General features: G+C 40.1%; 2 protein-coding genes across 4 annotated transcripts; both read right to left on the reverse strand.

Moving 5' to 3' along the window:
* Positions 1 to 72110: 72110 nt before the first annotated feature.
* Positions 72111 to 76445, reverse strand: LOC126298643 (uncharacterized). The gene is made up of 2 exons (XM_049990055.1): positions 72561 to 76445; positions 72111 to 72162 (listed from the first exon to the last, which is right to left on the reverse strand). Exons 1-2 carry the CDS (start codon positions 73620 to 73622, stop codon positions 72151 to 72153), a joined length of 1074 nt encoding a protein of 357 aa, XP_049846012.1. The 5' UTR covers positions 73623 to 76445; the 3' UTR covers positions 72111 to 72150.
* A 45660-nt stretch (positions 76446 to 122105) lies between these two features.
* Positions 122106 to 881406, reverse strand: LOC126297832 (intermembrane lipid transfer protein VPS13A-like). Of its 3 annotated transcripts, XM_049989079.1 has the most exons (66): positions 881381 to 881406; positions 823790 to 824026; positions 778448 to 778555; positions 729251 to 729377; positions 728335 to 728506; positions 728024 to 728235; positions 727625 to 727799; positions 686149 to 686277; positions 685926 to 686070; positions 685617 to 685833; positions 681471 to 681692; positions 681215 to 681327; positions 680930 to 681138; positions 680679 to 680845; positions 680103 to 680220; positions 665952 to 666281; positions 654766 to 654898; positions 652844 to 653074; positions 652532 to 652674; positions 651497 to 651683; positions 651262 to 651375; positions 650983 to 651162; positions 628103 to 628295; positions 607923 to 608110; positions 602708 to 602942; positions 581440 to 581624; positions 558703 to 558872; positions 549950 to 550211; positions 541942 to 542050; positions 518126 to 518331; positions 506845 to 506973; positions 477672 to 477807; positions 464652 to 464837; positions 441058 to 441173; positions 424851 to 425082; positions 424671 to 424770; positions 424443 to 424591; positions 373599 to 373852; positions 372852 to 372985; positions 344400 to 344542; positions 344147 to 344298; positions 343799 to 344001; positions 343591 to 343711; positions 343265 to 343480; positions 341328 to 341543; positions 314667 to 315017; positions 312516 to 312641; positions 312274 to 312420; positions 304242 to 304364; positions 294580 to 294765; positions 288420 to 288599; positions 278867 to 279046; positions 263224 to 263358; positions 253933 to 254084; positions 231249 to 231414; positions 230968 to 231158; positions 230531 to 230726; positions 227826 to 227987; positions 210907 to 211027; positions 195321 to 195335; positions 177201 to 177324; positions 164608 to 164674; positions 160775 to 160920; positions 149243 to 149369; positions 126349 to 126517; positions 122106 to 124364 (listed from the first exon to the last, which is right to left on the reverse strand). In XM_049989079.1, the coding sequence occupies exons 2-65, from the start codon at positions 823928 to 823930 to the stop codon at positions 126377 to 126379; spliced, it is 10644 nt and encodes a 3547-aa protein (XP_049845036.1). In that variant the 5' UTR covers positions 823931 to 824026; positions 881381 to 881406; the 3' UTR covers positions 122106 to 124364; positions 126349 to 126376. The 3 variants fall into 3 exon arrangements, with proteins under 3 accessions (XP_049845036.1, XP_049845038.1, XP_049845037.1); XM_049989081.1 differs by lacking the exon at positions 195321 to 195335 and having other exon boundaries at positions 343591 to 343708; XM_049989080.1 differs by lacking the exon at positions 195321 to 195335.
* Positions 881407 to 955517: the final 74111 nt, after the last annotated feature.

Below are 955517 nucleotides of genomic sequence, written 5' to 3' on the forward strand. Positions count from 1 at the left end.
ACAATTTTCGCTGTCGTGTACATGTTGAGCCCATTACGGATCGTTCAACACCACTCGACGAACTCTGAAAGTGATCCGAAGCAGCTAAGGGCGCTTATGATTTTCCAGTGCTCTTATTTTGTATCTTCCTATGGTGTGATCGTGGGAGATGCGACATTGACACATGTGTGAACAAAAGGGCAAAGGGTCGTTCTAAGACCTCTCCCAGTTCGGTGAAACCCTCGATGACACGAGCCCACATTTATTGAGAATTTTAAAAATGCACCTATACACAGTGTCGGCAGTGTGAACGGTTGTCAAGAACGTCTTCCCGCTCGTCCCACTGCGAACTGTCGTTTCTGACCGCGAAAAGTTTCGGAATCAGTTCCCTAGGAAAGGGGTGGTTTCATTGAGGTCCTTTTACCATACCATGAGGTATTATCGTGACGATTCTGAATGGAAGTGTGTCAGGAATGTCTTCCTTGGTCAATCATAGGAAACCCGCGTGATTTCAACGCTGTACCTCGTGGCTATAACCTTCGTCGCAGAGGCGTCAAAGTAAAGGCTGAAATGTCGGTAAAAGGTGGTGTGCGATCTTCCGATCGTGTGACACGTCCACAGTGGCGCTGGAAATAATTTTGGTGAAATTTGGTGACAGTTGGACATCATTAAGCCTCATCACACTGCACGTGAAATTCTGATCTGTGGCCTTTTTCTCACATGTGTCGACATATTACTGTCAAACCCGAGGGCGACGTCGCAGGGCGCCACACTTTTGCACCATTATAGAGGAAGTCTCTACGCAATTTTGAGTCAATTTTCAAATTTAAGCGTCGCAGTGGGTGGGAATTACGGGCTTTCGAAAAAGCGGTCCTTAAAACTGTTGCGCAGTGTGTAATCTCCGAACGACTTGAATTGCGTTCCGCCTGAGTTGCATGCAGCTCGCACAACGTTATTTCCTTTCATATCCTCTAATCTGTTTTCCGTACGGTCGATTGGCTGGCAATCAGTCGAGATGAAAACTGATGCCAAAATATTTCAAGTATCTGGAGACACACGATTGGACATGTATAGCCCTTAAATACTGTAAACTCAAATTTATTACAGTATGTGGTATTTCAAAATCGTTTGAGTTCCATTAGCATCTGAGACAACTTATATTCGTAGCTCTACCACATACAACACTGAGTAATCCTTTGCCAAGATTAATTTTTTTTGTAGATAAAGTATTATGCAAGAATATCTGGCCTTCATAAGTTCAATGATACCTGAAATGTTCACACTCTGTTAAAGGTTTTCGAACAACCTAATACTCGTCGTTCGCTTTTCGAGTAGCTTTGCGTAAACTGGGTAAAGAGTTTACCAGTTAGGAAAACCGGGATTAACATCGTCGAGGGCTCTATAGAAACCTCAACATCAACAGCGTGGCGTTAGGAATTTCACTGTGCTCATGATGGCACCTGGACCTTTGTGCAGTTCAAAAGTTCCCTATCGAATTTATTATCTAGGACAAAGTTGCATTAAACATCTGAGGCCTCCCATGAGTAGCTAGTTGCGCACATTTTAAAACTTTAAATGACGTGAAGAACGATTTTTTCGCCTCTGTAATGGCACAACCTAAGCCAACACGACTCCAGTCTGTAGCGAAATGACTCGAGGTTGAAATAATTTTAAGGTCGTACAAATGTAACATTTTCGTGGTTTCTGTAAACCGTTTAGAGCGAATGCTTGGATAATTCTTTGAATCAGCTACGACCGGTTTCCTTACCCATTATTGTCCAACCGTCTTTAATGACCGCAACGGGAAAAAAATGGAAATGGGACGAAACTACAGAGGTCATTGGTCCCTAAGTTTACAAACTACTTAATATAACTTAGGCAACTTAGCCTAAGGACAACACACACACACATGCCCGAGGGAGGACTCAACCTCCGACGGAGGGAGCCGCGCGGATAATGACCGCAACGTCGAAGTATATTAACCACTGATGTTCAGTTCAAATCATAGATGTTGGTATCAGGCAGATAAATTCTTTTGTTCTTATGTTGAAACATTCATCTAGGCAGTAGGCGTGGTAGTTAGTCAATGAAACGAAGATCCGAGTATGAGGCGCTGTAAGGACTATGAGTTTTATTGCTTCATTGTCGGATGTTTGAACTGTTACGTTTAAATTCTGTTTTCTCCTTTCTCTAGGAACAATAGGCAGCCTTTTCTCCGTTCTTGATGTCTAAGGAGCGCCAGATTATAACGATGGGGTGAAGATTCTGTTCCTTGATCGGTGGTTTTGTCTCATTGCACACATTTTGCCTGACAACTGCGTGACAATACGGCACGAACATACCGGGGATAATTGGAATTTATGGACACCCTGAAATGGATAATTGCAGTTAGTGGGAAAGGAAGATACATCACTAAATCGAGAAGAGGTTCTCCGGAAACTTCCCACTAACTGTTAGTAGACAAATAGCTTAGCATATCCCTACGTAATTAAAGTCTGGCCGTCCACTGGGGCACAGGAAACGTCTGTAACTGGAGAACGACTTCGGCAGTGTGGAACAACTACACCGAAGACTTGAATCGATAGGGACCTGTCGTCGTAGGAGGAACTTTCCTGTGTCAGTAGCATGTGGTAGCGAAAAGCTGAAATTTCTATTGCAGCCTGTTACTGAGGAAATTTGTTTGGCGAATAAGTTAAGTGGCATCAAGAACAGTGTAAGTAACGAGTTTGCAGCACCACACCTCATTGACAGGAGAACGTGCAATGGAAGAACCAACAAAAGTAAAGCACCTAAAAAGATCAAGGGCGGAAGAACACTAAGCGCCACAGTTCTGTTGTATTGTAGCATCGACGGAGCAAAACTGGCTTGCTTGCCGCTTCTTTCTCGAGATGATAACGTAGGTTATGTCTGCCACTGTCGCCTAGTCAACACACTGCTGCTAACAGCATTGCGTGTCTTCCTGTCAGGAGATCCGATAGGCTACGACGTAGTCAGACATGGTGGCCGCTGTTGAGATTCTAGCCGACGGTCAACCCTCTGACGCCGGTCCGCCATTACCGTCCTCTGCCAGCCTGACGCTTGTCCTACTGTAGCTCAGATTTTGTAATTCAATACTAAATGAGCCTCTACTGTTTGGTGTTGTTCTGGAAAAACGTCTTGAAAAATCTTCCTCTATCAGCAGCGACTAAATACTTACCACTGCGCAGTCACATTAATCTGCTGACATGTCACCAGGCTGAATAACAACCTTTTCGTGACGTGTTGGAAGAGTGTTAATGAGATTCTGGAAGGTACCAGCAGGGATGTGTAGCCATGCCAACTCAAGTGCAGCGGCCAGCTGCACTACGTTTCTCGGTTGACAATCCATGGCGCGAACAGCCCGATCGAGGTGGTCCCAAAGGTTATCGATTGGGGTTAAATGCGGGGAGTCTGTTGTTCAGGTGGGTACGGTAAACTCATCCTGCTGCTGTTCAAACCTCGCACGTACACTGCGAGCTGTGTGACATCTTGCATTATGCTGGTGCCGGATGCTGTGGTGCCGAGAAAAAAAAAAAAAAAACCTGTACGTAGAAGTGCACGTCATCGCTAAGGATAGATGCATACTTGTGTTGAACCATTGTGCCTTCCAGAATGAAGAGATAGTCCACGGATTAACACGAAAACATTCCCCAGAACATAACACTCCGTCTTCCGGCCTGGACACTTCCGACAATTGTTGCAGCGTGTTTGCTTTCAAATGTTTCACGCAGTAGAAACCAATAGCGATCTGTCCGATGGAGCGCAAAACGTAGTGCATCTGAGAAGACCACCTGTCGCCTCTCAACTGATGTCCACTTGCGGTACTGCTGTGTAACTTCCAGCCTTCTTTGACGATGAACACCAGTCAGCATGGGAGCAAGAACCAGGCGCCTGCTGTGGAGGCCTATACGCAGCAACATTCGCTGAACGGTCGTTGAGAAGACACTTTTGTTGGCCCCTTGGTTCATTTGGGCGGTCAGTTGCTCAACAATTGGGTGTCTGTTCACCCGCTCACGGATCCACAGCCGTTGTTCACCCCTGTCACCCTCGGCCTGTGTTGCACCACAGTGATGGTTTCGGATGGCGCAATATTGCTACGAGACTATCACATATATCATATATCAATGTCCAATAATCAGTCAGAGGTGGCAGTTGGTAAAACTGGCAGTGGTGACGGGAAGACGCGGAAAACAGTGCACTCGTTCCCGTAATGAGGAAACAGTGCGACTTATCTGGCGTCCAAAATGACATGATCGTTCTCTTTCAGGCTAAGGAAGGTGTAAGTAGGCTGTTTAGGTTTTCTTATTGGTAACGCCACATACTGCTCGGTATGAAAAAATCACTGGCTGTGCCGTGTGCAGTCTGTGTTTAGTCTGCATTGTTGTCTGCCATTGTAGTGTTGGGCAGCGGCAGCTGGATGCTAATAGCGCGTAGCGTTGGGCAGTTGGAGGTGAGCCGCCAGCAGTGGTGGACGTGGGGAGAGAGATGGCGGAGTTTTGAAATTTGTAAGAATTGGTGTCATGAACTGCTATATATATTATGACTAGTGAGGTAAATACATTGTTTGTTCTCTATTAAAATCTTTCATTTGCTAACTTTGCCTATCAGTAGTTAGTGACTTCCGTAGTTTGAATCTTTTAGTTAGCTGGCAGTAGTGGCGCTCGCTGTATTGCAGTAGTTCGAGTAACGAAGATTTTTGTGAGGTAAGTGATTTGTGAAACATATAGATTAATGTTAGTCAGGGCCATTCTTTCGTAGGGATTTTTGGAAGTCAGATTGCGTTGCGCTAAAGATATTGTGTGTCAGTTTAAGCATATTCGTGTATAATTGTTCAAAGAGGACGTTTCACATAGACCAGTCTTGTATACTTATTCTAAGGGGACGTTTCAAAGGAAACATTTCCGAAACAACTAAGTCTGTTACCCGTCCACATGCCACCGTGGATAAGGTACACTATCCAGTATAGATGGCACTATCCAAAACCAGTGCCAAGGGAACGGTTGTGCACCACGGGCCATAGACGTCAGTTGTGAACGGTGGCTGTGGAGACGCGTACGGGCGAACACACGTTGAACAATTGACCGTCCAGATGAACCAAGTGTCTACCAACAGTCTCTCCTCAGCGACTGTACAGCGAACGATGCTGCGTGTTGGCCGCCGCTGCAGGCACCTAGCTCACGCTGCTGTTCGTGGACGACGAAGGATGGAATTTGCACGCAAGTGCCGTAACCGGATGTCCACTGAGTGACAATAGGTGGCACATTCAGAAGACTGATGGTCGTTGGCGTGTGCAACGGGAAACGTCTGGAAGCAAACACGCTGCAACAATAGTCGGAAGGGTGCAGGCCGGAGGAGGGTGCGTTATACTCTGAGGAGTGTTTCTCGTGGCATTTTCTGGGCGATCTCGTCATTCTGGAAGGCACACTAGATCAATACAAGTATGCATCTATCCTTGGGGACCGTGTCCACCCCTAAATGCAGTTTATTTTTTCTCAGCACGATGCTATCCACCAGCAGGACACTGCAACGTGTCACACAGCTCGTAGTGTACTGTGTGGTTGGTAGAGCACCAGGATTAGTTCACGCTACTCTCCTGGCAATCGGACTTGCCGGATCTAAACCCTATCAAGACTATGCAGGACCAGCTCGAACGGGCTGTTCCCGTCATTGATTCCCAACCGAGAAGCCTACATCTACTTTTACATCTACATGGATACTCTGCAAATCACATTTAAGTGCCTGGCAGAGGGTTCATCCAACCACCTTCACAATTCTCTATTATTCCAATCTCGTATAGCGCGTGGAAAGAATGAACACCTATATCTTTCCGTACGAGCTCTGATTTCCCTTATTTTATCTTGGTGATCGTTCCTCCCTATGTAGGTTGGTCTCAACAACATATTTTCGCATTCGGAGGAGAGAGTTGGTGATTGGAATTTCGTGAGCAGATTCCGTCGCAACGAAAAACGCCTTTCTTGTAATGATGTCCAGCCCAAATCCTGTATCATTTCTGTGAACTCTCTCCCATATTTCGCGATAATACAAAACGTGCTACATTTCTTTGAAATTTTTCGATGTACTCCGTCAGTCCTACCTGGTAAGGATCCAACACCGCGCAGCAGTATTCTAAGAGAGGACGGACAAGCGTAGTGTAGGCAGTCTCCTTAGTAGGTCTGTTACATTTTCTACGTGTCCTGAAAATAAAACGTAGTCTTTGGTTAGCCTTCCCCACAACATTTTCTATGTGTTCCTTCCAATTTAAGTTATTCGTTATTGTAATAGCTAGATATTTAGTTGAATTTACGGCTTTTAGATTAGACTAATTTATTGTTTAACCGAAGTTTAACGCGTTCCTTTTAGCACTCATGTGGATGACCTCACACTTTTCGTTATTTGTCAACTGCCACTATTCGCACCATTCCGATCTTTCTTCTAAATCGTTCTGCAGTTTGTTTTGGTCTTCTGATGACTTTATTAGTCGAAAAATGACAGCGTCGTCTGCAAACAACCAAAGACGGCTGCTCAGATTGGCTCCAAAATCGTTTATATAGATAAGGGACATCAAAGGGCCTATAAGACTACCTTGGGGAACGCCAGAAATCACTTCTGTTTTACTCGATGACTTTCCGTCAATTACAACGAACTGTGACCTCTCTGACAGGAAATCACAGATCCAGTCACATAACTGAGACGATATTCCATAAGCACGCAATTTCACTATGAGCCGCTTGTGTGGTACAGTGTCAAAAGCCTTCCGGAAATCCAGAAATACAGAATCAATCTGAAATCCCTTGTCAATAGCACTCAACACTTGATGAGAAGAAATAGCTAGCTGTGTTTCACAGGAAATATGTTTTCTAAACCCATGTTGACTGTGTGTCAATAGACCGTTTTCTTCGAGGTAATTCATAATGCTCGAACACAATATATGTTCTAAAACCCTGCTGCATATCGACGTTAACAATATGGGCCTGTAATTTAGTGGATTACCCCTACTACCTTTCTCGAATATTGGTGTGACCTGTGCAACTTTCCAGTCTTTGGGTACGGATCTTTCGTTGAGCGATCGGTTGTATGTGATTGTTAAGTATGGAGCTAATGCATGCGCATACTCCGAAAGGAACCTGATTGGTTGCTTCACTACTCCGAGGATATTTACTTCTACGTTACTCATGTTGGCAGCTGTTCCCGATTCGAATTCTGGAATATTTACTTCATCTTCTTTTGTGAAGGTATTTCGGAAGACTGTGTTTAGTAACTCTGCTTTGGCAGCTCTGTCTTCTATAGTATTTCCAGTGCTATCGTGCAGAGAAGGCATTGATTGTTTCTTACCGCTAACATACTTCACATACGATCAGAATCTCCTTGGATTTTCTGCCAGGTTTCGAGACAAAGTTTCTTTGTGGAAACTATTATAGGCATCTCGCATTGAATGTCCGCGCATTGAAGCCTAACGCAACTTGCCGCGGCACTGGTGTTGGCATGGCTCCACATCCCTGTCGGTACCTTCCACAATCTCACTGACTCCTGTCCTCACGTGTCGCAGCCGTCCGTGCAGCAAAAGATGGTTGTTGACGCTTGTGATAAGTGGACACATTAATGTCAATGGAGAGTGTATTATCTTTCAGGTACGCGTTTTGGAGGATTAAGCCTCATTCGTGAAATGGGTTTATGTCGATTAATATGGCATATGTGTATTGTACTAGCGACCTTCAGACAACCTTTGGAACTGTCTTGCAGCGTAAGACACTTTCAGTCGGTTTAAGCTTTCCAATCATCCATTAATGCACCTCAAAACCGGAGAACCTGTCAGTGTTTCGATTAGTCGGGAAGTATGTGACAATCACTCGGAGTACTACAAAGAATTTCGCCCGCATCTCGTGGTCGTGCGGTAGCGTTCTCGCGTCCCACGCCCGCGTTCCCGGGTTCGATTCCCGGCGGGGTCAGGGATTTTCTCTGCCTCGTGATGGCTGGGTGTTGTGTGATGTCCTTAGGTTAGTTAGGTTTAAGTAGTTCTAAGTTCTAGGGGACTGATGACCATAGCTGTTAAGTCCCTTAGTGCTCAGAGCCATTTGAACCATTGCAAAGAATTTCCGTGAAATATCAAACAGTAACAACAAATGCAATCGACGATGATCAGCATTGGGATCCAAAGCAATAGCTGCGATGCGGGAACACCCGGGTGGCGGCCAGGTTTCACACCTGGTAGGGACGTCTCAGAAAATGTTAGGACCTTGAGTTTTCGGAAATCGACAACCAGCGAAGAGGTTTGCAGTGAAAATAATTTTGAATGGAGTTTCTGTCGCCAATGTAGAGGAAATTGAAATAAATTATAATTGTACTTTAATTAGGCATATAATTTTAGATCACAGACAAAATGCAATTTAACAAATAATGTGGATGTAGTGGCCTCGGACACAGAACATACGTGTTTTGCTGCATCTTAATTATCACCAGTCCATTGGAATATAAAGAAACCGGCTTCTCTAACGATAGAGAAATTCGTTTATTCTTAAACGAATCGACTCAGAATTTCTAATTTGTTAGTCAGAGAGAGTTATGGTGGATGTGTGAAAAAACTGACCTTTGACGCAGGATGAGCTTTGTACACAGTCCCATCCTAACTGACAATGAATTGGCAGAATGTGAATGTCCTACAACGTCCCTTTATTGCTAGATCAGATAAGAAAAGAAAGGTGATTGGAGTTCAAAAAATGTTCAAATGTGTGCGAAATCTTATGGGACTTAACTACTGAGGTCATCAGTCCCTAAGCTTACACACTACTTAACCTAAATTATCCGAAGGACAAACACACACCCCCATGCCCGAGGGAGGATTCAAACGACCGCCGGGATCAGCCGCACAGTCCATGACTGCAGCGCCTTAGACGATTGGAGTTCAAATACCGTCGACGATATAACCGTGACTTCTTCTAAGGCTCCAACCTGTCATTATCGTTAATCGATTTATCGAAACCACGAAGTAGTTAAGCAGAATGGCTGGACCAGGGTCTGAACCCCTCTGTCTCCGAACACGAGTCCAGCATTTAGTCACCGTGCCACCCCGTTCGGATGTCATTCTCCTCCGGCCGAGTATTAAATCGCAAGAAACCATGTACTGTGCTATGTTTAGTGCACAAAACGTATTACTAACGAATATACATTTCGCTGTTTCAGTTGCATGTCGTGTTATGAACAGATACGATATATTAAACCGACAATAAAGCCGTTTAGTTAAAGTGGATTCGGACCAAACACTACAATATGTGGCCTCTTTCAAGCCTATTAATAAGTTAACACAGATACCTAAAAATAAGCCAGCATCTCGTGGTCGTGCGGTAGCGTTCTCGCTTCCCACGCCCGGGTTCCCGGGTTCGATTCCCGGCGGGGTCAGGGATTTTCTCTGCCTCGTGATGGCTAGGTATTGTGTGATGTCCTTAGGTTAGTTACGTTTAAGTAGGTCTAAGTTCTACGGGACTGATGACCTAAGATGTTAAGTCCCATAGTGCCCAGGGCCATTTGAACCTAAAAATAACGCTGATTTCATCAGTGTAGAGATATTTTGCTACCCTCATTCCGTTTTTAACTCTTCCGCGTTACATCAGGTACCACTTCCACATCTGCATTGCCAGGAATCGGGTGGCACAGGCTTTCTTCGTTGCTTTTAAAGATTGTGTTCTTATGCTTAACTCAAAAAGGTACACTGATAAGCCAAAACATTATCACCACAGCCCACAGCCCACATCGACGTTGGATGCCGCCTGGTGAGATGCGGCAACAAAAGTATGTAAGCGAAGCATACACGGACGGGGGATCACCCTAGTGATGATATGGGCTGCAAATGAGGAAATCCATTGAGATAAGCGACTTTGACAAGGGACAGATTATTATTATGCAGAACCTATGAACGGGTATCTCGAAAACGGTGAAGCTGGTCCGAATGTTCACGTGCTACTCCCGCGTGCATCAACGGGAAGCGGTAGGAGGGCAGTGAAACTACCACTAAGCCCTAAATCGTTGGACGTCCACGACTCTTCACAGTGTGTGTTGTTCGGAGGCTTGTCTGCTCTGCGAAGTAGGACAGATGGCCATCTGCGGCATCTCTGCCGAAAGACCACAATTCTGGTGCACGTACAAGTGTTTCGGAGAACACCGTTCATCGTACATTGTTGAACATGGAGCTCCGCAGCAGACCTCCCCTACGTGTTCACATATTGATCCAACGACATCGTCAATGACGATTGCAGTGGGTATGGGACTATTGGGATTCGACCGCCGATCGATAGACACGTGTGGGCTCCTCGTGTGAATAACATTTCTGCTACACTACGTCGATGGTCGTCTCCTCAAAAGCCGTCGTCGAGATGAACGGCCGCTTGAAACGTGCAGCGCGCTACGCACGCAAGCTGGTGGGTGCAATATTATGCTGGAGACATTCTCTTGCGTTTGTATGGGATCTATTGTGGTAACTGACGACACGTTGACAGCTGCGAACCACCTATATCCCAGTATGCCTGATGTCTTCCCCGACGGCGATGTCATCTTTCAACAGTTTCGGACAATTATTTTTCGTGTTTCGGAGCCAGAACAGTGCCACAGTGGTTTGAGGAGGATTATAGTGAACTCACGTTGATGTCTAGGCGACCATATTCGCCTTATGTAAATCCTGTGGAATCAACCTAAGCCGCTATCGGGCGCCATCACCGCGTACGCAAATCAGCGGCCTTTTATTTAAGCGAATTATATGACCTGTGCGTATAGACATATAATGAGACATATCACTACAAACCTACCAACAAACTGTCGGATCTCTGATACTCGGAATCAGTGATGTATAGTTCCGGAGACGGACAAACAAGCTATTAAGCGGGTGGTCATAATGTTTTGGCTCAAAAGTGTATAGCTTATCCAGACTCACTCACTGTAACAAGTGTTCTGGTCTGATTTTGTTTCTCATCTCTTTTTGTGCCCACTATTTTTTAACCTGATATTCTTTCATCTTGAAGCGAGATACTAACATCACATGTTCTATTGGATCCTGCTCTTAATGTCTTGTGCAACAGTATAAAACAGCGAAGTTACAAACCGGACAGACGTTTTAATCGTGGATGCCATAGCAAATCCTACCAGAGTGTGGTCTGTAGTGCTGTTTCTTTTCTCTCGTTACTGCGGCAGTCGTGAAACATCCGCCTTTTACCCTGGATCTATCCTTAGTTTTTTTTCGTGGATGGATGTCATTTCAATCATCACAGCGCTGCGTTTGCATAATATGCGAGCGGAAGTAGTAAACACCATCTGGCTGTGAAACTTGTTACTTTAGTTTTATTCGTTTTAAATGTTAGTATATTTAATTTTACGGTCAGAGATTATGACTCAGCATGGTATATATCACAGGAGCGTGGGAATCTGCCTAATAACAACGATTAGCCATCCTTCTACAGAAGATGAACATTCATTAATATAGAATTACAATGAAATCCAAACCATTTTAACTGCTTACAGACGTTGATGAATATCAACGGGGATAGTTGAAGACAGGATCTGCAGCTTACATGGCAGACGCTCTATCCGACTGAACCTTTTTTTTTTTGCGCCAGACTCAGACTCGAACTTGGGACCTTTGCCTTTCGCTTGCAAGTGCTCTACCATTTTTTTTTAAATAACACCCCGAACAGAGAAAATCTCCAACCCGGCCGTGAATTAGCGATCGAGGACGCAGAGGATAATGCGACTGCAGGGACTTACCTCTGGCACGCTCCCCGTGAGACCCACATCTCCAACTAACTGCCCACACGTTGCATTTGTAGTGACCCTGCCCACTACATTCATTACTCGCAGCAGGAGCCCTACAAATGTGGTGTGTGGACAATAAGTTGGAAATGTGGGTCTCACGGGGAGCGTCCCTGCAGTCGCACTGTCATCTGCGTCCTCGAGAGCCCATTTGGATAGAGCGTCTGCCATATAAGCTGGAGAGCCTGGGTTCGAGTCTTGGTCGGAGCACAAGTTTTCAACTGTCCCCGTCGATATTTATCAACGCCTGTAAGCAGCTAAAATGGTTTGGATTTCATTGTAACTTTATTCTTCGACAGCTGCAAGATCACATGTCCGAAACAACAAATACAATGTTCGTATTCATTAATGTGGTGTGCAGCTTGGGCCAAGGTTTAAAAACCCTTACATGTCTCACCTTTGCGCTACACTATGCGAATAACAACAAGCTAGTACTAATAATATTTTTGTGTAAGGAAAATACGAACGCTAACATAATTAATTATAGACACAGCAAATAAAGTTAATTTCCTTGAAAAATTATTGCTAAAGTACAAATTTACTACAGGTTGTTTTCTCTATGTGCAGTTTCCCTTATGCTTCAAAGTTATGTCAACTTCATCCGCTTCAAACAGTGTGACAGAGAGAACGCCTTCGGCAGTGAGGAGTAGGAAGAGTACTATATTAGTGATAAACAATGATCACGCAACGATGAGAAATTCACAGACATATCCTCGCTAACAAACCAATGGAAACTAAAGTTAATGCATAATTTATTCACTCCCGGCCTCAGTTCCACCAATCAATTATGTATGGGTAACCTTTCGCAGCGATATCGGAAGAAACGAACACACAAAATATATTGCAGAAGACTGGTCGAGTCACAGGTGTAATGGCAGAATTCTGGAACCTGTAGCATATCAGAAGAGAACCACATAGAAAACTGTTATACTTCCTTCTACTTTTGTGTTTCAGATACGTCCTAGGTTGGGAAAATTGAAGAGATCAAAAAATAGTGAAATGTGTGATGACAAGTTTATCTGTATATCTGTATGTTTCAGAATATACTAGTGTGACAGGGAGACGGTCAGGGAGATTGCGGGGGAATAATTGCAAGAAATTGGGAATTTCTATTGTGCAAATCTAAGAATAATAGTATTGGAAACGTATACTTCTCGCACTCCTTTATTTTTTCACCGTCATGAGGACTAGATAAAAATGATAACGCTGCCATTAGGATACACAGAGATAGCAGTCTGAATATTACCGCAACTGGGAGAGGTATGTTTCACCCACCAATGAGGATACTGTGACAAGATACATCTAAATGTGGATAATAATCAGGAAAACTGGACTTTTCCAGAGAGCTCTTGAAACAGAGACTCTGAGACAAGTTACTTCGTATGTTTTATGCGTCATTTTTAGATTAGTGTTGTGGGCGAAAGTTAAGCGTGGCAACAGGTAAGAAATGTTGTGTCTTTGATTAAAAAAAAGCCTGAACATAGAAAAAAATTATTCACCTACGAAATCCATTTCGAAAATCACCATTATGTTTATACACACGAGGTTCACAGTTTAAAGGTATCTGTAGTACTCAAAAATCAAGATTTTTTATTTTACTTAATTATAATTATGTATTCAGATTTGCTTTCATGCTAATGTCTATAGAAGTAAGTTTAAAATAAGTCACCTTCACCTTGCTGTAAAGCTCTAAACTTATATATTTCAGTTTGTTACACAGGTTGAAAAGATATACACGCTGTTACACAGCGTGAGCCAGCTAAGACAAGCCACAAAAATTATATGCAAGGCTGGTAAATACATCTAGATTTTCGCAAAGTTATAGCGGACAATATGAAAAAAATTCTGTTGTGCGGAACTAATTTTTAATACTTATGGGTATCGAATTATGATATCAACTATATATTTTCATAAATGGAGCTGTATAATTTTTCGTGGGGCATTGGAAAGGGCGATGGAAGAGAACTTCAAAGACATAATATGTGTGGAAGTTGATTAAATAGTGACAACTTAATAGCGTTACAAACCACTGTGTTGCCGCCAGGAGAGGAGGTCCCACAGAAGAATATTCTCGAGTACCACATATAAAGAAACATATAACTTTGCAATACGGCCTGTGTCTTTACCTGTGTGTCTGATGCCCATCAGTCTGTGTTCTGCTGTTGTAGGACTCAGACTACTTACTCTTATAGTACAGGATAGTCGAAAAAATAAATATGGTTTTCTTCACAACGTGCAGCACTAGTGCCTTGAAAATCCAAACTGGTTAAGAGAAGTATGTAAGCGAAACCTTCGTCTATCAACCTGCAGTGCCGGCTTTTCAAAAATCGCATCACTGGTCATTTTTCTATTGTTGGTAGTCTAAATAGCCACAAGTATATACATTTCCTTTCAGATATACAGTTTATCGGAAAACATTTCACTGGAAATAAGGCAACCCATGTGCTAGCAATGTGACGGATGTCCCACCCAAAAGCTCAGATAACACGCAGCTCCTCAACAGAATTTTTGGAGATCATTGGACTGATCCGGGAAACAGACAATGTCCTGTAAGCTCAGAAAACTTAACACTTCTGAAATTTTGCCTGTGCGGAAAATTAAAATAAAACGTCACCAAGAAAACACCGACCATTCCCGAAGACATGAAATTCAATACAAAATGGACCTAAGCACTGTGCAAGCCACCATCCCCTTCAAGTGTTACCGGGAATAGCTTACTCATAATTTAAAAATTATTTCTCGTTTTAGTTTTGCAGTCCGAAACCGGCACACTTTCCAATGCCCTACGTCCCAAAGTCAGCTTTTCTTTCAAGCCAGAAGCTCTTACTTCCATTAGGGCTGCTGAAAGGCCACGCTTTTAGGAGCGGCGTCCGTAGGCAACCAATTGGATGCGTGGGAAGAGAAGCAGATGCTGTCGACAGAGACACGGTCAGAACTGTCCAGGACGTCTTCGTCCTGGAATCTCATTGATTGGTGTAGAATTGTCTTCAGTGATGAGTCGCACTTCGAACTGAGGCCCGATGATCAGAGAAGACGTGTCTGGAGACGCCCAGGACAGTGATGGGATATCAACTTGACTGCCGCCCGCCGTACGGCCCAACAGCCAGGAGCGATGGGATCGGATGCCATTCCATTTTATATCAGGACCACTTTTGTTGCAACCAGCGGCATCTTACAACACAGCGGTACGTCAACGATGTTCTACGCCCTGTTTTGTTACCCTTCATGATAAGCCATCCTGGGCTTACATTTCAGAGCGAAATGACCGCCCCCAAACGGCGAGATTTTCTACTGCTTGTCTTCGAGCTTGCCAAACCCTACCTTAGCCAGTAAGGGTTTATCCCCATCAGAGAACATTTTAAGTATTGTGGGCAAGGCCCTCCAACCAGCTCGGGATTTTGACAATCTAACGTGCCAGCTGGACAGAACTTGGCACGATATCCTTCAGCAGGACGTCCAATGACTTTCTCAATCAATGCCAAGCCGCAAAACCAGTTGCACGAGAGTCAGAAGTGGATCACCGCGTACTGAATTACTCAACTTGTGAAGTTCTTTCTCTTGAATAAATCATCCAGTTTTTATGAAATTGTTCTCATTTGTTGGTGTGTACATGTTCATCACATCAACCGAGTTCCGTCCCATTCGGATAATTGGTTTGTGGCACATTCCTTTTTTGTCCTAGAGTGTATATTGAGCATACTGATCCCTCTCCTCTGTATTTTCCAATCATCTTTAAAGGACAGATTGGTAGACTGCCTCTTTTGTGTAAAGAGGCACTGGACCTGTGAGCGTCCTTCATACCATGAACAAATAGAAAAGGGTAAACACAACTGACACCATGATTCTGCGGAACAGAAGAGAGTTATGCCGACCGAAAAATGCCATAGATATAGTTGTGAATCTACTGTAGACTACCATAGACTATCACAACTAAGCGTAGACTAAGGTAGTTTTCCTAGCAGCTTCGCCCAGCTACGATGGTAAATCCATTACTTGTATGGTAGGTGTGTCGCATATCTATCGGGCGCTACATACACACGTTAAAAAAGTTTTGCATCACCTCAGTTCCCAGAACTCCTGAAGATAGACGTTGACTGTGAACATTGTATCACAGACACAGCCCATTTGACTGTTCAGAGATGTCACTAAACCCGCCCAAAGATCTAAACAACCATGCATGAGCAGCGCCTATTAGACGGAGGAGGTCCGACAGCCGATCAGCCGGCCGCTGTGACCGAGCGGTTCTAGGCGCTTCAGTCCTGAACCGCCCCGCTGCTGCGGTCGCAGGTTAGAATCCTGCCTGGGGCATGGATGTGTGTAATGTCCTTAGGTTAGTTAAGTTTCAGTAGTTCTAAGTCTAGGGGACTGATGACCTCAGATGTTAACTCCTGTAGTGCTTAGAGCCATTTGAACCATTTTGAAATGCCGATCAGTTCCAGTCATTCCACCAGGAAGGAGGTACATGTCTCGTGTTTTCTGTAGTTCAACCATGCCTAGACGGTCAATACAGCAGTTCGATCGCGTCCGCATTGTTACTTGGTGCCAGGAAGGGCTCTCTACAAGGGAAGTGTCCAGGCGTCTCGGAGTGAAGCAAAGAGATGTTGTTCGGACATGGAGGAGATACAGAGAGACAGGAACTGTCGATGACATGCCTCACTCAGGTCGCCCAAGGCCTACTACTGCAGTGGATGACCGCTACCTACGGATTATGACTCGGAGAAACCCTGACAGCAACGCCACCATGTTGAATAATGCTTTTCGTGCAGCCACAGGATGTCGTGTTACGACTCGAACTGTGTGCAATAGGCTGCATGATGCGTAACTTCACTCCCAACGTCCATGGAGAGGTCCATCTTTGCAACCACGACACCATGCATTGCGGTACAGATGGGCCCAACAATTTGTCGAATGGACCGCTCAGGATTGGCATTACGTTCTCTTCACTGATGAGTATCACATATGCCTTCAACCACACAATCGTCGGAGACGTGTTTGGAGGCAACCCGGGCGGGTTGAACGCCTTAGACACACTGTCCAGCGAGTGTAGCAAGGTGAAGGTTCCCTTCTGGTTTGGGGTGGCATTATGTGGGGCTTCATGTGGTCATGGAAGGCACCGTAACGGCTGTACGATACTTGAATGCCATTCTCCGCGAGATAGTGCAACAATATCGGCAGCACATTGGCGATGCATTCGTTTTCATGGACGACAATTTGCGGACCCATGGTGCACATCTTGTGAATGGCTTCCTTCAGTATAAAAACATCATGTTCTCCAGACATGAACCCTATCGAACATGCCTGAGATAGGTTAAAATGGGCTTTTTATGGACGAAGTGACCCACCAACCACTCTGAGGGATCTGCGCCGAATTTCTCCTGAGGAGTGGGACAATCTGGACCAACAGTGCCTCGATGAACTTGTGGATAGTATGCCACAATGAATACAGACAGCATCAGTGTAAGAGGGCGTGCTACTGGGTATTAGAGGTACCGGTGTGTACAGCAATCTGGATCACCACCTCTGTAGGTCTCTCTGTATGGTGGTAAAACATGCAATGTGTGGTTTCCATGAGCAATGAAAAGGGCGGAAATGATGTTTATGTTGATCTCTATTCCAATTTTGTGTACAGGTTCCGGAACTCTCGGAACCGAGGTGATGCAAAACTTTTTTTGATGTGTGTATAAGAAATACGTGCTGAAGAGGTACTAATCGGCTTTGTCAAAAATTTAAATCAGTGCCACCGAAAATGGTACGAAACAACCTGGACGTTTTCAAATTGCTGGAGAATATTGTCAAACTATAACAGAATGTGTCCACGTAAATATCTGTGGCTAGAAAAACTATTACATGGAAACTAAGCTATCATTCACTAAAATATTTTTACTGGAAATTGCAGTCTCATAGTAGTTTCTTTCAAACTTCTGTGTTAACCGCAAAAGATAACGCACACAATGAGAAACACTCTGCTGACCTGATGGATTTTGTAACTGACAGGAGTACAATGGATTGCTCTACTTGTTGTTAATAACGGTTATCTTGAGATATTTCTCGTAACCAATTTTCCTGCCTATGTAATCCGGACTGCAATTTACAACAAAACTTTATTGTGTATAGAACAATTAAATATTCGGTTTTAGGCATTTAAATTGAATTCTAATAATGATCTTACAATAATAGATAGAACTCTGAAAAAAGGGTTATCAACTAGAATGGGGTAGCAATTACAGCTTGCATGCGGGGAAGGCATTACTGCTCTCTGTATGAGCGATTTTTTTTTTTAGAGATGTTGAGTAAGTTTCCCATCGTCCGTCAACGGATGAGTTTGGTGGGCATAATAGAAAACCCACTTGAGAATAAGCGCACCAACGTCAAGAAACGTAGGAAAACATTTTCACTTAGCAAGAGGGACAGGTTATACATTGAACGGTAGGTGAGTAGTCAAAACACTCATCTCTGAAGACGGAGACGTGGGGAACAAATAGATAAAATTCAAAGCCATTGAGCAGTTCACCTTGACAAGCATCTCCTGGACAAGGATGTGGGGGGATGAAAATAATGCACCGTCTTCCAATAGTAGAGTGAAAGAAATGTTCATCACTGATCTGAAGGAAGTCAGAGCCTAGATTGCAAACAAAAACTAAAGTAAATGGAAAGCAATGCAAGAAGAATACAATGAATTCGAAACTAAAATTTTGTCGGCCGATCTGACAAAACATCTTAAGATCTGGTTCAAAATAGTTCAAATGGCTCTGAGCACTATGGGACTTAACATCTGAGGTCATCAGTCCCGTAGAACTTAGATCTACTTAAACCTAACTAAGCTAAGGACATCACACACATCCATGCCCGAGGCAGGATTCGAACCTGCGACAGTAGCGGTCGCGCGGTTCCAGACTGAAGCGCCTAGAACCGCTCGGTCAACCGGCCGGCTAAGATCTGGTCTTACGTGATGTCATTAAGAGGATAAAAATCATCTATTCAGAGTCCGTACTGGCATTGAAACGGAGGAGCTAAAATACTTAATTCGGTTTTCAGAAATTCTTTCGCCGGGGAAGATCATACGTGGTTTTGTCACATTAATGTGACCAGTGCCTATGTTAGACGACAATGTGCAATAACCGCTCACAGACGGCAGGGGTCAGCACTAGCAGTGAAGTGTATATTAGGCGTGGGGGGGGGGGGGGGAGGGATGCGAAAAAAGTGCAGGTGTAGTCGAAAAAGAAGGAAGGAATATTGGGTTTAACGTCCCGTCGGTATCGAGATCATTAGAGACGGAGCACAAGCTCGGATTGTGTCGAGGGTGGGGAAGGAAATAGACTGTGTCTTTTCAAAAGAACCATTCCGGCATTTGCCTGGAGCGATTTAGGGAAATCACAGAAAAACTAAATCTGGATGGCCGGACGAGGGTTCAAACCGTCGTCCTCCCGAATGCGACGACCACTGCATCACCTCGCTCGGTACTCGTAGTCGTAATGCGGAAACGAAGCGACTTATCTGACTTCCAAAAGGGCACCATCACTGGCTGTCAGGTCAACAGTGGAAGCATTTCTGAAACGCGTAAGCTTATAAGCTGTTCGCGTGCCGCCATGGTTAAACTATACCATGCATGGCAAAATGGCGCTATCCAAATCCGGCGCTGAGGAAACTACAACGGGCCATGAGGCCATAGATGACACGGGTGAATGAATGAGTACAGGCGAATAGTCGTGCAACTGTTGAGCAGGTGACCGCCCAGATGAACCGAGGGGCTATCAACAGTGTCTCCCCAATAACCATTCAGCGAATTTTGCTGTGTATGGGCCTCCGCATCAGGCAGCTGGTTCCTGCACCCATGCTGACTGCTGTTCATCGGCGACGACGGCTGGAATTTGACGTCCACTGAGTGGCGGACAGGTGACCCTCTCAGATGAATCATGCATTATGATCCATCGGACAGATGGCCGTTGGCGTGTACAAAGTGAAGTATCTGAAAGCAAACACAGGGTAACAGTAGTAGGAAAGGTCCAAGGCCGAGGGTATTTCGTGGGTGACCTCGTCATTATAGAAGGTACAGTTTTCAATACAAGAACGCTTCTATCTTTGGGGTACATATCCACTCCAACATGCGTTTTGTTTTTCGTTGACACCAACAGGGCACTGCAACATGTCACACAGCTCGCAGTGTACGTGCATTCTTCGAAGAGCACCGGGGTGGGTTTACCGTACTCTCCTGGTCATCAGACTCCCGGATTTAAACCCAGCGAGAATCTGTGGGACCACCTTTATGGGTCCCCAATTGAGGAACCTAGCGCAGCTGGCGACGGCACTGAAGTCGATAGGGCTCCACATCCGTGTCGGAACTTTCCAGAACCTCACTGACTCTCTTCCTGCACATCTCCCAGTGGTCCGTGCTGCCAAAGGTGGTTATTCAGGTTTGTGGCAGGTAGTCACATTAATGTGATTTTACAGCGTATATGGCATCTACTTTCTATCATTGCACAGACGCCGAAATAAGTGTTACCTAAAACTGCCCGATGCATTGGAAAGGCGACTATAATGCCGTAATAGTGGAAAGGTGTCTGGACCGGATGAGATGCTTGATATCTTACATAGACAATGTGAAAGACGTTGCTCCTCTGTCAGGAGTAGTTTATAGTAGGCCGCTGCGTCAACAAAGGGCATCTCACCCGATTTGAAAAAAAGCGAGAGTCATTCCCACTTTCGAGAAAGTTCGTCGGACAAATACACATAATTATAAGGCTATATCGCTGACATAAATCTCTTGAAAAATTTTATGCTTTATGCTCACACACTATGACTTTTTGGAGAACGAAAATATACTTTATGGGAAACAACATGAATACCGCAATCAGAGATCTTGTGAAATTCAGCTCGCTCTGTTCGTCCATGACATCCAGATCGCTGTAGACATGTCTGCTCCGGTTGACGCCATCCTTGACTTCAGGAAGACAACCAATATAGCTCCGCACTGACGTTAAGTGAATAAAAGATTAGCTTATCGAGAATCGCGACAGATTTGAGAATCTATTCAGGACTTCCTTGGGGACAGGACTCAACACACTGCACTTATCGCAACAAAATATACCGACGTTAAGATAATTTCGGGGAATGCCCGAAGGTCAGTTACTGTTTACAATTGAGGCCATCCAGTTACGTTAATGTGACCAACTGTCAAAAGCTTGAATAGTCACCCTTTGTAGCGTGGCCGCGCAGGAAGAGAGTCAATAAGATTCTGGAAGGTACCGATAGGGATGTGGGACCAAGTTGTGTCCAGTGCCGCCGCCAGGGGTGCATGGTTTCTCGGTCGAGGATCCATGTAGCGGATAGCCCGATCGAGGTACTCCCAGCCCGATTGTGGTGGTCTCATAGATTCTGCACTGAGTTTAAATCTGGGGATTTGGTGGTCAGGGGAATCCTGTAAACTCATCCAGGTGCTCTTCGAACCACGCATGTACATTGCGAGCCGTGTGACACGTTGCACTGATCTGCTATTGTATGCCATCGTGCCGAGGAAGAAACAGTATTGCGTGTGGGGGAGGACACGGTCTGAAAGGATAGATGTATGCTTTTATCGATCAATTGTTCCTTCCAGAATGACGATATCACCCAGGGAATGCCATGAAAACATTCCCCAGACCATAATCTTCCTAATCCGGCGTGGACACTTTAGACGATTGTTACAGGACCGTATACGTCAACGTCCATCCGTCCGATGGAGCACAAAACGTGATTCATCCGAAAAGGCCACCTGTCGCCACTCAGTGGACGTCCGGTTGCGGCACTGGCGTGCACATTGCAGCCATCGTCGCCGATGAACAGCTGTCAGCATGGATACATGTACCAGGCGACAGCAACGGCCTACACACAGCAACGTTCTCTGAACGGTCGTTGAGGAGACACTGTTGGCAGCTCCTTTGTTCGTCTGGGCGGTCAGTTGTTCAAGAGTTCCACATCTATCCGCCCGAACATATCTCTACAGTTGTCGTGCACCACAGTTGCCTCGGCTCCGAGTTTGGATAACCCCATTTTGCCATTCACGGTGTACTTTAACTAAGGCAGCACGCGAACAGCTTACGAGCTTAGCCGTTTCGGAAATGTTTCTACCCATGGCCCGACATTCAATGATGGTGCCCTTTTGGACGTCACATGAACCGATCCGCTTCCACGTTACGACAAAGGTTGCACTGTTTTCCGCGTCCCCTGAACCACCTTTATATATCCTCCACTACTAGTCCTGAACCGTGCCGTCCATGAGTTGTTATTGCACGTAGACGTGGAATGTAGGCGGTGGTCACATTAATGTGATTGGTCCGTGTATATTGATAATCTAATGGACAACTTTGGAGGCTCCGTGAGGCTGTTCGTGGGCGATACTATTGTTCATAGGATAGCTGAAAGCTTAGATCACTACGAAACATCGAGGTTTACTCAGGGAATTCGTAGTTGCCTCTCGATATAAATAAACTTTAAATATTGTGCATAAATAGGTAAGGAGATATACTACTGTTCGAATACGCTATTGGCGACAAATCGCTGGAAACAGTAAATACAGTAAAATACTTTGGAGTGTCCATCCGAAGCGATCAGCATAAACCAAACAGTAGGTAAAACAGATGCTAGGCTGCGATTCATCGGGGGAATCTTAAGAAAATGTAATTTATCCGCGAAGGAAGTGGCTTACAAAACACTTGCAAGTCTAATTCTTGAGTGGTGATCATCAGACTGGGACTCTTGCTAAGATGAATTAATATAAGAGATAAAGAAAGTCATTGAGCAGCGTCGCGCTTCGACACGGGTTCGTTTAGTCAACACGCGAGCGTGACGGAGCTGTTCAACAAATTCCAGTGGCAGAGGCTACATGATAAGCATTGTGCGTCACGCAGAGGTTTACTCTTGAAATTCCGAAAGCGTTCGCTCCGAGAGGAGTCGGGCAACGTACAGCTACCACTCACATATGATTGAATAAATGACCACGCCGAGAAAGAGAGAGAAATTAGACCTCATAAGGAGGTTTACCAGCATTCATTTTTGCCGCATACTGTTCACGTCTGTAACATGGAAGACAGGAAAAGACAGTGGTACCAGACGTGTCCTCTATCACACGTCGTCAGGTGGCAGGAGGAGTATACATGTACATGTAGTCACCCTAGAACGGTAAACGTGTAATGGAGAATGTGACGATAACTATCAAAAAGTTGCACACAAGGGTCTTTAAAATATATTTAAATGGCTACACGCTGACAACTTACTGTCTTATAATGGATCTATGCTCTAGGGTACAGATGAGTTTTTTAGGAAATTTGCAAACTGAATTAGAAAATACTTTTTCCTGTCTGATATTTTATTCCATGAGTAGACAAACTGTTTTGTAGCTGTGTATTTCTCTCATTTCCGCGTCACATTGATAGGACAGAGTTTTGTACCTTGCTTCAGACTTTCTCCTCCAACTAGCTCTGTATAGGTGTTTATTCTGTTTCCTTATTCCATTTTGAGAGAGTAGCATCCACTTTATCTATGCTGCAGACTTTTTTTGAAAATAAAAGATTTACTCGGAGAAATTAAGGCTTTTCGAAATGTGAGAAACTGTTCCAAAAGGAACACTCGAGAAAATTTTGTCAACATAGTGTTTAACAGTCGACGCTATCCATTATTACCCTACTACACACCAATAATAAATAAGTGAAATCAAATTAGGGAGAAGAATTATCAAACAGCAGTTACAACTTAAAAGCATTTTGAAATAGAAGCTGTTGGAAACTAAGACAAGTGACGATTTTCAATACAGGTGAAACTGTTATGCATTAAAGGAATTCTGTTCATTTGTAAATTTCACGTGTTCCGTGGTAGATGACTTTCTACCGTTCCAAGGTATAAGTTGGTGCACGACCGATTAAGTATGGCTTAAGCGTCCAAATGTTAGGTAAGTAGTTTTAAAAATGTACAGTGTGTTAAGTACCATAAAAACCTGTAAATGAATAATTAACAATCTCCTTTATATACCTTTAATATATTATACAGCACTTAAAGATCTAGAACTCGTAATATTTATAAACGCTGTACAAAATACAGACTCATGTCTCAAAACAACAAAAATATTAGAAAATGTCGGAAACTGCTTTTGGTGGTTTTTAGTGCGCATTCCCTCGTGCAATTTCAAAATCAGTCACTAGATTGAAGGCAGACCCGGAAACATTTTGTATTCCTAGTTACACTATCCTCCAGGTATAACACACTTCCCCACTCACTGAATGGGAGTACAGATCATATACATTTTTAGTATTTTATTTATCAGTGTCTCTATTACTCTGAAACCCATATTGATAACAAATTTTATCTGTGAATGAATTAAGTCTTAGATTGTGGTCAATTATTCAAACTGCTTAAATAAATGCACATGCATGTACCCCTCGGGTAATTATGTTTATTTCTTTTACTCAATGACTACATTTTGTGTAAATGGAGGGTTACCCCAAGAATTTACCCTCATGCGTATATTATCATCTGAAATGGGTCCAGATCGCTATAGCAAAAAACAAACGTTTGTGTAACGATAAAATCGACTGTTTCCTAGGGATTTTTCACAGCACTCCTAAACAACGTCAATACGTGGTGGAACGTCCGTATGCTCGTATGCAGACTTGAATTTGTCCTGGCATACCACTGATGAAATCATTAAACCACTCCAGGTCCAAATTGCTCCACTCTTCAATGGTGATTATGAGGAACCCATGCAGGGTACGTGGTCGTCGTCAATGTCCAACAACAGCTTGTTTCTATCGATTCCACACGTGTTCGATTGGGTTCATCTCCGGGGAACAAGCACAACACTCAATTCTGATGATCCTACACTACTGGCCATTAAAATGGCTACACCAAGAAGAAATGCAGATGATAAACGGGTATTCATTGGACAAATATATTATACTAGAACTGGCATGTGATCACATTTTCACGCAATTTGGGTGCTTAGATCCTGAGAAATCAGTACCCAGAACAACATCCTCTGGCCGTAATAACGGCCTTGATACGCCTGGGCATTGAGTCAAACAGAGCTTGGATGGCATGTACAGGTACAGCTGCCCATGCGGCTTCAACACGATACCACAGTTCATCAAGAGTAGTGACTGGCGTATTGAGGCGAGCCTGTTGCTCGTCCACCATTGACCAGACGTTTTCAATTGGTGAGAGATCTGGAGAATGTGCTGGTCAGGGTAGCAGTCGAACATTTTCTGTATACAGAAAGGCCCGTTCAGGACCTGTAACATGCGGTCGTGCATTATCCTGCTGAAATGTGGGGTTTCGCACGGATCGAATTAGGAGTAGAACTACCGGTCGTAACACATCTGAAATGTAACGTCCACTGTTCAAAGTGCCGTCAGTGCGAACAAGAGGTGACCGAGACGTGTAACCAATGACACCCCATACCATCACGCCGGATGATACGCCAGTATGTCGATGACGAATACACGCTTCCAATGCGCGTTCACCGCGATGTCACCAACCACGGATGCGACCATCGTGATGCTGTATACAGAACATGGATGCATCCGAAAAAATGACGTTTTGCCATTCGTGCACCCAGGTTCGTCGCTGAGGCGCTCCTGTCTGTGATGCAGCGTCAAGGGTAACCACAGCCATGATCTCTGAGCTTATCGTCCATGCTGCTGCATACGTCGTCAGTCTGTTCGTGCAGTTGGTTGTTGTCTTGCAAACATCTTCATCTGTTGATTCAGGGATCGAGACGTGGCTGCACGATCCGTTACAGCCATGTGGATAAGATGACAGTCATATCGACTTCTAGTGATACGAGGCTGTTGGGATCCAGCACGGCGTTCCGTATTAACCTCCTGAACCCACCGATTCCATATTCTGCTAACAGTCATTGGATCTCGACCAACGCGAGCAGCAATGTCGCGATACGATAAACCGCAATCGCGATAGGCTACAATTCAAGCTTTATCAAAGTCGGAAACGTGATGGTACGCATTTCTCCTTCTTACACGAAGCATCGCAACAACGTTTCACCTGGCAACGCCGGTCAACTGGTGTTTGTGTATGAGAAATTGGCTGGTAACTATCCTCATGTCAGCATTTTGTAGGTGTCGCCACCGGCGCCAGCTTGTGTGAATGCTCTGAAAAGCTAATCATTTACATATCACAGCATCTTCTTCCTGTCAGTTAAATGTCGCGTCTGCAGCACCTCATCTTCGTGTTGTAGCAATTTTAATGGCCAGTAACGTAGAATACTGAAGGAACGTGTTTAAGAGAACAGTACGATGAACACGCGAGGTATCATCCTACAAGATGAAATTGCAACCATGATTCCAATACTGGTTGCAGAATCTCTACCCTGTATCGTAGAGCAGTGAGACTGCATTAAATAACCACGAGATGTGTATGGTGGCCTTATGTAATGCCACCCCAGGACTTCACATCACCACCACCTTGTTGCACGTGTGGGAAACACTGTTGAATGCCTTAGACATTACTGGGTTGTCTTCAAACACGTTGTCTGCGTTTATCGTGGTACATACAGATACGAGTTTTTCCCGTAAGTAACACCCGACACCAATACTGGGGAGTCTAATCTGCATGATTTCTTGCCCATCTGTGGCGGAGTCCATGGTTTGTAGTGTACTACGTGGTTCTCTCCATGGTCATCGGCAATGGATATTCGCATCATGAATTCGTTTCCTAACAGTTTGTTGAGATACCTGACGTCCTGCAGACTCTTCGAATGTCGAATTTAATTCACGGTTACTTTGACAGAAATGTCTCAGTTTTCCATAAATTCCCCTGTCGAACGTGGACGGCCTATGTGGTGTACGTCCTAACCGTCAATTGGAACCTATCGCTTGTCTGCACCACATCACTTTGACTCCGGTGCATACTCGAGCAACTTCGCCGGTTGGCAAACGTTGTTTGCGGAACGTGATGATGAGGACACGATGATTGGTCGCGATTGTTCTCCATGGCATGATGGATGTTCACTCTATCGTTTCACAGACATCTCTAATGCGTCCCTACAGGTTCTTTGCTTACAGCTGAAATGCTGCAATGTATTCAAGAGCGGCGTTCTACTCGTAGGCAGCGCTCATGGTAACTTTGTGTTCCTTTAAAATGAACTTCAAGTATGACCTTCCGATCAGTACAGGAATAGTCACAAATACAACACAGCTGCACTAGATATCAGTGTGATGCTAAACTTTTGTTGCTGTTTGTATAACAGACGCCCCCGTATGAAAAGTGTCGCTTTCTTAAACGAGACAAATGGCTCAGATGGTTCAAATGGCTCTGAGCACTATGGGACTTAGCATCTGAGGTCACCAGTCCTCTAGAACTTAGAACTACTTAAACCTAGCTAACCTAAGGACATCACACACATCCATGCCAGAGGCAGGATTCGAACCTGCGACCGTAGCAGTCGTGCTGTTCCGGATTGAAGCGCCTAGAACAGCTCTGCCACCGCGGCCGGCTTAAACGAGACACAGCAGAGTCTGTCCTGTGCCTCTTCCACATCAGTAACCCACTGAAAGAATTGTAAGCTTAACTTCATGTTCGTGTCAGCCACGCCCTCGGATCTTATGTCCATTTGTCCCTCTGGAGAACCACTATAACGTTTCAACAGCTCTGAGCTATCGAAACACTATTGTCCCTGCTCCGTCACCAGTCGTCCCAGTCATCGACAATCTCATCCGTGGAGACCTTTGTTCTCTGCAGTCGACATTATATTGTGACTCCAGAAAATTGTTAAGCATCTTTGTCTTTCAGACAATCAGTGCTATAGCCATGGCTTGACTGGCTTTTGCCTCAGTCTCAAACATTCTCATTAGAGCTTTTCCATCTTTTACTAATTACCGCCTAAGTCGGTTACTGCCATCTGGAATCTTCTCTCGAACTATTATTATCCGTCCCAAAGGTCAATAAAGTTCCCCTAACGCAATGAGAAGGACTACTACTTCACAGGCCATACCAGTAAAATCCTGAAAGTCATTCTCATCACTGTAAATGTACTTGAAACAGGTAAGGCTAAATCGGGGAACTCCCAAGCACATCTGCTAACTATTGAAAAGAAAAGGAGCGTGCCAGGTAAGCGCTGTCAGGTAATGTCTTTTAGGAACCGAGCACATACCCTCGCTAGTCTCAGAATATGGACATTCTACCCAAATGGTCGCAGTCTTTTGTTTCTTCCTTTGTGTTCGCTCCTGAATATAATGTTTCAGTATGAATCTAGAAGAATATGAAGAGGAATGAGGACACAAAAACCTAGTAGAAGCAAATGACAGACCTAGTAGAAGCAGATGACAGACAGACAGAGATTCGTTGGAAGGTTCGAAAGGTAGCTCCCAAAATATTCAGTTGTCCGATTCTTGAGTACCTGTATTCAGTCTAGAACCATTTCCTGGCAGAAGTAATGGAGCAGCTAGAGGAGAACTAAGCTAGAGGGTTCCTTGAATAAACGCTAGAAAGTCAAGGACATGCTAATCAAAATCCAGCGGCAGACACTACACAAGTGATGCATCAGACGGAGACTTGTCAATGATGGTTCTTCTCACACTCTATTTACGCAAGAAACTGGAAGAAAGGGGAGGGGGGATGTTACATGAAGAGACCTGCTCTACATGTGGTAAAAAGGATTGTAGAGTTTAAATGCAGATTTAGAATGTAACCTAAGAAAATTATCTCTCGAGAGCTCCCTAAGCAAATTATTTTTCTTTATACGGTAATAGACCCCACGCACCTTTTATGCTTTTTGCTAACAGATTTGCTAATCACAACGTCTGTTAACTTTAGTTTTAAACATCCCAGCGAAAAGAAACCATGTGTTGAGTTAAATAATGTATGAGATTTCCTTTGATTTGGGGAACCGGATTCAGGACAGAATGCTAACCGATGACTCTCTTCATAACGAGCGGTAACGCAGTCAATGTTGAAACTGTATTTATGAAAACCCGAATTGCACTCCACATATGGTATTTCCCATTCGAATTTTAATTGTTTTCTAAATATCATTTCAACCGGATAAAGCTAACAACCGTTCCTTTTGTACTGTTTTACTGCACCAGTTGTAACGTCTGCATACACCGGTGTAGCTTATCTCCGACTGCATACATTCTAATCAATCTCCGACTGCTTACATTCTAATCAATCTCCGACTGCTTACATTCTAATCAATCTCCGACTGCTTACATTCTAATCAACAACGTATCTTCTTAGGCCTGAATGTGAGTACCAATATACCTACTTATCAAAGAAAATTCCTTTATTTAGCCAGTAATTTATTATCAGCTGACAGGGCTTTATATCATATCTTAGTGGTTTTCGATAAATAAACGTCCGGTTTATTACTGTTAATCGGATACTTTTTCTGTGCAATTATTATCGAAAATACTTGATTAAAATGGCAGATTTTATTCCGCTGCAAACGACAGCTGTTATTTCTTCTATAGATCCCAACATCACTTTTTACTTCTTTGTACAACATATATACATTAGTGCAATAAATTAGCAAATTACATCTGGATCACTATTTTTCATTAATAATTGTCAATTTCGACACGATCAACAGGTCATCTTTAAATATCGCGACGCAAGATATAGTTTGTGAACGGTGGTATGAATAACATGCAATTCGTGCCAATGGTGACAAACTGCACCTTGCGACGCCAGGTCTGAAAATAATCTACTGGGCAGATCGAAGCCTGTAGTTATTAATAAAAGAAGCAGCGATCCAGACGCTGTTTGCTCATTCATTGAAACAACTGAGATCACGATTCCTGCAATATTGCTTCAATTATGGAATACTTCAGTATTCTTTTTCTTGTTGCCACCAATAAACCACAAATATTGATCACTTTCCTGTTATCCTTCTTATCTTTCTTCAAACTCTGCGCGCTTTTACACTGAAGCTCCAAAGAACCTAGTATGGGAATGCGCATACAAATAAAGAGATACGTAAACAGATAGAATTCGGCGCTGTGGTCGGCAATGCCTATAAAGGCAACAAGAGTCTGGAGCACTTGTTAGATCGGTTACTGCTGCTACAATGGGGTGTTGCAGTCTGCGCACGCGCAATGGGACACAGCATCTGGGAGGTAGCGATAAAGTCGGGCTTTTCCCTTACAGCCATTTCACGAGTGTACCGTGAATATTAGGAATCCGCTAAAACATAAAATCTCCGACAGCGCTGCGGCTAGAAAAAGATCTTGCAAGAATGGTACTAACGACTACTGAAGAGAATCGTTCAACGAAACAGACGAGACCCTTCCGCAACCTGCTGCAGATTTCAATGCTGGGCCATCAACAGGTGTCAGCGTGCGAACCATTCAACGAAACATCATAGATATGGGCTTTCGAAGCCAAAGGCCCACTCGTGTACCCTTCATGACTGCACGACGCAAAGCTTTATGCCTAGCCTGGGCACGTCGACACCGACATAGTACTGTTGATGACTGGAAACATGTTGCCTACTCGGACGAGCCTCGTATCAAATTGAACGGGTGTGGAGACAACTTCATGAATCTATGGACCCTGCATGTCAGCAAGGGTACTGTTCAGGCTGGAGGTCCTGTAATGGTGTGGGGCGTGTGCAATTGGAGTGATATGGGACCATTAATACGTTTAGATACGACTGTGGCAAGTGACACGTACGTAAGCATCCTGTCTGATCACCTGCATGCATTCATGTCCACTGTGCATTCTGACGGACTTGGGAAATTCCAGCAGGACAAAGTGATACCCCACACGTCCAGAACACTCTTCTGAGTTAAACACTTCCGCTGGCCACCAAACTCCCCAGACTTGAACGTTGTTGAGCGTATCTGGAATGCCTTGCAACGTGCTGTTCAGAAGAGATGTCCTCCCCCTCGTACTCTTGCAGATTTATGGACAGCCCTGCAGGATTCATGGATTCATGGTGTCAGTTCTCTCCAGCACTTCTTCAGACATTAGTCCAGTCCATGCCACGTCGTGTTGTGGCACTTCTGTGTGCTCACGGGGGCCCTGCACGATATTAAGCAGTTGTACCAGTTTGTTTGGCACTTCAGTGTGTATTACCTACACGCTACATATTTCTCTTTCTCAAAAAACTCCAATGTACCTTGAAACTGACTGTGCCTTGTTCATCTTTACAGTCTGCCCCACGTTGTTGGTTTGCTTTTTTTTTTTAGTATACGCAGTATGGCAGGCCCTTTCTGTTTTCTCTGCCACTCTTTAAATAACGGCACAAAGTTCACTTCCTCCTCCTTCACCGGTTCTTCGTTGTTCATATTCTGATTAACTATTACCTTCATCTCCCTCATCTTTGAACACACCGTTTCTGTCCGTTATATGAAACACAAATTTTAATATTAGTTCTTTCATATCATATGCAAACCTCATCAGCTCTGTTATTTTTTAGAAAAAGCTTTCTTATCTTTCAACAAATAAATCGGATTTAATTAAATGTCCATTAGCGGCATCTCCTTCACCAGTCGTCTTGTGTTTGCAAACTTTAATGTTGTATTTGTTTACCTGACAGCAGGCTCCTCGCTCATAATTCAAGCTACAAACAGATGGTTCAAAATGGCTCTGAGTACTATGGGAGTCAACATCTAAGGTCATCAGTCCCCTAGACTTAGAACTACTTAAATCTAACTACCCTAAAGACATCACACACATCCATGCCCGAGGCAGGATTCGAACCTGCGACCTTAGCAGAAGCGAGGTTCCGGACTGAAGCGCCTAGAACCGCTCGGCCACAGCGGTCGGCTGCAAATAGATCTCCCGCACCCACACTTCGCCACCTGACATGCAGCAAGACCATAAATTGTTGTGAAAGCTTTCCAAAGAAACGGACCATTTTCATAAGACAGCTTATCTCGTTGGCTTTTCCTTCTTAAAAAATATTATTTTATTGGCTACCTGAACGTGCCTATACTGCCATCTCAACAGTAGAAAAGAAGTTCGACAGAGTATTCATTAGGGTAAAACCGTACCGTGGTACAAAGTTACATAGGTTTATTCATGTCATGTGGCGCCATGCAGACTATTCTCGTGTCAGTTACGAGGGTACGAAGATAACGACAAGTCACTCTCCAAGCGGGGAAAAAAAAAACATGCGACTCAGCGAAGAACCGAAGCGGGGCCTGCTCGGTTTGCAATCTGCCTCGCTGGCAACGCACCTACCGAGGTAGACGTATAACTCGTTCTTTGCTGCCGTCCTTGCCGTTTGTTACACTGGGTACTGCGGGTATTTACTCTATACACTTTCCACTGGGCCGGCCAAAGTCGCGTCTCCATCGCGTAGACGTCAGTAGGCTGTATCGCCGACCTCTCCACGGCAGTTGTCCTCCTCTCGATGCGGCCCATATCTTCTTTCGTTGCTATTTTCGCAACAACTACGTAGCATTACTGCACTGCCAGTTCCATTAGTCATCGTCAGTCTCCACTGAGGAACCAAAACATTAAGGACCCCTCCTTAATAGCATATTGGTTCACCTTTGGAAGGCAATACACCAGCGCTTCTGCGTGACATGGATTCGAAAAACGCTTGCCTGGTACGTTTCAGGGGTACGTGGCATCAGATGTCTACACACGTGCCTAAATTACGGACCGGTGGTTTCTGAGCCCGAATCTGGCGCGCAGTAGCGTCCGAGATGTATTCAATGGGATTCAGATCAGCCAAATTTGAACCACTTTAGTGCGAGACGGTTAACCTGCTGAAAAATGCGTTGCCCTCGGGGTAGATACCAAGCACGAAGGGGTGCAGGTGGGTTACAACAATGTGCGCGTTGTCCACAGCTGCACCCACCTTCCTTCGTCCGTGGCACTGTGCAACTTTCGAATACTGCATATTCAGATACGACCATCGACCTGGTGTAACAAGAGACGTTGTTCATCCGACCAGGCGACACGTTTCCACCGATACACAGTCCAGTGTCAGTGATCCCTTGTCCACTGCAATCGTAATTGACGATGTCGTAGGTTCAGCACAGGAATTCATAGTGGTCCTCTGCTGCAGAGCCCCGTGTTCAACAACGTGCGCTGAACATTGAGCTCCAAAACACTTTTACCTGCACCAGAATTGTACGTTGTTGTCAGATCTGCCACAGATCTGCTTTGTAAAACGGGCAAGCCTCGACCCCCACGTTCTGTGATGAGGCCTGGACGTCCAACATCATGTCGCTCACACCTGGTTTCGTTGTCCTTAATCTGCTCAGACGTAATAATCTACCAATTGTTAAAAGCGCTTATGTCAGTATATTTTTTCCACCTATGGCCCTTCCTCGCTAGAGTCATTCCTCGTTCGCTTCTGCTCTGTTTATACGTGGTCAGTCACATTAGTGTGACCGTAGCCTATGTCCGACGTCAACGTGCAATAAGCACTCACAGACGACAGGTGGCAGCCTAGCAGCGGACGGTATATAAGACTTGTCGAGGGGACATGGAGAAACAGTGCAGTCGTTGTTGTAATGCGGAAATGGATTGATTTATCTGACTTCCAAAAGGGTATGATCATTGGCTTTTTGGCCACGAGTGGAAGCATTTCCGAAACAGTTAAGTCTGGAAACTGTTCGCGTGCCGCCTTGGTTAAAGTATTCCGTGCAGGCCAAAGTCGCGCTATCCCAACCCGGCGACGAGGCACCCTTGGTGCACCATGGCATTAGAAGGCAGGGATGAACGACGGCTGCAACTGGTTCAAATGGCTCTGGGGCTTAACTTCTGAAGTCATTAGTCCCCTAGAGCTTAGAACTACTTAAACCTAACTAACCTAAGGACATCACACACATCCATGCTCGAGGCAGGATTCGAACCTGCGACGGTAGCGGTCGCGCGGTTCCAGACTGTAGCGCCTAGAACCGCTCGGCCTCCCTGGCTCAGACGAACCAAGGGGTACCAACAGTGTTTTTTGAATGGCCATTCAGCGGACGTTGCTACGTATGGATCTCCCCAGCAGGCGCCTGGTTCAGGCACCCATGCTGACTGTTGTTCATCGGAGACGAAGGCTGGAATTTGCACGCCAGGACCTCAACTGGACGTCCACTGAATGGCGATACGCGGTCTTTTCGGATGAATCACGTATTATGCTCCATTGGCCAGATGACCGTTTACATATACAGTGTAGAGCATCTGAAAGCGGACACACTGCAACAATCGTCGGAAAGGTCCAGACCGGAGAAAATGGCATTGTTGATCTAGTCATTCCGGAAGGCACAATGGATCAACGCAAATATGCATCTGTCTTTGGGGACCGTGGCCATCCTTATGTGCAGCTTGTTTCCCCTCGGCATGATGGCATCTACCAGCAGGACAATGCAACGCGTCACGCAGGCAGCAGTGTACATGCGTAGTCCGAAGATCGCCAGGATGAGTTTACCGTATCCTCCTGGCCATTAAGACTCCCAGGATTCAAACCCAATCGAGAATAAGTCGCCTCGATCGGACTGTTCGTCTCATGGATCAAAAATTGGTTCAGATGGCTCTGAGCACTATGGGACTTAACATTTATGGGCATCAGTCCCCTAGAACTTAGAACTACTTAAACCTAACTAACCTAAGGACATCACACAACGCCCAGTCATCACGAGGCAGAGAAAATCCCTGACCCCGCCAGGAATCGAACCCGGGAACCCGGGGGCGGGAAGCGAGAACGCTACCGCACGACCACGAGCTGCGGACTCGCATGGATCCTCAACTTAGAAACCTAGCACAGCTGGCCACGGCATAGGATTTGGCATTGCTGCTGATTCCTTTCGGTACCTTTCAGAACCTCGTTGACTCTCTTATTACACTTCACTGAACGGTGTATATATATATGGGGGAAACATGATTTACGTATGCATCCGAATCACACATTGTCTCATGCCAGCTTCCTTCCTAGTCTCACAATGATTCACCTAGTCCTGTTGAGGATAGCATATCAACAGAATATCCTCATTATGGTATCGCTGTGTAAAGTGGATGTAGTTAGCACCCTGTTTTACAACACATATAAGGCGATGTTGTCTTTAATCACATTTATTATGCGTTCAGTGCTACTAAAACACATGCTACACTTCCCTAATTATATGAACAACGATTTATAACAAATTATTCTGGGTTATCCATAAATATATAAATGTTTTCATAAGATGACTGCGCGGAATCCATGAGACATACAGGAAATAGACACCTATCACTCCATAGAGTACTTCTGATTCAAAATGGCTCTGAGCACTATGGGACTTAACATCTGAGGTCATCAGTCAGAGTACTTCTCCAAATTCTTAACTCACATTGCAAGTGGTCAGTATCGGCAGCATTTGAGAGGCGGTAAACGTCAGTACGTGAGTGCAATCCACCGAACTCGCTGTTGCAACGGCCGGGAAGTCGCTCTAGCAGCAGCCTGCTTTAGAGATCTGTTGATTGGGTCGGCTATTCACAGGCGCGAACTAGTTCTGTGCAACATTATGGAGCGGATGACTTGTCTACGTGTTCTAATACACCTTCCCCCCAGTGCGACTACGCCACGGAACATAACACGACTAGATGCTATATCCACTGATAGGTGTCTATATTCAGTACGTATCGTTGTTTTCCTATTGTCGTCTTCTGATGATGATGATGATGATGATGATGATGATGATGATGTGTGGTTTGTGGGGCGCTCAACAGCGCGGTTATCAGCGTCCGTACAAATTCCCAACCTTTGCACAGTCCAAACTCGCCACGTCCATGAATGATGATGAAATGATGAGGACAACACGAACACCCAGTCATCTCGAGGAGTCGTCTTCTGAAACCCTTGAGGTACTTATGATGACCCTGTACATAATCTATTCGTCGCAACCTCAAATGTGAGTTAAGAATCTGAAAATTCATGCATCAACAGCCGCGATCTGCCTTCTTCATAATGTTCGTAAATACTTTGAAAAATATACCTTACAAAAGTAAACCGAAAGAGAGGGTTTCCAGTTGTCCATGTTCACGGTTAGAAGTGAAACGAAGTGAGTTGAGTGCACAATCTTCGTACATTCCCTCTGTGCACTGCAGTCGCCGGTGCTGGGTAGACAAACGCTCTCACGTTGACGCAGCCCCTCTCTTCAGCGCACGCTGAAGCATCCTACAACCTCCCACTCATCTTCTCTGACTGATCCATCTTCCGGTGCGCTAAAACTGAATCCAGAATATATTTAATTTCCCCGCTAAATGAACCAATAAACTACAAATAACCGTTGTGATATGGGACCTAACGTAGTATGTCGACTTTCATAACAAGTAAGTTGAAGACTGAGATTTTTCGACTTCTTAAAACTGTACGCCGGACCGAGACTCGAACCCGGGCCCTTTACGGAATAGAAGTTGTGAAGGTGGGTCGGGAATCGGGCGTCGATAGCCCAAGACCACTGCCCCCGAAAGGTATGTTCGCAGCTCGTGGTCGTGCGGTAGCGTTTTTGCTTCCCACGCCCAGGTTCCCGGGTTCGATTCCCGGCGGGGTCAGGGATTTTGTCTGCCTCGTGATGACTGGGTGTTGTGTGATGTCCTTAGGTTAGTTAGGTTTAAGTAGTTCTAAGTTCTAGGGGACTGATGACCATAGCTGTTAAGTCCCATAGTGCTCAGAGCCATTTGATTTGAACCGCGAAAGGTACCCTTACAGTTTCGAGAATTTGTCCGTAATACATTTTTATCTGTTAGAAGTTTTCAAAGCAACGAATACTCCACTGCTGAGTGAAAGTTCAATCTGGCATTTGATAAAAGTTCAATCTTTTCTAATGAAAAGAAAACAAGGCAAGTGCGATTGGGGGTTCCTGTCTGAGGGTTACGTACAACCTTAATTATGTATATGTATAGTTCATACACAGTTTTTTATGAGTGAGTTTGCGAGCATCAAAATATGTGACATAAATTGCAATATATTTTTATTGGATTGTCTTCTAAGCTTAATGTTTTTCCATCACCGAGTTAATATTGACCTTAGTAATTGACATAAATTTCACCTTGATACCTCTACCGATTCCTGAGAAAAAGTGCTATGAACAGACGGACAAGAAACGGCAAGTTTGCATGAATCACAATAAGTGACGTAAATGGCTGTACCTTTTGATTACATTGACTTAGAAGCTTAAATTTCATGCACCGCCAAGGAACCATAGACTTTAGTATTTCATATGAATTTCAACTTGACACTTTTACCCGTTTTTGAAAAAAAAAAAGGGTTTTAACATACGGACAGACAGATCCTATAAAGTTTCCGTTACACCGATGGCAGAACGGAGCCATAAAATGTAGATCGTAACGTAAGTTGGAAAGGAATACCCATGTAGCAGAAAATCGGTGACTGAGGCATCAGAAGGATAAATGAGCACTGTAGCTTTGGGGTTTCGACTTATTCATTGAAGGAAAGGAACGCGTTAGAAATGTAGCGGTTAAACCTTGATGGCACTCTTTCTGATAATTGTACTATGGGAAACCTGGGAAGCGAAGACACGTGTTAAGAGAGAAAGTATGTACTGTGTGGAAGAGCAAACCCAGTTCCACGTTCTGTAATACATGCCCGTATCGAGGCTGCCAACTCCTACTTGTCTTCGTGATTTGACAGATACAACAGATACATAGTTGTTGACCACTCAAATACCACTTTCTGATGTATTAAAACTGAGCTCCGTACTAGAATATAAACCTGGGCCCTTGCCTTTCGTGAGCAAGTACCTTTGAGCAGAACAACTTCTGCATGCCACTGGTGCCGGCTTTGAGCTTCAGTCTCCCAGTACCTCTCTCCTACATTTCCTCAATGCGAGAAGGTTTTATCGCATAACTTGCTGGTATAAAATCCAAAGGAAAATAGATCTGGCTTATCCGCATCTTGGGAGTTCGTTACAGACTTAAATATTTACTTTGCAGTGGGAAGGAATCCATCGAACAGAAGGAAATTGTGTACCATGCCCGGTTTCGCTCAATAACCTTTGCACATCGCGGAAGATAAAGAAATAAAGAGAGAGCTGCTGGCAGTTTGGACAGAGTAGGTGGTCCTCACAACGCTCAGTTTGCTCTCTTGTTTGACACACAGATTTACTCTGCCAAGCAGGGTTAATACGTTATCAGTTCTATAGGAAACAGAAAAACGCTTCTTAATCAGCGAGAAAAATTATGGAAAGAATTTACCATTACGATTGATTCTGTCTATTTGCGGAGCCTGTGGAACTCATAAAGATGATGGCAAAAACTGGTCACAAAAATCATCGGTGAAAAGGAAAGAAATGTGGGAGGAGCCAGAGTGGTTAATATACTGGACACTTATTTGAGAGTAACGTGGAAATCCTCTACCGACCAATCAGATTTAAGTTTTCCATGGTTTCTCTAAATTGTTTCATGTAAATACCAGGACTGTTGCTTTAAAAAGTACACGACTGGTTTCCCTTAATTGCCTTTGTCCAATCTTATTTAATTATTAACTACACCGTGTGTTCAAGAATGTAATACAAACCTCTAGTAATTACGTCGTGCGCTCCGTCGTTATTTTTAAAAATACAAAGCGTGTTTCGCTCTTGCCAGAGTAATGGGAAATATTATCAAAATATACAGGTTAATTCCTACGGCAAAGTAGAAACAGCAACCAGGCGCTCTTAATGAAACTCTTCATTAAGAAAAAATTAGCGCCATTACCAGTTTCGAACCGACAGGTTGATCATCAGCCAGCTGTTTACTTTTAGAGTTACATTTAGGTTTTAGTGGGCATATGATGTATACCTGCGGCGTTTTACACACACTCGCTCACGCACACACACACACACACCCACACACACACTCACACACACACACACACACACACACACACACACACACACACACAGGCGCGCGCGCACCATCACATGAATATTTATAGAAACAAACGCTATCTTTTCTTAACAAATTAATAAACAGCATTATTAACAGTGGCTGGTTGATATTTTTACTTTGTTATAGAAATCGGCTTGTTGCCTTTTTTTTCATTGCTTCTGTCTCAACACGTAAATTTTCAACAAAATAGCAATCAGAACATAGTTTAACAAATGCTGAATGAATTTAGAATATATTCAAGCTTTTGCAAATACATCACGAGCAACTGAACTGAGTTAGTGAGTTGAGCAGTACATTTCGTGACTAAAGTGTCATTAGATCTTGTACTGACCATCAGCTTAACAGTAGGATGAAGGATAGGGAAAACGCGCGACGTCACCGCATTTGTTCGCGCAATGTTGTTGAATGAATAGGATACCCCCTCCCTTTCCACTGGTTACCTAATTTGAATGCTGTTAAGCAGATCTGGGATGCATCACAGAGAGAGAGAGAGAGAGAGAGGTGAGCGCGCCTTGGACCCAACTACTACCAGCCTCCGTGACAGAACGGCGTCAGTTGAAGGCTCATGCAATGGCTTGTTCAGAACGAGTTCGGCGTTTCGTGGAATCCTGTCCACGACACGTTAGTGTTTCATCATTTCGAAAAAGTGTTCTGCGTGCAGCTAAGCAGGTGTCTCTTACTCAAATGCTTATGATTGTGCGAACATAATTAAAAGGAAGATTTTAACGTAAGATGATCGGAAGAATAGAGCCTTTGCGTTCCCAATGGAATGAGTATTAAGCCAGGGTGTTTGAGTCTTCATGTGAACGAGAGATTCAGTGAATACTGTATTCAAAATTTTACTAATCAGAAACAGTTAATAATTCGCTGGCAACCGTTTACGTTACATACTTTAAGTCTGTCAGCACACCGTTTCGACAAACAGTTCAAATGGCTCTGAGCACTATGGGACTTAACTTCTGCGGTCATCAGTCCCCTAGAACTTAAAACTGCTTAAACCTAACTAACCTATGGACATCACACACATCCATGCCCAAGGCAGGATTCGAACCTGCGACCGTAGCGGTCGTGCGGTTCCAGACTCTAGCGCCTAGAACCGCTCGGCCACCTCGGCCGGCGACAGATAGTGCCAGGACGGTCTACATGTCGTTTGGCACAGACGTAATGGTTCAACACTATTGCTTTCGTAACCCAAAGACACAAACTGATAGGGAGTAGTGCAGTATTCAGTTATCAGGCATAATTTTCAGCTACTCCAGAGGAATTACGTTGCGGCTATGGCGCAGATTTTAGTGGCAGCAGGAGTCGTCGAAGTGAAGTACGATTCGCCTTTCATGGTCATACTGTTGCAGAGAATCCATTTAGGGGAAGAGCGGATGCATGAAGTTGCTTACAATATCCACGTTTACACTTCGAAAGCTACCTTACAGCGCGAAGTGGAGGGTAACTCGAGGAACGAGATCATTTCTTACTTTTTCTGTGAATGACTTCTTGTTAGCCTATGTATGGCATCGAATATCTATGAGTTTAGTGTGATGATCATTCAGCAAGATATACGAGAGCCATTCCATAAGTCATGGCAGCTATGGTTCATACAGCGAATTGAGAATTCCACGATGTGCATTGAACCGGTACGGCAGTGTGTATCTGAAATCCAACACAAAATAGGGTTCCAGTACAAGTGGTCACGTTAAAGGTTGACATGAAACACACGCATTGAAACTCTGTGTCCATTTGTATTCGTGCACAAATGGAGCAAAACTGATGCCACACGTTCGCACGATATACAGCAGTTGGCATGACTTATTAAAAAAATGGTTCAAATGGCTCTGAGCACTATGGGACTTAACTTCTGAGGTCATCAGTCCCCTAGAACTTAGAACTACTTAAACCTAACTAACCTAAGGACAGCACACACATCCATGCCCGAGGCAGGATTCGAACCTGCGACCGTAGCAGTCGCGCGGTTCCGGACTGAGCGCCTAGAACCGCGAGACCACCGCGGCCGGCCCCTGACTTATTAAACGACGCTCGTGTGCGAAAGGGAAATTAATATATTGCCGGCCTCTTCTTGGAAAGTATGGTCTCGAAATGTTAGCGTTAAACTTCTCCGTGAGACGCAGTGTCTTTCTTGTAGCGTCTGACATTGGAACTGAATGAAAATCTCCATAACGCTCTAGCGGTTACTAAGCGTAATACGAAGAAACGTAGCACTTTTCTTCAGGGAGTCTAATGATTCAACAACATGATGCATATGTGCACGGTTCTGCTACAACAACAAAAAACCGGTTTGAAGATAAAAATATGAGTGACTTGCCCTGGCCTGCAAGTAGCCTGGATCCCAATCCTGTGGAACACCTTTGGGGAGGCGGCCGCTGTGGGAGCGGTTATAGGCGCTTCAGTTCCAAAACGCGCTGCTGCTACGGTCGCAGGTTCGAATCCTGCCTCGGGCATGGATGTGTGTGATGTCCTTAGCTTAGTTAGGTTTAAGTAGTTCTAAGTCTAGGGGACTGATGACCTCAGATGTTAAGTCCCATAATGCTTAGAGCCATTTTGAACCTTTGGGGAATACTTGCAAGGTGTGTTTATCACAATGGAAGGCAGCGTCAGGCCGTAAGTGAGCTGAAAAGAGCGATATGAGAAGAGTTGTCGACAATTTCATTGCAAGATCTACATATCCTAACAAAATCTACGCTGAAGAGAGTTTTTGAGGTTATTAGGAAGAACGGAGGTTGGACAAAGTACTAATAAGCAATAAAACAACAGGACAGTGAGTACCTTTATAGCAATTTCTAGCCAGGAAATGCAAAGACCTGATTTTGCCATTCGTGTTACGAAAGAATCTATGTTATTACGTCATGACTGTTAATGGCCTATAAATATCTACTAATTTCATAATAAGTTAGATACACGTATATTTTAGACATAGTATATTACTTCCGTAGGAGCCCTGCCATTACACTCATTTCCACTACAGTAGTATGCAACAGCGCTCACTGACGGCTCTCACAAAATAATAGCTTAATCTGAAGCAGCACGGTCTCGGCTGTGGTGCGGTGGGCTGTAGGCGCGGACTCACCAGATGGCGGGGAAGATGAGGAGGCGCTCCCTGGCGCACATGGCTGCTGCCGTCCGCTGGCCGCGACTGCCGCCCACCCTCGAGGCGACGCTGGTATCGACCCGAGGACTGCTTATCAGGCGGCCGGCGCACACGCCACGGCCCCGGGCCTTGGCCCCCTTGCCTCATAACTCCGTCTAAATTTTCATTGCCTACTTTACTTCGCTGCACAGATTACTTTCACGCGCTCTCTAGGAACGCTCGCGTCACCGCACGAGACCCTTCACGCAACGCCGTTGGCAATTTTTCTCGAAATATGTTATGCAAATGTGTGGCTGCGGGGAACTACACAGAACGAGACGAAGTGGTGAGTCGCTGTTGGTAGTAGTATTGTCCCCCTTTTGTACGTACAAAGAGTCCACTTATCTACAAAAGAACTGCAGGTGTGTGGAACGAGTCGAGTAGACAAATGTAAAACGAATTCGATTGTGTGGAAATCTATGTAAGACGTGAGCCACTGCGGCACTCTTGTACTGGTTCTTAAACACGTCACTGTCCTGCTTTCCAGATGAATTAATTTAAATGGCGTGATACGAATAGACGTAACGTGGATGAAATCCGTGAAGATGCAATGACAGGGAATAGAAGTAAAGTAACTCTCAAAAATACAGACCTTCAATGTAATGAATACGTCATGACTAATGAAAATTTCCGCCACACGGCGAATCGAATACGGATTTCTTACTTTTCACCAGCTATGGCCTTAACCACTATGGTTTTGTAAGCACACTTCCACGTGTGACGCAGACTTGGTTTTACTGCCGATACTTACGGGAAGATATAGATAGTACTCCATTCCGGAATAGGTCTGCCACAGGAATAGATATAGTGGAGGTCTGTGGCTTACCCAGTCTCAAGAAGTGTTGTGGTAGGATGAGCCGAGGTCCTCCATAATATGTGGAGTGGAAATCAAAAATGGGCTAGGGGCCAAAAGACTGATTCCGAGTTATTCAGTTTTTTTATTTTCACAAAAATATTTTAATGAAAAAACCTCAACAGTATTTTTCATATATTGTCTACAGAAAGAGTCAAGCAACTATAGCAAATTTTTTTAAAGTGACCTTCCTTTTATCAACGAAAATAAATATTTTATTCTGAAAAGCGCCGTACGTGCTAAATGTCATATAGGTCGACGGCAAAAATCTCAACCATTTATCAGTTGTTAATAATAAACATTTTACAGTTAGATTTCGCAAATACACTATCCTCCGATTAAATTATTTTTAATTCTTCTTTTAATTTTATAGAGCACAAAGCTGTTGGAAAAATATTGTTTTAGCTACTTTCAAATACTGCAGCGTCCGTTGCAGGTCCTTTTTTTCAGCTGAATATTGTTTTTACATTGCTGTGACGGTAAAACAAAGTCCTTCATTATGTCAATGGTAATCCCTTTCTTGTTTCACATCGGCCAGGCTGCATTCGAACAGTGTCAACGGCAGCATGAATACGCTGCTCCAATGTCTCCACATCTGGAATGGGGTCTGCATACACCATACTTTTGAGATGGCCCCATAACCAGAAATCGCACGGTTTGAGATCCAGTGAACGAGAAGTTCCTGCAACTGGACTCTCCTTCCCCCCCTTCCGATCCATCAAGCAGGAAAGATACGATTGAGATGGGGCCGGATGTTAACGGCGATGTGGGCTGGAGCATCATCATAACACATAACCCTTCGAATCATCAATGACACTTCTTTCAACAAGAGAGACAAAAAAATCACCCGCAAGAAATGCAGATGGTTCCGATCTGTTAGGCGAGGTGGAAGGGAGACTGATCCCAAAATATCGTCGCCAATTATCCCGGCCTACACATTCCAGCTGCACCGATGCTGATGATTCGCTGTCACCATACTATGGGGGCTCTGCATACTGTCCCACAGATGAATGTCATGAAAGTTGAAGATACTACTCCGCGTAAAGGCGGTCTCATCTGTGAATAGGATGCATGACTGAAATTCCGGAATCGTGGTTGCCTGGTGAGGAAGCCAGTGACAAAACAGCTCACTGTGCGGAAAATCTATCGCTAGTAAGCCCTGCACACTCTGTACGTGATAAGGGTGGTAACAATTGTCATGGGTAATGTTCCATGTGGTCGTCTGGCTTACGCTGTACTGGCGGGCCAACTGCCTGTTACTGACACGGCGGTCACCTTCCGCAGTTTTCCTGTAAGTCTGGCGTCCGGACATTTCGGGTACATTCTTCATGATCTCCGGCTTCCTGAATCGACCCAGTCTCAGGCAAATTGCGAAACACTGTTGCAAACATTGAATGCTGTGGGTGTTAAGGGCGGGGATAGGACTCCTGATACAACTTTGTTGCCTGCCGCCCGTTGCCATTTGCTTTCCGTAAGTAAACACCGGAATGTTTTCGATTAGAATACGGAACAATTGTGCACAATGCTGTACCGCATCCATTACAAGGTGAATCAGCAAAAGAAGTGAATCGAACACACCATTACCAATTACTAAGGTAGGAGAGGGCGCTAGGGCATGACGCATGAGGAACAGTAGCACCCTATAGAAGGAAACCATGCATACTGTAAGTGTGGCTGCATGGTACAGCGCGTACAAGACCGCAGGCTCTGTAACGAAGTATGATTGAATAAATGGCCTCTAGTATGGAAACCACACATTTCCGGACATAAGTTCCGTATCTTCTCATCGACCAATCCTTTGAGTTTGTACACGATGAAAAAAATCACCCTGTATGCACTGCTGGAAATGATCGTAGCGCTTAGCCCGCTTTTCAGGTTGTTCACAACAACATTTATCGTGGTTTTTCGGCTCTAACTATATATTTAAAAAAAGATTTTCACTCTAGATAGCCGTAACGTCATAGTCACAAAGTATTCCTTACGTTCTGATTTTCGCCTGTTACTGTTTACATGTAATCTGTGATCGTACATGGGCGAGAAATAACTCTTATGCCATACAGTACACATTTGAGACGGCTTCAGAATCTAGCTTTACAAAAACTACTAACATTGTCTGCAGTGAATTAATGGAGTCATGAACATCTATACATATGGCTATAAGGCTGTTTAAAAATGTGTCACGCATTGCTACAGGAGGTAGTATTTGTCAAAAGTAAAAGAAATCTTGGTATAATTATGTGTCTGGAAACCAATACCTGTTGATATATGGACCGTTTTACTTGTGATGAAGAATGTGTGGTAAAAGAAAGGATTCACAAGAGATAAATTTCCGCCAGACGCACGTCTGGTTAGATGCAAATCCTCCAGAAATCTTGGAGGTGAAGCGTAAGGATACCTTCAGCATCAATGTATAGATAGGAATTATGGGTGACAGACTCATAGGACCATTCAGTTTACCACACAGATTAAGAGGTCTTGTGTATCATCGAATTCCGTGCAATGAAATACCAGTGCTATGATGAACTTGACCATTTCAGAAAGACAACAACGAGGACAACCCCATTTTCCGTGTATCGTGCGGTATTACCTCATCGCAACGTGATGGATTAATCGATGAGGTCCGGTAGCATGTCCCCCTGTTCACCGGACCTACTTCAAAAATGGTTCAAATGGCTCTGAGCACCATGAAACTTAACGTCTGAGGCCGTCAGTCCCCTAGAACTTAGAACTACTTAAACCTAACTAGCCTGACATCACACACATCCATGCCCGAGGCAGGATTCGTAGCGTTCGCGCGGTGCCAGACTGAAGCGCCGAGAACCGCTCGGCCAAGCAGGCCTGCCAGACCTATTTCATTTTAGTTTCTGGCTATGAGGATTCACTGCGAAGGTGAGCTGAAGAATGAGTCAGGATGTGTGGTAACCACATTCAGCGCTGCCTATAATGTCTACTTTTACGTGAAAGACTAATGGGAATGAGAGAACAGATTGCGACCAATCTCAACAGATACTGATTGGTTTCCGATCGTTTTATGATAGGAACTTCTCTCCTAGTTTTGAACAATACTATCTCCTGTAGAAATATGTGACACTGTTTTAAACACTCTGTATAAATACAACGTTACCCGGCGGGATGAATCGGCTCAAAATCAATTAGACTGTAGGGAGATCAGGTGAACGGATGTTACAAGTCTGCCAAATGAACGTATGTCACAATTCTGGGAAGTTAGAGGACAGGTCCAAAGGAGATAGTGTACAAGGTTCTTGCGTGACGAGCCCAAGACGGGCCAGACCAGATGTTAAGGCCACACTGCTGTACGCGACGCATTGGACACTTTGTGTCAAGAAAGCACAAGCACTGGGCTTGTTGCCAAGTGACCCAGTGTGAACGGTTTTCTGTGTAGCAGCAGATAGACGGTCCACATTGTAGCGGATCTCACGCCGGTCCAATGCTTAACAAGCCGCAAGCAACCGTACTACCCGTAACTACATCCCGCCGTGGGATAGGGAAAGCGTCCCACCTCCCCCCCCCCCCCCCCCCCCCCCCTGTGTACCACAGCTCACTGTTCGTTACAGGTGCGCAGATTAGCATGGGAACGGATACTAGAAATTTAGCAAAACGTCGCTTGGATCGACGAGCAGCAGTACACGCTGACGACAGTGTACTAGTACGTCAAAAATCACTAAAGACGATCCTCTGCGCCACCTGTTCACCATTCTGGATAACCATTACGTGAGATGAAATGTGGCCGCCTGCACGTTGGCTGTCACCTCCTACAGGATCCATCTGTCAGGCAGTGTTTGTTGTCATAGTAACATACCACATCATCGCTCCAGAAATGTATCTTGTTGTTCGAGGAACACATCTTCAGCACGAAAGTTGTTGTGCTCCTTCCTCCTGCCTCCTGCCTTTATATCCGTTACTGATAGAATGGGATTGTCAGGATCAGTAAATAATTCCCTTGAATATCTGAAACTAGCCTTTACAAATAGCTTCAGGTACATGAATATGTCACTCACTTCACCCAAAGAAATAACTTCCATAATAAAATCTTTGAAAACAAAGCATTCTAGTGGTTACGATGAAATATCAACAAAGTTAATTAAGGCTTGTTCCGGTGAGTTTAGTACAATTCTAAGTTACTTGTGTAACCAGTCAATTATAACTGGGACATTTCCTGACTGGCTGAAATATGCAGATGTTAAGCCTCTATTCAAGAAAGCGTATAAAGAGATGCCATCAAACTACAGACCGGTTTCACTTTTGCCAGCATTCTCAAAAATTTTAGAAAAAGTAATGTACAGGCAGCTTCTCAACCATCTTACCACAAATAACATATTATCAAGAACACAGTTTGTATTTCTGAAGGGTTCTGATATCAAAAAGGCTATTTACACCTACAGTGAAAATGTATGTAATTCATTAAATAACAAGTTACAAGCAGCAGGTATTTTCTGTGATTCGTCAAAGGCATTCGATTGTGTAAACCACAACATCCTTTTAAATAAATTAGAATTCTATGGTGTCACAGGCAGTGCTGCAAAATGGTTCAAGTCATACCTCGCTAACAGGAAACAAAGGGTGTCAGTGCAAGGGACTAGTGAATTAAGTCATCAGTCATCATCAGAATGGGAAGAAATTAGATGTGGTGTCCCACAAGGATCCATCTTAGGGCCATTGCTTTTTCTTGTGTACATTAATGATCTCTCATCAGTTACACTGCCTGAAACAGAGTTCGTTTTGTTTGCAGATGACACAAGTATTGCAATAAATAGTATGTCGAGTGTAGTTTTAGAAAGATCTGCTAATGATATTTTAATGGATATTAATAAATGGTTTAAAGCCAACTCATTTACATTAAACTTTGAAAAGTCTCACTACATGCAATTCAAAACCTGTAAGAGGTTTCCACCCAGCATATGCATAAAGTATGAAGAAGAGCAGATAGAAGAGGTTGACAGTCTTAAATTCCTGGGATTACAACTTGATAATAAATTCAGTTGGGTGGAGCACACCACAGAACTGCAGAAACGCCTTAACAAATCTGTATTTGCAATTCGAGTGTTAGCAGACATAGGCGACATAAAAGTGAAAAAGCTTGAATACTTTGCCTACTTTCATTCCATAATGTCATATGGTATAATATTTTGGGGTAACTCTTAAAGTCAAACAAAGGTTTTCAGAGTCCAAAAACCTTGTAATACGTATTACTTGTGGAGTAAACTCACGGACGTCTTGTAGAAACCTCTTCAAAGAACTGGGTATACTAACTACTGCCTCTCAGTATATTTGTTCCTTAATGAAATTTGTCCTAAATAATATATCTCTTTTTCCAACAAACAGCTCAGTTCATACATACAATACCAGGGACAAAAATGATCTGCACAAGGACTTAAAAACACTTACTTTAGTTCAAAAAGGGGTCCACTACTCAGCGAACATAAAAAATTTAGTTACAAATAAAGATCAGTTTAAAAGGAGAATGAAAGACTTACTAGTGGCCAACTCCTTCTACTCCATTGACGAATTTTTTAATAGAAACAAATGATGTGTTATATATATTTATACTATTAGTATTGTTATTCCAGCTCTTAAAAAAAAGTGACATGTTCCACATCCACGAGGATCTCCTCAACACGGATCTATGGAACGAAAAGCTAATCTAATCTGTCCATAATCCATATGACGCGAGTCGTATTGAGCACATCACGAACGCCATCGAGCGAGCTGGGCGCATCTTGACGCAGATCTGATTAATCTCTGTGATTTGCGTGCCGTCTTGGATCGGGATGCCTTCTTACCGTTGTCGGCGTGTGGTGTAGTCCATGGCACGACGCGCAGCCGTCATCGTCCCCGAAGTCGCCGTGGTGAAAGGGTGTGACACAGGCGTGTCTCCGGTTCAACGCCGTAGCGGTGTGCTGAAGCTTTTAGAGTGAAGATGGTGGCAACCGTGGACGCGGTTACCAGCTCAACTACAGTCTAGCTGTGTGACATCAATTAAGTATAGGTACTCAAATGCTCCACACAGACGTGCCTGCCTTGTTAACCTGTTTTAGATCATTTTCTGATACTCTTATTTCAGTTTTGTGCTAGTACCGAGAAAATTATTTGTCTTAATGTACATCTTGTGTCGGGGTATGCGGCGAGTAGACCGTCCTCATTTTTGTTTCTTCCTAGGATCACCACGGGTGAACCGACAGTGTCACATACTTCAAGTGCCTTGACTAGGCCTTATTAGCACCAAGGAATACTGGCTTCAAATGGTTCAAATGGCTCTGAGCACTATGGGACTTAACATCTGAGGTCATCAGTCCCCTAGAACTTGGAACTACTTAAACCTAACTAACCTAAGGACACCACACACATCCATGCCCGAGGCAGGATGCGAACCTGCGACTGTAGCGGTCGCGCGGTTCCAGACTGAAGCGCCTAGAACCGCTCCGCCACACCGGCCGGCCAAGGAATACTCTGGCATCTTCTTTCTGTAGAATACAGACATAATAATATGCTGTAGAATTTCTTGAGGAAAGTATTTCCGTAGGGAACAATTATACCTGACGGTAGCTACCGGTGTAAATAGTTCTGCGGCGAAATACATGTAATTAATCACCTTAGAAGTAAGCTCAAAGTTCATATAAAATGGTTGCCGATTCGGTATACAATTTATTTTGTGTGTTTTCAGAAACGTTCTCTCCTTTAAGCTCCATTTGGTAGACTTCTAAGGTGTAAATCACTTTTTGAAAATGCATAAGAAATTTTCCACAAACGTAAGATCAACGCATACTGTTAGCCAGTTACTAAGTGATAATCATATACTGTGTTGTCGTTACTGTTGTAATGGGTACACGCACAGCAAAATGTCAGACGTACAAAGAAGGTGATGTAGCTAAGCTGTTCACCTCAGATATTTCATGAAGCGTTTAAGATATTCCGATATTGTTTTCACCTAAATTAATTGTGTGAATTCCACACTAAACGACGTATAATCTCTTTTCATAGTTACGTTAATTACAAATTTTTCGGTATCAACGTCACTTTTTAAAACGGGACCATAGTAATTTCTGATGCTAGCAGCGTATTTCTAAAAAGAAGGCAAATAAAAATGTAGTTCTCTCTTGAAATACAATTTGTAGCTTCGAATAATTTGTAGTATTTAGAACTTACGATTTAGCTATTTCGAACATGAAACCAATTGCTGTCTGAAGCTGACGTTAGTGCTGTTACTCAGACCCGCCACGACAGGGTGAGGGGCGCTCCAGCTTGACGCAGGTAAGATAGTCTACTTACAAAAGCGCAGTAATGGAGAAATGTTTAATTTACAACTGATACTAATCACAATTGTCTACATGTGATCTGATCACACCAATAGAAAGGAGAAGAATGTGGCACCTACATCTACATGACTACTCTGCAATTCACACTTACGAGTAAGTACCAGACATAAGGTCCACCGACCAACCTTCAGACTATTTCCTACCTTCCCACTCTCGAACAGTGCGCAGGAAATACCAACTCTTACGTCTCTCCGCGCGAGAGTTGATTTACCTTATTTTATTATGACTGTCATTTCTTTTTATGCACGCTAGTGTCAACAAAATATTTTCGCATTTGGAGGAGTTAGTTGGTGCCGATATTTCGTGAAAATATATCGCCTCAGCGAAAAACTCCTATGTTCCAATGATTGACTCCCCAACTCTCGTTTTATATCCGTGACACTTTCTCCCCTGTTTCGCGATAATACAAAATGAGCTGCCTTCTTTGAACTTTTTCGATATCCTCCATCAATCCCATCTGGTACGGATCTCTTACCTCACAGCATCACTCCACAAGAGGACGGATAAGCATAGTGTAGGCAGTCTCTTTAGTAGACCAGTTGCATCTTCTAAGTATTTCGCTACTAAAATGCTGTCTTTAGTCTGCCTTTCCCACAACATTACTTCTGTCATCGTTCCAACTTAAGTTGGTCGTAACTGTAATTGCTAGGCATTTAGTTGAATTAACACTCTTTAAGTTTGCATGATTTATTGTATAATATAATTCAACGAATTTATTTTCGTACTGCTACGGTCGCAGGTACGAATCCTGCCTCGGTCATGGATGTGTGTGATGTCCTTAGGTTAGTTAGGTTTAAGTGGTTCTAAGTCCAGGGGAATTACATTATGAAATGAGACACTTAAAGTAGTAAAGAAGCTTTGCTATTTGGGGAGCAAAATAACTGATGATGGTCGAAGTAGAGACGATATGAAATGTAGACTGACAATGGCAAGGAAAGCGTTTCTGAAGAAGAGAAATTTGTTAACATCGAGTATAGATTTAAGTGTCAGGAAGTCGTTTCTGAAAGTATTTGTATGGAGTGTAGCCATGTATGGAAGTGAAACATGGAGGATAAATAGTTTAGACAAGAAGAGAACAGAAGCTTTCGAAATGAGGTGCCACAGAAGAATGCTGAAGGTTAGATGAGTAGATCACATAACTAATGAGGAGGTATTTAACAGAATTGGAGAGAAGAGAAATTTGTGGCACAACTTGACTAGAAGAAGGGATCGGTTGGTAGGACATGTTCTGAGGCATCAGGGAATCACCAATTTAGTATTGGAGGGCAGCGTGGAGGGTAAAAATCGTAGAGGGAGACCAAGAGATGAATACACTAAACAGATTCAGAAGGATGTAGGTTGCAGTAGATACTGGCAGATGAAGAAGATAGCACAGGATAGAGTAGCATGGAGAGCTGCATCAAACCAGTCTCTCGACTGAAGACCACAACAACAACAACAACAACAAAGTCTAGGGGACTGATGACCTCAGATGTTAAGTCCCATAGTGCTTAGAGCCATTTGAACCATTTATTTTCGTACTTAGATCGATGGTCTCCACTTTTCCTTATTCATATACCACTGTCACCTCCCACACCATACATATATCGTGTCCAAGTCACTTTGCAATTGGTTTTGATCTGACTTTACTAGGCGCTAAATGACGGCATCATTTGTAAACAATCTAAGATGGATGCTCATATGGCATCTTAAATTTTTTATACAGGTTAGAAATAGCAGAGAGTCTAAAACACTTCCTTGGGAAACGCCGGGCATCAATTCTGTTTTCCTCGATGATTTTCCTTCGATCACTAAGCACTGTGGCCTTCCTGCCAGGAAATCTTTAACCTAGACGCACAACTAATTCACAGGAGCGCAGTTGGTTTAGTAGGCTCTTGTGAGGAACAGTGTCTAAAGCCTTCTGGATATCTAGAAATATGGAATGAATCTGAGATCCCCAGTCGATACCACTCATTACTTCTTACAAATAAAGAGCTATTTGTGTTTCACAAAAACTATATTTTCTGAATGCTTGTCGGCTACGTGTCAGTAGACCGTTTTCTTCAAGATAATTCATAAGGTACGACCACGATTTCCGTTCCGAAATGCTACTGGAAATCGACGTCAGTCATATGGGTCTGTAATTCAACAGATTACTCTTGTTTCATTTCTTGAGTGTTGGTGTGAGCTGAGCAACTTTCCAGTCTTTAGGTAAGGATGTGTCATCGAGCGAACGGTTGTTTATGATTGCTGAGTATGGAGCTATTTTACCAGCATACCCTGAAAGGAAACTGACTGGCATACAATGTGGACTTAAGTTTTGAAGCTGCTTCGCTACACCGTGAACATCTACTTCTAAGTTACTCATGTTGTTTACTGTTTCTGATTCGAATTCTCGAATATTTACTTCATCTCCTTTGGTGGGAATTTCGGAAAACCGTGTTTAGTAACTCGTGTTAGTGGCACTGACATCAGTAACGTTACCACTGCTATTAGACAATAAAGGCTTGATTTGTCTTGCAGCTGGTGTACTTTACATAAGACCAGAATCTGTTTTGATTTCCTGCCAGACATCGAAACAGACTTTCGTTGCTCAACTATTAAAACCTTTCCCCATTTAAGTCCGTTCCAAATTTCGAGCTTTTGTAAGACATCGCCAGTCTTGGAGATTTTTCGTTCTTTTAAATTTGGTTTGCTTTTTTTATCCTTCTTCAACAGTATTTAGACCTCCAGAATATAATTTCCACTGGAGCCGAGAGTGCTCTGATATGAAACTTCCTGTCAGATTAAAATTGAGTGCCGGACCGACACTCGAACTCGGGATCTTTGCCTTTCGCCTTTCGCGGGCAAGTGTTCTACCGACAGAGCTACCCAAACACGGAACAGAGCTTCTCCCCACAGCTTTAATTCTCCCAGTCCCTCGTTTCCTATCTGGCAAGCTTCACAGAAGCTCTCCTGCGAAACTTACGGAACTAGTACTCCTAGAAGAAAGGATATTGCACATACATTGCTTAGCCATAGCCTGGGGGATGTTTCCAGAATGAAGTTTTCAGTCTGCAGCGGAGTGTTTGCTGATATTAAACTTCCAACAAGTGGCTCTGAGCACTATGTAACTTAACATCTGAGGTCATCAGTCCTCTAGAACTTAGAACTACTTAAACCTAACTAACGTAAGGACATCACACACATCCATGCCCGAGGCAGGATTGGAACCTGTGACTTTTCCAGGCAGTGTTCTGTATTGTTTACCTTGGGGAATCAGTTCCGTCTCTTATTAATTTATTTGGTGTAAATCCCTAAATTGGCTTCGATGCTATTTCTCTCATTTTAAGCCACGTCTGGTCTACTCTTACATAGTTAGTGTGGAAGGGGAGGAGACTGCTTCTTAGGTGCGCATCAAGCAAATTTGTATCTGCTGCTCTAAACAGATATATTTTGAGACTTCCTGGCAGATTAAAACTGTGTGCCGGACGGAGACTCGAACTCGGAACCTTTGCCTTTCGCGGGCAAGTGCTCTACCAACTGAGCTACCCAAGCACGACTCACGACTCGTCCCACAGCTTCAATTCTGTCAGTACCTCTTCTCCTACCTTCCAAACTTCACAGAAACTCTTCTGCAAACAGGTGGGGACGGGTCGTGAGTATTGCTTGGGTAGCTCAGTTGGTAGAGCACTTGCCCGCGAAAGGCTCGGTCCGGCACACAGTTTCAATCTGCCAGGAAGTTTCATATCAGCGCACACTCCGCTGCAGAGTGAAAATCTCATTCTGGATACATCCACCAGGCTGTGGCTAAGCCAAGTCTCCGCAATATCTGTGGTAGAAGTTATGCCATTGTTTCTGCCATTGGCTCGAAAGAAAGGTGCCCGTCATAACTGATATAATTTGTAAAATAGGGAACATATGTATGAAGATTGTTAATAACGGCTTAGGGTCTTGAGTTTAATGTCAGTATACGGATTTGTACTGCAAAATTACATCAGCAGCAACAACAGAAAGGAAATCACAAAAGAAATAAGTCATAAAAACGTCCTTAAAATTCCATTTATGACATCAAATATTCGAAATGCCTTCCGTCTAATGCACTAAGCACATTTACAGTTATCAGTGCACGGACTTCATCTTTGAGTCCACCCAAGAAATATCAGTCCAGTAGCGTCCAATCAGACAAACGTGCAGGGCAACTGCTACCGCCTTCACGACGCGCCCAGTGCTTTCCTATCCCCAGGCGAGTAGAGCGCTGAGTGTCCATTGTCCATGTACCACATACATCTCTGCATTTCAAGTGGTACTTCGTCTAGGAGAACAGGTAGCGCTTCGTTCAGAAAATGCGCTTATCTTTTACCCATTAAGGTTTTTTTGCGTTGAAGTGAGGACCGGTACTATGTAGTCTCCCATAATCCAAAACCAAACGTTCACACTCTAGTGCCTGCGACGTTCCACCTGCCTGTCAGTGAGAATTCTCAGCGACCAAATAGTGCATGTTTCTTACATTCAGCTTTCCGTGATTTGTAGAGGTAGTTTCACATGTAAAGATAATATTCTGAAGAAAAGTATCTTTTTGTCCTGATTTCGTATTTGAACAGTGTGACGGAATTGCATGTGTCTTCTGCTTCCGCTGTTTAATCTGCTGGTAAAGTTACAGATGATACGAAGGGAAGCTGTTTGTGCGCAAAATGCAAACAACGCTTAGCTAACTTATTCTAGAGGAACTGTCAGTTTCGTTGAAGTGGCATGCGGATTTAGTGCATCAGCTACCAGAACACCTGTTTCATTTGGCCTCCTCGTTACTGGGTTGCTGCTTACCCTCTATAGCCCTTGCACATAACAATTTTTTGCACATTCGCTGATTTGTCATTCTAGTGTGACACTGTCTATCGGAATACCTTTTTCGGTACTGTTCAACTGTTCACATGACGTTCCTTCTGCATTCTTCGAAAAGAAGCAGCGTATCTAATATATTTTGCTTTATGAAACGCATCTGTTTTTTCAAACTAACCAGCACGTGAACGACACAGCTATATTTCCTCTGTGTCCCTTTGGTGTCGCGGAGGTGCAACGTTTTCCTTCCTCCGACTTGACGTGTTATCTTATTTGAGTATGAAATCACGAACTTCCGCGTAAGACCGTGATCGGTTTCGTGTTAGAAACCGATAAGTTATAATATTGTAATTGTTCGAAAACTAGCATTCGGGTTTAGAAGAGTGAAACGCCGTTGAATCAGTATTAGAAATATGACACTAAAAGCAGAAATTACTACAGTTCTAGTTGAGAAAGCGAAGTTGTATCGATATCACTGCTCTTAAAATAAACCTTATGTCGTTTAGTGAGGACTTCCTGAGTGAAAACAGGATTACGACATCTTATATGGTTACGAAAATATTTGATGTCAACAGCTTAGCTGATTCACTCTGCAGCCTGGAAAGAACGAGGTTCTATATGAAGACGGTATCTGTTATTTCAGGTATCTCTGAAAGAACAGATACCATCTTCAAATAGATAAGGCTTACCGGCCAAAGATCTTCTTCAGCGTGGATGCACTCACATTGCTCAACAATTACGGGAATCGGTAGATTGACTGCCGCTATTAATGAGCATACTGGGCAGGGGTACTAAAAATGTAGTGTGTGGACAGTAAGTTGCAAATGTGGGTCTCACGGAGAGCGTGACAGAGGTAAGTCCCTGCAGTCGCACTATACTCTGTGTCCTCGATGGCTCAGTCGGATAGAGTGCCTGCCATGTAAGCAGAAGACTCCGGGTTTAAGTCCACGTCGGAGCACACATTTTCAGGTGTCTCCGTTGATGTTTATCGACGCCTGCAAGCAGCTAATGGTTTGGATTTCATTGTAATTTTTATGGAACGAGGTTCAGTGATTAACGTCACGACGATGACTAGGTCATTAGAGACAAAGCATAGCTCGGATTAGGCAAGGCTGCGAAAATGACCGTGGCGTGCGTGTCAAACCGCGTCAACACCATACGCACCGCACCGCGCGGAACGGCTCTGAGCGACGCAGAATGGGATAGAGTGTTCGATGTATACCTACTTCCTATGTTCGTTTTGCACCGTTTTAGGCTGAAGCTTTTCTGTACTTTCTCGAGACCATCTAACCTAAGAAACCCGCTAACCCGTTTTGTTCACTTCATGCCAGTTGACATTTGTTGCTCGCCGCCTTGATGGTTTTGTAGTTTTGATGCCCAGTATTGTATGTACTTGTTCTGGGTTTATTGTAACTTTTATGGGGAACAGTGTATAATAATTGACATGAATGTGTGACGGTGAAATCGTATAGTACGTTTAAGAGTTCGGTGGTGCCTACCAACTATTTTCTTAAATCTATTGGAGCTTTGATCGGTATTTGGAACTATAAGAATTCATATTTATTTAAATACTGTCGGCTTCTTGCTATATTATGATCATATATTGTCATCGTCATCCGTCGGACAGGATTAATGATTACCTGTACGTCTTTTACAACTTGTTATTGTGTCTGAATTTTGTATACAAGTCCTAAAAATAGCTTCATGTATCATGCTGTACATCTCCTATGCTTACTGAGCACTAAGTTTAAGAAAGTGTTGATGCCCGTCTCCAACAGTGGGCCTAATCTTGTCAAAGCTACTCATCGAAATTAATACTGAATAAAACAATTCTGCTACGTGACTCAGCCCCCATCGCTGTTGCAAAGCCAGTAGGGATTGTCGTAGTACTAATAATAGTAGCAATAATCGTCGTCACCATCATTGGCTGTCACCGCCGGTAAGGTCATCGTCATTCGAGTTTATCCCGCCAATGCCAACTGCTTCGTGGCGGTTCGTGTTCACTCCCAATGCTATCACAATTATCGATACCCATAGAGTAACGCTCTACCAAAGCTGAGGTTAGTTGTTTTCGTGCAGCACATAAGTAACGTAATAATGGTAGGATTACCGGTATTATTGATAGCATTTGTAGGGAAAGAAACATAAATGAATGTGTGACAGAGAAACTGGGAGCCGACGACTTCTCTTTGCTTTTTCTTTTTTTCTTTTGTACATAATTACACAGTTCAGTGTTAGTCCATTGTGAGTTTTATAACATTACAAAATATAAATTGCATTTTGAAAGTAATAAAAATTAGTCGTTCGCGTAATTTTGTGCTCTTATGTAGCTTAATTACTTACTTTTGATGCAAGCACAGTTTACACGCACAAACATAAAAAATCTGTATAATGATTGTTGTTATTTTGTACTTAGTAGCACTTCGTCATGATCAAAGGCAAAAGTTTCCTGTTATTATTGATAAATACGATAATTGTCTACGAATAACGGAAACATATTTTATATAAGCTCTGCCAAGTATCGAAGCGATGTCTGATACGTTTCTGGTTCGCACTTTTTTTAAATTTTACCTTTTTGTCGTTAAAATTGCGTTTTCATGTGCTACATGATAAAGCTGTATTATTTTTTTATTTTTAATGCAACATACTTCTGTTTCACGTTCCAAATCAACGATTTTCGAATAAAACTTGAATTCAACAGTGACAGTTTCAATTTTGCTATAAAAACTGTTTACTTTTAAGTAATAGATAGAGGGATAATTACGTAGAGTAGAAATGTTCTGTAGGATATGTGGCCCTTTATATATCCACACTCAGTTTCTAGACGGTTTACCGTTTCCGGTTTCTAGCAGAATCTAGTAAGAGACTGATAGCATATGCAAACAAAGGGATCGAAATGAGGTAACACCCGATATGTATGCAACACACCTAACATACAGATAACTCGGTTACGATCTTAACTGACAAAAGCAGGTAACTTAACGGCAGTTTTACAACTTGGATAATTGCACCGAATAACTAGTCCGCCAGCCCACGTGTAGAAGAAATATTTCACATATCGTGACTACAAACAGACCGGATCATTTCGAGAGTTTCACCAACGAGACAGGGTTTAGCAATTGTGACGATATTACAAGGTCAATGTCCTCCAAGGGGAAAAAAAAGACATCGAGGATGTTAGGAAAATATTTGTCTTTCATTGAAGTGACAGTCAGTAACAACCTACTTATATGACAAATTGAGAATACAGGACAACCGTGATGAAATCTGAAAGCTGCAGTGAAGATATACCAAGTAAATTAAAAGACAGCAAAGATCTGCCTTGGTTTAATGTTATATTCCGAGACAGTTGCGAAAACAAAGAGTATAACACTCTCACTTCAAAATAGACTGCCAGTAAACTGTTAGAGAAAACGTAGTAGCAACTCGTCCATTCTTAAGAAGAGCTATGCGTTAAACCGGCAATATTTTTCGTAGTCGGATCCTGACGAGAGATTTATCAGAAAATCCTTATAAATTCGGTCACTCATAAAATAAATTTATGGATTTAAATCTTCCATACATCCTCTCGTGGATCCGCCTAGTGCTTAAACTGAAGACATCAGAGGGAAAGTAGAAACATGAAATTCCTCATTTGAAAATGTGTTTATGAATGAGAGTACTACCATACCAGTGTCTGGCCGGCACAAAGCCTAAAGAATGAAAGATTCTGATGTAAGCACCTCTAGTATTGAAGAACAATAACATTGCTCAAAGCAAACAAGGTACCAGATCTAACTGAATTCCATTTACATTTTTCAACGAATACGCTGTGGAACGAGTCCCTCTCCTAGCTCATATTTATCGAGAATTTGTAACGTAGTGAACGGTCGCATGTGGCTGGAAAAGAGGGTATGCAACTCCTGTTACGGTAAAGGAACGTATGCACAGACCAATATCGCTGCCCTTCGACTTACACTGTTATTGCAAGACACATTTGTAGTTTTGTTTTCACCGAGGTATGTTTCAGCAATTTCTGTGCTGTCTTCTGGGGGTTTATTTGTTTATTTGACTTCTGCAGAACTGGTATATGTTAACCTCTAGATAAAGTTTTGGTATAAAATATTTAAATTTGTAGAATGAGTGATTATTGCAGAATATTTTAACTTGGTTTTGCACATAGTACAGAGTTCAGACATGTATCGCTGAGTTGAGGCATTCTATGTTGTTTATTTACGCTAGGTATAAAGGTTGTAGGTTTGTAGTAGTTTTGGAAATGAAGTAGATGTATGTATTTGTTTACATACCTTACATGAAATTGTTGGATGTTTTTGCTAATAGCTTTAGGTCTACTACGCAATCCACAGCTTGTCATTTGCAAACAGCAAAACGTTGTTTTATCTTTGTGTTTATTATGCGTTTCCGACCGAGAATCACTATGTATCGTGTTATTTAGCGCGTAACTTACAGTTTTTGAAGTTGTGGTGTGTTTACTTAGAAGAAATAAACGCGTTACCCCGACACAAACACAGGTCAGAAAATCCGTAATATGGATTATTTGAAGTAACCTCCGCCATGCAGTGGCTTATGGAGTGTACATATCTATATGTAGAGGCTTTAGTTTGTAACAGTCTTACCGGGTGGACACCTACAGATAGAAACGGAAGTTTCTACATCTGCAACCAACGATCGCCATTGCTTACACAGTGGATAAAGCTCCCACCATCACACTCACATAGTTGTCTTATACCGGACCTTCTTAACATTTCTTTCATTCTCCTAGTCTACAAATTTTTGTTACTTTGTAGTTGTCAACTTAATTTAAAATACGGTTTTCAGCTCTAAATCAACTATAGTGGTCAGAATCGTTGCGAACACTATAACCAGAACCAGCACCAGCGCTAACCACATCACCAGCACTGTCGTCAGCTACAGCACCACCAACACCACCATCATACCAAGGCACCACTAAGAGCTCTGTCACTAGCTCCACCTGCAGCTGTGTTCTCAGCACCATCCCTACCAGTAGTACCTACTCCACTGCCACAAATACCACTCTCGCCAGGTCACTGTCACTATTGTAGGCACATGGTAGTACAATGCTGTGCAGAACTTGAGGACGAAAGTAACTTTCGCATGATGTGTTACTGTCAAGTAACAAAACTTGATGAAACTTGGACCATACACAGAAAGAGCTGCTGCAGTACAGTACAGAAGGTAATTGTTAAGTTAAACGCAATGAGACAAACAGAAATGATAATTTTATTCGAAGACAATAATTATACTCAAGTCACCACGATTCATGATGGCTCCTGGATGTTACAAAAGGTGGGACATGGCTTTTAATCTGCTGTCTCATCACTACAGACGGCAGTGTATGGTCTGCAACGTGTTTCCACGCTGGCCACAAGGCTGGGAAGGATTTCCTGTGGTGGGAAATTCCATTCTTCTACCAGTTTGCCAACTGTTGGTAGGCCGTTGGTACATGTGGACTTGCTACAATACGTCCTCCCAAAATATCCCATACATGTTAGGTCAGATTTAAGTCGGAGGAACGGGCAGGCCAGTCCATTCGCCGAATAGCCTCTAATTCTACAAGCCTTTTCACCTGCGGTGTTCGGTGCGGTTGTGCATTGCAATTTACAAAAATGAAGTTAGGGCCGAATACACCCCTGAAAACATGCACATGGGGTAGGAGTACAGTGTCACATTAACGTTGACGTGTGCGTGTACAGTGTTCACAGGTATGGAGGTAAGTATTCTTATGCAACATTATGCTTCCCCACACCATATATGCCGGCCGCGGTGGTCTAGCGGTTCTAGGCGCTCAGTCCGGAACCGCGGGACCGCTTCGGTGGCAGGTTCGAATCCTGCCTCGGGCATGGATGTGTGTAATGTCTTTAGGTTAGTTAGGTTTAAGTAGTTCTAAGTTCTAGGGGACTGATGACCACAGATGTTAAGTCCCATAGTGCTCTGAGCCATTTGAACCATTTGAACCACACCATATGACCTAGACTAAAGTATCATATTCGACAATGGTCCTGGGTGCATTACGTTTTCGAAGTCTCGTCATGTAAAGGTATGTTCAGAATCACTAACCAGACTTCATCTGCCGTCATCTGAGAAGTACATGCGACCCCACTCTTCGTTGGTCAAGTCCTTGTGCTTTTGGCATCATCATAAACGCTGCCATCAATGTCTGGGTGTTAACAGAATCCAACACACTGGTCATTGGGCAAAGAGAGCAACCCCAAATGTATTGTGTAAATTGGTTTTGGAATGGGGACAAAGGAAAGGAAAGCAAAGGAAGTTATAAGATATAAGTTGCATAAAGACTTTATGTCTAATCAGAGCAATGAGTGAAAATGTGTGCCGGACCAGGACTCGAACACAGGATATGCTGTTGACTAAGCAACTGCGTTAACCACTGCACCACTTGGACACAGTCTTAATCGCAAATGCGTGGAATATCACGGCATGCTACTCGGCCGACCCACATTCCCACAAAGCGCAACCACTTTTCTGCAGGCCCCATCGCTGTCCTCCGTGCTCGCCTACTTTTGATTTCCGGTGGAGGAACAACGTAAATGTGCATCTGCACTCATGGTTGTGGTTTCATAGCCCATCGGGCCATATCAGTCATATGTGTGAGCATGGTGGGCATAGACGGGCACCGCGGGTAAGTGATGTCATTAGGTGGAATTGTGGGTCAGCTGAGGATCGTGGCGATACAGTCTGCGCATTTACGATTAACGCTGTGTCTGGGTGGCCCAGCTTTCGCAGTCGTACAGTGCGGACGTGCTGTTGTTTCCGCATGCGGAACGCGCACGCTCGCTGTTGTTTACTTTCAGCGACCATCACTTACGTGTTGCTTACGTTTACAAGAACCATGGCCAACCGTTTTCGAAAATCAACTCTACGATTCCCCTTCTGCAATGACTATACCCGACCAAAGACCTTGGAGGTAGAACGCTTCTTACGCGACGTAGCTAAGATCGCAGCTTCCCATATTTTGGGCATCCATTTGTACGGTGTACGTCAAAGTCGTCAATGACGCGGCGTCCGAAAGAATGCTTCGACACGTCAAACATCGACTACACTTTTGCCACGCCGACGGAAACGTCGGAGTGGTCACTGCCCACCACGCAGGCTTGGGAATGCGCTCTATACGAGTTTTCGAACTAACATTCGAGCTCCCGGTGGAAGACGTTATCGCGGCTCTCCGCCCCTATGGCACTGTACGTGGCCACACTGCCGAACGCTGGGCGTAATTCCTAACGTATCTCGATCTTAACGGTGTACGACAGATCACCATAGATCTCCATCGCCAAGAGCCATTTTACCTGCAAATCAGCGGGTACCGCACGTTCGTCATATACGACGGCCACCCCAAGACCTGTTCCGGGTGCGGCAGAGAAGACCACCTCAGGTCTGAGTGTCTTCAGCGACGAATGACCCAACGGCCAGCCGCTACGGCGGCGCCTCCGACTCCGACTACGGTTTTACCAACCACCTACGCATCGGCGCTCTCTTCTCTGCCGTCCGTCGGACCCTGTACCGGTGACCCTTCGAGCTGCTACGGACACCGCCGGAGTTGACGCGTCACGCCCACACGTTACTCCGGCGCCAGCGACGACTTCCGATCCCTTCCGGCCGAGGATATGGACGTCCCTTCACTTATCGTCTCCTCGACGGTCTTCCTCCCAGACCACCGCGACTCCCTCCCGTCTTCCGACACATACAACACGCAAACAACGTTCACCTAAAAAGGGCAAGAGGCGGCGCCGCACTGTCCAGTAACGAGATAGCTCACCTCCCCCTGATGCTCCAGAGGCCGTCCAGCCCGACGAGGCCTCGGAGTCCTGCACGCCGATAAGAATGACGACAACGCGACGCCGGCTCTGGCTGTGCCGGAGCCTACTCTGCCGGTCCGCCCAGGTGCACCTGAACCGATGGACTTGGCCGTAGCGACTGCCGCCGAGACGCTCTTCGCTCCTACGGACAAGGTGGAACGTAAGAACGCCACAAGGACAGCGCCCTCGATCGCTTGGAGTGACGACTTCGACGACGGCACAAACCACACGCTGGGAACGGAGTTACCGCTGACGGAGACCTCGTTACGCCGCCGTCAGTTGGTGCACGGCACGGCTCGCCACTGCTCGTCCTAAGCTGATGGAGTTCTCCTCCACAGCGAGGCACGACTCCAAAATTACAGAATAGCAACGATCAACACTAACAACATTAGCTCCCGCGTGAAAATTCAACTGGTGCGAGACGTGATATGGGTATCGGATGTCGACGACGTACTACTAATGGAAGTACACTTACCCACACTTTCGGACGTCGCGGGTGTAACACTTATCCTTCTCCTGGTGACCACCTGGGGCGTGGCGTAGCCATCTACGCCAGAGAAGGCATTCCGGTGGCATCTTTCGTCCGCCAAAGGCATGGAAGTCACCGTCATGGGGACGCGTATTGTCAACATTCACGCTCCGCCATGCTCCACCCGCAGACGCGACATAGCACACTTCTATTCAGAAGAAATCGCCCCTTTGTTTCTTGGGTGCTGTGACCATTACTTGCTTGGGATGATTTTAATTGTGTCCTGCACCCTAAGGATCAAATGCCCCACTACAACACCGGTCAAGAACTGTTCTACATCTACATCTACACTCCACAAGCCACCCAACGGTGTGTGGCGGAGGGCACTTTACGTGCCAGTGTCATTACCTCCCTTTCCTGTTCCAGTCGCGTATGGTTCGCGGGAAGAACGACTGTCTGAAAGCCTCCGTGCGCGCTCGAATCTCTCTAATTTTACATTCGTGATCTCCACGGGAGGTATAAGTAGGGGGAAGCAATATATTCGATACCTCATCCAGAAACGCACCCTCCCGAAACCTGGCGATCAAGCTACACCGCGATGCACAGCGTCTCTCTTGCAGGGTCTGCCACTTGAGTTTGTTAAACATCTCCGTAACGCTATCACGGTTACCAAATAACACTGTGACGAAACGCGCCGCTCTTCTTTGGATCTTCTCTATCTCCTCCGTCAACCCGATCTGGTACGGATCCCACACTGATGAGCAATACTCAAGTATAGGTCGAACGAGTGTTTTGTAAGCCACCTCCTTTGTTGATGGACTACATTTTCTAAGGACTCTCCCAATGAATCTCAACCTGGTACCCGCCTTACCAACAATTAATTTTATATGATCATTCCACTTCAAATCGTTCCGCACGCATAGTCCCAGATACTTTACAGAAGTAACTGCAACCAGTGTTTGTTCCGCTATCATATAATCATACAATAAAGGATCCTTCTTACTATGTATTCGCAATACATTACATTTGTCTATGTTAAGGGTCAGTTTCCACCCCCTGCACCAAGTGCCTATCCGCTGCAGATCTTCCTGCATTTCGCTGCAATTTTCTAATGCTGCAACGTCTCTGTATACTACAGCATCGTCTACGAAAAGCCGCATGGAACTTTCGACATTATCTACTAGGTCATTTATGTATATTGTGAAAAGCAATGGACCCATAACACTCCCCTGTGGCACGCCAGAAGTTACTTTAACGTCTGTAGACGTCTCTCCATTGATAACAACATGCTGTGTTCTGTTTGCTAAAAACTCTTCAATCCAGCCACACAGCTGGTCTGATATTCCGTAGGCTCTTACTTTGTTTATCAGGCGACAGTGCGGAACTGTATCGAACGCCTTCCGGAAGTCAAGAAAAATAGCATCTACCTGGGAGCCTGTATCTAATATTTTCTGGGTCTCATGAACAAATAAAGCTAGTTGGGTCTCACACGATCGCCTATTCCGGAATCCATGTTGATTCCTACAGAGTAGATTCTGGGTTTCCAAAAACGACATGATACTCGAGCAAAAAGTATGTTCTAAAATTCTACAACAGATCGACATCAGAGATGTAGGTCTATAGTTTAGCGCATCTGCTCGACGACCCTGTCGTCCGTTCTCTGTTCCTCCGCAACACTTCGGCCACCTGTACACGTCACTTACTAAGTACTGCCCAACCTTGGCTTGGCGGCTGGAATTGGCTAAACCTGCCATTCGACGTACCTTGATTCAGTATGGCAAAGAAGAAGCTGCGTGGCGCCGGCATACTACCGACTATTTCTACGCAGTTCTCCTCGACCTGGACGCACAGACGCCCACCCCAGAATCCCAGAGAGAACTCAGCATATTTAAGGCACAAATCGTATCGCTGACACGCCGTAGACATCAGGGGGCGATGGTGCGGACCCGACGTCAAGATTCGGCGCAACAGGAACACTCCACCATGCATCGTCTCACCTCCGATAGGAAACACCGACGAGAACGACTCGTCACCGAGATCTCCACCTATCGCGCCCATCACGTCACGTGTCAGGCCGAAATTATCAATGCCTCTGTAGATGACTTTCACACAACGTACCAGGAGGAGACTACCAACAATCGCGCTGACTAGTTTGTGTTACCACACAGAACTCGCACCCTCGCCAGCGACGAGGCGGATGAGCTGGGGGAGCCGGCTACTGCGACGGAGTCCGCGATGCAATCAAAAAAGGTGCTCTGTATAAGTCACTTGGCGTCGACGGATTGCCAATAGAATGTTATCCCGCTTTCCTTGCGCTAATGGCGTCTCGGTGGAACTGTTGACAATGGGGAACGCCGTACCGCCGTCCTTTGTCATGGAAGTTATTATACCCATCTATAAACTGACACCGGGAGTGACGACACCACATTACCGTCCCCTAACTCTGCTTAACGCAGACTATAAAATTTTGTAAGACTCCTGGGGACGCGTTGCCGCAAGATACGGCCCGGCATTCTATCCCCAGAACAGACAACTCCGGGTGGCTCAGGTAATATACAAACGGCCAGGGCAAAGGAGAATGTAGCTGCGTGCAGACTCAGCGCCGGGGCGGTTGTCATTGATTTTGACAGCGCATTCGACAGGGTGCGGCATCGTTTCCTGTTCTCAGTAATGAGACAAATGGGTTTTTCACCCGCATTTATCGATATCATCCGGTGCCCGTACGGCAGCGCCGAATCGCTGATTCAGAGCAATAGCGGTGTGGCGGTACCAGTGACCGTCCGGCGCTCCATAAGCCAGGGTTTGCCACTTTCGACACTACTCTGTGCCATAGCCCTGGAGTCACTCATCGCGAGTCTGACGACCCACCATCCTGGTCTCACTTTGCGACGGCCCACTTCTCGGTATCGTGCATATGCGGAGGACCACCTCCTCCTTGCCCGCTCCCGGGATGAAACAAAAATGGTTCTCGATTTTATATCATCGTACGGAACTACAGCGGGCAGTAGCACGAATGTGGCTAAATCCTCGGCGATGGCCACAGGATGTGGCCTCTCACACGACTACTTAGCACCTCTCCCGTGCGTACAGAAAATCCGATACCTTTGTGTCATCTTCACCTCCACGGTGCGCCGCTCCGCTGGCATCAATTTTCGGCGTACTCTCCAAATTACCGGCACGGCGGTGCGGCAAAATCTTCTCTGCCGACTCGATTCTTGCCATAAACTATTGGATACAGCCTCCAGACAGCACTCGGATACTTCCTTACGGCCGGTAAGCTCTTTAAGGTCCGTTATGAAATGCGCACCCTCCCCCCGAGAGCGTGCGGCCACGGCCATGTCAATGTGCGACTCCGAGCTGCGTCATTGTACATGTCCACCATGCACAAGCAGTGGAACGGGGACGTTTCCCTTACGCGCAGATTGTAAGATGTGTATATTTCTAATGTTTAATGTCAAATCACAATTAATGAAAGATGTTCATATTTTATTAATAGGATTAAGTAGGAATAATTAATATTTGTCATGTTGGAAATAATTGTGGTAGCAGGGAATGTCTGCACCAAAGTATTGTTGACAAGAGAGACCGCAAATTGATATAATTTTTAAAAGAGCGGGAAAGACCGCGCATTGATACATTTTGTAATAGTAGCAGGGATTGTTTGCACCAGAAAGCATTGTTGGCAGGAGAAACGGCACTTTAGCGTTCGTAGGAAGTCAGTAGTAAGCGAGAAGTGAAGCGAGTCGGTAGCATGTCTGAAGCGAGAGGTTGAGAGGAGCGGTGTGCCGGCCAGCCACTAGCTATGATTTACAAGAGATTATAAACGGATGTACAGAGACATCAGCTAACTAACTAACTAACTAATATTATTGAATTAATTTTTTTGAGAAATTCAACACTACTGAAGGTATGTTTGCGCATTGCTAGTTGTAAGATTATTGTAAAAAGTAAGTCCCATTTGAAAGTTTGTAAAATCATTTCATTCAGAATATAATTAACTTTTTCCAGCAATATTGCATTTCTAATTATAATCCATCCCAAAAACCATCAACGTAAAACTTTGCAAAATTTTATTGTTGCCAAGAAAAAGTTTAACTATGAATTACTTAATTTCAGTCAAATTAATTAAAGAATAACGTCAGCTTTGCTATTAAAGAATAACGTCAGCTTTGGTAATAAATACAGCCACTTGTTATGAAAGCCCACCAGCAGCTAATAGAGTATAGTAAAACACAGTAAGTATATTCATGTCGCAGTTTCATGTAGCAGTCAGATGGCAATCCAGTAACAGTAAAAAAGGTAAGGAACAGTTTTGGGTTATTGCAGATAACGACTGAGGGCCACGACGACGACACATTCTATGTTTCGTCGAAATAATCAGAAAATCACTTTTAATAAGCAGCAATTAAATTTGTATGCAAAGATAGAGAAAGAGAATAAATTTCAAAGGGAAGATTTCATTTGTTATTATTAAGCAAGAGATAGAAATCTTAAGGGAAGGTTTCATAGTTTATTGTAAAAGGGAATTTTATGAATAACATAAGTGGTACAGAGGAGACGGGAAGGTTTCAAGATTGGTGGAAACTCTTACGCCCGCGACCATATCGCCGCCGGTACCAGCTGCCACATCACGCACCATCTGATTTCATCGTCGACCTCAGTTATGCTCACACTCACTTACCGAGCAGGCGTCTTCCTCGAACCAAAGACTTCTACATCCCACTGCTTCGTTACGTATCCAGCAACAATGTCGAACTCAAACATCCACCGACTCGGTGGCCCACGGTTTGGCGTCACGTCCACCAGCGTTTCCTTCCCTCCAACGTCCGGGCCACATGGTACCATGTGGCATGTGGAAAATTCGACACAACTCAACGTCTTCACGCCATCTGACTAACGGACATTCCGCTTTGTTCAATTTTCCACTTCGTAGATGACGATGCCCACCACTCGACCTGTGCTGCCGCCAATGCCGTCTGGAAACCGGGTCGATAGTTCTTTGCCTGCTATCTCCGCGTTCCGCCGGATTCGATTCACCCATGGACTTCTATCCATCCTGAGGATACTTATTTCTGCGCCACCAATAATCACGCTATTGTATAGTTTAAGGGGTGAAAGATCATTTACCTGTATGATGATGGCGATACTTCACGCCTTGACTTCTGGCAGTACTTAGAAGCCGCCCACAATGAAGTCGAGTTGCGACCGCGCTACCGCGCCCTCTCCGCCAATTACCTTCGCGCGATCTTTATGTCACCCCCGCTCAGCTGGATGGTGCCACACGCGGACGATACTCTGCCCCCCCCCCCCCCCCCCCTCGCACCTTCCCAGCCCCCCACCCCGCCGCAGTCATCTGAGATTCTCCGCACTACATTTCTATATCGTAGCCCACAGTAGAGCAGACGCATGGACACGCGCCACTTGCTTTGATACACTATACCAGAGCACGCTGGTCATTCCCCCAACTGTACCGGCCCTCCTCCTCGGCTTCTGCCCTCCTTTCGGGCGCTTCTTCCCGGTAGTGGTGCCGGGGCACCGTGGTCAGGCCTCGCATGTTGACCCCCTCCCCACTCTGCCTCCACGCCCCATCTGCCGAGCAGGGGGATGCCTGCGAGTCTTATCATTCCGCCGCACCTTCTTCCCTCTTTGTCTACGGCCTTGTGGGGCGGCGAAGAAGTTGTCGAATGAGTTGTTTGAATGTTCATTTCACGTAACAGACTATTGCCGATGCAACATATGTGGGACGGCAAAGAAGTCGTTGTTTAATGTTGAATGAAAGTTGAACATTGCCACCTTAAATCACGCGAGCCTGGCAACTAATTTGGTGGCCAGTCAGAAAGCGAAGGGAAACTTACTGACCTTAGTTCCCAGTCTGCACGGCCACATTCCTGTAGAGCCCAGCTAAACGAAAAATATCCATAGTTCTTCACGGGATTAGGGCTGCTTCAATAAAATTTAAAGTTCCAAACAAGATTTTATTATCTTAAAGGCTCACACAAATTACTCGAAACTTCTGAAAATGCTAAAGACATTAAATATTGTTAATTCAGCCAATCGTTTAATAGTTCAGAGGCGACTTCTACAGCAAGTTCCTCCCGAATAGTTCATTACTCTAACTAACGGTGCTCTATTAATAGTTCGCAATAATGTTAAAAAAAAAGATTAATGCTCGCCTTAAAAGTGGAGTTAGTCACCACTTGCCACGCGGAATTATACTTCACACGGACGGCACAATAAAAGTTTGTTACCGAAGTCTAAACGATCCAGGACGGTGTACAGTCCTCGCGATTTTCAATGTCCGTTTACATTGCTAAGTACGCGCATGTCACAGCCCGCTATGACGTCACCCGAGGCGAGGCGCGATCGGACGTTAAGCTCGCGTAGACTAGGCGTTGGTCTAATGCGGAGTGAGCTTACTACTGCCTCTGCCGCTCTTTTTATATAGCTCCGGCGCGTACCGCCAAGAGAGCATCTGTTCTTTCGGTTCCTATGCAGATGCCTGCAGCGTCCAAATGATCGCTATCTCAGGCACATAATCTTAAATATCACATTTAATAATAGCTTTACAAACTTCTCAATTTTTGTATACATACATCTGAGCAGTACAGAAGCACGTAGAAAATCTCAGCCCGCTAAAATTAAAACTTTACTCTCTAGAATTTTTACAATGGAACTAACGGTAGATGGTTACCTCTGAACCATAGCTTTATCAAGACTTGTATCAGCTGTTAATTATGCTACAAGACTAAAACTTGGTGTAGCTTTGTTAATTGTCCTATCTGATCATTGGTCTTAAAGAATTTGTTTTATCATTAAAATTTAAAGTACTTAATCTATAATGCTTATGTACATTTTACTCACAAAAGTAGTTTTTACTAAATTACTAAAAAACTAGAAGAGGTAACTGATTGTGGTATTTCCATTATTATTATTAGGGTGAACTGAAGCATCCTACCAATTTTCAATATTGTAGCTCTATTATTTCGCGCCTCTGATTTTTCCGAAAAACGCGGATTCTGGAGTCAATTTTGGTTTTATGGTTTTGGAAACCAGCACCACTCATTAATGACTTCTTACTGCACCTTCTCACCAAATTTTGGCTTCCTAGCGTCATTATTTAGCGCCTCCTATTTTTCTTTCAAAACGTGAATTTTACGTAAACTACTAATTTTATAACATTAAGATTTGTTACCTGAAACATTATTACATAGAACTATACTTTAACAAAGTTTTACACACAAATCTTAATTTTTACTTTTATGTTAAATGTGGTGCAATACTATATGCAGGCGCGTTACGATGACGTGACGCTACTAGCAGTGAACTAGGGTAAGTCCCGTGCACTCGCTCGCCTCTGTATCTTATACATGATACAGCGCTTGCTTTGCTTCATCACCCCCTTTTTAATTTTCGTGAAAATCTATTTTTGAACAAAATTAAATTTCTAAAAGAACAAACAAGCGATGGATTACTTTAGTATACCTCTTTCAACTTAAGTTGCTTCTTCTTGGGAAATTCCTTATTACTACATACACAAAATAACCATACTCATATACACATAGAAAACCTAGTACAGAAGACATTCACAAATTATTTACATACATTTACATGGAAATATAAATTTTTCAATGGTTACAAAATAGTTTTTTTTTCTTTAAAATCAGTCTCTTCCTGAAAAAGAAAATACACACGACTTTTATCACAGCAACGCACTCACATTTTTCTTTTACTATAATACTCGGCACTGTGGTGGGTGTCCTATTGTAACACTCATTTAATTTCACTGATTGACAAAATTGTGGGAGGAAATTGTATTCACTGTGGTTTGCGTCTCTACTTCCAATCTCCCTACCGCTTGTTGTCAGTCATTCATGCAGCCTGCATGTCCCTGAGAAACAGACAATACAGTCTAAGTTTCTGTTTTCAACTTATATCTAAGGCAGGACAAAGTACATTTTATAGTTTATATTCTGGCACTATTTTACTAATTGTGAAGTTGTCAGAAAGACATTTAGCACTAAGTCGTATCTGATACAATAGCTCCTACTTTCTTCTTTCATAAATAATCTTTTAGGTTCCTAAATAGTGAAAATTCTTTTAGCAAATTAATATATTAAGATCTTGCTTCAACTTAGAAAATTGAGTAACCTTTTAGTTTTAATGTACTCTGGCTTAATTATCGTATGGATTAGTTCATCAAAGAAGTCATTTGCTGACCAGCACTTTGCTTTATTGTATGAATTACTAAAGAAATTAGTTATTTTCAGTATACCGATTCCAAATTTCTGCATTTTCCAATATTTGTGTGTTTCTGTTGTCTGTTTAACTATTTATTTGCCTCAAGCAAGATTTAGCGTTTTTCACCATTTCACGAGACGTGAGGGAATTATTCTTTAATCCTACATCATTTACTTCAATTTACTTACTTCACTTCTTCACCTTATTCATTTTCTCCCTTTTCTTCCAGATTCAAAATACTTCATTTCTCCACTTCTTTCTCCCTTTTCCTTTTGTCAGCCTATTGACGTCCTGTTTCTATATATTTGGTGCGATCCTCACACCACTTCCACACATCTCCATTTATTTAATTCTAAAACGCCATTGCTTGCCTCTATGAGCATTACCTTCTTACGCTGTTTTCCTTCAGACAACCTTATTTCTAGCAACATACTACCTTCTGCATAATCTCATGGATTATTCATATTCATACCGTACTTCGTATACTGCAAAGTGTCTCTCTTAGTTGTAGTTTCTAACCCTTTACAATTACATGAAATATTTTAATTTATTTATTTTAGCCATGTTTGCCTCTTATTGGTGCTCAGACTTTTGTTTTGCCATTCACTAGGTAGATCCTTACTAAGAATACTTAAAACCTAATAGCATATATACAACATGAAGACATATGTGATTCTTACCTGTTATGATAGACCAGAAGAAGGGAATGAAACTTGAAAAGGAAATAAAGTTTCACCCAGCTGGGACTGCACGGTACGCCAAACCGTGTATCCGCCAAAGAGTGGCAGACTCCCTACAGTAATTAATTACTGTTAATTTTAAATTCCTTTAGATCCACAATATTTCTTAAACCTAGTTCTCTCTTACTCTTTGGATATTCCAAACGATAGGCATTTGCATGAGGTTTACTTACTATTCTAAATGGTCCATGATATACATGCATAAACTTTTTAGTTTCTGCAGAAATTTTCTTTGATTTTTCTTTTGTTTTGACCAGCACTAGCTCACCAATTTTAAAACTAGTGGGGGAAGCCCTTGCATCATGTATTGGATAAGGCTTCTTAAAAAATACCTTCCCAGGCTTGATATTCAAATGGCATTCATAACCTTTAACTTCACCAGGTGCGTTTGAGAATACATTACTATGCTTAGTTAACACACTCTTTAACTCTGATCTTTGTTCGTCAGCAATTTGCTTTGTTGATTGTACCTTTTCCTCTATTTCCTTTAGGATGTGTCTCTCTTCAACCTTAGCACTTTCCTCATTCTCACTGAAAACCAAATTTTCCTGCAAGTATCCTTTATTCTTTATTACTCTAATAGGCAGTTCCCAAGTTTCATTACTACCGCCTATATGACTTCCTATAAAAGACTCTCTTATCACTTTAGAGTCAGGTAAAGTTAAAATTAAGTTGTTCTGATCAAAATTGATCTTTCCCTGGTACTTTGATAAGAAATCAGTACCAATCAACATATCAACACTTAAGCCTAGCACAATCAAACAAGGATGATCTATTACTACGTCATTTATACCAATGGGTATCAAAGCTTCGTGTTGAACTGGTCTAGAGACTTTTCCAGTAGCACCTATAATCTTTAAGCCACTTACTTTCATAACTGTTAACTTCTCTTTATTGGGTATGGTGTCAAAAAATGTTTGTGATAAAGCACTTGCTTCACTGCCACTGTCAAGCAGACAACGCACAGTGACTCCTGATATGTTTACTTTGATAACAGGGTGAGTTATTTTACATTGAACAGGTTGCTCACACACCTCGTCTAATAAATCTCGTTCTATGTTCTTCCAGCTAAAGTAATTCTGATCAGTTGCACTTACATTTACATTTACATCCTGGGGCTCATCATGCTCTATAATCTTAGCTGCTTTCTCTAATCTGTCCACTAACTTTAAATCGAAGCATCTGACGACTTTTTCTACTTTTGTTTGCTGCACATCAGCCAAACTATCCTCTACCTCTGAGCAACTGCGTCCCTGCGCAATATTGCTGTTCATAAGAATGTCGTCACCTTCAACCATTTGTGGCACGTTTACACAGCTACTAGATTCTTTCACCTCGTTACTATTTCTACCCCCTTCATTCATCATTTCCTCCTCTCTAAAGTTTTGCAGTACTGATTCTACTTCTGCTACTTCTACTTCAGCTTTTAGATTGCCATTTTCATCGAAGATGTAAGCTTTTACTTCATCATTATTCCCATCAGACTCAAACCCATTATCTATTTCTTCCCCATTATCTACCTTGAGTTCCTGTTCTTCCTTGACCCATTTTTCTAGTGTATCCAAAATACTATCCACTATTTTGTGAGAGTGGCTTAACACATCACTGGTATTATCTGTATTTATTTCGTCATCCATGTTGTCTGTCTGTGTATGTTGGCTGATTGTCTGTGTTTCCGTTACTGGCTGTGTTACTGTTACCGCCTGGTGAGCGCCAGTTTCCTCATAGACGGGATTTAGTTTCCCACACGCGGCCTGTTGTGTTCATCTGTGACACCACTAGATATAGTAGCATCATGACTCCCTTCTTGTCTTAATGGCATAGTATTTACTTCTCCACTTTCGTCATAGTAGTTGTTACGAAAGCGTGGTGAGTATCTACCCCCTCTTCCTCTGCCACGGCTTTGGTTTCGATAGTTTGTTTTGGTGTACCTAACTTCCATATTTCTAACGTTCACGTTTCCATTATTTTGTACGTGATTGTTAGAAGATTTGTTATTCTGCTGCACCTGCTCCTCAGCAGCAGCTACTCTTTCCACTCTTTCCAGATATTCAATAAATTTGTCTATATTATCTCTAGGGGCGGAAATGATCCTCTTCTGCCAGTACCACGGCAGCTTACCTTCTAAACCCATAATGATCATATCTGGCTTCATCTTTTCTGTCAAATGTGACAGTCTTGAAACCCACTTCCTAGCGAAATCCTTTACTGATTCACGCCCTGGGAAAAACTTCTTACCACTCCAGAATTCCCTTAACACATCATTTTGTTTGTTATGTGACCAGTATTCGTTGAGAAATGCAGACTTAAATTCAGATAAAGTTTTACATTTGATCATTACATCCGCTGACCATCGCAAAGCATCACCTGACAAATGACTTCTTATAAATGAAATTTTTTCTCTTTCTGACCAAGTGTTGGGGAGAACATCCTCAAAGTCATTCCAAAATTCAAGAGGGTGAATGTACTTATCAGGATCAAAGCGCAAAAACTGTCGACACCCTATAAAAGCGGCGTCAACTGAAGTCACATGCTGTACAGTAGAATGACTAGAATTAACAGAGGTTACTCTATTTTCTAGGTTAGCAATGTTAGTATTTAATTCCGCTACTTGTGACTCTACTGCTTCTATCCTGGCAGAACATCTTTGTTCCACTGCACCACGAATTTCGGTACAGGTTTCTTTTACTTTCTCAATGTTTTTCTGACAAGTATCTACTTTAATTTGTACCTCTTTAACTTTGTCAGAGCAAAGTTTGGACTCGTTGCTCAATCTTTCGGACAACCTCACTTCCAAAAGTTCATCTGCCTCTTGATAATTTTTTTGAATTTGATCTATTTCACATTTGAAAGTACTATGCATTTTAGTTAACTGTTGCCCTACTTTTACTTGAATGTCATGATGAATAGCATCTATCTTATAATTCAAACTATTCCATTTTGATTGCAGTTCTTCTTTTAGTTCTTTATTACTAGCCTCAATTTTATTTTCCAACCCTTTATTACTAACCTCAATTTTATTCTCCAACTCTTTATTACTATTTTCAATTTTAGCCTCAATTTTATTTTGGTTTGATTCGAGTTTGGCAAACAGTATTTGCATCCAATCCGGAGCTTCTACCTTGATACTTTGTATCTCTTGACTTGACTGAGCTGGAGATATATTGAGCTCAGTTTCACTACCTGACAAAGTTAGCAACTCTACTGGCTCCCTTTTGACTTCTATTTCACTTATTGATTGCATCCCTGCACTCTCATTTAAATTAAAGTCATAATTTACTGGTGACAAATTACGTTCTAGTTCAATATTTGAGGGATTAATGGAACCATCCTCATTAAACTCAATTCCTGATCCTGAGGATTCTTGGTCAGAGACCGGTTCCCTTCTGAAATGTACACTACTTTCCATATCTTTTAGTTTGTTAGCAGCAGTTAATAAATATTTTAAAAGTCTTTGACTTAACTTAAATGCTTGATTTCGACGAATGATGTCGTCGCGGTGTACCAGCAATCGTGATGCGACGCGTCGCGACGTATTGAAGGCAGCAGCAGCAGCTGTAGCGTCGAGTACCGCCACAGGAATCGCCTACTGCAATAGCTCCAGGGGGGGGGGGGGGGGGGGGCAGCAAGGCACCGTTGACCGCTCGGCGCAGCCGGCAGCTGTCTCGCAGATCAGCGCAGCTCCGCGATGACGCACCGTCATCCTTTAGTCTCAGCGCCGTCGGCAGCCGCGATCCAGCATCGTCGCCTTCCTCACCATCGTCACTAACCAACGTACAGCGGTAGACACTTATTGTTTATACACTACACCCGCCTTTACTGGTAACACTGTTCCCACACTAGTTCAATTCAGTGTCCTGTTATTGCCTACCGAGTTCGTTAATTTATACCAATCGCTTTCACACATCGAGCACTTTTATTTGCTTTTAATTCAGTTTTCCCGGCCGATAAGCACCATATGTGGGGCGGCGAAGAAGTTGTCGAATGAGTTGTTTGAATGTTCATTTCACGTAACAGACTATTGCCGATGCAACATATGTGGGACGGCAAAGAAGTCGTTGTTTAATGTTGAATGAAAGTTGAACATTGCCACCTTAAATCACGCGAGCCTGGCAACTAATTTGGTGGCCAGTCAGAAAGCGAAGGGAAACTTACTGACCTTAGTTCCCAGTCTGCACGGCCACATTCCTGTAGAGCCCAGCTAAACGAAAAATATCCATAGTTCTTCACGGGATTAGGGCTGCTTCAATAAAATTTAAAGTTCCAAACAAGATTTTATTATCTTAAAGGCTCACACAAATTACTCGAAACTTCTGAAAATGCTAAAGACATTAAATATTGTTAATTCAGCCAATCGTTTAATAGTTCAGAGGCGACTTCTACAGCAAGTTCCTCCCGAATAGTTCATTACTCTAACTAACGGTGCTCTATTAATAGTTCGCAATAATGTTAAAAAAAAAGATTAATGCTCGCCTTAAAAGTGGAGTTAGTCACCACTTGCCACGCGGAATTATACTTCACACGGACGGCACAATAAAAGTTTGTTACCGAAGTCTAAACGATCCAGGACGGTGTACAGTCCTCGCGATTTTCAATGTCCGTTTACATTGCTAAGTACGCGCATGTCACAGCCCGCTATGACGTCACCCGAGGCGAGGCGCGATCGGACGTTAAGCTCGCGTAGACTAGGCGTTGGTCTAATGCGGAGTGAGCTTACTACTGCCTCTGCCGCTCTTTTTATATAGCTCCGGCGCGTACCGCCAAGAGAGCATCTGTTCTTTCGGTTCCTATGCAGATGCCTGCAGCGTCCAAATGATCGCTATCTCAGGCACATAATCTTAAATATCACATTTAATAATAGCTTTACAAACTTCTCAATTTTTGTATACATACATCTGAGCAGTACAGAAGCACGTAGAAAATCTCAGCCCGCTAAAATTAAAACTTTACTCTCTAGAATTTTTACAATGGAACTAACGGTAGATGGTTACCTCTGAACCATAGCTTTATCAAGACTTGTATCAGCTGTTAATTATGCTACAAGACTAAAACTTGGTGTAGCTTTGTTAATTGTCCTATCTGATCATTGGTCTTAAAGAATTTGTTTTATCATTAAAATTTAAAGTACTTAATCTATAATGCTTATGTACATTTTACTCACAAAAGTAGTTTTTACTAAATTACTAAAAAACTAGAAGAGGTAACTGATTGTGGTATTTCCATTATTATTATTAGGGTGAACTGAAGCATCCTACCAATTTTCAATATTGTAGCTCTATTATTTCGCGCCTCTGATTTTTCCGAAAAACGCGGATTCTGGAGTCAATTTTGGTTTTATGGTTTTGGAAACCAGCACCACTCATTAATGACTTCTTACTGCACCTTCTCACCAAATTTTGGCTTCCTAGCGTCATTATTTAGCGCCTCCTATTTTTCTTTCAAAACGTGAATTTTATGTAAACTACTAATTTTATAACATTAAGATTTGTTACCTGAAACATTATTACATAGAACTATACTTTAACAAAGTTTTACACACAAATCTTAATTTTTACTTTTATGTTAAATGTGGTGCAATACTATATGCAGGCGCGTTACGATGACGTGACGCTACTAGCAGTGAACTAGGGTAAGTCCCGTGCACTCGCTCGCCTCTGTATCTTATACATGATACAGCGCTTGCTTTGCTTCAGCCTCACTCCTCTTAGCTTACTTCAGTATCGTTGGTATTATTTTTTCCACACCTTGTTAATAAAGACATTTGCTGGCCTTGTTCGAGTGTAATGTCCCATGTTGATTCCGCCGGAGGGATGGCCTTTCTTTTGTATTTATGCTTGTACAAATAAAGATATTTTGTTTATTTCAACCGTTTCCGGTAAAACAAAATCTAGAGGGGAGCGGTTCAGAGATGAGAAGAGGGAGGCATCATGACCAGGCCTCGGTTTTCGACCGCTTTCCACCCTGTCTCCAGCGGCTAAAAACTGACAACTCTAATCTTCACCTTCAGAAAAAGAAAGTGGTTAAGGCAGCTGCCCTACTAAGCAGGAGTCCCAGGCCCCAGTCTCAGTATGGCGCACATTTAAACTCGTTGCTGCTGATTCCTCATAATGATATCATGAATTCCTTCAATTTGCCTTTGTTTTCCGCCTTCCACCATCAGTTAATATATTATGTGTCACAGCTGCAGATTACAAGTGGTGTCTGTTCTTTACGACATGCCCGAAAGAAGAGAATCCATGCATTCATATAACTGAAAATTCCTGAATGAGCTATGAATCCACAATCATCAGTGCAGATGCAGTTACTTCCGACCTCCAGCGGAAATCTGAAATTAGTGAGCGTAGAGGATACGTACAGGGAACGCGGATAAATGGTGGCGCTATGTGGGAATCTGGGTTGGCCAAGGAGCATGTCGAAATAGTCCTCACGTTTGCTATTAACTCTGTGGTTCAGTGGTTAACACAACTGCTTAGCAAGCAGGATATCCGTGTTTGAGCCCTGGTCTGGCACACATTTTCACTCATCGCTGATGGTTCCACATTAAGTCGCACTGCAGCTGATATGTGCAGTTCCTTTTTCTTTCCTTTCTCCACCTTGCATCTTCAGTTTACATAATACAGCATGTGATCAAAAGTATCCGGACACCCCAAAAACATAGGTTTTTCATATTAGGTGCATTGTGCTGCCACCTATGCCAGGTACTCCATATCAGCGACCTCAGTAGTCATTAGACATTGTGAGAGAGTAGAATGGGGCGCTCCGCGAAACTCACGGACTTCAGAAGTGGTCAGGTGATTGGGTGTCATACGTCTGTACGCGAGATTTACACACTCAAAAACATCTCTAGGTCCACTGTTTCCGATGTGATAGTGAAGTGGAACGTGAAGAGACACGTAGAGCACAAAAGCGTACTGGCCGACCTCGTCTGTTGACTGACAGAGACCGCCGACAGCTGAAGACGGTCGTAATAGGCAGATATCTATCCAGACCATCACACATGAATCCCAAACTGCGTCAGGATCCACTGAAAGTACTATGACAGTTAGGAGGGAGGTGAGAAAACTTATTCATGACCGAACGGCTCCTCATAATCCACACATCTCGCCAGTATGTGCCAAACGATGCCTCGCTTGGTGTAAGGAGCGTAAACATTGGACGACTGAACAGTGGAAAAACGTTGTGTGGAGTGACGAATCACGGTACACAATGTGGCGATCCGATGGCAGGGTGTGGGTATGGCGAATGCCCGGTGGACGTTATCCTACCAGCGTGTGTACTGCCAACAGTAAAATGCGGAGTCGGTGGTGTTATGGTGTGCTCGTGTTTTTCATGGAGGGGGATTGCACCCTTTGTTGTTTTGCGTGGCACTATCACAGCACAGGCCTACACTGATGTTTTAAGCACCTTCTTGCTTCCCACTGTTGAAGAGCAATTCGGGGATGGTGATTGCATCTTTCAACACGATCGAGTACCTGTTCATAATGCACTGCCCGTGGAGGAGTGCTTACACGACTATAACATTCCTGTAATGGACTGGTCTTCACAGAGTGATGACCTGAATCCTATAGAACACCTTTGGGATGGTTCGGAAGGCCGACTTCGTTCCAGGCCTCACCGACCGACATAGATACCTCTCCTCAGTGCAGCACTCCGTGAAGAATGGGCTGCCATGTCCCATTAAACCTTCCAGCACCTGACTGAAAGTATGCCTGCGAGAGTGGAAGCTGTCAGCAAGGCTAAGGGTGAATCAACACCATATTGAATTCCAGCATTACCGATAGAGGGCGCCACGAACATGTACGAGGAGCGTTTGAAAAGTCCGTGCAAAAATAAAAACTACTTACATAGTCTCCATTTAGTCTTACACACTTCGTCCAACGCTGTTCTAGTTTGTTGATCCCTTCCGAATAATAGGAATTGTCCAAGTCTGCAAAATAGCTATTACTTGCTGCAAGCACCTCCTACTCTGAATAAAATCTTTGTCCCGCGAGCAATTTCGTCAAATTCGGGAACAAATAGTAGTCCGAGGGAGCCAAGTCTGGAGAATAGGGGGGATGTGAAACGAGTTTGAATGCTATTTTCATTAATTTTGCGACCACAACTGTTGAGGTGTGTGCTGGTGCATTGTCGTGATAGGGAAGGATCCAATTGCCGGCGTTTTTCTTGCAGTTTGATTTTCAAACGGTCCAGTAACGATGAATAATATGCAACTGTAATATTTTTACCCTTTTCCAGATAGTCGATGAGGATTATCCCTTGCGAATCTCAAAAGACAGCCGCCATAACTTTTCCGTCCGAAGGAATGGTCTTTGCCTTTTTTGGTACAGATTTTCCCTTGGTAACCCATTGTTTACATTGTTGTTTGGTCTCAGGAGTACAGTAATGGATCCACGTTTCACCCACAGTGACGAAACGACACTTACAGTATTGTGGATCTGCAAACCATCCTCACAACACTTCATACGCTTCCGTTTTTGGTCAAGCGTGAGCAATTGCGGAACCCATCTTGCGGATAGCTTTCTCATGTCCAAATGTTTATGCAAAATATTATGTACTCGTTCACTCGAGATGCCCACAGCACTAGAAATCTCACGCACCTTAACTCTTCTGTCATCCATCACCATATCATGGGTTTTATAAGTGATTTCTGGAGTCGTAGCCTCCACAGGGCGTCCAGAACGTTCAGCATCACTTGTGCGCATATGGCCACTCCGAAAATTTTGAAACCATTAATAAACTATTCTAATCGAAGGTGCAGAGTCACCGTAATGTTTATCAAGCTTCTCTTTAGTCTCCTGGGGCGTTTTGCCTTTCATAAAGTAATGATTAATCACCACACGAAATTCTTTTTCGTCCGTTTTTTGACAATCACACGATTTCATTGATTCACACGAATGCCAAACACAGTGAAATATACCAATATGGCTTAAACTTGGTTTGCGTTCTTTACAAAGATGCTACTGACCAAACATGACCTCGATATGTGCCGGTGATGCCACGTCTCGGACTTTGCATGGCCTTTTCAACCACCCCTCGTAAGTCATTTTTCAGTCCGGTCACATTGTGTATGTATCAGATTACTGATACCGCGTGGCGTCTATTCTTTCGGATATGTCCGAAAGAACAGATACCATGCATTCATGTAACTAATATGCCTCGATGGGCTGTGAATCCACAACCAGCAGTCCAGGTGCACGTGTACAGTCGTGGACAAAACGAGCGAGACGCCTCGCCTTTTCGTTATGCTGATCCGCACAGCTTTAAAGTCTGCTCCACAGCATAACAGGCGAGGCGACGAAGTGCTACCAACCTACTATGCACAGGCGTGAAATTGAAAAACCATCCGAACTTTGTCAGACTATTTTCAATCATGTTTAAGACTACATTAACGCTGATTAGTGTGTTAAACACAACACGTAAATATAAGATATAAATGAAAGAAGAAACGCTAATTAGTATGAACTGTATTAATAAAAATGAATTTCAGCTTATCGAGATAACTGTTTTAGTAAGACAAATTACTCCAGATCGTTACGAATTAGCAAAATATTACGCGCATTCGGCCGCGAAACGGCGAAACGTTCAGACCAGTCATACTGGATTACCGTTGCTGACCTACCATGAAAGTGTGGAAATTTAGCAATGCGTGAAGGTTCATAACGAAATTCAGGAAAAAAATCTTTCAGTGCCACACTTAAGTCAATTCAGTTATTGACAGAAGCGGAAAAAGTAGGCAGTAACAAGTATGAAAGTCTAAAAGAGTTTCATATTGACATCCACAGGGTACCGGCACAGAATAAAGATAGCAATAAAACGTATTGGGGACGCTAGAATGGGACTGATGACCATAGATGTTAAGTCCCATAGTGCTCAGAGCCATTTGAACAAGGTACGGAAGAGGACTCTAGAATTTCATAACATTGCTTTACTATCTACCTCCATCAAGATTAGAACCGAAAACAAACCAGACCTCTCTTGCACTATGCTAGCAGACAACCCAGACAGACAGCCCTCTATTATTACCCCAGACACGAATAAGCCGGCAATGGAAATTGCAAAACGATCTGCAGTTTCTGTTACATAGAGCTTTCTGGACTCAAAAACATGAATTTTCTACCTTTATGTCACCTTTATGTGACAATCATTAGGAATGTTTATCGAAATAACAAAATACTGTTGCTGTTGGTGTGGTCTTCAGTCCTGAGACTGGCTTTATGCAGCTCTCCATGCAAATCTATCCTGTGCAAGCTTCTTCATCTCTCAGTAACTACTGCAACCTACATCCTTCTCAATCTGCTCAGTGTATTCATGTCTTGGTCTTCCTCTACGATTTTTACCCTCCACGCTGCCCTCCAATACTAAATTGGTGATCCCCTGATGCCTCAGAACATGTCCTACCAACCGATCCCTTCTTCTAGTCATGTTGTGCCACAAATTTCTCTTCTCCCCAATCCTATTCAGTACCTCCCCATTAGTTATGTGATCTACCCATCTAATCTTCATCATTCTTCTGTAGCACCACATTTCAAAAGCTTCTACTCTCTTCTTGTCCAAACTATTTATCGTCCATGTTTCACTTCCATACCTGGCTACACTTCATACAAATACTTTCAAAAACGACTTCCTGACACTTAAATCTATACTAGACGTTAACAAATTTTTCTTCTTCAGAAACGCTTTCCTCGCCATTGCCAGTCTACATTTTATATCCTCTCTACTTCGAGCATCATTAGTTATTTTGCTCTCCAAATAGCAAAACTCCTTTACTACTTTAAGTGTCTCATTTCCTAATTTAATGCCCTTAGCATCACCCGACTTAATTCGACTACTGTTATTAGCGAGTAAATTTAGTAGGATAATTCTGCACCACCGCAGGAAATACACGGCGACAATAGCTGCCAAACGTATTCTACAATGTTTCGAATTCTCCATTAGACGTGCCACAGCCATAAAACGTTCAAAAATAGCCGAAGTGTTTCTCAAGCTCGCTACCAATGGGAATGCTCGCATTTCTAAAACGCGGTGGCATTAATACTGGGATCTGAATTACCACTTGTATAGGCAAATGGATTTTATTTGCATTCCTGTAAAAATGATTTGGATCGAAAGCGTAGCAACGATTAAAATGCTGATGTATCGACTGCAACTAGAACACTTCGAACAATGAGTAGGGGGAATTATTTAGGACTGGTACGGTCGCAGGTTCGAATCCTGCCTCGGGCATTGATGTGTGTGATGTCCTTAGGTTAGTTAGGTTTAAGTAGTTCTAAGTTCTAGGGGACTAATGACCACAGCAGTTGACTCCGGTAGTGCTCAGAGCCATTTGAACCAATTATTTATGCAGCCCTCATCTTCAGTTACTGTCGGAGCTATTTTCGTTGTTAGGATTTCGTCACCTAAATCGGTAGAAATGGAACCCTACTAGTCTCATTTTCTTGGCCGTCTATCTGTCTACCCAACCCTTAAAATCCTTTTACCTCGAGTACAGGTAGAAATAATTAGCGGAAATGTATCGCATTTCCTGCGGTTTACAGTCCCTTGGTGGTGTAGAAAAGTTAGCTTTTATGTCAACGCAATCTAAGGATACGGCCGTATATATAAACAAAATCTACGCGAAATGTCAAAAAATGGGTGGGGCAGAATTATCGTACTAAATTTACTCGCTAATAACAGTGTTTTCTTGTTTCGATATACATGCCGAATGATAGTCACATAAGCGGTGACATAAGCGTAGAAAATTCATGTTTTTCATTCCAGAAAGCTCTATGCAACTGAAATTGCAGAGCATTTTGTCATTTACATTGTGAAATTGCCAGCTTATTCATGTCTGGGGCAATAATACAAGTCTGTTTGCCTGGGATGTCTACTAGCGTAGTGACAGGTGTTTTGCTGCTGCAAGGGATGTCTCGTTTGTTTTCGGTTCTAATCTGGATGGATGTAGATAGATTATCAGTGAAGCAATTTTAAGAAATTTTCGCGTCCCCAGTACGTTTTATTGCTACCTTTATTCTGTATCGGCGCCCTGTGCATGTCAATATCAAATACTTGTAGAATTTCATACTTGTTACTACTTACTTTTTCCGATTCTGTCAATAATTGAATTGACTTAAGTGTGGCACTGAATGATTTTTCACTGAATTTCGTTATGAATCTTCAAGCATTGCTCAGTTGGCACACTGTCATGGTAGGTCAGCAACGGTAACCCAGTATGACTGATCTGAACGTTGATTCAGACCGTTTCGCGGCCGAATGCGCATAATATTTTGCTAAAACATTTAAGTTATCTCGATAAGCTGAAATTGATTTTTATTAGTACAGTTAATACTAATTCGCGTTTCTTCTTTCGTTTACATCTTATATTTATGTGTTGTGCTTAACACACTAATCAGCATTAATGTAGTGTTACACATAACTGAAAACTGTCTAACAAAGTTCGGACAGTTTTTCAATTTCACGCCTGTGCATAATATGTTGGTAGCACTTCGTCGCCTTGCCTGTTATGCTGTGGAGCAGACTTTAAAGCTGTGCGGATCAGCATAACGAAAAGGCGAGGGGTCTCGCTCGTTTTGTCCACGACTGTACTTTCGACCATCAGCTAGAATATAAAATTAGCGAGCACAGAGAACATGGATGACGACTGTGGATATTTGGTGGTGCTAGACGGGTATGTGGGTCGGCCGAGGAGCATGCCGAAATATTCTGCACATTTGTGATTAACACTGTGTCCGGCTGGCGCAGTGATTAATGTAACTGCCTAGTAAGTAAGAGAGACCGGATTCGAGTCCCAGTTCGGCATACATTTTCTCGCGGCGCCGCTGATTCCACATTATGTCCAGATGCATCTGTTATTATCAGTTCCTTCCCTTTCCTTTCCTTTCTCTCCCCTCCAGCTTCAATTTACGTAACTTGTATCACAGCTGCGGATTCCACGTGGTGTTTGTTCTTTCGGACATGTCCGAAGATTGCGTGCTTTGCAGTCTTGTTAAATGTTGTTGCAATTGCACTCCTTGTTTCTCGTGGATCCCTTTTTGCTTGTTGCACCATGTAGCGATCGTCTGCTGCTGTAGTTGACCGTGGTAGATCACCACCTCTCGTTTGGGGACAGTGCCTGTGGTATGGAACGCTCCCCATGCACGTGAAACAATGGTCTGATGAGCACAAAGCTCCTGGGCTACACTCGTGTCACACTTCGTCCTTCTTCCTATTCCCCGATGGTTCTCTCGCATCTGAAGTTATCCATATGCTGCCTTTGTGCAATTTTGTAATGCAGAACCCATCACAGTGCACAATAGCTGCCCTCCGCTTGACACATTGTCTTTCCCCATATCTTCAAATGCCTCGTGTTGCGTGGCCAGCCCCATTTGTCGCTACAGTCACTCTTACCTTACGACATGTGACGTCCAGCTCTCTGTGAACGACTGGGAACCCTCTGGAAACATGCTCCCGCACTCTTATTCATTTCATAGAATTGAAAATTCATTATGTTACTTTATTTATCTCGTCCATAAGTTTTGCACAGGAGTTTATATGCCCCTACGTCCAACAACTGCCATCCTTCATTCTCACGATCCTCAACCAAGCTGGTCAAGATACTTCCCAAAAGATTTTCCGCTGATAAAGTCCTTATTCGCCGGTCGGAGTGGCCGAGCGGTTGTAGGCGCTACAGTCTGGAACCCCGCGACCGCTACGGTCGCAGGTTCGAATCCTGCCTCGGGCATGAATGTGTGTGATGTCCTTAGGTCAGTTAGGTTTAAGTAGTTCTAAGTTCTAGGGGACTGATGAGCTCAGAAGTTAAGTCCCATAGTGCTCAGAAACATTTGCCAAAGTCCTTATTCAAGAACCCCAAATCGAAATTACAACACACCAATTAGAAATTTTGTCTAAGTCATTTTGTATAAACCCACAGTCACTCAGCGACGACACTTTCACTTATACTACAACATCATCTGCCAACAGCAGCAGATTGCTGCTTATCCTGACCGCCAGATCATTTATGTATACGGAAAATAACAACGGTCCTACCACACTACCATGGGGCACTTTCTTTTTTTTTTCTCACCCTGATGAAGACTCACCGTCAAGGACAATGTACTGGTTTCTGCGACTTACAAAGTCTTAGAGCCACTTACATACCTGGGAACATTTTAACAGGGTAATTTTCGAATACAATAAACTATATTTAAATATAGAGCAACGTATTGTGAAAATGATGGTAGATGATTAACCATAGAGCACGTTTGCTTCGATACAAACATCCTTAAGTGGTAAAGCGCTGATTTTTTAAAATTAAAAATACCGTTTTCCTTTCAGTAACACAACTATTATTGCAGTACAAGTTTTTTTCACTGATTGGTTCTTGATCAGAGACATGGTTTGCAATACCTTTAATTACAAAACAATTAAAAGAAAAAATCTTCCTTTTTTTAAATCTAAATTTTAAAATCTCAGTGAAAGTTAATCTTAGAGATGAACAAGAATGTTCATAATTTTACCTGCCCAAATCGTTACGCATCTAACGAACTTCCGCCCACAGAAGCAATTAACATCAACACGGGCTATAGCCCTCACAAGGTTTAATGAACTAATGCTAAATTTATTAATCTAGGTTACAGTAGTAGGCGGTAACATCTATACACAGAGGTCGTCTGTGAGAGCCAACGGACAAATTGTGGCTACCCATTAAATAATTCAAGGTAAAGACTTTTATAAAATGACCGTAATCAGAACAGCTTAACAGAATCTCATCTAATAAATATCTTACGAAAAATCAAAGTATCAATAAAACAGCTGCATAAAATTACATTTACTATCAGATATACAAACGGAGTGTGCATGACACCATTCCTTGTTCCGGCGCTGGCTGAACTGCACAGCGTTAGAGCCGATATTTTATTTCTGTCTGTCGTCGGCGCCACAATTCTTAGCTCTGCGAAAAACATCACTGCTAGGCAGAACGTGAAAGATGCTCACTGTTCACTCCACTGCAGACGGAGAGGTCAGGTCGCGGTCTCGGTATTAAAATGATACGCACACCTCGTGCCACATGTATCAGGTGGTTATAATTAAACTTTCCTTATTTAAAACATTATAACGCAGAAACTAATTACCGTACGAGTACCAAACTTGACAGCATTAATGTCCAGAACATGGGGTAAATGATTTCCATGCGTCACAGCGCCACCGTCCAGTTCCAACTATGGCCAACAGATGCCGTGATCAATCATCGTGATTCATAGTCTCACAAACCTGACCAGTCGCAGTGCACTTGTTGATGTGTCAACCTGAGCTTGAACAAAAGGAGTAGGGAATTATTGGTGAAGCTCTATTATCAAACCAACAGTAATGCCGCAGCTGCACTTCGAGAATATCGCCAGCACAAAGGATTACGGAAGGGTCATCTTTCTCAACCTACTGTACGTAGTGTGATGAAGTTCGAACCAACTGGAAAACTGACGCGCTCCGGGAAGAGGGCGACGACCGGTTGTGCCACAGGTGGTTAATGAAATCGGTGTTGCTATGGGAGACAGCCGGCCGGCGTGACCGAGCGGCTCTAGGCGCTTCAGTCTGGAACCGTGCGACCGCTACGGTCGCAGGTTCGAATCCTGCTTCGAGCATGTATGTGTGTTATGTCCTTAGGTTTGTTAGGTTTAAGTAGTTCTAAGCTCTAGGTGTTGACAGATGTGAAAATTATCGAACTATCAGTTTAATAAGTCACAGCTGCAAAATACTAACGCTTATTCTTTACAGCCGAATGAAAAAACTGGTAGAAGCCGACCTCGGGAAAGATCAGTTTGGATTCCGTAGAAATGTTGGAACATGTGAGGCAATACTGACCTTACAACTTATCTTAGAAGAAAGATTAAGGAAAGGCAAACCTACGTTTCTAGGATTTGTAGACTTAGAGAAAGCTTTTGACAATGTTGACTGGAATACTCTCTTTCAAATTCTGAAGGTGGCAGGGGTAAAAAAACAGGGAGCTAAAGGCTATTTACAATCTGTACAGAAACCAGATGGCCGTTATAAGAGTCGAGGGGCATGAAAGGGAAGCAGTGGTTGGAAAGGGAGTGACACGGGGTTGTAGCCTCTCCCAAATGTTATTCAATCTGTATATTGAGCAAGCAGTAAAGGAAACAAAAGAAAAATTCGGTGTAGGTATTAAAATCCATGGAGAAGAAATAAAAACTTTGAGGTTCGCCGATGACATTGTAATTCTGCCAGAGACAGCAAAGGACTTGGAAGAGCAGTTGAACGGAATGGACAGTGTCTTCAAAAGAGGATATGAGATGAACATCAACAAAAGCAAAACGAAGATAATGGAATGCAGTCGAATTAAGTCGGGTGATGCTGAGGGAATTAGATTAGGAAATGAGACACTTAAAGTAGTAAAGGAGTTTTGCTATTTGGAGATCAAAATAACTGATGATGGTCGAAGTAGAGAGCATATAAAATGTAGACTGGCAATGGCAAGGAAAGCGTTTCTGAAGAAGAGAAATTTGTTAACATGGAGTATCGATTTAAGTGTCAGTAAGTCGTTTCTAAAAGTATTTGTATGGAGTGTAGCCATGTATGGAAGTGAAACATGGACGATAAATAGTTTGGACAAAAAGAGAATAGAAGCTTTTGAAATGTGGTGCTACAGAAGAATGCTGAACATTAGATGGGTAGATCACATAACTAATGAGGAGGTATTGAATAGAATTGGGGAGAAAATGAGTTTGTGGCACAACTTGACAAGAAGAAGGGACCGGTTGGTAGGACATGTTCTGAGGCATCAAGGGATCACAAATTTAGCATTGGAGGGCAGCGTGGAGATAAAAATCGTAGAGGGAGACCAAGGGATGAATACACTAAGCAGATTCAGAAGGATGTAGGTTGCAATATGTACTGAGAGATGAAGAAGCTTGCACAGGATAGAGTAGCATGGAGAGCTGCATCAGACTAGTCTCAGGACTGAAGACCACAACAACAACAACAACAAGCTCTAGGGGACTGATGACCTCAGATGTTAAGTCCCATAGTGCTCAGAACCATTTGAACCATTTTTTGATATGGCAGACAACGCTGCTCGCAATTCCCGGTCGTCTAGCAGTCCATGTGCTGTGTCACGACAGTTGAACATCCGGTGGTCCACTGTATGGTAGGTGCTTCGAACCATTCTCAAATGGTGTCCGTACAAGGTCTATATCGTACAGCAGCTTGCACCACAGGACGCACAACAACGTGTTGACTTGGCTCTCCACTTTCTCACAAGGGTTGAAGTTGACGAGGGCTGGCCCTGGACCAGCCTATGGACAGACGAAGCTCATTTTTCTCTGACGGGTGAGGTGAACACACAGAATTGCCGAGTGTGGGGATTTTCACCTACACTCATTGTGCATGAAGTTCCTCTGTATACTGAACGTGTCACAGTATAGTGTTGCTTCATGGCTAAGTTCGTCATCGGTCCATTCTTTTTCGAAGATGTTGGCGCTCAAGCACCAAAGGCGTGCAGTGTGACTGGCCAGCGTTACTGTGATATGCTTCGCCAGCCGATGAGATATTTATCTGTAACAACACTTCAGACATTGAATACATGCAAAGATGTATAAAAACTACGCGAGTATCACATTCGGAAATTTTGAGAAATCATATAAAAATGGTCAGACGGGGATCTGAACCGTTGTCCTCTCGAATACGAGTCCCGTGGGGTACCATTGGACCACCACTCTCCAGAGCTTCTTACAGTGTTTAAAATTTGGTGTTTTTAATGTAAACTATAATCTAGGTGTGTATATACTATTAACTTGTCAGGATCCCTTCTCAGCTGATTCCCCTTTTTGAAACAGTGGTCATTAAAAATATAGAAATAGCACTGTGAAGATATTCATATTGATCATTAAGGGAGTTCATACCATTGCCTCCAGGTCAGTGATTACTTTTTGTACGTAATGCATTTTTAAATGACACTCAATACAGGTCATAATACGACCAGTGGCGACGATGTGTTCGCAATCTACTGTGTCATTAATATGTTAGTACGGATGTTCCTTGTTTCGTGCAATAAAGTTTCTGCCCGTTTGGACGACGTGCAGGGTGGTCTATGGATGTGGAACCATCTCTTTAAAACAAAAATGGATAAATACTAATTTAATAATGTCAAGGAGTATGAGATGAGGGGGAGTGGGGCCTGTAAGGTTATTTTGCCAACAACGTGGCCATTTTCGAAGTTATTTCTCGATGAAATTCTTAATTTTTAAATGGAAAGTGGATATGTGACACAGTCAATATATAGAGAACTTCGCGAGAAAAATAATGCTGCATTCATTTTGGCATAGCTTTATTGATTCTCGAGTTATTTTGCGTTATGTGTGAACAAAACTGCATTCGTGATTTAAGGCAGATCCCAGTTTCTCGAGAGATTCAGCAAGTGGTGCACTCTGGACTCTTACTCAACAATTCTAGAATAGCGTATAATGTTAGTTCGCCCGTAGCTATTTTCAACTGTCCGTTTTCTGCTTTGTATTTGATACAGCCAGTTTCGTGAGAAGTTTCACCTCCACAATGTAAGTAATACGTTGGTCGTCTGGATCACTGGTTGAATTCTTCTGCAATAACGGACGTGTTCCTCTGTCCCGATCTCAGGACGATCTCAGTGCATTCGGACTGTGTTTGCGCCATTAGTTTCACGTCCCTTCTGAGGGAAAAACGCCATTCATAACTTGAAAATGAATAAATCTATGCTTAAAGAAAAGATGCCATTGTTTTCCCTTGCAGTTCTCTACATTTTTTATATTTGACATGACCACCCTTTCCATTTCACAATGTGAGAAGCTAGTGCCATTCGCGGCTTACCGTGAAGTGATACCAAACTGCGTGTCACTCGATGTGACCACGAAACTCCCTAGCGGTAAAAAAAAAAGAAGAAATTTGGAGACACCATATTTGATTTTGTCGTATCTAATTGTTTGTGTATTATAACTTGCGTCTTATGACAGCATGCTATTTGAAGAAAATATCGCGTTAACTGTTTATCACAAACGCGTCACTCTTGGTACTACTTGTCATAATTAAATGTCAGCGATAAAAGCCTACAGGAGATCCTAAGATGAATGAAGTGTCCATAGTGGTGTAGTGGGTAGAGACATCGAATGGCGGAGGCGAGAAAGTTGGTTTCATGTCATGATCAATTTTAATATTTTTTATACATCTTCGCATTTGTAAAAATACTAGGACTTTCTTATTAATGCAACAGAAGGATATTTTACAATATTCTATGTTATTCACATATAAGAGAATTCTCTCTCAGAAGTGTTTTGTTTTTCGATTTTGTGTGTTCCGTCCGATTAAAAAACCCGAAGATTAAATAGCTGCGAATGATACCAACAGGAACGACATTTATCTTCTTGCTTGTTACAAATATTTTATTTATTTATTTATTTACAGGTCAAGTTCCGTAGGACCAAATTGAGGAGCAAATCTCCAAGGTCATAGAACGTGTCAGTACATGATATTACAGCATAAAAGTAACTGTTTTTTTCTGGCTACACTGCGGTTTCTGAGGATCCACTCACACGGGTGCATTTTCGAAGGAGAGTGCGTAGTGCACCGTTAAACACAGACACTGCAAAATAGTATTACAGGCCTATACAGGCCGCGACAGTAATGGATAAGTCCCTCCCTGTGGGGGAATCACAAACAGTGGGAGTGTAGGACGCGGGCACACATTTTCATATCTCACAAACAAACTGTGCAGCTGGAATTTAGTCATATTCGTAATTGCGAATACATTTCTTGTACTTCATACAGCTGTAGAGAGTGTTCCTTCAAACATGTACGCATCTCTGAAGTACATTGCATAGTACACCTTAAAACACAGACACTCTTAAATAATATGGTTTACTGGTGACATTTTCATCGCTTGGCTCGTGTTGTCACTTGTTTATTGTTTTCGGAGACACGGGACGAAACTGTTTGTGGACTTGATTTCTGTTCTCCACTTCCACTCCCTTTTCAGTTTCCATATCTATGAACCAACTTGTACGCTGTAAATTCACTTCGAAGACAGTGAAGCGCCTGCCGCGTTTTATCTGGAATCTCTCTAATTTTATATTCATGGTCTTTTCGCGGGGTTTACATAGGAGGAAGCAATATATTTGTTGACTCTTCTAGAAACGTACGCTCTCGCAACTTCAACAATAAGCCACACCGCGATGCAGAACGCCTTTGTTGCAGCGTCTGCCATTGGAGTTGTGGTTGATCATCTCAGTGTCGCATTCGTGCTTACTAAATAATTCTGTAATGGAATGCGCTGCTAACGAATTCCTAAAGATTTGTCATTTTTTTGTAAAACTGTCGCAGGTCCACTCAATTAAGGTGATATACAAGGAATTCCATCCCGGAAATGCTGGAAGTACAGTCGTCTGCAGCTTGTGTTGTTGACACCGTATCAAAGCCTGCCGGCTGCATACTGCCGCGCTCCACAAAAAACGTGTCGTAAGGATTCTCTTGAACGCCAGTGTACTTGTGCCGCCTTATTATATTGAGGAAGACGACTTTCAGAAACATATTTTTCTCAAGGAAGGTGCAACGTCACCGCCTCTTTACTTGTGACACCTACAAAGCAGATACTCTCTAAAGATAGTAGGTATTTCCTTCCCTTTCACTGCAGCCCAACAGAGCGGTCTGGACGCTGGGCAGAAACGTGGCGGTATCGATCCCTCGAGGGCAGTGACACGTCCTGATTATCGTTTCACCATCGATTGTCCCGCGTGATCCATCACGACTCGCAGCTCCGTGACAAAGGCGCTAACAACCGCGCGCACGTGCGAGGGAACCAGCTCCTCGCAGAACTTTGCCGCGCCTTCCACAACTTAACAGCTAAACACCCGGCGTAGTAAGCTAAGCTGCACTACATGGCCACGTGGTCGAGCAGTGTAACAAGCGTTCGATAGATAACTCGCTCACGCAACGCTAGAACTCTCCAACTGCAAGATACAGTTTTAAAGAATTTCTTGGATGGTTATAGAATTAGGTATAAATCATACTGCAAGAGAAAAAAAATTAATGTAGAATGACAAAAACAAATCAAGTAATTTTGGTCAATCAGCGTTGCCATTACATTAGGCCACGATATTGACACGCGGCACGCGGCTCCCCCCCCCCCCCCCCCCCCCCCTCCCTCTGTTGGAGGTTCGAATCCTCCCTCGGGCATGGGTGTGTGTGTTGTCCTTAGTGTAAGTTAGTTTAAGTTAGATTAAGTGCAGCGTAAGCTTAGGAGCCGATGACCTCAGCAAGACCTTACCACATATTTCCAAAGTTACGCTCTACCAAAACTACCCTTCGGTAGTTATCGTGCACTACGTAAATGGCGTAGTAAATTATATCATTACCGGTAGTATTGGTCGGATCGGTAGGGAAAGAAACGTAAATGAATGTCTAAAAGAGACTCTGGCAGCCGACGACTTTTCTTTGTTTGGTTGTTTGTTATTCACATAATTAGAACCGCACATCTGTTAGTCCACTGTATATTTTATGTCTTTACTGAATACAAATTGCATTTTATAAGTAATAAAAATTAGTTGACCACGTAAATTTTCTGCTCTTACGTAACCAAAGCAATTACTTTTGATGCATATACACTCGACAGCAAAGAAAGTGTGCCACTGCTAAATGCCACGAGCATAACGTAGCTGTGTCGCAGATCCTCTAAACGTCGAACCCTGTGGGGTACAGTCCTACCACAAATGACAACACATCGTGTGGCGAGAGCCTCCCGTCGGGTAGATCGGTCGCCTGGTGCAAGTCTTTTTAATTGACGCCACTTGGGCGACTTGCGTGTCGATGGGGATCATATGATATGAAGACAATACAACACCCAGTCCCTGAGCGGAGAACATCTCAGACCCAGCTGGGAATCGAAACCGGACCCCTTTGCATGGCATTCTGCCGCGATGACAACTTCTTTTTTTGGGGCATTTTGTTCGTTCTTGTTCGGTGTATTTGGTCGTAGCGTACGTCAAATGGCATCCGTTGAAGTTAGTTGTTGATCCCTTCACTCAGTTTTTTTTATTACAGAGACCAGCCAACTCTCTGACCGAACACGCTGAGCTACCGTGCCGGCTTGGCCACTCAGCTATCGAGGTGGACATTGCGATAAGTGACACTGCAGAAGTCTTATCACACTCATTAAGTGACATGAAGACTTGTTTTCCGTGATCCGAATTTGAACACACTGTTAACCAAACAAAGTTTGGAATTATTACTATTTTAACTGTAAGAAGTCACAATATTGTATTCACAGAACTGATTGGAACTTACAATTAAAATGATAGTGTGTCAGGAACTGGAACCTGAATAATATTGTAATAAATAAATAAAATTCATTATTGTAGTAGCCACATATGCATAAATAATTGTATTGAAGAATAATATTTTAATTCTATTTTTTTACCATTAAGACGCAGAAGAAAAGGGGCCGAGGGATGCAAATGTGCTTGAAGGTTACTACCCTCCCAGCCACCACGTTGTCGCTATAGCCATCGCTTTTGACATCCCAAATAGCGGGACGACTTTCTAATTCACTTATAAAGTTTTCCGTGTTAATGAAATCGAAACTCATGGCTACAATGTGTACGTTATAATATATAATGGATGTTTCGCGGCACTGTCTCAGCAGCTCTGTGTCTGTGATTTGTGTCCCAGTGCGAAAGTTGCAATTCAAACTAACGCATGTCCGACAGTGACTGCTGTGAGTACAGTCACCGTGTCCGTCACATGTGGCTGCGTCTCAGTGGCCCGGTGAGGTGGTGCAGTGTCCCGGTGTGAATGCTCCAGTTCAAACGAATGTACCTCTATCGGTGACCGTCCCAGTGTGAGACGGGCCTTAGAGGACCTGGGACACAGCTGTGATATGTCGCATCATTCAAGTGTAGCCTACACATTGGAATTCAGGTGTGGCAGACTTTTTGTGCTGTCGAGTGTATAGTTTACATGCACAAACAAAGCATTATATGCATAATTATTGTTGTAATTTTGTAATTTTTTACTCGGTACTATGTTCTTCATCGTAATCAAAGGCAAAACTTTCCTGTCATTAGTGTGATGAAGTACTGAAGCGATGCCCAATATTTTTTTGTTTTGCGTTTTTTTTTTTTTTTTGTTTACCTATTTGCTGATGATATTGCGTTGTCCAGCACTGTATGATAAATCAACATTTTTTCTTTATCTTCGCTACAACTTCGCTCCTTTTCACCTGTTTGCTTTTAAATAAAAGACGGGAAGATAACTATGTAGAACAAAAATGTTTCGTAGGTTACTAGGTCCTTTATATATCTTCACTCAGTTTCTGGAGTGTTCATCTACATCTACATGACTACTCTGCAATTCACATTAAAGTGCTTGGCAGAGGGTTCATCGAACCACAATCATACTATCTCTCTACTATTCCACTCCCGAACAGCGAGCGGGAAAAACGAACACCTAAACCTTTCTGTTCGAGCTCTGATTTCTCTTATTTTATTTTGATGATCATTCCTACCTATGTAGGTTGGGCTCAACAAAATATTTTCGCATTCGGAAGAGAAAGTTGGTGACTGAAATTTCGTAAAAAGCTCTCGCCGCGACGAAAAACGTCTATGCTGTAATGACTTCCATCCCAACTCGTGTATCATATCTGCCACACTCTCTCCCCTATAACGCGATAATACAAAACGAGATGCCCTTCTTTGCACCCTCTCGATGTCCTCCGTCAATCCCACCTGGTAAGGATCCCACACCGCGCAGCAATATTCTAACAGAGGACGAACGAGTGTAGTGTAAGCTGTCTCTTTAGTGGACTTGTTGCATCTTCTAAGTGTCCTGCCAATGAAACGCAACCTTTGGCTCGCCTTCCCGACAATATTATCTATGTGGTCCTTCCAACTGAAGTTGTTCGTAATTTTAACACCCAGGTACTTAGTTGAATTGACAGCCTTGAGAATTGTACTATTTATCGAGTAATCGAATTCCAACGGATTTCTTTTGGAACTCATGTGGATCATCTCACACTTTTCGTTATTTAGCGTCAACTGCCACCTGACACACCATACAGCAATCTTTTCTAAATCGCTTTGCAGCTGATACTGGTCTTCGGATGACCTTACTAGACGGTAAATTACAGCATCATCTGCGAACAACCTAAGAGAACTGCTCAGATTGTCACCCAGGTCATTTATATAGATCAGGAACAGTAGAGGTCCCAGGACGCTTCCCTGGGGAACACCTGCCGGTTCTCAGGGGAATGTGGTAAGACACTGATCACATACGTAAAGAAAGCGATCTTTATGAGCCAACGCCCGATAGTTATGCAACGTACGTAACATGCTGCTCGAAAAACTACCTTAGTCTACGCTTACTTATGATAGTCTACAGCAGCCTGCAGTTGTTTTATATCTCTAGTAGGCGCTGATGAGACACAGTTGGCAGGCGAAGAATATTGACGGAATTAAACTGCTGAATTTTTTAGGTAAGCAAAGTTCCTTACAATCAAGAACGCTACTAAAAAAACTGAGATCCTCGCGCAGTCCTTGAAGAAATAAGAGACGTCGACTGGCCGCCGCGTCGTCCTCTAACTTGTGGCGTCATGCAGATGCAGTATGGAGAGGCATGGCTTAGCACACCTCTCCCCGCGCCGTTTTGCCAGTTCTCCAGACTGTGGAGCCGCTATCACTGTCAAGTAGCTCCTCAGTTCGCATCACGAGGCTGAGTGCACCCAATATCATTTCTCGCAGAACGGAAGTATCCTGGCTAACTGAAAATCGAGCTCGGAACCTCCACATGCCAGCATCTTCGCTGGCCACTTAGCTCCTTATTTATCTTTTTTTTTCAGTGAATCTGTTTCTTCGTCATTCTCTGTCACCAGTTCTGTGCGAATGTCGCGTCACACCTTTCAAACTCCACCACTGAAAACTTCCCTTTTTTTCCCCAAGCTGAGCTACAGTGGAGCTATGAAGCCATGGAGGGACATACAGCACTACTGCATTTACGCAATAGCTATTAATACTGCTCGTGTAATGAGATCGCAGGTGACAGAAATTGCTGACTGTCAGAAAATGCAACTTCGTGCGATAATACCTATAATGTACGGGCAGATGAGGCACATTCAGTTAACGAACAATACTGACGAAGCTGAGTTGCTTAATTCGAGAGGGATATGAATCTATATTTATCATACATGATTATTATAGCAACGCAATAGCTTTTAATACCATCGCTAAAATAGTATTGCTGGCAGTGAAAATACAACAGACAGTAAGAAAGCAACTTCGTGCGATGTATGATTTGTAGAATTCAAGACTATACGTAAAGACAGTGCCAACATAGACCAACATGCCATAATATACAGAGCTATCTTACTGACCACTGTCCACGACTTCCGTAATACTGGGAGGTTACGATTACACTTTCCGTATTTAACACATTATTACATGGAAACTAATTATGGTACAAGGACCGAACTTGGTAGCATTAATGTCATGGACATTGAGAAGAGAAATAATGCGGAACCATTCAACTGAAGCTTTTTAATGTGCTGCTACGGTGCATCATACCAATACAAACCGGTACCGTTACTGCTACAAAAGGGGCTCAATATGGCGCCTATCAGTGTCCAGAAGGATCGGAAAGCGCAAGGCTGCATTCTGCACAGCAGAACGAAGCATGTCCGTAGGTATGCTCGCTACCTCTCTTGATATGCTGTACCTCATGTCAGCACACGTGGGCATATTCCTGTGGTAAACCCTGTCACAGGGAGTAAGATCAGGTGATCGCTCCGGGCAAGCATTTGGAAACGATCCGCTGATAATTCGATCGTGTCCAAGTGTGCTTCGGAGAAGCAGGTGAGATTCACGAGCGATGTGGGGTGGGGCTTCATCTTGCTGTTGAGATGAATGCGTCTCTCTCCAGGTGTATGAGACAGTATAAATCATCGCAATGACTGATCAGAGCACCTGGTGGCCATAGCTGGAACAGGACGGTAGCGCTGTAACGCATGGAAATCATGCACCCCATACTCTGGACATTAATGCTACCAAGTTTGGTACTCGTACGGTAATTAGTTTCCGTGTTATAACGTTTTAAATAGGGAAAGTTTAATTATAACCACGTGGCATATCTGATTCTTTCGTATTTAATTTACTTGTTCGCAAGTACCTGCGTGCATATGATTACATGGATATCACACTATGAAATAAAGCAGTGGTGTGGTATGCAGGACCTAAGGTTGTCAGTCCCCTTCCGGCTACACATTATTAGTTCCTCTTGCGATCCCGAAATGCTTCAGAAAACTTCCTGGAGGGTTCCTTCAATTAGACTACGGCCGATTACTATTCCCATTACTGTTCACCTTAGCTTATACTCCAGATCTAATAACCTTGATGACGCCGAAACACTACAAAATTGACTATTACTGCTTGTATTTGCATTCTGTATACTTTTCTGCCATCATAACTTGTTCCAAATACACTTCCTCAATGACATTCGGCACAAATTTGTGTCTTTTCTTTGCATTTCCGCCGTTTTCGTACCAGTCTTTCATATTTGCAAGTTGCTGTTCCCAGCTGTGGGTTTCGACTGCGTCTGACGGATGTTGAGTGTGACTAATAACTGATGTTGCATCGACTGATATTGAGCCCATTACGCTGGTGTGCAAACCTTCAGTATGAAAATAACTTTGGCATAATGTGTTATTGTCAAGTACGAACATAATGAAACTTGGATCATACATAGAAGGAATTGCTGCAGTATAGTGCAGAATGTAACTGAAAGAAATACACAATCAGACGAACAGAAACAACACTTTTTATTCAAAAGCAACAGTTTCGTTAAAGTCACCGTGATTCATGATGTCTCCCAGAAATTACAAAGGGCTTGACATGGTTCTCAGTGCATGTGTGATCACTACGGAGCAACGTACTCCCACGGTGGCCACAAGGCTAGTAAGGGCTTCTTGTGATAGGGCGTTTCATTTCTCCACCAGCGTAGTTTACAGTTGCTGGATGTTAGTTGGTGCACGTGTATGTCCTGCAATACGGCTCCTCAACACATCCCAAGCGTGCTAGATGGGGTTTAAATCTGGAGAATGGGCAGGTCAGCCCATTGGCCAAATATCCTCTTTTTCCGAGAACTCCTACACGTACGCTGTTCGATGAGGTGGCGCATTTTCATCCATAAAAATGAAGCCAGGGCCGAATGCACTCGTTAAATGTGCATCGGGGTATGGAGTATGACTATAATGTTGGCCGGTGTGTGGAGCGTGTTCAAAGATTTGTAGGTCCCATTCAACACTATGCTTTCTCACACCATAATACCTGGACAACCATTACGATAATGCTCTACACTAGTGGACGTGCCATCTTATAGCAAGAGATAGGAACACGTAATGCACCAGCATTTCCGGTTGTTTTAAAATCATGAGTTCTCCATTCACTTTGTGCAAATACGCACAGGGAGAGTTGTAATGTTGTCCAATACGTCTCAAGCCATAGTGTTGGGGATCATATTACGAGGTTGTGGTGACTAGATCGCCCGCTTAAGCCTGACAGCTCATTTGGAGACAGCGTCACCCGTTCTCATTGGCTGAGCATAGCGTGACCTTAGGGTAGTGTGGTTTTTCTGGCCACTGATTGGTCAAAACGTTCGAGGCAGAAACTCTTACAGCGAGTTGGGTGGGCCGTCGCCGACTGCGTGTGCAATGTTGCGTTAACAACGGTTGGTAGCATCAGGTGCAGTTCAGAATGGTTCAAAAGGCTCTGAGCACTATGGGACTTAATATCTGAGGTCATCAGTCCCCTAGACGTAGAACTACTTAAACCTAACTAACCTAAGGACATCACACACATCCAAGCCCGAGGCTGGATTCGAACCTGCGACCATAGCAGCAGCGCGGTTCCGGACTGAAGTGCCTAGAACCGCTCGGCCACAACGGCCGGCTCTGCTGTGGTGAGCTGAAGTGTGTTCACTGATCGAAATATGCTAAAGTGATATTAAGAAGTAATTGTATTAATAAATTACAGCCGGCCGCTGTGGTCGAGCGGTTCTAGGCGCTTCAGTCCGGAACCACGGGGCTGCTACGGTCGCAGATTTGAAGCCGACCTCGCGCATGGATGTGTGTGATGTCCTTAGGTTGGTTAGGTTTAAGTAGTTCTAAGTTCTAGGGCACTAATGACCTCAGATGTTAAGTCCCATAGTGCTTAGAGCCATTTGAACCAATTATAATAAATTACAGGGTGGTGGTGGTCGATGAGAGAGGTGGTGTGTGCGAGGTCACATGTCGCGATTATTATTAATTTTGACATAAATGTCATATTTTCCAAGAACAGTTGTTACTGATCGTTAATATTGATTTAGTGATCTTAAATTGTCATCGATATTGTAACTGAACTGTTGAGATCGTGGCTTATGCAGCAGTTCGTCACAAGGAAAGTTGTGTAATATTTAGTGTGTATTTCAAACAGGGTTGTGGAAGAACTGCACCGATAAATGTATTAATAACGTCCCTTAAAACGAAATTATGTGATATCTACCGACAAGTAGAGCAGCATTTTCCCAGGTCAATTGTGGCCACCAGTGCATAATCGGAACCACGACTTGCGTAATCTTCTGCCAAAGGGACACGTTAGAAGATGCAAGGTGAGCTATTAGAACCCCGTGATGTGCACTTGATGCTGAATACATCCAACCATAGCCCTCATGTGTACGGCCAGGCTACTACCACCAGACACCGGGGCACGACTTTTACAGCACAGGTTTCGAAAGTTGAAGGTCATTTAGCTATAAGGGTTGTTTCAAATTACGCATCTTATCTTTCAGTCTCTAATAAGTATCCATTTATGGCGTACCTGCCTTATTTCTTAGTGGATAGAACCAGAAGAGACGCTCGACAGAAGAGGAGCGTCTGGCGACCGCATGGAATTGTCAGTGGAAAGCCGCACTATTGGTTGTCTCGGCACATGTTATGCCACTTTTCAAAGCATTTCACTTGTCTGTTTATGTCGCGGCAAACATACAAGATACAATGAAGCACCATACATCATTTCAAATGGTTCAAAAGGCTCTTAGTATACTGGTACTTAACATCTGAGGTCAGCAGTCCCCTAAACTTAGAACTACTTAAACCTAACTAACCTAAGGACATCACACACATCCATGCCCGAGACTGGATTCGAACCTGCGACCATAGCAGCAACGCGGTTCTGGACTAAAGCACCTAGAACTGCCTGACCACAGCGGCCGGCTACATCATTTCAAAGAACGCTATCCGCTAAACAATTTTATACCATTATTATTAGAATAGATGCACCAAAACAGCTGCTTATAATAACTAATCTTTATTCACGACAGAATGTTTTAGCCTTTTTTTGTCGTTGTCAAGTATGTCTAAGTAGTGGGCCAAATTTCATGTCACCCCAAAGTACCGATATCCAATTTGGTGGTGATGACGTCATCGAAGATGGGGGCCTGTAGACTTGCAACAGCACATGACGTCATCCAAGATGGCGGGCCGTGACGTCAGATGGTGATGGCGACTTTAGGCGGGAAGTTTGAATTTTGGCGGGTAGGTAGGTCAATTGGGCTACCTCCACTAACCTAACCCCCTCCCTTACCCTCCCCAGAAAATGACAGGACGTTCAAATTCCATAAGGGCAATGCCACACACCACAGCTACCTCCACTAACCTAAGAAAATGGCGGGAAAATAGGTCACCTGTGCTACCTCCACTAACCTAACTCATCCGACCGCCACTGCTTCATAGGAACTGGTGGGAAAAGGACTCGGCCTGTGCTTGACATAAGTGTTTATTTTGCATGCAATCTTTATTTAAACAATTAGAGGCAGTACCTCCATCAAGCATGTTCAACACGAGGTCCAGAGTCCAACTGACCAAGTAGTACACAGTACCACCACCAGAGAACACTGTCATCCCTTCCGTGACGTAATCCAAGATGGCGGTCTGGAGGGGGCGACAAATGGCTGGAACTGATAGGAACCCTTACGTCAGTCACGTGTTAGACTTCAGCCAGTAGGATAGCGGTGTCTGGTAACGTCATTGGAGGGGATATAGGGCTCGCTCAGCAGCTCCGGTACCTCAGTCTTCCTCCGTCTGTCAGCAATAGCAGCAGAAGAAGAAGAACCATGAAGCATCAACAGCAGTTTCAATCCAACACTACTCTGCGGAACAGCTGGAAACAGAAAAGTAAGTATCCCATATCACATCTTTCTCTGTGGTTAGCGTTATTATTATTATTATTAGTATTATTGTTTCCCCATCTTGGTCCATGTGTAATGTTTCTTCATATTTGTTTAGCAGTAGCCCTCAATGTGTCCAAGCCCAGAGCGCCGAGTGCCAAATGTTGGTATAGAAGGACATCATGTCTGGGGCTTTCATGCGAGAATAGAAATTGAAAATGCATCGAAGGGTGTTAAAGTGCCAATTTTCGAGTTCGACTGGGACGAAATATGTCGTGCAGAGCGCAACATCAACCAGCAGATGACTAGAGAGAATTATTCAACTCGTTCTCCCCCAGACATTCGCCTTACTGGTGTGACACTACGTATTACAACAGTGTATGATGACTGTGCACTATGTGTTAAGTTGGGTGGCAATTGTGTATATGTAAGGCATGCCTCGGTTATGAAGTTATACAATCAGGATACTGTGCTATGTCTTGCTTTGTTGCTTTGGAGAGAGTGAACCTCTGGCTGCAAAGCATAGACTCTCCATACAATGATGTTGTAAACTTCCTACGTGAGCATAGTGTACATGTTGATGATTTGAAGCAGTACCTTCGTTTTCACGTGAATGCTGAACCGAAAGACAAGCAGATTAAATGTGTGTGTGAAAAACCTGCGTACTATGAGGCATCCATTGGCTTGAGGGAGGTATGCGCGGAATTTATTTCATGTCAAATAGCTTTGCTTTGGAATATACTGTACAGGTGCTAAGAAGAAGATACAGAAAGAGTCTGATGATTTTCTTGAAATACTACATCCTATGTATGATATTTAAATAAATGAATAATTTATGTATATATGATCCCAAACTGCGTTTGTGTTTTATTTCATACCTCATTATACACTCCTGGAAATGGAAAAAAGAACACATTGACACCGGTGTGTCAGATCCACCATACTTGCTCCGGACACTGCGAGAGGGCTGTACAAGCAATGATCACACGCACGGCACAGCGGACACACCAGGAACCGCGCTGTTGGCAGTCCAATGGCGCTAGCTGCGCAGCATTTGTGCACCGCCGCCGTCAGTGTCAGCCAGTTTGCCGTGGCATACGGAGCTCCATCGCAGTCTTTAACACTGGTAGCATGCCGCGACAGTGTGGACGTGAACCGTATGTGCAGTTGACGGACTTTGAGCGAGGGCGTATAGTGGGCATGCGGGAGGCCGGGTGCACGTACCGCCGAATTGCTCAACACGTGGGGCGTGAGGTCTCCACAGTACATCGATGTTGTCGCCAGTGGTCGGCGGAAGGTGCACGTGCCCGTCGACCTGGGACCGGACAACAGCGACGCACGGATGCACGCCAAGACCGTAGGATCCTACGCAGTGCCGTAGGGGACCGCACCGCCACTTCCCAGCAAATTAGGGACACTGTTGCTCCTGGGGTATCGGCGAGGACCATTCGCAACCGTCTCCATGAAGCTGGGCTACGGTCCCGCACACCGTTAGGCCGTCTTCCGCTCACGCCCCAACATCGTGCAGCCCGCCTCCAGTGGTGTCGCGACAGGCGTGAATGGAGGGTCGAATGGAGACGTGTCGTCTTCAGCGATGAGAGTTGCTTCTGCCTTGGTGCCAATGATGGTCGTATGCGTGTTTGGCGCCGTGCAGGTGAGCGCCACAATCAGGACTGCATACGACCGAGGCACACAGGGCCAACACCCGGCATCATGGTGTGGGGAGCGATCTCCTACACTGGCCGTACACCTCTGGTGATCGTCGAGGGGACACTGAATAGTGCACGGTACATCCAAACCGTCATCGAACCCATCGTTCTACCATTCCTAGACCGGCAAGGGAACTTGCTGTTCCAACAGGACAATGCACGTCCGCATGTATCCCGTGCCACCCAACGTGCTCTAGAAGGTGTAAGTCAACTACCCTGGCCAGCAAGATCTCCAGATCTGTCCCCCATTGAGCATGTTTGGGACTGGATGAAGTGTCGTCTCACGCGGTCTGCACGTCCAGCACGAACGCTGGTCCAACTGAGGCGCCAGGTGGAAATGGCATGGCAAGCCGTTCCACAGGACTACATCCAGCATCTTTACGATCGTCTCCATGGGAGAATAGCAGCCTGCATTGCTGCGAAAGGTGGATACACACTGCACTAGTGCCGACATTGTGCATGCTCTGTTGCCTGTGTCTATGTGCCTGTGGTTCTGTCAGTGTGATCATGTGATGTATCTGACCCCAGGAATATGTCAATAAAGTTTCCCCTTCCTGGGACAATGAATTCACGGTGTTCTTATTTCAATTTCCAGGAGTATAGTCAAAGCATTACGCTTATTAATATTTTTTCAATGCTACACCAGTTACTCACATTAGTGAACCATAAAGTTACTCTTAATGGGTAATATATATATTCTCTGTGTAGCGAATATAGCTCAGTCAGTTAAGTGTTGAAGCTATAGTGGCTACACGTACTATTACTATCCGTTCAAGTGTATCTTTCTATATATGCGAACTACATGTCAGTACCTGGTGTAGTTAGTATCATGGCAGGGTGGGTGAAACATCCTCATGACAAGGACTTTGTTGTCGGTGACTGATCCTGTGAAAATTCAAAAGAAGACCTGAAGAGAAGAGGAACGGAATTCTCCTTCCTGATAATATACAAGCAATTATTGTAGGTCCATCAAATCGTGGGAAGACTAATGTCCTCATGACGCTGCTTAACACATTGTAGATGAAGCCCAATTTGAACATGTTTGTGTATTCTCAAAAACACTGTTTCAGCTGAAGTATCAGCTATTACAGGAGATATTGCGCGGTGTAGATGGTGTTACATACACGACATTCATTGAAAGTGGTGATATCCCTCCACCTGAAACAGCAAAGCCAAACAGTGTCTTAATATTTGACGGTGTTGTTGTAGAAAACCAAGACCAAATTCGAAAATCTTTCTGTTTCGGTCGTCACATAAGTGCTGATGTATTTTATCTAAGCCAATCATATTCCAGAATCCCAAAAGAGTTGGTTAGGGATAATGCAAACCTCATTGTAGCCTTCAAATAAGACAGTCTCAATTTAAAACACATTTACCAGGTACATGTCGGAACTGACATGTCGTTCAATGATTTTGTAAAGATATGTGCTGATTGCTGGAATCATTCACAGTATGGAATTCTCGTTATTGATAAAACAGGAAAACTGAGTTATCGTAGGTACAGGCGAAACTTGCAAGAGTTTCTGCATATGTAGCTCGGTAATAGAGGATAGTACATCAGTATAACTTGCATCATGGACAAATTCGCGCGCATGTCTAGCTTTCAACCCGAGAGAATGGGTGTACACAGACAGAACATTCGCCTGTACATGGATGCGAAAATTCAGGCTATTGTGCATAAAGTTGGAGGTATGCACAGGGAACTAGAGACGTATTACCAGACTCTTCTGAGAGTGGTGAATGCGTTAAACAAGTTAGTTAATGAAGTCGGTAAGAAAGTAACCGACTTCACTGAAAAGGTCGAGGCTATTGAGGGGAAAATAGATGTAGAGTTCCTTGTTGTTGAGAAGGGGGACAGGTACATAGAAAGAGGAAGAAGATGAGCGGATATATAAAGCCTAACGCTGCAGAGATGTCAGATTAGTATACACCGAGATGTCAATGAAGCAGAAAATGATTCAAGCGCGGAAAGCAGTTCGTGAGAAATTATGGTGCTGAGGTTAGGGGATATGGATCGACAGCATACACTAAAAGAGACCTTTAAGCCGGTTACTGAATCTCTCCGACAGCTCTCAGCAAAAACTAAAACACACGATAACGATGGTGTTGCCACTGACGAAATCATTATCCGTCACGCCCCTGGTCAGATAGATAGAACTTTCGGTGTTAGCAGGGGAAGACCGTACATGTTGGGTAGGCATCCTATAACTGTAACTGATGACACAGTACAGATTAGCGATAGACGGTTTGAGAGAACACCTGCCTTATTGAATCTTATTTTCCTAAGACCTTCCAAAAAACCTATAAATTATTCAGTTAATGATAACGAAACCTACTGTGAAATACTGCACATGACTAACGTATACAAGATCGCGAAAAGCCTGAGCAACAAGTAATATAACACCATTATAAAACCAGTACTTGATGGCGAAAACAGCAAGAACAAAAACAGCAGCAGCAGCAGCGGTGATGGTATTGACATTGAACATAAAGCAGTGAACAATCGAATCACGCAGTGTATATGACGACCCCAACGAGCTAATAGACTACGGCTGCTCATTGCATCAGCTGCTGCAGGTAACACAACTCATTCGAATGAGGCTGTTTCAGTAATCTCTGAACTTGGAGAGAGAGGTATCATCGAATAAGTGTGGAGACAGTAGATCGAGAACTGCGCAAACCAGTACGCAAAACATACCCTCGTAGCCATGTTATGATTGAAGATTTGGATAATTTATGGCAAGCTGACCTTGTAGATATGACGGAATATTCACATGAGAATAATGGATTCAAATATATTTTAATGGTTATTGATAAATACTCCGAATTTGCTTGGGCATTACCTGTTAAAACAAAAACAGGTAGAAATGTCGTGGATGTTTTTGAGTGTTTGCTACAGACAGGGACAAATCGATGCCCAGACAACATCCAAACCGTTCATGGATGAGAGTTTTACAATAGGTATTTCAAGACCTTGGTACAACGGTGTGGAATGCATCACTATTGAACATTCACTCACCTGAAGGCAAGTATCGTGGAGCATCTGAGCAGAACAATAAAAGGTCGAATGTGGATGCGGCTCATACAAATGGACAGATATCCTCCCAGAAATAATTGCTCAATATACTCGAACCAAACATCAATAAAACTGAGACCAATCGATGTTCGTGATAATGGACTCATGGATACGGTGTACTATCACATTAAAATGCTGGATCCACGCAGACAGAAATTTAATGTAGGTGACTAGGTGCATATCTCAAAACAAAACACAGCATTTGAGAAATCATACCTACCTAACTGGGCAACAGAGATATTTACGGTTTCAAAGGTCCAAAGAACGAATTCTAACCTGAAGGATAGTAAAGGTGAAGAAACTGTAGGCTGATTCTACACTGAGGAGTTCCAGAAAAGCTCAGAACCGGATGTTTTTCTCGTGAAAAGAGTCATAAGATGTCGTGGAAATATAGCACTAATCAAATGGCTTGGTTTTCTTACTACGCAAAACAGTTGGATTGATGCCAACGATTTGCTATATATTGGATGCGCACAGTCCACAACCACCGCAGTAGCATAACACGCGTTCTAGGAGACGCATTAGAGGAGGTGGTGGCATTCTACACAAAAGGCCAGTGGAATTACACCTCCCTGGGTATAACTACTGTGGACCTGGGACAAAGTTTCAGAAACGCTTGGCACGAGGTGATAAGGGGGTTAATCTGCTCGACGAAGCGTGTGTGGAACATGACATAGCATACACTGCAAATAAAGATCTGTCAAGTCGTCACATTGCAGATAGGATTTTAGCTAAGGCGATATGGAGAAGAACGGATATTGGTATAGGTCAATGTATTACAGTATTTGCAGTTGATAAAACCATGCGCGGAAAACTTAATTTGGATTTAGGAGTGATGAATTTCAAGCGAGTTATGATTGTTTGGCCTCATGGTAAGAAATCAATCAGCAAAATGACCAGATAATTCTTACGGGAATTTCACTGGGATGCGTTTGATCAAAGGTGTATGGTGAATAATATTTTTTCTTGGTTTATTCAGTTCACACAAATACGATATAGTTCTTGAGGAACAATATAATTCTTGAGGTACAATGTACTTTTTGAGGTACAGTATAGTACTTTTGAGGTACAAACTGACTCTGCTATTCCAATGCAGAAATACTTTTAACATACACACTACAACAGTAATACTGATAGGATCTTTTTTTTTAATAAATCTACTTTTTTTACTACTGCAACTAAATTCCACAGTCCCAGTAACATTTGCAATAATTCTGTTGAATGGTGCACGCTTAGAATCTAATTTCAAGAGTCTACAATAGCAAATGTTTTTACAATAACAATTCTACATACACTTAAAACTATTCTGATTTGGATGAATTTGGATGGCTAGTGGCAGGGTGTTACAAAAAGGTACGGCCAAACTTATAGGAAACATTCCTGACACACGAAGAAAGAAAATATGTTATGTGGACATGTGCCCCGGAATGCTTACTTTCCATGTTAGAGCTCATTTTATTACTTCTTTACAAATCACATTAATCATGGAATGGAAACACCCAGCAACAGAATGTACCAGCGTGACTTCATTCACTTTCTTACAGGAAATGTTCAAAATGTCCTCCATTCGTGAGGATACATGCATCCACCCTCCGTCGCATGGAATCCCTGATGCGCTGATGCAGCCCTGGAGAATGGCGTATTGTATCACAGCCGTCCATAATACGAGCACGAAGAGTCTCTACATTTGGTACCGGGGTTGTGTAGAGAAGAGATTTCAAATGCCCCCATAAATGAAAGTCAAGGGGGTTGAGCTCAGGAGAGCGTGGAGGCCATGAAATTGGTCCGCCTCTACCAATCCATCGGTCACCGAATCTGTTGTTGAGAAGCGTACGAACACTTCGACTGAAATGTGCAGGAGCTCCATCGTGCATGTACCACATGTTGTGTCGTACTTGTAAAGGCACATGTTTTAGCAGCACAGGTAGAGTATCCCATATGAATTAATGATAACGTGCTCCATTGAGCGTAGGTGGACGAAACTAAAATGAGCACTAACATGGAAATAACATCTTTTCTGTATTTGTGTATGAGGAATGTTTCCTGAAAGTTTGGCCGTACCTTTTTGTAACACCCTGTCACTAGCCATCCAAATTCATCCAAATCAAAATAGTTTTAAGTGTATGTAGAATATTTTTCCCATGTGGAAGTTTCTTTCTATTTTATTTACATCATCATTAATTTGAACCCAACAACCCACATCCTTTCATTTTTCCCTCTCCTTCCCTCTTTCCTGACGAAGCAACTGCCAGTTGCGAAAGCTCGTAATTCTGTGTGTGTGTTTGTGTGTTTTGTTCATGTGCCTGTCTGCCGGCGCTTTCCCGCTTGGTATGTCTTGGAATCTTTGTTTTTAATATATTTTTCCCATGTGGAAGTTTCTTTCTATTTTATTTACATCATCATTAATTTGAACCCAACAACCCACATCCTTTCATTTTTCCCTCTCCTTCCCTCTTTCCTGACGAAGCAACTGCCAGTTGCGAAAGCTCGTAATTCTGTGTGTGTGTTTGTGTGTTTTGTTCATGTGCCTGTATGCCGGCGCTTTCCCGCTTGGTAAGTCTTGGAATCTTTGTTTTTAATATATTTTTCCCATGTGGAAGTTTCTTTTATATATATATATATATATATATATATATATATATAATAAAAACAAAGATTCCAAGACTTACCAAGCGGGAAAACGCCGGCAGACAGGCACAAGAACAAAGCACACAAACGCACACACAGAATTACTAGCTTTCGCAACCGATGGTTGCTTCTTCAGGAAGGAGAGGGAAAGACGAAAGGATGTGGGTTTTAAAGGAGAGGGTAAGGAATCATTCCAATCCCGGGAGCGGAAAGACTTCCCTTAGGGGGAAAAAAGGACAGGTGTACACTCGCGCACACACATACACGCACACATATCCATCCGCACATACACATATATGTATATATATTGTGTATGAACAAGTAAGGCAATATATAATTTTTTCTATTTTTTGCTTTTTCAAAATTTTTTTTGCACTTTTTTCTTTCTTTCACACACATGGTGTGCATATATGAACATAAATGTTGTCCTTTTTTTCTTCTTTTTATCCTTTCCTACCCACACATTCTCTCTCTCTCTCTCTCTCTCTCTCTCTCTCTCTCTCTCTCTCTCTCTCTCTGGTTCAAATGGCTCTTAGCATCTGAGGTCATCAGTCACCTGGACATAGAAATACTTAAACCTAACTAACCTAAGGACATCACACACATCCATGCCCGAAGCACCTAGAACCACTCAGCCACAGCCACCGGCAATGTCAGTATCCACAGGTTTCATGGGCGCAGGCTAGACGCGTCTCGCATGTCCCATTAGGATCGCGAGGGAGAGAAAGTGGTCAAACAGATTTGTATAGCGTGATCTGTGACATCAGCACCCATAGTTTTCATGCACTTGGCCCAGAGGATGACTTGGCACTTATTGAGATAGACATGTGATGTCAGTATAACACTCGAAGAACTTTAACTGTAGACGTGACTTTCATATCCCATCAGCAGCAGAGTGATCCACCATTTTCTCCCACCCGGACCACCATCTTGGATTACATCAAGGGAGGGATGACAGCATGCTCTGGTGGCAGTACTGTGTACTAGGTCAGTTGGACTGCAGACCTCATGGCGAACACACTTGATGGTGGTACTGCCTCTAATTGTTTGAATGAAGACATACATCCAGTACAGGCTGAGCCCTTTTTACTGCTATTTCTCCCCACCCCAGACTGCCATCTCAGATTACGTCACGAGAGGGATGACAGTGCCCTCTGGTGATGGTACAGTGTACTAGGTCAGTCGGACTCTGGACCTCGTGGTTAACACATTTGATGGTTGTTTTCTTTCCATTTAGAAAGAGGCTGTTTTCACTTAAATATTCATATATTCATACATTCTTTCTATGTCCATGGTAGTTCTTGTTTCTAAATCATTGATTGAGCTAGTGTTCACAAGGAGAGATTTGTCATCTAAATATATATGATTACATTTTCTTGTACTGATTCTGCCATATTATTGACATATAATGCAAACATTAATAGATCAAATATTGAGCCTTGTGCTATTCCATACTTTACCACTTGAAAATCAGAGTGAAAAGTTTCCACCTCATTGTTTACCTTATATTTTCATTCTACACTTCATTCTCCATTTTCTACAAATGATTTTATTAAGCAGGCTGCACTTCCCCTGATACCACATCTATGCAGTGCACCTAACAGCGTAGTATGATATACACAGTCAAAGGCTTTTGAGAGATCAATAAATATGTTACAAACTTTCTTTTGTTCTTCCAGAGCTCTGGTTATGTCTATCATCAAACTTGCCACTACTGTTTTTGCAGACTTCCCTTTCCTAAATCCATGCTGTACTTCATCCAGGTTATTTCATTTTCCTTCATATTTTATAATGTTACTTTTAATAGCTGTTCCTATAATCTTTGATAAGGTGGTCTGACACCCTTCTCTCTTTTAACCCATAATACGTATGAAATTTTGAATGAAATGTTTTCAGTTATTATACTCCATGTTTTTATGTGATTACTGCATGTCTATTGGAGGATAAAAGTCTTCAGTTATTTTAGACATGAAGTACAGAAAGAGAGCATCAGTAGTAAGATTTTTGCACTTAGCTTACTTCTTACTTGTGTTGGCTCAGTCAATGTAGGTTAACAATTCCTTAATGCTAAAGCACCAAAAAGGTGTCTGGATTCTATTTATCAGTACCAGTACATCAAATACTAAGTAATACCATGTAGCAGGAATGTATGTTCTCTTCAAAATTGTTTTATTACATATTTGGCAGTTTGTACTCACCTGGGCCTACTGCATCATCTATGTCATGTAAGGACATTATATATTATGCTATGAGACCAAGTTTATGCTTTTTTTTATTACAACAGGCCTATTTTGGCATGATTGCCATCTTAGGGATATCAGGTGGTCTCAATATCCATACGACATCACTGTCCCAGTTGCTGTCACTACTTTACAAGTTTGCTCCTTTGATGTTGGTGGAGCTATAGTAAATGTTAAACTTTAGCTGGAGCAGTTATTTGTGAAGTTGTGGAATCATGAAACTTTATTTCATAATAACGTTACTTGATAGCTGTACTGGCAGTTCAGTCAGTTTTACTTAATATTCAGTACCACACAAAATACTTGTACACTTACATCGCAGCACTTTTGCACAGAAATACTATTGAATATGTTATTTTTCTAAGCACATGTTACAGAATGACTGATACTATGCACCATCTTTCCTGTCTACATTTTGAAGAATTCAGTTTCATGAACTTTACTGTATCAAGAAATATGGTGCAATACAATTTCACTACATTGTATTACGAATTCTTCGAGAAAATGCACATGGTCTAAAGGCAATGGAGACAAGGGGGAAAGCCATACCACCACTATGAAGTTATAAAACCTTTGCTATGTAAGATGGCAAAGCTGTGGCAATGTTATAAAACAGTTATCATTCATTCTTTTGGCTTGATTCTTGTTGCCTCAGATTATTCTGTATCAGATGGTGTCAAAGAAAGTGCACCTGTCACTTCATCCCCAGGTGGTCCTCGCATTACCCGTCTGACAGATGTTTAGTAATTTCATTTACTAGAATCTTTTTCGGTGTTTCTTGATTACTTACTTAAAATTTTAGTTGGATAGGGACTGTTATCAATCAACCGCAAAAACTATCTACTTGACACTTATATACGTTGTTTTGAATTGTTTTTACACTGCTACACCTATCCCACCCCTACCCTGTTTCTAGTGGTTAACTGACATGGAGATGCTAAGTCAGCCTAAGAACCCAAAGCCTAAAAATATAGATTAAACACAAACACTTACAGTTTTCTATTATTTTTACATGTGACTTATTCTGTCTCACCTCCAATCCTAGGATTCTAGACTTAAACATTAAGCTCCACTGTATTTTGTTCCATATTGTAAGTCATATCAGTACCAAGTGATGCAAGATTGGGCACATTACCTCATCTCACATCATCAAGTTCATATGTAAAGTATGTGTAATCACATCTTTTCCAGAAGCACAGGACTACCTTCTTAACAGCTAGTTCTTCCACAACATGAGACACATTATTTAGTGAAGACATCATACTCCCAACACCAATGGCCCTACAATGCTCCCACTGTTACAGTTTCTTACCCAAAACTGAGCCATTTAGGGATAATATCAAGTGCAGAAAATGCACTGCACAGCACGCCACCACTAAATATATTACGATACTGGCCAAATGCATTGTGATTACACCTGAGAACAACACCTCTCTGTCCTCTTAGTCTGCCCAAACAGACATACAAAACCAGCAGTACCATCAACAAAAACAAAATTTTAAATGTGTCAGTCCACCTGCCTAAATCTGATCTCAATACAAAAGTTAAGATGCAAGACGTTTTACACACCTGCATGACTGCACTCCACAATATCTTTCCATGCAGAAGAAACATCACGTATAAAGATAAAAGTGCAGCTACCAAACAACTTTTTGGACTAACGCTCCTCCCCCCACTGAAAAACAAACATAAGACTCCATCCCTACACTCCACATACTGTTCATCAAAGGTGAGTAACCTCCCAACTAGTAAAACTATCTTTGCCTTTTTACAGGTTAATGGACTCACACATAAAAGCACTTGTACAACCTATTGTCACAAATGAGGAACTAGACATACTACCCATTGCAGTAGTTATATCCAGTCCTCAGCTGCCATGCTTCGTGAATTGATTAGCCAACTCTCCACCCAAAATGATCTTACAGTGAGCACAGTCACTATTCAACAGAGGTGAGTTTTTAGGACTACAACAACACTCCTTGAACCTATACATCACGACTGTGAGTCTTGAAATGCCCAGAACTCAATTTGTCAGCATCTCCCTGTCTATGTTCCACCAGCAAGCACCATTCCTAAAGATCGCATCAATTTCATATGTGCACAAAGAGAGAATCATCATGGATGACTGACTCTGGTCACTACACCATTAACACTGGGCATGCCAAGTGTAAGGACACCCTCATGTAATGTAATGGATCAAATATGTTGGAAACAGAAAGCAATATATGACTAAAATGTATGTATGTGGTGTTCAACATCTGTATAAACATCACTGAAGTCATGAGAAGATACAAAACATGTTGTATGCTGATGATATGACATTAGCAGATGTAGAAAAAAAATCTAGAAACATTGGAATGAAGCATGTTTATTTTAACAAATAGCATAGAATGACTTAATTATAAATCTAAACAGGACTCCATTCCTGATGTTCACAGAGGGTGAAAATGAAATTCACAATAAGATATTCATATATGAATCAAGACTGGAAGCCGTTACCACTACAGATTTTTGGGCAATTGCATCTGACAACAAGTTCCAAAGGAGACAACATATAGACAATATTCACTGTAAATTAAGCACCATAATACTTATTATGGAATAACGTGTGCGTTATGCCAACAGAGAGCTTCTGTGTACAATGTACCATGATGTTTTTGAATCATACTTACAATATGGAATTAATGTTTGGAGAAATTACAGTAGCAATAATACAAAAATAATTTTTGTTTTGCAAAAACAGACCATTAATGACATCCTGTTTCATATAGAACTGCTTTCTATAATCTGAAAATACTTACATTTCCATCCATGTACATATACAGAGCAATAATTTCATTGAATGAAGGCAACACATTCTCATAGGGAATGTGAATGTTCATTCATACAACACAAAAAATAAAAGCCAGCTGTGAAGTAAACCACACAGACTGTGAGCTGTTGAAAAAGGTCCTCAGTACTCATGTGTGTGACTGGTAAAGTGTCTTCCTACAAGTCTACAGGGCAGTATCAGTGGAAAGACGTTCCAGAAACGACTTGCAGATTATTTAAAGGAAAAATAATTTTATAATGTGGGTGAGTTTAGGTGTAAATAATGAGAAAAGTTTTTATTACATCTATCCATGTTCTGTAACAACCTGAGTTAAAGTGTGTGTAAATAACTTTAACACCTTAACACAAATCAAGAGAAAAAAGTATCTAACATTATTATCATATGTGCCAGTTTCATGTTTCATATTGTAATATGTAGGCTAAATATTTTAAGACATTAGATTAAGTTGACTTGCCCTACACAGTAATTTAATAGGTGCCCCAAAGCAGATTTTTAATAGCCTAATTTTATTCTGCTGGGTATTAATCATTTGGAATTTTAGCAAACAATTGAGGATGTTTAAGTTTCATTGTGAAATGGAATTTGTGAATTAATCCATCCAACCAGGGCAATCCTTAATCTGTAAGGGCATCATTAGCAATGAGAATGACTGAAAGCTAAAATAGAAACAGTTGAGTTTAACAGTTTTATGTTGACAAGCCTCCTTTTTTATGCTGCAATATTTTACTTTAGTGGGATTTGAATTTCCAGACTACATTGGCCCACGTCTCTCTTAATTTGTACAGGGATGTGTAATAGGTGTACAACATCCCCACTTAGATGTTTATGATGAGGCATTGCTTACAAACACAGGACTGTACACTTCTCTCCACACCCTACAAAAGTTCACAAACTGGGGCTAACAAACTCATAAATAAAGTTTAATTCTGGGGTAAGCTTGTCAGCACACTGTGTCTCACTGTCTGAAGTGCACTAAATGTGCCACTGACAAGAACTGTAAGCTGGTGTGATACTCTCTGGGGCTGTGTACTGTATGCTTGTCATATGGGGACTCAGAATTGAGTCTACATTGCTAATTTGATTGTATCAGTGCCAGATCACTTGACCACATGTATCTATTGGTGGTGTGGTGGCGTCTGTACAAGCAAAGTGGAGATCAGCAGCAACTTCTCAGTTGTACACAGTCTTACAACACTTAGTTTAGTGGTATTCTAACTTACTTCTGAGCAACTGTGAACAGTAGCTGAATATTTAGCTACTTTTAGCAATGCTATATATTTTTGTTGCAAGAATTTGCATTTCGATCTTTTATCTTGAGGGAGATTACTTTCTAGTGTAGTTTTCCACCATGGAAGTTGTTAGAGCCGCTTTATTTAATCGATTCCACGACCTTTGTGTATAGTAAATATTCAGTATACCTCCAGCTTCAGTTTGTTAGAGTTTGATCTTGCATGTTGTAAGTATATATTCAATTAGTCAGTATTGCAGTAGTTACTCAGATGTTTGTTTTTGAGACTAGAGACCATTGTAATCAATAACTAGTGACCATAGTTGGCATCTGAGTTCAGTGATAGCTATCACCTGTGGCACATCTACAGGGCATCAAGTTATGAATTTAGCTTTTCCTGTGTTTCCTTGATAGTATATATTTGTTTAATTGGATGCATGTTTTGGTATTTAGGAAGTTTAGTCTCGGTTTCCCTCTCTCCCTCTCTCTCTCTCTCTCTCTCTCTCTCTCTCTCTCTCTTTTTTTTTTTTTTTTTTCTCCAGCTGTAAGTGTATATTCAGGCAGTCTGTAGCTCAGTTATCATTTCTTCTGAGCAGTCAGTTACATTGTTCATTGAAGTATCAGAATACCTTGGGTTATGTGTCAGCAGGGTAAAAAGCTGCTTATCTGTGTTTCTACCAGCTTTTACTGTTTGCTCTTCAGTTAGTCTTGCTAAGACAGATAGGATGTGTGTCTGCTGTGTGTGGATGCAGTTTGCAAACAGTTGAATGTGACTTTCACTGTGATCACTCATCTTGAGGCTACCACCTCAGGGTGTAGTGGAGGTGGAGATTCGGGAGCACTGCATGGGACACAGAGAGGGGAACTTGTTTCACTGAAGGGCTCTACAGCTGAGGCGCCTTGTGGTGCACCCAACATGGTGAACCTGCATGGTGAGTTCCTTCAGCAGGAACATGTAGGCAGGGGTTTGCTTGTTATTAGAAGCTCCAATGTTAGGTGCTTTATGGAGCCCCATAGGAAAATGGTGCTGAGGGCTGGAAAGAAAGCCAATGTGCAGTTGGCATGACTGCCAGGAGGCTAATCCAAGATGTGGAGTCGGCCTTGCTTGCAGCTATCAAGTGTACAGGGTGAAGTCGTCTGCAAGTTGTGGCTCATGTCGGCACCTACGATGCCTATCACATGGGTTCTGAAGCCATCTTTGGTTCATACAGGCAGCTGGCAGAAGTGTTGAAGACTGCTGGCCTCTCACATGGGGTGCAAGCACAACTCGCAACTTGCAGCATTGTTCCCAGAGTTGATCAGAGTCCTTTGGTTTGTTGTCAAATGGAGGTTTTCTGCCACAGGCTTCATCATCTGTGTGATGGTTTTGGCTGCAGATTTTTGGATCAGCATTTTAGGAAGGGGGTTTGTAGGACTCCCCTTGATAGGTCAGGGGTGCACTACACATAGGAAGCAGCAACTTGGGTAGCAGAGTACTTGTGGAGTACACATGTGCTTTTTAGGCTAGACAGTAGTTTGCAGCACTCTCATGAATACTCACCAGTCAATACACATACAGTGAAATCAGACCACATTCAGACTACAACAGTTTGATGGTAAAAATTTTATTAGTAAAGTATTGAAGTATTCATAATGGAGTTCCTGAGTGTATTGCCTTCCAGGAAAGTTCTCAGCCTCAAATTATTCTTGGGACTGAAAACTGGCTAAAACCCAAAGAAAATAGCTCTGAGATATTTAGTGAGTCACAGAATGTGTATCGGAAAGTCAGATTAGATGTCATAGGAGGGGGAGTGTTCATTGCAGCCAACAAAAGTATTGTCTCTATTGAGGTTGAAATTGAGTGTGATAACGAAGTTATCTGGTCACATGTAACAGGTCCAGGTGAATACAAGTTAATTGTTGAATGTTTTTACCAACCACTTGACTCCAATGTGGCAGTTGTAGAATCCTTCAGAGAAAGTGTATGGTCAGTTGTGCATAAATACCCAGGTTATGCAATACTAGTTGGTGGTGAGTTTAACCTACTGAGTATAGACTGTGATGTGTAGAGATTCATTGCAGGGGGTACAGACACACAATCTGGTGCAGTACTTTTGAACACATTTTCCGGAAACTGTATTGATCAGCTAGTTTGGCAGCCCACACACAATGGAAGTATCTTGGACCTTGTAGCCACAAACAGGCCAGACCGTATAGATGGTGTCAATGTAGAGATGGGGATCAGTGATCATGATGTCATCACAGCAGCTGTGATTAGTAAATCAATCAAGAGGGCTAGAGGAGTGTTTCCGCTAGAAAGAACGGATAATCAGTTGTTAGCATCTCACATAGACAATGAACTGCAGTCATTTAGTTCCAGAACGATGGCCACAAAAGTATTTTGGACAAAATTTAAACAGATTGTAAATCATGCTCTGGACAGGTATGTGCTTAGTAAGTGGATTAAGGATGGAAAATACCCACCTTGGTTTAATAATGAAATTTGGAAAATGTTGAGGAAGCAAGGGCTGTTGCACTCTCTGTACAAAAGAGGACGTGAAAATGTTGACAGACAAAGATTAGTAGAGGTTCATGCATCTGTAAAAATATATGTTTGCAAAGCATGCAGTGTCTATCACCATCATACCTAGGCTAAAGATCTGGAGGAGAACCCAAAAAAATTTTGGTCCTATGTAAAATTGTTAAGGTGGTCTAATGCTTCCATCCAGTCACTCGTTCAACCGTCTGATTTGGTAGTAGAAGATAGCAAAAGGAAGGCCAAAGTTTGAAATTCCACATTTCAGAAATCATTCACACAGTAGTATTGGAGGGCAGCATGGAGGGTAAAAATTGTAGAGGGAGAACAAGAGATGAATACACTTAGCAGATTCAGAAATATGTAGGTTGCAGTAGGTACTGGGAGATGAAGAAGCTTTCACAGGATAGAGTAGCATGGAGAGCTGCATCAAACCAGTCTCTGGACTGAAGATGCTTGCTTATGTGCAACCCAGCTTGCTCTTTTCTCACATGATATACAGCAAACTATGGATGAAGGGCAACAGGCAGATTCCACATTTCTAGATTTCCATAAAGCATTCAACACAGACCTGTTAACGAAAACATGTGCATATGAAACAGGCTCCCAGATATGTGACTGGCTCGAAGACTTCTTAAGTAATAGAACCCAATATGTTGTCCTTGACAGTGAGTGTTCATCAGTGAAAGGGAGAGCATTAGGAGTGCCCCAGAAAAGTGTGATAGGCCTGTTGCTATTTTCTATATGCATAAATGATTGGCGGACTGGATGGGAAGCAATCTATGGTTGTTTGCTGATGATGGTGTGGTGTACAGGAAGGTGTTGAAAATAACTGACTGTAAGTTGATACAAGATGACTTAGGCAAAATTTATAGTTGGTGTGATGAATTGCAGCCGGCTCTTAATGTAGAAAAATTTAAGTTAATGTGGCTGAGTGGGAAAAACAAACTCATAATATTCACTTTCAGGCTTAGTATTGTATATCTGGGTGTAATGTTGCAAAACTATATGAAATGGAAAAGGCATGTGAGTACTGTGGTAGGGAAGGCAAATAGTTGGGTTTGGTTTACTCGGAGAATTTTAGGGAAGTGCAGTTCATCTGTAAGTGAGACAGCATATAGGATGCTTAAGTACTACTCCAGTGTCTGTATCCGCACTAGGTTGAGGTGAAAGAAGACACTGAAGCAATTCAGAGGCCAGCTGCTAGATTTGTTAACATAAGGTCTGATCATCAGTTATGGATAGGCTTTGGAGCTCAAGTGGGAATTCCTGGAGGGGCGAAGGCATTCATTTCAAAGAACACTGCTGATAAACTTTATAGAACTGGCATTTGAAGCTGACTGCCACCAACATACATTCTGCACAGGGACCACGAAGATAAAATACGAGAAATTAGGGCTTGTAGGGAGGTATAAGGACAGTCATTTTCCCATGCTCTATCTCCAGTAGAACAGGAAAGGAAATGAATAGTCATGGTACAGGGTACCCTCCACCACACACCATATGGTGGCTTACGGAGTATGTATGCAGATGTAGGTGTACTGGCTCTCTAGTCCAAACCACCCATTTTAAGGAGTTATAATGCTAGCTGAAGCAGAAAGTGCTGGACTAAAATCAGTTGTATCATGGTATTTTTAAGGATTATGTAAAGCTCGTCGATATTATGCAAGAAAAAACATTTTTCCACAATTGAAATGCCAGCTCTTACATTTACAATGTTAATGTCCTAGCGCCACTGTGTTATATGGTATATGTGGACAAGTTGGTGAAGTTGAGGATGCTCTCCACCTCAAATAATAATATATTACTTTTTCAATGTGCGACCAGTATACGTCATATACTTATCCAAATGATCAACAGGGCAGCTCAGAGATGTACGGAAACCACCAGTTTGTAGAGTACTGTAACAATACATTCATTTATGCAAATTTCTTGTGGGACTGTACTCATTGCTAGGCACCTGAAGATTCTACATCTACATCTACATCTACATTTATACTCCGCAAGCCACCCAACGGTGTGTGGTGGATGGCACTTTACATGCCACTGTCATTACCTCCCTTTTCTGTTCCAGTCGGGTATGGTTCACGGGAAGAACGACTGTCTGAAAGCCTTCGTGCGTGCTCGAATCTCTCTAATTTTACATTCGTGATCTCCTTGTGAGGTATAAGTAGGGGGAAGCAATATATTCTATACCTCATCCAGAAACGCACCCTCTTGAAACCTGGACAGCAAGCTACACTGCGATGCAGAGCGCCTCTCTTGCAGAGTCTGCCACTTGAGTTTGCCAAACATCTCCGTAACGCTATCATGGTTACCAAATAACCCTGTGACAAAACATGCCACTCTTCTTTGGATCTTCTCTATCTCCTCTGTCAACCCGATCTGGTACGGATCCCACACTGATGAGCAATACTCAAGTATAGGTCGGATGAGTGTTTTGTAAGCCACCTCCTTTGTTGATGACTACATTTTCTAAGGGCTCTCCCAATGAATCTCAACCTCATACCTGCCTTACCAACAATTAATTTTATATGATCATTCCACTTCAAATCGTTCCGCATGCATACTCCCAGATATTTTACAGAAGTAACTGCAACCAGTGTTTGTTCCGCTATCATATAATCATACAATAAAGGATACTTCTTTCTATTTATTCACAATACATTACATTTGTCTATGTTAAGGGTCAGTTGCCACTCCCTGCACCAAGTGCCTATCCGTTGCAGATCTTCCTGCATTTCGCTACAATTTTCTAATGCTGCAACTTCTCTGTACACTACAACATCATCTGTGAAAAGCCGCAAGATTAATGAGATTGACTTACACAAAGCTTATGTTTCAGATTTTACCCTCTTAGCTCTATGAATTTATCTCATTGATAATAGTCTAGGACACTGGATACTACAAAGTGGAATGACTGAGTTTTCTCTGTGCCCTTTGGACTTCTACTGCATGGTCAGACCACAGGATATTGTGTCCTGTAAAACAAACTGTATGGTCAGAGCTTTGAGAAAAAATTGAAGCAGCACCTCCATGAACCTCAGTGATCCCTTGACATGTGTTACCTAGGCTGCAAACTGTTATTGCTCCTCATATGAGTCATGTCTGTAATAATGTCTAGAAGCAAATATGACTAACATTTATTTTCATATTTTGATGTAAACTTAAGAGTTTTCAAGATAACTCACTATTTTTGCCACAACATGTAAAACCTCTGTAATAATTTTAAGTTTCCCATAGTATATTTTTGATGGTTTACACTATTCTGCTGATGATAATGTTAGACATTTATCATCTACTCAGGTGAGCTGTAACCACATTTCCCGATGTCAACCATGCCAAAAGTAGTTTCGTACAACATAACTATTGTAGTTTCCGGTTACAGAACTTTCCTGTAAATTTGAGCAATCTTTTAAGGCTAAATCCCAATTATTTTTATAGTTCTAGTGATACAATGGTATGTACATGTGAGGCTTCAATTTTCAAACAATTAATATTAGAATTGAATGACTAAACATTCATGAAGAGTGATTCTTGCTCTTCCGGATGAGTGTGTTCTCTCTCTCTCTCTCTCTCTCTCTCTCTCTCTCTCTCTCTCTCTCTCTCTCTCTCTTTGTGCCTATAGTCTATATTAATTGATAATTCTGGGGTGAGGTCATGGAGAAAAAGAGAAGTCAAACATAATAGTTACTTGCAATTTGTTCATATGTTTTTATTTCAGTACATTCTGAGCACTTAGAGCAAAAGTGCTTAAAAATATTGCGAATTGACCAGTTGTTGTTAAATGTTTATGTAACTGCAGGTAGTTTACATTTGCAAAGTTACATGAGTAGTCCACACATTTAATGTCACAGGTAATTATTAATATATGAGATCAACTATTGCACGGACAGTCTGGCGTGCAAGGCATTAAAACTGACAAGGAGCAGAGTGGAAGTAAAAACAAATAGCCACAGAGGCCAATCAGAATTGCCCCTTGATTAATAAAATACTTTCACCTCATGATAATAACCTTCTTTCTAAAAACAGGAGACATTATTAGTTATGCTTTTTATGCTATACTCTGATCACAGACAATCACTTCTTCACATTGACAGACTTTAACATTGTTAGTAGTTGAGGCCTCAGTTGACAAGTGAAAAAGGAACTAACCTTGCTGTAGATCTAACTATTGTTCACTTTCTGCTGAAAGGATTTTTAAGATTCAGATTCTCAACCAAGTCAGTTATATGATAAGCATTTGGTAGTCCCAGTAGTTTGGTAATGCACTATATCCACTCTAAGCTTTTATCATTGCAGTGACACAACTCAAACACTAAGGCTGAAATTTCATTTTGAATATAATTATCAGTTTACAAAAGTGAGAAGAATAGCACAATAAGAAATGTATATGTTTTATCTTGACCTTTAATTCTCATCTGATATATGTATCAGACACCAAATGGTTTTCACTATTTTTGGATTTCGAAAATGATTGTATTATTTTTCAGAAAATGTATCTCAAATATATATTTATCAGTAAATGAACTAAAAACACAGCAATAGGATTTTTATCAGTACAGAAGGTGAAATAGAGTAATTTCCTCAGTCAAGCATAGTGTCAAATAACATAGAAACTGTAATCACAAGTCTTTTCCCTGAGTTTTATATGGAAACTCTTTCAAGTAATGCCAGCAACAGATAGTGGTTTCCTCCAAATACATTATACTGGTACTTCCTTTCTTCACAAGGTCGAACACTCAGAATCAATATTTGTATGAAAATGTTTGTTATTAGGATTTTAATGTCTTGATTAAGATGAAAATACAAAAATAATGTTATTTCATTCTTCTTCATTTTAAAATTCCTATTAATGCCCACAAAAATTCCACTTTCACCTTTTTGAACTCTGTGTAGCAGAGTTTTAAAATGCTTGAGCACCAATATTAATGTTGTATGTTGTTACTGAACTTCACTTTTCTTGCTTCCTATTTCTATATCAAACAGAATTATTAGGCTGCATGAGTTTTATATTCAAATCAGTTTCCTGTGAAGTATTTGAACTTGGTTCATATATTTTAGTATATATCTATCTGTATACAAAAATACATTATTGAAGAGTATCACATCATGACATTAGTAGTTCTTAATGTTGTAATTACTGTAACATTATTTTCATGTAAATTTCAACAACACTTACAACATTTGCACAGCAAGAGCCACTAATTAAACACATATTTCTATTTCACCATACGTGTACTGTGTAATATATTACTGAAAGTCAATTAAATGATGGTATTTATTCTCTAAGGATCTGTATCAATCATAATATTTAAACTTCTGATTGCGTTAGTGAAGTTACAGAACTGACGTTACAGAATAGAAAAGTTGAGAGGAGAAATGAAATATGGTATATTTTAACCACAGAATCAACAAGAACTTCTCCTTCATTGATTTTATTCTGATGAAAATTCCATGTTTCTGTATGAAGGGAGTAATAAATTATGTTTTTTAATGCAAAATGAGTAGAAATATTTCAATAGTTTGGCTATCAGTAGTGATATATCAGAATACACCAGCACAGTATAGCAACAGGAGAGTTATTTCACAAAGCTTAAAGGTACATCCAAGCACATATCATATTTTTCCTTTTAACTTATGAATGATATAGATTCCTTCCCATGTTAATGTCACAGCAGAGCTAAACTCAAGTTTGAGTTTTTAATACACATTCTTCCAGACCCGTTACATTCCATATTAAATAAATTCTTGATACTGCATTGTTATGTACCTATAAGTGAATAAGTCAGGTAACATAAAGTAGATTATCAAAGTGTGTAACTTCTGGCAGGTATTATGCCATGAATATACTTCTAACAAACTCTACATCATTGAGATTCCCTAATTATTATCTGGGAGATTATATCTCAGCAACAGGTTATGCCACCAACACTTGCATATGGAAGCCTGAAACAAAAATTACCAAGATTGCAGGTATGAGGAAAGACATACTGTTCAAACAAATGTTGGAATGTAAAGTTATGATTACAAAAAATATAAAATGTAGATCATAAGATGCTAAAGTGTCTCACAGTTCATAAATTATAAACTAGCTGACCATCAGAATATCCTAGTGAGTTTTTCTTTTTAGTTCAAATTTTTCATCTCTTTCTGAATTTTAAAGCTATTATTTGCTTATTTTAAATTATTTTTATTGGGACTGTGTAGTGCAGTTCAGTTTGGAAGGAGAGAGTTTCAAATTTCTACTAATGTTGACAAATTAGTGAACAGTGTGGTACTATCTTCTTACCATATGGAATAATGTTTTAGAAAAATATGAAAACGAAACAGTATTTTACACTAGGTATAATATACATGATGTTATGCTGTATTAAAAACAAATTACTGACATATATGCCTTATGGTTTAGTAGATGGTGTGAGGCTACCCTCGGAGATGTGATATGGACATTATATTTGACACACAGTAGATATCATTCCAGAAAGGGGTTAGGAGCATTACAGTTTTGGAAAAAAAAGTTTGGCAGTTGGTGTTAGTACTGTGTTAGGAAAGGAATATCCATCTAGTATTAGAATGTTTTGCAGTAAAATTTCTCCAGCCATATATGCAAAAAGTTTTGAAAATAGATGTACAAATGTACTTCAGACTACCTTCATCCATTATAAAGACTTAAAGACTCATGATGTTAGCAGGTATTGAGCTAGGATGACACCTCTTATGATGGAGAAACAACTGATTTTTTAGCGTGTGCAATTTTAATACACAGATATGATATATGGTTAGTTTAAACAGAGATTGATGCACAAGAATGATCATTAAGCATTAGATTTTGAATGAAGTGTTCAACTGTAAGAAATATATTCACTGGTCCTTGGTAACACTTATATGTGGTGATGGTGGAGGAATTATCAGTATTCACAAAGTGAGCAGCAAATAGTTGCTTACTGCAATGAGCAGGTAACTAACCAAAATTTTCAACACATATGTTGTATCTTGATAATTCAGCTACTTTATCCATTTGGATGACTGAGCACATTAAATCACCCACTTTTTGGACATGGGGAGCCACATGGGCCCTGGATCTGATCTGCCTCACATATTAACCACAGGAGTGGTGTGCTGACCATCCTGGATGTTACTTTTAGGTGGTTTTCCACATCCATCTCAGTAAATACCATGATGGGTCTCATATCCAGCCTCAGTCACCTGATCCACAAAACATTTGCTACATTTGGTCATGCAGAATTCACTATACACAGATAGGTACATTGATTCCTTTTATGGGGAGCGAAGAGGGAGGGAGGATCAAGGTAAGGGGGAAGGAGCTGGCAGTGGTTTTAAAATACCTTTGGGAGTGCTGACCCAGTGGTAATAAAAGCACATATACAGCTTTGTTGACTCTTCATGAAACTGGAAAGCCCCCATACCAGCCCTGACCTGGCACTGGATGAATGTACCAGAAAGGAAGGAAGGAATTCCATTATTTTGTATCTTGGAGTTCTTTCAGCTCTCACTGCATAGTATTGGTTCAATTTGAACATTTACTTAATGAATTGAATTAACAACTTGTATTAAATTCCTGCACAGAAATGGATACAGGCCCTCATTGTGTACACTTTGGGTGTTCAGCAATAGTACCAAAATAATCTCATCTTCCATATTCAGTTTGCAATTTCCTTTCATTTTATTGTTAGTATACATCTAAAGGTGCACTGTCTTTACTGTGAACTATGAAGATGTATTATACAACACTGAGCTTTAGTTGGGCTATCTTGTTCATTACTGTACCATATTGTCAAATTCTAAAATATATGATTTTTTTGTTATTGTAGTTTTCAAACAAAATTACAGAACCTTAGTGAAGGGGTGAGGAAATTTAAATTCATGTTGCCTTAGTTCTTACATGAATAAAAGGAATACTACATATTACCTTCAAAACACTGCTATTGGTCATCAAGTCACACTTCTGCTGGGCATGGTTTGTCTTCCATGCTCAGAATCATAACAGCTTCAGTTTTCTTCTGAAGCCACTCCAGAACAGCAAGATCCTCACATACCACATGCCTCTCATCTCCAGAAAAGAAATTGCAACTTTCATCCTTCAACAAAAAATATGTTTTGTTAGTGTTATTAATACTGAAAGGAAAAAAAAATATTGTTATTGTTTACAGTTGTTGAAATCTTGAAAAATCACACACATATGGCTGTAAACAATGAAATTTATTTTTATATCTCTTTTTTGTCTTCTTCAAAAGCTGATATTACATTGCTCAGCTGAACTGAATGTCACAGAAACAGAAACATATATTGACACATACATAAATAACCAGACTTTGTACATATAATTTAAAATTATAAACTTAACTTAAGAGAAGGGCAAATGGCATAAGACAAATGAGAGAAATGAAATTAACTTAAGAAAAGGAGAATTAACTTTAAGAGAAAAAGGAGAATTAGTGTAACGTAAGAAGCCTAGGGTGGACCAAATACAGAATCAAAAAGTTGTAACAATCTCGATGTGCTTGATGAAGTTTCTGGCTTCACTGGTCATTGTATACTTTCAAGCACAATATTTCAACTGGGCACTTTGCATTCAGTTTATCATAAACCCATGATATTTATTTGTATTTACAGTCAGTCTACAAGTTGTTATGACCCATCACAGACTATGGCTGCACTTGAACCACTTGTGGATAAAGCATATAGTGCTTCTGATTCAGCTATTTTACCTGAGGAGTTTACTTACTTAAAAACAGTATCCTGAGAAAATAAATATTCCATTCGCTATCAGTCAAAGCTAAAAGCCACCTGTTGGATATGAAGGACAGTTTGCCAACAAACTCCAAAAACTTTCATTACATACCTTGTCAAAGATTTTATTAAGAGAGCCAGAGTTCACCAGAAATTCAAAGTGATTTTGTGCCTACCGTCTAAGGATTCATATATTCTAGAATTGTCAATGGAGGATTTACTGTTGTCAAAGGTGGGAGTTTATAAAATACCACTGTAGTTTGATATGCTTACATAGGTCAGGCAACATGCACTATGGAAGAACTGTGTGCTGTGAACACTAATACTGAACTTGCCTGTTGAAAGGTATCAGGAATGCTGTTGCTGAGCACTGTATTTGCACTGGACTTGCAATGGAATATGAGAAAAAAGAATTATGTTTACTGCAACATAATTATGGGACCTAATTATTATAGTTTCTACACAGATGTGCATAGCAGAAAACCTTGTTATCCACCACAGTAGCTGTGGAATCAATGACACATGGAATCCTGTCATTTACAGTAACTGCTTTCAGTGCTGATGACAGAATAAGCTGAAAGCCATAGTGAGGTGAAGTTTTCAAATTCATCAGTGACACTGTCTGTGTCCTCAGGCAGTGTGAATAGTATTATTCTTATTATCATCACTGTCTTTTGCTGCCTCGCCTACAATGACTGGCAGGTACCTAGTTGAAGTATCACACTTGGAAGTAAAGGAGAACTGGCTGCAGTCGTGAAACATTAGATACTGAGTATGCTCAGGAAACTTCAAGAAAAAATAGATAAGCCACATCCAATGAGTGGGAACAGCAAGCTGTCCAAACTAGTTTTAAACTATATGCCAGCAGGGAAAAGAAGTATCAGATTAACAACTCAGAGGTGAGTGCAGCAATAGGTATTTGTGTGTAATTCTTGAGAGAAGACAAACGACAACTTTAAAGAAATAATTCTGTAGGAATGGGAGAGACTGCTAAGGCAGTGGCACAAACACTTCAGGAAGTAAATATTTCAGTAACATGCAGTAGATCAGAATTTATTTTAGAACAACTTTTCACAAGCCTTTAGAGCTGTACAGTGTGATTCAGCTAAGCTGTTCACATCAGATATTTCCTGGACTGCTTAACATACTGTAATTCTGCTTTCAACCAAATAAATGATGAAAGAGTCCTCAATGAATGAATGAATGACATATAGTCTCTTTTCATATAATTATGGAGCTATCAGTACCACCGTTGCTTTTGCGAAAGGACCTATAGTATTTTCTGCTAATAGTATCATAGTTCTAGATGAGATGAATTCAACATTGCTTAACAGTTCAAAATCCAATTAAATTGTTAGAGAAACTACAGTGTTTAGATCTCCAGATTTTCTACTTTGAACAGAACTGCAGTATATGGCTGATGGTGCACTACAGCTTGATGCAACTAAGAGAGTTTTTTACAAAAATGGAATAGTGGTGAAAAGTTTAATTTAAAGCTGATAATAATCATGCTTGGCCACATGCTGTTAGACTGACACACCAACTGGAAGGCTAGGGGTGTGGTATCTACGGATGATACACCACTTAACTACAGTAACAGTTCTGCTCTCATTTCTGGTAGAGCTTTGTAAGAAAGGTGCATGTCAGAAATTGAATAACAGGGAACTGAGGTACAAAATTGTTAAATCGTACCTTCACATCACCAATTTAGTGTCAAGATACACGCTTACAATATACAATTACATCATCAACAAGAAGAAAATCACACTTCCTTAAAATTCCATTTATGTTGTCAAGTGTTTGGAATGACCACTGTCTACTGCAAGATACATTTGTAGTCACTATTGCAAGGACTTTTGGACAGACTGAAGAGATTCCTTTGATACCACTGCATATGCTAGAACAGTTTGATGTTTTAAATCCTTTTGGGTCATGAGAACTTGTGCATAGACTTCATCTTTGAGTTTACAACAGAGAAAATAGTTGAGTGTCATTAAATTGGGTGAATGTACAGGCCCACTGATAATACCTTCACATCCCATCAAGTGACCAGGAAGAAGGTGGGTGAGAACTTCACTAGCCACAAGTGATTAGTGACATTTATACTCATCATGTTGGTAGCACACACTTCTACATACACTCCTGGAAATGGAAAAAAGAACACATTGACACCGGTGTGTCAGATCCACCATACTTGCTCCGGACACTGCGAGAGGGCTGTACAAGCAATGATCACACGCATGGCACAGCGGACACACCAGGAACCGCGGTGATGGCCGTCGAATGGCGCTAGCTACGCAGCATTTGTGCACTACCGCTGTCAGTGTCAGCCAGTTTGCCGCTGCATACGGAGCTCCATCGCAGTCTTTAACACTGGTAGCATGCCGCGACAGCGTGGACGTGAACCGTATGTGCAGTTGACGGACTTTGAGTGAGGGCCTATAGTGGGCATGCGGGAGGTCAGGTGGACGTACCGCCGAATTGCTCAACACGTGGGGCGTGAGATCTCCACAGTACATCGATGTTGTCGCCAGTGGTCGGCGGAAGGTGCACGTGCCCGTCGACCTGGGACCGGACCGCAGTGACGCACGGATGCACGCCAAGACCGTAGGATCCTACGCAGTGCCATAGGGGACCGCACCGCCACTTCCCAGCAAATTAGGGACACTGTTGCTCCTGGGGTATCGGCGAGGACCATTCGCAACCATCTCCATGAAGCTGGGCTACGGTCCCACACACCATTAGGCCGTCTTCTGCTCACGCCCCAACATCGTGCAGCCCGCCTCTAGTGGTGTTGCGACAGGTGTGAATGGAGGGACGAATGGAGACGTGTCGTCTTCAGCGATGAGAGTCGCTTCTGCCTTGGTGCCAATGATGGTCGTATGCGTGTTTGGCGCCGTGCAGGTGAGCGCCACAATCAGGACTGCATACGACCGAGGCACACAGGGCCAACACCCGGCATCATGGTGTGGGGAGCGATCTCCTACACTGGCCGTACACCTCTGGTGATCGTCGAGGGGACACTGAATAGTGCACGGTACATCCAAACCGTCATCGAACCCATCGTTCTACCATTACTAGACCGGCAAGGGAACTTGCTGTTCCAACAGGACAATGCACGTCCGCATGTATCGCGTGCCAACCAACGTGCTCTAGAAGGTGTAAGTCAACTACCCTGGCCAGCAAGATCTCCGGATCTGTCCCCCATTGAGCATGTTTGGGACTGGATGAAGCGTCGTCTCACGCGGTCTGCACGTCCAGCACGAACGCTGGTCCAACTGAGGCGCCAGGTGGAAATGGCATGGCAAGCCATTCCACAGGACTACATCCAGCATCTCTACGATCGTCTCCATGGGAGAATAGCAGCCTGCATTGCTGCGAAAGGTGGATATACACTGTACTAGTGCCGACATTGTGCATGCTCTGTTGCCTGTGTCTATGTGCCTGTGGTTCTGTCAGTGTGATCATGTGATGTATCTGACCCCAGGAATGTGTCAATAAAATTTCCCCTTCCTGGGACAATGAATTCATGGTGTTCTTATTTCAATTCCCAGGAGTGTATCTCAAATGTTACTTCCTCCAGGAGAGTCATCAGCACTTATCCAATAATCCCATAATAAGTGTTCACATTCCACTGCCTATGATCTGCCTCAGCCAATATGCATTCTCAGCTGCCCAATAAATCATGTTTCTTACATTTAGCTTTCTGTGATCAGTAAAGAGAATTCTCTGAAGAAGGGACCTATTGTCCTGATGCTCTATCAGAACCAAGTGACAGACTTCCATTATCTTCTGGAGCCCCACTGGTTAATCATCGATGGAGTGACACATAATACAGATGGAAGGCCTTTGTATGCAAAATGTGAACAATGCTGGGATAACTTATTCCAGAGTTAAGTACAATTTCTCTGGAGCTAACATGTGGATTATGAGCAGCAGCTGCTAGAAAATCTATTTCATTCATTCTGTTCATTCCTTACCCTTTATGTAGCATTCTGGTACCCTACCAATACCAATGTTTTGTACATTTTCTGAAATGTCATTCTTGTTTGGCTTGTCAGGATAATTTTGTGTATGAAACTCAACTGTCTTCTTTCCATTCCTTCATCATTCTCCATTAAAAAAATTACATGTTTACTTTTTCTTTTTATGAAAGACATTTATTGTTTCAAGCTAACCTGCACTCATTACATGTGAATGTCACAGACAGAATGAAAGCTACATTTCCTTTGTGATTCATTGAACCAGATATCACAGAGGTGCAACACTCTGTTTCCTCCTTATCCAGTATGAAATATTTCATTATTTGAGCATGAAATCATGACCTTCATCATAATACAGTAATAAGCTTCAGTTCAAAATATCTGTAGACAGATCCTACAAAAAATTTATAATTTCTCAAAAACTAGTAGTTGGCTTTTTCAAGAGTGAAATACTATAGAATTCATTATTTTTAGAACTACGATACAGGCAGTAGAAATTACCAAAGTTCAATTTGAGTTGATGCCAATATATCTGTAATTAATATAGGTACAAAAAGAGACTACATTTCATTTAGTGGAGACTTTTCCACAATTCACAGAGACGAAAACGGAATTTTGGTATCTTAAACAGTGCCAGAAATATTTGATGTAAACAGATTAGCTGAATCACCCCGTATATTGTCATCATGACATAGCGCAAGAAGAGCAAAGACTGGAAACTACCTGCCATATAATTAATGAAAATAATTCAGTTTCATAAATGAATGAAAGGCATCTTTGGATTTTCCCTTTTTGACACTTATCAATTTAGTTCCCTCTTAAGAGGCAAGGAAAATATCAACTAAAACAGGCACCTTTCCTGTTTTATTGTTTAACTTACTATCAGCAGTAGTGTCATCCTCTATAATATAATGTAAATTATTTTAGCAAGATAGAATGACAATATGGTATTATCTACAAACAGTAAAGTCTTGCAAAGATGTACAATAATATTTGTACAAGCCTAGTAACAATGAGGAATGAGTTAAATAAAATAGAAAGAAACTTCCACATGGGAAAATATATTAAAAACAATGATTCCAAGACTTATCAAGCGGAAAAGCACCGGTAGACAGGCACAATAAAAAAACACACAGACACACACACAAAATTTTGAGCTTTCGCAACCGGCAGTTGACGAAGCAACCGCCGGTTGCAAAAGCTCGAAATTTTGTGTGTGTGTTTGTGTGTTTTTTTATTGTGCCTGTCTACCAGCGTTTTCCCACTTGGTAAGTCTTGGAATCATTGACTAATGGGTTAGCTAGACTTCTACATTAAGCTTGGGAATCACATAAGACAAGACAATATGAAGCAACTCACCATGGTTAAAAAAAATTGTCAGAAACATTTCACTGCTTTTAGAGGAAGCAGTCATCTATTACCATTTTTGACCTCATTTACTGAGTGAATTAACCTGAGAAATATTTCCAGAATGAAATTTTCAGTCTGCAGTGGAGTGTGTGCTGATTTAAAATTTCCGGGCAGATTAAAACAATGTGCTGGACTGAGTCTCAAACTCAGGGCCTTTTCTGATAAATATTGTTCCAAAGTAATGGAAACTTCCATATTGTGTTTGCACATCTAGAACTATACCTTTTATTCAGTGACATTTGGAATTTATTGTTAAGAGCAGGAACAATGAAGTATCATTAATGTAACATTCTATGTACTTTATTGATACTATTAACAATGTTATTCATGCTGGGAATGGACAGTTCATTTCCACTACTTGGGGTCCACAGGTATATTTGCCTTTTATGTAAGAGCAATCTGCAGTTTATAAATTGTGGTGCTGACCATCGTTTAGTGCAAAGGCGAAATATAAGTGCCCAAAGATAATCTAGACAAAAATCATAAAAAATGAAGATATGTTGTAACCCTGAACAGAGTTTTGAAATATTACAAGAACTTTGAAGAACAATGGCATACAACTTGATTAAATGTATGCATATAGTTAAATAAGAAAGTGAAAGTGTCAGTATTCATAAATGGAAGCTCTATGTTATTGTATCATAAACAGTACCATGAAATAAACAGTATTAGTAAACCAAATGATAATGTGCCCTATTATTATTCCAGATAGGTTCATTAAACAATGTTCAGACAAATAAAGGTTGTAGTGGAAAAATGTATCACCATAGAAATATTTGTATCTGAGAAAATTTTACAGTGCACAATTAAACTAAAATGTTCTCCTGCCTCTGAGACAGATAATTATTTATTAATATGTATGAACTTCATCACTGATGTCTACAGTCATCTTTGAAACTGACAGTCAGCTCTTACTTTGCAGTGACCTTGACAGACAGAGTCAACACAGGTTGAATGGAAGCATTAAAATAATAATTCATCTGTAAAGGTCAAGATATCCTCAGAATTGTCTTTTTATGTCGTGTTCTTTCGTACTGGTGTGTGGTTCATGTTTTTTTGTGAGGTCAAAGTATTTTACTTTCTGAGAAGTTATTTAATACAAATAAAGTGTTAATTGCTTGTAAACTGTGCATGTATTTGAAATGGAATCAACTGTTTCCACAGTGGTGATTCCATTTTGAGTGGTTTTCAAACTTATTTTCTGTATGTGCACACAGAACAATGGATTCCATCACTAACACAGCAGTGACAGAGGAGCTCCAGAGTTTGATTTCAGTGAGCAACATTGTGCCACCACCAGCTACACTGCATGACAACAACACAGGTAGTGGCAACAGGAAAAATATCATTTGGCTCACAAAAGCTGAGTTGTGGCTAACCCAGGTGGAAACCATCTTAAAATACACTAGTGTTGGTTGCAGAACAATTTACACCGATTATAGCACAGCTGGATTTGATTATTATCAAACAACTGGACCATGTTTTCCATCAACAGTAATATTCTGGTCTTAAAGAGGCAGTGCTCTAACATTTTGTATTACCACCTGATTCGTGGTTACATATTATTGGAAGTGATGCTTTGCTACAGTGGTTCTGCATTCACTGCACACTCTGGCAGGAAATTAGCTCCTGTCTGAGCAACCTTAGGAGATCTTTAGGCTATGAAGATTGCCACAAAATATTAGAGCTGTTCTGCCCTGTTTATGACATGCAAGGACGGTGCTATCACTGCTGTGTTATACACAATAACATGTGTGGCGGGAGGCTCTGAACCATGCACTAACACACTTGCAGCAATGGGAAGCCTACACTTGCATATTGCTTCACCAAATACAAGCACCACAGACAGAACCATCTATGAGTCAACTGCTGAATGAGTTAGCAAGGCTGAATGCCAGGCTACAATGACAGGAGAATTATCAAGCCCATAATAGTAGAAAACAAGATTTAAAATAGTGTTGGGACCACAGATGCTTCTATGAGACAGCAAGACAGGGCACGAACCCATTCCTCTACCTGGACACATTCCAGGAATGCCAGTAAGAGAATGCACTCATCCAGGACACTCAAAGCACCTCAAGTGCACCAGAAATGCAACATTGTCAGCAGCTGCAGGCCTAACTATATTATTTACAAAGGACAGGAAATCCAATGATATATTCTTAATCAATATTAGACCCAAGGTAAGTCTATAGCCAAATAGACTGAACAAGTGCTGCTCATCTACAATAGTTCTACTTCTCACTGATTCTAACAATTTTGCAACTGAGACTTCAGTGCTATCTGACATATTCCACTCTACTTGAACATTTGTTATTGCAGATATGAGAATCCTGATTTTGGAGACCAATTTTCTCTGTTATTTTTCTGTGATGCTGGAACTGCTAAACCATTGCCCTCTCTCCTCTCCTCTCTAACACATTGAGTCACATTTTGGGTGATGCCACTGATGTGTATTGAGTGAAGATTTCTGGGCTCTCCACTTCTTCCATACTGAAAGCAGAATACTTAATGTGACAACTGTCTGAACGCAGAATGCACAAGTGTGGATTACATGAGAAGACCTCACATTCTACATCGCATGAACTCATGGAAGCTCCAGAGTTCAGGGAGACATTCAAGGTACTTAAAGCAAAGATATGTGAAGTCAATGTATTATGTGCTAAAGAATAGTTCACTATAAAGGTGTTACAAGACAGCAATGTTGGACTAAAGAGTACTGTGCCCACTACACAAAATGAGCTGAACAAAACACTTGAGTTATTGTGATGCTTATGAGACTTTTATCATGTGGTTTCTCCTACTACTACCATCATGGCCGAGACAAAGGTGGATGATGACCAGCAGCTGCTGTGAGAATTCCCAGTGTTAATAGATCCTGTACTGGTGAAGAGCAAAATAAGTCATTCCACTCAGCACCATATCCAGATAACAATAGGGCAACTTGTTGCTGCCACATCTCAGCAGTTACCTACTGATAAGTTACATGCTGCACAATTGAAGTTCAAGAAGATAATCTCACAGTGTGTGGGCATCACCTCTGCAAATGTTAAAGAAGAAGGATGGTTCATGGAGAATGTGCAGCAATTAAATGGGCTTAAACACTCACACCATTCTGGAAAGATACCCAGTTCTCAACATTGCCAGCTTTAACAACAGTGTGGCGGATGCTTGATTTTTCAGTGTAATAGATTGTGCAAAAGCTTTCTCACAGATCCCCATTTCTAGAAATGATAAGTATAAAACTGTGATGGCTACTCTCTTTGGGCTCTTCTAACATAATACATTGTCTTTCTGACTATGAAATGCTGCCCAGACTTGGGATTGTTTCATGCATGAAGTGATACAGGGGTTTTCATGGATGATATGTTGCTACTTTCTAAAACCAAAGATGAACACTTCAGGCACTTACATCCACTGTTCAAAAGGCTGGAGTGCCATGGGATCATGGTCAATTGGGCAAAATGTGTATTTGCCAAGGGGGAGGTACAGTTTCTAGGCCTTTGAATATTTCTCAGAATGTTACATTATTATAGGTGACACTTGCCACATTTCAAGACCAAAATTCATTTCAGACACACTGTTTCTGGCACCACCATTGCTTTGCTAGTTGATACAACCCAAATCACTGTGGGCACTCCATTGCAACAGTACATCTCCACAATCTGGCAGCCTCTGGGTTTATTTTTGAATAGCCTGTCTATTCAGCAACAGCAGTGAAGTACATTTGATGGGGAGACTCTTGCAATATACATGGCTGTATATTGTATTTCTGGCCATAGCTATAGGGCTGAATCTTGCTACACATTGCTGAAAATCAACTTTACTAAATATTTTAGAAGAAATAGAAACTTTCACAATGATGTAAAAAAACACCCTGACATTATTTTAAACGAACAGGCTGCTCTAAAAAACACAAAAAAATCTTTGAAAATTTCACTAGTATACTTTCATGAAAACATGTTTCTTTTTTCTGCTAACAAAGATAAGCAAAATACTAGTGGCATCATATACATTCTGCGATGTATAAGAAAGGAAATCTTTGCATGTACAGCAATTGCTAATGACAACTGCAATTCTTTCAAAAAAAATTCCTTATGCTGATTAAATTTTGTACATAAATCATGTAATCATATTGTTCCGTGAATATTACAAAATATTGTCATTGGGATATACTAGAGAATATTACACATAAGGCAAGTTGAATTACAATGAACTGAAAAATCACAGCTATGTAAAACTCTACAATATACACTATAAGCAACTTATTGTAAGAAATATGTAACTTTTATGCAATACAGATGCCACTGATGATGAGCAATGCCCAAAACAAATCCAGTGAAATAAAATACTAACACAAAGCAGCTTTTGGCCAACAATTAATTAATGACATGATATATTTACAGTTCCTACAAGCTGCAGAGCATCAAATGAACAAGAAATCAACCTTTGTTTATACACAGTAACACCTCATAATTTACTCACATCTACTTTCAGATTAAATTCTTTCCTTACAAACCTGTTAACCATAGAAGTGCATTTGCAAAATTAAACTACTGCAAAGACAGGGTCCCAACAACTTTCTCAATTGTTGCTGCTTCACATAACACCCCTTCATTACCTAATGTTACCTTTACTGGTCAAGTCCTCCACCACAAAGATTTCAAAAAATATCTACAAGTAACTCTTCATATGACCTTGTCCTACAACAAACACAGAGGAAAAATTGCAACAAAGCAGAAATCTCACCAGGACATCATACTGAAGCTGATTGGTACCTCATGGGGTGGAAGAACTACACTCATGGAAATGGAAAAAAGAACACATTGACACCGGTGTATCAGACCCACCATACTTGCTCCGGACACTGCGAGAGGGCTGTACAAGCAATGATCACACACACGGCACAGCGGACACAACAGAAACCGCGCTGTTGGCCGTCCAATGGCGCTATCTGCGCAGCATTTGTGCACCGCCGCCGTCAGTGTCAGCCAGTTTGCCGTGGCATACGGAGCTCCATCGCAGTCTTTAACACTGGTAGCATGCCGCGACAGTGTGGACGTGAACCGTATGTGCAGTTGACGGACTTTGAGCGAGGGCGTATAGTGGGCATGCGGGAGGCCGGGTGGACGTACCACCGAATTGCTCAACACGTGGGGCGTGAGGTCTCCACAGTACATCGATGTTGTCACCAGTGGTCGGCGGAAGGTGCACGTGCCCGTCGACCTGGGACCGGACCGCAGCGACGCACGGATGCACGCCAAGACCGTAGGATACTACGCAGTGCCATAGGGGACCGCACCGCCACTTCCCAGCAAATTAGGGACACTGTTGCTCCTGGGGTATCGGCGAGGACCATTCGCAACCGTCTCCATGAAGCTGGGCTACGGTCCCGCACACCGTTAGGCCGTCTTCCGCTCATGCCCCAACATCGTGCAGCCCGCCTCCAGTGGTGTCGCGACAGGCGTGAATGGAGGGACGAATGGAGAAGTGTCGTCTTCAGTGATGAGAGTCGCTTCTGCCTTGGTGCCAATGATGGTCGTATGCGTGTTTGGCACCGTGCAGGTGAGCGCCACAATCAGGACTGCATACGACCGAGGCACACAGGGCCAACACCCGGCATCATGGTGTGGGGAGCGATCTCCTACACTGGCCCTACACCTCTGGTAATCGTCGAGGGGACACTGAATAGTGCATGGTACATCCAAACCGTCATCGGACCCATCGTTCTACCATTCCTAGACCGGCAAGGAAACTTGCTGTTCCAACAGGACAATGCACGTCCGCATGTATCCCGTGCCACCCAACGTGCTCTAGAAGGTGTAAGTCAACTACCCTGGTCAGCAAGATCTCCGGATCTGTCCCCCATTGAGCATGTTTGGGACTGGATGAAGCGTCGTCTCACGCGGTCTGCACGTCCAGCACGAACGCTGGTCCAACTGAGGCGCCAGGTGGAAATGGCATGGCAAGCTGTTCCACAGGACTACATCCAGCATCTCTACGATCGTCTCCATGGGAGAATAGCAGCCTGCATTGCTGCGAAAGGTGGATATACACTGTACTAGTGCCGACATTGTGCATGCTCTGTTGCCTGTGTCTATGTGCCAGTGGTTCTGTCAGTGTGATCATGTGATGTATCTGACCCCAGGAATGTGTCAATAAAATTTCCCCTTCCTGGGACAATGAATTCACGGTGTTCTTATTTCAATTTCCAGGAGTGTACAATGCTATGATGTTTTCCTTAGAACTGTTTCACTCTGCTGTCAAATACGGTGCTACAGTGTGGCTTAATAGCTCACATGTGAGAAAAAATTGATGTTCACCTAAATAGTGCAATGATAGCATTAACAGGCTGGACCACATCTACTGCTCTTCACTGGTTACTGCCTTTAATCCACATTGTGCCATCAGTTCTTTGATGACAGAAAGCCCTTCTCAAGGAACATGAAGAATTAATTAAAATTCCTCAGCTCACAATCCTCTCTGATGTGTGTGCACTTTGGATGAGCTGATTAAGCAATCACCTATCATACTGGTACCATTGCTGCAAGCAGTGTATTTTAACATGAGCAGGAACTGGTCAGAAATGTGTAATAATGTTGCCCATCATGAATATCACACTCTCATAAGACCTAGTACATGACCAGCTGGCACAGAATTACCATGACATGCTTGGAAAACAATTAATAGGATTTGTACAGGCCATGGCATCTGACCAGAAAGCTTCCACCAGGGATGGACAGCTTCATCTTCTCAATGTGATTGTGGCAATGAACATCATACCATCAAATACATAGTAAAAATCAGAGACTGCTCTTGAATGGATTGAAAATGTAGATATTACTTTCTGGATTTATATGATCCAGTCACATTAATGTGGCCATCAGCTCTGTTCTATGTCAATGTGCAATAATCTCTCTAAGATGGCAGGCAACAGCACACCCAGTGGAGGATATATAAAGTGTACTGAGGGATGTGGAAAACAACGCAGTTGTTGTTGCAATGGGAAGAAGAGCAATTTATCTGGTATCAAAAAGGGCACAATCATTCGCTTTTGAGCCAGGAGTGGAATCATTTATGAAATGGCTAAGTTTGTAACTTGTTTGTGTGTCACTGTGATTGAAGTATACCGTGCATGGCAAAATGACACTAAACAAAACCGGTGGTGAGGCAACTGTGGTGCACCACAGACCACTGATGACAGGGGTGAAAAATGGTTGTGGAAATGTGTATGAGCAAACAGATGTGCTACTACTGAGCAACTGACCACCCACACACAACGAAGAGCTATCAACATTGTCTTCCCAATGGCCGTTCAGCAAACATTGCTGCATACGGACCATGGCAGTAGGCACTCGGTTCATACACCCATGTAGACTGCTTGTCATTGGTGATGAAGACTGGAATTTGTATGCCAGTACTGCAACAGGATGTCTACTAAATGGAAACATATGACCTTTTCAGATGAATCATGTTTTATGCTCAAACTGGACAGATGGCCAACACCCTGCAATAATTGTTGGTAGGTCCATGCAGGAGAAGGGAGTCTTACAATCTGGGAAATATTTTTGTGGCATTCCCTCGGTGATCTCATCATTCTGGAAGGCACAATGGATCAACACATGTATGCATCAATCCTAGGAGCCACGTTCACTACTACATGTAGTGTGATTTTCCTTGGTTCACTGGTATTACCAGTAGCACAATGCATGTCACACAGCTCAGCACATGTGCATGGTTCAAAGAGCACTGCTATGTGTTTACCATACTCCCCTGACCACCAAACTCCCCATGTTTAAACCTAATCGAGAGTCTGTGGGACCACTTCGATTGGCTGTTCGCACCACTGATCCTCAACCAAGGAAATAGTACAGCTGGCCATGGCACTGGAGCTGGTATGGCTCCACATCCCTCTCAGTACCTTCCAGAAACCCATTGTCTCTCTGTGTGCATGTATTGCAGTGGTATGTGCTGCTCAAACTTTTGACAGGTGGTCACATAAATTTGACTGGACAGTGTAGTCATTTACTTCTATTTATTTTATAAAATAATGCTCTTCATGTTTGTTGGTTGCAGATCAGTTTGTATTGTCATATGACAAATAAATAAATAAATGAATACCTCATTATTACTTAATTTACTTATTATTTCCTTATTTCATCACTCCCTTTGATATCATCACATTCTGTCTATTCATTACTCCATTGTCACTTCATTACCACATAACTCAATTCATTGTCTCACACTTCTTCACTACATTACAACACATTATCCACACAAATTTTATCAACATTACTAAACGAAAACATAGATGAGGCATTCATCACAAAATTTAGCTGACATCCTCTGATATTCTTTTAGTATCCATAACACACAAAAATTTAGTCATTGAAATAACAAATTTTGGACTACCGATGCACTGAATATAATAGAAGAAGATTACTTATTTGTTACAATCCATGAATAGAATTGTAGGTGAAGAGAGTGGTTCAGTAAAGGAGGAATGAGATCACCCAATTATGGGGGCACCAACTTGCCACATAATGTGTTCCCTAAAGTTCACTGAACCCCCTATCTATTAATTAATTCACAATTAAATTGAGCCCCTGTTCTTTCATCTAGTTTTGTAGTATCATGTGAAATCTTACTCTCTTTTTTTGAATTCAATTGCAAACACAGTATTCCACACACCAAAAATCTCTTGACATGCTCCATCATATAACTACTATTCCCTTGAACATAACATATATAGTGAAAATTGCTGTCTGCACATTTATACTGAAAATTACTTATTGCAGATAGTTCACTTTGAGAATTTTAATGTAATTACCACTGGCAATTTAACAACAGGTTTCTTTACCTCAGTAACTTTCACCTTATTTATCTTTCCATCTGAATATTTTTCATCACAACATTGCTCACATTAGCATTTACTAATTTTGTTCATACTTTTAATTACACATCTTTACAGTCTCCTTCAACAAACTCATCAACTTTGGCAAAAGTTTTATTCACTACTTGCTGAGATATGCCTACAGCTCCAGTATCATTGACTGTATCAAATTTTCAGCCATATCTTCTTCCACTAGCCTCAGATTCTCTCTGTCAGTATTATTTACTTGCTTTACATCAGAAATTAATACATTAATATCAGCAGTGCAAATCTGATCTACTCCTGTGACCTCAGTGTGACAAGAACTAACAACATAAACTTCCATCTCCTTTATACATTTACTTTTTCAACTACATGCTCACTTAATAATTCACCAGGACTAAAAGCATTTAGTTTGAATTCAAATTATTTGTCATTTAATATGACTTACTTTCTAAGCACACTTTCACTGAATTTATCTTTTTGTCTAAATTATTTTATATCTTTACCCAAATCTAAGCCCTTAAACTATCAATGTTACTGTTCTGTTTGTCCAGGCTTCCTTTTAAACTGTCCATGAAATGCCCTGACGTTGGCCCAATGTCACTGGCCAAAATCTTTCTTGCAAACCTTGCATTTAATCACAAAATCCATGTTTAACATTATCCTGTTCTACTGATTTGGATCTATTCTCTTCCTTCTTCATATCACAGTAATCAGTGGGCAAAGCCCTTGACATTTTGCTTATTATCTGACTGATATTCACTTCATCATCAAGTTCACTTTTAATTATTACATTCTGTCCATCTCCAAATTCTAGTTCTTTATCCCTGTCCTCAGACATCCTGTCTTCAAACAGTTCAGTTTTAATTTTTTTCCACTTATCTCCAAACATTAAAACACTGTTTCTTCCCCCATTGTCCTCATCTTAATAAAATGCTGGGCATCACTTAGCAGTGGGAACACTTCACCTTAATTTTCTCTGATGCCAGTAGATACTGGCATCTAATTTACTGTCATCTGCTCACTACTCATTCATATTTCCACTTTGGGCTGATCTTTCTACTGCTTGTCTCTACATTGACTGGGTGCTGTCCAACTGAAGATGACATTGGTCATCTTCACCCCCTCACTGGTTGGAGAAAGGTGATTCCATTATGGTGTCACCCACCTACTATTTGTTGGTGCAGCATCATGTCTCATGCTATTAAGGAACTGTACACAGTTTTATCTACCATCCACACACACATGTAGTCACTCAAAATTTGTTCATTCACTGTTTATTTCCACTGCGACCCTGAAGTGCTACTTTCACAGTCACTGAAATCTCAGTTTCACACTCCACAAGTTTGTAATTTCTGCCACATATTACTGTTCTTGCACATAAGAGTTCATTTTACCATACCAAAACAGGAAGATGTCTACTTAGTGGCACCATATCCAATGCTGCCTACCTGCACTGTCCATTAAGTCTTTAGAGTCTTGTGATTCAAAATCTTCTAGAACAGCTGTAAACTGATTTCCAGGAATTACTTTAATGATTTACACTACACAAATTTTTAAGTAATGTGGCTTTTCACTAATTTATTATCAGCACAAGCATTATGATGATCAGATCCAGTTTTGCATCAAGCATTCATTATATGCAAGTATGCACCATGTATTTACTCTACACGAACTTGGCATTAACAACTTAACAACATTATCACACTATGAAGTCAGAGTCCTTTTTGAACACAATATTAATAGAACTCAGAGGCTGTGTAGTACTGGAATAGTGCACATGCTCAAAAGAAGATTGTGCAAAATCATACACTTCATCAATGTTCATGTGTTAAGTCACATGTATCACTTGAGTGGACATTACTGGTCGCAGATTTTCTTACAATGCCATGGACTCAGACTCTTGCAAATATGTTATATCTGATGTGAGATTTTCAGGGGAGGATGGTGGGGATTTTTCCCTGTCAGAATCAATCTACCCCTCCCCCTCTAATTTTAAATTACCCTTCCCAACCAAGGATGCTTATTTCCTGCTCACTGGACATGTAAAACTTAACATTTAATTGAAATTTGTGGAGCCATACTCAGGAAGCACTAATACACTATTATTATTAACAGGTTTGTCTATTAATTTTGGCAAAAGCTTCATGTATTTAAGCACTTCAAACCATCTGAATTGCCATTCTCATGCTGTCATTTTTGCTTTCATTGAAGGTCTGCCACCCATTGCTTACATGCTTGCAAGACAAGTAATGTGGCAGCTGTACCCCAGCCATACCACATAGGTGCACGAGCAGATGGGCCCCAAAAAAGGGCAAGCAGCCTGGTACTTACATGCACATTTACCATTAGGCCACATTTTGGCAATTGTGTCATGTATACAAACACATATGGAACAAAATAACAAAGCAGTGCTAACTGAGCAACAGTACCTAGCAGAACAAATTCAACAGTCTGACTTTGCTTGCCGAAGACCACATGGGTTTAGCTTAATGCAGGTCCCTCAGTATTGTGTATGCAAAATTAACTGGTGCCATTCAGTTGTTCTCTCATGTCCATTAAACATATGGCAGTCTCCATGTGTTCCCACTTCAGTAGCATTGTTTGTGAGTTGAGTGTTTGCAGGTCAGTAATAACTACAGAATTTCAGCATGGCTTTCAAACAAAGCAAAAGTTGATCATTCCTTAAGGAAAGTGCTTTATCAGATATGTGTACAACATTTGACAGTGAGAATACAGTAGTGCTAAGAGTCTTAAAATAGGTGGTGAATCCAAAAAACAAAATGGTAATGATGGTGTTAACAGAAAGAAAGATAGTGACTTTGGGGACTGGAAGCTGTGAGAAGTCTCAAAGTAGTAATGAGAGTAACAGTATACTTGAAATTATAATTGGAAATTGTGTTGCATTATCACTTTTCCAGAACTGGCAAGAGACAAAGCTGTGGCTGTTTGTCAATGACCAAAAGTTGGAAAAATGCACAGTGTGTTCAGAAGTTCATGAACTTACAGTGGAAAGCATGGAACCTGTTCATACCAATAATGCATTTTTAGCTGGTGTTTCTGCTAATAATGCAAAGAAACTAAATGATAAAATCGGTGATCATGCAAAGTGCAAAGTACTCATGAAATACATAGGAATTGTATGTAACAAGAAAAGCAATGTTTAGAAAAATCTGTTAGTGAAAGTAAAAAGTTATGGGGAAGACAAAGAGATCACAATTGATTCATTGTTCAGATCTGCATATATAATAGCTAAACAGAAACTACCAGTCAATTAAGATCTTACAGTAACCGAACTACAAAAGTGTAATGGTTTATCAGTCAATAATATGCTTCATTCTAACCATGCACATTGAACTATCATTATGATTATAGGTGTAGAAAGGGAAAAAAACACTTGCTCACTGCCTTGTAGGTTCAGGCACAAACTTTAGTGTCAAGATTGGGGAAAAAAACTCTGTGTAATAAGATATGTATATTCGTCCTTTGAGGAAGTTGCTTGCAGTTATTTTTTTAATGTTGTTGGATTATAGAAAATGGGACAAGAGAGTGCATTTTCACTGCACTATTAGCAGCTCCTGAAAGCATGGCATTAAATATGATGTACTAAAGAACCATCTTCTAGTTATCACAACAGATGGTGCATTAACAATGCTTGCACCTTAGAAAGGCACAGCCACTCTGTTGAGTAATCAATCAGGTGAGGATTTAACTGTTGCACTGTATGAACCACAAAATGGAACTAGCTGTCAAAAACATTATGAATGATGTAGCAGATGTATACCATACGTAGGGTTTTTGGATTCCTCGTATACTGTGTTTTCTCAAAGTCTCAAAAATCAGAGATAACTACAGGGTGTTTCTCAAGAATTATTCTTGCAGATTTTGAAACTGGGCCATACTTATCATGTACGTTGGGTTGTTTCCTCATTTAATGCTGTTTCTGCTCTTCTGGAAAGTCACAGTTCTCTTGTTAATCTTCTTGAAAAACTGAGTCATGATGGTTCCAAATCAACTCACAAGAGATTTAAATCTGAAGGTTTGCTAAAACATTTCACAAAGTGGTTGCTTATAAAGGAACTAGATCTGCTTTATAAGATCCTAGAAGTTTTGCAAGTACTATCATTCTTTATGCAAAACAAAAATTCTTCAGTCCTTAAAGCTAAGCGGCTGCGATGGCCATAAAAACTCTTGGGATGTTAAAAAAAACCTCACAATGAATGAGGATTATAGAACAAGAGTTGGGGGAAAAGTATTAATTAATGAACCGTCTTATGATGAATGTAACAAATTTCAGACATTTTGGAACAAATTTTTTTAGTTTTTGGTAGACAAAGTAAAAACACATTTTAAAGACTTTGATTTCTTTTTGGTTGCAGCTGTATTAAATACAGAAACATGTCCTTAATATGATTATGATCTTATGTTTCATGGTGACTTGTCAGTTGCTTGTTTATGTAAGAAGATGGATTTTAAATTAAATTTAAAAAAATTAAAATTTGATTAAGTGGAAGCACATATGCATGACTAGTTAAAGATTTTTGAATTTATAAATAAAATCGTCAACACATGTCCACTTCTGTCAAATAATTTGTGAAAGCAATCAAAATTATATGTATATCTACAGCTGAATGTGATCACAGATTTAGTACCGTGAATCTAACACCAAATGATCACAGACGTCATTTACGGATTCTGACACTTTCAAATTTACTTTTCATTTCAACAAATACACCTTCAATTCATTGCTCTGATGCAGAAAAATTTGCAGCCAGATGAATCAAGTCTCAGCACAATATCACCCTTGACAAACGAACTGGCAAACCTTTGAATCTTCAGGAGAAGTCTCAGTCATCTCGTCTGTTCAACTAAACTCTGCAAGTTTGTGTGTTAATTGTACAGATAATATCTTGATAAAATAAAATAAAAATTAATCAAAGTTTATTAACCTTCACACGATCACCACCCCTGCTTTGCAATTTCAGGGATAATCATGGAACTGCTTTATTTTGAGACACGAAACAAATAGCTCAAACTGGTATATGAATCACCAGTTGCAGGTAATGGAGTGTTATTGCCAGTCACATCTCTACAGAAACTACATTTCATGTAACAGTATCTTGTCTAGAGATATGCGTTTCAGTTTCATAACCAAAAAATCAAAATCTTGCTATGTTGTGCTTGTGAAATTTTCAAATAAAACATTGCTGTCATTTTGGGTATCTCACAGTAAAGTATCTCTGTTATTTACATAGGTTTTTACTCAGTCATCTTTATGATTTCTTTTGCTGTTGCCTTTTTTATTCAATAAACACAGCATAAACAGCTGAGAGTAGAAACAGATCCATAGAAGGTGGCTGCAACAATGCAGTAACATGTGGACATGAGAGTCCACATCCATATTGTATTTTTTTCACTACATTTTTGTGCATTTGATTTTGTTTCTGTGCATCTGCGATTGCGCATGAGCAAAGAGGTATTGTCTGGACATACCTTTACTCCTTCTCACTGAAATGGCTGAATGGATTTGGATTAAAGTTTGAATGGAGATTGGTTGTACCCTGAATTAACAGAGAGGATATATATATATATATATATATATATATATATATATATATATATATATATATATATATATATATATATATATATATATATATATATATATATGAAGTGGAACCTTTGATACCATGTATCTTGAAAAGTTACCAACTGATTTAATTCAAATGTTCACATGATACTGTAATGATCATTCAGATGCTCATAGCCTATATATTTTTGTAATATGTATGAGGAGGAGATTACAGGGATGGGGGGAGGGGGGGGGGGAAGGAAGTGATGTACAGAAAGAGGAGGAGGAGTTGGATATAGAGAAAGACATAAGATATGTATTTTTACAATGAATATGATACAGAGCTCCATGAGGTAACTTCTGAAATGGCCAATATGAATGGATAGTGAGTTTCAAGATTAACATTTATTCATATATAACTGTCTACTCATCGGTAATATCATGGGGCAAAACCAGTAATCAACTATACTAACCCAATAGGACATCCAGCCCTCTGGTAAAAGCAATAGCTTTGTCTCATGCTAGTAAGGAATTGTGCATAGTTTTATCTATCATCCACACATACATGTAGACACTCAAAATGTTGTTCATTCACCACTTATTGCCACTATGACCCTGAATTCCTACTTTCACAGTCACTTTAAATCTATGTTTCACAGCCCACAAGTTTGTAATTTCTGCCACTATCACTATTTCTGTGCACACATGTGTGCATTTCACCGTACTAAAATGAGAAGATATCTCTAAATGGTGGCACGTATGCAATGCTATCTACTTGCGCTGCCCATTAAGTCATTGGAATCGTGATGATCAGAATCTTTAAGAATGGCTGTAAACTGATTTCCAGGAATTACACTAATAACATACACTACGCATATTTTCAAAACTGCTGTGGCTTTTTCCACATTTATTATCACCGTAAGTATTATGATGACCAGATCCAGTTTCACATCTAGCATTATAGGCAAGTAGGTACTATCACATTACTCTACACAAACTTGGCATTAACAGTGTGATCAGCTAATGAAGTCAGAGTCCTTTCTGAACACAATATTAATAGAAAACAGAGGCTTTGTAGTACTGGAACAGTGTACATGTTCAAAAGACATTCATACAAAGTCATACACTTTATCGATGTTCACATGTTAAGTCACAGTTATATCTTGTGTGAACATTACTCATTGTAGATTTTTATACAATGCCATGCACTCAGACTCTTGCAAACATGTCACATGGGTTTTATTTGACGGACATTTCATTTTGTAAACTATGTTTTGGTTTGAAAGATGAATAGATTATATTTTGCTACTTTAGATGAACTATATCGTATGATGATAATCTTCTTTATAAAGTATGTGGTGGTTTAGGAAAATACAAAATGCCATGGAACCATGCTATACATCCACATTGGGAAAAAAACCATTTACAAGTACATTTAAAATCATTTATGCCAATTTTAGCTCATTCTTATTAATTAGCTGCATTACTTATTGAAGGATGTCATTCACTACAGGAAAATTGGAGCAACAAAAGCATTGTGGTAAAAGTTGGAATCTAAGAAGGACAGTGGATAAATCTGCAGTGGAAAATCTAAGTATGTTTGGGCTTTAATGTTTAACTATTAATTAATTTTAGTTAACTCAAAGTACATCACTACAAAGTCAATATTTCAAGTGAGTACTGTCATTATTATCGAGTCTTCTATTAGTTCAAAAATTTTTCCCCATTACATACCATTGTAGAATTTTCAATTAGGTATAACTTTTAATAAACATAATTTAAACTGGACAGAATCTGATCTAAATAATAATAGGATAGATTCATGGGTACACAACATAAGGATGGTATAGAAAATTGGAATCAAATTGCAGTGAAGGAAAAAAATTAATTATAAGCAGAGGTGTAATAAGAGCTTATGGGAGACTCAAGCTTGCTGTGTTTCACCAGCCAAGTACAATAAAGTGGGATGTTGTATTAGAGAGTACACGCTAAGGACTGCTTGTTTCAGCAGCATATTTTTGTCGAACTACATACTGTCCATAAATTGCCATTTGATATAATTGTTTATCAGACATGTTACTGTTGCAGTGGAAGAAAGTTTGTCAAATAAACCAAAATACTAACAATGAAAATATGTACTAATAACACTGACAGATACAGACTATTGTACTGATACAGCTAAGTTTATTCCTTATTGAATAAGAGGAAAAGAATAATGAGTTTCAGACCTTACCTGTCTCACTTTGAATATCAGCATATTGTCAGATACATGGGGAACTTTCATAATATCATCAATCCTGATCACCCACTCAATGTCCCAGATGCCCCACAGTCGACACTTTTCTAGTAGAAAGACATGCCTGAAACACATACATGAAACACTTTGAGATAAGCTGACTTTTATACTAATTTTCAACAAAAATTGTGACTGATGAATTTAGCACTTGTTAGCATCTCTATTTAAAACATTTTAAACCAAATAAATTCTACTATAGACATATCACATTGGAGAAAATAGGTTCCTGGTACACAGTAACAGGATACTTTTGAAGACACAGAAGAAATATAATGCATTCCATGTAAATAAGTGGACTTGGCTGCCAGATTTACACTTATTTTTGTTTGGTTCTTGATCCAACATATCTGAGATGCTGTATCTAACAGATATAAAGTCATCTTTATTATTAAAAACAGTGAGAAATGGCATCACAAGGATGGTAAAAGTGGTATTTCCAACAACAGAGAATAACTCGGAGTGTTATTTGAACTAGTGATCATGTGAAAAATGCAGAAAGCAGCAATGCTCAGCATCCATTGATTCTACATAGAGTTTTCTGCTGAATTAACGCCACATCTGGTTTGACAGGAAACAATTTTTTTGGACAAGGTGCAGGACATAGTCCTGGATGTACAGTCATCAAAAGCCGTTGCCTGATAGAGCAATTTATGAGCTATCTTAACTTTAATGGAACAAGTAGCAGGAAGAGAAATGCAAATAACAATGAAAATTTAGTGTACGTGACATGTTGTAGAGAGAATTAGCTGCAGAAAATCTAATCTGAAGTGGACATTACCTAAAAATTACAAGAACTATGGAAGCACATAAAGAACTAAGTGAAAAGTGCCAAGAACAAAATGGTATCCTGCCAGGTATCAACATGAGTGCAGATGAGGAAACACTACACAGTGTTGGGAGGATGCCATCTGGGAATAATGAAGAGCTCCCCTACTGTCGTCACCATCAGCATGTCACCTGGGCTGACCTACTATCACTAGTCGAAGATAAAGAACCACTGGAAACATCACGACTTTGTTGGTGTGTTTATGACTACATCTTTGATACTGCCTACTCATTTACATAATTATTATGTTGATTTTGAACGCTTTTAGTGATATGCTAGCTTTGTGGGTGTTTTTGCGTTTGTTAAGAAATTTTGGAAAAGAGAGAGAGAGAGAGAGAGAGAGAGAGAGAGAGAGAAGGAAGGTGGCTGGACCACAATCAATATGGATTGTGATGTGGCTCTTGAAAAATTTGTTATTCATGGGTTTTCCCACTGTACTTACCTAAAATGTCAGTTGCTTAGTACAGTAAAGTCATTCGAAAATGTTCTCAAATATTCAGATTACTTTTCGTGAAAATACAGCAACAGGTGCTATAGAACCAATATCATTGCTGTAAAGATAATGTACAGACAGCAAACTAATCGAAAAAAAAAAAAAAACAAAAAAACAATGACTGACAATTCTTATGTATAAATCTACTGTGAGTCTTTTACAGAATAAGGCTAACAGGCAAACCTATCAAATTAGAAATGAGCTAAGTTTAAATAATATCACACAGTAATTCCCTGTCTCAATTACCAAGCCTATGTAATTTTGTTGTTAATATTGTAATGGAAAACCCGGGACCAACTCAAGTAACAGCACTAGCAGAATGTAGCTCTGTGTGTGTGTGTGTGTGTGTGTGTGTGTGTGTGTGTGTGTTTATGTAAAATATTTGTCTTCAGTGTTTGAGGCTCTCCTGTGCTCATTTCATTGTTAATGCTCATATTTTTATAATTTCACAATAAATGCTTTACTGATCTTGGATGATTTTTCCTGGAAGACAATCTGTAAGTCAGAGAGAAGCAATAATATGTAAAAGAAGCCAGCATTTTGTCTAGAGGCCAAATAATGAAAAGTAATTTTAGTAATAAAAGAGGTACAATAGAATTCATTGAAGTTCTCTAATGCACAGTTATTCTCAAACTGACACATGATAATGTACAAAGTCATATACACACATCAAAAAAGTTTTGCATCACCCCAGTTCCCAGAACTCCTGAAGACAGATGTTGACTGTGGATATTGTATCATGGATACAGTCCCTTAGACTGTTCAGAGATGTCACTAAACCCTGCCCAAAGATGTAAACAACCATGCATGAGCAGGGCCTATTAGACGGAGGGAGTCCAACAGCTGATCAGTTCCAGTCATTCCACCAGGAATGAGGTATATGGCTCATGTTGTCTGAAGTTCAACCATGTCTAGACGCTCAATACCGCAGTTTGATTGTGTCCACATTGTTACTTTGTGCCAGGAAGGGCTCTCAACAAAGGAAGCATCCAGGTGTCTCAGAGTGGACCAAAGCGATGTTGTTCATACATGAAGGAGATGCAGAGAGACAGGAACAGTCGATGACGTGACTCGCTCAGGCCGCTCAAGGGCTACTACTGCAGTGGATGACCAATACTTATGGATTATGGCTCAGAGGAAGCCTTACAGCAATGCCACCGTGTTGAAGAATGCTTTTTGTGCAGCCACAGGACATCACATTATGACTCAAACTGTGTGCAGTAGGCTGCATGATGTGCAACTCCACTCCAAACGTCCATACCAGGTCCATCTTTGCAACCATGAGACCAACAACATGCCAAATGCACCGCTCAGATTGGCATCACATTCTCTTCACTGATGAGTGTTGCGTATGCCTTCAACTAGACAATTGTTGGAGACGTGTTTGGAGATAATCCAGCCAGGCTGAACACCTTAGACAAACTGTCCAATGAGTGCAGAGAGGTTGAGGTTCCCTGATGTTTTGGAATGTCATTATGGGGGACCAACATACACCACTGGTGGTCATCGAAGGCTCCATAATGGCTGTATGATACGTGAATGCCATCCTCCAACCGATAGTGCAAGCATATAGGCAGCATAAAGGCGAGGCATTGGTTTTTGTAGATGACAATTCATGCTCCCATCGTGCACATCTTTTGAATGACTACCTTCAGGATAATGACATCACTTGACTAGAATGGCCAGCATGTTCTCTAGACATGAACACTATTGAACATACTTCAGATAGACTGACAAGGGCTGTTTATGGATGACGTGACCCACAAACCACTCTCAGGGATCTATGCTGAACTGCCATTGAGGAGTGGGGCAATCTGGATCAACAGTGCCTTGATGAACTTGTGGATAGTATGCCATGATGGATACAGGCATGCATCAATGCAAGAGGATGTGCTACTGGGTATTAGAGGTACTGGTGTGTACAGCAGTCTGGACCACCATCTCTGAAGGTCTCACTGTATGCTGGTACAACATGCAACGTGTGGTTTTCATGAGTAATAAAAACGGCAGAAATGATCTTTATGTTGATCTCTATTCCAGTTTTCTGTACAGGTTCTGGAACTCTCGGAACCAAGGTGATGCAAAACTTTTTTTTTTTTATGTGTGTACAGATATATAGTATTACATGTTAATTGATGGTATCACTCCTGTCAACTTGACATTTGCACTCTTAGAAATCTAGATGCCTTCATCACATCAATCTGCTTTCTTATTGTTGGACATTCATTTGGTCGAGCAATGACATTATGGACCTATGCACAAAGTTTAAGGCCTCCCTTATGAGGAAACCTTCAGTCCAAAATTGTGTACAATATATACTGCTGATATTTAAACTTCTCTACCACCAACTGCTAAGACTGTTAAAATACGCAGACAATATATGCCTCTATAAAATGACCATCTTTTTCAAAGCTACCTGGCATAAACTAGATCTTGCTGCCACATTACTTTATGACTGGCTCTTAATAAATTGCTAACAGTATTACCTCACATATCCTATGTAGGTGATACTACCCACAAATAACACAGAATAATTTATTACATACTAATTAGTTTCACTTTGTTGTTGGAATCTATTTCAGAGCAATATGTAGGGAGCTGAAGTATATTCCTGCATTAATTAGTATTGGTTCTTATAATTTCCCAAGGGCCCGTGGTTGCCACATATATGGTATCTGTGCCTCCTAGGTTCTATCAAATCACAAGCACCTTATGAAGCTCAACTTTCATTCACTTGAAATGGGTACTTGGGTGCTACTTGTCTTCTATATCTATAAGCCATTGGCATGCTTCAGTGGCCACTGTGAGGTGTGACAGTGAAATTTGGCGTCTCACAAGTAATGGGGATCTTGGCTTACCCACATGGGCCATGAACATGAAACAAACATTTTAAAATTTAAACTTTCACAGCTGAAAATGTCATAATTAATAAAATTATCTGGGCTGTTATGCCATGGTTAAATGCATATAACATTTAAATTTAAATGTTAAATCCATTTAAATATTAAATCCATTTTACTGCAGCATAGTAGCTGGAATGTTTTATTAAAACAAAAAAGAACAGAAAAGAAAAAAAGACAACTGAATTTATGCTGTTCACTGATGTGGTGTCTGGCTGTTTAGATGGTACACTTGTTATTAGGCAACTTCTGGGGAACTTGCTGTACCCCAGTTACACAAGGTTTATCCAGCAAGCAATGCTCTGTCTGAATGGAGTCCTGTTTTCCAACCTGGTAATGGATGCCAATGAAACCTACACCCCTTTCTAACATTACCAACAATGGTCCATTGGGCAGTGTTAACATACAGACTCAAAGGAGATCTCTTGTGGCTAGAGCATCCGAAATGTCTATTACCACCATTACAGGGGACATTCTATGGTGAAATGTGTTTTCATCATTTTTAAATGTGTGGAAGGTACATTTGAAAAACTGTCACCTTTGTACATACACAAAGCATTAGAGGGACTTGTAGGCAACTGCTGAGTGGCTGTGTGATGGTACCCTCATGATTGAGACAATCAAAAATACACCAGCAAACAAATCACTTGAAGAGAATGCCATGAATAGTAAGCTAATACTGTTAAATTACTGTATTGTAGTTGTAACTTGTTTATTTCTTTTATTTATTTATTTTCATGTTCCATAAATGCTTGATGCGAGTGTATCGCTACAATGTAGAACACGTCAGATTATTACAGTAATAACCATATCTAATTGGTCATGAGGCTTAAAAACTAAATTGTATACAAACAGATACATGAGATTGAAAAGTTTGAACAACAACACACATTGTTGTTGTTGTTGTCTTCAGTCCTGAGACTGGTTTGATGCAGCTCTCCATGCTACTCTATCCTGTGCAAGCTGCTTCATCTCCCAGTACCTACTGCAACCTACATCCTTCTGAATCTGCTTAGTGTACTCATCTCTCGGTCTCCCTCTATTATTATAGTAATAATGATTACACAAACAAATTATAAGTCTTAAATTCTAATACATACAAAAAGAATTAATATGCCAGTGATACTTAGTCAGTTCTTATAGGAATGCTTAAAATTAAACACATTGTAATAACTGTTGCACAAAAAAAATTCTGTAAAGAATAGAAAAAACTATTCAAAATATAAAGTTTTGGCTGTTTTTTTTATTTAGTCATATCCCCAATAACAGATTTAACATGAAATGGAAGTTTATTGTATACTTTTATGCTTGAATAATGTACTACTTTTTGTACCATGCTGAGACTTTTTATGTTTTTGTGAAGACCATGTTTACTTCTTTATCATGATCATAATATTCACTGCTTGTTTTGTAAATTGTATGATTATTATTCACAAATCACATTAGTGAAAAAATGTACTGTGATGGCATTGTGAGGATCCAAAGCTGTTTGAATAAGTTTCTGCAAGAGTATGTAGGGTGCACTCTAGCCATAATTCTGATGACTCTTTTCTGTACAATAAAGACTCTGCTCATAACTTGTTACCTCAAATTATGATGCCATATGTCATAAGTGAATGGAAATATCCCATATATGTAGCTTTAATTGTTTCCAAGACAAAAAAGATGAAATTGAGCGAATGGCAAATGCTGCTGAATTCAGGCTTTTACATAGCTTGTTGATATGAACTGATCAGTTTGGTTTGTTGTTTATGTATAGTTGCAGGAATCTGAAACTATACAGATCTATCATCTAGACATGCCTTGAGCCACATCCTTACTTTACCATTTCATCCATAGTGCTCAGCCTTTGTAAGTAGAATATAGTGTAGTATAATGATGTCATGGATGTAGATGACAAAGAACTCTAATAAAAACAGAAAAGTTAAGACATCATCAAAGTAAAGAATTTCTTCAAAAGAGTACGTGGTGAGCTCAAGAAAACACCATCTTCTATTCTGATTTCCCACTTGCCGAATCTACTGGGATACATTGCAGAAGGCTTTATCTGCCTTAAGGTTAGACCCTAAGTTCATAACCCTATACAGCGCTTTAAAACTCAACACTTTAGTCACACCACATTTACTTGCAAATGCCACACAGCCACCTAGTTTCATAAAGTCATTGGTTTCATCACTAAAGCAGCCCGTACCAAAGACTGATGTTGGCACTTAGATGCTGACAGCTGAAGAGAGCACAACAAAATGCAGCTGTAAATGTTGGTGTAAACCTGCACTATTGGTTATACTCACAAGTTTGCCAACAAATGAAACAATGGTGGAAGCAGAACATACTGTTAGAAAAAACAATAGACCATCACAGCAGACAGAAGAAAAGAAACAGAAAAAATATTGCTGTTGAAAGAACCCTACCAGCATCTCATTACACAGGCTGTGGATAGTATAGAACAGACCAAAATTATTAGGTCCAAGACCATTATGACGTTTGTGCTGTCTTATGAATCAGATGAAAGTATGGAGGTCTTTGTCTTCCTGAGGGAATCAGAAAGTCTCTCAGGTAACTGCAAAATTCCCACTATGGCGGAAAAACAGGGAAAAGAAGGAGACACCTCATTGCTGGCTTCCTTACTACAGTGGAACATAAATGGATTCAGCATATATCCAAAGGAACTACAAGTATAATATCAATGAAAACCAATGTGTATCCTGTTTTTGCATGGATATAGGCTGTACCTTAACGTTTTGCACAAGACTATAGTAAATACTAAAACTCAAATAATGGCAATGCTACTAAATTTATGGCCAATTACAAAAGTACTGCTACTATATACATGATGGTCAATTACAAAAGTACTGCTACTATATACATGATGCAGACGTCAAATTATGTTGGGAACCCTATTTAACAATTAAGGAACTTCAAGTTACCAGCTATGGATTATGCAGAGGAACATGGAAAGTGGGAAGCAAGGACTTCATGTAGGAAAAAAAATTCATTAGTGGTGTGTAAGTGAAGAGAAATTCCTCAATATGAAATGTAGGTGTTCATTTCAAAAGCCTAAATATCCAAATGTGAAAAAACACTTGCTTGATTTTATAGCTGAAAACAGGAAATGTGGATATGCTGCTACAACTGAAATCATCAAACTGAAGGGCTCAAATTAGCATGTAAAAGAAACAATTTTTCAATGGAACTTAAATTTCATATTGGTGGGATTGGCAATTTATGCAACAAAATATTTTATATGTCCATAGTAGAGATACAACTGTGCAAAAATTGCATGAAGCTTATGAAAATAGTTTGTCTTGCATTCATAAATAGGGAATGCAGACAAAAGGCAGTCTATTTTGATATTCCAAACATCATTACAGTAAATGATGTAGAGGAACATAGTGTGGAAATACGTACATGTGATTCTGAAAAACAATGGTGCTGTGGTTCCTTTTTTCAAGAAAACCTTTTGTATTTGCAAGCAAGGTATAAGTCTTCCTGTTGTTTTCTTTGTAAGTCTTTGATGGTTTACAAAAATTACCGCAGAATGTCTGAATGACAACTACTTCTATTCAATAAATGAAGTTTTAGGTATGAAGTAGTAACTGTAAAAAAAATATTAACTAATTATTTTGCATAAAGAATACTTATGTTAAAGTGTCACATTTCACAACATCACAAAATGTGAAATGATGTATTTATGATCTATGGAACAAGGATTAATTAATGAATAAATGAGTATGAAACTTCCTGGCAGATTAAAACTGTGTGCCGGACCGAGACTCAAACTCGGGACCTTTGCCTTTTGCGGGCAAGTGCTCTACCAACTGAGCAACCCAAGCTTGATTCATGCCCTGTCCTCACAGCTTTACTTCTGCCAGTACCTCGTCTCCTACCTTCCAAACTTAACAGAAGCTCTCCTGCAAACCTTGCAGGAGTAGCACTCCTGAAAGAAAGGATATTGTGGAGACATGGCTTAGCCACAGCCTGGGGGATGTTTCCAGAATGACATTTTCACTCTGCAGCAGAGTGTGCACTGATATGAAACTTCCTGTCCATTAGAGAGACCATTAGGAGAATTTCTGGGAGAGGTGGGAAGAGCCCAGTGGCTGCCACAATATGGAATGGAAGTTTCCAGATGAACCCACAATACATTTCCCAGAGAGTGGCAGAGAATTTCGCCAGAGTTACCACCACTGGCAGTCATGATCCAGATTTTTCATGCTTCAGAGAACCTGCTAAGAGGAGCAGTTGGAACTTCAGTTCCACTAATGATAAAGAAATTAAGAAACTCTTTTTGATGTGGGAGCTGATTCTGTATTAACTGTGGCTCATTATAGGTCACCTGTGCAATATAATGTCCCTTATAGTATGTAATGGCATCTCATAAAGCAAAACAAATAAGTCTTCTTGCCTTTTTTAACTTCATTTGGGTATCAGAAAATTTTCCTAATTTGTTGAGAGAAACCATTTCATTCCAGTCTTAAAGCTCATGGAAGGTTGGAGGAATGGGCAGAGAGGAGAGATTTTAATTTCCCAACTGAGAAGTGTGTGTGTGTGTGTGTCTTTTTAACTGTTCATATCTTTCCCTAGTTGAGTGTCACGGTCACAGCTCTTAATGGTAAAGAAATAGTGACATTCCTGAACCTCACAATTGATTTTAAACTTACCTGGTTGTCACATCTTATTGACTTGAAAGCGCTGTACACAGACCAAACCTGTCAGCTGCAGTTTTGAAGGGCCTTCATGCAATTTTGGCTTGACTAAGGGAGTGTAGTGAATGGGGCTACAAAATCATCCTATTTAAAAACATTGGTAATGGTGCGCCATGAAAGAATTAGGCTGGCCATTGGGGCCATTGACATGAGACCCATACCACACACCTGCACTGAAGCTCATGAGCTGGCATTTGACATCAGTTGGCAACTATTCAAGGTCTCTTAGGCCTATAAGAACATCCACACCACAGATACCTGCATATTACACCATACCAGGGAAAAGAATGTAACACAATCTGCCATTCACCTGCAGTCTGTCATTTCACTGTTGAGTCAAAGAGGCATATAAAATCAGCAGGAGGAATGGCCATGAGGCATAATAAGCTATGGCTGGTAAAGTTGATTATCCAGCTGTGGTATAACTCATATCAGTGACTCTGACATAATGAAGTAACCCTGACCTGCCCAATGGGATGCACAAGAGTTTCATAAGCTGCCTATTGTGTAAACTGACTGCATTATTCCCAGCATCCTGCCAATTAACTTAAGACTGTCACCCACTGTACCTACAACTGAGTCTTTGTGATCATTCCATTTGACATCTCTGCAAATTGTTACACTTTTGTATTTTCTTGGCTTGAATGATTTCATTTGCGACTTACTGGTATTAGAGTTATAGGACACTATTTATCTGCATTTTATGTAGTGAACAATTTTACATTTTTGAGCAATTAATATAAGTTGCACCACTTTGAAATACACTATTAATATTGTTTGATTGGCTGTTAAAATATACTTAATATCCAACATGAACAGCTACGCACACCTGAAGGTGTCAATGTCAATGTCTCACTCACCATCCAAGGTAAAAAGCTACCTGCATAGAAACTGTCAACTGAGTCACACATTTTGTCTGAGCTCCATAATCATATTTTTGATAATTACCTAAAAGAATTGTATCTGTTGCTTGTTACCATGATGTGTTGTTATGATTTATGATCCCGTATCAGTTGCTATGTCCTCTCAGTATTCTCACACAAATTTGTCTTAATCATCAGGTGTACAATTTATGTAATATGGTGTACAATGTATGTAAATTAGTGCTAAAATATATGTACTCCACACATTAATAATTAAGTAAGAAAACTAATTCAAATGCATGTCTCAACGGGGGTACTCTACATGGATCCTACTCCTATGTACATTTCTAATGTTTTAAAAGAAAAGAGGCATCTAACTAACAAAGTTACCAAAACAAAAATAACTGGAGAAGGACTAATGGAACAGACAACAGAAAAACATGATCAAATACGTGAGGGTCAAACTTTAAAAAAAGTCTTTGGAAAGAAAGGAAAAATATAATTAGGATGTAAAACCTCCTTAAATTTCCCAGGTAAGTTCCAGTTGTACCAGTTTCCTTTCAAATCCATACTTCCTAAGACAATGTTATTTATATTGAATTTGTGTGATCATACTACTAAATTATTGCTGTTGGGCACAAATCTTCCATGCATGTGGTTTAATGGAGTTCAGATAGATTAACAACATCAATTTTCTTCTTATTCATGAGTTCTTGAAAATAAAATAATAATTGAACATAGAATTCTGAAACAGGGAAAGCAGCATTAGAGAGCCCATTATCTATATTTAAGTGTTTCATAGTGATAAGAGAGAGGAAAAAATACGAGCCTATTCTGTGACTCCTTCCTCTAAATGAAAAATAATGAAATTAATATGCAAGGTGTGTTGAAACCATAGACAGTAATGCCAATAGGATATTAAGAGAAATAAGAAACATATGATCAATTGTAACAACATTGTCAGAGGATAGTGTAGGACTGAACTACTAGTTATGCAACTGAATATTGTGATAAGTATCATGGATGTTCTATATACAACTATCTATATTTCTTTTTCTTTTTGCTGAAATATATTTATGTACAGATGAGTGGTCTCTGTGAAGGGAAATAGGTGATTAACAGCTTCATTTGGAGGAAATGAGACAGCTTTATGTTTGTCCCTATATATTTGATGTTACAGATCATATAGGTACGTATATTAATTATACAGCAATATAAAGAAAAAGATCAATTGATACTCACCTTGTAGATGACACAATGAGCTGCAGACAGTCATAAGAACAAAATGTTACACATTTAGACTAGAATGACATTCAGACCAGAATACCATTCTGGTCCAATCTGATGTAGAAGATGGTCATGTGTGCTAGAGGTGTACTTACTTATGTGAATAAATGTGTGTTTGTTTTTGTTGCTGAAGAAGGCTTTAGCCAAAAGCTTCATGTGTAACAGTCTTTTTATTGTGCCTTTCTGCAACTCAACATGTCATATTTATGGTGAGAAGCAATCTATGTTTCTCCTTATATTATTGATATTCCAACCTGAAGTTTCCATATATTAACTATTCAGCATATATGTTTCACTATATGAAAAAAAATCATTAAACATGACTCCTTTCTAGGAAATACTAAGATAAGAGCAATTGTACTGACAAATAGTTTTAAGAAGATAACAGACTCACTGAAGGGTGATGAGAACAGCTCTTTTAGCATCATTTGTAAGACATGCATGTGCCCAATATGTGTCAGTATCACAATAGTGCCCTTTGCTTAATGTGTTCAGCAGATGCATGCCAATAGCTTCATACCTTGAGTAAGGTTTTATACCCTAGAATTAAACATATTAAACAATAATGTATAAAATTGCTGTATCTATTAATTTCAGTAAAATCTATTAAAATGAAATATAATGGAAAGAAATATTATAAAAATTAATTTATGTGTTGAGAAGAATCATTTTAGTAACAAACAGCAATGATAAAAATGTGAATTTTAAATTAATACAAAATGGAAAACAGATTTCCTATTAATTCATACATGTAATTAGTTCCAAATTTCTAATACTTTTTATCAAAAATTCTCTTAACATGCAATCTTCCATCATATACTGACAACAACACACGATAACATGTTACATTATATGATGTACACATCTCATGCCGTATGCAACTGATCTACTTGAATACACAATGTACTAAGTGAGCATACATTCACTGAACGGGAAAACCAGTAAGTAAATTTTGTGAAAAATATAAAAGACTGGAAATAATGTGCAAAATAGCATGTTTACAACCTATATAAGGTTAACACCAAATATCAATAGTCACAATATCTATAACTATATTGCATATATCTGTTAGAATGTATCTGTTACAAGCAACTGGGGACCCTTCAAAAACAAGACCAGAGTGATGTACCTGGTTAAATTCAGTCACAAAATTGAATCTAAAATGTATAGACAATCCCAATTAAATCCATTTACTGAGAAAGCAGTATCAGAAATATAAAAGATGTTAATAAATAAACATATTTAAAAATCTAAAAATTATCATTTCATAAAATAAATGAAATTTTGGAATGATGAACTAGGCCTTGAATTGAATTACTGTGAAAACAAGAATCCATTTTGTAATTCAAGTGCTTAAAAAAATGTTGTAAATGATTACACGCTAAGATAAAAAAATTAAATTTACAATCCACCAACATTTCTTTTGGTACAGGCTCATTTATTTTGCTTCTTTTAAACAATTTTCAGTTTTTGCAATGCATCTCTTTATTCTTTGAATCCACTGATATTGTTGTTTCCTCCAGATTTTCTTTATTTTGCCGGAAATCTAGAGCCTTTATCCAAGAAATTGCCAATGGCCTTACTGTAGTGGTAACACTGGTTCCCAGCAGATCATCGAAGTTAAGCGCTGTCGGGCTGCGCTAGCACTTGGATGGGTGATCATCCAGTCTGTCGAGCACTGTTGGCAAGTGGGGTACACTCAGCTCTTGTGAGGCAAACTGAGCTACTTGAATGAAAAGTAGCGCCTACAGTCTCGCAAACTGACATACAGCCGGTGGCCAGGAGAGCAGTGTGCTGACCTCTTTCATCCACCGACACCTGTGGGCTGTGGATGACACAGTGGCTGGTCGGTACCCTTGGGCCTTTATGGCCTGTTCAGTCAGAGTTTACTTTTTTAAGCAAGAAATTACTTGTGAAGGCATAGTCCACAATGAACACTATCAAAAAAACACCAACACGATTCAGTATTTGTGCTAGACAGCAACAAAAGTGTAGCATGTACATATGGCGAAATTATTTTCTACGCTCGTTACATTTTCCTGTATGTAAAGTAGTATTCTGAGATAATGAGTAATTTACTGTGCATTTAGAAAACCTTCTGTCAAAATTATTCTGCATTGTTGTGTAGTTTAAGAAGTCAAAAATCATGCTTGCTTCAAACAATAGCCTTTGAAGATGACATTTTGAAGCACTCTGAAGGGCAACTATCCATTAACACCCTCCAAGTGGCATAAGCATTGGACACTTCTCATGGTACTCAGTGGAGAATTGTCTATGGAGAAGAGCTATATCCATACCATCTGAAGAAAGTCATGGCAACAACAATGGAGTATGAGTTCAGTCTGCACAGTAGTATTTGCAATGCTGCATACTACAGCCACAATTCTCAGCCATTTACTGCTGAAGGCATGGTCACTCAAGATGTTTCTCCTTCACTATTGTCTGAGGTGTAGCTACGGATTAATCAGATAGGGTCAGTGTGATACAGCTGAGCTCCAGCTCACCTTTGATTAAAATGTGTGGCACCACAATGATCCTTCTTTCAGCAAAAGACTGGTGGAGGTGGGTCCTTCTCATGACCACTATGATCACCATATCTAATACATCTTGACTATTTTCTTTTAGATACTATGAATACTTATTGTGTAAGCTACTACTGTAACATCAGATGAGGAACGTTGTCAAAGAAATCCACCCTACAACCGAAATACTGAACTTTCAGCACCACATCTATCAACATGCATCAGTTTCTAGACTGCTAATGTATGCTCTACAACCATTTAGGAGGTCAAAATTTCAAAACCCCTATTGTAAAGAATTATGCTATTTTGGGCTTTCTACATGAAATGTGAAACACCTGACCATCACTACATCCAAACTCTTCTCTAAATCTGATGCCACACAGTGTCAAAACTATGCATTTCTGGACAGAAGCTCTCCATGTAAAGTGACCAGTTTGCTCTCCCACTCAACGTACTATAACTAAGCAATGCTGGTGTTTTTGTTTGTAAATATATTTGTATACTGAGGTTGATCAAGATTTCAAGCCTACTGCTATTAAATAGTAAGTACAAATGTTTAAACTGTTCCTGGAATGAGCAATGCATAAACGAGCTGACAGTTCTTGGCACTGCCCGATAGTTTGAGAACATTTACAACTTGATTCAAGCACTGTACTGTATATCAGACACTACATGTTGTGTTTGCCGATAAAACTAAGAGGAACACAAAATTTTTATTTTTTCAACATGACTATCTGCTTTTGTGAACTGACTGGGACTTAGGTTTTGTCACTGTAAAATTCCAATTCACATAGAGACATGAGGCATTCCAAATTGTTGTGAAATTCTTTGCAGCATAACACATGATGTACTTGTCTCTACTCCTCTGTTGAGCAATGTGGTATCCACGAAGTTTGAAACTGCTTTGTTCCAGTGAGATTTTGCACATCAATGTAAATAGCAGAATAAGAGGAACTCCAAACCTCCTCTGTGATGGATTGATACCCATTGATATTTCTGCACCAATTTTCATACTACAGCAACATGCTCCACAGTTACCAACACAGGAGGACAATGTAAATGAGAAGCATCATTGAGGCTAAAGTTAATCCCTTGGAGTATTTTGATCATCAAAACATAGTACAGATATGTGGAAATGCTTTCCCAAAGTCAAATTACAATGAGAGTGAATTCACTCTCATAGTTCAATGCAAATTATAAAAGACTCTTGCTCACCAGCCTTCCACTGTGACATGTTTTACTTTCTGCCACTTTACAGGGATTTATAGGATATAGTAGTAATGTAGGCAGAGCCATAAATCTAGAGAGTTCATATGACTGTATTGATGAAATTAATGAAACTGCTTCAAATTTGGGGAGCAGGATGGCTCTCCAAATATAAAAAAAAGTATTTTAACATAAATGAAATTAATGAATCCAATTCAAGACAGAGATGAGTGGGCAGGAAGGTCTCTCCAAACATGCTTCTAACTGCTTAGGTGCTTACTAACAGTCCACTATCTACATAAAGTTCTCTTTAAAAGAAAAGACAATGATCATATGTAGTTCTTTCTACATGTCTTCACAATAGAGATCACATTTTATAACATGTTACATATCACTATTGAAAGAGTCCACAATCTTACACATATAGGTGTGTGTGTGTGTGTGTGTGTGTGTGTGTGTGTGTGTGTGTGTGTGTGTGTGTGTATTTATTTATAAATACCTGGTATGGATTCATGTAGCGAGGAAGACGCTTTCTCATTACTATATCTTCTCCCATTTCAACAGCTCTGTAAAAATTAAAACAAGGTCAAAATTTGGAAAAACAATATAGTAACTGAAGCATTTATTATGCATCACACCATAAATAAAATATTGACCCTTGAGAAGTGTATAACTGTTGCTAAGTTTTGACTTCAAGACGGAATAAAATATGAAGCATTGACTGCAACAATGTACTTAAAAATAAGCTGATTTTTAGCTTAAGAAGACCACCTAGGAAGTAACATTTGTCTGAAGATTTTCTGACAACTTAAATCTAATGCAGTGGAATATATAATGTTTACTCTTTTCACTCTTAAATGTTATTTTAATGACAACATTTGTAGTGTTTTGGGTTGCTGTAAGCCTTTGTAGTGCATAATCCTTTACCTCAAATGAGATGTAACATCATATTAAGCACACAGACAGAAGCTTTTGTATGGGTTATTGCCTCTATGTTGTGGCTCAATCATTTCTCAATTTTTTATATTGACAAAACAGTACAATTTCCAGCCACCAATAAGAATCATATATAGGAATAATCATTGTTGCTAATAAGCTGACATATGACAGATAATTACAGTTCCACTTCCACTGCCACCTGCTGATTTCTGTGGTTTTCATTTAATGTACTTTTGTATATTTTACTGAAATGCAACAGTTACAAGATGATCACTCATCATTGTGGATTCCCCAGACACAGCGACTGCCTTGGAGACAACAGAACCATTTTCTTCACTTTCTAGCACCAGGAAAAAATTATGTCTATCAACATCTGCTGCCTTTGCTTTTCTAAAATATTTCAGAAGAAAAATATATTAGAAGTGTTTCTTTCCATCCAACATTCACTCTTCTTCGGCACTCAAATGCTGCAAATCTTCTTCATGTTTAAAATATTTACAAGCACCACACTTCAAACACTGAGTGAAAGATGTGATAATCAGTGAACAATATCCTAGCAAGCCATTGTTGTAGAGATGAAAAAAAATACTAACACTGTGGTAACGTAAAATATGTTACATTAAGAATATACAATTTATACAAAATATAGAAGCAATAGAGTGTTCTACCATAATTATCCCAGTTGATGTATGATGACTACCGTAAAGAGTTACACCACCTAACATAAAAAGTGAAGAATCCAGATGAAACAGTCAGACATCAAAGTAAGTTCATGCACATACTCTCCATTGTCAGGTTTATAAATTCTGCAATTCTCTGTAACAGGTGGAATGGCCACCCGGGTGCAGTAATGTTGTCTGTGTTTAATGTTGTTACCAGGCCTGATACATATGGAATATAAGGAGCATGAACAGCTTGAGATAGATGAGTAACCACTATGAAAGACACAGATATGCCACATATTCATGTTATACAGCATTATCTGCACCTTATAGAGGTTGAAAGGGGCTTTATTGTGAGTCTCGATTTTGCTGGCTGATTGAATCGTGCAATATCCAGATTTTTTTGGGCATTCAGAAGTGACAGTGGCCTGATGTTGGAATACATGGTAATGTATATGATGTCAATGTTCTGGTAGAGTGTCTCAGACCACCACAGAGGAGGATCACTTTATTATACACCAGATACATCATTGCCCTTTCATATCTGTGCCTGCCAACTGAGAATATGTCGTGGCCTCCATGCAACATTCTGTGTCATTCTATATCATTGGTTGGAGACTAGCAGAAGATGGGCTACAGAACAGCCATAATATGTACAGTCTGCCATTAACCTCACATTACTCCCAGCTGTGGTTGGAGTGATTCCATGATTGGGAAGCTCGTACTGCTGATGAACAGTGTCACATTGTGTTCAGCAACAAAGTGCAATTCTATGCAAGTGCACATTTGGTGCCAACCTTGGGAAAGGTGCCATTCTTCCAATGTTTTGGAGAGGCACAGCAGTGTTACTCCTTGGTGTCATTATGTGGGTCTTATCAGGTATGACGTAAGGTCACCACTGATAGTGACTGAGGGAACTCTGATGGCACAGCAGTATGTCACAGACATTCTGCATCCTCATATTTTCTCTCTCATGTGACAGTATCACAGTGTCATCTTTCAACAGACCAATTCTCATTCACATCTGATACATATCTTCATGAACTATCTGCATGATGTTAAGGTACTTCAGTGACCAGCAATGTCCCAGATCTGTCACTAATAGAACATGTGTGAGACCAGCTTGAATGTCAAATCCATCCCATTGTCATTTTCGAGTTACAACAGTTGTTGGTCAGCTTGCATTAGGAGAGGATACTATGGCTTTGTGGCACCCTTCGTAACTGAAGCAGTGCATTCATCCAGATTAGAGGGGATGCAACACTATACTGCTAAGTGGGCTCTTATTACCAAGTTATTTGTAAATTTGACTCAGTTTTGCAGCCAATGAAATAATATCACATATACTCTCAGTCTGTGAAATTTTGATTTGTTTCCTGTAACCCTTCTGTGTGATTCGCTTTTATTGTCAGTGAGAGTATATTCAAATATAAAGAGCTGATATCCCCTTCCATAGCCAAGAATATTAATATACACTAGCACAGTTGTCACAAATCCTGCTATTGTAATAATTTTATGTCCTCTTATTCAGGTAATAGGGGTTGAATACAATTATTGACAACAAGACTGTGTGTAGGTATTCTGTGTAAAATTTAAAAACTCTGGAAGTTTCATTAAGTAAACACATTGATAAATATGACACATCTGTTATATGGAAACCTGAAGCTGTTTCAGCTGAGTGTGGTATTTTCTAATTAATACCCTGTCTCTTCCTGTGTGTTTCATAATCACAAATACCAATGCAGGATTTGATGGGGTGTTTGAGCACTAAACTTAAAAGTTTTTCCAATATAACACTACATACACAATGTTATGCTTCACAAGCACACATCACATTCATCACACATGTCACAATCATTGCCCCATAAATGTGAGACAAATGCACACCGCATACATTACACTAAGGAAAGAAGAGTGATACTGTGTCAATATTCAGTACACCTCACAAAAACATGGAAGTTGTTCACAGCAGTTGAACTAATGACAAAGTTTAAAATGCCCTTACTCACAGGACTAGGAGCATGTTTCCATCAAATATGTACCAAAATTATCACTAAAGATGAATTTATGTGCTTGATGATTATAACCCTTTGGAATGAAAACATACAATTTTTTGGAAGAACTACTTAGCTTAGATGCATGTGCTATACATAAAAACATGATAAACTAGAAATGATGATAATATTACAATAATAAAAATGTAAAACGAAAACTGGGGCTAACAGGGCCCCAAGTCAGAGTATAATATATTCTGCTTATGGTCCTGCTCAGCTGTTAATCCATATTCAACAATACTGATAATAATCTGAATATACACTCCTGGAAATGGAAAAAAGAACACATTGACACCGGTGTGTCAGACCCACCATACTTGCTTCGGACACTGCGAGAGGGCTGTACAAGCAATGATCACACGCACGGCACAGCGGACACACCAGGAACTGCGGTGTTGGCCGTCGAATGGCGCTAGCTGCGCAGCATTTGTTCACCGCCACCGTCAGTGTCAGCCAGTTTGCTGTGGCATATGGAGCTCCATCGCGGTCTTTAACACTGGTAGCATGCCGCGACAGCGTGGACGTGAACCGTATGTGCAGTTGACGGACTTTGAGCGAGGGCGTATAGTGGGCATGCGGGAGGCCAGGTGGATGTACCGCCGAATTGCTCAACACATGGGGCGTGAGGTCTCCACAGTACATCAATGTTGTCGCCAGTGGTCGGCGGAAGGTGCACGTGCCCGTCGACCTGGGACCGAACCGCAGCGACGCACGGATGCACGCCAAGACCGTAGGATCCTACACAGTGCCGTAGGGGACCGCGCCGCCACTTCCCAGCAAATTAGGGACACTTTTGCGCCTGGGGTATCGGCGAGGACCATTCGCAACCGTCTCCATGAAGCTGGGCTACGGTCCCGCACACTGTTAGGCCGTCTTCCGCTCACGCCCCAACATTGTGCAGACCGCCTCCAGTGGTGTCGCGACAGGCGTGAATGAAGGGACGAATGGAGACGTGTCGTCTTCAGCGATGAGAGTCGCTTCTGCCTTGTTGCCAATGATGGTCGTATGCATGTTTGGCGCCGTGTAGGTGAGGGCCACAATCAGGACTGCATATGACCAAGGCACACAGGGCTAACACCTGGCATCATGGTGTGGGGAGCGATCTCCTACACTGGCCGTACACCTCTGGTGATCATCGAGGGGACACTGAATAGTGCACGGTACATCCAAACCGTCATCGAACCCATCGTTCTACCATTCCTAGACCGGCAAGGGAACTTGCTGTTCCAACAGGACAATGCACGTCCACATGTATCCCGTGCCACCCAACGTGCTCTAGAAGGTGTAAGTCAACTACCCTAGCCAGCAAGATCTCCGGATCTCTCCCACATTGAGCATGTTTGGGACTGGATGAAGCGTCGTCTCACGCAGTCTGCATGTCCAGCACGAATGCTGGTCCAACTGAGGCGCCAGGTGGAAATGGCATGGCAAGCCATTCCACAGGACTACATCCAGCATCTCTACGATCGTCTCCATGGAAGAATAGCAGCCTGCATTGCTGCGAAAGGTGGATATACACTGTACTAGTGCCGACATTGTGCATGCTCTGTTGCCTGTGTCTATGTGCCTGTGGTTCTGTCAGTGTGATCATGTGATGTATCTGACCCCAGGAATGTGTCAATAAAGTTTCCCCTTCCTGGGACAATAAATTCACGGTGTTCTTATTTCAATTTCCAGGAGCAACAAAATTTTAGATGATGCTACTCAAAGCACTTTCAGAAGAAAAGACACTGACCCTGAATGAGTGGAACAAATTTTTAAAATGCCGTATGTATACAATGGGGCCTGGAAAAGTCTGAGACAGTCAGGCACAAATTTTGACATAGGTAACTAGGACATGATATGAGCCCATGGCTAAGTATGCCATCATGAAAATATTTGAGTCTTCTTCACGGGGGATGGCAGATCCATAAATAGATGAAGCAACCTATCATAAATGCAGTCATATACATAATGTTTTGCAGTTTATCCACTGAGAATACTAACTAAACAATTTACTGGCAGATTTGAATTACAAAACACTAATGTGACAGAAACTACCTCCATCCTGATAGGCATTGCTGCACCAAATACAAAAAATCTGGTAACCAATTCCAAATAAAGAGAGCCTATAAATAAAGGTATCATCAAAGAAATAAAAATAAGAGGATTGCAAAAAATATGAATACTCTGACAACAGTATCAATACTAGATCCCAGTATAATCTGAAGACTGTTATAACAGAAGCTGAAACTGGATGTTATGTTCTACTGGAAACCACAGAAGGTGGCCGTATTATTTTACTGGTGGAGTCTTGGAGAAAAGAAGATGTAAAAATGATTTTAACTAAAATGAATCAATGAAAAGAAATCCAAAATTAGTATTTTTATCTGAGTCTAACCTCATATCACTCTAATTACATTTCTGACCTGTTTACAAATACATTATGTCAGTTCTACAATAAAACTCAAAAATCTCAGGCACCAATGACACTATGTCACAGTCAGCTTGAACTGTTATCTTTGTGGTCCCCTTAGCCCCTTCTACATCACATGTGTATTAGAAAAATGAGGCATTCAATTTCTGAAAAAATTTAGTGAAGAAATGATTTATGGCTTTCATAATAAGTAAGATGACAACGTTTGTCCTTAGCAGACACTGTCTGTTTACTTTGTTTGCTCTGTTCTTGACATTCTTATGCACATTTATTTTTATGAGACATTCTCTGAAAAATCTTTCTTTGGTGAATGTATGTTTTAACGTGCTCTTGTAGTGGTGTACCTTTTACAGAGGCAGTTTACATCCATTTACGATATAACCATTGAACATAATCCACTAACTCATTTGGATAAATGAAGGAAATTTCTCATGGCCTTGTAGAAGGTACTACACTGGGGTGACAAGAGTCATGGGACAGTGATATGTACACATACAGATGTGGTAGAAATGCATACACAATGTATGAAAGGGCAGTGCACAGACAGAGCAGCCATTTCTAATTGGATGATTCATGTGAAAAAGTTTCTCATATGAATACGGCTGCAAAACAGGAATTAACAGATTTTAATTGTGGAATGGTAGTTGGAGCTAGTCATTCCATTTCAAAAATCGTCAGGCAATTCAATATTCTAAGATCCACAGTGTCAAGAGTGTGTTGAGAATATCAAATTTCAGGCACTACCTCTCATCACAGACAACACAGTAGCTGATAATGTACACTTAATGACTAAGGTCAGCAGGGCTTGTGAAGAGTTGTCAATGGTAACAGACAAACAACACTATGCAAATAACTGCAGAAATCAGTGTGGGTTGTTTGACAAACAAATCTGTTAGGACAGTGCTGTGTAATATAGCGTCAATGGATTATTGCAGTAGACAACCAATGCGAGTGTCTTTGCTAACACCATGAGATCACCTTCAGCGCCTCTTGCAGGCTTGTGACCGTATTGGTTGGACCCGAGATGACTGGAAAACTGTGGTCTGGTCAGATGAGTCCTAATTTCAGTTGATAAGAGCTGATGGTTGGGTTTGAGTGTGACACAGACTCTACAAAGCCATGGACTCAAGTTGTCAACAAGACACCATGAAAGATGGTGGTGCCTTCATAATGGTGAGTGGTGCATTCACATGGAATCAACTGTGTTCTCTGATCCAACTGAACTGATCATCGGCTGGATATGGCTAAGTTTGGCTACTTGGAGACCATTTGCAGCCATTCATGGACTTCATGTTCCCAGACAGGTCACCAGGCCACAATTGTTCAAGATTGGTTTGGAGAATATTCTGGACAATTTGAGTGAATGACTTGCCCAACGTGACTTCCATCGAACATTTATGGTACATAACTGAGAGGTCAGTATCTGCACAAAATCCTCTACCGGCAACACTTTCATAATTATGGATGGCTACAGAGGCAGTGTGGCTCAATATTTCTGCAGAGGACTTCCAGTGGCTTGTTGAGGCCATGTCATGTTGAGTTGCTGCCAAGCAAAAGTAGGTCCGACATAATATTAGGGGGTATCCCATGACTTTTGTCACCTCATTGTATCTTGCCATCAAGTGACAACACAACAACACAACAGAAAATGTAAATAAAGATGGCTAGTCACATTTTTGAATGTCAACCTTGTTAGATAGGAGTCTAGTGTCTTAAAAATGTGCAGTTTCACTTCACCTGTGGCAGTGGACACTGCTGAGATAATGTAATAAGCCAACAAGAGATTGGGGTGAGTTTTATATTAAAAAATAGAGGAAGGGAGAAATGGGGAAGCTTTTCTGTCATGTTGGAAAATATTAATGACCAAACCTCACATCATCAGAATATGATGTATATCAATCAGTGCTTTTGTGAACTATACAATAAGCATTACAGTTTTAAGCGAGAACATCAGAATGTTTTAAACCTATTCTGGATAATATATAAAGTTCTTAACATGTAAGGGTAACTTCAACACTTCAGCCACGTGTTTTAAATTTGTTGTACTTCTGAAATACTCATTCCAGGAAGCAAAAGTTGATTCAGCATGTAACTCACCAAACAAATAAGCATCTTGAGAAAAACTGGTTATGTGTTCATACTTATAGTCTTGTAAAATTAGAATCGAACTGAACAAATGTATGTGCAGGTGTCATCAGGGCTGATTTTCTCCACAACTTTCTATTGTCTGCTGATCTCTACAATGGGAAGCAGCTATCATCAACTGAAGTAGAAACACATGTCATATTGTACAGAATTTTTCCAGAGATCACGTGTGCAGAGGAATGCAAGAGTGATACAATGCATTATATCTGAACATCATCTGGACCACCACTTGGTGCTAAGCCTCACTAACTCCAGAGAAATGTTTGGTACCACAGGTGGACATAAACAGGCAGATTCAAGCAGGTATAAAGGCACCCTCCAATATTCAGTGGGGCTTGCCGCATCATATCGTTTTGAAGAAAAACAATCCATGGCATCTGTATGGTACCTGCAGAGCTCTAAATGCAAGAACAGTGCCTGATAGATATCCCACTCTGCATGTGATGGACTCCAATAATGCAGTTGCAAAAACACAGTTATTTAGCTTCATTAATTATGAGAAAGCTTACACACACATACCAGTAGCTCAAGAACATGTCAGAAACACAGCTGTCAGTATCCTGTTCGGTGTGTGGTGCCTCACAGTTTGAATAACCTGACGCAAACCTGGCAATAAATCATCCATCAAGTCCTCTGTGGCTTGGATTTTGTGTTCTGTTGTATACACGATATTTTGGTGTTCTCTTCTTCACCAGAACAACACAAGACCCATCTCAGGCAGCTTTTCTAATGCCTACAACAATACAGTATAGTCATCAACAAGGACAAATCCATTTTAGGTAGAGACAACATGAACTTTCTTGGCTTTAAGATATCTGCAGCAGGCATAGCTCCTATGCCACAGAAAATGTCAAACATATGAAACATGCCAGTGCCACAAACCTAAAAAGATCTTAGGTGTTTTTTAGAACTGCTTAATAACTATAGATAGCTTTTCCCCTAGCCATAGCACTACAAGGACCACTATCTGACATTTTAAAAAGGCAAGCATATGGCAGGTAGACAGAGAACGAAGTGGATGCCCGAGCACTTTGTAGCCTTCCATAACATCAAGTAATATGCAGCTCACACTGTTCTTCTCATCCATTCTGAGCCTGATGCACCACTAGCTTTAATGGTGGAGGTCAGTCAGATATCCATACGACTAGCATTGCACTAATTAGTAAATGGAGCCTTTTTTTCCTTTTTCAGATACACTTCCACAACAAAAGTGGAGCATTATAGGTAGAGAATTGTATGCAATCTGTGCTGCAATACAACACATGAGAGGCTCTGTGGAAGGCAAGCACTCCACTGTCTACACAGACCATGCTCCTTTAACCACTTTCTTTTCAAAGATCACAGCACACAGCTTGGCTAGAAAATGCCGACAGGCACATTACATCTCTCAGTTCCATGAGATATATCAGCAGCAACAAAAACATTGTGGCTGACTTCTTCATGCACTGCTGTGCAAGCATGAGCGTTATTCCTTAGAAACACACAGCCGAGCAACAATACAATGACAGCAACTTGCACCTGCTGCTTGCACAGTAAATGAGCAGCCTCAACCTCTCACAGGTTTATGTGCCAGTACTACAAACTTTATTGTGGTGTGATACATCCTGCATCATGCATCATGTGTACATATTCAGACATTTGTGGTGCCAGGTCTCCACAACTTTCCATAATGTAGCACATGCGGGGGAGTGAGAGCCACCTTCAGATTGCTCACAAAGAAGGCAATTTGGCATCAAAAAATATTGCTGAATATGGGCTCCATCATGTGAGACATGTCACCATGCAAGATTGACAGGCATATATCAGCACCATCAGGCGCCATCAACACACCCATGGTGCATTTTGTGATTGTCAATTTGGATTTGGTGGGACCTTGCTGAAGTCCAGACAGTATAATCACTTATTGAGAGTGACAGACAGATGTACCCTCTGATTGGAAAATATTTCTACCACAGACATGCCAGGAGAAACAATGGTCAGAGCTTTTATCAACTACTGGATCACAAGATTTGGTGTGCCTCAGACAATAACAATTGATTGTGGGAGGCAATTCGAGTTACTGTTGTTCCAAAAGCTTCTACAGCTATGTGGGTGCTCATTTATCAGAACCACTAGCTACAATCAAGCAAGCAACAGGATGGTAGGAAGGTTCCACAGAACTTTGAAGGCATGTATAATGTGAATGGGAGATCAGCGTGTAGATTCATTTTTGTTGGTGCTGTTAGGGCTGGGAACAGCCGTTAAAGGGGATTTGGAGCTCTGCAGCACAACTGCTATACAGAGAAAATCTAAAACTCCTGGCTCAGCTCATTAATATATATATATATATATATATATATATATATATATATATTTCAAATGAAGAAGCCGCAATGGACTTCAGCCAGTTGGCCAACAGGACTGAAAATACATGGAGATAAATAACTCTTTATCCACAAGGACCTGCTGACAACAACACATGCCTGGCTGAGCACATTTACAACCTCTGTACATAGGAACATACAGAGTTCTCCAATGATGCATCAATATATTCAAAATAGAGTGGAATGGTAAATTACAAGACTGTTTCTACTGAACACCTGAAACCAACCTATGCCGAAGAGGACATGACGGCCCAGCAGCCACCAGTCATGGCATCTAGATCCGCAGCAATAGAAAACAAAATTTCCTAACCACACAGGAATGTGGCCACAGAAAATCTTGTTATTTGTTGTTTTTCAGGGCACTCAGTGTCAAGGTTATTAGCACCCAGAGGATGTGGAGAATGCTTACGCCACTAGTCAGACATACCAATGGATACAGACACAATCCCTGATGTGATAAGTGGTGGTCTCAAGGACTGGAAGAACTGTGAAACACTAGTTCCCTGACATCCCCGGTGCTTCAGGATTAAAAACGGAGGAGTCTGTGTAGCAACCTCAGTGATCAACCAATCAGTTGTGGACAATAAAACATAAATAGTGTGCGATATCTTTAAGAGCACTTTTATTTTGTTATAGCTGCTTGACACACACTTCTATATTGTGACATGTTTTTGTACAGTCTAAATTATTGCGAAATAAATGTGGCATATTCAAGACAGTGGTTGATTCAGTTAGAAAGCCTGTCGACTTACCTTACAAGCTAAAATCCTACAATGCTAACATGGATCGTAGTATAAGAAAAGCTACAATTTTGTTACTAGATGGCATTTGCCTTGACCACTACATGTCATTCCACTTCAGAATGTACCACAAAAAATTTAACACAGTTATACAATCTGTCTTTAATGTACAGGTATGATCTACTGTGTCACACTATTTGGATCAAGATATAATATTTAATATTGCTGGCATTATGAGAATGTATAATTTTATACAGAGTAACATAAAAACTTATTTTTCTTAGACAATTTCAGTTGAAAAAATGTAGAATTTGTTGTGGGACATTGTGGAATTTTCCTGCTTCAGCCCCTATAGTTTCATGAAGCTCCAATAGCTGGTGGTGCTATATGTAGCATTCAAAATGGCATCTGTAATAGAGCTGCATTTAGAGCAGAGAGCTGTTATTGGCTTTCTTTTGACAGAAAACCAGAGCATTGTCAATTTGCATACACACTTGCAGAACGTCTATGGAGACTTTGTAGTGCACAAAAGCATGGTGAGTCACTGGACAAGGCATCTGTGATCCCATAACAAAGTCGTGCACATCTGTCTGATGTCTGCAAATCAGCCGGCAGCACCCTGCTGCAACTCCTGTAATGTGGAAGCATGTGCACACATTCATTCAAAGTGACTGATGCACCACAATCAAACACCTTGCTGCATAACTGTATGTCTGGTTTGGTGGTACTTACACACTTGTCCACCAGTTGGGGTTCTCAAAGGTGTGGGTCCATTGTGTTCCTTGACACCTAACAGAAGACCATAAACAGCAATGAAGCATCACCTGTGTGCAATTCCTCACATTTTATGAGGCTAATCATGACAATTTTCTGTCAAACACCATCACAGGTGATGAAACAAGGAGTCATCATTCCAAACTGGAAACAAAATGGTAATCTGTGGAGTGGCACAACACCACCCATCCTCCAAAGAAAAAGTTTAAAGTCACACCCTCAGCCAGTAAACTTATGGTGATGGTCTTCTGGTACTCTGATTGGATTGTTCTGTTTGATTCCTTACTTGGGGTGCAACATCAACTTAGGAGGGTATTGTGCTACCTTCAGGAAACTGAAAAAATGACTTCAGCATGTTCATTGCCACAAAACTGCAAGCGAACTTCTCTTCTCCATGATAATGGGAGGCCTCACACATGTCTGCACACTTAAGCAGAGCTCACAAAACTTCACTGGGCTGTTCCTCCTCACCCATCCTACAGACCAAATCTTGCACCTTCCAACTTCCATCTGTTTGGCCCAATGAAGAATGCACTTGCACGAAGCACTACATCAATGATGGGGAGGTTATTGATACAGCAAGATGTTGGCCCCAATGTCAACCAGTAGGGCAGTACCATGTGGGCACACAGGCCCCCTCAGTACAGTGGCATAAGGCTGTCTTATTGAATGGAAATTATGTTGCAAAATAGAGTTTTGTACTCACAAGGGTGGAGAATTATATGGTATATTGGAATCTTGAATAAAACCTTCCTGCATTCATATTTAAAAAAAATGTGTTGCATTACTTATTGAATGCCTCTCAAAGTATTTATGGACTGACAACATTATTGTCATCACCAGATGATTTACTTGATTATAGCTTCAATTTAAATAACTTTCTAAACCATTTAAGATACATCTTCCTTTAAGATATTATAATACAACGACATTCATATATAGATACATATATAATAGATTAGTAAAAGAATTTTATGGGTGTCATATCTCTGTGTATACCTTTTTACTCCATCAGATGCCATTCCCACAATATCAAGAACACCTCCACTAGGTTTAGTAATGAGGCTCATTAAACCTTTTCCAGTACCTCTGAAAAATCCTTCAACTCCATCTTGTTGTGCACCTAGAATGAAATGTCCAGTTTTATAGTAAATAATGCCACAAGGAGCACTCATTTATGATGTAACCACATACACAGCACTATAAAAATAAGCAATACATGCGACATTTACATCTCATGCTTTGCTGTCATGCACACATCACATTGTTTGGATTTGATGCCAGATGTGAAACATTTGACAAACATACCTAAATTTCTGCTCAAAAATAGTTAGACTGAATTTACCATATTTTTAAATAAGTTATGTTAGGGCCACATTGTATTTCTGTTTGTGTCAGTAAAGGTACAAACGACATTAAGTCAACCCCAAGATGTTTCATATAATTATTGTAAACTTTAAGCATTTATATATTGTATGAAAGTGCTAAATAATAAAAATAATGTGAATAAATGTACTATGTCCTGCACATAAATGAAAATTTGCAATTTTTTGTGTGTTTGTAAATTCAGCCTCATTAATATGCTGCCACAGCAATGTATCAAAACTGGGGTATGATTCATTACTTCTGCACTGAGATGCTACATGTGTCATAAGATCTATTGTACCTGGTAATTAACACTAGAATGGTGCAAGGTGTCAAAATGACACCTGTTGTACTTTGTTCTTCAATGTGATATCCATTTAGTTTGATTTGTTCATGAAATCATATGACTTTTTCCAACTTTTTCTCCTGTACAGTGGTGAATTAAGATTCACACAATATTTATATTTCCTTGTACCAAGAATGGTGGACAAGGTCAATTTGACATTACTGTAATTTCTCTTCTGAATATGTAAATAATCAGCAGTCACTCAGAGTTGTTTGTGCTCATTTCTACATCTTGGCATATACATATCACAGTCTGCCATAGTTTATTTTGTGTCATTCACGTAATATTCTTCGTCAATGAAAGACATTTCCAAACATGTCTTGGCAATGTGAACATTCAGATGAAGAAATGTTATGTCTCTTAGAGAGTTCTGATGTTGAATCAGAAATAGGCTTCACAGGTGAACATGAGGATTTTGTTAAAAAAAAAAAAAAAAAAAAAAAAGGGGGTAGATGACTGGAGTGGAATTAGTAGATAATTCAGGTATTGATCTACATTAATCATCACCTCACCTCTCTTTCAGGCCCAAAAAATCTTTACAAAGATCATGGCTATGGATGGAAATGAGTGGGAGATTACCAGTTTTCACCTTCTGGAAGAAGGTCAGTGGTGAACATTCTGAACGAGAGATGTGGTCCTACTACTTACACTTGCCAATGAATATATGACTCTCTCATCAGTGCTTTTTGTCTTATTATGATGAAGTGATGCTACATCTCATGAAGAAGCACCCAGAATCAAATATTTTCAAAGTACCAAAACATAATTATTGGACCATGTCAATTGAGGAACTGTAAAAATGGTAACTGTCATATATACAGGCATTATCATTTGTACAAATGGTATGTCTGTGGATCATCTTCAGTCATATTTTTTGGGGTCTACTTTCATCAGAGACATTAGGTCAAGGGACTGATTTCTGGAGCTTCTCGTACTTCTCAGTTTTGGTAAAAATCTACCTAAGCTGAATGCCTGCCAGCCAACAAAGTCACTCTAGTATTTGTCATTTGGGGAAGTTAATGGAAAACAGTAGTTTCTTACTGCTGTGGAGAAAATGTAACCACAGAAGTGGTACTATTACTGATCAAAACAAAATGCATGTGCACTCACTTCATGCCCATCAAACCTGAGAAATATAGTCTCACATTCAGGACTGCTGATGGTGTATCAACAAAATACACATGTAATGCTTTCCCATACAATGAAAAAGAGAACATGTATAGAGAGAAGCAACCACTCAGACAGTACTTCATTCTGTGTCTCATGGAGATATTTCTAAATCAAAGATGGAAAGTGACAGCAGATAAGTTAACAATTTCCCTTCAGTTTGCTCCGAAGCTTAAATAGAAGAAAATTTCATTAGTTGGTACAATGAAAAAGATCCATTATGAAATGCTTGTTGAGGTAAAGAAGCCAAATGCTGACATACACTCCACTACCATCTGCACCAGACTGGCAACACAGATTGCACTGTGTCTAAATACAAAGATAAGAAGAATAAAAACGTAATTCTTCTGAGTACACTGCATGCTGGAGTAGCAATAAGCAACACAGGAAGGTAGGAACAATGAAACCATAATATTCTACAATGCAACAATGTATGATGTGGATGTGATTGATCAAATGACCTATAAACATACTGAAAAGGTTGTGGGTAGGTGATGGCTGATGCATGTATTCTACGACATCTTGGACATGGGAGCAATAAATACATGGGCCACCTACAAAGTATGAATGGACAAGAAACTAGAAAGGAAGAAGTTCATACTTCAGCTGTCAAATGAACTCAAGGGAACAAAAGAGCTGGAAAAAGAACAGACAAAAGAAGAGTATACATGATCAAAATCATCTAAAAGGTGGAACAAGTGCCAAATAATCCTCTGCAAAGGCAACAAGACCAGTAACAACTGTGTAAAGTATGACAAAGCCATTTGTGGAAAATGTGTGCATAAAATACAGGTCACTTGTACTAAGTGTGTCTAGCAGATTCCAATGAGTTGAATAAAAAGTACAACAAAGCCATGTGTAGAACACATGTGAGTACAGTATGGACAATATAAACTAATTTCCCCTAGAAGGTTCTACAAACCGTTAATATATGGGAGTCTACAGTTTAGGCAACTTGTTAACATGAGCAACTATCAGTCGGTATGACTTTTTTTGCTGGAATAGGTGATGTATTAATTATTGTGTTAAATAATTATTATTATGGTAACTTATAAAAACGTAGGGATTAACATCCACTAAAATAAAGTGTTTACTGAAGCCAAATATGAAATGATTTTATATAGAGTCAAAATGACCCCTTTCTTCAATGTTAGAAACCCCACGGTTCTAGTGTTAAACAGCAAACAGCATTTGATAGTGACAGTACAGTTCATCTGATGACATCAGAAATCCAGTGCACTCATTCTTCAGAAGACAAACATGTGCCCATCATTTTCACACAAATCCTATTTGCTCTCATTGCATAAGACACACGAAAGGCAGAAATAAAAACAAGACTGCAGGAGATAGATTTCATGTAAACATAAATCTATTGGTATTTCATTGTTCTGAGATACCAGATGATTTCATTGTTCTGAGATACCAGATGCTTATGCCTGCAGAATATACCTTAGTAGAATTTTTAAACCAGTGCATGCATATTACCTAGTTAATTTGTACTTAATGCATTATGGACTTTTTAAATTCACTTGAGACAACAGAATGCTGTATAGGTGGGAAGCCACCACTCTCAAACAAGGAAAGGTGGATAAATGGAAACTTTAAGTCAAGTATTATTAGACAGGAGAAGGGAAAAATGTCAAGCTATGTTACAAACATTTCAATAACTTTGAAACATCCACCTTGCACACCACACACAATTTTCAGATTGAAAGGTCATATGACATATCAAACAGACAGAGAACTGCACAAGAAAAACAATGGTGTCTTCCATTTGGGCATAACTTTATTTAGTGTCAGCTTATGTCACATTTTATACTGAAATAGACCAATGCTGGTGATAAAACATAAAAGACTACAGGATGTACTTGACATGCCATCCAGCATGTTGTATGGTTACTGTTATCCACTTCACCCATTCCTTACATACTAGAATGTCAGCACCAGCATCAACAATCTGTTTCTTGTCGTGTGCACAAGGCTTCACATACACAATTAGCTTCACACATTTTCCCAGATAGTAATCTAGTTATTGCACCAACACCTTTCCTAACAAACTACACCAGCCATCCTACTGTTAGAGCTGGAATAATGCTGAGGCAGTATAGTGTACTACACTGGCCTTGCACATTGGGACCAGAGTTACCTCATGCTGCCCCACTCACATTGTGCCACCTCCAGCTCCACCTGAGCAGAGTCATAACACGTAAATTTGTCTTCAGCTGCTGTCTATGCTGAGAACTAGTGTATACCAGCTATCAACCAATTGTGGGTCACCCAGCCTCATCTGAAACTAAATGACACCTCCACTTGGAGCCTGTCTGTGGTCTGCTCATAGGCCTGATGTTCCCAGTGTCTGACCAGGTACCATCCTACTGGGCTCTCCTCCAGGCTGACATCAGTGGGCCTTTGGGTGTCTCCAAGGAGAACTGGATTCTCCATCTGTGCATAGGCATGAGTCACATCTGACCTAATGCCACTAGTTGTTGGTGTCCAGTGCTTATGTATCTCATTTTTGTTAGGAATGCCTAATACAACCATGCCCCACAGGCCACTAGTGCTGTGACTGTCAGCAATGCTGTGGGTCAGCATACAGTTTCATCATCACAGTATGGTGAGTGAGGATAAATTTTTTTCTTCCTTTTCATCTCTGAGAGTTGTAATCAAACACATAGCCTGGAAAAATGCTTTTAAAATGCGGATCATGAAAGTTGACTCAGGTATGTAGTTGAGTGAATTTAGAGGAAACACCAAAGATATGTATCCAGGCATGCACCCAGATAGGTGTACACAATGTAATTTGCTGGGGCATAGTGTCCCCTGTAATCTCTTATCACTTGTAATTTGTTTTAAATATAAAATGCCTGGGCATTATGTCAGGGAATGCAATGAGTGAGTAAGTGTGTGTGTGTGTGTGTGTGTGTGTGTGTGTGTGTGTGTGTGTGTGTGTGTGGTTGGTGATTAGATGTAAAGATTAAGTCATGTTGGAAAAGTTTCAGAGTAGTGTTAATATAAATGTTTCCCTATGTTTGTCCTGTTATACACTGAGGTGACAAAAAGCCATGAGATACTGATATGCACATATACAGCTGGTGGTGGTATCATGTACACAACGTATGAAAGGGCAGTTGTAATTTGTACTCAGGTGGTTCACATGAAAACATGTCCAATGTGATTATGGCTGCATGGCGGGAATTAACAGACTCCAAATGCAAAATGGTAGTCGGAGCTAGACACATGGGGCATTTCATTTTGGAAACCATTAAGGACTTCAGTATTCCAGGATTCAGAGCATCAAGAGTGTGCCGAGAATACTAAATTTCAGGCATTACTGCCCAACCCAGAGAATGCAGTGGTTGAAGACCTTCAGTTAATGACAAACAACAATGCAGTTTGTATATAGTTGTCAGTGCTAACAGACAAGCAGAACTGTATGAAATAAACACAGAAATCAATGTGGGAGGCATGATTAATGCATTTGTTATGACAGGGTGATGAAATTTGGGGTTAGTAGGTTTTGGCAGCAGATGACCAATCCAAGTGGTATTGCTAACAGCACGACATCACCTGTAGTGCCCTCCCTTGGCTCCTGACCATGTTGGTAGGACCCTAGGTGGCTTGGTCAGATGAGTCCCATTTCAGTTGGTAACAGCTGATGTTAGGGTTTGAGTGTGGTACAGACCCCAGAAATTCATGGATCCAAGTTATCAACAAGGCACTCTGCAAGCTGGTGAAGGCTGTATAATGGTGGGCTGTGTTCACATGGAATTGACTGGGTCCTCTATTACAACTACACTGATCAATGACTGGAAATTTTTATTTTCGCCTACATGAAAACCATTTGAAGCCATTCATGGACTTTCCTAACAATGATGGAATTTTTATGGATGACAGTGCACCATGTCATCAGGCCACAGTTGTGAACAATCGGTTTGAAGAATATCCAAGACAATTTGAGTGAATGATTTGGCCACCCAGATTGCCCATAATGGGTCATAATCAAGATGTCAGTTTATGCACAAAATCTTGCACTGGCAACACTTTCGATATTATGGATGGCTATAGAGACATCATGGCTCACCATTTCTGAAGGGTACTTGCAGTGACTTGTGGAGTCCACACTACATCGAGTTGCTGCACTATACCTGGCAAAAGGAGATCTGACATGATATTAGGAGATATTCCATGATTTTTATCACCTCAGTGTATTATATCCTAGTCATAAGCTTTACAGTGAATATATTAGGGGAATAGGTAATTATCATTCCAGAACAGGTTCAGTCATCGCTGGATCAAGTGAATCAAATGAGCCCATATAATATTTGGACTTCCATGGTCAATTAGACACTTTGAAAGAGAACAGATCATTGTTCAGTTTGTCAGTACCAATCCTATATGGAAATACTTTCCTTGTTTTGGGTAAGGCAGAAGAGGATCTATTGGAGTTTGTGGAAATTTGATGACAGTTGTGAAGTTGTGTTGTTGGGCAGAAGGACAACTGTTACATATGGCAGAACTATGTTTGGTAGCAGATACAAAAACATACAAAATGTGCCATGAAGACTTAACAAATGCCAAATCATTTGAAGTGCTGAGAAAATGATGTTAAATGGTGTGGTGCAAAGACAGGGCAAATCCATCAAAAGTTTTGTGAACAGAATTAGGAAACTCAATATTAATACCTATTAGTTAATCAACAAAGATGAGATAAACAGGGTCCTCCTGCACAAAGCAGAGCAAAAGGTGCTAGACACATTGTTGTGGGGATTACCACCTGATGTATTAAGAAAAGTATCTGCAAAATTTCTGAAGAATTTAGCTGGAGCCATAGGGATGGCAACAGTTTTAGAAGAGATAGACATGGTAACCCAAGTTAGGGACAGAAGTACTTTTACCCCTGACATACAATATTCCTGTTGTGGACCTTTGGGCCATAGACACCAAGATTGACAACAGCCATAGTGTAGAAAATGCGGCAAAACATGGAATCAGGAATGAGATTGTAGGCAGGATAAGAAGGAACAGAGTGGAAGCACCCAAACTTCAAACAGTTATGGTGGCCCCAGGCCTGCTTAGAGGCATTCCCAGTGAATTTTAGCACAATTGAAAAATATTGAGAGGCATAATTTTTCTTAATTAGCTAAGCAGATGGAGTTGGAATAGAGGTTTTCATTGGACACAGGTGTGCACATATCTGTGGCTAGTTTGGACCTCACAGGAAAGAGGCAGTTAAATCCACCATGGTATAAGTTACGTGGAGTGGGGTGTAATGCCGTGCATTCACTTGGTTCAGCGATATTAAGTTTCCATCTGGGAGCAAAAAATTTCTGCGAATGTGCGGAAATTTTGTGTTGTGAGGCTGAAGATTACTGCCTGACCTTAAGGTTGGATTTCAAATATAAGTATCATGCTAAAATCGATCTTGGACAATGTGTATTGGAACTTGCTGGAACATTGTTTCATCTGGGGAAAACTGTTGTTACTGTGATTCTACCACAAGGCTCATTGCTCATGAAAGGTGAACCAATTGTGTTCAAGACTGCTAATGATAAGAAGGCTCTCATAAATCAGGAAGTTATCAGTGTGCTGAATGGGACTGTGAGTTGATGTTGACAACCTCATACTCCCAAAAGAGGAAAATGAAGTCATTCATCACCCTGCATCAAGCATTTGAAATGACCTCAATAGTAAATGTTGAGCTTCTGATGCAGACAATGATCATATGTCTGTCCTTTTTGGTGTGCACCACTTTCGCTACCAAAAGTCGTACCAGTTCCTAAAACTATGCACACATTGTTTTATGTGTTAAGGCCACAGAATTGATAGTCTATTGAGATTTTTTGGGTTTATTAAATTTATTTTGGGTGTATTTCATGTCAAGTACCATGCTAATGAGAATATGTTAAGTAGATGTTGTACAAATGATGATTTATTTATATTATTCATATTTTGGTAGGGAATATCAAATCTCTTGGAGTATAAGGGTGGTAATGCCACTGTATGGTTACAGATGGACAGTCAAGTGCTGTCTAATAGGTACATTGTTAATTTAGAGGTTATAATGTGTAGGCAAAGTCTTTATGTTGTAGGTTTATGAAGTACTGTAACTGCTTTTTTTGACATGGGACATTGGGATTGGAAGTAATGCACAGTTGACATGTAGTGCATCATTGTAGAGATTGGTACAGCTGAACTGTTTTTGTGTGGTGATCCATTCAGGATGGTGCAGACTGAAACATAAACATGTGAACAGAGTTGTTTCTCATAGCAGAAGGGTGCCCACAGGACGTCCTTGCACCACAACTTAATTTACGGGGGGCAGGTCCACACTGGGTATACTCAGCATATAATCCAGTGGTTTCATCATTAATTGCCATGAGAAAAGGCAATTTAATGGTACAGAGCACTTAGATCTATGACCGAGCTAGGTGGCGCAGTGGTTAGACACTGGACTCGCATTCGGGAGGACGACGGTTCAATCCCACGTCCGGCTATCCTGGTTTAGGTTTTCCATGATTTCCCTAAATTGCTCCAGGTAAATGCCGGGATGGTTCCTTTCAAAGGGCACGGCCGACTTCCTTCCCCGTCCTTCCCTAAACCTATAAGACCGATGACCTCGCTGTCTGGTCTCCTTCCCCAAACAACCCCCAACTTAGAGCTATGAGGCAACAGGCTCCTACTAGATGGTAGGAAGTTGGACATTTTGGAGCCAACTTTTGGCACATGTAGCCAGCACCACAGTTCTGAACCTAACACATTTGCTATCTTAGTTGCCTGATAAACTTTGACATATTACTAACTAAGAATTTGACCTACTTAACTGATATCTTGAATACCACTCTACACAGTTCTCTGGACAATCTTATAGCATCATAGAAAGGATGCATTAGCACTGAACAAGTGTTTCAACATATTTAACAGTACCGCAGTAGATACCACCACAAAATCATGGCGATCGGGATCTCATCTTTGAGTACCATCTCTGTTCTGGTTCTTACTTGTGCAGCTTGCATCAATCTACAGCAGAAAACCACCCACTCGCCCTGACTCCCACACCAGTGCATACCAACTAAGTGGGTCACCCCTACACTTAAACTAGTCTTAAATACAGGTTGATTATAATTAAAGTTAAAGTTGTAAAACGCTGTAGAAATAACATCACTGATCAGAATGGTGTCAAATTACAACACAATAGCATTGGAGAATGGGGGAAACGTATGGCAGAAGAAAAAAAAAGTAGTGTGAAAATTGATCAATAGATGGTGCTGTATGTGTCAGAATATGTAAGTGAAAACAACTGTCATGTGCACGACCCATTGAACATGGTATAGACATGCCGGGTACACGGGTTTTCCTCCTTTTGCATCTGCGTTGTTTGCCAGTCTCAATGCAGGATCACGCTCTGCTTGTAAAGCTGTATCACAACAATGATGACTGTGCAGATGTCACTCTGCAGAAGTTTCAGACACTGAAGGGTTTGAAAAAAGGCATTGGTCTGATGATTGCTGTGGATCTGGAGAAAATGATTTGGAAATTCGAAAAGATGGGTTCTTTTGGTGTGCAACCTGGTAAAGGGAGAAAAGGAATTGATTCAATGTCAGTGAAAGCAGTCACCACAGCAATGCAGGAGGAGATGAGTGGTGGTGTGCAAATTTGTATTGCATGGAGAATTGCCCAAACATTGGACATACCAGTGAGCACAGTGAGTAAAATATTATGAAACATCCTTCTTTGCTATCCATTCAAAATTACCCATGTCCACAAGTTGTTTCCTGTTGACTTGCCAGCAAGAGAGACCTATGCCTTAGAATTTCTTACTCACATGGAACTGGACAATGATTGGCTGTGGAAGATTTTGTGGGCAGATGAAGCCCACTTCCATCTGACAGGAAATGTCAATGGGCAACAGAAAATCCGTACACAAATCAACCAGTACCACTTCATCCTGAAAAGGTCATTGTGTGGTGTAGGTTTATGGCATCATTTATCATAGAGCTATATTTTTTTGAAGAGACAGGTGCTTCTGGTCCTGTTACCTGTACCATAAGTGGTAAGCACTCAGAGTGTCTCTTGCATAACCACATCATTCCATCTCTTCAACATCATGGATGTGTGGATGGAATAATTTTTATGCAAGATGGCGTACTGCTGCACATTGTGAATCCAGTTAAGCAGCTGCTGAAGTCCCATTTCGAAAATGCTAGAATTGTCAGTCGCCATTACAGTTTGGCCGTCCCGATCACTTGGTCCGTGTGACTTCTGGCTGTGCAGCTATCTGAATGATGTTGTGTTCAGTATTCCAAATGCAAACTTAGCTGCATTGAAGGCACACATTGTGTAACACACTCTGAACATGACCCTGGAAACACTTTCCTCAGTTGTGGAACATACTATTTCTCAATTTCAACTTGTTGCAGAAAATGGTGGACAGCATATTGAACATGTTTTGCAACAGTCGCATGGATATTAATAATCCGATTTCATTTTGATTGATGCTTTTTATGTGAATTTTGGCCTCAGGACAATTAAAAACCAATGTGATTGACACTTTCTGTGCAGGTTTTGGCCTCAGGACAATTAAAAACTAATGTGAGTGATGCTTTTTTGAGGTTTTTGATCTCAGGACAATTGAAAACCGATTTTTCAGATCCAATGTGATATGACCTGCACATAAATGCACACTAAGTAGTACAGTTTGTTTAACATCATACGTATGCCTTAGGCACTGTTGTATGATTCATTTGTCATCTATACTCAACCACTATTAAAATATGATGCTTACAGCGGCATCTGTTGTTACATTTTGTAACTATTTAGTTTTCTTCTCCTGCCATACATGTCCCCCCCCCCCCCCCCCCCATCGATAATATTCAATTGCAATTTGACATCATTCTGACCAATGGTGTTATTTCTACAGTGGTTTGAAAGTTTATCTTTAATTATAATCACCCTATACAATAAATACACCAACCACTGTACATTGTGAGCTGGACTGGACTAGTGGAATGACATTAAGTGTGAAAAATGTAAATTGTAGTAGGAAGAAAAATGTAAAGATATACAATGTAACATCTAAGTAATTCACAGATTTGGCAAAAACCTAAGATTCAGTGCAATGAATCTTCTAAAGAGGGGACGAGTGCTTCACAGGCAGCCAGCTGGTTCCCCTGGCCTTGCGTTGTGAGGCTAGGAAGGCCAGCTGGCTGCGTGTGAGATTCCACTGTTGGGGCCAGAATAACACTGAGGTAGCATGGTGTAAGATACCATTTTAGTAACATAATCTCACAGGTTTGGCTCCTCTTCTATCTCATACTATTGTCTTTAAATTTCTGTTTATCAATCTGTTTTTGTTTTAACAGAGTGGTTACACATCTATAGAGACCCTGTACATTCAGTTAATTACAGTAATAATTTCTAATAGGGCATATCAGAAAATTTCTTAGAAACATTATTATTACCAGCTCAGTTACCAAAGAGAACCATGGAGTCGTTTATACTTGCAGGAATGCTTTAAAAGCATATCATGAAAATTGCTTAAGGATGAGTTATGAGCCACAATAAAGATTCTGCAGGAAAACGTTGGTTGGCACCTTTAGCTATTTAAAATATTTGAAGTGAACATTTTCGTATTTCATTATTCAGTTACACACTGTCAAAATTGTCATGTAGTCATTACCAGGTTCTTCAAAAAGCAGAGCTCTTCTTCAACTGACAGCTATTGGAATAGTGCTAAAACTGAAATGAATGTTCAATGAAGTTATATGGTGTCAGAGACTTTTTCAAGTCTCAAACATAATAAATTTGTTGCTTCAGTCTGCATATATACATTGCAGATGTTTAAGACTTGAAAAGATCATTGAGTCATATTCTTTCATTTGACTAAAACACTTATGTCTATGTTTTGGATATGATCCCCCATTTTTTTCAATGCTGAGATGCTATTCCAGAACATGGAGAGCCTCATTAATTCTGTTTGTGTGTAAGAGGGAATTTACAGTAGACTGAGGTGGCAGTGAGAATTTGGATTGAGGAGGGAGGCATGACAGGGTAATCTGTGTTGTTGTGTGAACCGCTGTGCCAAGGTGGCTTAGTGGTTAATGCACATGCCCAGTAACCAGGGGACCCAGGTTTGATTCCTGGCCTTGTTACAAATCTTCATTCACTGACTCAGTCTATATACATAAAACTATATCTTTATGGGACCAGTAAAGCATGTGAAGTTATTTCATTTCATTTGTATAAGTACCTGTACCTCAGTTTCACACTGGATCCCCCATGTACATTCAATTCTGAGATACTATCCCAGAACATGGAGACCCTCAGCAGTTCTGTTCATGTGTAAGGGGGAATTTACAGTAGACTGGGCAGGAGTGAGAATTTGGATAGAGGAAAGAGGTAATCTGTACATGTGTGTGAACTGCTGGGCTGAGATGTCTCAGTGGTTAACACCACTGCCTAGTAAGCACGAGACCTGGGCATCGGTCCCCAGCCTTGGTACAAACTTTCACTCATCACTTCAGTCTATTCACATACGTATCTGAATGAGACCAGTGAAATCTATGAAGTTGTGTTATTTAATTTATTATTGTTTTGACAGCATAAAATGAGATGAATGTTGCTATTTTTATTTACTGCATTATTATGGTGCCAAAGCTGTGTTGCAGAGAATATTCAATTTATTTCAATCAAATTGTGTACCTAGGGAGTATCACTTCAGTTGTGTGACTGGATCTATGATTTCCTCCCAGAAAGATTATAGCACATAGTAATCAACAAAAAATCATTGAGCAAAATGGAAGTTACACCCAGCACTCCCCAAGGAGGTGTTATGGGCCCTCTGCTGTTCCACACTGACATAAATGATTTAGGAGATAATCTGAGCAGTTCTCTCAGATTTTTTGCAGATGATTCTGCATTTGCCATTGAGTAAAGTCATTAGAAGATCAAAACCAATTGCAAAATGACTTACACATGATATCAGAATGGTGCAAAAAGTGATAATTGTCTCTCAGTAAGGAAAAGTGTGAGGTCATCCACATGAGCACAAAAAGAAATCCATTATATTTTGAGTCCATGATAAATCACATGAATCTAAAAGCTGTAAATTTGACAAAATACCTAGGAATTACAATCAATAACAAATTAAGCTGGAATGATCACACAGATAATGTTGTGGGGAATGCAAACCAAAGATTATATTTTATTGGCAGAACACTTAGAAGATACTACAAGTCTACTACAGAGACTGCCTACACTACGATTGTTCATTTTATGCTAGAGTATTGCTCTGCTGTATGGGATTCTTGCCAGATAAGATTGATGGAAGACACTGACATGGACAGTAATATTTTAAGTACCCATGCACCACAAATTTATCATCATATCATATATAATTCCCACCATCTCTATCATGGTCAACTGACCTGTCCTAGAATGGCCTTTCACCATACAAGGAAAAATGAGATGCATTTTAAACAATATGTTGCTTGCCTACCAGCATAAGATTATACCAGTGTTTGTCATTTGTCTGAGATTTCATCATATTTATTGTGACACGAGAAATGACAATGCTTTATTTGATACAGAATGCCCATCAAATGTGGAACAGTCATTACATATAATTGATGCGAGAGCATCTTGTTTTACGTTACAGGTAAGTAATGTCAAACAATTACTATTTTTCTCACTTTCTTTTATAAAAGGTAGTTACATTATATTGTGTTGGTGCACAAGTTCATGGCATTTTTGTTGTGCATATTGGTATTCTGGTTGTTGTGGGTTTATTTATTGAGTCTCATTTTTTTTGTGGTTCACTGTTGCTATTTGAGTTTACATATTGTCATCTCGATATAGTGAGTGGAGTTGTGAATGCTAGAAAATCGAGGGCCAAGTGGAGAACTCAGAACATTTTTGACATATCCTTCTGTTTGAGCTCAAAAGGGGGATGGCAGCAGTGGAGACAGCCAGAAACTTTTTCATCATGTATGGGGATAATGCCATTGGACAGAACATGACAAGAAAACGGTTTTCTCATTTCGAGGAGTATCGTATCAACATTAGTGACTATCCATATTCAGAAAGACCTTTGGGATTTGATGAAGACCATTAAAACTCATTAGTCCACAATGATCCACATCACTGTGTACAGGAACTGGCAAATGCGATAAACTCCACCAACATGTGGCATTTTCATGCAATGCAAAGATTCAAAAATTTGGTTTGTGGGTAGTGCATGCTCTAAGCCAAAATCACAAAAACAAGTGGGTGTTCATACGTGCATCAATTGGATTGTAAACAAGACTGACCATTCCTATCCTGTATCATTACTGGTGATGAGAATTGGTTATGCTAAAATAAGGAAAAGAACACTTCCCATAAAAAGACCCATGTTTACCCACAAAAGAATTTTGAGCATCTGGTGGAACAGCTGTTGTGTGATGTACTGTGAATTGCTTCCCCATCATGTAACCATCACTGCTGGGTTGGGAAGTCATACTGCGCCCATCTTATTTACCTAATCTTGTGCCCTCAGATTTCCATGTTTTCCACTCTCTTTGGAACAAGCATCAAGGAATTTCCTTTCCAAATGGAAACATGCTCCAAACATGGCTCAATGTGTTCTTCACCCCAAATCATGTGATTTCTAGTGATGGAATGAAAAGATTGCCCTAGAGTTGGCAGGTTGTTGTAAATAGTGAATGAGAATATATTATTGATGACTCAAGTCTCTATTGTATTTATCTGTAGTGTTTATTAAACTTATGGAAAAAGACTGTGGACTTCTGCATGAACTCAGTAGATGCACAGCAGAGTATATAGGATTCACTCATTGCTTTGGGCCACAGTGGTGGTGTAGATGTATTTCTTTCAGTGTTGTGTTGATTTAATACTCCTAATGATCTTCACTAAAAATTATGTTTTGAAATGGTGTGGTTTGTTTGTAACAATGCAGCACATAAAAAGACAACATTTCTGAACTACACATACTCCTGCAAGAAAATTACATCTTACATTTTATACAAGGGGTGTTCAATAAGTAACACAACACTTTTTTTTCTTAAAGCAGGTGGTTTTTATTCAGGATTTCAATACACCATAATATCCCCACTGGTGGCTAGAAAACCCTATTTTTCAACATAATCTCCACTCAACACAATGGCCTTATGCCACCTTATGGGAGGGCCTGTATGCCCACATGGTACCACTCTACTGGTCAGCATCAGAGCTAACATCTTGCTGGATCAGTAACCTCACAATCATCCACATACTGCTTTCTGCAGAGTGCATCCTTCATTGGGCTGAACTGATGGGAGTTGAGAGTTGCGAGATTGGGGCTGTAGGTTGGATGATGATGAACACTCAACTGGAATTTTGTTAGCAGGACCAACAGAGATGTCCTGTGGAACAGTGACGTGTTAGAGTGTGATCTGTCAGTCACCTCAAATGATAGTGTTCACATGTTCCAACAAAGCAGGAGCTACAGCTGTATGTAGCCAGCTGGCATACGGAAGATCTGACAGCTTTGTGACACGCTATTGTGATGATGACAGATAACTCACCCAACATCTCACCATGCTGTAGTTTCCTGACAGGTCTCCACAAACATTCTGCAACCGACTATAAATATCTGCAATACTCAGTTTTCTCACAAAAAGAAACTCAATGACAGCTCTCTGTTTTGAATGCACCATCATAATAGACAGCATTTTGAAAGCTATGTACAGCATCGCCACCTTTTGGGACTTCATGAAACTATAGGGGCTGAAGCAGAAATATTCCACACTGTCCCACAGCAAATTCTGCATTTTTTGAACCAAATTGGCTGAGAAAAATGTGTTGTATTACTAATTTAACTCCCCTCATAGATCAAATCCCGTAATATGTGGGGTGATTTAAGAGAAAAATCGCTACAGGATGAAGAACAAATAAGGCCTAATGATGATATGCCCACAAACACACAGTCACCATGTTAGAGGTCACTTTATTCATACCATGCTCAATTGAAGGTCTTGTGCAATGTGACCTAGAGGAGGTATTCAAAGTGACTCACACATCAAGATATCTACACACTTACTTAAATATACATCAGCCTGTATCTTAATTGTGTTACAGACTTTGTGTGAGCATGGTTTCATTGTCATCGCATTTCAAATGGACCCCAGATCCACAACATCTTTAACATAAAGATCTATCAAGTTAGATATCAATAGTATTCCACCCAGAGTCCATTGGAAACATGGTGATGTGCAAATCTACTATGAGTAGCAACAATTTCAGCTCATTTCTAAATGTAATTGCCAGCCACACCATACATTATTTGTTGTAAGTTGCCAACACTGCAAAACTTATAGGGGAATTTCCTAATGTTTTTTGAAGTAGTTGTAATAGCTTGATTAATTATAATATGTTTATATTGATTATCAATTAGAAAGTAATTAATGGATACCTTATTTATTTTGTAAGTCTGCACTTACAGTCATTCATTTCTTTTACAGTGTATTTACTTTTCTTATACTACTTTTGATATGAGCCATCTAGCATGAAGGTTGCTTTCTTCTTGGTGGACTATTGTTGTTTAATGTGGTGTAATTTCATGGTTCAGAATCAGAACCATAATTTTATTGTCTCATAATGTACAAGTTAAATTATTGATTTTATGTACAGGAGACTCGTTAGTTCTTTAGTGTCATGGTTTTGTTTGGTAGTTGCTGTGGACCAATAGGCTACAATACTACTGTTTAACAACAATAGAAGATGTTAAGAAAGTGAGATACAGTTTTACTAGTGATTGCAAAATTGGCCGACAGGAAAACAACACTCACTGAAGAATAAGGCAAGCTTATTTGTTTTCTTTTATATATGCTACCAAATAAAAAAAACATCAAGTAGGTTCTATGTGCAACATACGTAACAATGTAGGTATCAACCATCAGTGGTTGATATGAAAATAAAATGTTATCATTAAGATTCATTTACTTGTGAATAAATTACAAATTTATTTGCCACTGAGATACCAGGGGTGAGATTGGCTTTTTGAAACAACGCATCCAGTGGTATACAAGTGGGTGCCAGGCTTTGCACCATGCAGCCATCCATCCTGGTGAACCCTCATTTACAAAAATGTGGCAAAAATTATGTCTAGTGATACACTAAACCATTAAAAACAGCTTGAGGTTACCCAATAACTCCATAGCTTAACGGCTAAGGCTCATTATGTGTTCAATACAAACAAAAGGGTTATTTTTTAAAAATCCTTATCAACTTGATTGTGGTCTTTATTTTTAATCATTTCACTTGGTATTAAATGTATTTCTTTTCCAAAATTTCATTTCTGATTCTTGAGTGAATCATAACTTTATTATTTTACACAAATTTAATGAAGTGAATTTGTATAAAAATGTGACTGCAGTAAGGTAGCATTTATATTTTGCAATGCTGTGAAAAGAATTTACATTTTATATATTTGTATGATGATAACTGTCCAAGAAAAATGTACATATCATTTTGGAACCAAGGGCTTCTTTTCTGCATCTGATATGGGCCCCACACTGGTTTAATCTGGCAGTTATCTCAAGCAGAAGTAAAGAATAATGAAATCTGCTGATTGGGTTGGATATGCAGTTTATACATTTTACTGTCCAAATGATGCACTGTCAAGGGGCCTTCCTAGAGTAACACGAAACTTCACATGAGCTCAACCAACTATCAGCTACATGAACCTTTGCATCACCAACAGCACTTCTTTCAGCAAAGAAGGAAATATGTCCATTAGTCAGGGAATATAAAAGTAACATGTGATGAAATATAATATGGAGCTTAAGCTAGCCACAAGTGAAAGAACATCAGTGAATTATCCTTAGACTTGAACATCAATTAATTATCCTTAGACTTGAAGGTTACTGGTAATGAGCCTTGACTTAACAGTGTAAAAAGTAACATACATAACAGTACTTATCACCAATGGATTCTCCTTTATACTTTAAAATAACAGATTAATATTGAGAAGTGAGTTGTGAAGCATAAACTTGACAGTTAGATTTGCCTTTTGAATATATTTTGAACTTTACATAAGCACACACAATAACCTTTTTTGCATTTAAAGAATTACCACAAATTTACAGAAAGTTAATAGTTGTACTTTTTAATGCCTGTAATAAGCTTTGACTATACCAGAAGATGAATCATACCCACAGCACATGGTAACTTAGAAGGGTTTCACAGAAATAAGTACTGTAGCATACCTGATAATTCTGTTCCTACACTCCAGGTCACATGTTGAGTAATGACAATTAGTCATGATGTTTGTAGTATTGTAGTAGTTGTGTGGAAAAGAAGAGAAAACAGAGTGGAGAGAGTAAATTAGTAAAACAGTATTCCTCATATAGGGGAACATCAAAACATCAATTAGGACAATCCATTACACACTACATGTCTTAAAAAAATCCCATTGGGTGTTTGCTTTGTACAAAGTGCTAGCCAAAAATTTCTAGAATTTCGTAGCATAAATCATGAAACTTCCTGCACATCATAGTTCAGTCACCTTCAAATCAATTTTCCAATTGTTTGAGTCTGTGTATACAGAATATGACTTTAAGAAAGAAATATCAATTACATGGGGCTACATCTGGTGCCTATACTGGACCAAGATTGGTAGTAGCTTTATTCTTTTAGAGGAAGCCATCCCTTACATGATGATACGCACAGTTACTTTTTGATGCAGCATTTGATCTTTGTTTTTCCATCAGTCATTTGCACTGAAACATAAAGTAGTGTTTTTCCATCAGTCATTTGCACTGAAACATAAAGTAGATTTTCTCTGTGTGACAATGTAAGATAGTTGATTTGTTTCAAGATCTTAACATAAACCCATGATCTACTGGCAGTTATGGCTTTTTCCATGTTCAGAAATTATTTTATACAGGTCAATACCAACCTAGACCTGATATTCCAATCTCGTATAGTGTGCAGAAAGAATGAACACCTGTATCTTTCTGTACAAGCTATGATTTTCTTATTTTATAACATTTTTTTTATTTTATCACATTTAAGTGCCTGGCAGAGGGTTCATCAAACCACCTTCACAATTCTCTATTATTCCAATCTCGTATAGCAAGCGGAAAGAATGAACACCTGTATCTTTCCGTAGAAGCTCTGATTTTCTTGTTTTATCATGGTGATTGTTTCTTCCTATGATATTTGATTTTGCTCACATTTTTCATTATTAGTTCTCTATAACCAACTGACATATCTTGTTTGGAAGACTAACAAATTAACAAGCATTATGGACAGTTTTCCTCTAGTCACCACAATGAAGTTGATTATCTAAAGGCTAGCTCACCAAAAATCTTTCATATGTTTCAGATGCACTTTTCTACAGTTTAAAGTATAAGTGGGTTTCAAATGAAGACAAGAAAGATGAAAAAAAGTAAGTAAACTGTTTATTATTTCAAAAGTAACTGTTAATAAATTTATGGCACTCTGAGACTAGATCATCAGTGCCTTCACAGGTAAATGTTTGCAGTTGTGAAAGAACTTGCACTGCATCATGTGAAGCAAATCAAATGTCATGAATTACTTTCTTAAAGGCTCTAAAATTATGGAAATCAGGTTGGCAGAGATCAGGTCTGTATGGAGTAAGTGCTTTCAAGCGAATCTTCTGCAGCATATTCAAAACGACCTTGGAGACACATGGGCAGGCATTATCCTGCAACAGAATAATGTCATACATCAACATTCCTGGATGTTTGGACTTGATGGCATGATTCAGTTTTTCCAAAGACCAAGGAATGTTGATGGATGGCATCATTCTGTTGCAGGATAATGCCTGCCCATGTGTTGCCAAAGTTGTTTTGAATACGCTCCAGAAGTTTGACTGGAAAGTACTTACCTTCATACAGTCCTGAACTCTCCCTGATCTCTTCCCACCTGATTTCCATATTTTTGAAGCCCTGTAGAAAGATACTCATTACCACTGATTTGCTTTGCATGAAGCAGTGCACATCTCAGTACAATTATGGTTCTGTACACAATTTCAAACATTTTTCTGTGAAGGCATTGACAGTCTTGCCTCACAGTGTGATACATGTATTAACAGTTAATGGTAATAACCTTGAAATAATAAACAGTTTACTTACTTTTCTTCCACATGGCTCTTTTTAATGAAAAATCTCCTGCTTCTTTAAATCTATAACTTCAATATTTACCAAATTGGGCAAATTTGGAGTAATGAGATGTGCTAAAACTAATAAATGTGTGCCATCACAATGCAGTTCGTACTGCTACTTGAATGGGCAGACTATTCAGATTCTTGTCAATTTTTGGTAGGCTCCTTGTACATAGCAATTCTTGTCTACTGCATTTCTGTATGTTGTTGCTCACTGTACTGTAGTGTCCATAACTAGCAGTGGATAGAAAGTGCTATAATATATGCATTCCAAGCATCTATTCATACTAGCAGGGGTAACTACTTCAATAAACAAAGCTCTACATTTTTCAGTTGGATACACTTTAACAAGAGGAAACGTTTCACAGCATATAATGCTACTTAAAAATATAATAAACTTTTGAAAAGCACAGATAGATTTAGAACATCTATTTCTTGCAGGATAATAGGGCAGAGAGAGTGTTGTAGAAGTGTTATTTCAGTCCATGATAGATTACTGTTAAGATTTCTTTCTTAAATCATTAAGATATTACATATCTTTATATACTTACTTATTCAAATAACCCTTTATGAGAGTATAATAAATCAACTTCAGTTTTGTTTATGTAGCTTTATTATATAAATTGCAATAGTTTAAAATAGAGAGAACATAAACAGAGAGAGGAAAAGTGCTGACAGCTGTGGCCGAGTGGTTCTAACCGCCTCAGTCCAGAACCACACTGCTACTATGGTCACAGGTTCGAATCCTGCCTTAGGCATGGATGTGTGTGATGTCCTTAGGTTAAGTTAGGTTTAAGTAATTCTAAGTCCAGGGGACTGATGACCTCAGATGTTAAGTCCCATAGTGCTTAGAGACATTAGAACCATATTTAGAGGACAAGTTTTAGTAGAGGTATTGATCCATTGAGTCGTGATTTAAGAATTCATTGCAGTGGAAAGGAATCTTCCAGTCAGGGAGAGCTTCAGAAATTACAAATGAGACATTATGGACCTGAATAAACAAATAATATTAAAAATAATACGTATAAAAATAAACCCAGGGGGAATAAAAAAAGAAAAACAAGCAGAAGGAAATATAAGGAAGATATTACAGAAAAATGGTTACTGATATGCATGGTTAAAGCTGTACTGAGAAGACAGGAGCAGGAGGGGAGCAAATGTTATGTGAACAAAATTTCAAACAGCAGAAAAAATATTATGTATTTTAAATGTAGAGAAGAGAAAACAAGTAATTACAGCAGCACCAGATTTCATCTATGGAGGCACACTACATCAGTGTTCAGAGGAGGAGTGGACTTTATTTCTGTTATCATGGACTACTAACGTTCCATGTCTATCACTTTTCTGTCCATTCAGTTGTTGCAGAGAATTTTATATGACTATCCAGTGCAAAATGCTATCTGATGGTACTACACATGCTGATATATAACACATAACAGTGCACAAAAAACATTGTTTATAGCAGAAAAAGGATCTTCCTCAACTGTTTTCCCATTACACATGCAAGTAAAGTATAACACATTTTGCATACTGCATAAGTATTAAAGCATATGTGTCCAGCAATGTAATTACCAGTATTCAATATTCAGCACAGCAGACTCATAAGTTAGTATAAATAACTTTTGCTTTTCATTGAACAAATGAAAAACATTGCAATAAAAAGGGTATGATCTCAAATCACATTAGTTGCTACAATATTCTGATGTACAACATATACATTTCTGGTGTAGTTAAATCTGCACAAACTGCCACGTGGAGGACACAGAAACAGGCATCTACGGAGTTGAAAAGCAGCTGAAGTAGTTGAAAACAAGTAAGCTGTCAGTGTCAGATCAAACTGCATATTCTGTTTTCAAAGATTACTATTTAGCATTGGCCTGTTACTTGAATTATCAAGAATGTCTCACTCAGTGGAAAGTCCAAAGTGATTGGAAAAAAGCACAGGTGTGTTCTGTATATAAGAAGGGTAAAAGAATGAAGCCACACAGTCAAGACTAATAGTTTTACTGTTGGTGTGCCACAGAATTCTTGAGCATATCAAACTTCAAATATAATAAATTCACCTAAGCCAGGAAAGCTTCTATCCACAAATCAACACAGATTTAGAAAAAATCACTCAGTGATCTCAGATTGTCCTTTTTCACACAGTATCTTGCAAATAATGGATGAAGGGAAGCAGGCAGCTCCTGTTATCCATGGTTTCCTGACAGTGTTTGACACAATGTCACACTGCAGACTCTTGACAAAGGTCTGAACATATGAAATTGACCCTCAAATATATAATTAGCCCAAAGACTCTTTAAGTAATAGAACCCAGTACATTGTCCTGGATGGTGAGTGCACATTGAAGACAAGGCCAGCATCAGAAGTTTGTCAGGGAAGTGTGTTAAGGCAGCTCTTTTTCTCTATACACATAAGCAAGCTGAAGTACAGGATGAGCAGTGATCTGCAACTGTTTGCTGATGGTGCTGTAGTGTAAGAGATACACTTTAAATCGCTGTAGGAGGATACAGGATTACTTAGGCAGAACTTGTATTTAGTGTCATGAATGGTGCTCTCAGTGGGCACAAAAAAATAAAAAAAATCCTGTAATGTTGGAATAAAACTGAGAGAGTAAAATACAGAATGTGTGAGTCCACTGACAACCTGTTCAGAAATATTACCTAAGATTAAGATTAAATTTTTTTTTAAGATTAAAATTTTCTTCTTCTCTTTCTGCACCATTTTGAAGCTGTGTAGCTCTGGAAAGTACTTGCACCTACACGTTATCCTCCTAACTGTGTGACTGAGATAGACAGTGGTTCCTGCAACCCACTAAAGCACAGTTTTTAATGAGGTTATTGATTCATTGTTTTCCTATTCTGGCAAAAATTTAATAGCATTGTATATAATCTCACATTCCTGGTAGTAATGAATTTCCCTGCACCTGTGGTACATGAAGACTGCAGTGTCACACAGTGTGGTGAAGAGATGGCAACGAGAACACTCAGTACGTATGTTTCAGCAGATGAAAGTTATCTGATGTGGCCATCTCTTTAGAATGATGGAATGGACTCACCCACTGCTCATGATGTGTTTCTGCATTGGGGCCACATTATTTTGCATGACATCTGGCAGAGGTAAAAAGAAGGAAAAATCTGGTACAGAAACAAAGGTGTAGTTATAAGAGTAAAAGGGCTTCAAAAGGAAGCAGCAGTTAATAAGAGTGTGAGGAGGGTTTGTGGCCTACATTTAGCAAACAGTCAAGGAAACCAAGGCATAATTTGCAAGAGGAATTAAAGTACAAGGAGAAGAAATAAAAACTTCAAAATGACATGTCTTCCTGTCAGATACTGCAAAGAACTTGGACGAGCAGTTTGACAGAATGGATAATTTCTTGAAAATATGTTGCAAGATTAATGTAAAAGAAAGAGTAATGGAATGTAGTCAAATCAAATCAGATTATGCTGAGGGGATTAGATTAGAAACTGAGACACTAAATGTAGTAGATGAGTTTTGCAATTTTGACAGCAAAATAACTGACAATGACATATAGAGAAGATATAAAGTGCATACTGGGCATTGTAAGGAAAGCATTTTGGGAAAAGGTAAATTTGCTAATGTTGAATATATATTTAAGAGATCTGAAGTATTATCTCAAGATATTTGTCTAGAGTGTAACCCTGTAATGAGTAGAGTGTGGACAATAAACAGTTCAGACAAGAAGAGAATAAATGCTTTTGAAATATGGTGTTATAGATGAATGCTGAGAATTGGATAGGTAGATCATATTACTGATGAGAAGGAACTGAAGAAAATTGGGGAGTTAAGAAATTTAGGGCCTCAGTCGACTAAAAGAAGGAATCAGTTGATAGGACATATCCTGAGGCATCAAGGATTTGTCACTTTGGTAATGTAAGGAAGTGAGGGTGTGTATGGGGGTGGGGGTTGGGAGGGGGCATCAACTGTAGCAATAGACAATAATTATGCAGAGATGGGGAGGCCTGCACACGATAAACTTGTGTGGAGAGCTGCCTCAAACCAGTCTTTGGACTGATCACTAGCACTTGCTATGGCACAAAAGGGAGTCAGGTACTCAGCCATAAAAAATTTTGATCATCTGTGGAGCTATATTGAGAATTTACTGGATAATAACTTCAACACAAATTCAAATCATATCTGGTTGATAGCTCCTACTCCATAGAAGAATTTCTGAATGTATAGTAGAATGATTTTCTGTGTATGTATTTTTAAAATTGGGACAGAGAGATACTGAATGAATGTATGAAAATTGGCACAAAATGAAGAAATCATGTAAATGGTTAGCATGTTGCTATTCTCTGCTGAGAAGCTGCGCTGTAACTATAAACCTGATTCATTCCATATCATTGCAGGACTGCACAGTGATCCATGAAATGTACAAATAACTAATTAACAATTAAACATCAACACTTAAATAGTCTTCTCATTCAGTAGATTATGACAAGTATGAGCTAGGAAAGGTGTTAATTCCATCCAAGGTAAAATGTAATTGAGATTGCATAAGAGGCTGATGACTCATTCATTTTTAGTAGTTTTAACCATCTTTCAATACTATGTGTGTTATTTCAACATCATTAGTGATTTGTGTGACTGTGAGGGGTTCATACAGTGATTTGGTACTAGGATCCTCAAACAAGTATCCATGTGTACAGAATTTAATATTCCTCTGTTCTGCTTCTTGCCTTCAATCTAAACATCAGAATATCTATGACAGACTGGATGGTTAATACATATCTCTCTCTCTCTCTCTCTCTCTCTCTCTCTCTCTCTCTCTCTCTCTCTCTCTCTCTCTCTCTCTCTGCTCTCTCTCTCTCTCTCACACACACACACACACAGAGCTACATTTACAGTACTTGGACAATCTTACTGTGTGTTTGTATGTGTGTGTTTGTGAGTTCTTAATTCTGTTAGTTTCAACAAATGATATCTGTATGAAAGCTTTTCCATGAGTTCAGTCTTGTTTATGTGCTAGTGTCAATACTGAGCAGTAAATTGTTACCTTTTATCCTCCCATTGTTCGTTGTATATCCCAAAGGATTTGCCAGTATCATTTAAAGTTTCCTTAGCATCTCTTTTTCACAACATTCTATGAATAGTAGTGGCCTACTACGAGAGAGTGCAGAAAAGCAGTGCTTCCAAATTTTGTATGTGAAAACTTTTTAAGTCTTTTTAAATAAAACAGACATTATTAACATTCTACATCTTTATTCCTCATGTCCATTGTAGTATGTAACATGGTGGTGAGTTACGTGACTATATCCGTGCATGAGAAACAGCATGCTGTAATCGAGTTGTGAATCTGAAGTGTTTATACATACATGCAGCACCCTCTCCTTTAGCATGGAAATTCAATTCTACACATGAGTGCTATGACATTTGCAACAATCTGACACCTTGAGTTCACAGTCATCAATCATCCTCCATACAATCCTGACTTGGCCCCTCCAATTTTCATTTTTTTCCAAAACTTAAAGTATACCTTTGAAAACTGCACTTTGACAGTGGTGCAAGTAGAGGTGAGGTTGTAGCTCTGTCAACAAAGTCAAATATTCTACAGTGCTGCTATCAACAAAATGCTCTCTAGTTGGGAAAAATATGTTCATCACCAGGGTGACTTACATTGAGAAATGAATATGTAGATGTGAAGAATAAAAATGTAGAATGTTAATAATGTTTTCTATTTTAAAAGTTTCAACAGTTTTCACATAAAAATTTGGAGGAATTACTTTTCAGCAGACTCTCATATTAAACCTAAGGAGTTGTTTACTGTGTTTAACATCTTACTCTGAATAACTTTTATCTATAACAAGACTGAAAATGTATTAGAACTTTGACCACAGATCATCTACAATTGCCAGATTTCAACTATTTTTTTCAGGTTGTCTTTCATGTTGAACTTATGAAAAGAGAAAACGAATGCTAACATTGAATATTATCTGATTAAAAATGTCTGAGAAAGTATTAGTGGACATAATTTGAGCTATGTTCACCCTTCACCTTTATAACAGTTTGAACTCTCCTGGAGACACTTTCAGTGACGTGTCTGAATGTCTGTGGCATTCTTCCTCAAGAACAAACCAGAGAATGTAGTGATGTTGGATGCTGGAGTCTGAAGTGAGTCAACATTCTGATTCATCCCAGAGATGTTCCATTGAGTTCAGCTTGGGACTCTGGGTGGGCCAGTTGATTTCAGGAATGTTATTGACCTTCAGCTCACAGGTGCTGCTTTGTGACAGGGTGCATTCTCATGCTGATACAGTAACTGACTCTGAATTGTTCCTCTACTGTATGCAGTAAGCAATGCAGTAAAATGTGTTCATATCCTTCTGCATTAAGCATCTGCTTAAGCAAAATATAGGGACCAAAACCTAATGCCGGCCGGTGTGGCTGAGTGGTTCTAGGTGCTCCAGTCTGGAAATGCGTGACCGCTACAGTCACAGGTTTGAATCCTGCCTCGGGCATGGATGTGTGTGATGTCCTTAGGTTAGTTAGGTTTAAGCAGTTCTAAGTTCTAGGGGACTGATGACCACAGATGTTAAGTCCCATAGTGCTCAGAGCCATTTGAACCATAACCTAACAATGAAAATCATACCTTAACACCAACTCCTCCATACTTCACGGTTTGCACTAAACATGATGGCAGATAACAAACTATTCCCTCAGATTGTCACAAGGAGTATTTGAGCTCAAATCTATATTAATAATTTGTTTTCGACATGGTTTGTTTTCGTTTAGGGACAATGGATTGTCATATAACTTAAAATATGTTCAAGTATATTTTACATAATTGTACTCTGTCCCCAATGTGGCTACCAGTCCAGGGCAACACCACTATTCTCAATTCTAGAGCACAAAACAATAAATCTAAGCGAAGCTCATCACAGAACTGTAAATCATTCTTGGCTTCAAACCTATAAAGATAAAACTCAGAACAACATTTTCTAACGAGGACTGAAGTTGGACAATAAATTGCTAAAGGAGATTAATGAAACTGCTAAAACAAACTTACTTAAAAATTTAATTAAAAGTTATCTGTAAAGCAATAAATTCTATTGAATGACTGCTTATGTAACATAGAATAGGAGTTTGGTAAAAAAAAATGTAGCACAAATAAATAATAATAACAATAATAAACCATCTACCATTCCACATAACACTATATTTTCCTCTCTCTCTCTCTTTCTTTTTTGTGGATAAACTTACTTCCGGAGCTATGTAATGCATAATACTAATATCTTATCCTCAATTTCAGCTCAACATATAACTTATTATTTGCTACACCTCTGCCTGTCTGTGTGTGTCCGCTTCTACATCCATTTTTACTGACAAAGTAATGCAAGTTCTCACAAATAATGCAATGAGGAATTAAATTTAACTGTAATTGCGCATTTTAATTGTAGTTGCAATAAGAAAAGTTGGAGAACTGCCATAATATGAAAATTAATATAAAATAAAATGTTGAAATATGAGGGAAGTAACACTTGCTTATAATAAAAACATAAAATGTAGCACAGTTCACAGTGTTTGTTGCAATCAAATTACAATAGTGAGGAATACACTGTGCCATGTAATGTCAAACATTCATATTAATATAAATTCACTGACATCTGGAATGATGTTATAGCATGATTTCCTCAATGTATGTAAAATCATGTTACAGAAACTGTAACATGATTTTTCCCAGAAACACTCAGTTCAAGATCAGTATTCTTTATTAATTCATACTACCATGAATCTTCTCCACAACATTATCTGTTGGTATTTGCTTAAATTGTGACTCATAATTTAATTCTTTGCATTATTTAAAGTTTTGAGAGATGAAATCTCATAAAAGATACAGGAGATTACACAAACAGCAACAGACTTTGAGACAACAGTCATGTCTGAGATATTGCTCTTGGTGAGTGGAACAGTTTGGTGCAGAATAATGCTTAGATTTAGTAGCTTTTATAATGGTTGTTTGAGTGATGATTACTGTGGTTGGTAACTACAAGGAACTGCAACATTTTCCTGTATGAAGAGTTTGTTTTATGTTACTGTAATGTCTTATTTCTCCAGTTTTCCCAGTTTCTCCAGTTTTCCCAGCTATCAAGTAACACAGCTTCTGGAATTTTCATGAATCACCACATCACAGTTATAGCATGATTTTCTCAACGTATGTAAAACCATTGCTGTTAGATTCAAGTATCAAACACAACCACATTTTTTGAGCTATGATTGTAACATGAGAAATATGAGATACAGTGCAATGATTCAGTCATGTCAGCAACTGCACTATCCTGATTCCTCCCCTCATTATGGAGTACAGAAAACACTACTCAGAAATACAGTGCTGTTCATCACACATCACAGGGTATAAAGATTAGCACTGGTATGTGAAAACACAGTGAGATACTCATGATAAAACATTAGATTGACTAATTAATTGCAGGAAATGTTGATACACTCTAATGACACAGTAAGTGCGTCAAAAATACATGAGTAAATTAATATCTATTGCCAGTATTATACATTTTATGGGTGTTGTTGTATATCCTGGTACAGGCACATTTATGAGTAATGTAATGGAAATGCCATCTCTAGTGAGAATTATGTCTTCTGGACATTAACCTGTAATTTTCCTTCAAATGAGACCCCATATACAGGGGAGAGCCTTGTACCTTGGTACATTTTACAGATTTTCACCTCTAGCCAGCCCTGTAATAGAAGTTTTATATATTTTCATATTTCATTCTTACATGATGGCATTCACTTTTTATGTCAGCAGTGTTTTCTGAAATTCCAAACTTACTCCAGAAAATTAACATTTTTCCAAATGTGAAAACATGTTCCAATGTACAACATGGTTATGTGCCTAGAAAAAATATTCTATTGAAATTTAAAAGCAAGGAAATTGAAAAAATCTTCTCAATACTGTATTTAGTCATCTGTCTATTACATTATTATTCTGCTACATACCAAACACTGGAAAGTGAAATCAAATTGATCACAAGTATTATCAAAAAACAGTTACAAGTTTAATACATTTTGAAATAGAAGCTATTGGAAACTAACACACATTTCTATTTTCAAGGCAGGTAACACTCTTAAGATATTAAAGAAACTTAGTTAACTTGCAAATATCACATTCCCCATGTATTAAGTCACTCTGTTTCAAGATAAAAGATGGTGAACAATGAATGAAGCAGGGCTTAATTGCCCACATGTCATATAAATACTTGAAAAAATATATAGCATTTTACTTACCATAAAATTCTCTATCTGAAAAATTTGCAATATATTCCTAATAGCCTTAATGTATAATACAGCACTTAAATGTGTACAATGAAAAATAGTTACAAATGTAGTGGATGATACAACCTCATGTCTAGCAGCAAAAAAAGAACAGTAGAAAATGGTTGAAACTCCTTATTGCAGTCTCTAGTGTGCATTCCTACGTATAATTCTAAAATCTGAGCAAAAGGAGTCATGTGTTCCTAGGTACTACACTCTTCCCTATATAGCAACATTTCTTAAAAATGAATGATATGAATTTTATTGACAGACAATGTGTCCCCATTACTTGCTTTCAACATCCCATCAGAGACACATACATACATAAACACCCTGAACTTTCCAGTCGCTGCTGAACTGTGCCAGAATGTTACAACTAACATTCCACATATGTAAGATAATTCTTCATCATGAAGATCTCTTCTTAGCTCTGCTGAGTATATCCTAGATGCTGTCATGAATGAGACAGATTAAGCTTCTGACATACTCTGCATGTTGAAAGTGGTTGTTAAGTAATTGTGTGTTGCATTTATAATGCTATAATGAGGCATTGGTGACATAAGATAGTGGATGGTGCAGCTCACCATTATAACTAGTTTCTACATGTTAGTTACACAGCAATCAGAAATTTGTCAAGTATTGAAATATAATGTCCTTTCCTGCCAAGTCTACACCTGTTTGCAAAACCAGCATTTATTATACCACCACTGGCCAGATGAGCTTTGGAAGCTACTCTTAAGTGACAGATCATATAAATAGCTGTAATTGTGCACCTGAAACCAATCAAAACAACTGCTATTTTGAACTTTACACACATGCACTAAAGCATAATTGACATACTCAACAGCCATAAAAACACAAAAATAGGCTTCTTGGATTCCATATTGATCAAAGTTTGAGCTGGGATACACATAAGTTATGCTCTGGATCCCATGTGTGATTTATCTGCTGTGTAAGTTGAGAGGCCGTGTAAGTGAAAATCTGCTTCTCTATGCATACACTGTTTTCTTGAATTCCCTTGTGACATATTGAATTTTGCTACAGGCAAACTCACCTGGTTCTAAGACAATATTTAAATAGCAAGAGTAGTCCATCAGATGCATTTCTGTACTCACACCACAAGACTCATGTACGCACTACTTCAAGGTAATGAATATTATGACAGTACCTAGTTTATATATTTATAGGTACCTAGCATACACAAAAGAAAACCTGGATAATTCTGACCTTAGGATGTCAATACACCATCTTAACACTAGACAAAGACATGCAATTGACAAGCCTCGTGCCAGGCTAACAAAGATTCACAATAACTATAAATATCTTGGTGTCAAATATTTTAATGAACTACCTACACATGCCTACTCAGTGCCCCTGAATAAATTCAAAAGTGTAATAACAAAGTGGGTAAAAAGCAATGCCTTCTATACAGTGAAATAATTGGAGGAATGTGTAATAGATGATTTGGAGTTTTGAGATGAGACTATACTGAACTATAAATTGTAATATTTTATGAAGCTACTTTTGTGGTGGCATAATTCACTCCTTTCTGTACCAAAGTTAGATTTAATCCAGAATAATGAAGATCATCCTTTCTGCTAGTGTTGTAGCTGTGCACTTCACTGTTATTTTTGAATTGGGATGGGTTATTAGTAACAGTTTTCATAAGTGAATATATGTATTGTGAAGGTACTGTGAATGTCCCGAGTTCCTTAAATAAATGTCTGCAATGTGAGCTTGGGTGGACTCTAGCTATTATTCTGATTACATGCTTTTGTGCAATGAATACTTCCTCTCTCAATGACAACTTGCCCCAAAATATGATGTCATATGAAAACAATGAATGAAAATAGGCATAGTAGGCTAATTTACTGATATGTTTATCACTAAAATTTGCAATAACCATAATAGCATAAGTAGCTGAACCTAACTATTTCAACAAATCATCAATGTGTTTTTATTCCAGTTCAATTGTTATACATGTCATTTACTGTACAGAATTGTATAAACTGTGCCTTCTCAAAATTTAGTGAGAGTCCATTTGCTGAGAACCACTTAATAATTTTCTGAAAGACGTTATTTACAATTTCCTCAGCTGATTCTTGTTTGCTGGGTGTGATTACTATACTCATATTATCAGCAAAGAAGAACTAGCTTTGCATCTTCATGAATATAGAGTGGCAAGTCATTAATATATATTAATAACAATAAGGGACACCATTCTTGATACCTGCCCAGCTAGAGGACTCTGCCGATTTTTGCATTCTTTCACTTAGATACGAATTAAACCATTTGAGCACTGTCCCACTCATACCACAATACTTAAGCTTTAATTTCATAATTCACACAATCAAAAGCCTTTGAGAGATCACAAAATATCCCAATGGGTGATGTTCGGTTATTCAATGCATTTAATATTTGATCAGTGAAAGCATATATGGCATTTTCTGTTGAAAAACCATTCTGAAAACCAAACTGTACTTTGTTTTTACAAATAAGTGCTGCTACTCTTGAATACATAGCATTATCGGGAATTTTGGATAAAGCTGTCAGAAGTGAGACTGGTCAATAATTGTTAGCATCAGACCTATCCCCTTTTTTATGCAGTGGTTTACCAGTAGTGTATTTCAGTCTATCTGGAAAAATGATCTGTTTCAGTGTGCTACTACATATGTGGCTGAGAATACCAATTATTTGTTGGGAACAAGCTTTTAGTTCTCTTTTGGAAATGCCATCAATTCCATGTGAACTTTTATCTGTGAATTAATTTATTATTTTCCTAATTTCAGTAGGAGAGGTGGTTTGAATTTCAGTTTTATCAAATTTCAATTTCAGTTTTATCAAAGTGCGTAAGTATTGCCTCTTCCATATACTGCCTTCCATTTTATAATGCATAGCTGGATCCTATTTTGTCTACAACACTTAAAAATGATTATTAGAAATGTTTTCTGACTCCTTGTTAACAAACTGATGTCAAACTGAAAGAACCAAGCAATACTTCAAGGTCAAGCTTTCTGTTGAACCTCCCACAAACAATAATTTGCTTCCCTCTGTCTGACAGATAGCATAACAAAGAATCAAAGTTTTTCAAAAATATTTGAAAATTTTCCAATTTCCCAATACATGGCTACAATTATAAACATGCCATTATTTAGTTTAAGCTCACACAAACATGCTTCTATATGTTGCTATACACAAAAATTTTTAGTTTCCAAATTTTTCACACTATGATAGATTTTAACATATATGTGGCAACTCCTCCTCTCTGTATTTGTTTTCCAAAAAGTGATCAATTTGTGTTACAATATACTTTACTGAAGTAGTTGCTTATGCAAAAGCCTCCTTGCAACATAATTAGGCAAGGATAATTGTAAAATAACTGTATTGCTGTAACTATAAAGCATATGATTACACCAATTACATGTAAACATGTTCAAAGATGAATAAATATTCCATTCTATTCTAAATATTCTATTCAGTATGTGTGTTTATTCGTGTAAGTACTGTATTTTAATGTCCCATAAACTGTACTATAATATGTCATGAAATTAAGTCATTCTATTCTTCCACTTATGTAAAATGTACAGTCTTGACTTATTTCCACATCCCAGAGCCATCTCCATGGGTTACATAGAATATGAAGTATGTAACATTATATGTGGATGTACAAAATCAGTTGTGTTTATCAGCAAAAAACAGAACATACATGCTTCAATTTGGCAAGTGAGACATTTGTTCACAACTAGATATGTGAATTGTGGTCAGAGAAAAAAAGAAAAATGAACACATCTAATACACTGAATTATTTATGATGTGTATTTATAATTATGTGTATATATGAGTTGACTTGAAAATGAATTCCGAAGCTGATTCATCCAGTAGTGGTATGATAAACTAATAAACACAATTTCTCCATATAGCACACAGCCCTTGAGAATAATAGTAGTCTCCTCTAGTATACTTCTCTATTTTGACTGTTCGTGAGTACGTGGTGTTATACTGTATTATAAGAACAAGTTCCTCGGAAGTCATTCAGTAACTGAGATAGTGATTGAGATGATGACACTACAATGACTGATATGACTATTGTCAAAGTATAGAAAGCCTAGCAACCAAGAAGTCATAAAATTAATCAGTAGCACATGAGACTGAGGATTTAAATGTATCTTAACGTGCAATAATATAAAATATGTCTACTGTGATTAGACAAGAACATTTAATGACTCTCTTCTCATTCCTAAATGCAGAAAATTTAGTATACACATTTATTTACATGAAATTCAATACACTGAAAACTGTCATTAGAATTTAAAACTACTATTTATTTTAGGTTTCATTTTAACTGCTTTTATATCAAGACACAAGCTTACCAGTAAGTGGTTTCACAACAACTCCAGACATTCCTAATGTCACTCCCATTATGAAAGAATTTGCTGTCAATATCAGCATCTCTGGCATATCACTGCAATGTTGCAGACAAACTTTTCTTTTCTGTAATTAGAAAAGGAATTCAAACTATGAAAAAGTTAATCTGTTGAGAACAAAAGGAATGCAAAGCTGAAAATCACTTTCATATGATCATATTTTATTCAGTTCATAGTTTTGTAAGAGAATTTATCACAGTCTGTATTGAATATTTTACAATCACTGCTATTTTGCTCATCTACTTTTTGTTACTGAATGTATTCCTAAAAATTATTTGCTCATTAGAAATGCTGCTAAGTTATATAATGAACATATCCTAAGTACTGCTTATTAATAATGAAACCTGCTTAGGTTGCAGATGATTGTAAATGGTCAAATAATCTTGAATCCTTGATATAGCTCTTTCTTTACAGTGTAATTTGATAAGAATGTCATACAGGGATAGGACCCATCCTTGGGTTAGTATTCACTGTGACCAAAAACTATGAAAACAATCACATCCCTGCAACATGTTGATTAGGAAATGTTATGACCATTCCTCTTGAATTTGCAGTGCTCACTTTAATCCACTACGAAACTGCATGTTAATAATGAAATAATAATCAACCAGTTGTGTATAAGAAATTTAATTCCTTGACCAGTTTGAGGCACTTAGTGTCCTTCTTGAGAAGATTAAGCCTGTTGCATTTTTTGTGTGTCTCAATAATAAATTGCATACATCACAATACCATGGTCCTAATACCATAACAAACATAGCATAAATACTGATTATTGATAATAAAAACTACTTATGTTGCAGACCATTATAAGTGGTCAAATAATCATGAACTCTTGATATGGTCCTAGGACTGTGGCATTGTACTTTATGCATTTTATTATAGACACTTGCAAATAATGTGACAGGCATTACCTTCTGAAGAAGGGTAGTAAGTGCCCAAAACCAGTCAAGAAAATAAATTTCCTATTTGCAACTGGTTGCTTATTATTTCATTACAGTCAGCCACAGTTGAAGATGGACAAAATACTCAGCTGCATGTTATACAGTGCCAGTTGATCAGAGGAGGCAAGTGAGGCCGGGCCTCCTCTATTTTCTGTGGTAGAAGAGGTAGTATACTAGCAGCAGTAATTATTTGTACACTGAACCTTAATGCACTTTTGTCAGTGATCACAAAAGACGTTAGAGCAAGTCAAAGTGCGAAACCTTAATTGTAACCTAAGGCACACGGAGGAGTGAAGCATATGACGAGGAGGCTAGGCACTTGCCAAACTGCCTGTAAATGCTTGGTTGCTGTGGTAACCCCATGTCTTTCGTGTGCACAGTATCACAGCTGTGTTGCTTTGTGTTTCTGTGGCATGGGAAGCCAGTAGTTGTGGTGCCGTATCTCTATGTTTTTCTTAACATTAGTTGCCCCATGTGCAGTAGTTGAACTACGTGCAGTGGGCATAAATGAAATACTGATGAAGTACTGATGTAATAGTTTTATGTATAGACATAATTACCTTCTTGTAGGAGCTGTCATTTTGAAAGAGATGTGAAACTGAATGAGGAAATTTTGGAGTGGATGTCCAATATTGGTGAACATCTTCTGCGTAAGCAGGAGTTACCTTTCAGACATCATGATGAGACAGAAAATTCCCTGAATCCCCAAACGTTCAGACCCATTTTTAAATTTGTGCTAAACATAAATGAAGATTTGAAAGCATGCTGGGAGAAAATGAGGTATTTGCAGGGATTTTTGAAAACTACACATAACAAACTGATGGAATGTATAAATGAGGAGATTTGTGTTCATGTAGATTCAAGTATTGACAGAACTTCACTTTATGCCTGCATTGTGGGCAAAACTACACACCCTTCATACAAATCACAATGCTCTATTGTTGTGAGACTAGTGGACTCAAATGGTGATACTCAAGAATATTTTCTTGGTCTTCATGATCTTAGTGAAACCAGAACTGCTCCTGCTTAATCGACTGTGCTGAGTAACATGTTTCACAATTATGATATAAAGAACATATGATGGTGCTTCTGTTCTGGCTACAGAATTAAATGGCATGTAAGCTGAGGTCATTGAGATTGTCCCACAAGCTCTTTTAGGCATTGTTTTGTACAGTGTTTGGATTTAGTTTTGCAGGAGAGCTATTCCTGTATAAAACCAGTAAGGAATTTTTCTCCACACTTCAGTATATTCCTGCTTTCTTCTATTGGTCTTCCAAACGCACAGCAGTTCTCAATAGTATTGCTGGTAAATGTATTTCTTCAAACAGTGAAATGAGATGGAACAGTAATGCTAGAATTATATCTGCCATTAACAAAAACCATCTGGGACTCATTGAGGTTTTAAATGAAATAACTGACAATCCTAACTTCAGTGCAATGACTACAAGAATAGCCTGTGGTTTCAAAACTACCCTCCTAGAGTCTGACTTCATTTCCTTCTCTCTGTTTTTCAAAGCATATTTTTAAAGACTGAATTGCTTTTCAACATTCTTCAGAAAAAAACAACAACAGTGAAGCACATTTTTGGAACAATATTGTCCCAGAATGCATAGCTTACAAGAAAAACCCTGTAAATGAAGATATATTGACTGATTTTTTAAATTCCATGAAACATTTGACTAATTTGCAATATATAGCTTCTGAGACTAGAGCTGAAATGACAGATGAATACATTGGCGATCCACTGATGTCAAAATACAAATAAGTGTACTTTGAGTTTTGTGATAATATTGTAACACTACTGGATACAAGATTTTCATATTGTAAGAAACTGTTCTTCATTAAATTACTTTATACTACACAGTTTACCAGTTATGGTCATCATTTCCCTGTATATGGTGTGGAGTCAATATTAAATGGCATAATATTTTGGGGAAATGCATCTACTGGCAAAAGTTGTTTTATATGCCAAAAGAAAAATGTAAGAGCAATAGAAAATGCTGCATCAAGAAGCTCATGTGAGCCCTTATTTAAGAAACTACATATCCTTCCACTACCATGTCTGTACATTTTACAAGCAATAATATTTGTAAGGAAAATCTTAGAAAATAGCAACAATCTTGTGTCAACCAACCAGAGTATCCACCTGTATAACACAAGGAGAAACCAGGACATACATGTTCAACATGCACACACAACACTAAAACAGAATGGACCACTGCAAACAGGAAACAGACTATACAATAAGCTACCTATGAACATTAAAACAATAAAAGACACTTCAAAATTTAAAACTGCTGTCCATAAATATTTATTGCAAAAATGTTATTATAGTATAGATGAATATCTCAAAACATAAAAATTTATTGCCAAGGTTAAATATAATGTATGGAAGCTGAACCTTCAGTTGTGATAATATTAAGCCTAAATCAATGTAAATATTCTTGTATGATTTAAAAACATGTACTGTAAATCACAATGACTTGTCCAATATCATATTGTATACCTTGTGAAACAAATGATCAAAAGGACCAATAAATGTAATGTAATGTAAAAATATCTGACGCATCCTTCAGTTGCTTGCAGTTGCACATAGAACTGGAGACTGTGCTTTTTTTCCCAGCATAAATAAACATTACACTCTGTCAGTTTGAGCACATTATCAAAAGAATGATTTAGAATGAAATGGACCAAATTCCCAAACTAGTTTCTCTAATTGCTACTATTTCTGCAACAAGTGCTGCAGTGGAAAGGAGTTTTTCTTGGCTAAAATGCATATTAACTTAGTTAAGGGCACTATGGCCCAGGATCACCTATTAGCCCTTACCTCAAATTAAAATCAGTATTGAGAATAGTTGAAAGCTGGGATATATGGTATGACGATATCATGACAAGATTCACGAACAAGAAGAATCATCAAGTTAATTTGCTCTATAACAAATAACAGTCAAACTGCTACTCTACCAGTTCGTTCATAAATAACAGTGGTTGTCATTATTATTAGCAGTGGTGGTGATGATGGTGGTGGTGGTGGTGGTGGTGGTGGTAGTAGTAGTACTAGTAACAGCAATAGTAGTAGCAACAGTAATTATAATTTTCCTACTAGTAATGGTGGTGGTGGTCATTAGGAATGTTAGATGTGCTTACATTAAAAGGGAAGGAATTGGATTTTCCAATATGTTTCCTGGCCACCCCAGAATTTTGGTCCATTATCCACCACTGATGTTCCAGTAATTATTTCAGCTTGTTAACTGTGATCTGATTTTCATATCACTCAGTTACACTGCCACAAATGGTTTTTGTTTGGGTAACAACAGAAACAGCAAAGTCCTGTACCTATTATAATAACATATTTTCCTCCAGGTCATTTTCAGGATTACGGACATTCAATTGCCACACATTTTAAACATTTCTGACTTCACAGATTTTTAAATCTCATCTGTTTGTGTCATTCCATAGTTTATTTCTCTCTTATCTTGTGGTGTGTTCTTTGACAGGTGACTCTGAATAAAAAAGCTGACCTGACCCTGCTGAGGCCAATTATTATGTCTCCCTAAAACCAAACAAAGCAACCTTGGTTTCCAAACATCACAATCTCTACCAAATTTTCTATGTTTCTGTCAATCTTCCACTTCGTTGGAAGTGCACATTTTTTCCAACCTAATTTTGTCTGTAATCTGCTTAATTCAGTATTTCCCAAGAGTCAAGTCCAATTCTAACAAATTTTCTTCCTCATTCTATTTGAGCCTAATTAGGAGCATGGGGCTTGTTTTGACTCTTTACAAGGATCTTCCATTTCTTCTTATCCCAGAAAGCTGCCATTTTCTGGCTGTGAGCAAGCTTCCTCTCCTCTGTCCAATTTAGTCTGCTGGCTCCCATGCTCTTATTGCCGGTAATGGACACCAGGAATAGAGTGATATGGTTCAGCTATATATTTACGTTTGCAGTTCATGTTTCAGTTTCATTTTTCTTGCATCTGTCAAGTGGCTTAATGCAACAAATGCGACTCAAGGAATTCTTTATCATCAGATTGACTCTGCATAAAATGATTCCAAATCTTAAAAACCATAGATTGCTACTCACCATATAGAGAACCTGTAGAATGACATTAATAACAACAATATTGTTTGATTTTTAAATCTTAGTCAGATGGTGTATTTTACTTCATTTAACCTCCTTGCAAAAGCAGTAAGGATTAGAACACCTCCCTGACATGCTGTGTGACTCATATATTATGTTTTCTGAAAATGTAATATAATTTGGTAGACAAAACAATCTACTGATCAAGCTGTAGCAGGAGAAAACAGACATAAATGTTCAACAAATATGCAGGCTTTTGAGGACAGTGGCTCCTTCCTCTGGCAGAATGGTTAAAGGGGGAGGACAAGGGATGAAAGAAAAGGGCTGGTAAAGTTCAGGAAATAGGGAGAGTTGAGAAAAAAGCTCAGGATCCAAGGTCAGTGGAGACTTACCAGATGGGGTGAGAAGGAAAGACTGATTATTGGGGATGGCAGTAGACAAGATTCGAAAACCTGAGAGCCTAAAGGTGGAAGGTAGGGTAATAAGCAAGATAGTGATAACTGACCAAACACTGTGCAAGAGTTAATAAGAATAGAAAGCTAAGTGCATTGTCTGTGGTAGAGGTGGGGGAGGGGAAAAATAGACAGGTCAGAAAATAAAAGGCAACCTAAACAGAGACTAACAAAGGAATTGCTTCTGAGAATAAATGCTGATACCAATAACATTAGAGAAAATAATTAACATAAATAAAGGCCAGGTGGGTGATGAGAATTAAAAGACATGTTGTAACACCAGTTCCCATCTATGGTGTTCTGAGAAAATGGTGTCTGTGGGAAGAATCCAGATGGCACGTGTGGTGAAACAGGCACTGACGTCACAACTGTCATGCTGTAAAGCATGCTCTGCACAGAATATTGTGTACTGCAAGCATGCTACCCTTTGTCCATTCCCATTCATCCTAACTAATGACTTAGTGGTAGTCCTGCCACTGTAGACAGCCAAACAGTGTTTACATAACTGCTGATACACAAGATGTGTCAGTTCACAGGTGGCTTTCCGTTTGATACTATGTGTTTTGTGAGTTACGGGGCTGGTATAGATGGTGGTAGATGGGTGCAAAGGGAAGACTTGCAGTGGGGACTGTTTGAGGCATAGGAGACATGGGATAGGGAAGTGGGTGTATGGGGAACATAAGCTCTGGTCTATGTGTTCAGTGATTGAGATGGGGGAGGGGGGCAGGGAAACAAGAAGCTCTTCTAGGTTGGTGAGCAAAATTATGTCAGACAGAATGGATCTCATTTCAGGACAAGTTTTTAGGAAGGTATAGCCATGTTGAAGTAGATGATTAAAATAAATACATTCAATCAGGATAAAATTGTGTGATGAGAGGTGTACTCCTATGTTGTATTCTTAAGTTATTTTTTGGATGGATCAGCAGTACCAAGATTGGCTGTGATGGCCCAGAAAATCTGCTTTTGAACTAGACTGGTGGGGAAATCATGTCCTGTGAAGGCTGGTGTGTGAATGGTGGTGTACTGGTGTAAAGAGTCTGCATCTGAGCAAATACCAAATTTGTGTTGGGGGGCTTATTTGACATAGAAAAGATGGCAACTGTCAAAACGTAACTACTGATGTTTGTTAGTAGGTTTTAAGTGAATGGGATTCAGAATAAGACCAATGAACCCATGTCCCTCTTTACCAACATCCTCCATGTTCATGGCATTTTTGGTGCTGAACATTACTTCACACAATGCTTGCCTGTTTCCAAACCGATGACGTCCTTTGTGCTCACCTTAATCAACTTTATACTTCCCAACATGAACTTTACTTTTGGAGAGCAGACCTACAAAGAGATCAGGGACACAGCCATGGGAACCAGGATGGCTCCTTCCTATGTCAGTGCTTTCATGTGTCACTTGGAGGAAGCATTTCTGGGATCCATAAGGCTTTAGCCCCTGGTTTGGTTTAGATACATTGGTGACATCTTTGCCATATGGACTCATGGTGATGTTGACCTGTTAAAATTTTTGGAATCTCTTAGGATTTTGACAGTTCTCATTCTTTCCATGTTAAACAATCCCTCCTGTACAGCCTTGGTATTTGTCCAGCTGTAGACTACATACAGGAGTACATCACATTTCTAATGTCAGCTTCACTGGACATAATTACCCAACCAACCTAGTTCAAATGCACCTCTCATCACTCAGTATTATCCTGATCTTGAATATATTAATCAGCTACTCTGACAAGGTTACGACTTCTTAAAAGCATGCCCTGAAATGAGATCCATTCTGTCTGAGATTTTGCCCAGCACACTTCTAATAGCTTTTTGTTACCCCCCCCCCCCCCCCCCCCTCACCCTCCGAATACACTGGCACTCTCCAATCTCCGAATACGCTGGCCAGAGCCTATGTTCCCAGAATGATATTTTCACTCTGCAGTGGAGTGTGCACTGATATGAAACTATCCTGGAAGATTAAAACTGTGTGCAGGACCGAGACTCGAACTTGGGACCTTTGCCTTTCACGGGCAAGTGCTCTACCATCTGAGCTACCCAAGCATGACTCATGCAACGGTCCTGAGTTCGAGTCTTGGTCTGGCACACAGTTTTAATCTGCCAAGTAAGTTTCAGAGCCTATGCTACTTCTGCACCCACTTCCCTAGTCCATGGCTCTTATCCCTCTGACTGCTTCTGCTGCAAGACTTGCACACCTACTACATATGGCAACCCAGTAACTCAGAAAAGATAAACTACCCAAGGGAAAGCTATCTGTTAAATGACACATGTCATATATCAACAGTTATGTGAACACTGTTTGGCGTTCTCCATTGGTGTGGCTATCACTAAGTTATCAGTTAGGATGAACAGGCATTGACAAAGGTTGCATATTGCCAACACACAATACCCTGTTGCAGAGCATGCTCTATATCATGACAGTTTGATTATTCTCATTGATGCACTTCTTTTTCTGTACTGCACATCTCATTTACACCCAGTAATGTCACTTTCCTCTAAAGTCTCCTGTACCAACAGCGATACTTGTATAACCGACTCTTAATGTGATTTTCTCTGACGTTAATCATGACATCGGACATACAGATGAGTGAGATGCCTGCATGACTATTGATTTAAATCAAAATCTTAAGGATAATTTTTATTTTATTTTTTTACTGAACTTATAGTAATACTGAGTGAAACTTCCCTTTCTTTCTTCAGCATAATGTGGCAAGAATGTATTGTATCATACATATTTCTGTTATGATGGGTGTAAATTTTAGTCTAGTAACATGCTGATATACTATATTCCTTAGCCTCTACCAAACCTACTACAAAGCCATGGTATAAATTCACTTCATTATCTAACATTTCACTTCTTAAGAAAGATCTGGTCAAACACAAAGCAGACTTATAAAATGTATCTTTTGCATCTTTTGCTCCAAAGACTCCAGATCACAAATGTGGCCAGTTCACAACTGATAATACAAAAATGTTTCTCAGACTAATCCTACTCTCCCTTTACCATACCCTGCCTCCCTAGATCCTTCACACACACAGGTTAACTCCATTCTCTTCCTGCTACATCAAACAACTTTTAACTTTCAATACCTTCTATAAACTTTTCATCCAAATACAATTTTGTTTTGCCCATTGTCACCAACTCTTCTAACCTGCCACAAGTATATGAACACATTCCACCAACTCAACACTTGCAATTTCAACCACCAAAAATTCTCAGACCATGTAACCTGTCCAAACATTTGTCCTTACAATCATATCCAACCTACCATTGATCCTCCCCCTACAGCAGGGATCTCCTGTTCTGTCAACTAATTACAGTTTCTGAAATACTACACCCCTTCCCAACTCTAATATCTCTCAGAACAGCAAATCTTACTCATAAAACCTATTTCCATATCTCATTCCATTTGACTGATAACTACTATATTCACGCAATGAATCTGCTTCTTGTCTACCACTCCCAATTCATATTAACATAATACTTTATCTACCACCATGAATCTTATGATCTATTTATCATATTTGAAAAAATATCAACACAAATGGTCTTTTCCACAGTTCTTAGCATTAGCTGTGCCAGTTCATATACATCATATCAAGCAAGTAAAAGAAGTTCTCTGAGAAATCAGTGTACAGCTGGAAGAAAACTATTTCTGTTCCTCTCTTTTCACAAACAATGAACTAACTACAGGAGTCAGATTCCTGAAACTAGGAAAACTATCTGAAATCAGAATATTGTATTTCTAAAGCTTGTAATATACATGGACATAATGTCTACAAGGATTCTTCTCCAACTTCCTCAACAAATGACATTCACCACAAGAATTTGAATTGCCAAAAACTTTTATTACAGTTTAATATCAAAAATTAGAGCATCTCTTCTTACTGTATTGCACAAAACTTCTATATTTGCTGAAATGCAGCTACATAATAAATGGTAGGAATGGAAAAGTTAGTGTCAGTCAGGGAAGTTAAAGTTGTGGTGAGCACATTTTATTATTAATGACATTAATACAAGTAGGCTGGCAGAGAGAACTGAGAAAAAAACTGCCACTAACTATATACAATATTGTGAGTGTAGAAGGCCAAATGGTGATACTAATCTAAGCAACAACTTCAAAATAATTCTCTTGTTGTATTTTATGCCAAACTTTCTGTCAGTGACAAGGTAAACAAATTATGTAATCTGTAATTTACTTTCCCAGGGATTTTCACTAGTATGATAGTCACACAACCGGCACAAAGACAACATGCCAGAAACACCTGGAAAATTGATAACAACTTCTACAACTGACTCTAAAGAACATACATTACTTTCTGACACTTTGGTAACTATTACCCATATGCAAATGAAAAACAGGTCAAGTATTACCACTTAAAATCTTACTGACACATCATCAGCTTAATGTCACATTGTGTGGCAAAAGCCAAAGAGTAACTCACACCTTAAATACTTTAATATTGTTTAGAATTATTCTCCCACCTATTCAAAATAGAGATTCTGCAAAAGTGAAGTAGGTAAATAATTAACGGTACATCATAACAGTGATTGTGCTAAAACAGTGTATATTTTGCCATGAAAATAGAGAACATCCAAATAAATATAGTAGAAAAGTTCTGGTAGAATGTAAGGATTAAAGGAAACCTGTCACTAGAAACCAGAAGTGTTGGGTTGTTGATAGACACACACAGAAGAAGGAAAACTTGCTACTTTTCATAGTTATCCTTCGACAATATTGAGTAGAAACATACATACACTCTCACCCTCATACATACACATGCCTATGCCCCTACACAGTGCCACCTAGACTGAGATCCACAATGTTATTTTGTGGCAGATGGGCTAGTTGTGGCAAGGGTACTGCTGGGTGCAATGTGTAGAGAGGGGGTGGAAGGCAGGCAGAGGGACTGATGGTTGGTGGCTAGCATCTAAGAGGGAGGCCAGTTTGCTGGCTAGGAATGTGTGTGTGTGGGTGGGGGGGAGGGGGGAGGGGGGAAATGACAGATATGGTTGTAGTGGCCAGTGGGAAGTAGCACACACTGAAGGCAATGTGAGGACACGAACTGGGAGGGGGTGACAGGGTGAGGAAAGCCAAAATTGTTGGGTGAAGGGTTCAGAGACTGTGGTTTACCTCAGAGTAAGGCCAGAATGATTATGAGAGCAGAAGATGAGTTGCAAGAATAACTCCAATCTGTGCATTTCAGAGAAGCTGGTGGTGGAGAGAAGGATGCAGGTGCTTTGGGTTGTGAAGCAAGCATTGAAACTGAGCATGTTGTGCTTAGTCAAATGTTGTGCCACCAGATGGTCAACCTTGTTCTTGACAACAGTTTGGCAGCAGTCATTGATCCTGATGGACATCTGGTTGGGAGTCAGATGAACATAAAAGGCTCTGCAGTGTTTGAAGCAAAGTTGGTATATGATATGGCTGCTTTAAGATGTGACTTGGCCTCTAATGGTGTAAGATAAAACTGTAACTTGAGTAGACGATCAGGTGCTGGGTGGTTTAATCGGATAGTTCTTGTACACTGGTCTGCCACAGGGATATGATGCCTGTGGTATGGGGTTGGGAGTGGAAGTGGCATGGGGATGGACTTTGATGTTGTGTAGGTTGGGTGGGTAATGGACCACTGCGTTGGGAGGGATGGGAAGGATCTAGGATAGGATTCCCTCATTTGTTTTCTAGGAGTTGCTCATTTGCTGTCCAAACTGTGGAATTCCCCTCCCCCCCCTCCACCCCACCCTAAAATATGACCCCAAAAATCTCCTTCTATGGATTCCACCCCTCATTTGACAATGACCTTTAACTTTTCATAATCCATCAGTCCTAAGCTCTCATGAACCTGATACTGTAAAAACACCTCTCCATGGCACAGGCTTCCATGAACAACCTCTGCTCCCCCCACAAGATACTGTTACTGTGCAATCCTCATTACACACACAATGCCTCCTAAATGGAAACCCTTGCACTGCAGGGGCTTGAGGAGCATTCCAGACACTACTTCCATAAATTGTCCAACCTGCTGACATCCTACTCCTGCCTTGGGGCACTATTATCTAACATGCTGACATCCTGCTCCTACACTGGGGCACTATTACGCATCAACACCCATTCTTCTCACAGTGAACATCCTTGTCAACCCCACATAGCACCCAGACACTTCCCAGCAGACCTCTTCAATTTACCACATCCTATACAGCTCCCTTTCAACACCCCACAAAGCCCAGAACCTAAGCAAACCAAAAACCCTGTTATTAACCTGTCCACAAAATACTCAGTCCCACAGAATTCTGAGTCCTATCCAGAGTCCTAATTCCTCAGCCCCACCTGCCAATTTAACCATACTGGACTTGTCAAAGACCTACTCTCCTTCTACCGATCCCTACAGTGGAAACACTTCTTCCCCACCATCCCTCCAACCAAAGCCCACATAACACCATGCAAATGTGACCCTCCCTTCCACGTAGCTACTCTGTAGTCACCTTTCACAAATTACTTCCCTCCAACTTGGCCACACCATCCTTCCACAGGTCCCTTCATAAGAACACTAAGCTTTTGTCAGAAGGAAATACAACCATACAAAACCTGAAAATGAATCCAGACCTAATCATCCTCCTTGCAGAAAAGGGCTCCCCCACTGTTGTGATGAGCCACAGTGACTATCTGATTGACGTCCTCTGGCAAATGCCTGTCCAATTCCACCTACAAGCTCTGCCAGAGTGATCTCATTCCAGAAATCCAACATAACCTCAAATCCTTACTGAAATCTTTAGAAATTTAGTTAGTGTATCCAAAAATCTGAAAAACAGTAACCTAGTGATATCATCATGAGACAAAAGTAAATGGATGTAAAAATCCATAAACACAACCAGCTGTAGTAACACACAGCTGTCAAATAAAATTAACCTAAACTTAAATTGGAGATTAGTTTCCAATAAAAAAATAAAGCAGATGAATTCAACTCATACTTCACTAAAACTGTTGGAAGTCTCATAGATCACCTCAAGAATAACCATCTTCCAGAAATTGACTCATATATGCGCAGTGATACACTGTTCTTACAACCAACATCACAACCAGAGACAGAAAAAAATAATTCAAACCAAAAGAATGAAGAAGTCATTTGCAATATGAAACACAATCCAATGCTTCCTTTTCCTTGGGGCAGCAAAATTACTATTGGCCCCTATCCCGTACAATAAATTTCTTATTCCTGAATGTCACATTTCCAAATAAACTCGTAACTGCAGAAGTTTTACCAGTACACAAAGAGGAAATTAAGGAGGATACTAGCAACTACATACCAATTTCAGCATTCTCAGTATTCATCCAAATATTTGAATATACTAGTCACCATACTTAGCTCATTCCCAAAGAAAAGAAAAATTTTTCCCTGTGTTTAGCTCAGGTTTCAAGAAAAGAAAGCTACAGCTGATGCAGTATAAGTATTCCTTGATTTCACTCTAAGACTTGCTGACATGCAGCCAGCATTAATGCCTTGGTGCAGAATGTTAATTCATATAAAATAAGAGAAATTGGCTATGACAGAGTGTTTATCTCAAAGAAAATGAACAATATACTCAAACATCTGAGATTGAGCCTTAATAAATTTCTGGTACTGTACATTTCATCCATAAAACCATAAGACATGGGGTTCCACAAGGCTCAATCTCAGGCCTCTTGTAGTTCTTGCTTTATATAAATGATTTTCCCTTAACCTTACCCACCAACAGAGTTTCTCTCTCAGCTGATGACACCATGATTTGCATATCTGACACAAAAGAACAACTTTAGACTGCACTGAATAGAAGCACAACCGAAAAAAACTTATATCTTAATGTATATAGACTGCTCCTTAATGTAAAGAAGACAAGCCTAAGTTTTTACACTACACAGAAATTTCACTGGTTGCCACTATATCACAGAGTGGTAAACATGCTAAATTTGTCAAAGGAACAAAACTTCTAGAAGCTTCCACCACTGACCCACTCATATGGAAACATGACTGACATAACCAGAACTAAACTGAGTAAAGCATGTTTTATTGTTAGTTGAACAAGAAATGCAGTAGATATCAGTACTCTGATGTCAGTGTGCTAGAATCAGTGAGGTTGTTTAAACTAAAATGAGAGCAGTTATAACAACACTGTTGAAATAGCTAAAGGAAATGTGTAAAGCAACCTTTTTAGAAACTGAGGAGATTACCCCTCCAAAGTCAATATATACCAAAATTTCTACATATAACACAAAAGAAGCAGTAAACTTAATGTGAATTCAGACTGGTATCACCATGACACAGACAATAAAGGTTGGTTCCCCACTTGATTAAAGAACACAGCAAAAGTGTTAAATATAAGGGAATAAAATTATATATCAATATCTCCCCCCCCCCTCCCCCAAAGAAAAGAAACCTAAAGGATTTTAGAACAAATGTATGGTTCATGCTAATAAAGCTCTGCATTCACTGCATGCTGGCATCCTTAGAATCTGACCTGTCATAAAACGCAGCTGCACATTTGAATAACATGAGGCATATGTTTAACCCCTAAATGCCTGAATAAATTTCAAGACGAGAGAGCAAAATCTAAATTGTTGTGCTTTAGGGGTAACCGAAACACTTAAGAGACTGCAGCAATTGTCAGAAGTGTTGGTAGCCTTATGAAGAATCAGCATCTATAAGCACTGGCATTCAAAATCAGTTAACGTTCCAGTTATTACAAGAGCATTGGTATGATGTGAATTTGTGAAACTCAGCATTAAGGGGTTCAGTTATGTTATCTGCTTCTGTTTTATATGCAATAGTATGTAAATGGATAACCAGGTATGAATTATTTGCTGCAAATCTTACAGTCTGAAACATACTTGACTAATGTGATTACAATCTTGAGGTCATGTAATGGCCCACATAGTTCTGTAACAACTCAGAAAAAACAAGCAGTGACACAGAAATGAAAGAGAACTGCCCAAATGGATGCTAGCATCTACTAGCTTGCTAAATAACTGTTTATTTGGAAAAGCCTCTCTTAAATTCCAGGACACAACTTCAAAGTGATAACTGGCTTAAGCAGCCTTTCATGGCATGGTGAAATATGAAAAGAATAAAGAAAAAATGATGAAACATCAAATCCTGTCTCAAAGATGACCCTAATTAACCTCCTCCAGGAAGTCAACTGCCTACAGCTACCTGGTGCACAATAAATGACACAAGAAAAGGTAATACTACATTTAGAGTCTTGGCTTCGTAATACTTTATACTGGAATTAACTGTGTGTAACTGTGGATTTTGTGTAAACTGTCACTATATGGAGATTGATGTATGATAATGATATTGTTTCCTTTAGTGCTATATTGACTGAATGCAATGGACAATAAACTGTAATAGCAAATACATGTAAATCTATTTGTTGATCAGTTTACTTATAAAAATAAATAACAGATCTCTATTGCAATAGCGCACAACATAAAAATTGAAAAATCTCTTCCTTTATATGCAAGCAAATATCTTTGTATGACCAGCTGCATATATTAAGCCACAAGGTGAATAATCAAACACTGTGAAGGAGACATAATGCCTCTTTACAACATAAGAGGGTAAATTATATTTTTGTATCAATTTCATTATTTTTTTTGATCTTGTCACGTAAGGTTCACAACAATTACAGATGTAAAATGAGTTTCAGCTATAGATAAGGATAATTTTCTGGGCTGCGGGTAGGGATATTTTTCAGTGTGTGCATTCAGCAAGCACAATTTAGGTGTGTGTGTGTGTGTGTGTGTGTGTGTGTGTGTGTGTGTGTGATGTGGGGGGGCGCAAATACTCAAGCTCAAACAAGGACTCATCTGAAAGCTAGTGATTCAGTCTTCTCTGTGTGTTTGTCAATGGCTCAAAACCTCTACTATTCAGTGAGTTCTTACCTTTACTCCTAAATTCTATTGTTCTCTAGACTGAGTATATTTATTAGGAGGCATTAGAAAAATCTGTAAATAGAGCAGCATACTGTAAACAGAGGAATTAAATACCTACCTGCAATATAGGTGTGAGTAAGACTACGAAAAAACTATCAAAATCTGTCCTGTTTGGTATTACCAACCCATCCCCAAGTCACCTCTTTAAAATGTGATAACTTTCAACTAAATTACCTTCTGTGTTTTTATACAAGCATTAATCCAAATATTTACTGCAATCTGGACAATAAATGCTTATATCACAGTTTAATAATGGTAGTCTTTAATTTTTAAGAATGGTGGCTATATTGAGTGCCACAACATATAGATTTGATCACATTGGAAATGATGCTCTCACAGTGTTCATCCTATTTACAATGATACATTGGTCATTAATACTGTAAGAGCTTGCCGAGTGCACCATTCTTTACACATTTCTTCATTGCCTTTCAGCTCCCTAACCCTCAACTGAAAGAAGTCAAAAGACTTTGAATCTTAAGAACTAGATCCTCTCTTTTACTTTTTTTGTATTTGTGAAAACTACTGGTGATTTTAGTAAGAAGTTTCTATTACAAGTAAACAAAATATTTAAACATCTTTTGGTATATACTTTGAGTATTAATCTTAAGAAGTACTCTGCATGAAGCACAAAGCAGGATCACCACTTTTTAGTTGACAACACTATTTGAGCAAGGTGGAACTTGGTCCCATCAATCCACATTACTCTGTACAAAATTCTTTGGGGGGTGGGGCGGGGGTGGGGCGGGGTGGGGGGGGGGGTCGGTGGGGGAGGGAAGTCCTCTGTCTCCATTCCCCAAGCCCTTCTCTGATCACAGCCCAGAAAAAGTTCATGGATAACACTGCACAAATTTTGTTAGAAATGACTACCGAAATTACATGGGACAGCACATAAAACTTGGTATAGATACATAACACACTTATATAATTTTTTAGTATAGGTGTCACACAGTGCTAGTGTCCCAATGGGAAGAATACTGTTAACAGTTATTTTACTTTTACTCTTTTAGATGGTACGCAAAATATTTTATATTTAACTAAGGCTCAATATAACAATTGTTAACTGTATTCCACCAATTTTCAAATTTGACAGATGATATAGATAAAAGTGTTTCACTGAACCAGATTCAAAATAAATGCTACTGGGTTATGCAATAGCACAACATTATAATTTAGCAACACATACTATAAGCAAACATAAAACGGAAAACTTGAGTCACTAAAAGTTTATCACAATGTAAACCTACAATTAAAGACTTAAGCCTATACTTGTAAACATCACAAATATCACAAATAAAATATCAGTGAATAAAATTATATCTGGAATCGGTAAAATGTTTGTTATTCAATACAGAAATTTCACTGTGTCTTGAACTCTACTTTGCACATTATTTTTGGCAATAAGAAATGCAGGCCTAGTACCTTTCTGTAGTCTTCACAAAAATTAAGGCTGGAACGGTTTTCACCTAAAGATGAGGATATAAGAGAAGCTGAGCCCATGGCACCTCCAATAATGTGCCCAAACAAGCTCTGAGCTCCATAGCTCAAGCCTTCAGCAAACTCTTCTGGACCTTCCATAACACCCTGCAAAACATGTAAAAAACAATTCAGCACTGGATTATTATGAATAGAAAATCAATAACACAAATAAAGCTAGCAAAAGCCACATCTGTGGAAAAATGAAAGAAGGAACGAATACAGTGTGATGCTTTATGTAAACTTTCATACTTGCCTGATTTCTTAAATAAACCTTTATTTTGTTAATCTCTCAGGGCATTCAGTAAATTTTATAGCTCACTACATTTTCAGTTTTAGATTCTGTGTGGATGAGTGCTACTAGGCAAGTAAATGATACATATATGACTCCTCTAATAAAGTAAAAATTTGATAATTACTGTAAATGTCACACACACACACACACACACACACACACACACACACACACACACACACGTGCACACTGCTTGACACAAAAAATGAAGAACTTAAAAGACATGTCAGATGTCAATACAACTTTGTATACATGCACACCATAGGGGTGGGTATGTAAATGATTAATAGAGTTGCAATTCTCTGTCACAAGCAGAAGGGCCATCAAAGTGTATTAACATTGTACATGTTTAGTGCTGTTATCAGGCACAGTAAATTGTATAAGAGATGTGACCAGTGTCAGATATTGAGTGATCACAGTGAAGGACATTTAGGACATGCGTACAAGTATGAGACAGTGTTATCAGCACCTGACAAGAGTTTGAATAGGGCTTCATTGTGAGTCTCCATTTGGCAGGCTGATGGAGTCATCCTATATCCATATTTGTAGAGCAGTCAGCTGTAGTACTGAGCCCCAATGTTGGACTTTATAGGAGCATAAGGATAGGCATACATGTTGTCAAAGTTTTGGTTGACCGTGTCTGAGCACCAAAATACTGGATAGTCAAATTGTGCAACAAGCACAGTGAAATCCTGTCAAATCTGTGCCTGCCATCTGAGACCAACTAATGGACTCCCTGCAACATTCTGTGTTATTGCACACTATTGATTGGGGACAAGCAACAGACAGATTGGGGAATTACCACCCAATGTGTTGGCTGCTGCTAACATCTCAATAAAAATAGTAACATTTGAAGGAGTGCCATGACTAGGAAGCATGGATTACTGATGAATGGTGTTATGTTGTTCATCAGTGTAACACAGTTTTGTGCTACCCTTGATAACCGTCATCAGACTGTATGATGGTAGCCTGGGGAGAAGTACCAGTTTTTCAATATTTAAGGCAAGCACAGAGGAGGTACTCCTGGCATCATGGTGTAAGGTGCCATTGGGTATAACGTCAAGCCATGAATGGCAGTAATTGAGAGACATCTGGACTGAACACACAATGATACATCACAGACATACTATTTTCTATGTGTTACACCTCATGTGACAGTATGATGGTGCCCTTTTTTGCCCTAAGGGTGTGCTAGGCCACACATGACCTTTGTCTGTGTGAACTGTACATGTGACATTGAGGTACTCCTGTGGCCAACAAGATCCTCAGATCTGTCTCCGATAGAACAAATAATGGGTCTAGCTTGGATGTCAACTCCATCCCAGTGGCAGTATCCAGGACATCAAGCCCCAGTTACAACAGTTGTTGGCCTGTGTGCCTCAGGAGAGGATACAACAAATTTAAGATACTCTTCCCAACGGAATCAGTGCACATGTCCACACTAAAGGGGGTACAACATCATCATACTGATAAGTGGGTTCATCCTGTCAAGTTCCTTAGAAATCTGATTCAGTTTTGTAACTACTGAAATAACATCACATATCCTCTCAGTTCACAAAGATTCATTTTGTTTCCTCCTCTTCTGGGTAAGAATTTTTCTTTTTTGCTGTGTGTGTGTGTGTGTGTGTGTGTGTGTGTGTGTGTGTGTGTGTGTGTGTGTGTGTGTGTGTGTGTAATTACCACCTCTTTCACAAATCACTCACTTATTTATTAGCTTCCTTTTCTACTACTTCACCTGAGACTGAAAGGTATAACAGTTAAAGATATACAAACAGTATGTTTTTAGAGAATGCTCCAGATACATCACAGCTTTTTCATATGACATAATAAAATATGAAATGAGCCTGTGTTGATACTGGTGCTGGTTTCTCATGCAAAAACTTTGTATTTAAGGCCTTGGCACTAACCTGCCTATAGCTCTACAGAAAAGTGATGTGATTAATTGCATAATGGAAAAGGTAATATAAGATGAAAGAAATGCATTAAACTTTTAGAGGTATACAAATACTACCATAACAAACATTTAACATTCTTTCCACTAGGAATTGTTCACCGCATATAAGGAAATAAATACCTCACTTTTAAATAATTTTATTTCAAGAATAGGTCTTATGGACCCCTCGATTATTATAAATAGAAATAACAACTATAAAAGTTCATATAAATGTAAGTAAAAAACCCAACTGTATTAGTCACAACCACCTTATAGTTACACAGTCATACATTAAATCCAAGGAGGAACCATTCAGCACAGAGAAATAAAAGGGTTTCCAATAAATTCATGTGCCTTATATGTTAAAGATACTGGTAATCATTACATAAGAAGGTATCAAAAATCATGATATGGAGCTCTTACCAAAAAAGGTTCATAAAAGAACTCATCAGTACCATCCGAAAAGTCTGTAATTAATCCATATGGGTTTCCAAGAATATCAATACCCAAAACAAGAACATAAAACTGCTGAATTATCTGACCGAAGTAATGAGACTGAATATCAGAAACTTGTTGGCAGAATGTTGTGCATATTCCTTTTTGTTCATAATAAGCCATACTGAAACAAAGAACAAATCATTGTATGTATGTACATTGTCAGTGAAAATATATGCATTAAAGAAACAAAAACATTATAAAGCTATAGGTACATAAGAAAATAACGAAGTATAGAATATTCTCCAAATTTATTTAGTAAATTTCTGTATAAACTCCCACAAATACTTAATTTAACATTCGACTTTTTTGCTTGATCAATAGTAGCAATAAGTGTAACCAGAAAATACTTCTTTCCTACTTACTTCAGTTTTACTCCTTTAACTTCAGTCAGGTTAGTGCCAAATGATGTTATGAAGATGTCAATCATATCAGAACTAAAGAAATGTTTCTTTCTTCTGGAGATTAATGGGCCATGACATGAGAAACTAAACAGAATTTTAAGAGGTGATAAGTGGATATACTCAATAACTATTTTTCGATCATTTATCGGTACCTGGAAAAAAAAAAAAAAAAAAAAAAAAAAAACATTTTAGTGTTATTATGTTCAGAGCAATTGTAAAGGGTGATACTGAATTAAAGTTACCTTTGGCACAACATTTGCAAGAGGCATGTGTACTGTAGAAATATCTGCTCTCATTCTTACAGATGGCTTCACTTCATTCTCCCATTTTGCAAAAATATCATACACTGATAACAGAAATCCTGTGTCTAGTTGGAGAGCAAATTCTTGTATTAGTATTTTTATGTACCTGTAAAAAACAGAGAACATTTGCAAATTTAACTAGCACTGAACTGTGCAACATATTTATGAAATGTTTTAGGACTCTGCTATTTGTATTACATCACAAAAATTATAAGACTGTATCCTGTTTTCTAAATCATATAATTAAGTAAATTAAAACATTACACCAAGTGAAGAAACTACAACTAAGAAATGAAAATACAGAAAATTTAGGATATAAGAGAGAAAGAATTGGTGGAGTACATTGAAGGAAAATGGTCATAGAGGTAAAATATTAAAATAAACACAAGTACAGTAACAAAAAGAAGATATGTTCAGTAATATATGATTAATAGAAAGTTACAAACTGGAACATCATGCATAATATAAACTTCTTGATTATGTGTACACACAAACAAACAATAGCTTTACAGGGAAAAGACAAGGTGTCAATAAGTGTTGAGGTCATGATTTGTGTTTATGATGTACTAACTGGCTTTCAAGACATGTTAAAAGAGTCCATTAGTTGGGAATGCTGAACTGAATAGTCAAGTTTCTTTTGATATGTTAACCAACATTCGGTTTATTATGAACCAGCAACAATTACAACTACATGTAATGATACTAAGATGGCTATTACAAAGCAGTTACTGGCCATAGGTCTCACATAATTCTGCACATCTGTTTCTTTTACCTGGGCAAGATGTAAGGAATTTTTGAGGACACTGTTCAATAATTGGTATAATTGGTATACTGCTCACAGGTTGTGGTAGTTACGTGGCAGCCTCAAGTGAGACACCTACAAATTTATGAAAACACAATTTTTAGGCATGAACTCTAAACTGAGACTTTCTACAGTTAATAAGAGACATTTTTCCTGTGATGATCTTAGGAGAAGGTTGAAATTTAAAGCAATTGTAAACAATTTATTAGTGATTTATGGTCACTGGGGTTCAACAGTGTTGTTTGCTTGATTAACTTTAGGATAAAGTCCTAGTAACAAGAGGCTCCTTCATTATATCCTGTGACTGGTATATGAATCAGGGTTTCCTGGATGTCAATGGAAACTTAACAGATTATTACTAGTCATAATAGCTACAGTTGCTAGAGGGCAGCTTTCCAGAACACTATTTACTGGTTTAGTAGAGGACGGAGGTAATTTTTATGGGTATCACTGCCTCATAAACTTTCACAGAGATAAGGCAGAAGGTAAATTTCGATGATTGGACAATCTTTGAGACAAAGTGGATGTTAATCAAAATGTATAAAAAAAATTGGGCATAGAGGAGTGAGAGTGATATCTGGAAGGTATCATGGAGATATGTGTTTGGCACTGGTGGAGGAGGCTGTACCTGCCAATCTTAAGGTGTTAATATTATGGGAAATGAAGCAGAAAAATACTTCTTTCCATTTCCATCATAACAACAGAAGATTATTCTGGATGGTCAAAACATTTTATACACTGGATTCTTTTGTTGAATTCTCTGCACAGCAATAAGGCAGTATGTGTAAGTAAGAAACTTCTTACCACCATCACATGTAACTTATCTTAGTGTCTTTATAATAACACCCAGGTCAGTACTGAGTACTGCAGATTCCTTTGGATTCCATAATCTAAAAGCATTGTCTGGGAAAAACTACCTTTTCTCTTGGCAGTAGGTGATGTCATTAACTAGCATGTGAGTGGACTATATCTGGAAAGTACAGATCTCTTATTCCTACACTGCTGTTAAGATCAGTTGTTACCTGGTCAAGGCAGCTAGTTAACCTTGCAGATTTCATAATTTTTATGGGTTTTTTGGTACTGAGCATTAAAATTTCCAACTGCCACATCTGTCAGTTTCTACTAGAGGAGGAACATTAAATTCACTACATTTTATTATATTTTTAGAGATATTTTGTCTAACTTTTTTTAGGAATAGAGCCAAGCTTCTAAGTTTCCATTTCTATTGGGGAATCTATGTACAAGTATCAAACATATATTTAATTCTGGGATTACTGACTCTGAAAACTAAATGTCTTTGTCAGTACAACAGTTTCACATACATTAAGGTGCTCATCTCTATTATAATTTCTCAAAAATATAGAAGTACCATCAATTGGAAGTTTTGTCTGCAATACAGAAAAACTATATTTGGGGTAATACATGTATGTAGAATGAGTATCCTTTAATCAGTGCTTGCTAATGCACAAGAAAATAATGTACAGCTTATCACATCAAAACCAGAATCAAGTCTAAATCCAAATGCTCGATTGACAGTGAAGTGAAAAACATAACTGAAAGTGCATTAGAGCACCAACGTACAACCAGAACAGAACTGAACACCTAAATGAGGAGTGTAGCTGTTTGTACAAAAATCAAATGTTCCAGAATATACAAACATTACAAACATAAGAAATTTCAATAACATTCCAGAACTGATAAATCCTAAATGCCAACTAAATGTGGGTGGTTGGATTTGAACTGTCACCCTGCAACATGTTAGTCAGTGACACTAACCATTATGCCACACTGCATGCAGCACATATCTTGACATTGCTCTATCTCCTAGACAAACAGCAGCTACCTGCTTAAGAACCTCTCATTGGAGCTGGCTACAGCTCCCTAGATCCAGATCTTGTCAGTTGTCCTCTGTATGACAACGCTGGTGGATCCTCATGTTCTGATCATGTAGTCACATCCTATTCACTGCAAGGGGCTTTGAAGGAAGCCCCTTCTGTTGAAGCTTTTCAATCATTGAGTGGGTCTTCAGTTTCCTTTAATGAGAAGGCCTCATTGTCAATCTGTGACTCTGTGGTAGTAGGGCTTCATATGGAGTACATGGACAACATCTCTGCACTTTCATCTCTGTGATGAAGTGTCATAATCCTCAACATCAAATGTAACACCTGACAGGTGATGAAGGATACAATATGGCTGCAAATAGTACTTTAGTAACATTTCCAATTGTCCCATTTACCACATCAGTGTAAAAATCGATAACAAGTCTCTCAGCCTGTATTGCACTGGCTGGTATTTGATATTACAGTGGTCTTTGTCTTCATCCTGGGTGTTCAGTGCTTGGATATGAGCGAATTGTCTTGCTTCTTCAGTCCTGGTGATGAAATGGTTCACATAGTCATCCCGAGTATTGTCCAGCTGAAACAGGAACAGTATAACCAATGCCATTCAGCCTTGAGATGGTGGATCAGAAATAATAGTGTGAAACTGGTAGTACCTCGTTTTGTAGTGTTGTACGTGAATCTTATGAGATGCAGTACTGTATTCCAGTCGCTCTGTTCAAGAGCATATCTGCCAATATATTATTAAAGTGTTCTGTGAGACCATTCATCTGTGGATGATTGAGAGTTGTCATTTCTGGGTGATGCTGCAGTGTAAAATAACCTGTGATACTAATCTTGACTGAAAAACTTTTGTAAAATCATAAATGATCACACATGTGGCTCGGTGCTTCAAAACGATATCTTCTACAAGAAATCTCACAATTTCCAGAGCCTCAAGACTCAATGCAGATTTGGTGACAGCATAGCAGGTGCGGTAGTCCGGGCAGACTATTATCCATCAGTTCCCATTTGTTGACATCAGGATCAACCCCAAGAGGATGATTCCAGTTTGATAGAATGGTGCTGCTGCAGGTGGAATTGATACCAGATACCCTGGAAGTAACTGTGGCTCACGGTTCCATCACTGGCATTCCATACAAGGGCTTATACAGTGTCTAACAGATTGATAGAGACCTGGTCAGTGATACTGGTGTCTATTTCTGCCTAGATTCTTCATGAATCCCAGGTGACCAGATGTTCAACCATTGTCAAAAAATATCAGGACAGCTAGCCATAGATGAGTTGGGCTGATGAACAACTATTTTCTCCCCATCATACCGTACTTCTGCTTATACAATGTTCTGTTTATGAACTGGAGTTCTTCTGTGGCCAGTTCCTTATTCCTGAAGGATTTTATGATTTTGAATACTGCTGGAAGTTCCCCCTGTTTAGAAGAAATGTCATTTAATGGCAGGGATAACAGATATAATCCACGATGCTGGGTTCCATGACAGAATTATTTGAAAGCCATTTGGTATCCTGAGGCTGCAATGTTAGTGGAGTGACATGGCACAACAAGAACAGCCCAGTGCACTGAACAGAGCAGTGCTGGTGAAACAAACCATTGCTATTCAGTGCATTTGATTATGGTGGGTCTGTAAGCAGAGTGGATTGGAGCAGAGTGACACAGAGCAGTGCTGAGGGAATTAAACATGATTGCTTCTGAGAACAATGACCTGAGCATTCAAGTAACTCTGGCTGTTTTCTGGCAATGCTGGCAGTGTTCAGCTGTTGATGTGGATAGCAGCATCAGTACTGTTGCTGGTGGTTATGATTCTTTTGTTCTGTTGTTGAGAAAATGGTATCAGCAGACACCATGATAGAACTGTTTTTTTCTTGGTGTCTTTTGTGGGGACCAGTGGGAAAAGAATCATCACAACTAATTCATTTTGGACATTTATGTAATGAGTTGACAGCAGAATCACAGACTACAAGTAAAAAGTATTATTCCTCAATCCCTCATTTCTTTCACTGTAATGATGAAGTTGAAGTAGCAGTTGACAAACACATGAAAATCCTATTTTATTATATGAGAAATGCTACATTTAAAGCAGTAATAAAGTTTTGTCCTGTCTGATAAGTGCCCTGCATAAAAAGCTTGATTTCTAATATATGTTGTGCATCAACACTTGGGGATTCTTCTACATCAATGACAGTGTTCTGCAGAACAGATGTATATTTCATAGAACTGTCAGAGCAGGCTCCACTGAGCACTCAGTATTCCAAAAGCATATTAAATTAATCATCAGTATCTGGAAAGGCATCTTTGAAACTTTCTTTTTCTGGATCTAAAACCTATTGACTGTACGATTTAATAAAATGCCTCAACAATGGATATGACAAATCTACAATGAATACAAAAGCCAATACAACTGATCTCTTTGGTAGTGGAGACTCTAGTAGTATATTAAGCTTCCTTTCTCGCATCAATTGAAATACAAGAGAAGAATGAAATGTATCATCATTACTTTCTATCCCATATCCCCCAACATTGATTATAATGAATTTTCCATGAGTATGCTTGGGAAGAAATTGTTACAGCTAGAAAGAAAGATGGATCAACTAGCAGAATAAGCACTGGAGATGAACAACTGAAGAAGGTGGAAAGTTTCAAGTACCTAAGAAGTGTGATACAGGAAAATGGAAGAAATGAGAAAGAGAGCAGTGAATGTGGCAGACAGGCAGAAGCACTCTTGTGAATTGTGGGAGCCTGGTTGGGATCAAACGCACCCTACAAAAATCAAAGAAGTAACATATATAAGTTACTACATCCCAATAATAACCCACACATCTTAAACATCGATAATGTAGGAAAGAGATATAACCGGGCAACAGGTGCGTGAAATGAAGTTCCTCAGAAGTAGGTTGGGAGTAACAAATAGAGATAAGATGAGGAGTGAAAGAGAAAGGAAAATAGTAAAAAAGGAATCATTGCAGAGCAGGATAGAAACATCAAGGCTCAGATGGTATGAACACTTAAAGAGAGTGAAAAACAAGAGAATTCCCAAGAATTTACAGGAAATGGAGATGTGAAGGGAACAACCAAGAGGAGGACCAAGGGATAGATGGCTGAAAGGTGTGGAGGAGTTTACTGAAAAAAGAGGTGAGCACTGGACCAGAGTGAACACAGACAGATGGTGAGAAAACAAAATGAGATGGTGAGGCTTATGTTCCAGACAGACCCAGCCTGGGGCAGGAAACTGTGTAAGATGATGATGATCTGCAACTGCTTGTACTACAATTGAATGAAAATGTTTAGAACTATAAAATGTTTTACCGGGAATTTTCTGAGCATTTTAGATTGAATATAATTTCCACCAGCATTACTGACTGCATTTGGAAAGTTCTGTATCTTATGTAAATTATTTACAATATGTAGAAAGTAATTTTCAGAGGGCACTTTCATGTAGAGTGGTTGGAGGCAATAACACAACACTTTGGTAGTTGACTCTACAACTCTAACAATGGTTGTGGATCTTATTGTGAATGTCAGAGACGTGTCTTGAAAACTTGACAGGATGTCAAACACTAATCTTCTCCTTCTCATCTCGAAAACTTCTTCTTGTTTCTAGGAATCTGTAACAATTCTCATTTCACCAGATGTCAATGACCCTTAAAAATTACATTATACCATTGAAAAACTTCATAGTTACTTGTATATTGTGATAGATAAGGATATTATGCACAGTAAACATAAAGCAACATACTCTTCTCTTTGTGTGCTATCATCTGCCAAAACCTTGTTTAAATATATCAAATGATTTACGAGATACAAGAGTGCTATGGATATTTCATTCTTGCTGTATCATCAGCATGAGCAGAATGGAGAGTGCTATACACAGTCAATTTTTTCATGAACAGAGTTATAGATCCCATGAAAACTTTAAAGAATTGTTCAATATGTTAATAACATTTGGTAGGCAGTGACAAAAATTCATAGTGACCTCAATTTTTTTTTATTAGAAACTGTTCAACTCTCTTATAGTAGTTTATTTCATTTTTAGTATCAGATTAACTATGCCAGGTAATGAAATTATAAGCAATTCACCATGAAGCTGATGAGTAAAGCTATGAGATGACCAGAATCATTTTTACCAAGTAGTTTCTCTAAAATCATTTGAGAAAGGTTTCAGACTGGCCAGTTTGCATGTTTTGTTTCACACAGTTAAGTAAGCCTGCTAGCTACTGCCCTACTCCTTTGCCCCACTTCACCTGGACGCAAAGGAGCATTGCGGTAGCTGTCTGATGCACAGCTACACTCTGTGCTGGTGCACCACTCCACTATAATATGGGACTTACTCTGCATCACTTTTTGTATACCTCTCTGATGTCATATTCCTGAAGTCTTGGTGACTGACTCACCAGCTGACCTAATGGATACTTCAGGATAGTCAGCCAGCAAACATACTGATGGAAAAAAAACACAACACCAAGAAGGATTTGTCAGAGGTAAACGAAAGTTGATAGCCATGTTCCTACATCTAAAAGATGACGTCTATTCAGATTTCACATCAGTAGCTTACGAGTGGTGCTAGTAGTGCTACTATAAGGATGCAAATCAGGTTTCATTTAAATATGTGCTGTCACAGTGATGAGCATTACTGTAGTTACTTTTAAGATTGGATGTAGAGAGTCGACGTTAGTCAAGAATGTTTTTAAGATGACAAGGACAAGGACAACAGCTCACTGAGTTTGAGCAATCTTGTGTAATGGGGCTATGAGAAAGCTGGATGTCCTTTCCATGATACTGCAGAAAGAACTGGCAGGTATGTACCACTGTGCACAACTGCTAGCTGTGAAGGTCATGGTAAGGTATGGTCACAAGAAGACTGGGCTGTAGACAGCCACGTGGTGCTACCAAGAGGGAAGACTGTCATTTTTTGCGTATGACTGTGATACATTATACTGCATCTACAGCGAAAATCTGAGCAGCAGTTGACACCACAGTAACACAATGAACTGGTACAAATTGGTTACTTCAATGATAGCTCTAAGCCTGACACCCAGCTCAATAAAGGGCACATTGGAGGTCTGTTGTGTTTTCTGATGAAAGCCAGTTCTGCCTCAGTGACATTGATAGCTCTGTGTTGGTTAGAAGGAGGCCAAATTAGGGCCTGCAAGCAACTGGATTTACACCTGGAGTTATGGTCTGGGATGCAATTTCGAAAGACAGCAGGAGCACTCTCGTGGCTATCTCATGCACCCTGCCTGCAATTTTGTACATGAGTCTGGTGATTGAATGTGTTTTGCTGCCATTCCTGACAGCATTCCAGGTGAGTTTTCCAACAGGCTGCATTCACCCACATACTGCTGTTAATCTAACATGCTCTATGGAGTGCTGACATCTTGCCTTGCCCTGCTCAATCCCCATATCTGTCTCTAATTGAGCACATATGGGATGTCATATGGTGGCAATTCCAGTGTCATCCATGACCAACATTATCTGTCCCTATACTGACCAACTAAATGCAACAGGCATGGAACTCGCCAATTATTAATGTACCAGCATATCACACTTGCAATGACTTTTCTTGCATTTATATTAACCTGTGATTCTGCCATGTTAATCACTTAAATAAGTTACCTAGACTAATGCATTCTTGAAATTTCATTGCTCTACACTGATTATTTCATAGTGTTGTGATTTTTTTCTGTTGGTGTAGACTTGTGGTCCATTACAATGGTGAATGGTTTACCAAATAAATATAGTCAGAACTTGTTGATGTCCCAGACAACTACAAAGCACTCTTCTTTGTTTGTAGATTAGTTCCTCTCAGATGTGGAGAGTACTCTGAAAGTATATTCTATCACCTTTTCATCACTCCAACTGCTCCTACCCCGTAACTGTCAGCATCAATGTGAAGTTCTTTACCAGCACACTCATTATACAATGCTGGGACTGGAGATGATATTAGCATGACCTTAAGGGCAAGGAAAAATCTTTTTTGCACCATATTACATGAAAACTTGACATCTTCCTATAGCAATTTTGTCTTGGTACAGGAATTCTTTTATGAATCATTGATAGTACAAGCAATTTCTGAGAAAACTTCTTGTATCACAAAGGTGTCAAGGAGTCAGAAAATCTGTGATTGTTATTATTCTATCTGGATCCAGATGGACTCCATTGCTACATACTAAGTCCCAAAACATTTTTGTTTCTCTGGTTGTGGAGAGGATCATTTCTTGTATTCAGGTAGATAGGTGAATGCTGATACCTGTCTAAGGAAATGTGGACTGGCTACAGCATCTTGGGGAGCAACCTCATCCAGTGTACAGTGATGATCTTCATCCCACAGGTTGACTACAATTGTCTGCAGTTGATTGGCATGATTAGATCTGTTGTGGTGATTGATGTCTGGTGGCATAGTAGTAATCAAAAACTCATCTTTTTCTCTGCATTTGGGTACAATGTGTCTAGGTTAAGTGGAAACATACCAGCATGTTGTCCTCTGTCCTTTAAATGTTTGTCCTTCTGTGGGGAGTTCTTGCACTGGTTGAATGCTGGGTTATCATTAGAGGGTTGCAGCATAAGTTCAAATTGGCCAAGTTGAAACATAACAAGTTGGAACTATTCCACTTGCAATTGTTTCTAGTCCTTTTAATAATCATACCATTTGTATTTCAGTTAACTGTACTCATGCTAAGTATGGCATATGTCATGCACATATTCTTATTTATGTAGTATGACCTGTAATTTCATAACCTGTTTTAGGCTTTATCACCAGATGATGATTGTGGTACATTTAGTTCCATTGCAAACTTTATTAATTAAAGGAAATGGGTATTTGAAACTGTTACAACAATGATAATAATGAAATCTGAGTGTGCTATTCACTAGTTGCAAGAGTATTGACTTCATTCATTAGGAAACCTTGTGACCATTCTTTCTGGTAACCAGTTTGAGTTTTCCTCAAACTATGAACCTAAACAAAATTTTTAATTACACTACAGTTACACCAAAATTTACTTTTGCCAACAGAGCCAATATACTTGCTAGATTCCAGAATCTGGTTTTATATTTTGGTTTTCCTAATTTTTCTGAACCAGATAACATTCTTCATGATTCAATTAAACTATTAATTCCAAACTTGAACAAATTAACATAATTTCAGACATGGCAATTTTACTCATGAGGAGGTGATCCACTATGTAAGCATATACTGTGCTAATCAAATTGTCAAATTGTACTGAGAAAATTTATACTTTTATAATGAGCTATTTTTAGTTTAATCACATCATTGTTGTGATTTGTAGATAATCTACTCCATTAAATTTTCACCTTGCAGTTTTATAAACTATAATGCAGTTATCAAGATTACAAAATACCATTATCCCAGTCTTGATATATTAAACCCTCTCCAATAACATCTTGAGAAGTAGTACAATCATGGTCTACTTGCCAAGTATCTTTATAAACTTTTTTTGGCCAATATGTGTATGAACTGTGTCTGCCAATATGCATTTAACAATTGTGCTTTTAGTTTGATGCCTCAAAAAATCTGGAGGTCTAGTTTTGAGAATTGTACAGTATTGGCTTTTGTCTGATGAACTGTGATTTATGGAATACTAATGTTTACAAAACTTTTTGCTGCTAAAGTGATATATTCTGTTGTTGAAGGACTATACAGAGAAGAGAAAGATAAACTGGTCATCACTTAAATGAAAGTATTTAGTTTGAATAAAGGTCAAATTGTGAAAAATGTAACTCAGTGTGTGTTGTGTCCTTCATTGAAATGTATGACTACCAATTAATGCAATTTCAGATCAGAGACTTCAGTTCTGGGTGTGCCACCAAGGGACTTTAATCTAAAACAATGTCAGAACACTTACAGAGACCATTCTTCCTAGCATGTTCTTCAATATTCTCTATACCTCCTACCATAGGGGTCAATGTTCACAGCTACTATCTCTTGTTTACTTTTTCTGATAGTTTTGGCTGCCAGAAAATTCTGTAGCTCTTCTCTTGCAACTTACTTCATTGTCTCTGACAACTGCTGTACACACAAATTTATAAATCCCCCCTCTTCTGGTCACCCCCAATGAAATGCAACCATGTGATAATATCAATCCTCTGTTGTTGTGACATCCTTTACAAGAAGATCTCAGTACAAGGGCTTGCTAAAAAGTAATCCTTTGAAATTTTTTATTTTGTTTTCAATATCAGTTGAGGTATTACATGTCATGCATATTACTTAGTTGAATTTTCCAATTTTGCTGCCAAAAGTTGCAACCATTTGGTGGTAGAGGCTTCTAACTGTAGCACATAACATTGCAGTGTGTAACATAACTATATCTGTGGATCGGAAACAAACTCTCAGAATGTTGAAAGCATGTATTCGAAGAGTTCATCAACATGTGGAGCACCCTCTCCTTCAGCATGACAATGGAAGACCACACAAAAGCAATGCAACATCTTCTACAATCTGATGCCTTGGGTTCACTGTCATCAGTTGTCCTCCATACAATACAGCTTGGTCTCATCTAATTTTCACGTGTTTCCAAAAGTTAAAGAACACCTTCAAGGTCTTCACTTTGATAGTGATGCAGAGGTGCAGTTGTGGTAACATCAACAAACTCAAACATTCTACAATGATGGTATCAACAAACTGGTCCCTCATTTGGAAAAAATGTGTTTGTCACCAGTATGACTATCTTCTACATCTACATCTACATCTACATTTATACTCCTCAAGCCACCCAACGGTGAGTGGGGGAGGGCACTTTACGTGCCACTGTCATTACCTCCCTTTTCTGTTCCAGTTGTGTATGGTTTGCGGGAAGAACGACTGTCTGAAAGCCTCCGTGCACGCTCGAATCTCTCTAATTTTACATTTGTGGTCTCCTCAGGAGGTATAAGAAGGGGGAAGCAATATATTCGATACCTCATTCAGAAACACACAGTTATGAAACCTGGAGAGCAAGGAACACCACGATGCAGAGTGCCTCTCTTGCAGAGTCTGCCACTTGAGTTTGCTAAATATCTCCGTAACGCTATCACGGTTACCAAATAACCCTGTGCCGAAAGGCGCCGCTCTTCTTTGGATCTTCTCTATCTCCTCCGTCAACTCGATCTGGCACGGATCCCAAACTGATGAGCAGTACTCAAGTATAGGTCGAAAGAGTGTTTTGTAAGCCACCTCCTTTGTTGATAGACTACATTTTCTACGGACTCTCCGAATGAATCTCAACCTCATACCCACCTTACCAACAATTTATTTTATATGATCATTCCACTTCAAATCATTCCACATGCATACTCCCAGATATTTTACAGAAGTAACTGCGACCAGTGTTTGTTCTGCTATCATATAATTATACAATAAAGGATCCTTCTTTCTATGTATTTGCAATACATTACATTTGTCTATGTTAAGGGTCAGTTGCCACTCCCTGCAACAAGTGCATATCCACTGCAGATCTTCCTGCATTTCGCTACAATTTTCTAATGCTGCAATTTCTCTGTATACTACAGCATTACCCGCGAAAAGCCGCATGAAACTTCCAACACTATCTACTAGGTCATTTATATATACTGTGAAAAGCAATGGTCCCATAACATTCCCCTGTGGCACGCCAGAGGTTACTTTAACGTCTGTAGATGTCTCTCCATTGATAACAACATGCTGTGTTCTGTTTGCTAAAAACTCTTCAATCCAGCCACACAGCTGGTCTGATATTCCGTAGACTCCTACTTTGTTTATGAGGCAACAGTGCGGAACTGTATCGAACGCCTTCCGGAAGTCAATGAAAATAGCATCTACCTGGGAGCCTGTATCTAATATTTTCTGGATCTCATGAACAAATAAAGCAAGTTCGGTCTCACACGATTGCTGTTTCCGGAATCCATGTGGATTCCTGCAGAGTAGATTCTGGGTTTCCAAAAACGACATGATACTCGAACAGAAAACATGTTCTAAAATTCTGCAACAGATCGGCGTCAGCGATATAGGTCTATAGTTTTGCACATCTGCTCGACAACCCTTCTTGAAGACTAGGACTACCTGTGCTCTTTTCCAATCATTTGGAACCTTCCGTTCCTCTAGAGACTTGCGGTACACGGCTGTTAGAAGGGGGGCAAGTTCTTTCGAGTACTCTGTGTAGAATCAAATTGGTATTCCATCAGGTCCAGTGGACTTTCCTCTGTTGAGTGATTCCAGTTGCTTTTCTATTCCTTGGACACTTATTTCGATGTAAGCCATTTTTTCGTTTGTGTGAGGATTTAGAGAAGGAACTGCAGTGCGGTCTTCCTCTGTGAAACAGCTTTGGAAAAAGGTGTTTAGTATTTCAGCTTTCCTCTGTTTCAATGGCATCATCATCCCGGAGTGTCTGGATATGCTGTTTTGAGCCACTTAGTGGTTTAACGTAAGACCAGAACTTCCTAGGATTTTCTGTCAAGTTGGTACATAGAATTTTACTTTCAAATTCACTGAACGCTTCACGCATAGCCCTCCTTACGCTAACTTTGACATTGTTTAGGCTCTGTTTGTCTGAGAGGTTTTGGCTGTGTTTATACTTGGAGTGAAGCTCTCTTTGCTTCCGCAGTAGTTTCCTAACTTTGTTGTTGAACCATGATGGGTTTTTCCCGTCCCTCACAGTTTTACTCCGCACGTACCTGTCTAAAATGCAGTTTACAATTGCCTTAAGCTTTTTCCATAAACACTCAACATTGTCAGTGTCAGAACATAAATTTTCGTTTTGATCTGTTAGGTAGTCTGAAATCTGCCTTCTGTTAGTCTTGCTAAACAGATAAACCTTCCTCCCTTTTTTTTATATTCCTATTAACTTCCATATTTAGGGATGCTGCAACGGCCTTATGATCACTGATTCCCTGATCTGCACTTACAGAGTCGAAAATTTCGGGTCTGTTTGTTATCAGTACGTCCAAGATGTTATCTCCACGAGTTGGTTCTCTGTTCAATTGCTCGAGGTAATTTTCGGATAGTACACTCAGTATAATGTCACTCGATGCTCTGTCCCTACCACCCGTCCTAAACATCTGAGTGTCCCAGTCTATATCTGGTAAATTGAAATCTCCACCTAAGACTATAATATGCTGAGAAAATTTATGTGAAATATATTCCAAATTTTCTCTCAGTTGTTCTGCCACTAATGCTGCAGAGTTGGGAGGCCGGTAAAAGGAGCCAATTATTAACATAGCTCGGTTGTTGAGTGTAACCTCCAACCGTAATACACTCCTGGAAATGGAAAAAAGAACACATTGACACCGGTGTGTCAGACCCACCATACTTGCTCCGGACACTGCGAGAGGGCTGTACAAGCAATGATCACACGCACGACACAGCGTACACACCAGGAACCGCGGTGTTGGCACACCATTAGGCCGTCTTCCGCTCACGCCCAAACATCGTGCAGCCCGCCTCCAGTGGTGTCGCGACAGGCATGAATGGAGGGACGAATGGAGACGTGTCGTCTTCAGCGATGAGAGTCACTTCTGCCTTGGTGCCAATGATGGTCGTATGCGTGTTTGGCGCTGTGCAGGTGAGCGCCACAGTCAGGACTGCATACGACCTAGGCAAACAGGGCCAACACCCGGCATCATGGTGTGGGGAGCAATCTCCTACACTGGCCGTACACCTCTGGTGATCGTCGAGGGGACACTGAATAGTGCACGGTACAAACAAACTGTCATCGAACCCATCGTTCTACCATTCCTAGACCGGCAAGGGAACTTGCTGTTCCAACAGGACAATGCACGTCCGCATGTATCCCGTGCCACCCAACGTGCTCTAGAAGGTGTAAGTCAACTACCCTGGCCAGCAAGATCTCCGGATCTGTCCCCCATTCAGCATGTTTGGGACTGGATGAAGCGTCGTCTCACGCGGTCTGCACGTCCAGCACGAACGCTGGTCCAACTGAGGCGCCAGGTGGAAATGGCATGGCAAGCCTTTCCACAGGACTACATCCAGCATCTCTACGATCGTCTCCATGGGAGAATAGCAGCCTGCATTGCTGCGAAAGTTGGATATACACTGTACTAGTGCCGACATTGTGCATGCTCTGTTGCCTGTGTCTATGTGGCTGTGGTTCTGTCAGTGTGATCATGTGATGTATCTGACCCCAGGAATGTGTCAATAAAGTTTCCCCTTCCTGGGACAATGAATTCACGGTGTTCTTATTTCAATTTCCAGGAGTGTATTTCACAGGAACTATCCACTTCTACTTCACTACAGGATAATCTACTACTAACAGCGACAAACACGCCACCACCGGTTGCATGCAATCTATCCTTTCAAAACACCATCTGTGCCTTTGTAAAAATTTCGGCTGAATTTATCTCTGGCTTCAGCCAGCTTTCTGTACCTATAACGATTTCAGCTTCGGTGCTTCTTGAGAAAGCAATATGTAGATATGAAGAATAAAGATGTAGAATGTTTAAAAAGTTTGCTTTATTTAAAAAGCTTTAATAGTTTTTGCATAAAAAATTCAGAGGCCTTACTTTGCAGCATAACCTCATACACCTCTTCTATGATATCTTTCAGCAAGTGTGAGATTTTGTCAGCTTCTATCACATTCATATTCACAATGTGGCACAGGGTTACACAATTCTGTACATAGGACTGTGTGATTTCATTATGACCTTGTGTCCTGTTCCTTAATTGTTCTTTGGCTAAGTGGACTTGTTGACAATTGGCACCAAATGTTTTCTTAAGTTTGACTTGGAAGATATTGAGCTTCTTTTCATTGTTCTCTAACCACTGCAGTGTTGTGTCATGCAAGTAAAAAGTACACATCTGACAGATATATCATGTCATTCCACATGTTGTATATAGTGATTTGGTTGAATCTTTTGAACCATTTTGCTGGTTCCTGACCAGCATCTCCAGAAAACACAGATAGTTCTCCTCCATAAGCTGAGGCACTCTCAAGATCTAATTTACCTAAGAAGGGAGGACAGCTGTTCTTTGCACATACATTTCACGTTGTTTACCATTTCACTGAGTATAACTCATTGTTTTATATCTCAGACCACTCATTTTCAGAGTCACACATAGCCTTCCTCTTGAACTTAGGAGAAGGGCCATGTGTCACTATGGCAATCAGTAGCTGGAGATAAAAACAGCAAGATACACCTAGCTTCACACTGTCAACTACAAAGTAAAGCTGGATGACTACAATATGCTACTGAAAGCGATCACATTAATATGACTAAGAGTAAATTGTTCCCATACAACACATTGCTGCCATCTGCAGGAGAAGGTCCAATAATATTTGTGCACAGATTTTTAATTAATTGTCTTTGTTTTATATCATTTTTTGCCTCTTGCCTCTTAATAGATGTATAAAAAAAGAGTGATTATTTCAAACAGGTACACTAAGGACTGAATACATGTATGTTTGCTGTAGTGGTTTGTGGAAAATCAAATTACAATGCCCAATTTAGAGATTGCAATCCTTGAATTCCTTACAATTATTCAATTGTCAGTACGACAAAAACATCTCACACATCGCTCCACTAGAGTCCTGGTTCAGATGACACCTTCAGTCAATGCTCAAGACAGAATGGATCTTCAGGGGTTGTGTCACTTACAGAATTAAAGAACAAGCTTGAATTTCATATTTTAAGACCACATTTATGATATGCCACAATAATTTACGTTGTCTCTAAGAAATAGCTAAAAAAAAAAAAAATTGAGGAAATCTGATAAAACTGTCTTGTAGCACCACCACATAAAGACTATGTATGTTTACCTGTTCCTATAAACTTTTGATTTAGGTTTTAAGGAAATGGTTGGTAACTATTTTGCACATCCCCGATGGATCACAAAAACTTTCGAATTTTTACAGTAGAGATGTATTTTCTTGAGACCCCACAGCGTACCCTGTTGCTTCTTTCACAACGAACTATAAATGTAGTCATAGTTCAGTGCTAAGATGTCCCTATTTTCTATGTAAATTCTGTGTGTAGTGCTGCCTATAAAATTCTTCAGTACCTCAAAGCCAGGACAGATATGTTGGTCACCAGCAAATGTCCTGCAATGACGTTACAACCTCCTAGAGCTTAGGCTTTCAACTACAATTTGGCAGGACACAACAGCCACTCATAGTCATGTCTGAAGTTCATTAACATCTACCACAAAGAAATACTGTACACTTTTTCATCACCTTCCAACACTCTGCTTGATATACACTATCTGACAAAAAAACTGACATAACTCTGAACACATAGATACCATCAGTGTGTATGTAAACACTGCTGTGTTCTTCTTTGACACATAAGTGTGGAAGTGTGCACATAAGTAGCTAAATGAAAAATCCATCAAATATGCACATTTATTTATATGTAAAAGCTGACTTCATAATGTTGCTTTCTGTGAGGCTGCATGTACAAAACTGTGTGCTGATTTGAAGTTCTAGATTCACATATTTTACTGTATGCATTGCTTCTGCATAATATTTCACTGATTTATCAATACCCATTTGTATTGTGGAATTCTGAACATTTCTGATTGCCTTGATAAACTTGTATTGTTATCATTAATTGTAGGCTAAATCTTAATTTAAAACAATCATTCACTAATATCACTGTACAGTTACATGAGCAATAGGTTATTTTTGAGAATTTTCATGTGCTTACAAAACTATATTTTCATAAGTTACTGGTACAAGTGTTTTGGGTATGTAATTTATTTCATAGCAAATTAGCATTTGTGGTTCACAGTTCACCCAAAGAATATATAACCATGGAATTTCATTGTATATCAATGCAAATAAACACGCATTTCTGAGAATTTTCAAAAGCTTCCATCGTTATTTGCATAATCTACGACCAATTCGTAGTAACTCGGCACTTATGATTTACATACTCTAGCAGATTTCCTAACTAACATGCTATGTTATATCTAGTCTTCTCTTAAAGAGGAGTAGCCCTGTATATTATCTGCATTTACTGTAAATTAATTCTGTTTTTGAGTTTGCTAACAACTATAATTAACCTCAAAACATTTAAGGGAACCAGTAATTTTAACCACATGTAGTTTAGCTCAACAGATTAAAAGATAATCAGCAGGCATAATTTAAAGTTATTTGTTCACTCCCTTGTAATACATTGCACCACTCAAAATGCTGCCCCAATGTGAATGCTGTTTTCAGACACGGGATGAGCTGCTTGATATTCGTAAACAGCTGGAAATCACCCTCACTACTGTCAAATGATTGACAGCTGCTGCAAATTGGGTGTTGGAAGAGCTCCCAAGAGTCATGTACCGGTACCACAGGTACCTCAAATACTATCCACTCCTGTGGATCCCATATGCTCTGCAGAAGGTACAGGCTCTGTCATTACTCATCCACTTGATTGTGAGTGACATGTCAATCGTAGATCTAGGCATCCTGTACAAGGTGGACTGAAACCAGAGAGGACTCAGGGTGTTGTACCGATCCCCCTAACAAACACGTTTGATGTGCTGTCTTTCACTGAAACTGAAACTGAGCCAGTGGGACTCACTTCACCTGTTTTGTGGAAACCTATTTTGTCTGATATCAGGAGGAGGCAAACAAAACAGGGTAGGGGTTTATTATTGATAGACAGTTCAAATGTACAGCAAATGATGGTACCCCCCCCCTCCCAGAGAAATGGCAGCAAGGGACAGGAAATGACACCAGGTGCGTTTCGTGTGTATACCTGGGGACCTCATTCGACATTTTTAAAGGCTATTCCAGTAGCCATTGAGGGAATATGGTGCTACCAACAACACACTGTGGAGCATGTTGGAACAATGATGCCTGTCATCTGGGCTCTGAGGTCATACTTGGGTCATTCCAGTGATTGGTAGAGAAGGTTAAGAAGACCAGCCTTGCACATGGAGTTTCAATGAAGTTGACTATTTGCAGTTTTGTACCCAGAACTGATCGTGGCCCTTAGGTTCTGTGTGGAGTGGAAGGACTGAACCAGAGGCTTGGAAAGCTCTGTAACAAGCTAGGCTGCAACTACCTAGACTTGTGGCACAAGGTTGAGAACTGTAGGGTCACCCTAAATGGGTCAAGTGTGCGCTACACATCAGTGGTACCTGAATGTGTGGGGAGTGTGCATGAGGGTCTGTTACATTGGGCAACTCTCCACTGAATTAAGATAATTATATCTCTAGGAAACCCAGAAGCAGTGGTGGAAGATCAAATGAAATGATAACTCTGGGAAACCCAGAAGCAGCAGTGGAAAATCAAATGAAATGCCTCCCACAGCCGACATTATTAAAATCCTAATGGTGAACTGTTGGAGCATTTGCAACAAAGTGTCAGAGTTTGAAGCACTCATGAAAAGCAATGAAGCTACCATAATACTAGATGCAAAATGGTGGTTGAACCCTGAAATTTATAGCAGTGAGATTTTTGGGGAAATTTTAAATGTATATCAAAAGGATATGCAAATGAGAAATGGAGATGGTGTATTTCTCACAGTAGGCAAGAAACTCAAATCCACCAAGATAGAAATTGAAGCTGCATGTGAGATTGTTCGGCAAGACACAGTATTAGGGTTTGGCATAAAATGATAATTGGATCCTTCTATTGTCCACCAGACTCATCTCCTGATGTAACTGAATTCTTTAGCAGAAACATCATTTCACTTGCATATAAGTTCCCCAGTGATACTGTAATCACTGGCGAAGACTATAATCAGCCACCAATAATTGGGGAAATTACAATTTTGTTGTTTGATGAGCACAGAAGACATCCTGTGAAACATTACTAAATGCCTTCTCTGAAAAGTACCTAGAACAGATACTTAAGAATGCCACTCATGATGAAAATATATTGGATCTAATGTCAACAATTAGACCTGACCTATTTGAGGATGTTCACATGGAAACTGGTATCTGTGATTATGTCATGGTTGTGGCAACAATGATTATCAAAGTACAATGGACAACTAAAACAAGCAGAAAGATATTTATGTTCAGTAAAATAGATAAAAAGAATCAGTGTCATATCTCAACAAGGAACTTGAAAACTTCAGCACAGGGAAGGAACATGTAGAGAAACTATGGCTCAAGGTTAAATGAATAATTGTTTATGTTATGGATAGATATGTATCCAGTAGAACATTTCATAATGGCGGGGAAGCTCCAAGGTACACAGGCACTGTAAAGAAACTTCTAACTTCTAAAGAAACTGAGATTACTCCATAATATGTGTAAAACAAAGTGTAGGGCTATAGATATAGAGATACTGAATGAAACTTGTTTGACTGCCAAGAGAGCAATGTGTCATGCCTTCAGTGACTATCATAGCAGAATACTGTCAAATTATCTTCCACAGAACCCAAAAAAATTCTGGTCAGATGTAAAGGCTGATAGTGGCACCAAAGTTAGAGTCCAGTTCCTAGCAAATGAGACAGGAAATGAAACTGAGGGTAGCAAAGCAAAAGCTGAAATGCTTAACTTCATTTTCAAATGTTCCTTTAAAAATGAAAACCCAGGAGAATTGACCTGATTTAATCCTCATACCACTGAAAACATGTATGAAATAAGTATTAGTGGTAGTGGCATTGAGAAACAGTTGAAATCATTGGAATTGAACAAAGCTCCAGGGATTGAGGGAATCCCTGTCAGATTCTCTACTGAATTTGTGGCTGAGTTAGCCTCTCTTCTAACTATAATCTATCATAGGTCCCTAAAACAAAAAACTGCACCCAGTTTGTTGCAGAATCTTACAACACATTCTAACCTCTAACATAATGAGGTATCTCGAACAGAATGACCTCCTCAATGCCCACCAGCATTGATTCCAAAAACAGCTCGCACTGTTTTCACACGACATACTGCAAGCTTTGGTTCAAGGTGATCAGGTAGATGCTGTATTTCTTGATTTCCAAAAAAGCATTTGATTCCATACCACACCTATGCTTGTAGTCAAAAGTATGACCATATGGGGTATCAAGTGAAATTTGAGACTGGATTGAGGACTTTTTGGTAGGGAGAATGGAGAATCCTATCTTGGATGGAAATCGAATGTCATATGTAGAAGTAAATTCGGGAGTGCCCAAGGGAACTGAGTTGTGATCGTTGCTGTTTATGTCGTATGCTAATGACCTTGCAGACAATATTAATAGTAAAATCAGGCTGTTTGCAGATCATGTAGTTATCCATAATGAAGTACTATTGGAATGAAACTGCACAAATTTTCAGTCAGATCTTCCTAAGATACCAAAGTGGAGCAAACATTGCCAGCTTGCTTTAAATGTTCAGAAATGTAAAACTGTGCACTTCACAGAATGAAAAAAAAAGTATTATCTTATAATAGGTTTGTTTGTGTGGCCATCCTCTGCAGCAAACATATAAATACTTATTTTGTAAATAAAACTGGTTTTCCTGCTGGTTCTTAATTTATTAATCCCTAACACGTTTTGTCTTATCTTGTTCTAAAGCATTATCAGTGAGCTCTATAAAGATACAGTTTTGTTAGTTTTAGATTATTAAAGAAATCACATTGCAATTTTTTTTGTGAAAATGTAATTACTTATGATTTGCTGATCTGCGTTTCCTCACATCTGGTCTGGAGGTTGTACTACCACTTTTATTACTGCCATATAAGCACATCTTTGTGTTCTGACCTTCTTCAAACGGTTCCCGCTTTTTTGTGGTGTTCTCTTATTTTTTTGCCACTTGATATAACTATTTTGCTGGACATTGCTTTTCACAATGTAAATATTGCCAAACACGTAATGGAGTCCCATTCTACCAGGGACTTGGAGAGAGACAGTGGTGTTACTCCTGGTGTCATGGTACGGGAAGCTTTTAGGTATCACTTCAGGTCACAGCAAGAAGTGATTGCAGTAACTCTGATGGCACGATGGTATGTTATGGACATCCAGTGTCCTCATGTGTTACCTCTCATGCAATTGTGTCATGGTGACAATTTTCAACAAAATGAGCATGATGTTAAGGTACTCCCATGGCCAGCAAGCTCATCCAGAGACAAGTGCCAGTATCCAGAATGTGAAGAACCAATAGAAACAGTAAGCAGCCCAGCTTGCCTCAGGAGAGGACATAAAAGTTTTATGACACTATTGCCGACTAATTCAGGCCGTGCATCCAAGGCAGAGGAACTGTAATGTCACATTGATAAGTGGGCTCATTGTACCAAGTTCTCTGTAAAGTTGACTTGAATTTTTTCTCAATGAAGTAAATAACATCACATACCCTCTCAACCTGTTAGGTTTCATTTCATTTCCTCCTCCCCTTCTGGGTGCTTCACTTTTTTTTTCAGGCAATCTATATTAAGTGGAAGGACATTCACATATGTAGTAAACAGAAGTGGATCTAAACTTATTTGTTGTTGGACATCATTCATTATTTCTCGATTGTCACTGAAGGTTTTTTCCCCCTTCAAGAATTATTATTTTCCTTAAATGTCATTCAGACCAGTTGTTTGTTACACAATTAATTCAATATTACTTACACTTTCTCAAAGACTGCATTGCCTATACAATCAAATACTGAAAATATAACAGAAAATAGCAATTGGTGATATTTGGGTAATTATGGTTATTGGTAGTTGTATGTATAAATGGCATGCCACTATAGCAATAGATCCATATAGTTATGTAGTAAGTAAATTGGTTCTACCTGAGTGTGACATAACTATGGAGCACATTACTTTCTCAAATAATTTAGAGATCTAAGCAAAGGTACTGGAGAGAAATTATTTAAATTTTTCCCCTCATCTTCCAATTTTACGTCATATTTTAATCTGTGTGGAAAAATTCCCTTTAATAGCCATGCATTAAATATATAATTAAGAGTATGACTCATTGAGTTAGAATAACTCATAAAAGTTCTGTCTGACATTCAGTTTTCTAACTGTTTTAATTCAGACATATATTCATTCAATAGAAAACAATAAAAATATATTAAGTTATTGACCTGAATAAATGAGGCACATCCAAATTCCATTTACTTTTGTAAATCTCATTTGTACTTACTTGTATATGTCTTGGTTGTGCAATGGATTATATCGCTTCATGACAGCTATATCTATGCATGGCTTTATTCCAACCCGCCGAGCAATATGTTGAGGTAGTGATTTTGGATAAAGTACTGTCGGAAACACTGCATCTGGAAGCTGATTATCAATCTGAAAAATGAGTGAATGAACACTGATGTAATACATATAATATATACGCACACACTCAGCACTTACTGTCAGAAACCATACCTAACTAGTGAAATTTTCACTGCGCAGGGATTTTAAGAGGTAATAATTGTTACTTATATGGCACAAGTGATCTGACATTACACAGTGTTCTACAGATGTTAATTTTTTTATTGGTGAGATTAAGGTTTACAATACAATATGTTTATATAAGATTTGTTGCCCTGAATGGTTCATGTGCTTCACTTTATCATAAAGACTTCATGGCTTTAGATGAAACCTCATGTGGAATGTTCCTTTTAGTCAAAGCTGGGTATTAGCATATAAGACATACAGGTTTGATTTTGTTCTAGTGTAATGTTTGTGAATGTCTCCATTTTTCTCTCATCCGCATTCTGTTGGCCACATTCTTTTACCCTCAAGAATATATAAGCAAGGCAGTGTTAGGATCTTCAGCATTCTGAAAATTGATTTGGAAGAATCTCTAATATTGTTTATGCTCTCCACAGGTATGTTGCCAGAAATAATCGTCTTGTCTACACAATATTCCGGCCACCCATCTGGCCACCACCTTCAGGTGCAATCATTGAGTACACAATCACACCGGGGCTGAATGAACATCAGAAATGGTGGCTCCTTTATACCCTCGGTACAGGCCACTGCGCCTGCAAGATAAGCGGAAGAGATGCCCTCTGCAAAGCAAAGAATTGCAGCGCTACTGGCGGCAGAAACTGGTGAAAGTGATAAACCACAAATTAAGATGTAGCGGGTCGAAAACCAGGCTGTTGTTGTTTTATCTCAGATAAAATGGGTTTCCATATCTCACTTAAAGAAAAACCTTTATCTCTATTAATAATGTCATCAGATAATCATATTTCAATGGATTCCTTGAGCACACAATCCCAGTAACAAGAAGCTGGAGCAATAATTTGTGTCTCTTTGTTGATCTTGACATTTAGTGTGCAAGCTTGGTGGTTATTGAATCCTGCATTACATACTTGTAATATAATGCTACTTTTATTTTTATTCACAAAAATTGCTCTACAACTGTCTTGGATGTAAGTGCTATTGTGTTGTTCTCATTTGCAGTCCATGCAGATTATAAGATTTTAAAAGAATGAACAACGTTTTTCATTTTTTGTGTGAAAAAATAAATGTTAAAGTCACCACATATAAATACAAAATGTCTCCAATGGCTTAATTTGCATACAAACATGTCAAATTTGTACAAAAAAAATCATTATGATTACATGAGGGGGCCAGTACACTGTTGCTACAGGCACACTACTGAGTTGCTGATCTCATTATTTACCAGAATGTGCAAGTCTTCAATTTTGTTGAGTAAAGGCTAGACACTATGATAGTAAATTTTCAGATTTCTGTTGACTTCATTAAGGAGGCTTGAAGTGATATTTTCTGTGTCACAGTCCTTCAGTTGAAATTCCAATGTATTTCAGATACACTGACTTCAATGCTGTTATGTAGGTTCTGTTAGCCAGCATTGCTGCAGTTTCCTTTTCCATATGTCCCTTTATTTGATCCACTTACAGGGTGTTTCAAAAATGACTGGTATATTTGAAACGGCAATACAAACTAAACGAGCAGCGATAGAAATACACCGTTTGTTGCAATATGCTTGGGACAACAGTACATTTTCAGGCAGACAAACATTCGAAATTACAGTAGTTACAATTGTCAACAACAGATGGCGCTGCGGTCTGTGAAACTCTATAGTACGATATTTTCCACATATCCACCATGCGTAGCAATAATATGGCGTATTCTCTGAATGAAATTACCCGAAACCTTTGACAACGTGTCTGGCGGAGTGGCTTCACATGCAGATGAGGTGTACTGCTTCAGCTGTTCAATTGTTTCTGGATTCTGGCGGTACACCTGGTCTTTCAAGTGTCCCCACAGAAAGAAGTCACAGGGGTTCATGTCTGGCGAATAGGGAGGCCAATCCACGCCGCCTCCTGTATGTTTCGGATAGCCCAAAGCAATCACACGATCATCAAAATATTCATTCAGGAAATTAAAGACATCGGCCGTGCAATGTGGCCGGGCACCATCTTGCATAAACCACGAGGTGTTCGCAGTGTCGTCTAAGGCAGTTTGTACCGCCACAAATTCACGAAGAATGTCCAGATAGCATGATGCAGTAATCGTTTCGGATCTGAAAAATGGGCCAATGATTCCTTTGGAAGAAATGGCGGCCCAGACCAGTACTTTTTGAGGATGCAGGGATGATGGGACTGCAACATGGGGCTTTTCGGTTCCCCATATGCACCGGTTCTGTTTATTGACGAAGCCGTCCAGGTAGAAATAAGCTTCGTCAGTAAACCAAATGCTGCCCACATGCATATCGCCGTCATCAGTACTGTGCACTATATCGTTAGCGAATGTCTCTCGTGCAGCAATGGTAGCGGCGCTGAGGGGTTGCTGCATTTGAATTTTGTATGGATAGAGGTTTAAACTCTGGCGCATGAGACGATACGTGGACGTTGGCTTCAGTTAGACCGCAGCTGCAACATGGCAAACGGAAACCCGAGGCCGCTGTTGGATCACCTGCTGCACTAGCTATGCGTTGCCCTCTGTGGTTGCCGTACGTGGTCGCCCTACCTTTCCAGCACGTTCATCCGTCACGTTCCCAGTCCATTGAAATTTTTCAAACAGATCCATTATTGTATCGCTTTTCGGTCCTTTGGTTACATTAAACCTCCGTTGAAAACTTCGTCTTATTGCAACAAAACTGTGTTCTAGGCGGTGGAATTCCAACACCAGAAAAATCCTCTGTTCTAAGGAATAAACCATGTTGTCCACAGCACACTTGCACAGTTGTGAACAACACATGCTTACAGCAGAAAGACGACGTACAGAATGGCGCACCCACAGACTGCGTTGTTTTTCTATATCTTTCACATCACTTGCAGCGCCATCTGTTTTTGAAAATTGTAACTACTGTAATTTCGAAAGTTTGTCCGCAACAAACAGTGTATTTCTATCGCTGCTCGTTTAGTTTTTATTGCCGTTTCAAATATACCGGTCATTTTTGTAACACCCTGTATGTACTGTGCAGCTTGAAAGACTTTTCTGGAGACTAGAAATCTACTCTGTAGAAATCAGCATGAGTTTCGAAAAAGATGGTCGTGTGAAACCCAGCTCGCGCTATTCGTTCACGAGACTCAGAGGGCCATAGACACGGGTTCACAGGTAGACGCCATGCTTCTTGACTTCCACAAGGTATTTGATACAGTTCCCCACAGTCACTTAATGAACAAAGTAAGAGCATACGGACTATCAGACCAATTGTGTGATTGGATTGAAGAGTTCCTGGATAACAGAACACAGCATGTCATTCTCAATGGAGAGAAGTCTTCCGAAGTTAGAGTGATTTCAGGTGTGCCACAGGGGAGTGTCATAGGACCATTGCTATTCACAGTATACATAAATGACCTTGTGGGTGATATCGGAAGTTCACTGAGGCTTTTTGCAGATGATGCTGTGGTGTATCGAGAGGTTGTAATAATGGAAAATTGTACTGAAATACAGGAGTATCTGCAGCGAATTGACGCATGGTGCAGGGAATGGCAATTGAATCTCAATGTAGACAAGTGTAATGTGCTGCGAATACATAGAAAGATAGATCCCTTATCATTTAGCTACAAAATAGCATGTCAGCAACTGGAAGCAGTTAATTCCATAAATTATCTGGGAGTACGCATTAGGAGTGATTTAAAATGGAATGATCATATAAAGTTGATCAGCGGTAAAGCAGATGCTCGACTGAGATTCATTGGAAGAATCCTAAGAAAGTGCAATCCAAAAACAAAGGAAGTAGCTTACAAAAATGGTTCAAATGCCTCTGAGCACTATGGGACTCAACTGCTGTGGTCATCAGTCCCCTAGAATCTAAAACTACTTAAACCAAACTAACCTAATGACATCACACACATCCATGCCCGAGGCAGGATTCGAACCTGCGACCGTAGCAGTCGCACGGTTTAGGACTGCGCGCCTAGAACCGCGAGACCACCACGGCCGGCGAAGTAGCTTACAGTACGCGTGTTCACCCACTGGTTGAATACTGCTCAGCAGTGTGGGATCCATACCAGATAGGTTTGATGGAAGAGATAGAGAAGATCCGACGGAGAGCAGCACGCTTTGTTACAGGATCATTTAGTAATCGCGAAAGCTCCAGTGAAAGACTCTGCAGGAGAGACGCTCAGTAGCTCAGTACGGGCTTTTGCTAAAGTTTTGAGAACATACCTTCGCTGAAGAGTCAAGCAGTATATTGCTCCCTCCTACAAATATCTCGCGAAGAGACCATGAGGATAAAATCAGAGAGATTAGAGCCCACACAGAAGCATACCGACAATCCTTCTTTCCACGAACAATATGAGACTGGAATAGAAGGGAGAACCGAAAGAGGTAGATGTAGATGTAGAATGACACAATGTTGCTTTGATAGAATGTCTCAATACTGATTCGGTGAGGTGCTGCACTATTTTTGTACCTTTCTTTATAGTAGAGGCTGGAGGGTGGCTTGGCTTCTGTGTGAGTGCTTCCTAAATTCACATTTACAATGCTTACAAGAGCTGCAGTTCAGTTTGTGTCCGCAAGGATATATTTTGGATCTATAGCTCCCTAGGCTGAACCTGTTGCTAGTCATACCGAAAGGCATGATAACTAATCCACAAAAAATAGAGTTTTAATTAAATTTTTGAACGAAAAGCCTGTAACACTTTATGTAAGCTATAAAATTTAATTGTACAAAATATCACTATACAATTTTAATTAATTACTTTACCAATCAACCAGCTTCAAAATGAATGTTACAGATAATGTAATTGGCTAACTGGGTTGCACCTACACTTTATACTACTGAACTTACATACACTATGATCCTTTGTTCTCTTAAAATATAACTATCAACACTGTGTGAAGTCAAAATGGTTAGCCTGTCTACCAATTTGGTGGTTCAAAACCAGCTTTTTATCAACTTTAATTCAGCAAATGATCTTCATTTACTGCTGTTTGAGACATAACTAACAGGTACACTCTTAGACCAATCTTTATATTAGAGAGCAATCTTCTACATTTTCTAAAGGAGTGGTTGGTGTTTGTGTGACCTTGCTATGACACCATGAGTCAGTAAGCTATATGTCAGACATTTATTAACATTAAACAAGTTCTCATCTAATGAACTATTATGAAAAGCACAAAAAAGCACCATTTGCAGGTGGGACTAGCTAAAGAAGAAGACTCAAAATATGTAAAATTGCTTATAATACATACTGATTCCAAATAAAACTGGCAACCTCACATCAACCATGTCTGTAAAAAGATATAACAGGTGTTCTACCTTATGTGAAAATTAGTTGATCCAGTAGGTAATAAATATATTAGGACACCATACTATTGACTTTCAGAATCTCATATAACTTATGACCTGTTGCTATGGGGTCACTCGTGTCATGTCAGTGACATATTACTGATTCAGAAAGAAGTTCTAAAATAATGTCATAGGCTGGTCCAAGGAAAAACTGCCAACCTTTGTTCACCAATATCAAAATACTGACAGTTATAAATCATTATATTTATGCATCATTGCTCTGTGCTAAAAACAACATAACATAATTTAATACCAGAGAGTATATACACACTAATGATGCTAGAAACAAAAAGGTTATTGACATTCCTTGGCACAGGCTGACAAAAACAGGCAACACTCACAAAGTGAATTATTCGACAGTTTTTAATAATTTGCCAAAGCACTCAGTACACCTCTCAGTAATTTTAAAAGTAGACATGAGTTTCTCCTGGCATATAAAATGTTCAAATAACTTACAAGGATGCAGCCAAGTAAAATAATCGTCAACCACTGATACCGTGACAGGTGACCACCTCCATTATTCTCAACGCAAAACTGCAGAAAATACCCACTGTGCAATGGAATTTAAAAACTCAGTTTGCAGATAAATTCCCAGAAGATAAACCACACACACACACACACACACACACACACACACACACACACACACACACACACAGAGGGAGAGAGAGAGAGAGAGAGAGTTGATGTTACCTCAGCCACTGTTCAGTAATTTTCACTATAAATAACTTCTTAAGTCACTCATCTTTGGTTGTGGTGGCACTATTGTTTACACAGTGTGATGAGTGTGTGTGTGTGTGTGTGTGTGTGTGTGTGTTTCATCGTCCAGGAATTTCTCTGCAAACCAAGGTTTTGAATTCCCTTGCTCAGTGCAATTGCTGCAGTTTTGCTTTGAGAATGACAGGGTGGTCATACTGCATTTGCATTGAAATATTGGCAGCAGTCAATAGTGTTACTTGGCTGTGTTCCCCAAGTTATCTGAACATTTTAAAAATAAGTTGTACAACTGGTTAATAGAAAATCCATTCTGCAATTTAAGAGGCTGCTTGGATAATTTCAGTATAGAAACTGACTTTCAAGATTATGATTGCCATTCTTTACAACTGGTTAATGTAGAATAAAGAATTTTTACATGTAATGTGAACATTAATTAATACAATGATTGCTGTTGTATCTTGTCATCAATGCTCAGTGCAAAGCTATCCCACTACATACGGTCAATCACAAATTAAGAATATGAATATGAAACTAAAATATCTTGTATGCTTCCTGATATATCTTGTTGACAAATCAAATTATCTGAAATGGTATTCCCCAGCTTGAAGAGCTCAAGAATTTGCATCTGGCAATGGGAAACACTACATTTTATTGATTCCACCTTGCATGAAATGAGGTACTGAATAAATCACCTTTTCGGAAGTTTAATTCACTTAAAGTTGCCAAAATTGCTTTAACTGTTGTCTGATTTTATGTTTCCCCAGCATAGGAAAATTTTGAATATTTCTCGGGTATTCATCCAGGTGTCATCACCTCTTGCCATCTTAAGACATTCCTGATAACGGATTGTTTTCTGCTGGCCAGTGCCTTTATAGATGTTTTCTTCTATCTCTATTATGAATTTGATATTCTGGTGCAGGAAATTAAAGTCTCGGCAGCTGTCATATAGATGATGTCATTCATGTGGCCAGATTAGAAACATGACACCCTCATAAAAAAAAAAAAAAAAAAAAAAAAAAAGGCACAAGGGCTTGTAGACTGCCGACTCCAGGGCTTCTTCATAAAATGTCTCTAGAAATATAATGACCAACTACTCAAAATGCACAAACAACTCTTTTTAAAAGAGTCTTTTCTGCAGTTTTGCTTTGAGAATGACAGGGTGGTCACACTGCATTTGCATTGAAATATTGGCAGCAGTCAATAGTGTTACTTGGCTGTGTTCCCCAAGTTATCTGAACATTTTAAAAATAAGTTGTACAACTGGTTAATAGAAAATCCATTCTGCAATTTAAGAGGCTGCTTGGATAATTTCAGTATAGAAACTGACTTTCAAGATTATGATTGCCATTCTTTACAACTGGTTAATGTAGAATAAAGAATTTTTACATGTAATGTGAACATTAATTAATACAATGATTGCTGTTGTATCTTGTCATCAATGCTCAGTGCAAAGCTATCCCACTACATACGGTCAATCACAAATTAAGAATATGAATATGAAACTAAAATATCTTGTATGCTTCCTGATATATCTTGTTGACAAATCAAATTATCTGAAATGGTATTCCCCAGCTTGAAGAGCTCAAGAATTTGCATCTGGCAATGGGAAACACTACATTTTATTGATTCCACCTTGCATGAAATGAGGTACTGAATAAATCACCTTTTCGGAAGTTTAATTCACTTAAAGTTGCCAAAATTGCTTTAACTGTTGTCTGATTTTATGTTTCCCCAGCATAGGAAAATTTTGAATATTTCTCGGGTATTCATCCAGGTGTCATCACCTCTTGCCATCTTAAGACATTCCTGATAACGGATTGTTTTCTGCTGGCCAGTGCCTTTATAGATGTTTTCTTCTATCTCTATTATGAATTTGATATTCTGGTGCAGGAAATTAAAGTCTCGGCAGCTGTCATATAGATGATGTCATTCATGTGGCCAGATTAGAAACATGACACCCTCATAAAAAAAAAAAAAAAAAAAAAAAGGCACAAGGGCTTGTAGACTGCCGACTCCAGGGCTTCTTCATAAAATGTCTCTAGAAATATAATGACCAACTACTCAAAATGCACAAACAACTCTTTTTAAAAGTCATCATAAACTTGTTAATTCAAATTCTATGCAATTTCCCAGAAGCTGCTGTAAATATGACATTAGAAAGCATGGATTTTGACAGGTGAATGCTGACGTAATTCAGTTATACATTCACTGAAAAATTCAGCCAAATAAACCAACAGAAAATAATTGCATTTACATTAAACCCACAGAAAATAATCATGTTTACATCTTATATGACCGTTAGAGGGCTTGACACAGTGTATTAAAGTACACACACTGTTGTAGTGTGGGTCCCTTTGTGATGTGCATCTCTATGATGTAGCCTATATAGCCTACACATAATGCAGCCCTGCGTACCTTGCTTATCTGAGAGGTCAGAATGTTTCCACTTGCCCTTAGTGACATTTTGCCCCAGTGGTCTAATGTTGTTTGCACATTTTGTTCTGTCTTGTATACCATAACCCATTTGCTGATAAGTTGGTATTGGTTTCTGACTTCAGATTTTAGATTTTCTTTCATATATGTCAGAAAGGCCACTCTATTGTAAATAAGCTCCCTGCCACATTTTTTAGATGGAACATGGGTGTTGTGAAACAATTTCTACTTACCTTTTCTATCTCATAGTTTACGGCAACTCTTTTTTGAAGGCATTCTGTAAGCCAAAAATTGAAGTTATACTTTTTATTTTACAAGAATCAGCTTAAACCTTATTTGTTGGTATCTCTGCCATATCATTTGTAACAGGTGACTATGAGGTTGTAGCAGTATGACAACAGCTCACTTTTCTTATTATTTTAGCAAGGATAAGAAAAAAGATGTACAACTTTTGCAAACACATAAAGTTACTACTAAGGTATGGTGAAATATTAGGTAAAATTTTACTGATATAAAATTATGTAGGCCTATTTAATAATATTTTTTCTTAAAAAAATAACAACAGAAACTGTATACCTGTAATCTATGTATCTTAAAATGTATGTACATTTGATGGTCAGATTTCCGGAACTGCAGCCATATTCCTGGACTATACCGCCTTCGTAGCTCTCCAAAGAAAGGTTTTGTCATCTGCATCTTCTCAAAGTCAACCTAAAATATACATTTTTGTTGAAGAGTCTCAGATACATGCATTATCCAAGTAAAAACACAACTACTAATACTATCACTGTTTGCCACATATAAAACATAAAACAAAAAGAATTCACATATATTAAATACAGTTTAGAAATATTAGTGACAAATATGTAACATTAAGGTTATATTAATATGTCCACTCCTGTAGTGTTTATGGCACACTACGCAGAGTTCAATGTTTTGTTTCGAACGAGAGCTGCAGTCTAAGCGTCTGCAAATATGACAGGATACAGTACTGGCAGAACTTTTCTCTGAAAGAACTTTTCTCTGGTAAGACTTTCCTTCTGCAGGGCTTTCTGCTGGCATGACATTTCTCTGGCAGCACATTATTCTGACAGAAAAATACTAATCAGACTGATAAGTACTTTACTTTTGGAGAAAAAGACTGTTGTCACATTGATGACTAGAATATTCTCACATGGCTGTCATGTGATTTTGTACTGAGTAGAGGCAGTAAAGATGGTAAAGGCAAAAGAGATCATACATTTACCTACAACCACACAAGCAGAGGAAGATAATTTTTGTTATAACCTTTAATCACCAATAATTGTGTAGATATTGAACACTCTCTCTTAGTAACAATAGCTGATTACATGATTACAACTCAGTATCTCGTATTCGACTGCCGTGCCATGACATGAGGCCAGCCCATTTGTAGCTAGGTGGCGCTCCCGCGCTCAGCCGATTTGCGGAGCGCCTCTATCGCCGTTTGCGCGTACTGTTGTGGCGGCACTGTTAAATGTCGTGGCACTGTCACAACACTTTTCCCCCCTTGGAAAAAAAACCACTCACTTCCTTGGAGACATGGACAGTGTGGAGACATCCATGGCCTCTTGTGGGGCCCCGAGGAGATCCCATGGAGAGACACGAGAGTATGGTCGAAAATGTCCGGGACGGAAGCTCGTGTGTGGAATGTGCCTCCTGGATGAGATGATGGGTGAAAACTCAGGAGCAGCATCCATAGGTGTCATGGACCTGGGAGTGTGCTCCAGCGAGATGGGTCCCGGAGAAGGCGGCGTCGCGACTGGGGCCGGTTCCGGCATACTCGGAAGCGATAGCGACGTCGGCTGCATCAACACTTACGGTAGATCGGCAGCGGCGACAGGACTGGCTTCTCGGGCTGGTGGAGGCGAAGGAAAGAGCGGCGGCACAGGCGTGGCCACCACTCGTGGGCGCATCTGGTCGTAATGGCGAACAACTGTGCCATCGCCCGTACGTATTTCACAAAGCCAGTGGCTGCGAAGAGCCTTGACCACCCCTAGAATCCATTTAGGGCAAGATCCATACCCTCGTGCCCACACGTCGGCGCCCACCGAGTATTTTCCCGCACTCGGGGACACAGTACAAGGCCTGACAGGGTGAAGCAGGTGCAGTAGAGTGCGCGGTTGGCAGCCATGCAAGAGTTCAGCAGGGCTGCGATCACCCAGAGGTGTGAAGTGATAAGAACTCAGAAATTGCAGCAGAGCATCATCTGTGGCAAAATCACTAAGGAATTTTTTCATCTGGCATTTGAAAGTGCGGACAAAGCGCTCGACCTCCCCATTCGATTGCGGATGGAAGGGAGGTGCTGTAACATGATGAATCCCTTGTCCAGTACAAAAATCACGGAAGGCCTGCGAAGAGAACTGGGGGCCATTGTCCATGACGATCGTGGATGGAAGACCTTCTAGCACAAAGATTTTGGACAAAGCCAGCGTCGTCGCCGCAGTGGTGGGTGACGGACATCTAACAACAAACGGAAACTTCGAGAAGGCGTCAATCAACAGTAGCTAATAAGTACCGAGGAAGGGGCCGGCAAAGTCAGCGTGCACCCGTTCCCATGGCTTGCTGGATCAGGCCATGGAGAGGGCATTGTACGAGGTGTAGCCAGTTGTTGAGGACACTGACCACACACAGCAACCATGTGGGCGATGTCTGAATCAATACTGGGCCAATAAACGTGCCTGCGGGCCGGGGACTTAGTCCGAGAAATACCCCAATGACCTTTATGCAACAGTTTGAGAACATCTTTGCAAAGAGAGGCTGGCACCACGACCCGTGGAGATGCGCAATCTGTGGCCAGAAGAACAACACCATCACGAACAGACAGACGAAGGCGCAAGGCATGGTAGTTGCGAAGGGGATCTGATGCCCGGGCCTTGGTCCTGTCCGGCCAACCCCGTTGAACAAAACCGATCACCCGACGCAGGACCAGGTCCCGCGCAGTAGCCAACGTGACCTGCGAACCTGTAAGTGGAAAATCCTCGACAGCATGACGTTCTTCCTCATCAGTGTGGAAACAGAGGAGTTCATCACGATCGAAAACCGGGTCGGGGCCCAACGGCAATCGCGCCAGTGCGTCAGCGTTGGCGTGCTGGGCAGTGGGGCAATAGTGAATCTCATAGTGAAAACGAGACAAGTATAAGGCCCAACGCTGCAGGCAGTGAGCTGCTTTATCTGGAAGCAACGCCGATGGGCTGAACAGAGAGACCAGTGGTTTGTGGTTGGTGATGAGGTGAAACTTAGAACCATACAAAAAAAAGGTGAACTTTTTTAGAGCATGAATGATAGCGAGCGCCTCCTTTTAGATTTGAGAGTAACGCTGTTGCGCCTCGTTGAGGGTCTTGGAAGCATAGGCAATGGGTCGTTCCGACCCATCCTCATACCGATGGGTGAGAACAGCCCCTAGGCCATACTGTGGCGCATCAGTCGCCAGAACCAAGTGCTGACCCGGACGGAATGTGGCAAGACAAGGTGCCGACTGTAAATGAGCCTTCAAGCGGACAAAAGCCTGCTCACACTCGTTGGACCAACAGAAAGGGACGTGTTTACGTAACAGCTGATGCAGAGGATAAGCTACCGCCACTGCGGATGGAATGAATTTGTGATAATAAGCAATCTTGCCTAGAAACGCCTGAAGTTCTTTGACCGTAGACGGCTGGGGTAGAGCGTTAATGGTCGCAACGTCCTGACGTAGAGGACGTATACCCTCACGGGACAAGTGGAAACCAAGATACACAATGGAGGGGTGGAAGAACTGTTACTTGTTCAGATTGCACCTCAATCCAGCCGAATGCAAAACCCAAAACAGTGAACGCAAATTACGAAGGTGCTCCTCAGTGGAGGCCCCTGTGACAACAATGTCATCCAGATAGTTTATGCAGCCGGGAACGGAAGCCGTGAGCTGTTCCAAAAACCGCTGAAAAATGGCCGGTTTGCTAGCGACGCCAAATGGTAACCGCTGGTACTGATACAACCCACAAGGAGTGTTGATGACGAGAAATTCCTTGGAAGTAGCATCTAACGGCAACTGATGGTACGCCTCCGATAAGTGATGTTTGGAAAAGAACTGGCCCCCAGCGAGCTTGGTAAACAACTCCTCAGGACAGGGAAGAGGATAAGTGTCAATGAGGCTCTGAGCGTTGACAGTGGCTTTAAAGTCACCACACAATCGCAGACTCCCGTTTGGTTTAGAAACCACCACGATCGGAGATGCCCATTCGCTGGAGGTAGGAGAATCCCTGAATCTGTTAACCTGTCTATCTCAGCCTTGACAGGTGCACACAACGCCACCGGAATAGGGCGTGCCCGGAAAAACTTAGGACGAGCTGTAGGTTTAAGAGTAATGTGGGCTTCAAAATCCTTGGCACAACCCAGACCAGCAGAGAACACGGACGAAAATTCAGAACACAATCCATCCAGCTGTTGATACGGAATATCCTCAGATATGAGGTGCACATCATCATCAATGGAGAACCCGAACAACTGGAAAGCATCATAACCTAACAGGTTTTCAGTGCCCGCATGACCCACCACATAATACGTGAGGGGCCGAACAACAGACTTGTAGGCAGTGGAAGCATCAAACTGGCCCATGATAGGAATTTTCTGTTTATTATAAGTCCTCAGATTTCGCGTAACCGGAGACAAAGGAGGGGAGCCCAACTCCAAATACGTGCGAGAATTAATGAGAGTTACTGCAGAGCCAGTGTCCACTTGCATGCGGATGTCTTTATCCAGAACACGAACAGTAACAAACAACTTATTTGTTTGAGAAAGCACACAGTGAACATCCATGTCCGATGCCTCGTCCTCGTCAATAGGAACTTTAGGGGACTGACACACAGAAGCAATGTGGCCTTTTTTCCTACATGAATTACATGTGGCCCAACGTTTTGGACACACTGCCCTGTAATGCTGTACAAAACAACGGGGGCAAGAAGGTAGTGCGGAACGAATCGGCTTCTGTAGTTGCTGGTTTCGCTGCAAGCATTGCGGCCCAACGCGACGTTGTTGAGGTGAGTGAACCGCCGCCACATCTTCGTTCTCCTGTGAAACAGGCAAATTGTCCATGTCGAGAGTTGACTGTACAGCGCCTACATCACACCATGCGTCTATTTGCGTGCCAGCAGCGTGAGACACTTCAAAGGATTGAGCGATGCTTAGAACTTCTGACAACGACGGGTTTGACAGTTGTAGGGCACATTGCCGAACTTCTTTATCAGGAGCAAGCCATAGAATAGCATCCCTAACCATTGAATCAGCATAAGACTCGTGATGAGTGTCCATGACAAACTGACATTTCCTACTCAGACCGTGTAGTTCTGCTGCCCAAGCCCAGTAAGATTGATGGGGCTGTTTACGACACCGGTAGAACGCCACGCAGGCGGCAACGACGTGGGTGTTTTTTCGGTAATAGTTAGACAATAAGTCACACATTTCTTGGAAGTACAGGGAGGCACGTTCCTGCAGAGGGGCTAACTGAGATAGCAGCTGATAGATCTGTGGGGAAATCCAAGATAGAAATAATGACTTACACATAGGAGTGTCGACAATACCGAAAGCCAAGAAGTGTTGCCGCAAATGATTCTCATAATCCTCCCAGTCTTCAGCGGCCTCATCATAAGGAGGGAATGGAGGCAGGGAAGAGGAAGACAGACGATGAGTAAGCGACGTCGACAACGCCTGAATCACAGCCGTCATCTGTGTTTGTTGAGCCTGAATAGTAGCCGTCAGCTGTGTTTGTTGTTCAATGAGTGCTTGCATAAGCTGTTCCATGTCTGCCCCGTCACGAACACGCAAATCCACAACGCAGTGAAAATATCCGACCTCGTTGCCAAAAAGTGTTATAACCTTTAATCACCAATAATTGTGTGGATATTCAACACTCTCTCTTAGAAACAATAGCTAATTACATGATAACAACTCAGTATCTCGTATTCGACTGGCGTGCCGTGACATGCGGCCGCCCCGTTCGTAGCTAGGTGACGCTCCAGCACTCAGCTGATTTGCAGAGCGCCTCTATTGCCATTTGCGCGTACTGTCGTGGCGGCACTGTTAAATGTCGTGGCATTGTCACAACAATTTTTACATTTGATTTTCTGAGTTGTGTGGTCACAGACCTCATCATGGGCCATGAAGTTATAGATATTTTTTGAGTGCTCATTTGAGGACAAACTGCTGTTGTAATTCAGCCACAATGATGAACTAAATGCAGAGGACAGTGATCATCGGGGAATAGCTCAGATTATGTCAGTGTACAGACAGTTCTCAGTGCATAACAGAACTACCCACATGAAATTTACTCCCAGTTTCAGACTGTGAGCTAGATCCCCAGAAAATCACACAGTTTTAATCTGCCAGGAATTTCATATCAGCACACACTTCAATAAGATGTCACTTTATCCAGAACTGCCTCCTTACTGTGAGGTAGGAAACCATGCTGCCACATGAGTTCCAAACATCACTCAGCACAAAGATTAATATGAGCATGGGAAATTAGGATGCTCAGGTCATAGGACTAGTGAGTGTTAGTACATGTTGACAGGCCTGTATGGCATTGATACAAATGCACTGTAAATATATGATGCAACTGGTCCAGTGGGATAAAGTGCAAATAATTAGGGAAATTCCAAAATGAGGACTATTTACATGGAATTTATAGTGTGTGTGCAGTCAACATTCACAATGCAGAGACCTCCTGGTAGGTGATGTGCATTCATTTCTCCTTATACAACACCCCACTGAGAACCTTTTCATTCAGCAAGACAATGCAGTTCCACACCACTCCAGAATTTGTCTTGTTAAATATTCTACCAACATGACAATAATACTTCCTTGGCTCTTTAAATTATCTGATATTTCTTCTATTGAAGACAGCTGATAATGTTATGACATATCTGTATGCCCTAGTGCCTAACTTCTATTCTGTCTCTTTGAGTTCTGAATGGTTGCTAGATGATCATGAATCATCATAGCTCCTTATAACTTTCTCACCTTGTCGAGCCTGTGCTACAGTACATTTTCCTTACCGTCAAAATGGCACGCAACTCGTGCATCCTATTGTGATACAACATATCATTCACTGCACATTCATGTAAGGGATGTGGTAGGTTTTCTTCAAGTTTATAAGTGTATTACTTCTAAGAGGAAATGGACTTAAGAAATAATAAACTGTGTTGTAATTAATAGTGTACTAATAAAAATAAACTTGATGGCTGTGATGTATAAGTTTTGTATTAAAAAGGGAGTTTTAGAAAACTGTAATATATACCATTAAAACGGCACAGAGAATAAAAAAGGCACTTAATCCTCTGTTTAAAATGATACATAAAATTCTGTATTTGAAAATAACATTTCAGATACCTCATTCTTTTGTCAATTTCAGTGTTTGTGCCCTCAGATGATGTAAAAAAGTCATGATGAATATGGGAATAAATTATGTGCCGCTGTAGAACACACACTGCATATCAATCAAACTCAAAATGCAGTTCAGTGAACGAAATTTATTCTAAGACACAAGATTTCTGTCAACAAAACATTTGATATATGATTTTAAACTCATTTTGTTCATACTTTTTCATCCTTTGTCAATAGAACACGAAGAAAATATCTGTTATCACTGGAACTATGATAACAGCATTAAACAAAAGAATGCCTTATACTTTGCTTGTTGTGTAAATGAGGTCTCTCTCATCAAAGTCTTCAGGTGCATTTTCTCTAGATTTATGAAGATGTTTACAGTTTCATTTTCCTGATGTGCTGGTGCAGTCAGCTCAGTCAGAGGCTGTTCCTATAGTATTTCATGTTATGAGCAATAAAAACATAGAATATTTGCTACTCATTACAAACAATGTTTTACAGTATCATTTTACTGCTAGAGTGCCAGAATAGACTGATGATAAAACACAAACAGTAATCAGCATACTGTACACTGATTAGTCAGAACATTATGACCACCTACCTAATAGCTGGCATGTCCACCTTTGGCATAGGTAACAGCAGTGACATGTTGCAGCGTGGAGGCAATGAGGCTTTGGTAGGTCACTGGAGGGAGTTGGAATTACATTTGTACAGAAAAGTCATCTCATTCCCGCAAATACTGGGGAGCGGGGTGATGAGCTCTGATGCCACATTCAATCACATCCCAGATGTGTTCATTCAGGTTCAGATCTGGCAAGTTGGGTGACCAACACATCAACTGGAACTCACCACTGTGTTCCTCGAACCACTCCATCACACTACTGACCCTGTGACATAGTGTATGATCTTGTTGGTAAATGCCACTGCCATCGGGAAGCATTATCATCGTGTGGTCTGCAACAAGTGAACTGGACCTCTTGGCTATCAAGGTGTCTTGCATGAACTCCCATAGATTACCAAATGAACATCTCAAAAAATGGTTCAAATGGCTCTGAGCACTATGGGACTTAACATCTATGGTCATCAGTCACCTAGAACTTAGAACTACTTAAACCTAACTAGCCTAAGGACAACACACAACACCCAGCCATCACGAGGCAGAGAAAATTCCTGACCCCGCCAAGAATCGAACCCAGGAACCCGGGCGAGGGAAGCGAGAACGCTACTGCACGACCACGAGCTGCGGGTAAAATGAACATTCCCCAGAGAAAGCCACTGCCAGCTTGTCTCTGTCCCGCAGTAACAGTGTCAAGGAGATGTTCCCCTGGAAGACAATGGATTTGCACCCTCCCATTGGCATGCTGAGGAGGGTATCAGCATTCATCAGACCATGCAACATTCTGCCACTGCGCCAACATCCAGTTTCAATAGTTACATATCCATGTCAGTCATAGTTGTCAATGTCATACTGTTAACAGTGGCACATGCATGGGTCATAGGCTGTGGAGGTCCATCGTTAGGGGTGTTCAGTGCACTGTGTATTCAGAAACACAACTACTCTGCGCAGACTTTAGTCTGATGTTAGTTCCACCACAGTTCGCTGCCTGTCTTGTTTTACCAGACTGCCCAGCCTCTGATTTTCAGCATCTGCAATGAGTGGTGGTTGCCCAACCCAAAGATGTCTGGACATGGTTGCACCTTGGTTTCACCATGTAATGAAGAGAATCACTACAGCTCTCCTTGAAGACCCAACAAGTCTTGCAGTATGTGAAATGCTCCTCATTACAAGCCTCCATGCAGTCACAATCTGCCCTCAGTGAAACTCGGATAGATTGTGTGCCCTAGACATTCCATACATGGACATCACACTCGCTGATACTACATCCATGGTGAGTGTGTGTTTGTGTGTTTGTGTGTGTGTGTGTGTGTGTGTGTGTGTGTGTGTGTGTGTGTGTGTGGGTGTCTGACTAGCAGTCATTCCGCACCAGATGACAGGTCTATATTAATAGTAGGTTGATGATCATAATGTTCTGCTCAATTAGTGTATAATGTATCAGTAAACCTATTCATGCACAGGATCTTTAAAACACACAACACATGGCCACCTTTTGAATGGTTCTATACCTCAAAAGCATGGATTGCTGATGACTGGTGGCATATATCATTTTCTGTAATGAATACTGGTAATGCCGTGTCTTAGATGACCATTGTATTCAAGTATGATGGTGCTGAGCAGAGAGGACATATTCTGGCAATGTTTTGGAGAAATGCACTAGCATTGCTCTTTTTCAAAGGAATCATCCAGATATTACCCTTAAATGGTTTAGGGAAATCACTGAAAACCTAAATCTGAATGCTATGACAAGTATCTGAACCACTATTTTCCCAAATATAATTTATTTATTTATTAAACCTTGCAAAATTTGGGCCATCAGGCATTCTACATATTTTACATTACATCTGTATCTGCATCTACATCTACATAGATACTACGGAAGCCACCATACAGTGGCAGTGGATGGTACCCTGTACTTCTACTTGTCATTTCCTTTCTTGTTCCACTCACAAAGAGATCAAGGGGAAAATGACTGTATGCTTCTGTGTGAGTCTTAATGCCTTGTATCTTGTCTTTGTGGCCTTTACTTGCAATGTAAATTGAAAGCAGTAGAATCATTCAGCAGACAGCTTCAAATGACGGTTCTCTAAATTTTCTCAATAGTGTTTCTCAAAAGAAATGTTCCGTTCCCTCCATGGATTCCCATTTGAGTTCCCAGAAGCATCTCAATAACACATACATGCAGTTCAAACATATTGGTAACAAATCTAGCAGCTTGCCTCTCAATTGCTTCAATGTCTTACTTCAATCTGATGTGGTCCACATCCCAAACACTCAAGCAGTATTCAAGAATAGGTCACACCAGAGTCCTGCATGTGGTCTCCTTTACAGGTGAACCACTCTTTCCTAAAATTCTCCCAAGTCTCCCTACCACAGTTCTCACATGCTTGTTCCATCACACATCGCTTTTCAATTTTATGCCCAGATATTTAAATGACTAGACTGTGCCAAGCAGGACACTAGCAGTACTGTACCTGACCATTACATGTTTGATCTCCCCACGCATCTGCATTAACTTACATCTTTCCACATTTAGGGCCAGCTGCCATTCATCACAACTGGAAATTTTGTCTAAGTCATCTTTTGTCTTTGTATAGTCACTCAACTTTGACACCTTACCATACACCATGGCATCAGCAAACAACCACAGATTGTTATCCACCCTGTCAGCCAAATCACCTATGTATATAGAGAACAACAGTGGTTCTACTACACTTCCCTGGGGCACTCCTGGTGATACCCTTGTCTCTGATGAACAGTCGCCATTGAGAACAACATACTGGGTTCAATTATTTAAGAAGTCTTTGAGCCACTCACATATCTGTGAACTAATTCCTTATGCTCATACCTTTGTTAACAGCCTGCAATGGGGCACCATGTCAAATGATTTCTGCAAATTTAGGAATATGGAATCTGCCTGTTGCCTTTATCCATAGTTCTCAGTATACCATGTGAGAAAAGCACAAGCTGAGTTTCACATGAGTGATCCTTTCTAAAACCATGCTGATTGGTGCACATAAGCTCCTCAGTTGCAAAAAAGTTTATTATATTCAAACTGAGAATATGTTCAAGGATTCTGCAGCAAAGAGGAGTTAGGGATATTGGTCTGGAATTTTGCGGGTCTGTTCTTTTACCGTTCAGTCTTTCAGTAAGAATATTATACTACATTTAGAAATTAAAGATTACAGTAATACAGATAAAAGAAAACACACACACACACACACACACACACACACACACACACACACACACACACATTTTACAGTTCACATACTGTGGAAATATGTTCCAAAACTTTTTGAGGAGGTAAGCAGGAGTCTTTTGCCACACTGAGACAGAATTCTCTATCCAGCTGAGATGCTCATACAATACTACATCCAAGTACTTCACTATTTTCTGATAAAGTACTGAAATACTGTCAAGCTGAGTATGAGATAATTGTTTGTGGATTTTTAAATTTACTCATTTCTCATCAATGATAAAATCTGCTACAGCTGTAAAAATTATTCATTTCTAAAAAGGGAAGCAAACGTAGTTTCAGGACATATGTCCCATCTTCAGGTGCATATTAAAATGTGAGTCCACAAAGGATGCACAACTAAGATTAAAATAGGTTAAAATTGTGCATCCCTGGTCCATGGCATGCAACAGAATATCCTTCATTTCTGATGGGATACAAAGATTAAATTCCACTTTTTAGCATTTAGTGTCAGCCCCAGGATTTTCACCCATGTTACTGCTGAAAACAGATCATCATCATCATCATCATCATCTGTAAGACCTCAGCATGTATACCTGCAAAATGGGTAAAACTGGAGGTAGACAAACTATTTTTACAGAAGGACCAAGCCATTGAAATGACACTGACAAATAAGAAAGACACAACTGGGCCTGAGACTGAACCATGTGATACTCTTGAGGGAAAATGTTCCCAGTATGATTTTTCATTCCCATAGACGAAACGCTGCTGTCTGATTTTCAAGTAGCTTTCAAATCACTTCAGTGCACTGTCTGATAAATTTAACTGTCATATTTTCTGAGCAGTGTGTCAAAATTGAAAGTATCTAAAGCACTGCTACAGTCTAGAAGTGCTGATGTTATTGCCTCACAGTTGTTAATGGCATATTTCAGGTAATCATTTACCATAACTAGTGCAGTGTTTGCACTATAGGGTTTACAAAGCCCAGACTGATATTTGTCATATAGGTTGAATTTGTACAAGTGTTCAGTGATTAGGCCATGAATAATACACTCCAATGCTTCCAAATCAGTGGGTAATATGCTAATGGTGAGTAATCACTAGGAGATTAGCACTGTCTTACCACAGCACCATGTCACTTGGAATCATTGTATGGAGAGCCATCGCATTATGATTTAAGGTTACCTATGGTAATAGTTATGGGAATCCTGATAATACAGCTGTATGTCATGAGTATCCTTTGTCATCATACGTTATGTATTATGAGTCAGTACCTCTGTACTATCTTTACATTGGGCAACACTCATCCATATATAAATAACGTTTATCTTTATGAAATGCCTGTAAGATGTTCAGCTCACATTTTATGTCTTGGATCTTAGCTTCTAATTGTTCTACTTGAGATTTTTATGGCTGTTGAATGATCATGAATCATCATAGCTCCTTAGAACTTTTTCATCTTATGGAGTCAATGTCAAAACGCAGTCTCTTCGACTTCAAAAGGATCATAATTAAGCTGCAATGATAAATAAAATGCAGATGGCAGCGATCACTGTTGAACATCTCAGACTGAGTCAGTGTATAAACTGTTCTCAGTGCATCAGGTAGCTACTATGGCAAACTTCCTGACAGGTTAAAACTGTATGCCAGACAGGTTCAAGTCTCAGTCCAGCACACAATTTTAAACTGCCAGTAGGCATATAATACACAACAGAGTGAAGAATTCTTTCTTGAAACAACCCAGTTTATTTCTGGACAACAATGTAGGTATGTATGATGTCACTTTATCCAGAACTGTCATCTTACTATGAGGTAGCAAACGACATTGTCACATGACTTCCTTAAGTCACACAGCACAGAGGTTATACGAGTATGGGAAATTTAGATGCTCAGGCCAGAGAACTTGTGAGTCTTAGTACTTGTTGGTAGGCACTTAGGGCACTGGTACAGATGCACTGAAAATCATGTGATGCAACTGGACCAGTGGATAAGTGTGCAAATGATTAGGTCTATCACAGAATGAGGACTATTTACACTTAATTTCTAGTGTGTTTGCAGTCAATTTTTCGAATACGGAGACTGCTGGCATATGATGTGCATTCATCCCTCTTCCATTGTATACAGTACCCCACTAAGAACCATTTTGTTAGGCAAGATATTGTTGAATATTCTGCAGACATGACGATAATACTTCCTTGGCTCTTAAAAATATCTGACCTGTCTTCCACTGAGAACAATTGATAATGTTATGACATATTTGTATGTGTTAAAATTTTACACATGAAATAATAACATAAATCTACTAGTTATTCTCACAGTAAATTAACCCTTAAGTGGTCGCACAGGGTGTTCATAACACCACAGTCATCCTTGTTTATGGATTATTACATAATGGATAGGAGTATAACGTCATGTTATTTGGTACCTTTCTAGGACATAATGTGAAAGCTTTGAGTAACAATAGAATCTACAATGGAAGCGCAAGTTCCAAGAAAACATGCAACAATATGCCTTGGGGTGTTGTCTGCATACCGTGCGACTCTTTATGTTGCAGTACTGAAAGAAAGCACACAGTTGTGTTCCATAGCAGCTGCTTGTATTTTGTCACTTTGTGCAGTTAGAACAGCTATGGATCATTATGAAATAAAACAAGAAAGAATGTGGAAGCTTCTGAAAGAGGTCTTAGACAAAACGTTTGAAGGAGGTGAAGGGGAAGAGAAGGAAACAGATGGTTGTAAAGTTCTCTCTCATCACAGTGACATGGAAACAGAGGATGAAGACAACCTGGAACTGGAACCGCAAGTAAGTGCAGCAGATAATGAAAGCAAAAATGATTTTTTTATTGGAAAAGATAAGGTTACAAAATGGATGAAAAATTATCCTAGTTGCAATGTAAGAACTATTCATCTCCCTGGTGTGAAATTTATCGCAAAATCTGCGAAAACTGCTGTGGCCTGTTTTTTGATATTTATGAATGATGTAATAATTAGAATGATTACATCATGTGGAAATATTTACATACAACAAAACAAAAGGCGTTGAGCACTATGGAACTTAACTTCTGAGGTCATCAGCCACCTAGAACTTAGAACTACTAAAACCTAACTAACCTAAGGACATCACACACATCCATGCCTGAGGCAGGATTCGAACCTTCGACCGTAGCGGTTGCGCGGTTCCAGACTGTAGTGCCTAGTACCGCTCAGTCACCCCAGCCAGCTAACATACAACACATTGCATCAAATTTCACAGGAGACTGTGATGCCAAACCAACAAATGAGGAAGAAATCAAATCTCTTCTGGGTCTGTTGATATAGGCTGGGCATTACAGGGCAGGACACCAAAACCTGGAAGACTTATGGGACACAAATGGTTTTGTAATTTCAGTATTTCATGCAACAATGAGACAGAACACAGCATAGAGAACTTGATTGCCTAGCTGTGTTCAGAGAAGTGTTTGAATTATTCATGTCCAACTATATCAGTAATTATACTGTGTCTGGATATATGGCAGTGGATTAACAACTGGTTGCATTTAGAGGCAAATGCAGTTTCCAACAGTATACACCAAGCAAGCCTGCAAAATACGGTTTGAAAATTTTCACCTTATGTGATGCAAGAACATGGTATACTTTGGGGATAGAAATCTAGATTCAGAAACAGCCAGGGGGTCCCTTTGTACTGACAAACTTGTCTAAGGAGATAGTAAATATACTTGTACGGCCTATCGAAAGTACAGGACACAATATGACACTAGACAACTGTTTTTGTTCCGTACCACTGGCTGAAGAGCTCCTGAAAGACACTTACAGTAGTAGGATCTCTTATAAAGAATAAGAAGGAGCTCCCTCAAGACTTTGTTTGCATTAGAGGTTATGAGCTTTTTGGATTCGCAAAGGATATCATCATAGTTTGATATGTACCAAAGAAGGGCAAAAACATTACTCTCCTTTCACCTTTGCATCATGACGGTGCCACTGACACTAACACTGTGGAGGAAAAGAAACAGAAATTATAACAATGTACAATAAGACCAAAACAGGTGTGGATACAACAGATGAAATGTGTGCTACTTATTCAACCTCAAGAAAAACTAGATGCTGGACACTTGCTGTATTTTTCTGAATTATTGACTTTGCTTGCATTAATGCCTTCATTATATATGCAAATAATAACAACGAGAGGATTTATGTGATGTTGGAAGGTCATTAGTAAATCCCATAGTGTGCAAGAGAGCAGCCACTCACTCCCTGCCTAAACTAGTTAGACAGAAAGCCGCTCAAATGGTGGGAATTGAAGACAGCAACAATGCACCACCTTCTAAACAAAGAATACTTAAGCCCAGGCACTGCACAGTTTGTCCTCGCAGTAAAGATATAAAAGTTAAATTGCACTGTGCTCAATGTTGAAAGTCATGTGTGTAAAGTACATGAGAAATGTGTGTGAAAAGTGTTACAATAATGCATCCCTTGCAGCCAGTGAGAATGACTGATCTCATAAAATGTTTGTATGAGTTGACTGAACAAATGTTTAATTATACGTATAATGTCTTATACCTGTAATACAGTATGAAGAATAACAGAAATAAATAATTAAACAAAATATTGTAAGAAAATGGGAATTATTGGTTATGTTTCAAATAACCCAATTTAATAATAAAATAATATTAAATAAAATCATTATGTACCAGGAAATAACGTTCTAAATAGCCATTTGTGAAGTACACATATTCATATCAGTGATATGCTGCACAACAATGTCATTATAGCCACTTTTATTTGGGGTGTTAGCAACATCCTATGTGACTATTAATGTTAAGAAAAGCCGCATGGCCGCATAAGGGTTAACATTGAATTAATACCCATCTTTAAAATTCTGACAGTGAAACAGAGAAATACTGTAAATAACTTCAATAACTTTACAAGTGACTATTCTATGCTAAGTATGGGTGCCAATATACTTAAATTGTATACACTCATTAAATACATGATGTTAAATATACCCACAAACATTTTGCAAGGACTTACGTGAACATAATCTTTCATTTGTGCTGTCTTCAAATCATGTTTCCACTTATCTTCAATCCAAGAGGCTAGTTCCAAAGTAAGTATTTTCCATTTATTGGCCACAATGACTTCCCACAGTGCTGCTGAATCTGTTATACTTAAATATGCTAATTCTTTCTGATGTTTGTTTGAGTCAGTTCCCTGAAAATCATGTCACAATCTAAATTTTGTAAAGCTGTGGTTTGAAACAGGTATTAAACTGATAAAGTAAGTTTCCTCCATAAAAACTAGAATAAGTATGAATTATATGAAACTGAACAGAAATTTTACTATCTTTAAACTCTATATCATTAGTATCATGTTGTAAATCAATAGGCAAGTTTATTACACACTCAGCTCTGAACTTGGCCAGAATAGTGCACCAAGTCCAGCTGCTGACCGGTATTGCTGTGGTACTTAGATGATTCCCATAGCCACAGAAGTGAATTTTGAGCCACCAATATTCATATCACAGTGCCTACACAGTGTTTTGGTAAGTACTTGTCTTCATATTCATTAATGGATGTGGGTAGTCCTCAACATGCTCCAGTTCCATAATAATTGAAAATTGGGCACATGTCATAATGTTATGAGTTGTCATTGACAACAGCATAGTTTGTGTGGAGCCAGGAGGAGAGCAGATTTTGGCTCTCATGCTGGCACAGTTGACACTGGCTACCAAGCCAAGCAAGCCGTGTACTTGCTTAATACTGCATGCAACATGATACGTATACTCCCTACAATCTGAAGAAGTACTATTAAATATTAATTGATGTTTATCACACTTAGTATACCAAATTCTATGGATAACACAACCATACTGTTGAAACTTCAAATCAATAATGTAATTACTTTTGTAGACATCAGTCTTTACCTAAAACACAAATGACCATGCCAATATTGTGAAATAGAGTTAGGGACTGTAATTTAGTCATCTATAGTATCTATTGAAACTACAGGTTCACATAATCTAATTTTCTGGAATTTTCTTTAGTTTCATTACCACAGATAACTGACATAATTAAAAGTACTTTGGAAAATTATTATTTCATTGAGTTTTGATGGAGTGAGTGTTTTGGAGACTGAGAGAGTGTGTGCATGAGAAAGTTGTTGTGCAATACAGGAAATATTGATGTATAAGGATAGTGGGAGACCAACCTGCCTCGCCACATTTGGTGCATTTTGCGGCCAGGAAAAGTAAAGTTCAGCATAGAATTACTTTAAAAGCAGTTGTGTAAAACCTGTTTTAGAAAGACCCACACATTTATAGAAAAACTTCTGAAGTGAAGCAATAGAAGAAGGAACTTAAACCCAATGCAGGTACATAAACAATATTAGCAGCAGGACAGGACACAGCTGAAAGAGGTCAGTGAACACAGGGACACTGGCAGTAGCAGCTTGGAGCAGCGAGCCATAGCTGACCAGCAGCAGTAGAATTTGGCAACTGTGGATGGTGCTGTGGGGTCCCAGAAACTCAGCCAGAGCTGGCAGCTTTTGGCAATTAGACTAGACTTGAATTTGTTATCAATTAAAATGTAATAAGAAATAATGTAAATGAAAAAAATTGTAATTGTAAAAACTTTATACTTAGTTAAAAACACACATGCACATAAAATTATGTGTTATGAGCAATAAACTGAATTGAATTGAACTGAATTGAATTGAAGTAGCATCTCACCATGCTAACAAAATGGAGAAACAGCTAAGTAATGTTATGCTTCATTTGGTGTGCGAGTGTGGAAAGAAACTTCTCAACATGTAGAAAAATGATAAGCCTGTAATAAGTGAAATGTAGGAGGCTGTAGACTGTGATGATTCAGTATTTGCAGAAGATATTATAAGAGGAAATTTTAGTTTTAATGTGTCTCAAATTAATGACAGTAGTTATCCAAATTTATTACCTGATACTTATGAGGGACTAAGGTTTTGAAGTTGATGAGAAAAATTTATGTACTGCAGCTCAAGAAATAAGTAGTGAACAGACATCTGGTCCTAATGTTAAATTAGTACTATTTACTATTACTGAAGTGAAAACAGAGCCAACATCAGAGGCTGGTCAGCAGAAAGTTAGCGATGATTGCGAGCATTTTCCAAAAACATTATGAAGCAGACAGGAGGAGGAGGGGGGATTTTAGTAATATTATGAACGGAATGGTCCTAATAGTCACTATGGGACTGAACTTCTAAGGTCATCAGTCCCCTAGAACTTAGAACTACTTAAACCTAACTAACCTAAGGACATCACACACATCCATGCCCGAGGCAGGATTAAAACCTGCGATGAATGGAATGAATAGTAAAATAGGTGGACTGGGTAATTAAATGAATAGTAAAATAAGTGGACTAGGTACAGATATAAGTATTTTGAATACAAAAATAAATCAATTTGGATCTGATATGTATAGCAAAATAAGTGGATTCATTTTGGGAATCTGTCAGGGGTTTATAAAACATTCAGAACAGTTTGATGACAAATTGAAAAGTTTTAAAGAGGAAATTCAGGGGAAATGGATCACAGAATATGAGGCTTAAGTGATTCTGTAAGAAATGAGATACCAAAGCTTAATGAAAGCATGAGAGGACAAATTTGCTATGTGAAACAAGAATGTAAGAATGACACTGTAACAGTAAAAGGTGAGCTAACTATCCATATAAATCAAGTTGCTGAAGGCAGTAAACAGCTAGGTGAACAGTTAAGTGCTGACTTGAATAAAGTAAAGGCCCAAGTAGATCATGTAGAAAAACAGTGTAACAAATTTCCAAGCAGGTTACATCTGTCAGAGTTAACGTTTACCTTTGTTATGTAATACACCTTCAAATTTATTCTCCAGTATTTTAGTCCTCATTGAAACATAACTGGAGGTAGGTAAAGTACCTTTAATGAAGCTGTTGACTCAAATTGCTGGTAACAATAAGGTTTTATCCTCTCATAATTTATTTTGGAACAGAGGAGGTACTTCAAAATAAAAAAGAAAGGTCAATTTATATATTTCACACTGTAATTCTCTATTAAACAGTATGTTATAATTATATTGAGAGACATTTGAAATTCTTAAATTGTAGAAAAATTTATTTAAAATATTTTCGATTGAAAATTATTATTCAGAATTTAGTCATCATTGTCTCAAATGTAATTCATTTCATTGAAAACATGTTACTTCAGGAAAAAAATCACAAAATTATGACAGAAACAAAATATAGATTATGTAATGTTTGTATATAAATAAAAGTTATTTTGATTAATGGATACATTTTGTTATGTGCCAACAAGAGCATAACACGTTTCACTCAAACAATATGTCTTTCAAAAATAGTGTTTGCAAAAGAACTTGGTAATTCTAGAACTTCTGAATATAATTTTTATATAAGTTTAAATAACAAATACTATTCCTTTCTAAAAGTAAGACACTATCTTCCAAAAATGTATAATTTTTTTGAAATTTATATTTTAATTAGAAAATTGTTGAAATTAAAATGGTGTATTTTCCTTGAAGGTTGTGGCATGAACAGCTAAGTCAAAAATAGGAGAAAAATGTGCCAACTGCACTTTAGTTCAGCTATTCAGGTTCTTAGGTTCAATGTACTCTTCACTATGATGTATTCGGATGTTTACTCATTCTTTCGTGCAGACTCTGATTTTATGTTAAAATTTTCATGCTCAATTTGGAAATATGTTGTGTGTTAAAAATTTGATTGGAAGAAAATAAATGTACAGAAGTCAAATTATGAAAAGTGTTTCGTTCATTCCAATAACAAACAAACTCTTATGACCACATTATGGAAACAAGCTGAAGATGATTTCCTAGAAATCCAGAAAATATAAGTGAAATCTAAAAAATGGTTCAAATGGCCCTGAGCATTATGGGACTTAACATCTGAGATCATCAGTCACCTAGAACGTAGCACTACTTAAACCTAACCAACCTAAGGACATCACACTCATCCATTCCTGAGGCAGGATTCAAACCTGCGACCGTAGCGGTCACATGGTTCCAGACTGAAGCACCTAGAACTGCTTGGCCACAGCTGCCGGTAAGTGAAATCTTTTTGTATTCTTAATTATTTCTTCCCAGTTAGAATTATGAAGTGCAATAATAGTTTGAAGTTTTACCAAAAATGCACATACAAATATTAATGTCCAGCTTTATGGTTAAAACTATTTGGAAAGAGATACATTATGGTATGGTATGCTTGTATGTGATGGAATATTACAACATCTATTTTATTTATTTTAATGTGACTGTGACTGTAACTTATCTTTCAGAATATTGTACAGTTGGTAAAAAGACAGCATATCAGTTGTTAGTTTAATTATTCATACTTAAAAAATAAACTTTCCATTTCTGTAATACTTATAACAGTTACAAAATTTAGATACAGCAGAGCATGATTTTTTGTTTATATTGTCTCCCCTTACCCTAATACTCTTAACATATACATAACTGTTACATAGTCTAAATGATTTCTGATACATTTGTTCCTTTACATTTATTAATGTTTAACATTTACTCTGTTTATTGAATCACACTATCTATGTCTCGTGTGTGTGTGTGTGTGTGTGTGTGTGCCCACACATCATTTTCCATAGTCACAATAGGATTCAGCAATGTCACGTACACTATATTCTCAATCTTGCAACGGTTTTAACCCCTCCCACATTTGAAACAATGGCTTGGTGTACAGATGTCTGAGGAATACAGGGAACTCAAATCTGCCAATGCCATCTGGTTCAATTCTCTGAGGGGGAACTTCTGTGGCAAAAGGTTTGAAGAAGCTGTTGCAATGTTTAAAAAAGTCCTCAGAAGTGAACAGCAGTTACATGCAACAGCAAAGTAGGTTTGTAGCAAACTAGAAATGGCAATAAAAGCTTTAGTAATAGATATAGTTTTAGGAGAGAGCAGTACATACTTTTTGAATACACCTCATACAACTTGACTCATTCCATATCCGCAAAACACCTTATGGAACATGACATATGAATGAATGAACGAACATTTAGTATGAGCTGCCAATCATTGTACTTGCTTGATATGACCTTATGTTAATTTAATTTTGTGAAGTTATAAACTATTCAGAGACTGCTACATTATCTGTAAAAAGTCTTTGGCTGTGACTGATATTCCTACTAATCCATTAAAGTATAACTGCTGTATCCACCAGAAGATGTGGTACACAGCCACACAGAGAGGTCACCATGCAGCAAGGTCAGTCTCCAGAGCTGTGCAATACATGTACGGTCAAATGCTGTAGATGGCGCCCACAATACGGACTACATTATGTCTATGCCTAACATCATGCAAATAGTTCCCATGGATATTTACCCATCAAATGTGGATATAAGCAGACACACAGCTTCACACAGACACAGTGTATCAATAGTTAGTTTTAAAATATCAACACCATGCCTCAAGGCAGCATCAGAACTATCTACAGTTTAATTCCCAGAAGAGCCAAACTGGACAGTCGACTAGATATGTTAGCAACCATTCAATGGATTCACGACCAAACCATGCTGAAAGTTGCATCAGTGCAAGAGGTCTTTTAACAATATTTCCATTCAACATCTGCACACTAAAGTTAAGCTGTGTAATATTTATACTAACAAATTATTGTAAATTGTTGCTAATTTGTGTTACCTTCAATATTTCTCAGGATGTATATGCTACAAGCTTCAATTAATAGCCATGGTTTCCTGAAAATTCAGTTTCACTTAGAGTGGCCACTTTACCCCATCTTCCCCCACAAAAATAAGTTCATGCATGCTGTTGGTGACACAGATGCTTTTTTGAAATGATCAACAATGTCTGGAGCCATTAACTACATAGCATATTTTCATTGTGACCTGTGTTGTGGTACTGAATAGCCAATAAATAGTGAACCATTTAGATATTTCTGCCATCTGTTGTTAATGTTGTTATGGCTGAAAATGGAAGATCATTTTGGTACGTTCTTTGTTTTCAGAATTCTTTATGGTTGCTACTGGGAAGACAATTATGTTCAAATCAGAATATCATGCTTGAACTCAGAGTACATTCTGTAATCTTGCCACAGATATAGGTGTGACATATATAACCATTATTCAGTAGGTTAGTCCTACTGTGACTGTTGTGACTTGTAGCCTCTGCTGACCACTGCAAACAATTCTGTACTCAAATTAACTGAAATAAATTACATTCAAGACCAAATTTAATACAATTGTAATATCCAGATTTATTTTAAAAACTGTTCTGGTTGGTCAACATGTGTTGTTGGGTTTTTGCAATTCAGTCTTTTTGCACAAGTGTGGTAGTAAAATCTACAGGGCACTAGGGGTATAAGTGCAGATATTTCTACTGATGACTGTGGACAGTTTAATAAACCAGATTACATCAGTATTTGCTTCGGGCATTGAAATGTGGATATGTGGGCAGGAAAAGGTAGTCTATACTGACAGGAACAGTCCACTTCACAGATCAGTTATGACTGTGCAGGAAACTTCAGGTAGTAAATTATGTGATATGTTTGTTGGAAGACTGTCAAACACAGACAAAAAACAACGAACACACTGTCACGGGTACATACTAAGGTACCAATGATCACAATATCTATACTTACACACCTGACATCCTGTAAAGTGATAATCTTTGTGTAGGGACATAGAAATTTAATCAGAGCAGTAATCCCTAATTTTACTTCATGAATAAACAACTGACAAGGGGAAGGCCTCACACACGGCTAACCAATTCGGCTCAAATTTGGCAGGTCGCTTGTGTACAACCGAAAACAAAGGAATATAAGTTATTTTGTGTCAACACCCCCACAATTTTCAGAAAATCACCCCTAAAGGTTATGACAAGCAATCGACTCAAAATTGGCGGGATCGATAGATAATTGTAAATTGAGCCTTTTTCATCATCAGGTATGGGGGCCGCAAACGCAAAATTTTCCAGAAATCGAGGAAAGAAACTTTTACAACTGCCGCTTCTGTACCCACACAAGTAAACACCTTTCGCTGACAGCGCCGATAGGGCAATAGCCAAGATAATTGGCTGGGAATCGGAAAACAAGGGTTCGAATCTCGAATAGGGATAGGAGGGTTAATAAGGTACATAAATCAATAAGGAATGATAATAATACTTACTTTATTAACCCTCCTATCCCTATTATTTGAGATATGGAAAAATACAAATGAAAAGAACAACATCCGTTAGGCTTCTTCGAGATTCGAACCCGGGTTCTCCAAGTCCCAGCCAGTTATCTTGGCCGTTGAACTATCAGTGCTGTCGGCAGAAAGTGCTTACTTGTGTGGGTACAGAAGTGAGAGTTGTAAAAGTTTCTTACCTCGATTTCTGGAAAAGTATCCATTTTCGGACCCTATACCTGATGATGAAAAATGCTCTACTTACAATTATCTATCAATTCCGCCAATTTTGAGTCAATTGCTCATCAATACCTTTAGGGCTGATTTTCTCAAAATTTCGGGGGTGTTGAGCCAAAATATCTTAGATTCCTTCGTTTTAGGTTGTACACAAGTGACTTGCCAAATTTGAGCTGAATCGGTTGGCCGTGTCTGAGGCAATCCATTTGTGAGAATTGATTTCAGCACTTTAGCTTTAATTTTTCAGTTGTTATCACTATCCACAAGAAGTATTCTGACACTATTTACATTGGTGAGCTACATTTAATGATGAAAGTAACTTTCACATGATGTGTCACTACTAAATAACGTTGTTCAATGAAACTTGGACCATATGTATAAAGAACTTCTTCAGTACAGAAGGTAACTGAAAGACATATGCAATGAGGTAAACAGAAATGACTCTTTTATTCAAGGACAATAATTACACTGAAGTGACTATGATTTATGATGGTCTCATGGGCATTACAAAGGATGGGACATGGTTCTTAATAGAGTATGTGCTCACAAATTATGCCTCCCATACCAAAACACCTAGACCACCAAGACACTCATGTCTGGTAATATTTCTGTGTGCGCTATATGTTTCCAACTTGTTAGCACATCAGGCAAAGAGTTCAACCCCACGCAGTCACTGTGCAATTGTGGAGTGTGAGATTGCATGCCTTGAAGACCTGTTCAATTTTGTGGTAAGTGCATCCACTGTTTGATGTATGAGTCCATTCTTGCCTCTCGCATAATGTATTGTTGATCTGCTGTTGCAGTTGATCATGTTCAACTACTTCATCTCCTTTGGGCGGCAGTGCCTGTGGTTTTCAACACAACCTACATACTTGAAACATTGCTGTGATCTATACCAAACTTCTGGGCTACACTTTGCCCTTCATCCCCAAATGCTGTCTGTGGGCCACATTTTAATAAAGAACATCACCATAATACTCCATAACTGCTTGCTGATTGACATAAACTGTCTTTTCTCATCCTTATGGTACAGTACCGGCCACATTCTTCGCTGGCATCATGTTGTGGCTTTGGACCCATTTGCCACTATAGTCGTGACCTCATGCCATGTGATGTCCAGCTTTCTGTGCATAACTGAGTGATCTCTGACAACATGCTCCCATACTTTAATTCATTTTCAGTGAGTAGTTAATAAGTTACTTCGCTTATATATCTCATCCTTAAGTGTTGCAGAGCAGTGTATTTTGCATAATGAGATGGTTATAATGTCTGAGTTTTAAATATATGCTGTACTGGTGTTTTGTACCCAGCCATATGAGAGTTTAAATAATATCCTTCCAGTAACTAAGTGTTTATTTATTAACTTTTGAATCTCTGAAATTGCGGCTTTGTTTTACTCTAAATTCAGTTGGGTCAGATGTTTATTAACAATTTTTGGAAGTTTTTGCATTCATTTTTCATTTTAACCTTGCTGGTGATCCCATTCACTTATCTGACAAATTTACTTACCTTACTTCTGTACAAGATAGTGGATATTTTTTGTGAATGAGTGATACACTAACAATGTGGTCTGGTTGAATTAAATGGTCTATGGATTAGGAATAAGACAAAGAATGTATTCAGTGTACTTAATTTTGGTAACTGAAATACAATTGCATCTTACAAGATCTTCCTAAATTGAATTAAAAATTCTGATGTTAACTGGGTTTTGTTGAATGTTTAAATATGGTAGTACCCTTCATTATAAATGTTTTAAAGTATTGAAACCAAGATAGCGAATCTAGTCTAATTCTTTCCTGTTGATGACTAGATCCCATGTTGTACTTTTCTGTCTACTTTTCTCATACTGTTTCACTTAGCAGTCCCCTAACCTGCCCCAAAACATGCTTGTATATCCCTTGCTATGACTGTATTTTCTAACTCCCATCCATTATTTGTCTTGGTCTCCCTATTGCATGTTCCTTCAATTTCAAACACAAACATGTTACTGATCAATATTCAGCTATAAAAATCTATGAGACATGTGAAACTGTTATTAAGATAACATGTTCCAGATCATGATGTTCATCATGGGGATTATGTACAGTAAAATTAGCCATTTTACTGATTTTTTAATTTTATTCACTACTTAGAAAATTATAAAAAGGAAACTCAAAATAATAAAATATTATCACTCACAAGTGAAATACCAAGGCCACTGATGGACACAAACATTTCCAAGTTGCTCTTCTCTGCTTCAATTCTGCTTTGTGCTTGATAAGCAATCCTCTCATCTTGTGTGAATAAGAGAACTCTCTGGTAACTCTCTAAGTAGCTTACCCAGTACACAACAACTTTGTCTTTGCGAGTTTTCTTTAGCTGTCAAAAACAGAAGATTTAGTACATTTATAAATATAAATTTATGTGAAAAATTAAATATCAGTCTTCAAATGTAGAACAAGCGACATGTAACACTCACTACAGTAAACAAATATTCAAAATAGGAATATTCACTTCCAAATAGGTCTAACAGAATACCTTTTGGCAACTAATTTTGGAGACTTCATAAAGCAATCTTCCAGGATGTGAAGCCTAGTTGACTTGCATTTCAGCAACATCAGATTTAAAAATATCATTTACAGACAATGCAGATGAAAAACAATCTCCCCCCCCCCCCCTAATTTAAAGCTCCCTTGGAATGTGGGCATCTCATAAGAAATATATTAACAAAAGATGCTTAAAACTGTTATAAATAAGGAAGCTTTTAAAATATTGAAAATCATGACTAAAAAACAAGAATTTTTCCAGAAACAGTGATTACATGTGTGTGGTCTGTGGTTGTTTGGATGTTTTGTCAATTTTAGAAGAAGACCTTATGGCCAAAAGCTCATAAGTTTGTTCAATCTTTTTGTTGTGTCTGTCTGTGTCTCAACATCTCCTCTCTATGGTGTGCAGCAATCTATCTTTTCATAATATAGTCATTATTCCATCCTGGATTTTCCATTTTTGATAAGGATAACTGAAATGTCCAAAAATAATTTAAAACCTTACGTATGCCATGCTTCTCACAGAAAATACTACAGTATTTACATTTACACCAAGACAGTAAAATCCACTCCCAACAAATATTAACTAAATAGTTTGTGTAAACAATTACATGTCTAATTCCTTGTGTGTGTGTGTGTGTGTGTGTGTGTGTGTGTGTGTGTGTGTGTGTGTGTGTGTGTGCATGAAAACATAAGTACAAATGTTAACTGCATTTATCTTGCTTTAAAACTTCAGTCTAACATAATAATTGTTATGCACATGATATCCTATTACCACAGGAAATGATGTAGATTACATGAAGATTTCTAACAATCTATAACAAAGACCAACTGACTAAAATTTTATTGCAAGAATGTAATGTTGTTCTACATTACAAGGAAACTGGTTTGGAATTGTGTAAAAAGGTAAAGAAAAGAGCATGTTGTTTAAACAAGTGAGATAGGACAGCAACTTTTGAGTCTGAAGACGTATTGTTCATATCCCCAACTGGTTATTCTGACTAAGGTTTACCCCTAAATCCCATAAGAGCACTGCCAGTGTGTTTCTGTGAACAAAACTTTGGTCAGTTTTTTGTATCATCTTTATCTGAGTGAGCTTAATGATCTCAATGCCAAACCACAGTCATTCCTTCAGTGTATGAAATACTCGATGATGTAGCAAAGTTTAAGCAACTGTATGTGTAAATTATGTGTTTACTTCATACTAAAATGATATATTTGAACCACTGCACAAAAGATCCAGTTACAGATAAAAAAATTATTATTTATACAATTACATGTGTGGTGCCTGTTCTTTCAGATATGTCTGAAAGAACACACATGTAAATGAATAGATACGAATTGAGGAACATAGAACTATTTCAACTCAGATGCATGCCATCATTTGTCCCCTTGCAGAAATACAGTGAGGCTATGAACAATAGGGAAAATGAACAAGGTCATAGGATTAGTGGTGAGCAGCACTTGGGAAATTGCATGAATGATAATCATGCCTGGGTGGCAGAGGCACTTAAGGCAACCATTCTAGAGAAATGGAGCATCCATGTTCGAGTACCAGACTGGTCACAAATTTTCAAGTGCTGCTGTTGAATTATTTCAGCACCCACAGCATGTAAGTCATACACATTTACGTTTATGTAGTGCCTTAGTATACAGATGAAGGAGAGTCACAATTACAAATTCAAACATTACAGGAAAGGGTTAAAAATGTATTCTTAAGAAGGCTTACACAAGGTAAACATATTTGCAAGATAGTATGGGTCCTACTTAATCTAGGCTTTATTTTGCAAGTAATAGGAAAAATGAATGTATGGGGTATCCAAACTGTCATTATATCATTGCCAAATACTCCATGTAATAAATTAAAAATAATTTTATGGAATGCGATATGTACATCATTTTGAGTTGAAAGTTGGTAGGCACCTTCCTACATATGAAAGATGGTGTCTAATCAAATTTCATGCCAGTCGCATAAGATTTGTGCTAGTACTGCCGCTATGAGGATGCAAATCAAGTTTGCTTTAAATACTTGCTGTAATGGTTGTGATCATTCATTACCTTTGAGACTGGATGTGGTGAGTTGATGTTATGATGCCTTTAAGGCAACAAAGATGCCATTATCAGCAACTCACTGAGTTTGAATGAGGTCATGTAACAGGGTTATGAGAAGCTTATGTTCTTTCTATGATATTGCAGAAAGACTTAACAGGAATGTAGCCACATGATTTCTGGAAGCACTGGTCATGAGAATGTACAGTTGCATGAAGACAAGGCTCCAGACAGCTATGTGGCACCACCAAGAGCGAACACCATCATGTTCAGCATATGGCTCTGGTACATTTTACAGCCTCTCTTTGTCCACTTCCACCTTCCCCCTCTCTCTGTCCATTTCCTCCTTCCAGACTCTCTAATCATGTCCTCCGCCCCTTCCCTTCTCGCTGTCCATCTGCTATCCCTTCCCCCTCTGTTCATCTCCTCCTCTTTCCTTTCTCTGTACCTCTGCTCTTCCCCTCTCTGTTTACCTGCTCCATCCCCCTTTCTCTGTCCATCTCCTCCTCCCAACTTTCTGTGCATCTCCTCCTCTTTCCTTTCTCTGTCCATATGCTCCTCTCCCCTTTCTCTCTCCCTCTCCTCCTCTTTCCTTTCTATCAATCTCTAGCTCCTGCTCTCTCCATCCATACCCTATTCCCCCTAATTGTGTCCACCCCCCCCCCCCCCCCCCCGACTGTCTAATGATCTCCTCCTCAACCCTTCCCTCTCCATGCCATCATCCCCATCCCAGTAGGAGGTTTATGAATCTTATGCTGACAGACTTTCTTACCAGGTAGTATGTACTGTGTGTACCAAGTTTGGTTTAAATCAATTCAGGGTTTGAGATGGAACTTTTCACCCATGGTTTTTCCTGTGTATGCACATGTCACACATTTTTCATATACATTTAAGATTTTTCACACATATTTCACCCATATCTTCAGGCAATTTCCCCCTGCAGTTTCGTTTTCATACACCTCAATATTAATGATGTGATATTTCCTGAATTATGTTTTGTACAGTCATATAATTTTGCAGTTACATTCAGTGATATATGCAGATACTGTATGCAAAATGTATTGTGAATAGAGTTGGTAATAAAGAAATAATTAATTAAAAAGTCATGCATGACGCGTTAGTTTTCCACATATCTTAGTTTTTATGATATCATATCTCCCAAATTAAGTGTTGTACAATGATATAGTTTTGGATGTACATTCAGTGGTATATCTGAATAATGCCTGGAAGATGTGTTGCAAATAGAATAAGTAGTAATGATGTAATAAATTTAAAGGTTGTGACAGTTTTACAAAATGAACAGCAATAACATAGTGGGTGATACAGTTTTTTCCCTCAATAATCTTGTGGGGGTATCAATGAATTAGTAAGAAAAGGTCTCATAAAGGTTTAAAATTATGTGTTAATATTGTTGCAAGTCACTAAGTGCTCTCATTCTTAAATAGTTAACAAATATAGTCTGGTTATTTGCACACAGTGAAATTTGGAAATTTGCAGTAAGTTCCTATGTGACCAAACTGCTGAGGTTATCATTCCCTAGGCTTATGCACTACTGAATCTAACTTAAACTAACTTACCACAAGCGGAGGACTCTCAAGCCTCTCATGGGCTGTTGGGGCGAGGAGGGGAGGTGGGGGGGAGGGCATGCAGTTACCATGCGAGGCACACAGTGAGCTATGCTTCTTCCTCACTCCCACTGCTTCAAGAGGTATGTGGTTCTTACCCATACAGTGGTTCTATACAGACAGTAAGTTATAAGGGTATCAAGTTACTTTGAAACCGATCCAGTGGTTTAGAAGGAGCTATGGAGAATACATACATACATATATACATACACTTTCATGATGTGTGCAGTCAGTTCAAGAATGTTGAGAAAGATATCCTAGAGAATAAAAAGTCAAAACCTACAACAAAAGGTCCAAAATTATTAGAATACTGAGAAGAATAAGCAGTCAGAGTGGATGACTGCCAGAGGAGGGCACACGGTAAACATTCAGTTTGGTGGGTGGACTGCAATGGATGCACTTAGCATTGCAAGGTCCATTGAGAAGCTATTTGAATGAGAATTACAGGCTTGAAGGTCTGGAAAGCTGACAATGGCCAGGACAGCAGTGTGAAGAGCTCATGATCCCAAGATCTAATTTCAGAGTCCCCTTAATTATATAATAATGGGGAAGAGGATGGAATGGTACTATGCACTTATAAGAAGGCATAAATTGTGTGTCCACATCACATCAACAAGAGGTATTCAAAATTTTGCACAAAATTGACAAAAATACCCATATGTTGTACTTAACTTTTCATGTAGATAGTTACAGTATTTCTTTACAAAAATAGGCAGTGATATCTGACCTGTTACAGAAATGTAGAATCAGCTTGGATAATTACTGCCTATGGCCTCTGGAGAGTCTACAGCAACATTGAAAAACATTGACTGTGAAGAGTCATGTGTATAGAGTTGTGTGTTAGTGCATGTACAACATTTTACCAACTGAAGTAAATAAAATGACCTCCTTCATTCTGAGTGGAAAGTTATCACTAAATAAGATTCCAAATATCAGTTCAGGAAATATCTGATATGTTAATTAAACTGTATTTTCCAGTTATTATTTATAGGTGTACCTACGGGATGAACTTAATTTACACTCTCACATTAACATCATTGACACACAAGAACAAGCAACCTCTTGTATAGAATGGTGCATGCAGACCCTGGAATATACAAATTTTAATTGCCTATGCTGTATTATTTATTTAGTCTCCACTATTAGAGCCTATTATCTGAGAAGATGATGGATGATAATAAATGCATATACTGAACATTTATTTCTGGCACTTATTAAAGAAATGCTAATAATACATGGTTTCTTCAAAAAGGACACAGCCAGTTCTTCCTCCATTATTTTTCTCAATCAAAGCATGTACTGAATCTCCGATTACCTCACTGTTGACATGATGTTCAACTCTAATATTGCTTCCTTTATATCTCCAAATATAAACTTCACAGCCAGTTACTGGAGCATTACTGGCCTGTAATAAGACCAACTGGTAGTTACAAGGACATGCTGGTAGAATACTTTTAGACCCTGCAACAATTACATCACACCAGATTCCACTACTGGCATAACCAATGACATCACATCAGAACCCAACTGCAAAACTGGAGGGTGAATAGCCCACACTAGCAGTAAAATACCATGATGCCAAGAGATGATCATGAATGAAACGTTTCAAACTGCAGTGTAGGTGTGGTCATTTTCCAGTATCACAATGACCTTATCAGTTCACTTAAAATGGAAACAGGACAAAAGATCGGAACCTGCAAATATAGCAATCTTGGCGTAACTAATATATATTCAAAGGCAATGTAAAACAGGCATATCATATAGGTATTTCATCCTCAAAATCTTAATAAAATGGGGAAATTTAGCTAACAGATCTCTCAAATACATCAATCAGTGTACATTAATGTATGCGGTGATTAACAGCACTGGGAGACGGCAGGATACTGATAAATAAAGTGTGTATAATAAATGCTTTCTATGATATTGCATCTCATCATGCATTGCTGACCAGGTATAATATCACTCAGCAATGACTTCACCCTCAGATGGCAGTTGAAATGTCAGTCTGATATAATCTTCTAACTATGTCATTTGAAATATAAACATTTAAAAACACATTTTAATATGATACAGACTATCTCTGTTTCAAAATGTAAATAACTGGGAAACATGAATAATGTGCAGCATGCCTTAACTTACATGTTGCTCCCTTTCATCAGATTCTTCAGATCCTGTGTCATCACTGCTGCTGCCTTCTTGCACAGATGACTTTGGTGAAAGTCTCTTGAAGCTAGCTGATAATTTAGCAGTGACTGTTGGAGTGCTGGGAGTGACACAAGGCTGTTTGATTGTATGAAAACTCACACGCTCTTGACCATAACCATCCTATTTGACAGATAATAAACAAATGCCTCTTATCTTGTTGCATATAATTTCTCAAAACTGTGTGGCTGCATAAAATTAAAACACAATGAAATACAAAATGAATTTTTATCATGAATGTTTAACAGATTAATAATGTGTGATTCATTGTGACTCAGACCCAGGTCTTTATCACTGGCAGATAAGACTCTACTATGCAAGAAATCTAAGCATGTCACATATACTGTTGCAAAGCTTATACAGGACCATACCTATATCATTATTTCCCAAACCCTACAGAGACTCTATGCACACATTGTTAGACTAGCACCCTTGGGTGGCAAATTGAAGTTTCTTTCTGGAAAAAGACCCTAACAATCTCTACAATGTGAGAAATCTATGCATATCATGTTTGCTGTATCAAACGTTTTATAGGACTGTATATATCGCTTTCTTTCCCAGAATCTACAGAGGCTCTTGGAATACATTGTCAGAATAGCATTCTTGGGTGGGAAGTGGAAGTTTCAATTTATCAAAAAGTTTTACAGCAGCATATTTTACCCCTTTCTATGCCAAAGATACGTTACATAGAGGATAGTGTAAGTCTTTCTTTCTTCTGGTATTGTTACCATGAATGTCACTGTTGTTTTCATACTGGTCCACATTGTTGAGAACAAATTTCTTTAATGAGTATATCTACTGTGAGGGTGTTGTAAGAATTCTTAACCTCTTAAAGAGATGCTTACAATATGTGCAACTATGGGCCGCACACATTATTCTAATCACTTTCTTTCGTGCAGTGAATACTTTCTGCCCAAGTGTTGAGTTACACCTCCTCCCCCCCCCCCCCCCCCCCCCCCGCCACCTCTTAGAAAAAAAAAAAAATATATATATAAATAAATAAATATTGTTCCATATGAAATCAGAGAGTGAAAGTATTCAAAGTATGTTAGCTTGCTAATTTCTATATCCTCAAAATTAGCAATTAATCTAATTACAATAGTTGATGAACCTAATTGCTTTAGGAGATCTAAAATATCAATTTTCCAATTTAGATACTCATCTATATGTACACCCAAAAACTTAGTATACTCTACCCTGACTACTGACTTTTGTTGATGTGTTATATTTATTGAAGGAACTGTACCCCTTGCAGTAGAAAATTGGATGTACTGTGTTTTTTCTAAGTTCACACCAAGCCTATTCACAGAAAACCAATAAATAACTTTTCAAAGACATTATTATATCACTTTCTATTGGAGTTTCTTTTACTGGATTAATACTGATGCTTGTATTATCAGCAAACAGTGACAGTTTAGCTTCTTGTTTCAGGTAAGAAGGGAGGTCACTCACATATATCAAGAACAAAATGGACCCATGACCCAACCCTGTGGAACACCAAATGTTAGATGAAGTGGGAAACTTCTGTAAATCACTTAATCCATATAAAGAAACTTTTTGGTTCCTGTTCCATAGATATGACTTAAACCACTCATATGGCATTCCATTTAGACCATAGAATTGTAACTTCTGTTTCTTTAGAAGTTTCTTTACAGTGACTGTATACCATGAAGGGTCCTTCCCATTACGAACTGTTCTACTGGGTGCATATCTATCTAGTGCATGGTAAAATATTCCTTTAAACTTCAGCCATAGCTCCTCCCCACACTCCTGTGCTGTGCTAAAAGTTTCAAGTTCATTATTGGGATTTCACATTATTGCTTCTTTTTATCTAGTTTACTGAACATATGTATCTTTCTACTTGCTTTAGTTGCCTTTGTACTTTGGTAATCATTGTTGCCACAACCATGTCATGGTCAATAACAGCAGTTTCAATGTGAACATCCTCAAAGAAGACATGTCTATTTGTTGCCGTTAGATGTAAAATATTCCTAGTTAAAGTCTCCTTCATTTATAACAGTATAATTGGGGAACTCAAATACAAATGAACTGAGGTTTTCTCTACAGTTTTTGGTTACATCAGAAGTTAACTCTTATGGTAGACAGAATGATCCATTTACATTTTATCCCACCACTCATACATCATCAGAGTGACTGCCTGCAGTTTGTGGTTACTGTATACTATCCAATCAAAAGTATCCAGACACTTATTAGTGGACATTAATACAGCTGGGAGCAGTGGCGTTCTCCTGTAATCCAAGCTTCCAGGAGGCCATTGTGTGGGAGAGATCTGGAATCAACTACAGATTCGGCCGTTTCACAAGCTGAGGAACGGCCGCGGTACCTTCATCGAGCTCTGCAGATCGACAGATGACAGTGTGGAAATTTCGGCAATTAGTGGCTAAGGGTTAAGAGAAGCCCAACACACTAAACACAAGAAAGTTGGGAAACTGAAGCACATAACTAAAATCCCTCGTATAGGGTTTCGCTCCCTCCACCATTTGATGGCTTGAGCTCTATTGAAGATACTTTCAATAAGGTGTCTGAATGGCAATGCAGAAATTGCAACCTATTCTTCCTCAAGAGCCAAAACCAAGGAAAATAGTGGTGTTGGATTCTGGGATCTAGAGCAAAGTCAGCATTCTAACTCATGCCAAAGGTGTTCCATTGTGCGCAGATCAGATTACTGGGCATGCTACCCCCATTTCAAGAATGTCACTGTCTACAAATCAATACCTCATAATGCTGTTTTATGACATGGTGCATTGCCACACTGATACAATCATCATTTCCAAACTGTTCCTCGACTGTATGCAATACACAGTGCTGTAATATGTTGGATTGGGTTGTCTGGGGGAGGAAACCAGACAGCGAGGTCATCAGTCTCATTGGATTAGGGAAGGATGGGGAAGGAAGTCGGCCGTGCTCTTTCAACAGAACGTTCCCAGCATTTGCCTGGAGTGATTTAGGGATATCACGGAAAACCTAAATCAGGATGGCCGGACGCGAGATTGAACTGCTGTCCTCCCGAATGCAAGTCCAGTGTGCTAACCACTGTGCCACCTCACTCAGTTGTAAAATGTATTCATATCCTTCTACATTTAGAGTTTTCTTCAGCAGAATAAGAGGATCAGCCCATAATCATGAAAAAGACACTCATAACTGCATGGTTCACTGTTAGCATTAGCAGTACTCTCCAGCCATCTGCCAAACTCAAACCCTTCCTCTGGATTTACACAGGATATCCATGATTCATCACTTCAAACCACTCGTTTCCAGTGATGCACCGTCCAGTGCCTTCGGTCTTTACTCCAACTCAAGCATTGCTTTGCACTGACTAGAGATGTGCACGGTATGCGTTTGACATTATCAAGTGGGAGACTTGATGTTCTCTTTGTAGTTCCTTCATGTTTGCTTAACTTCAATGAGGCACCACTGCATATTATGATATGTATATTTTTACTGTATTTGTTTTTGTAACATAAACATCCCATATGACTGACTTCATTACTTGTGTATTGAAGGTACAATGCTTGCTGTTACGTTTTTTCCTTCTTTTTTTTTTAAAGGTGCTTTTAAATTTTATATAATATTAATTTAAATTATTATAACAAAATAAGTGTTACATACTCTGATTTGGATTATTTATTGTATGTCAGCAGTGTAACATTTTTGGATCATTGGCTTGTCTTTACACTTCATACGACACGATGTGGTTTGTTTGCAACTAATACCACAGTACCACCTCAAGTATGAACATGAGCTTGTACAAGCCATGCAATATATATGTTGCTTTATGTATTAGTTATTTTATGCATGACTTGCTGATATACTATTGTTCGCATGTTCACAAAATATTGTTCTGTGATATGATATGATATAATATGCATTTGATCAAGATGCAGTGAAATGTATATTCCATGGTATAGTCCATGTTTAAGTAAAATTGTATTACACTCTTTTGCATCTGATCCTAGTGTGCTTGAATATGTTGAGCCATGCTTTACAGACCTGATAACGGTAAAGTAATTTGCTGAAACCAGTCATCACAATAAATGCCATACTGCAGGTGTACTTCTGTTTCTATAGACATGCGTGGCACATGAGAAATGCTCAACCAGTGTACCCTGTTCTTTTTAACTTCCTATTCACTGTCATTGTGCTAGCTCAACAGCTGGTAGCACAGTGGAATTCAGGAGTGTTTCCTTCAGCTGATTTTATGTGACTTTACAACCATCCTCTGCAATGCTTGATGGTCACTGACTTTTGGTACATGAGACCTACTTGTTTACATCACCAACAGTCGTGTTGGGCAACCCTAGAAGGAATGTCCCTGGTGGATTTGTTATTCAGGTGACATCGAATGTCTAGCCCACTGAGCTCCCTAAACAACTCAGTCTGCTGTCATTGCTTGTCTACTGACAATACAGTACTCTCCACATCCTTTTTTACTGATGGGTCTGCATCTCATGATGTCTGATAGTTCTGCAGTACATAAAGAGGTCTGGATACTTTGATCAATTGCCAATTGCACATTGAGGAGATCCCTCATTTTAGCATCATAGTGCACCATGTTCTTAATATGATGATGATGCTCATGTAAGCTTGTAACACTACAACAGCAAGATTGTTCTCAAGTTGTAACATCACATGCCATTCATCCTTTGATATACTAGCTTGCAGTAGCTTTACATATAATACTGTCCTGACCCTATATTCTCTGATTATCTATGCTTCTGCCCAAGTGGGTTATGAAGTGAGGCGTACATTGCATTTTCTTTCTGCAGAATTTCACTTCAGAGTCACTATAAGGCAACTTTTGAGGGCACACCACTGAGGCTGTGATTTCCCCTTACAGCCCATACAGAGTAGGTTTCTGACTATGAATGTGTGGTACAAGTCAGGCAGACTTTTGTTTTGGATGGTCAGGTACAGCTGTTCTTGATCAGGTGGTTTGTTAATGGAAGTAAGAACTTGAAAGCTCACCTGTATCTTTATTATGGTTTCCTCCTTTATTTTCATTGACTGCATTACATGAAGATGCATATTGTTGGAATTATTTCCCAGAACGTTTAGAGTTATAGCTGTTAACAGTATCCTTAATTAGCTTAAGTATCAGACTTCTATTTATTAATTTTCAAAGGTTTCTTGGGGCATGTAATATTTGATACAGTGACTGCATAGATTGTGGCTGTGTTTTCCTACATCAAAGTGCTAATGTATATTTGTAAATCTAATTTAGAATGGGTCCCAGTGCAAATGCTATTCCCAGGCTCAGAATGAGTTGGTTGAAATTATGCACAGTTGAAAGCTAATGCAATGGGTGTGAATAACTATACTTAAAAACACACCTCATATGTTCAAAACACCTCAAATATGATGCTTTCTCTCAAAATGGAAAAAATATTGCAATTTGCCTATCATTTGATAACGAATGGCATTTCAGTGGCAGCACTACATGTGTCGAACATAGGAAACATTTTAAGTGGAGACCCTAGTACAACACCCATCCATGCTACAAAAAGGAATAAAGAGTTATGTGAATCTGAAAGAAAGCCTAACTGATTTTGATACAGTTCTCATTTAGGAAAGCTTTCTACATTATATGTCATGTCAATACAAGTCACAGGGAGAGACTATTAGAAGTTGGCCAAAGTAGATAACTGTTAGGGAAACTAAGCCAGGGATAGGAAAGAGAACCATGTGTAGTGAGTGTGTGTTCCAAGGGAACTGGTCAACTTATTGAAGCATCCAGCCTTACAAATACTGATGTTGAAGATTGTAATCAAATACACATTGTTGCTCATGGTACAACAAACAGTACCTGAGTTCCTTTTGATGCCTGGCAAAGCAAGTGAAAGTAACCAGTCTTGCTCACAAAATTTCATTGTTCTCTGAAATGATTTGGAGTGAAACCTGAAACATAGACTTTGACAATTCTGTAGCTACAAGTGTAGGTTAATGTGTATGGAAGACACACAAGGGATGTTTAGACTATGTGACTCTCTATCCTGTCAGGCTAAATGTTGCAAACTACTCCAAAATACTTACACCAAAACTCAAAACAGACTATGAATAGATCAGACTTTCTAGCAGCAAGCAGACCAAACCACTCAGAATATTATCATAGAAACAGAGACCAGTGTTCATAATACATCTGTAACAATGAAAAAATGACAAACAAAGACTTTCTTGTTGTACATGACTCTCTGCTAAAAATGCGGTAGTGCCAAATTCCACAGCAGACGTTTGCCCAGGAATCAAGACCCACCTGTTGAAGGAACACTTTAGCAACATATATTGCTCACAGGATTGTTCAGCAGAGGCATCTTCGAAGAATTAAAAGGAGTCTTCATCAACGTAGGTATAAATTCTCTAGAAGTGACACTGAAGAGGTTTTACTGCTCACATGTGTTCAACAGAAAACTAGTGTTGCAGTATGTGGAGGTTTGCTTGCAAACTATGAACGAGGCTTATTGAAAGTTAAACAATTGTGCACTGGCCATATAACTGTGTATTATTAGGAGGTAGTGAAAAGTGACATTAAAGTACTGTGAAACGCAACTGTGTACCTGTCAGCTACATTATTTACAGTAGTCAGTGTCGGAATCCACAACCCATTTTTCAACCAGTGTAGCAGTGCAGTATGTCAACACCGAGGAATGTAAATCAAGAAATAATCAAAGTAGGCAGAACTGCTACATAGTGTGATGCAAAACTCTGCAAGCACCTGTCACAACTTTTTCCATACAACAGGATCAAATGCTTTCCAAGAACACAGACCTCTCATGGTTTCTTGATTATTGGTTGTATGTCATGAATCTATTTATGAGTTCCTTTTCCTTCAACAAAACCTGATGGGCCTGTGGATATGTGAGGCTGAATATATGACTTCAAACACTGCTTCAAGATTTAGTGCAAAGTTTTGCTTGTGTGGGATATAGGAACAATAATTCGGTAGTTGGAGTAGTTCCTGATGGACCCTTTCTGGTGTACAGAAATGAAGAAGGACTTCAAGCAGTCTTATGGCCAATACCAAGTTTTACATATTCTTGTACACAATGAATGCAGAACATCAACACCTTCCTGTCCCACTTCTTTGATCATGTTCCCAGAAACACCGTCTAGACCAGGGACCTTATATTTCTTCGGATGCTGAACTGCATTCTCTATTTCTCTGCATAAGATTGTAGGTTCCAGTGTAAGTTGCTCAACTGGTTGACTGTCTGTACTGTCATTAATACCAGAATACAACTTTTCACAGTTCTGTTTCTAACTTGCAACAGCACCTTTTGTCTCCAATAGTGTGCCATTCTCAGCATCTACAACCCACATGCGCAAGGTGTTCGATACAGTTCCCCACAGTCGTTTAATGACCAAAGTAAGAGCATCTATCAGATCAATTGTGTGATTGGGTTGAAGAGTTCCTAGATAACAGAACGCACCATGTCATTCTCAATGGACAGAAGACTTCTGAAGTAAGAGTGATTCAGGTGTGCCACAGGGGAATGTTGTAGGACCGTTGCTATTCACAATATACATAAATGAACTTGTGGATGACATCGGAAGTTCACTGAGGCTTTTTGCAGATGATGCTGTGGTAAATCGAGAGGTTGTAACATTGGAAAATTGTACTGAAATGCAGAAGGATCTGCAGCGAATTGATGCATGGTGCAGGGAATGGCAATTGAATCTCAGTGTAGACAAGTATAATGTGCTGTGAATACATAGAAAGATAGATCCCTTATCATTTTGCTACAATATAGTAGGTCAGCAACTGGAAGCAGTTACTTCCATAAATTATCTGGGAGTGTGCATTAGGGGTGATTTAAAATGGAATGATCATATAAAGTTGATCATTGGGAAAGCAATGCCAGACTGAGATTCACTGGAAGAATCCTAAGGAAGTGCAATCCGAAAACAAAGGAAGTAGGTTACAGTACGCTTGTTTGCCCACAGCTTGAATACTGCTCAGCAGTAGGGGATCCGTACCCGATAGGGTTGATAGAAGAGAGAGAGAAGATCCAAGAAGCAGCACACTTCATTACAGGATCATTTAGTAATTGCGAAAGCATTACGGAGATGATAGATAAACTCCAGTGGAAGACTCTGCAGGAGAGATGCTCAGTAGTTCGGTATGGGCTTTTGTTGAAGTTTTGAGAACATACCTTCACCGAAGAGTCAAGCAGTATATTGCTCCCTCCTACGTATATCTCACGAAGAGACCATGAGGATAAAATCAGAGAGGTCAGAGCCCACACAGAAGCATACCAACAATCATTCTTTCCTCGAACAATACGAGACTGGAACAGAAGGGAGAACCAATAGAGGTACTCAAGGTATCCTCTGCCACACACCGTCAGGTGGCTTGTGGAGTAAGGATGTAGATGTAGATATAGATATAAGGATTAAATTCACTGGTGATGCTGCTGGGATTCTTGAAGAGATCACACACTTGACTGTGATTATGATGTTCCTCTGTCACAATACAGATACTGTTAATGAAGAGTGACCTGTTCTTTCTGCTGTTAGACTTATTTCTCTACACAGGTTCTTATATCTGTCTGGATACAGGCAGTGAGGATCCAGTTTCTTTCAGATTGCTTCTGTCTTCAACTAAATTTAGTTTGAACTGTGATATCCAAGTATTTTTTTTCCTATTTGTGGTCATTCTGATCTCAGATCTCATAAGGAAACAACCTCCTTCTTTCTGAGTCTTACAAGCTCACCAAATTTCCAAAGAGCTTCCTTGGTTGTGAATCTTAGTTGTCTTTCTCTGCTCTTCTTGGTGGATATGAGCTCAATCCATCTTTTCATGGACAGAAGACTGTGATCACTTCTACAGTCAGCTGCAAGTAGGACTTACAGTCAAAGAATGGATTGAACTAGGATGAAGTCAATTGGGTTTTTAAAATCTATCAGCAGGTGATATTTAAGTGTACAGTCTTGGACACAGTCCATTTTTGTTCAAATTTTATTTTTAGAAAGTCAGATCAGAAAAACCATGCCATTTTTCTTTTCGATTTCTGGTACATGAGAACACTCGTCAAGCAGATATTTGAAATGTTCTCCACCTTTAGGTAAGTCCTTACCAAGCTGTCCCATTAGGTCGACTGGTAAGTTATTATGTGAAAGAGGTAACAGGTTATTTTATTTTATTTTTTATTTTTATTTTATTTTATTTATTTATTTACTTATTTTTGACAGATGCACAAGAGTCTTGCACAAAACGAAGAACAGATAAAGAGCTTGTCTTAGGAGTTATGAGTTATGATACATACTAACTAGCACTACTACTGCTACCAATATTTTGGTTTCATATCATTATTACTAGTATTATTATTATTGTTGTTGTTTTTACAGAAAAAGTGAATGAAATAAGTAACATTCATTATAAAAGCTTTTTCTTAATGGGCCTGCATTATTTATTCAGTGTGGTGACATGTTCTGTTACTATGTGGTAAATTATGGTGCCACTATGAAGTAATAAATAAATAACTTAAGATTAACTGGAATACTCATTGATGACAACAACAAAAATAACTCCAAAATTTTGGTAGATGACAGCAGTTCATCTTCAAATTATATGTTATTTTTACCTTATGAAATTCAGCTAGGAATCCCTTAGACTTCTTATTGTAGATATTCCAATAGAGGTATCTTTCTTTAGTAGGGTCATCCCACGTGTACAGCATTGACTGATAGGGACTCAGGAGCATCACCTGGAAGTTTCATATATTTTTAAGTATGTTGATAAATTACTTAACTGGAGTAATTAACATGTCAGTACTTACCTTCCAAGCCAATATTATTTGAAAGATAATGTTCTTCTTAATGTATTACATGTATTAATGTATTGCATGCATTACATTACTGCTACACAGCCAACATAAGAAGTATTTTCAGGTTCACCACAAGTATTTTTTAATATATTTTTGTTACATATTCAGGATGCATGTATTTTCTTCTTATGATATAGCACTAATGAGAAGTTATCCTTTCTATTTCAACTACATTAGTTGTTTTTCATGTTTATAAACATTTTGCAATTTTGGCTGTTTAAAGTTGAATGTTCTTTATTTCATCTTTCACTTGGGTACTATCAATTTCAGCACATGCTTATCGTCAAGTAATTAAAAATATATCAGAGTTCCCTCTACATTTCACAGCCACTTGGGCAGCATGGAAGTGTAAGCAAAAGTATCAGTCATATGCTGTGCATTACTGACAAGTTGCGCCAATGTCAAAAAAAAAAGCAGAAGTACACATACAGTGTTAATGCTGAATCAATTAAACACAATTCACAAATAATATTTTAATGGAATGAGCACCATAAAATCCTTACATTTCTGCTGTTTTACAGAACATTCATTTTATGGAGGGGTAACCCTACAAGAAAAAAATTGCAAAGGATCCCACCCAGTGACTATGGTACCCACTCAAGCAGTGGCAGGTCAGTGGTCTCAACACGACCTATACAGTGATGTGGCAAGACTTGATTCGAATAATCTTGTACATAATTGTTTAAGTATGGAGAGCTGCCATCTTATTGAGAGATGAAATCCTTGCCATCAGTTTCAAGTAGTGGCATGAACCACAATTACAACATACATGCTTCCTCTGCCTGATTTGCTGCTGTTTTCAGCAGTTACAGTCAGTGACACTCCTTTCACCAGTTTTCCAAACTAATGTGCTAGCTTCACATAAAATATAAACTTTGAGATTTTGTCTTGGCAGGTACTGTATCATTTGCAGGTTATGTTTAGCCATTTACCTATACCAACTTTTTTTAAATGTCCCATGAACTTTATAATTATCCTTACTTTACTAAAGTTTTTTGCTCTGGTGAGTGTTGAGATAAATCTTATTTACATTCAACACTTTCACATTCTCCAGTAGTGACCAGTCAAGAATAGGTGCATCTTTACATCAATAAAGAAAAGTCACAGTGTTTACAGAACAAATGGATTGTTACAGCCAAGTTGATGTAATATCAAGATTTAAATATCAAAATTTATAGCATGTAAAATTCTATAGAAATGGGTTATATGAAGAAATTTTGAATATATGATGAAGAGAGGATAAATCAAACAGAAACTTTAGGACAACAGAGATAAAATAGACAGATTATGAAACAGGAACAAGTGGGATTCAGTAGATGAGGTTTGTATGTCAACATGTTGATACTAACTAAGAGGTAGATGGTAGCTATAAAAGAATAATAATAATTTGGTGTAGGTCAATGGCCTGGAGCAAGTCTTTCAATCTGTCATCACTTCAGCTACTTACATGTCCTTAACATACACCAGTTATTCAAGAGGGGCAAGGGGACCTACAGTTTAATGTGGAATCCAAACTGCATGTTGTTTCTGATGACTCCTCAAATCACTGAGAGGTGAAGGCTAATTTAAAACAAAGACTGAGAAATCCATGGTCCAACTGAGATTTGAAGCCTTGACCACTCAGTTTTCAGGTGTATGCTTTGCCACTAGACCAACAGACCTTAACAACAGTTAAGATATAGTTTGAAAACCACTTAGACAACACAATTGTAGAGGAAATATATAAATAAATCCACTAATGAAACAAATTATCAGAGTCAGAAGTAGACAACAGAATGACTCATATGATTGTTGGTAATAGGATACTATAGTAAAAAAGTGATTACTGGGATAGTGTAATAAAAATTATATTGAAAATATAACTCATGATAGTTATAAACTGTGTAAAGAGTTGGTTCTTATATGAGGGCTGAGAAGGTCAAAAGTCTTTTACTGAGATTCTACTGAAAGAAATTCAGAGGGAATGAATGATGGACCATGTGCTGGGTCACATATGCCCTCCTTCATTCATCTTCATCCTACACTGTATGTACCACCCTTGACTTGGAAATGGTCATCACTTGTAACAACAAATGATCTCACCCATCACCTCAAGACATAAGTGTAAAACAAGGACAGGAAGAGTCACTGAATTGCCACACATTTTCAAGCAATGTTCTGCATTAGTACTGGGAAAACTTTATATTATTGGTTCTTGTATGAGGGCTGAGAAGGTCAATAGTCTTTTACTGAGATTCTACCGAAAGAAATTCAGAGGGAATGAATGATGGACCATGTGCTGGGTCACATATGTCCTCCTTCATTCATCTTCATCCTACACTGTATGTACCACCCTTGACTTGGAAATGGTCATCACTTGTAACAACAAATGATCTCATCCATCACCTCAAGGCATAAGTGTAAAACAAGGACAGGAAGAGTCACTGAATTGCCACACATTTTCAAGCAATGTTCTGCATTAGTACTAGGAAAACTTTATATTATTGCATTTACCTACTTCTGTACAATATATCGTAGTCTGCACTACACCACTATATATTCCCATCTACTCTTTGATTCCATGTTACTTGCTGAAATTTGCTAAATACACTGTAGTTACAGGTACTGAATGATGTCAGCACAAACAGTGTGTACCAGAGGTGCTGTAATTTTTTTTCTGTACATGTATGGTTGATCATAAGACTGAGTTATGCAACAGGCTTTCATCATGGAAATGAGTAAATTTGCTGAAGGCTATAACCTGAAGTGAGAGGACTAATATATATTTTAATAGCTGATCTTTCTAAGACTACATTTATTTGCTATTTATTGCAATGTTTGTGTCATTGGCAAACAAAACAAACGTGGCATCACTGATAAACACAAGAAAAAGTAAGAGACTTAAGATGGAACCTTGTGGGACCCGACGTGTAATTAGTTCCCAGTTGGATGATGTCTGATAGCTTAATACATGTCTCTTTCCTAATAACACCCTTTGTTTCCTGCCAGAGATATAAGATTTGAACCACTTTGCAGCATTTCCTGTTACACCATAATATACTAATTTACTTAAAAGGATATTGTGATTTACACAGTCAAATGCCTTTGACAGATTACAAAATATACCAGTTCCTTGCAAGTTTTGTCCAATGAATTAAGTATATTTTCAGTGTAAGTGCAGATAGCCTTGTCAATATCAGAACCCTTTAGAAATCTGAACTGCGACTTTGACAGTAGCAGTATATTATTTGTGATGAGATGTTTATAAGACTGATTGTATATTACCTTCTCTAAAAATTTTGAGAATGCTGGTAAAAGTGAAATTGAATGGAAATTTGATACTATTTCTTTATCTCCCTTCTTAAACAGTGCCTTAACTTCAGCGTATATCAACCATTCAGGAGATATCCCACTGATAAACGACTGGTTATACAGATAGCTTAATATGTTACTTAACTCAGAATCACATTCTTTAATTGACTTAGTTGATATTCCATACACTATATACATCTGTCACCAATGTATCTTTTACTCTTAATGCTATTTGCCCCTCTTCATGTCTGGTTCTACCAGTCTCCACCTTCACTATATCCCATTTTGTCTTTATTTAGTTATCTGATATGACTATCTTTTCCTTGTAATATATTTGCTTTGATGTCCATAACATCACTCCATTGAATGTCTCTGAGGAGTGCCCTGAAATAATAAAATTTTGGCTTACTGGTTACCCTCTTGAGTTCAGATTTAACACATTTTACATCCTCTTCTGTATTAACATTTAACAGAAGGAACTGCATGTCATAATCTGAGAGGCCATTGTATATTGGTTTCATAATATAATTTTGTTCATTGGACTTCTCTACAAAAGTATTATCAAAGCCTGTTTGCGAGAAATTGGTTACCCTAGTTGGGAACGTTACAGTGAGAATTAAGGTGAATGATAGTGTTAGTATTGCAAATAAGGTCTTATTGGGAGAGTCTTTAAGGAAATCTACATTAAAGTCACCAGTAACCACTATTTATTTGTTTTTGGTTGTTAAATGAGCCAGTACAGCTGCAAGGTGGTTTATGAACAGATTAAATTTACCTGCAGGTGCTCGACATACACTTAATATTGTGAAGGATTTTTTATTAAATTCTTCTTTGGTTGCACATGCTTCTATATGCTGTTCTCAGGATAATTTATGAATGTCTTTGTTATTAAATTTATGACATTTCCTAATGAATGTAGCAACTCCTCCTTTCCCCATTTCTGCTCTACAAAAGTGAGATGCTAACCTAAATCCTGTAACACTTAAGTTCGATACCAGTAGTCACATGATGTTCAGAGAGTCAGATTATGCCAGCTGGGTTTGAGGACTCTAACTCATCTATGCAGATAATTAATCCATTAATTTTATTTCTCAGTCCTTGAATATTTTGATGCAATAAAGACATCTGACGTTTCACATTGACTGAGTCAAAATTGGGTGGAGTTGAAATTCCTGCTGATTGTTGAAAATTCTTAAGCAACATCTGTTTATTCTGATGCAATAAGTTAGAATTATGTTTTTTGGTTTGTTTGTCAAACTGGAGGTTTGTCTCAATCCTAACCTCTCTTAAAACTTGGTTTCTTTCTGTCCTCCCTACCCTACAAAAGGGTGTTTTCTGAACCCTTTAACCACTCCTATTTTATCACTCATGACAGTGCCACCTTCCTTTAATTTTCCTGCTATTTTCCCAACCAGTTTAACCTTCCCTTTCTTGTTGAGCTGAAGGCCATGCCTGGTATAATCCCTCCTATTCAGAGAAACCACAGGATACACACTAATGTGTGGCCCTGCACCCAACAAAAGCAGCCATTACAACCTCAAATTACCTCTCCTGGCAGAAGAGTTCAAATGAGGTTGGTCATGGCACCCAAGAACAGATATAAACTCAACACTAGTATGCTTCGATGCTGGTCCCATATTTGCCAAGTCACACTCAATACTGTACCCAGAATCTCTGTCAATACTATTACCTGGCCCACCTCCTATGACCATGGTGTCTTCCTTAGTGACATCTTTACAAAGTGATTCTAAATCCTCTGTCACCTGCTCCAGATTAGAACTAGGTTTAAAAAAAAATTGTAATCTGATATTCTGATCCTAGTTCATCCAGCAAAAGTTGGGCAACACCACTTCCAAGGGAAATACCTAACAACAACACTTTCTTTCTCTTTACTTATTTCCCTACATTCTTACTTTTCAGCTTGTTGCTGAAAGTTTGTTGTTCCCTGTCTACACCTGCACCTGCTTTTGGCTCATCAGCTTCTAAGTGAAGTAACAGGTCAAATCTGTTTTCCACATTCACCACGAACCTGTCAGACAAAGTTCTAGGCCAGTTCCTCCTGTTGCCTGTTGCCACTTCCCACCTCTCCTTAATGAATGAAAGGTCATAATCACACTCTGTTCTGAGGTGGAAATCCAAAATTCAGAAAAGCAAAGCTATATTGTTCATTATTATATATAGTCAAAAAAAAAATACTGCAATATTTTTCAGTAATAGATTAAATTCTTAGAGTCAAATCACCCTGAAGTATTACTAGCTGGAATTTCCCTTCACCTTAACAAATCTGACATGAGTTTACACACTGGTGAGGCACATCAGTCAATAGAATTTAATGTAAAACACCTCAGCAAACATTATTTAATGTGTCAGTGAGTATTTTTCCTATTTTTATGGAGTCAAAAATAACCAATTAATGTCATTTTGTGGGAAGTGAAAACAATTGCAAATAATAACACTGGGTAAGCAATAGTCATGAAGCATATGTGTAGATGAAAGTCTATTAAAAGTGTCTATCTTGTCCCTGTAGAAGAAATATATTATCAGGTGAGGAATTACTCTGGAGGAGTAAAATTTCCATAAGACCTTTTGATTTAACTGCCCCTTCTACAGTGGCTATCTACAGCACAACACTCTTTCTCCTGATGAGTACTTAATTTTAAATCTATAATTCCATTTTTTTTTTGAGTGACTAACTATATTTCATCTTCAAAGAATACATAAACAAACTGACAGAAGTAAGATCAAAAGACATGGTCTAGCTGCTTTCACAATCTAGACAGAGAAAGTTTTCCTGAACTGGTACAACCCCAAGTTTCACTGAGATCTTATTATAAAGAATGAAGATTGTGCATTTTTTTTCATTTAATTTGAATGTTTTTTTTTCTTTCTTGACTGTATATTTTCTTGGTCCTTCTGTTTATCGTGTATCTGCTTATTTTTTATGACTCACATTTTATTTAGACACCTTGTGTTTCGTGCATGTTAAACAACTGACAAATTTTAATACCTTTACAGCATTTCTGCCATTCTGGCAACAGCTCAAGCCCAAGTTTTTGTAACCTTTACATAAATAATCTTATTCCCTACAGTACTGAAATAGAGTGACCAGAGTGTTTTATTTCACAGTTATTAACCTTAAATGCAAATGGATATTTCATTCTGTCAGTCAAGTTGAAAGAAGTGGAGAGACAGGAAAGGAGTGTGGCAACAGGGAAAATGCAATATGTAAAGGGCAAGGAGGGAGTTGGGGATATTTAGAGGCATGAGAGGTGGAGGTGGCTAGTAAAATGAGGACTGAGAAAGACAATAATAATGGAAAATAAACACACACACACACACACACACACACACACACACACACACACACACACACACACACACACACATATGTGGATATTTCATTTCATAGCTTAATTAGGCGAGAGAATACTACTTTGGGATAAGAGGATAGGATTTTTGGTAGGGTATTTCTCATCTCAGGAAATATTGAGAGATATTGAGAGCTATGGTGATGGATGTGTTAGTTTTTTTTAGACCTAAGTGACACTGGGTGATAAGAGCAGTACTGGTCAGTAATTGGTTAACAGTGGTGACAAGGTTTTTGGGGTCACAGAAGAGAATGGCACAAGAAGTCAGTTTCTGGATTAGCTGGTCAGGATATTGCCTGTTTTCAAAGGCTTTGACTAGGCTATGACTATAGCTGTTTAGCTACTGATTCTCACTGCAGATGAGGTAGCCATTGGTTTGAGTACTATAAGGGGGTAAGGGGGAGGACTTTTCACTGTGGAATACTTGAGAGCTGCGAAAATGGAGATGCTGTTCATATACTGCACATCTGATATGGGCAGAAGTTCTTATAGCCTCATGTTACAGATGAAGATAAACACCTAGAAAGTTAGCTCACTGAGTTCAAAATGACCAGAGACAGTAGATTTCGCAGTAGATTTTGAGGTTCAGGAGAAGAGAGTATCCGTTGCTTTGTCACTCTTCCAGATCATGAAGATATCATTAATGAATCTGTACTTCAGATTTTGTGTATTTAGTGGATAGGAAGAAATCCTCCAAATGGTCCATAAAGAAGTTAGCATAGCCTGGTGTCATGTAGGTATCAATGGGAATTCCTTTTTTAAACTCTTCCATGAAGAAATAATTATGTGGCACAGCATTGCTGCCAAAAGGCAAAAGGTTTATATGGTGAATTTGGTGTCATGAGGGCCCTTAAAAATCAGTTTTTCATGGTAGTGAGGCCAAGACAATGGGGGATGTTTGTATACAAGGATGTTGCATCTACAGTGACAAGCATGGAGCCTGGTGGTACTGGGAAAAGAACTATGAATAAGTGGAAATGGGTGCGATTAGTGTGTTGGTTGTTGGAAGAGAGATGATGGATGATGTAATTATTTTAAAATTTCCTATATCATTTTCATAATACAATTTTATTATTCTAAAAATAGTTTGCTACTGATTTCCTGCTTTAAGAATAAATGAAGGATAATACCTGACCAAGATCTTGCTGGTAGATCTTCAGAAACAGATCCTCACACAAGTTGTCAATCCTAACTGGTGCTTCTCCAAAGCTGTAGTTATTGAAGGCAATAGAGAATGGTTTATCCCCACCACCAGTCACCGAAACACATAGTCCACACTGTCAGAAGAAACATATTTGAGAGTATGTGTTGTGCACATATCCAATATTAAACTCAAGCGTATTTCAATAATGAAACAAGTAACAAGACTCACGCCTTTATCCATTCGAAGAACTGTGTGGTGGACAATTGTTATGGGAAAATGTTGAGACATAATCTTGCTGTCTCTAAATTTAACATACATGTTCATTGATTCTGTTTCTGGCCAAAATGGCACACACTGAAATAATGAAATACACACACTAGTCATTAATTATCTATATTTTCTCATTAGTATGTATAAAATTTATTTTGGACAATAACCAATGTTTAACACATCCAAACAATCATAAAATGAGATGCATGAATCAGTACAGAAAATTTCTTTTATAGAGTTGTTTCATTTGTGAATCAGTAATATTTTATCTGTGTTTCAATTCCAGCTTATGAAAAAAAAATGGTTAAAATGGCTCTGAGCACTATGGGACTTAACATCTGAGGTAATCAGTCCCCTAGAACTTAGAACTACTTAAATCTAACTAAACTAAGGACAACACACACACATCCATGCCCGAGGTAGGATTCGAACCTAGAACCATTTGGCCACTCTGGCCGGCTCTAGCTGATAAGGAAGGCTTTGAGTCTATTAATTCTCAATTATCCATCTCCATAACTAATGTTGTAAATGTATTTTATTTCTTCACATGGTTATAATAAAATGGTCGAAGACATGTGATTATGCTTCATAGTCTATTTTATCATGAAGTCAATTTGAGCTTCTGTGTCATCTGTACTTTGTGACAAATCTATACAGTAAGTAGATAGAAGTTAAGTATTATAGCACATAGGAACATTCTGAAAACATACCATAGTAGACCATGACTGGCACCAACAAATAATGACATAGTCTGTCCTCAGGCACTGCTTTATCTCTTTGTGTGGTATCCAGAAGAAATTACGTTGTGTACACACTGCAAGTTTGTGACAGACATGGAGAAACCAACAGCTGGATTCAGATATGAATCCTGAGAGTCTCCATGCCAATTTTAAATTTAAACATATGAGTTAATGTTGTGTCCCTATGCTGTGATTTTTCATCTGACCATTGAGGAAGCTGAAGAGGAAAGGCTGGCACTGACCAAGCAGTGATGGCCTCAATGCCAAGCCTACAGCATGGTGGTGCCATTGATGAAACTACAACCAGCCATGTTGAATCATGCTGACTTTTGATGGAACCTAATGTTAACATGAGGCAGCAGGTTGTGACTTGTGGGTGGTTGGATGTCAGTAGAACCTGATTGCAGCCAGCCTCCATTAGTTCATGTGGGGGACATGTAAGTCAGGTAGCATTGTTGGTGACCCAGGTATGGCAAAACAGACTCCATGGTTGTTTGTGATCTGGCCATAGGTGCCAGTTCAATCCCATCAATGACTGCGTCTGGAAGCTACATAATTTCTAGTTGTAGTGTTATAACGTAACTATAACAGGAGGTACATGCTACGCAGAGATACTCTATGTGAAAACAACCCAAGTTTCTATAACTTCTCTATTTTCCTATTTAAAAGTGTGTATTCAATACCTATCGTGTGCATGTCTACCATTCAGTGCTCAACCACACAATGAGTGGTTACCTTTAGCCCTTCCGCTGAACAGAAAAAGAAATTAAAAGTGGAAACACAATGGTAACATGCATCTACAAGAAGGGCTATGTGTGAAGCTGTAAAGTAACAACAGGTAAGTGCTTCAAAGCTACACCAACTTTCTGAGCTTTTATATGCACCTTTGCTTCAGTTGTCATTTACCTACAGATGAGTAGTTGCCTGTCCTTGGTTTCATTCTTTGTTTGTTGGTACAAAGTTCCCATTTCTGTTATCATAAAAGAAAACGGCAGATACTTATATCAACTCTTTCTAAATTAATAGGCCTTGCATGCAGAAAAAAAAGTTAATATATATAAATTTCCAGTTCTTTATGTCCCATCTGTGGTGAATGAACATTAAGGTAATCAAAATATGCATACAAGGAAGTTGGCGTAACAGACCACTATTGCAGTGTATGATTATTAGACTGTGTAACTATAATATAGATGAGTAAGTCATTCAAAATGTACAAACATTTAGATAAAATAGCATTGAAAAATATAAAAAAAAACAGCCTGTGAAAAAAATTTCAGTAAAATGAAAACTTACTTAAAACAAACTATGCCTACAGCACACAATGTTTGAATCCAAGATATCTGTAGATGAATTTCAAAATGCAACATACCTGACCAGGTGACAAGTCAATCCATAAGTCTGCCCTTTCATTTTCTTCCATAAATCTCAGATGTTTGTTGCTGTTATTACTAACAATGAAATTGGGAAGAAAAGTCACAATGCGAGTAAGCTGAGGGCACAGCTGTGATAGTGAAGATATCAGCAATATTCGGTAATGTCTTTTCCTTTCTCGGTCATGGCACACTATCAGACCAACACATCCTGCATTGTCTAAGGAAAATGCAGGTGACCAGGAAGAGTGATATGCTCGAAGACGGACACATCGACGTCTGTGTTTTTTGTAGCAAAAAAGCAAAGGTTCTTCTCCCTGTGCTTCATAAACAATATCTGACAAGGAACCCTACAAAAGAAATAAGACAATCAAAAAATTTGTGAGCATGGATAATGTAATAATGGTTTAATATTTTAACTTTTCAGTAAATTTTTCTTCATTAAACAATACAAAATTTACTTTCAACAACTGAGAAACTTTCTGAACGCTGTCAATTATCAACCGTGGAATATAAATTAACCCCTTTCTGCATGATTTTTTAAAGTGAAAAACATATGCATTGGCTTCTGTGGTTACTAAATGATACTGACAAGCTATTTTGAAAAAAGTTTTATTTTCCAAAACATAATAAATAAATGGTTTGGCACATTTCTGGCACACCATGCTTGTAAGGTACATTATATAGGAATTTAGCATTTCTTTATGAATGTTCTACTACATAAAATAACTCATCCTGTCCAGTGGCATATGATCTACATTAATGAGCCTTTACTCATCTGGTATAGGACATTTTGAAACACTTTGTATCATAAATCGCACACACTTATTAACCAATGTTGGACACTTATCTATATGGGGAGATCAACAGCAATACAAATTTCTACAGCTGAAGTGTGCATAGATACTTAGTCCTGTGTGTGAACGGTGAAGTTCATTTATGTATGAGTACAGACAGAAATTGTTTGAAAATGTTCCATACTGCTTGAGTAAAGGAGTACTGATGTAGATCACATGCCATTGGATATCATGCATAAGGTTGTAGTTATGTTGCATATTAAAATAGTAATAAAAGAACACTGAACTGTTACAGATTGCACATAATATGCATAATGTGCCAGAAATGTCACAAAACAAATCTTTTTTCCCACATTGCTTATCAATTAGGTGTAGTAACCTCAAGAACCAATACACATACCAGTTTCATTCAAGAAAAAAAATCGTGAAGACAGTACACTGTGTTTTTCAAGTTTGGCTCAAATGTAGACTACTATGCACTAAAGGACTAACTTAACATAGATAAAATGTGTAATACTCTATTACTATCTCTCAGAAAAAAAAACACAAATACATGACCTGTCAGTTCTTATATTGGTCACAGCATGTTAGGAAATAAAGTAATTACCATAATTGGCATTGCAGTGTCTATTTATTAAATAATGTATTTATCCTAAAAGTGTATTTTTAAATTTTTCTGTACATTACAGCATGTGTGTGTACACCATGATAACACAGTTTTAGTACCCTGAACTACTTATTTATGGTGACTCCACAGCACAGGTTACAAATTCCCATACTGTACGGATCTATGATTCAGTAACTCCTCACAACTCCGCAACATGGCACACTAATTTCAGTTGGCAGGGGGAAGTGTGATAAGAATTTGAATTCTGCCTTTCATAAAACAGGGGGATGATGCTTCTTATGTACATGACATTCAATAATGCACCCATGCCTCCTGTGTTGTGACAAATGGCAAACAACTCAGGGAGATCAGTGTTCACCAGATAGCTATGAGTCTGGCAAACCTGGGGTTCCTGAGCTGGGAGCTAGCAATGACTAAAAGTCCTCTGAAACTACAAGCACTGGGCATACTTCAGTGACCAATGTGAAGCATAGCAGTGGAACATTATAAGCCACAGGTAAAGGTTGAGCTAAGGTTAACTGTCCAAATCATAAAGGTGATAATGCCACAGGGAAAGGTGGGTCTAAGGTTAACTGTCCAAATCATAAAGGTGATATAAAGGTGATGCAAATCTCTATAAAAGGAAACTCAATCTCAATGTGTGCTATGGGCCAATGGGATGGATGGCTATTTAGGGAAACAAGTTGGCAACCCATGTGAAATCTGCAATACCCCTCAGTTGCAAAAGGGTTACCCTGGCAGGTGGGGCTTTGTCTGAGTCAATTGTTATTTTCCTGCTGGCTTGTAGGACCGAAATTGCTCATGATTCCCAAAACAAAATATCTCCCAATGAACTGTGTGTGCCTTTGGCTGTATCTAGCGCCCAACCACCAAAGAGAGTTTGATAGTCTTGTCCTTCAGAGCAATCAACCACAGCTATGACAAAAGTGAACACTAACAAGGTATAGCTGTATCAAAATATATTTATAACTATTAAAAGCAGAAGAAGACTCCTCCCTATGTTCTAAAAACACTAGAGCATATTACTAAGTCACTAAAATCAGTAAAATGGTTCAGCAGAATGCCAAAATGTCTATCACTACTGACATCATTCCTGAAAGACAAACATTTTGCAATCCATGGAGGAAATCTTGCATAAAGTACACACCCCTCTCCTACTGCAGTGGAAGGTGAATGTTTTGTGGAAGGCACTGTTAGCTGCTCCTGGCAGAAGATGTGCTTTGTTGGAGCTGCACAAGTTTCATAATGTTTACATAGGTCAACTGATGCTACAGTGTTTATGTTTCACACTCCAGTTAAAAAGTTTTCACAGAATTAACTAGTAAAAAATCTGGGCAATTCACATGCTTGTTTACATATGAAAGCCAATTTCTGTGGTTTCCTTTCTGTGAGACCACATTTGCCAGATTCATTTGCTCATTCAAAACCCTGGTTTCCAATAGTGTTTCTGATCACATCACTTTTCTATAATCTTTCATTGTCCGTGTTATTACTCTTGTCTATTGTGTTATATTATGAAATTTTGAACATTTACAAGTGACATGACAAACACACAGTAGGCCTACTCTCATTCAAAAACAGTTGTTTCCTAAATTCACTGTATGATTACATGAGATACAAATTTATTTTTGAGAATTATCAGATGCTTATAAAAGCATATCTTTTAAAAATTTTCATAAGTGATGGTAACGTATTTCATAGCAAAGCAGAATTTGTGATTTACAGTTTCTGAAAAAGAATAGCTCACCATGTATTACAGTTTATATCATTGTGGTTCAACATATATTTTTTTTAATAATTTTCAGAAGTTACCATTGACATGTGTGTCAGCCATGTCATAGTAAACTAGCATTTGTGATTTAGTTAGTCACACATACCACTATTATTACTAACATATTATGTTAGATCTAGTTTTTGCTTTCAAGAGAGGTGTATATTATCCACATTTATCATACATTTACATTGTTTTCGAGTTTTGTAGTGACTATAACTTCCAAAAGTTTTAGGAAACTTGTAATTTTTACCAAAGGTTTTCTGTTGTCCTAATAGAAAATTCATTTTGTGTACTAACTGCTTCAATTCTGAAAGGAAATTAGTAACATTTTTAGCTCAAAAGATTAAATGATAATCAGTAGACTAAGTTGAAAGTTATACGTACACTGCCCTGTAAAACTCTGCACCAGTCATAATTCAGACAAACTGTGAATGCTGTCCACCAACACAGGATGAGTTGATTAAAGTTTGTAAGCAGTTGGAAATTGCCCTGACTATGGTCACATTTTCAGCTGCTGTGAATCGGTATGCTGGCAGAGCTCCCCAGAGCTTTGTATCAGAAGCATCAAAGGAATGGCAAGTATTAACCTCTTCTGTGAATCCTGTCACCTCTACTGAAAGTACAGAATCTATCATTACTTGGCCACTTGACTGTGAGTGGTGTGTCAATGGTTGGTCTAGACATCCTGTGCAGGTTAGACAAAGACCAGCAAGGACTTAGGATGTTCTACCAATCACCCTAACCAACAAGGTTTGAGGGGCTATCTTTCACTGACATTGAAACTGAGTCAGTGGGACTCGCTTCACCAGTGATGGGGAAAACTACTTTGACCTGTGTCAACAGGAGGCAAACATAAAAGAGCAAGGCTCCATTAATTGTTGGTAGTTCAAATGCACAGTGAATAATGGAATGAATAATGGCACCCCTTATGGAAATAGCAGAAGGTCACAGGAAGGAACAACAAATGTGCACTCATTGTGTGGGAACCTCTTCAACATGTTGAAGAGGTTATTCTGGCAACCAAATCCACAGTGTGGTGCATATAGGAAGAAATAACGCCTGTTGCCTGGACTCTGAAGTCATATTTGGACCATTCCAGCCACTGGCAGAGGTGGTTAAGAGAACCAGCCTTGCACACAGAGTTTCAACAAAGCTCAAAATTTGCCTCAATGTTTCCAGAAATGATCATGGCCCCCTTGTTCTCGGTAAAGTGGAAGGACTGAACCAGAGACTTCAAAGGTTCTGTGACAAGCTATGACAGTTCAGATAGTGACAGCTGTAGGAGACCTGTAAAAATATATGATCCAAAGGAATGCCTCCCAGAGTCAAGAGCATTAGAATCCTAGCAAATAACTGCCAAAGTTTTCACAACAAATTGCCAGAGTTTGAAGCACTTCTCAAAAGCAGTGAAACACACATACTACTAGGTACAGAAAGCTAATTAAATCTGAATTTGATAGCAGTTAGATGTTTGAGGAAAATTTAAGTGTATATCAAAATGATAGGCTAATGAGAAATGAACATGGTAATTTGTTGCAGCAGACAAGAAACTCAAATTCAACCAGATATAAATTGAAACTGCTTGAGAGACTGTTTGGGCAAGACTCAGTATCATGTGTGGGCATAAAATGATCATTGGGTCCTTCTACTGGCTGCCAGACTCAACTCCTAATATCACGGAAAACTTCAGAGAAATCACTAGTTTACTTGTATGAATGTTGTGTAATTGTACTGTAATCGTTGGAGGATCAATCATTTGGAAAAACCATAGATTGTTAGTGGTGGGTATCACAAGACATTCTGTGACACATTACCAAATGATTTCTCTGAAAACTACCTAGAACAAGTGTATCATATATTAAAATGGAACTTGGAACTACACAGGACAGGAGTATATAGAGGAGGAACAGCACTCGAAGCATGTGTTCCCAGTAGAACAGTTCATACATGTTGGGAACCTCCATGGTGTACAGTCACTGTAAGAAAACTTCTAAAGAAACAGAGATCACTGCATAATATGTGCAAAATAATGCATGGAGCTATGCATATGGAGATGTTGAAATAAACACATTGGTCTGTCAAGAGCAGTGAGTAAAAAGCCTTCAATGACTACTATATGAGAATTTTGTGACATGATCTTCCACCAAATGCAAAGAAATTCTGGTCATATGTAAAGGCTGTTAGTGGCACCAGTGTTAGTGTCCAATCACTCCCAAGTGAGACAGAATGTGAAATTAAGTTGGAAACTAAAATAAAATTGCTGAACTATGTTTTCAAATGTTTCTTTATAAAAGAAAACCCAGGAGAATCACATCAATTTGATGTTTGTACCACTGAAGAAATGAATGAAATGAGTGTTAAGTGTCAGTGATGTTGAGAAATAGCTGAAATTGGTGAAACTGAACAAAACTTCAGGGCATGATTGACTCCCTATCAGATTCTATACTGAATTCGCAGCTGAGTTAGCTACTCTTTAAACTAATCTAACCCCCAAACAAAAAACCATGCCCAATATCCTTGACATTGAGTTTTTATAGACTCCTAGAACACATTCTGAGTTCAAAGATAATGAAGTATCTTAAACAGAATGACCTCCTCCATGACATTCAGCACAGATTCTATAAACATCAATCATGTGAAGCCCAATTTGCACTTTTCTCACTTGACATACTAAAAGCCTTAGATCCAGGCAGTCAGATAGGCATAGTATTGCTTGATTTCTGAAAAGCATTTCACTCATTGCCACAACAACACATATTCTCAAAAGAACAATCGTATGAGGTATCATGTGAAATTTGTGTGTGGATGAGGATGTCTTGGTAGGAAGGGTGCATTATGCTATCTTTGATGGAGAGTCATCAATAGATGTAAAAGTAACTTTGACTGTGCTCCAGGGATGTGTGCTGGGAGCCTTGTGTTTACATTGGATATTAATGACCTTGCTGACAGTATTAATAGTAACCTCAGACTCTTTCCAGATGATGTAATTATCTGCAGTGATATACTGTCCAAAGGAAGCTGCATAAATATTCAGTCAGCTCTTGCTATGATATCAAAGTGGTGCAAAGATTAGCATCTTGATTTAAGTGTTCAGAAACATAAACACATATTCTCAAAAGAACAATCATATGAGGTAAAAAACAAAAAACCAAATTATGTAGTTTCCCCTATGACTATAGTACCACAAAACAAAAAATGTAGTATCCTGTGTATGTGATACCAGTGAGTTACCACTGCGATCAGCCAACTCAAAGAAATACCTGGGTGTAATACTTCATAGGTATGTGAAATGGAATAATGTCATAGGCTCAGTCATGGATAAAGTAGATGGTAGGGATTATTTTATTGGTAGAATACTGGGAAACGTTGACCCCCATCAATGACTTCCATTGATCAACGTTCAACTGACATCACAACCTGGAGTATGACAGCTAAAAGACGTGAGGCAGAGCACATATATACAATGGAGAGCTGAGCCAATCTGGAGTTTATGATCTGCAGATCTATGTAGATGGCCAAAGCAACTGGTGACTGGAAATTATTTTAAGGTAATGAATTTGGTGAGAGATGGTGACTGGTCATATTCAAAAAGTGAGATTGTCAAATTACTTGATGACAAACAGCTTGCTGAAGAAAAAAATGCTAGTTCAAAGTCTGAATTAGATCCTAACTGTAATGTAGTTAAAACTGACAGCAGTAATTTAAAGGTGGAAATGAGTAATGAGACTGAAAAAGACAACAGCTTTTTACATTTAAGAACAGGCCAAACTGTCAACAACTTTGGTAAAGAAAATTCAGTTGCACCAGAAAATTTTGATTCAAAATTAGGTTGTCCAATGCAAATGTAATTGAAAACAAATGTAATAAGGGAATGAAAGTTGTATGTACTTTTGATGAGAGTAATGAAATAACTTCCAATCCAAAACAAGTTTATACTGAGGATATTGAGAGTTTGGGTTACATAAGGAGGGTGCTGGTGTAAATAATGTTACATTTGGTGATGCTGAAGCAAAATGTGTGCTGATGTTAAGTGAAAAAGTTGACAAAGTTGTTACTGATTTGATCTGGGAGTAGTGCTGACAGACATGGAAATAAATACTGATACAGATGATGATGGTAATGATAATGAATTAATTATGGATGTATTGCAAGTAAGTAATGTTGATATTCAGGTTCTGGGAGTCAAACAGAAAATTGTTGCTGTACATACTGATGTTCTTGATGTGGAGAGTGAGTGTGTGCACTTAGTGTGAAAGTACTGAAGTTAATGATTTTTTTGGCAAAGACTATAAAGCTATGGAAATTAACAATCAGGTAAGTGTAAAGCTATTAGCAACAACTGAGGTAAGTCATGTTAAGTGTGAACAAACTGAAAGCAGAAAAGTATATTCATGTAAAGAACCTTCTTTTCAAGTTATTAGTGATGGATATGTACTGAGCATTAGAGACAGTTAAAGAAATAAACAGTAAACAGTATATGGCCAGAAAGTGCAAAAAGTTGTTTTTCATCTAATCTGAACAAAAAAGGAATTTTCAGTACCAAGATTTAAAAAGTAATTTTCAATACTTGTCCTTTGCATATAGTTTTCAATGAAGGTGTACAGGAAGTAATTTCTGTAATAACTATCAAAAGCTAATTTTCAATGCACATGTAAAGAGCACCACTCTGAATTCAAATGTCAAAGAAATCAATTTCATTGTAAATATAATGGGAAATGCAAATGGTTTTGCTGGAGATCAAATGTTCATATAACTGACTGTGGATTTCAGTGGTTGGTAGATGATAAAGAACACAGATGTTGGTCAGAAATTAGTGGTGCAAAATTAGATGGAAGAGCAGGGATTCAAATTCATTGTGACGCTACAAGCAGCAGGCCCTAAAGTCTGTATTGAATTAATTATGTGGTGATAATGCATGCCCCAAGCTGGGTGTTCTTAGTCTTCATTTTTCCTAAGGCACTCAACCTTTTCTACAATCCTGTCAATACCTTGAAAGTGGATCAGTAATTGCCTTCAACTGTTGTATAATCTGTAGTATGGTAACATATTTCAGGAGTGTTTCTTCTGCATTATTAGTTTAGGTTGGGTTAGTAATTATAAGAGAATGGATGCAAGGATGGTGTACAAGAATATAAGGTATTTTGTAAAACTGATGTGTTCTATTTGTTTTAGTTTTAAAGGTGATAATGAGAATAATGTTTCAGCACTAATAAATTTCTTTCACCGAAATGATAAGGTGAACAGAAAATAAAAGGCATTGTCAGGATATGGTAAAAAGGTGGAAGTATCTGAAAGTCATATTTAAGGTCTAAGGCAATCAAGTAATGGGAAATCCATTGGAATTTGTGCAGCAGCAGTGACAGAAGAAAAGAACGAGAAAAGATCTTGAATACAGGGCCTAGTACTATTTATGATAAGATATAAAAGTTTGTGCCCTGTGCAATTAGTTATGGAGGTATTTGTTCATATGTGTAGAAATGTGTCACACTATAGCTCTTCAGGCATCAGTACAGTGAAATAAAGTTAAAGATACAGTTGCCTATAATAACATGCGTGGAATGAAAAAGCAAGGTTTTATATATGTTTCACCTTCATGCCCGGAATTTCAAACAGTATGATGGAATGCAGTGAAGTATCAGTTCTTCCAATTGGGATTTTGTCTGTTATTTTATGAGAGTAAATTTTGCACATAAAGCCAGGATTTGTTACTGTGGAATGTGGTTCTGAAGATTCACTTTTTGTATATGAGGAGCAAAACAGATGTTTATTTCTTAGATAATAGAGTAATGAATTAATAATGAAGGTACAACAATGCATTGGTGAAGTATTGATGAGAAGTAATGAGAAATGTTTTTGTATAGTAATGGTTAGGGATCCTGTCTGTGCAATAAGGTAATTTTTGAGAATATATTCCTTTGTATAACAAGAGTAGGAATAGAAGGATATAATGGAACTAACAGATAAATGAGTAATGTACTGCTACCTATATACATGTAGGTCTGGTTTTGTTATAGTGAAAATATGTCTGAGCTAGGTAATATTTCATAATATTCATATGTGTAATTTGTGACACTGAAAAAGGAACTTTATTGAACAATCAAGGCAATTCGACTGATTGGTTTAATGTAATGATGATACATTGTAGGAAAATTATTTTTGATAATTAACTGGTAATGTAAGTCAAAAATAATATGAATATTTTGACAACAGTAGATAATTTAGCGACACTGTAGGGAATTTCATGATGATTTAATTTTCTGGTTGAGTGAAGATAGTAATCTAATTTGAGTGAAATAATGTAATGATTTGAAATAGCTTCTATCCATTAGTTTGATTTAACTAGTAAATATGTAATGGTGTTGTGAGTAAGGTTTTCTTCTCTTTGTATGGCATAAAATACGTGAGTGGTCACTTCACAACTATAAAATTGGATACTTGACAATTTGATTTCAAAATATGAGATACTGATTTGAGTCAAAGTATAGGAGTTCATCAAACATGTTCCATTCTGTTTATAAGTAAACTATTGTGACATTTTGAGCAATATGTTGTATATGTATATAAGATTATGTAACAAATATGACTATGAAAACTGAAACATTTCTGCACACTGAAGTAGGACATTTTGTTTGCTTTTCATATACAATGATGGAGGATAATCACCTCCCACGACAAGTGAAACTGGAAAATATGGGACAATTTTGCACTCATTTAGTTTTAGAGTGATAAGCATTTATAGTTAAAAGCATTTTTACTGGAATACAATACCATATTTTGGCAAACAAGATGGCAGAACTTAATAGCAAGTCTTGTTTTATCTAAAAGTGTGCATTTACTAGAATTTTCCCTTACTATTAATTTGCTCAGAAGCATACATATGTAATTTTAATTTGTAAGAAAACAGCACACAACAGTGCAGTAGCCACCAGAAAGATCGTTGGAGGCGCACATCGGCACGGCCTGTCATGGACGGTAGTTGCCGCAAATAGAGTCCCGTCCACCAGAGGGCACACGAGAATTCAGTCGCGACCTCTGCCAACGGAACAACAACAACAACTCAGGCAGCACGGGCCGTGGGCAGTCAGTTCGCATCGGGTATGCCTATGAGACAGTTCCCGTTCTACTCTGAAGTGCGATGGAAAACGTGAACCGTGTTACTACACAAGTAGTAGACGAGTAGGGTCGTTCTTTCGCGTGTTGCGTCGTTGTTCCAGTTTCGCAGCTTATCCGCAGCATGGAGGATTTAGTGCGGGTTTTGGCTGCGCAGCAGACGGAGCTCATGGCCACCATGAAACAAGTGCTTCCGGCGTTGCTCTCCACGCCATTTGCTCCAGCGCAGTTCCCTCCTCCCTTTCCCTTGTATGACGAAATGGCGGAGGATGGGGACGCGTATGAACATCGCCTTCGGCAGCATTTCCAGGCATTTCATGTTACCGATGCGGAGGTATGTCATGCTCTTTCTTGTCTCGGATATCTCACTCGCTGTATGAAGTTTTGCGGCAGCTAGCGCCATTGCAGGAACCCTCTTCCTTGTCTTTTGACGCATTGTGTTCCTTACTGTCTTCATATTATAGCCGCCCCACGCATGTTGTGGCGGCTAGGGTCGAGTTCTATCAATGCAAAAAGCAGCCCCATCAGTCTTACCGGGCGTGAGCCGCTACCCTGCACGGTCTTAGTCGCAAGTGTCATTTTGTCACGGAGCAGTCGCGAGAGTCGTATGCCCACGTTATGGTGCGCGACGTCTTTGTTCGTTCGACCCCTGATAGGGAGGTCCGGCTACGGGCCCTGCAGTTAGAAGACCCTTCCCTCGAGGAGGTCCTGCCCATTGCTCAATCATATGAAGTCTCTCACGCAGCCGGTCAACAGTTGGGAGCGTGGTGCGACGTCGCGGAGGTTCAGGGCGGCGCGGCCGCGTCCACTGCCGCCGGAGTGGACGACGTGCGAGCGGTACAATCCGGCCCTTACGGCCGCTCCCGCATGGCGCGTAAACAGAGTTCCGACCGCCGCCCCTGTTACCGTCCTGTGCGTCGTGCTATATACATCACGATCGGCCAGAGTGCCCCCAGCGTTGGGCCATTTGTCGCAAATGTAATAAAAAAGGACACATTGCTAAAGTTTGCTGCTCAGCCTCGAAAGAATCGAAGGAAGCAGTTACAGAGGACATTGACGTTGACATTCAGGAAGTTTCATCGGGCCAGGCTCCTGACACATCAGCCCACAAACTCTTTATCGAGATGTCGGTTCGGTCACGCCAATTACAACTGCAAGTAGTTACGGGCGCGACAGTTTCTTTGTTGAATGCACAAACTTACTCCGACCTTGGGTCGCCCCCATTGGCGTCAGTTTACCGGAGTCTACGTGGTTATGGTAAACAGTTCATTCCCCTAATGGGTCAAATTCACTACCAACATGCCCTACAAATCAGTCACTTGGCCTATTACTTTTATTGTTGTCAGTGATGCGAGCTCTGCTAACCTTTTTGGCTTGGATGCCTTTCAAGCTTTCGGGTTTTCTATCACTGACACCCTACAGTTGGTCTCCGAAGATGTTCCCTATCAATCATTACAATCTTTGATCTCTGACTTTCCGAATATCTTTGAGGAGGGCCTGGGGCGTGTTTCCGACTTTGATGCTCACTTAACGTTGAAGGCGTCGGCTCACCCACGTTTTCTATGTGCGCGGCAGATCCCCTTGGCTCTCCGCCCTCAGGTAAAGGAAGAGCTAGACCGGCTGACAGCCCTAGGGGTCGTTCTTCCCATTTCTTCTAGTGAGTCGGCTTCGCCCCTCGTTATTGTCAGGAAACACTCAGGAAAATTACGTCTTTGTGGCGATTTCAAGGCCACCATTAATTCCCAATTGCCTCGTGCTGATGAATTGTTCTGTGCCATAGTGGGAGGCCAATATTTTTTGAAAATCGATATTTCGGAGGCTTATCATCAGATACCTGTTGATGAGGACTCCAAACGGCTGGCGGTTGTCAACACCCCATTTGGCCGTTACCAATACCAGTGGTTGGCCGTCGGAATATCCAGTGCCCCGGCGATATTCCAGCGTTATCTTGAGCACGTCACGTCGACAATCCCTCATTGTATTAATTACCTGGACGACATAACTTCACGGGCCACAGCATGAAGGAACACTTGCACAACCTTGGCACCCTCATTCTCAAATTCAGGTCCATGGGCTTGCGTTGCAACCTGCGTAAGTTACTCTTCTTCCAACCGTCCATTGAGTATGTGGGCTACACAATCTCTCGGCACGGCGTCCAGCCGCTAGGAAGTTTGGTCCAAGGTATCGTCGACCTTTCGCTGCCTGCTTCGCTGAAGGAGTTACAAGCTTTTTTAGGCAAGATTGCCTGTTACCACTGGTTCATTCCCTGGGCTTCCACCATCGCCCGCCCCCTGTACTGCCTTCTGCGCAAGGGTGTTCCTTTTGATTGGTCGCCTGCATGTGAGCGAGCATTCACCTCGTTGAAAGGCCTCCCAACGTCAGCGACGTGTTTGGCTACTTTTGACCCCCATAAGCCGTTGGTCCTGGATACAGATGCTTCGCAGTATGGGGTGGGGGCGGTCCTGGCCCATCCCAACGCAGATGGTTCCTAGCAGCCACTGGCATTTGCGTCTAAAACTCCTAGTCCTGCACAGGCCCATTACTCCCAGGTGGAAAAAGAGGCTTTGGCCATTGTCTACGCTGTTAGCAAGTTTCACCCTTTCTTGTATGGCACAAAGTTTCAGTTAATCACTGACCATAAGCCGTTAATATCGTTATTTGGCCCCGCCTCTCTGATTCTGGATAGGGCGGCCCACAGACTACAGTGCTGGGCCTTGTTCCTCTTTAAGTACCATTATGACATTCATTTTCACCCTACCGGACAGCATGCCAACGCAGACGCTCTTTCCCGTCTTCCTGTGGGCCCAGATCCTAAGTTTGATTGAGAGGAGATTATGTGTTTTCATTTGGATGTGGCGTCCCGCCAAGCGGTTGATGGCTTCCCAATTACTAGTTCTAGAGTCGCCAAGGAAACGGCAGCTGACCCGGTTCTCTGGCAAGTAGTTCACCTCATTCAGCAGGGGTGGTCATCCCGACCTCCAGGCCAGGCCTCGGACCCTCTTCATTATTATTTTGTGCTACAAGACCACCTCTCCATCCTGGAAGTAGTTCTCCTTGTGGCTACTGATGATACAGCTCCTCGCGTGGTTGTTCCTGCAAGTTTGCGTAGGGAAGTCCTCAAGTTGTTACATGAGGGACACTGGGTGTTTCCTGTATTAAAACCTTGGCTCGCAGTCATGTGTACTGGCCCGGTATTGGCAGTGAAATTGAGCACTTGGTGGCCGCCTGTTCCCAGTGTGCGAGCCAACAGGCATCTCCCAGGTCAGCGTTCTCTTCATGGCCGCCTGCAACCCAGGCATGGGAACGTGTTCACATCGATTTTGTGGGCCCGTTTCTCAATGGCTTTTGCCTCATTGCCATTGATGCTTATTCCCGATTTCCATATGTGGTTCGCTGCTCCTCAAACACTTCAGAGGTTGTAATCCAGGCACTAGCAAAAATATTTTCTGTGGAAGGTCTACCAGTCACCCTGGTCTCTGACAATGGACCTCAGTTTATGTCGCAGACCTTCCAGGATTTTTGTAGGTGCTTCGGTATTCATCGCGAATGGGGAAGCCGAGCGCATGGTGTGCACATTTAAAACACAGATGAAAAAGTATGTGCACGAATTTCCTGCAGAGGAGGCGTTGACGTTTTTCCTGACGGCATACCGGACCACACCTATGGGAGAATGCAGCCCCGCAGAGCTCCTCCATGGGCGCCAACCTAGGACTCTGCTGCACCTCCTTCAGCCTGGTCCTCGCCAGTCTTTGCAAAACGGAGTACCCGGCTTTCCACCGGTTATGTCGGTCTGGGCACATCGCAATCCATGTTGGATACCGGCAGTGGTCCTGCACCGAAATGGCCGCCGGCTCTATACCTTGCAGACGGGGGACCGGGAGGTACGTCGTCACCAAAATCAGCTACGTCCACATTTGGGCACCCACCCTCCGACCCCTTGAGCACCGGCTTCTCCATTGCCGGCACCTGTGTTGGTTTCTCAGGGGATGCTACCGCCCCTCCTTCCTGTGATTCCGCCACACTGCGATGGCTCTCAGCCTTGGCAGCCTCCAGTAGCTCCAGCACTGTCATTGCCATTGTTAGCGAAGCCCCAGTGAGAGCCGGCCCCCTCGCAGGCCCAGTTTCTCAGGAGGCTGGTTCACCTGTGGTCATCCCTTCCACATCGTCGACGCCACGGGGTCTTGCTCCTCCCGGGGTGGACCTGGATCCAGAGTACGACGGCATGTCTCCCGTTCTGTCCCATGTTCCGGTGGTGGGACGACGGGGGCCCCTTCATGTGGGTCACTCCCATCTGTATTCGAAGGTTCCGGCTTGAGGGTTGGCAGATCCCCTCGACTCCAGCCTTCTGATGGACATGGAGGTCATCACTCCTGCACAACGCTCCACATTCTGATGCAGTGGATCACAGTGGCTTCACCCCCTGAAGGAGGAGGAGTGCAGTAGCCACCAGAAAGATCACGGGAGGCGCACATCGGCACGGCGCGTCACGGGTGGTAGTTGCCGCAAATAGAGTCCCGTCCACCAGAGGGCACGTGAGAATTCGGCCACGACCTCTGCCAGCGGAACAACAACAACAACAACTCAGGCAGCATGGGCCGTGTGCAGTCAGTTCACATCCGGCATGCCTATGAGACAGTTCCCGGTCTACTCTGAAGTGCGACGGAAAACGTGAACTGTGTTACTAAAAACAGCCATTGAAAGTAGTCTTAATTATTGTAATCTTATAAAAGGGATGCTTCTAGGAGCCATTTTAGTCAGTTTCATTGCAGACTTTGAAATGAGCAAGATCTGTGTCTAAAAACATACCACAGTCAAATTAGCATAAATTACAACCCATACAATGTGCCAAGTTTCATCTAGATTTCGCATCTGCGAGACCTTTCATTAATTCAGTGAAGTTTCTAAATGACTGACTATGAGCAAGCAATTAACCTCAAGAAGAACTGTGACTAACTTCAGTAATGCATTCTGCAACATGTGACATAATTATTGAACAATGAACTGTGTTATTTCCAAATGTTCACAGCAAGCATCATTTTTCATTTTGATATGTCTTTCTACTTGGAAGGCCAGTGTAATTAGGGAATGTGTTATCATTTACTGGTCACTCATAAACATATGGGTCATTTCAGCGTTACATTAATACTTTCAGACAATCACAATATAGGACAATTGTAATATGTGGCTGGCTGTTTATTTGTGCATAAACAATAATGAATGGAGACTTGATTTGGAAATAAACTGAGATTATTCAACAAAAAAGTGGAATTAAAGTGTTTGGACCGACAACCTGGTATGATACACATCATTTCAAATAGCCTACTTGAGACAAACACTTTTCATCAAAATTTAACAAACTTGCAGCTACCAAGCTCACATTTGCACAGGTAAATATGGCTAAACATCAACAGAAGATCATAGACAAGCCATTTAAAAAGAGAGAAGGAAACCTGGACTTCAAAGAAAGCAAAGACTTAACATGATCCTAAATGGCCCAAGTGAAATAATAATAATAATAATAATAATAATATGCAAATTAGCAGCTGTTCAGTAGTACAGTTGTAGAAGAAGCTGCTGCTTTTTTAAAGAAGTACTGCCTCTCCTGTTAATTTTATCGTGATAAAATGAGCCAGATTAAAGCAGGAAAAGTTTATAACAATTTAACAATAGTTAGATAAAAATGCAATATCTAATAACTAATTTTTTTTAAATTTATACCTTAATTCGTTCACAGCGTTCAAGTTTCTCTTTCATAGTGACTGAGGTCACCAATGCATGTCAGCGTAGCAACAGACAAGCCAGAGATTGTGTTAAGCTGGTCAAACCTATTTAAATGATATTGATATGTGGTTAACTATGTATATGTATGAGGGTCACTCCAAAAGAAAAGCACACTACTTTTTTTTTATCCATCTTTTTTAAAGTGTGTAGATACATCCTTTAGGAACAATATTTTCATTTCTCCACGTAATTTCCATCCCTCTCAACTGCCTTACGCCATCTTGGAACCAGTGCCTGTATACCCGCATGGTAAAATTCTGGACCAACCTGTTGGAGCAACTGTTTGTGCACAAGAGAGACATCATATTCAAACCTTGTTCCACGAAGAGAGTCTTTCAGTTTCCCAAAGAGATGACAATCACATGGAGCCAGGTCAGGAGTATAACGCAGGTGTTTCAGTGTTGTCCATCCAAGTTTAGTGATCACTTCCATGGTTTTTTGACTGACATGTGGCCATACATTGTCATGCAACAGCAAAACATCTTGCTTTTGTCAATGTGGTTGAACACGAGTCAGTCAAGCTTGAAGTTTCTTCAGTATCGTCACATATGCATAAGGATTTATGGTGGTTCAATTTTGCATGATTTCCACAAGCAGGAGTCCTTCAGAATTGAAAAACACCTTAGCCATAATTTTTCCAGCAGAAGGTGTGATTTTGAATTTTTTTTTCTTGAGTGAATTTGCATGATGCCACTCCACTGATTGCCTCTTCATCTCTGGTGTAAAATGATGGAGCCGTGTTCCATCACCTGTCACAATTCTTCCAAGAAATTCATCTCCACCATTCTTTACTGTTCCAAAAGTTTGCTGCATACTGTTTTTATTGTTTCTTTGTGAGCCACAATCAACATCCTGGGAACCCACCTGGAACAAACCTTTTTTAACGCCAACACTTCCAGTATTCTGCACACACTTCCTTCCGCTATCACAACATAGCGTGACAATTCATTCACTGTGATGCATCTGTCACCAATTCATTAACTCTCTGCACATTGTCTGGAGTGTGTGCAGTATGAGGCCTGCCACTGGGAGGACAATCCTCAATACTGCTGTGCCCACTTTCATCACGTAACATGCTTGCCCAGCGACTAACTGTACTGTGATCAACAGCAGCATCTCCATACATCTTTTTCAACCTCTTGTGGATGTCTCCCACTGTCCCGTTTTCACAGCACAGGATTTCTATAGCAGCACATTGCTTCTGACGAACGTCAAGTGTAGCAGCCATCTTGAAGACATGCTGAGATGGCACCACTCACGGGAACAGGTTGAACTAAGCTTGAAAACAAGCGAGAAGAATGTATCTACACACTGTAAAACTTTCACACATGCAGAATGAAAACTGTTTTTTACAAAAATAGTGTGCATTTCTTTTGGAGTGACCCTCATATATGATGGCCAACCGAGGACCAGCTCGGGCTGCAGCCAGGAAGGCCATGTAAGAACTGAGTGTCTGCAGTGTCACCTCATTCAAGTGCCACACAATGAACTTCCCCAACGATACACGATGGCCTCTTTCCCATTAACATATGCAGAGGCAGCACGACATGTTGTGAGGGATGACCAAAACCTGCTACCATCTCAAGCCGATGCGAGCTCCGTCGGAGAATCAGCGCCAATGATGACGACGCCATCACAGCCAAACTGTGCAGATTTTCCTGCAGCGTCTGCCCACCATGGTCTCACGGGTACCAATCCACCATCACTGTCAGGATCGGACACAGGGATTCCTGATGACCGAGATCGTGTCACTCGAGCCCCACCCTCCAGTGGATTTCAAATCTCAGACCCGCAAGCAAAAATCCCCTAAAGGACACAAGAAGAGGCGCATTGCATCGACTCCCAAAATGTGGGCTCCTATGAAAGCAACCAGCCACCACTGAACTCACAATCCTCTCTTCGTAATTGGGCATATGATATGGAGGCCGATGATGCACAGTACACCCGATACCTCCACCAGAGCCCATGGCTGACTTTGACCCTGGAGGGCTCTGCCAGTCAGGCGATCATATGGGGCTGGATAGCTGTGTGGTGTACGAGACCACCGTGGGCTTGCACCAGCACACTGCCTCCATCACTTGATATGTCTGTCATACTGTTTGGGAACAGTCAGTGTCAATCTTGTCAATGGCGTCCACTCCCCTGTCAAGACCTAAATGTTACACGACATGATCACAGCAGCAGACTTGGACATCCCCTTCTCCAGGAGGTCCATCTCGAGTTTTGTTTAAACCTATATGGCTACACCACCTACAGATGGCAGGCGGAACGGCCATCCTTCTCCCAGGTGGCATAGACGCGATGGACGTGAATACTTGCCTAACGGGCAATGCATTGCTATCACTCTTGGCGCTGTCTGCCTTGCTAACGTCTATGCTCCCTCCGGTATAACAGTTATATCTTCTATTCGGAGGAGGTAGCGCCACTTTTGCAAGGAAATATGGACTATTACATAGTGGGTGGCGATTTTAACAGTGTTCTGCAGCCCAAGGACCAGATACCGCAATATGTCTTATGCCCAGCTCTACAAGCACTGATACGTGACCTCATGCTTCATGACACATGGCTCTTACATCATGAGAACCAACGTGGATATATGCACTTTACCAGCCACTATACCAGTCACATGGACCGTATATGTGTCTTGTGTACCCTCCACACAGTTACCCGTGATGCAGAACTCTGGCCGACAGCCTTCACGGATCATCTCACATATATCTGCACTATCACCCTACCCCAACAACTCACAAGATGCAGCAGAGTCCTGTGGATGCTGGACGTCTCCCGCCTTCATGAGGAAGTGTGTCGGCAAGCAATAACTGACACGTGGCTTAGCTGTTTCAAGCACCTGCCCATGTATGCTTCCACATTGCTGTGGTGGCTGGGACATATCAAACCTGCACTCCGAAAGACCCTAGTGGCCTACAGGCATGACAGATTGAACTGGCAAAGGACAACATCAGAATTTTACTATACAGCATTACATGAGCTGATGACACAATGGCCATCCCCTGAACATCAGATGTCTGTACAACCATAGAACGCATCAAAGCTTGTCTACTTGCATCAGGGCAGAGCAGCTAGAATTCATCTGTGCATAAGTGCAAGGCTGCATCCCCAACGAAATGGCATCAGTCTATCACATTGTGGTTGAGAGGTTCCACTGCAAACGTCAGCTCATCACAGCAGTAAACACGGAGGAGGGCAGCTGGGCAGTGCCGCAAATGGATATGGCGCATACGTTCGGCCAACACTATGGGATCTTGTACGCGTAAGATCTGTGAAACGTTCATGGTTATGACGAGCTGTTGCACTATTTTACCACCCATAGGGACGTAGCACCCAATGATACTCTGCTGTTGCCAATTACATCCAATGAGCTGACATCAGCCTTGGAACGTGGAGCACTGAATAAATCACCTGGGGAGGATGGTTTACCCCTGGAATTCTAATGCATTTTTTATGACCTTATGTGCGACAAGTGGCTCCTAATGTTTCAAGAACTGATCCACCCTGATTTCACTGTCCCCACAGATTTCACAGACGGCATCCTGATCCCAGTACCAAAATCAAATGGTGGTTGTAGGTGGCAGGACTTTCGCCCACTCAGTCTCCTCAACAACGAATACAAGATCTTTGTCCACATCCTCTACGCACGTCTCCACTCCGCTGTCGGGAAAGCCATCCACACTGATCAGACATGTTTAGGTGGTTCAGCTACAGCGTTAAGAGCATACCGTGACATAATTGCTTTGACAGCAGCCTGCAAAATATGAGGCACACTTGTCGCCGTCAATTTTGACCAAGTATTTGACCGCATTGACCACGGTTTCTTATGCACAGTTTTGGAGTACATGAGCCTCTCTCCAGAGTTTGCACAGGTGGTCCTTCAACTGGTCCACAGAGTGCGCTCCCGCATTATGGTCAACGGTTACCAGCCTGGTGACATTGTTGTTGGACAGTCTGTGTGACAAGGGTGCCACTTTTTGGAGATATTATTAGCGGCAGCACTTGAACCAGCTTTACATGGTCTACGGCAGCGATTAACAGGAGTTTCCATGCGGGACATGACCTTTTATTGTGGTGCCTTCACCATTGACGTGGTGCTCCTGGCCAGATCAGAGGATGAAATGTATATGGGGCTTCAGTGGCTACACTAGTACGGGGAGGTCGCTGGGAGCATCATCAACATGAAGAAGACAAAATACACGGATGTTGGAGGGGGGCTTTCCCACGTGGTGCCCTTTGACAAGGTGCCCCAACTCAAATGTTTAGGGGTACAGGTCTATACCAATGTTTGCCGCACGGTGGCGGCTATGTACCACCGGCTCCTACGCCAGACACGTGCTCTGCTGCAAGACAACAAATTGTGTCGCATGAATATGCTCCTCAGAACATGTTATGTCAACACCTGTCTTGTCTCCAAGCTGAACTATTTTGCACATGTCCTTCCCTTGGCGGCCATTTCAAGCAGCATATGGACATTTTGTTTTTAAAGTCCGATACGCCACTCTGACACTGCTGCAGTAGGCGGGTGGTATCGGTTTAACTCATGTCTACAGCCGTGCGTAATTGCTTTATCTCAACATTATGTGTCGAACATGGACCTCTGCCCACACCACCCTGATGGGCACCCTGATAGCGGAAGTGGCACCACACTCTCTGCATCCCTCGGTTTCTGCAGGACACATTTCACCGGAACTCACCCACATCAGAGAGTTCTTGATTGACTTTAGTTACTCATGGTCAGACCTTCTGTCGACACGGATGCCCAGCATGAAAGTCTATTCCCGCCTCTATCAACAGCAGCAACCTATCAATACGGTCGCACAGAGACATCCTGAAGTTGCCTGCAACAAGTGTGGCGAGCGGTACACATGCTTTTTCTACCTACGAATGTGCGTTTGTTGTGGTACGTGGTTGTGAATGGGAAGTTCACTACTCGTCAGAGGCTACATTCCATTCATGTGATGGATGACCCCCTTATGTCTGACATGCTCAGTCACTAACTCGGATGCACACTGCCTAACTTGTGTCCCAACCAGTGAGTGCTGACGACTGACGCAGTGGATTCTGGCATTATTCTTGCAGAGATTGCCCGAGTCTCTCTTCCCTGATGATATACTGCGCCCCAATGGTGTATACTTTCCATCAACCAGGACAAACGCCATTAACTGGCTAAAAGGCATGGCTCTTTATTACATATTTTGCAATGCTCACAAAGGCACACTCGACTTTTGGTCACTACTGATGGACAACACATGCAGCTTTCAGCCGCCACCCGAAGTACAGAATGTGTTTCGCAAATTATTTAGGTTCATTATTTGCAGATCCTCCTGCTCATTGTGGCAATCTGGGTATGAGACACTGTAAATGAAGAACAATCCTCGAGCATATTGATCCCCTACGGACGGAATAGGGGGAACCCTCCCACCAGATGAAAAGAAGACTGGGACACTCGGCTATGGCAATCTTTTGAGGCGACCTGGAGAAGATGGGGACGAAACAATGATGATGAAGACAACACAAACACCCAGTCCTTGAGCGGAGAAAATCTCCAACCCATCCAGGTATCGAACCCGCACAATAATCACAATGAGCCGGTGCGGAGTGTACACAGCTACGGTGGCGGACTTCCCTGTAGATTCAACGTTGATTATTGATCACAGACGATGGCTACAGCATGTTCTAATGGTGTATATTGTTTCACCCTGGGGACAACTGCTACATTCCAGCTCCATGACAACATTCTTAAACCCATTTTGCCGTAACACTAACTTTGTGTGTCCTTTCTGGGACATGATACATTTTCCTTCTCACTGATTCATTTATATATTAACTGCATTGAAATGTGTCAGTCATTTCGCCATGTAAGTTACCCTCATTTTCGAGCAACGTCTTATTTCCCTTATTTTCCAGACTTTCATTTTCTGTCACTTCTGCAGATATTTTTAGCACTCAGTGAGCCAAACTGCAGAATGCAGTAGCAGAGCTTTCAGTTCTCATGCTAGCTAAAATAACCGCTGACCATCTGTCACTGTCTATAGATGGTGAGGAGTGGCACAGTGGTTAGCAGTAAGAAAGACAGGTACTGTATATCAGCACAGGCTATGTGGGGAAATCACAGCAATTCTGGTGCAAAGCAAGTGATCTTGTTTAATAACCTTTTACTAATAAATGCCACTTTTTCACTACAGGTATTAGGAGAAGCCTACCGGATACAAGCACTTACCCACACTAATATTACTATGCAAGAAATCAATCATTTCTAGAAAAAAATGAATCACATTCAAGCGAACAAATTTGTATGAATAGTTACGATGTTTCGCAGTTGTAAGTACAAAATCTCGACTGTGTGCCATACTCGCCAGTTGCATGTGGGGTGCCTTCCCAGCGAGTTCTGTCACAAGAATGTGCTATTGAAAAGTCTTTGATTTGAATTAGTAAGTGAACTATTGTTTCACTATTACCAGTTTACAATGTTTTCACAAATAAGTGTATCGTAACGGTATCCAAGTAATATAGCTTTCCGCATTGTCACTTCAAATCACAGAGTGTAGAATAGTACTTTCCTGAGAATCCAATGAGGCAGCTAGTGCTTCTGCGAGGGTCATCAACCATGAGTGCTTCATGGCCTAACAGGAAGGAAGAAATCCTATGCGACGAGTCAATAAGCTATTTCCAGGCCGCATTGTCTTAATCACAGCAGATAGAAAAGCAGGCCAATCATACTCATACACCATCTTCTATGGTCTCCTTAACCAGATTGAAACAATTCAGAAGGTTTGGTAAAGTGAGAGGATCTTCCATTTGGCATTCCTTGCATGGGAAATTCCAATCACATTTGGATAACTTGCGCCAGAAAGAGCTATTTATTGCAAATTTGTCTTAACAACAGAAAGTGCTGTTTGATAGAAAGTGAACATTAAATTTAACAAGTGACTGAAATTGTTATTTTCAGTTGGCACTCATAGAATTGTGCAAGTCAGGGACTGCAAAAAGTGTCATGAATCATAATAATGTCACCGTAGGGGACATGGTGGAGGGTAACCTGTACCACTACTAGTCATTTCTTGTTGTGTTCCACTCGCAAATAGAGAGATGGCAAATGAATGCTCTGTGTGCCTCCTTATGAGAATCAATTTCTCATATCATATCTTCGTTTCTCTTATGTGAAATGTATGTTGGCAGCAGATAAATCAGTTGACAGCTAGCTTCGAATGGTGTTCTCTAAATTGTTTCAATAGGTTCATCAAAAATGATGTCGTCTTCCCTCTGGGGATTCCGATTTGAGTTCCCCAAGTATCAACATAACACAGCATGCCGGAAGAGCCTATCAGTCACAAATCCAGCAGCACATAAGAGAAGCAAAAATGGCAGTGGACTTGTGGACGAAACTGAACTAAACGTTTTATGACTCTGGTTTTGCAAGAAGAATAAATTTATTAAGAACACTGATATCAACATGTCTGGAAAAATTTGATTCAATGACAAGATATGTGAACCAGATAGTAGATAATGGTCAGAAAATACATGGAACAGGTTTCTCTATTAATGATGAATGGATTGGTTTGTTATTGCTAGCATAATTGCCAGAAAAATATTCTCCCATGATAATGGCAATTGAGCAGTCAGGAATTCCAATCACAGTGGATGCAATCAAAAGTATGCTTCTTGACATGGAAGAAGAAGTCACCATGACTGGTAGTGCTTTTAGGGCCAAAAGTCGGAAAAGTAAACCAAAGTTTTCTCACCGAAATGAAAATACACTGGGAAACCAAAACAGGAAGGACATTGTTTGCTATAACTGAACGAAACCAAGACATTTTAAAAGTAAGTGCCCTGACAGTGGAAATGATACAAGACAAAACAAAACTTCAAATTTTTTCAGTGCAGTATTTATAAGTGGCTCTTTTGACAGAAGTGAGTGGTATGTTGATTTAGGAGCCAGTGTGCATCTCACAGCAAATGAAGAATGGATAAAAAACAAAGTGAATGATGTTAACATTCCAAAGATGATGGCTGCAAATCAGACAGAAATCTCACTGTTGTGGTCTGGAGAAGTTGATTTAACAACAGTGGTCTAGAAGAACGTTTTTGATATTACTGTAAGAAATGTTATGTGTGCTCCAGAACTAACTACAAATTTGCTCTCTGTGAGCAGGTTTATTGAACTAGGAAATTTTGTTAAATTTAATAGTGATCAGTGCAATATTTATAACAAGCATAAGGAACTAGTTGCAACTGCAGATCTGATTAATGGTGTGTATAAGATAAATGTTGACAGAAGAATAGATTTTTTGGGAATGATCACAGAATCTGATTGGCATAGAAGATTAGCTCACCTAAATGCAAAGGATCTTATTAAAATGAAAAATGATGCTGTAGAAGGAATTGTATGTGAAAACATCAACATGAATATTAGCAAGCAAAACTGTGTAATATGGAACGAAGGTAAACAAACAAGACATATAAAAAGGGAGAAAAGACTGATGTTACAAATTACTGACCCATTTCATTACTCTAAGTTTTTTCTAAGAAACTAGAGAAATTGATGCACAACTGAATGGTTGAGCATCTTAGTAAATACAGCACTCTCAGCAGTAGTCAGTTAGGCTTTCAAAAAGGGGATCAAGTGAGGATGCAATACATGCAATTATTGACAATATTTTAGAATCCATAAATAATAATATGCTGACCATTGGAATATTTTGTGACCTCTCAAAAGCTTTTGGCAGTGTAAGTCACCATTTTCTCCTGAATAAAGCCAACATCCTAGGAATGAGTGGAATAGTAGGCAAATGGCTTGAATCATATCTGTGCAACAGAAAGCAGAAAGCAATCATGAAAGGACTGTGTGGTGGCTAGGTGTCTCCAGACTGGGGCTCTATTGCCACTGGAGTACCTTAAGGTTCAGCATTGGGCCCAATTCTTTTTCTAATATTTGTGAATGATTTGCCACTATGCACAGAACATGGGAAAATCATCATGCTCACTGATGACACTACCACAGCAGTTAGTAATCCCTTGGGGAATGTGTCAAATGAGATAATAAACAAGGCTTTTGCAAATATGACATCAGTCTAAAAAAGAACAAATTATGTTCAAATTCTTGGGTCTGCATATAGACAGCAAACTTAAGTGGCATTACCATAGTTCAGATCTGCGCAAAAGGTTAAGCTCAGCAACATATGCCTTGAGAATAACATTAGACATTTGGGAGATGACTTCAATAAAAACAGCATACTTTGGCTATTTCCATCAACTTATGGCCTAGATGTAATATTCTGGGGAAATCAACCAATAGCAAGAAAAGTGTTTCATGCCCAGAAGTGAGCCATAAGAATTATGTGTGGAGTACATCTGAGGCACTCATGCAGAAATCAATTTAGAGATATTCAAATCTTTACAAAAACTGTTCAAAATATTTTCCCCCTGGTGTGCTTTGTTTCAAAAATAGCAGCTTATTTAAAGTCAATAGTTTGTACCATAATCATAACTCCAGAATAGAACTTGATATTCATAATAGTCTAAAAACAGAGAGCATGGTACAGCATGGAATTTTATACAGTGGAACTCAGATTTTTTAACGCCCTTCCACCAATAATTAAACAACTAGTTGGCTCAAAAATGGCTCTGAGCACTATGGGACTTAACTTCTGAGGTCATCAGCCCCCTAGAACTTATAGCTACTTAAACCTAACCAACCTAAGGACATCACACACATCCATGCCTGAGGCAGGATTCGAACCTGCGGCCATAGCGGTTGCGCTGTAGCAGACTGTAGCGCCTAGAACTGCTTGGCCATATTGGCCGGTAAACAACTAGTTGGAAACATACCCAAGTTTAAAGAAAAGCTGAGGCAGTTCCTTCTAGATGGATCTTAGAGTATAGATGAATTTGTAAGCCAAAATGCATAATACCTCCTGATTATGTTCAAATCAATTTTTGTGGTTTTATGGCCTATTCATCATTCTTTGTCTACCTGCAGTGTAATTTAAAGCTGAAATATATGTATATCTGTATCTACAACTGTATATTCATTCAGAAGTCAAGTATTATAACTCATATGTAATGTTGTACATTAGCTTACCTGTTCCTGTTATTTGCCTGATAAAACCAATGTACTTGGGCACTGAAAAATAATTTGTAAAAATTTGACTCTTATATATCCAGAGACAGATTTTCATAGGGACCTACAGAAATCAAAATAATCAAATAATGTGTACTATGAACAAAGTGTAAATAATGCCTAGAAGTGTATTATGAATAAAATGTAAATATAATTCATAAACTAAGTAAAGAGAAAGTTAAAGTTCATATTAAAAGTCTGAAAAATGGAAAGACCAACCAGTGTATGATCTGTGAAAGTTTTAATAAAAAACATAATGAGAACCAAATGAGATATAAAGTTTGACACTTTCTAGGTAAAATAGCTTCTTCAAAGGTGAAGCATTTGTTTTTGATGTATATTAATGTGAAATTACATTACTATCCAATGATATCTGAAAATTTATGATAGAAGAAAATGAAATATTTATTGTCAGTTAGAATTTAAGTGTACAGTTACCTTTATTTGAAGGGGAAGACCAGTTTTATTGATAATCCAATATGGTGCATGCAACAGCATGTCACAGGTGTCACTTCTGTCTACCTTCAGGTTTAGTCCTAATTGCTTATTTCCACCTTCAGTATCAAACTCTGTTGCCATTGTTATTGTTTTTTCCTCTAAATCAGCTGTAAGGCTAAAAGAGCCTGACCATGGAATCCCAAGATAAACTGGAACCTAACAATTAGAAACTGGTATTACTGTTCAAGTTTATTATCAGTGCAATAGTTAATGGAAGCAAAATAATCAACATATACCACAGTAAATAGCATTAGAAAGGTTAGTAATTGCTTGAAACATACCACTATAAAAATGTTGTCTTCCATTGTCAAGGATTGAGAAACAATTCTAAAGCTGTACTTTTAATATTCTGTTCATCAGATACACTCATTTTGGAAAAGTTTTAATTTTCATTTTTGTTAAAACCATTATTACTGTAAATTTCTGGTCATATTGATGTAGACTTTGGATTGTGTAGAATCCACATCATTAATAACCATAGGATTTACCTGAATGTATTCTATATTAGGTTTAACAGATGTTAATAATCATGATTAAAATGTAAGAAATAAATTTAAATTATGTGTGTGAACACTGTTTTGTTTCTTTCTGCAAGCTATGTAGTTGTTAATACTGATTATTAAATATCAACAGTGAATACTTGTACTGCCTAACAAATTTGATTATATTATGTTATTTTATCTTATTGTGGTGCTCTATATTGTTCTTTTAATCCTTTCCTGAAGATGCAATCTCTTTTCTTGTCATGGAATAATTTACTTTGCAGCCAAGGACCTACTATCTTACAGTGCTTTAACACATTTTCTGGAGCTTAACTTCTCTAGAACATATCTTTCTGAAAGTATAACTGCCATATATCTCATACTTATATGCAGTTGTGCTCAAGCAAATTTTACATCTTTAGTCACTTAGTATTCTGACTGATACTTTTTCCACTTCACTTTTTCCCATTATTCAAAGTAAATATGATGTTTTGTAGCACCCTATTTGAATGTTGCAATTTTTTAAATATTTTATTTTATTTTTTGTGGTCTGTACAAAGTATTATGGACAGGTAAAATGTCATGAAGCCACACTTCACTGATGATAGGCATAATTTGTAAATCTTTGTATATGATGTTTCTCATGTTTTTACATAAAACATTGAAACATTTGTTAGCTCTGGATGGCAGTTATAAAATTAATTAAGTATTTTATATGAGGTATAAAACAAAGATCATACTTTTTCATGACACAACATAAAGACAGTTGTGTTTTCCATGCTAAAGGTTAAGAAAAAGAATATGGGTAATATACATCCTGTCATAGTTTTCACTAGATTTTTAACTTGAGTATTTAGATTTTATAACTACTGTTTGCTTTTTGGGCAGGAAGGCATACTGGTCCCCGGCACGAATCTGCCCAGCTGATTAGTGTGAAGGTCGGATGAGCCGGCCAATCTGTGCATGGTTTTTATGGTGGTTTTCCATCTGCCCCAGCAAACGCAGGCTGGTTACTCCTATTCCGCCTCAGTTACACAGTGTCAGTGATTGATGCGCAAACACTTTCTCCACGTATGCGGACACCATAATTACTCCACCACCCAAACATTGGGGTTACATTCGTCTGGTGTGAGACATTCCTGGGGGAGGAGGGTGTCCACTGGGGGCCGAACTGTACAATAAGCCAGGGTTTGGTGTGGGGTGGCAGTGGGGTGAGTGGACTGCTGTACCCTGTTTTGGGGTTGTGTACCACTGCTGGCTGTGGTGGGGACAAAGCGTCCCCAGTTCAATACAATACAATACAACTACTGTTAATTCAATAACTAAAACTCAAATCGTTATTTCTATCAGCATTCAATTACTGATAAGTGTCCCATAAGGTAGACTAACACTCACCTCCACACAAATTTTATGCATCTTCAGCAAATTGAGGAAATAAACATTGGTCTTCTCACCAGCTTCTATACGAACTTCATACTTAATGCTTGGTATCTTTACTTCAATAGCATATGGCAAAAAGTTGTATAACGCAAGTGGAGGAACAAGCCTGATAAAATAGTTAGGGACTGATCGTGAGATTCTGTTAATCTGTTGTCCCTCAGTGCACACGGCCTTAAAAAGAAAATGACATTATACATACCTGTAATCTACAGATTATGATACCAATATTGCAGTAATACTCAGCTACAAAAGTAAACTGATGAATAAATAATTATACAAACCCTTAGCGAAAATACTGTTACATCCTTTTCTTCTTTTGGCATGCAAAACACATCTTTTGGTATATTAAGATCAGATGCCATTTCTTGCCAACACAGTCCCACTTCACTGACATTATAGCTGCTAAAGTATTAACATAAGAAAGTCTGTAAATTAGGACCTGAAATAGTTTACAAGCATACAGTACCATACACTAAGGACATTACTTACTCTACATATGCAGGAAGAACATGTAGTTTGCAGTGGTATGCTATGTACAGTGGAACATTAAATACACCATCTGGTTCAATTATTGTTACTCGAATAGAATCTTCAAATGGATTAGTAACTTCCCCTACATGCTGCACACCAATACTTTCCACTACAGATTTCTTATAGTACAAGCCCATTGCATATGAAGTTTCATTTTTTATCTGAAATTGATCAATATTAATTGTAGCTGGTGTCAGACAGTGTTATTTTCAGTTTATTAACATCTTTTACAAAATACACAAGGCCACACATTCCCACATTCCTTTAGCCTAAAGAATGCTAATGTTTTCACAGAAAATAGCACACCTGCAAAGGAGACCTCACAGTGATCTTACGGTGCCTCTGATGAACATCCACACAAACAATTATATAATATCTTGTGTTGTTTTTAATAGGCTGGAGCATGTGTAACTTAACTGAATCTCTCTTAGGGGCCAGAATATGTAGTTTCTCAAAACCTATAATGTCAGAAACAGTAGAAAGTTAAATAATTATAATAAATCACAACCTCATAGCATTTATTAATTCAAAAACACAGATTAATTTAAAATATCTTTACCTTCTACATCTATTACAAGATGTTCCTCTGTTATTTTCTTGTATATGTTTGTCACAGATTCTGGAGGAAACTGGAGAACTGGTGACAACAATATTTGTTCAGACCCTGAATCACTTTGTCGGTAACTGAATCCACCTTCAAAGCTGTATGGAATGAGAAACACAGTTTTATTAAGAACAGAATCACTCAAGTATATAATAACATTGCTGTGTCTTGACAATACATAATGTGTTTGACAGACAAGAGTCTATGTATGCTATTTGCTGGCTACTAATATACTCAGCAAATATTAATAGAAAGAGAAATAATTCTAGCTGTGGGAAATGTATTCTGTTTGGAAAATCTATAGAACTCTTGGTGAATCAAATAAATGAAATTTTAGTATAACATTAAATTCTTACATGGAGGCAAGATACACTATTCAGCGAGTATTTTCTACATGCGTACTCCATCTTAGTCACTTTTTCGAACTACTTTTACTCTTCTCAACACTAGGCTGCCCTGTCATCACATCAATGCAGGTAAATTTTAAAACATGGCTCTATAACTACATGATCTATCCACAAACAGTTTGTATGATTTTAATGGATCATGTCTTTGTCACACTTTGTTTCCCAATGTAATGTAGGCAATATTCACTGAACAGTATATCTTGACTAGAAGTGATGGTTACACCTATGACCTTTTAACACTGATGTTCCTGATCATGCAGTCAGTTGTGTTTCAATAAAACAACAATTTTACCAGCTGTTGATGGAATTATTCCTAACACAAGGCAGTTTACAGAATGGCAACTCAAGTGTTTATCCTTTTCTGCGTTTCCCATGTAACAAATTTAATAAATGTTGTGTGTGTTTCTCTCTTTAAGAGGGCTAATCCCACATTTTTGTAAGTGTAAATTCATTCAGTCTGTAGCACATTAGTTGCTCATTTGTTTTGTTTTGAAAGCAATCATCTATTCATTTGGTAAGCCAACCAGTCAGACTCCAGCACTCTACTGTAAGATGAGTGCATCTACAGAGCATAAAGGTATATGTTGATACTTTTCTGCGTTTTCCACATAGCATATTTATTAAATTTCATGCATGTTTCTCTGTTTAAGATGGTTAATCTCATGTTTTTGTAAGTGTAAATTCATTCAGTCTGTAGTGCATTAGTTGCTCAATTGTTTTGTTTTGAAAGCAACTATCCATTCATTTAGAAAGCCAGTCAGTCAGGCTCCAGCACTCAGCTGTGATACAAATGCATCTACAGAGTGGTAAGTTAAGTGTTTATTCTTTCCCATGTTTTTGACGTAGTATATTTATTAAATTTAATGTGTGTTTCTGGGTTTAAGAGGGTTAATCTTGCGTTCATGTAAGTATAAATTCATTCAGTCTTTAGTGCAATAGTTGCTCACTGAACATCCAGCTACGTAGCTCTTTAACACATCAGCATCCATTGATGACACATTTGGAGGATAGCAAGTCCCATATCTAGGATTGTCTGCTTTTGTAGTTCACTTCTTCAGTTAGTCTTGCTAGGATGTGTACTTGCTGTGTGCAGATGTGGGAGGAGGTGGCCGCAGTTTGCAAACAACTGAATGTGCTGTTGGCTACGGTCAGTCACCTTCAGACTGCAGCCTCAGGGTGTACCAATGGCAGAGAATCTGATGCATTGCATGTGACACCTAAAGTATGACTTGTTTTGTCTGTGGCTCTGCTTCTGAGGCACATCTTAGTGCACACAATGTGGTGGATCCAACCTCACAACAGGGTGGGAGGTAGTGGTAATGCGTTCAAGTCACTCAAGGCAGAGGGAGAATGTGGAGACTGGCTGCATGGCCTTGCCCACTTATCCTGTGAGTGGACAGGTGGCCACTCCTTTAGAACTGTCTGAGCAGGTACACAGGGGAGGAGATTACTGGTTACTGGGAGCTCTAAAGATAGGCACGTTCTGGAGCCCCTTAGGCAAGTAGCCAATGTACACTCAGTATTTCTGCCAGAGTGTAGAGGTGGCCTTTCTGGTGGCTATCAAGCACACAGGGTGCAGTCATCTGCAAGTTGTGGCTCATGTTGGCACCAGTGACGCCTGTAATATGACTTCTGAGGCAATCATCAGTTCGTAAAGGCAGCTGGCGGAGGTTGTGAAGACTGCTGGCCTCAGCCGCTGGATACAAGCAGAACTTGAATTTGCAGCATCGTTTCCAGAGTTGAACAGGGTGCTTTAGTTTGCTTCACTGATTCTGTGATGGTCATGGCTGCAGATTTCTAGAAGTGCATTATCATATGTGGATTTGTAGGACTCCCCTTGAAAGGTCAGAGGTGCACTACACAAAGGCAGCAACTACTCGATTAGCAGATTACTTGTCGATTGCACATGGGAGTTTTTTACTCTAGGCACTAGCCACTCAATTCGCAGAAAGGGAAGTCAAACGGTGTTCTGAATAAAGACACTTCAACTGTCACAGTTTTATCAGCAAACTGACAAAGTATTTGAAATAAAGTTCCCGAATTTACTGTCCTCCAGGAAAGTTCTCGCACTCAAATTATTCTTAGGGACTGACAGCCGGCTGAAAGCTGAAGTGGAAAGCTCTGAGAATGTATATTGGAAAGACTGATTAGAGGCCATAGGAGAGGTAGTTTTCATTGCAGGTGACAAAAATATTATCTCTGTTGAGGTCAAAGACGAGTGTGACGGTGAAGTCATATGGTCGAGTGTAGCTGCAGGTGAAAGTAAGTTAATTGTTGGATGTTTTTACCAGCCACCTGGTTCCACTGCAGTGGTTCTAGACTCATTCAAAGAAAGCCTACGGTCAATTGTGCATAAATACTCAGATCTTGCAATACTGGTTGTACGCGACTTTAACCTGCTGATTATACACAGGGATGTCTGTAGATTTGTTGCAGGGGGTACAGAAAGATAGACATACAAAATACTTTTGAATGCCTTTTCTGAAAATTGTCTTGAGCAGCCAGCTCGCAGCCCATACACAATGGAAATATTTTTGACCTTGTAGCTACAAATAGGCGGGATCTTATTGACAATGTCAGTATAGAAATGGATTTGTGATCGTGATGTCATTATAGCAACTATGATTACAAAAGTTAATAAATTGACAGGAAGGCTGGGAAAGCGTTTCTGCTAGATAGCAAAAATAAGCAGTTATTAATATCTTACTTAGACAGTGAATTGGCATCACTTACTACCAGTAAGATGGTGAACAGAAATTATGGGCCAAGTTTGAGCAGATTATAGATCATGATCTGGAGAATTACATGCCTTGTAAGTGGATAGGGAATGGAAAAGACCCACCATGGTTCAACAACAAAATTTGTAAGATGCTGAGGAAGCAGAGACTGTTGCACTCTAGGTTCAAATGAGGATGCACAATCGATGACATGTGAACAGAATGAGATTTTCACTCTGCAGCAGAGTGTGCGCTGATATGAAACTTCCTGGCATATTAAAACTGTGTGCCCGACCGAGACTCGAACTCGGGACCTTTGCCTTTCGCGGGCAAGTGCTCTACCATCTGAGCTACCGAAGCACGACTCATGCCCGGTACTCACAGCTCTACTTCTGCCAGTATCTCGTCACCTACCTTCCAAACTTTACAGAAGCTCTCCTCCGAATCTTGCAGGACTAGCAGTCCTGAAAGAAAGGATATAGCGGAGACATGGCTTAGCCACAGCCTGTTCAATGACATGTGAAGGTTAGTAGAGATTTTTGCATCTTTGAAAAGGTATATGGACAAAGCATACAACAACTACCACTGTCACACATTAGTAAAAGATCTGGCAGAGAAACCAAGAACATTATGATCATATGTAAAATCATTAAGCAAGACTTCCATTCAGTCCCTTGTTGACCAGTTTGGTGTGGCAGTTGAAGATAGCAAAATGAAAGGCAAAGTATTAAATTGCACATTCGAGAAACTGTTCACACATGAGAATTGTACAAGTATACTGTCATTGGACCATCGGACAGACTCCTGTATGGATGACAGAAATAAAAGCATGCCTGGTGTAGAGAAGCACCTTAAAGATTTAAAAACAAATATATCACCAGGTCTGGATGTAATCCCAGTTCAATTTTACAAGGAGTACTCTGTGGCATTGGCCTCTTACCTAGCTTGTATTTATCATGAATCTCTCACCCAGCATAAAGTCCCAAGCAACTGGACTAAAGCACATGTGACTCCAGTATATAAGAGGGGTAAAACAACAGACCAGCAAAATGACAGGCCAATATCCCTAACTGCTGTTTGCTGCAGAATCCTTAAAGATATTCTCAGTTCCAATATAATAAACTTCCTTGAGGCTAAGCAGCTTACATCCACAAATCAGCATGGTATTAGAAACTATCACTCATGGGAAACTCAGATTGCCCTTTCCTCACATGATACACTGGGAACTATGGACAAAGTGCAACAGCAGATTCCATATCTCTAGATTTCTGGAAATCATCTGACACAGCGTCTCATTTCAGGCTGTAAATGAAGGTGCTATATTGTCCTCAATGATGAGTGTTCATCAGAGAGAAGGGTACTGTCAGGAATGTCCAACGGAAGTGTGATAGGACCACCATTGTTCTCTATACACATAAATGATTTGGTGGGTATGGTGGGCAGCAGTCTGCAGTTGTTTGCTGATGATGCATGCCATAATGTTTGGTAAAGTATTGAAGTTGATGTTGAGTGATTGTAGGGGGATACAAGAGGACTTAGACAAAATTTCCAGTTGGTGTGATGATTGACAGCTAGCCCTAAATGTGGAAAAATGTAAGTTAAATCAGATGAGTAGGAAGATAAACCTGTAATGTTCGGATACAGTATTACTAGCATCCAGCTTGGCACAGTCAAGTGGTTTAAATATCTGGGTGTAACATTGTATGTGATATGAGGTGGAACAAGCGTGTGCAAACTGTGGTAGAAAAGGCAAATGGCTGACTTCAGTTTATTGGTGGAATTTTAGGACTGTAAAGGAGACTGCATATAGGTTGCTGGTGCGATCTATCCTTGAGTACTGCTCAGTGCATATAGGATGCTGGTGCCATCTATTCTTGAGTACTGCTTGAGTGTTTGGGATCCGTACCAGGCCAGATTGAAGAAAGAGACAAGGAATTCAGCGGAGGGTGGATAGGTTTGTTATTGGTAGGTTCGAACAGCATGTAAGTGTTATGAAGATGCTTTGTGAAATCAAACGGGAATCCCTATAGGGAAGGTGACATTCTTTCCAAGAAACACTATTGAGAAAATTTAGAGAACCGGCATTTGAAGCTGGCTGCAGAACAATTATACTGCCGCCAACATATATATATATTGCATGGAAGGATCATGAAGACAAGAGAAATTAGGGCTCACATGGAGGCATACAGACAGTCGTTTTTCCCTCGCTAACTTTGTGAGTGGAACAGAAAAGGAGATAACAAGTAGTGGTACAAGGTACCCTCTGCCACACACCACACAGTGGAAGCCCAGAGTATAAAATATTTTATGACAGTATTTTGCCGGCCAGAGTGGCCGAGCTGTTCTAAGCGCTACAGTCAGGAACCGCGCAACCGCTACGGTCGCAGGTTCGAACCCTGCCTCAGCCATGGTTGTGTGTGATGTCCTTAGGTTAGTTAGGTTTAAGTAGTTCTAAGTTCTAGGGGACTGATGACCTGAGAAGTTAAGTCCCATAGTGCTCAGAGTCATTTCAACCATTTTTGAGAGTATTTTATGTTTATAGCTAGGCAGTTTCCAGTTTGGAAAATCTATGACAATATATTTAAATTTGCTAAAATCCTTAAAAAATTTGTCCTATGATTTTCATACCTGGATAAGACTAGTACTTGGTATCACACTATACCTATGACCTGGTACCCTTGTGAAGTAATTCTGATGAGTTGTCCACTCTTTTTGTCAATTCTAAGCAATTGTTTGACATACAACCCACTGCTTAAAAACAGAAAATTCTATTGTATGAATGCAGAGTCTCACAGTGATAATGTTGAATAAAATGTTCTCGGGTTTCCAACAGCGTCAATTGCTTAAAACTACACGAGTTTTCGGCCAAGCACTCTGTGGCCATTGTCAGGTGTTATGACTGCCAGTGGACTGTTGGTGTGCCCTTATATATGCTAGCTGCCATCTATGACATCACTGGTGCCAGTGACGTTGTTATATATGGGCATGTTTTGAGTCTGCGTATGATGTGCCCTCTTCAACCGTGCGATCGTTGGATCCCACGCAGCGCTGAGCTGAAACCACCATATCTATTCAGTGTGTTTGCGGTAATTTTTATTTCAATAGTTTCCTTTATTAAACTGTTCCAGAAGTCATTAGTGTGTGCCACAACAGAGATATCATCAAATTTTGTGTTGTGACCATTTTCTAATTCATGTTCAGCTAACGCAGATATCTCTGGATAGCATAGGCTATAATACCTCTCATGTTCTTCCCTGCATTGTTCCACAGTGCGCACTGTTTGTCTGATGTACTTCTAGCCACACACACAAGGTATTTCGTAGACTCCAGGTGTTCTGAGACCTACTGCATTTTTAACTGGTCTCAGTAATTGATGGATTTTCGTTGGAGGCCTGAAGATTGATTTGATCTTGTGTCTTTTCAACAGGCAGCTTATCTTGCCTGACACAGAGCCACAGAATGGCAGCAAAGCAAGATTCTTTTCCTGCTCTTCGTCAGTGGCCTTATTCTGATATTTCCCAGAAATCACTTCTTTCACCTGATGGGCATTGTAGCCATTATTCCTGAAAACCTTTTGTAGGTGTCTCAGTTCATGGAGCAGGTTATCATCATCTGATATTATTCTTGCACGATGCACTAATGTTTGTAATACTGTGTCCTTCTGTGCTTGATGATGATGGTTGGTGGCGTGCAGGGACAGGTCTGTGTGGGTGGGTTTTCTGTAGATGCTGTGGCCAAGGCACCCATTTCATTTACTGTAGACAAGGAGATCGAGGAAGTGCAATGCATTATCTTTCTCCACCTCCATGGTGAACTGGATATTACTGTTGATGCCATTGAGGTGTTCCAAAAACTCATCTGGTTTGTTGCATCCTTGTTGCCAAATGACGAACGTGCCATCAACGTATCAAAACAAACACTTCGGCTACAATGGCGCAGTATCAACGAAAATATCCTCAAAATTTTCCATGAAAAGGTTTGAAACAACTGGAGCCAACGGACTACCCATTGCTACGATGTCTGCCTGATCATAATACTGGCTGTTGTACATGAAATAGGAGGATGTAAGAGTGTGCCTAAATAGCTCGACCAGGTCACTTACAAAGTACTGGGAAATTAGGTCCAAAGCATCTTGGATAAGCACATTCGTAAACAGCTCCACTACATCAAAACTGACCATAATATCATCCTCACTAAGGTGTAGACAGTTGATTCTGCTGATAAAGTTTGCTGAGTTTTTTATATGATGTTTGCAGTGTCCGACATGTGGAGCGAGGAGCTTGGCCAAGTACTTCGCCAGCTTGTATGTTGGAGAACCTATTGTGGACACAATAAGGTGATATGGCGTCCTGTCCTTGTGTATCTTTGGTAAACTATAAGCAGTAGGTGGTCTAGCCATCTGTGGGAGAAGATTCTTAACCACACTGTCTTTCCCCTCAAGATCGCTTAAGAAGTTCTGATGTTTTTCTTACTATTCTTGATTTCGGGTTACGTGGGAGGTTCCGATAAGTATCTATGTTCAGTAGCACACAAATCTTCGTATCATAGTCCTCGAACTCCATAATTACACTGGCACTGACCTTGTCAGCAGGAAGTACCACCATGTTTTCATCATTATGTAGTGCTCAAAGGCTGTTGCGCTCAGCCCTGGTCATGTTGGATGCTGGTAACTTCGTCTTTGTCAGTATACAGCTGGTTTCTCACTGTATTTCGTCCGCTGTTTCATGTGGGAGCTTGTGGACTGCCTGTTCAACACCACTTATTATTTCACAGACAAGAATGTCCCACAGTGAAGGTGCGAAATTGCATTCAACAATCAACAGTAATATTCAGTTCACCATGGAGGTGGAAAAAGATAATGCATTGCACTTCCTTGATCTGCTCGTCCACCGTAAATGAAATGGGTGCCTTGGCCACAGCATCTACAGAAAATCCACCCACACAGACCTGTCCCTGCATGCCACCAGCTATCATCATCCAGCACAGAAGGGCATAGTATTACAAACATTGGTGCATCGTGCAAGAATAATATCAGATGATGATAACCTGCCCCATGAACTGAGCCACCTACACAAGGTTTTCAGGAATAACAGTTACAGTGTCTATCAAGTGAAAGAAGTGATTTCTGGGAAATATCAGAATAAGACAACAGACGAAGAGCAGGAAAAGAAACTTGCTTTGCTGCCACTCTGTGACTCTGTGTCAGGCAAGATAAACTGCCTGTTGAAAAGACACAAGATCAAATCAATCTTCAGGCCTCCAATGAAAATCCATCAATTACTGAGACCAGTGTGGCTAGAAGTACATCGGACAAACAGTGTGCACTGTGGAACAATGCAGGGAAGAACATGAGAGGTATTATCGCCTATGCTATCCAGAGATATCTGCGTTAGCTGAGTATGAGTTAGAAAACGGTCACAACATAAAATTTGACGATACTTCTGCTGTGGCTCGTACTAATGACTTCTGGGACAGTTTAATAAAGGACGCTATTGAAATAAAAATTACCGCAAACACCCTGAATAGAGACGGTGGCTTGCAGTTCAGCACTGGGTGGGATCCAGTGATCGCGCGTTCGAAAAGGGTTCATCGAATGCTGACTCGAAACATGCCCATATATAGCAATGTCACTGGCACCAGTGACATCACAGCGAGCAGCTAGCATGTATAAGGGTGCACCAACAGCCCACTGGCAGTCATAACACCTGACAATGGCCACAGAGTGCTTGCCCGAAAGCTTGTGTAGTTTTAAGCAATTGACGTAGTTGGAAACCTGAGAACATTTTATTTGGAAAATACTATGTTCATGTTGTTGTTGTTGTCTTCAGTCCTGAGACTGGTTTGATGCAGCTCTCCATGCTACTCTATCCTGTGCAAGCTGCTTCTTCTCCCAGTACCTACTGCAACCTACATCCTTCTGAATCTGCTTAGTCTATTCATCTCTTGGTCTCCCTCTACGATTTTTACCCTCCACGCTGCCCTCCAATGCTAAATTTGTGATCCCTTGATGCCTCAAAACATGTCCTACCAACAGATCCCTTCTTCTAGTCAAATTGTGCCACAAACTTCTCTTCTCCCCAATCCTGTTCAATACCTCCTCATTAGTTACGTGATCTACCCATCTAATCTCCAGCATTCTTCTGTAGCACCACATTTCGAAAGCTTCTATTCTCTTCTTGTCCAAACTAGTTATCGTCCATGTTTCACATCCATACATGGCTACACTCCAAACAAATACTTTCAGAAACGACTTCCTGATACATAAATCTATATTCGATGTTAACAAATTTCTCTTCTTCAGAAACGCCATTCATCTACATCTACATCTACATCTACATGACTACTCTGCAATTCACATTTAAGTGCTTGGCAGAGCGTTCATCGAACCACAATCATACTATCTCTCTACTATTCCACTCCCGAACAGCGAGCGGGAAAAACGAACACCTAAACCTTTCTGTTCGAGCTCTGATTTCTCTTATTTTATTTTGATGATCATTCCTACCTATGTAGGTTGGGCTCAACAAAATATTTTCGCATTCGGAAGAGAAAGTTGGTGACTGAAATTTCGTAAAAAGCTCTCGCCGCGACGAAAAACGTCTATGCTGTAATGACTTCCATCCCAACTCGTGTATCATATCTGCCACACTCTCTCCCCTATAACGCGATAATACAAAACGAGCTGCCCTTCTTTGCACCCTCTCGATGTCCTCCGTCAATCCCACCTGGTAAGGATCCCACACCGCGCAGCAATATTCTAACAGAGGACGAACGAGTGTAGTGTAAGCTGTCTCTTTAGTGGACTTGTTGCATCTTCTAAGTGTCCTGCCAATGAAACGCAACCTTTGGCTCGCCTTCCCGACAATATTATCTATGTGGTCCTTCCAACTGAAGTTGTTCGTAATTTTAACACCCAGGCACTTAGTTGAATTGACAGCCTTGAGAATTGTACTATTTATTGAGTAATCGAATTCCAACGGATTTCTTTTCGAACTCATGTGGATCATCTCACACTTTTCGTTATTTAGCGTCAACTGCCACCTGACACACCATACAGCAATCTTTTCTAAATCGCTTTGCAGCTGATACTGGTCTTCGGATGACCTTACTAGACGGTAAATTACAGCATCATCTGCGAACAACCTAAGAGAACTGCTCAGATTGTCACCCAGGTCATTTATATAGATCAGGAACAGTAGAGGTCCCAGGACGCTTCCCTGGGGAACACCTGATATCACTTCAGTTTTACTCGATGATTTTCCGTCTATTACTACGAACTGCGACCTTCCTGACAGGAAATCACGAATCCAGTCGCACAACTGAGACGATACCCCATAGCTCCGCAGCTTGATTAGAAGTCGCTTGTGAGGAACGGTGTCAAAAGCTTTCCGGAAATCTAGAAATACGGAATCAACTTGAGATCCCCTGTCGATAGCGGCCATTACTTCGTGCGAATAAAGAGCTAGCTGCGTTGCACAAGAGCGATGTTTTCTGAAGCCATGCTGATTACGTGTCAATAGATCGTTCCCTTCGAGGTGATTCATAATGTTTGAATACAGTATATGCTCCAAAACCCTACTGCAAACCGACGTCAATGATATAGGTCTGTAGTTAAATGGATTACTCCTACTACCCTTCTTGAACACTGGTGCGACCTGCGCAATTTTCCAATCTGTAGGTACAGATCTATCGGTGAGCGAGCGGTTGTATATGAGTGCTAAGTAGGGAGCTATAGTATCAGCGTAATCTGAAAGGAACCTAATCGGTATACAATCTGGACCTGAAGACTTGCCTGTATCAAGCGATTTGAGTTGCTTCGCAACCCCTAAGGTATCTACTTCTAAGAAATTCATGCTAGCAGATGTTCGTGTTTCAAATTCTGGAATATTCCATTCGTCTTCCCTAGTGACGGAATTTCGGAAAACTGCGTTCAATAACTCCGCTTTAGCGGCACAGTCGTCGATAACAGTACCATCGGCACTGCGCAGCGAAGGTATTGACTGCGTCTTGCCGCTTGTGTACTTTACATACGACCAGAATTTCTTCGGATTTTCTACCAAATTTCGAGACAATGTTTCGTTGTGGAACCTATTAAAGGCATCTCGCATCGAAGTACGTGCCAAATTTCGCGCGTCTGTAAATTTTAGCCCATCTTCAGGATTTCGTGTTCTTCTGAACTTCGCATGCTTTTTCCGTTGCCTCTGCAACAGCGTTCGGACCTTTTTTGTGTACCACGGGGGATCCGTTCCATCTCTTACCAATTTATGAGATATGAATATCTCAATTGCTGTTGCTACTATATCTTTGAATTTGAGCCACATCTCGTCTACATTCGCATAGTCAGTTCGGAAGGAATGGAAATTGTCTTTTAGGAAGGCTTCTAGTGGCACTTTATCCGCTTTTTTAAATAAAATTATTTTGCGTTTGTTTCTGATGGATTTGGAAGAAATGGTATTGAGCCTAGCTACAATGACCTTGTGATCACTAATCCCGGTATCAGTCATGATGCTCTCTATCAGCTCTGGATTGTTTGTGGCTAAGAGGTCAAGTGTGTTTTCGCAACCATCCACAATTCGCGTGGGTTCGTGGACTAACTGCTCTAAATAATTTTCGGAGAATGCATTTAGGACAATCTCGGAAGACGTTTTCTGCCTACCACCGGTTTTGAACAAGTATTTTTGCCAACATACCGAGGGTAGGTTGAAGTCCCCACCAACTATAACCGTATGAGTGGGGTATTTATTTGTTACGAGACCCAAACTTTCTCTGAACTGTTCCGCAACTGTATCATCGGAGTCTGGGGGTCGGTAGAAGGAGCCAATTATTAACTTAATTTGGCTGTTAAGTATAACCTCCACCCACACCAATTCGCACGGACTATCTACTTCGACTTCACTACAAGATAAACCACTACTGACAGACACCAACACTCCACCACCAATTCTGCCTAATCTATCTTTCCTGAACACCGTCTGAGACTTCGTAAAAATTTCTGCAGAACTTATTTCAGGCTTTAGCCAGCTTTCTGTACTTATAACGATATCAGCTTCTGTGCTTTCTATTAGCGCTTGAAGCTCAGGGACTTTTCCAGCGCAACTACAACAGTTTACAACTATAATTCCGACTGTTCCTTGATCCAAGCACGTCCTGTAATTGCCAAGCACCCTTTGACATTGCAGCCCATCCCGCACTTTCCCGAGGCCTTCTAACCTAAAAAACCGCCCAGTCCATGCCACACAGCCTCCGCTACCCGTGTAGCCGCCAGCTGAGTGTAGTGAACTCCTGACCTATTCAGCGGAACCCGAAACCCCACCACCCTATGGCGCAAGTCAAGGAATCTGCAGCCAATACGGTCGCAAAACCGTCTGAGCCTCTGATTCAGACCCTCCACCCGGCTCTGCACCAAAGGTCCGCAGTCGGTTCTGTCAACGATGCTGCAGATGGTGAGCTCTGCCTTCATCTCGTAAGCAAGACCGGCAGCCTTCACCAAATCAGATAGCCGCTGGAATCCAGAGAGAATTTCCTCAGATCCAAAGCGACACACGTCATTAGTGCCGACATGTGCCACCACCTGCAGCTGGCTGCACCCTGTGCTCTTCATGGCATCCGGAAGGACCCTTTCCACATCAGGAATGACTACTCCCGGAATGCACACGGAGTGCACACTGGATTTCTTCCCCTCCTTAGCCGCCATACCCTAAGGGGCCCCATTACGCGCCTAACATTGGAGCTCCCAACTACCAATAAGCCCACCCTCTGCGATTGCCCGGACCTTGAAGGCTGAGAATGATCCTCTGAAACAGGGCAGGCAGCTGCATCTGGCTCAGCCAGAGACAGTGCCTGAAACCGGTTTGTCAGACGCACCGGGGAGGCTTTCTGATCAGCCTCCGGGGACGCCTTTCGCTGCCTGCCACGCCTTGGAACGACCATTGCCAGTCTACATTTTATATACTCTCTACTTCGACCATCATCAGTTATTTTACTTCCTAAATAGCAAAACTGCTTTACTACTTTAAGTGTCTCATTTCCTAATCTAATTCCCTCAGCATCACCCGATTTAATTTGACTACATTCCATTATCCTCGTTTTGCTTTTGTTGATGTTCATCTTATATCCTCTTTTCAAGACACTGTCCATTCCGTTCAACTGCTCTTCCAAGTCCTTTGCCATCTCTGACAGAATTACAATGTCATCGGCGAACCTCAAAGTTTTTACTTCTTCTCCATGAATTTTAATACCTACTCCAAATTTTTCTTTTGTTTCCTTTACTGCTTGCTCAATATACAGATTGAATACATCGGGGAGAGGCTACAACCCTGTCTCACTCCTTTCCCAACCACTGCTCCCCTTTAATGCCCCTCGACTCTAATAACTGCCATCTGGTTTCTGTACAAATTGTAAATAGCCTTTCGCTCCCTGTATTTTACCCCTGCCAACTTTAGAATTGGAAAGAGAGTATTCCAGTCAACATTGTCAAATGCTTTTTTTAAGTCTACAAATGCTAGAAACGTAGGTTTGCCTTTTATTAATCTTTCTTCTAAGATAAGTCGTAAGGTCAGTATTGCCTCACGTGTTCCAACATTTCTACGGAATCCAAACTGATCCTCCCCGAGGTCCGCATCTACCAGTTTTTCCATTCGTCTGTAAAGAATTCGCGTAAGTATTTTGCAGCTGTGACTTATTAAACTGATAGTTCGGTAATTTTCACATCTGTCAGCACCTGCTTTCTTTGGGATTGGAATTATTATATTCTTCTTAAAGTCTGAGGGTGTTTCACCTGTCTCATACATCTTGCTCACCAGCTGGTAGAGTTTTGTCATGACTGGCTCTCCCAAGGCCGTCAGTAGTTCTAATGGAATGTTGTCTACTCCGGGGGCCTTGTTCCGACTCAGGTCTTTCAGTGCTCTGTCAAACTCTTCACGCAGTATCTTACCTCCCATTTCGTCTTCATCTACATCCTCTTCCATTTCCATAATATTGACCTCAAGTACATTGCCCTTGTATAAACATTCTATATACTCCTTCCACCTTTCTGCCTTCCCTTCTTTGCTTAGAACTGTGTTGGCATCTGAGCTCTTGATATTCATACACGTGGTTCTCTTCTCTCCAAAGGTCTCTTTAATTTTCCTGTAGGCAGTATCTATCTTACCCCTAGTGAGATAAGCTTCTACATCCTTACATTTGTCCTCTAGCCATCCCTGCTTAGCCATTTTGCACTTCCTGTCGATCTCATTTTTGAGACGTTTGTATTCCTTTTTGCCTGCTTCATTTACTGCATTTTTATATTTTCTCCTTTCATCAATTAAATTCAATATTTCTTCTGTTACCCAAGGATTTCTAGCAGCCCTCGTCTTTTTACCTACTTTATCCTCCGCTGCCTTCACTACTTCATCCCTCAGAGCTACCCATTCTTCTTCTACTGTGTTTCTTTCCCCCATTGCTGTCAATTGTTCCCTTATGCTCTCCTTGAAACTCTGTACAACTTCTGGTTCTTTCAGCTTATCCAGATCCCATGTCCTTAAATTCCCACCTTTTTGCAGTTTCTTCAGTTTTAACCTACAGGTCATAACCAATAGATTGTGGTCAGAGTCCACATCTGCTCCTGGAAATGTCCTACACTTTAAAACCTGATTCCTAAATCTCTGTCTTACCATTATATAATCTATCTGATACCTTTTAGTATCTCCAGGATTCTTCCATGTATACAACCTTCTTTTATGATTCTTGAACCAAGTGTTAGCTATGATTAAGTTATGCTCTGTGCAAAATTCTACCAGACGGCTTCCTCTTTCATTTCTTAGCCCCAATCCATAATCACCTACTATGTTTCCTTCTCTCCTTTTTCCTACTGACGAATTCCAGTCACCTATGACTATTAAATTTTCGTCTCCCTTCACTACCTGAATAATTTCTTTTATCTCATCATACATTCATCAATTTCTTCATCATCTGCAGAGCTAGTTGGCATATAAACTTGTACTACTGTAGTAGGCATGGGCTTTGTGTCTATCTTGGCCACAATAATGCGTTCACTATGCTGTTTGCAGTAGCTTACCCGCACTCCTATTTTTTTATTCATTATTAAACCTACTCCTGCATTACCCCTATTTGATTTTGTATTTATAACCCTGTATTCACCTGACCAAAAGTCTTGTTCCTCCTGCCACCGAACTTCACTAATTCCCACTATATCTAACTTTAACCTATCCATTTCCCTTTTTAAATTTTCTAACCCAAATTTGCACATGGTTAAAGTTATCTTTAATGTAATATGACAGACACTTTCAGCTAAACCATAAAATTGCTTGAAATTATCTCTTTTCTTACCTGTCATTTTACTTACATTTACACTGTCAACCTTCATCACCTGATAAAAGTTTTTTGCTTTTGGCTCCCTTTTTAGAAGTTATTTCAACCATTATTAATTTTTATTGAAAGTCAGAACAACCTCTTATTATCTAAGAAACAATAGCTATTGTGCGGATAGGTACCATGAAGTAATTCCACAAATCTTGATAAAAACGTCTTTTGAAATAATTGAAGTATCTCAGCCAAAATATGAGAGTATGGTACCTCAATTCAGACAACCAGTTCTACATAAAAGATAACCAGCCACCATAGCTGATGTTACTGATGGTGTGTGCTCAACTCAAGGTAAGCCAGTTCAAATCCTGGCGGTAGAATAAATTTTCACCACCTATATTTGACTCGAATTGTGAGGTGAGATAGTAACATTAAGCTCCTCCTCACCAAACATTGTGCTACTGTCCTGATATAAGCTCCAAATTTTTCCATAGTGTCATGGAGTGAGGGCATATCAGCATAGGCGACTACTGATGGTGATCCATCCACCTGGTCATGATGTAAACCCAATGGCCCTGTAGTGCTGTTTGAGAGGAGTAGGGTATATGCTGGGACCAGGTTTTTTTCACCATCCCTTATCTCTCTCTCTCTCTCTCTCTCTCTCTCTCTCTCTCTCTCTCTCTCTCTCTCTCTCTCGAAAAATTTTTCCAATTAGGCAGCTCAACCCACCCCTTTAGGTCTCCCAGCCATTCATGCCATAGGAGTTTACTTTTATTTGTACCTAAAATATGATGTTTTAAATAATATTAATGAATCAAAACATTGATAGAAATGCATTAATGATTTTTAAAATACTTTGAGTTGACATAACCCAATTTCAGATTTGTACTCTTGGAGTCCTATGCAACCATTTGACATAAATAACAATATTATGCCAAATTTTTATCACGGCATTTTTGTACTAGTAGTGATTATTGTATTTGTATTTTTAGCCCTATTGTACTCATGTCAGACCAGTTCAAGAAATATAATATAAACATGATTTGCATATGAACAGAACTGGCAATAGATGAGGGACCCAGATTTTTATTTTGCTGCACACTGAAACTGGCTTTCAGAACAGTATGAAATTGTGTAAGTGTTTATATTTCATTTACTGCAGTAATTACAAAATATAACAATTTTTGACATCCATAAGTGAAAATGAGCAAGTTTAGTTATTATATGATGTGAACCCACCTCACATCAAAGTATGTACACTGAGTAGCATGAAAAATGCAACATGTGTAATTATCTATTTAATCAAAGCATACCACATCATCCTATTTTTTAGGTGGGGTATGTCATTAACACTGCTTTGGGGGGAAACAACGAAGCTACGATTTTTTGTCACACTTTCCTCAATTGTTTGTTCCTGCACAACCTGAAAAGAAACATCACTAGTTTAAAGACAATAATGTTATCCTGCTCTAGTAGTACTTATTGCTGAACCTTTTATTGTTCCCCTTTCAGTCACACATCATCGTAAGATTTCTCTGTGATTATTGTAATAAGCGCCCTGGAGTAAACATGCTGAAATAAGCCATAAAGATGGTTCAAATCATGTTGCTTTGGGGGAAGATGGTTGAAGTATGCATCACGTTGCAGAAGTGTTGAGAACTACACCTTCTACAATTTCTAGATCCATAGCAAGGTACTAGAAGCCACGCTAGGAAACCAGCATCCAGTCCACAAAGAGCAACACATAGAAGTGATTACCACTTCTTACAACTTTAAATTCTCTGTAACGATCACATCTCCACAGTTGAAACACAAAATCAACTTTATCAAGTTTGAGTGGCCAAGGTTAGTGCAAGAACCACTCACAGCACAACTGGAGAGTACAATAATAATAGCAAGTGCTGTTAGCTGGTGAGTAATGATATGGCCTGTGGTCACCTGTTTGTAGAGAGAGGATTTGGAGAAGGCCTGGGGAGAGGCATTAATTTGCACATTTTCATTCAGGATGCCTCTTCATGATGGTTCTATGATGGTCTGGGCAGGAAACAGTATGACTGCAAGGACAGAGCTGCTCTTTGTGGACTGTTGGAGCATTACAGCAAATTCGTATGTGGAGAGAATCCTTTCAGAGCATGTCGTGTCTTTTTCACTATGTATTTGTGCTGGTTTTACACAAACACATTACAGCACATGCTCACATGTTGCAAGTATTGTGCAAGACTTCTTGGCTGAAGCACACTTTCATATTATGATTTCTCAAGAGGTTATTTCAGCATTAATCAGGAGCATGCCTGAAAGGGTAATACACACTTTTGAAGATGGGGAAAGTAGGGAACAAAAACAGAGAAGCATTACCTCTGTGAGCTTCCTCAAAATTTGCTTGATGTACCAATCCATTCATGTTACTTCTGTATCTCTGACTTAATTTGTATATAATCACCGTTTTTATTTTTAAAAATAGACTTTTTTTTAGAAATTTAAGTTTTGTGTTTCTTATCAGTAATTGTAAAAGATAATTTGATTTACAAGTTGTAGTGGTTTGCCTGCTTTATTTTCTTTGTTTGTTGTCCTCGGCGTTGACATACTGTCTGAAGAAACTGGGGTTGGATATGCAACTGCTGTCTACTATAAGTGATGTAGCCGACAGATGCACAGTAGCATTTCACAGTCTTTCACTTTCACTTTTCACAACCCCCATATATGCTTTTATATGGACAGTGCATTATTGTTTAACTTTTGATTAGCCTCATTAATAGTTTGCAGGGGAACATCCACATACTGCTACAATAGTTTACTGTTGAATGTCTATGTGAAGTTAAAACAGACCCACAACGTCCACAGTTATTTCAGAATAATCAGGTACATCTGAAGCAGACACTGTCATTGGTTTAACACACAGCCTATTGGTGTCATTCTAACCATCACAAGTTCCTCATCTGAAACTCGGTTGTGTACTGACTCTCTCGTGACCAAAAACCGGTCCTTACTCATCATCACAATAATAGGTACTTTGTGAATTGTGTTTTATTCATCTCATGACGTACATTTGCAATCCATTTGGTTTGCGTACAGGAGACATGTCAAAAATTTATAAAACAATTACAATGATTTTTACATTAATTAATGATAGCACTATAATAAATAACAACACTATAAGGATATTTCTTGGAACATGTAACACATTGTACCCAGCTCAAATTTCCAGATTGTCCTGCATGAATTCATCCACTGAGTAATAACACTTCATTGTCAGTACCTCATATAGCTTTCTTTTAAGTGAACCTAAATTCATCTGCATCAACTTGTTCCCTTTTAATTTATTAAAAATTTTCATTCCCATGTATTGAGGTCCCTGGGCAAACAGTCTGAGGCGGTGGGTGGGGAGCATAAAATTTTCTTTGTTTCTGGTATCATGTGAATGGACAAAATGGTTTCCCTCAAATAAGTCGCGTCTGGAGTACAAAAATATAATAATCTCATATATGTATAAGGATGGCAGAGTTAATATTTTGAGTTTCCTAAATAATGGTCGACATGGTTCTTTGTGAGTGGCAGTGCACATATTTCGTATGATTTTTTTCTGTATTTTTAGTATCCGCACTATGTTTGTCGAGTTACCCCAAAAAACAATACCATACCTAATAATGGATTCAAAGTAGCTTGTATATGCTACTTTCCGCGTGTCAATGTCCGTTGCAGTTGATAATATTTGCATTGCAAATGCAAAGCTGCTCAATTTGTTTGCAAGGTATTCAATGTGTGCCTGCCACCTCAAATTTTCATCTACTTTTAGACCTAAGAATTTGACTGAGTCAACTTCTTCTATAACTTGGTTGTTGTGTACAATCTTAATTTGCTCACATTTTGACTGTTTGGTTTTGAACTGCATCACGTGAGTCTTAGATATGTTTAGATTCAGCCCATTTAGCTGAAACCAAGTTTCTAAGGTACTGAGGGTACTGATCACAGATTTGAGAATTTTTTCTGAATCCTGATCTTCAACTAAGACAGAAGTATCATCTGCGAACAGAACTGATGGGGAGCTGATATTTAATGGTAAGTCATTAACATAAAAGAGAAATAGGACTGGGCCTAATATGGAGCCTTGTGGAACACCCTGAGTAATTTTTTTCCAGTCAGAAAAATAATATGCGCCATTTGAAGAAATGCTAACTCTTTGCTTTCTGTTGGATAAGTAGGATTTAAGCCATTGTAGGGCACTGCCGCCAATGCCATACTTTTCAAGTTTGTAAACAAGCAATGCGTGGTTTACGGAATCGAATGCCTTTGTGAGGTCGCAGAAAATTCCTGCCACCTTATTTCTCTTGTCTAATGACGTACTTATTTTCTCAATGAAACTGTTAACTGCATCTACGGTGTTTTTCCCTTGCTGAAAACCAAATTGATTGTTTAGAATAACAGAATATTTTGCAATGAAGTTTTGGATTTGAGCAACAGCAAGTTTTTCAAATATTTTAGATAGGACTGGGAGAATTGAGATAGGACGATAATTTCCCATGATCTCTCTTGATCCCTTCTTGAAGAGTGGTTTGACTTCAGCATATTTCAGTACCTCTGGGAAACAGCCCTCTTCAAAACATTGATTTATTATCTGAGCTAGTGGGTTTGCAATTCTATTGTGTACCACTTTAATAACTTTGGTGGGTATTCTATCCCAACCTGCAGATTTTTTGTTTCTTAATGTTAAAATAGCATTTTCTACATCCTCAAAAGAAACTTTTGAGAATTTTGTAAAGTTTTCAGAGTTTTTGCCTAGGCCAAAGGGATTTACTTTGTTGTGATAATCTGCTACATCTACATCAGATTTTGCTACATTTATAAAGAATTCATTAAAGTACTCTGGTATTTGAGTTGGATTTACAACAGTTTTTCCTTCAATGTCAATTTTTGGAATTTCTTGGTTACAGGCTTTAACACCTAACTCAGATTTAATGACTGACCACACAGCCTTTGTCTTATTTTTATGATTTAAAATTAACCTGTTGTTTGCCAGTTGTTTTGCTGCCTTGACAACTCTTTTAAATATGGTTTTATAGAGTCTAACATATTTAATGAAATTTATATCTTTATTATATTTTAGTTCTCTGTGCAGTTGCCTTTTCCTTACACTGGAAATTTTTATGCCCTGGGTAATCCACTTTACTGTATTTGTTATCTTATTGCTGCAGAGTCTAGGTGGAAATGTTTCATTAAAGTCTGCAAGAAAACTATTTAGGAATTTCTCAAAGTTTTTATCACTTGAGTTACCATAATCAAAAGGCCATGTTTTATCTCTTAGCTTCTCACTAAATGTTAGCAAGTTTTCTTTGCTAAAGTTCCTGCTCATATGGGTTCTTGTATGTGAAATGTTTGTGTCTGTCTGTGGCAGCTCAATAAACAATACATAATGATCTGAAATACCTAGATCTACACAAAATTTATACACATCTTCATATACATAATTAGTTAGAACATTGTCAATGCATGTTGCTGATTGCCCATTGTCCCTGGTAGATTCAAAGAAATTCAATTTGAAACCATATTTCTTAACTAAGTCAGTGAACCTTGAAGCTTGGCTACTATTACATGTGATATCAATATTAAAATCAGCAGCTATTAAAACTTTTTTCTTTGTTTCTCTACAAAGGTCTTCTAGCATAATTTGAAGCTTAGATAAGAATAGTTCTGTTGTTGATGTCCCTGGAATTCTGTATATTGAGATTATTATAACATTTGCTAGCGAGTCCACTATTTCTACACAACAGCTCTCGAACACACATTCTTCATTTAAATAATTAAAACAGTTTCTGGTCTCATAATTTATGTCATTGTGTAGAAGTATACATGAGCCTCCACGTAACTTGTTTCTTCTACAAAAGCTACTTGCTAATCTGAAGTTCCCTATTTTGTTCAGAATTTTAATTGTCCCCTCAGTCAACCAGTGTTCATTTAAACAAACAACTTTAATATTTGCATATTCTGACAGAATGATTTCCAATTCATCTATTTTGGAGCTTTTATTATTAGAAGCATCAGTGTTTAAGCCATTTATATTCCAGTGGATAACATACCTACTTTGACTATTTCTTACAGGCTTTAGCATATTTCTTGCCAGATAATGGTTTGGTTTTTTCTTTCTTAATGCTACACACGTTTTTTCACCCCCATCACTACTTATAAGTTTCCCTTATTTTTTATGATCTGGCAAGTATCTAAGAACATCTTACTGAATATTTTTGAGCCCAACCTGTTCAGATGTAGACCATCTTTGGCAAGACACTTTGCACTTAGAAATTTGTTGGGATCAATAAAAACGACTCCTAGCTTATTGCACTGTTCTTTAATATCGCCGTTTATTCGCTGCACATAGCTGTCACTCACCGATCTCCTGTACACAATGCCACTTATTATTATTCTGGAATTCGGGTACAGTCTTCTGGCCGTTCGGATGAGGTTCCTTGTGTGGTTTACAATTTCTTCCTCACTGTTGGTTCGAAGCGAATTTGTTCCCACATGGATAAAAACACCTTTTGGATTTCTGCTATGCTTATTTCCTGCGTTCTCTCTTGAGTTTAAGACGTTGTTTAGGTGTGTATGCAATTGATGCGTCCTGATTCCAGGCCGAACGTCAATTTCGGAGTTTGGTACGATTATGTTTTTCAATAATGAGTCACCTATAATAAAAAATTCACTTTCTGTCTTATTATAATGCTTCTTTCTGTCTTTTTTGTACGTTACGCTGGTCCACTTATATTTATTTGGCACGTCAGTATCTTTAGTTTCTTTTTCTTTCGTAATGGCGGCTGAATTTTTTCGTTCTTTGTCAGTTGTATCACTCCGCGTATTTGCCGAAGTAGGTCCATCCAATACTTGAGTTTTTTCACATGCACAACACTTTTCACGTTTCAATGCTATATTTTCTTGCTTTAGTAACGTCAGTTCTGCTTTCAGAGCATCAATGTCACTTTGAAGAAGACGGATAATTTCGTCCTTAGAGCTTAGTGCGGATGTTAGTCGCGCATGTTCGTCACTAGTACAGTCGAGGCACGTCCACTGAATATCGTCATTTATAAATTTCAGACACACGTTTGCGCACTTCTCATGTAACCAAAAGCTGCACTTAATGCACCGAATTCCTTTGACTACACGTTTTTTACACTTTCTACATGAAGAACTATTTAATTTCAACTGATTTTGGAGCATCATATCACCACACAATCCTAACGGCGCCATCTTGGTAATTCGGTAAATAATGTGTACAGTTTGGTTGATACCCTAGCAATGATGCCAACTGGATGCCATTACAAAAGAAACTACCTGAGCCAAAACTGGGCAGAGTATCAGAGGGTATTGGCAGTAAGAGATAGTGGTCGGTCCAACAGTGAGTGTCTCAATGAACGTTCCTTTTTAATAATATTTTAGTGGCATCACTAATGGTAATCATATTATGATGAATCAGATTTATGATTTTATTTGTAAAGGATAAACAAAAAAACATTTATGGAAGTTTTTTGTTTGTTATTTAGAAAACAATATACCACCTCTAACCCCACACAAGGTCATGGACCTCTAACTCTGGATGAAATGATATCAACAAAAATAAGTATACCCATAGGACTGATGGATTTGGGTATCTATTAATGGATGTTTGATTAAATTCCAGAAAATAAAGATAGGTTGATATCATCCAGATCACAGTTTTTCCTGTAGCTGCTGGCTTACACTCCTCCCATACTGGTATTTTGGAGCAGAATTCTTGTTTTCCTACTTTGGTTTTCTCTTGATTTGTTTGTACGGTTCCTTGTGTTGCTTTATTGCACCATTTATTTTTCTACAATTTTATGACACTCTTATTAAATTTAATTTATGAAAGGAGAAAAATATAAAAATGTGGCAAATAAAGCAGGTGAAAGGGAATACAAGTGTCTAAAAAGTGAGACTGACAGGAAGTCCAGAATGGCTAAGCAGGAATGGTTAGAGGACAAATGTAAGGATTTAGAAGCACATTTCACTGATACTACCTACAGGTAAATTAAAGAGGTCTTTGGAAAAGAGAGAAGCAGCTGTACGAACGTCAGGACATCAGCTGGAAACCCAGTCCTAAGCAAAGAAGGGAAAGGTGAAAGGAGTATACAGAAGGTCTACACCAAGGAAATGAACTTGAAAGCAATTTTATAGAAATGGAAGAGGACATAGTTGAAAGTGTGATGAGAGATATGATACTGTGAGAAAAATCTGATACAGCACTGAAAGACATAAGTCAATAAATAAATAAATAAATAAAAACCAAGGTCCCAGGAGTATACAACATTCTCTCAGAACTACTGATAGCCTTGGGAGAGCCAGCCATGACAAAACTCTTCCATCTGGTTTCCAAGATGTATGAGACACGTAAAATACCCTCAAACTTCAAAAAGAATATAATTCAAATTCCAAGGAAAGCAGGTGCTCACAGGTGTGAATATTACCAAACTATCAGTTTAATAAAGCATAGTTGCGAATACTAACATGAAGTATTTACAAAAACATGTAAAAACTGGGAAAAGCTAACCTTGTGGAAGATCAGTTTGGATTCCAGGAAAATGTATGAAGACATGAGGCAGTACTGACCTATCACTTATCTTAGAAGATAGGTTAAGGAAATGCAAATCTATTTATAACATTTATAGGCACAGAGAAAGCTTTTGACAATGTTCACTGGAATTATATCTTCGAAATCCTGATAGCAGCAGGGGTAAAATACAGTGAGCAAAAGGATATTTACAACTTGTACAGAAATCAGACAGCAGTTATAGGTGTTGAGGGGCTTGATAGAGAAGCAGTGGTTGAGAAGGGAGTCAGATAAGGTTGCGACCTACGGCCGGCATTATTCAGTCTGTCAATATGTACATTGCGCATGCAGTAAAGGAAACAAAAAAAAAAAAAATTGGAGTAGGAAGTAAAGTTCAGGGACAAGAAATAAAAATTTTGAAGTTTGCTGATGACATTGCAATCCTGCCAGAGACAGCAATGGACTTGGAAGAGCTGCTGAATGGAATGGAAAGTGTCTTGAAAGAAGTATATAGGTGACATCAACAAAAGCAAAATGAGGATAATGGAATGTAGTTGAATTAAATCAGTTGATTTGAAGGAAATTAGGTTGGGAAATGAGACACTTAAAGTAGTAGACAAGTTCTGCTCGTTGGGTAGCAAAATAACTCATGATGACCAGAGTAGTGAGGACACAAAATGTAGCCTGGAAATGGCAAGAAAAGTGTTTCTGAGGAAAGGAAATTTGTTAACATCAAGTATGGATTTAAGTGTCAGGAAGTCTTTTCTGAAAGTATTTGTATGGAGTTTAGTCATGTATCAAAACGAAATATGGGTGATAAACAGCTTACACAAGATAAGAATAGAAACTTTTGAAATATGGTGCTACAGAAGAATGCTGAAGATAAGATGGGTAGATCACATAACCAATGAGAAGGTGCTGAACACCATTTGTGATAAAAAAAGTTTGTGGCGCAACATGACTAGAAGAAGGAATCGGTTGGTAGAACACATTTTGACACATCAAGAGATGAATTTGGTATTGGAGGGAAGTTTTGTGTGTGTGTGTGTGTGTGTGTGTGTGTGTGTGTGTGTGTGTGTGTGTGTGTGTGTCTGTGTGTGTGTGTGTCTGTGTGTGTGTGCTTGTGTGTGTGTGTGCTTGTGTGTGTGTGTGTGTGTGTGTGTGTGTGTGTGTGTGTGTGTGTGTGTGTGTGGAGGGGGGAGGTAAAAATTGTAGAGGGAGAACAAGAAATGAATACAATAAGCAAATTCAGAAGTATGGAAGTTGTAGTAGTTATTCGGAGATGAAGGGGCTTGCACAGGATAGAGTAGCATCAAACCAGTCTTTGGACTGAAGACTGCAACAACAATGATACCCTTCGATCTTCAATTCTTCTGCTAATTAAAATATGATAGTTACTTGAATTTTAAATTTTGCAACAAACTGTTTGACCTTAAGCCCTGTGCGTGTCAACTTTTTCCAACATCACCCTCTTACACTGTCTTTTTCATTGTTCTAACTCTGTCTATATGCATCAAATGTGCAAATGTGTGTGAATTCCTAAGGGACCAAACTGCTGAAATCATTGGTCCCTAGACTCACTGACTACTTAAACTAATTTATGCTAAGAACAACACACACACCCATGCCTGATGGAGGACTTGAACCTCCAGTCAGAGGGGAAACACAATCCATAACACGGTACCTCAAGCCATGTGGCCAATCAGAATGGCAATGTCACAAATTTTCTCCTCCTTTTCTGTGATTTCCTTATTTTTGTAATGTAGTTTACAATTCTAAGGAAAATCCTCATTGAATACCCCATTCTCCTTCCCAAAGCAGTTGCCTCAATAAACTAAACTCAAAAATTTTCACAATACACTCCCATTTTAAATAATCTACAGCAATATTCACAAGTGTTACATATGGCTAATGAAATAAAAAACAGTGCATGTAATGGAATGAAAAACTACGTGATGATTTATGAATGTTTCTTTTGAGTAAAATGACAGTCAGTCAGGGTAACATTTTATCAGCTTGAGTACTTTTTTTTCAGATCGTTGCTGCTTCACATAATTGAATTAATTTGTACTAAAGTTAACAGTTTCAGTAGCGCTATTTTTTCTAGTTGTCTTTCCAATTTCCTACAAGCTCTTATGATTGTGATTATCTTTTAGTTGCACTGGTTGTAAAGAGAGCTGCTGGTGACAGGAATTTAAGTTGAAAAATGCCAGGTCAACACAAATATCTTGGTATTTCAAAGTCAATCTGGAGTAATGAATTAACATTGTTTGTTTTTACTTCTTATTAACACTTGATATCCTTCAGGCAAAATCTAAATTTACCCAGAGCATTGGAGACAGGAAACATTCTGTTTCTTAAGACTGGTCTAAAGTTATCCTGAATGACAGATAGCAGCATTAAAACTGAAATTTTGCTCTAATAAGCTATAGCTAGTATGCAATTTTGCTTTCCAAAGCACTCAGTAACTACACACATAAAATGTTGCAATCTCTGTTGTGATGTGTAATTTAGTTTGGGTCCAGTATATTAATAATAATTTAAAAAAAAAGGTAGAAGGTGGTACAAGTTTACACCAACTGCCTGTAACCCTAGAAATATATCTGCGAGTATGTGAAGAAATCTGCAGTTATCACACCATTTTACCTTACTGAATGCAACACTGACATATTTACACTTAGATTATATTTATAAATCTCAATTTTTTTTTAAATAGACTGTAGTAATTGTTTATGCCCATAATATTCACAATTATCACTTGTGCACAGTTTGCCAGCAACGTGCAAAAATGCTGAACTGACAGAATTCACAGCAGGTATACTTAGTCTACAAACTGACAGAAAACTAACAACTGAGTTGTATTATCATATATTGGAATGCCATCTATTGGATTAGAAGAGCAGATGAGATATGGTGGATTTCTGCTGGCAGTGCTGCAATCAAATACACATTATATTCCACCATCATTAAACAAGTATATGTCTCTGAGCTTCTACGGCTCTCAAATGCATCTCGGGTACAACTGGTGCATCAGTCAACTGCACCCAACTTGTTGAGGTGTATTCATAGCTGTTGATACATGGATGGAGGCATAGTTTCCTCACGCTCTATATCATATGATATTTGTGTGGATGAACAATAATTCTCATATCCATGTGGGAGTGGAGTGGGAAGGGAGTGGGAGGGCAGGGGGGGGGGGGGGGGGGAAGCTTGTGTCTTCAAATCAATAAATTGTAAACTGGAAAACAATAAATACAGCAGAACGGCTAAAAAATAAAAATAAAAGAATAAAAAATTCATATTCCGCCATTAAATTTCAATGTATAGAGAAGCAGTGGAGGTTATTCCACTACTTAATATGGTCTCATATCATAAAAACCTGCAAAAAATTTGTTCCTGCACAAAATGTGCTCCATGGGAATGTCCATTATCACACAGAATTATGTGGACTGTTCAATAGAGAATGATCATAATTTCTTTATGATTAAAATTTTTCAGGCTAAAGCTTTAGCTTATTATCTCCTGTCATCTTAACATATATTAAACACGATGAACCATTTTCATTTTTGGCACTCCTGGTCCCTGCGTACAAGAGGTATGCTAGCTCAAACATTTTCAGTATCCTTTGCTGCATTAATGAAGGTGGTGGGCAATCAGAAATATGCAGCTTTAAAATTCTGCTTTTGTCTCAACAAATCTTGAGCTGACACCTATGCAATGTTACAGGTGGCCTATGGAGAGTCTGTTCTTCCTTACAGCACAACTCAAAAATATGTTAAAATGTTTACACAGGAAGACTACCAATTTCAAAGGAAAGTCGATCCAGTGTTCAAGTTATTGCTCTTATGGAAAAAACTGTCAGTACTGCAGCTGTCTTTATGAGACAAGATCAACAAATAAACTTATTACACAGTCTGAAATAATCAACAAGTTGGTGATAGAAAATTTATGTATAAGATATGCTTATGCACAGTGGATTGTGAGACTGCAGATTTCCAAATGAAAGAACATTCACATGAAGATTTGTGTTCAGATGAAGTTGACATCAGAAAAAGATCCAGAGTCACTTTCAAAGGTAATCACTGAAGTTGAAACTTCACTGCATCATTTTGATTCTGAGAGCAAACAGCAAAGGTCTGTGCAGAAATCTCCTTCATTACCAAGTCCAAAATTAACAGAAGTGGTTGTTTCTGCTGGAGAAGTTATGTTCACCTCATTTTTTGATATTCATGGAATGGTTTATCACTATGTTGTTTCTACACACACAACAACTAGACAATACTGCAGGGATGTCCTGAAAACTTTACAAGGCCATATCAGGTGATAAAGACCACATATCCATAAAACTGGGTGTATGCTGTATAGTTATATTGTACAGCTTCACACTGCAAATGTATGACTCTTCACACCTGCAATCAAAATCACTTACCTTTCCATATCTGCATCTGATTCATGTTGACTAAAATCCCCAAAGCCTGTGGTTGACGCAGGGCTACTCGGAACTGAGTCTGATTTATCATAGGCTGCTGTCATCAGTACCTTGTCTTTCCCATCTGGTGTTGTCTGGTAAAAGTGAAAAATTAGTTTATCCATTGTACTCACAAATACTTGCTTCAGAACATAAACTGTGTCCACTGTCTGACTACATTTCTTCTTTAACATTAGTGTAATTTACAGGCTATGGCTGGACTATGTCTTTAGATCGAAACAGAATTAACTCAGGGTTTGTTAAACAAATTACATGTTTCATGACCTTTTATTTTATTAATTTTTCTGCAGTTGGACCTATGTGTCAATGACTATGTTATAATTTAATAACACAACAATTGTGTTCTGTTAGAGTGTCAATACCATTATGTATGTTATTACTGTCATAGCTGTTATAAAATAATTATGTTCAAACAGAGAAGCAAATATAAATTTTCATTTTGAAAAGCAAATAGCCAGTGGAGCATGAAATGAAAGTTTTCCCCTGTTTATGTGTATATACTTGTATACAAATTATTAATTTTATTTTGGCCTTATAATTATGAACAAGTCAGCATTATCCAACAACAGTTGCCACTTACAATTGATCATGACACTGGACATATTACATTTCAATTAATGCTTACAGATTACTAGCAAATCTCTTTTTATTTATTAAATATCTTACTATACTGTTTTAGGCACCAACCTCTGTCTTTGTTACCAACTGCACAGTTGATTTGGGACCCAAGTAGTTATATAAAGTGAGTGGACCTTCTAGTTCAAATAGTCTCCCATTAGACATTGATGATGAACTATGGGTGAATGCTTCCAAAAGATTGTGAAGGATCTCAATAGAAGATGGCGTCAAGAGAACTTCAAAATGTTCATTTGTATCAATCATAATGTATGTTGCAAACCGATCTGGTGACTCAGTTTCCAGACCTGAATCAATTGAATCATCTGCAACAATAAAAAAATCAGATTATATGTATAATTTATCTGAACACTTAAAACAAAGTTCAAGTAATGAATAAGAGAGAAATAAAACAAGTTAAATGAATCATAACCCCATAGGTAACTGTATAAGAAGGGCATGGTGATACAGTCAAAGGGAGTGATTTCAGAGAGTGGGGGGATTTTGGACAGTATGGTTTATTTGCTCTTTTCCACAGCATAGCAATTAACTGCTTCTCATTTTCATTTCCACATGCCTGTTATTTTAAGTGTGATATTGTATTTATCACTTCCTGTGTCTTTTATTTTGGGTCAATTGTTAGTATAGGTAAATATCTAATGAACAGTCTCATTGTTGAAAGTTCACACAGTATCATCAAGTGGCAACTTTCTATTGTTGTGGCCTGTGGAAAAGTATTATAACTGCAACTGTCAATGAGCTCAGTAGCCTACACCACTGAGACAATTCCTGTAAAAGTTTGTTGAGTTTTTGATGTACAGTTCTAAAATAACAATGGTTTATACAAAATTATGTACTGGGTGGGGTGATTTCAGACAATGCTGGGAGTGTATAAAAGCACGAAATGCATTACAGGATGGTGTAATTATGAGCCAAAACTTTTTGATAAAGCTGTTCATGATATTCAATGGGGCAAATTATCTTACAGGAAAGCATGTGATTTGTATGGTATACTGATCGACCCTATAAAATAAGGTGTGTGAAATATATCCAAAAACTTGGGAGGACAACCAATAATAAATGAGAAAGAAGAAGGAATGTTGAGGCAAGGTATCTTCCAGGCTGCACACAGCATATTTAATGAAAGGCTACCTTGATAAATCTGGCCAAAAAGATAAGAACATTTCTAAAAATTGACCATGAGAAGAATGGGTGCACTTATTTCTCAAGTGCCATTCAGAAGATACCTCCATTCTCTTAAGTAAGAATATGAAAAAAGCTAAAACAGAAATGAACAAAGAGACAGTTAAGATATATTTCTTCAATATCAAGCCAATGTTGGAAAATCTCCTGCCTACCAACTTAATTAACTACTATGAAACTAATACGTCAGATGATCAATGCAAGCAGCAGATAATTACAAAATGGTGGAATATGAATGCTGAAAAGGTGATGGATTCATCAAAATCTAGTGTTTCGATAATGATAGCAACAATTGCTGATGGTAAGTTGCTTCCTCCTTATGTTCTTTATATCTCCTTATGTCCTTTATAGCTCTGAGCATATGTGGGCACGTGGAAAGAAAATGGCCTTCATGATACACATTTCCATAGGAATATGAGTGGATGGTTTGTTCTACTGACATCTGAAGACTGATTTTTTACAATCACTTGCAGTCTTTGGAGAAGCAAAACGGGCTTACAGTGGTGATTGGGGACAACTTATACAATCATGTTTCTTTATATGTTATCGAAGAGTGTGAGTAGAACAATATTTCAAGAAGTGCACTTGTGGGACCATTTCCAAATGCTTTTCCATTTCTCCTTAAGCAGACACTTACTAAGACCCCAGGAAATTCTACTGAAAACATAAAGAGTGGACTTCACTCCAAAAGCCTAATCCCATTTAATCCAGATCATATCTTATGGAAATTGCCTAATAATGAGGAGGCAAAGCAACACAGTTTTGAAAAAATGCTCCAAATAAGCCTGGTAGTTACCACCACTGCAAACAAAACGTTCCTTCTGGGATATCAATTATGGGCTGTGACTTCCAAGAAAATGAAAACAGTACAGGAACAAGTATAGTGCTTCCAGCAGTAGCGAAAGTGAAAATGACCCATCGTCCAACAAAGTTTTACTGCTGAAAGAAAAGGCTTTTCTTGTTGGAGATTATAAATAGACACGCAGAATGTTGGAGAGCCCACAAATAGTGATGCAACAGAAGAGTGTGTGAATTTTTTTTGTCCACAAGGGAACTGTAGGAACATGTATATGTTTCCTAATGTCCCTGATGAAGACACAACATAAGAAAGATGAAGTTTTGTGAGTACTTCCTACATCCACTTGGGAACAGAGGGATCTTTATTTTTAGAGAAGATGTGCTTCAGACTTGTAGACCATCATAAATGCATGGAGAATTTTGGAAGGGTTTGCAACTTAATTTTGAATGTTGAGAAAGAAAACTGATTTTGATCTTTAAATAGCATTACCTTGTTTTGTTTCTGTCTCTAATATTTCAATTTACAACTTAAAAAATTTGCAAATTCAATTTGTTATAAAATAAAAATTAACTTTTAATGTATAAAATTCATTATCTCAATTCTTACCAGTTATTTATAATGATGCACAACCTTAACATGTATTAAAAGTCATTAAAAATCACATAGGAAGGATGTACAATAAAAAACAGGAAAAAAATGTCAATTTTTGTCTGAATATACTTTAGATCTGACCTCTTTGAGGATGTCCAGATTAAACTGATATCAGTGACCAGAGCACAGTTGTGATGACAATGATTACCAAAGTACAAAGGACAATTAAAACAAGGAGAAAGATATATACGTTAAGTAAACTAGATACAAAATCAGTAATGTCTTATCTCAGTCAGGAGCCTTAAACTTTCCAGACGGGTCAGGAGCATGTACAGGAACTGTGGCCCCAGTTTAAAAGAATAGTTGACAACACACTGGAGAGAAACATACTCAGTAGAACAATTCATAATGAGAGAGAACCTCTATGGTATACAGTCACTGTAAAGAAACTTCTAAAGAAACAGAGATTGCTGCATAATAGGTGTAAAACAAAGTGTAGGGCTAAAGATAGAAAGATGGTGAATAAAATGTGTTTGGCTATCAAGAGAGCAATGTGTGATGCATTCCATAACTATCATAGCAGAATATTGTCAAATGACCTTTCACAAAATCCAAAGAAATACTGGTCATACGTAAAGGCTGTTAGTGGTACCAAAGTTAGTCTCCAGTCCCTAGAAAATGAGACAGGAGCTGAAATTGAGGGTAGCAAAGAAAAGCTAAAATAATACTGTTTTCAAATTTCCTTCACAAAGGAAAACCTAGGAGACTTGCCCCCATTTTAATCCTTGTACTACTGGAAAGATGAATGAAATAAGAATTAGTGTCAATGATGTTGAGAAACAGCTGAAATAATTAAAACTGAACAAAGCTCCAGGGCCTAATGGAACTCCTTTCAGGTTCTATACTGAACTTGTGGCTGAGTTAGTCCCTCTTCCTGCTATAATCTATTGTAGATCCCTCAAACAAAAAACCATGCCCAGTTCTTGGAAGAAGTTGCAGGTCACACCCATCTACAAGATGGGTAGTAGAAGTGGTCCACAAAACTACCGTCCAACATCCTTGACATCAATTTTCTGCAGAATCTTAGAACATATTCTGAGCTTAAACATAATGAGATATCTTAAACAGAATGACCTCTCTATGCCAACCAGCATGGTTTTCAAAAATACTGATCATGTGAAACCCAGCTCGCATTTTTCTCACATCACATAGTGAAAACTTTGGATCAAGGCAACCATATCAAAGTATGATCATATGGGGTATCAAGTGAAATTGTGACTGGACTGAGAACGTTTTGGTAGGGAGGACACAGCATGTTATCTTGGATGGAGAGTCATCGTCAGATGTAGATGTAACTTTGGATGTGCCCCAGGGAAGTGTGTTGGGACCCTTGCTGTTCATGTTGTATATTAATGACTTTGCAGACAGTGTTGCTCTAAATGTTCAAAAATGTAAAATTCTATGCTTCACAAAACAGAAAAGTGTAGTAAGAACTATAATATCAACGACTCACTGTTGGAATTGGCAAGTTATACAAATACCTGGTTGTAGCACTTTGTAGGGATATGAAACGGAATGAACACATAGGTTCAGTCATGGGTAAAGCAAGTGGTAGACTTTGGTTTATTGGTAGAATACTGGGGAAGTTCAGTCTACTAAAGAAAACGCTTACAAATCACTCGTGTGACTCATCTTAGAATAGTGCTCAAGTGTGTGGGGTTGATACCAGATAAGACTAACAGGGGATATTGAACATATACAAAGAAGGGCAGCACGAATGGTCACATGATTATTTAATCCAGGGAAGAGTGTCACTGATGTACTGAATGAACGCAAATGGCTGACTCCTGAAGACAGACATAAAATATCCCGAGATAGTGTATTAACAAAATTTAAAGAACTGGTTTTAAATGATTACTCTAGGGATATACTACAATCCCCTACATGTCACTCAAACAGGGATCATGAGGATAAGATTAGAGTAATTACTGCATGCACAGAGGCATTGAAACAATCATTCTTCCTGCACTCCATAAGTGAATGGAACAGGAAGAAACCCTAATAACTTGTACAATAGGACATAAACTCTGCCATGTACCTCACGGTGGTTTGCAGAGTTTAGATGTAGATGTAGATGTAACTTTGGACAGAGCTTTCAAAAACATATGTGTCCAAAGTCTTCCAAATGCATAGGGTGATTTTGGACACTATTTGTCTATGTAAGGCAAATATAGGTACACACAGATTTTTTATTTTTAGGATATTTTATTTATACCCTACCACACACATAAAAAACAATGCAATCTAACAAAAGCTATGCAAGATATGGTGAAAATGACCACAAAACTATCCAAAATCACTCTGTTTGGTGGTACTTTAAAACAGTAAATAATTGAGTTATGCTGCAGGTTCTAGTTTGAGAACACAGTACAAGCACCCCATACTCTTTATCTTTCTAGTTCTCTTTTTTTCTTTTTTTTAACAGGAAGGTAACTAAAAACATGGTGCAAGCTTTTAGAGTTCAGTGGGTTGCACATCAGTTGCACATTCTATTCATGTAAATCAGGGTCAGCCATAGCATGTCAAACTGCACGTGAGTATGATGTGTGGATCATGTGCACGCTGAGGCTCCAACTATATGGGCTTTGCTCAGTACCCCTCAGAAGTACTCATTATAGTGCAACATTTTATTCAGCATTGTGGCAAGGCATTTTTTAGTTGCATGACATTGCTCAATTCGGCAGAATCATGGTGTCAGTGCCGTTTAACTTTTGCAGTTTGTTTATGGTATAAAAGATGTTAACAGGTTAAGTCAGTGTTTCCACAGATTAGATTAGATTAGTAGTTGTTCTTAGATCATGAATACGACACTTCGTAATGATATGGAATGTGTCAGGTTAATAAAAGGTGTCTATACAAGATATTACATTACACAAAATATTAAATGACACTTTTTTTTTTGGGAGGGTGGTGTTGGGGAAATTACCCACTTACTATATCCAAACATTCATCTAATGAATAGAAGGAGTTGCCATTGAGAAATTCTTTTAATTTCCTTTTAAATGCTATATGGCTATCTGTCAGACTTTTGATGGTATTAGGTAAGTGACCAAAGACTTTCGTGGCAGCATAATTTACCCCCTTCTGAGTCAAAGTTAGATTTAACCTTGAGTAGTGAAGATCATCCTTTCTCCTAGTGTTGTAGCCATGTACACTGCTATTACTTTTGAATTCGTTCGGATTGTTAAAAACAAATTTCATAAGTGAATATATATATTGTGAGGCTACAGTGAAGATCTATAGCTCTTTAAATAAGTGTCTGCAAGATGATCTTGGATAAGCCCCAGCAATTATTCTGATTAGATGCTTTTGCACAATGAAGACTCTTTTACTCAATGAAGAGTTACTCCAGAATATGATAGCATTCGAAAGCAGAGAATGAAAATAGGCATGGTAAGCTAATTTACTGAGATGTATATTGCCAAAATTTGCAATTATCGTGTTAACATAAGTAGCTGAACTCAAAAGTTTCAGCAGATCTTCAGTGTGTTTTTTCCAGTTTGACACCTCATCAGTGCATACACCTAGAAATTTTGAATATTCTACCTTAGCTACCAATTTCTGATTGAAGTCTATATTTATTAATGGTGTCATTCCATTTACTTTGTGGAACTGTATATACTGTGTTTTGTCAAAGTTTAATGAGAGCCCATGTGCAGAGAACCACTTAATGATTTTCTGAAAAACATCATTTACAATTTCATTAGTTAATTCTTGTCTGTTGGGCATGATAGCTATACTTGTATCATCGGCAAAAAGTACCAGCTTTGCAGAATGGCAAGTCCATAATATATATTAAGAACAGCAGAGGACCCAACACTGAACCTTGCGGCGCACCATTCTTGGTTGTTCCCCAGTTTGAGAAATCACCAGCTTTTTTGCACATTATGTGAACTGCTTATTTCAACTTTCTGCACTCTTCCAGTTAGGTATGATTTAAAAAATTTTAGCATTGTCCCATTCATGCCACAGTACTTGAACTTGTCTAGAAGTATTCCATGATTTACACAGCCAAAAGCCTTTGAGAGATCACAAAAAATCCCAACGGGTGACTTACAGTTACTCAGAGCATTTAATATTTCATTAGTGAAAATACATATAGCATTTTTTAATTGGAAAACGTTTCTGGAAACCAAACTGACATTTTGCCAAAACTTTATTTTTACAAAGGTGTTAAGCTACTGTACAATAAATTATTTTTTCAAGAATTTTGGATAAGAGAGTCAGAAGAGAGATTGGGCGGTAGTTGTTGACATCAGATATACCCCCTTTTTTATGCAGTGGTTTAACAATGGCATACTTCAGTCTATCTGGGAAAATACCCTGCTTCAGAGAGCTATTACATATCTGGCTAAGAATCCACTTATCTCTTGGGAACAAGCTTTTATTATCCTGCTGGAAATGCCATCAATTCCATGTGAGCTTTTATTCTTGAGAGAGTTTATTATCTTCCTGATTTCAGAAGGAGAGTTGGGTGGAATTTCAATTGTATCAAGGCCTCTTCCATTAATTGCCTTGCTTCTTCTAATGAAGATTAAGATCCTATTTTCTCTACAACATTTTAAAAATTATTATTTAAAATATTTTCAACATCCGGCTTGTTGTTTGTCAAGTTTCCATTCACTTTGATGGTAATGCCGTCATCCTTTACTCTTGGTTGCCCTATATCCCTTGTAATAATATTCCAAATTGTTTTGATTTTGTTATCAGAAGCATTAATCTCAGACATGGTGCACATGCTTCTGGACTTTTTAATAACCTTTCTTAATGTAGCACAGTAGTTTTTTATAATATTTGGCTGTTCCTGGGTCATTACTCGTTCTTGTTGTTAGATAAAGTTCCATTTTGTGGTTACAAGATATTTTTATTCCTTTAGTAAGCTAAGGTTTTTTTGCATGGTTTCTTATAATTAGAAAGGAACAGTCTAGCAATCTATCATCAGCAGCTTATAATAATGAATGGCAATGACAGAAGACAAGGATACAAATTCTGAATATCTATTATGTGATATACAGTCACATAACTGACAGATGCCACAAATTTGCTATGGAACAAAATAACAACACCAAGATGGAGGAATTTAAAGATTCAGTTGACAATGAAAGACAAAAAATTACAATGACTGACAGATGGGATTAATTGTACTGCACATCAAGAAGTATCTTGTGCTAAATTTTAAGGTATGCAGCACATGACGAAATTGATGGAACAGACAGTAAATTTTCTGATGTTGCATTTATTATTCCACTTTCAGTTGCAGCGGTTTTTGATGGAATTGGACAAGTAGTATGGAAACTATATATTTCAGCAAAAAGGCTTTGATTAAGTCAAGGGCATGCCTGGCATGACTTCTTGATCTAAAATTAACTCTTGTTGAATTTATGTAGGTGAAAGGGGAACAGGAATGAAAATTAAAACATCTGGAATGGACTGCTGACTTTGCATTGTAAATGGACTCGCTGTACATTGCCCATAGTGAAACAGCTTATGCCTGATTTTGTAGGGATGCATTTAGTGTACTGACTTGGCAGAAAATCCTAAGAAATTTTGGTCCTATGTCAAAGCGGTAGGTGGATCAAAACAAAATGTCCAGACATTCTGTGACCAAAATGGTACTGAAACAGAGGATGACAGACTAAAGACCGAAATAGTAAATGTCTTCTTCCAAAGCTGTTTCACAGAGGAAGACTGCACTGTACTTTCTTCTCTGGATTGTCGCACAGATGACAAAATGGTAGATTTCAAAATAGACGGCAGAGGGATAGAGTAACAATTAAAATCGCTCAAAAAAGGAAAGGCTGCTGGACCTGATGGGATACCAGTTCGATTTTACACAGAGTACGCGAAGGAACTTGCCCCCCTTCTTGCAGCAGTGTACCGTAGGTCTCTAGAAGAGCGAAGTGTTCCAAAGGATTGGAAAAGGGCACAGGTCATCCCCGTTTTCAAGAAGGGACGTCGAACAGATGTGCAGAACTATAGACCTATATCTCTAACGTCGATCAGTTTTAGAATTTTGGAACACGTATTATGTTCGAGTATAATGACTTTTCTGGAGACTAGAAATCTAGTCTGTAGGAATCAGCATGGGTTTCGAAAAAGACGGTTGTGTGAAACCCAGCTCACGCTATTCGTCCACGAGACTCAGAGGGCCATAGACACGGGTTCACAGGTAGATGCCATGTTTCTTGACTTCCGCAAGGTGTTTGACACAGTTCCCCACAGTCGTTTAATGAACAAAGTAAGAGCATACGGACTATCAGACCAGTTGTGTGATTGGATTGAAGATTTCCTAGATAACAGAATGCAGCATGTCATTCTCAATGGAGAGAAGTCTTCCGAAGTAAGAGTGATTTCAGGTGTGCCGCAGGGGAGTGTCATAGGACCGTTGGTATTCACAATATACATAAATGACCTGGTGGATGACATCGGAAGTTCAATGAGGCTTTTTGTAGATGATGCTGTGGTGTATCGAGAGGTTGCAACAATGGAAAATTGTACTGAAATGCAGGAGGATCTGCAGCAAATTGACACATGGTGCAGGGAATGGCAATTGAATCTCAATGTAGACAAGTATAATATGCTGCGAATACATAGAAAGATAGATCCCTTATCATTTAGCTACAAAATAGCAGGTCAGCAACTGTAAGCAGTTAATTCCATAAATTATCTGGGAGTAGGCAATAGGAGTGATTTAAAATGGAATGATCATATAAAGTTGATCATCGGTAAAGCAGATCGTAGACTGAAATTCATTGTAAGAATCCTAAGGAAATGCAATCCAAAAACAAAGGAAGTGGGTTACAGTACGCTTGTTTGCCCACTGCTTGAATACTGCTCAGCAGTGTGGGATCCGTACCAGATAGGGCTGATAGAAGAGATAGAGAAGATCCAACGGAAAGCAGCGCGCTTCCTTACAGGATCATTTAGTAATTGCAAAAGCGTTACGGAGATGATAGATAAAGTTTCGAGAACATACCTTCACCGAAGAGCCAAGCAGTATATTGCTCCCTCCTACGTGTATCTCGTGAACAGACCATGAGGATAAAATCAGAGAGATTAGAGCCCACACAGAAGCATACCGACAATCCTTCTTTCCACGAACAATACGAGACTGGAATAGAAGGGAGAACCAATAGAGGTAGTCAGGGTACCCTCCGCCACACACCGTCAGGTGGCTTGCGGAGTATGGATGTAGATGTAGATGTAGATGTAGAAAAAGGAAATTGCCTTACAGAAGAAACAAATTCTGAGCAAAGAACCAGCATCCATTTTCCAAACATGCAGGCATCCAAGTAAACACAAGGTTTCAAGAAATCTTTGTAGTCTTGAAATAACTGCAAGAAAGTTATCTAAAGATTTTGAGCAGATTGCCAATCTTACAACTGTTTATGAGATATTTTTGAGACCATTTTCCGTTTCAGTCAAAAGCACCCCTCTGCATGTGCAGATGGAACTGATTTATTTGTGAAGTAATTCCCATTTGAAAGACAAATTCTTTTATATTAAAATTGTACAGGAGGTCTCTGTTACTTTCTTTGGGAATATTTTCCATGTCTACATAATGAGATGATAAAGGTGTTAAAATATATTACTATCAACATACATATGTCAAGGGCTTTTATATTATAAAATTAAATAAGTCAAAATTATGTAGCAACCTGAGTGCAAAAATCTGAAATTTTCTGTCTCTCTCCATATACTGACAGTTTGTACCAGATAAAAATACACTCCTGGAAATGGAAAAAAGAACACATTGACACCGGTGTGTCAGACCCACCATACTTGCTCCGGACACTGCGAGAGGGCTGTACAAGCAATGATCACACGCATGGCACAGCGGACACACCAGGAACCGCGGTGTTGGCTGTCGAATGGCGCTAGCTGCGCAGCATTTGTGCACCATCGCCGTCAGTGTCAGCCAGTTTGCCGTGGCATACGGAGCTCCATCGCAGTCTTTAACACTGGTAGCATGCCACGACAGCGTGGACGTGAACCGTATGTGCAGTTGACGGACTTTGAGCGAGGGCGTATAGTGGGCATGCGGGAGGCCGGGTGGACGTACCGCCGAATTGCTCAACACGTGGGGCGGGATGTCTCCACAGTACATCGATGTTGTTGCCAGTGGTCGGCGGAAGGTGCACGTGCCCATCAACCTGGGACCGGACCGCAGCGACGCACGGATGCACGCCAAGACCGTAGGATCCTACGCAGTGCCGTATGGGACCGCACCGCCACTTCCCAGCAAATTAGGGACACTGTTGCTCCTGGGGTATCGGCGAGGACCATTCGCAACCATCTCCATGAAGCTGGGCTACGGTCCCGCACACCGTTAGGCCGTCTTCCGCTCACGCCCCAACATCGTGCAGCCCACCTCCAGTGGTGTCGCGACAGGCGTGAATGGAGGGACGAATGGAGACGTGTCGTCTTCAGCGATGGGAGTCGCTTCTGCCTTGGTGCCAATGATGGTCGTATGCGTGTTTGGCGCCGTGCAGGTGAGCGCCACAATCAGGACTGCATACGACCGAGGCACACAGGGCCAACACCCGGCATCATGGTGTGGGGAGCGATCTCCTGCTACACGGACGTCTTGAGTCACAGCTCTTGTACAAGATAAGTAATTTAAGTAGTAATAAACTGTTTTTTAACACTTTAAACTAATTTATTACGTTAATTATAGTGCTCTGCAAGCATACCATTAAAGGTTTTTGTCTTACTCGCGTATTTTCACAGTAATCACGTAAAGTTCATTTTGTTTACATATCGCGGCCAGGCCGAACTTTTGAGTTTTCAGATTAAACTTCATACCGCAATCTTAAGTGCATTTACTGATAGTTTAGTGTGCTAAATACGTTTGCTGCCATTATATCTGTAGAGTATCGTCATCTCTTAAGTAATTTCCAGTAAAAAACTTCTGAACCACTGTTTACATAGTCGCGAGTAGGCCTAATTTTTCGTACACGTATTTTCATTGTTTTCCGGTAACTTAATTGTCTTTCTGTCACTAAAATAGATTTGTACCATGAGTGTAAAGTGCCTGACGTGCCGTAGGATCGTTAGCTCCGGGGTCTGGTGTGATGGATGTAGTAACTTTTTTCATTGGGGCGACTGTAGTGGCGTGGGAATTGGGAAAATGAGCGAGACTCATCAGTGGTTCTGTAGGCTATGCAGTAGAGATAGGAAGATTGTGGAACAGGAGGGGAAAATTGCTGCCCTTCAGGCTGAGTTAGATGAGGCTAGGCGAGAACTGGGCAGGTTAAGGGGGGAGGAGGGTAAACAGGGGTGGGAAGTGGCAACAGGCATTAGGAACAGGCCAAGAAATTCTTCTGACCGCTTTGTTATTAATGTACAAAATAGGTTTGACCTGTTGCCTCAGTCAGAAACTGATGAGCCTCTCACAGAAGTAGATGTACACAGGGCTCAACAAGCTTTCAGCAGCAAATTGATTAAGAATGTAGGGAAGTCTGCAAAGAGAAAGAAAGTCTTGTTGCTAGGTAGTTCGCATGCTAGGGGTGTGGGCCAACTTCTGCAGGATGAATTAGGGTTGGATTACCAGGTCACAAGTTTTTTCAAACCTAGTGCTGAACTTGGGCAGGTTACAGAGGATTTAGGTTCACTATGTAAAGGTTTTACTAAGGAAGACACCGTGGTTATTGTGGGTGGGCCGGGCAACAGTATTGACAGAGATCCGGGGTACAGCATAAAGTGTGACCTGGCAAAGATTGCATCGGCATCGAATCATACCAGTGTTGGGTTTGTGTCGGTTCTGGAGCGCCACGACCGACCTCATTTGACCTCTTCTGTCAGGAGAGTTAATTTGGAGTTGGAACGGCTACTTGGATCTGGTGCAGGGTCACACATTGGTGTGGTTCCTGTTGATTCACTCTGTAGGTGGGACTATACTAGACATGGCCTACACCACAACAGGAAAGGGAAGGGTAAACTGGCTGGGCTGATAGCAGGAAATTTAAAGGGGGGAGGAACTACATCTCATGGTGGAAACTCTTTTTTAGTGTAAGATCAGTGTCCAGTGGGAAACTCAGCCAGGCAAGTACTAAAGATGTTAAAAAAGTTCAAGATACTCACAAAAGTAAAGTGAAAAATAATGTTAGTATATTTCATCAAAATATTGGGGGATTGAAGAATAAAAGTACTAAAGATGTTAAAAAAGTTCAAGATACTCACAAAAGTAAAGTGAAAAATACTGTTAGTATATTTCATCAAAATATTGGGGGCTTGAAGAATAAAATTGATGAGCTTCTGCTTTGTTTAGAAGATATAGAAACCAAGAATGTAATAGATATACTATGCCTGTCTGAGCATCACATTGTCACTGATATGCAAAAGGTTAGCATCAATGGGTACAAATTAGCTGCACATGTAAGTAGAGATAATATGATGAGAGGAGGAGTTGCCATATATGTCAAAAGCTTCCACAGTGCAAAAAATTTAGAAACTAAAAAATTTTGTGTAGAGCAACATATGGAAGCATGTGCCACTGAACTTAAACTAAAGGATGGCACTTTCATAATTGTAACAGTGTATAGGTCCCCCTCAGGGAATTTCCAGCTATTTCTGGAAAACTTGGATGCTTTGTTTTGCTATCTGTCAGACAGGGGGAAGCAAATTATCATTTGTGGGGATTTCAATGTTGATTCCCTGAAAGGGTGTAATAGGAAGAATGACCTTTTAGTATTACTCAGTTCTTTCAATTTGAGCTCTGTCATTGATTTTCCTACTCGGATAACAAAGAACAGCAGTACATTGATAGATAACTTTTTTATAGACCAAGATAAGTTTAAGGACATAAATGCTTATCCTGTTGAGAATGGTCTTTCAGATCATAGTGCACAGCTTGTTACAGTACATGACATAGCTCCATGCAGTATAATAAATCAGACTTTCAAAGCAGTGCGTTCAATTAACAATATAAATATTGCAAACTTTAGGGAAAGCCTACAGCAGCTAGACTGGGATGAAGTGTATAAGGAACCCGATGCAAACTTGAAATATAACTTATTTCACAATACATTTTTAAGGGTATTTGAAAATTGTTTTCCCAAGAAAATAGTTAAACATAATTCCAAGAAAACATATAAAAAACCTTGGCTAACTAAAGGAATAAGAATATCTTGCAACCGCAAAAGAGAACTGTATCTAACAGCAAGATGGAGTACTGACCCCGAAATTGTTCAATATTATAAAAACTATTGTGCGGTACTAAGAAAAGTTATTAAAAAGTCCAGAAGCATGTGTATCATGTCTGAGATCAGTAACTCTGATAATAAAATTAAAGCAATTTGGAATATTATTGAAAGGGAAACAGGGCAACCAAGAGCACAGGAAGACTTTAGTGGAATAAAATTGAATGACAAGTGCACTAACAAACAATCAGAAATTGAAAATATTTTGAATAATCATTTTTTAAATGTTGTGGAGAAAATAGGATCTAGATCTTCACTAGAAGAGGCAAGGCTATTAATAGAAGAGGCCATACCTGCACAGTTTGAAACAGCTGTAATTCCACCAACCTCTCCCTCTGAAATCAGTAAAATAATAAACTCACTGAAAAGTAAAAGCTCTTACGGAATTGATGGCATTTCCAGCAAAGTACTTAAAGCTTGTTCCCCACAGATAAGTAGAATTCTCAGCCACGTATGTAATAGCTCTTTGGAGCAGGGTGTTTTCCCTGATAGACTGAAATATGCCATTGTAAAACCATTGCATAAAAAGGGGGATATGTCGGATGTCAACAACTACCGCCCAATCTCTCTTCTGACAGCTCTATCAAAAATTTTTGAGAAAGTAATGTATTCAAGAGTAGCCTCCCATATTTGTAAAAATAAAGTACTAACAAAATGTCAGTTTGGTTTTCAGAAAGGCTTTTCAACAGAAAATGCTATATATGCTTTCACTGATCAAATATTAAATGCTCTGAATAACCGGACATCACCCATTGGTATTTTTTGTGATCTCTCAAAGGCCTTTGATTGTGTAAATCATGGAATTCTTTTAGATAAGCTAAATCATTATGGTTTGAGTGGGGCAGTGCACAAATGGTTTAATTCATACTTAACTGGAAGAATGCAGAAAGTTGAAATAAGTGGTTCGTGTAATGTTAAAACAGCTGATTCCTCAAACTGGGGTGCTATCAAGCACGGGGTCCCACAGGGTTCGGTCTTAGGTCCTTTACTGTTCTTGATATACATTAATGACTTACCATTCCACATTGATGAAGATGCAAAGTTAGTTCTTTTTGCTGATGATACAAGTATAGTAATAACATCCAAAAACCAAGAACTAAGTGATGTAATTGTAAATGATGTTTTTCACAAAATTATTAAGTGGTTCTCAGCAAACGGACTCTCTTTAAATTTTGATAAAACACAGTATATACAGTTCCGTACAGTAAATGGCAAAACTCCAGTAATAAATATAGAATTTGAACAGAAGTCTGTAGCTAAGGTAGAATTTTCAAAATTTTTAGGTGTGTCCATTGATGAGAGGTTAAACTGGAAGCAACACATTGATGGTCTGCTGAAACGTCTGAGTTCAGCTACGTATGCTATTAGGGTTATTGCAAATTTTGGTGATAAGAATCTCAGTAAATTAGCTTACTATGCCTACTTTCATTCACTGCTTTCGTATGGCATCATATTCTGGGGTAATTCATCGTTGAGTAGAAAAGTATTCATTGCACAAAAACGTGTAATCAGAATAATTGCTGGAGCCCACCTACGGTCATCCTGCAGACATCTATTTAAGGATCTAGGGATCCTCACAGTAACCTCACAGTATATATATTCCCTTATGAAATTTGTTGATAATAATCCAACCCAATTCAAAAGTAATAGCAGTGTGCATACCTATAACACCAGGAGAAAGGATGATCTTCACTATGCAGGGTTAAATCTGACTTTGGCACAGAAAGGGGTAAATTATGCTGCCACAAAAGTCTTTGGGCACCTACCAAACAGCATCAAAAGCCTGACAGATAGCCAACTAACATTTAAAAATAAATTAAAAGAATTTCTAGATGACAACTCCTTCTACTCATTGGCTGAATTTTTAGATAAAAAAAAAAAAAAAAAAAAAAAAAAAGAAAACTTAATCATTAGTGTCATGCAATATTTTGTGTAATGTAATTTCTTGTACAGACATCTTTTATTAACCTGACACGTTCCACATCATTACGAAGTGTCGTATTCATGATCTATGGAACAAGTATTAATCTAATCTAATCTAATCTACACCGGCCGTACACCTCTGGTGATCGTCGAGGGGACACTGAATAGTGCACGGTACATCCAAACCGTCATCGAACCCATCGTTCTACCATTCCTAGACCCTGGCCAGCAAGATCTCCGGATCTGTTACCCATTGAGCATGTTTGGGACTGGATGAAGCGTCGTCTCACGCGGTCTGCATGTCCAGTACGAACGCTGGTCCAACTGAGGCGCCAGGTGGAAATGGCATGGCAAGCCGTTCTACAGGACTACATCCAGCATCTCTACGATCGTCTCCATGGGAGAATAGCAGCCTGCATTGCTGCGAAAGGTGGATATACATTGTACTAGTGCCGACATTGTGCATGCTCTGTTGCCTGTGTCTATGTGCCTGTGGTTCTGTCAGTGTGATCATGTGATGTATCTGACCCCAGGAATGTGTCAATAAAGTTTCCCCTTCCTGGGACAATGAATTCACGGTGTTCTTATTTCAATTTCCAGGAGTGTAGCTTGAAGAAACTTTGACCATACATAGAAATAACTTCTACAGTATAGTACAGGAAGTAACTGAAAGAAATATGCAAAGAGATGAACAGACATGAACTTTATATTCAGTGACAATTATTACATTCAAGTCACCAAAATTTATGATGGTTCTGTGGACATTACAAACGGCCGGAGAGATTTAATAATGGGTGTGGTCACCAAGGATGACAATGCATGGTCGGCAACACACTCCCATGCTGGTCACAAGGTTGGTAAGAAGTTCTTAGTGTAAGGCATTCCACTCCTCCAACCGCTCAGTCGACAACTGCTGTATGGTCATTGATGTGTGTGCACAAACTGTAATATGTTTCCCTGAAATGTTGCAAACATACTCAATGGAATATAAGTCTGGGGAGCAGGCAGATCAGTCCACTCACTGAAAATTACCTCACTCCAACAGTCCTTCCACCAGCACTATTGAATGCAATCACACATTGCCATGCATAACAATGAAGTCAGGGGAACATGTACCCATGAAAAGACACGCACGGGAAGGGGTACAGTATTACGGTTAAAATGACCAGGGGGTGTTACATTTTCAAAGATTTGGAGGTCAGAATACATATGCAATATGTGCCTCCCCACACCATACACCTAAACCATGAAAATGATCACGTTTAACATTGTTCTTGGGTGCCATACATGTTCCACCTCCCTCCATCCAAAATGACTACCTAGACTGAATTTGCTCTCATCTGACAAGATCATACAACCCCACTGTAGGCATCATCACAAACAGTGGTGCCACTGTGTGGGTAAACTCAATGTACTGGTTATCAGGTAAAAAGATGGCCCCATGCAGTCACAATGCCATTGTGAGTTTGTGAGGTAATGCTGGATGTACCCCCACATGATGAGACAAGAAAACACACAAAGTAGACAGGTACCTTGTCGAATATGATACTTTTGGTGGTCCAGGTGTGATCGTGTGCAAAGGAATAATGTCACATAATCACCTCCAAATCTTTGAATGTGTACACACCAGTCAATGTTACTGTGACACTGTGCTCCTAACCCACATGCATTTTCTCAGGAGTACATTCAGCTGGGATTGGATGTCTCTCATGAATGTCATAGTTCAGAAAAAGCAGAAGACTGTTTGTAGCTCCAACATTTCTGAAGAGAATAAAGTTATCTGTAGACAATAAAAGAGGTCCCCTTCCAGGTACAGCAAGGAATGCTGTGTGCTGATCTTGTGCCTCTTCATACTGCACACAAATGATGCCAATAGCCAAAATGACACTGTGGTTTGTCAGTATCAACTGGCTTGTCTGATGCTAGAATGATGGAGTTTTCATGATGTAATGTGCATGATGTATCAAACCAACATTAAAGATTATTGAATGAAGTAAATATCACACCACTTTCAGTTGCATAGAATCAGTTCCAATCTTGGTTGTAAAGTACATTATTCATGGTCTTTATGTACATAAGATATATACTGATGTATTTTTGAGCTATAAACATTCTGTCTTGGCTTATGAATTTTAAAACTATTTGTGTGGGTTATGATGTGCAAACATTGATCCACGAAAATATGGTCGTATTATTGACTTCACTTTAAAAGTAATTGGAAAAGTAATTCAGCAAGGAACATGTATCTGTAAAAGATGTAAATTGCTTTCACATCATTCATACAATTTGTAACAAATGCCACGTATACTCAGAAAATTTCAAAATTTATATAAGTTATGTAACTTTACCATAAGCTATTTCATTTAGTAAAAAAATTGAATTTTGTCAAATTTAAACAAATGTTTTCATGTCGAATATTTTTGAAGTTCTGATTTTAAACTCAGGACTACATTGAATACCTTTTATATTTATTGTAATTCTCAAATTTTCTAACCATTTTTGCTTTGGTTGTCAGCAATGTTGAAACTGGACATCGATACCATAATTAATTTGATAAAGAAATTTCTAGAATATTCTAGTGGCAAAGCTATGTTATAAATATTACCATGTGTGCATCAAGGAGTTAGTTCATACGTTACATTGGAATGAGACACATCATAGTTGACATGTGTCTATAAGCAGTTTGCACGTAGCATGTGTTTTCATTTATCTGAAATTCCACATGAATAAAGTTCTTTGTGTGGATGAAAGCATGTTGTGGTTAAAATTACAGTTTTGATGCAACTTTCAAAACTTCTGAAGATAAAAAAGGGTGAAGTCTTTTTTACTATGACAACTGTTTCTGAAATACAAATGATACGGGGCAATGAGACATGTGAAATAAATAAAAAAAATTACTATTCAAAAACAGTGTCTTTTCTTCCTATGCTGATATGAGTGTCTTTTCATACAGCCTAGATGAGTATCTACTTTGGTTTACTAATTACTAAGTCATTTATAAATACCTCCTTTCTGAGAATTCTGTACACACTAAACAGAAAAAGACCAATAGCTAAAAGGTTCATGGTATTCTGAAACAAGTAAATCTTCATTATATTATATAAGAGTGAGGCATTTCAATGTTTAGAAGAAAACCAAAGCATTATTTAAGTACAGTATAACTGATGAACCATGGAAGATGTTTATACTGATGCCAATGTGAAATGATAAATGACCACTCATGTGAATCCAATAAAATGAAAGTAAATGATACTCTATGTCATTCAGTGAATTATGACAATCCCTAATAAGGATGGTGGATACAAGGGCTACATGTTATGCAAAACACTGTTTTTGCATAACAGTTGGACTTTCTCTCCAATAATTTTACCTACAAATTTGGCAAATACGAGAGCAGCATATCTAAATGATGAATAACTCTAACTAGAAGATCACTTAAAAATGCATGTTCTTCACTGATGTACATCTGTTGGATAATGCAATAACTCAATAAGGAGAACTGGAATCAAGATTGATGTCAAGAGTTTTTCAGAAAACATCTAGTGCTTGTACTGGAAGATATAAGAAAGAGGTTGTCATCAGGAAGTCTGAGAAAGTGCCTCAGCAATGGTTACAAATTGCAATGATGTCATGGTCTTGACAGTAGAACTGATTGATTGATTTGATACATGGAACAAAATTTTCATTATTTTAATATAACCACAAAGTGGAGGTTGTAATGGGACATGCTCCTCCAGCATTTACTTTTCCTCTATAGTAGTTGTCAATACAAGTATTATTTTTCAAATTTTGGACAGGTCAACATTATCTTTATTGCTTTTCTGATACCTGTCATATAATTTTGTATACAGTATGTTATATTTAAATCTAAAATTTATGAAAAGGAATTACTTCATAAAATATTTTAGATTCAATGCTACAATTAGTTAGTACTAGTTCTGAATGTACAGTTCAAACTATTTTTTTATAAACATTTGAATTTATTAATTATTTGGACACTTAAAATTTCTATTATTAATTTCACAAATCCTGTACTGTTTACCATGTTTATTTCTAGATTCATTTACGAAATAATAATCGAAATTAATAATATAAAGAACACTAGCAGGAATTTATTTGTTAAGAAAAACTGTAAACCCTTTGCAATATTCATATTTCTGCAAAGTGAGATAGTCTGTGATGAAGCAAGCTGGGATCTCTTTACTTCATCTCTCGTTTTGCCCCCTGCCTCCTTAAATTCATTTGTTTCATTTTTGACTAATTCTTATTAACATACATGAGTATAATCACAGTTTTCATAACAGAGAAAGATTGGCCCTCAGTCTTAAGAAATATAGCATCAAATCTAATTTTGTCCTTAGTTTTGTGTATGTAATCAATTTCCTAATTTATTTTGACTATTCCTAGTTAATATCTTTCATTATAGGGTGAAATCAGCAATTGTTTTGTGAGTATTGTTGACTTATAAACAAATATAAATTCTGTCCAAACTATAAACATTCAGAAGAAGAACTACTAGGATTCTTAAAGTATTTATGTGGCTCTATTTGAAAACATATTAACAGATTCAGGCCTTAATTAATTCCAAAATAATTACCGGGTTAAAAGTATTGTTTGCATAACTATATCTGTTAATTTCATTATTTAAACAAATAATTCACCCTAACCTTTGTGATAGAAGGAGCTGTTAATGATAAATTATTTTTTGATGTGTTGAGTTAATTGAATGAGTTATATTTTAATTGTAATTTCTCTAAATTAAACATAGTTTCAGTACCTATTATTGTGAAGATATATAAAAGTCTCATTTTTGGTCCTGAGACAGTAGGTCCATTGCTGATTTTGAGACAGGAAGTCTGTATCAGTTAGATTAACAATAATGCATTAACTTAACAGTGGAATTAGTGTAACACAAATCGGCCATGTGTTAAAACAATGACAGTTTCTGTGCAATTTATTTGAGAAATAGTGTCACACGTACCTTATTATTCTAAAGAACTGTGAACAGTGTGGTTATGTTTTAACTGCTCATTGATACTCAACAGCAAACTGTTGTAGCAGTATGTGGATGTTTGCCTGCAACGTATTAATGATGCTTATTGAAATTTACCAATAGTGAACTGGCCATATAACTGTGTAATATTGGAGTGTTGTAAACAGTGAAAGTACAGAACTTTGAAACGCAACTGTGCAACAGTCAGCTACATCATTTACAGTAGTCTGTGTTGAACTTCCGACCCCCCTTCCCTTCATTTTCAGCCAATATAACAATACAGTACATAAACACCAAGGACTGGAATGAGATTTTCACTCTGCAGCGGAGTGTGTGCTGATATGAAACTTCCTGGCAGATTAAAACTGTGTTCCTGACTGAGACTCGAACTCGGGACCTTTGCCTTTCGCAGGCAAGTGCTCTACCATCTGAGGTACTGAAGCACGACTCACGCTTGGTACTCACAGCTTTACTTCTGCCAGTATCTTGTCTCCTACCTTCCAAACTTTACAGAAGCTCTCCTGTGAACCTTGCAGAACTAGCACTCCTGAAAGAAAGGATATAGCGGAGACATGGCTTAGCCACAGCTTATTTTGTATAATAAATGTGAACAATGTAATTTTGGCTTTGTTAATGTGAAAAATCAAAATACTCTATGATATGCTAAAATGTGAGGAAGTCAGTGGAAAGTTCTACAACAACAATCTTCAATTTATTTAGTTCAAACAAACTGGGAGGGCCTGATGTTAGATTTTCAACTACAGAATCAGACCCCTAGTAAAGAAGAACTGGAGCCATCTCAACACGACAAGCTAAGTAAACTTGAAAGTTTATTGTAATCTTCACTCATCTCAAATCATCATAATAGATTTTGCTTACTTATTTCTTGGGCTGAGCATTGTTTAATGGGGACAATACATGGAAGAAGGAAGGAGAGGGGGGATTACATGATGAAGCCTCCACTAAGAAGAGTTAATGAATAAATTTTTCCAGTGCCTTGTAAAGACAGGGTGGTGATGAAGATCCACATGCTAAATTGTATATTTTGAGAGGTCTACCTGTGTGTAACTACAAGGTGTCACCCTTTCCCTTTTCATCCATACTTGTGCATAACATTGTGAACACTAGATTAGTCTTTAGAAGTACTACTTGCAGTCACCAGTACTGTACAGTTACACATGATAAGCACAATCCAAAGTCCAGAGAAAATTAAAACCAAATCACATCAACTCGATCCTTGCACATGATAATAACACAGGAATTACCTCTTGCTGATAATACCAATGAAGAGTATGAGATAGAACTTCTGTTCATACTCTCTCATCCACACACACACACACAGTTCTGAGAATTCCGGAACCTGTACAGAAAATTGGAATTGAGATCATTATAAACATTATTTCTGCCCTTTTTATTGCTCATGAAAACCACACATTGCATGTTTTACCACCATACAGCAAGACCTACAGAGGTGGCAGTCCACACTGCTGTACACACTGGTACCTCTGATACCCAGTAGCATGTCCTCTTGCATTGATGCATGCCTGTATTCGTTGTGGCATACTATCCACAAGTTCATCAAGACACTATTGGTCCAGATTGTTCAACTCCTCAATGGCAATTCGGCATGGATCCGTCAGAGTGGTTGGTGGGTTATATCTTCATAAACAGCTCTTTTCAATCTATCCCAGGTGTGTTCAATAGGGTTCATGTTTGGAGAACATGCTGGCCACTCTAGTCCAGTGAGGTCCTTATCCTGAAGGAAGTCATTCACAAGATGTGCATGATGGGGTTGCGAATTATCATCCATGAAGACAAATGCCATGTCAATATACTGCCGACGTGGTTGCACTATCAGTTGGAGGATGGCATTCACGTATTGTACAGCCTTCCATGACCACCAGCAGCATATGTTGGTCCCACATAATGCCACCCCAAACCTTGGGGAACCTCCACCTGGGTGCACTCGCTGGACAGTGTGTCCAAGGTGTTCAGCCTCACTGGGTTGCCTCCAAACATGTCTCTGATGATTGTATGGTCGAAGGCATATGCTACACACATTGGGGAAGAAAATGTGATGGCAATCCTGAGCGGTCCATTCATCAGGTTGTTGGGACCATCTGTATCATGCTGCTTGGTGTCAAGCTTACAATGATGGGCCTCACCATGGACACCGGGAGTGAAGTTACGCATCATGCAGCCTATTGTGCAGAGTTTGAATTGTAACATGATGTCCTGTGGCTACACGAAAAGCATTATTCAACATGGTGGTTTTGCTACTAGGGTTTCTCTGAACCATAATACATAGGTAGTGGTCATCCACTGCAGTAGTAGCCCTTGGGCAGCCTGAGCGAGGCATGTCATCGACAGTCCCTGTCTCTCTGTATCTCATCCATGTCTGAACAGCATCACTTTGGTTCATTCTGAGGTGTCTGGACACTTCCCTTGTTGAGGGCAAATGTGATCAAACTGCGGTATTGACTGCTTAGGCATGGCTGAACTACAGACAACATAAGCCGTGTACGTCCTTCCTGGTGGAATGACTGGAACTGATCAGATGCTGGACCCCTTCTGTCTAATAGGTGCTGTTCATGCATGGTTGTTTACATCTTTGGGCAGGTTTACTGACATCTCTGACCAGTCAAAGGGACTGTGTGTGTGCTATAGTATCCACAGTCAACATCTATCTTCAGGAATTCTGGGAACTGGAGTGAAGCAAAACTTTTTTTCATGTGTGTAAATCACAATCAAGTCCTAATCTGAAGGCAGGCTCATCAATTAATTTCAACACTCAGTACCGAAAGCATGTTTATTACTGACACCATTGTACATATTGAACAGAAATGACCTTATGAACAGAGAGTACAACTATTTATACAAACAATGAATGCTTCAGACTATTGTTATTTATGTAAACATCAGATATTCCAGAATATATACAGATTATAGCTTAAGAAGATAATTCTAAACAACAAATAATTGTTGTTGGTTGGATTTGGAATGGCAGACCTAAACAGAGGATGACACTAACCACTATGCCACACTGAATGTGCCACAGCTTAAGATGCTGCTCTCTCTACTGGAGAAGTAGTAACTGACTGTTTCAGACGTTTTCAGTTGAGTCAATTACAACATCCTGGATTTAATTCTAGACAATGATCCACTGTGCAAAGGCACTGGCATATCCTCATATTCCAGTCATGTTTCTACATCCCCTTCACTATGATGAGAATCGAAGTTAGTTGCTCCCATGGAAGCTCTGTGATTGTTGATTGAGTCTTCAGTTTCCTTGAACCTCTCATCATCGATCCACACCTCTGGACTATAGTAGGATTTCATATGGAGGACATGGATGACATCTCTGCATTTTTGTCTTGTTGACGAATGGTTATAATTCTTCACTTATAGTATGAGAGCTGATAATAATTAAAGGATACTATATAACTGCAAGTAGCACTTTAGTAATTTTTCTGCACGAGCATAAAAAGTCAAAATCAAGTCTCCTAGGCTGCATCTAACTGGCTAGTCCTTGGTGTTGTAGTGTCCTCAGTCTTCTTCTAGGGCCCCGAGAGTCTGTATGTGAGCCAGTTGCTTCTTTCATCCTGGTGATGAGGTGTTTCACATAGTCATACCGAATATCATCCACTTCAAATGCAAACAGTATTCATTTTCATTTTGGCCTCGTGACTGTTGAGCAGAACAAATGGTATGAAGCCCGTAGAATATTGCTTCACTATGTTGTATGCAAATGTCACAACAGATCTCTCTCTGTTCAGCATCAGTGTATATCAAGAGCATACTTCCCTGTGTCTTTTTAAAGCATTCTGTGAAGCCATTTGTCTAGGATGGTATGCAGGTTTCGTCCTGTGGATGATGTTGCAATGTGAAATTACCTCTGATATTAGTCTAAACTGGAAAACTTTTCTGTGATTAGAGGTAATCATACAGCACGTGCTGTACTTAAAAAAGGTGTGTTGTTGAAGGAACCTTGAAATTTCTGGAGCTTAGGCAGTTGGTCCAGTTTTAGTTACAGCAAGGTGGATGATGTAGTCAGTGCACAGTATTATCCAGCAATAGCTGTATGTCAGCTTTTGGAACCTGTTCAGTGGAATGGCACTGCTGCAGGTGGAATTGGTGCCAGATTCACCAGAGGTAACTATATCATGTGCTTTCATCACTGGTATTCCTTACAGAGGCTCACATAGGATCATTAGAGACCTGTACAGTGATACTTACATCTGATTCTCTCTAATTATTCATGAATTCCTGATAATCCAGTGTTGGGGCATCATGGAAATAATTAAGAATATCAGTCATAGATGAGTTGGTTGATGAGGAGTCATTTCCACTCCACTGGATAATAGTCCCTCTTATACAATGCTCTGGTAATTAACCAGCATTTTTGTTTGGTTGATTTCTTCATGTTCAGGCTCCTATGGTTTTCAGAAGAGCTGGATCCCCTCTGTTCATAATCACTGTCATTTAATGCATTGATGACTGAGATTTCATCCACATTGTTGTGTTCTGCTGAAGGATTTCTTGAAAGCCAGCCTGCATCCTTGGGTTTGCATTCACTTTTGTATACCACTATGATGTCATTTTCCTGAACCCTCAATGTCCATCTCGCTAGTTGACCCAATGGATTCTTCAATAAACATAAGGAATAATGGTCGACCACTATGGTGAATGGTTTGCAAAATAAATATGGCCAAAACTTTCTGAGAGTCGAAACAACTGCAAGGCACTTTTTCTCGGCTGTGAAGCAGTTCACTTCAGACTTGGGGAGCACTCTGGAAGCATAAGCTATCAAATTCCTAAATTTGTACTAGAACTGTCCCTATTACAAAACTGCTAGCTTCAATGCAAAGTTCTATCTTGGAAATATGTGCATACAGTGCTAGAACTGAAGAAGACATTAGCTCCTCTTTAAGTACAAGGAAAGATCTTTCTTGTGCCTAGTGCCAAGAAAATTTTTAGTCTCTCTGCAGTAGTTCTTGTGAGGGACATGCCTTCATACAGAAGTCTTTTATGAATTGTTCAATGTACAGGGTGACACAGAAAAAGAGGAACATTTCCAATAAAACTAGAAGTCATGAAGGAAAGAAATTGCACTCATAGTAATTGAAACCTTACAACTTTGCCATTTACGAAACATTTATGGTATTAATCATTTTTTTTTTTTAATTACATCCTTTAGACTGCATCCTCCTGTATGAATACATTTGTGAAATCTGCTGTTGAGATTCCTCATTGGCCGCTGCAACATCTCAGCTGGGGTACAGTGAATTGCATCCTGAATTCTTTGTTTTAACTCATCCAGGGTTCTTGGTCAAGTCGTGTAGACTTTACTTCTGAGGTAGCCCCACAAGAAAAAATCACAAATGGATAAATATGGTGATCTAGGGGGCCAGAGAACATTACCAAATTGTGAGATCACATGGATACCAAACAATTCTCACACATATGCTATTGATTGCCATGCAGTGTATGATATCACTTAGTCCTGTTGAAATCAGGCTTCTTAAATGTTTACAAATTTGTTCAAAGCAGGTGTAACGACAGATCGTAACATCTCCATGTAACAATCAGCATTGGCAGTTATTGTGTTCCCCTGTTCATTTGTGAAAACATATGGTCCGATAATCCCATGTGATGAAACGCCACACCACACCACACTGTCACTTTACTAGAGTGTAAAGGGCACTCGTGGACATCATTACGATTTGTGTTTGCCCAGCAATGATAGTTCTGTTTATTCACATGACCTGTGCATCATCTAACATTCACAACTTGTTTAGAAATTCATTGTCATTGTTTATTTTTGTTATCATTTGTTGACAGAATCCTAATCATAACTGGTAATTGTTGCCCTTCAATTGTTGCACAATCTGTAGTCTGTAAGGATGGAATTTTAAATCAAGATAAAGAATTCTGTGAACACTCTCCCAGGACATTCCAGCCACTGCTGCTTGCTTACAAGTTGAATGCTGTGGTCTGCATAAGACAGACTCACATACAACATCAATGTGTACTGGGGAACATACACTTCTTGGTTGCCCTGTTGGTTTCTTCTTGAGGGCAGACCCAGTCTCTTCAAAGTTATTAATTCAACATTTTATCACACATTTTGATGGAATGGAATCATGATGTCCTACATTATAAAAGTGTCGAAATTCCCTCTGTGCTGCTACCAAACTATCATTGCTCAGTCACAGGTAGACAAAGCGGAAATGCCATGTGCCATCCCTCCTTCTCACAAGGACCACAGAAGAGGGCTAAGGACACCTTGAACATTTAATGATGTCATTTTGCACCATCTTCAGCACTTCCTCACACATTCTCCACTGTCCGGCTGGATAATTGGTGGATGATCCCCAGTGTTCATACAGCACTTTACCATCGGCTGCTTGGCCTATTGTTTCTCTACTCCAGACTAGAAAGCATCCTAAAATAGATGCCAAATGGCTGTTGTTCCTCAGTCAAGCCAAATAATATTAGAAGTTTAACAGTATCTTCCACCCTTCCACTCTCTATAGTGGTAGTGGAGAATGATTCTTCATCAATTACACTAAGCTGCCCTTGCTGAAATGGTTTAGCTCTCCCTATGCACATGCCTTTAGGGTTGAGCTGTGGCTACTTGTGACAATTGATGCAAATAGTGATCTGAAGTTCTCATTAGGCACCTAAAATGCTCATGATAATCACTGGCATGTAAATTTCTTCTGTAAGCCTGAGTAGCTTTTTGCAACTGACAAAAGCTTCACAGCTGAATTGAGCATATTAACTGACTACTGGAACTCGTCTCATTGATGATGGTGAGATAACAATATCTTCAATGCCTAACAACCACTAAAAGTTAATTTTGTTATGAGTGCTAGTTGGAATGGTTTTGCCAATTTGGAGCTCTGCTCCTCCACTGTCTAGGACTGGTTGTGGCACATGTAAGAAGTCCCATCAAAGAATAACATTATGACTACCTTCTGACAAAATATCAAATTCCCAGGGCTGTGTTCTATCATTGATGGTTATTCTTGTAAAAAGTGTTCCTATTGGCTGGACATAACTGCCATTTTCATCTTTCAACACAACTGATTTTGTATCATGGAACATAGTATTCCTTAGCTGACAACACTAAGTGTCCAACATCACAGAAAAGGGAGCCCCCGAATTTTCTGAAAAGGAAGCCAGTGACCTAAGTAATGCCTCACCATTTTGGCCAACAATGCTGATGTCAATGAGATTTACTTGTAATTTACTGGATGTTTTCCAGGATGTATTTGCAGCTGTGGTAGTCTCACCTCTATAGATGGTTATCTTGTTTAGCTTTCCTGTATTTGGTGGCTAGGTGAGAAACTGGTATCTCTATAAGGTGACAGTGAATGGCTGCAGCATGATGTGGAGCCATCTCATCCAGAGTATGGTGGAGGGCTTCAGTCCAAAGGTTAACTATCAGTGTGACATCCCTTGCCAAAAGAGCTTGGTAAATGCCTTCTGTGACTCGTTACATCAGGTGTGAGACTTAGTCAGGTTCTGTCACATTATGATTTACAATGTGGCACAGAGCCAACATCATCCCACCTGTTTTATTTGGTGGCTTGGTGGAATTCTTTCAGCCATTTTACTGCATCCTGACCAGCATCTCTAGAAAAAACTGATGGGTGCTTGATGTGCAGCTGACTTACTGTTGTTTAGGAATCCATCTTTCTCCTGCGTATATGGATCTTAGGAATGATGTACTGTTTATATGCTGGCTTCTGACCATATAGGTGATAGCTTCTATGTTGCCGAGAGTCACTGTGATGTAGATTTTTTGGAGTAGTCAGCATCTCCATCAAACTCTGTTATGTGTAAACCATAATCAAGTCCAAACCCAAAGGCAGGGTCATCAGTGGAGTTCAACACTTAGTACTGAAATAATGTTTATTACTGACCATCACACAGCCAGAAGAGAACTGACCTCCTGTGTTGAAAGTGCAGCTATTTAAACAAACATTGGATATTCCAGAGTATATGAATATAATACATTTCAAGAACCTTCCAGAATTGATAAATTTTAAACAACAAATAATTACTGCTGGACATGTTTGAACTAGTGGCCCACAGCACACCAGATAGCAATGCTAGCCTCCAAGTCAAACATCATGGACCACAGCTCACAGCAACATTTCTACATTTGAATCTAAGGATATCCAATCCTGAACCACACATATATAACAAGAAAGATGATTAAGGAATTAAAGCAATATGAGCACACATTGGAACATACAGGCAACTTACTTTCTATATATGATGCCATGGTAGCCTGGTTAGTGTGACAAAAGTTGTAACCCTAATAATAAAATAAAATGGGTATCATCGTTCATACAGCAGTTACAGAATTGGATGCTCATTTTCTACATGCAAGTGGCTGGTTTTATATATTTTCTACTGAAAAGATGGAGTATTGATAATGCCACCTACAGTTGATGAAACAGTTAAACATTTGAAGGTTAAACATCCAGTATCAATTATTTTGTGAATTCAGCAACATATTTAACAGCTCATGGAGAACAAAACTTTATTAGTGAGTGTATGTAAGTAATAGTTATCAGGACTTAATTTTGTAGGCAAATGTTTTATCTGAAGACAAGACAGTTACCACAGTGTTTTATTTTATAAACATCCAACACTCCCATGAAAACTCAATGGCTTGTAGAGTGGATTCAAAGTGAATGAAATGAGTAGGCAAAAAGGAAACTGAAGCACACTACAATACTAGTGAACATATGATATGCCGCTTAATCATTTCTCATTCATATTTTTAAGTCTCTCTCTCTCTGTCTCTCTCTCTCTCTCTCTCTCTCTCTCTCTCTCTCTCTCTCTCTCTCTCTCTCTCTCTCTCTCTCTCTCTCTCTCTCTCTCTCTCCTTCCTCCTCCTCCTCCTTTTAATAATAAGGAGTATCAATACTAGCCACAGCCTTACAGCACACTTATTTACTGATGGTATTTGTTGTTAAGAACCCATTTCCATTTGAGAGAAACAGAGATATTTACAAATGGAATACTAGATGGAAATTTGTTCTGGACTACCCTCATGTGAAATTTGCTATAACTCTTAAAAGAATGAAATATGAAGTTGTAAAACTCTTTGATAATATACTCATGGAAATAGTATGTCTGGCAGAGAGCAGAGAAGCTTTTCGTAACAGTTTTTCTGTACTAGCAATCACATATTGCATGTAAATATCAAAGCAAAGCACAGCTGCTCTGGCCTCAAAAGGGCCAATTGAGACTGACTGAATGCCATGTCATACTCAGCCAATGGCATCATCTGGATGCCCAACATTCTGCTAGCCATTGTCGACTTCCAAATCCTTGAAGCCACTATTTCCCACTCAATTAACTGCTCAATTTGCATCATGATGCTGAGTGGATGCTGTTCCAGTCCTTACACCATGGAAAAATCTCTGGCAGTACCAAGAATCTAACTCAGGTCCTCCACATGGCACCCATTAATGCTGACCACTTAGCCATGGGGATCAATGAATGTATATAAGCAGTCAGTAAACCCTGTAAACAGCCAGCATACACAATTATTTCAATATCTGTTTTATGACGTTTGAAGTACTGTTGTGCAGTTGATATATCTGGTGGCAAAATATTTATCATTAATATAACCCATTGCATAACATACAAGGTATTGTGTGGGCGATGTAATTTAAGAACAGAGCAAAATACTACCATAATTTTCATTAAATTTTCATGTAACTGCAACAGGCAAATGCTTCAGTCCAATTTCCAGAAGTGAACATCATCTAACTCAGATGCTTCACTTATGTGCAATACTTCAACAATAGGCTCGGTTCTGCCACAGTGGGCTGCACATATGTTCCAAATGTTCAGAGGATGCTCAGTCAGGAGTTAGTAGTTTGGAACAATCAGCGGTAGTGTTCTCATGATGCCAACATAAGTTTTCTTACCATTTGAACATTTAATAAATTAAGAAAGGACCATGGGCACTAACTAACAAAGAAAATTGTCAAGAATTAGCCAAATATATCTCACAACTTCTAAATTGCTCACAACCAAGTATGAGATTTCCCACATGAATGAAACTTCACTACCACCAACTCAATAATAAATTTGGAGTCACATTAAAAAGCTCAGAAATAATAAGTCATTGGGCGAAGATGGAATTGTAGCTGAACTACTGAAGAATCTTGTCCCAATTCCTTAAAAGAGATCACTCAAATCACCCATGAAATTTGGCAGACAGAAAAAATTCCAGAGGATTGGAAGTTATGCACTACATCATCAATTCCACAAAAATGGTGAGAGATCGGATGTAAAAAACTACTGAGGCATTTCACTTTTGCCGGTCGCTTACAAAATTTTGTCTGCATGTCTTCTAAAGAGTGAAGAAACAGCAGTAAAACAAACTGAGACCCTCAAAGAATGTACAGAGAAGGTTGGCCTGCAAATCTCCATTGAGAACACTGAATTCATGTGTTTCATGTAAGATATTCTGAAATTTAAAACAAATGATGGCGAAATCAACACAGTCAAACACACTAAGTACCTCAGCAAAATTACTGAACCAACATGAATTGAAAAAATAGCACAAAAATCAGATTTCAGAAAATCAAGGAACCCTCTGGATCAAATTTGAATATTAAAAAATGCATGTTAAAAGGCTCTAAAATCAGACACTACAACACAGTTATCAAACCAACTGTCACATATGCAAGTGAAACACTCTCATTGAATCAAAAACTAGATTTACAAGAAATTAAGAAAGCAGAGAGGTAGATTATTAGAAAAATTTTGGGACCACGATACTCATAAGATGGATACAGACTACAAACCATTGACACAACAGAAAACATATCAAACATCGAAATTGACATCAGAAAGAGACAAGTGAAGTTCTATGGACGTCTAGACAGATTACTTAGAAACAGGCTAACTAAACATCTGTTGAACTCTGTGACATCTCTTAAAGTATCAGTACCTCAGGCAGCTGAAGTTAAGAAGGATTTGACAAAAGTAAAAATAGACTTAACAAACACATCTGACAGGGATACATTCAGAAGAAAAATTGATAAGTGGAAGTTTATTCCAGAGATGGAACCATGACCATAACAACCAAAGGGGACTGAAGAAGTAAAGAAGGCCATCTCAGAGAAAATTAAGAAATATTGGGAAAATAAGAAGAACCCTAAGAAAGACTGAAAATCACCTCCTGATCAGTCTCGAATGGGGACATTACCTAATAATAATAATAATAATAATAATAATAGAACCTATAGCTAGTTGTGGTCAGGTAGAGATCCAACGAGAAAGCCTGTAATTGCTGCTACAGCAGTGACTGACCGAGAGAGACAAATTTTGAACAATTTCCTGGAGCTGTTCTAGAATGAGTGTGGCGCGAAGTGTGCATGGTTTTCAGTATGTGATGCTGGGAGTTTGAATAGCAGAAGTAGTAGTGATTAAGCTGTCCAGCAAGTGATACTTTGTGGTCCAGAAAAATTTACAGTTCATATGTATGGATGAAATGAGGCTCTGAAGGGATTAATAGTGTTCAGACTAAGATCTGTTGAAATAGAGTGTCCTGATAAATAATAATATAGATAAGTCTAAATGCAATGAGATCACTGTACATCCAGTCCTTTGCCTTTCTGATCATGGTGGTCAATTACTTAGGCTCAAATACATCAGTGTGTACAACAGTCCTGAGCATTCCTGGAAATCTTTTAGGATAATAAATGAAGAGGGCCTTATGAAATTCAATGACAGCCTAAAAGAGATAGATTGGAGCCCAGTATATAGGGAAACAGATGTAAACAAAAAGTACAATTCATTTTTAAATGAATTTATGTCTTTATTTGAGTCCATTTTTCCCAAAAAAAGTAGTTAGAAATAGTCATACAGGCAATGCCAAGAAGTCTTGGATCACTACAGGGATAATAACATCATGTAGAACAAAGAGGATGTTATACAGTTCTCTCAGGATTTGTAATGATCCAAATAAACGACAACACTACAAACTTTACTGTAGCATTCTCAAGAAGGTTATAAATAAATCTAAAAGTATGTGCATAAAATCAGAAATTGAAAGCTCAGAAAATAAAATTAAAACTATTTGGAATGTAATAAAGAGGGAAACTGGCAGGAAAACAGAGAACATGTCTCAGGTAGAGATTATAACAGGGGACAGTATCATAAAGAAACCTGAGTTGGTTGCACAAATATTTAATAACCACTTTTTGAGAGCAGCAGAGAAGACAGGCTGTAATGGTTCTATGGAAGAATCATTGTCCCTCCTACAGAAAGCTATTAGCAACAGAATCCCACAGTTATCTTTACCTCCAGTTACTGTAAGCGAAGTCATAAGAGTAATCAGATCATTAAAAAATAAAAATTCTGCTGGTGTGGACAATATTTCTAGTACAATACTAAAACACTGTTATAAATTTGTTAGTCCCGTCTTATGCAACATATACAATACATCCCTACAAGAAGGGATTGTCCCTGACGGACTAAAATTGGCTGTAGTGATTCCTCTCTTTAAAAAAGGTGATAAAAACGATGTAACAAACTATCGCCCAATATCCCTATTAACTACCTTCTCGAAAATTCTTGAGAAACTCATACATGGGAGGATTGTGGATCATCTCAACTTCCACAGTATCTTAAGCAAAAATCACTTTGGTTTTCGTGCTGGTCTTTGTACCGAACAGGCAATATTCTCTTTCAGCAACCAAGTTTTGGAAGCCATTAACAAAAAAATGTCTCCAGTGGGTATTTTTTGTGATCTTACGAAAGCCTTTGACTGTGTAAACCACCAAATTCTTTTGAAAAGGGCAGAATACTATGGTTTAGGTGGTACTGTTGGCTTGTGGCTGCAATCGTATCTGAAGGATCGGAAGCAGACAGTAATGCTAAATGGCTCTTCTGGAAAACCCGCCTCGTCTGAGTGGGGCACAATAACATGTGGGGTGCCTCAAGGCTCCATTTTGGGCCCATTGCTGTTCCTCATCTTCATCAATGATCTTCCTCTTTGTTCTGAGACAAACAGCAAATTTACCCTGTTCGCTGATGATACCACAATTCTAATTGATGATTTGATAGATCACAATCTTGAACAAACTACAAATACTGTCTTTAATGACATCTTAAATTGGTTCTCCTCAAATGGTCTCTCACTCAATGCAAATAAAACTCATTATATGAGGTTCCATACATCACAAAGTAATCTCAATGAAATTAACATAAAATGTAGAGATCAACCAATACAGAAAGTTGAAGATACAAAATTCCTGGGTGCTTATATAGACAGTAAATGTAATTGGTCAGTTCACATTCTACATCTATGTAAGAAACTTAGCTCGGCAACATTTGCATTACGGGTAATTTCTTCAGTGGCTGAAGTTGACGCCATTAAGGTTGCCTACTTTGGCTACTTCCACTCATTGATGTCATATGCTATCATGTTCTGGGGGAACCAACCACTTGCAAAAAAAGTTTTCACCGTCCAAAAAAAAAGCAATCAGAATAATGTGTGGGGTCCATCAAAGACACACTTGCAGGCACTTGTTTCGAAAGATAGGTATCCTAACAACTGCCTCACAGTATATTTTTTCCTTGCTGACCTTTGTGTGCAAAAATTATTCTATCTACCAAGACAACAGTAAATTCCATGGCTATAACACCAGAAACAAAAACAATCTACATGTCGAAATGAAACGTCTCACTCTGGTACAAAAAGGAGTTTACTACTCGAGCATTAAGCTGTTCAATGCTCTCCCACTACATATCAAATGTGTTCATACAGAACTGCCAAAATTTAAACAAGTTCTCAAAGATTACCTGACAGAGAGATCTTTTTATACGGTGGATGAATATTTGAAAGAAAGTGTACATCATTACTAAACTTAATGTGTCTAGAACTAGTTCAGTTGATTTTATTGAGCATTTGAGCATAATCACAGTTTTTGCAACAACAAATTGGCTGTACCTGTATTTACTCATGTAGGCCTAATGTCTGATTTAACCTTGTTCTCTTATTTGTAACCTTTATTTGAAACTTTTTTCTGTTAAATAGTTGTTATGTTATTTAGCTGACATTGTATATATTACTGTATTTATAGTATGTCTTACTTAGACTATGTACAATTTGGCATTGAATTGCCCTTGTATTTATAGTAAGTTTAAATTGAAACCTGTACAATTTGACACGTTCCATATCCTTGTGATTGACTCACTAACTGGATCTACGGAACATGAAATTAATAAATAAAATAAAAAAAAATAAAAATCACCTGGGGAAGCCTGTGGTTACAAAGAGTAGACTTTTGGAATGTAATTAAATACAATAACTGGATTTGTTTCAGAACAAATTAAAATATTTCATGTGATCTTTTTCACAGTTATATTCATCCCTTTCAACACTGTTTTGTGGGGCATAATATATGGATAAGTGGGGAGAACAAATTGTGTTTTACCTTCCAATCTAGTGGCTGGATCTGTATGATGTTTGGAGTACCAATCAAAGTCCTACAAAACTCACATTATGGGAACAGGAGTTGTAGCCATTTATTCTCAATTTACATGTCAAAACAAGTTTGGCAAAACCACTGAGAAACAATTTAACAAGTATAGAACAGCAAAAACTTGATGTGAAGTCCCTATTAATATTTATTTAATCAATAGTGGGATAACTGCAACAAGCAGTTAATTTAGGGATGTATTTTCTTGGATCATACAGTCGTAACTTCTGATACTGCTTATGTTACCACATGTAGGAAACCAACATTCAGTTGTAGTTAACTACATTACATCTATCTATCTATTTATCTCTCGCAGCATATTCCCATAAACAAATTTTTCATTGTTAAATGTAGTTTTTCATCAAAATTGATACACCCAGTAGTGGAATATGAGCAATTTACTAGTTGTATAGTCATGCTCCACTTAAAAATGTTCTACAGAAAAACTGACAGAAAACAGATACTTATAAAACGTGTTCAGTTACTGTTGTTTGCCTTCAAAGGAGGACTCTTTTGTAATCATAATATTTGCTTTCATTCTTTCCACTGTGTTAAAGTGTTCTCTAAGTTGCTTTCTGTGAAGCTGACAGGATTTCTGCCATTTGTCATTCCAGCAGAGGGCAAAAATGTATGTAGCAAACTGCTCATGCACTGTCATTAAGTTTACTGAAACATGTCACAACATAAGGATAGAGCCCAAGTAATATGTTACTCCAAATAGTTACTGAGTAATGTAAGAAGTCTTGCTTTGTTTGTGCAGGATATGAAGGCTCACACTATATTGAATCCTCAGAGTCAAATATTACATTCAGTTATTTAATCTTAAGCATTTGTGTTTTGTCCCATGCCAAATTTGTGAATTAAATTTTATAATAGTGCCAGAGGACTCAGTATTCCATTTATGATAAAAATATTATTTTCATGTTATCAAAGAAACCATGAGTAAAGATATTTTAAAACTGCTGGACATCCAGCCTGATATGATATGTTTGTAAATTATGATAATTATAAATACAGAAAGAGTCTAAAGAAAAATTGTTTTGGTACTGACTGGAGAATTGTTGAGTTTCATGAAAGGTGTGTGTATCAGTGAAGAAACTCTGGCCTTTTATTCAACAACAGAAAAAAGAGAAAATTAAATCCAAGACACCTACATTGCATTTGCATATCTTGAGAAAGCACTTGATAGTGTAACATGGAAAAAGCTTTTTAAATCATTGTAAGAGTTTCCAAAACTTACAGAAATTTATAAGTAATCAGCAATGTCTACAAAAATGAAGTGTGACTAATGAAAATTGTAAACCAAAATAAAAAAATAATAATTTGCTAAGAAAGATGTAAGAGGAGCACACATCCTGATTGGAGTGATGAAATCATCAGAAGCAAACTGGTGCAGAAAAAGAAAGATTTCTTCAACAGCAATATCTGATATTGATGTGGAATTGGGAACTTTTTCCCTGAGTTTATATACTTCCAGCACAGTAGTATAAGGAAGTATGAATTACGGGTGAGCTGGAGAATATGCATAGGAATGTAGTGGAACAAAATGACATTAAAATCTGTATGGGCATGTGAAGCATAAAATAAGGAGTAGTAGCAAAAAAATTACACATAGACTAGAAAAAATTTCAATCAAAAACTATTATTAGAAGAAGGGATGTGTGAATGGGATATCAGATAAAGAATCAAATAATATTTGACTTGATACTGTAGATTATTTAGAAAACTAATGGTTTTTCAACAAACTGTGGAAAACTTATACCAAAAACTGAGCCAACTCAGGTTTAAGTACCAATCATGGCTAAGTGAGAGCCCAAAATTAATATGTAGGTCCAGTTGGATGCCAGACAAAATACACTCCTGGAAATGGAAAAAAGAACACATTGACACCGGTATGTCAGACCCACCATACTTGCTCCGGACACTGCGAGAGGGCTGTACAAGCAATGATCACACGCACGGCACAGTGGACACACCAGGAACCGCGGTGTTGGCCGTCAAATGGCGCTAGCTGCGCAGCATTTGTGCACCGCCACCGTCAGTGTCAGCCAGTTTGCTGTGGCATACGGAGCTCCATTGCAGTCTTTAACACTGGTAGCATGCCATGACAGCGTGGACGTGAACCGTATGTGCAGTTGACGGACTTTGAGTGAGGGCGTATAGTGGGCATGCGGGAGGCCAGGTGGACGTACCGCCGAATTGCTCAACACGTGGGGCGTGAGGTCTCCACAGTAAATCGATGTTGTCGCCAGTGGTCGGTGGAAGGTGCACATGCCCGTCGACCTGGGACCGGACCGCAGCGACGCACGGATGCACGCCAAGACCGTAGGATCCTACGCACTGCCGTAGGGGACCGCACCGCCACTTCCCAGCAAATTAGGGACACTGTTGCTCCTGGGGTATCGGCAAGGACCATTCGCAACCGTCTCCATGAAGCTGGGCTACGGTCCCGCACACTGTTAGGCCGTCTTCCGCTCACGCCCCAACATCGTGCAGCCCGCCTCCAGTGGTGTCGCGACAGGCGTGAATGGAGGGACGAATGGAGACGTGTCGTCTTCAGCGATGAGAGACGCTTCTGCCTTGGTGCCAATGATGGTCGCATGCGTGTTTGGCGCCGTGCAGGTGAGCGCCACAATCAGGACTGCATACAACCGAGGCACACAGGGCCAACACCCGGCATCATGGGGTGGGGAGCGATCTCCTACACAGGCCGTACACCTCTGGTGATCGTCGAGGGGACACTGGATAGTGCACGGTACATCCAAACCGTCATCGAACCCATCGTTCTACCATTCCTAGACCGGCAAGGGAACTTGCTGTTCCAACAGGACAATCCATGTCCGCATGTATCCCGTGCCACCCAATGTGCTCTAGAAGGTGTAAGTCAACTAACCTGGCCAGCAAGATCTCCGGATCTGTTCCCCATTGAGCATGTTTGGGACTGGATGAAGCGTCGTCTCACGCGGTCTGCACGTCCAGCACGAACGCTGGTCCAACTGAGGCGCCAGGTGGAAATGGCATGGCAAGCCGTTCCACAGGACTACATCCAGCATCTCTATGATTGTCTCCATGGGAGAATAGCAGCCTGCATTGCTGCAAAAGGTGGATATACACTGTACTGGTGCCGACATTGTGCATGCTCTGTTGCCTGTGTCTATGTGCCTGTGGTTCTGTCAGTGTGATCATGTGATGTATCTGACCCCAGGAATGTGTCAATAAAGTTTCCCCTACCTGGGACAATGAATTCACGGTGTTCTTATTTCAATTTCCAGGAGTGTAGTACATTGTCAACAATGACAGATGTTCCCCACTGTGCCCCAAAATCTTAGGACCAGTTGAAGCCATAGTATCTTAAGGTTGTCTCATCACTGGCTCTGTCACTGCTATGAGACCACAGCTGGTCCAGAATAACATCATCACCTCCACAGCAGAAGTACATCTGCCCACGATTCATTTCACAACAGTCCTAACAAATTTCACAGTCTCTATCCAAGCTAGAGAATTCAGGTATACAGGTATACAGGTGTAGATGCTAATGGAAAGATAGCCGCCCCCCCCCCCCCCCCCCCCCCCCCCACCTGTGCAAGCCTCTACTGGAACCTACATCAACCTCCACAGTGCTAAATGTGGATCTATTGCCATCAATGCGAATGCTAAAGGATCTTCTGGCAGGGACTTCCACAGCTACTACCCTCAACACTCAGACAAGTTCTGTACCACACATTGAGACCCACTGAAATTGTGTTAAAGCAGGGGGGGGGGGGGGGGGGGGGGGAGGAGTAGGAATATTGCAGCCCTTCTACATATTAATAAAATGACGGGACAAATTTACGTGGCACATTTAGTGACAACATTGAGGATAGCACATGTGGTTATCTCCAAAGGTTATAGACAACTGTGGCAGGCATGGACATGGTGGGCCACACATTTGGCAGAAACTCTAAGTTAAGAAGGCCATCACTCCCTAGCCATGTCAGTGCTGTATTTACCTTGGCTGCAACTCATCTTACAGTTTACCCTATGCATTGTTATATGCTTACCAGACGTCATATTTCTACTGGATTGCTCTATGGATTGATTGTGATACTCTGATGTTTGACCTGATGTTTGATTTTTGGCTATTGATATAGCTTTTGAGGTAGTTTTGTGTATATGTATTTGCTCTCTTGGAGCTTGTGATTATTTGCTGTAATAACATACAGTTTTTATGAAACACTAAAATTTACACTCATTTGACTGTGAAAATTTACATTTCTCCATCTTTTCATCAGTTTTGAGTTACGGTGTTCGAAATTGGGGAACTGATGTTTATTTGTTTATGTGATATAAAAGTTATTTATAAACGAAATTTTCAAGAAAAAGAACTAAAGGTTTTACATAATTCAGTTGCAAATACAAATCTTTATTTCTTTTAAATGAAAAGCTTAAGGTTTAGAAATGATATTATGAATTGTGGTTTATCAATATTATGACATACATTTTCAAACCTGGTAGTTTTCTTTTTTACAGTATGTATAGGCAATGAATGAAATATTTCTTTTCTTACTCCGTTGTTATCTTGTTTATTTGTATCCTTAGACAAACTGAAAAATAGGTGATATTATTGTCATTTTTATAGGTGTTTCACCGATATTAACTTATAAAGACTAAACACTGAAAGGAGTAAAGATAATAATTCACTGTACATCTGAGGTATTGAGTGACTAACAGCACTCCAGTTAGACAGAAAATGTTACAGATGATGTCCTTCTTCAGCCAGCACTATAGCTTGACTAATTGTGATGCTAGTACGATTTCATCAGACAGGGCAACTACACAGTAGCGTGTGTGTGTGTGTGTGTGTGTGTGTGTGTGTGTGTGTGTGTGTGTGTGTGTGTGTGTGTGTGTGTGTGTACATGCATGTTCTGTGCTAGTTAGCTCTGAGAAATGGATATTGTCTGAAAGCTTAGCAACATACTGTTTATGTGCTTATCGAACAGTCAATGCCTCAATTATATGGTGAGTTATCACCTTTACCCTTTCCAACATTTGTATTCCACCACGGACTCTCCATTGCCATATTCATATAGTTTAGATTTTCTTGGCAAGACGAAGTCACCTGCAAATGTCATCTAGATGTAAGCACTGAATCACAAACAAATACCTGTTTTGCAGGTGTTACTAAGATCTTCCTTACAGGGAAGAACCCAAGACATTTATAAGTGAAGATAAATAAAGCTTCAGAGCAGCTAAATGGCTAGTTTGATGAAAGCAAAAACTTCGGGATAAACACCTCTGCAACAATAAACTCCAGTGGAATTACATCATCAAAGGAAACAAAATTTTTAAGCATATGGCTCCAACATAATTTTAAATAGCAGACACATATAACCAAAACAAATGAGACACCGAAGGAAGTATGCTACAGTTTATATTTACATGCACACAAAGATAGGTTCCACACTGTTCAACTTGAAAGAATAGCAATTCTACACCACATTACTTATGATCTCTTTGATATATTAATCCTTGGTTATGAACAGTCTTTGATATTTTATCCTTCTTTTTATACAGTTTGGATGTAAATATATTATTGTTATGAATGTCAGATATTGTGTCTTTTTTTTCTTCAGTGGATAAATCAGTTAAACTTAAATGTTTCTTGCTTGCAACCATGCTCTGCAAATGGTTGTCTCAACAGGTTATGGGTCCATAGATGGAAAGCAAATAGTTGGAAGTTAAAATGTAACTACTTGGCAAGCAGTTTTGAATTTCTGGTTTATCATTTTGAAATGACAAAATGTCAGAAGAATACAAAAGCCATTTTTTTATGGAAGCAGTTTTGGAAATGGAAATTTCAAAGTAGAGATATGTTTGACAAATTATATACACTCCTGGAAATTGAAATAAGAACACCGTGAATTCATTGTCCCAGGAAGGCGAAACTTTATTGACACATTCCTGGGGTCAGATACATCACATGATCACACTGACAGAACCACAGGAACATAGACACAGGCAACAGAGCATGCACAATGTCGGCACTAGTACAGTGTATATCCACCTTTTGCAGCAATACAGGCTGCTATTCTCCCATGGAGACGATTGTAGAGATGCTGGATGTAGTCCTGTGGAACGGCTTGCCATGCCATTTCCACCTGGCACCTCAGTTGGACCAGTGTTCGTGCTGGACGTGCAGACCGCGTGAGACGACGCTTCATCCAGTCCCAAACATGCTCAATGGAGGACAGATCCGGAGATCTTGCTGGCCAGGGTAGTTGACTTACACCTTCTAGAGCACGTTGGGTGGCACGGGATACATGCGGACGTGCATTGTTCTGTTGGAACAGCAAGTTCCCTTGCCAGTCTAGGAATGGTAGAACGATGGGTTCGATGACGGTTTGGATGTATCGTGCACTATTCAGTGTCCCCTCGACGATCACCAGAGGTGTACGGCCAGTGTAGGAGATTGCTCCCCACACCATGATGCCAGGTGTTGGCCCTGTGTGCCTCGGTCGTATGCAGTCCTGATTGTGGCGCTCACCTGCACAGCGCCAAACACGCATACGACCATCATTGGCACCAAGGCAGAAGCGACTCTCATCACTGAAGACGACACGCGACACCACTGGAGGCGGGCTGCACGATGTTGGGGCGTGAGCGGAAGACGGCCTAACGGTGTGCGGGACCGTAGCCCAGCTTCATGGAGATGGTTGCGAATGGCCCTCGCCGATACCCCAGGAGTAACAGTGTCCCTAATTTGCTGGGAAGTGGCGGTGCGGTCCCCTACGGCACTGCGTAGGATCCTACGGTCTTGGCGTACATCTGTGCGTCGCTGCGGTCTGGTCCCAGGTCGACGGGCACGTGCACCTTCCGCCGACCACTGGCGACAACATCGATGTACTGTGGAGACCTCACGCCCCACGTGTTGAGCAATTCGGCGGTATGTCCACCCGCTCTCCCGCATGCCCATTATATGCCCACGCTCAAAGTCCGTCAACTGCACATTTGGTTCACGTCCACGCTGTCGCGGCATGCTACCAGTGTTAAAGACTGCGATGGAGCTCCGTATGCCACGGCAAACTGGCTGACACTGACGGCGGTGGTGCACAAATGCTGCGCAGCTAGCGCCATTCGACGGCCAACACCACAGTTCCTGGTGTGTCCGCTGTGCCGTGCGTGTGATCATTGCTTGTACAACCCTCTCGCAGTGTCCGGAGCAAGTATGGTGGGTCTAACACACCGGTGTCAATGTGTTCTTTTTTCCATTTCCAGGAGTGTATGTTGGATCTGACTTCACATGAATAGACAAAATAGTGAAGCTATTACAAAGTGATGTAGAAATGAAAGTGCTGAGAAAGATAAACAACTCAAGAATCTCACAAGGCATGATAAAAAGTGGAGGCCAAGAATAAGAGAATGAAGTGCTGAAAAGTGTCAGTCAAGAATAATAGAATGGACAGTGGACAGCCATTTGGAATTCATGAAAGACTGTAACAGTGCATTTTGAATTTGGAAAAACGTGTGCAACACATCTGAAAGCAAAAGCATCACTAGACACTTACTTCTATATAAACAACAACAACAATTGGCGTTCAGTCCAACAAAAAGTACTTTGACCGAGTATTTCTTAGAATTCAACAAGTTGATATGTGGTTTCTGATTGACTGGTGTGACAGTAAAAGATACTGATGTTGTGTCATCTTCTGTTGACAGTGCCACTAGAATATGATACCATTGTAACTGTATTAGAGACATTACCTTCAGAAAATCTGGAGTCCAGCTTAGTGAAATATATGCTCATAGATCATGAAAATAAGCATGCAGATAATAAGAAGAAACCTGCAGTAGACTGTACATTTTTCAGTCATGGCAAAAGTCAATGGAAAAACAAATTTGCAAATGTAATTCAGAAAGAGAAAAATGTTTTAGTTTTAAATATTATAGCAGCGATGAACTTAGACGCAAATGAACTGACAGTAATAAAAGAAACAAAAAATAATAAAACTCCCTGCAAACTTAGTAACTTGTGAATCTTAAAGAGTTTCTGTTAGTTCAGATGCATTTTGTTTTTGTACTAGTGTTTTTGAATGAACTGGTTCCATGGTATTAAGACCCTGGTGTGAGTAAACACTTTGTGAATGATTTGAAAGATGTTGGTTGTGAACACCTTTGTGAATGATTTGAAACATGTTGGTTATGTGGAAATGCCTGAAAGACCAGTAGTGATAAACACTGCAAAATCTAGATCTGTTTTCAAGGCAATCCAGCTCAGGGAAGTTAATGTTGCCAGCTATATCAACAGGAAGATAGTTTCAATTACAATCAAAAATATTTTATTTGTTCCTGGACTGACTCACAATTTTATGTCATGGCAAAGACTAGAAACAAATAATTTCAAAGCCATATTTGAGAATGGAAGAACAACTGTTCATAAAGAAAAGAGTGTTGTTGACATGACAATACGAAATGAGGCAAAACATACACTATAATGATCTCTAGAAACTCCTGCAAGGTGTTTCTTATGAAAATACTGCAAATCTGGCATCAAAGGTTAGAAAAGTTGAATTACACTGATATATGTGGAAGGAATGAACATTGAAGATCTGAAGACACCAGAATCATGCAACATCTGCATGGAAGCCAAGCAAACAAGACTTCCACCTAGTCAGCAGTGGAGAAGAACAAAATGTCTACAGGAACTAGTACACAGTGATTTAATGGGTCTTGTTACTCCCCCAGTCTACGATGGAAAAAGGTACAGCATTGCATTTGTAGATGACTATACCCATTTTACAACTGTATATGTGATGCAAAATAAATACGAAGTACTGGCACATGCTAAACAATATGAAGCAATGGAAACAGCTCATTTGAATTTGAGGATTAGAAGATTCTGCTGTGATTATAGAGATGAATATCTGCCAAGTGAGACTAAAAACTTCTGTAAGGGGAATGGTGCATTAAAATGAGTTTCTTCTACTCTGTTGTATGGTGGAATTCCAAGGTTGCAGAAACTGGAAGTGTTTAGTTGTGCAGCATTTTTATAACTCCCTGCAGAAGTGATTGCTCAAAAGTATGATCCCAGAGTGAAGAAGCGCATCATGGCTGGATATTTTGTTAATGGATATCAGCTATGGTGTCCAAAAGAAAGGTGAATCATTATTGGAAGATATGTCAAGTTTGATGAAAATCGTTGATGAAATTATCATCAATAAAGGAAATGTCAAAAGCTGCAGAAATGACTCAATATCAAGCAAAAATCAAGCTAAATGTGTTAAAGCTCCTGAAATCTGCAGAAGTGCCACAAAAAGAAAGCACCCTGTGTTGATGGAAGACTATGCTGCATTAGCATTAAATGTAGAAATGGACATTGAGGATGTTCTGGAGACTTTCAGTGACATTTACAACAGATCAGATAAAGAAGATTGGCTTTACGCCATGAGCAGAAGAGATGCGAGTAATAAACAAAAACAAGACCTGGATGTATGGGAATTACCTGAAAACAGGAAGGCTATTGACACTAAGTGGGTTGGTAATGTGAAATGTGATGAAGTGGACAATATTAGTACTTCTAAAGCTAGACTAGCTACTTGAGATTGTTCTAAAAGAAGAGCATTTGTCTATACTAACATGTATGCTGCAATAGCAAAGTTGACAACTCTGAAAACTTTCCTCCCTCTTATGAATCATGAAAAATTGATTGCACATCAGATGTACATAAAAAGTTCTTTTTCATGGAAATTTAGATGAATAAATCTATGTAAAAATACCTGCAGAATTTAATGTAGAACCAGATACTGTATATAAGCTAAACAAAGCAATTTATGGTTTAAAGCAGGATTCAAGTTCTTGGAATTCAAGTTTTGATAAGTCTGTTAAAGATTCACACTTTGCTCAAAGAAGTGTTAAAGGATGTCTGCATACTTACAGAACTGAAACACTAAGGTTTATATTTAGTTACATGTAAATTTCATTATCCTTTTAGCTAATGATAAGATGAAAACTGAAGAAATCAACTAGCTTTAAGAAGTAAATTTAAAAAGAGAAGATTTGGGTGATTTGTAACAGTTCTTGCAAATTAAGATAGATAACACAGAGACTTGAATAATTTTGAGCCAGAAAACTTATTTGGAAACTCTGTTGAAGAGAATTGGTATGAATGAATGGAAGCCCATCAACACAGCTATGAGAATAAATTACAGAGAAGTAGAGAATGATCTAAGACTGCATGAAACACTACCATACCAAGAATTAACAGGATGTTTGCCTTCTGTAACTCGAATTATGTTGTTAATTATTTCAGCCATCATCTAAGTGAGCCAATGCAATCATGTTAGGAAGTTTTAAAGAGAATTTTGCATTACATAAAAGGCACATGAGATTATGAGATGCATTATAAAACAATGAAACCATATACTAGCTTATGCTGATGCTGATTGGGTCCATTGTTCAGGTAGAAAATCAATTAGCTACCATTTTTACAAAATCCTTGTACAAACAAAAATTTTAAAAATTGTCACAAGGATTAGGAATATATAAAGTTATAGATTAGCAATATACAGAACTGAGGCAGAATGAAGGAATAGTAATTGTATATCGCACTCCTTATGACTGATTTGATATATAATTGGTTATGAAGCACCTTTGATTTCTTCCTCCTTTCTTATACAGTATGCTCGTAAATACATTGGTGTTATACATGTCAGATATTGTGTTCTTTATCTTTCCTCAGTGAATAAATCAGTTCAAGTTAAATATTTCCTCCTTGCAACCAGTCTGAAAACATTTGTTGTGTAGGATTTGCTGTAAAGATAGAAAGATAGTGGAACAGGAGGAGAAGATTGCTGCCCTTCAGGTGGAACTAGATAAAGCGAAACAATATCTACAAATGTTAAGGGGGGAGAAGGGGAAAGAGAGGTGGGAAGTGACAAAAGGTTACAGAAGAAATAGGAGTAGGACATTCTCAAACAGTGTGGTTGTGAATGTGGAAAACAGGTTTGATCTGTTGCCACAGCAGGAAACTGATGAGCCACAAATAGATGAAGGGATAGACAGGACACAACAAACTTTCAAAAAGTGTTTGAAAAGTAAGAAGTCAGAAAAAGCTGTAAATAAAAAGATAGTTTTGTTGTTAGGTAGTTCATATGGTAGAGGTGTTGGCCAACTGTTGCAGGATGAACTAGGGTGAGGTCACAATTTTTTTTAACCTAGTGCCAGACTGGGTCAGGTGATAGAGGATGTAGTTTCAGTTTGCAAAGAGTTCAAAAAGGAAGCCACTGTGGTAATAGCGGGTGGGGTGGATAACAGCATAGATAGGAACCCTAATTATTCAACTGAGAGTGACCTGGTAATGATAGCTTCACCAACGAGACATACTGGTGCTGGGCTTGTGTCTGTTTTGAGGTGACATGACTGGCCTCATTTAAACTCTTCTGTTAGGAGAGTTAATCTAGAGGTGGAGCGGCTGCTTGGATCAGATATGGGGTCTCATATCAGTGTGGTTCCTGTTGACTCTATCAGCATGTGGGACTATACAAGGCATCGCCTTCACCTCAACAGGAAATGGAAGGGAAAACTGTCTGGGCTAATAGCAAATAACTTAAGGAGAGACATTGTCACAAGTGGTAAAGTACCAGTGGTTACAAGTGACAGATCAGCAGCTTTTTTAAAGGTAGGGAGGGCAGAAATAAAAGATGTTCAGAAGCAGGCTGAAAATGACATTCACATTGATAAAACAGGCAGCCAGAAAGCAAATTTTAATGTTACACAATTCATGCAGACAGCCTCTGATTGGCAGGAAAATTATGTTCATCCAGTTGTAATTCAGCCAGTGCACATATATCAGTTATTGTTATTGCATCAGAATATCCAAGGACTAAGGGGTCAGCTTAATGAGTTGCTTATTTGTGTTAAGGAATTACAGTTGGACAAATCAGTTGATTTAATCTGCCTCTCTGAACATTGTGTGACCACTGGTATAGACATCTTAAATGCTACAGGATTCAAGTTAGCTTCTCACTTCGGTAGAGAAAATATGGAGAAAGGAGGAATTGCCACATTTCTCAGAAACTGTTTTGATTTCAAGAACATTGATATTAATAAATTTTGCTCAGAGCAGCACTTAGAAGTTCATGCAACAGAAGTAGTATTTCATGATAAGTCCTTTATAATAGTAGGTATATACAGATCAGCATTAGGAAAATTTAACCTCTTCATAAAAAATCCAGAAGATCTGCTGTCCCCTCTCTTGGTAACAAACAAGGAAATGGTGGTTGCTGGTGACTTTAATGTGGATTTATTGAATAGCTCTGTTAGTGAACAATTACTGCAGTCAGTAACACTATCATTCAATTTAGTTCCTACTGTCAACTTTGCTACTAGGATATGCAAATGCTCTTTGTAGACAAATCTAAGGGAAAAGGTCATATCACAAAAACAATAGTAAATGGGCTATCTGACCACGACATGCAGTATCTTGCGTTAAATGTTGAAACTTGTCAGGATAAAAAAACCTGTTAAATCTGACTACAGGAGGTGTAATAAATAAGTCAAAAATTGATAAATTCAGGAAATTGCTCAAAGGCATGAAGTGGATGGATATTTACAATACTTCTGACTCAAATGGAAAATACAAAGCATTCATTAATAAAGTTAGTTCCACTTTTGAAAATTGTTTTCCTCTAAGGGTAACTCAAATCACATAGAAGCCCAAAAGTAAACTGTGGATTAGACAAGGAATAAAGATATAATGTGGAACAAAAAGGAGACTGAATCTGCTATCTAGTAACAGCTCTGATGTTACAATTGTAATGCATTACAAAGAATACAGCAAAATATTAAAGCAAGTAATCCAGAAATTGAAGCAACTTTATTACGAGAAAAAGATAATTACATCAGGAACAAAATAAAAACTGTATTGGATATAGTGAAGACAGAGACAGGTGGGGCCAAAAAGGAAGAGGGACAGATAGCTCTAAAAATAAGTTAGACATTGTTAAGAAGTGCAAGTAATGTTGCAAACCTCTTAAACAAGTACTTCATTTCTGTTGACGACAGCTTGGGGTTATCAGGTTCGGTGAACAGTGCAATAGAGTTTCTGAGACCAGTCTTTAAAAATAACTTCAGTAAAATGGAAATGACACTCACTTCTCCCAGAGAAGTAGCATCCATCATAATATCCTTAAAATCTAAGTATTCTAGTGGGTCTGAAAAAGTAGTGTTTAAGGATCTTCTTAAGCATTTGACTGAAAATAATATATTGTCCAAGTCACAGTTTGGATTTCTTAAGGGTTCTGAGAAAGAGAAAGCTATTTACACTTACAGTGAGAATGTACTTAATTCATTAGATAATAAATTAGAGGCTACTGGCATTTTCTGTGACCTGTCAAAAGCCTTTGATTTTGTGAACCACGGCATTCTCTTAAGTAAATTTGCATATTATGGTGTCACCGGCAATGCTGCGAAATGGTTTGAGTCTTATCTATCTAACAGGAAACAAACGGTGTCATTGCAAAGTACCTGAGCAGTAAGCAGTCAGTCTTCATCTGACTGGGAATTAATTACATGTGGTGTTCCCCAATGTTCCATCTTGGGTCCATTGCTTTTTCTTGTATATGATGATAACCTCTCATCTGTTAGACTGTCAGATACTAAGTGTATTTTGTTTGCAGATGATACAACATTGCAATAAGTAGAAAGTCAAGTACACATTTAGAAATAATTGCTAACCAAATTTTCACTGACATTAATGAGTGGTTTGAAGCTAATCCATTGTCACTAAACTTCGAGGAGACCCACTATATGCAGTTCAGAACCTGTAAGAGATTTCCTTCCAGCATAAGTATAACATATGAAGACATGCAGATTGAAGAGGTTGGCAGTGTTAAATTTGTGGGATTACAACTCGATAATAAATTCAAATGGGAAAGGCATACCACAGGACTGCTTAAGCACCTAAACAAGTCTGTATTTGCAGTGAGAATGATGTCAGATGTAGGAGATGTAAGTATAAAAAACTTGCATACTATGTTTTCTTTCATTCTGTTATGTCATATGGGATCATATTCTGGGGCAACTCATCAAATCAAGCAAAAGTTTTAGGGTGCAAAAGTATGTGATAAGAATAATTTGTGGTGTAAATTCACGAACATAATGTAGAAACCTGTTCATGGAAATTTGTATTCTACACACTGCTTCTCAGTATCATTATTCTGTAATGAAAGTTGTTGCAAGTAATATATCTCTATTTCCAACCAATAGCTCAATACATAGTATCAATACTAGGAATAAGAAAAATCTACATGAAGACCTAAAATCACTTATATTGGTCCAAAAAGGGGTCCAATGTTCAGGAACACACATTTTCAATTAACTGCCAGTAACCATTAAAAACTTGGTAAAAGATAAAGCACAGTTTAAAGAGAGTTTGTGAAGCTTTTTGATAGGCTACTCCTTCTACTTTATAGATGAATATCTTAACAGAGACCATTATGCCAGCTTAAGTAAAAATGTCTGTTAGATTTCAGTTTTGACAGCACTTGGTCACAACAGTCAAGATTAGATATTTCGTGTATGATAAATTTATTAGTACTGCATAACAATGTTTCATTCTGACAGCATATTAATTCTGTAAATATTAGCTGTTCCAGTTTACTGCATTGTGTTCAATTAATTTGACAATATCCTGACAAATTATCATGGTAGTAAGTATTATATTCAAACGTTTTATTTTTTTATGTTATAATTTCTGACATGTTCCACATCCACGAAAATCATCTCTTTTAGGGTCTATGGAAAGAAAACTGAATCGAATCGAATCGAATCAAATCTCAATGCAAATTGCATACTTTGCCCAATTCCACAGCATTATACAGAATGAGATTGTATTCTGGGGTAGTTCTAGTGCTAGCTCAGTCATCTTCTTGGGGGAGGGGGGGAGGGGGGAGGGGGGGGGCTATGAGAGCAATGCACCATGCATGACAAACAGATTCCTGTAGGTGCCTCCCATTCTCCTGCAAGTTTATGCTAGAAACATGTAAATATGTGAGGAAAAATTTAAAAGAGATAAATAAAAACTTTAACATAAATGAACATGATACCAGACAGAATAATAAACTCCATTTCCAGTCAATAAGGACATCAGCCTTTAAAACCTCCACAACAAAAAAGTTAGTGCTATACAAATGTACAATGGTTTGTCACATAAAATTAAAGTTAGTTCCTAATTTTCACTGTTCTATAAATCTATAAAGTCATTCTTGTTAGGTCACTGCTTCTATTCAGTCACAGAATTATAGACCAAGTGGAACACAGCAAACTTGAAGCAACAATGTGCAAAGCTGCTACTGCTCCTAAAGAAAGGTCTAATAGAATTAATTTATTTTACTATTACAGTCTATTTTGAAGTTAGTAAATATATATGTGTGTGTGTGTGTGTGTGTGTGTGTGTGTGTGTGTGTGTGTGTGTGTGTGTGTGTGTGTGCACTCATGTGCAAATAACATCCCAATCTGGATTTTCTGGATGAATAAAGAATTTGAATTTGAATAAGATAAGCAACTGCCTTCTTCTCCCTCAGAGAGAGAGAGAGAGAGAAGATTATGGCCATGGATTATCAAAGCAACAAAAAAATTGAGTACCTTGTTTTTTGAGAAAGACTGCCCTTTCATCTCTTCCAATCACAGTCTCATTACAGCTGACTGTCATTTCAGAGGCCTCCTCTGTCTCGACAGAAGGCTCAGCTCCACTTGAATCTTCTGATTCACTTATCTCCCCATCACTGCTGTCACTAAAGGGATAGCTATATTAGTATTTCCTTTCAAGCATTACAGGTAACTACACATTACTTCTGAACAAAGATATATTACCCTGTGAACAAATGGCCAATAGCGCTGGCTAACTTTTCTAAAACACCATCCTCATTGTCAGAATCTGAATCTTCTGTATACCCCGTCAAGCCTCTGTGCTCTAAAATAATAATAAATTGCTCCAGTAAATTAAGAGAAAGTAGAGATCATATATGAGGTATTAACACAAGATTCATTTACCATTTACATTGTGTTGCATTATGTGTGAAGATTCCATGTGGGATGATTCAACATTATGTCTTCGAATGAAAGTCATTCCACATTCTGGTTCTCCCTCATCTGCTGAAGCTTCAGAGTCATTTTTCTTCTTCTCTGGTGCCTGCTGTTGTATTCTCTGCTTCACATCATTGACATCCATTCTGCTGCTGTGATCAAACTTACTAGATAATGGAAATGACTTTGCCTGAAACACCTAGAAACAAGAAATATTTCTGTAATTAAAATATACAGAAATTATTTCCTAAATGCAATCCAAAATTACACTTGTCTTGTGAAAACTGCTTACAATGGAATGAGTAGAACTAGGAGTGCCTGAAATTGATTGCATGTAACATGACATGGATCATCACGTCTATCACACTCAGAGTATTTTATCCATATGTTTGCTGAGTTACGTAAATCAAGAGGAACTATTGAAGCTGAATGCACAGAACTACACCTCTACATTTAAAATTCTGGTACATTTCACAGCGAAGGTAATCATCTGAATCATGATGAAATGTTGGTTGTGAATACAGAAAACTAAATTTGTACATAATAAATCTCTGTATTTTTCACCTGAGAATGTAGGACCTGTATAGTCCATGGCCATAATATTAGACACACTGAATTTTTTGACATTTCATTTATTTTTGAGATTTGGTTTCATAAACTGGCTCACCTAATCATGGTTTAATAGGTTGAATACTGTTAAAAAGCTATTGTCATATCAAAGGAAATGTAATTAGATGAATGACGAACACTAACTTCACTTAACGAAGGTTTATTCAGTGCTTGCACATAGAAGAGTGCAGAGCAAACTACCTCTGGCCAGAATACATACAGTATATATACAGCTACAGAACATTTCAGTATATTGATTCTTGACATTTGTGGATACTTCTAGAATGTTCTTGAACCGAATATAGAAATTAAAATTGTACAGTCCATGTGAGTTTTGAACTCACAACCCTCCATGCAACAGTTTAGTATCATAACCACTACACCACAATGCTACAAAGCTTCTTCTGTAACACTATTATTGAATGAAATTAGCTCATTTGTTGTGCTACATAATTCTTGGGAGAGCTGAGGTTATTGATAAATGATTGGCAAATACATTCTTGAGAACAGCAACAGCAGATGTCTTTGAAGTGTGAGTGCATTATTAACATTTAGTATTATCAGTTTACACATGTACTTACCACCAATAGACTCTAATGATAAAGATTCTGACAAGTGAGTGATTTTAGATAGAACAAGACATGAAAACAATGGGTAAAGTAAATGATTTGATACCTCAAAGACTGCAGAGTTAAAAGAATTCATTGACACCACCTTGTATTAAAATTAGAAGATTGCTTGAAGACTAGGAATATTAAAATCATCTGTAATTTATGCAACAAAGGCAGCTGATTTTGTAAGGAATTAATCCCTCAAAGGATGAACAAATATGATAGAAGACTCCTTGAAAGAGATATGCCATGAGAATTGGTTTGCTTCTACAGAAAAAATGAAATGGAACCAGAACACAGTGGCATTACTGATTCTGAAAGAACTGTGCAATTAAAACTTCCCCATATGGCTTTCAAGGTTTGTAGGCCTGTCTTCAAGCCCAAATTAACTGCTGCTATGATGCCAGAACATCTTGCTTGGGCAAAAGAGCACAAGCATTGAAATCTGGACATTTGAAAACAACAAGTATCATTAAATTTGGCAGTATTTGCTTTCATAGTGATAAATAAATATTCTGAGCTCAACCAGTTGTAAAGCAATTTTTTTTTGGCTTTTTCATTTTGTTGCAGGTTTGCTTTACTGATGAGTTCACATCTGAAATTTTGGTAAATAAATATCACATCTGAAATTTTGGTAAATAAATATCAGTTTGAACACTTGTGAAAAGTACAATCCTGACTGTATTCTGCACACTGTGAAACATCCCACCCAAGTCATGATATGGTCTGTCATCAGTGGCAAAGGCCCTGGATGTGTGTAAATGATTGAGGGAACAACACAGCGAGACCAGTATGAGGAAGAGACTACTATCTAAATAAAAGAATGGTTTCCTAAAGGAGAACAATATGTGTTTATGCAGGACAGAGCTCCATGCTACACAACATGAGCAGTAAAAACCTTTTTGCAGTAAGAAAAGTTTCATTTGTTACCCAGGCCAGGAAATTTGCCTCACATGAACCAACTGCAAATATTTGGTAGCTGGCAAAAGGTTCTGTGGCAAAGGAAACAATCACCACAAGCATTTGCCTCATTGAAAAGATTATTCTGGTCTATTGTCATCACCTATAGATGCAGGATACTGTACAGGCCTGTATTCACAGTATGCTGGGGCAAACTGAAGCATTAATTGCTGCTAAATGTTGCATGACAAAATATGAAGAAGTTAGGCCTAGTTCCACTTATTGGACACTTAAAAAAACACTGATTAATATTAAAACTGTGTAGTTTGTCAGTTATTAATAACTAGTAGTGTTGAAAGAAATTAAATCAATCCATTTACATTGATCATAATAATCTTTGTAGTATTATGAGCCTCTTAAACTTTTATTATGTTATAAATTCAAGACAAGTGTAATAATGTGGCAAGTGACTGTATATTACACAGCTATAATTTATCTTCCTAGCTATCACAGTCACATTTCAAATAGATGAAGATGTAGTGCCTTATTGATTCCTGATATTTGCCTCTCATGTTTGATAATAGGTATACTGTTGGATGTGCACAAAAGTTGATAATTCCATTTTACGCATAATACTTCTAATACTCTGGCTGGAGTCCATGCAGCAAGTAGAGGTTAAATGACAGCTTGCCATGTCTAGTATCAACGACAAGATCATTAGCTGAAATTGTGTGGCTACAATGGAATTGTCCCATTGAGTGGTCACTCAAAAACACACTCTTTATTGATTGTTTGCTACTGTAATTATCACAATTAGTCCAGTTTTCTCATTATGGACCTTACATGACATGCCCTCTCCAAAGATGGCTCCAAGAAATGGGAATGCCGTGTGGCTAGGGTCTGCTGTCAGATAGACGGATCGGCTGGTGCAAGTCTTTCGAGTTGATGCCACTTTGGCGACTTGTGTGTTGATGGAGATGAAATGATGATGATAACAACACAACATCCAGCCCCTGAATGGAGAAAATATCTGACACAACTGGAAATCAAACCCAAGCCCTGTGGTGTGACATTCCATCGCACTGACCACTCAGCTACCAGGGGGGGGGGGGGGGGGGGGGGGGACATCTAAGAAATTAAATAAACTTTTAATGGATAATACCTTTCCTGTGATACAGCACAGTGAGTATTTCTATGGTATCCTCATACTGATAAAAGACACCTGTTATTTTTGTAGCCTCTCCTATCCAATGAGATACAATAAATGGTCAATGAGACAATATAGGATGGTGAGATAGAAGAAAAATGAACAATAAACAGTTGTGTTGTCAGTACACATCATTTTTTACATTTCTAAAATCACACGGTGCTGTGTGGGGGCACAAAATTTCTTGTTAGCTGGGGATGGAACTTCCAAGCAGTTGAGTTATTTGCAAGTAAGTAACTATAATACTGCCCCTTCCCATGTAGTTGGCAAGTATAGATAATTGCAGCTCTGCATCTGTATTGTTCTTATGGATGTGCAAATATAATAGTAACTTTCTTATCATGAGCTGTGTGTCCACCTTCTGCGTGTGACGCAATGGATTGCTCAAGAACAACTTTATTAATCATGGAAAATACTGTTGGGCACAATTTAATCAGTTGTCTTTTTGCTACACAAAACTACAGTCTTGTCTATTTTGTGCTGTTGCAACTTTATGCACAGACAAAATGTACCACAATTGTTCTGGTATAACCTCAAGCGCTGGAAGCAGATGAAGAATGGAAGATCAGAGAAGGCGGTGAGGAAACATTAGCCAATTGCTTACTTATAAGGATCGCGCCACACCACAAGTGACATCTGCAAGAAGTGAATATAAGCACTGCCAGTTTCGGCCACTCAGATCGGCTCTGTATACAGACACTATTGGGCAGAACTCGCAGATCAGTTATCCACAACTGTGTATCCACCTTACATGGACTTTGTCTATAGCGAAGATCATTTACTGTTTGTATGTCACCTCTCTCTAGTGACATTTGTTGTAATTAAAGATAAGTATTGTCAATCTATTTTATAGAAATAAAACTACTAATGTTATTTGTTTGAACTAGTGTACAGCATCCCAAGAATGCAGCATCCTTTAGGCACCCTAAAATCAATGAGTGGGTGAGATCCAACAATAGTAGCACAAAGGGAACGTCTGGATGTAGTCAAGGAAGAATACTTTCCTTTTCCTACAACAATCCTTAGCAAAATCACACGCAATGTGAGCATAAAAGCTTGAATTCAGCATCAGCATGTGCTTTTCTGAAACCATACTCTTAAATATGAGCTGTAAAGAGAATGTAATAACATATTCCTCTCACTTGAATCATTTGCATCCCTGACAGTTCCAAATTACATAACCTTTGAAACCATTTTCTATAGAATAACTACATATATTTCTTTCCCTTCTGAATTATACACTTTCTTAATAAATATCTAGTACAACAAAATATTTTGGCAGCATTCATTCACAGAGAACACACACACACACACACACACACACACACACACACACACACACACACACACACACACACGCTTTATGCAATTAACTCTTCCTATGATGGGAGAGGAAATACCACTGACAGGGCTATAAGAAGGGTTGGTGTGGAAAGTAATTCAGTTTATACTGTCCTGCATGTTACTGAATAATCAACATGGAATTCCTTTTTAGTTGGTCAAGGACAGTTTCTTGCATGTGGGGTTAAGGAATGTGAAATCTGTTTCTGGACAATGTTTGAAGAGACAGTTTGGTCTACTCAAGAATCACCTTCTGTCTAACCTGCAGTCTCACTGTAAAGGTAGAAACACTGTTTGTTAATGCAGTCATATAGATCACAATTGGCAAGACAGACAGTGGATGACAGATGACAAAGTTGAGCTATTATTGGTGATTGAAAGGTTTGATAGCAACAGAGGTTCGTATGGAGATATCAGTGAGATGGAGATTTCCAATTAGGCAGATGGCTTACTAAGCTGGGGAAGACCAAATGAAACATTAGATAAAAGTACTGGTATTCCCTATGAATAAGGATGGAACTGTAACATTATGCAAGCATCATTCAGCAAGTAATACAACTCATTTTTTTTCTGGAAGAAGGTTGGTTTTATTCAAGAATCCAAGACACCACATTATTTCCCTCTCTTTTGGATACAAAATCTTATTTTTCAACATAATTTCCATTCAATGTGATGGCCTTACATCATTTTACTGTGAGAGCCTTTATGCCTGCCTGGCAACACTCTACCACTCAGTGTCAGAACGAATATCTTAGTGAATCAATAACCTCTCCAGCATCCATGTACTACTTCCCGTGGTATGCATCCATCATTGAGGCAAACAAAGTCAGAATCTGCAAGATCCGGGCTGTAGGGTGGATGAGGAAGTATAGTCCAATGAAGTTTTGTCAACTCTTCTCGGGTGTGCACACTTGTGTTAGGTCTTGCATTGTCATGGTGAAGGAAAAGTTTGTTTGCAGTTTTGTGACAATGAACACACTGAAGTCATTTCTTCAATTTCCTGAGGGAAGGGCAATACACTTAAGTGTAGATCATAACACCATGTGAAAGGACAACATGTCCCAGAAGACTGTTGCTATGACATTACCAGCTGAGCATGCAGCTTTGAACTTTTTCTTCGGAGGAGAGGTTCTTTAGCACACTCCTTGACTGCTGTTTTGTTCCAGATTCAAAGTGGTGAAGAATGTTCAAAAAAAAAAAAAATATATTGTCACAATCAGCCTTGTAACATGGAAGAAGTCTTGCACAGATGGCTCTTTGTTGCTCTTCTCTAAGGGAGCAAGGAACCCTGCAGACACACAACTTTGAGTATCTCAACTGGTGGATTAATATGTCACTGTCACCAACAGAGACATCCAGTTGTGCCAGAAGGTGTTTGACTTTGATCCGTTGATTCATTGAACATGTTATATGAGACTGTCTGTATGATCCAACACTGCATGAGCCACAGCTGTTTCAGCACACAGCAGATTGGACAGGTTTGAAAAACCTTGATGTGATGATGACAGATGCCTCACCTAAAGACTCAATGTGCTTTTTTTCACTGCTAAGTCTCTGTAGACATTCTGCAACTGCGTATTACTATCTGTGATACTCTGGCTTTCCACCAAAAGAAACTCAGTGACAGCACTCTGCTTGGAATTTACCTCCATTACAGAGGCCATTCTGAAGGTTATGTATAGTGCTGCCACCTATCAGAACACCATGAAACCACAATTGCAAAAACAGAAATATTTTTCATCCAAAATTGGCTGAGAAAAAAATGGGTTGCATTACTCACTGAATCCCCCTAGCAGATCCAGATTATAAATATGTCATCAGTTAATTCAAAATAAAGGAGGGGTTTAGGATTGCAGGTAGCCAGAGACGATTCTTATAGATGGCCCATGAAGAGACTGACATAAGCCAATGGAAAATAAATACCTGTAGCAGTGGTGATGGAGAATTAGTTAAAGCTTAAGATCCATTTTATTATGGGCACACTGTAATGACACCATTAAGTAAAGATGGGAAAATATATTTAAATACACTCATTTTTAGAACATGAGGTCACAGCATAAATTTTATTTGTACATTTTTTGGCTTTATTTCATAGCTGAGTGTGAGTTATTTAAAAGCAGACAATGAAAGTTCTGAATATAACAAGTAACACCACCTGTTAGAGGTGTTAAGAACTATTTGGAAACATATTGTCATTTTCCTGTATGAAAAAACTTGTAAATGCTGATGTTATTGCTTTCATGATTAATCCTTTCAAAAGATTAATGATGTAGAAACCATTAAGTATGCAGTGAAGGCAAATGCAGGATGTATAACAAATTAAAATACCTGTATGGGAACTGCACTCATTAGACTGCAATACTTTACTTTTGTAATACCCTTGAATACAGTTATAGTCTTGTCCTCTCCAACCCCCGCCCTCTGCCGCACCTTCACCGTTGTGTCCCCACTACTCTCCACCTCTACACCCTTCATCTCCTTTCCTAAGGTGGCTTCCATCCACTCCCCCTCCCGGATGATGCCCTCTCTCCCTCGATTTACCCCTCCTATCAACTCTGATCCTCACCTCGCCCTCCCTTACTCTGTTCTTTTCCCAGGTTCCCTTCCCCCTTCTCCCCTTCTGCTTTTTCCCCACCTATTCTATCTTTGTCTCCTTTCTCTCCCCTGAGTCCTTTATCTTTCCTCTCCACTGCCTTCCCCACTCCTTCTCGCATCCACCCTGCCCCACCTCCCTTTCCTGTGTCCTTTCACTCCATCAGCTCCTCCACTTTTTTTGCTTTTCCTCTACTCCCCCTTCAGTGTTGTGCATCCCCCTTTTTAAGTGTTGTGAACAGAAACCAGATTGTCACCATGTTTTTTAATTGTGCCTGTCTGATTACTATGTGTTTTTAATCAGCATCATCAACCCTTTGTTTTTGTATTTTCTTCACAACTTTTCACCATGTTTGTTTTAAGCAGTCACCATTTTATCATCTGTTTTAATTTCTATATCTCCTAATTATGTTTTTTAACTTTTCTATCAGCTGCAGAGTGGTGTATCAAGAAAAAATTATAGTCTATGGCAGTTGGTTGTTGTATGGTGTGTTCAGAATACAATAGCAGCACATGTTTGTGATGGTAAAGGAATGGACAAGGGAAATTTACCTGAAACATGGCTATATATGGGTCTATTAAAAAAGAGGAAGGCCACTATAGGATCATTGATGTGACATTGCCATAAAATGAATTATGAAGCATCGTGAAGGCTATCTGCCACTAAAACACAAACAAAATGACAACAATCCAGCAAAGTGGCCCTTTTCTTTGTACATTGCCATTTCCCAAGAAATAAGAATATTTTCATTATCAATGTAGGCACTAATGTTCATTAAAATCAGTAAAATGTATCCATGTGTTACCTGGCAATTTTCTAGCCTTCTTTCATAAAACATCTGGCACTGAATCAAATAGAACATACTGCTTTGGCATGTGGCAGCTGTTACCACAGCAATTGCAGATGACACAGCCAACAGGCCGATATTCGCCCACGCATACCCCCACGCACAGGTAGGATAAAGCTCGGCAAAAATATACCATCCACAGACACACAGAACACAAACAGGGACAGCAGTGCATATGGTGACAGACTTTATCAGTGTGAGTGACCAGCAATTGCAAGTGAACTCACTTTTGAACGTTTCTGTGCTGACCCACAGTCTCATGCAGACAACACTTGGGCATGAACGTTTATTCTTTTTGTTTGTATTTTTAGTGCGTACCCTTAAGCATAAGAACTTAGTGGAATAGGGCAACGGAAACTGCGGAGGATCGCCAAAGGCAAGCTGTAGGTACATAATCAGTTCCTAGAATGCAAGGCGCAGGCACAGCCCACGCACAGACTCTGTCAACTCGGAGCCAGCCAACGATAATTCGCGCATGTAAATCAGCGCCACACTGCTTCCGTATGCTGCTGCTGGAGCAGCAACAAGCATTGGATGTGTGTTGGTTAGGCTGCCCCCTTCTGACTCCCATCACCCATTCATGTTGTTTAGCCAAGTGGAGCCATTTTTCCTAAGCAAGAATATCACATGTGACCTTAGAAAATTCAGACATGTCGGGAACCAGCTGATCAGAATTATGTGGCCAAAGTATGGGACATAATAACAGCCCTGCAGATGCAGCAACAGCTTAAGGAAGAGTCGATGTGCCGAATTTCATCATTCGAGGAGCAGCAAGTTTAGCAACTGCTGCACCAAGAAGAAAGCTGTGATCGGAGGCCTTTGCAGCTCTTGTGCCACCTGTGGGGCCTCGTGGCCAGACATGGTTTCTTATTTGCTGTAGCGCACTACCTGGGTGTGCATAGACATGCAAAGTGACATGCAACTGCAATTCATAGTGGACCTGCCAGACAGGGTGTTTAACTTGCTGGTAATGGCACCAAGCGTGGCATCCGCAGCGGCCTATGACTCTTGCCCCCACCAGCCACCTTCATTCCGTGTCGACACATAAGCCTCCCGCAGCCACAGAGACCAATCTGGAGTTCCACATGCAGATTTTGCCAGCTCAGGCAGCAGCACTAGGCTCACAAACTGATTGGTTGGTGCACTCACAGCAAGAGAGCAGCAGGTGCAGTGGCAGGAGACCAGGCGATGGGCAGCATGGCTCGAGCACCCAGCAACAAAGCAGCAGCTGATCTCAAGCCCTTGTTCGCAACTGAATGCCAGCTGTGACCAGGCCTAGATGCAACCTGTTGTACTGTACTGAAGCATTGGTCTGTGGCAGGTACCTTGTTGACACTGGATCAGATTTATCAATTTTTCCTAGAAGCAGCATGCTAAGAGATCGGAGGAAGATTGAAACACTGGTGACAAACAACTCTGCCATAAAAACATACAACACTCAATGTTGGAATGTGGATCTTTGACTGAGCCACACATTCACATGCTGGCTTACGATGGCCGATGTCAACAAGTCGACCCTGGGTGCAGATTTCCTCAGTCACAGCAGTTGCTTGTGGACATTGCAAAATGCCCAGCTGATTGACTCTACAATGAATCTTAAGATAGTGGGACAGCCTTCTTCAGTATTAAACCAATGGAATGCTCCTGACCATCCACAGACATTCTAAACTAATTTCTGGAGCTAACTTGTCTGACCGGGGCACTGCGGGACCCCAAGCATTCAACGTTCCCCCATATTATTACCACCCTCAGTTCTCCCATCTCATGCTACCCACATTGCCTTGCACCTGACAGGCTTGCAGTAGTAAAGGCCGAACTTGAGGACATGTTGTGGCAAGGTGTTGTCTGACCATCGAGCAGCCTGTGGTCTTCCATCTTACATTTGGTGCCTAAGAAGGACAACTTGTGGTGCCCATTTGGGGATTACCTTGCACCAAATTCAAGGACAATGTCAAACAGATATACAGTGCTGCATCTGCTGAACATTAGCCATGCCTTGGCAGGTGTGTCTATATTTGGCAAAACTGACAGCATGAAGGTGTACATGCAAATCCCAGTGGCACCTGAAGACGTGGAAAAAAACTGTGATTACCACCCCTTTCAGGCTCTCTGAGATAATTTTTATGATGTTCAGCCTTAGTAATGAATGCTTCGCTGACTTGGCAGCGTTTCCTGGGTGGTGTCTTGGAAGTTTTACCATGCTCTTCAGATACCCTGATATCATCCTCATGTTTTTGAAGATGCCCCAGCTCCACTGCACCCACATAACAACTGTTTTCCTGCACCGCAGTGAGGCTGGCATTGTGATCAGTGAGACTGAATTTCTCAGATACCTTACCAACCCCACTGGATCAACACCACTGCTGGACAAAGTACAGGTGACCATGAAACTGGCATGCCTACAAACTCAAAATGGCATGCGTTATTATCTTGGGATAGTAAACTTCTACCAGTGTCATCTGCATAATGTTGCCACAGTGCTTGAACCCCTGACTGCAGAAAAACATGACCCCACTGCAAAAGAAAGGGCTCCCACTCTCCGGACTGAAAAATGGAGTACAGTTTACTGAGTCTAAAGAATGTCTCACTGAAGCAGCACTACTCGCCAGTCTAATACACTATGTGGAGTTGACCGCTATTGGCATTGTGCTTCAACAACATATTTGCAGCAGTGGCAGCAACTTGGCTTCTTCTTGTGGAAGTTACCAGCATTGCAATGCCCTTCAAGCTCATATGACCATGAGCTGCTGGCTATGTATCAGACATTTACACACTTCCATTTGTTGGTAGAAGCCCACCATTACATTATCTTCATCAACCATAAACCATAACACACACTTTCCGGATCAACAAAACAAACTAATCACCATGTCAACTTCACCAGTTGGGGTATGTGCCCCAGTTCACAACAGACATCTGACATCTCCAGGATGGACAATGTCATTGCCAACTGCTTGTCCCATGACTGTGCGGTCATCTCCACCCTGGTGAACCTTGAAGATGCCACACAAGAACAGGAGGGTGACAGAGAACTGGACAGCTTCTGACATGGTACCTCCTGGAACCTACATCTGTAATTGGTGCCCATCCATGGCTCCTCCTGGAAGGTTTAATGTTATGTTATGACAGGCATACATCACCCATCCCTCCCGGAGATATTCCAGTGCAAAGCTTCCGAATATGTTCACGGGTAATCACATCCTAGCCCAAACACCACAGGATACTCATGGTCACATGTTTCATTTGGTCCGGACTCCAAAAAGACTACCATCAGTGCACACATGCCTGAACAGCATGTCAGCATGCCAAAGTCAGGAGATATTCCCATGCACTCACTGGCTCCTTCCCCAACATGACACACCACTTTATACATGTCCACAGGTACACTGCAGGCCTGTTTTCTCCATCCCAATGTAAGCAGTACCTCCCTACAATGGTGTACCACCTCACGCTCTGGCCAAAAGTGATGTCCATAGTGGACATCACCACTGAGACAATTGCTACTGCCTTTGTTGGCACCTGTGTGGCTTGCTTCACCTGCCCAAGCCACATAGCTACAAACAGCAGCCACCACTTTGACTGTGCACTGTTAAAACATGTCACCCAAATGTGTGGCATGTGGCTACACCACATAACAAGCTACCACCTGGCATCTAACAGCATGGTCGAGTGGCTCCGGCTCTATCAGTCACTGAAAGGGTTCCTGACCTGTCACAACATGATCTGCATGTAGCAACTCTTCTCAATTTTCCTCTGCCTGCAAGTGACACTGGAGGAACAGATCAGTGTCTCACCTGCACATACCTTGTCTATGGACAGTCGCTCTCCATCCCCCGAGAATTCATGGAGGAAGTACCACCGAAACATGGAGGAAGTACCACCGATACATGACATCTTGGCCCCACCAATAGCAGAATGACTGTGCAGTCACATGGCCAGCTTCCAACCATACACATCAATGCTGCAAAGTGCCAGTAAAGCCTTCATACACACAAACCTATGGTGCTGCACACATGCCACACTGTGCATTGACGTGGTACAGCCACCATTTTGGCCACCCTACTTGGGACTGCACCACACGATAACCTACGGTAGAAAAATGTTGTAGATCAATTATAACAGCAGGCCAACTAAAGTCTCAATTGACAGAGTCAAACAGGTGTATGTCTTAATAGAGCCACTTTCCATGCATTTATTCAGCCCATGGAGGACTTGGCAACAGACGATGCTCTGCAGGATACCAACTGGGCACAGCATATCCCCACAGCTGCCGGTGACTTACTCACACTGCCAGTGGTCACCAAGCACCCACTTGTGCTACAACCTACACCCACCCGACCCAGGTAGCAGCCCAGACTGCACCCCACACAGGCACACTGGGCAGCCCCACCACAGAGGCAAGTAGACTACATCACATGTGCCTGCCACCATGTCTGCTTCAAACACCCCTGCTACATCATAATAATGTAATGCTGCACACTATAACCTTCACACACTCCCCTGCACGCCACACTAGCCATATGTGATGTCACACACTTCCGCCATCATGCTAGCACTTATGTCACCACAAGCATGTGAGGCATGAACATATGTTAGTTGTAGCTAAAACATTCTTGCTTCTCGCACCTACCAAGCTTTGCTCCCCAAGGATTGTGCACCCCCACACAGAAGTATCATTAGGCCAAAGCTTGGCAACAATGCAGCACCCACGGGTGGGCAGGATGCAAGGACAGACAGCAGTGGGAGCTAGCAGCCAATTTCTCATGGATGTCTATGCCATTCTTCGATCTTGTGAGCTGTGGTCCACAACATGTGCACCCCACTGTCAAATATGTAAACTGGACAGCTGCTACTCATTCACTATGTTTATCGTGCCTGCAGATTAAACAATATTCCCAAGAGGGAAAACTACTTGCATGATCAGCTGGTCATGCATACATTGTCTCTCCACTGCCACAAGACTGCACTGTGTGCTCGATCATTGAGTAGTATGTACCCTCCGGGATCAGTCGTTGAGACATTCACAATGGTCATGCAATCACCCTTGCAGACAATTTGACTGAGATTATTACAAGTTTTTCAGGCTCTCTCTCTCTCTCTCTCTCTCTCTCTCTCTCTCTCTCTCTCTCTCTCTCTCTCTCTCTCTCTCTCTCTTTATCGCTCTCTCTCTTTCTCTCTCTCTAACACTCCAATGCCGTCGAAGTTTATTGTTTTATTTATTATTGATTTGAAAATTATTAGTATGTGCAAAGGAAACAGTACTTTTATATGTGTCTGAAATTTTGTTCTAGCTGGGTATTGGGTTGTCTCATGCCCATCATCACATTTTTGCATAGATCCGCACTACTAAATTATAAAGTCCTGACAACTGCATTATAAATCATCAAGAGATTTTTGTATGGAGTCAGCCTGCCACCAAGAGAGATATTGATCAATAGTGAAAAGTTAATTGATGCTCGTATAAAGGGAGGTGACACTATAAAATAACAGTAAGTGTGAAGAGTCGGTGGAGGGAATGCTTCATGTCTTGCTTGTGAGAGTGTAGACTACAGCCAATAGTCTTAAAATATTGTTCCATGAGGACATAAATCTTCCCAGTGTATTCATGGTAATCGTAAAAATTAATATTCCATGTATTTGTGCTTATGGCACATGGTAAATATTTTGGAAGTGTGAATCCAGAAGAATTAGGATTGAGGAATCGGACAGACAGAGGAGAAATACTTTGGGAACAGTTTAAAGATTTGATAAAAGAAGTGGGTAGTTCTATTGACCCTGTGTCACAGGCAAAGCGCAGCAGACTCACAGGTGGCGTACTCTGGCAGTTGGCGGAGACCTTCCACCAGGTAATCATTGCAGTTCGTCATACACACACCAAAAAAAGTTTTGCATCACCCTGGTTCCCAGAACTCCTCCAGGGAGGCTTTGACTGTGGATATTGTATCACAGACACTGTCCCTTTGGCTGTTTAGAGATGCCACTAAATGCACCCAAAGATGTAAACAACCATGCCTGATCAGTGGCTCTTCGACAGAGGGGGTATACGGGGGATGGAGGTACACTGCTCATGTTGTCTGTAGTTCAACCATGCCTAGACGGTCAATACTGCAGTTTGATCGTGTCCGCATTGCCACTTTGTGCCAGGAAGGGCTCTCACCAACGGAAGTGGCCAGGCATCCTGAAGTGAACCAAAGTGATGTTGTTTGGACATGGATGAGATACAGAGAGACAGGAACTGTCAATGACATACCTCGCTTAGGCTGCCCAGGGGCTACTACTGCAGTGGATGACCGCTACCTACAGATTATGGCTCGGATGTACCTCAACAGCAACACCACCATTTTGAATAACACTTTTCATGCAGCCACAGGACGTCATGTTATGACTCAAACTGTGTGCAATAGGCTGCATGATGCACAACTTCACTCCAAACATCAATGGCGAGTTCCATCTTTGCAACCATGACACCATGCAGCTTGGTAGAGATGGGACCAATAACCTGCCAAATGGATCGCTTAGGATTGCGATCATGTTCTCTTCACTGATGACGGTTGCATATGCCTTCAACCAGACAACCATCAGAGACATATTTGGAGGCAACCCGGTCAGGCTGAATGCCACAGACACACTGTCCAATGGGCACAGCAAGGTGGAGGTTCCCTGATGCTCTGGGGTGTCATTGTGTGGGGCTGAAGTATGCTGCTGGTAGTCATGGAAGGCGCCATAATGGCTGTACAATACATGAATGCCATCCTTCAACTGATAGTGCAATCATATTGGCAGCATACTGGTGAGGCATTCATCTTCACAGACGACAATTCGCACCCCCATCATGCACATCTTGTGAATGACTTCCTTCATGATAATGACGTCACTTTACTTGAGTGGCTAGAATGTTCTCCAGACATGAACCCTATCAAACATGCCTGGGATAGATTGAAAACGGCTGTCTATGGATGACATGACTCACCAACCGCTCTGAGAGATCTATGATGAATCACCATTGAGGAGTGGGACAATCTGGAGCAATTGTGCCTTGATGAACTTGTGGATAGTATGCCATGATGAATACAGTCATGCATCAATGCAAGAGGACTTTCTACTGGGTATCAGAGGTACCGGTGTGTACAGCAATCTGGAGTATCACCTTTGATTGTCTCGCTGTATGGTGGTACAACATACAATGTGTGGTTTTCATGAGCAATAAAAAGGTTGGAAATGATGTTTATGTTGATCTCTTATTCCAATTTTCTGTACGTGGTTAAGGAACTCTTGGAACTGAGGTAATGCAATAATTTTTTTGATGTGTGTAGTAGTGGCAGAGTGTTTGCCTGGAAGGATGTTTAATAGAGGTTCTTTTGTTCCCACCTAACTCCAACCTTCAGCACCCACATGAACCTTCCACTCCATCTATTAATTTTTTAGAATAATTTCTTCTGAATATCTTTTTCTCATACTGTGGAATTTACCCTTTTTCCTAGCACTATTTTCCCCAGGTCCCACCTAGTGACCCTCTATTCTGTCTGTTGGAACCCTACGTAGATGCCCATCACTTCTCCTGCATCAATATACATATTACACATCTTCTTACTTTCTCTTACTCCCTCTCACCATCCCATGTCCCCACTTCAGACAGAATCACTACTTACCTCCCCCCCCCCCCCCCCCACTTTGACCATACCACCAGGAGACAACAGTCTCTCTCTCTCTCTCTCTCTCTCTCTCTCTCTCTCTCTCTCTCTGTGTGTGTGTGTGTGTGTGTGTGTGTGTGTGTGTTTGTGTGTGTGTGTGTGTGTGTTTGTGTTTAAGTACTCTGCACAACAGCTTAGACTGGAAGCTTAGAACATATTCTTTTTTTAAATGTGTGTCTGCTTGAGACTGATTTTTTTCTGCTTCATGAATAGTTATCTATATTCATACATATAATTATATTCCAACCTGAATTTCTCCCCTATTATACTTTTATGTGCTCTCTATGTTTCTGTGAAAGAATTTTTTACACTTCTATGGAAACAGAATTAAGTGTATATATTTTTATTCAAACAGATAGTAAATGGTGGACTAACTTTTATCAGAATCTCCCATGGTGCATACACATTTTCTTCAACAACTGCAGGCTCAATTAGGGGCTCCCAGGAACCAGTCTTCTCATCATAATAACTTGCTTGGAGACGTATCTCTGCTGCAATTTTGAAGAACAAATGAGAATGAGAAAAATTTTCAAAACTATTTCCTACTTACAAATTGAACTGCAATATGTTCACAGTTTAAGTTGCGTTTTAAACACCACAAATATTGTTTAATGACACTAAAATAAGTCTGTTTATCATTAAATTAGTATTATAATTCAATTACACTCAAACAGAGCCAGTGCTCATGATGAAATAATAATACAAGTATGAATTACACACATTTCATATGTATTTCTTTTTCCATCAATTGTGTCATTTTGCTGAGCAGGCTAATCAGATTACAGAAATATTGCTGTTATTGTGGTCTTCAGTACAAAGGCGGTTCAATGCAGTAATACTCCCTGTTACTCAATCCTGTGCCACCCTCTTCATCTTTATACAGGGTGTTTCAAAATAACATCACAAAACTATGAGGGGATGCAGAATGTATCCTGAGGAACAATATGAGCATAGACAGCCATGTCTAGAAATAAATTATAATGATGTTACAGAGCCTCAAAGTCATAGGCACCAGTGCCTGTATAAGTATATATGTACAGGGTGAGTCCATGATGATGTTAAAAAATTTCAGGGATGATTGAGAGGGATAAATGTATCAATTTGAGTTAAGGGGACTCTACTCCAGAAATAAACAATCAAAAGTTCTAAGTGAAAATCATTATGATACCTCTGACAGTGGAATATACACTCCTGGAAATTGAAATAAGAACACCGTGAATTCATTGTCCCAGGAAGGGGAAACTTTATTGACACATTCCTGGGGTCAGATACATCACATGATCACACTGACAGAACCACAGGCACATAGACACAGGCAACAGAGCATGCACAATGTCGGCACTAGTACAGTGTATATCCACCTTTCGCAGCAATGCAGGCTGCTATTCTCCCATGGAGATGATCGTAGAGATGCTGGATGTAGTCCTGTGGAACGGCTTGCCATGCCATTTCCACCTGGCGCCTCAGTTGGACCAGCGTTCGTGCTGGACGTGCAGACCGTGTGAGACGACGCTTCATCCAGTCCCAAACATGCTCAATGGGGTACAGATCTGGAGATCTAGCTGGCCAGGGTAGTTGACTTACACCTTCTAGAGCACGTTGGGTGGCACGGAATACATGCGGACGTGCATTGTCCTGTTGGAACAGCAAGTTCCCTTGCCGGTCTAGGAATGGTAGAACGATGTGTTCGATGACGGTTTGGATGTACCGTGCCACATTCAGTGTCCCCTCGACGATCACCAGACGTGTACGGTCAGCGTAGGAGATCGCTCCCCACACCATGATGCCGGGTGTTGGCCCTGTGTGCCTAGGTCGTATGCAGTCCTTTTTGTGGCGCTCACCTGCACGGCGCCAAACACGCATACGACCATCATTGGCACCAAGGCAGAAGCGACTCTCATCGCTGAAGACGACACGTCTCAATTCGTCCCTCCATTCACGCCTGTCGCGACACCACTGGAGGCGGGCTGCACGGTGTTGGGGCATGAGCGGAAGACGGCCTAACGGCGTGTGGGACCATAGCCTAGCTTCATGGAGACGGTTGCGAATGGTCCTCGCCGATACCCCAGGACCAACAGTGTCCCTAATTTGCTGGGAAGTGGTGGTGCAGTCCCCTACGGCACTGCGTAGGATCCTAAGGTCTTGGCGTGCATCTGTGCGTCGCTGCGGTCTGGTCCCAGGTCGACGGGCACGTGCACCTTCCGCCGACCACTGGCGACAACATCGATGTACTGTGGAGACCTCACGCCCCACGTGTTGAGCAATTCGGCGGTACATTCACCCGGCCTCCCGCATGCCCACTATATGCCCTCGCTCAAAGTCTGTCAACTGCACATACGGTTCACGTCCACACTGTCGCGGCATGCTACCAGTGTTAAAGACTGCAATGGAGCTCCGTATGCCACGGCAAACTGGCTGACACTGACGGCGGCCGTGCACAAATGCTGCGCAGCTAGCGCCATTCAACGGCCAACACCGCAGTTCCTGGTGTGTCCGCTGTGCCGTGCATGTGATCATTGCTTGTACAGCACTCTCGCAGTGTCCGGAGCAAGTATGTTGGGTCTGACACACCGGTGTCAATGTGTTCTTTTTTCCATTTCCAGGAGTGTATATGTACCGGTACTGTCACTGCTAACATTGCAGGGTAGACAATTTTCAGAGGTGGTTGTATAGACCAAAACAAGAAACAAATGTCCAGTAAACAGGGTCTCTAAAATACAGGGTGTCCCAAAATGATGTATACACTCTTTGAAACAGATTATCTTTTTAATTAAAGGAGACAGAAATACAATTTGAATGAGTAATAATTTAGAAGGTGGTGAAAAACATAACAATGATTTCTTTTGTTTCAGGATTGTCAGCAAACATGGTATTATTGCTTGAACAATGGTAATTGGTGCTAAAGTGTTAAATTTGGAACACCACCACCACTGACAAGAGTAACAATTACAAGAATCAAAGATAATTTTGAAGTTGAAGGAATGGTGCATGATATGTAGAAGGGACACAGTGGACGAAAAAGAAGTTCAACACACATTGAGAAACTGTAATCCAGGCATATACACTATCCCCGAAGAAGTCTGTAATGCAATGCTCTCATGAGACTGGGATCTGCAGAAGCAGTCTTCATAGAATTCTGTGGTCTCAGAACTTTAAGCCTTATATCCAAAGACTTCTCCATGCTCTTTACAAGGATGATCATGATAGGTGAAGTGAATTTTGTGAGTAGTTCATTAACAGATGTGAGGAAGAGCAACGTTTCTTAGATTGAATTCTTTGGTCAGATGAAGCGATGTTTAAAGCTGATCAAACAATTACCACCAAAACTGTGTGCACTGGGCCAGGGAGAATCCATATGTAACCGAGCAAAGGCATGTTAATCTGACAGGAGTAACAGTTAGGTGCGGACTGTCTTCTAGACGGTTAATCAGGCAGCACTTATTTGACAACACTGTCACAGGCGATTCATACTTGGAAATGCTGGAAATGATAACTTCTAGTCTTAGCGTTGTGTTTGGAAATGAAGATTATTACTTTCAACAGGATGGGGCGCCACCTCACTTTCACCTGGATGTGAGGGCATTTCTCAATTGTACATTCCCTGCCAGATAGATAGGTTGAAGAGGGAGTGTGGAGTCTCCCACTTGATCTCCAGATTTAACTCCTCTAGACTTCTTTTTGTGGAGTACTCTCAAGAACACAGTTTATGCTACAAGACCACACATACTGGATGATCTTAGAGGGCAAATTGAGCACACCTGTGATGCTATTCCATTGGAAACTATAAAGTTGGTATGTCACTCAGTCATCAGTCGTTATCGATGTTGTGTTGTGATGGATGGACATCAGTTTGAACCTAATACCGCTGCACACCACTAAAATTTCTAACCCCTTTCATTACAGAGATGTTCAGTTTCAGAGACTGTATACATTATTTTAGGACACTCTGTACATACCTGTGGAGCTGCGAACACGTGTTCTTCTTTGCTTCTGTGAAACGCATCTCTTCTATTGAACAAGTGCCCATAGCTATTATGGTATGCATTTTAGAGCCCACATTTACAAGACATTTTTATCTTGTTTTGGTCCATACTACCACCTCTGAAATTTGACTATCCTACAATCTCAGCAAAAATGATACTGGCAAATGTATTCCACTGTCAGAAATATCAGAATAGTTTTTACATATAACTTTCAACTCAGTCATTTCTGTACCAACTTCCCTTACATCAAATGCATACACTTCCCCTTCTCCATCATCCCTGAAAGTTTGTAACCTACTAATGGAATCACACTGCGTGTGCATATATAGACACACACACACAAATGCTAGCACCTACAGTCTGGACCCTCTGCAACATTGTTAGATGATGTTTCCAGCTCAAGTTTCTATCCTCATTTGGTTCCTCAAGTCATCTTCTACATTCCCTAAAAATTTGTCAGTATAATTTTGAAAAACAGTGTACATAAAAATTCAAGTTGCATATTCTTGTGCTCATTGTTCATAAAACTCGAAATGTAGTACTTTGATTTACTTGACATTTTGACAATGTTGTGGTGTTCATTATTGCCCCGTTCTGCCAGATCTTGGTGAACCTTTTCACAATCACTCACTCTAGCATGATTTTTACATCTTCACAGCTCCCTGCATTGCAAACAGCACATGAACTAGTTAATGCCCCACTGTTAATCATCTCACCATACATTATGTCTACAGGGTGGTCCATTGATCGTGACCAGGCCAAATATCTCACGGAATAAGTGTCAAACAAAGAAACTACAAATCATGAATCTTGTCTAGCTAGAAGGGGTAAACCAGATGACGCTATGGTTGGCCCGATAGATGGCGCTGCCGTAGGTCAAACGGATATCAACTGCGGTTTTTTTAAAATAGGAACCCCCATTTTTTATCACATATTCATGTAATACATAAAGGAATATGAATGTTTTAGTTGGACCACTTTTTTGGCTTTGTGATAGATGGCGCTGTAATAGTCACAAACATATGGCTCATAATTTTAGATGAACAGTTGGTAACAGGTAGGTTTTTAAAATTAAAATACAGAACGTTTGAACATTTTATTTTGGTTGTTCCAATGATATACTTGTACCTTTGTGAACTTATCATTTCTGATAAAGCATGCTGTTACAGCGTGATTACCTGTAAATACCACATTAATGCAATAAATGCTCAAAATGATGTCCGTCAACCTCAATGCATTTGGCAATACATGTAAGAACATTCCTCTCAACAGCGAGTAGTTCGCCTTCCGTAATGTTCACACATGCATTGACAATGTGTTGATGCATGTTGTCAGGCATTGTCAGTGGATTACAATAGCAAATATCCTTCAACTTTCCTCACAGAAGGAAATCCGAGGACATTAGATCCTGTGAACATGTGAGTCATGGTATGGTGCTTCGACGACCAATCCACCTGTCATGAAATATGCTATTCCATACCGCTTCAACCACATGCAAGCTATGTGCCAGACATTCATCATGTTGGAAGTACATTGCCATTCTGTCAAGCAGTGAAACATCTCGCAGTAACATCGGTAGAACATTACGTAGGAAATTAGCACACACTGCACCATTTAGATTGTCATTGATAAAATGGGGGCCAATTATCCTTCCTCCCATAATGCCACACCACACTTCACCAGCCAAGGTTGCTGATGCTCCACTTGTCACAGACATCGTGGATTTTCCATTGCCCAACAGTGCATAAGATGCCGGTTTACGTTACCGCTGTTGGTGAATGACGCTTCGTCATGAAAAGAGAATGCGTGCAAAAAATCTGTCATCTTCCCGTAATTTCTCTTGTGCCCAGTGGCAGAACTGTACATGATGTTCAAAGTCATCACCATGCAATTCCTGGTGCATAGAAATATGGTACGGGTGCAATCGACGTTGATGTAGCATTCTCAACACCGATGTTTTTGAGATTCCTGATTCTCGTGCAATTTGTCTGCTACTGCTGTGCGGATAGGTGCAACAGCAGCTAAAACACCTACTTGGGCATCACCATTTGTTGCAGCTCATGGTCGACGTTTCACATGTGGCTAAACATTTCCTGTTTCCTTAAATAACGAAACTATCTGGCGAGTGGTCCGGACACTTGGATGATGTCGTCCAGGATACCGAGCAGCATACATAGCACATACCTGTTGGGAATTTTGATCACAATAGCCATACATCAACATGATACTGACCTTTTCCGCAATTGGTAAATGGTCCATTTTAACACAGGTGATATCTCCCCCGAAACAAATACCATCTGCACTGGTGGAATGTTACGTGATATTACAATTACAGCACCATCTATCACAAAGCGAAAAAAATGGTCCAACTAAAACATTCATATTTATTTACATACTACAAGACTATGTAATAAGAAATGGGGGTTCCTATTTTAAAAAATGCAGTTGATATTCGTTTGACCTATGGCAGTGCCATCTAGCGGGCCACCCATAACGCCATCTGGTTTCCCCCTTCAAGCTAGACGGGTTTTGTTCTTTTTAGTTTTCTCCTTTGATGCTTATTTCATTAGATATTTGGCCTGGTCACTATCAATGGACCATCCTGTATACCTGAGGTTTATATTTTTTGTGTTGGTGACTTCCATTACCATTTATTTTACGTCATCTATTATATATATAAACCAAATTATTGCTTGGTTCTTTGTAACGCATTGCCACTCATTTCAACACTGTAAACTTTATAAAGCAATGTGTATTTATAGAGTCCACTAAATATTCATAAATGTATCTATAAGTACAACCACCAGGCAACAAAACTGGCACTCTGGATCAAGTGAGTGTTCTGGTAAAATCCCTCAGACAGAGTCTGTGATTAGCAGTTTTCATGTTAGTATCTCATGGTTTGCACTCATCAGTTAGTATAAGCACCAGACAATAGATCCAGCACTTTGTGTCAAGTGAGTGTTCTTATAAAATCCCTGAGACAAGGTAAGTAGTTAGCAAACTTCATGTTAATACCTAATTATAAAAATTCATAGTTTGCACTCATCCAATAAATCAAAGTCAAAGTCTCTAGTATGTGCAGATCTGAGTGTTACAGTTAGTCAGTGTATATGCTTTATGAATTTATTTGAACTGTCCAGCTGTAGTCATCCATATAATTCCTTTGTGTTAATGTGTTATTAAAGTTTCAGTGACTAGATCTCAGAACTCTTTATGACTATCAGTTTTCTTCCAAATTGTGTTTCATGAAGATTTATCATTTATAGAGACATAAGTGATGACTTAACTATGGAAATGTTTACTGAAGAAATTGTCACTGTTCAGGGTGCATCTAGTGTAGCTGCTAACCTACTTTATTTGAAAAATAAAGATAGCTGATAGCAGAAGCTGGCCATCATCACTGTTTGCTTGGGGACTAATAAATTTCAAGTAAAACCAAGTTCAAATCAACAGTGTTATAACAGTCATTAAGCTATTAAGGTTACAACTCCAACCAATTTCAGAGAATGAGACTTCAAAATTGTGGCAGTATTGTGGAAGAGCAGCACTATAACCAGGTCAGTAACTTTACACACTAGCAACAAGTATTCTGAAAGATGTTTAATTTACTTCTGAATGACATACCAATTCAAGTCTTGGAACACCAGCACCGGCTCACATTGCTATTGTGGCAAATAGAAGAGATATGAGGGTTTATCACATCTGCAAACCTCAAACCCAGATGACTGGGCATTGCAGTGAGCACCATAAATTCAACTAGGAATAAGTAAAACTGTAAATTTAAATGAGGTTCATCAATCCTTGGCACAAAGTGAACACTGAGAAATGGAGTGATCAAGAATTGTCTTGATTTGTCACAAAATTTTCAAGGTTTTTGACAATGCATATACAATAAACTCCTGTGTCAATTTGATCACAATGCCGAAAACTAAATATTAGTAGTATGTGGTATGTTTGCACAGTGGAGATCCTGAGCATACCATAGCCTACTGTAAATAATGAAGAAGAATGTTTAACAACGATTATACCAAAAAATGTCAAAGAAAAAGGAAGTTCTATGCAAGCAAAGGAACTGCAGATGAGTATAGCTGAGATGCAGGTGAAGCCCATTGCCTACTATGGTCAAGATCATTCTTTAACATGTTACAGTAATTTCCATTTGCCATGCAGAGGATCCAGCCACTTGCTCAGCTGTCAAAATCAGGAAAACTAAATGAATCATCTATGGATTTAAGGCAACCACAGATGAAAATCCACCATGGAGAACAGTTTCCAAGAAGTTGGAAAATCACACAATGTCATCACTGACAACCAACCTGTCGATACACTAGTTGATATGGAGTGTCAGTTTCTGTGATATCTTATGCTTATTATTGCTAGTTGGAGAACATTAAGTTCCCACAAAAATAATTAGCCTGGGTAGTTATCTAACACTGAAGTTACATTATCTCACCATAACCATGAGACCACTTCTATTCAGCTGTCTGAATGCTCATTTAAAGTGTGAACCTTTAGACGAGTGTTAAAAGGTACTAAGCTACACAAGAGAAATTTATATGCCAACAATGATCATTATCAGCCTAAGTTGACAATCAGAGCTCTGATTTATCATTTGCCATGAACAATCGTAACTTGTCTTGAAGGGTATGTGCATAATGACAGTTGAACCAGGCTAGGACTGTCAGTTCTGTGCCCAGGATGCAGAATCATATTGTAATACTGCTGCTAAATACCAACCAGAGGAATCTACTATACAATCACCAAACAGGGCTCAGCAAAACTGTGGAACAATGCTGGTGAGTAGTTGTCACTCTGATATACAGTTTTTTGGTGCATTCAACTATGGAAAGGAGGTATGGCATACCAAGTGACTCACTGTGAAACCCCATATCAACATTGAGGGTCACCTCCCCACCAGTCAATGGTCATTTGGGTATCAGCAGCCAACCAATGCATAATTTACAAGGAGATGAAGAAAGATGCTGCAAAACAACATCCTTCAGTCACCAAACAGACCTTGTCCTACCCTGTGGTTCTCACGAAGAAAAAAACATGATACACGAAGTTTCTGCATTGATACTGGTTTCTGAAGAAAATCATCAAAACTGATGTATTGCTACACCATTTGGACTGGTGTCATCTTGGTCTATCTAAGGGAATATGACCAGGAAAAGTTTGCTTTCATAGCAACTGTTGGCCTTCATGTGGTAAAAGTTATATTGTTTGGTTTTTGGAATGCCCCAACAACCTAAGAAAGATATTTACAGCTTGCTTTGATGTCTTAAATGAATGGTGTGCCTTTGCTACCTGGATAACATTCTTGTTTTCTTCGTGGTATTTGAAAAGCATGAAACCATTTGACAGCTGTGCTGAATGGTGGCCATGGCAAATGTCTCCACCTGAATCTAAGAAGCTGCCTCTTCATCACAAAGTCAATAAATGTCTAATTAATGGAAATGGGAGTTTGTCCTTCATCAGAATGTGCTCTCACTGCAGACATTCCACAAAGGATTTCAGCTGCTAGGCACAACTACTACAAGAATTGTTGCACACAGATGTAAATTTTTTGGGGTGAGGAGGAAGAAAGATACAGTATTTCTGTAGCCTTAAGCAGGGGCTAACATATTCACCAGTCCTTGATAAGAAAAATGAGCTGTAACTACACACATTTGCTAGTGATTATGTCATAGGTGCAGCTCTAGTACAAATCCTGGAATGCACTGAAAGAATGATTGCTTATATCTCCAGAGTACTCTCCAGTTCTGAGAAGAATGTCTTTATGGCTGAGAGAGCATTCGTAGCAGTGGTTTGGGCAATCAGTAAGTGCTGACCCTACTTATAGGGTAGACAATTAATATTTATGGCTGACAACCATTCTTTATGCTGATTGAGAAGATTGAAGGATCCATCAATATGACTAGGCACAAGGTGGGCACTGATACTTCAGGAACACACAAAACTCCAGGTATACACAAAACTTGATGCAAACAAAAGTATGTCACCCACCTTATGTGGAATCAGTTGGAAGAATAGTACAGAAATACTGATATCCCAGCCATTGCTGCATTAATGAACACTGCAGCTCAACAAACAAAATATCTGGCATTACTGAGGGCTATAAAAGCCTTAGAGAAGAAAAAAGTTATCAATGGAGAATTCAGACTAATAGATTGGACATTGTATACAAGGAATCAAGACTCAATGAGAAAAAAATTGTTGCTCATTACCACAGATAATTTTGATACCTGGTATCAATTCCTCTTGCAGTTTCTCTATTCCACTACATTGGAGTTAACTGCTTGGGGAGGTTTCTTAAACTGACTAACAGGAATAAATGGGTAATACTGAAGTGACTACTTCATCTGCCAGCTGTCATTAAGGCTAAGCTGGCTGTTAAAGCTATGGAAATGACCTAGCTTCCTACACAAGACATAGTTTTGAATCAAGAGGCACCAAATGTAATGATCTCTGATCACAGAAAAGTGTTTCAGTCATGATAGGTTTCACAGTGGTCTTTCTGATTCATGGCCAAGATGTTTAAACTACAAATGGGTACTTTAATGGTGTACTTTCAGTTGCTGAGAGAATGTGTGTCTCATGGAATAACAGTGCAGCTACAAAAAACAAATGAGCATCAAAGGGCATTACAAGTATCATGACTCACTGTTGCACCATTGTTTGTAACCAAGATAATACTTCAAAGACTTGTTGGTGTGCGGGAACTTGGTATTTATTTATTTACATTGTAGTGTGTTACCCATAATTTAAACACAGGGTGTATTCGCTCTTAGACAAATTACTACTAACAATGAAAGTTTTTTTCTATATATTCAGTGCAGTGAGCACACATAACACAGCTCAAAGCACCTAAAGGAGACAACTGGGTTAGTGCTTGAAATATTGTGCAGAAAACAGCTAAAAACCTAAATGAACACCATCACCAAGAAAATCTGACATGTAACAATGGGTAATTCAACCCAACAACCCTCAGAGTGATTACAACAGACAGCTCAGCACTTGAACTGAAAAAGCAAGACAACTGACACATATATGGACTATGGGCCCACTGGATATGAATCATACATATTATAGTGCTGAACATCAACTTTTAAACTAAGAGCTGGTTGTTGCTGAATTTATTTTTTACATCTGCGAGGAAGGTCAAGAAAAATAGAAAAACAATTAGCACTACTTTGAGCTATACCAAATCCTGTGTCACTTGTGAGATATTGCCTACAAAGTTGAATATTATGAGTGTATATGAAGGAGACAAAAGCACAGAGATAATGTACATGTCTTCATGAAGACATATATTACTCCTGAGGTTCAGAATGACAATAGGTGCTTTCAATACAAAAAACATAAAAATCTTTCCAATGATTGAGATGTCTTGTTGGAACAAACTACATTTGAATGTTGCAGTGTCCATGAGGATGTGACAGTACTACCAGAATACAAAGGTGCACCACCAACACTGCACAAAGCACCACTGAATACATCATATGCAATTAAGCTATAGTCCACCCCAACACAGCAGGCCATTGTCTTGTAAGGAGGGGAAGCAATGTTGCATACAACACAGTATCCATTGTGGTACAGAAGCTTTAGTAATAGGCTGGCAAAATGCACGTCACCTGTTCAATTTTCACCTCCTGTGATTATTTACCATTTACTTAAATTATGGAGTATTGGAATTTAAAACCTCATTCTTAATGTGTACAAACAGAACCACTCCATGTGTAATTTTGTGTGTGCTTAACAAACGTGGTCTCAGTGCGAATTTTCAGACCTTGTCAACAACCCTGCTGTTATAACATGTACTTTTTTTCCAGATTCTCCATAAGAGGTTAGTTTTTACTTCATCCCAGCTCTAAGGCATCTTATAAAATTGTATATGAATCAAAATAATGCAATGCTGTGGGGTATTTTGACATCAATTAACAGTAAGCTCTCTTCAATTTAAACAACACATATATCATAAAATTCATCTGACAAGATATGACAGGGCCATTTGTTCATCACTGTACCTATGAGACAGGTAAGGTCATCTCATATTGGGAAGACTACTGAACATATATGTGGGAAGAGACCACTATAAATTAAGTGTATGAGCTTCTTGATAAATTTCCAACTTTAATAAATCACCAGCAGCCACCAGTAACAGTATTTCTTGAACCTTTAAATGCATTAACTTTTGCACTGCTCCCTAAAAATCTTGAACAATATGGTCTCCAAGATCCTCCTCATTAATAATTCAGGAACTAAGTGGTAAAAACCAGCTTATTAATTTCAGAAAGTCTACAAAAGGTATAGCCTACAGTCCAAATATACTCAGAAAAATCTGTGAGATCCCATAAATAACTGTTTCTGATGCTGTTTTCTTGAATTTGGTCATAAACATTGACCCTGATCATATCCTCAAAGCTAGCTCATTCTTATATACAGATGATACATGTGTATTGATAATTCCAATAGCCAAATGAAATACTTCTCACCTATAATTTTCATTTTAATAAAAAGTTTACCAATAAACACACAAAAAACAATAAAATGTGTTTCCATACAACACAAAACATGACCTCATTCAATCCATACATACTCATTGGAGACAACAGCATCCCCACAGTGCAGGACACCAAATTTTTTGGACCATACATCAATTATACACTAGTAAGGAAATTGCATAGAGATATGTTACCAAAAACATTTAGCAATATTGTTGTCTTTTGGAAATCAGCAAAACATACAGCTAATGTAGACACTCTAAAGACTATTGAGATCCTTGGAGGAGCCAGCCATGACAAAACTATTCCACCTAGTGTGAAAGATACATGAGACAGCCAAAATAACCTTAGACATTACGAAGAATGTAATAATTACAGTATCAAATAAGGCAGGGTGCTGACTGGTGGGTATATTATTGAACTATCAGTTTAATAAGTTATGGTTGAAAAATAGTGACATAAATTATTTACAAAAGAATCAAAACCCTGGCAGAAGTTGATCTCAGGGAAGATTACTCTGGCTATCAGATAAATGTGGGGACACCTGAGGCAGTACTGAATATACAACTTATCTTCAAATATATGTTAAAGACAGGTAAACCTACATTTCTAACAGTTGCAGATTTAGATTAAGTTTTTGATATTATTTACTGGAACATATTCTTTGAAATTCTCAAGGAAGCAGGTATTAAATACAGGGACCAAGAGCTTATTTACAAATTGTACAGAAACCAGACTGCAGTTAAAAGAGTCGAAGGGCATGAAAGGGAACCAGTGGATAAGCAGGGAGTGAGACATGGCTGTAGCCTATACCCTGACTTATTCAGTACATTGAGCAAGCAGTAAAGAGAATCAAGGAGAAACTTCAAAATGGTATTAAAGTTCATGGAGAAAAAATAAAAACTAAAAACTTTGGGGTTTGTCTATGACAATACAATTCTGTCAGACACACCAAAGAACTTGGAAGAGAAGTTGAATGTAATGGACATTGTCTTAAATAAAAAAAGAAATGAAATGATCGTGTGGCATTGATGGCCAGGAGGCTCCATCTGGGGAAGTTCGGCCACTGTGTGCAAGTCTTATTTCAGGTGATGCCACAATGGGCAACTTGAGGATAGTGATGGTGAGAGAAACAAAACATCCAGTCCACAGGTGGAGAAAATCTCCAAACTGGCTGGGAATCAAATCCAAACCCACTGCATGGTAGGCAAGCAAGTTACTACTCAGCTAAGAAGATGGACGTAGTGTCTTGAAAAGATGTTATAAGATGAACACTGAAAAAATTAAATTGATACTAGTGAAATGAAGTCAAATTAAGTTAGAGAGAATTAGATTAGGAAATAAGACACAAAAGTAGAAGATGAGTTTTGCTGTTTGGGCACTAAAATAACTGATGATGGCTAAAATAGAGAAGGTATATAAAATGCAGAATAGCAAGAAAAATATTACTTATAAAGAGAAGTTTGTTAGCATCAAATGTAAACTGTTGTGTTAGAAAGTCTTTTCTGGAGATATATTTATGGAGTATAGCCTTGTACAGAAATGAAAAATGGATGATAAGCAGTTTAGGCAGGTAGAGAATAGAAGCTTCTGAAATGAGCTGCTAGAGAAGACTGCTGAAGATGATGTGGGTAGACTGAGAATCTAATGAGGGGGCACTGAGTTGAATCATGGAACAAACACATTAATGGCACAACTTGACCAAAAGAAAGGACTGATTGATACAACTGGAGGTGGGGAAGGGGGGGGGGGGGGGCTTGGAGTGAGAGGATGAGAGAGTACAAACTGTAGAGGGAGATAAAGGATGAATAAAGTAAGTATGTCCAGATGGCTGTAGGTTGCATTATTTATGTAGAGATGAAGAGGACTGCACAGGACTCACTAGTGTGGAGAGCTGCACCAAATCAACCTTTGGACTGAAGATAACAACAACTGCAACAACACCCTGCATCCACTTAGTTTCATATCCTGTGAAAAAAGCTCTGAATTTCATACCAATTTTTGAATTACCAAAGCAAATAATGAGAATACTCTTATTTAAATGAAATATGAAACATTTTAAGTCACTTTTAAAATGGCTTAAAATTGCCCTCGTAGCATGCCGACACTTCATTAATTTGACTTATTTCAAAGTGCAGCATTTAGAAGCCATACACAACAACTACAATGACAACTCCTAAATCACATGAAACAAAAGTTAATTATATATCTTACCACATAATGCAAAATGATATGGAAATATAGTAAAATGCAATGGAAATCATGATATAAAATCTTTCTTCAACAGGTTTCAAATTAATCAAATCAACAGTACAAATGAAAACCTAACAAAAAGGGTTTTGTTATGTCATTCTCTCAATTCAGGTCATGAAATTCTAAGAGTAGAGTTATGTTTTAAATTTATATCTTTTGTTTATATGTATGTATTGAGGTATAAGTATTAAAGGTTTTTCTACCATAACTCTGCACATTTTTATTCTCAATTAGTGGAATTTTTAACTTTATTATAGTTCCTACTTTTGTAACTAAATGACATAACCATGAAATATACGTTCATTGACTAGTAATATAACTGATCCATTGATGCAATATGAACAATTATGTAATGATTTCATCAATAGAATGAACAAATAATCAAATATCAATCCTTTCTTGTGAGATATTAACTACCTGCCCAGGGTTGTGATGTTTATGAACTAGTTGGAATTATATCTGTCAAGTATATACCAGTACCACATGTCCTCAAATAGGCAGTGTACATACTGTTAAGAAAATTCTAGCAAGCAAAATAATGATTTTGTATGTAATAATTTCAATGTTTCACAAAGGCCCAACAGTCAGAACATTTAAAAAAGGTCTCTTACTTATCCTGAGCAGATATAATGATGTAACTGATAATTATTACTTGTAGATAATATTTAAATTGCTTTGTTGGAACATTATGTGTTGTTAACAAATCAGTTGTGAAATTACACTGCATTGGAACACTATAATTATTTAATTTTATTTTGTCAGATTGAGACATGTTAAGTTTACACCAGAAATCACAGGCCACTCTTTCCTTTACATTAAACTGGTTATAATCTAACAAACAACTGTACAATCTGGAGAAAACTCAACACCTACAACTGGAACCAGCTAAAGACAAAGAAACAAAATCTGTAGAACTGTTTGGAATATATATTGATTCCAAACTAAACTGCCACCTTCATATTGATCATGTCTACAGAAAGATATCAAGGGTTTCCTGTCTTATGAGATTACATTCATTTTCATTATTCCACTTTAAAAGACGTCTTTTGAGGTAAAATACAGAGAGCAAAATGTTATTTACAACTTCTTCAGAAACCAGACAGAACTTATAAGGGTTGGGGGTCATGGAAGGGGAGTGCTGGTTGAGAAGAGAGTGAGACAGGTTTGTGACCTATCCCCAATGTTACTCAATCTCTGGAGTGAGCAAGCAGCAAAGGAATCCAAAGAAAAGTTTGTAAAAGAAACTAAAATTGTGGGAGAAGAAATAAAAACTTTTGAGATTTGTCAATAATATTGTAATTCTGTCAGGCGTAGCAAAGGACTTGTAAGAGCAGTTAAACTGAATTGACAGTGCATTGAAAGGAGGGTATAAGATGAACAATAACAAAAGCAAAACAAGAGTAATGGAATGCAGTCAAAATAAATCAGGATATGCTAAGGGAATTACATTACAAAATGAGCCACTAAAAGTAGTAGATGAGTTTTGCTGCTTGGGCAATAAATTAAATGATGATAGCTAACATGGAGATGATATAAAATGTAGACCTGAAATGACAAACAAAAGCGTTTCTGATGAACAGAAATTTGGTAAGACTGAATACAGATTTAAGTGTATGAAGTCTTTTCTGAAGGTATTGGGCTGGAGTATAGCCTTCTACAGAAGTAAAAAAAAAAAAAAAAAAAAAAAAAAAAAAAAAAAAAAAAAAAAAAAAAAAATGGATACTAAACAGTTCACACAAGAACAGAACAGAAGCTTCCAAAATTTGGTGCTACAGAAGATTGTTGAAGATTAGATAGGTGGATTGTGTAACCAGTAACTAATGAAGAGATTTATATTTTATTTTTTATCTCAGACTAGCACTTGCAATCTATATCCGCCATTATTTGCTGAATGTATTCCAATCTCTGGCTTCCCCAACAGTTCTTACCCTACACATCTCCCTCTAATAGCATGGGGGAGGTACTGAATAGAACACTGGAGAAAAGAAATTTATGGCATACTTTGACTAAAAGAATGGACTGGTTAAGAGGAAACATTATGAGACATTAAGGGATCACCAGTTTTGTATTGGGATGGAAGTGACAGGGGGATGTGGTGGGATGGGGGGATTGCTGAGGAAAGCCTAGACAAGAATACTGTTAGCACATTCATAGAGGATGTAAGCTGCAGAAATAATTCATAGAGGAAGAGGCCTGCACAGGATTGAGTAGCATCAATCCACTTCTCATACTGAAGACAACAACAACAACAACGATTTTGACTTTAAATGTCTACTCTGTTCTCTTCCACACGCTACACTTCAATGCTTTCAGGTCCATTGTCACCAGTGTTTCTCATTCCTTTAGTCATATCCTATATCCCCCCCCCCCCCAAAAAAAAAGTTGCCACCCCACTATGTATTGGATTAGCCCACCTTCTTTCAACCTAGGTACTACCCATGCAATGATGAGAATCATATAGCCACATTTTTGAGTGATTTGTTTTACCCTACAACATTCAAACCCATATTTTGTTATAGTCTCTGCCATCAACTCTGTTGATCAGTACCAACTATCAAACTATCATGCTTAGCAGTTTTATGTCTATTGCATTTTTTTATGACATGAAGTCATTGACAGGGTGAGCAACCTACTTCACAGTTAAATACCAACTCTGTGACTACTTTTATTATAATCATCATATAATGACTAGTCATGTCTTTTAGCATTTAGTGTATTATTATTATTATTATTATTATTATTATTACTGTTATTGGTTGCTTCAATGAGTAACTTGAAAATTTTCACCTTTTACTGCTAGGGAAATGGTGTAATTGGAATCTTACACCTTTCTCAAGTAGCAGCATTAGACTGAACAATGCAGAACAAAAGTTATGTTTCTGCAACCCACAAGTCAAACACACGGTGGACAACTTGTTCTATGTGACCCCTTTGCAAACCATTAATTATTCATCACCATTCTCTTTCTCCAAAAGCACTCCTAAAATATCTTGTGAAACTCTTCATATTAATGGCTTTGTCAAAGAATGTGTGGCAACTTAAAGTTCAGTTTAAAAAATTCAAAAGTTGATATCCAAAAAATGCCACCCAAAATAGCTGTAAGAGAGTTGATATGCACTACTACCATCATCCAATTCAACGAATGAAGTGTTTATGTGTACTTTTATGCAGATAGGGAATGTAGAAGACCTGGCAACAAATCTACATGCTGATGTTGTAACTTTGGATTCATCTTTACTGAAAAGAGTTTAGCAAAGTATGATCTGGATGTACAATAATTGTTTGGAGATGAAGTAAAGTAGCTTTGAGCATCTGCTCTGAAGAGTATGTGAGTTCAGTAAAGCTGTTTTGAACATCTGCTTGTTTTATGTAATACATGCTATTTAAAATATTACAAACAGAGTCTCTTACTGAGTGCAGTATATATGTTTATCATCTCCCCATTGATATATTTTGCAGTTATTTCTGGGCTATGACAGGTCATTTGTTTTGAACTGATTGTTGACCCTTCCTGAATATTTATGACATATCTGGCAAATTATTGTTATGTGCAATGTTAAAACACTCTAGCTGTAGGATTAATATAGTTTAAGAAACAGTGTACATTACAGTATTATTGTGCAGATCACAATTAGGCAATAAAAATACACCTACACTTGGAATTAAACTTGTCAAATTGAGTGTCATAAGGCAGAACTCTATCCATTGCACTAGATGGGCTCCACACTGACAAGGCTTGAAGGAAAATACTTCAAGTATATGTAAACTGCTCGTGAGGATAGGGACTACCGCTGCCTGGACAGGGACATGGTAACTGATTTTGTCTCTGGACAGTTGATCTCTACATCTACATCTACATGGATACTCTGAAAATCAGACTTAAGTGCCTGGCAGAAGGCTCACTGAACCACCTTCACAATAATTCTCTACTATTCCACTCTCAATCAGCACGTGGAAAAGACAAACACCTATATCTTACTGTGCAAGCTCTGATTTACTTTACTTTAGTATGATGAGCAGTTCTCCCCATGTGGGTTGGCATCAACAACATATTTTTGTATTTAAAGGAGAAAGTTGATGACTGAAATTTCATGAGAAGATTCTGCCACAACAAAAAATGTCCATCCTAAATCCTGTATCATGTACTTGACACTCTCTCCCCTATTTTACAGTAACACAAAATGTGTTACTCTTCATTGCACTTTCTAAATGTAATCCATTAATCCTACCTGTTAAGGATCTCAGACCACACAAAAGTACTCCAAAAGAAGATGGACAAGTGTAGTGCAGGCAGTCTCTTTAGTAGCGCTGTTTACATTTTCCGTGTTCTGCCAATAAAACAAAGTCTTTGGTTTGCCTTCTCCACAACATTTTCTATGTGTTCTTTCCAATTTTAACTGTTCATAATTGTAGTTCTTATATATCAGTCGAATTTACAGTCTTTAGATTTGACTGATTTACCATGTAACCAAAGTTTAATGGATTCCTTCTAGTACTCATGTGGATCACCTCATACTTTTCATTACTTAGGGTCAATTGCCAATTTTTGCACCATTCAGATATCTTTTTAAAATCATTTTGCAATTTGTTTTGATCTTCTGATGACTTTACTTGGTGAAAAACGACTGCATCATCTGCAAACAACCTAAGATGGCTGCTCACATTATCTCCTAACTTGTTTATATAGACTGCAAAGTGCCTATAGCACTACCTCGGGGAACACCAGATATAGCTTCTGTTTTACTCAATGACTTTCTGTCAATTACCATAAACTGTGACCTCTGACAGGAAGTCATGAAACCAGTCACATAACTGAGACGATACTCTATAAACACACAATTTCACTACAAGCTGTTTGTGTGATATCGTGTGAAAAGCCTCCTGGAAATCTAGAAATACAGAATCAATTTGGAACTCCTTGTCAATAGTACTCAACACTTTGTATGTGTAAAGAGCTACTTGTGTTTCACAAGAATGATGCTTTCTAAATTGGTGCTGACTGTATGTCAATAGACCATTCTCTTCTAGGTAATTCATAATGTTTGACCACAGTATATGTTCCAAAATCCTGCAGCGTATAAACAGTAATGATAGGGGCCTGTAATTTAGTGGATTACTACTACTGCCTTTCTTGAATATTTGTGTGAATTGTGCAACTTTTCAGTATTTGGATACAGTGAGTGGTGTCGAGTGAGTGGTTGTGTATGATTGTTAAGTATGGAGCTATTGCATCAGCATACTCAGAAAGGAACCTAAGTGATATACAGTGTAGACCAGAAGACTTGCTTTTACTAAGTGATTTAAGTTGCTTCACTATTCCGAGGATATCTACGTCGAAGTTACTCATGTTGGCAACTGTTCTTGATTTGAATTCTGGAATATTTACTTCATCTTCTTTGGTGAACAAATTTCGAAGGGCTCTGCTTAGTAACTCTGCTTTGGGAGCACTGTTGTCAATAGTATTTCCATTGCCATCACACAGAGAAGGCATTGTCTCTGTCTTGCTGCTAGCATACTTTACATACGGCCAGAATCTCTTTGGATTTCTGCCAAGTTTCAAAGTAAAGTTTTGTTTTGGAAATTATGATAAGCATATTGCATTGGTGTCCATGATAAATCACAAATTTCTGCAAAAGATTGCAAATATTCAAGATTTTGTGTTCATTAGAATTTGGCACACTATTTTCATTGTTTCTGCAACTGTGTTCTGACTCGTTTTGGCTACCAAGGGGGATCATCTACATCATTTATTAATTTATTTGGTATAAATCTCTCAATTACTGTTGATACTATTTCTTTGAATTTAAGCCACTTCTGGTCTACATCTACATTGTTAATTTGGAAGGAGTGGAGATTGTCTCTCAGGAAGTAGTCAAGTGATTTTTTATCTGCTTTCTTGAATAGGTATATTTTTCCGTTATTTTTGGAGGATTTGTCATTTACAATATTCAATCTCACTATGACAACCCCGTGTTCACTGATCCCTGTATCCATTTTGATGCTTGTTAATCGCTCAGGATTATTTGTTGCTAAGAGGTCAAGTGTTTTTCCACAATCATTTACTATTCATGAACTAACTACTCAAATAATTTTCAGACAATGCATTTAGCACAATTTTGGATTATCTTTTATGCATACCTCTGGATTTAAATATGTATTTTGCCTAGATGTCGAGGGTAAATTAAAGTCACTGCCAACTATAATTGTATGAGCTGGGTATGTGTTTGAAATTAAACTAAAGTTTTCTTTAAACTGTCCAACAACTGTATCAGTTGAGTTGGGAAGTCAGTAAAAGGAACCAATCATTATTTTATTCCAGTTTCCAAGAATGACCTGTGTCCTTACTAACACACCTCCTGACCTATTCAGCAGAACCCGAAACCCCACCACCATATGGGACAAGTCTAGGAATTTACAGCCTACATGATCACAGAACCATCTGAGCCTCTGATTCAGACCCTCCACTCAGCTCTGTAGCAAAGGTCCACAATCAGTCCTGTAGACTATGCTGCAAATGGTGAGCTCTGCTTTCATCTTGCAAGGAGACTGGCAGCCTTCACCACTTCTGTTAGTCACTCAAAGTCAGAGAGAATCTCTCCCGGTCCAAGGCAACACACCTCATTGGTACTGACATGAGCCACCACCTGCAGTTGGCTGCACCCTGTGCTCTTCTTGGCATCTGGAAGGACCGTTTCCATGTCTGCAATGACTCCACCTGGTATGAACACAGAGTACACATTGGCTTTCTTGCCCTACTTGGCAGCCATGTCCCTAAGGGGCCCCATAATGCACCTAACATAGGAGCTCTCAGCTACTAATAATTCCACTCTCTGTGGTTGCCCGGACCTTGCAGGCTGAGAGGTTTGCTCTGAAACAGCGCAAGTGACTGCATCTGGCTGAGTGACCTGACCTCCCACTCAGCTATGGGTCAGTGGTCAACTTTAGTGTGAGCAGTAACTAGGCTGGTCACCAGTGCAGGCCGATCAGAGGATTCAGACGTGCTGGACATCTGTTGGATCCGCACGGCCAGCCCACAACAGTGATGCCCATCTGCTGCAGCTTCAAGCAGTGTAGCCAAACCCATCACAGTTTAGAGCTGAGAGCAATGTGTCACCAACTCAGCTTGCATCCACACACAGCCATCACAGACCCTGTCCACACTAAAGATTATGGAAAACTAGACTACACAGACAAACAAGGACAACTGACACACACTATGGACTCTACAATAGAGATGAAGGGAAACACAAGAACTGTGTTTAATAAATCAGATTAACACAAAGAGATTCAAAAACTGAACTACCAAAGCACACGGGTAAGACTAAATAATTCACTGATTAGTAACTTGTATCTGTCACAAAAACAGTTTACTTGCTGACACAAATGAGAATGCGAGAACTGTGTCTAATAATATTAAATTAACATGCATAAATTCATGAAAGTACACTTGCAAAGCACACAGATGAAACTATACAATTTGCTCCTGGTTTGGAACTCATAAAATCTCACAAAACTGGATACTTCCCTGTGGCTGCTTGTGTCTCAGCTGGCTGTTGCTGACTGACTAGCTGACTGGGTCCAACAAGTGGTCACTAGCTTTCAAACCAAACAACTATCGAAACACACCACGGAACTCTAATGTAGGCACAAAGAAAAATGCAACAACTGTGTCTAATAAATTAGATTAACACGCAGAGATTCAAAACCTGGACTACCAAAGCACACAGGTGGGACTATATAAATCACTGTTTAGGAACCTGAATATGTCACAGAATCAGTGGACTTTCTGATGCTAATGAAAACATGAGAGCTGTGTCTGTTAGATATTTAATTAACATGCAGAAACTCAATAAACTAAACTATCAAAGTGCACAAATAATACTATACAATTCACTCCTGGTTAGTAACTCATCAAATGTCACAAAACTGGTTACTTCCCAATGGCTGCTTGTGTCTCAGATGACTGCTGCTGAGTGACTAGCTCACTTCCGGAAGTGACAGTTCATTTTGGACTTAGTTCTCACCTGGACAGATTCATAGGTGTTCTTTCTGAACAGGATGTATATTTGTGTAATTGTTGCAATAAACAAATGTTTATGTGTTTAATTATTTTTGGGTAGTTGTGTTACCTTCCTTCCAGGAATACTAGTTCTGCAAGTTTTGCAAGAGAGCTTCTGTGAAGTTTGGAAGGTAGGAGACGAGGTACTGGCAGAAGTAATGCTGTGGGAACAGGTCATAAGTTCTGCATGGGTATCTCAGTTGCTAGAGCAAAAGGAAAGGTCCCAAGTTTGAGTCTCATTCTAGCACACAGTTTTAATCTACTAGGTAGTTTCATATCAGCATGCAGTCCGCCACAGAGTGAAAATTTAATTCTGAAGTCATCTTGTTTTTATGCAGGTTTTGGCTCAAAGGCAATCAAAAACCAATTTCATTTTCCTTTTTATGTGGTTTTTGGCCTGAGAACAATTAAAAACTGATTTTTGCCATGTGATGGGGTATGACCTTGCCATGGTGGATGGGCTTACCTAACTAACAGTGCCATAACAGTTGGCTGCTAAATGTGTGCAGTCATGCATATTAAACAGTATGGATGCTATAATGTGCAACTTAAAATGTAGCAGACACAATGCAACTCATCTGACATTTATAGGTGGCCCCATTTATGTTAAGAGGCTTGTAGTACTGTCTAATGGTAAAAGTTTTGTTAGATTTTTTTTTTCTGTGGCATTTCCCCTGCATCAATAAAATGCTATTCAAATTTGATGCCATCCTGAACAGTAGTTCTCTTTCTACATCATTTTGCAACTGGAACTTTAATTATGGACATCCTGTACCTTAGGCACTATTGGTATGTGAATACTGTCTGAGCATTTATGTTACCTAGTACATCTTGTATGACTACTCACACTTGCTGTGTGCATGATTGGTAGACCTCATTGTTGGAAATGTGAATGGTCATTGTGAAGGATGCTATCTGCCTCTGAATGCCTCCATGCCAGTATAGTTGTCAACCAGTAGTATACAGTCCCTATATGATTCTCGTTGATTCTGTTACTGTTGAATGCATACAACTTTTATGCATTTTGGCAAGTAGGTCAAGTCTGTAATTTCCACCCAATTATAGCCAAAGTATTTATAGAAAGAATTTCAATAACATGGAACTACACTGTACCAACAGCTCACCCAGTAGCTTTTTAGTTCCAATGATACAGATGAATGCACTTACCTTTCAAATATAACTGTTTTGTCCAGTCACGAGCATCAGCATCAACAGCAGTCCTAAAGAGCAAAATGGGAATTCTTTTGGCCCCTTCTTCCATTTCAAAAACTACAAGTATCTTTGGAACTGATAAAGAGAACTTTTCATTTAGCTTAATAGCTGTGAATGAGGACTGTGAGTAGTTCATGTTTTCTGAAAAAGAGTGAGAAATCTTTATATAAATGAAATAATGTAAGACATGTTGATCAGATACAAACTGATAATTGTAATTGAAATATTATTGTCATTATTTAAACATTTCAGATTAACATGTAATCTAATACTATTTTTGAGAATGTGTTATTTCTGGTGGAAAGACCATCCCTCTCCCCATAAAAATATTCCACAACACACAATTTCTACATTCGATATTTATATTTTGTTCTGAAACTGTACACTACAACCAGTTTCTCCAAATGTTCTTCACTTAGGCTCATTTGTTTATCAGACAGATCATTTTTGTGCATAGGAAATGCCCTTCCTGATAACTTTGTTTATTTTGTATTTTGCTGCAACACTTGCTTCTCCAAAGAGAGAATGCAAAGATTTTTCCTCATTTTCAAATCTTCCACGATTTACCTGTGACTTCCAACTTCATTACTGCTGCAGACAAATGCACAAAACTTGATTTAATGTAAATCAGGTCTTGCTTATAATCTGTTTTCTTAAATGCCACTTTGATGTCTTTCATACATGTTCTATTAGTGGCTTATAAAGTGTCTACGACCCAAACAAAAAAAACAGAAAAAAACCATTTCAGGACAGTAACTTATAGCGTTTCAATAGCATGAAGCAGACAGAAGCTAACTTCAACAAGTTTGTGGTAATTTATGGACTCTGACCAGCTTCATCAAAATTATCAATGAAATATTGCAGCATATTCTCCGGGAACACCATCTGGTTAAAATAGATTGTAGTGGTAAATGTAAATCTGGCAGTATAATTATCTCTAGTTGTAGCAAAAGGGAGCTCTGATAGATTAATACTGTCAGAATTATTATCAGAACTTTGTACTTTGTTCATCTGTTTAGCTTATTTGTGGAGGATATCAGCATTTTCAAATTGCCATACTTTAGACGTTCTGTTTCAGCTATATATCTAGTACATGGGCTAAATATGTAACATTAGGTTAGAATAAACTATTTTCTTGTCTTTTCTTGATTTCATGATATATGGGGTAGCACTGCTTAACAACAATAGGACCATTTTTTATTTATATTTTTTGGTACAAAACTTCTACCAACACCAACTGATCTGAAATAACGCACGATTTCACAATGGAGTTTACAAATTTCGCAAAATTACCCATGTTCTGCATTCTGGCATAGTTAGTATGAAAAAAAACATCAATAAAAGGTGCTGTCATGTAAGGTATTGAAACATATGCACTAAGGCCAGAAAATGATCAAAATATGCAAACATGCATGCAATATGCATTTGCATGGAAATTTAGACTCTAGTTATCAGTAAAACAAAAGAGGTTTAGGTATATTCCATTAAGAGGTATTCATTCTTCATTTTATATTTTAATTCTCACAAAACTTTCTCTAGAAGTGACTCCTTTTTAAATTGCAAATTTGTCCATACCCTGATGAAGTCTAATTTTACCTTTATTATTGGCATATGTATATTCTTCAGTATACTTTATCTGACTGACTCTATGACTTGTTTCTCCATTGCTGCTAGTGCTGACTTTGTTTCTCAGAATCCATGAATTCTGGAAAAACTGGTAAGTTGTACCCATTACCCTATTCCATCATTTTCTTTACAAATTCCAAATGGTTTAATTCGACTGTGTCCACTCAGGAAACGAGTTTCTTTATTTTCCTGATTATAATTCAGTGTATTTTTCATGTAGTTGCCAATTTTGTAATGATTATCTTGCACATTATGGAGAGGAGGATAATTATTTTCCCTATTTCATTTGTGAAAAAATAAAGTAATTATAACTTTTTTGCAATTTTGAGGATTTAACTTTCCATGTAGATATTCTGTAAACAATTTTGCAAGATCCTTTTTTTGCCCTTCTCTATGCATAGCCTGCACCTCCAGAGGACTAGGAAGCAAAGGTGGGTGGTGCTAATTAGTGAGAGTATAAGGGGTGGGCCATACGTGGTCAAAACACTGTTGTCACTGGTAGGTGGACAAGGCCTATTATTATAAATCATGACAAAAGGTTTTCTTGCCTTAACCCTAGGATGCATATACAGGGCCTCCGAGGTCCTTGTATGTATTCATTTTTTAAAAAATTCTGTAATTTTTTTGTCTGATTTCAAACTGCTTTCCCATACTCTTTCACTAATACTGTGACATTCCTCCTATCAAGCCTGAAAGAGATACCTTTTCAAGTATAGCGGACACACCAGGAACCGCAGTGTTGGCCGTCGAATGGCGCTATCTGCGCAGCATTTGTGCACTGCCGCTGTCAGTGTCAGCCAGTTTGCCATGGCATACGGAGCTCCATCGCAGTCTTTAACACTGGTAGCATGCCGCAACAGCATGGACGTGAACCGTATGTGCAGTTGACGGACTTTGAGCGAGGGCGTATAGTGGGCATGCGGGAGGCCAGGTGGACGCACTGCCGAATTGCTCAACACGTGGGGCGTGAGGTCTCCACAGTACATCGATGTTGTCGCCAGTGGTCGGCGGAAGGTGCACGTGCCCGTCGACCTGGGACCGGACCGCAGCGACGCACGGATGCACGCCAAGACCGTAGGATCCTACGCAGTGCCGTAGGGGACCGCACCGCCACTTCCCAGCAAATTAGGGACACTGTTGCTCCTGGGGTATCAGCGAGGACCATTCGCAACCATCTCCATGAAGCTAGGCTACGGTCCCGCACACTGTTAGGCCGTCTTCCGCTCACGCCCCAACATCGTGCAGCCCGCCTCCAGTGGTGTTGCGACAGGCGTGAATGGAGGGACGAATGGAGACGTGTCGTCTTCAGCGATGAGAGTCGCTTCTGCCTTGGTGCCAATGATGGTTGTATGCGTGTTTGGCGCCGTGCAGGTGAGCGCCACAATCAGGACTGCATACGACCGAGGCACACAGGGCCAACACCCGGCATCATGGTGTGGGGGGCGATCTCCTACACTGGCCGTACACCTCTGGTCATCATCGAGGGGACACTGAATAGTGCACGGTACATCCAAACCATCATCGAACCCATCATTCTACCATTAATAGACCGGCAAGGGAACTTGCTGTTCCAACAGGACAATGCACGTCCGCATGTATCCCTTGCCACCCAACGTACTCTAGAAGGTGTAAGTCAACTACCCTGGCCAGCAAGATCTCCGGATCTGTCCCCCATTCAGCATGTTTGGGACTGGATGAAGCGTCGTCTCACGCGGTCTGCACGTCCAGCACGAACGCTGGTCCAACTGAGGTGCCAGGTGGAAATGGCATGGCAAGCTGTTCCACAGGACTACATCCAGCATCTCTACGATCATCTCCATGGGAGAATAGCAGCCTGCATTGCTGCGAAAGGTGGATATACACTGTACTAGTGCCGACATTGTGCATGCTCTGTTGCCTGTGTCTATGTGCCTGTGGTTCTGTCAATATTTGTGCAGTTGATGATTTCCTCTAGTATTTCTGTGGAGTTGAAATAGTCCCAGGCATCCTTAGATTTACAGCTTTTCAAACCACAGGCTGGACCAAGTGCCTTCTTTACGATGTTATGGACAGGCATACAAAAAGTTTCAGGAGGATATAATTTCCAAATCGTTCCATTCCGACTAATGTATGTGTGGTCTTCTATACCTTTTTGTGGTGGTTCTTCATTTTCTGACTCTGATGAAGTAACATTATCGGAAGGACTGTCATCTGACGCAATATTCACATCTGCAGGTTCATTGGTTGATTCTTCACCACTTGCATCTTCAAAAATATTTCCTTCCTCGCAAGAATCATCATCTTCAAACCACTGAGCCACAACACTTTCAAAATTAGCTGCATTTGCATGTACTGACTCTCTTGCTTTGCGTGTCAAAGCAATAGCAAAAGATGTGTCTCTTGAACAGCAGCTTGTGCAGCACTAAACAAGTCATACTCATAACAATATGGGCCATGCAGCAACAAACAACTACATTAACAATGAGGCTGATAAGAGCAGCACAGGATAACAATACTATGCAATAATAAAACATTTGATAGCAAAAAGATCAGTAATAGACTGACATTGCCAATATGTGAAAGTAGTGTGTATTATTTTTAGTTTTACTATTACTACTACAGCTACTGCTGCTGTTGGCACTTCTGTTGCTGGAAATACCACTACAGTTATTGTTGAATTAATAACTGCTCCCAAACAAATGTTGAAGACGATATAGGCTAAAAAACATTTATAAATGTGTGAGAGCTTCTGAAGCCCTGCTTATGCATTCACGGTGTATGGGTGAACATATATATAAATAAAATAGAAAGAAACTTCCACATGGGAAAAATATATCAAAAACAAAGATTCCAAGACTTACCAAGCGGGAAAGCATCGGTAGACAGGCACAATAAAATAACACACAAACACACACACAAAATTTCTAGCTTTCGCAACCAATGGTTGCTTCTTCAGGAAAGAGGGAATGAAAGGGAAAGACGAAAGGATGTGGGTTTTAAGGGAGAGGGTAAGGAGTCATTCCAATCCCTGGAGCGGAAAGACTTACCTTAGGGGGAAAAAAGGATAGGTATATACTCGCGCATACACACATATCCATCCATACATATACAGACACAAGCAGACATATTTGGCCTTTAAATATGTCTGCTTGTGTCTGTATGTGTATGGATGGATATGTGTGTGCGCCTGAGTATATACCTATCCTTTTTTCCCCCTAAGGTAAGTCTTTCCACTTCCGGGATTGGAATGACTCCTTACCCTCTCCCTTAAAACCCACATCCTTTCGTCTTTACCTCTCCTTCCCTCTTTCCTGGAGAAGCAACCATTGGTTGCGAAAGCTAGAAATTTTGTGTGTGTGTTTGTGTGTAATTTTATTGTGCCTGTCTACAGGCGCTTTCCCGCTTGGTAAGTCTTGGAATCTTATATACACTCCTGGAAATTGAAATAAGAACACCGTGAATTCATTGTCCCAGGAAGGGGAAACTTTATTGACACATTCCTGGGGTCAGATACATCACATGATCACACTGACAGAACCACAGGCACATAGACACAGGCAACAGAGCATGCACAATGTCGGCACTAGTACAGTGTATATCCACCTTTCTTGACAAGTTTAGAAATAGAATGATTCCCAATGATTCGATCGCAGTTGATGAACAGCTACTCCCATTCTGTGGAAGATGCAGCTTCACCCAGTATATGCCCTCAAAACCAGCCAAGTATGGCATAAAAATATTTTGATTATGTGATGCTACATCTTCATATGCTTTAGACGGAATTGTTTACACGAGAAGGAATCCCATGAACCTATTCAGAAAAATCTTGGATTGAATGTAGTGAAAGATCTTGCTAAAAGCATTGAAGGATCATCAAAAAATATTACTGTTGACAACTTCTTTACTAGTGTACAGCTGGCAGAAGAGATGCTTCAGAAGCAAATTACAGTGGTGGGAACAATCAAACAAAATAAACCAGAAATTCCTAATGAGATGAAACCATCTGCCTAAAGAGCAATTCATTCCTCTTTGTTTGCATTTAGAAGTGACATTACGATAGTGAGTTATGTTCCCAAAAAGAAAAAGTCTGCAGTTCTCATTAGCACAATGCATCATGACAGAAACATTGATGAAACTCATGCAAAAAAGAAACCAGATATAATAAAGTTCTATAACTCTACGAAGGGTGGAGTAGATCAAATGGACCAGAAAATACGTTATTACACTTGCAAGAGAGAAACAAAAAGATGGCCATTTGCATTATGGATGAATATGATGGACGTCGTAGCAATGAACAGTGAAATTTTATTTTCCACCCTACATCTGACATACCATAGTGGAAGAAGTGATAAAAGGCATTTGTTCCTAAGAGATTTAGCAGAGGAAATGGTAAGACCACTAATGGAACTTCGTATTCAGATCCCTAATCTTCCAAAGAAAATCGTTGATGCGATGCAAAGATGTGGTGTTCAAAATGATGTCATATTGCCGAACCAACTACGTGTTTCAGGAAAAAGAAGAAGATGCAATTATTGTCCATATAATAAACACAGGAAAAGTGCTATGACATGCATTAAGTGTAAAACCAACATTTGTAAGGAACATAGTGCTGTTCTTTGTGCTTCTTGTTTGTCACATGTTGAAAACTAAGAAAATGCAATTTTATGTGAACAATGAATAATAACTTGCCTATATACATAATATTGTGAATAAAGAGTATGTTTTAATTGAAGAAATTGGTTGTAATAAATGTTATAAAATGTAAACTGCAACTTATAAGTGAATTAATAAAATTATTTGTATATGTTGTATGTAAATGGATGTAAATAATAAAAATTCACTCTTAGAGTTTCTTTTAAAAGTTAATTTAATGTTAATCAGGCCCACCAGATCCTGTTACTGTATCTTAGGATTCTTTCAATATGCCAATAAATGTGACAGAAATAAATTTAACTCTAAAGAATGATTGTATGAAAAGAGGAAAATTTTAAATTAGGGCAGGGCCTTGGAGGCCCTGCATATGCATTCATCTGTGTTTTCGGCACCATGCATCCTAGGGTTAAAAGTATCTCACCCAGTTTAGAGATTTCTAGAACAGGTACACAGAAAATACCACACTGGAATGGCAGTCATCATGACAACAAGTTTTCTTGCCTTAAAAGTATCTCACCCAGATTAGAGATTTCTAGAATGAGTACACAGAAAATACCACACTGAAATGGCAGTCATCAGTAATGAGAAAGAAAAACAATTCATAAGGAGAAACACTATAAAATTATACACAGAATATCTAACCTTCATCAAACTTTGTTGTTAACTAAAAAAAAGTACAGTAACTTGAAGCTGAATTGCAGCATACACTCCTGGAAATTGAAATAAGAACACCGTGAATTCATTGTCCCAGGAAGGGGAAACTTTATTGACACATTCCTGGGGTCAGATACATCACATGATCACACTGACAGAACCACAGGCACATAGACACAGGCAACAGAGCATGCACAATGTCGGCATTAGTACAGTGTACATCCACCTTTCGCAGCAATGCAGGCTGCTATTCTCCCATGGAGACAATCATAGAGATGCTGGATGTAGTCCTGTGGAACGGCTTGCCATGCCATTTCCACCTGGCACCTCAGTTGGACCAGCATTCATGCTGGACGTGCAGACCGCGTGAGACGACGCTTCATCCAGTCCCAAACATGCTGAATGGGGGACAGATCCGGAGATCTTGCTGGCCAGGGTAGTTGACTTACACCTTCTAGAGCACGTTGGGTGGCACGGGATACATGCGGACGTGCATTGTCCTGTTGGAACAGCAAGTTCCCTTGCCGGTCTAGGAATGGTAGAACGATGGGTTCGATGACGGTTTGGATGTACCGTGCACTATTCAGTGTCCCCTCGATGATCACCAGAGGTGTACGGCCAGTGTAGGAGATCGCTCCCCACACCATGATGCCGGGTGTTGGCCCTGTGTGCCTCGGTTGTATGCAGTCCTGATTGTGGTGCTCACCTGCATGGCGCCAAACACGCATACAACCATCATTGGCACCAAGGCAGAAGCGACTCTCATTGCTGAAGACGACACGTCTCCATTCATCCCTCCATTCACGCCTGTCGCGACACCACTGGAGGTGGGCTGCACGATGTTGGGGCATGAGCGGAAGACGGCCTAACGGTGTGCGGGACCGTAGCCCAACTTCATGGAGACGGTTGCGAATGGTCCTCGCCGATACCCAAGGAGCAACAGTGTCCCTAATTTGCTGGGAAGTGGCGGTGCGGTCCCCTACGGCACTGCGTAGGATCCTACGGTCTTGGTGAGCATCCGTGCGTCGCTGCGGTCCAGTCCCAGGTCGACGGGCACGTGCACCTTCCGCCGACCACTGGCGACAACATCGATGTACTGTGGAGACATCATGCCCCACGTGTTGAGCAATTCGGCGGTACGTCCACCCGGCCTCCCGCATGCCCACTATACGCCCTCGCTCAAAGTCCGTCAACTGCACATACGGTTCACGTCCACGCTGTTGCGGCATGCTACCAGTGTTAAAGACTGCGATGGAGCTCCGTATGCCACGGCAAACTGGCTGATACTGACGGCGGCGGTGCACAAATGCTGGGCAGCTAGCGCCATTCGACGGCCAACACCGTGGTTCCTGGTGTGTCCGCTGTGCTGTGCGTGTGATCATTGCTTGTAAAGCTCTCTCGCAGTGTCCGGAGCAAGTATGTTGGGTCTGACACACCGGTGTCAATGTGTTCTTTTCTCCATTTCCAGGAGTGTATAAATAGCAATGTGTTATGCATTAGAAAACACTGAAATACAGCAGGTAGTGGTATTACCATATGAAACTGCAAGATGGTAATGTCAAACTTCTGTAAAGGTTGTGGAATTGTGCAGTGATATCAGAAATAGGGTACAGTTTGAAGCCGGACAAAACCTTATCACAGTATTGTAGATATACATTTAACTATCACCCTTTCAAATACCACAACATTTAAGTCCATAAAAATTTAACAATTTTATGTGTGTAGTGCTCACTTAATGGTAATGAGGACATCCTTTATCCTACGTCTTGGACAGAGTCTCATCTTCCAAAACTAACATAATCTCATGTGGAAATATGAATATAAACTCAAATGTTAAGGATGAAATTAGCCACACCATCTTAAATATTTTGAATACTTTTAATATGACAGAATTGTTAGGCACTGCTACAAGGGTGGAAAAAAATCAGCTTTAGTCTTACACCATGTATGATAATGATACAGAAAAGTGGTATATTTGTGGTACATTTGTGTAAAAGATCTTGACCTCTCAGATCATTACAGGCAGATAACACAGCTAAAGAGAGGTTTAAAAAAACTGTAGGCCTACAAAAGACTCTTCTGTAAACTCAAATAACACATTCTTTCTTGGGCATTGAAACATAATGTAGACAGAAAATACTATTGTCAAAAACTCTGTGGATTTTACAAATTGCTGGACTAACATTTGGTGAGAAATTTCCAAAAGTGGGCACTTGAACAGCAGTTAAGAAAAATAAATGGGTAGGTTTAAGTACTAAAAAGTCATCCAAGGCATTTAAAAGTCTCAGTTACTTTTAAAATAAATAATAATAATAGTAATAATAATAATAAACACTGTGGTAATCCATAGTTCCTAAATTATTATCATAGATATGAAAAGTTCAACATGAGGATACTTGTTGCTGTAAGACACACACATGCACATGAACACAAAATAATATGTAACACAGAAAATAAAGGTAAAAAAAAACATGTGATGTCATAAAACCAAATACCAGAAAATGCAGATACACATGTACAAGCAAACCAGGAAGTTGATTAATAGAACATCCATTAGATCGACCAAAATTTAGTAAATTATTACCATTCTGGCTGTGTACAGAAGTTGTAAAAAATGTCCATGAAACAGATTTAGACACCAGCACAATAATGATATTTTCCATAGCAGAGCATTAAGTCAAGAAGGCAATACAATAATTGAAAGGTAAGAAATTTTCAGGAATAAATTAGGCAGAAATAACTGCACTGAATGAAGGCATACAGAGCATACAAACTTCATTGTGCTACTAAAGGATGGTAGTGTGGAAAGTTTTGAAAACTGTAAGCAAGTTTCTCTATTAGCAGACCCAAGTAAGAGTTCCATTTCAAAAAGAAAAAATCACTTAAGGAAAGTACAAAATCATAAAGCAGAATGGATGGCCTGTATCTACCTTCAGGGATTAAACTATTAATACTGCTGAAACATCCATACAAACATACAAGAAACTATCCTAACTTTTGCAGTGATTAGTTCCTTCAGCACAGAGAAAAGAGAGATAGGTTGGTGAAGGTTGCAAAGCAAGGACAAGTAACTCAGAGTACTGGACAAGAGTGACCTATGATTTTTTTGTCACTGTAAGATGGAACAGGATCAAAGTCATAATATCTAGCAATGATTATATACTTCTAAACAGAAAAATCTGAATACTCATAACCCGTAAATAGAATAGTTTCACAATGATGGTATTCAAATGAATGAGTGAAGGAATTTACAGTACAAAAACACTTGAATTTGTCTCCATAATCCATCATTGAAGGTCTTAAATCACTTAGTATTTAGTTCAAACATAAAAGGTAAAAATAAAAATAAAAAATTTCATTGTACAAAATGCTGTCTTAGAAATGAAAATGGCTGATTTTTAAAAAGTTCACTTGAAATGAAAGATAAGATGGCTAAAATAAAGGATATTAAGTGAAGACTCAAGTTTTTGATATTTTACAGCCATGAAGATCATCAGAAATAGGGCATGCTCTTTGATAACAAAGGCTGAATGATACTACACTGGTCTCCAGAACTAAAGCAACAAATGGAAATTTTGCAAGGTTGCATTTAGTATGCCACAAATTAGCATACACAATATATCAAAGTAGAAACAATATAAAGAATACAGAATGTAGACAACTGCAACATGCATAACAGTAGACAAAAATGTTCTTCATTTTTTTCCAACTTGACAGATTGTACACACATTCTGACAACTGGTTAATGTGGTCAGTATGGCGTGCGACCACCTCTGCCACAAATACAGGCATGTCAATAATGGGGCATGCTGTGAATGATGTCATCAATCTCATGCTGAGGCAATAATGCCTGCTCCTCCTGCAGAGCTGCTCACAAGTCTTGGAGAATGGTTGGTGGAAGCTCACGTGATGCATCCCGTCTCCCTGCGAATCCAAGACACATTCTATGGGATTCGAATTGGGAGAGAGAGAAGGCCATGCCATGTGTGCAATACCTTCTGTTTTCAAGAAAATATCAACCACCCATACTCTATGAGGTCGAGCATTATCATACATCACTATGAATCCTGGGCCCACAGCACCTCACAACAAAGGCACATGAGGACCCATGATCTTGTCACGATAACTGACAGCAGTTAAACCTTACCAGTTAACCTGTATAATTGTGTGAAGAGGTGTTCATGTGGTTAATATAATCCCTGACCATACCAATAGGGATCCTCCTTGATATCAGTCTCTTTCCACAGTGATGATGTCCGGAAATCAAGTTCCATGTTCACTCCAGAGATCAATCCATAAAGAATCATTCTCCATGCCAAATCGGGACTCATCTGTGAAAAGAACATTGACCCACTGTTTGACTGTCCAAGTGAATGTTGATGACACCACTCTATATGTTCCCTTTTGTGAAGATGCATCAGAAGTATACATAGAGCAGGTCTCTGACAATAAAGGACGCTCTGCCAAAACCTTCTGTACACTGTTTTCCTCAATATGACATGTCCAGTGGATACTGCGGGGTCAGATGCCAGATGCCATGCAGTACTTAGGTGGAACCATCATGCCCTTACAGCCAAGCAATAGTTATCTCTTTCTAATGTCACAAATGGTTGGCCTTGCTCTGGTCTTTGGGGTATAAAATGTCTCCATATCTGAGAAACAACAGAACAATTCACATTAAGCCACTGGCCCACATCAGTTTGCAACTGTCCTGCGTCCATTCTACCTAAGGCCCTCCACTGCAGAGAGCCTGGTAGGTTTCTTCTCTGTGCCAAACTGCACCAACTGTGACTGTGTACACAGCAGTTGTGGACAAGGGACTACCCGACAAACACTAACCTATTTGTTAGGTGCCTTGATGCCATTGTTGGCATGGGTGTCTGTTGAGAGGAATGCCACCATCGTTGCAGAACACTATTGACAGTTTGTATGATTATATCATGAATTAGATACAGAATGGGGAAACAACAGTTTGTTGCTTTAATTTTGGACACCAGCATGTTAATTGCAATCAAGGAACTATTAAGTATTCAGTTTAATCACTGCATCAAATTGCATCCTATTAGTAGATAAAAGATATGTGAGGTATCAGACAGGTAGAAAATGGCGGGAAATGAGGTAGCAGCTAAAAAGCTATATCTGTACAGTATCATTAAATCAAAATACTGTACAAAACTTTTGACTGTAGTACTAAATCATTCAAGATCAGAATCAATAGCTTAGCAGTTTTTACTATATTTTCTCTAAGTTTTCATTCTAATGTATTTATCATATTTTCAGTAATACTGATCTCTGTATACTCTCATTCATTTGTTTTACACCTTACTCCTTATATTACCTCATCCCACTGTTTCTCTATGAGAGCCATTTCTGATACCTTGAAGCTGCTTATTATTTCCAAAACAGAATATCATCAGTTATATCGACAATGCAACGACCACTGTTATTAAATGTGTACAGTTTCAGAACAGACATTATCTTAGACTTCTATCTAATTAGGTATTTCATATTTTCTACAACCACATTTGGTTTTACTGCTAAATGACCCCATTTTTAATTAACTGCTTTTCACTTACTTCAGTTTATAAAGTGATTTTTCTTTACTGTGTCCTTGTAACTCAGTACATATTTCAGGGGGAGTACATGAGAAACAAGTAGAACCTCTTGTATTGTGTGAAACTGCACATTATCTTTCCAGTTGCTCATTCGATGCCATTAGTTAGCCACAGAAAATAACATTTTACAATCAGACATCACATAAGCATATAAAAGACTGGCATGAATAAGACTGGGAAATGACATTCTGTATATTCATGCAAACAGATGCATCACAACTACATCCATGTGTACTTAAAATATGTTATCAAGTTGATAACAACACCAAACTGCTTGCAGTTTTTGATTTTTTATGCTTTTTCTGTACCATGCTGTATGAGAGTTGGAAGTAATTGTAACTTTCCAATAAAAAATCTAATACTCAGCTATTAGATGTCTGAGTGAAAAATTTTGAAGACTATTTACGCTCTGACTTGTTGGTTGTAACTATTGAGGTTCAAGATTTACCATTTGTGTCAGGAAGTAAGAATGGTTGAATCTTTTTTGGTGACCATAAGTCTTCAGGATCTGAATTCCCATTTATCAGTCGTACATTGCTATCTGATTCTTCTAGTTGCATAGACGTGGATATATCATCAATCATCTGAAAAAGGAAAGATACTATTTACAGGCTGCGAACAAACATCCAGAACAGTATATAAATGTATTCTCCATTTAAAGAACATGACCAACCAACCATTTATTAGCAGTTCTAACAATTGTAATTTTGTCAAGTATATCAGAAACTACTATGTGCTGATTTCAGAAAAAAAAATTGAAAGTGACTATTATGATCATTAAGTGGATGCTCAAAATATGGTAATTTGTGTAAATAAAAAACAACCATAAAGCCATGAAATTTTTGTTCCTTTGATGCAGTACATCTTATACTGAAATTCAGTCAATTTGTTATAAGTAGTCATCTCTCTCTCTCTCTCTCTCTCTCTCTCTCTCTCTCTCTCTCTCTCACACACACACACACACACACACACACACACACACACACACACACACACACACACACACAAAAAACAACAACAACAATACCAATTCTAATATCAGATAAATTAACTTATACCACTGCATGTCAACATGTGGCCCACACCTTTCAACATTGTACTGAAACAAGGTAAGGAATCAATGACTAGAATCTGCTAGTCCTTTCATAATTTAAAATACATCATGCAAGTGAAAGTATATCGTGTGTGTGTGTGTGTGTGTGTGTGTGTGTGTGTGTGTGTGTGTGTGTGTGTGTGTGTGTGTGTGTTTTCTGAGTGTCAAATTAGTGAGTGGGTGCACACATTTAAATGTGTATTGGTCTCAGCCCTTTTTGTTGAGGACAAGCGAATGGGCTAAATTCATATGTAGCTTCATATCCAAAAATGATGAGAAACTGATTATTCACTTTGATGGGCCCCTGTAAATGAGGTTGGTTTTATGAGTTTGTCTGGATTTCATCTATGGGGTGCCAGCTCACATTCATCGCAATGCAGCCAAAGGTCTGCAAAAGTATTTAATATAAATGCAGGCAGGATTTGCTACACAAAAATCATGTATGCCCTTACGTATTTTTTAATGTTTCACAAATTTGAGTTTATATCCAACAAGAACATAAAATTGAAAGTCACTGTTCACAATAAATCAATTTCAGTGCCTAACCAAGTTTCTTCAGATATTGGAGGCAGTTGAATAAACCACAATTAATTGTGTGAGTTATCTTTAGAAAACCGTTAAAGTTCCAGAGTACCTCAAACTATAAATTCCACAATGGCTAAACATTGAAACCTTCTAAGTGTGGCTTGTATCACACACAAGCTGAATTATAACAAGTCCATCAGACGCCCAAAAATTTCTGTGACTAAAAGTAGGAACTCTGAATAATTCACAGAAATGAACTAGAGACTATTTGTCAAAACACAGACTAACACAACCTGACCACCTCCAGTGGGGTCCAAACAAAAAAATGCTGCTGTTAACCCAGGAAACCTTGGTCAAGCACCACAGAAGTCAGTTAAAATATTGAACATGAAAATTGTTGAAATTCTTAATTTTAACCTTTTATACACATGTGATACAACAAATCACATGGAAATTTTCTGAGAAATGTTATGCTCTTATCTGTTTACTATTATCTGCCAGAGTTTATTTATCAGCAATAATTTCTATGGTTTTGAATTTATAAATGTAATTTAGAAAATTTAAAAATGGAAATGGATAGGTTACAGTTAGATATAGTGGGAATTAGTGAAATTTGGTGGCAGGAGGAACAAGACTTTTGGTCAGGTGAATACAGGGATATAAATACAAAATCAAATAGGGGTAATGCAGGAGTAGGTTTAATAATGAATTAAAAAATAGGAGTGCAGTAAGCTACTACAAACAGCACAGTTAACACATTATTGTGGCCAAGATAGACACGAAGTCCATGCCTACTACAGCAGTTTATATCCCAACTAGCTCTGCAGATGATGCAGAAATTGATGAAATGTATGGTGAGATGAAAGAAATTATTCAGAGAGTGAAGGGAGCCAAAAATTTAATAGTCATGGGTGACTGGAATTCGGTAGTAGGAAAAGGAACAGAACAAAACATAGTAGGTGAATATGGAATGGAGATAAGGAATGAAAGAGAATGCTGCCTGGTAGAATTTTGCACTGAGCATAACCTATTCATAGCTAACACTTGGTTCATGAATCATGAAAGAAGGTTGTATACATGGAAGAAGCCTGGAGATACTAGAAGGTATCAGACAGATTATATAATGGTAAGACAGAGATTTAGGAATCAGGTTTTAAAGTGTAGGACATTTCCAGGCCAATGTGGAGTCTGACCAGAATCTCTTGGTTATGAACTGTAGATTAAAACTGAAGAAACTACAAAAAGGTTGGAATGTAAGGAGATGGGACCTGACTAAACCAGAGGTTGTACAGAGTTTCAGGGAGAGCATAAGGGACCAATTGACATGAATTGGGGGAAAGAAATACAGTAGAAGACGAATGGGAAGCTCTGAGGGATGAAGTAGTAAAGGCAGCAGAGGATCAAGTAGGTAAAAAGATGAGGGCTAGTACAAATCCTTGGGTAACAGAAGAAATATTGAATTTCATTGATGAAAGAAGAAAATATAAAAGTGCAGTAAATGAAGCAGGCAAAAAGGAATACAAATGTCTCAAAAACGAAATCAACAGAAAGTACAACATGACTAAGCAGGGATGACTAGAGGACAAATGTAAGGATGTAGAGCCTTATCTCACTGGGGTAAGATAGATACTGCCTACAGAAAAATTAAAGAGACCTTGTATGAATATGAAGAGCTCAGATGGAAACCCAGTTCTAAGCAAAGAAGGGAAAGTATAAAGGTGGAAAGAGTATATAGAGGGTCTATACAAGGGCAGTGTACTTGAGGACAATAATATGGATATGGAAGAGGATGCAGTTGAAGATGAAATGGGAGATATGATACTGCATGAAGAGTTTGACAGAGCACTGTATGACCTGAGTTGACACAAGGCCCCGGGAGTAGACAACATTCCATTTGAACTACTGACAGCCTTGGGAGAGCCTGACCTGACAAAACTCTACCATCTGGTGAGCAAGATGTATGAGACAGGTGAAATACCCTCAGACTTCAAGAATAATATAATAATTCCAATCCCAATCAGAGCAGGTGTTGACAGATGTGAAAATTACCAAACTACCAGTTTAATAAGTCACAGCTGCAAAATAATAACATGAATTCTGTACAGACAAATGGAAAAACTGGTAGAAGCAGGCCTCAGGAAAGATCAGTTTGAATTCTGTAGAAATAGTGGAACATGTGACACAATACTGACCCTACAACTTATCTTAGAAGATAGATTAAGGAAAGGCAAACCTATGTTTCTAGCATTTGTAGACTTAGAGAACACTTTTGACAATGTTGATTGGAATACTTTCTTTCAAATTCTAAAGGTGGCAGGGGTAAAATACAGGGATCGAAAGGCTATTTACAATTTGTACTGAAACCAGATGGCAGTTATAAGAGGTGAGGGACATGAAAGGGAAGCAGTGGTTGGGAAGGGAGTGAGACAGGGTTGTAGCCTCTCCCCGATGTTACTCAATCTGTATATTGAGCAAGCAGTAAAGGAAAGAAAAGAAAGCTTCAGAGTACGTGGAGAAGAAGTAAAAACTTTGAGGTTCGCCGATGACATTGTAATTATGTCAGAGACAGCAGAGGACTTGCAAGAGCAATTGAATGGAATGGACAGTGTTTTGAAAGGAGGATATAAAATGAACATCAACAAAACCAAAACTAGGATAATAGAATGTAGTCGAATTAAGTCGGGTGGTGCTGAGAGAATTAGAGGATGAAATGAGACACTTAAAGTAGTAAAGGAGTTTTGCTATTTGAGGAGCAAAATAACTGATGATGGTTGAAGTAGAGAGGATATAAAATGTAGACTGGCAATGGCAAGGAAAGCATTTCTGAAGAAGAGAAATTTGTTAACATTGAGTATAGATTTAAGCATCAGGCAGTCGTTTCTGAAAGTATTTGTATGGAGTGTAGCCATGTATGGAAGTGAAACATGGACAATAAATAGTTTGGACAAGAAGAGAATAGAATCTTTTGAAATGTGGTGCTACAGAAGAATGCTGAAGATTAGATGGGTAGATCACATAACTAATGTGGAGGTACTGAAAAGAATTGGGGAGAAGATGAGTTTATGGAACATCTTGACTAGAAGAAGGGATCAGTTGGTAGGACATGTTCTGAGGCATCAAGGATCACCAATTTAGTATTGGAGGGCAGCGTGGAGGGTAAAAATCGTAGAGGAAGACCAAGAGATGAATACACTAAGCAGATGCAGTAGGATGTAGGTTGCAGTAGGTACTGGGAGATGAAGGAGCTTGCACAGGATAGTGGAACATGGAGAGTTGCATCAAACCAGTCTCAGGAATGAAGACCACAACAACAACAACAACTACAGCAACAACAAGTGTAAATATTACAAAAAATTAAATTATACATTAAATACTTTTCTATATATATAACGTTTACAGTACTGCCACAACTTTTAACGTTTCTCTGTTTATTAATAAGGAAAGCTGTTTTTAATTGCATGAAATCCTCTTTTCAGCTTCTCATAATTTCAGTAAATCTATTACAGTCCAATACAGATGTATGAAATATATCTGAAGACACCTCATTTATGCAATCGCATAATGCGTTGTCGTCATATTCACTTTTACAGTTCAGGAATTATTTATAACACTTAACTTACAAAAACTTATAAACCCAAGGGGATATGGAAGGCACATCTTATTGTGGGTGACCATCTATTTTCTCTGCTTCAAATGAGCTCTTCAGTGAAATATACAGTTTAGTATTTATTCATTTTGGAATGAGCTTTAATTTTGCACTGGATACAAAAAGCAGGCATGAGAAACCAGCAGCCATTGTGCTGTCCAATAGACAGGTTTTCCCAGTCATGCAGTCACCATAGCAGCCAGTGGAAGTCCATATACAACCCCGTCTATGCATCATAGTGTGAAACTGGCCCTCCATCCACTCCTGTCAAACTGATTTCAGTTGTCAACACGAATATGATGGGATCTTATTCTCCGCCTGTGTTCCTGTGGTTCTGTGTTTGTGACTGAATAAATTCTCTCTTCCCTTTACAATAGGCTGTTGTGTTACAACTGTTTACAATAAGTGTCTTGCTTTTCAACAATAAGCCACTACCAGTGTCAGTTGCTATGGGTAGCAATGTGACATCAAGTTCCAAGTGTCATATCTGACTTCTTACAGTGGCAGTATGATATAACAAGCCACTCACAAATTCAGTGCTGATTAATAGTACTATGTGAGTAGCCACTCAACCTAAAACCTTCCTTCTATGCCAAGTACATAAATTATCATCACACACACGTACATATGGTTGCCATCCATCAAGGCAATACACTACCATCTGTGAAGGCAAAACACCACACCATTTCTTATTAACTATTTCAGAGTAATTAATTTTCCTCATCTGATTCGGCAGTTTTCAAATACTTGATTCAGCAGTCTTCAAATACTATCTGAATTACCAAATATGAACTTCACATGATATCCAAAAGTAGTACAATTATGATCACAAGAAAGTCATGTGTCATGAGTCATTCTCAGTAGATGTTTTCACACACATATATATAAAACGTGTTTGTTTATTTGTTGTCATAACCTACCAGTTTCTGAGTGTTAGACGACGTGCATTTAGTTGTGGTCAGGAGTGATCTATACTTTGAAAATTTTAAAACACATATTTTTTATTACATTCCAGAAAGACAATTTACAATAGCTTTATGTCTGAAAAATGAGCAATAGAGTGATATAAACAAATGCTGTTATTAATAAATGTACAGTCTTGAAAGAACAATGTTTCACTTAAAATGAAAGTGTCAGACCCATTCAAGAAGTGTTCAACAAACATGAGTGTACATGTATGTCCTCTGAAATCACTAGGGATTAAACCTCACGAACACATTTGACCCGCTGTCATCAAGAGTATGTATACTTTGGATATTACTCTGACAGAGTACAGTTATTTGTGTGTGGTTGTCAGCCAATCATGGATCAGCATTGATCTCCAAGTATATTGCCTTGTGAAGCCCAACTGTGATGAATTAATTCCATTATTAGTGCAAAAGGGGACATTGTATTATTTCAGTCTCTCTACTGCAATTGCTCATCAGTGTACAATTACATACAATGACAGCACACACACACATTGACAGTACTCATTTCCATATAAACAGTGGATGAAGACTATAACAGAAAAATAATTTAACTGGCAGAAGTACCAGCTTTTTGGGTATCCATGTATTAAAAACATATAAATACACAGATATCTTAAAAATATGTAGGTAAACAGAAGTGCTATGGATTGAAACTGCTTAACATCAGCTGTTATTGACTGAAGTTGTGATGCTTTATGAAGCATCATAAAGGTATGTGTTCCTCACTTCACCCTACAGGTTATAGGATATAATCAGTGTATGGTTTGCATCCAAATACTATTCAAACGCTCAGTTACATTGTTAACAGTGAATGTTAGCACCCCTTAAGACATTGGAAATCTTAAGCCTAAAATTATAACATACTGTATTTATTTGCATTTGCATACTCTATTTTATTGATTACAATGTAAGACAGGTATGTATAAATGTACTAAACAACCCTGAACTGTATTTAAATGCATAAAATGTGAATTAAAACATGTATGCATTCCATAACAGATTATCAATATATTCTCATACTCCATAGAAGGAGAGGTAAGGTAGGTAAGTGTTAAGCTCCGCTTGGCGCGAAGACCCACATCATAGTTTTGAATTGACTGCAGTTCATTGAAGGAGTAGACTACCAGCTAGCTGGTGGTCTGCCTTATTGTAACATATTGTTCCATGAAAATTCTTGCTGGCAGGTTGCTCCGGAGAGGATAAACTGAGATAAGGTTGCTTTTTACTAATTACAAGTTAACTTATTTTACTTGAAAATTGTATAATGCAGGCTTTCAAAAGAAGAGCCAGTGAACCACTAGTTGACATTACTGCCATTCACTTTCAAGTGGAAATAAATCTTCAACTTGATCCCTAAAATCAATATGGCACATTTGACAGGAAATGGCAAAATAGGGCAAATCCTCACATACATTCAGTGGTAAATCCCCACAGCTTCAACAATGTAACAACAATTCTTCAATGATAACCCCACAAAAGATGACATTCAACCTGCACTGTCCACCCCCCTTAGCTGAGTGGCCAGCGCAGCAGAATGCCATGCCAAGGGGCCTGGGTTTGATTCCTGTCTGGGGCAGGAGATTTTGTCCACTCAGGGGCATGTTGTTGTGTTGTCATCATCATTATTTCATCCCCATCTCCGATGTGCAAGTTACCCAATGTGGCATCAAATGGAATAAGTACTTGCTCTCGGCAGCTGAACTTCCCTGTTTGGGGACTCCCAGCCCACAGTGCCGTACACTCATTTTCCATTTCAACTCACCCTACATGGGATTATCTCACTGAAATATATAATTCAACTGCCCACAATAAACATTAAGAGGAAACACTCTGGCAAGGAAATCTGTGAATCTAATGTTGACACCCAATAAAGAAAGAATTGAAGAAGAATCCATGGGGAAATAAAAGCTTGTTACTGAAAACAAAAAACGCACCAAAGCAAGAAAATATGGAAACAAAATGACATAAGCCATATTTCATTCATCAGTGCCAAAAAAAGTAAGAAGACAGGTCAAACAGCCAATTGATTATTCTTTGAGGTCAGATTCAGACTTCTCAGTTCATGGCAGTACATCAGATACACACACTGACTTACTATTTGGCAACAAATAGGGAATAGAAGAGGAACAAGAGCCTGGGATGTCAAGGAAGACTCATTTTTCACTATTACTTAATGAATCTGCTGTAGTAAAAGTGAGAGGAAAAGCTAAAAGCTCATTATAATTCTTGGTGGCCAAGGTAATTCCAGTAGATCAAGAGGAACTTACTGGTATAGTGGCATCTTTCTGAAAAAAATTTCTAGCTTATTGAGAATGAATATGAAGAGGAATCTTATTATATGTGGAGACTTCAACACTGACATGGGAAAAGACACAAAAGTAAGACAGTATTTTGAAGAATTGTTAGTACAGCATAACATGAAAGTAACAATAACTAAACCAACCAAAGTCACATCACAAAGTGAGACAATTATTGACAACATAATTACTAATATGTTTAACTATGAGTCACATGTAGTTCAGACAGAAATATCTGATCATCATGGAAAACTAATCAGCTTTTGAGGAAGTAATGACACAGTATCAGAACCAAAACAAAAAACCAAAGAAATTAGGATCATCAGTGAACAAAATATCAACATCTTTAGAACAATGTTAAGTAAGGAAACCTGGAATGAAACCCTACAGGCCCAGAGTGTAAATGAAAAATATGATGCATTTATTTCAACAATTAAGTACCATTTTAATGTAGCATTTCCCAAAGTAAAGAGACAAGAAAGGCAGCAAGATCAAACACAGTGAAATACCATACAGTGAAATACCATACAAACCAGTGAAATACCAGACCAGTGAAGGAAGCTTCAGGATGTGAGACAGATGGGCGAAGCTGAAAACTATAAAATGTCAACAAAAAAAGTATAGAAAAAGAATAAGAGAAGCCAAAGCAAGAGCAATTGACACCACTATAGTGAACTCAAAAAACAAGGCAAAGGCAGCTTGGAACGCAATCAGTGCTGAAAGAAAGGAAAAAGATGGGTCAAATAAAGAAGAAGGTATTAGGTCAATTAAAATAGACAACACAGTGGTCACAAACGGTATGGAAATGGCAAACATACTGAATAATAATATATCAGTGTAGAAGGAAACTTAAAATTGTAAAGAAATAGTCAAAAACAGAAGGGTATTAAGGTACCAAAAAGATCATGTAGTACTATTTTCTGAAGACGAGTTATGGAAGATGAATTGCAGAAAACTATACAGAATCTGAAGTCCAAGAAATCAGCTGGTGATGATGAAATATCAAATCATGTAATAAAGCTGGTATGTGAAGAGACAATAACACCACTTCTGAACATAGCAAACTGTTCTTTCAGAGATGCAATTTTTCCAGAAAAACTGAAGATAATGAAGATAGTGCCAGTGTACAAGAAAGGGTATAAGGATGATCCCAACAGCTACAGACCAGTTTCACTGATATCAGGTTTCTCAAAAATCCTAGAAATGGTTATGCATACCAGATTAGTTAACTATTTAGACAAACATAACGTTCTCATACCCTCACAACATGGTTTCAGAAAGGGTAAATCTACAGAATCAGCAATTGCCAGTCTAACAGAATACATTTTACAGTCCTTAGATGAGAAAAAGATTGTATCTGCAATGTTTCTTGATCTTTCAAAGGCATTTGACACCATTGACAATGAAATGCTGATACAAAAATTAAGCAACTATGGCATTCAGGGGCAACCAGGTGAATGGATAAAATCATACTTGTGCAACCGCAAGCAGTATGTATCATTAGGAAACACATATCAATCAGAAACCAAACCCATCAAATATGGAGTGCCACAGGGTTCAGTAATGGGGCCATTGTTATTTAAAGTGTTTGTTAATGATATAGGTGTTGAGGAGGAAGAAAAGAAAATATTGTATGCTGATGACATGACAATACTAAATAGTGACCAAAATATGGAACAGCCTGAGAGAAAAGCATACATATCTGCAAATGTCACAGCTCAATGGCTACTGGAAAATGAACTGGTTATAAATCTAAAAAAGACTATGTATGCAGTGTTTAAAAACAAGGAAAAGGCTGTAGACATGGATTTAGAGGTTGATGGAACAAGGCTGGAAGAAGTAGAATCTGCTAGATTCTTAGGTATTCTTGTGGATAATGAACTGAAATGGAAAAAACATATTAATGATGTCTGTAAGAAACTGAGCTCTGTCATATTCTTAATGATGCAGCTATCATAGCATTCAGACAAGAACATTCTGTGTACAGTGTATCCTGGTGTGCAGAAACTGTTTCAAGAATTTAGGTATCTTATCTTTTTCATCATTATATGTATACAAACAATAGTGTACACCACAAAAGGTAGTGAGGACTGGATTAGAAATGCTAGTGTACACACCCACAATACAAGAAGGAAGAATGAAGTATGGAGCATACCCCACCGACTGGCAATGCTACAAAAAGGACCCCAGTGCTCTGGTATCAGACTACTAAGAAGTCTGCCCAAAAACCTGCAAGATAGTGTACTTCACAATGACTTTCCAAAGAAACTTAAAGACTATCTCATTGAAAGAGAGTTTTACAGTGTTGCAGAGAACTTATGCCATTAAATTTGTATATATTGTTATTCATTACGTGATGTAAAAATGTAAGCTAAAGGTTTAGAAAAATAAGTGATAAAGAATGTTAATACTTTGACATGTCCTATATAACACGTACATTTACTGTACACAGTGTAATCTTACAGGATCAAATAAAATTCAGTTCAGTTCAATTCAGGAAAGCTATGAAGATGTTTAACAAAAAGCTTACAGAATTCTACAATTTTACTGAGACACAGGAAGATTCATTCACTGGCACCAATAACGTGACAATGACACTGCTTAAACCCACGGGGATGCACAGAGCACAGTTATATAGCACAATGACTATCTCAGAAGGCCTAAAAAAGTACACTATTTACTAGGTACAGAGATAGCCTAGCTTTTGGCACAGAAATGTTTCAAGTTACCATGCTAATACTTTCATGGAAAAGATAGCAACATTTTTGTATAAAAATGTTTAAGCATTATCTTCAAATTTATGGAATATTTTAGTTCAGTATTGTGTTGGGTAACTTGGCTACAATACAACAACATTACAAAGGGTTATTTGAAGTATTTTTATTATGAAGTCATCCTTTTTTATCCATGTTAATCTCAAATAAGGCAAAGACCGATGCTGCGGGGCTCTACCACATTCTGAGGGGTAAAACAACGCAGATTTTTAAATTTTTGTTTGCTAAATCGTAAATTTATCTGTATATAATAATCAGACATAGCTGGATTTTGGATGGATTATAGATAACAAGCCAATCTATGATTTAAATTTCAAATTGTGCAAAAATTTTCCCCTCATTGACCACACTGTTGGAAACACTGAAAATTTTAGGGCTCTGTCCCCACTTATCATACTTTGCAGATATTGGTTTACTTAAATCTGCAATTTTATATAGCTGTGATATATTTTATGATTATTTTCAGTCATAATGGTCATATTTAGATGTTAGTCTAAGACTTATCTCCATATGGTATAGTCATTTTGGACATCTGTCATTTTTTGTAGGTATAACAAGTAGCTTGTGTTGCTGTTTTGTACAGTGTTTGTGACAGTTCATATTTTCATAATATCCATAATAATTGCATGTTACTTGGTGAACACTAACATTTCCAAGAAGCATGGCAATGGCATAATGTTTCCCTGTTTAAAGCAAAGCCTGTGTGATTCTCTAAAGTTCTTCCTACTAATGATTCTGATAACCCTCTTTTGTGTTCTGAAAGGACTAATGGTTGTATGAGGTATTATGCAAAATACCTGAGATTTGCATTGTACTGGTCAAACCAGAAGCAGTACGACATTCCACCACTAGATGTATCGAGGCATATGTCTTAGTTACCATGGCACAAAGTTGCATCATCTTTGGCGCATGCACTTCTGAGGTGAAGTTATGCATGTCACAACATGTTTCAGTCCTTCTGCAAATCATGAAATGGGCAGTGTGAAGGAGCAATGGATTTGCATTAAATTCTGTTTCCAGCTTAAGAGATGCAGCTGAAACCAACCGAATGCTGACAGAGGCATTTGGTGAGAGTGCACTGATTGAAGCAAGGACATTTGAATGTTTCAATTACTTCAAGGTAGGTTAAGAATATGTGGAAGACAACAAACATTCTGGTTGACACACCAGAAATGATCATGAACGTGTGTGATGTGATTGATGAACACCAAAAGCAGACAGTTCATGATATTTGTAACAAACTTGTGACGTCATATGGTATATGTCAACATGAACTCAACATGAAATGAATTGCAGCGAAGTTTGTCCCTTGTCTCCTCAGCATCAACCAATTAAAGCTCAGGATTCAGATGCGCACTGAGTTGCAAGAAAGAGTTTGAGAGTGTCCAAAATTCGCATGCAGAGTCATAACAGGTGATGAATCTTGGATCTATGGTTATGACTCTTAAACGAAGCAGCAATCATTATAATGGAAAACATCATCTTCTCCAAGGCTGAAAAAAGCTAAACAAATTTGCTCCAATATGAAGTCAATACTGATTTTTTTTCTGACATTTGGGAATAGTGTATAAGGTGCTTTTTGCTCCTGATCAGACTATCAATGGACAGTTTTACTGTCATGTTCGGAGGAAACTGAGGGAAAATATTTGGTGCAAATGAGCAGAGTTGAGGAAAAGACTGGTTGGTGAACCATGACAATGCACCTCCACACACCTCACTCACTGTGTAGGAATTCCGGGCCAAAAGCAACAAGGCAATGGTCCTCCATCATACCTAGTTAAATGTGACTCCTTCCTGTTCCTGAAAATGAAAATCACATAGAATGTGTGATGTTTCAACTCAATTGAAGACATTAAAGGGAAATTGTAATGGATCCTGAGCACCCTTCACCCTGTGAAATTCCAAGAGTGTTTCCAAAAATGGGAATATCACTGGGATCATTGCATGCATGCCTGGGGTGACTGTTTTAAGATGATGAAGGACAGTAGGAAGTAAGTGACTCCTGATTTCCTGCTCAATTATTCAGCCTTTTAGAATCCATATCTAACAACAACCTTATTTATCCTTTAAGTAAGGAGGAGACACATGTACATCCCACGTTATGTTAATCTGGGTCCACAAGCCAAAAAACTTTGTGTTATTAATATTTATGGCTGGTTTATAATTAATGGTGACAGATGGATGTTGGACATTTATATTTTATATATTGTGAAAATGTAATGCCACTGTTTTATTGTTGTTTAGAATTAGCTGGTTTGAGAGGAACCACTCACTGACAAAATTTTTATTAATTTTTATTTTTTCTATATTTCGAAAATTGTATTTTTTTAGACTTTATTAAAACTGTCATGTCAGCATCAAATAATACTGTTGTGTGGTAGTCAGAATTCTAGTTCAGGTTATTAATATAAAATAATATGAAAAATAAGTGTTCAGATCAAAACATTTGTGGAATATTACAGGCACCTTGGGCTGCATTTGGTCAGCATTCAGATGTTAATTTATGTAATGCAAAGTTTTTTGTCTACAACTGATAATTTAATATACTACAGATGATAACTTAATATACTACACGATAGTTCTCATGTTTCCTAAGGAGAATGGTGTGGGCAGTCAAGTTCAGTGCTATTAGTAATCATACCAATATTCCTCTTTCTAAATCATTTTTGTTGATGAATTTTATCACTTTGATGTACATAATACATTGTAACACAATTGAGAAATTGGAGAGCAAAGTAAATGGGTGGTAATTATACATATTATCTTTCCCTCGTGCTCTGTAAATGTGTATGATTTTACAAGTTTGCAGAAATTCTAAAAAAATCATGAAAGAAAACAGCTGTTACAAAGATATTTTAGAAGTTGCATTAAATTTTGTAAACATTTGTCTACAATCATGCTATGCATGACATCAGTGCCAGAAGGGTGTGTATTTCGTTAGTGCTTTGGTAGCTTTTTCTTCTTTTGTTACATTAGCAAGAATCACTGAACAAACAATGCAGGCTTCCATGGCTGATGTTTCAAGTTTTGGTGATACTTGTTTTATGGGCATCACGTCAGGGCCCAAGACAGATTCCTCTGCCTAAAATTTCATCTTCCAATACTGGAGACATCATTAGAGGCTGTAACAACTCAAAAAGCTGTTACAATCTCAAACAAGCTCAGCAAGCCAAACTTCATATGTATTCAGACAGAGTCAGTTGGTGATGGCATCAGGCCACTGTCTAAGATCATGAAATCATGTCAATACGGTATTTAATACTATGGCTACATTGTGTACAATTTCAGTCCTTTTTCTTTTCTTCTAAAGCTGTTTTTGCGTTTCTGAATTACTTTGGCCTCTCTATCCATAGTAGCAAGGTAATGATTAAATACTGACAAAACCATGGTATCAGACAAATGTATTTGGTGGTTACCTGCACTCAGTGCGTTTTGCTAAGGCCAATTTCTCCAAGTTGCCCAGACAATAATTACACTTCAGTTCCTTAAGGTGGGTGTTACTGCTTCTTTTTGTAGTTTCTATGTTCACTTGACCATATGTGCAAGGAATTTTACACACTCTGGCTGTGACAAGTTCATTCACATGGACTGCATCACCCAACTAATTTGATGATCTGAAGACCAATTCTTTCGTAACACTTTTTGTAGGTGCTGCAATTCTTCACCAAGGCTCTCCTTTTCCTAAAGTGTTTGAGCTGTATGGAGCAGAGTGTTTTACAATGAATTACTTTGTGATCGATGGCAATGGGTTCAAGAGAAAAAATAGAGATCAATTTATGTAGGTTTTCTATATACAGGGTGGTCAGAAACAGTCTGAAAAGCTTGTGAGAGGGCTGCAAGGAACGATGTGCTATGAAATAATTTTGAAGGAAAAAATTCAGTACACTGTGCTATTTCTGAGTTAATTGACATTGAAGTTGCACAGTTAGGTTATTGTGCATTCAAATTCAAGTGGCCCACCAGACATGGTGTTGGCAAACATGTTCTTTGTTTGGTTTCCTACAACTGAACAAGGCAACATTACCAAAATTGGATATACACTCCTGGAAATGGAAAAAAGAACACATTGACACCGGTGTGTCAGACCCACCATACTTGCTCCGGACACTGCGAGAGGGCTGTACAAGCAATGATCACACGCACGGCACAGCGGACACACCAGGAACCGCGGTGTTGGCCGTCGAATGGCGCTAGCTGCCCAGCATTTGTGCACCACCGCCGTCAGTGTCAGCCACTTTGCCGTGGCATACGGAGCTCCATCGCAGTCTTTAACACTGGTAGCATGCCGCGACAGCGTGGACATGAACCATATGTGCAGTTGATGGACTTTGAGCGAGGGCGTATAGTGGGCATGCGGGAGGCCGGGTGGACGTACCGTCGAATTGCTCAACACGTGGGGCGTGAGGTCTCCACAGTACATCGATGTTGTCGCCAGTGGTCGGCGGAAGGAGCACGTGCCCGTCGACCTGGGACCGGACCGCAGCGACACACGGATGCATGCCAAGACCGTAGGATCCTACGCAGTGCCGTAGGGGACCGCACCGCCACTTCCCAGCAAATTAGGGACACTGTTGCTCCTGGGGTATCGGCGAGGACCATTCGCAACGTCTCCATGAAGCTGGGCTACGGTCCCGCACACCGTTAGGCCGTCTTCCGCTCATGCCCCAACATCGTGCAGCCCGCCTCTAGTGGTGTTGCGACAGGCGTGAATGGAGGGACGAATGGAGACGTGTCGTCTTCAGCGATGAGAGTCGCTTCTGCCTTGGTGCCAATGATGGTTGTATGCGTGTTTGGCGCCGTGCAGGTGAGCGCCACAATCAGGACTGCATACAACCGAGGCACACAGGGCCAACACCCGGCATCATGGTGTGGGGGGCGATCTCCTACACTGGCCATACACCTCTGGTGATCATCGAGGGGACACTGAATAGTGCACGGTACATCCAAACCGTCATCGAACCCATCATTCTACCATTCCTAAACTGGCAAGGGAACTTGCTGTTCCAACAGGACCATGCTCGTCCGCATGTATCCCGTACCACCCAACATGCTCTAGAAGTTGTAAGTCAACTACCCTGGCCAGCAAGATCTCCGGATCTGTCCCCCATTCAGCATGTTTGGGACTGGATGAAGTGTCGTCTCACGCGGTCTGCACGTCCAGCACGAACGCTGGTCCAACTGAGGCGCCAGGTGGAAATGGCATGGCAAGCCGTTCCACAGGACTACATCCAGCATCTCTACGATCGTCTCCATGGGAGAATAGCAGCGTGCATTGCTGCGAAAGGTGGATATACACTGTACTAGTGCCGACATTGTGCATGCTCTGTTACCTGTGTCTATGTGCCTGTGGTTCTGTCAGTGTGATCATGTGATGTATCTGACCCCAGGAATGTGTCAATAAAGTTTCCCCTTCCTGGGTCAATGAATTCACGGTGTTCTTATTTCAATTTCCAGGAGTGTAGATTGTAGTACACAGTGAACCCAAGCCAAAGGCTGAGAAGTCTTTTGCACTGTCATCCAAGCTCTGAGAGCAGCTGACATTAATTGAGGACTCTTTTAGCATAACTCAACAAATACCTTTTTTTTCAAAACACACTTTTTAATGCACTCTGGTACTTTAATATGAGCCTAGCATAATGGCTAACAGAAAATAAGAGAAATCTGAGTATCTGCCATTGTAAAAGTTACCGAACATGGCAAATTATTACAAAACTTGACATCTCCATTCTTCAAGATTCCACAAAACTAAGCTAATCCTCCTTTTATACTGTATGATTGAAATTTAAAACATAAAATTTATAAGATACATTTAATAGCCTTTACACTTGCATGTGTTTATTGTTGGGCAATAATACAACACCCTATATAATAAATTGTTAGACCTGAATGAATTCTGAGCTGTATAATTCTCTTTCATATTCTTATACTCTTCCACTGTATCATTACTAGCTGTTGTACAATGAACATCATTATTAAGATGTTAGCAAATTCTGAATATTCTTAACAGTACAGGAGGTGAAAAGTGGAAAACAAAGCAGGAGTTGTCAGTCAAAAGAGTAAGATGTGTATGATTGTGCATTCAAATGACAATCTGAGCACAAACTATTACCATATTAAAATAACAAAGGAAACAACATGTTAAGCAGCATATTTGGATTTCAATTATCTTATTCTTTTGAAAGATTGTCTGAATATGAATAAGCCAAAAGTTATACAGGATAATTTCTTACTTTGACACATGAGAGTGAACTTACATAAAAGATGCAGAGGGAAGGAAGATGACAGAAGTAAACAAAGATCTATGTCAGTCTCACACTATATAACAGAAGAAATAGGATGAGAGACTCTAGTGTGTACGTCAGCATTCATAAAAGTGACAGGCAAGTCTGATATTATTTATAAGTTTGTACAATGAATATAATTGTCTGGACAGGTTATATTTATTTCAAATGCATTTTTCCATTAGTGTCTGGAGAAAGATTCAGGCATATTGGCAAAAGATATAAGCTGGAGAGTGCACTGCCTAAGAAGAATTGAAGCAGATGAACTCACGAGCTGCAGGAATGGGACATAGAGCAGACACAGTTCACTACAAAATTACAGCTACAATGCTTCTCTAGGGTTGTTGGCCTGCTCTCTTTCAAGATATTCTACAAATGATTCAACCTCAGCTTTGGAAATCTTTATACTAACAGTTTCTCAGCTTGTGGAGTGTTTGTTGTAGAGTTAAAGTCAGCTCTAGACTTGGAATTAAAAAAAAAAAAATTAGAACAGATTACAGATTGCACAAAATAAGGGCAAAAAGATTTTTCCATACTTAAAATGAAATAAAAATAATACAGTGACAGTTTGTTTTGACAGCCAGCAGAATCAACCCTTATTCAAACTGTCTATCGGAGAAGTATTTCACTCCAGACAGGTCTGATTGTATAATTGCACAATCTTAAAATATTCACAAAAGGAAGCATAATATGCTGTTAACTGCACATGGCTCGAGACTGACTCAGGAGAGGGGAACAAATGAAAGTGCATCTTCTATGGGGGACCATTTAAGTTCTTTAGAGCAAGATCTAATGAAAGAAGATGTAGAAAATCTTAGTCTCAGGTTTATTTCTGACTTTTCTGACTCTTGTGGCTTCCAAAACAAAAACTTCACACTGCTTATGAGTTACATTGAAAGCTCAAAGGTATTTAAAGGAATTAAGCATTATTTCTCCAAACGTGCCAATAGCTATTTGCCCCCTAACAGGGTTTTTAGCATTATTGACAAAGAACTACGGAAACACCAAACAATCACTCTGCCCTCAGAATTCTATGGCCTTTTGGGAAGGTTGGGATGGTTAAAGGTTGAGGTAGCAACTGGTATGATTTCAACATGAAATCAGTCTCCAAACATATAATCATAGCCAAGTAGCCTTTTAAAATGTCTGAGGCAAGGGTACTACATTATGTAAGAAGACTTAAGACCAAGACACAACGCCTTTTCAAAATGCTCACTTTGGTTCATGTACAGGTGCTTCAACTATGTTTGAAGCGCCTCAACTTCAAATCAGTGAATCATGTATGCAGAAATAAAGCTAATGACATAAAGAAGTTGACACCTTGTTTTGATAATGATTCAGAGGAAAGTAAAGAGTTCTATTCAAAGGTTGTACAGGGGAGTGCTAATGACACTGAAGACAAAATTCTGTATTATGAAGAACCTACACATTAAAGAGGGCTGTGTTTCAGAATTATTTTTGATTTCACACAGTATTAAATCTAAAAATTGTATTATAATATGTACTACAGCTTTATCACTATGAGTTTCATAATAGATTTAAGATGTGAGAAACAGATGTTGGTACTGTGGGAGTTATGTTCTTGTTCTCACTTAGAAGAAAAAATATAGATTTACTAATGCATTGTTAATTTCTTAGTTGATATTATCTGCAAAATGTAATATACTTAAGAGCCCATTGAATTTAAATGCTTAGAATGTATCTTTATAACACCTAACTTAATAAAATAAAAAAAAGGTGGACAAATAACATTTTGTAAATGTTTGTTATTTGTAACTTTTTTTCCTCAATAAAGACTATTAGTGATGAGCTTCAATTATCCCTTCTGCAGTCCCTACCAACATGGATGACCACTATTATGTGACTTCTGAAATTTTCCCAGCGTATTTCTTCTTCTAATAATTTCCGGGTATGCAGCAGGATCCTGTCAACATTCTGCCGCGATATTTTGGCCCAGAGACGTCCGGACATCATCAGGTGAGTACACAACTACTGAAGAGCCGAGGTGCTCTTCAGTAGTTGTGTACTCACCTGATGATGGCCAGATGTCTCTGGGCCGAAATATCGTGGCAGAATGTCGACAGGATCTGGCTGCATACCCGGAAATTATTGGAAGACCATTATTATGTTTACCAAAATTTTTTGAATCAACAGGTAAACAAAACTGTAAGAACCTTTCATGTAAAATTTTGTAAATGGCATATGCTGAGTTTTGTTACCACGGACCTCAAATGTATCTGACAGGACACTGGAATTGATGTGGACAAATGGCCCGATTGGCTAACTTAAATGATACTGAACTCAGAAAGGGAACAGCATATCAGATGTTTTTCTTAATAAGTATTTCCCTGTACAACCTTCCATGCAGAAACTTTACAAGCTTTTCTGACTGTCTCTGACAACCTTTTATACTTTGGCCGAGGGATCCATCAGTTCTTCTCTCTACCAACATGTCAAGGAAATATAGTTGGCTCTGTTTTGCAAGTTCCATAATGAAACTTAGATTATCATGGATGGAGTTTAAATGTTGCAGGAATTTGTGAATCTTTTGATAGTCAAAGTCAAGGATGCTTGAGAAATAAACTTATGCTGACTAAATATCCAGAAAGACTGGTAGGCTCCTATGGGAACATGGCATCCAGTGTGCTTCACAGTCTTGAACACAGATAAAATGTATTCTTCGTAGTTTTGAAGATGCTCTAAGTATCTGAAAGCTGGGTGTATCACATTCATACCTGACTACAACAACCAAGCAAATTAGCTGTTGCCAAGCACTGGTCAAATATAATCATGAAATGACTTTGGGTTCACCACGGTGGAAAATGCTGAGAAAATTTCCATTTCAGAGATTTTAGCGCAAGCTCTGAAAAACAAATGAACATCAAAGGGCACAGTGGGCAATTGGAGTCGAACTCAGCTACAAATAGTGGTGAGAGACCAGCAACAGTTCACATTCTGATTGGAGTGAGTACACATAACAGCAAGACTCACAGAACCTGAAGCAGATGGCTTGGTCAGTTCTTGAAATCTTGTGCATAAAATGTAAACAACTTTGCAGAAAACCTGGAAGCACACTATTAATGAATTGTGCTGAGAAAATCTGAGGGATCACAAAAGAGGAGGTATCAAAGCACTGGTAGACCTGGCTAAAAGAATCTGTGAGCCACAGTACTTGGAGGTCAAGCTTAATCATTTCAGAACTGCCACCATAAGAAATGGCTGGTGTCACAAAAAGATAAATTAGGCACTACACCCTAAAAGATCTGGAGCTATTAATTAAAAAGAACCAAGTTAAAGCAAACTTTCCTCCCATTCATAAACCTGGTCACAGACTTCATCAGCAAAGTACTCAGAAGACATGCTATTGACAATGTTTAATCCAACAAGAAAGATGAAGTATTATTTAAATATGGCAAAGGGCCTATGCATGCCATTTGCAGCAGCTGGAGTATATAAAATCCCTTGTACATGTGGTCAACTGTGCATAGGAACTACAAAAAGAAGCATTAACACACCCACCTTAAGGAGCACAAGAGCAACTGTCATCCAGGGAACACAGATAAATGGACAGTAGCAGAACATGCACCAGGACCAGAGAACCATCAACTTCAGTTCTCTTAGGCCATGGTTTTGCCAAGATCAAATCATTACTTTGCTAGGACATACAGGAAGGCCATAGCAATTCAAAATTACAAAAACAAATTTAATGGAAAAGAGGAGAGACTGATATTAGGCTTCTTGTGGGCCTCAGTGTATAAGCAAGTTGGCTTTCTTAGATTGTCTGAGATTGCAACTGTGTTCTGAGTTGTTATAGTTTATGATGATATCTCCAGTATTGGGAAACAGAATGTAAGGCAGATAGATATGCCTTGAACCATGGCCTAAATATCATAAAACTGCATTTTGATACTGCCTGGTCACATATTTACAATTTAATTTTCAATTTCTAATCTTCAGCTATTTTAGTAAAGTTATTACTGAAAATGTTTGCTGTTTTTGTGGACTAAACCTTTTCTTATTTTTATGTGTCTAAACTATATTATCATTTATTTTTTACTAATTACCAGTTTACTTTCTGATGAGGTTCCAAATTAATTTTAATTTATTTCTTGCATTATGGCTATAGTTATCATAATTACCTTTAATATGGTTTTATATATTTTGGTGTAGAGGGTAAAAACTGTAGGGGAAGGCAAACATCAGAATACATCCAGCAAATAGTTGAGGATACAGGTTGAAATTGATACTCTCATGTTTTATTCTCTTTTTTGGCTCATAATGCTAAGTCCTTTAGTGGTCGAACAATTTACAATTCTCCTACTAATATTTCCTCCACAGATAGGAAAGGCAGCTTCAAAATGCAGTACTAAGGTATCTAAAACCTTATCTGTCATTTATGCTACCTCAGTGACTGAATCCATTATACAAATAGACTTAGGATTGGAGATAGTTGTGTCTGGACTATGATTGCATGAAAGTCCTATAAGGGATGCCAATACATGTTACTTTCCCCCACACTGAAAGTGTGAAATATAATATGCTGTAAGATTAACAATTTTTAATATGATGTATCTTGATAATTACCAAGAGAGGCCATATAGAGTAGTTTAATACAGTGGTGTAGTGTAATACAGTGCTTATTTCAAAATAGAAGAACAACCTTTACAGGAAAATGACTTCCTTGAAAATAATTAAATATAATTTATAGTATTTTTAAACATATTGTGAAGTTGCATTGCCCTCACTCTGTGCCAGATTGTTACTTACCTAAAATAAGTATCTCAAATGTTATTATTATTGGTAATGGCAGAAAAAATCTGTAGATGACATATGCTTCCAAACTCAGCACAACAAACATGTAACAACAGAAGAGATATATGTGCAAGAGAAATGATGTTACTGAAAAAGTTGCTTGTATGTAAAATCAGGGAAAGCTTAAAGATAAATTGCAGAGTCTCACCATTAACATATCACATTTGAGTGTGTAATGCTTAACAAGCTAGTGCCACTGATGTATCTGACAGTTGTTTGTTATCACACATAAGCAGCTGTGCATTTGAAACCTTGTAGCTTACTGACTGAAGTATTACATCTGAGCCTCTACTGCCTTCAAACTTTTAAAACTTTGTACACACACACACACACACACACACACACACACACACACACACACACACACACACTAGTGTTCCTGAAACTTCCTGGCAGATTAAAATAGTGTGCTGGAATAAGACTTGAACTCAGGACCTCTCGTGGGCAAGTGCTCTACCATCTGCACAACCCAACCATGACTCAGAACTTCCATCAGTACCTTGTCTCTCACTTTAGAAACTTCACAGAAGCTCTCCTGTGAACCTTACAGAACTAGCACTTCTGGAAGAAAGGATATTGCAGAGACATGGCTTAGCCAAAGACTGAGGATGTTTGCAGAATGAAATTTTCACTCTACAGCTGAGTATGCAATGATATGAAACTTCCTGGAAGTATAAACTGTGTGCTGGATCAAGATTTGAACTTGGGACCCTTGCCTTTTGCGGGCACGTGCTCTATCATGGGTCATGAGTCATGCTTGGGTAACTCAGATGGTCGAGCATTTTCCTATGAATGCAAAGGTCCTGAGCTCAAGTCATAGTCTGCCACACAGTTTTAATGTCGCAGGCAGTTTCATATCAGTTCACACTCCACTGGGGACAGAAAATTTGATTCTGGTTCATTGCCAAGGCTGTCACTAAGCCATGTGCCATGTGTCCACAACATTGTTTCTTCCAGGAGTGCTGGTTCTGCTAGGTCTGAAGTCTGGAAGGTAGGAGATGAGGTACTGGCAGAAGAAAAACTGTGAGAACAGGTCATGAGTTTTGCTTGGAAAGCTCAGACGGTAGAGCACTTGCTTGCAAAATGTAAACGTCCCGAGTTAGAGTCTCAGTCCAGCACACAGTTTTAATCTGCCAGGAAGTTTCATATCAGTGCCCACTTCATTGCAGAGTGAAAATTTCATTCTGAATCCTGTTCCTGTCAAGCACAATTATATTGTAGCACCTTTCACACTATTATATAATAAAAGTAGTTATCACAACAAAATAATTACAGATTTAATAAACCTTGGGGATTGTATAATGCAGTATCAGTATACATTGGTTACAAATCCACAACTGCATTTAAATTTAAGAATTTGACTCATTCTACATTGTAACATGAACATAAGAAAGAAATACACTGAAGAGTCAAGGAAACTGGTGCACCTGCCTAATATTGTGTAGGGTCCAAGCACACAGAAATGCCACAACATGGTGTGGCATGGATTCAACTAATGTCTGAAGTAGTTCTGGAAGGAACTGACACCATGAATCCTGCAGGGCTGTACCCCTAAACTGTGAGAGTATGAGGAGGTGATCTCTTTTCCTGAACAGCACGTTGCAAGGCATCACAGATATGCTCAATAATGTTCATGTCTGAAGGATCTGGTGACCAGTGGAAGTGTTTAATCTCAGAAGAGTGTTCTGGGAGCCACTCTGTAGTAATTCTGGATGTATGGGGAGTTGTATTGTCCTGCTGGAATTGGCCCAGTCAGTCAGGATGCACAATGGACATGGATGGATGCAGGTGATCAGACAGGATGCTTACATATGTGTCACCTGTCAGAGTCATGTCTAGACATATGAGGAGTCCCATATCATTCCAACTGCACATGCCTCACACCATTACAGAGCCTCCACCAGCTTGAATGGTCGCCTGCTGATATGCAGAGTCCATGGATTCATAACGTTCCTCCAAACCAGTACATGTCCATACACTCGATTCAATTTGAAACAAGACTAGTCTGACCAGACAACATGTACCAGTCATCAATAGTCTTATGTTGGTGTTTACGGGCCAAGGTGAGGCATAAACCTCTGTGTTTTGCAGTCACCCAGGATACATGACTGGGCCTTCAGCTCTGAAAGCCCATATTGATGATCTTTCATTGAATGGTTCACACGCTGACACTTGTTGATGGTCCAGCATTGAAATCTGCAGCAACTTGTGGAAGGGTTGCACTTCCATCATGTTGAATCATTCTCTTCAGTCATTGTTGGTCCCATTCTTGCAGGATCTTTTTCCGGCTGCAGAAGTGTCAGAGATCTGATGTTTTACTGGATTCCTGATGTTCATGGTATACTCATGAAATGGTCATATGGGAAGATCCCCACTTCATTGCTACCTCAGAGATGTTGTTCACATTGAAAATGCGCCGACTATAACACCATGTTCAAACTTACATAAATCTCGATAACCTGGTATTATAGCAGCAGAGTGTCGTCCTAACCGCCATCTGCTTCACGTCTGCTGTGCAGCGAGCTACGTTAATTTAAGTATTAACTGTATTTTTCTTACTTGTCACTTCTTCTTCGGTATGTTTTTGCTTTTAGGAAGCTTTAATTGCTGAGTGCTATTAATAGTGTTCCATAGATTTCGTGTTTGTTTTGAATACAGTCAGAGAGAGTCTCTTTAGTCAGCCATAGTGCCAGTAGTGTCAGTGTCGTCCTAACCGCCGTCTGCTTCACGTCTGCTGTGCAGCGAGCTACGTTAATTTAAGTATTAACTGTATTTTTCTTACTTGTCACTTCTTCTTCGCTATGTTTTTGCTTTTAGGAAGCTTTAATTGTTGAGTGCTATTAATAGTGTTCCATAGATTTCGTGTTTGTTTTGAATACAGTCAGAGAGAGTCCCTTTAGTCAGCCATAGTGCCAGTAGTGTCAGTGTCGTCCTAAACGCCATCTGCTTCATGTCTGCTGTGCAGTAAGCTATGTTAATTTAAGTATTAACTGTATTTTTCTTACTTGTCACTTCTTCTTCCATGTGTTTTTGCTTTTAGGAAGCTTTAATTGTCGAGTGCTATTAATAGTGTTCCATAGATTTTGTGTTTGTTTTGAATACAGTCAGAGAGTCCCTTTAGTCAGCCATAGTGCCAGTAGTGCTAGTGTTTGTTTTCAATACAGTCCAGAGACAGGTAGTGCTATTTTCATTGTTTTCTACGAGAAGTGGTTAGCAATCACAGTTTAGTCAATAATGAGCTGCCTTTAGTGAATTAATAGTCTAGTTAAAAGTTGATTAAGTCTCTTCAGTAAACTGATTCCTTAGGATGGATAGGATGTGTGACTGCTGTGTAAGGATGCAGGAGGAGCTGGCCGCTGTTCACGAACACCTGAACATGTTGATGGCCGCCGCCGTCAGCCGTCTTCAGCCTGCTGCCTCGAAGTGTAGCGGCTGTGGGGAGTACGGTGCGTCGCAAGATACAGCGCAGGTGGTACATGCTTCACCCACTGTCCCTGCTGTCGAGACATCTTCACGGGCACCGGGCGCGGTTGGGACACCCTCTCCCCAAGGGGAGTGGCGGGTTCAGCGGCGTTCACGGCGCACGAGGCAGAGAGAAAATGTGGAGGCTGGCCGTGTGGCATCACCCGCTCTGCCTGTGAGTGGACAAGTGGCTGCTCCTTCAGTAAGGTCTGAGCGGACACATGGGGGGAGGGGTTTATTAGTTATTGGGAGCTCCAACATTAGGCGGGTGATGGAGCCCCTTAGGGAAATAGCGGAAAGGTTGGGGAAGAAGGCCAGTGTTCACTCTGTCTGCTTGCCGGGGGGTCTCATCCAAGATGTGGAGGAGGCCCTGCCGGCGGCGATAGAGAGCACTGGGTGCACCCGAGTGCAAATTGTTGCTCATGTAGGCACCAATGACTCCTGCTGTCTGGGTTCAGAGATTATCCGCAGTTCGTACAGGCGGTTGGCGGAATTGGTGAAGGCGGAAAGCCTCACTCACGGGGTGGTATCAGGGGTAACTATTTGTAGTATCGTTCCCAGAACCGATCGCGGTCCTCTAGTATGGAGCCGAGTGGAAGGCTTGGACCAGAGGCTCAGACGATTCTGCGGAGAGTTGGGGTGCAAATTTCTCAACCTCCGCTATCGGGTGGAGAAATGTAGGGTCATCCTAAATAGGTGAGACGTGCACTACAGGCCGGAAGCGGCTACAAGGGTAGCGGAGTACGTGTGGAGTGCACATGGGGGTTTTTTAGGTTAGAGAATTCCCTCCCTAGGCCCGACAAGATGCCTCCTGAGATGTAGGAGTAGGCAAAATGCAACAGGGAATAATTGCAGGAGCGTCTATTGAAATGTCCCAGAACTGCTTTCATTAATAAACGGTCACAACACCCATATAGTACTAGGGACAGAAAGTTGGCTGAAACCAGACGTAAACAGTAATGAAATCCTAAACTCAGATTGTAATGTATACTGCAGAGACAGGCTGCACAGTGAAGGGGGAGGCGTGTTTATAGCGATAAGAAGTGCAATAGTATCGAAGGAAATTGACGGAGATCCGAATTGTGAAATGAGTTGGGTGAAGGTCATGGTTAAAGCAGGCTCAGACATGGTAATTGGATGTCTCTATAGGCCCCCGGGCTCAGCAGCTGTTGTGGCTGAGCACCTGAAGAATAATTTGGAAAATATTTCGAGTAGATTTCCCCACCATGTTATAGTTCTGGGTGGAGATTTTAATTTGCCGGATATAGACTGGGAGACTCAAACGTTCATTACGGGAGGCAGGGACAAAGAATCCAGTGAAATATTTTTAAGTGCTTTATCTGAAAACTACCTTGAGCTGTTAAACAGAGAACCGACCCGTGGCGATAACATGTAAGATCTTCTGGTGACAAACAGACCCGAACTATTTGAATCAGTTAATGCAGAACAGGGAATCAGCGGTCATAAAGCGGTTACTGCATCAATGATTTCAGCTGTAAATAGAAATATTAAAAAAGGTAGGAAGATTTTTCTGTTTAGCAAAAGTGACAAAAAGCAGATTACAAAGTACCTGATGGCTCAACATAAAAGTTTCGTCTCAAGTACAGATAGTGTTGAGGATCAGTGGACAAATTTCAAAACCATCGTACAATATGCGTTAGATGAGTATGCGCCAAGCAAGATCATAAGAGATAGAAAAGAGCCACCGTGGTACAACAACCAAGTTAGAAAAGTGCTGCGGAAGCAGACGGAACTTCACAGCAAACATAAACTTAGCCAAAGCCTTGCAGACAAACAAAAATTACGCGAAGCGAAATGTAGTGTGAGGAGGGCTATGCGAGAGGTGTTCAATGAATTCGAAAGTAAAATTCTATGTACTGACTTGGCAGAAAACCCTAAGAAATTTTGGTCCTATGTCAAAGCAGTAGGTGGATCAAAACAAAATGTCCAGACACTCTGTGACCAAAATGGTACTGAAACAGAGGATGACAGACTAAAGGCCGAAATACTAAATGTCTTCTTCCAAAGCTATTTCACAGAGGAAGACTGCACTGTACTTCCTTCTCTAGATTGTCACACAGTCGACAAAATGGTAGATATCGAAATAGATGACAGAGGGATAGAGAAACAATTAAAATCACTCAAAAGAGGAAACGCCACGGGTCCTGACGGGATACCAGTTCGATTTTACACAGAGTACACAAAGGAACTTGCCCCCCTTCTTCCAGCGGTGTCCGTAGGTCTCTAGAAGAGCAAAGCATTCCAAAGGATTGGAAAAGGGCACAGGTCATCCCCGTTTTCAAGAAGGGACGTCGAACAGATGTGCAGAACTATAGACCTATATCTCTAACGTTGATAAGTTGTAGAATTTTGGAACACGTATTATGTTCGAGTATAATGTCTTTTCTGGAGACTAGAAATCTACTCTGTAGGAATCAGCATGGGTTTCGAAAAAAATGGTCGTGTAAAACCCAGCTCGCGCTATTCGTCCACGAGACCTAGAGGGCCATAGACACGGGTTCACAGGTAGATGTCATATTTCTTGACTTCCGCAAGGCGTTTGACACAGTTCCCCACAGTCGTTTAATGAACAAAGTAAGAGCATATGGACTATCAGACCAATTGTGTGATTGGATTGAGGAGTTCCTAGATAGCAGAACGCAGCATGTTAGTCTCAATGGAGAGAAGTCTTCCGAAGTAAGAGTGATTTCAGGTGTGCCGCAGGGGAGTGTCATAGGACCACTGCTATTCACAATATACATAAATGACGTGGTGGATGACATCGGAAGTTCACTGAGGCTTTTTGCAGATGATGCTGTGGTGTATTGAGAGGTTGCAACAATGGAAAATTGTACTGAAATGCAGGAGGATCTGCAGCGAATTTACGCATGGTGCACGGAATGGCAATTGAATCTCAATGTAGACAAGTGTAATGTGCTGCAAATACATAGAAAGTTAGATCCCTTATCATTTAGCTACAAAATAGCAGGTCAGCAACTGAAAGCAGTTAATTCCATAAACTATCTGGGAGTACGCTTTAGGAGTGATTTAAAATGGAATGATCATATAAAGTTGACCGTCGGTAAAGCAGATGCCAGACTGAGATTCATTGGAAGAATCCTAAGGAAATGCAATCCAAAAACAAAGGAAGTAGGTTACAGTACGCTTGTTCGCCCACTGCTTGAGTACTGCTCAGCAGTGTGGGATCCGCACCAGATAGGGTTGATACCAACAATCCTTCTTTCCACGAATAATACGAGACTGGAGTAGAAGGGAGAACCGATAGAGGTACTCAGGGTACCCTCCGCCACACACCATCAGGTGGCTTGCAGAGTATGGATGTAGATGTAACCAATCTAACAACTGCACCAGACACTTGTTGTCTTTTACAGGCATTGTCAACCACAATGCTGTATTCTGCCTCTTCACGTATCTCTGTATTTGAATTCGCATGCCTATACCTGTTTCTTTGGCACTTCAGAGTCTACTTCAACGTTATGGGATTGGGTAAGGGAAAACATTCTTTTTGGCAAAAAACAGAAGTTACTGTAGTGTAACAATGCACCATGGTTGCCACAATGGCCCTATAAAGAAATCACACTTTCAGATAGTGAAATCAAAAGTAATAAATATCACACAAAGCAAAAGACTATTACCAAGTATATCAAAAATATACTTGTTAAAATTGAGGCATTATATGGCAAATCTTATAATGTAAATTGTCTGTTAGTTCCTCCACAGCATTTTCCATAACACTTACATCACATAAAGTATGAACTGTGCTGGCAGAGATGTGAAGATTTATTGTACTGACAGAGACGATCACAGTCACTCCATGTTCAGCCGTCCTTACGGTTTTTGCAAATTCTATGTCACATGGATACAGCACCTGCAAAATATTGATGGTTAATTAAAGTTGTGATTCTTGGAGGGCTTAACATTTTATCAGTGTCAAATAAATTGTAAATCTCAACATGATGGACATAGTATATAAGAAAATGTAATTTTCAGTTTGAAACATTTTACAGCGGAAACGTAACATTTTGCCTCTTCTCAACCCTGTGATCATCAAGCTGTTCTCTAGCTCTGAATGTTCAGTACCATGGTACTTCATTATTAAGGGATCAGTTTTTACATCTGGCAAATAAGGTGAAATATATACTCATAGCTCAAAGCATTTCATCATACATAAATTCTCAGTATGTTTGAGTTATAGCATAAGTCTTTTATCAGACAGAATGTTACCACTGTAACTATATTCCACGCCAACCATTTTTGTCCTCTTTGACCATCTCGTATATGATTTAGACATATCAGCATGTTGTTTTTAGATATTTGCAATGTAGAAGTATAATCAGCAGTTGTGGCGGTTTTGAATGGATGTTTTTTTTTATTAAGACAGTGAAGCACAGACATATCAGTGAGCAATAAGACACCATTGATTGATGAATGTTGTACTGTTTGATATTCTGGTATCAATTATTTGAAAATTAAAGTTGTTTACTGAAAAATAAAATGTTTCTCATTTTTATTTAATTGGCATTAATATTTGAAGTGAGATTTATTTTATTTAGTATAGTACACTTGTGTTTTTTTAATAGCTTGCCTAACTGTAAAACATATTTTAACAAAGAATGGTAAAAGTAACACAAAATTTTCGTATAGCAGATTGTCAAAAAATCTCTCTACCAGAATATTTCAAAGTGATAAACATTAATAACATTGTTTAGGAGCTATTCTGGCAGTAATTATCAATGTTATTTCTGATGTGTGTCACTGATTGATAAATATACATGAATGATGCAGCTAATATACCCAGGGTTTTGAACAGATCTTTACAATGAGCTCAACTACTATTTTTGGTTATTATTCTTATGGCCCTTTGCTGCTGTTTTGAATTGTGTTCATATTTAGTGCATTTGTGCCCCTGAAAAGAATGTCATAGCTGTGAACTGATTGTCTCTATGACCAGTGTGTAACTAAAAGAAACTGGCTGTTACACATTGATGATAGGATGCTAAGGGCACAATATGATGATGACATTCTGTTTGCTAGTATCTCTTTGTCTTCTACACCAGTTCAACTAAGAATCAATATTCACTCCTAGAATTTGTGTATTTGTTGCATAATCTACAGAGGTATCATGTACATTTAATTTAACAATGCCATTCTCCCTATTTGAAGTGAAATTCATTACATTACTTTTATTTATGTTCGATGTCACTTTATTACTTATTGACCAATGGTAAACTTCCTTGAGGATTTCATTTGCTTCCTCAGCAAGGAGTTCTCTTGTTTTCTTAGTCACTATAATATTACTGTTGTCAGCAAGCAGGATTTTTTCTAATCACTAAAACTACTAGGGATTTCTTTGATGCATATCAGGAGAAGTGTTGGTCAGAATACGCTATGCTGAGGAACTCCCTTGTTAATATATTTTGGTTCTGATGAGGGTTTTATTAAAAGTTTTGACTTATCTGAGGTATGCCATTTCTCATTTCTTTGTACCCTGTCTGCTAGGTATGACCATAACCTGTCATCTGTCCTAATGCTTCTTGATTTTTCAGGAGAATCATATGGTCAACAGTAACAAAAGCTTTAGAAAGAAAAAAAAAAATGCTTGTAACACACTCACCTCTGTCGGGAATATTGAGTAACATTTTTGTGAATTCCACTATGGCCGACTCCACACTTCTACCATTTCAGAAACCAAGCTATGATTCACATAAAATGTTTTATTTATTCAAATAATTCATTAGTCTGTCTATCATAACTGATTCCATTATTTTTGAGAATGGTGACAGCAGGGAAAGACACGGGTAATTTTCTACATCTTCTGTGTTACCTTTCCCTCACAGAGGTACAACTCTTCTTGTCTGTTTTAAATACTCAGGAAATTTTCCTGATGTGAAGGAAACATTTATTACATTTGTTAAGGGAGTTTGTATAAACTCTATGCATTGTTTCAATATACACAGTGGTACTTCATCTAAGAATACTTACTGTCCAGTTTTTAGTTCTTGTACAGATTACTGACTTCATGACCTATGGTTGGGAGTAACATCATTGTACTTAGTGCATAATTATTTACAGTTTTTACAATTATTATCAGGAATTTTTGTTGACCTCCTCTCCAGTATCTGAAAAATGCTCAGTCACATAATTTGTAAGGTGGTGTGTGTGGAGAGTATGTCTTGTACCACTCCACGTCATTTTCTTTCCTGTTCCACTTGTAAACAGAGTGAGGGAAAAATGACTGTCTATATGCCTCCATACACGACCTAATTTTTCTTACCATACTGTCATAGTCCATCTTCAAAATGTTTGATGGTAAATGTATATATATTCTTCAGTTAACTTCAACTGCCAGTTCACCAAATATTCTCTATAGTGTTCTGTGAATAGAATGTAGTTTTCCCTTAAGTGATTCCAATTTGAGTTCACAAAGTATCTCCATAATACTTGCTTGTTAATCGAACCTACCAGTAAGAAATTTAGTAGTCTGTCTCTGAATTGCTTTGATGTTTTCCTTCAGTCTAACCTCCTGAGCATCTCAAACATTTAAGTGATACTCAAGGAAGGGTTCCTTTCCAGATGAACCACACATTCCTAAAATTCTCCCAATAAACTGAAGTTGACCATTTATCTTCCCTGCTGCCATCCTTATGTGCTCGTTCCATTTTATATTGCTTTGAAACATGGCATCTAGATATTTAATCAATGTGACTGTACAAAGCAACACACTACTAATGCTATGTTAAAATATTGTGGGATTGTTTTCCCTACTATCTCCATTAACTTACATTTTTCTATACTTAAAGCAATGTGCCATTCATTAAACAAACTAGAAATATTGGGCAAGACATCCTTTATGTTCCTATATTCACTCAACAATGACACTTTACTGAATACCACAGTATCATCAGCAAAATAATACCTGTAGATAGCTCCTCATCCTGACCATCAGATCATTTATGTATATAGAGAATAAGTGTAGCCCTCTCACACTTCCTTGGGGCACTCCAGATGGTACCCATGTCTTTGACGAACACTTGGCATCAAGGGCAATGTACTAGGTTCTAATACTTAAGACGTTCTCCAGCCCCTCTCATTTATATGAAACTATTCCAAATGCTCATATCTTCCTTAAAAGTCTGCCAGGAGGGTACGGTGTCAAATGGTTTTGGGAGTTCCAGGAATATGGATTCTGCCTGTTGACCTCTATCCATGGATCAAAGGATTCCCCTCCCCTTCCAGCATGTTGTTATGAGTTTGTTTATATCAGCATGTTTTCTTTTTTTTATGACATCCCAGACAGCTTTGATTTTATTGTCTGCATTTTATATTACTTTGTCATTAAATGACTTTTATACAGCAATCAGCAATTCACATTACTTGACAGAGAAATACATCCATGGCAGAGGTAGGCAACCATTCAAATTTAGCACAACTTTTAAATACAGAGAGGTCTTGATTACACAGATTTTTATTAAGTGTTAAGCTCTTTCACTTAGAAGCAAAACACAAACATTTAACTTTCGTAAGCTTAGCCACAATGTTTCATACATATACAGGTTCAAAGAGCTCATTTTGTTATATATAGCTCCACATTTCTATACTGCTACACATGTTCACACTGCATCCCATACAGCTATATGTCCAAATAGAATCCATTAATTCCAAGATAATATGACCACTATTTCAGCCTTTTGACTGCCTAGGCATCAGTTTTAGTAACCAGTGATCCTAACCTTACATCTTCAACCATAATATGCTAAAATATTTATTGGTGTCCTCACATATCTACTTCATGCTGAGCTATTATGCATTCTCATATTATACATTTACATTTTTTAATATAAAATAAAGAACAATTTTACTATTAGCTTCTGTTTTATTTCAAATTGTTGTCACTCATCTAAGCTTACCTAAATAGTTATATTGTATGTCATCAATTATTTTTTTGACTAATGTAATGATTACAGTTCATCACACCCAAAAAACATTTCATTTTGTGGTGGTTGTTAACTGATAACAGCTGAACAGTTTTAAAGTAATGCTATAGCATTAAGTTTAAGAAATTATAAATGTCTTTTATTGTATAATAATTCTCTTTTATTTCAAGTTGTTGCAACTAATCTGAGCTCACCTAAACGATTGTGTTATGTTTCATTTATTACATGTCTGTCTATTGTAATATGACTACATTGGGTGATACTAACTTAACATCATATTTAGTGATAGTTGTAAACTTATTCCTTCACAGCTTGTATCTTATTTCTTATTTATATTGGTTTTATGTTTATTATTTACCACACCAGTTATTGGTTGCAAATATGTCTTCTGTTCTGATTATTGACTAATGACTACCTCTGTACCGTTGCTCACAATGTTACCTAACAATGCACTTTCCATGCTGTAAGTACATGTCTTTCTCTTCCATAGAAGTAGCACAAATGTATCCTTGTCAAGTTTTCATGAGGTTCTCACATGTAATTAATTGCAACGTATCATTGTTTGTAAAGTTAATCTTTGACTTGCTTTCCATCATTAATGCTAGCATAGTCTACTGGCCTTCATATTTGCTATTGTTAATTTTTTGTGCACTTCATTCCACAGCTTCACTCAGATACTGAAATTTTGAAATTCATCACACTTAATAATTGTGTGAGCAAGATGTTTAAGTTGTACCACATATGCACTTTTCCATTAATGTTCTTGTAACTATGACAGAAATTTAACAACTCTGGACCATTATGACTCTCTTTCAAGAAACTGAGTGCTGAAGTGCTTGGGAAGTCATCTTAATATCTCCTGTCATCCATTTGCTTTTGGGAGACACTGATACTATTATGGGTATGTTTGGAAAAGTTTTTCCAAAACTGAATTTAAATAAGGTTGAGAACTTAGAGAATTTCACATTTACATTGTTTTCTCTATAAACTTTATCTCAGCTTTTGTTTGCTTGTTTTTCTGAAAAATAGTGCAATTGTATTTCTGATATATGTCTTTTACAGGACTACAGTTTAGAGAATTTTTTCATGTCCAGTTTTACTGTTACTATTCAGCAGAAATTGCAAGATATTTCAAGATCTTTTACAGCTACATCACTCATTTCCCTGTCTGTAGTAGTGACCACATGTTCAGTTACTGATTCAGTTATTGTAGTGACCCTTGTGCACTATTAACCAACAGGAACACACCAAAACTCTGAAGGATATTTATGAGGGTCATATTAGTTTCATGTATGACATCTGTGTTTATGTCACCAGCATTAATTGTGTTGACTTTTGCAGCTGACACTTTATCTGGAACTTCTGTTAATTTATTGAAAAAGAAGCTACATTACCACTTGGAGAATGACAGATGCATAAAAAGATTAATTTCTTGGTGATATCAAGCAGTAGCTGATATTTCAAAGTGTTTGTCTTCAATTACTGTACTAAGGTCATGTCTTGATTTGAACTGTGCTCCTTTTCTTATATAAATGCATGATCCTCCACTTTTTGAAGTAGTTCTACAGTAAGTCTGTCCTTTCATACAGCATTAATACTGCATGTTTGATTACTATTTTTCTACAACAGTGCTTAGTGACATAAACTACTGTGTAGTTCAAAGACTGGAGCTGAACTTCAAATTGTTGTACTTTATTTTTTATTGTTTGTATGTTTTGATGAATGAACATCAAGTCCATGCAATGTTGCCATGCTACTTTTCCAATGGTTTCGTTTTCTTTATGGCATGCAGTATGTACATCATTTGGTGTGTTAGAATATATCTTGTGGCTTTGTATTGATAGGTGAATAGAATTAGAGCTTTTTCGTCTTGTTATAGTGCCTACAGAATACCCAAGCAGTGCTTAAAAGTTTATTTTCAGCTACTATTGTAAAACACTATATGATTTGGATGGCAGGTGGATGGATGGGTAACCAGAGGGAGAGGGTGTTATATGAGGTTCTTACTGTGATAAAATTAATTATGTTATCCCATCAACTGAACCTGACCTGATGAAATACAACCAATTACATGCTAATTACAATGTATTAAACAACTTTAAAACAACAGCACCTTCTCACATACCAAAACAGGGTAAAATATACTAATAATTACACAGTTATGAATATATAATATAACTATTTCATGATTTAATTATAATGTGACTCTTTATTCATGTGTATTCAAGTCTCCTACAATCTGGTTGTTACTATTCATATGGAAATGTCTCCATATTTAGGGCTAATATCTTAGCTGCTGAGGGCATTATGATTTTTACTTTTGGGTAATACAGACATCTTGCCAACCCAGAAGTAAAGCTGATGTCAGATGCCACTATTAATTTGTTGTACCTGCAGTTATTAATTTGCTGTACAGCAAAGAGGACTATATGCTGAAAGCTTTTTATTCAGATACACAGGGTGAGCACAAAGTCTTGCCCTGATTATAAAAATTTATAACAGAATAACTGCTTGACATAATAAGTTACATTTGATGATGTTACATAGGTTAGTGTTACTAGTTGTTGTCACCAATAGATGGCACTAGTGCTTCACAACACCAACGTGGTCTGTTAGGTCAAATTAGTTGCTGGCAAAATGATGTTCAGCGTAAATTTCGGGCTTCTTATGGATGCAGCCCTCCTGGCATTAAATTAATAAAGCTATGGTATGTAAAGTTTAACAAAACAGGCAGCATTGAAGATCATCCTTGAAGTGGCACGCTTTGTGTGAGTGATGCAATTGTTGATAATGTTCAGCAATCGTTTCAACAGAGTCCGTCTAAATCAACTCGTCAAGGATCACTTGAACTCTGGGGCTTGAATGTTGCTTCACGTCCATAGGTTTAACCTTAAAGTACCCTACACATGACCCCTGGGTGGTGCTAAGTAGGCAACAGTGATCAAGATACCACCGTACAGCCCTTCTGGGCCTCATAACAATGATGAGATGAAAACACTAAATAGTCCTTCTAAGGACGTATAGTTCCAAACATGAACAACAGGCCCACAACTAACTATATTCCAATTAAATATCGAAGGCATCAGTAGAGCCAAGAGTGATTACCTCACTAAGATCTTAGAGGAACACCAAGTGGACATTCTAGTACTGCAAGAAACACACACTGAAAGTGACGAACAGCTGTTAGCTCGAGGTAGAATTCCTGGGTATAAAATATTGGCAACACATCACCATGCCCAGTATGGAATTGTCACATATATTAAAAATGACATATGTCAGTACAATGTAATCTCAACCTCTGAATACCATTCTTTCTTTGCCACATCTGTACAAATAGAGTATATGGTGATTACAAACATCTACAAACATCCTTCCTCATGCGGACCTGATTCTATAGCTATTGTCCCCATGAGTGAAAATATTATAATAGAGGATTTCAACAATCATCATACATCCTGGGGCTACTATCAGAATGACAATAATGTCATTAAGTTGGTAGAATGGGCTGAAGTAAACAATCTGACTCGAGTCCATGACCCTAAAGACAGGGGTACTTTTCACTCAGCCTGCTGGAAGCAAGATTACACTCCAGATCTATGTTTCGTCACCCCGGCTTAATAACACCAGTCCCTCAAGTTTGGAGACAAGTGCTTCAAGATTTCCCCCATACCCAACACAGGCCAGTAGCATACAAAATTGGATTCCAATTACCAGTTATGCATTCCACACCAAGACCTCGATGGAATTTCCAAAAGGCAGATTGGAAGATTTATACCAACTACACTGATGCTTACATCCAGTGGATTCAAGCAGTACCTGAGAACTACACAAGGTTTGTAGCATTGATGAAAGCAGCAGCCAAAAAAACTATCTCAAGAGGTTTCTGCAAGGAATACATACCAGGTTGGAATGAGAAGACCAACAGATTAAGAGAAGAGTTTGATGAAAACAGCAGCAAAGGGAAAGCATCTGAACTATTACAATCTCTGGACAATGCTAGGAGAGATAGGTGGACAAATACTGTTGAAAATTTAAACTTCAGTCATTCCAGCAGGAAGGCCTGGTCACTGATATGGAAACTAGATTCTGCTTCCATACAATCAAAGAAGACCACACTTGTCAATGTTAATGCAGTAGCGAACCATCTTGTTGATACCTCTAGAATGCCAAATGATAAGAAGCTCAGTAGACTAGTAAAATCCAAACTCAGGCAAACCAAGCAGAAAACTCAACCTCATGATGTATATTCACGACCTTTCTCCATACAAGAAGATGAACAAGGTTTACACTTCCTTCAGAATGCAAAAGCAGCAGGATTAGATGAGATTTATCCAGAATTACTAAAGAACTGTGGCTCGGCTACAAAACAATGATTGGCATTGTTTTTTAGAAGCATACTGAAATCAGGGAAGTTACCCACAATATTCAAAAAGACCAAAATAATTGATCTCTTGAAGCCAGGAAAACATCCATACTTACCTCACAGTTATCAACCAATAGCCTTGCTTTCTGTCATGTACCAGCTGATATTCTGTAATGTACAAGCTGATATTGAACACAATAGCACCAGCAATCGAAGAGTTAATTCCAGTTGAACAAGCAGGATTCCACCCTCATCATGATTGCAGTGATGAAGTCCTTTTACTGACAACTTTTGTGGAAGCTGGTTTTGGGAAGAAGTTGATAAGCGTCCCTGTATTCCTTGATTTCACAGCAGTGTACAACACCATTTGGAAGGAAGGTCTTTTATTAAAACTGATCAAGGTGGTCCCCTGTATGAAGATATCAACTTTAATCGAAAATATGATAAGTAAAAGACTAATCCAAGTTTACTCAGAAGCTGATTCTACAAATTGAGTAGTGGCCTACCACAAGGTTCGGTCCTCTCTCCAGCACTTTCCAATTTATATACTCATGATCTGCCTAACACACTCTACTGCAAATTCATATATATGGACAATATCAACCTCACTGTTCAACACATTAATTTTGCAGAAGCAGAGAATGTCCTCAACCAAGATCTTGTACCCCTGGATGAATACTTTAAGAAATGGCATTTGAAACCAAACCCTCACAAAAGTGAGGTATCTACTTTTCACCGCGATAATAGGCTCTCGAATTACCAATGAAGAGTCAATTTTTGAGGAGGAAGCATTATGGTTCAATGGCACACCTACATATCTGGGTATGACTTTGGAAAGGACCCTAACACATAAAACCCAATTACGTAAATCTGCTGCAAAACTGAAGAGCCGTAATAACCTTCTTCAGTGTCTATCTGGTACATCATGGGGAGCTGATGTCAACACATTGAGAACATCTGCTCTAGCACTCGTCTATTCCTCAGCAAAGTACTGCTCTGCAGTATGGCTTAATAGCTGCCACACTCACCTTGTGGACATTCAACTTCATCACACTATGCGTATCATATCTGGAACACTACGTGCTACTCCAGTCCAACGGCTGCCGGTGTTGTGTAACATACCACCTCCTCACATCAGAAGACAAAAACATCTTGATCATCTGTGGTCAAGAATTCTGAATAACTCATCACTCCCAATTCACGAAGATGTGAGACAGCTAGAATCATCCAGGTTGAAGTCCCATAAACCAACATGTAAAACGGCCATGGAATTGTTAAACAACCATTTTGACACCAAAGACAGCTGGCGGAAAGAATGGACATCTTCTACTCCATAGGGAATTTTGAAAGTTGAAGATCCAACAGTAAAGCTCAATGGTTTTAGCATGCGAAGATACACTTGGAGCAGGCTTAGCCATTTCAGATGTTGTGTGGGAAAAAGTGATTTGATTTTTCATAAATGGGGTTATGTGGATTCACTATACTGTGACTGCTGATGTTCCACAAACAATGAAGCATATAGCAGTGGACTGCCCCCTCTGTGCCTAAGTTCTAAATGCCAAATAAAATTAAAATAAATAATAACTTAAAATACCACAACCAAGTGTGGTCAAGATTCTTCGTGAATGGCTTAGGTTGGATGCTTACAAAGTGCACATTGTGCAGGCCTTGCAACCGAATGATTTGTTGACACATGCTGAATTTACAACTGACATTCTCAACAGGATTGATGGTGCTAACAATTACTTAAATCAAATATGCTTTAACACTGAAGCCACCTTTCATGTCAGTGGAATGTTAAATACACGTAATGTCTGTATAAGGGGTTCAGAGTCTCCACATGCTACTGTACAGCTACAGCAAGACAGCATAAAAGTGAATGTTTGGTGTGGCCTGATGCATAACAAGGTTTTTGGACTGTTTTTCTTCACGGAAAAATCCATTACTGCTAACATTTGCTTAAACGTTTTGCAGCAGTTCATTGTCCCACAGTTGGAAGAATATCAACCATGGATACTTTTCCAACAAGATGGACAACATGGAGCACCCCCCCCCCCCCCCCACACTGGACTTTGATAGTGCATGACTTCCTGGATGAAACATTTCTGGTGGATTGGAAGTGATGATCCAACACCCTCACCACCCTGCTCTCCAGACATCCAGACATTACGCTCATTGACTTTTTTTCTGGGGCTACATCTAGGACAGAGTCTTTGTCACACCAATTACTGATGACAATGAACTGAAGGCTAGGATACAAGCTGCTGTGGGTAGTGTGACAGAACACATGTTACGAAACACCTTGCGGGAACTGGAATACCGCCTCGATATTCTCTGAGCTACCAAGGGAGCACATGTTAAGGTTTACTAATGTAAGTGGGCTTAAAAAAATTTGTAACACTAACCTATGTAACAGCATCAAATGTAAATTATTATGTCAGATGGTTATTCTGCAATAAATTGTTATAATCAGGGCAAGACTTTGTGTTCACCCTTTACATCTATCTTGTTGTAGCTGCACTATGTAGGTTAATGTTATTTACAACTGAAATAAAATTTTTGCACTTTAATTTTGACAAACAAGAGGCACATATTCATAATTCTGCATTTAACTGTTTGAATTTTACAACTAGAAAATCAAAATTCAGAATAACAAAACTTTTGAATTTTCCATATAATTCAGAATCATATAGTTAAATATAAAAGTTTAATAGTTTCTGTACCATGAGGGGTGGTTGCCTGCTGTGACCTTGAAGCTTAGACAAAATTTTTAGACCAGCCAATGTACAAACTAATGAATGCCGGCCGGGATGAATGCTGTAATCCAGAAGAAATTCAGCCTGTAACAGCAGAGCATGGCCACTATGCTCTGATAAATCAGAAAATAACATTATTTCAGGTTTTCTGAGCTGCACTGAGATTGAGAGACCTGGAAAAAGATAAAAAATATATAAAAATGGTGGATTTAAAAGTAATTTTGTTCTTTGTGTAACTGTAGCATAAATTGTCATGAGTGATAATTTTAAGCTGTTGAACCTGAAGAAACAACAACAAAAACTGAAATTTTCCATTCTAGTAGATTAAATTAAGAAAACTCCTAATGATAATATTCCCATAAGATTTCATACACATTTTGATAATATTTTCCCAATATGTGAATAGTTTTTGACTAGCCTTAAAAGCATGCTTGAAGGTCATAGTCGTTTCTACATTATATTTGTTCACTTATGGACATTATAAATTTCATAGCAATGACTGGTAGCTGAACCTCTTAACAAGCAGACAGAAAATTGTTCATGAAATAAGATGCAGATAAAAATTATTTATAGCACAAAAACCATTCTGAAAACTATAGCGAGTGTATTTTTTCTGGTAATAAAATCATACAATGAACTTCCAAAACACACTGAAAGATGTAGAAAACAAGATCCTACCAAATTTATTCTTTAAGACTACATATTAAATAAAAAAAGACAATCAGATGAACTCAGTGTAGATATATAAACAATACTAGGAAGAATTTGAAACAGTTTTATAAGAAAAGTCTAGACTTTAGTTCCTGTAGTTATAAACTCTTTGGTTCACCATAAATCGTTTCTCATTCTTTCTGAACTGAGCATTCAAGCCACTTTGAAGAAGTGTGCTTCAAATCTCAGACAGGCAAATAAGATGGAACAGGAGGCAGGAGATATACACAATGATGGCCATTATGACTTCAACATCATGAAGGTTTCATGCACCTAGGATATCCAAACGATTAGCGCTTCAGTGCAACCCATGAAGTACATAAGAGAAAAGCCATCTGCTTTCTGACCATGAAAGAAGATTACGCTGTGGTTTTCTCATTCAGCAATAGGAAATGCATGTTGATTGTTGTTATACCTCATTTAAGATTTCAACAGCAGGAGGATCATAACCAACAGAGTCTGCAGTTTATCATTGTGTGATATTTCTAATTGTTTTGGTCAAGGCTAAACAACTGTCATGAATATGGAATAAATGGTTTCAGGAAGGCCAAACTCAACACCATGTGGATCTCACTGCCCATGTGACTAGTGTCCAATAGGACAGACATCTTGTTCATTCAGCTGTACAAGATTGTTCAGCCATTTCACATAACTCTAGTCAGAAAAGGGCTTCTTTGCAACAAGGTAATTTCCAAAATGGAGAGTAGTATGACATCTGAAGGCTTAGTCTGTCAGTAGGCGACCACTGTTGCAACTTCCCTTGATACATCAGAAAAAAGAGGTGCATTGACAGTGGTGCACCTAATGACAACTCTGGACACAGGAGCAGCACTGACATTATATTTCCAGGTGAGTTCTGCATACCACATCATGATGGACATTCCCATGTGTGGAAGCTCCAAGTAAAGTAAATGTTGCCAGACAGCAAATGTCATCATCATTATGGGTCAGCACATTCTTGAGACCCCAAACTTATTGAAATTATAAGACCATGGGAGGCCAAGAAACTAGTGTGCCACCACTCACCAGCCACAGTAACATGCATGCCCACTCAGGTTAGAGTCTTTATCACTACCTGAGGTAGCAGTTCTATGTATTAAATCTCACACACTATATACCCCCAAATCACTAACAAATTTATTCATGTATTCTGCCTACTATACACTATATGCACAATAAGTGAAACTTTAGTATTTGGTATCCTTCCTGGAGTTGCAATTTCAATGATAGTAGTGTCATGGCACAATTACCTGTTTTGACAACAAATACGACTGACTGTATTATGTAGGGTGAACATTTAAAAAAAAATGACAAACTTCAGGGACTGATTCTTACATGGAAATGGAAGAAAAAAGGTCCTATGAACATGTGCCTATAAATGTATCGTTGCCAAGGTAGATGGCGCTCACAAATGAAAGTTCCTCTGAAAATTTGCAGAGGGTCCCTTGTGTGTTGCAGGCTGTTTGACTGATGCAGCATACTGTAAGCAGCAAAATGGTCCAGTATTCATGTCAGGAACAAGCCAAGATGGAGTCTGTATATGGCCAAGCAGATGGAATCAGTCAAGAGGCAGCACAGCTATGCCAAAACAAGTACCCTCACAGACACCAACCACATAACACTGCATTTCAAGGTCTTTTTGGGTGTTTGTGTGATCATGGGTCCTTTCAGACAGACAAACATGCAGGAAGGCAGCAGACTGTGCATACACCACATTTGAAGGCTCAGGTTCTACAGGATATTGAGATGAACTCTAATACAGCTCCAGGCAAGTTCCCAGCCAACATAGTGTAAGCTAAAGTATGATTACGTGCATCCTGCATGACAACTGTTACTATCCCTGTCACCTGCAATGAGTGCAAGGATTATCAGCAGTGGCTTTCTTACTATAGGAAGAATTTTGTTGATGGTTTTTGCACCAGACTGTCACAATTGTGGAATTTATGTCATAAGTCCTCTTTACCAATAAACTGTTCCACTGCTTACAGTATGCTACATCAGTCACACAGTCTTAAGCACAAAAGAAACACATAATAAGAAGTACTTTCATTCATCAGTGCCATCTACCAACATAGGACATTTTTCCTCATTTCCAGTCAGGAATCCTTCCCTGTTGTTTGCCAGTTTTATTCATATTTATCCTGTGTGTGTAATATAACATAGGTGACCAGAACAATGGAGTTGTGTGTGTGTGTGTGTGTGTGTGTGTGTGTGTGTGTGTGTGTGTGTGTGTGTGTGTGTGTGTGTGTGTGTGTGTGTTTGTGTGTGTGTATGCTTTTTTCTAGCTAGCAAGATAGTCCACAGGGTCATTGACCAAAAGATCAGCACCATCTACAATCTTTGTTGATGTGCCTGTCAACTGAAAAATTCCTCAACAACAAAGTGAGTGGTTACCTTCCTTTATTCCTTCCATTATTTTTGTTCCAGAAAGGACATTTCATTTCTGGATGCACAAATAGATCAAGTTTTCAGATGAGTAATCATAATGCTACCACACTAATCAAAATTCATCATGAGTTCCATGTGATTTATCTTCTTTGGCCATTGGACTATGAATTTATTGGGAAGGAAATAGATTCTAAGGCATACTCTCCCACATAACATACTATCATGTGAATATTTCAGGACTGTTTAGCTCCTGTCATAAGTTTTTCAGCATGCAGTGTCAGGTTTTTCTTCTTCTTTTTCTTCCACTGCTTCTTCTTTGTCTTCCTCTACTTCTTCTGGTCATTCATTAATGGATGTTAGTGACAACATGATGCAACTTAGTCTATGAAACACAGTATGCAGTAGATGACTTGGAGTTGATAATCTTGTCCACTGCTTTATGTTAGATAGCCAATATATTCTTGTTTGCCATTTTCTTCTTTTACCCTTGATCTTCCCTTCTATTATCAACTGTAGAAATATGTACATTGGTGTGCAAAACTTAAAGATGGAAATAACTGTTTCATCATGTGTCACTGTCAAGTGACATAGCTTGACGAAATTTTGATGATATATAGAAAGAACTGCTACAGTATAGTGCAGCAAGTAACTGGAAAAAAAAATGGTATAGGACAAACAGAAATGACACTTTGAGTCAGAGACAATAACTACACTGAAGTCCCCACTATTTTTATAGTACCCTGAATATTACAAAAAATGTTCCTTAATAGGGTGTGTGATCTTCACAGACAGCAATGCATGCTCTGCAACATGCTCTAATGCTGACCACTAGGTTGGTAAAGAGTGGTAGGACGTTCCATTTCTCTACCAGTGTGGCTGACAACAACTGGATGGTGATTTGTGCACTTGGATATGTTACAGTATGTCTTCCCAATAAATTCCAAATTTGTTTAATAGGATTTAAGATGGAGAGAATATACGGACCAGCCCATTCACAATATATCCTCTTGTACCAAGAGCTCCTCCACTCGTGCAGTTTTGCATTTGCACTATGTCCTCTACATGAATGACTTCATGGCTGAATGTACCCCAGAAAGAGCCACATGGGAAAGAGTTACAGTTTTGCAATAACATTGACTTGTTAGTCCACTGTGTTCAAAGATTTGGGGGCCAGTATGTCCATGTAACATTATGCCTAATTCAATTTGTAAAGTCTGAACCACAAAAACAATAATGTCGAATAATGTTCCTGGGTGCATTATGCATTCACAACCCTCACCATATGAGAGTGCATCCAGAATCACTACTCAGACTGATTCCATTATTATTAGAGAAAGGCACATGACCCTAATCCTTTGTGGTCCAGTCTCTATGCTCTTCCTACCATCACTAGCACTGATGCGTGGGTGTCAGTGGAACACAACATACTCTTCATTGCATAAAGAGACCACCTGCATGCAGTTGCAGTACCACTGTGGACAGTCCTGTTAAATATCGTAGCAGTTGCATGCAGTTTGACATGGGTCCCTTCTTGTCTATTGTACAATGTGGTGGTCATATGATGCCATGGTAAACTGCCTCCTTGCCTTTGGGTTGCAGTGTCAGTTATTTTGAATGTTTCTCATGAATCTGAAACAATGAAGTGAGCAATATGGAACTCCTGGGCTACATTCATCACTCTCTGTCCTTTTTCTAGGTTCCTGATGATTCATCCATATGAGAAACCAATCAAATTTGTCCCAGGGCCATTTTTTAATTAAGAATACCACCACACTGCACTGTAATTGCTCACTGATTGACACACAGTGTCTTTTTACATTTCTTCAACTGGTTTCTGTTGCAAAGTCAGCCCCATTTGGCATTATAGTCTTGCTGACCTGATATCATGTGATACCCAACATTCTACTTTGTTCACAATAACTGCAATACATCTAGCAACATGCTTCTGCACTTCCAATCAATTACATTAAGTATTTAATATGTTATGTTACTTTCTCTATCTCATCCTTAAGTTTTGCAGCTCAGTGTATTTGTTGTTGTTTTATTATTGTTGCTTTTGTTATTCTTGTGGTCTTTGAGCCAAACACTCTATTCACTTTCAGTCTCAAATGTTATTCATCCAGGTTGCACTTCCATACAAGGTGAGCCTCCAGACATATACCTTCAGAAAAGACTTTCTGACGGTCAAGACCACACAGAAGTACCAAAGAAACTGGTATAGGTGTGCATATTCAAATACAGAGATATGTAAACAGGCAGAATATGGCATTGTGGTCAGCAATGCCTAAAAAGACATTTGTCTGGTGCAGTTGTTAGATTGGTTACTGCTGCTATAATGCCACGTTATCAATATTTAAGTAAATTTTAACATGGTGTTACAGTTGGTGCACGTGCAATGTGACACCGCTTCTATGAGGTAGTGACGAAGTGGGGATCTTCCCATATGACCATTTCATGAGTATACAATGAACATCAGGAATCCAGTAAAACATCAGATCTCAGACATTTCTCTGACCAGAAAAAGATCCTGCAAGAATGGGACCAATGATGACTGAAGAGAATCATTCAACGTGCCGGAAGTGCAACCCTTCCACAAATTGCTGCAGATTTCAATGTTGGGCAATCAAAAAGTGTCAGCATGTGAATCATTCAACAAAAACATCATCAATATGGTCTTTTGGAGCTGAAGGCCCACTCATGTATCCTGGATGATTGCGCGCCCCACCGCATTATGCCTCGCCTGGGCCGTCAACACCAACATTAAACTGTTGATGACTGGAAACATGTTGACTGGACAGACAAGTCTTGTTTCAAATTGTATTGAGTGGATGGACGTATATGTGTATGGAGACAACCTCATAAATCTACAGACCCTGCATGTCAGCAGGGGACCATTCAAGGTGGTGGAGGCTTTGTAATGGTGTGGGGCATGTGCAGTTGGAGTGATATGGGATGACCCCTCATATGTCTAGATGCGACTCTGACAGGTGACACACATGTAAGCATCCTGCCTGATCACCTGCATCCATTTACCCCCATTTTGCATTCCGATGGACTTTGGCAGTTCCCACAGGACAGTGTGACACCTCACACATCCAGAATTGTTACACAGTGGCTTTCCGAACACTCTTCTGAATTTAAGCAATTCCGCTGGCCACCAAACTTCCCAGAAATGAACATTATTGAGCACATCTGGGATGCCTTGCAACATGCCATGCAGAAGGGATCTCCACCCACTCGTACTCACATCTACATCTACATCTACATCTACATCCATACTCCACAAGCCACCTGACGGTGTGTGATGGAGGGTACCCTGAGTACCTCTATTGGTTCTCCCTTCCATTCCAGTCTCGTATTGTTCGTGGAAAGAAGGATTGTCGGTATGCTTTTGTGTGGGCTCTAATCTCTCTGATTTTATCCTCATGGTCTCTTCCCGAGATATACATAGGAGGGAGCAATATACTGCTTGTATCTTATTTAGGGAGACACCCCCTGCAAGATTCATGGAGTCAATTCCCTCCAGCACTATTTCAGACATTAGTTGAGTCCATGCCACATTGTGTTGTGGCACTTCTGCATGGGCGCCCTACACAATATTAGGCAGGTGTACCAGTTTCTTTGACTCCTCAGCGTGTATCCAATGTTAACAAATTTCTCATCTTCATAAAAGCTTCTCTTGGTATTGCTTGTCTATATTTTATATCCTATCTACTTTGGCTATCATCAGCTGTTCTGCTACCAAAATTGCAAAACTCATCTAGTACTTTTAGTGTCTCATTCCATAATAAGAGTCCCTCACCACTGATTGATTTAATTTAACTGCATTCCATTACCCTGTTTCACTTTTATTTATTTATTTATTTATGTTAATACTGTTCTTATAGGCTCCATTTATGACTTTATCAATTCTGTTCAACTGCTCTTCGAGATGAAACAAGCGCTGTATCATTGTGAGAGATACAGAAGCAATTGAGTGTACCAGGACTTACACTTGTTCACTACTACTAGTGCCACTTCATCATAACATGCCTGTACTTAACATACAAAGGATTTTCCAAACTTTGTCATTGTATGCTTCAGTATATTAGTGTTAACATTCTGAAGTCCCAGAATGAACAAATTAATATATTTTGCTAAATATATTATTTCCATGGAGGTCACCTCTGAACTGTTAATAGTGCTGTTTCAGATGGGGACATTATTATTATTATTATTTCTTTTCTTTCTCAGACATTATGTCTGGTTAAAAATGGAAAGTGACGTGGATCTTGATCAAGCGTGACTTCCTTTTAACTGTACAGTATATGTTGCATTGCATTTAGGAACTTTCAGGTAATTGAACAAATATCAATAATTACAGATTTCTGTAGTTGTATATATAAGTTTGGATGTAGCTCTATTGCGTTGATGTACTGGTGGATATTGTGTGGTATGACTCCTGTAGTTGATAGTATAATCAGTATATAATCCTGATGCCACATGTCCTTGACTTCTTCAGACAGTTGGATGTATTTTTCAATTTTTTCTCCTGTTTTCTTCTGTAAATTTGTTGTATTGGGTATGGATATTTCGACTAGTTTTGTTAATTTCTTCTTTTTATTGGTGAGTATGATGTCAGGTTTGTTATATGGTGTTGTTTTATCTGTTATAATGGTTCTGTTGCAGTATAATTTGTATTCATCATTCTCCAGTACATTTTGTGGTGCATACTTGTATGTGGGAATGTGTTGTTTTATTAGTTTATGTTGTATGGCAAGTTGTTGATGTATTATTTTTGCTACATTGTCATGTCTTCTGGGGTATTCTGTATTTGCTAGTATTGTACATACACTTGTGATGTGATCTACTGTTTCTATTTGTTGTTTGCAAAGTATTATTATTATTATTAGGAATATCATTATATTTTGTGCATGTGAATTTTAACAGAATATATCAATTAAATGAAATTCCAAACTTTTACTTACAGACAATGTTCCTGATCCCACTGAGTAAATAGCAGGTAGGAACATTTTCTTTCAGCAAGCATAATTAGTAATGTGGACATGCAGAGTCAAAATTTTGGTCAGTATGTTCTCCCTTGCTTTCTGGCTGACCACAAAAATAGTTTTCACGCTCTTGTAAATGGTGAAGGTAGGTGTAAGGCATGCACAGACAATGTAAGTGACTTTTCACATTAACGAAGTAACAAAAAGTAAAGCCCAGCTATATTATTTGCATGCTGCCCAATACCCCAAATTTTAATTGCTTCTCCAATTTTTTCTTTTATGTCCTTTGCTGCCTGCTCTATGTATGGACAGAATAACATTGAGGTAAGCTACAACTCTGTCTCAGTCCTTTCTCAACCATTGCTCTCCGTCCATGCCCGATTACTAATATCTGGTTTCTGGAAAAGTCATATACAACTTTTCACTCCCTGTATTTTGTTCCTGCTACCTTTAGAATTTCAAAGATTGTATTAAAAAGGTAAGTCTTAGAGTCAGTATTGCCTCACATATTCCTATATTTCTCTGGAATTCAGACTGATCTTTCCTACCAGTTTCTCCATTCTTCCATAAATAATTCATGTCAGTGTTTTGCATGCACCATTTATTAAAATGATAGTTTGGTAACATTCTTACCTGTCAAAACCTCATTTCTTTGCTGTGTATTTAGTACTCCATAAGCTATGTTCCAGGTGCGCGTTTTTTTTCTTTTTAAAGACGTTAACATTCTCAGTGTTTCTGTATCAATCACATCAGGTCAGTGGCAGTTTCGTCTGCTATCTTTGGTATATTAAGTATTATACTGTAAATCCAAATTTCAAAGGCTTGGATCTCTTTTACTGTTGTATTTAGTGTCTGTTCCTAAAAACCATATAGAAGTACAGACCAGATATAGCATCCTAAATATCAAACTCTAAGGATTAGGTCTAGATCTGAACTTGTGAAAATTTTCTTGAATTTTATGGAACCATTACAGCTGATGTGATATTTTGTCTCCATTTCTGATCTCTTAATCTTCACACAGCCATGTGTCAAAGTAATTAATGTTGTCTAAACTCTGTATGAAGGAGCCATCAAATAGTTGATTTGTATTTGTAAAGGACTCCAGTTGTCACATGACAGTCATGATTTGCATTACAGCTGAAATCTCCAACTACATTGATAAGTTGCTAAAGATTATCTTCATTATCAGCAATGAGTACTGCAGCTACAGCATAGCGAATGTTGTTGATAAAGGCTCCATTAACCTATTTACCTTTTTCTACATCATCAAGAGCTTCCTGAAAGAATTCTTCTGACTACAAATTTAGTAACAGAGGTGACGGAATGCAACCTTGTCAGTGATCCCATTATCAAACCTAACTTACGCTGTCTTGATTTTAACACAAGTTCTGTATGCAGCTTATGTCTTCCTGATATATATCTATTCTTATGAGAATGTCTATAAGTTTATGATGTTGTGACCTATTTTGTAATCTATAAAACAAAGGCTTATATTTTTATCTTGATAATAATAATTTTGCACTAGAAAATTTGAAATTAAATGACTACAGACAGATTTACTTCACTGAAAATACAAAATAAATAGGAAGAGGTGAGCACAATTTAAGTAACTACAGTGCCCCATTGTATAAAAAACAGAGTAACTGAAACAAGAAAACTATATGTAAAAAATTTGCTCTGTGTGTAGTGTATGTTATGTCAGTAAAAGTCTGAATATTAGGCATTGTTTTGTTGGCAATTTCTTTCAGGTTTTTAAGAAGAATTGTTTGCTCAACTGAATCATGAATTTTTGAAATCTAAAAAATATCACTATGAATTTCTTATTTATATATTTCAGGTAAGAGAGAACACAGTTAAAAATTAAAGGCTATTGAATGAAGATAGATGAAAAGATAGTTGATTATGTCCACTCTGCCATTTTACTTATGGAGTGAATGGATCAATGCAGAGAATGGAAATTTCTCATTCCCCAGGTGTCGGAGATTTCTCAGTTCATAAAGTGACACCTTTCTGCAGTCTTAAATATTTTAACAATTATCAAACCTTCCCCTGATGCCTTGCTACCCTTTGGAGAATGTATAGTCTGTGTAATTACCTCTCCTGTGAGATTGTATAGTCTGTGTAATTTCTTCTATTGTGGAGGAGATATCAGCATGGATCAGTATTCTGTTTTTGAGCCTGAATTTGAATTTGGAACCTCAGGGTTAAAAAGGAATTCAAGTTAATATGCCTGAATATTACAGTTATCATTGCTATTCTACATAACTTTACCATCAGAGCCCTTAACATGTAATCTTGGGCGATTGTAGTTGCTGAGATTTAATTTGAATGTCATATGGAAGTCACATGTGTTGTTCTTGAATTTTTCCTCAATTTGTACTAGACCATTATTGCAGAAAAACTGTTTTATCCTATAAATACCTTTGATGGCATGTTTTCTTACATCCAAAAATTTTATCCAGTTATGATGGTTCTTTGGTGAGTTCTGTTTTTGCATTCAGAGTTGCATTTCCATCAAAACCACTTTAAATTCACAGGTCCATTTGGATAATTGTTTGGTTTTATTAATTGGGTTGGTCTCTTATCTTTCTTCATAATATAAGGTATAAGCAAAACATTCTTAAATATCATTAATATTACTTTTTTTGTCTCACTCTAAATGTTATCTATTATGGCTTGAGACAAATGGATACTGTTTTCTCATTCCATAAATACATGAAGATAAGCTACCCAAGGCCTGTAGAAAATGTCATAAATAACATACATTTCAGATGTTTGGAAAAGATTACACATACTAATGTTCTTTCCAAAGATTCTACATGAAGCAAGATTTACAGAGGTGGAATAATTCAAAGTAGGAAACACCTGTTCACTTGACAGTGAATAACAAACTATCACAAATATTTAATTGTATATATACCTAATTGGATTGGGGGTAAGAAATTAAAGAGGAAGTCACCTGGTAGAATTTTGCAAAGATCATAACTTAATCATAGCTAACACTTGGTTGAAGAATCATGAAACAAGGTTGTATACATGGAAGAAGCCTGGAGATACTAGAAGCTATCAGATAGATTATACAGGGGTAAGACAGAGATTTAGGAACCAGGTTTTAAATTGTAAGACATTTCCAGCTGCAGTTGTGGACTCTGACCACAATGTATTGGTTATTAACTTTAGATTAAATCTGAAGAAACTGAAAAAATGTGGGAATTTAAGAAGATGGTACCAAGATAAACTGACTAAACCAGAATTTGTACAGCGTTTCAGGGAGAGTATAAGGGAACAATTGACAGGAATGGGGGAAAGAAATACAGTAGAAAAGAATGGGTAGCTTTGGGGAATGAAGTAGCGAAGCCAGTAGAGGATCAAGTAGGTAAAAAGATGAGGGCTAGTAAAATCCTTGGGTAACAGAAGAAATATTGAATTTCATTGATTAAAGGAGAAAACATAAAAATGCAGTAAATGAAGCAGGCAATAAGGAATACAAATGTCTCAAAAATGAAATCAACAGGAAGCGCAAAATGGCTAATCAGGAATGGCTAGAGGACAAATGTAAGGATGTAGAGGCATATATCACTAGGCGTAAGATAGATACTGTGTACAGAAAAATTAAAGAGACCTTTGGAGAAAAGAGAACCCCTTGTGAGAATATCAAGAGCTCAGACTGAAACCCAGTTCTAAGCAAAAAAAAATGGAAAGCAGAAAGGTGGAAAGAGTATATAGAGGGTCTATACAAGGGCGGTGCACTTGAGGACAATATTATTGAAATGGAAGAGGCTGTAGATGAAGATGAAATGGGAGATATGATACTGCATGAAGAGTTTGACAGAGCACTGAAAGATATGAGTCAAAACAATTCCCCGGGAGTAGACAACATTCCATTAGAACTACTGACAGCCTTGGGAGAGCCATGCCTAAGAAAACTCTACCATCTGGTGAGCAAGACATATGAGACAGGCAAAATACCCACATAATTCAAGTAGAATATAATAATTCCAATCCCAATGAAAGCAGGTGTTGACAAATGTGAAAATTACTGAACTATCAATTTAATAAGCCATGGCTGCAAAATACTATCACGAATTCTTTACAGACAAATGGAGATACTAGTAGAAGCTGACCTTGGTGAAGATCAGTTTGGATTCCGTAGAAATACTGGAACGTGTGAGGCAATACTGACCTTACGACTTATCTTAGAAGAAAGAATAAGGAAGGGCAAACCTATGTTTATAGCATTTGTAGACTTAGAGAAAGCTTTTGACAATGTTGATTGGAATAGTCTCTTTCAAATACTGAAGGTGGCAGAGTTAAAATACGGGGAGCGAAAGGATATTTACAATTTGTACAGAAACCAGATGGCAGTTATATGATTCGAGGCACATGGAAGGGAAGAAGTGGTTGGGAAGGGAGTGAGACAGTGTTGTAGCTTCTCCCCAATGTTATTCAATCTGTATATTGAGCAAACAGCAAGAGAAACAAAAGAAAAATTTGGGGTAGGTATTAAAATCCATGGAGAAGAAATAAAAACTCTGTGGTTTGCTGATGACATTGTAATTCTGTCAGAGACAGCAAAGGACTTGGAATAGCCGTTGAACAGAATGGACAGTGTCTTGAAAGGAGGATATAAGATGAACATCAACTAAAGCAAAACGAGGATAATGGTATGTAGTCAAATTAAGTCGGGTGATGCTGAGGAAATTAGATTAATAAATGAGACACTTAAGGTAGTAAAGGTGTTTTGCTATTTGGGGAGCTAAATGGTCAAAGTAGTGAGGATATAAAATGTAGACTGGCAATGGGAAGGAAAGTGTTTGTGAAGAAGAGAAATTTGTTAACATAGAGTATAGATTTAAGCACCAGGAAGTCGTTTCTGAAAGTATTTGTATGGAGTGTAGCCATGTATGGATGTGAAACATGGACGATAAATAGTTTGAACAAAAAGAGATTAGAAGCTTTCAAAACGTGGTGCTACAGAAGAAGCTGAAGATTAGATGGGTAGATCACATAACTATAATGAGGAGGTATTGAATAGAATTGGAGAGAAGAGGAGTTTGTGGTATAACTTGACTAGAAGACGGGATCAGTTGGTAGTACATGTTCTAAGGCATCAAGGGATCACCAATTTAGTATTGAGGGCAGCGTGGAGGGTAAAAATTGTAGAGGGAGACCAAGAAATGAATAGACTAAGCAGATTCAGAAGGATGTAGGTTGCAGTAGGTACTGGGAGATGAAGAAGCTTACACAGGATAGAGTAGTATGGAGAGCTGCATCAAACCAGTCTCAGGACTGAAGACCACAACAACAACAAACTTACCTAATCCCATTATATAATTAACAACACTTTCTAACACAGACCACATTACCACACAAAAGATGTGCAGACACTGTATTTACATAACACTCATGTTATTTCATACTATTGACAATATAAATATCAGTTACTTCTGCTGAGAAATTCTTCAGGAGTAGAAGGAGTTGGTCACCAATAAACCCTGTATGCTTTTTCTTTTAAATTGTATTCTATTAGTAGCTAAACATTTTATGCTGCTGGAAAGTTATCGCAAATGTGTGTTCCTGAATACTGGAAGCCTTTCTGGACCAAAGTAAGTTACATTAAAATAACAAAGTACCTGACAGTCAAGCATGGAAGGTGAAAAAGTCACAAGTTCACCTTGCCCAGGGCACTCGATACAGATGTGGCAGCAGCAACTATACACTTCAGTTCTCGATACACTTAAATGCAGTCATTCAACAAGCAGTATTGGGTTTGCTTAACCCTGCAGAGAGCATGTGAGGTACACCTGTCACCCAGCACGTTTGGAATGTGATTGTTTGTTATATTTGAAGTTGCAGCCTTCCTGTGCTTAGTACCTTTGAAATGGGTTTATTTTTGAAGGTCCATTTAAATTGAACACTAGTTGAACAGCTAAACTGTTAGCAATGCTGAAGTGTGTGGGGCTACAACTGTCCACCATGCATGTAAGTACATAAAAATTCCTGAAGGAATTTTTTCTCTTTTTTAAAATTATTTCATACTAAATTCATTGTAAGAACAATACTTGAATTTTTTATTAATGTGATATATAGCATCTATGTTAACTATGAGCAATTACTTATGCATTCTTAAATGTTTACTTCTTTAATGTATTTTATAGGAAATAGTGGTTAACAACGAAATAGTGGTTGCTGGGAATTTTAATGTTGATTTATTGAAAATTTGGAAAATATTTTGAGTAGATTTCTCGACCATGTTATAGTGCTGGGTGGAGATTTTAATTTGCCAGATATAGACTGGGAGACTAAAACATTCATAATGGGTGGCAGGGACAATAATCCAGTGAAATTTTTTTTTAAATGCATTATCTGAAACCCACCTTGAGCAGTTAAACAGAGAACTGACTCCTGGCAATAACATATTAGATCTTCTGGTGACAAACAGACCCAAACTATTTGAAACAGTTAACACAGAACTGGGAATCAGCAATCATAAAGTGGTTACTGCATCAATGATTTCAGCCATAAAAAGAAATATTAAAAAAGGTAGGAAGATTTTTCTGTTTAGCAAAAGTGACAAAAAGAAGATTTCAGAGTACCTGATGGCTCAACACAAAAGTTTTGTCTCAATTACAGATAGTGTTGATGATCAGTGGACAAAGTTCAAAACCGTCGTACAATATGCATTAGATGAGTATGCGCCAAGCAAGATCATAAGAGATAGAAAAGAGCCACCATGGTACAACAACCAAGTTAGAAAAGTGCTGCGGAAGCAGAGGGAACTTCACCACAAACATAAACATAGCCAAAGCCTTTGAAGAGAAACAAAAATTACACGAAGCGAAACATAGTGTGAGGAGGGCTGTGCAAGAGGTGTTCAATGAATTTGAAAGTAAAGCTCTGTGTACTGACTTGGCAGAGAATCCTAAGAAATTTTGGTCTTATGTCAAAGCGGTAGGTGGATCAAAGCAAAATGTCCAGACACACTGTGACCAAAATGGTGCTGCAACAGAGGATGACAGACTAAAGGCCGAAATACTAAATGTCTTTTTCCAAAGCTGTTTTGCAGAGGAAGACTGCACTGTAGTTCCTTCTCTAGATTATTGCACAGATGACAAAATGATAGATATTGAAATAGATGACAGACGAATAGAAATAAAATTAAAATCACTCAAAAGAGGTAAGGCTGCTGGACCTGATAGGACAACAGTTTGATTTTGCACAGAGTATGTGAAGGAATTTGCCCCCCTTCTTGCAGTGGTGTACCGTAGGTCTCTAGAAGAGCATAGCGTTTCAAAGGATTGGAAAAGGGCACAGGTCATTTCCATTTTCAAGAAGGGACGTGGAACAGATGTGCAGAACTATATCTCTAATGTCGATCAGTTGTAGAATTTTGGAACACGCATTATGTTCGAGTATACTGACTTTTCTGGAGACTAGAAATCTACTCTGTAGGAATCAGCATGGGTTTTAAAAAAGATGATCGTGTGAAACCCAGCTCACAATATTTGTCCATGAGACTGAGAGGGCTGTAGACACGGGTTCCCAGGTAGATGCCGTGTTTCTTGACTTCTGCAGGTTGTTCGATACAGTTCCCCACAGTCATTTAATGAACGAAGTAAGTGCATATGGACTATCAGACCAATTATGTGATCGGATTGAAGAGTTCCTAGATAACAGAATGCAGCATGTCATTCTCAATGGAGAGAAGTCTTCCGAATTGTTTTCCCCTAAAGGTAACTCAAATCACACAGAAGTCAAAATATAAATGGTGGATTACACAAGGCATAAATTTATCATATAGGACAAAAAGGAGACTGTATGCACTATCTAGGAACAGTTCTGATGTTAGAATTGTAATGTATTACAAAGAATACTGCAAAATATTGAAGCAAGTAATCCAGCTTTATTATGAGAAAAAGATAATTACATCAGGTAACAAAATAAAAACTATATGGGATATTGTGAAGATAGAGACAGGTGGGGCCAAAAAGGAAGAGGAGCAGATAGCTCTAAAAATAAATGAGAGTTTGGTAACAAGTACATGTACTGCTGCAAACCTCTTAAACAAGTACTTCATTTCTGTTGCAGACAGCTTGGGGTTATCAGGTTCAGTGAACAGTGCAATAGAGTATCTGAGACCAGTCTTTAAAAATAACTTCAGTAAAATGAAAATGACACTCATGTCTCCCAGAGAAGTCAAATCCATCATAAAATCCTGACAATCTAAGTAATCCAGTGAGTATGATAACATATCAACAAAGTTACTGAAGGCGTGCTCGTGCAAGTGGAGTTCTACCTTAAATTATTTGTGCAATCAATCTCTTATCAGCAGAACATTTCCAGACTTGTTAAATTATACTGAAGTCAAGCCTCTTTACAAGAAGAGGGATAAAGAGATACCATCAGACTATCGACCATTTTCACTTTTGCCAGCTTTTTAAGAAATATTTGAAAAGGCTGTGTTCAAGCATTTGCTTAAGCATCTGGCTGCAAACAATGTATTTTGCAAGTCACAGTTTGGATTTCATAAGGGTTCTGGTATACAGAAAGATATTTACACTTACAATGAGAATCTACTTAATTCATTAGATAATAAATTAAAGGCTACTGGCATTTTCTGTGACCTGTCAAAGCCTTTGACTGTGTGAAGCACAGCATTCTCTTAAGTAAATTTGAATATTATGGTGTCACCTGCAATGCTGCGAAATGGTTTGAGTCTTATCTATCCAACACGAAACAAAGGGTGTCAGTTCAAAGTACCTGTGCAGTAAGCAGTCAGTCTTCATCTGACTGGGAATTAATTACATGTGGTGTTCCCCAACATTCCATCTTGGGTCTATAGCTTTTTCTTGTGTACATTAATAACCTCTCATCTGTTAGATTGCCAGACGCTAAGTGTGTTTTGTTTGCAGATGATACAACGTTGCAGTAAGTATAAAGTTAATTACAGATTGAGAAATGGCTGTTAACCAAATTTTCACTGACATTAATGAGTGGTTTAAAGCTAATTCACTGCCATTAAACTTTGAGAAGTCCCACTATATGCAATTCAGAAGCTGTAAGAGATGTCCTTTCTGCATGAGTACAATGTATGAAGACATGCAGATTGAAGAGGTTGACAGTGTTAAATTTCTGGGATTAAAACTCAATAATAAATTCAGATGGGAAAGGCATACTAAGAATTGTTTAAGCACCTAAACAAGTCTTTATTTGCAGTGAGAATGATGTCAGATGTAGGAGATATAAATATAAAATAACTTGCACACTTTGCTTACTTTCATTCTGTTATGTCATATGGGATCATATTCTGGGGCAACTCATCAAACTGAGCAAAAGTTTTTAGGGTGCAAAAGCATGTGATAACAATCATTTGTAGTGTAAATTCAAGAACATCATGTAGAAACCTGTTCAAGGAAATTTGTATTCCAGCCACTGCTTCTCAGTATATTTATTCCTTAATGAAAGTTGTTGCAAGTAATACATCTCTATTTCCATCAAATAGCTCAATACATAGTATTAATACTACAAATAAGAACAATCTACATAAAGACCTAAAATCACATACCTTGGTCCAAAGCGGGGTCCATTATTCAGGAACATACATTTTCAATAAATTGTCAGCAACCATTAAAAACTTGGTTTCAGATAAAGCATGGTTTAAACAGAGTTTGAAACACTTTTTGATAGGCAACTCCTTCTGCTCCATAGATCTTAACAAAGACTAAGCCAGCTTAAGTAAAAATATCAGTTAGATTTCAGTTTTGACAACACTTGGTCACAACGGTCAAGATTAGGTATTTTGTGTATGTTAAATTTATTTATAGTGCATAGCAGTGTTTCATTCTGACAGCACGTTAATTCAAATGGTTCAAATGGCTCTGAGCACTATGGGACTTAACATCTTAGGTCATCAGTCCCCTAGAACTTAGAACTACTTAAACCTAACTAACCTAAGGACATCACACACATTAATGCCCGAGGCAGGATTCGAACCTGCAACCAAAGCAGTCGCACAGTTCCGGACTGAGCGCCTAGAACCGCGAGACCACTGCGGCCAGCAGCACGTTAATTCTGCAAATATTAGCCGCTCCTGTTTACTGCATTATATTAACCTATTTTGACTATCTTCTGAAAATGATCAGGGTAGCATGTACTATATTCAAATGTTTTATGTTATACTTTCTGACATGTTCCACACCCACAAGAATCATCTCATTGTTTGGGTCTATGGAACGAAAACTGAATCTAATCTAATCTACAATCTATTTGAGTGATGCCAGATGAAACACAAAGAAGGATGATAAAGACTTCTAACTCTGAGGTGCATATACTGAGAAAATTCTATAATATATTAATCAGTGGAAAGCACAGAATTTCTACAGAGGTTGGCCTGAGAAATGATGAAACCTCAAATTCAGTACAGATCTGCTGTCCCTAAAAATCCCATTGAATTACAATGCCATGCATGTGTTTTACTGGGCATAAATTCGGCAGCCACACCACAAAACAATCCCAGAGAAGGTTACAAAGGATGCTGCTATGAGTGTGCAAGGCAGAAAGGATAGTTAACTGTGATATGGTGTGATAAATGAAAACGGTTGATATGTTTTTCTCATTTACATACTGTATTTGTTAACTGTATCTGAAATAATTTATTTAATGTTGTTATTCAAATTTATGTTTTATTTCCATCATCATACATACACAAAGATACAAAAAAATTAAATACAATGAGTGATTAAAAAATCAAATGGTGGACAGGAGTTCCCCACATGTCTAACTACATAATAGTATAGCATGCCCCTACTGCAGGGTTAACAGGCTGGTAATAACTTTTTTCAATTTTATGCAAACTTTTGCTACTAGTTTGCAAATGACTGTGGTATCGAGCTCTTGAGGTAGTAGAGCAATATGACAACAATGAAAAGTATATAGATATGACTAAGTTCATTCCCTGATTGTTGTTGCTATGGTAATTGTTCTCCACACAAATACCTGTCAATTACTTCATTATTCTGACCCAACTATAGGACTGATTCTATGAAATGACATGTTGTTAGAAAAAGGAATATATTATTTATTATAAAATTCATTAATAAGTGTATATACTTGGAAGTACTGTTAGTATTTCCAGTTCCTTGAATAGGCTTATCCTGACCCAACTATAGTACTGATTGTGTAACTGACCTGTTGGTTTAAAAAAGGGATACATTATTTATTATAAAATTCATTAAGGAGTATATATACTGGGAAGTACTGTTAGTATATCCAGTTCCTTGAATAGGCTTATACTGACCCAACTACAGTACTGATTTTTTGAACTGACTTGTTGGTTTGAAACAGGGATTAATTATTTATTACAAAATTCATTAAGGATAATATATACTAGGAAGTAGCTATTAGTATTCACAATTCCTTGAATAGGCTTGTAACAGGATGTTCTCGAATTTGCACCACAAATAATATGTATAAAACAATTCTGGGTTGACATAACTTTAGTTTGGCTTGATGAGTTACCATAAATATGTATGACATTATAAAATGAAAGTACAAGATGTATGCCAGCTATCACCTATGCCTGACAACAATCAAGTTGCAAATAAGGATTTGTTTTGGCACTGAATTTATTATTAAGTTGTAGTTCAAAGAATTTTACACTGTCATCCCACTCTATCTGTTTATGATCACATTTTAGAGATATGTTATGTGGAAATATTATAAGACCTGAACTGCATATAGTGTGTGCTTTTGAAGTTTCACCACAAAGAAATGGCTATAAACTGTTTATTTATTTTTATGAAAGTGTTATTAACAGTTATTTCTGAATGTATAGTTTATCTACAATTTATTGAAATGTTCTACATCATCTGTATATAAAAAAAAAACAGAAGCTTTGCACTGGTAATTGCATCCTCTCTGGTCTGGAAGCATGTACCGATTTGGTTGAGAAGGGTGTCATAAAGCCAGTCTATCTTCTCTTGAGACAAGCTGGCCCATAGCTGTTGTCCTTGATAGCCCAGATATTGGCAGTGGGACAAAGGTGACACATGAACTGGTCCCACATATGTTCTATCAGGAAGAATGGGACTTATTCCCAGGTTGCCACCATATCCAGCAACAATGGTCATCCAGGCTAGTGTAGAACCATGATTTGTCACTGGACACAACATGACACCATTCACTACCAGCCCACACTTCTCAATTATGACTTCACTACAAACACAGCTATTTGTATTCTGGTGTTAATTGCAGCTTACATATGGGACAGAAATTTCAGCCAATGCTAGTCTCCAACCAGTTCTGTGGGATGATACAGAATGTTGCAGGGCGTACACTACTCCATGTCCAGATGTGAAGTGGTTGCAAAGTGCTTGGTACACAAAATGATGATTCCCCTTTATAATGCCCAGACATAGTAGACCTGAACATAGATGTCAAGCATGCCTGCCTTTGTGTTCCTGTGGAGTTCAACACTAGGCCACTGTCACATCTGAATTACCCACAAAACTGAATATTTGACAAGTTGACCAGCTGGCCATATGGATTTACAATAATGACTGTTTCAAATTCTGCCAGCTACTGACAACACTGTCTCATAATGTAGCATCTCTGCATCCTTCACAGTGATTACTGAACATCTGACACTGTTCATGTATCTTATACACCCTGCCATGTCTGGTAACAACACTTAACATAAACAACTCTAATGCAAGCAAATGTTCTACCTGTCACAGAGAACTGCAACTCCAATCAGTTACATACCCATCAATAGTGTGTATGTTTACAAAGTTACATTGCCATCCAGCCATGTCTTTGGGGTGCTTAACTTTTTTTTGCCAAGCAGTGTATTATTGTACATTAGTTTTTCCAAAATTTTTGATAATTATGGCAAAAGTGTAGTGGTATGGATGTTGTATGTTATTTCATTAACTTCTTAGTCATACTGACACTTAATTTTTACATATTACAGCCAATCAGGAAATAACTGGATAGGCAAAAACTTAGTATCTTAGTAAATTCAGGAAAACACTCCTTAATTAACTTTTTTAATTTTTAAATTTATTTAAGAGTTTACCATGAAAAGTACTTCTTCAGGTGAAGTGAAGGTAATATTCATGTTGTTAATTTATAAGTTCCAGTATCAGATATACCATGGCAGCTTTTACTAAGTCTGACAGTTGCATTTTTAAGTAAAAGATTTAAATGCTTCTGAAGAAACTTTGCAGCTCTGCATAAATCTATTAACAATGCATCATTTACTCTTAAATCTATCTGCTATGCCTCTATTCTGGTCCTATCAATTTCCTCCTTTACTATATTTTCTTTAATTTGTTGTCTGCTGTGCCTTTTTCCCTTGTTATGCATTCATTTCAATGCTGGGATTACTTTCTTCAATCACTTATCTTATAATGTGCTATAACACATCAGGGTTGTTTCTGAGTATCACTTGCATTTCCCTCTTTTTCTAATAAAATATATTTATTTTTTGTACAACCCATGGCTTTCTGTATACTTTCATCAATCTGAGTTACTTTCAGGGTAGGAAGGTTTTCAAACTGGTAGAGAACTTCTTATGTCTACAGCCTGTTTGGTATCTCTTAGGTCTCATCAAATTTCTTCTTTGTTTTGCTTTTTCTTGATGAATATTAGAGAATTTAAACAATTTTAAAATGATTGTATTGAACCCAGCAACAATTAATTCTCACTTCATCCATATTTATTGTTTGTAAAAATGGTGAGTGATCAATTTGCATGTTATGAATTATTTCAATTTAATGCCAGAGGTTAATAATCACAAAATTATAGTTACTGTCTTAGTATGGGAAAATTTTAATGTGCATTGGCAATTTTAAAGCCCATCAAGAATGTTCTGGAAAGCTACATTTTATAATTAGGATATTTCATAAACTGACATGTTTTAGTAAAACTACACATTTTTGAAAAGAGAAAATTTCAGTTGCAAATCTATAACAAAGGATATTAGAAAGAATTACATTTTAAGTTTTAAATATTTATGAACATATTAAACAGTTGGTTTGCGGAGGGGGAGGGGGGGGGGGTTGCTGAATTTTGGCATCCAATGGTTGACGGGTGTCATAAATTTAGAATATTTCATTAAATAAAATGTTATTTCCACAGCTCTTATGAGCAGACTATAATTGTACTAAGAATAATAAAGTTTAGTGAAATATAATGTGCACTTAGCTGTTTTTAGTTGTATTTTCCATTCAAGTCATTTGCACTGTATATATCACTCCAGTTTGGATCTGAGCAATTTCCTAAAGTAATCTAGTTTTGGCTGACTAACTAACCTTATTAATTCTGAATTAATACATTTGTATCCTGATAACACTCAGTGTTAACAACTGGATTTCATGGTCTGAGATGACACTATTTCTTGGTTTTGCATAATTTTGCATAATTTTATCCATTAGTTTTATCTCAATTGACATTATAACCAATGGCTCTTTTGGAGGAATTAGCTTCACTAATTAGTTAGTTTACAGTAGGAATTTACTTGAGGGATGTTAATGACTGCAATAAACTCTTGGTGGAAGAATTTCAAAAATATGTACGAAAATTGCAAGTAACCACAATTTCTTTTTTGTTTTGTTCTTAAATATGACAACAGGGCTTCTAGCTGATTTATGAACAAATTAAAATTTCCCACAGGCACTTGATACAAATGGACATTTATAAAGGATTTATTTTAAAAATCTACATCTGTTGCACATGCTTCGAAATACTGCTCTAAAAAAAATTTATTAGTGTGTATGTTTTTAAACATATGGTGATTCGTGATGAAAGCGGCAACTTTACCTTTCTCTGCTTCTGCTCTACATAAGTGAGATGTTAATCTAACTCCAGTAACACATCTACACCGCTGGTCACACGATATACAATCAGACAGGTAATTTCATCTGGGTTTTACAACTCTAATCAACAGATGCAACTTATTACTTCTGTTCCTCAGCCCTCAGATATTGTGATGAAACAATGGTAACTGACAATTTACACTGACCTTAATATAACTATACAAAAATATAATTTCTGGTGATTGTCATGAATCTCCTCCCCAAACAGTTGTTGGCAAGAATGCATTATAGTAGAACTATACTGTTTAATTACTTTCTCAGGTGGATGGTTGTTTCAGTGTTTCAGTCATAACTTCCAGGAAGGAAAAAATATCCACTCATTTGGACTGATGTAGACTTTCATCTGTTTTGTCTCTATCCAATCTTTAGATTATGTTGGTGCTCTCATACTTCTAACCTCCTCATAAATACTGACATTCTATTGGCCAAGAATTTTTTTCTCATGTATGCACCTCACAATGTTATTGTGCTTGAACCTCTGAAAGATTAAAACTGTATACCAGACCATGTCTGATATCCAGATCACTGCCTTTTGTATGTAATGCCCTTACTAACAGAAATACCAATGCATGACTCACAGCCCACCTAAATAGATTCATTCTGCCAATGTGTTTTAAAATATTTTTCAAACTCCACAGAAGCTCTCTTGCATACATTGCAGACTTAGTACCCCCAGAACAAAGGATGTCACAGAGTATGGCTTAACCAAAGCCTAGAGATTGTTTCTAGAGTGAATCTTACATTCAGAAAATTTAATTTAGTCCATTTCACTTACATTTAATGAATTTGTAAAGCAAAAAATAGTCATATCATTACATACCTGAAGAGTCATCTGAATATGACGCTCCAGAAGAGAAATAGCCACTTGTGCTATCAGCTGAGCTCGGTGGTCGATGTGAGGGCCTCATACCTTCCACAGTCACTTTATTCTGACCATGAAACAATGCACAAACTTCAGTTATACTTAATCTGAGAACTTAATTACTGTGGAATAAAACTTATAACGATAAGTGAAAGATCTATATCAAATAATCAAACCGCTTAACCTCTCACTATTTGATTACATTATGTGAATTGTATTCCATGGAGAGCAGTCTCTGGGATAGGAAACAAAGGATATATATTTTAAAATAAAATACAAAATAATGACTTAACTTTATGAAGCATCATAATATTCTCTGCCAATATTAATTCCACTGTAAAATAATACACAAGTGTAGCTGTAAGGATATCCTTCAATGAAGTAGGAGTAGGCAATTTAATCCCAAACTACACTCCATTACTTGCAAGGCATTTAATATGGTGTGGTGGGTTTCTGAACACATGTGCACAGGTATCTGGCTCTGACTACTTTTTGTCCTCGTTTCCTTTCTGCTGCCCTATATCCAGCCAATGTGGTACTTACCACACCTTTACATAGGCCATTATTTTTATGGGGCCATGACTCCCAAAAGCATTTTAAAGCTGCTGCTAGCTCATCCCTCCCCCAACCCCTCCCCTCAATAAGGAGTAATTCTTTTAACCCTTGTATCGACACCTAGTATAACTGCATGGTAAAGTGTGAGATCATGGTTCAAAGTGTTTGCACATTATGCATCTATGGTATAACTTGTGGAAAAGCCTGATATTTACATAGGTGGATGGGGAAAATTGCCCAAACCATATTCAGGCTGACCAGCACAACAACCCCCATCACTACCCTATGCAGAAGATTCGATTTGGGGCCAGGGTGTCTCCCATGTCATGCAAATGGGTGATTTAATGTGCTTAGCCATCTGGACTTGAAATCCTTTTTGTATTAAGATTAAATCCTTAAACTTTTTGTGCAATTTATTTCTTATACTTGTATTAAAAAGGAACTGGTATTTGAGAGAAAAAAAATACTGTGTGACAATTGATGCACATTAATGAATAAACATACTGTGAAACACTTTTCCAGATAACAGTTCTTCTAAAGAGGTTTCTGTAGGGTGTTCTAGAACTAACATTACACATTATTTTTACATTACTTTTTTGTATTCTGGAAATGTAATGCCTGGAAACAGAATTTCCCTAAACAATCATTCCCTGATTAACTAGTGAAATAGATATGTAAAAAATATGAACAGAGGTAAGCATGGAGCTACCCAAGAGGTAGAAGTCAACATCAATGAAGGTGGCACATTGGGCTGAGGATGACCAAGTGAGGTGTATATGAGAAAAGATATTCAGGTTGTGAAGGAATGAGGATAGGTGTCTCGGACTTATATCCGTATCATGAAGATCTCATGATTAATGTGAACCAGAAAAGGGGCTTGGGTTTTGTGAGGCTAGGAAGATTTCCTGTAGTTGGCCCACAAACAGACTCACATAGGAGGTTTCCATATGGGTGGCCATGGTTATGTCATTGAGTTGCTTATGTATATTATTCTCAAAGGAAAAGTAATTCTGTATGAGGGTGTAATTGGTTAGGTGAAATGATGCAGTGGGTTTGGAGTTGGAGGAGATTGGGAGGGTAGTATTTGATAGCAGCAATAACACTGGCATGGGTGATGTTGGTGTATAGAGTTGTGTCATCAAAACTGATAAGCTGGGGTGCTGCTGGTAATGGGAGAAGGTTGAGAGTTGGTGAAGGTAGTGGTGTGTATTTGTAACATGAAAGGCTATTCTGTGTATGCTGTGAGCAATTATTTGGAGGTGTTGGTAACCAGCTACAAAAGTTCATCCAGGACTGTTAGGTTTATGGATTTTAGGAAGCATGTAAAAGATGGGTATGTAGGGATCTCTGGGGTTGGATTCAGGGAAAAGATTCTGAGATGGGCCTAAGGATTAAGGTAGAGATTGGAGGTTAAGTTTGCGATTCTGGGACAGGATCACTATGACAGAGCTTGCAGTTGGAAGAGTCAGATCGTGCCATTGGCACTGGAGGAGTCTTTTGACTTCATGTAGGAAAATTAAATCATGGTCTGTACTGAGGTTGCAAACGGATCTTCTTTCTTCTTTTAAAATATGTTACTTTCTGGGATGGTATCTGAGAAAGGATGATGCAGTCAAGTTGGATGTAAGGAGTTCCTGGAAGGAAACCATGGGGTCATTAGATGACTGAGAGAGAGATAATCACAGCTGGATAGTAGTAAAACCTAGTCCTCCTCAGCCCAAGTGTCACCTTCCTGCACACTGACCACAATGTCTTTAATGGTTTTATCCTACCTCTGTACACATCAAGCCCACTAACAAACAATAGTACTTGCATTCTGATAGCTGTTATCCATTCCACACCAAAAATTGCTCCTATATAGCCTGACTGCTCATGGGTAGCACACAACCATTCTCTGCTGAAGGACTTACTAATGTTATCACAGGCAGGCATTATGCCCCAATCTTAGCCTGCAAACATATTTCCTGCACTATATCCTCACACACCCTCACACCGTCCTCAAGAACTGGCTGCAAAGGAGCACCACCCTCATTACCCAATATCAGTCTAGACTGTAACAACTGAACCATGCTGTTCACCAGTGGTTCGACTATCCATCACTGTACATCCTTCATTCCCATAATCTTCCTCGACTCAAATCTCCATCTTCCTAGACTCAGGGCAGGGGATTGAGCATACATGCATTGCATGTATGAGTACTCTAGTTTGTTAAACAATTAATCTGAAAGCTACTGAAATTTTCATTATCTTTTGAGTGTGTTTTGACAATCCAACATGTCCACTATTCAGTGAGTTATCTCGATTACTCCTAAATTACTTACAAAAAATTAATATGCTTAATATTGTGTAGTAACAGTCATAATGTGATTGGACTGACACTCACTATAACGTTGTGCCATTGAAATGAACTCAGTTGGCTGGAAACCTGACAACTTAAAACTAATTCAATGATGTTCTTTTCAGTAAAAAGTATTGTACTGTTTTTTATTCATATTTTTAGTATAGTACCAAACAGTCAAAACATGTGTCTTCACTTAAATGCAAGCTGAACATCATTTATGAGTGCTAAAAATAATGGAGAACAGAAAACAGAATCTTGTAGTATACTGGGACTGAGCTCTATAAATTCAAGAGTGCATATACGATTGTGCAGATGGGACGGGTGTATATTGCTTTGTGTTATGCATGAGATAAAAACCATGAACCTACAGTGTCTATAAGGTATTCACTTGTGCGTGAGAACATGATGGTGCACACAGTAAAAGATTTCAGCTAAATCAGAAAATATCGAGAAACAAACTCCTCGTAGCAGTCACAAAGCGCGAGAAACTTACTATTGTTAAAATGCTAGTGAGGGAAATGTAATAGTGCTGTCAAGTAAAATTATGGTAGTATACATATTTACTTTTGAAGAAAGTTATTTTCACCAGAGGAAGAATGAGTATTATGAAAGGCAAGACCCAATGGACAGTGTGGATGACATTTAAGACTTCAGATAGCAAGAAATAGGGTAGAGTACTCAAGATACATAATTTAACAAAATTGTGGCTGAGGATTATGATTATCTATCAAGAGACAAAAGTACAGTTCAGTGGAAGACTAGAGATGCACATCTTCCTCCAATGCTAACCAAAAAATTCCTTAAAGCTTGTAAATAAAAAGTAGTGCATATACTGACTTGTACTGATATTATTCAATATCTGCCATTGAGAAATATGCAGATGAGCTGTGATGTTGTTCACATTAAACTGTACAAGCTTCCAATGAAGCAGAAAAGCCAATGATGCTGGCCATGGTGTAAAGACCAAGTAAGAAAGAAATACCTCCATGTTCATCAAAATGCACCAGCAAATGCCACATTCAGAGTCATAAGGAAATAGTTGATCTTTTATTTGAGGTTACAGTACATAATAAATTGTTGTGTGATTATTGACTGAGATTTAAGTAAGTACATGCACACAAGAGAATTTACTTTTTATATTATGCCCTAGCAAACAGTCTCATAACTCTTCCTACTAACAAATTAAAAGATCAGCTGAGAAGCATTCTAATTGAAAACCCTTTTTATTCCATAGACGAGTATTATATCTGTATGAAAAGTACTTCATAAGTATGTCAAGCTCATTGTTTTAAGTAACCTACAACTAATATAATGTTGATAAAAACAATATTTGTAATATTGTGATTGTATACTACCAAATGTAAAATCCATCAAAATGTAAAATTTATTAATACAAACGAATCTTTAGTTTGTAATTTATAAACTGACGTATTCAGAAGAATGATCTGTATGATGTCCTGAAACTGTATTATTTCTAGGGATTGTATTTGATTATTTGATGTTGAATAAATATTATTATTATTATTATTATTATTATTATTATTATTATTATTATATGGCTGAATTTGTGACTAAAGAGATAATTTCAAAAACTGATAGTTTCCTGTTGTTAAGCATGGAGAGCAATTAATAATAAACAGGTGTTGTTAGTTAAACCTCATGGTGGTAATGCAGGACTACAGTTGTTCATTTTCTCTGTTAATCACTCTCAAGATAAGATTAAGAACTAAATAAATTAATTAATTGTACCTGTGGGCTACTGAACATCCTTTACCTTTTCACTGCTATAAATGACCTCTTTGTGTTCTGTGCTGAGGCTACTTTTGTTATGGCTGTACTGCTTGCCTAATGCCAGTATCTGAGCTGAGAGATGGCATTCTGGTGGACATGATGTACATATCATCCAATTTTTTTAAAAATTATTTTATTTTTGTACATTTTACAGTCTGATATCTTCAATTAATAAGGAACCGAATTTCTTTTCATTATCCATCACGCTTACTGCACTACAACAAATTAAGTAAAACATTGTCTGTGCTAAGACAAAACATTATGGCCGATATGAAAACTACAGGTGTGAAAATTTGATTTTTCCACATATTACAGATTGATATTTGTGTTCTATAAAAAACTGATTCTTTTTCATTATCCAGCATATTTACTGCACTGCGTCAAATTAAGTAAAGAACTGCATGAAATTTTAAAGAGTTGGCAGATGTAAAAATGCATGGCATAAACTTTGCATGTGGTAGATTTCAGTTCTTACACTGCAGTGAATTAAATGTAGATAATGTATGAAAATTTCATTTAAAATTTAGAGCGGAATGATATTTCATTTCATTCTCAAGTTATTCAGTTTTATATCCGATGGACAGTTGGACACGACATGCTCTGTTCCATCCATTCAGACTTGCCGGCTGCTATGAAACATGTATCATCCATTTTTAAGAAAATTGTTTTGTGAAAAAAATTAATTTTTGCACATTTTAGAGTCTGATATCTTTGTTTGATAAAGGACTGAATTTGTTTTCATTATATGACATAGTTACTGTGTTGCATCAAACTAAGGAAAACATTGTCTGAAATTTTAAATTTTGCAGAGGAAAAAACTCATTCCGTAAACTTTTCATGTGGTTGATTTTAGTTCATATCTTGCAGTGAATGAAATGTATATAACACATTGAAATCTTATTTAAAATTAGTTGCAGAAGGATGTCTCATTTCATTCTCAAGTTGCTGGGTTTTATATTCAAAGGATGGTTGCTCGCTATGCACCCATTCATGTCCCTGCGCATCAGGAACCATGAGGTCATAACAATTGTTGTATCTTATAAACAATGCAAGATATCAAAATGAGGTTTTCTGCAAATTATGGCATGAGATAAGGCACATATGTTTCACAATAAACACTGAAAACCTTTTTATTCACTGATATGTGGGAGCAACTCATCCACACCAGTGAGAGGTTGGCAGCTCAGGATGCATTCTGACTCCATAGCACTATAGGAAGATCCAAGTGGCACCTTTATACACATCCATAACACCTGGGGAATGGCATAGCAGGAGGTGTATACATGCTCACAGCAGTGAAATGGTTAAGCACTAAATATGTTAAACCATAAAACAATATTTGTGTGAGAAACTGATAAAGGGCAATAAATGTCAAATTTCAAAGTGTGAAGCTGTAGGTGCTATTACAATAATGTACTGATGAAAATTCTGAAGTTATAACATTTCTCTTTGACTTGATGAAAGAGTGTTTTTTCCCTATAAAAATACTACAGAGTTAGTAAACACTGTATGCATGTCAGGGTGATGGCAAAGTATTACAATCCCTGCACTTTATTGGCTTTCAGCTAAGTGATGTTGGGGAGTCTGTGGGTAGAAATGGTGATGTTCATCATGTTTAATATTACACCTCCTCACTGTGTAGTCCACAACCAGCAGTGTGGCAAAGATGCATTGGAGGGGTGAATAGACTTCAGTGTTAACTATAGTAGTTATTTAAAGCTAATAATATCAGTATGTGAACATTTTTTGTAGCTTAATCAATTTTTTCTTGTGACTGCAAGGACACAGATGACAGTTTATCATCCATGAAGAGCAAATATGTTAATTTAAGAATGGTCTGGTTTACAGCTTTCACTTAATATGGTTTGCATCAATGCACACTCCAGTATAGCGCATGGCTTTCAATTTCTAAGCAATTCCTACACTGTGAACAGGATGATCTTAGCTATATACTTTTTAGCAAAAATACGACCTTAATACAGTATTCAAAAGAGCTGTTGTGGAACTAGAAAGAAAATAGAGGTACTGGCTAGATGGAACTTTGGTGCAGTCCAAATGGCAAATATTTCACACAAAAGGCTGCATTCTAAGATGAACTGCTGCCCAGAACACAAATTCATCATCTGAGAAGGTTTTGTTTAAGTAGTTAATTGTTCTGTAGTTAATGTTCAGTTATATATTCATAACTGTTTGATACTCTAATACTCCATTTTTAAATGTCAGTATAAACTTATTCTGAAAACTAACACTAATGTGAAGCAACTGAATAGGGATATGTTTATTGCTACCTTGATGAAGTAGGAAGTATAGCATATGGAGTGCTTCTCTCCTATAGATAAGTATTTATTTTTTATAATGAATACATGGAATGTGGTAACAGAATATTAGTTCTTAGCACTTCATAGAAACATAATTCACAGATTTTGAGATGCCTCTGTTCTAAGCTTCACTGTGCATGAAGATATTTTCCATATGCTGCATATGCTCTCATTTTCATTCAGTTAAAACTCCAGTATACTTAGCACACATTCATGATGAGTTTGTAACTAAACATCTTTTCCCAACCTCTTTGCCTTTTCATATGTCTGCCTGTGTCTGTATATGTGCGGATGGATATGTGTGTGTGTGTGTGTGTGTGTGTGTGTGTGTGTGTGTGTGTGTGTGTGTGTGTGTGAGTGAGTGTATACCTGTCCTTTTTCCCTCTAAGTTAAGCCTTTCTGCTCCTGGGATTGGAATGACTCCTTACCCTCTCCCTTAAAGCCCATATCCTTTCGTCTTTCCCTCTCTTTCCCTCTTTCCTCATGAAGCAACCTTGGGTTGCGAAAGCTTGAAATTTGTGTGTGTGTTTGTGTTTCTTATTGTCTCTATCAACATACCAATGATTTCGTTTGGTAAGTTACAGCATCTTTGTTTTTATATATGGTATTTAGTGAGACTGCTTCATGCCATAATATCAAATCCGTTTTCCTTGTTTGCATCATCTTTTTCTCAAAGAGTTAAACTATGGTTCATAAATTAAAGACATCATTCTACTTTTTAAAGTTTTCAGAATGATAATGTTGGTTACTCATAGGTAATGTTCTGAGGCTGTGGTGCATATTGTCCCCATCTAATTTCAGCCTTTCAAATTGATATTTTAGATAATAAAATTGTGATGTAAAGGACATTAGAGTAATGGTGTAATGACACCCTGCAAATGCAACTATAGAATTAGAATTACTCAGTAACTATTTTTCCTTATATAGAAGTTGCTTAAAAAATGAGGCATGAAACACCTACCTGACTTCCAAGGTCACCTACATAACCATGATTAACAACACCTCCATCTGCTGGTCTCTCTCCAGGAAGTGAATCCAAAATAAACCTTCCTAGGTTCACAAAAAATGGCACAGAGAAGTTGAGTCGGGTTCTTTCCACTAGTACATTAATGCACCGATCACCACCCTGTGTTTGATGGTAACTGATATCTATGACTGGTGGGGTGGAAACTGATATATTGCTGCTTTCCATTTTCATTTCACCACCATGAGACTGAAATATTCTGTAAAATTAATAGATCTTGCTGTAAAAAATGGCATATGAATGCTAAAATATGAGCCCATCTTAGTACAGGCACAGAAAGTATGTGTGTGTAAGTGAATATCTTCTCATGCTCTTCCACTAATTTAGTTGATAAAACTTGTTTTCTCTGCAGCACAAAAAGAATACAACCAACTTTTCTTATTCAAGTAAGATTTCAATAGTTATAGTTTAACAGGTTCATTATGCATAAAAAAAACTTTTGTGCAATGTCTGTCAAGGTCTGATGGGACAATACACACAATATGGAGAAATTTCACCATGACAGGAACGAAAAAAAAATCACACTACCAGTAAGAAGCCATTCAGATCATACTGCAAAAGTGAATAACATATCTTGCAGAAATTGTGTTAAGTTTAAAATCCCTATATATGTATTCAAGACCATGATGACTGCATAATGAGATTGCAGAAGACTGGAAACTAATCATATCACACGCATTTATAACGCAAGATACAAAAATTAGTTAAGATGTCACACACATATGCTACAAATTTTTGAATAAAGGACTTCAATACTCCACTACTGAATTAGTAAAAGAACTGTGAAGTAACCTACAAAGCTTCAAAAGTCACTATATTTTGCATGTAACACTGAAGAAATTTCTTTTAGAAAGAGAATTTAACAGGGTTGTTGAGTATATGAGCCAACAATAAACAAAATTCAGCTATTTTTCGCAAGACTATTGAAAGTTATAATGTTAAAAGAAAGGGAACTAGCCTGCTTGTATCCTGTCACTCATGTGCAATTAAGAATAATAGTATGCAATACAAAACTGTGTTTATAAGCTCTTTGATAGTTTTATTACCAGAGTCTACACTACCAACATAGATTATGTATTGTAGATCACCATGTGATGTAAGATCTTGTGCCTTATAACAATTATGTTTGAACTATGTATGCTCTTATGTGCATTTACGCTTTAGTTTTCCTCTTATAGGTATATAGGTGTACAAATTATAATTCACATAAGCAATAAAATCACAAGTGTGCAAAGGCACCTATGAGATTGGTGTGTCCTTTATACAGGGTGTCTTAAAAGACGTGTCAAAATAAAAAAAGGAGTTTGAAGTCTATCAACAAAATCTTTATTTATTATTGAAATAAATAGTTTAGGAATTAACTTCTTAATGTCACTGAAATGCAATCCAGGACACCTATGGCACGCATTTAAGTGGTGAAGAAAATTTTGCATGATTGCTCAATGTATAGACACTGGGATGGCTGCCATTTCAATACAGATATATTCTTTCAGTTGCTCTGGAAAAATTGAATTATTTTTGAAATACACTTTACATTTGACATATCCCCGTAAGAAAAAATCCATGGGGTTCAAATCTGGACAGCATGGGTGCCAATTTATGCCACCCCTCCTGGAGATCAGTCTGGCATGGAAAATTTCATGAACTCGCAGTATAGACGCAATGGACATATGTGCTGTGTGTCTGTTTTGCTACAACCATTTTCTGTGGTGATAATCAGGAAAGTTTAGCAACTCAGGCACTAAAATATCATTTGAAATCATCACATAATATTCTGAATTCACTGTACTGCACGACCACTCTCGTCCTCGAAAAAGCACAGGTCACTTATTTCTTGAGCCAACATCATAGGCCCAGCAATAACTTTTGGTGAATGAAGTATTTTATCATGTTTCTATTTGAGATTTGTTGCACTCCAGTAGCAGTGATTTTGCTTATGGCATGAATGTTAAGGTGAAAATGAGCACCGTCGATACTGAATGTTATTACATGAAAGTCACTCAGTCACATCATTAACGAACTGCAGCCTATGTCTGGCAAATTAAGGCTTTAATCCTTGCAACCAAATGGATCTTGTAAGGGTGAAGTTTAAAGTCTTATTGCATAATTCACTGCAGTGATGATCTATACACATTTGAAGATCTTGCATGCTTATGAATGAAGTTAGGATCGTCATGAACAGACCAATTTACACTCTCTACAGATCTGCCCATTCCTGATTACCTTGGTGACTTATCCCATCAGTTGTAAGGAACCTAAAACTAAAAACAGTGTTCAATTTCACTGGAAAAATCAATGCCTGAGTGGAAAGGTACTGTAAAACATAAAAAATATTGATATTAATTGAAGATTGGATTACTAGTCTGATACTTTCTCATTTAGCAACAATAAGTTTAGCATATAACAAATCATCAGACTGTAGGGAATTATAAGACAACAAGGATGACCAGACAGGTCAGCAAAAGGTATTGAAGAAGATATCAAGGAAATGAAAAGTTTTGACTCTTCACAATGGGAAGGAAGTTCAAAGTTTAACATTCGTTGATCATGAGATTATCAGATTTTGGTAATCAGAGCAGACTGGAAAAAAAACTTGTAGCTGGAATTGGACCACAATCTTTTAATATGATAATCATGACCAAAAAACACATAAAAGTACAGTGTATACAATATGCTCAAAATGCCTTAATAGGGAATTACATCATATATGTTACTAACTGCATTCATATGAAACAAGTAGCTCAAATTACTTGCAAAGAAATTTGGATGAGGTAAAGAAAACACAAAACAACAATATGAAGTCTTTCCATAATGAACATGAACAAAAAAGTTCGTAATAATTCATCACATGATGTGAATTTATTGGAAAGTTACAACTGTTATTTTAACGTATAGTGTTTTTTTTTTTTTTTTTTTTTTTTTTTTTTTTTTTTTTTTTTTTTTTTTTTTTAAATGTGCAGAATGTTTCCTAACTGCACATTTGGACATGCACATTTGTTGATAAGCCTTACAAAACTGCAAAAGTCAAAAATACAAAGACTTGCTGAACTACGCCGCAGTCAGCAACTGAAGAATTATGGATAAAATGGGAATCATATAGACAAATAGATGCATGTCAGAAGTTTATTCACTACTTCACCTAGGTTTCAACACATATAAACCTGTCTTCCTCAGAAGAAGTAATAACATGAGTTATATATATCGAAAAAGACAAATGAAGCAATCTGGCTTGGTCAACAATATATTAATCCACTTAAATGCTATGGTGTAGTCATGTGGCTTAGTCAACAGTAAAAATTATCCATTTAACATATAAGGTAGATGTACATCACACACACAAACAGATAACTGTTACTCTGTCCTGAACCACGGCTACGAATTTTGCACTAAGTTCCATCACTGTTACTATCAGCCAGCAAAACACGTCCCAATAATTCTTCAGATATTTGTATAAAAATAATTAGAAAAAAGTTTAATATTGCCACTCAGTGACTTAAATTTTCTTTTTTGTTGGTAAATTAGGCCCTATGGCAGAAAAAGTTTTGAATGTGTTACTTCAACTTAGTTCCAGCAATGGACTATTAAAAGAGAATAGACAGTTGTTGTAAAGCTGTTACTGAGAGTCTATCCCAATATTCACAAATACTCTATTTTTTAAATATAAATGAATAAGAATGACTTCTGTGGCAATAAGTAAATTACTATTAAAATTGCAATGAGTTTGCAAAAACAGAATTGTATTTGTAAGTGAGGCGATGATAAAATAATATGACAATCTACAAAAATAAAAGAGTAGAATGTGTATTGCCCACCTGAACCTAATATTATGAACTTAATATGTTGATGATCCACAACAAGTATGGATCCAAAACAACTAAGGCACTTATAAATGTTTCAGACTCACACATTAAGACAAATCACCAGGACTCTTCACCAAGCATTTCCTGTGTAATGCAACAGAATTTCTGTATTTCAAATATTTTCATTCAGAATTCACATTTGGTTTAACTCATTAGGACAATGATATAAGATGAAATTTTTTTATAAGGTATTATGTATAGTATCCTGATAAAGGAATTTACATGATGGCAACACCAGACAAAACTAAGGAAAGGCAACCACTTGCCCTCAATTGATTCATGGATGGTGCATACACAGTAACTGATAAGAAATCTCTCTCTATCTCTGTTCTCTGTCTTCCTTGCTCACTCTTCCACTGACTCACTCACTCACTCTCTCTCTCTCTCTCTCTCTCTCACACACACACACACACACACACACACACACACACACACACACATCTCAAATGGGGTATCCCAATACTTTACATTAACTATGTCTTGCCCTGTATATGTTACCCACTTACAGTTAGAAAGAGAAAGAGAGAGAGAGAGAGAGAGAGAGAGAGAGAGAGAGAGAGAGAGAGAGAAATTATTTCTATCAGAAAAACAGTGAACACACAAACACTAATGCAGTTTAGAAATTGGGGCTACATGTTTCTGTGGATTACTCACCATTCATTTACTGTGAGTGGTTGCTTTTCCTCACTCTTGTTTCTAATTGTAAAATCTGATAATTTATATGTATGTGTGTTGGTCAGCTATAGAACAGTTTCATACTGATGTGACTTTAATAGTTTCCCAATAGTATTTTGCACTGGTGTAAGATAATGACATATAGTTAATAAACAATGCTTCTATAAACAAAATTAGTTTGTAATTTTTAGAAGTTTTATTTTTTTCTTTATATATGCATAAGTGGTTGCACCATATATTTCTTTGATAGTTTTCGTTCCATTCAGCAATTGGAAACTGAGTTTCTGACACCTTACTTTGTTTGGATTTCTAGATACTGTATAAGGTATACAGGATAAGTTTCAAGTCTACTTATGAGCATTCAAATGCTGATCAGGGCTCTTTGTCAAGTGTTTTAACAACAGAAACTTTTGGTGTCAACAGCAGCTTGTCACAGAGTTCCAGAGCAATTAATTTGGTTTGTTACCACAGTTACTTTTGTGAATATAGTGCACTTAGAATATCTGCACACCATTCCACATGTATGTAATATAAAATAATGCAAGTAGTGTTTGCAAAGAAAACATTTCTGTTGACCCACTGTTTACAACACAGTTAAATAACCTCTTACCTCTTTGCCCTCAGACTTGAACTGTGTTCTGCTCAGCCCTGTCTCAGGTTTTGCTTTTAGCAGTGTTAGTTGCACATTAGCAGTCATACAGTATGGACGGGCTTATGAATCTCCAGGAATTCTTGAGCATGTAAGACAGTCCACTGTGCACCATTGTACAATGTATCATGATCATGGCAGTCATCATTTTGAACAGCTCCTGCAAAATAGCACGGTAACAAGTTCTTTCCATCACTCTTTGTTTTGTAATGTTTTCTTATCTGTTCTTGTACACATGATAGTGTGCTACCACTGGTAATGTTCAAGTCTGGGGGTAGAGGAGTACGATGGCATTTAACTGTGTTGATAGCAAGAAGCACCATCACTCATTGGAAACTTCTTTTAAAAGACATTTGATACAAAATTTATTTGCACTGGAATATGCGTATTTTCAGCACAATATAAAAGTAACTGGAGCAACAAACCAAATGGATTACCCTTCAACAACCTCTCTCAACTAAGTGTCGTTCCATATAAACAATCAGCATACAACCCTGATCATTTTCTGATAATTTATTAGTAGATCTGACACATTTTTCTAGCTCCATATGGTCTCTGATAATTGTGTTTCATATTACTGGAATCAAAAAATCCTGCTGCTGTTGATAAATGACACCGAAATTTTATGACATGTTGATTTTCAGGTCAACAAGTTTCTCTCAATTTGTAACACACCGCAAGAAAGCAGTAAGCCAACTTATATGCATATTTCATCTGAACAAGAAATTCATTACAATCTACAGGATATAATAAAAATGTAATGACCTTCTGTGTGTCTATCATTACCTGGGCCAGTGAGTGGTAAATTTTACATACAGGACATTAAGACGCATTTCAGCTAGAGCGTATATAATGTGATGTTTAGATAATTTTTCGCTTGATTAAAACTAATTATGTACTACCATTAATGCCATTTACAAAGAAATGAAATTTACAGAAGTTGCAGCCAGTAATACAAGGCGTGCTGAAAAGTAATGCCTCCAAAGTTTTTATATGGTAACTCATAAAAGCTTTTTAAATAAAACAAATGTTTTAACATTCTATATCTTCATTCCACATGTCTACATATTTGCAGTCCTCTGTTGCTAGAGGGCTCTGAACTGTGGCATGTAACATGCAGTGTCTAATGTAACTATGTTAGTCTACGTGAAAGAATATGCTGTAATCAAGTTTCAAATTTGAAGATTTTGTCCACATGTGGAGTACCATACCTTTCAATATAATAATGACAAACAATACATGAGCAGTGTGACATTTGCAACACTCCGATACCTTATGTTCATTGTCATTGATCATCCTCCACACAGTCTCAATTTGGCCCCCACCTGATTTTCATCTGATTCCAAAACTTAAAGTACACCTTCAAGAAGTTCACTATGATAGTGATGTAGTAGTACAAGAAGATCTGAGGCTGTGGTTCTAACAACAAAATCAATCCTTCTACAATGATGATATCAACAAACTCCTCTCTCATTAGGAAAAGTGTGTTCATTGCCAGGGTGGCTATGCTGAGAAATAAATATGTAGAGATGATGAATAAAAATGTAGAATGTTAATAACATTTGTTTTTTTAAGAAGCTTTATGAGTTTTGATGTAAAAAATCTGGAGGCATTACTTTTCAGTATGCCATACTAAATTTAAAAAGACCACCAACAGTTTCATGATAGATTACAGTGGAAAGAATTTCCAACTTCATTTCTCTATCATTGGATTGTGAGGCATGATTAGTGCTACAGTCATAGATCCCATTATTTTGAAGAAATGATTGATAGGATGCAATAACATCCACTTTTTGGAAATTATTTTACTAGAAAAACTAAAAATGTTCCATTAGCTACATAGGATGCACTGTACTTCTAGTATGATAAAGGTTCCTTTATTCTTATACGACAGACTGAAAAGATGGGGAAAATAAAGCAATGTACATAAACATGGAATTTGAACACAACAATGAAATGATAACTAAACTTGAAGCTTTAATGACCACTTTCAATAACTTGTTTCCAAGTATAGTGGAAGTAATGGTTAAAAATAGCCCAAACACAAAATATCAACCAGTAAACAAGTGAATTCACATGTACACAGAGTCAATGTTAATTAGCACAGTCTTAGCGACTACATTAGATGATGTGAAAGATCTCAGTGGTTAAAAAAATTCTAATGGAGTTGGTCTTCATGACATTCTATGCATAATATTGCAGAACCACTAACCCACTTCTGTGACTGTTTTTTACAGGAAAGTACTTTTCCAGAGTCACTGAAAATCTCAAAAATAATTCCTATTTTCTAAGAAAAGGTGAAAACATAAGTGACAAGTTATCAGGCTCTTACAATTTCATCCTGCTTCTCTCTAACACTTAAAAAAAACTTATCCAAAAAAAATGGGCTTCAGTGACAAAAAAAGGTGTATGGTACTAAGTGTTTCTCAGCTTTATAATCAACATACCTACAGAAATGGCTGTATATGACTACATTAGTACAATAACAGATCTTTTGGATACAAAACAATGCACTACAGATATGTTTCTAGATCTATCAAAGGCAGGTATAGTGTATCATTAAATATACCTGAAAAAACTGAACAGTGTGATGCCAGAGGACTGGCAAATAAATGGATTGCATCATATCTAAGTAACTGCATACAGAAGGTCACCGGGATGTACACAGACAAGTAACTCAATTCAGTAACTGAAATTCTATCTGGAAGTGAAACAGTTAAGCATGATGTGCCCCAGGGTTCAATACTGTGGTCTCTGCTATTCTGCCTGTATAGCAGTGACTTGAGCCTGAATGAAGATGCTCAAAGAACAATTACATCTGCATATAACACAACTGCACTATTCAAAGAGGACAACATATTAGCTGTGAATTTTTTTACTGAACAACTCAGCAATGGGGCTATAAACAACAGACTAATCACCAAAACTGGAAAGATTGTTTACATGAGCTTCTACACCACACAAAATACAAATTTCTCTCAACCACTTGTAACAGTAAACAAAAAATCACTAGCAACTAACTCTGAATTCAAATTCTTGGGTATGTAGTTACAAGATAATCTAAAATGGAATAAACATATTCAGCCGGTAAATGCTAAAATAAGTACTGGCTGCACTGCCTTCAGTATGCTGTTGACACCTAATAGAGACAAAACAGTTCCATACTATACATTCACACAGGCTACCCTAAGATACAGTGTGATATTCTGGGTAATTCTACAGTTGCCCCTAGCACTTTTATAATCCAGGAAAGCATCATAAGAATCATTAACTGAAACAAAACTAGGCATTCATGCAACCCCATTTTCAAAAAGCACTGAATCTGAGAATAAATTATGGTCAAAATACTTGGCAACTACTACATAATAAACCATCTTTGATTTTTGTATAACAGTGTTTATAATGATATTAGGCTGTACTTATAAGTTTTATCTTTCATGCATTATTCTCAGATACTTCAGCTGTATTTGAAATGAAATAGGAGGTGAAAAACCAAATAAACTCACTTCTTTATAATAATGCTGTTATCAGGTCGAATATCCTCCAACAAGAAACATTGAAGGCACATTTTTAACTGTAAACTATTGTCTGAATATGTGTCAACAGATATTGTTGCCTCTCCAACAGCCAGCTTGCATAGTCCATGGTTCATATCACGTACAGGAGAGCTAAGTATCTGTAAAGCACACAGACAAAACTTACATTATAACTGGAATGGAACATGTGGTAAGTAAAGGACTCATATTACACTGAGGTAACAAAAGTCATGGATTACCTCCTAATATCATGTTAGACCTCCTTTTGCCCAGAGTAGTGCAGAAACTCGATGTGGCATGGACTCTACAAGTTGTTGGAAGACCCCTGCAGAAGTGTTGAGCAATGCTCCTAGACCAATCCATTATTGTGAAAGTGTTGCTGGTGTAGAACTTTGTGATGAACTGGCCTCTTAATTACATCCCATAACTGTTCAGTGGGATTCATGTTGGACAATCTGCATGGCCAAATCATTCACTCAAATTGTCTAGAATGTTCTTCACACCAATCATGCACATTTATGGGTCAGTAACATCACATCATTTTTTGGGAACATGAGGTCCATGAATGGCTGTAAGTGCTCTCCAGCTAGCTTAACACAACCATTTCCAGTCAATGATTGGTTGAGTTGGACCAGAAAACCCAGTCCATTCCATGTAAACACAGCCCACACCATTATGGGGCCACCACAAGCTTGCACAGTGCCTTCTTGACAACTTGGGTCCATGGCTTCGTGGGGTCTGCACCACACTCCATCCCTACCATCAGCTCTTACCTACTGAAATTGAGGCTCATCTGACCAGGCCACAGTTTTCCAGTTATCTAGGTTCCAACTGATATGGTCACAAGTCAAGAAATGTGCTGCAGTTGATGTCGTGCTGTCAGCAAAGGCACTTGCATTGGCTGTCCACTGCCATAGCCCATTAATGCCAAATTTCGCCACACGGTCCTATTGGATACAATCATCATACATTCCACATTGATTTCTGCAGTTATTTCCCATAATATTAGTTGTCTGTTGGCACTGACAACCCTACAAAACCTCTGTTGCTCTTGATTGTTATGTAAACGCCACCAGCCACTGCGTTGCCTCTGGTGAGAGGTAATGCCTGATATTAGATTTTCTCAGCACACTATCGACATTGTGGATCTCAGAATGTAGAATTCCCTAACGATTTGCAAAATGGAACACCTCATTCATCTAGCTCCAACTATCACTTTGTGTTCAAAGTCCGTTAATACCTGTTGTGTAGCCATAATAACAAAGGACACATTTTCACATAAATCACCTGAGTACATACAACAGGTCTGCCAGTAAACCTCCTTTTTGTACCTTTTGTCCATGATACTACCACCATCTTTATATGTGCATATTTCTATCCTATGACTTTTTTACCAAGCAAGGTTAGAACACTGGATTCACACACGGGAGGACAATGGTCTGACCCACAACCAGCCATCCACATTTAGGTTCTCCATAATTTCCCTAAATCACTTCTGACAAATGTGAGGGTGGTTTCTTTCATAGGACATGACAGATTTCCTTCCTCATCCTTCCCTAATACGAGCTTGTATTCTGTCTCTAATGACCTCAATGTTGACTAGATGTTAAACACTAATCTCTCCTCCTCCATAACATTTTGTCACCTCAGTGTATGTCTGACAGCTAATGAACGCAGTAAGCTATTTTAATCACTATGTTTTATGTCCTAAACAAACATGAAGGACTGTAGATAGACTGTCAAATAGCAGGTTCCTTTTATTTCTTACAGATGTCACATCATCAGTAAAACAATACATAATAGACCCTAGTTTAACCAAATTTTGAGAGAAAAAATAGCCAATTTGCTTTAAGAAAGTTCACATTAATGAAATTTTTTCTACAAATATTTAACTATTAAGTTCACTTACTCTCTTTTTATGGGTACCAATGAATGAAGGTGCTTTGTTTTCATGATCTCTTAGAAAAAGTAAAAATAACTGCACTGTATATGTACAGTAGTATTTCTGCCATTTTTTAAATTGAGAAGATACATGTAAATATTGTCAAAAGCTTGCCATCATTTTTTTCTCAAACAATACAATTACACACATACTGTGGAGCAATGTTCTACCCATTGAGTTAGTGCCTCAAGTAATGCAACACATAATAGTCTTAAGAAACACTTTAATGTACTGTTCTTTAATACGCTAATTTTTAATCAGAACATGTTCTGTTTTACAATAATTCTTATCCACTGCACATTTTACCTCAACACACTAAATTGAAAAACAAAACCATTAATTGTTGTTTGTCAGACTGGTGGTCATAATATTATGACACTACCTGAAGATAACAAATACAGAGCAGCTTGAAATGCCATGGACATGCCAGAAGTGGCAGCAACTCTGATGAGAACAGCAACTGCAGCTTCAACTTCAGTGTGGGATAGCAGAGTCATATCTTCATGTTCCTCCTCAGAAGAAGACAGCAATACATTATTATTCTCTTTTGTACAATTAGCAGAAATGATGACTGGTTCTTCAGCAGCACAGTTGTTGTCATCAACCAGGTATAAGCCTGTAGACAGCAGCATCAAAATCCAAAATTGTATCCACACACATTATGAATAAGTTCAGATGTTGGCTCATCAGTTTCCTGTTCAGATTCAGTGGCATTATCAGCTACTGTCCAGGCCTTCTTAAAACAGTTAGTTTGGTGTCTGTTGTAACTTCACCCGAAGCAGCAGCTATGCTGCGAACAGCTTTCAAGTACATTCCAATGTGAAGCTGTTTCTTGTAGTCTGAATGCACTGAAAACAGACTTAACAAGTCAGCATATGTATTTATGCTTTAGTAAAGGGATTATTCTTTAATCCAGTGACTGCATACAGCTCATAGTATTAGCTGGTAAAAAGACAACTTCTATGTTCCAGAAGCTCCAGGTCATCAAACGTGTTAGCTGGTAAGAATACAACTTCTATGTTCAGAAGCTCCTGCTCATCAAACTTATGTGCAGAGCAGTGATCCAAAGTTAACAAAAGGTTTCTCTTCCTTACAGTCATTTATCGTCAAACCTTTAAGATCCATCTACGGAAGAGGTATTTGATCATTCAGGCTTTCTTGTTATTCTTGTAGTGAACTGGCAGACTGAATAGACTGACGTTTTTAAAACAATGTGGGTTTTTGTATTTTCCAATCACTAATAGTTTGAGCTTCACAGAACCATATGAATTACAACCCAAGATCACTGCCAGTCTATCCTTGCTATTTTTTTCCTTCATGACATTTTTTGCTCGTGACATGTTTTTTTTTTTTTTTGGGGGGGGGGGGGGCATCAAGTTATAGGAATGCAGACTTCATCCATATCAAACACATCTCTTTGGTTATACAAATGAGAGAGCTTGGATTGAAGTTCCTGTTCCCTCTCATTGACAACTTCCTCATTTACTCTATGTGAGTCCCCACAGCCACTGACAGTACTGATTTTATGCCTTTTCTGAAAACACCATTGCCAGCCTTTTCTTGAAACAAGGGGCTCACTGTGAGTGCATGTGTTGGAACTATTGAAACACTAAATCCTCCACTTCTTCATGTCTGGCTGGTCTCATGTGCTAAATGAACAGCTTTCCAGACTTTCTGACTTGAACTTATTACTGATGAGAAAGTATACTTCAGGATTTGAAAGCCTTCTGCAGGTTGTGTTTTAGTTTTCTCTTCACTTTAAACCATATGTAGAATCTGTTGTTTAGTTTTAGCATCAGAGCATTATGAGCTCAATTCTGCTTCAGGCGCGTTGCAAGTGGTGGAGTAACAGGAAAACAACACATTCAGTGTTCTCTCACAAACAAAGAGCTCTCTGGACTTTTACTTGCTGTGCATGGTCTGAAGTACAGCCCTTCTCTTGTCACTCGCTTGTGTTTTACACAGTATAAGTGACACAGTAGCAGCAAGGAAGCAATTAGGCCACTGTTGTGAAATTACAGTATAGTGCATTATTAGGAACAATTACGTAAAATGCCAAATGAAAAACACCCTAGTACACAGCACTATGTGTGGAGAAAAAGTGAAATTCATCAAACATCTTTATTTCTTAATATTTTTACACCAAATGATGATCATCTTCAAAGTATTCTCCATGAGCACATTGCACTTCCTCAAACGATCCTTTCATTGTTCAAAACAGTTAAATTCACGTATCGGGTTGTTCTTTATACCTTCCAGTGATTTTTGTTTTAATCCTCCACAAGGGCAAAACACTTTCCTTTTATGTCCCTTTTGAGTCGGAGGAACAAAAAGAAATCACAGTGAGCAGAGGAGGTGACAATCGGTGTCATGCCATTTTTGATCAAAAACTGCTTTAAATGAGAGGGCAGTGTGGGCCGGTGTGTTGTCATGATGGAAGAACCAGTTGCCTGTAAGCCAAAGATCTGTCCTTTTCTTTCAAATACTCTCCCTCAATCTTTCCAAAACATCTTCATGTTTGACTTCACTTGGCGAGCTTTTTCAGATGAGGAGAGCCACTTTTCTTCCACTGGCTTGATTTCTGCTTTGTTTCAGGGTTCTATCGATAGCATCACAATTCATCACCAGTAATCATCTTGGAAAAAAATTCAAGGTCTTCTTTGAGTTGATTTTGAAGCCCGAAACATACCTGAAGTCAATGTTCCCTTTGTTCATCTGTGCGAAAGTGAGGGACAAATTTGGCTGCAACCTTTCTTACGTGTAAATCTTCAGATGAAACCCTCTGAATTGAGCTCTCTGTTATTCCAGTAATGTCACAGAGTTGATCAATGGTTTGGCGATGATCTTCACGAATGAGGGCATTGATTTTGTTGACATTTTTGTCACTTCTTGACATTGAGGGGTGTCTTGAACAGGGTTGGTCTTCAATTGACATTTCTCCATTTTTAATATGTGAAAACCACTTGTAGACTCTGGTTTAGTTAGGGCAGCATCCTCATAAGCAGTCTTAAGCATTACAATAGTTTCTGCGGGTGATTTCCCCAACAGAAAACAAAATTTCACAGTCACACATTGTTCTCAACAAGCTGCCAACACCCTTTTTCCGAAATGGAAAACATTGTTTTACTAAAAAGCTCCCACAGGTGAACCGATACACTCACAGCAACAGAACTTCACACGCTGACTCAGGTGGTGTGACCATAACGAACACCTGGTTAAACAATGGGTTGCCCCCCTCACCCTCCCAGCACAGCCAAATACCCATTACTTTTGGGTCCCCCCTTGTATTTACATACTTATTTGAGTTAGATAAAGAATAGGATATGGAACATGTAATGAGGGAATCAAATTTCAGTTTTTAGTATGAATTGTTCAACATTCACTTTAAGCATTAGATTTTTCAATGCAATTTGACAGGGATCAAACAGCTAGTACCAAGTTTTCAGTTTACGTGATTTCAAAGTAATGAGGCTATATTGTATGTGTGTAGTCTAGTAATATTTTTATTATATGAGGCAGACTGCTCCTTTTCATTTGTACAAAACAATTTTTTTTTAAAATAAATATATACAGAAGGAGCAATATTTGGCTATTTAAATACTGTAGTACACATATACTACTTACATAACATTCTGTGGCATTTTTAAAGGACTCAAAGAGAAACTTATGTAAATTATTATGTAACTGAAGATACAAATGTAATATTCATCCACAAAATGTGTTGTTTGGACAACACACAATCAGCAACTTCAAGTTCACAATAATTTCCAAGGAGATAACCAATCACTTCAACCTAAGTTCTCATGGACCTCAAATTATATATCACCAAGGAAAAAAATGAAGGCCCTATAAAATACTAAACCAGGATAGGGAAATAAGAAAGCAAAGAGTAATTTAATAAAGTTTATACCAAGATGACGGGCAGTTTCAGAACCTACTTGCAAGGTTACACAGACTCACAGAAATTGAAATAAACTGCTCAAAAACGTTTTGCATCACCAGCATATCTGCAGCCAAGTGTGGGTTAGATTCAAGTTGAGTAGGAGATGAAACTAAAAAACTAAAACAATAACTTCATTATGAAATGAATGCAAGACAATAACTGTAATTAATGCTTTCAGTCCCAAAGTGCACATCCCTCCACATCTGTGAAACCAAAATTTGCTGCTTCATATCATTCCATATACTCTCACTCATGTAGTAGTCTGCCATTTACTACACCTATTGCCCACATCTGACATAAGTCGGGCCACTATGACAAGCATGGTGGGGGGGCTAACATTCAAATGGCAACTACCCAAGGCAGTCGCCATGGGCAGCCCAGTCACTGGCTACCATCACCTGGTTCACCATATGTGCACAGCACAACACCAAAGACACCTAATGAGGATAGCATCTTCATACAGATCAGCATGTGCCCCCGGACCCTTAGGTGCGAACGTATTTAATACATGTGTACTGTTTGTATTGTGTTCTTGTTCATGTCACTCCATGACCCTCACTACTTGCATTGGTTGTGTCACTCCATGATCCAATAATTTTTTATTTCTTTTATGACCATGTGTTTCCTTGGGTTTCTAGTTAGAACACAAGTAGCAACAGGTGAGGGTTGAATTTTTGCATGTTTTGATTTCTGTGATTTTTCTGCATTTGGCACTTCCACGAAGGCTTTACTCAAGTCACTTCAGCAAGAACAGCAGGAGCATATGGCCATTTTTGAATGGTTGCTGGTTACACTGAGCCATACTCCACTGCCAGTTGCTCACCCACCATTGTTCCCAACCTATGATGAATTGTTGGAAGATTAGGACACCAATAATAACTAGCTTAGTCAACATTTTGTGGTGTTCCAAGCTACTGGCTAAGGGGTCTAAAGGGGTCTACAGAGCTCTTTTTCTTATTCTGGATATCTCCTTATGGGTATCAGTTACTGTACCAATTAGCTTATCTGTAGGAACCAGAGTTGATTTCATTTGATGATATGTGTAGTTCCCTGTCCTCCTATCACCACAAGTATAGGCATCTGATCCGTGCACTTGTAAAATTCAACCAATGTCACAAACAGCTGCAGAAATCTTATTGCACTTAAGTGGCCAGCTCTGCATCCTGAGTCATAAGTGTAGGTTCATCAGGTCTAATTCTCGAGAGTCTTATGCAGACACTAAGGTCTGAAATGACATCATTCATTCAGCCCCAGACAAAGAGGTGAATCAAAGTGCCCTTCAGCTTGAAGACTCTAAGTTGGAAGAGATTTTGACCTGGAGTGATGTTGCCATTGTTCATAGAATGCAGCCTCAGTGCATGGAGGCTAGTATGCTGCAGGACACAAAGATAGCCACAGTACAAACAAGCAATCCGGGCCAATGCAGACATCAGGAACAGTGAACACCACTTCCTACATGGCCCTCTTGTTTCACACAACACAAGCAGGTGGCCTACCCAAAGTGGTGGTCCTCTTGCAATCAAGACATAAAACAAAAGTCACATAACAGTGGCATGTCAATCTCTAAACCCCACCCCTCACCTTTTCCCCAGGAGACACTGCTGGAATCACTGGAAGTTGATATTCATACAGTTTCATCATTATGTTCGCTGTTGTCTGCACTCTGAAACAAACTTTCCATTGAAGTGCAGGTGATGGATAAGCCATTAATATGACAAGTCAACATGGGGGGATGTCATGTTCCTGCTCAACTGCCAGATATACATCAGGCTTGTGACTGCACCACTGGCATTTGTTGAGTGTCAACTGGTAAGCTATAACAGACACCAGATTCCTAATTCTGACAAATTCATGACCAAAGGAATTTACGTCATTTGTCCATTCTGTTACATATTTTGTGGTCAAGGTTGTCATTACTGAAAATTTGGTTGGGTTAGATGCCTTCACTGGTTTTGGTTTTTCTATTACGGGTGCGATGCATCTGGTATCCTGTCAACTGCCTTATCATGAATTGGATTCTTTGTGTTCTGAGAGTTTTTTGATCTGTTTGCTGCAGGTTTACGTCATGCAAGCAATTTCATGACACACACCATCCTCAAACCCTCTGCCTGTCCTCATATTTTTGGGTGTGACTAGTGCTGTTAGCTTTACGCAACCAGGTTAAGACAGAGTTAGATCACTCAACATCAATAGCGAACAGGCTATGCCCCTGATGACCATCAAGAAGCTGTCAAGTCAGCTTTGATTGCCTGCCAACTTCAAGGTCGTTATGAATGCACAGTAAGTCATAGCTACTTGCCCCTTGCCTGACCTGGAGCAGTTGCTATCAATGTTGTTTGGGGTCAATTCGTCAATTTTCTTTCTTTCTTTATTTATTTATTTCTTTCTTTCCTTCTTTCTTTCTTGAGTTGGCCGGAACTACCTTCAGATTCTGTTGGATGAGGCTTCAGAACAGTTGCTTATGGTTAATATATCTTTCCGTCTTTATCAATATCAGTGGTTAATTTTTGGGTTCACTAATGTACCTGTCATTTTTAACCCTTTCGCCACTACATTGTGTGCCAAGAATGAATTTGTTATGGCTGCACTGCTCTCCAAATGCTGGTGCTTATGCTGAGAGACAAAAAATTTGATTTTGGCCGATCTTACCATCTGATTACTTAACTCAATGAAGAACTAAATTTCTTTCTTTCTTTTTTTCCCCCACATCATCGTTACCACACTGCATCAGATTACTTAAAACACTGCATGAAATTTGAAAAATTTTAGCTGATACACTGCAGTGTATGAAATATAGATAAGATATTGAAATGTTATTTAAAATTGAGAGCAGACTGATGCCTCATTCTGTTCTCAAATTATTGACTTTTATATCCATTCAATGATCACATGTGAGGCTCCAAGTTCTGTCCACATGGATTTGCCGGCTGTACATCAAATTAAGTAAAACAACACACCAAATTTTAAAGAGTTTGTAGAGGTAAAAACACATTGTGTATGGTTGAATTTAGCTTGTACATTGTAATGTATGCAATGTAAACAAGATATCAAAATTTTATTTAAAATTGATGGCAGAATGATATCTCTTTTGATTCTTGAGTTATTGATTTTTATATCTGATGGACAGTTGTGCAAGACACACCCATTTCCATCCCTACACATAACAAATCATGTGGTCATAACAATTGTCATACTTCATAAATGGGTCAAGATATCAAAACAGGGTTTTTTGCAAATGATGGCATGTAAGGAGGCATGTATGTCGAATGGTAAATAATCAACACATCTCAATTCACCAAGATATGGAAGTAATCTGTGTGCAGCAGTTATAGGATGATGGAACAGGATGCGTAAACATGTCAATATTGCTTCAAGGAAACTCAGCGGCTATGTTTGAATATGTCTTCAGCACCTGGAGAATGGTGGAGCATGACAAGATAACTCATCCACAGCAGTTAAATGGTTAATTTTTTTTTGGATCAGGTTATGACAGTTGTCCCTCACTGTGTTAGCTATATTTGTGATATCATTGTGACTGTCTCACTTTTTCCAGCCTTCCATTGTTTATTTGTATCATGAAATTTCCCAGCAGGGCATGTACCCACCACACCAACACATAGCAACTATTACAGGTTTGCTCTGTCTAATCTATAACTTCTGGCATTTCTTGGTGAGGTTACATACTATCACAAGTTTACTCCAAGAGCAGCTACTACCAAATACACCTTCCATCTGTTGCTTTGGAAACATGTTCTTCTAGTTTGGTCTGCAGCTTGTAGGCATGATTATGTGCAGTTTAATGATAGTCTTTTCTTCACACCATGTCCTGAAACATTTAAACCTAGCAAGCACCTGGTTCAGGCCACAGACACATCCAACAATGGGCTAAGGACATTCCCAGTCCATTGCTATTCAGAGAGCTCCAAACAGCTTATCACCTTTGCCTTGAAAACCCTCATCCTGGCTCAGCAACATTATTGTCAGGTGGAAAAAGCTCTGTGCTTAAAAAAATTTCACATGTTCTTCTATGGCGCTAAATTTCATTTAATTAATGACTATAAGCCCTTAGTTTCTCTGTTTAGCCCACCAGTGTCCTTACTGAACAAAGCCATTCATCTTCTTCAGCACTGGGCTTTGTTCTTATCCTAGTACAATTATGAGATGCACTTGTATCCCCCATCATAACATTAGAAAGTAGATGCCCTATCTCACCTCCCCTTGGCCCTGACCCCTCATTTTACTAGGAAGACCTGCTTTGTTTTCAGCTGGATACAGAGACGAGGTACACAGTGCATGGCTTCCGCATTACCTGTTCCCTTGTTGCCTCTGCTGTGGCAATAGAACTGGTGCTCTGGCAGGCCATATGCATGATACGACACGTACGACCTGACTGAGTTCTGTGTCTGGCATTGGACCCACTTGGTAACTTTTATGCACTATACCAATGCCCCTCTCTTTTGGATGATGTTATTCTCCTGTTAATGGAAGGGTTCCCTCCCTGCATTGTGATTCCAGCAGCTCTGCAGCAGGAGGTCCTTCACTTATTACATCAGTGACTCTGGAGGACCTCTCACACAAAACTGCTGGCATGCCATCATTTTCTTTGACCAGACACCAATCAGGAGGTGGAACATCTTGTTGCAGCCTGCTGCAAGCCTTCAGATCAGCAGGCACACTGCACACTGGTGTTTTCTGGTGTTCTTTTTTTCCATGACTGGCATCTATGTGACCTTGGGAAAGAATCCACAATGAGTTTGCTAGTCCTTTTTTAGACACTTCCTGGTTGTTGGCAACTAATGCTTTTTCTTGTTTTGAATATGCTGCTGACTGTATGCCTACAACAGCAGACATGACTGTCAATGCCCTGTTGTATATATTCCCCATAGAAGGCTTACCTGGCACACTGGTTTGAGACAATGTGGTGCAATATTTCAAAAAATTTTGTACAGATAACAGTATTAACACATCATGACACATCCCTTCCATGTGAAGTCAAATGACAAGATGGGATGCCTTGCCTGAACATTTAAAATGCAGTTGGACAGGTAAGCAGCAGATTTCTCAGCCAAGGAGACACTAAAATCTGTTTAAGCTGTTACAGAGTGATGCCAATTGAGGCCAAGCTGAGTTCCTGCACAGCCGTCATTCACAGACACTGCATGACCTCTTGTGCCCCCCAGGGGCATTGGTTTCATTAACATTCATGCCTGGCACACTAAGTTTGGCCATAGCATTTAGACAGTGTCCTCAATGGATTCCAGCCATCATCAACAGCCAGGGCAATTGCTGTGTCTTCATGGTTTGCTGTGTCAGGCCACCAGAACCAGTCACTTGTGCAGGATGAGCACAGGGCCCTCTCCACAGACTGTGTGCCTGATGCCTCATTTATCATCAGTCCTGGCTTACTCGCGTGTTTTGCTGGCCAAGATATATCCCCCCAGCCCTATCCTGGCAGTCAGGGCATCTTCAGCACCGAAGGCAGGGTAGCTCATTGTGGCAGATGCTGGTGCCCTCCAATTCACTGAGCAGGTGCCAAAGTCAGGAGGTATGGATGAAGGGTCTGCAATGCCAGAGTCTCTCCTCTTCAGTCTGCTGTCATCACTGCCCATGCTGGAGCCCCTGTTTGTGGACTCCAACACTGAGATGATCAGAGCACCATCGTTGGTCCTGTCCACCCCCTGGGTCGAGTGGGCAGTGGGGATGCTTTCACCCCATTCACTATCATCCATTCAGATCAATTGGGAACTTCTCAATCCTTCGGCTGCTGCCCCTGACACTGCCTGATACAGCATGGAAGTCTCTTCAACCACAGCATTGTCACTGATGGTGCCTGGTCCTTCCCCCAAAAAGGAAAAAGAAGTGCAGTAAACGGATGGTACTAGTGGGCATAAATTAGGCCACTAAAGCAAACATAGTGTCGACACTCAAACAATGTACCAGCAAGTACCCAAGGTGGTCACCAGTTGCAGTTCAGTCACCAACCATCATCTCTTGGTTTGCTCTGCACACACGGCACCACACAAGAGACACATAACATGGACTTCATCTTTATAAGGATTGGCATGGGTCTCTGGCACTCAGTTGTAGTGTTTTCTTATTCATGACACTCAGTGACTCAAAAAATTTGTATTTCTTTTATGGCTCTGTGTGTGCTTGTGTTCCTATTTAGAACATTCCACAACATACACTATAACATGCTTGGATGCTACTTGGACTGCCATGCACATGGTTGTGTTTCAAGTTGCTGTTCTAGCTTGCGACATTTTGCAATGACAGTTCTCCTCAGGTCATCCATCAACTCCAGGTATGCTAAAGATTCACTGCATCTCATGATATCAGTAACACTTTTAAATAGTTTTATGCAAAAGTTGCAGAAAAATTGTCTAACATTCAGCTCAATGGAAAAAATTAAACATATGTTTAAGATCACTATGGTGGCATGAAATTCCATGCATTTTCCCACAAAGGTCCATGTCTCCAGACACATAGCAACCCACTTTAATAATTGTTTTCTAAATGTAACTGAGAAACTTTGTATAGTCAACTCAAAAGAAAAAGTGTTGCAGCATTCGAGACAATCAGTGCCACAGGCATTCAATCAACCTGAGATCACTTAACTTCTTTCCATGAAATCATAAAAATAATTAACTGTCTTCAAAGAAAAATTCTCAGGGCATTAATAACATTTCAAGTAAAATATCAAAAGCATGATTATAGATAGTGTACTTAGCCATATATTTAATGCATCATCTTCACAAGGTACCTTTATATAAGTATGCAGTTATTAGACTCTTGTTTAAGAACAGTAGTACATAAATTCATTTCAGGGTTAGCTCCCATGGGGTTGACAACCTAGTGTATAGAGCCCTGCCTACCCTAAGGTGCGGGACATGCTGTGTCTGGCTCCCCCGTTGGGGCCAATCCCTCCTGGTCCTCCAAGTTGAAAGTTGAACACAAGGTCAATAGCACTTATGATTGTGAGTAATCTAGCAAGGAATGCCAGACTGTTCTTATATAAATGAAATGCACAAAGGAACAGGAATATGGAAATACCAGTACTAACATTTAGAACATGGAATTTTCATGCACTGCTGCAGATAGGAGTTATGGATAGTATTGCTGAAGGGATGCTAAGGTATGGACTGGAAGTTACTGCACTTCAGTAAATGACGTGGAAGGGAAGGGATGAGGTTCATAAGCATTAATTCTCCCTATATTATTCAGCAGAAGATAAAAGACAAGAGAAACATGGAGTTGAATTTATAGCCTCCAAGAACACATGTAAATCTGTTATTGCTCTCACTTTGCATAATAAAATAATATGTACTCGGGTATCAAAGCCAAATTACACTATGTGACCTTCATGAATATATATGCTCCTATAAAAGAATCAGCTGAAAATATGGTAGATGATTTCTAAGATCAGCTACAGGAGGTTTGTGACAGAATACCTGAATATGACTTTAAAATAGTCCTTAACAACTATATTGCCAAACTGGGCAAAGAAGAGGCTTTCAGAAGCATGCTTGGTAAGCAAAGTCTGTATGATAAAACTAGTATTAACGGTATGAGGATTGCCAAGTTTGCTTATGTGAACAAGTTAAATGCAGTAAGTGTCTGTTTCCTAAGGAAAAAATGTCTACAAATGGCCTGGAAAATACCAGGAATAAGTGAAGCAAACAAAACAGACCATATTTTGGTTTCAGAGAGGTGGGTATCTGATATGGAAAATAAATGCACTTTTCAAGTAGCTAATTCTAATCTTGTAGAAACCAAAATGAGGCAAAAACCTGGTACGGCTGCCACAGGAAACCCTATCAGAGAAAAAAAATGGAATATACACTCCTGGAAATGGAAAAAAGAACACATTGACACCGGTGTGTCAGACCCACCATACTTGCTCCGGACACTGCGAGAGGGCTGTACAAGCAATGATCACACACACGGCACAGCGGACACACCAGGAACCGCGGTGTTGGCCGTCGAATGACGCTAGCTGCCCAGCATTTGTGCACCGCCGCCATCAGTGTCAGCCAGTTTGCCATGGCATACGGAGCTCCATCGCAGTCTTTAACACTGGTAGCATGCCGCGACAGCATGGACGTGAACCGTATGTGCAGTTGACGGACTTTGAGCGAGAGTGTATAGTGGGCATGCGGGAGGCCGGGTGGACATACCGCTGAATTGCTCAACACGTGGGGTGTGAGGTCTCCACAGTACATCGATGTTGTCGCCAGTGGTCGGCAGAAGGTGCACGTGCCCGTCGACCTGGGACCGGACCGCAGCGACGCACGGATGCACGCCAAGACCGTAGGATCCTACGCAGTGCCGTAGGGGACCGCACCGCCACTTCCCAGCAAATTAGGGACACTGTTGCTCCTGGGGTATCGGCGAGGACCATTCGCAACGTCTCCATTAAGCTGGGCTACGGTCCCGCACACCATTAGGCCGTCTTCCGCTCATGCCCCAACATCGTGCAGCCCGCCTCCAGTGGTGTCGCGACAGGCGTGAATGGAGGGACGAATGGAGACGTGTCATCTTCAGCAATGAGAGTCGCTTCTGCCTTGGTGCCAATGATGGTTGTATGCGTGTTTGGCGCCGTGCAGGTGAGTGCCACAATCAGGACTGCATACGACTGAGGCACACAGGGCCAACACCCGGCATCATGGTGTGGGAAGCGATCTCCTACACTGGCCGTACTCCTCTGGTGATCATCGAGGGGACACTGAATAGTGCACGGTACATCCAAACCGTCATCGAACCCATCATTCTACCATTCCTAGACCGGCAAGGGAACTTGCTGTTCATACAGGACAACGCACGTCCGCATGTATCCCGTGCCACCCAACGTGCTCTAGAAAGTGTAAGTCAACTACCCTGGCCAGCAAGAGCTCCGGATCTGTCCCCCATTGAGCATGTTTGGGACTGGATGAAGCGTCGTCTCACGTGGTCTGCACGTCCAGCACGAATGCTGGTCCAACTGAGGCGCCAGGTGGAAATGGCATGGCAAGCCGTTCCACAGGACTACATAAAGCATCTCTACGATCGTCGCCATGGGAGAATAGCAGCCTGCATTGCTGCGAAACGTGGGTATACACTGTACTAGTGCCGACATTGTGCATGCTCTGTTGCCTGTGTCAATGTGCCTGTGGTTCTGTCAGTGTGATCATGTGATGTATCTGATCCCAGGAATGTGTCAATAAGGTTTCCCCTTCCTGGGACAATGAATTCACGGTGTTCTTTTTTCAATTTCCAGGAGTGTATAACAAATGAAAGATATGTCTACATCTACAGATTGAGGCATGAGTTACAAACAAAAGATAGCTAAGACCATATAGAGAAAGAACAAATCAAAATGACATTTTGACAACAGCATATGAAATACTAAAGGAAACAAGGAAACTTCAAAATCAAGATTATTATGATGTTGAAAGTAGACAGGCAGTCGAACAGAAAAAGGAAACAAGACTGAAGTTCTTACAGCAAAATATGGCATTACTTAATGAAAGTGAATAGAGGCATCGAAGATATGTAGGACAAAAAAAAGGAAAGTCACAAGGAGAATGATAGAAGAGATGGAAAAGCACTATCAAAGGAATGAGAGTGGAAAGTTGTATTAGAAAATTAAAGATGGTACTCAAGAACATAGACTGAAATCAGCATGGAAGGATGTTGCTGTTGTGGTCTTCAGTCCAGAGACTGGTTTCATGCAGCTCTCTATGCTACTCTATCCTGTGCATGCTTCTTCACCTCCCAGTACCTACTGCAACCTACATCCTTCTGAATCTGCTTAGTGTATTCATCTCTTGGTCTCCCTCTATAATTTTTACACTCCACACTCTCCTCCAGTACTAAATTGGTGATCCCTTGCTGTCTCAGAACATGTCCTACCAATCAATCCCTTCTTCTAGTCAAGTTGAGACACAAATTTCTGTTTTCCCCAAGTCTATTCAATACCTCCTCATTAGTTATGTTATCTACCCATCTACTCTTAAGCCTCTTCTGTAGACTGAAAAACATAAGTGATAGGCTACAACTCTGTCTCACTCCCTTCCCAACCACTGCTTCCCCTTCATGCCCCTCGACTCTTATAACTGCCATCTGGTTTCTGTACAAACTGTAAATAGTCTTTTGCTCCATGTATTTTACCCCTGCCAACTTCAGAATTTGATAGAGAGTATTCCAGACAACATTGTCATAAGCTTTCTCTAAGTCTACAAATGCTAGAAACATAGGTTTGCCTTTCCTTAATTGATCTTCTAAGATAACTCATAGGGTCAGTACTGCCTCACGTGTTCCAACATTTCTATGGAATCCAAACTGATCTTCCCCAAGGTCAGCTTCTATTAGTTTTTCCATTTTTCTGTAAAGAATTCATGTTAGTATTTTGCAGCCATGGCTTATTAAAGTGATAGTTCAGTAATTTTCACATTTGTCAACACCAGCTTTCTTTGGGATTGGAATTATTATATTCTTCTTGATGTATGAGGGTATTTTGCTTGTCTCATACGTCTTGCTCACTAGATAGTAGAGTTTTGTCAGGGTTGGCTCTCACAAGGCTATCAGTTGTTCTAATGGAATGTTGTCTACTCTTTGGGCCTTGTTTCAACTTAGACCTTTCAGTGCTCTGTCAAACTCTTCATGCAGTATCATATCTCCCATTTCATCTTCATCTACATCCTCTTCCATTTCCATAATATTGTCCTCAAGTACACTGCCCTTGTATAGACCCTCTATATACTCCTTCCACCTTTCTGCTTTCCTTTCTTTGCTTAGAACTGGGTTTCCATCTGAGCTCTTGATATTCTTACAAGGGGTTCTCTTTTCTCCAATGGTCTCTTTAATTTTCCTGTACACAGTATCTATCTTACGCCTAGTGATATATGCCTCTACATCATTACATTTGTCTTCTAGCCATCCCTGCTTAGCCATTTTGCACTTCCTGTTGATTTCATTTTTGAGACATTTGTATTCCTTTTTGCCTGCTTCATTTACTGCAATTTTATGTTTTCTCCTTTAATCAATGAAATTCAATATTTCTTCTGTTACCCAAGGATTTCTACTAGCCCTCATCTTTTTACCTACTTGATCCTCTGCTGCCTTCACTACTTCATTCCTCAAAGCTACACTTTCTTTTTCTACTGTATTTCTTTCCCCCATTCCTGTCTATTGTTCCCTTTTGCTCTCCCTGAAACTCTCTACAACCTCTGGTTCTGTCAGTTTATCCAGGTTCCATCTCCTTAAATTCCCACTTTTTTGCAGTTTAATCAGTTTTAATCTGCAGTTCAAAATGAACAGATTGTGGTCGGAGTCCACATCCGCCCCTTGAAATGTCTTACAATTTAAAACCTGGTTCCTAAATCTCTGTCTTACTATTATATAATCTATCTGAAATCTTCCAGTATCTGCAGGCCTCTTCCATGTATACAACCTTCTTTCATGATTCTTTAACCAAGTGTTAGCTATGATTAAGTTATGCTCTGTGTAAAATTCTACCAGGCAGCTTCCTCTTTCATTCCTTGCCCCCATTCCATTTTCACCTACTACTTTTCCTTCTCTCCCTTTTCCTACTCTCGAATTCCAATCACCCATGACTATTAAATTTTCGTCTCCCTTCACTACCTGAATAATTTCTTTTATCTCATCACACATTTCATCAATTTCTTCATCATCTACAGAACTAGTTGGCATATAAACTTGTACTACAGTGGTAAGTGTGGGCTTCATGTCTATCTTGGCCACAATAATATGTTCACTATGCTGTTTGTAGTAGCTTACCCTCACTCCTATATTTTTTATTCATTATTATAACTACTCCTGCTTTACCCCTATTTGATTTTGTATTTATAGTCCTGTATTCACCTGATCAGAAGTTTTGTCCCTTCTGCCACCGAACTTCAATAATTCCCACTATATCTAACTTTAACCTATCCATTTTCCTTTTTAAATTATCTAACCTACCTGCCCGATTATGGGATGATCTGACATTACACACTGTGATCCATAGAACACCAGTTCTCTTTCTCCTGATAACGAAGTCCTCCTGAGTAGTCCCTGCCCAGAGATCCAGATGGGGGACTATTTTACCTCCAGAATAATTTACCCAAGAGGACACCATCATCATTTAATCATACAGTAAAGCTGCATTCCCTCAGGAAAAATTATGGCTGTAGTTTTCCCTTGCTTTCAGCTGTTCACAGAACCAACACAACAAGGCCATTTTGGTTAGTGTTAGAAGACCATCTCAGTCAATCATCCAGACTGTTGACCCTGCAACTACTGAAAAGGCTGCTGCCCACTTCAGGAACCACACGTTTGTCTGGCCTCTCAACAGATACCCCTCCATCCCTCCATTGTGGTTGCAGTTGCACAGCCTCCCCACCAAGGCAAGGTCCATGGTTCTTGTGGAGGAGGCGGGGGGCGGCAAGAAGGATAAAGAGTGAAATTTGCTGACACATAAACAAGATGTTCTGAACACATGGAAAGAATACTTCATAGGAATTCTGGAGGGCAATCCTGACAGAAGTGAGCAGCCACTTTTAGGAAGTACAGAATATAGTGCACTGTTTAAGAAACTACAATGCACCAGAATATGATGGAATAACTGCAGAATGGTTGAAAAATTGAGGAAGTGGTCTACAAAAGTGAATCCACAAACTTATGAAGCTGATGTGGAATCAGGAAATAATCCCAGAAGAGTAGACCTTGGGTGTAATCCAACCAATACATAAGAAGGAAACAAGGCTTTGTTATTCAAATTATTGAGGAAATGCCCTGCTGAATGCAGCCTATCAGATTCTTCTTGGTGTTATCTACAACAGACTAGTTTCATATGCAGAAGAGATTCTGGGTGAATATCAGTGTAGATTACAGCCTGACAAGTCAACAGCAGATCAGATATTTGGCTGAGGTAAATAGATGAAAAGGCATATGAGTATAATATTGAGCCTCATAACCTCTATGTAGACTTCAAACAAGCCCTTGATAGCATACGTGCCAACTTTTGAAAAGGGCTATCAGTAAAACCCACACAAAACAAAAAATCTAATGCTTTTCAGCATACCCCAGCTTGATGGGAATAATAATACTTCTGGGCTGCAAAATACAATACTTCATGCTTTAAATAGTATACGTCAATGAAATCACATCTACATACATCACATGCCAACCATTTGTAGATGAACATAACAGTCAAGAAGAAATCCATGTTAAACAGCAGCAGGTGAATATTGACTTGGAGCTACACAACAAGATTTCCTTCATAAATTAAGCAGATATGCAATAATTGAAAACAGCTTCAAACAATAAAACTTGTTTAATGTAACACAGACTAGAAATAATATAATACACACTGCAAATCACATGCAAGTTTGACTTCATAAAGTCATAGCTGTGGCCTTTTTAGCTTCTTGCAAAAAGTCTTGAGAAAATGTGTTGTCACAACAGGGACCAAAACACTTGGTCTTCAAAATAGAAATAGACCCCAGAGATTAATGGGACATTGATGATCTAACTCTGTTCTATTTTTCTTCACAAGGCTGAAAACATATTCACATTCTGCATTGCTATTGGGTGTGGTGAGAATAGAGAGCATTACTCTAGAAATTCCATTATACTTAAGAAGTAGGCTCCACAAATTCTTGATATTTTTGCCCAACTGGAATCACTTGCAGGATCTTGATTTGCAACCAAAGTGTCATCTACTTGAAAAGCAGTGAACTGCACCTGCAGCTCATTCACCACCTCATCTGTACTTTCATTCTCCTTCTTCCAAGGAAAATTATTAGAAGAAAATTGTTCATCTTCAAATTTCTCTCACCTAGCAGCTTGTGCATGCATAACACATCATCCTTGAGTTGGAACTTGTTGATGATGTTGTCTCAGGCAGTGCAAAAGTAGTTTCTCCCTGATAAAAATAAAAGAGACTTATCTGTATCCTTCAGATCATCAACTAAGTTCAAAGTCTGAATGCCAATAACAAACCCATCATCACTTCTCTCATTTTGAATCTAGCTGTACTCAACTTCAAGTGACGATGAGCTTTTGACCAATTTGGGCTTAACAAACTTGGTAAACAACTGCTTCTAATAAAAAGTGAATTTGTGAGGAAGAAATCTGAAGTGCAACATTCAATTTGTCAAATACAGGAAAAGGCACATGAAGGAAAGTGCAAAAGGCCTTGTTGAAGTTTGAGGACAGGAACATTTTCTTCTGATACTCTTTGGATCCACTTTGTGCAACTCTAGGTATTCTGAAAGATGTTGAGCTCATGGAAATGTTTTGGGTACATAATGTTACATCCTCCTTGAAGAAAAGAAGAAGCAGATCCCATTGGTCCAGCAGTCTATCCAAATACCTGCCTGAAGATAACCACCTAGTACATACATGCATCAGATTTTTTTTGGCTCCTTATTGTGCAAGTTCTGAAATTTCTGAAGGCATTCTTTTCTTTTGACACTCTTCTTTAAGAAATAAAATATATCAACAACGATCCCATTCACTTTAAGTGGTAATCTTCTAGCACTTTTTTCACTGCTAGGTTAATCAGCTGTCAAATGCAACCTATGAAGGCAGTACCTGGTTGAACTTCCTACAGCACTGATGAAACACCATTCTTGTGTCTTATCATAACAGGAGCATTGTCGGAGCAGAAAGCCACACAGTTTTCAGTTAGTATTTTATGCGAATTCAGCTGTGATAACATCAGGTTACCTATGTTTCACCCTGTTTAGTCCCTGTGTAATGCTGGTACTGATAGCACAGTGCTCTCTACTATTTCCTGTGGAATATCACAGAATGTAACAACAAAAGGATACAGCTTGGCATTTGCAACATTGATTCCATCCATTGCCAAAGCAGATGGTCCATTCTGAAGGCACTTAACAACTTTGGATGATGCATTTTCTGCCTTTTTATTTACAATGTATGTCATTTTTGTGCAACCACGGCTACTTTTCTTTGCAAATTCTGATGTAGGAAATGTGTTCTTAAATAAAGCACGTGCATGATCAGCTGCACTTAAGAGTGCATTGTGTTCCACCAAAAAGGAAGTAAACAGAGACTTGGCCCTGATTACATCACTGTCAAATTTTCCAGACTTGGCAGAAAAGGTTTTGATTTTCTTGTTATCTTCCTTTGATTTAACATAACTTACATGTTTACCACACTTCACATGATTACTTAAATTTTTTCTTCCACCATGTGGAATATTAATATCACTCCCACATACCATGAAACAGGTAAATTTTTCTCCCTTTCTTGATTTTAGTATGCACAGAATATCAACAGAATAGGATTCTTTAAATATATGGAAGTACAGTTTCTTGTTGGATTTATTCATGAATCCTACAGTAGGAATATAGCGTATGAAAATGTCTGAGACCAAATGTACTGAAACATCAAAAGGAACTTGGATCACTGAATGTCACATAAAATTATAACATAATTACTGAAGGCAGTTAAACACTTCATTGGAACATGTCAAAGCACACAGTCTTAAACCATTAAATGAACATGAAGTGAACTTCATGAATAAAGAATATGCACATCGTAAACACACACACACACGTATAGAATGAATGTAATTATTCCACATGAGGTTAAAGAATATGGGTTAAATCACAACAAACAAATGCAGTGGAACAAAGAATTTGCAGAGCAGGGCATGTCGACACAGAGGAGCTGTTTTCCTACTTTAAATTCAATTCAAATGATGACAGTTAAAAATACCAATCATATCAAAGAGTGAGTTATTGAATATCGTAGACTTGCCTTTGACCCATGCAAACAATTGATTGTATGGAAGTGGGTGATTACTGAATGTTAATATTTCAGATTTTTGTCCACAAAGTCATAAAATGACATCATCCATCCATAAAACAATAAAAGGCTCCAATTTTTGTAAATTTTATGGATAAACCATAAAATGTGGCATGTTTGTGATAGTCTTAATATGGTAGAAATACTGAATGATTTTCTATTGCTTGGATGTGAATTCGGACGTGGTGACTGGACAGAGGAAGGGGAAACTGTTCAATGGATGATGTGGGGCCAGCGTGTTACCAGAGACTGAGACCAGGATGATTACAGAAGCAGAGGATGTGTTGCAAAGATAAGCATCCAGTTGGCCCAGGCTGTAAAACAGCCATTTTAATTTAGGATGGCATGCTCAGCTGCATGTTATGTCACTGGGTGGTCACCTTTGTTGGGGTATGCCACCAGGTGGTCTACTTAGTTCTTTTCACTATTTTGCTGGTGACCATACATCCTGCTGACGAGATGGTTGGTAGTCATACCAACATAACAAGCTGTTCAGGGTTTGCAACAGAGTTGGTATATGAGAAGTCTGCTTTCACGGGGTAGTCTAAGCCTGTGACAAAACTGGAGCAGGTGGTGCTGGGTGGATGGTTTGGGCAGTCCTTGCACCGTGGTCTACCACAGAAAAGTAGTTCCTCTGGCAAGGGGTTGGGAGTGGGAGTGGCCTAGTCCATCCCTTTGCCACCAATTAAATTAAGCACATAAAATGCATTCATATATGAACATAATACTTAGCAGCTCTTCTCTGATTATCAGTAACAATGTAATACATTCCCATTAAAATATGGTTATGGAGTATGTTACTAGGAATTATTCACAGAATTGTTTTGTTATTAAACACTAAAAAGGATAATTTTCAAATTATTAGACCTTTTCTTGCCTGAAAACAACTTAATAGGTTTGTTATTAATGAGAAAATGTGTATCTAGCACTTGGGAAAAGTTTATGCTGAATACTGACAGAAGAAGTATTTGAACAAGAACTGTAACGAATGTTCCATTCTTACTTCATCCATATCACTGAAGAGACGAAGTTGTATGCCCTCCAGATTCAGACGAATACTAACTTCATGGCGACTGTTTTCACTTTGGTTAAAAAATGCTTGAAGCTTCCTCACTGTGGAGTCTTCATTGTGATCAGTTGGAGTAGGAGGTTCGAGTGGTGATGGAGGATGAGAATTAAGGTGCATATCTGTTAACAAATTGAGCAAATAGGTCATTAACACTGAAGCATTCAGTTGTAAGATTTTCATAACATTGATTAAACTTATGTTGACATATTGTATATCCTCAGACCTTTCAAATTAGCAGTTCATAAGGAACTAATCTACAGAGATTTTTTTGGAGATACTTCATACTCTTATCATTACGAAATGGAAAAATCATCGTACTTTTGCAACAGTTCAATGTTACACATGTTCCATGTTTACAGTTATGAGAGAAGTGATTGCCAAAGATTTGTATTTCTCTTTCATTACTGGTCATAAATTTTCACAAGCAGCACTGAAGCAACTATTTTTTGTATCAATGTCAGAATTTTTATCATATGTGACCATGGATCACACATGGTAGTGATGTTCTTTCTACAATTATCTAGTTAGTTAGTTACACATTCCATAGATCATTTGTATGATTCTTTTATTGAAATTATGTGAAATGAGTCAGTTTACAAAATATGTATACATCTATAGCATTACACTTGGTGAAATCATTAGTTTTAGTCCTACTCATCCAAATACACTTAAAAACTAGTATTTTTTTTCCTAGCACCTAATTTTTAAATAGAAAGTTTCCAAGGAACAGAAGGAGTTGTCCAGGAAAGATGATTTCTAGGTTATATTTAAAACATGGTGATTTAACTATACCAAAAGTATAAACTACTGTCGACATGAATTTAAATATTTTTGAAGATTTTTGTGATTAGAAGTTAAGAAGCTACACCAGGAGGAGGCATAATAACTAAACATTGAGTGGGACCATTGCATGCCCCAAAATTTGTATATTGTCATAAGGCAGTAACCATCCACTTTACAGTGTGTGAATTCATGGCACACAGTAGCAAATAGGTAGTCATTTTCCACAAAAATCCAATTTTTGAAACAATGTCCAGCTGTTCTCACATGTCACTTTTACAAATAGTATCCAACAATTACTTTTCTTCTTAAAGTTCGTTTAGAGTGTGTGTGTGTGTGTGTGTGTGTGTGTGTGTGTGTGTGTGTGTGTGTGTGTGTGTGTGTGTGTGTGTGTGCATGAGAGGGCGAGATGTGTGTGTGTGTGTGTGTGTGTGTGTGTGTGTCCATGAGAAGGGGGGAGAGAGAGAGAGAGAGAGAGAGAGAGAGAGAGAGAGAGAGAGAGAGAGAGAGAGAGAGAGAGAGACAGACAGACAGAGAGGATGTTCACTTATTATATAGGACTAATTGCAAGTGATGAACATAACATAAAATTTTTCTTTAGGCTAACTGCTTCCCACAGGCTTAGGAACTGATATGGCCAGTGTTCTGCACATAGGTGACTTCTTGAATTCACTGAATTCATACATACACTGGCCACAGTATGACTGGCAGAAATTCTGGAAGGAAGGTTAACATAGCAATTTATGAACAGAGGTTGGAGGTGTGAAATGCTATGGTGAGAAAATGTTAGCTGTCGAGGCACATACAAAGAAAAATCAGTTCTAAAATAATGTGTATTATATTACTTGGTAGCTCATTTAAAGCATTCAGTGTTCATCATTAAATTATAATGCATCCTTATGTCCTTTCTTGTATGAGATTACACATTTGTTTATCCTACAAAAATACAAGAAATTATGCTAAATCTTGAAACAAAGGAGAGGGTGGACAATCCATCACAAGAGTAAACAAAATGATATATTGAATAACTTGTGAGCCACAATGTAGAAAATATGCAAGGAGCACAAAAAAAGGAATGAACTGTGTCTCTTAATAAGGAGACAAGTAAGATTCATAAAGAAGCAAGAAAAAGACCAGTGAAACAAAAAGGTATAAATACAGAATAATAAGATGAAATGACGTTCCAACAGTGACAAAAATTATGGTGTAATAACCAGAAAGTTGTGTAACTGATAAAAGAAGAGAGAGAATGTAGATACTGAGATGTGTGAGAGTTGCACACTGAACTTCTTGTTCACTAAAGTTGACAAGATGCTCGAACAAATGAAGACGAAATAGAATGTGAGATGGATGTTTCTGGTATTGCATAGGCCTTTTAGGCATGCACTCCATTTATCACCAGAGCAAGACTATACTGAGCAAGTTAGTTCAATTATGATATGCAGGATTCTTATCTAGGAGAAATAACATTCAAGTCTTAGCACAAAAATTCCTCTTTCGTTTTCATTGTAAACAAATGCCAGAACTTCGTCTTCAAGAATACTGAATGTATTGGTCAATCCCTTGCTTACTTCTTGTGGAATCTGAGCTAATGCCATCAATATTGAATAAATAAAATAAGTGAAAAATAAAAAAATCCTTCCAAATAAGAACAACGTCTTTCACAAAACTGTAAGGAGAAAACTGCAGTACACGAGCCAGAATAACATAATATTAAGCAATTAAAGAACTCACCTGAAATACACACATCAAAAAAAGTTTTGCATCAGCCTGGTTCCCAGAACTCCTGAAGATAGACATTGACTGTGGATACTGTATCACAGACACAGGCCCTTTGACTGTTCAGAAACGTCACTAAACCCACGCAAAGATGTAAAAAACCATCCATGAACAGCCCCTATTAGACAGAGGGGGTCCGACACCCTACCAGCTCCAGTCATTCCACCAGGAAGGAGATACATGGCTTGTGTTTCTGTAGTTCAACCATGCCTAGATGGTCAATAATACAGTTTCATTATGTCTGCATTGTTACTTTGTGCCAGAAGGGGTCTCAACAAGGGAACTGCCCAGGCATCTCAGAGTTAACCAAAGCAATGTTGTTCGGACATGGAAGAGATACAGAGAGACAGGAACTGTTGACGTCATGCCTTGCTCAGGCCGCCAGAGGGCTACTACTGCAGTGGATGCCTGCTACCTATTGATTATGGCCCAGAGGAACCCTAAAAGCAATGCAACCATGTTGAATAATGCTTTTTGTGCAACCACAGGACATCATGTTATGACTGATACTGTCCGCAATAGGCAGCATAATGTGCGACTTCACTCCTGACATCCATGACGAGGCCCATCTTTGCAACCATGACACAATGCTGCGTGGTACAGATGGGCCCAAAAACATGCAAAATGGACAACTCAGAATTGGCATCACATTCTCTTCACTGATGAGTCTCGCATTTGCTTTCAACTAGACAATCATCGGCGATGTGTTTGGAGGCAACCGGTCAGGCTGAACATCTTAGACACACTGACCAGTGAGTGCAGCAAGGTGCAGGTTCCCTGCCTGCTGTTTTGGGGTGGCATTATGTGGGGCTGACACATGCCGCTGGTGGTCATGGAAAGCACCATAAAGGCTGTACAATAAGTGAATGCCATCCTCCAACCGATAGTGCACCCATATCGGCAGCATATTGGCGAGGCATTCTTCTGCATGCACAATAATTCATGCCCCCATCATGCACATCTTGTGAATGATTTACTTCAGGATAATGACATTGCTTGACAAGAGTGGCCAGGATGTTCTCAAGACATGAACCCTATTGAACATGCTTGGGATAGATTGAAAAGGGCTGTTTGTGGATGACATGATCCACCAACCACTCTGAGGGATCTACACTCAATCACCATTGAGGAGTGGCACAATCAGGAGTGGGACAATCTGGACCAACAGTGTCTTGATGAACTTTTGGACAGTATGCCATGACAAATACAGGCATGCATCAATGCAAGAGGACGTGCTACTGGGTATTAGAGGTACTGGTGTGTACAGCAATCTGGACCACCACCTGTGAAGGTCTCGCTGTATGGTGGCACAACATGCAATGTGTGGTTTTCATGAGCAATACAAAGGTAGGAAATGATGTTTATGTCAATCTCTATTCCAATTTTCTGTACAGCTTCCAGAACTCTCGGAACTGAGGTGATACAAAACTGTTTTTGATGTCTGTATTTACCAAGACAACATTAAATTCCTAAACAAAAGAATGTCCTAATAAAAGCAAATGTGTTCCAGAGCTCATTCACAGAAACAGTTTGCAAAGTGAATCTCATATATTACAGGTTTGCTTTCCGCCAACAGTTTAGTCTTATACCTGCAGAGAAATTATTCCTGATCTCGCAAAGAAATTACTACTGATATGAAAATGAAACAAAGTAGGCATCCACCAATGCTATCAATAGATTTATACATCAAACCTTTTGTGAGGTGACCACACAGGGATCAATACTGAGTCTTTTCTTGTTCTTGATATATATAAGTGATCTGCTATCATATATCCAAGCATCATAAAAAGTTTTCTTCGCTTATGATGCAAGTACTATAATCAAACCAAATAGGGCAAAATTTCTTGAAAATTAACAATTGTTTCTTTGTAAATGGACCATCACTGTAGTTAGATAAAACATAATATATGTGATTCTGTACTACATAAAGCTTGACACCACTTTCAGAAATTCTGCATGAGCATAAACTAATAAATGAAATAGACTATTCTAAATTCTTAGGTGTTAATATTGACAAGAACCTGAACTGGAAGTCACAATTTACAGGTATTCTTAAACATTTAAGCTCTGTAACTTTAATGTGTTACAGCTAATATCAGAGTTTGGAAGCAAAAATGTCTGGAAGTTAATTTATCATTAATGCATTATGGCATCATACTGTGGGGTAACTGATCACTGAGGAAGAAAATGTTTGCTGAATGTAAGTGAGGTAATGTGTTCTTCCCTCTAGAACATCTGGACAGTTCTGTAAACAGTTGGGCATACTGAGAACAGCAGTACATTCAATCCCTTCTGAAATTTGTTGTTAACAATCAAACACAGTTTCAAAACAATAGTAACATTCAATAATATAATAACTTCAAACACAAAATGAAGACTTACCTGCTTGACAAGACCTTCTACTCCACAAAAGAATTTCTGAATGTAAAATATTAAGGTGTGTGTGTGTGTGTGTGTGTGTGTGTGTGTGTGTGTAGCAGGAGAGAGAGAGAGAGAGAGAGAGAGAGAGAGAGAGAGAGAGAGAGATTGAAGATAGTTAAGGCTAAGCCATTATACGTAAAACAATGTATTAATGAGAATCATTTGTATGTTAGGCATGTTGCCATACAGTTCGCTGGAATACTGTACTAAAACTGCAAATCTGACTCATTTCACATCATAGCAAGAGGTTTCAATTATGATCCATGGAATTTGCAAATACCATAACTAAATTATACTAAGACTGAAAAGCTGTCTGGTAGTACATTCCTGGAGGATCTAAGCTGAGCCCAGCATATAAAATATATGAACATTAAATTGAATAGCTGCTGTTATTAGATCAAAATTCACATAATCATTACTGTAATACTGCAGATCCTTGGAAGTGGATCTGCTTGATTAGCAATTGTCAACCAAGGTTTAATTCCTGTTCAATCTCCAAACTTTTTTATCAGAGCACTTTCTTGCTCTTGAAGTTGGAAAATGTCTTTAAAAGTTTATATTATCAGTACTGCTCAACTGTATTGGGCTGCAGAAAGCAGCTGAGAAAACAACTGTAAAGACAAATAAAGTGAATCTTTAGAAAATGTGGCATCTAATGAAGCAAAGTGTGATTGGCTGCATTAGATCAGTTAGAAGTATGTTCTCTTTTGTGGAAAGTCATCTGGCAATACATGATAAAAGATGTTTTATACACCAAAAGACATTTTTAAATGTCAGGGGGACAGTACTATTGACATTATCATCATACAAATTAATTTTTGTACGAAATGTAATGTAAATTACTGAATTTATATTTTTATAACAATGATAACAATCAATTTTGACAGTATAATGTTGTTGTTGTTGTTATTGTTGTCTTCAGTCCTGAGACTGGTTTGATGCAGCTATCCATGCTACTCCTGTGCAAGCTTCTTCATCTCCCAGTACCTACTGCAACCTACATCCTTCTGAATCTGCTTAGTGTATTCATCTCTTGGTCTCCCTCTACGATTTTTACCCTCCACGCTGCCCTTCAATGCTAAATTTGTGATCCCTTGATGCCTCAAAACATGTCCTACTAACCGATCCCTTCTTCTACTCAAGTTGTGCCACAAACTTCTCTTCTCCCAAATCCTATTCAATACTTCTTCATTAGTTACGTGATCTACCCATCTAATCTTCAGCATTCTGCTGTAGCACCACATTTCGAAAGCTTCTATTCTCTTCTTGTCCAAACTAGTTATCGTCCATGTTTCACTTCCATATATGGCTACACTCCAAACAAATACTTTCAGAAACGACTTCCTTATACATAAATCTATATTTGATGTTAACAAATTTCTTTTCTTCAGAAACGCTTTCCTTGCCATTGCCAGTCTACATGTAATGTAAGTGTATAGAAAAAAATCTACTCACCAAGCAGTGGCAGAACATGCACATAAGAGAATGTTACAAATAGGCAAGCTTTTGGAGCCAGTGGTTCCTTCTTCTAGCAAAATGGTTGAAGGAGAAGGAAGAGGGGATGAAGGAAAAGGACTGGAGAGGTCTAGGAAAATGGATAGATTTTGGAAAAGTCTCCCCCCCCCCCCCCCCCCCCCCCGAACTGCTTATCAGGGGAGACATTGGACAGGATGAGAAGGAAAGACTAATTGTTGTGGACTGCACTGGACAAGATTTGAAGACTTGAGTGCTTAAAGCTGGAAGACAGGGTAATATGCAGGTAAGAAAATGAAAGACATAGAAAATTAAAACAGAGTGAAGAATTAGTTGCTGAAATGCTGAAACAGAAGAAATTAACACAAATTAAGGTCAAGTCAGTGGCAGGAACCAAGTACATGTTCTACATCTACATCTACATCTACATTTATACTTCGCAAGCCACCCAACGGTGTGTGGCATACGGCACTTTACGTGCCACTGTCATTACCTCCCTTACCTGTTCCAGTTGCGTATGGTTCGCAAGAAGAACGACAGTTCGATAGCCTCCGTGCACACTCACATCTCTCTAATTTTACATTCATGATCTCTTCGGGAGGTATAAGTAGGGGGAAGCAATATATTCAATACCTCATCCAGAAACACACCCTCTCGAAACCTGGACAGCAAGCTACCAGTGTTTGTTCCGCTATCATATAATCATACAATAAAGGATCCTTCTTTCTATGTATTCGCAATACATTACATTTGTCTATATTAAGGGTCAGTTGCCACTCCCTGCACCAAGTGCCTATCCGCTGCAGATCTTCCTGCATTTTGCTACAATTTTCTAATGCTGCAACTTCTCTGTATACTACAGCATCATCTGCGAAAAGCCGCATGGGACTTCTGACACTATCTACTAGGTCATTTATATGTATTGTGAAAATCCCGTGCCACTTTTCTTCATGTTGATCTCATCCTCACTGAAGGCCAGCTACACACTTCTGTCCATATTAAACCTATTAACAAACAACAGTACTTACATTTTTACAGTTGCCATCCTTTCCATATCAAAACATTCCCTTGCATAGAACCTTGGCATTCGAGGCAAACATATTTGTCTGGATGCAGACTCTTTCAAAAACACATCACCATTCTCACCTCAGCCTTCACTGGTCGTAATTACACCACCAGCCTAGGGCCGATTTGCTGGGACATAACAATCAATCCTGGTACTGCTTATCCCTCCAAAAAACATCTTTGGAGCATACCACTGATGACTCAGTATTATACTGGCCTGGATTGTATTAATCGGCTACTTTGACAGGGCCATGACTTCCTAAAACCATGCCTTGAAATGAGATAAATTCTGCCTGAGATTTTGCCCACCACACCTAGAATAGCTTTTTGTCACCCTCCCAGTCTCCACAATACTCTTCTCAGACCATACACTCCTTCTGCACCCACATCCCTGCCCCTGAGACCATCCCTGCAACAAGAGTTGCCCGAAGCAGATTCTTACCACCCCTTATAATAGCCCTGTAAGAGGCAAAACATATGCTATCAAAGGGGGAGCCACCTGTGAAACAACATGTCATATACCAGATATTATGTAAGTGCTGTTCAGCCTTTTACATTGGCATGACTACCACCAAATTATCAGTTGGAATGCATGGGCATAGGCAGAGGGAGTATACTGGCAACACACAATATCTTGTTGCACAGCATGCTCTACAATGTGACAATTGTGACCCTGTGTCTGCTTCACCACACATTCCATCTGGGCTCTCCCCACCAGACAACGGTTTCTCAGAACTCCACAGGTGGGAACTAGTACTGCAACATGTCCTTGGTTCTCACCACCCACTTGGCCTTAATTTTTGTTAATTTCTTCTTTCTTAGCATTTATTCACAGAAACTGCTCCATTCTTCACTCCACTTTGGTTTTCTACATCCTTCACCGAAGAAGGGCCACTGGCACTGAAAGCTTGCCTAATTATAACCTTCTTTTATGCCCATGGTCTGCCACCACTTGGTGAGTAGATTTTTTTATCTATGCAATTAAACTGAATTTATATTTTGCTGAAGATGAGATTTTGAACCTGTTGTCCTTCAGAGTAATTCACTCCACATGACTAAGTGAGTATAGATACAACATGTTGTATATCTGTATGATTATTGATTGTCAATTTGTTTTTAAACATTGTGTAATACAGCATTATTTTACATTATATTCAATTTGTCACATGTCTCAGGTACAATAGAGTGGAAGTATTTGGTAATAAGAGTCATAATGGATGTTAGAATATCAACTGTTATTATTCTAATGTTAGCTGGTAAAGGAGATTTGAGCACTGTAAATAAACAGAGGGTAGTAAAAAAGACCGCTCAGGCTTCTCAGCAAGCCATGGCTCGTTAGCAACCGCATGATGCCGCACAATAGCCGGACCACATGGTCCAGCCGAGCGAGTGGAGGGAATTCCATGATGATGCTGTGTCAATGAAGGAGACATGCCGGGAGTGCCAAAGACCTTAATGGCAAACACTTCCCAGTTAATATAGAAATTAATAGTAGCCAGATGAATCATGATACCTCAAAAATAAACATGTACCTTACCATTATTTGCACAACGATTCTGATGGTGTAATAAGATTTTCAATATCTTTATTAGTTTAAAGTTTAGTATTTGATGATAAATTATACAAGTAACACCCAGCAACGAATTTCCAAATCTAAATGGTTCATCTGATTTTGTAGATCAATGTGTCTTTAGAAAGCTATTAGTGTAAACCTAAATTGGTATAAATTACAGGGATGTAACTTAAATAGTACATGAGTTATTGGATGTCAAAGTATCCAATTACCTCTGATCGACTCAGGCCATAAGTACTCCACAGCTACAAAATTGTTAAGGCTTTCGTGGCCACTTGTTGACAAACTGCCTATTGGCTTCTCTGTTGCCGGTGGTGAACTGGAGCAGAGTTTGTGGCCGCAGACTGTATCTACCTGGCGTGCCAATGTCCGAGGGCTTCTCTGTGGTAATTTCCGGTGTGGTTCTCCTCTTGCTACCTGTGATGGTTGTTCGCTGCAGTACGGGAAGCCAGAATCCGTTTACCTTAAGACTTTCCTCTTTTTTGTTGAAGCTGTTCACGTGTTTTTGTATTTCTACAGCTTCTCTGAACAAGCGTGTGTGACAGTGCTTCTCTACAGTGAGAACTTCCGTGTCAGCGAATTTTATTATGTGGTCAGTATCACTCAGTGTGTGCTCTGCCACAGTCAATTTCTCCACCTGTCCCAACCTGCAATGTCATTTATGTTCTTTGATCGTGGTGTTGATTAACTGTCCAGCCATTCCGACATAAACTTTTCTGCATGTGCGTGGTATATGGTATATTCCCGACATTGCAGGTGAGTCCCTTTTCTCCTTTGCCAGTCTAAGACACTCTTTGATCTTGCTTTTCAATTTGAAAATCGTCTTTAGGCCATGTTTGCGCAATATACAACCAATTCTGTCTGTCACTCTGGGAATTTGTGGCAGAAACGCCATACCCGATACTTATTTTCTGATTCCTTAACTTCAACGAGTGTTTGGCTCTGTTACACTTCCAATATAATTTGTGGAGTACCCATTGCACCTCAGAACACTTGTCAGGTGTTGCATTTCATGTCTGAGATTCTGCAGCTTACATATTCACCCTGATCGGGTTATGAGCGTATTAATCATGCCTCTTTTCTGGCTCGGGTTGTGGGTTGATAGTTTATTTGCTGGCTGAATAGCAGTCTTTGTGTGTGCCTAAAGGAAATTGTATGATATGTGTGTAAAATTCAGTATTATATATATTAACCTAATGTCTAACAATAAATCATTAGATGAACGTCAGCCAAAGAACCTGAGACAGATGCCAATAGGCAGTTTGACTCCACAGTTACACGAAAAAATGGTAGCAGCATGCTTATACATATATTTATTCATCTATGTCTTTGTTTATATCTGATATATACTATTCATGAAGAAATTGGTCAAATTAGGCTACTGGCTTACTTCTGTTCTATTCCTTTGATATATGTTTCTTTAATTTGTTTATGTATTTAATAATGTGTGTTAGAGCACGTTTATGGGCCAGCCATAGGAATATTTATTTAATTTCAAGTTATTTAAATGTAAATCCAGTATTTTGAATGTGTGTCATTGTGTTTGTGAGTGTGCATTGGCTTGTAGACATGGCAGGAGGGATCTAGCCAATCACAGCACTCATGAATGTGGAGACTGAATGGAAGTGGGAGAAGAGTACAGGATAGGACATGGAAGAGTCTTGGATAGTACAGCACGATGGACGTACAGTCAAGGGAAAGACTAAGAGAGTGGAGCAGTTTGCGCATGGCTGCGGTAGATAGAAATATTTGGTAGTGCTGACTTGTGCACTTGTGAGATTTCCGTGGCATCTGCAGTGAAGACGTAGTATGCATTTAAAAGTCAATATCTTGCGAGCTATATCGTTGCTCATAAGTAATTACATGCAGAAGGAATCTATTGTTTCCTTGTTAACCAACTTATATTTTATTTAATTGCTGGACCATCAATATCAATAAGCGTTTTACAGTAATAAAGGGCCTTCTCAAAGGTGCTTCTGCTATCGTACTCATCATTTAAAGCCATTAAAATAGTGCCTGCAGAATTGATTTAATTGCAATCTTTCATTTATAAATGTCTATGTACGTTCAAAATTCACAATTTCCGAGTGATAGGAACCTTCAACCATTCAATTCATGTGTCTATTCATATTATATACTGTAGACTCAGCAGTATTTGGCTTGCATTGCAGCAAGTATGTATGCCAGCCCTATACAATGCGCAACCAGCTGAAACTTTTAATATTTCAACTCTGAGTCAGAGGGTACATAGTTGATGGCCAACATCATTTCATCATTATTATTAGAATGCCCACAAGCTCTGTGTTCAAGTACCCATGAACTTCACAATGATAATAGAATGGATCTCCATCATGCTGAAAGATGAACAGAGAGTCCAATTACATTCGAGGCATCAGCCATTGTTGCAACATGTTCAAGTAGGAATATCTAGTGACAGTGCTCTTGGTGAAGAAGAATGGCCCATACAGTTTTCGACGTGGCAAGGCACAAAAAACATTTACCTTTGGAGAATCACGCTCACATTCAGTGCACTCATGTGGATGCTTTGTACCCCAGATTCAACAATTATGCCTGTTCACTTTCCCATTAGTGTGAAAAGTGGCTTAGGCACCAAAAATTAAGCAATCAACAATGCCATCCCCATACTCATTCAATTGTTGCAACTACAAACAAGATTCAAAATGCTTGTCTTTGTCTTCATCACTGAGCTTCAGCACTAGCTCCAATTTGAATGGTTTCACAGACAGCTTCTGTCGCAGGACTTTCCATACGGTCACTGGAGCCATTTCAAGTTCACGGTATGCATGACTCACTGATTTCTTTGGACTCCTTATGAATGTCTCTCATACACGCTCCACATTCACTTCACTCACACTGGAACATCCACTTCTCTTTGCTGGACACAAGCAACCTGTCATAACAAATTGGTTGTGCCAGTAGTAAATGGCCTTCCTTGTTGGTGGCTTCTTACTGTACTTGGTTCTAAACATCCATTGAACAACTGTAGTACACTTGTTTTTGTCAAACTCCAACACAAAGAATCTCGTTCTGCACCTGAACTTGCCATGTTTGTGACTAGCACTGACTATCGGTGAATTACCAAACTACGCTGTGGCTGTATACATGAAAAAAACATTCGGTGTTTCTCTTCAAAATGACATATGTATGTTAAAATGACAATGCTAATATGTACTTGAATCTGATTCATATACTTGCATCCAATACTAATAATTATCTACGTCTACATCTATACTCTACAAACCACTGGCAGAGGGTACACCCTACCATACCAGTTATTAGGGTTTTTTCTTGTTCCATTCACATTTGAGCATGGGAGGAATTATTGTCTGAATGCAGTAATTGTCCTAATTTTATCCTCACAATTACAATGTGAGTGATATGTAGGGGGTTGTAGTATATTCCTAGAGTCATCATTTAAAGCCAGTACTTGAAAATTTGTTAATTGACTTTCTCTATCATCAAGATCCTTCCAGTTCAGTTCCTTCAGTATCTCTGTGACACTCTCCCATGGGCCAAGAAAACCAATGAACATTTGTGCTGCCCTACTCTGTACACACAGAACACCTTTATTAGTGCTATTTGGTATGGGTCCCACACACTTGAGCAATATTCTAGAAACAGTCACATGAATGATTTGTAAGCTATCTACTTTGTAGACTGATGGAACAAAAGCAAAGTTCTATGTACTGACTTGGCAGAAAATTCTAAGAATTTTTGGTCTTATGTCAAAGCAGTAGGTGGATCAAAACAAAGTGTCCAGACACTCTGTGACCAAAATGGTACTGAAACAGAGGATGACAGACTAAAGGCCGAGATATTAATGTCTTTTTCCAAAGCTCTTTCAGAGAGGAAGACTGCATTGTAGTTCCTTCTCTAGATTGTCGGACATATGACAAAATGGTAGATATCGAAATAGATGACAGAGGGGTAGAGAAACAATTAAAATCGCTCAAAAGACGAAAGGCCGCTGGCACTGATGGGATACCAGTTTGATTTTACACAGAGTATGTGAAGAAACTTGCCCCCCTCCTTGCGGCAGTATACCGTAGGTCTCTAGAAGAGTGTAACATTCCAAAAGATTGGAAAAAGGCACAGGTCATCCCCCTTTTCAAGAAGGGACGTCAAACACATGTGCAGAACTATAGACCTATATCTCAAACGTCGATCAGTTGTAGAATTTTGGAACACGAATTATGTTTGAGTGTAATGACTTTTCTGGAGACTAGAAATCTACTCTGTAAGAATCAGGATGCATTTCGAAAAAGACACTCATGTGAAACCCAACTCGTGCTATTCACCCACGAGACTCAGATGGTCATAGACACGGGTTCCCAGGTAGATGCCGAGTTTCTCGACTTCCGCAAGGCATTTGATACAGTTCCCCGCAGACGTTTAATGAACAAAGTAAGAGCATATGGACTATCAGACTGTTTGTGTGATTGGATTGAAGAGTTTCTAGATAACAGATCACAGCATGTCATTCTCAATGGAGAGAATCTTCGAAGTAAGAGTGATTTCAGGTGTGCCGCAGGGGAGTGTCATAGGACTGTTGCTATTCACAATACAGATAAATGACCTTGTGGATAACATCAGAAGTTCACTGAGGCTCTTTTCAGATGATACTGTGGTATATCAAGAGGTTGTAACAATGGAACATTGTACTGAAATGCAGGAGGATCTGCAACAAATTGACAAATGGTGCAGGGAATCGCAATTGAATATAAATATAGACAAGTGTAATGTGCTGCAAATACATAGAAAGAAAGAAATTTTATCATTTAGCTACAATATAGCAGGTCAGCAACTGGAAGCAGTTAATTCCATAAATTATCTGGGAGTAGGCATTAGGAGTGATTTAAAATGAAATGATCATATAAAGTTGATCGTTGGTAAAGCAGATGCCAGACTGAGATTCATTGGAAGAATCCTAAGGAAATGCAATCCGAAAAACAAAGGAAGTAGGTTACAGTACACTTGATCACCAACTGCTTGAATACTGCTCACCGGTGTGGGATCTGTACCACATAGGGTTGATGGAAGAGATAGAGAACATCCAATGGAGAGCAGCGCACTTCGTTAAAGGATCATTTAGTAATTGCGAAAGTGTTATGGAGATGATAGATACAATCCAGTGGAAAACTCTGCAAGAGAGATACTGAGTAGCTCAGCACGGACTTTCGTTGAAGTTTCGATAACATACCTTCACCGAGGAGACAAGCAGTATATTGCTCCCTCCTATGTATATCTCACGAAGAGACCATGAGGATAAGATCAGAGAGATTAGAGCCCACACAGAGACATACAGACAATCTTTCTTTCCAGGACCAATACGAGACTGGAATAGAAGGGAGAACCGATAGCGGTACTCAAGGTACCCTCTGCCACACACCATCAGGTGGCTTGTGCAGTATGGATGTAGACATAGATGTAGATGGCACCTCCCCACTATTCTAACAATAAACAGAAGTCTACCACCTGCTTTGCTGACAACTGGGCCTATTTAATCATTCCATTTCATGTCCCAACAAAGTGTTACACCCAGATATTTGTAGAGTTGGCTGATTCTAACAGTGACTCATTGAAATTATAGTGATAGGTTTTTTGGTTTTGTGAAGTACACAATTTTACATTTCTGAACATTTAAAGCAAGTTGTCAATATTTGCACCAATTTGAAATATTATCAAGATCTGACTGAAAGTTTATGCAGTTTATGTAAGAAAGTGCTAGACCACCTGCAAAAAGTCTAAGGTTATAGATAACATTGCCTGCAAGGTCATTAATATACAACATGAACAGCAAGGGTCCCAACACACTTCCCTGGGGAACACCCAAAGTTACTTCTACATCTGACTATGTGTCTCCCTCCAAGATAATGTGCCAAATCTTCCATACCAAAAAGCCTGACTCCAGTCACTAATGTCATTTGATACCGCATATGATCATACTTTTGACAATAAATGTAGGTGTGGTACTCTGTCAAATACTTTTTAGAAATCACGAAATACTGTATTTACCTGCCTGCCTTGATCCAAAGCTTTCAGTACATCATGTGAGAAAAGTGTGCATTGGATTTCATAAGATAAGTGTTTTTGGAATCCATGCTGGTTGGCATTGAGGAGATCATTCTGTTCAAAATACCTCATTATGTTTGAGCTCAGATTATGTTCTAAGATTCTACAACAAATCAGTGTGAAGGATGTTGGACAGTAGTTTTGTGGATCACCTCTACTGGCATTGTTGCATACAGGCGTGACTTTGCTTTTTGTCAAGAAGTGGGTGTGGTTGTTTGCTATAGGGATTTATGACATACTATAGTTAGAAGAGGGGCTAACTCAGCTTCAAATTCAGTACAGAATCTGACAGGGGTTTCATTAGGTCATGAAGCTTTGTTCGATTTCAGTGGTTTCAACTGTTTCACAACACCATTGACACTAATACTTACCTCATTCATCTTTTCAGTGGTACAACGATTTAACTGGGGCATTTCTCCTGGGTTTCCTTTTAAAGGAACATTTGAAGATGGTGATAAGCATTTCAGCTTTTGCTTTGCTACCCTCAATTTGAGGTCCTGTCTCATTTGCTACAGATTGCACACAAACTTCGGTTCCACTAACAGCCTTTACATACAACCAGAATATCTCTCAGTTTTCTGAAATATCATTTGACAACTTTCAGCTATGATAGTCACTGAAGGCATCACAAATTGCTCTCTTGACAGCCTTTTTTTTACAGTGACTGCATACTTTGGAGATTCCCTGCCATTATGAACTATTGTCCTGGGTACATCTCTATCTAGTACATGGGCAACTATTCCTTTAAACTTGAGCCATAGTTTCTCTACATCTTCCCACCTACACTGAAAGTTTCATGTTCCTCACTGAGATATGACACTACTGATTATTTATCTTGTTTACTGAACATATATATATATTCCTGCTTGTTTCAGTTGTCCTTTGTACCTTGGTAACCATCATTAACACAACCATGTCATAGGCACTCAAAGAGGACAGGTCTATTTGTTCCCATTAGGTCCAATATATTTTCATTATGAGTAGGGTTCCAAACTGCTTGTTCTCGGTAGTTTTCAGAGAAGGCATTTAGTAATATTTCATAGGATCTCTTTCACAGCCACCACTAACAAAACTGTAATTTTCCCAGTTAACTGTTAAATGATTAAAATCTCCACAAGTGATTACAGTATGATTGGGGAACTTACGTACAAGTGAACTGATGTTTTCTAAAAAGTTTTCGGTCACATCTGGCAATGAGTCTAGTGCACAATAGAAGGATCCAGTGATAATTTTATGCCCACCGCTGATATTAAGTCTTGCCCAATCAGTCTCATATACAGCATCAATTTCTCACATGCAGCTTCAATTTCTATCTTCATGGATTTGAGTTTCTTGTCTACTGTCGCAAATACATGATCTCCAATTCCAATTTGCCTATTCCTTCAACATACACATAAATTTCTCCCAAAAATTTCACTTATGTCTTCAATAAAAAAAAATATACGTATATTACTGTTCATGAAAAATTGTACCAAGTTTGTAATTGATAATTTTATTTATATTTGTAATGACATATCAGCCACGATGGCAGTGCCACAGAGCACACACCACCTAGCACCAACTACACTCATGCTCATAAATTAAGGATAATGCTAACACATGGTGAAACAATGCTCTGGTGGGCAGTTTGTGGGTTTAAATCACCTTGGGGTATGACCATGTAGTGCATTTGACCTGTGGTCGTCACATGGTGGTGCTGGCAGCAGTCCCATACACAGAGCTGTGTTGGTGCATGTCAGAGTACGGTGAAGCAAGTAAGTGTGCAAACATTTTCAGATGTGCTAATGGTGACTGTGTGTTGAAAATGGCTCAAAGAACAGATTTTGATGACATTATGAGGGGTAGAATACTACGGCAGCTGGAGGCTGGTCAAACACAGCAGGTCATAGCACAGGCCCTCCGCGTGCCACAAAGTGTGATCTCAAGATTATGGAAACAATTACAGTAGACAGGAAACTTGTCCAGGTGCTACAGTATGGGATGCCCACAGTGTACAAGACCACAAGAAGACTGATATCTCACCATCAGTGCTTGCAGATGACCACGGAGTACTGCAGGTAGCCTTGCTCAGGACCTTACCACAGCCATTGGAACAGTTGTCTCCAGACATACAGTCTATATATGACTGAAGAGACATGGTTTATTCACCCAGAAACCTGCAAGGTACATTACACTGACCCCTGGTCACAGAAGAGCACATAAAGAATAGTGTCAAGAACATAGTATATGGTCATTGGAACAGTGGCCTCAGGTTATGTTCGCGGATGAATCCAGGTATAGTCTGAACAGTGATTCTTGTCAGGTTTTCATCTTATATGAACCAGGAACCAGATACCAACCCCTTAATGTCCTTGAAAGGGACCTGTATGGAGGTCGTGGTTTGGTGCTGTGGGGCTGTGGGGTGGGGTGGGATTATGACTGGTGCATGTAAACCTCTGCAAGTCTTTGACAGAGGAACTATAACAGGTCAGCTGTATCGGGACATCATTTTGCACCAGTATGTCCACCTTTTATGGGGTGCAGTGGGTCCAGCCTTACCCCTGATGGATGATGATTCACAGCCCCACTGAGCTGCCATCATGGAGGAGTACCTTGAAACAGAAGATATCAGGCAAATGGAGTGGCCTGCCTGTTCTCCAGACCTAAACCCCATCGAGCACATCTGCGATGCTCTCAGTTGACTTATCACTGCACATCTTCAAGCCCCCAGGGCAATTCAAGATCTCCAATGGGCACCTGTGCAAGAATGGGAAGCTATACCCCAGTAGCTGCTCTACCACATGATCCAGAGTAAGCCAACTGTGGCGTTTTGTAGCACATGTGTTTTGGGACAGTTTTCTCAACTTATCACCAATACCATGGACTTACAGATCTGTGTTGTGTGTGTTCCCTATGTTCCAATGCTATTAGCACCAGTTTTGTGTAATGCCACATTGTGTGGCACCACATTCTGCAATTATCCTTAATTTATGAGCATGAGTGTAGTTGTCCTAAGTGAGAATGGCCACTTCACTTGGTTGTTTGTAGCACATGTTTAGGTAAAATCTTATTTTGCTGTATAGATTTTTAAAACCTATGTCACTTTTGAGATTATTTGACAACCTTGTCAATATTGTATGATTGATTTGTATCAAAGGGTATGCATTAAGTCTTGAAGGATTTGTTGTCAAATGGTGGTTCAGTGTAGAGGCTCCATTTATACATGTATGTACTTTAGTAAGATTGTGAAGAAATATATTTGTCACCAGGTAATCTGAAGACTGGCAGAGCCAAAAAAGTGTAATGAATCACAAAAGGATCCAGAAACATCCTGTGACTATTTTTTTGTGACCAACTAGCCATTTTTAAAGCTAATTTTGTTCTTGTGATTGCAATGGTTGCATGCATCTACCAAGATTTTCCGTCATGTCTGTGATACCCTGAGTCCTCCTCGGCCCCTTTCCACCCTATACATCATCTAGATCTACCATTGACATCCCACTCATAGTCAAATGGACAAGTAAGAATAGATCCTGTACTATCCACAGGAGAGGATAATACTCAAGGTACCTCTGGTACCAGTATCACAGGTGGTTGCCTCTCAAGAGATTTGTAACACGTTTATTTGCAGCAGCTACCAATCATCTGACAGTAGCAAGGTGATTTCCAGCTCCTTAAGAATGTCAGCCAACTCATCCTGTGTTTGAGAATAGCATTCACAGTTTCGGCTGCATTTTGGCTGGTGCAATGTACTTCAAGGCAGTGAAAAAATGATTTTAAATTAAAGCCATGGATAATCTTTTAATTGTTGAGCTAAGATGTTGCCAATTCCCTATAAAAATTGAAGCAAATACAGAAAATGAATTTATATTAAGACAACACAGAAATTTGTAGTCAAAATTACTAGTTTCCTGTAACATTTTGAGGTTAATTATAATTGTTAGCAAACTTGAATACAGAGTTAATTTATGATACATGTAAATAATAAACAGGACTACTACTATTTACAGGAAAACTAAATGTAACACAATACGTTAGTCAGAATATTTGTTACAGTAACTGAACCACAAACACTGATTTTCTACAGATTACTCATAGATTATGAAATGGACAATGACAGCTTCTGAAAATTCATAAAAATGCATGTTGACTTGCATTTATATACAATGAAATTTAGGGGTGATGTATTCTTGGGCTGAAGAAGAAGTTTTTGCAAATTATACTTTATCCTAAAGTATATTATGATGAAACTCCCTGGTAGATAAAAACTATGTGCCAGACCGAGACTCGAACTCGGGACCTTTGCCTTTCGTGGGCAAGTGCTCTACCATCTGAGCCACCGAAGAATTACTCACACCCAGTCCTCACAGCTTTACTTCTGCCAGTATCTCGCCTCCTACCTTGCAAACTTTACAGAAGCTCTCCTGCGAGCTTCTGTAAAGTTTGGAAGGTAGGAGATGAGATACTGGCAGAAGTAAAGCTGCGGGGACCGGGCATGAGTCGTGCTTTGGTAGCTCAGATGGTAGAGCACTTGCCCACGAAAGGCAAAGATCCCGAGTTGGAGTCTCAGTCGGGCACACAGTTTTAATCTGCCAGGAAGTTTCATATCAGTGCACACTCTGCTGCAGAGTGAAAATCTCATTCTATATGATGATATTTACAATATAAGAGTGAATAGTCACTGATTCCATTACAGATGACAGAGAGCTCAGTGTCTAAAGATAAAATATTACAAGTTGATTGTCTTTTGACATCTCCTTATGCCTACAGACAAAAACCAGCAGATATCAACAAAATATGTGTAATATACAAATACTGTGATACATCACTGTCCTGTTCTGAATGACTGCTGCTCTTTTTCAGAAAGCAGAGGAAGACATATTCCATGAAACATATTACACTTTGTTCTGCGAGCTAAGAGAAACTTCTTGACATTTTGAAGATGCTATAATGGTATGTATTGAATTGTTATTGTATAATAAGTTGATTTAGTGTATTATTTATAATTAATAACTACTTGAGTTGATAAGCATGCATTAATTAATTAAGTTTGTAGTTACAGAACAGTAGCACTCTCCGAACATAAAGAAACTAATAATTAGTGTGTCGTATTAAATGCAATCTATTATGCCTTATCATCAAGCAAAGCATGTGCTGTGAATAGAGCTCCTTGGAAAATTAATATTCAACTGTTCCCTAGAGTATTTAGAGGTATTTACATCAGTCAGTTCAGCAGCACCATATACTTTTACTTCAAAATCATCATCTGACTTTAATTATAAGTATTGCGTTACAGATCACAGTAACAGGAGAGGGAGTGACTCACTTACTTTGGGCAGTGTGTATGTGTATGTGAGGGTGGGGGGGGGGGGGGGGGGGGGAAGGGGGGCCAGGTGGGGGGGGGGGGGGGTTAAAAACACAGACAGATCATTGCTAACCTTAAAGATGAAGCGATGGATGGATGATGACTAGGTATACAAGAGTTGCTATAACTTCTTATGTTTTTAACTTTCGTTACCCATCTGTGGTCTGGTTTGAAAGCCCATCAGCCAGCATATATTTAAAGTGCCTGTTCACTGTTCATTTATTCGTATATAAGGTAAACACTGCTCAATCATCTCATTCACTGTATTCATTACATTTAGAATGTCAGATTATTGAAATGATGATTGATAATGTATTACTTATCCTTATAACAAATATTGTTCATGCAATAAAATCAATCTGTATATCAAGAGTGTCTCAAACTCACTTGTAATAACCACAAACATGCACACATTTCTACTTTTGTTTTAATTAATAGCATTTCATAAAGAATTCTGATGGTAGGACAAGAAAAACTGAAAATATAAATACAGTAGCATGCTAGAAATAAAAACGAATGAAAAAGATCTAACTATAATCCACTAAATTGTACTAAATACTAATTCATTACAGAAATATACTATCAAAAATGAGAAAAATCATGCAGCATAAGTGAGTGTAATTTTTATTTAACATGAAAAAAATGAAGAAAAAAGAATTAGTTTAACTGATTACCCATTAATTTTCCTTCAGCCAAATTGTCATTCCATACTGAAAGTAATGTTGCAAGATCTCGTTGGCCAAGATTGATGTGTACAATTTCCATTCCACCATATACATCATACAGAAGATAATCTCGATGCTGCTGTAGATAAGGACCCGGTGTGGGTGGTAAGTTAGTCATGGTATGATGGTAGGCAACCATTCGTTTGATGTCAAGCCTTGCATTTAGTGGTTCCAATATTGGTTCCTGCATAAATGAAATTAGAGCTACTTAGAGTTGCAAAAATATAGTTATACACATACTTTATTAAGGCTAAGCCATGTAAAGTTGTAAAGAATGTATCCATCAGCTACAACAAAGTTCAGAATTTTGGGTTATAATAAACACAAAGGCTTTTTAACTGCTGCAATTTTCTACTAGTAGAACAAGAAGAAATAGATGACAAATTACTTATACAAAAAGAGGTAAAAGAAAATTCTCACCAATTATAATTTTTTCCATTCCTATTATTTTCTCCTCGTGTTTCTCAACTTAATAACAATATTGATTTGGAATTTCAAAATATATAAAACTTAAATTTTAAATGAAATGAATAAATCTAGTTCTCTCTATATTTTTAAGTACCACTGTAACAAACCAGTGGCAGCCAAAAATTAGTGGTGAGTTTCTACGTGTTCTGTTGAATTACTGTTTCAGCATAACACAGAGAAGAACATCATAAATCAGTCACACCAAGAAAACCTGAGAGATCACATCACCTACAAAATACTCAATTGCATACCTGTAGCCTATAGACTACAAGGTGTAGTGTGCAAAAATTAGTCAAGTTAATGGTTGGACTGTCTTGCAGAGTATTTTAAAAGCAGACCAAGTTCTCATTATCATTTCATTAGCTTATTGCAACACTGCCTACTGTTAAATTTTGTGCATGTTTTACACAATGTTCTGAACAGTCACCAAAGAAATTTTTGTACAATATATACTGGTTCTTGAAACTTTGTAAGTAGGCATTCAATGAGTAATTGGCATCTATTTTCAAGCAGTATTTTTAATTTCTGTGATGTTCTCCACTTATTCAAACAAATCTGTGATCATCTGTGCCACATTCCTTTATACAGGTCCAATATCAGTTGTTTGTCTTATTTGGTATGGGTTCCATCAACTTGGCCAATATTCTAGTATGGCACATATAAGTGACTTATAAGCAGTGTTCTTTGGAGACAGACTGGCTTTGCTGAGGGTGCTGCCCATGAATTTATGTCTGCCATCTCATTTGCTTGTGACTGAGCTTATTTTATCATTCCATTTATTACCCATACAAACCGCCCACCCGGCTAGCCGCACGGTCTAATGCCAGGTGGATTTGTGTTGAGATCCAGTGTGCCGGCCAGCCTGTGGATGGTTTTTAAGGTGGTTTTCCATCTGCCTCAGTGAATGTGGGCTGGATCCCCTTATCCTGCCTCAGTTACACTATGTCTGCGATTCCTGCACAAACACTGTTTGCATGTACGCATACACCACCATTACTCTACCATGCAAACATTTGAGGTTAGACTCGTCTGGGATGAGACATTCCCCAGGGGTATGGACAGGGGGGTAAGGGGGGGGGGTTGTTCACTGGAGGCCGAACAGAACAATAACCCTGGGTTCGATGTGGGGCGGTGGTCAATACACAATACAATAAACCCACACAAATTGTTACACCAAGGTCTTTGTATGAATTGACGGATTCAGTTGTGAGTCACTGATCTGTATTTGTAAGAAACTGTTTCTGTGCACTATGAATCGCACACTTTTATATTTCTAAACCTTTAAAGCAAGCTGCCGATCTTCGTGGAACTTACAATTTTTTTCCTGGACGTATGTGCAGCTCTTCTCAGACAGAATTTCCTTATAAAGTGTCCCAACATACTTACCTGTGGCAAGCCTCAAACTTGATCTGTTTGCAGAGAGTCAAGAGCAAGGAATAGCCACCAAATTAAGTATTAGATGTACTTACAAATGCAAGGCTGTTGTGAAACCAGATGCCAATTGCAAAGCTGTAACTGCAGTAAGCCATGAAAAAGTATTGGAGCTGAATACAAATGATTTCTCTGTTTCCATCTCTGGAACCAACGACACAGCAACGAACAATACAAAGGAACTTACAGTTTCTCACAAGTGAATATTGCTTGAAATGCTTTTTTATTCCAGTCTCTGATCACAAATGAATTCTTTAGACGATGACCGGTTTCAGTCTGTAATGGTTCAACAACAAAATTAGGAAACTACTGTGAAAGCAAAGAGAGCTTCACTCCAAGTGTAAATGCAGCCAAAACATCTCAGACAAACAGAAGATAAACAATGTCAAAGTTAGCGGAAGGAGGGCTATGCATGAAGCGTTCAGTGAATTCGAAAGTAAAATTCTTTGTACCGACTTGACAGAAAATCCTAGGAAGTTTTGGTCTTACATTAAATCAGTATGTGGCTCGATCAGCATATCCAGACACTCCGGGATGATGATGGCATTCAAACAGAGGATGACACGCGTAAAGCTGAAATACTAAACACCTTTTTCCAAAGCTGTTTCACAGAGGAATACCGCACGGCAGTTCCTTCTCTAAATCCTCGCACAAACTAAAAAATGGCTGACATCAAAATAAGTGTCCAAGGAATAGAAAAGCAACTGGAATCCCTCAACAGAGGAAAGTCCACTGGACCTGACAGGATACAAATTCAATTCTACACAGAGTACGTGAAAGAACTTGCCCCCCATTCTAACAGCCGTGTACCGCAAGTCTCTAGAGGAACGGAAGGTCCCAAATGATTGGAAAAGAGCACAGGTAGTCAGAGTCCCATTTACAGAATTCCAGGAAGTGCAGTAACTAAAACTTCCTTGTCCAAACTCCAGTGCATTCTTGATAAACTTAAGAAAGAAATAAGGAAAGACATCATCATAGAAGCTGATTTTAATGTAAATGTGATAAGTCTACACAGTAGCTCAAAACAGTTTCTTGACATAATTCAGAACTCTGGTTTTAAACTATTTTTTTTAAATTCACTAGAGAAAATGCCAATTCAGCTACTTGTGTAGACTGCATCTTAATAAATTATGTGTTCAACAGTGAAAAACAGTCCTGTTTAGACCAAGGAATTTTTGACCATTCTGCATTGTTATTCAGCTGCCAGAAAAAATAAACCTATGTTAAGAAAGGTTTTATGAAAAGATACTTTAGTAAAAATAACTTGGACCTATTCCATGACAAGATAGATGCAGTGAAATAGCCCATAAATAATAGTGTGTCAGGCACTGAGAACTTTGATGATTTTCTAAGAAGTTTTCTACAGGTCTACAATGAATCATTCCCACCTAGGATCTGACACCAATCTAATGCTCGAAAACAAGAGCTACATAAAGAAATGAAACACAATAAGAACCCTGAATTTGTTGACTATGTGTAGGACATAAGAATAAGCCTAGAGCCAGTGAGATACAATATCACAAGAAGTCCCTCAAGACTCAATCTTAGGGCCAATATTGTTTCTCCTTTACATAAATGAATAACCTCTTAATATCAATGCCAAGCCAGTCATGTTGCTAATGACACTTCTGTGCCCCTTGAAAAACAAACGTGGGAGAGATTTTGGATGGTGTTATACACACACTAAACAACCTAGATACATGGTTTCAAAAAATGGCCTTAAACTTAATTTTTCAAAGACCTTGTTTAGACAATTTAGAATCAAACAATCAAAACTCAGTGACATCAGTATTGTATGTAAAAATCAACTTATGGACAAAGCTCAGTCCATTAATTCTTTGGACTAAACTTGGACAAAAATCTAAGCTGGCAAGCACATATAGATTATTTAAATAGAAAATTAAACAGCCTTTCCTTTGCAATGGATGTACTATCTGGTATAACAGACTTAAGCTGCAGAAAAGTTGTGCACTACAGTTACTTTGAATGCAAAATTAGATATGGTTTAATTTGTTGGAAAATTCAAGCTACATGTCATGAATCATGCTACTCCAGAAACAAATTGTTAGAAAAATGTGTGCAGCCCCTCCAAGAACATCTTGCTCTCCATCATTCAAGAACCTAAAATATTATCTATCCCTGCATTGTATATACTTTAAATTATCATCTTTTTACATATCAACCATGAGCTAACAGAAGAAAACAATTTCAAACATATGTACAATACTAAACACAAAGAAAATTTAATGCTTTCACAACATCACTTAAAACTCTACCAGCAGACATCCCATCCCATGGGAAAGATAATTTACAATAAACTCAAGGGTAGAGATGTACTGAGCATGGAGAGGTTCACCGAAGAGAAAACTATATGATCTCCTGGTGGAAAAATGTTACTATTCAATTGAGTAGTTTACGAATGATGAAATCACCATTTGAATAGTGAGACTGTTTAACATTATAGAATTGTGTACAACATTGAATAGGGCAAGAGTGGGAACAGTGAGATGCAAAAATTGGAATCCAAATTACACTTTTAAAAAATCTTTATTGGTTTATTATCTTATGATGGAGCTGCATCAGGTGAATAAGGTGTATGTGGCAACAATTCATACCTTAGTGCGTGTAATTTTGCCATGGCAATGGCACCCTTTTGATCCAGAGTCAAGAGCTGCGGCACCCATCTTGAAGATAATTTTTTCATTTCTAATTCTTCAGCTAAAATGTGACATATCATTTCAGATGAAATTTTTAAAGTGTGAGCAATTTCATGCACTTTCAATCAGCAATCTTCCATGACCATTTTGTGCACTTTTGCAATGATTTCTGGAGTAGCAACACATCTTGGCTGACCCCTGCGCGGATCATTATCTAAGCTCTCCCAACCAAATTTAAATTCATTTGTCCACTTGGCAACATTTAAATATGAAGGAGCAGAGTCCCACCTGCGTATTCCAGAAATCAGCATGAATGTCCTTTGCTTCCATACATTTCTTTATGAAGTACTTGATCACTGCTCAAATCTCGTTTTTTCCGTCTTCAAAAATCACTATGCCAGAACAATAACAGAGCCACATCACTGCCACAGCTCTCTTCCAAGAGCACTGATGTAGCACATGTTTACAGGAAACAGTCCAATGAATATCACGTGAACAACTCATTGTGCTAGTGCTGACTTCTCATGGTGATTCCAAGCACTTTTCAAACCACCTTCATACTTAATACATTTTCTAGAATGATTTAAATCTAGGCTGTGTATACATACCTGAATTTCTAGTGAGCCTGCTAATGTCATTACTGCTCTAGAAACTTGTGCAGACTGCAGCCTTACTAGAATATTGTCTATCACAGGCACTGCTGTAGAGCTTGTTGGAGATAGACCACTCCTTGTAGATGCAATATTTGTAGAACTAGAAGATAGCTCTTTGAAGAAGTTTTCCACAGTTAATTCACCTGAAAACCAAGGAAAAATGTTTAACAAATTTTACTATGTGCTACAGTTCATTGTGTATCTTATTCAATGAAGTGAAGGCTCAAAATCTGAAAAAAAGGCACTGAAAATAAAAGTAGTGCCTTACATGAGTATTTATTTTAATAATCACAGGCTCTCTCACTATAAAAAAGTAAATACTATTTCTTAAAATTTATGGACATTAGGGATAAAATTAGTGCACTTATAAGGTTTTGATACTATACTACATGGTTATTGAGGAATATATTCACAAATATGCAATTTATTGAAGTTTTATTTACAGGTACAACTTTTCAAGAAATTAGCAGGGGGCAGAGCTCATTAAAACTCCTCACAGCCTTGTGTTCAGAGAAGAAGACTTTCTATGTACATACTTCATTTCTTTATCAAACAGTCAAATAGGTTCTAAAGATAAATAATGGACAATCCAAAGAACAGAGCATGGTTTGTACACAGGATGAAGTCAAGAGTTGTATCAGGGATAATAGAGAGAGGTAAATACAATTGAAGAAAGGCTGTGCTTATTGAAATGTACAGTTCAAATTGGACCCTCCAGGAGAGATGAATATATCCTGAATACCAGTTTTATGGGAAATGGGGGATAGTGGAATAATTTGAAGATCTTCTAAGGAGAATATGACATTTTATACTGAAGGCTGTATTATGGATAGACGACAAGCAGTCTGCTCTTGACAGTTTCAGACTACATGAACCAAGCAGAGACTGAAACAGGAACAGAAGCTAATTCCAAAAATAAAGTTTGCAAGAGTCTCTGTTAACGTAGATGCAGAAGTGAGTCAGGTAATTTCTCTCTCATGTTTCCTGATTGGTCATTGACAGAATGCTGGGCTATGCTGCATCTTTGTAGTAACTTATATTGTTCTTAGACTCTTCTCCAGATATTCTTGTAGGGTCTCACATTGAGACTAACAACTCAGGTTCTACAACATTCCTAATTTAAGATATATAGAAATCCTGACACAAAAATAAGGTGCTGTAAACTGGCTGGATATTTTTTAAACATCTTAAGATCATGAAATTTAGTTTAGTAAAAATAAATCTCATCATATATTATACAAGTTGTCTTAGAAAGCATAAATATAATGTTTCATCTTGCCATGCTGTTTGTTGTGGTCACACTTCACTAAAAAATGCAATGGCAGAGGACAAAGATATACTCATTTTTCAACTTATGAACATCTTGTATCACGGCAGTGTCTTCTGCAACTTTGTGATCAAAGAAGCAGAAGAAATAAGGGTACCTGACAACATAATCAATCAGAACAGTGTTTCCCACTGATGATATACATTAGATATTGTAACGCCACAAATCTTCCAATATCATTTCCAAGTGACAGACAGACTGACAGCAGAAGAAACAGACTGGTAGCCCATAAATAGTTTCTGAACATCCTTAACACAAGAAACTTCTCAGTTCAGATTAAAAATGAATATTAAGCAAATGGCAAGCTGTGTTAAAATCTTTCTTGCAAATTAACATACCTCTCTGTCCTGGACACACAGATTTTCTGTGACACTCAAGGCACAGTCAGGAAGTTCCTATCAGTGTGAATCCCTGTGGTAAGATTTCATGGCAGACAGTGGTAGCCCAAAAGTAGTTGCAGCTGTACTTGTTATCTTGTACATACTTAAGAAGGCTTATGCTGATATAACATACATGGTCATATCAGGGTGAGCCTGAATGAGATATTGGAGCAGCATTGACAGCAAAGAATGAAGAATATTGTCACTTCAATAATTCAACAAGGGTAATGCAATGTTGCAAGGCAAGTTAGTTTGCTGAAACAGCAGACCCAGCAGTACTGCACAGACTCATGCAACAAGGGGCAATGCAGATTTCTACACTGACAGTGACAGTGGTGTTTTAGAATATGTGAGTGAAAGTGGTGCATATGTAAAACAAACATACCACTGCAATCTACAACTACAGAAGTTTTCCAATGAAATTATTTTCAGTCTCACAGTTCTACCAGGATGACAGCGCTATGCCAAATGAGGTTGCCACATGGACTTGCCAGCAGACGTCACTGGTTTGAGGTCATGGCAGGGCAACAGCTCTGCACAGTAAGTCCCTCCCAGACTTAGAACAACAGTCCATCACATGTATACTTCAGCAGCACAGCCTATTTCTGCCCAGGGGCAGTGCTTCACTCTCTACATGCACCTGCAGGCTCCCACCTTGCATCAACCACCTGCTCACATCATCATGGTTCATAGCTGCCCCTCCCTGCACTCTGAGGGCACTATAGTTTGATATCAGAATATGCAGCATCATCTTACTCAGCCTGATGTCTGAACCACCACCTACAGTGCCAACATGGTGTGATGATGAACCATTTGAACCATTTGGTTATGTTTTGTAGGGTGTAATAGACATGGAAGTGAGGCATGAATGTCATTGTAATTTAAAGGTTACCTTGCTTGGGCCTGAGGAGTTGACTAACTTTTCTGAGTTTAAGGGTAACTGAGAAAGCAGTAATTGGTGTCTGTAAGATGTACACAATATAACTTCTTGGGCACACTGTGCCATCCTTGGAGTCAGTTCCTCTAAACTGTTATACGTGTCATCGATATGGTCACATTTCAAGTAAGTATAGAGAGTCTAGATGGCTCATGATATGATCTAAAGACTAGTTTGTAATGACTGTTTAGAGCCAGAAATAGTAAAGGTGCTGTTAGAAAAGGTAGCTTGGGATGAGCAGTTAGTGTTGCTTCAGGTACCACGGCATGAGGTGGATCAAGCTGCCACACAATTACTTTTTCCTTTTTGTGGAAAATCATCTGAGGATGTGAGGTCATTTTTAAAGGACATTAAGAAATCAATGGAGTTGCGTGGTAGAGAGAGAGTCAATCATTTGGAGTAGCAAAACTGCGATTAATGGAGGAACTGAAAACATGTAAGCTTTATGGAGGCATTAAAAATGCAGCTAACTTTGAGTATATGGAGAAGGTTTTCTTTTCAAAGCTGCAAAGAACAGAATAGTGTGACTTATTTTTTAGAGCAGTTGAGTGCTATTATGAAGAGGTCTGGAGAAATTGTGGGAGATCTCAGTGGCAAGATATGGAAATGTAATGAATACACATAGGAGTTAGGGCAATGTGATGCACCAAATGCAGTTATGTTATAAGAAGCTGAGCAGGGGGCATCTGATAATTTTCTGATGGGGTGTCACTGACAGGTCAAGAACGGTGTGTACAAGTGCACCAAAAGACCTCCATTCTGCTAGAATTAAGAGGAGTTTTGACATCAAGCCTGTTTCTAGTATTTCCAGACATTCAGTAAAAGTTTATCCTTTCATGAAATACATCTAATCATGCTCTGGAACATGTCTTAATCAAGGAAATTAATGGTGAAGATGATCCTGCAGCTTTTGCATTGAGACAGCTGAATGCAGTGGAGAAGAACCAGTCAATGAAAGAAAAAGAGATGTTGAAGCTCATTGTATGGCGTCATGTATTTAGATGTTGCTTTTGTGGAAAAAAAATTACACATGGTGGCCAACCACACAGCTTTGAAGTGATTATTGGGACTAAAGGACCCATTTAGCAGGCTGACAAAGTGGGCCCTGAGTATGAAATAGTAAACAAGGCAGGGGATAAGCACAGGGATGTAGATCCATTAAGCAGGAAGGTAGTAGTGTTGAAAGATCTGGGCCATTGTCTTGTGGAGTGGCAGGCAGCTCAGAGCACTAAACAATACAGGACCCAATCGCAGTTTAGCACATGTGACAGACTGGTTTGTATGGAAACAAGGCTAGGGCCATGGGAAGTACTAACAGTGAAGTTTAAGACACAGATTTTAAAGGGAGCATATGATCACACATTACCTGCTCATGGAGGGTGTGCCGGCCGGAGTGGCTGAGTTGTTCTAGGCGCTACATCTGGAGCTGCGTGACTGCTACGGTCGCAGGTTCGAATCCTGCCTTGGGCATGGATGTGTGTCATGAACTGAGGTTAGTTAGGTTTAAGTAGTTCTAAGTTCTAGGGGACTGATGACCACTGCAGTTAAGTCCCATAGTACTAAGAGCCATTTGAACCATGGAGGGTGCAGAGCAACAAACTGGAGGGTACCTGAGAGATACTGGCGGAAGCAAAAGAAAGCAAATGTCAATCAACATGTTAGAAATTGCATGTAGTGTGCACAACAAGCTGACTTGAATCATATACAAGTGCCATTGCAGAGGCTACTAGAAGCACTGAAACCATCTGAAATTGACGTACCAGGACCAATCAAATGTACAGCAGCAGGAAACTGCTTTGTATTAACAATTACAGACCCCTTTTTATGGTACATGGGGCTGGTTGCTATGCCAAACCAGCAGGAAGTGACAATCACACAGGCAATTGTTAACAACAGGATGTCGAAGTTTGGAGTGCCAGGTAAGATAACTACAGACCAGTGTAAGAATTTCATGTCAGAGTTATTGAAGGAGCTGTGTCAGTTATTGCATATGAAAAAGTTAAGAACAAGTCCTATTCATCCACAGGTCAATGGTAGAATGGAACAGGTACATAGAAGAACTGTAACATGTTATGTTACTACACAAAAGTACAGCACGGCAACTGGGTGGTGGTGGTGGTTGGTGTTTAACGTCCCGTCGACAACGAGGTCTTTAGAGACGGAGCTGGGGGTAGGAAAGGATTGGGAAGGAAATCGGCCGTGCCCTTTCAAAGGAACCATCCCGGCATTTGCCTGAAACGATTTAGGGAAATCACGGAAAACCTAAATCAGGATGGCTGGAGACGGGATTGAACCGTCGTCCTCCCGAACGGCAACTGGGATACGTATGTAAAGTATGTTGTGTCAACATCTCATTCTCTTATTCAAAGTACGCACGAGTACTGTTTGTCCCCATATGAGGTGGTGTATGATCAGAAAATGCCATCACCATTCCATCTTGTACAGGAAAAGAGAGATAATGATGGGGAGTCCATCCATGAGGTTGTCAAAACAGTACGAGAAATATGGAAATGAGTATAGATGGCAAATACAAAGGCGTTAGAGAACTAGATGGAATCAGTGAAATGAACAACAAGTTTACCACAACATAAAGTAGGACAATGGGTGACGTTATGCAGTCCTTACATAAAGAAAATGAAGATGAAAGAGTTCATCACAAGGTATAAAGGACGCTGTTAGCTGGTGGAGACTACTTTGCCAGTAAACATTAACTACGATAGTATATGTTACACAACTAAAGCCTTTTCGAGGTAGAACAGAGTAAATTCCAGGAATTTCAAGGGTGGAACTGGAGAAGACTGTGAAGAGCACAAATCAGAAGAAGATAAAAGATGTATATTTGTAGTGAATGAGTTATATTCGTTATTTCTGTCATTTTTGTTGTATATAGTTGGGCTTGCTAGTGGATGTGGTACATCAAAGGTAAGTATGGAAGTGAGGCAGGTCATAGCAACAGAAGAAGAGAAAACTGACTTATCACAATTTTGTCTTCTAATATGATTCCTGTTAACAGGAAGACATGCACAATTTGAGTGTTATATTGGTCATATAAGCCGAGCAAGTGGTGACTTCCTGCAAAGTTTGTGCAGGTGAGGATCTGTGGAACATTATTAATTTTGGAAGATGGTAGCAAGCATGCAGTAATGACAGAGGAGGAGTTAAACAATGTTTGCAAGAGGACTGTTATGGTGTGTCTGAACTGGGAAGTACAAACCAACCTGAGCAAATGCCCGATTACGGGAATCATGCAAGTGAATGTCTCACAACCAAAGCTATATTGGCCAGATGAACCTTTGAAAATTATTGCCAACACAGAATACAGAATTTATAAATGAAACTTTAGAGTCTGATGTAATACATTCCCTGGATTGATACATTGTGGTGGAGTAAGGGCACTTCTCAGCTTATCACTAAATGTAACATGATGAGCAGTTCAGAGAAGGATATCGTTATGTGACAGTGCTTTCTAGTCCAGTAATAACCAGTGCCACAGTGGCTCTAATTTTACTGTCCATAGCATTAATTCTTCTGAGGTGGAGAGCTGACTGTTAGCATAATCCACCAGTAGACAAGATTTTAGTAAACTGGTTCGATAGAGCATAAAATGGTATTAGTGATCATGACACAGTTGTAGCATCAATGATTAACAAAGTACAAAGAACAACTAAAACAAGCAAAGTGATACGTATGTTCAGTAAACTAAATAAAAAGTCAGTAGACTCATACTGCAATGAGGAACTTGAAACTTTCGGCACAAGGCACTGGGTAGATATGTATGCAGTAGAACAGTTCATAATGGTGGAGATTTTACACTGAGTTTTCAGCTGAGTTAGTACACAGTAGAACAGTTCATAATGGGAGGAGATTTTACACTGAGTTTTAAGCTGATTTAGCCCCTCTTCTAACTATACTATATCAGAAATCCCTCAAACAGAAAACTATACCCAGTTCTTGGCAAAAAGCACAGGTCACACCCATCTACAAGAAGGCTAGTAGATGTGATCCACAAAACTACCAGCAAATATTCTTGACATAAATTTGTTGTAGAATCTTAGAGCACATTATGAGTTCAAACAAAAAGAAGTATCTTGAACTCAATGCCAACCAGCATGGATTCCAAAAACATTGATCATATGAAACCTGACGCACTTTTCTCACATGTGACATACTGAAAGCTTTAGATCAAGGCTGGCAGGTAGATTCAGTATTTCTTGACTTCTGAAAAGTATTTGACAGAGTACCACACCTAAACTTTTTGTCAAAAGTATGATCATATGGGGTATCAAGCAAAATTAGTGACTGGATTGCAGACTTTTTGGTAGGGTCAATTTGGCATGTTATCTTGAATGGAGAGACATTGCCACATGTAGAAGTAACTTTGGGTGTGCCCCAGGGAAGTGTGCTTTGACCCTTGTTGCTCATGTTATATATCAATGACCTTGCAGACAATATTAACAGTAACCTCAGACTTTTTGCATGTGATCCAGTTACCTATTCTGAAGCCCTGTCTTATATAAACTGCATAAATATACCATCATATCATGATAACATTTCAAAATGGTAGATTGGCAACTGACAACTTGCTTTAAATATTCAGAAATGTAAAATTGAACACTTCACAAAAAAGGAAAAAAAAAGAAGGAAAAAAAGTCCTTAGTATCATATGACTATAATTTCAGTCACTGTTAGAATCAGTCCACCCATACAAATATCTGGGTGTAACACTTTGTAGGGATATGAAATGGAATGATTACATACATCCAGTTGTCAAAAAGTAGGTGGAACACTTCAGTTTGTTGGCAGGATGCTGTGGAGGTGCAATCAGTCTACAAAGGAGATAGCTTACATATCACTCATCCAACTGGTTCTAGAATATTGCTCAAGTGCGTGGGACCTACACCAAATAGTACTGACAAGGAATATTGTGCATGTACAAAGAAGGGCAGCACAAAAGGTCACATTTTTGCTTGATCCATGGGAACGTGTTACAGACATACTGGAGAAATTGAACTGGCAGACTCTTGACGATAGATGTAAACTAACCCAAGAAAGTCTACTAACAAAGTTTGAAGAACCGGCTTTAAATGATGACTCTATGAATATACAACAACCCATTATGTATCACTCACAGAGAGATCATGTGTGTAAGATTACAATAATTACAGCATGCACAGAAGCATTTAAAAACTCATTCTCCATGCACACCATATGTGAAGGAAATGAGAAGAAACCGTAATAACTGGTACAACATGACATACCATCTCCATGCATTTCATGGTGGTTTGCAGAGTGGAGATACAGAAGAGAGACTGAGAGTGTAGCCTTGCAGTGTGAATATGGAAAATATGTACATTTTTTCAGGATTAAAGGAAAAGGAAGCAAGGGGACAAGTCATGAAGGTTAAATTCCCAAAAGCACAAAAGAAGTGTGATAAATAGACTCAAAAGTAAAGTAGAAATAAGTGCTTAGTAAGTAAGAGTGGATGGGGAATGTAACCCATGTAGGGAAGCCCCCAGCTGTTTTGGTCATAAAACTACCACTGTATTTTGTACAAACAAGTAATATAATATGAAACTGGTCTTAAGGTCAACCTGAGATATATGGTCTCGTTTGTAGAATGAAGCAATATAGCACCATATCAGTGTCAGCCTGAACTATGTATTGTAGCAGCACTGACAGCAAACAAGCAAAGTCAACACAGTGTTGTGAGGTAGGTTAGCTTGCTGAAAAAGCAGTATTGCATCAACTCATGAAGCAAGGAGGGGCAAGGCAGATTTCCACACTGACAGTGGCAACAGTGCTTTAGGATACATGACTGGAAGCAATGCCAATGCACAACAAGCATACACCTGCTGTCTATAAGCACTGGACTATTGCAATAAAATTATTCTCAGGCATGCAGGTTTACCACAATGACAGGCTCTGCCAAATGAGGCTGCCAAATGGACCTACCACCAGAAGTCATTAGTCTGAGGCCACGGCAGGACAATAGTGCTATGCACTAAGTCCCTGGTGGACTTAGTGCTACTCCTCATGCACATCATCCACCTTCGGCCATCACAAATAGGCCCCTAATAATGGTGGACATCCCCGACCACGATGCAGTCAGGTGCCAGCCAGGTCTGCATGAGATATGCCACAATCAGGTGCCATCTAGGTCTGCGTGAGATATATCTTCATCTACATCATCTACTACACACTACTGACATGGGAACCACATGTCTGTTTTATGGAATGAGTCCAGCAGCACGCCAAGGAGACTCTGTGTCAGAATCATGCAGCATGTAAGCAGCCAGCCAAACAGCCAGCTGGCCACTGACCTGGTTTACTATGTAGCACAGATGTTTCCATAAAGCACTTGTTGCATTTGCAGCTGCCTTTCTCTGAAGCCCCCTGTGCTCCCATCTCCACTGTCCACCTGCACCATCCTGACTTATAGCCACAGCATCATCTTCACTCAGGACAGAATCTGAACCACCACGCATGGTGCGAACACAGTGTGGTGAGTGATGAACCATGTGGTTGCATTTTCAAGGGTGTAACATATGTGGAAATGAGATATGACTGTCATTGTAATTTAAAGGTTACCCTGTTGAGGCTGGAAGATGTGACTAACTTGTAGTGTACAGAATTTGGGTTTGTATGGTTACACTATGTAATTTACTTGAGCATACTGGACCATGCTTGGAAGAGTTCCTCAAACCTGTTATATAAGTCACCAGTATGGTCATATTGCAAGGCAGTGTAGAGAGTCTAGGTGGCTCATGATATGACATAATGGCTGGTTTGTATTGATTTTTCAGAGTTGCGATTTCTGTTTGTATTATTTTGTGTAATGGGGAGTAAGAGTGTCACAATGGCAGATTCAGGGATGAAGGATGCCTCAGAGCTGAACAGAATACTGTTATTCTTAGAAAAGGTAGTGCAGCTGGCAGTAGATAATAAGCAGCTACATGGACAGTTGACGGCTTTAACAGCTAGGGAAGAACAGTTAGCATTGCTTCAGATATCACAGTTTGAGGTGGATTCAGGTGCCACAGGATTAACTGTTCCCTTTTCTGGAAAATCATTTGAGTATGTGCAGCCATTCTTAGAGGACTTTAAGATGTTCACAAAGACGAGTGGTTAGACTGACAGTGAATTATTGTATGCAGCAAAACTGTGACAAGTGAGAGATTCAACAACATACATAAGGAGCACAGAGGCATGAAAGAATGCAGCTTACTATGACTCTCTGGAGAAGGAGAATTTACAAAGATACAAAAAACAGAATAGTGTGAGGTATCTTCAGAATTAGTTGAACAGAAATGTGAAGAGGCTTGGGGAAGCTGTGCAGGGTAAGGATATATAATGAATGCACATATGAGTTGGGACAGAGTGACGGAGCAATTCCAGTTTTGTAGCAAGAAGCTGAGCAGAGTGTGCTTGATGCTTTTCTGGTGTGGTGGCCATTGGACATGTCATTAGGGTGCATACAGGTGCATCCTAACATCTGCATTCTGTTACTGCTACTGTTCTTCACAATTGGCTTCAAATCAAGTAGTGTGCCTATGAAGTATAATCTCAGTTGTGTGAATGGATTCATTATTTCCCATCATAAATGTCACAGTTCATAGTAACCAACAGAAAGCCATCAAGAAAAACCTGACATTCCCCAGAGAGCTGTTATAGGCCCTCTGCTCTCCCTAATCTACATAAACAATTTGAGAGAGACTCTGAGCAGCCCTCTTAGATTGTTTGCATATGACAGTGTAATTTACTATGTAGGGAATTAATCAGAAGATCAAAACCAACTGCAAAAGGATTTATACAAGATATCTATGTGGTGCAAAAAGTGGTAACTGACCCTACATAATTAAAACAGTGAAGTTGTCCATATGAGTACTACAAGGAATCCATTAAATTTCAATTATATGATAAATCATACAAATGTAAAGGCTGTCAATTCATCTAAACACTTGGGAATTCTAATTATGAACATCTGGAATTAGAACCATCACACACATAATGTTGTGGGGAAGTCAAACAAAAGACTTTTAGAAGATGTGGCAGGTTTTGTAAAGAGACTGCCTACACTTGTTCATCCTCTGCTAGGGTACTGCTTTGCAGTATGGGATCCTTACCAGATAGTGCTGAAGGAGTACATCAAAAAAGTTCAAAGAAGGACAGCTCCTTTTGTATTATCATCAAATAGGATGTGGCATGGATATGATACATGCGTCAGAGTGTCAATCATTAAGAAATGCAATTTTTTTCTTGAGGAGAGATCTTTTCACAGTATTTCAATCTCTAATGTTCTCCTCTGAATGCAAAAATATTTTGTTTACACCCACCTACATAGGCAGAAATGACCATTGTACTAAAATAACAGAAATCAGAACTCGCATAGAAAGATTTACATGTTTCTTTCTCCCATGTGGTGTTAAGGAGTTGAATGGTAGAGAAACAGTGTTAAAGTTGTTTGATGAACCCTCTGCCAAGCACATAAGTGTGAATTCCAGAGTAGTCATGCAGATGTAGATTAGGTTAGTGAGGTAACACAAAGAAAATGACGTAGTAACAGGGAAACTGGATAGATGAGGGGTATTTTCTGTGAACATTACATGTTACATGTGTGGACAGCAGGGGCACTAACAAAGGCAGTCTTGCCAGACACCTGCAATAGAGGAAATGGAAGATATCAGCAGGAGAATTTTGGTAAAGGACATAGAAGTGGACAAGGAGGGAGGAGGTAAGCATCTGTTAAACACAAAGTGGAACTCAAAGTCCATCTAAATGTGTTCCCATTAAAATTAGATGCAACAAATACGTATGTAGAGACAGAGCATGCAATACTGGATGCTATGTGGGGTAACAAGTACATGATTTTGTTACACATAGGGGTGCATGTGTTGATTGCCAGTAGAGACTCACTGTGTCAGAGGCAACAGGAATTCCCACACTATAGGTTACGTGGGGCTAGGCCTACTGACATGAGACTGTTGGAGTCAGTGGATATAGATTTTCGAATAGGGACTGTTCAGTTTAAGTTGTGATGCAAGGATGAGCTACAGCATGATCCTGGGGCTAGGCTTTTTCTATCAAAATTGAGCCAACTTTGACCTTTGGTGATACCAGCTAGGGGAAGCTGTTTCCAGTGCAGAACTGTTGCAATGGACATCAATTGTATTGAACAAACCAGTTGAAATGTGTATAATTGCACTAGTGAAGTCACTATGGGTGAATGTGCAGCCAGATCTACCTGTGGGTATGTCATGTACTGTCCAGCCTCTGCAAGAGAACAATATACTGGGTCCAGAAAGTTGTTTTATAAATGGAAGTGTTGTCACATACAAGAGAGGAATAGTGGGAGAGTGAGACCTGTAAACATAGATAATTCTGGCACAAAAGTACTGAAGTTCAGGATGGGGTGTTAATACCAAGTTTGGACATTCTAGATGAGTGATAAGTATGGGGAGTAGAGCACAAGCAGCCACAAGCCACCATTAAGATTGCCTTAAGTATGAGAGTGGAACATCTAAAGGGAGCACAAAGAGAGCAGATGCGAGAACTGCTGTTTGAATTTAATGATTTATTTTTATATGGTGTCTGTTGCCAGCAATGTCCATGACTCAACCTTGTGTACCAGTAGGGGACAAAAGCCCAGGTGTATTGGATGCCACATTGCAAACCTAGATATTGGCTGTTGATCATGAAAAATTTTATTAATCAACAGCTAGTCAATGGATAACAGAAGAAAGTACCAGTCCACAGGGTGCTGGAACTGTAGCTATACAAAAAAAGTCGGTGGTTGGTTCTAGACAGTATCTGTTCTGCTGCGGTTACTGTCACCTTAACAGTAAGACCACAATGGATGCATATGCCATTGCCAACATTACTGAGATGGTCAATAACTTGGGATAATGTTTGTACTTTTCAAACATTGACTTGAGGAGTGGCTGTACTCAACAGGAGGTAGTTCCCAAAGATCAGCCAGAAACCCTGTTTTTGGTACTATGGGAGCACAATCAGTTCAAGAGAAAATATTGTTTGGATGGAAAAATGTGGCTGAAACTTTTCAGAGGTCATTGGGCTGTGTGTCAAGTAGTTTAAAACCATGCCAGTGTTTACTTTCTTTAGACTATATCATCATATTCCAAAAGACATGGATCAGAATAGGCAATGTCTGATGGAATTGTTTAAGAGATTGAGAACTGCATGTCTGACATTGAGCACAGAGAAGTGCCATTTTGCATTAGAAGACAGAGTGTATTTTGGCCATATAATTTAAAAGACAGAGTAAGGATAGACACCACAAGGCTACTGCAAGCTGTACACAAGTTTCCCGTGCCTACGTTGATTAAGGAACTGCATTCTGTTTTCAGGATCTCAAATTACTATAGAAGTTTCATGAAAAGATTTGCTGACATAGCAAAATCACTCACGCAGTTGCTGAGGAATGATGTGAAATCCATATGGGCAGAAGGGTGTGAGTGTGCATTTGAAGAATTAACAAGTGCTTTAACATCAAGCTCAATATTTCCATACTTCCACTGAAGGACTTTATCCTTTTGTGTCATGCGTCATATCAAGCTTTGGAGGTTATATCCTGAATCAGGAGATTAGTGGTAAAAATTGTTACTGTAGCCTATGCATCTAGGCAGCTGAATGTAGTGGAGGAGAACTATTCATTGAAAGAGAAAGAGATGTTGAACCTCATTTATAGTATCAAATATTCTAGATGTTATCTTTATGGGAAAAACTTTCAGGTAGTGACCAGTCACACTGCTTTGAAGTGGTTACTGGGGCTGAAGGACCTGTTTAGTAGGCTGACAAGAAGGGCCTTGAGACAAAGCAAGTTTGAGTATTAGGTAGTACACAAGCCAAATGGGAAAATGGTAAGGTACTAAATGACAGCACATCACAGTGACTGGGATACACATCTAAGGTATGTTGTGTCAGTGTATAGTTCAGATGTATACATGAAATCTGGGATATCCACATATGAGGTGGTGTTTGGTCGCAAAATGCCATCATCATTCGATTTGGTAAAGGCAAAGAAAAGTAAAGATGTGGAGTCGGTCCATGAGTTTGTAAAAACAATATGAGAAGTTTGGAAATGAGTAACAAAGGTGAATATGAAGGCATTACAGAGGAGGAATCAGTGAAACATAATGCAAGTTTACCGCAGCATAAAGCAGGACAGTGCATTATGTTATCCAGCTCTTGCATGCCAAAATGAAAGATGAAAAAGTTAACTGCAAGATATCATGGACCCTCTCAGCTGGTAATGACCACTTTACCATTAAACATGAGGTTAGGTCGCCAACAAGAATGATGAAAGTATATGGTGGATGTGTAAGACCTTTTCGAGGTAGTCTAGAGTTGATTCCATGAGTTTTGAGGGTGGAACAGGTGAAGAACATGAGGAGGAGCTATCTAAGGAAGACACAAGAAGATGTGGTTGAGCCTCCGCACAAAGTACCATATTCATTAAGATCAAGATGATGAGGGGAGTTTGTCATGGATTTTTTAAAAAAACATTTGCTTATGTAGAGGACTGTGGTGAATAAGTTATGTTAGTGTGAAGATTTTTTCTGATATTTTTTGTATGTGACTGGGCTTGCCAGTGGCAAAAGCCTTCTGAGGAGTGAGGAATGGTGATATTAGTCCCTGTCCTCAGGATGTGATATGCTGAGGGCAAGAATGGAAGGGAAGCAAGTCATAGTATTGGAAGAAGCTAAAACTGACTGAACATGACTGTATATTCTAATTTGATTCCTGCTTACAGGAAGACATGCATAGTTTGAGTGTTATGGCATTCACACACATGCAGTTAAGTGGGGAGTTCTTGGAAAATTTGTGCGGGTGAGGCTCTGCAGGATATTATTCGTTTTAGAAGATGGTAGCAGGCATGTAACATACCAACCGTATATTAGCATATTAGTGTGAGCCTGAACGATGATGTATTGCAGTAGCACTGACTGCAGATGAGCATGGGATGTTGTCACTGTAATAATCCAACAAGGTAAGTGTGATGTTGTGAGGCAGGTTAGCTTGCTGAAACAACAGATTCAGTGATACTGCACAGACTCAGGCAGAAAGGGACAATGCAGATTTCCACACTGACAGTGGCAGTGGTGCATTAGGATACGTGACTATAAGCAGAACATATGTGCAACAACCATGCTACTGCTGACAATAAGTACTCGGTATTTTGTAACAAAATTATTCTTAGTCTCGTAATTCTACCACAAGAACAGAGCTATGAAGTATGAGGTCAGCACATGGATCTGCCAACAGAAGTCACCAGTTTGAGCCAATGGCAGGCCAATATCTCTATGCAATAAGTCCCTCCCTGCCTTTGTAACATGGTGCAGCAGACCATCCCCGATCCACATCAGTAGTATGACTGATTCCTGGCAGCAAGTCGTGGGTCACTCCCACTGTACATCAGCTGTCTTCTGCCATTGCAGGATGTGCAAATAATCATGGTGTGAATGCCATGTGTGCTGCCCAAGTACAAAGTAGATAACCCATCATCGAGTACACACTACTGGTGCGGGAACTGCACAGTTGACTTACGTAATGAAGGTGCCAGTGTACCATGAAGATTTGACATCAGGATCATGGGGCATGCAAGGAGCCAGATCAGCAGAAATCAATGGCCAGCTGGCCACTGACCTGCTGTACTATACAGCACAGATGTTTCAATAAAGAACTTGTTATTTTTTCAGCTGTCTTTCCCTAGAGCCTCCTGGGCTCCCCCCCTTGCTCTACCACCCACTCATACCTCCCCTTCCTGCAGAGGGGTGCTACACTATGCAGAGTCAGCACACCAATACACTGGCTCCAAAATATCACTGTGAATCTCTGCGGTACACTTCCATGACAGACTGTGGTAATATGAAATTAGTGGTTTCTGTATTTTTTATTCATGCATTACATAAGAAGCCTGATCCGCTACTGCTGATATGTGGTCATTACAAATCATCCCATAAGTTTGTACCTAAAAATCTGCACATCAGATTTTTAGATGTTGAGATATTCTCCAATTTCCATGTTGGATTTCTAGTTACTGACAGTTTATCTCAAAGCAGCATGTAGGTAGTATTCTGTACTGCTACCATCAATTTCTTTCCATTGCACCACTTTGCCATCCACTCCAGCTCACTAAGGATTTATTTTCCAGATGACTGTTAAATTTACAGGAAGGCCTACTAGGAGATCATCAGCATATGCCACAATTTCATCTACATCAATGACTAGATCCATCCAGTTTAGGAGGGAATATATTATGAAATCTGTAGTGCTAGCAGCTGCAAACTTGTTTGCATGTCATCAGGTCTAGGGGTTCCATCCTTTTTAAACTTTGGCCAGTGCCTCCACATAGATGATTGATAATATTGGTGCCATGATCTTCATTTAAATTTGACCTAATTTGTGTATGTTCAAGTTGATCTCTACCCGAGTTATCATCAGGGAGGAGTTGATGCAACAGATATTCTGGTTCACGTCTCCATTCAATTGTGGAAGTGCTGTCACTCATGTGCAACATGACAAAGACAATATGTGTTTTAACCCACTCAATGAGTAATTTGCAGAAAAAGCTACAATCATATATTTGAAACTGAATTCATAGATACTGTTCTCAGAAGGCTTCCATGGAAGAATAGTGTCTTGCAACAATATTTAAGTGCCCTGTGTTGTTTGAGTTTCAATTGTCTTTCGACTGTCATAATAGTATATTGGTATAGTCTCCTAGCAATTTTTGTTTGCCTTCTTTGTTTCTTCAGCTGCAGAGACCATGGGATGGAGAAACTGGAATATGTTGCCATTATAAAATTCATCATAAGTTGGTGACTGTTAAATAAGGAATCTGTTTCTTCAGTTCCAACAATTAATAAATGGGTGGCTAAATTCAAAAATGACTATATTTCTCTGAAATATGATACATATGAAGGATACCCCAAAACTGAAACCACACCCAAGGTGGGGTGCACTTGGTTGTCTGTACGGTTATGGATGTGAGAATGTGTATACACATGAAGAAGAGAATTATAGCTTCTATAGAGGTCAGAGTTGGATGACCTCTACATTGTGTGGTGGAAATGGGTTGCCACTGGCCAGGAAACTAGTAATTCATGACCTGGGGCAGGATAACAGTGAAGCAGTGGGTGCATGCCTGATTGCTGACTGGTATAATCATCATGAAAACAACACTGTTAAACATTCATTTCAATGTGCAGCAAACTGCAACAATCATGACGGTGCCCAATGTTGTCAATGCCCCCGAGGCATAAGCTGTACTCAGTTGGTGACAAGGTGCTGCAATCAGCAAGCAATCTGTTGTCACTGGCAGCCTGAGGTGTCACTCAATCACTGAAACAAAGATGGCAGTGAATCAGCAAGAGTGCTGATACCAAGTACCTGCAACCGCCTGGGCCTCCATCCACACAAACTAGATGCAGCTATGCTGCTCAGGGCAGGGCACACCGGAAAATACAGAATCATGCTGTGAATCCAGTGTGAAGGAGATGAGTCTCATGAATAATGCCTGTTGATGCAAGCAGAAGGCAGACACCAAAAGAAATGCTTGCACAGGCATAGGTGGCTGTGTAGGCCTCACATTTGGATGGCACTAAGACAGTAACATCAGACTTGGTGCAGATACTACACCCACACCTCACAGAGGCCAATCTGGAGGTGGCAGCTCACAGACTCATGTTGCCTAAAAGACTGGAGTAGACCTCCGATTGAAGTTGGCATCTGTTGGATTGCACATATCTGTCTAAAAATGAGTAGCATTTATGTGAGCTTGGCTTGTCCCTGTTTTGAAAGGGCACTGTTTCCCACCACTAAGCCACAACTGTGCCATGATTCAGTTATGTAGTGACTAGGTCACCAATGGTAAAACAGCTCTACCTTTCTGCTACATCGATGATATTATGATTCTGGTCACTCTGCCACCCTGGGATATGTGGTAACTACATGGTGACAGTACTTGTTGGATTAACACTTCACTCCTGATGTAGCTTCAGGTGGGGAGCCCTGGTGTGACCTGTTTTATGAGGCTCTTGCATTAACAGTGCTAAAATCTTTATTTTATTCAGCCAGGTCAAATATAATAGGTATGGTGCAAACTTGAAAGATATTTATGTCTCTGTGTTGTTAGAGGTTTCTACATTCCAAACATCATTGAGATAGACATGAGGGATTAATTTTACCTTATTTATGTTAATTGTTTCAATTCTTGATAATTTCAAATAGTCAAAACATTGCTGAGAAACTTTTTTCTACATCTGCCTTCTGTTGGCATCCAGCAAATGCTACCCCCCTCAGCATAAAACTCTCATATCTATTTTCTATGTAAACTTCACCACACTCAGTCTTCTGGAATGTCTACGACATCAACCTATTTATAACTCTTTAATTGCTAAAGCCATGTTGTGTAATTTAATTATGGTTTTTAACATTCAGCTATGGCCGAATTTGATGGTGGTATGGTATTTTAGTTTCTCTATTTGGGATAATCATACACTTTCAAAACTAATTTAGAAAACCTTATAAGCAAAATTGTTATGGAGCACAAGATACACTTACATTATGGCCCAACATGAACCAACACAGTGAATCAAAATTAGATGAAACATGTGGCAGTCCATTACTGAAATGCACTCCTGTTGAGGAACAGATGAACTTGCTGGTGAAATATGTCCCACACGAATTACAACAAGGTGCATTTCAAAAAATAACAATGCAGTATAGCACCCAACTGATTAAATCCTGTTTTACAGTGACATTTATTCAGTTATTCAGAAGTACACAATAAATTTTGGCATTTCAGTGTAATGGATTGGGAATAATAACCAGTTTCTATGTTTTTCCATTTCATTTTTGTTTCCTGCAAACACCAAAACTATCTGTTTTGTATTAAGACACTATGTTGTAATCCACAAAAAAGTATAATATGCTTGAAAGACAGAGTTGTGAAGACAATAAAATACATGTATCTGTATTTATTATTAGTAATGTAATATCTAACACATATCTAAATACCAAAATTAGAATGATAGATAAAATATAAATTTCCAACATGGTTTCCTTGGAGTAAAATCAAACAACAAGTAGGTGACATCAGCTTTTATATTTTTTTGCTTTCACAATTATATGAAAGCATTCCTAGGAGCCTGATGCAAAGTGAACATTATTAAATTAGAACATATTCTGGTGATTTTGATCTATACATGTAAGTCATGAACAAAAACTCTCCCCAAAGTTGTTGAAACACCATTGCAGGATTAGGTATTTTGATACCTTTAAGACAAGGCAGTTTGATATGGATCTGCGGTCCAAAGACAAGTTTCATAAGTATTTTTGCAATGAATACTCCGCTTTTGGTAACAATTATTTATGTAACACAATAATTTCTTTTTGGGAAACTTCTAAAAAGTAAAGGTAGTCACTTCTCTCAATCAGTGATGCATATAATTAGATACTAATCACATACTCCCAAATAATCAACAATAATTCATTCAGTCTGCAAGAGAATGAGCTGTCACAGAATGGCAACATATTACAATTAAAAAGTAAAAATGAACTTATGGACATCTTGTGTCTCATATTATGTTTCTAAAAATGATCTGGCTAGCTGAGACTTCTCTCACATTAATTCCAGATGAGAGAGTACAACCTGTCAGCTACAAAGTTGAGAAAGTGGATACAAAATGCATTTAACCAAACAAGGGATTGCGATTAAATTGATAAAAATATGCAGAATTGTCTGGTGGATTTTAAATATGTGCAATAAACAAATTTGCTTGAAACTGAACATAAAGAGTAAGAAATGAAAAGGTATGAAAAGCTGACTGAGTGTAAAACAGATTTTTGATCAAATCAGATGCACTGTGTATAAAAGTAAAATATTAATTGACTAAAGAGACACAACAAATTATATGTCTGTGCTACATGCATCAAATAATCGAATATCTAAATCTCTGCCTGTTCAAAGCATTTTTTTTTCAGTTCTATAATGATTTTATGTTTATAAATTTAAAGAACCTTGTTCTCATGGTTTCACCTGCCAATTTTATCCTTTTTTGTGCTGTAATTTTTTTTTATGAGCAGACTTCTGAACTAGAACAATGACAATTAGCTCAATGAAAGAAAAATTAAGTGTGTTATCTTATAGCCTCAATTCTGCTTCAAGTAGAAACTGTTTTAAAAGACATCATGTACACTGTTGACTGTTGTTCTGATGACAAAATGTATACATATCAGAGGATTTTAAATTGTGACATGTAAGGATTTTAAAGTCTGACATGTGCTGAAGCAAACTTTTTTGCAATACCACTTGATAATGGCCCAAATGCTGAAACTGCAACGGTGAAATAAACAAGCTCTATAAAATAGTCTTTATTACGTTCAATTATTTATCAGAGTTTTAAAACATACCACTATAAGTATATTAACAACTTGGATTAATATGAAAAGGTATACATGAATAACATACCCGAGTCAACAATAATTACATTAGGTGAAGATGACTTCTGTGGCAGCAGTAATGTCGGACCATGTATATCTAATGATACATGAAGTTTAGTATTGCATGTCCGAATTTGTGCAGACTGCTGTTGTATCCATTTTTCCACCCTATGATAAGTTTGCAGAACTGTGCTTGCATGAATGAATGGTTCAAAGAAATGCTGGAAAAAAGATTAAAATTTCCTTATGAAACAAGTAACTACATCATTCAAGTACAGTCCTACAGAAAAAGAACTGATGCTACCAGTTTTAGATAATTCTCAAATAACAAATGTGGCTGAACAAAGTTGTTCAGCGAGCAAAGCTGTTTGTGCTTAGTTGATAGAATGGGCAATTTGTAATGAGTACATATTACTATATTGTGAATTATCTAAAATGTCATCTGTAGGATTAGTCTACAGTGATACTGATACACCAAATCAGAAGTTGCTCTCTCGTGTAGTATTCATGACATTTGAAGTTAATGTAGAAGCCAATAATGGTATTCCCATGACAAGACAAGAATATAGTGGGAAAGATGTAGTGAGAAGCTCCACAGCAGAGAAAAAAATTGTGCTGACTCAACATTGAAGGAATTTTGGAGTAGGTGACATCAACTAACGGATACTGGAGGTTAAAAAATAATTGAAAAGAAAAAGGAACACAGTAATGTATGAGAGTTTCTGCATTTGTGACATACATGCTACAATTCACACAGGTCCTCAGTCATTCAAAAACCAGCATTATAAAGGTTATCATGCTACATCTGAACTATGTAACTTTTCCCTTGTTGTTTTTCTCTCTCTAATTTTATTCTCTGAAAATAATTAAGAAATATGAGATAACGGCCATACCAGGTATTTTGTGATGTTTTAGCACTGGCTCTTTGCCTCATTTATCAGTCATTTTATTTTTATCATCTGTAACATAATAAAAATGTACACAACACCAGTCTTATTATCTCATTTGCATCTGAAATGCCAGCCACTATCTATTTTGCAGTTTTCACCCCCTCAGCTTCTCTTCACAAAAAACTAATAAGTTTTAAAAAATTCTATTTGACATATCTGTAACAATATTCCACCACATGCCTTCCTTCATCCCTAATCTCATCACAGTTTCCTTTCTCTGATATCTTCTCAAAAGTTGTAGAGTACCAGCTTCATGAAAAATCTACTAAATTTGTTGTTGTATCACATTTTATCTCAAAACAGTCAACTTTAATGAATTTCATGTGTAATTGAGGATGTGGCCAAACACATGTGGAAACACTGGTCTTCATGCTGCAGTTGAACAGACAGTAGTTGTGTTTCAGTATTGATAAATAATATATTTATTGGTCACTCAGCATGATTTTCACATCTCAAATGCTGGTAATATTATTCCCTTCAGAGCTAGCAAAATATGCCTACCATTACAAGAAATTAGCTTCTTAGAACTACATGGACAAGAACTGCTTGCTGCATCTCACCAACTATTTGGTCATGAACATATAAAGCATGATGAAACGGGAAAAATTAACAATATGTAGAGACCAACACAAATTTAAAATTGTGCTGTTAAGGATTTGTAGTTCACAATGCAAGTGTGCAGTTGAATTACACAAAACATATGGGCTTATACAGAGAATATGGAGACAATATTACATTACCCTGTCAGTAACTATTGTGAGCATTATTTTCAGTCACAAGCTCATGCAATACACACACATATCATTTTTCAAGTGAAGTTCATCATCCTATAAAATGTAAGTTAATGTAGATGAGTTGGAAAAACAGTCATGTAATTTTTCAAATGCAGCATTAATTGTGTACTTCCTGACACAGTCACGTCAATTAAGTATCGAGGTGTAATGCTGCAAAGTGATATGGAATGAAACAATCATGTAAGGGCAGTTATAGGGAAGGTGAATGGTCTACTTTTGTTTATTGGAAGAATTTTAGGAAAGTGTGGTTCGTCTGTAGTGGAGACCATGTACATAACACTAGTATGACCCGTACTTGAGTACTGCTCAAATTTTTGGGACCCCCACCAAATTGGATTACAGGAAGACACTGTGGCAATTCTGAAGTGGGCTGCTAGGTTTATTAGCAGTAGGTTCAATCAGCATACAAGGATTAATGTTCCATGAACTCAAGTGGGAATCCCTGAAGGGAAGGCTACATTCCTTTTACAGAACACTTGGAAAATTTGGAAAACCAGCATCTGAAGCTGACTGCAGAATGATTCTACTGCTATGAACATACATTCTGTGTAAGGACCACAAATATAAGAAAAGAAACTAGAGCTCATACAGAGGCATATAAAGAGTCATTTTTCCCTTGCTCTATTTGCGAGTATAAAAGGAAAGGAAATGACTAGTAGTGGTACAAGATACCCTGTGTGACACACCATATGGTGGCTTGCAGATTATGTATGTATATGTTGATATTATTTCATTTGGTCTCAATAAATAATAACAGTAAGAAATAGATCAGAACTGTGTTAAGTAGTACTGGTTTTTCTTTTATACTTTCTGTTAAGTACAGAATGAGTTCATAGTTATTCAAAATAATCAAAGTTTTATTTAGATTGTTACAGAAGATTAAATTATTTAACTTAAAAATCATTTGGTGAAGAATTTAATTAACAGGGTTGACTGATATTGTCAGCTGGAGAAAGTCAAGCAGTGAGGCACTTTCTGTAGTAAACTTGCAATGATGCTCCACCAGTACAGCTCATAATTATAGCCTACATTGATATTGAAGCATGGTTTGAGCACACAACTACAAATTCAATTTACGCTTCCTCTTTGATGCTGATAAACATCTTTGGTGCTTTTTTATTTGCGGTCACATATGCAGTAGCCTAGCCCAGGTGTTTATAAGAGCACAGTAATGCTGTTGCTTCAGTCTGTCTGCTCACTCTGAAGATGGGTGAAATGGTAAATGAAATATAGGTTATGTAGCAGTAGATAACTTGTTCCACATTCACAAAAATTCTCCTTGATGATGGTATTTATGGAAAATGAGGTGTTAAGGTGTTAATAGAATGAATAATGATTAATCTAATGGGGCATTATGTCTATGTACTACAACTTGTCAAGTTAATTTTTGTTCATTTCTTATTATAATTGATGGTAGTGTGTGCACAATGCTTGAGATTCTTGGATATTCAAAGGTATGCTCAACATGTGTTCCATAAATGTTCACAACAGATCACAAGATTCAAAGGAGAGCTATTTCATTTGAACAGTTGGAGTAGTTCAAGGCTAATAGAGAGGCCTTTTTGTCACTAGTAGCTACAGGTGACAAAACCTTGATACATCACATTGAGATGGAAACAAAAATGCAGTCACTGGAGTGGCACCACCCACAATCATGAAAAAAAGAAAAAAAGTCAAGGCAGCTCTATCTGCTGGAAAAGTCCTGATGATATTTTTTGGGATAGTGATGGTGCAATTCTCAGATGTGTTGCCAAATGGATCAATTATTAATTTAGAGGCATATATGTAGACTGAAAAACTTGAAAACCATTTCTGATGTGTTCAGTCTGCAAGAAATATAAAGAAATCTTACTTCAAAATGACAATGCATGCCCACGCACAAGTCTCAGAACTGGGAAACGCATTGCCAAACTGTGTTGGACATCATTGTCTCATCCACTCTATAGCTCAGAGCTGGCTCTTTTGGACTTACGTCTCAATATGAGACACACTTTGAACATAATGAGAACACAATTCATGCCATAAAAAGCATGGCTACAAGCACAGGTAAAAGGTTTTTATGAACAGGGAATACATGTTCTTAAACAATACTGGGATAATACATTAGGATCTGATGGGGATTATGTAGAAAAATAGTACACATAAAAGAAATGTTGACTGATATTGTCACAATATTCTAGATCTCAAGAATAAATATGCACTGAGAAAAAAACTGTGGGACATTAGTTACTGAATGACCCTCATACAGTGTCAAAATGTTGCGAAGCAGACATCAGATCCAGAGAAGCGTCTGGAAAAATGTTACATTTTCTCACTTATATACAGAAATTTAAATAATGCCAAAAGAACACTTGTCCAAATGGTAATAAAAAGTTGTTGATGTGTTTATTTCTTGAAGCTAGACAGATTTTAAGTTTCATGTTCTGTAATATTATACAGTTTACGTCTCATGTCCGTTTTGTACAATTAAGTACCATTGCGAACAGGCAGCTCAATAAATTATCTCGCATTAGTTCCTCCTTCTTCAGAGGATGCTATTATTCTCCAAGGGTATTTAATTAATGGAACGCCATTTCTGTCCCTAATAAGCACAGTATTAAGTCAGTGACTGGTTTTTGTCTTCTATCCTTCACTGGCCATGGATTAATGGGCCTATTGGCAACAGAAGTGGCATTTTCATGAATTATCATTTGATGAAAACAGCTTTGATCTACATTGATGATCTTCATGGTATTTATCCAACATAAAAAGAAAATATATGTTTAGATTGAAAAACAAAAGTAATGAGTGTGTGAATAACAGAACATTTCAATATTTACATTACATAAATGTAAATGTACTTACATAAAATATCATTTATTAACAAATTTTTCATTAGCAACTGATAAATTCAAAGTGCATGTGAAATTTAGAAGACGGAAAAGAGTATTTTGACCTCTAAGGGACTGCACTGGACACTCCACTATGGATAGTAGAGACTGTAGAGAGAGAGTATAGCATGACGTATCTAAAACCCTTTAAACATTGGCAACTCTCACTAAAAGCCCTGCAGGAAGGGGACCTCAATATGGATATGCAAGATGCAATAACATCAAGGAATAAAACAAGAGGAGACAGAAAAATGATATCAGATAAGCACACAGCAACTGATAGCTCACTGCAAGATAAAGATATCAAAATGACAAGCCCTGAGATGAACTTGCAGAAGCTAATGATGATTGTCAGAAACAATGAGCAGCAAAGGAGCAGGTTGGATAAAATGCTGCATATGTTTGCATAGAGGCAGTGTACATGACATCCTAATGATACTACCAGGAATCATGTAGAAGCTGCAGCAGCATTTGCAGGACCATTAAGTGACAGAGCTCAAAATGTACAGCAAATAAATGTGTATGGTGAATCAAATGTTCGTCTGCTTCAATTCTTTATGGAAGCAAGGATACGAATTTAGGTCACCTACCTCTAAAGTCTTTGGGCAAACTACTACCAGTATTTTTTCTTATAGTAATTTTCAGGTTTGCAGCCAGATCCCATCAACATTCTGTCACGACATTTTGGTCCAGAGACGTCCGGCCATCCTCAGGTGAGTAGACAAAGTACTGAAGAGATGTGATGCTGTCATGGTATTTATAGTGAATTCTGTGCATGCGAATCATGATGGCAGTTTATGGAGCATGTGTTAGGAGGTGACATGCACGAGGCAGCCTAGTAGTGTATGCTGCCCACAGAAATGAAGTAAGAACAGTCTAATTGCTGAGTATTGACAGAGCATGTCAATTCTGCTGTGACCACATAATTTTAATAATTAGATTACAATTTTTATCCAGCTGAAAGCTGTTATCACGATTAATTGAAGTGTCAGCAAGATGTATTTCCACGGATTCTTTAATTACAGAGTCCCAGAAGCTGGAAACTGGTGTTAAAATTTTGGTGTTACTGTATTTCATTGAATGTCTCTTTGAAATGTAACGTTTTGCTACTGCTGATTTTAAGGGTTGCCGCAGACGGTTGTCTTTCGTGTTCTACACAGTTTTCCTGGACCGTTCGCGTCGTCTGACTTGTCATACTCACAGGGAATTTTATAAATACCTGCCTTCCTCAGTTGTAAATTATCTTTAATGGAACTGACTAAGGCCCTGTTCTTTCCTGGTGGACGGAAGATGACACATGATATTATTCTTCCTAAGCAATCTGCCTATTTTAGAAGATATGTTCCCAGCATATGGAAGGAACATAGTTGATTTATAGTCATCAGTCTCCTCAGAGCATTGCTTCTTGTTATTATAATTGTGCATGGCCTTCCGTATTTGATGTAAAGTATAGCCATGCTCTTTAAAAACCTTCTCCAGATGCACTAATTATTAATTAAGGCTATCAGCATCCAATATTACATGTGCCCGGTGAATTAAAGTACTGAGAACACTAGTGGTTTGTGTCAGATGATGGCAGCTGGACGCCTCAATATATAGATCTGTATGTGTAGGTTTTCTGTACACCGAATGTCCCAAAGACCCATCATTCTTACGGCGTACTAACACGTCTAAAGAGAGTAAAGTCCCATCTTTCTCAATCTTCATAGTAAACTTGATGTTCTCATGTAAAGAGTTTGAATGACAAAGGAATTTTTCCAGTCCTTGTCTGCCATGAGGTCATACAATGAAAGTATCATCTACATTATGCCAAAAAAACCATAGGCTTTAAGACGGCAGACTCAAGAGCTTTTTCTTCAAAGTCTTCCATAAAAAGATTGGCCACCACAGGGGACAAGGGACTCCCCACTGCGACACCATCAGTTTCTTCAAAAAATTCGTTATTAAATAAAAAAAAATAAGTAGAGGAGAGAGAATGTTCAAACAAGGCCATCATCAGTGAACAAGTTACCAATAAGATGTAGCGAGTCAAATAAAGGCACATTTTACCAAAGTGAGATCACATCAAAGCTAACTAGTAAATCCAAGCTGCTCAGCTTAATGGTCTTCAAATGATTGATAAAATCCTTAGAATTATGTATATGCTGGCAGCTCTTATCCACATATGGCTTGAGTAAGGCACCCAGATGTTTTGCAGTCGAATAACTAGAAACACCAATATTACTCACTATCAATCATAGTAGAACACCATCCTTGTGAATCTTGGGCAGCCTATACAGACTTGTTGGATCAGTATTGTGTGGTCTCAGCCTCTTGATATCTTGTTTAGGTATTGTTCAAAAGAGTAGCAGTTTTTCTGGATATGCTATACATTGGCCCCTTATCGATTTTGCGGTACATAGAATCACATAGTTGACTATATAGCTTCTTGTTGTAGGCTTCCCTTGTCAAAAGGACTGTAGCATTGCCCTTATCAGCAGGGAATATGACCCCACCAATATCTTCATGGAGGTTGCGAAAAGCAGCTCTTTCTGCTGGAGAAATGTTGCTCCATTGTGGTGCACATTTCAGCAAGGTACAACACAATTCCCATCGAATTTCGTTTGCAGAATCTGCCAAAAGAGGTCTAATAGCCTCCTCAATAGAACTGATGAAATCCATTAAAGGAGGTGAAGAAGGTGTAGGAGCAAAGCTTAAACCTTTTGCAAGGGTTGATATCATCACATCGTCAAACGATTTCTCTGTGAGATTCACAATGGATCATCCAGAAGGGGCTTCTTGTGGTTTACATGCTGCGAGACGATTAAACTTAGAATTTTGACTATTTGTACTATCCCTGTGGGCCCAGTCCGCCTTGGCCAAGTTACACTATCAATCCAATCCCAACTAAGGGAGAAGCATCTTGCCGCAATCTTCAAATGTAAATAAAATAAATCCTTGCTCAAATGATCATTTCATCCCTTTGAATTCTTCTACACTTTCATAAATGTATATGGAGGGAACATACAGGATTTGCAATTTCCGAAATAATGGGTGACAATACTCTGTTTGCTGAGCAGTACACATGAAACAGACAATTTTCTTTTGCAGTTTCAGTATTTGAGACACAATACTTGAGCTTACCCAGAAAATTATCTCATATCTAATGCCAAACTCAAAATAACTATGATAAGCTATTTTTCATGTACCCAGGTCAGTGGAATTTGGTAGTATTTGCATTGAAAATTAAAGACTGCTTAGTTTATTTGATAAGAAGTCAATATGTGTATTCCAGCTTAAGTTCTGGTTCACATTTAGTACCAGGAATTTGACCATATCAACTTCTTTCATAAGTTGATTGTTATGTTGTATTTTAAGTTCCACACATTTCGAATGTTTTGTTTTGAAATGTATTAAATTGGTTTTTGTAATGTTCAGTTTCAACCCATTTAACTGGAACCAGTTTTCTAAGGTATCCAGTGTGTTTACGATGGACCTTGGAATTTTTTTTTTTTTTTTTTTTTTTTTTTTTTTTTTTTTTTTTTTTGCATCGTCATCTTCAATTAAAACATAAGTATCATCTGCAAACAGAACACATGGGGAATTTATATTGATGGGTAAGTCATTTACATAGCGTAGGAACAGGGTTGGCCCCAAAATGGAGCCCTGAGGCACACCTTGTCATATGGCACACCATTTAGAATAATAATTCACTGACTCTGAGGCGATAGTTACGCTTTGTTTTCTGTTATGTAAGTATGATGTTAGTCAATGTAGAAAACTGTCCTTTGGGCCATATTTGTCTAATTTGTAGATAAGCAAGCCATGGTTCATGCAGTCAAACGCTTTTGTGAGATCACAGTATATACCTGGAGCTTTTCTCCTCTAATCCAATTATTAGACTATCTTTTCAATAAAGTTATTCACTGCATCCAGAGTGTTTTTTTCTGGTTCAAATCCAAATTGGTTACTTATAATAATATCATTTTTTACAATAAAGTTTTTGATCTGGTTTGCAGCTATTTTCTCTTACACTTTTGACAGGACTGGATGAGTAGAACTAGGCCAATAATTTCCTATGTCTACCCTTGACTGTTTCTTGAACAGAGGCCTGACTTTGGCATACTTCTAAACAGCGGGAAAGCATCCCTGTTCAAAAGACTGGTTGAATATTTTAGTCAGGGGAAGTGCTAGTATGCCACACACTGTTTTAATCACTTTAGTGATCCCACCCTGCACAGTTTTTATTTGCAATGATACTATAACATTTTCCACATCTTTTATTGTGACTTTCTTAAAATCCGTAAAATAATCAGCTTCTTGGTGGAGTCCAAAGGGATTTACTTCACTCTGATACTCTGCTACATTAACATCTGATTTTGCCACACTTATGAAGAATTCATTTGAACACTCTGATATTTGAGCTGGGTTTACAATAAAGCTATCATCTACTTTAATCCTAGATATTTCATTACCAATAACTCTTACACCTTACTCTGACCTGACAACAGAACACACTGCTTTTGTTTCATGTTGTACTATGAACTTCTTGTTTGCCATTTTTTTTTTTTTTGGCTGCCTTCAAAACTTTTTTTTAAATATAGCTTTATAATTACGAACATACTCAGTAAAATGTCTGTTTTTGTTATATTTCAGTTCATTTTGAAGTTTCCTCTTCCTGGCACTAGAAATTTTTATACCTTGGGTTATCCATTTAAGTTTATTAGTCAGTTTGTTGCGTGTGGTTCTAGTTTCATTAAATATTTCAAGAAAGCCAAATAAATTTTTTTTTGAAGTTACTATTGCTTGAAATACAGCTGTTGTTATGCCGTCTTAACTTATTTCTAAATGTAATTGAACCTTTTTTCATTGAAGTTCCTTTTCATATGGCTTTTGTTGATCAAATTTCTTTCTTAATTGTTGGTAGTTCAATCAATAATGCAGAGTGTTCAGAGATTTGAAAATCCATGCAAAATTTATAAACATCTTCAAACACATAATGTATTAGAACATTATCAATACAGGTAGCAGAATGTGAGTTTACTCTAGTGGGTTGCATGAAGTTTATTTTGAAATGAAAGTTTTTCATTAAGTCAGACAATTTGGACACATCATTGCTTTCAACTACAATATTAATATTGAAGTCAGCAGCTATTACTATCTTTTCACTTTCTTCTTTTCTGAGTTTTTCAAGCAGACAATGAAATTTCATCAGAAAAGCTTCAATTGTAGCTTTCTTTGGCACTCTATAAATAGAAACTACTATGACATTTAGGTCCCTTAACTTGACACACCAGCTTTCAAACATACACTCTTCATTCAAATGATTAAAATCATTTCTTATTTCATATTTTATATCAGAATAAGTAAGTATGTAAGAGTCTCCATGTGATTTCTCTCATCTACAAAAGTTATTGGCTAATTTGAAATTTTCAGTTTTATTACGAATTTCAGTGTTGTCATTGTAAGCTAATGTTCATTGAGGCAAAGAATTTTGATATTTCTACACTCAGATAGAATAATTTGTAATTCATTCATTTTATGACTTTTGTTTGAAAAGTCAGCTCTTGGACAATTTATATTCAAGTGCATTATGTAGGAATATTCTTTTCTACACTCCTGGAAATGGAAAAAAGAACACACTGACACCAGTGTGTCAGACCCACCATACTTGCTCCAGACACTGCGAGAGGGCTGTACAAGCAATGATCACACGCACGGCACAGCGGACACACCAGGAACCGCAGTGTTGGCTGTCGAATGGCGCTAGCTGCGCAGCATTTGTGCACCGCCGCCGTCAGTGTCAGCCAGTTTGCCGTGGCATACGGAGCTCCATCGCAGTCTTTAACACTGGTATCATGCTGCGCCAGCGTGGACGTGAACCGTATGTGCAGTTGACGGACTTTGAGCGAGGGCGTATAGTGGGCATGCGGGAGGCCGGGTGGACGTACCGCCGAATTGCTCAACACGTGGGGTGTGAGGTCTCCACAGTACATCGATGTTGTCGCCAGTGGTTGGCAGAAGGTGCACGTGCCCGTCGACCTGGTACCGGACCGCAGCGACGCACGGATGCACGCAAAGACCGTAGGATCCTACACAGTGCCGTAGGGGACCGCACCGCCACTTCCCAGCAAATTAGGGACACTGTTGCTCCTGGGGTATAGGCGAGGACCATTCGCAACCGTCTCCATGAAGCTGGGCTACGGTCCCACACACCGTTAGGCCGTCTTCCGCTCATGCCCCAACATCGTGCAGCCCGGCTCCAGTGGTGTCGCGACAGGCATGAATAGATGGACGAATGGAGACATGTCTTCTTCAGCGATGAGAGTCGCTTCTGCCTTGGTGCCAATGATGGTCGTATGCGTGTTTGGCACCGTGCAGGTGAGCGCCACAATCAGGACTGCATACGACTGAGGCACACAGGGCCAACACCCGGCATCATGGTGTGGGGAGTGATCTCCTACACTGGCCGTACACCTCTGGTGATCATCGAGGGGACACTGAATGGTGCACGGTACATCCAAACCGTCCTCAAACCCATCGTTCTACCATTCCTAGACCGGCAAAGGAACTTGCTGTTCCAACAGGACAATGCACGTCCGCATGTATCCCGTGCCACCCAACATGCTCTAGAAGGTGTAAGTCAACTACCCTGGCCAGCAAGATCTCCAGATCTGTCCCCCATTGAGCATGTTTGGGACTGGATGAAGCGTCGTCTCACGCGGTCTGCATGTGCAGCACGAACGCTGGTCCAACTGAGGCGCCAGGTGGAAATGGCATGGCAAGCCGTTCCACAGGACTACATCCAGCATCTCTACGATCATCTCCATGGGAGAATAGCAGCCTGCATTGCTGCGAAAGGTGGATATACACTGTACTAGTGCCGACATTGTGCATGCTCTGTTGCCTGTGTCTATGTGCCTGTGGTTCTGTCAGTGTGATCATGTGATGTATCTGACCCCAGGAATGTGTCAATAAAGTTTCCCCTTCCTGGGACAATGAATTCACGGTGTTCTTATTTCAATTTCCATTAGTGTATTTATAGTCTCAAGCATACTCTCTCTTGGGTACCATTCTGGACTTGCTGGTTTCGTTACCAAACACTATTTCTCATCCCCATCCTTTCTTATAAGTTTCCCCTATTTTGCAGAATTTTACACGTATCAGTGAACATTTTACTACAGATTTTGGATTCTAACCTATTTAAACGCAAACTGTCTATACGCAAACATTTACTGCTTAAAAATTTATGAACACAGCACCTAGATCATTACATGTTTAAATCATGGTTTATTCTCGCAATATATCAATCACTGACTGATCTTCTGTAGACAATACCACACAGCATGATTCTAGATGTTTTGTAGAGATTACTGGCAGATCAAATTAAACTTCTTGATTCATTTACAATTTCCTCTTCAGTGCTGCTTCTAAGAGAATTTGTACCTATGCGGATGAAAACTCCTTTGTAATTCTTCTGAGATGCCTCTGCTGAACCATCCTGCAAGAGTTGCTAAAGTATTTCTTCAATGGGTGGGTTTTGACTCCTCTATCAATGTTGACACTACCACATTTTCAGCAGAGAATCGCCTATAACAAGGAACTTTTTTTTTCACTCTGTTTTTCATTACTGAGATGTTTTGAATGTTTTTTTACTGTAAGTTACATTTTTCCACTTGTATTTATTTTCAGTTCTTGCAAATTCCACATGAGTTTCTTCCTTACGTGCAGAACCTCAGTGTTTGTATCATTCTGACCGATTTTGAGTGACTTCCAGCAAACTTTAAGCATAATTTCAAACCTCTTCTAAACTTTTTCTCTCTTACATGCTTAATATCAAACATTTAATTAACTGATTCATAAAGTAATCACACATTTGAAGCTGTTTTATGCATTGGAGTTCAACTCTTTAACAGACTGGGGTGACTGGCAGGTCATGATCCATGTCTGCATCAGTACCATTACATTGCACAACTATGTAACACTGGTAAGTATATGGTTAATTGTATATTGCATGTTATGAAGACTGTTCTGGGAGGTATGACAAGCAAAGCATATATCAATGACAGATGCAAAATCATAACTTGAAAGCTTTTATCCATAACATACTAGCTCCAATCTTAAAGTCTTGATAGCTACTGACAAATAATTAGTAAATGGCAGTTTTGTCACACATTATATTGCTGTGGAATGCACTCTCTGCAAGGAGTAATAAAAATAGCTTATTATTTTATAAACAAGCAGCATATAGCAATTTGCACAATGAGCGATATTTGGTTAGTTGCACTGACTGATATGTCTATATCTGATTTTAACATAGTGCATGATGATATGAAAGGGTGGTTATGGAAGAGCAGTGCTTTAGTTAAACATGGGATCCCATACAAAAATTTAACATCAGAGCTTACTCATACAGAATTTCAATTTGCAGGTGTCTCCTTTTTCTCAGTTACTGGAAACTCTGGCATAATTTCAGTATACAGAGTGTCGAATCATGATATGTGCAAGGACTATCTGCATACTCTCATCATTCCAGTACTATCCCAAAATTAATAATGTGGTATTTCAATTCACACCATCCTGCATGGGACCCTAATTGAGAGGATATATTTGGTAGTCAACTGCAGAGATCAATTCCAAAAATAACTTAGTGACACTCAGTGGCAGAAAACCACCCAAAGCAATGGAGCACAGGAGCTGACCTGTGTTTTGCATGTTAATCCTTGGCTATAACTTCTGCATGGGAATTGGTGGAGATTCAGTAGGGTCAGACTATTTGCCCAGTCATCCTCTGATATAAACAAGAAAGTCCTGATAGATCTCTTACGTATAACAGCTACTACTGAAACAAATGCAAGGAAGACTGGAGCAGTGTAAAACTGTAATAGAATCCATAGTGAACAAATCTGAAGTTTGAGGAAGCCCAGTAGTGGATTACATCAATTTGAGAAAAAATATTGAAAAATCAGCAAAGGCATACATTCAACACAGTAAACCATTTGTTCCAAGAGAAAATAATGTAAAAATGTGGTGAAAGAACATCCCAAAATTATAATGCAATATCATCCAGTTTGTCTGTCTGGGAAAAAATTAAACCTAACAGATATTACCTATCAGAAGTGTTAAGTTACAGATGTCCAGCACCATGACTGACTTTTTCAATTAGCAGGATGAAAGTGTTTCTACAATGTCTTACAGCTGACTTTGTGGATCTCACTGTTAATTTCAATGCTGCAGGTATACCCTATTTCTGGGGTGAACCCATACCAGTAAGTGAACTAAATCAAGCATTTACCCCTTGCTGTAATATAAGATGGAACAAAGAAAACCTAAATTGTGCAATATTTTTAGCAATTCTTGATCCAGTAGAAACTGCACCCCTGAACTGAAGACAGCAAGAATTGCTCTGATTTTTAAGCCTGGAAAACTTCCAGATCAATTGCTGTCATACACATCCATCACACTATAGTCATGTTCATTGAAGGCATTAGAAATTACAATAAACCATAGGATAGAATGGTGGTATCAACATAACAGTCTGTTACAGACAACAGATGGATTTACAAAAAGGCAGTAAAACCTATGAAACACTAGTACAACTTATTATAGATATCCAGCTTTGCCTCAGCAACAGTAAGTTCCCAACAGAGGTTTATATGGATACTGAGAACGGATATTAGCTAATAAGATGGAGTGACCTGTTATCTCTATTTACTTCATTTTCAGTGTCATTTGTCTACTTGAAGGCAGAGATTTCTGTATGAAAGTTGATAATAGCAGTGTGGGACAACAGAGGACCAATAAGGATCAGTCCTTTCATCAATACTGCTTTACATATCCACATTACACTGCAAATATGCACACAATTTTCAAAAGCAAAATCATTATACTACAATACACTGATGATCTGTGCATACATACAGCAAGCAACAACCTCAGAAATGGACAGGATAAAGTGGATACAGCAATGGTTATTCTCAAATACTGGCTGGAGGAAAATGGCCTAACCATTTCAAGAATAAGACTACCATGAGCATCTACACCACACACTGGATGAAAGAGATCCTCCTCTGAACCAAATACCCACAGGTGAGGATACTCTACAGGGATGCTTCAAAGAACCTGGAGGGGACAGAATGTACCTTTTAAGATACTTATCTGCAGGTAGGATTTAAGCACAACCAGGCAAAGGAAATGACAATAACAACAACAGGACTTATGGAGATCTTGGAAGCCCTTAATTAGTCTCGTATGATTCTGGAGGACAACATTCTCATCTTCTCAGACTCCTAATCCATGCTCACTATACTTAAATATACATACATTCTCCATGTGAAGCCAGTGGTGAAATACCTTGGCCTACACATTGACTGTAAACTACAATGGACAGGACATATAAATCAAGCAGTAGCAAAATGTGAGAAGAACCTCATCATGTTAAAAGCAGTGGCACATGTAATGTCAGATGCAGACTACAACATCTGCATGAACATATATCAAGGCCTAGTACAGTCACACCTGGACTATGGAAATATATTCTACACATCATAAATGGACACTTTAATATGAAAACTTAATGCAATAAAATACAAAGTGATCTGAATATGTCTTGGTGTCATGAAGTCAACCCCTAAAAATACATTATTTATGGGAGGTAACAAACACACTCTACACTTGCGGTGCAGATATTTAAGTATAAAGTTCCCAATGAAGAGGGCAGAATTTTCAAAGGCTTCCTTGTTATCTTGTATCCAGAAACTTCCAGTAATATGCTACATGTATAAAAATTGTTTGTGTAAGAATCACCACCACTAGCAATCGAATGTACTGAGGTAGCACCAGATGTACAATTAAGCATGTCTGCATGACAATTGTTCATGTCTGAACACAATTTATTCTGCACTATTCTTGAACCTGATGTGAGATTTGATCTGCCAGGTTCTTCAACTTTATCTGTCTCTTCATTCAAAGTATACCTTGAGCAAGCTCTGAACCAAATACCCACAGGTGAGGATACTCTACATGGATGCCTCAAAGAACCAGGAAGGGACAGAATGTACCTTTAAAGACACTTATCTGCAGGTAGGATTTAAGCACAAGCAGGCAAAGGAAATGACAATAATGACAACAGGACTTATGGAGATCTTGGAAGCCCTTAATTAGTCTCACATGATTCTGGAGGACAACATTCTCATCTTCTCAGACTCCTAATCCATGCTCACTATACTTAAATATTTTCATCAGGGCATAAAAACCACCTGATGGTCCACAAGATAATAGCACATGTAAAGCAACTGGAAAGGAATGGCTGCAGGGCCATGATGTATCCGATTAAAGAATGTAATAACTAATATTGGAAAGTACATGACAACATCCTAGAATATTACTCAAGTGTGTGGAAACCTTACCAAATAGGACTGTCAGTGGATACTGAACATATACAGAGAAGGGCAGAATGAATGGCTGTAGGTTTTCCTGACCCATGGGAGAGTGGCACTGAGATATTGAAAGAACTGAACTGCCAGGCTCTTAAAGATAGATAGTCTACTAACAAAGTTTCAAGAAGCTTTAAATGATGACCTCTACAGAAATACTACAACTAAGTATCAGAAATAAATAATTAATTATAATCCAAGGAAATGATATTTGTATGGCCTATTTTAGCTTTTCAGATAATAGGCTGTAATAATTAAGAATAAATGAACTACAACTCCTTACATATCACTCCAATAGGGATTGTCAGGATAAGATTAGGTTAATTACAGCATGCACAGGGACATTTTACCCACACTCCACACGTGAATGGAACAAGAAGAAGCCCTAATAACTGCTAAAGAGGAACAAACCGTCTGCCATGCTATTCACAGTGTAGATCTAGATGTAGATTGGACTATGGGATTGATGATTCACTAAGGAATTGGTGACCACAGGCTTAAAAACTAGACACATCTTCCAGTGGAGGATCTATTACTGATTTACTGGAAGAGGATTCAGAATTAGTAGGACAAAGACTGGCAAGATTCCCAGACAACCAAAGGAAAGAATAAGGCAAAATTAAAATTGGTGCTACCACACAGGCTTTGGTACCATGTTCACACAAATTTGCAGTTAATCACAGTGTGGTTGAGATTCAAAAATGGGTGGTTTGCACAATACCCATCTCACATAAGCATAGTAGAGTCTTCACTTTGTGACTGTGATAAAGTGGAGGCCACAAATCACATAATTTTAGGATGCATTAACTGGTGGAACCTCACAAGAAAGCTGCTAAGGGATGTTGTGAGTAAGAAATACCAGTTACCAACATCTGCCAACATTGTTGGCAACCAAAGACCTTGCAGTGTATGAAGAACCTTACTCCTTTCTAAGGGAAGTTAAAAGAGAGATATAAACAAATTCATGTAAACTAAATAACTCAGCATGAAATTTCATGTTGTTTTATGTTAACATCATTTGTGTTTTATCAAGATCTACCATGTGTGTGTAATTATGAGTTGCTTACATGGATAACGGTTTAGAAAATACTCAAAAGCCAATAAATAAAGGAAAAGAAGGACAGTGTATCATGTAACTGTCAGGTTCCATAATGTACAGAGCAACTATGAATGCTTCATTCACTTTCAGAGTTGTGTATTTTCCAAAATATTACATGTACAAACATTACTGATTCAAGAAAAGAACCATACACTCACCATGTTAGCATTGTGCTCAACAGTTGGGATTATGAGTGCAGTTCTTAAATGCAAAACAAGTTAGTTCTGCTGAAATTCACAAGTGGTTGTTGGAGTTCATGGTGTAGGTGTAATGAATGATGGAAATGTGCATAAATGGACTAGGCTGTTTAATAAAAGAAGGAAAAATGTTCATGATGAAGAAAAATTTGTGTGTCCCACTGTCATGAGTGTAGACTTGACACAAAAAGTTGATGAGGCAATTTGCCAAAACACAATTTTAAAGATCAGTGGTTTCTCACATTCTTACTGACAAACACAAAACATGTTTGTGAGATGGGTGCTGAAAATGCTGACAGAAAAACACAAAACAAATGGCATATTTTTGTCCATTTTGGAACACTATCGCAATGGTGGTGAAGAGTTCTTCAGTCACATTGTGACTGGTGATGAAACATGGATTGTGCACTACACTCCAGAAAATAAACTTCAATCCAGTGAGTGGCATCAGTCAAACTCCCCAATGAAACCATGAAAATTCAGACAACAACCTTCAACATGGAAAATCATGGCCACAGTTTATTGGAACCAGAAAGGCATTCTTCTGTTAACCCTTTTGCCAAGAAGAATGGCAATAAATGCTGAGAGGTAGCATGAAACATTATTAAAGCATAGGCACACTACTCAAAATTGTGGCTGCTCTCTAGTGGTAGCATTCTGCTTCACAACAATGCTCTCAGCCTCATGTTGCAGCAGGAATAAAGACACAACTGGACAAGTTTCACTGGGAATTACTGGATCATCCACCATACCAGACTGACTAAACACAACCAAAACTGAAAGAATTTCTTGGTGGAAAATTCTTGGAAAATGATGACATGTTAAAAGAAACTATTATGGTACTAACTGTTTCAATGGCCAGGTGGCAGAGATCTTTGAAGCTGGGATAAAAAAGCTGGAGCCACAACTTGACAAATGCTTAAATGCTCATGGTGACTGTGATGAAAATTGAAAAAGTGTGCATACTGTAGTCTGTAATACAATTTACATTCATAAATACAGTTTCTCTTACTCAATTACAAATCGGTTTTTACTTTAAAAATGAACCTCATATATTACCTTGCATTTCAGTTGTTAACAAAGAAAAGCACAAACAATCTTAGATAAAATGTACATAGAATATCAGATTTGCATTATACATAGTTAATGAGTCATTTTTAAGTAAATACATTAACTTCTGAGTGCTTCACAGATAATACCTCTTGGCTTAGAGTTGGATGTGTGACAATCCATGTCTGCTGAGCACTGTTGGCAAGCAGGGTGCACTCAGCTCTAGTGAGGCCACTTGAGAAGCTACTTAGCTTTCAAATGTAGTTCACCTTAGTTGAATAATACTATGAAGATGAGGAATGTTAATTGAAAGTGGTTGTAATAATAGATAATTCATATTGCTGCTTATTCAAAAGTTCTTCCAGCATATTGTTATGACCTACTTCACATCACTTCTTCAAAATGTTAATTAAGCATATTAAGTATAAAGTTTATAATTGTTATTCCTGTAAATATACATTTATCCTGTTTTTCTTATTTCTACATCCCAGTATATTCAGTTTTTGGTCCACAGCTCGTGGTGTAGTGATCTGCGTTGCTGCCTCAGGATCATGGGGTCCCAGGTACAATTCCTGACCAGGTTGGGGATTTTATCTGCCCGGAGACTGGGTGTTTGTGTTGTCTTCATCATTTCATCATCATCATCATCCACAAGTGATCAACTAAATCGTGTACCACTCATTTCCCTTCACTAAGATTTCCCCATGTACAGCTGTGTATTTGTGAGATAATTGGTCTCACAATCTACAGCAATGCACAATTTATCTTCTAACATCTAGATTTTGAAGGAATGTACACCTTCAGTGGTCAGCATCCTCTGAAAGTACAAGGTGCTTATCAACTACAATGTAAAGCCCAGGGATATAAGACAAAAAGTATGCATCAATGAGCATTTCAAACACAGCCTGTATAGGTTTCGCTTTAAATCCAGAGCATGTTTTCTTTCTTCTCTCATAAGTTTGTCATAGAACCAGAGGAACATCAGAATATCATCAGATCTTGAAAAACTCATTGTGGCCCAAAAAAAGAGTAAGCCATATTGATCTGATTGAAATAAGCTTAAAGATTTCCCAGGTCCCTTGTGTAATCCAGCTATTATTAGTAGACCAAAGGATGCCTGTAGTTCTATATAGTCAAGCTCCATCCAGCATACAAGATATGACTGTAGAATTTTACTGTCTTCTGTATGATTATAAGATGCATTATTATTACACTCTGAATTGGATTGGTGATGAAAAGTCTGAGACAATCTGCCATTGTCTGTATTTGTGGTCTAGGATGATGTGGAATATGAGCTGTTTCATCTATTACACTCCTGGAAATCTGCTTGCACAAATCATGTGATACTATGCAATCGGTTATCTGAATACTTCTAAATACAAGAGTAGGTGCACTAATTCCCTAAATACCAATATCATCTTCTCCACATTCATTTATATTCACCTCATTTCATACCTGTATATTTCCCTGCCACATATACATCAACACCACTGTCATTCCCTTTTCCAAAAATTGATTCATTATCACTTTCACTCTTATGTAAATCTGCAAAATCCTGCTCAAATGTGTAGCCCTTTCCAAAGCACATATTATGACCCATTATGAATAAAGTATAAAACCACACCTTAGTTCAACAAAACACAATTCATAAAAGGGAATTTGTTCAAGCCACGCAGGGATATGGATTTATATACATTTGTCAAGGCAATTGACATATAAATGTCAGTTGAGAAGGTGCATTTGTTGTGAGTCGCTGATCGTTCAATGTGCCACCGTGCAGTTACGCGCATCCTCTACATGCGGCCCTGTCTGCCAGCCATGCAGCAGCATTGCCACCTAAGCAGCCAGCAGCCGCTACACTCGGACTCAGTTCGGATTCGACTGTTAAAGTGTACACACGTCTTACTTTGTTTACTTGATCTGTGACTTACATATATTGTGTCGTCCTTGAAATATATTTGTTGAACTTGACGTTATAACAGCATTGTTGGCAAGTTTTTATTTTCTTAGTAAAGTTGAAATGTAACATTTAAGATCACATTATGATATAACTATAAATATTTTGCCCAGTTCAAATAATGGGTCCATGAAAAGCATATCTGGATGATGAGAACTCTATGTTCAAATTAAAACTGTTTCTTTATAGTTGAAAGTGCCTTGGGGTTTAAAAAGACCCCAGATACCAAGCAAGGGCTAAGTATTTCTTATACTTCAACTAATCCATGTCACTGCATATTTCTAATTCATCAGTGATTTTGTTTGTAATCAAAAATTTTTGAGAAAGTAATGTATTCAAGAGTAGCCTCCCATATTTGTAAAAATAAAGTACTAACAAAATGTCAGTTTGGTTTTCAGAAAGGCTTTTCAACAGAAAATGCTATATATGCTTTCACTGATCAAATATTAAATGCTCTGAATAACCGGACATCACCCACTGGTATTTTTTGTGATCTCTCAAAGGCCTTTGATTGTGTAAATCATGGAATTCTTTTAGATAAGCTAAATCATTATGGTTTGAGTGGGGCAGTGCACAAATGGTTTAATTAATACTTAACTGGAAGAATGCAGAAAGTTGAAATAAGTGGTTCGTGTAATGTTAAAACAACAGCTGATTCCTCAAACTGGGGTGCTATCAAGCACGGGGTCCCACAGGGTTCGGTCTTAGGTCCTTTACTGTTCTTGATATTCATTAATGACTTACCATTCCACATTGATGAAGATGCAAAGTTAGTTCTTTTTGCTGATGATACAAGTATAGTAATAACATCCAAAAACCAAGAACTAAGTGATGTAATTGTAAATGATGTTTTTCACAAAATAATTAAGTGGTTCTCAGCAAACGGACTCTCTTTAAATTTTGATAAAACACAGTATATACAGTTCCGTACAGTAAATGGCACAACTCCAGTAATAAATATAGAATTTGAACAGAAGTCTGTAGCTAAGGTAGAATTTTCAAAATTTTTAGGTGTGTCCATTGATGAGAGGTTAAACTGGAAGCAACACATTGATGGTCTGCTGAAACGTCTGAGTTCAGCTACGTATGCTATTAGGGTTATTGCAAATTTTGGTGATAAGAATCTCAGTAAATTAGCTTACTATGCCTACTTTCATTCACTGCTTTCGTATGGCATCATATTCTGGGGTAATTCATCGTTGAGTAGAAAAGTATTCATTGCACAAAAACGTGTAATCAGAATAATTGCTGGAGCCCACCCACGGTCATCCTGCAGACATCTATTTAAGGATCTAGGGATCCTCACAGTAACCTCACAGTATATATATTCCCTTATGAAATTTGTTGATAATAATCCAACCCAATTCAAAAGTAATAGCAGTGTGCATACCTATAACACCAGGAGAAAGGATGATCTTCACTATGCAGGGTTAAATCTGACTTTGGCACAGAAAGGGGTAAATTATGCTGCCACAAAAGTTTTTGGGCACCTACCAAACAGCATCAAAAGCCTGACAGATAGCCAACTAACATTTAAAAATAAATTAAAAGAATTTCTAGATGACAAATCCTTCTACTCATTGACTGAATTTTTAGATATAAACTAAGTAAAAAAAAAAAAAAAAAAACCTTAATCATTAGTGTCATGCAATATTTTGTGTAATGTAATTTCTTGTACAGACATCTTTTATTAACATGACACGTTCCACATCATTACGAAGTGTCGTATTCATGATCTATGGAACAAGTATTAATCTAATCTAATCTACTGTTTGCAGGTAAATGAAGAAACAGTCAGCAAAAATGAGAAATTCCAACATTATGTTGGTGTAAAGGACAAGCAACTCAAATGGTCAAACCACATTTGTTTCTTTGACCTGATATATGAAAAATACTTTTAAATGTATCACTTTAATTCTACTTAGCCAAACTTTTGAAATTGAGGCTATCATTTGAGAAAGAATGCAAGTATTTGAAACTAGTCCCATCAAAGATTGTAGGCAACTATTATCAACACTAAAATTTGTAATGAAGAAAAATGTGCAAAGTGGTAAATATTAACAAAGCCTACATAAGTGACATAGACTTGATGCCAAAGCAATGAAGGTTTAATAGACTCTATAGCAGATGATACAGTCTTGTTCCACTCTGCACATCACAGTATGTGGTATTGCAAATACTATGCTTAGAGTTACTGATAAATGTTCCTAGAATTCTTGTGTGGCATGCTTATAAGTGAACACAGCTGAATTTATTTAATGAAAAGCTGATTTTATTTAATGAATGCACTGACAAGTAATTAGAAGACTTAGATGCATAGTAAAGGCAGGACAATGGTGCTCTACAGTCAGTGTTAATTCTGCCAGAGCCTGTAGATTGTATAAAAAGTTATAGATAATGAAAAATTGCCTTAGATATTCTGTGTCTCAAAAATTATGTTCTTGCAACATAACATTCAGGCAATATGACCTAGAAAAATAGCAGTGACAATTGTTGTTATTAAATAAATCATACTAATAGAATATTTCAAAATTATCAGCATTTATTTTATCACTCAATACTGTTAACAAATATTACCTGCAAGTCAATTAACAGTTTATAAAGGAGTACAATATGAACAGTCCCAACATGAAGCCGGAAACTCCCATCAGACTTGACATCATCTCTGATGGCTTCCATATCAGAATGTGTGTATAATTTGGGGCTGTGCCTCACATATTTCAAGTCAAAGACTTTATCCTCATCAATAGAGAGAATCTGTGAAAAATTCCACATGACATTCAGTTATATTGTGCATAATTTTTTTATGCTGTTATTATTTGTAAATTGATTTCAAACTACATAACAATAATCTACCTTGGAATAGAGAGTCAAATCTGACAAGTCATCTATTGTTAAGGTTGTCAAATATACTCGAAGCACCATTCTTTCATTGGCCTTAAACATGCAATCACTTTCACAGCCAGTGACCTGAAATTTAACAATAAAAGTTACGAAATAAAACTGCTTCAAAATACATGTTAAATTAAAATGACCTGCAAACGATTTTTATTAACTTTAAATTAGCTTATAAGCAAAAGATATTTCATACTTTCAATTCAAGAAATTCCATGTCAGTGTCACACAGCCTGATTCGTATTTCACCAAGGCGAGTTGAATAGCTAAATTTTGTTGCACCAGGTGGTATTGGTGGTTCTGCTGTTCCAGGGAATAACCATGTGTACAGAAGTGGTGAATACTGCACCAGTGATTTTAGGTGACTTTCTCTGTTTTGTATTCTGAAATTGTTAACAAAACAAGAACTAATTAGCACCAATGATGCAGTGTTAGTATGTAATATTATGATTATGCTCTTAATTTATTCTCTCAGAACTTAATCATTCTCAAAATACTGTTTACTGCTGTTGCTATAATCATTTGTTTAATCTCTCTAGCAAAAACATATTTACTTCACATTCACTGTTATTTGACTGAACACTTTTCTTTGTGTATTTCAGAACTTTCTTTCCCATTTCAATATTACTTTTTCAGGTCTATAATTCAAATACAATATCTGAGCTACAGATAAAAACCAGAGATCTGTCAACTGCTAATAATGCAACAGAGCAATTTAAATCACAAAAACCATTGGGGGGGGGGGGGGGGGTGTTGGTCCTTCAGATAATCACTAGCTGAACAAACTAACTCAATAATGTACATGTTTGAACTACAAGGCATCAATAAGAAATTTATTTGCTCTTTTTCCCCTCTAAGTTCTTTCAGAAACTGGGCATGTAAGTTTTGGCCTTGCCTGACCACTTCTCAGCCATCAAGGACGTTGCTGTGAAGCTGAAGAAATACATATCTTTAAACCTATTGACACTCTTCCAAAAGCTTGATGTGGATTGTAATTATTCAGATGTTAAAACATCCATCAGCTTGCGCACTGAGTTGTATTCATGAGTTTATACAGGCAATACAAATGGTTCTCCTGGTAACTCTTATCTTTCTCTTCCCCCTTTCTCCCTAAGTTTTCTTTTTTTCTCTCTCTCTATCTTCATATTTAAAACTTGTTTTAGAAAAAAAGTGACTTACTGTATACATATGCAATGATAAAATATGCAAATAAAATGTGGCTGTGTCTTACTTTTGATGAAGATACTGCAGGTACTTGTTCAGTGTCAAAAATGCCTCTCTATGGAACACTATATGCACAGATGAAAAATCCAATACAAGGGACTGCTCAACGCTATGAAAATGTGATTTAAAATCAGGGCAATCAGAGCGAACCTAAAGAAAAGACAGATTGTAATATCATAGTCTTAAACAGAGAAATGTTTATGTTAATTCAGAGTTAATTGCAAATATGGTTTATATGTTGAAATGAAAGTTAGCTGCAACAATACTTAACAAAAGCTTCATATGCCAATGGGTTACTAATATATATATACTAACCAACCTTTCTGTACAACAGTGTCACCATATCATCAGTGCCATGTGTAGATACAAGTTCTAAATATTTTCCTGTACAGCTAGTATGTATCTTGTCTATAAGCTGGATTCCACCAATCCCTGCTTGGATAGCAGGACCATATTCCATCAGTGCTGTGTCCCAGCAAACTTTGTTAATTCTTAACATTATATATGGTTTATCCATGTGATTGCTAGACCTTGCTAACTGGACTACAACCTGCATACAGAAGAAATGGGGTGTTGTGTTTAGCAGTTATCACTAAGAGCACATTACTACAGATAGAAAAACAGTAAAGCTGAGTGCAAACTGGCACTAACTCAGGCGTTAAATTACATTTTCTTCCAAACACACACACACACACACACACACACACACACACACACACACATCTTAGTAGCAACAGTAGTACAAGTAGCAGTAGTAGTAGTAGTAACAGCAGTGAAAGTAGTAGTAATCTGCTATTTTTGGCCTTTTACCAGTTACTTTTTCCCTAACAATAATAGAAAAGACCTGTAAATATGAGGGGCGAGCAAAAATAAATAAATAAATAAATAAAAACATTGCCATGGGTGGAGCTTGCGTAGTACACATTTCTGCCGCCAGGCATGTATAACACAATTCATTGTCAGTTCAGTGCTGCCTGTGTTGCTGACCTGACTTGTTCTTTTCATCTTCTCATCTGCAGTGATTGTTTTTACCAGCGCAGGTTTTTTTTTTATTTAATAATGGCATGTTCAATTGAACAAAGTGCAGCTGTGAAATTTTTTTTTTTTTTACTTGGTAAAAATGCTGCTGAAATGTTTTAATGTTGAAAACAGCTTACCAAGAAGACACTATGGGAAAAACTTAATTGTACAAGTGGTTTGTTCAATTTAAAAATGGCAAAATTTCAACTGATGACAAATCTTGTTCTGGACATCCATCAATTGCCCAAATCGACGAAAATATTGAAAATATTCGAGTGCTTGTTTTCACAAACCATTGACACAATTGATCAACTGTCAGAGATTACTGGGTTATCTTGGACCTCAGTTCAGTGAATTTTAATGGAACAATTGGGAATGAAAAGGATTGCTGTCAAGTTTGTTCCTCAGGTTCTGACTGACAATCAAAAGGAACATTGATTTGAAACATGTTGTGCTCTGAAACAACAGCTTGAAACTGATACAGATTTTCTGTCAAAGGCCATTACTGGTGATGAGTCATGGTGCTATGGTTATGACCCAGAAACAAAGCAACAGTCAAGCCAATGGAAGATGTCATTGCCACCCGATTCAAGAAATGTTGTCAAGTCAAATCAAACATCAAAACAATGGTGATTTGCTTTTTGATGCCAAGGTCATAGTTCATTCAGAGTTTGTTCTGCCCAGAACAGACCATCAATCGAACCTTTTATTTGGTAATTTTAAGAAGATTGTGCAACAGTGTTCTTCAAAAAAGACCTAATTTGTGGCAGACAGGAGACTGGTTCTTCCCCACGACAACACAACAGCACATACAGCCACCTCTGTTAGACAGTTTTTGGCTAAAAATGGTTTGGTTCCACTGCCCCACAATTCAGACTCACCTGACTTCAATCCATGCAACTTTTTCTTACTTCTATACATGAAAATGAGCATGAAAGAAACTGACTTGACAAGAGTGAAGAAGTCAAGGAAAAAACAAGGGAGGAGCTGTCAGCCTTTTCTAAAGAGAACTACAAAAACTGGTTCAAACAGTGGAAGCAATGGTGTGACAAATGTATTAGTTGTAATGGAGAATATTTTGAAGGGGGTAAGGTTGTTTTGTAAACAATTTGAAAATATATAACTTTTAAGAAATAATTCCATTTTTTGGTATCACCTCATACATATCAAGGAGGCAATGTTCTCTCTATTAAATTCCATACAAATAAAGGTATGACTTACTTCTCCAATGACAAATCTGAGCAACATTCTGATGACATTTCTTGGGGAAACATTGTCATCAAATCCAGGTAAGTCCACTGTACGAGCCCATAGTTCAAGTTCTTCGTCACTGTGATCTGATGACATGTGACTCCTAAAATTTGGTTCAATATTAGAAGATTTGTATAAATCACACTTTAATGTAAGGGTATTGAAATAGAACCTTTTGAAGAATGAAAAATCAAATCAGAAATATACAGGTGATTCAAATGAAAACCTTAAAAATGCTATAATATTTTAATTTAACAGTGATCAAAAAACTTACATGTCATTAGTTGACAAAATGTCTCTGATGTTGAATGCATGTATTTCACCACTTTGTAAGTGCATAGATACCATGTCAAAATAACTGTTTCAGTTGTGAGTGTAGCCAGTCAGGCACTGTGGTTTTCACCTCCCATTGCTTCTTTGAATGGACTGAACAGATGAAAGTCATTAGGAGCAAGGTCTGGTGAATACAGAGGATGTATCACACATGCAAATTTAATTTTTTGCATAGTCTCAACTGTCTTACAGGCCATATGGGGTTGGGTGTTCTCATGTTACAGCAATACTCCTGAAGTCAGAAATCCTCATTGTTTACTCCTGATTGAAGGGCAAAGTTGATTTATCTGCATGTCTGAATAACAAGTACTGGTTGTCAGCACTCCTCTACCCCAGAAGAGAATGAGGATGACTTTTTCAGCACACCATTGAGTGCAGAATTTTTTTGCTTTCAGCTATGAGATGTGGTGCCATTCCTAATGTGATCTTTCCATTTCTGGTTGGTGATACTGGACACAAGTCTCAGTGCCTGTAACAATTTTTCCCAGAAATGCATCACATTTGACATGGAAATGACGCAAAAGTTATTCACAGGCATTGATGGTATGATCTTTCCATTAAGCAGTCAACTGATGTGCTATCCATCTTGTTAACATCTTATTGAAGTGCAATACATTGTGAACAATATTCTGCACTGGATCACTACTAGTCCTGTGGCTACTTTGTTCACAGTCATGCATCTGTTCTCCTTCACAAGCATCCCCACTAATGCAATATTCTCATCCGTCACTACACAGTGAACCTGCCCTGGTCTTGGGACATCCTCCACAGAAGTTACACTGCTTTGAAACTTCCTGCATGATGCAGTCTGCAATGAATTTCAACTGGTCTGACTCCTTCACTATACAATAAATGCATCACAGATCGCCACTCAGTCACAGTGCTGACAGTGGGGTGGCCATCTTGTTGTGGACACAGCTGCCTTCTCCTTCATTGTAGCATCAATCTGCTATCTGTCAGTGACTTTCTAAACCTTAAGGAACACTACTGCTACCTACCAAATCCATCACACAAGTTTTCAAAATTTTTTGGAGCTTTCAAGTTTTCATTTGAATCATCCTTGTATATTGGGACTATAAATCAAACAATATGACAAAAGATCATCGACAAATTACCTCTGTAACTAAGATCAACTTCAAATGTACATTGCCTGAAAAATAAATTTGGCCATGTTACACACAAAAATTTTGAAATACTTATAAATCCTTATACCCACTATTTGCACAGCATGGGAAGTAAAAAAATTATAAAAATAATAATATCCTAACCAGTAAACCCAGTTACACCAGTATGCCCTTGCTTTTCATTTTCCTGAGATCTTTCATGTTTGATTTCCATTGATTAATACTAGCCTATCCCACCCTTTCTCCAATTCGAAGATAGTTCACAATTCTTGTTACTGAAAATGAGATCTTTAGTAATGACTTCCTTGTATAAATGTTTTACATTCTTGTAAATAAAATAGAAAGAAACTTCCACATGGGAAAAATATAATAAAAACAAAGATTCCAAGACTTACCAAGCGGGAAACCGCCGGCAGACAGGCACATGAACAAAACACACAAACACACACACTGAATTACTAGCTTTCGCAACCGATGGTTGCTTCTTCAGGAAGGAGAGGGAAAGACGAAAGGATGTGGGTTTTAAGGGAGAGGGTAAGGAGTCATTCCAATCCCGGGAGCGGAAAGACTTCCCTTAGGGGAAAAAAAGGACAGGTGTACACTCGCACACACACACACACACACACACACACACACACACACACACACACATATCCATCCGCACATACACAGACACAAGCAGACATATTTGCTTGTGTCTGTGTATGTGCGGATGGATATGTGTGTGTGTGTGCGAGTGTACACCTGTCCTTTTTTTCCCCTAAGGGAAGTCTTTCCGCTCCCGGGATTGGAATGACTCCTTACCCTCTCCCTTAAAACCCACATCCTTTCGTCTTCCCCTCTCCTTCCTGAAGAAGCAACCATCGGTTGCGAAAGCTAGTAATTCTGTATGTGTGTTTGTGTGTTTTGTTCATGTGCCTGTCTGCCAGCGGTTTCCTGTTTTACATTCTTGTTTGAGTTATATATAATGAGTTTTAACATTAATGAACACACAATTTTTTTGTCCTGCAAGCAAATACACTTAAAAGCAAGGTTCTTTTGCTTAGGAGAAATACTTTTATGTTAGGTTTAAAATTTGATTTTTGTCTGTCAGACATTTTATGTTACTGGGAAAATAAACAAAAGGTTTGTTGCACAAGTGTATAGGTACAAACAATTTCATCATTGATACATCGATATGTACCCACTTTAGAGTGTTAGTTGTTTTTTCTATATCCTACAGTCTTTCTGCAAAAAATGACACATAATTTACACTCTGATGTTTCCTGCACAGTTATAACTGCATCATGACACGGACTATGTCTGTCAGTATACATTATCCATCCATATCATTTCCATATGTCCACACTTCAATATCTGATCTGTTATCTACTGGAAAATAACCATTGATGGCGTACTTGTGCATTGCATACGTGGAGGTACTAACCAATCTGAAAACATACTGAAGGTACTAGCTATAATTATTAATCTGCAATTAAAGTTAATACTGATGTAAGATTGTTCAGTAGACAGTCATCAGTCATCAATCAAAATATCTGCCCTAATATCCCTGACACTGTGTGTATCGTAACACTGCAGTTAAAATGTCTTACTCCTTGAAGAGCACCGACAGGATGGCCACAGATGGACACCAAATATTATTCTTACTACTTGCTTTTGTGCAATCAATACTTTTTAAGTGGTGAGTTACCAAAGGAAATTATGCCACAAGACATAATTGAGTAGAAATATGCTTAATTTGTAAGGAGCCTGATTTGTTTCTTTTCAAGACTAGCAATTATACAAAGAACGACATTATTCTTACCACTAAAGTTTTCATCAGTAGTATCTAATTTTGTACAGAACTGAATATAGAACGTTTTATCAAATTAGGGAGAGTCTATTTTTAAGAACAACTTAATTATTCTTTGAGAAACATCATTAACAATCTCTTTTGTGTCTTTCTCTCTAATGAGATTTATTGCAACACTATTCCTGCCCACTAAAGGTACCACTTCTGCTTGTTGAATGTTAAGCGGATTACCATTCACATATATAAGGAATAGCAGTAGACCAAAAATTGAACCCTGTGAGACTTCCTTTGTGACTCCTTCGCAGTCCCATGTTTCATCATATTATCTATATGCAGTTGATTAAGGTTCAACTTCTTTCTAATGTATCAAGTCTTAAAACCAGTTCATTAGTCTTCTAAGGTATCAAGTTTTAAAACCCTTTCTGTTGCTAACATTTACTTATTGAATTTGTTGCCCTGTTGGATTTCCCCTCTACACTGACTTGCAGGTCACTTTTGTGCTTTACTCTTGTAGAGTCTTATTTTCTCCAACTACTTCCCCCCACCATTACCCTTTCCTCTTTTGCTGAACAGGCGAGCCCTACGTTTTGGAAGGTAGTAAATTTGTCAACCTACTATCATCTGGTTTTTCTTGTTGTTGTTGTTGGTTGTTGTTGTTGTTGTTGTTGTTGTAATACTTCATCAAATAATGTAGACAGAGAGGTGATAATTGACATAAGTGCTTGAAATGACATGGGGTTTTATTGAAACAAAATATATGTAGTTGAAATGACAAGGAGTTTTATTGAAACAAAATATATGCACAAAATGACAAACAAATGGCAATTTATATGATACAAAGCAATAATTAGCATAACAATTGTTTTTAACAAAGATGATGATCTCTATAACAAATGATCAACATGTTGACTGTCATTCATTAACAATACCTCTATTTGACAGACAATTTTGTGAGCAGCACTGTACAGCATAGCAATAGGTATGGTGAGAAATTGCAGTCATATATTGTCTTTTAGCATCCCTAATGAGGCCAGTTGATCACTGTGGACTTGCAACTTCAAATAACATCAGAAACAATAACCGCACAGGGACCTGGGAGGCCAAGCATGATGGAAGTCATGGCTCAGTATGTGATCCTTACCAAATGATATGTGCAAGAGATCTTCTACACGTGTAGCAATATGGGATGGATGACATCCTGCATAAAAGTTGTACCTTCCGGAAGGTGTTCATCAGCCAGGCTATGGATGATGTGATTCTATAACATATCAGTAGACCTCACACCTGTCACACTGACAATTTGAAAAGCAGCACGCTGCATTTCCTTGAAGAAAAAGAGTCCAATTATAATTGGTGTGTTAAGTATGCATCACACCTTGACTTTCTCATCACGCAATGGGGTTTCCTTGATGGTACTGCGATTTTCAATAGCTCAAATTTTGCAGTTTTGGGTGTTTATAGACTCTTTGGGTGTGAAATGGGCTTAATTGGTCCACAAGACATTAATCAACCAATTGTCATATTCTCCCATTTTTTGAAGTGCACACTCCAGAAATACTATCCATACCATGACATCAGTGGCTGACAGTTCATGATGATGCTGGATTTTGTACAGATAGAATTGAAGGATATGCGTTAGTGTTCTCCAAATATTAAGGAGTGGAATGCCAGAGTGACATGCAACTTAATAAGTGCCTACTTCACCATGCACCAATGAACCCGGCAAAGTCTCCATTTCCTAAACTGTCCCAGCAGCAGTAGCACTAGTTTCTGGTCACCAACAATGGGGTTGATCATCTAAACAACCCATGGCATTGAACTTCATAATCATTTTTCTCCACAGCAATGCCAGTCACACACTTTATCTATTCAAATGCCCTTCTTATAGTGAAAGAATCGTATCAGGTTCTCCATTTTGATAGTAAAGCTTCACTAACAGGGCCTAAAGTGGTAAAGTAAATATGGCACGATTGCTGTCGCACCTGAGTTCCTCTCTCACTACAGCTCATGTTAGACGTGATTCCCAAGCAGTGTTACTGATGTTTTGGTGTCCAGAGATATATGTTGGCCAGTTCTTTCAAGAAAACCCCATGTCATTTCAGAGATGTGAGTCGATTTTCACCTCTTTATCTAAATTTTTCCATGAGTTAGCGCATTTTCAAATGTTGATGGACTTTTGAGTCAACCTATATTTAATAAAAGAAGCTGAGAGCAAATCTTGAACTTTCAAAAAATTGTGAAAAGAAAGAAGCAACTGCCATAGGCAAATAAGTAGAATTCAACATACAGACGTAAACAAGATTTGGTTTTCTATAGTTTAGGCGTAAGATGAGACTTTTCTCGCTGATTTTTATTCTATAACAATATATTCTGCTCACTGATCCTGTTTTCTGTTGTAATCATGGCTGGAATGGTCACGGGGTTGCTGAGAACAAAACCGTGGTGGGACCAAATGGGAGTGGCCCGCGAACAAACAAAACAGACAACAGGAAAGAACGGACACAAACAATGACTGACGTCCAAGCAAGACCCTATGAACCACAGCACACAAGAAGCAATGGGGTCACAAGCACAAAACCTCACGTATCAACAACATCAACTCTTTCACGGAAACAAGCAAAGTAAATGCACTGTCTGTAGGTGAGAGGTCAATAGACTCACGCGAATATCAGACTGCTTCACTGAGGGAGAGTCAGGAGCTTAAAGACATGATAGGGTATGTCGCTATTGGCTGCTGGGACCACGTGCTCCACCATGGTGCTCTCACATTATACACGGGCTTGGAGAGCGCGCAGCCATGGCTTACGGCTGAAGAGACCTGTAGTGGTAATCGAGGTCCATGCCGTCTGGCGCAGATTCAAAACCTGTGGCATTTGATACCAGATCCCTCCACCCTGAAACTTGTGCATAGGGGTGGAAACACCTCACACAGTGCCATGGTGGTTGGCAGATGGTAGATGACACGGGCTCATTAACCACCGTTGGTGGCAAGGAAGGGATGTCTGTAGCGTCCATGACAGCTGATCCAGAGGGCAGGGTGGCGGAGGGAGCCGCCGATCCAATTGGGGGCAGGGAGGGCTGGGGGCAGGGCCATGGGAAGGCAGCAATCGGGGGCAGTGGTGGCGACTTGAGGACCACATCTGTACCCGTAGGAGGTGGCGGAGAAGGATGAGGCAGCAGCAGGAGTCCCACAGAGGTACATGGGCAGAGCTGGTTATGATGGCAGCGCTCCAATCCTTTCGATGTCTGCACTGCCATCACATTCTGCCCATGGGCTGTGACGACTGCGGTGGGTGTCCAACCAGCCTTGCTCCCATACACGTGGGCCTACACGGCCGCACCGCAGGTGTCACACTGAGAAGGCTGGGAGTGGGGGCAGGACGGGGACGGCATCAGCAAATGGAGCAGGGTCTGTGGCTGTCGCCCATGGAGGAGCTCCGCTGAAGTACATCCATCAATTGGCATGGTGCAATATATGCTCAGAAACAGGGTGAGGGCCGACGTGGTTGGAGATGTTTCGACCGCCTTCATCAACTGTTGTTTAAATGTGTGGAGAAGCCTCTCTGCTGCGCCATGGGAGGAAAGGTGGAAAGGCAGGCTACAAATATGGTTGATACCATTGGCCTGACAGAAGTCGTGGAAGGAGGATGCCGTGAATTGGGGGCCATTATCGGAGACCAATGTGTGGGGCAAGTCCTCAGTAGCGAGAACCCGGGCCAGGGACGTGAGTGTGGCCCCCGTGGTGGTGGACGCCATGTGGATGACATATCGTTGTTTGGCGTAGGCATCAATGGTAAGTAACCACATGGACCCCAAAACTGGGCCCACAAAATCGAGATGGATGGGATCTCAGGGCTGGTAACACACAGGCCAGGATGCGAACCACTGAGGGGTGCTGGCCTGGTGATACGCACACACAGGGCACCTGCGGACCAGGCGGTCAATATCGCCATACATTCTGGACGAATATACATGCTGGCGAGCCAAAACTTTCATGCAAGACATACCCCATTGCCTGAGGTGTAACAAATTGAGCACCAGATGCCGCAAATCTGGAGGGATGACCACCCCATGGGCATCTGACTCCGTGGTCAACAGGACATCATCGACCATGGAGAGCAGGTGAGACAGTTGGTGGCAGGGGCTGAAGGCAATCCGCATCCGATGAGCAATATAGGAGGGCCACCCATGGACCACATAGCGGAGAACCTGCCACAATACAGGGTCTCAGCGTGTAGCCGTGACAATGTGAGTAGCCATAAGAGGCAGATGGTCCAGTGCATTCCATCATGTGGAATCAATGTGAAAGCAGAGGACCTCCTGTTGGTCAAACGCAGGATCGGGGCCTGCTGGGAGATGTGACAAAGTGTCCACGTTAGCATGGTGGGCGCTGGGCTTATACTGGATGGTGTAAGCATAATTTTGTAAAAATAATGCCTGGCACTTAAGACGCTGAGCTGTCCACCTCGGAAGGTGACAGTGGGGTCCAAAAAGAGTAATTAAGGGTTTATGGTCTGTCAGGAGGGTGAACTTTGTCCCAAAGAGAGAGGTGTGAAAGTTTTGTGCGGCGAACACTATTGCCAGGGTCTCCTTTTCAAGCTGGAAGTAGTTTCGTTGTGCTGGGGTCAACGTCTTAGATGCATAAGCAATGGGCTGTTCTGAGACATCGGCATTCTGATGTGCGAGGATGGCCCCAACGCCTTATGATGACGGATCAGCCATCACAACCAAGGGGAGGTCTGGAGAGAAGGGAGTAAGGCAACAGGCGGACTTGAGCATCGCCTTTAAATGGACAAAAGCCTGGTCACAAGCAGGAGTCCAATCAAAAGGCACCCCTTTGTGACGCAAGTGATTGAGGAGCTGGACAACTGAGGCAGACTGGGGTAAGAACTTTAACTAATAAGTAACCTTGCCCAAAAACACCTGGAGTTCAGATAAGTCCTTGGGACAAGGAAGAGCCTCAATGGCCACAACATTACAACCCAAAGGGGAATGCCATCTTTGCTAATCCAGTGGCCTAAGTATTCCACTTCCGGTTGAAGAAAACAACACTTTTTCAGCCAACAGCATAAACCTCCAGATTGCAGAGTGTGAAATAAGGCACTGAGGTTTTTCAAATGTCCCTGGTGGGATTGCCTGGTGACCAAGATGTCATCCAGATAATTCACACAGGCAGGGATAGGCTGTAAAATCTGCTCCAGGAACCACTGGAAAATGGCCAGCGCTGAAGAGACACCAAATAGAAGGCGCTTGTACTTGTAAAATCTGAAAGGTGTATTGACAACCAAGGTGTTCTGGGAATCGGCAACCAAGGATAACTGGTGGTATGCCTCAGCCTGGTCGATCTTTGAAAAGTACTCTCCCCCAGCAAGCTTGGCGAGAAGGTTTTCATGTCAGGGAATGGAGTGAGTGTCTACAAGGGACTGAGCATTGACAGTAGTGCCAAAGTCCACACACTGCCAAAGCAACCCATTGGGTTTCTGTATGACCATCAATGGAGTCGCCCAGGCACTGTATGTCTCAGGCTCCAGAATGCCAGCAGCCCAGAGCTGATCAAGTTCCTGCTTGACTGCCAACCGTAAGGCCACCAGAAGGGGTCAGGCATCGAAAAAGCGAGGCTGTGCATCTGACTGAAGTCTGATGTGCGCCTGAAAATCTGAAGCACATCCAAGATCAGTTGCAAACAAAGACACAAAAGCTGAGCACAGATCATCCAAGTCCTGAAAAGAAACAGCAGAAGAAATGGCCTTAACTTCATTGGAAATTGAAAAGCCAAACAGTTGAAATGCATCCAGGCCAAAAATATTCGAAGCAGACAGATGGTCAATGACAAAGAGGGTAAGGAGCCAGGGAACACATTTGTATGTCACCTGGACGACTAACTGCCCATGAAGGGGGATGGAACCATCTCTGTAGGCGACCAAACACCGAAAGGGAAGTGACAAAACAGGAGAGCCCAGGCAGGTATATGTTGCTGTATTAATCAGGGAGACGGTGACCCCAGTGTTGACCTGAAAACTGACATCATCACTGAAAAAGCAGAGCATGAGGAAAAGCTTCCGTGCTGATTGGTCATCCAGTGGGATACTACGACAAACTAATCAGATGTGGCCCTCCTTGTCACGTAGCGCACATGTTTGCCAGAGGTGGGGACAATCTGCTCGAGAATGTGCGGTAAAGCACTGTAGGCAAGATGGAAGTGGGCCACACGACCAGCGATGAGGGGTGACGGGAGGCACCGATGCCATAGAGACGTTGGACAAAGAGGGGTCATGAAAGTGCTGGCCTCTGTCGGCCAGACCACATAGACATTGTGAGGGCAGAACCTGCTAGGACGCATCAGTCACCGCTACTTGCGGCTCGTTAGCCACATGAGCAATTTCAAGTGAGCGGGCAATGCAGAGAATCTCTTCTAAGGAGTGGTTATCAAGTTTCAGCACTGCAGTGCAGACCTCAGGATCAGGTGCCACCTGAACCACCACATCCCAGATCAGGGAGTCCACATATGAAGCCTTACACTGCTGGTTGGTGAACGTAAAATTGCATCGATGGCTAAGACACTGCAAGTCTGTAACCCAGGACTGATACAATTGACCAGGCTGTTTATGGTACTGGTGGAACTCTAGCCAAGAGGCGACCACATGGTAGTGTTAGGAATAATAGTTTGTCAGCAAAAGGCATTTCTCCTGGAAAGAGAGATCCACAGGATCGGACAATGGTGCCACCTTATGGAGACAAAAACAATGACCACTGCAAGGAGTCCTTGGTGACTTGAAAAACCGTGAAATATTGTTTCAACTGATGTAAGTATGTTTCCCTGTCTTCGTTAGTGTCATTAAATGGGGGAATGACGGCAGACATGGGAAAGCACGGGACACCCGAGGACTCAGAAGCTGTTGTGGTAGTGTGTCCCGCGCATCAATTTTGTACGTTAGCAACCGCAGCGACTACTGTAAGATGTCTAACTGGAGGTGCTGCTGCTGCATGAGCTCCTGCTATTGCTCCAGAAGACAGATCAACTTCGTCTCCATGCTAACAACTACCACCGCTTACCCCATTGCCAAAAATGTAACCATGACTGGAATGGTTGCGGGGTTGCCAAGAACGAAAGCACAGTGGGACTGAATGGGAGCAGCCCATGAACAAACAAAATGGACAACTGGAAAGGAGGGACACAAACAACAACTGATGACTGAGCAAAACCCTACAAACAACACCACGCAAAAAGCAATGGGGTCACAAGCGAGAAACCTCACGAATCAACAATGTCCACTTGTACACGGAAACAAGCAAAGTAAATGTGTTGTCTGTAGGCAAGATGGTGATAGACTCACCCGAATATCAGACTACCTCACTGATGGAGAGGCAGGCACTTACTTACATGATAGGGAACACCGCTATTGGCTACTGGGACCACATGCTCCACCATGGCGCCCTCACATTATACACAGGCCAGCGCAGCCATGGCTTATGGCGTGGCAGCTGCAGAGATCTGTAGTGGTAATTCAGGTCCATCGTTTAGAAACCCGCAGTGCTCGGTACCAGATTTTCCACAGTGCATTACCATTATCCCTTTAACCTTTTACTTTATCCTCTCACTGTTCAGTTTCCAAAGGAGATCTATCTATGATGCAAATGGGTCAACATCTGATATGATAATTCTGTCTTAGCACCTATTTAATACATTTCTTGTGCGTATGGAAGTTCTGATGTTGTGTGAAATTTTCTAATAGTCTGAGCTGTCTACAATAAGGGTATTGTTTTATAATACACAATCTACCCCAAAACTAGTGCAATCACATTCAAATTACCTTTTAAGTTATAAAATAAGCCTTGTATAAATTTCTAACCAGTTTGTTTTGTAGTGCTGAAATAAACACATAGAAAATATATTAAATGTGGCTTACCTGTCAACTTCTAACAACTCTGGTTTAGGAGCAGTTTTATCAGACATTTCTGGAATCTTCTTTTCATGTGATAGTTCAGACAATACAATTACTTGTTTAATCCTCTGAAGCTGCTCTTTAGATGGTTCCTGATGGATCCTATCAGTATAAAAATATTTAACTACAGAATTGTCATCAACAGTTTCTTTATCAATGCTCAGTTCCAATTCAGAAACCCTCAGTGTATTTGGAGAAGGCAAAGGCACATTATCCAGGAAATCCATGACCATTCCTAGCTTCCGATCTGACAGATTTAGTTTCAGACTTGCCAAAGATATATTCAACTTAAACCTGAAATTAGAAAAGAAATGAAACATTTTATGACAGAAATTTTTCACTGCATTGTGTAATACACTGAAGTTCCAAAGAAATTGGTATAGGCATGCATTTTCAAATACAGAGATATGAAAACAGGCATAATACGGCACTGCGGTCGGCAATGCCTATATAACACAACAAGTGTCTGGCACAGTTGTAGGATCAGTTACTGCTGCTACAACAGCAGGTTATCAAGATTTAAATGAGTTTAAACATGTTGTTACTGTCGGCACATGAGCGATGGGACACAGCATCTCCAAGGCAGTGATAAAGTGGGGATTTTCTGATACAACCATTTCATGTGTGTACTGTGAATATCAGGAATCAAGTAAAACATCAAATCTCTAACATCACTGTGGCTGGAAGAAGATCCTGCTAGAACGGGACCAATGATGAGTGAAGAGAATCATTTAATGTGATGGAAGTGCAATCCTTCTGCAAATTGCTCCATATTCCAATGCTGGGCCATCAACAAGTGTCAGCATGTGAATCATTCAACAAAACATCATCAATATGGGCTCTTGGAGCAGAAGGCCCACTCATGTACCCTTGATGACTGCATGACACAAGGCTTTACACCTTGCCTGGGCCCGTCAACACTGACAGTGACTGGAAACATGTTTCCTGGTTGGATGAGTCTCATTTCAAATTTTACTGAATGGATGGACATGTACAGGTATGGAGACAACCTCATGAATCCTTGGACCCTGCATATCAGGAGGGTACTGTTCAAGCTGGTAGAGGCTCATAAATGGTGTGGGGCATGTGCAGTTGAAGAGATATGGGAAACCTCACATGCCGAGATACAACTCTGACAGTTGACATGTACATAAGCATCCTGTCTGATCACCTGCATCCATTCATGTTCATTGTGCATTCCAACAGTCTTAGACAATTCCAGCAGGACAATGGAACACCACACACATCCACAATTGCTACAGAGTGGCTCCAGGAACACTCTTCTGAGTCTAAACACTACCGCTGACCTCCAAACTCCCCAGACATGAACATTATTGAGCATTCCTGGGATGCCTTGCAATATGCTATCCAGAAGAGATCTCCAACGCCTCATACCTTATGGATTTATGGACAGCCCTGCAGGATTCATGGTGTCAATCCACTCCAGCACTGCTTCAGACATTAGTCGAGTCCGTGCCATGCTGTGTTGTGGCACTTCTGCATGCTCGTGGGGCTCCTACAAGATATTAGGCAGGTGTGCCAGTTTCTTTGGCTCTTCAGTGTATGTGCTTATTATCACATGATAATCACAGCACACAAAAATATTATATTACTTCTGTCTTTAATTTTAATGTTTGATTAGCATAAACTTTCTACATTACAGAACAGTTTCCTACAGTAAACAAGTAAAAGTAGTACCTTAATTTTTAATAAGTTGAAAAGACACACACACAAACCATGCAGTATAGTCCACCAGTCCTACATAACTGATTATTGGGCTGGACACTACACTAAAAGATTATATTACTTTTGCTACCAGTTACATGTGTCATTGCCATTATCGTTATCCTTATTATCATAATCATCATCATCTATTTGAAGTACTCCCATACTGTAACTAGACAAACTGATCACTACATCAGCAATATGGTCTTCCTGAGCCTTTCATTCTTTGCAGTTATTACTGGGTGAGTTTTAGTGGTAATGCAATCTATGGCATCAAAATTACATGCTGGTACCATTTAAATTGGTATGTTTGTACACCACATATCATTTCTTCTACATGTCACTGTTTTCATATATTTTCATTTATCACTCTGTTCATCAAAGTAAGCAGCTTAGGGAACATAATGGTATCATCTGTGCACCGTTTATTCTGGTTTTAGTATTTTGAGGATGACTCCAACATTGACTCCCATACAGAAGGGCCAGATTTGATGACATGGTGCAAAACAATTTTTATTTTTTCCTCATTTGTTTATCAAAATTTCTTTGAAATATTGAATGTAATTTATCATACTTTGTTATATCTTCCTGGCTTCTAAAGTGTGAAGTGCAACTATCTAAATATACAAAATCAGTTACCTATTCCATTATTCTTTTATTGATTGAAATATTTATGAATGAAAAATGTTTTCCAGTTATAGCCTTTACCTGTATTTTAGTTTTCAAAATTTTGATGTGCTTTAGAGAATATTTTAAAGTTTATGTGTGAATGTAGATTTCCCGAATATACTGCAGATGAAATCTTCTTGGTCTTTCAACCAGGTGGATACAATGGAATTCCATGATGTTTTGATTGAATGTTGCTCTTATCATCTTCTGGCAAAGTGTGAAGATCACGTAGGTGGCACATATGTACAGGATGATGTTTCCCACCATGTACAAACTCTATAGATTGGTCAATGGGAGGATATGGAACAAGAAAGGTCTAATTAACTTATGTCCAGAAATGGATTGTTTCCATGCTACAGACCATTTATTGAATTATACTTTGTCGCAGAAACTGCAGTCCAATACGTGCTGTACCACGCAGCCACAGTTACAGCATGCATGGTTTCCTCCTACACAGTGGTACTGTTCCTCATATGTCATGCCCTAGCACCCTCTCCTCCCATAGTAATTAGTAATGTTGTGTCCAATTCACTTCTCTTGCTGACCCACCTTGCAATGCATGTGATACAGCATTGTACACAATGATTCCATATTCAAATTGGTAGTCTGCCAACATGGCATTTACTAACAGAAAGGCAAATGGCAGTGGGTGGTGAGGAGCAAGGTTGTATCAGGAGACCTATCCCCATTGACAAAAACCACAGCATTGAATGTTTGCAACCATGTTCCATGTTTGGCTGAAGCAGGGTCATTTCAGGAAACAGGAAATCCTGGAGTATGAACCTTAAATGTTCAGACACCAGACTTGGAGGAGCCTGTGATTATCACTGTGGAAGATGACTGCCATGTCAGTACCAGGCAGTTGGCCCACCAGCACAGGGTAAACCAGACTACTATTATTATCACTTACAGCGTGTGCAGGGCTTACTAATAACAGACTCTGGTTTCTTCACCAGGCAACCACGATTCCAAGATTTTTGTCATCCATCCTATTCACAGATGAGGCCACCTTTACAGGGACTAGTATCTTCAACTTTCATAACAGTCATCAGTGGGGTAGTATGCAGAACCCCCATGGTTTGGTGAGAGCGAGACATCAGCATTGGTGCAGCCAGAATGTGTGGGCCAGAATAATTAGCGATCATATTTTGGGATGTCTTCCTTACATGTCACTAAGAGGCTGGAATTGTCAGCGTTTCTTGTGAGTGCCTTTGTCTCCCCTGTTGGAAGAAGGGCCACTGATGATTGAAAGGATTATGTGGCTGCTACATGATGGTGCTCCACCCCACTTTGTTGTTAACATTCAGATGCTTCTTAGTCATCTCTTCCCTGGTCAATGGATCAGACGAGGGGGGCCAGATGCATGGCATGCTCATTCACTGGATCTCAACACATGTGATTTCTGCTAATGGGTCCATCTCAAAAGTATCATGTATGGAGAGCCCATTCCAGATGTGGAAACACTGGGGCAACATATTCATGCTGACTTCAACACTGTTTAGATGCAGCCTCACTAATGCGAATGTGTGAAGCAGAACATGCAATGGTGCATACATGTATGCATTGAGGCATGTGGAAACCATTTCCGACACATACTGTAAGTGTGGTTGCATGCTACAGTGCGTATTAGGCTGTAGTATCTGTAACAATATATGATTGAATAAATGGTTTCTAGCATGGAAACCATGAATGTCTGGACACAAGTTCATTACAGCTTTTTCGTTTTGTATCCTCTCATTGATTAATCTCTAGATTTTGTACATGGCGAAGAAAATCTCCCTGTGTATACATAAGCAGGGCTCAGTTCCCCACATGCCTTCCCCCTGGCATGGTATTCAGCATCCTGTAGTGAAAGACAGCCTGCCATTCAACTCTACGCACTTTCAGTCTTGGCCAGGCACAAGAAGTGTCAACTGCTGGACACAGTCTCAGCATATAGCTGCTATCACAGAATTCCATGCCAAACTTAGCGGGTCCTGTCATCCCTGTTGATGAGATTGTCATACAGCCTTACCTCGCCAAATTCTTTAATAATGCTCTCCCAAGAGCCACTAGCTCAGCACAACATTTCTGTTTTCTCAAATATGAACAGATGCCCTTTGTTGAAACTGTGTTCTGCCACTGCTGACTTACCTGATTTTTAAGTTTGTATACAATATTTGTAAAGCATCTTTGTTTTTAGCCATTAGTATCTAATCATCAGCAAATAATGATATTCACAACAAAGTGCTTTTTTTTTCATATTTACACCAGGTGGGTTTGTTTCTGGCCACTCCTGGATCATTTAGTCCATACAGAGAATAAACATCGGTCTTCCATACTCCGACTCCCGATGACTGATGCTCGGCCTGGTGGTGATCTTCTTAGAACTTCTTTTGCCGCTACACCCTTTGTCACCTTTCCACTTACTTCCTGTCACTGGAGCTTCGAATTTACCCTGGGTGGCCGAATCGTTGTAGGGCTTCATTCAAAGGACGTGGGCCGTATCTCTGATCTTTCATCATCTTGCACTGCGGTCAAAATTTTCAACTTCTCAAGTAACATCAGATAACTGTCTTACAACCTCATAAGGTCCTAAGTAGCGCCTGAGGAGCTTGTCAGAGAGACCAACCTTCCAAACACGAGTGAAGATCCAGACGAGGTCACCAGGCTGTTAGACAGCAGGGCAGTGGCTCATGTCATACCTTTGGCAATCATTTTCTTGAGCCTGCAGTATGTGGAGTCGAGCTAATTGCCAAGCTTTGTCAGCTCTGGTTAACACCTGGCCATGCAGTTGTTGTCCATATACTCAGGATGTAATGGAAACACAGTGTGCATTGTCGTAGTCGTCTCACACCCATGCACCCAGAAAAATGGTGTAAATCTTGTGGCGTCTTGTTTGGCGGTGTTGTGGGCAAACATCACAAAAGGTAGCACCTCATCCCAGTTGCTTTGCTCAACACTGACTAACACTGATAGCATGTCAGCCAAGGTCTTATTAAGGCGTTTAGTAAGCCCATTAGTTTGCAGATGGTAGGCAGTCTTCATGTGATGAGTAATGTTGCAATTTAATAAAATGTCTTTGATGATGAATTTGGCTACCTCGGACACTTCGGCTGTTTTCACGGCTTCTGTAATAGCATAGCATGTCAGATAATCAGTGCAAACAATAATCCATCTATTGCCACTGGCAGACATTGGAAATCGTCCAAGGAGGTCAATCCTAACATGCTGGAAAGGCGTTTCGGCTCGTGGAATTGGTTTGAGTCAGCCACGTGGTTTCTGAGGAACTGCCTTTGTCCTCTGCCACTCTCTATAGTGTGACACATAGTGACAGACACTCCTAAATAAACCTGGATGGAAAAATCTCTTGCGGATTCTATCATAAGTCTTAATAAATCCTAAATGTCCATCCTCAAGTGTGTCATGGAATTTCTGTAGAACATCTAAGCACATGTGTTTCGGAATCACTGGTAGCCATCTCTTCCAAATGGATCAAAGTTTTTCTTACAAAGTAATCCATTAACTACCTTAAATTGTTCATCCTCTGGCCAATTTAAGGCAAGTATAATTTGACATATCTTGGCGTCCTCAATTTGCTCAGTGGAAAGATCCTGGAGTGCAGTGAGACAGTCACGATCTTCATCAAAGTCTTGATGGTCTTGCACAGGGTTTCTTGAAAGACAGTTGGCTTCTTGGTGTTTTCTTCCACTTTTGTACACTATGGTTATGTCATACTCTTGAAGACATAGCGCCCACTTGGCGAATCATCCTGTTGAATCCTTAAGACCTGTCAACCAACAAAGTGAATGATGGTCTGTAACAGCTGTGAATGGCCCAGATCACAGGCATCTGTGTGTAGTTCTATAAGTGCTCTCTCATCATACAGACGAAGTACAGGTTCAGGTTTCAGAGCTTTTTACAGCACATTGAAAGAATTTTGTTTATCACCACCCCAGATAAATTTAGTAACAGCTTTTAACAACTCTTGGAGGGGCCTGGTTTTGATAAAAAAAAAAAGGTCTTTGATAAAACGACGGTAATAAGAACATAATCCGAGGAAGCTTCTTACATCTCTAATACTTTTAGGAATAGAGAGGTCATGTTGTGGACAGATCTTGAACCTGACACAGCACATAGAGGATGGATATGAACGCGGGCAGATCACCGGTGTCATCTTTGTGGATCTTACTGCTGCATATGACACCATTAATCACAGGAAAATGTTAACAAAGACCTATGCCATCACGAAAGACTTCCACCTAACACAGTTTATAAGATCCCTTTTACAAAACAGACGTTTCTTTGTTACCCTACAAAATAAGAGGAGCCGGTGGAGGGCACAGAGAAATGGTATCCCCCAAGGAAGTGTGCTAGCCCCACTGCTGTTTAATATTTACACTAATGACCAGCCTGTTAATTCTGTCACAAGATCTTTCATTTATGCAGATGACACAGCACTTGCAGCGCAAGGAAGAACCTTTGAGGAGGTGGAAGAAAAACTCACAACAAGTCTTGAGGCATTGTCTAACTACTACGATAGCAACTACCTGAAGCCAAACCCCTCCAAAACACAAGTGTGTGCATTTCACTTACGGAACAGAGTGGCACAGAGGAAACTTAGAATAACCTGGAGAGATCAACAGCTGGCCCACTGTGACACCCCAAAGTACCTCAGAGTGAAGTTGGACCGGTCCCTCACCTTCAAGCACCACTGTACAGATACAAAAATGAAAGTCAGTGCTAGGAACAACATTATTAGGAGACTGACCGGCAACAAGTGGCGAGCACACCCACAGGTCCTCCGCACATCTGCCCTCGCTTTGTGCTTCTCCACTGCTGAATATGCAGCACCTGTATGGAAGAACTCTAGCCATGCCAAACACGTAAATATTGCCCCAAATGAAACAGGACGAATTGTAACCGGCTGCTTGCGGGCAACCCCTGTTGACAAAATCTACCACCTCATGGACGTAGCACTGCCAGACATCCGAAGGAGAACAGTAGCTGAAGTGGAAAGAAAGAAGCAGGAGACAGATCAGAGACACCCCCTGTTTGGATGTGAACATCAAACGCCAAGACTCAAGTCGAGAAAAGTTTTCTCCAGACAACGCGACCAATCCAGACATCACCTGCAGACCATAGGATACAACTCTGGTGTAGGTCATCATCAGAGAAATATTGGGACAACCCCAAGGAAGAACTTGCTATAGGTCATCACCTCCCATACAAAACATGTAAGGTACTCAATAGACTTAGAACTGGCGTATCTCGATGTAAGGAGAACATGAAGAAATGGGGATACATCTCAGGGGACGAACTATGTGAATGTGGTGAACCTCAAGACCATCAGCACCTACTCAACTGCAGGAAACTGTCAGAACCTGTGTCCATGGACGATCTGATTATCGCCAATGATAAGGCAGTCTGTGCTGCGGAATACTGGGCAGCACATGGAATATAAAGACGCACATATTCTCTGTAATACTTGTAATATATATGCTATGTATGATATGCTATGTGATATGCTATGTATGATATGCAATGTATGATATGCTATGTACTATAAGTTATATTTAATATGTTATGTTCTGAACACGTATAAATAAATAAATAAATAAATAAATAAAGGAATAGGAAATTCCGTTATAGATCTCACTTTTCTGTTTTGGCCACACCCCTTCATTTGACACAAGGTGTCCAAGTATTTTGATTTCTTTTGCTCCGAAGAGACACTTTCTTGGATTAAGTTTCAGTCTGCCTTGTTGGAGACACTTAAGAATGACCCTCAGTCTTTTTATATGTTCATCAAATGTCTCTGAGAACACTCTAATGTCATCTGAATAACAAAGACACATCGTGCACTTCAGGTGACAAGATTATCCATCATCTGTTCAAATGTCACTGGTGCATTACAAAAACTGAACGGTATTACCTCAAACTCATACAGGCCCTCAGGGGTGATGAATGCAGTTTTCTCACGATCAGCCTCATCTACTTCGATTTGCCAGTATCCTGAGTACATGTCCATGGTTGAGAAAAACTTAGCCCCCTTCAGACAATCTAGTGTATCATCAATTCATGGTCGAGGGTAAATGTCCTTTTTAGTTATCCTATTAAGCTTTCTGTAATCTACACAAAAGTGCCAACTGCCATCCTTCTTCCTGACAAGAACCACTGGCGACAACCATGGGCTCTGCGAAGGCTGAATGATGTCATTCTTCATCATGTTCTCTACCTTGCTGCGGATTATTCAATGTTCCATTCCTGACACATGGTATGCTCTCTGGCTTATTGGTTGATGGTCTCCAGTGCTAATCCAGTGCTTCACCATTGATTTGTCTAATTTGCTCTTCACCCATAGACTGAAGCATTCAGAGAACTCTTGAAGACTGGCGATTTCTATGTTTCTATGATGCTCAGCTGTTCTTCAATTAACTACTCAGTGTTTGTTACACACGTGCATCTTGGTAGGATCTGTGGTTCTCGATGACAGTTAACTATCCACGGTTCACTGAATCCATTCTTAAACAAGATGACAGAGGCTGGGATGACCAAGTCATTCTTCAGTGGTATGCTTCTCTTACATTCCACTACAAGATCCATGGGTTGACACATGGCATGACACATGACAGTTACCTTTGTAGCGATGAGTGCAAGAATGATCACTTCATCCAGCTCACAGTCTCCACACACTCAGATGTGCATCTTCCTGTCCACAGCATCTCATCTCGTCTACCATAATCTTTGAGCAACCACAATCTATAATTGCCTGAGAAGCTTTCAAAAAGTCCCATCTGAGAATGACAACATGACTGCACTCTTGTAAGGTGATTAATTCTAAGGGCTGTGTATGGCCACTTATACCCACACGAATGGTACATCTTCCTGTAGGTTTTACATACTTCCCATTAGCCACCTTCAGGACAGATATTTTGTCATCAACAAATACGGTTTTCTGCAACTGGCGATGGTACTTCTCCAAAATGACTAAATATGATGCTCCAGAGTCCACAAGAGCTTGGGCTGGTCAGCCATCCTTGAGGATATCGAGGTAGTTTCCTATCATTTTTGTAGTGATCAACAGCGGAGGATTTTTCTCTTTGGCAGCCTCACTTCCAAGAAAGGTCACACTCTTTAGTTTTCCAGGTTGCGGTGGCTAGGTGATAGGCTGCAACTTCTAAACAGCGATGGAGACCTTGATCGGTGTGTTCGGGAGCATCCTCTCCAGCAGCTATCTTGCAACAATGGTGACCTGCGTCATCCTGCACACACATCTTCTTGTTCATCTTCGTCATCCTGGAGTTGATGTCAGCTAACATCAGTCTGCTGTCTTCTGGTGTGGGTGGCATTAAATATCTGCCACCTTTCTCAACAATAGCACACCACATGTCCTGGTTGTCCGCAGTGGAAACATACCGGTTGGTTATCCTGGGTCCTCCAGATATCAATCTTCCTTGGTGCCCAAACAGGTTCCTCATGAGGCATTCTAGGAACATAACTCCACCTGGGTCTCGACTTTTTCACCATTTTAAAGGGAAATGAAGGATGAGAGATTGGGTTCAATGTCTGTTCCACTTCCATCCTTATGACCTCTTGAAACGTTTCAGTTTTTTGCTCGCTGTGCATACCAGGTGCCTTTTGAACTTCCTCTCTCACTATCTAACAAAAAACACTTTTGAAATCAGTTGCTTCCTCCATCACAGACATCGATATGATGCTTTGAAGCTGTTCAAACTTCTTGCGTGTCATTCGTTTTTGATGCATTGTCTTGAGATACTAGCACAAATTTATGAAGTCCTCTGCTGTCGACACCTCCTTCAAGAGTAGGGCTTGATACGTGTCCTCAGCAACACCCTTCATGAGATATTCAATCTTATCTTCCTCCTTCATTCTAGGATCCACTATTTTACACAGCTCCAAGTCGTCTTGAATGTAGGATGCTGTAGTTTCACCTGGTCACTGTGCCCTGCACTTTAATTTATCTTCAGCCTTGTACTCCTGTCATTGTGTGTCACCGAAATAGTTGCACAGTTCCGCCTGGAATACTTCCCAGCTCGTGAACTTCTCCTCGTTGTTCTCAACATGGTGTCATCCTATTTGTTAACTTTGGCTATACGCTCATATACCTTCATCCACTTGTTTGGATTTCGGCCATCATTACCAGAGAACCCGGAAGGATGTCTCATGTGGTGGCACACAGTTGCTGTCATCATAATGTTCTATTCTTCTTCAGTCTCCAGTAGATTGCAATCTGTTGAATATGGTGCAAACTCAGGTTTTTTTCCCACGTAAACGGAGGCTCTGTCATAGCCTGATGGGAGCCATTGTGTTGTCGATAATGCGCACTATCACAAGTTCCAATACCCAGTGCCTCCACCAGAATAGTGTCATGTAGAAGAAGGTGTAATTAGAGGAATGACAAACACTAACTTCACTTAATGAAGGTTTATTCAGCACTTGCACATACAGGAGCGTGGAGCAAACTGCCTCCAGCCAGCACACATACAGTATATAAACAGCTACAGAACATTCCAGTACACTGATTCTTGACATTTGTGGATACTTCTGGAATGTACTCAAACCAAATATAGAAATTAAAATGGTAGAGTCCAGGTGAGTTTTGAACTCCTGCCCCTCCATTCAACATTTAGTATCATAACCACTACACCACGGTACTACTCAGCTTCTTCTGCGACAATATTTTACAGGAAGTTTACAACAGGTATGTTTTGCAGAGATAGAATTTTGCTACAGAAAGATAAACATAAAGTCCTTTATTATTACTCCAGCATTCCATAAAAAGTATGAAGATAGATGCCAATTATTATCAAATGAAATCCTACTTAAAAAGTTTTAAGAAAGATTATTGAGTGTTGGATCTAAGAATATGGTACAACCCATTACATGTCACTCACACAGGATTTACAAAGGCAGGATTATACTAATCAAAGCTCACACAGAGGCAATTAAGCAGTAATTCACCCCATATTCCACACACAAATGGGATGGTAAGAAAACATTATAGGTGGTACAACAGAAAGTACCCTCTGCCTTGTGATTCACTGTGGTTTGGAGATTATGGATATTGATGCAGAAACGGATAAAGTGTGGAAAGGAGCAAGAGTGGGAGACCAGTAAGGTCGATATGTACATGACGGAAACATCCTTTAGGGATGTCAAACTTGCCAAGTAGTGGAGAGGTGTGAAATCCTATTTTGTTTAGTTGACAGGACATGCCACCGCATGCCCATGTTTGACAGACCCGTTTCACATCTTTCCACACAAAACGCTCAGTGACGAGGCAAGTCATGGCTCAGACACCGGGGTGGGCGAGATTATGCAAGGCATTGAAAACCAGACGGCACAGCATGGTGGGAGCAAAGGCTGCAGAATTCCTGCAGGAAAGTCACACCACACTTAATCCAAAATTCCAGGGAACTTAGCCTTGGTAAACACGAGTGAAGACTGACTGCGGGTCTGTGAGCAGACCCTGAGTGTCCTCATCTGAAGCCTGTAGAGCGGTGAGGTCAGATCAATCGATGATGCTTGAAATGGCATTGATCAAAGAGGAAATCATCGGGGATGTTCTCTGTGCCTTGATGTAGCATACATCTGTAGTAAATTGAGAGACCAGGTCGAAGTGGCGGAAGTGTTGGGGGGGGGGAGCGTGTAGACAGTTGTTTGGAGAAGAAATGAAGTGGTGAAAGTGTGTTGCCTTTGCTCTGTAACACTACATTTTGCTAAGTTCAGAAAAAACTACCTTTCTGAACACCATCTAGAAATTCTGTCTAAGTGATCTTGTATACTCTTACAGTCACTCAACATGTAAGAGTCAGTATTTGTGACTTAGCATGTAGTCTGACCCATAATCACGGGATACCTTGATACATTTCTTGAATTACTCACTAATACAAAATGTCAGCAGCTGGCTGCTATTCTGTTTGTGTGATATCAATCGAGATAACTAAAATTTTTGTGAAGGTTATCGACATCATTTGTTCCCTACTGTTAGCTCACATCCCATTTTACTTTTGTAGTTAGCCTGAGTTTGAGTACATCAATCCACTGTAGCTTTAAGAACACAGGTAAAGAATGAAGAACAATAGGTGTAGCTTTACCTCATGTTTTCCTCGTCTCTTCATCTAATGGCCTCTTCCCTTGCACCTTTTCCCAAATGTCCACTTCCTTCCCTCCTTTTGCTCTTAGGCTAATTTGTTGCGTGCTATTCCTTACACAGCCACATTGTTCTATTACATCGATCTTCCATTTTGTCCCCATTCCAGACTAGGAAAACCAGTCTTGTAACATAAGAATACAGCAATGGTAGGGTGCTGCTTGATACAGTCACATCAATTAAATATCTTAACATTGCATAACATATACATCATCTGCCCCCAGTAGCTGAATGGTCAGCATGACAGATTGTCAATCCTCTGGGCGTGGGTTTGATTCCTGGCTGTGTCAGGGAATTTTCTCTGCCCAGGGACTGGTTGTTGTGCTGTCATCATCATCATCATCCTCATCGACTGCAGGTCACTGAAGTGGCATCAAATTGAAAGACTGGCAGCCAGCGAATGGCCAGCCCAGTGGGGGGCCCTAGCCATACGAGGGGGGGGGGGGGGGGCAAAAAAATAGCACATACATAATGGACTGAGCACATCAGGTTGGTAGTAGGGAGAGTGAACAGTAAACTTCATTTTTTGGGGGGAATTTTGGGAAAGTGTAGCTCATCTATAAAGTAGGCGGCATATGGAATGCTAGTGTGGCCGATTCTTGATTACTGTTCAAGTGTTTTGGATCCCCACCAGGTTGGATTAAAGGGAGACACTGAAGGAATTAAGAGGCATGCTGCTAGATTTGTTACAAGTAGGTTCGATCAGCATGCAAGTATTACAGAGATGCTTCATGAACTCAAATGGGAATCCATGAAGTGAATATGATGCTCTTTTTGTGAGGTACTATTGTAGAATTTTAGGAGATTGGCATTTGAGGGTGCTGCAGAATGATTCTACTGCCATGAACGTACATTCTATATAAGGACCACACAGATAAGATGCGAGAAATTAGACTGATATGGAAGCTTCAAGACAGTTATTTCACCCTTTGCTGTATTTGTGAGTGGAACAGGAAAGGAAATGTCTAGTAGTGATACATGGTACCCTTCACCATGCACCATACAGTGGCTTGTGGAGTATGTACATATATAGAGATTTCAGATGAATGGTGAAATGATAATGAGAGAAATGAACAATGTTTTGACAACTGCCTGAATCTTCACTAATGGGCGCAGTTACTGATGATACTACAGTATGCTTATTTCAGTGCTGTGGGCTTCAACCAGTCCTCCAACGGCCTCCACAGCTTTACATACTAGGTTCACTTTACTAGACTTAATCTTACTAAGATCAGCTCCTTTAAAATTACTAAGTCTGTTTTGTTGCTTGATGCTCGTGTTTTCATTGTTTCAATTCATGGTCTGTCTCCAATGTTACACATTCCATATATGTCTTTTCATAAGAATGTGATTTGTTTATAAAGTGATGTGCATGTTTTGCTGCTTACTTTAGAACTCTTCAGTTATGATAGTCACTTTAAATATCAGAAGATTCACAGTATCATACAACTATGAGCACAGAACACACTACAGGGTGTAATCTTGGGCATTAACTAATGGTCATGTAAAAAGTGTTCAATACGAAAACTATATTTCAGACAAATGTGAATAACTACTTTTCTCACCTTGGTAACTGCCTATATTCCGGTTTTACACTATTGGAGAACACTATTTGGCAACGAATTTTTGGAATCAAATGGTAGTCTGTGTCTTGAAATTTCAGGGATTCTCTCCATTCTTCTCCTGAAAATAATACCAACAGAGATGTTCACTTAAATTGATGTTGCAGTAGAAACAAATATACCAAGACAGTAAAGATGAAGAATTTTACAACACTCAACTATAAAAAGAAATCTTTGTGATATTAAAAGAGTACAGACTGCTGTTGCATGACAACGTTCTTGGAAATCTATAATTACTTTCAGACTCAAACAGCATTAGATGTACCAGTGTAACAAGTTCATATGATTATAAACATGTAAGAGACAAATATTACTTTTACTTAAATCACTTGTGCAAAATAGTTATGAGTGCAAAAGTAAATATACACATTTTCAATGGTATTTTGTAATTAATGAGGGTTAAGGGATATTCTGTGCTGACCCAAGAGCTTACCATTCCAGAAATCTTCCTCCATTTTCAGAAGTCTTTTAGCTCCAATAGGCATTATGGTGATATGTATGCATACTTATTGTATTTACCTGAATCACAAAATAGCAGCTGTAGGTCACAAAAGTCTATATGGAGCCTATCATATAGTCTTTCTTCTAGCTCCATCTGTGTTGCATCTTCTAACCCAGTAGTACTTGTTTGTAGATCACTCCTGACAGTAACACATCCCAGATCTATCACCATTACACTGCCTCCTCTGTCAAGGAAAAAAAAATACTTTTTGTAATCATTTGGGGTGATAAACAAAGGGAAACTGAAACAGTGTTCTTAAAAAACTCACTTTTGTAGTGATCCCATTTCAGGAATAACAATATATGGTCCCTTGATGTCCATAGTAATGCTGATTGTCTTTTGGCGGGCAACAGTATACAGAAATAATGGCTTTCCGGCCTGAACAATTTGTTCAATTTTTTGCTCCAAGTACAGAAGGACATCCTTCATACTAGATGATCTTGTTTGAAAGAAATTAATGAGCTCTGATACTGCATGCTAAAAATACACAGAAATTTCAGTTTAACCAATTGCACTGAAAAACTTATGAATAACTGATTACTATTTGTATTACCTCATGGTAAACAACTTCAACAGGCTCAACTGCTATTGAGAGTTCGAAGTCTGCTTCAACATTAGAAGGATTCTTTTCAAAATCTATTGAGAGGAAGTTCGAAGATGTGTTACCTAAAACAAGGCCTCATTTAGTCAAATTTAGCATACTGCAATGACTAATAACTGTTATATAACATATAATCAAAAAATAGCAGAATAAAAGAAGCAGGTTACTTAGGTACTGTGTAAATAGCTTACAAGCTTATGGAACATACCTGTATGTACATTATCTGCAGAAACCATTGGAACAAGCTCATTCTCCAAGCTTGTACCTTCAACCACAAAACTTTCAATCCTCATGGAAATTTTGAAGGCCTTTGCTGACGGACGAGTTTCTAAGCTTGCCAGAAACTGTGTTAGTGTGACAACTACAATTTCCTTTCGGTGGTTGATCAAGCTCAATGAGCAATTTGCTACTGTGAAGTTAAACTTGTGTTCTGAAAAACAAAACAGTTCAGAGCTACAGTGACTATTATGTTTGGATAATGTCTTAGAATGTAGGAATTACATGTTTTGAATTCACTGAATTCATAAATTACTGTGCAAATTCACAATTCTATTGTTCCACAACTTCAAAACTTCAGACTTTGTAAAAAGGATCCCACTATCTATTGGAATTCTAGTTTTGTTTCAAACTTTGGTGACATTTTCAGTGAGATATGAAATTATCATTATCTAACAGTGAAAACTAGAAGTTGAAATATCAACAATATTAGGAAAAGGATAGATTGCTACTCATTATAAGGGTGAGATGTTGAGTTGCAGATAGGCACAATGAAAAGACTGTTACATATTTAGCTTTTGCCAAAAGCCTTCTTCAAAAAAGAAAACATAGACACATTCAGATGAGCAAGCACACATCATGCACAAAATATCACCATCTCTGGCAGCCCAGACTGTAATGCAGTTGTCATGCTGAGTGGTTATCTGGAGTGGGGCTGGTACGGGGGTGGGATAGCACAGTGTGGGAGAGAGGAGAGAACAGCACTGGTGAAATATGCACAGTTGAGATGAATACATTAGAAGACTGCCGGGCACAATGTTGCAAGGCTGTGGTGCAGGGAGGTGAGTGGGGCAGGTGGGGAGTGTGGAATGGAAAAGGAGAGGAACAGGGAAGGGGAAATATGGGAAGGTGCATTGGCAGAGGGCTGCACAAAATGAGGGTGAGGGGACATGAATAGGGACGAGGTGACAGGACAGAGGTGGCAAAAACTGTTGGGTGGAGAGTGTGCAGACTGCTTTCACAGGCAGCCTGGTCTCTGATAGGGTAGGATAAGCTTGTGACAGGACTGGAATAGAAAGTGCTGTGTGGGTGGATTGGGTAGATCTTGCACCTGTGTCTTTCACAGGGACATAATCCCAGTGGCAAGGGGTTGGGTTCAAAGAGTTCAAATGGCTCTGAACACCATGGGACTTAACTTCTGAGGTCATCAGTCCCCTAGAACATAGAACTACTTACACCTAACTAACCTAAGGACATCACACACATCCATGCCCGAGGCAGGATTCGAACCTGCGACTGTAGCAGCTGCGCTGTTCCAGACTGTAGCACCTAGAACCATTCGGCCACCCTGGCCAGCGCAAGGGGTTGGAATTGGGAATAGCATAGTGTTGGACTGGGAGGCTGTGGAGGTTGGGTGGCTGACAGAATACCACTTTAGGAGGAGTGGGAAGGATATTGGGTAGGATGTCCCTCATTTCAGTGCATGATGATAGATAATCAAGAAAACTAATCTGTGGCATAGCCATGGGCATCAATATGGCACCCTCCTACACCAAACTGCTTATGGGCCATCTAGAGGAAACATTTGTAGCCTCCAAAAACCCCCAAGTGGTATAAGTTCACAAACCTGTTGTTAACCCCTGTTCACGAATCAGGGTATTTTGACACTGGCCTCTCAATATATAAATTCCTTACTTTCATTTCTTGTTGACATTATTAGCTTATTTCCAAGAACAAGCAGCTTTCACTCAGTTAATACTTGGCAGATATCAAACCTGCATTTGGATCGGACTTCCTTAACTCATGTGCAGAAAGGTGTGGACTATACTGCTGCATCCATTTTCAATAAACTACCACAAGAATTCAAAACTCTTAGCAGTAATCCACGCGATTTCAAATCAAAACTGAAGAGTTTCCTCGTGGGTCATTCCTTCTATTCTGTTGAGGAGTTCCTTGAAAAATTAAGCTGATTCTTGTTGCATTGTTGATTGCGTTTACTTAATCTTATGGCTTGACATTTTTAGGGTTCATAAACATTTAATTTTTATCTGTTATTACTTTTATTTTGTAACTTCATGTACTGACACATTCCATGACCTTGGAGATTTGCTCCTCAATTTGGTCCTATGGAACTTGTCATGTAAATAAAAATAAATGAATAAAATAAAAAATAAAAATAAAAGATGTAGCTATAGGGTGGCCCCATTCAGTCCCCTCCACATTCCTACACGCTACCACAGGCAGCAACAGCATCTTCCCCCATGACTATTCTGCTATCCATAGACACCAGGCAACACATATTCCTTAACCCCCACTACTCATCAAGCCATATTGCAGCTCACATGAAATGCAGTTGCAGCCATGCCTTAGTGCCCCGAGATGACAGTGACCATGTGCCACTGTGGTGTGTATGTTTTCTACTCCTGCAGCAGTTTGTCTGAAAGCTGAAATATGTCTAGCATTCTTTTTCATTGTGCCTGCCTGTGACTCAACAGTTCATATTCCATCCTGGATTTTCTGTTGCTTATGCACAGCATGATATGATTCCTAAGCCAACCAGAATAACATGGAGCATCATTAAGGTATCTGAATCACTGAAGCAAATCACAGTAATGTCTTTCCAACATCCATTATATTGGTTAATACACAGGAAGTTAAATTCCCAAGTAGCACCATAGAAATATGTAACTGCTACTAACAGCCATGTTAGTATGCCAGAGTATGTTAGCGCCACTTACAAACAAAGTCTAAAGTGTCCTAGTGCACAATATAAAAGCATTTTATACCACACAGACTGTGGACTGGCTCTCCATACACAATATGAACAATAGAAACAGTATTTCCATTTACAATATTGGCATTCATTAATGTTGTATTTATTCCTTTAAGAGATAGGTACAAGGAAAGGAAGAAATTAACTCTACTTCTCAAACAGTCTGGCCTGGTGATAAAAGAGCAACACAGTAAGTATGCATCACTTTCTCCATACAATACTGGTAACTTAGCATATGCCAAATATATTTGTTTTTCAGTCAGAGTACCTACCAATTGATAACTATGTGCAGAGGTAATGAAAACAGAAATGTTTTATGTGGAAAGAAACTTAAAGTTACTTAAATAAACACTACAAACAACAGACAACACCCAACCAACTATATATCACAATATTCTTTGTTTCCCCAAATTGGCAAAATATGAAGCAGATACACTATTTATACCACCATTTCTAACTTAGTTATGACAAAGGCACTCACTGCTGCCCATGATATCCACAGAAAATGCATGTTAAAATATATATTTTGAAACTTTCCATGTTCATGGAATGAGGGCTTTTTCACAGGTGGTATTTGAGTTCCTGGTGATATTAGTTTCGTGGGTATTAGGTCATGGTCCATTTCATCCTCCAATGCTGGAGACATCGTCAGGGGCAATAACAACTCAGAAAGAGTTACAATATCAAACAAGCTCAGCAAAGGCTCAGATTAGACAAGTACAGGACAAAACATCAGTGACAACTATTTCGAAGGAAGCATTTCAGCACAAAAATGAAATAATTTAGGCTGATTGTGGAAAACCTATATCATCATGACCAAATGGGGATTTGTGTCTTGATCTTCATAAATGTGATTTTAGATTGTTAATTTCTGTGCCACCTCACTAGGCACAAAGACCTTGAAGTCACTGCCTTAATCATAGGATATTAGTTTTACATCTGTGTGAGGTTGCTCTTTTCAAAAGGAATGATATTAACATTACATGTCAGTGCAAGGAAGCAGAAGAAACTAACAGAAAATAGTGCATGTCTAGAAGCTAGAACAATAATAAGAAGAACAGCAAAAAGTAAGAAAAACTGTGGGAAGGAAAACTGTGTGAATAAAAAATGAATTACAGCTGTACAACGTACTGAAAAGAAAATGATGATGAGGAAACAAAAGACTACAAATTCTTTCACAGACACACAGATCTCCATGCACTTTCCCTTGAAACTACAATATTGTACAGGCAAATATTTACAGTATAGTACTTTTTTATAAATTGGAAGACTTAAATAAGAAATGGTACATTTAACATTAAAATATGTAAATAATAATACTTGATTGTTAAATGAACCAGGCAACTGGAATGTAAATCTGTTTACCTATGTACTGCTTTGGCTTGTCCATTTTCATTGCTCCTTCAACAAAACCAATTGTCTCACAAATTTTCTTCTTTTCTGGGGAAGAAAGTTGAGCCCACAGACCTCGTTCTTTTTCAGAAAGAATAAGAAACTCCACAGTGCTTTCTTCTCTTGTTATTCCCCACCAGTCAACAGTACTCTCTCTCACATGTATACGTTCTGGATTTTCACGGTGAAGCTACATAAATAGACGTAAATTATATTAACCAGTCTTCAAAAACTGTAAATACTCACAGTTACTCAAAATAACCCACGGCAGTGTTACATTACCTCTAGTTTGGCATGCTCTCTTGCAACAATTATATGCAAGATGGTGAGCCTATCTTCTAGTTGCTGCAGATCAAGTTTCAGTTCGGTGTCATTTGGACTGAACAGTGCTTTTTTGTATGCATCTTTGTATTTCAAATAATATTCCCTGAATGAGAAATCAGGTGTTAATAAAAAATCATGCAAAAGAATAACTAAAATTACAAAACTTGTGTTCGGTGCTGACCTGTGCTTTTTAATGTTGGCCCAAGAGTAAGGTCTCACTCTCTGTTCCAGTACAGAGTTGTACGCATACTTCCACCATTTTGAACTATTAGAAATAAGTGGTACTCCTGGGTGAAACTGTCTGTATTTCCTAATAAATAAATTTGTATTATTGATATGAGATATAGTATGAAAATGGAAAAAGGATTAAGACAGTGAACAATCACTCACCTACAGATGACAGAAATAGGGGGGGGGGGGGGGTAAAGGGAGGGGGAGAGAGGGAGAGAGAGAGAGAGAGAGAGAGAGAGAGAGAGAGAGAGAGAGAGAGAGAGAGAGAGAGAGAGAGAGAGAGAGAGAGAGAGAGAGAGAGACAGACACTAGTTAATGAGAAAAATACTAAATGCTTGAAAGATTATGTAGTTTTTGCATCTGTTGTATATGTCTATGCAGCAGAAATCTGTCATCTACAGGTATTCATTTCAAATTTCTCAGTTTTCCTTGTTTAAATGACTTATGAACAAGGCATGAATTTATGTTGTCAACTAAACTAAAAAAACTGTGATGTAAGACATATTTATGGAGAATGCGTGGTTACAGTACATAAAAATGAAGTTTGTAAAGCCTTTACCATTTTAAATGCTGGAATAGTCATGAGAAATGTTTATTTTCAGTATTACTCTGTGAAACTAGTGTTAAAAAATAGTGATCCATATGTGTATCTGGACTCTGCTCCAGCTGTTATGCTTTACTGTATAATCAGAGTGCTTAAGTTCCAAACTGTAAGACTGTACAGCCAAGCAGCAGCAGAAACCAGGTCTTGGTCACTATTTGGTGAAATTTCTCGTAAGAAAAAAATGGTTCAAATAGCTCTGAGCACTATGGGACTTAACATCTGAGGTCATCAGTCCCCTTGAACTTAGAACTACTTAAACCTAACTAATCTAAGGACATCACACACATCCATGCCCGAGGCAGGATTCGAACCTGCGGCCGTAGCGGTCGCGTGGCTCCAGACTGAAGTGCCTAGAACTGCTTGGCCACATCAGCAGGCTTTCTCTAAGTGATACTCATGTCCTACAAAGATGCACTCCTGCATAAATACATAAATAGTGCAGTGTAAGTGAATTTTCAGTTTGCTCATTCAAATCAGATGAACATGGACACAAAACAGCACAGTGACCAGTCAGTCATAAGTTTGATCCTCATAAAATGGCTGTACTCATCAGCATTGTCCCTAAAACTGAGTTTTCTTTGGTCATTCTTATCCACTTTGACTTTATTCTCATCTTTTCATTTACTCACTCATTCATACAGCATGTTCTGTAAACAAAATCATGCAGAATAGCCATTAGGGCTGCAGAAAGAGTCAAATTCTGTATTGATATTCAGAAGTAGTCACTGCATGATACTTCTCTGAAGTATACTTGTAACATATTATTAGTATCAGTAATCTACTCAGAATGATGATTAAGGAAGTTATTTATAGATTATTTTATACATGTATATTATGAGAGAGATGATACCTTAAAGAAGCTACTACTCCTTCCCTTACACTACTCACTTCCTCTTTTTATCCAAAATTTCAAAGTCTACATGTAGTTTTACACTGTACACTATCAGCTGTCTGTACACAGGCTAAGACAAGATCTGTTTAATACAAGCATTAGATATTTCATGACAGATTGAAACTATGTGCACAATGGGACTTGAAACTGGTACCTTTTCTTTTCATGTGCAAGTGCTCTACCAACGTATCTATTAAACATGACTCCTGACACACACTCACAGCTGTACTTCTGCCAATACCTCTTCTCTCACCTTACAAATTTCACAGAAGTTCTCCTACCTATCTTGCAGGGCTAGCACTCATGAAAGATATAACCACAAACAGATTTCCTTGACAACATCTGACAGTTTCTAAAAGTTCAAAGTTATGCTATCTAAACTATGTAATGCTCCAGTCACCTTCAAGCATATGATGGATGACTTGCTTCAGCAATTCCTTAAATGGATGTCATGTCTTTGCTATCTGGATGACAATGTCTTTTAAAAAAACATTTGAAGAACATCTAAGCCACCTGACAACCAAGTTGTACTGTATTCAGACCACAGGCCTTTATATGAACCCAAGAAGGAGCCTCTGCATCACCTAAGAAATAAAAGCCATGGGATATCTATTTAATGGTGATGGAGTGCTTCACATTCTAGAGAAAATAAGAACAGTCACAGATTTTCCAACTCCTCAACACATTCATGAAGTGAGAAGTTTTCTCAAAACATGCTTGTATTATCAACGATTCATAAAGGACTTCTGTATCAAGGCTCATGACTTTAAAGAACTAATCTACTGCAGGGAGATTTTAGTGTCATTGTTGGATTCAGAGTTCAATATTAGTTTGAATGCACCAGTGATGGACATCCAGATTTGTTTCTTTTCACAGTCACACCAAAGGAAGTTTGGCTTTCACACCTACTGGCAAGACTCTCTGGCAGCATAAACTAGGAGGGAAATGCACATGTTTCCTTGTTCAAGTTACTAGCTTGCTCTTGGTTATTTCTCTTTGGTTTGCTATTCCAGTTTAGTTTGTAAGATGTTGACAATTCTTGATTTTCACATCTTTGGTTACCTTAGTTTGTTCTTTTGGATTTATATATTGTTTTTACCATTGTCCTCTCGGTCCTTTCTGCTACTTGCTGCTTATCAGAAACCACAAAGTGGCAGTTCGACACTTGAGTAGTGCATTACTACAGTGGCTATGAGGCTAACTCTTACATGTGAATAAGCTCATATCAATGGATTCAAAGTTTCTGGATCTTTGCAGCACCAAATAATGCTGCAGGAACAACAGCAGAAACAAATGTGGCTGCAACAATGACAATGCTAGTAACAGATATGATTGCAAGAACAACTACAGCAAGAGCAGATTCAGAAGCTGATCCGAATTGTTAGCATGCAGCCAGTGAGATGGGCAACTGTGCGGCACCCCTCGCCCCTGGAACAGTAGAATTCTACAAATTGTGCAGTTTGCTGAGTGAGCTTTTCTGCCACAGAACACATTTTTTGGCAGTGAGATTGCAATTTAATCAATTCAGGATGTATATGAATATATCCCCTGGACAGTGGACACGGAAGGGCTCACTCAGTAATTCAAGTTTGAATGTACTAACTGAGGTGTCTCATATGCTGACTGTTTAATCAGACAGCTCAGCTGTCTGCCATGATCCAACAAGTTGGTCACCTGCAGGACCAGATTAAGGCACAAGTGACACAAGCCAGTGCTTGGACACCAAGTTAGAAAGGGTGCCACAACTGAATATTTCTTTACAGAATGTATCACGATTAGTAGCAGCCACTTGGGATGCCAAGATGAAAGAGATGCCAGCAGTGCCCAAGTGCAATATTTGTATACAGTGTTCATCACAATTAGTTGCAGAAACTGACATGAGTGAAAGTTTATGACGGAACAGGGGGTGAGGGGAGGTGGCAGCACACAGTATCATTTGAAAAAAAAAAGTTCTTGAACTGAGCATGGGACCCTGCATGACAATCAGGGTGTGATTCCTGCATAAGGAAGCGTTTATTTCTCTCAAGTAGATTTCAGTAGACTTAGTAAACAGATGTAAGCAAACTAGGTGCCTAGAAGTAGCTCATATTCTTTAAATAATACGATAAGCTCCACCTCTGGATTGGAAATTTTACTGGGAAAGATATGTATCGCTGGTAGATCACAAAGAGGCCACATCACTTCAGTGTCGCACTGGCCCCAGTTGATGTCTAAGTCTTGTCCAGACAGCTGGACGTGCCACAAGCGTCAACAGTGTCTACATCTTTTCGACACATGCTACACATGTCTCAAGTGAGGGCCCTTGGCAGTAATGTGACAGAGAAAAACAACATGGTGCGCTGGACTGATGTGTCACTGTCCGCCGATGCACTATGGACGACAGAACCTGACCAGGCCTGGGTGTTCGCTGTAACTTGTGTTGCAAAAGATTCTTTTGAGAGGGCAAATTACTGTATTGGCAAAATACAACAATGTGGATCGCCTAATCCCTTTTTTTTTGGTTTACGTTCAATGCCAGCTGTAGACATTTTTGGTTTAGATACATTCACCACATTTGCTTCCCAAGTATTGCATGAAGTGAACCTGGTGTCAAGCTCTGTACCATTCGAGGATCTAAAATGGTTATTAAAGAATTATCAGTGGTTATTATAATCAACACTGGATAGGAATAAATTAGATGAAGCTCATATATTACTCAAGTAGTCCACTCTGCCTAAATTTTGTATTGCACAGCCAATCTCGTTCCAAATGCGAGACACATTAAAGCCCAAATCAGACAGGTTACAGGAACTAGGGGTATATGCGACATTCAGGTAGTCACTGTGTGAATCCCATGGTGGTCGTAAATGAAGCTAATGAGTCTATAATTATTCTCAATAATTCCATTCCCACAGTTTAACGTAAAAAGTGAGATCGACATTTACCCAATCCTTAGCCAGAGGATCTCTCAGCATAGATGGCAGGGGACATGTTTTTCAAAAATTGACTTGAAGTGTGTCTACTTGCACTTACTTCTAGACACAGACATCTAGAAAACCCAGGTAATAAATACGCCTTTTGAAAGGTATCCATGCAATAGATTATCATTTGGGGTCACAAAAGTACCAAGAACTTTCCGAAGATACACACATCAACTAACCCAAGATAGGTATTATGAAGTGTGTGACACATTCTCTGGACACAAATTTACGGTCGTTTTAGCGGAATATTGAGATTTTCTTCCCCTCAAGTGGGAAATCATACATCCCTGGTTGTCACTCATTTAGACACACAAAAGCGTGAGAGAGACTCGACTGGAAATACCTTTTCCCCGTCGCATTCAATTTATTAATGTCTATCCTCCCTCTGGAGGCAACTGTTCACCAAAGAGAAGAGAGGATTATTTGCAATGGGAAAGGCGAAACTGGTCTCAAACCTGCGGTGTCCAGCCATTGTTGCCAACGACTGTAAGTCTGTATTACAAAAATTAGGCCAAATACAGAATTTTATTTTCAGTCGTGAACTGAAAGTATTAGCCTGGTGCAAGTATTTGGACCAACGGACACTTTGAGACAAATATCCTGGTAGGGTTGCATATTCATTTGTGGCGAATACAGCAACGAGTCGGAATGACAGAATTAAATGATCACAATCTAGCTGACAATGCATGCAGAGTGAAGTTCTGGTCGACTGCCTTCATCGACCACTCTGCATACTGTATCACATTTACTTGCCCAATATCCAACAGAGAGTTTTCAGGGGAAGATGGGCGTGGCAGTTTAGCTGCAGAATGTTGTAAAATCTCATACTGACAGCACAGGCGTGGCAGAATCAGCACGTAAACGTGCACTCATTATACTTCGGTTTTACAAAGGTCGGTCAAATGGGACAAGCCAACTTTAATAGCGTGTATACGAACATGCGTTAGAGAAAATGCAGCATGGCAAGGACAAAAGACGATTTTATATCTTAACATGACGCCAATAGTACAGTGAATCTGCTGATCTGCAGAGCAACGTAGTGCATATAAGGTGGATGAAAGCAAAAGTTATTAATTAACAAAGAAATGTGCAACCTGATTCAGACCTAGAGCGGGGTAAACCACAACTATACGGCGGCAGATCACCGTTGCTGGAGCTGCGAACAGCACGTAGGCACTTAATAGAGAACTACCAGTCAAATGATGGCACTCTACGTATCACATCATGGAAGCCATAAATGAATATTACAATATGTTGTAGTCAACAGAACTTAGTGTTCCCGTTGGCCTTGAGGACTGGTTGGGAAAGGTAGGCAACGCAGGTGCGATTACAGAGGCACGAAACACAAAATTCATGAGTTCCTTTGATGAATTATTCAGTGACCTCTAAGAGGCTCCGATGAATAAGGCAGAAGTATGTGACGGTCTCGCCGCCGCCTAAATTCGCCGGAGAGATCAAAACTTTAATCCGAACAGGTCAAAATCACTTTGTCTTCAAATGGAGACCCATCACTAATCTGCTCCACGCTTATGCAAAATACTTGCAAGAACAACAGCAAATCGTAGGACCGTATGAAAAGTAGGCTATCTCTGGACACAAAATTACGGTCGTTTTAGCGAAATATTTAGATTTTCTTCACCTCAAGTGGGAAATCATACATCCCTGGTGGTCCCCCTTTTAGACACGCAAAAAGCGTTCGAGAGACTCGACTGGAAATACCTTTTCCCGTCGTGGATAAAATTGGAGTTGACAAAACATTTACGACAGCAATAACCGAAATCGTCGGCCTCACGATAAGCTACAGCCAGAGTATTCGCTGAAAAGCTCTCAGAAATTGTCTTCCGAGATAAATTCGCCTTTCTTACACTAGGTCCGGCAATCAGATACCGACATGGTAACCGTCTGACTGCAGTACACTCTTTACCGCAGCTGGGTATTCTCACTACAGTCAAACCACTAGCGAAGACATGATAGAACAAAATTAGAGAGTGAAAATACAACTTACTAAGGCTTCGCCACTTGGAAAGATTTCAAAGGGCTTATTACGTAAACTGCTACACCCTGCAAAACTCAGTTACAATGCGGTCATCTTACCCATGCCAATCAATTAGGCAGACAAGTCCTAGTATCAATGGCAAGCTACGTGTTCAGCCTATCCAAAATACCCATTCTTACAACCGTTACCCCCTGCCAAAGTGGTGGGCTTGGCTTGCACAATTCGTGTAAACATTGTATGATCATACATATGAAACAAACTCACTGACTTCTTAGTAACTGCAAAGGCCTCACAACTGAAAGATGGGTAAACATACGTTGCCCTGTAGATATCAGGGCAACGATTAACAAGAACACATTTGTGGCAACTTCATTATTTCGAGCTTAGTTTCATTGATCCAAATATCCTGAAACAAACGACAGTCCGTCTGTATCACTCTCTCTCTTGCAGAGTGTCTCAAGATATCCCTTGCATGTCAAGCACCTGGACGCCAGTTGGAGCCAGTTTGGGACAACATTCATTCCAGATTCCTATCCACCAATGTCAGGGTGATACGATTAAATTCAGTCACGGAAATTTGTCCGTCTTTGCAAAAGTAACACGAGTTACTAACCGCCGTCTGCTTCACGTCTGCTGTGCAGCGAGCTACCTTAATTTAAGTATTAACTGTATTTTTATTACTTGTCACTTCTTCTTCCGTGTGTTTTTGCTTTTAGGAAGCTTTAATTGTCGAGTGCTATTAATAGTGTTCCACAGATTTCGTGTTTGTATTGAATACAGTCAGAGAGAGTCCCTTTAGTCAACCATAGTGCCAGTAGTGTCAGTGTCGCCCTAACCGTCGTCTGCTTCACGTCTGCTGTGCAGCGAGCTACCTTAACTTAAGTATTAACTGTATTTTTCTTACTTGTCACTTCTTCTTCCGTGTGTTTTTGCTTTTAGGAAGCTTTAATTGTCGAGTGCTATTAATAGTGTTCCATAGATTTCGTGTTTGTTTTGAATACAGTCAGAGAGAGTCCCTTCAGTCAGCCATAGTGCCAGTAGTGCTAGTGTTTGTTTTGAATACAGTCCAGAGACAGGTAGTGCTATTTTCATTGTTTTCTACAAGAAGTGGTTAGCAATCACAGTTAAGTCAATAATCAGTCACCTTTAGTGAATTAGCAGTCTAGTTAAAAGTTGATTAAGTCTCTTCAGTAAATTGATTCCTTAGGATGGATAGGATGTGTGATTGCTGTGTACGGACGCAGGAGGAGCTGGCCACTCTTCGCGAACAGCTCGACGTGTTGATGGCCGCGGTCAGCCGTCTTCAGGCTGCTGCCTCGGAGTGTAGCGACAGTGGGGAGTCTGGTGCGTCGCAAGGTACACCCCAGGTGTTACATGCTTCACCCACTGTCCCTGCTGTCGAGACATCATCTCAGGTACCACGCGCGGTTGGGCCACCCTCTCCCCAAGGGGAGTGGCGGGTTCAGCGGCGTTCGCGGCGCACGAGGCGGAGAGAAAATGTGGAGGCTGGCCGTGTGGCATCGCCCGCTCTGCCTGTGAGTGGACATGTGGCTGCTCCTTCAGCAAGGTCCGAGCAGGCACACGGGGGGAGGGGATTATTAGTGACTGGGAGCTCCAACGTTAGGCGGGTGATGGGGAAGATGGACAGTGTTCACTCTGTCTGCTTGCCGGGGGATCTCATCCGAGATGTGGAGGAGGCCCTGCCGGCGTCAATAGAGAGCACTGGGTGAACCCGACTGCAAATTGTTGCTCATGTCGGCACCAATGACTCCTGCCGTCTGGGTTCAGAGGTAATCCTCAGTTCGTACAGGCGGTTGGCGGAAATGGTGAAGGCGGAAAGCCTCGCTCGCGGCGTGGAATCAGAGCTAACTATTTGTAGTATCGTTCCCAGAACCGATCGCGGTCCTCTGGTTTGGAGGCAAGTGGGAGGCTTAAACCAGAGGCTCAGACGATTCTGCGGAGAGCTGGGGTGCAAATTTCTCGACCTCCGCTATCGGGTGGAGAAATGTAGGGTACCCCTGAATAGGTCAGGCGTGCACTAAAGGCCGGAAGCGGCTACAAGGGTAGCGGAGTACGTGTGGAGTGCACATGGGGGTTTTTTAGGTTAGAGAATTCCCTCCCTAGGCCAGACAAGACGCCTCCTGAGATGCGGCAAGGTAGGAGTAGACAAAATGCAACAGGGAATAACAATATTAATGTGCTAATAGTAAACTGCAAGAGCGTCTATAGAAAGGTCCCAGAACTCCTCTCATTAATAAACGGTCACAACGCCCATATACTACTAGGGACAGAAAGTTGGCTGAAACCAGACATAAACAGTAATGAAATCCTAAACTCAGATTGGAATGTATACCGCAGAGACAGGCTGGACAGTGAAGGGGGAGGCGTGTTTATAGCGATAAGAAGTGCAATAGTATCGAAGGAAATTCACGGAGATCCGAACTGTGAAATGGTTTGGGTGAAGGTCACGGTTAAAGCAGGCTCAGACATGGTAATTGGATGTCTCTATAGGCCCCCGGGCTCAGCAGCTGTTGTGGCTGAGCACCTGAAGAATAATTTGGAAAATATTTTGAGTAGATTTCCCCACCATTTTACAGTTATGGGTGGAGATTTTAATTTGCCGGATATAGACTGGGAGACTCAAACGGACATAACGGGTGGCAGGGACAAAGAATCCAGTCAAATATTTTTAAGTGCTTTATCTGAAAACTACCTTGAGCAGTTAAACAGAGAACCGACTCGTGGCGATAACATATTAGATCTTCTGGTGACAAACAGACCCGAACTATTTGAATCAGTTAATGCAGAACAGGGAATCAGCGATTATAAAGCGGTTACTGCATCGATGATTTCAGCCGTAAATAGAAATATTAAAAAAGGTAGGAAGATTTTTCTGTTTAGCAAAAGTGACAAAAAGCAGATTTCAGAGTACTTGATGGCTCAACACAAAACTTCAAAACCATCATACAATATGCGTTAGATGAGTATGTGCCAAGCAAGATCGTAAGAGATGGAAAAGAGCCACCGTGGTACAACAACCGAGTTAGAAAACTGCTGCGGAAGCAAAGGGAACTTCACAGCAAACATAAACATAGCCAAAGCCTTGCAGACAAACAAAAATCACGCGAAGCGAAATGTAGTGTGAGGAGGGCTATGCGGGAGGCTTTCAATGAATTCGAAAGTAAAGTCCTATGTACCGACTTGGCAGAAAATCCTAAGAAATTTTGGTCCTATGTCAAAGCGGTAGGTGGATCAAAACAAAATGTCCAGACACTCTGTGACCAAAACGGTACTGAAACAGAGGATGACAGACTAAAGGCCGAAATACCAAATGTCTTCTTCCAAAGCTGTTTCACAGAGGAAGACTGCACTGTAGTTCCTTCTCTAGATTGCCGCACAGATGACAAAATTGTAGATATCGAAATAGACGACAGAGGGATAGAGAAACAATTAAAATCGCTCAAAAGAGGAAAGGCCGCTGGACCTGATGGGATACCAGTTCGATTTTACACAGAGTACGCGAAGGAACTTGCCCCCCTTCTTGCAGCGGTGTACCGTAGGTCTCTAGAATAGCGAAGCGTTCCAAAGGATTGGAAAAGGGCACAGGTCATCCCCGTTTTCAAGAAGGGACGTCGAACAGATGTGCAGAACTATAGACCTATATCTCTAACGTCGATCAGTTGTAGAATTTTGGAACACGTATTATGTTCGAGTATAATGTCTTTTCTGGAGACTAGAAATCTACTCTGTAGGAATCAGCATGGGTTTCGAAAAAGACGATCGTGTGAAACCCAGCTCGCGCTATTCGTCCACGAGACTCAGAGGGCCATAGACACGGGTTCACAGGTAGATGCCGTGTTTCTTGACTTCCGCAAGGCGTTTGACACAGTTCCCCACAGTCGTTTAATGAACAAAGTAAGAGCATACGGACTATCAGACCAATTGTGTGATTGGATTGAGGAGTTCCTAGATAACAGAACGCAGCATGTCATTCTCAATGGAGAGAAGTCTTCCGAAGTAAGAGTGATTTCAAGTGTGCCGCAGGGGAGTGTCATAGGACCGTTGCTATTCACAATATACATAAATGACTCGGTGGATGATATGGGAAGTTCACTGAGGCTTTTTGCAGATGATGCTGTGGTGTATCGAGAGGTTGCAACAATGAAAAATTGCAGCGAATTGACGCATGGTGCAGGAAATGGCAATTGAATCTCAATGTAGACAAGTGTAATGTGCTGCGAATACATAGATAGATCCCTTATCATTTAGCTACAAAATAGCAGGTCAGCAACTGTAAGCAGTTAATTCCGTAAATTATCTGGGAGTACGCATTAGGAGTGATTTAAAATGGAATGATCATATGAAGTTGATCGTCGGTAAAGCAAATGCCAGACTGAGATTCATTGGAAGAATCCTAAGGAAATGCAATCCGAAAACAAAGGAAGTAGGTTACAGTACGCTTGTTAGCCCACTGCTTAAATACTGCTCAACAGTGTGGGATCCGTAACAAATAGGGTTGATAGAAGAGATAGACAAGATCCAACGGAGAGCAGCGCGCTTCGTTACATGATCATTTGGTAATCGCGAAAGCGTTACGGAGATGATAGATAAACTCCAGTGGAAGACTGCAGGAGAGACGCTCAGTAGCTCGGTACGGGCTTTTGTTAAAGTTTCGAGAACATACTTTCACCGAAGAGTCAAGGAGTATATTGCTCCCTCCTACGTATATCTCGCGAAGAGACCATGAGGATAAAATCAGAGAGATTAGAGCCCACACAGAAGCATACCGACAATCCTTCTTTCCACGAACAATACGAGACTGGAATAGAAGGGAGAACCGATAGAGGTACTCAGGGTACCCTCCGCCACACACCGTCAGGTGGCTTGCGGAGTATGGATGTATATGTAGATGTAATCCAAACCCTGATTTGCAATAAATGCAATATGGAAATGGACCAGAAAAAAAGTTGAGTCTCATCACATAGACCACACTTCACACAATCAACATCAACAACATATTTCGGCCAGACTGGACTCTTTTAGTCGCCGCTATCCACAATGCTTGGAAATCTAATGGGTTATGTAATCATGTTTAGGAGATCAACTATACAAGAATAACTAGAACGTTGGCGGCTTCAGCACTGGAAATTCAGGAAGCAAACCAGAGGCCACTAAATCCAACTTTTTAATAGTTATTTACATGCAGTCCTTGAATAGGTCATCATATTAGAACAAGAAGTAGTAGCTCTAAGGATAAGAACCACATAAGGAGACAAAAAAGTACTGAAATTAGAAGGACGCTAGGTGACGCCATCAACACAAGGCACTCTCCAGACTAATCAAAGTACGGTAATAACCAGACCAACAAAGGCAAGCAAGAAGTTGATTTCTTTTATATGTTAATTTCAATGATGTATAAACCAGATCGGTCGTTCTATTTAATATCTGCTGGTGTACAAAACTTAAGGACGAAAATAAATTTCGCATGCTGTCTCACTGAAAATTAACATAGCTCGATTAAACTGGGAATATAAAAGTGTAGAAAGAACTGCTACAGTATGGTATACTATTTAGCTCACTACGAATCATGGTGGCCCTGTGGACATTATAAATGCTGGATATGGTACTTAGTAGGGTGTATGATGACCACAGACGGCAGTGTATGCTTTGCAACATGCTCCCATTCTGGCCATAAGTCTGGTAAGGAGTTATTGCGGTGGGGAAATCCATTCCTCCACCAGCGCAGTTGACAACCGCTGTTAGGTCATTGGAGCACGTGTGCATGCTGCAGTACATCTCCCAAATGCATTCCACACATGCTCGATGGGAGTTAAGACTAGGGAGCGGTCAGATGGGTCAGTTATCCAAATATCCTCTCGTCCCAAGAGGTCCTCCACCTGTGCGGTTCGATGCAGTTACGCTATGTCATCCGTCAGGGCCGAACATACCCCTGAAATGGTACACGTACAGAAGGGGTACAGTGACACAATAATTTTGACGGGTGGGTGTACCATGTTCCAAGGTTTAAGAGGTCAGTAAATATACGCAACAGTATGTCTCCCCACACTGTAACACCAGGACCATCGAAACCATCATGTTTGACTTGCTAGACATACCCTTTTATGGTGAAAGGTGGGAACACCTAATGCACCTAGGAGCATTGCCAAAAATGATCTTTTTGGTTTTATGGTGTAGGGAAACATAACGCTGCTTAGGCATACTGCCCTCCAGATCATTGAGTATGGTACACTCAGTGTTCAACGTTACTGTGACACTTTACTCCTCCCCTATGTCCATCTGTTCTGGGGTACAATCGGTCCTGGCTTCATTTTCGTGGGTGACAATCAGCGACTACATCAACAGTGCAGATGGGGCAGCTCTTGAAATGAGAGGATAATGGGGAGAGATCTGGCTTGCCTGTTCCCCAGGCTTAACTCCCATCGAGCACGTGTGGGGTGTACTGGGGAGACGTATCGCCGCACGTCCACATCCACCAACAGCCATTCAGCAGTTACCAACCGAGATGGTGGAGGAACACCTTACCACGAGAACTCTTTACCAACCTTGTGGCCAACACTGGGAGCACGTTGCATAGCATTCATTGCTGTCCACAGCGACCACACACCCTATTAAGAACCGTTTCTCACTATTTTTAATATCCAGGGACGACCATGAATCGCAGTGACTTTGAATGGAAGTGTCATTTCTGTTCTTCAAGTATATAGTTACGTGCTGTACTACACTGAAGCAGTTGTTTCTATGTGTGGTCCAAGTTTCATCGAGTTACGCTACTTGTCAGTGACACATAATGCTGCGAGATTTACTTTCTTCCTTAAGTTTAGCACACCCGTGTACATCAGATAGCTCAGTCAGTACAGCATTTACCAATGAAAGGCATATGTTTCGATTTCGAGTCCAGGCCTCGCACATAGTTTTAATTTGTCAGTAAGTTGCCTAAAATTTTAATTACAAAAACAATAAAATACGTAAAACTGAGTGCCCAGTGTTGTACGGGTATGTATTTATTCCAGTCTACCATTAGTCCATCTCTTCTTTTCCCCTGTCTCTGTCCATCTCTTCCTCCCTCCCTCTCTTCCCATCCCCTCCTCCCTCGTCATTCTGTCCACCTCTTTGATCCCCTACCCGTCTCCATCTGCCGCTCTCTCTATTCATCTGCTCTTCCCTCTATGTCCATCTCCTCATCCCCCTCTCTCTGTCAATCTCCTCATCTCCCTCTCCGTGACAATTTCCTCCTCTTCCTTTCCATTAATTTCCCCGTCCTCTCTCTATGTCCATCTTCCCCTGCCCCCAATTTTTACCCATCTCCTCCTTCGCCCTTTCTGTCTGTCCATCTCCATCTCGTCCTCCCCCTTCTCTCTCCACATGATTACCCCCACCTCAACAGAGGGTTGCTGGTACTTACCCTCACAATATGTCTTTTCTGATAATAAGAAATATGTGTAAGTTGAAACTGAAACTTCCTGGCAGATTAAAACTGTGTGCCCGACCGAGACTCGAACTCGGGACCTTTGCCTTTCGCGGGCAAGTGCTCTACCAACTGAGCTACCGAAGCACGACTCACGGCCGGTACTCACAGCTTTACCTCTGCCAGTATCCGTCTCCTACCTTCCAAACTTTACAGTGCTTCGGTAGCTCAGTTGGTAGAGCACTTGCCCGCGAAAGGCAAAGGTCCAGAGTTCGAGACTCGGTCGGGCACACAGTTTTAATCTGCCAGGAAGTTTCATATCAGCACACACTCCGCTGCAGAGTGAAAATTTCATTCTGGAAACATCCCCCAGGCTATGGCTAAGCCATGTCTCCACAGTATCCTTTCTTTCAGGAGTGCTTGTTCTGCAAGGTTCGCAGAAGAGCTTCTGTAAAGTTTGGAAGGTAGGAGACGGATACTGGCAGAGGTAAAGCTGTGAGTACCGGCCGTGAGTCGTGCTTCGGTAGCTCAGTTGGTAGAGCACTTGCCCGCGAAAGGCAAAGGTCCCGAGTTCGAGTCTCGGTCGGGCACACAGTTTTAATCTGCCAGGAAGTTTCATATCAGCGCACACTCTGCTGCAGAGTGAAAATTTCATTCTGGATGTGTAAGTTGTTTGACTGAGATCTATTGAGGGTTTAGGGTGGAATATGCATGGACCTTCTTTTATAATATGTATGGATACTTTAGTATAATAGCATTAATAATTTATTTACATGAGTGTTTAGTGCATCCCTATTGTTTAATCGCAGTTCAGAGAAATACATCATCAGAACAGCATTAATTCAAACATTTAGAAGTACGAGTGTCATGCAACTGATTTAAGAACTGTAATACACTACCTCAAAAATAAAAAACAGTGATGCACAGAGAAATGGAGGAGGAAACGATATGACACTTCATGGGTTGAGAGACAATGTGATATTATTTCAGTGATTACAAAATCGAGTCAAATGTGCAAAGAACTTGGCCATATGAGTCCACATGTATTAGCATGAAGTTGCATCACTTCCATACACTCTGAGATGATAATGGCATTGAAACAGAGGATTACACGTGTAAAGCTGAAATACTAAACACCTTTTTCCAAAGCTGCTTCACAGAGGAAGACCGAACTGTAGTTCCTTCTCTAAATCCTCGCATGAACAAAAAATGGCTGACATCGAAATAAGTGTCCAAGGAACAGAAAGGCAACTGAAATCACTCAATAGAGGAAAGCCCACTGTACCTGACGGGATACCAATTCGATTCTACACAGAGTACGCGAAAGAACTTGCCCCCATTCTAACAGCCGTGAACCGCAAGTTTCTAGAGGAACGGAAGATTCCAAATGATTGGAAAAGAGCACAGGTAGTTCAAGTTTTCAAGAAGGGTTCATATCATTTCTGGAAACCCAGAATCTACTCTGTACGAATCAACATGGATTCCGGAAACAGCGATCGTGTGAGACACAACTCGCTTTATTTGTTCATGAGACCCAGAAAATATTAGATACAGACTCCCAAGTAGATGCCATTTTCCTTGACTTCCGGAAGGTGTTCGATACAGTTCCGCACTGTTGCCTGATAAACAAAGTAATACGGAATATCAGACCAGCTATGTGGCTGGATTGAAGAGTTTTTAGCAAACAGCACACAGCATTTTGTTCTCAATAAAGAGACGTCTACAGACGTTAAAGTAACCTCTGGCGTGCCACAGGGGAGTGTTATGGGACCATTGCCTTCCACAATACATATAAATGACCTAGTTGATAGTGTCGGAAGTTCCATATGGCTTTTCGCGGATGATGCTGTAGTATGCAGAGAAGTTGCAGCATTAGAAAATTGCAGCGAAATTCAGGAATATCTGCAGCGGATAGACACTTGGTGCAGGAAGTGGCAACTGACCCTTAACATAGACAAATGTAATGTATTGCGAATACATAGAAAGAAGGATCCTTTATTGTATGATTATATGATAGCGGAACAAAAACTGATAGTAGTTACTTCTGTAAAATATCTGGATGTATGCGCACGGAACGATTTGAAGTGGAATGAAAATATAAACTTAATTGTTGGTAAGGTGTGTGCCAGGTTGAGATTCATTGGGAGAGTTCTTAGAAAATGTAGTCTATATACAAAGGAGGTGGCTTACAAAACACTCGTTCGACCTATACTTGAGTATTGCTTATCAGTGTGGGACCCGTACCAGGTCGGGTTGACTGAGGAGATAGAGAAAATCCGAAGAAGAGGGGCGCGTTTCGTCACAGGGTTATTTGGTAAGCGTAATAGCGTTACGAAGATGTTTAGCAAACTCAAGTAGCAGACTCTGCAAGAGAAGCGCTCTGCATCGCGGTGTAGCTTGCTGTCCAGGTTTCGAGAGAGTGCGTTTCTGGATGAGGTATCGAATATATTGCTTCCCCCTAAAAAAGGGTTCAAATGGCTCTCAGCACTATGGGACTTAACATCTGAGGTCATCAGTCCCCTAGAACTTAGAACTACTTAATCCTAACTAACCTAAGGACATCACACACATCCATGCCCGAGGCAGGATTCGAACCTACGACAGTAGCGGTCTCGCGGTTCCAGACTGAAGCGCCTAGAACCGTACAGCCACACCGGCCGGCGCTTCCCCCTACTTATACTTCCCGAGGAGATCACGGATGTAAAATTAGAGAGATTCGAGCGCGCACGGAGGCTTTCCAGCAGTGGTTCTTCTCGCGAACCATATGCGACTGTAACAGGAAAGGGAGGTGATGACAGTGGCACGTAAAGTGCCCTCCGCCACACACCGTTGGGTGGATTGCGGAGTATAAATGTAGATGTACATTTAGATCTGATGTATGCATTAGTTTGGTTAGAAAGAGTGTCATAAATCTGTTGCATCCTTTTCTGAGGCAAGCTGGCCCACAAATATTTTACCTACTCCATGCACCATAAAGTGAATCGCTGAGTATCGATGTCGATGTGTTAAATGTAGACGTAGATATCCTGAGTACTAACTGGCACTGGGAGTCAACTAATATCTCAGACTGTCCCACACATGCTCTATTGGTGGCCATAGATACACAGGCCTTGTGTATATAACGGTGCTGTCATACAGAGAGAACACATGTGGACGCAGGATGTCCGTGACATACCGTCATGCCATCAGAGTTCCCTCAATCACTACCAGCTGTGATCTGAGGTCATACCCAATGGCTTCCTATATCATGACGCCAGGACTAACACGGCTGTGTCTCTCCACAACATTGGAAGAACGGGATTTCTCCCGTGCAGAATCTGCCGTGTTTGCTGTGACATAGAACACAGCGATACATAGAGAGGGCGCCGCCATTCAGGCACAGCAATCACCATGCCACATTGAGTTCCGACCTGTCACCTCCTAGATGGAGCTCACAACGTGGTACCAGTTTGTGCTTCCACCACGAAACCTTCAGAGTGTCTGCTCCATCTGCTGCCAGTTCTTTCAGCCACAACAGGGGGAACTGGTACCCGAAATCATTTACTGCTTTCGCAGTTGGCCGCTAAATTTCCTTTAGTGAATATAATATCACAGAACATTATTGATCGCTGAACGTGACGCCAGTCACGAGTAGTTAGTTCACACTTCCTGTTCACGGCACGACTCCAAACACATACATTTATTTCGTGGTGTTAATGGCAGTCCAAGCATAGAATGATATATCTCTAGTCTAGCTGATGCTAGCATCTGACCAATAGCGCAGGATGACAAAAAATATTGCAGGGAGTCCATTCCTTGTTCTCGAATAGCAGGCGCATATGTAAAGGGATTACGATGTATTTAGCGCGCAATGTAGCAATCCTCCCTTGTGGTGGTCAGATGTGGGTCACTGGAACCTTGACGACGAGTATGCCTGCCTTCATGTTACCATGCATTCCAACAATTGACCATTGTAATCCACAAATCTGGATATTGCACGATTCGATAAGTCGGTAAAATGGAGACCCACAATGAGGCCTCTCTCATACTCTGTAAGGTGCTGAAAACAGTCTCACGTGGGTATGCAGCATTCCCCTGTCCTTCACAGTGATCACTCAGCATCTGACGCTGTTTATGTTCCTTATGTACCCTACCAGACCTGGTAACAACACTACACACTATAGAGTCCTGCATGACCGACTAAGCAAGCACAAAATACGAGATGGGGCGAGCACACCCTAACTGGATAGGCTGCCCGCACTAGTTCTAGTGACCGAGCATAGAAGCCGTGACCGAATATGTAATCAGAATAATTGCTGGAGCCCACCCACGGTCATCCTGCAGACATCTATTTAAGGATCTAGGGATCCTCACAGTATATATATTCCCTAATGAAATTTGTTGATAATAATCCAACCCAATTCAAAAGTAATAGCAGTGTGCATACCTATAACACCAGGAGAAAGGATGATCTTCACTATGCAGGGTTAAATCTGACTTTGGCACAGAAAGGGGTAAATTATGCTGCCACAAAAGTCTTTGGGCACCTACCAAACAGCATCAAAAGCCTGACAGATAGCCAACTAACATTTAAAAATAAATTAAAAGAATTTCTAGATGACAACTCCTTCTACTCATTGGCTGAATTTTTAGATATAAACTAAGTAAAAAAAAAAAAACTTAATCATTAGTGTCATGCAATATTTTGTGTAATGTAATTTCTTGTACAGACATCTTTTATTAACCTGACACGTTCCACATCATTACGAAGTGTCGTATTCATGATCTATGGAACAAGTATTAATCTAATCTAATCTAATCTAATCTAGCATTTAACTTCAAACACATTAAACGTGTCATTATCCGTGTGAGACTGCAGCCAGTACGGGCTTCTCATTTGTGGTGTCTCTCGCTCTGTAATCATGCAGTGCGAGGAAGCCAGTGCTGTAAGACGTAAGATTGAAACCCATGTTTACACACTGAAGAGACGGGAAGGTCTAAAAAGCCAAATATGGAGCACATTTTTGTTGGTTGTAGACGAGAACAGTGCGTCTACTGGGTACGTATCGTGCATAAACTGCTCCACATTATTGTTTCCAATCGGAACCACTCATTTAAAGAAACACAGTTGCAAGAAACCTCACAAAGATACAGCTCCCTCAGGGATACCGGCAGTAATAAAAAATAGTATTACAGCAAAGTGTGTTGCAATGTGTGCTAAAGATATGAGACCTTTTAATGCTGTTTGCGGTGAAGGTTTCAGAGAACTAGGCCAAGAATTAATACATCTAGGTGCGCATTATGGAGAACCTAACGTGGCAGATGTCATGCCACATCCCTCTACTATAAGCAGACATGTCAAAGAACAAGCTGATGCAATACGAAACAGCATAATGGCTTCTGTTATTGCGGAAGTTATTAATAAAACATGTGCTGCGACATTGATATGTGGACTGATTCGCATAATCAGGTGCACTATATGACGCTTACAACACATTACATTAACACAGATTGGTCTGGTGGTGGTGGTTAGTGTTTAACGTCCCGTCGACAACGAGGTCATTAGAGACGGAGCGCAAGCTCGGGTTAGGGAAGGATTGGGAAGGAAATCGGCCGTGCCCTTTCAAAGGAACCATCCTGGCATTTGCCTGAAGCGATTTAGGGAAATCACGGAAAACCTAAATCAGGATGGCCGGAGACGGGATTGAACCGTCGTCCTCCCGAATGCGAGTCCAGTGTGCTAACCACTGCGCCACCTCGCTCGGTACAGATTGGTCTCTTGTGATCAATGTTTTATTTACAACAATATTCCCGGACGTTAGGAAGACGGGAGTAAATATTATAAAATAAAGTGCTCTATGAATTTAGCTGTGTTACGTACCCGTTCTTTTGGAAACGTTACTTTTGTATTAAAAGACAGAGAGAAATACATTTTGTGTGTGTGTGTGTGTGTGTGTGTGTGTGTGTGTGTGTGTGTGTGAGGGAGAGAGAAAGAAAGAGAGAGAGAGAGAGAGAGAGAGAGAGAGAGAGAGAGAGAGAGGCGTTGGATTTGTACAGCACAGTGCAGCGAGCCGCGGCGAGGCGAGGTGAGACGTCAGCGGTGACCGGTGGTGCTCGGTGATCTGCGTGCCCGGAATCCGAACAACAGGCATGGGGCGAGTACGTGGCCGAGCCGAGTCGTGTGGGCCGGACACGAGCGGCTCGGTCTGCCCGTCAACAGGCGAGCCGTGACCGGTCAAACACTGAGCGTTGCACCACTCTACTACACACAAACAACACTAATGCACTCTGGTGGCTGTTCCACCCGCTGGTGGTGCGCACAGAGTTACACTAACATCCTACCATGTCTTACGGGTCATTCACTTTTTTTTGTCAGGCAACGTAGAAACATTCACATCTTTAGCTACTTCGCAATTTATACAGCATAAAATCAAAGTTTACATTCAGCATTATCGGTACTTCTCTTAGCACTAAGACAATGAATGTAGATTTGTAGACTACGGCTACATGATCGTGTAAATGGTGGGAATGCTGTTTTTTCCGTGGTGTCCGACTCTGCTCGGTAATCTGCGAGGGGTCGTCCGCCTTCTATTCCTTACTACACATCTTGTAGTTTGTTCGTTCTACCTGTGGACTCGTAAACCGCGTCGGATTTGTTGTTGGCAGCAGGTACGATCAACCTGTGAATGGGCACCTCTTCCTGGTCAGAATGTTCCCTGCAGACTAGGCTGCAAGCTAATTCACATGAACATTTCATCTCATTTTCGAGACTCTTAGTTTTCATGCCATTATAAACACTTAGTAAAATGCTCATTACCCTCCCCCCGGTATGTCTATTTGTGAATGACACACTATATATAAGTACATCCTCCATGTAGAGATCAATGTGTTGTTAAAAGCCCATAGCTCAATGGTTCAAATGGCTCTGAGTACTATGGGACTTAACATCTATGGTCATCAGTCCCCTAGAACTTAGAACTACTTAAACCTAACTAACCTAAGGACATCACACAACACCCAGTCATCACGAGGCAGAGAAAATCCCTGACCCCGCCGAGAATCGAACCCGGGAACCCGGGCGTGATAGCTCAATGTACTGTGATTTGTCCATAATTGGTTGTTGTGAGATTTTTTTTCTGACTTGTCCCTCGAAACTTGTTGGAAATAAAGTTATTTGTCCAAAACAGTAATTTAAGCTAGTGGAACAGCAAATTGGCATGACATACGTTTAGACGTGTCAGTGACATGGTATTTCCCCATAGATGCTTATTTCTCAACCTAATATTATGCAATATCGTAAGTGAAAGCATAACTTATAGAACAGATCATACACTGCTGAAAGTTGTTATTTTATTGATGCAACGCTCACTTAAATACACCGTCCGGTTTGAGAGTTTCATGACTAAATTTAACGACACATTAGAGTGGGAGGCGATTGGCAGCCACATCTCACACTTCTAATAGGAGGGGCGAAATAATGGCGTCATAAATGTTCTTCACGTTTAGCGTACGGAGAGTTCCATTGAAACTTAAAGGTAAGAGACAGATTGATTGAGGGGGAAAGAAACCTCTTGGCAACAGCAGGATGGACTCGACCCTGGCCTCTGCAGCTCTCTTGTGAGGCAAATGACAAATTAATTTGCATATATTAAAAATATACGTATTATGATAGTTAAATGCTATAATACTGATAAAACGTTATATTTTAGCCATCAAATTAGACAACATTTAGCATAATGGCATCCATTCAGGAACAATGGAAAGTCACCTGGCAGGACAAAGTGGCCACGTGGCATATTGCCCTATCCTATACTTTTTATTGTATTTACCTTGTTTTAAGGCAACGGAATTGACAATAAGACAAGAGCACTTAATAAAATGAATATATTAAGGCATACTGTATTAATAAGTTGGTGAAAAGCTGTGTTCTCTTTCTACAAGTGTATGTTAAGATGCTATTGCGTGGAAAAGTGACGTTTTCAGACCATAGCTCTCTATATAATACGATTTATTCCAGCAAAGAAGAAAACGGCAACCAGCCACTATCGATTATGCTGTTTATTTACCCAAATAGCGCCATTATCGTTTTCAAGTTTGGGGGAGAGACTTTAGACGAGAAAATGGTCGAAATCATTTCATCAGTGTGAGATCAGGATGTAGAAATCCCAACAGAGAGTTTAAACGAGTATAGAGAAATCACCGAGCTGCATATCGACTGAGGAATTTATGTGATAGCCCAGCTGTTGTTGGAGCGGATCCAAATATGAATTGAGTGGATAGGTTCCACAAATACAAGTTCGACCCCTTAATTTCTCGAATCGAGCATATTGATTCGCAATTTTTACAAATACAGAACAATTACTGCAAGGACAAGGGAGATTTACAGGAAGAAGCAGATTAGAAGGTTGTGAATGGGAGTACTGAGATACACATCATGAGAATACGAGAACAGAAAAGTGAAATTTTATAAGTCTGAACAGAGAGGCGTTGCTCATGCACACACAAGTATCAACATGAGCCAGCCACTAACATTTTGACGTGGTTAGTTGGTCACTAAGAGTGCGACATTTAACACTTCTGTGCAGGAGTGCAAGCAAGCTCAGTGGAAAAGGGCTAGGCGAGTGCAGATCAACCTGCCTCCGTTATTCTCGTAACATTAATTAAGAAGCGCTAAGGAGGACGCAACAACCCCTTCAGGGTTCGGAAAACCAGTTAACACACTGAAACAAACTGGTTACGCAAATGTAGCAGAACAGAAGGCCGGTGACAACTTATAAATAGCAGAATCAATTCGGTCATGACGAATTATTGGATTGTAAAATCTTGTGAATGAGTCTGTTCCAGTACCAGTCGTTTCCTTCCACATTACACGCTGACCACTGATCTGTAGCCAGTACCAGCCCCCAATGATGGGTAATCGAGGGGCCTACCAACAGCGTTGCAGCCTTGGGCTCGTACTGCTTTTAAAATACGGCATCACACACATACACACACACACACACACACACACACACACATATATATATATATATATATATATATATATATATATATATATATATATATATATATAGTGGTCAGAAAATGTCTGAAACGCTTGTCGTGATGTTGTAGGGCTGACTGTACTGGGACATAAAAGTTAAGAAAAAATGCGATACGTTGCTCCATTTCCGAGTTATTAAGCACTGAATGTAGCCAATCGGGCCGTCGCGCGCTCACATTCAAGCGGCCTGCCAGGGGTGTTACCTGACGAGTGCTTTGTTTGGTTAGAAGAAACTTGAATTCGTGCGCGCAACGACCTTATTGGCTAACGTCAATGCTAAATAACTCGGAAACGGCGCAACGCACGCATTTTTTTTCTTAACATAGACACCTTTTATTAACCTGACACGTTCCACATCATTACGGAGTGCCGTATTCATGATCTCTGGAGCAAGTAATAATCTAATGTAATCCTACAAAACTGGTGGGCCAGGATTGCCACTCAACACGACCTCATGGCATCTGTCATCACGGTCCATCTGATGGCATAACCTGGGAGGGAGAGAGTACTCCCAGAACAGCATGTGAGACACAACACACACACACACACTCTGTGGTCATCGCCATCTCCGAGAAGAGCTTCCGGCAGCACAGGTCTTCCACACCAGGGGTGGGAAACCGCTTACTAGAATTCATCGGCCTGAGCTCAGGGCTGATGGAGCAAAATATGGCAGCTTGAGCCAACCACTGGCTTCAGCAGATTCCTCGCCAGCTTCCTGAGCCACAAGCTGCAGTCGAATACACAGCAACGAGATGAATTCAGAGAAATAAATGAAATAATGTTGAAATATATGTATTTCATAGCATCTGGCGATGCCACTCAAGTTCCTCCGCCTACATACTGACAAATGATAGGATTTTATAGACGGGGAGTGGGCGACCCTTAGAAAGTGGATGTCAAAAGTGCTCCATCCCAGCGCCAATTGAAAATGGAGAACGACAACTTTGATGCCCATTCCGATCTAGCTCACCGACTCCCTCAACACAGGGCAACTCATCATTCATACAGGGTGAGTCGGAAAAAGAAATATTAGTACTTGTTCTCAGATGAATTGTACACACATCAAAAAAAGTTTTGCATCAATCCGGTTCCCAGAACTACTGAAGATAGATGATGACTGTGGACATTGTATCACCGACACAGTCCCTTTGACTGTTCAGAAATGTCACCCACCCCCCTTCCCCCCCAAGATGTGAACAACCATGTATGAATAGCGCCTATTAGATGGAGGGGGTCCCACAGCCTATCAGTTCCAGTCATTCCACCAGGAAGGAGGTACATGGCTTGTGTTGTCTGTAGTTCAATCATGCATAGACGGTCAATACCACGGTTCGATCGCGTCCGCATGGTTACTTTGTGCCAGGAAGGGCTCTTAACAACGGTAGTGTCCAGGCGTCTCGGAGTGAACCAAAGCGATGTTGTGGAGACATGAGGGAGATTCAGAGAGACATGAACTGCCGATGACATGCCACGCTCAGGCCGCCCAAGGGCTACTACTGCAGTGCTACTGCAGTGGATGACTGCTACCTACGGATTATGGCTCTGAGGAACCCTGACAGCAACGCACAATGTTGAATCTTGTGGATGACTTCCTTCAGGATAACGACATCGCTCGTCTAGAGTGGTCAGCATGTTCTCCAGACATGAACCCTATCGAACACACTTGGGATAGATTAAAAAGGGCTGTTTATCGACGACGTAACCCACCAACCATTCTGAGGGAACTAGGCCGAATCGCCGTTGAGAAGTGGGACAATCTGGACCAACAGTGCATTGATGAACTTGTAGATAGTATGTCACGACGAATACAGGCATGCATCAGTGCAAGAGGACGGTCTACTGGGTATTAGAGGTACCGGTGTGTACAGCAGTCTGGACCACCACCTCTAAAGGTCTCGCTGTATAGTGGTACAACATGCAATGAGCGGTTTTCATGAGCAATGACAAGGGCGGAAATGATGTTTATGTTGATCTCTATTCCAATTTTCTGTATAGGTTTCGGAACTCTCGGAGTCGAGGTGATGCAAAACTTTTTGATGTGTGTATTTGTTGCCACGTTCAGGGTAGGGCTTAAAGACTGCAAAGTTATTTTCTATAGGCCTAGTCAGCCAGCCGATTTCTCTCACTGTACGAGTAATAGTTGGCAAGAGTTTCTTGTTCTGACACGTTGTAAAATTTGTAATTTAACGGGTCTTAGTGCATCATGTGAAAAAGTTATATCTCCAATATGTATTACTTGTAGAAGATATGGGTACACAGCGGATGATTGCGCAGAGTGTCGTTGGACAGTTATGACGTGTAAGATTTAGATGTAAGTGTTTTGATTCGCAACAGTAGTCATTTAGCTAGTGTTTAGAAGTAATACTAGTTTGGCTGTGTAAAAAGAAAAATAGGAAAGTAAAAAGTATACACAGACATCTTTCAGACTTTGTCAGCTAGTACTAGTGGTACTGCTATTATGGATCAATTTTCCAAATTGCTAGAAGATAATGAACAACGGGAATCACTTAACGAACAGCTAAGTCAGCAGCTACAAGCTTTATCGGCAGAATAGCAGCCACAATCACGTTTGAATGAAATTAAAACTGTAGTTAATGTTCCCCCTTCATCTGCTGAACTTCAGTCATGAATAACATAATCACTTTCTCCAGACAAATATCAGAGGATGTTACTGTGTATACAAACGATGTGTTAGTCATGACCAAGTGAAGTAGCTAGTCAGATGAAGCATTTTTGCGAATTGCCATGTTGTGTATCACAGGTGAGGCTAATACCTATATCTCGTATCATGAAGCTCTTAATAAGACACCCACATCTGGAAGAGCAGAGGGTTCACGGCAAAGGTATAGAAAAAAAATAGTGCATGCTTTTTTAGGGTGATACTCAACAATTTAACACAAAGTGAAAGAAAAAGTTGAGTCATTTTCTGACAGGATATGAAAGATAAATGCACTGATGGATGACAGACACAAAGCCAGATGTGGATGAGGTCATGCTCAGAATAGCAGTGAATAGGACATTAGATGTCTTCTTGAGGGTGTTTCACCTGATTTTCCATGGCGGGAGTGAATGGAAAACCCACACATTTACAAGAAATAGATAGTGCAACAAAAATGCGTAGTGAGTGGAAGATTTTTAAGTCTGTTAACGAATGTTTCCATTGTGCCACCTAAGGAATGTTGCCATTGTGACCACCAGTGGTATTTGAGGCACAATGTTGCCAATCGCAATGTTATAATAGTCAACACTTCGGGCATATGGCTTGGGACTGTGAACCTAGAAAACATGATCAGTACAAGGGGAACGTAAAAATGTAAACGCCAATGGGAATGTTGCATTTGTCTGGAATCGATCCCAGAAAACGGCAGTACTGTCGAAACATACGCAGAGATGGACTGTTGCCTAATATCTTAGGTATTGAGGCACACGTATCAGTTGTGAGTCTAGACCTTGTGGACAAGAGGAGACTGGGAACTCCAAGATACCGATTGTGTACAATAGGAGACAATAAGATGGACTCAGCTGGGAGACCATAGCTCAAGTTTAAGGTAGATGGCACATGTTTTCGTGAGCAAAAGCGAACGGTGGGGCAGAGATTTACTGCTGTACTTGAATTAGACTTTATCGTTAGGCATCATCCTAAAATCGACCTTTGGCAAATAAAAATTAAACTCAGTGGGAATTCGTTTCTGATGGGTACAACAGTTGCAAATTTTTCACACCATCAGGTACGCCCATTGTTAAGGTAGTACCAAATAAACAGCGTATAAGTGCATTAGAAGTTGTTTGGCATGATAGAGTACCATTAGGTAGAGGAACGCTAATCTGGGTTACAGTAGATCTCGATGTGCCAAGCAAGCTTTATTGTTGATATAGCCACTGTCTACTAATAATATTCTGGATGAATAGCGTTGTTTTATATGGAGAAGTGCAGCACATGCTCCGAACATAAATGGCCAGATTATGGTGGCAATAAGCTTGTACAGTTCCTCTGATATTTCTACAGTTAAGGTTTATTCGGAACACTTTAGGGTATGCATTAACGGACAATTATCGTACAATTTCCAGTAGTAGTGTTAAGCTCTCGTTAACCGTGTTTTATGATCCATCTATAATCCGTCAAGTGGAAGTTAATCAATAAGTGGGTTCAGGTTCAAACTAGTAAAGTGCTACTTGTTTTAGAACAAAGGGATACACATGTTGTTACGTCAGTAAGAGATATTAGCAATTGTGTCAAGGAATTAGTCATCATTTGTCCAGCTCAGAACTACGTACCAACAGGGGATTCTGTGAAATTCAGTTAGTGCTACGAAATATGGAAGCACAATAGTCCAAAAGGATAGTATAAATGTCACAAGCACACTTTCAGCTCATTAACAATCAGTGGATCCATTCCACATTCTCACAATAAACAGTAATAGTGAATTGCTACAACAATAAAACATTTGTGGGCACGAAAAAACTAGAGTTCCGACAGAGTGAGTTATTTAACAGAACTAGGTGTGGCATAGCCAAAACTCAGTTTCGCCTTCCTGCTACAATTACAGGTACCACAATAATTACAGAAACTCGAGCAATGTTGTATTGGCTGGAGAAACCTTAAAGTGTGCTGTCCATACGAAACCTACCCTTCCTGAACAGTACCTTGGATCTCACTTTACTATAGGCAAAGGATGAGTTAATCATTTCAGAGAAAGGGCAAATTTCGGTAGATCAAATGTTATAGCACGTACGGAAACATCAAGAGAAACGTTGAAGAAATATCATTACGATCAGGGTATCAATCACTAGTGTTATTGGGATACTAGCATTTACTTATGTAGTTAATTTTTGTCTCCGAAGGAAAACCACTCATGAAAGAGAACAACTGTTCACGAAATTCCCACAGAGGAGATGTGTACAAATAAATAGGAGGCTTTAGAGGACACAATGTATGAAGAAGCAAACTAGGACAATAATATTTTTTTGTGGTTAAAGGAAACAAAAGTTCAAAGAAAATGCAAGTATATAAGTTAGTTCACTAGTGGGCTAAGAAAGAGTAAAATTTGGGACGAATTTTATTACAGTGGAGGGGAGTGTTACACATCAATAAAGTAAAGTACCGAAACGGGTAAGTGGAATTCTGTTAGTGTAAACAATTTTTTTTTTTTGGTGATTGGTTTTGATAGTGGATGTAGTCTTCTGAGCAGCAAGGAAGGCTTTTATTTGTCCCTGTCCTCAGGTTGCAATACAACAAACTTCGTCAAAGTGCCAAGAGCACAGGGGTGCTCAAGGAACTGTCAGGGGAATGTGATAAACTGCGTAGAGCCTATGAGCAACTACAAGAACAAACGAAATATGCAGTGGAAGTTGTGACACATTCACGGAGGAAGAGATGATGGTTGGGCCAACGGCCTTGCCGCTGTGGTAACACCGGTCCCGTCAGATCACCGAAGTTAAAGGCTGTCGGGTTGGGCTAGCACTTTGATGGGTGACCATACGGTCTGCAGGGCGCTGTTGGCAAGCGGGTGCACTCAGCCCTTGTGAGGCAAACTGAGGAGCTACTTGATTGAGAAGTAGCGGCTCCGGTCTCGGAAACTGACCTACGGCCGGGAGAGCGGTGTGACCACATGCCCTTCCATGTCCGCATCCAGTGACGCCTGTGGGCTGAGAATGACACGGCGGCCAGTCGGTACCTTTGGGCCTTCATGGCCCGTGCGGAAGGACTTTAGTTAGTTTTTTTTAGAGAGGATGGTTGGATGCTGGGGGTAAAATTTTGTAAACAGTGACTGGAACGGCAGATAATGGTGATATCAGGGAGTTAAATGAATCTGTGGAAACAGTAAAAATGTTCTCAGAGGGCAGTACGGTAGCACAAGGATGGCACACTACACAGCGAGTTTGGAGAGTGAATTACTTAACACCACACGGTTGTTAAGAAAACTGTCAGGTAGGGTAACATATTATGCTAGGGAATATGCACGTCTTACTAACCTGTGTAGCTGACCATTCAAAAAAAGTGACAACTGTGCCACGACTGCGTGGATCTACATTTTACAGTCATTAAAACGCGAGATACGAAAACATGTACTGCTCTTCTGGTGCATCACAGGTGACAGCTGGAACTACACTGGTGTCCACAGTTAAAGCAACAAACGACTGTTTTCCCCTCCAGTACCTAATTCGCGATATAATACAAACTGTTAACAGATGTCCATCCGATCGTGTTCTGCACGGAAGATGGCATTCTGGTCAGTGGACAATCACGCCGTCGATGATGTCATGGCATCTGTCAAATGGAGTAGTGTTTGGACACCCATCCACAATCGGTATGCAGTATGGCACAGAGAACACGCCTACCAGACTCTGCGGTGATGCGCCATAAGAAGAATGGAAGCAGGACAGTTGCAAACTCATGTGGCCCGATGGCTTAACGTAAATCGTTCTGTTGTTTCTCGAATATTGCGACATTTTGTAGAGACCAAAAATGTATCCCGAAGATGAGGGAAGGGCCGACCACGTGTGACATCAGAGAGAGCGAACCGTTATCTGTGTGTAAGTGCACGAAGTTACCACCTTAGTACTGTACAGTAACTGGCATCTGATCTCGCAGCATAGAAGGGATGTGCTGTATCGAGGCAAACACTGTAAAGAAGGTTTCGGCAGAGTGGCCTTTATTGTTGGAGACATGCTGTAGGTGTACCTCTGAAGCGTCTTCAAAGAAGGAAACGTCTAGTGGAGTCGTCAAGATGCTACCTGGACGGTCGAACAGTGGGCAAATGTTCTTCTCACAGATGAGTCCCGATTTGGTCTGGAGATTAATTCTCGGCAGATTCGCATGTGGAGGGAACGTGGAATACGATTTTGGCATAGAGACACTGTGGAAAGAGACATTTTGGGAAGAGACCGATATCGAAGAGGATCCCTAACAATGTGGGCAGGGTTTATGTTGACCACTTGATCACCTCTTTGTGAAATTGTAAGGGTTAATCGGTAAGGTGTATCGAGACGAGATCTTGGGACCTCATGTGCGGTTGTTGCGAGGTGCTGTGGGCCCAGATATTGTACTGATGCCGGCCGGATTGGCCGTGCGGTTCTAGGCGCTGCAGTCTGGTACCGCGAGACCGCTACGGTCGCAGGTTCGAATCCTTCCTCGGGCATGGATTTGTGTGATGTCCTTAGATTAGTTAGGGTTGGGTAGTTCTAAGTTCTAGGCGACTGATGACCTCAGCAGTTAAGTCCCATAGTGCTCAAAGCCATTTGAACCATTGTACTGATGGGCAATGATGCTCGAACTCATAGAGCAAGGATAGGTGACGTTTTCTTGGAAACGGAAGATATTGCACGCGTGGCATGGCTGCTCACTCTTCTGATTTGAATCCCATAGAGAACGTCTGGGATGCCCTAAGGATACAGGATGCATCACATCAACATTCACCAACCACTCTCCTAGACTTGTGAGTAGCTCTGCTGGAATAATGAGCATTACTGCCTCAACACGATATTGATGACATTATTCACAGCATGCCCCGTCGTCGTCAGGCCTGTATCACTGCCAGAGGTGGTCACACCCCATACTGAACACATTAACCAGTTGTCAGAATGTGTGCGTGCAAATCCATTAAGTCGGAAAAAACGAAGAACATTTTTCTACCGTTACGGATGTTGCAGTTGTTTACGTTCTGTATTTTTTACATTGTTTGTACTTTACACTGTTCCGAGACAAAATGAACGCGACTTTGCAAAATTTCCGTTTGTTGCTTTCATTTTAGCCACGACTGTAACTTGTCTGAGACGAACTAGCACTGGGTGGCCCAACAGACACATGACAGGTGCAGTACTGACTGTGTGAATATACACTTACAGTTACTAAAACGCGAAATTACACATCTTTCCCTCTTTAGAAAAAAAACACAAGCATTTTAAGAATTCAACTACGAAAAAAAGTTAAGTAACGTGGCAGATGGAAACTAACTAGGCTGAAAATAACGGTCAATGGCCGGTCCAAACGAACAAATGACAACTGAACTACAGACTGCGTGAAGCCACACTTTATACTAGAACGCGAGATTACATCTCTTAAATAAAAAAATGAAAAAAACAATGATTTTAAGAACTAAACTACAAAAAAACCACAGAAAAAGCTGAGAATATAATTTGTTGCACTGCTGGTGAGTCACAGGTGGCAGATGTAAACTAACTAGGCTGAAAATAACGGTCAATGGCCGGTCCAAACGAACAAATGACAACTGAACTACAGACTGCGTGAAGCCACACTTTATACTAGAACGCGAGATTACATCTCTTAAATAAAAAAATGAAAAAAAAGGATTTTAAGAACTAAACTACAAAAAAAACACAGAAAAAGCTGAGAATATAATTTGTTGCACTGCTGGTGAGTCACAGGTGGCAGATGTAAACTAACTAGGCTGAAAATAACGGTCAATGGCCGGTCCAAACGAACAAATGACAACTGAATTACAGACTGCGTGAAGCCACACTTTATACTAGAACGCGAGATTACATCTCTTAAATAAAAAAATGAAAAAAACAAGGATTTTAAGAACTAAACTACAAAAAAACCACAGAAAAAGCTGAGAATATAATTTGTTGCACTGCTGGTGAGTCACAGGTGGCAGATGTAAACTAACTGGGCTGAAAATAACGGTCAATGGCCGGTCCAAACGAACAAATGACAACTGAACTACAGACTGCGTGAAGCCACACTTTATACTAGAACGCGAGATTACATCTCTTAAATAAAAAAATGAAAAAAACAAGGATTTTAAGAACTAAACTACAAAAAAACCACAGAAAAAGCTGAGAATATAATTTGTTGCACTGCTGGTGAGTCACAGGTGGCAGATGTAAACTAACTAGGCTGAAAATAACGGTCAATGGCCGGTCCAAACGAACAAATGACAACTGAACTACAGACTGCATGAAGCCACACTTTATACTAGAACGCGAGATTACATCTCTTAAATAAAAAAATGAAAAAAACAAGGATTTTAAGAACTAAACTACAAAAAAACCACAGAAAAAGCTCAGAATATAATTTGTTGCACTGCTGGTGAGTCACAGGTGGCAGATGTAAACTAACTAGGCTGAAAATAACGGTCAATGGCCGGTCCAAACGAACAAATGACAACTGAACTACAGACTGCGTGAAGCCACACTTTATACTAGAACGCGAGATTACATCTCTTAAATAAAAAAATGAAAAAAACAAGGATTTTAAGAACTAAACTACAAAAAAACCACAGAAAAAGCTGAGAATATAATTTGTTGCACTGCTGGTGAGTCACAGGTGGCAGATGTAAACTAACTAGGCTGAAAATAACGGTCAATGGCCGGTCCAAACGAACAAATGACAACTGAACTACAGACTGCGTGAAGCCACACTTTATACTAGAACGCGAGATTACATCTCTTAAATAAAAAAATGAAAAAAACAAGGATTTTAAGAACTAAACTACAAAAAAACCACAGAAAAAGCTGAGAATATAATTTGTTGCACTGCTGGTGAGTCACAGGTGGCAGATGTAAACTAACTAGGCTGAAAATAACGGTCAATGGCCGGTCCAAACGAACAAATGACAACTGAACTACAGACTGCGTGAAGCCACACTTTATACTAGAACGCGAGATTACATCTCTTAAATAAAAAAATGAAAAGAAAAAGGATTTTAAGAACTAAACTACAAAAAAAACACAGAAAAAGCTGAGAATATAATTTGTTGCACTGCTGGTGAGTCACAGGTGGCAGATGTAAACTAACTAGGCTGAAAATAACGGTCAATGGCCGGTCCAAACGAACAAATGACAACTGAATTACAGACTGCGTGAAGCCACACTTTATACTAGAACGCGAGATTACATCTCTTAAATAAAAAAATGAAAAAAACAAGGATTTTAAGAACTAAACTACAAAAAAACCACAGAAAAAGCTGAGAATATAATTTGTTGCACTGCTGGTGAGTCACAGGTGGCAGATGTAAACTAACTGGGCTGAAAATAACGGTCAATGGCCGGTCCAAACGAACAAATGACAACTGAACTACAGACTGCGTGAAGCCACACTTTATACTAGAACGCGAGATTACATCTCTTAAATAAAAAATGAAAAAAACAAGGATTTTAAGAACTAAACTACAAAAAAACCACAGAAAAAGCTGAGAATATAATTTGTTGCACTGCTGGTGAGTCACAGGTGGCAGATGGAAACTAACTAGGCTGAGACGAAGAATCAATGGCCGTTACAAACAAACGACAACTGCGTTACTGACTTCGCGAATCTTTACTTTACAGTTACTAAAATGCGAGATCACACCTCTTAAATAAGAAAAAAACACACAGTAGAAAATTAATAATTAAGCCATTAAAAAAGAACACAGTAAATACTTCACACACGCCATCCATGTCATTTTGTGTAAAGTGTAGTTGTCTCGTGTAGGGGACGGTAAAGAGTGTTCGTATAATAGTGTGGGACTGTGCTTTTTATTCTCTCGAATAGCACCAGGAGGGCAGGCAAACGGAACACATCCATCCGTCACACAAACACACACACACGCACATACACCACCACCGACAGCTTAGGCCCAATTCACATAGAAATGGCGTGGCGTGGATACCCGGCGGCGGCCGACAAGTCAGGGACCATGTACGAAAGGGATGTAATCAATTCACACTGAAGTGGCGCTGTCAGAAAGACGTGGAACGGTCGTGTTTCGAATGTATCAGAATATGTCATCTTCCTCAGACGAATGTATTGATGTGCTAGATCTTTTGTAACTCGTTCTGAACAGCGAAGAAGACATCTGGTATATCCGTCATGGTTGAAAAAAGGGAAGAAGTATGTCACATTCGACGTAATGAAAGAACTGAACATGTTTCCCGAACGTTTCCAGCATTTTTACAGATTCTGTCAAAAATGTTTCTGTATTGCCTTAGAGAGCGAAGAACAGCGTTCCGAGAAAAGCAACGAAACTCAAATTTTTTGATCATAATTTCTATTTTTCAAATGATTTTCATTTGAACCTAAACCTGAGCGCTGCTGATTTTATTAGAGATGTTCAAAATATTACGAGAAATTTGATCACCCGTAAATATTTCACTACTGTAGACTATAAGTTCCTCCTAACAGGGCGTAGTTTCCTATTGTGTGATAAGGATTTTACTCTTATAGAAAAGAACAAAACACCCTTTCAGCAATAAAACTGGATTCCAGTACTTACCAACGTCAAGGACAACGGATTCCGTCTGTGCAAGATGGAACCTGAGGTTCGAAGCCCACTAGACCACTGGTTGCATAGAGGCTCATTTAAAATAACTGAGTATGTCTGGCTACACGTTTCGCCTGACAACCGTACTACATTATGGGAAAGGATGCCCTCCCGGTTGGCCGTGCGGTCTCATGCACGGCCTTCCGGGCGGGAAGGAGCGCCTGGTCCCCGGAACGAATCCGCCCGGCGGATTTGTGTCGAGGTCCGGTGAACCGGCCAGTCTGTGGATGGTTTTTAGGCGGTTTTCCATCTGCCTCGGCGAATGCGGGCTGGCTCCCCTTATTCCGCCTCTGTTACACTATGTCGGCTGGATTGAAGAGTTTTTAGCAAACAGAACACAGCATGTTGTTATCAATGGAGAGACGTCTACAGACGTTAAAGTAACCTCTGGCGTGCCACAGGGGAGTGTTATGGGACCATTGCTTTTCACAATATATATAAATGACCTAGTAGATAGTGTCGGAAGTTCCATGCGGCTTTTCGCTGATGACGCTGTAGTATACAGAGAAGTTGCAGCATTAGAAAATTGTAGCCAAATGCAGGAAGAACTGCAGCGGATAGGCACTTAGTGCAGGGAGTGGCAACTGACCCTTAACATAGACAAATGTAATGTATTGCGAATACATAGAAAGAAGGATCCTTTATTGTATGATTATATGATAGCGGAACAAACACTGGTAGCAGTTACTTCTGTAAAATATCTGGGAGTATGCGTGAAGTGGAATGATCATATAAAATTAATTGTTGGTAAGGCGGGTACCAGGTTGAGATTCATTGGGAGAGTTGTTAGAAAATGTAGTCCATCAACAAAGGAGGTGGCTTACAAAACACTCGTTCGACCTATACTTGAGTATTGCTCATCAGTGTGGGATCCGTACCAGATCGGGTTGACAGAGGAGATAGAGAAGATCCAAAAAAGAGCGGAGCGTTTCGTCACAGGGTTATTTGATAACCATGATAGCATTACGGAGATGTTTAGCAAACTCAAGTGGCAGACTCTGCAAGGGAGGCGCTCTGCATCGCGGTGTAGCTCGCTGTCCAGGTTTCGAGAGGATGCGTTTCTGGATGAAGTATCGAATATATTGCTTCCCGAGGAGATCACGAATGTAAAATTAGAGAGATTTGAGGGGCACGGAGGCTTTCAGACAGTCGTTCTTCCCGCGAACCAATACGCGACTGGAGGTAATGACAGTGGCACGTAAAGTGCCCTCCGCCACACACCGTTGGGTGGCTTGCAGAGTATAAATGTAGATGTAGATGTAGATTGCTGCGCAAACAAGTTCTCCACGCAAACATAGGGGTTACTCTCGTTTGGTGTGAGACGTTCACTGGGGGGTCCACCTGGGGCCGAACCGCACAATAACCCTGGGTTCGGTGTGGGGCGGCGGAGGGGTGAGTTGACTGCGGTAGTCGTCGTGTGGTTGTGGATCACTGCGGCTTCGGCGGGGACAGAGCGTCTCCGTCGTTTCCAGGTCCCGGTTAACATACAAAACATACAAGGGAAAGGAAAAGTCATTACATCGAGCAACCGTGGATTTGTCAAAGCACTGCAAAGAAGCCGAGAGGTGCTGAGCAAAGAAACCTGCCGCTAGATAACATTACAGTTTTTCGTAAGTTGTGTGATAAAATTTTGTCAGTTAAAAGTGCCAAGAAGAAATCCTTACTTGACGCATGGCAGTCTATCTTCAGTGAAAAACGAAATTTCTATGAGCAAGTACCAAGTGAACTGAATAATGGGTTTGCACGTCTGACTGACATAACCGATTGACTCAGGACGGAAAATGCAATGCTGACCGTACATGTTTTGTGTAACTGCAACACCACTGCATATTCTGTCAGTGAAAATTAACCTGTTAACAGCAATGAATTAAAAATAACAACATTATTTATGATAATGCTCGCAAGAGCGTGCAGTATTTCTTATGCACTGAAACTGGTAAATCACTGACATAAATCTGTTTGTATTTTCGAACCTTGGAAGAGTACAGTCATCGCTATTCTACTGTATTAACCCACCCTTTTATGTATAACAAATTCGTACAAGAATTTTAATTACGTGCTCTAGTCTGTATGTTTGTCTAGTATGTTTCAACACTCTTTCGTAAATTTTTCGTGCACGCTTTAATGTTTAACCCATTCATAGCGTTCTCTTTATCCCCCGCTGAATGTCCCTGTTAGGTTTCGTGCTTCTGCCAAGGAGTACAACGTAGATCAGGCTTTCCCAGCAAATGGGTCGCGACTTCGTTTTATTGTGTGGTAAAATTTTATGGAGGGTGTCACAAAATTTTGCTCTGTCCAGAATTCTAAACTTTACAAATGTACACTACGACACATTTAACTTTTTAACCAGAGCTGTAATAAAGCTCGAACAAGTTCGAGACTGTCTGCATAGGTGTGTGCCTAGAAACGATAGGTAGCAGTAAATTCTGAAACTTCCTCGCAGATTAAAACTGTGTGCCGGACCGAGACTCGGATTCGGGACCTTTACCTTTCGCGGGCAAGTACTCTACCATCTGAGCTACCCAAGCACGACTCATGCCCCCTCCTCACAGCTTTACATCCGCCAGTACCTCGTCTCCTACTTGCCAGAAGTACAGCTGTGAGGACTGTGCGTGAGTCGTGCTTGGGTAGCTCAGATGGTAGAGCACTTGCCTGCGAAAGGCAAGTCATCGAGTTCGAGTACCGGTCCAGCACACAGTTTTATTCTGCCAGGAAGTTTCATATCAGCGCACACTCCGTTGCAGAGTGAAAATGTCATTCTGGAACAGTAAATTCTGTTTGCTGGTAATTAGAACGACGGTAAAAATCTGGAATACTACTTACCGTATTCTTCCCACTTCGTGAAAGTAGGAGTCATCTTGACAGTGGGTAGTGGCGCAAAAATTTGAATTGAGAGATTTATTATTCGTAAATAATAAATTTGTGTATCTCGCGGCACGAGGCAGCAGGCTTGATGAGATGTTGAAAACATTAATTCCTTCCACCTCGCTATCACTGCCACTGGAAGAATGCCTTCTTTAATGAAACCTAAATCTTAAGGGATTGTAATCTGTATCACAAAAGAATGTCATCGTCCAGTTACTTGGCTGCATAGTTGCCCCTCAAATTAATATTAGGCTAGACAGCCTCCCAACGACAGTCTTACAGTTTGTAGGATACTGCGGGCCTCTCAAACGCAGACAGCGTCTAGTTTGTCCTACACTCGATGATATTCCTGCTCTTGCATCCTAGTTACTACACCTTCTAACTACTGAGAAGCAAGCTTAATAAAATGAAAACAAATGTTATATCGTGAGCAGATTCAGTTGTAAGAATACATTCTTGTTAAACCACACTACAGCAGCTGTTGAATAATCCTTCATTAGTACAACTGGCTTCACAACCTAAAATAGCATCAGGTACATATTCAAATCATTTACAGAGAAACGTAGAAATTATTGGACACCCCTATCACGCAACTTGACTGACTGTGTCCATGGAGGCGTCGAATAATTGCTGCGATTCGCTATAAATGACTTGAATACGTACCTGGTGATTTACAGTGTCTGTAGGTTGAAAAATCGGTTTTACTAATAAAGGATTATTCAACAATTGCTGCAGTTTTGTTTAACATGAAAAAAATTAATAAGGGTGTTTGGGAAGCAGGTAGTTAGCTACAATAAAAAGATCCAAGTTATAATGAGCCATTAAATTTGATTAAGAGTGGAATTGTCCTCTTTGAAGCTGACGTCTCACATTAGCAAGGAATTCATAATTACAGGCGTCGTTGGTACCTATTATTTTTGACAACAGCACACAAAAGGCATCTTCTGGCGAACGTCTTCCCTTGTACGCCATTAAAGACACTTCAGTCAATCATATTAACCATTATCTTTAGGCCGAGCGGTCTGAGGCGCTACAGTCATGGACTGTGCGGCTGGTCCCGGCGAATGTTCGAGTCCTCCCTCGGGCATGGGTGTGTGTGTTTTTCCTTAGGATAATTTAGGTTAAGTAGTGTGTAAGCTTAGGGACTAATGACCTTAGCAATTAAGTCCAATAAGATTTCACACACATTTGAACGTTTTTGTACGTTATCTTTAGCACAAAACAGGTATTCACTACAGAAAGAAACTGCAACAAGCACTTTGAATTCAGAAAATGTACAAATCTGTAAAATAGTAAATAACGAAATTTGCACTGCCACAGAGGACTTAGGAAATTGTAAAAGAAACACTCGCTTGCTGAGTATTGTAATCTGTGCCAAAAGACCGGGCATTAGTATTTCAAAAATGCGGCCAGTCGACCATCTGCGTGATTGAACAGTGAAGACAAAACATTAGAAATTTTCGCAAGCGGAAAGCCATGCACTGGAATCACTTATCCATCATGTTTAAGCCGCCTTCTGACTCGAGAACGAGGACCTACAGTTCTAAAAATCCTCACAACGAGAAATCGTACTTGCACACACAGCCAACAGTCACTTCTTACACAACACGTTACTTTCGAGTAATCAGTCGAAATAAGAACCTGCCGCTATTTAGATGCTGTTTCGGGCATACTGATCGGTGTCCGAAAAACTTTAGTACTTCAAAACTACTAAATTAGCCCCGAAATGATTAGTTTCAGCGTCCTTACAGGTTACCTGCCTTTACAACGCGGATCGGTACCGACTTGAGACAACACCGACTACAAGGAAGGCCTCGGCGCTTGTTCGTGACGTCACGTCAGCTAGGCACGGACAACGCCAGGTCTGTTGCAGGCATACTCATAATGGTGGTGTCTCCCTCTCTGACACAGGAAAATGTGAAATTATTGGCGGTAGTTGACCAACACACATTGTTCTGAGAGATTTCTGCAATCAATTAATTGTGCAATTCATTACACTTCTTAACAAATAGTTTACTCCTGAACTTAAATTTCCACCTGTTTTAAGGATTGACGTACAAAAACAACTTCATGGTCCAGCAGCAACAGAATTCGTACTTCTTTACCTTATCTGTAAATCCGAGGATGTTACGTTTGTACTGTGTTGCTTTTACAAGAAACTGTGAACATATTGGTGCTGTTCTTTAGGTATCTTGGTTAACTATGGGGTGTGGAACACTGAATGTTAATGAAATATCTTAAGATTGTACACGTTTGGGGATGGGGTGGGGGACAGAAGAAGAGGCAAAAGAGAGAGACTTGTTGTGTGTGTGTGTGTGTGTGTGTGTGTGTGTGTGTGTGTGTGTGTGTGTGTGTGTGTGTGAAGTGTTATGAAACAATGTGTGTATAGTGTGTGCAGTGACTGATAGTGAAATATGAGTGAATAGTGTGGCATTACATTATTTAATGAGTTATTTGTAAATAAATTATTGTATACCAGGAGTAAAATCTAATGATTGTCTCTAAGTAGAAGTCTGTAAATATATGTGTATACGAATTAGCTTATTGTAAATTGATCTAAGCTTGTAAATACTTTGACATGTCCTATATCCTTGTAAAAAGAGATCTACGGATGAATAAAACTACTACTACTACTACTACTACTACTACTACTACTACTAAATTTTTTTTATCTTATAAAGTTTCTCCTTTCAGTTGCAAGAGGGGAATATTTATCCTATCTTATGTGCATGTTTAAAAAAGTTTAAGCTCAGCAGTATTTTCGATGTAAGAAGCTATTTTGTTTCCTCTTTAGAATTCCTTTCCGACTGTAATCTATTGACTGGCAACAGTTGGACATTTACACATGTAAATTAGTTCACATTTCCAGTGACGAAGTCAAACGAAAATATATAAGTAAAAGAAACGAGTTCATTGTCAGGGGGTTGGGGTAAGTTTCGATAGCAAAATGGATCAAGTAAATATAGTTACTTGAATGTAAAATTTCCGAAGCTTGCAATGGGGCAAAGCATCTTCTAATATTGATCTACGTTTGTTTCCACAGGATTCAGTAATACAGAACTATGATCTTCATTTGTAGCTTTACGATAGTAAGAAAATCTTTCATCTAAATAAAACTGCAGAATCCAAAACAATACCAAACATTTTGTCCAAAAATAAGAGATTTCTAGTGATAAGCACGCCCAGGCGTTTCTGCCTGCAACAGACCTGGCGTTCGCCGTGCCTAGCTGACGTGACGTCACCAACAAGCGCCGAGGCCTTCCTTTGAGTCGGTGTTGCTTGAGAGCGCAAACACCTTAGCTATGACTCCTCTCCACTACCCGCACGCTTCCGCACCGTGAGTCACATGAGTCATAACCACTTTTGCACACGAATGAATGCATACTAAATCTTACAGAAGCACCAAAATCCTGAGGTTCCGTCCTTCATTATCTTCTTCAGTGTGTTATTAAAATAAATAGATCTTAGCCTGAAGGATTAAGAACCTACAGGAACTATTTTAAGTTGTTCGCGGCATAACGAGAAATCTCATTGCAGACCAGTTCGGGGATTCCCTTCCGATACTGCCGTTGTTCACGCTAATTAGCTCACGGATTTGCGGACATGAAAATTGTTGTAGGGCATTCTAGTTACCCTCTGACTTCATGAGCACATGACACAACCATGTTAACTATAGAAGCTTTGCCGCCAGATCGACCCAGCGCCTTCTACACGTAACGCCCTGACGAATGACTGCCGAAAGCCATTTCATTTTCACTCTTTTACATGAATTTAACTATAAATAAATAGTTTAATCACCTCACCTTATGGGTGGCGTGATTTCTTCTCTTCACGTTTAGGTGAAACTTTTTACAATATTATTATTACCACACATTATTATTGTGAGTTTAAATAAAATTCAGAGATAGATATAGGGTAAGATACTTTTTATACAATACTGTGTTACTTAGTCACTGCTTTACAATGTGAATGGAGTTAATAAAAAGCTATGACAGATAGTTTTAGTGTCTTGAGTAACGTTAATTATGTTGCTCAGACAATGGTTTCGAATTAAGATGCATATCTTCTTTTACAAGTTAAATAAGCGAAATAAAATTTTACTAGACATTACCTTAAAATATGTGTGAAAGTAATGAAATAAATTTAAAAAAATGAGAATATATTGCTGAATAGACAACTTATCAGCGCTACTGGCCACGCGCGGCATGAAACGGCCACTGCCTTCTATTTAACCACTGACACATCTTTTAACACGTGTTTTCTGTGTTTGCGATAACATTATTTATCTGCTACTACGGAATGGCACAACACTTATGATAATATTAAAATAAATATATGAGATGTAACTTGAACAGAAAGTTGTTGCAATCAGTTTATCAATGAAAGGAATATTTTACCTGTTGATATTCATCCTTTTGAACGATTCAGACAACTCCGTAATAGAGAGGTATTGCTGGCGTGACAGTTGAGTTGCTGCATCTTGTAAAACAAAATCTAGTAACAGTTTCGGTACCCTCGCTTCGTTAGATTTGTTTATTATTACTTTTATTTTCGCTGTTACCGGCTTTACAACTGTAATCATAGAAAAAGAAAAAAGATGGTTACAGCATATCTGAAAAAAACAACACTTAGTTCAAATCTGTCATAATATCCACTAACAGGAGCAAAGGATATCTGAAGCATGACATGTATTTATGTTTTGCAAAATGTTGGGCTGACACCGCCGCAAACAGTCATATAGTGATCTTTATTGTACATAGATTGTAACAAATAATTAGCCATTAGGAAACACTTACTGAAATCAAAATCTTCGTTATTGGTACTGAACATTTCCAGACCTCTTCTCATCTCATTTCTCCAGTTGTATTGGGCAATATCCTGCATTATCATTTGTGACACAAGTCCGCTCGCCGTAGTTTTAGGATTCCAATAGACCGAGAAAGATTCCAGTCTAATAAGCTGGTAGAACGATGTAGCGTTCTGAGCAGTGATTGCCGGTTTCCACTTGCTGAAAATTATGAAGGGAAATTTTTACGAGTGATCAGTGAACAAAAAGGTTCGCGTAATGCTGAAGTCCACACAGTATAAAATAAGTTTTCTTTATTACCTGTTGGTTGTTTCGAGGGAGACATTCTGAACACAGAAACCACAAAAAAATGGGTGATCTCGATTTGTGATAGTGTCTTCATAGCGAATATGTATATTTCGAAAAAAGATCTGCAAGTTGTTTATTATCGTGGTGAGAAGACTTTCAGTGAAAGTCTTAGAATCCTCTGGACCTATCAAGCAAACATAAGACAATATATACTAAGTTGATGATATTTAGCTGTAATAATAACAAAGACAAAACAAATTCAAAACCAAATACAGCGCGCGCGCGCGCGTATGTGTGTGTGTGTGTGTGTGTGTTTTTGCTTCTCCCCACACAATACGCGACAGGCTTTATTCCTTCCTTGCTTCTTTTTGGTTTTGTTGCTACACAGTTGTCATATGCTGGACGAACAGCGTTACAACTTCAACATTTATATAAAAAAAAGCAGAGATACACGTTTCACTTAATTCGTCAGACAAAAACAAAGGAGACGTCTTATTTCTTAGACGCTTTATGACTGAGAGAAACGAGAATATTCATGTGCTGAAAACTTGTCTCCGCTCAGTGCACATAATAATGTACATTTTATGTCAGAGAGTTTGTAACTACGACGCAGCAATGGGGCTGTTACAAACACTTTTTGCTACAAATAAAATACCGCACTTCACGGGAATTATCAAGCTGTGTGTTGCTCTCAACGCTCAAACAATAAAAATTAGTTCAGTTGGCAAATTCCTTAACATCAGCTGACATGTCTATTGCAAAACGTCTGCAAAAAGCTACCGAGTAAACGTTCAGAGCGAAGACAAATATTATGTTTGACGTTATTTGTTGCTTTATCAGTCACTCTTCTCTTCGCTTTTTACATTTCCAATACATCTAGTTTGACAAGTCTGTTTGTGGGACTGACATGTAAGTGTCTGCGTCTTACCTGACCCTAATAAACTTTCCGCTTCAAGGTCTTCCAGTTTCTTTCGTTTTGCTGCTCGCATAAGCCGTTTCTCTTTTTCTGGATCATACTCTCTGTCAAGTACAGGTCCAGCGATGATATAAACATCCTACGAAAAATTAAGTCAAAGTTACTTGAACAGCATATGCCAAGTAATAAATTTGCAATAACAATTCAAGTTGTATATTGTTTATCCAGAAGGTGAAATCAGGTTGTACAGAGAGAGAACTGAAAAATTTTAATGGCTATGATTAATAAATGAAAGAACTGAAAAGTGAAGTAAGCAGTAACGTCATTCTCAGACCATTTTACGAGTTTTGAAATGTATTTAGTTTTCTTTTGTACTTTAAATAATAGGAATATTACACAGTTTTAGTTTTGAGGAACCATTCTAATATTCCTCTGTAATTATTTAAGCAAATCACAGAAATTTAAGGGGGACAAGAATTTTTTTGGATTACGATTCAGTGCTTTAAAAGTGTGAATCATCTCACATAATGTTAACAGTGTTCATTCAACATCGACCATGGCAACAATGAGCTGCATTTTTACTACGCCTAGCCCTATTAGCCCGCCCGAAGCAGAGTATACCTAAGTTATCAGAACAAATTCCGACGAAAAATATGCCCCCTACCATCTGAAACATAGGCACATACTGTCATCCACACAAGTCTCATAAAATAAGGCTCTCTGTCAGAGAAGATAGGCTTAGGTGTATATCCAGAGTACGCCTCTGGCCGAAGGGGAGGGGGGCGCCAATACATCATTCCGTCACCTCCATTTCTAGTATGCTGCAGACAACTGGTAGTTATAGCAATAATAAAGGATTTTAACATAATAGTAATAATAATAATAATAATAATAATAACACTAACATCGAAATGGAAGATATCGCGGAACAGAAAAGCAGCTACAATCGCTTAGTGGTGGAAAGGATACAGTGCCTGATGAGGTACCTGGAAGATTCTACAAGGATTATGGGAAAAACTTTGCTCCTCGTCAAGCTGCAGTTTATCGTAAATCGCTGCAGCAACGAAGGCTACCTAGCGACTGGAAAGAAGCGCAGATCATTCCCGTTTACAAGAAGGGTCGTAGGACAGATGCACATAAGTATAGACCTACATCGTAGGCGTCAGTCTGTTGCAGAATTATGGAACGTGTTTTATGCTCAAGAATTACGACGTTTTTGGAGAATTGACATGGTTTCCGCAGAGATCCTGCGAAACTCAGCTCGCTCTATTACTCCATGAGATCCACGGCCCCGTAGACAACGGCGCTCAGGTTGCTGCTGTGTTCCTTGACCTCAGGAAAGCATTTGACACCGTCCCGAACTGCTGTTTAGTGAAAAAAAAACGAGCTGACCGAGTATCGGAGCAGATTTGCAACTGGGTTCAAGACTTCCTTGCAGATAGAACTCCACGCGTCGCTCTTAAAGGAAAAAAATTGACAGGTGTAAAGGTAATTACGGCAGAAATGCAAGGAAGTGGGATAGGACCGTTACAGTTTACAGTGTATATAAATGATCTACTATGAAGCGTCGGAAGCTATTTAAGACGATGCGGTTGTCTGCAAGAAAGTATAACGCCAGAAGACAGTATCGATTTGCAGGATGACCCACATAAGATTGACTGATGGTGCAGACTCTCGCTATTGACTCTGAACGTAAATAAATGTAACATATTGCGCATGCTTAGGGAAAGAAATGCACTATTGATCACAATTTGCTGGAAACAGTATATACCCAAAAATGTCTAGGAATTACTATCAAGAGCCAACCTTAAGTGGAATAACCACATAAAACAAATAGTAGGAAAAGCAGTTGCGAGACAGATTCATAGGAAGAATCTTAACGAAATGTAAAAAAAAATGGCTCTCAGCACTTCTGGGGGCATCAGTCCCCTAGGACTTAGAACTACTTAAACCTAACTAACCTAAGGACAACACAAACGCCGGCCGTGTGGCCGACCGGTTCTAGGCGCTTCAGTCTAGAACCGCGCGACCGCTACGGTCGCAGGATCGAATCCTGCCTCGGGCATGGATGTGTGTGATGTCCTTAGGTTAGTTAGGTTTAAGTTGTTCTAAGTTCTAGGGGACTGATGACCTCCGATGTTAAGTCGCATAGTGCTCAGAGCCATTTGAACTATTTGACATCACAAACATCCATGTCCGAGGCACGATTCGAACCTGTGACCGCAGCGGTAGCGCGGTTCCAGACTGTCGCTCCTAGAACCGCTCCGCCACATCGGCCGGCTTAACGAAATGTAACTCATCCCACGAAGGAAGTGATTAACAAAGCGCTTGTTCGACGGATTCTTGAGTATTACTAATCAATCTGGGATTCTTACCTTGTAAGAAATGAAAAATTAATTAAAAGATCTGCAGCTGTCATTTTTAATATTTACTTTACTTACGCCAAGAGCTTCGGTGTTTCATTACACCATCTTCAGTTCCCTTGATCAGTGTAAATTGGCAGGAAACTTACCTCGTGTGCAGTCATAACAGGGGCCAATATTGTACAACTTGTGTCCGTAGACTTTTATTCAAAGAACGAATCATAGGTAATTACAATCAACAGAAGGTACAAATAAGTAACCGATACGGAAGAGGAATCATATAATTTCCTACGTTTCATTCTTTAAATAGAAATCTACGGAAGTTAATGATTTTTGCTGCATCATCAGTTTCGGATGGTATCAGTTTTTCACCCTCAAGTAACACAAAATTGAACATTTAATTACCATCGCAAAAACCAACTGCAAAATGACTTAGTCACGATATCATTATAAGGAAAAGTGTGAGGTTATCTACATCGGTGTGAGAAGGAGTCCATTAAATTTCGGTTACACGATAAATTACACGAATTTAAAGGCTCTCAGTTCAACTAAATACCCAGGAATTACAGTTACGAACAACTGAAATTGGTACGATCATATAGATAATGTTGTGGGGAAGGCAAAAGACTGCGTTTTGTTGGAAGAACACTTAAAAGATGTAGATGGTCTACTTAAGAGACTGCTTACGCTAGGCCTGTCCGTCGTGTGCTAGAATAATGCTGTGCGGAGGATTAACGGAGGACATCGAGAAAGTTCAGAGAAGGGCAGCTCGTTTATAATTATCACGAAATAGGGGAGAGAGTGTCTCGGATTGGGTAAGCGACTTAGGGTGGCAGTCACTAGCACAAAGGCGTTTTCGTTCCGGCGAGATCTTTCCACGAAATTTCAGTCCCCATCTTATTGCTCTGAATGCGAATATATTTATTTTTCTCCAACCTAGATAGGGAGAAATTATTATCGTAAGAGAAGCCAGAACTCGTATAGAAAGATTTAACTGATCATTTTTCCACGTGTTGTTAGGGTGTGGAACGCTAGAGAAATAATAATAAATTATAGGTATGTGAATCAAATTTACCTTCTCTTCTAACGAACATTGTAGAAGTGTTCTCCTTATGTGGCGTCGCAAGTTTGTTGCGAGTCCTCCCGTTTTTATTCTTTTAAAGCAAATAGACCATTGTACTTCACTGCTTCTGCTTTTCGCAAAATACTTCCATCCTGGGATGGTACCGTTCTGCAACACCACTGATGTCCGAAGACTACCCGGAGGAACTAACGCATAGACCAAGTCTTGCATACAACACGTACACGTTTATGGTATGTTAGGCCATGCCACACGGCAAGAGGTACATTATGGTCTCGGCAAATGCTGTACCGGTTGTTACGTCGTCTCTCTGCTGCTAGTTTGTAACCATAGGCATTGTTATTAAAATACCGCTGATAGCTTTTTCAGAATTTTGTAATAATATGGTTCAAATGGCTCTGAGCACTATGGGACTTAACATTTGTGGTCATCAGTCCCCTAGAACTTATAACTGCTTAAACTTAACTAACCTAAGGACATCACACACATCCATGCCCGAGGCAGGATTAGAACCTGCGACCGTAGCGGTCACGCGATTCCAGACTGGAGCGCCTAGAACCGCACGGCCACACCGGCCAGCATTCTGTAATACCCCAATATTTTAAAGCAATGGAAATTTTATGAATAAGCGTTAGACATTTTTAAAGAAGTTTTATTTAAAAACCAAAAATTTTAATTTCGTACTCGGGATTTTTTTACGTGGTTGTTAGTAAAAATGTGAAAAAAACTGGTACAACCGAGACGAAACAAATACCGAAAAATGCCTGTTATTCAGAAATAAAATACCGGTATCGGTTTAACAGGTCGGTTTTCCCATCCCTAGGTCAAGGTGATAAAGATGGTGTAATGGAACACCGAAACTGGTTGTGTACACAAATCGAATTCAAAAGTTACAGTTGTAGCTGTTTCAAGTTTCATTTCATATTGAACAGCCGAAGTGCTTGAAACCATCCATTACAAGAATGAAAATATAAATATCTTACCAGGATAGAGGAGATAGAGAAGATCCAACAACGAGCAGCGCGTTTCGCCACGGAATCCCTTTGCCGGCGAGAGAGCGTTATGAGGCTAGGAGCAAATTGAGACGCTTATAGCGCGTGTGGCGTGGCTCAGCGCAGCGCGCGTTTTGTAACATCGCAGATTCAAATGGGACCGCGCAAGGTGCAACACGACGGGACTGGGACGCGAAACGCGCCTGCGCCAGGTCGCGCGGTGTTGTGGTTGAGGCACAGTTTCTCGCACCGCGCGTCACGCGAGCACTGCGGGAGGGATGAGTCGAGGAGCGGGAATGCAGTCCTGCCATATGCTCACTTCGACATGGCCATATGGCCAGTGGATATATATGTATTGCCCTTGCGAATAATCAGCTTTACTGTATACTGAGTTTTATTGTCACTAAGTAGTGTTTCGTTTTTCGCAGTTTAAGCGCTCCATTTATTTTCGTTAACTCATAACAGTTAACTGTTACACATATCAGTATACTTCTTGTTTGTTTATTCTTTTGTCAATAACAATGCACGTTTCAATAACTGGTGAACGAAACTTTCTGGCAGACTAAAACTGTGTGCCGGACTGAAATTCGAACTCGGGACCTTTGCCTTAGCCGGCCGGTGTGGCCGAGCTGTTCTAGGCGCTTCAGTCTGGAACCCAGTGACCGCTACAGTCGCAGCCTCGGGCATGGATGTGTGTGATGTCCTTAGGTTAGTTAGGTTTAAGTAGTTCTAAGATCTAGGGGACTGATGACCTCAGAAGTTAAGTCCCATAGTGCTCAGAGCCATTTTTTGATCCTTTGCCTTTCGCAGGCAAGTGCTCTACCAACTGAGCTACCCAAGCACGACTCACGCTCCGTCCTCACAGCTTTACTTCCTCCAGTACCTCGTCTACTACCTTCCAAACTTTACAGAAGCTCTCGTGCGACCCTTTCAGGACTAGCACTCCTGAAAGAAAGGATATTGCGGAGTCATAGCTTAGCCACAGCCTGGGGGATGTTACCAGAATGAGGTTTTCACTCTGCAGCGGAGTGTGCGCTGATATGAAACTTCCTGGTAGATTAAAACTGTGTGCCGGACCGAGACTCGAACTCAAGTCTGCCAGAATGGCGGCACGGTAGCTCAGCGTTTTCGGTGAGAGGGCTGTTGGCTCTCTGTAATAAAAAAAAAAACTGAGTAAAGGAATCAACGATCAACTTGCACGGATGGCTTGTGGCGTCCTCCCAGACCAAACGTAACGAACATTACCGACGGAAAAAAAGAGTTGGTAGGACACTTGCCCGCGAAAGCCAAAGGTCCCGAGTTCGAATCTCGGTCCGGCACACAGTTTTAATCTGCCAGGATGTTTCATATCAGTGCACACTCCGCTGCAGAGTGAAAACCTCATTCTGGAAACTGTTGAACCATTAGCTACTGTTAGTATATTTTTTGCCTCCACAATGTGTTCAGATCGTAAGAAGGGACAGACGATTCATCGTGATGGTAGTGAATAAGGAGGTAAGGAATATTACAAAATCCTGTGATCTAGAAGCAAGGCAGGAAAGTAAAACAAGGTTATATACTTGATGACTGTTATGCCGGAGTATCTCTACAATCTGTTAAAAAAAGCCGAAAATACGTAATTTCCACAGGTATGACCCCTTTGTGCTCTTGCTAAAAAGCTTCGGAGATATGAAGTACATTAGTTTCTCTATCATTATTTGGATATGGATGTAATAACAGACGTTATACTACGTATTATGTGGACATCACATTTCCACTGCAAGCTAGAAACAGTCGAGAAGCTCTTATGTATAAGAATGTTTTAATCGGATCGTCACGACGAGGAAAAGCATTTCAGTGGTCGCATACACACTATCAGCATTAATAAACTAATCACACAACAGACTACACAAATGAAGTAGTGGTTGGTATTATTACGAAAGTGTGAGTATCGTGAAAGAGTGTGGTGATTTGATATATTTAATTTGTTGAAATGTATTACTGACAAAGACAGAACTGTTTCATGACAATGTTTTTCGAACGACGTGAACTCTTCCTCTCACAAAGCACACTTGGCAAACTTCTGCATTCCTTCCGTGCGCAATATTCTCAGCTGCTGACGATACACTGACCATTGTGTTGTGCCACGTACCAATTTTTTACTTCTATCAGTAACATGCCATTAACCATGGACCTTGCCATTGGTGGGGAGGCTTGCTTGCCTCAGCGATACAGATGGCCGTACCGTAGGTGCAATCACAACAGAGGGGTATCTGTTGAGAGGCCAGACAAACGTGTGGTTCCTGAAGAGGGGCAGCAGCCTTTTAGTAGTTGCAGGGGCAACAGTGTGGATGATTGACTGATCTGGCCTTGCAACACTAACCAAAACGGCCTTGCTGTGCTGGTACTGCGAACGGCTGAAAGCAAGGGGAAACTACAGCCGTTATTTTTCCCGAGGGCATGCAGCTTTACTGTATGGTTAAATGATGATGGCGTCCTCTTGGGTAAAATATTCCGGTGGTAAAAAGTCACCCATTCGGATCTCCGGGCGATGACTACTCAAGAGGACGTCGTTATCAGTAGAAAGAAAACTGGCACTACGGACTGGAGCGTGGAATGTCAGATCCCTTAATCGGGCAGGTAGGTTAGAAAATTTAAAAAGAGTAATGGATTGGTTGAAGTTAGATATAGTGGGAATTAGTGAAGTTCGGTGGCAGGAGGAGCAAGACTTTTGGTCAGGTGAATACAGGGTTATAAATACAAAATCAAATAGGGGTAATGCAGGAGTAGGTTTAATAATGAATAAAAAATAGGAGTGCGGGTAAGCTTCTACAAACAGCATAGTGAACGCATTATTGTGGCCAAGATAGACACGAAGCCCATGCCTACTACAGTAGTACAAGTTTATATGCCAACTAGTTCTGTAGATGATGAAGAAATTGATGAAATGTATGATGAGATAAAAGAAATTATTCAGGTAGTGAAGGGAGACGAAAATTTAATAGTCATGGGTGATTGGAATTCGAGAGTAGGAAAAGGGAGAGAAGGAAACAGAGTGGGTGAATATGGATTGGGGGAGAGAAATGAAAGGGGAAGCCGTCTGGTGGAATTTTGCACAGAGCATAACTTAATCATAGCTAACACTTGGTTCAAGAATCATAAAGAAGGTTGTATACATGGAAGAATCCTGGAGATACTAGAAGGTATCAGATAGATTATATAATGGTAAGACAGAGATTTAGGAACCAGGTTTTAAATTGTAAGACATTTCCAGGGGCAGATGTGGACTCTGACCACAATCTATTGGTTATGAACTGTAGATCAAAACTGAAGAAACTGCAAAAAGGTGGGAATTTAAGGAGATGGGACATGGATAAACTGACTAAACCAGAGGTTGTACAGAGTTTCAGGGAGAGAATAAGGGAACAATTGACAGGAATGGGGGAAAGAAGTACAGTAGAAGAAAAATGGGTAGCTCTGAAGGATGAAGCAGTGAAGGCAGCAGAGGATCAAGTAGGTAAAAAGACGAGGGCTACTAGAAATCCTTGGGTAACGGAAGAAATATTGAATTTAATTGATGACAGGAGAAAATATAAAAACGCAGTAAATGAAGCAGACAAAAAGGAATACAAACGTCTCAAAAATGAGATCGACAGGAATTGCAAAATGGCTAAGCAGGGATGGCTAGAGGACAAGTGTAAGGATGTAGAGGCTTATCTCACTAGGGGTAAGATAGATACTGCCTACAGTAAAATTAAAGAGACCTTTGGAGAAAAGAGAACCACTTGTATGAATATCAAGAGCTCAGATGTAAAGCCAGCTCTAAGTAAAGAAGGGAAAGCAGAAAGGTGGAAGGAGTATATAGAGGGTCTATACAGGGGCGATGTACTTGAGGACAATATTATGGAAATGGAAGAGGATGAGGATTAAATGGGAGATACGATACTGCGTGAAGAGTTTGACAAAGCACTGAAAGACCTGAGTCGAAACAAGGCCCCGGGAGTAGACAACATTACATTGGAACTACTGACGGCCTTGGGAGAGCCAGTCCTGACAAAACTCAAAAATGGTTCAAATGGCTCTGAGCACTATGGGACTCAACTGCTGTGGTCATCAGTCCCCTAGAACTTAGAACTACTTAAACCTTACTAACATAAGGACATCACACTCATCCATGCCCGAGGCAGGATTCGAACCTACGGCCGTAGCAGTCGCACGATTCCGGACTGCGCGACTAGAACCGCAAGACCACCGCGGCCGGCTGACAAAACTCTACCATCTGGTGAGCAAGATGTATGATACAGGCGAAATACCCTCAGACTTCAAGAAGAATATAATAATTCCAATCCCAAAGAAAGCAGGTGTTGACAGATGTGAAAATTACCGAACTATCAGTTTAATAAGTCACAGCTGCCAAATACTAACCCGAATTCTTTACAGACGAATGGAAAAACTGGTAGAAGCCGACCTCGGCGAAGATCAGTTTGGATTCCGCAGAAATGTTGGAACACGTGAGGCAATACTGACCCTACGACTTATCTTAGGAAATTGATTAAGGAAAGGCAAACCTACATTTCTAGCATTTGTAGACTTAGAGAAAGCTTTTGACAATGTTGACTGGAATACTCTCTTTCAAATTCTCAAGGTGTCAGGGGTAAAATTCACGGAGCGAAAGGCTATTTACAATTTGTACAGAAACCAGATGGCAGTTATAAGAGTCGAGGGGCATGAAAGGGAAGCAGTGGTTGGGAAGGGAGTGAGACAGGGTTGTAGCCTCTCCGCGATGTTATTCAATCTGTTTATTGAGCAAGCAGTAAAGGAAACAAAAGAAAAGTTCGGAGTAGGTATTAAAGTCCATGGAGAAGAAATAAAAACAATGAGGTTCGCCGATGACATTGTAATTCTGTCAGAGACAGCAAAGGACTTGGAAGAGCAGTTGAACGGAATGGACAGTGTCTTGAAAGGAGAATATAAGATGAACATCAACAAAAGCAGAACGAGGATCATAGAATGTAGTGGAATTTAGTCAGGTGATGCTGAGGGAATTAGATTAGGAAATGAGACACTTAAAGTAGCGAAGGAGTTTTGCTATTTGGGAAGCAACATAACTGATGATGGTCGAAGTAGAGAGGATATAAAATGTAGACTGGCAATGGCAAGGAAAGCGTTTCTGAAGAAGAATAATTTGTTAACATCGAGTATAGATTTAAGTGTTAGGAAGTTGTTTCTGAAAGTATTTGTATGGACTGTAGCCATGTATGGAAGTGAAGCATGGACGATAAATAGTGTGGACAAGAAGAAAATACAAGCTTTCGAAATGTGGTACTATAGAAGAATGCTGAAGATGAGATAGGGGGAGATCACATAACTAATGAGGAGGTATTGAATAGAATTGGGGAGGAGTTTGTGGCACAACTTGGCAAGAAGAAGGGAACGGTTGGTAGGACATGTTCTGTTCTCAGGCATCAAGGAATCACAAATTTAGCATTAGAGGGTAGCGTGAAGGGTAAAAATCGTAGAGGGAGACCAAGAGGTGAATACACTAAGCAGATTCAGAAGGATGTAGGTTGCAGTAAGTACTGGGAGATGAAGAAGGTTGCACAGGATAGAGTAGCATGGAGAGCTGCATCAAATCAGTCTCACGACTGTAGACAACAACAACATCAATATCAACTATTTTATCTGCGAATCACACATTGTCAGTTTGGCAATTCGTAGGTGAGTAACCAGCATCAGGCATGTGCGTGTCATTCCGCCTGAAGGGTACGCTCATCGTGACTTTGATACTGCTCAGATGAAGAAAAGGAGTAAAATACTTTAGTAAGTTTCCATTCCAGTCGCTCAGTGTTAAAAATACAATGGGTTATGGTATTCAACCAAAATTCCAACAGAATTGTCGATTTATGATTGTGTGAGTTGTTAACCGTTTTTCATTCGAAGAAGTATCACCATTTACGAGTAGCGGCCACATTTCTCTTGTTGACAGGTTTGATAGTACTTCTTTTGCCAAAATACAATATAATTTGCATGCACTCTTTTTTGCAGCAGCTATTGTGACAGAATTCTGAAACAGTGTGTCTCATTAAACAAGTAACTGTCGACCAGAGAACTCAATAGCTTACGAAAAACCTCATCGTGTCGGTTTGTGGTAACATAAGAGAAGAAATGCCATGTTTATTTTCATACTAGGAAATTCTTGTCTCAGTAACTGTCGATAACTCTTAAAGAATTACAGTCACTGGAATGAAAAAAATAAAATAGAAAGTACTTCTGATATATCGTCGTAGAAAAGAAAGTTCAGTGTGTTTACGAACTGGCAAAGTACTTTTCTCCTTGTGTGCCATCACTCGCCAAAATCGCGTTTCGATGTCTCGAGCGGTTTAGGAGATATGAGAGATGTAAGAATATTTCATTCCCGAGGGCGTGAGATCGGGAGTGAATGCGCTACATAGGAGCCATTCTTGAGATCGGGGACAGATAGAGACCTCCTCCCAAGTCTAAAAAAAAATTCAATATAGAATTCTGGAAACATCCTCCAGGTTGTGGCTAAGTCATGTCTCCGCAGTATCTTTTCTTTCAGGAGTGCTAGTTCTGCAAGTTTCGCAGAAGAGCTTCTGTAAAGTTTGGAAGGTAGGAGACGGATACTGGCAGAAGTGGAGCTGTGAGGACCGCCCGTGAGTCGTGCTTCGGTGGCTCAGATGGTAGAGCACTTGCCCGCGAAAGGCAAAGGTCCCGAGTTCGAGTCTCGGTCGGGCACACAGTTTTAATCTGCCAGGAAGTTTAAAAATTCAATATGTTAGCTAAATTTCATACGCAGCAACATACGGTGTAATACGCACCAAATGCAAAATCATAGCGACCCCTAATTGTCTTTGCAAAATTTGTGAGTTTTGCGTAGTGTACATCACAATAAGCATGACCATTAGCGAGATGATGAGCACGTCGCCACGAAGCTGACATATAACGCTACAAGAAAGGCGGAAAAACAAACACCAGTGCAGACGTTACAAGAGAGGTGTTGTGCATGACGGAGAGGATTGCTATAGGAATTTCGGGAGAGCACTTTCCGAGAAGAGTCGGAAAATATATTACTTCCTCCCACATACATCTGGCGAAATGACCACGGGGATAAAATTCGAGAAATAACAGGTAACACAGAGGCTTGTCGGCAATCATTCCTCCCATGCGTCATTCGGGGGCAGTTAATGGTATCAGAAGTGCTCTCCGCCACACACCGATACGTGGTTTGCGGAGTAACATGTAGATGTAATTTCTCATATTAGTACTTACTAAATAGCTTTAGTATAACTCCCAAGAAATTGTAGTTCAGAGAAATAAATCATTTTAGAAGCATTCGTCGAATAATTTGAGAGGCATGATGAATCGCGCAGTTTATTTAAAATAACAGCAGTAATCTTTCACAGCGTCATCGTTTGGACGAAATAATACCGAAAAGTGCACCCACCCTCATCAGTATTTCAGTAAGCAGCAATGCTGTGAATACAGCTGTACACTCCAGGTCTGCTGAAGCGCCTAGTTCGGGGGAGGCCCTTTCTTTCAGCCGCTTACGCCTACGGTCGGGAAAGGTAGTCTTCATTGTTTTTTTCTTAGTGCGTGGTCTATCCCTTTCTGTTTTGTCTTAGTCAATTTGCTATCGTTTTCTAGCACTAACTGTGGACGTAGGAAACATCTCGCATTTGTTGTTGGCAGAGGGTTATCGTCAGCCTGTGACCAGTTGAAACTGCCGGGCTGGAATGTTTTCAACTGCCTGTCAAGCCGCCACTGAAAAGTGCCCCACGTTCTACATCTACGTGCATACTCCGCCAACCACCGTACGGTGCGTGGGGGAGGTTACCCTGTACCACTACTTGGGATTTACTTTCCTGTCCAATCTCAAACACAGCGAGGGAGAAACGACTGTCACTTTGGCGGCAGTACAATCGTTCTGTCAGCTTCAAATGATGGTTCTCTAAATTTTCTCAGTAGTTTTCCTCGAACAGAACGTCGCCTTCCCTCGAGGAATTACCACTTGAGTTCCCGAAACATCTCCGTGATACTTGCGTGTTGTTCGAACCTACAAGCAACAAATCTAGCAGTCCACCTCTGAATTACTTGATGTCTCCCTTCAGTCCGACCTGGTGTGGATTCCAAACACTCGAGCACTACTCAAGAATTGGTCGAACTAGCGTCCTATATGCGGTCTCCTTCATAGATGAAACACCGTTTCTTAAAATTCTCCCAGTAAACTGAAGTCAACAATTCGCCTTCCCTACTACAATCCAAACATACTTGTTCCATTTCAAATCGCTTTGCAGAGTTACACCTAAATATTTAATTGACGTGACTGTGTCAAGGAGCAAAGTACTAATGCTGTATTCGAACATTACGGGAATTTTTCCCTACTCATCTGCATTAACTTACATTTTTCCACATTTAGAGCTAGCTACCATCTAGAAATTTTGTCTAAGTCGTCTTGTATCGTCCTAGAGCCACTCAACGGCGACAGCTTCGCATACACCAAACAGCCCCAGATTGGTTCAAATGGCTCTGAGCACTATGGGACTTATCCCGGCGGAGGTTCGAGTCCTCCCTCAGGCATGGGTGTGTGTCTTTGTCCTTAGGATAATTTAAGTTAAGTAGTGTGTAAACTTAGGGACTGATGACCTTAGCAGTTAAGTCCCATAAGATTTCACACAAATTTTTTGAACTATGGGACTTAACTTTTGGGATAGTCAGTCCCCTATAACTTAGAACTACTTAAACCTAACTAACCTAAGGACATCACAGACATCCATGTCCGAGGCAGGATTCAAACCGTAGCGGTCGCGCGGTTCCAGACTGTTGCGCCTAGAACCGCTCGACCACCACGGACGGCGCAGTCCCAGATTGCTGTCCATCATGTCCCCCAGATCATTTAGGTATATAGAAAGTAACAGCGGTCATATCACACTTCCCTGGGGCACTCCTGACGGTACCCTTGTCTCTGATGAACACTCGTCCTCGAGGAAACGTATTAGGTTCTGTTACTTAATAAGTCTTCGAGACGCTCACACATCTGGGAACCTATTCTGTACATTCGTACCTTCATTAACAGTCTGCAGTGGGACACCGTGTCAAATGTTTTTCGGAAACCTAGGAATACGGAATCATTCTGTCGCCCTTCATACATACTTCGCAGGATATCATTTGAAAAAAGGTCGAACTGAGTTTCCCACTGACTATGTTTTCTAAAAGTATGCTGATTCGCTGAAAGAAGATTTTGCGTCACAAGGAAATTTATTATGTTCGAACTGAGAATATGTTCAAGAATAATACAGCAAGCCGTTGTTAAGACTGATGGTCTGTGATTTTCCCGGTCCGTTCTTTTACTCTTCTCATATTCAGAAGTCACCTACGCTTTTTCCAGTCACTAGGGACTTGGCAGTGGGCGACAGATTCGAGATACATATAAACTAAGTAAGGAGCCAATGCCATAGAGTAGCCTAGCCTTTGTAAAACACCGAGGAATGCATCCAGATTTGGCGACTTATTTGTTTTGGACTCTCTCAGTTCTTTTTCTACCCCAAGGATGCTTATTACTATGTCCTCCATACGAAAGTCTGCGCGTTGGTCCAAAGATGGTATATTCGTACGATTCTCTATTCTCAAGCGTAAACAATTTCTTAAATGCGAAGTTTAAAACTTCGACTTTCCTTTTGCTGTCATCTTCTGCCGCGCCAAACAAGCCAATGAGTGACTGGATAGAAGCCTTTGACCCGCTTAGTAATTTTACGTAGGACTAGAATTTACTCGGATCTCAGCCAGATTTTTTGCTAAAGTATGGCGGTGGTAGTTGTTGTATGCTACGTGGATCGATCTTTTTACAGCTGTACGAATTTCTACTAGCTGTTTGCCATTTGTGTCCTCTTTTGAACCGAGAAGGATGCAGCCTTTGGTTCTTCAGTATTTTTCGAACTTCGTTTTTAAACAACGGTGTGTCTTATCCGTCCTTAATCCACTTACTCGGCACAAACTTCTCAAGAGCACGATTTACAATCTGTTTAAATTTGGCCTATAATTCCCCTATGTCCACCACACTGGAACTAAATGCTTTCAGTTCATTGTATCAGTGGGATGCTAACAATTACTTATTTGTTGCTACAGGGTCTAAAATATTTCCATTGCGTGTAGACTGTGGAACTAGCTCCTCAAGATAGTTTTCCGGAAACTGTGTTCAAAAGTACTTCGCAAAGAACCCATAGACTTCAAACTCTGCACTTGGTAGGCTACTCGCCTCCAATGAATATTGCATGATTTGGGTATTTTCGCGCTACTGACGTAGACTTTCTTTGAATGAGTCTACAACTTGCACAGTGGAATCGTGTGAACGGTAAAACCACTCAACAATTAAGAAGTTGATTTCATCTAGAGCTGTTATACAGTACCACATAACTTCACTGTCACATTCAAATTCGACTTCAGTCGTGTGTACACACACACACACACACACACACACACACACACACACACACACACACACACAGACATGACCGAAAGAACACCCACCACATTTATATAATGAAGGCGAAGAGGACGAAGGATCTCTTCAGTGCAGATGAGCACCAGGCTCGAACTCTTGAGGTAATAGGCGAAATGCCGCGAGGAATAAGGATAATGGGCAAGGGGCGCTGTGTCTGTAGCGTGTGGATACGTTGAGAATTTGGGTCTGACGGAGGGAGTGCTAGGGTAGTCCGTGCAGCTGCGACGACTACTGTGTCCGGATGGCGTAGTTGTCAGAACAACTGCCTATTATGCACGAGACCCTGGTCCGAATCCCAGCCCGGCACAGATTTTCAACTTTCCCCATTGAATTCATTAATGCTCACTCGCAGTCAATGCCTGTTACTCATGTGTGTTTTAGTACAATAATTTTGTCAACTGTAATGAATCATCCCCCCCCCCCCCCTCTCGCCGGCCGTGGCCGAGCGTTTCATGGCGCTTCAGTCCGGAATCGAGCTACTGCTGCGGTCGCAGGTTCGAATCCTGCCGCGGGCATGGATGTTTGTGATGTCCTTACGTTAGTTAGGTTTAAGTAATTATAAGTCTAGGGGACTGACGACCTCAGATGTTAAGTCCCATAGTGCTCAGAGCCATTTGAACCAACCCCCCCCCCCCCCCTCCAATGGCGTTTGACTTGTCGATATACGTTCCATGAGTGGTTAAATAGCTCAGAGGTTTCCATTTCGGGTTTCAGCCAGCTCTCGGTTCCGTGAATAATTTGAGCACGAAAAATTTCCTGGAGGGCAGTAAGTTCGGGAACTTTGTTACGAATACTTCGACAGTTTGCTGATAAAATTTTTGACAGTCGAAGTGCCATTACTCGGAACGTCGTCTGGTTTCTCCATCTGCATGTCGTCTGACTAATGTTCATCAGTGCCTAAAAGTACCACCTAGCCTAAAAGACCTCTATGTACACTGCACCAGTGCTCTGCCACCCGAATAGCTCCTTCCTTCGTGTGGTGCACCCCTGACTTATCAAAGGGAGTCCTACAATTCTCCCCCCCCCCCTCTCGCCCCTCCCTGATAACGTAGGTCCAGAAATCTGCAAACAATACCGTCACGAAGTCGACGAAGGCTTTGGTTGAGACTCACCACTTGGCTCCAAACCAAAGAACCCCTATCAATTCTGGGAACAACGCTGCAAATCGCGAGCTCTGCTTGCACTCGGCAAGCGAAGCCAGCAACATTCACCATTTCCTCCAGCCGCCTGTATAATCTGAAAATGTTCTCAGAACCCAGCCGACAGGCGCTAAAAGTAGCTTGTAAGTGTATAGAATTACTTGTCATTTTCGAGACACTTAATTTTCATACTTTTGTTTTCGGAGAGTTTGGTAAAAAATTTCGAAATTGAAATATGTAAAAGTATAAACATTTTCAGTAAAAAGTTCACTGGACGAAAGGACAGAGGTGGCCATGACCCTCCATGACCACACCCATTCCTGTCTTGGATCCTTGTCTTGATGGACTGTAAACTATCTACATTACATCGTCTAGTGATGAATCTGTATTGAGATACAATGACTTAGTTGACACTGTCGAAACGGTTTATCGGCTGACGCTCCTCACCATCAATCGTTGCTGCCTTGTGCCGTTCTACTGCGTCGGTCGTTACGCGCCGTTTCTTATGGCGCTTCGGCGATTTCTGTTTACGCTGTCTCGCCTATGTGTCCGGCGCAGGTCAGGGGGAGGATGGGGCATCATTCTCTTCTTCAGTTTTCACCGCACCGTCGGCTTGTCGTTGTAGCGGTGCGCCTGGTCTCGACGAGAGGGCAACAGATGCTTTGGCGCTGGAAGACGCTAGGGGCGCCTCAGGAACTGCTGCAGGGGCTTCCAAGGCTTGCACCAATACAGAACGGTCGTCATAGCTGGCGTCTCGCCGCCGCAACATACGTAATCGGCGTGGAGGTCGATATCGACGGTCGAATCTGATCGGCTGAGGGCGTCTGCACGAGACGCCGTTGCAGGCATTCGGTACGCACGTGTCCTATCTGTCCACATACGGAGTACGTCCTCGACTGACCGTCGTAAACAATGGTTGCCAGGCAACCAGCGATCGTGAGTTACGAAGGTATATGCAGGTGCAATTCATTACGGACCTTACGCACCCCTTAAGGACAGGTCAAATTTCGAAGGTCTTCTTCCACTTTTCGGTCGTATGGCCCAGGACTGTGCCATAGGTTCTGTTTACAGCACCATGATGGTAGCGTCCATGTTTGACGACATCACGGTGAACGCACATTGGAAGCGTGTAATCGTCATCGCCATACTGGCGTATCTCCATGCGTGATGGTATGGGGTGCCACTGGTTACACGTCTCGGTCACCTCTTGTTCGCATTGATCGCACTTTGAACAGTGGACGTTACATTACAGATGTGTTATACGACCCGTGGCTCTACCCTTCATTCGATCCCTGCGAAACCCTACATTTCAGCACGATAATGCACGACCGCATGTTTCAGGTCCCTTACGGGCCTTTCTGGATACAGAAAATGTTCGACTGCTGCCCTGGCCAGCACATCCTCCAGATCTCTCACCAACTGAAAACGTCTGATCAATGGTGGCCGTCACAATACGCCAGTCACTACTCTTGATGAACCGTGGTATCGTGTTGAAGCTTCATGGGCAGCTGTACCTGTACACGCCATCCAAGCTCTGTTTGACTCAATGCCCAGGCGTGTCAAGACCGTTATTACGGCCAGAGGTGGTTGTTCTGGGTACTGATTCTCAGGATCTATGCACCCAAATTGCGTGAAAATGTAATCAATGTCAGTTATAGTATAATATATTTGTCCAGTGAATACCCGTTTATCATCTGGATTTCTTCTTGGTGTAGCAATTTTATTGGCCAGTAATGTAGTAATAAGTACTTCAATTGGATGGCAAGTAACCATACTCATCCTTAATGGCAAAATGAAGGCATAATGAGAACAAGAAGTGAAAGCAGCCAGAATCCACAGCATCAAGGATGTAGATCCATGCAAGTAAGTGAATTCTAATGTTAGTGAGAGGAAATGTGGGTGAAAAAATACCCATATAATAGGCATAATCAAAAAAAAATAGTTTATGATATTGTTCTTTTAAAACTTATGAAAATTTTAAAAAAATGGACGAGGTGTGACACATGTCAGTCTGCTATCATAGCACTGTGCACACTCAAGCTGATAATGAAATGGATTAAACATTTAATAAAAGTAATTGGTTGGAAAACATGTTAATTGCTGCAGTATTTTATTACAGTAATAATGGTGAAAACTGAATAACGATCTGTGTATATTTCGTTGAGACACTTGAGTTTTAATTCAGTGAGCTTGTCAGAATATACTCGGTGGTGGTTGAATCATGAGGAGGCGGGTTGAGACGGCCGGCAGCCCCAAATATTGCAAGCCAGTATGGCAGGCTGCTGAGCGTGGTCTGGGAAGTGGAGGAGCAGGGGCAGGGATAGAGAGAAACGAGACAGAGGAAAAGATAAGACGTTGATTCTGGTGTCAGGCACCCGTTCACTTTAGATCTGGTGGACAAGTCCGTAAGCGTGCCCAGCCCAAGAGAAAAATAGACCAACTTAACCTGGTAATTCATGCGCCTGGAATCTAGACGTCATTACATGCAGCTGGTTTCACTGATAACTGCAGTGTCCATTGCTTTTAATTTATGTTGTTACATATATTGTGGAGGAAATTCTTAGTAAATGAAGCAGTACCATTGCCAGGAACTTTGATATATGTTTTTACAAGAAAAATATTATATTTTGGTCAAAAGCATTAACGCAAAATGGAGATACATAAAAATGAGCTGCTGACAAAATAACGCACATATTCAGTGGGATATTTTGTCGATGCAGTCTTGGCACACTGTAAATGTATGTTCGAGACAAATGTATTTTTTTTCTTTTTAGTCCACACATTGTCCTCGTGAGCTCGCAGTTGATTCAATTTCAAAACTTTTCGTACCTAAAACTCACCCGTTCTCTCAGTTGTCTATTTTAGCAAAGATTTTGACATTTCCCTTTGCTGAAGATGGTATTACGGAAGCACAAGAGAGAGCTGCCTCAAGAATACTCTTTTTATCGTTTTTTTCTTATATGTGATGAAAATAATAGCGGCATTTATGGCAGCTGTGTTCTTAATCTCAGTTGTCTATTTTAGCAAAGATTTTGACATTTCCCTTTGCTGAAGATGGTATTACGGAAGCACAAGAGAGAGCTGCCTCAAGAATACTCTTTTTATCGTTTTTTTCTTATATGTGATGAAAATAATAGCGGCATTTATGGCAGCTGTGTTCTTAATGTTGTAAATTACAGCCACTGGCCATCTTCTTGTATTTCTAGCTACATTATATGTTTCACTCATTCCATAACGTTAACCCCACCCTTAGTAAGGTTATGGAATGTGATAATTTCTGTTTTTTTTTTTCAATCATTCGCTGTGTTTTACTCCACATCTACAACCTGATGCATCGTAGATAGAAGTAGCACCACTCTATTTTGTTTTTGCACATCAGCGACTAAGAAGCAGTTCTCCTGAAAGCGAAACATGCATGACTTTTCTTGTCAGGTTTTAGTGTTAGTAAATCCCAAGGAGACTAATCTTTACTCTTTCTCAGAGACCAACGATAGTCGTCTTCTATATCATCAGTGCGTTTGCAAGCTCGTAACTTGTAAAAAAATTGTCGCTAAGTATGTTGCGCCCTGTCTTCATGATAGTTCGGCAGAGAGTCTGAAAAGGTTCAATGGGCCCGTTGTCCTGTTTGTATAGGCCTTCAGGCAGTTGCCCAACATACCCTCCATCTCCAAATGTCGATATTACATACTTGGTTCAAATGGCTCTGAGCACTATGGGACAACTGCTGAGGTCATCAGTCCCCTTGAACTTAGAACTACTTAAACCTAACTAACCTAAGGACATCACACACATCTATGCCCGAGGCAGGATTCGAACCTGCGACCGTAGCGGTCGCGCGGTTCCAGACTGAAGCGCCTAGAACCCCTCGGCCACACCGGCCGTCAGTCAGTTCTAGAGAATGATAAAACTAGAAGCAGAGTTCATATTTGGTAAACAGATACTTCTGACATCACTACCACAAAGAATCGTGAGTAGTGGGATGACACGCAATTGTCTAGAGGGACGCAGCTCGGAGGTTGAACTGGACGGACGTGCGCCAAGTGTCGCTCTGTTTTTATTGCATAATAATCTGTGCTAATGCTCATATTGGGCTAGTAACGCTGAGTAAAGTCGTGTAGGCAGTGAACTTTATGAATGTATTGAAAGGATATTTCTGTTGTGACAATCCGCTGGTGCTTCGGAGCAAGTACTTCATGAGTTTATATCACGTTCTGTGCAGCACACCTGAGTGTCAAGGCAGGTTGGGCGCGACGTACTGTGTTAACAACTTAATTGTTGTGATATTGTCGACGCCGATGATCGTTTGGTCTTGACTTGTAGTGGAATTTTGTCAGTTTGAAGAATATCTAATTATTTATTGCTGGCTTTTCCAAACTATTCTGACGAGGTATGATGAGTCATTCATGTTAGATAGCATTAAATCTGTTTTAAAATATAGATTAACTGTGTTGTGGCGTTTGTATAACACAAACTCTTACACAAATGAATTTTTTGTGTGTGGCTTTCGTCCTACTGGATTTGGCAGATTTGCGATTGAGCAAGCTATGTCAATTCTGATAATCATCTTCAATGATTTGGTTTTGATGCAATTACGAGTGTATCACCACTTATTTTGAGTACACTTGCTCTGCGTGACATAGATAACAGTTACCAGAATTACTTTATTTGTGGGGTATTAAAATGTACCCGTGGTCTAGGGGCAGCCGGCACGGTAGCTCAGCGTGTTCGGTCAGAGAGTTGCGTGCCCTCTGTAATAAAAAAACTGAGTCAATCGACCAACAGCGAACATAAATGGATGTCTTACGACGTCCGCCCCGAGCAGGTGCAACGAACAAGAGCGAACAAAAACAAGGGGGGTAGCGTCTTTGATGCATAATCAAAACGTCTTCGGTCCCGGTTTCGATCCCCGCCACTGCCTAAATTTTGATAAATAATCAGCATTGGCGGCCGAAGACTTGCGGCATAAGAAGTCAGCTTCATTCTGCCAACGGCCTTGTCAAAGAGGGCGGAGGAGCGGATAGAGGTTCAGGGCACTCTCTTGCCCTAGGGGTGGAAAATTGCCCCTAAAGGCGGAAGAATCAGCAATGATCAACGACATGAGGATGCAGAAGGCAATGGAAACCACTGCATTAAAGACACGTAACGTGTATCCACAGGACATGTGGCCTGTAGTTGAAGAAGTGTCATGATGATCTCTCCATTGGCAAAAGATTCCGGAATAGTCCCCCATTCGGATCTCCGGGAGGGGACTGCCACGGGGGAGGTTACCATGAGAAAAAGATTGAATAATCAACGAAAGGATAATGTTCTACTAGTCGGGACGTGGAATGTCAGAAGCTTGAACGTGGTAGGGAAACTAGAAAATCTGAAAAGAGAAATGCAAACGCTCAATCTAGATATAGTAGGGGTCAGTGAAGTGAAGTGGAAGGAAGACAAGGATTTCTGGTCAGATGAGTATCGGGTAATATCAACACCAGCAGAAAATGGTATAACAGGTGTAGGATTCGTTATGAATAGGAATGTAGGGCAGAGGGTCTGTTACTGTGAACAGTTCAGTGACCGGGTTGTTCTAATCAGAATCGACAGCAGACCATCATCGACAACGATAGTTCAGGTATACATGCCAACGTCGCAAGCTGAAGATGAACAGATAGAGAAAGTGTCTGAGGATATTGAAAGGGTAATGCAGTATGTAAAGGGGGACGAAAATCTAATAGTCATGGGCGACTGGAATGCAGTTGTAGGGGGAGGACTAGAAGAAAAGGTTACAGGAGAATATGGGCTTGGGACAAGGAATGAAAGAGGAGAAAGACTAATGGAGTTCTGTAACAAGTTTCAGCTAGTAATAGCGAATACCCTGTTCAAGAATCACAAGAGGAGGAGGTATACTTGGGAAAGGCCGGGAGATACGGGAAGATTTCAATTAGATTACTTCATGGTCAGACAGAGATTCCGAAATCAGATACTGGATTGTAAGGCGTACCCAGGAGCAGATATAGACTCAGATCACAATATAGTAGTGATGAAGAGTAGGCTGAAGTTCAAGACATTAGTCAGGAAGAATCAATACGCAAAGAAGTGGGATACGGAAGTTCTAAGGAATGACGAGATACGTTTGAAGTTCTCTAGCGCTATAGATACAGCAATAAGGAATAGCGCAGTAGGCTGAAGTTCAAGACATTAGTCAGGAAGAATCAATACGCAAAGAAGTGGGATACGGAAGTTCTAAGGAATGACGAGATACGTTTGAAGTTCTCTAGCGCTATAGATACAGCAATAAGGAATAGCGCAGTAGGCAACACAGTTGAAGAGGAATGGACGTCTCTAAAAAGGGCCATCACAGAAGTTGGGAAGGAAAACATAGGTACAAAGAAGGTAGCTGCGAAGAAACCATGGGTAACAGAAGAAATACTTCAGTTGATTGATGAAAGGAGGAAGTACAAACATGTTCCGGGAAAATCAGGAATACAGAAATACAAGTCGCTGAGGAATGAAATAAATCGGAAGTGCAGGGAATCTAAGACGAAATGGCTGCAGGAAAAATGTGAAGACATCGAAAAAGATATGATCGTCGGAAGGACAGACTCAGCATACAGGAAAGTCAAAATAACCTTTGGTGACATTAAAAGCAACGGTGGTAACATTAAGAGTGCAACGGGAATTCCACTGTTAAATGCAGAGGAGAGAACAGATAGGTGGAAAGAATACATTGAAAGCTTCTATGAGGGTGAAGATTTGTCTGATGTGATAGAAGAAGAAACAGGAGTCGATTTAGAAGAGATAGGGGATCCAGTATTAGAATCGGAATTTAAAAGAGCTTTGGAGGACTTACGGTCAAATAAGGCAGAATGGATAGATAACATTCCATCAGAATATCTAAAATCATTAGGGGAAGTGACAACAAAACGACTGTTCACGTTGGTGTGTAGAATATATGAGTCTGGCGACATACCATCTGACTTTCGGAAAAGCATCATCCATACAATTCCGAAGACGGCAAGAGCTGACAAGTGCGAGAATTATCGCACAATCAGCTTAACAGCTCATGCATCGAAGCTGCTTACAAGAATAATATACAGAAGAATGGAAAAGAAAATTGAGAATGCGCTAGGTGATGACCGGTTTGGCTTTAGGAAAAGTAAAGGCACGAGAGAGGCAATTCTGACGTTACGGCTAATAATGGAAGCAAGGCTAAAGAAAAATCAAGACACGTTCATAGGATTTGTCGACCTGGAAAAAGAGTTCGACAATATAAAATGGTGCAAGCTGTTCAAGATTCTGAAGAAAGTAGGGGTAAGCTATAGGGAGAGACGGGTCATACACAATATGTACAACAACCAAGAGGGAATAATAAGAGTGGACGATCAAGAACGAAGTGCTCCTATTAAGAAGGGAGTAAGAAAAGGCTGTAGCCTTTCGCCCCTACTCTTCAATCTGTACATCGAGGAAGCAATGATGGAAATAAAAGAAAGGTTCAGGAGTGGAATTAAAATACAAGGTGAAAGGATATCAATGATACGATTCGCTGATGACATTGCTATCTTGAGTGAAAGTGAAGAAGAATTAAATGATCTGCTGAACGGAATGAACAGTCTAATGAGTACACAGTATGGTTTGAGAGTAAATCGGAGAAAGACGAAGGTAATGAGAAGTAGTAGAAATGAAAACAGCGAGAAACTTAACATCAGGCTTGATGGTCACGAAGTCAATGAAGTTAAGGAATTCTGCTACCTAGGCAGTAAAATAACCAATGACGAACGGAGCAAGGAGGACATCAAAAGCAGACTCGCTATGGCAAAAAAGGCATTTCTGGCCAAGAGAAGTCTACTAATATCAAATACCGGCCTTAATTTGAGGAAGAAATTTCTGAGGATGTACGTCTGGAGTATAGCATTGTATGGTAGTGAAACATGGACTGTGGGAAAACCGGAACAGAAGAGAATCAAAGCATTTGAGATGTGGTGCTATAGACGAATGTTGAAAATTAGGTGGACTGATAAGGTAAGGAATGAGGAGGTTCTACGCAGAATCGGAGAGGAAAGGAATATGTGGAAAACACTGATAAGGAGAAGGGACAGGATGATAGGACATCTGCTAAGACATGAGGGAATGACTTCCATGGTACTAGAGGGAGCTGTAGAGGGCAAAAAACTGTAGAGGAAGACAAAGATTGGAATACATCAAGCAAATAATTGAAGACGTAGGTTGCAAGTGCTACTCTGAGATGAAGAGGTTAGCACAGGAAAGGAATTCGTGGCGCGCCGCATCAAACCAGTCAGTAGACTGACGAAAAAAAAAAAAAAAAAAAAAAACCTCCATCTGTGATTATGTTGAAAACTTCATTAGGTGTAATTCACATGTTAGAGTTCAGCGTACTGATAACCGCATAGGAGGGTTGGTCAGGTGAGTTTTACAGGTGGAGTAAATGCGGATGGCGTTCAAGGACGCAGTACTGGCAACTAGGTAAGTGTCCACATAGGGTCATGCACCCCTGTAGACTGCCGCTTCCTGTAACAGTGCGTTATGTCCAACAGTACGTTGTCAGTTAGGGTTGGACGTTTTGATTCCTCTCAGAGTCGGCTAATGTATTTCTGTTGTGTTCGTCGGAAACACAATGGTTAAATTCACAATGAGGATTAAACTGACCACGAGAGGATATTAATAGTTCTTCACATTGGACAGTGAAAAATTTATTTCTGCAAATTATAGGGTGGTCCCAAACATACCTGCAGAACCAACTGTAAAAATTGAAATTATAGAAAACGAGTCTCATTGATGAAATTAGGGACATTTGTGAATGATGTATTAGAAAAGACAAAGTTTTATTCCGCATTATAACAGTTTCTAAACATAACATACAGTTGCTCAGAGTACTATATTAAATGTGTTATGACTGCTGTTTCTTAATCAATGAACTTTTTTAACAATTGTCTAACAGTTCGAACTAATTACCTTGCCTAGAGGCTACTGTACGTAAAAAAGTGTGTGATCTAGAGAAACACAAAGTACTATACGCGCGCCGAGAGCAGTTGCAGCAGCTTAAAGGGCGTACCATGTAGCGTTGACGCTACAGCCTGAAGTAGAAACGTTGGCCCCTTACCACCTAACAGTGAGACGGCCGCTATTTGCTGCTAATGGAGAGCCAGCCACGGCTTGCACGGGTGTGAGAAAGAGCGTAGTAAGTACAGCCAGGCTGACAGATGCACCATATTAGCGATAGCAGCTCTGGCGTGTGTCTCTGAACGGGAGCAGCACTAATCACTTACTATGCTTTGAGTTTACGCTGCATCAGGAAGTCACCCTACTGATCCTACTTTCAATGTTGCATTTCCCAGTGGAATGGGCGAAGGTGAATTAGCACACCGACTAGAATACGAAATGTCTCATTCATCTGGCAACAACTTTAAAGTTGCGTGTTAAACAACACTAACAGTTCCTCAATATTTTTGCTTTCAGTAACTCCCGACCTAACATTTTGTAAAGGCATTCTGTAGCCAGTATTGATATGCAGTGTATCTTCTTTGATTTGTGTCTCTCTTTCACCTTTTGATGGAAATGTGTTTCCTCTAGCGGCTTCCGCGTGCTCCCAGCCAATCAGATAGCTGGCTGATGCTCGCCTACAAGTTCGAAACACATTTGATGTTAGGTGCAGGTCGGAGGCAGCAGCAGTAGTCGGTAGATTTGGTGAAACTTTCCATTTATACTAAGCGGTTGCTAGTAGGCATAGTGTTGCAGTCGTTTCCTTCTTTGTGTTACACGCGTCTTTCACGGTTCATATTTAATAATTTTGTGCGGAAAACTTATGACTATTTTAAAAGGGATCTGTTAGCTAGGCGCAAGGGACACCTCTGGTGTTTCTTGTTTTGCCCAAGGGCTGTGCTTCTGAGGCACCTCCTAGTGCACCCGGATCCTCCCTCACAGCGGTTAGTAACGCGTTCGCGTCGCTAGAGGGGGAGGACCAATGTGGAGACTGGTCGCCTGGCCTCACCCATTCACCCTGTGAGTGGACAGGTGGCCGCTCCTTCAGCAGGGTCTTAGCAGGCACACAGGGGGAGGAGCTTACTGGTTATTGGGAGCCCCAATGTTAGACGCGCGTTCAGGGCTGGAAAGAAAGTCAATGTGCAGACGGTATGTCTGGCGGGTGGCCTCATCAAAGATGTGGAAGCGGCCTTGCGTGTGGCTATGGAGCGTGCAGGATGCAGTCGTCTGCAACTTGTGGCTCACGTCGGCACCAACAACGCCTGTCGCATGAATTCTGAGGCGATTCTTAGTTCTTACAGGCGGCTGGCGGAGATGGTGAAGACTGCTGGCCTCGCGCGCGGTGTGCAAGCAGAGCTCGCAATTTGCAGCATCGTTTCCAGAATTGATCGGGGTCCTTTGGTTTGGAGCCGAATGGAGGGTCTCAACCAAAGGCTTCGTCGACTCTGTGTTGGTATTCGCTGCAGATTTCTGGATCTGCTTCATCGTGTGGGGATTTGTAGGACTCCCCTTGATAGGTCAGGGGTGCACTACACAAATGAAGCAGCTACTCGGGTAGCAGAGTATGGGTGGAGTGCACATGAAGGTTTTTTATGCTAGACAGTAGTTTCAGGTGCTCTGATGAACACTCGCTAGGCGATCCACAGCAAGGTAAGTCAAATGGATTTCAGAATAAAGACACTTCGACATTCAAAATTTTATCAGTAAACTGTAAAATTACTCGTAATAGCTGAAACGCGAAGTGGAAAGCTCTGAGATATTTAAGGAGTCGTGGAACGTATATCGGAAAGACAGGTTAGAGGCCATATGTGTGGGAGTTTTCGTAGCAGTTGACGAAAGTACTGTCTCTATTGAGGTCGAAGATCAGTGTGACATTGAAGTCATTTGTAACAGGTGTAGGTGAAATCAACTTAATTGTTGGATCTTTTTACGGGCCACCCGACTACGTTGGGACAGGTCTAGAGTCATTCAGAGAGAGTCTACGGTCAATAGCACGTAAATACCCAGATCATGCAATACTAGTTGGAGGCAGCTTTAACATGCCAGTGTAGGCTGTGGTGTCTAGGGAATAATTGCGGGGGCTACAGACAGACAGTCATGCGAAATATTTAGGCTAGTTAGGTTTAAGTAGTTCTAAGTTCTAGGGCACTGATGACCTCAGAAGTTAAGTCCCATAGCGCACAGAGCCATTCCAACCATTTTGGAAGCGCCTAGAACCGCTCGGCCACAACGGCCCGCGGGTGGTTTGTAGACCGATGTTACACAGGTGACTCCAGGTGAGCGGAGGTGACTCCAGTATATAAGACGGATAAAAGATCGGATCCGCAAAATTACAGATCAATATCCCTAACTTCCGTTTGCTGCAGAATCATTGAATATATTCTCAGTTCGAATATAATAAATTTTCTTGAGACTGAGAAGCTTATGTTCACGAACGAGCATGGCTTTAGAAAGCATCGCTAGTGTGAAACTCAGCTTGACCTTTTCTCACACGATATACTGAGAACTATGGATGAAGGACTACAGCCAGATTCCACATATCTGGATTTCCGGAAAGCATTTGACACGGTGCCCCAAGCAGGCTGTTAACGTAGGTACGAGCAAGTAGAATAAGTTCCCAGACATGTGAGTGACTCGAAGGCTTTTTAAATAATAGAACCCTGTATGTTGTCCTCGTCGACGAGTGTTCATCAGAGACAAGGGTGTCGTCAGGAGTGCCCCAGGGAAGTGTTATAGTCCAGCTGTTGTTCTCTATATACATAAATATTTGGCCGACAGGATGGGCAGCAATCAACGGTTGTTTGCTCATGATGTCGTGGATTACGCTAAGGTGTCGGAGTTAAGTGACTGTAGGAAGATACAAGACGAGTTAGACACAATTTCCAGTGGAAAAATGTAAGTTAATGCGGATGAGTAGGAAGATCGAACCTATAATGTTTGGATACCGTATTAGTAGTGTCCTGCTTGGTACAGTCAAGTCATTTAAATATCTGGGCATAATTTTGCAAAGCAATAAGAGGAGGAACGGGCATGTGAGAACTGTGGTAGGGAAGGCGAATTGTCGACTTCGTTTTATTGGGAGTATTTTGGGAAAGAATGGTTCACCTGTAAAGGAGACCGCATGTAGGACGCTGGTGCGGCCTATTCTTGCGTACTACTCGAGTGTTTGGGATCCATACCAGGTCCGATTGAAGGAAGACATCGAAGCAGTACAGAGGCGGGCTGCTTTATTTGTTACCGGTAGGTTTAAACAACACGTAAGTGTTTAGTAGATGCTTCGGGGACTCAAATGGGAATCCCTGGAGGGAAGACAAGTTCTTCCGAGAAACACTATTGAGAAAATTTAGAGAACCGGCATTTGAAGCTGACTGACGAACAGTTCTACTGCGCCAACATACGTACATTGCACGTGAGGACCACGAAGATAAGATACGAGAAATTAGGGCTCACACGGAGACATACAGACAGTCATTTTTTCTTCGCTATCTTTGCGAATGGAACAGGAAAGGAGATAACAAATAGTGGCACAGGGTACCCTCCACCACGTAGATGTACAGAAGTTCAGAGTCTGTGTGTTTTGGGGAGCTTGAAGCTGGTTACATGATCGTGGTTTAGTCATCCAATCTCAAACATTCTCTGCTACAACTTTGCCGGAAATCGTGCGCGTAAATTTGATTTGAGTGATCAGTGAAACTTTTCACCTATATTCTAGGTATATCTTGAAAACCAAGTAGCTCATGTCCTTTGCTTATTTAAATTCTAGGCAGTATTTGCATTTTACATTTTAATTGTATTTTCTGTTACTCATTCGACATTCCAAAGTCATTAAATGAATATTTACGTATATTTCTGGTGCGGCATGCGCATAGATGCTACAAGAAACCCCCATTTGGGGACTAATGGCTGCAAGAGCTGCAGTGATGAAATATCCCGGATTTCACATAGTTTTGCTACATTAATAGTTATAAACCCCCAGTACTCTACACACAAAATTTCAGGCATGATGGTAAGATTTGTTGCCTGCTGCTGAATGCAGAATTAGTGCGTGAGATTTTCTATAGCCTGTCTTCGTCTTATACAAAATAGCTTGTACAGTGCAATTGCAAAATAGAATAATAATTACATGGCTCCTAAATCACTGAGACCATGTTGAGGTGGAAAGATCTGCACAGGAACTTATGGCCAACCAGGTACCACTATTGTAATTTATCGGTACACGAATTGCCGTGTACTAAAACAATTCTAGCAACGTGTAAAACTTGTAAAAGGTTTGTGCGCGAAACACAGCAGTGCAATGAGTCCCACTGGTACACGATACTTTGGAAAGATTTTCGTTATTTATATCGTTTCGGTATACTTTTATTCCACTTACTCTGCAGTATAACTGAAAATGGAGGTTACACAACAACAGAACCGCGTGGAGAAGCTTTAACTTTTGAAGTGTCAGGTAGCCACGTTACACCAGGATACAGCAAAACAGGAACTAGAAGCGCTGCGTATCGTGAGTGGGCTGACGCAATCCGAAGGAGGACATGCGAAGACATTAGTGAACGTACCTGCCCCATCCATCGATCCTGCGGCAACTAGTCTCATTACGCCTTTTTCTGGGAAAATATCCGAGGATGTATCGGCTTTTCTGGATGCTGTGAGGAAGCAGGTCTGATGAGACATGTTTGTCTATAGCTAAGTTACGGTTCACGGTTTGCTGTATCGGCTTTTCTGGATGCTGTGAGGAAGCAGGTCTGATGAGACATGTTTGTCTATAGCTAAGTTACGGTTCACGGGTGACACTGAAACGTATGTCATATACCATAAACCCTTTAGTAGAACCGAGACATTTGACCAGCTGGCCAAACGGCTCATCCAACGCTGGCGCAAGAAAAATAATGCCAGCTTTTTCACGGAAAATGTCACGAGGTTAAAAGAGAAGCGGAATTAGCCGGTAGAAGCATTCTTTGACGGAATTCGTAAATTGAACTGCCAGACGCAGAACTGGCGCACAATGAAGAGGTGGATAGAGTGGAGCCTTGGACGTATTCCTTAGGGATATTTCAGCGGATATGTGATGACTGGCGAGGATGGAAAATCCCACTGATTTGTTCTCAACTATCAGGATTGTCACGCAGCTGGAAGAGATAGATGTTGCGACTGAGAAACTGAGTGACTGTGCTATCTTCTCTTCCGGCATCAAATTCCACAGAAGCGGACGAAGGCACCACGTGAAGAAACAATGTCATCAGCCATAGTGTTTTGAGGGTGCCGACATTCGTTATAAGGCTCGTAACTACAATAGTAGGAAGCAAAATAAACGGGATCGAGGGGAGCGTTAGTTAAACGCGAATGGAAGTGCCTTAACTGTCAAAGGTGATTACCTGTAGAACGGTACAATGCAAACAAGTTTGCCAAGGCGGGTTGTTGCTTGCTTTGCACAGCGAATAATAAGGATCATAGATTCCGATGGACACGGGTGCACAGGTGTCAGTTGTTAGCAGGACAGAACGGGAGGGCTGGATGGACGATTTCATGAATGGGAACATTAGAATATTAGAAGACGCTATTGGCGTTGTGTAGATGCCTGTGAATTGGTTTGATACAGTGAAGAAAAGTAGTAAAAATGCAGAGTCTGAAGTGCCTGCAGCGCCGAACGAAGTAAGTGAGGGCTGTACTCAAGCAAATGAGTTAGTAAGTAGCAACATGAGTGATACTGATTTAGGTAACTGGGGATAGAAAGAAACTGATGACAGTGGCCAGTTGCAAGAAGAATGGATAGAAGTGAATAACTTTTTTTTCCCACATGACTCAAAGCTGTCCTGCTCCTGCATAAGCAAAATTTCGAAATGAGGCTGCAACCCTCACAACTGATTTGTTAGTAGCAACATCCAAGATAGCTGTGTTAAAATGTGTATGAAGCTCTTCCAAAAACATAGACCCACTGAAATTAGCTCTTCCAAAAACATAGACCCACTGAAATTCAACTCTTCTCGGCAGTCAAACCTCTTAACATATCCATTTGAAGAAGGTTCAGTTTTAAAAAAAGCCAAATGGACGGATTTCTCGATGGAATTAGACGAGGAAATTAATAACATGAATCCTGTACCCGAAAACTATACATTTCGTAAAGCGTCAAAAAAGCACATTCCAAGAGGCTATAGACAGAACTTCACACCATGGCTCTCTGAGGGTACCAAAACAGCCTAGTGTAATGTGAAGAATTGTACTTGAAAGACCCTTTCAGTGACGAGACAATATCTTGTGATACAACTCTTATGACAGCACTAAGTGAAACAAAACCAGAGAAACGCATCGAAGCCTCGCAGAAAATTGACATGCCACATAGCAGCAAAAAGTCACAGAATCCGATCATAAAGTTCAGTGTGGACGCAAAAGAAAGCAAAGAAATGATCAGAGTAAAACCTCATCAAATGACACACCAACTACTACTGAATGGCAATCCAAAAAAGTGAGAAAAGCAAGTTGTAATGTGCAATCCACACATAAATCCACGACTTTTTCTCTTCTTTCATAATGAGAGAGTTCAGGGATAAACGATGAAAAATGGAATAGCGGCTTGTGTTGATGATGTGTGCATGTGGAACAGGTAAATCATTTCGAACCGGATGTAAAAAAATTTGGTGTTAAGCCTTTTTAATCACTGCGGACACCTTTCAAAACCCTAATCTATGAAGGAAGTCCAAGGTAATACCACCCATAAAAACAGGAAACGACCCTGATTCACCAAGCTACTACAGGCCTATATCCCTTTTGTGCTACCTCTTCAAACTGTATGAAAGGCTGGTCTTTAATAGAGTCAATAACATCTTTGATTCAAAGTTAATCCCCCAGCAAGCTGGCTTCAGACCAGATAAGTCTTGTACTGTCCAGATCTTAGCACTCACTGGACATGAGGAGGGGGGGGGGGCGTAAATTAATAACAGGCTTGGCTCTGGTCGATCCCGCCTACGATACAGTAAATCACCGAAAACTGCAGAACCGGCAATTCTATGTCACTCTAGAAGGAAGAAAGACGCTGCAGAAAGCAGAAAAATGATAAAGAAGAACCTTTGGAGAAATAGAGTTAAATATAGAGAATTCATTAGAAGCTATGTAAACATATTGCACTGACAACTTTCTCAAACCAAATCTCACTGAAACGAAAGTTTGCGTTTCTCACCTGTACACACGCCTAACAGGCAGAAACCTGCACGTTAACTGGAAAGGGTCTACCCTTGAGCGGTCTAAGGCGCTGCAGTCATGGACTGTGCGGCTGTTCCCGGCGGAGGTTCCAGTAATCCCTCGGTCATGGGTGTGTGTGTTTGTCCTTAGGATGTAAGCTTAGGGACTGATGACCTTAGCAGTTACGTCCCGTAAGATTTCACACACTTTTGAAAATTTGCCTACCCTTGAGCATACAGACCAGACGACATACGACAACATCACTGCGAAAAAAAAAAAAAAAAAACGAAATCAGATAGCTGAAAGCAACAATATCTTCAGAAAGCCAACTGACAGTAAGTCGGACGCCAAACCTTCCGTAACTGAGTTTGCGTGCCCTGTCTGGTCCAGATGGGCGCATGCAAAGATCAACATATCAGAACTGTCGTGGCCCTGCCCTGTAACAATTAATGTGATGAAATGGGGCCCATTGCCCTGATGACAGTAAGTGCGAATGTGGCGAAATACAAAACATGGAACATCTTCTATGTCACGAAATTTTCCTGCACGTTTCCCCCTAATCGACCTCTGGCTAAACAAGTCTGAAGTTTTTGACTTAGTCCAGTAATGGGCCGAAAAACTGACAGCTCCGGATACTAAAAAGTAAAAAAGAAGTAAAAGATTTAGGTGCAGTAATATCTACGCCATTGGGTGATAATGGTTGGCGTTGGAGATCGTGGAGCCTGGGCCAGGTGAACAATTAAGTGCATGTGCCACCAATTTTTGTGTCTTACAGAGTGGACCTGCAAACAGTGATTTTATTGTAGATACTATTGAGAATGCATAGAAAGCTGTTGATGATGTTAGTTGTGTTGCAAATGTTGTGGATAACGGAACAGCACAGAATAATTTTTTTCCGACTGACGCATATTCCACGACATTTCTGATGGCGCCCCCTCCCCCCCCCCCAAAAAAAGGGGGGGAGTAGAAGAGAAGAAGGGGGAAAGATGTTTGTAAGGCCAATGAGAGGGCCGACAATGAATCCTTGCAGAAATTTCTCCCTGAAGATCAGGATGAATTTGACGATACTTAAGAGCAATGAGGGTAATGAGAGTAAGAGAAAACGTCGTGTAATTGTTCTCAAGAACACAATCAAATTCGTGGAGATATTCTTTCAGCCGAAGGAGACCGCTGCACGCGAGACAGAGTCGCAGGGGTCTTTTATCATGGAAACAGAACCACTTAAGCTGCATACGGCATCACTAAGAGTCAATTCACATGGTAAAGTGCCGAAGAGCACAAGGAAGTTGTTTGGAAAGGAAAAGTATAAAACCTTGCAAAACTGTAGGATAAGAGAAGTAATTGGAGCTACCGCAAGTATACTGTATGCGGTAGTACTACAAGGAGTTTGTGTGTAAACGTAGTTCTAAGGATGTGTGTTTTGAGCAACAGCAAGGGAAACTTTTGTTTCAAATACAAAATTCCAGATGATGTACCGAAATAGTGGGTTATAAAACCCCTGACAGACGAAGAAAGAAAGACGCCACAGGGTATGTCACAAATGGAGCTATGAGTCAGTGGAATCCTAATAAATGATATGACCTGTGACATAACCGGGACATCACTTCGCCTACGAGCCGTAATTATAGGTGCGACAATGATCGAGTTGACACACCCTTTACTGCTTTGGACGGAGAAGATACTGCTAGTCCGAAATCTAACGTTACTAAGTGATACCTTAAACCTGGATGTCCTTCATTTATTATGCCAAGTAGTAGTGTCTCAGAAAGGACGGATTTCCTAGGAAAATATATTGCAAAGCATCCAACTGTAATACAAAAAACAGTGTAACCAGGTTACAAACATAAGTATTTCAGCTACCAGTATTGTAACGATTCGGGTCGCCGTATCTGTAAATAACGTTTATTACAAACGAAGAACTGTACTGGAAGTAGCTGTGCATCAGCTACCTGTTTTCTGGTTTAGCAACATGGCAGGAAGTAGTATGGAGTAATAAAGTCCAATCGTAGACCTAAATACAAGGAAGTAAGAATAAAGAATTGACTGGGAATTGGTGTCAGGGTTAAAGGGGATTCTGACTTGTAAAATTAGCTTCAATTAATGAACAGAGATATCTCATGAAGGGTGAATTAATGGAATATGTATACTAGGTAGTAAAGTTCAAAAATTCAGGATGAATTTTATAAAGGACGGTGGAATGTTGCACAGCAGAATAGTAATTAAGTGAGGAATAAAATTTTGTAGAAACCAACTGAGACGACGCTAAGCGGAGCACGTCCTCCAAGTACGGAACGATGTGGTGACCAGTGTCAATACTCGAAAGAGCCAAAGTACAAAGAGACGGAGAGTCCACTGCCTCAGACTGTGGGAGAGAGAGCGCATAAGAACACATCATTCAGCTCATTGACTGGGGATGACACAATAACACCTTTCAGGCTGCAAAATTGGCATAAAAGAACGCTCTGAAGCTCTGAACTAAACGTTACGCCAGCCAAGAACGCCGACGGGGCCGGAAAAGGGAGCAGTATGGGTCATTGATTGCAATGAAACCCTCGCCTTCCTTCCACTCATTCTGAGAATCTGGCCACTCCATCTGCATCACTCATAGCCGTCCGCGGTGGCCGACCGGTTCTAGGCGCTTCATTCCGGAGCCACGCGACTGCTACGGTCGCAGGTTCGAATCCTGCCTCGGGCATGGATGTGTTTTATGTCCTTGGCTTTGTTGGGTTTAAGAAGTTCTAAGTTCTAGGAGAATGATGACCTCCGATGTTAAGTCCCATAGTGCTCAGAGACATTTGAACCATTTTGCATCACTCATACCAATGAAAGGCCAACTCTGCTAGTTACATGACGACCCTGTGAGTACGGCAAAGTGGTGTCTGTGCCCCCATTCTTGAGCGTTACAAATACTCCCTTAGGGCTGTATACTGGGACTGCCCCTCGGGCTGTCCTTTGCGTCGCTATTCGGTCTCCCGCTACAAGCCATCATGACAACCGACAACAGGGCATGAAGATATCTGGGACCCTGCTCAAGCGCAGGCACACTCGACGAGAGCGCTGAGCTCTGACAGCTGTCAACAGCCACGCCAGGCTGCAGAGATATGCCTGCCGCCTCATCATCCCGCGACGGGGATACTGCACTGACGTCAGACTACGCCAGAGGTTGCGCCAGCAGATTTCTCGCCTTACACTGATGCGCATTCTGCGCCTCCGTGCAACGTGGGCTCATCACAGACGCCACTAGGCCGCACTGCGAAGAAGAATGATTCTAAAACTCTAAGAAATAAATGACTGTTCAATGAATGACGTCTTATTAGCGCCTTTGCGCACTACAGGAACACACCTCCGCACCCCACTTCACTATCCTTATCCCCACATAGGAGGCCGCAGCTGGCGGACTCATACAGTGCTTTTCATTGATGTGTTCACATTTTTGTAACAGTTCTTGTAGATTCAGTTCTTCTGAACCACGTCATTATTCAAGTAGCTTGCTCAAGTATTATCAGCAGTTTACATATCCAAGTACTCTGATTACAACTAGGGACCAAGGTCACCACTGCTTAGCGTTCATCTATATATTTGTCACTGTTATACTCTTGTAATTTCATACGACCTCATAAGTGATTTTCACAGTGACATGTTCAACTATACAAGCTATGCCTGCCTTTTATTAGTTGTGCGATCTTTTTTATACGCGTGAGCTACTGAGTTAATTTCTTATTCATTTTCAAAGTCAGTTTGAGTTAAGAAATTGTTTATTGGTCATGAATTTATTTATAACGTAGTTGCACTAAATCAGGTTCTTGAGATTGTAGTTGCATTAGCAGTCCAATTCCGTAAAACAGTAGTTGCACACTGTCAAGCTCTGTTCAGATTCAGTAATGTGTCACCGATCTACCCGCTCTCAGTTGTAAGTTTGCTTCTGCTAATTAAAAGTATCAGTGGCCCTATACGAGCTTCCTGATTAAGGATGTGGTTATCAGCTTTTCGACACTCAAGGAAGTCCGCTCCGTGACGTTTAAACTACCAGATCCACCCTAGAGTAAGTTTTGGACATCGCTCAGGCTTTCGAACAGGCAAACTCCATTGAAATTGACTTTCGCGCAAAGAAGCAGCTTCAAAGCTGATGGAGTCTGTGGCGAACCGCGCCAGTAAACATCGCCACCAAGCGCTGCAGTGGAACCGGCTACAGATTCATCACGCCGTCGCCCCACAACATTCTCTTCGTCCAATGAGTCTATTTCCCTGCTGTCACAGCGAAGAGATTGTCGGTCAAGGTGCCCTTACTGCTCGGAATGTCTTGTGAAGTGTGCTCATCTACTTGTCTTTAGTGGACATAGAGTGCACTTGTTGTCCACCGCCGGCCGAAATGGCCGAGCGGTTCTAGGCGCTTCAGTCTGGAACCGCGCGACCGCTACGGTCGCAGGTTCGAATCCTGCATCGCGCATGGATGTGCGATGTCTTTAGGTTAGTTAGTTTGAGCATTTCTAAGTTCTAGGGGATTGATGACCTCATAAGTTAAGTCCCACAGTGCTCAGAGACATTTGAACCTCACCTGCACCCGTCGACACCGACATTGGACTGTTGATGACTGGAACCATGTTGTCTGGTAGGAAAAGACTCGTATCAAAATGTATCGAGCGGATGGACGTGTACGGGTTTGGAGACAACCTCATGAATCCATGGACCCTGCATGTCAGCATGGGACTGTTAAAGCTGGTGGAGGTTCTGTAATGGTGTGGGGCGTGTGCAGTTGGAGTGAATGGAACCCTTGATACGTCTAGATACGACTCTGACAGGTAACACGTACGTAAGCATTCTGTCTGATCACCTGCATCTATCCAGGTCCATTCCAACGAACTTGAGCAACTCCAGCAGGACAATGCGACACCTCACACTTTCAGAATTGCTACAGAGTAGCTCCATGAACACTCTTCTGAGTTTAAACTCAGTCGCTGAAGCTGATACTGAGTCTTTGGCAGTAGAAGACTAGCTGCGCTATTTAGCTATCTCAACTTGGGAAACCTGCCTGATTGAGCCATACCGCAACTCATAACAGTAGACACTGGGAAACGTTTCAGCACAAAGTGAATTGTCCTGCGCCTGTGGAGATTTTTCATCGTAAATGAATGATACTTACAAGTATAATTTTATTTTTGAAAAATTGGACGTTACATTATACAAAAGTTAGAAACAATGTGTTCAGTCGGAGACAGCTAACCAAGACTTATTTCGCAAAAATATTTTTGGATAGAACTACTCTTCCTTGCGTGTGACAGAGTGAAATAAACGTGACGGGACTTCAATTAAACAGATACCTTTCACATATGTATTATGAATAAAGATCGAGTGATCGCAGCGGATGGAAATATTACGAGATTTGTTTAAAAAGTAGTTAGAATTTTGTACAACGTCCAGTCACATTAATGTGACTACCTGTCAGAGGCCTGAATAACCACCTTTTGCAGCGTGAATCGCTGCGAGACGTGCAGCATGAGGGTTAATAATGTTCTGGAGGGTCCGACAGGGATGTGGAGCCTTGCCGACTCCAGCGCCGAGGCCAGCTGCGTTAGTCTTCACGGTTGAGTCTCCATGGCGCGGACAACCCAATCGAGGTCGACCCGCACATTCTCGATTGAGTTTAAATCCGGTAAGTTTTGTGGCCATTGCAGTACGGTAAACCCATCCTATGCTCTTCAAACTACGCACGTGCACGTTTCAGGGTCCTGGTGGTAGATGCCATTGTGCCGAGGAGAAAGAAGCTGATGTAGGGGTGCCCATGGGCCCAAAGAATAGCTGCATACTTGTACGGATCCATTGCGCCTTGCACAATGACGAGATCACCCAGGGAATGCCACAAAAACATATACCAGACCGTAACGCTCCCTCCTCCGGCCTGGACTCTTCGGACGATTGCTGCACGGTGTTTGTTTTCAGACATTTCACGCATAAATTGCGATTCGTCAGAAAAGGCGATCTGTCGTCACTCAGAGGATTTCGATTTGCGGTACTGGCATACAAATTCCAGCCTTCGTCGCCGATGAATAGCAGTCAGCTTGAGTTGCACGAACCAGGCCCATACTGAAGAACGTTCGCTTGACTGTCGTTGAGGAGGCATTGCTGGTAGCCCCTTGTTTCATCTGGGCGGTCACTTACTCAACAGTTGCTCGTCAGTTCGCCCGTTCACATTCCTGGAGCCGTTGTTCACCCCTGTCATCTATGGCCTGTGGTGCACCGCAGTTGCCTTGGCGCCGGTTTTCAATAACGCCATATCGTCATGCACGGTATACGAGGTGTTTATAAATTAGTTATACAAAAGTTATCTTTAACTGTGAAAAAAAGTGAATACCTTTTAGAAAAGTTTGATACAACACTGATTTCAGTATATCTTCAAGTTATACTTACAAATGATCAATGTGGCTACATTTTTTTAACATGAAAAATATCCCACCTGTAATCAATTTCCTGCCAAATCCTATGAAGCAAGTCTTGATGTATGGTGACAACTGCTTGTGTTATCCGTTGTCGCTACTCGTCTACGTTTCCCGGAAGCGGAGGAACGAACACGCCGTCTCTAATGTAGCCCCATACACAGAAGTTCATTGGGGTTAAATCATGTAATCGTGGTAGCCAGGATATTGTGCCACAACGTCCCGTCCATGATGGATGTTGGAATAACTTATCCGTACATATAACCCAGCGGGAACATTAGGAACTAACAGTGTTGGGCGAGAATAAAACTTAAATACACCCTGCATTCAGTGCTGTATCAAACATTTCTGTAAGCTATTTACCTTTTTCGCAATTTAAGATTACTTTTGTATAACTGATTTATAACCACTCTGTACTTTATCCACCGCGGCGCGCTAAAAGTTAACGAACTTAACCGTTTCGGAAATGCTTCCACTCTTGGCGCGAACGCCAATGATCTTGCACTTTAGGACGTTAGATAAATCACACCGCTTCCACATTACGACGACTCGCTGACACACTCCATATACGCTCCCCTGCTAGTGCTGCCACCTGCCATCTGTTACTGATCATTGCACGTTGACGTCGAACACAGGAGTGGTCACATTAACGTGACTGAAGTACATAACTCCGCTTGTTGTATTAGTCCGTTTCGCGCGTTTTTTTCGGCTTCGTGTTGTTAACAATCCCTGAAAAGTATTTCTTCAGTGTTAGCCATATAAGATATTTAGTTTGTTGTCAGCTGTAAAAAAAGTTATATGCGTTTTGGTGTATCGGCGATTATCTATTTTTAATAGAAATTGATCATAGGATTTGTGTTATACTTAGCTATCTGAACGGAATAAAAAAGAATCAGAGTTTTAGAAATATTGATTATCGCTTTCGATAAGTCTGGTACGAGAAAAAAAATGTTTACTAGTGTTATAAGCGTTTCGAAAAAGGCCGTGAGTACGTTTAAGATGACGAGCTTCATGGACGTCCCAGCACGCCATCAACCGATGAAATTGTGTAAGAAGTGGAAGAAATAATTATGAACCATCATCGACTGACAATCAGAAAAGGGCGTGATGGTTTTGGCACATCAGCTGATTCATGCCTTGAGATTTTTTCGGGTGTCTTACGTACGAAACGTGTGACAGCAAAATTTGTTCCAAAACTGTTCAACTTCAAACAAAAACGGTGGCGAATGCAAGTTGCTCAGTTGTTTCTAGATAAGTCAGTAACGTTGCAGGAGTACTGAAACGTGTCCTAACAAGTGATGACACATGGATTCATGGACATGATGCGAAAATTACGAGTCAATCGTCCCAGAGGAAACTTTCTGGATTTTTCAATTTCACGGCATGTCGCATACTGTTTGTTCCCAAAAGTACAGGAAACCTGAAAGGGTCGTCGTTTTATAAACATAGATAGGATTAAAAACGCATCGTTCAGAGGGGCAATGAAAGATTTCCACTAGTGTTTCAGGAATTGGAAAGTGCTGCTAGCGTAAGTGTATAATATCTAATGGACTCTGATTTGAAAGGGTTCACACTGATGTAGGCGTATAAGTAAAATTATTTCCAGAAAACAATTCTTGTAACTTTTTGAACACAATGATTAACATCTTTTACCACTAGACCACTGACATATGTAGTAACAAACTGTTCAGGTATTCCTCTGCAGCTTAATCTACAGTGTTGCGAGCCTGTGGAGACTGTCAAACGTAGATAACTCTGGAATCGTCGAAGGATATTATGAAATCAGTGGTTGGTCCAGATTTGGACGCTGCAGCAGCTGACCAGTGGCCATGTTTCTTGTCAACCACCAACACAAGTGGCATAACAGACTGGTTAGTGATCTGTTTTTTTTAAATTCAAAGATATGTTTAATAACCATTTACTAAAGCCATTGTGGCCACGTAATCGTGTAACTCGATTGATTTACTGAATTTTATTTTTTTGTAATAATCTTTTTACAATTTTGGAAACAGTTCAAATTTTTATTTGACATTAGTGTGAAGGATTATAGGAAATACGTAATTACTGAGTGCATAAATGTATTACGGATTGTACTATTCAGTAGGGGTTGAGCAACAGAATGACAGATACGTAAACCACAATCGTTAGGTTATTTTTCTCTGTGCATGAAACCATTTGTTCTACAAATGTATTTTAATCGTTATAATGATTATTATGTTATTTATGGAAACTGTTGAATAGGTTTTCGATTTCGAAATTTATTCGCAATTGCGAATTGTTTTGACATCAGCTGTATTAGATACAGAATTACTATCTATTGGTGACATATGGAAATTTGTGCCGGACTGGGACTTGAATCCGGATATCCCGCTTATTTTGAGCAGTTGCCTTAACAATTTTGGCTGTCAATGTACCCTTCTTGTACCGGTCCAAACCTCCGTATGCCACACCACGTCCCTACTGCTTTAAACATTTCTTGGATTCCCACAGCAGGCTTAATGAGACAGGTGTGTTCAATGTCAGTATTATTATCGTCGTTTGCCTCCTTTATACGAGCCTAGACAGGCAAAAGACGATAATAATATTAAGGTTGAAAACATCTGTCCCATGAAACCTGCTGTTGGAATCCGAGTAATGTTGACAGCAATAGGGACAGAGACAGTGTGGCATATAGAGGTTTGGACGTGTGCACGGATAGCCGAGATGGTTGTCTGCTTTCCTCAGTCGTGTGGCTCGGACGTCTGTTTAAGTCCCTGCCGGAGAACTTCGCGCGCACGCGGTTGTTTTCTTCGCGTTAGCCTTCGCTAGTGTTCGCACTTTCGAACTGGAATGGCTCATTCGTACCGCACTCTACCATCAAGACCATTTTTAATAATGAATTTGCACTACCAAAGGCATTTGAAATCGAACAATTTATGCGTGAAGAAATTACAATTGAACCTCAAGATATGATTGGAACTGTACAGACAGGAGGCAAGAGCGTTCCCACTTTTTCGCAGAGGAAATTTCCCCGCTCTCTCAAGGTCGCCACGACCGATTAATCCTAGTCGGCGATTTTAATCGTGTACTTACACAGAAAGATAAATTTCCTCGATATACCCCGTGCCCAGAACTACGAATGTTGGTGCAGAATATGCATTTAGTCGACATCTGCGAGCATGTCCATGGTCCCCGTCCTAGATACATACATAGGTTCAAATGGCTCTGAGCACTATGGGGCTTAACATCTGAGGTCATCAGTCCCCTAGAACTTAAAAACACTTAAACCTAACTAACCTATGGGCATCACACACATCCATGCCCGAGGCAGGATTCGAAGCTGGTACCGTATCGGTCGCGAAGTTCCAGACTGAAGCACCTAGAACCGCTCGGCCACAGCGGCCGGCTACATACATAGAACGAAACACTTCGCTAGCCGTCTCAACCGAATATATGCTACAGGCGATCTTAACGCTGACGTCCTGCAAACGGATCTGCAGCCACAGCGTATACTGACCAAGTGATCTCACTCGATTAAACATCGTTGGGCGCAGATAACAACATTCAGACAGCGCTTGTTGGATATCGCAATTTGATCACCCTAGCAGAGACGTACCATCTCCGTACAGCACTAGCATCGATAGAGTTTTGACCAAGCCTTTGATAGAGTAAGCCATACCTGTCTTGCAGAATTCCTGACACTCATGCGGTTTCCACGACCATTTATCACTGTCGTGGTGCACCTACTCAGCAGTGCCTCCTCCAAAGTGCTCGTCAATGGACGTGTGACAAAATCTCTCCTCCTAGCGAGATCGATCAGACAAGGATGTCCTTTATCTACGGTATTATATGCACTGGCTCTCGGCAGATTACTCTGCAGCCTTTGGCAAAGCTTGACAGGACTGACTTGGCTAGGACACTCATTTAAGTGTAAGTTATATGCAGATGAAGTGGTGCTGATAGTGCGGAATGAGAACGATATGAGTGTTGATTTAGATTGGATACGCAAATATGGAACGGCAACAGGCAGCCGTATGAATGTGGACAAGTCTGTAGCGATGAATATTGATGTTGGACTAACGGAACAGTGTGTGGCACCTTTAAGGCTCATAGACACCTTGAAATGTCTAGGGATTGTTTCTACCAACGACATACGTCGCACAGCAGCGTACAACTATAAGAGACTACTGTAATCAGTCCGGAATGGCGTCAAAGAGAGCATCACACAGTCATTACACATGATCCAGCGGGTCACATACGTTAAGACCTACGTGGCGTCAAGAATTCAGCACTTTACTCTAGTACTCCAGATGCCGATGACGATGGCAAGACGAATAGTGGCGGCGTTTGGTTCTTTCGAGAGTGCGGTCCTACTATTTAAAGTAAGATACGATGCCCTTACCCTCCCTTTTAGAAGGGGTGGACTTGGTCTTGCGCACGTTCACGATCGAGGGGAGGCGGTAGACGACGAGGCAGTACCGGCAGACGCCGAGCCGAGCGGACGCGCCAGCAGCGGTATCAGCAGCAGCATTTGCCGGATACACAGTAATTTAATCTGTTTTGTGTTTTTTTTTACGTGCTTCTGCAAAAGAGTGAACTGTACCTGTGTATTTTACTGAATAGGCTAGCGAGTAGCAAATTACTGTAAGTTTTGGTTTTTGCGTGCATATCCTTGTACAATGCGGCGGCCTCTTACTGTAATGTTTCCGCCGTCAGACCGCCACGTCAAGCCACTAAGTTTAAATCTCGTGCTGATAGCTAGCATATAGTTTAGATCAGTGCATTCTAGTTTGCAAGCGATCAACAGCTTTTGTGTTTTTTTGTTTTTTTTATTCTCCTCGCTATATTCTGCGAACGTTTCAAACTAAGTAGCACCATTTGAGATCTTATATATCTATTTTTACGCACTACGATATGGCTATGAACTGTACTTGTTGTGAGCGGGGCCGGCCGCGGTGGTCTAGCGGTTCAGGCGCTCAGTCCGGAACCGAGGTACTGCTACGGTCGCAGGTTCGAATCGTGCCTCGGGCATGGATGTGTATGATGTCCTTAGGTTAGTTAGGTTTAAGTAGTTCTAAGTTCTAGGGGACTGATGACCACAGATGTTAAGTCCCATAGTGCTCAGAGCCATTTCTTTTGTGAGCAGACACAAGGAAATTGATCGCTGTCCGTAAACAGCTGGAAGCAGCGTTGGCTACCGTCGACATACTTCTGGCTAATGTTCAAAGTTGCGGGGGACTGGGGACGAGATCTGCGACACCTTTGGTAACCTGGATGTCGCTGCATCTCTTGATTCGCAACATCTGACCAGTCCATCCTCGCTCGAGAGTGGGTGGCAGACAGTGGTGGGCTCGCGTGTCGTGGACGGAAGGCGAAAGAGGGAGCTGGTCGTGCGGCTGGCTCCCTACGTCTTAGCAGCAGGTACGAGGTCCTACCCAGTGTCGATTATAACTCTGACCCGGCACGGGTTGCTTTTCCTGTTGGACCAGCGGCCGATTTTCCTACCCAGTCCGGACAAGTGCACACAGTGCTCCAGTTTTAGGCGGGTGATGCAGCCCCTCAGGGAAATAGCTGGTGTGGCTGGAAATAATACCAGCGTGCACTCGGTTTATCTGCCGGGGGAGGGGGGAGGGGGGGAGTCTCGTCCGTGATGTGGAAGAGGCCCTGCCGACAGCTCAAAAATGGTTCAAAAGGCTCTGAGCACTATGGGACTTAACATCTGAGGTCATCAGTCCCCTAGAACTTAGAACTACTTAAACCTGACTATCCTAAGGACATCACACACATCCATGCCCGAGGCAGGATTCGAACCTGCGACCGTAGCGGTCGCGCGGTTCCATACTGAAGCGCCTAGAAACGCTCGGCCACACCGGCCGGCCCTGCCGACAGCTATCGAGCGCACTGGGTACAACCGGCTGCATATAGTGGCACATGTCGGCACCGATGACGCCTGCCGCTTAGGTTCTGAGGGCATCCTCGGCTCCTTTCAGCGGATGGCTGGTTTGGTGAAGGCAACCAGTATCGCATGCGGGATGCAGGCTAAGCTGTCTATTTGTAGCATCGTTCCCAGTGTTGTTCGCAGTCCTCTGGTTTGGAGCAGAGTGGAAGGTCTAAACCAAAGGCTCAGACGCTCAGACGACTCTGCCACGGTATCGGATGCGAATTTATCGACCTTCGCTATCCGGTACAGAATTTCAGGGTTCCCCTTAATAGGTCAGGCGTGCACTACACGCAGGAAACAGTTACTAGGGTAGTGGAGTAGCGTGGGTGCACATGGTTTTTTTTTAGGTTAGAGAAATCCCCCCTTAGTATAAAAGACAATTTACCTGATCAATTAGCCACAATCTTCTTAGAAAACGTTCGTCGTCGCAGATCAGAGATAGATAAGCTTAATACGATTTAAGGAAACTGCAGGAGCGAGCAGCCGAGGAAAGATCCCAGAATTAGTATCGCTTACTGAAGGTTGGTTACGAAGCACAGATAGTATTAGAAACAGAAAGTTTGTTGAAACCGGACATTAATGACAACAAAATCCTAAGTTCAGTTTGGATTATTTATCATAAGGATAGGTTAGATTCCAATGGTGGCGCCGTGTTTATTGCAGTAAGGAATTTGATAAAATCTGACGAAGATATCACTGATTCCGATTGTGAATTAATCTGGGTGAAGTTAAGTACCAAAGATAGGTCAAAAATAGTAATCGGATACTTTTATAGACCACCTGGGTCAGGAGCTTCAGTGCTAGAGCGCTTCAGACAAAACCTGCAGAACATCGTTAGTAATTTTCCTGATCATGCCACTGTAATAGTGACCTCAGCTTGCCAGGTATAGAGTGGGAGCGTCATGCTATCAAAACTTGTGCCAGAGCCAGGGATTCGAAGGACATTGTTCTGAATGTCTTGTCCAAGAATTACTTTGAGCAGGAAGATATTTTTTCTTCGCAAGAGTGACAGGATACAAATTTCTGAGTATCTGAGCAGTCAGCATCAAATATTCGGTAATGAGAACGAAGAAATGGAAACAAATGGAAAAAAAAATCGAAGGAATCGTGCAACCCACCGTAAACAAATATGTGCCGAGTAAAGTTTTAAGGGATAGGAAAGACTTACACTCGTTTGATAGCCGTGTTAGAAAACTGTTACGTAAACAGAAAGAACCTCATCTCAGATTCAAGAGTAGTGAAAACCTGGCTGACACACAAAAGCTGAACTAAGCGAAAATGAGCGTAAGGAGAGCAATGACAGGAGCGTTCAATGACACTGAAAGTAAAACTTTGTCAACCGATCTGAGAAAAACCCTAAGAGGTTTTGGTCGTATGTAAAATAAGTAACTGGGTCAAAATCATTTACTCATTCACTCAGTGACCATACTGGCACCGAAACGGAAGATGACAGAGAGAAGGAATAGCGCAATACTCCCTAGACAAATATGTGCCGAGTAAAATCTTAAGGGATGGGAAAGACCCACCATGGTTTAATAGCCGTATTATAAAACTGCTACGCAAACAGAGAGAACCTCAGCTCAGATTCTAGAGAAGTAAAAACCCAGCTGACACACAAAAGCTGAACGAAGCGAAAATGAGCGTAAGGAGAGCAATGACAATCTTCCAAAATCGTCGCACAGCGGGCGATCATAACAAGGTTCCTCTTTTCAATCGTCATACGAACGTCAAAATGGCAGATAAACCGATCGCGGAATAGAAAAACGACTACAATCGCTTAGTAGCGGAAAGGCGTCAGGATCAGATGAGGTACCTATAAAATTCTACAAAGATAGTGCCAAAGAATTTGCTCCCCTTCTAGCAGTAATTTATCCTAGATCGCTTGAGCAACGAAGGGTACCTAGCGACTGGAAGAAAGCGCCACTCATTCCTGTTTTTAAGAAGGACCGTAGGACAGAGGCACACAATTAAAAACCTATATCGTTGACGTCAATTCGTTGTAGAATTATGGCACATGTTTTATTCTCAAGAATTATGACGTTCTTGGAGAAGAAAAATCTCCTCTATAAAAATCAACATGGATTCCACAAACATAGATTCTGCGAAACTCAGCTCGCTCTGTTGCTCCATGAGATCCACTGCGCCATAGACAATGGTTCTCAGGTTGGTACCGTACTCATTGACTTCAGAAAGGCATTTGACACTGTCCAGCACTGATATATAGTGAAAAAAATACGAGCTTATCGAGTTCGGAGCAGATTTGCAACTGGATTCAAGACTTCATTGCAGACGGAACTCAACACGCCGCACTTAACGGAGCAAAATCGACAGACGTGAAGGAAATTTTCGGTGTATCCCAAGGAAGTAGGATAGGACCGTTACCGTTTACAATATATGTAAGTGATCTAATAGAAAGCATCGGATGCTCTCTAAGGCTATTCGCAGATGATGCGGTTGTCTATAAATTAGTAGAAACGCCAGGAGATACTAACGATTTTCAGAACAACCTCCAGAGAATTGATGAATGGTGAAGGCTCTGGCGATTGATCCTGAATGGAAATAAATGTAACATATTACGCATACATAGGAAAAGAAATCCACTAGTGTATAGCTACATTATTGATGACAAACCGCTGGAAACAGTATCTGCAGTAAAGTATATAGGAGTAACTATCCGGAGCGCCCTTAAGTGAAATGACCATTTAAAACAAATAGTGGGAGAACCTGATGCGAGACTGAGATTCATAGGAAGAATCTTAAGGAAATTTAACTCATCCACGAAGGAAGTGGCTTACAAGGCGCTTTTTCGACCCATTCTTGAGTATTGTTATCTGTCTGGTATCCCTACCAGATAGGACTGATAGAAGAGAAAGAGAAGGGCACGTTTCTTCACGGGATCGTTGAGTTGGCACGAGAGCGTTACGGAGATGCTCAACAAACTCCATTGGCAGACGTTACAGGAGAGGCGTTGTGCATGACGGAGAGTTTTAATACTGAACTTTAGAGAGGGTACTTTTCAGGAGGAGTCTTACAGCATATTACTTCCCCCTACATACGTCTCGCGTAATGACCATGAGTAGAAAGTCGAGAAATTAGAGCCATTGCGGAGGCTTACCGACAATCATTCTTCCCACTTGCTATTCGAGAGTGGAACATGGTTGGAGGGCTATGTTAGTGCTTCCCCCCCCCCCCCCCCCCCCCTCCTGCACACACCATTAGGTAGATATCAGCACAATGTTAAAACTGTGGAGAAGGCATCAAACTTGTCTGACAGGAAACTTAATAGAAGAACTAGCATCAGTTTCTCTAATGGCCCCAGTATCGGTCCAGCACATTTCCCAGTCACGTTTTTTTTTATAGAGCACAGCTACGTTCTGAAGGCTCTGCCGGAAACCAGACCTGCAGCGGCGCGTGACGTCTGTCGAAAAGGCTACTAACGACCGAAGGATGCAGCAGTCCTATTGACAATAAGCATCCACATACCAATTGGCATGTAGTATGAGGATCGATACAACTTGTTTCCTTAGACGTGCAATGTCGTACCTGACAGTTAATGCCAAAATGTCTCCAGGTCTAGACTCAATGCGATTCATATGACAGATTCACCATTGTGGCCGCAGTGCCAAACTCTAGACAACGATGAACACCGCCTCATATGCGGCGCCCCAACAGAAGTGTGGAGCTTGCCCGACATAGATGATCGCTTTCTTTTTTCAACTGGAACAACGAAACATCGGACCAGGGGTTATATTCTTCCCGGACGGGACGTAGTATCCACGTACTAAAACGAATGCAGTAACTTGGCTTCGAGGCCAGAGGGTGCTCTATTTGTTCAGAGATGCCCCAAAGAATGTGACGGACGTTTAGACCTTTTTACGGGAACGACATTTGAAGATCGTGGACAATCCAAAATACTGACAATATTTCTGTAACTTCCTATGGAGTACATTTCAAGACACTCCCTCCCCTCCATAGCTGGAACGTCCACGGTAGGAGAGGTGAAATTATCGATATGATGAAGGAATGAACGGACGATAAGAATCGCTGGATACCATATGTATACGAAATGACATACACGTAGCAGAGCAGCGGGGCGGATTGGAAATACGGTTCTCCATCGTGCTGTGTGTTTCTTTCTTTATCTTATGCGAGAATAGTGTTAAGTCTAATAGCTTTCAGACAACACAGAAATATTATTTGTGGTTTGGCAGTGAAGTGGTTACTACTGAAATTTAACTTTACTTAACTGTTATGTGTGTACCGGGATTTGCTCTAATTTATGAAAGATATTCATTAAAATTTGAAGCATAAAAATCAGCGTTTTTAGAAAATAGAAAAAGGAAGGCCAAGGCGACTGCCTCCCGATAAGCAGGAAACCCGAGTTGACGTCCTGCTCTGGCACGAATTTTCATGTGTCACCAACAGATAATAATCTTATACCTAATATATGTGATGTCAAAAAAATTGACAATTGCGAATAAGTTTCGTAATATTAATGCAGCTACAGATCGTCACCACTGTCTGAAGGAACATACATTAGAAAAACAAACTTTCAATCCGGTAGTTACTAAATACGAAGACAGAAGAATAACTGCACAAAACGTTTCAATGAACACATTAATTGCTTACTTACCTCAATAGTAGCTACTACGGACTGTGTGTAAAGGCCACCCCATGGAATGCTTAAGTTTATTTTTCCAATGACGCCGACTTTCACCTCGATTGGCAGGTCAAGCTCGTACTGAAACAAAAGAAAAAATGCTTTTAGTTCACGATAATATGGAGACTACTCACGTTTGCTTGATACAACCTATAACTGCAGTTTACTGTCTCTGAATACTGGCATTCTAAATCTACCCAGAACACAAAATTATCAAATGCATCCGGGATGGATTCGTGGTCTGGAACGCTGATTGATTCACCATACATACCGCTGCAGAGTGGAAGTTTCATTTTCTTCGTCAAATGAGTACTTTCGGTGTAATTGAGTCGCTATAATCAGACTGCAGATACGTAATGCCTATAAACGCAGAGGCATAAACAGGCTGAAAATACACTGGTGTGCAAAACCCAAGGACGACAGTAACTTTCACATGTGGTTTCACAGTCAAGTAATATAACTCGATGGAACGTGGATCATACACAGAAAGTTCTGCGACAGTAGAGAACAGAAGGTGACTGAAAGAAATGTGCAATGAGACGAACAGAAATTATACTTTTATTCAAGGGCACTAAAGACACAGGGGTTTGTGATGGCCCCTTGTACATGACAAAAGGCGGGAAACGTTTCTTAATAGGCTGTATGATTACAAAGAACGGCACTGCATTATCCGCAACGAGCTCCCATGCTGGACACAAAGTTGGTATGCAGTCTTGGGGTAGGGAGATTCATTCCTCCAACAGCACGGCTCAAAACTGCCGGATGGTCGTTGATGGATGTGGATTTGCTGCAGTACGTCTCCCCAACGCATCCCACACGTGCTGCTCGATGGGATTCAAGTCGGGGGAACGGGTAGCCCAGTCCAGTATCCGAATTTCCTCTCGTTTCAAGAGTTCCACCTGCGCTGTTCGATACGGTCGTGCAATGTCATCCATAAAAGTGAAGACAAGGCCGAATGCACCCGTGGAAAACAGCACACGCACGCGAAGAAGAAATACAGTGTCCCAATAACGCTGACCAATGATCGTACCGTGTTTAGATTTGGAGTTAAATACGCCCATGCAGCTTTATGCCTTTCCATGTCATTACACCTGGCCGACCAAAATGATCATGTTAGATAATTTTCCTGGGTGAGTCACGTGTTACCATTATTCACTATATAAGGATGGTCGAAGTAGAGAGGATATAAAATGTAGACTGGCAATGGGAAGGTTCAAATGGCTCTGAGCACTATGGGACTTGACATTTGATGTAATCAGTCCCGTAGGACTTAGAACTACTTAAACCTAACAGACCTAAGGATATCACACACATCCAACCTGCGACCGTAGCAATCGCGCTGTTCCGGTCTGAAACGTCTAGAACCGCTCGGCCACCGCGGACGGTTGGCAATGGCAAGGAAAACGTTTCTGAAGAAGAGAAATTTTTTAACATCTAATATAGATTTAAGTGTCAGGAAGTCGTTTCTGAAAGTATTTGTATGGGGTGTAGCCTTGTATGGAAGTAAAACGTGGACTATAAATAGTTTAGACAAGAAGAGAATAGAAGCTTTCGAAATGTGGTGCTACAGAAGAATGCTGAAGATTAGATGGGTATATCACATAATTAATGAGGAGGTATTGAATAGAATTTGGGGGAAGAGAAATTTGCGACACAACTAGACTAGGAGAAGGGATCGCTTGGTAGTACATATTCTGAGGCATCAAGGGATCACCCGTTTAGTATTGGTGGGCAGCGTGGAGGGTAAAAATCGTAGAGGGAGACCAAGAGGTGAATACACTAAACAGATTCAGAAGTATGTAGGTTGCAGTACGTACTGGGAGATAAAGACTCTTGCACAGGAGAGAGTAGCATGGAGAGTTGCATCAAACCAGTCTCTGGACTGAAGACCACGACAACAACAACGAGGGTACGTCCAGCATGGTTAGTAACAGTGGCACAGCATGTGAAAGTTACTTTCGTTCTTAAATTTTGCACACGAATACATATTAGCGCGTGATGTGCGTCGTCGCCAAGTAGTGAATAGTCACAATTGTTGACGAGAGAATATGTGGCTTGTTCACGCTCTCTGCGAACACAATCACAATGGGCGGCAAACGGCATTGATATATCAACAGTGGAATGTCTAGTCACTTGCGTTTAGCATATGGAACTTCTGGCACTCTGCTAACCCTGTCATTCGTAGTTAAGTCAGCTTCTACTTGTTTCCATCCCGGAATTACAACTAAATAGTCCCAACGGCGGTGAAGTTATTACGGACACTGCAATGGTCCTGTTGGGACAAGGATGGGGAATGAAATCGACTGTGTCTTCTTTAAACCGACGATTCCTGCACTCACGTTAATGGATTTGGAGAAACGTAACTCTGGATATCCAGACAGGGATCTGAATCCAGTTCTTAACCACTACGCCACCTCTTTCATCTCTGTCTTCTCAACAACAACTCTTGTTTCTACTCTACTCGCAAACATCTAGTGTCCACATGACACTACCGAACATAAACACCCCTAGTTTGGACGTAATAGTTTCATGCAGCACGAGTGGCAACAATTTATCCAACTTTCGTGTTAATTGCTTTATATGTTTCCAGATCTTGTTTTTTTGTGATTTTCCCATAATCTGTAAAAACCGTTCTCAGTTTGATTCTTATTGCTTTTTTTTAAAGTTGCATAAGTAATATATTCCATCACGGATAGTACTGTACGTGGCGAGTGGTCTTTTCAAAGCTAGGATTTAAAATTCAGGCTCACTTGTGCATCTGCACTTCGTTGTAAAGCCGACCTATGGAAGACAGGCGAGTGGCGCGCGGTTCTTGTTGCGCTCCCTAGGGTCAGGCGATATCGGCGGACTTTTTGTAGCCGGGCTAAAGCTGAAAGTTCTGCGAGAACGTCTGCACACTGCGGACGCAGCCGGCCGGAGTGGCGTGCGGTTCTAGGCGCTAGAGTCTAGAACCGCGAGACCGCTACGGTCGTAGGTTTGAATCCTGCCTCGGGCATGGATGTGTGTGATGTCAAATGGTTCTGAGCACTATGGGACTTAACTCCTAAGGTCATCAGTCCCCTAGAACGTAGAGCTACCTAACCCTAACTAACCTAAGGACATCACACACATCCATGCCCTAAGCAGGATTCGAACCTGCGATCGTAGCGGTCGCGCGGTTCCCGACTGTAGCGCCAAGAACCGCTCGGCCACCCCGGCCAGCTGTCTGATGTCCTTAGGTTAGTTAGGTTTAAGTAGTTCTAAGTTCTAGGGGACTGATGACCTCAGAAGTTGAGTCCCATAGTGCTCAGAGCCATTTGAACTGCGGACGCATCAGCAATGCCACTGGCAGGAAGCGGGAAAGCGGCCCGCATTCGCCGGCATCCTTTCCGTGGGAACAGGAATTGCGAGACTGCTAGAAAATCCACTCAAACCGGTGTTGATAACTACACAGCTACAGACATATAAAGTGTCTGTCCTCGAGTACAGTAAAAATTAAATCCACCGGCGAGGAAACTAAATATCTTTCTTATTCGACCCCGAGACTACGACACTACGAGGATAATAGAAGAAAGATTTTTCAGATTTTCACAATGCAAGGGCTTAAAGTAAGAGATTATGTGAATAAGAAAAGTAATAACCGTAACAGTCACACAGAAATTGAGTCATTGAGTAAAAATACAACATGAGAAGCCATTGTCAGCTTATTGACAATTACATTAATATGCAGTGTTGATAACTGAGAAATTCTTATGTTAGAATATTTGTCGGATATGTTATAACAATTGTAGGAGTGATTTAAGACGTCGATGTGAGGACATAAGAGTTTGCTGGCACAACTGAGATGGCCCAAGAGAGGCGAACGGGGGGCAATCCCATTTCCAAAAGTGCCATGTCGGGGCTTATAGTCCTCCAGCATAGCAGCACTGCATCGCGGGTGGCCTATGTCACAAGTCACCGGGGCTGCGACGGCGAACGACATTGCTGCAACTCGGAGTACAGGGCTTGCCTACAGAGGGCAGTAGTATCGCTACAAGAGGACAAAATCAACATCGACCTGCTCGCTTCCGCAGGGACACATGATGGAAAATATGTCTCAACAGTATTTAGGCCGGTGCACGGCTACAGCAAGGAAGTTCTCCACAGGCGAGCTCACCGCGCATTTGCGCCTAAGGCTGCCACAGTTGTCCAATGGGGAGCTGTCGTGCAGTCATCTCGCTACCTGTCGTCCGACGCCATCCTGCCTATCAAGAATCTCCTCCTCCTCTGTTACGTGGAGGAACCAGCTGTCGCCTTGGAGATACGTCGAGACTTGGCCTTTAACGCGTGAACCTCTTGGACTGGGTATTTTTGGCTCTATGCAGAGGCTTTGTGTAACTAGACATTCCGTTCCTCGTGAACCAATATATTGACTTTAGAAACTGGGATTAAGTTTTTTGTGGCTTACATTCCACAGGACTTATATTTCTTTTCATTTCAAAGAGGGGGCTTAATTCTGAACTGCCATTTGTGTTGTGTAAACACGATTTGAAGGAGGGGGATTAGGTTTATGTACATTTTAATAAACATACTTTCATCGTTTGCCTGGGTCTTAGTTTCCCTGGGTCACAACCGACGTGAGCCACTTCAAAGGCCACAAACCTCACTGGAGTATTGCAGGTAATGCATTAAGGCACTGTAGCTGTTTTACGCTAAAAACCCGCCAGGTTAGTCGTGGGCGCTAATGCGCTACTTCCTGGACTCGGGTAGACGCGCCGGCCCCGGATCGCATCCGCCCGGCGGATTAAGGGCAATAACGCACTAGTGCGGCCACGGCCACGGCCAGATTAGCGGCTGGTCGGATGCGGCCAGGTTAGCATGGAAAGGTGCCGCGCAACGCGCACTGAGCCACCAGCTGCGGCCAGCCGCCCGTGCGGCCAGCACTTTGTCATGCGACCAGCCTCTAGCCAGCGCGTCGCTGAGGCCAATTACACGCAGCTGAATGGGGCAGCCTGCACGTTGCACTGCCAGTGAGCGGCCAGCCGTCAGTGCGATTCAAACTGTGGAGATATTTTACATTTTATTATTTGTTTGCTGCTGTGTGTCTGCAGAAGGATCTTTCTGTCAACATGGGCTTTGATACGGAGAAATTTATTATAAACATAAGGAGAGGTCTGCTTTGTGGGACATGTTAGTTTAATTAGTGTGCGGGTGCGGGTGTTGTTCTTAGCATAAGTTAGTTTAAGTTAGTTTAATTAGTGTGTAAGTCTAGGGACCGATGACCTAAGCAGTTTGGTCCCTTAGGAATTCACACACACACATTTTCATTATTAATACAACATGTACATATAATTCAGATTTCAGTGAATATAACCCAACTGCCATGGCAGAGTGCCTTCATGTACAAATTAATCGGCAAAAACGTTTCTGCAGTGTGAACTGACTGCAATTCTACGTATTCCTTGCGGAATTTCCTCATGAACTGAAGGATATCAGTACAGTGTATTTAAATATTGAATACCATTACTCTTTCGTACATAGCATACAGCGTATTTAAATATTGAATACCATTACTCTTTCGAACATACTTGTGTAAAACACAACATGCCTTAACAATATCTATGGCGAAATCGACGTCTACATTCAGGGGTCTGTGAAAGATCCTCCACTTATTTGCCATTATCCCGAATGTGCACTCTACGAGACATCTTGCTCGAAAATGACGATAGCTGAATACTTTTTTTTGTGTCAAGTCGCTGACCTACGTATGGACACACAGTTCTGTGTGACAGCGAAAATGCATCGTCAGCAACAGATACATAAGGCACTTGCGTTTTGTTTATGTCTGAAATGTGTTTGTCTTCTGGAATGTCCAAGTTATTAGACAGTATTCGCTTATAGAACACTGATTGTTAAAATACCGTTGAGTCAGCACATTTACCATACGATCCCACATCTACAGCGACAAATTTATATATTTGCACCACAAACAGCCATTAACACAACAGAGAAATATTTCTTTAGTTGAAGAGCAATGATGCACTGTTTGCTGGTTTACCAGTCGCATTTGCTTTCCATGAACGCCACCGAGACAGTTTGGCAATTGGCCTTAGTTTCAAAAGCTTTTGCTTTTTGCAGCCAGTCGTTTTTGGTCGGTTATGACAAACATTCATCTTTTAAGATAATCCAGATTGATGAACATACACTTCTTACAATTTCTCTGATTGTTGTTACTCCAAGTCGGAAAGCATGTTGCAAATCAACAGACGAATTTCCAGTTGCCTCGCCAATATGCTGCCGATATGGTTGCACTATCGGTCGGAGGATGGCATTCACGTATCGTACAACAGTTGCGGCGCCTTCCATGACCACCAGCGGCGTACGTCGTCTCCACAAAATTCCACCCCAAAACAGCAGGCAACCTCCACCTTGCATCACTCGCTAGACAGTGCGTCTAAGGCGTTCAGCCTGACCGAGTTGCCTCCAAACAGGTATCAGACGATTGTCTGGTTGAAGGCATATGCGACACTCATCGGTGAAAAGAACGTGACGCCAATCCTGAGCGGTGCTTTCGGCACGTTGTTGGGCCCATCTGCACTGCGCTGCATGATGTCGTGGTTGCAAAGATTGACCTCGCCATGGACGTCGGGAGTGAAGTTGCCCATCATGCAGCCTATTGCGCTCAGTTTGAGTCGCAACACGACTTCCTGTGGCTGCACGAAAGCATTATTCAACATAGTGGCGTCGCTGTCAGGATTCCTCCGAGCCATAATCCGTAGGTAGCGGTCATTCGCTGCAGTATTAGCCCTTGGGCGGCCTGAGCGAGGCATGTCATCGACAATTTCTATCTCTTTGTATTTCCTCCATGTCCGAACGACATCGCTATGGTTCACTCCGAGACGCATGGACACTTCCATTGTTGAGAGCCGTTCCTGACACCAAGAAACAATGCGGACGCGATCGACTCGCGGTATTGAGCGTCTAGGCGAGGTTGAACTACAGACAACACGAGCCGTGTACCTCCTTCCTGGTGGACTGACTGGAAGTGATCGGCTGTCGGACCCCTGCGTCTAATAGGCGCTGCTCATGCGTGGTTGTTTACATAATTGAGTGGATTTAGTGACTTCTCTGAACAGTCAAAAGGGCTGTGTCTGTGATACAATATACACAGTCAACGTCTATCTTCAGGAGTTCTGGGAACCGGGGTGATGCACAACTTCTTTTGATGTGTGTATGGCAGCTACATATATTTATAAAAATCATAGACAAAGTAGATAAGAAACGTTTTCCGTAGAAAATTAGCAACTCACAAAGAGCTATCTGAATTGAATCTCAATTATAAGTACAAATTCGGGAAAGGCAAGTCAATAAAGCCAATGGCTCGCATCATGGTAACATGAAAACTAATTCCATCAAGGAAATGAATCCTATAGCCTTTGTGTTAGACAATCTTTGTTGGAAGTCGCTGCTATCAGAATTAAAGATATACGTGTATCGACATTTAGATTAATGAAAGACGGGACAGATAAGAGGAATTCCCGAGAGTGATCATCAGGAAACACATTACGAAAGGACAGGTCTTGTCGACCACCTTAGAGCACCTGCTTTCAGAGCCACTGCTAATTGTACTCCGGTGCAACGAGATCTTACGTGAGATGCTGCATGTGTATAAACCACCAAATTAAAAAAAAATAACTGTGGCAAAATTTCTCAATACCAGAAATCCAGCTATCAAATTACTCAGGGCACCAATTTATAAGAATGTGTAATCACGCATCTACCCGTTTTCCTGGACGATAGTGAGAACTACAATGAAAGCACTGAGAACCTCTGTGTAAAATCGTCTGGTCGTCATACATCTAACAAATACGGTATACCATCAGTGTGTATTAGTGCACCTGGGAAACTGGAAGTGCATTTTATCAGGTCCTGCAAGGCCTTAAAGAAAACTGGAGGGAAAATTATTTAAGATCAGCAAAAATCGTCTATTATATAACAAGGCACTGCCTTTGTCCCACACACGTGCACAGAAACAGCACAATAAGCTTGATGTTTAGGGCTTCTGACTTATGACCGTGAGATGTGCAGTTGTAATGCGAGAACTATTCACAGACGTGGGTGCTTAGAGAGCAAGAGCTATTAAGAGCTTCATGACGGGAATCAGTAGGAGAGAAAAGAAAGGAAATAGATGAATCGGGGAACAAACTGGAGGGGAAGAGGTGACTATGACTGTAACGAAAAAGAAGAGGTGAGCAGACCCACAGCCAGTCGATTGTATGGTAGGTGTATCTAGGATATATGTTGGTGGATTTCAGAAGAAAATAAAGACGATGCTACGAGCTGAAGTTAGGTGCAGGAGTGCCATGGACAGGAACCATAACGCTTTGAGAAGATGAAAGAGTCCCTGATTGTGTACCGTGCATTCGATGACGATGTTGATGCTATAGAAACTCATCAGGTCAATACCTTCTCTTATAAGGAAACAGACGCCACAGACGAAAAACAATACAACGTTCGATAGTGAGAACCCAAAGAGTTCTAAAACACGGCTCAATTGAATTTATACGTTGACTGTTAGAAGACATAGAAACGTATTTAGAACCTGGAACATATTGTGTCTCACTGTTTAGAGGCAGAAAACGCGTGAGTGTTTTCAGATCGTTACTAAATGCAAATAAGTAGGAGGCCGAGTTGATAGGAGCTGAAGGAGTCCAGGTTGCAATAATATGCGGTATGGCACACTGTTAGAGAGAAGGATTATTATTCAAGAAACACATAGTACAATGAAATTACTTATCTTCAGTAGTTTGTAGGACTGCAGCTGCGGCTATGAACTGACAATCTCGCAACATGGAATACCATAAACTAATACAACATATTCTCAGGGACTAAGCCTGATGGGTCCTCCTCAGAGAATCAATGCAAACATTACAGAACTGGCTGAGGGCCGATTACGAAAGTACGTCTGCCTAGGTTGAAATCTAGCTAAGAAGTGAACGAGGCAGACTCCAGTTCAAAAATGGTTCAAATGGCTCGGAGCACTATGAGACTTAACATCTGAGGTCATCAGTCCCCTAGAACTTAGAACTACTTAAACCTAAGTAACCTAAGGACATCACTCACATCCATGCCCGAGGCAGGATTCGAACCTGCGACCGTAGCGGTCGCGCGGTTCCAGACTGAAGCGCCTAGAACCGCTTGGCCAACAAGGGGCCGGCACACTCCAGTTCCGTCGAGCTGCACAGCCCGCTGGAGTGCTCAGACGACGGGCTGCCAACCTTGTGTTGGCGTGGCGTTGTGGTAGTATCTGTGGCAATGATACTACACAACAAACACTCACCAAGGATTGCAGCTTAATTTTTTTGCTGGGGCCCTAGACGTGAAGCCTATTTCGAAATTAAAATGCTTGTTTTCTTTTGAAAAAATTGACACTTTGCTGTAAAATGTGATTTACACTGACTTGTCAAAATGGGATACCTCCTAATATCGTGTCGGATTTCTTTTTGCTCGGCGTAGTGCAGCAACTTGATGTGGCGTGGACTTAACAAGTTGTTGGAAGTTCCCTGCAGAAATATTGAGCCATGCTGACTTCATAGCTGTCCATAATTGTGGAAGTGTTAACGGTGCAGGATTTTGCGCACGAGGTAACCTCTCGACTATGTACCATAAATGTTCGATGGAATTTGTGTCGGGTGATCTGTGTGGCCAAACAATTCACTCTATTTCTCCAGAATGTTCTTCAAACCAAGCGTGGACATATGTACTCCAGTGACATGGCACTTCGTCATCCATAAAAGTTCCATCGTTTGGCTGTTAAGATCCTCCAAGTAGCCCGAACATGCCATTTCCACTCAATGGTCGGTTCAGCTGGGCCAAAGGACCCATTCCATTCCATGTAAAACAGCTCACATTGTTGTTGTGCCACCACCAGCTTGCACAGGGCCTGGATGTCAACTTGGGTCCATGGTTTCGTAGAGTGTGCGTGACACTTGAATGATACCGGGCAGAGGTAGGCAGCAAGGAGTTTTCCTTCTAAAGCGGTGGCGACTGAACGACTGCATGGCCCTGGCTCGAACTGTAGACCTCCAGAGCAGAGACCGGCAGCAGCTGAGGTAGGTTCACAGATGGTCCACGGGTTGTACAGCGCAGCATTGGAATCAGTGCACATGGTAGGGCCTCAGTTAGCAGCAGCATAGTGTGGCAGTGGTGACTTGTTCATCCACATAGACTTGTAGACCGTCGTAGCTCCCCCGACTGGCCTGGTGGCTGGCAGACCACAATAGCTTTGAATAAAAATGTCGCCGGCTGGAGTGGCCATGCAGTTAAGTCCCATAGAACTCAGAGGCATTTGAACCATATTTTAGCCAATAAAAATGTTGAGTATCTATATAGACTTGGCACGTTCTTATTTTGCTACAACATTGGTGTCTACCACACCAACCACAACAAACCATGGTTCGGACGTGAAGCAACAAGGCCACCCAGGCTGTAGTGACTCTGCCTTTCTGCTGCATGAGTGCTGTTATGTCTTTGGTGACCTTTTTCAGTTGCAGCATCTAGTAATCGACCCGACAGTTTGGCGCCAGCACTTGCCATTAGATTAGATTAGATTTACTTTCATTCCAATTGATCCGCAGTGAGGACGTCCTCCAGGATGTGGAACACGTCAGAAAAACAACAATACATGACAAATATTTACAACTAAAACAAATAAGCTAATGTACTATTCCACATGTCCCAAGTGGATTCAGCGTCATTCTTTAATGAACAATATACGAAAGATTCATTTTACAAATACTAATGCACTGAATTTACTGAGAAATTCATCAATGGAGTAGGAGTTGGTCACCAATAAATCCTTTAGGCTTCTCTTGAACTGAATTTCATTGGTTGTTAAGCTTTTTATGGCTGCTGGCAAGTTATCGAAAATGTGTGTTCCTGAATAATGCACACCTTTTTGTACAAGACTAACTGATTTTAAATCCTTGGGAATATTATTCTTATTTCTAGTATTGACTCCATGAATTGAGCTGTTGGTTTGAAAAAGTGATATATTTTTAATGACAAATTTCATTAAGGAATAAATACATTGGGAAGCAGTAGTTAGTATTCCTAGTTCCCTAAACAGGCTTCTGCAGGATGTTCTTGAGTTCACACCACATATAACTCTTACTGCACGTTTTGGTGTCCGGAAAACTTTAGCTTGGCGTGATGAATTACCCCAAAAAATAATCCCATATGACATTATGGAATGAAAGTAAGCATAGTATGCCAGCTTTTTCATTTTTATATCCCCTATGTCTGACACAATTCGCATTTCAAACAGTGATTTGTTAAGACGCTTCAGCAGTTCTGTGGCGTGCTCCTCCCAGTTGAATTTATTATCAAGCTGTAATCCCAAGAATTTAACACTGTCCACTTCAACTATCTTCTTGTTATCGCATGTTAGACATATACTCGTGGGACACCCCTTACAAGTTCTGAACTGCTTGTAGTGCGTTTTTTCAAAGTTTAGTAATAAAGAATTGGCTAGGAACCAGTGATTAATGTCCACAAATATGCACATCAGCCAGTAGTCCTTGTTGTAACTGTGTCTGGCCAGCTCGGTTCAGGCCAGCTTCTATGGCCTGTTGCAGCAGCTTCGGCAGCGGTGCTTAATCGACCGTGCCAAAAAAAAAAAAAAAAATGGTGGTGCTACACATTTAATCAGCAAAAGTCCTTAATCCATAATACGTCTTCGTAATTTCATGTAGTAATCAAGGAGTATGCCTGTGCCACCAGAGATTATGTCAATATCTGCGATGAAGGGATTATAGTAAATTTACGTATCATCATACGTAACTTCATACTTGTTTGTAAGGCTGTGGTCGGCAAACGCTAAATTCTTCACAATTTTAATACGCCGTTAGTGTTCTGCACTGCGTATAGACATGGTACTGTTGCTTGCAAACCTTATACAGGGCATTAAACGGGTAAAACTTTCAAAGTCCCAGAGCGAAGCTATCTCGCTACATTACGGCAACGTCGACACAAGGCGGCCGAAATGAAAGCATTTCGCCACTGGACTGGCTCAGGGCAAACACATGAGCGTTTCTGCCGAGCCAGCCACCAGAATTCAGCAGAATGTAGTGGCTCAGACTAGCCGTACAGGGTCGCGTCCCCTACGTTATGTGAATAAAGAAAGGCTAAGGAGAATGCAACAAACGGTACAAAGAGCTCTTACGAACCAGTTATATGCTAAAACAAACCCGTTAAGCAAGCACAGCAGAAGGGGACCCTCGTAACAGCAAGCTCTATATGGTCATGAGGAATGACATTGGGTAAACATTGACCACTACTTAGCTCCATGAATACCTCAGCAGTTCAGCTCGTAACTCATCCGGACAGATGGATTGGTGACGTACATGATGTTGACACTTTCTCTGATTGCAACGAAGTGACGCCTGGCACAAGTCTGTTGCAGATTTCCTGCACGCCACGGACAACAGCAGCCACAACTGGGAGAGATGGCTACCTCGCCGTAGCCACCAGTCGTTGAGTTCAACACTACAGTCTGCCTCTGTCGCTGGCGGTGGGGCTTTGAAGTCTTTCTGTCCCACCAGGAGCAGGATACCAGCGTTCCTGACATTCTGGCGGACTGAATCGGGCCTACTCGGACGGCACTCAAATATCGCAACATGACAACCGTCATCGCGGTACGACGGATGACGAAGAAGGGTGGTGAGTGGGAGCGGACGGAACACCTTCCATGTCAGCGAGTGTAAGTTCAGTACACGCACCGCCCTCACTCACTGCCGTAGCGTCGCGGTACGGCTAGAGCCGGGCCACCGCAAGCGGCTAACCGCCAATGCAACAGCCGGCGGGAACAAAGTGTGCGGTGTCAGCTGCCGTGAGCGGGCTGAAGACTGCTTACGAAGCGATTTGTCAGCGGGCATTGACAGACAATGCCAACTACGAGTCAGGACGCTACATGCATTTTCATGGAAATAAATAACTAATTCTGAATCTTCTTTCACTGATTCTACCGGTGACCACAGGTCACTGCCATCCTTCCGAGGAAAACTGGCAAGGTGCGAACTGGGGGAGTGCCTCCTGACACAGAACCAACACTACTCACGCCCTCCCAATAATCGCCTCTTGCAGAACGTGTGGAGTGTTTCACATAGCTGTTGCCGCATTCACAGATATTTTGTTATGTTATGTTAACCGGGGACCTAGAAACGACAGAAAGGCTCCGTCCCAGTCGCAGCCGCAGTGCTCCACAACTCCACGACGACTACCGCAGTCCACTTCACCCCTCCGCCGCCCCACACCGAACCCAGGGTTATTGTGCGGTTTGGCCCCCGGTGGACCCACCCAGGCAACGTCTCACACCAGACGAGTGTAACAACTATGTTTACGTGGTAGAGTAATGGTAGTGTACGCGTACGTGGAGAACTTGTTTGCGCAGCAATTGCCGACATAGTGTAGCTGAGGCGGAATAAGGGAAACCAGCCCGCATTTGCCGAGGCAGATGGAAAACCGCATAAAAACCATCCACAGACTGGTCGGCTCACCGGATGTCGACACAAATCCGCAGGGTGGATTCGTGCCGATGACCGGCGCTTCTTCCCGCCCGGAAAGCCGTGCGTGAGACCGCACGGCCAACCGGGTGGGCTTTCACAGGTATTAGTATAAATTCCAATAAGCTCTGAGGTAGAGAATCTCTGTTACAGGTCGCAGAGTGGCTTTTGATCTTCTTGTGCAATTATAAAATACATCAAATACCTTCTGTGCCTAGTATTACGCCTGTTTTCCCACATGTTATGCTGCAAAGAGGTAGCTGCTCTTTAGGTGCACACGGATTTTTAATGACTCAGTATCGCTTTTCCGGGCTTTTTTGGGGGGTGGGAGGGGGGGATGTTAATTTGTAACTGGAGCTACTCATTCTCACAGTGTTACTCATCTTTAACAACACGGCAACAGGGCACAAATGGACAGCACTGGCAAGTTCATTACTTTTCACGCATGTCTGCTTTGCTGCCGTATCAGTTGGCTCATTTCCTTGGACTCCCACATGGTACCGAGCTGAATGATGATACTCGCTTAAAAAAAAAAAAAAAAAAAAAAAAAAAAATGACTGGCATGTGTGAAATCTTATGTGACTTAACTGCTAAGGTAATCAGTCCCTAAGCTTACACACTACTTAATCTAAATTATGCTAAGGACAAACACGCACACACCCATCCCCGAGGGAGGACTCGAACTTCCACCGGGATGCCGGGATCAGCCGCACAGTCCATGACTGTAGCGTCTTAGAACTCGCCTCCCTTGTCAGTATAATACGTAAAGGAAGTTTTGTATTTTTTGTACCATTTTTCCGCTGGTTGTATTTGCTGAATGATCTCTAGGATACCTTAACAAAGAAACACATAACATAATTAAGCTACAATTTAAAAGGGTACTATCGGGGGGCAAATGAATTTTGAATAATATAGAGTGAAAAAACATTGGAAATGAGTTACTTGTACAGTTGGACCTACAAGTGGATCTCCTAAGAATTATTTGTCCGGTATATAAATGAAAAAGTTCATATTCCACTAATTGATATATAAAAGCTAGAAATATGAAAAATAAATGAAGTTATAAACTGAATGAAGAACAAACACATATTTAAAACACGCGGGTGAGGTGGAACATAAATGTAATCAAAGCTTGACGTTATGGACAAAATTCACAAGGAAACTGTACAGCAATTGAATATTCTCATTATTTCCTAATTTGTAGCGTACTTTAAGCAACTACATCGCTGCCGAAAAAGTAGTAACTCACCTGAACAAACAGAATGCATAGAATTGGTGGCGAATTTAGGAAATATGACTGTTTTCGACGGAATGATTTACTTAAACTGTGAAATAACTCAATCGAGGTCGGCAGACTGGTATTAAGATGTGTCAATTTGTAAATAACAGTTCACTCAATGACCAAAACAACTGTGTATATCTCACAAATGTATTTATTTTCCAACAGCAGAAACATGATTCATAAAACGTCTACCGCTCTCTCCGCAAGAGATATTAAATTTACGCCTTCAAATGCAGAGTTGGACTTTTTTTATGTCGGTTCTCAAGTACTGTTATTTGCGATAAGTAGTATTACTGCAATGAATCGTATCTTTTAACGCTGCTATCTCGTCTTGGGAATAACACGATGTGACAATTTACGGTTGTGTCCTTATGCATTCATTTTTCGTCACTGCAGGCACCACTTACTTTAATATACGGTTTTTCTTTTCAGTTTCGCGTGCTTTAAACATGCAAGTAAAAATAAGGAAGTTACTACTTCTGAACAAATCTGAGAGAAAAATGATAGGCAAAAGACACTGTGCAATAATTTCTCGAGTACGTTAATAATCTAAAATGCGAGGAAGAGAGGAAAAGACTCTAAATAAACGTTTATGATAACGTTGGTTTCAGAGCATGTTTATCAGTGCCCTTACTGGTTATAAATATATGCATTTAGGGAAACGAACGAAGTCTCTTCTCGAAAGCAATCGTCTTGAGACAGTGGACCACGGACCGACATTGGAGATATACAAGGGTTGTTCGGAAAGTAAGGAACGATCGGTCGCGAAATGGAAACCACAGTGAAAATCAAAACTGTTGTCTTCGCACATTTACCTACACCTTCCAGGTACTTCTCTACATAGTCGCCGCTCCGACTTGCACATTTGTCGGAGCGTTATACCAAATTTCCAACACCATCGTTATAGAAGGCAGCCATCTGTCCTTTCCAATAACTCTCTACGCTGGTCTATAGTGTGTAGCCTGTTGTCTTCGTATCCAGTGTTTCATGTGAACATAGATGATACTCAGGACGAGCCAATTAGGGCTGTGTTGTGGGTGATCGAACACATCCCATCGAAAAGACTGCAGGACCATCTTCCCTGCCCCTGTAGAGAGTGGCTGAGAATTGCCATGAAGAAGGGAGTGCGTGGCAGTTGTGCATTCAGTAAGGCGAAGCGTCTCAACGGGCCCTCCTACTTGGCGTGAGACATTGTTGTTCTAGGCACCTTTACTCGCTCACAGTGCGCTCACAACTGAAAAGAGCGTCTTGATGCGATCGATGGGAATGCTAGAGACACTGCCCAAAACGTCTGTGAAAACCCTGGTCGGATTTTCACAGTGGTTTCCATTTCGTGACCGATTGTTCCTCACTTTGCGAATAGCCCTCATACAAGATTCAAAAATGGTTCAAATGGCTCTGAGCACTATGGGACTCAACTGCTGTGGTCATTAGTCCCCTAGAACTTAGAACTACTTAAACCTAACTAACCTAAGGACATCACACACATCCATGCCCGAGGCAGGATTCGAACCTACGACCGTAGCAGTCGCACGGTTCCGGACTGCGCGCCTAGAACCGCGAGACCACCGCGGCCGGCCCTCATACAAGACTGTCTGACAATGACAACACAGGCAGCAGCTACTTATCGATATACGGAATGCTTCAAACGAATTTCAAAAGACTGTATCTACTACTTGAATGAATAGCGAAATTTTGGATGATTTTTAACCTACACATCGAAACTGAAAGGTTATATTTGTGCTAGTGTAAGTTGCCGGCAGAGGTCTCCCTGATGCAGCTGACACATGCGCTCACTCTCGTTCATTACACTGCGTGCATCAGGTCGACATGGCGACAGATGCATTTGCGTGGTTTATGCCTGTGGTTGTAAGGCTTTACGCAAATAAGTACTGATTCCAAGGTAGTATGTCAGTAGTCTATATTACAGCACCACACAACTCTGCACAGGTCAATTTAGAACAGTGGATTTAGAAATAACAACTAAAAAGATCATCCTCATAAGGTATGAGTAAAACAAAATCAAAGCCTCACACTGATGTTAGCTGCTACGGTCTCCACTAGGCACAAATCTCAGGAACAACGTTGCATCCCTGGTGGCTGTTACGTAGGGGGGTTCCCTGGTATGTCAGCTGGCGAAGCCGATGAGCTTGACGAGGAGGGCGGCGGAGGGGGGGGGGGGGCGAGAGAGCCTTGCTTGCGGGAGCCTGGCAAGAGCTCCGGTAGATGGGCCGCTGGATGCGGCCGATAAAAAACCTCGTAGGTGAGAAAAGAGTACCTGCGGAGGTCTAACGGGCACTCAAATACGCAGCAGCTGGAGGAATATCCGCGGGCGCTTGGCGCACGTGACCCGCAAATGCAAACTAGCCCCCTCGATTGCAGTGCCGTCGTTACATCTGAGCGAAAATGTCGTCCCTGGTGGTGCCTGCTAACGATCAGCGTGCCAACAGATTGTTTATCAGCAGTACAGTGTCCCGAACACGCGATGCACTTTTGATACCGGCACTTGTAAACCAGGGCCGGCCGCAGTGTGTCAAATTTCATGCGTGCAGCGTGTACAGGCCGCGTGCGAGCCAAGGTCCTCTCCTGTCACAGCTTTGCTCGGCCCTTCGCGGAAGTACAACAGCGCTACATTTCGCTTAGCATTGCAATGTGACATTTTTCGGATGGCACAACTCTCTGAGTTCGGCAGAATTGTGGTGTCACCCGCTGTTTACCCTTCACTACTTGTTCGTAGTATGAAGGATGTTCACAGGTCCAGTGGCTGTTTCCACAAAAAGAGACAGTCCAGTGATCTATCATCATAATCCTTTAAAATGATTGGAAATGACAGAACAGAGAGACGAGAATTCTCAATTTGTGTAAGCAACAGGTAATCCTAATTTGCTACGTGACAGCATTACAACGTCACGCAGAAAGAATTTAAAGATTTAGTTGACAATAAACGAGTACAAAATTACAACGACCAACACCAGGATTCATTGTTGATAAAGAATTTTGTGCTAAATTTGCAGGCATGGAGCACGTTAAGAAACTGGCGGTGCAGATAGCAAAATTTCTCAAGTTGCACACATTATTCCATTGGTAGTAGAAACAGTTTCCAATGGAAATGAACGAAGAGTACGGAGACAACATACATTAGTACAAAATTCGTTGGTTAAGCGTAGGGGCATGCCTGGAACCATTTGGATTTAAAACTCGCTATTGTTGAATATATGAAGGAAAAAGTAGTGCAAGAAAGAAAATTAGAAAATCTGGAATGGATTGCATACTTTGCATTTTAATTAGATCTGCCTGGCTACTGCCGACATTAAGACGCTGCAAGGCGAGAAACAACGACTTTCTGATTTGAGGGGATGTATTCAAAAAGAAAATAATGTTGTAGAAGAGACACAGTCTGACAAACACAGTCCAGGCTCCTAAGCTTATGGCGTTAAAGAAAACGCGAAGTTTGGAGAATTCATTGTGGTCTTGAAAGAATTACAAGGGTAGTTTCCTAAACGCTTTGAAGACACTGCCAATCTTCATCTGTTTTCGAGACCGTTTGACGTTTCAGTTGAAATCAAACCTGTTCATGTGCAGATTTAACTGATCCATCTGCAAGATAATTTCCGCTTTAAAGACAAATCCTTTTACCGTTAAAACTGTCCCAGACGTCCACATTACTTTCCTCAGGTGGAGTTCCCCAGTTTCCATAAATGTATTCGGAGCGGAACAAACATATTCACGTGTGGTTTTCGCTAAGTTATAGTGTACAGTGGCACCGAATTAATTTTTTATCTATTAGTAGACCTACACACCGAGGTGACAAAAGTCATGGGATAGCGATATACACACATACAAATTACGGTAGCATCGCGTACACAAGATATAAAAGGGCAGCGCATTTGCGGAGCTACCATTTGTAGTCAGGTGAATCATGTGAGAAGGTTTCCGACGTGGTTATGGCCCCACGATGGGAATTAATAGACTTAGAACGCGGAATGGTAGCTGGAGCTAGACGCATGGGACATCTCATTTCGGAAATCGTTATGGAACTCAATATTCCGAGATCCAAAGTATCAAGAGTGTGCAAAGAATACCGAGTTTCAGGCCAACAGCCTTCACTTAATGGCCGAGAGCTGAGGCGTATGCGTACCGTTGCCAGGGCTAACAGACAAGCAGCATTGCGTGAAATAACCGCAGAAATCTACGTGGGACGTACGTCGAACGTATCCGTTAGGTCAGTGCGGCGAAATTTGGCGTTAAAGGGCTATGGTAACAGACGACCGACACGACTGCCTTTGCTAATAACACAGCATCGCCTCCAGCCTGTCTTCTGGGCTGGTGACCATATCGTTGGACTCTAGACGAATGGAAAACTATGGCCTGGGCGGGTGAGTACCGATTTCAGTTGGTATGAGATGATGGTAGGGCTCGAGTGTTCTGCAGATCCCATGAAGCCACAAGTTATTGACAAGGTACTGTGCAAGCTGGTCGTCGCTCCATAACGGTGTGGGTTGTGTTTACATGCTATGGACTGGGACCTGGTTATGTTCGGCTACTTGGAGACCATTTGCAGCCATTCATGGATTTCCTTTTCCCAAACAACGATGGAATTTTTGTGGATGACAATGCGCCATGTCACCGGGCCACAACTGTTCGCGATTGGTTTGGAGAACATTCTGGACAATTCGAGCAAATGATTTGGCCACCCAGATCGCCCCCACATGAATTTCACCGAATACTTATGGGAAATAGTTGAGAGGTCAGTTCGTCCACGAAATCCTGTACCGGAAACATTTTCGCAATTATGGATGGCTGTAGAAGCACCATGGCTCACTGTTTCTGCAGGGGACTCCCAACGGCCTGTTGAGTACATGTCACGTCGAGTTGCGGCACTACATCGGGCAAAAGTAGGCCCGGCATAATATTAGGAAGTATTCCACGACTTTTATCACCTCAGTGTATTCTTTTATGTGGCACTCGAGTATCAACAAGAAACAGCACCGTGACCCACTGTCCTGTTGTCAGGAGACGAGGTCTGGCAAATGTCTGCAAAACTGTATCAAATGTAAGCAAAACGCAACTCAGATGTGGTTCATGTGTTTATTACTATGACTGCCGCACCAAGTGCTCAAAATGTTGATACATGTAATAAAGCGATTTGGGAAATACAGTACTACTGGTTGAATTTCATCTTATATGGAATTTCATGTCTTCGGATGTTACTGGTATTTCCTTGCAGACCTCTTGTTTTAACTTTGGCCACAGAAGAAAGTCCTGAGGTGCTAAGTTTGGAGCTCGTGATGGCCATTTTGTGTTGTCCAGATGATCGATTTATCGTCTCCAAATATTGTGTTAAAAAGTTATATAATTATCAGAATGGAATGAACTGGATATCTGTCATGTCGATATCACATGGTTCGTCTTATGTCTCATGTGGCATCCTCTACTAACGGCAGGAGCACACCTATCAGGCATTGCAGCTCCTTGTGGCTATTCAGAATCCCATCAATAAAAAGGGACCAATGGCGCTATTCTTCAAAAGCCCACACCACACTTCGTTGACAGCCCATGATTCTTCCAATTCTCTCAGTCAGTACGGATTTTCAACTGGCTAGTATTGCGAAAATTGATCTTCCCCTGTTTCGTAAACAATACTTAATCCTTAAACAATATATCGCTTAGAAATGCTGCAACACTTTGCAGTTTTCGTAAATTTCAATCGAACACCTGTAACCCGTTTTCAAATTTATTACCACGAAATGTGGAAAGTATGAAATCCGTTGGAATGTAGTATCCGAAGAACATGCCTTTCTCTGATCCCACTCGCAAATCAAATGGCCTCGAAGCGACACGTCGTTTTTGCGTTACCGCTGTTGATGTGTTAGTCGCATTTCCTTGTATACATGTACGTGTATCAATTGCTGTTCATTTTCGTTGACGTATTTTATTCTTCTCACATCAAGTTGATTATTTTTTATAGTGTGAACGTTATAAACATTATAAAAGGTAATAAAGACTTGGCACGATTAGGATACCTTCAGCATACAACTGCACCTATGTTCTAACAGTTTGGCGACATTCACCATAAACAAAAACCATATCCATTTCTTCAATTGTCGTATACATTATCAAAGATTGAATAGTTTCACGAAAAAGTTGTCTTATCATTACAACAGTAGAGAACAAAGTGGAAGCCTTCGAACGCACAGGTAAACACACAAGCGTAATCAGGTTGCGCCATATTTGGTACTGTGCGGTAGAGCCTTGTGGGAACTCTTCTCATGATGTTGGGACAGTGGTTTATTGAACTGTTATCTTAATATAGTTTTGTTATGTTCTACATATGTTACGTCGCTGAAGTCCTATTTAAAGCTTTGTTCTGATATCACGGAATAAGCATGTAGTTCCACTTTTTAAAAAAAGTCGATATTAGTCAAAGAAATAAAGGTTTAAATTCACCATATTTTCCTGTGCATCTTACCGGAAACCAAATCTAGGTAAGTTTATTTGTACTGGGTGTATCTGGAGTGGCACCATTCAGCTGCCTCATCATGTATGCATTTTGTACCATGAGGAACTTCCGGTGGATTCTTTAAGACTGGGTATCGGGCTTGCCGTGAGAGCTCCTGCTGCTAATCTAACGCTCTCATGGTGAACGTAATCAAAGATCTTTATAAAACAAGGGTCGTACACATCCAGCTACAGTACAGCCATAGTCCAGCTCTGTAAAATAATATTAGGGAGAACCTGTCTGCATCACAGTATCTACCACTATGTTACTTTAAGATGATAGAGCATTAGGCCTACGACTTTGAGATTCGGTTGATATGGCAACAAGCTAAGTTTAACGGAGAAGAACCCCACTAAATTCAGTGATTTCTGATTTCTTGAAGCTGATAATGGTGTCCCCCTGTCGGTTTTCGGACTGATTAAAACATGAAGTACCAAATGAAAACAGAAACACGTATTTACTCCCGAAAACATTTGAATCTCGTTTTAGCCCACAATTCTAGCCTTCTTAATGTTAATTTCAGTTGTCGAGTTCTCGTCTCGAGACTATAAGATGTACGAAACCTTAAAAAATTATTCTCATAAGGAGAGCATCGGGTACGGCTCCTGACTGAGGATATTATACTGTTTATAACTGTCGCAAAAAGGGAAACGCAGAAGATGCTCCTCTAAGAGATACGAGTTGCCCTGGTATATCGGTCTGAGAACGTATCACCAGATCTGAGCCTAACAATGTGTAGAGTATACGGGCACTTCTGACACCAAATGTAAATGTATACGGGGTTTGTGAAAGGGGGAGGCGGTTGTTACATATGTCTCGGTCAGGATTAGAGAGTGGCCATCCAGGACTGCCGTTAAATAACAAAACAGGAAATTAGGTACAATAAAGAGGGTTTATTTCAATGTACGGTGTGCAAGGGGCGCGCCTAGGGTCGGAAGTTACCAGGTTTAGGCCAGTCTAGGAGGTCGAAAACTTAATTGAAATGGGCAACGGAAGGGGAAGCGGTTCGTGTTAACTTACGTTGATGGCCAGTCGTGAAAAGCAGAGCCACAGGCCCTGCCTTCCAAAAAGACGTCTGTTTTGCTCGAGGGCTGGATTACAAGAGAGAGAAGCTCCGGCGTCCACACACGTGATGGGTAACCGGCGCACACTACTGGCTAAAATCAATGGCGTGAATTCGCTAGCAGTTTCAGCAGAGGGCTCAGGGCGTCTCCTGTCAGCAGCTTTAACTGGACAGAACTGCCTCGGTTTTGAAAGAGAAGCGACTTGCGTCACGCAGACACAGCGTGAATTACTCTGAGAGAAAACTTGTAAAGATTCCACTGGGCCTTTGAAATGAATTTCTTAAACCAACTCCCTACATGTCTTAAACCAACTCCTTGCCATCCTGTACATTCCTTCCCCCTTCCAGAGATATGGTGACAAACACTGTTTACAAAAGGGCGTCGGTCACTCCCCAGAAAGACGGTTTGCCGTAGTAGGGGCCTTAATACTATGGGGGGTGGGGGTGTTCCAATTGTTTTCATTTTTTGTAACTGGGAAGGGGGACTTACATGTAGCCAAGTTTATCAATTTTCATGAGTTACGTAGTTCTTGGAATCAGTAAAAAACTTCGCCTGACCCTGATGTTGTAAAGAGAGCCACGAACAGCGCATGCTCTAACTCCTCCATAGGAATGTGTGGATTGTACTCGTCGTTGTTCCCGGAGCTAAAGGCCATCTCTGACGTCTCAGGTAATCCCCGTCTGAATTGGAGTGTGGGGTATTGCTTGAGTTGCACTACATTTTATTTGTAGGAAGCATCTCGGCATTATCTGTGTAGATTCTGGTGTAGTGATCAGACAACCAGTGTACGCCCTACCTTTCTCACTGGACCTTTTCATCGACTCCCAAAGTTCTGGTGATGGTGTGTACTCTCTCTGATAATGCTCCGTGCTTCTTCTCGAGCAATGCGAAGGCTATAAGACTGTTAACAGATGGATCACGATGGATCTTTTGCATTACCGTCTGCCAGTCCCTGATGGCTAAATATTACGCCTTGCATGACCATGGGACAGGCCGTCTGTCAGGTTTAGTACCGTCGTCAGCCCTGTGGTTGTCAGTCATGAAATGTCCCACCACGTCCTGGATGGTGGACAGCTGTTCGAATACAGCCAGGCTGCGGCGAATGGTCTAGCTGGCTCTGTTCAGCATCTATCTAGGTGCTACTGTTGCGGGTTCTTATAAATCTAGCAGGTGAATCGAAATGAGAATGCGGCTGCTAGAGTGTAAGTCCTCTACACTTCCCTAATGAGAGTTGTAGCTAGTGTAGGAGAGCAAAGTGACGGCTCGGAGGCTGAAGACGATCAGTTAGAAGTGCTGCTGTGTGTAGTTTTCCTTGCATTGAGAAGGTAGGCATCATTCAACAAGAGGAACATATCCAACTCATGATTGCTGAGACATGTAGGTGCCGAGTCTCACTGCATTTGACGCTCTTTCAAATCGCCAAGGAAGAGAAAGTGGCCTCATTACACATAGGTTTACGACGTTTGAGACAAATGCTGCACGCAGGTATTCTTAATGATTCATAAAACTGAACAGCTACGAATTAAAGAGAGGTAGTTAGAGTAACAGTAACGGCCTTGCCGCAGTGGTAACACCGGTTTGCGCCAGATCCCGAAGTTAAAGTGCTGTTAGGCTTGGCTAGTACTTGGGTGTATCACCGCCCATGTCTCCCTAGCGCTGTTGGGAAACGGGATGCACTGAGCCTTTGTGAGGCCAACTGAGGAGCTACTTGACTGAGAAGTAACAGCTCTGGTCAGGGGAACAGACAACGACAGGGAGAGCGATGTGCTGACCACATGCCCCTCCATATCCGCATCCAGTGACGCTTATCGCCAGAGGACAACACGACGGTCGTCGGCTCCGTTGGGCCCTACGAGGCATGTTCGGACGAAGTTTAGTTTAGTTAGAGAAATACGTAGAGAAAGCCTTGATGATGTACGAACATTGACACTCTACACTCAATCCTCTCACCATCTGTATCAGACTTCCTGTGGGTGGCGTAGCCTTTAAACTCAGTGTTGTCTGCAGTGTGTGTCTTGTACGGGTAGGCACAAGCGTATACCCTGTGTTAAAAGATTTGCTTTCTCCATATGCGGTCTCAAACGCTTCGCATTAAATTTCAGTATAAGAACTATTAATCGGAAAGTTTTCCGTACGCTCTGTCTCTCTTTTTTGGTAACAGATATTCGACAGTGAGAGGAGCTTCAGGACTATTGCAATTTTATCAGCATATACTTGTCTTCTAAAATAAAGGACAAAAGTAACTTTCGCGAGCTGTGTCACTGCCAAGTGCTGTAGATCAATGGCACTTCGACCATATGTCCAAAGGACTGCTGCAGCATGGTACAGAAGGTAACTGACAGAAATACCGAAAAAGACGAACAGAATGACACTTTTATTCAAGGACAATAACTACGCTAAAATCACACCGATTCAGGATGGTCCTTTGAACATTACAAAACGTAGGGTGTGTGATCAACACGGACGGCAATACACACTCTGTAACGTGTCCCCATGCTGGTCACAAGTGCGATTAGGAGATCCCTGCGCTAGAACATTCCATTCCTCTACCAGCGTAGTTGGGAACTGCCGGATGGTCGCTAGTGCTTGAGGACGTGCAATGCATCCAGTACCTCTTCCAACCTCTCTTCATATGAGGGTATGTAATGTACCCAATAACACTTTCGAACAAGATCGATTTTGTGGCCCAGGAGTTGCGTTGTGGGGAGGCATAAGGTTGCGTGAGCGTACTGACCACCAGATCTTTGAACACGGTACACTCATGGATCAACGTTATTATGAGGCTGCGTTTCCTCTTCATTTGCGTCTTTTTAGTGATGCATTTGACCCTGTCTTAATTTTTGTGGTTGACAGTACTCGATCGCAATGAACACCACAGACGAAGGAGCTCTTGGAACGAGAGGATATTCGGGGAATGTACTAGCCTGCCCGTTGCCCCGACTTAAACGAGCGCGTGTGGCATGTGTTAGAGTGACGTACTGCAGCACGTCCACGTGTAACAGCGACCAGTTGTCAACCGCGCTGGTGTAGCTATGGAACGCCCTACTATGAGAACTCCTTACCAGCTTTGCACCAGCATGGGAGCAAGTTGCAAAGCATACACTGCCGTTTGTTGTGACTACACACTCTATTAAAACCATGTTCCGCATTTTCCAACGTACAGGGGCCGTCATGATTCGCGGTGACTTCAGTGTATTGTCTTTATTGCGTATTTCTCTCAATTACCTTCTTTACCATTCTGTAGCAGTTCTTTCTGCGTATGGTCCAAGTTTCACCGAGCTTTGTCTGTTGGCAGTGACACATGATGCAAAAGTTACTTTAGTCCTTAAGTTTTGAAAACCATTGTATCTCCAATTCCAGTTCAGAATAAGCTCCATCGGTTAATACTGATCGCCACCTTACTGATTATTTTTGAATGGGTTTTGTCGTTTGTTGTTACGATGGATGCTGTTTAGAAAGGAAAGAACTGCTTTGTGCATCTAACTTTGTCACTGGATGTTGTCTCTGCAGTTCATTAGTTTCCTCTCCTGGAACTGTTTTAGAAGCAGCTGCGAGCTGATTAGCATGAGCCATGTTTAATGTTCATTTACACAATATATGTTTGTACCAACGCCTATTATCTCTGCTTGCGTGAAGCACTTATTGTTATCACTGCTTCTTATCAGATCACTACTAAAAGAATGCAGGATTTAGAAGGTTTCGAGCTTTTTTTCTCGCAGCGTATGAATTACTTTGGGCGCTTTAATTTCTTGAATTTTCTTCTAAAAATGTGGGTAAACTCTTGCTCAAGGCTGGGTGATTCCCTTAGAAGTTTACGTGGATGTCTGACATTGAATATGATTACCTGCTTCGTGTGTACCTTTCCCGCATTTGCGACTTGTTGCCTTGCCGTTAACCTACTGTGGTGTGTGCATATATCTGGCATTTACACCACAGAATCGGATTGGATACATAAGGTTTTGTCTTCAGTCGAATAAATTCCGCCTTAACGCGCTCCGAAAGGACTGGCGAATTGAATGTTAAGATGAAGTCAGCTCACTTCTGCAGGTCACCATTCACGCTCCTCGTCATATTTCTAGCTTGCGTTACACATCCCATTTCCAATTATTTTCATAGCTCAGCTGTATTCTTGTCCTCGATGTCTCTATAGATTACTACACCGTTACTGAAGTTGAGAGTATTGTGATTTCCTACTGCTAGGCATGCAGACCAAAACTGTAAAGAGTGCAAGAAGTGCGGTCGCTTGGCGAGACATAACAGTCTAAACCAACAGCGTTTGATTGCGAAGCGTGTGGCAGAGTAACGGTATCGACAATACTTTGAAAAGTTTTGATGATTTAGAACGGCGGTACTTTCTCGGAAGGCCCCTCTTCTCTTCTTATCAAAACAAAGAAATTCTGATATAGTGCGCCCTGTTACAAAGATAGAAATTTGGTTTTGCTAATGTAATTCTAAGGTTATCCTGTTGAACCCATTAAGGTGTGGGAGTGTGTGATGTATATCAACTCATACCATGCTGCTGACAGATTTGTTTTTAGGTATATGAGGGTCCATATAAGTTCCCAGCTCTGGATTTATGAATTCGATCCAGCCCAATCCCCACATGCCTCCGTAAGATTTACACAACTGTGGTGTGTCAGGTTCCCCAAAAGTTGCCCACAAACGACTGTTTTGCCACAACTGCCATCCATCTCATCAGCGAATAGCACGCATTGTGATTGAGGCTTTTTCCATTCTGGATGATTGCGTCTGAAAAGGACCAAGTCGAAATATCCGAAGTAAAACCTGTTGTTTTATAACATAGACATTGGAGTAAGAGAACCTACGAATCGCTTGAGCAATGTAATAAACTAACTTATTTTGTACCCGGCTGCTAACGTCGAAGAGTAGGCACTCTACTCTATGGAAATTAACACGGAACGGCAACTAAGTCCTTACAGAACCTTACAGTGCAACCTTTAACTCCAGATGACCTGGGACTTCGTGTTATATTGAGCTAATGGATACCGCAGTGTGCTGTATAGTTAATCCTTGTTTTCTTGTGCCTGTACAAGGGTGTTTACTACGTAACGTAACAAGAGCTCTCACAGGAGGACAAATACCCCCATACGATTTATATTCCATGTCTAGATGGAAGAGACGATCAATGCTTTCCAACGCCACAGGTAGATGGAGGAACAGAGATTGAAGATGGTGGCGTAGACGCAAGAATGGTCGGCGACTTTAGTGCCAAGTGCATTATGGATTTTGAGTTTAAATTAAATGTTACCATTTGTAATTTGTCCCCTACCAGTGGAAATTTACAGAGATAGTGTAACGCTACGGAAACAAGCGTCGTTTCAATGCCAGGAATTTGATAAACACGGAACAGATGTCGAGTCGAGCAAAGGTCTGGGCGACCAAGCACATTCAACGTAGATAACAACGTGTAGCGTATCGAAGGGTTTACTTAAACCCATCGTCACATTCACTTTAGGCAGAGCGCACACAATCTCAATATCTCCAACGACAGTGTAGTGCATACTCTACACTACTCATTGGAGTACCGGAAGAACGCGGAAGACCATGGCAACTCTGAGACGAGAATAAATCCGAGCGAATGGGGTTGTCTTCCCATCATTTAATTCGGTATCAGGTGAAGGGTTTTCAGCTCCTTCACCGTATCGTTGCAGGTGACATGATGTAGGCACATCGTACAACGCCTCAGACAAAGAAAGCATCCATGTATTGGACACCTTCAGTAGTGTTAACTAGGCCGGTACCACCCCACCGGCGTCATCCAAGATGACTGCCGTAACGTCAGCTGACGACGCGAGTACCGTTATCCAAGATGGCGGCTTTTGGCGAGAAAGAGAAACGCCCCTCTGGTGAGAAGTTTGAATTTTGGCGGGAAAGTACCACGCACCCCTGCCACACCCCCCTGGTGAGAAGTTTGAATTTTGGTGGGAAACTGAATTATGTATTTAAAGTACCAGAGAAGTAGATTGCTTGCCTTACTTGTCCCGGGTCCCATTGGGTTTTACCCCCAACGGTTGAGGGACTAACCGGTGTATTTGGTAGTCTTTGCCGTCTGAGCACAAAGGTGACCACGATTCGGAATATGTCCGAGATGCCGAGCCTTATTCCAAAGTAACTGGTATCCCGACTGTCAGGACCACTTACTTGGCCACTCATACGTTGCCCGTGGTTCATGAACTAGGACATGATACCAGGAACCCACACCATGAACCACACCATTAATTTTATAAGGGGGACTATGCTCTAGGCTGAACGCTGAAAGGCATAATCAGTCTTAAATTGATGATGATGATGGCTGAATTATGTGCTTCTACAGGTCACCCACCCCGCCCCCCTCCCCCCGCCCCCACTTTCCGACTTTTTTTGCATGATGGTGTGTCATCCTCTTGGAAAATGGGCGGGGATTTAGAATTTTGGAGGGAATTATGTTCTAAGAGCTTACACTTGCAGCTGAAGGGAGTTAGTATGGTGTTACCTCAATAGATCCCCTGCTTGATGTCATTCAGTTTAATATAATTTGTTTAAATGTGTTTAAACTTTTATAAATTTGTTTAAATTTGTTTAAATTTATTATTTACCTACAGCATTATTGGCTTAGCTTGATGTTACCGCTACAAGAGGCTGAGATACCAGTTCTTGTTGAGCTGTCAGTGTAGAAGGAGCATGTGTTCGATTAGCGAGATGTTGGTGCCAGACAGGGGAAGTTGTAATAGCTCTATTGTATGCACTCATTCAGCCGAGGAGTGCATCCAACAGCATGAAGAATGGAAGCCAGCATTAATGCTTGAACATATGGAAAGGAAGAACATGGTCCCGCAAATAAATACTTTGCACCAAGATGGATTAAAGATGCATTACACAACGCACGGAAACATCTGTCTCTGCTGGAATTGTGCTAACCTCCTCGACTTGAGCGCATCTCGAGAAATCTTGTGCACTTGGATGGGCGAGGACTCGGCACGCTCCATTCTTTCACGAGACGTGGAATGTAGTGGTCTACGTCTGGTCGGTTGCAGATTAAATCGGAAACGGTGCTGCAGGGCGGGTTGGTCAGTGACAGTGTGAGGAGGTGTTTCAGCCTCTAATTTCATGCTAAGACCGTGAGAATGCTCTGTGACTTCCATCAGCATAGAGATAGATTGTAACTTAATCACTATGCTGAAGGTGTTAGAAATATGTAGTGCACTATCTGGTATACTCTGATGATGTATGTGTTTGAGATTTAATAATAAATGGACGTACTGCACAGTCATCTATCTACATTCGAAAAGTGGAGAAGGGGTGGTTTAACTATGTTACTGAAGCTGGGAAACATTCTGTCGCATCATTGACTGACAACGCTTTTTTGAGTTGGACAAAGAGTTTTGTGGAGGGGCAACACCTTCTGGGTATGGCTAGCACCGAAACAGGGATCGCGTACATGACTGCAGTATGAGGAATCAGTCGAAACGGGACGTAGCTACTCCGCCACTGTGACAGATGAGTTTAAATGTAGAGGTTGTCAATCACCTTCGGACTGTAGTTTGGAAAATCTCCACAACGCAGCAAAACTCTTCCAGTTTCGTTATGTTGTAACTGACTTTTATTTAAAACCATCCAGTGTGTGTGTGGTGTTTTATGGCAGCAGCAGTAACAGCATGATTTCTATCTATGCGACGTCTAGTTTTCCGTGACAGGCCATGGATCGGAACGTGATGATGTCTTTTTAGAACCTGACACAGACCTCGAAGTCGTGGTGGATAAACAAAATATATAGCATTGTACAAAGCGTGTTGCAGCAAAAAAATAATAAAAAAATGTTTCAACAACGAGATAGTGTCACAGGGAGCGTCTCTTTGACATGGCATCGAGAGAGACTGCATTACAAATACTGGAGAAATATCTAGCGGCGGCAGAGTGAGGGAGTTGCAAATACCGGTTTCATACTACATTCCTTAACCGAATCACTTTCTAACTTTGGTAATTTTATTGCGTGTTTGCATCGTTGGCGACGTGTAACCGCACTGATGGTCTGATACTATACACTCCGGTGATCACAGTTTATATTCAGTGTCATGGTATTTGTGTGGAAAAACCCACTTCATTCAGAGCTAATGCCATACCTACATTTTTAAAGCTGGTATAGCTTTTAACATGAATACCTCTATGCGCCTGTAGAACCAAGACAGCTTGGGACGGAAATATGTCTGCAGCTCGTGGTCGTGCGGTAGAGTTCTCGCTTCCCACGCCCGGGTTCCCGGGTTCGATTCCCGGCGGGGTCAGGGATTTTCTCTGCTTCGTCATGATTAGGTGTTGCGTGCTGTTCATAGGTTAGTTAGGTTTAAATAGTTCTAGGGGACTGATGACCATAGATGTTAAGTCCCATAGTGCTCAGAGCCATTTTGATGGTAATATGGTTTTTTTTTTAACATTGACGGTTTGTGAGACGATTATGCCTCTCTTTCTAAGACACAGTGATACCAATCACAAGAAAAACTTATGAGACGTGTCCACCCATCGTTGATTTTCGGTCAGTATTATTTCTTATCGCCAGCAATCAGTTACTGACGAAGTATTATACTTAGGAGTTGGTCGATGTGTGACAGGTTCGCCATCAGCGTCAGATTTATAAAGTATGTGTTTGTGTTCCGACAGATGCAAAGGAAATTACTATGTCCAGTCGTAAGGAAGGTATGGATTTGACGTGGAAAACTGTGACAGCAATGGGGGCAGTATGTCAAGTCATAAGAATGGTACAGATATTTCTATTTCCAGAGCCATAGCCATCAGCCCAGGTGTATTTCCGTTACACAAAAGTGTTTTACATCCCAGAGCGAGAGGCCTATTGGTGGCGTTGCGGACCTTTCTAGTCGGCCGGAAGCACGCAACTGCTACAGTCGCAGGTTCGAATCCTGCCTCGGGCATGGATGTGCGTGATGTCCTTTGGTTAGTTAGGTTTAAGTAGTTCTAAGTTCTAGGGGACTGATGACCTCAGATGTTAAGTCCCATAGTGCTCAGAGCCATTTGAACCATTTTGAACCTGTATAGTCTGTGACAGCTCGTCGCTGTACCGGCACCTCCTAACCATTAAGGGATTGGATTTTCGGCAGTTTGTGATTGTGCATGCAGCAGAACGCATGTTCAACTGCAGTCTTTCAGGACGACGGTTTTTCCCGGTACATGTGCAGCATTATGACCCATTCAATAAGAGTGCTGGTTTTCACGACAATTTCGAAGTGTAATTGGAACTGCGACGCTTTTTTTCTGTCAGCTGTGATAGCGTGTATTGGCTTTGGTCAGTTGCGCTGTAGGGTGATTTTTAGCAGGTGTTTGTAGTGAACTCTGACGTCAAACAACAATAGATGCTGTATGCTTGCAGGCAATATACTTTTTTTTAAACTCCTCTCTGTACAACATCAGCATCTCGACAGTTGGACGTATTTCCCACCAAAAAGAATAAAGATAATACCTTACACCCCAGCCTTTCCCCTCCCCTCCCCCTCCCCCCAGCTTGTAGGTGTGAGGTAGAGTTTGAGTGTTTCTGTCGCTGGTTTCGAGTGGTATTGTGAAATTTTTCCCAGCAGGATAAGACCAGGTGTATGGTATCGTCAGTTTTTTGAGCTGTATTGCGATTTCAAGCCGTCCCTGTGCAGCACTATGCATATAGTTGTGTAATTAAGACCAATCTTTATGGTTAATTACGTAATTAGGAACGATATTTGAGACAGTATCCCGGCAAAAATAAATAAGGTACTCTAAGCTAACCTTTCCCTCCCGCCTCTGGACAGTCTCCACGTATTGAGGGTGCACTTAGGCTTTCAATCCAGTAGAATCAGGGTTCTAGTCGCCAACACGATGCATTTTTTACGTTCACTGAGTGTTTGTACACTGCATTATTTTTGGGGTTTAAGTGTTGTGAGCGTATTTCCATAGCATTACACATGGGTGATCTACAAGTAGATTGAACGTCTGTATGCTGTGTACTGGATTATTTCTGTAATTCACGAGTTATCTGCGTCTCTGCACATCAGTGTACTGCATTATTTAAGAGTAGTTTCCAGGTCTGTAAACTGTATATTGTGTCCCCAAGCACGTCAGGGTGAGTGTTTTGTGCCAGAATAATAGATAAACTAGGTGAAATCCGGCCCTTAAATAAATTGTTACAAAAATAAATAAAGTACACCCCTTCCTCTCCCAGCAGCCCAGTACAGGCTGATTCTCTTTCCCGCCAATTTTGCCCTCCAGACCAGTGGGGGGATGAGGAGGCTGGATGCACACATGCGGCTCAGAAAGCCACAAGATGTCATCATGCTGCTGTGCTCCTATGGACTGAACTCCACAGTCACTTGACCTATCGCGGCACCCTCAAGTGGTGGACTCTCCAATTAGCTCAGTTCTTTGGCCTGGTGGATTGGAGGCAGTTGTCTCTTGTGTGTTGGGAGCTTATACATAGGTTTTAGAAATGACAGACGATTCCAGCAGAGACAGATGTTTCCATGCATTGTGTAATGCATCTTTAATGCATCTCGATGCAAAGCATTTATTTGCAGGACCGTATTCTTCTTCTTCATATCTTCAAGCATTAATGCTGGCTTCCATTCTTCATGCAATGAGCTGTGGATGCACTCTTCGGCTGAATGAGTGCATGTAATACAGCTATTAAAACTTTCACCTGTCTGATACCAACATCTCGCTAATTGAACACATGCTCCTTCCACACCGACAGCTCAACAAGCACAGATATCTCAGCTTCTTGTGGCGGTAACAAGAAACTAAGCAATTAATGCTGTAGGTAGACAATAAATTTAAACAAATTTCTACAAATTTACACAAATTAACACAAATTTATACGAATTTATAAAAATTTAAACACGTTTAAACAAATAATATTCCAACTGAATGACATAATGGGCAGTCTCTAGTTGGGGCACCACCATACTAACTCCCCTCAGCTGCAAGAGTAAACTGTTACAGCAAAATTCCCTCCAAAATTCGAAATTCCCGCCCATTTTCGAAGAAGATGACGCGCCATCATGCAAAAAAGTCGAAAAGGGGCTTGGGTGACCCATAGAAGCACATATTTCAATTTCCCGCTAAAATTCAAACTTCCCATCAGGGCAGCGTTGCACGGAGACGTGGCACTTTCCAGCCAAAATTCAAACTACCCGCTAGGGGGCCGTGGCACTTTCCTGCCAAAAGCCGCCATCTTGAATAACGGTACTTGCGTCATCAGCTGACGTCACAGCCGCCATCTTGGATGACGTCAGTGGGGTGGCACTGGGCTAGTTACACTACTACCTTCCACCACCTTCCATCCATTAAGAACTTCAAGAGCCTGGTATCAGCGAAGAAAGTTACAGTCACAGTTTCTTAGGACATGCAGGGTTCGTTGGTGGCTGATTTCCTCACACGCCGAGAGGATGCAAATGCTGCGAGTTGTATGCCATGCTGGAATGGCTGCAAAAGGCGATTCAGAGGAAACACTGGGATTTTATTGGAATGTATTGGAACACCTTTGATACCGACCGATTGATGTGACATAGATATTAATACACTGGCCTATAGCCGGCCGGAGTCGCTGTGCGGTTCTAGGCGCTACAGTCTGGAGCCGAGCGACCGCTACAGCCCCAGGTTCGAATCCTGCCTTGGGCATGGATGTGTGTGACGTCCTTAGGTTAGTTAGGTTTAATTAGTTCTAAGTTCTAGGGAACTGATGACCTCAGAATTAATTCGCATAGTGCTCAGTGCCATTTGAACAACTGGCCTATAGCTGTTATGCAAACAAAACCTTGAAAACCGTCTATTAAGAATAGTTTTTAATCTATTCGTGAGAAAATAGTTGATGTGTAAACCTTGAAAGTTAAGTTTTGTTTCTTCTGCACACGATTCCTCAACTGCTGTCTGCTGATACAAAGTAGATGGGTGTCACGCATACAGTTTAAAACAGGGGCATTTATTTTTCAAAAGGACAAATGGTTCAAATGGCTCTGAGCACAATGGGACTTAACTTCTAAGGTCATCAGTCCCCTACAACTTAGAACTACTTAAACCTAACTGATCTAAGGACCTCACACACATCCATGCTCGAGGCAGGATTCGAACCTGCGACCGTAGTGGTCGCGCGGCTCCAGACTTTAAAGGACATCATGGTGGCTTTTGACTGAAAAAAAGATTATGAATAAATACACTCCTGGAAATGGAAAAAAGAACACATTGACACCGGTGTGTCAGACCCACCATACTTGCTCCGGACACTGCGAGAGGGCTGTACAAGCATTGATCACACGCACGGCACAGCGGAAACACCAGCAACCGCGGTGTTGGCCGTCGAATGGCGCTAGCTGCGCAGCATTTGTGCACCGCCGCCGTCAGTGTCAGCCAGTTTGCCGTGGCATACGGAGCTCCATCGCAGTCTTTAACACTGGTAGCATGCCGCGACAGCGTGGACGTGAACAGTATGTGCAGCTGACGGACTTTGAGCGAGGGCGTATAGTGGGCATGCGGGAGGCCGGGTGGAAGTACCGCCGAATTGCTCAACACATGGGGCGTGAGGTCTCCACAGTACATCGATGTTGTCGCCAGTGGTCGGCGGAAGGTGCACGTGCCCGTCGACCTGGGACCGGACCGCAGCGACGCACGGATGCACGCCAAGACCGTAGGATCCTACGCAGTGCCCTAGGGGACCGCACCGCCACTTCCCAGCAAATTAGGGACACTGTTGCTACTGGGGTATCGGCGAGGACCATTCGCAACCGTCTCCATGAAGCTGGGCTACGGTCCCGCACACCGTAAGGCCGTCTTCCGCTCATGCCCCAACATCGTGCAGCCCGCCTCCAGTGGTGTCGCGACAGGCGTGAATGGAGGGACGAATGGAGACGTGTCGTCTTCAGCGATGAGAGTCGCTTCTGCCTTGGTGCCAATGATGGTCGTATGCGTGTTTGGCGCCGTGCAGGTGAGCGCCACAATCAGGACTGCATACGACCGAGGCACACAGGGCCAACACCAGGCATCATGGTGTGGGGAGCGATCTCCTACACTGGCCGTACACCTCTGGTGATCGTCGAGGGGACACTGAATAGTGCACGGTACATCCAAACCGTCATCGAACCTATCGTTCTACCATTCCTAGACCGGCAAGGGAACTTGCTGTTCCAACAGGAAAATCACGTCCGCATGTATCCCGTGCCACCCAACGTGCTCTAGAAGGTGTAAGTCAACTACCCTGGCCAGCAAGATCTCCGGATCTGTCCCCCATTGAGCATGTTTGGGACTGGATGAAGCGTCGTCTCACGCGGTCTGCACGTCCAGCACGAACGCTGGTCCAACTGAGGCGCCAGGTGGAAATGGCATGGCAAGCCGTTCCACAGGACTACATCCAGCATCTCTACGATCGTCTCCATGGGAGAATAGCTGCCTGCATTGCTGCGAAAGGTGGATATACACTGTACTAGTGCCGACATTGTGCATGCTCTGTTGCCTGTGTCTATGTGCCTGTGGTTCTGTCAGTGTGATCATGTGATGTATCTCACCCCAGGAATGTGTCAATAAAGTTTCCCCTTCCTGGGACAATGAATTCACGGTGTTCTTATTTCAATTTCCAGGATTGTATATTGTGGAAAACGCACGGAAATACCAAGTTGGACCTTAAGATCGTCGCTCAGTCAAACGATCGCCAACATGCCTACGTGAATAGTAATGTGCAATTACATGGACAGGGCGAAGACAATGATTCCACGATCTCGCAGCAAACTATTTTTTTAAAGTCGAAAACAGAATTTCTCTGGCGTATTCCCTTTTAGTTCTGTACAATTCGACGAAAGTTTTTTTCCAGAAAGTTGACTCAATTCCCGAAGTTAGATTCTGGAATACCTACCAATATCAATCTACGGCTGCCGTTACCTCTCAACAAACTAGATAAAAAGGCAGCAATGATATTTCTCACTGAGGAACATTAAACAGTTAGGTCTGCAAAGGAATGTGAAGAAGAGCAATGGCTCAAGTTTAAAAAAAAAATAGTTGACCATGCATTGGATAGATATGTACCTAGTAGAGCCGTTCATGATGGTAAGGACCTTCTATGGTAAGTGCCACAACAAATAATCTTCTAAAGAAACAGGGACTGCTGTATAACAGATGTAAAAAAAGCGTAGGATTGTAGATAGAGACATGTTGAATAAAACGCGTTTGGCTGTCAAAAGAGCAATGCTTGAAGCCTCCAATGAGTACCGTAGCAGAACATTGTCAAATAATCTTTCATAAAGCCCAAGGAAATTCTGGTCGTATGCAAAGCCTGTTTGTGGCAGTATAGGTGTAAAACAAAGCGTAGGGCTATGGACGGAGAGGTGATGAATGAAAGCGTTTGGCTATCAACAAGGTAAGGCGTGAAGCCATCAACAACGACCGAAGCAGAATATTACCGAAAGTTCTCTCCCTTATAATGCGAACATGCCCTTTGACTGGCTGCACTACTTGTGTAATATACGATATATTCAAGGTACAGTGCTTCCTTTTAGGTTTTTAAGGTGGTTTTAAATTTCATATACTTTAATTTAAAATTATTGTGATAAAATATGTTTAACATACTCTAATTTCGATTATTTGTTGGATGTCTGCAGTGTAACATTCTTGGATCGTTGGTTTTATACTTTATATGACATGACGTATTTTTGTTTGTAACTACCACAGTGCAATTTGGTGGCTGGCTGTAACGTCTACGATGTTTACTTCAGAATCTCAGTCTCATTCTGCTAAATTACGAACATTAGCTTGTATAATCAGGGCAATTTGTAAGCTGTTTCATGTAATAATCATTTTATGCTTGACTTCCTTACATACTATTGTTCTCATGTTGATGAAGTATCGTTCTATGATATGACACGGTATAATACACTTTTGATCAAGACTCATTGAATATTACCACGGTATATGCCGTATTAACAATTTGTACAGAAAGCAGATGGCAGTTATAAGAGTAGAGGGGTGTGAAAGGGAAGCTGTGGTTGGGAAAGGAATGAGACAGGGTTGTAGCCTATTCCCGATATTATTCAATTTGTATATTGAGCAAGCAGTAAAGGAAACAAAAGAAAAGTTCGGAGTAGGTATTAAAATCCATGGAGAAGAAATAAAAACTTTGAGGTTCGCCGATGACGTTGTAATTCTGTCAGAGACAGCAAAGGACTTGGAAGAGCAGTTGAACGGAATGGACATTGTCTTGAAAGAAGGATAGAAGATGAACATCAACAAAAGCAAAACGAGGATAATGGAATGTAGTCGAATTAAGTCGGGTGATGCTGATTGAATTAAAGTAGAAAATGAGACACTTAAAGTAGTAAAGGATTTATGCTATTTGGGGAGCAAAATAACTGATGATGGTCGAAGTAGAGAGGATATAAAATTGAGACTGGCAACGGCAAGGAAAGCGTTTCTGAAGAAGAAAAATTTGTTAACTCAGAAATGTCCGTGATGGCGGTCGTTCATGGTAACGCGATGGGCAGCGCCGCGGAACCAAGTCTTAAAACTAAATCGACACACCCAGTGGGAGCGTCTGCAGATTCACCACCAGGGACAATATAACAATCACAGATAAACATGACTGGGCCTACTGGTAGAGAAAAGCTGGATCAAGCTTGGACTAAAAAGTCTAAGACAAAAATTTTTGCGGGTGTTAATGAAGGGGGGGGGGGGGTGGCACGGAGAGATTGAAGATGTAACAGTGTCTGACTCATCAATTGTCTGCAGATAATGGTAAGGGCGGAAAGAAACTACAGAAGCTGGGGATTGTGTAGTCAAGCAAAACCAAAGGGAAGAATATGAGAAGAGAGGCGAAGATTAATCTCACTCTCAGTCGAAAATTCAAACCTATTACAAGATCAGGAACAACAATTATAGGCAGCGGGACCAAGGGAACTTCATTCAGAGCCAAAAAAAGACATGTATATCCTAACAAAATTATAAAGTTGTTACTGTAAATATCAACAGAGTATCAACTAAGTTCAAGCTGTTCTTTACACAGCTCAAATAGATATAGCATTACTGCAAGAACTCGAAACTAACGATCTACATGAAATTGCAGGGTACAACATAATTCTCAATGGAGCTGAAAGTGCTGGTACAACGATATTAACAAAATACGGTGTTCAAGTGGCTGAAATTGGGAGCTTATTAAGCTGTAGGAGAATAACAGCACAAATAGAAGTACATACTTTGTAAATTTGTATGACCCATCTGCAAGCAGTCGTAGAGATGCGAGGGGCGAGTTTTTCAAACGGGTAATCGTGTGTTTTTACCAACGACAACGAAGAGGGTAGTATTTAGTGATGATTTTAACTCTGCTGTTAGCAAAAAATACCAAAAGTCAAATTTTTACAGATGCGTGGAACTCAGATACATGGTTAGAAACTTAAATATGCTTGACACGTGGGAGGCAACAAACGCTGACTCATTAATGTACATCTACCGTAAACGCGGGTTACTTGAGACCTGGAGGCTTAATTGAGCCCAAAACAGAAAAATGTTGTTTGGTTCTCTGCACACTCTCAACATCAGTGTAACGACGTAGGTTACTGCTTCGCTGGTAGGCGGCAGCACTAAGCAGACCATAGAGTAAGTCTAGGAGGTTTGGGAAGTAACCACTAGTAGCAGCACTGGTTATGCTACCTAGACACGTGTTCGTTGTTTATTTCACTCTGCAAACTTTCGTCTATAGAGATATCAGGAATATCCTAAAACTGGAGGTAAGTGCATACACTTCATATTTAGTTTATCATCAAAGCCAACTGAGGGCAGTTCATGTCCTGAATAACTTATTAATTGTACAATAAGTGGTTAAGTACAACTGGTACACGTTACCTGCAAATATGGGTTACTTGAGCCCATGGGCTCAAGTAACCTGTAACCACATTTCTTGCTGTTCAGTGTATTAATACGTTTGGGCTCAAGTTGCCCAGAAGAATTAAGGTTCCGCATTGGAAATCTTAATTTTGTAGTTGTTTTCTTTCAGGATTATCTGACGCAATGCCTTATAAATATATAAGACCACCTGGAAACTGGACATACACTGACTTTACTCCCGAAAAGTTGGAAGAATGCCTGGAAGCTGTAAGGAGTAGGAGGATGACACAGCGAGAAGCAGAGAGTGTTTATAACATTTGCAGAGCCACTGTCAAGAGGATACTAAAAAATCAACATCCAGGGAAACCAGGGCACCCGAGAGTTTTTAAGGATGAAGAGGAGCTTACGTTTGCTACCCACCTCCACATGCTGTGTGACTTTGGGTTTCCTTGCTTCGAACTTTATTTTATATTTGTCACAAAAGCTTACTTAGGAAGACAGCGACGTACCATTGGTTGTTTTAAGAATAACTTGCCTGGAAGAGATTGGATTATATCCTTTCTACATAGGAATCCCAGTCTTTCAGTTCGATTTGTAGCTAACATAAAAAGAACAAGACCAGCTGTCGATGAAAAGATTATCACTGAATACATTCAAAACGTGGGAAAACTGCTCAAGGACACCCCCCCCCCCCTTGAAAATGTCTACAACTATGACGAAACCAATATGAATGATGATCCAGGTAGGAAAAAAGTAATTTGCCAAAGGGCTACTAAATACCCCGAGCAGATTATGAACACAAGAAAATCCTACATAAGTGTAATGTTTTGTGGCAATGCAGCCAGACAGTCCATTCCACCATATATTATATATAAGGCCGAAAATTTGTGGTTAACTTGGACAGATGGTGGCCAACCTGGGGCTAGATATAACCGCAGTAAGCATGGGCGGATCGATCTAGCAGTTTTTGAGGACTGGTTTACCAGTCATCTGCTTACAATTCTTAAGAAACAAGAAGGTAAGAAGGTTGTAATTGGTGACAACCTTACTTCACACCTCAGCATCAATGTGATTCAGCTCTGTGAAGAAAACAATGTGCACTTTGTTTGTCTTCCACCTAATTCTTCCCACCTCACTCAACCACTGGATGTGACATATTTTATGCCTCTCAAAATGAGGTGGAAGGATGTTCTTGACCGTTGGAAGCAATCAGATGCAGGTAAAAGAATCGGCGTGCTTCCAAAGGATGAGTTCGCAGTACTGTTGCGAACTGTTTTAGAAGAAATTGGTCCAAACATGAAAAGCAACCTAAAGGCATGTTTCAAGAAACTGGACTGATGCCACTAGATAAAAACCAGATCACACGCCGTTTGTCAAATCAAGACAAATCCAAGGCAAACGTAGACTTGTCTATGATTGGGGATGCATTTCTTCAACGACTTCAAGAGAAGAGGGGTTAGTTTGTTACACCTCTCTCTACTAAGAGGAAAAAACTCCAAGTGCCACCTGGACAGAGTGTAAGTGTGTCTGACTTCTGCTCTACCAGTAATACCAGTGCCTCTGTGGAAAACACCCAACACCAGGAAGAAATTCCACAAATGAAAGCATCTTCAAAAACAACCAAGACCACCATACGAAAAAGAAAGTCATCCTCGCTATAGAAGCAGAAGGTGTTAGAGTCGACTGCATGGGGCCTACATTAAAAGCCTGGAGGTGGCCCAAAAGTTAGAATGTCTTGTTGTATAAATCTGAAGATGTGGTAATGACAATAGAACCCCCATAATTAATAAAAAGAGATTTGTTTTCTTTAACTGGACTCTAAACATTGTTATATCCCTACATTCTATTGTTTGTACAATATCTAAAAAGTTTTGTTCAAAATTAATGTTCAAAATTAATTTTTTCCCTTAAAATAAAGGTTTGGAAGTTCACTGGATGTTCAGAAATTATGTTGTTCAAATAACCATCAACCTAATTGGACCAAAACTGCCTTCAAATGGTAGTATCTGTGGGAATTACAGTCTGGGTTCAAGTAACCCAACTGTAAGGTTATCTTGAGTCCAAATAAAATAAAAAAATAAAAATATTTACTACGTCACAAACAATGCGTACTGCATGCTAAAGTATCCATAATAAACGATAGTTTAGTAATATAATGTGAGTATGTTGGCGAAAATATCTGTTGTGCCCATTTTAAATATAATGTCAGAAGTTTCAAAATCTGGGCTGAAGTAGCCCGTGTTTACAGTACGTCACTAGCCATTCAACGAGTAGAATAGACCGAATTTACGGTTCACAAGATTTAATATGTAACATCACTAAGTCAGAAATCTGCTCTGTAATTTTTTCCGACCATTGTGCTTATATTATCAGAATCAGTTTATAGAAGCTAACAAATTTCTGCGGAGAAATTTTGGTGCTGGAAACATGGAAGGCTTGCGTCACTAACATAAGGAAGTGCCCCAGCAGATGAAATTGGTGGGTGGATCATGCGAACCCAAGCAACGGAGATTGCTTAAACAATATGGCTACAACAAAAATGAGTAGGAGAAAAGTACAAATAAATTTAATTCGTGTGTCTCCGAGAACTTTTCCAAAATATACGAGATATAAACACTAGCAGTTTACAGGTAAAGCAGATTGAAGCACAGCTGATGTCAGTGCAAAGACAAAAACTAGAGGGTCTGAAAATGAGGTCCATAGCTGACAATGTTATACAACAGGATAAAGTGTCGCTTTACAACCTCATGTGAATATTGAATTTTACCTCAGTTATTGGGACGTATTGAAAGAAGAACTGATTAGCATATTCCACCATGCATGGAATCTCCAAAAGCTTCGCACAAAATACCACGAAGGGCTCTTCGTATTGTTACCCAAGAAATACCCGCCAACAAACATCCGATTACCTTGATGAACACCGAATACGAAATATTAGCTCGAGCAGTAAACACAAGGTTCAGTAACGTAATGAGAAACATGACAGGAGGTTACGAAACATGTGTAGTTCCGGGGCGCAGTATAACTGACATCCTGACCGACTACTGTGACAAAACAGCCATCACAGACATCTGTAACACAAGAGATTCTGTAATAGCTATTGATTTTTCAAAAGCTTTCGACCAGATCTCTCACAGTTTTCTACTAACAGCAATATGGAAATTGGTATCTGCAACATATTCTCCCAACTTGTCTGAGTCATTTTGCAAGGAGCTTAGTCCAAAATCGCGGTCAATGGGTATCTAACTGGGCCATTCAATACAAAGCGGTGAGTCCGTCAAGGTTGCCCCTACCGATGGCCCTATGCGTAATTGTGGTCGAATGTCCCCTAAAGAAACTTCACAGCCCACTGCCAGGCTTGTTCTTACTAGGAAAGACGGTATGCTGAGCATTTGCAGATGATCTGAGCATATTTGTTCGGGCACAAGACCGGCTATCGCACCCAAAATATTAACTGAACGCCTACTGTGCGGCAACAGGGCCCATGAACAACTGTAACAAACCCAAGATAGTTAATTTAGGGAAAGGTTTACTGTTGGAAGAGCAACAATGGTTATCCACGGCAACAGCGATACAAGGTCTAGGGCTAGATCACGTGTCTGACGTACAAAGGACTCAGACTACCAACTGGCGATTGATGTTGAACAAATTTAGTGCCAGCATACAGCTATATTTCAAGCGAAGTCTCGATATGATTCAGAAAGTAAGACTTGTGAAACAGTTCATCTTACAGAAAGTGTATTACATAGCACCATTTTGCTGGCACCAGCGCCAATAGCCAGAAGTCTACTATCATTGACTGTATATTTCGTATGCGGTGTAAATGTTTTTAAGGTAAACTGCAGCACGCCAACATTACCGTTTGAAGAAGGTGGGACCGAAATAATAGATATTGACACAAAATTCAAAGCTTTAATTGTAAACAGCGTCCTCAAAAAATCAAAATTCAGCCCCACTAGCTTGGCAAGTATACTTCTTAAAGCAGTTCAGCCAGAAAGCCATGTAACACCTGTCAATACTGGTAAAATACATTCAAAGCTCAGCTTTCTCAGAACCTCCATAGTCGAGAACAGTTACGTAACCCATGAAAACAAAATGTTCAATACAAAGAGATGATACCATCATATTAAGAAACTGTCAGTTCCTAACAGAATGCAAACTAAACATCCTCGTGTCAACTGGCCTGGGGCGTGGAAGAATATTCACAACAAACAACTTACGGCAGATTTTAGGGCAGAATGGTACAAAATTGTGAATGAAACGACTCCAGCGTGCACGAAGTTACTGTCAATCTTGCAGATTCACCGAATTGTGATACGTGTAATGAACAGGATACCCTTATACATCGGTTTAAATGTAACCACTCACGCGAAATCTGGAATGGACGCCACAGAAACTTACATCAATACTGCAGACGGCACCGCAATATGTCAGGGTACAAGAAGTTGTGCCACCAGACCAAAAGCTATACCCTGACCAGAAAAGCACTATGATAATCTGGCTATCGGATGAATTCGTACACTACGTGATAACGTCAGAAACACCGAGTTCATGAAATTTAACTTTAAACTGACAACATTACAACATGAACTGTGGAACAAACGAAATTATCAAAAGAATTTTGCAAACTACGTAGGAGTATTGTATCCGTGCATCTGAGATATTAAGACCAGTGTATAGACTGCTGAATACTCTCCTTTTACTTTGTAATTAAGATTAATCCTTTTACTCATTGTGTTACTTGTATTTTAACTGTATCTTACGATATCGAAGTTAGATACAGGTGGTTGAAAGGAAATACGCTACAAGGAAGATGAGAAATTAATTTTAGTTACTCCTCTAATTTTTCTGACAAATAAACAAGAACCTCAGTTTTAATAGATTACAAGCGGTTTGATTTGGGCACAATATCAATATTTTTTTGCATTTATAAAGAAGCATACATTTTGTTTTCAGAAAGAAGAGAGGCATGAGGGATTTCAGAACTTTACAATTTAAGGATGAAGAAATAAGCAACCATTAAAAGGGACTTACGACTTTTCTTTTGCAGTTCCACGAAACGGAAAATTTTTCTTATCATTTAATTTAGAATTAAAAAGAAATTTAATTTAAATAAATAACAAAAAATAAATAAGTTGTGACATGAAACGAAATATTTACATTAGTTAATTTTTTAGGTTTTCCAGGAGAATTATTATGTTTTAACAAAAAAGATAGAAGGCAGAGCACCTAGGCAGAGAAGGCAACTAAAGGGCAGCGAATGGAAAGGCTGTAAGGGGAGTGAGTGAGGTTCATAAAAAAAGGGTTAGAAGGAGATCCAGGTTCAAATCCCTGTCCGGCACAAAGGTTCAACTTGACCCATTCATATAAATCAATATCCACTGACAGCTGATGTCTTTAATTCCCTTGTATCTTGACACAAGAGTTAACCGCAACACAAAATCAACGCACAAAATGGGTTGGTTTCCTTTTGAAATGGTCCAAATAAAGCTCAGGTTTTTTTTCCTATCTGCTGTTGGTAAGCATCACTAAATGCTGCTAGCTGTTAGTTTAGTCTTCACGGAAAATTTACCGCAGTCACACTTGCACGTCCCTTCAGCTATTTCATATGCCTTTCATCTACTGTTGTCTAGTACAGTATTACGCAATTATCTGATGTTTCCACATTTGGGTACATTTTTCGGATGTATTTCACGTGGATAATTTTCCACAGAAGCTCAGCTATTGCTGAATTCAGCTGCCAATATCTTCATTGTCGAAAATTAAGGAGCAAATTCCTTTGAAAACTTACGTACATGTAGACTAATTTTAGTTGAAAATAGTATGGAAGGCCAGTGTTTCCCTTTATCCATTTCAATGGAATAAATACAAAACATTTTTAAAACCATATAAACAACTCTACACTGGCATCAAGTGAAACACAAGCAACAAAAATAAACATAATAAAATAACATTTCATTGATTCTGCCAGAGCTAGAAATTTTCTCCTTGTTTTCGTAATATAACACAATATCTAAAAAGTGTTTTTGTTTCATCAGCGGTTGAAGCTCTCCCCCAACTCCTCCCCAAACCTCAAACACAGACAGAAGAAGGATCATTATAATTAACAGATTAAATACTTACCAGAGCTTCAGGCTTGATTCTGAGATCGACAAGTTGTACATTTCCGCTGAAAATTCCAATATTTAGGCTTTCGATGTCCAGATCTTGAATGTATTTGCCGAGATAACGGTTGAGAACTGTCGCCACCACTCCCTCGAACATGGCGGATGTTTGTTGTGATCACAGCTTCTGAAGTCCCATCTCTTGCTCAGTTAGCTATCGCTAACTTCTTGTGCAATGGGTTTTATCATTTTCAACCTGAAATTCAGTAAGAAAATAGAATTTCAGTAGGCAGGTTCAGTATTTATTTTCGTCAATGGTGACGCTTACTCAACTCTGAAGTAGTCGTAAATGAGTAATAAATATACAGGGTGTAGCGGGTGTAAGTGCAGATATTTCTGTTGGTAGGTGATTACGGTGTACTTAACCTTATATCAGTATTTACGTCGTTTGCAGCCTAATAGTTGTAACTATTACAAGTTGTATGTTTTTAAATTGGGTAGTAACTCCTAGTACATTCTTGGTCAGCAGGTCAGGTGTTGAAATGTGGACAACTGGTCGCAAAACGGTTTATCTATACTGACAGGCGTATTCCACTTCGTGGTCCAGCTATGGCCATGTATAAAACATTAGGTCGTAAGGTTTGTGACGTATTTGTGGGAAGACTGTTCGTCGCAGAGAAAAAACGAGCAACACACTGATGGGTATACATACACTACGTTTTCAAAAGTATCCGGTCACCCACAAAAACACGTTTTTCACATTAGGTGTATTGTGCTGTCACCTACTGCCAGGTACTCCATATCAGCGTCCTCAGTAGTCATTAGACATCGCGAGAAAGCAGAATGGGGCTCTCCGCGGAACTCACGGACTTCGAACGTGGTCAGGTGATTGGGTGTCACTTGTGCCATACTCCTGTACGCGAGATTTCCACACTCCTAAACATCCCTAGGTCCATTGTTTCCGATGTGATACTGAAGTGGAAATGTGAAGGGACACGCATAGCACAAAAGTGCAGAGGCGGACCTCGTCTGTTGACTGACAGAGATCGCCGACAGTTGAAGAGAGTCGTAATGTGTAATAAGGCTGACATCTATCGAGACCATCACACAGGAATTCCAAACTGCATCAGAATCCACTGTAAGTACTATGACACTTAGGTAGGAGGTGAGGAAACTTGGATTTCATTGTCAAGGGGCTGCTCATAAGCCGGTAAATGCCAAAACGACGCCTCGCTTGGTGTAAGGAGCGTAAACAATGGACGATTGAACAGTGGAAAAAACGTTTTTTCGAGTGACGAATGACGGTACATAATGTGGCGGTCCGATGGATGTGTGGGTATAGCGAATGCCCGGTGAACGTTACCTGCCAGCGTGTGTAGTGCCAACAGTAAAACTCGGGGGCGGTAGTGTTATGGTGTGGTCGTGTTTTTCAAGGATGGGGCTTGCACCCCTTGTTGTTTTTTGTGGCACTACCACACCACAGGCCTACATTGATGTCTTAAACACCTTCTTGCTTTCCACTGTTGAAGAGCAATTCGGGGATGGCGATTGCATCTTTCAACACGATCGAGCACCTGTTCATAATGCACGGCCTGTGGTGGAGTGGTTACAAGACAATGTAATGGACTGGCCTGCATAGAGTCCTGATCTGAATCCTATAGAACACCTTTGGGATGTTTTGGAACGCCGACTTCGTCCCAGGCCTCGCCGACCAACATCGATACCTCTCCTCACTGGAGCATTCCGTGAAGAATGGGCTGCCATTCCCCAAGAAACCTTCCAGCACCTGATTGAACGTATGCCTGCGAGAGTGGAAGCTGTCATCAAGGCTAAGGGTGAGCCAACACCACATTGAATTCTAGCATTACCATTGGAGGGCGCAACGAACTTGTAAGTCATTTTCAGCCAGGTGTCCGGATACTTTAGATCACATAGTGTATTAACGTAAAACATATAAAAATATTTGCACTTATATCCGTTACACCCTGTATATGAGAAACACAACACAAAATTATATTAATTCCGTTAAAATATTGATATCGTGCATAATATATAGAAATATTTGTTGCAATTACTTTTTAGGAAGAGAACAACAAAATAAGGTCAAGCTTAGATATCTTCGTATTCGTTCTGGAGTGATTTTATGCGTTGCAACAATGTTGCTTCAATATCAGTTCACTATTTCCACATTTTCGCAGACCAGATACCGCTTTTAATTCAATTCGACGTTACCTTTTGCTCTGCGTATTTCCTTCTTTACTCAAATGCACAAATTATCTATGATTTTTTTATTTGTATATCTTCAGCAATATTTTTTTTAATTATCTTACTAAGAATATTTTGACCTAAAGTTTTCACCCACTGGGTAAATCTAGCAACGTCATCCAACTTTGTTCTGTTCAATAAGACGCGTGCAAATACAGACGTTGCATGCCTCTCTGCCAATCCCGTACTGACGTTTGTCTCATGCAAAAGGTGACTGAAAATTTGCACGTTTTTCGTGTCCTCAGTGAATACAGGCTTCACGTATTTCAGAGTGGGTTTTCACAAGAAGCAGGTGCATTTGTTGTTGCGCCAGTGTGAGACTTTCGACATCTGTCCTTCAGACTTAACATACCTGTTAAAATACTACTTTGAACCTATTAAGCGGTCAGACCTAGAAATATGTCCGATGTGATAGGGATCTCATATCCGTACAGTCGTTGAGATTATGTTCCGTCAGAGTGAGGTAACTGTTTAAGTGACGGCTTGTTGCCTGTTTTCGCATTGGTTATTTGTTTTAAACCACTGCTAAAAAAAGGAAGAGCAAGGAGACAGGTCCGAGTATGTGCGCCAAGGTATTTCAGTAGTATAACAGATGTGATGTGAAGTCACTTGAGAGGTATGTACCAATTTTTACGTAATTTCAAAGATGTGTCCGTGCTGTAATTCTTATCATTCAGTGATGTCATTTTACACTAATGACTAATGTTGCCTATGAGGCCTCTATTGAAAAACTGAACAAAAAATTATATACATATTTCCTGGGCCGGATACTATGTAAAGGTGGTCAATGTATACATCTACATCTACATGACTACTCTGCAATTCACATTTAAGTGCTTGGCAGAGGGTTCATCGAACCACAATCATACTATCTCTCTACTATTCCACTCCCGAACAGCGAGCGGGAAAAACGAACACCTAAACCTTTCTGTACGAGCTCTGATTTCTCTTATTTTATTTTGATGATCATTCCTACCTATGTAGGTTGGGCTCAACAAAATATTTTCGCATTCGGAAGAGAAAGTTGGTGACTGAAATTTCGTAAAAAGGTCTCGCCGCGACGAAAAACGTCTATGCTGTAATGACTTCCATTCCAACTCGTGTATCATATCTGCCACACTCTCTCCCCTATAACGTGATAATACAAAACGAGCTGCCCTTTTTTGCACCCTTTCGATGTCCTCCGTCAATCCCACCTGGTAAGGATCCCACACCGCGCAGCAATATTCTAACAGAGGACGAACGAGTGTAGTGTAAGCTGTCTCTTTAGTGGACTTGTTGCATCTTCTAAGTGTCCTGCCAATGAAACGCAACCTTTGGCTCGCCTTCCCGACAATATTATCTATGTGGTCCTTCCAACTGAAGTTGTTCGTAATTTTAACACCCAGGTACTTAGTTGAATTGACAGCCTTGAGAAATGTACTATTTATCGAGTAATCGAATTCCAACGGATTTCTTTTGGAACTCATGTGGATCATCTCACACTTTTCGTTATTTAGCGTCAACTGCCACCTGACACACCATACAGCAATCTTTTCGGAATCGCTTTGCAACTGATACTGGTCTTCGGATGACCTTACTAGATGGTAAATTACAGCATCATCTGCGAACAATCTAAGAGAACTGCTCAGATTGTCACCCAGGTCATTTATATAGATCAGGAACAGCAGAGGTCCCAGGACGCTTCCCTGGGGAACACCTGATATCACTTCAGTTTTACTCGATGATTTGCCGTCTATTACTACGAACTGCGACCTTCCTGACAGGAAATCACGAATCCAGTCGCACAACTGAGACGAAACCCCATAGCTCCGCAGCTTGATTAGAAGTCGCTTGTGAGGAACGGTGTCAAAAGCTTTCCGGAAATCTAGAAATACGGAATCAGCTTGAGATCCCCTGTCGATAGCGGCCATTACTTCGTGAGAATAAAGAGCTAGCTGCGTTGCACAAAAGCGATGTTTTCTGAAGCCATGCTGATTACGTGTCAATAGATCGTTCCCTTCGAGGTGATTCATAATGTTTGAATACAGTATATGCTCCATTCGTCTTCCCTGGTGAAGGAATTTCGGAAAACTGCGTTCAATAACTCCGCTTTAGCGGCACAGTCGTCGGTAACAGTACCATCGGCACTGCGCAGCGTAGGTATTGACTGCGTCTTGCCGCTTGTGTACTTTACATACGACGTCTGTAAATTTTAGCCCATCTTCGGGATTTCGCGTTCTTCTGAACTTCGCATGCTTTTTCTGTTGCCTCTGCAACAGCGTTCGGACCTTTTTTGTGTACCACGGGGGATCCGTTCCATCTCTTACCAATTTATGAGGTATGAATATCTCAATTGCTGTTGCTACTATATCTTTGAATTTGAGCCACATCTCGTCTACATTCGCATAGTCAGTTCGGAAGGGTGGTCCATTGATGGTGACCGGGCCAAATATCTCACGAAATAAGCATCAAACGAGAAAGCTACAAAAAACTGAACTTGTCTAGCTTGATGGGGGAAACCGCATGGCGCTATGGTTGGGCCGCTAGATGGTGCTGCCACTGGTCAAACGGATATCAACTACGTTTTTTTTTTAATTGGAACCCCCATATTTTATTACATATTCGTGTAGTACGTAAAGAAATACGAATGTTTTAGTTGGACCACTTTTTTCGCTTTATGATAGATGGCGCTGTAATAGTCACGAACGTATAAGTACAAGGTATCACGTAACATTCCGCCAGTGCGGACGGTATTTGGTTCGTGATACATTACCCGTGTTAAAATGGACCGTTTAGCAATTGCGGAAAAGGTCGATATAGTGACGATGTATGGCTTTGTGATCAAAATGCCCAATGGGCGTGTGCTATGTATGCTGCTCGGTATCCTGGACGACATCATCCAAGTGTCCGGGCCGTTCGCCGGATAGTTACATTATTTAAGGAAACAGCCACATGTGAATCGTCAACGACGACCTGCAACAAATGATGATACCCAAGTAGGTGTTTTAGCTTCTGTCGCGGCTAATCCGCACATCAGTAGCAGACAAACAGCGCGAGAATCGGGAATCTCAAAAACGTCGGTGTTGAGAATGCTACATCAACATCGATTGCACCCGTACCATGTTTCAATGCACCAGGAATTGCATGGCAATGACTTTGAACGTCGTGCACAGTTCTGCCACTGGACACAAGAGAAATTACGGGACGATGACAGATTTTTTTCACACGTTCTATTTGGCGACGAAGCGTCATTCTCCAACAGCGGTAACGTAAACCGGTACAATATGCACTATTGGGCAACGGAAAATCCACGATGGCTGCGACAAGTGGAACATCAGCGACCTTGGCGGGTTAATGTATGGTGCAGCATTATGGGAGGAAGTATAACTGTCCCCCAGTTTATCAATGACAATCTAAATGGTGCAATGTATGCTGATTCCCTACGTAATGTTCTACCGATGTTACTACAAGATGTTTCACTGCATGACAGAATGGCAATGTACTTCCAACATGATGGATGTCCGGCACATAGCTGGCGTGTGGTTGAAGCGGTATTGAATAGCATGACAGGTGGATTGGTCGTCGAAGCACCATACGATGGCCCGCACTTTCACCGGATCCGACGTCTCCGGATTTCTTTCTGTGGGGAAAGTTGAAGGATATTTGCTATCGTGATCAACCGACAACGCCTGACAACATGCGTCAGGTCATTGTCAATGCACGTGCGAACATTACGGAAGGCGAACTACTCGCTGTTGAGAGGAATGTCGTTACACATATTGCCAAATGCATTGAGGTTGAGGGACATCATTTCGAGCATTTATTGCATTAATGTGGTATTTACAGGTAATCACGCTGTAACAGCATGCGTTCTCAGAAATGATGAGTTCACAAAGGTACATGTATCAATTTGGAACAACCGAAATAAAAAGTTCAAACGTACCTACGTTCTATTTGTAATTTAAAAAACCTACCTGTTACCAACTGTTCGTCTGAAGTTGTGAGCCATGTGTTTGTGACGATTACAGCGCCATCTATCACAAAGCGAAAAAAGTGGTGCAACTAAAACGGTCATATTTCCTTACGTACTACACGAATATGTAATAAAAATGAGGTTTCCTATTTTTTTAAAACGCAGTTGATATCTTTTTGACCTATGGCAGCGCCAGCTAGCAGGTCAACCATAGCACCATCTGGTTCCCCCTTCAAGCTAGACAAGTTTCGTTCTTTGTAGTTCTTTCGTTTGACGCTTATTTCGTGAGATGTTTGGCCCGGTCACGATCAACGGACCACCCTATATATATATATATATATATATATATATATATATATATATATATATATATATATATATATATATATATATATATATATATCTTAAGTGTCTTATAATAAGAAATTTATTCAAGGCAGTCACACACAGACTGGCGCGTCCCACCTTTACGTGACGATTTCCTATTGGCTCCTCTCCCCTACAGCAAGAGATTTGCTTTTGTGTTTAAAACAGATGTTATTTTATGGTTTTTGATTGGACACACATTTTCTTGTAATCTTTCACTGCCTCCAGGTCGCGTCTTTGTCATTCTTCATGGGATTATAATAATTATGATTAAGTCTTAAGTATTACTGCTGACCAGTGTTGCAACCTGGTGGGCTACTTATCTTCCTGAATGCCTCAAAAATGGTTGAAATGGCTCTAAGCACTATGGGACTTAACATCTGAGGTCATCAGTCCCCTAGAACGTAGAGCTACGTAAACCTAACTAACCTAAGGACATCACAGACATCCATGCCCGAGGCAGGATTCGAGGAGGAGGAGGAGGAGGAGGAGGAGGAGATTAGTGTTTAACGTCCCGTCGACAACGAGGTCATTAGAGACGGAGCGCAAGCTCGGTTGAGGGAAGGATGGGGTAGGAAGTCGGCCGTGCCCTTTCGAAGGAACCATCCCGGCATTTGCCTGAAGTGATGTAGGGAAATCACGGAAAACCTAAATCAGGATGGCCGGACGCGGGATTGAACCGTCGTCCTCCCGAATGCGAGTCCAGTGTGTTAACCACTGCGCCACCTCGCTCGGTCTTGGCAGGATTCGAACCTGCGACCGTAGCAGCAGCGCGGTTCCTGACTGAAGCGCCTAGAACCGCTCGACCACAGCGGCCGGGTCCTGAATGGCGAAGCCGCCTTAATGATTCAGTTTCTCATAGTCTCACGGATGAGATATTCGATTCCATATCTATGTTGACGTGTTTTCCTTAACGTTGGCATGTTTTCACACTGTATTTCGATTTATTCCCTGTTTATTCTTAGTGGCCAGATAACTTCTACTCCTATTATGCATTCTGCGTAATTTGCAGCTCTTTATGAATTTTTTCAGATTGATTTGATGATGTATGAATCGAATGGCGTCGGTAAGAAGAGCAGTCACTTCAGAACCTGTAACTTCCTTGTATTTCTTATAGTGTCCATTACAACAGTGATACAACTTTCAAATTTCAGTAGTATGTCTAAAATGACCGGAACTAATGAAAAACCGTCAGAAATAACGTTGCTTAGAAAGTGATAAAACATAAGACCCAAATTTTATGTCACTAGTTTTTCGTTTCGTTAGGATTATGATCCCGATCGTTACGAGGTTATTATAATCGGAGCAACGGCTCGTTTCGACAAAATGTATGAGAAGAAATCTCAGCAGTGATCCTGAATAATGGAAAACCGACATGAGTGCTAACAGCACGGCGTTTGAGCATGTCTCCTTCCGAACACAACTCTTTTTCAGCCTACCTGACAATTGCTCTTCATATGGGGTTTGCACAACTAGTACAGAACGACTGCGCGCAACGGAGGATGACGTGAAAACTCTGAAACAAATCGGGATGATTCTCGCAAAATACGGAGGCCGAAAAGCTAAAGTAATGCCTTTATTGGTTTAAATTCTTTGTTTATATCGCATTGGTCTGTCGATGATTTCCCGGGAAGCCGTTGCCAGTGATACATAACAAACATGGGAAGAATAGTCTTTTCACTTACAATGTTGTTCATTTTGGGTGCAAGTGCTTACCTTTCACTACTTCTATGCTTAACGTCAGCTTTTGTTGACACTTACGATTGTGTGTATGTGAGGGGAGGGGGGGGGGGTATTCGGTATTCACTCATCGTAGAAATTTGCTGCCTGTGAACATAAAGAGCTAGTGATAGTTTTTTTCTTCAATTTTTACACTGTTATTGTGAAACCTCTGACCTATCTTCTTGCAGTACATTACCACGAATAGCTATCATTTTTATGGCCATTCACTTCATTCTTCATCGTGAACGTTCTCGTAGAGTTATCTAAATTTTCACAACACCCTAAAAACCAGTTATTCCCTCACTGTTCAGTCGCCGCAAATCTCGTGGATGCGGAGACTAACGTGTGCTGCGATCACATTTGGTGCATCGCTTCCAGAATCTACCACACGGAGGCCGTTAATGTTCCCCGAGACCCGTCAGCACTCGTTCTTACGTCACACTAAATTTCTGGTACCCCGTCCCAGCGAGTCTGATGTCTCGCCAGACGACACGGAAATCGATGACGGCCAGTAGGCGGCGCGGCTTCGTCTGCGGACACTGCTGTCGCACCCGTCGGGGCCTAGCGGCGCCGACAACTTTCCGTTAAGGCGGGCAACACGGCGGCTCCGTTGTCAGTTGTGACTACTCTGCGCTACGGTATTGATGTCGCGACACATCGTTGTCTTAGTTCTGAATTCGCTACGTCTTACAAAGGAACGCGGATTTACTTCAAATTTTGTACACGTTTAGTAGTCTATTAGGACAACATAATGTGCAAGTAGTAAGGCGTACTGCTTATCATATCTCGAGAAAATCACGAGAGAAGTTTTACGCGTCGAATATGTAACCGGTACTTTGCGGCTCTGACGTGGGATGGCGGCGCTCAGGTGGTTAGTGTCCAAACTATATACTCGCTGGACTGCTCGATCAAGTCGCTCTCATTTACTTTTGTTTTTTAAATTTATATTTTTTTAATACTGGCCATATTATTTCATACAGATGACATTTGAAACGTAATGTAATGAAAAAATATGTGTATATGCATGAAAGTTCCTTGAATTTGAGATGTTATTTGACAGTTTTCTAATTGTAATTATTACCACAAATGTTATATTTATAACTATCGACAAGTAATCGACAAAACGCACAATTTTTTCCTCAAAATGTATCCCTGTCGTCATTTGCGAATAAAGTCCGCTTCTTGAAGAAGACTATCACGGTACAAGAACGCGTCTTTTAATCGACCTTTTGCAACTGCATTATGCATTGAAGTTTCGTGACATTAATCATCCGCAGTAGTACCTCCTTTTATTTTAGTAAAAACGTAAATTTTGTGATTTTCAAAAAATTCGCACATAATCCATTTGTTCTCAAAAACACATCCGACAAATATTTGTGTATTACCTTATGTTCTGGCATATTGTAACTGATTTTATTATTGAATAAAGTTATTTACATCTTCATTTATAGATGTTTGACTGGGGCTTTCCAAGTCTGTTCCTTGTACTTGAAACCTGGATAAGCGTCCCCAAGTGCAAAGCAGTTCCAGGTGGCTTAACCGATTGCAGGTATAAGACATTTAGCAAATTACTACAGTCATACATTTTCAGGAAAACTTTATGCGTCTGTTCGTTTACTTATGGATAATTATAAAATTTATTGTAACAATTAAAACCAGTAAATAGCGAAATACCATTGAAAATTCAATAAAAGTTCATCGTAATACACGTGTATTTTCATTATATTACCTTTCAAGTGTCATATATACGGAGTAAAATAACCAGTGTTGAAAACATATACATTAAAAAACTGAGCGGGACTCAATTCAGTGATCTAACGATTACCAAGCTTGAACACTAACCACTTAACCACTACCAACTCGTGGTTACAGCAACAACGTACTGGTACATATTCGACGCATACAACTTGTCTTGAAATTTTCTCGAAATTGCCTAATTAATACACCTTACTACTTGCACACTATGTTTTCCTAATGGACTGCAAATATGCAGATACGAAACACGAACATGTAGGGTGTTAATGAAGTTTGTTTTATTTAAAAAGCTTTAAGATTTTTCACATAAGAAATTCCTAGGCATTGCTTTTCAACCCATCTTCGTACATAATTGACAGCGTCATACGAGGAAGAAAATAAATAAAAAAACACTAACGATAGTACATGAAGCGATGGAACATGTTAGGGTAAAAGAAAACTAATCAAACGATGTCTTTTATATGGAAGAATTACTCTCTAGTTTTACTTAGCAATTATGAAAAATAAAGAGTTACAACACCCAAAAGATGATTATGATAGTGTACCACTCACAGCCATGTGACACGTTATAAGAAGAAATGGTCTTAAAAAGATCATAACCGACATTTACTGGAAACGAATGTCACGCCTTGCCGATGAATGGTTTCAAACAGGATAGGAATGGCTGCTTCCAGTGAATGTAAGTCAATGTCAACCAGGTTCCGAGTGAACAGTGCGAAGGGAACAGAATGCTACGGACATCTGATGTCGGGTATCGCGCAGAAGCTCATTGTTGAAAGTGTATCATAAGTCTGCACGTCTTCAGTGGGTCAAACATCACATAAACATACGGGACAGCAGATGACTGCAGATGTATGGTGCGTTATTGTGGTCCGACGAGTCGTAATTTTGCTTCTTTTAAATAATGCCTATGGAAGCAATAAATATCTTGCCCATTCACTCGTGCGTCTAGCTTTCCCCAGAAAAGAAAAACTGTTGTTCGAAGTTAATGCAAAGGATATTATATGTCACTGAGCCGTTAAAGGCATCTTCGAAAGAAAGAAGTCCCATATAAATGGTCAAAGGTAAGAGAAAAATAGTTTCCTAACCTCAAGAGACTCTAAAAGACCTCGTAGCATTTGGCTACTTTCTCATCACACAACCCACTGGTGTCGGCCAAAGATGCCTCATGATACAGAGTTGACAGAGTTCTCGCACAAAGAAATACATATGGCACAGAACAATCGGTAGTATTAGCACGTAAAAAGTAGGTGGCAGCAGAGAAGAATTAGTATCAGTCCGAGAAGAGAACAGTTTCAATTTATGCGGTAAAGGAATGCTATGTAGAATGTATGTCTGGCAATAAGTAGCATCTAAAAATGTATTCTGCCAATGAAACTGTCCTACTAATCAGCTACGGGAGACTCCATAGACATGAAGCAAATAATGGTGTGCTTCCAGACATACAGCCGAATTGAACCCGTATTATGTATAATATTTCCACGACGGCTGTATACCTGGAAGCGCACAGTTAATCAATCACGCCGAGAAAATCTGAGAGATGACTCATGTCACTTCTGCGTTTGTGGTTCAAATGGCTCTGAGCACTATGCGACTTAACTTCTGAGGTCATCAGTGGCCTAGAACTTAGAACTAATTAAACCTAACTAACCTAAGGACATCACACGCATGCATGCCCGAGGCAGGATTCGAACCTGCGACCGTAGCGGTTTCTTGGTTCCAGACAGTAGCGCTTAGAACCGCACGGCCACTCCGGCCGGCACTTCTGCGTTTGTCTGCGGTATGTGGCAGTCAGGAAAATACATGGGATGTAACCGTATAGGTCTGTTATTGTGACGTTGCCAGTACCTATGGACAACATAAGCTGTTCAGTTTTAATCTAGTGTATCAGTTGACGAAGATGTCAAGAAGACACGGCTGCAAGGGAAATAGCCACGTTATTTTATTATTTTTCTTGCACTTTTTATATTTTATATTGGCCTCTCTTATAGTTTTACTGTACAGTTATTCTGAAGACGAAGGCTTGACCTTCGAAACGCTTAAGTTCTAGTGTTTTTTACACTGTAAATTGGTGGTTACTTGAACCGACATTTTAACATGTTTGTTTAATAGAATTCCTTGATCGATGGAACTAGTTATGACTGATTCACCTAATACTTTCGAAATCACTACTAATTATAAAAGAACACGGGTTTTATCATTAAAGTGGACCAAATTTACGCATAAATGCTTATTCTCTGTTTTGGTTTAAATTAAGAAGATGGAAGAGAACCGTGTCTTCATCTTCCACACCACACTAAAAAGCGACTACATTTCAGCGAACTACGTTATCCCTCTCCCAATGAACCGTGGACCTTGCCACGGTGGGGTGGCTTGCTTGCCTTATCGTTACAGATATCTGTACCATAGGTACAATCACGTAGGAAGAATAACTGTTGACAGCCAGACTAACACAGTTTCCGAACAGAGACAGTGCCTTTTAAGACCTTACAGGGACAACATTCTTGATGATAGACTCATCCGGCCTTGTAACATTAGCCAATATGGCCTTGCTATGTTGTTAGTGCGCAGAGCTGTAAGTAAGAAGAGAAAACAGGTCGGTACAACTCTACCGTGTGATTTAATTATGATGGCACGCTCCTGTTTGATATAATTTTGTTGGAATCTTCCTGGGTAGATTATTCCAGAGGTAAAACAGACCACCATTCTGATCTCCGTGAAGCGACAACTCTGTAGGACGCTGTTGTCAGAAAAAAACAAACATGGCGTCCTACGGGTCGGACCGTTCCGGGTAGGTAAGTAAGAAGATGTGAATAGAGAAATACATATATGTTCGGATCAGATACAGTTTGTATTAGTGAAGTGTGGTGGCAGAAGAATAGTACTTCTGGTCAGGTGAGTAAAGTTGTAAATGAACTCACTCCGTAAGCCGCGTTCGTAATGTAGACGCTTCTATTGTTCCAAGGTGACCGGTTTCAACAGTCTTATGCTGCCATCATGTGACCTTACGGAACTAGTTATAAAATTGCCATGTTACATTACATGAACTCAAAGAATAAAAGGCACTCCTCACGTATACATATATTGATAAAAGTCCAGTTGATAAAATGCACACAGTTAATAAAATGCTCACAGTTGATAACATACACACATTTAATAAAATCATCGTACCATCGGTGCATGTTGTCTGTGAACACGACTCTCACAAGCTTGCCGTAGAACACTGCATTCCTGTGAGGCCTACGTGACTCGTAGAGCGTACGCTGGTATAGAAACGATCCTTCCCGCCTAATTTTGAGGTTAGGCGTTTCACTGGCTCATCGTATTTCCCGGTAGAAGCTTCTAGATGTTCCAACTGGATTTCTCTCTGCAGAAAGGCGCCAAAAAAGTGTAATCATACGCGCTCTTCTCGGAGGCTGACTGTACGGCACCCTCACGCAGAAAAGGGCGACAGGGGATTGGTCGGTCAGAGCTGCGAAAAAAGCGGGTATGCATTCCTCCTTTTTGCTGGAGAGAAGTCAGATCGCCTTGTGGTCGCGGAGAGTGGTGTTTTGATTGCCTTGAGTTCGCGAAGAGTAAAGTTCAGATTACGAAGAATAACTTTGATGCAGAGTACAACTTGATAACAGTAGGGATTAACTGAGAACAATCTCGCTGCTGAGAGTATCTGTAATTTTGGGAATTGTATAAATCAGATCTTTGTTGGCTGCAGCAGATGGGTGGTAGAAGACTACGGAAGTAGCTGCCAGGTAGAGCTACTTCAGTCTACCACTTGAAATGGTAAGAGTACACATAGTTGTAAGCGAAATTAATGAGGAGTTTAGGCCACAGTGTATTTTGTCTCATTCTGGGTAGTTCAGTTTGGTTTTGCGTGTGAATACACACATAATAAGTCAACGTAGAACAATACATTCAGTGTACGAAAATGATCGGCTTACGCCTTTAGAAAAGCAAGGCTATACGCTGGTCCATCCTGCTATTAACCACAAAAGCATTCATTAGTGGAGCTATAACTGGCCACTCCACAATCGACTCCTATTTCCTCTTTAGTATTCTCTGCTAGTTTACCAGTGATCCCTGTCAATCCCCATAATTCCTTTATGCTTCAATCTCTCATGGCTAACATTACACTCCATTGTAGCATCCATTTTCTTAACGTACAGAGTTCGTCTCATACTGATCTTTCTTCTCCTCAGTTTTCACTCTGATACGGATTCGTACGGTACAGTAACGTGTGGTAACCTTCTATAATTTTACTGTTTAATTCAATGTCAGTCGTTAAAGAAAACGTAAATAAATGCTATAGTTTGCAGTGCTCATCTTTAAATTACCAAGTTTCGCAGTCCCAACGATATCATAGTCGGTAGTTAAGTCAGGAAGGTGAAAATTTCATTTAAAGATCAAGTAGTCGTTTCCATAAGACTGTACCGAGATAGTGTTATCTTCCGCAGGGTGAGACTTGGAATTCTCTCTCTTAAATTCAAGGCTGACATGATTCATTTGTGGTTAGAGCTCGCTATGGCCGCTGTACTTATGAGTGATTAGTAATTAAAACTATAAAAGATGGGATATCTGCTGAGAGAAATTGCTAATGTATCCCAGTAGGACAGGAATGAACAGTTGTTACCAGTTCATAAATTTTTGTCAATTGTAAGCCTCAGGTATTTCCCAAGATTGATACTACCAGTAGTCAGAACAAATCAATGAGTACCTTTCAAGGTCTTGACGAGAGTAAGTGGATTACCCAATAAAAATGTTGTGTGCTACTTAGGAAAGACTTACTGCTGTTTACATGTTCGCAACGACCGAAGTTACATAAATGGAAATCAAGCTGGTTAACTCTCTGGTAGCTAAATAACATTTAATGGATACTTCTTTTCTTAATTTTCTTCTGACAAATGTTATTTGATGTTCTCAAAATAAATGGGACATCCTGTATAACTGTGAGATGGAGATACAGAATCCAAATCTGAACTTCGACACATTGCCAGTGGACACAGTCTCTGGTCATAAGTTATTAGTTATTGAATTTGTATAAAATCTGGAAAAATGCAGAAATGTAGGCAGTTGAGGAGTTTGGATAGGCAGTTGAGGAGTTTGGAACTTGATAAGTTGGAATAACTAGAGGTTGTTGATATATTTAAAGAGAGCATTATGCAACGACTGACTGAAACAGGTAAAATAAATGCAAAGAAGATGAATGGATAGCTCTGAGACACGAAGGTGTGAAGGCACCCATGGAACAACCAGACATAAGGATAATGCCAAGTAGAAATCCTTAGATAAAAGACGAGTTACAAAATTTAATTTCAGATGGGAGAAAATATATAAAAATGTAGTGAAAGAAGCAGGTAAAAGAAATACAGAAATGTAAAAACAGGAGATTGATGGAATATGAGAAGTCGCAAAATTTGAATGATCAGCGGGGAAACCTCAAGCTGTAGAGGCATCTGTGAGTAGAGGAAAGCTGGATTCTGGATATAGGAAAACTAAAGAGCCCTTTGGTTAGAACGGAAGTAGCTGTACGAACATCAAGAGTTCAAATGGAAAGCAGAACAAAGCAGAGAAGGGAAGGCTGATATGTGGAAGGGACAACTGTAAGAGCTATACAGGGTGGTCCATTGATAGTGACCGGGCCAAATATCTCACGAAATAAGCGTCAAACGAAAAAACTACAAAGAACGAAACTTGTCTAGCTTGAAGAGGGAAACCAGATGGCGCTATGGATGGCCCGCCAGATGGCGCTGCCATAGGTCAAACGGATATCAACTGCGTCTTTTTAAATAGGAATCCCCATTTTTATTACATATTCTTGTAGTACGTAAAGAAATATGACTGTTTTAGTTGGACCACTTTTTCGCTTTGTGATCGATGGCGCTGTAATAGTTACAAACACATGGCTCACAATTTTAGACGATCAGTTGGTAACAGGTAGGTTTTTTAAATTAAAATACAGAACGTAGATACGTTTGAAAATTTTATTTCGGTTGTTCCAATGTGATACATGTACCTTTGTGAACTTATCATTTCTGAGAACGCATACTGTTACAGCGTGATTACCTGTAAGTACCACATTAATGCGATAAATACTCAAAATGATGTCCGTCAACCTCAATGCATTTGGCAATAGGTGCAACGACATTCCTCTCAACGGCGAGTAGGTCGCCTTCCGTAATGTTCGCACATGCATTGACAATGCCCTGACGCATGTTGTCAGGCGTTGTCGGTTGATCACGATAGCAAATATCCTTCAACTTTCCCCACAGAAAGAAATCCGGAGACGTCGGATCCGGTGAAAGTGCGGACCGTGCTATGGTGCTTCGACGACCAATCCACCTGTCATGCTATTCAATACCGCTTCAACCGCACGCCAGCTATGTGCCGGACATCCATCATGTTGGAAGGCCAACGAGTGGACGAGGTAAGCATTCCAGACATACAACCTTTAAGAATCTGCACAAAACGCCTTTAGAGGTTGGCATAAAGGACCTCAATAAGACCATTCCTTTCTCTGGGGTGTTCATTCCCTCACATTTCGTGGTCGAAAACGACAGTTCGCAGTGTGACGAGCAACAGGAAGACGTTCTTGACAATCTTTGAGGCTACTGACACCCTGGGGGGGGGGGGGGGGTCAACACTTTAAGGGTATTGCGGGGCTATATCCCAATCAAGCTTCATCGCACCCATTTGGAGCCCGGCGCGACCGCAATTTTTGTTCACATTAACTTAGAACAACTAGCAACTGTTCAACGCCATTCGACGAAATTTGAACTTTTTCCGAAGCAGCAAATGGTACTTATAATTCTTCATCCCACCTGTTTAACGTCCTCCTGTGGTGTGAGCATGGGGAAAGGTGAGGGAGAGCGAAATTTACATATGCGTGAATACAACGGCAAGAGGTGCTTCTCAGACCACCCAGTTAGGCGGAACCCTCGGTGCTATTCACCCAAATTTTTTGAGCAACTTTAAAATGTGTTCAGAAAGAAATCGTGACGAGATTCCCAGGAGTCTGCGGGAAGGCTACGCTGCTGCTATTGCGCCTGATCGTAGGCCATCTGGAGTCGGAGAGCGTCCAAGAGGTTACCAGTATCAAAGAGCCTAGGATTTTGTCATGGGATCTGTCAGTACAGGTAAATTTTTATAATTCGCAATAAAGGTGGACGGATGCCACCGAGGATTTTGCCCTACTGGGACGTCTTAGAGAGACAACTTACCGTTTTATTCAAGTAGGTGTCACTATCGCATCCACCCTTGGTCACGCCAAAGGACGACACAAAATACGGGCGACGAAGAAGCATAAACATCCTTTCCTGCTTCGGAGCACTCTCAAATTTCGTCAAAATAACGGCCCTAGTGATTCCAACCTTTACATGGGAGCAAAAATTTCTGTCGCGCTGCGCTCCAAGTGGGTGCGATGTCGTTTGATTGAGATGTAGCCTCACAATGTCCTTAGAGAAATGTTCAAACCCCGAGGGTATGAGCAGTGTTTAAGGCTGTAAAGAATGTTTTCATGTTACTCGTGACACTGGAATTGTTCTTGTCGACCGCGAAATGTGTGGGAATAAACACCTCATGGAAAGTGTTGGTTTCATTGAGGTCCTTAATGTCAACCCCTAAGGCCTTTTCGTGCTGATTCTGGGCATCATTGTGTGTGGAATGTTTTTCTCGGCCACGCATAAAAAACTCCGTGATTTGAACACTGTGCGACGTAGTTCTGACCTCCATCGCTGAGGCGTGAAAAGAAGGGATTAAATGTGGGTAAGAGGGTGTGTGTGACGACCTACCGATCATGTGACACGTGCAAGGCGCAACTGGAAAGAAGTGTGGTGAAATTTGATCCCATTGTGATAGCGCTAACCCACCTTACACATAGCATGGACTTCTGAGCTGTGACCTTTTTTTTCACACCTCTCGACACTATGCTGTTTAAAGGCTCCTCGAACCCGAGGGAAATATCGCTGGGCGCCACGCTTTTGGACCAGTGGTGATGAAGGTTGTATGCGCCTCTGAGCCTTTTTTCAAACCTATGTATCGTAATGGGTGGGAAGTACGAGGTTTCGAAGAAGTGATCCTTTAATTCTGTTGCTCAGTGTAGTTTAAATAAGGAAAATACCTTAAAACAAAACTCTTCACTAAAAAGCCTCTTAATGTAAATCTTTTCTACGGGCATAAAGGGAGCATTGAAATACTTTCCGACGTATTTTACTCAAACTTCATACTGGTTTCCTCCTTCATTATACCATCTGCACTACAATAGTGGTATTTTCATATCCTGTTTCATGTTCACAAATGTAGCAGTGTTTGGCGATAGCTGATTTAACTGACTGCTTGAATCGAGTGTAATACTTGTGTTCTGTATATCTTTGCTCAACAATTCTTATAATTCCTGTAGTTCTATTAGAGCAATTGAATAAAGGTAAAAATGAGGGTGATGTTTTGACAGAGCTAGTTTTTTACTCTGAGGACGAAATGTAAGTGACCAGTGTGCCAACATTAGACGACATCGCCAGTGTTGATAACAACTGACACTGAACAAATGACGCTTTAATGCAAACAAAGAAATAATGGCTTCTCGTCTGCTCCATGAGGTGCATGGCAATAAATATTAACTTCAGCCAGTAAAAAACCATGGTGTTTCCCCTTCTCTCAGGACACTCGTGTTATTTCACATGATAGGCCTCCCAAACGAAACTAATTTATGTCCTATAGACTGTAGAAACTAATAATTAACAAAAATAATAGCAATGCAACAACTAGAAATATTCCGTACTGTACAGTTGTACTTCAACTTGGTGGCGGCGAAGAAATCGAAGCAAAAATTACAAATTACAAACAGAGCTGGAACCTATTTCCATAATGAATTGATTATTTTACAACACGACATTCGAACATCGAGCTCATGCCTTGAAATGCTGAAGACTGATAGAAATGTTAAAATATCTAAGGGATCACACAGAACCAACATTTTAATTCGAGCACTCGTAACAAGTAAAACACCAGACAAGTAATCGTAGGATGTGCTTGAGGCTATTTGAATGTTCAGTATACATTTTATTGTTCTTCTTTGCTAAATACGTCCCTAATTATTCCACAAAATAGGAAACAACTAGGGACTAAATACAGATACGCTACGCGATGCTGCAAGTTCCTTAGAGTATTCAGGTACCGAATATTGTGCCGCTTTGTGAGAAAATAGCGTATGTCTGAATGAAGTAATGAAAATTATTACTCGCATTGTCAGATCTACTCGCATTCAGTGTTTGCCAATTATATAGAATATTGCTCCTGCGAATCAAAAAAAGAAAAAAAAGTTCAAAGTTGTGTGAAATATTATGGGACTTAATTGCGTAGGTCATCAGCCTCTAAGCTTACACACTACTTAACCTAAATTATCCTAAGGACAAACACACACACCCATGCCCGAGGGAGGACTCGAACCTCCTCCGAGATCAGCTGCACAGTCTATGACTGCAACGCCTTATCCTCCGAATTACCGATGGAAGGTGCCAAGTGGCAAATTTATCAGAAGACAGAGTAACATACGAACTCATTTCGAAGTAGCACTTTCCTGAGTCAACCAGCTATATGCCTGGAGACACGTAAGCCACCTCAGGTTGATCTTCCGATGACAGACGTTTCCGGGGTCACCAAGCAGTGAAACAACGTTGGAATGAACATCCATCCCAGAACGCCCACCTGATTCATAACCCAGTGTCGAAGGCTGGAGAATCTGAACTTGTTCGTCACGAATGGTCGAGGCTCAATAGCGTTCGAAGTGCACTGAAGAAGTGTGGTGGTTGACAAAGTGCTCCATGGGACTGTAGTGCAGAGGAACAAACAGCAAGACGAAATATTCAGACTGAACACTCTAAGCTTCTAGAAGAGGTCTGAAAAGTTTGCATTGAGTGACGCCGAGTACTATGATCTGGTTGCCAAATTTAAACTTTAACCTGTAAATTCTATGTGTATGTATATGCATATGTTGTGTAATAGAAATCTCCGCGCTCCGGTTCTAGCCAGCCATTCATTGTCGATGGCTGCCAGGTCATTATCTGACGGTGGCGTCGTGTGCATATGGTATGGAGTGGTATGGGGTCAACATGCGCTCTCCCGGTGGTTTGCCGACTTTCCAGACCTTGGAGCCACTACTTCTCACTTAAGTGGCTCCTTACTTGGAATCATGTGGCTGGCAAGGGGAACTTCCCATCGCGCTCCCCTCAGATTTAGTTGTAAAATGTCCCGGTGGATAGCCCGTCAAAAACTGAACACAGATCAAGCAGGAAAACAGGGCGAAGGTATACTGAACTGTGGAAAAAGAAGCAAAATAGGAACAGTGAACGGTCCAAGCGCGAGATGTGCAACCCCGATCGCGCTGGAAGAACAACGCGTGGTGGGTATGAGGTTACGGTGCTGAACTGCAAAACGGGAGATCCGAGTTCAGATCTCTCACCTGTTCGGTACTTTTTTTACAAAATTATGAACATCCATCCGGTCATTGACGTGTCTGTTCTCCTCCTGTAGTCTTGGCAAATGTCATACTATACATGGGTTATAGAATGAGTCAAGTAAACGTGATGAATAGTGAGAGCAGGCGAGATGCCGCATAGACCTCTCACAGAACTGAAAACAACATCTCAATGGCCGTGAACTATGTTACAACAAAGTCATTCAAGAATCAAAACTTCCAAAGCGAAGAGTCATACAATAGGGTACTGTGTAAAACAAATAGAAGGTATGTACGTCTGAGGGTCCCTTCCTTACCCCTCGTCATTGCAAGCGGACGCAACAACACGACACAGATACAAATTTGAATACAACAAACACACACATCAATGACCGGACAGACGGTTCATAATTTTGTGAGAAAAAAACGGGGGCAGAAGGGGCACGAGGGAGATTCGAACGCGGAACTCCCCCTTTGGAGTCCAACAATGTGAACACATAACCACGACGCCGTGGTTATATATACGCGCTCAATGTTGCAAATCTAGAACTTGAACCATTCACCGAATTGATATATATATATATATATATATATATATATATATATATATATATATATATATATATATATATATATCAATTCGGTACACCTTCTTCCTGTTTTCATGCTTGATCTGTGTTCAGATTTTGACGGGATATCCACTGGGCCACCCTATCAATAAATCTGAGGGGGTAGCGATGGGGAGTTTCCCTTTCAAGTACACCCCGTTCGAATGCTCACACCAAAAAAACTGGTTCAAATGGCTCTGAGCACTATGGGACTTAACTGCTGTGGTCATCAGTCCCCTAGAACTTAGAACTACTTAAAGCTAACTAACCTAAGGACATCACACACATCCATGCCGGAGACAGGATTCGAACCTGCGACCGTAGCGGTCGTGCGGTTCCAGACTGTAGCGCCGTTAACCGCGCGGCCACTTCGGCCGTCTGCTCACACCAAGGATGCGTTCCCGCAAGTACTGGGAATTGACGCCAGGTCCTCCGCATAGCAGTCAGACTTAGCTATGGAGCGTCCGTATGATGTGCAATGCTATGCCATGATAATAATAACAATAACAATGATAATAATAGTTTCGATTGATGACACAGTAGTCCCATTCATAACCAGTCATAATTACTAAAAGTACACAGAATATAAAAGAACAAAAATTTTAATGGTATGTTTGCTTTTAATTCACTTATATTCCGTATATGTATGACTACATGGCTTTCGTTTTCCTTATTTTTACTTAAAAAAATGGTTAAAATGGCTCTGAGCATTATGGGACTTAACACCTTAGGTCATCAGTCCCCTAGAACTGAGAACTACTTAAACCTAACTAACCTAAGGACATCACACACATCCATGCCCGAGGCAGGATTCGAGCCTGCGACCGTAGCAGTCCCGCGGTTACAGACTGCAGCGCCTAGAACCGCACGGCCACCGCGGCCGGCTATTTTTACTTATGAAGATGATTATTTAGCGGACAAAACCGATAACTGCGAATGTATTTTATGAGCAAGACTAATAAAATTAAGATTAGCGTGTCAGGCTGTATTACAATTCTAATTTTAATTATTATGGATGGTGATATTAAATTACGCATTTTTTTCAGACAATCTAGTTGAATTTATTGGCAGTTCTAAGATTCATTATCGTTTGAACTGTTCTGATATGTCTGCAACGCGATGTGCAATCTGGAAATGAAACGCGTAGAGTGAGAATCGAGCCAACGTCGTACCAAGCAATACTTAAAAAGGTAAGGCCTCAGACATGGCTAACCGATTCGGCTCATATTTGGCAGGTCTCTTCTGTACAGTCTATAATGAAATACTCTAAGATATTTTGTCTAAACCTTCATCCACATTCCCCCGTGTCTGAGAAAACCACTCCTGAAGTTAATGACGCACAATCGACTCCAAATTGACATGATCGATAGGTAACTGAAAAATGAGTATATTTCATAATCACATACGGTGTTCGCAAAGGTATATTTTTCAATAAAGCGAGGAAAGAAACATTTTTGACTGCCGCTCATGTATACGTAAGGTAAACATTGCTGGCATACCGGCTAAGGCATCTGACCGGGGAGCAGAGAGCCTGCAGTCAACTGCCAAGTTTTCCATTTTCTTTTTTAGTTTGAAATTTGTTGGAATAGGAGTGTTAATAAGGTAAGTAACTCAGGAAGAAATAATAACAAGATAAGAAAATAAATTTCTCAAACGACTTGGACTATTAAATAATTAAAAATATAATCCTGGACGATCTTTCACTAACCCTGTTACATGACCCCCATTTCTTTCTAGCAGCTAGATGGATACTCTTGTCGTATGAACGTTCGAATCAAATATACACGCAGCATCAGGAACATCTAATGCATGCAATCTTCGCGCAATTACATCGTCCCTTTGCAAGATTAGGCAGAAGACAGACTGGGCTTACATTTAAAAATAAATATTTTCTGGAATTAATTTTGACGCATACCACGCACAGAATAACATCGCCTGAAAAATCGGTGCTGAAAGTTGATCATGAATTATGTACTGAAGCGTTACTGCATCCGCGCAATTGTGGTATTCTCGCTGGGTTTCCAAAAGCAGATTGCAATTTTGAAGCCTCGAAATAAAGTTTCAACTTGGCGATGAAAATAAACATAACATTGCGGGCACACAGTTGTGCAATTTGGTAGTATTACTTCTACAGTGCAAGCCGGTTGACCGCCGTCATTTATAAACATGCTATCATACTCGACAGTATTACTTTGTCCACCTCAGGAATCCAATATCAGACAAACCTTATTATCATCAACGTATGGTTTTAAAATATTCTCAAGGTATGGATAAGTTTACCGGATTTGGATGAAGTGAAGCAAACATTTAAACGAGTAGTTTAAGCGATTGCCCTTTTCTATATCCCTAGGACCAAAGTACTCATTTCTTCCTTATAAATACAGGACAACTTATCGCAACATTTTTTAGAGCTGTGATGCAATGTTGCGCAGTATACGAATGCGCTATTTTATGTATACAACCAACTACGACAAAGGTTCGTTTCTCTCTTTCACGACATAATGTTTGTCGAACCCTTGTCTTCGAAACATTCTTACTCGGAATTGTTTTCATACAACGAGACTTAAAATTTTAATTCTTTACTAATACAAGTCATTTGAGATATTTATTTGCGTACCTTGTTATTATTTCTTTACTTACCTTACTAACCCTCCTGCTCCTACCAGTTTCAAAACGGAAAGAAACAGAAATAAAGAACGCACTTGGAAATCGACCTCAGGTTCTCCGCTCCCAAGCCAAATGCCTCGGTCGCTCCTTCAGCCGAGCTTTCATTGGATAGCGTTTACCTTATCGGCACATAATTGGAGGCAGAAATGGTTCTTTTCTCTACTTCTAGGAAAATATACGGTTGTGGACAACATATAATACGATGAAAAGTGCTAATTTTTCAGTTATCTACCGATCTTAACTGTTTTGAGTCGATTACGCTTCATGAACTTTAAGAGTGGTCTTCTAAAATCCCGAAGAGGGTGGGGTGGGGATTTGAGCCAAAATATCTTAGTGTTTCATTTTAGGTTGCACACAAGCTACTGCCAAATATGAGCCGAATCGATTGGCCGTGTTTGAGGTCTTCATCTTGTGACAGTCATTGTCTATCGTATAATACACGCTTCGAATTGCGTGAAGTACGAACTATTTGAAATCATATTGCAGTTTAATCATATATTTTCGTAAGGGACTCAAAAGACTTTTGTTTGTACCTCGGATTTGCACAGCCATTTTAAAGTATACGGAGCGTTGTACAATACAGTTTAGACAGGTATGTGCCGAGCATAGTGGTGACGGATGGAAAAGACCCGCTATGGTTCGACAAACGTAGTATGAAGCTGCTACGAAAGCAAAGAGACCTGCACTGCAAATTAAAACGTAGCCAAAGCCTCCTAGACAAACAAAAACTAAACGATTTAAAAATTAGCGTAAGGTGGGCTACGCACTAAATCTTCAACGAATTCGAAAATAAAATTCTATCTACCGACTTGACAGTAAATCCTAGGAATTTTTGGTCTTATGCTAAATCAGTAAAAGGATTGCCGTCATCAGTCCAGTCTAAATGTGACCATAATGGCACTGAAACGTAGGATGACACAGAAAATGCCGAAATACTAACCGTCCTTTTTCAAAACTGTTTCACAGAGGAGGTTCGGACTGTGCTTCCTCCTTCAAATCGTCGCATAAATGACAAACTGACAGATTTCGAAAAAAGCGAGCATGGGATAGAAAATCAACTGAAATCACTCAACAGAGAGTAGAGACTGGTACTGTTGGGATACCAGTTCGATTCTACATAAAGTGTGCGAAAGTACTTGCCCCTCTTCTAGCGGCAGTGTACCTTAGGTTTCTGAAGGAGTGAAGCGGTCCTAATTATTCGAAAAAAAAGCGCAGGACATTCCCGGTTTCAAGAAATGTCGTCGAACAGATACACAAAACTATAGGCCTATATCTCCCACGTCGCTCTCTTCTAACATTTTAGAACATTCTTTACGCTCACGTATCATTACATTTCTGGAGATCAAAAATCTCATCTGTAGGAATGAACCTGGCTTCTGAAACTCCTGTGTGAAACCGAGTTCGCTCTGTTCGTCCAGCAGACCCAGAAAGTTATAGGGGCAGCGCCCAAGTAGATGCTGTGTTCCTTGACTTCCGGAAGGCGTTCGATACAATTCCACATTGTCGCTCAGTGACAAAAATACAAGCATACCGAAAAACTATATGATTAGATTGAAGAGTGAGATCACTGTCAGCCGCCATTGATTAACAGGCACAGCCTGAATGACGTAATCCATTTAGCTCGTATTTAAAGTTGTTGTTCTGGCTTTCTCGAGGTTAAAAAACACATAGCCTATTATGTGGTGCCAACACAGGAAAGTGTGATACACAGCCTATTTTAGCAGTGTCAGATTGTCAGTTCTGGAGTGGTGTCTCCCGGCTCTCTGGATTTTGAGATCGCTCGCCCCGAGGCGTTATCTACACAGTTAGTGAGGTCAACACTACGGTAACTATACGTACGCGTATGATCCTTCGAAGGTTTGCTTGTAGGAATTAAAATAGTTTATATCCACGGTCTTGATAAATCCTCTTTAAGAAATTAAACATACTGAGGAGCATTCATTTAGCGTTTGTATTCAGATGCCACAGTATGCTGTAATGAAAGCTGTCATGATCTGTTGCTGACCACGTTCCAAAGACAATGCCAACTACAGCCCCTATTTTGAAACGGATAGTTTTAAACTTTATTTGTTGGTACAACTGAAGTCAAAACAATTCTTCTCTGCGATCGCTAGGTGTTAACGGAAAACTGGATCCTGGCTTCCGGCAGCGGTTATGCGAGCAAAATGCCCCGCCATAGTATGACCAACGTCCACTTTGATAATGTCCACCACTTGACGTAGAAAAATCAGTTTCGTTCACTTCTGTTCAAAGTAATGTACAGGGGTTGAACAAAAACCGCGACACATTATCATACCTAATACGGTGTATGCAAATCAATACAGCTTCCAGCCTTCTCTGAACGGATAAATACAGCTCAATGGAATGTTATACCAACCTTCGGAAAAACAGTGGCAAATTCAGTTAACGATGAAGGAGATGGATAGCAATCACGCACTATTCTCTCCAAAGTAGACCAGAAAGATGCAGTAATATTGACATCTATTGACTGGCCAGGGGAGATGCTACAAATTGTCCACGCGCTTACAGAACCACTCCTGGGCGATGCGAACTGTGTGAAAAGGGGACCTGTCGCCTTAGAAGACAGCATCATGATTGGGGAACAAACAATGTACCATGGAAAACATCTGATGGTCACATAATACACTCCTGGAAATTGAAATAAGAACACCGTGCATTCATTGTCCCAGGAGGGGGAAACTTTATTGACACATTCCTGGGGTCAGATACATCACATGATCACACTGGCAGAACCACAGGCACATAGACACAGGCAACAGAGCATGCACAATGTCGGCACTAGTATAGTGTATATCCACCTTTCGCAGCAATGCAGGCTGCTGTTCTCCCATGGAGACGATCGTAGAGATGCTGGATGTAGTCCTGTGGAACGGCTTGCCATGCCATTTCCACTTGGCGCCTCAGTTGGACCAGCGTTCGTGCTGGACATGCAGACCGAGTGAGACGACGCTTCATCCAGTCCCAAACATGCTCAATGGGAGACAGATCCGGAGATCTTGCTGGCCAGGGTAGTTGACTTACACCTTCTAGAGCACGTTGGGTGGCACGGGATACATGAGGACGTGCATTGTCCTGTTGGAACAGCAAGTTCCCTTGCCGGTCTAGGAATGGTAGAACGATGGGTTCGATGACGGTTTGGATGTACCATGCACTATTCAGTGTCCCCTCGACGATCACCAGAGGTGTACGGCCAGTGTAGGAGATCGCTCCCCACACCATGATGCCGGGTGTTGGCCCTGTGTGCCTCGGTCGTATGCAGTCCTGATTGTGGCGCTCACCTGCACGGCGCCAAACACGCATACGACCATCATTGGCACCAAGGCAGAAGCGACTCTCATCGCTGAAGACGACACGTCTCCATTCGTCCCTCCATTCACGCCTGTCGCGACACCACTGGAGGCGGGCTGCACGATGTTGGGGCGTGAGCGGAAGACGGCCTAACGGTGTGCGGGACCGTAGCACAGCTTCATGGAGACGGTTGCGAATGGTCCTCGCCGATACCCCAGGAGCAACAGTGTCCCTAATTTGCTGCGAAGTGGCGGTGCGGTCCCCTACGGCACTGCGTAGGATCCTACGGTCTTGGCGTGCATCTGTGCGTCGCTGCGGTCCGGTCCCAGGTCGACGGGCACGTGCACCTTCCGCCAACCACTGGCGACAACATCGATGTACTGTGGAGACCTCACGCCCCACGTGTTGAGCAATTCGGCGGTACGTCCACCCGGCCTCCCGCATGCCCACTATACGCCCTCGCTCAAAGTCCGTCAACTGCACATACGGTTCACGTCCACGCTGTCGCGGCATGCTACCAGTGTTAAAGACTGCGATGGAGCTCCGTATGCCACGGCAAACTGGCTGACACTGACGGCGGCCGTGCACAAATGCTGCGCAGCTAGCGCCATTAGACGGCCAACACCGCGGTTCCTGGTGTGTCCGCTGTGCCGTGCGTGTGATCATTGCTTGTACAGCCCTCTCGCAGTGTCCGGGGCAAGTATGGTGGGTCTGACACACCGGTGTCAATGTGTTCTTTTTTCCATTTCCAGGAGTGTATTTTGAAAGATTTCTTGACGCCTTCAGTTGCCATTCTCTTTACTTCATGTACGACTGTACAATTTCGGCCTTAGGCCATTTTCTAGTACTTAAAACGGAAGTATCGTACATTGGGTAGATTAGTGGCACTTGTGATTTTGATGTAGGAACAAGTCGTATCTATAGATATACTAGGCGCATTATAACTTACTTTGTGGATGATTTTTTAGTAGTAGATTATGTCATGTACGTCGTTGCTCCTACGACATCATGGTGCGCTCGTAAAATAAATCCGAGATGCACTTCACTTTCGAGCAGTTGTTGCAAAGCTCTTATATTCAGGGTGTTACAAAAAGGTATGGCCAAACTTTCAGGAAACATTCCTCACTTACAAATAAAGAAAAAATGTTACGTGGACGTGTGTCGGGAAACGCTTACTTTCCATGCTAGAGCTCATTTTATTACTTCTCTTCAAATCACATTAATCATGGAATGGAAACACACAGTACCAGAACGTGCCAGCGTGACTTGAAACACTTTGTTACAGGAAATGTTCAAAATGTCCTCCGTTAGCGAGGATACATTCATCCGCCCTCCGCCGCATGGAATCCTTGATGCGCTGATGCAGCCCTGGAGAATGGCGTATTGTATCACTGACGTCCACAATATGAGCAAGCGTTTCCGGACACATGTCCACATAACATATTTTCTTTCTTTGTGTGTGAGGAATGTTTCCTGAAAGTTTGGCCGTACCTTTTTATAACACCCTGTATAAGGCCAATGTTTAGTACGCTAAAACATGGGCCTCTTATATAAGAGCTTTGCAACAACTACTCGAAATTAAAGTGCATCTCGGATTTATTTTATGGGCGTAACATGATGTCATAGGACAACGACGTACATGACATAATCTACTACTAAAAAATAAGCCATAAAGTAAGTTACAATGCGCCTAGTATATCTGCCTGTATGGCTTGTTTCCATGTCAAAATCACAAATGTCACTAATATATCCAGTGTACGATGTTGTTGTTGTTGTGGTCTTCAGTCCTGAGACTGGTTTGATGCAGCTCTCCATGCTACTCTATCCTATGCAAGCCTCTTCATCTCCCAGAACCCACTGCAACCTACATCCTTCTGAATCTGCTTAGTGTAGTCATCTCTTGGTCTCCCTCTACGATTTTTACCCTCTACGCAGCTCTCCAATACTAAATTGGTGATCCCTTGATGCCTTAGAACATGTCCTACCAACCGATCCCTTCTTCTGGTCAAGTTGTGCCACAAACTTCTCTTCTCCCCAATCCTATTCAATACCTCCTCATTAGTTATGTGATCTACCCATCTAATCTTCAGCATTCTTCTGTAGCACCACATTTCGAAAGCTGCTATTCTCTTCTTTTCCAAACTATTTATCGTCCATGTTTCACTTCCATACATGTCTACACTCCATACAAATACTTTCAGAAATGACTTCCTGACCCTTAAATCTAGACTCGATGTTAACAAATTTCTCTTCTTCAGAAACGCTTTCCTTGCCATTGCCAGTCTACATTTTATATCCTCTCTACTTCGACCATCATCAGTTATTTTGCTCCCCAAATAGCAAAACTCCTTTACTACTTTAAGTGTCTCATTTCCTAATCTAATTCCCTCAGCATCACCCGACTTCATACGACTACATTCCATTATCCTCGTTTTGCTCTTGTTGATGTTCATCCTATATCCTACTTTCAAGACACTATCTATTCCGTTCAACTGCTCTTCCAAGTCCTTTGCTGTCTCTGACAGAATTACAATGTCATCGGCGAACCTCAAAGTTTTTATTTCTTCTCCATGGATTTTAATACCTACTCCAAACTTTTCTTTTGTTTCCTTTCCTGCTTGCTCAATATACAGATTGAATAACATCGGGGAGAGGCTACAACCCTGTCTCACTCCCTTCCCAACCACTGCTTCCCTTTCATGTCCCTCGACTCTTATAACTGCCATCTGGTTTCTGTACAAATTGCAAATAGTCTGTCGCTCCCTATATTTTACCCCTGTCACCTTCAGAATTTGAAAGAGAGTATTCCAGTCAACATTGTCAAAAGCTTTCTCTAAGTCTACAAATGCTAGCAACGTAGGTTTGTCCTTCCTTAATCTAGTTTCTAAGATAAGTCGTAGGGTCAGTATTGCCTCACGTGTTCCAACATTTCTACGAAATCCAAACTGATCTTCCTCGAGGTCGGCTTCTATTAGTTTTTCCATTCGTCTGTAAAGAATTCGCGTTAGTATTTTGCAGCTGTGACTTATTAAACTGATAGTTCGGTAATTTTCACATCTGTCAACATCTGCTTTCTTTGGGATTGGAATTATTATATTCTTCTTGAAGTCTGAGGGTATTTCGCCTGTCTCATACATCTTGCTCACCAGATGGTAGAGTTTTGTCTGGACTGGCTCTCCCAAGGCCGTCAGTAGTTCCAATGGAATGTTGTCTACTCCGGGGGCCTTGTTTCGACTCAGGTCTTTCAGCACTCTGTCAAACTCTTCACGTAGTATCATATCTCCCGTTTCGTCTTCATCTAAGTCCTCTTCCATTTCCATAATATTGTCCTCAAGTACATCGCCCTTGTATAGACCCTCTATATAATCCTTCCACCTTTCTGCTTTCCCTTCTTTGAACTGGGTTTCCATCTGAGCTCTTGATGTTCATACAAGTGGTTCTCTTTTCTCTAAAGGTCTCTTTAATTTCCCTGTAGGCAGTATCTATCTTACCCCTAGTGAGATAAGCCTCTACGTCCTTACATTTGTCCTCTAGCCATCCCTGCTTAGCCATTTTGCACTTCCTGTCGATCTCATTTTTGAGACGTCTGTATTCCTATTTGCCTGCTTCATTTAATGCATTTTTATATTTTCTTCTTTCATCAATTAAATTCAATATTTCTTCCGTTACCCAAGGATTTCTAGTAGCCCTCGTCTTTTTACCTACTTGATCCTCTGCTGCCTTCACTACTTCATCCCTCAAAGCTACCCATTCTTCTTCTACTGTATTTCTTTTCCCCATTCCTGTCAATTGCTCCCTTATGCTCTCCCTCAAACTCTGTACAACCTCTGGTTCTTTTAGTTTATCCAGGTCCCATCTCCTTAAATTCCCACCTTTTTGCAGTTTCTTCAGTTTTAATCTACAGGTCATAACCAATAGATTGTGGTCAGAGTCCACATCTGCCCCTGGAAATGTCTTACAATTTAAAACCTGGTTCCTAAATCTTTGTCTTACCATTATATAATCAATCTGATACCTTTTAGTATCTCCAGGCTTCTTCCATGTATACACCCTTCTTTTATGATTCTTGAACCAAGTGTTACCTATGATTAAGTTGTGCTCTGTGCAAAATTCTACCAGACGGCTTCCTCTTTCATTTCTTTGCCCCAGTCCATAATCACCTATTACGTTTCCTTCTCTCCCTTTTCCTACTACTGAATTCCAGTCACCCATGACTATTAAATTTTCATCTCCCTTCACTATCTGAATAATTTCTTTTATTTCATCATACATTTCTTCAATTTCCTCGTCATCTGCAGAGCTAGTTGGCATATGAACTTGTACTAGTGTAGTAGGTGTATGCTTCGTATCTATCTTGGCCACAATAATGTGTTCGCTATGCTGTTTGTAGAAGCTCACCCGCATTCCCATTTTCCTATTCATTATTAAACCTACTCCTGCATTACCCCTATTTGATTTTGTGTTTTTACCCCTTTAGTCACCTGACCAGAAGTCTTGTTCCTCCTGCCACCGAACTTCACTAATTCCCACTATATCTAACTTTAACCTATCCATTTCCCTTTTTAAATTTTCTAACCTACCTGCCCGATTAAGGGATCTGACATTCCAAGCTCCGATCCGTAGAACGCCAGTTTTCTTTCTGCTGATAACGACATCCTCTTGAGTAGTCCCCGCCCGGAGATCCGAATGGGGGACTATTTTACCTCCGGAATATTTTACCAAAGAGGACGCCATCATCATTTAATCATACAGTAAAGCTGCATGCCCTCGGGAAAAATTACGGCCGTAGTTTCCCCTTGCTTTCAGGCGTTCGCAGTACCAGCACAGCAAGGCCGTTTTGGTTAATGTTACAAGGCCAGATCAGTCAATCATGCAGACTGTTGCCCCTGCAACTACTGAAAAGGCTGCTGCCCCTCTTCAGGAAGCACACGTTTGTCTGGCCTCTCAACAGATACCCCTCCGTTGTGGTTGCACCTACGGTACGGCTATCTGTATCGCTGAGGCACGCAAGCCTCCCCACCAACGGCAAGGTCCATGGTTCATGGGGGGGGGGGGGGGGGGGGCAGTGTACGATACTGTTTTAGATACTTGAAAATGGCCTAGCGCCGAGATTGTACAATCGTACATGAAATAAAAAGAATGATAGCAGAAGGCATCAATTAATCTTTCAAAAAATTCATCGCAGCTGCGGACCCTATCGCACTAAAACTTATAGGGTCACATAATCCTTGACAGTAATTTGACATTGGTGTTAACCACGCGACCCGTGCAATACCAAGATAAGACTACCCAAATCATCACCGAACCCTTGCCATTTTTCACTCTTGGTACGTAAGCTCGGCCAGAAATTGGAAATAGTGTGAAACAACAGTCATCCGGCCAAATGGATTTCTTCCATTGCGCCACAGCATAGGTTTTATTGCTTCCGCGCCACATTTACCTACTACGGGCATTTGAATCACTGATGAGTGACGGAATCCCAGCTCTCCCTCCAATTCACTACTTATGGAGCTCCTTTCGCGTTGTGTTGATTCGAGTGCGATATGATGAAAAAGAGCACGATCGTTGGCTTTCGGGCCAAGGGTGGAAGCATTTCCCAAACGGCCAAGTTCGTTAACTCTTCCCCTACAACTGTGGTTAAATCATACTGTACATGGCAAACTGGCGCTATCCACAACCGGCTCCGAGGCATTTATGGTGCACCACGGGCCACAGGTGACGATGGTGAACGACAGCTGCGGAGATTTGTACGGGGGAACAGACAGGCAACTTTGAGCAACTGACAGTTTAGATGAGGCAAGTGGCTACCAACACTGTCTCTTCAACGACCGTTAAGCGAACGTTGCTGCGTATGGGCCCCTGCGCTGTTAGCTTTTCATCGGCGACGAAGGCTGGGATTGGATTTGCACGCCAATACAGCAATTGGACGCCCACGAAGCGCCGACAGGTGGCCTTTTCAGATTAATAATGTTTTATATTCTATCGGACAGATTGCGTTTAGCGTGTATGGCGTGAAACCTCTGAAAGCAAACACATTGCAACCACGAGGGAGCGTTACGGTCTCTGGAATGTTTTCGTGGTATTCCCTGGGTGATATCGTTACGCTGGAAAGCACAGGGGATCAGCACAAGTATGCATCTATCCTTGAAGACCATGTTTATACCTATATGCAACTTGTCTTTCCCCGGCACGATGGCATCTACCAGTAGGACAATGCACAGTGTCACACAGCTCGCAGCGTACGTGCGTGGTTCGAAGAGCACTAGAGTGAATGAGTTTACCGTACTACACAGGCCACCAAACTCCACATATTTAAACCCAATCGAGAATCTGTGGGACCACCTCCTTCAGGCTGTTAGAGTCGGCACGGCTCAACAACTGTGTCGGCACTTTCCAGAACCTCACTGACTCTGTTCCTGTACATCTGCGCTGCAAAAAGAGATTATCCACGCTTTTGACAGCTAGTCACATTAATGTATGTCTGCAAAATTTTCGATAGTGCAAGTACCTAAATTTATATTATTCTATTAGGAATAAGGGCGCTTTCATGCTAAACGTTCTACTTCATGAATGACGCTGCTTTCAGATTTATACTTGACAGACTTGAGACATCAAATACTTAAAACCTCTGCACCAGCGTGGCTGCAAGTAGACAACGTAAAATCCATCGCCGATTCAGACAGAAACTGGAATACAAGCAGCACATGGTTCCTAAGGTCCGCAAATTGAGAGAGCATATGTATTCCGGAACAACAGAAAATCAGCTTCACATTTGGCTTTCATCAGCACTGTCCGGAGACGTCGGTCAGGACTCGACGAAATGGCTGAAAGTATCCGGCCGAGTCTCCAAATACATCAGGTGGGATGACATGCTGCAATTGGCAAATGTGTACGTTTACTTGAATGGCATAGCCAAGCAGTGGTTCGAGGTGGACGAAGAGAAGCTCGATGATAGCTGGGACAAATTCCAGGTCGAACTGAAGCAAACATTCGGTGAAACTCTGCAGCAAGTCGGCTTAGCTGAAGGGCGATAGAAGGACAGGTCCCAACGTTATGAGAAAACAACGCGGTCTTAAATAGCCGTACATAATATTTGGGTATTATGCTACGATGTGAATACGAATACGACTGAAACCGATGAAATCTCAAAGGTGATGAAAGGAACCCCTGAAGGCATGTACCGAGCTTTTCTGGAAAATAATGTCACAACAGAGGAATTTGTCAAGACGTACGAGCCGGTCACCTAGCCGCTGAATTCAGGAAAACTAAGCAAGGCGACCATCTATGGAATGAGGCGACTACAGATGAATGTCCCTCATGGACGACAGTAACCAAGGTGTCAGGGAGTCTCGCCGACATCATTATCGACGAACAGCTTGTCTGGACGCTAGTCAACTTAGGCGTTTCCTTTTATGTGATGTCGAACGCTTGTCGCCGCTAGATGAAGGAAACACGTTCTGTGACACGAAAGTCACTGCGTTGAAGCTGCGAATAGTAAATAGGTTCATCTGATAAGAACATGTGTTGCAAAGATAAGAATCAATGGCAGAACAGAGTGCTTAAATTTGTCGTTTTAACGGAATGTAGTCATAATGTTGCTTTCGGATGGCACTTTTTGCAGGCATCGCCATCGGTCATAGACTGTGGATGCTCAGAGCTCCAAACTGACGTAGCTAATCCACCAAGCACACATAAAAAATATTTCTTTGGGCGGCTGTTTGCTGGAGACGTTGTTGCCCTGCGGTCGTCAATGAGACGAGTTCCACTCGTCAATCTAAATGCTCAGTTCAAAAAGCAGCACAGACTCACACAAGAAATGTAGATACCAGAGACGATCATAAGCATTTGCAGGTCACCAAGGTAATCTTTGGATCGCTAACAGTCACGAACAACAATAACTCACTCAGCCCTAAAGGTACGTGCCTAGGAACAGCGGAACCTGTGTGGCTGAGTGGCATTGACGAAGAATTGTGCTCCTCTGTTACTAGAAACAACGCAGTGGAAGAAGTTGCTGTTGAACTGACCATAATATCTGTCCTGATCGGGAAACAACGTACGACGGCGACTGTTAGCCGCCCTGCGGCAGCTTTCGGATGCTTTCAGAACCGGAATGAATGAAAGACAAATCGGCTCCTCCTGTGTGAGTTCTTTTTGATTTGCACATTGGTATCAGTAATAAGCGTGTTTTCAGTACAAAGTGTTGTACTGCATTGCCGATCTTGCATTCGGATTTGGACTTAATTGTTGTTTCGATGTGGCGATATCAATGCTCACTGATTTTATAATAATTTATAATAATCAAGAACTGCAATCACAGCAGTGTTAGTAAACTATGGTGTAGAGTGTTAGTCTGAAATTTGTTGTAACTAAGCAAAATAGCAAAATAATTCAGTGTGTATCTGCCGGTATCGTGAAGTGCAATTTGATTGGGAGGCAGGACGCTTGAGAAATCATTCTCCTATTTATTCTCTCTTGTAAGATGACAAAGAGTTTGTGAAAAATGGAATCAGGTAATAGCAAAGTCGAGGTTTTAAATTGTAATTAAGGAGTGAATGTTGGTAATTTGTGTCTCTAGAGTTTTGTTAGTCTAATTCAGACAAGAGAGAAGGATGATATAACCGGCAAAAGCGAAAGTTAGTCTACTCGTGGTCGACGACTGAGTGTCCTGGGATTTTGCAATTAAATTACCTAGTTAAACAAATAAATCCATATTGCATGAGTAACAAAAGCCTTTCTACGAACAAAAGCACTCGATGCCATTTCGACGAGTGGGCGCAACTGGGGTTTTCCAATTAAGAAGTCAGAGCCAGTATTGTCATCGGCTGTTTGTTTCATTCATTCACAAGTGGCAATCAAATATCAACTTTCCCACATTCACAGCGGAAACTGCCTGGCACCGGAGAATATACGTTATTCACATTGTGTACACAACACACTGTAATCTTTACTTGGAATAATAGGAAATAATTTTCTTAGATGTTTCAATACATGACACATAAAGTCTGGTATATCTTTTAGTGTAGTTATAGCAGTCGGTTTCCTTGACGATATCTTTGGGAACCACCTGCCAAACCAATGTACAGTCTACAACGCAAAATGGTGTGAGGTACTGAAACCAATGGAATATGCGAGGTGTGCAAAGGGAGAAAAGGAAACTGCAAAAGTGTAAAAATGAGCTACGGTCAGAGAAACCACAGACTACCCGAGCTGATCCTCCTTTCAGTCACGGAGATGGAATGAGGTTGCACAGACCCGTCCCGTATAGGCCATTGTCCTCCGATTCTTGTTTCCTAATCCGGGAAGAGGACCCACTAGCTTGTAATGGTTGCATTTCAGTATAACACATCTGAACTGAGTGTGTTTAATGTTCTTTAAGAATGTTCCTTGTACAGAAATCAGATGGCACTTATAAGAGTCGAGGAACATGAAACGGAAGCAGTGGTTGAGAAGGGAGTGAGGCAGGGTTGCAGCCTATCCCCGATGTTATTCAATCTGTATATTGAGCAAGCAGTAACAGAAACAAAAGAAAAATTTGGAGTGCAAATTAAATCCCAGCTATAAGAAATTAAAACTTTGAGGTTTGCCGATGACATTGTAATTCTCTCAGAGACCGAAAAGGGGTTGGAAGAGCAGTTGAACGGAATTGACAATGTCTTAAAAGGAGGATATAAGACGATCATCAACAAAAGCAAAATGAGGATAATAAATCAAGTGATGCTGAGGAAATTGGATTAGGAAATGAGACACTTAAAGTAGATGAGTTTTTCTATTTGGGCAGCAAAATGATGGTCGAGGTAGAGAGGATATAAAATGTAGACTGGCAATGGCAAGAAAGGTGTATCTGAAGAAAAGAAATAAGTTAACATCGAGTATAGATTTAAGTGTCAGGAATTCTTCCCTGAAAGTATTTTTATGGAGTGTAGCCGTGTATGGAAGTAAAACATGGATGATAAACAGTTAAGACAATGAGAGAAACGTGATGCTACGGAAGAATGCTGAAGATTACATGGGTAAACGAGGAGACACCGAATGTAATTGGGGAGAAAAGAATTTTGTGGCACAAACTGACTTGAAGTGCGGATCAGTTGGTAGGACACATCAAGGGATCACCAGTTTAGTAATGGAGGGAAGCGTTGGAGAGTGGAGGGGGGAGAGGGGGGGGGGGGGGGGTAAAAATCGTAGATTCAGACCAAAAGATGAATACAGTAAGCAGTTACAGAAGGATATAGGTTGCAGTAGTTACTCGGAGATGTAGAGGCTTGCATAGTAAAGAGCAGCATGGAGAGCTGTATCAACCGTCTTCGGACTGAAGACCACAACAACAAGAGGGGATCTGCTCTCTACTATTCTCTCTCTCTCTCTATCTCTCTGTGTGTGTGTGTGTGTGTGTGTGTGTGGGTTTTTTCACATAAGAAGATTTAGGAATCTTGTAACACTTTTCGTCTCGTCTGAAACCAGTATCAGTTCGCCATTTTGGAAGGCCTCAATGTCGCACACTCAACATCATCACCGTCATAATTATCTCAGCATTATGTCAAGTGTGCAACCTACATCCGTCTGAATCTACTTGGAATATTCGTCTCTTGATCGCCCTCTACGATTTTTCCTACGATTCCCCCCCCCCCCCCCCTGCTCCCCCTCCCACCGCTTCACCCCAATTTAGTGTATGGTGGTCCCTTGATGTCTCAGAGTGTGTTCTACCAACCGATCCCTTCTTCTAGTCAGGCTGTGTCAGAATTTCTTTTCTCCCTAATTCTATTCAGTACCTCCTAATTAGTTATGTCCTCTACCCATCGAATCTTCAGCATTCTTCTCTAACACCAGATTTGAAAAACTTCTATTCTCTTCTCGTCTAAACTATTTATCGTTGGTTTTGAAGAGTCATGCATTATTTGAAAATAGTAACAACTTTCATAAATATAAAAGTGGGAACAAAAAACCATTCTTCCTCTTGCACAGGAACTGGCAGAGTACACAGCCATAAAGAATTTGATCACCTCCTTTTTAAATGAAAGGTGTTGAGAGATAATAAAAGTGTTAAATATAAAAATTTCTGAATGTATAGTGTGTATGTGGTTGGACTCATTTATCAAATTTTGTTGTAGATTAAGATCAAAACAAAACAAAAAACAAGTTACGTAAATGTCCGGCATGTATCTACGTTAATAGAGTGAGAAAGAGAGAGAGTATATTTTATTTTCAGACCTACTGCCACGTTTAACAATCTGACGAGTTGTGACAAAAGTTAAACTAAACCATTTTCCGTCATTTATGTAGAAAGGAAAACAAAATAAATGGTTTCCTTTTAGGCCTGTATGCCCCCTCCTCCTAGAATTTTTTACTACGCTGAAGTAGATCACAAACATCCCAGGGCTGAAGTTGTTTTGGGTAGCGAACATTTGCAGAAAACAACCTCTCGTACGTTCTGTCGCATGGGAAATACATAATTGCTTCAAGGAAATTTTCCTTGGTGCACAAATTAACGCAGTGTTAGCTTTCTACGCAAGTGCACATACGAGCAGTGATATAAAAAGGAAGGAATGAAAAATCTAGGTTTAACTTGCGTGACGACAAGGTCATTAGAGATGGACGAAATGAAATGATCGTATGACATTTATTGGCCGTGATATCAACTTTATTGGCTGTGATATCAACTTCGAGGTTCGGCCGCCGTATTGTAAGTACGGTTTTAGTTGACGCCACTTCGGCGTGTCAGTGATGATGAAGAACACACAACACCCAGTCCCCTGCCGAGAATCGAACCCGGGCCCCCTTGCGTGGTAGGCGGTAACGCTACCACTGAGCTACGGAGGCGGACCCATGAGCTCGGATAATGAAAGGTGGTGAAGGAAATCGGGTGTGCCGATTTAGGGAAATCACAGAGCATTTGAATCTGGATTACCATATGGGAATATGAACCGTCATCCTCCCCAATACGTGTCCAGTGTCTCTCCAGTCAAGCGTCTCGCTCGGTGAGTTTCGATATGCTTTCATTATTCGCAACTGCATTCTCTTCAGATCTTTCTGACTGCATCGCCCACCATTAATGTCTGCAGACAACGGCTAGTTTTCGCTAGTTTTCAAGTACTATCCAAAATAAGACTCATAAGACGAGTAACAGTCATCCCAACATTTAGGCTGATTGATTTAGAAGTTCCTGGATAGCTCAGTCTGTAGTAGCATTACCCGTGAAAGCCAAAGCTCCGGGTTCGAATCACGATCCGGCACTGAATTTTAATGAGGCAGGACATTCAAAAACCGCAAATTCCAGTACAGATGGAAAAATACATTCTGAATACAAGAGTTTAAATCATTACGGCCGACCGAGAATTTGGACACCCTAGAAAGAGAGAAGGGTTTTAATGTTACACTGATTTGATCATTTGACTTAATAGTTCATCTTGCGGCGACACTAGTGCGTGTTCTTCGCGCTCTGTAGAGGTAATTTGGCTTCTGAAGAAGAGAAATTAGTTAACATCTAGTATAGATTTAAGTGTCACGAAGTCTTTTCTGAAAGTATTTGTACGAGGTGTAGCCACGTATGGAAGTAGAGAGTAAATGTCGTGTGACTAGGGCTTCCTGTGGGGTAGACCGTTCGCCGGATGCAAGTCTTTCGATTTGACGCCACTTTGGCGACTCGCGCGTCGATGGGGATGAAATGATAATGATGAGGACAAAACAACACCCAGTCCCGAAGCGGAGACAATCTCCGACCCAGCCCGGAATCGAACCCGGGCCCTTAGGATTGACATTCTGTCGCACTGACCACTCAGCTGCCGGGGGCGGACATGTATGGAAGTGAAACATGGACGATAAACACTTATAGACTGTACGCTCCTTCGAGCTCGGTCACGGAGTCCCTTATAAGGTTACGCAGCCAGCTTAACTAAATCCATGATGCAGAACACAATCGTTTTGAAGGGTATTCCTAATTTTTCACATAATGAAGGAACAATAAGACTTCGAATTTTTACAAGTGAATTTGTATTCATTACTTAAATTTTCTTTGAAGTTTGGTGTTTATTCTCAGGACACTAAATACATTTGGTGTCATTGTGTCGTCCAAAAGATTTTGGTCTGGCAAGCGCAGCATTTTGGTGACTGAGTTAATTAATGTTTAATGAATAATTTCCATTGCGTTTTCACTTTCAGGATAAGCAGAATACCTCATGGGAATAAATTTTAAGTTTTTCGAGCAGTAACCGTCAATTTCATACGGATAGACTCTGAGACCTGTTATATTGAAGAGCCCTTAGAGAAATGTGTGGACGATTTAGAATTACTTGGAAACGAATCGTTTTTTGAACGTGTATTTGATATGCCAAATACAAAGTAGTTTATCTGGATTTTTGTTTCAGTTCTTCAGCGATGGTTAACACACTGCCAATTTCATACTGCTGATTTCAGAGTATCAGCGTGGAGAAGTATTCAAGACAGCAACCTGAAAGCCCAAAAGGAATGTGAGGTAGCTGAAGCTGATTGGTTGTTCAAAAATGGTTCAAATGGCCCGGAGCACTATGGGACTTAACATCTGAGGTCATCAGTCCCCTAGAACTTAGAACTACTTAAACCTAACTAACCTAAGGACATCACACACATCCAAGCCCGATACAGGATTCGAACCTGTGACCGTAGCGGTCGCGCAATTCCAGACTGTAGCGCCTAGAACCGCTCGGACACACAGGCCGGCGATTGGTTGTTACACCGTTTCTCCGGTTACCAGGAACATTATCTTAATTACTCATGCTGGGTGGGAGCTGTTAGACAGATAAACAGTAACCACAGCTAAGATACTTTAAAGGCAAGTAACTCCCCACAATCGATTCTTTACAGAATCGAACTCTCGTGTATAAAACAGCTCCTTATTAAGAAATCTAATTTTTTTACGGATATTACTGCTTGTTGTTGTTGTGGTCTTCAGTCTTGAGACTGATTTGATGCAGCTCTCCATGCTAACACAGTAAAGCTGCACTCGGGAAAAATTACGGCTGTGGTTTCCCTTTGCTTTCAACCGTTCGCAGTACCAGCACAGCAAGGCCGTTTTGGTTATTGTCACAAGGCCAGAACAGTCAGTCATCCAGACTGCTGCCCCTGCAACTACTGTAAAGGCTGCTGCCCCTCTTCAGGAACCACACGTTTGGCCTCTCAACAGGTACCCCTCTGTTGTGGTTGCACCTACGGTACGGCCATCTGTATCGCTGAGCACGCAAGCCTCCCCACCAACAACAGGGTCCATGGTTCATGACGTCGTATCTCATGAGCTTTGTGTCGTACAATGATACAATTTTCCAGGTACATTCAGTGGTATATTTGAATACTGCCTCTAAATGTTTTGTTAATAGACTTGGTAGTATATAAGTAATAAATTAAAACATCTTGTCTGATGCTGAAGAGATTTCTTCATCAGCAGCGAAAATGAAGTAAACGATAAACTTCCTTTATTAATTACTTTATGGAGGGGTGGGGGGGCGGTATCAGGGAGAAGTTTCTAAAAAGTTTTTAATTATGTGTTAAGTTTGTTGAAAGTCGCTAAGGGTTCTCAGTCTCTAATACTGGATGAATGTAGTCTGGGTAATCTGTGCGCCCTTTGTTAAACTTTTGAAGTAACATTATACCTCTTAATTAGCAGATTATTAAAGAATATTATTTATTTAAATTCTGTCATTAATTGTATGAAATACGGAAAATCAAATCTTTCTCGTCCTGGAAGTCATTAAATAGGCAACCTGCAACTATTACCGGACTGTTCAATAATATACACTGCCTGAAAAAAAAGTGAGGTACCCAGAAACCACTGTCGGATGTCAATGTAACTTCGTCCATGTACACACTTTAGGCGATGCTGAGAGTTGCAGTTCCCTTTAACAGATAGAACGGTTACCAGAGCTCATTAGTGTTTGTGCAGAATCCATACATATTTAAAAAAATGTGTATGTATGTATGTATGTATTTATGTTCCATATAAACCACTGGATCGATTTCAAACAAGCTTAGTACAGCATCACTTAATGTCTAGAAAGACCCACTGTGGGGGTAGGAACCATATATCTCTCGAAGGGAGCGGGGGAGAGGGTTGTAAGGGTGAAAAAGAAGCGTAGTTCACGACGCACAAATAGCCAGATCTTATTCATCCAGTATTTGAGCATGAGAGCACTTAGTAACCTTCTCGCTGACACCCCCCACAAAATGACAGGGTAACAAGTTTATCACTGTACAAATAACTTACGGGGATGGAACCGGGTGACGCCGTCGATAGCCCCAGGTATTTCAACAGGAGCACCCCCTACCACTTTCAAACCACAACACTGATACAACTTGTAGCTGATATTAGCTACAAACTAATCCAATGCCCAATAGTATCAGTATGGATCAGCTGCTAAAACATAACTAAGGAATAATCCATTTAAGATGCTCAGACTGTCTGCAGCCAGTTTATTCATTTTCATTGCTAAAACTAACATTGAGTCCAACTTGATACAGTGTACTCCCAAAATAATTTCCGAGTTACTACACGCTAGTAACAGCAGTGCTATTGTCTTGGAGTATGCTCACTCGCCGTAATTAGGTGAATCGAATATGTAGGTGCTGTTTATCAGGTTTCACATAAAGTTATTGACGTGACACCCAATAAAGCACTAAATCTCCGAGCACTTCTCTTTAACCAATTACTTTGGAGAGCGGCATGATTTTGGAGTTGATTGTATAAAATAAGAGGAATGTCAGTTTTGAGCGCTTTTGTTGCAAGCTAACGAGGTGGTGCAATGGTAAAAACAACGATTCGTATGGAACTATTGGCTGAATCGCTCACTCTGACCCTTTTCCGTTCCGTGTACGAGAGTTGTATCTTAAGCGTATCTGCTGAATGTATGTGACTTTAGTGGGTGTATATATAGTGTGGTGATGAGGTAAGGGAGATAGTGAAGCCCGGTGCCGGCGCACAGCCCATTCCTCTCGAAGAACAGCAGTAAGATCGCCATGCTTAACGCCCCATCCAATAGAACGATCACTATCAACAGCGTTACAGTTCCCTCACTTTATGTGGGACTGTGGAGAGGCTTGAAATTTAATCCAGCATATTGGCACATAATCTGGTGAACCTGAATTTAACACTGGCACACCTCTTCCCAAGTGCTGGTGGTGTAAATTTCTTCCATCACCAGGATTCGAACCGGCTACCTTACAGGCGTGCGTCAGCGACCTCGGCTACGGAGGCGGAGGCGTGGTGGTTTCGACACTAAGACTCGCTTTCAGCCATCCAGATTTAGGCTTTTCGCTGTTTCTCTGAACCGAGTAAGGCGAAAGCCGGGATGGTTCTTTTGAAGAAATTCTTTCCCTGCCCTTCCGCCATTTGAACTTGTACTCCGTCTCTATTGACGTCGTCGTCGACGAGACGCCAAACCCTTGTCTTCCTTCTACTGTTGTCGCTTTACGAGCCTCAGATATCTGCAGATATTGCAGAATTCGAATCAAGAACAGCTGCTAACGTGAGCAAGTTAGAAGCAGATATGCTCAGAGTAGTGAGTCTACTAAAATTACTTAATAAGAGCAAGTCTTCCCGTCCAGACTATACATGGTGTTACAAAAAGGTACGGCTTAACTTTCAGGAAACATTCCTCACACACAAACAAAGAAAATATGTTATGTCGACATGTGTCCGGAAACGCTTACTTTCCATGTTAGAGCTCATTTTATTACTTCTCTTCAAATCACATTAATCATGGAATGGGAACACACAGCAACAAAACGTACGAGCGTGACTTCAAACACTTTGTTACAGGAAATGTTCAAAATGTCATACGTTAGCTAGGATACATGTATCCACCCTCCGTCGCATGGAATCCCTGATGCGCTGATGCAGCCCTGGAGAGTGGGGTATTGTATCACAACCACCCACAGTACGAACACCGAAGAGTCTCTACATTTGGTACCGGGGTTGCGTACACAGGTACCGGGGTTGCGTACACAAGAGCTTTCAAATGCCCCCATAAATGAAAGTCAAGAGGGCTGAGGTCAGGAGAGCGTGTAGGCCACGGAATTGGTCCGCCTCTACCAATCCATCGGTTACCGAATCTGTTGTTGAGAAGCGTACGAACACTTCGATTGAAATGTGCAGGAGCTCCATCGTGCATGAACCACATGTTGTGTCGTACTTGTAAAGGCATATGTTCTAGCAGCACAGGTAAGGTATCCCGTATGAAATCATGATAACGTGCTCCATTGAGCGTAGGTGGAAGAACATGGGACCCAATCAAGACATCACCAACAATGCCTGCCCAAACGTTCACAGAAAATTTGTGTTGATGACGTGATTGCACAATTGCGTGCGGATTTTCGTCAGTCCAGTCATGTTGATTGTGAAAATTTACAATTTCATCACGTTGGAATGAAGCCTCATCCGTAAAGAGAACATTTGCACTGAAATGTGGATTGACACGTTCTTGGATGAACCATTCGCAGAAGTGTACCCGTGGAGGCCAATCAGCTGCTGATAGTGCCTGCACACGCTGTACGTGGTACGGAAATAACTGTTTCTCCAGTAGCACTCTCCATACAGTGACGTGGTCGACATTACCTTGTACAGCAGCAACTTCTCTGACGCTGACATTAGGGTTATCGTCAACTGCACGAAGAATTTCCTCGTCCAGTGCAGGTGTCCTCGTCGTACTAGGTCTTCCCCAGTCGCGAGTCATAGGCTGGAATGTTCCGTGCTCCCTAAGACGCCGATCAATTGCTTCGAACGCCTTCCTGTCGGGACACCTTCGTTCTGGAAAGCTGTCTTGATACAATCGTACAGCGTCACGGCTATTGCCCCGTGCTAATCCATACATCAAATAGGCATCTGCCAACTCCGCATTTGTAAACATTGCACTGACTGTAAAACCACGTTCGTGATGAACACTAACCTGTTGATGCTACGTACTGATGTGCTTGATGCTAGTACTGTAGAGCAATGAGTCGCATGTCAACACAAGCGCCGAAGTCAACATTACTTTCCTTCAATTGGGCCAACTGACGGTGAATCGAGGAAGTACAGTACATACCGACGAAACTAAAATGAGCTCTAACATGGAAATTAAGCGTTTCCGGACACATGTCCACATAACATCTTTTCTTTATTTGTGTGTGAGGAATGTTTCCTGAAAGTTTGGCCGTACCTTTGTGTAACACCCTATATAGCAGTTAGGTTCCTTTCAGAGTTTACTGATGCAATGACTCTATACTTAACAATCGTATACAACCGCTCACTCGACGAATGATAAATATCCAAAGGCTGGAAAGTTGCACAGGTCATACCAATATTCAAGAAAGACAATAGGAGTAATCCACTAAATTATATACCCATATAACTAGCTTCGATATGCAGCAGGATTTTGGAACATATATTGAGTTCGAACATTATGAATTACCTCGAAGAGAACGGTTTATTGACACACAGTCAACACGGATTCAGAAAACATCGTTCTTCTGAACCACAACTAGCTCTTTATCACACGAAGTGTTGAGTACTGTTGACAAAGGATTTCAAATTGATTCGGTATTTCTATATTTCCAGAAGGCTTTGGGAACTGTACCTCACAAGCGGCTTGTAGTCAAATTGCATGCTTGTGGAATATCGTCTCAGTTATGTGAACGGATTCGTGATTACCTGTCAGAGGTCACAGTTCGTAGTAATTGACGGAAAGTCATTGAGTAAAATAGACGTGATCTTTGGCGTTCCCCCAGGTAGTGTTACAGGGCGTCTGCTATTCTTCATCTATATAAACGGTTTAGGAGACAATCTGAGCAGCCGTCTTAGGTAGTATGCAGTTGATGCTGTCGGTTATCGTCTAGTAAAGTCATTAGAAGATCAAACCAAATTGCAAAACGATTTAGAAAATACATCTGCAGAGTACGAAAATTGGAAATTGACCCCAGATAATGAAAAGTGTGAGTTCGTCCACATGAGTTCTTAAAAGGAATCTGTTAAACTTTGGTTACACGGTAAATTAATCAAATCTGAAAGCCGTAAATTCAACTAAATACCTAGAAATTACAATAACAAACACTTGAAATTAGAAGGAGTACATAAAAGATGTCGTGGGGAAGACGATACAAAGACTGCAATTTATCGACAGAACACTTACAACAGGTCTACTAAAGAGACGGATGCAACAAATCTACTAGACTGCCTGCACTACTGTTGTCATTCCTCTGTTGAAGTTCTGTTACGCGGAGTGGGATCCTTAGCAGATATGATTAACGGAGTACACCGAGAAAGTTTAAAGAAGAGCAGAACGTTTTGTATTATCGAGAAATAAGGAAGAGACTGTCACGGACATGAAACAGGATTTGGGGTGGAGAGCATTAAAAGAAAGGCGTTTCTCGTTGCAGCGGAATCTTCTCACAAAATTTCAGTCTGCAACTTTCACCTTCGAATGCGAAAATATTTTGTTGGCGCCGACCTACAGAGAGAGAAACGATCATCATAATAAAGTAAGGGAAATCAGAGCTCTTACAGAAAAATATAGTTGTTCGTATTTTTCGCGCGCCGTTAGAGACTGGAATAATAGAGAATTATTGTGAAAGCGGTTCGATGAACCCTCTGCCAGGCACTTCAGTGTGATTTGCAGAGTATCCTTGTAGATGTAGATGGTGTCTTTATAAAACACTAAGTGTGTCATGACAAATAAACTAAATCGATCAATGTGCGTATTTACAGACGGCAGTTTGTTCGTCCTACTGTGCGTTGCTCTGGCCTTCGATTTCGTAACATTCTTTCTTCCTTTCTGTTCTTCTATTGGTGCGTATTTTTTCTTTTTCTGTATTTTTCGATCGTTTTGGTCCTCAGGAAACGGAATAACTTTTATAGAAAGCCTGTTTAAATATTTTCCTTTTCTATTAAGATTTTTTCTGCAGCGCCCATGTACAGCAATAACATGGGCACGCGCTGGAAATGGTAGCACTGCCGACATAAGTTGTCAGAGCAGTTTTATTCTTCGGTATAAGACTCAAAGTTATACACGAAACAAGTTTTTATAATGATATTATGTAAAACTATAAATTTTGTCCTGAGATTTTAGTTATTTTCTCTTTAAAGTAATGCTAAAAAAATTTCCCCAACAATATTCATCAAGAAACCCACATAAATTTCAATTCTCGTTCTTGTATTTTTCCCATTACTCCTGTTTCTCGGTTTGATGCTGCTGATATCACACTGAAACACCACATCCGTTTTTCTGAAATACGATTTTATTAATTAATACACTGATAGATGTTCTCTTTTAAAGGAGGAAGTTATTGGTCTTTTACAAGTCACTCTGTGACAAAAGTGCTGCAAGATGTTTCACATGATCACGTCCATTTCATTCGCTATACTGACAGATATCTACAACAGATATCGAATAAACTGTTTCTGATCACCACGCCGACCGGAGGCAGCATCGTTGATCAGGCGATCAGTGGGATTGGTAACTAAACTTCAAAAACCAACAAACTCTCTTACATGTCTTCCACTACTGTTTCGGAAATACACTGACGAGCCAAAAAATGATGACCATCTGCTTAATAGCGAGTTGGTACACCTTTGGAACGCAAAATATGAGCGATAATACGTGGTATGGATTCGTAAAGTCCCTGATATGTTTCCGGACGTATAGGGCTCCAGTCATACGCACTTGTCACGCAATTCCCTCAAATTAAAGGCTGATGGTTTGTAGGCGCAGGCTTGGTGCTGACAACGTATTTGATGTGTTCCATTTGTTTCGTATCAGCCAAATTAGGTGGCAAAGACATCAACGTGAGTTCACTATCATGCTTCTTAAACCACTGTAGCACGCTTCTGGGCTTGTGGCAGGGATAGTTACCGCGATGGAAGCTGCCATAACCGTCGAGATGACACCAAACATGAAGGGATGCAGGGGGGTGCAATAACGTTCACGAAGTCCACAACTGTCATAGTGCCTTCGATTACTGCCACAGGTCCCACGGGAACCCAGATAAGACTTCTCCATTGCTTATTACTGTCCCCATCGACCTGCGTCCTTGGCTGGGTGCATATATCGTGCAGCCGTTCGCCTGTATGTCGGCGTATCCGGACACGACCATCGAGCTAGTGTAACAAGAAACGAGATTAATCCGAACAGACTACATGTTTTTATTAACCCAGGGTCCAACTAGATGATCGCTTGCCCACTGCAATCGTAATTGACTATTTCGTTGGATCAACATGGGAAAAGATTTAGACCGTCTGCTACGGTACCCCATGTTCAACAATGTGCGCTGAATAGTGTTCCCCGATACACTCACGTCTGCACCAGCACTGCACTCTATTTTAAGGTCTCCCACATACCGCCGATTTTCCTGCTTCACAGAGCGGTCAAATGTCCTACCTCCACGTCATGTGTTGACGTCCAACAAACTGTCGCCTACTCGTGGTTTCACCACCCTTTAACAATTTTTCACAGGTGCTCACGAAAGTATCACGCAACCAGCCAACCAGTTTCACCGTTTCCGAGATGTTCGCTCCCTGGCACTTTGCCACAACAGTCTTCCCTTTGTTAAATTCGTATATGTCATCAGATTTCCCAATCTGGTACCTGATTCTTCATTCGCCTCTGTTTCCTTAGAGAACCACGTCCCTACGGCGCTACCAGGCGACATTCAGTTTCGCAAAGGGTTCATCAATGTAAGTTCATTCGTCAGAAATGTAGACCTGTGGATTGACGGATCCAATAATAAATTCTGCTACCAGCAGATGTGGTCGGAAAGGGTGGAACGGAGATCGGTTTCTTTAAGAGCGAAGACTAATGCGGAGGTGACAGAAACAAGAAGAAAGTTATAGTCCCACCGACAATAAGATGATTAAAGACAGACCGTAATTTCAGTTACGACGAGAACGTTGAAGGAATTGGGCTGTGTCCTTTTGGAGGATATTATCCGGCATTTACTTTCATTGGTTTCGCAAAACAAGGAAAATTAAAAGCTGGATGACTGTACGGGAATGAGACACGCTCCTTCCAAATAAGAGTTCAGTGCAGCGGTATCTCTCACGGCACCAGCATTCAGAATTTACATTACAGCTTAGTTATGCATTCATATGGTCTCGTGCACTTAGCGTTCACTAGACAATCCAACGCGCAGGTGAGTCAGAAATGTTTTTCTTTTAATTGCTTTCTAGACGTGCCATACGACCATCTCAACAGTGTGTCCGGGCAATTAAGAACATTCATTAGGGTCAAGCCGTACCCTGGTACGAAGTTACGCATGCTTAGACTCGTTTTCTGTCACCACGTAGGCGATTTCCGTGTTAGTTATGACGGTACGAAGATAAGGACAACACAACACTCAGTCCCAGAGCGGAGAAAAATCTCGGACCCGGGGAGGAATCGAACCGGGCCTCCTTCGATTAGCATCAGCCGCACTGATCCCACAGCTACCGAGGACATGTCAAAAGTTAAACACAGCCTCAGACACTGTTGAAGAAAAGGAAAATACTCGTGATAGCGGTAGCGTAGCGCGAACGAGTCACTGGACATTTCAAAGTAAAACGCGGACTTTGTATCCAGCCAACTTTGTTTTTATGGCTGCTACTTTGATAAGCTCAACTACTCTGGTTGATGACTAAAATACAAACAGCGTGATGACAAGAGTAGGGTTCTCGAAACTCGTAGGTGTGTGATGTATGCTAAACAAATATAACAAAAAAGGATGTGAAGAAAGTGACGGATTTTGTATCGCAGTGTGTTATCTTAGCGATCCGCAGGCGTTGTACTGTCACGACAACTGCAGCCGGAAAGTGATAGTGGGGCATAGCGACCAACGGCATGGCTCCCGACTCGTCGCTAAAAATTGCTTCGTAAGAAACCTGCAGGCGTCAATCATTATCCTTCCCAAGTGGTTCTAGAATGAACATTCGAAGAGGCTTGCCATGACACGGACATTTGAAGCTGATAATATCGCCCTCTTTACGGAGTTACCTGTTACACAGGGATGGAGATTGGGGTTTAAAGTCCCGTCGACGAGGAGCACAATTAGCGATAGGAGAACAAAGGGGAAGGAAATCACCTGTGTCGTTTTCAAAGTATCCGTTTCCGAATTTGTCTGGAGTGAGTTGTGAAAATCACGGAAAACCTAAATCTGGATGACCGGACGCGAATTTCAACCGTCGTCCTCGCGAATGCGAGTCTGTTGTGCTAGCCACTGCGCCACCTCTCTCGGTGGTTGTGCTCAAAAATGTGCAAATGTTTGTGAAATCTTATGAGACTTAACTGCTAAGGTCGTTAGCCCCTAAACATACACACTACTTAACCTAAATTAACCTAAGGACAAACACATACACCCATGCCCGAGGGAAGATTCGAACCTCTGCCGGGATCAGCCGCACAGAGTTGTGCTCAAGAGAAGGTTCAAGCTACAAGGAAGCTCCTTTTTTGGGTGTTTTCACTGTAAGAGGACGAGAACGGCTTCATAAAGCTATCGTTCGCTCATCATCTTGACGAGTGTCGTAATAATAACTTTGTCCTTCAATATTACAATTCTCTTCTTCACCAGGATAAAACTGCAATAGATTTTTTCCATTTTCTTGAGCTCAACATCTCATTCACTGTGATGAGGTACTGACTCAGCTTTCTCAATGCATAACACGAAGAATTCAGTAGAATGTATCGTCAGGGTGTTAGCGCCAACCGCGCGAGCGCGTAATGGTCGCGCGGTTCCAGACTGTAGCGCCTAGAACCGCTCGACCACTCGGGCCGGCGAATGACGGTAAAATATTTTTATAAAGATAATATTACTGTATATGTAAATCAAAATAACTTTTTGGAATTGTTTCCTTTCTCAGTTAAGATGGTGTGTCTGATATTACACTCTAATACAAAACGGAAGACGCACCACGAACAAATTATCCGAATAGCACGGAAGTCGGTAAACATGAAGTACATGATCGAGTTTAGAAAACTTGGCTGGTTTATTCAAGAGAAAGAACTTCACAAATTGAGCAAGTCAATAACGCATTGGTCCACTTCTGATTCTTATGCAAGCAGTTATTCGGCTTAGTACTGATTGACAGAGTTGTTGGATACTCTCCTCATGAAAATACTGCCAAATTCTGTCCAACTGGTGCGTTAGATCGTCAAAATGCCGAGGCCGTTGTAGGGCCCTGCCCATAATGTTCCAAACGTTTTCAATTAGGAAGATATTGGGCAAAGTTAATGGCCAAAGTATTGTCTGGTAAGCTTGAAGACAAGCAGCAGTAACTCTTGCCGAATTGTAAGCCCAGGCCGGCCGGTGTGGCGGTTCTAGACGCTGTAGTCTGGAACTGCGCGACCGATACGGTCGCAGGTTCGAGTCCTGCCTCGGGCATGGATGTGTGTGATGTCCTTACGTTAGTTAGGTTTAAGTAGTTCTAAGTTCTACGGGACTGATGACCTCACATGTCAAGTCCGATAGTGCTCAGAGCCATTTGAACCATTTTGTAAGCCCAGGATGGCTTGCTATGAAGGACAACAAACGAGACGCAGGATATCGTAGGCGTATCGCTGTACTGTAATGGTACCACGGATGGCAACCAAAGAGGTCCTGATATGAAAATAAATGGCACACGAGACTATCACTCCCGGCTGTCGGACCGTACAGCGGGCGACAGTCAGCTTGCTATCCCACAGCTCTCTGCGGCGTCTCCAAACACGTCTTCGGCCAGGAATATCATTGGAAGGAGTAGACTTGTCCTCAGTGATAAAACACACTTCGAACTGGGCCCCGACGACCAGGGGAGACGCGTCTGGAGACGCCCCAGACTGCGGTGAGCCACCAAACTGACTGTCGTCAGCCATGCGGCCCAGCAACGAGAAGTGATGATCTGGGGTGACATTTCTTTTCATATAGAATCCCTTTGGTTGTCATCCGCGGCACTACAGTAGAGCACGTCGGCTATACTCTACGCCCCGTTTTGTCGCTCTTCAGGGCAAGCCATCAAAAAATGGTTCAAATGGCTCTGAGCACTATGGGACTTATCTTCTGATGTCATCAGTCCCCTAGAACTTAGAACTACTGAAACCTAACTAACCTAAGGACATCACACACATCCATGCCCGAGGCAGGATTCGAACCTGCGACCGTAGTGGTCGCGCGGTTCCAGACTTTAGCACCTAGAACCTTCGACCACCCCGGCCGGCGCAAGCCATCCTGGGCTTACATTTCAGCAAAATAATGTCCGTTCGCTTGACAAACACTACCTTCAGCAGAAAGGTCAGCTGATTTCACCCCAACTGAGAACTTTTGAAACATTATGGGCAGGGCCCTCCAAACGTGTCTGAATTTTGACGATCTAAAGCGCCACTTGGGCAGAATTTGGAACTACATTCCTCAAGAGGACATCGAGCAATTTTATCATACAATGCCAAGTCGAATACCTACTTTCATAAAGACCAGAGGTAGAACAACGTGCCGGCCGGGTGGCCGAGCGGTTCTAGGCTCTACAGTCTGGATCCGCGCCACCGCTACGGTCACAGGTTCGAATCTTGCTTCGCGCATGGATATGTGTGATGTCCTTAGGTTTGTTAGGTTTAAGTAGTTCTAAGTTCTACGGGACTGATGACCTCACATGTCAAGTCCGATAGTGCTCAGAGCCATTTGAACCATTTTGTAAGCCCAGGATGGCTTGCTATGAAGGACAACAAACGAGACGCAGGATATCGTAGGCGTATCGCTGTACTGTAATGGTACCACGGATGGCAACCAAAGAGGTCCTGATATGAAAATAAATGGCACACGAGACTATCACTCCCGGCTGTCGGACCGTACAGCGGGCGACAGTCAGCTTGCTATCCCACAGCTCTCTGCGGCGTCTCCAAACACGTCTTCGGCCAGGAATATCATTGGAAGGAGTAGACTTGTCCTCAGTGATAAAACACACTTCGAACTGGGCCCCGACGACTAGGGGAGACGCGTCTGGAGACGCCCCAGACTGCGGTGAGCCACCAAACTGACTGTCGTCAGCCATGCGGCCCAGCAACGAGAAGTGATGATCTGGGGTGACATTTCTTTTCATATAGAATCCCTTTGGTTGTCATCCGCGGCACTACAGTAGAGCACGTCGGCTATACTCTACGCCCCGTTTTGTCGCTCTTCAGGGCAAGCCATCAAAAAATGGTTCAAATGGCTCTGAGCACTATGGGACTTATCTTCTGATGTCATCAGTCCCCTAGAACTTAGAACTACTGAAACCTAACTAACCTAAGGACATCACACACATCCATGCCCGAGGCAGGATTCGAACCTGCGACCGTAGTGGTCGCGCGGTTCCAGACTTTAGCACCTAGAACCTTCGACCACCCCGGCCGGCGCAAGCCATCCTGGGCTTACATTTCAGCAAAATAATGTCCGTTCGCTTGACAAACACTACCTTCAGCAGAAAGGTCAGCTGATTTCACCCCAACTGAGAACTTTTGAAACATTATGGGCAGGGCCCTCCAAACGTGTCTGAATTTTGACGATCTAAAGCGCCACTTGGGCAGAATTTGGAACTACATTCCTCAAGAGGACATCGAGCAATTTTATCATACAATGCCAAGTCGAATACCTACTTTCATAAAGACCAGAGGTAGAACAACGTGCCGGCCGGGTGGCCGAGCGGTTCTAGGCTCTACAGTCTGGATCCGCGCCACCGCTACGGTCACAGGTTCGAATCTTGCTTCGCGCATGGATATGTGTGATGTCCTTAGGTTTGTTAGGTTTAAGTAGTTCTAAGTTCTAGGGGACTGATGACCTCAGAAGCTAAGTCCAATAGTGCTCAGAGCCATTTGAACCAATTTTAGAACAACGCGCTACTGACTTACTCAGTTTGTGAAGCTTTCTCTCTTGAAAAAATAATCCATTTTTTCTGTAACTGTAATCTTTTCTTTGTCTGTACATGTACATCACATCTACCGATTTTCGTCCTACCCTAATAATTTCTTCGAGGTGTGTATAACTTGATTTGCTCCGCTTTCTTGAGCTCAGCATCTCATTCATTGTGGTGAGGTGCTGACTGAGCTTTATCAAAGTACATTACGAAGAATTCAGTTGAATGTCGGAAATATGACAACGGTGCTGATGTCAGTCGTGTGTGTGTGTTTGTGTGTGTGCGCGCGCACTCCTGTGTGTGTCTGCAGTGTAGTGTGGTTGGTAATGTGAAGTGACCAGTCATGTGGTACCAATGTAAAACGCTAAAGTATTTTTCATCGGATAATATTACTGTATGTATAAATTAGAATTTCTTTTTAATTGCTTCCTTTTTCAATTAAGATGGCATGTCTGATATTCTTTTGTAAATGCTCTATAGATAAATAACTAGACTAAACTAAACATACACATAGCACCACCAGAGATTATGCTCACAAAAAGTCCAAGGAAAAAAGTTGAAATCTATCCTGATCGAGCACAAATCTCTGAACTTGTAATCTGCCACTGTCCTATGGAACCACCAAGCCATGTATTTTACCCACGAGTATGGCTAAGCGTATGCAATAATACTGCGTTCTGTTCTCACTTAGCCGGCCGCTGTGACCGAGCGGTTCTAGGCGCCTCAGTTCGGAACCGCGCTGCTGCTACTGTGGCAGGTTCGAATCCTGCCTCGGGCATTGATGTGTGTGATGTCTTTAGGTTAGTTAAGTTTGAGTAGCTATAAGTGTAGGGGACTGATGACCTCAGATGTTAAGTCCCATAGTGCTTAGAGCCATTTGAACCATTTGTTCTCACTTACATGTTCTGCTCAACAATTCTAAGAGCTTCCCGCCGTCCTTGATGTTTCTTGACATCATTTCGAACATTTCAATGCCGCACAGGCATTATATTTGTTGCGTTTTTAATGATTTTCTTTTTTCATAGCGTTAATCTTATCGAACCAACCCACTGTTTCCATTATCTGAAAATTTTTATATCATTTTAGCCCTTCACGTCGCCAAGGTTGTCAGTTAACCTAAAGCTGTCCGGTGTATCAAACCAGAGGTCATTAATCTCCAGCGGAAATTTTCTCCTCGTGCTTTTTAACTATTGCTGTTAGTGTAATACCGATTTTAATCAGGCCCTGTAGATACAGTTTCCTGTAACGATACGCACTCTATTAGTTTTGAGAGTCTGCCACAGAACTGGATCTATACGTTCCTATCCTGAATCAGCTTTAGGCATGAAAATTAACTAATTTTGATGTAACAGAGACCTTGAGCCTAGAATAATATTACTTCACTGTGTGTTCAACATTATGCCACGCTGCGTATACAAATTTATAATTTTCTTCTAGTAATTGCTTGTAATAATATGCACTAATAAATATCCCAGCATGAGGGTCGGTAACTCACTACGAACATTTACAAATCTGAAGAAAAATTGCCACAGTTCTTCTACGAGATATTAATTTAAGACTGCAGTTAACGATACATAGAATACGACCAAGTGCGCAGAGGAACAGAATGCTGAGGGAACTACTGCTAAACAGAAGACTGATAAATACCGGAATTTAGTTAAGCACGTACGTGGTTCACGAAAGTGTTCTGTTTTCATGATACTGGCTTCTTATGTACGATATTTACTAAGATGGTACTAACTCAAGTAGCAGTGTGGCCGGCCAAACGTGTAATGCTTTCTCGGCCATTTGCACTTTCTCTGGATTCTAGATAATACTTTTAGCTACCAGAGGCAACAACACAGGTGATGAAGACTTCAAGTACTCATATACACAGAGCTCAAAGTCGCATTCAGAGCAAAGGACAACTAGACAAGACGAAGATTCCTAAGAAATTCTCTGTATGCACATTCCTTAAACGACAGAGCAGCTGCGGCACAGAAAAAAAACTTTTCATGTGAAATTATCACCTTCTCACATGCGGAAACAGTGATTATTAAAAAAATTACTTCCTTCGATTGAAGTTGATTCAAATAAGTATGGGTAACCTTTGCTACAGCTTGAAAATTATTTCCTGTTTTTTCAAGGTTGATGTACATATAGCCGGACAATTTGTTTGCTGAAAAATACCAAAGACTACAGGAATAGTAACATGATTGCTTTACACTCTTTCCATGTCTTTAGTTCGATGCCGTTTTCTCACAATAATTAGGAATAACTCAGTTCTGTCGAAAGATTGGCCTAATTACGTAACGCCTATCTGAGTACAATTCCTCAGCATTCTATATAAAAAAACGATACCATTTGAACTGATCTTACTGAAAAATCATATTATTAGAATAAGCATCAAAGGCCCTCTAGTCCGGTGTGCTTTGAAACTGACGTAGCATATCATCATCTACTCTTTAGTTTACTTTGAAAACCGGCTTATCAAATCCAAAAATATCATTGCCATTGAAATTAGAACATTCTAAAAATGTATTAGAGAGATATGTATTGTTCGTACAGCGAAGAATAAAAATTGTCTGCAGCGCAATACCTTTGCTAAGCCCATTCTCTGTACTTGGAACCCCTGTAACTGTTCGGGAGAACAAACTCTTTCGAAAAGGAACAGGTATGTTGAAAGCCTGAGTGGTGTTGCTATGTGTACACACACTGTTGTAGGATATCTAGTTGAATAAGTGCAAACTAAAACGACATAAAGTGTAAAATAATATTAAAACAAGCTGTCTGCTCGTGACTCGCCAGTGCTAAAACAGTAATCACCATTCACCAGTGTTATTTACACATTTCAGAGCGCCGTTTCCGCTACTGCAACAACAGGTGCGCGATCTATGAAAGGCTAGAACAAGGAAATCACGTGGGCTTCCCACTGACTCAAGAATATGCATTAAAATCGTACGTACACTTCCGACATCACCAACGAATTATTAATGGATTTAGCTACGTTTTATAACAAGAAAGACGAAACAGTATTTATCTGAATTATGATATCAAATGCACGCAATCAACTATAGAAAAGCGGTCAGTGAAGCACTGTAAATCCGCCATTCGGAAAGGTTTTCATTAATCACTAGCACTACTCTTTTATTTTTTTAGTTTTGAGAGGTTACTTTTTGTGATAATATTCCAATTTACTCTTTCACTGATACCAGCGTAACATGCCGCTATTAGACAAACATCACAAGGGCAGACTGTATTCGATTACCTTCTAATTAGATTAAGAAAATGCTTGAGAGGCATTATGCCCTCCTATGTGGGCCGTACAAGGCAAGCTAATCAGATGGTACTTAGAACTACACAAGTCTTTACATTCCAAACGTCACCATATGTCATTGCTTTCTGTGGTTCTTTCAATCCAAGAACCATTTCAAGTTGATAAATACAGCTGCGAAAGACATTAATAGTTTAATAGCGGGCTAGGGACACGTATTTATCCTGACGAAACTTTTCAGGAATATGTCTTAGCTCGATACGACGATCACCTGCAACATACCTTATTCTTCTGAAGATGGTCATAAATATCAGTCATAGACGTCAACTTGGCATTAGTATTAGAAATAATGTTCGTTTAGTTACAGTGTGATAAGTAACAGAACAATGCCGCGTTAAAGTAGAAATGCGGCCGCGCGCGAAGCAGAGTGCCGCAGCTAGGTACTTACGTGTGCGACAGCTGGCGCCAGAGTGCGGCAGTGGCAGCGGCGGCGGCGGGGGCGGCGGTGGCGGCGGCGGGGGCGACGGGGGCGGCCGCATTGATCCCCATGCCCTGTCCTGCGCAATGCTTCGCCCTCGCCCGCTTCTGATCAATACGGGCGCCCACTTTCCGCTCACTTCCCGGCCGTGACCTTTGCTAAGCAACCATTCCGTCATTCATCAGACGTCATCTAGGCAAAGCGAACTAGAAAGATTTGGCAGAGACCCGAAGGAATAGTCTCTCCATCACTGTTCTGCAAGCATTACCCCTTCACACCACACCGTCTGCTTTAAGACAGTCGACGACGGGCTGACCGAGATTCGATTCGACTGCCTCTGTGTCCCTGTTAAACGACAATTCCGCCATTCATACGACGTCGTCTGCGCAGTGCTGAGCCAACTAGGTGTGACAGCGATTGGAAGCTGCTGTATATCTGCCCCTAGCCGTGCGCTGATAACTCTTCGCACGCTCCCAGGTGCAGCAAAGACCGCCCATGGAGACAGGACGGGAAGTAGGACAACCTAGCTTATGCCGCTGCTTGCCATCCGCATGCCATAGCGAACCCAATATGCAAAATACAATGACGGAAAAAAAATCTGACACCAAGAAGGAGTTGTGCGAGATAAAAGAAAATGGGTAGGCCTGTTTCTACATCTGAAAGATGACCTCATTTCAGATTTCGCACCAGCCGAATAAGAGTGGCGCAAGTAACACCACTGTGAGAATACAAATTAGGTTTGCTTTAAATTCACGTTAGTTATCTTTGAGACTGGATCTAGTGAGTCGATGTTAATCAAGAATGAATTTTAAACGACCAAGTTTGAATGACGTCATATAATAGACCTACGAGAAGCTCGATGTTCCTTCCGCGATATTGCAGAAAGAATTGACAGGAAATAGCGACTGTACACGATTGCTGGCAGCGGTGGTCATGGGAAGATGCGGTCGCAAGAAGACTGGACTCCGGAGGGCCACGTGGCACTACCGAGAGGGAAGACAGCCGTGTTCGGCGTACGGTTGTGGCATATCCTTTGCGTCTGCAGCTACAGCTCGAGGAGCAGTTGACACCATAGTGACATGACGAATTGTTACAAATCGGTTACTTCTAGGACAGTTTTCTTGCGTGTATTCAGCTGGCCGTTTACGACTTCACCGTTGTCACACGAGGGCTCACTGGAGAGTGGATCTGTGATGTTTCCTGATGAAAGTTCTACCTCGGTGCCAGTATGCCAGTGTGTTGGTTAGGCGCAGCTCAGGTGAGTGCCTGCAGCCAACTTGTCTGTTGCCAAGACACCTTGCACTTACACCTGGCGTTATGGTCTGGCATGGGATTTCGTACGACTCTCGTGGTTATCCCACACACCTTGACTGCGAATCTGTAGGTCAGTCTGGTCATTCGACCTGTTGTACTGCCATTCGTGAACACCATTGCAGGGGCGTTTTCCAACAGGATAACGCTAGCCCACTTATCGCTGTTGTATTCCAACATGCTCTACAGAGTGTGAACATGTTGCCTTGGCCAGCTCGCTCACTGTCTCCAATCTAGGACGTATGTGACAGCATTGGACGACAACTGCAGCGTCATTCACAAGCAGCACTAACCGTCTTTGTATTGACTGACCAGGTACAACAGTCATGGAACTCCATCCCACTAACTGACATCCGACACCTGTGCGACACAATGCAACCACGTTTGCATGAGTGCATTCAACATTTTAGCGGTGACGTCGATATTTAATGTATCAGCATTTCACATTTGCATTAGTTTTTCTCACGCTCACATTGACCTGTGAACTTGTAACGTCAATCGCTTCAGGATGTTATCTAGAAAATTCCGGAAATATCGTTACTCTACGTTAATAACTTCTTGGTGATCGGATATTTATTCCGTTAATGTAAATAGTGTAATCTCATAAAAATATTTAGCTTGTATTTTTATTTCTGTCCACCCCAAAAAAATATACCTATATAATTTGGCATGTTTTACTAGTAATGAAATAGACCTAGACACAATGAGAAAACGGATACTTGAACAAATAACTACTTTGGAAATGTCTTAATTGATAATTATTATTATGTACGTTCACCAGTGTTGATTTTCACAGTTTCTTTGATGACACAAGAAACAGCGAACTTCTTGCCTGTATTTTCACTGAGATTTCTTGTTTTAATACACAGGTAAAACATTCACAGAAGTCGTTAAATCACTTCCTGCGGAAATTTTTGGATAATAAATTTAGTTTATTAACGTCTTTATGTACCTACCTACAATCTTTTTTTCCTCGACAGTTTTCGAGTTTCTGCGATTAATTCTAGAACATGTAGTAGATCAACATGATTGGCGTTGTCACGTACCTTCTCATAATCGGATCTTTTGCATTTTCTTTAATTACTTTTTGAATATTACGAAGCTTCGTCCTTTACGTTATTTTCTTGATCAAGGCGCCAACCAATAATAACATTACTTATACGCAGTAATAATAATAACAAGTTTTTCTACACAAAATCTCGTGGGGAGTATGTCAGTCATTGTCAGTTATGGCATTATTATCATGCAGTGAACTTCGAATTCTCACCTGAGGGTATACGAAAAAGTAGGAAACAGTACGATGTCCTGTAGTAAATTTTGTACCACATCAAGTGAGATATTCGGCACACACACACGCGATGTAGCGTAAATTTTGCGTTTAGGCTATCTATGATCTTAAAATTTTCCACTTTTGAGTTACTAATGTTTGTTACATGACATTAGATTACTTTAACAGTTATTTTATTCATCATGAAAACGACATTTCGTGTTGTTGTGGAACGTGTCCGTTTAATGTAAGGTTTCTTCACATGATGCTTATTTTTTTATTTTTTTTAATTTTTTTTTTTTACGATTAGTACTTCATACCGAAAAATTCATCTGTTGAGTAGAAGTAGTAGTTGTCAGTGAGACATTTGAATTTTATTTTAAAATGCTGACTGTCTTTGTGTTCGACTTTTAATGCTATTTGGTAAATGACCAAAGACTTTTGTGGGAGCATAATTCACCTCTTTCTGTGGGAAAGTCAGATTTAACCCAGAATAGTAAAGATCATCCTTTTTTTCTTGTGTTGTGACTACCGGTAGTCACTTTTCTATTATTTTTGGACTGAGATGGGTTAATAATAACAAGTTTTATAAGCGGATATATGTATTGTGAAGGTACTGTGAATACCCTAGTTCCTTAAACAAATACGTGCAAGTTGATCTTGGGTGGGCTCCACCTATTATTCTGATTACAATCATTTGTGTAATGAATACTTTTTCTCTTAGTGATGAATTACTCAAAAAAATGTTTCCCTATGAACGCAGTGAATGAAAATAGGCATAGTAGGATAATTTACTGATAAGTTTATCACCAAAGTTTGCAATAACACAAATATCACAAGTAGCTGAACTCAAACGTTTCAGCAGTTCTTCAATGTGTTTCTTCCAATTCAATTTCTCTTCGATGCACGCACCCAGAAATCTTTAATATTCTGACTTAGAAATAGATTTCTGTTCAAAATCTATATTTATCAGTGATGTTATGCCTTTTGTACAGAACTGTATATACGGTGTTTTCTCAAAATTTAGTCTGAGTCCATTGGAACAGAACAACTTAATAATTTTCTGAAAGACATCATTTACAATTTCCTCAGCGAATTCTTGTTTGTTGGATATTATTAGTATACCTGTATCAGTAGTAAAAAGAACTAGCTTTGCATCTTCATGAATATAGAGTGGCAATTCATTAATACATAATAATAACAACAAGGGACCCAAGACTGAACCCTGTCGGAGACCATTCTAGATACCTGAGGACTCTGACTGAGGACTCTGCTGATTTTTGGAGACTATCTGTACTGTTAATTTCGACCTTCTTCATTCTCTCTATTAAATATAAATTAAACCACTTGTGCACTGTCCCACTCATACCATAGTACTTAAGCTTATCCAGAAGAATTTCATGATTCACACAGTCAGAAACCTTAGAGATTTCACAAAAAGTTCCAATGGGTGATGTTCGGTTAGTCAGAGCATTTAATATTTGATCAGTGGTAGCATATGTAGCATTTTCTGTTGAAAAGCCATTTTGAAAGATAAATTGAAATTTTGCTAGTACTTCATTTTTTCAAATATGTGAAGTTACTCATAAGTAAATTACTTTTTCAAGCATTTCAGAGAAAGCTGCCAAAAGTGAGACTGGGCTGTAGTTGTTAGCATCAAACCTATCCCTGCATTTTATGCAATGGTTTAATAATAGCATATTTTAGTCTATCTAGAACAATGCGCTGTTTCAGTGAGCTGCTACATATGCGGCTGAGAATTCTGCTTGTCTGTTGGGAACATGCTTTCAGTACTATGTTAGAAATGCCGTCAATACCATGCGACCCTTTACTTTTGAGTGAATTTATTAATTTCCTAATTTCAGTAGGAGAGGTGTGATGAATTTCAGTTTCATCAAACTGCATAAGCATTACCTCTTCCGTATACAGCCTTGCCATTTCTAATGAACAGCTGAATTCTATTTTCTCTACAGCACTTAAAATAATTATTTAAATGTTTTCTACTTCTGACTTTTTGTTAAGAAACTTTTCACTGAGTTTTATAGAAATATAGTTTTCTTGTGCTTTCGGTTTCTCTGTTTCCCTTTTAACAATATTCCAAATTGTTTTAATTTTATTATCAGAGGTGTTACTGCCAGACATAATGCGCATACTTCTGGATTTTTAATTACTTTTCTTATTAGAGGACAGTAATTTTTATAATATTTGACTGTTTTTGGGTTATTACTCCTTCTAGCTATAAGATATATTTCCCTTTTTGTTTACAAGATATTTTTATCCTGTTAGTAAGCCATGACCTTTTAGATGTTTCCTTACAATTATGCTTCATTGTTTTCTTATGGAAACTGTTTTCAAATGTACTCACAAAGGTATCATGAAGTGGATTAAATTGTAATTAGCATCAGGTTTCCTGAACACCTCATCCCACTGTAACTCTTGAAAGCTTCTCCTAAAATTTGTAATTTTTAAATCGTTAACTGAACGCACTATTTTGGAGAACTGTTTTCCATTTCTGTGTGGAGCTATGTCATATACTGTAACTAGTTATAGATCATGATCTCCAGAAGTGTACTGCTTTCCAGTTAACAGCAGAAGTGTTAATATCATAAATGAATTCATGTTAAATTCACGGTTTTTGTTTAGAATGAACTTACTATGATAGCATCCCAGTATTTCATTCATTAATGGTAGCTAAGTGCAGCCTATCAGAAGCCACATATTATTAGTTTACAGCACAATAGCGGTGCCGACCTCGAGTGGCATCATTAGAACTGCAACACGATGCATGTAGGAGACGAAATGTCGAAATGTGTGTGAATTTCTAAGGGATCAAACTGCTTAGGTCATCGGTCCCTGGACTTACACACTACTTAAGGCAACTTAAACTAACTTATGCTAAGAACAACGCACACACCCATGCCCGAATGAGGACTCGAAACTCCGGCGGGAGTGGCCGCGTAGTCAGTCACACGACGCCTCAAACCGCGCGGCAATAGGAGACTGTCTAAATGCTTATACAAGTGGATAATTCATAGACGAATTAATCTCACCTTGCGTCCCTCAGTGAAATGATTCTGTCCAGTGTATCTCTACGGCACCACGGTCACTGCTCACGGCTGCTAATTAACAATGTTATGGAGTACGGATGTTGCACAGTATCCTTCGGAAGTTACGCGACTGTTCAACATTAGCCCGAATGTTATCAGGGCAAAAACGAGAGCAGGTCGTTTGCAAAGGTCCGATCGGTTCCGAAATAGAAATCACACTGGAAGTTCGATAACGCTTTACACAGATGTGTTGGGCGTGTATCTAGAATGCTCTCTAGTATGTCCGTTTCCGAAATAGAAATCACACTGGAAGTCCGATAACGCTTTACACAGATGTGTTGGGCGTGTATCTAGAATGCTCTCTAGTATGTCCGTTTCCGAAATAGAAATCACACTGGAAGTCCGATAACGCTTTACACAGATGTGTTGGGCGTGTATCTAGAATGCTCTCTAGTATGTCCGTTTCCGAAATAGAAATCACACTGGAAATAAGATAACGCTTTACACAGATGTGTTGGGCGTGTATCTAGAATGCTCTCTAGTATGTCCGTTTCCGAAATAGAAATCACACTGGAAGTCCGATAACGCTTTACACAGATGTGTTGGGCGTGTATCTAGAATGCTCTCTAGTATGTCCGTTTCCGAAATAGAAATCACACTGGAAGTCCGATAACGCTTTACACAGATGTGTTGGGCGTGTATCTAGAATGCTCTCTAGTATGTCCGTTTCCGAAATAGAAATCACACTGGAAGTCCGATAACGCTTTACACAGATGTGTTGGGCGTGTATCTAGAATGCTCTCTAGTATGTCCGTTTCCGAAATAGAAATCACACTGGAAGTCCGATAACGCTTTACACAGATGTGTTGGGCGTGTATCTAGAATGCTCTCTAGTATGTCCGTTTCCGAAATAGAAATCACACTGGAAGTCCGATAGCGCTTTACACAGATGTGTTGGGCGTGTATCTAGAATGCTCTCTAGTATGTCCGTCGAGCTCGTGACATTGTTTTTTTCAGTTCTGAAAGCACAGTAAGCACGTAAAGATGCCCTAGGAAATAATTTCTCCCGCCAAGTATGCGTGCCTACTGAGAGATCTCAACTGATTTCATGCAGCTCACATAAGGTAACTGTCATGCATTTCCTCTTTCGCCACAATTCACACTGACGGGGCAATGAACACGCTACTGCAGAGATTTCTACGGGAAGTCTTTGATCAGCCACCATATAGCCGGAACTTGACTCTCTCTGAGTTTCACGTCTGCTCGCATGAAGCGCTGACTGTGAAGAAAACAGTTTGATACAGACAGCGAGCTGCAGACCGGCGTAGAGAACTGGTAGAAAGCACAGGCAGCTGCCTTCTTTGTCCAGGGTATTGGGAAGCTGGTGCAACGCTACGACAAATGTCTAAGTGGGAGGGCGACTTATAGAGAAATAGCTAGAAGGTTTAGCTAACTGTTGCAAATAAAACATTTTTGATTCTCTGGTGGTTTCCATTTCGCGACCGATCGGACCTTAATAAACGAATAGCCCTCTCATGTTGTGGTCTTCAATCAGAACACTGGTTTGAGGCAGCTACTCACGCTACTCTATCTTGTGCAAGCCTTTTCATTCCTTAATAACTACTGAATTGCTGCAACCTATATCCATTTGTATCTGTTTACTATAGTTATTCCCCCATGAACCATGGGTCTTGCCGTTGGTGGGGTGGCTAGAGTGCCTCAGCGAAACGTATAGCTGTAGAGAAGGTGTAACCAGAACGAAGGGGATCTGTTGAGGGGCCAGACAAACGTGTGGTTCTCGAAGAGGGGTAGCAGCCTTTTCGGTAGTTGCAGGGGAGACAGTCTGGATGACTGACTGATCTGGTCTTGTAACATCAACCAAAACGGCCTTGCTGTGCTGGAACTGCGAACGGCTGAAAGCAAGGGGAAACTACTGCCGTAATTTTCCGCGAGGGCATGCAGCTCTACTGTATGGTTAAATGACGATGGCATCCTCTTGGATAAAATATTCCGGTGGTTAAATAGTCCCCCCTTCGGAACTCCGGGCGGGGACTACTAAGGAGAATGTCGTCATCAGGCGAAACTATACTGGCTTTCTACGGAACGGAGCGCGGAATGTCCGATCCCATAATCGGACAGGCAGATTAGAAAATGTAAAAATCGAAATGGAGAAGTTGAAGTCAGATACAGTTGGAGTTAGTGAAGTTCTGTGGCAGGAGGAACAGGACTTCTGGTCAGGTGAACGAACGGTTATAAATGCAAAATCAGATATAGGTAATGCAGGTGTAGGTTTAATAATGAATAAGAAAATAGGAGTACGAGTAAGCTACCATGGACAGTATAGATAACGGATTATTGTATTCAAGATAGACACCAAGCCCACATCCACCACAGTAGTACACATTTATGTGGCCACCGGCTCCGCAGATCATAAAGAGATTAAAGTAATGCATGATGAGATGCAACAAATTATTCAGAGAGTTAAGGGAGACCAAAATTTAATAATGATGATTCACTGGAATTCGATAGTAGGAAAAGAAAGAGAAGGAAAAATAGTAGGTGCACTCGGATTGGGGAAAAGGAATAAAAGAGGAAGCTACCTAGTAGAGTTCTTCACAGAGAATAATGTAATCATCGCTAACACTTGGTTTAAGAATCACGAAAAAAGACTGTATTCACGAAAGAAACCTCTTGACACTGGAAAATTTCGGTTTGATTATATAATAATAAGACAGACATTTCGGAACCAGATTTTAAATTTTGAGACATTTCCAGGGGCAGATGTGGACTCTGACGACAATTTATTGGTTCTGATCTATAGATTAAAATTTAAGAAATTGCGTAAAGGTAGGGAATTTAGGAGATGGTACCTAGATAAACAAAAAGAACCAGAGGTTGTTCGGAGTTTCAGAGGGACTATTAGGGACGATTGACAAGAACAGGGGAAAGGAATGCAGTAGAAGGAGTATAGGTAGCTTTGAGGGATGAAATGGTGTAGGCAGCAGAGAATGAAATAGATAAAAATAAAGGGCCTGGTTGAAATCCTTGTGTAGCGCGAGACATATTGAATTTAACTAATGAAAGGGATAAATATAAGAATGCAGTGAATGAAGCGGGTGAAAGGGTACACAAACGTCTAAAATCTGAGACTGGCAGGAAGTGCAAAACGGCTAAGTAGGAATGGCTAGAGGACAAATGTCGTGATTTAGAAGCATATATCAGAAGGGGAAAGATAGATACAGCCTACAGGAAAATTAAGGAGGCTTTTGGGGAAAAGATAACAACCTGTGTGGATATCAAGACACAGATGGAAAGCCAGTTCTAAGCAAGAAGGAAAAGCTAAAAGGTGGAAGACGTACATAGAGAGTCTATGCAAGGGAGATGTATTGGAGGGCAGTATTGTAGAAAGAGAAGAGGACGGAGATGAAGCTGAGATGGGAGATACGGTACTGCGAGAAGAATTTGACAGAGCACTGAAATACTAACACGAATTCCGTAAAGGTGAATAGAAAGCTGGTAGAAGCCGACCTCGTAGAAGATCAGTTTGGATGATAGACAAGTAGGCCTATAGGAACACGCGATGCAATACTGACCCTATGACTTATCATAGAAGGTAGGTTAAGGAAAGGCAAACCTACGTTTATAGCATTGGTAGACTTACAGAAAGTTTCTGACAATGTTGACTGGAATACTCTCTTTGAAATTCTGAGTGTAGCAAGGGTAAAATATAGGGAGCGAAAGGCGATTTACAATTTGTACAGAAACCAGACGGCAGTTATTAGAGTCGAGGGGCACGACAGGGAAGCATTGATTAAGAAGGGAGTGAGACAGGGTTGTAGCCTATCGCCTATGTTATTGAATCTATACATTGAGCAAGCAGGAAACAAAAGGAAAAATGGGAGTAGGAACTAAATCCCAGGGAGAAGAAATAAAAGCTTTGAGGTTTGCCGACGACATTGTAATTCTGTCAGAGACTGCAAAAGGACTTGGATAAGCAGTTGAATGGAATGGACAGGGTCTTGATAGGAGAATATCTTATGAACATCCACAAAAGCAAAACAAGGATAATGGAATGTAGTCGAATGAAATAAAATAATTCCGAGGAAACTAGAATAGGAAACGAGAAACGTAAAGTAGTAGATGAGGTTTACTGTTTGGGCAGCAAAATAATTGACAAGTGCCGAAGTAGAGAGGATATAAAATGTAGACTGGCAATGGCAAAAAAATCATTTCTGAAGAAGAGAAATTTGTTAACATCAGGCACTGTATATGTTTAGGTGTCAGGAAGTCTTTCCTGACAGTATTTGTATGGTGTGCATCCATATACGGGACTGGGATGTGGACGATAAGCAGTTTAGACAAAGAAGAGAATTTTGAAATGTGGTGCTACAGATGAATGCTGAAGATTGGATGAGTAGATCATGTATTTATTAGGAAGTACTGAATATAATTGGAGAGCAAAGAAATTTGTGGCACAATCTGACAAGGAGAAGGGATCAATTGGTAAGACATACTCTGAGACCTCAAAGGATCACCAATTTAGTACTTGAGGGAAGTGTCGGGTGTAAACCTCGTAGAGGGAGACCAAGAGAGTCATGCAGTAAGCAGATTCAGAAGGATGTATGTTGCAGTAGAAGAGGATTGGACAGGACAGAGTAGCTTGGAGAGCTGCATCAAACCAGCCTTCGGACTGAAGACCACAACAACAACAACAACAACTATTACAACTATTACTACTACAATTATTCATCCCTCGCTCTGTATCTGCAATTCTCCCACCCCCCCCTCCCCCACTTCTCCCACACACACACACACACACACCCACACACACACACACACACACACACACACACTTCCCCCAGTACCATTATGACGATTCCTTGGTGCTTCAAAATGTGTGTTTTCAACGGTTCCCCTCTTTTTGTTTGGTTATGCCACAAATTTCGTTTATCCTGAAATCGATTCAGTACTTTCTCATAAGTTGTCCAATATTTTCATCAGATGTTGAGGTTCTTCTGTGGCATGACATTTCAAATGATTCTATTCCCTTCTTGCCTGAACTTTTCAGTGTCTACAAGCCACTTCCGTGCAAGCCTGTAGTCCACAGAAACACCTGCAGGAAAGACTACCTAACCTATTTCGTTGTTAACAAATTTCTGTATTTCAGAAACGCTTTTCTTGCTATTGTCAATCTGCCCTTCATTTCTTCTCTACTTCGACAATCTTTGCTTATATATGCCCAAATATCAAAACTCATCTACAGCTTTTAGTGTCTCGTTTCCTAATGTAATTCCGTCAGCATTTAATTGGGCCACATTCCCTTATCCTTGTTTTACTTTTTTTGATGCTCTGTTTGTAACCTCTTTTGAAGAAACCCATTTCATTCAAGTGCTCATTTGCACTTTGTGACAGAACTATAGTATCATCGGCAAAACATCAAAGTTGTTATTTTTCCTCTCTGAACTTCGATTCCGTTACGAGGTATCCACTTGGTTTCATTCACAGCATTCTCAAGGTACGAACTGAATAAAGTCGTGGTTACTCAACAAGCTGGTTTCACTTCATTCTCAATAAGTGTTTCACATTCCATTCCTTCGACTTCTGTAACTGGTTGGTTGGTTGATTTGGAGCGAGGGGACCAAACTGCGAGGTCATCTAAAATGGTTCAGATGACTCTAAACACTATGGGACTTGACATCTGAGGTCACCAGTCCCCTAGAGTTAGAACTATTTAAACCTAACTAACTTAAGGACATCACACACATCCATTCGAACCGGCGACCGTAACAGCAGCGTGGTTCCGGACTGAAGCGCCTAGAACCGCTCGGCTACAGCTGCCAGCGAGGTCATCAGTCCCATGGGATTAGGGAAGAATGGGGAAGGAAGTCGGCCGTGCTCTTTCAAAGAAACCATCCGGCAAATGCCTGAAGCGATTTAGGGGAATCACGGGAAACCTAAATCCGGATGGCTGGACGCGGACTTGAACCATCGTCCTATCGAATGCGAGTCCAGTGTGTTAATGACTGCGCCACCTCGCTCGCTCTTCTATAATTGTAATTTTGTTTCTGTACGTCAGCATAAACGCCCCGTAAGACAACTGGTAGTGTATGGGGAGGGTAGCTCTGGTACCACTAACTGACTCTATCTTCCCCGATCCATTCGCGAATGGGTGTGGGAAAAGTGATGGCGGTAAACGTCTTTATTAGCTCTAATTTCTTATTGTGGTAATTTCACGAGACGTATGAGGAAGGAAGTAACATGTTGTTACGTGGAGCACAGTTTATGACAGTAGAAAAGTCATCCCGTGGACAAATTTCGTGTCTCCAGCTCTTCAGCTGTGGACTCTGTAGCTAGTAATCAGATTATCGTATTGGAAGCATCACGTGCCCGTAGCGCTTGTAGCAACAAAACCTCCAAGGAATACATCTGGTTCAGAACGAGAGATATAATGCACTATTCTTGTTGCAAATACAAAATCCTGCATGTGCACCGTCGAGAACACGACTCAGACTTGTGAAGATGCAGAAAACATAGTTAGCCTAAGTAGACTGGAGGATTCTATAAGTCTTCAAGCATCCATGAGATCTACAACACGCGTTCCCCACCAAAAAGGAGACACGATTACTTTTCCAACTCCACAGACATTTATCTTTTCATGCTAGAATAAAGTATTCGATCTTGAACAAGTGTATAAAGATTTTGTGATGGCTCATGGACGAGTCTATTTCGACTGCACCCTATCACCATCTAAGTACTATGCACATACAAGATACATCTAGCAGCAACAGATTCCTGCAGATCAACGCTATGCACTGTGAATCGGTAATAAGTGAGTTGCGAAAGATCATAGAGGAACTGGATGCTTATGTTGTCCTAATATAGGAACCATAAGTGATGAATGGGAAACTTCCAGACGTCCCAATACATCTGACCACAATAGATGGGCACCAGAATGCCAGTGCAGCAATCATCACACACAATCATAGACACCACGTCGCTAAAGTCACATAATTATACCATAAGCATGCTGTAATGTTAGGAATTTGTACTCCTTAGTGCACGTGGTTTATTACCTGGATTCATATTCAGTACTCCCAGATGGCTGATCTGTACCTTGACACAACAAGAGATGTAGCGTTGTACAGTCATGGTGCATATAAAGTAATGCGGACTGATGCGAACAGGAGGTCTGTGGTTTGGCATAGCAGAACGACAGGTGAGACTCGATCCAAGAACTGTATCTGTCTGTGATTAGTAAAGAAGGGCAGCCTAGCTCATTTGCAAATAGTACTAATATAGACATTACCCTGGCAAATCGGACAGTGGCTAATTAATTTACATTTTGGGCGGTTAAATAACACATGACCTACTAGTGACCACAGTATCATAACTGCCGGCCGGAGTGGCAGAGCGGTTCTAGGCGCTACAGTCTGGAACCGCTCGACCGCTACGGTCGCAGGTTCGAATCCTGCTTCGGGTATGGATGTGATGTCCTTAGGTTAGTTAGGTTTAAGTAGTTCTAAGTTCTAGGGGACTGATGACCTCAGCAGTTAAGTCTAATAGTGCTCAGAGCCAGTGTCATAACTTTCAATAGAACTATAATATAACTCTAGAAATTTTGACTGTGATTTGGATCTGGAAGGCAAATTGGACTGCACTTTTTACCGAAATAGCTTCTTTCAGCCTAGACCATTTTTTTTGAAAACATGGCTCTCCGGACGCATTCTCGTGCAGCGGGCGGAGGAAAATCACATTCCAAAGAGGTGATATAGAGCCATTCCTAAGACACCTTGTAATAGGGAACTGACAGAGTTTTGCAGAAAGTTCCATAACACAAGATGGATTTACCGTCGCCAACTACGGAGGGACGAAAGAGATAGATTAAATGTATATCGCCATCTGAAAGAAACATATAGAGGCAAGATCCAAGACTCTAAAAAGAAGCACTGGGAGCGATTTCTAGATGAACTACTGAAAGAAGGATTAAGGGATCAGCCACATAAATTTTTAAATGACGAAATTAAGGCTCCCATCACCCTGTCCACTCTTCGAAAGACCGATGGAACAATGGTATATGGCTGGAGGAACTCCGCCGAATATTTACTATACACTCTTCTGCCAGATGATTCTGCAAATACAAAGACCACCAGTATACTGTGACCAGACTCTGATTATAGTAACCACGGTGTCCTGCTCCCGTTAGCTCAGGTAGAAGTAACGAAGGCCACGTTTAAACGTGGCAAGGCTCCAGTTCCAGATGGTATCTGTTCAGAGATGATACAGAAAGTATCTTCAATCATAGTGGCATTCTTAACACATCTTTTGAATGACGCACTGAGGCTGGGCAGGGTACCGGAGACTTGGAAACCTGCCCGTACAATTATCTTAAAGAGAAGTCTTGATAAAAATTCTGCAGAACCGCAGAGCTATAGCCTTATAGGCTTAACAAATAAATCATCAAAATTTAAGGAATGTCTACTCCGCAAATATCTTCAAGAACACAGAGATATCGAGGGTCTCAGCACATGTCAGTTTGGCTTCTACAAGGTAAATCGATAGATGACGTCCTTAATCTGGCTTTTCAAATTGCAGGCAGGATAAACAATAAATATTGTGCTGCAGTTATAATCGCAATCACGGGCACATTCGATAATTTATGGTGGCCTGTGATGTTCAATCGCCTAAGAATTCTTTACAGCCCAAAATGCCGTTATTTATGTTTGGTGGACTACTGTAAGGGTCGCGTACTGGAATGGTTAGCTGGGCGGCACAAGGTAATAAAACATGCCAAGGACTGTCCTCAAGGCTTGATAAGTGTTGGAACTGCTGGATGGGACTGATGAAGCGAATGGAGTTCTGGCTAACGCTGAGGATACCGTGGTAGTGGTCTCTGCAGATTACAGACACAAATGTGAAGAAAATGCAAACGACGTGCTCTCAGAGCTGTAGGAGCAACAAATTAACAAATAGCTGTAAATAAAACTACATACATACTAGTCAAGGCCAAACTGTCCCATCATTTAGGTTAGATAACAGCCCAATTACTAGAGTATGTATGCTGGTATTTAGGAGTTTTTCTCGACGACATAAGATGCTTCTCAGGTTATGTAGATATGATTGGCTTAAAAGCTGTCAAAATCGTGCACAGAACTGCCAGCACCGGCACTGCGACTGTTTGCAGCGTTCCTTTAACCATCCAGTGCTTGGCTTCTGAGAACCTTTGGAAACACATATTTCTACACGCCATTGATTAGTGGTGTGCAAGATGATTCCGTGATGATCTTAGCAACTTTCAGGTATGATGGAGAACGGTAAATGTGACAATTTCACATAAGCGACCCCGGTCCGGAAACGACCGAGTCGAAATGTTATAAGCGAAAATCGCCTTGATACTTCTGGCAGAATCTATTTACCGGTATTGTTGTTGCCAATATTGTAGTGTAGGAAACTTGTAGAGGTGGAAGTGTGGACCAAAATAAGAAAAAAAGTCAAGTAAACATGCCTCTAGAATACTTAACTTAAAGGTCATGAGCACTTGTTCATGTTCGATAGCCGGCCGAAGTGGCGAGCGGTTCTAGGCGCTACAGTCTGGGACCGCGCGACCGCTACGGTTGCAGGTTCGAATCCTGCCTCGGGCATCGATGTGTCTGATGTCCTTGGGTTAGTTAGGTTTAAGTAGTTCCAAGTTCTAGGGGACTGATGACCACAGCAGTTAAGTCCCATAGTGCTCAGAGCCATTTGAACAATTTGAACCATGATCGATAGTGTGAAATATATCTTTTCTACCAAACAAGTGCCCATATCTCTTGAGGTATTCATTTCAGTTTCCATTTTAGAGCACATATTTACTAGACATTTTGCCCTTGTTTTTGTCCATCCTACTACCTCTGAAGGCGTCTACAATCTTAGCAACAACAGCAGCGGTACATGTATTTCACTATCAGAAGTATTAGAAATATTTTTCCTCATAACTTTGGACTCAGTCGTTTCCGGACCAGAGTTCCTTACCTGTAGTATGGACTATTTTAGCCGTCTCATACGTCAAAGCAAGGATGGCGCTCCTTAGATTGATTGTACATGTGTATCAGTGCATAGAAAAAATCTGGATCCGCCAATAAACATTTGCAGTAAGCTTGCAGAACAACATGTCGCATAATTCGTCTCCTGCATGACACAACACAAGGAGTGCACCGGTTTAGACTGCGGCCATGAGTGGGTCTTCGCCCCTCACGGCAAAAGCTCCGAAGCCGTAGACGTAAAGAAACGGTTCAGATGGAATGCTTTTCCCCATAATCTGATAATGAAAAGAAATTTAAGGATCATGATCACATTGTGTGAAAGACCAAAAACAAAAGTCAGAACTAGAGCCGAATTTAGAGAGCCAGTACCGTAAGTCGGTAGCAGTAGACAGGCTGGGTGATGTACTTAATGAATTGAGGCTATGAGAGCGTCTATGGTACAAAACGTAAGCAAATTATTTATTTATTTATTTATTTATGCATTTATTTTACCTGGCAAGATTAGGGCCTTCAGGCCCTCTCTTACACCTAACCAGGCATACTCAGATTGAACGAGTTACGGTGCAATAGAATCTTAAATGAATCAATAAATGGCAAATGTTGATGTTAAATTAAAGTACATTAAGGAACTTGATTTTCGCGACTTTTTCGCAGCACTGTTAGGTGAATGAACGTAACAATGGAAAGTATTTGAGTGGAAGGAAAATACCAACTAATAGGTGTTGTTTAGTATGTTAGGAATATACAGGGTGGTTATAATCAAACTTTCGCTACTTGAGCTGGTGCAGACGGAAAATTATTTACTGCATGAGTACCCAACTTTATAGGAATGATGTTCAGACTGAGCGCTGCAGGATTTGCGTTGTTAGCAGTGTTAGAGTCATGATGTAGAAGAAGACTTGCAGTTAGGCGCCGGTACTGGTATGGTGACGTACGTTTGAACACAAACATCAGTGTGCATTACAGTTGCAGACAATCAATATGGGTCTCGATAAGATGAGTATTATTGTTAAAACAACAGTAACAGTGCAGCTTCTCTACGAGAGTTCTGATACATTAAAGCAATACGGAAACATGATTCGGATATTCGAATTAAGTGGTATTTTGGGAATTGCTCCTTAGAGAGCCCGACGCCCAATTGCGCCACAAATTGTTGCCGAAGTTACCGTAGCCATGGCTGAGAATGCTGGACGCAGTGTGTGATCTTCAGTCAGTACACGAGCTGTGCCACGACAGTTGAACACCCCATGGTCCACCATTCGGAAAGTGCTACGGCAGTTATGAAATGCGTTTCCGGCTGTTGTGGATACACATGGTCATCACACTGAATAACGTTTATCTGGAATGTAAATGTGGTATGCAATTATAAATGTTACCCTCTCATGTGGAAAATAAAATGTGTTCCTTTAGATGGTACATTCGTTATTTCTCTTTCACATATCCTTACAAATGCTTCCACAAAGATACACTGTTCTACGATCACTTGTTTTTCATGGGGGCCGCCTTAAGTAGCGGAAGTCCAATCATAACCACCCTCCATTTGTACATGACGTGACAGACATGTGGAACACTAAATTCGTTATAGAAATGTTAACCTAGTTTTGAACGTTAGAATATGAGCAAACATTACAAATGTAAAAATCTTATTAATAGCAATAGTTCAGTCTGAAATATTACGGTGTCATCAACTTACAATTTCTAAGTGATAAAAGTTGTGACTTATTTAGAAATTTAATGAAAAGTATTGTTATACTCCAACTTAGTTTTTTTCTACAGGTGCAAAAGTCACAAAATTTATATGATGACTGGAAACAATAAGAAGATAATTCCAAAATTTCGATCAATTCTAATAAGAGCATTTAGAGAGAGATACATCACATTAGCAAAATTGGAAATTGCTCAAAAAATCAGTTGAAGTAAAAATTTCGTTCAATTCTAATAAGAACATTTAGAGACAAATACCTCACATTAGCAAAATTGAAAATTGCAGAAAACATCAATTAAAGAAAAACACCAAAAATTCATATTATTTTAAACATACACTCCAAAATATATGAATCCATATTCATTTGCTGCAGATTCTTTATCTTGGTTCTTATGCTTATTTTTTACATAATTACCCACGCTTATTTTCCTTCGGACCGCTATAAACTTATATTCACATTTTTTTGTTCGCAGGACATTAATGTTTTGTAGAGCTGCAAAGCACTAGTACCCCTACTCCAACACCCATTCTTCAGTGCAGTACTATAATGAGGCAGCCAGTCAGAATGTACTTGTGACATTATACACTCCTGGAAATTGAAATAAGAACACCGTGAATTCATTGTCCCAGGAAGGGGAAACTTTATTGACACATTCCTGGGGTCAGATACATCACATGATCTCACTGACAGAACCACAGGCACATAGACACAGGCAACAGAGCATGCACAATGTCGGCACTAGTACAGTGTATATCCACCTTTCGCAGCAATGCAGGCTGCTATTCTCCCATGGAGACGATCGTAGAGATGCTGGATGTAGTCCTGTGGAACGGCTTGCCATGCCATTTCCACCTGGCGCCTCAGTTGGACCAACGTTCGTGCTGGACGTGCAGACCGCGTGAGACGACGCTTCATCCAGTCCCAAACATGCTCAATGGGAGACAGATCCGGAGATCTTGCTGGCCAGGGTAGTTGACTTACACCTTCTAGAGCACGTTGGGTGGCACGGGATACATGCGGACGTGCATTGTCCTGTTGGAACAGCAAGTTCCCTTGCCGGTCTAGGAATGATAGAACGATGGGTTCGGTGACAGTTTGGATGTACCGTGCACTATTCAGTGTCCCCTCGACGATCACCAGAGGTGTACGGCCAGTGTAGGAGATCGCTCCCCACACCATGATGCCGGGTGTTGGTCCTGTGTGCCTCGGTCGTACGCATTCCTGATTGTGGCGTTCACCTGCACGGCGCCAAACACGCTTACGACCATCATTGGCACCAAGGCAGAAGCGACTCTCATCGCTGAAGACGACACGTCTCCATTCGTCCCTCCATTCACGCCTGTCGCGACACCACTGGAGGCGGGCTGCACGATGTTGGGGCTTGAGCGGAAGACGGGCTAACGGTGTGCGGGACCGTAGCCCAGCTTCATGGAGACGGTTGCGAATGGTCCTCGCCGATACCCCAGGAGCAACAGTGTCCCTAATTTGCTGGGAAGTGGCGGTGCGGTCCCCTACGGCACTGCGTAGGATCCTACGGTCTTGGCGTGCATCCGTGCGTCGTAACGGTCCGGTCCCAGGTTGACGGGCAGTGCACCTTCCGCCGACCACTGGCGACAACATCGATGTACTGTGGAGATCTCACGCCCCACATGTTGAGGAATTCGGCGGTACGTCCACCCCGCCTCCCGCATGCCCACTATACGCCCTCGCTCAAAGTCCGTCAACTACACATACGGTTTACGTCCACGCTGTCGCGGCATGCTACCAGTGTTAAAGACTGCGATGGAGCTCCGTATGCCACGGCAAACTGGCTGACACTGACGGCGGCGGTGCACAAATGCTGCGCAGCTAGCGCCATTCGACGGCCAACACCGCGGTTCCTGGTGTGTCCGCTGTGCCGTGCGTGTGATCATTGCTTGTACAGCCCTCTCGCAGTGTCCGGAGCAAGTATGGTGGGTCTGACACACCGGTGTCAGTGTGTTCTTTTTTCCATTTCCAGGAGTGTATGCAGTAATAAATTACATGATCTTTGTTAGAAGGTCAAAAATATGCATTATTTTCATAACGTACAATTCGTGGTTAGAGATATCTGCCTCTGAATTGCGTTCACATACATAGCTCTGGGTTTCATCAGCGCAGTATTAAAATTATGCAGCCATTCGTATAAAAATGGTGTCAAATTGAAAGATATTCATTATTTCTGTAAACTCAACTTGAAAGTCATAGATAATTTCGTGATATGTTTGCCATGTCAAGTCAGAACGCATCTGTGTTCGCAGAAACCATACACAAAACTATAGCAAATTGCCCTCCATGTTACAGTATAACCATATCGAAATCACCATGTTACAGTGAAATTGTAACAAATTTCCCTTCATATTACAACAAAATTGTAACAAATAACTCATGTTACAACAAAACTGTAACAAATTGCCCTACATGTTACCGTGAAATGGAAACAAATGTCCCTCAACGTAGTAACGTGATCTATCTTACAACTAAATTTTAAGAAATTTCCTCTCCTTGTAACAGCGAAATTGTAACAAATCGTCAATGTTATAGTGATCATGCAACAAATTACTGTCCATGTTACTAGTAGCAGACACCTTTCACCTTCATCTCAGTAGCCGACACCTCCCACAGTAGCTGACAACCACTGCCTTGCGCTACTGTTTGCGCCACATTCAAAAAGGTATAAATACTCGAGTACTGATGTTAATAAAATACACAAATACAGACACACACACACACACGAGCGCGCGCGCGCGCGCTCTTTATGGACATCAGTGCAGCCACTTGTTGTTAGTTCTATCGCCTTACACCGAGGTTGTGTAAAAGTATGTTATCACTGTCGGTAAAAGGTCTCGTCCTGTGCTTTTAGCCGTGTTTTAACTGCATGAATTATGCTCTCAACATCTTAAAACTGTGTTACATGTAGAGAATAACAGACAAACATTTGTAGGTCCAAGAACCCCAGATCTGGGCTATAGGGTGGAAGAGACATTTATGTCCAACCCAGTTTGGTGATACGTTCGTGGGGTCTAAGACTTGTATGTTTGTGTGTATTGCTGTGTTTAGCAAAATTTCTTTTGTATTCTTGTCAGACTTAACATGTCAGAAAGTGTGCTTTTGTTAGTTTTCAGTCTCCTCATATGCCTCTAAATTAATGGTTGTTTCTTATGACTACACGTCAGCGAGAGTGACACGTTCACTATCCCAAAAGATATTCATGATGACTTTGCCAGTTGAGGGAGCTGCCTTGAATTTCTTCTTATTTGGTAATTGCGAATGGTACCACTCTGGTGACTGCCTATTTTTCGGTTTCAAGCGATGCACCCAAGTTTCATCACCTATACCAATATCTGACAGAAAGACCTCTTGATTGACCTCAAACTACACCAATAGTTAGCATGAAATGGTTTTTCGTTGAGTATTGTGGTTTGTTGTGAGATTTCGTGGAATACATCTTGATCACACTTTTGAAAATTCAAGAGTCTCATCCACTGTACACCCACTTCCAATGCTCACCGACGGCCGCAGAGCCAACTGTCGTGATGAGATGAGCTGATTTGCACAAATAATGACGTCCGTCCGACTCACTAAGTCACCAGCAGTACCTGTGACAAGACATCTCGAACGTGGCCAGTCGTGACAGTTTCTGCACTTCCTGGAGTTGTAATTCTCTTTAACGATGGCCCAACACTTCTTCTGACAACCCCATCATTGCCATACACAGCTCATTAGTGCTTATGAATGTTCTCCACGGTTCTTTTTCTACAGCCAAAAATTTAATTGCAGCACATTGTTTTAATGAGTGTCTTGTGTAGACCCTATTTAAAATGGTTCACTATGACTCTGCCAGCTGCCGAAGTTGCTCGAAACTTCGCACACGTGAAGAATAAATATCTTATTCGAAGCAACTAAATGGAAATTTTTCTATTTATATACACTCCTGGAAATTGAAATGAGAACACCATGAATTCATTGTCCCAGGAAGGGGAAACTTTATTGACACATTCCTGGGGTGAGATACATCACATGCTCACACTGACAGAACCACAGGCACATAGACACAGGCAACAGAGCATGCACAATGTCGGCACTAGTACAGTGTATATCCACCTTTCGCAGCAATGCAGGCTGCTATTCTCCCATGGAGACGATCGTAGAGATGCTGGATGTAGTCCTGTGGAACGGCTTGCCATGCCATTTCCACCTGGCGCCTCAGTTGGACCAGCGTTCGTGCTGGACGTGCAGACCGCGTGAGACGACGCTTCATCCAGTCCCAAACATGCTCAATGGGGGACATATCCGGAGATCTTGCTGGCCAGGGTAGTTGACTTACACCTTCTAAGGCACGTTGGGTGGCACGGGACACATGCGGACGTGCATTGTCCTGTTGGAACAGCAAGTTCCCTTGCCGGTCTAGGAATGGTAGAACTATGGGTTCGATGACGGTTTGGACGTACCGTACACTATTCAGTGTCCTCTCGACGATCACCAGAGGTGTACGGCCAGTGTAGGAGATCGCTCCCCACACCATGATGCCGGGTGTTGGCCCTATGTGCCTCGGTCGTATGCAGTCCTGATTGTGGCGCTCACCTGCACGGCGCCAAACACGCATACGACCATCATTGGCACCAAGGCAGAAGCGACTCTCATCGCTGAAGACGACACGTCTCCATTCGTCCCTCCATTCACGCCTGTCGCGACACCACTGGAGGCGGGCTGCACGATGTTGGGGCGTAAGCGGAAGACGGCCTAACGGTGTGCGGGACCGTAGCCCAGCTTCATGGAGACGGTTGCGAATGGTCCTCGCCGATACCCCAGGAGCAACAGTGTCCCTAATTTGCTGGGAAGTGGCGGTGCGGTCCCCTACGGCACTGCGTAGGATCCTACGGTCTTGGCGTGCATCCGTGCGTCGCTGCGGTCCGGTCCCAGGTCGACGGGCACGTGCACCTTCCGCCGACCACTGGCGACAACATCGATGTGCTGTGGAGACCTCTCGCCCCACGTGTTGAGCAATTCGGCGGTACGTCCACCCGGCCTCCCGCATGCCCACTATACGCCCTCGCTCAAAGTCCGTCAACTGCACATACGGTTCACGTCCACGCTGTCGCGGCATGCTACCAGTGTTAAAGACTGCGATGGAGCTCCGTATGCCACGGCAAACTGGCTGACACTGACGGCGGCGGTGCACAAATGCTGCGCAGCTAGCGCCATTCGACGGCCAACACCGCGGTTCCTGGTGTGTCCGCTGTGCCGTGCGTGTGATCATTGCTTGTACAGCCCTCTCGCAGTGTCCGGGGCAAGTATGGTGGGTCTGACACACCGGTGTCAATGTGTTCTTTTTTCCATTTCCAGGAGTGTATTTACAACTCCAGAAATGTTGAGGCATTATTTATTGAACAACATTTTTGCAGTTGTGCGTGTGACTATTCAATACACAGGCAGTATGAATAACAACACTGTCAGCTGCACAAACTTTCTTGTTTTATCAACTCACATGATGCATCAAAGACGCGTGAAAATGTAGTAATATTTCCAGTTTTTTCACGAGATTCGTCCCTACACAGTGAGACTGAAAGCATCTGTATATTTCTCTCCACTTCTAATGGATGTGGTAGGAACTGACATAATTCCAAAAACTTTTGATGTGACGTAGTAAAGTAAGTGACGAACGTGAACTCGTGTTGCAGGATGCCATATAAGAATGCTGAACGGCACGGGTATACTGATACCTGTGAAGGCAGAGCTGGAGTGTCAGCTAATATTGATGTGACACTTGCAAACAGAATGACGGCCCCAGTTATTGATGGATGGAAGTTACACCAATATACTATCAGAAGCTATCGTAATGCAATTGGTTATTACATTCGTTGTTACATCATCGCCCACAACTTCTGCTGTAGACGATTCGCACAACGATCCATTGCAACTAGATATAAAAATAGTAAAACAGGGCGAAATTTCAATCAGAATTAGAACAATTAATAGTACTAATCATACAGACATCATTGACTGTAGGGCGTACGTTGCAGAAGTTGCGCTTCAAGTGGCACAAGAAAGAACCAGTCCTAGGAAACGAACTTTAGGTATCGCAAGAAAACCTAGGTGCAATGAACTATTACTACTTAGAGATGCCATGGAAAGATCTAAGCAGTAGTACTTAATAGAACAGTGCCTTGTGCACATTTACATCAGAATATTTTTTATTTTTTGTGTATAATGTGTGTGAAAAATCAAGCATCATCAACATGAAGGCTGGAGAGAACATGCACTTTATTAGACGTGATACTACTGGAAGTGCTATGCCCATTGCTTTGTGACACTACTAGTCACAGCCTCCATTTACATGTAATCTATAGTTTTTATAGGTGGTCACATTTACAGGAAGCCACTGAACCCACCCCCTGCAGTAGGTGGATGTGGTCTCATCCAGTAGATATGAGAAGAGCGTGGAGAGATTGGCCGCCGCTAATGGCGCAAGGAAAAAAAATAAACTGTTTAACAATTAACCGTGTTGATATCGTCTGCTGTGACTACAAACACAGTGTCATTTCTACAGTGTCGTTTCCTCCAAGTAGCTTTACAAAGAAACGACTTCTACCCAACAAACGTCTATCACTATAATGGTTGGTGTGGCAGCGCTGCTTTTGGTTCACCCAGTTGCCGCCTACACATCTCAGTCATGTTCAAAAATGGTGTTGTTGTTGTTACTTCACAACTGTATTGCAGGATCACAGTGGTAGCGGGGGCTAAAGCGAATATGCTATTTGACTGAAGGCTTACGGTTCTGACGAGTGAGGGTTAGAGCAAGACGCAATGGTGGACGTAGAAAGCAAGAAAGGTGGAGGGTTTTCGTAATGACTTCCCCTGCAGCCATTGCTTTTATCGCTCCCAAGTTTCGATTTATATGATCTGCTGTGTAAATAAAATCAATTTACGAATAAGTGTACTGTGGCGATTAATAATATTAGAGGAGTTTGTCGTTAGGCTTGTATACAGTTACGAGGGTAATCCCAAAAGTAAGGTCTCCAATTGTTTTGTAAGTGCAGAACTCTGTTTGTGTGGCAGTTGGTCACACTGTTATGAAGAGGGCTTCACGCGCTGTGTGTACACATGAGCACGCCGCGCTGAGCCGTTGAGAATTGAGCTCCCGTTGGATGTTACCGCCAAGTGCGAAATGCGCGCAGTTATTCGGTTTTTGAACTCAAAGGGCACTGCGCCGATAGAAATCCATCGCCAATTGACAAAAGTGTATGGTGAGTCGTGCATGGATGTCAAAAATGTTCGTTAGTGGTATAGAGAGTTTGCAGCTGGTCGGACGAAATTCACGACGAACAAAGGAGCGGGAGACCGTCAATTTCTGAGGAGACAATGTTGAAGGTTGAGCAAAGCATGCGTGAAGATCGGCGGATCACCCTGGATGATCTCTGCACGTTGGTTCCTGAGGTTTCCCGAAGCACCGCTCACAGAATTTTAACGGGAACACTGAACTACCGGAAGGTGTGTCCAAGATGGGTGCCAGGCATGATGACTGAGGACTACATGCGGCAACGAGTTGATGCTTCCCTCGCATTTCTTCACCGCCTTGCAGCCGAATAGGACAACTTCTGGACTCAATTTTCACGGGTGACGAAACCTGGGCATACCACTTTACACCTGAGACCAAGCAACAATCACGCCCACCGAGCGCGGTGGCGCAGTGGTTAGCACACTGGACTCGCATTCGAGAGGACGACGGTTCAATCCCGTGTCCGGTCATCCTGATTTAGGTTTTCCGTGATTTCCCTAAATCGCTCCAGGCAAATGCCAGGATGGTTCCTTAAAAAGGGCACGGCCGACTTCCTTCCATAATCCGATGAGACCGATGACCTCGCTGTTTGGTCTCTTCCACGAAACAATCCAACAATCACGCCAGTGGCGGCATCCTTCTTCGCAGCATGGCGGCGAGCTGGTATGACATGGGCAGACTAAAACTGCCAGTACAAAATGCAGCCACAGAAATGGAGATTACGTCGAAAAATAGCTAAATGTTCAAGCTGTAGACTGATGTAAACCATTGTAGAAATAAACAGGTCTATGAACTTACAAAAAGATAGGAGACGTTACTTTTGGGATTACCCTCTTATAATCTGTTCATCTGCGTTTTAATGTTGTAGTAACGTACGGTACCTAATTGTCTGGTGGCACCCGTCCATAAGCACAGCACATCATCCACATATTGAACGAATATTAAATTTTGCAGCTCACTGGCTCTTTCTATAGCAATTTTTTTTTTCGAAATTGTCCATGTCGGCTTCAGATAGTATAGGACCCATAGGAGAACGTATGCTCCAAGATTATTACACAGATAAGTAGTCTGTCATTGGTCATAAGCTGGATTGCTCAACTATATGGTGTAGTAAGAAGACTGAAACTACGCCTTATTTATGTAGTACGTATTTTGTTGTCAATCTCATACGAATGAAATTCTAACACATGCTAAAGCATCGAAAATCTTAATGTTCTTTTCTAATAACTTCGCTAAACGTTTATCCCATGTAACTCTTAAGTTTTTTTATTAAAACCACTTATAAACTTAAAATATGCGCAGAAGAAATTGCAGAAAGGTTCTTTTCGTATGGGGGACGCGATTTTGGCATTTCCGTCAGAAGTGCAACATCGCTTCGGTACGGTTCTGTTACGCATAACACGACTTTGGGATACAATTTAATCAGTATTTTCACTTAAAGTTGCTAGTCTTTTATTAATACCTCTATTTTTGTAATATAACGCTTTCAATAGTTGGTGTAGAATAGTTGCCTCTTGACAACAATGTAATATTCATTAAAACTGAAAAGAGAGTAATTATAAAACGCTAGATTGGCAGAAATGGTATTGTTGCTTCGTTATATGTAGCATCCAAATAGTACGCTATGCAGGTAACCACCTTGAGTCTGTAGAGAGGACGGGAGAAAGTAATGGACGGGAATGATATTTATTTGTATGTAGAAGGTCGGCACTGTCAGAGTGTACCAAGGTAACCCTGCACCCTTGGCAGAAGTGCCAAAGTTGCGCTCCCCTCAAGGAAAACTACTTCCTTACAATTTTTTTCTACATGTATTTAGGAAATTTTGCAAGTTTTAACGTATATTATGTAATATTACATCAGTGATTTGTACGGATGAGAAATATTCCAAATATTGTATTGAAAATGAAACAAAATATATGTCTTAGTCTAAAGAGGAAATACTTACTGAAGTTCTGCAAAATTATATTTACTTTCAATGAACAACTATTAACCACTATCAAATCATGTACGCCGGCCAGAGTGGCCGAGCCGTTCTAAGCGCTACAGTCTGGAACCGCGCGACCGCTACGGTCGCAGGTTCGAATCCTGCCTCGGGCATGGATGTGTGTGATGTCCTTAGGTTAGTTAGGTTTAAGTAGTTCTAAGTTCAAGGGGACTGATGACCTCAGCAGTTAAGTCCCATAATGCTCAGAGCCATTTGAACCAACCAAATCTTGTACGAGTATATCTTCCTACAGCCGTATGCTTGTTATTAAGAATCTAATGACTCCTAGATTATATGGCTTACCTAAATTACATAAAGATGGCATTTCAGTACGCCCTGTAGTGTCATCCACTTCTGGTCGTTCATACCTAATAGCGAAAGAGCTAGATTACACCATTAAAAAGAAAAACAATTTTGAAACTAAGTTTGGTGTCAAAAATTCCATAACTCTTGTTGATAAAATTAAAGATTATACAAATCCCTTTCAGTTCTAAACTAGTATTATTTGATGCCACTAGCTTATTTACAAATGTTCCTACTGATGAGTGATAAACATATTAACAAATCTGTTGCACAAATCCAAAGTAAATCCTGTAGAATTAGATGACAATCTTTGCTACTGAAATTTGTGTAAAACAAAATGATTTCCAGTTTCAGAACACATATTATAATCAGTCTGATGTCCTAGCTAGGTGTTCTCCTGTGGGTCCTATACTATCTGACATGGACAATTTCGAAAAAAAAATTGCTACAGAAAGAGCCAGTGGGCTGCAAAATTTAATATTCTTCCAGATATGTGGATGATGTGCTGTGCTTATGGACGGGTGCCGCCAGACAATTAGGTACTGTTGGTACTGTACGTTACTACTTGAAACTCCTAACATGGGAAAATTCGTTCCACAATGGCGTGCGAGGCTCTGCTGTAAATTTGTTGGCCCTTTATATAAATATTAGTGCAAGGGGACACTTATTTAGCATTTACAGAAAAATCATAGTTACAAATACCGTAATCCCTGCAACTCAAAGCACCGCCCAACCACGGACACGCGACTTTCCTTTCAATGGTGCATCGTCTCGTGTGAGTTACATTATACGAGTATGAAACTGCCCCTCAAACAGAACTACAGACGATCAAAATATCATTTCCAGTAACAGCTGCAGCTCTGCTCTGATTGGTAATATACTACGAGAAAAGAAAATGAGTAAATTTATGCCACTTACGTATGCTGGCCGACAGGAAACCCTCAGTAGTCACGAAAAATGATGGCAAAATTCCAGATAACCTTAGTAAAAAGTTGAAGACTCGCAACTACAGACGTGCATTTTATAATTCCAACTGCATATCAGAATTTTTATTCAATAGTAAAAAAGAACTGCAACCTTTGGCACAGAGTGGTGTACATAAAATCACGTGCAAGAAATCTGGGAAAGTATATATTGGCCAGTCAGGCAGAGCTGTGCCAGTTAGGTTATCTGAACATGAGAGAAGCTGGAGATTAAGAAAGAAAAATTTAACCTTTGCCAGTAATCTTCTAAGAGAAAAACACTGATATTATGTAGAAAGTAAAATTTTAAATTCTGTAAACAAAAGTAGAAAAATAAATGTAAATGTCGTGTGACTAGGGCCTCCCGGCGGGTAGACTGTTCGCCGGGTGCAAGTCTTTGGATTTGACGCCACTTCGGCGACTTGCGCGTCGAAAGAAAAGTACAAAGCTGACACTGCTAGAAATACTCGAAAAATCAACAAACATTTGACACAGAACTCCAGCTTATTATTAAATGATGAAACTCAGTTTCCTTTTTCCCTTCTTTTAAATAAAATTTAGTTACAAATAAAAGCTTGAAATTGTATATTCAAATATTTTTTTCAGTTGTTACTAGTATCACATCACAAAGAAGACTTTGCTTTCTTTTTTCAATGTAATTATTTCCGTGTGACATAAAATGTATTACCTTCCTATGTAAACACCCTACATGTCATCATTTTTGTGCCGACTGTATAAATAATATCTGTGTAAGTCGCACGTCATTGTATCTTTGTTTTCGACATTTAGAAACCAAAAGCCGGTTCGTGGCCAAATAAACGTAATTTTGCAGAATCAAGAATTGTTTCCAATTTAATACTACAGTCATACTCTGCCAAGAAACAATGAAAAATTTTATTAATATGGTATGTCTTAGCGTCTAGGGCAGAAACTGCACATTGATTTTAGTATGATGTGTAGTAAAGAAGAGATTTTATTTGCTCTTCATAAATTATTAAGAGTGTATAAATCATTAACGATAAATTAAGAGAAAAGGGTTATAATTAAGTGCTGAGAACACATTCCTTTCCAGGAATTGCGTTTTTATAATAAATTTACTTTCTATTTCTTTGCTTTAGGCGAAGAAAACTCAATGACAATGTCAGTGCTGCGAGTTCATAGAGGGAGAACGGGAGGATGACTGCTAGTGACAGGAAGTGAATATGTAGTGAGTTTTATGACAGGTGCAATGATGAAAATTCAGATCGACAATGATGGTAGGCTCAACTGGTGCAAACTGTGCCTGTAAGTCTAACAATTACCACAAAACTCAGACAGAAGAAAGGAGAAGACTGCCTGTCCCGGTGTGATAAAAATGTGGATAGGAGGCTTCAACAAATATAAGTTTTGTTTTTAAAAGATAGAACCTCCTCCAAAGGTCATGGAAAATCAAAGAGTGTTAAGTTTCTTTAATGTGCAAGAAAGTTGTCATCTTAATGAAAAAGTAGTCTATGAGAGACTGATAGTGGGAGAAGGAATGGATCCATAAAATTAGAAGCAGTGAAGTAAACGATGTCATGGACTGTGATCTAAATTAGTCAGATATTATCTGTGATGCCACACATTAAAATTTTGGTAGAAAGACGGGTGCCAAGCGGTATACTCGGTATATTCCTTCTTATAATCGATAAGGTGAATGAGTGGAAGAAATGAAGACGTTAGCGTTGGTGTTAAAGAGTATGAAGAAGGAAAGGGAGTGGAAATAAGTGGGAGATTTGGACGAAGGAGAGAATGACCAAACGGAGTTTACTAGAGATGCTATGAGTCGGGTGAAGATGGATAAAGATTGGAGGATGATACTGAAAATGAATGAGAGGAGAATTGTGAATTTGAAGAGTGGTTAAACACCAATTAAAAAGCGTAAATCAATCAGTAATGGAGTAGTTGGAACCAGTGCTGGTCAACAGGTGGGTGTGATTGTTGTGTTGTCGGTCACAAAGAAGGCATATCAACTGGATGTAGGCATAGAATAGAAGACAGACGATGTTTTCTTCTTCAACACTTCATGTATTAGCCTTTTACCTCTTACGGTGCCAAGATCTTACTTGGCTTACTGGATTATATAGTCTCCCACTGTTCATTCTGTCAAGATGTTCGCTCCATTTTCTTCTGATGTCTTCCATTTTATTTCTTACGTGAAATATGTTTAATTCTTTCTTAATATCACTGTTTATTAATCTGTCTACTGAGGAACAGCTTTGCACAGCCATCAGAAACCTCATTTCAGCTGCGTAGATTTTACTTTCTTGTCGTTTGTAAGTGACCTACTAGTCACTCCCGTTTACTTCATAAAATTTCATTCAGTTTTTTTTTTCGCTTTGTTTGTGAGGCATCTGTTTATTGTTCCACATATGTTTCCGAACTATGCTACATCCGTCTCTATATCTTTATCATACTCGTATGTGATATCACATCCCACATAATTAAAATGGCTGACCTATTCTTAGTTAATTGATTTGTTAGTGTCTAGTTCCATGGATCCTTTTCACTATAAATCGTAATTATGTGGAACAAGTCATTTTATATTCACATCACAATTTTTTGTTAATATGACTGCATACTGATCATTTAAAAGTTTTTTTCGAAAAATACGTACAGTTGTGAGTTATTAATTCCTGCTCACCACCTTTTACACTCTATAATTAAAGAAATTATTTTACAGAATAAAAGGAGCTGTCAGGGACAATTTTTTCAGTTTGTCTCTAAAATTTACTTTTCCGTCTGTAAGACATTTTATATCACTAGATAAGTGACCAAAGGTTTTGGTTCCAGAATTGCGTATACCTTTTTGTGCTAAAGAAAACCTTAATGTGACTAATGACGTCATTTTTTTCTGCTGGCATTTTGATCATGCACAACATTGAATTGGAGCGCATTATTTACAACTAACTTCATGAGGCAATAACCATATTGTGAATCACTACGGTAGTAAAAATGCCTAACTCGTTAGACAGGTGTCTATAAGTTGATCTTGGGTGTGCACCACGTATTATCCTTATAGTACGTTTTTGAGCAATCGAAGACTTTCTTTCTTGAAGATAAGTTACCCCAGAGTGTGGGCGACAAGGCAGGTTGTAAATATAGAAGTAATAAGATGAAAGCATGATTGACAAACAACAAAATGATTTATTGGAAGGAAAGGATACAGAAGTACCACATAGGAGGAGGCACTGCGGAAAATTTCAGTCTTTCCAAGATCGATCCGACGAGTACCACAGCCAGAAACAGAGAGAGTGAGCTGCCTCCCAGGTCCGCTACAGCTAAAACTCGCCCGATCTGATCGGGGAAAGCTTATTGGTCACCGCGGAACCGCTGCACCATCAGCGGTGACACCGCAGTGTCAGCACTGGCGGTATTTCACGTGGGCCCTCGCCTCTGTCCCACTCTCGTATGAAGGGCAAAAAGTATACAGGCTATTACAATACTCAATTACACATTTTACATTCCTCTCCCTTCAGAAAAGTCCACGTAATGTGGTTATTTTTTTCTGTTTGGTGGCCTATAGTTAAGAGAAGGATTTTTAAAGGAAAAGGAAACTTTAATGGTGTTACATTCACAGTATGCAATTTGAAAAGGTCATGATACCAACAACAACACTAACATTTATGTGACTGAACAGTAGCTGTGGCTTGGAGGCGGTAGAAGGGATAGAGTAGCCGCCAGGCTGGTACTGATAGCCATGTGAAGGTGGGCTGAAACTTCTACGACTCGTGTGAGCATAGTGAAATGGTAATTACTATGTTATAATCCCAAAGGGAAGGCTATGGAATATCACAATTTAAAGCTAGTAGTTGATACAACGAAAACAGAAATTTGCAGTAATTATTATGGTTTTTACTTATCATTTGCTTCTTACTTTGAGGAGGAAATGATAGCATATGATTTCTTTAAGACTAGCAATAACAAAATCGAAGTGAAGTAATTGATTTGTCTTTCTGGGAATTGTGAGAAATTGACATAAACTAAACCTATTTAGGTCACCATTATGTGGTACGCTATGTCACGTAAATAGCTACATATTCCCAGTGCCTTATTATGTTCTAAATTAAATACTTAAATCTGGACTAAGAAAACAAGGGGGCATTAAACTGACATCTTTTATGTGTCTAGAAATAGGTTAAATATAGCGACATGATCAGTCTTATCTTCAGAACTTAATGATAAAGAGGGGAGAGAGATTTCCTATTATAGGTTTCATAATAGCCATAATATCTTCCTCTGGTACTCCTACTCACAAGATTCCATGATATGCCAAGAAAAGAACTACATACAATTGATCTCTTCAGCAACTGGGTGTTCTAGAAAAGCACATGGATGCAGAAATTAAAGGCTTCAGATTAACCAACGTTAACGTGATAAAGAAACTCTAAAATATTCCTAGGTGCCTGTATATAAGCATTATGTACATTCAACAGCTCAAATATATAATATACAAGGAACACAATAGCGCTAATTAATGAAGGAGTATGGAGAGATGTAGATAAGTAATGTTACCTTAAACTTCTTCCATAGCATATATATCGTTTTAAGTATACCGCTGTCTCAGATGTGTCTTCTTCTTCTTCTTCTCCTTCTTCTTATTCTTCTACTTTTAGTGTCCAACCATAAGGTTGGTTTGCAGCAGAGCGCCATTCCTCTCTTCTGTCTGCCTTCCTGTTCATTTCTATGTACATGTTACGTCCAACATCATTCATGGTCTGTTGGTCGCCCCAGCCGATTCCTTCCCTTAATAGCTCCTTCTGCTATTGCTCTGACGATGTTGTGTCTTAGGCTCTGTCCTACAAGTTTGTCTCTTATTGTTTGATGTGCCTCCCCAGAGATCTGGTTTCCTGTATCTCTTCATTTGTTACTTTGTCTCTCCACATGATCTTCATCATCCTTCTACAGCACCACATCTCCAGGGCCTCTAGCCGTCTTCTCTCTTCTCTTCCCATTGTCCAAGTTTCACATTCATATAGGGCCACACTCCAAACAAAAGCTTTCATGATACGTTTCCTTACCTTCAGACTGATGTTCTTATTGGTGAGTAAGTTCCTCCTCAGATTAAATGCAATTTTGGCCTATTGTATTCTGCTCACAATTTCTTTTCGGCCTCTACCATCCCTTGTGACTTTGCTTTTCAGGTTTTATTCCTCTATCACTTCCAGTTTCTCTCTTCCAATTCTCATTCTCAGAGTTCATATTCAATTTCTGTACCGCACACCATCACTTTAGTCTTTTCTTTGTTAATTCTCGTTCCATACCGATTGCATAGAATCCTTTCCATTGTTCTGAGGACTTCCTCTAGATCTTCTTTTGTCTCGTGACTTAGCAATATCATCTGCATAACTTAGCATGTCTATCTTATGCCCATTAATTTTGATCCCCAACTCAGTAGTTTCTTGAACTTGGTCTATAGCTTCCTGGATGTGAGCGTTGAATATAAGAGGAGGGAGAGCACATCCTTATCTTACCCATTTTCTAATATTTGCTTCTTGTTCCTGGTGGCAGTTCCTAATTACTGCCACCTTATTCTTATAGAAACTGAGTGTCACACGGATGTCTTTGTACTTCATTCCACTTTTCCTCAGCACTCTGAACATCTCTTGCCCGATAACGTTATCAAACGCCTTTCCCAGGTCTACATAGGTAATATAAGTTGGTTTATTTTTTCTGTAATTGGTTTTCGAAAAGGAATCTAGTGCCAGAATGTTACAGCGTGAAGTCAGCGCCGGCACGCCAGTCGGGAACGACAGAGAAGAGAAGGCTTTGAGAAGAGGTCAGGCAATCGCACGCTGACCTCCTCCCAGAGTGACAACGGCCCTTAGGTGGAGACGACATAGGTGCCGCGCCTGACTAGTGGCAGCCCACGTCGATAACAGCTTCAACGTTAGCCACTTCGTTAGGCGATGCATCATAGCCTTTTCAATAGCAATCTCCGCGTTGCACAGTTCAGTTGACAGACTTTTGTTAGAAGCGGTCACTAGGACCTGAAGTGTGACTTGTGTTTGTCTATTCTGAAGAAGACTGATTATTTTGTATGTCGCCCTTTCCTTGCGACACATCTGTGTAATTGCACTTGTGGATGATTATGTATAAAGGACTACAAGAATTCTCAGTTCGAAGTTAAGTATTTGTAATTGCCCTGTTGTAATAAAACTCATTAATACGAGTTGTTTCATTGTTTGTCTAGCGAACGGAGTATGCAGGATTTCTAGACACAACACAGTGACTAGATGTACAAATCACATGGTGCCGACAATATACACTACTGGCCATTAAAATTGCTACATCAAGAAGAAATGCAGATGATAAACGGTTATCCATTGGACAAATATATCATACTAGAACTGACATGTGATTACATTTTCACTCAGTTTGGGTGCATAGATCCTGAGAATCAGTACCCAGAACAACCACCTCTGGCCGTAATAACGGTCTTGACACGCCTGGGCATTGAGTCAAACAGAGCTTGGATGGCGTGTACAGGTACAGCTGCCCATGAAGCTTCAACACGATACCACAGCTCATAAAGATTAGTGACTGGCGTATTGTGACGAGCCAGTTGCTCGGTCACCATTGACCAGACGTTTTCAATTGGTGAGAGATCTGGAGAATGTGCTGGCAAGGCAGCAGTAGAACATTTTCTGTATCCAGAAAAGCTCGCACAGGACCTGCAACATGCGGTCGTGCATTATCCTGCTGAAATGAAGGGTTTCGCAGGGATCGAATGAAAGGTAGAGCCACGGGTCGGAACACATCTGAAATGCAACGTCCACTGTTCAAAGTGCCGTCAATGCGAACAAGAGGTGACCGAGACCTGTAACCAATGTCATCCCATACCATCACGCCGGGTGATACGCCAGTATAGCGATGACGAATACACGCTTCCAATGTGTGTTCACCGTGATGTGGCCAACCACGGATGCGACTATCATGATGCTGCAAACAGAACCTGCATTCATCAGAAAAAATGACGTTTTGCCATTCGTGCACACAGGTTCGTCGTTGAGTGCACCATCGCAGGCGCTCCTGTTTGTGATGCAGGGTCAAGGGTAACCGCAGCCATGGTCTCCGACCTGATAGTCCATGCTGCTGCAAACGTCGTCGAACTGTTCGTGCAGATGGTTGTTGTCTTGCAAACGTCCCCATCTGTTGACTCAGGGATCGAGACGTGGCTGCACGATCCATTACAGCCATGCGGATAAGATACCAGTGTTCACTCTGTCTGCTTGCCGGGGGTCTCATCCGAGATGTGGAGGAGGCCCTACCCGTGGCGATAGAGAGCACTGGGTGCCCCCGACTGCAAATTGTTGCTCATGTCGGCTCCAATGACTCCTGCCGTCTGGGTTCAGAGGTCATCCTCAGTTCGTACAGGCGGTTGGCGGAATTGGTGAAGGCAGAAAGCCTCGCTCGCAGGGTGGAATCAGAGCCAACTATTTGTAGTATCGTTCCCAGAACCGATCGCGGTCCTCTGGTTTGGAGCCGAGTGGAAGGCTTAAACCAGAGGCTCAGACGATTTTGCGGAGAGCTGGGGTGCAAATTTCTCGACCTCCGCTATCGGGTGGAGAAATGTAGGGTCCCCCTAAATAGGTCAGGCGTGCACTACACGCCGGAAGCGGCTACAAGGGTAGCGGAGTACGTGTGGAGTGCACATGGGGTTTTTTTAGGTTAGAGAATTCCCTCCCTAGGCCCGACAAGACGCCTCCTGAGACGCGGCAAGGTAGGAGTAGGCAAAATGCAACAGGGAATAACAATATTAATGTGCTTATAGTAAACTGCACGAGCGTCTATAGAAAGGTCCCAGAACTGCTTTCATTAATAAACGGTCACAATACCCATATAGTACTAGGGGCTGAAAGTTGGCTGAAACCAGATGTAAACAGTAACGAAATCCTAAACTCAGATTGGAATGTATACCGCAGAGACAGGCTGGACAGTGAAGGGGGAGGCATGTTTATAGCGATAAGAAGTGCAATAGTATCGAAGGAAATTGACGGAGATCCGAATTGTGAAATGATTTGGGTGAAGGTCACGGTTAAAGCAGGCTCAGACATGGTAATTGGATGTCTCTATAGGTCCCCGGGCTCAGCAGCTGTTGTGGCTCAGCACCTGAAGAATAATTTGGAAAATATTCCGAGTAGATTTCCCCACCGTGTTATAGCTTTTGGTGGAGATTTTAATTTGCCGGATATAGACTGGGAGACTCAAACGTTCATAACTGGTGGCAGGGACAAAGAATCCAGTGAAATATTTTTAAGTGCTTTATCTGAAAACTACCTTGAGCAGTTAAACAGAGAACCGACTCCTGGCGATAACATATTAGACCTTCTGGTGACAAACAGACCCGAACTATTTGAATCAGTTAATGCAGAACAGGGAATCAGAGATCATAAAGCGGTTACTCCATCGATGATTTCAGCCATAAATAGAAATATTAGAAAAGGTAGGAAGATTTTTCTGTTAGGGAAAAGTGACAAAAAGCAGATTACTATGTACCTGATGGCTCAACATAAAAGTTTTGTCTCAAGTACAGATAGTGTTGAGGATCAGTGGACAAAGTTCAAAACCATCGTACAATATGCGTTAGATGAGTATGTGCCAAGCAAGATCGTAAGAGATGGAAAAGATCCACCGTGGTACAACAACCGAGTTAGAAAACTGCTGTGGAAGCAAAGAGAACTTCACAGCAAACATAAACATAGCGAATGCCTTGCAGACAAACAAAAATTACGCGAAGCGAAATGTAGTGTGAGGAGGGCTATGCGAGAGGCGTTCAATGAATTCGAAGGTAAAGTTCTATGTACTTACTTGGCAGAAAATCTTAAGAAATTTTGGTACTATGTCAAAGCGGTAGGTGGATCAAAACAAATGTCCAGACACTCTGTGACCAAAATGGTACTGAAACAGAGGATGACAGACTAAAGGCCGAAATACTAAATGTCTTCTTCCAAAGCTGTTTCACAGAGGAAGACTGCACTGTACTTCCTTCCCTAGATTGTCGCACAGTTGGCAAAATGGTAGATATCGAAATAGACGACAGAGGGATAGAGAAGCAATTAAAATCGCTCAGAAGAGAAAAGGCCGCTGGTCCTGATGGGATACCAGTTCGATTTTACACAGAGTACGCGAAGGAACTTGCCCCCCTTCTTGCAGCGGTGTACCGTAGGTCTCTAGAAGAGCGAAGCGTTCCAAAGGATTGGAAAAGGGTACAGGTCATCCCCGTTTTCAAGAAGGGACGTCGAACAGATGTGCAGAACTATAGACCTATATCTCTAACGTCGATTAGTTGTAGAATTTTCGAACACGTATTATGCTCGAGTATAATGTCTTTTCTGGAGACTAGAAATCTACTCTGTAGGAATCAGCATGGGTTTAGAAAAAGACGGTCGTGTGAAACCCAGCTCGCGCTATTCGTCCACGAGACTCAGAGGGCCATAGACACGGGTTCACAGGTAGATGCCGTGTTTCTTGACTTCCGCAAGGCGTTTGACACAGTTCCTCACAGTCGTTTAATAAACAAAGTAAGAGCATACGGACTATCAGACCAATCGTGTGATTGGATTGAGGAGTTCCTAGATAACAGAAAGCAGCATGTCATTCTCAATGGAGAGAAGTCTTCCGAAGTAAGAGTGATTTCAGGTGTGCCGCAGGGGAGTTTCATAGGACCGTTGCTATTCACAATATACATAAATGACCTGGTGGATGACATCGGAAGCTCACTGAGGCTTTTTGCAGATGATGCTGTGGTGTATCGAGAGGTTGCAACAATGGAAAATTGTACTGAAATGCAGGAGGTTCTGCAGCGAATTGACGCATTGTGCACGGAATGGCAATTGAATCTCAATGTAGACAAGTGTAATGTGCTGCGAATACATAGAAAGATAGATCCCTTATCATTTAGCTACAAAACAGCAGGTCAGCAACTGTAAGCAGTTAATTCCATAAATTACCTGGGAGCAGGCATTAGGAGTGATTTAAAACGGAATGATCATATAAAGTTGATCGTCGGTAAGGCAGATGCCAGACTGAAATTCATTGGAAGACTCCTAAGGAAATGCAATCCGAAAACAAAGGAAGTAGGTTACAGTACGCTTGTTCGCCCACTGCTTGAATACTGCTCAGCAGTGTGGGATCCGCACCAGATAGGGTTGATAGAAGAGATAGAGAAGATACAACGGAGACCAGCGCGCTTCGTTACAGGATCATTTAGTAATCGCGAAAGCGTTACGGAGATGATAGATAAACTCCAGTGGAAGACTCTGCAGAAGAGACGTTCAGTAGCTCGGTACCGGCTTTTGTTAAAGCTTCGAGAACATACCTTCACCGAAGAGTCAAGCAGTATATTGCTCCCTCCTACGTATATCTCGCGAAGAGACCATGAGGATAAAATCAGAGAGATTAGAGCCCACACAGAAGCATACCGACAATCCTTCTTTCCACGAACAATACGAGACTGGAATAGAAGGGAGAACCGATAGGGGTACTCAGGGTACCCTCCGCCACACACCGTCAGGTGGCTTGCGGAGTATGGATGTAGATGTAGATGTAGATACCTGTCATCTCGACTGCTAGTGATACGAGGCCGTTGGGATCCAGCACGGCGTTCCGTATTACCCTCCTGAACCCACCGATTCCATATTCTGCTAACAGTCATGGGATCTCGACCAACGCGAGCAGCAATGTCGCGATACGATAGACCGCAATCGCCATAGGCTAAAATCCGACGTTTATCAAAGTCGGAAACGTGATGGTACGCATTTCTCCTCCTTACACGAGGCATCACAACTACGTTTCACCAGGTAACGCCGGTCAACTGCCGTGTGTGTAAGAGAAGTCAGTTGGAAACTTTGCTCATGTCAGCACGTTGTAGGTTTCGCCACCGGCGCCAACCTTGTGTGAATGCTATGAAAGCTAATCATTTGCATATCACAGCATTCACTACAGTGAATACCAACTACCTTTGCAGTCACCTCCTTCGCATTACTTACAACAAATTTCTTAACAGTAACTACTTTAACAGATAGTGTTATTTGAATCTGTTCATCTGGGCCTATTATTTACGCCAGAGACTGCTCTGTTACATTCTTCAGTCTCATAGCTGACAGTATCTTGCGAAATATTAATAGTTTTCTCATTTTCATTGACGTCTTTACTAGACTCCACGTAAAGGATTTAACTTACTCTGTGAGATTATTCGACCATTATTAAATTTAGTTTTTCCCAGATATTCACATCCCCTTGAGCCATTTCCTGCTCCTCATTCTTTATAGCAACGCTCAACCTAACTTTTTACTCTCCCACATTTCCAGAGACACTTTCTAATATATTTTCGTCCTCATGATACGTTAAATTACTCATTCTGACTTCTTAAACTTTCGTACAACCTTCTTCAGAATTCTTATCAGATTGTTCTGTTTCTCCACCTATACTTGTACAGCTGTTTGCGAAAGACTCGTCGGCAGTAAATTCTATTATAATCCCCTACTTTTGCATTTACATACTTTATCAACTTACCCGCATTCGTAACAGACTTTCCTGTTCTTTCATTGAGAGTACTTAGTTTCTCTTTAATATCCGCCAGTATATCAAACTCATCACAGGATTCTATAGATTCACCAATTTATTTTTGACCCTGATCGATAAGACCCCATATTTCAGTAACATCCCTACCAATTTCACCTAGTTTTTATACATTGAAGCGCCGAAGAAACTGGTATAGGCATCCGTATTCAAATACAGATATATGTAAACAGGCAGAATACGGCGCCGCGGTCGGCAACGCCTATATAAGATAGCAAGTGTTTGGCGCAGTTGTTAGATCGGTTACTGTTGCTATAATGGCATGTTATCAAGATTTAAGTGAGTTTGAACGTGGTGTTATAGTCAGTGCACGAACGATGGGACACAACATCTCCGAGGTAGCGATGAAGTGGGGATTTTCTAGTACGACCATTTCACGAGTGTACCTTGAACGTCAAGAATCCGGCAAAACAACAAATCTCTGACATCGCTGCGGCCGGAGAAAGATCCTGCAAGAACGGGACCAACGACGACTGAAGAGAACCGTTCAACATGACAGAAGTCCAACCCTGCTGCAAAATGCTGCAAATTTGAAAACTGGGCCATCAACAAATGTCAGCGTACGAACCATTCAACGAAACATCTTCGATATGGGCTTTCGGAGCCGAAGGCTCACTCGTGTACCCTTGATGACTGAACGACACAAAGCTTTACGCCTCGCCTGGGTGCGTCAACATCGACATTGGACTGTTGATGACTGGAAACATGCTGTCTGGTCGGACGAACCTCGTTTCAAATTGTATCGAGCGGTTAAACGCGTACGGGTATGAAGTCAGCCTCATGAATCTATGGAGCCTGCATGTCAGCAGCGGACTTTCCAAGCTGATGGGGGCTTGGTAATGACGTGGGCCATGTGCAGTAAGAGTGATATGTAACCCCTGATACTCAAACAGGTGACACGTACGTAAGCATCCTGTCTGATCACCTGTATCCATTCATGCCCGTTGTGCATGAAGACGGACTTGGGCAATTCCAGCAGGACAATGCGAACCCCACACTCCCAGAATTGCTACAGGGTGGCTCCCGGAACCCTATTCTGAGTTTAAACACTTCCGCTGGCTACCAAATTCCCCAGACATGAACATTATTGAGCATACCTGGGATGCCTTGCAACATGCTATTCAGAAGAGATCTCCACCCCCACGTACTCTTACGGATTTATGAATAGCCCTTCAGGATTCATGGTGTCAGTTTCCTCCAGCACTACTTCAGACATTAGTCTAGTCCGTGTCACGTCGTATTGCGGCACTTCTGCGTGCTCGCGGGTCCCTACACGCTATTAGGCAGATGTACCAGTTTATTTGGTTCTTCAGTGTATATCAACCTCCTTGATACCGTCCTACCAGATAGTGTTAATGTCTAGTATGTATCCTCCCTCTGTAACAGTTTTATTATTAATAGACCTTATTTTAAAACCAGTTTGTTCTCTCATAAACATCGGTTTGTTTTTCTCTCACCTTTCCACAATAGCCCGAATATGTTCACTTTGTTCTACCTGAAGTATCTCATCCTCTTCACCATTACATTTTGTTAAATCTACAGTTCTTTCAGTTCTTCTTGGAGCGTCACGTACTTCTAACGTACTCATTTCGCCTAGTATTACTTTAACTGATCTCGAAGAGAATGTACACCAAGATACTTAATTACTAAAATTCAGGCACCCTTGTCGCAAATGTAAAACTCGTCTTACGTTATGTAAGTTTCTGCGCTCTCCTGGCGATACAGCTGGTTGAAGGGTGTGCTGACGCCGCGAACGTGCGTCGAAATCCGTTGTGTGCGCCCCACGCTGCTGCTGTTGTGACGCACTGCGTTTCTTGTGCTCACTGCGCGCAGCGATCGTTCCTCCGAGTTACTTGTCAGTCCTTGCCACGGCTACTGTGGTGCCGTCTTCTTTCTTCTTCCTCACAATATCTCCTTTACGATCGATCGTTATGTTTCACATGCGAATGTTCGTAATCCTTAGAAGCGATTTAAATTTTCTTTGACGCGAACTTATTACCTTACGTGACACACTTCTCGCACTCCGCGACGCCTACAATTTCAACTCGACCTTGGTACCCGCAAGCCACAAATTTCGTCACTTTTAATTCACGTTTCACTTCCTGCTTCTCTTTCCGACGCAAGGTTATCCCCAGCATAGGCATTCCATGTGCAATATCTGCCATGTTTATCCCTATCCACAGCACAGAATTTCTAACAGGACTTTCCCCACACAACGGATGCCATTTGCAAAATCTCCCCAAGTACCAAACAGAAATAAAATTTTCTCAGATTATCAGCGATTCCGTATGAAGTGGTACAGAAGATGTACAGTATAACTGGTCCTGTCTTCCCACACGAGACTGCTTGTTGAATCTCGCATAGATGTTGTCCCTCAAAGCAGTTCTTATAGCGTAGATTCTGCAGAGGATGCAAGCAGGCTCCATATGATTATAATTGGACGAGTGGATAACTACTTTATTTGAATTAAGTCCCGGATGGTATTACGTTGTGTTTATTAGCAAACAAAGGAAAACAGTAATAATTTAACAATTTGAAACGCTTCCTCTCATAAAGTTTGAGATGGTGGTAAGACTGACTATCACATAAGAATAGGCTCCTAGTACATCCTATCGCGGACTGGCAGGATTGATGCACGGCGGAAATCTCTTGCGTACGTCGTAAAACTTCGTAGCTCTTCGTATGTCTTCGGTAACTTAATAATGTTGTGTACTGAATTAACTGGTTTACTGCGTAGCGGTATTATGGTATTAAACCCCTGATGATCTGTAGACTCCTCCTGGTATTTTCTATGTCAAAATGGACTTCAATAAGTGATATTTAAAAGAAACTTCGCTGATAAGCTCGCCGCTGAGTGCCCGTACCGACCTTCACCCCCACCCCTACCCCAAGTAAGTGAAATTCTGAGTTTCGCGCCAGAATACTAGTGGTCCCCCTATGTATTGACGGAAAAACCAGATTTACTCTCAAGATTCGCGTGCTTTTCCCCACTCTTGTGATCCACTACCGCGCCACTCGCTCCACTCGTCAGCTGTCTTCGTGGGAACCAGCTTACTTCTCGCTATTATCGTATTCTGCAGTACTGCTTAAAGCATCAAATTACCTCTGCTATCAAAAGTAATTAATTCATTACTAAATTAGGCAGTTCTGGCAACAGCACAGGATGTTCTAAACTGAACGTGAAAGTGGAGAGATATTGCTAAACTGATAGATGGAAAACATGCGAAAAAAATATAACTTTCTGGCTGCTGGTGATAGCAAATAAGTGCATTAGAACGGCAGAAGAGCTGAGCTGAAATGAGCCGCAATAGCGCGACAGTGACTCGTTGCACGTGCGTGTGTCAGCGTGGACGTTCTCAGTCAGGTAGTTTACACGGCAGCACCAAGTTCACGGTGCTGCGAAGCCTCCTTGTAAGATCAGCATGTAAGCAGCGACTGAGCTCAACTTTGAGAATTCCAATGAGGAAAGGTTATCCCACATTATCAGTGATTCCTGCTATTTGATGCACCAGTTTTCTTTCTTTCAGTGGGGAACGAGGGAATATACTGTATAACAAATATCAGTAGTCATACGGTAACCTTGGTAGTATTATTGCATGGTCGAAGGATTCTATATGATAGTGGTTCGGTTAGTCCCACTTTAGGAATGATTTTGAAGTAGAAAACAGGTGTGATCAATAGAATATAGATATAGAAACTATGGGTTTAGGGTCAACTCTAAACATGTGTTTAAAAGGGAATAAATATACTATGTTAAGGTAACTGCTAGGATGTGTGAGGTAGCCAACGAATATGTGAAATCGCGACGGATTAGAAATTTTGTTTCGCTGGCCAGTCGGGCTATTTTCCTTTCGTCGAGGTTGCAAGATCGCGGTGCAGAGGAAAGGCATTACCTCGTTATAATGGATTATTGTGAATCAAGGTTCGACTCCAAGGAACACTTGAATCTATGTCATTTTGTTATATACATGAGTCGATATCATTCTGCAGTCCCATGGAAACCTATGTAACTTCTTAGAGGAAATGAAAGATGCGGTTACAGTGAAGCTACTTTAATCCCCAAGGCATTGTCTCGGAAAATAGGAAAATTCACAAAAAGTAGCTGTATCATTTTCCTCCTCGCGGCAGATTAAGAGAGTGTGCTGGAAAGATATGCTTCCAAATTGTTTGTATGAGAACTATTACAGATTTTTAAATAAAACTAAACTTACTACTTTCTACAACTTTATTCTTCGTGTCTACATATCTCTTTTTCCACAGAGTCATCAGGCGATGAACACTTTTCTCTCAACGACAGACCAGTCTTTTGACACCGACACCGACACTTTTTTGATGGAGCCGCAACCTCACCTCTGCTTGCACTGCTTTATCACTATCAAAGTGAAGTCCTCAAAGCTCTTCTTTAACTTCTGGAAACAGTGGAAAATCGGATGGGATCAAGTCGATACTGTCAGGGGTTTGACCATAACAGTGAAACAAAGGCGTCGGGTAGCTTCAGATGTCGCAGCGCTCGTGAAGATCAGGGTGCTCCTTGCGTGCACGAACTCTTCGAATTCGAAACTCGATTACTGCACGCTGTTCGTGACGCACCGTAATAATTACGTTACATACCGCCTTGTTACACGCTGCAACATTAGAGAACTAATGTCCGTTCTATATGGTCTGTTTACTGTTGTTGAGTCGGCCATAGTGCCGCTTTGATCATCACTGCAGGTTCAGTTCTTGTACGTAAGCCATCACCTATCAGTTCTTGTACGTAAGCTATCACCTATAATTGTCACATTTGCGATAGGATGGTTCGAAAATGGGCGCAGGTGTCCGAAGTTAGTCACCGTTAATGCATTAAAAATACTTCTCAGTGCAACTTATAACAGAGTTACAACCATTTATTTCACTGACAGTGATGAGTCGATCGTAGATCATACCGGTGCATAACATTACGCTGCCGACTACGGGGCGGTTTCAGGACGCGTGGCTGGGGCACTGTGTCGGTTGATTTCTGACGATTACTGCCACATCGTTGCTGGTAAAGTTGCAGACACTTCAAGTGCACCACGTGCATTCAGCCTGATAACTGTGCATTTACTGGCGACGTCAAGCGTACTATTTAGTAGGGGCCTTCCCAGGCAGATGTGAACTTTCTTCATGGTTTTTCCCGTGTTTAAAATCGGATTCCTGAGCAACACTCATCGTCCAGGCTGATAGTAGCGATTTCTCACATGATTTTGATTTCATTTAACTTGCCTAGCGACAGCAGTGACATTTATTCTCTGTATCTGTTTCCAGATATTTCTCAAGAGCGGAGACAGCTGTTTTTCCGCCGCTGCATAAACATATGGGGGAAACATACCCAGTTCGAATGGCGAACGCATTTTGGGTCCGTGTGCGGAGTGCAGCCAATCGATTCATGCTCTCTCGCATTATCGAGGACACGGTGAATGGGAACAGCGTGTCCCAGTCTGCACGACTTACGGACACACTCTATAAATAAAATGAAAGGGATCACTGCTGTCATCTGCAATGGGACATTACGCAGAATCAGCGGCAACGAGTGAAAATGTGTACTGGACCGGGATCTCCTGCTTACTGGGCAGGTGTGTTAACCATTGCGCTATCCGGCACCCAGCTCATCGCAACTGCACGATCTATCTCGGCACGCCTCACGGTCGATCCACATTCCCACCGAGCGCAACCTGTCCTCAGTCCTTGTCCATTATACTCCCTTTCGGAGCTCTGAGATTCCCATGGGAGGTCGGAAATATTGTGCATCCGCACTGAAGAAGGTGAATCCATTGCTAGGCGTATCAGTTATTTGAATGCGTGGGGTCTGTTCTTTCGGACATGCGTTCACATAACACTCTACATGACCATTGCTTTTTGGGTAGAAGTGAGTAGTTCGCCGCCATCTTGATTTTTTAGTAAATTACAGACTTCAATGAAAATAGATGATGAGGACCTTCCTGGCCGATTGAAACTGTGTGGCTGACCGAGACTCGAACTCAGGAACTTTGCCTGTCAGGGCAGGTACTCTACCGACTGACCTACCTACGCACAGCTCGCGACCTGTCCTCACAACTTTACTTCGGCCAGTACCTCATCTCCTACCTTCCAAACTTCACAGACGCTCTACTGCAAAACTTGCAAGACTAGCACTCCTAGAAGAAAGGAAATTGCGGAGACATGGCTGAGCCGCAGCCTGGGGGATGTTTCCAGAATGAGATTCTGAGAACATCCCTCGCGCTTGAGTAGCTCAGTTGGGCAGTAGGCTTTCAATAGTGACACTGTGTGCACGGGCTCGGCACGCTGAGCAGCGCTCCGCAAGCGAGCTTGTTTACCAGCTGGCGCGCGGTGCTCAGTCATTGTATTTACTTATAGTACCAACCTGCCATGCCGTTATTGTATCGACAAGCTACAATGAAACTAACCTTCAACAAACTGTACACAACACCGAAGGCCCATGGAATAGAATGCTTTCTTCGAGATGTGATGATGCACATACAACTGCAAGAACTGATAGGCATCCATTTGTCTATTGTATACAACACAGTATACCTCAAATACATTGATGAAGCGGCCTCTGACAGACTCCTTCAACCATCTACCAACGGCTATCGCTTCTGTCACGCTGACAGTAATGTGAGCGCGGTAGCTGTCGACCGTGCTGGTCTTAGGGTACATAGCGTAAGCATATTTTAACTATCGTTCGAAGTTCCTGCCAACCTTATCGCTGACACGTTGCGGCTATATGGCACAGTTTTGAGCCACACTGAAGAAGAATGGAATACCTTCGAAATGTACCCTGTACTTAGTGGGGTACATCAAGTATGCATACAACTTAAGAAGCACGTTCCATCATATGTGTTCACTGGCAGGTGCCATGAGATTGTTACAGATGTCAGACAACCGAGAACCTGCTCGGGCTGCGGCTGCGGCCAGGAGAGCCGTGTCCAGTGTGAGTGTCTACAGCGATGCCTAGTCCAGGTGCCCCGAACAGAACTTCCCCAGTGATTCATGATGACCTCCCTTCCACTAACGTTTGTGAAGGCAACCTCTGCACATTGCAGCAGTAGTAGGGAAAGGGGAGAACGAGGTAACCTTGACCCTGGCTTAGAGTTCCCTCCAGGTAATCTCATGCAATTGCACATGTCATATTTCGTTGACATCACCATCACCACCACTTCCTAATCTCCCAGGTAATTCCAAGAATCACAACATTCTGCCACATGTCAAGGTCAAATGGGGGAGGGAGGGGAGACAAGAGCCCAGCGCTTCTGCAAATTTCGCACGAATCACCCCCTTCCCCAAGCACCCCTCTGCATTTGTGGGAGTGACAGTTGATTGTGTCATATTTCTCTGACGTCAGCACCCTCACCCCACACGCCCTGCACCTCTGCTAATACTGGGTGAAGCACCAGCACACCACGCCCCACGCACCCGTACTCCCACACACCTCACGCTTCTGCTACCGTGATGTCATGATAACATGTATGAATTATAAGCATGTAAGTATCGACCTACCAATAATCGTCATTATGTTTCGTTACTCAGCAGGATGTAGGTTGATTTAAGATCAACTTATTGTTCGATAGTTGTGAATTGTTAACACCCCTCTGAATGAGAAATACTTTAATCTCTGTTAATGAGAAAGTGACAATTTCAAACTGTTTGCTCTTAATAGCCAACGCATTTTGTCATAAAGCAGAAGACCTGTTACTCTCAATTTCAATTAAAGTTCTTTAAATTGGCGGCGGTTAAAAGCTTTAGTTCAAATGGATTACGAATTCTATAACTTTGTAAATTCTTTGTGAAAATGTCTGCACACAAAGCGCTTTTTGATAGATGATGCAATAGTGAATAAGTATCTCATGATTATATTTTTCTCCAAAATAGCAATAAACCCGTTTCTAACGTCGGTCATACGTTCCAACCTGTCTGTTGAAGAGAGACAGTTTTATTGAATGTTTTTCAATGCACTCAGTTACAGTATTTGCTATTTTCCCCAACATGTTTGACCGTGAGTGACAATAATCCTAAAGTTCTTCTTTGGAACATGTAGATGACATAACTTGTACAAAAAGTGTAATTTGTTTTACATCATTTGTCACAGGAGTCATCACCTCTTATTGATAAAGCTGAAAGCAACTTAAGATCTTCGATTTTCTGTTGGGTTATTCTTGAATAAAGTTTGACTGTTCCATTTTCACTATTTTGGCAGACAATGTTAACTCTTTAATTTCTTAGAATAGCTGTGTAAAATTAATTTTCATGAGTGGATTCCAAAAAATGGTAGGCCAAGAAACTTTTGCTGGGTGCTACCCTATACACCAAGTTGACAGAGCTGTATGACAATATCTACGATATTTATCAGATCTAAATACATTTTTCAACACAGTCAGGAAGGCTCCATAAACAATGGTTTGAATGTTTTAACAATTTGGGGATGTTATAACAGTCAGATTGTCTGTGAAAGAAATCATACTGTGCCACATACTTGAACTCTGTAATACGCTTCCAGTTGTTGCACCATTTTACACGCACACTGTGATGCACCTGTTAAAGGAACAGCAGCAGAACTGTATCTGCAGACAATGCGCCATTGTTTTTATATATGGTCTTCGAGTTGTACGACATGTGTAATTTACGGTTTGAAGTCTCTTCTTACATATTTTCCCTCTGTGTGTGGTTCTCCTCTCTTGGCAATCTCTTGACTAATCACGAAACATGCTGAATTAACGTTCTTGGGAGACTGTATTCATTAATCAAATACAGAACTTGAGTTTTATTGACCCTCCTAAAGTTCAACTTTTTTCCTTGCATTACCGACACGTTATTCAGTACTAAATGACACATGTTTAGTTGTAAAATGTCTCTCCAAATTTGATTTCTTGTTATGAACCAATTTTTCGTGACTGATAGGGCAGTGCAAAATGTCATTAAACTTCAAATTCACGGTTTTGTCTTATATTTCTTTGCATTGTCTTTGTACCCATGTCAAACAAGGCACATAAAAATATTTCAGTTTTATAGTGGACACGGTCTTCAAAGGAGGATATACGATGAACATTCACAAAAGCAAAACGAAAATAATGGAATGTATTCGAATTAAATCAGGTGATGCTGAGGGAATTAGATTAGGAAATGAGACAATTAAAGTAGTAGATGAGTTTTGCTATTTGGGGAGCAAAATAACTGATGATGCCTGAAGTAGGAATGATATAAAATGTAGACTGGCTGTGGCAACAAAAGCGTTTCTGAAGAAGAGAAATTCGTTAACATCGAGTATAGATATAAGTGTCAGGAAGTCTTTTCTGAAATTATTTGTATGGAGAGTAGCCATGTATGGAAGTGAAACATGGACGATAAATAGTTTAGACAAGAAAGGAGTAGAAGCTTTCGAATTGTGTTGTTACAGAAGAATGCTGAAGATTACATGGGTAGATTATGTAACTAATGAGCAACTGAATAGATCTGGGGAGAAGAGGAATTTTTGGCACAACTTGACTAGAAGTAGGGATCGGTAGGTAGGACATGTTCCAAGGCATCAAGAGCTCACCAATTTAGTATTTTAGGGCCGCGTGGAAGGTACAAATCGTAGAGGGAGACCAAGAGATGAATACATTAAGCCTGTTCAGAAGAATCTGGTGTACAGTAGTTACTTGGAGATGAAGAAGCTTGCACAGGATGGAGCAGCATGGAGAGCTGCATGAAACCAGTCTCTGCACTGAAGACAATAATAATAATAATAATAATAATAATAGTGAATCCAACAACACAAAACAGTTACAGTTCTTTATTTATGAGAAAAGTACACGTGGGAACTGACATGTTTTCCTTAACAGAAATATAAAACAGATAGTTACAGAACAAAGTATAGAGCATATTCAACTGAGAATAAAAAATATAATCAAAAACCTATTTCTTTTGTATGTGGTAAACCTGGTTCTAAATATGACTATAAAGAACATTTCAAACAAATTTCAAGTGAAGAGCATCAAAAATATTAAAAACAATGAATTTTCTTTAGCTGACATTAATTCCTAACAAATCCAAAAAATTGTCAAGAAATCAAAGATTTTAATTGTTTTTAAAAGAATCTACCAACTAATTACGACTATTGAAATAAATGTAAAAAATATATTCTACAGTATCATAAAAGAAAATTAATTCTATAAAAATGAGTTTTTTAAGTTTTAGTGCAGTTATAAAATTATCAAAAAACATATATTAAAAGAAACATAACAAGTGTTATTTGATAACTCTGTGAAAATGTTCATGATCTCACAGACATTTTAAATTCACAATTATGACATAAACGTTTTTCGGGTTTTATTGCTGATATTAGTTTAAAATATGATTATGATGGTTGGAAATACAGCTTTGGAATTAAAGAATATATAATAGATGTTTTAACGTATAATATAAATGTATTAGATGTACATTTCATAAAAATTAAAATATATTAAATGTAATTATTTACAAATTTTGTAATGACCATATCGTAATGTATCTGTTTAATTTTCTAAAACGCCTTTCTTATTATCATGAGGTTTTAATGATTTTTGTTAATTGCAATAGAATAAATTTCATGTTGAAAGTATTGTATTGAATTCATAGCTCGATATTTTTCATTGTTAAGTAAAGGATCTTTATAATCTTGTAAATGTATTTTATTTTTAACAACACATTATTTACTCCTTTAGATTTTTTCTCTTCCTTAACATTATCTGTATAAGCACACATTTGTGGCTCTTGTAATATATTTTTCTTTACATTCATCTTTGATTTTTTCCTACTACACCTTTAGTGTTTGCACCAAAATTATGAATATTACTTTCTGGAAGTTTACTTATATCAAAATAATCAAATGATGATTTCATATCATCATAAATATCTTCAGTTTGTATATTACAGATATAACTATGAGTATCTTGACAATGAATACAATGTTATTATAGTGAAACTTACATTTCAAAACTTTCGAGAAGTAAAGTATAGCTGTTCCAATATGAATATTTATTATATTTTTCTCTGTCTAAGACTACTATTGTATCTACACTGCCTCTTATGTTTTCCACCGTTTTTCCTATTCATAGAAATCTTTTTCATAATCATTTTCTGCTTTCATTCTCATTTCTGTATTTAAATCTTTATTTTTTAAATAATTTGGTTCGTTAAATTGAAAAACTTTATTATTTTAACATTGCATCAAAATAAGAATCAGTGATATATATCAACAAGCTGGATCAAATTTATAACTTTTGATACAAGCTTTTATAAAATTTTCAATATATTGGCTAATAATAAGACACCAGTTTTCATACATAAATAATGACAATTATCAAGATTTTTAAATTAAATTTCTCCAAAATTAACTGCATATTTATGATCTTATTTACTAATAATTCATTTAATTTATTATAAAGCTTTCGTTTTACTGCAGGTTTATTTCTTCAAATTTTTACCAGTCATCTATATATTATCAGGATAAAATCCCTTTTCGGTTACCAAATTTATTCGTTTTCTTGGAAAAATTTTCTAATAGTTTTCACTTGATGCTTTTTTAAAATCTGAAGACAGTTTACAAGCCTAAAAGAAATAAATCGAAGTGTATAAATAAATCTCATTTTCAAATTTTTGGTTCATTTCGGAAACTAATATATTTACTTTTAATATGTGGTACTAAATCTATGTCTTAATCACTGAAATAAAGTCCTTTGAGAAATATATGAGTATCATATTTAGATAAATAATATAATTAAATTGATACAAAACTATGATTTCTTAGTTGTTGATTACAGTTATATATAATGGATTTATATATTTTACAGTCAGATGATCATGATGCTAAAGTTTTATATTATTTGATTAATGTTTTCATATATAAGACAAAGTTTAGGTTTATTATATCTAGGTATTACTTCACTTATTACCAGTTTCATTTCTTTCATTTAAAAATACATGTTATGTATTTTTCCACTTTGTTCATACATTGTAAATTAGTTATTGAATACTCAACAATTTTTCAGTCATATCTAGAATTTAAATATTTATAGTTATTAATATTATTAAGAAGTTAATTCTACTTCAGTAATTATTCAAAAAGATAGAAATCTTTACATTTTAACTGTCTTAATAGATGATACCATTTATAAATAGAAAAATTATGTCAAAATTTGAGAATGGTATTAAATCATAATTACTTGATGCAATTAATTCATTTCTAAATTTACTTTACCAGTAGCACCAGTAAAATCTATCAAATTAAAATAGGGGATATTTTTATTATAGGTTAAGTAATTTATATATTATGTTTAGTAGGAGAAATAATAATAGTTTCTTTGTGAATATAGTTATCCTTTTCAGCAAACATTCCATCAGCTTCATTAAAATTTCTGTTCATTAATTCAAATGTTATAATTTTTGGAAAATTGTTAGCTGTTGTTTTTTTTATTAGCTTGAATAATTTGATGATTAAGACATAAACTTTTTGTAGTACAATCATGTATATCCATATATCAGACTCAATTTAAAATTTTATGTTTCTTAATGTGAATAATTGTCTTCTCTGTATGAATAATTTTTTCTACATTTCTTACAATATACAACAGGATTTATTATAGTTTCTCCATCACAAAAATTTTATTATGTTTTGTAGTAATAATAGGAGTTGAAAACGTTGTATAAAAACTAACTGCTACAACAACTTTTATAACTAATACTTAACAGTAAGAAATTTTAATGAATTGAATGTTATGCAAAACCAACAGGGAATCAAAAATAAGAATTCCAAAAACGAAATTAAGAATTAAACATCTTAAGCATTTAGAGAATTCTATTCAATGTTGTCATGGGTCCAGATGGATGTTGAGGAACGACATCAATGTTAGGTAATTATATTCTAGTTCCTGGAAGGTTAATATCAATGTTTCTATTGTAAATAATGATGAAATTGTGTAATTAGGTGACTGTGAGTATTATTCATTGTTTTACTTGATGTTTTTGTTCTTGGAAAGTCAACATATATTAAGTGTTTTACCAGAGGAACATATAAAAGAATACATTATATTTATTTATCCAAAGCATTTTCAAAAGTACTAAAATAGTTAGTTACACAGTTTTAATTTTTCAAATATTTTAGACAAGATGAAATTTTAAACATGTGTGTCATGAATTAGCTGGAAAAATTTAAAATTTAAACACTTTAAATAAATGTGGACTAAATGTTGGAATAGTTATAAATTTTGATTTATAACTCTAGATGTGAGTAGAAAATCTAATGAAGCGAAATACAGTTATCAAATAAATATTTCTTAACGGTGTGCAGAGGAGCTTCTGTGAAGGTGTAAGGTAGCAGACAAGGTACTGGCAGAATTGAAGCTGTGAAGATGGGTCGTGAGTTGTGCTTGGGTACAAGATCAGTAGAGCACTTGCCAGCAAAAGTCAAACATCCTGAGTTTAAGTCTCGGTCTGCAATACAGTTTTAATCTGCCAGGTTCTTTCACATCAGTCCATACATTTTTTTAAAATTACATTATCATTAGTCAGTGCTTTAAATAAGTTTAAACAAAAATCGATAGCGATTTTTTAAAGTGTAATTGATAAAGAAAACTTCTTAACAATATACACAAGACAAAAAACGATAAAGGTTTTTTAAACCTCATAATCGCAGTACAACATATAAAAACAAAAATTGTAAAATTTTTTTAACATAATAAACATTAAAAATAATCGTTTCCAATGTTTCTAACAACAAAAGAAAAGAAAAACGTTAAAGATTTTAGCACCATAATCGTTAAATTTAAACCTTTAAAAATAATTCATTAATATTTTTATCATTATAAAGTGCTTAGAAAATATGACACTGAGATTGTAAAAAAACCAAATACACAGAAATATTTTAAAAACCTAAATCTGAATATGAAAAATATATTAAAGAACATTAAGTAGTTATTAAGGTAGGTGAAAAGTTGCTGATAATGTTTTAAAATCAATTGAACAAAATAGAGAAGTTAAAAAACAAAATTGTTCTTATCATCAGCCATAACATTATTTAGAAGAATTTAATGGTACACAAATAACCAAACAATATTATAGAGATTATACTTCAAGCAAATGAGAAATACTGATTTACTAGATAAATAATAAACAGAGGTTATCATGGGAATAAAAGTTCAATGTTGATGAACATGCATCAAATATTATAAGGGTAAATTTAAGTGAACGAATCGTGTAATATATCGACCATAGTGAAAAAACTGTTCTTGGGTTAAGACCTTAGGGTACATTTGAATTTGTTGGTCAATTACCAATGAAATTTGAATGTGATATACTAACAGCTAGTGATAAAACATATGGAAGTACAAATGAATTAATGGGTCTTTAAATTAAAAGATCGATTACTGTAGATGATATGAATTAAAAATTTGAAGCTGTCGATTTATCAAATTTTGCCAGTATATTTCATCATTCAGGCACATTATGTTTTGATAAAAATTCAAAAGAAAATATAATCATGTGAAGGCAATAAATACAAATACTTGATAAGAGGAATAAAAATATAGAAAGATATTAATTTTATACTTTAATTAATAAATTATCTTTTGAAATACATCTCCCTCCTTATAAAAGGCAGTCCAACTGAAGACTAGGAAAAAGATTTGATAGAGGTGATAAAGGAATAAATCCATTAGATGAATCTTGTATAAATTATGACATTTCATATAGAGATGACTACGATTTAGAAAAAAGACATATAGCTGATAAGGAACTTAAATTAACCATATAACAAAGAATATATGCTGAAGATGCTTCATTAGGCGAATAATTAGCTAAAAGCAGTTAGCGTAATGATGTAAAGAAAAAGTAAATTAGGAATGAATCTCAACAATTATGGTTGGGTATTGTGAACTTTTTATTTCTATTAAATGAAAAGTTATTATAAATATTTATTTAAAGTTTTTGTAATAATTCTATAATATTTAATAGAATATTTTTATACATTATTTAATGAAAATAATTAGCTAAAAGCAATTAGAGTAATAATGTAAAGAAAAAGAAAATTAGGAATGAACCTCAACGATTATGGGTGGGTATTGTGAACCTTTTAATTGTATTAAATGAAAAGTTCTTATAAATTTTAATAAAAGTTTTTATAAAAATTCTATAATATTCAATAGAATATTTTTATACATTCATCAATGAAAATTTTATAAAATTTTAATCTGAATAAAATGTAATTGTAAAATTTTTGATCAAAATTTTATATAATCGTAATGTAAATAAATTAATAAGTTTGCAGATAATTATACTTTGCTGCCAAGTGCTAAAACTAAATGTAAAGCACTTAAAATCAAATTAAATAATGAACAATTTAATAATAAATAGAAAAAATGAGATAAAAACTGGTGGAAATGTATATAACATTAGATACCCCAATTATGAAAAAAACTCCACATCTTATAAGAAACAAAATCTGGTACTGCATTAACAAACCGATAAGGTAGAATTTAAGCATTATTATTGGCTGTATTACAACATTTAGTTGCTGCTGGTATAGTAGGCAGGAAAGTAGCAAACACAATAAAAATATAAAATGTGTAAGAGCGAAGAAGATAATTTTTAGCAATGTAACAGAAAGGAACCTGATTTTAAAAAGTTTCAAAAATAATGATAAATAATAAATAATTAGATCACTCAATACTACTAATCTAACATTTTTAAAAGTAAGAAAATTAAAGTTTATTTCATTCTAATATGGTTTACTTAAATTTTCTGTTTAGAATCTATTTCATTTTTTATTTTTTCTATTGATGTTTAGCAATTTTTGTATTAATTCTTGACAATATAGAAATTAAGGTACCTATTGTTAAATATGTTCTTGACTGTGAATCGGAATTAGAACAAGAAAGATTAAAAAATGCTAAACTTTAAATATCATCTTTTGGATTACAAAAGTATTGAATTCGTTGGATCGAGTAATAAAAATAATTATGAAATAGATGTAAAAAATCACTATAATTGAGCAGAATTTTATACATATTTTTTAATTTTTATTGTTTTTCAAACAAAAAGAAAATTAATTGGCTAGTTGATTCTTAGTTATTTGAGAATGTTAAACTACAGAAAATTTATTTAAGAAATGGAGCAATGAATATTTTCCTCAAGAGTTTTTAACTATTTTAATGTAGAATTATCACTTCAAATCTGTTGTGTCTGTTCGGTCTTCTATTAATGTTTTGAATAATTATGCATGCTAATTAAAAACACAATAAAGTAAGCAGGAGAACCAGGTTCGAACTGGGTCTCATACAAATTTTCAACTTGTCCTATCGATATAAATCAATGACCACTGGTAGCTAATTTATTTAATTCTGTTGTATCTATCAAACTGTACTTTGGAGTACAAGCAACTGAACTGCACTGCCTATGTGTTATTCAGTTTCGTTGTTCGTGTTTCAATAACTTTATTTCTGATTTAACTGTCACTTTTCGCTACAATGAATGTGAGTGCTTTCAGAACCGCCTATTTTGAATCATGATTCATGGTCATTGCGCTCCAAAAGATATTCGACCGTAGCCATTTCTCCTTTATGTACTACGTATACATTAAATAATCACTGGCGTTTTGTACCTTGGTTTTTCAACAAATAATGCGTTTATACAGGGTGAAAAGCATTTAAACTGACAAACTCTGGAGGTTGTAGGGGACATCAAATATTTTTCCCTAATGTGATTTTTTCCAATGAGGATTATTTAAACGGGTAAAGGCCGTATTACGCTATTCAATTGTTAGAGGCCATATTACGATCTTCAGTTGTTAGAGGGTGTATTACGCTCTTCAGTTGTAGGGAACTGCTGTCCACCAGTGAAGTAGTGCATTGTCTCTGTTTGCTAATGGAGCGATACACCTGGAGTGACAGCACTTATATGGTTGGTGCATACTACATAGCGCACCACAGCGGGCGAGCTGCACAGCGGGTTTATCAACAACAATCTCCTAATCGCCGTATCCCACGCCATACGACCTTTGTTGTTGTATACCAACATCTGCATGAGACCGGGTTATTTTGCAGATTGCCTGGACAGGGATGCTGTCGCATGCTAAGAACGCTGCAATTTGAGGAAGCAGTCTTGCAGCATGTGGAGCGGGATCCTTCAATCAGAACTCACGCAATTGCACGTAACGTGGAAACAAATCAGACAAATGTAAGAACAGTCTTTCAAGAGCATTTGTTACGTCCATTTCACATACAGCATGTCCACAACCTGGAAGAAGTTGATTATGCACCCAGAGCACAGTTTTCGCAGTGGTACCTGGAACAGTGTGAAATGCATCCTACATTTCCATCCTGTGTGTTGTTTACCGATGAAGCAACGGCCGGGCATGATGGAGTCTTCAACATGCACAATTCGCATGTTTGGAGTGAGGATAACCCACATGCCATAGTTAATAGCGCTCATCTAGTGCAGTTCTCCGTTAATGTGTGGGTTGGTGTTGTTGGGGACTGTTTAATTGGGCCTTATCTGCTACCTAGACCATTAAATGGCAGGCACTATTACAATTTTATCGCCAGAGCATTGCCAGAATTGCTGGAAGACGTCCCACTCCCTACAAAAAAACACATGTGGTTGAAGCATGACCGGGCGCCTGCCTAAAAAAATGGTTCAAATGGCTCTGAGCACTATGGAATTTAACTTCTGAGGTCAGCTTTCCCCTAGAACTTAGATCTACGTAAACCTAACTAATCTAAGGACATCACACACATTCATGCCCGAGGCAGGATTCTAACCTGCGACCGTAGCGGTCACGTGGTTCCAGACTGTATCTCCTAGAACCGCTCGGCCACCCCTGCCGTGCCAGCATATATCAGTCGTCGTGTGCGTCGATTCCTGGACCGACTGTGTCTAGAAACGTAGATTGGCAGAGGTGGTCCTGTATTATGGCCTGTTCGATCCCCAGACATGTCCCCTCTGGCCTTTTGTGTGGGGAGATATGCGCAACAATGTTTATGCAACTCCTGTTGCATCAGAAGAGTATCTGGTGTCCTGGATAGTAGCAGCAGTAGGAACAATTCAGGATACTCCTGGGATTTTTGCCCGTGTCAAAAAGAACATGATACAATGGTGTAGCCTTTGTTTACGTGTCAAAGGAGGCATTTTTGAAAATCTACTATAATTGAAATTGGGTTATGTTAATGTGTTGTCTCTTGGTCATAAAAAAAATAGAAAATTATTTGTTGATTTAATTAATTTGCCACCAAGGAATCTTTCTCTAACAGTTTAAATACTCCTCATAGGGAAAAATTACATTAGGGGAAAATATTTGTTTTGATGTTCCCTACAACCTGAGGCAGAGGGTACTTTGAGTACCATTATTGGTACTCATTGTTCATGGAAAGAAAGATTGCCTCTGTGTGGGCTCTAATCTCTCTGATTTTATCCTCACGGTCTCTTCGCTAGATATACGTAGGAGGGAGCAATATATTGCTTGAATCCTCGGTGAAGGCATGTTCTCGAAACTTCAACGAAAGCCCATACTGAGCTACAGAGCGTCTCTCATGCAGAGTCTTCCACTGGAGTTTATCTGTCATCTCCATAACACTTTCACAATTACTAAATGATCCTGTAACGAAGCGCGCTGCTCTCCGTTGGATCTTCTCTATCTCTTCCATCAACCCTATCTGCTACGTATCCCACACTGGTGAGCAATATTCAAGCAGTGGACGAACAAGTGTACTGTAACCTACTTCCTTGCTTTTCGGATTGCATTTCCATAGGATTCTTCCAATGAATCTCAGTCTGGCATCTGCTTTACCGATGATATACTTTATGTGATAATTCCATTTTAAATCTCTCCTAATGCCTATTCTCAGATATTTTATGGAATTAACTGTTTCCAGTTGCTGACCTGCTATAATGTAGCTAAATGATTAAGGATCTTTCTTTCTATGCATTCGCAGCACATTACACTTGTCTCATGGTTGGATGTCTACAACTCTTCACAGAACGTGAGATTCAGAGGCGTGTCTGCTCTGTAAAGTATAATAGTTGGTGACGTGTGTCATCTCTGACGAAAGAGCACAATGCTATTGGAGCGCACACTGTTCATTGGACACTGTTGGAAATGGAGCTCCACAGCAGGCCACCTCTATGTTTTCTCATGTTGAGCTTTGTACGTCCTCATTTACGACTGTAGTGGGCACAGGACTATCGGGATTTGACAGTCGACCAATGGAAACATGTTGGCTCCTCGGATGAATCACATTTTTGTTAGACTAGGTCGACAGTTGTCACCACAATCGGCGTCATCGAGCTGAACGGTGGATCGAAACGTGTAGCGCGCCTCGGACGCAGCTGGTGGGAGCAGTATTATGCTATGGGAGATATTCTCCTGCACTTGCATGGGACATGTGATAGTATTCAAAGAAACACTGCCAGGTGCAAACGGTCTGCATCCCTTCATGCCCTCTTCCCACATGGCGATGTTGCTTTTTAGCAGTATAATTGTCCATATCTCTGAGCCAGAACCGTACTACAGAGGTGTGAGGCACATTATAGTGAACTCACCTTGATGTCTCGGTGACGAAATTCACCTTGTGTAAGTCCTATGGAGCCAATCTGGGTCCCTAACTGGGTGGGATCACCTCATACGCAAATCAGCGGTCCGTTATTTACACAAATTACATGACGTATGCATAGCAGTCTAATGCTACACACCTCCATAAACCTACAAACGAACTGTCGGATTCGTGATACGCGTAATCAGTGATGTATTTCGTTCTGAGACAGGCAAACAAGCTATTAAGAAAGTGGTCATGATGTTTTGTCTCATCATAGTATCCTTGGTTGACAGCAAATCAATAAACAGATAACACGGCAGAATGTGATTCTAATTTGCAAAGCAAATTTCAGTTTCCGTTGATAGTTTCTCTTTCACAAATGCTTACAATCACTACTTGCTCGGATTTACAACTCATTTAATATCCACAATAATTAGCAGTTGCTTTTGTATTATCGCTAAGTGTTAACAATAGAGATAAAACTGAATTCATTTTCTTTGTGATTACTTCGTATGTGCTTATTAACAGCATCTGTTTATGTGCAGGTTCCAGAGTTTCACAGTAATATGGAATCCATTTAATGTTTTCAGCCTTGCAAAAATTAAATGTGAGGAACGTGATATGCAATCAAAATCACCTGCAGATCCTGATTACCTACATATGTGTGATTTATTAGTTAAGTTGGCCGTTCCTTCGAATGATGAGATTTCGTTACATATTGTGGAATTCTTAGCAAAAAAAGGAAATAACTCGATCGAGCCGAACTCTGGTTCGAGCACTGATTGCTGTGCCAATTAAAACCCAGAACAATTCGATTAGATTACATTAATACTTGTTCCATAGATCATGAATACGACACTTCGTAATGATGTGAAACATGTCGGTTAATAAAAGATGTCTGTACAAGATATTACATTACACAAAATATTGCGTGACACTAATGTTTAAGCTGCTTTTTGTTTGTTTGTTGCCCCCCTTAATTTGTATCTAAAAATTCAGCCAATGAGTAGAAGGAGTTGTCATCTAGAAATTCTTTTAATTTATTTTTAAATGTTAGTTAGCTATCTGTCAGGCTTTTGATGCTGTTTGGTAGGTGACCAAAGACTTTTGTGGCAGCATAATTTACCCCTTTCTGTGCCAAAGTCAGGTTTAACCCTGCATAGTGAAGATCATCCTTTCTCCTGGTGTTATAGCTATGCACACTGCTATTACTTTTGAACTGGGCTGGATTATTAACAACAAATTTCATAAGTGAATATATATACTTTGAGGTTACTGTGAGGCTCCCTAGATCCTCAAATAGATGTCTGCAGGGTGTCCGTGGGTGGGCTCCAGCAATCATTCTAATTACACGTTTATGAACAATGAATACTTTTCTACTCAACGATGAATTACCCCAGAATATAATGCCATATGAAAGAAGTGAATGAAAGTAGGCATAGTAAGCTGATTTACTGAGATTCTTATCACCAAAATTTGCAATAACCCTAATAGCATACGTAGCTGAACTCAGCCACTTCAGCAGACCATCAATGTGTTGCTTCCAGTTTAACCTCTCATCAAGGACACACCTAAAAATTTAGAAAATTCTACCTTAGCTACAGACTTCTGTTCAAAGTCTATATTTATTACTGGAGTTGTGCCATTTACTGTATGTAACTGTATATACTGCGTTTTATCAAAATTTAAAGAGAGTCCGTTTGCTGAGAGCCACTGAATAATTTTGTGAAAAACATCATTTACAATTACATCACTTAGTTCTTGGTTTTTGGATGTTATTACTATACTTGTATCATCAGCAAAAAGAACTAACTTTGCATCAATGTGGAATGGTAAGTCATTAATATATATCAAGAACAGTAAAGGACCTAAGACCGAACCCTGTGGGACCCCGCACTTGATAGTACACCCCCCACCCCCCCCCCAGTTTGAGGAATCAGCTGTTGTTTTAACATTACATGAACGGCTTATTTCAACTTTCTGCATTCTTCCAGTTAAGTATGAATTAAACCACTTTTGCACTGCCCCCCTCAAACCATAATGATTTAGCTTATCTAAAAGAATTCCCTGATTTACACAATCAAAGGCCTTTGAGAGATCACAAAAAATACCAATGGGTGATGTCCGGTTATTCAGAGCATTTAATATTTGATCAGTGAAAGCGTATATAGCATTTTCTGTTGAAAAGCCTTTCTGAAAACCAAACTGACATTTTGTTAGTACTTTATTTTTACAAATGTGGGAGGCTACTTTTGAATACATTACTTTCTCAAAAATTTTTGATAGAGCTGTCAGAAGAGAGATTGGGCGGTAGTTGTTGACCTCTGACATATCCCCCTTTTTATGCAATGGTTTTACAATGGCATATTTCAGTCGAAACAAATGATGTATAGTAAGAGCTTTCAGTGAGAAAGAACAGGCTACAAATTTTTAGTTAAATGAAGGAGTACTGTGTAATGCTGGTTTCGTTTCGTAATATCGGAAAGTGAATTATATAAATAGAAAAGTAATTCACACAAGTACGAAATACGCGCCAAATTAGAACTCGCCAGAGTGTGAAATGAAAACTAGGCTATTCAAATGATTTAGAGCTCTTCGTGAGAATCTGTGCACCATTACGAAGGGAGATCTAGGAGACTGGGCCCCCTGAATTGCAAGAGAGATAGCTATTACTGACTTCCAGGCTCTTTCGGCCTGGTGAAACAGATCCAGGAAATTATACGGAAAAAGAAGTCGCAAAATCACGAAGTTTATCTCAGGTAAACGTGTAGAGGAGATGTCATTAATAAGTAATACTATAGAGAAATTGGTAGCCGATGTCAAATCGAAGCTTCTTATTGTTCCCTAAGATGCTGTGTATATAGCCAGACAGGTTTCGTGCATTAACTGTGTGCAAATTTCTCTTCATCATTTCGAACGAAAAAAGACAGAATCGGTTTGTAGTCGACAAATGTTCGTCCTCAACTACACCAGTGGATTACTATTTCAACTGCTTAATAACTTTCTTCAAGAACCTAAGGGAAAATTAGGATAAAGAATTTAAGAGACAATTGTTTAGCTACAAAAAATCTTGTAATCGATGTAGCTAAATGTGGAAAAATGGGACAGAATAAGTCTCAATAGTACATCCAACACGTCTTCTTCCCAGCTGCAGAAAATAATTCATTGTTTTTGTTGGCTCTTGGCCTGGACATAACAATACCTCTGTCTTTAGGTGGAAGAGGAAACGACTGTTCATGTAATTAGGATTCTACTATGAACTAATAGTGTGATGCAGTCTCTCAATAAGGAAATTTTCGTACAATGTGAAGCATTTTTCAGAAAATTGTCGGATGAATATAATTTCCGATACCTATTTGTCATTTCAGGTTTATCAGTCGAGCTATATTGTTAAACTTTAGATATTTGTGCATTTGTCAGCTTGTATCACCATGGCTTATCAATTTGGAGTATGTCTGATACGCAGCATAATATACAGCTCAATGGCCACGAGCATTTTTTACTCCATTCCAGTTCTGTCTAAATAAAATTAGTAAGTACTGTGAAGTGCCCAAATGCATTAATTTTGCTTTTATCAGGTGTGTCTAGTTTAAGAAAAATGTTTGTTTTTGTCATCCAAGAGACACTTCGCATTTTTGTGATGACTAGTAGGAATAAACAAGTGACTGTTTCATTGTTGGCAAGCTATACATTAGTTAAAATTTATCATAAGAACTGTGCTACAGGAAGCGTTATAAAATATTTCATGTCTGCAAATGAAAGTCCCGATTGATGAAAATCATCTGTAATGTAATAACCAACATTGCCTTGATTTTATTTCCACTATTAGTCACTTGTGTAACAATTATATCTGCAACAGTTCAGCTGTCTATATGACCTGCAAGCTATTCAAAAATTAATGACTTGAGGCATTATTGGTGTGGTTAGGAGCTTACAATTGTTGTGTGAGCACTCTGGACTTCGCTCTATGCGGTGTCTATTTATAACGTTAGATATACGAAGTACATAGGCTAAATTGAGGAAGCTACGAAGAGAAATGAAAGACAAGTTGCTATCTGATAGAAAATCTCTGTCTGGACGAGGCAGGTTGACAGAAACTGAAATAGACCTCCTTCAGCGTTATTATGGACGGGTCATTAGACGAACTGCACCTCTGAATGATGTTACAGCAATGAGGTAAGCTGTATGGGCCACCTACTTTCATAAATTGCCCCAGAGGAACAGATTATTGGTGTGGTTACCAAAAAGCAAAAGAAATTGGTCAAATATACCATCATAAGCATTCTCGTCCTGAACCTGTTATGAATGAAATAAAACCAAAGTTTAGAGACCTGAGTGACCCTGTCTCGCATAGTAAATGTCTTCATGGGGCACTCAGAAAGTTGGTGTACTACATGCAGTGATACGTTTCAATGATGTAGTGATAGGATGGTTGGAAACTCTGAGAAATTTAGGCATAAAATGTGGCTCTAACATGGAAAATCAGTTGCTTGCGTGTGACAAATAACAGGCGAATGAAGCTGAAAGATTCGCTCTTCAAGTTACCAAAGAAGCAAGAAGTGCTAACAGGAATGCCAAGAGGAAGCTTGAAGATGAGGAAATGCTGCAGGATGAAGACTATGTTTTAGGAATGTTCTGAGGCACTGTTTAATTGGACCCATATCTTCGTTAGCAATTTCCCACAAGTTGTATTTTTCAGAATTCAGGTTCAAATATTTCCTAAAGTTTGTAAAGCATTACTCTAATTTTTTTCTGTAACATGCAATAGTCCATACTTACGTAGTAGACCGAAGCTTTATTGCAGAATCAACTAAATTATAGAAAAAAATAAACTTTTTATTAGGAAAAATATTAAAAATTAAAATGTAAGTTTTGATATTTTTTATATTTTTTATCATTGTAATATATATAATAGGTGGAATTAAACAAGTCTTGCGCCTCAGCTATCATGTCATGGATATCTGGTAAAAATGTTATCTCTTTCGAATGTATAATATTGGTACCTCAATTTGAGGAAGCATTTTGGAAAAAAATTGCATAAATTTCTTTGTAATTCTTTTAATAACCCTAAGCAGGTTCAAAAATATTCAAAATACTTCTGATTTTTTTAGAAAGTGTGCTGCATTACCTGATACAAACAAAAAATCTGTAAAACATGTACATTATAAACAGTGCCTGAAAGAAATAGGTGTTGATTTTTATGCAATATTCATCAAGAAAAGTACCCTCTATCATTAATACGGCGGCTGAGTGAAGCATTCTGCACAGATGCAGATGGAGAATGCTTGTGATGTCGCCAGTTTGCCCTTCCAGTGCTGCCTACACTGTCACATGTCAGCTGAGCGGGGAGTTAAGTATTGCGTGCCTAGCAATATTGTTACTCGTAATTGTTTCACCATTCTAATGGATGCATTGTGCCTCTAGTAAAGAACATTCTACTTATACTTTACACTAAGGGGACAAAGGTGCGTATCCAGATGTGGGTAGTCTCATGTATATTTGATATAAAAGGGCAGAACATTGACAGAGCTGTCATGTGTACTCAGGTGATTCATGTGAAAAGATTTCAGACGTGATTGTGGCCAAACAACAGGAATTAACATACATTGAACGCAGAATGGTAGTTTGAGCTGGACCTATGGGACATTCCATTTCTGAAACTGATAGGGAATGCAATGTTCCGAGATCCACTGTGTCATGGGTGTACTGGCAATACCAAATTTCAGGCATTATCCCCCACCACAGACAACGCAGTGGCTGATGGCCTTCACTTAATGACCGAGTGCTGTGGCGTTTGTAGAGAGCTGTAAGTGGTAACAGACAAGAAACACAGCATGAAATAAGCACAAAACCCAGTGTGGGACTTACGACGAACGTTTGACTTAGGACAGTGATGCGCAATTTGGCGTTAATGGGCTATGGTGATAGATGGCCGATGCCAGTGTCTCTGTTAACAGCATAGCACCACTTGCAGCGCCTGTCTTGAGCTCATGACATATCGGATGGACCGTTGGAAACTGAAAACTGGGGCCCTGTCAGACCTGGTCAGATGAGTCCCAATTCCAATTGGTAAGAGCTGGTGGTAGGGTTCAAGAGTAGAGCAGACCACACGAAGCCATAGACCCAAGTTCTCAACAAGGCATTGCACAAGGTGGTGGTGGTTTCATAATGGTATTAGCTCTGTCTATGTGAAATAGATTGTGTCCTCTGGTGCAACTGAACTAATTAGTGACTGTAAATGTTTATGTTCGGCTACTTGGAGGCCATCTTCAATGATTCATGGGGTTCATGTTTCCAAACATCGATGCCATTCACTGGGCAAAAATTGTTCACAGTTGGTTTGTTGAACACTCCGAACAGTACAAACGAATTATTTGGCCACCCAGATGGCCCAACATGTGTCCTGTCGAACATTTATGGGACATAATCGAGAGGTCAGATTGTGCACAAAATCCTGCACCAGTAACACTTTCACAATTATACTTTAGTTTAGTTTTTGTACATAGATCATATTTTGCAACGATATTACACATGCAATTATTACAGCTTGATACGGAAAAAATTAAATTCTTAGAAATATGTCGCAGACATGTAAAAACACATTTTTGTTTAATAGTTCATATATAATCAATTTTAAAATATTATGATGAAATATACTAACAGGATAGATTAATTTGTGCAACAGTCTTGCATATTTAAGGAAAGTAAACAAAGTTACACATTGTTTCATACTACTTGCTAATACTAACACATTTAGACAAAATGAAAACTAGTCTTTTGAGTCATGTATGTTGGTCATACTGTAGAAAATATTTAGACATATACGCATTGTGAAAACTCGTTGAAATCATATTCGCACCAATACACTCAATCTGTATGTTCCCTTTTGTATTTTCTGCGCCAATCTTCGCTTTTCCGTTTTCCTTCTTTCAAGGATTTTGTTTCCACGTGAAAAAGGAAGTGTACTCCATTTCCCACTTTACGTTTAACCAATGGATTTGCCTGCAAGTAATTCTTCACTTTATACCAACATACAGAGATGAGATGGTCCTCAAGTTTTCTTTTGAAGGTGCTCACTTCCTTTATGCTAGGTGTAGTCTCTTATAAAATAAGCTTCCTGCACTTACAGGGTCCCAACCTGTCATTTTCAATCTTTCGCTGCAGATATGGTACTTAAATGTAGCTCTTGTACTATGGTTATGTAAATCTCTGTTTAGAGGTGCTGTGCACTTTAAAATTAAAAGAAGCATCATCTCATATATGTACAAACATGGCATAGTCAATACTTTAAATTCTTTGAATTTGTTTTTGCATGATTCTCGTGATGCCAGTTTAACTGTGCATCTGATGGTTTTTGTTTTAAGTTTTAAAAATCTGTGAATATGTACATCTGCTGCTTCTCTCCATACTGGTATACAGTATAGTATGTGCGGGAAGATAAGATTGTCCAACTGCAATTTACTGGTCTTATGATCTACTTTAAAATGAATAAAAAGTTTGTTTGTATGCCTCCGTATTGCAGCAGAAGAACTTGGTTCGGCTCACAGCAGAGTGAGTGGCCCAGCCTGTACTTTGTACATTTGTTGATAGCGTTGCTGTAGCCGCCATGTGCTAACACTACGGCGCCTGTCACCTTTGCCTTTTCTGCCACGTAAACGTAGAGTTTGAATGTGACCTTCACTTCCACACCGAAGGCAACTAGCTGACATGGACAATCCTTCCAATCAAGCCTCGAAGAACACTGAGGACACAATTTTCTCCCAGAGTTTTGTAACAAATGCCGTGTGCTATGAGATTTGAAATATTTACCTTTACTCTTGTTATTGTTTGTACTGTTTATACGAGCTCTTGTCTGAAATACGTGAACACTATTCCGTACATGAGACTGAGTGTCTGGTGCACTATTAACAAATGAAATGCAAGGAACCTCAAAATCAAACTGTGTTGAGTCTACAATGGTTTGTAATTTCACAACAGACAGAACTGTTCTTAAATCAGGGTCAGGCAGATTTAGAATTGCGTGTGTCAGATAAAGTCTCAGTTATGGCATCACATAACATTATGTCACTACAGTTAATTCCACATTTAAACTTGCAATGTCTGGTGAGACCTCTGAGTTCTGCTATCCGCTGTTTGACTACCTCAGCAGGCTGCTGCTCCAGACGAAAAAATTTAAACTGAGAGGCATGGATTTGATTGTCAAAATATTCATCTAGAAATTTCACAAGGGAGTCATATGTGATTTTCTCAGGAACAGTTTTGGCACATAACTTCTCACAGACCCTATACATTTCAGGACCAATGATGGACAAAAAGTAAGCATTACACTACATACATGTTATTTGCAGGCAAGAAAGTGGGCCACTAATTTGCTCTGTAGTGTGACCATTCGCGACATGGCTGTTGTATGGATTTGTTGAGTAAGGATGTCAATTGTCCAACAGTTAGCAGCTGGCGTTCTATCTGCTTTGCCTGAAAGTGTGCAGTTTCGGTTAGAGCCTTCCCTGTAGCAGATCATACATGTTGAAATATGAAAAATGAAATGTCGCATGCCTAGGGCCTCCTGTTGCGTGTCGAGGGGTATGATATGTTGATGAAGACAACACAACACCCAGTCCCTGAGCGGAGAAAATCTCTGACCTAGCTGGGAATCGAACCCGGGTCCCCTTGCACAGCACTGACCATTCAGCTAGCGAGGCGGAAATGTTGAAATATAATTGACGCGCACTTTCAACTGACTAGAAATTCTTTGTTTGCTCTGGGAGAAGGCTCATCAAACTAGAAGACATTAAATGTTAGTTCATTTTGTTACATAAATGAAAAAAAACAAAGATTTACTTAACTCTGACACACTTCTTTTGCCACAGGAGGACAGGATAATTTACAACTGTTATGGACTATCAAAGCATCACTTGACGCACTAATTAACAAACTGTTCTCTTGAGGTTCAGTGTACACAATTTAAACGAACAGAAAATGTAACTTCCATTTTGGTCTTAGCCAATGATGTTAACTGGTGTAGCTGAGGTCTCTAACAGGGGCAAAGATGCTGCTAGCTCGACACTATACTAACATCAACGTGGAGGCGCTGCTATGCTCAGAGGCGAGACGCAGTCTTCAGGATTGCCTTCCACATGTCGTTATGGATTGCAGCAAGCCCTCGCTAATGTCTGTGGTATTGATTCCCGATTCCAAATTTGGTGTGACAACATGATCTCCGTACAATGGTGAATTTAGTACTTCCACGTTGAAGCCAATAAATCGACACCACCATTTTCGCTGTCTGTCTGCGATGAATCTGACGCACGGGGATTTATTACAAAAGGCTCCATAAGACATTCCCTACTAATTTCTTGTTTGTAGTCCTCAGCCTGTAATCTTTTTGTATGCCTAACACAGTCCACCCATGCCAAAACCCTAATCGTTCCATCACTGCATGCGTAAAACTCTCAACATCTGTAGTTTTAAAATTATTTTTTTATTGTGCAACGAAAGCTTTCACCCACGCCCATAACATCTTGATGGGAGTGTAATGACAATGGTACAGTGGCAATCTTGTTTAGCGGTCTCGTGTATCTCATACGTTGTTATGCTGGCTTATTTGTGTTGACAAGCAGCATCAGTTCCGCTCTGGTTTGTGAAAGATTGTAAGGGATGTCATTACTCGATAGCCAAGCGATTTCTGGCCAATCTCTGATATGGCTAGAAGGGACTTCGTTGAGTTGCACTAAGTGGACCCTGGCATTGTTCGTCACAATAACTGAATTTGGGCTATTGTTTAAACACACTGTACTTTATCTCACTGTGGTATTCCTCAGAGATCTTCGACTCTGAAGCCTTAAACATTTGTTTACTCTTGGGAATAAACTCTGTGTCTGCTGACCCTGAATGTACTGTAACCTGGAACTTTAAGAGCACCAAACCAATCACTCACCCTCCAGCACATTGTCCTTGAGTGGTTCTGGTTCACATACATTTCGTCGATATAATGAATGCGAACTGTTCCACTGTCTCGAATCTCCAGCATTCTTACTAAAAATATAGTCCCTGCAGCCACAATATCACTTATCTCTGGCAGGAATTTTCTGTCGTCGTTCATTTTATGACATCGAAAGCCCATGTTCTTTAACATTGGTAGCATTGTCCATCCACTGCCGTTAAAATACAAGTTCGCTTTCATTCGTGAAATTAAATTGTCTGCAGCTGGGTATACGCTTCTGGAATACATGTCAAATATTGTGCGATGTGGAACCTCCTTAAAAAAAATCGTCCAAAGCGCCTACTTCCTTCTTGTGACTGCATCGCTTCCCAGACGATCTTAAAGATGCCGACCCTATGGCATTGACTGACGAATTCACTTCGCTTGGGATACGCTGCACAGTTCTCAGTGCCACGCTACACGCCTCAGCCGTTCCCATCTAGCTGTTAGCAACCTTGGGGAGAGCCACAGAACAACAAGAAAAGAAAAGCGCAACTCCTGTGTCAAAAGAGGGAACCACAGACCGATAGTAGCTCCTCTAGTGATATGGAGATGAACTAAAAAAGGATAAACATTGCGGGTTGCGCCCCTACTAGCTTGCGTACGGTGTAGATTTTTTTTTCATTTTCTTATCTCAGTTTTCTGGGCAATTTGAACACAGCTATAGCACCTTGCAATACATCCATGATAAACCTATTATTCAGGAATATTTGTTGTCCAATTTAGCTGTTACAATTTTCTTTACCTTCATCTATTTACACTAAAAGCTTGTTGCCCATGAGGTGGCGAGGCGTCTACTTCAGCCTCTCTTTTGAAGACGTTGTACGCTCGCAACACTATAGCTCTTGTTTGCTTGTGTAACACTTGGTGTCTTACAGTTCCGTCAGCCATAATGGACACTACACAAACAATATAACCATCAACGCCTGTACACTAGAGAAGAAGGAAATCATTACTACGTGTTCAAAGTACACTCAGCAGTGTGTGAAACAGACCAAAACAGCGGAATGACGCTACTGTTATTGTGCATCACCCCATCACCTGTCGTCATAGCTGCACGGAGCTATAACGCAGTTGCTGTCTGACCAGTCGAATGTGGTATGGTACTATTAGTGTATTATCAACTAGTCTTATTTGCAGTTCTGCGTTGGCGGAGGAACGGAACTCCCTATCACAACATCTCCTTACCAACCACGTGACCATCATGGGAGCATGTTTCAGACCATGCATATTGCTGTACAAGATGGATACTCACTGTATCAAGACGTTTGTCACACCTATTACAGTGTCCACAGGACTATTATAAATTGCTGTTACTTCAGGGCAATCATTGCTTTTGAGTAAGTGTCATTTCTGTTCGCCTCATTACATATTTATTTCAGTTATTTTCTGTATTCCGTAGCAGTGCTTTCTACCTACAGTCCAAGTTTCATCAAACTATGTTGCTAGGCAGTGACACATAACGCTAAAATTACTTTTGTCCGTAAGCTTTGCATACTAACGTATAAACAGGTACCAAAATATTTCATTTGCCACCTCGTTTGAGTTTGTAGCGTATCTGGATTTCATACAATTAATTTGTGAAGGAATGAGTGTAAATGACAGTTATTAATACTTCCAGGATGCCAGAGAACAAACTGGAATAGTTGTGTATGAAAACATTCTAAGTGCTCACTTTGCTAGCTTTTGATGTGGAGTTACTGTATTCTGTGATACGAAGTATCCAAGACTTTTTCATTGATATATTCAGTTTCAGTGATCATCCTCGCCATGACACCCTTTCTGTTCCATGCATGTGGATGTGACATATCTTTGGAGCAGGAAAATTCATTGCATGTTGAGTGTCTCTTGCATTTTGCCATTTGCCTGAAAGCCAGTAGCTGGACTTAACCTTTGCACCTTGGGTTGGACTATTGCCACTCCTACTGCAGCCATGAATGTTTAAGACAGTGCTGTGTATGCCCTCAGCATCCACTGCCTGACCAGGATTGGTCTACTCTATGTCCATGACCAGTACTGTGTTTTCTTTTTTTATATTTCTTACTATGCTCCATTTATTAGCCTAAACAGTTGTTTCAGAAAGGTTTATATTCGATCCCACTGCCTCACACTCTGAGGCAAGATTAGATCTGTAGGTAGTTCTTCAAAATAATTTGCTGGTAGTCCAGTGCATTCTACAAATCTCAGGTTGTTGTATCTCTTGTTGTTGATTCTAATTCCTTTTTCTTCGCAGTTCAGGTCTGACATTGCCATTTCCAGGATGCCAGAGAACAAACTGGGAGAGATTAGATAACCTTTTTTCACCTCTCTGTGAATTGGAAACTCTTGAATTGGTTTACAGATGGTAAATATTGCTATAGAAGTTTCGGGTCAACAGAAGTTTCTGATCCCACCCGTCGGCTTTGACCCGTGACGTAAGGGTGTTGTGGTGTGTGATGTCATGACTGCGTGGAGTTTGGTTTGTGAATGTGGCGTGTTTGTAGATGTTGTCGGGTTGTGGTTTGTTGTGCCCTCTGGTGGTATGGGGGGACGTTTCCCCATTTCTGAAGATTCGTATATATGGTAAGGGGTTTTGACACAGGCCACCTCTACCCCTACATCAGCTAAGGTCTGCACAAGAAAATCTACAAAAGCTATACAAAAGGCATCTAATATATGTTTACTCTGCTTATCACTTCTCAAAAACTTAGTCTAATGAGCCAAAGCTGTCACAGAATCTAGCCCGCTGAATGGATTGAGCTCGATATAATGATATTTTTATGAGACTTTGTACAAAATTCCGATTAGGATTGTGGGCTGATTGTTTTTATTTGTTGTGAATGCATCCTTTCTCGTAGAGATGTACTATGATTGGTTTGTTCCATGAGGCTGGGATTGAGACTCAGTCAGTAGACAAAGTAAACAATTATGACAAGTGCTCATAAATTTCCTCATCAGGTAACTTCAATATATCAACAGAAAATTCAGCATAACCAGGAGCAGTGTCCTTTTTCAAGATATAAATAATATATTTGACTTCCAGTGGAATAGATCTCATTCTATGCCATGCTCAGGTGTGTGTCTTCTTTTCCTCTAATTTTATAAGTGCTTGGGTTTAAAAATGGACATTGTCCCCTTAGGAAATACGTCAAGGAGAATATATACTGTGTAGCAGATATGAGAATTTCAAGTTCCTTAAAAAGATTTCTACATGTGGTTCTAGTGTGTACTTCGTCCATACTTTTTCTCTGTGCACATAGCAATGGCTGATATCCCCAAAATGATGATTTCATATGTCATACTGTCATGAAAATAAACATAATGAACCTATCTATTATGTAGTTTTTTATTGGAATTAATAGAATAGCTAAATTAATCCAGTTCACACTATTACTAAGAACCTTGGTAACTGACATCTCATGTTTGTCTGATTAATTATTAATAAGTACCACAGTGCCACCAGCAAAGGTGATGAGGTAGATAGTTAATAAAGATAAAAAAAAAACCTTGGGGACCTAGAACTGAACCCTGAGGAAGTCTGTGATGGTATTCCATTCTGATGATGCTTCTCCAATGTCCAATTCAACTTTCCACTTCATGTTAGAAAGGTGCAAAGCATGTCACTTTCTTGGTGCACCACTTATGCTGAGGACCTTAGCTTTGTGTAGAAATATTTAGTAACTGACTCTGTCAAATACTTTTCTTAGGTCTCAAAATATTCCACCCATCTTAATATTGCATTTCATGTCATGCTCCTTTTCTGAAATCCAAACTGACTTCCGCTGATGATATTATGGTCAATTAGTTGCTTCACAGTCCTGGTGGCATTAGTTTCTCTAAAATCTCTGTAGAGAAACTGGGTGATAGTTGACAATAGCTGCCTTTACTTTCTTATGCAGTGGTTTTAGAACTGTATACTTAGGGCTTGTAGGAACTTTGTTTAAGTGATGGATCAAAAATTTGCCAAAGCATTTTTCTTACAGCAAGGCAGCAGCAGTATTTTAATAACTTTCTAGGTATGTTGTCAACTGCAGTAGAAATTTTACTTTTTGGAGACTTAATGATTCTTTCATTTTCCTGTACAATGACTTATTACTTGGATATGTTGTACTATATTAGCTATGTTGGCTTGAAGAAAATTCATGGCATGTTTTATGGATCCTTGTGATCCTGTTTGCTCTGTCTCTGTTAAAAATATTTGTCGAATTTAACATCATCTGTTTTTGGATTAATAAAAGATGATCCTCAATTTTTAATTAAATATTTTCTCTTGAAACTACACTTTCCTGTTTCCTTCTTCAAGAAATTCTAGACAGTTGTTACTTTATTGTTTGAGTTATGAATTTCTGCCTTCAAGAATATGGTCTTCAGTGCTGTACATTTTGCTGTACATTTTTTAATGGCTCCCATCATTGTGGATCATCTCATCACTTAGCTGCTGCATAAGGGGCCCAATTTTTTTCTGCATAAAAATTTGATGCTTGTAGAAATCTAAGGTCTATAGCCTGATATAAATAGATTTTCTCTGGCCATATTCTTAAGAAAAATTACTTCAGGTAGACTTAAAACCACATTAATAAACATATTACATTGGAGTTAATGTCAACAGCATTGTATACATGAGATAAATCCCTAAGCTGTAGTTGATGACTGAAGTTTTTGATAATTTGTGTGTCTATAATCCTGAAGTTTTTCGATATAAAATTTACTTCTCTCTGTAAATTTACTTGGTTTATGGCCAGGAACTGTCAGTCATGTGCATGGAGGCCATTTATAACATTTTTGATAGTTTAATTGTTATAAATATCCTTATATTATCTACCAAAGTACTATAAGTAGCTGCTGGTTGGAGAGTTTAATCTTGATACTAAGTGTTAAGGGCACATCAGGTGTTCAAGGCCAATTCTGTTTGTATTATCCGCTAAGAAGTTCACATTAAAGCCTCTGAAAAGAATAAATGAATTAGTTTTTCTAGACAGGTGTGAGAAGAGTGAGTTAACATGTCTCAGAAGACCCTGAAAATTTACAGCAGTTTCCCTGTCAATTGACAGCTCAGTAACTGTGTACTATATGTTTTTATTTCAATGACGTGC

This window comes from Schistocerca gregaria, chromosome X, assembly GCF_023897955.1.
Source record: "Schistocerca gregaria isolate iqSchGreg1 chromosome X, iqSchGreg1.2, whole genome shotgun sequence".
In the NCBI taxonomy this organism is placed as follows: domain Eukaryota; kingdom Metazoa; phylum Arthropoda; class Insecta; order Orthoptera; family Acrididae; genus Schistocerca; species Schistocerca gregaria.

What these genes read in the sequence shown, in the direction of transcription:
- LOC126297832 (XM_049989079.1), bottom strand. Translation starts at nt 823,930, where the DNA reads ATGTTCGAGGGAGTGGTGGCGACAGTTCTCAACCGTTATCTCGGCAAA. An exon ending in GAATCAAGCCTGAAGCTCTG is followed by an intron (nt 778,556 to 823,789) that starts GTAAGTATTTAA and finishes CTTTTGTTTCAG; the next exon opens with TACGAGCTTGACCTGCCAAT. An exon ending in GTTAAAGGAGTAAAACTGAA is followed by an intron (nt 230,727 to 230,967) that starts GTAAGTAGGAAA and finishes TCTTTGTTTCAG; the next exon opens with TATGGCTTATTATGAACAAA.
- LOC126298643 (XM_049990055.1), bottom strand. Translation starts at nt 73,622, where the DNA reads ATGGATGACGAAATAAATACAGATAATACCAGTGATGTGTTAAGCCAC.